This window comes from Mustelus asterias, chromosome 13 (genome assembly GCF_964213995.1).
Source record: "Mustelus asterias chromosome 13, sMusAst1.hap1.1, whole genome shotgun sequence".
NCBI lineage: Eukaryota > Metazoa > Chordata > Chondrichthyes > Carcharhiniformes > Triakidae > Mustelus > Mustelus asterias.
The window spans coordinates 52,127,140-53,130,917 of record NC_135813.1 but is presented as its reverse complement, the minus strand read 5'-3'; the positions used below and the strand labels follow the sequence as shown (position 1 = coordinate 53,130,917).

Sequence of the window (1,003,778 nt, the reverse complement as noted above, 5' to 3'; positions counted from 1 at the left end):
CCACAACCACTCTCTGGCTTCTTCCATTGAGCCAGTGTCTAATCCCATTTACTACCGCCCCATGTATACCCAGCGACTTAACCTTCCTAACTAACCTCCCATGAGGGACCTTGTCAAAGGCCTTGCTGAAATCCAGGTAGACAACATCCACCACATTCCCTTCATCCACTTTCCTGGTAACCTCCTCAAAAAACTCTAATAGATTGGTCAAACATGACCTACCACGCACAAAGCCATGTTGACTCTCCCTAATAAGTCCCTGTCTATCCAAATATTTGTAGATCCTATCCCTTATCACACCTTCCAATAACTTGCCCACCACCGACGTCAAACTTACTGGCCTATAATTTCCTGGATTTCTTTTGGAACCTTTTTTAAACAACGGAACAACATGCCTCCAATCATCCGGCACCTCCCCCGTGAATACTGACATTTTAAATATGTCTGCCAGGGCCCCTGCAAGTTCAACACTAGCTTCCCTTAAGGTCCATGGGAATACCCTGTCCGGTCCTGGGGATTTATCCACTCTCATTTGCCTCAAGACAGCGAGCACCTCCTCCCCTTTAATCTGTAAAGGTTCCATGACCTCCCTACCTGTTTGCCCTATTTCCGTAGACTCCATGCCCGTTTCCTCAGTAAATACGGATGCAAAAAACCATTTAGTATCTCCCCCATCTCTTTTGGTTCCATACACAGTCTACCACTCTGGTCTTCAAGAGGACCAATTTTATCCCTCACTATCCTTTTGCTCCTAACATACCAATAGAAGCTCTTTGGATTTTCCTTCACTCTGTCTGCCAAAGCAACCTCATGTCTTCTTTTAGCCCTCCTGATTTCCCTCTTAAGTAGCTTCTTGCACTTTTTCATACTCCTCGAGCATCTGATGTGTTCCTTGCTGCCTGTACATTTCATACAACTCTCTCTTCCTCTTAATCAGTGTTACAATCTCCCTCGAGAACCAAGGTTCCTTATTCCTATTTACTTTGCCTTTAATCCTGACAGGAACATACAAACTCTGCACTCTCAAAATTTCTCCTTTGAAGGCCTCCCACTTTCCATTTACATCCTTACCAGAGAACAGCCTGTGCCAATCCACACTTCCCAGATCCCTTCTCATTTCATCAAATTTGGCTTTTTTCCAGTTCAGAACTTCAACCCGAGGACCAGATCTATCCTTATCCATGATCAGGTTGAAACTAATGGCATTATGATCACTGGATCCAAAGTGTTCCCTCACACTCACATCCATCACCTGCCCTAACTCATTTCCCAATAGGAGATCCAATATCGCATCCTCTCTAGTTGGCACCTCCTTAGACTGATGTAGAAAATTCTCCTGAACACATTTTACAAACTCTACCCCGTCTAAACCTTTAACAGTATGCGAGTCCCAATCTATATGTGGAAAATTAGAATCCCCTACTATCACAACTTTGTGTTTCTTGCAGTTGTCAGCTATCTCTCCGCTGATTTGCTCCTCCAATTCTCGCTGACTATTGGGTGGTCTATAATACAACCCCATTAATGTGGTCATACCTTTCCTGTTTCTCAGCTCCACCCATAGGGCCTCTGTAGACAAGCTCCCTAATCTATCCTGCCTGAGTACCACTGTAACATTTTCCCTGACCAACAATGCCACCCCCGCACCTTTTATCCCTCTGCCCATATCCCGCCTGAAACATTGGAACCCTGGAACATTGAGCTGCCAGTCCTGCCCCTCCTGTAGCCAAGTTTCACTAATTACTATAATGTCATATTTCCATGTGTCTATCCACGCCTTCAGCTCATCTGCCTTCCCCACAATACTCCTGGCATTGAAATAAACACCTCAAAAGATTATTTCTACCACACTCAACCCATTTGTGATTTTGCTTGAACCCCTCCCCTCCCTCTCACACACACTCCTCCCCTCCCTCTCACACCCACCCCTCCCCTCCCTCTCACACACACACCCCTCCCCTCCCTCTCACACACACACCCCTCCCCTCCCTCTCACACCCACCCCTCCCCTCCCTCACACACACACCCCTCCCCTCCCTCACACACACACCCCTCCCCTCCCTCACACACACACCCCTCCCCTCCCTCTCACACACACCCCTCCTCTCCCTCTCACACACACCCCTCCCCTCCCTCTCACACACCCCTCCCCTCCCTCTCACACACACCCCTCCCCTCCCTCTCACACACACACCCCTCCCCTCCCTCACACACACACACCCCTCCCCTCCCTCACACACACACACCCCTCCCCTCCCTCTCACACACACCCCTCCCCTCCCTCTCTCACACACATCCCCTCCCTCTCTCACACACCCCTCCCCTCCCTCTCACACACACACCCCTCCCTCTCCCTCTCACACACACCCCTCCCTCTCCCTCTCACACACACCCCTCCCTCTCCCTCTCACACACACCCCTCCCTCTCCCTCTCACACACACCCCTCCCTCTCCCTCTCACACACACCCCTTCCTCTCCCCCTCATACACACCCCTCCCTCTCCCTCTCACACACACCCCTCCCTCTCCCTCTCACACACACCCCTCCCTCTCCCTCTCACACACACCCCTCCCTCTCCCTCTCACACACACCCCTCCCTCTCACACACACCCCTCCCTCTCCCTCTCACACACACCCCTCCCTCTCACACACACCCCTCCCTCTCCCTCTCACACACACCCCTCCCTCTCCCTCTCACACACACCCCTCCCTCTCCCTCTCACACACACCCCTCCCTCTCCCTCACACCCCTCCCTCTCCCTCTCACACACACCCCTCCCTCTCCCTCTCACACACACCCCTCCCTCTCCCTCTCACACACACCCCTCCCTCTCCCTCTCACACACACCCCTCCCTCTCCCTCTCACACACACCCCTCCCTCTCCCTCTCACACACACCCCTCCCTCTCCCTCTCACACACACCCCTCCCTCTCCCTCTCACACACACCCCTCCCTCTCCCTCTCCCACACACCCCTCCCTCTCCCTCTCCCACACACCCCTCCCTCTCCCACACACCCCTCCCTCTCCCACACACCCCTCCCTCTCCCACACACCCCTCCCTCTCCCACACACCCCTCCCTCTCCCACACACCCCTCCCTCTCCCTCTCACACACACCCCTCCCTCTCCCTCTCACACACACCCCTCCCTCTCCCTCTCACACACACCCCTCCCTCTCCCTCTCACACACACCCCTCCCTCTCCCTCTCACACACACCCCTCCCTCTCCCTCTCACACACACCCCTCCCTCTCCCTCTCCCACACACCCCTCCCTCTCCCACACACCCCTCTCCCTCTCCCACACACCCCTCTCCCTCTCCCACACACCCCTCTCTCTCTCACACACACCCCTCTCCCTCTCACACACACCCCTCTCCCTCTCACACACACCCCTCTCCCTCTCACACACACCCCTCTCCCTCTCACACACACCCCTCTCCCTCTCACACACACCCCTCTCCCTCTCACACACACCCCTCTCCCTCTCACACACACCCCTCTCCCTCTCACACACACCCCTCTCCCTCTCACACACACCCCTCCCTCTCACACACACCCCTCCCTCTCACACACACCCCTCTCCCTCTCACACACACCCCCTCCCTCTCACACACACCCCTCTCCCTCTCACACACACCCCTCTCCCTCTCACACACACCCCTCTCCCTCTCACACACACCCCTCTCCCTCTCACACACACCCCTCTCCCTCTCACACACACCCCTCTCCCTCTCACACACACCCCTCCCTCTCACACACACCCCTCCCTCTCACACACACCCCTCCCTCTCACACACACCCCTCCCTCTCACACAGACACCCCTCCCACTCTCTCTCTCACACACCCCTCCCACTCTCTCTCTCACACACCCCTCCCACTCTCTCTCTCACACCCCTCCCACTCTCTCTCTCACACACCCCTCCCACTCTCTCTCTCACACACCCCTCCCACTCTCTCTCTCACACACCCCTCCCACTCTCTCTCTCTCACACACCCCTCCCACTCTCTCTCTCTCACACACCCCTCCCACTCTCTCTCTCTCACACACCCCTCCCACTCTCTCTCTCACACACACCCCTCCCACTCTCATTCTCTCACACACACCCCTCCCACTCTCATTCACACACACCCCTCCCACTCTCATTCACACACACCCCTCCCACTCTCTCTCTCACACATACCCCTCCCACTCTCATTCTCTCACACACACCCCTCCCACTCTCATTCACACACACCCCTCCCTCACACACACCCCTCCCTGTCTCGTACACACACACACCGCTCCGCCTCTCTCACACACACCCCTCCCTCTCACACAGACATTCCTCCCTCCCCCTCTCTCACACACACCCCCCCTCCTTCTCTCACACGTATGTACACACACTCTCTCTCTCCCCCACACACACACAAACCTCTCTCTCATAGGCACTAGTGAGCCAAGAGCCTATCAGCAGCCAATTAAGGTAGAAACCAGCGTCTGATTGGACAAGCGGCTTCACAGTATTTTCCCAATTTTATACATCAGCCTGGATGAATTCCATGGAACCCAGTTTGGGAATCCCTGATTCAGCTGATCTTCCAAGAAACCCCACAAAGAGTCACTTAATAGGTTCAGATGGAATCACAGTCAGGGGGTGGGGGTAGTCAGTGAGGGTGCTTATGATGGTTATGCAGAAGGTGGAAGAGGTTTTAATTCCTCTACCCTTTTGGGAGTGACTATTGCTGTAACCCTGGCTGAACCATCCAAAGTTAGTGACTTGAATTGCTTTTTTGGTTGGTTTCCAGTGCAGCAATTGCCCAGAGGAATTTAGCACTTCAGTGTAATTGGGGATACCCCCAAATCCAATGCCGTGGAGCTTGGACATTATGGCCCAATATTGATCTCGTCATTACTTCCTCCATTGTATGCACTGCTGGTGTAATATTGGAGATTAATGGAGCATTTAAGTTTGTCATGACTTTAGATGATTCCCTGTACTGGAATTAAAAGCTCTGTCACACTGGGCACTCAAGTTTATTCACCGAAAGAATGCAGCTGTCTTATTAAATTACAATGCATCTGTCACAGCTGGTCATCAATTGGATACATGAGGGTTCAGATTTCTTGGGACTAAGTGTTGTGCAGTCAGAAACAACCAGAAATAGCAATGTTTAATTGTGCCCACTGAAGTCTTAGTAGGCTAACGCGTAATGTTTCTACAAAATACAAACACGCAGTGTTCTTGTAATCGATATGTAAAACAGTTGTAAAGATTTGATTGCGTAACCTCCAGCTGTGAACTATATCCTCGAGTGATCTAATAAATGATATGAAGTGGCAGACTAGATAATCAGTATACTCCTCTTGTCTTATTTGAAAATGAATGAATTGTCACAAAGACCAAATAGCCAATCTTTGTTATTTAAAAAATGATTTTTAAAAGAAGTCTCAGCCCCGTCCAGTCATTTGCAAGGGTAAGGAAGAATATTTGTATTTAAATGGCTCTCACATAACAACCCATCCCTGTTAGTTTCTATACAACGTTGCATTTTGTTTATATCCATTTCTGCCTCAGCTCTCCCCCTCACCACATTCAACATCTTCCTTTTAAATTATTTAAGCAATTCTTGTATCTCTCTGCTTTTGAGATTTTCACCACTGACAAGTTCATTAAAGAGTTATGGAAAAGTAGGGCCAATTGACCATCTTACATTATACATCCAGGCAGCTCCAAATCTCTCCCCATTTCAGTAGCAAGTTGTCTCTTAAGTGATTCTGGAGTTTCCTATTGTTTCTCCTGGAAGTCAATTGCATATGTTGATGGGGAAAGGAGGGAAGTGGTAGAGGTGGCTGTTCCGATGATCTCGATGCATTTGTTGCTGCCGGTAAGGATGGAGGAGATGGGGAGATGGGCTTAAGATGATGATTTGCAGCAGAGAAAAGCAGCAAGAAGTTATCTTTGCACAATCTGTTTTGGCAGACAACAGCAGGATAATACTTTATATGGTCCAGCCAGACCTGGTTGTGAATGGCTAAATCAGTACCACATGCTTTTCTTTTTCCATGGGATTAGAGTGTTGCTGGCTAGTCCAGCATTTATTGCCCCATCCCTAATTGCCCTCGAGTAGGTGGTGGTGAGCCGCCCTCTTGAACTGTTATAGACAATGTGGTTGGTTCACCCACAGTGCTGTTACGGAGTTCCAGAACTTTGACCAGCGACAGTGAGGGAACTTGATGTTAAGGGCAGTCAGGAACTCTGGAACCATTCTATACAAGTCTCTACTAGGGATGAACAGAGAAGAAATACAGCTTCAGGATCACAGGGGACAAGATGCTCAGGTAGGAACTGCTGGCAGTGACAAACAATATAGTTTCTTTTTCTCGATAATCAATTTCCAGTAAATTTCCTGGAGCAAGCAGCACACAACACAGATCATTCCTCACCTCCATACAGTAACATCTGGTCAATCAACAAATTAATTTTCTATCAAGCGTCACAAAAATGATGCAACATCTTACTAATACATTTCTCTCCATACAGATGAGCTTGGATCATCTGGAATCTAACTACAGATAGAGCCTCACTCTGACATCACCTTCACCATCTAATGTATCATTAGCAGACAGAAGAGGATTCATTGCACCATCAAGAAAGGAAGACAATACAAGAATTAATGGGTGGGCAAGCAAATGAGTGAGTGCAACTGCAAGACAAATGTGAAGTGGAAAATCAGCAGGTCATATTACTGTAGTAGTAATCCAGAGAACGTGTCAGTTTCAGAATTTGAATTCAGTACAAATGAAATACATGCACAAAACAACCTACATTACAAAAGTGACTTCAAGAGAATATGACAGAAGTCAACTGGTGGGTGTGGCACCAATGATTAACTCAACTGGATCAAACTTAGGGAAAATTCGGAGTTGTTACAGAGTCTGTGGAAAGGCATTTCCTGGTGGGGAGACAGAAGAGAGAGTGTAATCAGTGCACCCTGGGAGAACAACACACTTGGCAGCTGGGATCAAATCCTCAGTGATATACAATAAAATGTCTCTGGTTGAACTTGTATCTGAGAGAGACTCAACCTGGCACAGCAGCTCTCCCTTAATTATCCAAGTACCAATAGACCAAGTTATCTCCACCCTCTTCCAAAGGCTAGCAACACCAAACATTTGAAATAGATTCAGGATCTAAAGGTAAATTGCAAAGTGCTTCCTTTAAAATTGTGCATTATTTGCTGGGAATAGGAGCTGAAAAAGACTCACCAGGAACAGAAATCTCCGTGTAGCTTGGCCTTTTGTCTGTCAGCGCTGATAGAGTCTTTGGTGCTGATATTGGCCCGCTGATGGAATGCCTCTGTGAAAATACAACACGCACATTCAAACTTTGTCACTTGGTTTCAGACATTATGGCTGGAATTTTACCGCCCCGCCTGCCACGGGAATCAGAGCAAGTGAGGGGCGGACAATGGGAAGGTCCATTGACCTTGGGTGGGACTTTACAGCTTTGGGACGAGCAAGGCCATAGAATCCTGCAATATGAGTTGACTAAAACTATGGATGACCTGCTCCAACTGCTTTCGGCACACAGTCTACAATTCTATTTCATCATTCATACACTAGCAATTTGGATTGAACAACATAAAATGCAAAGCAAAATGCTGAAGATGCTGGAAATCTGAATTAAAACAAATTGCTGGAAATACTCAGCTCAGGCAGTATCTGTGAAGGGAAAGGTTAAACAATGACCTTCCGTCAGAACGCAGATGAACACGACATACAGATGTTAGACTCCAGCCACTGCAGATACACTAGCTAGGCGGCCTGAGGGTGCATGGGAGAATTGTGTGTCCAGGGTAATCACCGATCCATCAGCAAAACTCTATAGTCCTAGTGCTATCGAGGAGCTAGTCGCATGATGAAGCGAAATTGCAGCATCTTGTGTAAAAGAATTGTTGGAATTGGAGAGAGAGGCTCAACACTGCCTTATCCCTCTCTTTCGCAGGTGAAGAGGGCACACAATGCCAGGGAGAAGGTGCACAGAAGTGCTCCAGCTCACCATCCTAACAGCAATGAGGAAGAAGCAATTGACATTGGTGAGGGCAGACATCTCGAGATGAAATGGATAATGGAGCGATGGGAATAGCATGTTAAAACTGAGCAGCCTTAGGAAATCTGAGCTCTACAGAGGCACCTGCTGTCAGAGCTGAGTTCTCATCATCGACCCCATCCATCTCCCACAGGCCTAGTTGTGAACGGGTGACATGTTTTAGTGATGGCACGAATATACGATCAGAAGCTTAACTTGGAATCAAATGTCACACCAAGGTCACAAGCAGACTGGCTTCATTTCAAGACTGCTGCCAGGGAGAGGGATGGAGTTCGGTAGCCAGGGAAAGGAGTTTGGAACAGGAAGCAAAAACAATGATTTCAGTTCAGAACAAAGGGAGATTGATGTGGTTGCTGGCGGCCAATCATCTCACTCCCACAGCAGCACTGCAGGAGTTTCTTCAGGTTATGGAGGGTCCAATAATCTTTCACTGCTACATCAATGGCCTTTCCTCCATGACAGAGGTCACAAGTGGGAATGCTCTCTGATGATTGCAGAGTGTTCAGTTCAATTTGTTACCTCTCAGATAATGAAGTTGTGCATACAGCAAGGCCATGACAACATTCAGACTTGGGCAGATAAGGGGGGGAAATAACATTTGTGCCACACAAGCGACAGGCAATGATAACTCCAACAAGACTGGGTAACCATCTCTCCTTGACATTCAGAGCATTATCATCAGTGAACTCCCCCCATCAATAAAAATCTGGAGGAGATCATTGACTGGAAATTTAACTGGACTAGCCATATAAATACTGTGGCTACAGAAGCAGTTAAGTGGATGGAAATTCTGCAGTTGGCAACTCACCTCCTGACCTTTCAAAGCCTTTCCATCATCCCATGGGCTGGAATATTCCCCACGAGTCTGAATGAATGCCACTCCAACAACATTAAAAACATTTGACACCATCCTGGTGAAAGCAGCCAATTAACTGGCATCGCATCCACCACTGTAAACATTCACTCCTTTCACCACCAGTGAACCAATTCCAGACAAGATGCATTACTGCAACTTACCAATGATTTGTCAACAGCATCTTCTACCAACTTTTACCAACTAGGAGGACAAGGGCAGCCGACACACGGGAAGCCCACCCCCACCTGCAAGTTACCCTCCAAGTCACACACCACCCTGAAGAGAAATTATTCACTACTCCATCATCACAGTAAAGTCAAATTCCTGGAATATCTTTCCCAAAAACACTATGGGTGTATCCACACCGCACAGGCTATATAGGATTAAGACAGCAGCTCACCATCACTTTCACAAGGATTAGGGACATGCATAAATGCTGGTATTGCCAACAGTGCCCATATCTACAAATAAATAAAAACAATTCAAATTACCTTTCAGTTATGTTGTGACCCCCACCAGCATGACAATGATACCAGAAATGGACTGCTCCAGTACTTACAGGTTCATTAACTCACTGTGACACGTGGAGCTGAGACACAAATTCACATTCATTTCTCAGAAAACCAGTGAGCCACGGTGAGGTTCTTCTTTTCCAGAAAGAATCACCCTGGACACACATTCACACCTCTCAGTGATCAATCAGTGGAGGTCAGGGATCTGTTGGGGGGGGGGGGGGTTCTCCCAACCCGCTATGCTGCTCGAGTAGCTGGGAGACATCAGCTGTTTCGCAGGCTGCCCACTGGGCGTCACGGCCTCCGTGCGTCTCCTGACCAAGTATTTTCACGTAATCATCTCCACACTGGAAATCGGCACGGAGCTGATTACAATATGCAAACCATGATTGCATTAGTGGGCCCGTGACTGAATTTTCCAGACCCGCTAGCGTCCCCCCACCCCGCCGGGAGTGCTTCCGTTTAGCGGCGTTTACGACTGCTCTCCACTAACGGGGAACAGGTGGCTCGATCCTGCTGGAAGGAAGTGAAAACATTGAGGTCACCACGGGAGGTCGGAGGTAAGAGGGGGTGGTGCCCCTTGGTACCCTGGCACTGTCTCAAGGGGAAAACTGGCACCACCCACCGGGCATCAGGCATTGCCAAGAGGGTGGGGGAGGTGGACCCGCTGCCATTCTGCTCTTGTAGTGTTGGGAGAGGGAGGGAGGATACGGTCGGGGCTGGTCAGTGGGATTTTGGGGAGGAGGAGAAGAGTTGAAATGACACAGGGGCTGGTGGCCCAGGGAGGTCTGGGAGGCCAGCGACTGGAAGGTGGGGGGGTCAGAAGGCCAGCGATGGGGGTTTGCGGGGCTGTCCAGTGATCCGGCTGACAGAACAGTGCATGTGCAGTGGCCCGCTCAGCACTGTGCTGCCTCTCTGATTTTCAGAGTGAATCCCGCTAGGGCACTCTGTGATGCACAGAGTGTCGGAGATTCAATCTGGAAATCACACTAAAAAACAACGGTGGGATTCACTCCCATTTTCCCGCACATTGGGAAGTTGGAATTTTTTTGGGAGAATCACAAGCCCTGATGCCAAGGACTGCCCACCTGTCAGCGACATGCTGCATAAATGTGGTATAGAAAAAAGATGGGTATTCCAAGACCACAAGTGAAGTACTACATCCAAAAACAACTTCTGCAAACACCTGAAACCTACATGTGATCTTCGATATCCCAACATTTAAACTTCAAAGCATTCCTGCTGGTATTCTCAAGCCGAGAGTCATTAACTAATTAACATTTTAGGACCAGGAGGTGCATGAGCACTGCACTGATGGGTGAACTGGACTTGGGAGAGAAAATATAGTCAGCAGCGCTTTGTGATGAGCACAAGTCTATTTGCAATAAAAGTTGGGATGGCTAAGGGTGTATTAAAACAGTTCAATCCATGGATGAGAGTTTGAGCAGCTGTTGAGCTAAGCCAAGGTCAGAGTGGGAGTAGGATGTCTTGGCAAGCGTGTGGATGTGGTTGGAAGTACATCTTGGGGTCAAAACAAAGCTGAGGTAACAAATGATCCAGTCCATCAATTAGGGGAATTTCATAATAACTTCACTGCAGTGTTAATGTAAGCCTTACTGGTGACACTAATAAATAAACTTTAAAAAACTTTAGGAAGTTGTCAGGGATGGAAATGGTGGTCAGGGAACTGAGTTTGTGACAGGGACCAAAGGTGGCGGTTTCTTTCCAGTATTTAGCTGGGAAGAAATTTCAACTCATGCAATACTGCATGTTGGCCAATTGATTTCACAAATAAATAGAGTAGAGGGGTCAAAAGAGATGATGTTGAGATAAAGGGAAGTGTCGTCAGCAAAAGTACCCGCTAGATTTTGTTTTCTGCAGTGTAGGGGAGGCGATGGCCTAGTGGTACTGTCGCTAGACTACTAGCCCAGAAAGTCAGCTAAAGTTTTGAAGACCTGGGTTTGAATCCCGCCACAGCAGATGGTGGAATTTGAATTCAATAGAAATATCTAGAATAAAGAATCTACTGATGACTATGAAACCATTGTGGATTGTCAGAAAAACCCATCTGGTTCACTAAAGTCCTTTAGAGAAGGAAATCTGCCGCCCTTATCTGGTCTGGCCTACATGCGACTCCGGAGTCACAGCAGTGTGATTGACTCTCAACTGCTCTCCAAGGGTGTTAGGGTGAAATCGAAGTGATGGACACAAAATGGTTACCTGGCACACAAAATGGACTCTGGGAAGGGACATTAAGAGGCACTGACTTTGGGCACAGACATTTACACAAAGAGTTAAAACCTGTAGCATTTAAATCACTGCAGGAAACTGGTCATACCCTTGAGGCATCTTAAAACATGAGATAAAAGCAGATCCAGAACAATGAGTTTGATAACGAGGTCAGCCACTGATGGGGACATAAATGCATAAATGTATCTAACAAAACCAGTCATTGATAGAGGACATAACTGCATAAATGTATGTACTCTATGTACAATGATGTCCCCCATGCAAGGCTTCTAGAAAAAGTGAGAGGGCATGGGATCCAAGGGGCTGCTGCCCTGTGGATCCAGAACTGGCCTGCCCAAAGGAGACAGAGTGTGTATAGATGGGTCTTTTTCTAAATGGAGGTCGGTCACCAGTGGTGTGCCCCAGGGATCTGTTCTGGGACCCTTGCTGTTTGTCATTTTCATAAATCATCTGATGAGGAAGTGGAGGGATGGGTTGGTAAGTTTGCCGACGACACGAAGGTTGGTGGGGTTGTGGATAGTCTGGAGGGACGTCAGAAGTTACAGAGGGACATAGATGGGATGCAAGACTGGGCGGAGAAGTGACAGATGGACTTCAGCCCAGATAAATGCATAGTGGTCCATTTTGGCAGGTCAAATGGGATGAAGGAGTACAATATTAAGGGAAAGACTCTTAGTACTGTAGAGGATCAGAAGGACCTTGGGGTCCGGGACCATGGGACTCTAAAATTGGCCCCGCAGGTGGAGGAGGTGGTTAAGAAGGCGTATGGTGTGCTGGCCTTTATCAATCGAGGGATTGAGTTTGCGAGTCCGGGGATAATGATGCAGCTATATAACCCTCGACAGACCCCACTTGGAGTACTGTGATCAGTTCTGGTCGCCTCATTACAGGAAGGATGCGGAAATGATTGAAAGGGTGCAGAGGAGATTTACAAGGATGTTGCCTGGATTGAGTGGCATGCCTTATGAGGATAGGCTGAGGGAGCTCGGTCTTTTGGAGAGACGTAGGATGAGAGGAGACCTAATAGAGGTATATAAGATGTTGAGAGGCTTAGATCGGGTGGACTCTCAGAGGCTTTTTCCCAGGGTGGAAATGGCTGCTACGAGAGGACACAGGTTTAAAGTGCTGGGGGGTAGGTACAGAGGAAATGTTAGGGGGAAGCTTTTCACACAGAGGGTGGTGGGCGAGTGGAATCAGCTGCCGTCAGTGGTAGTGGAGGCAAACTCAATAGGGTCTTTTAAGAGACTCCTGGATGAGTACATGGGACTTAATAGGATGGAGGGTTATAGGTAGGCCTAAAAGGTAGGGATATGTTCGGCACAACTTGTGGGGCCGAAGGGCTGTAGTTTTTCTATGTTTCTATGTTAACTTTCGATGTCCGTACCTGTCTACTCAACTTGTAACGATGTGCTAATGGCTAATGTCTGTACTGTCTATTATCTAAAAAATATTAAAGATGCTCAACTACCATTATGTAGGGGAGAAGGCTGGCTGCCAGTACTGCGGAGTACCAGCGCTTCTCCCAAAGCTTTGTCCGAATAAAACTGTTTGTTGAACCTCCAAGTCTGACTCCGAAGTGGTGAATTTCCCACAACAAAGGGCAACTAGGGATGGGCAATAAATGCTGGCCAGCCAGCAACGCCCTTGTCCCACAAATGAATTTAAAAAAGTAGATTTGTTTAAGCATATGGGCCCTTAAATTTCTTTGTGCAGCCTTGCACGCATGGGTACCTGAAACACTCCAACTTGTGCTTGGCGACTCAGGAACCTCAGGTTACTGTGTGGTCGCACACCTTGAGACAGAATATTGGCAATCAGTGTATTTGTTGAACTCAGCACCAAGCAGGGATTGATATGGCACCAACTTTGTTTGTCAAAGGCTACCAGAGAAAATTTTCTTTCCTAGTTTAAATCTTTCTCAATTGCCATAATTAATCCAAAACTTGACATGCTGCAGAAATATTTACATACATGTCAGTATCATTTATTTTTCACACTGGTTTGAACAATAGAAAGATACAGTACGAGTGACCATTCATCCCACTGCATCAGTACTGGTTTTTTTGAAAAAAACTATCCAATTAATTTCTTAATTTTGCTTTTTCTCCTACAATGTTTTCCCCCCATTTCAAGTATTTATTTATTTCCTTCTGAAAATTACTACTAAAACTATTTTCACTGCTTTTTCTACCCCATGCTTTGTGTTTTAATCTGAATTTCAAATCAAATCTAAGTTTAAAAAAATTCTCATCTCCCCCCTGGTTCTTTGAGCAATTAGCTGAAATGTCTCTTGTCTACTTACTGACAGGTCAGCCAGTGGAAACAGTTTCAACTCATTAACACCACTGTAATCACACTCCATGTCTTTATTCATAAAGTCATGATGTGGAGATGCTGGCGTTGGACTGGGGTGAACACAGTAAGAGTTTTAACTGCGTTTAACCTGGTGTTGTTAAAACTCTTACTTTATTCATAAAGCTCAGCATTCCCCACTTGTCACTGCTGCCCTCTTAAACATAACCATTTCTTCTAATACATTTTGAGTTACTGTTCTAGTTCACCATTTTTCCATTATTTTTGCACCGGAATGGGAAGCCATTCCTCAGATTAAACAAGTGTCCAAACTCTGCACTGTCAGGTAACTAAGGGAAATTTGATGGGAGGCATTCTAATTTCAAAAATATAATATTGATTATACGCATTTCGGTCGATCTAATGTAAGGGGGAGCTATACAATAAGTGGCAGAACCATCAGGAGTATAGACACACAGAGGGACCTGGGTGTACAAGTCCACAGATCCTTAAAGGTGGCAGCACAGGTGGAGAGGGTGGACAAGAAGGCATATGGCATGCTTGCCTTCATTGGATGGGGCATAGAATATAAAAGTTGGCATATGATGTTGCGACTGTATAGAACGTTGGTTGGGCCACATTTGGAATACTGCGTCCAGTTCTGGTCGCCACACTACCAGAAGGACGTGGAGGCTTTGGAGAGAGTACAGAGAAGGTTTACCAGGATGTTGCCTGGTATGGAGGGTCTTAGCTATGAGGAGAGATTGGGTAAACTGGGGATGTTCTCCCTGGAAAGACGGAGGATGAGGGGAGACCTAATAGAGGTGTATAAAATTATGAAGGGCATAGATAGGGTGAACAGTGGGAAGCTTTTTCCCAGGTCGGAGGTGACGAACACAAGGGGTCACAGGTTCAAGGTGAGGGGGGCAAGGTTCAACACAGATGTCAGGGGGACGTATTTTACACAGAGGGTGGTGGGGCCCTGGAGTGCACGGCCAAGCAAGGTGATTGAGGCGGCCACATGAACAGACTGGGAATAGAGGGATACAAACGAATGGTCTAGTGGGCACATGAGCGGCGCAGGCTTGGAGGGCCGAAGGGCCTGTTCCGGTGCTGTATTGTTCTTTGTTCTTTGATTTTTTGACTGTGGATTCGGCTTATTTGGCTTAGAACATAGAACAGTACAGCACAGAACAGGCCCTTCGGCCCACGATGTTGTGCCGAGCTTTATCTGAAACCAAGATCAAGCTATCTCACTCCCTATCATCCTGGTGTGCTCCATGTGCCTATCCAATAACCGCTTAAATGTTCCTAAAGTGTCTGACTCCACTATCACTGCAGGCAGTCCATTCCACACCCCAACCACTCTCTGCGTAAAGAACCTACCTCTGATATCCTTCCAATATCTCCCACCATGAACCCTATAGTTATGCCCCCTTGTAATAGCTCCATCCACCCGTGGAAATAGTCTTTGAACGTTCACTCTATCTATCCCCTTCATCATTTTATAAACCTCTATTAAGTCTCCCCTCAGCCTCCTCCGCTCCAGAGAGAACAGCCCTAGCTCCCTCAACCTTTCCTCATAAGACCTACCCTCCAAACCAGGCAGCATCCTGGTAAATCTCCTCTGCACTCTTTCCAGCACTTCCACATCCTTCTTATAGTGAGGTGGCCAGAACTGCACACAATATTCCAAATGTGGTCTCACCAAGGTCCTGTACACTTGCAGCATAACCCCACGGCTCTTAAACTCCAACCCCCTGTTAATACAAGCTAACACACTATGGGCCTTCTTCACAGGTCTATCCACTTGAGTGGCAACCTTTAGAGATCTGTGGATATGGACCCCAAGATCTCTCTGTTCCTCCACAGTCTTCAGAACCCTACTTTTGACCCTGTAATCCACATTTAAATTAGTCCTACCAAAATGAATCACCTCACATTTATCAATGTTAAACTCCATTTGCCATTTTTCAGCCCAGCTCTGCATCCTATCTATGTCTCTTTGCAGCCTACAACAGCCGTCCACCTCATCCACTACTCCACCAATCTTGGTGTCATCAGCAAATTTACTGATCCACCCTTCAGCCCCCTCCTCTAAGTCATTAATAAAAATCACAAAGAGCAGAGGACCAAGCACTGATCCCTGTGGCACTCCGCTAGCAACCTGCCTCCAGTCTGAAAATTTTCCATCCACCACCACCCTCCGTCTTCGATCAGATAGCCAGTTACCTTTCCAATCGGCCAACTTTCCCTCTATCCCACACCTCCTTACTCTCATTGTTGCTTTTTCCTGTTCTGTAATGTTCCTAATTGGGCTTCGAAGATTATAAGACAGTAAAGTAATTAACTCTTCAGAGACTCCGAGACACTTTAGCAAAGAAATTTTAAAGTGCTGGAAAAAATTCAGCAGGTCTGGAAGCATCTGTGGAGAGAGAAACAGCTATTGTTGACTTCTCAGTTGGCAACACCAAAGAGCAGTAAAGGTGGACAATGTGGCAAAATATTTAGTGAAGTGTTTAATCTGGCTATGCAACTGCACAGAAAAATTTAATTCAACAATGCTAAATATTGAGGAGTAATCAAAAGCCTGCATTCAAACACATAACAGAGCACATTGAATTAGTGGCAGAAGGCTTGGAAATGAACTAATCGCAAGATTGGAGTAGAATTTGAGGCATTTTTCTTTGTCGGGACTTCTTACAGGTCATGATGCATTTTCCAGGCATTGTTCCCTATCCCTCCAACCAAGCCTAACGTCTGAAAGAATCCAAAAAAAACCAGGAGACTGGAACAATTCTCAGAAAGCAGGCATGGCATTGTGCATTATTTTCTCAGTAGAGTGCTGATGTGTCAGCCTAGTTAGGTGCTCAGGTCAGCAGCCTCTCAAATGAACAGACTACCAACCAAGAGAAGTATTTTCCTATTGCACCAGTATGCCATGGCCATTTCCTACACCGCTAACTTTTCATGCTTCTCCAATTAACTGTCAAATGACATTTAGCAGCACCGAGAAATTAGATCCAACAGTATTGAAGTAGAGACTGGCCCTGATTGTCACAGAACTATACTGAAACTTTCAAGTCCATCAGTCTGCGCTAGTCTCAATGACCATCTTTGACAAATACTTCTTAAAGCAATTATTCTGGATACGGTTTTAATATGCAGAATGAATCAATCAAACCTCTTACTGCACTGACCACTTTTCATTTCTAATCAGCCAATTTTAAGTGTGCATGGTTTGAGAATCTGAACATCCTTGCATTTTCAAGATAGGTGAGCTCGGTAAGAAAATAAATAACATTCAGAGGTGTTACTAAAAGAGACGCGCCACTGAATTGGAACATAATAAATCAATGAAAATGCTGGAGACATACAGCATTGAGCTCAATTACCTTAACTCTACAGCTAATTTTCTGCTCCTAGTAATATAAAAAGCTGCATTAAACACTTCAAAAATTATTTTAAAGTTAGTCAAAAATGGGAAGTGGAACATTAACAAAACCGTTCATGCTTTAGGAAATGCATTCACCGTGTAATGGAGTTACAGTCTAATCAGTTCTACTGACAAGGAACTGCTTTGCACAATATTCATGTTCAGTGCCTTAGTTATATATAATTAATATGCAAACTATAGCTTGTATATAACTGTATAACTATAGCCCTCCAAGTGCTGGTTAGAAGTCATTTTAATACCAGCAAGTACTTGACACTCTCCACATCCTAATGATTTGTCAGGACACTGGTCTCACTGCGGTTCAAGAGAAAACCATCCCAATCACGAGGCTCCCTCCTTTCCCAGTACTGGTGCCAGTGCCCCATGAATCAAAACCCATTTCTCCAATTTCTGAGCCACACGTTCAACTATCTGATCTTATTTACCTTATGTCAACTTGTTCATGGCTCAGGTAGTAATCCAAAGATTATTACCTTTATCATTCGACTTTATAATATACCTTTGCTACCACTACTCACCTAGCAGAATCCATATCCTACCTATGTTGGTCATACCCATGTGGAGCACATCAACCGAATCCTTCCCGTCCCACTTCAAATTCTTCTGTGATGTTCTTAACCCTGGCACCAGGCAGGCAACATAGCCTTCATGACTCATGCTCTCAGCTACAGAGGACAGTACCTACCCCATAACTATACTGTCCCCTACTACATGAACAATCCTTTATACTCCCCACCATCTGAATGGCCCCCTGACCACTGTGCTGTGGTCCGTTTGCTCATCCAACCTGCAGTTCCTGCCCTCATGCACACAAGTTGTAAGAACCTCAAACCTGTTGGACAATTGCAAAGCCCAGACTTATTACCTTCAGGATCCCTACATCTTACTCTCCTATTCCTGACCATGGACCAAATGTGAAGAATCTATCTTCAGGAGTGTAACTGCCTCCAGAACAGCCAGCTAACTCTCATCATCAGAATGTCCAAAGCTCAGACTCTTAATTCATCAACTCTGAGTTGAGGTTCTTCACGCTGCAGACACTTACTGCAAATGTGGTTGCTGTGGATCGGCCTGATATCCACCAGCTCCCCCACTTGCTGCAGGGTCCCTATTGTACCCATGCAGCCCTTCCACCTTCAGCACCATCCAGCCTGTTCTATCAGTCAGTCAAATGGCCATGGACACATGGTCTTGGGCTCGTCTTACAGGAACCTTCCTCCCAACTAACATTGATTGAGATTCCAGTTTTAACATTATAGATCTGAATATGTCTATTTGCAATAAAAAAATACAAAACAAAAATCTGTAGAAAGGAAAACTTGAATGTTGCACCAAATGACTCCCATAGCAAAAGAAAAGACACAAAAATTAGTCATCTGCACACTTGGAAAGGACACAGATTAGTAAACCAGATTAAAGGTTGTCAATGTTGAACAAGATGTGGAGATGCCGGCGTTGGACTGGGGTAAACACAGTAAGAAGTTTAACAACACCAGGTTAAAGTCCAACAGGTTTATTTGGTAGCAAAAGCCACACAAGCTTTCGGAGCTCCAAGCCCCTTCTTCAGGCGAGTGGGAATTCTGTTCACAAACAGGGCATATAAAGACACAGACTCAATTTACATGAATAATGGTTGGAATGCGAATACTTACAACTAATCAAGTCTTTAAGATACAAACAACGTGAGTGGAGAGAGCATCAAGACAGGCTAAAACGATATGTATTGTCTCCAGACAGAACAGCCAGTGAAACTCTGCAGGTCCAGGCAGGCTGTGGGGATTATAAATAGTGTGACATGAACACAATATCCCGGTTGAGGCCGTCCTCATGTGTGCAGAACTTGGCTATCAGTTTCTGCTCAGTGACTCTGCGCCGTCGTGTGTCGTGAAGGCCGCCTTGGAGAACGCTTACTTGAATATCAGAGACCGAATGCCCGTGACCGCTGAAGTGCTCCCCAACAGGGAGAGAACAGTCTTGCCTGGTGACTGTCGAGCGGTGTTCATTCATCCGTTGTCGCAGCGTCTGCATGGTTTCCCCAATGTACCATGCCTCGGGACATCCCTTCCTGCAGCGTATCAGGTAGACAACGTTGGCCGAGTTGCAAGAGTATGTAACGGTACATACTCTTGCAACTCGGCCAACGTTGTCTACCTGATACGCTGCAGGAAAGGATGTCCCGAGGCATGGTACATTGGGGAAACCATGCAGACGCTGCGACAACGGATGAATGAACACCACTCGACAATCACCAGGCAAGACTGTTCTCTTCCTGCTGGGGAGCACTTCAGCGGTCACAGGCATTCGGTCTCTGATATTCGGGTAAGCGTTCTCCAAGGCGGCCTTCACGACACACGACGGCGCAGAGTCGCTGAGCAGAAACTGATAGCCAAGTTCCGCACATATGAGGACGGCCTCAACCGGGATATTGGGTTCATGTCACACTATTTGTAATCCCCACAGCCTGCCTGGACCTGCAGAGTTTCACTGGCTGTTCTGTCTGGAGACAATACACATCGTTTTAGCCTGTCTTGATGCTCTCTCCACTCATGTTGTTTGTATCTTCAAGACTTGATTCGTTGTAAGTATTCGCATTCCAACCATTATTCATGTAAATTGAGTCTGTGTCTTTATATGCCCTGTTTGTGAACAGAATTCCCACTCACCTGAAGAGGTGTTGGAGCTCCGAAAGCTTGTGTGGCTTTTGCTACCAAATAAACCTGTTGGACTTTAACCTGGTGTTGTTAAACTTCTTAATGTTGAACAGCCCAGCTGCACAGTGGGTTCTAAGAAGTCCAGGGGGGTGGTGTGCTTGGACTAGACTACAGTGGGCATAATAAATGAAAGCTTTCTTCCACTTACTAATAGAAGTTAAAAAGAAACCAAGGTAAAGGGCCAAGATTGCTGCTGGGTCTCATCAAAGTAGAAATAAGCAAAAAGGAACAAGATGAATTTGGAATAATGCTTCGGTTAAGCTTAAGTTTAAAAAGCTAGAGGTTTTGACAAAGCAGGAAAAACATGGATGAAAGGAGAATCCCCTCAGGGGTGGGGGGGGGGGGGGCTGCGGCACCGAGGGGCCAGGGGCGACGCCAAGAGGTCAGCAGCAGCACCGTTATGAGGTCTCAGAATAGATTCAGTTAGAACAGAAGAGCTCAACAAAGCAAGGGTATCAGGAGCAGGAAAGTATATTTGGACTTTAGATGTAAGACGTGCGAAGTTAGGAAGAGCTTGAAACATAGCAATGTTAATTAAACATGGAGAGAGAGACGGGGGGGGGGGGGGGGGGGGCAAGAGCAAAAATATACTTTAATTTTTGATTCATAACACTTTTGCACACACACTCAGCAACTTAAAAGGGCCAGCCTGCATGGGAAGCTTCCAGTGGAAGCATTGGGTGACAGTGGAGAGAATATCACCTGTTGAATGGCTATCTTTCTTGAAGTGGCGAGTTGGAGCAGAACCCAACAATCTAAAGCAAAAAGTTTGGCACAACAGAGAAAGGTGGCCTTCTGCGAAGTACTTGCAGCATTGCAGAGGTGGAAATTAGAAATTTCAGATCAGAAGAGGTGGTGAGAGCAAAAATGTCTCTAGATGAAAGAGGACCACTGCATGTATAAGGAAAAGAAATAGTAATAATTGATTTACGTGTAGTTTTGGCTCGATAACAGTCCCCTTGCTTCGAGCCCCACTCCATAGTCTGTGCATATAAATCAGGATAACACTCCAGTACAGTACTGAGGGAGCACAGCATTGCTGGAGATTCTGTCTTTCAGGAGAAATTTTAAACCAAGAGAATGTGAAAGATCCACCTGCAGTAGGAGCTGCCTGCAGGATCTTAAAATGTTCAGCAGTTTATTAGGAGTAAAATACCAGGTACAATTGCTAACATTCACCAATGTAAGATTGCAGCCTGAGTCCAATTATTTAATGCTTCCTTAACAATGCTGAATGCCTGTCCATTAAATTCAGCAATTTCAATATGGCGGGGCAGAGGCCCCGAGTAAGATGCTCTGTCGAACAGTCAGTGCAGACACGATGGGCCAAATGGCCACTTCTGCACTAGAACATAGAACATAGAACATTACAGCGCAGAACAGGCCCTTCGGCCCACGATGTTGCACCGACCAGTTAAAAAAAAACTGTGACCCTCCAACCTAAACCAATTTCTTTTCGTCCATGAACCTATCTACGGATCTCTTAAACGCCCCCAAACTAGGCGCATTTACTACTGATGCTGGCAGGGCATTCCAATCCCTCACCACCCTCTGGGTAAAGAACCTACCCCTGACATCGGTTCTATAACTACCCCCCCTCAATTTAAAGCCATGCCCCCTCGTGCTGGATTTCTCCATCAGAGGAAAAAGGCTATCACTATCCACCCTATCTAAACCTCTAATCATCTTATATGTTTCAATAAGATCCCCTCTTAGCCGCCGCCTTTCCAGCGAAAACAATCCCAAATCCCTCAGCCTCTCCTCATAGGATCTCCCCTCCATACCAGGCAACATCCTGGTAAACCTCCTCTGCACCCTCTCCAAAGCCTCCACATCCTTCCTGTAATGTGGGGACCAGAACTGCACACAGTACTCCAAGTGCGGCCGCACCAGAGTTGTGTACAGTTGCAACATAACGCTACGACTCCTAAATTCAATCCCCCTACCAATAAACGCCAAGACACCATATGCCTTCTTAACAACCTTATCTACTTGATTCCCAACTTTCAGGGATCTATGCACACATACACCTAGATCCCTCTGCTCCTCCACACTATTCAAAGTCCTCCCGTTAGCCCTATACTCAACACATCTGTTATTCCTACCAAAGTGAATTACCTCACACTTCTCCGCATTAAACTCCATCCGCCACCTCTCGGCCCAACTTTGCAACCTGTCTAAGTCTTCCTGCAAACTACGACACCCTTCCTCACTGTCTACCACACCACCGACTTTGGTGTCATCAGCAAATTTGCTAATCCACCCAACTATACCCTCATCCAGATCATTAATAAATATTACAAACAGCAGTGGCCCCAAAACAGATCCCTGAGGTACACCACTTGTAACCGCACTCCATGATGAATATTTACTATCAACCACCACCCTCTGTTTCCTATCCGCTAGCCAATTCCTGATCCAATTTCCTAGATCACCCCCAATCCCATACATCTGCATTTTCTGCAGAAGCCTACCATGGTGAACCTTATCAAACGCCTTACTAAAATCCATATATACCACGTCCACTGCCTTGCCCCCATCCACCTCCTTGGTCACTTTCTCAAAAAACTCAATAAGGTTAGTAAGGCACGACCTACCTGCCACAAAACCATGCTGACTATCACCTATCAATTCATTACTCTCCAAATAACTATAAATCCTATCCCTTATAATTTTTTCCAACATCTTGCCGACAACAGAAGTGAGACTCACCGGTCTATAATTCCCGGGGAAGTCTCTGTTCCCCTTCTTAAACAATGGGACAACATTCGCTAACCTCCAATCTTCTGGTACTATACCAGAGGCCAACGACGACCTGAAGATCAGAGCCAGAGGCTCTGCAATCACTTCTCTTGCCTCCCAGAGAATCCTTGGATAAATCCCATCCGGACCAGGGGATTTATCTATTTTCAGACCCTCCAGAATATCCTGCACATCCTCCTTATCAACTGTAATACTGTCTATTCTACTCCCTTGCAACCCAGTGTCCTCCTCAGCTATATTCATGTCCCCTTGCGTGAACACCGAAGAGAAATATTGGTTCAATGCTTCACCAATCTCCTCCGGTTCCACACATAACTTCCCTCTGCCATCTATAACTGGCCCTAAACTTGCCCTAACCAACCTTCTGTTCTTGATTCTGTCGGGATTCTATGGCTCTCTGACAAGGCATCTTACCCAGGCCCTATTCCTGTAACCCCACATATTTACCCCACAAATCCCCCTAACCTGCACACCTTGGCACAGTGGGAGGAAACCAGAGCACCCAGGGGAAACCCACGCAGACATGGAGAGATATGCTCATCCAAGGCTGGAATTGAACCCGGATCCCTGGTGCTTTGAGGCAACATTGCTAACGATGGTCTAATTGAAGAGTGGAACAGGCTCGAGAAAACAGACATGGCTGTGATAAGTCTAATCAATAATTATTTCACCTTTACAAAGGAGCAAAATGAATTGGAGACCTTAGAGCAGGGTCACCCTTCCTGCAACGTCAGGTATCCTAGAATGGCCCTCCTTCAACCTACAGGAAAATCTGATTAATTGCCACACTGGTTAGGGGCAGGATTTACTCACATTTGGAAACAAATTAACTTATTAGTGATAGATAGCATGGTTTTGTGAAAGGGAGGTCACTAACTTGATCGAGTTTTTTGAGGAAGTGACGAAGATGATAGATGAGGGAAAGGCAGTAGATGTTGTATACATGGATTTCAGTAAAGCCTTTGACAAAGTACCTCATGGTAGACTGGTACGAAAGATGAAATCACTCGGGCTCAGAGGAGAGCTGGCAAGATGAATACAGAACTGGCTTGGCCATAGATAACAGAGGGTAGCAGTAGACGGGTGCTTTTCTGAATGGAAGGCTATGATTAGCGGTGTTCCACAGGGATCAGTGCTTGGACCTTTGTCATTCGTAGTATATATAAATGATTTGGAAGCAAATGTAGTTGGTCTGATTAGTAAGTTCGCAGATGACACAAAAATTGGAGGAGGTGCGGATAGTGAAGAGGATTGTTAGAGGATACAGCAAGGTATAGACCGGTTGGACACTTGGGCTGAGAAATGGCAGATGTGAGGTAATGCATTTTGTCAGGTCCAATGCATGTAGGAATTATACAGTAAATGATAGAACCCTCAGGGCTATTGACAGGCAGAGAGATCTGGACATACATCTCCACCGATCATCGAAAGTGGTAACGCAGGTGGATAAGGTAGTCAAGAAGGCATGCAGCATGCTTGCCTTCATCAGTTGGGGTATTGAGTATAAAAATTGGCAGGTTATGCTGCAGCTGTACAGAACCTTCAGGCCTCATTTGGAATATAGTGTACAATCCTGGTCGCCACGTTACTAGTGGATGCTTCGGAGAGGGTACAGAAGAGGTTTACCAGGATGTTGCCTGATAGGGGAGGGTATTAGCTATAAGGAGAGGTTGGATAAACTCGGTTTGTTCTCACTGGAATGACGGAGGTTGAGGGGTGACCAGATAGAGGTTTACAAGATTATAAGTGGCGTGGATAGTCAGATGCTTTTTCCTAGGGTAGAACATGCTGCCCTGGGGGGTGGTGGGAGCAGGTACGATAGCGGCATTTAAGGGGCATCTAGACGAATACATGAATAGGATAGGAATGGGAGGATACGGACTCGTAAGTGCATACGGTTTTAATTTAGGCAGGCATCATGATTGGCACAGGCTTGGAGGGACAAAGGGCCTGTTCCTGTGCTGCACTTTTCTTTGTTCCTTGGTTATATGTTAGAGCAACTCTGCATCTCCCCACAATTCATTTCTTTCATCCACTGGCCTTCCAAACTGCTGTCAAATAGTTGGTTACACAACAAGATCAGAAAATCACAAAGACCATAAGAATGAACAATACTACAAACGAACTGACTCCACAAAATTGCAAGCAGTAAAGACTTATCTGGTCTTCTTGAGCAGCTGAGCATCCAAGTCTGAATAGTTAGCCTGGATTGCGAAAACCCTGATACTCTCAGCCAGTTATCTGATCGCTGGGCTCAGATGGCTCCATATTGACCCTGAGGCTACTTTATACTGGAGTCACTCCAGAGTGTTCACTGGAATTGATGTCATTAGAACAGTCTAGTCAGTAGAGAAGGTCTCCGTGCCAGTGATAATATCAATTGGTAGGACCATTATTTTCTTTTACAAGTAGAGCATTTAATAAAATGAATTCCCCCACCCCCAACCACTCGAAAATGCTGCTTCTGTTGTGAGACTAGGACATTCAGTTTTCCGCATCAATAAACAGCAAGTAATGAGATCACATTGCTGGAGCTGGTATATCTCTGAGTACCTGCTGCGCTCATACCTTCCCAAACAACTCAGGACCAGAAACAATTCTGCACACTGTTAAATATTTTCAATCTGGCATTTTGAGCTGTGGCCTGATTGGAATGTTATAGGCAATGTAAACCCTACAAGACCATCACCTCCAACTGCGGGTTATCAACAACGGCCTCATTAACTTCAAAACTCAGCTCTCCTATTTCTCGTCCTGCATCTTCCCCAAAGAGGTCACTTACTAACTTCTAACTAACACACTCTTCAGTCTTTCATCAATGTCATCTCCAACATTTAAAGAACACAATATTTTGAAACTCCAGTACAATTTTAAAACAATTGGCCTCTTTGGCCACTCAAATCTTTCACTGGCTTTGTTTCCATACCTGACTTCACTAGTTCTGTTTGACACCACACCTGCAAGCAATGTGTTACCCATTTCCAGTGAGAAAGATTAGCAGCAGCAGAGGTGTCAGCTGATCAGGTAACCCGAATGCCAGGCTCTCAAATGCCCATTTCAAATGATCCTCAAAGTCACTAGGTAGCAGAAAACGCCAGACAATCATGGAAAGGACAAAGTAAAATAAAGTTAAATGTGCTTTAGCCATTTCTTAATTCTTTTTGTTGATTATTGTTATTTACTTAGTCCCTGATTCCAAGGGTTTGGTGTGTGGTGTTGGCAAGCTACTGAGTAGGCGATGAACTCCAGCGACTTGGGACACCCAGCAAGACCCCATTTCCACAGATTTTTCTGATTTCCACCTGACCCCAGCCAGTTCCATCATCTGACCAGTGGGTAGGAGTGAAAGCATTGGAATCATAAGGCACAGCACTCAAGAACCTTAAAAAAAATTAAAACCTCCCTGCATGGACCTCTTCTGCACCACAATGCCACTTCTGGAAGCTCTGGTCTGACGAGGAAGACGTTCTTGCTCCCACACTCAGGTCTCAGTCTAAAACGAGGTCACGATAAGGTCATCTGTATACACCCCCCACCCAGTTTGGGTCATAGAACATAGAACAGGGGGGTCAGTTTAGGACAGAGTTGAGGAGGAACTTCTTCTCTCAGAGGGTGGTGAATCTCTGCCCACTGAAGTGGTGGAGGCTACCTCGTTGAATATGTTTAAATCACGGATAGATGGATTCCTGATCGGTAAGGGAATTAGGGGTTATGGGGATCAGGCGGGTAAGTGGAACTGATCCACTTCAGATCAGCCATGATCTTATTGAATGGCGGGGCAGGCTCGAGGGGCTAGGTGGCCTACTCCTGCTCCTATTTCTTATGTTCTTATGTACAGCACAATACAGGCCCTTCGGCCCATGATGTTGTGCCGAACCTTTTCTGAAACCAAGATCGAGCTACTATCCCACTCCCTATCATTCTAGTGTGCTCCATGTGCCTATCCAATAACCGCTTGAAAGTTCCTAAAGTGTCTGACTCCACTATTACAGCAGGCAGTCCATTCCACACCCGAACCACTCTCTGAGTAAAGAACCTACCTCGTACATCCGTCCTATATCTTCCACCACGAACCTTATAGTTATGCCCCCCAGTAACAGCTACATCCACCCAGGGTCGATGACTTTTATTCAAGAAGGTACCATTATTCAAGAAGGGCGGAAGAGATAAACCAGGAAAATACAGGCCAGGCTACCCTCAGTGGTTGGGAAACTATTGGAAGCAATTCTGAGAAACAGAATAAATCTGCATTTGCAGAGGTAGGGATTAATCGAGAACAGTCAGCATGGTTTTGTTAAGGGAAGGTCATGTCTGACCAACTTAACTGAATTTTTCAAAGAGGTGGCCAGGTGTGTACATGAGGACAATGCATTTGACGTTGTCTTCTTGGACTTCAGTCAGGCTTTTGATAACGTCCCACATGGGAGACTGATAGTGAGAGTAAGAGCCCATGGGATACAAGGAAATTTGGTAAATTGGGTCCAGAATTGGCTGAATGGTGGTCGAGGGGTGTTTTTCTGACTGGAAGCCTGTGCACAGTGTCAGGGCCCTTGCTGTTTGTGGTTTACTTAAGTGATTTAGACTGTTGACCAGTAAGTTCGCGGACGATACAAAAAATGGTGGGATGGTAAATTACTAAATTAGATGTGGCTGAGGCATTAATAGGCTGCAGGACTTGCATACTGTCTTTACTCATGAATAACTGTGAATTTTTTGAGATTTAAATGCTAGGAGTTTTAGTTTTAACTCTGATGGAAATCTGAACTCTTGCACATGGACAGATTTACATTACAAAGATATACAAAAGATTACTCCATCCAAAAATCACTTACAATCTGAAAAGGGCACTTTAACCTTTTAGAAATAGCAAAGCCGCAATCTTTTGCAAGTGTTGTGCTGATACCTTCCTGCATCTTACTGCTTTCGTCTGTTATCGTAAAGAAACCTGACCAAGTAATTTCAATATACACATACTCATCTATCTAGTGTGCTTTTTTGCTTCTAGTAGAAAAGAGAAGCCTGAGGAGATTTGAATTGAGATTTATAATAGTGAATAGATAAAGCTAATTTCCTCTGTTGTAAAGTCAGTACCTAAGGGAGATCAATTTAAAATTCTCTCTCAGTGAGAGGAGAGGTGTTAGCAGAAATGTTTTTACACAAGAAATTATATGTCGATTACCATTGCAATGGGGAGGGGGCAATTGAGGATACAAGACAATAAGGAAGAAAGCAAGGCAATAAGATTAGTTTTGAACAAAAAACAAAGAACAGTACAGCACAGGAAACAGGCCCTTCGGCCCTCCAAGCCTGTGCCGCTCCTTGGTCCAACTAGACCAATCGTTTGTATCCCTCCATTCCCAGGCTGCTCATGTGACTATCCAGGTAAGTCTTAAACGATGTCAGCGTGCCTGCCTCCACCACCCTACTTGGCAGCGTATTCCAGGCCCCCACCACCCTCTGTGTAAAAAACATCCCTCTAATATCTGAGGTATACTTCGCCCCTCTCACCTTGAGCCCGTGACCCCTCGTGAACTCACTTCTGATCTGGGAAAAAGCTTCCCACCGTTCACCCTATCTATCCCCTTCATAATCTTGTACACCTCTATTAGATCTCCCCTCATTCTCCGTCTTTCCAGGGAGAACAACCCCAGTTTACCCAATCTCTCCTCATAGCTAAGGCCCTCCATACCAGGCAACATCCTGGTAAACCTTCTCTGCACTCTCTCTAACGCCTCCACGTCCTTCTGGTAGTGCGGCGACCAGAACTGGACGCAGTACTCCAAATGTGGCCTAACCAGCGTTCTATACAGCTGCATCATCAGACTCCAGCTTTTATACTCTATACCCCGTCCTATAAAGGCAAGCATACCATATGCCTTCTTCACCACCTTCTCCACCTGTGTTGCCACCTTCAAGGATTTGTGGACTTGCACACCTAGGTCCCTCTGTGCTTCTATACTTCTGATGACTCTGCCATTTATTGTATAACTCCTCCCTACATTATTTCTTCCAAAATGCATCACTTTGCATTTATCCGGATTAAACTCCATCTGCCACCTCTCCGCCCAATTTTCCAGCCTATCTATATCCTGCTGTATTGCCCAACAATGCTCTTCGCTATCCGCAAGTCCAGCCATCTTCGTGTCATCCGCAAACTTGCTGATTACACCAGTTACACCTTCTTCCAAATCATTTATATATATCACAAATAGCAGAGGTCCCAGTACAGAGCCCTGCAGAACACCACTGGTCACAGACCTCCAGCCGGAAAAAGACCCTTCGACCACTACCCTCTGTCTCCTATGGCCAAGCCAGTTCTCCACCCATCTAGCCACTTCTCCTTGTATCCCATGAGCCTTAACCTTCTTAACCAACCTGCCATGTGGGACTTTGTCAAATGCCTTACTGAAATCCATATAGACGACATCCACGGCCCTTCCTTCATCAACCGTTTTTGTCACTTCCTCAAAAAACTCCACCAAATTTGTAAGGCACGACCTCCCTCTTACAAAACCATGCTGTCTGTCACTAATGAGATTGTTCCGTTCTAAATGCACATACATCCTGTCTCTAAGAATCCTCTCCAACAACTTCCCTACCATGGACGTCAAGCTCACCGGCCTATCATTTCCTGGGTTATCCCTGCTACCCTTCTTAAACAACGGGACCACATTCGCTATCCTCCAATCCTCAGGGACCTCACCCGTGTCCAAAGAAGCGACAAAGATTTCCGTCAGAGGTCCAGCAATTTTATCTCTCGTCTCCTTGAGCAGTCGAGGATAGATGCCATCAGGCCCTGGGGCTTTGTCAGTTTTAATGTTCCCTAAAAAACCTAACACTTCCTCTCTTGTAATGGAGATTTTCTCTAACGGGTCAACACCTCCCTCCGAGACACTCCCGGTTAACACGCCCCTCTCCTTTGTGAATACCGATGCAAAGTATTCATTTAGGATCTCCCCTATTCCCTTGGGTTCTAAGCATAATTCCCCTCCTTTGTCCGTGAGAGGTCCGATTTTCTCCCTGACAACTCTTTTGTTCATAACGTATGAATAGAATGCCTTAGGATTCTCCTTAATCCTGCCTGCCAAGAACATCTCGTGACCTCTTTTTGCCCTTCTAACTCCCCTAACTTCTAATGCCCTTCTAACTTTTGGATTGATAAAAGGTCATGGGGAAAGAGCAAAGCAGTGGGATAGTTTATGGATTGCTTGATAAAAGGGCTCACACAGAAATGATGGGTTGAACATCCTCATGAAGCTTTTTGATTCAAATAGGTACGATAGCGGCATTTAAGGGGCATCTAGACGAATACATGAATAGGATAGGAATGGGAGGATACGGACTCGTAAGTGCATAAGGTGGGAGACAGGAGAATGTGTGGTGAGCAATTAGAAACATCAATAATCCTGGACATGGCTAATTCTACTGCAGTATGAGGCTGTGCAAAGTGACTCAATGCCTATTCTGATCATTGCAATTGTGCAAAGTTGACTGAAGAGATAAGTGGATTGCAATCTTTTTATTGCCATTAGTATAGAAATGAATTGCAAAACCTTATAAGTTCATAAGATATAGGAGCAAAATTAGGCCATTCAGCCCATTGAGTCTGCTCTGCCATTCGATCATGGCTGATATGCTCCTCATCCTCATTTTCCTGCCTTCACCTCATAACCTTTCAACCCATTACCAATAAAAAATCTGTCTAACTCCTCCTTAAATTTACTCACTGTTCCAGCATCCACTGCACTTTGGGGTAGCGAATTCCACAGATTCACAACCCTTTGGGAGGAGTAGTTTCTCCTCAACTCTGTTTTAAATTTGCTACGCCTTATCCTAAGACTATGACCTCTCATCCAAGAATACCCCACAAGAGGAAGCATCTGCACCACGTCTACTTTATCCATATCTTTTATCATCTTGAATACCTCAATTTGATCTCTCCTCACTCTTCTAAATGAGAGTATAGGCCTAAACTGTTCAATCTCTCTTCATATGATAAACCCGTCATCTCTGGAATCAATCTAGTGAACTTCCTCTGAACTGCCTCCAATGCCGTTAAATCTTTCCTCAAATAAGGCGACCAAAACTGTGCACAATACTCCAGGTGCAGCCTCACCAATGCCGTGTACAGTTGCAACAATACTTCCTTCCCTTTGTATTCTATTCCTTAGCTATAAATGCCTTTATCAAGTGTTAAGATTATTTAGTAATTGCCACCCCACTACTCAATTTAATTTTTCTCTCCCCCCCTCCCCCACCCCAGTTTTTCTCTTCCTCTTCTGCAGCTTTTACTGGGTTTCAGTTTCCCAGCTACCCATTTCCCCCCAATAATTCACCAAATAAGTACTTTGCACATGCAAGTCGTGACATGTGTCAGCAAATTATTCAGGGAATGGGTGTAACAGCTGCCAAGCCTGACCAGTATTGTCCAGATCTGTGGAAATACATGTTTTCCAGCAGGAATAACTGGATAGAAACGAGAAACAGGAACTCTGTCTAATTTCTCCTCTTCCTGGAAGTGGCTTCTCACTGTTATTCCAGCTGGAAACAGTGAACTCAGCACTAAACAGGAATCAAGATTGGCAGCTTTCAGCTTGGTATGGCTCAACAATACACTGATCCATCAGGCAAATTGCTATCTTAATCTTTTAATACCTTTCATAAACTAGAAGACAATTGTTTGTCCCATTTCCTGGTAATCCAGCTCAATGGTATAGCATAAATCCTCTTCTGCCTTTTCCTTACAGAAACAGCATATTGGATTAATTATCCAGACACCTGGGCTAACACACCAGACATGAATTCAAATCCCACAATAGCAACCGGGGAAGTTAAATTCAATTAAATAAATCTGGAATAAAAAGCTAGTCTTAGTAATAATGATCTTCAAATCAGTGGATTGTTAACTAGCACAGTGTCCTTACACTGTACCATGGTCAGCAGGTTTTTGGTAAGTTAGTGTTGCTTGATGGCACCATCAATGACACCTTCCATCACTTTGTTGATGATCGAGAGTAGACTGATGGGGTAGTGATTGGCCAAATTGGATTTGTCATGCCTTTTGTGGATGGGACATAGGAGGACTTTTCTTAATCCTGGTTAAGAACAGAAGAAATTCGAGGTGTAGGCTGTGAATCCAGAGTCTGCTCACCATTAAAAGGACGTGGTTGATCCCCAACAAAAATTCCACCTTCTTGCCCAAGCCACATATTCCATTGGTTCTCTTGGGATCAGAAAATCCATCAATCTTAGCCTTGAATAGACTCATTGACTGAGTTTCCATATATTGTGGCACAGTGGCATGCACTGCTGCCTCTCAGTGCCAAAGACCCAGGTTCAATTCCCAGTTTGAGTCACTGACTGTGCGAAGTCTGCGCGTTCTCTCCGTGTCTGCATGGGTTTCCTCCGGGTGCTCAGGTTTCCTCCCACAGTCCAAACGACATGCTGGTTAGCTGCATTGGCCATGTTAAATTCTCCCTCAGTGTACCCGAACATGCGCTCAAGGACTTGCATTCTGGAATGCATCTGATTTAGATTGGAGTATACAGGTTAGGAATTCCATTGGGAAACATTCCATCATAATTTTATGCCAATTCTGAAAAGAAGATGATTTATCACTAATCCAGCAGCTAATCGCTAATTCTTCCGTGCTGCAACTGTTCCATAGCCTTTTATTATTGGTGTCAATTATCTTTTTGTCTGGGGGGCCACAGAATTAAGTACAAAGGATCAAACCCTAAGGTCAGGTCAAATACTTTCGTAAACTCTAAGTATGCCCAACCAGTAGGATCTAATTTTGACACAGGACCAGACACAATGTGTATTGTCACCTCTCACCAATTTGCATTTTTGGCACAGTGAGTATTTTGCTGTGTCTTAAGTTTGTCCTGTGTCTTAAGTTTGGGGTAATATGCACACATTGTAATATTTTAACTTGGGTTTCCTTCATTCTATTACAGACTGAGATTGTATTGGCATTTTCCCAGATATTGCACCAGTTCTCCTCATCAATATTCACTGCAAGATCTTTTTCCCCCAAGATCAAAGAATCATTTAATATTTATATCGGATCTAGAACATAATGCGTCATAAAACTTGCTGATCAATTGCTTTGGTTCCATAAATAGCAGGATTTTCCCACCAGGGGACACTAGTATCAAGATGCAGAGATGTCTTAAGAATAAAGTCTCTTGAGTTGCAGATATCTGAAAGAGGGTCTCGGAATACCATATTGTTCACTAAGTAGCTCAAAAGATAACACAGAGCTCTATTAAACATGCCACCTAACCTAATGAGTGCCCCAACCTTCCAAACATCCATGCTCCATAAAACCGGGTGGCAAATTTGTGTTACCCGGAATGGGCAAGAGAGCGAAGCTGCAATTTTAAGTGAGGTCTATTTTTGCTCCATATAGAAGGAACTAAACACTTCATTAATTTCCTTTAGGACCTTCGCAGAAAGCCAGATTGGCAGCATCAGTAAAGGATAAAACAACCTAGGCAGCACATTCATCTTAATCAGTGCTATCTGCCAGCCACGATATCGGTAAAGAGGATCAACAATGTAAGTCCCACTTAATAGATGCAGGGGGGAGGGGTCGGGTGCCTTATATAATTCTTGGTGTGAGAAGGTAAATGAAATACCCAAATATATAAACCCTGAGAGGAACAATCTGAAGGGTAAGGGAGCAAGAGGGTAAGCTTTCCTCTATGTCTTCCTAAGTGCATAGCCTTGGACTTTGCAACATTAATTTTGACATCAACATTTATTGGGGACAACATTGAATTTCTAGGTAAGTACTAACAGTAACATGAGAACCAATAGTACTGTCAAAAAACCACTGAATGAGGTTAATACTGCCGCAGACATCACCTGCACTCCTGTCAACTATTTGATGAACAAACCGTATGAAGATTTACTAACTCACTTTAGCAATGCGCAGCATCTGCCAATTATCACATAGGGAACTTTCAGTGACTGACCACCATCTACTGATTAAAGAATAAATTGCATCCAAACCTCAATAAGAAAATTCCACCCTAATCAGCCCCTAAAGCAACTCTAATTTATTTTCCTCTTTGTAAATAAGTAAATCACATAAGTAAATAGCAACACTGCTATTTAATCACTCTCTCCACTCTGGCCTTTGACAACCCCCCTCCCAGCCAAATTTAGTAATGTCCTAACGTGTCTAAATGTTTGCTCAATTAAGCTCCTGCATGCCTTGAGATGTTTTGCTATTTTAAAGGCACTTTAAAAATGCAAGTTGCTTTAAGCTCTTGTTAATCATAGACTCCCTACAGTGCAGAAGAAGCCATTTGGTCCATCGAGTCTGCACTGACTCTCTGACAGAGCATCTTACCCAGGCCTTTCCCTCTGCCCTATCCCCATAAACCTATATATTTCCCATGGCTAATCCATCTAACCTACACATCTTGGGACACTTAAGGGACAATTTAGTTTGGCCAATCCACCTAACCTGCACACCTTTGGACTGTGGAAGGAAACCAGAACACCGGTAGAAACTGACACAGGCATGGGGAGAATGTGCAAACTCCACACAGCCACCCAAAGCCGGAATTGAACCCAGGTCCCTGGAGCTGTGAGGCAGCAGTGCTAATCACTATGTCGGTCTCCTAACCAATGAAATATGTAGCCAGTGGATAGCACTAAATGTTACTGATAGCAAGAAGCAGTTCATACATTTTCAACATGGTCCATACATAATGCTCAGCAGGAAAATGCTTACAGCACAAACCTGGTACCAGCCAACGCTCGGTGTGTAGTTTCATTGTCTCATCACCATGAACACGTTCTGTAGCAACATTACCACTGTGTGATAGTTTCCTTCATTGCCTTCCCCTGTTTGCCCCAGTTGATTATTACCTACCAATTACTCTACAAACTTTGACAAATATCTCTCTCCACACTCTCTTGCTTTCAAACTGGGGCATATTCAGCATTGTAACAAACATCACACGAAATTAAAAATATTGGTGGGAGGGAATGGAATATTTCTCCAAATAGTTTCATTTTAGAACTGGATTCTTTTTCTCCCTGTGGTCAAAACGCACCAGCCATGTGCTAATGCAATGCTTTTTCTTATCCCTGCCTCAGTAGAAATGCAGCTTCCAAATCCGTAACATCACTCAGGACCACAAAGGATATTCACGCAAAAGCTGCTGAAAACAAACCTGCAAGCACCATTCCTTTACTGTTGCTGGGTTAAAATACCGGAACTCATTCCCTAACAGCAGTCAGTTCATGAAGGCAACCCACCATCACCTTCTCAAGGACAATTACGATGGATAATGAATGCCAGCCTTGGCAGAATGCTTACATCCATGAAAAAAAACTAACACACTTGGAAGAGGTTTGGAGCAGGCAATGTTGCCCAGCAATGTACTCTGACATGGAATTCCAAAGACGGGTAGGGTGGTTTTATCCTGAAATTTACAGGCCACAAGACAAGATCAGATTGTACTTAACTGAAGAATACATTTGGGCAGGTAAAAATTTTAAAACACAAGGTCAGCAATTTTCAAATAAATGATTAATTTGATTGTATAATATGAACTTGAGGAAGTTTTGTGATGATAATGTGCTAATATATATATATATTTTATGTTTAAGGGGACTGTTTTAAAGTTTTCTACAGGCAATATCCAGGCTTGGGCTGATAAGTAGCAAGTAACATTCGCGCCACATAAATGCCAGACAATGACCATCACCAATAAGAGACACTAATCACCGCCCCTTGACATTCAATGGCATTACCATCACTGAATCCCTCACTGTCAACATCCTTGGTATTACCATTGACCAGAAACACAACTGGACTCACCACATAAACACAGTGGCTACAAGAACAGGTCAGAGGCTAGGAATACTGTGGCAAGTAACTCACCTCCTGACTCCCCAAAGCCTATCCACCATCTACAAGATACGAGTCAGGAGTGTAATGGAATTCTCCCCACTTGCCTGGATGGTGCAGCTCCAACAACACTCAAGAAGCTCGACGCCATCCTGGACAAAGCAGCCCGCTTGATTGGCACCACATCCATAAACATCCACTCCCTCCACCACCGATGCTCAGTACACACAGCTGCTACTATCTACAAGATGCACTGCAACAATTCATCAAAGATCCTTGGACAGCACTTTCCAAATCCACAATCACATCCATCTCGAAGGACAAGGGCAGCAGATACATGGGAACACCACCACCTGCAAGTTCCCCTCCAAGCCACTCACCATCCTAACTTGGAAATATAATCACTGTTCTCTCCCAGTCGCTAGGTCAAAATCCTGGAATTCTCTCCCTAATGCATTGTGGGTCAAGCCACAGCACGTGGACTGCAGCGTTTCAAGAAGGCAGCACATCAACTTCTCAAGGGCAACTAGGGATGGGCAATAAATGCTGGCCTAGCCAGCGACATCCATATCCCACAAATGAATCGAAAATATATTCAGGTAATTCATGTCCCCATTATAACCACTTTCTAATTCTTACATCTCTCTGTAATTTCCTTGCAAATTTGTTCCTTGACATCTTTCTCACTAGTTGGCGGTCTATAGACTACACTGAGCAATGTAATTGCACCCTTTTTGTTCTTTAACTCTAGCCAAATAGATTCTGTTCTTGAGCCCTCTGGGACATCCTCTCTCTCCAGCACTGCAATGCTCTCCTTAATGAATACTGCCATCCCTCCTCCTTTTCTTCCTTTCCTACTTTTCCTCCTTTCCTACTTTTCCTGAACACCTTGTATCCATGGATATTTAACATCCAGCCCTGCCCTTCCTCAAGCCAGTTCTCTGTTTTAACCACAGTATCATGTATCTGCATGGCAATCTGCACCTGTAACCCAACAACCTTACTTTCCACACACACTGCATTCATCGTAACCCTGATTTACTTTTACTTTGACCCCACATATTAGCTACTATTCCCTATTCTTGTGCTATCTATCTTATCCGCTTATTTCTACACTCACTTTCACATGGCACTGGGAGCAATCTGGAGATTACAACATTTGAGGTCCTGCTTTCTCATTTTCAACCTACCTTACATGGATAAGATTGGTGTAGAGGGATATGGGCCAAACACAGGTAATTGGGATTAGCTTAATGGTAAACACTAGGCGGCATGGACAAGTTGGGCCGGAGGGCCTGTTTCCATGCTGTAAACCTCTATGACAGCCCTAAATTCTGACTGCAGACCACATCTCTCTTTCAGGATTCCTCTGAAATGCTTGCCCATTCTCCTAACAGTCGAATCACCGATCATTATTACAATTCCACTCTTTCTTATACCCCCTTTTGCAGCTGAACCACTCGTGGTGTGATGGACTTGGCTCTGACTGCACGCCACAGATGAACCGTTACTCTCATTTGTATTCAGAACTGAATATCTTCCTCTGGAAGAGGCTGTCTGAAGCAGGTAAATCCCCAACAACTTGGTATCCTCAGTTTTCTTTGAGCGAGGCAGAACTTTACCTAAGCTTACACGCTGCTGTAGATAAATATTAAATTATACTGAAGTATTTCAAACAGCTCAGAAATGGTGTACATACAATCTTACTTATGGCCCTAAACGCTAGTCCTTTAAACAGGAATTGATCAGTCAAGGTGGAGCACTTAAGTTTCTAACTTGCACCCGAATATCTCAACACGACATTTCAACTGGCTATCCAACAATACTTATCGACATGGTATTCAGTGGTATTCAGATCCTATATGACAGCAAAAAAATTTGAACGACATCATTGCCAATCATACAGACCTCGCTCTAGAAAGATAGTTTTCATATCATTAGTTTGATAATGCAAACCTCTCTACAGACTGATATCTTAGACTGTAGTTTACCCCATTAAATGATTGAAGGACAGAACAATTCAGCTGAGCATTACCACTACATTCTGCAACCACTTGCAATCAATGGTACCCAGAATACTTAGATGTGCACTTGAAACACCACAGCATGCAAGACTAAGCACCAAGCTCGAGAAAATGGGATTAGGATCGGTGCTTGATGACTGGCACAGAGAAGATGGGCTGAAGGGCCTCTTTCTGTGCTTCAAAACTATATGACTATGACTCTATAATTAACATTTTAGAAAACTTTACAAACAAAAGTATGATGGAGATGTGTGTTTTGTCTGAGGAACAACACTGCCCTCTTCCTGCCGCAGTGCTGCCATTCTCATGATTGCTACTGCCTTTTTCAATTGCTGGTTATCCTAATCAGCACAACGTAATGTGAATGTAAAAACAAAAAGCTATAGAGATTGCACATACTCACTCAGTTCAAAGACCATTAAAGTCCATATATACTCTACTAATAAATATCAATGGTTCTGTTTTTTTAAAAAAGTTCTTTAGAAATGAGAATAATCAGTTTATAGAAATACACAAATAAATTCTCCACATTTACTGTCAAGATTCCAGGCTGTGTAAATGGAATGATTTGTAAGGAAACAGGAACTGTGAAACAACTAATTAAATTAAAAAGTTTGCATGCCCAAGAACTGTGAAATCTTAAGTATGGGTGGGAAAGTACATCAATATTCAGAGTTGAAGCCAGTCTCAATAATCACCACCCCAGGAGAAGGATCATTGGAAAACTCCTCAGTCCATTGACTACACTTCCCGCTGCTTCAGCAAAGCAGCCAGAATAATTAAGGACCCCACGCACCCCAGACATTCTCTCCTCCACCTTTTTTCGTCAGGAAAAAGACAAAGGTCTGAGGTCACGTATCAGTCGACTCAAGAACAGCTTTTTCCCTGTTGCCATCAGACTTTTGAATGGACCTGCCTCGCATTAAGTAGATCTTTCTCGGCACCCTAGCTATGACTGTAACACTGCATTCTCTCCTTCTCTATGAACGGTATGCGTTGTCTGTATAGCGCGCAAGAAACAATACTTTTCACTGTATGCTAATACATGTGACAATAATAAATCAAATCAAATCATACAGTCAGATGTGCCGTGGATACTTACTAACCTGCATTGGTGACACAGCAGCTGCTGGCGGCGTTTTCAGAGGGCTTGGACTCAGAGGGCTTCGTGGAATGGCAGCTGCCGCAGTGTTTGGGACAACTAGAAAAACAAAATAATTAGTTTTCGCTCAAAGAGCAACTTAAACAGCATCTACCATATCCAATTAACATAACCATATTAGCCACCCTAACCTACCCCTCCTGCAAAATGCTTACTTGCACATTAAGCAAGTGTGAGTATTTTAAAAAGACAAGTTACATATTTGAATTACAATATTTTGAACAGCAGCCAGCTGGTGTGTTGGCATTCTGATATATTTTCTTTTTGGAGATGAGAAGAAGCATTTAAAAGTAGGGCTTACACAATCTGCACCGTCTAACCCAATGAACACAGAGCACTGCCAACACTGTCTGAATAGTTCCAGGAACCAGGGCAGTCTGTGACAATAGGCATGCCATCTGCAAAAGACTTTCTAACATATTAGATTAAAATATCAAGATGTCCCCAGTTTGAAAAGCAGCTTTATATGTCAAAGACATTTGCTCACCCTGCCACCTGAACTTTGCTTTCTATTATCAGGTTTTCTCTAAATGAGCACTGCCTACTGGATTTCTGTTATTGGGTTGAGATTTTTTGATCATTCTTCATTCCATGTTCTCCTTTCAGAGACAACACCAGGGCTCAAAGATCAGTCCTTAACTCCACAGGCAACAGACCATAAAGCTACATTCAATCTTTGTATAAATGATAAGGACCTTTTGAAAATTGGTCATCGCTACATATCTTTCAAAAGATTGTGCACCCTCTTTCGCTTTTTGAAGCCATATTCATGGCAAAGACCTTCAATAAGAGTCAGACATTGGCAAATATTACTCCAGGACAGGTAAGTCTACTCAACACCACACTGGGGCTTGGCTTTTTAAACAAAGCTAATTCTAGATGTGGGCGTCACTGGTCAGGACAGCATTTAGTGTCCATCCCTAATTGCCCGAGAGAAAGTGGTGAACTGCTGCAGCCCACGTTGTGATGAAAGAGAGAAATAAAACATAAGTTTAAATCGGAGTCATAGTTCAGGCCTCTGGACTTTTACACATGCAGAAGCCAGATGTGCAGTATGTGCACATTTACATCTTTAGGACAGGGACTGGACCTGTGCACATCGCAGAAGAAAATGAAGCAAGGGAGTGAAATGGTGTGAAACCTGAGGTCAGGTGACATGAACCAAAGCGCCATTCAAAAAAAGATATCCCAGGGATGGAGGCAGGGAAAAGGTCCCAAGCAAAGATGATCTCAAACCAGGGAGTGGGTAGAAACAGGTCCCAGGAGAAGGTTCCAGATAAGAGACGAGGCCAGAGATCAGAAACAGATCGCATTAAGTTGAGAGAAAGGAGCACATCAACTTCTCCAAATTAAAGAGAGAAGAGATGCAGGGAGGAGACTTTAAACAAACTGGGATCGAGAGAAGTCTGAAGATCCGTGGAGGCAACCAAAGTTTGGTGACTGTGCTACAGGCCGTAGGGCAAATGTACTCTTTTGGAGCAATGGGGCAGCATGGTGGCATAGTGGCTAGCACTGCTGCCTCTCAGCGCCAGGGACCTGGGTTCGATTCCCAGCTTGGGTCACTGTCTGCATGGAGTTTGCACGTTCTCCCAGTGTCTGCGTGGGTTTCCTCCGGGTGCTCCAGTTTCTCCCGCAGTCTGAAAGACTTGCTGGTTAGGTGCATTGACCGAAACAGGCGCCGAAGTGTGGTGACTAGGGGAATTTCACAGTAACTTCATTGCAGTGTTAATGTAAGCCTTACTTGTGACTAATAAATAAACTTTTACTTTGGTGTTCTGCTTGGCATGGTCGGAGAGCTGAAAGTGTGCTTAGAAACACGAGTGTACTTGGAGATCCAAAAGAAAGGAATCTTGGGAGGTGAAATTGAAACCCTGGAGCTGGATCCTGGTTGAAACCATCTGACTAGGAGCAACGATTGTAGACGATTCCAAGGAAGGTTCAGCAAATGTGGAGATTAGAAACCCTCATGAGAAAGACAGAGGTTCAGAGAGACCGGTTGGCTCATGGTATGAAAAATGCCCGAGTGGTTTGTTGGAAAATCTATAAATTCTGCTTTGGTCACATCTGTCATTTAATTTGGAGTGTGGTGACCTGACAACAGTTTGCCAGTTGGTTTACATGTATGGCATACTTACCCAAGATATTAGAGTATAAGATAGATGTAGCAAATTTTTCTACCTTTCCAAATTTCTACGTGTCTGTAAAGATATAGTTGGATTAGAATCATGAATATTTGAATCATTTTCTTGTGTTTGCATTGAGATCATTCCCACTTTATTGTCTGGTGTTATATAATTAGATCATAAGACATAGAAGCAGAAGTAGGCCCTTTGGCCCACTGAGTCTGCTCCACCATTCAATGAGATGATTAATATGATGTGATAATTCTCAACTCCATTTTCCCACCTTATCCCCATAACCCTTGATTCCCTTACTGATTAAAAATCGGATTATCTCAGCCTTGAACATACCTATCTTAAAAGAGGCTGTATAAGGCTCTGGTCAGACTCCATTTGGAGTATTGTGAGCAGTTTTGGCCCCATATCTAAGGAAGGAAGTGCTGACCTTGGAAAGGGTCCAGAGGAGGTTCACAAGATTGATCCCTGGAATGAAGAGCTTGTTGTATGAGGAACGGTTGAGGACTCTGGGTCTGTATTCGCTGGAGTTTAGAAGGATGGGGGGGGGGGGGGGATCTTATTGAAACTTACAGGATACTGCGAGGTCTGGAAAGACTGGACGTGGAGAGGATGTTTACACTAGAACCAGAGGGCACAACCTCAGGCTAAAGGGACGATCCTATAAAAAAAGATGAGGAGGAATTTCTTCAGCCAGAGAGTGGTGAATCTGCAGAACTGTTTGCTGCAGAATGCTGTGGAGGCCAGGTCATTGAGCGTCTTTAACACAGAGATAGATAGGTTCTTGATTAATAAGGGGATCAGGGGTTCTGGGAAAAGGCAGGAGAATGGGGACGAGAAAAATATCCGCCATGATTAAATGGCAGAGCAGACTCGATGGGCTGGGTGGCCTAATTCTGCTCCTATGTCTTATGGTGATCCCTTACTCTGACACTATACTCTCTGATCCTAGACTCGCCCACAACGGGAAACATTTGCTCAGCATTTACACTGTCAAGGCCCCAAGAATCCTGCATGTCTCAATAAGGTCGTCTCTCATTCTTCTAAACTCCAATGAGTGCAAGCTCAAACTTTTCAACCTCTCCTCGTATGAAAATCCCTCCAAAAGTTCCAGAGATGTAGAGGAAATGATTGCAAAGATGATTCTGGATAGGAGCGAAAGTAACAGGGTAGTTGTACTGGGGGACTTTGACTTTACAAATATTGACTAGAAAAGCTATAGTTCGAGTACTTTAGAGGGGTCGGTATTTGTCCAGTGTGTGCAGGAAGGCTTCCTGATGCAGTATGTAGATAGACCAACAAGAGGCGAGGCCACATTGGATTTGGTACTGGGTAATGAACCAGGCCAGGTATTAGATTTGGAGGTAAGTGAGCACTTTGGTGACAGTGACCACAATTCGATTACGTTTACTTTAGCAATGGAAAAAGATAGGTATATACCAAAGGGCAAGAGTTATAGCTGGGGGAAAGGAAATTATGATGCAATTAGGCGAGATTTAGCTGGCATAGGTTGGGGAAGGAAACTGCAGGGGATGGGCACAATTGTAATGTGGAACTTGTTCAAGGAACAGCTACTACGCGTCCTTGATAAATATGTACCTGTCAGGCAGGGAGGAAGCAGACGTGTGAGGGAACCGTGGTTTACTAAGGAGGTTGAATCTCTTGTGAAGAGGAAGAAGGAGACTTATGTTAAGATGAGACGTGAAGGCTCAGTTAGGACGCTTGAGAGTTACAAGTTAGCCAGGAAGGACCTAAAGAAAGAGTTAAGAAGAGCCAGGAGGGGACATGAGAAGTCTTTGGCAGGTAGGATCAAGGAAAACCCTAAAGCTTTCTATAGGTATGTCAGGAGTAAAAGAATGACTAGGGTAAGATTAGAGCCAGTCAAGGACAGTAAAGGGAAGTTGTGCGTGGAGTCTGAAGAGATAGGAGAGGCACTAAATGAATATTTTTCGTCAGTATTCACTCTGGAGAGGGACAGTGTTGTCGAGGGGAGTACTGAGATGCAGGCTGTTGGACTGGATGGGATTGATGTTCATAAGGAGGAGGTGTTAGCAATTCTGGAAAGGGTAAAAATAGATAAGTCCCCTGGGCCGGATGGAATTTATCCTAGGATTCTCTGGGAGGCTAGGGAGGAGATTGCAGAGCCTTTGGCTTTGATCTTTGTGTCATCATTGTCTACAGGAACAGTGCCAGAAGACTGGAGGATAGCAAATGTTGTCCCCTTGTTCAAGAAGGGGAGTAGGGACAACCCTGGTAATTATAGACTGGTGAGCCTTACTTCTGTTGTGGGCAAAGTATTGGAAAGTATTATAAGAGATAGGATTTATAATCACCTAGAAAGGAATAATTTGATTAGGGATAGTCAGCATGGTTTTGTGAAGGGTAGGTCGTGCCTCACAAACCTTATTGAGTTCTTTGAGAAGGTGACCAAAGAGGTGGATGAGGGTAAAGCGGTTGATGTGGTGTACATGGATTTCAGCAAAGCGTTTGATAAGGTTCCCCATGGTAAGCTTTTGCAGAAAATACGGATACATGGGATTGAGGGTGATTTAGCGGTTTGGATCAGGAATTGGCGAGCTGTAAGAAACCAAAGGGTGGTGGTTGATGGGAAATATTCATCCTGGAGTTCAGTTACTAGTGGTGTGTCGCAGGGATCTGTTTTGGGGCCACTGCTGTTTGTCATTTTTATTAATGACCTGGATGAGGGCGTGGAAGGATGGATTAGTAAATTTGCGGATGACACTAAAGTCGGTGGAGTTATAGACAGTGTGGAGGGAAGTGGCAGGTTACAGAGGGACATAGATAAGCTGCAGAGCTGGGCTGAGAGGTGGCAAATGGAGTTTAATGCGGAAAAGTGTGAGGTGATTCACTTTGGAAGGAGTAACAGGAATACAGAGTACTGGGCTAATGGTAAGATACTTGGTAGTGTGGATGAACAGAGGGATCTGGGTATCCATGTGCATAGATCCCTGAAAGTTGGCACCCAGGTTGATAGGGTTGTTAAGAAGGCGTACGGTGCGTTAGCTTTTATTGGTAGAGGGATTGAGTTTCGGAGCCAGGAGGTCATGCTGCAACTGTACAAAACTCTGGTGCGGCCGCATTTGGAGTATTGCATACAGTTCTGGTCGCCATATTATAGGAAAGATGTGGAAGTGTTGGAAAGGGTGCAGAGGAGATTTACCAGGATGTTGCCTGGTATGGTGGGAAAATCGTATGAGGAAAGGCTGAGGGGCTTGAGGTTGTTTTCGTTAGAGAGAAGAAGGTTAAGAGGTGACTTAATAGAGGCATACAAGATGATCAGAGGATTAGATAGGGTGGATAGTGAGAGCCTTTTTCCTCGGATGGTGTTGGCTAGCACGAGGGGACATAGCTTTAAATTGAGGGGTGAGAGATATAGGACGGATGTTAGAGGTAGGTTCTTTACTCAGAGAGTAGTAAGGGCGTGGAATGCCCTGCCTGCAGCAGTAGTGGACTCGTCAACATTAAGAGCATTCAAATGGTTATTGGATAAACATATGGATGATATTGGAATAGTGTAGATTAGAGGGGCTTCAGATTGGTTCCACTGGTCAGCGCAACATCGAGGGCCGAAGAGCCTGTACTGCGCTGTAATGTTCTATGTTCTATACCCGAGATAAACCTTCTCTGGACTGCCTCCAATGCCGGTGTATCTGTCCTTAGATAAGGGGGGCAAAACTGTTCACAGTATCCCAGATATGGTCCAACTGATGCTTTGTATAGCTTTTGCAAAACTTACTTATTTTTATACTCCATTCCCTTTGAAACCATTTGAGGAATGCAGGGGAAATGGCACAGAAAAGGAGTTGAGGCCAGAATAGATCAGCCATGAAATATGAAGCCATCAGGCAGGAGATTAGAGGCGTAAATTGGAAAGAGGCATTCTCGAGGAAAAGTATTGAAGTAAGGTGGCAGATTTTCAAGGAATGTTTGTCTGGAGTTCTGCATGACAACGTTCCGATGAGACAGGGAGGTGTTGGTAGGTTACGGGAACCGTGGTGCATGAAAGCTGTGCTGAACCTAGTCAAAAAGAAAAGGAAAGCGTACAAAAGGTTCAGAGAGCTCGGCGTTGATAGGGATCTAGATGAGTATACGGCTTGTAGGAAGGGAGTTATGAAAGAAATTAGGAGAGCCAGAAGGGGTCATGAGAAGGCCTTGGCAGGTAAGATTAAGGAGAACCCTAAGGCATTCTATACATATGTGAAGAGTAAAAGGATGAAATGTGAAGGAATAGGACCTATAAAAGGTGAAGGTGAGAAAGTCTGTACAGAACCGGAAGAAATAGCAGAGGTGCGTAATGAATACTTTACCTCGGTATTCATGGTGGAAAAAGACCTGGGTGGTTGTACTACAGGATTGAGGTGGACTGAAAAGATGGAGTATGTGGACATTAAGAAAGAGGATGTGTTGGAAATTTTGAATAGCATCAAGATAGATAAGCCGCCGGGACCGGATTGGATGTACCCCAGGTTACTGTGGGAGGCGAGGGAAGAGATTGCAGTCAACATTGAAGAATTCTGCTTTATCCAATCTGTACAAAATAGTGTCTAAACACAGTGCTGAATATTTCAGGGGGGAAATGCAGAAAATCAAAACAATGCTTTTTGTAATTAAATAGACCCTTCTGAGCTGACCAAAGGGATTTAGTTTCCTTTGAATTCATAAACAATTTAAACATAATTATTTTCTAGTAGAAAATGTCACAGTTACCTTGGGAAGCACTGTCGAAGGATTTAATTAGCGTTTTGACAGTTGGGGATGGTTCAGAGGAGGTGGATGATCTGCGACTCAGGCCCATACCTTGTCTTAAAGCTGCCAGATCTCGCTCAACAGCGTTCATGTAATTGTACATACGCCCCCGCTCTTCATCCTGCCTGAAGATCAAAATTAATGTTACCACTCTGTGCACAAAATATATTGCAGCACATCAAGCACAGTCATCTCTGAACAAACTCTATTACAGTCAATGATGGCTCGGGTCATGTTGCTGACATTAATGCTGAAAATAATTATTTTCTCGTGGTAGGATTTATGTATCAGGATTCCCATGGAGAGTTATCGATTTTAGCTGTATCATAACATGGAAGCAAGCAGAAGCCAGGCTCTTCAAGGTTCCTCCAGTTAGACTTCTTCATGGTTCATCACAATGAAAATTTCTCAGCCATGGCCACTAACTGTTACAGTAAGAACACTGCAATACAGGGTTTTTCTCAAGATGCATAAAACCCTTAAGATCACCCAGCAGGAAAGGCCATTAGAATTCGTTCATATTTTTCATAACCCAACCCCACCTCCTCACCATATTCTTCAATCATCACTTCAAAACCACCAATTACTCTTCAATTCAACTTACACGGTTTCAATGGCCTTTTCTCATTCCACAATCTCATCAGCTGTTTGATGAAAAGGTTCCACATAACTTAGCTTCTCATTCCTAAATTTGTCACATTTAAAATTTTAATCCCATGGTATCAATGTGTGTTTGCCAGAGTGGCCAATTTGCCTGAATCATCTTTGGCAATTCCTTTCAAAGTCTTGAAAATTTTTGTCTTTCAGTTGTTTCAAACATCTTTTTCAAAGTGAACAAGATCAACTGCATGAAACTTCAACTCCTGACACTCAGCATCACTTTGATTAATTTTGTCTATACAATAATAAACATGCAATACTGAACCAGACATGACATACAGACTTAAGAACCATGGTTTGCAAGGTGGCTTTGTAACACAATGCATGATAAATATGGACACTTTACTTATCCATTGTTATTCTTTGGCCACTCAAAGAAAGGTTACAGCACAGAAGGAGGCCATTTGGCCCATGCAAATCCAAGGACACCCAAGTGCCCTTTTCTAATCTTATGGAGCAATAGCTAGTGAGAGAGCCAAATGTGGGTGATCCCTTCTGCCAGCTTGGAGCAGGACCCCTCCATGCTCCTTAACAGCAGCAGGCCAGCCATTCTTGGTTTACACGTCCATCAATACTCTCCTGCATACTGCTCCATTCAGTTCCTCAACTGAGTTATAAAATCATAGAATTATAGAATCCCTATGGTGCAGAGGAGGTCATTTGGCTCATTACGTTGCATCAACACTCCAACAATTTCCAACACTCCAGCGACCCCACGTATTTATTCCTCTAATCCCCCAAACCTACACATCTTGAGACACTAAGGGACAAGATAGCATGGCCAATCAACCTAATCTTCACAGCTTTGGACAATAAGGGGCAATTGTGCATGGCCAATCTATTTAACCTGCACATCTTTGGAGTGTGGGAGGAAACTGGAGCACCCGGGGGAAATCCACGCAGACACGGGGAGAATATGCAGACTCCACACAGACAGTTACCCAAGCCAGAATTGAACCTGGTCCCTGGCACTGTGAGGCAGCAGTGCTAACCACTGCTGGTTCATTTTCAGTGAGGATACTTATCACCTTTCTGTTCCAAAGCACGTCATTTTAGTTAGTTAAGAGTTTAAGTGGGAACCGGAAGTAGGAAGGGAGCGGGGTGATGTAGGAAGGATTTTTGTGGGTTTTTATATAAAAGCTACTTACCTGGGGGGTGGGCTCTCATTGTTCAACTGGAGCAAGAGAGGAGTGTTTGGTGGCTGCAGTTAATAGGGTAAGAGAGCGACTTTAAATCCTTATTTTTTTGCGGGATTTTAGTTAGTTAAGAGTTTAAGTGGGAACCGGAAGTAGGAAGGGAGCGGGGTGATGTGGGAAGGATTTTTGTAGTTTATTTTAGCACGCGAGGTATAAAAAACAGGCCCCTCTAACCAGCGGGCAGCATTGAGAGCGGGCAGCGGAGTGAGCTGGGAGTTGAGCGAGAGCTGTAAGGGCTTTGGCTCGAAGGGCTTAGGCAGAAAGGGCGAGGTGGGGTAACTCTAATTCTTAAGTACGTTTCTCTGTGTTCCTTGAAACAAAAAGGGAAATTCTGAGTGTGAGGCCAGTCTGTTGTTCCCAATGTAGGATGTGGGAGGTCCTGGAGGCTCCTGGCCTCCCGGACGTCCATATCTGTGATGGGTGTGTCGAGCTGCGGTTCCTAAGGGACCGGGTTAGAGAACTGGAACTGCAGCTCGAGGGTCTTCGTCTGGTTAGGGAAAATGAGGTGGTGATAGACAGGAGCTATCAGCAGGTGGTCACAGCAGGGCCACAGGAGGCAGGCAAGTGGGTAACGGCCAGGAGGAGGAAAGCTCGGTTGATAGAGAGTACCCCGGTGGATGTGCCCCTTCACAATAAGTACTCCTGTCTGAGTACTGCTGGGGGGGATAGCCCACCTGGGGGAAGCAGCAGTGGCTGTGTCTCTGGAGCAGAGTCCAGCCCTGTATCTCAGAGGGCTAAAGAAAGGAGGAGGAAGGCAGTATTAATCGGGGACTCAACAGTAAGGGGGTCGGACAGGCGTTTTTGCAGAGGCAGACGGGAGTCTCGGATGGTGGTCTGCCTCCCTGGTGCCGGGATCCGGGATGTCTCTGGTCACGTCCCAGAAATCCTGAGGGGGGAGGGAGAGGAGCCAGAGGTTGTGGTACATATTGGTACCGCTGACATAGGTAGGAAGAGGGGAGGGGTCATGAAAAGAGAATATAGGGAGTTAGGTAGACAGTTGAGAAGGAGGAACGCAAAGGTAGTAATCTCAGGATTACTGCCTGTGCCACGGGAAAGTGAGAGCAGGAATGGAGAGAGGTGGAGGATGAATGCATGGCTGAGGGACTGGAGCAGGGGGCAGGGATTCGGGTTCCTGGATCATTGGGACCTCTTTAGGGGCAGGTGTGACCTGTATAAAAAAGACGGGTGGCACTTGAATCCCAGGGGGACCAATATCCTGGCAGGAAGGTTCGCTAAGGCTACTGGAGAGACTTTAAACCAGAAAGGTTGGGGGGAGGGGATCGAGATGAGGTGACTGGGAGCGAGGAGGATAACCCACAAATAGAGAGGGATTGTAGACAGCGTAAGAGGGAGAATAGACGGGTGATGGAGAAGGGGAGAGCTCAGACCAATGGTTTGAGATGTGTCTAATTTAATGCCAGGAGTGTAGTAAATAAAGTGGATGAGCTTAGAGTGTGGATCGATGCTTGAAAGTGTGATGTGGTGGCCATTACGGAGACTTGGGGACAGGGACAGGACTGGATACTTCAGGTGCCGGGTTTCAGATGTTTCAGAAAGGACAGAGGGGGGGAGGGGGGGGGGGGGGGGGGGAGAGAGAGAGAGAGAGAGAGAGAGAGAGAGAGAGAGAGAGAGAGAGAGAGAGAGAGAGATCAGGGATAGTGTCGGGGATAGTGTCACAGCTGTAGAGAAGGTGGACGCCGTGGAGGGGTTGTCTACGGAGTCTCTGTGGGTGGAGGTTCGGAGCGGGAAGGGGTCGATAACTTTGCTGGGTGTTTTCTATAGGCCGCCCAATAGTAACAGGGCTGTTGAGGAGCAGATAGGGAAACAGATCCTGGAGAGATGTAGTAATAACAGGGTTGGCGTGATGGGAGACTTTAATTTCCCAAACATCGATTGGAATATCCCTAGGGTAAGGGGTTTGGATGGGAAGGAGTTTGTGAGGTGTGTTCAGGAGGGTTTCCTGACACAGCATGTGGATAAGCCTACAAGAGGAGAGGTTGTACTCGATCTGGTACTGGCTAATAAGCCTGGACAGGTGTCGGATCTCTCAGTGGGGGAGCATCTTGGGGATAGTGATCATAACTCTATCTCCTTTACGCTAACATTGGAAAGAGATAGGATCAGGCAAGCTAGGAAAGTGTTTATCTGGAGTAAGGGGAAATATGAAGCCATCAGGCAGGGGATTAGAGACGTAAATTGGAAGGAGGCATTCTCGAGGGAAAGTACTGAAGTAAGGTGGCAGATTTTCAAGGAATGTTTGTCTGGAGTTCTACATGACAACGTTCCGATGAGACAGGGAGGTTTTGGTAGGTTACGGGAACCGTGGTGCACGAAAGCTGTGCTGAACCTAGTCAAAAGGAAAAGGAAAGCGTACAATAGGTTCAGAGAGCTAGGCGATGATGGGGATCTAGATGAGTATACGGCTTGTAGGAAGGGACTTAAGAAGGAAATTAGGAAAGCCAGAAGGGGTCACGAGAAGGCCTTGGCAGGTAAGATTAAGGAGAACCCTAAGGAGTTCTATAAATATGTGAAGAGTAAAAGGATGAGACGTGAAGGAATAGGACCTATAAAATATGAAGGTGAGAAAGTCTGTACGGAACCGGAAGAAATAGCAGAGGTGCTTAATGAATACTTTACCTTGGTATTCATGGTGGAAAAAGACCTGGGTGGTTGTACTACAGGATTGCGGCGGACTGAGAAGATCGAGTTTGTCGACATTAAGAACGAGGATGTGTTGGAAATTTTGAATAGCATCAAGATAGATAAGTCGCCGGGACCGGATGGGATATACCCAAGGTTACTGTGGGAGGCGAGGGAAGAGATTGCAGAGCCTCTGGCGATGACCTTTGCGTCGCCGATGGAGACGGGAGAGGTTCCGGAGGATTGCGGATGTGGTTCCTATATTCAAGAAATGGAATAGGGATAGCCCAGGAAATTACCGACCGGTGAGTCTAACCTCAGTGGTTGGTAAGTTGATGGAGAAGATCCTGAGGGACAGGATTTATGAACATTTAGAGAAGTTTAGTATGCTCAAAAGTAGTCAGCACAGCTTTGTCAAAGGCAAATCGTGCCTTACGAGCCTGGTGGAGTTCTTTGAAAATGTGACTAAACACATTGACGAAGGAAAAGTGGTAGATGTGGTTTACATGGACTTCAGCAAGGCGTTCGATAAGGTCCCCCATGCAAGACTTCTCGAGGAAGTGAGAGGGCATGGGATCCAAGGGGCTGTTGCCTTGTGGATCCAGAACTGGCTTGCCTGCAGAAGGCAGCGAGTGGTTGTAGATGGGTCTTTTTCTGAATGGAGGTTGGTCACCAGTGGAGTGCCCCAGGGATCTGTTCTGTGACCCTTGCTGTTTGTCATTTTCATAAATGACCTGGATGAGGAAGTGGAGGGATGGGTTGGTAAGTTTGCCGACGACACGAAGGTTGGTGGTGTTGTGGATAGTTTGGAGGGATGTCAGAAGCTGCAGCGTGACATAGATAGGATGCAAGACTGGGCGGAGAAGTGGCAGATGGACTTCAACCCAGATAAATGTGTAGTGGTCCATTTTGGCAGATTAAATGGGATGAAGGAGTATAATATCAAGGGTAAGACTCTTAGCAGTGTAGAGGATCAGAAGGACCTTGGGGTCCGGGTCTTAAATCGGCCTCGCAGGTAGAGGAGGTGGTTAAGAAGGCGTATGGTGTGCTGGCCTTCATCAATCGAGGGATTGAGTTTAGGAGCCGGGAGATAATCTTGCAGCTTTATAAGACCCGCGTCAGACCCCACTTGGAGTACTGTGCTCAGTTCTGGTCGCCTCATTACAGGAAGGATGTGGAAAAGATTGAAAGGGTGCAGAGGAGATTTACAAGGATGTTGCCTGGATTGGGTGGCATGCCTTATGACGATAGGTTGAGGGAGCTCGGTCTTTTCTCCTTGGAGAGACGAAGGATGAGACGTGACCTGATAGAGGTGTACAAGATGTTGAGAGGTATAGATCGGGTGGATTCTCAGAGGCTTTTTCCCAGGGCTGAAATGGCTGCTACGAGAGGACACAGGTTTAAGGTGCTGGGGAGTAGGTACAGAGGAGATGTCAGGGGTAAGTTTTTCACACAGAGGGTGGTGGGTGAGTGGAATCAGCTGCTGTCAATGGTGGTGGAGGCAAACTCGATAGGGTCCTTTAAGAGACTTCTGGATGAGTACATGGGACTTAATAGGATTGAGGGTATAGGTAAGCCTATATATAAGCCTAGGTAGGTAGGGACATGACCGGTGCAACTTGTGGGCCGAAGGGCCTGTTTGTGCTGTAGTTTTTCTATGTTCTATACACCATGGGAAGATTCCCAGACTCCACAATTACAATTGAATGACTAGAATTTTCCCATTTGGTTATCCTTGAAGTATTTTTTATGGCTTCTCCTGCCCTCTACATTCATCCACCATACAGAAACGACGTCTGGAATTCTCCAGTTTCGTACACCCTGCTACCACTGCCAGTGAAAACGGAGAATTTGGTGTCAACCAAATCTCCATTACCAGCAGTGGGGTGGGAGAATCCCAGTCGCGGGTAAGGTTGGAGAATTCCGGCCGTTGTCTAGTTCATTGGAGTTACATCAATGTAACCATAATCCCTCCCGAGTAAAAGATCCTTCCTGAGTTTGTTTTCAGGAATTGCACACTTCATTAGATAGAATCTGACCAGCACCTTATGCAACAGCAGAAATGTTTTTGATTTATTCTGCATTATTGTACTTCCCATTTAAAAAGAAAACTGTATGCAAACATTGGGCAATGGTTTCATAAGATTTATCTAGACCCACTTTCTAATATAGACCATGTATCACTGTTCCACGTTGGAACCATCGTTTCAACACTAATTATTTACCCACAATGAACTATAAAATTAATCTCAATGTCTGGATAACCCAGAGATCCGATCCCTCTGCAAATGTTTGTATGATTCCTACTTGTTTCAGTCTGCCTGCAAAATTTCAAATCAGCTGCAAACTTGAAGATTTTATAAACGATCCTGTTACACAAGAAGAATGATCTGGCATGGAGTTGCAAATGTAAACTGATAAGCATATCTCAACCGAACTAAAATCGCTTCTCGGCCTTTTGGCTAAGATCAAGTGTGGTTATGCGGATGCTGCACTTGGTTGAGGTCATTGGGTTGCATTGAAGCTTCATATGTTTCATATGAAGCAATTTTTAAAAGCGGTATCTCGGCCTTATGGCTGGGATGCAGATGAGCTCAAGTCTTGGAGGAGGAATTGCTTTCCCTCCCCGATCGGCTTGGCTCATGTAGATCAGGCCCAGGACAGGGTAAATGGTCGCTTGCCCTGTCTTGCCGGCCTGGATCGGAGATGTCTCGACTTGTTGAGACTCTGAATTGGATTTGATTGAGTTGGAAAAGTATAAAAAAAAACAATTATGTGACCTCAGATTATGCTCACTTGTTGCAAATTAAGTTTCTGTTCTTAAAGGGGCAGGAAACATTGCTCCACCTTAGCAGCAGGGTAATATCCTGGATAATCCACAGCACAACACTTGTGTATATTGTGAGTAATACCAGGAGCTGCATATAAATGTTTGAAAAATCTCCCTCCTACCTCCATTTATGACTCCTATTTCGGTTTTTGAAGTTGATTTTGTGTTTAGCACCAACTTTACTTCCCATTTCATAAGCTGCTACAGTGAATAACTCCTTGGTAGAGACTTTTGAAAAATCAAAACTTATCAGCAGCAACCCCCCCCCCCCCCCCCATTATGACAGTAGTCATTCATCCCTGAATTTATGTTGTCCTTTAACCTTCTAATTTCAAGTGTTCATTATCAGATTTCTCAAAATCGTTTCAACGTGTTTCCCTGCAACTTCTATTAAATTTACTAACTAATAGCTTAGTATATCCAGATACAACCTCAGGTTTCTCTTTTTATCCCAAGTCCTGCTTTCGTCCTATCCTTCCATGTTTGTTCTAGGTCCCTACCTCAGTGCACCAATAAAAATGGTCAACTGTACATAATGACAGAGCATTCACCTAGCTGAGGATGTAGCTCGAGCTAATGTACAACGTACCAAGTCACATCACAACATCCCACGTACTTGCGTGTCTTCACTTCCTCTAATTCTTTGGTGAGCTTTTCAGTTTTTTCTATTGATTCCTGAAGTCTGCGTCTCAGGTCACTGATTTCCTCCTGCGCCTCAGATTTAATATCATTTGCGATAACAACTGCAGTCTGGAGGTCAGCCTGAAACTGTCGCCACTCAGCTGACTCCTCCTATTTTTAAGAAATATTTTGTTTCAAATTAAATCATAATGTTACGTTGTGAGGTTCCATAAAGACAGGACAACAAAACAAAGTTAAATTTTCGAGGAATCTGAGTTGTGAATGTTTGTCCTTTAGAAATGGGTTGAGGTTTACCTAACCCATTTCACTCTCTTGAAGGACCATCTTCACTTTACACTTGCCAACTCTCACTCATTACTCAGCAATAAACACAATCATCCACACCCAAACATCAGTTGTCCATTGGTTGGCTGTGACAGCATTAAAGGCACCACAAGGGAAACCAGAGTCCAGGCAGAAAACATTCTGCCATTGTCCCCTTAGACTTTTCCTGGTTTACAAAAGCCTTCCAAGTGTTATAGGCAAAATGTTTTGGCCAGTATCTCTTCAACACTACAGGCTTGAGCTGAGTCAGTCCCTTGCAGTCTGTCTCACACTCATGAGTTTAGTATATTTGGTGCTTTTCTCAGTTATACAGTCGCTTTTGAGTCAATGCATGAAAAGCTCAACAACTTTGCAAAAGCATAGGTATAGCTCCATCCTTATAAGTTTCTCACCCTTAACTAATATAATAATGCACTCAAATTAACAACTGAAAGAACATTGAATATGGATGGCACAGTGGTTAGCACTGCTGCCTCACAGCACCAGAGACCCACTTTCAGTTCCAGCCTAGGGTCACTGTCTGTATGGAGTTTGCATGTTTTCCTCTCGTCTGGTTTCCTCTGGGTGCTCCGGTTTCCTCCCAGAGTCCAAAGATTTGCAGGGTAGATGGATTGACAATGGTAAATTGCCCCTTTGTGTCAGGGGACGAGCAGGGTGAATAGGTGGGGTTACGGGGATAAGGGCTGGGTGGGATTGTTGTTGGTGCAGGTTCGATGGGCCAGATGGCCTCCTTTTGCACTGTAGGGATTCTATTAACACATCATCAATGCTCGAGTATACTAGCAGAATGCAACTCCCCACTTCCGACAGATCATCTGGAATAGGCATTAAACCCTGAAAGTGGGAAACTTCATAAAGAAAGAGTTGCAACAAAATTAACCCCAAACCATCCTCACATACCTTCTCCTGTACCAGTAAGAATGGTGCATGGCATCAGGGAATGGGGGATGAAATCAGCCAAGGGGTTTAGTTAGATCATCAAGAAAGTTGGATAGAAAGAAGTATCCAAGGTGTTTGGTTTTTACTTTAGCCATTATTTAAATAATTATCTTCTGAGAAAGGACTTAGCTACAATCACGTTGAAAAATCGCAAATTGAATAACTCTCAGTAAAAGAAACAACTTACCCTTAACCTCCTGTTTAGGATTTTGGTTTCTCTGTCCATGTCATGTTTCTGATCTTGAAGCTTTTTAACAGAGTCTGTGGAGACGAAGAACCGCAATAAACATCAACGTTAGAAACTTTCATCCAGCTACAACCTGGAGGGAAGAATTGAAGTTGACCCTCAAGCAGAGGCTGTTTTGTCACAGCCCTCCCCCTCTGATTATCTCAGTCCACGGGTAGGTGGATCCACAGCCTTCAGTTGCTTCTCTGGCTGCCAACTATCCCACTACTCCCAGATCATAGGAATCCCCTGACACAGTGAGCTTGCACATGGACAATGGGACAGAACACGTTCTGAGTGAGACATAGCCAGAGTGAGTGTGGGAAGAGGCAATTTGGAGCACAGTGGGAATTGGGCAGAGGGGAAGGAGTGCTCTTTGTATTTTTTCTTTGCTTTCCAAGTTCTTAAATCTTCAGAGAGTGGTCTTGCCATGCTACAGCAGTAGAGGCTACAAGGGAGAGCGCTGATTGGTAAGGAGTGGGTAAGGTCGGGTAAGTATTTACTGCTTTTATCACTTATAGTTTGTAATCTCTTTTTGTGTTTATAGTTTGTACATTCTGTAGCAACAAGGATCATGAAAGAAAGGCCCTAGAGTAATCGATTTAAAAGGTTTAATTTAAAGGGGTAATCATAGCAGGAGAGCTCAGGGACATGGTGTGCTCCTCGTGCTGCAGGTGGGAAGCCGAGCACAGTTCCAGTGCCCAAGGCCAGCATGTATGCAGCAAGAGAATGATTTTCCCAACACCCAAGATTCCCAAATCCTGGGACCAGCTTCAACACCCTTCTCACCACTTCCAAACCGCCTGTCCATACTCCTAATACCCACAGTTCCCCCCCAAAAGACATACACCCACTGCCCACAACAACTGCGCCCCCACCCTCCAACCCGTGACCTCTACCACCTAGAACAACAAAAGCAGCAGACACATGGCAACACCAACAACTGCAAGTTCTCCTCCAAGCCAAACACCACCTTGACTTGGTAATATTTTGCCATTCCTTAACTGTTACTGGGTCAAAATTCTTGAATAACTTAACAGCACTGTGGGTATACCTACATCACATGGACTGCAGAATTTCAAGGAGACAGCTCACCACCATCTTCTCAAGGACAATTAGGGACGGGGCAACAAATGCTAGTCTGGTCAGCATCTCTCAACCCGTGAAAGATTGAATGAAAAGTCTGGGCTTTCCACCAGCTGAAATAGAGCAACCACATAAAGACTGCAAAGCTTTCGAAGCTTTTCTTTAAATGGTGCTAATGAATGTTAGGGAAAACAGAATACATTATACTTATATGACTGAGATACATTAGGCTGAATGAGGAATCCGAATTAAGTGTCAGGGTCCAAGAGCCACAGCATTGTGGAATATAAACGTGTAGTGAAGTTTGAACAGATTCCAGTGCAGCTTTTTAAACCAGCCTGCTTAATAGCAGTCTTCCCCCACTGGAGGGCGTTAATTCACTTTGAAACTCAGACATGTGCACTTCACCCAGTGTCAAACTGCAGTAACTTGCAACTGCAATAATGTCGTCCCACTTCCGCATTCATCTATTTATGTTTCTTTTCACCATTTTATATGGAGAATGAACAGTCAGAATAAACTAGATCTCAGAAATAAGGTGCTCCCTTCTCAACAACGAACGAATAGCACAATGAAGTAACAGAAGGCTTGGTCCTGTTATCAGTACAGTGGATCACCTTAGAGCAAGATCATCAACAACATAAACATAGAATAAGCTTCAGGGGAGAGGTGGAAGTGAAATGTTTTGTGTGCGCACTTACCACCCTGTCCTACAACACTTCATTTAACATTTTACTGCCACAATTAAATATACTTGTTAATTTGAATTGAGTGAATCTTTCAAGGTTGTCCTTCAGGATCTGCTCACTGACCTGTGACCTTTCATTTATGCGTATAAGGCAACAGAACTATTCCGACAGTACCATCCAGCTTGTATCCTGTTCTCTGCTTCTTGCTTGCTGCCTCCTAATGATTGTCACTTTCCCACATCAATCTCCTTCAGAAAGTGGTGTCCCTCCTATGTAACCCTAAACTGATGCTTGGAATTCCATGCTCAAACTCAAGTCCATAAAGAATCTAATTTATCGTACTGTGGAATGCTTATCAGAATTCAAATGGATGTGATACAAAAATTGCAAACTTGTATTTCCAGAAACGCAAAGAAACCAGCTACTGAGCAGAAATAGAATTTGTACAAAGATACTTCAACTGCAACTCAGCACAGCACATACAAGCCAGAAATGAAGGTCCCACTGCACTTACTCTCCAGGTCTGAGATGATGAGGTTGTCATGGAGTTTGACCGTTCGATGCTGCTCCACTTCATCTTCTAATTCAAAAATGGTCTCTTTCATGTCATTTATCTCAGTTTCTTTCTCTTCCAGTTCAGCTCGTTGTTTATCCACGTTCAGGTTAAGGTCATCTATCTGCTTTTTGGCTTCTTCCTGGAAGATTCTATATTCATCTTCAACCTGAAACACAGGGAATACAACAAGTGAGAAAGTACCATGTTTACATCGCAGGGAACACATACTGCAGCCAGTAAGTAATACAGGTGCAGTTTGGAAAGGACACAGAGAAAGGTTAAAAAAAGAGCCAAATAATTCAGATATAATCGAAGAACAAAGAACAGTTGCAAGTTACTTCAAGAAGGGGAATAGGGATAGCCCAGGAAATTACCGACCGGTGAGTCTAACCTGAGTGGTTGGTAAGCTGATGGAGAAGATCCTGAGAGGTTAGAGAGGTTTAGTATGCTCAAGAATACTCAGCATGGCTTTGTCAAAGGCAGATCGTGCCTTACGAGCCTGGTGGAGTTCTTCGAAAATGTGACTAAACACATTGACGAAGGGAAAGCGGTAGATGTGGTTTATATGGATTTTAGCAAGGTGTTCGATAAGGCTCCCCATGCAAGGCTTCTCAAAAAAGTGAGAGGGCATGGGATCCAAGGGGCTGCTGCCCTGTGGATCCAGAACTGGCTTGCTCAAAGGAGGCAGAGAGTGGGTATAGATGGGTCTTTTTCTAAATGGAGGTCGGTCACCAGTGGTGTGCCCCAGGGATCTGTTCTGGGACCCTTGCTGTTTGTCATTTTCATAAATGACCTGGATGAGGAAGTGGAGGGATGGGTTGGTCAGTTTGCTGACGACACAAAGGTTGGTGGGGTTGTTGGTAGTCTGGAGGGATGTCAGAAGTTACAGAGGGACATAGATAGGATGCAAGACTGGGCGGACAAGTGGCAGATAGACTTCAACCCAGATAAATGCGTCGTGGTCCATTTTGGCAGGTCGAATGGGATGAAGGAGTACAATATAAAGGGAAAGACTCTTAGTACGGTAAAGGATCAGAAGGACCTTGGGGTCCAGGTTCATAGGACTCTAAAACGGCCCCGCAGGTGGAGGAGGTGGTTAAGAAGGCGTATGGTGTGCTGGCCTTTATCAATCGAGGGATTGAGTTTAGGAGTCCGGGGATAATGATGCAGCTTTATAAGACCCTCATCAGACCCCACTTGGAGTACTGTGCTCAGTTCTGGTCGCCTCATTACAGGAAGGATGTGGAAAAGATTGAAAGGGTGCAGAGGAGATTTACAAGGATGTTGCCTGGATTGAGTGGCATGCCTTATGAGGATAGGCTGAGGGAGCTCGGTCTTTTCTCCTTGGAGAGACGTAGGATGAGAGGAGACCTAATAGAGGTATATAAGATGTTGAGAGGCATGGATCGGGCAGACTCTCAGAGGCTTTTTCCAGGGTGGAAATGGCTGCTACGAGGGGACACAGGTTTAAGGTGCTGGGGGGTAGGTACAGGGGAAATGTTAGGGGGAAGTTTTTCACACAGAGGGTGGTGGGCGAGTGGAATCGGCTGCCGTCAGTGGTGGTGGAGGCAAACTCAATAGGGTCTTTTAAGAGACTCCTGGATGAGTACATGGGACTTAATAGGATGGAGGGTTATAGGAAGGCCCAAAAGGTAGGGATATGTTCGGCACAACTTGTGGGGCCGAAGGGCCTGTTTTGTGCTGTAGTTTTCTATGTTTCTATGTAACAATACAGCACAGGAACAGGCCCTTCAGCCCTCCAAGCCTGCACCGCTCATGTGTTCCTAACTAGACCATCCGTTCGTATCCCTCTATTCCCAGTCTGTTCATGATCATAAATAAGTTAGCTTCAAAACTCAGGTGGATTAGGATCACAACTGGCACACAACACTTATCCCCTCACCAATAACACAAACAGATGATCTGGTCATTTATCTGTTGAAAACTGTGTTGATTTTCAAACACTACAACAGTGATGACACTTAGTTAGCTTAAAGCACTTCAGGCCATCCTGAGGTGGTGAATAGTTCGGAATAAATACAGGTATTTTCCTCTTCTTTAACATCAGCAACTTCAAATCAAATCAATATCTTTCCTCGTGTCTCTTCCCATAACAGATTAGTAACAAAAGGACCCCTCAGGTAAACCATCCATGTTCAGAAAATATTCATTTCCCCATGGCCTACTTTTATCATAATCCTTTTGACACCATGAGTAAGATTTTCAACTTCCTGGGCATGGATAGAACTGGCGCCATATTGATTATAGAAAGCATTTATATCCATCCATCCATTACCAGTTTACTCCCAGGTTCCAAATGATCTATCCCCACTTCTTCACATTTGTTAGCATTTTCTTGCAGATTTAATCACTCCAAAGAGCCATGCACAATTTGTCCTCTGATGGATGAGGAGACCTTCAAGGAGGAGATGGCTTAAGTACAGACAAAACACATTGCCACAAAGGGTTAAAGGAAGGGCATCCAAAGCTAGAGTTCCCTGAATGACTAACACTAGAGATTAAAATAAAACAGCAAAGGGATTCTAGTGATAAATAGCAAGTTGATAATACAGTTGAAAATCAAGCTGAACATAGAAAGTACAGGGATGAACTGAGAAAGGAAATTGGAGGGGCAAAGATTGATTGAGAATGGGTTAGTGGGCAACATCAATTTATTTTAAACTTTAGTGATCCTTTGATCGATAGTTGAAGAAAGGGTGGGGCCGATTAGGAATGGAAACAGAAATTACCTTGTAAAGACAAGAGTGTGGCTCAGATACTGAATGAATACTTCACTTCACATCTATCTTCATAAAAGAGGACACTGCAATAATGTAGCAATAACGGAAGAGGTAGTCAAGAAATTAAATAGAAATAAAAATATATAAACAGGAGGTGATTAAAAGGTTGGCAGCCCTCAAAGTTGTCTGCTCCAGATGGGATACAGCCTAAGACTGTAGCACAGTGGTTAGCACTGCTGCTTCACAGCTCCAGGATCCTGGGTTCGATTCCCGGCTCGGGTCACTGTCTGTGTGGAGTTTGCACGTTCTCCTCGTGTCTGCGTGGGTTTCCTCCGGGTGCTCCGGTTTCCTCCCACAGTCCAAAGATGTGCGGGTTAGGTTGATTGGCCAGGTTAAAAATTGCCCCTTAGAGTCCTGAGATGCGTAGGTTAGAGGGATTAGCGGGTAAATATGTAGGGGTAGGGCCTGGGTAGGATTGTGGTCGGTGCAGACTCGATGGGCCGAATGGCCTCCTTCTGCACTGTAGGGTTTCTATGAGGGTTTCTAAGACATTGAGACCAAGAGTGAAAGTTGTGGAGCCTCTGGTCACATTCTACCAATCCTCCTTAGATAAGGGTCAGAGTACAGGAGGATTGCAAACAGCTCCCTTATTTTAAAACGAGGAGGAAGATAAATCAGAAGTTACAGCCTAACACTCACACTGCAAAATCCTTTAGAGACAATAACCTGAAAAAAAATGAGTTGTCACCTGGGAAAACACCTGGATTAGTCATGGACAACCAGCAGAGATTTGATAAAAGAATGTCGTTGGACTAACTTGATTGAGCTCTTTGATGAAGTAACAGAATATCAAAGAGAATTGTGCAGCTGTGTCTGTGGACTTTCATAAGCATCTATTATGAAATGTGATGTCAAAGACATGCTAGCAAAACTGACACCAATTGAATAAAGGGACAGTGGCAGCATGGATACAAAATTAGCTAAGAGACAGAAAAGTAGTGGTGAATTGTTCTTTTTCAAACCCAGTAGGGGAAGGGAACGAGTGTTCCTTACAGGTCAGATTTCAGACCACTGCTTTGAAATAGATTCATAACCTGGGCTTGGGTATACTGGACATCATTTCAAACTTTGCAGATAAAATGAAACTTGGAGAAGTATAAACCGTGAGGAGAATAACAACAGACTTCAAGAAGACATAAACAGGTTGGTGAAATGGACAGGCATGTGGCAGATGAATTTGAATGCAGCTGTATGACTTGGTAGGAAGAATGGGAAAAGTCAACATGAACTAAATGGTACAATTTTAAAGGTACAAGAACAAACTGACTCAATGTGATATGAATGTTATTTTTGAAAATATTTTGGGGGAATTATTATCCCGTAAAGAAGTCTGTGTAGGTGTGTGTGTAGATGATTTGATTAAGCTGGAGAAGAGTCAACTTGTCTGAAGAATGGGATGGAAAGGGGTAGAGATTCTAAATGTGTGCATTTGTAATGAAGCTATGGTCAAGTGCATATGTAAGTAAAGTTTAGAAATTTGCATAAGGAGATATTAAGGGATTTGGTCTATCAGCTGTTAAATTTCAACAGGGAATAAAAACTGCTTTCACAGTTTGCAACGGTTTTGTAAGTAGACGAGGAACGGTTATTAAATTTTATTTGATCCAAAAAGTGGCTGCAGAAGGAAACCATGAAGAATGAATTTTACTGACCTGCCCTGCCCCCACCCGGCCTACCCCTTCCCCCAGGGAATCGAAGTGGGCAAGAGACAGACCATGGAAAGGTCCGTTGACCTTGGGCAGGATTTTACTGTTTCGGGACGAGCAAGGCCATAAAATCCTACCCGAAAGACTTTTATATTTTTATACTTTGGAAAAGTTAAATTCAAATGGGGCTGAGGACAACCAAATTGCAGATGAAAGGATAAAAAGATGCTCAAGGAAAGATGCTGGGCTGAGTTGTGTTGGCTGCATGGGGAAGATCTTCTGGGAACAGCTCTGTGCTGGGTGGAGGTGTGAAATTTGAATCAGCCACCCAGTCAAGCTAGAAAAGTCTTGGGCTGCAAAAAGCAGTATCGTTTCTGAAGATTCTTGGATCGCCACAGCAGAACGGAAAAGAGTTTGAGAGGTCATGTGATATACCATCATTAAAATGAGAGTTTTGCCTTGGGCAATATCACTAGATTTTTATGATTAAACAATCTATGAGAGAGTATTGCCTGAAATGTGTTTACTTGTGGGTCTCACCAAGTAGGGAGTCTTCTGGGAGAATATTTTGCAAGACAATTTTTTATTGTGTAACAGCAATCTTGCATGCTTAAGTTTCCTTTTCTTCTTGTTAATACATCTTTTAATTTTAAAATCCCAAAAGTGTTACTGGACTTCTTTGCTGCCAAGATCAATCCAGTTATGGTCCGTAAGCCAAGTTTCCCTCTGGGATTTGGTTTTTCAGCAATGAACATCTGGGCTGTATATACACAAATCTAGTAAGAAGTTTAACAACACCAGGTTAAAGTCCAACAGGTTTATTTGGTAGCAAAAGCCACACAAGCTTTCGAAGCTCTAAGCCCCTTCTTCAGGTGAGTGGGAATTCTGTTCACAAACAGAGCTTATAAAGACACAGACTCAATTTACATGAATAATGGTTGGAATGCGAATACTTACAACTAATCAAGTCTTTAAGAAACAAAACAATGGGAGTGGAGAGAGCATCAAGACAGGCTAAAAAGATGTGTATTGTCTCCAGACAAGACAGCCAGTGAAACTCTGCAGGTCCACGCAACTGTGGGAGTTACATTGATTAGACTTGATTAGTTGTAAGTATTCGCATTCCAACCATTATTCATGTAAATTGAGTCTGTGTCTTTATAAGTTCTGTTTGTGAACAGAATTCCCACTCACCTGAAGAAGGGGCTTAGAGCTTCGAAAGCTTGTGTGGCTTTTGCTACCAAATAAACCTGTTGGACTTTAACCTGGTGTTGTTAAACTTCTTACTGTGTTTACCCCAGTCCAACGCCGGCATCTCCACATCATGACTACACAAATCTAACAGGACAAGTTAAGGAGGCTGTTAAAGGAGCATATAGGATATGTGGCTGTATAAACGGAGGTAAAGAGAACAAAAGCAAGGAAGCTCATCAGAATGTTCAAGTGTTAGATTATAAGGAGAAATATTTTGTGTTTAAAAATCTATATTGATCTACTTCACATACCAGCAAACATTTGTAGGAATCTGTTTTGGTGAATTCCCTTTTAAGTGGTATTTGTTCACTACTTTAACGCTCATCATACCTTAGCGAGGGTATCCTGTAGTTGGTTTGCATCATTGCGAGTATGGGCCAGCTCTTCCTGGAGAGTATTGTACAAGGCCTCAATTTTCTCTTTGTCCAGTCGTGTAGTCTCCAATAGTTCTTGTAAATCTGACTTGTCACTTGCATTGTGGAAAGCATACAAATCTGCAACCTTCTGTTTCTCGTGTTCTAACAGAGCCTTGAATCTGTTCAGCTCAATCTGATCATTTGCAACAGTTGCTTTATATTCTTCCAATGCTCCAGCAAGTGTTGTTTTGGCTTTTTGTTCAGACTCCATGATCCGCTCCATTTGATGGTTACGTTCTTTGAGAGCACCTATCAATTCCTGAGCATCCTTGTTGTCTTGTTCTGCCATTTTCAGGGTGTTGCTTAAATGTTGCTGCACTCCAAGAAGTTGCTCACGTTCAAAGCGTGCATTTTCAGCGAGGTCCATATACCTCTGCTCTAGCTCCATGTAGCGGCCACTTTTTACATCTTCATCTAGAACATATGAAATGTGGTGCTCATCCAGCAAGGAACGAAAATACTCATTCTGTCGACTGAAGTGCTCTAATTTATCACTTTGCTGACACAAGGAGTCCATCAGAATGACCTTTTCCTCCCCTAACCTTTCATTCTCAGAATTTAACTCCTGTGTTATCTGCTGAAGATCTGCAAGTTCCTGAAGGGTAGCTTGGAGCTCCTCTGCTGTGCTGTGCTGATTTTCTTCCATCTGATGAATGCGCTCTGTTAAACAAGCGACCGACACCTCACTTACATTCCCACTGCTCCCCTTCCTTGACCGCTCCCTACTCGGTGCACCTTCAGATTCCGATGACGATGACGGAGCATCCAATGCATCATCACTGGAAGTAAGCGGTTGGTAGACTTCACTGGATTCACTGTCCAAGTTGTCTAGAGAATTGCTGCGGTTGTCAGTTAATGTATTCTCATCCTGGCTCAGGAGGTCTTCCATAGACCCAGGTGCTGAGCCCTCCACTGAGGAAGTTAAGGTGCCTCCATCGCTCTGGTTGCCAACAGCTACCTCAGGACTTGAGGACTGAAAACCAAACAGCTTCTCTGCGGTGTCTAATTTTTGTTCCAAAGAGAAGCCAAGAGCGTTTAATCGATCTTTTAGCATTCGGTTTTCATTTTTCAGCTGATTCAGCTCATCCCGGATTGTACTGTTCTGCTCTTCCAACTGGAGAAGACTCGACTCCACATCTCTAGGCTGATGGGGTACAGCATCTTCTTTTACTTCAACCTTCTCTTCTCCCTCTCCTTCCAGCATGTCATTGCTCAGTCCCAGCTGGGCACGCATGTCTCGAAGTTCATTTCTAAGATGGAGGATCTCCATGTCCTTATTCTTAGCTAAAGCAAGGAGATCTTTTATCTTTGCTTCCAGAGCAGTTTTATCACTGATCTGCCCATCAGATTTGGACTTGCTCATTCGAGCTTCAGACTCTGCTGACATTCGGCTGCGTGAGCGTTTAGCTGCATCGTTACCTCCCTGGCCGCTAGAGGATAATTTTTTGTTTGTACTCTGTCGTGGTCGATCACGGATTTTATCTCTGTTCCAATTGATTTCTTTATTTCCTGCAGCTGCATTCCGTTTGGCTGTGGCACTCATACCTGGGTGACAAAAATTAAAAAAACTTAAAATCTCCACAAAGGACGTTACAATAACTTAACTGCTTTATCTGTTAGACTTAAATATTTTTCTCACACCCAGTTAAGTCGTTGTGAAAAAGTGACTTTTAAAAAATGTATTTATTAGTCACAAGTAGGCTTACATTAACACTGCAATGAAGCTACTGTGAAAATCCCCTCGTTGCCACACTCCAGCACCTGGGTACAAAGAGAGAACTTAGCATGGCCAATGCACCTAACCTTTGCAGACTCAAGGAGAATGTACAAATTCCACACAGACAGTGACCCAAGCCAGGACTTGAATTCGGGTCCCTGGTGCTGTGAGGCAGCAGTGCTAACCACTGTGGTGTCCCTCTCAAAACTAAAGCCATATGATAACATTTTCATTTTCAATCTCGAATAAAGGAAAAACATCTTTAAAATTACAAATAGGCATCACACTATAAACTCTACAGTTCTTCAGCACGGCACTGGTTGTCCAACAATGAAGAGCAGTGCAATGTGCTGAAACGGAGCTGACTCTGGAATAGTTTGGAAGGGGGGTACAGCAACTGCTAAGGAATGAGCGAGCACATCTTTGTGACACTCTGATGCTCTTCACACCCATTGGAATACTGGAGTGCTGTCATTATTCCAGAAACAAAGATGGCAGCCTATTTGTACATAGCTATGTCCAATAAAAGTCATCAAATAATCTGTACAATATGTCCCTGGGTTTTTTTACAGCCACAGTAAGAGTTTTAACAACACCAGGTTAAGGCCAACAGGTTTATTTGGTAGCAAATACAGCCATGCAAACAGGTAGATATGCCTCATGTAAAAGATGGTGTTGGCAACAATGTTATACTCTCTCAGTCTTGCATTGAAGAGTGCAAAGCATAGGCTGACAAGTAATGTACTGGAATGGGGTGTGAACCCATAACCTCCTGACACAGCAACAAGATGTCTACATTAAAGGGTATTTTTCAAACATATGAGATTTAAGAGATTTGCCATCATCACTCATTTTCTAACATGAAATTAGAGTGCTGACCAAAACCCATTATAATGCCCTATTCTTAAACAGAAGTACAAAGTTTGCTTGTTTTCTCCCTGGTGCTCTGTGATTCTTGCATAACAATATCCAGTACTCCAGAAATTTCCTCTCATCCCCTTATAGGAACACAGGAATTCCAAGATGAAGAAAGACTAAATTCCATTTTGTTCATCTTCTAACATCCTGCAGTTGCGTAATATAACCATAATGGAGTAGTTCATTAATCACAATGATCGATCATAATCAAGAAAGTCCATGACAAATCCAGACATGAAGCAACAAAAACCTCACAGGTGGAGAGTTTTTGGAACCATGCCTCTAAAGTCACCTGTTCCTCCCAACAACTCAACACTTAGCATGTGTCATTTTTCCAATCACCCGGACACGGTCCACGGCCCAATCAATCACCCGGACACGGTCCACAGCCCAATCACCCGGACACGGTCCACGGCCCAATCAATCACCCGGACACAGTCCACAGCCCAATCACCCGGACACGGTCCACAGCCCAATCACCCAGACACGGTCCACGGCCCAATCAATCACCCGGACACAGTCCACAGCCCAATCACCCGGACACGGTCCACGGCCCAATCAATCACCCGGACACAGTCCACAGCCCAATCACCCGGACACGGTCCACGGCCCAATAAATCACCCGGACACAGTCCACGGCCCAATCAATCACCCGGACACGGTCCACAGCCCAATCACCCGGACACGGTCCACAGCCCAATCACCCGGACACGGTCCACAGCCCAATCACCCAGACACGGTCCACGGCCCAATCAATCACCCGGACACGGTCCACGGCCCAATCAATCACCCGGACACAGTCCACGGCCCAATCAATCACCCGGACACGGTCCACGGCCCAATCAATCACCCAGACACGGTCCACAGCCCAATCAATCACCCGGACACGGTCCACGGCCCAATCAATCACCCAGACACGGTCCACGGCCCAATCACCCGGACACGGTCCACAGCCCAATCACCCAGACACGGTCCACGGCCCAATCAATCACCCGGACACGGTCCACGGCCCAATCAATCACCCGGACACAGTCCACGGCCCAATCAATCACCCGGACACAGTCCACAGCCCAATCAATCACCCGGACACAGTCCACGGCCCAATCAATCACCCGGACACGGTCCACAGCCCAATCAATCACCCGGACACGGTCCACGGCCCAATCAATCACCCGGACACAGTCCACGGCCCAATCAATCACCCGGACACGGTCCACGGCCCAATCACCCGGACACGGTCCACGGCCCAATCAATCACCCAGACACGGTCCACGGCCCAATCAATCACCCGGACACGGTCCACGGCCCAATCACCCGGACATGGTCCACAGCCCAATCAATTACCCGGACACGGTCCACGGCCCAATCAATCACCCAGACACGGTCCACAGCCCAATCAATCACCCGGACACGGTCCACGGCCCAATCACCCGGACACGGTCCACAGCCCAATCAATCACCCGGACACGGTCCACGGCCCACGGCCCAATCACCCGGACACGGTCCACAGCCCAATCAATCACCCGGACACGGTCCACGGCCCAATCAATCACCCAGACACGGTCCACAGCCCAATCAATCACCCGGACACAGTCCACAGCCCAATCACCCGGACACGGTCCACGGCCCAATCAATCACCCGGACACAGTCCACAGCCCAATCACCCGGACACGGTCCACAGCCCAATCACCCAGACACGGTCCACGGCCCAATCAATCACCCGGACACGGTCCACGGCCCAATCAATCACCCGGACACAGTCCACGGCCCAATCAATCACCCGGACACAGTCCACGGCCCCATCAATCACCCGGACACGGTCCACAGCCCAATCAATCACCCGGACACGGTCCACGGCCCAATCAATCACCCAGACACGGTCCACGGCCCAATCACCCGGACACGGTCCACAGCCCAATCACCCAGACACGGTCCACGGCCCAATCAATCACCCGGACACGGTCCACGGCCCAATCAATCACCCGGACACAGTCCACGGCCCAATCAATCACCCGGACACGGTCCACAGCCCAATCAATCACCCGGACACGGTCCACGGCCCAATCAATCACCCGGACACAGTCCACGGCCCAATCAATCACCCGGACACAGTCCACGGCCCAATCAATCACCCGGACACGGTCCACGGCCCAATCAATCACCCGGACACGGTCCACGGCCCAATCACCCGGACACGGTCCACGGCCCAATCAATCACCCAGACACGGTCCACGGCCCAATCAATCACCCGGACACGGTCCACGGCCCAATCACCCGGACACGGTCCACGGCCCAATCAATCACCCGGACACGGCCCACGGCCCAATCACCCGGACACGGTCCACGGCCCAATCACCCGGACACGGTCCACGGCCCAATCAATCACCCAGACACGGTCCACAGCCCAATCAATCACCCGGACACGGTCCACGGCCCAATCAATCACCCAGACACGGTCCACAGCCCAATCAATCACCCGGACACGGTCCACGGCCCAATCACCCGGACACGGTCCACAGCCCAATCAATCACCCGGACACGGTCCACGGCCGACGGCCCAATCACCCGGACACGGTCCACAGCCCAATCAATCACCCGGACACGGTCCACGGCCCAATCAATCACCCGGACACGGTCCACAGCCCAATCAATCACCCGGACACGGTCCACGGCCCAATCAATCACCCAGACACGGTCCACAGCCCAATCAATCACCCGGACACGGTCCACAGCCCAATCAATCACCCAGACACGGTCCACGGCCCAATCAATCACCCGGACACAGTCCACGGCCCAATCACCCGGACACGGTCCACAGCCCAATCAATCACCCAGACACGGTCCACGGCCCAATCAATCACCCAGACACGGTCCACAGCCCAATCAATCACCCGGACACAGTCCACGGCCCAATCACCCGGACACGGTCCACAGCCCAATCACCCGGACACAGTCCACAGCCCAATCAATCACCCGGACACAGTCCACGGCCCAATCACCCGGACACAGTCCACAGCCCAATCAATCACCCGGACACGGTCCACGGCCCAATCAATCACCCAGACACGGTCCACGGCCCAATCACCCGGACACGGTCCACAGCCCAATCAATCACCCAGACACGGTCCACAGCCCAATCACCCGGACACGGTCCACGGCCCAATCAATCACCCAGACACGGTCCACAGCCCAATCACCCGGACACGGTCCACGGCCCAATCAATCACCCGGACACGGTCCACGGCCCAATCAATCACCCACACACGGTCCACAGCCCAATCAATCACCCGGACACGGTCCATGGCCCAATCACCCGGACACGGTCCATGGCCCAATCAATCACCTGGACACAGTCCACGGCCCAATCACCCGGACACGGTCCACAGCCCAATCACCCGGACACGGTCCACGGCCCAATCAATCACCCGGACACAGTCCACAGCCCAATCAATCACCCGGACACAGTCCACGGCCCAATCACCCGGACACGGTCCACGGCCCAATCAATCACCCGGACACAGTCCACAGCCCAATCAATCACCCGGACACAGTCCACGGCCCAATCAATCACCCGGACACAGTCCACAGCCCAATCAATCACCCGGACACAGTCCACGGCCCAATCAATCACCCGGACACAGTCCACGGCCCAATCAATCACCCGGACACAGTCCACAGCCCAATCAATCACCCGGACACAGTCCACGGCCCAATCACCCGGACACGGTCCACGGCCCAATCAATCACCCGGACACAGTCCACAGCCCAATCAATCACCCGGACACAGTCCACGGCCCAATCAATCACCCGGACACAGTCCACAGCCCAATCAATCACCCGGACACAGTCCACGGCCCAATCAATCACCCGGACACAGTCCACGGCCCAATCAATCACCCGGACACAGTCCACGGCCCAATCAATCACCCAGACACAGTCCACAGCCCAATCAATCACCCGGACACAGTCCACGGCCCAATCACCCGGACACGGTCCACGGCCCAATCAATCACCCGGACACGGTCCACGGCCCAATCAATCACCCGGACACGGTCCACGGCCCAATCAGTCACCCGGACACAGTCCACGGCCCAATCAATCACCCGGACACAGTCCATGGCCCAATCACCCGGACACAGTCCACGGCCCAATCAATCACCTGGACACAGTCCACGGCCCAATCACCCGGACACGGTCCACGGCCCAATCAATCACCCGGACACGGTCCACGGCCCAATCAATCACCCGGACACGGTCCACAGCCCAATCAATCACCCGGACACAGTCCACGGCCCAATCACCCGGACACGGTACACCCCAATTTTTCAGACGCTGTGTCCCAATTTGATTTGATTTATTGTCACATGTATTACAGTGAAAAGTATTGTTTCTTGCGCGCTATACAGACAAAGCAGACCACACACAGACGAAAAGGAGTGAGTGCAGAATGCAGTGTTACAGTCATAAAGAAAGATCAATTTAATGCAAGGGGTCCATTCAAAAGTCTGATGGCAGCAGGGAAGAAGCTGCTTTCAACTCGGCTGATACGTGTCCTCAGACTTTGTATCCTTTTCCTGACGGAAGAAGGTGGAAAAGAGAATGTCCGGGGTGGTTTGAGTGATGGAATGGACTTCATTCACGACCTTATGTAGTTTCTTGCGGTCCTGGATAGGGCAGGAGCCATACCAAGCTGTGATACAACCGGAAAGAATGCTTTCTATGGTGCATCTGTAGAAGTTGGTGAGAGTTGTTGCAGACATGCCAAATTTCCTTAGTCTCCTGAGAAAGTGGAGGTGTTGGTGGGCTTTCTTAACTATAGCATCAGCATTGGGGGACCAGGACAGGTTCTGAGAGATCTGGATACCTAAAAACTTGAAGCTTTCGACCATTTCTACTTCGTCCCCATTGATGTAGACAGGGGCATGCCCTCCTCTACACTTCTTGAAGTCAATGACTATCTCTTTCATTTGTTGACATTGAGGGAGAGATTGTCATCACACCAGTTCACCAGATTCTCCATCTCTTCCCTGTACTGCGTTTCGTCATTGTTTGAGATCCGACCCACAATGGTGGTGTAGACAGCAAACTTGAAAATTGAGTTGGACGGGAATTTGGCCATACAGACAGGGTGTATAAGGAATATAGTAAGGGGCTGAGAATACAGCCTTGCGGAGCACCAGTGTTGAGGATGATTGTGGAGGAGGTGGTGTCGCCTATCCTTACTGACTGTGGGTTAGAAAGTCTAGGATCCAGTTGCAGAGGGGAGGAGCCAGGCCCCAGATCACGAAGTTTGGAGATGAGGGAATAAAGGTGTTAAAGCCCAAGCTGTAGTCTATGAATAGGAGTCTGACATATGTGTCTTTGTCATCTAGATGTTCCAGGGTTCAGTGTAGGGCCATGGAGATGGCGTCTGCTGTTGTGGCAATAGACGAACCGTAGTAGATCCAGGCAGTCTGGAAAGCAGGAATTGATTTGTGCCGTGACAAACCTATTGAAGCACTTCATAATGATGGATATCAGAGCCACCTGACGACAGTCATTAAGGCACGCTGCCTGGCTTTTCTTTCATACTGGGATGGTGGTCATCTTCTTGAAGTAGGTAGGGACCTCATGATCGGTGTAAAAAGAGGTTGAAGATGTCTGCAAATACCCCCGTCAGCTGGTCCGCGCAGGACCTGAGTGCTCGTCCTGGTACCCCATCCGGGCCAGTGGCTTTCTGTGGGTTGGCTTTTGAGAAGACTGCTCTGACGTCAACAATGGTGACCTCGGATACAGGTTTGTCTCAGGCTTCCTGGATGGAGGACGTGATCTCGCTGATCTCTTGCTCAAAATGGGCGTAGGATGTATTGAGCTCATCGGGGAGGGGTGCATTGGAGGCCAGCAATTTTACCTGTCCTCATCTTGTAGTTTGTTGTGTCTTGCAGACCTTGCCAGAGTTGGCGGAGTCGGTGTGGCTAGCCTGGGACTCTAGCTTGGTCCGGTACTGTCTTTTGGCATCTTTGATGGATCTCTGTCGATCCGGTCTGGTTTCCTTGCATAGGTCAGGGTCGATTTCTCACACACAGTATGTCCCAATCATCCAATCGCTCGCGCACACAGAGTCCCCCCATCGCTCGCGCACTGTGTCCCTACACCGCTCGATAACTGTGTCCCCCCATTCACACACTGTACACCCCAATTACTCTCACACTGTACGCCCCAATTACTCTCACACTGTACGCCCCAATTACTCTCACACTGTACGCCCCAATTACACTCACACTGTACGCCCCAATTACTCTCACACTGTACGCCCCAATTACTCTCACTGTACGCCCCAATTACTCTCACTGTACGCCCCAATTACTCACACACTGTACGCCCCAATTACTCACACACTGTACGCCCCAATTACTCTCACTGTACGCCCCAATTACTCTCACTGTACGCCCCAATTACTCTCACACTGTACACCCCAATTACTCTCACACTGTACGCCCCAATTACTCTCACACTGTACGTCCCAATTACTCACACTGTACGCCCCAATTACACTCACACTGTACGCCCCAATTACTCTCACACTGTACGCCCCAATTACTCTCACTGTACGCCCCAATTACTCTCACTGTACGCCCCAATTACTCACACACTGTACGCCCCAATTACTCACACACTGTACGCCCCAATTACTCTCACTGTACGCCCCAATTACTCTCACTGTACGCCCCAATTACTCTCACACTGTACACCCCAATTACTCTCACACTGTACGCCCCAATTACTCTCACACTGTACGCCCCAATTACTCTCACACTGTACGCCCCAATTACTCTCACACTGTACGCCCCAATTACTCTCACACTGTACGCCCCAATTACTCACACACTGTACGCCCCAATTACACTCACACTGTACGCCCCAATTACTCACACTGTACGCCCCAATTACTCTCTCATTGTACGCCCCAATCACTCTCACACTGTACGCCCCAATTACTCACACTGCACGCCCCAATTACTCTCACACTGTACGCCCCAATCACTCTCACACTGTACGCCCCAATTACTCACACTGTACGCCCCAATTACTCACACTGTACGCCCCAATTACTCTCACTGTACGCCCCAATTACTCTCACTGTACGCCCCAATTACTCTCACTGTACGCCCCAATTACTCTCACTGTACACCCCAATTACTCTCACTGAACGCCCCAATTACTCTCACTGAACGCCCCAATTACTCTCACTGTACACCCCAATTACTCTCACACTGTACACTCCAATTACTCTCACACTGTACACCCCAATTACTCTCACTGTACGCCCCAATTACTCTCTCACTGTACACCTCAATTACTCTCTCACTGTACACCTCAATTACTCTCACTGTACACCTCAATTACTCTCTCACTGTACACCTCAATTACTCTCTCACTGTACACCTCAATTACTCTCACTGTACACCTCAATTACTCTGTGTACACTTCAATTACTCTCTCACTGTACGCCTCAATTACTCTCACTGTACGCCCCAATTACTCTCACTGTACACCCCAATTACTCTCACTGTACACCCCAATTACTCTCACTGTACACCCCAATTACTCTCACTGTACACCCCAATTACTCTCACTGTACACCCCAATTACTCTCACACTGTACACCCCAATTACTCTCACTGTACGCCCCAATTACTCTCACACTGTACACCCCAATTACTCTCACACTGTACGCCCCAATTACTCTCACACTGTACGCCCCAATTACTCTCACACTGTACGCCCCAATTACTCTCACACTGTACGCCCCAATTACTCTCACACTGTACGCCCCAATTACTCACACACTGTACGCCCCAATTACTCTCACACTGTACGCCCCAATTACTCACACTGTACGCCCCAATTACTCTCTCACTGTACGCCCCAATCACTCTCACACTGTACGCCCCAATTACTCACACTGCACGCCCCAATTACTCTCACACTGTACGCCCCAATCACTCTCACACTGTACGCCCCAATTACTCTCACACTGTACACCCCAATTACTCACACTGTACGCCCCAATTACTCTCACTGTACGCCCCAATTACTCTCACTGTACGCCCCAATTACTCTCACTGTACGCCCCAATTACTCTCACTGTACACCCCAATTACTCTCACTGAACGCCCCAATTACTCTCACTGTACACCCCAATTACTCTCACACTGTACACTCCAATTACTCTCACACTGTACACCCCAATTACTCTCACTGTACGCCCCAATTACTCTCTCACTGTACACCTCAATTACTCTCTCACTGTACACCTCAATTACTCTCTCACTGTACACCTCAATTACTCTCTCACTGTACACCTCAATTACTCTCTCACTGTACACCTCAATTACTCTCACTGTACACCTCAATTACTCTGTGTACACTTCAATTACTCTCTCACTGTACGCCTCAATTACTCTCACTGTACGCCCCAATTACTCTCACTGTACACCCCAATTACTCTCACTGTACACCCCAATTACTCTCACTGTACACCCCAGTTACTCTCACTGTACACCCCAATTACTCTCACACTGTACACCCCAATTACTCTCACTGTACGCCCCAATTACTCTCACACTGTACACCCCAATTACTCTCACTGTATGCCCCAATTACTCTCACTGTACGCCCCAATTACTCTCTCACTGTACACCTCAATTACTCTCACACTGTACGCCCCAATTACTCTCTCACTGTACGCCCCAATTACTCTCTCATTGTACGCCCCAATTACTCTCTCACTGTACGCCCCAATTACACTCTCACTGTACGCCCCAATTACTCTCTCACTGTACGCCCCAATTACTCTCACGGTACGCCCCAATTACTCTCACTGTACGCCCCAATTACTCTCACTGTACGCCCCAATTAGTCACACTGTACGCCCCAATTACTCTCACACTGTACGCCCCAATTACTCTCACTGTATGCCCCAATTACTCACACTGTACACCCCAATTAGTCACACTGTACGCTCCAATTACTCTGCTCCTGTATATCCCAATTACTCTGCTCCTGTATAACCCAATTCCAGATTATTAATTGAATGTTAATTCTATCAGATGCCATGGTGGGATGTAAACACATGCTGTTTCTCTCTACCTCAGAGCATTACCCAGGGCCTTGGATTACTAGTCTAATGACAATACCACAGCACTCTCTTCCCCCTTTCACTAATACCTATCCTTACCTGGTCTGGCCTACAGCCTAAGAGAAACCTACTTCAGTTCACCTGCACCAATCCACCTGTTGTACCAGTTAATTCTCAGATACTTTCGACCAGTTTACTTACTCCAAGGTTTTACCCCGGTGCCTTATTTGCAAGATGGACAAAGGACAAACACAAGTAAAGGTTCAACAAGTTTATTAATAATAACACTGTTAATCCTTAAATTACCCACATAAAACAAGAGGATACCCCAGATTCAAGTATACTACCCATAAAGATGGTTTGGTTGAACTGCAGGTCCGATTCTCTGAGTCCCTCTGGTCCGTCGTCACGAAGGTGAGTCTCGATGGCAGCTTTTTCCTTCCTTCCTTCTTCGGTCAGTCTTCCGAATGGGCAAGGCCGCCTCCTTCGTCAAGTCTTCGCTCCTGTGTGTCTCAAAGTGTGTCCCTTTATCCCCCAGCCTGCTTGCCTTTCCAGAAACTTCTCTGGCTTCCGGCCAATGAGGTTCCAGGAGGGGGTTCCAATACCCAGTGGGTTTCTTTATGTCTGCCTGACAGGACACCAGGGTCCGCCCCCAGGTGTCTCATCTCCATGCTGTTGAACTTGAAGTATCTACAGGAACTCTTGGTGACAGAAAGTCTGGCCCGATCTGGGCTTCTAACAATAGGCCGGTGCATTTCAATGAGGTGCAATGATCTCCTGCTAAGTATCAGTAACGACCTTTGATGGGTGGTTGATGGGTCAGGCGCAGACACGTTTGTGTATTTGTACAATTGGCCTGCCTGAGGTTTGACTGTGTTTGATTTCAATATGCCCAATTCTTTAATTTAGGATATCCAATTTTATCAGCCTTAAAACTAGGCCCTGTTTATATCACCACACGATGTGGAGATGCCGGCGTTGGACTGGGGTAAACACAGTAAGAAGTTTAACAACACCAGGTTAAAGTCCAACAGGTTTATTTGGTAGCAAAAGCCACACAAGCTTTCGAGGCTCTGAGCCCCTTCTTCAGGTGAGTGGGAATTCTGTTCACAAACAGAACTTATAAGACACAGACTCAATTTACATGAATAATGGTTGGAATGCGAATACTTACAACTAATCCAGTCTTTAAGAAACAAAACAATGGGAGTGGAGAGAGCATCAAGACAGGCTAAAAAGATGTGTATTGTCTCCAGACAAGACAGCCAGTGAAACTCTGCAGGTCCACGCAACTGTGGGAGTTACAAATAGTGTGACATAAATTCTGATTCTAGGATCGCATGATAAAAACTCAGGAGGAAAAAAGCAGAAATATTTATGTGAAATAGTGTGACATAAACCCAATATCCCGGTTGAGGCCGTCCTTGTGTGTGCGGAACCTGATAGCCAGGTTCCGCACACACAAGGACGGCCTCAACCGGGATATTGGGTTTATGTCACACTATTTCACATAAATATTTCTGCTTTTTTCCTCCTGAGTTTTTATCATGCGATCCTAGAATCAGAATTTATGTCACACTATTTGTAACTCCCACAGTTGCGTGGACCTGCAGAGTTTCACTGGCTGTCTTGTCTGGAGACAATACACATCTTTTTAGCCTGTCTTGATGCTCTCTCCACTCCCATTGTTTTGTTTCTTAAAGACTGGATTAGTTGTAAGTATTCGCATTCCAACCATTATTCATGTAAATTGAGTCTGTGTCTTATAAGTTCTGTTTGTGAACAGAATTCCCACTCACCTGAAGAAGGGGCTCAGAGCCTCGAAAGCTTGTGTGGCTTTTGCTACCAAATAAACCTGTTGGACTTTAACCTGGTGTTGTTAAACTTCTTACTGTATATCACCACACACCTGTTGTAGGTGTACTTGTCTTATTACAGCATTGATGGATGTGATCACAGCGCAGTTGTTATGCAGACAATGTCTCACCTTCACACTGAGGAATGTGTTTTGTGACACGCCCACCCTAATATTTGGGATAGATTCAGAACCGATCCAGCAGCTCAAAACTGGACATCCATGAGGCACTACGGGCAGGAGCAAAGCTGTATTTTCCTTCACACACTCTCTTCATTCCCCAACCCTGCACTATGATCTGTATCCTCATAGTCTGTCATATCCCTTACTCTACCATTACCATCAAGACAGAGGATCAAATCTCATTCAACGAGGAGTGCAGAACAGCTTGTCAGCAACAGCACCAGGCAAACCTAAAAAATGCCAACCTGCTAAGCTGCAGCACAGGACTACACCAATTATATATACAGATATACAGGAGCTGAAGCTGAAGCAGCATTTGATTTCGGTGATTCCACAACCAACAGATCAGATCCAAGCTCTGCAGTCCTGTCCCACCTAGTCATGAATGGAAATGGACAATAAACAACTGGAGGAGGCGGCTTCACAAATATCCCCGTCCTCAACCATGCGGGAGCTCAGCACATCTGTGCAAAAATCATTCGCAACCATCTCCAGCTAGACGTGCCGAAGGGGAAATCATTTTCCTCCCAAATCTGTAGGATGAGTGCAGAATCCTGATGAAGCAAAAGCCCGCCACATTTTGAAGGCCTCAGCTGGAATACCATTGGGGCCACAGACTTTGTTGTTTTTATCCATTTGATTGCTTGCTCCAGTTCTCACTGTGATCGTGGTTCACCAGTGGATTCTACCACAGGGTACTTGGGGGTGCACGTGGACAGTATCAACTACCACTGGGATTCAGAATTGAGGAGCTATTGGAAATGCTCTTTACTGCAATGAAAGGTGGACTGTGTATCAGCGATGCATTACAGTGCTCGAGAAATTCCATCAGCAATGCCTCTGCTGATCTTCCTGGTACAATGGAGGGACTGTCGAATAAATGGTTGTGCCCCTCTTGAAGCCAGCTCCACAAGCATCCAAGCAAAACTCATGCAAAATCAACTATGTTGTACTGGACGCTATCCAGATGGCAAAAGCCGTCTCCCCTACCAGGTCCTGACTTCTCAACTCTCAAACGGCCAGCATTCCATCATAGGACAAAGAAAAAGCTACAGAAATCACCTCAATCTCTCCTTGAGGCAAGGCAGCATTAACGTTCACAACTGGGAGGAGCTTTCTACCATTTATTCAAAATGGTAATGACTCGTCCATCAAGCTTCATTTCTCTGAGTCCAAATGCCTAATGAAGTGAATTTGAAAATGAATTTGTTGCCAATGAATAAAGTGAACTTTCTACACTCTCCATCAGTGGATCACCATGCGATAAATTCTGGCCTTTGTGTTTCTGTTGAGTTGACCAGAAGTCACTGACTGAAGGATTGACCAGTAGGTTCAGCAGCAGAGTGACGTGTGCAGGAACAGAACAGGAACTGCAGCCACATGAAGCATTCAAACATTTTCTTCATGTAGTTTCATTGTTGGACCCATTTTACTTTTATAAAAAAATCTCTTCCTTCCAATCTGCTCATTCACATGGACAGTAGAATTACATGATTTTAGTATGAAATGCAATCACCTATTCTGATCCTCCAGGCCACAGGCAGACTTCAAAAGGCTTCAGGTTTGGCTCTGCTTTCTATTTCCCCTCTTAAAGGTCTCACGTCATTGCGGTGTTCTACCTGGTCCCCAGGCTGGAAGTGTATATTCACAGCAGGCTCTTTCACAAAGGTACAGCAACTGAAATCCAGTACAGTAACTCAATCTCTCCACTATTCAATTAAAAAAAGCACAAACCCAGAGAATCCTAATCTCCATTTCACTAGACACTGGAACTTAAACTATATTATAATCTCCAAGAAGAATAAACTGGCCCCCATAAAGAAAACACAATACAGCACAGGCTTCATGTGAACAAAGGTTATCTGAGAGACAACAAAACAGTGTGTGCAGGGGAGGCAATGCAGAAACGGAAGAATTCATAACCGACAATCCCTGCTCCATACTCACATGGGAGTTCAGTTAATGCCTGCTCCATATTCACATGGGAGTTTAGTTAATGCCTGCTCCATATTCACGTGGAAGTTTAGTAAATGCCTGCTCCATATTCACGTGGAAGTTTAGTTAATGCCTGCTCCATACTCACATGGGAGTTTAGTAAATGCCTGCTCCATATTCACGTGGAAGTTTAGTTAATGCCTGCTCCATACTCACATGGGAGTTTAGTAAATGCCTGCTCCATATTCACGTGGAAGTTTAGTTAATGCCTGCTCCATACTCACATGGGAGTTTAGTTAATGCCTGCTCCATATTCACGTGGAAGTTTAGTAAATGCCTGCTCCATAGAACATAGAACATAGAACATAGAACATTACAGCGCAGAACAGGCCCTTCGGCCCACGATGTTGCACCGACCAGTTAAAAAAAAAAACTGTGACCCTCCAATGCCTGCTCCATATTCACGTGGAAGTTTAGTTAATGCCTGCTCCATACTCACATGGGAGTTTAGTAAATGCCTGCTCCATATTCACGTGGAAGTTTAGTTAATGCCTGCTCCATATTCACATGGGAGTTTAGTTAATGCCTGCTCCATATTCACATGGGAGTTTAGTTAATGCCTGCTCCATATTCACATGGGAGTTTAGTTAATGCCTGCTCCATATTCACATGGGAGTTTAGTTAATGCCTGCTCCATATTCACATGGGAGTTTAGTTAATGCCTGCTCCATATTCACATGGGAGTTTAGTTAATGCCTGCTCCATATTCACATGGGAGTTTAGTTAATGCCTGCTCCATACTTACATGGGACTGTGGTAAACTACTGTTAGCTTATTGCCTGTGTGTGTGTGACATGCCTGGACACGTCCCTGCCGGCCCTGCCCGGGACTCCTTCTCCCCCCCGCCGGGTCCAGGTATAAAGATGACTGCTCCCCACCCCCTGCCTCAGTCTCTGGACCAGTTCATCGGCATGGGTGTGCTCAAAGTCTTTTGCTAATAAAAGCCTATTTGTTTTTGCATACAAACTAATCTTTGCTTGATTGATAGTGCATCAATTTTATTAACAAAACTTTTGGGATGGAGCAGATACTAAAACCCGATGGACTCGAATTGGATCCCCAAGCTGTAGGAGCCTCTAACAGCTTCGATCACTGGCTGCGCTATTTCAAAACTTTCCTCACCACCTCCGCCTCCGTCGTCCAGACCAAAACCGAAAAGCTACACGTGCTCCACGCCCGGGTAAGCGATCAAGTATTCTCGATGATTAGAGACGCTGAAACTTACAAGGATGCGATCGAACTTTTAAAAGGCCAGTACAACAAACAGTCTAATGAAATCTACGCCAGACATCTTCTGGCTACTCGCAGACAACGGCCAGGAGAATCAGGCGATCAATTCCTGCGTGTGTTGTGAGCACTTGGCAGGGCCTGCAACTGCAAGGCCGTAACAGCCACCCAAAACACTGAGGACTTAATCAGAGATGCCTATGTCACGGGTATCAGGTCAAACTATATCCGACAACGACTGCTGGAACAGGGTGGGCTGGACCTACAAAAGACTGTGGCGCTTGCTGACTCGTCAGAGGTGGCCTTCCGTAATCTCGAGGCCTACACCCCCGACCATGGGGGTGCATCGTGGACACCGCAGTCGCCGCCACCTCTGTACTCGGGAGGGCCGCAGGCCTACGCCACGTCCCACCAATGACCCGATCGCTGCAGCAGTCTCCAGAGGCCCGAAGTGCTACTTCTGCGGCCTGGGGAAGCACCCCCGACAACGCTGCCCGGCGAAGGATGAGATCTGCTCCGGGTGTGGAAAGAAGGGCCATTACATGAAGGTATGCAGGGCGAAATCGGCCTCCAAGCCCAGTAGCGCCGCGTGCGACCCACGGGGGCCGCCATCTTGGGCGCCGGTAGCCGCGTGCGAGCCGCCATCTTGGACGCCATCAGCCGCGTGTGAACCGTGCGGGCCGCTATCTTGGACGCCTTCAGTCGCGTGTGAGCCATGCGGGCCACCATCTTGGACGCCATCAGCCGCGTGTGAACCATGCGGGCCGCCATCTTGGATGCCGTCAGCCGCGTCGCAAAATCCAACGGTGGCTTCGATTACGCTGGACCAATCCAGGCCTCACCAACTCACCAGGTCCATGATGGACATCGAGGTAAACGGTCGCACTGCAAACTGTTTATTTGACTGTGGGAGTACGGAGAGCTTTATTCACCCTAACACAGTGAGTCGCTACGCCCTTTCAGTACTGCCAGTGAAGCAGACGATCTCCATGGCTTCAAAGTCCCACTCGGTGGATGTCCTCGGGTACTGCGTGGCGACCCTGACTGTACGGGGCACAGTGTACAAAAATTTCAGGCTCCTCGTGCTGCCACAACTCTGCGCTGCCGTACCCCTGGGGGTAGATTTCCCGTGTCACCTTAAGAGCGTCACCATGGAGTATAATGGGCCTTTTCCCCCGCTCTCCGTTTGCAATCAGCAGTTCTTAGATCGCCCACCGCGCACCACCTGCAGCCTCTCGACCCTTAAAGTCGCCCCTCCCTCACTGTTTGAAAAGCTCACCCCCAACTGCAAGCCCATCGCCACCAAGAGCAGACGGTACAGTGCTGGAGACAGAGTTTTTATCAGGTCCGAAGTACAACGGCTCCTAGGGGAGGGGATCATTGAGGCCAGTGCCAGCCCCTGGAGAGCCCAAGTAGGAGTTGTTAAGACTGGGGAGAAACATCGCATGGACATTGACTACAGTCAGACCATTAACCGATACACGCAGCTGGACGCGTACCCCTTCCCCGCATATCTGACATGGTTAATCAGATTGCGCAATATCGGCTGTTCTCCACCATCGACTTAAAATCTGCATACCACCAGCTCCCTATCCGCCCGGAGGACCGCCAATATACTGCCTTCGAGGCGGATGGCCGCCTCTATCACTTCCTCAGGGTCCCCTTCGGCGTCACCAACGGGGTCTCGGTTTTCCAGCGTGAGATGGACCGAATGGTAGACCAGAACGGGCTGCGGGCCACCTGGATAACGTCACCATCTGCGGCCATGATCAGCAGGACCACGACGCCAACCTCCACAAATTCCTCCACACCGCCACACTCCTAAATCTGACCTATAATAAGGAGAAGTGCATATTCCACACACACCGCCTCGCCATCCTTGGTTGTGTTGTGGAAAACGGGGTCATCAGTTCCGATCCCGACCGCATGCGTCTCCTCCTGGAACTCCCCCTCCCCACCAGCCTCAAAGCACTGAGAAGATGCCTGGGCTTCTTCTCGTATTGCGCCCAGTGGGTCTCCAATTATGCGGATAAAGCCCTCCACTCGTCAAATCCACCTCTTTTCCCCTGACGGCAGAGGTCCCCCTGGCCTTCGACCGCATCAAAGCAGACATCGTGAAGGCCACGATGCACGCGGTAGACGAATCCATCCCGTTCCAGGTGGAGAGCGATGCGTCTGACTTTGCCCTAGCCGCCACCCTTAACCAGGCGGGCAGAACCGTGGCCTTCTTCTCACGAACCCTCCAAGGCCCTGAAATTCGACACTCCTCTGTCGAAAAGGAGGCCCAAGCCATAGTGGAAGCTGTACGGCACTGGCGCCACTACTTGGCTGGTAAACAATTCACCCTACTCACGAACCAATGGTCAGTTGCATTCATGTTTAATAACACGCAGCGGGGCAAGATCAAAAATGATAAAATATTGAGGTGGAGAATCGAGCTTTCCACCTTCAATTACGACATCTTATACCGGCCCGGGAAGCTCAATGAGTCCCCAGACGCCCTGTCCCGGGGCATGTGTGCCAGCGCACAAATAGACCAATTGCAGACTCTCCACAATGACCTCTGCCACCCGGGGATCACCAGGTTTTTTCACTTCATTAAAGCCCGTAACCTGCCCTACTCCATTGAGGAAGTCAGGTCTATAACCAGACACTGCCAGGTCTGCGCAGAGTGCAAGCCGCACTTCTATCGGCCAGACAGAGCACACCTCGTAAAGGCCACCCGCCCTTTCGAATGCCTCAGCGTCGACTTCAAAGGCCCCCTCCTCTCTTCTGACCGCAACACATACTTCCTCAACGTCATTGACGAATATTCACGTTTCCCCTTCGCTATTCCCTGCCCGGATATGACCTCGGCCACGATCGTCAGGGGCCCTGCACAGCCTCATCACCCTGTTCGGTTTCCCTAGCTATATCCATAGCGACCGGGGATCCTCCTTTATGAGTGATGAGCTGCGACAGTACCTGCTCTCCAAAGGCATAGCCTCGAGTAGGACCACCAGCTACAACCCCAGGGGGAACGGACAGGTAGAGAGGGAGAACGCGACAGTCTGGAAGGCCGTTTTACTGGCTCTGAGATCTAAAGATCTTCCAGTCACCCACTGGCAAGAGGTTCTCCCTGATGCACTACACTCGATTAGATCACTCCTTTGCACAGCTACCAATGCTACCCCTCACGAAAGAATGTTTGTTTTCCCCAGAAAGTCCTCCTCGGGGACCTCACTACCGTCGTGGCTGACGTCCCCAGGCCCTGTCCTGCTCCGGAAGCACGTGAGGACCCATAAGTCGGACCCCCTGGTCGAAAGGGTCCAACACCTCCACGCCAACCCCCAATATGCCTATGTGGTGTACCGCGACGGGCGAGAAGACACAGTCTCTATTCGAGGCCTGGCACCCGCAGGTGCCCCAGGGACCACGACGACCCACATCCCCAACCCCGTATACAGCACGCCTGAGCCCCAGGAGCCGCCACCACGCACCCGACAAGCGGAAGGGACTACAGACGACTCGAGCGACTACGGCCTGACGCCTGAACCAAAACCGCGGCCACCGGAACCGACACCACAACCGGCACTATGGCAGTCGCAGCGGCAGATCAAGCCCCCAGAGAGACTAAATTTGTAATTCTGTAAATATCGTTCCACCCACCTCACCCCCGCCGGACTCTTTTTTTAAAAACAGGGGGTGAATGTGGTAAACCACTGTTAGCTTATTGCCTGTGTGTGTGTGACATGCCTGGACATGCCCCTGCCGGCCCTGCCTGGGACTCCTCCCCCCCCGGGTCCAGGTATAAAGGTGACTGCTGCCCACCTCCTGCCTCAGTCTCTGGACCAGTTCATCAGCATGGGTGTGCTCCAAGTCTTTTGCTAATAAAAGCCTATTTGTTCTTGCATACAAACCAGTCTTTGCTTGATTGATAGTGCATCAGGGAGTTTAGTTAATAGAACAGTACAGCACAGTACAGGCCCTTCGGCCCACGATGTTGTGCCGAACCTTTTCCAAAACCAAGATCAAGCTATCCCACTTCCTATCATTCTAGTGTGCTCCATGTGCCTATCCAATAACCACTTGAAAGTTCCTAAAGTGTCCGACTCCACTATCACAGCAGGCAGTCCATTCCATACCCCAACCACTCTCGGAGTAAAGAACCTACCTCGTACATCCCTCCTATATCTTCCACCACGAACCTTATAGTTATGCCCCCTAGTAACAGCTACATCCACCCGAGGAAATAGTCTCTGAACGTCCACTCTATCCATCCCCCTCATCATCTTATAAACCTCTATTAAGTCGCCTCTCAACCTCCTCCGCCTAAAGAGAAAAGCCCTAGCTCCCTCAACCTTTCCTCATAAGACCTACCCTCCAAACTAGGCAGCATCCGGGTAAATCTCCTTTGCACTCTTTCCAGTGCTTCCACATCCTTCTTATAGTGAGTTGACCAGAACTGCACACAATATTCCAAATGTGGTCTCACCAAGGTCCTGTACAGTTGCAGCATAACCCCACGGCTTAAACTCAAACCCCCTGTTAATAAACACTAACACACTATAGGCCTTCTTCACAGCTCTATCCACTTGAGTGGCAACCTTCAGAAATCTGTGGATATGAACCCCAAGATCTCCCTGTTCCTCCACATTCCTCAGAACCCTACCTTTGACCCTGTAATCCGCATTCAAATTTGTCCTACCAAAATGAATCACCTCCCATTTATCAGGGTTAAACTCCATCTGCCATTTTTCGGCCCAGCTCTGCATCCTATCAATGTCTCTTTGCAGCCTACAACAGTCCTCCATCTCATCCACTACTCCACCAATCTTGGTGTCATCAGCAAATTTACTGACCCACCCTTCAGCCCCCTCCTCCAAGTCATTTATAAAAATCACAAATAGCAGAGGACCCAGCACTGATCCTTGTGGTACACCGCTGGTAACTGGTCTCCAGTCTGAAAATTTTCCATCCACCACCATCCTCTGTCTTCTATGAGATAGCCAGTTACTTATCCAATCGGCCAAATTTCCCTCTATCCCACACCTCCTTACTTTCTTCATGAGCCGACCATGGGGGACCTTATCAAACGCCTTACTAAAATCCATGTATATGACATCAACTGCTCTACCTTCATCGACACACTTGGTTACCTCCTCAAAAAATTCAATCAAATTTGTGAGGCAAGACCTTCACGAATCCGTGTTGACTATCCCGGATTAAGCTGCATCTTTCTAAATAGTCGTAAATTCTATCCCGGAGGACCTTTTCCATTAACTTACTGACCACCGAAGTAAGACTAACCGGCCTATAATTACCAGGGTCATTCCTATTTCCTTTCTTGAACAGAGGAACAACATTCACCACTCTCCAGTCCTCTGGCACTATCCCCGTGGACAGTGAGGACCCAAAGATCAAAGCCAAAGGCTCTGCAATCTCATCCCTTGCCTCCCAAAGAATCCTAGGATATATCTCATCTGGCCCAGGGGACTTATCGACCTTCACGTTTTTCAAAATTGCTGATACACCTTCCCTCAGAACATCTGCCTCCTCCAGCCTATATCACACTCTCATCCTCAAAAACATGGCCCCTCTCCTTGGTGAACACTGAAGAAACGTATTCATTCATCGCCTCTCCGATCTCTTCTGACTCCATGCACAAGTTCCCACTACTGTCCTTGACCGGCCCTAACCTCACCCTGGTCATTCTTTTATTTCTCACATAAGAGTAAAAAGCCTTGGGGTTTTCCTTGATCCGACCCGCCAAGGACTTCTCATGCCCCCTCCTAGCTCTCCTAAGCCCTTTTTTCAGCTCATTCCTTGCTAACTTGTAACCCTCAATGGACCCAACTGCACCTTGTTTTCTCATCCTTACATACGCTTTCTTCTTCCTCTTGACAAGACATTCAACCTCTTTTGTGAACCATGGTTCCCTCACTCGGCCATTTCCTCCCTGCCTAACAGGGACATACCTATCAAGGACACGCAGTATTTGTTCCTTGAACAAGCTCCACTTTTCATTTGTGCCTTTCCATGACAGTTTCTGTTCCCATCTTATGCTCCCTAATTCTTGCCTAATCGCATCATAATTACCCCTCCCCCAATTATAAACCTTGCCCTGCCGTACGGTCCTATCCCTCTCCATTGCAATAACAAAATACACCGAATTGTGGTCGCTATCTCCAAACTGCTCTCCCACAACCAAATCTAACACTTGGCCAGTTCATTTCCCAGTACCAAATCCAATGTGGCCCCACCTTTTGTCGGCCTATCCACATATTGTGTCAGGAAACCCTCCTGCACACACTGCACAAAAACTGCCCCATCCGAACTACTCGGCCTATAAAGGTTCCAATCAATATTTGGAAAATTAAAGTCACCCATGACAACTACCCTGTGACCTCCACACCTATCCATAATCTGCTTTTCAATTTCTTCCTCCACATCTCTATGACTATTTGGGGGCCTATAGACAACTCCTAACAATGTGACCGCTCCTTTCCTATTTCTAACTTCAGCCCATATTACCTCAGTAGATCCCCCTCGAACTCTGCCTTTCTGCAGCCGTTAAACTATCCTTGATTAACAATGCTACTCCTCCACCTCTTTTACCACCTTCCCTACTCTTACTGAAACATCTATACCCCGGAACTTCCAACAACCATTCCTGTCCCTGTTCTGACCACGTCTCCACAATGGCCACAACATCGTAGTCCGAAGTACTAATCCACGCTCCAAGTTCACCTACCTTATTTCGGATGCTCCTTGCATTGAAGTAGACACACTTCAACCCACCTTCCTGTCTGCCGGTACACTCCTGCGACCTTGATATCTTCCTCAGTACCTCACGACACTCAACACTGACTTCTGGACTATAGCTCCTTTTCCCATCCCCCTGACAAATTAGTTTAAACCCCCCCGAAGAGCCGTAGCAAATTTCCCTCCCAGGATATTGGTGCCCCTCTGGTTCAGGTGCAACCTGTCCTGTTTGTACAGGTCCCACCTTCCCCAGAATGCCTGCTTCATACTCACATGGGAGTTTAGTTAATGCCTGCTCCATACTCACATGGGAGTTTAGTTTTTGCTTCAAGTAACAATATGTGCTCCAGTCACAATAACCTAAATGAACTGAACCCATTCGGTAAAACCTTTCAACTTGGCTGCTTAAATGGTCATACAAAATACTGAATAAAATTGCTCCTTACCTCTCTGCATACTACTTACAGGACATTCATTCTCTAGAAGGAATCATTAATTAAAACGAACAAAAGACATTGCAGTAGCTCTTGACTGAACAGCCCGAATACACACCAATTGTCCCTACTCCAGTAACTCTGTACTTTAGTCACAAAAATTGCATCTTCTTTTAATTTGTTTACGGGATGGGGGTATTGCTGGCTAGGCCAACGTTTATTGTCCATCTCTTGCGAAGGCGGTGGTGAGCTGCCTTCTTGAACTGCTGTAGTCCCTGAAGTATAGGTACACCCACAGTGCTGTTAGGGAGGGAGTTCCAGGACTTTGACCCAGTGAAAGTGAAGGAATGACGATATATTTCCAAGTCAGGATGATGTGACTTGGAGGGGAACTTCCAAGGCGGTGGTGTTCCCATGTATCTGCTGCCCTGGTCCTTCTAGATGGTAGTGGTTATGTGTTTGAAGTAGGTCCTGCCTAAGGAACCTTGGTGAGTTCCTGCAGTGCATCTTGTACATGGTACACACTGCTGCCACTGTTCGTTGGTGATGAAGGGAGTGAATATCTGTGGAAGGGGTAGCAATCAAGCGGGCTGCTTTGTCCTGGATGGTGTCAAGCTTCTTGAATGTTGTTGGAGCTGCACTCATCCAAGCAAGTGGAGAGTATTCCATCACACTCCTGACTTGTGCCTTGTAGATGGTAGGCAGGCATTCCAGGAGGTCAGGTGGTGCGATACTCGCTGCAGGATTCCTGCTTTTGACCTGATCTGATAGCCATGGTATTCATCTAAGTATTTGCACACAAGGGGTTAATAAGTTCAGCTCTCTCAGAATAACACAGTTCCCTACTTACCACACTATTTAAGCTGCAAAATCATTTATGCAAAGTGGCATGGCAGGCACAACCACTTTCAATATTCCTGTCAGCAAACATCGCACATATCATCAGTGCTGATAAATGGGGAAAACACATTGTCGGATTCAGAGAGGAACAAAATACATGCTATCAATTCTGAGATTTAACGGAGAGGGACTGGAAAAGGTCAAACTTATTGTTCAAATCACTCCCCCTAGAATTTTATTGAAGAATATTATGTCCTGAGCAGATATTTATTTTTTATTGTTGAAGTGGAGATTCGAGAGTCAGGTCTCCTCACTCAGGGTCACTCCAGAGATGTTAGTTAAAGTGAACAGCACTCCATGCCCTGAAACAGCTTGTAATCTCAGTTACAGTGAACAGCAACCCATATAGGAACATGGAATATGCAGACCGCACATCTTACTGGAGCCTTTGTAAAATTAACAAACTGAAGTGGCACGGGAGCACAGTGGTTAGCACTGCTGCTTCACAGCTCCAGGGACCTGGGTTCGATTCCCGGCTTGGGTCACTGTCTGTGTGGAGTTTGCACATTCTCCTCGTGTCTGCGTGGGTTTCCTCCGGGTGCTCCGGTTTCCTCCCACAGTCCAAAGATGTGCGGGTTAGGTTGATTGGCCATGCTAAAATTGCCCCTTAGTGTCCTGGGATGCATAGATTAGAGGGATTAGCGGGTAAAATATGTAGGGATACGGGGGTAGGGCCTGGGTGGGATTGTGGTCAGTGCAGACTCGATGGGCCGAATGGCCTCTTTCTGTCCTGTAGGGTTTCTATGATTTCTATGATTTCTATGAAGTGATATAGGTGGGAAACAGTAGGCTTCTGTGAGACAAAATGGAATGGTACAGGTAATAACTGTACATGGTGCATGGCAGCGGATACAGACTTTTGGTGCCTGTTAAACCCATTGCAAATCAAAAAAATCATATCATGTTTCCCTTTATCTCATGTCTTTAACACAGTAGATCATCCAAAGGCACATCACACAAACGCAATCAGGCAAAACTTGACACTGAATCAAAAGAGAAGACACTAAAGCATGTGACCATTGCCTGATCAAAGTAGTAGGTTTTATGCATTCCTTTAAAGAGGAGAGAGGGGCAATGAGATTTAGGGCAGAAATGTCAGAGCTTAGAGTTCAAATGGCCAAAGGCACAGCCACCAATGTTGGGATGCAGCTTGTTGGGGATGAACAAGTGGCCAGAGTTGGAGGAATGCTAAATTCTCAGAGGATGATAGGTTTGGAGGAGACTACAGAGATAGGCATATACTCTAGATTCCCTTCTACAATATTAACATTCAAAAGAAAAATGAATAAATACTTTAAGAGGAAAAACATACAGGGCTGCAGTAAAAGAACAGGGGAGTAGGATTAATTAGATAGCACTAAAGTTCTAGCAATAGCACAGGGGACCTAATGACCTTTCTCATTGCTGCATCTTTCCATGATCCAATGACAAAATATGGGAAAATAATACAAAAGATGATAATGAGGAATGAACACACAAGAATCAGGGGCAGGAGTAGGCCATTTGGTCCCTTGAGCCTGCTTATCATTCAATAAGACCATGACTGGTCTGATTTTTGCCTCAACTCCACTTTCTTGTCTGTCCCCCTTAATCTTAGATCCTTGTCAGCCACACAGCCCATTGAGTCTGCACCGACAACAATCCTACCTAGGCCCCATCCCCACAACCCCACATATTTAACCCGCTAACCAACGCATCCCGGAACACTAAGGGGCAAGTTAGCATGGCCAATGCACCTAACCTGCACATCTTTGGACTGTGCGAGGAAACCAGAGCACCTGGATGCAGATACAGGGAGAACATGCAAACTCCACACAGACAGTGACCCAAGCCAGGAATCGTACCCAGGTCCCTGGAGCTGTGAGGCAGCAGTGCTAACCACTGTGCCACCATGTCACCCAATCCTCGATCCAAGCTAATAAATTACCCCTAATCCCATGTGAACTAACCTTGAGTATTAACCTTTTCTTTCCCTGTTTATGTTTCTTTTTTCTTTTAGCCCTTGTAATCTTTCTTTTCACTACACTGTAGGATGTAATATCTTAGCATGGATAGAGGATTGGCTAGCCAACAGAAAGTAGAGAATTGGGATAAATGAGTATTTTTCTGGGTGGCAAGATGTAACTAGTGGGGTACCACAGAGTTTGATCCTCGGGCCCCACCTATTTACAATCTAGACCAGTGGTTCCCACACTGGTGCAGCGAGAGAGGATGGCAAGTGTGGCGGGAAGATTCGAGGACAATCAAAGAAACATTTAAACATGGATAGATATTTTTCCAAAGTGAAAGCAAGAGCATCAAGTGATGCTGAGGACGATCCGAGTCCACGTTGTGATCCAGAATCGCTGTTCGACAGAGTGCTGAAGAGGAATCGTTTAATTCTACACCAGTAGCAGGCCCAAACAAACTCCAAAAAAAGAAAGTTTGTCGACGATATATGGATAGCTATCTGAATCTCAGTTTCACATGGACTGGAGATGAAAACGTACCTCGGCCTATGTGTTTGATCTGTGGTGAGAAGATTTCCAATTCCAATATGGTCCCAAGCAAGATGAACAGACATCTGTTGTCAAAACATGGAAATCTGGCAAACAAGGATGTTCAATATTTTGAAAGGTTTTTGGAACAGCAGAAATGCCAACGATCATATTTCGAAAAACGAATGACAGTCTCAGATAAGATGCAGATTGTATCTTACCAAGTGGCTGAATTGATTGCTCAACAGACAAAACCACAGACAATAGCTGAACAATTGATTCAGCCTGCCTGCAGCTTGATTGTGAAAACTTTGTTTGGTGATGATGCTGAGCGAGAAGTTATGGAAGTTCCTTTGTCTGATAATACAATTCGCAGAAGAATAGTTGATATGTCAGCTAATATTGAGAAGCGTGTTTCCGAAAGTATGAAGAATTCTAAATTTGCCATTCAAGTTGATGAATTGACCGACATTAGTGGAAAAGCACAGTTGCTTGGCTATATCAGATTCATTCACAATGATGAAATAATCACACAGTTTCTATTTTGCAAGGAATTTGAAAAACATACCAGAGGACAAGATATTTTCCAAACCTTGTCTGAGTATTTGGAAAAAGTTGAGATTTCATGGGATTCTTGTATTGGAATTTGTATGGATGGAGCGCCATGTATGATAGGGAATGTGAGAGGCTTGGCGGCACTCAAACAGAAAAATCCAGATGTAATATCAACTCACTGTTTTTTACACAGAGAGGCATTAATCACCAAGACCCTTGTAGCTGATTTGAAGTTGGTTCTAGATCAGACTGTGCGCATTGTGAACTTCATCAAAGCAAAACCACTAAAGGCCCGGTTATTTGCTCAACTCTGCACTTGGAGGTTCACTGGATGCCCCACAGAAAAGTTTTAAATCGGGTGTTGGAACTGAAGAACGAATTAAGAGAATTTTTGGAACAAGAAGGGAACCCATTGTACCACCAACTGGATGACAATGACTGGTGTGCAAAGCTGGCATATTTGGCCGATATCTTTTCCCAGTTGAATGTGCTCAATGCCAGTATGCAAGGCCGCGATGACAATATCCTCACAACAACAGACAAACTAACTGCATTCAAAAAAAAAGCTTCAGCTCTGGCTTGGAAGAGCGATGCAACATAACCTCGAAATGTTCCCACTGGCAAAAAGTTTTAAAACGAGCAATGAGTTGTACGGCCTCATACAGGAACTCTTGCAACACTGGTAGAAAAGATTGATCATTACTTCCCATCGTTGTCTACAGAAAAATTCGACTGGGTTAGAGACCCCTTTGCGAATTCCAGCTGTTCAGGTCTGACACTGGATGAGGAGGAGGAAATGGCCTGCATTTCGAGTGATCGCACCTTGAAAAAGAAACACGGGAGTATGCCACTGGACTCCTTTTGGACATACAACCAGAAACAGTATCCACGCATCTCTTCGAGAGCATTAGCTATTCTTCTACAGTTCTCCACAACATATTGTTGTGAACAGGGATTTTCAGCTCTGACAAATATCAAAGACCAGAAAAGAGAAAGGCTTCTTTGTGATGATGAGGAGATGAGAGTTTGTTTGTCTCAAATTAGACCTAATATAAATGAGAGGCTTTTTCCCAGGGTGGAAATGGCTGCTACGAGAGGACACAGGTTTAAGGTGCTGGGGGGTAGGTACAGGGGAAATGTTAGGGGTAAGTTTTTCACACAGAGGGTGGTGGGCGAGTGGAATCGGCTGCCGTCAGTGGTGGTGGAGGCAAACTCAATAGGGTCTTTTAAGAGACTCCTGGATGAGTACATGGAGCTTAATAGGATGGAGGGTTATAGGTAGGCCTAAAAGGTAGGGATATGTTTGGCACAACTTGTGGGGCCGAAGGGCCTGTTTTGTGCTGTAGTTTTCTATGTTTCTATGTATCTAAAACAAGCTCACACCTCTCGTTGAGTTTGTAAACTTACTTAAGGTTACATATGTAAGAGGCTCGTCTATAAGTATATTTTGGGAATGAATCATGTTTTTATGTAGCTGCATTGTTTTATATTTTCTGGATGTCCCATGATCATATTATAAAGTAGTTGTGTTCTGTGTTATGAATCAAGCACTGCTAGGAGTTGTTTTTTTTTGTTTTTGCATGTATTTCTTATCAATAAAAAATTTGGTGTGGGGCGAGCAAATTTTTATTCCGAAAGTGCGGCCCAGTGAAAAAAGTTTGGGAACCACTGATCTAGACTTAGATGTAGAGATAGTAGGTACCATAATCAGATTTGCAGATGTCAAATGTGGGATAGTAAGTTGCGAAAATGAAATAAGAAATTCGCAAATGGATATGGATAGGTTAAATGATGGGGTCAAAATCTGGCAGGTGGAGTTTAACGTGAATAAGTGTGAGATTCTTCATTTTGGTAAACAAGCAAATTATCTAAATGGAGTGAAGGCCACCATGTTGGTCTTCACTGTTTGTAGGTGTCCCGAACAGCTGTCTAAAATTAACACTGGATTAATTTAAATATGAAAAGAAAGATCCTGCACCTCCATTAGAATACTCTGTAAAGTGGGTGAAAAAATTGGTTGTTATGTGCGTGCAGTTGAAATGTTTTGTAGGGGATATTCCCTTTTTATTTTTCCTTCTGTTGAGTAGCAAGAATGTTTCCATAACATCTCACTCCACATGATGCAAAGTCCAGATATGTAATTCCCCAAGGTCATCATTCAGTCACCAATTAAACCAACTATTTACCCACAATAAAGCTTATATTTATCCTTTAGTGGCTATTCTGCTTGGTTCTGAAACACAGTGCTCCATGCCCACCCTATTCTTCATTCATCTCCTCTCTCACCCAAGCCCAGTTTTCATCTCTAGCCCTGCCAAACTCCGAGCTCCAAAGTGCTTCCAAAGGCCCCAATCAGTATCCCAATCCCTTGAATAAGCATCAGCACAGCTCCGTTTACAAGTTACTGGAATGTTATTAAATTACTAATGATAGCAGGAGAAGGTTCAAGGCTGTGATATAATCCCAAGGTTTGACTCTCATCATCAATTTTACTTGGCTTTTATAATTGGTGTTCCATCTGAAGCAATGAACTGTGTCACAGCCTCACAATTCCTCCTCCCTAGCTGTCTCAAGAGCAATTAGAAATAGGTAACAAATGCTTGTCAGTGACAGCACACTCCATAGACAAACACAAAAACATTCTGACTTGAAATCTTTCAATGTTTTAACAAGTTAAATTGGGAAATTTGAACAGCAACTGGGATATTTGTTGCAATACTTACAAAACGTTTAAACTGCATGCACCTAACAACCATAAAGTGTTTCTTTCCCCCAAGTAATTCGGTCTTGCTACAGATCTGCCTTTAGTTGTGATGTCAACAACTGGTGATTAGTTTGAGGTAACATTACAATGTTATCAACGGGAAGAAATTGATCTTTTGTCAACTAAATGTTATACCCAAAACATCAGTTAAAAACTCCACAGAGGCACACTGGGTGGGTTTTTAAGACATCTTATTAACAATAACATGGTTGGGGTTTCGATGGCACAAGGGTGCATTTACAGTATTTGTATCCCAAAAAACCTTTGAAGAAGAGATTCCACCTTGACAAGTGTCTCATTGACTTGATGGAGGCATGCAGAGACAGTGCAGGGGGACCGATCGATACTCTGCCACCATCATTCAACTCCTACACGGCCTTGGTGTTGTTAAACTGTTTGTTTGACATCTGGTCTTGGAAGAGCTAAAATTTCTTCAGAATTTAAACAAAATAATATGGAAGATAGACAGATTTTCAAGATTTTCTTCCTTCATCCATTGTTGGCATGGCAATTTATATAGCTTTTCTTCTGCACTTTTTCGTCATCAATGACATCATGGTATACAAAATCTTGTAAGGATGCATTTTCAATTGTCAGTATTGCTGAACTTGTCCAATGTTCCATCATACTTCCCAAATAATATTTCACTCTTCAATAGAGAACAAGAATGTTCACCGGGAGCATTTGTGACAGGTATTGTTAGAAATATGGGGCGGCACAGTGGCTAGCACTGCTGCCTCACATCAGCAGGGACCCATATTCGGTTCCCGGCTTGGATCACTGTCTGTGTGGAGTTTGCACGTTCTCCCCGTTTGCACGTGTCTGCGTGGGTTTCCTCCGGATGCTCTGGTTTCCTCCCATAGTCCAAAAGGCGTACTGGTTAGATGCATTGGCCGTGCTAAATTCTCCCTCAGTGTGTCCAAACAGGCGTCAGAGTGTGGCGACTAGGGGATTTTCACAGCAACTTCATTGCAGTGTTAATATAAGCCTTCTTCTGACTCTAATAAACTTAAAACGCATTTTTAGAATGGTTTCCACATTTGGAAAGGTTGCCTGTAGACCATCACATACAAGTCGGCACAAATCAGCTGTTGATCTTAAAGCACAGATCTCATCATTATCAAGGAATGAAATTGTTTCACATCATTTGCGGCACGGTAGCGCAGTGGTTAGTACTGCTGCTTCACAGCTCCAGGGTCCCGGGTTCGATTCCCGGCTCGGGTCACTGTCTGTGTGGAGTTTGCACATTCTCCTCGTGTCTGCGTGGGTTTCCTCCGGGTGCTCCAGTTTCCTCCCACAGTCCAAAGATGTGCGGGTTAGGTTGATTGGCCCGGTTAAAAATTGCCCCTTAGAATCCTAAAATGCGTAGATTAGAGGGATTAGCAGGTAAATATGTGGGGGTAGGGTGGGATTGTGGTCGGTGCAGACTCGATGGGCCGAATGGCCTCCTTCTGCACTGTAGGGTTTCTATGATTTCTATGATTTCTTTTCTCCTTGGAGAGACGAAGGATGAGAGGAGACCTAATAGAGGTGTATAAGATGTTGAGAGGCATAGATCGGGTGGATTCTCAGAGGCTTTTTCCCAGGGTGGAAATGTCTGCTACGAGAGGACACAGGTTTAGGGTGCTGGGGGGTAGGTACAGGGGAGATGTTAGGGGTAAGTTTTTCACACAGAGGGTGGTGGGCGAGTGGAATCGGCTGCCATCAGTGGTGGTGGAGGCAAACTCAATAGGGTCTTTTAAGAGACTCCTGGATGAGTACATGGAGCTTAATAGGATGGAGGGTTATAGGTAGGTCTAGAAGGTAGGGATATGTTCGGCACAACTTGTGGGCCGAAGGGCCTGTTTGTGCTGTAGTTTTTCCATGTTTCTATCATCTTCAGAAAGATTTGTGTCTGTGCCCTCTCGAGCTCAATTAATTTTGTACTGCAGCGGCATTTAGTATTCTCATCTAAACGTCTGTCAAAGAGCACGTAAATAAATCAACAGTTTTCTTCAGAGATTCACTTCTACTCTGCAATTGCAACATTATTGTGTCACGAATAACACTGACAGCTTCAACGATGATCTTTTATTTTCCTCTTATGGTGACTTCATTGTTTCTAGTTTCACCAAAAAATTACTTGTACGCTTCTCATCATCAGAGAGACCTGTATTCTTTGTTAATGTTAGTGCCTCTCCTTCCACCAAGCTATAGTCATCTCAAACTTCCATGACAAAATTTTTAACTGGCGCTAATAATTGTACAGCATTCAATAAAGTTGTATCAATAATTTGCTGACAGCATTAATTCTTTGAAGTTAGCGGCTCAACAATAGAGTAAAAATAGCAATATCGTACTTTTCAAACTTCCCTGCTAAAGATTTTCCTTCCGCTTTGACACATGGTTTTTCTGAATTTGATGTGGCTATGTCTGATAAGAACATAGAACAGTACAGCACAGAACAGGCCCTTCGGCCCATGATGTTGTGCCAGGCTTTATCTGAAACCAAGATCAAGCTATCCCACTCCCTATCATCCTGGTGTGCTCCATGTGCCTATCCAATAACCGCTTAAATGTTCCTAAAGTGTCTGACTCCACTATCACTGCAGGCAGTCCATTCCACACCCCAACCACTCTCTGCGTAAAGGACCTACCTCTGATATCCTTCCTATATCTCCCACCATGAACCCTATAGTTATGCCCCCTTGTAATAGCTCCATTCACCCGAGGAAATAGTCTTTGAACGTTCACTCTATCTATCCCCTTCATCATTTTATAAACCTCTATTAAGTCTCCCCTCAGCCTCATCCGCTCCAGAGAGAACAGCCCTAGCTCCCTCAACCTTTTCTCATAAGACCTACCCTCCAAACCAGGCAGCATCCTGGTAAATCTCCTCTGCACTCTTTCCAGCGCTTCCACATCCTTCTTATAGTGAGGTGACCAGAACTGCACACAATATTCCAAATGTGGTCTCACCAAGGTCCTGTACAGTTGCAGCATAACCCCACGGCTCTTAAACTCCAACCCCCTGTTAATAAAAGCTAACACACTATAGGCCTTCTTCACAGCTCTATCCACTTGAGCGGCAACCTTTAGAGATCTGTGGATATGGACCCCAAGATCTCTCTGTTCCTCCAGTCTTCAGAACCCTACCTTTGACCCTGTAATCCACATTTAAATTAGTCCTACCAAAATGAATCACCTCACATTTATCAGGGTTAAACTCCATTTGCCATTTTTCAGCCCAGCTTTGCATCCTATCTATGTCTCTTTGCAGCCTACAACAGCCCTCCACCTCATCCACTACTCCACCAATCTTGGTGTCATCAGCAAATTTACTGATCCACCCTTCAGCCCCCTCCTCTAAGTCATTAATAAAAATCACAAAGAGCAGAGGACCAAGCACTGATCCCTGTGGCACTCCGCTAGCAACCTGCCTCCAGTCCGAAAATTTTCCATCCACCACCACCCTCTGTCTTCGATCAGATAGCCAGTTACCTATCCAATCGGCCAACTTTCCCTTTATCCCACACCTCCTTACTTTCATCATAAGCCGGCCATGGGGGATCTTATCAAACGCCTTACTAAAATCCATGTATATGACATCAACTGCCCTACCTTCATCAACACACTTAGTTACCTCCTCAAAAAATTCTATCAAATTTGTGAGGCACGACTTGCCCTTCACGAATCCGTGCTGACTATCCTGGATTAATCCGCATCTTTCTAAATGGTCGTAAATCCCATCCCTAAGGTCCTTTTCCATCAATTTACCAACCACCGAAGTAAGACTAACCGGTCTATAATTACCAGGGTCATTTCTATTCCCTTTCTTAAACAGAGGAACAACATTCGCCACTCTCCAGTCCTCTGGCACCATCCCCGTGGACAGTGAGGACCCAAAGATCAAAGCCAAAGGCTCTGCAATCTCTTCCCTTGCCTCCCAAAGAATCCCAAAGCCTCCCAAAGAATCCTGGCTTTCCTTTATATCAACAAAGCTCATTTTCTGTGGAAACTGAATAGAAGGCATGCAAGTTTTGAACAAATTCAAGAAAATTTACGGTTCCCTCAGAAGATTCTGCTGGTGCTTTGCAGATTAAGTTAAAGGAGTGACCAGAACATGGGATGAATATTGCACAGGGGCTTGTATTGTTCAGGCTTGCTTATAGGCCTAAATATTTTCCTGCCATAATTGTGGCATGATCGAAGCTCTGCCCATGACAATTGTTTGATGTCCAAACTTAAATATACAAAGATTTCCAAAACCATTGTCTCCAGACACTCAGAAGTGTGGGATTGTAGCGAGACAAATCAGAAATCGCTCTACAACTGCATCATCGCTGGTCGCTACCTTAAAATTAATGTTAATTGGTCCACATGACTCACATTTGCTGTTGAATCAACTATTATGGAATAGTATTTGGCATTTTTAACTTCATTAATGAATTGGTTTCTGAGCTGCTCGGCAATTACAGTGATGAAGTCATCTTAAGTTCTGTGCATTAAAATGTTGGTCTTTCCTGATTTTCCAAATGCTCTTTAAGAAACTCGTCAAATTCACTGAGATGTTCAAGACAGGCTAAAAAACGTTACTTCTGAGTTGACACTGATGACTCATCCTAACCTCTTAGCCATAGTTCCAAACAAGACAGCAGCTTGATTGTGGCAACAACACATCTCAGCATTCTCCTCCAATAAGAACACTCCTCTTCAAACTGAGCTGATAATGCAGAATCAATTCTTCCAGATAATTTACATTTTTCAATGAACGCACACACAGCTTCATCACGCAAACCAGCTTTGCATCCATTGATTGTCTACACTTCCTGCTGCCTCTGGAAAGCAGCCAGCATAATCAAGGACCCCATGCACCCTGGACATTCTCTCTTCCACCTTCTTCCACCAGGAGAAAGATACAGAAGTTTGAGATTACATACCAACCGACTCAAAAACAGCTTCTTCCCTGCTGCCATCAGACTTTTAAATGGTCCTACCATATGTTAAGTTGAACTTTCTCGACATCCTAAGCTATGACTGTAACACTACTTCTGCATCCTCTCCTTTCCTTCTCCCCTACATACTCTATGAACGGTATGTTTTCTCTGTATAGCACAAGAAACAATACTTTTCACTGTATCCCAGTACGTGACAAATCAAAAAAATGTCTTTTTGAAGTTTCATGATCAGCAAAGTAGAGCCATATGAGTTATAGAGCAATACAGCATGGAGACAGGCCCTAGGGCGGCATGGTGGCAGAGTGACCTCACAGCGCCAGGGACTTGGGTTCAATTCCCAGCTTGGCTCACTGCGCAGAGTCTGCACATTCTCTCCCGTGGCTGCCTGGGTTTCCTCCCACAGTCCACAAGACATGCTGATTCGGTGCAATGGCCATGCTAAATTCTCCCTCAGTGTACCTGAACAGGTGCCGGAGTGTGCGACTAGGGGATTTTCTCAGTAACTTCAGTGCAGTGTTAACGTAAGCCTATTTGTGACACTAATACATAAACTTTAAAAAAACTTCAGGAAACCAGTCCATGCCCTCCCAGCTATTGCCCACGTTTGGTCCCTATCCCTCTAATCCTTTCCCATCCATGTACTTATCCAAATGCTTTTTAAATGTTGCCTCAACCACTTTCTCCAGCAGCTCATTCCAGACACACACCACTCCCTGCCTGAAGAAGTTTCCCCTCAGGTCCCTTTTAAATCTTTCCCCTCTCACCTTAAATCTATGCCCTCGAGTTTTCAATTCCCCTTCCCTGGGAAAATGACTATGCGCGTTCATCCTATCTATGTCCCTCGTGATTTTATACACCACAATATGGTCAACCCTCATTCTCCTTGGTTCCAAGGAATAAAGTCCTAACTTCTCTCTTTAATTCAGGCAACATCCTCAAAAATCCTCTTTGCATTCTTTCCAGTTTATCAATGTCTTTCCTATAACAGGGTTACAGAAACTGTTGTGGCCAAACGGGCCATCTAAAATAGCGATTTGTAAAGCACTCTGGGACAATTGGGCAAGAACTAAAACGACAGGCTGCAGCCTAAAAGACAGAGACAAACAGGCTGCAACCCAGACCAGTGAATACACAGGGTATGGGTCATCTCCAGGACAAGAGAGACTTTCTAGTCAAACTGGGTTGTTTACCAGACATAAGGGCGCCGTAACCCCTTATTTGGGAGGTGCGAACCCTACGTGCCCCCAGCACCTGCAGACGATGTGGAGATGCCGGCGTTGTAAGAAGTCTCACAACACCAGGTTGAAGTCCAACAGGTTTATTTGTAGCAAACGCCACTAGCTTTCGGTTCCGAAAGCTTATCTGTATTGAAACAGGGGCGGCACGGTAGCACAGTGGTTAGCATTGCTGCTTCACAGCTCCAGGGAACTGGGTTCGATTCCCGGCTTGGGTCACTGTCTGTGTGGAGTTTGCACATTCTCCTCGTGTCTGCGTGGGTTTCCTCCGGGTGCTCCGGTTTCCTCCCACTGTCCAAAGATGTGCGGGTTAGGTTGATTGGCCAAGCTAAAATTGCCCCTTAGTGTCCTGAGATGCGTAGGTTAGAGGGATTAGTGGGTAAAGACGTAGGGATATGGGGGTAGGGCCTGGGTGGGATTGTGGTCGGTGCAGACTCGATGGGCCAAATGGCCTCTTTCTGCACTGTAGGGTTTCTATGAAACCCATTTGCCAACCCCTGGCCCACTTCCCTAACTGATCAAGATCCCCCTGTAATTTTTGATAACCTTCTTCGCTATCAACGATACCTCCTAATTTAGAATCATCTACAAACTTACTAACTATGCCTTGTACATTCACATCCAAATCATTTTTATAAGTAACGCAAAACAAGAGTCCCAACACTGGCCCCTGAGGCACACCACTAGTCACAGGCCTCCAGTCTGAGAAACAACCTTCAACCATCACCCTCTGCTTCCTGCTATTGATCCAATATTGAATCCAATTAGCTAGCTCTCCCAGGATCCCATGCAACTGAACCTTCCAGACTAGCCTGCCAAACAGGACCTTGTTAAAGGCCTTGCTAAAGTCCATATAGACAACATCTACTGCCCTACCCTCATCCTTCCTCCTGGTTACCTCTTCAAAAAACTCAGAGAGCTTCATCAGACATGACTTCCCACACACAAAGCTGCGCTATCCCTAATCTTAAACCCCTAATCCTAAAAGATCTCTTCCAAAGTTTCTCCAGTTCGAGTACCCGTCAATGAATGCTTGTTTCCCTTTACTAAGGCCAGGGAATAATTTGCGTTAATAACAGTCAACTGACTTAGATGTTTCCAAAACATTTCTCTTCACTCATTTTTCTTCACTCAAAAGATGGGACTCATGAAGACTTCTAACCTGCTTTCAGCCATGCAAACTCAAACTCTTCTCAAATTTTCCATATTATTTAGTATTAAATATTCTATCATACCCAGTGGAACAGATTTTGGCCATAAGGCAATGTCTACAGGGAAGGTTTCTGCGCTCACTTTGCAGCAGAAGAATCAGCAGTATCTGCTAATTCCATTCCCATTTCAGAGTCCACTTCTTCCTGTTGAGCTTTTTCAGGCTGCGGTATGGCCTTGGTCTCACCCTTGATTGCCCAACACTCTCTCAGCACTGGCTGGGTTCAAGTTGCTCCTGGCTCACTCAATTGCCTCGCTGTTCTTCTGGTTCATTGGCTGCCAGCCTAGCTGTCAGACCTCCTAAACTCACCATTGGCTCATTGTTCAGCCCTCCTCTGCTATGTTGGGCTGGTTGAATCACCCCACTGCTCTTCTCAATGATCACCAGCGCCTCCTCTTCATCCCCCGAGGCAAGCCCACTGTTGGCTCAGGCTGCCAGCCTGGCCATCTATGCTCCTTAGATCCCTGGCCCTGGTCAGAAATTGGTTTGTCTTTTTTTATATTTGGGTTGCCTGCCTCATCCTCCTCAGCCCTGGCGTCAAGGTCAAGAGTCTACCAGCTGCTCCCCTCGATAACGGCAAGCTACCGCCTGCCCTCCTTGCTTGGCCCTCAAGCTTGAACCTCCCAAAATAAGCTTGTGATCTTGCTGCTGGTTCAAGCTGCCTGCCTGGCTATCTGACCTCCTCGGCCCTGCTTTAAAAACTTGGACTGCTGCTACCAGGCTCTGATTGGTGCTCAAAGCCACAGGCCAGCATGCCCCCTCCCCCATTGGTTGGGGCCCTGTGCCCTAGGCACAATATATTAAATTGCAAGTCTGTTTCTGGTCACGGCCCCAGTAGGTCATCGGAAGAAATTCTGAGATTTCAAGGTCTGAATCGGAATCGCTGCCATGGAGCACCATCATAGAATTCGCGCAATGGGCCACTTTAATAGAATTATAACTTTCCGGTATGTTCTGCAGTCAGGTTTCTGGCTTGGTATGACAAAGGAGTGTAGCTCAGAGCATGCATGCCCTCTTGCTCCACATATAATTACAAAAATTAAATAGCATATCCCCAGAGAGTAGACCCTTACAATTCAGGCTGCAACGAATGCTAGAAACACCTTGCCATTTCCAACCAGCACCCTGGTCCCTCTGCCAGCTGCCTCCCTTCCCCCTCTCTGGCGCCCGTGGCCTTCCCCACCTCACTCTTCACCTCCCTCCCGACCGCTGCTGCCTCCCTCTCCAACCCGCTGCCACCCTCCCTGACCCTTGCTAACTCCCTTCCTGGTCACTACACTTACTGCCTCCCTCACTGACTTTATATCAGCCCTCACAATGACAGGTAAATTCTGATTGTATAAAGGTTCCCCCTGTAAACAGTGCAACAATAGCTATACTGCTGACAGGGGTCTCCATTTTAGGGTACGCTCATAGTTTCTCAGAATCTTACACACTGGAACACTACATGACATGAAGCCTTTTGTTTTAAACAGGACTCGAGTCACATCAAAACAATCTACCTGACAGGAACGCAAGCTACAGAGACCACACGCCCCTTCCTCCAGCGCAGGTCATTTATAAAGCATTAAAATGTGGTCACAGTGAGAAAAGATTTAGGTAGCATTGCATTGGGCAATGCTGCAGAATTACTCCTTCCTGACATGTCTCAAATTCAGGATCATGCTTTGGCAAGTTAGGGAGTGACTGGTCCCTCGACACTGTATGACCAAGCCATGAATGACTGCATGATCACTACACGCCAGTGTTAGCCTCCCGGACCAGAACTCCAAGGTATATTAGGATGCCAGTCTAAACCCTAACAATTCTTCTATTTTGGCATAAATGTGAGGAAAGGATGTTTCACTCCACTTAAAACCCATTTTAAATATAGTTAGCAATCACAAATATACTTGCTACAATGAGTGTAGACAGCCTTTGAGTTTTCAGAGAGATATAGAGCTTTCAGAAGCCTACAAAATTCTTTTAACTTCAAGCAGAACAGCCAAACTCCAAACCCTTTCTGCAAAAAATTACTTCTTTCTGCTACAGATCCAGGACTGCACATAAACCACAACATCATATGACCCTGTCAAGCTAATCTGAAATCCCAGGAGAACTTAAGTAAATGAAAGTCCATTACCTCTACTTAACATAACCACTTGCAAGGTTGACATGAGTAATTATTTTGTTCTCCCAGCATCTGAACTGCATTCTTGCCAGACACACTACTACCTGTAGAAAAAAGCTGAACTTTAAAACATTTACCTGAAACATTAAAAAAATTATATATCATTTGCACAATTTCATCACACCTGTGAGATATATGTGAAACATATCACCTTGTCGTCAGATACAGGTCAGAACACACTGAGAAATGCAAGGCCACATGCCGGTAAGGATTTCCCTAATGATAAAATGTATACAATCATATGAACAGAACAAATTGTTTAAATTTTCAAATTAAAAATAGAAGCTTCAAAAACCATTGGCTGTGCACAGAAAAGTGGAGCTGAGCAGGAACAAACCTGCAGGATTCTTTGTTTTGCCATCAGGATTGCTGCTTGTGGTCGATCCTGATGCTGCAGAACTCAACCCTATTGATGCAGGTGGGCAGAGGTTCTTCTTAACTTTGGTACTGTTGGTCAAAGTCAGTCCACCAGGCGCCCCTGCCAAAAGATCATCATTGCTCCTGCTCTTGCTCTGTTGGAAAAGGAGAAACCACAAGGATAAAATTTTGATAGTGTTAGCTGAGTTTGTCCCAGCGCATTTTCCAAAAGATGGTGCTGTACTGGCAACAAACCCAGTCACGATAATAAACGCCATCTCAAAAAATAATGTCCATGCATTCAGACAACTTGACACAACTGGCGCAAAACATATGTGGAACCCAATTATTGTGAGTATAGCCATAATTTTGGTTATAAGCAAAGGCTACCTGTAATTACCCAAGTCAGAAAGGTTAGTCCTTCCATCTCATCCACCACTCCGTCCCAAACATAAAAGATCCAATATGAAGTACACAAAAGCAATGTTAACAGTCAACTGTCAGTTGACAAATGTCATTGACCTGAAACTTGTTTGTACAAGGTTTTTTGTACTAAAATTAGTGCATGTGGCTAAAGCAGTGTTACTGCGACCACACCTGTGGCTAGTTAGTAACATCTGTTGTGTATTGCTAAGGTGGTTCCTGACCAGCTAAATGCTCATGACATGTAACACGGTCAATGAAAGGAAAGATCAGTTTTAATTGGTCACTGCTCAATAGGGCAGACAGCTCATTTTCTGAATCAATAGTTCAAGTGTCAACTGACATTTTAATCATATTTTGTCTCTTTCATTTACAGATGGTCCTCCGTTCTGTTGCAGGAAAGCGGCACGGTGGCACAGTGGTTAGCACTACTGCCTCACAGCGCCAGGGACCCGGGTTCAATTCCTGGCTTGGGTCACTGTCTGTGCGGAGTCTGCGCGTTCTCTCTAATTCTGCGTGGGTTTCCTCCGGATGCTCCGGTTTCCTCCCACATTCTGAAAGACGTGCTGCTTAGGTTCATTGATCCGAACAGGTGCTGTGGCAACTCGGGGAATTTCACAGTAACTTCATTGCAGTGTTAATGTAAGCCTTACTTGTGACTAATAAATAATAAATAAATTACCATATCCACTTGAATACTGCCATGTAGTTAAACAGCAACCTCTGAAAGGAGATTGATACTCTTTTCAGCATACTGCTTAACAGAAATTAGCTACAAAAGTTATGGGATAGTCTTCACAATAAATGTGTTTCTGACATTCCAACATGTTCTAATGCAAGCAAATGCACTATTGTAACTAAAGTTTTAAGCTAAGTATAGTTCTCCAAAGGTCAAACTGTCCTGGAACATAATGTACGAATTCTCACATTAATTTTCTCTGGAGACGAAAGACTGCAAATCAATCTGCACTGGATTGGTTTGCTAGATTTTCCAAGTTATGCTGGGATTTGCTGAACAGGTGCCAGTACAATAAAAGCAGCAATGTTGTTTATCTAGTCCTTTCCCATCTGGTTTCAATAAATGAAAGCAAAACTGCTAAAAAAATACATTATAAAAACAACTCTATTCCTGGTGATCCCCTGAAGCAAGATAACTGCTAGAAAATCACTCAAAATTCTTCCAAGATTCACTGAAACAATATCCTTGTTAGCCACGTACAAAGATTTGGTTCAAGAATTGTGATAAATGAGATTAGAATGGTGTATGCTTGCACACCAAATGTTCACTGGTTCAAGCCATGCTGTGACTGCAAAAACAGGGTGGACAGAGAGATATCTCTTTTGGAGCAGGGATTTCATTGTGTACAAGACTGGATCCCCAAGGTATTTCCCCTTAACTACCGAATGTTCTAAGCTTGAAAATAGCTGGGGGAAGTGACGTCAGTGGCAGGGCTATTAATTTAGTAACTGAGTCAAACTCAGTTCCTATTACTCAGAATTTCATTGATGTTTAGAGGTTCCATCTTTTTCTTCCCACAAGTCAAAACCCTTGACAACATGAATCACTTGTAAAATCACGCTTAATAAATGGAAGTAAGTGTTGATTTGTTTGATTGAGTTCTTTGATGAAGTAATGGAGAGGGTTGATGAGGGCAGTGTAGTTGATAGTGTGCAAATGGGCATTCAAAAGGCATTTGCTCAAAGTACTACACAATAGGCTTTTTGAAGCCCACAGGGTTAAAGGGAGAAATGCAATGTGGATAGAAACAGAGAATACCACATAAGTAGCCACACAGAGCAGTGGACCAGTTTAAAAGACCTAGGGAGCTCAAGTCTGTTGACTGGCTAAATTTGCAGAAAAATTGAAGTGCAATGTCACAGGGAAATAGATGATTGGTTGCTGAGTATTTTGTTGTTTATCTTTAAAAACTCATGTCATTTATTAGTAATTGTATGAGTGACAACACAATTTATTAGCACTAGTAAAGCCAACTAGGTGTAGTAGGGTTTCTTAATCATGAATTAAAATAATAAATGTATTAGCACATAATAAAGATAACAGGTCAGGTGAAGTTCTTTTTACTCGCTCATGGAATGTGGGCATCGCTGGCTGGTTGGCCCAGCATTTATTGCCCATCTGAGGGCAATTAAGAGTCAACCACATTGTTGCAACTGAAGAATGCTCCTGGAATGATCCAGAGCACATCTATAAATAAGTGTCCATAGCTTGAGGAACTTTAGCTCAGAGCCACTGAGCTGAAGACACTGTGATGCATCAGGGAGGGAGAAGTTACATGGACACTTTGTTCCAGCAGCCAGTCACACTCGAGGATAGGATCTTCTGATATGGTCAGCGGTCAGGGACAGGAAGGGGTGACTACAAATAAGGCAGGTATGAGGATTGAGAAGGAAGAAGTCAAGAAATCTCAGCCCTTGCAACTGGCCAACAGTTTTGAGATGCTTGCAGCCTACATGGATGAACGTGAGGAATAAGGTACGGATGAGCAAACTGACCATCAAATGGGAGGAGTTAACAGGAACATAGCAATAATAGGGGATAGTATAGTCAGAGGCCAAAAGCTCTGCTTTCTGCCCGAGGCCAGGACTTGGCACATCTGCTGAAAGCTGGAAAGGAACTTGCCATGGGAGAGGGAGGATCCAGTGGTCATGATCCATGTTGGTATCAATGATATAGGTAGGACTTAGAAAGAGGTTCTACTGAAGGAATATGAAGAGTTAGGGGTTAAATTTAAAAAACAGAATCTCAAAGATAATAACGTTTGGATTAGGGGCGGCACGGTGGCATAGTGGTTAGCACTGCTGCGTCAGCGCCAGGGACCCGGGTTCGATTCCCGGCCTTAGGTGACTGTCTGTGTGGAGTTTGCACGTTCTCCCTGTGTCTGCCTGGGTTTCCTCCGGATGCTCCGGTTTCCTCCCACAGTCCAAAGATGTGCAGGTTAGGTGGATTGGTCATGCTAAATTGCCCCTTAGTGTCCCCAAATGTGTAGGTTAGGGGGATTAATTGGGTAAATACCTGGGGTTACGGGGATCGTTGTCGGTGCAGGCTCGATGGGTAGAATGGCCTACTTCTGCACTGTAGAGATTCTATAATTCTATTACCAGAGCCACGAGCAAGTTGGCATTGGTTAAATCAGATTCAAGAGTTAAATATGTGGTTCAAATTTAGCGCAGGAGAAATAGGTTTCAATTCATGGAGCAATGGAACGAGTAGTGGGGAAAGTGGGAGCTGTAATAGAATAAAGAACAACGAAAATTACAGCACAGGAACAGGCCCTTTGGCCCTCCAAGTCTGCACCGACCATGCTGCCCATCTGAACTAAAACCCCCTACCCTTCGGGGACAATATCTGTCTATTCCCATCCTATTCATGTATTTGTCCAGACGCCCCATAAAAGTCATTATCGTATCTGCTTCCACTGCCTCCCCCAGCAACGTGTTCCAGGCATTCACCACCCTCTGCGTAAAAGACTTGCCTCGTACATCTCCTCAAACCTTGCCCCTCACACCTCAAACCTACACCCCCTAGTAATTGACTCTTCCACCCTGGGAAAAAGCTTCTGACTATCCATTCTGTCCAATCCCTTCATAGTCTTGTAGACTTCTATCAGGTCACCCCTCAACCTCCGTTGTTCCAGCGAGAATGAACAGAGTTCTTCAAACTCTCCTCATAGCTAATGCCTTCCATACCAGGCAACATCTTGGTAAATCTTTTCTGTACCCTCTCCAAAGCCTCCACATCCTTCTGGTAGTGTGGCGGCCAGAATTGAACACTATATTTCAAAGCCGGCCCAAACAAGGTTCTCTAAAGCTGCAACATGACTTGCCAATTTTTAAACTCAATGCCCTGGCCGATGAAGGCAAGCATGCTGTATGCCTTCTTGACTATCTTCTCCACCTGCGTTGCCACAGTGACTTGTGTACCTGTACACAGAAATCCCTTTGCCTATCAATACTCATCAGGTTCTGCCATTTACTGTATATTTCCCATCTATATTAGACCTTCCAAAATGCATTACCTCACATTTGTCCTGACTAAACTCCATCTGCCATCTCTCCGCCCAAGTCTCCAACTGAAATATATCCTGCTGTATCCTCCGATGGTCCTTATTGCTATCCGCAATTCCACCAACCTTTGTGTCGTCCGCAAATCTACTATTCAAACCAGTTACATTTTCCTCCAAATCATTTATATATATTACGAACAGCAAAAGTCCCAGCACTGATCCCTGAGGAATGCCACTAGTCACAGCACTCCATTCAGAAACACACCCTTCCCAGTGCTACCCACTGTCTTCTATGACCGAGTCAGTTCTGTATCCACCTTCCCAGCTCACCTCTGATCACACGCAACTTCACCTTCTGTACCAGTCTGCCATGAAGGACCTTGTCAAAGGCCTTACTGAAGTCCATGTAGACAACATCCACTGCCCTATCCTTTTCAATCATCTCCATCACTTCCTCGAAAAACTCGATCAAGTTAGTGAGATACGACCTCCCCTTCACTAAACCATGTTGCCTCTTGCTAATACGTCCACTTATTTCCAAGTGGGAATAAATCCTGTCTCGAAGAATCCTCTCCAATAATTTCCCTGCCACTGATGCAAGGCTCACCGACCTGTAATTACCTGGATTATCCTTGCTACCCTTGATAAACAAAGGAACAACATTGGCTATTCTCCAATCTTCAGGGACCTCCCCTGTAGCCAGTGAAGATTTCTCTCAAGGCCCCAACAATTTCCTCCCTTGCCTCTCTCAGTATTTTTGGGTATGTCCCATCAGGCCCTGGGAACTTGTCTACCTTGATGTTTTTCAAGACCCCCAATACCTCCTCCTTTAATCTCAACATGACCCAAACTATCTACGCACCCTTCCTCAGACTCATCATCCACCAAATCCTTCTCTTTGGTGAATACTGATGCAAAGTACTCATTTAATACCTCGCCCATTTCCTCTGGCTCCACGCATAGATTCCCTCCCCTGTCCTTGAGTGGGCCAACCCTCTCCCTGGCTACCCTCTTGCTCTTTATATAGAACATAGAACAGTACAGCACAGAACAGGCCCTTTGGCCCACGATGTTGTGCCGAGCTTTATATGTATAAAAAGCCTTGGGATTTTCCTTAATCCTGCTGGCCAACTTTTCGTGATCCCTTTTAGCCCTTCTGACTCCTTGCTTAACTTTCTTTCTACTTTCTTTGCATTCCACACTTGCTTCATGTGTTCCCAGCCTCCTAGCCTTGACAAATGCTTTTTGACTAGGCTCACGATACCGCTCATTATCCAACGTTTCCGAAACTTGCCATACTTATCCTCCATCCTCACAGGAACATGCCAGTCCTGAATTCCTATCAACCTACGCTTGAATGCCTCCCACATGCCAAATGTTGATTTGCCCTCAAACATCTGCCCCCAGTCTACATTCTTCAGTTCCTGCCTAATATTGTTGTAATTAGCCTTCCCCCAATTTAGCACCTTCACATGAGGACTACACTTATCTCTATCCTTCAGTACCTTAAAGCTTACTGAATTACTGTTGGGTCACTTTCACCTGGATCGTGCTGGGAGCAGTGTCCTGGTAAATTGTATAACCAGGGCAGGAGAGATTACTTTTTCGGAGCGTTGCCCCTTCATCAGGTGAGCGGGAGTTCTGTTCACAAACAGGGTATATAAAGATACAAACTCAATTTACAAAATAATGGTTGGAATGTGAGTCTTTACAGGTAATCAAGTCTTAAAGGTATAGACAATGTGAGTGGAGAGAGGGTTAAGCACAGGTTAAAGAGATGTGTATTGTCTCCAGCCAGGACAGTTAGTGAGATTTTGAAAGCCCAGACAAGTTGTGGGGGTTACCGATAGTGTGACATGAACCCAAGATCCCGGTTAAGGCCGTCCTCATGTGTGCGGAACTTGGCTATCAGTCTCTGCTCAGCGACTCTGCGTTGTCGTGTGTCGTGAAGGCCGCCTTAGATGCTTGATGACCGACACAGACATGATGGACCAAAGGGCCTCTTTTTGTGCTGTATGACAAGGCAGGCGAGCAAGGTAGCAATAAGGAAACTGGTAATCAGAGAATGGCAAGAAGGCACAGGTCATACAAACCAAGAATGTGCCAACAAATAAGACTAGAAATTGGGAAAATAGTAAAAGGACAGAACTAAAGACTTTGTATCTAAATGCCCACAGAATTTGTAATAAGATGGATAAATTGACAAATAGAAATAAATACGTATGATCTGATAGCCATTGCAGAGATATAGCTATAAGATGATAATGGCTGGGATCTGAATGCTCACGGGTACATGACATTTTGAAAGGACAGGAAAGTGAAGTTAATTAAGGATGGCATCAGTGTGTCAGTGAGGGGTGACCTTAGATCTGCGGATCAAGATACAGAATCTTGATCTACATCTACAGAATCTTGATCGGAGGGAGAGGAGGGGTGGGTGGGCCTTGTTAAGATGCTCTTTCAAAGAGTTAGTGCAAACTTGATGGACCAAATGGCCTCCTTCTGCACTGTAGGCATTATATGGTTCTAAGGTTCATTCAACTCATTCCTGGAATAAAGGGCTTAATTTATGAAGAAAGCTTAAACAGGTTGGGCCTATACCCATCGGAGTTTAGAAGAATGAGAATCGTCATATTAAAGTTAAATGTATTAGAGCCATGTTCTTGTGCAGGATCTGTTGTAACAGTTTTTTATGCACTCGGAGCTGCGTCTATCGGCGTCCTGTATTGCTGTTGCAGCAGCCTAATTGTTTCTAATGGTTAGAATGTTGGTTTTAATCTGAACTAATGCTGTTCTACTGTTTCCCCCTGTGACTTTGCAGAGTGGAGCTTCATTGGGATGACTGGCAGGAATGGTCATGTGACGAAGAAGCTGGGGCTTTTCACAGAATATATTCAAGCTTAGGTGCTGCTTTTGAGTTGAGAGAGAGCAATGTTCTCTTCTCCCCTCTCTGAAGTTGGAGACTGGAATCTGCCAAGGGATAAATCTCCATTTTTGAGATTCTGCTGTATGAGAGTTGCTGTTTTGGAAGCTGTAGAGGGAGGGGTATCCTTTTCTGTCTCTGGGGTCAGGAGACTAGGAACTGCCAGAGGCTGGGTTTGCTGTTTATAGGATATATCCGTCTCTGAAAACTGCTGCTGGGATCTGTGTCCAGCAGTGTTAAAAAGCCGAAGATCCGGCATCATGTGAGTGTACTTGTTTTTGTGCTAATTCTGAAGAAGGGTGTATGCTTGTGGGATATTGCTTTAAATTGGAACAACAGAGATAGCTAGCTGTCAAGGATTGTACTTTGCCATATCTAAGTATTTTAATTGGTAACATGCCAATTTTTTCTGTTACATTCTAACTGTATTCTTAAATAAACTTTGTTTGATAAAAGCTTCGTAGTGGGTCACTTGAATCATACCTGGAGTGAAACACCTTATATTCATCACTGCCAAAATCAAATGTAAAACTTTGGGTCTAGGCTAACTTCACAAAACACTTTGGAGTTTCTGGTCTGGGTCTTTATTGAGCCACTTAATGACCTGGAATTCAGTGGTGGCTCAGTAAGTGTTGCCAGTACCTCCTAAAGGCCATGCAAAAAACCTCATCAGATTTGTCAGCAGCGCCCAGAGTGCTCCCTTTCAAAGGCATCAGGAATTAGCCCCTGCCTTTGCAACTGATGCCCCTCCCAACCTCCAACCCATCTACACTCATCCACCTTTTACTGTAATTCTTTCATGGGATGTGGACCTCGCTGGCTAGGCCAGCATTTTTATTGCCCTTCTCTAATTGCCTTCAGAAAGTGGTGGTGGTGAGCTGTCATCTTGAACAACTGCAGTCCGTGGTGTTGGTACACCCACAGTGCTGTTAGGGAGGGAGTTCCAGGATATTCAGTGATGATTCTGGTGAAGGTCTCACTGAATTAGCAGTGGCACTGCTGGCCATAGAGAGTTGCCACCTCTGATTGGTCAGCAGTTCTTCAGGGCAGGATTTACACCCTATTGTTGGAGACACAATGCTGCCCATTTAGGTGCCTAATTCACTTAAACTGTATTAGGCGCTCTTTGGAAAGATGACGTGTCCCCCACTGGTTGATTCAACCTGCGTCATCGACACTAAATACCCACCCACACTCACTTCTTCCCAGCAAATCTTTCAGTATGAGATTGCTAATTAACTCTGCCGCATTGCGAGATCTAAAGTAGCTTTTGCCTTGTTGGTTCCATACCATGTTGTTCCAGGAAACTGTGACAAAAGCATTCTATAAGCCCATCCCCCAGACTATCCTCTATATGAAGATTCTATGTTTCTGTCAATAACTATGTTGTGATGTGGAGATGCCGGCGTTGGACTGGGGTAAACACAGTAAGAAGTTTAACAACACCAGGTTAAAGTCCAACAGGTTTATTTGGTAGCAAAAGCCACACAAGCTTTCGAGGCTCTGAGCCCCTTCTTCAGGTGAGTGGGAATTCTGTTCACAAACAGAACTTATAAGACACAGACTCAATTTACATGAATAATGGTTGGAATGCGAATACTTACAACTAATCCAGTCTTTAAGAAACAAAACAATGGGAGTGGAGAGAGCATCAAGACAGGCTAAAAAGATGTGTATTGTCTCCAGACAAGACAGCCAGTGAAACTCTGCAGGTCCACGCAACTGTGGGAGTTACAAATAGTGTGACATAAATTCTGATTCTAGGATCGCATGATAAAGACTCAGGAGGAAAAAAGCAGAAATATTTATGTGAAATAGTGTGACATAAACCCAATATCCCGGTTGAGGCCGTCCTTGTGTGTGCGGAACCTGGCTATCAGTTTCTGCTCCGCGACTCTGCGCTGTCGTGTGTCGCGAAGGCCGCCTTGGAGAACGCTTACCCGAATATCAGAGGCCGAATGCCCGTGACCGCTGAAGTGCTCCCCAACAGGAAGAGAATAGTCTTGCCTGGTGATTGTCGAGCGGTGTTCATTCATCCGTTGTCGCAGCGTCTGCATAGTTTCCCCAATGTACCATGCCTCGGGACATCCTTTCTTGCAGCGTATCAGGTAGACAACGTTGGCCGAGTTGCAAGAGTATGTACCGTGTACCTGGTGGATGGTGTTCTCACGTGAGATGATGGCATCTGTGTCGATGATCCGGCACGTCTTGCAGAGGTTGCTGTGGCAGGGTTGTGTGGTGTCTTGGTCACTGTTCTCCTGAAGGCTGGGTAGTTTGCTGCGGACAATGGTCTGTTTGATCCGGACCTTCAGAACACCCTCCGTGCTCTCATCCCACATACTCCCCGCGTTGGAGATCTCTACTGCCTCCCGAAGATACACAAGGCAAACACACCCGGCCGTCCCATCGTATCGGGCAATGGGACCCTGTGCGAGAACCTCTCCGGCTATGTCGAGGGCATCCTGAAACCCATTGTACAAAGAACCCCCAGCTTTTGTCGCGACACGACGGACTTCCTACAGAAACTCGGCACACATGGAGCAGTTGAACCAGGAGCGCTCCTCGTCACAATGGATGTCTCAGCACTCTACACCAGCATCCCCCATGACGATGGCATTGCTGCAACGGCCTCAGTGCTCAGCGCCAACAACTGCCAGTTTCCAGATGCAATTTTACATCTCATCCGCTTCATCCTGGACCACAATATCTTCACCTTCAACAACCAGTTCTTCATCCAGACACACGGAACAGCCATGGGGACCAAATTTGCACCTCAATATGCCAACATCTTCATGCACAGGTTCGAACAAGACTTCTTCACCGCACGGGACCTTCAACCGGTGCTATACACTAGATACATCGATGACATTTTCTTCCTTTGGACTCATGGTGAACAATCACTGAAACAACTCTATGATGACATCAACAAGTTCCATCCCACCATCAGGCTCACCATAGACTACTCTCCGGAATCGGTTGCATTCTTGGACACGCGCATCTCCATTAAGGACGGTCACCTCAGCACCTCACTGTACCGCAAGCCCACGGATAACCTCACGATGCTCCACTTCTCCAGCTTCCACCCTAAACAGGTTAAAGAAGCCATCCCCTACGGACAAGCCGTCCGTATACACAGGATCTGCTCGGATGAGGAGGATCGCAACAGACACCTCCAGACGCTGAAAGATGCCCTCATAAGAACAGGATATGGCGCTAGACTCATTGATCAACAGTTCCAACGCGCCACAGCGAAAAACCGCACCGACCTCCTCAGAAGACAAACACGGGACACAGTGGACAGAGTACCCTTCGTTGTCCAGTACTTCCCCGGAGCGGAGAAGCTACGGCATCTCCTCCGGAGCCTTCAACATGTCATTGATGAAGACGAACATCTCGCCAAGGCCATCCCCACACCCCCACTTCTTGCCTTCAAACAACCGCACAACCTCAAACAGACCATTGTCCGCAGCAAACTACCCAGCCTTCAGGAGAACAGTGACCAAGACACCACACAACCCTGCCACAGCAACCTCTGCAAGACGTGCCGGATCATCGACACAGATGCCATCATCTCACGTGAGAACACCATCCACCAGGTACACGGTACATACTCTTGCAACTCGGCCAACGTTGTCTACCTGATACGCTGCAAGAAAGGATGTCCCGAGGCATGGTACATTGGGGAAACTATGCAGACGCTGCGACAACGGATGAATGAACACCACTCGACAATCACCAGGCAAGACTATTCTCTTCCTGTTGGGGAGCACTTCAGCGGTCACGGGCATTCGGCCTCTGATATTCGGGTAAGCGTTCTCCAAGGCGGCCTTCGCGACACACGACAGCGCAGAGTCGCGGAGCAGAAACTGATAGCCAGGTTCCGCACACACAAGGACGGCCTCAACCGGGATATTGGGTTTATGTCACACTATTTCACATAAATATTTCTGCTTTTTTCCTCCTGAGTCTTTATCATGCGATCCTAGAATCAGAATTTATGTCACACTATTTGTAACTCCCACAGTTGCGTGGACCTGCAGAGTTTCACTGGCTGTCTTGTCTGGAGACAATACACATCTTTTTAGCCTGTCTTGATGCTCTCTCCACTCCCATTGTTTTGTTTCTTAAAGACTGGATTAGTTGTAAGTATTCGCATTCCAACCATTATTCATGTAAATTGAGTCTGTGTCTTATAAGTTCTGTTTGTGAACAGAATTCCCACTCACCTGAAGAAGGGGCTCAGAGCCTCTAAAGCTTGTGTGGCTTTTGCTACCAAATAAACCTGTTGGACTTTAACCTGGTGTTGTTAAACTTCTTACAATAACTATGTTACCATTGATCAGAGCAAATTGGAGTTGGAACAAATGCACAGTTACTGACAGGGATCCTATAAGTTACTCCCACCAGCCTTTTCTGACCCGGTCATTTCTGATCTTCACCCATACTGATTGCACTTTCTGAATACAAGATCCATTTGTCATCCTTTAGGCTAGGATTTTTAGAATGACAGTTTCTTTTCCCACAATCTGAGGAGTGGGTGGTGAACACATCCCCACCTGTCCCACAGCCATTTTACACTCCAAGATGTGCCAGTTGGCTGGAGCAGGAGTTCCGCCCCTCAGTTAGGAGGAAGACCCTCGTCAGAGCTGCCGGCCAGTCTAATTCCTGGGGGTCCAGGGACATACGTGCACGTACAAGCACTCACTTTCTGCCAGCCTGAAAATAGAGGGCCAGCTCCCATCCAGCCTCAAGTGGTCAATTTAACCCTGAAAAGTGAGGTTATACACTTTGGAAGGAGTAATTGGACAAGAAAGCACTTGATGAATGGTAGGACACTCGGAAGTTCCGTGGAACAAAGAAACCTTGGTGTGTTTGTCCACAGATCTCTGAAAGCGGAAGGACATGTTAGTCGGATGGTGAAAAAGACATACGGGACACTTGCCTTTATCAATCGAGGTATAGATTACAAAAGCGGGGAACCCTGTTGGAGGTGTATAGAACTTTGGTGATGCCACAGCTGGACTGTGTGCAATTCTGGTCACCATATTATTGGAAGGATGTGATTGCACTGGAGGGGGTGCAGAGGAGATTCACCAGGAAGCTGCCTGCGGTGGAACATTTAAGTTATGAAGAGAGGTTGGAGAGGCTTGGGTTGTTTTCGTAGAAAGCAGACAAGATACCGAAAGGACTACGGATCACGAACCCACTCAGGTCAACCTTTAACACAGACTACGCTGAGACACTTTGCCGTCGCACCTCTCTCACCCTCCTCAAACACCTCGTACACCAACTGTACAGCAAACGCCGCAGCCTGGAAACCAAGATCGAATCCATATTCTCAACTTGCGCTCAGGACGCAGACCAGCTGTGAAACTCTGCCAAGCAGACGAGACAAAGGAACTACACCATCTACATGCACACCAAGAACAGGAAACTTGAGAAACTCGGCATCACCACCAGCAGCAACCAAGCCTCCCCCGGTACCACAGTAGAAAACAGTACCACTGCAGGAAAGTCCATTGTCAACTTATCGGACTACACACTTCAGCCAGATGAAATCGAAGTTCTCAGCCAAGGGCTCAACTTTTGCCCCACTACCAAAATAGACCCCATCAGTCTCGCAGCGAACACAGAGGAATTCATCAGGCGAATGAGGCTGCGGGAGTTCTTCCACAAACCCCAAGAGGCCAACAGCGAACACAATGAGACAGCTAATGAACCGGAACAGCAGACAGAGAGATCCGCAGTGCAACCGAAGAGGAAAGAGTCGAATTGGACTCCTCCGGAAGGCCGCTGCCCTCGACTTGACATGTATGCCCAAGCCATCAGGAGGTGCGTCAACACCAAATTCATCAGCCGCACTCACAAGACAGCACCGAACATCACCCAAGCACAACGCAACGCCATCCACGCTCTCAAGACCAACCGCAACATTGTCATCAAACCAGCAGACAAAGGAGGGGCCATCGTCATACTGAACGGAACGGATTACTGCAAAGAAGCGTACCGACAACTGAACAACGAGGAACACTACAGACAGTTACCCACAGATCCAACCAAAGAACACACCCGTCAACTCAACACTCTGATCAAAACCTTTGATCCGGACCTTCAGAGCACCCTGCGTGCTCTCATCCCACATACTCCACGCGTTGGAGATCTCTACTGCCTCCCAAAAATACACAAGGCGAACACACCCGGCCGTCCCATCGTTTCAGGAAATGGAACCCTGTGCGAGAACCTCTCCGGCTATGTCGAAGGCATCTTGAAACCCATTGTACAAAGAACCCCCAGCTTTTGTCGCGACACTACGGACTTCCTACAGAAACTCAACACACATGGAGCAGTTGAACCAGGAGCACTCCTCATCACAATGGATGTCTCGGCACTCTACACCAGCATCCCCCACGATGATGGCATTGCTGCAACGGCCTCAGTACTCAATGCCATCAACTGCCAGTTTCCAGATGCAATTTTACAACTCATCCGCTTCATCCTGGACCACAATGTCTTCACCTTCAACAACCAGTTCTTCATCCAGACACACGGAACAGCCATGGGGACAAAATTTGTACCTCAATATGCCAACATCTTCATGCACAGGTTCGAACAAGACTTCTTCACCGCACAGGACCTTCAACCGATGCTATACACGAGATACATCGATGACATTTTCTTCCTTTGGAGTCATGGTGAGCAATCACTGAAACAACTCTATGATGACATCAACAAGTTCCATCTCACCATCAGATTCACCATGGACTACTCTCCGGAATCGGCTGCATTCTGGGACACACGCATCTCCATTAAGGACGGTCGCCTCAGCACCTCACTATACCGCAAGCCCACGGATAACCTCATGATGCTCCACTTCTCCAGCTTCCACCCTAAACACGTAAAAGAAGCCATCCCCTACAGACAAGCCCTCCGAATATACAGGATCTGCTCAGATGAGGAGGATCGCAACAGACACCTCCAGACGCTGAAAGATGCCCTCATAAGAACAGGATATGGCACTCGACTCATCGATCAACAGTTCCGACGCGCCACAGCGAAAAACCGCACCGACCTCCTCAGAAGACAAACACGGTGGACAGAGTACCCTTCGTCGTCCAGTACTTCCCCGGAGCGGAGAAGCTACGGCATCTCCTCCGGAGCCTTCAACATGTCATTGATGAAGACGAACATCTCGCCAAGGCCATCCCCACACCCCCACTTCTTGCCTTCAAACAACCATGCAACCTCAAACAGACCACTGTCCGCAGCAAACTACCCAGCCTTCAGGAGAACAGTGACCATGACACCACACAACCCTGCCACAGCAACCTCTGCAAGACGTGCCGGATCATTGACACGGATGCCATCATCTCACATGAGAACACCATCTACCAGGTGCACGGTACATACTCTTGCAACTCGGCCAACATTGTCTACCTGATACGCTGCAGGAAAGGATGTCCCGAGGCATGGTACATTGGGAAAACCATGCAGACGCTACGACAACGGATGAATGAACACCGCTCGACAATCACCAGGCAAGACTGTTCTCTTCCTGTGGGGGAGCACTCCAGCAGTCACGGGCATTCAGCCTTGGATCTTCAGGTAAGCGTTCTCCAAGGCAGCCTTCACGACACACGACAGCGCAGAGTCGCTGAGCAGAAACTGATAGCCAAGTTCCGCACACATGAGGACGGCCTAAACTGGGATGTTGGATTTATGTCACATTATCAGTAACCCCCACAGCTTGCCCCTGGTCTTGCATAATCTCACCAGCTGTTCTGTCTGGAGACAATACACATCTCTTTAACCTGTGTTTAATGTTCCCTCCAACCACATTATCTGTACCTTTTAAGACCTGGCTGGCTGTAGAGATTTGCATTCTAATTAGTATTCTGTAACTTGATTTCTGTGTCTGTGCACTGTTGGAGAACAGAGACCACTCCATCTGACGAAGGAGCAGTGCTCCGAAAGCTTATGGTATTTGCTACCAAATAAACCTGTTGGACTTTAACCTGGTGTTGTGGGACTTCTTACCTTGTTTTCGTTGGAGCAGAGAAGACTGAGGGGCCACCTAATCGAGGTGTACAAGATTATGAGAGACATGGACAGAATGGATAAGGAGCAGCTGCTCCCCTTAGTTGAAGGGCAAGTCACGAGGGGACATAGGTTCAAGGTGAGGGGCAGGAGGTTCAGGGAAGGGGGTTGAGGATAAACCTTTTACCCACAGGGTGATGACGGTCTGGAATACACTAAATGGGAGGGTGGCAGAGGCGGGTTGCCTCACATCTTTTAAAAAGTACTTGGATGAGCACTTGGCACATCATAACATTCAGGGCTATGGGCCAAGTGCTGGCAGATGGGAGTAGCACAGTAAGAAGTCTCACAACACTAGGTTAAAGTCCAATAGGTTTATTTGGTAGCACAAGCTTTCGGAGTGTTCCTCCTTCTTCAGGTGAGTGAAGAGTTGTGTTCATAAACAGGGCATATATGAACATAGACTCAATTTACAAGATAATGGTTGGAATGCGAGCCTTTACAGGTAACCAAGTCTTTACAGGTGCAGACAATGTGAGTGGAGAGAGGGTTAAGCACAGGTTAAAGAGATGTGTATTGTCTCCAGCCAGGACAGTTAGTGAGATATTGCAAGCCCAGGCAAGTCGTGGGGGTTACAGATAGTTTGACACGAACCCAAGATCCTGGTTGAGGCCGTCCTCATGTGTGCGGAACTTGGCTTTCAGTTTTTGCTTGGTGATTCTGCGTTGTCGTGTGTCGTGAAGGCTGCCTTGAAGAACGCTTACCCGAAGATCAGAGGCCGAATGCCCATGACTGCTGAAGTGTTCCCCGACTGGAAGGGAAGACTCCTGCCTGGTGATTGTTGAGCGGTGTTCATTCATCCGTTGTTGTAGCGTCTGCATGGTCTCCCCACTGTACCATGCCTCAGGACATCCTTTCCCGCAGCGCATCAGGTAGACAACATTGGCCGAGTTGCAAGAGTATGTACCGTGTACCTGGTAGATGATGTTCCCACGTAAGATGATGGCATCCGTGTCGATGATCCGGCACGTCTTGCAGAGGTTGCTGTGAAAAGGTTGTGTGGTGTCGTGGTCACTGTTCTCCTGAAGGCTGGGTAGTTTGCTGCGGACAATGGTCTGTTTGAGATTGTGCGGTTGTTTGAAGGCAAGAAGTGGCAGTGTGGGGATGGCCTTGGCAAGATGTTCGTCGTCATCGATGACATGAAGGCTCCGGAGAAGATGTCGTAGCTTCTCCACTCCAGGGAAATACTGGACGACAAAGGGTACTCTGTCCGCCATGTCCCGTGTTTGTCTTCTGAGGTCGGTGCGGTTTTTCACTGTGGCACATCCCTGTGGCAGATGGGATTAGGTGAGAGTTTTGGTGTTTCGAATGTGTAGGTGTGGATTTGATGGGCCTAAGGGTCTCTTCTGCTCTGTATGATTCTGCTTCACATATTGTGATTTCTATTTGGTAAGTGTTTATGCTGTTAGGTTGTCTAAATGTGGTTCACTACTAATGATTAAATCAAATACAACATGTCCCCTTGTTGATTCCAGGACATTTAGCTGTTGGAGACTCCTGAACGCACTCAGCAAATTCAATAGCTTTCTGATATACACTAGTCTGCTTTATATGAAAGTTAAAATCTTTTTTAAACCACTATTTTTACTGCATACAATCCTTACAGTGCAGGAGGAAGCCATTCGATCCATCGAGCCAGCACTGGCAACACTCCCACCCAGGCCCTATCCCCGTAACCCCACGTATTTACCCTGATAATCCACCTGACACTCAGGGATAATTTAGCATGGCCAATCAACCTAACCCGCATATCTTTGGAGTGTGGGAGGAAACCGGAGTACCGGGAGGAAACCCACGTGAACATGGGAGAACAGACGGTCATCTAAGGCTGGAATTGAACCTGGGTCCCTGGTGCTGTGTGGCAGCAGTGCTAACCACTGTGCCACCGTGCTTATATTGCATTTATTCACGTAACATTAACAAAAGAACAGAGGCAGGTTTTTCAACACAAACCTCTTCCAATTTGTACCATGCAGCTTTGTATTATTGCTTCAATGCTCTTTTTATATACTAATTATCAGCTAACTTAATTCTAAGCCAACTTCTTTTTAAATATCTCTATCTGTAACTTATTCTGTATCCATGTCTTACCAACACAGTGTATTCTATATTTTCTTACTATTCACTTATAACCAATTTAGTTAGAATGGAAAAATTGTGTCCCACGTTCTGGATTTGCCCACTAAAGGAAAGAGCTATTCCTAAAAACCTGGTCAATTCCCATCCTTGTTCTATACATGCCTACACTAGGCAAGATTGCTACTTCCTTGAGTTAAGAGATTAAGGTGTGAAATAATTGAGGTGTTCAGAACAGTTCAGTGAGAGTTCAGAACAACCTTAGAATCAGAGCTAGACTGATCAGAGTAATGCCAGGAAGCACTTCTGTGCACAAAGGATCTAGTTTGAGAATAAGGGGTAAATCTTTTAGGACTGAGGTGAGGAGAAATTTCTTCACCAGAGAGTGGTGGAATTTACTATTACAGAAAGTAGTTGAGGCCAAAACATTGTGTGATTTCAAAAAGAAATTAAATATAGCTCTTGGGGCTAAAGGGATCAAGGGATATGGGGAGGAAGGCAGGATCAGGATATTGAATTTGATGATCAGCCATGATCAAGATGAATGGCGGGGCAGGCTCAAAGGGACAAATGGCCTACTCCTGCTTCTATTTTCTATATTTCTAGAAGATCCAAATCAATTTTTCACCAATAAACTGTTCAGGCAAAAGAACATTTCAAAACTAAGACTGATGGATTTTGTTAAACAAGGGTCTTACAGGTTTTGGAACCAAGTTGGGGGAGATGAAGAAAGACATGCAGATCAGACATATTCGAACTGAATGGCAGAAACAGACTTGAGGAGCTGACTGGCCCACTCCTGTTCCTAAACAGCTCGGAGGGATCAATCTCTTCTCCATGGATAAACAACTCATCACTAAATTATGCAAAACTTACAAATTGCACTGGACTTGCAAAGTACAATTTACTTGTCTTGATTTATTTTGGGTTAGAACTTAGTGCAGTCTGACATCAATGTCACTTCTGTTTTACTTTCAAGACCAGTAAAACAGACTTTTCAAAGTTTGGACAACCCCAGGTTCTGATACAGTACAATACAGTACAGTATTCTTTTGCCACCAGATGGAGCTGCAGTCCTACCAACTGCAGCACACATGCGTAAAATCAAACAAAAATAACTTAAACAATATGAAATACATAAAAAGATACACAAATAATAATCAAAGTAAAAAAATATAGAGGATGATGGTTATGGATTCCCTCCTCCTGCCTTCTGAATTGTTGGGTGTTTGCATGTATCGCACTGGACTCACTTTTCTGGCTACTTTATAGTGAAACAACCTGCGATGATGCCCCCTCTGATTTCTCCAGCTTCTGGAACCTCCTGGCCTCTGCTTTGTGCCTAAACTAGGCAGAGGGCAGGAGCTTAGCACTTCAGTAATGGAGCAAGATGATCACAAATATTCTGAACTATTAACACAGCTGATTTAAGGCAGACTGTGCCCAGCTTATGAGATCAGAAATGTGAATGCTAACGCAAACAACGAGGAGGAGTACTATACCCATAACAATTACTCTTTCACAGAATTACTTGACGGATTGTGTGGGCTAGCCTGCATGTGCTCTGGCTTTTCAAAGGCAAGAAAAATGCCAAGCTGTCACACAAACAGCTCAGGCTAAATACTAACCAAACTTATCCAGAGCTTTAATAATTACTCAATGAAACAACTGTTTAAATTGCAGATTCTTCTGCTCTATCTCTTGATCTTGGACACTTTTTTTAAAAAAAATCAGATTCGTATACTCTAATCTGTAACTTAAACTATTTAGGAAGTGTCCAAGATCCTTTGCAGCACCTTTGAAGAAAGTGGAAAGGGTCCTAAACCCTCTCTGTGTATCCTCCACCCTTATGTGCTACACGAGTGCAAGAGTCCATGGGCTACTTGGTCAATCAGATACAATTAGCAGCCTCTTCTCTTCCCGCCCAGTCACATTTCCTCAAATGTACTTGTGCCCACCCCATGCCCTCGCCCTGACCACGCCTGTTTCTCTAGTTTCTCTTATCTGCTCTCATATCCTCGCAATAAGCACCCTCTAGAAAGGCAGCTGACTGAAATCCATTTTAAATTTCCAATATGTGAAAAAGATACTAAAATTACAGTTTGAGCAAGTCAGAAATCTGCTTCAGTCCTTAAACTATATCATTTTACTAAGTTAATGCAAGACCGTCACTTTGTGCCTGATTAAAGGTGGTTTAAACACTGGGTTGATAGTCAGCATTTTAACTGCATCAGTTCCAATTATTAAACAATCGTAAATACTGAGAATATCAGAGCAGAATTATAGTCTAACTATCAAGAGACATGTTTGTTGCCCCATTCTACAGTAAATCAGAGAAAGTAGTGTTCAGTTTCTGTAGACAGTAGGATGCTTTGTTCATGGGCCTGTTTTGATCATTCAGAACACTGGAGGATGCATTCCCAGTGAGAAAGTTACAAATCCTAACTGAAAAACTGCCCAGTTTGGAGAACTTTTTAAAGACCGTTTCTCCTACTTCCCACGATGCAAATGAGGCAGTTTCCATAATACTCAGATGCTCTACAATCATTCACCATGGATACCCAGCCTCAGTTTCACCCTCATTGTAAAATTCATTGATATTTACTGAACCAGGTCAAAATTTAACCAAGACTAATTCAGAACTTTCCTTAAGAGCAGGATGATAGCTAAGAAATGGTATTTTAAAGATCTATTACTAACCACCGACGGAACAGGGGAAAGAATTGGGATTGGCATGTAATATTATACACGGATTACTGAATTGGGATTGGAGCGTAATATTACAAATGGATTATTGAATTGGGATTGGAATTTATTACACACTATGAATTGCAAATAGTTATTACAGCAACCAGTGGTCACACTGTAGAATGCTAAGTTTATACAAGCAATTTATAATGTCATAATAATGTAGATTTCCATCATAATTGCAGACAAACAATTTTAAAATGAAATTACAAAATGAGGACGCACTTTGACTTTAAAGAAAAAGGAACTAAATTTCGTCTGTACTCCCTCCTGTGCTTCCGGCACCCATGAATCCCAATTCACATGAAGATTACACTTAGTCTCAACTCCCTGTTTACAACATCACTAGAGATAAGCTGGTATTTAATAACTCAGGAACTTAGTGAACAACTTAAATTGCAGTCTTCCTGAAATCACTGACCAATTGTTATAGTAAGTTAATATAAATTACTGTATGATACAATATTGACTTTCCCTGGCTAATAACTGAAAGAAAAACCATGCATGGCAAATTTGAAATTTTGCATTTTATTCTTCCTTAGGACATGAGCAACACTAGCATCCCTAATTGCTCTTAAAGTAGTGGTGAATGACCTTCATGAACCACCAAAGTCCATGTGGTATAGGTACACCCAAAGTTCTATTAGGTGGGGAGTTCCAGGTTTTTGACTAGCGACAGTGAAAGAATACCAGATAGTTCCAAGTCAGGATGTTGTGAGGGTTGGAGAGGAACTTAGAAGTGGTGGTGTTCCACGCATCTGCTGCCCTTAACCATGATGATGGTAGATGTTGCATCTTTGAAAAATCCTGTCAAAACTAGTGTAGCAAGTTGCTTTCATTGTCTTTGTGCTGAACTCAGTTACAATTCCAGACAAGTATGTAAACACAATAAGTTTGGTGCACACTTAGCTGTGTGGAAATATGATGCTGAGACAACAACGGAATCATGGCTTAAAATGGTGAGGACTGGACGCTGAATATTCACGATTACAGTATTCAGAGAAAATAGGGAAGGAGAAAAGGGAGGTGTTGCAGAAATACTGCTCAGCAAAGACCAGTGTTCTTGCGGACCGTATAACGAGGGAAGAGGAGAGAGCTTTAAACTAAATAGTGGGGGTGAGGGTTCAGTTGCACAGAAAATTAGGAAGTCAAAGTTAAAGAAGGCAGAAGTACAGGTTAATGATGAGTCTGGGTGTCAACAGAAAGCAGGAGATAGGGTCCCAACTATTTACAATCTATATTAATGACTTGCACACAGGGATAGTAGGTACTACAGTCAAATTTGCAGATGTCACTAAAGTAGGTGGAATAAGTTGTGATAATGAAATAAGAAATTTACAAACAGATATTTTATAGATGAATTGACTGGGGTAAAATCTGGCAGATGGAATTTAAAGTAGACAAATGTGAGGTTTTCTGTTCTGGTAAGTAAAGTACAAAGGCAAATTATCTAAATGGAGAAAAACTTCGGAGTGCTTCTGTGCACAGGGATCTGGGTGTCCTCATGCATGAATTACAGAAAACTAGTATACAGGTAGAGCAATTAATAAGGAAGTCAAATGGAATCTTGGCACTTATTACTAAAGGTTTCGAATATAAAAGTAGTGAAGTGTTGCTGCTGCTAAGAATAAAGACAAAGAACAAAGAAAAGGACAGCACAGGAACAGGCCTTTTGGCCCTCCAAGCCGATCATGATGCCCTACCTAACCTAAAAAAAAACCTTCTGTCTACTTGGTCCATACCCCTCTATTCCCTCCCTATTCATGTACCCATCCAGATGCCTCTTAAATGTTGCTAAAGTGCCTGATTCCATCACCACCTCTGACAGCACGTTCCAGCACCCACCACTCTCTGCATGAAAAACTTCCCCCACACATCTCCCTTAAACTTTCCCCCCCTCACCTTGAACTTGTGCCTCCTTGTAATTGACATTTTCACCCTTGGAAAAAGCCTGACTATCCACCCTGTCTGGGCCTGTACAAAGCATTAGTGAGATTGTACTTGGGATATCAGGTACAGTTTTGCTCTCCTTACTTGACGGGGGGATGTAGTTGCATTGGAGGCGATTCAGAGGGGGTTCACTAGATTGATCTCAGGGATAGGCCTATACTCCCTGGAGTTTAGAAGAATGAGAGGAGATCTAATTAAGCTGTACAAGATAAGGGGGATTGACAAAGTAGACGCGGAGAGGATGTTTCCTCTTGTAGAAGTCATAGTTTTAGGATAAGGGGTGGCAGATTTAAAACAGAGATGAGTAGAAATTACTTCTCACAAAGAGTTGAGTCTCTGTGGAATTCATTACCCCAGAACGTGGTGGATGCCGGGGCAAAGGTTTGAAGGGCTATGGGGAACGGACAGGAAAGTGGAGTTGAGGTCAAGTTGAGATCAGCCATGATCGTATTAAATGGCAGAGCAGGCTCAAGGGGCTGAATTGCCTACTCTTGCTCCAAGTTCCTATGTTCTTGTAGTGTTGGATAGAGGGGATGTGCTTAAGGGGCAATGCCATTATTCATTTGGTTAGGGCTGAAAGCAAAAAGGGGAAATCACACTACTGAGGATAATCTATCGGCATTAAAAAGTGAGAAAGCGAGATACATGGAGCAAATCTGCAGGGAAATCACAGACATGTAAGAACTATAGATAGAGTGAGGATACTGGGGGCTGTTTATTGCCGATGTATCAATTTGGATAATGTTAGAGGGGGAAAAATTTCTGGTGTGTTCAGGAGATCATCCTTGACCAATTTGTTCTCAATTCAACTAGGAAAGGCCTATTGTCAGGGAGAACGAGGTGGATCAGTGAATCAAGTGTCAGTGGAGAAATACTTGGGTCAGAGTGATAACTGTATCATAAGGTTTAGATTAACAATGGAGAAGAACGAGGAACAATTGAAAATAAAACTTCTAAATTGGAAGAGGGCTAATCTCAATGGAATGAGAGGAATCTAGTCGAAGTAAAATGGAACCAAAGATTGACAGGAAAGATTGTAATGGAACAATGGGTGATCTTTAAGGAGGAGACGTTTCAGGTACATTTCAATCATACAGAATGGTAGGGGAACCAAAGTCAGAGCCTCAAAAGTGAATACTTCAAGTGAGAACCAGATCAAATCTAATAAATTGACAGGTGAAGTGAAGAGGAAAATAAGATTGACAAAAAGAGAATATGAGAATTGAATGGCAGTTAACATAAAAAGGAATTAAAAGACCTTCTACTGGTCTTAAATAATAAGTAGGTAATAAGAGGGAAGTTGGGAAATATTCAAAACAAGAGGTGTAGGGCAAAGCAATGAGTATTTTGTATTGCTGTTGACTGGGAAGAGTATGCTGAAAAATGTCAATAGAAGCAGAGATAATAGAGGTAATGAATGGAGGGGAATGGAGATGTAGGATTTTATTGGAAAGACTGGCTTTCTTCAGGTGAATATAATATGCTGCAGTGGATTTGTTATAATCTTTTCTAGACAACAGGATGGCATGGTGACACAGTGGTTAGCACTGCTGCCTCACAGCGCCAGGGACCTGGGTTCAATTCCCGGCTTGGGTCACTGTCTGTGTGGAGTTTGCACGTTCTCCCCGTGTCTGCGTGGGTTTCCTCTGGGTGCTCCAGTTTCCTCCCACAGTCCAAAGATGTGCAGGTTAGGTTGATTGGCCATGCTAAATTGCCCCTTCGTGTCGGGGGATTAGCAGGGTAAATATGTGGGGGTACGGGAATAGGGCCTGGGTGGGATTGTGGTCGGTGCAGACTCGATGGGCCAAATAGCCTCCTTCTGCACTGTAGGGATTCTATGATCTTAAGAACAGGATAACAGGGGCAGGGGTCCAGAGGATTGAAGAGAGGCAAAAATTGACACCGTTATTCAAGAAAGGGTGTAAGGGAACTACAGTGACTACTACACTACAGGCCAGTCAGTTTAACATCCGTCATGACTATGGCTTTAGACGAATAATAGATGCTACCAAAATGGAAGCTCGTAGAACAGGAAAGTCAATGTCAGCTTGGATAAAAAAATTGGTTTATATCTTCTGGAATTTAGAAGAGTAAGAGGCAATCGAGTTGAAACATAAGACCCAGAGGAGCCTTGACAGGATGGATGTGGAAAAAATGTTCCTATTGTGGGAGAATCCAGAACTAGGGGTCACTGTTTGAAAATGAGGAGTTTACGACAGATGAGGAAATTTTTTGTCTCTCATTGGGTCTCAAGTCTTTGGAGCACTCTTCCTTTTTGAATATTCTAAAAGCAGAGGTAGATAGATTTTTGATTAGGCGGCCAAAGGTTATCAGGATAGGCAGGAATGTAGGGTTGAGGCAACAATTTGATGAGCCTTCACCAAGAGGCAATTTAGCATGGCCAATCCTCCTAACCCAGCCCACATCCCAAAAATGAATAAATAAAAACCTGCACAACTTTGGACTATGGGAGAAAACCAGAACACCTGGAGAAAACCCATGCTGACACAGAGAGAACATGCAAACTCCACACAAACAGTCATCCGAGGCCAGAATTGAACCCAGGTCTCTGGCACTATAAGGCAACAGTGCTAACCACTGTGCCACCATGCTACTCAAATTTTAACCTGCAAAAATAACGTATGTGAAATTTGGTTTGTTAATAGAGGAAATGAGGTGCTTACAAATATTAATTCTGGAGACAGACTGGATATTACAAACCTGGAACAATGCCTTAGAGAAAGGAGACACCAGTAAAGGCACAGAGCATTTGGCAGCGCATAACTTGGGCCAGGGCACTATAGATCACACACCCGTGGCAATTACACTACCATCCGCTTTGCATTCCTGCACAAATGTAATTTTACCCCCTTGGACTTCCATTCACTTCAGCACAAATCCCTGGATTTGCTCCCAGTTTAAACAGTTGTCAACAGCCAGTTCTGGTTGGGCTCTGGTGTAGAAATGCTCCTGTCCAGTTATCCTGATATGAAGCACTGGAAGAAGACTTGCATATCAGTTGGCTCAGTTCATCCCACTCTCTCCTTCTATGTTGCAAAGTTGTGGGCTCAAGCCCCACGAGACCTGAGGCCAAGCTCCAGCTGGATGAGATGTTAAATCACAGGATATTGTGATCCCATATTGTCTGTACACAGCAAGAATCAAGATGGCGGAACAGAGGGATGGCAGAGTCCAATGTCCTCCACGCTAGCATGCAATGGTGAACGTGGAGAATGGAGAAGATCCTGAGGGACAAGATTTATGAGCATTTGGAAAAGTTTAGTATGCTCAAGAATACTCAGCATGGCTTTGTCAAAGGCAGATTGTGCCTTACGAGCCTGGTGGAGTTCTTCGAAAATGTGACTAAACACATTGACGAAGGGAAAGCGGTAGATGCGGTGTATATCGATTTTAGCAAGGCGTTCGATAAGGTCCCCCATGCAAGACTTCTAGAAAAAGTGAGAGGGCATGCGATCCAAGGTGCTGCTGCCCTGTGGATCCAGAACTGGCTTGCCCAAAGGAGGCAGAGAGTGGGTATAGATGGGTCTTTTTCTAAATGGAGGTCGGTCACCAGTGGTGTGCCCCAGGGATCTGTTCTGGGACCCTTGCTGTTTGTCATTTTCATAAATGACCTGGATGAGGAAGCGGAGGGATGGGTTGGTAAGTTTGCCGACGACACAAAGGTTGGTGGGGTTGCGGATAGCCTGGAGGGATGTCAGAAGTTACAGAGGGACATAAATAGGATGCAAGACTGGGCGGAGAAGTGGCAGATAGACGTCAACCCAGATAAATGCGTCGTGGTCCATTTTGGCAGGTCAAATGGGATGAAGGAGTACAATATAAAGGGAAAGACTCTTAGTACGGTAGAGGATCAGAAGGACCTTGGGGTCCAGGTCCATAGGACTCTAAAATCGGCCCCGCAGGTGGAGGAGGTGGTTAAGAAGGCGTATGGTGTGCTGGCCTTTATCAATCGAGGGATTGAGTTTAGGAGTCCGGGGATAATGACACAGCTATACAATACCCTCGTCAGACCCCACTTGGAGTACTGTGCTCAATTCTGGTCGCCTCATTACAGGAAGGATGTGGAAAAGATTGAAAGGGTGCAGAGGAGATTTACAAGGATGTTGCCTGGATTGAGTGGCATGTCTTATGAGGATAGGCTGAGGGAGCTCGGTCTTTTCTCCTTGGAGAGACGTAGGATGAGAGGAGACCTAATAGAGGTATATAAGATGTTGAGAGGCATAGATCGGTTGAACTCTGAGACTTTTTCCCAGGGTGGAAATGGCTGCTACGAGAGGACACAGGTTCACAGTGGTTAGCACTGCTGCTTCACAGCTCCAGGGTCCCGGGTTCGATTCCCGGCTCGGGTCACTGTCTGTGTGGAGTTTGCACATTCTCCTCGTGTCTGCGTGGGTTTCCTCCGGGTGCTCCGGTTTCCTCCCACAGTCCAAAGATGTGCGGGTTAGGTTGATTGGCCAGGTTAAAAATTGCCCCTTAGAGTCCTGGGATGTATAGGTCAGAGGGATTAGCGGGTAAATATGTGGGGGTAGGGCCTGGGTGGGATTGTGGTCGGTGCAGACTCGATGGGCCGAATGGCCTCCTTCTGCACTGTAGGGTTTCTATGATTTCTATGATTTCAAGGTGCTGGGGGGTAGGTACAAAGAACAAAGAACAGTACAGCACAGGAAACAGGCCCTTCGGCCCTCCAAGCCTGTGCCGCTCCTTGGTCCAACTAGACCAATCGTTTGTATCCCTCCATTCCCAGGCTGCTCATGTGACTATCCAGGTAAGTCTTAAACGATGTCAGCGTGCCTGCCTCCACCACCCTACTTGGCAGCGCATTCCAGGCCCCCACCACCCTCTGTGTAAAAAACGTCCCTCTGATGTCTGAGTTATACTTCGCCCCTCTCAGCTTGAGCCCGTGACCCCTCGTGATCGTCATCTCCGACCTGGGAAAAAGCTTCCCACTGTTCACCCTATCTATACCCTTCATAATCTTGTTCACCTCTATTAGATCTCCCCTCATTCTCCATCTTTCCAAGGAGAATAACCCCAGTCTACCCAATCTCTCCTCATAGCTAAGACCCTCCATACCAGGCAACATCCTGGTAAACCTTCTCTGCACTCTCTCCAATGCCTCCACGTCCTTCTGGTAGTGCGGCGACCAGAACTGGACGCAGTACTCCAAATGTGGCCTAACCAGCGTTCTATACAGCTGCATCATCAGACTCCAGCTTTTATACTCTATACCCCGTCCTATAAAGGCAAGCATACCATATGCCTTCTTCACCACCTTCTCCACCTGTGTTGCCACCTTCAAGGATTTGTGGACTTGCACACCTAGGTCCCTCTGTGTTTCTATACTCCTGATGACTCTGCCATTTATTGTATAACTCCTCCCGACATTATTTCTTCCAAAATGCATCACTTCGCATTTATCCGGATTAAATTCCATCTGCCACCTCTCCGCCCAATTTTCCAGCCTATCTATATCCTGCTGTATTGCCCGACAATGCTCTTCGCTATCCGCAATTCCAGCCATCTTCGTGTCATCCGCAAACTTGCTGATTACACCAGTTACACCTTCTTCCAAATCATTTATATACATCACAAATAGCAGAGGTCCCAGTACAGAGCCCTGCGGAACACCACTGGTCACAGACCTCCAGCCGGAAAAAGACCCTTCGACCACTACCCTCTGTCTCCTATGGCCAAGCCAGTTCTCCACCCATCTCGCCACTTCTCCTTGTATCCCATGAGCCTTAACCTTCTTAACCAACCTGCCATGAGGGACTTTGTCAAATGCCTTACTGAAATCCATATAGACGACATCCACGGCCCTTCCTTTGTCAACCGTTTTTGTCACTTCCTCAAAAAACTCCACCAAATTTGTAAGGCACGACCTCCCTCTTACAAAACCATGCTGTCTGTCACTAATGAGATTGTTCCGTTCTAAATGCACATACATCCTGTCTCTAAGAATCCTCTCCAACAACTTCCCTACCACGGACATCAAGCTCACCGGCCTATAATTTCCTGGGTTATCCCTGCTACCCTTCTTAAACAACGGGACCACATTCGCTATCCTCCAATCCTCAGGGACCTCACCCGTGTCCAAAGAAGCGACAAAGATTTCCATCAGAGGCCCAGCAATTTTATCTCTCGTCTCCCTGAGCAGTCGAGGATAGATGCCATCAGGCCCTGGGGCTTTGTCAGTTTCAATGTTCCCTAAAAAACCTAACACTTCCTCTCTTGTAATGGAGATTTTCTCTAACGGGTCAACACCTCCCTCCGAGACACTCCCGGTTAACACGCCCCTCTCCTTCGTGAATACCGATGCAAAGTATTCATTTAGGATCTCCCCTATTCCCTTGGGTTCTAAGCATAATTCCCCTCCTTTGTCCCTGAGAGGTCCGATTTTCTCCCTGACAACTCTTTTGTTCCTAACGTATGAATAGAATGCCTTAGGATTCTCCTTAATCCTGCCTGCCAAGAACATCTCGTGACCTCTTTTTGCCCTTCTAACTCCCCGTTTGAGATCTTTCCTACTCTCTCTGTATTCCTCCAGAGCTCCATCTGTTTTCAGTTGTCTGGACTTAACGTACGCCTCCCTTTTCATTTTAATCAGATCCTCAATTTCCCTGGTTATCCACGGCTCTCGAATCCTACCTTTCCTATCTTTCCTTTTTACAGGCACATGCCTATCCTGCAGCCTTATCAATAGTTCCTTAAAAGACTCCCACATGCCAGACACGGACTTACCCTCGAACATCCTCTCCCAATCAACATCCACCAATTCCTGCCTAATCCGGCTATAGTCAGCCTTCCCCCAATTTAGCACCCTGCCCGTAGGACAGCACTCATCCTTGTCCATTACTATCCTAAAGTTAACAGAGTTGTGGTCACTATTTGCCACATGTTCCCCTACCGAAACTTTGACGACCTGACCGGGCTCATTTCCCAGAACTAGGTCCAGTATAGCCCCCTCTCTAGTCGGGCTATCTACATACTGTTCCAAAGAACCTTCCAGTACGCATTTTACAAATTCCTCCCCGTCCGGTCCCCCAGCTCTAAGCACTTTCCAGTCTGTGCCAGGGAAATTAAAGTCCCCCACTACAACAACCCTATTTTTTCTGCACCTATCCAGAATCTCCTGACATATCCTTTCCTCCACTTCCCGTGGGCTGTTGGGTGGTCTGTAGTACACCCCCAGCATAGTGACTGCACCCTTCCTGTTTCTGAGTTCCACCCACAGCGACTCAGTACATGACCCCTCTAAGTTGTCTACCCTCTGTACCGCGGTAATATGCTCCTTAACTAATATCGCTACAGGGGAAATGTTAGAGGGAAGTTTTTCACACAGAGGGTGGTGGGCGAGTGGAATCGGCTGCTGTCAGTGGTGGTGGAGGCAAACTCAATAGGGTCTTTTAAGAAACTCCTGGATGAGTACATGGGACTTAATAGGATGGAGGGTTATAGATAGGCCTAAAAGATAGGGATATGTTCGGCACAACTTGTGGGGCCAAAGGGCCTGTTTTGTGCTATAATTTTCTATGTTTATATTGAATGGCAGAGCAGGCTCCTGGGGGCCGAGTGGTCTAAGAAACTTTTCAAATGTTCATTCCATAGTGAATGAATATTAAAGAATGTGAACACTGTCACTTTCCTTCATTTCTGACTCAGTGACAGACACTCTCTGGGATAATCACTTTCAAGAACAATTTTCCCTGCTGCTGTCAGACTTTTGAATGGACCTACCTCGCACTAAAGCTGATCTTTCTCTACACCCTAGCTATGACTATAGCACTACATCCTGCACTCTCTCCTTTCCTTCTCTAAGAACGGTATGCTTTGGCTGTATAACGCGTAAGAAACAATACTTTTCACTGTATGCTAATACATGTGGCAATAATAAATCAGATCAAATATTTAGCAGAAGTCCCACCACGTGCAAGTGGAAAAATGGGTTTGGATTGGGGCAGATGCACAGGGGTGGAGTTCCTGAATGGGTGGAACTCCAGGCGAGAGCATTCCCTTACAAGGATACACATTGAGCAGTTACTGTCGCATACTGTTTATAATCAACTACAGACTAATTAACAGTTCCAATTCTGGTCTTTCCAGAATCAGCCAAGGAAACAGAGACACAGAGCAACCACTCGTACCAATAAATCATCAACACTGCTACTTTTACAATCAAGAATTGAAAAATAAATGGTCGGTTTAAGACAGAGTTGAGGAGGAACTTCTTCTCCCAGAGGGTGGTGAATCTCTGGAATTCTCTGCCCACTGAGGTGGTGGAGGCTACCTCGCTGAATATGTTTAAAGCGCGGATGGATGGATTCCTGATCGGTAAGGGAATTAAGGGTTATGGGGATCAGGCGGGTAAGTGGTACTGATCCACGTCAGATCAGCCATGATCTTATTGAATGGCGGGGCAGGCTCGAGGGGCTAGATGGCCTACTCCTGCTCCTATTTCTTATGTTCTTATGTTCTTATGTCTCTTCCTGCTCCTAATTCAAATGTTCATTCCATAGTGAATGAATATTAAAGAATGCGAACACTGTCACTTGCCTTCATTTCTGACTCAGTGACAGACACTCTCTGGGATAATCACTGGAAAGGTGGCGTAAAGCCCCAGAAGCAGCAATAAAGACTCACATATTTTGCTCAATGGAGCCTTGCAGTGATCTCTCTCCAGTAAGCTCAGACGTTTGTTCTTAGCCTTCCTGCTAATTGTCAACATCTTTCTACAACTTTAAGATCCCTCACTGCATGTTCTGGGTGCAGCATCACCATCAAAGATTCTAATGGTCAGGAGCGTCAAGTTTTTAGGTGTCCAGCTCACCAACAACCTGTCCTGGTCTCCCCCATGCTGACACTATAGTTCAGAAAGCCCACCAACGCCTCTACTTTCTCAGAAGACTAAGGAAATTTGGCATGTCACCAACTTTTACAGATACACCATAGAAAGTATTCTTTCTAGTTGTATAACTGCTTGGTACGGCTCCTGCTCTGTCCAAGACTGCAAGGAACTACAAAAGGTTGTGAATCAACCTCCCATCCATTGACTCTGTCTATACTTCCCGCTACCTCGGCAAAGCAGCCAGCATAATTAAAGGATCCCACGCACCCCGGGCATTCTCTCTTCCACCTTCTTCCTTTGAGAAAAAGATAGAAAAGTCCGAGGTCATGTACCAACTGACTCAAGAACAGTTCATTCAAATGTTCATTCCATAGTGAATGAATATTAAAGAATGTGAACACTGTCACTTTCCTTCATTTCTGACTCAGTGACAGACACTCTCTGGGATAATCACTTTCAAGAACAATTTTCCCTGCTGCTGTCAGACTTTTGAATGGACCTACCTCGCACTAAAGCTGATCTTTCTCTACACCCTAGCTATGACTATAGCACTACATCCTGCACTCTCTCCTTTCCTTCTCTAAGAACGGTATGCTTTGGCTGTATAACGCGTAAGAAACAATACTTTTCACTGTATGCTAATACATGTGGCAATAATAAATCAGATCAAATATTTAGCAGAAGTCCCACCACGTGCAAGTGGAAAAATGGGTTTGGATTGGGGCAGATGCACAGGGGTGGAGTTCCTGAATGGGTGGAACTCCAGGCGAGAGCATTCCCTTACAAGGATACACATTGAGCAGTTACTGTCGCATACTGTTTATAATCAACTACAGACTAATTAACAGTTCCAATTCTGGTCTTTCCAGAATCAGCCAAGGAAACAGAGACACAGAGCAACCACTCGTACCAATAAATCATCAACACTGCTACTTTTACAATCAAGAATTGAAAAATAAAACCAGCTAAAGCAAACCAGCACTTTTTAAACACTGGTGTCTCCCCTAGTATGCATTTCTAAGTAATTAGTTATGAACAAGCCTTCTTTCACTCTTCCAGAAAAAGCTTTGGCATCAAGTTTCACTCATTTCCTCAGTGATATTATTCTTGGCCGGTTTCCAGAATGCTTCAGTACAGAAAGGCATTCCAATCACAGGGAGGGGGGGTTATATACCAGAATGTTTCCAATTTTCCCATGGCTTTTTATTCTCCCATTCTCAAAACCAAATCTCACCACAGCCGCTGGTAGAATTTAAATTCAATTACTGGAATTTTTTAAAAAGCTGGCACTGTATGCTCTTTAGGGAAGGAAATCTGCCATCCTTATCTACATGTCTGGCCTACATGTGACTCGAGACCCACAACAATCTGACTGACTCCGAAATGGCCTAGCAAGCCACTCATTGTACTACAATGTCTAAAAAGAATGAAACCAGACGGAAAACACACAGCATCAACCTAGGCATCAGAAACAACAGCAAACTCTGTCAAACCTTTAAAGTCCTCTCTCCCTGGGAGCTGGTGACAAATCTGGAAGAGCTGTCCCACAGACAAGACACGCAACAGCCGTGACCACTCGAGGAATCATATCTTACAGATAGTGCCCCAGACACCACCATCCCTCATTACGCCCTGTCCCAACCACAGGTCAGATCCACCAGGGGTAGCGGCACAGTGATACATATGGTCGGGAGAGAGTTGCCCTGGGAGTTCTTAACATTGACCAGACCCCATGAAGTTTCATGGCAGCAAGTCAGACATTTATCTTATCAAGTTTTCTGAGAGTAGTGAGAGGAGAAATCAAGGTTGTTTAAGTTAACTCCCCTCTGGTCCATAACACCAGAAAGGCTGATATTTATTGCCCATCCTTAGCTGCCCTGAGAACATGATAGTGGGCCCACCTTCTTGAACCGCTATAGGTCAGTGGTTCTACAATGGTGCTGGACAGGGAATTCAGAAACAGCAAAGGAGTAACACGATATGGCGAGAGGATATTGTGCACTTTACTGGTAATTGCTGTTTCTGTTCTACTCAAAAGAGAGGGTTTGGGAGGTACTGTCAAAATAATCTTGGTAAGTGAATGCAATGCACCCTGCAGATCACACACATTGCAGCCACAGTATGCCAGTGGTGGAGGCAGAATATGGAGACCAGTGAAATTGTAACGAGGACATAAGGAGACTACAAAGGGACACAGATAGGTTAAGTGAGTGGGAAAAATCTGGAGTAGAATGTGAGCAAATGTGAAACTGTCCATTTTGGCAGGGAGAATAAAAAGGCTTATTATCTAAATCGTCATAAATTGCAGAGCTCCGAGATGCAGAAGAATCTGAGAGTCCTGGTGCACGAATCACAAAGGGTATACAGGTATGGAAAGTAATTTGGAAAGCTAATAGAATGTTATAATTTCTTATGAGTGGAATGAATTACAAAAGTCGGGAGGTTATGCTTCAGTTGTACAGGGCATTGGTGAGACCACATCTGGAGTACTGTGCACGGTATTGGTCTCCTTATTTAAAGACGTAAATGTGTTAGAAGCAGTTCAGAGAAAGTTCTTGAACAACAATGGGATGAAAGGTTATCGGGGATAAGCAGGAATGTGGGGTTGAGGTTACAATCAGACCAGCCTTGATCTTATTGAATGGCAGAGCAGGATTGAGGAGCCAAGTGGCCAACTCCTGCTCCTAAGTCATATTGTTGTATGTTCATATGAAATAGAGATGACCAAACAATTGCTCAGTGTTAAGTGCTGTTGAAGCTCTACACATCCGAACAAATGGCGAGTATTCAGTTACACTCTGGTTACAGCTTTGTCAATAATAGAGAAGCTATGATGAGTCAGGAAGTGATCCACTTGTCACACAGAACCCAGCCTCTGACCTGCTCCAGCAGCTACTGTTTTTATGGTGGATCCAGTTCTTACTATTGCTCCCCTTTAAGTCATTAAATTCAAATAATTGGAAACTAATAAATAAAGGAGTGAATGCTTTTCCCCACTGTTCTTCTAAGAGTTCTAATTACTTTGAAAGTTAAAGATTTTCCCCGATTCGTTCAGCAATAATAGTAATTTTCTTCTATGGACCCACTATAAGTAGAAGGAGCTGCACTATTAGAGGACTAAAGGAATCAATGAGATTAAAAGACTCTTACTGTATTGGCTCGCAACAATCCCAATTCAGTTCGATATGAAGCAAGACCTTTCACAAGGTCCAGAAAGGACCAGGTTTTTAAAGTTTATTTATTAGTCACAGGTAGGCTTACATTAACACTGTAATGAAGTTACTGTGAAAATCCCCTTAAATCCCAAGTTAAAACCCTTAAGGAGCAGCAATTAACCATTTATAGAACCTTAGTTAGGCCGCACTTGGAATATAGTGTTCAATTCTGGTCGCCACACTGCCAGAAAGATGTGGAGGCTTTGGAGAGGGTACAGAAAAGATTTACCAGGATGTTGCTTGGTACGGAGGGCATTAGCTATGAAGAGAGGTTGGAGAAACTTGGTTTGTTTTCACTAGAACGACGGAGGTTGAGGGGCGACCTGATAGAAGTCTATAAGATTACGAGGGGCATGGACAGAGTGGATAGTCAGAAGCTTTTTCCCAGGGTGGAAGAGTCAATTAATAGGGGGCACAGGTTTAAGGTGCGAGGGGCAAGGTTTAAAAGAGATGTACGAGACAGATCTTTTACACAGAGAGTGGTGGGTGCCTGGAACTTGTTGCCGGGGGAGGTAGTGAGAGCGGATACAGTAGCAGCTTTTAAGGGGCGTCTTGACAAATACATGAATAGGATGGGAATAGAGGGATATGGTCCCCGGAAGGATAGGGGGTTTTAGTTAAGTCAGGCAGCATGGTTGGTGCAGGCTTGGAGGGCCGAAGAGCCTGTTCCTGTGCTGTAATTTTCTTTGTTCTTTGAAATGTGAAAATGCAAATCTTCAACTATTAGCATGTCCCAAAATTTGAAGAAGTGTTGCTGGGAACTTCTGTAGGCTGAAAAAAGTTGTCATTGTTGGTCTGTTCTGCAAACACCCCGAAACAAGTACAAATTCAGCTGCTTTATCCACCTGCGTAATTAGTGATTGGGTGTCAGATGGCAGTGACTATTTCATGGGAGGATCAAACATGCTTTACAGGCGGTATTTGAAGAGAGCTAGTGTATTCTGTAGGATCCCAATGCCTCATGTCAAAGCAAAACTCTTCAACCAAAGCTGTATTTCTGATCATTTCTGAATCAATTTGATTTAACCTGGACTGTGGATCATACAGGAACTGCCCTAAGCTTGAAGGTGCTGTGCCTGGGTCAAGTCCTATTTTTTATTTGTAAAAGACCTTGGAAACTATGAAACCGGCTGCTGTTAATGAAACAGTGCAGGGAAAGTCACTATCAGTGGTGAATGCAAAAAAGCAGAAATATAAATTAAGAGTGAAGTGTCACACTCGAGAGTTAAGCATAATTAAATTAAAATTCTGTCTAATTTCTTACACAAATCTTTTTGAAAAGATGCAAGAACTAGCTCAAGTTAAACTTTTCATGGTGTTCCAGGCAGAAAATCTGCTGAAAGCAATCTAAGGTTTTCTTCCAGGGGGAGGTACGATCAAGGTGGGGGAGAGGCCATTTGGTTGCTGTACAGTATTAATCTCGCAACAGGACTGCACACTTCCAATTTGAATGAACGCCCATTTATCTGTACATGAAACCTGAAAGCAACAAGAAACCTGTTTGGAGAAAGGCCAAACTGCTGTATAAACAATGGATTGGTTACTGTGTTACTAAGTACAATCCAAATTCACTTGTACTGTCAGCATGATCCAAAAGCCCCTTTATAAATAAATTAAAACACAGGAAAGTTATTGCTTCTGGGCACCATTTTAATCACTGGCATCTGTCAGGTTCTGCAAATTTGACAAATGCAGAAGATGACAGAAAGGATCTTGGAATAAGAAGCATCTTATTTGTGTATTTCGCACTTGCTTACTCATATAGCAAGACCTCAGTTTTACGTGTACAGGCGCGGTGTCACTGTGGTAAAGTGAAAACCAGTCAAATCTATTACTCCAAATAATGCATACAGTTTTCCTCATGCTTCTACACAATTGACTCATTTCTTCAGGGAAGTGCTGCACACTCAATCACCAGTATACCTTCCCAAGACCCGAACAACATGCAGAAAAATCTTACAGGTCCAGCCATGGCATGCAAATTCTTCTTAATGATTCAAAGGTAGTAGCCTATCCAGAAGTTCACTCCATGTTGTTCTTTGCGTGAAAACGAATTTCCAAACATCATTTTGAAATAACGTCTCATTTTTTTTAAAAAATGTCTCTCTTTTTAAAAAAATGACATGCTTTCAAGTTTTGTTTCCTTATAATGCAGTCTTCTTGCATAACAATTCATCTCATGGCTCTCCTCCACAATCTCCAGGGCTGCTATTTAAATGTGTTAGTGATTTGATGAACACAACTGGACACAGAAAGTGTGGCTAAACCATAAGACTGCATCATTTGAGGAGAACACTCCAATTTAAGGTTTACTATCCATCAACAGTAGATGTTTTCTGTATTTGTTTTCATTTATTCGTGGGACATGGGCGTCACGGGCTGACTAAGATTTATTGCCCATCTCTAGTTGCCCGATAGCAGTTGAGAGTCAACCACATTGTTGTGCATCTGGAGTCACATGTAGAACAAAGAAAATTACAGCACAGGAAGAGGCCCTTCGGGCCTCCATGCCTGCATCAACCATGCTGCCCGACTTAACTAAAACCCCCTATCCTTCTGGGGACCATATCCCTCTATTCCCATCCTAATCATGTCCTTGTGAAGACGCCCCTTAAAAGTCACTACCATATCCGCTTCCACTACATCCCCCAGCAACGAGTTCCAGGCACCCACTACTCTCTGTGTAAAAAATCTGCCTCATACATCTCCTTTAAACCTTGCCCCTCGCAGCTTAAACCTATGCCCCCTAGTAATTGGCTCTTGGGAAAAAGCTTCTGACGATCCACTCTGTCCATGCCTCTCATAATCTTGTAGACTTCTATCAGGTCGCCCCCCTCAACCTCCGTCGCTCCAGTGAGAACAAACCAAGTTTCTCCAAACTCTCCTCATAGCTAATGCCCTCCATACCAGGCAACATCCTGGCAAACCTTTTCTGTACCACCTCCAAAGCCTCCACATCCTTCTGGTAGTGTGGCGACCAGAATTGAACACTATATTCCAAGTACGGCCTAACTAAGGTTCTATAAAGCTGCAACATGACTTGCCAATTTTTAAACTCAATACCCCGGCCAATGAAGGCAAGCATGCCGTACGCCTTCTTGACTACCTTCGCCACCTGCATTGCCACTTTCACTGACCTGTGTACCTGTACATCCAGCTCCCCTTGCCTATCAATACTCTTAAGGGTTCTGCCATTTACTGTATATTTCCTATCTATATTAGACCTTCCAAAACGCATTACCTCACATTTGTCCGGATTAAACTCCACCCGCTATCTCTCCGCCCAAGTCTCCAACTGATCTATATCCTGCTGTATCCTCTGATTGTCCTCATCCCTATCCGCAAATCCAGCAACCTTTGTGTCGTCCGCAAACTTAATCAATCCAGTTACATTTTCCTCCAAATCATTTATATATATATTATATATTTATATATATTACAAACAGCAAAGGTCCCAGCACTGATCCCTGAGGAACACCACTTGTCACAGCCCTCCATTCAGAAACGCACCCTTCCACTGCTACCCTCTGTCTTCTTTGACCGAGCCAGTTTTGTATCTACCTTGCCAGCTCACCTCTGATCCCATGTGACTTCACCTTCTGCAGCAGTCGACCATGAGGGACCTTGTCAAAGGTCTTTTTCCCAAGAGCCAATTACTGAAGTCCATGTAGACAACATCCACTGCCCTACCCTCATCAATCATCTTCATCACTTCCTCAAAAAACTCGATCAAATTCGTGAGACACGACCTCCTCTTCACAAAACCATATTGCCTCACACTAATACGTCCACTTATTCCCAAGTGGGAATAAATCCTGTCTCGAAGAATCCTCTCCAATAATCCAATCTCCAATAATTCTGTCTCGAGAATCCTCTCCAATGTAGGCCAGACCAGGTAAAGACGGCAGATTTCCTTCCCTAAAGGACATTAGTGAACCAGATGGGTTTTCCCGACAATCGACAATGGTTTCATGGTCATTAGAAGATTCTTAATTCAGCATAGTTTTTATTGAATTCAAATTCCACCTCAGGTTTCCCATGGTGGGATTCAAACCCAGGTCCCCAGAACATTAGCTGAGTTTCTGGATTAATAGTCGAGCAATAATATCACTAGGTCATTGCCTTCCCTATCTGCATATTGAGGTCTGCATCAAGAGACAGGTTGTCTGTCACCAGAGCCAAGGGAGCAAAATTTACTCAGCATTTCCAGTGCTTTGCATGATCAAGGGTGGAGATGTGACACCCTGTCCCATAATCTCAGTTTTCTCGACACTTATAGTCAGGAAGAACAAGTTACTGGCATGGGAGAGACAATACATGAATCCTTGTAGCTAAATTTTTATGTGAGCAACTAGTGCAGCGTCATCAGTTTAGAAGAGCTCTTTGATCAGGACATGCTGTATTTTTGTCTCCACTTTCAATCTGGACAGATTGTAGAGCTTGCTGTCTGATTGACTTCCATGCAGAAACATATTCAAAGGTCAGGAACGTGGAGAAGAAAATGCCAATTAAAATGGGGAGGGCGGGGACACTTTCTCACCCTGAAACTGTTAGAAGTGGTGCCATCAAATGGGATGTGCACAGAAAAACATGATGCTGACTCGGAGGACCAAGATGTTGGTTTATGAGGCCTGTGTTCTCAGCAGCCTGCTGTACAGACCTCAGCAACATGCACAACAATTTTTATCTTTGTTGTTGCATTCTCAGCAAACACTCCATCATTGAGGATGGGGATATTTGTGGAGCTTCCTCCTCCAGTGAGTTGTTTAATTGTCCACCAAACTGGAAGTCTTTACAGTAATAGTCCTGTCTGCTCTGCTGTATACATACGAGACTTCAACTGTGTACCAGTGTCACACCAAGAAATGCAACTATTTTCACTTGAGCTGCCTTTGGAAGCTTCTGAAGACAAGATGGTAGAACAAAGTATCAGACTTTCCGGTGTTCAGCCAAGCTGGGGTATGCCGAGCAATCACACCATGCAGAGCCAGACATAACTGAGTTGAGCTGGTCATGCAAGTCAGAATGTCTGACACTTGCTTGTCAAAGGGAATCTTCCAGAGAGAGTTCAAGTTTAGGTTGCACTTTCATGGTACTCAGAGGAAGCATTAGTGAATTGGGAAAGTGCTGTAATGTGAGAGGTGCCAGGTTTCAGATGAGGAGTTAAATCAATGCCATATCAGTTCTTTCAGGTGGATATAAAAGTTCCCATGGCATTAATCAAAGAACAGCAGTGTAGGTTTTCTGGTGTCGAGATGAAGCTAGGAAAGTGTTTAGATGGAGTAAGATGAAGCTAGGAAAGTGTTTATATGGAGTATGGGGAAATATGAAGATATTAGACAGCAAATTAGAGGAGTAAATTGGAAGGAGGTATTCTCGGGGAAATGTACTGAAGAGAGGTGGCAGTTTTTCGAGGAATGTCTGTCTAGAGTTCTACAGGACAACGTTCCGAGCAGACAGGGAGGAGTTGGTAGGTTAAAGGAACCGTGGTGCACGAAAGCTGTGCGGGACCTAGTCGAGAAGAAAAGGAAAGCGTACAAAAGGCTCAGAGAGCTTGGCAAAGATAGGGATTTAGAAGAGTATACGGCTTGGAGGAAGGGACTAAAGAAGGAAATTAGGAGAGCCAGAAGGGGTCACGAGAAGGCCCTGGCAGGTAGGATTAAGGAGAACCCTAAGACATTCTATAAATATATGTGAAGAGTAAAAGGATGAGACGTGAAGGAATAGGGCCTATAAAAGGTGAAGGCGGGAAAGTCTGTACGGAACCAGTAGAAATGGCAGAGGTGCTCAATTACTATTTTGCCTCGGTTTTCACAGAGGAAAAGGACCTGGGTGGATGTACTGCGGGCGTGCGGTGGACTGAAAGGATTGAGTATGTGGACTTTAAGAAAGAGGTTGTGCTGGAATCGTTGAATGGCATCAAGATAGATAAGTCGCCGGGTCCGGATGGGATGTACCCCAGGTTACTGTGGGAGGCGAGGGAAGAGATTGCAGAGCCTCTGGCGATGATCTTTGCGTCGTCGATGGAGACGGGAGAGGTGCCGGAGGATTGCGGATATGGTTCCTATTTTCAAGAAGGGGAATAGGGATAGCCCAGGTAATTACCAACCAGTGAGTCTACCCTCAGTGGTTGGTAAAGTAATGGAGAGGATCCTGAGGGACAGGATATATGAGCATTTAGAGAGGTTTAGTATGCTCAAGAATACTCAGCATGGCTTTGTCAAGGGCAGATCGTGCCTTACGAGCCTGGTGGAGTTCTTCGAAAATGTGACTAAACACATTGACGAAGGGAAGGCGGTAGATGTGGTTTACATGGATTTTAGCAAGGCGTTCGATAAGGTCCCCCATGCAAGGCTTCTAGAAAAAGGGATGGGGTCCAAGGGGCTGCTGCCCGATGGATCCAGAACTGGCTTGCCCAAAGGAGGCAGAGAGTGGGTATAGATGGGTCTTTTTCTAAATGGAGGTCGGTCACCAGTGGTGTGCCCCAGGGATCTGTTCTGGGACCCTTGCTGTTTGTCATTTTCATAAATGACCTGGATGAGGAAGCGGAGGGATGGGTTGGTAAGTTTGCCGACGACACAAAGGTTGGTATGGTTGTGGATAGTCTGGAGGGATGTCAGAAGTTACAGAGGGACATAGATAGGATGCAAGACTGGGCGGACAAGTGGCAGATGGACTTCAACCCAGATAAATGTGTCGTGGTCCATTTTGGTAGGTCAAATGGGATGAAGGAGTACAATATAAAGGGAAAGACTCTTAGTACTGTAGAGGATCAGAAGGACCTTGGGGTCCGGGTCCATAGGACTCTGAAATCGGCCCGGCAGGTGGAGGAGGTGGTTAAGAAGGCGTATGGTGTGCTGGCCTTTATCAATCGGGGGATTGAGTTTTGGAGTCCGGGGATAATGATGCAGCTATATAAGACCCTCGTCAGACCCCACTTGGAGTACTGTGCTCAGTTCTGGTCACCTCACTATAGGAAGGTTGTGGAAAAGATTGAAAGGGTGCAGAGGAGATTTACAAGGATGTTGCCTAGATTGAGTGGCATGCCTTATGAGGATAGGCTGAGGGAGCTCGGTCTTTTCTCCTTGGAGAGACGAAGGATGAGAGGAGACCTAATAGAGGTGTATAAGATGTTGAGAGGCATAGATCGGGTGGACTCTCAGAGGCTTTTTCCCAGGGTGGAAATGTCTGCTACGAGAGGACACAGGTTTAGGGTGCTGGGGGGTAGGTACAGGGGAAATGTTAGAGGGAAGTTTTTCACACAGAGGGTGGTGGGCGAGTGGAATCGGCTGCCGTCAGTGGTGGTGGAGGCAAACTCAATAGGGTCTTTTAAGAGACTCCTGGATGAGTACATGGAGCGTAATAGGATGGAGGATTGTAGGTAGGTCTAGAAGGTAGGGATGTGTTCGGCACAACTTGTGGGCCGAAGGGCCTGTTTGTGCTGTAGTTTTTCTATGTTTCTATGAACAGTTATTCCTCAGGTTTCTGGGACATTCCAGTACACAAATTAGCTGCTTTTGTTTTAACACTACAACATTGAGCACACCCCTAAAGTGCTTCATGACTATGAGGAGCTCTGGGTATTCCTAAACTTCTTTTATAAATACTAGCTCTTACTTACTTGCTCCAATTTGCCAACCAGTGGAAATAATTTTTCAACATTTCCCCCAGTCAAAAACGTTCAAATTTTTGAAAACTTCTATTAGATTCCTCCCAATACTGGGACTCACTCTTACAATTCTGAACATTAAGACATTAAAAGTAGAATTAGCAGCTTTTGTAATTGTCAATTTCACATATTCACTACTTTAACAAGTTTAAATGGTAACAGCACCACAAAAGTAGTTAACTCACAATATCAAAAGCTGCAAAAAAGTTGAGTTTCTGTTCACTCGAAGCAGCAAAATATACAGGAAATGTATGAAACCACAGTTAACTTACTGACCACACATTCACCACCTTCTGTTCAGTAAATAAACCACAACAATACTGTGGCTCAATAGTGAACAATGACTAGTCTCATAACAGCCAAATAGTGACAGTATAATAATGTGAATGAGAGTTCATAGAATCCCTACAGTGTAGGAGGAAGCCATCCGGCCCATTGAGTCTGAATCTACAGCAATCCCACCCAGGCCCAATCCCCATATATTTGCACTGACACTAACAGACAATTTAGCATGGCCAATTCACCTAACCCAAACATCTTTGGACTGTGGTAGGAAACTGGAGCACCCGGAGGAAACCCACACAGATACAGGGAGAATCCACACAGACAGTTACTCGGGCACTGTGAGGCAGCAGTGCTAACCACTGTGCCCCAAGTTGTGACCATAGCCATTACAAACTATTAGCCAGTGAAATTCCAAAGTTGTGTCAGGATACTCCAATACAAATATTTCATCCAATTCACTATCAAAGTCCTGTTTTCCACATTGAACCAGGGCTATCAGCCAGTTTATAATGTGATTTAACCATCTAAACTTCAGAAGTAGAGTCAAACCAAGAACAAGTTCAAGAAAACAAAACTGAGAAAGTGAATCTAGCAGAGACTTCCAGGGATCATTTACTTCTCTTCTGTGCTCAAACCACCATCTCTGGCTGGATCAAGGATCAGTCCATTTCTTTTCTGAAAACCAGAAGTCAGTCAACAATAGCTGTCAGTGACTGAACTGCTGCAAAATATTCAAAGGCTCATCACCTAAACAAATACATGTTATCCTGTCAGCTGTTCCATACTGCAGCTTCCAAGTATCACCCAAGACTGGGTTGCTCATCATAATGTGGAGATGCCGGCGTTGGACTGGGGTAAACACAGCAAGTCGTCTAACAACACCAGGTTAACGTCCAACAGGTTTATTTGGTAGCAAAAGCCACGAGCTTTCGGACCAGGCTGTCCCTTCATCAGGTGGGTGGGAGTTCTGATTACAAACAAGGCACAAAGACACAAACTCAATTTACACGAATAATGATTGGAATGTGAGCCTTTACAGCTAATCAAGTCTTAAAAGTACAAACAATGTGAGTGGAGGGAGCATTAAGCACAGGTTAAAGAGATGTGTATTGTCTCCAGACAGGACAGCTAATGAGATTTTGCACATCCAGGCAGGTTGTGGGGGTTACAGATAGTGTGACATGAACCCAATATCCCGGTTGAGGCCGTCCTCGTGTGCGGAACCTGGCTTTCAGTCTCTGCTCAGCGACTCTGCGCTGCAGAGTCTCAGAGACTCAGAGCTGCAGAGTCGCTGAGCAGAGACTGAAAGCCAGGTTCCGCACACGAGGACGGCCTCAACCGGGATATTGGGTTCCTGTCACACTATCTGTAACCCCCACAACCTGCCTGGATGTGCAAAATCTCATTAGCTGTCCTGTCTGGAGACAATACACATCTCTTTAACCTGTGCTTAATGCTCCCTCCACTCACATTGTTTGTACTTTTAAGACTTGATTAGCTGTAAAGGCTCACATTCCAATCATTATTCGTGTAAATTGAGTTTGTGTCTTTGTGCCCTGTTTGTAATCAGAACTCCCACCCACCTGACAAAGGGACAGCCTGCTCCGAAAGCTCGTAGCTTTTGCTACCAAATAAATCTGTTGGACTTTAACCTGGTGTTGTTAGACTTCTTACCTTGCTCATCATATGCATCTTAAATCTGCACAGCTTGCATTATTTGCTTGAAGCAAATCTGTTCAGTAAAAATGGTTGCGATTTAAAAAAAACAAATAATAAATGTGTTCCAACAAGTTTCTGACTTTATCTTTTCTTCAAGGGAAGGTACGAGCGTAGTGGTATTGTCACTGGAATAGTAATCCAGAGATCCAGGGTAATGCTCTGGGGACATGGGTTTGAATGCCACCATGGCAGATGGTGAAAATTGAATTCAATAGAAAAAAATCTGGAATTAAAAGTCTAATCATAGAATCATTCAAAGCACGAGGCAGCCATTCGGCTCATCAAGCCTTCATTGACAGCACTCACACCCAAGCCCTATTCCCCCCCTGAAACCCCATGAATTCACCTTGCTCATCGCCCTGACACTAAGGGTCAATTTAGCATGGCCAATCCACCTAACCCGCACATCTTTGGAGTGTGGGAGGAAACCGGAGCAAAACCACGCAGACACGGGTAGAACGTGCAAACTCCACACAGACATTCACCCAAGGCCAGATTTGAGCCCGGGTCCCTGGCACTGTGAGGCAGCAGTGCTAACAACTGTGCCACCATTGCTGATGTCGTAAAAGCCCATCTGATTCACTAATTTCCTTTAGGGAAGAAAATTTATTGTCCTTACCTGGTTTGACCTACATGTGACTCCAGACCCACAGCAATGTGATTGACTCTTAAATGCCTTCAGGGATGGGCAATAAATGCTGGCCCAGCTAGCAACGCTCACATTCCATGAACAAATTTTTAAAAAAAGGTCATATTCTTTTCAAACAAAAACACAAGTAACATTTGGTGCCACAATCTGCGAGATCTACTGGATCTTTCAGTCAAGTATGACATCAAGTGGGAGCCTATCAAGGCTGGATCTGGTTTCTGGCAGTCTAGGTTCATTTATGTTGAAGGATGGATTTCAGAATACCAACAAAACACTCAGCTCAGGATGAAACAGATCACATAATCATAGCAAGTGGCACGGTGGTACATTGGTTAGCACTGCTGCTTCACAGCTTCAGGGACCTGGGTTTGATTCCCGGCTTGGATCAGTGTGTGTGGATTTTGCACGGTCTCCCCATTTCTGCACGGGTTTCCTCCAAGTGCTCCGGTTTCCCTCCACACTCCAAAGATGTGCAGATTAGGTTGACTGGCCACGCAAAATTACCCTTTAGTGTCCGGGATGTGTAGGTTAGAGGGATTAGCGGGGTAAATCATAGAATAGAATCCCTACAGTACAGAAAGAGGCCATTCGGCCCATCGAGTCTGCACCGACCACAATCCCACCCAGGCCCTACCCCCATATCCCTATATATTTTACCCGCTAATCCCTCTAATCTACGCATCCCAAGACACTAAGGGGCAATTTTTAGCATGGCCAATCAACCTAACCCGCACATCTTTGGACTGTGGGAGGAAACCGGAGCACCCGGAGGAAACCCACGCAGACACGAGGAGAATGTGCAAACTCCACACAGACAGTGACCCAAGCCGGGAATCGAACCCAGGTCCCTGGAGCTGTGAAGCAGCAGTGCTAACCACTGTGCTACCATGCCGCCCCGTAATGTGTGGGGATAGGACCGGGGGTGGGATTGTTGTCGTTGCAGACTCAGTGGGCCAAATGACTTCCTTCTGCACTGTCGGGTTGCTGTGATTTTTATGATAAGTCAACACCAAAGATACAAGTTTATTCAGATAATCACTGAACATATTAACATCCCCAGCAGCTCTCAATAGGGAGTATAAAGAAAGCCATGAACATACGAAAAAAAGCTTCAATACTAACAACATAGAACCCCTACAGTTTGATTTGATTTATTATTGTCACATGTATTAATATACAGTGAAAAGTATTGTTTCTTGCACTATACAGACAAAACATACCGTTCATAGGGAAGGAAATGAGAGAGTGCAGATTGTAGTGTTACAGTCATAGCTAGGGAAAGATCAACTTAAATGCAAGGCAAGTCCATTCAAAAGTCTGACAGCAACAGGGGAGAAGCTGTTCTTGAGTCAGTTGGTACGTGACCTCAGACTTTTGTATCTTTTTCCCAAAGGAAGAAGATGGAAGAGAGAATGTCCGGGGTGCGTGGGGTCCTTAATTATGCTGGCTGCTTTGTCGAGGCAGCGGGAAGTGTAGACAGAGTCAATGAGTGGGAGGCTGGTTTGCGTGATGGTTTGGGCTACATTCACGACCTTTTGTAGTTCCTTGTGGGCAGAGCAGGAGCCATACCAAGCTGTGATACAACCAGAAAGAATGCTTTCTATGGTGCATCTGTAAAAGTTGGTGAAAGTCGTATCTGACTTGCCAAATTTCCTCAATCTTCTGAGGAAGTAGAAAAGTTGGTGGGCTTTCTTAACTATAGTGTCGGCATGGGGGAAGCAGGACAGGTTGTTGGTGATCTGGACACCTAAAAACTTGAAGCGCTCGACCCTTTCTACTTCGTTCCCGTGATGTAGACAGGAGCATGTTCTCCTTTAAGCTTCCTGAAGTCGATGACAATCTCCTTTGTTTTGTTGACATTAAGGGAGAGATTAATGTTGCCACACCAGTTCACCAGATTCTCTATCTCATTCGTGTACTCTGTCTCATCATTGCTCGAGATCCGACCCACTACAGTGGTGTCGTCAGCAAACTTGAAAATCGAGTTGGAGGGAATTTGGCTACACAGTCATAGGTGTACAAGGAGTATAGGAGGAGTGCAGAAGCAGTCCATTTGGCCCATCAAGTCTGCACCAACTCTCCAATGCAGCATCCCACCCAGACCCTATCCCCGTAACCCCACTTATTTATCCCACTAATCCCTCTAACATACACATCTTGAGACACGAAGGGGCAATTTAGCGTGGTCAATCCACCTAACCTGCACATCTTTAGATTGTGGGAGGGAACCCACGCAGACACACGGAGAATGTGCAGATTCTGCACAATCGCCCAAGGCCAGGATCGAACCCAGATACCTGGCACTGTGAGGCCAATGTGCCACCCCCATAAATGGTACTATTTTATAGGAGGCCAGAACGATAGTATTCAATGGACTGCATGGTCTGCTTCTACGCTGAAAAATTATTTCATTCTAGAATTACAAAGTATATGGTTACAATATCAGTGTGATATCAGGGTCCTGGCAATTAGCTTTTTTGTTGACAAGCAGATCCAAGGTTCAGGCTCTTAATGAAATAGGTCAGGTATATTTTCCATCAGACAAAACAAAACTGATTTCAGCATAGCTTCCTCAGCTAACTAGTTCTCCCTAATATAGTCCTGCAAAGAAAAACTCAAGGTTATCTAAAAAAAAGTTTCTAATCATCAGTACCCAAGATAAGACGTGCTTTCCTTCATTATGCTCAGGTTGAGCTCATGTGGGAGGTGGAAGGTGTCTGAACACCAACATACGATACAATGGACAAAGAATAAATAGGATGCAACAATTTCTTATGGTAACCCTTTTTTTTAAAACCATGGCCTGTAACTTTTAACATTTAAGGCTCTTCTACAACCTACAACACAGCAAAAAATTAATTACCTTTGTTAATGCAGTTGTTGATCCTGCTGTTTTTGAAGCCTTGGTAACTGTAGTTACTGAAGGGCAGTTATCCGATTTAATTTTCTCAACAGTCTGCATTTTACCCTGTACTTTGGATGGTGCAGGAGCCGACCTGCTTGCCTTCTTCATTCTGTGTTCACAGCTTACGATACATTTACAATTAAATCTGAAAAATACATTAACCTGTGTGTTAAAATAAATAAAAAGTAACATTTCAAAGATGAAGTTTGATGACAAAATGCAAATTTCAGAATCTATATGCAGTAAATCTACTATACATAAGTCTACAAGATATGGGCGGCACGGTAGCACAGTGGTTAGCACTGCTGCTTCACAGCTCCAGGGACCTGGGTTCGATTCCCGGCTTGGGTCAATGTCTGTGTGGAGTTTGCATATTCTCCTCGTGTCTGCGTGGGTTTTCTCCGGGTGCTCCGGTTTCCTCCCACAGTCCAAAGATGTGCGGGTTAGGTTGATTGGCCATGCTAAAATTGCCCCTTAGTGTATTGGGATGTGTAGGTTCGAGGGATTAGCGGGTAAATATGTAGGGATATGGGGGTAGGGCCTGAGTGGGATTGTGGTCGATGCAGACTCGATGGGCCAAATGGCCTCTTTCTGCACTGTAGGGTTTCTATGATTTCTATGATTATGAGAGGCATGGACAGAGTGGATAGTCAGAAGCTTTTTCCCAGGGTGGAAGAGTCAATTACTAGGGGACACAGGTTTCAGGTGCGAGGGGCAAGGTTTAAAGGAGATGTACGAGGCAGATTTTTTGCACAGAGAGTAGTGGGTGCCTGGAACTCGCTGCCGGGGGAGGTAGTGGAAGCGGATATGGTAGCGACTTTTAAGGGGCGTCTTGACAAATACATGAATAGGATGGGAATAGAGGGATATGGTTCCCGGAAGGGTAGGGGGTTTTAGTTCAGTCGGGTAGCATGGTCAGTGCAGGCTTGAAAGGCTGAAGGGCCTGTTCTTGTGCTGTAATTTTCTTTGTTCTTTATGTGCGGGTTAGGTGGATTGGCCATACCAAATTGTCCCTTAGTGTCAGGGGGATTAGCAGGGTAAATACATACGGTTACGGGGATAGGGCCTGGGTGGGATTGTGGTTGGTGCAGGCTCGATGGGCCAAATGGTCTCTTTCTGCACTGTCGGATTCTATGATTAGTAGTCATTTTAATCTTTGAAATGTTAGCTATGAAATGAGTGTCATCAGGCTTATTGGCTAGATGGCATCACAACCAAACACAATGCCCACTAATGCCTCTACTTTCTCAGAAGACTAAGGAAATTTGGTATGTCCACTATGACTCTCATCAACTTTTACAGATGCAACATAGAAAGCATTCTTTCTGGGTTGTATCACAGCTTGGTATGGCTCCTGCTCTATCCAAGACCGCAAGAAGCTACAAAGAGTTGTGAACGAAGCCCAATCCATCACTCAAACCAGTCTCCCATCCATTAACTCTGTCTACACTTCCCGCTGCCGCAGAAAAGCAGCCAGCATAATCACAGACCCCACGTACCCCAGACATTCTCTCTTCCACCTTCTTCCGTCGGGAAAAAGATACAAAAGTCTGAGGACACATACCAACCAACTCAAGAACAGCTTCTTCCCTGTTGTCATCAGACTTTTGAATGGACCTGCCTCGCATTAAGTTGATCTTTCTCTACACCCTAGCTATGACTGTAACACTACATTCTGCACTCTCTCCTTCCCTTCTCTATGTACAGTATGCTGTGTCTGTATAGTGCACAAGAAACAATAATTTTCACTGTAGGCCAATACATGTGACAATAATAAATCAAATCAATGCTGCTGTTGATGAATAAAGTACTCCCTAACCTGTTGCGACTGCACCATCTTTTTCTCGGAGACATAGAGAACAAAGTTCTTGCTACAAAAGTGTTTTTTACAGGCATGTGCAAGTTGAATTTTACAAATCTCTTGCCACACCACTCAGCATGTGCTTTTAGTTGGAAATAGTGCATCATTTTAGGGAAAGAGAGATATAATAAAATAGAGTAATTTGGAAATGACGAGATACAGCAGATAACCAGTAAATGTTCTTGGATATCATGGGATTTCACACCAAGATACTATAGCTGTTGATCATGTTGTCTGCCTAAACTAAAACCGTATGCACTTATGGAGTCCGTACCCTTCCATTCCCATCCTATTCATGCATTCGTCTAGTTGCCCCTTAAATTAACGTACCTGCTCCCTGGGTAGCACGTTCCAGACATTCCCCACCCTCTATGTAAAAAACTTGCCTCGCACATCTCCCCAAAGTTTTCCCCATGCAGCTTAAACCTATGTCCCCTAGTACTTGACTTTTCTACCCGAGGAAAGAGCACCTGACTATCCACTCTGTCCATGCCACTCAATCTTGTAAACCTCTGTCAGGTCACCCCTTAACCTCCGTTGTTCCAGTGAGAACAAACCGAACTTCTCCTCATAGCTAATACCCCCGACCTGGCAACATCCTGGTAAACTTCTTCTGTACCCTTTCCAAAGCATCCACATTCTTCTGGCAGTGTGGCGACCAGAATTGAGCACTATATTCCAAATGAGGCCTAACTAAGGTTATGTACAGCTGCAGCACGATCTGCCAATTTTTATACTCAATGCCCCGACCGATGAAGGCAAGCATGCCGTATGCATTCTTGACTACCTTATCCACATGTGGGAGATGGAAGCTCTTGGAGATGGGAGCTCTTGGAGATGATGTACAAGCTGGTTAAGAAGGACTAAAATCTGGAAAGCTGTTTGAATACCTGTGATGCTAAAGAGCTGGGCTTTTTCCCAGAAGGGCCCAGATCATTAATGGGGTGTTATTGGCTGTTCAGTTGAAAAGGAACTGTGGAAAGCTGTATCATTAGGACTGCCATGACCCAATTTTGGGTGGGTGGGGGCAGTGATATGGGTGCTTGGGTTGCGCAAGATGCATTTTTGTTGCATCAACTATTTAAAGTGAAATCTAACCTTTTATTTGAAGTATCATTTGCCTGTTAATTCATGTTTAATTAGCATTAGTTCCGATTCCTCTTAAAGTTACAAAATGTGAAATCTTGTTGGCGTTTTTCCGTTGGGAGCCAATTAGTAAATCTGGCTGTTTTGATTTACAGTTGCCCCCACAGAGATCAGAACAGTATCCTTATTGATGGACAATTTTACAACTTAACTTTGCAAAGCACATGACAGCCACTGATGTACTTTAAATGGAGTCCCTCTTGTAATGCAAGAAACAGGGCAGTCAATTTTGCACGCTCTCCCTGTGTCTGCATGGGTTTCCTCCCAGGGTGTAAACGTCCACAAGTTAGGTGGATTAGCCATGGTAAAGTGCAGGGTGATGTGGAGATGCCGGCGTTTCACTGGGGTGAACACAGTAAGAAGTCTCACAACACCAGGTTAAAGTCCAACAGGTTTATTTGGTAGCAAATACCATAAGCTTTCGGAGCACTGCTCCTTCGTCAGATGGAGTGGAAATGTGCTCTCAAACAGTGCAAACAGACAAAATCAAGTTGAGGAATACTGATTAGAATGCGAATCCTACAACCAGCCAGGTCTTAAAGGTGCAGACAATATGGGTGGAGGGAACATTAAACACAGGTTAAAGAGATGTGTATTGTCTCCAGACAGAACAGCTAGTGAGATTCTGCAAGTCCAGGAGGCAAGCTGTGGGGGTTACTGATAATGTGACATAAATCCAACATCCCGGTTTAGGCCGAACTCATGTGTGCGGAACTTGGCTATCAGTTTCTGCTCAGCGACTCTGCGCTGTTGTGTGTCGTGAAGGCCGCCTTGGAGAACGCTTACCTGAAGATCCAAGGTTGATCCTTCGTCGTCCAGTACTTCCCCGGAGCGGAGAAGCTACGGCATCTCCTCCGGAGCCTTCAACATGTCATTGATGAAGACGAACATCTCACCAAGGCCATCCCCACACCCCCACTTCTTGCCTTCAAACAACCACGCAACCTCAAACAGACCATTGTCCACAGCAAACCACCCAGCCTTCAGGAGAACAGTGACCATGACACCACACAACCCTGCCACAGCAACCTCTGCAAGACGTGCCGGATCATCGACACGGATGCCATCATCTCACGTGAGAACACCATCCACCAAGTACATGGTACCTACTCTTGCAACTCAGCCAACATTGTCTACCTGATACGCTGCAGGAAAGGATGCCCCGAGGCATGGTACATTGGGGAAACCATGCAGACGCTACGACAACGGATGAATGAACACCGCTCGACAATCACCAGGCAAGACTGTTCTCTTCCTGTGGGGGAGCACTTCAGCAGTCACGGGCATTCAGCCTTGGATCTTCAGGTAAGCGTTCTCCAAGGCGGCCTTCACGACACACGACAGCGCAGAGTCGCTGAGCAGAAACTGATAGCCAAGTTCCGCACACATGAGGACGGCCTAAACCGGGATGTTGGATTTATGTCACATTACCAGTAACCCCCACAGCTTGCCTCCTGGACTTGCAGAATCTCACTAGCTGTTCTGTCTGGAGACAATACACATCTCTTTAACCTGTGTTTAATGTTCCCTCCACCCACATTGTCTGTACCTTTAAGACCTGGCTGGCTGTAGGATTCGCATTCTAATCAGTATTCTGCAACTTGATTTTGTGTCTGTTTGCACTGTTTGAGAGCACATTTCCACTCCATCTGACGAAGGAGCAGTGCTCCGAAAGCTTATGGTATTTGCTACCAAATAAACCTGTTGGACTTTAACCTGGTGTTGTGAGACTTCTTACAAAGTGCAGGGTTACAGGGATAGGGCAGTGGGGAGAGCCTCGGTGGGATGCTCTTTTGGGGAATCAGTGTGGACTCATTAGGCTGAATGGCCTCTTTCTGCACTGTAGAGATTTTGTGATTCTATGGATTAACTTGCACATACCAATGACCCACAAACAACAACAAGACAGTCCCTGGTAACTGGAAGCTAGTTTATGAAATCTGTCTTCAAATTAAGGAAGATATGTAGAACAGTGCTGTTACAAAGAGGCACTTAGAGAAGAACTAGAAACCAACAAAAGGCCAAACCTATATTGTCTACATCACATTCAGAATTGTTGATCCAAGCTTGTTTCATCACACAATGGACTAGTCCTAACTAATGTCAAGCATCAATTTATAAAGTGCCATTGCACCAATCATTCCCCATGTTAGTCAGTTTATCAACTGCAGGGTTAGCTACTACTAGAAAATCTGACACTCAGCAGCTTTGAGACTTGGCTTGAGCCTTGTAATATCCAGTGTCTTCTGCCAAACAGTATGTGCTCATGCAGAATATTTCTTTTTTTTTTCATTTTTGCAATGCTGCTAACTTTACAACTTTACTCCCTCTATAACAGGGACTCAAGATCTCAATCCAATTGAAAGAATTCAGTTTGTGCATTCATGTCATCAGGATAGTCGTGCAGTGAATTCAACAAAGCAGTGAGCCAAGTTTGGTGCAAACCTCATTTCACAAAGTTGGGTGATGGAAGTAAATATTTCAGGTAGCACCCAGGATGGACCCTTTTCAGATCTTCCAATTAGTAGATGATGTTAAACCAAAGATAGAAAGGTCAATCAGTATAATCCATCCGTGGGACAGAAAGATTGACCAATGAAATGCTACTGTGAAGTCTTGATCAAAAAGATGGGAACATGTTGTAGACATGACCTCATGTTGGAGTTTTGAATAAAAAGTTTACATAGTACGTCATACATGCTCCACGTAGTCATCACAATCATAGCGAAAACCAAAACAAACCTTTCTTTTATGGACAGGCAAAATAATTGGACAATTGAAACTTATAGGTGACAATAGAACCTGGTTTTATACCTACTGGAGAGGGGGGATCACTGTGAAGCTTGTATAGTACTCTGCCTTCCCCACCATGTGAATGATCTACAGATCGACTGTTACCTGACACATCTGCTTCCATTGAGATATTAAGGGGTTAATATCTCATGCAACTACGAGCTTTTGCAAAAACCTGCTAAACCAGCAGTTTGGGGTATGAAAGGCATAAATAACTTTGTCCTGCTGTGAGCTGATTTCAAAATGACAAGCTTGAGACATCTGTGATTCACAAACTTACCCATTAATAGTTCTCTTTCTTCCAACATAACCATATTACAACCTGAGCGATGGTTAACCTGACTAGAACAAAGGGTGTCTTGTGATTAGTTATATTGTATCAGACCGCATGTGACCATGAGGATTGTAAAACTACATAAAGGGGGACTGTCCCATTATTGGGCGTCTTTGCTACGTGACTCCCAGCACTGAGTGGAGGTTATGTAGCAAAGGCTTGCCAGCTTGCATATGTAAGAAGAATAAAGAACTTTCGAATCGGACAGCGGTTGGTGTTTTGCCTTTGTATCAAGGACGGAAGAGTCTCACGAAAACGACCATAACAATTGGCGCTGCAGAGCAGGGTTCCAACATGTACAGACGTCCTCCGAGGTGGACTGAATAAGCGATCGCCTGGGTGTCGGTGACGTGAGACGGACGGGCCCACAAGGTAAGATTAACCTTGGTCCCTCTCACTGAACTAATACTCAGTCGACCCCTCATCCCCCGAGGCCCTGTATTGACGGAACCCAGAGACGACTTACGTCCTTGAACACTGGCTAGTCCTACACCGGGTGGTTAGAGTCCCCAGGTTTATTCAGTAAGATAACGGAGGTTCAAGTCCCCCACACGTACCTGGAGGTTAAAGGCCCCAGGGCTTTGGTATATCAAAACTGGGAGGTTTGAGTCCCCTGGTTGACCGGGGTTCGAGTCCCTAGGTCGGTAGAATTTGAGGTTCGAGTCCTCTGAGACATAGTAAAGGGTGGGAATTAGGTGAAGTTGGAGACGTGACTACTTGCGCCAATCGAAAGGAAGTGCCTGTCTCAAACGCGCAACCTTAGACCGGTTGTTAAGAGGGGAAATCCCCCACGCGAAGGTCAGGACCCTGAAGTGGGCATAGGGACAACAGGACACTGAAGATCGTGAAGCACAAGTGATCAAAGTCTTCTAACAATGGGTCAAACTTTGGATAAGTCAGGGGATGGGACCCCTTTATATAAAATGTGTCGTGAAAACCCAAAGGACGAGGAGCGACTCAGACGCTTGTCAGGGTGTTTAAACAAAAAGTTGGGAAAGGAGAATTGGCCATGAGGGGGAACTTGGGATTTGGATAAGTGTATTAAAGCAGAGGATGCTATTTGGAAACGCAATGCGGGAAGTAAATGGAGGGTTTTAATGTCATCTTGGAGGAAGAGAGCCAATGAATTAACTGAGAAATGAAAGCTGGCTAGCTGGGAGGATAATGCACGTAGGAGAGGGATCAGTGGATGGGATAATGAAGGGAAGCCCAAACCTTGGGAAATGCTGAAGTGGGAATGTGAAAAGCATGAGAAGGACAAAAGAGATAGAGCAGAACAAGAGAGGTTGGAAAGGGAGAGACGAGACCGAGAAAAAGGATTAGAGCGGCAGGCCGAACAAAGGAAAGATAAAAAACCGGAGATACCTCCTGACATATCTGGCATGCCATTGTTGTTGCAAAGTACTGACACCGATGAACAACAGGAGGAGGAGGATTGGAAAAGGCAACCTAGCGCTCCGACCGCTCCCTAAATTCAACCCCAACCTGTCCGGGTCCAACCAACTCCACCTCCCCCTTATACTCCAGAGTCCGAAATTCCCGTTCAACCTCCTGTTTTGCCGACCCTGACAACATCTGATGTCCCTGTCCAACAAGCTACCTCAGGGCCTGGCACCAGCTCTCATGAGGACTCAACGCAGGGACCGTTCACTGACCCGATAGCCTGTAGAACCCGATCCTGTACTACCCGAACGAAAGATCGGACTGAGGAAAAGCCGCACCCCTTTAAGACCCATCGGTGCCGACGAGATAATTACTCTCGTGATTCGGAAGACAGTGAGGATTATGATAGTCCCGATTCTCAGGGAAAGGAGGGTGACGACTGGGACGATGAAGAAGAAGATTATTAGGAGTCCCCTCGCCATAGGAGGGAGACTAGGGAGAGAGGTCCCCGTAGACCACCAAAGGGACGTAACTGACAGTTCCCCAATCGCACTGTCCCCAACCCAGCAGCAGAGCAGAACGCTCCGGCTGCCCAATAGATTATGCAAGTTTACACTCCATGGAAACCTCAGGAGATGTGCTTGATTACAAGCCCAGGGGATTTCATAGAGTACATTGTGGGAACCATTCAGATGTACCAGGCAACCCCCCAAGACCTCTTTAGCCTCTGTTGCTTGGCCCTCATAGAACATTACAGCGCAGAACAGGCCCTTCGGCCCACGATGTTGCACCGACCAGTTAAAAAAAAAAACTGTGACCCTCCAACCTAAACCAATTTCTTTTCGTCCATGAACCTATCTACGGATCTCTTAAACGCCCCCAAACTAGGCGCATTTACAACTGATGCTGGCAGGGCATTCCAATCCCTCACCACCCTCTGGGTAAAGAACCTACCCCTGACATCGGTTCTATAACTACCCCCCCTCAATTTAAAGCCATGCCCCCTCGTGCTGGATTTCTCCATCAGAGGAAAAAGGCTATCACTATCCACCCTATCTAAACCTCTAATCATCTTATATGTTTCAATAAGATCCCCTCTTAGCCGCCGCCTTTCCAGCGAAAACAATCCCAAATCCCTCAGCCTCTCCTCATAGGATCTCCCCTCCATACCAGGCAACATCCTGGTAAACCTCCTCTGCACCCTCTCCAAATCCTTCCTGTAATGTGGGGACCAGAACTGCACACAGTACTCCAAGTGCGGCCGCACCAGAGTTGTGTACAGTTGCAACATAACGCTACGACTCCTAAATTCAATCCCCCTACCAATAAACGCCAAGACACCATATGCCTTCTTAACAACCTTATCTACTTGATTCCCAACTTTCAGGGATCTATGCACACATACACCTAGATCCCTCTGCTCCTCCACACTATTCAAAGTCCTCCCGTTAGCCCTATACTCAACACATCTGTTATTCCTACCAAAGTGAATTACCTCACACTTCTCCGCATTAAACTCCATCCGCCACCTCTCGGCCCAACTTTGCAACCTGTCTAAGTCTTCCTGCAAACTACGACACCCTTCCTCACTGTCTACCACACCACCGACTTTGGTGTCATCAGCAAATTTGCTAATCCACCCAACTATACCCTCATCCAGATCATTAATAAATATTACAAACAGCAGTGGCCCCAAAACAGATCCCTGAGGTACACCACTTGTAACCGCACTCCATGATGAATATTTACTATCAACCACCACCCTCTGTTTCCTATCCGCTAGCCAATTCCTGATCCAATTTCCTAGATCACCCCCAATCCCATACATCTGCATTTTCTGCAGAAGCCTACCATGGTGAACCTTATCAAACGCCTTACTAAAATCCATATATACCACGTCCACTGCCTTGCCCCCATCCACCTCCTTGGTCACTTTCTCAAAAAACTCAATAAGGTTAGTAAGGCACGACCTACCTGCCACAAAACCATGCTGACTATCACCTATCAATTCATTACTCTCCAAATAACTATAAATCCTATCCCTTATAATTTTTTCCAACATCTTGCCGACAACAGAAGTGAGACTCACCGGTCTATAATTCCCGGGGAAGTCTCTGTTCCCCTTCTTAAACAATGGGACAACATTCGCTAACCTCCAATCTTCTGGTACTATACCAGAGGCCAACGACGACCTGAAGATCGCCCAGTGAATGCGCCAGATGGAAGACCCACCTGGAACACCAGGATTGGGCAGCCTTTTCAGGGGCTATTAATCAGCCACAGCAACAGATTACAGCCATAACCCCCTCTTGACGTTCTCCTTCTGCTCCACTATTAATCCTGCCACATTCCTGACCGCTCCTCCAGACGAACTCCTGGAGCCCCACATTATTGTTTACTTAGAAATCATTTTCTAACCTCCCCTCGTCCGGATCTTACAGACTCCCCCCTCCCTTTCCCTGACCTTACCATGTTTGTTGATGGCAGTTCCTCCCTCTCGCCCTCGGGGACACCCCTTTCTGGCTATGCGATTGTGGACACTACTTCAACACTGGAATCGGCTGCATTTGACCCTTCGGTCTCCGCGCAAAAGGCTGAACTCTTTGCCCTTACCCGCGCCTGTATCCTGGCCGCCGGAAAATCTGCAAACATCTACACCGATTCCCGTTACGCTTTCGACGTCTCTCATGATTTTGGCCAACTGCGGGCCCAAAGGGGGTTCCTCACATCATCCAGAAGCCCCATCCAAAATTCCCCTCATGTCCGCAACCTTCTCCAAGCCATCCTCCTCCCTAAACAACTGGCTGTGATTAAATGTACTGCCCATGCTGCCGATGATTCGATAGTTACTGCAGGCAACTCCAGAGCTGACCATGCCGCCAAAAAGGCTGCAACAAGCCAAACTAACATAGTGCCCTCCATAAATAAGCAGGCGATAAATCGCTCGCCTTCTTTGCACACACCGGGCATGCCAGATATAGTCACTCTTCAGTGCTTACAGGGGGACGCCCCTGCTTCTGAACACGATCTTTGGAAGACGCATGGTTGTTCGCATTCTGCGTCAAAAGGCGTCTGGCTCACTCCAGCTGGCCAAGTTTGTATTCCGGATGCATTACTGCCTTTATTGATTGATTGTTTACACTCTGACACCCACCTGGGAAAGGAGGGAATGAGTGGAATATTGCTTCGTACCTAGTGGCACCCCCGACTAGCCGAGGCGGCTCAGTCTCGCATAGCACCATGCTTAACCTGCCAACAAAATAACATTGGCCGAGGCATAATGTGCTTGCCAGGGAAAACACCCATGCCGGGTGGCCCATTTGATTGTGTTCAGTTGGATTTTATCAAATTACCACGTGTGCAGTGTTATAAGTATTGTCTTGTAATTGTGACATATTACACATTCAGCAGCAGTTCCACTGTGCCTACCATCCTCAGGCAGCAGGGATAGTGGAAAGAGCCAATGGGGCTCTTAAAGCTAAGTTAGCCAAGCGAACATCTGAAACCGGTCTAAATTGGTTAAAGGTCTTACCCTTAGCCCTCTACCACATGCGAATAACACCCCACTCTACCACTGGACTATCGGCTTCGGAGATAATCTATGGTAAACCAAGCTGGACGCCCTGGGATGCAAATACAAGCCCGCCCACCCAGATAGATTTACACGTTATGGGAGACAAAATGCAGAAGTACTTCCGACAGCTAACCTCGTCTTTAGAGTTTCTTCATTCACAGGTACAGTGCGCCTTTGGATCAACTCCACGGACACTGGATCAAGATTCTGACCCACAGAACTACTTCGAGGGGGATCTGCACACTGAGGTAATATGGGCTGAGGTTAGAAATAGGAAAGGAGCGGTCACGTTGTTAGGAGTTTACTATAGGCCCCCAAATAGTAATAGAGATGTGGAGGAAGAAATTGCTAAGCAGATTATGGATATGTGTAGGGGTCACAGGGTAGTTGTCATGGGGGACTTTAACTTTCCAAATATTGATTGGAACCTTTGTAGGTCAAATAGTTCAGATGGGGCAGTTTTTGTGCAGTGTGTGCAGGAGGGTTTCCTGACACAATATGTGGATAGGCCGACAAGAGGTGAGGCCACATTGGATTTGGTACTGGGAAATGAACCGGGCCAAGTGTTAGATTTGGTTGTGGGAGAGCACTTTGGAGATAGTGACCACAATTCGGTGTCTTTTGTTATTGCAATGGAGAGGGATAGGGCCGTACGGCAGGGCAAGGTTTACAATTGGGGGAGAGGTAATTATGATGCGATTAGGCAAGAATTAGGGGGCATAAGTTGGGAACAGAAACTGTCAGGGAAAGGCACTAATGAAAAGTGGAACTTTTTCAACGAACAAATACTGGGTGTCCTTGATAGGTATGTCCCTGTCAGGCAGGGAGGAAATGGCCGAGTGAGGGAACCATGGTTCACGAAAGAGGTGGAATGTCTTGTGAAAAGGAAGAGGGAAGCTTATGTAGGGATGAGGAAACAAGGTTCAGTTGGCTCGATTGAGGGTTACAAGTTAGCAAGGAATGAGCTGAAAAAGGGGCTTAGGAGAGCTAGGAGGGGACATGAGAAGTCCTTGGCGGGTCGGATCAAGGAAAACCCCAAGGCTTTTTACTCTTATCTGAGGAATAAAAGAATGACCAGGGTGAGGTTAGGGCCGGTCAAGGACAGTAGTGGGAACTTGTGTATGGAGTCAGTAGAGATAGGCGAGGTGATGAATGAATACTTTTCTTCAGTGTTCACCAAGGAGAGGGGCCATGCTTTTGAGGAAGAGAAGGTGTTACAGGCTAATAGGCTGGAGGAAATAGATGTTCGGAGGGAGGATGTCCTGGCAGTTTTGAATAAACTGAAGGTCGATAAGTCCCCTGGGCCTGATGAAATGTATCCTAGGATTCTTTGGGGGGCAAGGGATGAGATGGCAGAGCCTTTGGCTTTGATCTTTGGGTCCTCACTGTCCACGGGGATGGTGCCAGAGGACTGGAGAATGGCGAATGTTGTTCCTCTGTTTAAGAAAGGGAATAGAAATGACCCTGGTAATTATAGACCGGTTAGTCTTACTTCGGTGGTTGGTAAATTGATGGAAAAGGTCCTTAGGGGTGGGATTTACGACCATTTAGAAAGATGTGGATTAATCTGGGATAGTCAGCACGGATTCGTGAAGGGCAAGTCGTGCCTCACAAATTTGATTGAATTTTTTGAGGAGGTAACTAAGTGTGTTGATGAAGGTAGGGCAGTTGATGTCACATACATGGATTTTAGTAAGGCGTTTGATAAGGTCCCCCATGGTCGGCTTATGATGAAAGTGAGGAGGTGTGGGATAGAGGGAAAGTTGGCCGATTGGATAGGTAACTGGCTGTCTGATCGAAGACAGAGGGTGGTGGTCGATGGAAAATTTTCGGACTGGAGGCAGGTTGCTAGCAGAGTGCCGCAGGGATCAGTGCTTGGTCCTCTGCTCTTTGTGATTTTTATTAATGACTTAGAGGAGGGGGCTGAAGGGTGGATCAGTAAATTTGCTGATGACACCAAGATTGGTGGAGTAGTAGATGAGGTGGAGGGCTGTTGTAGGCTGCAAAGAGACATAGATAGGATGCAAAGCTGGGCTGAAAAATGGCAAATGGAGTTTAACCCTGATAAATGTGAGGTGATTCATTTTGGTCGGACTAATTTAAATGTGGATTACAGGGTCAAAGGTAGGGTTCTGAAGACTGTGGAGGAACAGAGAGATCTTGGGGTTCATATCCACAGATCTCTAAAGGTTGCCACTCAAGTGGATAGAGCTGTGAAGAAGGCCTACAGTGTGTTAGCTTTTATTAACAGGGGGTTGGAGTTTAAGAGCTGTGGGGTTATGCTGCAACTGTACAGGACCTTGGTGAGACCACATTTGGAATATTGTGTGCAGTTCTGGTCACCTCACTATAAGAAGGATGTGGAAGCGCTGGAAAGAGTGCAGAGAAGATTTACCAGGATGCTGCCTGGTTTGGAGGGTAGGTCTTATGAGGAAAGGTTGAAGGAGCTAGGGCTGTTCTCTCTGGAGCGGAGGAGGCTGAGGGGAGACTTAATAGAGGTTTATAAAATGATGAAGGGGATAGATAGAGTGAACGTTCAAAGACTATTTCCTCTGGTGGATGGAGCTATTACAAGGGGGCATAACTATAGGGTTCGTGGTGGGAGATACAGGAAGGATATCAGAGGTAGGTTCTTTACGCAGAGAGTGGTTGGGGTGTGGAATGGACTGCCTGCAGTGATAGTGGAGTCAGACACTTTAGGAACATTTAAGCGGTTATTGGATAGGCACATGGAGCACACCAGGATGATAGGGAGTGGGATAGCTTGATCTTGGTTTCAGATAAAGCTCGGCACAACATCGTGGGCCGAAGGGCCTGTTCTGTGCTGTACTGTTCTATGTTCTATGTATGTTCTATGTAATAAAGAAGTGGGAACAACCCAAACTTGGGCCACGGTGGAAAGGACCGTTCCAAGTTCTCCTCCAGACTCCAACTGCAATCAAGGTTCAAGGACAACCTCGCTGGATACATCTGAGTGACTGTAAACGGTGGACACCAACATCTACTAATAAATCATGAGGTTCATCTTCACCGTCTTCAGCCTTTCAGCCATTTTCCTGGCACAAGGACAACTGGAACAGTGGAAAAGACACCTGAAAGATGGACTTACCAATGGACACTTACACTTTAACACCTTTTTGTACATGTCTTATGAGTATACTGTAAAGTTTAATGTAAGCAGGTGTTGGGTCTGCTCACACATACCACCACAGGCCAAAGAGGGGATCCCCCTGTTCCCTATTCCTCTCAAAACCAAGGAAATGATAGAGTGGATTTTGCATCAAAACGGGACTAAAAACGGAATGAGGGCTGTGTTCAATCCTACAGGCGCCACAAAAGTTAACGGACAGGATGTCCCTCTATGGCACCCTTCGGATAAAAATTTCACTCAGCTTGCAGAGAGGTGTAACATAACTAATTATTTTAAGAACCATTACCAACCCAACTATAATAGATCAGATTCCCCACCCCACTTTGTTGTAAAAAATCAACAAAGAGGATCTAACTGCCTGATAAGAACGGAACCATACCCATTGGCCGTAGCTACTGCGTTCAGCAGTTTAATGCTACCAGTCCCAGTGGGGAAGGAAAGAATGTTTCTTGTCCCACTAGACAAGTTGGTATGTTCATACAGAACACCACCTTACCGAAAGAATGTGAAAGTTGGGAAGGGAAAAATATTACATGCCCCAATAACAACAATTTCCCAGTCAATCCCGGCCTATTAAACGACACGGTAGCATACAATGGCACCTATTTTGTCTGTGGAGATCACGCCAATCCTTGGCTTCCCTGGGACTGGTCCGGATCTTGCTACCTAGCGTATGTGGTCCCCTATGTCCGACATTATGACTCTCTGATCTCCACCCCAAGATACACCTGTTAAGATCTAAATGGGCCATCACCGAAGCTCAATGGTTTCGGATGATAGCCTTTCCTGCCTATGGGACAGCAAAGGCGGCTCGAGAGCTGATCAATATGGCATCAGCTCTTGAGAAAATAGCTAATGATACTGCGGATGGATTAAAACATGTGAGCACCGCTATCTCCGAAGTTTCAGCTGAAGTCGTAGCTATACGGACAGTGGCACTCCAAAATCGAATAGCTTTAGATTACTTGTTGGCGGCTACCGGAGGCACCTGCGCCCTAATAGGCTCTGAGTATTGTACATACATTCCAGGCTGCTCCAACAATATCACTGATTTAGCTGAGCATATTAAAAAGACGGCTGACAAAATTAGAACCTAGGGGCAGAACTTTAAGGACTACAATCCCCCTGGCTGGTGGCCCTTTGGTAACCTCTTTGGGGACTGGGGAGGAATGATAATGCATTTGGGAATCATTATTCTGGTGGTTTGCTTATATACTGTTCTTGCTACAATGTGTTTGTCGATGCCTGGCCTATAACAGAGCCCAAACTCCTCTCTAAGGGTTTAAGTTATCATGAAATGATAAAAGGAGGGAATGAGATGTTAGGGGGTTATTATCTCATGCAACTACGAGCTTTTGCAAAAACCTGCTAAACCAGCAGTTTGGGGTATGAAAGGCATAAATAACTTTGTCCTGCTGTGAGTTGATTTCAAAATGACAAGCTTAAGACATCTGTGATTAACAAACTTACCCATTAATAGTTCTCTTACGATCTTAGCTATGGTTAACCTGACTAGAACAAAGGGTGCCTTGTGATTAGCTATTTGTATCAGACTGCATGTGACCATGAGGATTGTAAAACTACATAAAAGGGGACTGTCCCATTATTGGGCGCCTTTGCTACCTGACTCCCAGCACTGAGTGGAGGTTACGTAGCAAAGGCTTGCCAGCTTGCATACGTAAGAAGAATAAAGAACTTTCAAATCGGACAGCGGTTGGTGTTTTGCTTTTGTATCAAGGATGGAAGAGTCTCACGAAAACAAACATAACACCATCACCCATCACCTTGTGGATGGTGGTAAAAGTGATCTGAGTGTAAAGGATGAATGAACCAGAAGGAAGCCCAATAGTTATAAAATATAAATTTGAAAATATACTAGTGACTGCTGAGCTCTTCGAATGGCCTGTCAAGTTCCACAACCATGTGTTATCCAAATTTAACATTTTTTTCTCAAAACATTTCAGAAAACAGAATGAGATGTGGGCAGAACTTTTCCTCTGTGCTTGTTACATTGTAGAGCTAGATCAACATCCTTCTTCCAACCACCTCATCGTGTGTCATTTGCAGTGTGACCACTGTAACCAGGTGACAACTCTGAGCTCTGATCTGAGTAATAGCAACACCACTATCATGTGGATCAGGACATAAATGTCTTGAATTTTAAAAGTATGTTATAAAAAAATCAAACGTTTTTTTCCCCTCAAAAATACCGAACATAGATAAATTCTGAGCTTATAAACCTCAGAAGTGGCTTATTTAATCTCAGTCAGAGCTCTTAACAAAAACTATATTACTGTCACGTTTGGGAACAATAAGGCCTGATTTCAGCAACCAATGTCCTCTGCCTCAAGAGCTCTGGAAGAATGTTTGACTCAAGATTGAGTAAGATTTTTCTTCAGATGTCCAGGGCACTGCCCAAGACTGACACTTGGTCCCTTGTATAAGCTAATGAGAGGCCTAATTTCTGATTTAGGACCTCTCAGGGGAACTGGGATGCTGAGAGGGCAGGACCACTCTCACCAATGTGGTCAATTTGAAAGACAGAGATCTCCCTCAAGTTGAAGGTCTTTACAAGTCTTTCTTTTTTCATCCTTTCTTGGGACTGGGTGTTGCTGTCAAGGTCAGAATTTTTTGTCCATCTCTAATTGTCCTGGAGGGCAGATAAGAACCAACCACATTGCTGTGCATCTGGAGTCACATGTAGGCCAAACGAGGTAAGGATGGAAGATTTAATTCCCTAAAGGTCATTCATTAATCCGATAGGTTTTTACGACAATAGTTTCATGGTCACAAACAGTGAGACTAGCTTTCAATTCCAGATTTGATCAATTGTATTTAAATTCCACCAGCTTCTATGGTGGGATTTGAACTCGTGTCCCCATAGTATTAGCCTGGGTCTCTAGAGTACAAGTCCAGTAACATTACTGCTACATGCAATCTACCTTGAAAGGCTCAGTAATATCCTCAGTAATATTACCTGGTTCCACATTGACCTCCACTGGAGTGGACATAGGACATTACTGGGGGGATTCTCCTTCTTCTGACTCTCTTCCCTGTTTGCCCCCCCATGCCCAGGCCTCAGAGTGGCACTCTGCTGCTGGAAGCCAGGGTTCTTCTGGCTGTGTATGGGAACAATCCCAAAGTCCCTCTTCCTCCTCAGGCCTCTAATCTGCTCTGTGCCACAGAGTCAAGTGTCCCAAATCCCCAAACTGATCCCTTCTCTCTGACTCAGACACAAACTTTGGGATTACCAGCTATATCACTCCACAATTCATACAAATACATCAGCATTTGGCACAAATAACTGTTGATAATCACAGACAACGAAATTGTTCATAATAGTTTCAGATTTCAAGCAGCAATGTACTTCGGTAGGCGCGACTTCTGGCTTCTTCTCCAGTCAGCTCTCCAGAGTCTAGGCAGTTGTGCAAAAGCAACTGGCCAGATGTACCCGCACAGTCATGAACTGAGAAAGGCAATTAAAATTCCCAAGTTTTCAGAGCCTCCTTGCGTGATTGCAAAAGAGGCTGAATTTGACCGAGACCACTACCTAGCAATATTTGCCACAGAATTACAAAAAAGGCATTTTTTTTAGGACAAAAACAAAGGGCAGACTCAGAAAGTTGAGGCATTCAAGAGGGGTGATTATTTGAATAGAAACAATGTGGAGGTGGATGGGGAAAAGGCAGGAAAATGGCACTAACTGATGTTCGTTTGGAGAGTAGTGCAACACGATGGGCCAAATGGCCTTCTTCTGCACTGTAATAATTCTGCAATTCTGTGAAAGTCCACTCATCCGGTTCTGTTTTAGTCTCAACACTTTTTGAATTTTTATGTGGTTGGCCAGCAGCCTGTTTATAAAAATAAAGCGATATCCACATGGCTTTGGTACAGTGCCAAGATTTCATCATTTTAGGGAAGAAGCAATCCTAAATCCCAACCTATAACCCCTGCAGTGGAGAAACTCTGAAAACAACATTCTGCTGAAACGAGTCAAACCTGGAAAAACTGATGGTCAATAAAATGGCTGCAGTTTAGATCAACAAACCCAACTTCTAAACCTGAACCATAGGAAAAAGCCTCTGCCAACCTTTCTGACCGATTAAAATCGTCACTCAATACTGAGCAAGATTCTTTCTTTAAATAAACTAGCATTTCATTTGAAAAGCAATACAATTTCTTCACTTCTGCTAAATATAGTCAGCACGGATTCGTGAAGGGCACGTCGTGCCTCACAAATTTGATTGAATTTTTTGAGGATGTAACTAAGTGTGTTGACGAAGGTAGGGCAGTTGATGTCATATACATGGATTTTAGTAAAGCGTTTGATAAGGTCGGCTTATGATGAAAGTAAGGAGGTGTGGGATAGAGGGAAAGTTGGCCGATTGGATAGGTAACTGGCTATCTGATCGAAGACAGAGGGTGGTGATGGATGGAAAATATTTGGACTGGAGGCAGGTTGCTAGCGGAGTGCCACAGGAATCAGTGCTTGGTCCTCTGCTATTTGTGATTTTTATTCATGACTTAGAGGAGGGGGCTGAAGGGTGGATCAGTAAATTTGCTGATGACACCAAGATTGGTGGAGTAGTGGATGAGGTGGAGGGCTGTTGTAGACTGCAAAGAGACATAGATAGGATGCAAAGCTGGGCTGAAAAATGGCAGATGGAGTTTAACCCTGATAAATGTGAGGTGATTCATTTTGGTCGGACTAATTTAAATGTGGATTACAGGGTCAAAGGTAGGGTTCTGAAGACTGTAGAGAAACAGAGATCTTGGGGTCCATATCCACAGATCTCTGAAGGCTGCCACTCAAGTGGATAGAGCTGTGAAGAAGGCCCATAGTGTGTTAGCTTTTATTAACAGGGGGTTGGAGTTTAAGAGCTGTGGGGTTATGCTGCAACTGTACAAGACCTTGGTGAGACCACATTTGGAATATTGTGTGCAGTTCTGGTCACCTCACTATAAGAAGGATGTGGAAGCGCTGGAAAGAGTGCAAAGGAGATTAACCAGGATGCTGCCTGGTTTGGAGGGTAGGTCTTATGAGGAAAGGTTGAGGGAGCTAGGGCTGTTCTCTCTGGAGCGGAGGAGGTTGAGGGGAGACTTAATAGAGGTTTATAAAATGATGAAGGGGATAGATAGAGTGAACGTTCAAAGACTAATTCCTCTGGTGGATGGAGCTATTACAAGGGGGCATAACTATAGGGTTCGTGGTGGGAGATATAGGAAGGATGTCCGAGGTAGGTTCTTTACTCAGAGAGTGATTGGGGTGTCGAATGGACTGCCTGCAGAGATAGTGGAGTCAGAAACTTTAGGAACATTTAAGCGGTTATTGGATAGGCACATGGGGCACACCAGGATGATAGGGAGTGGGATAGCTTGATCTTGGTTTCAGATAAAGCTCGGCACAACATTGTTGTGTGCTGTACTGTTCTATATCTTACTTTCCTTGCAATCCTGCTAAGGAACAAACCAGTTTTCATGATAATGGTTATGTCTTGATCTAGTCACTAGGCACCCCATAGGAACTGCACACCCTCAACAATGAGGTAAGTGAAGGTAAATTGAAAAAAACAAAGAGGATCACATTAGATAAACTGAAACAAGTATTTACAGGACTATTAGAAGACAAAGCAAAACCTTTAATTTTGCCAATATGGAACCAGTTACACACCAAAGAGGTCTATCTTGTAAGAGAGACAATGAGAAAGCCCTCTGTTTACAGGACACGACATTTCTTCTAATCTCTGCCATCCATCACCAGATAGAGCTGGACCATATTCAAGCCGACAGGGCCCCACTCTTCACCAAAATCATCCATCACTCCCAGATCATCCAGGAGAGCATAAATAGCTTGTTTCTTTTCTCTAATCAATTATCTCATTCAATCCCTTTCTCGCGCCCTCTAAAAACATGTACCAGGAGCTCATAAATATTGTTGTTACTAACACTGTGATCATCCATTCAGCTCATTTGGTTGTTTTCCCACCATTCTGCACCAAGCCTCCTGCTACCAATTTTCCCAAGCCTTCTGCTGCCCTCGCCCCAAATCTGCAACTTCCTACATTTTCTCTCCTATCTAGTTGCATGCCTTCGCCAAACTCATCTCATCCACGACACCAATTCCTGCTCCTAAAATGCTGGACATCTAACTTCCCTTCCTGGCCCTCATATTCATGGAAATTGTAAATGGCTCTCTGCCCTCAGTTACTGCCCTCCTCCTGGTCAAAACTGTTGTCATCGCCCACTCCTTGAAAACTATCGCACCCTGATTAAATTCATAAATGACATCCTTGTTTTGATCATGCATTCTCTGCAGAATTGGACACCAGATGACCATGCTACCCTCCTCCAAAGTTTCTACAGCTCAAAGGCTTAGTCGGTTCCACTCTATCTTATCATAGTCAGAGCTTAACCAGCAATGGCTTCACTTCCCATTCCAGCATCATTACCAACAGAGTCCCCCAATGATCCATTCTTGCTCCTGTCCACTTTTTCATCTACATGCTGCCCCATCAGGACATCCAGATACATATGTGGTCAGGTTCCACAAACATACTTATGAAAACAAGCTCTACCTCTCTACCACCTTTTCAACATCTGTGTTGGCAACTGCTAGTCTGAAATGATGCACAATTGCCTCGAGTTAAGCAGTGGAAAAACTGAAATAATTGTCTTTGGCCCATGCCACAAGCATTGTACCCTTCAGACTAACTCCATTCCATAGCCACCATGTAAGATTGAATCAGATTAAATCCAATGCCAAGGTGAGCTTCTGATTCATTTTCTCTCCACCTGGACTATATTGGAGAGCAATGTACTCTCTTTTCCACCTCCATATGCTGCTAAACCTCGCATCCGCTTGTTAAAATCCCTTAATACCGTCACCAGTTCTAACCTCAATATTGCTGGAAAAAGAAAACATTTTTTCAAAGTTTTTCGTCTTGCACTCACCTGGACATTTCACAAGAACACAAATCCAAGGGAGACAACAAATTTATACTGAATGAGAAGGGAGTGCCGATTGGTTAGTAAGTGGACTATGATTGGTAGAGGCATGGAGAATGCACCAGCTGATAGGACTTGCAGTTGACTGCCAAGCATTGTTTCAAATTTAAACTAGCCAGCTTGACTCTATTTGCCCTGAGGAATGAACCAACAAATGGCTGTCACTTATTTTATTTAGCTGAAAGAGGCACAATATGTGTACATGTTCTTTCTGTCTACAGCTCCGTGTATTGTGTGCAGCATCTAGTACACATAAATGCACCATAATGCAAGTTCAACTAACAATCTTTAAATCGATTGTCAATGGAATTCTTAGCACACTGAGGATTATCAGAGTCCATTTGCTAAGCAACCAGCACTCCCTTCTCATGCAGTATAAATTTGTTGTCTCCCTTGGATTTGTATTCTTGCAAAATGTCCTGATGATTGCAAGACTAAAAGCTTTGACAAAAATCTCTTTTTCAGCACCACTCAAGTTCAATATTACCAAACAACCATCTCAACCTCCTTCAGACTTGCAAGCTTCTCCCCTCTCAAACTTTGTCCTCTAACTCGGTACTCATGTGTATATCACCCAATCAGCCCCTCTTAGCCATCTGTGTTTCCAACTGCCGTTGCTCTGGGATTTCCTCTCTTTTTCAAGGCCATGCTTAAAATCCCCTCTTTGGACAAACACCTGTCCATCCGCACTTTTATCTCCTCCTTTGGCTTGGTGTCTACATCTCTGATTACATCTCCATGAACAATAGCTTGCATTGGTGTAGCATGTTTAAATGTAGTAAAACATCAAGAGGCTTCACAGGACCAATTATCAAACAAAATGAGCACAGATGACTGGAGGTTTTGAGGAAGAGTTTAAAGGGGACAAAAGAGGCAGGGAGGTTTAGGGAGACATTTACAGAGCCTGGTCAAGGGACGCACAGCCACAGTAGTGCAACAGAAGAATCAGGGACACATAGAAAACCAGAATTAAAGAAATTGTGGCATGAAGGAACTTAGAGGTAGGGAGATGAGAAATTATGGAGGGGGATTTGAATTTTAAAATGGAGGCAGCGTGTATCAGAAATAGGAAAGGACCAACGATGGACCTTTGAGGGACACAGTAAGAAGTCTAACAACACCAGGTTAAAGTCCAACAGGTTTATTTGGTAGCAAAAGCCACTAGCTTTCGGAACAGGCTGTTCCTTCGTCAGGTGGGTGGGAGTTCTGATCACAAACAGGGCACAAAGACACAAACTCAATTTACATGAATAATGATTGGAATGTGAGTCTTTACAGCTAATCAAGTCTTAAAGGTACAGACAATGTGAGTGGAGGGAGCATTAAGCACAGGTTAAAGAGATGTGTATTGTCTCATATTGGCACAAACTGCCGGCTCCAAGTGGAGAGGATCTGACGAAGGAATAGCCTGTTCTGAAAGCTAGTGGCTTTTGCTCCCAAATAAACCTGTTAGACTTTAACCTGGTGTTGTTAGACTTCTTACTGTGTTTACCCCAGTCCAACGCCGGCATCTCCACACCTTTGAGGGACCCCAGAGATAAGGGTATGGGGACACGAAGTTATTACAAGTGATATTCTGGCTACAAATGTACAGACAATGTGACGATAGTGTGCCTTAAAGAAATGTATTTTAGTCATGTTTCTTGTGGAGGATCTGTTCTATGCACTCACGTCATTTTGTCTGGATCAACAGCATTGTATTGTTACTGCAGCAGCATAATTGATCTTAATTGCTACAATATTTGTTTTAATCTGAACTAATGCAAGGTTCTGTTGTTTTGTGTTTTCCCCTGTGATATTGCAGAGTAGAGCTTGATTAGGTTGATTGACAGGTAAGGTCTTATGATAGGGTAGGGCTAGGTTTTCACAGAGAACTCAAAGCAATTTGCCTTTTGGGATCTTTAGAAAGAGCTCACTTTCTCTGCATCTCTCACTCTGTCTGAAGGGGAGACTGGAATCTGCCAAGAAATTAGCCTCTTTTTGAGATTCTGATATTTGGGGGTGGAGCTCTCTGGAAGTTGCTGCATGAGAATTAGAAGACAAGTGTCTGTCTGGATCACTCTCCAGAGGTGTTAAAAGGCCAGAAATCTAGTAGCCATGTAAGCATATTTGGTTTTCTGTGCTAACTAGTTCTAAAGAAGGGATTTATGTCTATGCGGGAATACTGCTAAATTGGAACGAGAGAGATAGCTAGCTGTTAAGAATTATGCGTTGTGATGTTTAAATCTTTTAATTGGTAAAAGTTATGCTAATTATTTTTGTTATATTCCAACTGTGTTCTTAAATAAAGTTTATTTTGATAAAATCTTCCAGGTGGGTCACTTGGATCATACTGGGAGTGAAACACCTTATGCTCACTCTAATGCCAAAATCAACTGTAAAATTTAGGTCTAGGCTAACCTCAAAATATCTTGGTGTTTCTAATCTGGTCCTAACAATAAGAATGAAAACAGACAATGGCAGTCCCGTCTTTCTTGAAACAGAGGTGAGCGTTAGAGGAAGGTGATAGTTAACTGTGTCAAAGACTGTTCGAGGAGGTGGAGGATGGACAGTGCACCATGGTTACATGTGATGTAGCATGTAATTTGTGACTTTGATAAGGGCCATTTCAGGACTCGGGTAGGGGCAGAAATTTGATTGGAGAGATTCAAACAGAGTCACAGGAAACATGGGATGTGGTGAGAAGAAAGGGAGGTTGGAGGTTTATGAGGTGTAAAAGGTGTTTTTTTAAGGGTGCTGGTGATAATAATAAATTTAAATGGTTCAGGAGATAAGTGCAGACAAAACCATTTACATCATAATTTAACATGGGGCCAGGAAGGGAGGCTGGGTAGTCAGCAGTCTCGTAAGAATAAGGCCAAGAGAACAAGAAATCTACCATGGATATGAGGAGTCTGGAGACTAATTGACTGTTATTCCCAACTCTGTTCAACTGTAGTATCACTGTCACGTTGTAATCCAGCACCCTTCACTATTCAGATAATAGGCAACAATTGCTCATAGAGCTACAGGTGCACCTTGCAACAGCAATGTCATAAGATAAGGTGTCATCAAATGAAACATCTTTCAGGCTATTTGCAGCTGATTTAACTTTGCCTAACATCCTGCAGACACCAGTTACTGAACATTAGGTCAAGGAAACGGGAGTAAAAATCCGTAGCTTGGCGAGGAAACTTCTGTCAGGAAGGAGCAGGGAGTGTGGGCCTAATTGGATAGCTCTATCAAAAAATTGGCACAGGCACTGTGGTCACGTTGCATGATGCTATGTTTTCAATGCAAATAATCCCTCCCATGTCACTCTCAGAAGATTCCAGCCCTTCAGAAAAGCCATTAGAGCAAATAAGGCCAGCAACTCAACTCGGCTAAATTATTTTAGCATTCCTCAGTGCACATACTACAGAGTGAAGATCAGTTGTTTATCAGAAAGTTTCTGACAGCAGAGGTCACAAAAACACACAAAATCTGTGCTGCTGCAGCACCAAACAGAATTTCCTCTGGCCAAAATGAAGAGTGTGCCAATTTCCAAACAGCGGCCCCATCTGGCACTGAACCAACATTTACAAAAGGAAGAACCGGGAAATACAGCCAGCTTCAGCCAAGGTAAAGACAGGCACTATGAAAAACACACTGTTCAACTTACACTAGGATACTCGCAAAGGAACCTGGAGCCAACAACATTGAAGACTGTCCAAAGAAATATATTTGCCATTGATATCTAACCCGAGTTGCACCTAAAAACTGAAGTTAGTGCATTCTAAACAGGAATTGAAATTAGTCTCAAAAACATAATTGCTTTAGACCAGGGGTCTCCAAACTACAGCCCGCGGGCCACATCTGGCCCGCAGCCAGTGGGGCGGGATGGGATTCCCACTGCCGAAAACACTTCCGTGTCCGGAACCCCACCGCTGACTCAGGATCCGGGCACGGGGACAGAAGCCACAGGCCGGACATTTGCTGCCGCTCCGCGCGGTGTCTGATGGACCCATGAGGATCCCCGCCCTCTTTACCGGCCTATTGTCCAATCAAAGCTGCCGTCCTGTGACTGACAGTTCATTAAACGAATCAGCAATTGAGACATCTGTTATCCAATTGCCGCTCTGCATTGACTGAGTGACAGCTGCTTTATCCAATCTGTAAGCTCCATCTGTCTGAAATGAGCGAGAACAATGACAATGATGGTGGCAATTCAGACCAATTCAGTTATGGAAGAAAAAGGAAAAGTGGACAGTGAGTGCCGCCTGTTTAATGAAGAATGGGGTGTAAAGTACTTTGTACAAGCAGGTGATAAAGCCTTGTGCGTCATATGCAACAAAACTGTTGCAGTTTTGAAGGAGTACAATGTACGTCGGCACTATGAGACCAAACATGAACCAAGTTATTCCCAATTCACAGGAACACAGCATGCGGAAAAATTTGAATCAATGCAACGCAGGCTGCTTTCCCAACAAGCTTTTTTTACGCAGAAGATAACTGAAAATGAAGCTTTAACCAGGGCCAGTTACAAACTAGCTTATGTGTTGGCTAAAAGAGGAAAGCCATTCACCGATGGAGATCTCATCAAAGAGTGTATAATGGAAACAGTGGAGGAGTTATGCCCAGAAAAAGCAAATCTGTTCAAAATCATCAGTCTTGCGCCAAATACTGTTGCTCGTAGAATTGAGGATATAGGAAGCAATATATTTCATCAAATTGCAGGCAAAGCAAGAAATTTTCAGTTGTATTCTCTCACACTTGATGAATCGACTGATGTGTGTGACGCATAACAACTCCTAGTATTCATCCGTGGTGTTGACAATGAATTTAATGTGACACAAGAATTAGCATCAGTGCATAGCATGCACAGCACAGTAACTGGAGAAGACATCTTCAAAGAATTGCAAAAAACTGTGTTAGAATATAACCTGGAGTGGAATAAACTGCAATGCGTGACAATTGATGGAGGAAAGAACATGTCTGGGGTGAAGAAAGGTTTGGTTGGACAAATCACAAAAGCTTGTGAGGTTGGTGGATTCTCAAAGTCCATGTTTCTGCATTGCAATATCCATCAACAAGCATTGTGCGGAAAATATGTGGATATGTCTTGCGTTCTGAAACCTGTTGTTTCAACAGTGAATTTCATTTGATCTCACAGGCTTAATCATCACCAGTTTCCTGATTTTCTGAAAGAAACTGATTCTGAGTTCGGTGACTTGCCTTATTATACAGCAGTTCGATGGCTTAGTTGTGGAAAGGTTCTATCACGGTTCTTTCAGCTCAGAGAGGAAATTGATTCCTTTCTCACAGAGAACAATCGACCCGAACCACTTTTATCAAACACTGACTGGCTTTGGAAATTGGCATTTTTTGCAGACGTGACAGGCCATATGAATCAATTGAATCTGAAGTTGCAAGGTGAAACAAATTTGATTTGTGATCTATTCGTGCATGTCAAGGCATTCAGGGCAAAACTGATGCTATTTCAAGGACAGCTGAAAGTTCATAACTTGGTTCATTTTCCATGTTTCCAAAATTTCATGAAGAAGGTGAAGCAGAATTTCCTTCTTCATTTGCAACAGAAATCATTAAGGACTTGCAAAAACAATTTCAGGAACGATTTTCTGATCTTGATGGAAACACAGATGAAATAAAGCTGTTTCAAAATCCATTTGGTGCAATGTTGAAACACTCCCAAGTCAGTTTCAAATGGAAATTATTGATCTCCAATCAGAGGACATGCTGAAAGACAAGTATAAAGAAGGAAATCTGATCCAATCTTATAAATCTTTGCAGCCTGAGCAGTTTCCAAATTTGAAGTGATTTGCTTGTGGATTTGTATCAGTTTTTGGTACAACGTACCTGTGTTCAGATAGTATGTCAAGTCCAAATATCGAGCAAATTTGATGAGCATTTGAAGTCCATTCTAATAATTGGCAGTTCAGCAATATTTTAATATTAAAAAAGCAGTTCCATCATTCCCATTAATTTTGTGCAAAACTTAATGATTTGTTGGTTACGATTGAAAACTCCAATTGCCAGAATTGTGTAGAAAGGTGCAGACTGAATTTATTTTTGTTCGACCTTTATTAATGGTTCAAGTTTATTCTGAATTTCTTTGCTTTGTTTTACTGAAGTTCTTTCTTGGGGCGTGTTTATTTTTCTTATTGTGTGCCACAAAATTGGGCAAATTCTCATTTCAAGTAAACATTTGTAAAATTTCAGTGAATAAAATTAATTAAAAAATGAATAGCCTGCTTTTCTCATCTGCAGTTAAGTAATTGATTATTTTGTCAGAGCATTTGCTAATGTTTGACATTTTTACTTATTATATATCATTTCTCAGTGTAAGCACGGCATTGTTTCTTCGCAATTGTCACATTTCTCTTTTGTTCTGAATCATATCATGCTGATTACAAAGATGATCCAAATAAAACTTATTCATTCATTTAAATTTTATTCATTCATTTATAAAACTAATTTTTTTTCTTTGACCCCCGAAAATGTGTAAAATATACGATGTGGCCCTCGTACTGAAAAGTTTGGAGACCCCTGCTTTAGACAGTAGCACATTTCAAAGATAACTTAAATGTGTATCAATGTTTTCTTAAAATTACAAAATGTAAAAACTGAAAGTAACTTGAAAGTATTTCTAGTTTACCAACCTGAACCTTCTAAATTAGAACAATCAGCAATCTAAGTCAGTGTTTCGTCCGATAAACGCTGAACTTTCTCATAATATTCCCAAACTTTACTTCAAAAAAAAACCTCAAAAATAAAACATTCACTCTTTTCCTCAGTGAGACAGTTTCAAATCTAAAGCATATTCAATCTTTTCTGCACACATACTAACTTAGGACGCAGTCTGGATGTACTTAACTGCAGCACAACAATCAGGTAATGGAAACTTAAAAAGCCCAGGAGATATGTCTGCCCTGTTCTAACTGCTCCCATTTCTTTCAGGGCTAGAAATAATCTCCATAAAAAGCTGGCACTGCAGTGTGAAACTCCACATTTGGCAAGACTTTCTTCAAATCACAGCCTATGTCAATGACACCGTCAGATAAAGTTAAACGGTCACCAATGCTTTACATTCCTGATCTGACAGAGAGGAGAGTGTCTACTTTCAATACTTACAACACTGGGGCATCAGGGATAAATTGTACTGTCAAGCCCTTGTCTGGGACCTCAACATATAAACTGGTGAATCAAAAGAAAGTGTGCTGTTACTGACAGAGCATCAACACCTTGTGCTGCATGTTAACACTTATAAACTAAACTTGTTTTCTTCAGGAGAGAGGGGCAGTCCAGAAGGGCAATTTTTTTCACAGAGGGTGGTGAGTGTCTGGAACAAGCTGCCAGAGGTAGTAGTAGAGGCAGGTACAATTTTGTCTTTTAAAAAGCATTTAGATAGTTACATGGGTTCGATGGGTATAGAGGTATATGGGCCAAATGCAGGCAATTGGGATTAGCTTAGGGGTTTTAAACAGAAAGGGCGGCATAGACAAGTTGGGCTGAAGGGCCTGTTTCCATGCTGTAAATCTCTATGATTCTATGAGAGAAGGGAGAGAGAAAAATAAAAAAAGACATGTTATTAAAAATTCCAAAAAGAAATTCTGAAAGTTCCAAAGAAAGAGTTCCAAAGAAGTTCCAAAAATGGATGCAGCATGTGATTTGAACAAGTTGTGAGTGGGCAAATGCATGACAGATGCAGCATAATGTGAATAAATCATATCACATTTATCCACTTTGGTAGCAAAAACAGGAAAGCAGATTATTATTTGAATGGCTATAGATTGAGAGGGGAATGTGCAACGAGACTTAGGTGTCCTTGTACGCCAGTCACTGAAGGTAAGCATGCAGGTGCAGCAGGCAGTAAAGAAGGCAAATGGTATGTTGGCCTTCATACTGAGAGTATTTGAGTACAGGAACAACAAAGTCTTGCTACAATTATACAGGATCTTAGTGACACCACACCCGAGTCTTGTGTGCAGTTTTTGTCTTCTTACCTGAGGAAGGATGTTTTTGCTCTGGAGGGAGGGTAGCGAAGGTTTACCAGACTGATTCCTGAGATGGCGGGACTGACATGAGGAGAGATTGAGTCGGTTAGGATTATATTTGTTAGAGGAATGAGGACTAGCGAGGGTAATGCAGGAAGGATGTTCCCAATGGCAAGAGAATCCAGAACCAGGGTGTGAGGATACGGGGTGGACCATTTAGGACTGAGATGAAGAGAATTTCTTCACCCAGCGAGTGGTGAGCATGAGGAATTCTCTACCACAGAAAGCATTTGAAACCAAAATATTGTTTTCGAGGAGTTAGATATAGCTCTTGGGACTAAAGGAATCAAAAGATATGGGGAGAGAAGGTGGGAACAGGTGACTGATTTGGATGATTAGCCATGATCATAATGAATGGCAAAGCAGGGCCGAATGGCCTACTCCTGCTCCTATTTTCTATGTTTCAATGTGTTACATAGGACTCGAAACATTAACTCAGTTTCTCATTTTCGCAGATGCTGCCAGACCTGCTGAGTTTATATTTCACTTCAGATTTCCAGCATCTACACTATTTTTCTTTCATGCTATTGAAAATGTCTGGCAAAAGAGTCAACTCTACAGGGAGTTTACAAAAAAAAGGTGAAATCCTAAACCAACATTCCAAATAAAACAGCTCCCTTTATCAGGGGCCCCAGTCGCTTTTACTGGGGAGGAAATCTTTTCAAATTACAGGCTCGCTCTTTGCCTTTCACACACAACCAGTTTGTAGATTTTTTAATATAAAAGACAATCAGCTGAGATTTAATATTTCTTGACTTCTTCTATTTAGTGATCTCCTCACTCTCAGCTATGCTAATTAAACAGAAGTATACAAATATCTTGTGCCAATTCTGTTTATGCTTTGAGCCCTTTTTCACCGGATTTCAAACAGACATCCAGACATTCCTTTCAGCACAAATGATGAGTGTTTAAAACTTTGAAATACATTTTAAACCCCTGGAGGATCATTTTATTTCCAAGGTAAGCTAATCATCATTGAACTTATCCTAGACTCGTGATTCTGCTACAGGAGGCTGGTGGACAAACTAGTCCCAGACATCATCGATGCCGACCTTGGCCAAGGAACAGGAGATACAAATGTTTCACATGCCAGAGTGACACTCCGTCACTTGGTTCTGATCCAGAACCAAGGAATCCAACCTGTGAACTCTCAACCCATGGCACTAAACATTAGCGTTCCAATTCCCAGGCTCAAGGGAACAGTAGGCCATTCAGCCCATCAAATCTGTTTTACCACATAAGCAGATCATAGGTGGTCTGGACCTCAATTTATTAACTCTCAATTGCTTCAGATACCTTGATACCCTTAACTAATAAAAATCGATCAATCCAAGTCTTGAAAATCTAGTCACTCTCCCAACATCCAAAGTCTTTTGGTGGGGCAGAATTCTAAATTTCCATTACCTTGATACAAAAACGCTTCCTGATTTCCCACCTAAATGGCCTCATTCTAATTTGAAAATTACAGTTCTTGATTCCACACCAGAGAAAATAGTTTTTCGCTATCAACTGATCCAAATTTTCCTCCTGAGCACTGGGACACAAAAGTTACAGCAGCCAGAGGGGGACACTTGTCATTCTCAGCTTTCTCAAACTGAATTCTTATTCCACTTAAATCCACACAATCCCAAATTCCATTCACATGGTGAGAAATCCATGTTCAATTTGCCCAATTCCAATGGAGCATTAGACAACAATAGAAGCCAGTTTGACATCAGCAAGTGATTTCAAGAACTATTTCAATAACAAAATTCAGGCATCGACATACCTAACTATCAATTTGACTATATGATTGTGTATTGCTGAAAAAAAAAACACTTTGTCAAAGTGTTTTGTCTTGCACTTATCAGGACAATTCATAAAAATACCAATGCAAGGAAAACAACAAATTTATACAGTATGAGATGAGTACTGATTGGTTAGAACATAGAACATAGAAAGCCACAGCACAAACAGGCCCTTCGGCCCACAAGTTGCGCCGATCACATCCCCACCTCTAGGCCTATCTATAGCCCTCAATCCCATTAAATCCCATGTACTCATCCAGAAGTCTCTTAAAAGACCCCAACGAGTTTGCCTCCACCACCACCGACGTCAGCCGATTCCACTCACCCACCACCCTCTGAGTGAAAAACTTACCCCTGACATCTCCTCTGTACCTACCCCCCAGCACCTTAAACCTGTGTCCTCTCGTAGCAACCATTTCAGCCCTTGGAAATAGCCTCTGAGAGTCTACCCTATCCAGACCTCTCAACATCTTGTAAACCTCTATCAGGTCACCTCTCATCCTGCGTCTCTCCAGGGAGAAGAGACCAAGCTCCCTCAACCTATCCTCATAAGGCATGCCCCCCAATCCAGGCAACATCCTTGTAAATCTCCTCTGCACCCTTTCAATGGCTTCAACATCTTTCCTGTAATGAGGTGACCAGAACTGCGCGCAGTACTCCAAGTGGGGTCTAACCAGGGTCCTATAAAGCTGCAGCATTATCTCCCGACTCCTAAACTCAATCCCTCGATTAATGAAGGCCAGTACGCCGTACGCCTTCTTGACCGCATCCTCCACCTGCGAGGCCGATTTAAGAATCCTATGGACCCGGACCCCAAGGTCCTTCTGATCCTCTACACTGCTAAGAATGGTACCCTTCATATTATACTGCTGCTTCATCCCATTGGATCTGCCAAAATGGATCACCACACACTTATCCGGGTTGAAGTCCATCTGCCACTTCTCCGCCCAGTCTTGCATTCTATCTATGTCTCGCTGCAACTTCTGACATCCCTCCAAACTATCCACAACACCACCTACCTTGGTGTCGTCAGCAAACTTACCAACCCATCCCTCCACTTCCTCATCCAGGTCATTTGTGAAAATGACAAACAGCAAGGGTCCCAGAACAGATCCCTGGGGCACTCCACTGGTCACTGACCTCCATGCAGAGAAAGACCCCTCCACAGCCACTCTCTGCCTTCTGCAGGCAAGCCAGTTCTGGATCCACAAGGCAACAGCCCCTTGGATCCCATGCCCTCTCACTTTCTCAAGAAGTCTTGCATGGGGGACCTTATCGAACGCCTTGCTGAAGTCCATATAGACCACATCCACCGCTCTTCCTTCGTCAATGTGTTTGGTCACATTTTCCAAGAACTCAACCAGGCTCGTAAGGCACGACCTGCCCTTGACAAAGCCGTGCTGACTACTTTTGATCATACTAAACTTCTCTAGATGATCATAAATCCTGTCTCTCAGGATCCTCTCCATCAACTTACCAACCACTGAGGTTAGACTCACCGGTCGGTAATTTCCCGGGCTGTCCCTGTTCCCTTTCTTGAATATAGGGACCACATCTGCAATCCTCCAATCCTCCGGAACCTCTCCCGTCTCCATCGACGATGCAAAGATCATCGCCAAAGGCTCCGCAATCTCCTCCCTCGCCTCCCACAGTAACCTGGGGTACATCCCATCCGGTCCCGGCGACTTACCAACCTTGATGCCATTCAATAGTTCCAACACATCCTCTTTCTTTATGTCCACATGCTCGATCCTTTCTGTCCACCGCAAACCAGCAGTACAACCACCCAGATCCCTTTCCACCGTGAATACCGAGGTAAAGTATTCATTAAGCAGCTCCGCCATTTCTAACGGTTCCGCACAAACTTTTCCCCCTTAGCAAGTGGACCATGATTGGTCAAGGCATTGCCATGGGGAATGTACCAGTTGATGGTGACAACAGTGAACTGCCAAGCATTGTTTGAAAGATAAACCAGGCAACTTGACTCCGATTGGTCAAAGCATTTCCTGAGCAATGAATCAGCAAACGGCTGTCATTTGTTCTGCTTGGCTTTATCAACTGTAATGCATGTACATGTTCTCTCTGTCTGCAAAGAACAGGGCCCTGTGTATTAATATGTCGATTCAAGATCACACAAATGCACCATACTGTGAGCCTGCCTGAATCTTAAATTGGTTGCCAGTGTAATTCTTAGTGCACTGAGGATTATTTAACAAATGTCATCCAATCATGGAATCACATCTAAGGTTGGAAACTGTGTTTTGAGTTTTGCAAACACAGGTTGGTCGGGTACTTTCTGTACCTTGCCCGTTGTAAACAGCAACTGGGACATGCTGTTTGAAACGAGCCACCAGTCTTTAGGATGTATGGCCTACATATCTCGCGTCAGACTGGCACTGAAACTCACATGCCATGTTACTCACTTTGTGTGATAGACAGAAAATCTGTAAAAAGAAAAAGATTAGGCCGGTTAGCTTAACGTCTGTAGTTGGGAAAATGCTGGAATCCATCATTAAAGAAGAAATAGCAGGCCATCTGGATAAGAATGGTTCGATTAAGCAGACGCAGCATGGATTCATGAGGGGAAAGTCGTGCTTGACGAACTTGTTGGATTTTTATGAAGATGTGACTAGTGCGGTTGACGGAGGGGAACCGGTGGGTGCGGTGTTTTTGGACTTCCAAAAGGTGTTTGATAAGGTGCCTCACAAAAGGTTGCTGAAGAAGATTGGGTCACACGGAGTTGGGGGTAGGGTGTTAGCGTGGATTGGGGATTGGCTATCCGACAGGAAGCAGAGAGTCGGAATAAATGGGTGCTTTTCTGGTTGGCAGATGGTAACTAGTGGCGTGCCGCAGGGATCGGTACTGGGGCCTCAACTATTTACCATTTATATAGACGATCTGGAGGAGGGGACTGAGTGTAGGGTAACAAAGTTTGCAGACGACACAAAGATAAGTGGAAAAGTGAATCGTGTGGAGGGCGTCGAAGGTCTGCAGAGAGATTTGGACAGGCTGAGTGAGTGGGCGAGGATCTGGCAGATGGAGTATAACGTTAACAAGTGCGAGGTTATTCACTTTGGAAGAAATAATAGCAAATTGGATTATTATCTAAATGGAAACAAATTACAACATGCTGCTGTGCAGAGGGACTTGGGGGTCCTTGTGCATGAGACGCAAAAACCCAGTCTGCAGGTGCAACAGGAGATCAAGAAGGCAAATGGGATGTTGGCCTATATCGCAAAGGGGATAGAATATAAAAGCAGAGATGTCTTGCTGCATCTGTACAGGGCATTGGTGAGGCCGCAGCTGGAATACTGTGTGCAGTATTGGTCCCCTTATTTGCAGAAGGATATATTGGCTTTGGAGGGAGTGCAGAGAAGGTTCACCAGGTTGATACCAGAGATGAGGGGTGTTGATTATGAGGAGAGACTGAGCAGATTGGGTTTGTATTCGTTGGAATTTAGAAGGCTGAGGGGGGGGATCTTATAGAGACCTATAAGATAATGAAGGGGCTGGATAGGGTAGAGGTGGAGAGATTCTTTCCACTTAGAAAGGAAACTAGAACTAGAGGGCACAGCCTCAAAATAAAGGGGGGTCAGTTTAGGACAGAGTTGAGGAGGAACTTCTTCTCTCAGAGGGTGGTGAATCTCTGGAATGCTCTGCCCACTGAAGTGGTGGAGGCTACCTCGTTGAATATGTTTAAATCACGGATAGATGGATTCCTGATCGGTAAGGGAATTAGGGGTTACAGGGATCAGGCGGGTAAGTGGAACTGATCCACTTCAGATCAGCCATGATCTTATTGAATGGCGGGGCAGGCTCGAGGGGCTAGATGGCCTACTCCTGCTCCTATTTCTTATGTTCTTATGTTCTTATGAGTGAAGACAAGTGTAGATCCATCAGTCCAAAACAGGAAAACTGACAGTGGGGAAACAAGGAAATGGCAGATCAATTAAACAACTACTTTAGCTCTGTCTTCAGAAAGACACAAATAACTTCCCAGAAATGCTAGGGAACAAAGGGTCTGTGGTCAAACGGACCATCTAAGATGGCGATTTGCAAAGCACACTGGGATAATTGGCCAAGTACAGAAACAGACAGGCTGCAGCTTAAAGGGTAGAGATAAAAAGGCTCTAGCTCAGACGACTGAATACACAGGAAATAGGCCATCCCAAAGACAATGGATACTTTCTGGTCAAACCAGGTTGTTTACCAGACAAAGGGGAGCCTTAACCCCTTATTTGAGACGGAGGCATGTGACCTATGTGCCTCCAGCACCTACAGGCATGGCCGTTGGGTACACACCCAGAGATCGGTGTGGCAGTACCTGATTGGACTTTATCAATCAGGGTGATGAAGCCCTGATCAACTGATTGGCAATGGCCAAAAAAGGCACGAAACAAACAAGGCATAAAGAGTGCTGCACAACAGAAGAATCACTCTCTCTCTCTCCCCAACGAACGAATCACAACAACGGCGACCATCGCCAGCAATGACCAGCACGAGGAGAGCCATCACACCAAAGGAAGGAAGGAAGACCAGAGCCAGAATATCAGACCGGACTATGGAGACCAACACACGGATAAAGGCCAATATCTGCCTGGGTACTTGCCAGTCACGCAAAAGTTAAGTCAAGGTCTAGTATTGGACTTGAACTTTAGTATTTTGTAAGATAACTTAGTATTGATTGGGTGCGTGATTAATAATTGTGTGTGAGAATAAATATTAATGTACTAACAAGAAGTCTACTCGCAATTCTTTGTCCACCAAAAAAGGTTAAAAAAGTGTGCAGGCACAACAGGTCTAGTGTGAACGGGGCATTGAGGAAATTAGTATTAACAAAAGAAAATAGTGTTGAAGAAATTAATTGATAAATTCCCAGCGCCTGATTATCTACATCCCAGGGTACTAAAGGAGATGGCCATAGAAATAGTGGATGTGTTAGTTGTCATCTTCCAAAATTCTGTAGATTCTGGAACAGTCCTGACAAATTGGAGAGTGGGAAATGCAGTCCCACTATTTAAAAGAGGGGAGGGGAGAACCAGGGAATTATAGACTGGTTAGCTTAACAGTCATAGGGAAAATGCTGGATAATGCTGAAGGATGTAATAACAGGTCACTTACAAAATATCAACAGGATTAGACAACGTCAACATGGATTTATAGAAGGGAAATCATATTTAACAAACATACTGCAGTTTTTTTGGGGACATAACTAGTAGAATAGATAAGGGTGAACCAGTGGATGTGGTGTATTTGAATTTTCAGAAAGGTTTTGATAAAGTCCCACATAAGAGGCTATTGTGCAAAATTAAAACACATGGGATTGGAGCAATTTATTGGCAAGGATTGAGAATTGGTTTAGCAGGCATGAAACAGTAGGAATAAATGGGCCTTTTTCAGAGTGTAAGGCAATGACTAGTGGGGTCCCACAGGGATCAGTGCTTGGGCCCCACCTATTCACAAAATATATCAATGATTTGGATAAGGGAATCAAATGTAATATTTCTACATTTACTGATGACACAAAACTAGATGGGAAACAGGATGTAGAGAGACTTCAAGATGATTTAGACAAGTTGAGTGAGTGGGCAAATACATGGCAGATGGAGTATAACGTGGATAAGTATGAAGTTATCCAATGCAGTAGGAAAAACAAATTGGAGAGTATTATTTAAATAGTGATAAATTCAGAAATGTGAATTTTTTTATCTGTTCATGGGATGCGGGCATCACTGGCTGGAAGAGCATTTACTGTCCTTTCTAAATCGCCCTTGAAGGGGCAGTTATGAATCAACCACATTGCTGTGATCTGGAGTCACGTGTAAATTAAACTAGACAACAATAGCAGATTTCCTTCTCTAAAGGACATTAGTGAACCAGTTGGTTGTTTATGACAAGCAACAGTTGTTTTATTGACTTTAAATGTTGCCATCTGTAGTGGCGGAATTTGAAGCTGGGGTCCCCGAATATGACTCTGGGTCTCTGGATAACTCGTCCAGTGACAATACCACTATGCCATCGCCTCCCTATAAAAGGGACCTGGGTGTACTTGCACACCAGTCATTGAAAGCAAGCATGCAGGTACAGCAAGCAGTTAGGAAGACAAATGGTATGTTGATAGATTTGAGTAGAGGAGCAAAGATGTCTTACTGCAGCTGTACAGGGCCCCACGCCTGGGTATTATGTGCAGTTTGGTCTCCTCATCACGAAAAGATATACTTGCTATAGAGGGAACACTGAAGGCTCATCAGACTGATTCCTGGGATGGCAGGATTATTGTATAAGGAGAGATTGGGTCAACTGGGTGTGAATTCACCAGAATTTAGAAGGATGGGAGGGGATCTCATTGAAAGATATAAAATTCTGACAGGGCTGGACAGACTGGATGCTGGGGTATTGTTTCCTCTGGCTGGGATCCAGATCAAGGAGTCACAGTCTCAGGATACGGGATAGGCCAATTAGGACCGAGATGAGGAGAAAATGAGGAGTCTGGGAAGGGTTTTTTTTAAGCGCGCAAAGTATAAAAGGTAGGCTGCAATATAGAGTGGGCAGCGGAGTGAGCAGGAAGCAGAGTGAGAGCTATAAGGGCTTTGGCTCACAGGGGTGAGTTTTTAATTCTTATTTACTTTTCACTGTGTACCTTGGTATAAAGGGTCAAATATGAGTGTGAAGCCAGTGTGTTGTTCCCAGTGTAGGATGTGGGAGGTCCTGGAGGCACCTGTCCTCCTGGACATCCACATCTGTGAGGGGTGTGTCGAGCTGCGGTCCCTGAGGGACCGTGTTAGGGAGCTGGAACTGCAGCTCGAGGATGTTAGGCTGTTAAGGGAGAATGAGGAGGTGATAGACAAGAGCTATCATCAGGTGGTCACACCAGGGCCACGGGTGGAGGCCAAGTGGGTGATGGCCAGGAAGGGTAAAGCTCGGGTGATTGAGAGCACCCTGGAGAGAGAGAGAGAGAGACAGCCCGCCTGGGGGGAGCAGCACTGGCCCTGTCTCTGGAGTGGAGTCTGGCCTTGTAACTCAGAGGACTAAGGAAAAGAGGAGGAAGGCAGTGTTAATCGGGGACTCGACAGTGAGGGGGTCAGACAGCCGTTTTTGCGGAGGCAGGCGGGAGTCTCGGCTGGTGGTCTGCCTCCCTGGGGCCGGGATCCAGGATGTCGCTGGTCGAGTCCCAGAAATCTTGAGGGGGGAGGGAGAGGAGCGAGAGGTAGCGGTACATATGGGTACCGCTGATGTGGGAAGGAAGGGGGAAGGGGTCATGAAAAGAGAGTATAGGGAAGTAGGGAGACAGCTGAGAAGGAGGAAAGCAAAGGTAGTAATCTCAGGATTGCTGCCTGTGCCACGGGAAGGTGAGGGCAGGAATGGAGTGAGGTGGAGAATGAATGTGTAGCTGAGGGACTGGTGCAGGGATTCAGGTTCCTGGACCATTGGGACCTCTTTAGGGGCAGGTGTGACCTGTACACAAATAATGGGTGGCACTTGAATCTCAGGGGGACCAATATCCTGGCGGGAATATTGGCTAAGGCTACTGGGGAGAGTTTAAACTAGATAGGTTGGGGGGAGGGGATCAAGACAAGGTGACTGGGAGCGAGGAAGTTAGCTCGCAAACAGAGAAGGGTTATAGACAGTGCAAGAGGGAGGATGGACGGGGGATAGAGAAGGGGAGAGCTCAGACGAAAGGATTGAGATGTGTTTACTTTAATGCCAGGAGTATAGTGAATAAAGGGGATGAGCTCAGAGCATGGATCAATGCCTGGAAGTGTGATGTGGTGGCCATTACGGAGACTTGGATGTCTCAGGGACAGGACTGGATACTACAGGTGCCGGGATTCAGATGTTTCAGGAAGGACAGGGAGGGAGGCAAGAGAGGGGGTGGAGTGGCACTGCTGATCAGGGATAGTGTCACAGCTGTAGAGGTGGTGTATGCTGTGGAGGGATTGTCTACAGAGTCTCTGTAGGTGCAAGTTCGGAGTGGGAAGGGGTCGATCACTTTGCTGGGAGTTTTCTATAGGCCGCCCAATAGTAACAGGGAGGTGGAGGAGCAGATAGGGAAACAGATCCTGGAGAGATGCAGTAATAGCAGAGTTGTTGTGATGGGAGACTTTAATTTCCCAAACATAGATTGGAATATCGCAAGGGTAAGGGGATTGGGTGGGGAGGAGTTTGTTAGGTGCGTTCAGAGTTTCCTGACACAGCATGTGGACAAGCCTACAAGAGGAGAGGCTGTACTTGATCTGGTACTGACCAATGAACCTGGACAGGTGTCAGATCTCTCAGTGGGAGAGCATCTTGAGGATAGCGATCATAACTCTATCTGCTTTATGCTTGCATTGGAAAAAGAGAGAATCAGGCAAGCGAGGAAAGCGTTTATATGGAGTAAGGGGAAATATGAAGACATAAGGCAGCAAATTAGAGGAATAAATTGGAAGGAGGTATTCTCGGGGAAATGTACTGAAGAGAGATGGCAGTTTTTCAAGGAATGTCTGTCGAGAGTTCTACAGGACAACGTTCCGAGCAGACAGGGAGGAGTTGGTAGGATAAAGGAACCGTGGTGCACGAAAGCTGTGCGGGACCTAGTCGAGAAGAAAAGGAAAGCGTACAAAAGGTTCAGAGAGTTTGGCGAAGATAGGGATCTAGATGAGTATACGGCTTGTAGGAAGGGACTAAAGAAGGAAATTAGGAGAGCCAGAAGGGGTCACGAGAAGGCCTTGGCAGGTAGGATTAAGGAAAACCCTAAGGTGTTCTATAAATATGTGAAGAGTAAAAGGATGAGACGTGAAGGAATAGGGCCTATAAAAGGTGAAGGCGGGAAAATCTGTACGGAACCAGTAGAAATGGCAGAGGTGCTTAATGAGTATTTTGCCTCGGTTATCACAGAGGTAAAGGACCTGGGTGGATGTACTGCGGGCTTGCGGTGGACTGAAAAGATTGAGTATGTGGACTTTAACAAAGAGGTTGTGCTGGAATCTTTGAATGGCATCAAGATAGATAAGTCGCCGGTTCCGGATGGGATGTACCCCAGGTTACTGTGGGAGGCGAGGGAAGAGATTGCAGAGCCTCTGGCGATGATCTTTGCGTCGTCGATGGAGACTGGAGAGGTGCCGGAGGATTGCGGATGTGGTTCCTATTTTCAAGAAGGGGAATAGGGATAGCCCAGGAAATTACCGACTGGTGAGTCGAACCTCAGTGGTTGGTAAGCTGATGGAGAAGATCCTGAGGGACAAGAATTATGAGCATTTAGAGAAGTTTAGTATGCTCAAGAATACTCAGCATGGCTTTGTCAAAGGCAGATCGTGCCTTACGAGCCTGGCGGAGTTCTTCGAAAATGTGACTCAACACATTGACGAAGGGAAAGCGGAAGATGTGGTTTATATGGATTTTAGCAAGGCTTTCGATAAGGTCCCCCACGCAAGGCTTCTAGAAAAAGTGAGAGGACATGCGATCCAAGGGGATGCTGCCCTGTGGATCCAGAACTGGCTTGTCCAAAGGAGGCAGAGAGTGGGTCTTTTTCTAAATGGAGGTCGGTCACCAGTGGTGTGCCCCAGGGATCTGTTCTGGGACCCTTGCTGTTTGTCATTTTCATAAATGACCTGGATGAGGAAGTGGAGGGATGGGTTGGTAAGTTTGCCGACGACACGAAGTTTGGTGGGGTTGTGGATAGTCTGGAGGGATGTCAGAAGTTACAGAGGGACATAGATAGGATGCAAGACTGGGTGGAGAAGTGGCAGATGGACTTCAACCCAGATAAGTGCGTAGTGGTCCATTTTGGCAGGTCGAATGGGATGAAGGAGTACAATATAAAGGGAAAGACTCTTAGTACTGTAGAGGATCAGAAGGACCTTGGGGTCCGGGTCCATAGGACTCTAAAATCGGCCCCGCAGGTGGAGGAGGTGGTTAAGAAGGCGTATGGTGTGCTGGCCTTTATCAATCGAGGGATTGAGTTTAGGAGTCCGGGGATAATGACACAGCTATACAATACCCTCGTCAGACCCCACTTGGGGTACTGTGCTCAGTTCTGGTCGCCTCATTACAGGAAGGATGTGGAAAAGATTGAAAGGGTGCAGAGGAGATTTACAAGGATGTTGCCTGGATTGAGTGGCATGCCTTATTGAGATAGGCTGAGGGAGCTCGGCCTTTTCTCCTTGGAGAGACGTAGGATGAGAGGAGACCTAATAGAGGTATGTAAAATGTTGAGAGGCATAGATCGGGTGGACTCTCAGAGGCTTTTTCCCAGGGTGGAAATGGCTGCTACGAGAGGACACAGGTTTAAGATGCTGGGGGGTAGGTACAGGGGAAATGTTAGGGGTAAGTTTTTCACACAGAGGGTGGTGGGTGAGTGGAATCGGCTGCCATCAGTGGTGGTGGAGGCAAACTCAATAGGGTCTTTTAAGAGACTCCTGGATGAGTACATGGGACTTAATAGGATGGAGGGTTATAGGTAGGCCTAAAAGGTAGGGAGGGATATGTTCGGCACAACTTGTGGGGCCGAAGGGCCTGTTTTGTGCTGTAGTTTTTCTATGTTTCTAAATTCTTCACTCCAAGGATAGTGAACCCTGTGGAATTCTCTAGCACAGAAGGTGGTGAAGGCCAAGTCACTGAATATATTTGAGAACTAGATTGATTTCTCGATATAAAAGGCATCAAGGGGTATGGGGAGAGAATGGGAGTATGACATTGAGATAGAGGATCAGCCACGATCACATTGAATTATGGAGCAGTCTCAATGGGCTGAATGTCCTATTCCTGCTTGACAGCTGCATCCTGTTGGGGTGGGGAAATACCACTCACATTGCTATTGCATAGTAGCAACGTGAAACACTTAGCTTCACATGTTGCTCAAATGTTTGAGATATCTTCCCCTTCCAAGTAAGCCAAGGCAGATTGGACACTTTTCAGAGCTGACAGTCTTGGGCCCATTTATGAGTTTGCTCAATAAGCTACACAAAACAATCAGATTTAAACTGCCTGGTTTAAATTTCAAACAAGCGTGGCAGTTAACCAGCAGTCACCATCAACTGATGCATTCACCATGCCAATGCCTCTACTTGTCACCCAGTCAGCTCCTCTTCTCATACAGCATAAATTTGTTTTCTCTGACAGTGGCATTCTTGGGATTGCCCTGATGAGTGAAAGATGAAAAACTTCGACAAGATGTGTCTTTTTCCAGCAAATCTAGATTCTGTGCAACCACACAATGATCATGGCAAAATATGTGGCTTAACTTTTACACTTAATTGAATTCAATTTCTGAGTATGTAAAACCGACCCTTAGTGAGTGACAGTACAAATCTCTCCATTTATTTATATATTGAAAGGATAAGGATGAATGTCTGAAAAGATTATGTTTTGCATAAAGTACTTCGAACTTTTAATAGGAGAAGATAGTAATTTTGTTATAAAGTTTCCTGACTTTGGAGAGATTTGTACTGTCACTCACTAAGGGTCGGTTTTACATACTCAGAAACTGCGGCTTACCACTGGTAGGTCGCCCCCCTCACCTGTATCCAAAGTGGAATACTTGTTGCTAAGGGGAACGACCACAGGGGATCCCCGCACCGACTGCTTCCTCCCAGCCCCTCTCACTGTCACCCATCTATTTTCATTCCCTGGAGCAACTATATCCCTGAAGCTTGTGTCTATGGCCCTCTCTGCCTCCCTGATGACCCTAAGCTCATCCAACTGAAGCTCCAGCTCCCTAACGCGGTCTTGGAGGAGCTGCAGATGGGTGCACCTCCCACAGGTGTAATCAGCAGGGACACTGACGGTGTCCCTCACCTCAAACATTCTGCAGGAGGTACATTGCACTGCCTTCACTTCCATCCCCTCCATATAACTTACTGCTACAGAAAAAGAATTGCTCCAATGGAACACTGAACCCTTTTTCCCCTTCCTCAGAGTGCACTGGGAAAGAAGTTTAAAAAGCAGGAACACAGAGCGGTGACAGTTTAAAAAGCAGGAACACAGAGCGGTGACAGTTTAAAAAGCAGGAACACAGAGCGGTGACAGGTTAAAAAGCAGGAACACAGAGCGGTGACAGCCTGTCCTGGTACCCCCCATGCCGATACTATAGTTAAGAAAGCCCACCAATGCGTCTACTTTCTCAGAAGACTAAGGAAATTTGGTATGTCCGCTACGACTCTCTCCAACTTTTATGGATACACATAGAAAGCACTAATTCTGGTTGTATCACAGCTTGGTATGGCCCCTGCACTGCTCAAGACTGCAAGAAACTACAAAAAGGCCGTGAATGTAGCCCAATCCATCATGCAAACCAGCCTCCCATCTATTGACTCTAACAAACGAGTCCCCAATAACTATAGCTCTACCGCTCTCCCCCTTTCCCTTCTGAGCCACAGGGACGGACTCAGCGCTGGCGATCAGGTTGCCCCAGCGTAGGAGAGGGGGGAAGGGGACGGAGGAGGAGGAGGAGCTGCCCGGGACCTGAATGAGCACTTGACATGTCATGACTTTCAAGGCTATGGGCTAAGTGCTGGTAAATGGGATGATGTGTTTTCATGTGTCGGTGCAGACTCAATGGGCTGAAGGCCCTCTTCTGCACTGTAGGGTTCTATGATCTTATAAATTCAAATGGGTGTATATAAAGTAAATGGCTAGGTTTGATTTTTTTTTAAAGAAACATACCACATCCTAAAGCAACTCATAGGAGAATTATAAAAGACAATACCAATCACATCACACGTCATTTAACCAAAAGCATGGTCAAAGAGGTAGATTCTAAAGAATGCCCTAAAGGTGAAAAGCAAGGTACAGAGGCAAGGAAGTGTAGGGAGGGAATTCCAGAGCTTGGGGCCTGGGCAACTGAAAGCATGGCCACTAACGGTGAAGTGATCAAAACCGGGGATGCTCTGGAAGCCAGAATTAGAGGAGTGCCGGTATTCCTGGAGAGAATGTTTCCTCTTGTCGAAGAATCTAGAACTAGGGGGTACTGTTTAAAAATAAGAGCTCATTTAAAACATAGATGGGGAGAAGTATTTTCTCTCGCACGGTCTTGAATCTCTGGAACTCTCTTCCTCAACATTTAGATTTGATTTGTCACATGCATCAACATAGTGAAAAGTATTGTTTCTTGCACGCTACACAGACAAAGCATACCGTTCAGAGAAGGAAACGAGAGTGCAAAATGTAGTGTTACAGTCATAGCTAGGGTGTAGACAAAGCTCAACTTAGGTCTATTCAAAAGTCTGGTGGCAGAAGGGAAGAAGCTGTTCTTAGTCGGTTGGTACATGACCTCAGACTTTTGTCTTTTTCCCGACAGAAGGTGGTGGAAAAGAGAATGTCCGAGGTGCGGGGCGGGGGGGTCCTTGATTATGCTGGCTGCTTTTCCGAGGCTGCAGGAAGTGTAGACAGAGTCAATAGATGGGAGGCTGGTTTGCATGATGGATTGGGCTACATTCACGGCCTTTTGTAGTTTCTTGCAGTCTTGAGCAGTGCAGGGGCCATACCAAGCTGTGATACAACCAGAATTAGTGCTTTCTATGTGTATCCATAAAAGTTGGAGAGAGTCGTAGCGGACATACCAAATTTCCTTAGTCTTCTGAGAAAGTAGACGCATTGGTGGGCTTTCTTAACTATAGTATCGGCATGGGGGGTACCAGGACAGGGTGTTGGCGATCTGGATACCTAAAAAGGTTGAAGCTCTCGACCATTTCTACTTCATCCCCGTTGATGTAGACAGGGGCATGTTTGCCACTACGCTTCCTGAAGTCAATGACAATCTGTTTTATTAACATTGAGGGAGAGATTATTGTTCCCGCACCAGTTCACCAGATTCTCTATCTCATTCCTGTACTTCGTCTTGTCGTTGTTTGAGATCTGACCCCTCTGGTGGTGTCATCAGTAAACTTGAAAATCGAGTTGGAGGGGAATTTGGCCACACAGTCATAGGTGTATAAGGAGTATAGTAGGGGGCTGAGGACACAGCTTTGCGGGGCACCGGTACGGAGGAAGATCGTGCAGGTGGTGTTGTTGCCTATCCTTACTGATTGTGGTCTGTGGGTTGGGAAGTTCAGGATCCAGTCGGGGAAAAGGGAGGAGCCGAGCCCCAGGCGACGGAGTTTGGAGATGAGTTTCATAGGAATAATGGCGTCAAAGGTTGAGCTGTAGTCAATAAAAAGGAGTCTGACATAGGTGTCTTTGTTATCTAGGTGTTCCAGGGTTGAGTGTAGGACCAGGGAGATGGCATCTGCTGTGGGCCTGTTGCAGCAGTAGGCAAACTGTAGTGGATCCAGGCAATTCAGGAGGCTGGAATGGATTCGTGCCATGACTAATCTTTCAAAGCATTTCATAATGATGGATATCAGATCCATTGGACAAAAAGGCACGGGAAACAGCGTCTTTGAAGATTTAAGGCTGAACTAGATAGATTCTTGGTAAACAAGGGAGTAGAAGATTATTGGGGGTTAGGCAGGAATGTGGTTTTGAGGATACAATCTGATCACCCATGATCTTACTGAATAGCAGACTCAAGGGGCCTGAGTGACCGACTCCTGCTCCTAATTTGTATGTTCGTATGCAAGTCAAGTCTGACAAATTTAATATAGTCCTTTAAGAAAATAAAGAAATTTTTATAAAATGCAATGAGTATTGTATGAACCATGGATTCCAGAGGTGACTGATAAGATGCCTAATTGGAGGATTAGTAATAAAGTTATGGGGAATGTGACTGCATGGTCTGCTATATGGTGAGAACACAATGATGGAAAATGGGTTATTTTCAGTCTGGAAAGTGGGAAACTGAGCATCCTCTTCTAGGGTCAGTTTTGGAACCATTGCTCTTCTATTAGTTTTATACATCAAAATCTGGACATGGAGATTAGGGGGCAGAAGATCAGAATGTGCAGAGAATACAAAAATAGGAAGCATGGTAAACTATGATGAGAAGGATAAGTGAGGAGAGTAAGATGTCTTTAGTTCCAAGAGAAGACAAGACAGTGCACTAGAACACTGGTCTTAGAGAAAGTTGGTCATATCATATCATAAAAAACTGCAGTATGAGCAGACAGCAGAAGTGGAGTATTTATTGAGAGTGGGAATTCGGTACAGAGGGGGAGATTTTGCTTTTGTCTCCAATACTTATTGTGGTTCATGTAAGCTGGAAGCAGTAAGAATTTTAAATTTCTGTTTTAGCTAATGTGTTTGTTTAGCTAATTTTTTTTAGCTCCAGGGACCTGGGTTCGATTCCCGGCTTGGGTCACTGTCTGTGTGGAGTTTGCACATTCTCCTCATGTCTGCGTGCGTTTCCTCCGGGTGCTCCGGTTTCCTCCCACAGTCCAAAGATATGCAGGTTAGGTTGATTGGCCATGCTAAAATTGCCCCTTAGTGTCCTGAGATGCATAGGTTAAAGGGATTAGTGGGTAAAATATGTAGGGATATGGGGGTAGGGCCTGGGTGGGATTGTGGTCGGTGCAGACTCGATGGGCCAAATGGCCTCTTTCTGTACTGTAGGGTTTCTATGGTTTCTATGTTTGTGTTAGTTGTGAACAGTAGTGTGCAAAGTAAGGGAAACCCAGGTGATATAACTCAGTTGTTTGGGTTTAATCTCAGTTGTTTGGGTTTAATATCTGTCGCCGCTCTGTGTTCCTGCTTTTTAAACTGTCACCGCTCTGTGTTCCTGCTTTTTAAACTGTCACCGCTCTGTGTTCCTGCTTTTTAAACTGTCACCGCTCTGTGTTCCTGCTTTTTAACCTGTCACCGCTCTGTGTTCCTGCTTTTTAAACTGTCACCGCTCTGTGTTCCTGCTTTTTAAACTGTCACCGCTCTGTGTTCCTGCTTTTTAAACTTCTTTCCCAGTGCACTCTGAGGAAGGGGAAAAAGGGTTCAGTGTTCCATTGGAGCAATTCTTTTTCTTTGTAGCAGTAAGTTATATGGGGGGGATGGAAGTGAAGGCAGTGCAATGTACCTCCTGCAGAATGTTTGAGGTGAGGGACACCGTCAGTATCCCTGCTGATTACACCTGTGGGAGGTGCACCCATCTGCAGCTCCTCCAAGACCGCGTTAGGGAGCTGGAGCTTCAGTTGGATGAGCTTAGGGTCATCAGGGAGGCAGAGAGGGCCATAGACACAAGCTTCAGGGATATAGTTGCTCCAGGGAATGAAAATAGATGGGTGACAGTGAGAGGGGCTGGGAGGAAGCAGTCGGTGCGGGGATCCCCTGTGGTCGTTCCCCTTAGCAACAAGTATTCCACTTTGGATACAGGTGAGGGGGGCGACCTACCAATGGTAAGCCGCAGTGACCAGATCGCCAGCGCTGAGTCCGTCCCTGTGGCTCAGAAGGGAAAGGGGGAGAGCGGTAGAGCTATAGTTATTGGGGACTCGTTTGTTAGAGGGATAGATAGGAGGTTCTGTGGCAACAAGAGAGACTCACGGATGGTATGTTGCCTCCCGGATGCCAGGGTCCGTGACATCCCCGACCGTGTCTTCAGGATTCTAAAGGGGGAGGAGGAACAGTCACAAGTCGTGGTGCACGTCGGCACCAAAGACATAGGTAAGAGAGGGGACGGGGATTTAAAACAGGAATTCAGGGAGCTAGAGTGGAAGCTGAGAGCCAGGATGAAACAGGTTGTCATCTCTGGTATGTTGCCGGTGCCACGGGATAGCAAGTTGAGGAACAGGGAGAGAGTGCAGTTAAACACATGGATGCAGGGATGGTGTAGGAGGGAGGGTTTCAGCTATGTGGATAATTGGAACACTTTCTGGGGAGGGTGGGACCTGTACCAACAGGACGGGGTGCACCTGAACCAGAGGGGCACCAATATCCTGGGAGGGAAATTTGCTACAGCTCTTCGGGGGGGTTTAAACTAATTTGTCAGGGGGATGGGAAAAGGAGTTGTAGTCCGGAGGTCAGTGAGTGTAGTGAGGTACTGGGAAGGGTATCATGGTCAAAGGTGGGTACCAGCAGACAAGAAGGTGGGTTGAAGTGTGTCTACTTCAATGCAAGGAGCATCCGAAATAAGGTAGGTGAACTTGGGACGTGGATTGGCACTTGGGACTACGATGTTGTGGCCATTACGGAGACATGGGTAGAACAAGGACAGGAATGGTTGTTGGAAGTTCCGGGGTACAGATGTTTCAGTAAGTGTAGGGTAGCTGGTAAAAGAGGTGGAGGAGTGGCACTGTTAATAAAGGAGAGTGTAATGGCTGCAGAAAGGCATTTCAAAGGGGATCTGCCTACAGAGGTAATATGGGCTGAGGTTAGGAATAGGAAAGGAGCGGTCACGTTGTTAGGAGTTTACTATAGGCCCCCAAATAGTAATAGAGATGTGGAGCAAGAAATTGCTAAGCAGATGATGGATAGGTGTGGGGGTCACAGGGTAGTTGTCATGGGGGACTTTAACTTTCCAAATATTGATTGGAGCCTTTATAGGTCGAATAGTTCGGATGGGGCAGTTTTTGTGCAGTGTGTGCAGGAGGGGTTCCTGACACAATATGTGGATAAGCCGACAAGAGGTGGGGCCACATTGGATTTGGTAATGGGAAATGAACCGGGCCAAGTGTTGGATTTGGTTGTGGGAGAGCACTTTGGAGATAGTGACCACAATTTGGTGTCTTTTGTTATTGCAATGGAGAGGGAGAGGGCCATGCGGCAAGGCATAGTTTACAATTGGGGGAGAAGTAATTATGATGCAATCAGGCGGGAATTAGGAAGCATAGGATGGGAACAAAAATTGTCAGGGAAAGGCACTAATGAAAAGTGGAACTTTTTCAAGGAACAAATACTGCGTGTCCTTGATAGGTATGTCCCTGCCAGGCAGAGAGGAAATGGCCGAGTGAGGGAACCATGGTTCACAAAAGAGGTGGAATGTCTTGTCAAGAGGAAGAAGGAAGCATATGTAAGGTTGAGAAAACAAGGTTCAGTTGGCTCGATGGAGGGTTACAAGTTAGCAAGAAATGAGCTGAAAAAGGGGCTTAGGAGAGCTAGGAGGGGGCATGAGAAGTCCTTGGCGGGTCGGATCAAGCAAAACCCCATGGCTTTTTACTCTTATGTGAGGAATAAAAGAATGACCAGGGTGAGGTTGGGGCCGGTCAAGGATGGCAGTGGGAATTTGTGCATGGAGTCAGGATAGGAGAGGTGATGAATGAATACTTTTCTTCGGTGTTCACCAAGGAGAGGGGCCATGTTTTTGAGGAAGAGAGGGTGTCACAGGCTGATAGGCTGGAGGAAGTAGATGTTCGGAGGGAAGCTGTACTAGCAATTTTGAATAAACTGAAAGTTGATAAGTCCCCTGGGCCTGATGAAATATATCCTAGGAGTCTTTGGGAGGCAAGGGATGAGATAGCAGAGCCTTTGGCATTGATCTTTGCGTCCTCACTGTCCACGGGGGTGGTGCCAGAGAACTGGAGAGTGGCGAATGTGGTTCCTCTGTTTAAGAAAGGGAATAGAAATGACCCTGGTAATTATAGGCCGGTTAGTCTTACTTCGGTGGTCGGTAAGTTGATGGAAAAGGTCCTCAGGGATAGGATTTACGACCATTTAGAAAGATGCAGCTTAATCCGGGATAGTCAGCACAGATTTGTGAAGGGCAAGTCTTGCCTCACAAATTTGATAGAATTTTTTGAGGAGGTAACTAAGTCTGTAGATGAAGGTAGTGCAGTTGATGTCATATACATGGATTTTAGTAAGGCGTTTGATAAAGTTCCCCATGGTCGGCTTATGAAGAAAGTAAGGATGTGTGGGATAGATGGAAGTTTGGCCGATTGGATAGGTAACTGGCTATCTAACAGAAGACAGAGGGTGGTGGTGGATGGAAAATTTTCGGACTGGAAACCGGTTACCAGCGGAGTGCCACAGGGATCAGTGCTTGGTCCTCTGCTATTTGTCATTTTTCTAAATGACTTGGAGGAGGGGGCTGAAGGGTGGATCAGTAAATTTGCTGATGACACCAAGATTGGTGGAGTAGTGGATGAGGTGGAGGGCTGTTGTAGGCTGCAAAGAGATATAGATAGGATGCAGAGCTGGGCTGAAAAATGGCAAATGGGGTTTAACCCTGACAAATGCGAGGTGATTCATTTTGGTAGGACAAATTTAAATGTGGATTACAGGGTCAAAGGTAGGGTTCTGAAGAATGTGGAGGAACAGAGAGATCTTGGGGTTCATATCCATAGATCTCTGAAGGTTGCCACTCAAGTGGATAGAGCCGTGAAGAAGGCCTATAGTGTGTTGGCGTTCATTAACAGGGGGTTTGAGTTTAAGAGCCGTGGGGTTATGCTGCAACTGTACAGGACCTTGGTGAGACCACATTTGGAATATTATGTGCAGTTCTGGTCACCTCACTATAAGAAGGATGTGGAGACACTGGAAAGAGTGCAAAGGAGATTTACCAGGATGCTGCCTGGTTTGGAGGGTAGGTCTTATGAGGAAAGGTTGAGGGAACTTGGGCTTTTCTCTTTGGAGTGGAGGTGGTTGAGAGGAGACTTGATAGAGGTTTATAAGATGATGAGGAGGATAGATAGAGTGAACATTCAAAGACTATTTCCTCAGGTGAATGGAGTGGTAACTCGGGGGCATAACTATAGGGTTCATGATGGGAGATATAGGAAGGATGTCCGAGGTAGGTTTTTTACTCAGAGAGTGGTTGGGGCGTGGAATGGACTGCCTGCAGAGATAGTGGAGTCAGAAACTTTAGGAACATTTAAGAAGCTATTGGATAGGCACATGGAGTACTTCGGGATGATAGGGAGGAAATAGCTTGATCTGGGTTTCAGACAAAGCTCGGCACAACAATGTAGGCCGAAGGGCCTGTTCTGTGCTGTACTGTTCTATGTTCTATATGTTCTATAACTAATACAGATCCATAGAAATTGAACTTATCCGGCAGATACAATGTACAAGCTACCTGTGAGGATAAGGATAAAGATTGATGGCAGGACAAGTAGAATACAAACCATAGCACCTTGGAGCAGGAGGCTGTGCAAGGTAGAGGAGGTGGTTGTAGGTCATTCAGTCATTGGAACAGAAAGCATCCTTTTAATTAGGAGTCCTAATTACTATGTTCCTTCCTTTTACCAGGATGAAGGCATCATGACAGGGAATCGAGCCAATGTTGAGTCAAGATAACTGTCATCCATGCTCGAAACGTTGACTCTGTTCTCTCTCCACAGATGCTGTCAGACCTGCTGAGATTTTCCAGCATTTTCTGTTTTTGTTTCAGATTCCAGCATCTGCGGTATTTTGCCTTTATGAAGGCATTATGAATTGGCTTGAAAAAAAATCGAGAGGGAGTGGGAGGTTCCAGTCGTTGTGGATCCATGTTCAGACCAACAACATAGGAAAGAATAAACAAGAGGTCCTGTTTGGAGTGTAAGGAACTGGGAGTTAAACTAAAGGACAGGACCTCTCGATGTATAATCTCTAGATTATTGCCTGAACAATGTGCAAATCGCAATTGGGCTAAGCAGGTTTGAAAGGTGAACACATGGCTGAAGGAGCAGTGTGGGAAAGAGGATTCCATTTCCTGGACACTGTCACAGGAAGGAAATGTACTGTTGGGTTGGTTCCACCTGAGCCAGTTTGGGACCCGGGTAGACAATTTGTATCAGCCTGCCACTCCTTCACGTTTGGTATCAAAGGCAAATGTTGAAATTCTGCTCTGTATTGCAAGTTCCAAGTCATTTATATATAGCAAAAATTATTGTACCTGGCACTGATCCTAGGGAAACACCACTGTCTACCATTCTCCAGTCTGATCTACCTTTTATAAATCCACACTGGCCATCCTTCATTAACTCAAACCTCGCCAAGTGCTTATTGAGTTTTTCCCTCATTAATTTCTAAAATCTTATCCACTACTGATATTAAACCAGCTGGCCTGTGGTTGCGAGAACTGTCCTTTCTTGAATGAGGACGTCACATTTGCTAGTCACCAATCCTCTGGCACTTCCCCCATATCTAGGGAAGATTGGAAGATCCCTTCCATTATCTCCATCCCCACTTCCTTTAGCAAACGGGATCTAAGTTCTCTGGACCAGGTGTCTGAGCTACCTCAGCTATCCTTTCCAGTACCTCCCTCCCTCTGAATTGAAAGGTTAAATGATTTCAGTGATCAGAGTTTCTGGTGGTGGGGCATTGCAAGCTCCTGTGACCATGTACACTACACACTGACCAGGAATCTCTCCCACTCTTAGTGCCTGACACTGTTTGAAGGATTTGCAGATTGATACTCAAACTGTTTGACCATCAGGTCCTGTGGTGGGACTTGAATCTAGAGCTTTGGTTCAGAAGCAGGGACACTACGCACTGAGCCCCTGACCCCTCCAGAGGGGATATAATGAGCAGTAAACAAGCAGTTGAGAATTCTTAAGTTTTTTTAAGTTTAGTTAAAAAATAGAAAAGGATTTTAAGACTAGTGAGATTGGTGTATAGGCCCCCTGACAGCAGTTGTAAAGTGACAGATTGCATAAACACAGATTAGACAAGCAAAGGCAAGGTATTTTCAACATTTGCCTTTAATACCAATATTAACATCACAACTTATTGTGAATGTGATTCAAGATTCATTCGATATCTTTCTATGCAATTATCAAATATCAGAACCCTTTTTTTCTCTGATTATTGAAGGTATCAATCTGACTGGCTTCTCACATTCTGTATGATTCCAGCTAAAACAACAAGGAAGTCACGTGATTGTAGATTTCTGTCAACAGCAGCCTCCTGGTCCAGTGTTACAGTTCCGATCCAAAAGGCTGTTGATGTTGGGCCAGAGTTCTCAAGACTGAGATCGATAGATTTCTGCTGGGTAAAGCTATCAATGGATATGGAGTAAAGGTGGTAAATGGAGTCGATATACGGGTCAGCCATGGTTTAACTGAATGGTAGAGCAGACTCAAAAGGCTGAGTGGTTCCCTCCTGTTCCTATCATTCAGTGACAATCTTTAATACACTGCCTCAATAGCCAAAGTGTTATTATTTCAAGCTTTGGATGAGAGCAAATCGGTGAGATTCCTAACATATGTTATTTGTGGAGGAAGTCGAGAAACGCGGATGGTGGTTTGCCTCCCTGGTGCCGGGATCAGGGGTGTTTCTGACCGTATCCAAGAAATCCTGAAGTGGGATGGAGAGGAGCCAGAGGTCGTGGTGCATACTGGCACCACTGACATAGGCAGGAAAGGGGAAGGGGTTATAGAGTATAGGAAGTTAGAACATAGAACATAGAAAGCCACAGCACAAACAGGCCCTTCGGCCCACAAGTTGCGCCGATCACATCCCCACCTCTAGGCCTATCTATAGCCCTCAATCCCATTAAATCCCATGTACTCATCCAGAAGTCTCTTAAAAGACCCCAACGAGTTTGCCTCCACCACCACCGACGTCAGCCGATTCCACTCACCCACCACCCTCTGAGTGAAAAACTTACCCCTGACATCCCCCCTGTACCTACCCCCCAGCACCTTAAACCTGTGTCCTCTCGTAGCAACCATTTCAGCCCTTGGAAATAGCCTCTGAGAGTCCACCCTATCCAGACCCCTCAACATCTTGTAAACCTCTATCAGGTCACCTCTCATCCTTCGTCTCTCCAGGGAGAAGAGACCAAGCTCCCTCAACCTATCCTCATAAGGCATGCCCCCCAATCCAGGCAACATCCTTGTAAATCTCCTCTGCACCCTTTCAATGGCTTCAACATCTTTCCTGTAATGAGGTGACCAGAACTGCGCGCAGTACTCCAAGTGGGGTCTAACCAGGGTCCTATAAAGCTGCAGCATTATCTCCCGACTCCTAAACTCAATCCCTCGATTAATGAAGGCTAGTACGCCATACGCCTTCTTGACCGCATCCTCCACCTGCGAGGCCGATTTAAGAGTCCTATGGACCCGGACCCCAAGGTCCTTCTGATCCTCTACACTGCTAAGAATGGTACCCTTCATTTTATACTGCTGCTCCATCCCATTGGATCTGCCAAAATGGATCACCACACACTTATCCGGGTTGAAGTCCATCTGCCACTTCTCCGCCCAGTCTTGCATTCTATCTATGTCTCGCTGCAACTTCTGACATCCCTCCAAACTATCCACAACACCACCTACCTTGGTGTCGTCAGCAAACTTACCAACCCATCCCTCCACTTCCTCATCCAGGTCATTTATGAAAATGACAAACAGCAAGGGTCCCAGAACAGATCCCTGGGGCACTCCACTGGTCACTGACCTCCATGCAGAGAAAGACCCCTCCACAGCCACTCTCTGCCTTCTGCAGGCAAGCCAGTTCTGGATCCACAAGGCAACAGCCCCTTGGATCCCATGCCCTCTCACTTTCTCAAGAAGTCTTGCATGGGGGACCTTATCGAACGCTTTGCTGAAGTCCATATAGACCACATCCACCGCTCTTCCTTCGTCAATGTGCTTGGTCACATTTTCAAAGAACTCAACCAGGCTCGTAAGGCACGACCTGCCCCTGACAAAGCCGTGCTGACTACTTTTGATCATACTAAACTTCTCTAGATGATCATAAATCCTGTCTCTCAGGATCCTCTCCATCAACTTACCAACCACTGAGGTTAGACTCACCGGTCGGTAATTTCCCGGGCTGTCCCTGTTCCCTTTCTTGAATATAGGGACCACATCCGCAATCCTCCAATCCTCCGGAACCTCTCCCGTCTCCATCGACGATGCAAAGATCATCGCCAAAGGCTCCGCAATCTCCTCCCTCGCCTCCCACAGTAACCTGGGGTACATCCCATCCGGTCCCGGCGACTTACCAACCTTGATGCCATTCAATAGTTCCAACACATCCTCTTTCTTTATGTCCACATGCTCGATCCTTTCTGTCCTCCGCAATCCAGCAGTACAACCACCCAGATCCCTTTCCACCGTGAATACCGAGGTAAAGTATTCATTAAGCACCTCCGCCATTTCTAACGGTTCCGCACAAACTTTTCCCCCTTCACCTTTTAAGGGTCCTATGCCTTCACATCTCATCCTTTTAGGTTGGGAGTTAAGAAGAAGGAACGCAAAGGTAGTAATCTCGGGATTGCTGCCTGTGCCACGAGACAGTGAGGAAAGGAACAAAATAAGGTGGAGGATAAATGCGTGGCTGAGGGACTGGTGCAGGGATTCAGGTTCCTGGATCATTGGGACCTCTTTAGGGGCATGTGCGACCTGTACAAAAAGGACGGGTTTCACTTAAATCCCAGGGGGACCAATATCCTGGTGGGAAGGTTTGCTAAGGCTACTGGGGAGTGTTTAAACTAGAATGGTTGGGGGGTGGGAATCAAAATGAGGTGACTGGGAGAGAGGAGGTTAGCTTAAAATTAAAAGGGGCTTGTAGACGGTGTCAGAGGGAGGATAGGCAGGTGACGGAGAAGGGGAGCGCTCAGACTGAAGGGTTGAGATGTGTGTATTTTAACGCAAGGAGTGTAGTGAACAAAACGGATGAGCTTAGAGCGTGGATCACTACTTGGAAGTGTGATGTGGTGGCCATTACAGAGACTTGGTTATCTCAGGGACAGGACTGGATACTTCAAGTGCCGGGTTTCAGATGTTTCAGGAGGGACAGGGAAGGAGGCAAAAGGGGTGGGGGAGTGGCATTGTTGATCAGGGATAGTGTCACGGCTGTAGAAAAGATGGATGCCACAGAGGGATTGTCTACGGAATCTCTGTGGGTGGAGGTTCGCAACAGGAAGGGGTCAATAACTTTACTGGGTGTTTTCTATAGGCCGCCCAATAGTAGCAGGGATGTGGAGGAGCAGATTGGGAAGCAGATCCTGGAGAGATGTGATAATAACAGAGTGGTCGTGATGGGAGATTTTAATTTCCCAAATATCGGTTGAAATATCCCTAGGGTAAGGGGTTTAGATGGGGAGGAGTTTGTTAGGTGTGTTCAGGAGGGCTTCCTGACACAGTATGTGGATAAGCCTACAAGAGGAGAGGCTGTGCTTGATTTGGTATTCGGGAATGAACCTGGGCAGGTGTCAGATCTCTCAGTGGGAGAGCATTTTGGGGATAGTGATCATAACTCTATCTCCTTTACATTGGCATTAGAGAGAGATAGGATCAGTCAAGCTCGGAAAGTGTTTATTTGGAGTAAGGGCAATTATGAGGCTATTAGGCAGGAAATTAGAGGGGTAAATTGGAAGGAGGTTTTCTCGGAAATGCACAGAAGAAATGTAGCAAATTTTCAAGGAACATTTGTCTGGAGCTCTGCACAGCAACGTTCCAATGAGACAGGGGAATTATGGTAGGTTACAGGAACCATGGTGCACGAAAGCTGTAACGAATTTAGTCAAGAAGAAAAGAAAAGCCTACAATAGGTTCAGGGAGCTAGGTAATGTTAATAATCTAGAAGAGTATACGACTAGTAGGAAGGAACTTAAGAGGGACATTAGAAGAGCAAGAAGGGGTCATGAGAAGGCCTTGGCAGACAGGATAAAGGAAAACCCCAAGGCATCCTACAAGTATGTTAAGAGCAAGAAGATAAGATGTGAAGGAGTAGGACCTATCAAATGTGACGGTGGGAAAGTCTGTATAGAACCGGTAGAAATAGCAGAGGTACTCAATGAATACATTGCTTCAGTATTCACAGTGGAAAAGGATCTTGGTAGTTGCAGTACAGACTTGCAGTGGACTGAGATTGAGCATGTGGACAAATAAGGGAGAGGATGTGTTGGAGCTTTTGAAAAGCATCAAGTTAGATAAATCGCCGGGACCGGATAGGATGTACCCCAGGTTACTGTGGGAGGCGAGGGAAGAGATTGCTGAGCCTCTGGCGATGATCTTTGCGTCATCAATGGAGACGGGAGAGGTTCCGGAGGATTGCGGATGTGGTTCCGTTATTCAAGAAAGGGAGAAGAGATTGCCCAGGAAATTATAGACCAGTGAGTCTAACCTCAGTGGTTGGTAGGTTGATGAAGAAGATCCTGAGGGGCAGGATTTATGAACATCTGGAGGGGAATAGTATGATCAGAAATAGCCAGCACGGCTTTGTCCAAGGCAGATCATGCCTTACGAGCCTAATTGAATTTTTTGAAGATGTAACCAGACACAGATGAGGGAAGAGCGGTAGATGTAGTTTATATGGATTTCAGCAAGGCATTTGATAAGGTGCCGCATGCAAGGCTTATTGAGAAAGTGAAGGGGCATGGGATACAAGGGGACATTGCTTTGTGGATTCAGAACTGGCTTGCCCACAGAAGGCAAAGAGTGGTTGTAGATGAGTCTTTTTCAGAATGGAGATCGGTCACCAGTGGAGTGCCCCAGGGATCTGTTCTGGGACCCTTGCTCTTTGTGATTTTTATAAATGACCTGGATGAGGAAGTGGAAGGATGGGTTGGCAAGTTTGCTGATGTCACAAAGGTTGGTGGTGTTGTGGATAGTGTAGAGGGATGTCAGCAGTTGCAACGAGACATAGATAAGATGCAAGACTGGGTGGAGAAGTGGCAGATGGACTTCAACCCAGATAAGTGTGTGGCGGTTCATTTTGGCAGGTCGAATGGGATGAAAGAATATAATATTAAGGGTAAGACGCTTGGCAGTGTGGAAGATCAGAAAGATCTTGGGGTCCGGGTTCATAGGACACTCAAAGCAGCGTCGCAGGTAGAGGCTGTGGTTAAGAAGGCGTATGGAATACTGGCCTTCATCAATAGAGGAATTGAGTTTAGAAATCAGGAGATAATGCTGCAGCTGTATAGGACCCTGGTCAGACCCCACCTAGAGTACTGTGCCCAGTTCTGGTCGCCTCATTACAGAAAGAATGTGGAAGCCATAGAAAGGGTGCAGAGGAGATTTACAAGGATGTTGCCTGGATTAGGTGGCATGCCTTATGAGGATAGATTGAGAGGGCTAGGTCTTTTCTCCTTGGAGAGGCGAAGGATGAGAGGTGACCTGATAGAGGTGTGTAAGATGTTGAGAGGTATTGATAGAGTGGATTCTCAGAGGCTTTTACCCAGGGCTGGAATGGTTGCCAGAAGAGGTCACAGGTTTAGGGTGCTGGGGAGTAGGTACAGAGGAGACGTCAGGGGTAAGTTTTTCACTCAGGGTGGTGGGTGTGTGGAATCGGCTGCCGGTAGTGGTGGTGGAGGCGGATTCGATAGGGTCTTTTAAGAGACTTTTGGATAAGTTCATGGAAGTTAGTAAGATAGACGATTATAGCTAAGCCTAGTAGGTAGGGACATGTTCGGTGCAACTTGTGGGCCGAAGGGCCTGTTTGTGCTGTAGCTTTTCTATGTTCTATATGTTCCAATTAGATGATCCTGGGCCAGTGAGGAAGGAGAAAATGAGCCAGGCTACCAGCCCATGATCACGATGCACTGCCCTCTGCTAGAAGTGCATGTGTGGAAATAGGATTTGGCTTAACTATTGCCCTCCGTGGTTAAAAACCACGACTCACAGTGGTTGCGACTCAATGACAAGATTCACAAACCACTCAGTTATGTTACCTAGCACATGCAGCTTGTACTCATGGATTCAAACCTCAACAACAAGCATCAGTCTGAGAATCAGAACAGGCAGAACAGAACTGAGGAGAGTAAAGAAATCCACTACCCACTTTTCTTTGCAGTAGTTTTACATAATGGGTATTTATTCATGCCTCCAGATCTCTGAAAACGATGTATGAAAGCCTCAAAGCAGAATATTTTCCATCCAATTATTGCTATTGTCCTGCCACATAAGAAAGAGGAGGAGAGGTACCATTCAATACCATCACAGCCAATCTGCTAGCTGAAGTCCACTTTCTCACCTGCTCCCATTTCCCTTAATTCCCTGAAAGACCAGAAACCTAAAGATCCCAATTTTAAATATATTCAACAATGGGCCAATGAGAATTCCACCTTTTGAGTGAAGACATTTTTCATCTCAGTCTGAAATCATTGGCTAGAGACTGTACCCATGTCTTAGATTTCCCAGCCAGCAGAAACCACCTCTGAGTGTCCACCCTGATGAGCCCCTTCAGAATTCTGTGTTTCAAAGAGATCACCACTTATTCTGAACTCAAAACAGCCTAGCCCCAATTTACTCATTATAGGACAACCCTCTCCTCCCAGGAACCAGTCTAGTGAACCTTTGCTGAACTTCCTCCATTGCATTTATATTCTTCCATAGATATAGACCAAAATTGCACACACTATTCCAAATGTGGTTTCACCAAAGTCCTGTACAATTGTAGCAAGGTTTCCTTATTCTTGCGATAAAAGCCAACAGGTCATTTGGCTCCCAATTACTTTCTGTACTTGCATGCTAACATCGTGTTCATTTTATGAGGACGCCCAAGTCCCACTGATCAACATTTCAAAGTTTTACGCTATTATTTTACGCTAGTATGTTGAACTTGTAGGATTGACTGTTCATTGAATTAACAACAACAATAAGAGCATGCATTTATTTATCCCTTTCACATCACAAAATGTCCCATGGGTGTGTTTTCAGTTCAAATTTTACACTTCGCCACATGAATAAATATTAAGATAGGAGTCCAAATGCTTCAGTTAAACAGGTAGGTTTTGAAGAGCAGCTCAAGACGAGAGAGCAAGAGGTGTTGGGAGGGAATTCCAGAACTTGGTACCTGGGCAAGTGGAGATATGGTTGCCAAGTTGGAGCAGTTAAGATCATGCATGTGAAAGAAGCCAGAATTGGAGGAATGACGTGATCTTGTTGGGGAACTGGGCTTGAAGATACTACATAGTTAGGAACATGTGAGGGTCTGGAAGGGAGAAGTTTAAAATCAGACTGGATGCCAATATAAGTCAGAAAGTGCAGGAATGATGATGTGTGAAACTTGATTTCACTGAGTTAAGATGCAGGCATCGGAGTTTTGGGTGAGTTCAAGTTTATGGAGAATGGTACGTGGGAGACCTCAAATTTTATTTCAGATTAGTAGTGATTGACGTATGAGGTTGTTTTGACATTGATTAAATACAGAAAGACCTTTATATCGGTGTTTTTAAAATATTTTTGGATCTTGCCTCATTTACAAAATAAAGTAGCCCTTTCATATGAATTGTAATCCCTTAAACTAAATAATCAGCCCCCTTGTTCTCACAGTCATACTGCGTTCTTTATCTTCTTCCTCCCTTTTCTGAGTTCTACCTTATTGAAAATTATTGATTTATGTTTGGTGTAGTTCAACATGCTTCTAGTAACTCATCCAATTGGCATTCTTCCTGTGAGATGTGACAATGAAAGGTTAGCAGGCTGTTAATGAAGAAGGTCAAGGGCCTGAATTTTTCACACGATGGGCGTGTGCACTTGGTGGGACTGGAAGCAGGTGCAAAATGCGCTTCCAGTTGCATTAAGCCAAGGAATACAATTACTGGCTTGCACGGTGGTACAGTGGTAGCACTGCTGCCTCACAGTGCCAGGGACCCGGGTTCAATTCCGGTGTCGGGTCACTGTCTGTGTGGAGTTTGCATGTTCTCTCCATGTCTGCATGGGTTTCCTCTGGGTGCTCCGGTTTCCTTCCACAGTCTAAAGATGTGCGGGTTAGGTTGATTGGCCATGCTAAATTGACTGTAGTGTCAGTGGGGTTAGCAGGGTGATGTTATAGGAATAGGTCCTGGGTAGGTTTGTGGGCAGTGCAGACTCGATGGACCGAATGGCCTCCTTCTACATTGTAGGAATTCTATGATTGTAATGGGCAGCCAGCATGAAATGCGTGCTGGGAAAGGCTCAGCGCTGCCAGGGAGGGTGAGAGAGGGAGGGTATGGCTTGGCACTTATTATTTGCTCCCTCGAGGACAGTTAATATGGAACTGTCTCAGGGTGCTGCGCACCTGTTTTTAAAAAAAAGTACAATGGAGAAAGGCTGCAGAGAGTGTCTAAGCAGCACAAACTTCAGTCCCCAGGCACCTTTTCTCTGTTACTTCCGCTGTGACACTTCATCTGCCCTGGAGGTTGCAGTTAAAACGTAAAGGTTGTTAGGAACCTTCCACTTTAGACCTAATTTGTATGTTAATTGTTTAATAATAATCAGCAGGATATATAAAGGGGTTACAGGTGGCACTGGGTGGGGGTATGTGGAGTTGTGAAAGAGAATAAAGTGAGATTGTGAAGAAGCTGGACTTGCATCATCTTTTATTACTGAACTACAACTGAGAGGCTTAAGTCAGCCCACCTGCCAATCGTAAAAGTGATTACAAAATTTTGTTCAATTGACCCCTTAATGGGCTGAATTATCAGCTTGATTGTTGGCAGACACGTCCCCAACCTTGATGTTGGGGTGCATGCCCAACGTTCTCACATGATTTCACTTGCTTCCGGGTCAGGTACGCACACACCTGACATGTAAAATGCTGGCCGTGGCATTTTGCCTGATACTCTCTGTGCTGAGTTTGCACTTCCTTGCAGAGCAAAGGTACTCCAGTGCTGAGCAAGAAATTGCAACAATGTGTGGAATTGAACTCTAACAAAAGTCAATCTTTTTATGGGAGAGAATGAAAATATCTGGTTCTCAAGTCAACTTCATCTCTGTAGACTCGGTCAGAATGAGTTCATTTTTATTTTAACCCTTAGTTTACCATGGACTGGGTTTTACCAGACCATCTGGCCTCAGTTGAAGTGGGTATACCACGACAATGGCATTTCTGACTTTGATGTAATTTCTGCATCCATTTGACATAAATGCAGCTCATTTCTGGCTGTTCATTTTTCAAATCTGTACTTTTGATTGGTTAGCAAATTAAAATTGGAAAGCCAAACCAATTTGACTTCACTTTCAATGTGGAAGTAATCCAGGAAGCAGAGGACAGACATAGTGAATTAATGAGTGGTTGTGATGTTACAAAAAACAAATGAAACATTTTAGAAAATGAAGAGAATAGAAATATGGATAAATAATTGTTGACCTTCTATGCTGTTGTTCACTGCCAAAAATAAAAGCAGTTGCGGCACGGTAGCACAGTGGTTAGCACTGCTGCTTCACAGCTCCAGGGTCCTGGGTTCGATTCCCGGCTCGGGTCACTGTCTGTGTGGAGTTTGCACATTCTCCTCGTGTCTGCGTGGGTTTCCTCCGGGTGCTCCGGTTTCCTCCCACAGTCCAAAGATGTGCGGGTTAGGTTGATTGGCCAGGTTAAAAAATTGCCCCTTAGAGTCCTGGGATGTGTAGGTTAGAGGGATTAGCAGGTAAAATATGTGGGGATAGGGCCTGGGTGGGATAGTGGTCGGTGCAGACTCGATGGGCCGAATGGCCTCCTTCTGCACTGTAGGGTTTCTATGATTTCTATGATTTCTATTTAAAGAATGAGGTCATTAGGTTACATTCAAGCTTCATTTTCATATGAAGCAATTTTTTTAAAGCGGCATCTCGATCTTTTGGCTAAGATGCAAATGAGATCAAGCCTTGGAGTAGGAAACCTCCCCCTCCTCCAATCAGCTTGGCTCATGTTGATCAGGCCCAAGACAGGTGTGAAGGCCCTGTCTTGTCAGCTTGGATCGGAAATGTCTCAACTTGTTGAGACTCTGAATTGGACTTGACTTGATTGAATTGGAAAAGTATTAAAAAAATAAAAAAAGAATATTCTGTTGTTCTATTCTTACGACCAAATCGAATAATCTCACGCTGACATTATACACCGTCTGCCATCTTGTCATCCACTCACTTAACCTGTCTATATCTCTTTGCAGCTGTCTCATCACAGCTTGAATTCATTCCCACTTAACCTTGTATTGTCAGCATACAGCACTGTTCTTCATTTATTCATTAATATAGATTATAAATAACCCTAATCCTTGTGGCACTCCACTAATTACAGACAGCCAATTTGAAAATTTCCCATTTATCCCCATTTGCTGCTTCCTGCCCATCAATAAATTATGATACTGTGCCTTTAAGAAATGTATTTATCTTATTCTTGTAAGATTATGTTTACAATTTAGCTCTGTTTTACACGCTGCTGGTTAGTTTGCACCAGGCAGCTCACATGTAGAGAATGCAGGCTAATGACTGATTTTAGGTAGGGATGTATTTGTTTTAATCTGAATTAATGCATTTTTGTTTATTTTGGTTTTTCCTCTGGGGTTTCAGAGTAGGGTTTCGGATTAGGTTGATTGGCAGAGTCTTGTGATTCTAACATCTGGGATGTACCAATGTCAACTCCAGACTTGGCTATTCTGCCTACCCATCAGGCCCTTCCTCACTGATCTGCACTGACTCCCATCTCGCAACAGCTTAGGCCTGAATTTCATAAACGCCTCTAAGATGCTCCAGTCTTTTCCCAACCCCACCTCTGTCATTGCTTTTTTTAATTAGTGTTACAAATAGGCTTGTAACACTGCAATGAAGTTACTGTGAAAATCCCCTCGTAGCTACACCCCGGCGCCTGTTCGGGTACTTTGAGGGAGAATTTAGCATGGCCATGTATCTAACCAGCACGTCTTTTGGATTGTGGGAGTAAATCGGAGCACCAGCAGGCAATCCACGCGTTCATGAGGAAAACATGCAGACTCCGCACAGACAGTGACCCAAGCCAGGGATCGAACCTGGGTCCCTGGCGCAGTGAGGCAGCATTGCTAACCACCGTGCCACCATTGTCCCCTGCCAATCATGCCCCATCCCCACTATTGGTGACAAGGTTTCGGATGCCTTAGTTCTGGTTTCTGGAATGCCCCAAGTCTATATCATCCTCCTTTTTAAAAATCTCCTCACAACCCATCTCTTCTGGCAGGCGTTTGGTCACAACTAATTCCTTTTCCTTATGTCTATCACTGAAGTGGCTTTGAACATCCTTTAGCATAAAGATACTTCAGAAATGAAAGCTGTTGTTGAATGAGACTGCTGGGTGTGTTAAACGACCATCCATGCATGTCCTGGAGCACACACGGGCAGTATTCTGAAAGAGGCTACTGACATCGCTTCTCACACCAAACACCATCACGGTTGAGGCCAACAAAAAAAAGACCTGAATCTGACAGATCAACTGTTAACAGCTGTGGATTTCTATCATCATCATTCTGTGCTCCAAACAACAATTTGAATTTTTATAATGACTTATGTTACAAATGTTGGAATTCACAAGGCACATTTTAAAATTTCTCTTTTAACTTGAGATGAAACAGAATTTTATGGAAAGGGGGAGGATGAAATTATAATAAACACCTATGCTTGGAGACAGATCTGTGTAATCTGGTTGCCATAGAACATAGAACAGTACAGCACAGAACAGGCCCTTCGACCCACGATGTTGTGCCGAGCTTTATCTGAAACCAAGATCAAGCTATCCCACTCCCTATCGTCTTGGTGTGCTCCATGTGCCTATCCAATAACCGCTTAAATGTTCCTAAAGTGTCTGACTCCACTATCACTGCAGGCAGTCCATTCCACACCCCAACCACTCTCTGCGTAAAGAACCTACTTCTGATATCCTTCCTATATCTCCCACCATGAACCCTATAGTTATGCCCCCTTGTAATAGCTCCATCCACCCGAGGAAATAGTCTTTGAACGTTCACTCTATCTGTCCCCTTCATCATTTTATAAACCTCTATTAAGTCTCCCCTCAGCCTCCTCCGCTCCAGAGAGAACAGCCCTAGCTCCCTCAACCTTTCCTCATGAGACCCACCCTCCAAACCAGGCAGCATCCGCTTAGAAATCATAGAAACCCTACAGTGCAGAAGGAGGCCATTCAGCCCATCGAGTCTGCACCGACCACAATCCCACCCAGGCCCTACCCCCACATATTTACCCGCTAATCCCTCTAACTACCCACCTCAGGGACAATTTTTAACCTGGCCAATCAACCTAACCTGCACATCTTTGGACTGTGGGAGGAAACCGGAGCACCCGGAGGAAACCCACGCAGACACGAGGAGAATGTGCAAACTCCACACAGACAGTGACCCGAGCTGGGAATCGAACCCGGGACCCTGGAGCTGTGAAGCAGCAGTGCTAACCACTGTGCTACCGTGCCGCCCAATCCTGGTAAATCTCATCTGCACTCTTTCCAGCGCTTCCACATCCTTCTTATAGTGAGGTGACCAGAACTGCACACGATATTCCAAATGTGTCACCAAGGTCCTGTACAGTTGCAGCATAACCCCACGGCTCTTAAACTCCAACCCCGTTAATAAAAGCTAACACACTATCGGCCTTCTTCACAGCTCTATCCACTTGAGTGGCAACCTTTAGAGATCTGTGGATATGGACCCCAAGATCTCTCTGTTCCTCCAGAGTCTTCAGAACCCTATCTTTGACCCTGTAATCCACATTTAAATTGGTCCTACCAAAATGAATCACCTCACATTTAGAATCATAGAAACCCTACAGCACAGAAAGAGGCCATTCGGCCCATCGAGTCTGCACCGACCACAATCCCACCCAGGCCCCACCCACATACCCCCACATATTTACCCACTAATCCCTCTAACCTACGCATCTCAGGACATGAAGGGCAATTTTAGCATGGCCGATCAACCTAACCCGCACACCTTTGGACTGTGGGAGGAAACCGGAGCACCTGGAGGAAACCCACGCAGACACGAGGAGAATGTGCAAACTCCACACAGACAGTGACCCAAGGCCAGGAATCGAACCCAGGTCCCTGGAGTTGTGAAGCAGCAGTGCTAACCACTGCGCTACCGTGCCACCCTCAATTTATCAGGGTTAAATTCCATTTGCCATTTTTCAGCCCAGCTTTGCATCCTATCTATATCTCTTTGCAGCCTACAACAGCCCTCCACCTCATCCACTACTCCACCAATCTTGGTGTCATCAGCAAATTTACTGATCCACCCTTCAGCCCCCTCCTCCAAGTCATTAATAAAAATCACAAAGAGCAGAGGACCAAGCACTGATCCCTGTGGCACTCCGCTAGCAACCTGCCTCCAGTCCGAAAATTTTCCATCCACCACCACCCTCTGTCTTCGATCAGATAGCCAGTTACCTATCCAATCTGCCAACTTTCCCTCTATCCCACACCTCCTTACTTTCATCATAAGCCGACCATGGGGGACCTTATCAAACACCTTACTAAAATCCATGTATATGACATCAACTGCCCTACCTTCATCAACACACTTAGTTACCATGAGAAAAGAAAGTAAAACTGAAACTTATGGGCGGCACAGTGGTTAGCACTGCTGTCTCAGTGCCAGGGACCCGGGTTCAATTCCGACCTCGGGTGGCTGACTACGTGGAGTTTGCACGTTCTCCCCGTGTCTGAGTAAGTTTCCTCTGGGTGCTCCGGTTTCCTCCCACACTCCAAAGATGGACAGGTTAGGTGGATTGGCCATTCTAAAATTGCCTCTTCGTGTCGGGGGATTAGCAGGGTAAACATGTAGGGTTACAGGGATAGGGCCGGGGTGGGATTGTTGTTGGTACAGGCTTGATGGGCCAAATGGCCTCCTTCTGCACCTTGGGGGTTCTATGATTCTAATATCAAGTGATAGTTTCCACACCAGCTCACAATAAAGGGACAGCTGCTTTTTCAGAGAGAAAGAAGGCAAATATAGCTGTGTGGCAGAACAAAGCAGCTGCCATTGTGAAGACGAGAGAACTGTTTTGTGTTTAAAATGTGGGATGCTTGTGAGTGTTGGTTTTCTGTTTAAAAGGGGACAAAACATAGAGACCTTTGCAGACTGAAGGGACAAGGAATCAATAAGTTGGATTTTGTTGGTGAAAATCAGATCTGGAAGGCTCAAGTTGAGGGGAACGACATTTGAAGAACACGGAGTTTTGACCGAATGCACAAGGAGAAGTGAGTCTGATTGAAACAGGAGTAGCTTGTTCTTCTAATGTTGCACACCTGCCAGAAGAACAGTACGAAGTCAAAAGGGTTACATAAGAACATAAGAAATAGGAGCAGGAGTAGGCCATCTAGCCCCTCGAGCCTGCCCCGCCATTCAATAAGATCATGGCTGATCTGACGTGGATCAGTACCACTTACCCGCCTGATCCCCATAACCCTTAATTCCCTTACCGATCAGGAATCCATCCATCCGCGCTTTAAACATATTCAGCGAGGTAGCCTCCACCACCTCAGTGGGCAGAGAATTCCAGAGATTCACCACCCTCTGGGAGAAGAAGTTCCTCCTCAACTCTGTCTTAAACCGACCCCCCTTTATTTTGAGGCTGTGTCCTCTAGTTTTAACTTCCTTACTAAGTGGAAAGAATCTCTCCGCCTCCACCCTATCCAGCCCCCGCATTATCTTATAAGTCTCCATAAGATCCCCCCTCATCCTTCTAAACTCCAACGAGTACAAACCCAATCTCCTCAGCCTCTCCTCATAATCCAAACCCCTCATCTCCGGTATCAACCTGGTGAACCTTCTCTGCACTCCCTCCAATGCCAATATATCCTTCCTCATCTAAGGGGACCAATACTGCACACAGTATTCCAGCTGCGGCCTCACCAATGCCTGTACAGGTGCATCAAGACATCCCTGCTTTTATATTCTATCCCCTTCGCAATATAGGCCAACATCCCATTTGCCTTCTTGATCACCTGTTGTACCTGCAGACTGGGCTTTTGCGTCTCATGCACAAGGACCCCCAGGTCCCTTTGCACGGTAGCATGTTTTAATTTGTTTCCATTGAGATAGTAATCCCATTTGTTATTATTTCCTCCAAAGTGTATAACCTCGCATTTCTCAACGTTATACTCCATTTGCCCACTCACTCAGCCTGTCCAAATCTCTCTGCAGATCTTCTCCGTCCTCCACACGATTCACTTTTCCACTTATCTTTGTGTCGTCTGCAAACTTCGTTACCCTACACTCCGTCCCCTCCTCCAGATCATCTATATAAATGGTAAACAGTTGCGGCCCGAGTACCGATCCCTGCGGCACGCCACTAGTTACCTTCCTCCAACCGGAAAAACACCCATTTATTCCGACTCTTTGCTTCCTGTCGGATAGCCAGTCCCCAATCCACTTTAACACACTACCCCCAACTCCGTGTGCCCTAATCTTCTTCAGCAGCCTTTTATGGGGCACCTTATCAAACGCCTTTTGGAAATCCAAAAACACCGCATCCACCGGTTCTCCTCCATCAACCGCCCTAGTCACATCTTCATAAAAATCCAACATGTTCGTCAAGCACGACTTTCCCCTCATGAATCCATGCTGCGTCTGATTGATCGAACCATTTCTATCCAGATGCCCTGCTATCTCCTCTTTAATAATGGATTCCAGCATTTTCCCTACTACAGACGTTAAGCTGACCGGCCTATAGTTACCCACCTTTTGTCTCCTTCCTTTTTTAAACAGCGGCGTAACATTAGCCGTTTTCCAATCAACCGGCACTACCCCAGAATGCAACGAGTTTTGATAAATAATCACTAACGCATCCACTATTACCTCTGACATTTCTTTCAATACCCTGGGATGCATTCCATCCGGACCCGGGGACTTGTCCACCTTCAGTCCCATTAGTCTACCCAGCACTGCCTCTCTGGTAACATTAATTGTATTAAGTATTTCTCCTGCTGCCAACCCTCTATCGTTAATATTTGGCAAACTATTTGTGTCCTCCACCGTGAAGACCGTGAAGAGATATCTCGATCGTATTAGCTCCATTTTTGTTAGTTCGGTATAGTGGTTGCCTGTTAATTAATGATTGATCTATGTTGATTTTAGTTTGTTTGTGTGTGGTTAAAAAGGCATACAGGATACTGAGCTTTATAAATACAAAAGCAAGGAAGTTACAATGAACCTTTGAATATTTGTTCAACCTCAACCTGAGCAGTGTGCCCAATTCTGGCCAACACATTGAGAGGATGAAAAAAAAGATTTTCACAAGAATAGTTCCAGGGATGAATGGGAGAAGCTGGAGCTGTTCACCTTGGAGAAGAGTGAAGGGAGATTAGGAGCTGTCCTATTGGCAGAAGGGTTCAGAACCAGAACACTGGCAAAAGAACCAAAGGCATTAGGAGGATTTTTTATTTTTTTAAATGCAGTTAGATCTGGCAAGCACACCTGAGGTTGGGGCCAAGTCAAGGCTATCTAAGAGGAAGAGCATTCTGGGGGAGGATGACCTCAGTGGGGCTGGAGGTCTGGAGTGGATCTGCTTCAATGCGAGGAGCGTCCCAGGCAAGACAGACGACCTTAGAGCCTTAATGCTTGCGCGGAACTTGGATGCGGTTGCAGTGATGGAGACTTGGTTAAAAGAAGAACAGGACTGGCAGCTGAATATTTCGGGGTACAAGTGTTTTAGGCAAGACAGAGGAGGGGCGAGGAGAGGTGGGGGAGTAGCAATGCTGGTTAGGGAGCATATTACAGCGGCACAGAGGGTGGACAATATGGAAGGGTCAGGTAACGGGTCACTGTGGGTGGAGCTCAGAAACAGGAAGGGCGCAGTCACTATGCTGGGGGTAGGCTACAGGCCTCCCAACAGCCCACGGGAAGTTGAGGAACGGATATGAAAGGAGATTCTGGACAGGTGCAGAAAAAATAGGGTTGTTGCAGTGGGAGACTTTAATTTCCCTCACATAGACTGGAAATCGCTTAGGGCTGGGGGCCTGGACGGGGAAGAATTTATAAAATGCGTACAGGAAGGCTCTTTGGAACAATATGTTGACAGTCCAACTAGAGAGGGGGCTAAACTGGACCTAGTACTGGGGAATGAGCCCGGTCAGGTCATCAAATTTTCAGTGGGGGAACATGTGGCAAATAGTGACCACAATTCTGTAAACTTTAGGATAGTAATGGAAAAAGAAGAGTGTTGTCCTATGGGTAAGGTGCTGAATTGGGGGAAGGCTAACTACAGCCGGATTAGGCAGGATTTGATGGCTGTTGATTGGGAGAGGCTGTTCGAGAGTAAATCCACATCTGGCATGTGGGAGTCTTTTAAGGAGCAGTTGATAGGACTGCAGGACAGGCATATGCCTGTAAAGAGGAAGGATAGGAAAGGTAGGATTCGAGAGGCGTGGATAACCAGTGAAATTGTGGGTCTAATCAAAAAGAAAAAAGAGGCATACATGAGGTCCAGGCAGCAAAAAACAGATGGAGCACTGGAGGAATACAGAGAAAGAAAAGAATTCAAACAGGGAGTTAGAAGGGCAAAAAGGGGTCACGAAATGTCCTTGGCAGACAGGATTAAGGAGAATCCTAAGGCATTTTATACATACGTTAGTAACAAGGGGGTTGTTAGGGAAAGATTCGGACCTCTCAGGGACAAAGGAGGGGAATTATGCTTAGAACCAAAGGAAGTAGGTGAGATCCTAAACGAATACTTTGCATCAGTATTCACAAAGGAGAGGAACATGTAGACTGGTAGTGTCTCAGAGAGATGTGTTGACCCGTTAGAAAAAATCTCAATTACAAGGGAGGAAGTGTTAGGTTTTTTAGGAAACATTAAGACAGACAAATCCCCAGGGCCAGATGACATCTATCCTAGACTCCTCAAGGAGGCAAGAGATGCAATTGCTGGGCCTCTAACAGAAATCTTTGTCTCTTCACTGGACACAGGTGAGGTCCCAGAGGATTGGAAGATTGCAAATGTGGTCCCGTTATTTAAGAAGGGTAGCAAGGATAACCCGGGTAATTATAGGCCGGTGAGCTTGACGTCCGTGGTAGGGAAGTTGTTGGAGAAGATTCTTCAAGATTGGATATATGCACATTTAGAACTGAATAATCTCATTAGCGATAGACAGCGTGGTTTTGTACGAGGGAGGTCATGCCTCACAAATTTGGTTGAGTTTTTTGAGGAGGTGACAAAAACGATTGACGAAGGAAGGGCCGTGGATGTCATCTATATGGATTTTAGTAAAGCGTTTGACAAGGTCCCTCATGGCAGGCTGGTGCAAAAGGTTAAATCTCACGGGATAAAAGGTGAGCTAGCTGGATGGGTGGAGAACTGGCTTAGCCATAGAAGTCATGATGTGGAGATGCCGGCGTTGGACTGGGGTAAACACAGTAAGAAGTTTAACAACACCAGGTTAAAGTCCAACAGGTTTATTTGGTAGCAAAAGCCACACAAGCTTTCGGAGCTGCAAGCCCCTTCTTCAGGTGCGTGGGAATTCTGTTCACAAACGGAGCATATAAAGACACAAACTCAATTTACATGAATAATGGTTGGAATGCGAATTTTTGTCTGCTGGTTTGATGACAATGTTGCGGTTGGTCTTGAGAGCGTGGATGGCGTTATGTTGTGCTTGGGTGATGTTCGGGGCTGTCTTGTGAGTGCGGCTGATGAATTTGGTGTTGACGCACCTCCTGACGGCTTGGGCATACATGTCAAGTCGAGGGCAGCGGCCTTCCGGAGGATTTTATACCAACCATTATTCATGTAAATTGAGTTTGTGTCTTTATATGCTCTGTGAACAGAATTCCCACTCACCTGAAGGGGCTTGCAGCTCCGAAAGCTTGTGTGGCTTTTGGTACCAAATAAACCTGTTGGACTTTAACCTGGTGTTGTTAAACTTCTTACTGTGTTTAGCCATAGAAGACAGAGGGTAACAGTGGAGGGGTCTTTTTCTGGTTGGAGGTCTGTGACTAGTGGTGTTCCGCAGGGCTCTGTACTGGGACCTCTGCTGTTTGTGATATATATAAATGATTTGGAGGAAGATGTAGCTGGTGTGGTCAGTAAGTTTGCGGACGACACGAAGATTGCTGGAGTTGCGGATAGTGATGAACATTGTCAGAGAATACAGCAGGATATAGATAGACTGGAACATTGGGCGGAGAAATGGCAGATGGAATTTAATCCAGATAAATGTGAAGTGATGCATTTTGGTAGATCTAATGTAAGGGGGAGCTATACAATAAATGGCAGAACCATCAGGAGTATAGACACACAGAGGGACCTGGGTGTACAAGTCCACAGATCCTTAAAGGTGGCAAAACAGGTGGAGAGGGTGGTGAAGAAGGCATATGGCATGCTTGCCTTTATTGGACGGGGCATAGAATATAAAAATTGGCATATGATGTTGCAGCTGTATAGAACGATGGTTCGGCCACATTTGGAATACTGCGTCCAGTTCTGGTCGCCACACTACCAGAAGGACATGGAGGCTTTGGAGAGAGTACAGAGAAGGTTTACCAGGATGTTGCCTGGTATGGAGGGTCTTAGCTATGAGGAGAGATTAGGTAAACTGGGGTTGTTCTCCCTGGAAAGACGGAGGATGAGGGGCGACCTAATAGGTGTATAAAATTATGAAGGGCATAGATAGGGGAACAGTGGGAAGCTTTTTCCCAGGTCGGAGGTGACGAACACAAGGGGTCACGGGTTCAAGGTGAGGGGGGCAAGGTTCAACACAGATGTCAGGGGGACGTATTTTACACAGAGGGTGGTGGGGGCCTGGAATGCACTGCCAAGCAAGGTGATTGAGGCGGACACGCTGGGATCGTTTAAGACTTATCTAGATAAACATATGAACAGACTGGGAATAGAGGGATACAAAAGAATGGTCTAGTGGGCACATGAGCGGCGCAGGCTTGGAGGGCCGAAGGGCCTGTTCCTGTGCTGTATTGTTCTTTGTATGTCCAAGTGGAACTAGATAAACACCTGAAGAGAAAATATTTGCAATGTGACAGGGAGGGGGAAAGGTGTGGTACTAGTTGAGTTGCTCTTGAAGAGAGTTGACAAGAACATAGGGCTGAATGGCCTCCTTCCACCTTGTAACATTCAATTATTCTCCTTGGTATTTTATAAACTGCTCCTTGGGAGGTTTGGTTCCCAATCCTGTTCACTCTGCAAGTATGGGCTGAATTTAAGTACCTTGGTGCAAGTCTGTTTCAGAAACTGGTGGTCACCGACTCGCACCCTTAGCTTTGAAACATTGCTTATAACATTCAAACAGTCCACTGAGCGGGCAGCTGGCAAAGTACCGACCAACAGCTTTTGAGGATGGGGGGCTGTGAGCCCAACCAGCCAACGTCCAGGCACAGATAGCAGGCCATGACCAGAAACAGAGGTCACAGCCACTCATTTAAAAGGGGTGCCTTGCACAGGGCTTTGTAAGCAGCACCAGGGAACATTGTTTCGGTAAATCAGAATGTTGGTGATTTTGATTTTATTTGAAATATTGCAATAGGTAAGTGAATCATTTTAAAAATGAATGACTGTTCTTACAGATAGGAAGCTTTCAGGACCTTTGTCATTGGGGCAATAGCACTGGAATGCAGTTGGCCTATTACCCTGCTGAATATCAAACAATAAGGGAAATATAGAACATCAGGCTGTTAACACTGTCTCTCTACAGAAGGGCACCTGGAGCTGGGGAGGGTAAAAGATGAAGGATGACCCCAAGGTTTGACAATGACTCCCTGCAAGCCCTCCTCCAGACTGTAAGTCACAGGCGGGAGCTCCTAATGCCTGCTGATGGTAAGAGACCAAAGCAGCCAGGACACAGGAGAGTGGAGGCAAGCAGCTTTGGGATCATCCAGCAAACCTGGCTTCAGTTCTACAAATACCTCAATATCCTGAGGTGGGCAAGTCACGCGTCACCATTCTGGAGATTGTTATGGTTCAGGTCAGAAACTCCAAAGTGTTCTGTGGAGCCCATCTGGATCACAAGTTTTGCATCTTGAAATTGACTAGGACAAGCATGATATGTTTCACTTCAGGTATGATTCAAATGACCCATTAGGCAGCTTTCGTTCAACAAAGTTTATTTAAGGATACAGTTAACGGCCAGAATTCACCCCAAAAATTTCTAAGTGTTGAATTTGCGTGAAAACTGGAATAAAAACATAGAAAAACTACAGCACAAAACAGGCCCTTCGGCCCCACAAGTTGTGCCGAACATATCCCTACCTTTTAGGCCTACCTATAACCCTCCATCTTATTAAGTCCCATGTACTCATCCAGGAGTCTCTTAAAAGACCCTATTGAGTTTGCCTCCACCACCACTGATGGCAGCCGATTCCACTCGCCCACCACCCTCTGTGTGAAAAACTTCCCCCTAACATTTCCCCTGTACCTACACCCCAGCACCTTAAACCAGTGTCCTCTCGTAGCAGCCATTTCCACCCTGGGAAAAAGCCTCTGAGAGTCCACCCGATCTATGCCTCTCAACATCTTATATACCTCTATTAGGTCCCCTCTCATCCTACATCTCTCCAAGGAGAAAAGACCGAGCTCCCTCAGCCTATCCTCATAAGGCATGCCACTCAATCCAGGCAACATCCTTGTAAATCTCCTCTGCACCCTTTCAATCTTTTCCGCATCCTTCCTGTAATGAGGCGACCAGAACTGAGCAAGTGGGGTCTGACGAGGGTCTTATATAGCTACATCATTATCCCCGGACTCCTAAACCCAATCCCTCGATTGATAAAGGCCAGCACACCATACGCCTTCTTAACCACCACCTCTACCTGCGGGGCCAATTTTAGAGTCCTATGGACCCGGACCCCAAGGTCCTTCTGATCCTCTACAGTACTAAGAGTCTTTCCCTTTATATTGTACTCCTTCATCCCATTTGACCTGCCAAAATGGACCACTACGCATTTATCTGGGTTGAAGTCCATCAACCACTTGTCCGCCCAGTCTTGCATCCTATCTATGTCCCTCTGTAACTTCTGACACTTCACACTTTTTTTTCCAGTGCGAGTTCAGAGAAGAATCTTCCACACTCCCAACACTGCAGAGGCCACCAGCATATCATTAAAAACTAGGGGATGGGGCCTATGCCCGCTGGAGAGGCTGAAATCAGCGCGCTGAGTGGGCCACTGCGCATGCACCGATCTGTCAGTGCCGAGATCGGCGCATGCGCAGCGGCTGCACACTGACGGCTTCCCAATTACTGGCCAGCTCGATCACTGGCTAGCCCAGCGATCCCCTCACCGCTGCCAGCCCACCCTGCCCACAGCCCGATTGCTGGCCCCTCCAACCCACCACTCTCCCCCATGGCCTGATCACTGGCCCCTCGACCATTCCTGGGTGCAGCCCCGATTCCCCCTCCCCCTCCCCCACCGTCCCGACACCCCCAGCAGTCCCCACCTCCCTCACCACCCCAATCGCTGGCCTCCCCCCTTCCTCCACCGATCCCTGTGCAGAATGGCATCCCACTCCACCAATCACCCCTAGGCTCTGCCCCATCAAGCCCTGCCCCCATATGCCCCACCACCTTGGCGCTGCCCATGCCCGATGGGCAGTGCCAAAGGTCCCCCTGAGCATTGGCACCTTACCCCTTGGGCAGTGTCAGGGGGCCCAGGCTGGCACTGCTAGGGTGCCAATGCCCAGGGGGCACCCGACTCCCCCGCACCTGACCTCTGGGGCCCTGCTTGCCCCACCCTCCCCCTTCACTCCAGCGGTGTTAGGCCACTAGCTCCCTGAAAGTGAGAAGCCACTTTAAACCCTGCTGGAGTGAAATACTCCTAGTGGGGTGGAAGAGGCCAGCAGGCCCAGAGACTTCAGTCCCTGGCCCGCTAATAGGATTTAAAATATATGGTAACGAACATTACCGTAATCTATGTACCGGCACGGAGTTGATGCCCCCGGAAATCCAGCTCTGGGAGACACTAGCGGGCCAGGACGCACAGCATGGATCTTGCACATCGGGTGCCGCTGGAATCTCCCAGCCCGAATCACCCCTAAAATTAACAATTAACTTTTATCAATTACAAACAAAAAAACCCTTAATGTATATAATGTATAACATTCAATATATATATTAAGTGTTATACATATTATATATTAAGGGTTATACATATTAAGGGTTAAGGTTATATATATTAAGGGTTATTAAGGGTTATACATATTATGGGTTATACATATATATTAAGGGTTATACATTGTATACATATAATTAATATATATGTATAACCCTTAATATATATGTATAACCCTTGATATATCTAAAATGTTCCAATCAAACAAAACCCACACACACAACCATTCCACAGGTTTAACTCAGCAAAGACTAATGCTCACGTGATACTGGAATTGAGTCCTTTGGTTGGAGAATTGAAAATCCTGACTTCTCAGCCTTGTAAATTCTAGCAGCCCTCTGGATACCCCGAGAGGGCGGCACGGTAGCACAGTGGTTAGCAGTGCTGCTTCACAGCTCCAGGGACCTGGGTTCGATTCCCGGCTTGGGTCACTGTCTGTGTGGAGTTTGCACATTCTCCTCGTGTCTGCGTGGGTTTCCTCCGGGTGCTCCGGTTTCCTCCCACAGTCCAAAGATGTGCAGGTTAGGTTGATTGGCCATGGTAAATTGCCCCTTAGTGTCCTGAGATGTGTAGGTTAGAGGGATTAGCGGGTAAATGTGTAGGGGTAGGGCCTGGGTGGGATTGTGGTCGGTGCAGACTCGATGGGCCGAATGGCCTGTTTCTGCGCTGTAGGGTTTCTGTGATTCTGTGATGAGAACAGTTTCCCAGAACACCTGAGGGCGCTTTCAGTCTCATTCCCCTTCTAAAGCTAACTCTGCAGCCAAACAGAAAATGAAACCTTAAATTCACTAGCAAAAAAACTGTCTGGAACACATGACCTTCCTTCTAACAATGCAGGGTCATAAAACAACCCAGAGTAAAAATAAACAAACCCCATTTAAACCACTGAAGGAGAAATAAAAGGGCTTCTATAGACTACTCAGTAACACAGAGCTGCAGGGAACAAGATTTTTTAAAAATCTCTAACGTCATAAGGTGTGCATACATGGAAGGTTGTGTTTGTGTGTGGGGGGAGGGGTTCTGTAAATGTTGTTGATAGAGTTCATGTTGGACATATATGCAAAGGAATATTGTACAAGAGAATCATAATCATTACAATGTCACTTTTCAACTACAAGAGAAGTTGGAGCACAATGCCAGGGAGAGAAGCAGAGTCGGAGACAACATGCCAAACCTGGCTATTCTCACTCCCATTGAGGAGGAGATGCTGCTGTTTGCTGCCAATGAGTGGAGCCAGGCCATTGGTCAAGGCAAGATAGGAGGAAGGCCCCAGGGTGGTGAGATTGCAAGGGGGCATCTGCAACTGTATTAAAAGGGCTGCTGAGGGGAGGGATGCACGATGGCTGGTAAGCTGTTAGGAATGAGGCAATGATGGTTTGTGACTTTGATGGCTGTCATGCATCAGGGAAGAATGTACCGCTGGATATTGGAAGGTTCAAAGTGTAAACATGGAATAACATTTCCCAATGGTTCCTGAGCTTGCAGTGAGAAAGCTTGTCTCTGCACTCAAAGGCTGAAGATGTCCCTAACACACTTTTGTTTCCTACACAAGTGCAACGTCAGCAGCCACTGCTGCAACTAGCCAGGAACTTCCCATATTGCCCTCCAAGGAGAGTCCCACAGAAGAGGAATCCTCAGAGGGTTGCTCTGTACACAGCGCCAGTGCAGACCCTTGCACCTCAGTGGGTGTGCGTGCCTCAGAGATAAGGGAAACATAAACTGATGAAGGCATATCACACTTGTACATACCGCTCCTGGAGACTGAGATGGTGCAGGTGTAAGCGGAGACAAATTTCTGTGATTCCATAGATTAAATATTTCTTAGAATAAAATCAAATAAATGAAACAGGACAAAGCAGCACCCAGGCACAAAGTGTGAACAGACAAGCAGGTCTTTTAAAATGCAGAAACAAGGCAGACAAAGGGAGTCAGGAACTCACATTAGCATAACCTTCCATTTAATTAAATTGGCTCCAAGGATATCAGGAAGCCCTTATAGAAAGCCACAGCACAAACAGGCCCTTCGGCCCACAAGTTGCGCTGATCATATCCCTACCTCTAGGCCTATCTATAGCCCTCAATCCCATTAAATCCCATGTACTCATCCAGAAGTCTCTTAAAAGACCCCAACGAGTTTGCCTCCACCACCACCGACGTCAGCCGATTCCACTCACCCACCACCCTCTGAGTGAAAAACTTACCCCTGACATCACCTCTGTACCTACCCCCCAGCACCTTAAACCTGTGTCCTCTCGTAGCAACCATTTCAGCCCTTGGAAATAGCCTCTGAGAGTCTACCCTATCCAGACCTCTCAACATCTTGTAAACCTCTATCAGGTCACCTCTCATCCTGCGTCTCTCCAGGGAGAAGAGACCAAGCTCCCTCAACCTATCCTCATAAGGCATGCCCCCCAATCCAGGCAACATCCTTGTAAATCTCCTCTGCACCCTTTCAATGGCTTCAACATCTTTCCTGTAATGAGGTGACCAGAACTGCGCGCAGTACTCCAAGTGGGGTCTAACCAGGGTCCTATAAAGCTGCAGCATTATCTCCCGACTCCTAAACTCAATCCCTCGATTAATGAAGGCTAGTACGCCGTACGCCTTCTTGACCGCATCCTCCACCTGCGAGGCCGATTTAAGAGTCCTATGGACCCGGACCCCAAGGTCCTTCTGATCCTCTACACTGCTAAGAATGGTACCCTTCATATTATACTGCTGCTTCATCCCATTGGATCTGCCAAAATGGATCACTACACACTTATCCGGGTTGAAGTCCATCTGCCACTTCTCCGCCCAGTCTTGCATTCTATCTATGTCTCGCTGCAACTTCTGACATCCCTCCAAACTATCCACAACACCACCTACCTTGGTGTCGTCAGCAAACTTACCAACCCATCTCTCCACTTCCTCATCCAGGTCATTTATGAAAATGACAAACAGCAAGGGTCCCAGAACAGATCCCTGGGGCACTCCACTGGTCACTGACCTCCATGCAGAGAAAGACCCCTCCACAGCCACTCTCTGCCACTTCAGAAGGCCTCCGAGACTTGGAAGACTTCCTGATATCCAATTAAACACCTATTGTATAAGAAACTCCGGAGATCTCAAACAATTATCACCTCCCTAGACTGGGCAATCACCAGACTTAACACATCAACCACAGAATGGTCAGAGTCAAATACTGTAAACAAAACATTAACATTTGAATAATACAAAGTGTCAAAGTTCGAGTATAACTGTAGCCCATTGCGGCAGGCCTTCAGAGTGCTTTCGGGACAGTGCTGTTTGTATGTCCTGATTGCACCTCCGTCGACGTTAATAAAGCTGTACCGCTGTTGAACCTGACTCTGAGTCCAAAGTGGTCGTGTTCGCCCACTCGCGCTAACACAGGCTTCTGGCAGTCAGAGGTCCTAGGGTGACCAACATGCTGAGTCCCAGTTGAGTGACAAGATTCTAGAGTCGTCCAAGAGCAGCAGATGCTGACTGAACAGCACAAGGTACATGGAGGTGTGGTGGAGATTCTAGAGGGATTGTGCATTCTGACACTGACTTAAGAGTCCATCCGGTCATGAGCACCCACTCAATAGGATGCATGGTTTCCTCCATTGACAGACTGGAGGCCCAAACCCAGTAAATTGCTGATGCAATAGTTGTTATGCATTCTGACTGCTGGGGCCCTGAACCAGGAACAGAGGGGGATGGGAACATCGAGCCACATCCTTTCAGGAAAGCAGGGATGACACCATGTAATTATGTGCATCCAAATTACAGAGGGTGTTTGAAATTGCCCAAAATAACAAACTACTTTTTATTTATAGGAGGAGCATGAAGAATGAAACACCGGCTACGAAGCGGAAATATTTGGGGAGACTCATCAATGGAATTGTTCCATGATAAGAACCTCTTGTGCTTCAGAGCCATCACCACACTCCCTGGGAGCTGCATGCACATCAGGCTGATAACAATCAGCCTTCTCTTCCTCAAAGTTATCAGAAGAATAGTCTGTCTCCCACAAGGACTCCTCCGGATCACCTCTCTACAGCACCAGGTTGTGAAGCACAGATTTGATCTATCAAGAGAGCCCAATCTCATCTTTAGCAAAGTAATGGTGTTCAATGATGCACCCGCTGGTATGTGACATTCATTATAACAGGTTTCATCTTAGCACCTCTGACAGGTCATCAGCCACTCTTTCAGAGGGTAATCTTTATCATCAGTCACCTTTCAATGCCTCTGGGCCCAAAATATCCCAGGAACCTGGGAGTTCCAGAGGATATGAGAGTCCTTGCTGCTTCCCTTGCACACCCTTGCATTATATGTTGCTGGTGCATTGATGCAATGTTACCCCACTGGTTTTGTAAATGCTCTTGGCTACCCTACTGGGGTCTTGATGGTGACATGGGTCAAATCAAGCCGTAGTCACAAATCCTCTGGCTCTTTCCAGTCAACTGCCATTGTCTACAGTAAAGACAATGGATAGATAGAAACAAAATTGCACTTGTGAAATGGCATTTTCCACAGGTGATCTGAAATGAACTGAAGGCAAAGCAATTCAATGCCACTGTAACTTTTAATGCATCAGACAACAGGTGGTCAATTGGATACTAGCACATCACATAGGGATGTGACAATGGCTCAGGAAAGGCAAACTCTGCGCAGACACTGACACTCCAACTTGACAGGCATGAGATTACCACCCTCCAAATGCATCTGGCAGGTTCTTCTGTGCTGATGTACCCACTGCAGTCTTCCCTCCAAAGCCCCTCACTGCTCTGCAGGTTGGCCTCCTTCCTCCGCATCTTGTGGCTCCTGCCCCTGGTCAGCTGGATTCCTCCCTCTCCTCCTCACTGGAGGAGGTATCACCCGAGTAATACACAATGTTCAGAGGAGACATAGCACCAATAATGTAATGATGAAAGATTACAGGATCAACAGGTTTGCAGTCACTGTAATGATGTATAGTCGAAATGAAATTCAGAGGTTCATGCACAAAGAATTCCTAATGAAATGCCTTTCCAACTAAAGTCAGGCATAGAGCCTCATCTACCCTTTATATCCAAACTTTACAGAAAAGTTCCCATTGCTAGTGCATGCGTTGTATTATCACATCATGAATCTATTAGTGCTGTTAACAGGGTTAACTGCTCACAAAAGTGACCAATTTTAAAACGGCAGACAGGCTGCTGATTTCAGAGTCCGCCTGCCCAAGGTATTAATGAGCACTGGCATGATGATGTCTCATTCGTGATTCAATATCACACCAGATAGTACGCTTCTGTGAAACACAGAAGTCCTACTTTCAGTCTGTAAAATCTAGCTTTATGTCTCAATAATGATTATTAGATCAAAATCATTCATTAATCTGAGTGCACCTATGACTGTGTGGCCAAATTCCCCTCCAACTCGATTTTCAATTTTGCTGACGACACCACTGTAGTGGGTCGGATCTCAAATAATGATGAGATGGGGTACAGGAAAGAGATAAAGAATCTGGTGAACTGGTGCAACAGCAATAATCTCTCCCTCAATAACCTCTCCCTCCACAAAATGAAGGAGATTGTCATCGACTTCAGGAAGTATAGTGGAGGACACGCCTCTGCCTACATCAACAGGGACAAAGTGGAAATGGTCAAGAGCTTCAAGTTTCTAGGTATTCAGATCACCAGCAACCTGTTCTGGTCCCTGTATGCCGACACTATAGTTAAGAAAGCCCACTTTCTCAGGAGACTAAGGAAATTTGGCATGTCGGCTACAACTCTCATCAACTTTTACCGATGCACCATAAACAGCATTCTTTCTGGTTGTATCACAGCTTGGTATGACTCCTGTCCAAGACCGCAAGAAATTACAAAGGGTTGTGAACGAAGCTCAGTCCATCACTCAAATCGGCCTCCTATCCACTGACTCTTGTCTACACTTCCCACTGCCTCAGAAAAGCAGCCAGCATAATCAAGGACCCCACACATCCTGGACATACTCTCTTCCATCTTCTTCCATCGGGAAAAAGATATAGAAGTCGGAGAACACTTACCATCTCAAGAACAGCTTCTTTCCTGCTGCCATCAGACTTTTGAATGGACCTACCTTGCATTAAGTTGACCTTTCTCTACACCCTAGCTATGACTGTAACACTACATTCTGCACTCTCTCCTTTCCTTCTCTATGTACAGTATGCTTTGTCTGTATAGCGTGCAAGAAATACTATTCACTGTATACTAATACATGTGACAATAAATCAAATTCAAGAGTAATATATTGCAAATGTTTCACACATTCAGATGTACTACCTTTCTATTTTTCCTCGAAGTCACCATGAGTCACTATTATCTTCATTCTCTCTTGACCCACTCTTTTTTAACTGAATCACTACACTATACGAATTAAGGTACAAATGTCACATTTTTCCTTATACTGTATAATCAAAGCAGTATATTCAGAACTGTAAATCACAGGAATACTCGCTGACAAGTACAAAGGTCCCATGAACTGCATCACTTATATTTGAAGTAAACCTCAAAGCAAAAGTTGCATTGTAAAATATTACACAGCACCAAGAATTACTTTTATAATCATAACATCTTGTCGTGATTAGCAACTGAATTCACTCATTTATTTTTTCATAGTAAACTGAGTTGGAACTGTGGTAGTTGATTCCTCCGAACACTGATTAAATAATCAAACACCCTGTAAACAAAACTAAATCTGACTGTGTCACAAAAATGAGACCCTAATGATATTGTAATGAAAAACAGAACAGTTGGCCTGGAGATTCATGCTCATGTTTATAGAAAGGGATCCAGCACAAAGAACATTGAAGTAGCCAAAGCTCAAACACATTTTATACTTTTTTAAAAAAGTAATATCAAACAAGTTTAACTCAATCATAAATAAACCATCACTTTGGTTTACCAAAAGCCATGCACAACTCCAGAAATAAAAGTTCACAGCAATAATAAATAAGTTAATACTAGATCAAAGTGTTTCAGACTAATTTTTCAATTCAAATGTGCTGAGTGCTCCTTTCCGATCACAAAGTCAAGTTTACACTATCCCAGTTATCACTAAACACTAATTAAGTAATTGGAGCAGAATAAGTAAACTTTATCCTCAAACAAAATCTTAAACCAAGAATGATGCAGAATTTCAGGTATCAAAGTTGACTTCAACTGAACTACACAAAAGAAATTACATTGGATCTTGCTGGGGTGCAACATTTACTTCCTTCCCAATTATCAATGAGTGAAGAGAGGGGAAATATGGAGAACACAGTGGCTGAGGGGACAGGACTTCATGTTGGGGAGAAATCCCCAGGCCCCAGACTGAGGAACCCGCAATCCTGCCCCCATTATTCAGTGCAGCCCGGCCCGGATTCCTGCACACTCTCTCCTCTTTGGGATACACAGGGCCAGCGATGGCCACAGCCCCGCCATCATTCTGCAAACTGCCCACCGAGAGCAAACAATAACCGCCCGCTCTGCCACTCAGAGCCAGCACAAGATCAACGGCCCACCGGCAGCCTCTTGCGCTTGGGACCCCGGAGTGAGGCGCGCGGCCCCAGGTGGCTAGCAGCGGGCGGACGGGCGGAACAGCCTCCCTCCCTCCCTCCTCCATCATCAGCGCTTCTTACCGCCACAGCTCCACCGCTAACCGGAGCCCGTACTGCGCCTGCTCCCCGCACCCGCTCGAACACCGAGCATGCGCGCCGGCGGCCCACACTGCGCATGCTCCACGCTGTCTCCCCGTTTCCGCACGTGCCCTTTGGCCCGGGACGCGAAGCGGCAAAGCGAGCGGGAGCTCTTTAACTGGGGCAAGCAGCACCTGCTGTGTGACACCTTATCGAATAACCTTTGGAAATCTCAAGTAAATCAATATTAGTGTCAGAGAGCAATATAGCATGGAAACAGGCCCTTCGGCAAAACAGCTCCATGACAACCATGGTGTGCACTCCCAGCTAGCCCCAATTGCCCACATTTGGTCCATATCCTAACAGGTAGGGATATGTTCGGCACAACTTGTGGGGTCGAAGGGCCTGTTTTGTGCTGTAGTTTTTCTATGTTTCTATCCCTCTAATCCTTCCCCATCCATGTACTTATCCAAATGCTTTTTAAATGTTGCTATTGAACCTGCCTCAACCACTTTCTCTGGCAGCTCATTCCATGCACACACCTCTGCATAAAGAAGTTTTGCCTCAAGTCCCTTTTAAATCTTTCCCCTCTCACCTTAAATCTATGCCCTCTAGTTTTCAATTCCCCTTCCCTGGGAAAAAGACTACGTGCGTTCATCCTGTCTATGCCCCTCATGATTTTATACACCACAATGAGGTCACCCTTCATTCTCCTACGTTCCAAGGAATAACATCCTAGCCTGGCCAACCTCTCCCTATAACTAAGGGCACTAGTCCTAGCAACATCCTCATAAATCTTCTTTGCATTCTCTCCAGTTTATCAATGTCTTTCCTATAATAGGGTGACCAAAATTGTGCTCAATACTCCCAAGTGCAGCCTCACCAACGACTTGTACAACTGTAACATAATGCCCCAACTCCTATACTCAGTGCCCTAACTGACGAAGGCTAGTGTGCTAAACACCTTCTTCACCACCCCTGTCTACCTGTGACGACGTTTTCAATGAATTATGTACTTGCACCTCTAGGTCTTTCTGTTTCTTAACACTCCCCAGGGTCCTACCATTCACTGTATAAGTCATACCCTGGTTTGACTTTCCAAAATGCAATACCTCACACTTATCTGTATTGAAATCTAATTGCCAATCCTTGGCCCACTTCCCTAACTGATCAAGATTCCCCTGTAATTTTTGATAACCTTTTTCGCTATCAATGATACTTCCTAATTTAGTATCATCTGCAAACTTACTAACCATGTCTTGTACATTCACATCCGAATCATTTATATAAATAACGAATAACAAGGGTCCCAGCACTGACCCCTGAGGCACACCACTAGCTTCCAGTCCGAGAAACAACCTTCGACCATCACCCTCTGCTTCCGACAATCGAGCCAATTTAGAATCCTATTATCTCGCTCTCCGCGGATCCCATGTGACCGACCTCCCAGACTAGCCTGCCAAGCAGGACCTTGTCAAAGGCCTTGCTAAAGCCCAAATGGACAACATCTACTGCCCTACCCTCACCCATCCTTTTGGTTACCTCATTGAAAAACTCTAAAAGATTAGTCAGACATGACCTGCCACGCACAAAGCTGAGCTGGCCATTCCTAATCAGACCTTGACTATCCAAATGTTGGTAGATCCTGCCCCTCAGAATCCCCTCCAGTAACTTACCCACCACTGATATTAGGCCCATTGACCTTTAATTCCTTGGCTTGTCTTTGCTACCCTTCTTAAATAATGTAACAACATTTCCCTTCACCTTAACAGAAATATACTGTCCCTGGACTCTTGATATCAAACTTTTAAAAGCCTCCCATTTGCCAGTCATTCCTTTCCCTTCAAACAGACTCACTCACCTAAGCGACCTCTGGTGGATCCTGCCTAATGCCCCCAAAATTGGCCCTGCTCCAGTTTAGCACCTTAACCTATGGACCTGTCCTATCTTCCACTATTTTTTAGTTTTGGTCTTATGGTCTTACATTTTTTATAAAGGATGGTGTTTTAAGACTCTGTGGACACATTACTGAGGCAAAGCAGCGGGAGCTTTACTCTGTATCTAACCCCGTGCTGTATCTGTCCTGGGAGTGTTTGATGGGGACACTGTAGAGGGAGCTTTACTCTGTATCCAACCCCGTGCTGTATCTGTCCTGGGAGTGTTTGATGGGGACAGTATAGAGGGAGCATTACTCTGTATCTAACCCCGTGCTGTACCTGCCCTAGGAGTGTTTGATGGGGACAGTGCAGAGGGATCTTCACCTCGTGTGTAAGTCATTCCACGTTGGCCGAGGGATTGTTTAACGCTTGCAATAGATTTTTTAAATTATTCCATTTCCAGGAGTTACATCATTCAAGATGAGTAACCAAAAAAACAGTTCAGTAAAAAAGAAAACAAAAACTGCTTGGAAAGTTCTTGTGGTTAGGCCTGGGAATTATTCCTCAGTGGAAAGCAGACAAAGTTCAAATCAATATAGTTCAGTTCTTTTGGCCAATTACACAAACTTTAGCGAAACAGAATGTGAACTTGTTCGATTAACGAAACCAAGTCTCTGTAAATGTCTTCAGATCACAATATTTGTTCACCCAGAGTTGAATCATGCTGACTGAATTTCAGTGGACTGTTAAGTGTGGCACAGTGCTCAGCACCACTGCCCCACAGCGCCAGGGATGGTGCCCCTTTATTTACACTGCTATTTTCATCTGCAAAATACTTAAATTTACCAAATACAGTTGTTCTTCGCAAAACCATGTTGACTTTGATCATGCTATAATTTTCAAAGCACATTGGGGGAAGACTTCTTTAATCATAGATTCCAACCCTTTCCCAATAACTGATGTCAGATTAACTAGTTCCCTATTTTCTCACTCTTGAATGACAGAATTACATTTTCAAACTTCTAACCTGCTGGGACTCTGTTAGAATCCAGGAATTTTTTTGAAAATCATAACTAGCAAATCCGCTATATCTGTTCAGTCTCGAGGATAAAGGATATCAGGTCCTAGAATTTGTCCGATTTTAGTGCCTTAAGTTTCCCTCGTACTTTTTCTCCGCTGATAATTAATATCTTAATTTTCTCACTCTTTTTAGCACCTAGGTTGCCCTCCAATTCCAGTATACAACTTGTATCTTCTACTGTAAAGACAGACACAACATATTTGCTGAATGTCTTTGCCATTTCCTTAATCCTCATAATTTCTCTAGTCACTGCTTCTAAGGGAAAACATTTACTTGCTACTCTCTTCCTTTTTTATCACAAATTTGTTCACAGAATTGTCACAGCACAGGAGGCCATTTAGCCCATCATGTCTGTACCGGCTCTCCAAATAAGCAGTGCACCTACTGTCATTTCCCAGTCTTTGCCACGTAATCCTGCACCTTCTTCCTTTTCAGACAATAATCCAATTTCCTCCTGGCGTCTCAATTGAATCTGCCTCCACCACACTCTCAGGCAGCACATTCCAGATCCTAAACACTCACCACGTGAAAATGTTTGTCTCAATTTTTTCTTTTGTGAATTACCTTAAATCTGTGCCCTCTCATTTTGATCCTTCCACCAGTGAGAACTGTTTTTCTCTATCTACTCTGTCCAGACCCCTTATAATTTTGAACATCTCTATCAAATCTCCTCTCAGCCTTCTCTTCTCCAAGGAAAACAATCCCAGCTTCTCCAATCTATCTACATAAAGTTCCTCATCCTTGGAACCCATCTTATCAGTCTTCTCTTCACTCTCGTTAATGCCTTCACATCCTTCCTAAATGTGGTTCCAGCACTGGATGCATATTTCAGTTGAGGGCAAATCAGTGTTCTTTACAAGTTTAACATAGGGCACAATCTCACCGGACGCTAACACCATGCTCCCATTGCAGCGAGGTTGGGAGTGCTAGCCAAATCTCCATTCACTGTAGCGGGATGGGGAAAATTCCGCCAGCATGAACGGTGATGAGATTCTGGCCATAATCTTTTTGCTCTTGCACTCTATGGCTCTATTAACGAGGCGAGGAAACTGTATGCTTCATTAACCGGTCTCGCAACCTGACCTGTCAACTTCAATGATTTATGCACCCAGGTCCCTCTACACCTGCAGAATTGTACCCTTTATCTTGTCTCATCCCTTTTCTTTCTAACAAACTTCACACTTCTCTGCATTAACTTTCAGCTGCCACTGTCTACCTATTCTATTAACCTTCTATGTCCTTTTGAAGTTCTGCATTATTCTCGTTGCAAAAAGTCTAATTCAATGTTTCTTCAGAGAGTAGGTTGGTTGACTCTCACAGGGTGATCCATTGTTCCAGCAGTGTTCTTTATATGGTCCCTGGAAGGGTAGAGGGTTTTAGTTAAGTCGGGCAGCATGGTCGGTGCAGGCCTGGAGGGCCGAAGGGCCTGTTCCTGTGCTGTAATTTTCTTTGTTCTTTGTTCAGTGACTCACAGATTCTAGAATCACTACAGTGCGGAAGGAGACCATTTGGCTTCAACAGAGCATCCCACCCACGCCCTTTCCTGCAACCCCATGTATTTACCCTGCTAATCCTTTGACTAATCCTTTGTCTCCTTATCTGAGGAAGAATCTTCTTGCGATGGAGGGAGTGAAGAGAAGGTTTACCAAGCTGATTCCTGGGATGGCGGGACTGATGTATGATGAAAGATTGAGTCAGTTAGGATTATATCCGCTGGAGCTCAGAAGGATGAGGGAGGGAGTGGGGTGGTTTTCATAGAAATCTATAAAATTCAAGGAGGACTCGACAGGGTAGATGCATGAAGGATGTCCCCAATGGTGGGGGTGTCCAAGAAGCAGTTAAGTGTTGCAAGATGAGTTTGCTGAGTACTTCTTTGATAGCTTTTTGTTGTGGAAATAAGTAGGGATAAATCTATTTTTGATCTAGTATTGTACGATGAAGCAGAGTTAAATTAGTATCATAAAGCCATAGAATCATAGCGAGATTACAGCACAGTAGGAGGCCATTCTACCCATCATACTTGTACTGGCCCTTTTCAGGAGCAATACAATTCTCCACCTTTTCCCCACAGCCCTGCAAGTTTTTCTTTTTCATTTATTGATCCAATTCCCTTTGAAAGCTATGATTGACCCCACCTCTACCACACAGTTGTACAGTGCATAGTAGACCCTAACCACTCGCTGTGTGGAAAACTCCTCATGCCGCCATTGTTTCTTTTGTTATTTACTTTAAATTTTGCCTTTGACACTCAATCTTTCCACCAATTGCATTGCTTTTCCATCCAAACCACCTTTGAATGGTCCAGTTGATACGCAGACTGAAGTCCCCCACAAATATTACATTGGAGCGCTCCAGAGATCTTTATTTATTCTCTGCCCGACAGTGTAACTATTGTTAGGGGGCCTGTAAACAACTTGCACCAGTATTTTCTGACCTTCGTTCTCACTAATCTCCACCCAGATTGATCCCACTTCCTGATCTCCTGAGCCAAGATCCTTTGTCATTAAAATAAAAGCAAAATACTGCAGATGCTGGAATCTGAAACAAAAGTAGAAAATGCTCTGTGGAGAGAGAATAGAGCAAGAGTTTTAACAACACCAGGTTAAAGTCCAACAGGTTTATTTGGTAGCAAATACCATTAGCTTTCGGAGCGCTGCTCCTTCATCAGATGGAGTGGAAATGTGCTCTCAAACAGGGCACAGAGACACAAAATCAAGTTACAGAATACTGATTAGAATGCGAATCCCTACAGCCAACCAGGTCTTAAAGATACAGACAATGTGAGTGGAGGGAGCATTAAGCACAGGTTAAAGAGATGTGTATTGTCTCCAGACAGGACAGCCCGCAAGTCCAGGAGGCAAGCTGTGGGGGTTACTGATAATGTGACATAAATCCAACATCCCGGTTTAGGCCGTCCTCATGTGTGCGGAACTTGGCTATCAGTTTCTGCTCAGCGACTCTGCTCTGTCGTGAAGGCCGCCTTGGAGAACACTTACCTGAAGATCAGAAGCTGAATGCCCGTGACTGCTGAAGTGCTCCCCCACAGTTAAAAAATTTATACTATGAGGGTGGGTGGGGGGAGGCTGAAATAGGACAAAAGGAATGTAAATGAGGTGTCCATTGAGAGATTGTGTGAATGGCAGAACAGAGGTACAGATGGTTAAGGAAGTTGGCCTGAAGGGATGGGGAGGTGAGTGGGGTGGGGAGGGGTGGGGGGGGGGGGGGGCGGGGTTGGAGGTGGACAAGAAGGAGACAGGAATGGAGAAATGGAAAAATGGAAGAGAGAAAGAAGGATAATAAAAATGGATGAATGAGATGAAAAGAAGAAGTAGAATGAAATAAAATAAATGGAAATGGGGTGAAGGTGGAGGGAAGAGTTCATGCTCTGGAGTTGTTGAATTCAGTGTTCAGTCCGGAAGGCCGTAAAGTGCCCAATCGGAAGATGAGGTGCTGTTCCTCCTGTTTGTGTTGGGGTTCACTCGAACATTGCAAAAGGCCAAGGACGGACAAGTGGACAGGAGAACAGGGTGGTGTGTTGAAGTGGCAAGCGACAAGAAAGTCTGGGTCCCGCTTGAGGACAGACCGAAGGTATTCAGCAAAGCGGTCACCCAGTCTACATTTGGTCTCTCCAATGTAGAGGAGACCACATTGGGAGCAGCGGATGCAATAGACCAAATTGAAGGAGGTGCATGTGAAGCACTGCTTCAGCTGAAAAGGGTGTTTAGGACCTGGGATAGTGAGCAGGGAGGAGGTAAAGAGACAGGTGTCGAACCCAGATCCCTGGTGCTGTGAGGCAGCAGTGCTAACCATTGTGCCACTGTGCCGCCCTGGTTACTACATGATTCCTCTCACACAACCCAATTACTAAATGGGCTTTCTGCAGCTGTATGATAGTCACACTTTCACACATATCCGTAAACTGATCATGAGCAAATTCCGCCCCATTTTCTGTAAGGAACTTTGCCAGTGGCCCCATTCCTGTCCCTATCCATTTTTCCATGATCTGATCCAGGATTACTCTCTTTTTTACTGCGTACAATGGTTGATTGACTAAATCTAGTCGCTAAATCTACAAAGTGCAATATAAAGTGCACTTGGAGTACTGTGTGCAGTTCTGGTCCCCACATTACAGGAAGGATGTGGAGGCTTTGGAGAGGGTGCAGAGGAGGTTTACCAGGATGTTGCCTGGTATGGAGGGGAGATCCTATGAGGAGAGGCTGAGGGATTTGGGATTGTTTTCGCTGGAAAGGCGGCGGCTAAGAGGGGATCTTATTGAAACATATAAGATGATTAGAGGTTTAGATAGGGTGGATAGTGATAGCCTTTTTCCTCTGATGGAGAAATCCAGCACGAGGGGGCATGGCTTTAAATTGAGGGGGGGTAGTTATAGAACCGATGTCAGGGGTAGGTTCTTTACCCAGAGGGTGGTGAGGGATTGGAATGCCCTGCCAGCATCAGTAGTAAATGCGCCTAGTTTGGGGGCGTTTAAGAGATCCGTAGATAGGTTCATGGACGAAAAGAAATTGGTTTAGGTTGGAGGGTCACAGTTTTTTTTTTAACTGGTCGGTGCAACATCGTGGGCCGAAGGGCCTGTTCTGCGCTGTAATGTTCTATGTTCTATGTTCTAAATATATTGTTTGCTTTATCCCAGACCTTAAGGTCCATGGCCACAAAATTGTTAAACTCTGGCCAAAGTAGATAGAGTTACTATCGGTCATGATGATGTCCTTCTGTACTTCCTACAAACCTCACACCAATCACTGACCTGTTCTTTCAGCTTAGTATAGTCTTCATCTCTTACCCCTGCAGCCTTTAATACATTTTTCAGCCTCCGAGGAGATGAATGTGCAAATTGCCAATGCAGCCTCAACACAATGAGCTTTTTATCAACTAAAGTCCCATTTCCGGACGCTAATGACACTTCCTTAACCTCTTTACCCAACTAATTATTTTTCTTAACAGAATACAATAGACTCGATGGGCCAAATGGCCTCTTTCTGCACTGTAGGGTTTCTGTGATTCTGTGTCCTGACTGTCTAAATTGTAAGTCCACCGTTTTTCCAAAAACTGTTGCCTTATCATTTTCCATATGCAGTTTCATGTGTGGTTTCTTCATCGATGGTCGACTCAGAAGCAAAGGTATCTCACTTGACACAACATCTGTGCTAATGATTCACTCCAGCAATATTGCAAGGGACCACCCACACTCTTTTCCCTGTGACTACAGGGTATTATCATCCCAAACCTGAAACTTGTGGAACTTTCAAATTCTTTAACCTTGTTCCGATTTTCAGCATTTAAAGAGTCCAGCTAACATTTTAACCAGTCAATTCCACACACGATAGACATGCAGTCACTGTCCAATACAGCACAATTAAAGGACTCTGCAACCAAAACTTTCATTACAGGAGTAAAGATTTGAGTTAATAAGGCAATGCCTTCTTTCTGGTCACTTTTCTCTTCCAAAGAACGAACAAAGAACATTACAGCACAGGAACAGGCCCTTCGGCCCTCCAAGCCTGCACTGACCATGCTGCCCGACTGGACTAAAACCTCCTACCCTTCCGGGGACCATATCCCTCTATTCCCATCCTATTCATGTATTTGTCAAGACGCCCCTTAAAACTCATTATCATATCTGCTTCCACTACCTCCCCCGGCAGCGAGTTCCAGGCATTCACCACCCTCTGTGTAAAAGAATTGCCTCGTACATCTCCTTTAAACCTTGCCCCTCACACCTTAAACCTATGCCCCCTAGTAATTGACTCTTCCACCCTGGGAAAAAGCTTCTGACTATCCACTCTGTCCATGCCCCTCATAATCTTGTAGATTTCTATCAGGTCGCCCCTCAACCTCTGTCGTTCCAGTGAGAACAAACCAAGTTTCTCCAACCTCTCCTCATAGCTAATGCCTTCTATATCAGGCAACATCCTGGTAAATCTTTTCTGTACCCTCTCCAAAGCCTCCACATCCTTCTGGTAGCGTGGCAACCAGAATTGAACACTACATTCCAAGTGCAGCCTAACTAAGGTTCTATAAAGCTGTAACATGACTTGCCAATTTTTAAACTCGATGCCCCGGCCGATGAAGGCAAGCATGACGTATACCTTCTTGATTACCTTCTCCACCTGCGTTGCCACTTTCAGTGACCTGTGTACCTGATCCCTCCCAGATCCCTCTGCCTATCAATACTCTTAAGGGTTCTACCATTTACTGGATATTTCCTATCTTTATTAGACCTTCCAAAATACATTACCTCACATTTGTCCGGATTAAACCTCATCTGCCATCTCTCCGCCCAAGTCTCCAACCGATCTATATCCTGCTGTATCCTCTGATGGTCCTCATCGCTATCCACAAATCCACCAACCTTTGTGTCATCCCAAACTTACTAATCAAACCAGTTACATTTTCCTCCAAATCATTTATATATATTACGGACAGCAAAGGTCCCAGCACTGATCCCTGAGGAACACCACTTGTCACAGCCCTCCATTCAGAAATGCACCCTTCCACTGCTACCCTCTGTCTCCTATGAACGAGCAAGTTCTGTATCCACCTTGCCAGCTCACCTCTGATCCCATGCGACTTCACCTTCTGCACCAGTCTGCCATGAGGGACCTTGTCAAAGGCCTTACTGAAGTCCATGTAGACAACATCCACTGCCCTACCCTCATCAATCATCTTCGTCACTTCCTCGAAAAACCCGATCACGTAAGTGAGACATGATCTCCCCTTCACAAAACTATGTTGCCTCTCACTAATACATCCACTTCTTTCCAAGTGGGAGTAAATCCTGTCTCGAAGAATCTTCTCTAATAATTTCCCTACCACTGATGTAAGGCTCACCGGCCTGTAATTACCTGGATTATTCTTGCTACCCTTCTTAAACAAAGGAACAACATTGGCTACTCTCCAATCCTCTGGGACCTCCCTGTAGCCAGTGAGCATACAACGATTTCTCTCAAGGCCCCAACAATTTCCTTCCTTGTCTCTCAGTATTCTGGGGTATATCCCATCAGGCCCTGGGAATTTGTCTACCTTAATGTTTCTCAAGAACCCCAATAACTCCTTTTTGATCTCAACATGACTCAAACTATCTACACACCCTTTCCCAGATTCATCATCTGCTAAGTCCTTCTCTTTGGTGAATACTGATGCAAAGTACTCATTTAATACCTAGCCCATTTCCTCTGGCTCCACGCATAGATTCCCTCCCCTATCCTTGAATGGGCCAACCCTATCCCTGGCTACCCTCTTGCTCTTTATATATGTATAAAAAGCCTTGGGATTTTCCTTAATCCTGCTGGCCAATGATTTTTCGTGACCCCTTTTAGCCCTCCTTTCTCCTTTCTTAAGTTTCCTTGTATTCCACACTTGCTTCGTGTGTTCCCAGCCTCCAAGCCTTGACAAATGCTTCCTATTTCTCTTTGACTCGGTACAGAATATCTCTCATTATCCAAGGTTCCCAAAACTTACCATACTTATCCTTCATCCTTTCAGGAATGTGCCGGTCCTGAATCCCTATCAACTTACACTTGAAAGCCTCCCAAATGCCAGATGTTGGTTTGCCCTCGAACAGCTGCCCCCAATCTACATTCTTCAGTTCCTGTCTAATATTGTTGTAATTAGCCTTCCCTCAGTTTAGCACCTTAACTTGAGGACTACACTTTTGTTTATCGATCAGTACCTTAAAGCTTACTGAATTGTGGTCACTGTTCCCAAACTGCTCCCTTACTGAAACGTCGACCACTTGGCCAGGCTCATTCCCCAATACCAGGTCCAGTACGGCTTCTTCTCTAGTTGGACTATCTACATACTGTTTCAAGAAGCCCTCCTGGATCCTCCTTACAAACTCTGCCCCATCCACATCCCTTGAACTACGTGAGTCCCAGTCAATATAGGGGAAGTTAAGATCTCCCACCACAACAACCCTGTTACTTTTACACCTTGCCAAAATCTGCCTACATATCTGTTCCTCCACCTCCCGCTGGCTGTTGGGCGGCCTATAGCAAACTCGCAACATTGTGACTACACCCTTCCTATTTCTGAGCTCCACCCATATTGCCTCGCTGTATGAGCCCTCCGAGGTGTCCTCCTGCAGTACAGCTGTGATATTCTCCTTAACCAGTAGTGCAACTCCCCCACCCTTTTTACATCCCCCTCTATCCCACCTGAAACATTTGTATTCTGGAATGTTAAGCTGCCAATCCTGTCCTTCCCTTAATCAAATCTCTGTAATAGCAACAACATTATAGTTCCAAGTATGAATCCAAGCTCTGAGTTCATCTGCCTTATCTGCTACACTTCTCGCATTGAAACAAATGCACTTCAGTCCACCAGACCCTCTTTGATTAGCAACTACACCCTGCCTGCTCTGAGTCTTACTGGCCCTACTCTCTGGTTCCCCTTCAGTTAATTCACCTTTGCTTTGGTTCCCACCCACTGCCAAACTAGTTTAAATCCTCCCGTGTGACACTAGATTCTTCCGTGTCATGTGTATCCTCAAACACGCTATTAGATCATTCCTGACAGTTGAAAGCATAATGAAATTTAGAGTCACACTGAAAACACCGATTTATCATACTCTAGGCATTTCTGAGGTTCATTTTTCTGTTACCATTCTACATATCCTTCCTCTTGTTATAGACATTTAAGGGGTTTCTGTCCTCGTAATTTCTGGGTCTCAATCTTCTGCCATACTCGTGTAGCTGCCTTGTGCCTGTACGATCTCACCATCCTGTTCACAGTGTATCTGCCACAGTCTGTTTTATCACTGACTGACCCATTTTTGTCATAAAAGCCGTGGGGATAGAATGTTCCCTAAATTTTTTTAAGGCCTCTAACATTTGATCATATAAGATATATTTGTCTGTAAATTTAACTCCTGTCAAAACCAGGAGCCTATCCATATTTGTTACTTCAGCTCAGCCTTATATAGTGTGTTAAATTCCATCACATACTCTTCATAGAAATGTGCTCTGATTTCTGAAAACTATCGAAATTGCACCAAGCTTCATAACACACTTAATAAGTCATCCTTTTGATAAATCTTATCCATAAAGATTAATAAATTATCCAGATCTTCCTCGAAGTCCAAATATTCCAACTCCAATTCAGAAAATACTTTGACTAATTTTACTTCTATGTGGGCACAATAAGAAGTCTCACAACACCAGGTTAAAGTCCAACAGGTTTATTTGGAATCATGAGCTTTTGGAGCGCTGCTCCTTCATCACTCACCTGAGTCCAATGCTAGCATCTCCACATCGTAGCTAAAACTATGTGGCAAAGAAAGAGCCAAGGCCATTCTTTGTTTTCTTTTCCCCAAAGTGATTACCTTAGTCCGCATTCACTTCTCCATAGGTCATAAGGTTCAGTGTCTGAGAATAATGGTGGGTAGTCATATCCTGACACTTTTATTTTACATTCAGCCATTTTATTGTCTCCTACTTCTTTATTGATTAGAATTTGAGTGAAGTCTTTTTTCCCCCCCTCGAAAAAGTCACAATTTGCAGCCTGTTATTTGGAACCAACAACCAGTCTCTGCTGCCACTGTTTGAGCCTCTCGGTTGAATATACAGATGTTGGCTGAAGTGAATCCAATAACTGGGATGTTTCATCATCCTTCTGGAGAGGTACATGTGAACACTTCTCTATATATGGCACACACATATACAAAGATGACTAACCAGTCAAAGCATTGGGTTTGTTCACATATTCCCATCCATGTGGGAGGAGGAATACCTTTACAGCCAACACCCCTGACATGGTCAGAGTTGATAATGGCAGATCAGGTATCTCAGGAGAGTAGATATCCTGGACACCACATACCAGGATTTGACAATACAGAGACGTGGAGAAAGTTCCATAGCAGTAGGGACTGTGCGGGGAAGATTGTTTGTATTAGATGGTACACACCTGTCTATAATCTAAAAAAGTCAGCTCCTAATCTCGGTTCAGTTAAGAAGACAAGAGTCCTGCTTTTTCATAAACTGCCTTTATTTCTTTGATTCAACTCCACATACAATTCTCCTCAACACACAATGCCACCTGTAACCTCTTTATATATCCCAGTGACCTCTATTAAATGATTAACATCCAATTTAGAAGTGGAAGGTAAATGTTCACCCATTCCTAATGATAGCCATTCACCCAATAGCAGTTGATTAAGTTTCTCCACCTCTTTTCTGATGTGAGCAGTCAGATTAGTTATGTTTTCTGAATTATCTAGTTGTGGGTGCAAAACTCTGAACCAATCACTGTACACGTCCTACCCCTCTCTGCCAAGACATAATCCAATGCCAATCGATGCTGAAGCACCACAGTGTGCATGGCAACCATCTCATTGTTTATTGCAGCTGTGGCAGTAGCTGTGTCATTGACAACTTATTCCAAAATGGAGTGCAATATTATAACCTCTCGCATTGTCTTAGCCACTCCATACCTGGGAAACAGTATGCCAAAGAATCGTTATGTTTCTGAAATTGCTAGTTGATGTCTTGGCAAGGGAGGGAGTTTGTGGGACATGTGATGTAGGCATTGCACATATCCAAGGTAACACGACTCCTTCCATCCAATAGGGAGCCAAGGATGTGCTTTGTCTTCACAGATCCAATAATGGAGTGTTGGGTAAGTGTTGCCTGTTTTAAATTAATAGGATATGTTACATGACTGGTCCCCTTTGGGTGGACTCGGGTAGATCCGGCTGTTCTGACCCACTTTGTAGTTGCATTGACTTACCTCTAAATTCTCCCCAGGGCCTTTCAGATTCTCCACACAGTAACTGCCCTTTGGTTTCGGGTTTGGCTGTTTCAAAGTCAGATTAGGAGCTGACTTTTTTAGATTATAAACTGGTGTGTACCGTCTAATATCAACAATCTTCCCCGCACAGTCTCTACTGCTATGGACCTTTCTCCACGTCTCTGTATTGTCAAATCCTGGTATGTGGTGTCCAGGATATCTACTCTCCTGAGATACCTGATCTGCCATTATCAACTCTGACCATGTCAGGGGTGTTGGCTGTAAAGGTATTCCTCCTCCCACATGGATGGGAATATGTGAACAAACCCAATGCTTTGACTGGTTAGTCATCTTTGTATATGTATGTGCCATATATGGAGAAGTGTTCACATGTACCTCTCCAGAAGGATGACGAAACATCCCAGTTATTGGTTTCACTTCAGCCAACATCTGTATATTCAATACTAAAACAATATAAACACATGCATTCATTATAAAAGTCTCTACAACTTCTGTCTTACAATCAGACACAATTGTTGATCAATGTCAAGTAATGACATAACTTGTTTACATAACTTGTATAATCACCGCACTGCACTTTGTACCGCTCGCAACTTGACTTGCTTCTGTATTGGGGGATGTCCGGTCAATCTTGTTTGGAGCTGTGCCTTGATTGTAATTGTCGTTGTAGAGTTCCAGGTATCTTCGCTATCATATAATCTGTAATACAATCCAGTGTGCCTTATGGCCTTAAAATTAGTAATCAGAATAAACTTAATCTAATCATTCTTTCTCTACTTCTGCTATTATTATAAATTATTCAGGCTTTGGGTCAGATTAGTTAATTTGGGGTTTCTCACTGGGATAAGGTTTTAACTGAGTCCAGTGTCTCCACAGTAGGCTGCACTTCTCACTAATCAAGACGCATGCCTGCCCTGTAACCACCACATCAAAAGGCCCTTCCCAGCGAGTTCCTAATCCCTTCTTGTCTGTCATGAGTTTCACCATTACCTTATCTCCTGGTGAAGGCAATTTAGGAGTACTCCCACCTGCCAGCTTAGTCCAATCTTGATGCTGCTGTTACGTGATTACCTGCTTTTTGAGAAAATGCAGACAATCTATTAAATCCCTCATACATTGAAATACTGTTCTTTCACTTATTTCTAAATCTCCTCCACCTGTGATTGCTTCCTCCAGGAGGCGCTTCGCTCTCCCTGTCATCAGTTCAAAAGATGTTAACCCTGTTCCACGAGCAGGAGTGGCCCTTTGACATAGTAATATTGCAGTAGGACCCGCACCGTTATTTCCTTCGAAAATAGCCTTGACTAAACTGGTCTTTAATGTTCGATTCATCCTGTCCACCATCCCTTAACTCTGAGGGTGATATGGTATGTGAAACCTCTGCTTTATTCCAAACATTCGATAGACCTCTTTCAAAATTCTCTCTGTGAAGTGGGTTCCTTGATCAGAATTTAATTGAAGAGGCATTCCCCATCTGGGAATTATCTCATTTGCTAATATCAAAGCTATTGTTTTAGCTGTGGTATCTTTACATGGGAATGCTTCCATCGAATAAACTGATCAACAATTACTAAACAGTATGTCTTTCCCTGCACCCTGTGTTAATGTCCCTGTGAAATCCATTTGTAAATTTTCCCATGGTCCTTTGGCTGATTTCCCATTTTAATCTTGCAGGGATGACCTGATTCCACTAGGGTGCACTGCAGGCACCTCTGACAAAACTTTGCTACCTCTCAACGCACCTCTTTCCAGCACCAACATTTTTCAATAAATCAAACATTCTGTCCCTGCCTATGTGTGCTATTCCGAGATAAAACTTCAACAGCAAGCACTGTATTTACTCTAGGGACTATTATTTTCCCCTCTCTCCTCCATATTTCATCATAACCTTTCTGTCCTCCATCATTTTTCCACTGTTCCTTTTCCTCTTCATTTGCTTGTTCCTGCACTTGTTTAACATCTGGACTGTCCTCAGCTGTTACAGCTGCTAACCTTACAGGCTGTGTGCATTCACAATCCTGTTCTATTAAAGCCTTTGCTGCCTGGTCGGTAAAATTATTTCTTTGCTGTACTTTACTCTCAATTTTATTGTGAGCTTGGACCTTTATCACTGCTGCCTCGAAAGGAACACGGGCTTGAAGTAAATTTCTGATTAAAGCCTCATGCTGTATATGGCCCCCACTCGAAATCACGAAACCATGCCTGCCCCAAGCTGCCATATAATCATGCACGACTCCAAAAGCGTGACGCCTGTCTGTAAAAATGTTAACCCTTTTCCCTCTGCTCCACTCTAAAGCTTTAGTTAAAGCTATCAATTCTGCGACTTGTGCTGAATCACTTTGCGGGATCTGCTCCCCTGCAATCACTTCTCCCTCTTCATTCATTACTGTCCATGCTGTGCAGGGCTCGCCATTAACATACTTTCTGGTTCCGTCTGCATATAGGTTAATTCCCCCTCTCCTGCAAATGGCTCTTCTGCTAATCTTCCACTTGCTTCTTTATTTAGTTCTGAACACATTCATGTTCCGTCCCCTGTACAGTCAATCCCCCTGCGGGAGTTTCCCTGACATCCCTGCTGATTACTGTATGCTTATCTCCCGCTAAGAGATTCGCAGGTTTTACAAAACTTCCCACAAAATTTCTACAGTAATTAAAAAGCCTTCAATACTTGTCTTACCCCTTTTCCTGTGAAAAGCCTTTGTCCACAAATAACCTTCCTCCGGTCCTCTGGAATTTCTATTTTTTAACTGAATTCTACAACATAATAACACCTTTGAAACAGAAATCAAACCTTTCAATTTGATTTCAGCCAGTAACTTATTTTTATTGCTCGTTCTTTATCTTAAACAGCATCATTTATTGTGCTTACGGCACATTTTCATGTGTCAGAATCATCCCAAACTCAGAAAACAGTGTTGTGAATGTTGATTAGTGTCTATCTTATCTCTTTCTTTTAAAAAAAACATTGTTCCTTCATAGCTATCACCTAAACTACATTTTACTTTCTAGAATCCCTTTAAATGTCTCTCTTTTATCCAATCAATCCCATCTTTAATTCTGTCCTCCTCTGTTTACTATCAGCTTTTCTATAATATTTTTATTACTCTGTTCACTTTCCTTTCTCATTTATTCCACTGAATTATTCCCCCCATCTCCAATTATATTAATCTGTCAATTTGGTGTTATAGGTGAGCTCTCCTTCTTAGCCCATCTGGCATCTAATACAGTTTTCAATCTTCCCAAATTTACAACGGGGGTGCTTTGTGTTCAGAACTACTTCTCCCAGTCGTGATTGATTCACTAACTATTTCAACTAAAATGCACTATGCAGTATAATAATTCCCATCATTCAACACACATTCCCATTCTACCTCATGTAACTCCTCATTAAACGTTCTCTCCCCTTCTGTTCGATGTTTGATTTAAGCCAACAATTTCTGCTATATAGAAAATCTACAAATAAATGTCTTAAAACTACTGCGAATCTTATAACACAAAGATCCATCCTGTGGATAGACAGAAAAATTTATCTTGACCCTGCATCAATCCCACTATCGTAAAATCTCAAGTGGGGGGAAAGTAATTTATTAAACTCACACACACAAATGCAAATTGCCTCCACTTTCTTTCGTCAAACCTATATTGACAAATTACTGACCTGCCATACTCTAATCCACCATATGAGGGCGCTCCAAGCCTTCTAACATAAGAACATAAGAAATAGGAGCAGGAGTAGGCCATCTAGCCCCTCGAGCCTGCCCCGCCATTCAATAAGATCATGGCTGATCTGAAGTGGATCAGTTCCACTTACCCGCCTGATCCCCATAACCCCTAATTCCCCTACCGATCAGAAATCCATCTATCCGTGATTTAAACATATTCAACGAGGTAGCCTCCACCACTTCAGTGGGCAGAGAATTCCAGAGATTCACCACCCTCTGAGAGAAGAAGTTCCTCCTCAACTCTGTCCTATACTGACCCCCCCTTTATTTTGAGGCTGCCTTGCACAAGTCCCCGAAACTTTTCCCCACACACCTTAAACCCATGTCCGCTAGTACTTGACTTTTCTACCCTTGGAAAGAGCATCTGACTATCCACTCAAAATCTTCTATCAGGTCACCCCTCAACCTCTTTCGTTCCAGTGAGAACAAACTGAGTTTATCCAACATGGAGAGACAATATAAAATCAGGAGTAAAATTTCTAAAGGGGTGCAAGAGCAGAGGGAGCTGTGTGTATCTGTGCACAGATCAATGAAGGTGGCAGGACAGGTGGAGAGAGCAGTTAATAAAGCATATAGTATTCTGGGCTTTATTAATAAGGACATGGAGTACAGGAGCAAGGAGATTATGCTGAACTTATACAAGATCTAGTTAAACCTCAGCTGGACTATTGTTTCGGGTTCCGGGCCACACTATAGGGAGGATGTGAATACCTTGGAGAGTGTATCGAGGAGGTTTACAAGAATGGTTTTAGGGATGAGAAACTTCAGTTATGAAGATAGATTGGAGAGAACATAAGAAATAGGAGCAGGAGTAGGCCATCTAGCCCCTCGAGCCTGCCCCGCCATTCAATAAGATCATGGCTGATCTGAAGTGGATCAGTTCCACTTACCCGCCTGATCCCCATAACCCCTAATTCCCTTACCGATCAGGAATCCATCTATCCGTGATTTAAACATATTCAACGAGGTAGCCTCCACCACTTCAGTGGGCAGAGAATTCCAGAGATTCACCACCCACTGAGAGAAGAAGTTCCTCCTCAACTCTGTCCTAAACTGACCCCCCTTTATTTTGAGGCTGTGCCGTCTAGTTCTAGCTTCCTTTCTAAGTGGAAAAAGTCTCTCCACCTCTACCCTATCCAGCCCCTTCATTATCGTATAGGTCTCTGTAAGATCCCCCCTCAACCTTCTAAATTCCAACGAGTACAAACCCAATCTGCTCAGTCTTTCCTCATAATCAACACCCCTCATCTCTGGTATTAACCTGGTGAACCTTTTCTGCACTCCCTCCAAGGCCAATATATCCTTCTGCAAATAAGAGGACCAATACTGCACACAGTATTCCAGCTGCGGCCTCACCAATGCCCTGTACAGATGCAGCAAGACATCTCTGCTTTTATATTCTATCCCCCTTGCGATATAGGCCAATATCCCATTTGCCTTCTTGATCACCTGTTGCACCTGCAGACTGGGTTTTGCGTCTCATGCACAAGGACCCCCAGGTCCCTCTGCACAGCAGCATGTTGTAATTTCTTTCCATTTAGTTAATAATCCAATTTGTTATTATTTCTTCCAAAATGAATAACCTCGCATTTGTTAACGTTATACTCCATCTGCCAGATCCTCGCCCACTCACTCAGCCTGTCCAAATCTCTCTGCAGACCTTCTACGACCCACACAATTCACTTTTCCACTTATCTTTGTGTCGTCTGCAAACTTTGTTACCTGACACTCAGTCCCCTCCTCCAGATCATCTATATAAATGGTAAATAGTTGAGGCCCCAGTACCGATCCCTGCGGCACGCCACTAGTTACCATCTGCCAACCAGAAAAGCACCCATTTATTCCGACTCTCTGCTTCCTGTCGGATAGCCAATCCCCAATCCACGCTAACACCCTACCCCCAACTCCGTGTGACCCAATCTTCTTCAGCAACCTTTTGTGAGACACCTTATCAAACGCCTTTTGGAAATCCAAAAACACCACATCCACCTGTTCCCCACCGTCAACCGCACTAGTCACATCTTCATAAAAATCCAAAAAGTTCGTCAAGCACGACTTTCCCCTCATGAATCCATGCTGCGTCTGCTTAATCGAACCATTCTTTTCCAGATGGCCTGCTATTTCTTCTTTAATGATGGATTCTAGCATTTTCCCAACTACAGACGTTAAGCTAACCGGCCTGTAGTTACCCGCCTTTTGTCTATTTCCTTTTTTAAACACGGCGTAACATTAGCCGTTTTCCAATCCGCCGGCACTACCCCAGAATCCAACGAGTTTTGATAAATAACCACTAACGCATCCGCTATTACCTCTGACATTTCTTTCAGTACCCTGGGATGCATTCCATCCGGGCCCGCTCTAATCTCTCTCTCTCTCTTTCTAAACAGGCTGTTTGCATTTCTCTCTCTTTTTTAACCCCTTGAGACCCACTTTCAACACACCCAAGACTACTCTCTGGCACACATGGAAAGTTGGCTCCCTGCTTGTTTCTTTAACCCTTAACTCTCCTCTTTGGTCTATGGCGCTCCAGACCAACCAATTACACTCTCTCTCTTTCTCTCTCACGAGTTTCCTACAGGAGACTCATACTCCTGAGACCTCTCCCTGCCAATTGGCTCACATGGCCTTTGTCCCCTGCTTCTCCAGAACCACTCCCTGTGAGTTCCACGAGCTGGCCCGAGCCAGCTGCCGCCACCTGTACGGTCTAGCCCCTTGATGCTGCCCTGCTATGTGACTTTACGCACTGCTGCATTGGAGGTCTGAGTGTCCGTCCCCGGCTCCGCCACGTTAGGCGTGGGTTCTTTACGTACACACTGCTTTTGCACCTCTTCCCCACTCTCAGATACTCAACTTACAACTTCCAGCTGCCAGATGCGTAACCCCCTAGCTACTGGGTGGTATATAAAAAATAACTCACTCACCTTTTGGGAACACTTCTTGCCTCCGGACTCTGGTGAGTATCCATGCTTGCAGCACCAAATTGTAAGAGGAATTTTCCGAGGTGTCCCCTGGGGGGTCTTGTACTCAGCTGATCTCACTCAACCAATGCAGAGACCATGAAAGACAACATGTAGTTAAAGAATGAAAGAAAGTTTATTGCAAATGCATGCATCAGGAGAGGAGACAGTCAGTGAGTGCCGACTACCGTCTCTAATGTAAGAGTATACGTGTGAGATGGATATATTTTTTCTGAACACCTAGATCCCCTGCCCAGCTTGTCATTCAAAATGATGGGTCCAATTACAATATTACACATATTACAACAATATTATACCTTAGCCAATAATGCTCCACCTGTCAGCAAGATCAGGAGCTCATTAGTCCACTGCACCCGAAAGTTCCTCCTTTGTTACCAAGAAACCTAACCACATAAATCCGGTAGATTCAAGGATATTCTCTGACACCTGCAAATTTTAATTGGTAAAGAGCGTCAGTTCCCTTGCCTGAATCCGGCCCCCTTTATCAGCATGAGAAACTGTACCAGCCTCACTAACCAGGGGTGAATGTACTCCTGCACATTCCAAAACCTTGATTAACTTGCAGCTGCCTGATTCAAGCTGATAAGGAGAGCTGCTCTCTCTATACCCCATTGTCCCAAAGAATTTGGTATGTCTGCTACTGTCTACTTCCCATCACGCTGAGCAGTTAGATCGTCGGTTGGCCAAGGTTCACATGGCACACATTAAGAATATAGTTTAATTTCATAATACTTGGTTAACTTGTAGTTATATAGACAATATATTTGCATATATTGTATTAGGCACATGGTGAATCCTTATTCTATATATAAGGCACCTTGTAATCTTTACCTAACCTAGCCTACTTATTGTAGTAAATTTAAAACAAGGGCCTTTTATACTAGGAGTTTTATACTACCCTTCTTCAGCTAACATTTATTGCCCATTCCCAGTTTCCCTGAGGAAGGTGGTGGTGAGCTGTCTTCTTTAACCGCTGCAGTCCCTGAGTTGTAGGTACACCCACAGTGCTGTTAGGAAGGGAGTTCCTGGAGTCTGACCCAGCGACAGTGAAGGGACTGTGACATAATTCCAGATCAGGCAGGCCACTTTGCCCTGGATGGTGTTGAGCTTCTTGAGTATTGTTGGAGCTGCACTCATCCAGGCAATAGAAGAGTATTCCATTACACTCCTGACTTGTGCCTTGTGCCAGGTTTGGTGAAATCAGGAGGTGAGTTACTTGCCGCAGGATTCCTAATCTTTGACCTGCTCTTGTAGCCACTGTGTTTATATAGCTAGTCCAGTTTAGTTTCTGGTCAATGGTAATCCCCAGGGTGTTGATAGTGGGGCATTCAGCGATAGTAATGGTAATGGGCGGCACGGTAGCACAGTGGTTAGCACTGTTGCTTCACAGCTCCAGGGACCTGGGTTCGATTCCCGGCTTGGGTCACTGTCTGTGTGGAGTTTGCACATTCTCCTCGTGTCTGCGTGGGTTTCCTCCGGGTGCTCCGGTTTCCTCCCACAGTCCAAAGATGTGCGGGTTAGGTTGATTGGCCATGCTAAAATTGCCCCTTAGTGTCCTGGGATGCGTAGATTAGAGGGATTAGCGGGTAAAATATGTAGGGATACGGGGGTAGGGCCTGGGTGGGATTGTGGTCGGTGCCGACTTGATGGGCCAAATGGCCTCTTTCTGTACTGTAGGGTTTCTGTGATTTCTAATGCAGTTGAATGTCAAGGAGCAATAGTTAGATTCTCTCTTGTTGGAATAGTCATTGCCTGGCATTTGTGTGGTACAAATGTTACTTGCCACTTGTTAGCCCAAGCCTAGGTATTGTCCAGGTCTTGCTGCATTTAGACATGGACTGTGTCAGTATCTGAGGAGTTCTGAACAAAGAACAAAGAAAATTACAGCACAGGCCCATCGGCCCTCCAAGCCTTCACGGACCATGCTGCCGGGAACTAAATCTCCCTACCCTTCCGGGGACCGTATCCCTCTATTCCCATCCTATTCACGTATTTGTCAAGACGTCCCTTAAAAGTCACTATTGTATCTGCTTCCACTACCTCCCCCGGCAGCAAGTTTCAAGCACCCACCACCCTCTGTGTAAAAAACTTGCCTCATACATCTCCTTTAAACCTTGCCACTCGCACCTTAAACCTGTGCCCTCTCGTAATTGACTCTTCCACCCTGGGAAAAAACTTCTGACTATCCACTCTATCCATGCCCCTCGGAATCTTGTAGACTTCTATTAGGTCGCCCCTCAAACTCCGTCATTCCAGTAAGAACAAACTAAGTTTCTCCAACCTCTCCACATAGCTAATGCCCTCCATACCAGGCAACATCCTGGTAAATCTTTTCTGTAACCTCTCCAAAGCCTCCACATCCTCTAGTAGTGCGGGGACCAGAATTGAACACGATATTCCAACCAAGGTTCTATAAAGCTGCAACATTACTTGCCAATTTTTAAACTCAATGCCCGGCCGATGAAGGCAAGCATGGCGTGTTCTTTCTTGACTACCTTCTCCACCTGCGTTGCCACTTTTAGTGACCTGTGTACCTGTACACCCAGATCCCTCTGTCTCAATGCTCTTAAGGTTCTGCCATTTACGGAAATTTCCCATCTGTATTAGACCTTCCAAAATGCATTACTTCACATTTGTCCAGATTAAACTCCATCTGCCATCTCTCCGCCCAAGTCTCCAACCAATCCATATCCTGCTGTATTCTCCAACGGTTCTCATTGCCATCCGCAATTCCACCAACCTTTGTACCGTCCACAAACTTACTAATTAAACCAGGTACATTTTCCTCCAAATCATTTATCTATATTACTACAGCAAAGGTCCACATTGATCCCTGAGGAACACCACTAATCACAGCCCTCCATTCAGAAACACATCCTTCCACTGCTATCCTCTGTCTTCAATGACTAATCATGATGTGGAGATGCCGGCGTTGGACTGGGGTAAACACAGTAAGAAGTTTAACAACACCAGGTTAACGTCCAACAGGTTTATTTGGTAGCAAAAGGTGTGGCTTTTGCTACCAAATAAACCTGTTGGACTTTAACCTGGTGTTGTTAAACTTCTTTCTATGACTAAGCCAGTTCTGTATCCACCTTGCCAGCTCACCTCTGATCCCGTGCAACTTCACCTTCTGTACCAGTCTGCCATGAGGAACCTTGTCAAAGGCCTTACTGAAGTCCAGGTAGACAACATCCACTGCCCTACCCCCATCAATCATCTTCGTCACTTCCTTGAAAAACTTGATCAAGTTCGTGAAACATGACCTCCCCTTCACAAAACCATGTTGCTTCTCGCTAATACATCCACTTATTTCCAAGTGGGAGTAAATCCTGTCTCGAAGAATCTTCTCCAGTAATTTCCCTACCATTGACGTAAGACTCACCGGCCTGTAATTACCTGGATTATTCTTGCTACCCTTCTTAAACAAAGGAACAACATCGCTTATTCTCCAATCCTCTGGGACCTCCCCTGTAGTCATGTGGAGATGCCGGCGTTTGACTGGGGTAAACACAGTAAGAAGTCTCACAACACCAGGTTAAAGTCCAACAGGTTTATTTGGTAGCAAAAGCCACTAGCTTTCGGAGCGCTGCTCCTTCGTCAGGTGAGTGGGAGTTCTATTTACAAACAGGGCATATAAAGACACAAACTCAATTTACAAAATAATGATTGGAATGCGCGTCTTTACAGGTAATCAAGTCTTAAAGGTACAGACAATGTGAGTGGAGAGAGTGTTAAGCACAGGTTAAAGAGATGTGTATTGTCTCCAGACAGGTCAACCTATAACACAGACTACACTGAGAGACTTTGCCGTCGCACCTCTCTCACACTCCTCAACCACCTCATACACCAGCTCTACAGCAAACGCCGCAGCCTGGAAACCAAGATAGAATCCATATTCTCAACTTGCGCTCAGGACGCAGACCAGCTGCGAAACTCTGCTAAGCAGACGAGACAAAGGAACTGCACCAACTACACGCACACCAAGAACAGGAAACTTGAGAAACTCAGCATCACCACCAGCAGCAACCAAGCCTCCCCCAGTACCACAGTAGAAAACAGTACCACTGCAGGGAAGTCCATTGTCAACTTGTCGGACTACACACTTCAACCAGATGAAATCGAAGTTCTCGGCCGAGGGCTCAATTTCTGCCCCACCACCAAAATAGACCCCATCAGTCTCGCAGCAGACACAGAGGAATTCATAGGCGAATGAGGCTGCGGGGAGTTCTTCCACAAACCCCAAGAGGCCAACAGCGAACACAATGAGACAGCCAATGAACCGGAACAGCCGACAGAGAGATCCGCAGTGCAGCAACCGAAGAGGAAAGAGTCGAATTGGACTCCTCCGGAAGGCCGCTACCCTCGACTTGACATCTATGCCCAAGCCATCAGGAGGTGCGTCAACACCAGATTTATCAGCCGCACTCACAGGACAGCCCCGAACATCACCCAAGCACAACGCAATGCCATCCGCGCTCTCGAGACCAACTGCAACATTGCCATCAAACCAGCAGACAAAGGAGGGGCCATCGTCATACTGAACAGAACGGATTACTGCAAAGAAGTGTACCGACAACTGAACAACGGGGAACACTACAGACAGTTACCCGCAGATCCGACCAAAGAACACACCCATCAACTCAACACTCTGATCAAGACCTTTGATCCGGACCTTCAGAGCACCTTCCATGCTCTCATCCCACGTACTCCCCGCGTTGGAGATCTCTATTGCCTCCCGAAGATACACAAGGCAAACACACCCGGCCGTCCCATCGTATCGGGCAATGGGACCCTGTGCGAGAACCTCTCCGGCTACGTCGAGGGCATCCTGAAACCCATTGTACAAAGAACCCCCAGCTTTTGTCACAACACTACAGACTTCCTACAGAAACTCAGCACAGTTGAACCAGGAGCACTCCTCGTCACAAGTGATGTCTCAGCACTCTACACCAGCATCCCTCATGACGATGGCATTGCTGCAACTGCCTCAGTACTCAACACTGACAACTGCCAGTTTCCAGATGCAATTTTACAACTCATCCGCTTCATCCTGGACCACAATGTCTTCGCCTTCAACAACCAGTTCTTCATCCAGACACACGGAACAGCCGTGGGGACCAAATTTGCACCTCAATATGCCAACATCTTCATGCACAGGTTCGAACAAGACCTCTTCACCGCGCAGGACCTTCAACCGATGCTATACACTAGATACATCAATGACATTTTCTTCCTTTGGACTCATGGTGAACAATCACTGAAACAACTATATGATGACATCAACAAGTTCCATCCCACCATCAGACTCACCATGGAATCGGTTGCATTCTTGGACACATGCATCTCCATTAAGGATGGTCACCTCAGCACCTCACTGTACCGCAAACCCACAGATAACCTCACGATGCTCCACTTCTCCAGCTTCCACCCAAAACACGTTAAAGAAGCCATACCCTACGGACAAGCCCTCCGTATACACAGGATCTGCTCAGATGAAGAGGATCGCAACAGACACCTCCAAATGCTGAAAGATGCCCTCATAAGAACAGGATATGGCGCTTGACTCATCGACCGACAGTTCCGACGCGCCACAGCGAAAAACCGCACCGACCTCCTCAGAAGACAAACAGGGGACACGCTGGACAGAGTACCCTTCGTCATCCAGTACTTCCCCGGAGCGGAGAAACTACGACATCTTCTCCGGAGCCTTCAACATGTCATTGATGAAGACGAACATCTCGCCCAGGCCATCCCCACACGCCCACTTCTTGCCTTCAAACAACTGCACAACCTCAAACAGACCATTGTCTGCAGCAAACTACCCAGCCTTCAGGAGAACAGTGACCACGACACCACACAACCCTGCCACAGCAACTTCTGCAAGACGTGCTGGATCATCGACATGGATGCCATCATCTCACGTGAGAACACTATCCACCAGGTACATGGTACATACTCTTGCAACTCGGCCAATGTTGTCTACCTGATACGCTGGAGGGAAGGATGTCCCGAGGCATGGTACATTGGGGAAACCATGTAGAGACTACGACAACGGATGAACGAACACTGCTCGACAATCACCAGGCAAGAGTGTTCTCTTCCTAATGGGGAACACTTCAGCAGTCACGGGCATTCAGCCTCTGATCTTCGGGTAAGCATTCACCAAGGCGGTCTTCACGACACACGTCAGCGCAGAGTCGCTGAGCAGAGACTGATAGCCAAGTTCCGCACACATGAGGACGGCCTCAACCGGGATCTTGGGTTCATGTCACACTATCTGTAACCCCCACGACTTGCCTGGGCTTGCAAAATCTCACTAACTGTCCTGGCTGGAGACAATACATATCTCTTTAACCTGTGCTTAACGCTCTCTCCACTCACATTGTCTGTACCTTTAAGACTTGATTACCTGTAAAGACTCGCATTCCAACCATTATTTTGTAAATTGAGTTTGTGTCTTTATAAGCCCTGTTTGTGAACAGAACTCCTACTCGCCTGATGAAGGGGCAGCAAGCGCTCCGAAAGCTAGTGGCTTTTGCTACCAAATAAACCTGTTGGACTTTAACCTGGTGTTGTGAGACTTCTTACTGAGTAATAGAAAACAGAAGAATGATCAATGGATATTTTTCAGGCTGGAGGAAGGTTTGTAATGGTGTTCCCCAGGGGTTGGTGTTGGAACCTTTGCTTTTCCTGATATATGTTAATGATCTAGATCTTGTTGTCCAGGGGACAATTTCAGAGTTTGTGGATGATCCGAAACTTGGAAGTATTGTAAACAGTGAGAAGAGTGTAGAACTTCAAAAAGCTATAGACAAGTTGGTGGACTGGGCAGATAGGTGGCGGATGAAGTTCAGTGCGGGAAAGTGTGAGGTGATGCATTTTGATAGGAAGAACAGAGAGAATGGAAAACAAAGAACAGTACAGCACAGGAACTGGCCCTTTGGCCCTCCAAGCCTGCACCGATCATGATGCCTGCATAAACTAAAACTTTATGCACTTATGGAGTCCCCGTATCCTTCCATTCCCATCTTATTCATGTATTTGTCTAGTTGCCCCTTAAATGCCACTATTGTACCTGCTCCCACCACCTCCCGGGCAGAGCATTCCAGACATTCACCACCCTCTGTGTAAAAAAACCTGCCTTGCACAAGTCCCCGAAACTTTTCCCCACACACCTTAAACCCATGTCCGCTAGCTTGACTTTTCTACCCTTGGAAAGAGCATCTGACTATCCACTCAAAATCTTCTATCAGGTCACCCCTCAACCTCTGTCGTTCCAGTGAGAACAAACTGAGTTTATCCAACATGGAGAGACAATATAAAATCAGGAGTAAAATTTCTAAAGGGGTGCAAGAGCAGAGGGAGCTGTGTGTATCTGTGCACAGATCAATGAAGGTGGCAGGACAGGTGGAGAGAGCAGTTAATAAAGCATATAGTATTCTGGGCTTTATTAATAAGGACATGGAGTACAGGAGCAAGGAGATTATGCTGAACTTATACAAGATCGAGTTAAACCTCAGCTGGAATATTGTTTCGGGTTCCGGGCCACACTATAGGGAGGATGTGAATACCTTGGAGAGTGTATCGAGGAGGTTTACAAGAATGGTTTTAGGGATGAGAAACTTCAGTTATGATAGATTGGAGAGAACATAAGAAATAGGAGCAGGAGTAGGCCATCTAGCCCCTCGAGCCTGCCCCGCCATTCAATAAGATCATGGCTGATCTGAAGTGGATCAATTCCACTTACCCGCCTGATCCCCATAACCCCTAATTCCCTTACCGATCAGGAATCCATCTATCCGTGATTTAAACATATTCAACGAGGTAGCCTCCACCACTTCAGTGGGCAGAGAATTCCAGAGATTCACCACCCTCTGAGAGAAGAAGTTCCTCCTCAACTCTGTCCTAAACTGACCCCCCTTTATTTTGAGGCTGTGCCCTCTAGTTCTAGCTTCCTTTCTAAGTGGAAAAAGTCTCTCCACCTCTACCCTATCCAGCCCCTTCATTATCGTATAGGTCTCTATAAGATCCCCCCTCAACCTTCTAAATTCCAACGAGTACAAACCCAATCTGCTCAGTCTTTCCTCATAATCAACACCCCTCATCTCTGGTATCAACCTGGTGAACCTTCTCTGCACTCCCTCCAAGGCCAATATATCCTTCCGCAAATAAGGGGACCAATACTGCACACAGTATTCCAGCTGCGGCCTCACCAATGCCCTGTACAGATGCAGCAAGACATCTCTGCATTTATATTCTATCCCCCTTGCGATATAGGCCAACATCCCATTTGCCTTCTTGATCACCTGTTGCACCTGCAGACTGGGTCTTTGCGTCTCATGCACAAGGACCCCCAGGTCCATTTGCACAGTAGCATGTTGTAATTTTTTTCCATTTAGATAATAATCCAATTTGCTATTATTTCCTCCAAAGTGAATAACCTCGCATTTGTCAACGTTATACTCCATCTGCCAGAAAATCGCCCACTCACTCATCCTGTCCAAATCTCTCTGCAGACCTTCTATGCCCTCCACACGATTCACTTTTCCACTTATCTTTGTGTCGTCTGCAAACTTTGTTACCCGACACTCAGTCCCCTCCTCCATATCGTCTATATAAATGGTAAATAGTTGAGGCCCCAGTACCGATCCCTGCGGCACACCACTAGTTACCATCTGCCAACCAGAAAAGCACCCATTTATTCCGACTCTCTGCTTCCTGTCGGATAGCCAATCCCCAATCCACACTAACACCCTATCCCCAACTCCGTGTGACCCAATCTTCTTCAGCAACCTTTTGTGAGGCACCTTATCAAACGCCTTTTGGAAATCCAAAAACACCGCATCCACCGGTTCCCCTCCGTCAACCGCACTAGTCACATCTTCATTAAAATCCAAAAAGTTCGTCAAGCACAACTTTCCCCTCATGAATCCATGCTGCGTCTGCTTAATCGAACCATTCTGATCCAGATGGCCTGCTATTTCTTCTTTAATGATGGATTCCAGCATTTTCCTAACTACAGGCGTTAAGCTAACCAACCTGTAGTTACCCGCCTTTTGTCTATTTCCTTTTTTAAACAGCGGCGTAACATTAGCCGTTTTCCAATCCGCCGGCACTACCCCAGAATCCAACGAATTTTGATAAACAACCACCAACGCATCCGCTATTACCTCTGACATTTCTTTCAGTACCCTGGGATGCATTCCATCCAGGCCCGGGGACTTGTCCACCTTCAGTCCCGTTAGTCTACCAAGCACTGCCTCCTGGTAACATTAATTGTATTGAGTACCTCTCCTCCTACCAACCCTCTATCGTTAATATTCGGTAAACTATTTGTGTCTTCCACCGTGAAGACCGACACAAAAAACGTATTTACAGTTTCAGCCATTTCCTCATTTCCCACTATTAAATCCCCCCTCTCGTCCTCCAAGGGTCCAACATTCACTCTTGCCACTCTATTCCTTTTTATATATTTGTAAAAGCTTTTACTATCATTTTTTATATTTAGAGCTAGCCTAGCTTCATAACCTATCTTTCCTTTCTTTATCGCTTTCTTAGTCGTTCTTTGTTGTTTCTTAAAGTTTTCCCAATCTTCCGATTCTCCACTATTTTTGGCCACTCTGTACGCATCGGTCTTTAATACTCTTCTTTATTTCCTTCGTTATCCACGGCTGGTTATCCTTTTTCTTACAGTCCTTCTTTATCACCGGAATATATTGTTACTGAGTACTGAAAATGATCTCCTTAAAAATCCTCTACTGTTCCTCAGCTGTCCTACCTACCAGTCTGCTCTCCCAGTCCACCTTAGCCAATTCAGCCCTCATCCTATCGTACTTCCCTCTGTTCAAACAGAGGACACTGGTATGGGACCCTACTTTCTCCTCTTCCATTTGTACCAGAAATTCGACCATATTGTGATCACTTGACCCAAGAGGGTCCTTCACAAGCACATCCTTAATTCTACCCACCTCAATCTAAGATAACTCGTTCCCTCGTCGGTTCTGTAACATACTGTTCAAGGTAACTATCCCGACAGCATTCTAAGAACTCTTCCGCCATCCCACCCCTTCCAACTTGAGTCAGCCAATCAATATGCAGGTTGAAGTCCCCCATGATTATTGCCGTTCCGTTTTTGCACGCATCCATTATTTGCTTGTTTATAGCCCTCCCCACCTCAACATTATTATTTGGGGGCCTATAGACCACGCCTACTAGTGTCTTTCTCCCCCTACTATTCCTTATCTCTACCCATAACGATTCCACGTTTTGTTCCTTCGAGCCTATGTCATCCCTCACTACTACCCTGCTATTATCTTTTATTAACAGAGCTACCCCACCACCTTTTCCTTCCTGTCTATTCTTCCTAAATGCCTGATACCCCTGGATATTCATCTCCCAGTCCTGGTCTCCCTGCAGCCACATTTCTGTAATGGCCACTAGATCATACCCATTTGTGCTGATTTGCACTATCAACTCATTAACTTTGTTCCGAATGCTTCGAGCATTCAGGCAAAGTGTCTTTATTCCAGCTTTTTTCTGGAACCGATTTGATGAAACGCTATCAACCTCTCCCTCGCCCTCTACTCCTTTAACTACTTGAATGCCCTCATTCACTTGCACTTGCACTCGCTCCCTCTCCTCTACCATTGATTTCGTAATTCCTCTTACCTCTGCACCCTCCCCTTTGTTGTGACTGTTCTCTTTGGAGAAAGTGATTATGAAAGTAGGAAATGTGAGAAGCTTTTTCCACACAAGTAGTTGGAGTCTGTAATGCGCTGCCTGGAAGTGTGATGGAGGCAAGTTCAACTGAGGCATTGAAGAAGGCATTAGATGATTATTTAAATAGAAACAATGTGCATGGGTACGGGGAAACGGCAGGGGAATGGCACTAAGTCATGATGCTCATTTGAAGAGCTGGCACAGACACGATGGGCTGAATGGCCTCTTTCTGCACCGTAACAATTGTGATTCTGTGGTAGAGCTGTGCCGTTCATAGTCGAAATTGTAAAGCTGCCCAGTTCCGTTTTCTCTCATATTATGAAGCCTTGGTGCAATTACTGAGAAACACTGAATGACGCAATAATCCAAATAAAACATCATGAAACATAAAACGTGCAAAGTTTTAGCATTAGCACAACTTCTGAAGAGAACAGTTTTGACTCATCACCTAAAGATCCCATTGGTTGACTTTTGTTTCTGTTTGCAGTCTCCGTTTAAATGCCCATTTTCTGTTTTAAATCTTATACCTCCTCAGTTTGAAGAACCACTTCATTCAGTTCAAGATGGCAATGCCCCACCACCTTCTCAAGGGCAATAAATGCCAGCGATGCCCACATCCCATGAAAAAATTAAACCGTCCTCAGTCCCAATCCATTAATTACCTTTATTTCCCAAAATGAAGCCTCCAGCTTCCTTGATGTTCCCTAAAAATATATTCGATTCTTAATTTTCCATTGCATGCAAGATCAATAAATTGCTATCAATGATATGATTTTTAGTATACAGTGAAAAGTATTGTTTCTTGCACGCTATACAAAGCATACTGTACTTGGGGACAGGAGAGGGTGCAGAATATAGTGTTATAGTCATAGCTAGGGTATAGAGAAAGATCAACTTACTATATGGTAGGCCCATTCAAAAGTCAGATGGCAGTTGGGAAGAAGCTGTTCTTGAGTCAGTTGGTACGTGACCTTAGACTTTTGTATCTTTTTCCCGATGGAAGAAGGTGGAAGAGAGAATGTCCGGGGGGGTCCTTGATTATGCTGGCTGCTTTTCTGAGGCAGTGGAAAATGTAGACAGAGTCAATAGATGGGAGGCTGGTTTGCGTGATGGACTGGACTTCGTTCACGACCCTTTGTAGTTTCTTTTGGTCTTGGACAGAAGCAGATCCATTCCAAGCTGTGATACAACCAGAAAGAATGCTTTCTCTGGTGCATCTGTAAACGTTGGTGCGAGTCGTCATATGAACATCTGGAGTCTTATTTTTCTCTATATATTTTAGAGTCTGTGGGACAAGAGCTCCCCAATGTCTTCACTTCAATCAGTTTTCAATCATGATGAGTTCAAGGTGTCTAAGCACAGAATGGTTACAGCACAGGAGGTCATTTGGCCCATCATGTCTGTGTTGTCTCTCCGAATGAGCAATTTACTTAGTGCCTGCCTTCTCCCCATAATCCAGTACATTCTTTTCAGATTTTGAAAGTCACGATTGAACCTACTTCCACTTCGCTCTCAGGAACAACATTCGAGACCGTAAACACTCACTGTGTGAAAAAAATGTTTTACATCCCTGAAGCTCAGAGTTAAAAATCCTCTTCGATTGTAATCAACTCATCGTAGCTTTATTTTTTTTGTCTGTGAAAACTTTGTTTCCTTAATTGATTGTCATCTGCAAATTTAGATATAAAACTTTTATTCCATTGCCAGAGTTATTGAAAAAATATAAAATGCAGAGGCCCCAGTAAGATTCTTAGAGAACACTTCACTATCACCAATTAGAGTAACATTCCCATTATCCACTCTTTGTCCCCTGACACTCAGCCCCAATTAGCAACCTAGATAAGGTTATCTCCAGTTGGTGTCACTGTTATTTTTTTCCAATAAAGTGGAGAGTTGAAGCCCAAGATCAGCTATGATCTTATTGACTGACGGAGCAGGCTCGAGAGGCCGTATAGTCTATTCTTGCTTTTATTTCTTGCGTTTTTGTGGATTCAATGAGAATGAGCACCAAAGCACAGAAGTACAGATACAGGAATTTTATTTAACATTTTTTGTGTACAAACAAAGGTTACAAATGCCTTAGGATTTCTTCAATTACGCATCCCTTTCATGCCTAACTAATCTTAGAAAGTGACAAAGACCTAAGTCAAGTTATCCAAAACAGAAACTAAAAGCTGTATCCTTTTCCCTCCCTCCTACATAGGTGGAGCCTCTCATGTAGAACATTCTTGTAAAATAAGAAGGAAGTACACAAAACAATGAGTAGATAATCATAGTAAGCAGTGCTACAGCAGGGCGCACCAGCTTCAGTGGAACACATTCACAAACTTATAGTTATGTCAATTCAACTGACAATCCAAAAATGCAAGGAACAAAAGGCTTCTACACAAGATTTGAATAAGTACTATTTATATAATTTAATCCTGATTATTTTAATAAATAACTAACCCACATCCCTGGACTGTGCAGGTGGCTGAACAATTACAACAATACATTAAGAGCAGATTACAAGGGTTTACAGTCATTTGGTGAAGGGAATTATCACGTTCTGCTTAACTACAGCATTATATTACAATATTTTAACCTACCCTTGATTTTCCCATCCAATTACTTCCTTTAAATTATCATTGGCAACTGTTTCATATGGTGCCTGACAAAATTCCCATTGTTGATTCCTCAGTGTGACTTCACAGTAGATCATCATACTACATCAGTTAAAAAATAACAAAAGGAATTTCCAGGTAAGTATTAATACTAAAGCACTGACATTTAGAGACTGAAACTTGCTAATGAGTGCACAGTCACTTCAAAGGCATCTGTGTTGACAAGAAATGTTGAGGTTTGAGCTGTTAAAGAAAGTCTATTTTCTGCTGCTTTGATTCCAACGTTGCTTTCTACCAGTTTTTTTAACACCAGTAACAGTTTAAACATTGTATCTGCCTTTTTGTTTAAATACTGTTTAATGAATTTCTGCACTCAACGTGTAAAGATACATCAATGTGGGTGGGGAATATTCTCCATTTTCTCCATATCCATGGGTATGGTCAGAGCGGTGGAGTATGGTGTTGAAATAGAGGATCAGCCATGATCATGTTGACTAAAAGAGCAGGCTCAAGGGGCCGAATGGCCGACTCCTGCTACTATGTTTCTATGCTTTGAAATTTCCGTGGTTGAAACCAGTTATATGAAAAATTTATACCAAGGTATGTTTAGTAAGATTCATGTTGTGAAACTTTGTTCTGGAGTTTAGAATGGTGCAAGTTACTTTACAGAAGATAATTATGAGTATCAGTGAGGGATAGTTTTTATTGCCATTACCCAGAGTGGGGTAAAATGCCAGAGAGGGCAGTGAGCCATTTAGATGGCCAGCAAATTCTGCTTGTTTTTTAAGTGTCATACATTGAATAGTATTGTGAGTTCCATTTTAAGGGAGACATGTTGAAGTTGCATAATGGAATAGTTTATATTATGTCTTCCTGACCTTAGAATATGGGAGATGCTGAGCTCAACATTTCACCAGATGTGTAGTGAGAGAAAACAGGAAGATTTAGTAGTGAGGATTTGATGAAGGGTTTGCACTCAAAACATTACCATTTTCCTACTTCAGATGCTGGCTGACCTGCTGTCCATCTCTGGCACTTGAAGAGTTTTTGATAACCTTTAGTGCTATCTAATTACTCCATAGGCTTTTGAAATCCTTTTTCATCCAGCATTTATTTATTTTCCACAATTCTTCCCCTGGAATTTCAGTAACTGGTTCCATCTGAATTGTGTTTTGTGGTGACTGAAATGACTTTTGTGTATGGCAATATTCCCCTCTCCCTATTCAGCGAACAGCATACAACAGCACAACTCGAAGAATAAAGTTGAGGAGGAGAGGCATCATTCCTTGGTGTTGCTACAAGTGTCAAATACACGATGTCAAATGTATATTAGCACCTGCCATTGAAACAGGCACACTATGTCTGTCCTGCTGCAAAGGTGTTCAGATTGCTTTAGTTTTTATTAATTAAATACTTAAACTGGATTTAAACAAAATAAGATCACTGCGGTTGGTAAACCTTAGTTTCTTGCAAGAACCACTAGTTTCATCATATAACTGATCCTGAAAAGGAAGTCTGTTCAACATCAATTCTTAAAACATTAGGTTGATACTAAGATATGAGAGACTTGAATCTCAGGAATCTGAAATTCCAGTCTGACAAGGTGCAATTCACCACATTACTGATCATATCTACCGGATCCCAGCCTGAAGGACTGAGCCACAGAGACCAAACTTCAACTGATCTTAGCTTAGAGGATTAAACACAATGCTTTCTAGGTCTAAATTGGGTAAAAATCAGCCAGGGTCTCACATCCTGATCAGTACTCAATGATTCTTGCTAAAATATAGGAAAATACATTGTGATACTCCAAATTTGAGTCCCTATTAGTATTCAATATCTAGCTTTACATATTGAGAACTGTTACACGGACAAGGAGTAGGAAGCTGTGGCACTGTACCCCAGTGACAGTGTTTGTGAAATTGAATTGCAGCAAGAGCTGCTGCTATCAGCTATTCAGCTCTGCTATCAGAGCTGAAGGAGAAAAGAAATGATTCATTAGTGAATTTGTGGTGATGTTCTTGGCACTCAGGAACTGAAGCATTAGCTTCAGGGCCTGACCTTTCTCAGGTCACCTCAAGCTGCAGAGAAAGTTGATTCTCTGACTTTGATTAATACCCACTGGTACCCGTGGAAAAGGGAGATTAGTGTTTAGGTGATACAAAACCCTCAGTAACAGAATTGGTACATAAAAGGTTGGAGGATCACCAGCTTATGTTGATTGTGTATGGACTTTAGCACCTAAAATAGCCACTGCTGAAGATGACATTTCTGGAATTTTTGAAATGCCCTTGATCAGGGGCTCAGATTAAATAATGATATTTGAAAGGGTTAAGACTCATCTCGCTGATTTTCACCTTTACAAGTTAGTCATTTGTTAAGGAAGTATCAAAGCTAGCAGGTCAAACTCAGTAAACTTAATTCATCAGAAACTTTGACAACAAGGACTTTTTAATCTCAGCCCAAAATAACCAGCTCCTGGGAAAAACAGAACAGAAATTAATATAGGGAATTTTATTACATAAACTTTAATTCAACATGCCTGCATGTTAAATTCCATTATTAAAAAGGACTGGAATGTATTAATATGGCAAAACAAACTGTTGGAAAGTGACCCGCTGGGAAGTTGCATTCTAATGATTATCTCCTGCACAAATAGAAGCATGGTCATGTATTGCTCATGCATTTAAACCTGTAGTCTTCTGCAGATAAGGAAACTTTTGAAACACACTGAGCTGCAAAAATGGCTGTCAAGTGCATTCCTGTTAAAAGAAAGAATCAAAAATCTATTACTCAGATCAAGCTTTCTATATATATAAAAAAAACTCGAGTTGATCAATGTTAGTAACGAATGCACTGGTACAATTATGCAAAACATGTTCTCAGAAGCTTTTCCATTGTCATGGGTCTGCTTCGAGTCTGGTAAATGTGTAATTCCCATATTCATTCCCATTCACAATTGCTAATTACAGATAGCAAGTTCCAATAGGAATCAATAATTATGTTGCTATTTGTTGTGGGTTTGGTAAAATGAATGAAAAAAACTCAGAATATCCATCTCATTCATATTTGAGTACATCATTAAGATATTTTTATATCTAGCTGTAACATGGTTAGATTATCACTGTTATGCACTGCCCTCTGGTGTATATGAAGAGGAGAGCTCAATATAGGTCCATACATAAATTGAACTGTACTCTATTCAAGTTTGCTCTAAAACACACAGTAAGCTTGGTCAGAGACTGTGGATTAAACCAGTGACATATCATGCCCCATGATTAATGAAGCTCTGGCAGAGGTGGGCACTTTATTGTAACGTTGATGGTTGCTTGCTGCTCCATTTTGTACTTGGATGACTACTTCCTACACCTCTGTTGAGAAAAGGATGCTCTGGCGCTTGCTGTCTGGGGTTGGAATAGTCTCCAACTGCAGGAAATAGAGCAGAACTTGCACCTGGAAAGAATAACATGTAACTCTAATGAAATCATCTTAGCGTAAGCAACTTGTTAGATCTACATTGTAAATGGTCAAAAACTTTACCTGGTATCAGCAAACCCAAAGGTTCCAATCATTCTGGTTAGACTCAACCATAATTTTCAAATATGATACATAATTAACTTTATCACAGCTAGAATCAAAGGATAGGAAGAGTCATTCAGGTTTACTAAAACATAGAGAAAATTGTCAGGATTCATGTTGGCTCACCATGTGTGTGAACTTTGTTGAGGCCAGGATTAGGTTATGTCTACCATTTCCTTCAAACAACTTTCTAATGTTCATCATTCAGTCACAAGAATAAAGAATGATCAGTCATAGAATCCCTACAGTGCAGAAGGAGGCCATTCGGCCCATCGAGTCTGCACCAACAACAATCCCACCCAGGCCCTATCCCCGTCATCCCACATATTTACCCCGCTAATCCCTCTAACCTATGCATCCCGGGACACTAAGGGGCAATTTTAGCACGGCCAATGATCCTAACCTGCACATCTTTGAACGGTGGGAGGAAACCGGAGCACCTGGAGAAAACCCATACAGACATGGGGAGAACTTGCAGACTCCACACAGACAGTGACCCAAGCTGGGAATCGAACCCAGGTCCCTGGAGCTGTGAGGCAGCAGTGCCAACCACTGTGCCACCATGCTGCTCATGATCTTATTGAATGAGACTTGAGGGGTTGAACGGTTTACTCCTGTGCAATTGAGCTATGTTCCTATCAAAAAACAATCTAGAAGGATGTAGAACTGTATGTCAGCATCAGCTGTTCCAGGATTGAATGAAAGGAGGGAGGTATAGATTTAGAAATCCTAAACTAAAGAGTGGTGTGGTGACAAATCATGTTGCTGGGCGGAAGCAGGAAAGTTTATTCATTGAGCTTCTATTGCTGTTCGTACTGTGAGAGGGAGGGACTGAGTGGAAATTTAGAGAATATGGCAAGCCAGTCTCCTGATGGATCCAGCATTGTGATTTTCCCCCCAGTTTTCTCCTTGGAACTTAGCTACACAGCAGTTGACAGATCTTCGAGACATCATTGTTCATGAATCATATTCAATAAGAATCTGTGACCTTGCAATGCTCTACGAGTTTAATGCAACATAAATTCTGTATGATGTTCACCAAGGTATCAGTGTAATCTGGGCAGAATTCAATGAAATTGCAGAATTTTAAACTGAAATGAGTGTCTTCTGGAACCATTTTACAGGAGAGTAGCCATAATCTTTTTGCTGGTTCAAAAGTCCATTCATCTGAAGCATTTCCTGTCCACTAAAATAGCCATACCCCTCGGTCAATATTGCAAATTCCTGCTGATTGCAACTATTTGAGGATGTGTATCACATTGTGCAGAGATTCTGAGGTGCTCAGGCATGCATAGTTATCCAGCATTACTCACCTGCAATGACCAGTGGTCAATTGAAGCCAGATCTGCTTTTCCTGCTGTTGCTGCAATAGCTTTAAATTAATCTAGTTCAGCCAATTACAGTACAGTGGCATCAATTGACTAGTGGTGACAGATCCTGAATATCAAGAGCGGCTCAAAGCAGTCAATTAAAGCCAAATAAAACAGAAGACCAGGAACATTAAATCAGTCAGCTGAAGAATGATTAATTCCTGGCAATCGCATTCCTTGTAATGATAAAGAATGCTGTGTTCCAGTCATAATTAGACTGCAATCATTATGCTGCTTGATTGTGCTGATTCATGGGAGATTTTATATTCAAGATTATGCTGATAGTTTCACATGGAAACCGGAGGGAAATTTCCTCTTAGCAAAACCAACGCAGTGTCCAGTGCATTCTGGGTGCATTTAGTCAATTGTGCCCATGATTGTAACTTCCCACCCCGGTGGTTCCCTTTTCGGAATTTCTATTCTACTTTCATAACAGAACTCGTAGAGTGAAGAATTGTATTGGTTACTTCTTTTTAAAATTCAAACGCCGGAATTTTCTGGCTGTTCACACCGGCAGGATTCTCTGGTCCCGCTTGGAACGGCGGCAGGGCATGAATGGCTGGAAATTTCTGGCCAAAATATTGGTGGCATTAAACTCATATTGAGAAAGTAGCTTTGCATTTGAACAGCAATTTTTCAGCAATAAGAACAACCAAGAATGAACATGAAATTACCTGTGACATCACCTCGAGAGACCAGCTATCTGCCATTGTGATCGCCTGTGTGGGGTTTGTAGGTATTTTACTGTCCTTTTCAGAGGGCCTCAGCAGAGTGGGTCCAAAGACAGTGGCCAGGTTATGCAATGACATCTTGTTGATCTGCTCTTTCTCTGCCACCCTGTTGAATTGAAAATTGCCATTAGGGTTAAATTTATCAATGAGCAGATGGACAGAAAGAAACATTTATTCTGTATTATTTTTCATTCTTTAAAGGAGATTCTTTCAGGCAATCATCTTCAGTATGCTCTTTTGAAAAAAAGTTATTTCCCATGAACAGAAATTACATCACAGACATAAGATGGAATGAGTCATTTAACTCTGGGACAGACAGGAATTGAAATGTGAAGTTGAAATGACTGTCCACTAAAATAGCCATACCCCTAGGTCAATATTGCAAATTCCTGCTGATTGCAACTATTTGTTGAGTGCCTTCTGAAGTTAATTCACTGACACCACTGGCTTCACTGAGATCTCTCATCAAGTGCTCATTTACATAAAAAATGATATTTATGGCAATTTAAAAGAATATTTCAGAACCAATTTCTCAATGTATGAGTCACACTTTCCCTTTTATTATCAGTTTGGTTCTGTGGCAGCACTCTTACTTCTGAATCAAAAGGTTGTGGGTTCAAGTCCAACTCCAGGACTTAAGCCCTTAACTTAAACAAAGAACAAAGAAAATTACAGCACAGGAACAGGTCCTTCGGCCCTCCAAGCCTGCACCGACCATGCTGCCTGACTTAACTAAAATCCCCTACGCTTCCGGGGACCATATCTCACTATTCCCATCTCATTCATGTACTTGTCAAGATGCCCCTTAAAATTCACGACCGTATCCGCTTCCACTACCTCCCCCGGCAACGAGTTCCAGGCACCCACCACTTCCTGTGTAAAAAACCTGCCTCGTACATCACTTCTAAAACTTGCCCCTCGCATCTTAAACCTATGCCCCCTAGTAATTGACTCTTCCACCCTGGGGAAAAGCTTCTGACTATCCACTCTGTCCATGCCTCTCATAATCTTGTAGACTTCTGTCAGGTCTCCCCTCAACCTCCGTCGCTCCAGTGAGAACAAATGCCCTCCATACCAGGCAACATCCTGGTAAATCTTTTCTGTACCCTCTCCAAAGCCTCCACATCCTTCTGGTAGTGTGGCAACCAGGATTGAACACTATATTCCAAGTGCGGCCTCACTAAGGTTCTATAAAGCGTCAACATGACTTGCCAATTTTTTAACTCAATACCCCGGCTGATGAAGGCAAGCATGCTGTATGCCTTCTTGACTACAGTCTCCACCTGCATTGCCACTTTCAGTGACCTGTGTACCTGTACACCCAGATCCCTTTGCCTATCAATACTCTGAAGAGTTTTGCCATTTACTGTATATTTCCTGTATATTTACTGTATAAACTGACATTTCAGTGCAAAAAGGAAGGAGAGCAGCACTGTCTGAGGTACTGTGTTTTAGATGAGACTTTAAATCAAGAGTCATCTGCCTGTCAGATGAACATAAAAGATGCCATGGCACTAATAAAAGAGCAGGAAATACTTCTGGTGCCCTTGTTTGGAAACAATTAAATTCAGGCAGTGTTGTAGCTGATAAGGAGAGGCCACAAAGCTGTCTCTGTTAGCACCAGCCTTGAAAGACACTTGCCATAGATCTGGAAAATTAGGGAACAGGTGCCAGACTTGGGAAGTTCTTGTTACTGCTAAGACGAGCTAATTGGAAGAAGTAACCATTTCAAATATGCATACTTGGATGTCGCCAAAGTGAAAAAAAGATATAAAGCAAAGAATATTACAATAGATACTTCAAAACTTGACAGGATCCAGCTATCCAATCCACTCAGGATAGAAACCTGTGACACAATAAATTCCCTTGTGCTGCAAGTTTGACCCCGAGTATATGCATAACTATTAGTAACAATGGTTATTATTGTATAATGGTTATTCACAAAGGCCCGCCTTTGCAACCTCACCCCTTGCTTGAGGTGTGGTGATCAGGTTAAATCACCCCTAGTCAGCTCTCCCCCTCAAAGGGGACAGCATCCTTGAGCCATCTGGGACTATGGCGACATTACCTTTCTATACTTGCATCAAGTCCCTAAGACATGAAAGAGATCATCATCTGTTTAAATCAAACATTACCTTTCTGGTTCTTTGAAAAGTGGACCTTCCTGAACCAAAAGATGGCTACTACGTGTCACATGATTGACAAGTTGGCTACAGTTGCGGAATAAAAAGTTCAACCCTCATCCTTGTGGAATCTCACAGGTTTTGTTTTGAAGACACATTACAATCCACATATGTGCAGGTTCGGTGGATTGGCCATGCTAAACTTCCCCTTAGTGTCCAAAGATGTGTAGGTTAGGTTGATTAGCCATTTTAAATGTATGGAGTTAGGGGGATAGAGTGGAAGGGAGGGACAGGGTGGGATGCTCTTTTGGAGAGTTAGCGTAGACTCGATGGCTGAATGACCTCGTTCTGCACTGGAGGGATTCTAGAGTTCTATTCATGCTAAAGAACAAAGAAAATTACAGCATAAGAACAGGCCCTTTGGCCCTCCAAGCCTGCACCGACCATGCTACCCGACTTAACTAAAACCCCCTACCCTTCCGGGGACCATATCCCTCTATTCCCATCCTATTCATGTACTTGTCACGACGCCCCTTAAAAGTCACTACCTTATCCGCTTCCACTACCTCTCCCGGCAATGGATTCCAGGCACCCACTATTCTCTGTGTAAAACATCTGCCTCGTACATCTCCTTTAAACCTTACCCCTCGCACCTTAAACCTATGCCCCCTAGTAATTGACTCTTCCACCCTGGGAAAAAGCTTCTGACTATCCACTCTGTCTATGCCTCTCATAATCTTGTAGACTTCTATCAGGTCTCCCCTCAACCTCCATCGCTCCAGTGAGAACAAACAAAGTTTCTCCAACCTCTCCTCATAGCTAATGCCCTTCATACCAGGCAACATCCTGGTAAATCTTTTCTGTACCCTCTCCAAAGCCTCCACATCCTTCTGGTAGTGTGGTGACCAGAATTGAACACTATATTCCAAGTGCGGCCTAACTAAGGTTCTATAAAGCTGCAACATGACTTGCCAATTTTTAAACTCAATGCCCCGGCCGATGAAGGCAAGCATACCGTATGCCTTCTTGACTACCTTCTCCACCTGCATTGCCACTTTCAGTGACTTGTGTATCTGTACACCCAGATCCCTTTGCTTATCAATACTCTTAAGGGTTCTGCCATTTACTGTATATTTCCTATCTGTATTAGACCTTCCAAAATGCATTACCTCACATTTGTCCGGATTAAACTCCATCTGCCGTCTCTCCACCCAAGTCTCCAACTGATCTATATCCTCAGATGGTCCTCATCGCTATCCGCGAATTCACCAACCTTTGTGTCGTCCGCAAACTTACTAATCAATCCAGTTACATTTTCCTCCAAATCATTTATATATAAATCAACAAAACAATCAACAAAACGAGGAACCAGCAGACAAATTGTCTCCCCAGCCTGGGCTATAACAAAGGGAGAGCCATTGAAACTTCTTATATCTGCAGATGTGCTAAATACCACTATTTATCTCCAAAGGTAAACAATGGATTTTGACCAGAGGCACAGAAACTGCTTGCTAGCCTGAACTGACTCATTAATGGACCACATTTCATGACCTAAGCTCATAACTCTGTTTGCTGTCTAAACCCCAGTCTGCAAATATCAAAGCAGTACTCCAGGCTGACCAATAGTCTACATCAAGTTGAAGCCTCCTCGAACTCTGTTTCTGTGGAAGATCCCTGCTGTCGCATGCTGAGCAGACCAAGTCTCTTGATACTAACCTCATCTTGCTGTATCACCATCAACTTTAAAGGAATTATGCAGAACCCTCTTTGGGTAACTGAACTGTAGCTCCTTCATGAATGAACCATCATTGGACCCTGATGTTCTGGATTCTGGCAATCACATGAACTGATATCCATAGCTGTGGTGGTTTCTCTTTTAGTTATTCATAGTTGTAAAAACTCCTTTTTCCCATCTTATTATTGTGTGCCTGTGTGAAGTTGTAACCACTCCCTGGTTTGAATGTGTGAATTAACTATACTTCTAATTGTGATGATTTCAGCCAGGCTAATGAGGTTGGCTTGCTAGAGTGTGAACTACCTGATGAGTCCCACATTGTCTGCCCCTCTACCGCGGCTACATTCGCGGCCAGGTGTCTCTGGAGAGGGAGCATGTGGTGTCCACGGGCGCGGTTGACGCCTTCCGCGACCGCTGGGCGCCGCAGGGGCTGGGGTGTATTATCGACCCCGATAATCACCTTTTGGTTTGACGTTTTAAGTTTCCTTTCGACTTTGTTTTTGGTTCTGGCTGTTCCCCCCTTCCTTTTGGGGAGATGCCCCTTTTACTTTGTCCCTAAGTTAATTTGAGTTCGTTTACTTGATTGGTATCAAAAGAAATATCTGACGAGTCCTAATTGATGGTTAAATCAGGGAGCCTCATGCTCCCTATTTAAATCAGGTGTGTCAGACTCCCAGTCTGCATTTCACCAGGGAGCAACTGGACAGCTGGCTGTGTGCAGATGTATGGTGTAAATAAAGTAACTTGGTGACGGGACTTTCGCCTCCGTGGAATTTTACACTAATTTAACTCTAAACAGAGTTTGCTGTGAGTCACCTTAAAATGACCTCACAAACAGAGAGTTTGGAGAAACACACCACCACCTATTTCAGAAATGAACCACCTCTGTTTATGGACACATGATGAGAAAATAAAGGAGTTCAATTGTGCCTCCCTCCCCTGTTTGTGGGCAGCACGGTGGCACAGTGGTTAGCACTGCTGCCTCACAGCGCCAGGGACTCGAGTTTGATTCCTGGCTTGGGTCACTGTCTGTGCGGAGTCTGCACGTTTTCCACACAAACATGAACAAAGAACAATACAGCACAGGAACAGGCCCTTCGGCCCTCCAAGCCCACGCCGCTCCCTGGTCCCAACTAGACCATTCTTTTGTATCCCTCCATTCCCACTCCATTCATGTGGCTATCTAGATAAGTCTTAAACGTTCCCAGTGTGTCCCGCCTCCACCACCTTGCCCGGCAGCGCATTCTAGGTCCCCACCACCCTTTGTGTAAAATACGTCCTTCTGATATCCGTGTTAAACCTCCTCCCCCTCCCCTTGAACTTATGACCTCTCGTGAACGTCACCACCGATCTGGGAAAAAGCTTCCCACCGTTCACCCTATCTATGCCTTTCATAATTTTATACACCTCTATTAGGTCATCCCTCATCCTCCGTCTTTCCAGTGAGAACAACCCCAGTTTACCCAATCTCTCCTCATAACTAAGCCCTTCCATACCAGGCAACATCCTGGTAAACCTCCTCAGCACTCTCTCTAAAGCCTCCACGTCCTTCTGGTAGTGTGGCGACCAGAACTGGGTGCAGTATTCCAAATGCGGCCGAACCAACGTTCTATACAACTGCAACATCAGACCCCAACTTTTATACTCTATGCCCCGTCCTATAAAGGCAAGTATGCCATATGCCTTATTCACTACCTTCTCCACCTGTGACGTCACCTTCAAGGATCTGTGGACTTGCACACCCAGGTCCCTCTGCGTATCTACACCCTTTATGGTTCTGCCATTTATCGTATAGCTCCCCCCGACATTAATTCTACCAAAATGCATCACTTCGCATTTATCTGGATTGAACTCCATCTGCCATTTCTTTGCCCAAATTTCCAGCCTATCTATATCCTTCTGTAGCCTCTGACAATGTTCCTCACTATCTGCAAGTCCAGCCATTTTTGTGTCGTCCGCAAACTTACTGATCACCCCAGTTACACCTTCTTCCAGATCGTTTATATAAATCACGAACAGTGTGGAATAATGTCTAGATACACGTCGGCGTGTATTTCCTCCAGGTACTCCGGTTTCCTCTCTCAGTCTGAAAGATGTGCTGGTTAGGTGGATTGGCCATGCTAAGTTCTCCCTCAGTGTACCCGAACGGGCATCGGAGTGTGGTGACTAGGGGATTTTCACAGTGATTTCTTTGCAGTGTTTAATGCAAGCCTACTTGTGACACTAATAAATAAAGTTTAAGTTTCTTTCTTATGAAAGCTAATAAATGCTGTTGAACCCGATTTTCCTGTGGAATAATGTCTAAATGCATTCTTTAAATACACTGTCTATTATTCCTCTCACAACCAAATATGGTCATTGCTTCAGTTGCTGTTTATGGGACCTCTGTGCACATTTGGTGGCTTCACAGGATTCCTACAGTGCAGAATGAGGCTCTTTGGGTCTGCACCGACTCTCCGATAGAGCTTCTTACCCACCAGGGATGGCATTCGGTGACTATCTGTGTGGAGTTTGCACGTTCTCCCAGTATCTGTGTGGGTTTCCTCTGGGTGCTCTGGTTTCCTCCCACAGTCCAAAGATGTATAGGTTAAGTTGATTAGCCACTGCAAACGCATGGGGTTACAGGGATAGGACGGAGGGAAAGTCCGAGTTAAAGTTATTAGTAAAAGGGGAGTTGATTAAATTTTTCACCCAGAGGTTCTATGAATGGTAGGATCCTGGAAAGCACTGAAGACCAGAGGGCATATCCACAGATCTCTGAAGGTGGCAGGGCAGGAAGATTAGGTGGTTAAGAAGGCTATAATGTGGTTAAGGATACTTGCCTTTATTAGTTGAGGTACAGAACAGAAGGGAGATCATGTTGGAACTGGTTGGTTAGGCTGCAACTGAAGTAGTGCATGCAGTTCTGGTCACCACATTATAGGAAAGATGTGTTTGCACTAGAGAGGGTGAAGAGGAGGTTTAACAGATTGCTGCCAAGGCTAGAGGGTCTAAGCAATGAGGAAAGATTGGATAGGCTGGAGCTGTTTTTCTTGGAGCAAAGAAGGTTGAGAGGAGACCTGATAAAGGTGTATAAAATTATGAGAGGCATAGAAAAGATGGTTAAGAAGGACCATTTTCCATTAGTAGATGGGTGAATAATCAGGGGACATAGATTTAAGGAAAGAGGTAGAAGACAAAGAGGGGAGTTGAAGAGAAACTCTTTCACTCAAAGGTTGATGGGAGTCTGGACCTCACTGCCTGAAAGGGTGGTTGAGTCAGAAATTTTCGTAACATTTGAGAAGTATTTAGATATTCACTTGCGCTGCCATAATCTCCAAGGCTTTGGGCCAAGTGCTAAAAAATGGGATTAGTGTAGTCAGATTTTTATTGATTGGCGTGGACACGATGGGCTGAATGGCATTCTTTTGTGTTGCAAATGTCTATGAATCTGGAACTCACTACCTTAAAGGATGGAAGAGCAGAAACCCTCAACACATTTAAAAAAACACTTGGATGTACACTTGAGGTGTCGTAACCTACAAGGCTATGGACTATGAGCTGGCTCACATGGACACAATGGGACAAATGGTCTCCTTCTCGTCACAAGTCTTTACATATTTTTATATTTCTGAAACCTCTGGTTCAGAAATAGCAATGGGGACCCTGACTATTTCCACCCTACCTCCAGGGCTAACAAGGTACCTCAGCTATTCATCAGGGTGAAGCCAGACAGTTTTTTTTTCACTGTATGATCAACCAATGTGTTATACATCTTTACTGGATTATTCTTTTTTCCACAAGGGATCAAACAACATCTGTGAATGTATCTAAATATTTGGCATCTTTTAAAATAACCGAAAAAATATTTTTTTCGATTTTCTGCCTTCTTTGAAGATATTTAGGGCAATTTCCACCAAGGTTTCAGGTCATAAACTAGGTTGTTCCTCATGGAAAATATGATAGAGTCTAAATCACATCGTGAGATCATGATTGGTGATATAAGCTTCAATAATAGTCTGATGACATGTTCTAGGTAAGTCCAGCCGAGTTCAGTCCCATAAGACCATACGAAATAGGAACAGGGGTAGGCCAGTCACCCTTCAAGCCTATTCCATCATTTAATAAGATCATAGCTGAACTAACACTCATTAAGTCTACTTTACTGCCTCATCTCCATAACAACTAATTATTCTACCGATTAAAAATCTATTGATCTCAGCCTTGAAAGTGTTCACGGACTCAGCCTTCACAGCTTCCTGGGGTAAAGAATTCTAAGGAGTCATCACTGAGAAAAGAAATTATTCCTCAAGTCCATATTAAAGGAGCACCCCCTTATTCTGTGACTATGCCCTACTCCAGCACTCACTCATAAGTGGAAACATCCTCCCAACATTTACCTTGTCTAACCCCCTAAGAATCTTATGTTTCACTCATATCACCTCTCATTCTTCTCAATACCAAGGAGTAGACCCAACCAACAACTTAATCTTTCCTCATACAGCAGTCCCTCCATGTCCGGGATCTTCCTAGCTAGTAAATCAGTAAGTGACAATGTTATTTATCATGAGTCCAAATTACTGAGATGGTAATCACCTAAAGTGGGTAGCAAAAATGTAATTTTCATTGAATTTAACTTCACTCGTAGCATTTTTCCCCATCTACTTTATGATTCAGATCCATTGCTCAATAGGGAAAATCATGCCACAGCATCCATTGAGTGGTTTTGTGATGGGGGGTCATGTCACCTCCTCCTCTGATGCTGTGGGAAATACAGAATATTTTTTGTTCAGGCTCCAACCCTTTTTCCAGTAAATTGATGAGGTATTGGTGCCCTTCCCTACTCTTGCCCTGACCTGGAGAATTTAATCATTATCCCCCTCCTCTCACTATCACATGGTCCGAATATTCCCTTCCCTTCTTTGACTTTGGCACGGTAGCACAGTGGTTAGCACTGCTGCTTCACAGCTCCAGGGTCCCGGGTTCGATTCCCAGCTCGGGACACTGTCTGAGTGGAGTTTGCACATTCTCCTCGTGTCTGCGTGGGTTTCCTCCGGGTGCTCCGGTTTCCTCCCACAGTCCAAAGATGTGCGGGTTAGGTTGATTGGCCAGGTTAAAAATTGCCCCGTAGAGTCCTGAGATGTGTAGGTTAGAGGGATTAGCGGGTAAAATGTGTGGGGGTAGGGCCTGGGTGGGATTGTGGTCGGTGCCGAATGGCCTCCTTCTGCACTGTGGGGATTCTATGATTCTATGACTTCTCTGTCTCCACTTCTGGGAATAGGCTATCAACCAATATTCACTATAAGCCCACTGATTCCCATAGCTACCCTGAGAATACTTCTTCACGCCTGGCTTCCCCTAAGGACTCTATTTCATTCCCCCAGTTTCTCTATTTCTGTCGAGTCTGTTTGGACAATGCAACCTTACATACCAGCAATTCCAATGCATCTTCCTTTTCCCTCAACTAAGGATTCCTTCTATACTGTGATTGACAGGGCCCACTGACTATGTCTATTCTATTTCACACAATTCTTTTCTCACACTTTCCCCTCTCTTCTAGAATCATATTACCTTGTCATCGTCACCAGCCTCATATTCAACGAATCATTGTCTGCCATTTCTGCTGCCTCCAGCAAACACATCTTCTTCCCATCCCTTTCGGCATTCCGAGGGACCATTCCCTCTGGCACACTCGGGTCCACTTCTCAGCCACTCCTAACACTCTCTTCCTTCCCTACAACACCTTTCCATGCAAGTGTAAATGATGCAATATATGTTCTTTTATGTCTTTCCTTCATACCCTTCAAGGCTTCTCAGAGTTCCTCAGGGTAGTGTCCTAAACCTAAACATCTTCAGCTGCTTCTTCAGTGATCTTTCTGAAGTGGGGATGTTTTCTGATGATTGCACAATGTTCACAATCATTCCTGACTCCTCGGTTACTGAAGCAGTCCATATCCAAATGCAGCAAGACCTGGACAATATCCAGGCTTGGGCTGACAAGTGGCAAGTAACATTCGTGCCAAACAAGTGCCAGGCAATAGCCATCCCCAGCAAGAGAGAATCTAACCATCACCCCTTGACATTCAATGGCCCTACCATTGCTGAATCCCCCACTATCATCCTCCTTGGGGGTTACCAGAAACTGAACTGGACCCAGCCATATAAATACCAATGGATACAAGAGCAGGTCAGAGGCTAGGAATCCTGCGGTGACAAACTCACCTCCTGACTCCCAAAAGCCTCTCCACCACCTACAAGGCACAAGTCGGGAGTGTGACGGGATATTCTCCCTTTGCCTGGATGAGTGCATCTCCAAGAAACTTGACACCATCCAGGCCAAAGCAGCCTGCTTGTTTGCCACCCCTTCCACAAACATTCATTCCCTCCACCACCAATGCACATGTGTACCATCTACAAGATGCACTGCAGGAATTCATCAAGACTCCTTACACAGCACCTTCCAAACCTGCAACCACTACCATCTAGAAGCACAAGGGCAGTAGATACATGGGAATACCCCCACCTGGAGGTTCCCCGCCAAGCCACTCACCATCCTGACCTGGAAATATAGTACCATTTTTTCACTGTCACTAGGTCAAAATCTTCGAACTCCATCTCGAACAGTACTGCGAGTGTAATTATCCAATATGGAGTGCAGTAGTTGAAGATCACAGCTCACCATCACCTTCTCAAGGGTAACTGGGGATTGGCAATAAATGCTGACTTAGCCAGTGACACCTATGAATGAATTAAAAAAGGTCCCAAACACTCCTTCCAAATGAAACAGCAATTTACCCGAACTTCTTTCTATTCAATAGACAGCATTCACTGCTCATAATGTAGCCTCCCCTGTATAGAGGAGACCTGATACAGTTTGGGGGCTTGCTTTGTGAAACATCTCCCTTCAATCTGCAAGTGTGACCCTGAGCTCACAGTTGCCTGTCATTTTAATTTTCCACCTTGCTCTCGTTCTGACCTATTTTCGTCATTGGTTTGCTATAATATTCCAATGAAGCTCAAGGAACAGCACTTTACCTTTTGAAGAGGCATTTTATAGCCTTCTTGACTCAACATTCAGTTCAACAATTTTAGATCATAGCCCTTAACCCATTTTGTTCTGTATTTCTTTGCTGGTTCGTTTTTATCCACTTCTCTCTTGTTTCCTTCACCTTGCTTTATATCATAGCTATCCTGCAATTCACATCTCCTCCAGAGACATTTTTTGTTCCTTTACTTCTTCCATTACCATTCTATTTGGCCTTGTAACCTGATCTGTCCTGTCCTCCATCTCATCATTTTGATCTTCTTTCCACCCTCCTTTCATTTGCTCAAAATCTATTGTATTTCTAAAATACAAACAGAAAGTGCTAAAATATTCAGTGGGTCTGGCAGCATTTGTGGAGAGAAAAGGATAATTAACATTTCAGGTTTGTAACCTTTTATCGAACTATTAGATTTCTAACTTCTCCCGATTCGAATGTAAGGTCACAGACCTGAAACATCAATTCTGTTTCTCTCTCCACAGATGCTGCCTGACCTGCTGAGTATTTTCAGTCTTTATTTCTTGATTAATCCACACCTCTCTTAAATGAAAAATTATACTGTCCAATACTTTGTCCATTACTGAGGTTAGGCTGACTAGCCTGTAATTGCTGCATTTTTATCTCCATTTTTAAACAATAGCACAAGATTAGCAGTCCTCTGGCACAATACCACATCACTCCAGAAAGGATTGGTAAATGATGACCACAGCCTCTGCTGTTTCTTTTCTTGCTTCCCTTAGCAGTCTGGGTTGTGTTTTACCCAAGCCTGATGTTTTATCCACTTTCAGGAATGCTAAATAATATTGCAAACTCCTCCTCAACTACAATGCCTACTTCATCCCTCTCGCTTTTAAAAAGCAAGCTCAAAATATTCGTTAAGAACTAAGCTCATGTTTTCTGCCTCCAAAGACACCTTTTGGGTTCCAATTGGTCCTATTCTTTCCTTATTATCAGGTTAGCCATGAAGGTCTGTGTAGTCAAATAACATGCCAATACTGACTGCCCCAGGTTTACATCTGAATAATGAATATTTGGTGAAAGTAAACATAGACAAATGACATTACAGCACAGTACAGGCCCTTCGGCCCTCGATGCTGTGCCGAGCTTTGTCCGAAACCAAGATCAAGCTATCCCACCCCCGATCATTCTGGTGTGCTCCATGTGCCTATCCAATAAACGCTTCAAAGTTCCGAAAGTGTCCGACTCCACTATCACAGAAGGCAGTCCATTCCACACCCCAACCACTCTCTGAGTAAAAAACCTACCTCGGACATCCTTCCTGTATCTCCCACCATGAACTTTATAGTTATGCCCCCTAGTAATAGTTACATCCACCTGAGGAAATAGTCTCTGAATGTTCACTCTATCTATCCCCTCATCATCTTAAAAACCTCTATTAAGTCGCCTGTCATCCTCCTCCGCTCTCAAGAGAAAAGTCCTAGCTCCCTCAACCTTTCCTCATAAGACCTACCCTCCAAACCAGGCAGCATCCTGGTAAATCTCCTTTGCACTCTTTCCAATGCTTCCACATCCTTCTTATAGTGAGAACAGAACTGCACACAATATTCCAAATGTGGTCTCACCAAGGTCCTGTACAGTTGCAGCATAACACAATGGCTCTTAAACTCAAACCCCCTGTTAATAAACGCTAACACACTATAGGCCTTCTTCAGGGCTCTATCCACTTGAGTGGCAACGTTCAGAGATCTGTGGATATGAACCCCAAGATCTCTCTGTTCCTCCACAATCCTCAGAACCCTGCCGTTGACCCTGTAATCCACATTCAAATTTGTCCTACCAAAATGAACCACCTCGCACTTATCAGGGTTAAACTCCATCTGCCATTTTTCGGCCCAGCTCTGCATCCTATCAATGTCTCTTTGCAGCCTACAACAGCCCTCCACCTCATCCACTACTCCACCAATCTTGGTGCCATCAGCAAATTTACTGACCCACCCTTCAGCCCCCTCCTCCAAGTCATTGATAAAAATCACAAATAGCAGAGGACCCAGCACTGATCCTTGTGGCACACTGCTGGTAACTGGTCTCCAGTCTGAAAATTTTCCATCCACCACCACCCTCTCTCTGTCTTCTATGAGATAGCCAGTTACTTATCCAATCGGCCAAATTTCCCTCTATCCCACACCTCCTTACTTTCTTCATGAGCCAACCATGGAGAACCATTGAAAGGGTGCAGAGGAGATTTACAAGGATGTTGCCTGGATTGGGGGGCATGCCTTATGAGGATAGGTTGAGGGAGCTTGGTCTCTTCTCCCTGGAGAGACGAAGGATGAGAGGTGACCTGATAGAGGTTTACAAGATGTTGAGAGGTCTGGATAGGGTAGACTCTCAGAGGCTATTTCCAAGGGCTGAAATGGTTGCTACGAGAGGACACAGGTTTAAGGTGCTGGGGGGTAGGTACAGAGGAGATGTCAGGGGTAAGTTTTTCACTCAGAGGGTGGTGGGTGAGTGGAATCGGCTGACGTCGGTGGTGGTGGAGGCAAACTCGTTGGGGTCTTTTAAGAGACTTCTGGATGAGTACATGGGATTTAATGGGATTGAGGGCTATAGATAGGCCTAGAGGTGGGGATGTGATCGGCGCAACCTGTGGGCCGAAGGGCCTGTTTGTGCTGTCGCTTTCTATGTTCTAGGTTGTGACAGTTGGTGTCTCACTGTGGGAGTGCTGCTCGGGCTGCAGTAGAGTGTGACAGTTGCTGTCTCAGTGAGGGAGTGCTGCTCGGGCTGCAGTAGAGTGTGACAGTTGCTGTCTCAGTGAGGGAGTGTTGCTCGGGCTGCAGTGGAGAGTGACAGTTGGTGTCTCAGTGAGGGAGTGCTGCTCGGGCTGCAGTGGAGAGTGACAGTTGGGGAAGTGTGGGGAAGTTTTTTGTTTTCTTTTTTTCTTGCTGGTAATGGCTTCAGGGATGGCAGTTCAGGCAGTATGCTGCATCTCCTGTGGGATGTATGTGGTGAGGAAATCCAGTAGTGTTTCAGGAGATTTTAGTTGTAAGAAGTGCATTAGATTGCAGCTTCTGGAGGAGCGTGTAAAGGAGCTGGAGGGGGAGGTAGAGGAACTCCGCATAATTCGGGAGGCGGAGGTGGAAGTTGATAGGAGTTATAGAGAAATAGTAACTCCTAGAAATGAGGCTTGGGTCAATGCCAGGAGGAGGGGTAAGAAGCAATCGGGAAGACAATCCCCTGGGGCGGTTCCCCTCCATAATAGGTTTTCGGTGCTGGAGGCTACAGTTGAGGAGGAATCAACTGAGCATAGAGAGCAGATCTCTGGGGGTGAGCCGAGTGAGAAAGCTCAGGTGGTTAGGGGCTGTAAAAGACTGGGCCTTGTGATTGGGGACTCCACAATTAAGGGGACAGATAGGAGGGTCGGAACTAAAGGTAGGGACTCAGGGTTGGTGTGTTGCCTACCAGGGGCTGGGGTCCGGGATGTGTCTGACAGGGTATTCAGGACTCTTAGGGGGGAGGGAGATAAACCACAAGTTATTGTACATGTGGGGACACACGACATAGGGAGGATAGGGGAAGGGGATATTAGGCAGGGATTTATGGAGTTGGGGTGGAAACTAAAGGCCAAGACTGACAGAGTGGTTATCTCTGGACTCTTGCCTGTACCACGGGATAGTTTAGAGAGGAATAAGGAGAGGGAAGGTTTGAATTCATGGCTGAGGGGATGGTGCAGGAGGGAGGGGTTCAGGTACTTAAGCAATTGGGGCTCGTACTGGGGAAGGTGTGACCTCTATGAGAAGGATGGTCTACACCTTAATCAGAAGGGGACCAAAATCCTGGGGGGTAAATTTGCTAAGGCCATGCAGGGAGGTTTAAACTGATTCGGGGGGGGGGAGGGATCCTGAGTAGTGGGGCTGAAAGTGAGGGATGCATGGATGGGGACTGCAATGCACGGCATTGCAGAGGTGGGGTGGAGCAGGGTTTGAAATGTGTATACTTCAATGCCAGGAGTATTCGCAATAAAGTGGGTGAACTTGCAGCGTGGATCAGTACCTGGGACTTCGATGTTGTGGCTATTTCAGAGACATGGATAGAGCAGGGGCAGGAATGGATGCTGCAGGTCCCGGGGTTCAAATGTTTTAGTCGAAGTAGGGAAGGAGGTAGAAGAGGGGGAGGGGTAGCATTATTGGTCAGAGATTGTATCACAGTGTCAGAGAGGAGGTTTGATGAGGACTTATCTGTTGAGGTAGTATGGGCGGAGATTAGAAATAGGAGAGGAGAGGTCACCCTGTTGGGAGTCTTTTATAGACCTCCTAAAAGTTCTAGAGAGGTTGAGGAAAGGATTGCGGAGTCAATCCTGCTTAGGAGTGAAAGTAATAGGGCAATTGTTATGGGGGATTTTAACTTGACTAATATTGACTGGAATTGTTATAGCTCTAGCTCGTTAGAGGGGTCAGTTTTTGTTCAAAGCGTGCAGGAAGGTTTTTTGACTCAGTATGTAGACAGGCCAACTAGAGGTGAGGCTATATTGGATCTGGTGCTGGGAAATGAGCCAGACCAGGTGCTAGACTTGGAAGTTGGTGTGCATTTTGGTGATAGTGACCACAATTCGGTTACGTTCACCTTAGTGATGGAAAGGGATAGGCATGAACCTCGGGCCAGTGGTTTTAGCTGGGGGAAGGGTAATTATGAGGCTATTAGGAGAGAATTAGGAAACATAGGTTGGACTAGGAGATTACAGGGACTGGGAACGTCCGACATGTGGAGTTTTTTCAAGGAGCAGCTACTGCGAGTCTGTGATAGGTATGTCCCTGTCAGGCAAGGAGGAATTGGTAGGGCTAGGGAACCGTGGTGCACCAAAAAAGTTTCTTTGTTGGTTAAAAAGAAAAAGGAGGCTTATGTTCGGATGAGACGTGAGCACTCGGATAGTGCACTAGAAAGCTTTAGATTGGCTAAGAGGGAGTTGAAGAGCGAGCTTAGAAGGGCTAAAAGGGGACATGAGAAGACTTTGGCGGATAGGGTTAAAGAGAATCCTAAGGCGTTCTATAGGTATGTCAAGAACAGAAGGTTGGTTAGGGCAAGTTTAGGGCCAGTTATAGATGGCAGAGGGAAGTTATGTGTGGAACCGGAGGAGATTGGTGAAGCATTGAACCAATATTTCTCTTCGGTGTTCACGCAAGGGGACATGAATATAGCTGAGGAGGACACTGGGTTGCAAGGGAGTAGAATAGACAGTATTACAGTTGATAAGGAGGATGTGCAGGATATTCTGGAGGGTCTGAAAATAGATAAATCCCCTGGTCCGGATGGGATTTATCCAAGGATTCTCTGGGAGGCAAGAGAAGTGATTGCAGAGCCTCTGGCTCTGATCTTCAGGTCGTCGTTGGCCTCTGGTATAGTACCAGAAGATTGGAGGTTAGCGAATGTTGTCCCATTGTTTAAGAAGGGGAACAGAGACTTCCCCGGGAATTATAGACCGGTGAGTCTCACTTCTGTTGTCGGCAAGATGTTGGAAAAAATTATAAGGGATAGGATTTATAGTTATTTGGAGAGTAATGAATTGATAGGTGATAGTCAGCATGGTTTTGTGGCAGGTAGGTCGTGCCTTACTAACCTTATTGAGTTTTTTGAGAAAGTGACCAAGGAGGTGGATGGGGGCAAGGCAGTGGACGTGGTATATATGGATTTTAGTAAGGCGTTTGATAAGGTTCACCATGGTAGGCTTCTGCAGAAAATGCAGATGTATGGGATTGGGGGTGATCTAGGAAATTGGATCAGGAATTGGCTAGCGGATAGGAAACAGAGGGTGGTGGTTGATAGTAAATATTCATCATGGAGTGCGGTTACAAGTGGTGTACCTCAGGGATCTGTTTTGGGGCCACTGCTGTTTGTAATATTTATTAATGATCTGGATGAGGGTATAGTTGGGTGGATTAGCAAATTTGCTGATGACACCAAAGTCGGTGGTGTGGTAGACAGTGAGGAAGGGTGTCGTAGTCTGCAGGAAGACTTAGACAGGTTGCAAAGTTGGGCCGAGAGGTGGCGGATGGAGTTTAATGCGGAGAAGTGTGAGGTAATTCACTTTGGTAGGAATAACAGATGTGTTGAGTATAGGGCTAACGGGAGGACTTTGAATAGTGTGGAGGAGCAGAGGGATCTAGGTGTATGTGTGCATAGATCCCTGAAAGTTGGGAATCAAGTAGATAAGGTTGTTAAGAAGGCATATGGTGTCTTGGCGTTTATTGGTAGGGGGATTGAATTTAGGAGTCGTAGCGTTATGTTGCAACTGTACACAACTCTGGTGCGGCCGCACTTGGAGTACTGTGTGCAGTTCTGGTCCCCACATTACAGGAAGGATGTGGAGGCTTTGGAGAGGGTGCAGAGGAGGTTTACCAGGATGTTGCCTGGTATGGAGGGGAGATCCTATGAGGAGAGGCTGAGGGATTTGGGATTGTTTTCGCTGGAAAGGCGGCGGCTAAGAGGGGATCTTATTGAAACATATAAGATGATTAGAGGTTTAGATAGGGTGGATAGTGATAGCCTTTTTCCTCTGATGGAGAAATCCAGCACGAGGGGGCATGGCTTTAAATTGAGGGGGGGTAGTTATAGAACCGATGTCAGGGGTAGGTTCTTTACCCAGAGGGTGGTGAGGGATTGGAATGCCCTGCCAGCATCAGTAGTAAATGCGCCTAGTTTGGGGGCGTTTAAGAGATCCGTAGATAGGTTCATGGACGAAAAGAAATTGGTTCAGGTTGGAGGGTCACAGTTTTTTTTTTAACTGGTCGGTGCAACATCGTGGGCCGAAGGGCCTGTTCTGCGCTGTAATGTTCTATGTTCTATGTTCTATGTTCTAACTGAAGAAGGGAAAGGGTTAATGTTTTTTTGTACTCAATGTATTTTGTGCCTAAAAGGTTGAACTTTGTACCTGGAATGTATCACAAACATAACTCTTGCTTATGGCTAGCCTCCTTTTTGTTTATATTGCTCCTGGTAGTAGCATAAGCCATTTGTTCATGTCTTTCATCTTTTACTTTTAGTAGTATAAGCCATTTGTTGGTTTCATCTTTTACTTTTAGTATAAGCCATTTGTTCATGGTTCCCTTCCTTGTTTATATCATTCTGATAAAACAGACAGTTGAATATAGATGTTAGTCTTTCTTTCCCGTGGGCTTGTCTATGATTTAAACAGAGGAAGCAGCGACCAAATGGTAGAGTGCGAGAATGGCCGTTTGAAGGAGGACTCCCACTGGGACAGTTGCACTCAGTCACTCAGTCACTTCAAAGGAAACGCTGCGGGAAGAGCAGGGGACCAGCGGTGACACCTTGACTGCAACGACCAGAAGAATTGTGCTTTATGACCCAAGGATGGTCTCAAACATGGTCCAGAGACTATCAGAAGCTGTTAAAGGAACTATAATTTATGATCAAGGACTGTTAACTGGACTTTGCTTTATGGCTTGTATTGGGAACCCTGATGTATAAATATCCACGCTTCTTGTGTTCAGAGAGAACTTTGGCTTCCGCTTTCAAGGGGTCAAGTTCTCCCATAAGCTTATGAGAATAAAGCATGACTGTATTTTGACTCATACCAGCCTATATAGGTATATTTTCCGACTTCATTTTGGTGCCGAAACCCGGGAAAACCCCGGATCTGTTTGTGGGACTCTGTTTGCGGGCTCAGGTTGAATGGCCACAACCTGTGTACTGGAATAGAGTTCTGAACCTAATAGGGTGAGTCAAACTACAGTGGGCTGATCATGTGTGATGAGAGTGTGTGAGAGTGAAAGACATCTGAACTGAACACATACGGACAAGGAGGCATTTGTCTGTTATGGATTCTCAAGTGAGTGTAAAGGCTGGAGAAAAGTTGCCTGAGGTGTGCTGTTCAGACGTGAGTGAGAAAGAAACTGTCTGTGTGAGAGAGAAACTGTTTGTGTGATCACCAGAGTAGAAGTAAGCTTAATAGTGTAAGCTTAATAGTGTAAGCGGTGGTACGGAGGGATTTGATCACCCCTGACAGATAACACCGGACTCTGATAAGAGCGGCCTAGGAGTGGGAGAGTGAGAAGGGAGAATAGAAGGCTCCAAGTGGTGAGTATAAAACTTATCTGTATTATGGTGGGATCACAAGCACAAAGACAGTGGGGACTACCGGAATCCCTGATAAATGAGTGTATGACTGAGAGGAACAAATTCATTAAACAGATGAGAAAAAGGGGGGTGGAACTTATCCTACCCTCTGGGCCAACAGCATAAGTGGTTGGGTAAAGAAAAGAGAAACATGACAAAGAAAATAGGAGTATTGTTAATACATCAGTTAGCTGGACTAATTGAGCAAGTAGTCACCTCGACTCAGAAGTGGAGTGAGGATAAAGAAAGGATTAGGGAGTTAGAATGCAGAGTAAGGGAACTGGAGAAACAAAACCAAGTATTAGAAGAAAAGCAATGGAGAGGGGAAACCATTCCTCTACCTCCTTATGAGTCCACACAACAGGGACTAAATGCTCTTCCAGAGGAATGGGACGCCCTGGAACACAACTTAGTGCCAGTAACCCGAGGGGGAACAGATTCGCAGCCAAAAGTAAATTATAAACCATTCACTCTAGGTGAGAGGCAGCAGATAATGGCTTCCCTGGGTAAATTACAACCTAGAAGCGCAAACACTAAATTCTGGGAAGAATTAGACACAATCTGGGTAGGACACCTATTACACCTGAGAGATGTACACCAGCTGGTCAGGGCAGCCTGTCCAGCGGATAAGTGGAGACAGGGAGCAGGTGGACCCGCCACTCCTCCAGCACAGGATTATAGTGGGGGACGGTGGACACATGTAGTCGCCCTAACATCAGAGATAGATGATAGATGCCCAACAGACACCCTTCGCCCAGTTTAAAGTAGAAATTCTGAGAGTATTAGGGAATGCTCCCACTAACTGGAGTAGAATGACCACAACGAAACAGCTAAAAGGAGCTTCTGAATGTGGGGGATGGTTGTCCCAGGTACATCAGGAGTGCTCTGGACAAGGAAGCTCAGGTCGAGGGGATCGAGCGTTCATCCAGGCTTTTAAGGATGAATTCTTTAGTGTTCACCAAAAAATCCTTAAAATGGGAATTCTCAGTACCCCGAACTATGATGAGTTGGTAGAATGGGCTAATGGCATACCTGGAGGTGGATAGGAGAGATCTTAGTTTTTGTATTTCAGTGTGTTTGTGTGATCTGGTTTCTAGTCGAATGTAGGTGGTTGTTGTTGTATTAAATTGAGAGCAGAAATTGTTGAAACCTTTGTTCTTGTGGAGTGTTTATTGCTGGTAATAAATGACCTTAGTTTAGCCTCAGGAGTGCTGGGGAGGTGTGAAGACTGTTAAAGATTAAAGTGATAAGATTTCTTGCATTTACTTCTGTTTTGAGTTTTAATTACAGTTTGGAAGAAAGAAGAATAAAAGTGACTGTCTTAATCCAAGTTCTGTATTCTGTAGATGTCCAACTGCAGTTTATCATAGAATCTATGATTCTATGATAAACTGAGATGTAAGTAAAACATTTAAAAGAATACAGAACTTGGATTAAGACAGTCACTTTTATTCTTCTTTCTTCCAAACTGTAATTAAAACTCAAGATGTGGAGATGCCGGCGTTGGACTGGGGTAAACACAGTAAGAAGTTTAACAACACCAGGTTAAAGTCCAACAGGTTTATTTGGTAGCAAAAGCCACACAAGCTTTCGAGGCTCTGAGCCCCTTCTTCAGGTGAGTGGGAATTCTGTTCACAAACAGAACTTATAAGACACAGACTCAATTTACATGAATAATGGTTGGAATGCGAATACTTACAACTAATCCAGTCTTTAAGAAACAAAACAATGGGAGTGGGGAGAGCATCAAGACAGGCTAAAAAGATGTGTATTGTCTCCAGACAAGACAGCCAGTGAAACTCTGCAGGTCCACGCAACTGTGGGAGTTACAAATAGTGTGACATAAATTCTGATTCTAGGATCGCATGATAAAGACTCAGGAGGAAAAAAGCAGAAATATTTATGTGAAATAGTGTGACATAAACCCAATATCCCGGTTGAGGCCGTCCTTGTGTGTGCGGAACCTGGCTATCAGTTTCTGCTCCGCGACTCTGCGCTGTCGTGTCAATGCGTGCGCTGTCGAGACAATACACATCTTTTTAGCCTGTCTTGATGCTCTCCCCACTCCCATTGTTTTGTTTCTTAAAGACTGGATTAGTTGTAAGTATTCGCATTCCAACCATTATTCATGTAAATTGAGTCTGTGTCTTATAAGTTCTGTTTGTGAACAGAATTCCCACTCACCTGAAGAAGGGGCTCAGAGCCTCGAAAGCTTGTGTGGCTTTTGCTACCAAATAAACCTGTTGGACTTTAACCTGGTGTTGTTAAACTTCTTACTATTAAAACTCAAAACAGAAGTAAATGCAAGAAATCTTATCACTTTAATCTTTAACAGACTTCACACCTCCCCAGCACTCCTGAGGCTAAACTAAGGTCATTTATTACCAGCAATAAACACTCCACAAGAACAAAGGTTTCAACAATTTCTGCTCTCAATTTAATACAACAACAAGTTCTGTATTCTTTTAAATGTTTTACTTACATCTCAGTTTAAGATGTTAAGTTTGAATGAATGTTGGAAGCTTCCATGTGTGTCTGTGTGTGTTTAACAGAGTTGTTTGTTTTGATGTGATTTTACAACAGTGGGTTTGATAGAGTTTAAATAAAATTAGAAGGTAAATTGAAATTTCAAAATCAAAGTACATAATTTGAAGTTGGAAATAGCCAATTTGAATTTTGATTAAACCTGTGTTTGAATTTTGTTAAGAAAGGATTTAAACCTTGGAGGGAACCATGTGCTCTCTCCTTTGTCTTAAAGTAAAGATTATGAGAGTTAGTTGAGAAATTGGGAGAAGAAATTAAGTAATTTTATGGAAAAGTAGATAAGCAAGAACAAAAGAATGAGGTAAATGTACTGTCTATGAGTCAGTTTAAAATATTTTAAGTTGAGTGAAATGAATTGTAATTCTGTTTATTTCAAGTTCCAGCAGGAGATTAATCAATTGAATCTTAGTTGCCAATGCAAATTGCCCTTACAAATGTCTGATAGTTTAATATTCTGTAACTGGTTAAAATTATGTACTGCCGTTAGAATTTTATGTGCTATCTATTGTTCAAAGTTTGCCAAATATTGAGCACTGTCAAGCTTAAAATCTAGCCAGTTAAATTCAAACCAAAAGGTTTCTGATTAATTAACTAGTGTGTATTTTACCTACTTTGGTTTTGATTTGGCGCCTGTTGTTTTCCTCGAGTGCGGGGGGGGTTTGATCTGGAGCTTGGTTTAAATTGGAAACGGATTGGATTAAAGGGGTTTGGATATTACAGTTTTGCTGTGTAAAGTGGTCTGATACAACTGCCGCTTGATTATTTTCCATATAGAACAGGAAATAAAATCAAACCCTGAAAAGCTTTCACCAATTTTGTATAATATAGTTATATATTATATGTTGTGTATTGATAAAACATAATTCTGTACGAGCTTCCTGTTTTCCTCGCCATACAAATGATTAAACTAGAGATAATGTCGGGGTACATTATATAAAGATCGGAGCTGTATGGTATGTGATTTAATGGGGAATGCGATGTTTTTTGATGCGATTATATACAAATGAATGGATGTCCAACTGCAGCCAAAAACCAGTTTAAAGTGTTATTTAATTCACACTAAGCTTTCTATGGAAGGGGGGTGTGTAGTTAATTGTATAGTGTTCTAGCTAAAGCCATACAGATATCGGGAAATTGTGGACAGAGGTATTGCCCACTATACTGATGAGATTAAGAGTTACCACAAACCGGACCCCTTATGAATTAATGACAGAATGGGTGATGATGTAGGTTCACTAAAAGATGAATTCAGGAAATATGTGTTGGAACTAAGCACCCAACTTAAAGGGATGCGCAAATTGGTAAAGGACAATTCGGAACAAAGAGACAGAGAGAGAGAGCTTGAAATGCTCCCTGACGGGCGGGAAGTTGCGTCCAAGTAAAAGCACTACTTGACAAACCTGGGTTCGCCCCTCAATGGGAGGGCCCCTATAAAGTTAAAATTGTGTAGTGTGCTTAATTCACAGATATGTGAGATGGTTGACCTCCAAGCAAGCTGAACGGGTTCGCGGGCAGTGGCGTGCGGGCGGTATAGCCTTTGGACCATTGTATAACGGTTGCGCGGGTTATTAGTTAAGTGATAGGATGATTTTCTTGCTGTTTCTCACGACCTTTGCCCTGCTAGTCATGGAGGGGAAGTATAGGTGGAATTGTGTAGACTTGAGGGCAGAGCATCGCAAGCATCTCTGTAACGATGGCTCTGTCTATTGTAACCTTCCGACACATGGAATAAGTCCCTGGGAGGTTACCCGTAGGGACCGCTGCTTGGGATTCCTTAACCATGCCATGTTGCTAACTCTGTTGGAGGGGCGAGGTGATTGGGGTCTCCCATGCATGTAATGTGGTGTAACTGGAATTTTTGGTGTTTAGCTGAGGGACCGGGATGGATCTGTACCCGGCAACAGCAGAGGGCTCGGGAGGATGTGTACATCAACACGAGATTTGGTCGATCCAAGCAATCGTTGTACCAATCCTCTAAAATCAGGCCCCATCCTGTGAACACTTTCACGTATATGTCTCACTTGTATGTATTGCAGTCAAAATTCTGAGCAAGTGCTGGGTCTGCTTACATATTCCCATGCACGAAGGAAAGGGGGGAAAGTCCTTTATTCCCTATCCCTTTGTCATCTCCGGGAATAGTAGAGGGGATTTCGGATCAGAATGGAACCCACAATGGGACAAGGAAGTGACATTTCAAAAACCCCATCAGGCATGTTGTGAAAAACCAACAAAGGGGGATCTATCTGCTTGGTAAGAAACGGAACCATACTTATTGGCCGTAGCTACTGCACCCAGCAGGTTAATGTCACCAGTGGTGCCTGGGCTTTGGCGCAACAGATTACAATCCATTGCCCCATTGCTGATGTCCTGGTCAGCCTCTCCTCTACTTATATGAGCAGCATGACTGCATATAATGGTACCTGTTGTGTCTGTGGAAACAATGCTTACCCATGGCTTCCTTGGGATTGGGTAGGATCGTGTTATTTAGCATATGTGGTACGCTATATTCACCATTACTGAGACAGAATGGTTCTCTATGATAGCTTTCCCACTTTATGGGACAGCAAAAGCAGCACAGGAACTTATACATATGGCCTTGACTTTAGAGAGCATTGCGAATGAAACTAGAGACAGGTTCGAGGAGGTGAGCACAGCCTTCTCTGAAGTATCAACTGAGGTTGTAGCTATCCGGACTGTTGCTTTATAGAACCGATTGACACTTGATTATGTGTTGGCTTTCCAGGGAGGAACGTGCGCTATAATTGAATCTGAATGCTGCACGTATATCCCAGATGTTTCGGAAAATATAACTCGTTTGGCAGATCATATCAAACGAGTGACGATGACAATACAAGGTGAAGGGAGCCAATATCATAATTATAACCCTCTGGGATGGCTGGGGCAATGGTTCAGGTCGTGGGAATCATATCTGAAGCACGGGTTAATTGTATTAATTGTCATTCTTATTGCTTGTTGTATTTATATGACATTATTGAACAAACAGCCTGAATTATGCGGAGTGCAAGTGTACAGGCAGAAGGGGCAGACTTCCTGATGAAGGAGGTAAGCCCATATGTATTGGTAACATTTGGCTCTGAGTTGGTCATGGGGCCATGTTTGCACTTGGCCTCTGACCAAAAGGGGGGATTGAAGAAGGGAAAGGGTTAATGTTTTTTTGTACTCAATGTATTTTGTGCCTAAAAGGTTGAACTTTGTACCTGGAATGTATCACAAACATAACTCTTGCTTATGGCTAGCCTCCTTTTTGTTTATATTGCTCCTGGTAGTAGCATAAGCCATTTGTTCATGTCTTTCATCTTTTACTTTTAGTAGTATAAGCCATTTGTTGGTTTCATCTTTTACTTTTAGTATAAGCCATTTGTTCATGGTTCCCTCGCTTGTTTATATCATTCTGATAAAACAGACAGTTGAATATAGATGTTAGTCTTTCTTTCCCGTGGGCTTGTCTATGATTTAAACAGAGGAAGCAGCGACCAAATGGTAGAGTGCGAGAATGGCCGTTTGAAGGAGGACTCCCACTGGGACAGTTGCACTCAGTCACTCAGTCACTTCAAAGGAAACGCTGCGGGAAGAGCAGGGGACCAGAGGTGACACCTTGACTGCAACGACCAGAAGAATTGTGCTTTATGACCCGAGGATACAGGATGGTCTCTAACCATGACCCAGAGACTATTAGAAGCTGTTAAAGGAACTATAATTTATGATCAAGGACTGTTAACTGGACTTTGCTTTATGGCTTGTATTGGGAACCCTGATGTATAAATATCCACGCTTCTTGTGTTCAGAGAGAACTTTGGCTTCCGCTTTCAAGGGGTCAAGTTCTCCCATAAGCTTATGAGAATAAAGCATGACTGTATTTTGACTCATACCAGCCTATAGAGGTATATTTTCCGACTTCAGGAACCTTATCAAACGCCTTACTAAAATCCATGTATACGACATCAACTGCTCTAACTTCATCTACACACTGAGTTACCTCCTCAAAGAATTCAATCAAATTTGTGAGGCAAGACTTACCCTTCACGAATCCGTGTTGACTATCCCGGATTAATCCGCATCTTTCCAAATGGTCATAAATCCTATCCCTCAGGATCTTTTCCATTTACTTGCCGACCACCGAAGTAAGACTAACCAGCCTATAATTATCAGGGTCATTCCTATTTCTTTTCTTGAACAGAGGAACAACATTCACCACTCTCCAGTCCTCTGGCACTATCCCCGTGGACAGTGAGGACCAAAGATCAAAGCCAAAGGCTCTGCAATCTCATCCCTCGCCTCCCAAAGAATCCTAGGATATATCCCATCTGGCCCAGGGGACTTATCGACCCTCAAAATTGCTAATACATCTTCCCTCAGAACATCTACCTCCTCCAGCCTATCAGCCTGTATCACACTCTCATCCACAAAAACATGGCCCCTCTCCTTGGTGAACACTGAAGAAAAGTATTCGTTCATCGCCTCTCCTATCTCTTCTGACTTCATGCACAAGTTCCCACTACTGTCCTTGACCGGCCCTAATCTCACCCTGGTCATTCTTTTACTTCTCACATAAGAGTAAAAAGCCTTGGAGTTTTCCTTGATCCAACCCGCCAAGGACTTCTCATGTCCCCTCCTAGCTCTCCTAAGCCCTTTTTATTAGCTCATTCCTTGCTACCTTGTAACCGTCAAGTGACCCAACTGAACCTTGTTTTCTCATCCTTACATACCTTTACCGCTTGACAAGCCATTCAACCTCTTTTGTGAACCATGGTTCACTCACTTGGTCATTTCCTTCCTGCCTGACAGGGACATACCTATCAAGGACACGCAGTATTTGTTCCTTGAACAAGCTCCACTTTTCACTTGTGTCTTTCACTGACAGTTTCTGTTCCCATCTTATGCTCCCTAATTGCTAATGCTCCTGGGCGGCACGGTAGCACAGTGGTTAGCACTGCTGCTTCACAGCTCCAGGGACCTGGGTTCGAATCCTGGCTCGGGTCACTGTCTGTGTGGAGTTTGCACATTCTCCCTGTGTCTGCGTGGGTTTCCTCCGGGTGCTCCGGTTTCCTCCCACAGTCCAAAGATGTGCGGTCTAAGTTGATTAGCCATTCTAAATTGCCCCTTAGTGTCCCGGGATACATAGGTTAGAGGGATTAGTGGGTAAATATGTAGGGATATGGGGATAGGGCCTGGGCGGGATTGTGGTTAGTGCAGACTCGAAGGGCCGAATGGCCTCTTTCTGCACTGTAGGATTCTATGAATTCCTGCCTAATCGCATCATAATTACCCTTCCCCCAATTATAAACCTTGCCCTGCCGTATGGCCCTATCCCTCTCCATTGCAATAGTGAAAGACACCGAATTGTGGTCACTATCTCCAAAATGCTCTCCCATAAACAAATCTAACACTTGGCCCGGTTCATTACCCAGTACCAAATCCAAAGTACTATAGGGCAGCAAGAGCCCAGAGAAGTGTAGGGACATAGTAGGCCAGTAGTTGGTTTGTTTTCATTGGAACGACAGAGGTTGAGGGGTGACCTGATAGAAGTCTACAAGATTATGAGGGGCATAGACAAAGGGGATAGTCAGAAGCTTTTTTCCAGGGTGGAAGAGTCAACTACTAGGGGGCACAGGTTTAAGGTGTGAGGGACAAGGTTCAAAAGAGATGTAGGAGGCAAGTTTTTTACATAGAGGGTGGTGGGTGCCTGGAACCCGCTGCCGGGGGAGGTAGTGGAAGTAGATATGATAGTGAGTTTTAAGGGGCGCCTGGACAAATCTATGAATAGGATGGGAATAGAAGGATGTGGTCCCGAGAAGGGTAGGGGGTTTTAATTCAGTCGGGCAGCATAGTTGGTGCAGGCTTGGAGGGCTGTAATTTTCTTTTGTTCTAGGCCATTCAGGACTCATCCCTGCAGCCTGATCTGCTGTTCAATAAGATTGTGATTGGATTGTATCTTGACATCATTCTCCTGCCTTGGCTCTATATCTTTTTAAGCCCTTTTCCAGCATAACCTATCATTCTCAGATTTAAAGTCATTAATTGAGCTGGCATCTACTGTTTTCTGTGGGATACAGTTCACCCTTTGCATGAACAAGTGTTTTCTACTCTCATGAAAGACTCAATTTTAAGCTTATGTTCTATTAGAACATAGAACAGTACAGCCCACGATGTTGTGCCGAGCTTTATCTGAAACCAAGATCAAGCTATCCCACTCCCTATCATCCTGGTGTGCTCCATGTGCCTATCCAATAACCGCTTAAATATTCCTAAAGTGTCTGACTCCACTATCACTGCAGGCAGTCCATTCCACACCCCAACCACTCTCTGAGTAAAGAACCTACCTCGGACATCCTTCCTATATCTCCCACCATGAACCCTATAGTTATGCCCCCTTGTAATAGCTCCATCCACCCGAGGAAATAGTCTTTGAACATTCACTCTATCTATCCCCTTCATCATTTTATAAACCTCTATTAAGTCTCCCCTCAACCTCCTCCGCTCCAGAGAGAACAGCCCTAGCTCCCTCAACCTTTCCTCATAAGACCTACCCTCCAAACCAGGCAGCATCTTGGTAAATCTCCTTTGCACTCTTTCCAGCGCTTCCACATCCTTCTTATAGTGAGGTGACCAGAACTGCACACAATATTCCAAATGTGGTCTCACCAAGGTCCTATACAGTTGCAGCATAACCCCACGGCTCTTAAACTCCAACCCCCTGTTAATAAAAGCTAACACACTATAGGCCTTCTTCACAGCTCTATCCACTTGAGTGGCAACCTTCAGAGATCCGTGGATATGAACCCCAAGATCTCTCTGTTCCTCCACAGTCTTCAGAACCCTACCTTTGACCCTGTAATCCACATTTAAATTTGTCCTACCAAAATGAATCACCTCACATTTATCAGGGTTAAACTCCATTTGCCATTTTTCAGCCCAGCTTTGCATCCTATCAATGTCTCTTTGCAGTCTACAACAGCCCTCCACCTCATCCACTACTCCACCAATCTTGGTGTCATCAGCAAATTTACTGATCCACCCTTCAGCCCCCTCCTCTAAGTCATTAATAAAAATCACAAATAGCAGAGGACCAAGCACTGACCCCTGTGGCACTCCGCTAGCAACCTGCCTCCAGTCCGAAAATTTTCCATCCACCACCACCCTCTGTCTTCGATCAGATAGCCAGTTACCTATCCAATCGGCCAACTTTCCCTCTATCCCACACCTCCTTACTTTCATCATAAGCCGACCATGGGGGACCTTAACAAACGTCTTACTAAAATCCATGTATACGACCTCAACTGCCCTACCTTCATCAACACACTTAGTTACCTCCTCAAAAAATTCAATCAAATTTGTGAGGCACGACTTGCCCTTCATGAATCCGTGCTGACTATCCCGGATTAATCCGCATCTTTCTAAATGGTCGTAAATCCCATCCCTAAGGACCTTTTCCATCAATTTACCAACCACCGAAGTAAGACTAACCGGCCTATAATTACCAGGGTCATTTCTATTGTCCTAGAACTCTCCACCATTTCTCCCTATCTGCCCTATCGATTCCTTTCAAAATCCAAAAACATAAATCAAATCACCTCTCAACTTTCTATAGTTCCAGGGAATACAAACCCAGTTTATACAATCTCTCTTTATAATTTAACTCTTGCTGCCTCATTCTAGTGAATATCCACTCCACTCCACTGAAGACCAATATATATTTTCTATGATGCAGCATCCAGAACTGTGCAGTGCACTCCAGATGTGGTCTAATCGGGGGTTTTCAAAGTTATTGCAAAATTTCCTCCCTTTTAAATTCCACCCTCTAATTATAATACAATTATATCTCATTAGCTTTCTTACTGTTGTACCTGACCACTATATTTTAGTGATCTGTATGCAAGGAGATTATAAATAATTAGTACCTTCATTGCTTTTGGGTTTTCACCATTTACATAATACTCATACCAATTCCGTTTTGTTCCAAAATGGATAATCATACAATTAAATGCAATGAATTCCATCAGATACAGTTTCATCCACTCACTAATCAACATTGTCTCTGTAATTCTATACTCCTGACTGCAGTCCTTACCATACCACTAATCTCTGTCTTCTTGACAAACTTGAATGTACAACTCTCTATTGTCTTATATCTAAAGTCACTGACAAATATGAATACTTGAGGAGCCAGCAGAGATTCTTGTCCTTCCAGTTTGAGTGTACAACTGTTAGCCTCATTCTCCATCTACTGCCTAACAACGTAGGGAGCATGAATCTGTATCTTCAGGAAAGGAGAGAATTAGGGTAGACATTAACCTACAATTTAGGGTAGAAAATGATTAGTGAAGCACAGGAAATATTTCCTTCAACTCACCTCTTCAAATGATCCAGCAGGAACAGGAAGGTAACAAGATTAGGATCCGGCAGTGAAAGCAGCAGATTCAGCATGCAGCTCTCTTTAGCAACAGGATCGGACAGTGCTGAAAAATGAACAGTAACATAAATTTCATAATTTCAGATCTCCAGTCCAATACTCTACACTGAATCAATTTCAGTGATCTTCAATTCATTCCTTGCCTGACAGAAAACAGAGGTTTAAAACAGCTCAAAGTGTTGGTGGGGAGGATGCAATTCCATTGAGGTTTGGAGTACTGGCGCTCAATGTTATGGACTGGGAAAATATAGGTCTGAACTCAAATCACAGAGAAATTAAGCCCTGGTGTTTCTCTAGGAATAATGTTGCCCCTGGTTTCTGAGCATGAACCTGCCGTCAAAGGCACAGGATCAGGCTGAACCAATTTTGACTGGGAGGAAGCAGAGGGTACTCTAAAAAAACCTGCTGGTATTCAATATACTGAGATATTGCAGCGCAGTGTAAGAAACTTCTAATCAACTTCTAGCAAATCCAAGTTCCAAAAGGCATTTACAGAAATGACATGGTTGATGTGCACATAATAGGTCGAGTAAATTGCAAGTAAGGAAACTACATCAACATTCACTGAGAAAAAAACATTAAGGAAGAAGATGATCTTGTGCTGTGGCACTGAACCTTTCAGACCAGAAAGTCGTAAATCTGATCTCATCCAGATTTAGATAGCTAATTTCAGTCAGAACAGCCAGTTTGGGAGGTGGTGGCGACAATGATGGAATTATAACTGGCATTAGAACTTGTGTGGTCCAGATCACTGTCCAAGGATATCAGCTGGATCGTGAGATCAGCACTGAGCTTGTGTGTGATGTCCTTACAGGCTGGACTAATTTATGAGGAGCTACTTGGGCTGCATTTCCCTCTGGACAGAAACTTTGTTCAATAAAGCGAAATGGCTGGATACCAAAGGCTAATACTAAACCTGGTAAATAGAGTGATAGAGGTTTACAGCATGGAAACAGGCCCTTCGGCCCAACCTGTCCATGCCACCCAGTTTTTTACCACTAAGCCAGTCCCAATTGCCCCCTATATGATCAGTAAATAGTTTAAGTGGCCAAAAATTAAACTGAAGTAGTATATTTTCTGTTTCTGCACCTGCCTTTATTTGTCCAGTAAACACTAACTTTAACGAAAGAATCAAAGGATATTGGACTAATTCCTGATTCAGCATTGCAATGAAAAGTTGAGAAATGGTCAGACCTAAAAAAAAAAGAACCTGGATGGGGGAGGAGAGATTTCAAAGTCATTCAGAGGGCCCGATTTTACTAACAATTTGTGCCTGTTTTCGGGCGCGAAATCGCGGTAAATTCGGGCGTCGGGCCTTTAACGCGATCTGCATCCGAATCTGAGCAAATCACGACTTTACCGACACCTGATTCGGGCGCGGATTAGCATGCATTAGCATGCATTTAAATCGATTTAATGAACTGCACACCCAGCTCTACCACCAAATCCCACTTTATCTTCTTCTGGTCCGTTCCGGATCCGCGCTGTAAGCGACCTGCAAAATAATAATCCGAAGCGGATTTCTATTCTGCAGGGGAACATCCGAAGCTCTCTGCCCTTGTGAAGTCAGTCTGCGGCCACCATCCTTCTCGACCATCCTTCTCAGAGCGCCCCGATATCCAGCCCAGGCCCCCCAGCAGAGGCAATCCCTCCACCCCTCTCACCCTGGCAGACCCCCCTGCTAACCATCCCGGCAGACCAACCCCCCTCCCCTGGAGGCAGACCCCCCCAACGGGAGGCAAATCCCCCCGGCAGAGCACCCCACCCCCTGCTGACCCCCCCCCCCCCCCCCCCCACCACCACCCTGGGATCAGACCCCCCTGGGAGGCAGGCCCCCCTCGGCAGACCACACCCCCAGCCTGCCTCGATCGCTGGTCTCCCTCCACCATCCTTCTCGACCATCTTCAGTCCTTCGAGAGCCTGCAGCACCTTCCTGGCCACAGACTTGGAGCCACAGCTAAAGTGACCGGGCTTCATACCGTTCCGCTGGCATCCGCCGGTTGGGGGGGACGAGGAGGGGGCTCAGATGGATCTCTGGTTGGGGGGGGGGGGGGGGGGGAGTAGGGGGCTCAGATGGATCTCTGGTTGGGGGGGGGGGGGGGGGGGGTCTGCCGAGGGGGGCCTGCCTCCCAGGGGGGGGTCTGTATTATTAAACTGGCCAAAAGATAGTTGTTCTGGGTCATGTGACCTTGCTTCTCCACAAAAACGTCAGAAGGGATGTTTATCTAATGTCTGGAATAGGGGGGCTCAGATGGATGTTTATCTAATGTCTGGAACAGAGGGGCTCAGATGGATGTTTATCTAATGTCTGGAATAGGGGGCATAACTCAAAAGACTGAATGCACATATATCACAGCGTGAAAAGCCAGCATTCTTTTAGATGAAATATACAGTCACCATAGACTTTTCTTTAACTGCAGTAATGACTGAAGTGGCCAACATAGGACCAGTTGGAAGAAAGCTGACAGCCTCCAGTGTAAAGTGCAGCAAGACAGTTCAGAGTCCGGTGAATGGTGAGATTTTTATTTCAGCATCAAAGGCAAAAAAGATAATTTATTGACCAAATTCAGTTGTTCCAGATGAGACTCGACGATTTCCAGGCAGCTGGACAGAGATATTGGTACAGGATGGATCAGTGGGAGCACTGACTGACAGACTAGTCCATGGAAATCTTTCGGCACCCACTCATTATCTGTGTTTAACAACACAGATTTATGGTATCATGGAAATATTAAAAGTTACTTCTGATCAGCAAGAATGATGCAAATTGCAAATGTAGTTAAATACATTTTAACACGGGCGACACGGTAGCACAGTGGTTAGCACTGCTGCTTCACAGCTCCAGGAACCTGGGTTCGATTCCCGGCTTGGGTCACTGTGTGGAGTTTGCACATTCTCCTCGTGTCTGCGTGGGTTTCCTCCGGGTGCTCCGGTTTCCTCCCACAGACCAAAGATGTGCGGGTTAGGTTGATTGGCCATGCTAAAATTGCCCTTAGTGTCCTGAGATGCGTAGGTTAGAGGGATTAGTGGGTAAATATGTAGGGATATGGGGGTAGGGTCTGGGTGGGATTGTGGTCGGTGCAGACTTGATGGGCCGAATGGCCTTTCTGTACTGTAGGGTTTCTATGATTTCTATGACATGCAGCTATGTTTATTGCTTCTGAGTGGCTTGCACAGGAACAGGTTATATTTTGAAACGAACAAATAATTGTCATTCTGAGTGAGAAATTTACTCGCAGGTATGACTTTAAGTCAAGCCATCATTTCTACTCCTCAGATCTGCGATCTGACACGGGCGCGCTTTTTCAGAATTTTTTCGAACTGCGCATGAACAGTTCAGAGCTCCGATCGTTCCGGCAACGCTAAGCACCGCCCACTACGCGGATCGGACTGGAGCCGGCAAAAAGCGTATGGGCGCGCTGGAAAGAGGATTCCAGGGTCGGATCTGTATTACACCCAGATTCGGCACTTAGACTCAAAATGGTAAAATCGGGCCCGGAGTGTCTTATTTTTATATTTACATTATAAATTCTCAAGTCCATCTGTGTAAGAGAAATATAAGCCTCTCATGCTGCAGTTACAGACTTCACTGGTAGCTGGAGGTAACTGCAACATGATACATTTACACTTCAATATTAATATGACCATTGGGAAATATATATTTTTCTTTATTTCTTCATGGGATGTGGGTGTGACTGGTGAAACCAGCATTTGTTCCCTTTTTGCCCTTTTAGAGTGCATTTAATAGAGTCCATCACATTGCTATGGGTCTGGAGTCACATGTAGGCCAGACCAGGCAAGGACGATAGATTTCCTTCCTTAAAGGAAGTGAACTAGCATGAACCAGATGGTTTTTTATAATAGTTGACAATTAGAGTCCATTATAAAGGATGTAATAACAAAACATTTTGAAAATATAGAATTTCTACAGTGCAGAAGGGGGCCCTTCGAGTCTGCACCGAATCTCTGACATAGTATCTTACCCAGGCCCACCACCCCATCCTATCCCCATAACCCCCAAACATTTGCCATGGCAAATGTGACACAGTGTTTAGCACCTCTGCCTCACAGTGCCCAGAGACCCAGGTTCGATTCCAGCCTTGGGTAACTGTCTGTGTGGAGTTTGCATGTTCTCCCTCCCTATAGTCTCCCACTATAAACACACATAGTCTGTGTCTATGTAGGTTTCCTCTGGATGCTCCAGTTTCCTCCCACCAGTCCAAAGATGTGCAGGTTAGATCTATTGGCTATACTAAATTGCCTTTTAGTGTTCCAAAATGTGTAGTTAAGAGGATTTGAGAGGTAAATACATAGGGTTACGGGAATAGGGCAGGAAGTTAGGCATAGGTAAGATGCCCTGTTGGAGAGTTGGTGCAGACTCGATGGGCCAAATGGCCTTCTTCTGCATTATAGGGATTCTATGACCACCACAAAATAGAAATGTATAAGCAGAGTTAGCATGGCTTCACGAAGGGGAGTTCATGCCTGACAAATTTATTAGAATATTTTGAGGTGGTCATGAGTAGAATAGATAAAGGGAAACCATGTAATATTCTTGGATTTCCAAAAGGCATTCGATAAGGTACCGGATTAAAGGCTACTTAATAGAACAAGTGTCCACGGAGAAAGACTACAGAAAGCTACTGCACTGAGGGATTTGGGGTTCCTCGTGCATAAATCACAAAAAACTAGCATGCAAGTTTAGCAGGTCATAGGAAGGCAAATGGAATGTTGGCCTTTATTTCAAAGGAAATGGAGTATAAAAGGATAACTATTGTTAGAACTATACAAGGCACTAGTTAGACCACACCTAACATACTGTGAACAGTTTTGGTCCCCTCATCTAAGGAAAGATATACTGGTATTGGAGATAGTCCAGAGAAGCTTCACTAGGTTGATCCCGGGTCCAGAGGGATTTTCTTATGAGGAGAGAACGTAAGAACATAAGAAATAGGAGCAGGAGTAGGCCATCTAGTCCCTCGAGCCTACCCCGCCATTCAATAAGATCATGGCTGATCTGATAGTGGTTTAGTTCCACTTACCCGCCCGCTCTCCATAACCCTTAATTCCCTTATTGATCAGAAATCTATCTACCCGTGACTTAAACATATTTATCGAGGTAGCCTCCACTGCTTCAATGGGCAGAGAATTCCAGAGATTCACTACCCTCAGAGAGAAGAAGTTCCTCCTCAACTCTGTTCTAAACTGACTCCCCCTTATTTTGAGGCTGTGTCCTCTAGTTCTTGTTTCCTTTCTAAGTGGAAAGAATCTCTCTGCCTCTACCCTGTCTAGCCCCTTCATTATCTTGTATGTCTCTATAAGATCTCCCCTCAGCCTTCTAATCTCCAACAAGTACAGGCCCAAACTACTCAATCTCTCCTCATAAGCCAACCCCCTCATCTCCAGCATCAACCTGGTGAACCTTCTCTGTACTCCCTCCAAGACCAATATATCCTTCCGCAAATAAGGGGACCAAAATTGCACACAGTACTCTAGTTGCGACCTCACCAGTACCTTGTACAATTGCAGCAAGACCTCCCTGCTTTTATACTCCATCCCCTTCGCGATAAAGGCCAACATTCCATTTGCCTTCTTGATCATCTGCTGCACCTGCAAACTGAGTTTTTGCGATTCATGCACAAGGACCCCCAGGTCCCTCTGCACAGTAGCATGTTGTAATTTTTCACCATTTAAATAATAGTCCATTTTACTATTATTCCTTCCAAAGTGGATAGCCCCACACTTGTCAATGTTATACTCCATCTGCCAGATCCTCGCCCACTCACTTAGCCTATCCAAATCTCTCTGCAGACTTTCCGCATCCTCCATGCAATTCGCTTTCCCACTCATCTTTGTGTCATCCGCAAACTTTGTTACCCTACACTCAGTCCCCTCCTCCAGATCGTCTATGTATACGGTAAACAGTTGAGGCCCCAGCACCGATCCCTGCAGCACGCCACTAGTCACCAACTGCCAACCAGAAAAGCACGCATTTATTCCAACTCTCTGCTTCCTATTAGATAGCCAATCCTCAATCCATGCTAACACTTTACCCCCAACTCCGTGTACCTTAATCTTCTGCAGCAACCTTTTGTGAGGCACCTTAGGTGGATGAGGGTAAAGCGGTTGATGTGGTGTATATGGATTTCAGCAAAGCATTTGATAAGGTTCCCCATGGTAAGCTTTTGCAGAAAATACGGACACATGGGATTGAGGGTGATTTAGCGGTTTGGATCAAGAATTGGCCACCTGTAAGAAAACAAAGGGTGGTGGTTGATGGGAAATATTCATCCTGGAGTTCAGTTACTAGTGGTGTGTCGCAGGGATCTGTTTTGGGGCCACTGCTGTTTGTCATTTTTATTAATGACCTGGATGAGGGCGTGGAAGGATGGATTAGTAAATTTGCGGATGACACTAAAGTCGGTGGAGTTGTAGACAGTGCGGAGGGAAGTGGCAGGTTACAGAGGGACATAGATAGGCTGCAGAGCTGGGCTGAGAGGTGGCAAATGGAGTTTAATGCGGAAAAGTGTGAGGTGATTCACTTTGGAAGGAGTAACAGGAATACAGAGTACTGGGCTAATGGTAAGATACTTGGTAGTGTGGATGAACAGAGGGATCTGGGTGTCCATGTGCATAGATCCCTGAAAGTTGGCACCCAGGTTGATAGGGTTGTTAAGAAGGCATACGGTGCGTTAGCTTTTATTGGTAGAGGGATTGAGTTTCGGAGCCAAGAGGTCATGCTGCAACTGTACAAAACTCTGGTGCGGCCGCATTTGGAGTATTGCGTACAGTTCTGGTCGCCGTATTATAGGAAAGATGTGGAAGTGTTGGAAAGGGTGCAGAGGAGATTTACCAGGATGTTGCCTGGTATGGTGGGAAAATCGTATGAGGAAAGGCTGAGGGGCTTGAGGTTGTTTTCGTTAGAGAGAAGAAGGTGACTTAATAGAGGCATACAAGATGATCAGAGGATTAGATAGGGTGGATAGTGAGAGCCTTTTTCCTCGGATGGTGTTGGCTAGCACGAGGGGACATAGCTTTAAATTGAGGGGTGAGAGATATAGGACAGATGTTAGAGGTAGGTTCTTTACTCAGAGAGTAGTAAGGGCGTGGAATGCCCTGCCGGCAGCAGTAGTGGACTCGTCACCATTAAGAACATTCAAATGGTTATTGGATAAACATATGGATGATATTGGAATAGTGTAGATTAGAGGGGCTTTAGATTGGTTCCACTGGTCGGCGCAACATCGAGGGCCAAAGGGCCTGTACTGCGCTGTAATGTTCTATGTTCTATTATCGAACGCCTTCTGGAAATCCAAAAACACCACATCCACCGGTTCCCCTCTGTCAACTGCACTCGTTACATCTTCATAAAAATCCAGTAAATTCGTCAAACACGACTTTCCTTCATGAATCCATGCTGCGTCTGCTTGGTCTAACCATTTTTTTTCAGGTGTCCTGCTATTTCTTCCTTAATGAAAGCAATTTCCCAACTACGGACGTTAAGCTAACCAGCCTGTAGTTACCCGCCTTTTGTCTACCTCCTTTTTTAAACAGTGGCGTCACATTAGCTGTTTTCCAATCAGCCGGCACTTCCCCAGAGTCCAGCGAATTTTGATAAATTACAACCAACGCATCTACTATTACTTCTACCATTTCTTTCAGTACCCTGGGATGCATTCCATCCGGGCCCGGGGACTTGTCTACTTTTAGTCCCATTAGCCTACCAAGCACTACCTCTTTGGTAATAGTAATCGTTTTAAGGACCTCACCCCCTACAGTCCCACAACCGTCAATTTTTGGTAAGCTATTTGTGTCCTCTACCGTGAAGACCGACACAAAAAACTTGTTTAAGGCCTTGGCCATTTCCTCGTTTCCCATTATTAAATCCCCCTTGTCATCTTCCAAGGGTCCAACATTTACTTTAGCTACTCTTTTCCTTTTTATATATATGTAAAAACTTTTACTATCAGTTTTTATATTTTGTGCTAGTTTAGTTTCATAATCTATCTTTCCTTTCTTTATCGCTAAGGTGGAGTATATTGGTACTGTACTTATTGGAATTTAGAAGAATGCGAGATGACCTTATTGAGATAAATCGGATTCTCAAGGGGCTTGAAAGAGTAGATGTTGAGAGGTTGTTTCCCCTTTTGGAGAGTCTACGACCAGGGGCATAATCTCAGAGTAAGGGATTTCCCAATTAAGACAGGGATGAAGAGGAATTTCTTCTCTCAGAGGATAGTGCATCCGTGGATTTCTTTACTGCAGAACGTTTTAGAGACTGGGTCGTTAAGTATGTTCAAGGCTGAAATTGAATCAGGTTGTTTGACTGCCTTCACAGACAGGAAGAGATGTTCAGATTATAGAGTCATAGAGGTTTACGGCCAAACTTGTCCATGCCGCCGTTTTTTCTTTTAAACCCCTTAGCTAGTCCCAATTGCCCACATTTGGCCCATATCTCTCTATACCCATCTTACCCATGTAACTGTCTAAACGCTTTTCAAAAGACAAAATTATACCCGCCTCTACTACTGCCTCTGGCAGCTTGTTCCGTAACCCCCACAGCTTGCCTCCTGGGCTTGCAGAATCTCACTAGCTGTTCTGTCTGGAGACAATACACATCTCTTTAACCTGTGTTTAATGTTCCCTCCACCCACATTGTCTGTACCTTTAAGACCTGGCTGGCTGTAGGATTCGCATTCTAATCAGTATTCTGCAACTTGATTTTGTGTCTGTTTGCACGGTTTGAGAGCACATTTCCACTCCATCTGATGAAGGAGCAGTGCTCCGAAAGCTTATGGTATTTGCTACCAAATAAACCTGTTGGACTTTAACCTGGTGTTGTGAGATTTCTTACTGTGTTCACCCCAGTCCAACGCCAGCATCTCCACAGCTTGTTCCAGACAGTCACCACCCTCTGTGTGAACAAAATGCCCCTCTGGACCCTTTTGTATCTATCCCCTCTCACCTTAAACCTATGCCCTCAAGTTTTGGATTCCCCTACCTTTGGGAAAAAATATTGACTATCTAGCTGATCTATGGCCCTCATTATTTTATAGACCTCTATAAGATCACCCCTTAGCCTTCTATGCTCCAGAGAAAAAAGTTCCAGTCTATCCAGCCTCTCCTTATAACTCAAATCATTAAGTCCCGGTAGCTTCCTGGTAAATCTCTTCTGCACTCTTTCTAGTTTAATCATATCCTTTCTGTAATAGGGTGACCAGATTTATACACAGTATTCCAAGTGTGGCCTTACCAAGGTCTTGTACAACTTTAACAAGATGTCCCAGCTCCTGTATTCAATGTTCTGATCAATGAAACCAAGCATGCTGAATGCCTTCTTCACCACGAGCACCACGACCACGAGCACCCCCTCCACCTGTGACTCCACTTTCAAGGAGCTATGAACCTGTACCCCTAGATCTCTTTATTCTGGGGGTACAGGTTCATAGCTCCTTGAAAGTGGAGTCACAGGTGGAGGGGGACAAAGATAACAAATTAGTTTCTAGTGCTCGTATAAAAAATCAGTTCTTCCAAGGAAAGAGGGAACCATTCTGATTATGACTTACCAATGCCTTCAGCAAAGTTAGGGTACAACTCATCTGTGAAAAGAGGTTCAGGCAACTCTCGGAAATAAAGTTTTAAGGTTCCTGCAATGGCATTAACATCCATTTCGCTCATCATCACGGAGACATCTTTATTATCTGTAATAAGAATTACATTTTCAGATATGTATAAGTCAGTGCTTCCCAGCCACTCTGAGGCTTGAAAATTGCCATGACCCTACAGTGTGAGCCGGGTGGAAGGATAGAGTTGTGAGAACGGGGGTACAGGTGGTGGGAGGAGTTGTTTGAATTGTAGCGATTTTTAAATGAAAGGCATTGAAAGGGTTAATAATCACACAAGTTTAAAAATCACATAAGCTACAAGCTAAACTTCAGTCACACAGGGAAAGCTATGTGCAAATGATAGGTTTTGATTAAAGTAAGCCCAGATAAAGGTCAAGGACTATCTAACTGAATGATGTGCAGCTGCAGTTCATATCTGCCCATTTGAACAAGGAAGAATGGAAAGGGAGGTTGCGATACCATTGGTCAGAGATATAAATATAATTTCTTGACGATATAACATGCACAAGTTTTAATTGGATTTTATACCCTTATATATGCATGATGTTATCACAACTATGATTGGATAGTGATAACTCCTACACGTCTATTGGTATATGCTAATGACTTGTAATCGAAGCTGAGCCTTTAATTGCCTTTGTATTTCTGAATTTTTCACTCTGAATGCTCTGAATGGACTAAATGGTCCTATAGATGACTATGGTAAAGTTAATCTTGAAACCACTCTGTAACTTTGTTTGGCTACTTGAGGGGAACGATAGTTTTTAAATGCAACAAAAAAACCATCATAACAGTCCCTAACAGCCACCTTCCTTTTTAGAGCAGGAACCAAACCTCAAAGATTGGTCAGTTAGGCCATGCTCACCATTAGGGCCATGCTGACTGGGGCGGCATGGTGGCAAACTGCTGCCCGACAGCACCAGGGACCCAGGTTTGAATCCCGGCTTGGGTCACTGTGAGTGCAGAGTCCGCGTGTTCTCCCCGTTTCTGCATGGATTTCCCCCGGGTGCTCCGGTTTCCTCCCACAGTCCGAAAGGCATGCTGGTTAGGTACATTGGCCATGTTAAATTCTCAGTGTATCCGAATAGGCAGCAGAGTGTGGAGACTAGGAGATTTTCACAATAACTTAATTATTGTGTTAATGTAAGCCTACTTGTGACACTAATAAATAAACTTTAAAACTTTAAACAAAATGAAAAAATGCATAAGGATTTAAAGGAGCCTCATAACTACCAACACTTGGTTGGAGCTCCATGGTAGCCATTGTATCAGAGGCTGTGACCCCAAATCTTCAGCTCACAATGGCAAATATTCATCTCGCAATCCCCTATGTAAGAAAACTGAAAACGGATTAATAATTTGAACATGGATAAATAATCTGAAGCACAGGTAAATGAACTGAACATGGATAAATAACATAATTAACTGTTCGTGGATATATGCATATACAGTGGTTGCAGGAGATTCCATTGATAGGAGTCTGAGACATTTTTGTAACTGTCATCATGAGTCCACATGCCGTCCTGCTGCCATCATGGAGAGGGGAGAGGATACAGAACATTCTGCAGCAGAGAGTCATGCAGCACAGAAAAGGCCCTTTGGCCCATTGAGTCTGCACTGCAATTATCTACCACTGTGGAGCAAGAAATTGCTAAGCAGATTATGGATAGGTGTGGAGGTCACAGGGTAGTTGTCATGGGGGACTTTAACCTTCCAAATATTGATTGGAACCTTTATAGGTCGAATAGTTCGGATGGGGCAGTTTTTGTGCAGTGTGTGCAGGAGGGGTTCCTGACACAATATGTGGATAAGCCGACAAGAGGTGGGGCCACATTGGATTTGGTAATGGGAAATGAACCGGGCCAAGTGTTGGATTTAGTTGTTGGAGAGCACTTTGGAGATAGTGACCACAATTCGGTGTCTTTTGTTATTGCAATGGAGAGGGATAGGGCCGTACGGCAGGGCATAGTTTACAATTGGGGGAGAGGTAATTATGATGCAATCAGGCGGGAATTAGGAAGCATAGGATGGGAACAAAAATTGTCAGGCAAAGGCACTAATGATAAGTGGAACTTTTTCAAGGAACAAATACTGCGTGTCCTTGATAGGTATGTCCCTGCAAGGCAGAGAGGAAATGGCCGAGTGAGGGAACCATGGTTCACAAAAGAGGTGGAATGTCTTGTCAAGAGGAAGAAGGAAGCGTATGTTAGGTTGAGAAAACAAGGTTCAGTTGGCTCGATGGAGGGTTACAAGTTAGCAAGAAATGAGCTGAAAAAGGGGCTTAGGAGAGCTAGGAGGGGGCATGAGAAGTCCTTGGCGGGTCGGATCAAGGAAAACCCCAAGGCTTTTTACTCTTATGTGAGGAATAAAAGAATGACCAGGGTGAGGTTGGGGCCGGTCAAGGACGGCAGTGGGAATTTGTGCATGGAGTCAGAAGAGATAGGAGAGGTGATGAATGAATACTTTTCTTCAGTGTTCACCAAGGAGAGGGGCCATGTTTTTGAGGAAGAGAGGGTGTCACAGGCTGATAGGCTGGAGGAAGTAGATGTTCGGAGGGAAGATGTACTAGCAATTTTGGATAAACTGAAAGTTGATAAGTCCCCTGGGCCTGATGAAATATATCCTAGGATTCTTTGGGAGGCAAGGGATGAGATAGCAGAGCCTTTGGCATTGAACTTTAGGTCCTCACTGTCCACGGGGGTGGTGCCAGAGGACTGGAGAGTGGCGAATGTTGTTCCTCTGTTTAAGAAAGGGAATAGAAATGACCCTGGTAATTATAGGCCGGTTAGTCTTACTTCGGTGGTCGGTAAGTTGATGGAAAAGGTCCTTAGGGATAGGATTTACGACCATTTAGAAAGATGCAGCTTAATCCAGGATGGTCAGCATGGATTTGTGAAGGGCAAGTCTTGCCTCACAAATTTGATAGAATTTTATGAGGAGGTAACTAAGTGTGTAGATGAAGGTAGTGCAGTTGATGTCATATACATGGATTTTAGTAAGGCGTTTGATAAAGTCCCCCACGGTCGGCTTATGAAGAAAGTAAGGATGTGTGGGATAGAGGGAAGTTTGGCCAATTGGATAGGTAACTGGCTATCTAACAGAAGACAGAGGGTCGTGGTGGATGGAAAATTTTCGGACTGGAAACCGGTTACCAGCGGAGTGCCACAGGGATCAGTGCTTGGTCCTCTGCTATTTGTCATTTTTCTAAATGACTTAGAGGAGGAGGCTGAAGGGTGGATCAGTAAATTTGCTGATGACACCAAGATTGGTGGAGTAGTGGATGAGGTGGAGGGCTGTTGTAGGCTGCAAAGAGATATAGATAGGATGCAGAGCTGGGCTGAAAAATGGCAAATGGAGTTTAACCCTGACAAATGCGAGGTGATTCATTTTGGTAGGACAAATTTAAATGTGGATTACAGGGTCAAAGGTAGGGTTCTGAAGAATGTGGAGGAACAGAGAGATCTTGGGGTTCATATCCATAGATCTCTGAAGGTTGCCACTCAAGTGGATAGAGCCGTGAAGAAGGCCTATAGTGTGTTGGCGTTCATTAACAGGGGGTTTGAGTTTAAGAGCCGTGGGGTTATGCTGCAACTGTACAGGACCTTGGTGAGACCACATTTGGAATATTGTGTGCAGTTCTGGTCACCTCACTACAAGAAGGATGTGGAGACACTGGAAAGAGTGCAAAGGAGATTTACCAGGATGCTGCCTGGTTTGGAGGGTAGGTCTTATGAGGAAAGGTTGAGGGAACTTGGGCTTTTCTCTTTGGAGCGGAGGAGGTTGAGAGGAGACTTGATAGAGGTTTATAAGATGATGAGGGGGATAGATAGAGTGAATGTTCAAAGACTATTTCCTCGGGTGAATGGAGCGGTAACTAGGGGGCATAACTATAGGGTTCATGGTGGGAGATATAGGAAGGATGTCCGAGGTAGGTTTTTTACTCAGAGAGTGGTTGGGGTGTGGAATGGACTGCCTACAGTGATAGTGGAGTCAGAAACTTTAGGAACATTTAAGAAGCTATTGGATAGGCACATGGAGTACTTCGGGATGATAGGGAAGAAATAGCTTGATCTGGGTTTCAGACAAAGCTCGGCACAACATCGTGGGCCGAAGGGCCTGTTCTGTGCTGTACTGTTCTATGTAAACCTTGGGATCCGGGTCCATAGGACTCTAAAATCGGCCGCACAGGTGGAGGAGGTAGTTAAGAAGGCGTATGGTGTGCTGGCCTTTATCAATTGAGGGATTGAGTTAAGGAGTCCGGGGATAATGATGCAGCTATATAAGACCCTCGTCAGACCCCACTTGGAGTACTGTGCTCAGTTCTGGTCGCCTCATTACAGGAAGGATGTGGAAAAGATTGAAAGGGTGCAGAGGAGATTTACAAGGATGTTGCCTGGATTGAGTGGCATGCCCTATGAGGATAGGCTGAGGGAGCTCTGTCTTTTCTCCTTGGAGAGACAAAGGATGAGAGGAGATCTAATAGAGGTATATAAGATGTTGAGAGGCATAGATCGGGTGGACTCTCAGAGGTTTTTTCCCAGGGTGGAAATGGCTGCTACGAGAGGACATAGGTTTAAGGTGCTGGGGTGTAGGTACAGGGGAGATGTTAGGGGTAAGTTTTTCACACAGAGGGTGGTGGAATCGGCTGCCGTCAGTGGTGGTGGAGGCAAACTCAATAGGGTCTTTTAAGAGACTCCTGGATGAGTACATGGGACTTAATAGGATGGAGGGTTATAGGTAGGCCTAAAAGGTAGGGATATGTTCGGCACAACGTGTGAGGCCGAAGGGCCTGTTTTGTGCTGTAGTTTTTCTATGTTTCTATGTTTCTTAAACAAGCGCTAATCCCATTTTTCTGCAGTTGTCCCATATGCTTGGATGTTATGATATTTCAAGTGCTCATCCAGATATTTTTTAAATGTTGTAAGGTTTCCGGCCTCCACTACCTTCCCAAGCAGTGCATTCCAGATTCTCACCACCCTCGGAGTGAAAAGGTTTTTTCTCAAATCTCCTCTGAATCTCCTGCCCCTTACTCTAAAACTGTGCCTCCTCAACCAAAGGCTACAGCATCTCCCTACTCACCATGTCCATACCTCTCATGATCTCATACATGCCTTCTCTGCTCTAAATAAAACAATCCAAGCGTATCTTGTTTCTTCTTATAGTTCAAATTCTCAATCTTGAGAAACATCCTAGTGAACCTCTTCTGTAGGGCGGTACGGTGACACACTGGTTAGCACTGCTGCCTCACAGCTCCAGGGACCAGGGTTCAATTCTGGCCTTGGGTGACTGTGTGTGGAGGTTGCACATTCTCCCTGTGACTGCATGGGTTTCCTCCGGGTGTTCCGGTTTCCTCCCACAGTCCAAAGATGTGCAGATTAGCTGATTGGCCAAGCAAAATTGTCCCTTTGTGTCCCAAGAGGTGAAGGTTAGATGGATTAGCCATGGGAAATGTGTGGGGTTAAAGGGACAGGGCGGAGGGGAAGAGCCGCGTAAGATATTCCGTCAAAGAGTCGGTGCAGACTTGAGGGGCTGAATGGCCTCTTCTGCACTGTAGGGATGCGATGATTCCATGTACTCCCTCCCTCTAGTGCTATCACATCCTTCCTATAGTGAGGTGACCAGAGCTGCGGACACTACTCATACAGCAAGGGAATAAGCCAGAAGTTGTAGCACGCATTGGTACCAATGCCATAGAGGGGGCAGGAATTGAGTTCCGATGGTCAGGTTTTCAGCAGCTAGGTAGGAAGTTACAAAGATAGTAACATGGTAATCTCTGAATTACACCTAGTTCCACACAGTAGTGAGGATAGAAATAGGAAGATAGGGAGGATCAATTCAGGGCTTCAGCGCAGGAAGGAGAGTTTCACGTTCTTGGGGTATTGGGATCATCTCTGGGGTAGGAGTCACACATTTAAAAGGGATGATTTGCACTCAACAGGACTGGATCCACACGGGGAGGTTCATTAGTGTGGCTGGGAGAGTTTAAACTAAATTAGCAGGAGGATGTGCATCAGTACATAGGAGAAAAGAGGAACAAGGTGCATAAAGTGAGAGTTTCAGATTTAACACAGGGTTAAATAGTACCATATTAAATTGCAGGAGACTGAGAAAGACTACAAGATATACAAAGACTGGTTTAGGCTGCATGCATGCAAACATTCCAAGCATAGAACATAGAACCAGTGAAACCAATCTAAAGCCCATCTCACCTACACTATTCCAAGATCATCCATATATTTATCCAATGGCCATTTAAATGCCCTTACTTTTGGCGAATCCACTACTGCTGCAGGCAGGGCATTCCACGCCCTTACTACTCTCTGAGTGAAAGCATGGTCAAGAAGGTTGGGGAGCTACAAACACCAATAGCTATGTGGGAATATGATTTGAGGCAATGGCAGGAATGTGATTTAGAATTGTGGGGGCTGGGTGCTTATTATTCAAAGGTACAAATTGTTTAGAAAAAGTAGGGAAAGACAAAAGAGAGGTGGAAAAGGCAGAGGGGACAGAGAAGCTATCCTCAATAAAGCAAGGACAGAAACCATATGGTTAGTGTAAAGACAAAAAAGGTTGTTAAAAAGAGGGATGAAATCTGGTGAGCAGGGAAAGGGAGCTGGGAAATAAATTAAAATGCAGGACCTCAAAGATAGCAATGTCAGGATTACTCCCAGTGCCATGTGCTAGTGAGATCAAGAATAAGAGCATGGACCAGATGAATGCGTGGTTGGAGAGATGGTGTGGGAGGGAGGAATTGGGATTCTTGAGGCAGTGAGACCGATTCTGGGAAGATGGAACCTGTACATCCTGAATGGATCAGGACCAATATCCTGGCAAGAGCATTCATTAGCATGTGGGATGAATTTAAACTTGAGTGGCAAGGGGATGGGAACCTGAGTAGGGAGGCACAGGAACAGGAAACGCAGACAGAAATTAAATATAGAAAATTAAAAAGCAAAAGTGGAAGGCAGAAGTCAAAGAGCGATCAGCAAATGTGGTCGAAGTACAACAAAATGTGTAAAAATGTTAAGAGACAAGACAAACAGCATTGCAATTGAATGCACGAAGCATTTGCAATAAAGTAGGCAAATTAACAGCACAAATAGATGTAAACCGGGATGATATGTTTGTGATTGCGGAGACATGGTGGAGGATGGCATTAAACAGGAAATTAGGGATGCATGCTAAGATGATTCTACAGTAACCATGGGTGACTTTAATCTACATAGAGACTGGGCAAACCAAATTAGCAATAATACTGTCGTGGATGAATTCCTAGTGTGTGAGACATGGCTTATAATATGTTGAGGAACCAACTAGAGAACATGCTATTCTGAATTTGGTATTGTGCAGTGAGAAAGGATTTATTGATAATCTTGTTGTGCGGTATCCTTTCGAGAAGAGTGAAGATGACATATTGAATTCATCATTAAGATGGAGAGTGAAGTACTCCAATCCAAAACTAAATTCCTAAACTGAAACAAAGGAAACAATGAAGGTATAAGGGGTGAGTTGGCTACAATATATAGGGTAACTTCATTACAAGGCATGATGGTGGATAGACAGTGGCCAATACTTAAGGAACAAATATGTGCATTGCAACAATTATACATTTCTTTCTGGTGCAAAAACACAAGAAAAGCGGCCCAATCTTGGCTAACAAATGAAAAAGGATGTATTAGATCCAAAGAGGTATCATATATAGTTACTAGAAAAAAGTAGCAAGCCTGAGGATTGGGAGCAGTTTAGGATTCAGCAAAGGAAGTCCAAGAGATTGATTAAGAGGGAAAAAAAGAGTATGAGAGTAAACTTGCAAGAAACATAAAAGCTGACTGTAAAAGCTTCTATAAGTATAGAATACTCATAAAATGAGAGAAGACAAATGTAGGTCCTTGACAGTCTGAAAATGGAGAATTTACAATGGCGAACAAAGAAATACAGTAGGAAGTTTAACAACACCAGGTTAAAGTCCAACAGGTTTATTTGGTAACAAAAGCCACAAGCTTTCGGAGCCTTAAGCTCCTTCTTCAGGTGAGTGGGAATTCTGTTCACAGACAGGGCATATAAAGACACAAACTCAATTTACAGAATAATGGTTGGAATGTGAATACTTACAGCTAATCAAGTCTTCAAAGTACAAACAATGTGAGTGGAGAGAGCACTAAGACAGGTTAAAGATATGTGTATTGTCTCCAGACAGGACAGCCACTGAGACTCTGCAAGTCCAGGCAAGCTGTGGGGATTACAGATAGTGTGACATGAACCCAATATCCCGGTTGAGGCCGTCCTCGTGTGTGCGGAACTTGGCTATCAGTTTCTGCTCAGCGACTCTGCGCCGTCGTGTGTCGCGAAGGCCGCCTTGGAGAACGCTTACCCGAAGATCAGAGGCCAAATGCCCGTGACCGCTGAAGTGCTCCCCAACAGGAAGAGAACAGTCTTGCCTGGTGATTGTCTGCATGGTTTCCCCAATGAACCATGCCTCGGGACATCCTTTCCTGCAGCGTATCAGGTAGACAACGTTGGCCGAGTTGCAAGAGTATGTACCGTGTACCTGGTGGATGCTGTTCTCACATGAGATGATGGCATCTGTGTCGATGCGACAACGGATGAATGAACACCGCTCGACAATCACCAGGCAAGACTGTTCTCTTCCTGTTGGGAGGCACTTCAGCGGTCACGGGCATTCGGCCTCTGGTATTTGGGTAAGCGTTCTCCAAGGCGGCCTTCACGACACACGATGGCGCAGAGTCCCTGAGCAGAAACTGATAGCCAAGTTCTGCACACATGAGGACGGCCTCAACCGGGATATTGGGTTCATGTCACACTATGTGTAATCCCCACAGCTTGCTTGGACTTGCAGAGTCTCACTGGCTGTCCTGTCTGGAGACACATCTCTTTAACCTGTCTTAATGCTCTCTCCACTCACATTGTTTGTACCTTTAAGACTTGATTAGTTGTAAGTATTCGCATTCAAACCATTATTCTGTAAATTGAGTTTGCGTCTTTATATGCCCTGTTTGTGAACAGAATTCCCACTCATCTGAAGAAGGAGCTTAAGGCTCCGAAAGCTTGCGGCTTTTGCTACCAAATAAATCTGTTGGACTTTAACCTGGTGTTGTTAAACTTCTTACTGTGTTTACCCCAGTCCAACGCCGGCATCTCCACATCAGAACAAAGAAATGGCAGAGCAATTAAACAATTACTTTAGCTTTGTCTTCATGGAAGGAAATTACAAATAACTTCCCAGAAATGCTAGGGAGTCAAGGGTCTATTGAGAACGAAGCATTGAAGAAAATTAGTATGAGTAAAAAAAAAGTGCTGGAGAATGGAATAACTGTTCGGGGGCAGAAGTCCCTTCACCAAAATCCCTTTATTTACAAATTCTAACAGCAGTATCAGAGTGCTATCAGTTAGCACTCTATCTCAGGGGATGTCAGAAGAACTGAAACTCCCGGTTAAATACAAGTCAAAGACTCCCTGATTGGCCCATCAATTGGATCTTTAATCAGGGAGTTCATACTCCAATAGGCCAACCTCAATGGCCTGTTTGAAGTCATTACCAACCAACCCCCCCCCCCCCCCCCCCCCCCCCCCACCCCCTCCCCGACACACACACACACAGTCCGAAGAATCCCCGGGGTCCAAGCGTCTCATAAGAACATAAGAAATAGGAGCAGGAGTAGGCCATCTAGCCCCTCGAGCCTGCCCCGCCATTCAATAAGATCATGGCTGATCTGACGTGGATCAGTACCACTTACCCGCCTGATCCCCATAACCCTTAATTCCCTTCCCGATCAGGAATCCATCCATCCGCGCTTTAAACATATTCAGCGAGGTAGCCTCCACCACCTCAGTGGGCAGAGAATTCCAGAGATTCACCACCCTCTGGGAGAAGAAGTTCCTCCTCAACTCTGTCTTAAACCGACCCCCCTTTATTTTGAGGCTGTGTCCTCTAGTTTTAACTTCCTTACTAAGTGGAAAGAATCTCTCCGCCTCCACCCTATCCAGCCCCCGCATTATCTTATAAGTCTCCATAAGATCTCACCGGTCTCTTCCTCTGTTTCAGCACTGGGTCTGGATATTCCAATTCGGCATCCGACGTAGGAGTGTATCTACTAGGCGCCTGTCTCTTCCATCGTGAGTGCTAGAGGGCCAGTTCGTCTTCTTCCTCCAGCAGTAGGGGAACAGCCGCGGCTTCGTTCACTGTGTTCTTGGAATCTGAGGTTCTCACTAGGGGTGCCGGAGAGGCGGGGCTGGCCCATCGGGGAAGACTCTCCTCGGTCCTTGGCCTGCTGGGCTGAGTCGGCTCTGGGATGGGTGACAGATTTGAGCCCTGCACCAGGTCTCGGTGCTTTCTTAAGACGGCCTCTCCCACACATACCCGGTAGGGTTCAGGTCCCGTCCTGGACTCGACCATTCCTGCTAGCCATGTGGGACCTTTTATGAAGTTCCTCACCCAGACTTTTCGCCAGCGTCGAAATGCCTCTCCTGTTATCATGGCTCCTGCAATGGGCCTTTTGGTGCTTTTCCACCTTCCCCCCCGAGATTTGGGAATAGCAGGCTCAGCCTAGTGTGGATGAGCAGTTCAACCGGTGCTCATTGTTCCACAGGAGCAGGCTGAGGGTAAGAGAGATTGTGTCTGCATTTTATTTATTTATTTAGTTTTCAGTTAAATTTGGCTTAAAAATCGGAGGTTTTTTTCAAAACAGGAAGTAGGCCCAGGAGCAGCCTGGGGAGGTTTTTTGCAGGGTTTAAAAGCAGGCCGAACTTTTGAGCGGGCAGCGTCTGGAGCGGGCAGTGGAGTGAGCAGGGAGCAGAGTGTGAGCTGTAAGGGCTTTGGCTCACAGGGCTTTGGCGAAGGCGAGGAAAGTTGTTTGTTTTTCTTCTGTTACACCCCCTTTTTTGTTTTATCTCCCAAAAATTAAAAAGGACATGGCTGGTATGAGTGGGAGGCCAGTATACTGCATTCGGTGTGGGATGTGGGAGTTCCTGGAGACAACTTGCCTCCCGGAAGTCCATATCTGTGCCAGATGCGTGGAACTGCAACTCCTGAAGGATCGTGTAAGGGAGCTGGAGCTGAGGCTCGATGAACTCAGTTTAGTTAGGGAAAATGAGAGATTAATAGATAAAAGTTATAGTCAGGTAGTGACACCAGGGTTTCGGAAGGAAGACACGTGGGTCACAGTTAGGAGGGGTAATAGTCAGAAGGGTGATGTGCCAGAAAGTACCCCAGTGGCAGTCTCCCATAAAAGATAGGGATGGGCAACAGATGGAAGAAGGGAAGGGTGTGAGCAGTCTGTAGAGGGATCCCCTGTGGTTGTCCCCCTCCAAAATAGGTATATTGTTTTGGATTCTGTGGAGGGGGATGACCCTCCAGGGGTAAGCCACGAGGACCAGATCACCTCCACGGAGACAGGCTCAGGGGTCCGGAAGGGAAAGAAGGGGTTTAGGAGAACGATAGTTGTGGGGGACGCAATGGTTAGTGGCACGGACAGGCGGTTCTGTGGGAGTGAACGAGAATCAAGGATGGTAGTCTGCCTCCCTGGTGCCGGGGTACTGGATGTCTCCAAGAGGGTAGGAAGCATATTTAAAAGGAAGGTAGTCAAACGGATGTGATTATACACATTGGTGAAAATGAAGTAGGTAGGAAGAGCAAGGGGGTCATACGAGAGAAATTCAGGGAGTTGGGTGCTGGGCTAAAAAGTAAGGCCTCCAGGGTAGCAATCTCTGGACTGCTCCCGGTGTCTAGTGCAAGTGAGGCTCGGAACAGGGAGATTCTACAGTTGAACGCGTGGCTAAAGGACTGGTGCAAGAGGGAGGGTTTCAAATTCATAGATAATTCAAGTCAGGATGGCAACTGTACAGAAAGGATGGGTTACACCTTAACTGGAAGGGAGCAAATATCCTGGCTGGGAGTTTTGCTAGAGTGTTTCGGCAGGATTTAAACTAGTGTGGCAGGGAGGTGGGGAACAAAACAGGAGGTCAGTAAATACTGAGGCTGGGGTTGAGCTGGGGGCCAGGGCAAGGCTAGCTAAGAAGAGGAGCACTCTGGAAGAGGATGACCTGAGTGGGCCTGGAGGTCTGGGGTGCATCTGCTTCAATGTGAGGAGCAAAACGGGTAAAACAGACGAACTTAGGGCCTTAATGCTTATGCGGAATTTGGATGTGGTTGCGGTGACGGAAACTTGGTTAAAAGGACAGGACTGGCAGCTGAATATTCCGGGGTATAAGTGTTTTAGGCGAGACAGAGGAGGGGCTAAAAAAGGTGGGGGAGTAGCGATATTAGTTAAGGAGCACATTACCGTGGTGCAGAGGGTAGACAACTTAGAGGGGTCATGTACTGAGTCGCTGTGGGTGGAACTCAGAAACAGGAAGGGTGCAGTCACTACAGTACTACAGACCACCCAACAGCCCACGGGAAGTGGAGGAAAGGATATGTCAGGAGATTCTGGATAGGTGCAGAAAAAATAGGGTTGTTGTAGTGGGGGACTTTAATTTCCCTGGCACAGACTGGAAAGTGCTTAGAGCTGGGGGTCCGGACGGGGAGGAATTTGTAAAATGCGTACTGGAAGGTTCTTTGGAACAGTATGTAGATAGCCCGACTAGAGAGGGGGCTATACTGGACCTAGTTCTGGGAAATGAGCCCGGTCAGGTCGTCAAAAGTTTCGGTAGAGGAGCATGTGGCAAATAGTGACCACAACTCTGTTAACTTTAGGATAGTAATGGACAAGGATGAGTGCTGTCCTACGGGCAGGGTGCTAAATTGGGGGAAGGCTAACTATAGCCGGATTAGGCAGGAATTGGTGGATGTTGATTGGGAGAGGATGTTCGAGGGTAAGTCCGCGTCTGGCATGTGGGAGTCTTTTAAGGAACTATTGATAAGGCTGCAGGATAGGCATTTGCCTGTAAAAAGGAAAGATAGGAAAGGTAGGATTCGAGAGCCGTGGATAACCAGGGAAATTGAGGATCTGATTAAAATGAAAAGGGAGGCGTACGTTAAGTCCAGGCAACTGAAAACAGATGGAGCTCTGGAGGAATACAGAGAGAGTAGGAAAGAACTCAAACGGGGAGTTAGAAGGGCAAAAAGAGGTCACGAGATGTTCTTGGCAGGCAGGATTATGGAGAATCCTAAGGCATTCTATTCATACGTTAGGAACAAAAGAGTTGTCAGGGAGAAAATCGGACCTCTGAGGGACAAAGGAGGGGAATTATGCTTAGAACCCAAGGGAATAGGGGAGATCCTAAATGAATACTTTGCATCGGTATTCACGAAGGAGAGGGGCGTGTTAACCGGGAGTGTCTCGGAGGGAGGTGTTGACCCGTTAGAGAAAATTTCCATTACAAGAGAGGAAGTGTTAGGTTTTTTAGGGAACATTAAAACTGACAAAGCCCCAGGGCCTGATGGCATCTGTCCTCGACTGCTCAGGGAGACGAGAGATGAAATTGCTGGGCCTCTGACGGAAATCTTTGTCGCTTCTTTGGACACGGGTGAGGTCCCTGAGGATTGGAGGATAGCGAATGTGGTCCCGTTGTTTAAGAAAGGTAGCAGGGATAACCCAGGAAATTATAGGCCGGTGAGCTTGACGTCCGTGGTAGGGAAGTTGTTGGAGAGGATTCTTAGAGACAGGATGTATGTGCATTTAGAACGGAACAATCTCATTAGTGACAGACAGCATGGTTTTGTAAGATGGAGGTCGTGCCTTACAAATTTGGTGGAGTTTTTTGAGGAAGTGACAAAAACGGATGATGAAGGAAGGGCCGTGGATGTCGTCTATATGGATTTCAGTAAGGCATTTGACAAAGTCGCACATGGCAGGTTGATTAAGAAGGTTAAGGCTCATGGGATACAAGGAGAAGTGGCTAGATGGGTGGAGAACTGGCTTGGCCATAGGAGACAGAGGGTAGTGGTCGAAGGGTCTTTTTCCGGCTGGAGGTCTGTGACCAGTGGTGTTCCGCAGGGCTCTGTACTGGGACCTCTGCTATTTGTGATATATATAAATGATTTGGAAGAAGGTGTAACTGGTGTAATCAGCAAGTTTGCGGATGGCACGAAGATGGCTGGACTTGCGGATAGCGAAGAGCATTGTCGGGCAATACAGCAGGATATAGATAGGCTGGAAAATTGGGCGGAGAGGTGGCAGATGGAGTTTAATCCGGATAAATGCGAAGTGATGCATTTTGGAAGAAATAATGTAGGGAGGAGTTATACAATAAATGGCAGAGTCATCAGGAGTATAGAAACACAGAGGGACCTAGGTGTGCAAGTCCACAAATCCTTGAAGGTGGCAACACAGGTGGAGAAGGTGGTGAAGAAGGCATATGGTATGCTTGCCTTTATAGGACGGGGTATAGAGTATAAAAGCTGGAGTCTGATGATGCAGCTGTATAGAATGCTGGTTAGGCCACATTTGGAGTACTGCGTCAAGTTCTGGTCGCCGCACTACCAAAAGGACGTGGAGGCGTTAGAGAGAGTGCAGAGAAGGTTTACCAGGATGTTGCCTGGTATGGAGGGTCTTAGCTATGAGGAGAGATTGGGTAAACTGGGGTTGTTCTCCCTGGAAAGACGGAGAATGAGGGGAGATCTAATAGAGGTGTACAAGATTATGAAGGGGATAGATAGGGTGAACGGTGGGAAGCTTTTTCCCAGATCAGAAGTGACGTTCACGAGGGGTCATGGGCTCAAGGTGAGAGGGGCGAAGTATAACTCAGATATTAGAGGGATGTTTTTTACACAGAGGGTGGTGGGGGCCTGGAATACGCTGCCAAGTAGGGTGGTGGAGGCAGGCACGCTGACATCGTTTAAGACTTACCTGGATAGTCACATGAGCAGCCTGGGAATGGAGGGATACAAACGATTGGTCTAGTTGGACCAAGGAGCGGCACAGGCTTGGAGGGCCGAAGGGCCTGTTTCCTGTGCTGTACTGTTCTTTGTTCTTTGCTATTCCCGTGGTGGCTGTGTGGGACTGTCCTGTAATCAAACATCCAGTGGGGCAGTTTGGTATCTATTGACACCACTGGCTGTTTCTTTAACCCGGCTTAAAGCCTGACAGCTATCTCTGCGAGCCCATTTGATGCTGGATGATACGGTGCTGTCCTGATGTGTCGAATCCCTATCCCAGATAGGATTCGACACATCAGGACAGCACCGTATCATCCAGCATCAAATGGGCTCGCAGAGATAGCTGTCAGGCTTTAAGCCGGGTTAAAGAAACTTCATGATAGCTTCATGAATCTGGTGAATTCTTGGCTGAAAGCCGACCTCTTGTCCGAGATTAACACCTCTGGAATTCCGTCTGTTGAAAACGAGGCATGCAGCTTCTCGACGGTTGGTCTTGTTTGCCGAATTCACCCTGTAGACATCCAACCGTTTTGAATGGGCGTCTACTATTATCAAGAACAAGGAACCCATAAACGGGCCTGCAAAACTGACGTGCAGTCCAGTCCATGGTCTACCTGGCCATTCCCATGATGCAGCAGGGCTGCCAGTGGCACTTTCTGCTCTTGTTGGCATTCCTGGCACCAACCCACCAATATGCTATATCTGCGTCCAAGCCCGGCCACCAGACATAGCTCCTGGCCAGCATCTTCATCTTGGACACTCCTGGGTGCCCATAATGTAATTCGGCCAGTATGGTCCGACAGCCCTGACTTGGGACTATGACCTGTGCCCCCCCACAGCAGTATCCCATCTTCTATGGTGATCTGCTCTATTCTGCTCCAATAGGGGTGGAATTGTGGTTAGACTGGTCTTTCCATCTCCCCTGTTAGCACCAGGTGTTTTACTTTTGTCCAGAGGCATATGTTGTGTGTGGCCACCAGGAGGGAATCCGGAAAGTTCAGGGTCATCACCTTTTCTCCTACTCTGGGTACCAATGGTGGGTGTCTGGTAATGGTAGTCTGCTTAGGGGGTCGGCATTTGCCACCTGAGTTCCCGGCCAGTGCTCCAGCTGATATTGGTGTGCTGCCAGTAATAATGTCCAGCGCTGGATCCGGGCTGATGCTATTGGTGGCACCGCTTTGTCCTCTTTGAGCAAACTCAGCAACAATTTGTGATCAGTGAAGATCATGAACTTCCACCCAGATAGGTACTGGTGGAATTTCTTTACTGCAAAAATTGCGGCCAGTCCTTCTTTTTCGATCTGGGCGTACTTCCGTTCCATTATTGCTCGGGTCCTGGAGGCATATGCATTTTGCCATCTATGTGCTAGAACTACACCAACGCAGTATGGAGATGCGTCGCATAGTGTGTACCAACTCTTTCCTGGGGTCATAATGTGCTAAAACATTTGCTGAGGAGAGCTGTTGTTTGATTTTGTTAAAGATTTTCTTGGTGGGCAGACTATTCCCAGGCTTGCCCCCTTTTTGAGTCGCTGATGTAGGGGATCCAAGATGGAGCCCTATTTTGTATGAATTTCCCATTAATGTCACCAGCTCTAAAAACAACCGTAACGGCCCGTGGTAGGGGCTGGGGCATCTTTGTTTGCCCGCACCCGATCCTTCAGAGGATGTAGGCCTGACTTTGCAACCCAGATAGGTTACTTGTGGTACTAGAAAAACACATTTCTCCCTCTTTAAGCTGAAAACGTCCTAAGGGCTTTCTCCAGGTTCTGCAGGTGTTCTGCCCTTGTTTTCCTGGTGATGAAGACATCGTCCAGGAAAATGACGACCTGTGGTAACCCTTATGGTATGTTCTCCATTGTTCTCTGAAATATCGCACAGGCTGACAATACCCCAAAGGATAATCTTGTATACTGAAAAAAAGCCCTTCAGTGTGTTGATTGTGGAAAATACTTTGTGAACCTTTGTCCAGCTGCAGCTGTAGGTGTGTGTGACTCGTATCTAGTTTAGAGAATAAGAGTCCTCCTGCCAGCTTTGTGTATAGATCCTCAATCCAGGGAATTGGGTATTTATCAAGTTGTAAGTAGCGATTTATTGTCTGTTTAAAATCTCCACAAAGCCGAACCGAGCCGTCCGGCTTTAGGATAGGCACCACGAGTGCCGCCCATTCCGCAAACTGGACTGGTTTTATTATGCCTTCGCACTCCAATCTTTTGATTTCCATGTCCACCTTTTCCCTTAATGCGAATGGTACGGCTGGGCCTTGCAGAATTTTGGGATTGCCTCTGGATCAACATGTAATGTCGTTTTTGCTCCTTTAATTGGTCCTCGCCCTTCTCAAAAAACCTCCGGGAATTTGAGCAGGACTTCGCCCAAGCGACCATTTTCAAACTGAAAAATGTTTACCCAGCCTAGTTGGATCTCCTGCAGCCAATTTCGTCCCAATAGGCTCAATCCTGAACCTTCCACTACCATCAATGGCAGCCTAACCAGTTGCTTTCCATAAGCAAAAGGCACATAGGCTGTGCCCAACACTCTGTGGTTCCCCTGTATGAGTCCTCAGTCTTGCCAAAGTCTCAGTTATGGATAAGGGTTGGAGTCCAGTGCGAATTTTGTTGAACACTCTTTCCCCTACCCAGGATACGGCTGCGCCTGTGTCGACGTCCATTAATATTGGACGTCCGTTCAGTCTTATGGATAATTTACTAGGTTCCGATTTGGTCATTGCTACACAAAGTAGTTGTTCCTTTTCAATGGTAGGTGGAGCTTCCAGGGTGTGCATTCTCCTGTTCCCCGGCCTACGTGTCGTTTTCCAAAATGTCGGTTTTGGAATTTTGTTTTTCTTCTCTGACTGCGGATACTGGCAACAGTTGCAATATCTTGTCGGTCGGGATTCTGCAGGGGCTGCTGTGTCTAGTCCTAATTCGCCCTTGTTTAGGAGTGGCTCTGTGGGCAGACCTGGGTCCCCTTGTATCCAAATCCTTCTTGAGGGCGGCTATATAGTTGCCTGCCCCATAGTGGTGATCCCTTAACTCAGTTGCACTGGTGTGGGTGTCTACTTCGGGATATTGAGGCCCTGGTCAAGAAGATAACATAACATGCATAGGCAGCTGGGACCAAGAGAATCCCTTGAAGCATATAGGGGGTGTAGGAGTAGAGTCAAGGGAGAAATCAGGAGGGCAAAAAGGGGACAGGAGATTGTTTTGGCAGATAAGGCAAAGGAGAATCCAAAGAGCTTCTACAAATACATAAAGGCCAAAAGAGTAACTAGGGAGAGAGTAGGTCCTCTTAAGGATCAACAAGGTCATCTATGGCAGATCCACAAAAGATGGGTGAGATCCTAAATGAATATTTCTCATCAGTACTTACTGCTGAGAAAAGCATGGATGTTGGGGAACTTGGGGAAATAAATAGTGATGTCTTGCAGAGTGTACATATTTCAGAGAAGGAGGTGCTGGAAGTCTTAAAGCGCATCAAGGTAGATAAATCCCTGGGACCTGCTGAAGTATATCCCAAGACATTGAGAGAGGCTAGGGATGAAATTACGGGTCTCCTAGCAGAGATATTTGAATCATCGACAGCCACAGGTGAGGTGCCTGAAGATTGGAGGGTGGCAAATGTTGTGCCTTTGTTTAAAAAGGGCTGCAGGGAAAAGCCTGGGAACTACAGGCCAGTGAGCCTCACATCTGTGGTGGATAAGTTGTCAGAAGGTATTTTGAGAGACAGAATCTACAGGCATTTAGAGACACAAGGATGATTAGGGACAGTCAACATGGCTTTGTGAGTGGAAAATCATGTCTCTCAAATTTGATTAAGTTTTTTTGAAGGGGTAAACAAGCAGTTATCTACATGGACTTTAGTAAGGCCTTTGACAAGGTACCGCATGGTAGGTTGTTGCATAAGGTTAAATCTCACGGGATCCAGGGTGAGGTAGCCAATTGGATACAAAATTGGCTTGATGACTGAAGACAAAGGATGGTTGTAGAGGGTTGTTTTTCAAACTGAAGGCCTGTGACCAGCGGTGTGCCTCAGGGATCGGTGTTGGGTCTACTGTTATTTGTCATTTGCCATGATTTGGATGAGAATTTAGGGGTTAGTAAGTTTGCAGATGACACCAAGATTGGTGTCATAGTGGACAGTGAAGAAGGTTATCTCGGATTGCAATGGGATCTTGGTCAATTGGGCCAATGGACTGATGAATGGCAGATGGAGTTTAATTTAGATAAATGCGAGGTGATGCGTTTTGGTATATTGAACCAGGACAGGACTTACTCAGTTAATGGTAGAGCATTGGGGAGAGTTACAGAGCAAAGAGATCTAGGGGTACAGGTTCATAGTTCCTTGAAAGTGGAGTCACAGGTGGACAGGGTGGTGAAGAAGGCATTCAGCATGCTTGGTTTCATTGGTCAGAACATTGAATACAGGAGTTGGGACGTCTTGTTGAAGTTATACAAGACATTGGTAAGGCCACACTTGGAATACTGTGTACAATTCTGGTCACCTTATTATAGAAAGAATATTATTAAACTAGAAAGAGTGCAGAAAAAATTTACTAGGATACTACCGGGACTTGATGATTTGAGCTATAAGGAGAGACTGGATAGGACATTTTTCTCTGGAGCATAGGAGGCTGAGGGGTGATCTTATACAAGTCTATAAAATAATGAAGGGCATAGATCAGCTAGATAGTCAATGTCTTTTCCCAAAGGTAGGGGAGTCTAAAACTAGAGGGCATAGGTTTAAGGTGAGAAGGGAGAGATACAAAAGTGTCCAGAAGGGCAATTTTTTCACACACAGGGTGGTGAGTGTCTGGAACAAGCTGCCAGAGGTAGTAGTAGAGGCGGGTATAATTTTGTCTTTTAAAAATCGTTTAGACAGTTACATGGGTAAGATGGGTATAGAGGGATATGGACCAAATGCGGGCAATTGGAACTAGATTAGGATTTTAAAAAAAGGGCGGCATGGACAAGTTAGGCCAAAGGGCCTGTTTCCATGCTGTAAACCTCTATGACCTCCATCGGAATACCCTGTAATTCATGTGCTATGCTCGCCACTTTTTCCAAGGACAAAGCCAGCTGTAATGCTTGTTTGCCGTCCATCAGGGCCTCCACCAACAGATGTTTTTGTGTGGTCATATTATTGATTCCGCACACTTGGAGTATCAATCCGAATTTGCCAGTCTCTGCTCATCGCTTTAAGTTTGTCAGGAAACTAGTGGCTGACTCTCCCGTCTCTCAGAATGCTGAGTAAAACAGGTACCTTCGCTCGATCAGAGGTGGCTTAGGGTCATTATAGTCTTTTACTAAGTTGGTCAATTCCTGGAAGGTTTTTGTGTTAGGTGTTTCCTAAAAGGTTAAAGTGCGCATAACAGCGAAAGCTGACGGTCCACAAGCGGTCAGCAAAATAACCCATTGCTTTTCATCTGAGACTATGCCATTAGCTCTGAAGAAATAACTCATCCGTTCTACATATTGGGTCCAGTCTTCCACGGCAGGGTCAAAAGAATCCAATTTCCTGAATAGAATCATAGAATCATAGAAACCCTACAGTGCAGAAGTAGGCCATTCGGCCCATCGAGTCTGCACCGACCACAATCCCACCCAGGCCCTACCCGCTAATAGAGGCATGTTTGCCAGGCAATGGCTTACCTGCAACATATAGCGGCTGAGAGCAAACAAGTTCCTTCTGGTAGTTCCTTTTTCCTCACCGCCACTGCAATAAGTCCTCGGCGGCAGAAGTCCCTTCACTAAAATCCCCTTATCTACAAACTCTAACAGCACTCTATTTCTGGGAGTGTCACAGGAACTGACACTCCCGGTTATGTACCAGGCAAAGACTCCCTGATTGGCCCATCAATTGGATCCTTAATCAGGGACATCTTTTTGCGGGATCCTTAATCAGGGAGTTCATGCTCCAACAGGCCAACCGCAATGGCCCGATTGAAGAAATTAATGGGACTGAAAGCTGATAAACCCCCAGGACCTGATGATCTACATCCTAAAGGAGGTGGCCATGAAAATAGTGGATGCACTGGTTGTCATCTTCTAAAATTATGTAAATTCTGGAAAGTCCTGGCAGATTAGAGGATGGGAAATGTAAGGAGGGAGGGAGAAAGCAGAGAATTATAGATTGGTTAGCCTAACATCAGTAGTAGGGACAATGCTAGAATCTATCAAAGGATGTAAGAACAGGTCACTTAGAAAATATCAACAGGATCAGACAAAGTCAACATGGATTTAGGAAGGGAAATCATTTTTGACAAACCTACTGCAGTTTTTTGAGGATATAATTAGTAGAATAGATAAGGGTGAACCAGTGGATGTTGTGCATTTGGATTTTTAGAAAGCTTTTGATAACGTCCTGCATAGGAGATTAGTGTGCAAAGTTAAAGCACAAGGAATTGGGGGTAATGTATTGGCATGGATTTAGAATTGGTTAGTAGACAGAAAACAGAGAGTAGGAATAAATGGGTCATTTTTTTCAAATGGCAGACAGTGACTGGTGGGGAATCACAAGAATTCAGATTGGGCCCAGCTGGTAACAATACATATCAACGATGTGGATGAGCAAACGAAATGCAATATTTACAAGTTTGCTTACAGGGAATGTGGGAATATGAGTGATGAGGAGGATTTAAACAGGTTTCAAGTTGATTTAGACAAGTTGAGTGAGTGGACAAATACATGGCAGATGCAGTATAACGTAAATAAGTGTGAAGCTATCCACTTCAGTAGGAAAAACAGAATAGCAGAATATTATTTAAAGGGTGAAAGATTGGGAAATGTTGATGTGCAAAGGGACCTGGGTGTCTTTATACACCAGGCACTGAAAGCAAGCAAGCAGGTGCAGCAAGTAATTAGGAAGGCAGTTGGTATGTTGAGTATGGTAACCTGTGGAATTCTCTACCACAGAAAGCAGTTGAGGCCAAACTGTGTATTTTCAAGAAGGAGTTAGATATAGCTCTTGGGGCGAAAGGGTTCAAACTATATGGGGAGAAAGTGGGAACAGGTTGGATGATCAGCCATGATCACAATGAATGGTGGAGCAGGCTTGAAGGGCCGAATGGCCTCCTCCTTCTCCTATTTTCTATGTTTGTATGTTGACCTTCATTGCAAGAGGATTTGAGTACAAGGCCAAATATTTCAGACTGCAGCTGTACAGGGCCTTCGTTAGACCAGACCTGAAGTATTGTTTGCAGTTTTGGTCTCCTTACCTCCATAGAGGGAGTGCAGCGAAGGGCCACCAGACAGATTCCTGGGATGGCAGGATTGTGATATGAGGAGAGATTGAGTTAACTAGGCATGTATTTAGTGTATTTCAGAAGAATGAGAGGGGATCACATTAAAACATATAAAATTCTACCAAGACTGGACAGGCTAAATTGGGAGATCGTGTGTGGGATTTTACGGCCTCGCTTGTCCCAAAACTATAAAATACTGCCCAAGGTCAATGGACCGAGCCATGCTCCACACCTCGCCTGCTTCGATTCCTGCGGTGAGTGGGGCCGTAAAATTTCAGCTAATGTTTCCCCTGGCTGTGGTGGTGGTGGGGGGCCTAGTCCAAGGGGTCACAATCTCAAGGTAGGCCAATTAGGAATCAGATGAGGAGAAATTTCTTTACTGAGAGGGTGGTGAACCTGTGGAATTCTCTACTATAGAAGCCTGTGGAAGCCATGACACTGAATATATTTAAAAAAGTAATCAGTATGTTTCTTGCCACTGAAGGCATCAAGAAGTATGAGGAAAGAGTGAGAGTATGGCATTGACTTATGGAATCAGCCATGCTCATATTGAATGATGAAGAAAGCTCGAAGGGTCAATGGCCTACTCCTACTCCTTCTATGTCTAATCATGTTACTAAAGAAAGCCAGAAATGATCTAAGGAGATCCATCAAAGATGCCAAAAGACAGTACCGGACCAAGCTAGAGTCCTAGGCTAGCCACACCGACCCCACCGACTATGGCAAGGTCTGCAAGACATAACAGGCTACAAGATGAAAGCATGTAAAATCGCCAGCTCCAACGCACCCTTCCCTGCATTCTACGCTCGTTTTGAACAGAGGTCAGCGAGAGCAAGCCCTCCTTGGAAGCCCTGGATGAACCTGTATCTGGGGTCACCATTGCAGATGTCAGAGCAACTTTCTCGAAGGTCAACCCACTGGCCCGGATGGGGTAGCCGGATGAGCACTCAGATCCTGCGTGGATCAGCTGGCGGAGGTATTCGCAGACCTCCTCAACCTCTCTTTACAACAATCTGAGGTCCCTATCTGCTTCAAGAAGACGACCATTATCCCAATACCTAAGAAAAACCAGGCAGCGTGCCTTTATGACTATCGGCCGATGGCTCTGACATCGATCATTATGAAGTGCTTCGAAACGCTAGTCATGGCACGAATCAATTCCAGCCTCCCGGACTACCTGGATCCACTACAGTTTGCCTATCGCCGCAACAGGTCCACAGTAGACGCCATCTCCCTAGCCCTGCACTCAACCCTGGAACACCTAGGTAACAAAGGCACCTATGTCAGACTCCTATTTATTGACCACAACTCAGCATTCAACACCATTATTCCCACAAACTCCGTGGCCTGGGCCTCGGCACCTCCCTCTGCGACTGGATCCTGAACTTCCCAACTCACAGACCACAATCAGTAAGGATAGGCAACAACACCTCCTCCACGATCATCCTCAACACCGATGCCCCACAAGGCTGTGTTCTCAGCCCCCTCCTATATTCCTTATACACCTATGACTGTGTGGCCAAATTCCCCTCCAATTCGATTTTCAAGTTTGCTGACGACACCACCGTAGTGTGTCGGATCTCAAACAATGATGAGACAGAGTACAGGAATGAGATAGAGAATCTGGTGAACTGGTGCAGCAACAATAATCTCTTCCTCAATGTCAACAAAACGAAGGAGATTGTCATCGACTTCAGGAAGCGTAAAGGAGAACATGCCACTGTCTACATCAACAGGGACAAAGTAGAAAGGGTTCAAGAGCTTCAAGTTTTTAGGTGTCCAGATCACCAACAACCTGTCCTGGTCCCCCCATGCCGACACTATAGTTAAGAAAGCCCAGCAAACTTTCTCAGAAAACCAAGGAAATTTGGCATGTCAGCTATGACTCTCACCAACGTTTACAGATGCACCATAGAAAGCATTCTTTCTGGTTGTATCACAGTTTGGTATGGCTCCTGCAAGGAACTACAAAAGGTCGTGAATGTAGCCCAATCCATCACACAAACCAGCCTCCCATCCATTGACTCTGTCTACATTTCCCGCTGCCTCAGCAAAGCAGCCAGCATAATTAAGGACCCCACGCACCCCGGACATTCTCTCTTCCACCTTCTTCCGTCGGGAATAAGATACAAAAGTCTGGATCACGTACCAACTGACTCAAGAACAGCTTCTTCCCTGCTGCTGTCAGATTTTTGAATGGACTTACCTTGCATTAAGTTGATCTTTCTCTACACCCTAGCTATCTAGCTATCACTGTAACACTATATTCTGCACTCTCGCGTTTCCTTCTCTATGAACAGTATGCTTTGTTTGTATAGCACGCAAGAAACAATACTTTTCATTGTATGTTAATACATGTGACAATAATAAATCAAATCAAATCAAAGGGGTATTCCTTAGGCCTCCAAATAGTGTGAGAGAGATGGAGCAATCTGCAGAGGAATCATAGAAATATGAAAGAAATATAGACTTTTGTCCACAGTGGGTTGTGGATGCTCCATTGTTGAATATATTTAAGCCTTAGATATATAGGACATTGTCTCTCAGGGAATCAAGGGACATGGGGAGCGGGTCAGAAAGTTCAGTTACAATCCCTGCCAAAATTCTGAAACATGATGGCAGCATTAGAAAAAAATGGCCCTTTCACTGAACAAAGGTTCTCCTCCAACAAGTTCCAATCACATAACCTCCCTCACTAGTTATGATCAACAGCAAGGTCCTGAAAAATGTGGGCCATTTTCCACATTTTGTGTGCCTCTTCTCGATGAAGGCATACATAAATGACAGAATCTATTATTGTCTCTTGCCAGCTTAAACTTTGGCCAATTGAGGAAAGATGCACTTGAGGGCCAGGATCTCCAACTTGAGACGAAGGTATACTGGGCAGCAGTGACCTCCTATATGTTTTGGAGACTAGGATGACCTACAGCAGGCATCTCAAAAAGTGTCACCAGTGGGGACTTTGCAAGATCCTTCAAATCCCAAACCAACATGCCCACCATCATGATCCTAGTGACTCATGATGGACAAGCATGTCGTTCATATGGCTGATACCGGACTCCGAAGCAACTGCTCTACTTGGAACTTAGTTATGGTAGGACACTCCTAGGAGGACATTGGAAATGCTTTAAGGAAGTCTCAAAGCATCTCTAAGAGGACAAACATTTCCACTGACTCATGTGAATTACTGGCTTGTGACTGACCAAAATAGAGAAGATCCATTCGGGAAGGCACCAAGCACATTGAAAGACTTTGTCAAGAACACACAGAGGCAAAGTCATGAGTGTTGGAGAAACAAATCTCCCAGCAACTTTTCTACCAGACCCTCCAAGCAGCACTTCCTCTGCATGTGGCAGAGTTTGCAGATGTACTTATCAGCCATTTCAGAACTCATCAAACTGGAGTGAAAGAAAGTCACCCTTGATCTTGAGGACTACCTAAAAAGATCAGGAGTTGAGGTAGAAGATCAATCATGAGCAGGCTCAAAGGACTGTAGTGTTTACTCTGATATTTCCTTTGTTCTCATTAAGATAAATTGTTGATGGCAACAAATTCAGATGAACAAAACTACAGTAGCAATTACAGAATATTCATTCCCAAATGCTGAATCTCCCATTCATTGTAATATTTACAGAACTTTTTAACAGGTCAAAAGTAATCTTCTAAAGTAAAAACACATCAAGATGTACATTGTGTAGCACAATATTAAAGTACTTTAACTTCAAGAGGTCGGGATCGTATGTAGCATCAATATGTAGGCACTGTTCTACAGAGCAGGATGAAATCATTTGCTTTTTCTTACATGCGAGAAGGAATTTCTGATATAATTCCAAAGCCACCTTTAACTGACTGTAAGTGCCATGCGTTATGTACATCACCAAAATGTGAATACTTACTGATATCAAAAGCTGCTTTAAGGGCCTGAATATCTGTTGCAACTCCTGACACTCGATAGATTCCAATCTCCTCCATTCCGCGCCTTTCAATCTCCTCCACACATTGCCGCACTATGTAAGGCACCTTAGACCTTTCCCGCCTGTAAAGGAAAAAAAAGTCTAAAGCTGAAAAGTATTCACAGATTTTAGTTCTGTACTACATAGTTGAAAGCTTTTATCCACTGCAAGAGTTGCATTTTTGTAATATTGGAAAAAAATACCAAAAAAAAAAAATTTTTTCTAAAATTCCTCCCTCTCTATCTTCATCAGACACACTGTTCTCTGAAGTTTCTGGCCAGCTAAGGGAATATATCAATTGACTAGCCAACATTTATTCCTCAATTCACACCACCTAAAACAGATGATTGAATCATTGATGTTTGTTTGACATTGTTGCATGACAATGTTCTGACATTATTACTATACTGACTACACTCCCAAAGTCCTGAGGACAGGCAAGATGCTATATAAATACAAGTTATTTATTTATAGATTGCATTCTGTCAAATAGTTTACTTCATTAGTGGTAAAAGCACACAAACCTATCCAGGGCTCTAACTCAAGGCAAGGTTCTCGTGGAAATGCATACCTAGGTTTAGAATGAATGAAAATAAATCTGGTGATATTTCACAATTTTAGACCCATACAACTGACTTCATTTGACAATGATCAGTATGGATCAGCGGTCAATATTGGTTTGTGTAGTTGATAACTAACAGTGTGGTTTGAAAGAATATGACCCCATTCTGTCAGATAATTAGAGAATGTATCTTTACTGGTGACAACATATATAATGCAAGGTCTGCCCTGCCTGGTTAAGGGAAAATGAAGCATTTAAAACCAAACATTGAGGGAAACATTTCCAAGGACTAAAGGGTCAGGTGGTGGTTGGTATCACTATTTACTGGAATACAGTCATAGAGGTTTCCAGCATGGAAACAGGCCCTTTAGCCCAACTTGTCCATGCCGCTCTTTTTTTAAAACCGCTAAGCTAGTCCCATATGCCTGCACTTGGCCCATATCCCCCGATAGCTATCTTACTCATGTAACTGTCGAAATGCTTTTTAAAAGACAAAATTGTACCTGCCTCTATTACTATCTCTGGCAGCTTGTTCCAGGCACTCACCAATTGCTCCTCTGGACCCTTTGCATCTCTCCCCTCTCACCTTAAATCTATGCCCAATGTGGAGTTTTAGACTCCACTACCTTTGGGAAAAAATATTGACTGTCTAGCTGATTTGTGCCCCTTGTTATTTTATAGACCTCTATAAGATCATCCCTAAGCCTCCTACACTGGAGAGAAAAAAGTCCCAGTCTATCCAGCCTCTCTTTATAACTCAAACCATCAAGTCCTAGTAGCATCTTAGTAAATCTTTTCTGCACTCTTTCTAGTTTAATAATATTCTTTCTATAATAGGTAACCAGAACTGTACACAGTATTCCAAATGTGACCATACCAATGTCTTGTACAAGACATCCCAACTCCTGTATTCAATGTTCTGACCAATGAAACCAAGCATGCCGAATGCCTTCTTCGTCACCCTGTCCACCTGTGACTGTACTTTCAATGAGTTATGAATATGTACCCCTAGATCTCTTTGTTCTATAACTCTCCCAATCTCCTACCATTAACTGAGTAAGTCCTCCCCGGTTTGATCTACCAAAATGCATCACCTCGCATTTAATTAAACTCCATCTGCCATTTGTCAGCCCACTGGCCCAATTAGAGTCATAGAGGTTTACTATGAAAACAGGCCCTTCGGCCCAACTTGTCCATGTCGCCCTTTTTTTTAACCCCTAAGCTAGTCCCAATTGCCCACATTTGGCCCATATCCCTCTATACCCATCTTACCTGTAACTGTCTAAACACTTTTTAAAAGACAAAGTTGTACCCACCTCTACTCCTACCTCTAGCAGCTTGTTCCAGACACTCACCACCCTCTGTGTAAAAGAATTGCCCCTCTGGACCCTTTTGCATCTCTCCTCTCTCACCTTAAACCAATGCCCTCTAGTTTTAGACTCCCCTATGTTTGGGAAAAGATATTGACTATCTAGCTGATCTATGCCCCTCATTATTTTATAGACCTCTATAAGATCACCCCTGAGCCTTCTACGCTCCAGAGAAAAAAGTCCCAGTCTATCCAGCCTCTCCTTATAACTCAAACCATCAAATCCCAGTCGCATCCGAGTAAATCTTCTCTGCACTCTTTCTAGTTTAATAATATCCTTTCTGTAATAGAGTGACTAGAACTGTATTGAATTTAATTTATTATTGTCATATGTATTAACGATTGTGGAGAAGCCGGTGTTGGACTGGGGTTAGCACAGTAAAAAGCCTCACAACACCAGGTTAAAGTCCAACAGTTTTATTTGGTAGCACGAGCTTTCGGAGTGTCGCTCCTTCTTCGGGTGAGCAACAGGAAAGAACCTGTTCTTGAGACGGTTGGTACGTGACCTAATACTTTTGTATCTTTTTCCCGACGGAAGAAGGTGGAAGAGAGAATGTCCGGGGTGCGTGGGGTCCTTAATTATGCTGGCTGCTTTGTCAAGGCAGCGGGAAGTGTAGACAGAGCCAATGGATGGGAGGCTGGTTTGCATGATGGATTGGGCTATATTCACGACCTTTTGTAGTTCCTTGCGGTCTTGGGCAGAGCAGATGCCATACCAAGCTATGATACAACCAGAAAGAATGCTTTCTATGGTGCATCTGTAAATGTTGGTGAGAGTCGTAGCTGACATGCCAAATTTCCTCAGTCTTTTGAGAAAGTAGAGGCGCTGTGGGCTTTCTTAACTATAGTGTCGGCATGGAGGACCAGGACAGGTTGTTGGCGATCTGGACACCTAAAAACTTGAAGCTCTTGAACCCTTTCTACTTCGTCCCCATTGATGTAGACAGGGGCATGCTCTCCTTTACGCTTCCTGAATCTCCCTCATTTTGTTGACATTGAAGGAGAGATTATTGTTGCCACACCAGTTCACCAGATTGTCTCGTTCCTGTATTGTCTCATTCCTGTATTCTGTCTCGTCATTGTTTGAGATCCGACCCACTACGGTGGTGTCATCAGCAAACATGAAAATCGAATTGGAGGGGAATTTGGCCACACAGTCATAGATGTATAAGGAGTATAGGAGGGGGCTGAGAACACAGTCTTGTGGGGCATCGGTGTTGAGGATGATCGTGGAGGAGGTGTTGTTGCCTATCCTTACAGATTGTGGTCTGTGAGTTAGGAAGTTCAGGATCCAGTCGCAGAGGAGGTGTCGAGGCCCAGGCCATGGAGTTTGGGGATGAGTTTTGTGGGAATAATAGTGTTGAAGGCTGAACTGTAGTCAATAAATAGGAGACTGACATAGGTGCCCTTGTTATCTAGGTGTTCCAGGGTTGAGTGCAGGGCCAGGGAAATGGCGTCTGCTGTGGACCTGTTGTGGCGGTAGGCAAACTGTAGTGGATCCAGGTAGTCAGTGTTCCAAGAGTGGCCTTACCAATGTCTTGTACAACTTCAACAAGACGTCCCAACTCCTGTATTCAATGTTCTGACCAATGAAACCAAGCATGCTGAATGCCTTCTTCACCACTCTGTCCACCTGTGACTCCACTTTCAAGGAGCTATGAACCTATACCCTCGATCTCTTTGTTCTACAGCTCTCCCCAACACCCTACCATTAACTGAGTAAATCCTGCCCTGGTTCAATCGACCAAAATGCATCACCTCGCATTTATCTAAATTAAACTCCATCTGCCATTCGTCAGCCTACTGGCCCAATTGATCAAGATCCCGTTGCAATCCGAGATAACCTTCTTCACTGTCCAATATGCCACCAATCTTGGTGTCATCTGCAAACTTACTAACAATGCCTCCTATATTCTCATCCAAAACATTAATATAAATGACAAATAACAGCTGACCCAGCACCAATCCCTGAGGCACACCGCTGGTCACAGGCCTCCAGTTTGAAAAACAACCCTCTGCAACCACACTCTGGCTTCTGTTGTCAAGCCAATTTTGTATCCATTTGGCCATCTCACCCTGGATCCCATGAGATTTAACCTTATGCAACAACCTACCATGCGGTACCTTGTCAAAAGGCCTTGCTAAAATCCATGTAGACAACATCAACTGCACTGCCCTCATCTTGACTACCCCTTCAAAAAACTCAATCAAATTTGTGAGACATGATTTTCCACTCACAAAGCCATGCTGACTGTCCCTAATCAGTCCTTGCGTCTCTAAATGCCTGTAGATCCTGTCTCTCAAAATACCTTCCAACAACTTACCCACCACAGATGTGAGGCTCACTGGCCTGTAGTTCCCAGGCTTTTCCCTGCACCCTTTTTTAAACAAAGGTACAACATTTGCCACCCTCCAATCTTCAGATACCTCACCTGTGGCTGTCGATGATTCAAATATCTCTGCTGGGGGACCCACAATTTCCTCCCTAGCCTCCCACAACGTCCTGGGATACACTTCATCAGGTCCCGGGGATTTATCTACCTTGATGCATTTTAAGACTTCCAGCACCTCCTTCTCTGTGATATGTACACTCCTCAAGACATCACTATTTATTTTCCCAAGTTCCCTATTATCCATGCCTTTCTCAACAGTAAATACTGATGAGAAATATTCATTTAGGATCTCACCCATCTCTTGTGGATCCGCACACGGATGACCTTGTTGATCCTTAAGAGGCCCTACTCTCTCCCTAGTTACTCTTTTGACGTTATGTATTTGTAGAATCTCTTTGGATTCTCCTTTGCATTATCTGCCAAAAGAATCTTGTATCCCCTTTTTGCTCTCCTGATTTCTCTCTTAACTCTACTTCTACACCGTCTATACTCTTCAAGGGATCCACTTGATCCCAGCTGTCTATGCACGTCACGTGCCTCCTTCTTCTTCTTGACCAGGGCCTCAATATCCCGAGTCATCCAGGGTTCCCTACTTCTACCAGCCTTGCTCTTCACCAAGAGGAATGTGCTTACCCTGAACCCTGGTTAATACACTTTTGACAGTCTCCCACTTACCAGACGTCTCTTTGTCTGCCAACAGACTCCCCCAATTAACTTTTGAAAGTTTCTGTCTGATACCATCAATATTGGCAAAGAATGGCACCAGTAAAAATCAATGTTAGAAAATGAAAAGTACTAATGTATTATAAATAATGGAAATACTCAGCAGGCCTGGCGGCATACAGGAGAACATCAATGGGGATGAAGTAGAAAGGGTCGAGAGCTTCAAGTTTTTAGGTGTCCAGATCACCAACAACCTGTCCTGGTCCCCCCATGCTGACACTATAGTTAAGAAAGCCCACCAAAGCCTCTACTTTCTCAGAAGACTAAGAAAATTTGGCATGTCAGCTACGATTCTCACCAACTTTTACAGATGCACCATAGAAAGCATTCTTTCTGATTGTATCACAGCTTGGTATGGCTCCTGCTCTGCCCAAGGAACTACAAAAGGTCGTAAATGTAACCCAATCCATCACGCAAACATTGACTCTGTCTACACTTCCCGCTGCCTCAGCAAAGCAACCAGCATAATTAAGGACTCCATGCACCCCGGACATTCTCTCTTCCATCTTCTTCTGTCGAGAAAAAGATACAGAAGTCTGAGGTCACATACCAAGCGACACAAGAGCAGCTTCTTCCCTGCTGCCATCAGACTTTTGAATGGACCTGCCTTGCATTAAGTTGATCTTTCTCTATACCTAGCTATAACTGTAATACTTCTGCATACTCTTGTTTCCTTCTCTATGAACGGTATGCTTTGTCTGTATAGCGCGCAAGAAACAATACTTGTCACTGTATGCTAATACATGTAACAATAATAATAAATCAAATCAAATCAGCTTTTGTGGAGATAGCGAGAGTTGATGACCTTTCAAGATAGAGATGTAATAGGTTTTGAGCAAAGGTTCAATGGAACAAAGACAATAGGGTTGAGAACTGGAGAGATTAAATGACAAGAGTTAGTATTCCAGGGCCAAAGGGAAGAAATAAGAAGAAACAAAAGATGTGCCTAGAGCAAGTGAAAGCGAAAATAAGAGAAAAAAACAAAACATGCAAACAAAATGGGGCATTGAGTTTATGGTCTGAAATTGTTGAACTCAATGATCCAGAAGGCTGTCAAGTGCCTAATCATAGATGAGGTACTATTCCTCAAGCTTATTTTGAGCATCTGCCTTCTCTCCATAATTCTGCACATTGTTCCTTTTCAAATAATAGTCTAATTTCCCTTTGAATGCCTCAATTGTGCCTCCAGCACAATCTCAGACACTGCATTCTAGACCTTAACCACTAGCTTCATGAATAAATTCCTTCTGATATCACTTTTGCTTTTTTGTCAATTAGTTTAAATCTGTGCCCTCTCGTTCTCAATCCTTTCATAGGTGGGAAGAGTTTCTCCCTATCTATTCTGTCCAGATGCCTCATGACTTTGAATACTTCGATCACCTTGCCACTCAGTTTTTTTTCTCCAATGAAAGCGGTCCTAACTTTTCCAACCTATCTTCATAACTGAAGATCCTAATCCCCGGAACCATTCTCGTGAATCTATTCTGCACTTTCTGTTGTCAGACTGTATGTTGTCTTACGAAAAAGTCAAGAGACTTGTATGGTGAAGTTGAGTAGAGTAATTGTAGATTGGTGACGTCACAGGTGGATAGGGTCGTAAAGAGTGCCTTTGGTACATTGGCCTTTATAAATCGGAGTATCGAGTATAAAAGTTGGAGTGTTATGGTAAGGTTATATAAGGCATTGGTGAGGCCGAATTTGGAGTATTGTGTACAGTTTTGGTCACCTAGTTACAGGAAGGATGTAAATAAGATTGAAAAAGTGCAGAGAAGGTTCACAAGGATGGTGCCGGGACTTGAGAAGCTGAGTTACAGAGAGAGATTGAATAGGTTGGGACTTTATTCCCTGGAGCGTAGAAGATTGAGGGGAGATTTGATAGAGGTGTATAAGATTTTGATGGGTATAGATAGAGTGAATGCAAGCAGGCTTTTTCCGCTGAGGCTAGGGGAGAAAAAAACCAGAGGGCATGGGTTAAGGGTGAAAGGAGAAAAGTTTAAAGGGAATATTAGGGGGGGCTTCTTCACGCAGAGAGTGGTGGGAGTGTGGAATGAGCTGCCGGAGAAAGTGGTAAATGCGGGGTCACTTTTAACATTTAAGAAAAACTTGGACGGGTTCATGGATGAGAGGGGTGTGGAGGGATATGGTCCAAGTGCAGGTCAGTGGGACTAGGCATAAAATGGTTCGGCACAGACAAGAAGGGCCAAAAGGCCTGTTTCTGAGCTGTAATTTTCTATGGTTCTATGGTGTTTGTAAAATGCTAGGGAAAAAGCATTGCATGGTCCCTTTAAAAGGTGGTGCTTTTTTGTGCTTAAAAGTTAAAGAGAAATGCAAGTACAGATAGAGTGCCCAAAGTGAAACATTTGTGTCGAAAGGCCAAGCAGCAGAGTTACCGAGGCAACAGGCTTTCAGGCATTTGAATTATTTGAATTCGGCCAGTCAAATTTGAATCAGGCACTTAAGATACCAAGGACCTATTAAATTCTAATTTGATGGTTTTGGCAACCTCGGACCAATCATATTGTGGGGGATAGTGATATGTCACTAAAAGGAAGGGAGCAGTGCGACAGAGGAGGAGAGCAACTGCCAACTGCTCAAAGCCTCATTTCGATGGTGAAGGTACCAAAAAAGACAAAAGTTCCAGATAGAAGAAACAACAGAGAAGGCCCAGAATATTCCGGAAGACACAAAACCTGGTTGTAACTTAGAGACTGACTAAAGTTCTTTTTTTTTTGTTAATGAGAAGGAATTGTATTTATCTGAACAGTATTACTTTGGAATCTTGTCTTATTCGGTTTGTTAATAGTTTAGTTAACTTGTTCACTGTTAGTTAGATAAATAAATTGTCACCTGACTTTAGAAGTGTCAGGGAGTTATTTTGATTTAACCACTAAAAGTTGCTGAAGAGCAAATCGTACCACTTCACACACACTTTTGACAGATTATGAGGTGAGGTACTCCTTTTGAGTGGTTAGGTGTTAGTTCTCAGAGGGGGGAAATCAACCTCTGCTTCATAACAGATTGGGGGCTCGGGTCCAGGATTTGAACAGTCCAAGATCCTTGGGTCGGGGATTTGAACAGTCCTAGATCTTTAAATAAACCTTAAGTGATAAGTGGAAAATCTGTTTAATTTCGGTGGCTTATTGTCGGTTAAATCAAAAGTGGGGAAATGGCTCTTAGCATTGCTAAAGAGGTTCTGGGGGTTGAAGATGCTTCCTAAATTTGCCAAGAAAGTTAAGACAGAAAAAGATGACACTTGTAGAATTGGCAAACAAGCCAAAATTGGGTTTAACCAGGGATAATAAGAAAGCTGAAATTGTAACAGAGATAGCCAAGCATTTAGGTATATCAGAGAAACAGTCAAGTGTAATGGAGTTATAAAAACTTTAATGGCAAATGAGACAACTGGAGTTAGAAAGTGAACTTAAAAGGCTGGAGTTAGAAGAAAGAGAGAAGGAAAAAGAGAGAGAAGAGAGAGGGAAGAAAGAGGGAGGGAAAAAAGAGGGAGGGAAGAAAGAGGGAGGGAAGAAAGAGGGAGGGAAAGATTGTTTGAGTTGGAAAAGATGAAGTTAGAATTTGAAGCAAAAAGACTTTAAATGACAGAAGTAAAAGTACAAGGTGGAAGTGATGGTGAGCAAGCTCATCCTAGCCAACCGCCTGGTAGGGATATATACAAATATGTCCAAACTTACCAAAATTTGATGAAAAAGACACAGAAGACTTTTTCATTTCCTTTGAGAAATTGGCTACACAGATGAAATGGAGAGGAGGTGTGGGTAATGCTAATTAAGACCAATTTGGTAGGCAGGGCTACTGAGGTGTTTGCAGCGCTCAGAGGTGGTGTCAGGAAAATATGAAGAAGTAAAAAGGATTATTTTAAGTGCCTACGAATTGGTGCCAAAAGCATACAGACAACGGTTCTGAAATATAAGAAAGGAACCAGGTCAGACTTGCATCGAGTTTGAAAGAATTAAACAGAGCAACTTCGATAGATGGGTGAGAGCATTAAAGATAGAAAAGACATAGGCTAATACAGATATTATTCTGCTGGAGGAGCTTAAAAACTCACTTCCAGAAGTGATAAGAACTCATGTTGAGGAACAGAAAGTTGAAATAACGAGAAGAGCTGCAGAGATGGCAGGTGAATACACATTAGTGCAGAAATTGAAATCTAGCTTTCGACAGTAATTTTATTCTGTGAGGGATAGAAATTAGGAGAGAGGGATGTCCTTCAATGAAAAGCAAAAAGTAGATCACATTGGGAACAGTTTACCACATGTAAAAAAAGAAACCCAAGAGTGTGGAAAAGAGGTGAAAGACCTCAGGCATTTTCACTGTAATAAGGTGGGACACACAAAGGCACAGTGCTGGTGGCTTAAGAAAGGGACTGAGAAAAGGATATGTAAAAGATGCTCAACCAGTGGGATTAGTCAAGACAGTGAAGGAAATCTCGAGAGAAGTCGAGGAGCTGAAGGAGAGTGCACAGCCCAGGCATGGGCTGGATAGTAAGATAGCACCCAATCTTTTCAAATACTTCACCTGTGTGGGTAAGATTGCTTGGTTTAGTTTTAAGACCCTATTTGAATTTAACTAAATCACTTTCAAACTCACTATAAAATGTTATTATATAATCGACACTTCTTTGGAAGCCTCTTTATTACTAGCTTATTAATCCTTTCTCATTGCGCAATGCTAGATTGAAAATACCCTAATTTGTTCCTCAAGATACTGATCTGAAAACATAATTTGAATACATTCTACGAACTCAAGCTCACACTATTTCTACAAATTCTGTTAGCCAGCTTAAAGCTGTCCATGATGACTGTATTACCCTTCGTTGCATGTGCCTTTAATTTCCGGAATATAACTCTGCTCTACACTGTGACTGCTCTTGATTTGATTTATTGTCACAATTGTTAGTATACAGTGAAAAGTATTGTCTTTTGCACGCTATACAGACAAAGCATACCATTCATAGAGATGGAAAGGAGATGGTGCAGAATATAGTGTTACAGTCATAGCTAGGGTGTAGAGAAAGATCAACTTAATATTCAAAAGTCTGATGGCAGCAGGAAAAAAGTTGTTCTTGAGTAAATTGGTAGGTCACCTCAGACTTTCGTATCTTTTTCCCAACGGAAGAAGGTGGAGAAGAGTACGTCCGGGCTGCATAGGGTCCTTGATTCTGCTGGCTGTTTATCTGTTGTGCCGAACATATCCTTACCTTCTAGGCCTACCTATAACCCTCCATCCTATTCAGTCCCATGTACTCATTCAGGAGTCTCTTAAAAGTCCCTATTGAGTTTGCCTCCACCACCACTGACGGCAGCCGATTCCACTCGCCCACCACCCTCTGTGTGAAAAACGTCCCCCTAACATTTCCCCTGTACCTACCACCCAGCACCTTAAACCTGTGTCCTCTCGTAGCAGCCATTTCCACCCTCGGAAAAAGCCTCTGAGAGTCCACCCAATCTATGCCTCAACATCTTATATACCTCTATTAGGTCTCCTCTCATCCTACATCTCTCCAAGGAGAAAAGACCAAGCTCCCTCAGCCTATCCTCATAAGGCATGCCACTCAATCCAGGCAACATCCTTGTAAATCTCCTCTGCACCCTTTCAATCATTTCCACATCCTTCCTGTAATGAGGCGACCAGAATTGAGCACAGTACTCCAAGTGGGGTCTGACGAGGGTCTTATATAGCTGCATCATTATCCCCGGACTCCTAAACTCAATCCCTCGATTGATAAAGGCCAGCACGCCATACGCCTTCTTAACCACCTCCTCCACCTGCGGGGCCGATTTTAGAGTCCTATGGACCCGGACCCCAAGGTCCTTCTGATCCTCTACAGTACTAAGAGTCTTTCCCTTTATATTGTACTCCTTCATCCCATTTGACCTGCCAAAACGGACTACTATGCATTTATCTGGGTTGATGTCCATCTGCCACTTCTCCGCCCAGTCTTGCATCCTATCTATGTCCCTCTGTAACTTCTGACATCCCTCCAGACTATCCACAACCCCACCAACCTTCGTGTCGTCGGCAAACTTACCAACCCATCCCTCCACTTCCTCATCCAGGTCATTTATGAAAATGACAAACAGCAAGGATCCCAGAACAGATCCCTGGGGCACACCACTGGTGACCGACCGCCATTTAGAAAAAGACCCATCAATACCCACTCTCTGCCTCCTTTGGGCAAGCCAGTTCTGGATCCACAGGGCAGCAGCACCTTGGATCCCATGCCCTCTCACTTTTTCTAGAAGCCTTGCATGGGGGACCTTATCGAACGCCTTGCTAAAATCCATATAAACCACACCTACCGCTTTCCCTTCGTCAACGTGTTTCGTAACATTTTCGAAGAACTCCACCAGGCTCATAAGGCACGATCTGCCTTTGACAAAGCCGTGCTGAGTATTCTTGAGCATACTAAACCTCTCTAAATGCTCATAAATCCTGTCCCTCAGGATCTTCTCCATCAGCTTACCAACCACTGAGGCTAGACTCACTGGTCGGTAATTTCCTGGGCTATCCCTATTCCCCTTCTTGAAAATAGGAACCACATCCGCAATCCTCCGGCACCACTCCCGTCTCCATCGCCGACGCAAAGATCATCGCCAGAGGCTCTGCAATCTCTTCCCTCGCCTCCCAAAGTAACCTGGGGTACATCCCATCTGGACCCAGCGACTTATCTATCTTGATGCCATTCTAAGATTCCAGCACAACGTCTTTCTTAAAGTCCACATACTCAATCTTTTCAGTCCACTGCAATCCATCCAGGTCCTTTTCCTCTGTGAAAACCGAGGCAAAATACTCATTAATCACCTCTGCCATTTATACTGGTTCCATACAGACTTGTCCACAGAGTCTCTGTGGGTGGAAGTTCAGAGTGGGAAGGGGTCGATCGCTTTGCTGGGAGTTTTCTATAGGCCGCCCAATAGTAACAGGGAGGTGGAGGAGCAGATAGGGAAACAGATCCTGGAGAGATCCAGTAATAGCAGAGTTGTTGTGATGGGAGACTTTAATTTCCCAAACCTAGATTGGAATATCCCGAGGATAAGGGGATTGGATGGGGAGGAGTTCATTAGGTGTGTTCAGGAGGGTTTCCTGACACAGCATGTGGACAAGCCTACAAGAGGAGAGGCTGTACTTGATCTGATACTGACCAATGAACCTGGACAGGTGTCAAATCTCTCAGTGGGAGAGCATCTTGGGGATAGCGATCAGAACTCCATCTCCTTTATGCTTGCATTGGAAAAAGAGAGGATCAGGCAAGCTAGGAAAGCGTTTATATGGAGTAAGGGGAAATATGAAGACATAAGGCAGCAAATTAGAGGAGTAAATTGGAAGGAGGTACTCTCGGGGAAATGTACTGAAGAGAGGTGGCAGTTTTTCGAGGAATGTCTGTCTAGAGTTCTACAGGACAACGTTCCGAGCAGACAGGGAGGTGATGGTAGGTTAAAGGAACCGTGGTGCACGAAAGCTGTGCGGGACCTAGTCGCGAAGAAAAGGAAAGCATACAAAAGGTTCAGAGAGCTTGGCGAAGATAGGGATCTAGATGAGTATACGGCTTGTAGGAAGGGACTAAAGAAGGAAATTAGGAGAGCCAGAAGGGGTCACGAGAAGGCCTTGGCAGGTAGGATTAAGGAAAACCCTAAGGTGTTCTATAAATATGTGAAGAGTAAAAGGATGAGCCGTGAAGGAATAGGGCCTATAAAAGGTGAAGGCAGGAAAGTCTGTACAGAACCAGTAGAAAAGGCAGAGGTGCTTAATGAGTATTTTGCCTCGGTTTTCACAGAGGAAAAGGACCTGGATGGATGTACTGCAAGCTTGCGGTGGACTGAAAAGATTGAGTATGTGGACTTCAAGAAAGAGGTTGTGCTGGAATCGTTGAATGGCATCAAGATAGATAAGTCGTCGGGTCCGGATGGGATGTACCCCAGGTTACTGTGGAAGGCGAGGGAAGAGATTGCAGAGCATCTGGCGATGATCTTTGCGTCGTCGATGGAGACGGGAGAGGTGCCGGAGGATTGCGGATGTGGTTCCTATTTTCAAGAAGGGGAATAGGGATAGCCCAGGAAATTACCGACCAGTGAGTCTAGCCTCAGTGGTTGGTAAGCTGATGGAGAAGATCCTGAGGGACAGGATTTATGAGCATTTAGAGAGGTTTAGTATGCTCAAGAATACTCAGCACGGCTTTGTCAAAGGCAGATCGTGCCTTATGAGCCTGGTGGAGTTCTTCGAAAATGTGACAAAACACATTGACAAAGGGAAAGCGGTAGATTTGGTTTATATGGATTTTAGCAAGGCGTTCGATAAGGTCCCCCATGTAAGGCTTCTAGAAAAAGTGAGAGGGCATGGGAACCAAGGGGCTGCTGCCCTGTGGATCCAGAACTGGCTTGCCCAAAGTAGGCAGAGAGTGGGTATAGATGGGTCTTTTTCTAAATGGAGGTCGGTCACCAGTGGTGTGCCCCAGGGGTCTGTTCTGGGATCCTTGCTGTTTGTCATTTTCATAAATGACCTGGATGAGGAAGTGGAGGGATGGGTTGGTAAGTTTGCCGATGACACGAAGGTTAGTGGGGTTGTGGATAGTCTGGAGGGATGTCAGAAGTTACAGAGGGCCATAGATAGGATGCAAGACTGGGCGGAGAAGTGGCAGATGGACTTCAACCCAGATAAATGCGTCGTGGTCCATTTTGGCAGGTCAAATGGGATGAAGGAGTACAATATAAAGGGAAAGACTCTTAGTACTGTAGAGGATCAGAAGGACCTTGGGGTCCGGGTCCATAGGACTCTAAAATCGGCCCCGCAGGTGGAGGAGGTGGTTAAGAAGGCGTATGGTGTGCTGGCCTTTATCAATCGAGGGATTGAGTTTAGGAGTCCGGGGATAATGATGCAGCTATATAAGACCCTCGTCAGACCCCACCTGGAGTACTGTGCTCAGTTCTGGTCGCCTCATTACAGGAAGGATGTGGAAATGATTGAAAGGGTGCAGAGGCTATTCACAATGATGTTGCCTGGATTGAGTGGCATGCCTTATGAGGATAGGCTAAGGGAGCTCGGTCTTTTCTCCTTGGAGAGACGTAGGATGAGAGGAGACCTAATAGAGGTATATAAGATGTTGAGGCATAGATCGGGTGGACTCTCAGAGGCTTTTTCCGAGGGTGGAAATGGCTGCTACGAGAGGACACAGGTTTAAGGTGCTGAGGGTTAGGTACAGGGGAAATGTTTGGGGGAAGTTTTTCACACAGAGGGTGGTGGGCGAGCGGAATCGGCTGCCGTCAGTGGTGGTGGAGGCAAACTCAATAGGGACTTTTAAGAGACTCCTGGATGAGTACATGGGACTTAATAGGATGGAGGGTTATAGGTACGCCTGAAAGGTAGGGATATGCTCGGCACAACTTGTGGGGCCGAAGGGCCTGTTTTGTGCTGTAGTTTTTCTATGTTTCTAATATAAAACTGCAGAACAGTTATATAAAATCTAATATTAGTTAATTTACTGTAGCATATTGTAACAATTACTATTTACACAGAAATCATGAGCAGAGCTGTTGTCACTAGACTAACAATACTTTGTTTCAATGGCAAACAAGGAGGAAATCAGCTAATATTCTGATCACAGCCCTAATAAATTGACATACTAGTACGAGTCTTTACATGGAACGAAATGTTTGAGGACATAAACCTCAGATGGTAGTTCAAGATTCTCCCCTTTTGAGCTGCTGCTGGATAAAATGCTTGTTCCCTCCTCACATTCCTCCCTTTCTCTTCAGAACTCTGCCAAGTGGTCATTCTCTGTAGGTGAATTCAAACATTAGTTTGTCCAATCACAGATGGCATCGCAGTCTTTCTCTGTTCAGTTCTCACCTGATGTCCAAACGTAAATACACTCCGACATGGGTCATTAAATTGTAATTAGGAGTGGGAAATTTGGTTGAGTTTTCTTCTCCCTAAATTGGGGCACCAAGGTCAATTGTAGCACCACTGCTTAGAAAGCAGCTAACAGCGCAGAGCAAGAATTTAACATACAGCCGTGTGATCTGTAAAGCTTACAATGCATTTCTTCATTAAATCATCAGGTATCAGCAGTTTTGTAATTTTGTACAGTAGAGAAATATCAATAGGAGGCAGCTTACTCACTTGGTGACTATTGCAATCTTTACACCAAAGACTCCAGTCTGTTTCCGAGATGGCATTCGTTTCAAGCTGAACTCACGACTGGTGAACTTCATTGATAACTTCACCTCAATCTGGGAAAGAAAAACCATCACTGACATTTGGACAAATTAAGGAAAGTAGCCCTGATTGTAAAGGATGATATGAGGACATTAGTGAGAAAGGATCTTGGCTCAGAAGTTCAGGGAGCAGCATCGGTATAGGTGGCGATCAGGAATAGGAAGACCAGAATACACTGAGAACAGTTTATAGGGCCCCAAACAGTAGTTATCCCATTGGATAGAGCACTGAAAAATAAATCTTTGGAGCATATAATGGAGGCAATGTAATATTTGTAGAGGACTTTAATCTCGATATAGAGCAGACCAAGTATATTGACAAAGATGAGTTCATACAATGTTTTTTGCGACAGTTTCCTCGAACAAATATGTTGTCTAACCAATTAGGATAAAGTTAGACATTTTAAATCTGAGATTAGGAGTAATGAGGCAGGGTCAATTCGTAATCACATAGCTAAAGATCTGATTGGAACTAATGATCATAGTAAAACTGAATTCCATTTAAAGTTTAAAGTGACATACTCCAATCACAATCAAGAATGTTAAACAAGCCAATTGCATAGATAGTGAGGGGAGAGCTGGCTAAGATTAATTTGTAAATAGACTAAAAGGTGGGGCCGTAAATAAAGATTAAAAATCATTCAAAGCAGCGGTTCCCACACTGTTGATCACAATCCCCAAAGGGAATGAAGAGATAGCTTTTGGGATTGCGAACTCCCCCTTCTCTGGGGTAGCAATGGTAATGGTCGAGAGGAGACTGCACAGTCTTGAGGCTCTGGTTAGACAGCTCTGGACCTACTGGATTAATGCTGCCAAATAGCACAGGTTGGACGGTAAACTCAAAGTATTCCTTAACCTCAAAAAATAATTTTGGTTACAAGTGCTGAACGGGCGCAGGTAGTGGCCAATAGGATGGCAGGCGGAGCATTATGTGGGGGAGTGTGAAGTTCTTCACTTTGGTTGCAAAAATAGAAAAGCAGAATATTTTTTAAAAGACGCTTGTTCAAGGAACACAAAGTTAGCATTCAGGTGCTGTAAGCAATTAGGAAAGTAACTGACATGTGGTCATCTATTGCAAGGGGGCTGGAGTTGTGAATTAAGAACTATTTCTACAATTGTCCAGACCTTTGGTGAGGCCACACCTGGTCTGTGTCCTTTCAGTCTCCATATTCAAGTTCACCATATATTTACATTGAAGGCAGTACAGTAAAGGTTTTCTAAACTGGTCCTTTATGACAGGGTTAACCTATGAAGAGGGGCTGAGTAAATTGGACCTATATTCTCTAGGGTTTGGAAGAATGAGAGGTGATCTCTCTGAAACATACAAGATTCTGAGGGGGTTTGATAGGGTAGACACAGAGGTTGCTTTTGCTGGCTGGGGAATCAAAAGCAAGGGCACACAGGTTTAAGATAAGGGGACTATCATTTAGGACTGAGATGAAGAGAAGTTACTTTACTCAAGGGATTGTCAATCTTTGGAATTCTCTACATTCTTTAAAAGGGGAAAGATGTGGTATGTGAAAGAGTAGAGACAAGGGAAGAGGTAAGTATAGTAAGATGGAAAACGAGGGTCAGAGACTGGCAAGAATGGACAGAGAAAAAAACCTAAGAATGCACAAAAAATCTAGACTGGATGTTACAAAGATAGCAAACACAGGCTTTGTTTCCAAATGCGCGTAGCATTCATAACAAGATAAACAAACTGACAGCACACATTGAAGTAAATAAATATGATTTGATAGCCATTACGGTTACAGACTTGGTTACAGAATGACAAAGACTGGGTCCTGAACATTGAGCGGTACATGACACTCAAGAAGAATAGGAAGCTAGGTATAGGTGGAGAGGCAGCACTGTTGACCAAGGATGGCATTGGTGCAATTGTTACAGATGAGCTTGACTCAGGAGATCAGGATTTGGAACTGGTATGGGTGGAGATGAGGAATAGTAGGGGAAAGAAATCACGAGTTGCTGTGGTCTACAACTCCCCTAACAATAACCAAAATATAGGGCAAAGTATATAAGAAGTAATATTGGGTGCTTGTGATAGAAGAGTGGCAATAACCATTGGTAACTTTAATCTGCATATAAACTGGAAAAATCAGATTGACAGTAATAGCCTAGATCTGTTTTCCAGAAGAACAGCACGTTTTGGAACCAACCAGAGAGCAGGTTATATTAGACACAGCACTGTGTAATGTTAATTAATTAATGACCTTAGAGTAAAAGCACCTCAAGGTAATAGCAGCCACAATATAACAGAATTTTACATTCAGTTGGAAAGAGAGAAGAGTGGGTCTAAGCATCTTAAACTTAAATAAGGGCAACTATGTGGGCATGAAAGCTAAGTTAGGTGAAGTGAACTGGGATACTAAGCTAGGGGATAGATCAATAGAGAAGCAGTGACAAACATTTAAGAGGATATTTCAGAATACTCAGGATAAGTCTTGCAGTGTAAGGATAAACTCTAAAGGGAGGGGCTGCCATCCACGGTTAGCTGAAGAGGCTCAGGAAAGCATCAAACTTAAGAAAAAAGCTGATAACTGCACAAAGATAAGATGATTGGTTAGAATGGTCAGGTAAGATGATTGGTTAGAATATAAAGAATAGCAGAGAATGACTAAAAGCATAATCAGGAGAAAGAAATTAGCATACCAGAGGAAGCTTGATAGGAACGTAAAAACTGATAGCAAGAATTTTTATAGGCATTTAAGTCGGCAAAATGAAGTGAGTGTTGGTCCTCTAGAGAGTGAGAATGGGGTGGTAATAGTAGATAATAAGGAGATGGCCGACGTAATGAACAAATATTTTGCTTCTGTCTTCACTATAGGTAGCACAGTTATTAGCACTGCTGCTTCACAGCTCCAGGGACCTGGGTTCGATTCCCGGCTTGGGTCACTGTCTGTGTGGAGTTTGTACATTCTCCTCGTGTCTGCGTGGATTTCCTCCAGGTGCTCCGGTTTCCACCCACAGTCCAAAGATGTGCGGGTTAGGTTGTTTGGCCATGCTAAAAATTGCCCTTAGTGTCCTGAAATGCGTAGGTTAGAGGGATTAGTGGGTAAAATATGTAGGGATATGGGGGTAGGGCCTGGGTGGGTTTGTGGTCGGTGCAGACTTGATGGGCCGAATGGCCTCTTTCTGTACTGTAGGGTTTCTATGATGATTTCTATGATAGAGGAAACATTCCAGTAATAACTGTAAATTGGGAGGTGGAGGGGAGAATTACAAGGGTGGAGGTGATATTACAATCACAAGGGAAGCAGTCCTGAGCAAACTGATAGAGCTGTGTGCGATCTGACAAGTCTCTGGGTCCTGAAGAACATCATCCAGGATCTTGAAAGAGGTAGCCAATGAGATAGTAGATGCATTGGTGTTAAGTTTTCCAAAAGTCTCTGGATTCTGGAAAGATTCCATCAGACTAGAAAGTAGCAAATGTCACCCCTGTTCAAGAAGGAAGGGAGGCAGAAAACAGGAAACTATAGACCACTTAGCTTGATGTCTGTTCTGGGGAAGGTGTCAGGATCAATTATTAAAGAGGGCATAGCTGGGCACTTAAATAAGTTCAAGGTAATTGGGAAAAGGGAAATCATGTTTAAAAAGGGCTGCATGGAAAGGCCAGGGAACGACAGGCCAATGAGCCTCACATCTGTGGTGGGTAAGTTGTTGGAAGGTATTTTGAGAGACAGGATCTACAGGCATTTAGAGACGCAAGGAATGATTAGGGACAGTCAGCATGGCTTTGTGAGTGGAAAATCATGTCTCACAAATTTGATTGAGTTTTTTGAAGGCGTAGTCAAGAAGATAAATGAGGGCAGTGCAGTTGATGTTGTCGACATGGACTTTAGCAAGGCCTTTGACAAGGTATCACATGGTAGGTTGTTGCACAAGGTTAAATCTCACGGATCCAGGGTGAGGTAGCTAAATGGATACAAAATTGGCTTGATGACAGAAGACAGGTGGATCCATTTCTCTCAAACGAAAGTCAATCCTTTTTTCTTTTGTCTGTTTGCTGCTTTGCACTATTGCAAGGGCGGACTGGGAGATCCTTGGGGTGGGTGTGGGAGGGTTGTTTTTCAAACTGAAGGCCTGTAACCAGCGGTATGCCTCAGGGATCAGTGCTGGGTCCACTGTTATTTGTTATTTATATCAATAATTTGGATGAGAATATAGGAGGCATGGTTAGTAAGTTTGCAGATGACACCAAGATTGGTGGCATAGTGGACAGTGAAGAAGGAGGATTGGAGGATTGCGGAAGTGGTTCCAATTTTCAAGAACGGGAATAGGGATAGCCCAGGGAATTACCGACTGGTGAGTCTAACCTCAGTGGTTGGTAAGCTGACGGAGAAGATCCTGAGGGACAAGATTTATGAGCATTTATAGAGGTTTAGTATGCTCAAGAATACTCAGCACGGCTTTGTCAAAGGCAGATCGTGCCTTATGAGCCTGGTGGAGTTCTTCGAAAATGTGACGAAACACATTGACGAAGGGAAAGCGGTAGATGTGGTTTATATGGATTTTAGCAAGTCGTTCAATAAGGTCCCCCATGCAAGGCTTCTAGAAAAAGTGAGAGGGCATGGGATCCAAGGGGCTGCTGCCCTGTGGATCCAGAACTAGCTTGCCCAAAGTAGGCAGAGAGTGGGTATAGATGGGTCTTTTACTAAATGGAGGTCGGTCACCAGTGGTGTGCCCCAGGGGTCTGTTCTGGGACCCTTGCTGTTTGTCATTTTCATAAATGACCTGGATGAGGAAGTGGAGGGATGGGTTGGTAAGTTTGCCGATGACACGAAGGTTAGTGGGGTTGTGGATAGTCTGGAGGGATGTCAGAAGTTACAGAGGGACATAGATAGGATGCAAGACTGGGCGGAGAAGTGGCAGATGGACTTCAACCCAGATAAATGCGTCGTGGTCCATTTTGGCAGGTCAAATGGGATGAAGGAGTACAATATAAAGGGAAAGACTCTTAGTACTGTAGAGGATCAGAAGGACCTTGGGGTCCGGGTCCATAGGACTCTAAAATCGGCCCCGCAGGTGGAGGAGGTGGTTAAGAAGGCGTATGGTGTGCTGGCCTTTATCAATCGAGGGATTGAGTTTAGGAGTCCGGGGATAATGATGCAGCTATATAAGACCCTCGTCAGACCCCACTTGGAGTACTGTGCTCAGTTCTGGTCGCCTCAATACAGGAAGGATGTGGAAAAGATTGAAACGGTGCAGAGGAGATTTACAAGGATGTTGCCTGGATTGAGTACAGTAAGAGTTTTAACAACACCAGGTTAAAGTCCAACAGGTTTATTTGGTAGCAAATACCATTGGCTTTCGGAGCGCTGCTCCTTCGTCAGATGGAGTGGAAGACGAACATCTCGCCAAGGCCATCCCCACACCCCCACTTCTTGCCTTCAAACAACCGCGCAACCTCAAACAGACCATTGTCCGCAGCAAACTACCCAGCCTTCAGGAGAACAGTGACCACGACACCACACAACCCTGCTACAGCAACTTCTGCAAGACGTGCCGGATCATCGACACGGATGCCATCATCTCACATGAGAACACCATCTACCAGGTACACGGTACCTACGCTTGTAACTCGGCCAACGTTGTCTACCTATTACGCTGCAGGAAAGGATGTCCCGAGGCATGGTACATTGGGGAAACTATACAGACGCTACGACAACGGATGAATGAACACCGCTCGACAATCACCAGGCAAGTCTGTTCTCTTTCTGTGGGGGAGCACTTCAGCAGTCACGGGCATTCAGCCTCTGATCTTCAGGTAAGCGTTCTCCAAGGTGGCCTTCACGACACACGACAGCGCAGAGTCGCTGAGCAGAAACTGATAGCCAAGTTCCGCACACATGAGGACGGCCTAAACCGGGATGTTGGATTTATGTCACATTATCAGTAACCCCCACAGCTTGCCTCCTGGACTTGCGGGCTATCCTGTCTGGAGACAATACACATATCTTTCACCAGTGCTTAATGCTCCCTCCACCCACATTGTCTATATCTTTAAGATCTGGTTGGCTGTAGGGATTCGCATTCTAATCAGTATTCTGTAACTTGATTTTGTGTCTCTGTGCCCTGTTTGACAGCACATTTCCACTCCAACTGACGAAGGAGCAACGCTCCGAAAGCGAATGGTATTTGCTACCAAATAAACCTGTTGGACTTTAACCTGGTGTTGTTAAAACTCTTACACTATTCCTGTAGACAATGACGACATAAAGATCAAAGCGAAAGACTCTGAAATCTCCTCCTTAGCCTCCCAGAGAATCCTTGGATAAATCCCATCCGGCCCAGGGGACTTATCTATTTTCACACTTTCCAGAATTGCCAACACCTCCTCCTTATGAACCTCAATCCCGTCTAGTCTAATAGCTTGTATCTCAGTATTCTCCTCGACAAGATTGTCTTTTTCCTCTGTGAATAACAAAGAACAAAGAAAATTACAGCACAGGAACAGGCTCTTCGGCCCTCCAAGCCTGCACCGACCATGCTGCCCGACTTAACTAAAACCCTCCAACCTTCCAGGGACCATATCCCTCCATTCCCATCCTATTCATGTATTTGTCAAGACGCCCCTTAAAAGTCACTATCGCATCCGCTTCCACTACCTCCCCGGCAACTAGTTCCAGGCACCCACCACTTTCTGTGTAAAAGTCTGCCACGTACATCTCTTTTAAACCTTGCCCCTCGCAGCTTAAACCTATGCCCCCTAGTAATTGACTCTTCCACCCTGACTATCCACTCTGTCCATACCTCTCATAATCTTGTAGACTTCTATCAGGTATCCCCTCAACCTCTATCGCTCCAGTGAGAACAAACCAAGTTTCTCCAAACTCTCCTCATAGGTAATGCCCTCCATACCAGGCAACATCCTGGTAAATATTTTCTGTATCCTCTCCAAAGCCTCCACATCCTTCTGGTAGTGTGGAGACCAGAATTGAACACTATATTCCAAGTGCGGCCTAACTAAGGTTCTATAAAGTTGCAACAGGACTTGCCAATTTTTAAACTCAATACCCCGGCCGATGAAGGCAAGCATGCCATATGCCTTCTTGACTACCTCCTCCACCTGCATTGCCACTTTCAGTGACCTGTGTATCTGTACACCCAGATCCCTTTGCTTATCAATACTGTTAAGGGTTCTGCCATTTACTGTATATTTCTGTGGGGGAGCACTTCAGCGGTCACGGGCATTCAGCCTCTGATCTTCGGGCAAGCGTTCTCAAAGGCAGCCTTCACGACACACGACAGCGCAGAATCGCTGAGCAGAAACTGATAGCCAAGTTCCGCACACATGAGGACGGCCTAAACCGGGAACTTGGGTTTATGTCACACTATCAGTAACCCCCACAGCTTGCCTCCTGGACTTGCAGAATCTCACTGGCTGTCCTGTCTGGAGAGAATACACTTCACTTTAACCTGTGCTTAATGCTCCCTCCACTCACATTGTCTGTATCTTTAAGACCTGGTTGGCTGTAGAGATTCGCATTCTAATCAGTATTCTGTAACTTGATTTTGTGTCTCTGTATGCCCTGTTTGAGAGCAGATTTCCACTCCATCTGACGAAGAAGCAGCGCTCTGAAAACTAATGACATTTGCTACCAAAGAAACCTGTTGGACTTTAACCTGGCGTTGTTAAAACTCTTACTGTGTTTACCCCAGTCCAACGTGGGCATCTCCACATCATGACCTCCCCTGTAGCCAGTGAGGATACAAAGATTTCTCTCAAGGCCCCAGCAATTTCCTACCTTGCCTCTCTCAGTCTTCTGGGGTATATCCCATCAGGCCCTGGGGACTTGTCTACCTTAATGTTCCTCAAGAACCCCAATACCTCCTCCTTTTTGATCTCAACATGACTCAAACTATCTACAGATCCTTTCCCAGACTCATCATCCACCAAGTCCTTCTCTTTGGTGAATACTGATGCAAAGTACTCATTCAAAACCTCGCCCATCTCCTCTGGCTCCACACATAGATTCCTTCCCTTGTCCTTGAGTGGCCCACCCTCTCCCTGGCTACCCTTTTGCTCTTTATATATGTATAAAAAGCCTTGGGATATTCCTTAATCCTGCTGGCCAATGCTTTTTCATGACCCCTTTTAGCCCTTCTTACTCCTTGCTTAAGTTTCTTTCTACTTTCCTTGTATTCCACACTTGCTTTGTGTGTTCCCAGACTCCTAGTTTTGATAAATGCTTCCTTTTTCTCTTTGACTAGGCTCACAATATCTCTCGTTATCCAAGGTTCCCAAAACTTCCCTTATCCTTCATCCTTCCAGGAACGTGCCGGTCCTGAATCCCTACCAACTTACACTTGAAAGCCTCCACATGCCAGATGTTGATTTGCCCTCAAACATCTGCCCCCAATCTACATTCTTCAGTTCCTGCCTAATATTGTTGTAATTAGCCTTCTTCCAATTTAGCACCTTAACCTGAGGACTACACTTATCTTTATCCATCAGTACCTTAAAGCTTACTGAATTGTGGTCACTGTTCCCGAACTGCTCCCCTACTGAAACATCGACTACCTGGCCGGGCTCATTCCCCAATACCAGGTCCAGTATGGCCCCTTCCCTATTTGGACTATCTACATAATGTTTGAAGAAGCCCTTCTGGCTGCTCCTTACAAACTCTGCCCCATCCACGCCCCTAGCACTAAGTGAGTCCCAATCAATATAGGGGAAATTAAAATCTCCCACCACAACAACCCTGTTACTTTTACACTTTGTAAGAAGTTTAACAACACCAGGTTAAAGTTTAACCTGGTGTTGATAAACTTCTTACTGCGTTTACCCCAGTCCAACGCCAGCACCTCCACATCATGGCTTTTACACTTTGCCAAAATCTGCCTACATATCTGTTCCTCCACCTCCCACCGGCAGTTGGGTGGCCGATAGTAAACCCCCAACATTGTGACTACACCTTTCCTATTCCTGAGCTCTACCCATATTGCCTCGCTGTATGAACCCTCCGAGGTGTCCTCCCGCAGTACTGCTATGATATTCCCCTTAACCAGTAGTGCAACTCCCCCACCCCTTTTACATCCCCCTCTATCCCGCCTGAAACATCTGTATCCTGGAATGTTAAGCTGCCAATCCTGTCCTTCCCTTAACCAAGTCTTTGTAATGGCAACAACATCATAGTTCCTAGTACTAATCCAAGCTCTAAGTTCATCTGCCTTACCTGTCACACTTCTCACATTGAAACAAATGCACTTCAGTCCACCAGACCCTCTCTGATTAGCAATCCCACCCTGCCTGCTGTTTCTCTGAGTCTTACTGGCCCTACTCTCTGGTTCCCCTTCAGCTAATTCACCTTTGCTTTGGTTCCCACCCCCCTGCCAAACTAGTTTAAATCCTCCCTTGTGACATTCGCAAACCTCCCGGCCAGAATATTTGTGCCCTTCCAGTTTAGATGCAACCCGTCCTTCTTGTACAGGTCCCATCTGCCCCAAAAGAGACCCCAATGGTCCAGATATCTGAAACCCTCCCTCCTCTACCAGCTGTTTAGCCACGTATTGAGCTGCACTATCTTCCTATTCCTAGCCTCACTAGTACATGGCACAGGGAGTAATCCTGAGATTACAACCCTAGAAGTCCTGCTTTTTAGCTTTCTACCTAACTCCCTAAACTGCTGCTGCAGGACCTCATCACTCTTCCTGCCTCTGTCATTAGTACCAATATGTACCACAACCTCTGGCTGTTCACCCTCTCCCTTCAGAATGCTTTCTGTCCGTTCAGAGACATCCTGGACCCTGGCACCAGAGAGGCAACATACCATCCTGGAGTCTCTTTCACTCGATGCCCCAGATCCCTCTGCCTATCAATACTCTTAAGGGTTCTGTCATTTACTGTATATTTCCCATCTTTATTAGACCTACCAAAATGTATTACCTCACATTTGTCTGGATTAAACTCCATCAGCCATCTCTCCACTCAAGTCTCCAACCGATCTATATCCTGTTGTATCCTCTGATGGTCCTCATTACTATCCGCAAATCCACCAACTTTTGTGTCGTCCACAAGCTTACTAATCAAACCAGTTACATTTTCCTCCAAATCATTTATATATATTACAAGCAGCAAAGGTTCCAGCACCCTTCCATTGCTACCCTCTGTCTTTTTTGTCAGAGCCAGTTTTGTATCCACCTTGCCAGCTCACCTCTGATCCCATGCGACTTCACCTTCTGCACCAGATTTACCAGATGATTCCTGGGATGGCAGGACTGACATATGAGGAGAGATTGCATCGGATAGGATAGTATTCACTGAAGTTAAGAAGAATGAGGGGGGAATCTCACAGAAACCTATAAAATTCTAACTGGACTAGACAGGGTAAATGCAAGAAGGATGTTCCGATGGTGAGGGTGTCCAGAACCATGTGTCACAGTCTGAGGATACAGGGCATTTAGGACAGAGATGACCCAGAGAGTGGTCAGCCTGTGGAATTTGCCACCACAAAAAGTAGTTGAGGCCAAAACATTGTATGTTTTCAAGAAGCAGTTAGATATAGCACTTGGGGGAGAAGGGGATCAAAGGAAGGTGAGATTAGACTATTGCGTTAGATGATCAGTCATAATCATAATGAATGGCGGAACAGGCAGGAGAAGCAGCTCTTGCTGCTCCTATTTTCTGTTTCTATGTTTCATTGCACTCACTCTGTGGCAATAATATCTTTCCTATGATAAGGGAGCCAAATTGCATACAGTACTCCAGGTACAGTCTATCCAAGGTTCAATACAATTGAAGTATGATGTGGCAAGGTTTTTAATGAGTCATGGTTCTTGGCACCTCAGAGGAGTCTTGAACCCTAGTCTTCATGAGATGAGTTCAAAAGTTCGTTTTCATGTATCCTAGGACAAGTTATGTCTCTACCCAATTCCCATGGCCCGTCATAACCCCAGTGCCAAGCAATTGCTCTCACCATCCCCATGACCCCTCATGCCCCATGCCAATCTATGACACTTCCATGACCCACTATGCACTGTGTAGAATCAATGAACCCCATATTGGCAGTAGAATGTATTAAATAAGCTTTAAATCTTTTAAACAATGTAAATTATTCATAGCTTCCCACAGTGTTTACGAAAGTCATTTTACTACAAAGCAATACAAGTGTCAATCGTCCAGACCATTTAAAGTCTCAAAAGCAAACACAGCAGGCCCTTGAAGCCACATAACCTTGTATAAATAAATAATGTGAAATTGACAGCAACGAGCCCAAGCAATGTTTTCCTTGAGCCCAGTTGTTTCAACAAAAGGAATTGATGTCTGGGTTCTCCGCCAGGCATCATCATGTATGATTGACATTGATGTGGCAATGAGACTGTGTGTGGGCAGCACAGGGGTAGTGGAGTGGGGTGGTAGGGTTGCCTTTGTGTTTGTATTTTAACTGGAAGAAAGCCCTGGAGTACCAAGGTGAACTTTTTAAACAAATCACCTCTGCCCCTGGGACTGCCTTGCACCTCTTCCCTGGATTGGCTGGCGTGACTCCAGCACCCACTCACCCCACAGCAATGAAGATCATGCCTTCGCAGGTACATTCTTCCATGGCAGGCTTGCCAAGCCATACATTTTCCTGACTCCCACTACCTGCACTTGTGATGAAAATTCAGACATGCTACTCCTTCAAAGAACTCTAATAAATTGGTCAAACATAGAGTCATAGAGGTTTGCAGCATGGAAATAGGCCCTTCGGCCCAACTTGTCCATGCCACCATTTTTTTTTTAAACGTCTAAGCTCGTCTCAATTGCCCACATTTGGCCCATATCCCTCTATACTTATCTTAACCATGTAACTGTCTAAAAGCTTTTTAAAAGGCAATATTGTACCCACCTCTACTACTACCTCTGGCAGCTTTTTCCAGACACTCACCACCCTCTGTGTGAAAAAATTGCCCCTCTAGACTCTTTTGTATCTCTCGCCTCTCACCTTAAACCTCTGCCCTCTAGTTCTAGACTCCCCTACCTTTGGGAAAAGATATTGACTATCTGGCTGATCTATGCCCCTCATTATTTTTTAGATCTCTATAAGATCACCCCTCAGCCTTCTATGCTCCAGAGAAAAAAGTCCCAGTCTATCCAGCCTCTCCTTATAAGTCAAACCATCAAGTCCCGGTAGCATCCTTGTACATCATTTTGCACTCTTTCTACTTTAATTATATCCTTCCTATAATAGGGTGACCACACAGTAGTCCAAGTGTGGCCTTACCAATGTCTTGTACAACTTCAACAAGGCGCTCCAACTCCTGTATTCAATATTCCAATATTCAGCATGCTGAATGTCTTCTTCACCACTCTGTCCACCTGTGACTCCACTTTCAAGGAGCTATGAACATGTACCCCTAGATCTCTTTGTTCTGTAACTCTCCCCAATGCCCTACCATTAACTGAGTGAGTCCTGTCCTGGTTCAATCTGCATCACTTCGCATTCATCTAAATTAAACTCCATCTGCTATTCGTCAGTCCACTAGTCCAATTGATCAAGATCCTGTTGCAATCCGAGATAACCTTAGAAACATAGAAAAACTACAGCACAAAACGGGCCCTTCGGCCAAACAAGTTGTGCCGAACATATCCCTCCCTACCTTTTAGGCCTACCTATAACCCTCCATCCTATTATGTCCCATGTACTCATCCAGGAGTCTCTTAAAAGACCCCATTGAGTTTGCCTCCACCACCACTGACGGCAGCCAATTCCACTCACCCACCACCCTCTGTGTGAAAAACTTTCCCTTAACATTTCCCCTGTACCTACCCCCCCAGCACCTTAAACCTGTGTCCTCTCGTAGCAGCCATTTCCATCCTGGGAAAAAGCCTCTTAGAGTCCACCCGATCTATGCCTCTCAACATCTTATATACCTCTATTAGGTCTCCTCTCATCCTACGTCTCTCCAAGGAGAAAAGACCGAGCTCCCTCAGCCTACCCTCATAAGGCATGCCACTCAATCCAGGCTTGATGTGGAGATGCCGGCGTTGGACTGGGGCGAACACAGTAAGAGTTTTAACAACACCAGGTTAAAGTCCAACAGGTTTATTTGGTAGCAAATACCATTAGCTTTTGGAGCGCTGCTCCTTCGTCAGATGGAGTGGAAATGGAAGAGTGCCAGAAGACTGGAGGATAGCAAATGTTGTCCCCTTGTTCAAGAAGGGGAGTAGAGACAACCCTGGTAATTATAGACCAGTGAGCCTTACTTCTGTTGTGGGAAAGGTTTTGGAAAGAATTATAAGAGATAGGATTTATAATCATCTAGAAAGGAACTATTTGATTAGGGATAGTCAACCACAGTTTTGTGAAGGGTAGGTCGTGCCTCACAAACCTCATTGAGTTCTTTGAGAAGGTGACCAAAGAGGTGGATAAGGGTAAAGCAGTTGATGTGGTGTATATGGATTTCAGTAAAGTGTTTGATAAGGTTCCCCACGGCAAGCTATTGCAGAAGATACGGAGGCATGGGATTGAGGGTGATTTAGCGGTTTGGATCAGAAATTGGCTAGCTGTAAGAAGACAGACAGTGGTGGTTGATGGGAAATGTTCATCCTGGAGTTCAGTTTCTAGTGGTGTACCGCAAGGATCTGTTTTGGGGCCACTGCTGTTTGTCATTTTTATAAATGACCTGGATGAGGGCGCAGAAGGATGGGTTAGTAAATTTGCGGATGAAACTAAAGTCGGTGGAGTTGTGGACAGTGCGGAAGGATGTTGCAGGTTACAAAGGGACATAATTAGCTGCAGAGCTGAGCTGAGAGGTGGCAAATGGAGTTTAATGAGGAAAAGTGTGAGGTGATTCACTTTGGAAGGAGTAACAGGAATATAGAGTACTGGGCTAATGGTAAGATACTTGGTAGTGTGGATGAGCAGAGAGATCTCGGTGTCCATGTGCATAGATCCCTGAAAGTTGGCACCCAGGTTGATAGGGTTGTTAAGAAGGCGTACAGTGTGTTAGCTTTTATTGGTAGAGGGATTGAGGTTCGGAGCTAGGAGGTCATGTTGGAGCTGTACAAAACTCTGGTGCGGCCGCACTTGGGAGTACTGCGTACAGTTCTGGTCGCTGCATTATAGGAAGGATGTGGAAGCATTGGAAAGGGTGCAGAGAAGATTTACCAGGATGTTGCCTGGTATGGTGGGAAGGTCTTATGAGGAAAGGCTGAGGGACTTGAGGCTGTTTTCGTTAGAGAGAAGAAGGTGAAGAGGTGACTTAATAGAGGCATATAAGATGATCAGAGGATTAGATAGGGTGGACAGTGAGAGCCTTTTTCCTTGGATAGTGATGGCTAGCACAAGGGGGCATAGCTTTGAATTGAGGGGTGATGGATATAGGACAGATGTCAGAGGTAGGTTCTTTACTCAGAAAGAAGTAAGGGCGTGGAATGCCCTGCCTGCAACAGTAGTGGATTCGCCAACATTCAGGGCATTTAAATGGTCATTGGATAAACATATGGATGATATTGGAATAGTGTAGGTTAGATGGGCTTTAGATTGGTTTCACAGGTCGGCGCAACATTGAGAGCCGAAGGGCCTGTACTGCGCTGTAATGTTCTATGTTCTAAACCTTCTCTGCGTTCCCTCTGAAGCAAGAACATCCTTCCACAGATAAGGAGTCCAAAAGTGCACCCAATATTCCAGGTGTGGCCTCACCAAGGCTCTGTATAATTGGAGCAAGACATTCTTGCTCCCGTAATTGAATCTCCTTCACCCAAGAGAATGGGGATGAAGGTATGGAATTCAGGGAGACTGTGAGCTTTCTGAGCAAACTGACATAGGGAAGAACAAGGTATAGAAACCCTACAGTGCAGAAGGAGGCCATTCGGCCCATCGAGTCTGCACCGACTACAATCCCACCCAGGCCCTACCCCCATATCCCTACATATTTACCCGCTAATCCCTCTAACCTACGCATCTCAGGACTCTAAGGGGCAATTTTTAGCATGGCCAATTAACCTAACCCGCACATCTTTAGACTGTGGGAGGAAACCGGAGCACCCGGAGAAAACCCACGCAGACACGAGGAGAATGTGCAAACTCCACACAGACAGTGACCCAAGCCAGGAATCGAACCCAGGTCCCTGGAGCTGTGAAGCAGCAGTGCTAACCACTGTGCGACTGTGCTGCCCCTGGAAGGTATTGGAGGTGTTGGCAGGCTTAAAAGTGGGCAGATCTCCCGGTCCCAATGAATTGTGTCCCAGGCTTCTGTGGGAGGGAAGGGAGGAGACTCCAGGGGCTCTGACCCAAATTTTTAATTCCTATCTGGCCACAGGGGAGGTGTCAGAGGACTGGAGAATAGCTAATGTGGTTCCGCTATTTAAGTTGGGTTGTAGAGATGAGCCAGGTAACTACAGACCATGCCAGTGCTACGGAAACTATTGGAGAAAATTCTGAAGGAGAGCATCTATCTCCACTTGGAGAGGCAAGTTTGATTAGGGATAGTCAGCATGGCTTTGTCCAAGGGAGGGCATGCCTAACAAATTGGATTAAAGTTTTTGAGGAGTTGACCAGGTGTGTAGATGAGGGTAGCGCAGTTGTTGAAGATTATATGGATTTCAGCAAAACCTTTGACAAGGTCCCATATGGGAGACTTGTAAAGAAGGTAAATGCACATGGAATACAGAGTACTTTAAAGTGGATTCAAAATTGGCTCAATTGGTAGCAGACAGAGGGTGATGACAGAAGCCAGTGTTGAGTGGCACACCACAGGGATCTGTGCTGGGTCCCCTATTATTCACCATTTATATAAATGACATAGATGACTATGTGGGGGCTAGTATTAGTAAGTTTGTGGATGTAACAAAGATTGGCCGGCTGGTTAACAGTGAAGTTGAGTGTCTTGGATTACAAGAAGATATAGACAGGATGGTCAAATGGCAGATAAGTGACAGAATTCAACCTTTAAAAGTGTGAGGTGATACACTTTGGAAGGAGTAATTTGACAAGGTAGTGTGCAATGAATGGCATGACACCAGGAAGTTCTCTGGAACAAAGGGACCTTAGCGTGTTAAGCACTGACATTGTCTTAGCCCCCTTAGGAAGGGGCATGGGAAATCCTTGGCGGGTTGGATCAAGGAAAACCCCAAGGCTTTTTACTCTTATGTGAGGAATAAAAGAATGACCAGGGTGAGGTTAGGGCCGGTCAAGGACAGCAGTGGGAACTTGTGCATGGAGTCAGAGGAGATAGGAGAGGCGATGAATGAATACTTTTCTTCAGTGTTCACCAAGGAGAGGGGCCATGTTTTTGAGGATGAGAGTGTGATACAGGCTGATAGACTGGACGAGGCAGATGTTCTGAGGGAAGATGTATTAGCAATTTTGAAAAACCTGAAGGTCGATGAGTCCCCTGGGCCAGATGAGATATATCCTAGGATTCTTTGGGAGGCAAGGGATGAGATTGCAGAACCTTTGGCTTTGATCTTTGGGTCCTCACTGTCCACGGGGATAGTGCCAGAGGACTGGAGAGTGGTGAATGTTGTTCCTCTGTTCAAGAAAGGAAATAGGAATGACCCTGGTAATTATAGGCCGGTTAGTCTTACTTCGGTGGACAGTAAGTTAGTGGAAAAGGTCCTGAGGGATAGGGCGGCACGGTAGCACAGTGGTTAGCACTGCTGCTTCACAGCTCCAGGGTCCCGGGTTCGATTCCCGGCTCGGGTCACTGTCTGTGTGGAGTTTGCACATTCTCCTCGTGTCTGCGTGGGTTTCCTCCGGGTGCTCCGGTTTCCTCCCACAATCCAAAGATGTGCGGGTTAGGTTGATTGGCCAGGTTAAAAAAATTGCCCCTTAGAGTCCTGGGATGCGTAGGTTAGAGGGATTAGCGGGTAAAATATGTGGGGGTAGGGCCTGGGTGGGATTGTGGTCGGTGCAGACTCGATGGGCCGAATGGCCTCCTTCTGCACTGTAGGGTTTCTATGATTCTATGACTTACGACCATTTAGAAAGATGCAGCTTAATCCGAGATAGTCAACACGGATTTGTGAAGGGTAAGTCTTGCCTCACAAATTTGATTGAATTTTTTTGAGGAGGTAACTAAGTGTGTCGATGAAGGTAGAGCAGTTGATGTCATATACATGGATTTTAGTAAGGCGTTTGATAAGGGTCCCCATGGTCGGCTCATGAAGAAAGTAAGGAGGTGTGGGATAGAGGGAAATTTGGCCGATTGGATAAGAAACTGGCTATCTCATAGAAGACAGAGATGGTGGTGGATGGAAAATTTTCAGACTGGAGACCAGTTACCAGCAGTGTACCACAAGGATCAGTGCTGGGTCTCTGCTATTTGTGATTTTTATAAATGACTTGGAGGAGGGGGCTGAAGGGTGGATCAGTAAATTTGCGGATGACACCAAGATTGGTGGAGTAGTGGATGAGGTGGAGGGCTGTTGTAGGCTGCAAAGAGACATTGATAGGATGCAGAGCTGGGCCGAAAAATGGCAAATGGAGTTTAACCCTGATAAGTGCGAGGTGATTCATTTTGGTAGGACAAATTTGAATGCAGATTACAGGGTCAAAGGAGGGTTCTGAGGAATGTGGAGGAACAGAGGGATCTTGGGGTTCATATCCATAGATCTCTGAAGGTTGCCACTCAAGTGGATAGAGCCGTGAAGAAGGCCTATAGTGTGTTAGCATTTATTAACAGGGGGTTTGAGTTTAAGAGCCATGGGGTTATGCTGCAACTGTACAGGACCTTGGTGAGACCACATGTGGAATATTGTGTGCAGTTCTGGTCACCTCACTATAAGGATGTGGAAGCACTGGAAAGAGTGCAAAGGAGATTTACCAGGATGCTGCCTGGTTTGGAGGGTAGGTCTTATGAGGAAAGGTTGAGGGAGCTAGGGCTTTTCTCTTTAGAGCGGAGGTGGTTGAGAGGTGACTTAATAGAGGTTTATAAGATGATGAGGGGGATAGATAGAGTGGATGTTCAGAGACTATTTCCTCGGGTGGATGTAGCTGTTACTGGGGGGCATAACTATAAGGTTCGTGGTGGAAGATATAGGAGGGATGTATGAGGTAGGTTCTTTACTCAGAGAGTGGTTGGGGTGTGGAATGGACTACCTGCTGTGATAGTGGAGTCAGGCACTTTAGGAACTTTCAAACGGTTATTGGATAGGCACATGGAGCACACTAGAATGATAGGGAGTGGGATAGCTTGATCTTGGTTTCGGAAAAGGTTCGGCACAACATCGTGGGCCGAAGGGCCTGTACTGTGCTGTACTGTTCTATGTTCTACGTTTATCCATAGATCTCTGAAAACGGAAGGGCATATTAGAAGGGTAGTATAAAAGGCATATGGAACACTTGCCTTTATCAATCGAGACATAGATTACAAAAGCAGGGAAGTTATGTTGGGGTTGTGTAGAACTTTGGTGAGGCCACAGAGAGAGTAGTGTGTGCAGTTCTGGTCGCCATATTGTAGGAAGGGTAGGAACATAAGAACATAGGAATTAGGAGCTAGTAGGCAATTCAGCCCTGCTCCGGCATTCTATATGATCATAGCTGATCTCCATCTCATCCTAACTCCCCTTCCCTGCCTTTCCCCCCCACAGCCCATTATCCCGCTTTTGATCAAATATTTATCGACCTTTTTCCTGAATCCATTGACTGATTCTGCATCCACTGCACTCTGGGGCGGTGAGTTCCATAGATTCACAACCCTCTGTGAGAAGTAGCTTCTCCTCGTCTCTCTTGGAACATCCCCCCCTCTTACTCTACAACTATGGCCTCTCGTCCTAGACTGTTCTAGGAGGGGGAACATTTGGTTAACATTTACTTTATTAATCCTGTTGAGTATTTTCTATGCCTCAATCAAATCTCCCCCATTCTTTTGTACTCCAGCAAATACAAGCCCAAGCTACTCAACAATTTCTCACATGACACCCCCTTCAAACCCAGAATCAATCTCGTCAACCTCTTCTGAACTGCCTCCAGCGCCACCAAATCCTTCCCCAAAGAAGGTGACCAAAACTGAGCACAATACTCCAAGTGTGGTCTCACCAATGCCTTACACTTTTCTATTTTTATACTCTAGACCCTTTGCAACAAATGCCAAGATTCCATTTGTCTTCCTTATAATATTCTTAACCTGTATACCCACTTTCTGAGACTCATGAACAAGAACACCTAGATTCCTCTGCACAGACGCCCTTTGAATCCGTTTCCTATTTAAATAGTAATTTGCCCTTTTAATTTTCTGGCCAAAATGGATAACCTTGCATTTATTCACATTAAAGTCCATCTGCCAGATTCTGGCCCATCCTCCTAGCTGTCAATATTCACTTGTAAATTTTTATTTCCTCATCACAGCCTGCTTTCCCACCTATTTTCGTGTCGTCAGCAAATTTTGCTATGTTACACTCTGTCCCTGCTTGTAGATCATTGATGCAAATTGTAAATAGTTGTGGTCCAAGAACTGAACCCTGTGGGACCCCACTAGTTACAGATTGCCAACTGGGGAAGGACCCATTTATCCCAACCCTCTGCTTTCTATCAGTCAGCCAATCCTCAATCCGGGCCACTACTCTTCCCCCAACCCCTTGGGATCTAATCTTCTGGATCAGATTCTTGTGACACCTTATGAAATGCCTTCTGAAAGTCCAGGTGGATCACATCTACCTGGCTTGTTACATCATCAAAGAATTCTAGTAGGTTTGCCAACCAAGACTTGCCCGTCACCAATCTGGGCTGACGCTGGTGAATTGAGCTTTGCTTTTCCAGATGCTCAGTCACCTCCTCCTTAATTGACTCCAGCAACTTTCCCACCACAGAGGTTAAGCTGACTGGTGTATAGTTTCTCACTTTTTGCCTCTCCTTTCTTGAATAAGTGTGTCACATTAGCAATTTTCCAGTCCCAGATACCTTTCTGGAATCGAGGGTATTTTGGAATATCATAACTAATGCATCCACTATCTCTGCTGTCACCTCCTTTAACACAGTAAGAAGTCTCACAACACCAGGTTAACACATCTCCACATCATGACCTCCTTTAACACCATAGGGTGTAGGCCATCAGGTCCAGGGGACGTATCTACTTTTAAACCCTTCAGTTTCCCCTGGTTATGGTAATTTCACCAAGTTTCACTGTATGCGATTGGACTGTAGGGGGCACAGAGGAGATTCACCAGGATGCTGCCTGGGATGCAACATTTGATTTATGAAGAGAGGTTGGATAGGTTTGGGGTCTTTTCATTGCAGCAGCGACGACTGAGGGGCGACCTGATCGAGGTGTACAAGATTATGAGGGACATGGACAAGTTGAAAGGTCAGTCACGAGGGCACACAAGGCAGTGTGAAGGCTATGGACTGGGATTAGATGGGAGGTCAGGTGTTTCACACGTGTCAGTGCAGACTCGATGGGCTGAAGAGCCTCTTCTGCACTGTATGATTCCATGAAGGCCAACATACCTAGTTGCAGTACCGATAGTTATAGGGGACTCTATAGTCAGGGGCGCAGACAAGCGTTTCTGTGGCCGGGAAAGAGACTCCAGGATGGTATGTTGCCTCCCTGGTGCCAGGGCCAAGGATGTCTCTGAACGGGCATGGGATATTTTTAAAGGGGAGGGTGACAGCCAGAGGTCGTGGTACACATTGGTACTGACGACATAGGCAGGAAGAGATCCTGCAAGGGGAGTTCAGAGAGTTAGGTAGTAAGTTAAAAAAGAAGACCCCTCGGGTTGTAATCTCAGGATTACTTCCTGTGCCACGTGCCAGTGAGGCTAGGAATAGGAAGATAGTGCAACTAAACATGTGGCTAAAGAGCTGGTGTAGGAGGGAGGGGTTCAGATATCTTGATCATTGGGATCTCTTCCGGGACAGATGGAGGACGGGATACACCTAAACTGGAGGGGCACCAATATCCTGGCAGGTAGATTTACTAGAGTCGCTTGGGAGGGTTTAAACTAGTATGGTGGGGAGTGGAAACCAGAGCAGTAGGTCAGCAGGAGAAATAACTGAGAGCTACAGACTAAGGCCAGTAAGATTAAGAGGAAGCGCAGGCAGGGAGTAGTCGTTAAACATAGTGGGGCTGGTGGTCTGAAGTGCATTTGTTTCAACGCGAGGAGTATAACAGGCAAGACAGATGAACTTAGAGCTTGGATTAGTATTTGGAACTAATGGTGTTGTTGCTATTACAGAGACTTGGTTGAAAGAGGGACAGGATTGGCAGCTCAGCATTCCAGGATTTAGATGCTTCAGGCAAGATAGACGGGGATGTAAAAGGGGTGGGGAGTTGCATTACTGGTTGAGGAGAATATGATGTGGAGTTTGCGGTGTCAATGGTAGTCATGATGTGGATTTGCTACCAAATAAACCTGTTGGACTTTAACCTGGTGTTGTTAAAACTCTTACTAAGGAGAATATCACAGCTGTACTGAGGGAGGACACCTCAGAGGGTTCAGGCAAAAAGGCAATATGGGTTGAGCTCAGGAATAGGAAGGGTGCAGTCACAATGTTGGGGGTTTATTACAGACCTCCCAACAGTCAGCGAGAGATAGAGGAGCAGATATGCAGACAGATTTTGGAAAAATGCAAAAACAACAGGGCTGTTACGGTGGGTGATTTTAACTTTCCCTATATTGACTGGGATTCACTTACTGCTGGGACTTGGATGGGGCAGAATTTGTAAGGGGCGTCCAGGAGGGTTTCTTGAAATAGTGTGTAAATAGCCCAACTCAGGAAGGAGCCATATTAGATCTGGTATCAGAGAATGAGCCCGGCCAGGTGATCGAAGTTTCAGTAGGAGAGCATTTCTGGAACAGTAATAATAAAGGACAAGAGTGGACCTCGGGCGAAGGTGTTAAATTGGGGGAAGACTACAACAACATTAGGCAGGATCTGGAAAGTGCCGATTAGGGGAGGCTATTTGAGGGTAAATCAACATCTGACATGTGGGAGTCTTTCAAATGTCAGTTGATTGAAGTTCCGGCATGTACATGCGAGGATGAATGATAAGTGTGGCAAGTATCAGGAACCCTGGATAACGAGGGATATTATGACCTTGTCAAAAAGAAAAAGGAAGCATTCATAAGGTCTAAAAGGCTTAGGACAGATGAAGCCTTTGAAGAATATAAAGAACGTAGGAAGGAACTAGAGGAAGGAGTTAGGAGGGCTAAAAGGGGTCATGGAAAGTTCTTGGCAAATAAGGTTAAGGAAAATCCTAAGGCATTTTATATGTATGTAAAGAGCAAGAGGGTAACCAGGGAAAGGGTTGGCCCACTCAAGGATAGTGGAGGGAATCTATGCATGGAACCAGAGGAAATGGGCGAGATACTAAATGAATACTTTGCCTCAGTATTCACCAAGAGAGGGACTTGATGGATGAGGAGCCTAGGGTCGGGTGTGTAGCTATTCTGGGTCATGTCGATATCAAAAAGGTGGTGGTATTGGGCATCTTAAAAAGCATTAAAGTAGATAAGTCCCCAGGGCCTGAGGGGATCTACCCCAGAATACTGAGGGTGGCAAGGCCGGAAATTGCTGGAGCCTTGACAGAAATCTTTGTATCCTCATTGGCTACAGATGAAGTTCCAGAGGACAGCCAATGTTGGTTCATTTTTAAGAAGTCAGCAGGGATAGAGTCATAGAGGTTTACAGCATGGAAACAGGCACTTCGGCCCAACTTGTCCATGCCGCCCCTTTTTTTAACCACTAAATTAATCCCAATTGCCCGCGTTTGGCCCATATCCCTTTATACCCATCTTACCCATGTAACTGTCTAAACGCTTTCTAAAAGATAAAATTGTACCCATCTGTACTACTACCTCTGGCAGCTTGTTCCAGACACTCACCACCCTCTGTGTGAAAAAAATGCCCCTCTCGACCCTTTTGTATTTCTCCCCTCTCGCCTTAAACCTATGCCCTCTAGTTTTAGACTCACCTATCTTTGGGGAAAGATATTGACTATCTAGCTGATCTATGCCCCTCATTATTTTATAGACCTCTATAAGATCACCCCTCAGCCTCCTACGCTCCAGGGAAAAAAGTCTCAGTCGATCCAGCCTCTCCTTATAACTCAAACTATCAAGTCCTGGTAGCATCCTAGTAAATCTTTTCTGCACTCTTTCTACTTTAACAATATCCTTTCTATAATAGGGTGACCAGAACTGTGTACAGTATTCCAAGTGTGGCCTTACCAATGTCTTGTGCAACTCCTGTATTCAATGTTCTGACCAATGAAACCAAGCATCACAAATGCTTTCTTCACCACTCTGTCCACTTTCAAGGACCTATGAACCTGTACCCCTCGATCTCTTTGTTCTATAACTCTCCCCAGCTCCCTACCATTAACTGAGGATAATTCAGGAAATTATAGGCTGGTGAGCCTTACATAGGGAAATTATTGGAAAAGATTCTTAGGGACAAGATTTACTCACATTTGGAAACAAATGGATCTATTAGTGATAGACAGCATGGTTTTGGGAAGGGGAGGTCGTGCCCCGCTAACTTGATCGAGTTTTTCGAGGAAGTGACGAAGATGATAGATGAGAGAAAGGGGATGGATGTTGTCAGTACCTCTGACAAGGTACCTCATGGTAGACTGGTACAAAAGGTGAAGTCACATGGGATTACAGGAGAGCTAGCAAGATGGATACAGAACTGGCTTGGCCACAGAAGACAGAGGGTAGCAGTAATGGGGTGCTTTTCTGAATGGAAGGCTGTGACTAGCAGTGTTCCATAGAGATCAGTTCTGGGACCTTTGTTTTCATAGTATATATAAATGATTTGGAGGAAAATGTAGCTGGTCTGATTAGTAAGTTCGTAGACGACACAAAAATTGGTGGAATTGCGGATAGTGAAGAGGATTGTCAGTGGATACAGCAAGGTATAGACCGGTTGGAGACTTGGGCGGAGAAATGGCAGACAGAATTTAATCCAGATGAGTGTGAAATAATGCATTTTGGAAGGTCCAATGCATGTAGGAATTATACAGTAAATGGTAGAACGCTTAGGTGTATTGACAGGCAGAGAGATATGGACGTACATGTCCAGCGATCACTGAAAGTGACAACGCAGGTGGACAAGGTAGTCAAGAAAGCATACGGCATGCTTGCCTTCATTGGTCGGGGCATTGAGTATAAAAATTCGCATGTCATGCTGCAGCTGCATAGAACCTTAGTGAGGCCTCATTTAGAATATTGTTTACAATTCTGGTTGCCACACTACCCGAAGGATGCGGATGCTTTGGAGAGGGTACAGAAGAAGTTTACCAGGATGTTGCCTGGTCTGGAGGGTATTAGCTATGAGGAGAGGTTGGATAAACACGGTTTGTTTTCACTGGAACGATGGAGGTTGAGGGGTGACCTGATAGAGGTTTACAAGATTATGAGTGGCATGGACAGAGTGGGTAGTCAGATGCTCTTTCCTAGGGTAGAAAAGTCAAGTGCGAGGGGACATAGGTTTAAGGTGCGTGGGGAAAACTTAGGTGCATGGGGAGATGTGCAAGGCAAGCTTTTTACACGGAGGGTGGTGAATGTCTGGAATGCACTGCCCGGGGGGGTGGTGGGAGCAGGTACGATAGTGTTATTTAAGGGGCAACTAGATGAATACATGAATAGGATGGGAATGGAAGGATGTGGATTTCGTAACTGCATAGGGTTTTAGTTTAGGCAGGCATCATGATCGACGCAGGCTTGGAGGGCCGAAGTGCCTGTTCCTGTGCTGTACTTTTCTTTGTTCTTTGTGTACCATTTGCCTTTTTTACTGCCTGCTGCATCTGCATGCTTCCCTTCATTGACTGGTGCACAAGAACACCCAGGTCTCGTTGCACATTCCCCTCTCCTAATTTATGGCCATTCACATAGTAATTCGTCTTCCAGTTTTTACTACCAAAGTGGATAACCTCACATTTATCCACATTTTACTGCATCTACCATTCATTTGCCCATTCATTCAACTTGTCCAAATCACATTGACAGATCTCTGCATCCTTCTCACAGCTCTCTAGACTTTTTCCAGAGCTGGCAGGACTGTCATATGAGGAGAAATTGGCTAAACTGGACCTGTATTCAGAGTTTCGAAGAATGACACATGTTTTCATTGAAACCTACAAAATACTAAAAGGGATACACAGGGTAGATACAGGTGGTATGTTTCCCCAGGCAGTGGAGTCCAGAACCCGGGGCACAATTTCAAAATAAGGGAGAAGCCATTTAGGACCAATATGAGAATGGTTTTGATAGAGTCATTGGAGTTTTATGAAAAAGGTCCTTCAGTCAATTATGTTTGTACCGACCATCAGACACATCTATTCTAATCCCATTTTCCAGCAATTTGGTCCATAGCCTTGTGTCCTATGGTATTTCAAGTGATCATCACCCGCCTCTACCACTCTTTCATGCTGTGAGTTCCAGCTTTTCACCACCCTCTGGGTGAAAAGATTTTCCTCAAATCCCCTCTAAATTTCTAGACCCTTTACCTTAAAGCTATGTCCCCTGGTTATTGACCCCATCACTAAGGGGTAAAGTTCCTTCCTCTCTGCCCTATCTATATCCCTCATGATTTTGTACTCCTTGATGAGGTCTCCCCTCAGCCTTCTCTGTTCTCAGGAGAACAAACCCAGCCAATGAGTCTCTTCATAGCTGAAACGCTCCAGCTGGGTAACATCCTGGTGAATCTCCTCTGCAACCTTTCTAGTGCAATCACATTGTTCCTATAGTGTGGTGACGAGAACTGCACACAGTACTCTAGCTGTGGCCTGATGAGCACTTCATACAGTTCCATCATAACCCCCCTGTTCTGCTATTCTATGTCTTGACTAATAAAGGCCATATGCCTTCTCAACCACCTTATCTACCTGTCCTTCAGGGATCTTTGGACTTGCACCCCAAGGTCCCTCTGGTCCTCTGTACTTGCTAGCGTCCTACCATTCATTGTGTATTTGTTAGTTCTCCCAAAATGCAACACCTCACACTTTTCAGGGTTAAATTCCATTTGCCACTGTTTTGCCCATCTGACCGCCTATCTACATTGTCCTGTAATCTAAGGATTTCCTCCTTGCTTTACTCATCAAGAGGATGGTGAATCTTTGGAATTCTCTAACCCAGAAGGCCGTGAAAACTCAGTCATTGAATATGTTTGACCTAGAGATTGATTTCTAAATGCCAATGACGCAAAGGGATATAGGGATAGTGTGGGAAAAAAGCATTGAAGTGAATGATCAGCCATAATCATATCGAACACTGGAACAGGCTCAATGGGCTGAATGGCCTCCTCCTGCTCCTTCGGCATGAAAATTGTGGAAGAATAGGACATGCCTAGCTCCACAATGTAGTCAGTCAGGTCAACAGTGTCGGGTGCGACTTTTGACAGGATTTAACCTGCACCTTTTATAGAGCTCCTGAAAATCAGGCAGCCTGGGAATTGAGACCTGCCATTTTTAAAGTTATCCCGACTCAGTGAAAATTCAGTCCAATGACACTGTTCTAGAGTTTGCAGGAACACAGGGATGGCGGGGGGGGGGGGGGGGGGGGGGGGGGGTGTGTGTGTGTGTGTCGATGTGCATTGCTGTTTCAGGGTGGAAAGATATGTTGAGAAATTAATCGAGCATTCGGCCTCTGATCTTCGGGTAAGCGTTCTCCAAGGCAGCTTTCACGACATACGACAACGCAGAGTCGCTGAGTAGAGACTGATAGCCAAGTTCCGCACACATGAGGACGGCCTCAACTGGGATCTTGGGTTCATGTCACACTATCTGTAACCCCCATGACTTGCCTGGGCTTGCAAAATCTCACTAACTGTCCTGGCTGGAGACAATACAAACCTCTTTAACCTGTGCTTAACCCTCTCTCCACTCACATTGTCTGTACCTTTAAGACTTGATTACCTGTAAAGACTCGCATTCCAACCATTATCTTGTAAATTGAGTTTGTGTCTTTATATACCCTGTTTGTGAACAGAACTCCCACTTACCTGACGAAGGAGCAGCGCTCCGAAAGCTAGTGGCTTTTGCTACCAAATAAACCTGTTGGACTTTAACCTGGTGTTGTGAGACTTCTTACTGAGAAATTAATTAACATAGTATATGGGTTCTTGGGCTCCATTAGAAAAGCTGTTACCATTAGCTGATGATTCAAGAACTAGAGAATCATAGAATCCTACAGTGCAGCAGGAGGCCATTCGGCCCATCGAGTTTGCACCAACCATAATCCCACCCAGGCCCTATCCCCATAACCCCATGCATATACCCTGCTAATCTCCCTGAAACTGAGGAGAAATTTAGCATAGCCAATCCACCTAACCCGCACATCTTTGGAGTGTGGGAGGAAACTGGAGCACCCAGAAGAAACCCACGCAGACACGGGGAGAATGTGCAAACTTCACACAGTCAGTGACCCAAACCAGGAATCGAACCTGGGTCCCTGGTGCTGTGAGGCAGCAGTGCTAACCACTGTGCCACTGTGCAGGCAGCATGATGACACAATTAGCACAGCTGCCTCACAGTGTCAAGAACCCGGGTTTGATTCTGGCCTTGGGGACTGTCTGTGTGGAGTTTTCACATTCTGCCCGTGTATGCGTGGGTTTCCTCCAGGTGCTCCGATTTCCTCCCACAGTCCAAAAATGTGCAGGTTAGGTGGATTGGCCATGCTAAATTCCCCCTTAGTGTCCAAAGTTGGTGCCACAACAATAATCTCGCCTTCAATGTCAACAAAACAAAGGAGATTGTCATTGACTTCGGGAACCATAGTGGAGAACATGCCCCTGTCTACATCAATGGGGACGAAGTAGAAATGGTTGAGAGCTTCAAGTTTTTAGGTGTCCAGATCACCAACAACCTGTCCTGGTCCCCTCATGCCACCACTATAGTTAAAAAAAGCCCACCAACGCCTCTACGTTAAGTTGATCTTTCTACCTTGCACTAAGTTGATTTTTGTACTTTGCATTAAGCTGATCTTTCTCTACACCCTAGCTGTGACTGTAAGACTACATTCTGCACTCTCTCATTTCCTTCTCTATGAACGGATGTGACAATAATAAATCAAATCAAATCAAATTAAAATACTTTCTCAGAAGACTAAGGAAATTTGGCATGTCCACTCCAACTCCCACCAACATTTACAGTTGCACCATAGAAAGCATTCTTTCTGGTTGTATCACAGCTTGGTATGGCTCCTGCTCTGCCCAAGACTGTAAAAAACTACAAAGGGTCCATCACACAAACCAGCCTCCCATCCATTGACTCATCGAGTCATAGAGGTTTACAGCATGGAAACAGGCCTTTCGGCCCAACTTGTCCATGTCACCCTTCTTTTTTAAACCCCTAAGCTAGTCCCAATTGACTGCATTTGGCCCATATCCCTCTATACCCATCTTACCCATGTAATTGTCTAAATAGTTTTTAAAAGACAAAATTGTACTCACCTTTACTACTACCTCTGGCAACTTGTTCCAGACACTCACCATCCTGTGTGTGAAAAAATTGCCCCTCTGGACACTTTTGTATCTCTCCACTCTCATCTTAAACCTATGCCCTCTAGTTTTAGATTACCCTCCCTTTGGGAAAAGATATTGACTATCTAGCTGATCCATGCCCCTCATTATGTTATAGACCTCTATAAGTTCACCCCTCAGCCAATGTCACCAAGGCTCTTCCAAAAGTACCTTCCAAACCCATGACTTATACCATCTAGAACAAAGGCAGCAGGCACATGGGAACATTACCACCTGCAAGGTCTCCAATAAGCCACACACCATTCTTACTTGGAACTATATCGGCCGTTCCTTCACTGTTCCTGGGTCAAAATCATGGAACTCCATCCAAAACAGCACTGTGGGTGCACCTACACCACGTAGACTCCAGCGGCCAAGAAGTTGGCTCAACATCATCTTCTTAAGGTTAATTAAAGATAGGCAATAAATACTGGCAATAAACAGACCAGCATTCCATTTGTCAAGTGAGATTACTTTTTGATCATTTTCTTTTAATTTATCAGTCTGTTTCTTAACACAACCTCACCACACACGTAAATTTAGATATCAATAGAAAAGAATCATGCATTATCTCAGTGCTACTACTTACAGCTTAACACAGTAACATACCACGTTCATTGCTATGACAGTTCTCTGCCAGTCCTTGTCCTTGTCCTGTAATGCTTGTGGCTCCAGCTGAAAACAAAAAGTTTTACTGATTACAAACTAAAAGTATAAGTTACAAATATGCATTCAGACTTAAGTTCGGCTTCCAGCTCTGAGTTATTAGCTGCAGAGTTTAGTACTGATTTTGTGGAGTCACACTCTGACCAGCAATATGATTGTCATTGAAAGACTATTCACATAGAGTGGAATTTTATGGCCTCTCCCACCGACAAGTTTGAAGCCAGGTGGGGAGTCGTAAAATGCAGTGCATGGCTGTCTATCTGCCCGCTCAACCTGTCTCCCATTTTATTGGGGGTGGGAACAGTGGAGGCATCAGGTGGTCTGAATACTCTTCGGCCTCAAGGTCCTACTGTGGCCAATTATTGGCCACTTAAGTGGTTTATCCCACCGCTGCTGATATTTTAACTGCAGCAGTGGGAGTTCTACAACAGATGGGTAGCCCGGCAGCTTTTACTAGAATAATACCTGGAATCGGCACGTTGTCTTATGAGAACAGTTGGACAGGCTAGCATTGTATCTGCTGCAGTTTAGAAGAGTCAGAGGCAACCTGATTGAAAAATATAAAATCCTGAGGGTTCTTGACAATGTCGAGGTGGAGAGAATGTTTCTTCTTGTTGGAGAATCTAGTACTAGGAGCCACTGTTTAAAAACAAGGACAGAGATAAGGAGAATTCTTTTCTCTCAGTGGACTGAGAATCTTTGGAACTCTCTTCCTCAAAAGGTGGTGGAAGCAGAGTCTGAATATTTTCAAGACAAGTCGATAGATTCCTGACTATGGCTGAACACATCACACTAAACAACAAATGTGACCAAAACAGATTCCGTGGATTTCCCAATAACCAACTCAGATGTCTGTAACATTGTGAATCAACCAACCTCACTGAAACTTTGCTTCTCTCATGAGGGTTTCCAATCTCCCCCTTTTAAGAACTTGCTTTGGAATTCCCTCCAACTTTGCTCCAACACAGACGACTTCAACAACAGCTCACCTTGCAGGATTTCAATCTTGCCTTTTAAAAAAGCATTGTCCTGGATTCCAGAGTGAAGGGCACTTCATGTAGTTTGCTCCCTACAGCCTTTTTTTAGAATTGAAGCATCTTTCTCTGCTCCTCTCTTTTTCTTAACTTAATTGGAACCTGTTTCTGACCCCTGACCATGACTTCTTTTTGGGATCTCTCTCATTAACCAAGTATGTCCCCTCAAGGGGTTACAAAAGACTATTTTGAAGAACAGCAGTGGGGTTTTGTTGGCAAATATTCATCCTTCAGCCAACATCATTAAAACAGATTGTCTGGTTATCATATTGCTGTTTGTGCGAGCTTACTGTGCACAAATTGGTCAACACATTTCCTGTATGTGATATGGATAAAGGGGGAGGTGGCTAGATGGGTGGAGAACTGGCTTGGTCACAGAAGGCAGAGGGTGGTAGTGGAAGGGTCTTTTTCCGGCTGGATGCCTGTGACTAGTGGTGTTCCGCAGGGCTCTGTATTGGGACCTCTGCTGTTTGTGATTTATATAAACGATCTGGAAGAAGGTGTAACTGGGGTGATCAGTAAGTTTGCGGACGACACGAAAATGGCTGGACTTGCAGATAGTGAGGAACATTGTCAGGGGCTACAGAAGGATATAGATAGGCTGGAAATTTGGGCAAAGAAATGGCAGATGGAGTTCAATCCTGATAAATGTGAAGTGATGCATTTTGGTAGAACTAACATGGGGGGAGCTATACGATAAATGGCAGAACCATAAAGGGTGTAGATACGCAGAGGGACCTGGGTGTGCAAGTCCACAGATCCTTGAAGGTGACGTCACAGGTGGAGAAGGTAGTGAATAAGGCATATGGCATGCTTGCCTTTATAGGATGGGGCATAGAGTATAAAAGTTGGGGTCTGATGTTGCAGTTGTATAGAACGTTGGTTCAGCCGCATTTGGAATACTGCGCCCAGTTCTGGTCGCCACACTACCAGAAGGACGTGAAGGCTTTAGAGAGAGTGCAGAGGAGGTTTACCAGGATGTTGCCTGGTATGGAAGGACTTAGTTATGAGGAGAGATTGGGTAAACTGGGGTAGTTCTCAGTGGAAAGCCGGAGGGGTGACCTAATAGAGGTGTATAAAATTATGAAAGGCATGGATAGGGTGAACAGTGGGAAGCTTTTTCCCAGGTCAGTGGTGACGTTCACGAGGGGTCATGGGTTCAAGGTGAGGGGGGGAGGTTTAACACGGATATCAGAAGGACGAATTTTACACAGAGGGTGGTGGGGGCCTGGAATGCGCTGCCGGGCAAGGTGGTGGAGGCAGACACACTGGGAACGTTTAAGACTTATCTAGATAGCCACATGAACGGAGTGGGAATGGAGGGATACAAAAGAATGGTCGAGTTTGGACCAGGGAACGGCATGGGCTTGGAGGGCCGAAGGGCCTGTTCCTGTGCTGTATTGTTCTTTGTTCTGTACTTTAAAGTACAACATGCGCTGGAAATTGATCTGGGATGTATGTTATGAAAGGTGCTATAGAAATACAAGTTTTTCTTCAAGGTCTGGATTTTTGCTTACAAGGTAGTTGCTCGAATCAGAACTGTCAAAACTCACCCCACCCTCCGTGGAAGAAAGGTCCCGAATATTGTGATTTTCACTCCAGTGGGGTGGGGAGAGGGTAGATGGGACAGAGTAGTACCTTCTAACCTGGGAGGCAGATCATTGCTGGCCACAGATGTGGCTGATTGCTGCGCAGGGGGTTACAAAGCCCACTTTGGTTCTCTGGCAGTGTTCCAGCTATGTTACAAGATTTTAGGCCAATGCATCTTCATCCTTCGTAACCTTTTGCCACTCACTCAACCCAATGGTCACATCATAACATCTCCCATACCAAGTCAAGATACTCCCCCCCACCCACTTCCCATGGCCCCTTAATACCTCTATACAATTTCATGCCCATGCAGTATCCACCCTGGGCAGACTTCAGAAGCCATATGGACTTTAAATAAAGTTCTAAAAAGTTAAAATGTCATGATACAGACTGGATAATAATAAAATTCCCATGTATAAAAACCCAATTTTTAAAATTTTCTTTTGAAAATCTCCTGCTTAATCCCTTAGTAGCATAAAAAAAACTTTTACCCAGACCCCAGAAAGAAAGCTAATCCTTTCTTCATCGCTTAGACAGTCCCTCGGAGTTAAGGATGACTTGCTTCCACACTAAAAATGAGTTCTCAGGTGATTAGAACAGAACATAGAACAGTACAGCACAGTACAGGCCCTTCGGCCCTCGTTGTTGTGCCGAACCTTTTCCGAAACCAAGATCAAGCTATCCCACTCCCTATCATTCTGGTGTGCTCCATGTGCCTATCCAATCACCGCTTGAAAGTTCCAAAAGTGTCCGACTCCACTATCACAGCAGGCAGTCCATTCCACACCCCAACCACTCTCTAAGTAAAGAACCTACCTTGGACATCCCTCCTATATTTCCCACCATGAACTTTATAGTTATGCCCCCTAGTAACAGCTACATCCACCCGAGGAGTCTCTGAACGTCCACTCTATCTATCCCCCTCATCATCTTATTAACCTCTATCAAGTTGCCTCTCATCCTCCTCCGCTCTAAAGAGAACAGTCCTAGCTCCCTCAACTTTTCCTCATAAGACCTACCCTCCAAACCAGGCAGCATCTGGTAAATCTCCTTTGCACTCTTTCCAGCGCTTCCACATCCTTCTTATAGTGAGGTGACCAGAACTGCACACAATATTCCAAATGTGGTCTCACCAAGATCCTGTACAGTTGCAACATAACCCCACGGCATAAACTCAAATCCCCCGTTAATAAACGCTAACACACTGTAGGCCTTCTTCACGGCTCTATCCACTTGAGTGGCAACCTTCAGAGATCTGTGGATATGAACCCCAAGATCTCTCTGTTCCTCCACATTCCTCAGAACCCAGCCGTTGATCCTGTAATCCACATTCAAATTTGTCCTACCAAAATGAATCACCTCGCACTTATCAGGGTTAAACTCCATCTGCCATTTTTCGGCCCAGCTCTGCATCCGATCAATGTCTCTTTGCAGCCTACAACAGCCCTCCATCTCATCCACTACTCCACCAATCTTGGTGTCATCAGCAAATTTACTGACCCACCCTTCAGCCCCCTCCTCCAAGTCATTGATAAGAATCACAAATAGCAGAGGACCCAACACTGATCCCTGTGGTACACCGCTGGTAACTGGTCTCCAGTCTGTAAATTTTCCATCCATCACCATCCTCTGTCTTCTATGAGATACAGTAAGAAGTTTAACAACACCAGGTTAAAGTCCAACAGGTTTATTTGGTAGCAAAAGCCACAAGCTTTCGGAGCCTTAAGCTCCTTCTAGGCTCCGAATGCTTGTGACTTTTGCGACCAAATAAACCTGTTGAACTTTAACCTGGTGTTGTTAAACTTCTTACTGTGTTTACCCCAGTCCAACGCCGGCATCTCCACATTCTATGAGATAGCCAGTTACTTATCCAATCGGACAAGTTTCCCTCTATCCCACACCTCCTTACTTTCTTCATGAGCCGACCATGGGGAACCTTATCAAACGCCTTACTAAAATCCATGTATACGACATCAACTGCTCTACCTTCATCTACACACTCAGTTACCTCCTCAAAGAATTCAATCAAATTTGTGAGGCAAGACTTACCCTTCACAAATCCGTGTTGACTATCCCGGATTAAGCTGCATCTTTCCAAATGGTCATAAATCCTTTCGCTCAGGACCTTTTCCATTAACTTACCGACCACCGAAGTAAGACTAACCAGCCTATAATTACCAGGGTAATTATTTCCTTTCTTGAACAGAGGAACAACATTCGCCACTCTCCAGTCCTCTGGCACTATCCCCATGATGTGGAGATCCCCATGATGTGGAGATGTTCGAACAAGACTTCATCACCGCACAGGACCTTCAACCGATGCTATACACTAGATACATCGATGACATCTTCTTCCTTTGGACTCATGGTGAACAATCACTGAAACAACTATATGATGACATCAACAAGTTCCATCCCACCATCAGACTCACCATGGACTACTCTCCGGAATCGGTTGCATTCTTGGACACACGCATCGCCATTAAGGATGGTCACCTCAGCACCTCACTGTACTGCAAGCCCACGGATAACCTCACGATGCTCCACTTCTCCAGCTTCCACACTAAACACGTTAAAGAAGCCATCCCCTACGGACAAGCCCTCCGTATACTCAGGATCTGCTTGGATGAGGAGGATCACAACAGACACCTCCAGACGCTGAAAGATGCCCTCATAAGAACAGGATATGGCGCTTGACTCATCGATCGACAGTTCTGACGCACCACAGCGAAAAACCGCACCGCCCTCCTCAGAAGACAAACACGGGACACAGTGGACAGAGTACCCTTCGTCATCCAATACTTCCCCGGAGTGGAGAAGCTACGGCATCTCCTCCGGAGCCTTCAACATGTCATTGATGAAGATGAACATCTCACCAAGGCCATCCCCACACCCCCACTTCTTGCCTTCAAGCAACCGCACAACCTCAAACAGACTATTGTCCGCAGCAAACTACCCAGCCTTCAGGAGAACAGTGACCACGACACCGCATAACCCTGCCACAGCAACCTCTGCAAGACGTGCTGGATCATCGACACAGATGCCATCATCTCACGTGAGAACACCATCCACCAGGTACACGGTACATACTCTTGCAACTCGGCCAACATTGTCTACCTAATACGCTGCAGGAAAGGATGTCCCGAGGTATGGTACAATGGGGAAACCATGCAGACGCTGTGACAACGGATGAATGAACACCGCTCGACAATCACCAGGCAAGACTGTTCTCTTCTTGTTGGGGAGCACTTCAGCGGTCACGGGCAATCGGCCTCTGATACTCGGGTAAGCGTTCTCCAAGGCAGCCTTCACGACACACGACGGCGCAGAGTTGCTGAGCAGAAACTGATAGCCAAGTTCCGCACACATGAGGACGGCCTCAACCGGGATATTGTGTTCATGTCACACTATCTGTAATCCCACAGCTTGCCTGGACCTGCAGAGTCTCACTGGCTGTCCTGTCTGGAGACAATGCACATCTCTTTAGCTTGTCTTGTTGCTCTCTCCACTCACATTGTTTGTATCTTAAACACTTGATTAGCTGTAAGTATTCGCATTCCAACCATTATTCTGTAAATTGAGTTTGTGTCTTTATATGCCCTGTTTGTGAACAGAATTCCCACTCACCTGAAGAAGGAGCTTAAGGCTCCGAAAGCATGTGTGGTTTTGCTACCAAATAAACCTGTTGGACTTTAACCTGGTGTTGTTAAACTTCTTACTGTGACTATCCCCGTGGACAGTGAGGACCCAAAGATCAAAGCCAAAGGCTCTGCAATCTCATCCCTTGCCTCCCAAAGAATCCTAGGTTATATCTCATCTGGCCCAGGGGACTTATCGACCCTCAGCTTTTTCAAAATTGCTAATACATCTTCCCTCAGAACATCTACCTCCTCCCATCTATCAGCCTGTATCACACTCTCATCCTCAGAAACATGGCCCCTCTCCTTGGTGAACACTGAAGAAAAGTATTCATTCATCGCCTCTCCTATCTCTTCTGACTCCATGCACAAGTTCCCACTACTATCCTTGACCGGCCGTAACCTCACCCTGGTCATTCTTTTATTCCTCACATAAGAGTAAAATGCCTTGGGGTTTTCCTTGATCCGACCCATCAAGGTCTTCTCATGCCCCCTCCTCGCTCTCCTAAGCCCTTTTGTTTTAGCTCATTCCTTACTACCTTGTAACCCTCAAGCGACCCAACTGAACCTTGTTTTCTCATCCTTACATACACTTCCTTTTTCCTCTTGACAAGACATTCAACCTCTTTTGTGAACCATGGTTCCCTCACTCGGCCATTTCCTCCCTGCCTGACAGGGACATACCTATCAAGGACACGCAGTATTTGTTCCTTGAAAAAGCTCCACTTTTCATTTGTGCCTTTCCCTGACAGTTTCTATTCCCATCTTATGCTCCCTAATTCTTGCCTAATCGCATCATAATTACCCCTCCCCCAATTATAAACCTTGTCCTGTCGTATGGCCCTATCCCTCTCCATTGCAAATGGAGAGGGATAAGGCCATACGAGGGATAGGGCCAATGAAAGACACCGAATTGTGGTCACTATCTCCAAAGTGCACTCCCACAAACAAATCTAACACTTGGCCCGGTTCATTACCCAGTACCAAGTCCAATGTGGCCCCACCTCTTGTCAGTCTATCCACATATTGTGTCAGGAAACCCTCCTGCACACACTGTACAAAAACTGCCCCATCCGAACTATTCGACCTATAAAGGTTCCAATCAATATTTGGAAAGTTAAAGTCACCCATGACAACTACCCTGTGACCTCCACACCTATCCATAATCTGCTTTGCAATTTCTTCCTCCACATCTCTATTACTATTTGGGGGCCTATAGAAAACTCCCAACAACGTGATCGCTCCTTTCCTATTTCTAACTTCAGCCCATATTACCTCAGTAGGCAGATCCCCATCGAACTGCCTTTCTGCAGCCGTTAAACTATCCTCTTTTACCACCTTCCCTACTCTTACTGAAACATCTATAGCCCTGAACTTCCAACAACTATTCCTGTCCCTGTTCTAACCATGTCTCCGTGATGGCCACAACATCGTAGTCCCAAGTACCAATCCACGCTCCAAGTTCACCTACCTTATTTCGGATGCTCCTTGCATTGAAGTAGACACACTTCAACCCACCTTCCTGTCTGCCGGTACACTCCTGCGACGTTGATACCCTCCTCAGTACCTCACTACACTCAACATTGGCTTCTGGACTACAGCTCGTTTTCCCATCCCCCTGACAAATTAGTTTAAATGCCCCCGAAGAGCCGTAGCAAATTTCCCTCCCAGGATATTGGTGCCCCTCGGGTTCAGGTGCAAACCGTCCTGTTTGTACAGGTCCCACCTTCCCCAGAATGCGCTTCAATTATCCATGTAACTGAAACCCTCCCTCCTACACCATCCCTGCAGCCACTTGTTTATCTGCACTCTCTCCCTGTGTGATTGAAGAGTCCAATGTGCAACCTACAGTCTCTGTCACAGGTGGGGCAAAAGGTGATTTTGATTTGATTTGATTTGTCACATGTATTAGTATACAGTGAAAAGTATTGTTTCTTGCGCTCTATACAGACAAAGTATACCGTTCATAGAGAAGGAAACGAGCAAGTGCAGAATAGTGTTACAGTCATAGCGAGGGTGTAGAGAAAGATCAACTTAATGCAAGCTAAGTCCATTCAAAAGGAAGAAGCTGTTCTTGAGTCGGTTGGTATGTGACCTCAGAACATAGAACATAGAACAGTACAGCACAGAACAGGCCCTTCGGCCCACGTTGTTGTGCCGAGCTTTGTCTGAAACCCAGATCAAGCTATTTCCTCCCTATCATCCCGAAGTACTCCATGTGCCTATCCAATAGCTTCTTAAATGTTCCTAAAGTTTCTGACTCCACTATCCCTGCAGGCAGTCCATTCCACACCCCAACCACTCTCTGAGTAAAAAACCTACCTCGGACATCCTTCCTATATCTCCCACCATGAACCCTATAGTTATGCCCCCTAGTTACTGCTCCATTCACCCGAGGAAATAGTCTTTGAACATTCACTCTATCTATTCCCCTCATCATCTTATAAACCTCTATCAAGTCTCCTCTCAACCTCCTCCTCTCCAAAGAGAAAAGCCCAAGTTCCCTCAACCTTTCCTCATAAGACCTGCCCTCCAAACCAGGCAGCATCCTGGTAAATCTCCTCTGCACTCTTTCCAGTGTCTCCACATCCTTCTTGTAGTGAGGTGACCAGAACTGCACACAATATTCCAAATGTGGTCTCACCAAGGTCCTGTACAGTTGCAGCATAACCCCACGGCTCTTAAACTCAAACCCCCTGTTAATGAACGCCAACACACTATAGGCCTTCTTCACGGCTCTATCCACTTGAGTGGCAACCTTCAGAGGTCTATGGATATGAACCCCAAGATCTCTCTGTTCCTCCACATTCTTCAGAACTCTACCTTTGACCCTGTAATCCACATTTAAATTTGTCCTACCAAAATGAATCACCTCGCATTTGTCAGGGTTAAACTCCATTTGCCATTTTTCAGCCCAGCTCTGCATCCTATCTATATCTCTTTGCAGCCTACAACAGCCCTCCACCTCATCCACTACTCCACTAATCTTGGTGTCATCAGCAAATTAACTGATCCACCCTTCAGCCCCCTCCTCCAAGTCATTTATAAAAATTACAAATAGCAGAAGACCAAGCACTGATCCCTGTGGCACTCCGCTGGTAACCGGTTTCCAGTCCGAAAATTTTCCATCCACCACCACCCTCTGTCTTCTGTTAGATAGCCAGTTGCCTATCCAATCGGCCAAACTTCCCTCTATCCCACACATCCTTACTTTCTTTTGTGTTTTTCCCGACGGAAGAAGGTGGAAGAGAGAATGTCCGGGTACGTGGGGTCCTTAATTATGCTGGCTGCTTTGCCGAGGCAGCGGGAAGTGTAGACAGAGTCAATGGATGGGAGGCTGGTTTGCGTGATGGATTGGGCTACATTCATGACCTTTTGTAGTTCCTTACGGTCTTGGGCAGAGCAGGAGCCATACCAAGCCATGATACAACCAGAAAGAATGCTTTCAATGGTGCATCTGTAAAAGTTAGTGAGAGTCGTAGCAGACATGCCAAATTTCCTTAGTCTTCTGAGAAAGTAGAGGCTTTGGTGGGCTTTCTTAACTATAATGTTGGCATGGGGGGATCAGCACAGGTTGTTAGTGATCTGGACACCTAAAAACCTGAAGCTCTCAACCCTTTCCACTTCGTCCCCATTGATGTAGGCAGGGGCATGTTCTCCTCTACACTTCCTGAAATCGATGACAATTTCCTTCATTTTATTGACATTGAGGGAGAGATTATTGTCGCCGCAACAGTTTACCAGAATCTCCATCTCATTCCTGTACTCTGTCTCATCATTGTTTGAGATCCGACCCACTACGGTGATGTCATCAGCAAACTTGAAAATCGAGTTGGAGGGAAATTTGGCCACACAGTCATGGGTGTATAAGGAGTATAGTAGGGGGCTCAGAACACAGCCTTGTGGGGCACCGGAGTGAGATGATTGTGGTGGAGGTGTTGTTGCCTATCCACACTGATTGTGGTCTGTGAGTAGGAAGTTCAGGATCTAGTGTTTGTCGGAGTGAGTGGATGCCTGGGTTGCCACATGCTCCTTTCACTGTTGGCGCTTGGCTTCAGCTTGTTCTCAGTGATGAAACTTGAGGTATCCAGCTCCTTTCCTGATGCTTTATCTCCACTTTGGACGATCCTGGGCCAGGGATTCACAACTATTGGTGGGGACTTTGCTCTTTTTCAACGAGGGCTTTGAGGGTATTCTTGAAACATTCCTCTGTCCTGCAGGGGCTCCTTTACCATGTTGAAGCTCCAAATAGAGCACTTGCTTTTGAAATTTTGTGTCAGGCATGTGGACAAATGGCTTGGCTATTAGAGATGGTTGAATGTGGTCAATGCTTCGATGCTGGGGATGTTGACCTGAGCTGGAACAGACATTGGTGCACCCATCCTGCCAATGGATTTACAGGATCTTGCAGAGGCAGCACTGGTGATACTTCTCTAGGGTTTTGAAGTGCATGCCTTACATGATCCATGTCATTGCGCCATAGAGGAGGGCAGGTATAACGACTGTTCTGTAGACCATGAGCTTGGTGTGAGATCTGAGGTCCTGGTCTTCAGACACTTTCTTTCTCAGACAATGGAAGGCTATGCTGAGACACATTGAAGATAGTGCTGAACCTTGTTGTTGATGTCTGCCCTTGTTGACAGCAGGTTCCCAAAATATGGAAAGTGGTTCACATTGTGCAAGGCCACATTGTGAATTTTGATAACCAGAGGACAGTGTTGTATGGCAGGGGCAATTTGGTAGAGAACGTTCCTCTTACAGATGTTCAGTCTAAGACTTGTGCTCTTGTAAGCGATGACCTACCTTATGGCCAATAGCAGCTTAATTCCTCTGTAGATACTGCAGTCAGATTTCAAAGTCAAAGTCAAAGTTTATTTATTCGTCACAAGTAAGGCTTACATTAATACTGCAATGAAGTTACTGTGAAAATCCCCTCGTCACCACAGTCCGGTGCCTGTTCGGGTCAATACACCTGACCAGCACGTCTTTCAGAATGTGAGGGGAAACCGGAGCACCCGGAGGAAACCCATGCAGACATGGGGAGAACATACAAACTCCATGCAGACAGTGACCCAAGCTGGGAATTGAACCCGGGTCCTTGAGGAGTACAGTGAAAGTAGGAAGGAACTTAAACGTGGAATTGGGAGGACCAAAAGGGGCTATGAAATGTCTTTAGCAAACAAGGTCAAGGAGAATCCCAAGGCTTTTTATGCATATATTAGGAGCAAGAGGGTAGCAAGAGAAAGAGTAGGCCCACTCAAGGACAATGGATGGAAGTTGTGTGGAGCCACTGGAAGTGGGTGAGATCTTTAATGAGTGCTTTGTATCGGCATTCATCAACGAGAAGGACATGACAGATGTTGAGGTTCGGATAGGTGTGTGGATGCTCTAGACAATGTCAATATATCGAAGGAGGAAGTGTTGAGTATTCTAAATTGCATTTAAGGTAGACAAATCCCTGGGGCCGGATGGGATCTTTCCCAGGTTACTGCGGAAGGCAAGGGAGGAAATAGCTGGGGCCTTAAAAGATATCTTCACATCCTCTTTGACCACAGGTGAGATTCCAGAAGACTGAAAAATAGCCAATGTCGTTCCCTTGTTTAAGAATGGAAGCAGGGATAACAAAGGAAATTAAGGCCGGTGAGCCTGACGTCAGTGGTGGGGAAGATTTTGGAGAAGATACTGAGGGACAGGATATATACAAATTTGGAAGAAAATGGACTGGTTAGTGACAGGCAGCATGATTTTGTACAGGGAAGGTCATGTCTCACCAACTTGATTGAGTTTTTTCAAGAGGTGACAAAGATAATTGATGAATGAAGGACTGTGGACGTGGTTTATCTGGACTTTAGTAAGGCATTTGACAAGGTTCCACATGGCAGACTGGTACAAAAATTACATTCACATGGGATTTGGGCTGGGCTGGCAAATGCATACAGAACTGGCTTGGTTATTAAAGACAGAGAGTAGCGGTGGAAGGGTGATTTTCAGAATGGAGATCTGTAGCTAGTTGTGTTCTGCAGGGATCAGTGCTGGGACCTCTGTTGTTTGTAGTATATATAAATGATCTGGAGGAAAATGTGGGGAGTCTGATTACTTAGTTGGCGGATGACACGAAGATTGGTGGAGTTGCTGATAGTGTCGGGGATTGTCAGAGGATACAACAGGATATAGATAGATTAGAGACTTGGGCACAGAAATGGTAGATGGAGTTTAATCTGGACAAGTGCGAGGTGATGCATTTTGGAGGATGAAAATTAGGTGTAAATTATACTGTAAATGGCAGAATCCTGAGGAACATTAACATACAGAGGGATCTGAGCATGCAGGTCCACAGTTCCCTAAAAGTGGCAACACATGTGGCCAAGGTGATTAAGAAAGCATATGGCATGCTTGCCTTCATCATCGGGCGTTGAGTACAAGAGTTGGAAAATCATGTTGCAGCTACATAAAACCTTGGTTAGGCCGCATTTGGAGTATTGCATGCAGTTCTGGTCACTATCAGAAGGATGTGGAAGCTTTGGAGAGAGTACAAAGGTGGTTCACCAGGATGCTGCCTGGTCTCAAGGGTGTTGGCTATGAAGAGAGGTTGAATAAACTAGGATTATTTTCATTGGAAAGACGGAGACTGCAGGGAGACCTGATAGAGATCCACAAAATTATGAGAGGCATAGACAGGGTGGATAGTTAGAGGCTTTTTCCAAGGGTGGAAGTGTCAATTACAAGGGGGCACAGGTTTAAGAGAGATGTGTGGGGAAGTTTTTGTTGCAACGAGTGGTGGGTGCCTTGAATGCGCTGCCAGAGGTGGTGATGGAAGCAGGCACATTCGCAACATTTAAGAGGCATCTGAATGGGTACATGAATAGGGAGGGAATAGATGGATATGGATCGAGTAAGGGCAGAAGGTTTTTTTTTAGTTTAGTTAGGGCATCATGATCGGCACAGGCTTGGAAGGTCAAAGGGCCTGTTCCTGTACTCTTCTTTGTTCTTGTTGTTCTTTACCTGTCAAATGGCCTTTTCTACCTTGTGCCAGGTTGGGGTTGTGCTGAGAAGGTGGTAGGTGGCATGCTGTGGGATGGATCGAAGGCATTTGCGTTGAAGGCAGAGTCTCTGTTAAGGAGGTCTTTGAAGTGTTCCTTCCAGCAGGTGCTGACTGGGCTCTCTGTTTTTGGGCAGCAGTGGGCTGGGGCCTTCAGTGTTTGGGCCGTAGATGGTTTTAATGGCTCTAAAGAAACCTCATGAGCCATCGTTTTTGGCTCACTGCTGCATCTCCTGCACTGGATCTCCTGTGCTTTCTCCACCCACCATCTGTTCTTTAGGTTGCATGTCTTTTGCTGGACCTCAGCCTTCAGCAGTCTGTAGAACTGTTTTCTTGCTCTGGAATTGGGTTGTCATTTCAGGCTCAGAAAAGCCTTGCACTTGCAACTTATCAGCTCCTGGATCTCCTGGTTATTTTCAGCGAATGAGGCTTAGGGTTTCCTGGTCGAGGACCAAGTTCTTTTCTCAAGTGCTGATTATGGAGGGCAGACACTATGCATCTCTGGGTAACCCAGAGTTGTGAGGTTGGCAATGAGGCGTTGACTGAATAGAGTTCCCTTATCAGGATCTTTGAGTGCCTCAGCTTTGATTTTCCTGTGGCATTGTTTGTTGCCACTGCTGCTTTGGTGCTACATTGATGTTGAGTACAGAGCGGGTTAGACAGTGGTTCATTCAGATAGCTCCCAACACAGCACAGGTGATATGTACATCCTTATGGTACCTCGCTCAGATGATGAGGTGTTCAAGCAGGTTCTGGTACTTGGAGCGAGGGTGTTGCGATTGAGGCTTTGAAAGCTAATCCTTTAATAGCATATTTAAACTGTCAATCAAACTGTAAACTCAGAGCTCCCAATGGACCATTTAACTTTTGGAAGCCAAGCATTCATAAAAACCTCAAGGGGAAATGCCAACAAAGAGCGAATGAAGCTGCTAGAACAGAGGGTTTTTAAAAATTCTCATGGACACCTGTGAAATGTTTTTTTTATTTTTAAGGTCTGGGGATTTTAATAACATCACGTCATGACATTTATATGGACCCTATGCACCCTTCAAGATCGTTTATGTCTACTCGATAAATTTGTCTTTCACATACTGCAGGTTAATGCCCTCAACGTCCTACATAAAGAACAAAGAACAGTACAGCACAGGAACAGGCCCTTCGGCTCTCCAAGCCTGCGCCGATCATGATCTCTGCAAAGATGCAATGAACTGGGCAAAAGCCATCTAACTAAGGATATTTGGTGGTGCACGAGTACTTTGCAATGTATGGGAGCTGGAATGCATCAATGGTGTGCAAGCATTCTCAAATGAGGTATCTTAATCAAATAGTGATGCTAAGTGCATTTACGTAAAGGAATAAGCAACGTGCCACGTACCTCCTCTTGAGTTCATCCTTCTGAACAATAACTAAATGATATACGCCAACTAAAAAAAATACTCATCTCATTTCCAAATTGTGACCATTCTGTATGTATGTTGTTGCAATGTTTGCTTACATATCGTGGTGTGGAGATGCCGGCGTTGGACTGGGGTAAACACAGTAAGAAGTTTAACAACACCAGGTTAAAGTCCAACAGGTTTATTTGGTAGCAAAAGCCACACAAGCTTTCGAGGCTCTAAGCCCCTTCTTCAGGTGAGTGGGAATTCTGTTCACAAACAGAACTTATAAAGACACAGACTCAATTTACATGAATAATGGTTGGAATGCGAATACTTACAACTAATCCAGTCTTTAAGAAACAAAACAATGGGAGTGGAGAGAGCATCAAGACAGGCTAAAAAGATGTGTATTGTCTCCAGACAAGACAGCCAGTGAAACTCTGCAGGTCCACGCAACTGTGGGAGTTACAAATAGTGTGACATAAACCCAATATCCCGGTTGAGGCCATCCTTGTGTGTGCGGAACTTGGCTATCAGTTTCTGCTCAGCGACTCTGCGCTGTCGTGTGTCGCGAAGGCCGCCTTGGAGAACGCTTACCCGAATATCAGAGGCCGAATGCCCGTGACCGCTGAAGTGCTCCCCAACAGGAAGAGAACAGTCTTGCCTGGTGATTGTCGAGCGGTGTTCATTCATCCGTTGTCGCAGCGTCTGCATAGTTTCCCCAATGTACCATGCCTCGGGACATCCTTTCTTGCAGCGTATCAGGTAGACAACGTTGGCCGAGTTGCAAGAGTATGTACCGTGTACCTGGTGGATGGTGTGACTGCACCTCACTGTACCGCAAGCCCACGGATAACCTCACGATGCTCCACTTCTCCAGCTTCCACCCTAAACACGTTAAAGAAGCCATCCCCTACGGACAAGCCCTCCGAATACACAGGATCTGCTCGGATGAGGAGGATCGCAACAGACACCTCCAGACGCTGAAAGATGCCCTCATAAGAACAGGATATGGCGCTAGACTCATTGATCAACAGTTCCAACGCGCCACAGCGAAAAACCGCACCGACCTCCTCAGAAGACAAACACGGGACACAGTGGACAGAGTACCCTTCGTTGTCCAGTACTTCCCCGGAGCGGAGAAGCTACGGCATCTCCTCCGGAGCCTTCAACATGTCATTGATGAAGACGAACATCTCGCCAAGGCCATCCCCACACCCCCACTTCTTGCCTTCAAACAACCGCACAACCTCAAACAGACCATTGTCCGCAGCAAACTACCCAGCCTTCAGGAGAACAGTGACCAAGACACCACACAACCCTGCCACAGCAACCTCTGCAAGACGTGCCGGATCATCGACACAGATGCCATCATCTCACGTGAGAACACCATCCACCAAGTGCACTGCAACTGCTGTTAAGATTGAGAGATACTTCCCTGAGCTGAAACCATGGCATATTTTCTACACTTTTAAATCAGCGAATGACTATTCATTTGTATATTGAATATTTTTATTCAAATGCTAACTTCATAAGAAATTAATACAGAAACCTTTTTACTTAAAAAAGAGATGGTGTAAAAAATCAAGTTTGATTGGTCACAAAATGCTTTGTTTTGTGTGCTTTTTAAAAAGCAAGTTTTTATCACAATTATCTGGCGATCAGCACCTCTCTGATACCTTGCCCAGAGGCCTAGTCAGTTAGTACCAGTAGGTTCTTGCAAATACAGAGTGTATCATAGTCACCTAATCCTGTCCTTACCCAGGCTTTTAACATGTGTTGGGGAGCATTCACTGGTCAGTGGAGGTAGTACAGGGCAATACAGCAGGATATAGATAGGCTGGAAAATTGGGCGGAGAGGTGGCAGATGGAGTTTAATCCGGATAAATGCGAAGTGATGCATTTTGGAAGAAATAATGTAGGGAGGAGTTAAACAATAAATGGCAGAGTCATCAGGAGTATAGAAACACAGAGGGACCGAGGTGTGCAAGTCCACAAATTCTTGAAGGTGGCAACACAGGTGGAGAAAGTGGTGAAGAAGGCATATGGTATGCTTGCCTTTATAGGACGGAGTATAGAGTATAAAAGCTGGAGTCTGATGATGCAGCTGTATAGAACGCTGGTTAGGCCACATTTGGAGTACTGCGTCCAGTTCTGGTCGCCGCACTACCAGAAGGACGTGGAGGCGTTAGAGAGAGTGCAGAGAAGGTTTACCAGGATGTTGCCTGGTATGGAGGGTCTTAGCTATGAGGAGAGATTGGGTAAACTGGGGTTGTTCTCCCTGGAAAGACGGAGAATGAGGGGAGATCTAATAGAGGTGTACAAGATTATGAAGGGGATAGATAGGGTGAACGGTGGGAAGCTTTTTCCCAGATCAGAAGTGACGTTCACGAGGGGTCACGGGCTCAAGGTGAGAGGGGCGAAGTATAACTCAGATATCAGAGGGACGTTTTTTACACAGAGGGTGGTGGGGGCCTGGAATGCGCTGCCAAGTAGGGTGGTGGAGGCAGGCACGCTGACATCATTTAAGACTTACCTGGATAGTCACATGAGCAGCCTGGGAATGGAGGGATACAAACGATTGGTCTAGTTGGAACAAGGAGCGGCACAGGCTTGGAGGGCCGAAGGGCCTGTTTCCTGTGCTGTACTGTTCTTTGTTCTTTGATAATTGCTGGCTTACTTTTACTCAGTTTAGGCGAGGTGGTGTGGTCAATTTTATAACCTTAACTGCCACCTTACTGAGATGAACCAACATAGCCTACAACTCAGAATGAGAGGTGGAACTTGTGTGATCTATATAACTCAGTCACACATTGATTCCATCCAGTGAGCCATTAGCAGAACTTCAAGTTGTTTCCTAAGTTCAATCTTTCCAAGGGACAAACCAAACTGTGGCTGATGAGACAATGAATCAACATTAGGACTTTCCATTTGACAGTTGTACATTTGAAGTTATATGACAACTGCCTGCAGTAATTTCCTCCAATGCTAAGCAATGTTAATCCACATTCTGCTTCTGCATTTAATTTTTAAAATATTTTATACACCTCAAAGTAAATCTTACACAACTTATTTTCAAATCAGAAATATGTTGATTTAAAAGAAGCGTTTTTGCATCCTATTTAAGAGGTTTCCTACTGTATAATTCTGAACTACAATAGAAATTACCTATGCCCCTTAGTATGGGTGTATCTTTTCAATGAGGTTTTTACAGGGCGAGCAAGAAAGGGAGAGAGGGAAAGACAAGAAAAAGGGGGGAAAAGAGCAAGAACAATACTTTACCAAGATGCTTAACAAATTCCCCTGCAACAAAGTTATTCACAATATAAATGCAAACTCAGCAGCATTTCTGAACATAGGAAGATCCCACAAATGATGATGAAATGAAGGAACAGTTAACATATTTTGACTGGTGTTCTTTGAGGATGGAATGTTGGTAAAGATTTAAGGATTCCATGCTCTCATAAAATAGTGCCAATGAACCTGGACAGGTGTCAGATCTCTCAGTGGGAGAGCATCTTGGGGATAGCGATCATAACTCTATCTCCTTTATGCTTGCACTGGAAAAAGAGAGGATCAGGCAAGCTAGGAAAGCGTTTATATGGAGTAAGGGGAAATATGAAGACATAAGGCAGCAAGTTAGAGGAGTAAATTGGAAGGAGGTATTCTCGGGGAAATCGACTGAAGAGAGGTGGCAGTTTTTCAAGGAGTGTCTGTCGAGAGGTCTACAGGACAATGTTCCGAGCAGACAGGGAGGAGTTGGTAGGTTAAAGGAACCGTGGTGCACGAAAGCTGTGCGGGACCTAGTCGAGAAGAAAAGGAAAGCGTACAAAAGGTTCAGAGAGCTTGGCGAAGATAGGGATCTAGATGAGTATACGACTTGTAGGAAGGGACTAAAGAAGGAAATTAGGAGAGCCAGAAGGGGTCCCGAGAAGGCCTTGGCAAGTAGAATTAAGGAAAACCCTAAGGCGTTCTATAAATATGTGAAGAATAAAAGGATGAGACGTGAAGGAATAGGGCCTATAAAAGATGAAGGTGGGAAAATCTGTACGGAACCAGTAGAAATGGCAGAGGTGCTTAATGAGTATTTTGCCTTGGTTTTCACAGAGGAGAAGGACCTGGGTGGATGTACTGCGGGCTTGCAGTGGACTGAAAAGATTGAGTATGTGGACTTTAAGAAAGAGGTTGTGCTGGAATCTTTGAATGGCATCAAGATAGATAAGTCGCCGGGTCCGGATGGGATGTACCCCAGGTTACTGTGGGAGACGAGGGAAGAGATTGCAGAGCCTCTGGCGATGATCTTTGCGTTGTCAATGGAGACGGGAGAGGTGCCGGAGGATTGTGGATGTGGTTCCTATTTTCAAGAAGGGGAATAGGGATAGCCCAGGGAATTACCGACCGGAGAGTCTAACCTCAGTGGTTGGTAGGCTGATGGAGAAGATCCTGAGGGACAAGATTTATGAGCATTTAGAGAGGTTTAGCATGCTCAAGAATACTCAGCATGGTTTTGTCAAAGGCAGATCGTGCCGTACGAGCCTGGTGGAGTTCTTCGAAAATGTGACTAAACACATTGACGAAGGGAAAGCGGTAGATGTGGTTTATATGGATTTTAGCAAGGCGTTCGATAAGGTCCCACATGCAAGGCTTCCAGAAAAAATGAGAGGGCATGGGATCCAAGGTGCTGCTGCCCTGTGGACAGTGGTGTGCCCCAGGGATCTGTTCTGGGACCCTTGCTGTTTGTCATTTTCATAAATGACCTTGATGAGGGAGTGGAGGGATGGGTTGGTAAGTTTGCCGACGACACGAAGGTTGGTGGGGTTGTGGATAGACTGGAGGGATATCAGAAGTTACAGAGGGACATAGATAGGTTGCAAGACTGGGCGGAGAAGTGGCAGATGGACTTCAACCCAGATAAATGCGTAGTGGTCCATTTTGGCAGGTGAAATGGGATGAAGGAGTACAATATAAAGGGAAAGACTCTTAGTACTGCAGAGGATCAGAAGGATCTTGTGGTCCGGGTCCATAGGACTCTAAAATCGGTCCTGCAGGTGGAGGAGGTGGTTAAGAAGGCGTATGGTGTGCTGGCCTTTATCAATCGAGGGATTGAGTTTGGGAGTTGGGAATAATGATGCAGCTATATAAGACCCTAGTCAGACCCCACTTGGAGTACTGTGCTCAGTTCTGGTCGCCTCATTACAGGAAGGATGTGGAAAAGATTGAAAGGGTGCAGAGGCTATTCACAATGATGTTGCCTGGATTGAGCGGCATGCCTTATGAGGATAGGCTGAGGGAGCTCGGTCTTTTCTCCTTGGAGAGACGTAGGATGAGAGGAGACCTAATAGAGGTATATAAGATGTTGAGAGGCATAGATCGGGTGGACTCTCAGAGGCTTTTTCCCAGGGTGGAAATGGCTGCTACGAGAGGACACAGGTTTAAGGTGCTGGGGGTAGGTACAGGGGAAATGTGAGGGGGAAGTTTTTCACACAGAGGGTGGTGGGCGAGTGGAATCGGCTGCCGTCAGTGGTGGTGGAGGCAAACTCAATAGGGTCTTTTAAGAGACTCCTGGATGAGTACATGGGACTTAATAGGATGGAGGGTTATAGGTAGGCCTAAAAGGTAGGGATATGTTCGGCACAACTTGTGGGGCCGAAGGGCCTGTTTTGTGCTGTAGTTTCTCTATGTTTTTATTTCTATGAGCCTACATTCTCAAATCTTTATAAATTGAAACTTCCATCTACATTGCTTACAATGCCACATACCTTTCTATCATTGGAAAATGTGGACATATGGGGTGGAATTTCTATTCTGGACACTGAGTGCAGTGGCAGATGGGAGAGTCAGTGTGATTAATTTGTGCAATTTTCCCTCATTAACTAGGCATCAATGAGGAGCTCATCAAATCTTGGAACAGGCAGGAATTCATCCATCCGGTCCTTACCTCAGAGGACCAAACATCCTGGTGCCATATATAAATGGCACCCACACAGACATTCACTCCCGGCAGACCAGGTGTGTCAGGTTCTGCTTCTCAATGGTGCCCAAAAGGACAAAGCCCCCCACTCCACAGTTCAACGATGCCTGTCTGGGGTTTCTCCTCCAGGTCGGCCAGGAAAGAGGGTAAGTCCCCTTTCCTCTGGATGGGAGCAGGAGATCCACCCATCTGACCACCTATGCACTCATTGGTTAGAAAGCAAGGAATGGTCTTTGTGAGATAGATAATATCGAGGACTGTAATGCTATGAAAGCAATGCTTTGGCACATCTCCTGAGTGCTCAGCAGGACCCATTAAAGGAAGCAGAACACAGGATAAAAGAGCATGAAGGCGAAGACACAGGATAAAAGAACGCAAGGAGAGTGGAGACACAAGATAAAAGAGTGCGAGGAGAGCGGAGACACAGGATAAAAGAGTGAGAGGAAAGCGAACACAGAGGATAAAAGAGCGCGAGGAGAGCGGCGGAGACACAGGATGAAAGAGTGCGAGGAGAGCGGAGACGCAGGTTGAAATAACGCGAGGACAATGGGGACACAGGACAAAAGAGCGCGAGGAGAGCGGCTGAGACACAGGATAAAAGAGCGTGAGGAGAGCGGGGACACAGGATAAAAGAGCGCGAGGAGAGCGGAGACACAGGATAAAAGAGCGCGAGGAGAGCGGAGACACAGGATAAAAGAGCGCAAAGAGAGCGGAGGAGACACAGGATAAAAGAGCGCGAGGAGAGCGGAGACACAGGATAAAAGAGCGCGAGGAGAGCGGAGACACAGGATAAAAGAGCGCGAGGAGAGCGGAGACACAGGATAAAAGAGCGCGAGGAGAGCGGAGACACAGGATAAAAGAGCGCGAGGAGAGCGGAGACACAGGATAAAAGAGCGCGAGTCGAGCAGAGACACAGGATAAAAGAGCGCGAGGAGAGCGGAGACAAAGGATAAAAGAGCGCGAGGAGAGCGGAGACACAGGATAAAAGAGCGCCAGGAGAGCGGCAGAGACAGAGGATCAAAGAGCGCGAGGAGAGTGGAGATACAGGAAAAAAGAGCGCGAGGAGAGCGGGGTCACAGGATAAAAGAGCGCGACGAGAGCGGAGACACAGGATAAAAGAGCGCAAGGAGAATGGCGGAGACACAGGATAAATGAGCGCAAGGAGAGCGGAGACACAGGATTAAAGAGTGCGTGGAGAGCGGGGTCATAGGATAAAAGAGCGTGAGGAGAGCGGAGACACAGGATAAAAGAGCGTGAGGAGAGCGGCGGAGACACAGGATAAATGAGCGCAAGGAGAGCGGAGACACAGGATAAAAGAGCGCGAGGAAAGCGGAGACACAGGATAAAAAAGCGTGAGGAGTGCGGCGAAGACACAGGATAAAAGAGCACGAGGAGAGTGTAGACACAGGACAAAAAAACGCGAGGAGAGCGGAGACACTGGATAGAAAAGCGTGGGGAGGGGCCGCGAAGGTCACAGGATAGAAGAGCACGAGGAGAGCGTAGACACAGGATGGAAAAGCGCGAGGAGAGCGGAGACACAGGATAAAAAAGCGAGAGGAGTGCGGCGAAGATGCAGGATAAAAGAGCGCGAGGATAGCAGCAGAAACATAGGATGAAATAGTGCGAGCAGAGCGGAGACACAGGATGAACAAGGGCGAGGAGAGCGGAGTCACAGGATAAAAGAGCGCGAGGAGAGCGGAGACTCAGGATAAAAGAGTGCGAGGAGAGCGGGGTCACAGGATAAAAGAACGCGAGGAGAGCGGAGACTCAGGATAAAAGAACGCGAGGAGAGCGGAGACACAGGATAAAAGAGCGCGAGGAGAGCGTGGTCACAGGATAAAAGAGCGCGAGGAGAGCGGGGACACAGGATAAAAGAGCGCGAGGACAGCGGAGACTCAGGATAAAAGAGTGCGAGGAGAGCGGAGACACAGGATAAAAGAGCGCGAGGAGAGCCGCGGAGACACAGGATTAAAGAGCGCGAGGAGAGTGGGGACACAGGATAAAAGAACGCGAGGAGACGGCGGAGACACAGGATAAAAGAGCGCGAGGAGAGCAGAGACACAGGATAAAAGAGCGCGAGAAGAGCGGAGACACAGGATAAAAGAGCGCGAGGACAGCGGGGACACAGGATAAAAGTGCGCGAGGAGAGCGGCGTAGACACAGGATAAAATAGCGCGAGGAGAGTGGAGACACAGGATAAAAGAGCGCGAGGAGAGCGGGGGGGACACAGGATAAAAGAGCGCGAGGAGAGCGGCGTAGACACTGGATAAAATAGCGCGAGGAGAGTGGAGACACAGGATAAAAGAGCGCGAGGAGAGCGGCGAAGACACAGGATAAAAGAGCGCGAGGAGAGCGACGGAGACACAGGATAAACGAGCTCGAGGAGAGCGGGGGACACAGGATAAAAGAGCGTGAGGAGAGCGGGGACACAGGATCAAAGCGCGTGAGGAGAGCGGGGACACAGGGTAAAAGAGCGCGAGGAGAGCGGCGAAGACACAGGATAAAAGAGCGCAAGGAGAGCGGAGACACAGGATAAAAGAACGCGAGGAGAGCGGTGGGGACACAGGATAAAAGAACGCGAGGAGAGCGGAGACACAGGATAAAAGAGCGCGAGGAGAGTGGAGACACAGGATAAAAGAGCGCGGGCAGAGCGGAGACGCAGGATAAAAGAGCGCGAGGAGAGCGGGGACACAGGATAAAAGAGCGCAATGAGAGCAGGGACACAGGATAAAAGAACGCGAGGAGAACGGAGAGACAGGATAAAAGAACACGAGGTGAGCGGCGGAGACACAGGATAAAAGAACGCGAGGAGAGTGGAGACACAGGATAAAAGAGCGCGAGGAGAGCGGAGACACAGGATAAAAAAGAGCGCGAGGAGAGCGGCGGAGACACAGGATAAAAGAGCGCGAGGAGAGCGACGGAGACACAGGATAAACGAGCTCGAGGAGAGCGGGGGACACAGATAAAAGAGCGTGAGGAGAGCGGAGACACAGGATAAAAGAACGCGAGGAGAGCGGGGGACACAGATAAAAGAGCGCGAGGAGAGTGGAGACACAGGATAACTTAGCGCGAGGAGAGTGGAGACACAGGATAAAAGAGCACGAGGAGAGCGGAGACACAGGATAAAAGAACGCGAGGAGAGTGGGGACACAGGATAAAAGAGCGCGGGCAGAGCAGAGACGCAGGATTAAAGAGCGCGAGGAGAGAGGGGACACAGGATAAAAGAGCGCAATGAGAGCAGGGACACAGGATAACTTAGCGCGAGGAGAGCGGGGACACAGGATAAAAGAGCGCGAGGAGAGCGGAGACACAGGATAAAAGAGCGCGAGGAGAGCGGCGGAGACACAGGATAAAAAAGAGCGCGAGGAGAGCGGCGGAGACACAGGATAAAAGAGCGCGAGGAGAGCGGGGACACAGGATAAAACAGCGCGAGGAGAGTGGAGACACAGGATAAAAGAGCGCGAGGAGAGTGGGGACACAGGATAAAAGAGCGCGGGCAGAGCAGAGACGCAGGATGAAAGAGCGCGAGGAGAGAGGGGACACAGGATAAAAGAGCGCAATGAGAGCAGGGACACAGGATAACTTAGCGCGATGAGTGCGGCGAAGACACAGGATAAAAGAGCACGAGGAGAGCATAGACACAGGACGAAAAAGCGCGAGGAGAGCGGAGACACTGGATAAAAAACCGTGAGGAGTGCCGCGAAGGTCACAGGATAAAAGAGCACGAGGAGAGCGTAGACACAGGATGAAAAAGTGCGAGGAGAGCGGAGACACAGGATAAAAAAGCGAGAGGAGTGCGGCGAAGACGCAGGATAAAAGTGCCCAAGGAGAGCAGCGGAAACACAGGATGAAATAGCGCGAGCAGAGCGGAGACACAAGATGAACGAGCGTGGGGAGAGCAGAGACACAGGATGAAAGAGCGCGAGGAGAGCGGAGACACAGGATAAAAGAGCGCGAAGAGAGCTGAGACACAGGATAAAAGAGCGAGAGGAGAGCTGAGACACAGGATAAAAGAGCGCGAGGAGAGCTGAGACACAGGATGGAGGAGAGCTGAGACACAGGATGAAAGAGCGCGAGGAGAGCTGAAACACAGGATGAAAGAGTGCGAGGAGAGCTGAGACACAGGATAAAAGAGCGCGAGGAGAGCTGAAACACAGGATGAAAGAGCGCGAGGAGAGTGGAGACACAGGATGAAAGAGCGCGAGGAGAGTGGAGACACAGGATAAAAGAGCGCGAGGAGAGCGGAGACACAGGATAAAAGAGCGCGAGGAGAGCAGAGGCACATGATAAAAGGGTGCGAGGAGAGTGGAGACACAGGATGAAAGAGCGCGAGGAGAGCGGAGACACGGGTTGAAAGAGCGCGAGGAGAGCTGAGACACAGGATAAAAGAGCGTGAGGAGAGCGGAGACACAGGATGAAAGAGCGCGAGGAGAGTGGAGACACAGGATAAAAGAGCGCAAGGAGAGCGGAGACACAGGATAAAAGAGCGCGAGGAGAGCAGAGGCACATGATAAAAGGGTGCGAGGAGAGTGGAGACACAGGATGAAAGAGCGCGAGGAGAGCTGAGACACAGGATAAAAGAGCGCGAGGAGAGCAGAGGCACATGATAAAAGAGCGCGAGGAGAGCAGAGGCACATGATAAAAGGGTGCGAGGAGAGTGGAGACACAGGATGAAAGAGCGCGAGGAGAGCTGAGACACATGATAAAAGGGCGCGAGGAGAGCAGAGGCACATGATAAAAGGGCGCGAGGAGAGCAGAGGCACATGATAAAAGGGCGCGAGGAGAGTGGAGACACAGGATGAAAGAGCGCGAGGAGAGAAGCAGAAACACAGGATAAAAGAGTGCGAGGAGAGTGGAGACACAGGATGAAAGAGCGCGAGGAGAGTGGAGACTCCGGATAAAAGAGCGCGAGGGGAGTGGAGATACAGGATAAAAGAGCGCGAGGAGAGCAGAGACTCTGGATAAAAGAGCGCGAGGAGAGTGGAGACACAGGATGAAAGAGCGCGAGGAGAGCAGCAGAAACACAGGATAAATGAGCGCAAGGAGAGCGGCGGAGACACAGGATCAAAGAGCGCGAGGAGAGCAGCGGAGACACAGGATAAAAGAGCGCGAGGAGAGCGGCGGAGACACAGGATAAAAGAGCGCGAGGAGAGCGGCGGAGACACAGGATAAAAGAGCGCAAGGAGAGCGGCGGAGACACAGGATCAAAGAGCGCGAGGAGAGTGGAGACTCCAGATAAAAGAGCGCGAGGGGAGTGGAGATACAGGATAAAAGAGCGCGAGGAGAGCGGAGACTCCGGATAAAAGAGCGCGAGGAGAGCGGTGACACAGGATAAAAGAGCACGAGGAGAGCGGCGGAGACACAGGATAAAAGAGCACGAGGAGAGCCGGAGAGACAGGATAAAAGAGCGCGAGGAGAGCGGCGAAGACACAGGATCAAAGAGCGCCAGGAGAGCGGCGACACAGGATAATAGAGCGCGAGGAGAGCGGGGACACAGGATAAAAGAGCGCGAGGAGAGCGGAGACACAGGATAAAAAAGCGTGAGGAGTGCGGCGAAGACACAGGATAAAAGAGCACGAGGAGAGCGTAGACACAGGACGAAAAAGCGCGAGGAGAGCGGAGACACTGGATAAAAAACCGTGAGGAGTGCCGCGAAGGTCACAGGATAAAAGAGCACGAGGAGAGCGTAGACACAGGATGAAAAAGTGCGAGGAGAGCGGAGACACAGGATAAAAAAGCGAGAGGAGTGCGGCGAAGACGCAGGATAAAAGTGCCCGAGGAGAGCAGCGGAAACACAGGATGAAATAGCGCGAGCAGAGCGGAGACACAAGATGAACGAGCGTGGGGAGAGCAGAGACACAGGATGAAAGAGCGCGAGGAGAGCGGAGACACAGGATAAAAGAGCGCGAAGAGAGCTGAGACACAGGATAAAAGAGCGAGAGGAGAGCTGAGACACAGGATAAAAGAGCGCGAGGAGAGCTGAGACACAGGATGAAAGAGCGCGAGGAGAGCTGAAACACAGGATGAAAGAGCGCGAGGAGAGCTGAGACACAGGATAAAAGAGCGCGAGGAGAGCTGAAACACAGGATGAAAGAGCGCGAGGAGAGTGGAGACACAGGATGAAAGAGCGCGAGGAGAGTGGAGACACAGGATAAAAGAGCGCGAGGAGAGCGGAGACACAGGATAAAAGAGCGCGAGGAGAGCAGAGGCACATGATAAAAGGGTGCGAGGAGAGTGGAGACACAGGATGAAAGAGCGCGAGGAGAGCGGAGACACGGGTTGTAAGAGCGCGAGGAGAGCTGAGACACAGGATGAAAGAGCGCGAGGAGAGCGGAGACACAGGATAAAAGAGCGCGAGGAGAGCGGAGACACAGGATGAAAGAGCGCGAGGAGAGTGGAGACACAGGATAAAAGAGCGCGAGGAGAGCGGAGACACAGGATAAAAGAGCGCGAGGAGAGCAGAGGCACATGATAAAAGGGTGCGAGGAGAGTGGAGACACAGGATGAAAGAGCGCGAGGAGAGCGGAGACACGGGTTGAAAGAGCGCGAGGAGAGCTGAGACACATGATAAAAGGGCGCGAGGAGAGCAGAGGCACATGATAAAAGGGCGCGAGGAGAGCAGAGGCACATGATAAAAGGGCGCGAGGAGAGTGGAGACACAGGATGAAAGAGCGCGAGGAGAGAAGCAGAAACACAGGATAAAAGAGTGCGAGGAGAGTGGAGACACAGGATGAAAGAGCGCGAGGAGAGTGGAGACTCCGGATAAAAGAGCGCGAGGGGAGTGGAGATACAGGATAAAAGAGCGCGAGGAGAGCAGAGACTCCGGATAAAAGAGCGCGAGGAGAGCAGCAGAAACACAGGATAAATGAGCGCAAGGAGAGCGGCGGAGACACAGGATCAAAGAGCGCGAGGAGAGCAGCGGAGACACAGGATAAAAGAGCGCGAGGAGAGCGGCGGAGACACAGGATAAAAGAGCGCGAGGAGAGCGGCGGAGACACAGGATAAAAGAGCGCAAGGAGAGCGGCGGAGACACAGGATCAAAGAGCGCGAGGAGAGTGGAGACTCCGGATAAAAGAGCGCGAGGGGAGTGGAGATACAGGATAAAAGAGCGCGAGGAGAGCGGAGACTCCGGATAAAAGAGCGCGAGGAGAGCAGCAGAAACACAGGATAAATGAGCGCAAGGAGAGCGGCGGAGACACAGGATCAAAGAGCGCGAGGAGAGCAGCGGAGACACAGGATAAAAGAGCGCGAGGAGAGCGGCGGAGACACAGGATAAAAGAGCGCGAGGAGAGCGGCGGAGACACAGGATAAAAGAGCGCAAGGAGAGCGGCGGAGACACAGGATCAAAGAGCGCGAGGAGAGTGGAGACTCCGGATAAAAGAGCGCGAGGGGAGTGGAGATACAGGATAAAAGAGCGCGAGGAGAGCGGAGACTCCGGATAAAAGAGCGCGAGGAGAGCGGTGACACAGGATAAAAGAGCACGAGGAGAGCGGCGGAGACACAGGATAAAAGAGCGCGAGGAGAGCCGGAGAGACAGGATAAAAGAGCGCGAGGAGAGCGGCGAAGACACAGGATCAAAGAGCGCCAGGAGAGCGGAGACACAGGATAATAGAGCGCGAGGAGAGCGGGGACACAGGATAAAAGAGCGCGAGGAGAGCGGAGACACAGGATAAAAAAGCGTGAGGAGTGCGGCGAAGACACAGGATAAAAGAGCACGAGGAGAGCGTAGACACAGGACGAAAAAGCGCGAGGAGAGCGGAGACACTGGATAAAAAACCGTGAGGAGTGCCGCGAAGGTCACAGGATAAAAGAGCACGAGGAGAGCGTAGACACAGGATGAAAAAGTGCGAGGAGAGCGGAGACACAGGATAAAAAAGCGAGAGGAGTGCGGCGAAGACGCAGGATAAAAGTGCCCGAGGAGAGCAGCGGAAACACAGGATGAAATAGCGCGAGCAGAGCGGGGACACAAGATGAACGAGCGTGGGGAGAGCAGAGACACAGGATGAAAGAGCGCGAGGAGAGCGGAGACACAGGATAAAAGAACGCGAGGAGAGCTGAGACACAGGATGAAAGAGCGCGAGGAGAGCTGAAACACAGGATGAAAGAGCGCGAGGAGAGCTGAGACACAGGATAAAAGAGCGCGAGGGGAGCTGAAACACAGGATGAAAGAGCGCGAGGAGAGTGGAGATACAGGATAAAAGAGCGCGAGGAGAGCGGAGACACAGGATGAAAGAGCGCGAGGAGAGTGGAGACACAGGATAAAAGAGCGCGAGGAGAGCAGAGGCACATGATAAAAGGGTGCGAGGAGAGTGGAGACACAGGATGAAAGAGCGCGAGGAGAGCGGAGACACGGGTTGAAAGAGCGCGAGGAGAGCTGAGACACAGGATAAAAGAGTGCGAGGAGAGCGGAGACACAGGATGAAAGAGCGCGAGGAGAGCAGCAGAAACACAGGATAAAAGAGCGCGAGGAGAGCGGAGACACAGGATAAAAGAGCGCGAGGAGAGCGGCGGAGACACAGGATAAAAGAGGGCGAGGAGAGCAGCAGAAACACAGGATGAAAGAGCGCGAGGAGAGCAGCAGAAACACAGGATAAAAGAGCGCGAGGTGAGCGGCGGAGACACAGGATAAAAGAGGGCGAGGAGAGCGGCGTAGACACAGGATAAAAGAGCGCGAGGAGAGCGGAGACACAGGATAAAAGAGCGCGAGGAGAGCGGAGACACAGGATAAAAGAGTGCGAGGAGAGCGGAGACACAGGATGAAAGAGCGCGAGGAGAGCAGCAGAAACACAGGATAAAAGAGCGCGAGGAGAGCAGGGACACAGGATAAAAGAGCGCGAGGAGAGCGGCGGAGACACAGGATAAAAGAGGGCGAGGAGAGCGGCATAGACACAGGATAAAAGAGCGCGAGGAGAGCGGAGACACAGGATAAAAGAGCGCGAGGAGAGCAGCAGAAACGCAGGATAAAAGAGTGCGAGGCGAGCGGAGACACAGGATAAAAGAGCGCGAGGAGAGATGAGACACAGGATAAAAGAGCGTGAGGAGAGCGGAGACACAGGATAAAAGAGCGCGAGGAGAGCAGCAGAAACACAGGATAAAAGAGTGCGAGGAGAGCGGAGACACAGGATAAAAGTGCGCGAGGAGAGTGGGGTCACAGGATAAAAGAGCACGAAGAGAGCGGCGGAGACACAGGATAAAAGAGCGCAAGGAGAGCGGAGACACAGGATAAAAGAGTGCGAAGAGAGCGGCGGAGACACAGGATAAAAGAGCGCAAGGAGAGCGGAGACACAGGATAAAAGAGTGCAAGGAGAGCGGCGGAGACACAGGATCAAAGAGCGCAAGGATAGCGGAGGCACAGGATAAAAGAGCGCGAGAGGAGTGGAGATACAGGATAAAAGAGCGCGAGGAGAACGGAGACACAGGAAAAAAGAGCGCGAGGAGAGCGGTGACACAGGATAAAAGAGCACGAGGAGAGCGGCGGAGACACAGGATAAAAGAGCGCTAGGAGAGCGGAGACACAGGATAAAAGAACGCGAGGAGAGCAGGGACACAGGATAAAAGAACGCGAGGAGAGCGGAGACACAGGATAAAAGAGGGCGAGGAGAGCCGAGACACAGGATAAAAGAGCGTGAGGAGAGCGGAGACACAGGATAAAAGAGCGCGAGGAGAGGGGAGACACAGGATAAAAGAGCGCGAGGGGAGCGGAGACACAGGATAAAAGAGCACGCGCAGAGCGGAGACACAGGATAAAAGAGCACGAGGAGAGCGGAGACACAGGATAAAAGAGCGCGAGGAGAGGGGAGACACAGGATAAAAGAGCGCGAGGAGAGCGGAGACACAGGATAAAAGAGCACGAGGAGAGCGGAGACACAGGATAAAAGAGCGCGAGGAGAGCGGAGACACAGGATAAAAGAGCGCGAGGAGAGCGGAGACACAGGATAAAAGAGCACGAGGAGAGGGGAGACACAGGATAAAAGAGCGCGAGGAGAGCGGAGACACAGGATAAAAGAGCGCGAGGAGAGCGGAGACACAGGATAAAAGAGCGCGAGGAGAGGGGAGACACAGGATAAAACAGCGCGAGGAGAGCGGAGACTCAGGATAAAACAGCGCAATGAGAGCAGGGACACAGGATAAAAGAGCGCGAGGAGAGCGGAGACACAGGATAAAAGAGCACGAGGAGAGCGGAGACACAGGATAAAAGAGCGCGAGGAGAGCCGGGTCACAGGATAAAAGAGCGCGAGGAGAGCGGAGACACAGGATGAAAGAGCGTGAGATGAGCGGCGGCGACACTGGATAAAGGAGCGCGAGGAGAACAGGGACACAGGATGAAGGAGCGCGAGGAGAACAGGGACACGGCAAAAGTGCGCGAAGAGAGGGGAGACACAGGATAAAAGAGCGAATATTTCACAGATTAAAAAGCTAAAAACCAGTTGAAAAAGCAAACAAAAAACATAGAATCATAGATTCGCTACAGTACAGAAAGAGGCCATTCGGCCCATCGTGTCTGTGCTGACCACCCAGGCCCTATTTCCATAACACCACACATTTACCTTGCTAATCCCCCTGATACTTGAGTCAATTTGGCATGGTCAATCCACCTTGCCCGCCCACCTCTGGAGTGTGGGAGGAAACCGGAGCACCCGGAGGAAACCCACACAGACACGGGGAGAACGTGCAAAGTCCACACATACAGCGACCCGAGGATGAAATTGAACCTGGGTCCCTGCCGCTGTGAGGCAGCAGCACTAACCACTGTGCCGTCCCAAAAACAAATTAACGAGGGATGAAGGACCATGTGATGTGTTATACCTTTTGAATGGACTTACCTTGCATTAAGTTGATCTTTCTCTACACCCTAGCTATGACTGTAACACTACATTCTGCATTCTCTCGTTTCCTTCTCTATGAACGGTGTGTTTTGTTTGTGTAGCGCGCAAGAAACAATATTTTTCACTGTATGTTAATACATGTGACAATAATAAATCAAATCAAATCAAAACCTGCATGATGTGGGAGATGATGGACCCCATTGTGGTTCCTAGTGAACACATCTATAGTAAATGCTGGTTGCTTAAGGAACTGCAGCTCAGAGTTGATGAGCTGGAGTCTGAGATTCGGATGCTGCGCCATATCTGGGTGGGGGGGGTGGGAGGAGGTGAACCATTCCCTTTCACCTAAGTCCTAAATTGGAGTCACTGGGATATATAAAGAGGTTACAGGTGGCACTGGGTGTTGGAGATGTGTATGTGGTGTTGAACCAGAAAATAAAGGGAGTTTATAAAGAAGCAGGATTTGCGTTTCCTTTACTGGACTGCAACTGAGAGTCTCAAACAACCTGGACGCTGTATTTCAGGAAGCAGTTACATCCTTTAGATTAACCGGCAACTTCCGTTGAATTGGTATCCGAGGTAACCATTGCAGACATCAGATCGGGCTTCTTGAAAGTTAACCTATAGATAGTGACTGGCCTGGATGGGGTACCCAGACGAGCAGTCAGATCCTGCATGAACGTTCTGGCGGGGGTATCTGCAGACATCTTTCACCTCTTCTTACACGATCTGACATCCCTGCCTGTTACAAGAAAACTACCATCCTCCCTGTACCAAAGAAAAGTCAGGCAGCGTGCCTTAATGACTACCGCCCGATGGCGTTGACATCCATCATTATTAAGTGCTTCGAAAGATTAGTCATGGCACGGATCAACTCTGGTCTCCCAGATTACCTGGATCCACTACATTTGCCTGTTGCCACAACAGGTTCACAGCAGATGTCATCTGCCTGGCCCTACTCTCAATCCTGGAACACCTGAATAACAAGGACTCTTATGTCAGACTCCTATTCATAGACTACAGCTCAGCCTGCAACAACATTATCCCAACAAAACTCATCTTCAAACTCCCTGACCTAGGGCTCGGCTCTTCCCTCTGCAACTGGATCCTAGACTTCCTAACCCACAGACTGCAATGAGTAAGTATAGGCAACACCACCACCTCCACCATCATTTTCAACACTGGTGCCCCACAAGACTGTCTTCAGCCATCTATTATACTCCTCATACATCTATGACTGTGTAGCCAAATTCCCCTCCAACTTGATTTTCAAGTTTGCTGATGAGACCACTGTAGTGGGTCAGATCTCAAACAATGATGAGACGGAGTACAGAGAAAAGGAATCTGGTGAAATGGTGCGATGACAATAATCTCTCCCTCAATGTCAACAAAAGGAAAGAGATAGTCATTGACTTCAGGAAACATGGTGGAGGGCATGTTCCTGTCTACATCAATGGTAATGAAGAGGAAATGGTTGAGAGTTTCAGGTTTCTAGGTGTCCACATCACCAGCAACCTGTCCTGGTCCCCCCACACAGACACTATAGTTGAGAAAGACCACCAACCCCTCTACTTTCTCAGGCTCAGGAAATTCAGCATGTCCACTAGATTTTCACCAATTTGCACCATAGAAAACATCCTTTCCAGATGTATCACAGCTTGGTATGGCTCCTGCTCTGACCAAGACCACAAGATACTACAAAGGGTTGTGAACATAGCCCAGTCCATCATGCAAACCAGCCTCTCATCCATTGACTGCGGCTACACTTCTCGTTGCCTCGGAAAAGCAGCCAGCACAATCAAGGACCCCATGCACCCAGGACATTCTCTCTTCCACCTTCTTCTGTCAGGAAAATGATACAAAAGTATAAGAACAAGGTACCAACCAACTCAACAGATTCTTCCCTGCTGTCATCAGACTTTTGAATGGACGTATCAAATATTCAGCTGATCTTTCTTGATATCCTATCTGTAACTGCAACACTATATTCTGCACCCTTTCCTTTCCTTTTCCCTAATGTACACTATGAACAGTATATTTTGTCTGAATAGGGTGCAAGAAACAATCATTTGCACTGTATATCAATACATGTCACAATAATAAATCAAATCAAATCAGAGTGCAGAAAAGAATGCAAGAAAAGGAAAAGGAACGCAAGCTTCAACTACTTATCAACACCACTGCCCATCCTATGCCCTCCACCAGTCCCAATCCCTCAAATTCCATCTCTTCTAGCCCCAGCCCTTGCCGTATCTTCACCATACCCTTCGACCTTCCCCTCTCTGAGGATGAGCGTGCTGTTCTCAGCAAAGGACTCAGCTTTTTACCCTTATGTCCGCACCTCAATGAATTCCGGGCTCAAATGACGTTGAACTCTTCTTCCGTCGCCTTCGGCTCCATGCCCACTTTTTTAGGCAAGAGTCCTCCCCCCGTTCCACAGATCCTTTCACATGCCTCCAACATTCTGCTTCCAATTGGACACCCCCACTGGGACAATTACCTGCCCTCGATCCTTTTCATTGGGAACTGTCGACGGGACATTGGCCAACTTAATTTTTTCGCCCCCCCTCACCCATTCCAACCTCTCTCTTTCCGAACTTTCCGCCCTTCGCTTCCTCAGGTCCAACCCCGAATTTGTCATCAAACCTGCCGACAAAGGGGGTGCTGTTGTCATCTGGCATACTAACCCCTACCCTCCAGAGGCTGAGCGCCAACTCTCAGATACTTCCTCCTACCTCCCTTGGACCATGACCACACCACTGAACATCAAGCCATTATCTCCAACACCATTACTGACCTAATTTCCTCTGGATGCCTTCCCCCCACAGTTTGCCATTTTAACACATGATCCTGCTTCCATGCCCACATGTCTGTCCTTGACCTGATGCAATGTTCCAGCGAAGCTCAACGCAAACTGGAGGAATAGCAGCTCATCTTCCGGCTAGGCACATTCCAACCTTCCGGTCTCAACATCGAATTCAACAACTTCAGGTGATTAGCTCTACCCCATCTTGACCCGTTTGTTTTCATTTTATTTAATTTTTAACTGTTCTCTTTTATTCCTTTATTGTCTTCATTTTTCTTTACCCCCCCCCCCCCCACCCCCCACTCTTTCCCCCATTTTATCCCCCCTTTCCTTACCTTTTAGATTTACTAGGATGCTACCGGGACTTGATGGTTTGAGTTATAAGAAGAGGCAAACTGATCATGACATTATGGTTCAGGGAGCCTTTCAAGTGGGGGGAGGGGGGAAAGAAAAGACAAATGCAGTTGTAGCTGGGGTAGTATAGTCAGGGGAATAGACACTTCTCTCTAGCCAGGGTCGAGTGTCTTCAAGGTTGTGGTGCCTACCTGGTGCCAGGGTTCGGGACATCTGCTCTGGGCTGGAGAGGAACTTGGGGTGGAGGAGGAGGGAGGATCCAGTGGCCGTGGTCCAGGTAGGCACCAACGGCATTAGTGAAACAAGGAAGGAGGTTCTACGCAGGCAGTTTGAGTTGTTCGGCACTAAATTGAAGAACAGAACCTCCAAGGTTATAATCTCTGGATTATTACCGGTGCAAATTGGAAAAGGGTATGTCAGATTAGAGAGATGAACACATGGTTCAAAGACTGGTGTAGGAGAAGTGGGTATCAGTTCATGGGACGTTGGCATCAGTATTGGAGAAAGTGGGGGCTGTACTGTTGGTTGGCCGACATCTGAACCATGCTGAGACCAGTGTGCTTATTATTGTCGGTGCAGGCCCGATGGGGCAAATGGCCTATTTCCGCACTGTAGGGATTCTATGATTCTAAGTGTAGCGTAGAAGAAGAGCTTATAGAGTACATCAGGGATTGTTTTTTTCGAGCAGTACATTGTGGAACCGACCTGAGAACAGGCTACTTTAGATCTGGTTTTGTGTAATGAGGAAAGATTAATAAGGGATCTTGTGGTTAAGGATCCCCTAGCGAGCAGTGACCACAATATGATAGATTTCCAGGAACATTTTGAGGGTGAAAGCCATAGGTCCATAACCAGTGCCTTCAATAAGGGCAATTATAATAGTATGGGGTTTGAAGTTTATTTATTCGTGTCACAGATAGGCTTACATTAACACTGCAATGAAGTTACTGTGAAAATCCCCTCATCGCCACACTTCAGTGCCTGTTCGGGTACACTGAGGGAGAATTTAGCATGGCCAGTGCACCTAACCAGCACATCTTTGAGACTAGTTTGAGGAAACCGAAGCACCCGGAGGAAACCCACCCAGACACAGGGAGAATGTGCAGACTCTGCACAGACAGTGACCCAAGCAGAGAATCGAACCCGGGTCCCTAGTGCTGTGAGGCAGCAGTGCTAACCACAGTGCCACCATGCCAAGGGAAGAGTTGTCTAAAGTGAACTGGGTAAACAAGCTAAGTTGCAGGTCAGTGGATGGGCAATGGAAATATTCAAACAGCTGGTCCAAAATGCTCAGCAGGAGTTTATCCCAATCAAAAAGAGGGATTCCACGAGAAAGAGGTAAAATCCATGGTTAACAAAGGAGGTCAAGGTAAATGTTAAATTGAAAAACAGAATATACAAAATGACAAGGGATAGTGGTAGATGAGAGGACTGGGAAGTTTTTAGGAACAGCAGCTAAAAGCTCATAAGGAGGGAGAAAATGAATTGAGAGGGAAAACTTGCATGCAGCTTAAAAACAAACAGTAAGAGATTCTATGGAAATGGAAATAGGAAGTGGGCGGCTCAGGTAAATGTGGGACCTCTACTGAATGAGGCTGGTGAATTGATAAAAGAAATGGCAGTATGCTAAGTAATTTCTTTGCATCAATCTTCATTGTGGAAGACATTGTCAATATCCCTAAGATAACAGATGGGCTGATTTCAAATAACATGATGTGGAGATGCCGGTGTTGGACTGGGGTAAACACAGTAAGAAATCTCGCAACACCAGGTTAAAGTCCAATAGGTTTATTTGGTAGCAAAAGCCACTAGCTTTCGGAGCGCTGCTCCTTCGTCAGGAAAGTGGGAGTTCTGTTCACAAACAGGGCATATAAAGACACAAACTCAATTTACAAAATAATGGTTGGGATGCGAGTCTTACAGGTAATCAAGTCTTAAAGGTACAGACAGTGTGAGTGGAGAGAGCGTTAAGCACAGGTTAAAGAGATGTGTATTGTCTCCAGACAAGACAGTTGGTGAGATTTTGCAAGCCCAGGCAAGTCATGTTCAAATAACATGGCAGAACTTACAAAAATCCCAATCACAAGGGATATTTATTAGAAAAATTCAAGGGGGTTAAAGGTGGACAAGTCGCCAGGACTAATGAACTGCATGTTCAGATTTTAATGGAAGCAGCTTCAGAGATAATGTAACTTGCAAAGTTCCAGGAAGGTACCAGAAGATTGGAAAACAGCCAACATGACTCCCGTGTTCAAAAAGGGAGGAAGGCAGAAGGCACAGTACTATAGGAGAGTTAGTTTAACATCTATTATTGGCAAGGAGCTGGAGTTGATAATCAAAGAGGAAATAGCTAATAATGTAGGAAAGCTGAATATAATCAAACCTCGTCAACTTGATTTTATGAAAGGTAATCATCTTTGACAAATTTGCTCAAATTCAGGATGTAATAGGGGGAGTGAATAGAGGGGAACACGTAGATGTAGTGTATTTAGATTTGCAAAAGGTATTTGACAAGATGCTGCATAAGAGGCTGGTGCATAAAATAAAAGCCCATGGAAGTTGTGATGAGAATATTGTGATTCTGCAAAGGGATATAGATAGATTGGGTGACTGGGCGAAAAGCTGGCAAATGGAGTTTAAAACTAAAGTTCATTTATTACTCACAAGTAGGCTTACATTCACACTGCAATGAAGTTACAGTGAAAATCCCCTAGCTGCCACATTCTAGCGCCTGTTCGGGTACACTGAGAGAATTTAGCATGGCCAGTTCACCTAACCTGCATATCTTTTTGGACTGTGGGAGAAACCGGAGCACCCGGAGGAAATCCACGCAGACACAGGGAGAATGTGCAAACTCCACACAGACTGCGACCCAAGCCGGGAATCAAACCCGGATCCCTGGCACTGCAAGGCAGCAGTGCTAACCACTGTGCCACCATGCCACCTCCAATGTTCAGAAGTGTGAGGTCATGCATTTCGGTAGGCGGAATCAAAAGGCAGATTATTATCTAACTGGAGAGAGACTGCGTATGAATGAAATACAGAGGGATCTAGGTGTTTAGTGCATGAATCACAAAAAGCAGGTCCAACAAGTAGTGAAGAAGGCAAATGGCATCTTCGCCTTTATTGCAAAAGGGTTCAAGTTTAAAAATCGGGAGGTTTTGTTGCAATTGGTGTTGGTGAGGCCTCACCTGAAATACTGCGGACAATTTTGGTCCCCTTACCTAAAAAAGGAATTTACCTTTTTTTAATATTGGAGGCTGTCCAAAGGAGATTCATCAGGCTAATTCCTGGGATGAGAGGGTTGTCCGATCAAGAGAGTTTAGAAGAGTGAGGGGTGACCTTATTCAAACATATAAGATCCTGAAGGGGCTTGGCATGGTAGATGGTGAGATGTTTTCACTAGTAGGAGAGCCTTGAACAAGGGGACATCGCAAAAAGATAAAGGGCCAGTCATTTAAAACTGAGGTGCATCAAAATATCTTCTTGCAAAGGGTGGTGAATCTCTAGAATTCTTTGCCTCAAAGAGTGGTGGAGGCTGGATCATTAGTAGTTTTTAAGTGGAGGTGGATAAATATTTGATAAATCGAGGAATGAAGGGCTAGAGGGAAATGGCAATGGAAAAGGAGTTGAGGCCGGCATATGTCAGCCATGATCCTATTCAATGGCAGAGCAGGCTTGAAGGGCCTGCTTTTATTTCTTGTGTTCTGGTGCACTTGGCATTGACTGCTTGTCAATACTGACTGGCCATGTCTCTCCCAAATGACATGGCAATGTAGGACGTAGACTTGGTAGGCTTCCAATGAATGCTGGGTCATGAATGCTTATAAACAATCCAACTATGGTCCAGTTGAGCCTCTCTCTGTGAGGGCAATGTGAACATAACTGGCAGCTTTGGGTGCATGCTGTCGAGTACCAGGTCATTTGTGTCCTGATGTCCGATGGCATATTCGGGCTCATTAACAAGATGAGGCCCATGCATGAGAGCTGTTGTTTGGTGAGGTGGTGGGTGGTGTCCGGATTTTGCTCCCTCAAGACAGTCAAGCGCTAACCAGTGACAAATGTTGTTTTGCTGTTAGCACCTTCTTTCTAAGCTGCTGTCATACTGGCTCAGGTGCATCCATGTATGCAATGAGAATTCAGCTGCTTGAAGGATGCCGTGCCCACTTGTTAACACCCATGGTTGAAAGGATTGTGTTACGTGTAGCTGCTTGTGGAGTGTTGATCACATTTCACAGCAAGCACAAGTTCCCAAGGTTACTGCAGTTTTCAAGGATGACTCCATTATTAGGTAACTTATGCTGATTCTGTGATCGTTTTGGGATTGATGACCTTTCCCGATATGTTGATGCTGACAATGAGGGGTTTGTTGTATCCCCTGTATCGAAGCCTGAAGAGAACCTTGATCGTAAAAATTTGTCTCACCTTCTTCCACTTGAAATCTTGTAGCTATGACGTTGTCACGGGCATGTCCACAAAGTTGTGCCCGTGAACTGCATCCTCATGTGGCTTGCCTAAATTGTCACTCTCTTCAGATTCATTCCTTTCCAAGTTCTCCTCATCTCAGGAGGCATCCGTCTCCTCCATGTCCCCTTTTGAAACACTAGGTTGTGCAGGGCATAGCAAACAACATTATGCAGTATAGTCTCTGCGGTGAGTATTGGAGAGCCCTGCCTGATTGGTCCAAGAGACCAATAGTCTGCTCCATTAAGGATCTTGTGGCAGAACGTGAAGCACTTTATCGCTCCACAGATGCACTCTGTGGCCACTGAATGAGCTTCATTAGCCATATCTTCTGGTGTACCCCTTATCACTGACGAGCCAATCAGAGGATCATAGAATCATGTGCAGAAGGAGGCCATTAGGCCCATCGAGTCTGCACCAACCACAATCCACCCAAACCCTAACCCTATGATCCCATGTATTTATCCTAGTTAGTCCCCCTTACACTGAGGGCAATTTAGCATGGCCAATCCACCTAACTCACACATCTTTGGAGAGTGGGAGGAAAACACAGCACCCAAAGGAAACTCATGCAGACACGGGGAGAATGTGCAAACTCCATACAGACAGTAACCCGAGGCCAGAATTGAACCCGGGTCCCTGGCACTGTGAGCTACCCACAGTGCCGTCCTACTTGGGAGGGACTCAAAATGTACAAGTTGTGTACCTAGCACTAACAACTGGATCTGCTCTCTGTGATCACAAATTAGCTGAACATTCAGAGAGTGAAATCTTTTCCTATTAATGAATTTCACAGGGTTTTGAAGGCCACATCTGTGTAGTCGATGGCACCCTGCACTTGCTGGAAGTCTAAGATCATGGCAAATCCCACAGGTCTGGCAGCCTGGCTTCCCACATAATGGTGAGGCTTTACAGAACGGTCAGCTCCCTTATACATTTGTGTGTTACCGATTGAGAGATTCCACAAAGGTCCCCAAAGCAGCTCGAGAAGGAGCTGCTTGCAAAAAGGTTCAGTGAGGCAATAACCTTCAAAGCAACTGATCCATGCAATGTGAGGTCCTCATGGAAATGTGGCAGATATGAGCTACCACATCCCTCGGCAAGATAAGATGGCTGCTGCACTGTTTTGCGCTCTTCTATAACCCCTTCATCATGCCAAACTTCCTTGTGGATTTGGGCCCTCCTTATCAGAATCTGGATCTTTCTGGGTCTCCACTGGTTCTTGTTCCTCAGGGCGATGGACTTCCCTGAACTGTGCAAATCAGCAATGGGCCCTTATTTTCTTCATTCTAATCAAAGCTATCAATAAGGCAATGTTGACTGCAGCCTGCATTCTCCACTCCTGCTTGTATTTGTGAATGGATACGATTGAACAATCAATGGTACCTCTGGTTGAATGATCTCCCTCCGTATACAAGTCAGAAGCGCAGTTTTTAGCCCTTGGCTTGCCCTCAGTCTATACGTGGCATACCAAGGCCACTGTGTGCAGGATGAGATCATCCTGGAGGACAACAGATGGCTGAGCTTTCCTCTCTGATGTGGCAGCACATTCACATGAGGGTCATCATTAGGGTCAAAAGACCGGAGTCCTCGCTTGGATTCACAGTCAGGCTTCCGTTGCTTGTCTTCCTGTGGCCTTGACAATAACTGCTGATACCAATCCTTGCATTCATGTCATGGCTGTAAACATGATGCCTTGAATGCCATGGAAAAATGGAGGCTTGTAGGTCCATGCAGACGGGGCCATTGTTTGACCCTACATCCATTCTCACATCCCAATTAAGACCATATGCACCACAGCACCTACATTTAATGGATTGTCAACTGAACGTGCACTATCAGCAAAGGAGCAAAGCTCATTCATTGTGCATTAGACCCTCAAATCTAGTACTCAGCTGAACCATGTTATCAATGGTCTGAGCAGGATGCTTTGTGTTGGTCTTCACAGTGGAAGACACAAATAACATGCCAGAAATTGATGACAAGGCGGCTATGGCAGATGAGGACCTAGAAACTAACATTATCACTAAAGAGGTAGCGTTGGACAAGCTAATGGGGCTAAAGGTAGACAAGTCTCCTGGTCCTGATCGAATGCATCCCAGGGTACTAAAACAGATGGCGGGGAAATAGCAAATGCACTCGTGGTAATTTACCAAAATTCGCTGGACTCTGGGGTGGTTCCAGCAGATTGGAAAACAGCAAATGTGACGCCACTGTTTAAAAAAGGAGGTAGACAAAAGGCGGGTAACTTTAAGTCGGTTAGCCTAGCTTCTGTAGTAGGGAAAATGCTTGAATCTATTATCAAGGAAGAAATAGTGAGACATCTGGATATAAATTGTCCCATTGGGAAGAAGCAGCATGGGTTCATGAAAGGCAGGTCCTGTTTGGCTAAATTGGTGGAACTCTTTGAGGACATTACGTGCGTGGTGGACAATGGGGAACCTATGGATGAGGTGTATCTGGATTTCCAGAAGGCATTTGACAAGGTATCACACCTTGCTGCTGCATAAGATAAAGGTGCATGGTGTTACGGGTAATGTATTAGATGGATAGAGGATTGGTCAACTAACAGAAAGCACAGAGTATGGGGAAATGGGTGTTTTTCTGGTTGGCGATCAGTGACTGGTGGTGTGCCTTAGGGATCAGTGTTGGGACTGCAATTGTTTGCGATTTACATAGATGATTTGAAGTTGGGGACCAAGTGTAGTGTGTCAAAATTCGCAGATGACACTAAGATGAGTGGCAGAGCAAAGTGTGCAGAGGGACATAGATAGTCTAAGTGAGTGGGCAAGGGTCTGGCGGATGGAGTACAATGTTGGTAAACGTGAGGTCACCCATTTTGGTAGGAATAACAGCAAAATGGACTATTATTTAAATGATTTTTATTTAAAAATTGCAGCATGCTGCTGTGCAGAGGGATCTGGGTGTCCTTGTGCATGAATCACAAACAAAATTGGTTTGCAGATGCAACGGGTAATTAAGAAGCCAAATGGAATTTTGTCCTTCATTGCTCGAGGGATGGAGTTTAAAAATAGTGAGGTTGTGTTGCAGCTGTATAAGGTGCTGGTGAGGCCACACCTGGAGTACTGTGTACAGTTTTGGTCTCCTTACTTGAGAAAGGATATACTGGCACTGGAGGGGGTGCAGAGGAGATTCACTAGATTGATTCCGGAGTTGAGAGGGTTGGCTTATGAGGAGAGACTGAGTAAGTTGGGGCTATACTCCTTGGAATTCAGAAGAATGAGGGGAGATCTTATAGAAACATATAAGATTATGAAGGGAATAGATAAGATAGAAGCAGGGAGGTTGTTTCCACTGGCGGGTGAAACTAGAACTAGGGGTCATGGCCTCAAAATAAGGGGGAGCAGATTTAGGACTCAGTTGAGGAGAAATTTCTTCACCCAAAGGGTTGTGAATCTGTGGAATTCCCTGCCCAGTGAAGCAGTTGAGGCTACCTCATTGAATGTTTTTAAGGCAAGGATCGATAAATGTTTGAACAGTAAAGAAATTAAGAGTTACGGTGATCGGGTGGATAAGTGGAGCTGAGTCTACGAAAAGATCAGCCATGATCTTACTGAATGGTGGAGCAGGCTCGAGGGGCTAAATGGCCTACTCCTGCTCCTAGTTCTTATGTTTATAGGCTGCCCCTTCAATCGGCCAAGAACTGGTGTGTTGAAGTCTTCCCATGCACCCACAGACCACTCCCTTTCCAGCTTGCTTTTCAAACTGCACCATTCTTAGATGAGATTGAAAATGACCCTACTGACTTTTTTGCCATCAGGCCAACTTCCAACCTCCCACTACCACCATGTTGCTCCCAGCTTCCTTCAAATTCACTGCCTCCTAATTTCCCTTCTTCCTGTTATTAATCAGCCCCCCGTTACCCTTGACCACATCCCTCTCCATGTGGATATTCCTATTCTGCCAACTGAACCCTTCAATGTTCTTGTCCCCATGTCCTTTGTCAACTGACTCCTTGCCTCCTCAAGGCCACATGCACCCTTACATTTCAGCACTCACCTTCTTGAGACCATCCAGTATCCTAACATGACGTTTCAGCTACTGACTTACACAATCCAGGTTGCTCCTCCGAATGTGAGTGTTCTCTGCCTGACATTATCATGGCTCAAATCCTCAGGTTCAAATTCCTTAGGTGACCGACCACTAAGCACAGCTGTGCGCAGCCGTCACTGCCCACAGAGGCCTACTCCCACCCAACACCAGGCCCAAGATATTTCTGCCATGGAAAGCCCTCTAACATGATCCGTACCACCTCAGGACTGTCTCTTCAACATGCTCCTGACAGCGTGGCCTCAGCTCTAGGATGGTCTTGGGCTGTTCCTTGGATAGTCTTATAACTCTTACCCAGGACAGCCTTGCACTGCTCCAGAAGGTTCTTTGACCACCCCTTAGTCCTACCTCTGTCTCACCCCCTCAAATCCAGTAATCCTCCCTCCCTCCCTGGTCCTGTCTCTGTCTCCCCACTCATGTTCCCCCCCCATCCTGCCTCCGTCGCCCCCCCTTCCCTCTCGTGTCTGCCCCGCAACCTTCTCCCTTGTCATTCCACTGTCTGCTCATTCCCCGTGCCTGTTCCACACTCCCCTCCCACCCAGTCCCGCATCTGACCCCCACTTTGCTCACCAGTCTTGCTACCTGTGCTCAGACTTGGCATAGCTTGTGATAAAGGTATCTGGTATCCTGCTGTAACGTTCTTAAAGGTCGGAAAAAGCAACATCTACTGATGTTCAAATCGTGGATTAAATGAAGCTCGACAAGTGTGCACCACTTATTTTTGGTCATGAAACTTACTGTTCTAATTGTCCTCGGGGTACTTGGTGGGGTACTTAATTTGGAGGGAGAATATCATTTCAGCAAGTTGGCCTTTTAATGAGCATCCATAAGATGCAAATGAATGCAAATATTGTTACTATCCACCTTGAACCCACCATTCAAGCCCAGAGAACAAAATTGGAAACAAATTTCCTGTTGGTGGGAGCGCAAAATTTCACCCAAGGTTTTCTATCCCATTATTTAACTCATTAATAAATACAATGAACATTTGAGAACCACAGATCCTTGCAGGACATCAGTAGTCACATCCTGCCAAGGAACTCATCAAGGTTCCTTCGGTAGCACCTTCCAAACCCACGACCATTACCACCTAGAAGGACAAGAGCATCAGACACATGGGAACACTACCACCTGGAGGTTCCCCTCCAAGTCACTCACCATCCTGATTTGGAACTATATTACTGTTCCTTCACTGTCACTGGGTGAAAATCCTGGAATTCCCTCCTAACAGCACTGTGGGTGTACCCACATCACAAGGACTGCAGCAGTTCAAGAAGGCAGCTCACCACCACCTTTTGAAGGACAACTAGGGATGGGCAATAAATGTTGGCCAGTCAGCGACGACCACATCCCACAAATGAATAAAAACAAAAATTAGAGTACTTCATTATTGCAACTCTTGTCTTGTATTGTTTAGTTAATATCTGAACCGGGTTAATAATTTCCCTTCACTACGATGAGCTTCAATATGAGCTAACAGTCTCTTATAGGGGACTTTATCAAATGCCTTCAAGAAGTCAATATAAATAACATGCATAGATTTCCCTGTCCCTTGCTTTAGTCACTTCTTTAAAAAGTTCTTCTGTCACCTTTTTGAAACTTTGGAGTGACATGCAGTTTTCAAATCTAAAGGACACTATAGTGTTTTTTGTTTGATCTAGGACTCTTCGACATATACATCCTAATGCTCCAATTGCTTTCACTGTAACCTCAAGACACAAGTAGACTAGTGTACATTACAGAAACTCATGTACTACAAGTCGAGTATACTTTATCTGGACACCAAACATCCAATAACTGTACTTTTTTTGAAGTTCATTGACCTTTAGTGTCGGAAGTCCAGTTATTTGTCTGCACGGTTTACCTTGCAACTTTTGTGGTGAACATGTCATTTATGCTTCAGTGATACATCTTACCTTTCTAGCCACTTTACTTTCTTTAGACTTTGGCAACCTAGGTTTAGGCTATTGCAATGTAAATTTATATGCAATGTTTAAAAACTAAAATTATCTGAAATCCTAAATGGTTTCAGACAAAGCATACTTGACCTGAATATCCACTCGGTTTCTTCACACTCCAAAGATGGTAATTCCCTATCCTGCATTGTATAAACATGTGATATTTTATCCCACCTGCCAGTCCATTCCCCAATCACATCCAGATCAGATTGTAATCAAAAGCTATTTGAAGGTTTTCATGGTCAGAATGCAACATTGAAGAAGACAATGTTACAGTTGCACCATGTAAAATTTGCTTTGAAAAAAGCAGTTGTTGTCTTTAGAAGAACAGATAGACCTTAACATATTGGACAGTGTATTCTGCCCATTATCCGTAGGAATGACTGAATCGTTACGATGTTGTAGGAAACTATGAATCTATAAAACTATGATCTTCTACTCAAGTGCCTAAACTCAACATCATTCCAGTAGTGACATTCCTATTTCAAACTCACGAATGGTGCTGGTACGGGGTCTCCATTGTCACCAATTGTTGCTAACATCTTCATGGAAAAGTCTGAACAAGCAGTATGTCAATCAGTTTAGCCTTCAACCTAAATCCTGGCTTTGATATACTGACAACACTTTTGTCATATGATAACACGATAAGGGAGAACTTAATAGCTTTCTACACCATCTTAAAAATCAACATTTGAATATTAATTTTACAATGGAGACAGAACAACTCTGCAAGCCATTCCTTGATGTTCTTATCACCAAATCGTACAACAGCATACCAATGCATTAAGGCTACAGAAAGCCCATTTGTTGTGGCAGATACCTGAATTACTGATCTATTATCCCCCACTCTCCAATCAGTTTCCAACACCCAAGATGTGCGGGTTAGGTTGATTGGCTATGCTAAATTGGCCCTTAGCATCAGGGGGACTAGCAAGGTAAATATGTGGGGTTAAGGGGATAGGTCATGAGTGGCACTGTTGTCGGTTTAGGCTTGATGGGTCGAATAGCCTCCTTCTGCACTGTACGGATTCAAAAAAAAGCAGAAAGATTTGCATTTATATAGTGCTTTTCATCACCAGCCAACATCTCAAAGCCCTTCACAGCCAACAAAATACTTTTAAATCAAGTGTTATAATGTAGGAAACGCAACAACTAATTTGTGCTTAGCAACTCGCACAAACAGCAATTTGATAATGAGCAGAAAATTTGTTTCTTTGTGTGACATTGATTGAGGGATAAATATTGGAAAGGACACCAGGGATTACTCTCCTGTTCTTCTTTAAAATAATGGCAGGGAATCTGTTACAGCCACCTGGCTAGGTCTCATCCGGAATAGTGGTTAACAACATTCAAACCAGATATTCCACAAACTCAAGACTGTAACGTTAGTGTTAATGAATCGGGGCATAGTTTTCCAAAGAGGTAGACAAAGAAGGAGGTAGGTTTGGAGAGTGGAAGGTGTTGTAGGTGCTGAGTGATTGGAAGTGATTAGAAATGGCCTTATTCGTAAGAATACACAAATGTAATCGGTTAAAGTTACAAAACTAAAAGGAGAAAATTGCAGAAATTTCTGCCTCATAAAATAAAGAAATTTTTGTTGATGACTTTCTTGCTCAATTTTCGGGGCATAGCTTCCTGTAAATTTCCCAAATGGCCAATGTGTGAATCTAGATAGCAAGTGTTAGTAGGTTTTCATTCACAGCCAATGTGGCAGACACATACACGCAGCTTCCATCAGGATTGCAGTTCTCGAGTGTTTACCTCGGTAATTATTCCTCTGTGACTCTGACATTTTTCCAATATTATAAAGGAAATATATTTAATTTTGAAAATATGAACATCTAGCTAATTCCTCCAATACAATATCATGAATTTTCTGCCATGTAAAACTTGTACCAATAAATCTCAAACTGATGGTGACTCAATCTCAAGATCTTTCCTCTTGCAATTTGAGCTTGCAGCCTCAGAGTTTCAGTGAAACCCTATTGGTACTATTGCAACAACACTTTGTAATCATCAGTAGGGTAAAACTAACCTGTCTCACGACGGTCTAATGGTATATCATGAAAGGCTGTCACAATTAGAGACAGATAACTGACATTTAGAAAATAATCTTTTATTTCTGTATGTCAGTATAAAATGAACTTTCCTTCTCATGTAAGTAAAGCAATATCTGTACTTAAATAATAATATGAATTGTCACAATGCAGTAAAACATAGTTCTAAGGTTCGAGAAAGCTCAAGTATCAAACATGACTTCTCATATGCCCTTACTAATTCTAACTTTCAAAACCATGCTGATTTCTTGGTCACAGGATTCAATGCTGTTAACCACAAGTGACTCACGTTTCACCAAAAACACAAAGCAGCTGTTACGTTTCCACATCAAAAACCAAAAACATAAATATGCAAATTAAAGCTAACATGTTTTCTTTAAAAACTTACTGGTTGCAAAAATACAGTTGGAAATAATTTGTAATGATAAAAATTAGAAACTGTAAAGTAATATTTTGCAACCTAACTATGGACATTTAAGCTCCTTGTAGGATCAGGGACATGTAAAATTCTGCCTGCCCGACCTGTCTGAAATTTTATGGGGGGAGGAGGTGTGTCAGGCAGCAAGCTGTCCTTGAGCTTATTGAAGCCCTTAAGTGGTCAATTGCAAGTCAATTAAGGGCTTCATCCCACCGCCGCCATGTGGGAAGGAAACCCAGCAGCGGTTTTGTAGGCTCCCTGGGCCCATTGGAGGCAACTTCCAAAGACCATTGCCACCATTTAACTCTCTCCCCTAGCCTCTGGTACCCACCACTCCCATCTCAAAAACCTTGACCCTTAACTTACAGTGGCTCTTTAGCGTGGTGTCAGTGCTCCTGCTGCCGCTGGTGGGACTACAGAGCTGCCGGCCAACCTGACTGGCTGATAGCTCTCTCAGGTGAAACTTCCTCCTTCCCTCAGATTAGGCTCCTGGTGCCCCATAAAATTAAGCCCTAGATTTCCAGTCGACCTACTGATTTTTTCAAAGAATCACATATTTATGATAGCCTTTAGGACTGAATGCTGGACTTACCTGAATCTGTCCTTTCCCCATGATTTTATCAGTAATTTCAGGATCTTCTTTGGTGAGTTTTGTTTTATTGTAACATTTTTCATAACACAAAATTCTTAGAGTCTGAGATCCTTCCAGTTCTATCTCAAATTCCTGCAAAAAGAAAATGATAATGGTTTAAGCAGAAGTAAAGTTTGGAAGGTGAAGGTGAGTAAATAGCTCCTACCAGTTCCCTGTTCGAAATAACACAATATGCTCACCACAAATTTTATTTGGTATTTATGTGGCAATATCAATTTTCATGTCATCATGTGCTGAACTGGGTCGCCTTGTTGCTAGACCATTGGTGACATTATTAACAGAGACGACTCTTGGTAAAAAAATGAGGTGCTAGTCTCAGCTCCAAGTGACAACAATATAACCAAGGAGATGCCTTTGAAACCTTCATTCTTTGTAACCAATTGGAAATCTATTACTCTTCTACACAAAATGTAGAAGGCCCCATAATAATCCAATGGGTTGATTCAGTGATCAACTGAGTCATGAAGAACAAGAATATCCCAAGGTTGTTACTTTGTTTCTGCACAATTGGGGTAATGGCAGGTAAGCCACAATTTGTCTCTATGGGACTTCCGGATCAATGTTTATACTATCCACTTTTCACCTGTGTGTTGAATGGTGAGTAATATGATTAGGCTCAACTCCTGTGATCAAATAGCTATGGCATTCCATGTCAAGACTAACAAATGAATAATAGCCACTTGGCCAAGGTATGGGAAGGTGACTGTCAAACTCTACCCCAGTAACAGTTCAACACCGTTTGTTTCGTATAATGGCATGTCGCCATAGCATTTATTGCCCAAATTAATTGGCCTTCTTGAGCCGCTACAGTTCAAGTGGCGTAGGTACACTCAGTGCTGTTAGGAAGAGAGTTCCAGGATTTTGACCCAGCAACAGTGAAGGAACGGCAATATAGTTCCAAGTTGGAATGCTGTGTGGCTTGGAGGGGAACTTGCAGGTAGTGGTGCTCCCATGTTTCCACTGCCCTTGTCGTTCAGGTGGTAGAGGTTGTGGGTTTGGAAGGTGTTGAAGGAAGCTTGACGAGTTCCTGCAGTGCATCTTGTAAATGGTACACAATGCTGCCACTGTGCATTAGTGGTGGAAGGACTGACTGCTGGTGGTGGATGGGGTGCAAATGGGATGATTTGTCCTGGATAATGTTGAGCATCTTGAATATTACAGGTCTGCACTCAAGCAAGTGGAGAGTATTCCATCACACTCCTGACTTGTGCCTTGCAGATTGTGGACAGGCTTTGGGGAGTCAGAGGTTGAGTTACTTGTTGCAGGATTCCCAACCTCTGGTCCACTCTTGAAGCCACAATATTAAAAGTATACTATTTTCTGTAACTGATTTCTCGTGACTGTGTGTGTGTGTGCGTGTGTGTTTGTGTGCATGTGGGTGTGTGCACCAGTGTATTTGTGTGTATGTGTTCATGTGAGTGCTGAGTGACATAGTGTTTAGACTTACAAGGTGAATGCATGAATAAATAGTTCTCCTTATTTAACCCCATGAAACCATCCTGCTGCTTTTTAAATTAACCAAACATTTTGGGAGCTAAGAAACATACAAGTCTTCCTTTCCAAAACCAGACTGATTAGGAACAGTAAAGGGTTCAAGGGTTTCAGTTCTTACCCAATCCCTGTCTGTAACATGACTGTTTAAGTTAATTAAACCAGAACATAAAACAATTAAAAGGAGAATCTCAACCACAATATTAGTAAATATTCAAAATACAACACAAACTCATTAGTGCCAAAAGAAAAAAAGTTTTATGTCAAAACCCTTAACTCTGCACCCAAAATGTCTTTTCTGTTTTATGTGCTGACTGGTCCATTATGTATTGACCAGCCTGTGGAGCTTTTTGTCCTCTTTTATTTTTGGCTAATTTTTTTGTCCTGTATTTATCTTTTCTTACTTCTTGAGCTTCCCTACTGCTGTCCTGGTTTATAATGTTGACTGCCAGATCACATGGTGCAAACTGGCCAGGAGCCAGTATTTGTGTTCTCCCCTTTTTCTCCCTTACCCTCCTCTACAGATGGCACGGACACCTTTTTGAGATATAGTTGCAAGCGTGCTGGTTGTTACCTGCTCAAGCACCATTTCTTATATGGGAGCTTAAATAGTCAGATGGGAAGATACTTGATGGAGGGATGTATCACATCTGATTCAGTTTTGTTCACATCCACATCTTTCAAGCAGGAGGTGCAGACAAACTCATCTTTTAACCATTGATTATTAATGCAGGTTTGGTGGATTGGTCATGCTAAGTTGCCCCTTAATGTCCAGGGGTGTGTAGGTTAGGTGATATAGCCATGGTAAATGTGCGAGGTTACCGGGATAATGTATGGGAGATGGGGGGATTGGGTAAGATGCTCTTTCGGATAGTCAGTGCAGACTCAATGGGCCGAATGGCTTCCTTCTGCACTGTAGGATTTCATGGAATATAAGACTTGGTTATGTTTTAAATTGTCTCTCTTAGTTTGATGTAAAGCAGAATGTTCTGGAATAGAGGATGGCAAAATCATGTTGAACTCTGCCTGGAGCAGGCCGATGTGATATCGATGTCTTGCGGGAAAGAGGCCCAGGCCAAGACGTATAGAAAATCAGTTTTCACACCTGGTCGTCCTGGACCCAAATTCTCAGATTCAGAGACCCAGAGAGGGAGAGTAAAAGCAGACACTGTTGTGTCAAGCAGGGGAGAAAGACTGTTAGCCACCAAGCAGCATGCTAGTGGGAATGGATTCTCTGTTTGAGGAGTTGAGACTTAGAACATAGAACATAGAAAAGCTAGAGCACAAACGGGCCCTTTGGCCCACAAGTTGCGCCGAACATGTCCCGACCTACTAGGCTTACCTATAACCCTCTATCTTACTAACTTCCATGAACTTAGGGGGAAGATTTTCACACAGAGGGTGGTGGGCGAGTGGAATCGGCTGCCGTCAGTGGTGGTGGAGGCAAACTCAATAGAATCTTTTAAGAGACTCCTGGATGAGTACATGGGACTTAATAGGATGGAGGGTTATAGGTAGGCCTAAAAGGTAGGGATATGTTCGGCACAACTTGTGGGGCCGAAGGGCCTGTTTTGTGCTGTAGTTTTTCTGTTTCCATGAACTTATCCAAAAGTCTCTTAAAAGACCCTATCGAATCCGCCTCCACCACCACTACCAGCAGCCGATTCCACGCACCCACCACCCTCTGAGTGAAAAACTTACCCCTAACATCTCCTCTGTACCTACTCCCCAGCACCCTAAACCTGTGACCTCTTGTGGCAACCATTTCAGCCCTGGGTAAAAGCCTCTGAGAATCCACTCTATCAATACCCCTCAACATCTTATACACCTCTATCAGGTCACCTCTCATCCTTCGCCTCTCCAAGGAGAAAAGACCTAGCTCTCTCAACCTATCCTCATAAGGCATGCCACCTAATCCAGGCAACATCCTTGTAAATCTCCTCTGCACCCTTTCAATGGCTTCCACATTCTTTCTGTAATGAGGCGACCAGAACTGGGCACAGTACTCCAGGTGGGGTCTGACCAGGGTCCTATACAGCTGCAGCATTATCTCCCGATTTCTAAACTCAATTCCTCTATTGATGAAGGCCAGTATGCCATACGCCTTCTTAACCACAGTCTCCATCTGCGACGCTGCTTTGAGCGTCCTATGAACCCGGACCCCAAGATCCTTCTGATCTTCCACACTGCCAAGCGTCTTACCCTTAATATTATATTCTTTCATCCTATTCGACCTGCCAAAATGAACCACCACACACTGATCTGGGTTGAAGTCCATCTGCCACTTCTCCGCCCAGTCCTGTGGTGATTTCAGGACCAAGGAGTTACCAGACAGTACCTTGCTCCTTGAAGTCAGTTTGAGAATAATCAGAAAATTGAGTAAAGGGACTTTTCAGTGTTATATATTCAAATAGTTGCATGATTGCTTTAAGAGCTGTGATCACATGATTTGATGGTAATGTCATCAGGGTGTTTTAGAGGTGCCAGATTTTAGTTTCAGTTTGTACTCTGTGCAGAGAACATTTCTTTCGATAAACCTTTGTTAGTTTGAATCTGTGTGTGCAAACTACAGCCTTTTTTTGTTTAAAACCCACAATCCCTAATATAGTTAGGACATTACAAAAAGAAAATTGGCAATAAATCGGGATGTTGTTTCATCGAGAAAATTGAAGAACGACCCTAAGTAGAAGAAAAAAATTGAGGGCCCCCACATTTCAAATATTAGAAAGCTGGGGAAAAACTACATCAGGATTAAAGTGCCAATGAAGGAGGACCAAATAAAAGCACTCTGTGTGGTTTTAAAAGAGGATTTTTATTTCCTGATCAGAGAAGGGCGAGATTTGAAAATAAATGATGCCTTGCTATATGGCTGAGGCCATAATATAGTTAGGACATTACACAGAGGAAACTGCAAGACTTGCCCTGATGTAGCAGGAAGAAGGGATCCTGATGAAAGGTGTGACAATACTGTGCCTTTAAGAAATGTGCAAGTTTTCACACATTGACCTTAAAATGGGACAACTGGTCTTCTGGACACAAACTCTCAGATTCAGAGACCTGGAGGGAGAACTTAAAACAGACACTGTTGTGCCAAGCAGAGGAAAAAGATTGTTAGCCACCAAACAACATGCTGGTGGGAATGGATTCTCTATGTAAGGAGTTGAGATTTGTGGTGATATAAGGACCAAGGAGTTACCAGAGGCTGTTTCTTGCAGTCCCTGGCATTTTATCAGAGCTGTTTGTCTACAACCAGTATCCTCTATTGTTACTGAAGCAGTATAATTGATACAATATTTGTTTCAATCTGAACTAGTGCAGTGTTCTGTTGTTTTAGTGTTCCCCTGAGATTGCAGAGTAGAGCTTGATTGGGATGATTGATAGGTTAGGTCATATGACTGGGGACGGCTAGGCTTTCACAGAGAATTCCAGCTTAGTTGCTGCTCAGATGCTGCTTGAAGTTGAGAGAGAACAGTGTCTCTTTTTTCCCCTCTCTGGAATTGGAGATTCTGCTGTCTGAGTGTTGCTATTTTGGAATCTGTAGAGGGAGAGGTATCCTTTTCTATCTCTGAAGTCTGAAAACTAGAAGCTGCTGGAGACAAGGTTTACTTCTCAGTTTTGCTGTCTTGGGGATATATCCTTCTCTGAAAACTGCTGTTTGGATTTCTGTCAATAGGTGTTAAAAAACTGGAAATCTAGTATCACTTGAGCATACTTGTTTGTTGTGCTAACTAATTCTGAAGAAAGGTGTATGTCTATGGAATATTACTTTAAATTGAAACAACAGATAGCTGTTAAGAATTATGCTGTGTCATGTTTACATCTTGTAATTGGTCAAAGTTCTGCTAATCCTTTTTTGTTATATTCTATCTGTATTCTTAAATAAACTTTGTTTGATAAAAGTTTCCTCGTGGGTCACTTGAATCATACCTGGAGTGAAACACCTTATGCTCACCCAAATGCCAAAATCAAACGTAAAACTTAGGGTCTAGGCTAACTTCACAAAACACCTTGGAGTTTCTGGCCCGCGCCTTAACAAAGGCCATGAGGTGTTTTCAGCTTAATCTATAAGGCTACATATCTGCTAAGAAGGTGGCATGACTTGTAAATGTGACACAAAAGTAGTTTTGGTTGTGTCAATTGGTTAATGAGGAAATATCTTCTCTGTAGTTTGGTATGTTAGTTGTCTATTAAGTAATGTTTAACCTATGCTGATTTTAATTTGTTTGTTATAGCAAATTTCTTAACTCTATGTGGCCAAGATGCACAGAAAATAACTGCAGAAAGTCAATGACACATGTGCCAACACAAAACAGACAGCGTTCAAAGCTGGCACTATACCACACAGTACATTTTCTAAGCTGTCCATTGGGACCTTCTGAATTGGCTTGTGCTACCAAATAAACCTGTTGGACTTTAACCTGGTGTTGTGAGACTTCTGACTGACGTTCTGAATGATCAGATCTACCAATGCACTGAATCTCTCAGTCTTAACAGACAGAATTAGTTCAGCAAATGGTGGGTCAATTGTCTAGGGAACGCGATGTTTCCTCACAGTGAGGCAAGAGAAACTCAAATGGTCTTGTCTCACAATCAAGTATTGACGCAAGAGTGTGCATCTCTGTGGCGCAGTGGATAGCGCGTTGAGCTTCTAAATAATGTCAGCCTCCAAAAGTTGTGGGATTGAGTCCCACCAGAGTTGAATTTTTGCTGTAGGAAAGATAGAACAGGAGGTAAGAGAGGAGGGGGAGTTGCACTTTTGATTAGGGAAAACATCACGGCAGTATTGAGAGAGGATATATCCGAGGGTTCGGCCACTGAGTCTATATGGGTAGAACTGAGAAATAAGGAGGGGGAAATCACTTTAGAACATAGAACAGTACAGCACAGAACAGGCCCTTCGGCCCACGATGTTGTGCAGAGCTTTATCTGAAACCAAGATCTTTGATAGGGTTGTACTATAGGCCCCCAGATAGTCAACGGGAAATTGAGGAGCAAATATGTAAGGAGATTACAGATAGCTCCGAGAAAAATAGAGTGGTAATAGTAGTAGATTTTAACTTTCCCAACATTGACTGGGACAGCCATAGTATTGGAGGGTTGGTTGGAGAGAAATTTGTTGAGTGTATTCAGGAGGAATTTCTCATTCAGTATGTGGATGGCCTGACTACTGAGGGGGCAAAACTTGACCTCCTCTTGGGAAATAAGGAAGGGCAGGTGACAGAAGTGTTAGTGAGGGATCACTTTGGAACCGGTAACCATAATTCTATTAGTTTTAAGATAGCTATGGAGAATAATAGGTCTGGCCCAAAAGTTAAAATTCTAAATTGGGGCAAGGCCAATTTTGATGGTATCAGGCAGGAACTTTCAAAAGTTAATTGGGGGAGTTAATTTGGGAAGGCAAAGGGATGTCTGGTAAGTGGGAGGCTTTCAAAAGTGTGTTAACCAGGGTGCAGGGTAAGCACATTCCTCTTAGAGTGAAGGGCAAGGCTGGTAGAAGTAGGGAACCCAGGATGACTCGGGATATTGTGGCCCTGGTCAAGAAGAAGAAGGAGGCACATGACATGCATAGGCAGCTGGGATCAAGTGAATTCCTTGAAGAGTATAGGGGGTGTAGGTAGGACTAGAGTTAAGAGAGAAATCAGGAGGGCAAAAAAGGGGACACGAGATTGTTTTGGCAGATAAGGCAAAGGAGAATCCAAAGAGCTTCTACAAATACATAAAGGGCAAAAGAGTAACAAGGGAGAGAGTAGGGCATCTTAAGGATCAATAAGGTCATCTATGTGCGGATCTACAAGAGATGGGTGAGATCCTAAATGAATATTTCTCATCAGTAGTTACTGTTGAGAAAAGCATGGATGTTAGGGAACTTGGGGAAATAAATAGTGATGTCTTGAGAAGTGTACATATTACAGAGAAAGAGGTGCTGGAAGTCTTAAAGCGCATAAAGGTAGATAAATCCCCCAGGACCTGATGAAATGTATCCCAGGACATTGTAAGAGGCTAGGGAGGAAATTGCGGGTCCCCTAGCAGAGATATTTGAATCATTGATAGTCACGGGTGAGGTGCCTGAAGATTGGAGGGTGGCAAATGTTGTGCCTTTGTTTAAAAAGGGCTGCAGGGAAAAGCCTGAAACGGTGAGCCTCACATCTGTGATGGGTAAGTTGTTGGAAGTTATTTTGAGAGACAGGATCGACAGGCATTTAGAGATGAAAGGACTGATTAGGGACAGTCAGCATGGCTTTGTGAGTGGAAAATCATGTCTCACAAATTTGATTGAATTTTTTGAAGGGGTAACGAAGAAGGTAGATGAGGGCAGTGCAGTTGATGTTGTCTACATGGACTTTAGCAAGGCCTTTGACAAGGTACCGCATGGTAGGTTGTTGCACAAGGTTAAATCTCATGGGATCCAGGGTGAGGTAGCTAAATGGATACAAAATTGGCTGGAAGACAGAGGGTGGTTGTAGAGAGTTGTTTTTCAAACTGGAAGCCTGTGACCAGCGGTGTGCCTCAGGGATCAGTGCTGGGTCCACTGTTATTTGTCATTTATATTAATGATTTGGATGAGAATATAGGAGGCATGGTTAGTACGTTTGCAGATGACACCAAGAGTGGTGGCATAATGGACAATGAAGAAAGTTATCTCGGATTGCAACGGGATCTTGATCAATTGGGCCAGTGGGCTAATGAATGGCAGATGGAGTTTAATTTAGATAAATGCGAGGTGATGCATTTTGGTAGATTGAGCCAGGGCAAGACTTACTCAGTTAATGTTAGGGCGTTGGGGAGAGTTACAGAACAAACAGATCTAGGGGTACATGTTCATAGCTCCTTGAAAGTGGAGTCATAGGTGGACAGAGTGGTGAAGAAGGCATTCAGCATGCTTGGCTTCATTGGTCAGAACATTGATTACAGGAGTTGGGACGTCTTGTTGAAGTTGAACAAGACATTGGTAAGGCCACACTTGGAATACTGTGTACAGTTCTGGTCACCCTAGTATAGAAAGGATATTATTAAACTAGAGAGAGTGCAGAAAAGATTTACCAGGATGCTACCGGGACTTGATGGTTTGAGTTATAAGGAGAGGCTGGATAGACTGGGACTTTTTTCTTTGGAGTGTAGAAGGCTGACGGGTGATCTTATAGAGGTCTATAAAATAATGAGGGGCACAGATCAGCTAGATAGTCAATATCTTTTCCCAAAGATAGGGGAGTCTACAACTAGCAGGCATAGGTTTAAGGTGAGAGGGGAGAGATACAAAAGTGTCCAGAGGGGCAATTTGTTCACATAGAGGGTGCTGAGTGTCTGGAACAAGCTGCCAGAGGTAGTAGTCGAGGCGGGTACAATTTTGTCTTTTAAAAAGCGTTTAGACAGTTACATGGGTAAGAGGGATATGGGCCAAATGCAGGCAATTGGGATTAGTTTAGGGGTTTAAAAAAAAATGTGGCATGGACAAGTTGGGCCGAAGGGCCTGTTTCTATGCTGTAAACCTCTGTGGCTCCATTGGAAAGACAGTCACAAAGTAACAGTATTGGGGAACAGTTTACCAGCCTATCTCCGGCCTGGAAAATAGAATAAAACTGTATACATGCCACTGCAGTCAGATGGAATAGTCAGTTAATATGAACATGGGTGCAAGATGCGCAGCATGAACATGGGGCGGCATGGTGGCACAGCTGCCTCACAGCACCAGAGACCTGGGTTTGATTCCTGGTTTGGGTCACTGTCTGTGCGGAGTCTGCACGTTCTCCCCGTGTCTGCTGGGGTTTCCTCCAGGTGCTCTGGTTTCCTCCGACAGTCCGAAAGACGTGCTGGTTAGGTCCATTGGCCATGCTAAATTCTACCTCAGTGTACCCGAACAGGAGCCGGAGTGTGGCGACTAGGGGATTTTCACAGTAACTTCATTACAGTGTTAATGTGAGCCTCCTTGTGACACTAATAAACTTTAAAACTTTAAAAATGAAAACCCACCTCGTTCCAGTTTGGTTCCGTTGTATCCCTGTAGACTCTCGTTTTTGCCTTGTTAACAAAGTAGCCGAATGAATCTACTTCTAATGTACAGTACAAATCTGTTCAAAAAACAGGAGAAACAAATGTATAGATAATAATTAAGTGAGACAGCTGGATAAGAAGTGTTGTATGTTAAAATTTTAAAATAATTGGTGTAATAAGCTGCAGAAACGATTTGAAAACAAACATTTGAAAAGAGAGCAAAGCAAGTCATGCCCAACAAATCTCATATACCTATTACACAGTACAATCTCATACGCCATCCTCTCTCGTCGTTAAACAGTTAACTCCTTGGGGAAAATAAAAGCCTGTCACCAATTTCAGGAGAACTTCAGGAATTTCCTTTCAATTCCCTGCAGCAAGTGCACAAACTCCAGAGATAATGGCTGTCCATAACATATTAGTAGCTACAGTTAACTAATTCAATTTCTCTCTCCACCATGTGGTGCAGTGTTCTCAGGCCATTGCAAGAGAGGAATGTACATGACTATTTATATTCATTGAACAACTCTTAAAAGGTAAAAGTTTTGCTTCATATTTTATCTCTATCATCCTTCCAACCCTGGCTGAGAGTCCAAACTGCCATTAGTTTGTTGAACAACTGCACACAAAGGAGTTATTTCTTGACTGACAGAATTTTGTCTTAAGATCTATTTTGTCAATAACTCAATGTTTATTTACACACGACAGAGAAGTGTCAAATGCTTGTAGCTTCTGTGATTGATACTTTAAAGCTCTGCTTGATTGACACATACATGTTGTGGTAACAGCAGTATTTTAAAAAGGCTATGAATGGCTGTTTTGCCACAGTTACTATAGAGTTCTAAACAAGTATATACTGAATGAATGGTCATTGAAGTGCTAGGTATTGGCATGGAGGGTAAGAGGGGTGATTGGGGTGGGTGGGAGGGGAATGGATTGGCTTGGGAAGACCTTTTAAATTTATTCCCGCAGCTAGATTATGGTTCACGATTCCCCTAGGTGCTGTGAATCATGAGTCATGAAGAAGCTGGCCTTACTCCACAAAACATCATGAGGGCAAGTTTATGTCTTGCCCCAAATGAAGCCAGCCAGGTTGAGAATAAAGGTCGCAGGCTCGTAACGAGCAATTAGGAAGGCAAGGTACAGCAAACATTAAGAAAACAAATGGCACGTTAGTCTTTATTTCCAGGGGTTTGGAGTACAAGAATAAAGAAGTCTTTCTGTAATTGTTCAATGCTTTGGTGAGGCCACACCAGGAAAACTGTGTCCAGTTTTGGTCTTCATATTCAATGAGGGATAAACTTACTTTGGAGATGGTAGATCAAAGATTCATTAGATTGATCCCCGGGTAGTCCTATGGGTAGAGGCTGAATAAATTGGGCCCATATTCTCAGGAATTTAGAAGAACGTAAAATGATCGAATTGAAATATTCAAGATGCACCATGAAAGCATTCTTCCAGGTTGTGTCACAGCTTGGTATGGCTCCTGCTCTGCCCAAGACTGCAAGAAACTACAAAAGGTTATGAATGTAGCCCAATTCATCACGCAAACCAGCCTCCCACCCATTGACTCTGTCTACACTTCCCGCTGCCTCAGCAAAGCAGCCAGCATAATTAAGGACCCCACGCACCCCGAACATTCTCTCTTCCACCTTCTTCCGTTGGGAAAAAGGTACAATAGTCTGAGGTTACATACCAACCGACTCAAAAACAGCTTCTTCCCTGCTGCTGTCAGACTTTTGAAAGGACCTACCTTGCATTAAGTTGATCTTTCTCTACACCCTAGCTATGACTGTAACACTACATTCTGCACTGTCTCGTTTCCTTCTCTATGAACGGTGTGTTTTGTCTGCGTGGCGCGCAGGAAACAATACTTTTCATTGTGTGTCAGTGCATGCGACAATAATAGATAAAATCAAATCAAATCAAAAATGGGTACCAGCCATCGTTTTGGCAAGACTGGTCCAATTTCTTACACGATTCAAAACAAAGATTTGATTCGATTTGATTCATTTTGGGCTCTCTATCTGTACTTGCATTTTTTTAAAAAAACTTTCTAAGCACAGAAAAAGCCCCTCCTTTTTAACGGGACCATGCAATGCTCTTTCCCTAGCATTTTTGGACTGGAGGAAGGTTGCTAGGGGAGTGCCACAGGGATCAGTGCTTGGTCCTCTGCTATTTGTGATTTTTTATTAATGACTTAGAGGAGGGGGCTGAAGGGTGGATCAGTAAATTTGCTGATGACACCATTGGTGGAGTAGTGGATGAGGTGGAGGGCTGTTGTAGACTGCAAAGAGACGTAGATAGGATGCAAAGCTGGGCTGAAAAATGGCAGATGGAGTTTAACCCTGATAAATGTGAGCTGATTCATTTTGGTAGGACAAATTTAAATGTGGATTACAGGGTCAAAGGTAGGGCTCTGAAGACTGTGGAAGAACAGAGAGATCTTGGGGTCCATATCCACAGATCTCTGAAGGTTGCCACTCAAATGGATAGAGCTGTGAAGAAGGCCCATAGTGTGTTAGCTTTTATTAACAGGGGGTTGGAGTTTAAGAGCCGTGGGGTTATGCTGCAACTGTACAGGACCTTGATGAGACCACATTTGGAATATTGTGTGCAGTTCTGGTCACCTCACTATAAAAAGGATGTGGAAGCGCTGGAAAGAGTGCAAAGGAGACTTACCAGGATGCTGCCTGGTTTGGAGGGTAGGTCTTATGAGGAAAGGTTGAGGGAGCTGGGGCTGTTCTCTCTGGAGCGGAGGAGGTTGAGGGGAGACTTAATATAGAACAGTACAGCACAGAACAGGCCCTTCGGCCCACGATATTGTGCCGTGCTTTATCTGAAACCAAGATCAAGCTATCCCACTCCCTATCATCCTGGTGTGCTCCGTGTGCATATCCAATAACCGCTTAAATGTTCCTAAAGGGTCTGACTCCACTATCACTGCAGGCAGTCCATTCCACACCCCAACCACTCTCTGCGTAAAGAACCTACCTCTGATATCCTTCCTATATCTCCCACCATGAACCCTATAGTTATGCCCCTTTGTAATAGCTCCATCCACCCGAGGAAATAGTCTTTGAACGTTCACTCTATCTATCCCCTTCATCATTTTATAAACCTCTATTAAGTCTCCCCTCAGCCTCCTCCGCTCCAGAGAGAACAGCCCTAGCTCCCTCAACCTTTCCTCATAAGACCTGGTAAATTGATGGAAAGGGTCCTCAGGGATGGGATTTATGACCATTTAGAAAGATGCAGATTAATCCGGGATAGTCAGCACGGATTCGTGAAGGGCAAGTCGTGCCTCACAAATTTGATTTAATTTTTTGAGGAGGTAACATCCTGGTAAATCTCCCCTGCACTCTTTCCAGCGCTTCCACATCCTTCTTATAGTGAGGTGACCAGAACTGCACACAATATTCCAAATGTGTTCTCACCAAGGTCCTGTACAGTTGTAGCATAACCCCACAGCTCTTAAACTCCAACCCCCTGTTAATAAAAGCTCAGTAAGAAGTCTCACAACACCAGGTTAAAGTCCAACAGGTTTATTTGGTAGCAAATACCATAAGCTTTCGGAGCACTGCTCCTTCGTCAGATGGAGTGGATATCTGCTCTCAAACAGTGCACAGACACAGAAATCAAGTTACAGAATACTAATTAGAATGCAAATCTCTACAGCCAGCCAGGTCTTAAAGGTACAGACAATGTGGGTGGAGGGAGCATTCAACACAGGTTAAAGAGATGTGTATTGTCTCCAGACAGAACAGCTCAAGTTTCCTGTTCTTGGTGTGCATGTAGATGGTGTAGTTCCTTTGTCTCGTCTGCTTGGCAGAGTTTCGCAGCTGGTCTGCGTCCTGAGCGCAAGTTGAGAATATGGATTCGATCTTGGTTTCTAGGCTGCGGCGTTTGCTGTAGAGTTGGTGTATGAGGTGTTTGAGGAGGGTGAGAGAGTTGCGACGGCAAAGTCTCTCAGCGTAGTCTGTGTTAAAGGTTGACCTGAGTGGGTTCGTGATCCGTAGTCCTTTCGGTATCTTGTCTGCTTTCTTGCATGTTTGTAGGAACTTGATGTCTGTGTCGATATGCGCGATCTTCTTGGACATCCTCTCCACTTGGAGCCGGCAGTTTGCGGTGTCGATGGTAGTCATGATGTGGAGATGCCGGCGTTGGACTTGGGTAAGCACAGTAAGAAGTCTCACAACACCGCCGCAGCCTGGAAACCAAGATCGAATCCATATTCTCAACTTGCGCTCAGGACGCAGACCAGCTGCGAAACTCTGCCAAGCAGACGAGACATAGGAACTACACCATCTACATGCACACCAAGAACAGGAAACTTGAGCTGTTCTGTCTGGAGACAATACACATCTCTTTAACCTGTGTTGAATGCTCCCTCCACCCACATTGTCTGTACCTTTAAGACCTGGCTGGCTGTAGAGATTTGCATTCTAATTAGTATTCTGTAACTTGATTTCTGTGTCTGTGCACTGTTTGAGAGCAGATATCCACTCCATCTGACGAAGGAGCAGTGCTCTGAAAGCTAATGGTATTTGCTACCAAATAAACCTGTTGGACTTTAACCTGGTGTTGTGAGACTTCTTACTGTGCTTACCCAAGTCCAACGCCGGCATCTCCACATAATAAAAGCTAACACACTATAGGCCTTCTTCACAGCTCTATCTACTTGAGTGGCAACCTTTAGAGATCTGTGGATATGGACCCCAAGATCTCTCTGTTCCTCCACAGTCTTCAGAACCCTACCTTTGACCCTGTAATCCACATTTAAATTTGTCCTACCAAAATGAATCAGCTCACATTTATCAGGGTTAAACTTCATTTGCCATTTTTCAGCCCAGCTTTGCATCCTATCTATGTCTCTTTGCAGCCTACAACAGCCCTCCACCTCATCCACTACTCCACCAATCTTGGTGTCATCAGCAAATTTACTGATCCACCCTTCAGCCCCTTCCTCTAAGTCATTAATAAAAATCACAAAGAGCAGAGGACCAAGCACTGATCCCTGTGGCACTCCACTAGCAACCTGCCTCCAGTCCAAAAATTTTCCATCCACCACCACCCTCTGTCTTCGATCAGATAGCCAGTTACCTATCCAATCGGCCAACTTTCCCTCTATCCCACACCTCCTCACTTTCATCATAAGCCGACCATGGGGGACCTTATCAAACACCTTACTAAAATCCATATATATGACATCAACTGCCCTACCTTCATCAACACACATAGTTACCTCCTCAAAACATTATATCAAATTTGTGAGGCATGGCTTGCCCTTCACAAATCCGTGCTGACTATCCCGGATTAATCCGCATCTTTCTAAATGGTCGTAAATCCCATCCCTGAGGACCTTTTCCATCAATTTACCAACCACCGAAGTAAGACTAACCGGTCTATAATTACCAGGGTCATTTCTATTCCCTTTCTTAAACAGAGGAACAACATTCGCCACTCTCCAGTCCTCTGGCACCATCCCCGTGGACAGTGAGGACCCAAAGATCAAAGCTCTGCAATCTCATCCCTTGCCTCCCAAGGAATCCTAGGATATATTTAATCAGGCCCAGGGGACTTATCGACCTTCAGTTTATTCAAAACTGCCAGTGCATCCTCCCTCCGAACATCTATTTCCTCCAGCCTATTAGCCTGTAACACCTTCTCTTCCTCAAAAACATGGCCCCTCTCCTTGGTGAACACTGAAGAAAAGTATTCATTCATCACCTCGCCTATCTCTACTGACTCCATACACTGGTTCCCAGTACTGTCCTTGACCAGCCCTAACCTCACCCTGGTCATTCTTTTATTCCTCACATAAGAATAAAAAGCCTTGGGGTTTTCCTTGATCCGACCCGCCAAGGACTTCTCATGTCCCCCCCTAGCTCTCCTAAGCCCCTTTTTCAGCTCATTCCTTGCTAACTTGTAACCCTCAATCGAGCCATCTGAACCTTGTTTCCTCATCCCTACATAAGCTTCCCTCTTCCTTTTCACAAGACATTCCACCTCTTTCGTGAACCATGGTTCCCTCACTCGGCCATTTCCTCCCTGCCTGACAGGGACATACCTATCAAGGACACCCAGTATTTGTTCCTTGAAAAAGTTGCACTTTTCATTAGTGCGTTTCCCTGACAGTTTCTGTTCCCATCTTATGTCCCCTAATTCTTGCCTAATCGCATCATAATTACCTCTCCCCCAATTGTAAACCTTGCCCTGCCGTACGGCCCTATCCCTCTCCAAATAGAGGTTTATAAAATGATGAAGGGGATAGATAGAGTGAACGTTCAAAGACTATTTCCTCGGGTGGATGGTGCTATTACAAGGGGGCATAACTATAGGGTTCATGGTGGGAGATATAGGAAGGATGTCCGAGGTCGGTTCTTTACTCAGAGAGTGGTTGGGGTGTGGAATGGACTGCCTGCAGTGATAGTGGAGTCAAACACTTTAGTAACATTTAAGCGGTTATTGGATAGGCACATGGAGCAGACCAGGATGATAGGGAGTGGGATAGCTTGATCTTGGTTTCAGATGAAGCTCGCCACAACATCGTGGGCCGAAGGACCTGTTCTGTGCTGTACTGTTCTATGTTCTATTCTGAAGCGGATTGTCATGATAGATACTGAGATCTTATTTCCCCTGTATAGGGAACCTAGAACAAGGGGGTAAAATCTCAGGATAAAGGGGTATTATTTAGGACTCAGATGAGGAGAAATTTCTTCACTCAAAAGGCTGAAGAGCCTCTTTGCTGCTTTCCTTGCTTACAGATGCAACAAATCTGTCATGGGCACTGCACTGGATCAGACGCAGGATTCGTTAAAATCTCTTCTGACAAGCCTCCATGTGGGCTGTGGATGTAGTTTATATGGATTTTAGTAAGGTATTTGACAAGGTCCCACATGGCAAATTGGTACAATAACTAAAATCACATGGAATTCGGGGTGCGCAAGCTAGATGGATACAGAACTGGCTTTTGGTGAGAGAAGACAGAGAGTGGTGATGGAAGGGTGTTTTTCAGAATGGAGGTTTGAGGTTCGTGGTGTTATATGGTATCAGTGCGGGGACCCCTGTTGTTTGTAGCATATATAAATGATCTGGAGGAAAATGTAGGGGATCTGATTCGTAAGTTTGCGGATGACACGAAGATTGGTGGAGTTGCTGACAGTGCCAGGGACTGTCAGCGGATACAACAGGATATAGATAGATTGGAGACTTGGGCACAAAAATAACAGATGAAGTTTAATCCACACAAATGTAAGGTGATGCATTTTGGAGGATCAAATTTAGGTGTGAATTATACTGTAAATGGCAGAACCCTTAGAAACATTATCATACAGAGGGATCTGGACATGCAGGTCCACAGTTCTCTAAAAGTGGCAACACAAGTGGCCGAGGTGATTAAGAAAGCACATAGCATGCTTGCCTTCATCATCCGGGGCACTGAGTACAAGAGTTGGGAAATCGTGTTGCAGCTATATAAAACCTTGGTTAGGCCGCATTTGGAGTATTGCATGCAGTTCTGGTCACCACACTACCGGAACGAATTAGGAACATAGGAATTCGGAGCTAGAGTAGGCAATTCAGCCCTTCGGGCCTGCTCTGCCATTCTATGAGATCATGGCTCATCTCTATCTCATCCTAACTCCCCTTTCCTGCCCTTTATCCCACTTTTGATCAAATATTTATCTATCTCTTTCTTGAATCCATTGATTGATTCTGCATCCACTGCACTCTGGGGTAGAGAGTTCCATAGATTCACAACACTCTGAGAGAAGTAGCTCCTCCTTATCTCTGTCTTGAACCTCCCCCTCTTACAACCATCTCTTCTTGTCCTAGACTGTTCGAGAAGGGGGAACATTTGATTAACATTTACTTTTGTTGAGTATTTTATATACCTCAATCAAATCTCCCCTCATTCTTCTGCACTCCAGCGAGTGCAAGCCCAAGCTACTCAACCGCTCCTCATACAAACCTGGAATCAATCTAGTGAACCTCTTCTGAATCGTCTCCAGCGCCACCACATCCTTCCTCAATGAAGGTGACCAAAACTGAGCACAATACTCCAAGTGTGGTCTCACCAATGCCTTATACAATTGTAACACTTCTCTATTTTTATACTCTAGACCCTTTGCAATAAATGCCCAGATTCCATTTGCCTCCCTAATAACATTCTGCATCTACATACCCATTTTCTGAGACTCATGCACAAGGACACCCAGATCCCTCTGCACAGACACCTTTTGAATCTGTTTCCGATTTAAATAGTAATTTGCCCTTTTATTTTTCCAGCCAAAATGGATAACCTCGCATTTATCCACATTACACTCCATCTGCCAGATTATGGCCCATTCCCCTAGCCTGTCAATATCCATTTGTAAACTTTTTATCTCGGCATCACAGCCTGCTTTCCCACCTATTTTCGTGTCATCAGCAAATTTTGCTATGTTACACTCTGCCCTGCTTGTAGATCATTGACGCAGATTGTAAATAGTTGTGGTCCGAGAACCGATCCCTGTGGGACCCCACTAGTTACAGATTGCCAATGGGGGAAGGATCCCTTTATCACAACCCTCTGCTTTCTATCAGTCAGCCAATCCTCAATCCGAGCCACTACTCTGTCCCCAACCCCTTGGGATCTAATCTTCTGGATCAGTTTCTTGTGTGACACCTTATCAAATTCCTTCTGGAAGTCCAGATAGATCACATCCATAGGATTCCCATTATCTATCTTGCTGGTTACATCCTCAAACAACTTGAGCAGGTTTGTCAAACAAGACTTGCCCTTCACAAAACCGTGCTGACACTGGTGAATTGAGCTTTGCTTTTCCAGATGCTTAGTCACCTCCTCCTTAATGAGTGACTCCAGCAACTTTCCCACCACAGAGGTTAAGCTGACTGGTCTATAGTTTCTCGCTTTTTGCCTCTCCTTTCTTGAATAAAGGCGTCACATTATCATGTTTCCAGTCCACTGGTACCTTTCCGGAATCTAGGGAATTTTGGAATATCATAACTAATGCATCCACAATCTCTGCTGTCACCTCCTTTAACACCCTAGGCGTAGGCCATTAGGCCCGTGGACTTATCTACTTTTAAACCCTTCAGTTTACTGAGTATCTTCTCCCTGGTTATAGTAATTTCATCAAGTTCCACTGTGTTAACTGCAGTTTTTGGGACAGAATTATTATCTTCTACTGTGAAGACAAAGTATTGGTTTGGAAGGTTTGGAGAGAGTGCAAAGAAGGTTCACCAGGATGTTGCCTGGTCTTGAGGGTGTTGGCTATGACGAGAGGTCAAATAAACTAGGATTATTTTCACTAAAAAGATGGAGGCTGAGGGGAGACCTAATAAGAGGTCTACAAAATTATGAGAGGCACAGACAGGGTGGATAGTCATAGGATGGAAGTGTAAATTACAAGGGGGCACAGGTTCAAGGTGAGAGGGGAAAGTTTAAGGGAGCTGTGCGGGTGAAGTTTTTCATGCAGAGAGTAGTGAGTGCCTGGAATGCGCTGCCAGTGGAGGTGGTGGAAGCAGTTTAGTTTAGTTAGGCATCATGATCGGCACAGGCTTGGAGGGCTGAAGGGCCTGTTCCTGTGCGATATTTTCCTTGTTCTTTGTACATAAAGTGTCTAGGCAACTGTTTGCGAGATGAAAGCCATTCTTCTGCTTGGACTGTAATATTGTACTGAACTGAGTCCATGCTAACCATGTTAAACACGAACGATCAAATTCCCACACAAGGCTGCCATTGTTTTGTTTCCCACTTTTTCAAGTTCTCTGTATTTAAAATATATTCTCCTTTCAGATTATTTTTGTCTCATGAGACCATGTCCAATCCCACTCAGCTTCTGAAGCCTTACCCCATTATCAGATCATAGCCCAATCTCCAATCGGTATGACAGTATCTCAATTTGGTGTCTTCCAGCAGCTTAACTGTACCTTTCAGCTTGTCTAAACTGTTCAGCAACAATCTCCCCTAGTCTAATTTTAACATCTTTAGTGCTGAGTGTACGGGACCTGATAGCATATATGTTTCTATTACATGGTTTCCCCAAATTCACAGGTGAATTCCTGTACGTGCGAGAATGAGAGAAGTATGAAATCTAGGCAATTGCGAAAGACTGATCTTCCTTAAAAGCATTGAATATTTCTCTGCATAACTGAATGTAAAGACAGTCACTAAAATGAACACAGAAAGAATGAAAGAGAAATATAAAAATATGAGTAGGAATAGGCCATTCGGTCCTTCAAGTTTGTTCTGTCATTTAACATGTTTGAGGGTGAGCTTCGATATAACCTTTACCCTCCTGCACAAAATACAGAAAGAATTAGAGCAAGGATAACTGAAATAATTACGGAAGGGGCATTAACTATTAAAATTGTGGTACACACGTACACATGAAGGTTATGTTAAACTAGTATAGAACATTGGTTCAGACTTAACTGGATTGTTGCATCCAGTTCGAGGCACCATACTTTAGAAAAGATGTGAAGGCATTAGGGAGGGTGCAGAAAAAATTCATGGGATTGGTTCCAGGGTTGAGAAACTTGAGTTACATAGATAGACTAGAGAAATTGGGACTGTTTTCCTTGGAGAAGAAAAGCTTGAAAGGACATATGATATCGATGTTAAAAATCAAGGGGAGTCTGGTCAAGTAGACCAGTCAGGAAAAACTGCTCCCACCGGTGTAATGATCAAAAATGAAGGGGCATAGATTTAAAATAACTGGCAAGAGAAGCAACGGAGACAGAGGAGAAATGTTTTCACACAAGTGGTTAAGATCTGGAATACATTGTCTGAGATTGTGGTGGCGGCATTTGGAATATTGCGTGCAGTTCTGGCCACCACACTACCAGAAGGACGTGGAAGTTTTGGAGAGAGTGCAAAGAAGGTTCACCAGGACGTTGCCTGGTCTTGAGGGTGTTGACTGTGAGGAGAGGTTGAATAAACTAGGATTGTTTTCACTGGAAAGATGGAGGCTGAGGGGAGACCTGATAGAGGTCCACAAAATTATGACAAGCATAGACAGGGTGGATAGTCACAGGCTTTTTCCTAGGGTGGAAATGTCAATTACAAGGGGGCACAGGTTCAAAGTGAGAGGGGGAAAGTTTAAGGGAGGAATGCAGGGAAGTATTTTCACACAGTGAGTGTGGGTGCCTGGAATGCGCTGCCAGAGTAGGTGGTGTAAGCAGGCACATTAGCAACATTTAAGAGGCATCTAGATGGGTACATGAATAGGAAGCGAATAGAGGGATACCGACCAAGTAAGGGCAGAAAGTTTTTTTTTAGCTTAGGGCATCATGATCGGCACAGGCTTGGAGGGCTGATGGGCCTGTTCTTGTATTGTACTTTTCTTTGTTCTTTGTTCAAATGTGGCATTGGCATCAATTGACTCTGTCTACAATTCCTGCTACCTCGGAAAAGTAGCCAGCATAATTAGGGATCCCATGCACCCCAGACATACTCTCTTCCACATTGTTCCATCAGGAAAAAGATACATACCAACCAACTCAAAAACAGCTTCTTCCCTGCTGCCATCAGACTTTTGAATGGACCTACCTTATATTAAGTTGATCTTTCTCTACACACTAGCTATGACTGCAACACTACATTCTGCACCCCCTCCTTTCCATCTCTATGTACGGTATGCCTTGTCTGTATAGCGCGCAAGAAACAATACTTTTCGCTGCATACTAATACATGTGACAATAATAAATCAAATCAAATCAAAATCAAGTGAAGAGAGATGATCATCAACAGAAAATGAAGAATGTGCAATGGAGAAGTTCGGGACTGCACTAGGTACATTGCTCATTAGCACAGCCAGTGCATAAATGATGGGCCAAATACCTCCTCCTGTGTTGTAACAATTGTGTGATTCTGAATAATGGTAAATAATGATTATCAGTGAGATAAAAATTGAATATTAGCTTTCCCGATAGCTCAGTGAGGAAAGGCACCATCTGGTCTACCATTAAGGCATAGGTTCGATTCCTGGTCTCTGCTGTCAGCCAAGGTCACAACTGTAAATGCTACAATTGCACCCCCTCCCTCCCACCCTCATAGCCAGGCTATAAAGGGGTTAGCCATGATGTGAAGTTGCCGGTGTTGGATTGGGTTAGGCACAGTAAGTAGTCTCATAACACCAGGTTAAAGTCCAACAGGTTTATTTGGGAGCACGAGCTTTCGGAGCGGTGCTCCTCCTTCAGGCACTCACCTGATGAAGGAGCAGCACTCTGAAAACTCAGTGGTGGCACGGTAGCACGGTGGTTAGCACTGCTGCTTCACAGTTCCAGGGACCTGGGTTTGATTCCCGGCTTGGGTCACTGTCTGTGTGGAGTTTGCACATTCTCCTCGTGTCTGCGTGGGTTTCCTCCGGGTGCTCCGGTTTCCTCCCACAGTCCAAAGATGTGCGGGTTAGGTTGATTGGCCATGCTAAAACACAATTGCCCTTAGTGTCCTGAGATGCGTAGGTTAGAGGGATTAGTGGGTAAATCTGTAGGGATATGGGGATAGGGCCTGGGTAGGATTGTGGTCGGTGCAGACTCGATGGGCTGAATGGCCTCTTTCTGTACTGTCGGGTTTCTATGATTTCTATGATTGATTTGCAGGCTTGAGGGGGGAACGGTGCAAAAGACCTAATAATGTCATGATGCTGTGTTCATCATTGCCAGCCTTAAACACCAAAAATCAGATACATAACGATTGAAATTAACTGATGTGATTACTGACACTCAATCACTCTCTGATAGCGACATACATTATAATTCGTAAAATCTATCTGAGCCCTTCAATAAAATTACCATTTCATAACCTTTTCCAAACACCCATTATTTTCTATTTACTGGCTTTTATAATTTCCAATTGATTCATTTACCAGACGTTCTAAGACAGAATCATGTGTACCCTAAAACTAACAAAGGAAACTCAGAATTCAGAAACTAAAAAGGATTGAACAAGAGCAACAGTAAATGTTTATTGACTTACTCGATATCTGTTTGAATCCAGAAGCTGAGTGGACGATTACGTTCAGGAATCCATACAGGCCAGGAGATTCATCATCTGTGAGCAGCAAAGCGACAGCGTGGTGAATTGTATGGTCAGCAGCAGATAGATGTACCACTGTCATTTGCTCTCACTATTCATCATTATTACTTGAATATATAAATCAACTTTGTGTGAATGAGCTGTCTGATCCAATTGATTGTCAAAAGTAATTAGTTCTTTTGAGAGTGTGTAATTAAATATAGAGTACATCAGGATTAAAAAGCCTCCACAGACAGCTATACAACAATCAATCAGAAATGTTAATGAATCTTACATTAAGATCCATTTCAGGATGTGCGCGCTATGCATATGAATAGTAATAATGCATTCTTAAACAAAAGTTCACTTCTGTAAGTTGCAGATTTCACATATTACACCTTAACCACTGCAGAGCCACAGGTCCTATTCATCATGTTGAATAACACCAACATAGTATGGATAAAGCGAAAACACTATTTTTGAGGATTCAGGTCTTTGCTAAAATGTTGGTCTTTCCACAAAATGTTGGTCAATGGAAAAGCATGCAATAATCTTCAATGTACAGTTACAGAATATTTTAAGGCCTCTCTTTTATTTTCAGTTGGACAAAATCAAGGTAATTAGGCAGAATCAACATGGTTTTCTGAAAGGGCAATTATGTTTAAAAATTTACTGGAGATAGGTTCTGTAGGTAAAGGGGGACCAGTGGATGTACTTAGATGGGTAGCATAGTGATTAGCACTGCTGCCTCTCAGCACCAGGGACCTAGGTTCAATTCTGGCCTTGGGTGACTGCGTAGAGTTTGCACGTTCTCCCCTTGTCTGCATGGGTTTCCTTCGGGTGCTCCGGTTTGCTCCCACAGTCCAAAGGTGTGCAGGTTAGGTTGACTGGACATGATGGGTTGCTTATTGGTGTCTAGGTGGATGTGTGGGGTGTATTGGCAGGTGGATGTGTGGGGTTATAGGGATTGAGACTGGGAAGTGTTGGTGTGGACCTGATGGGCCTAGTCTCCTTCTGCACTGTAGGGTTCTATTACCAGGTGTGCAGAAAGACTTTGATAAGCTGCCATATCAAAGGTTATTGTGGAAAATAAAAACTCATGGTGTAGGGTTAACACATTGGCATGATGAGAAGATTGGCTAGCTAACAGGAAACAGGGTGGGCATAAATGGCTCATTTTCTGGTTGACAAGCTGTTACGAGTGGTGTGCCTCAACTTTTTACAACTTATATAAATTACTTGGCTGAAGTAATTGCCAAGTTGCCATCATTTGCTGATGACATAAAGATAGGTAGGAAATAAGTTGTGAAGAAGACATAAAGAGGCTGGCTACACAAGGACATAAATAGGTTAAGTGAATGGGCAAAGATCTGGCAAATAGAATATGATGTGGGAAAATGTGAAACTGTCCATTTTGGCTGGAAGAATAAAAAGGTATATTATCTAAATGGTAAGATTGCAGAGCTCCGAGCGTAGAGGAATCTGGGCGTCCCAGTCCATTAATCACAAAGGATAGTATACAAGTACAGCAAGTAATTAGGGAAGCTAATAGAATGTTAATGTTGATTGTGAGGGGAATTGAATACAAAAGTAGGGAAGTTATGCTTCACTTATACAGGGCATTGGTGAGAGCACATCCAGGAGCAACTTCACTGAAACATATAATATCCTGAAGGACCTCAATGGGGTGGATGTAGAGAGGATGTTTCCTCTTGTGGGAGAATCTAGAACTACAAGTCACCGTTCAAAAATAAAGGAGTGCCCACTGTGACGATGGTATTTTCAAGAAATGCACTTGTGTCATGTTTCTTGTGCAGGAGTTTTTTAGTAGACTATTCTGTTCACCTAGTGTCGCTTTGTCTTTGGCAAACTTTGGAGGGAAATCTGCCAACAAAAGATCAGAAATAAATAAAAGAGAACATCATAATCATGAAAACCACAGATGGAAGTCCTCAGGGTAGTGTCCGAGGCCTAACATCTTCAGCAAATCTGATCAATGACCTTCCCTTCATCACAATGTCAGAAGTGGGGATGTTTACTGATGATTGCACAGTGTTTGAGACTCCTCAGATACTGAAACAGTCTTTGCCCACATGCAGCAAAACCTGGACAGTTTCCGGCTTGGGCTGATTAGTGGCAAGTAACACAAGTGCCAGGGAATGACTATCTCCAACAAGTGAGATTCTAACTATCTCTCCTTGACGTTCAGTTTAAAGTTTATTTATTCGTGTCACAAGAAGGCTTACATTAACACTGTAATGAAGTTACTGTGAAAATCCCCTAGTTGCCACATTCCGGTGCCTGTTTGGGTACACTGAGGGAGAATTTAGCATGGCCAATGCATCTAACCAGCACATCTTTCGAACTGTGAGAGGAAACCGGAACATCCGGAGGAAACCCACGCGGACACGGGGAGAATATGCAGACTTTGCTCAGAGCCCCAACCCAGGATTCGAACCAGGTCCCTGGTGCTGTGAGACAGCAGTGCTAACAACTGTGCCACCATGCTGCCCACAATGGAAAATCCTATTATTAACATTGTAAAATCCTCTGGATGCTCTTCCTGCCACCTCCCCATCCATCCCTGAGCTGTGTGAAATTTTATGGGAGGGATGGAGGAAGTGCCTGGCCATTCTTGGGCCTATTGAAGTCCATAGGGCTTTGTCCTGCCACCACCAGTATTTTACCTGTGAAAGAATGAGGTCTACCTTTATCTTTAGAAGCATGATCTTGTGTTGAGCAAGGGTGTGACCTGATTTCTGGGCCCCCTTGGCAGCATGCTCCCAAAGCTCTTCCTTCCCCCACCTTTATTCTTTCCCTGTTCTTTTGAACCTTGTCCCATGCACCCAATCCAAGACTCCCGACTTATAACTTACCTCAGCTCCTGTCATACCAGAGATGCTGGTGGGACTATAGAGCTGCTGGCCTATTCAACTGGCCGATAGCTCTCAAGGTGAGACTTCCTCTTGAGATAATATCGGGAGTGTCATCTTAAAACAATTTTACACCACCACAAGTAGCCTTGAGACGAAACATCCCGAGACCTTGTTCATCGTGGACGGGGACTTCAATCAGGCCAAGTTCAAGAGCGTCCTACCAAGATACCACCAACACGTCTTCATTTCCACCAGAGGCCCAAACATCCTAGACCACTGCTACACAAATATCAAACATGCCTACCCACACTTTGGTAAATCAGGCCAGAAGGTTGTGCTCCTGCTCCCGGCTTACAAGCAAAAATTGAAGCGGAAGAATCCGTCAAGAAAGTCGTGCAATGTTGGTCTGAAGAATCGGATGATCCCCTATGGGACTGCTTTGAGTCAGTGACTGGTCAATATTTAAAAACTCAGCGACCAACCTGAACGAGTACGCCACTATAGTAACTGACTTTATTAGTAAGTGCGTAGAAGACTGTGTGCCAAAGAAGAAAATCCATGTTTCCCAACTGGAAACCAGCGATGAACACTGCTTGCTGAAGTCCAGGTCTGAGGTATTCAAGTCAGGCAAACCTGACCTATACAAGAAATCGAGATACGATCTGCGGAGATCCAGCAGAGATGCCAAAACACAGTACCAGACAAGTTAAAGTCCCAGGCAAGCCACAGGGACTCCCACTGACTATTGCAAAGTCTGCAAGACATAACAGGCTACAAGATGAAGGCGTGTAAAATCACTGACACTAAGGGGCAATTTAGCACGGCCAATCAGCCTACCTCACACATCTTTTGTTACTTCATTTATTTTCTTCCCCCATCACCAGTCACTTTGGCCCTGGAAACTAACTCTAGCTGGCAGAGTTAGCCTATCAGAGATTTTTCTTTTGTCCTTGTCCTACCTAAGCTGTGCTTAAAACCAATAATGAGCACGATTTTACGGCCTCGTTCGTCCCGAATCTGTAAAATCTCACCCCAGGTCAACATTCCCATTCCATTGTCTGCCCCTCGCCTGCTCTGATTCCCGTGGCAGGTGGGCATAAAATTCCAGCCTATATGTCCAACTTTTCACGATTCTGATGAAAGATCACAGACCTGAAACATTAACTCCATTTCTCTGCACACACACTGCCAGAATCTGCTGAGTATTTCCTGCATTGTTTTTATTTCAGATTTTCAACATCCACTGTATACTGCTTCTCAATTTTTGCTTGTATTGAAGTAATGTTCCACAATTAAATACCTTAAAGTTGAGAATGTTCTTTGGGCAAATAAAACATTAAGAAAGTTATATCTGGATAAATGTATATTTAAGTTTACATTGTTAGGTTAGCCAAAGAATATGAAACTAGACATTTTTTTAAAGATGCTTCAGCATGCTAATTTCCCAATGGCTAACTTAGTACACAGCTGGTTTCACCATATTTCTGATGGTGAGAATGAGAAAAATTTCTCTTTAGCATGGGAAACTAAGAAAATAAAAAGGGTTATTAAAATACTCTGGCTGCTGAAACACTAGCTCTTGTGGAGGCAGTGGATATGGGATTCAATTTGTCAACTAATTTAATTCTGCACAATGGATGTACTGGACAGAGTTACACGATGTGGAATAATGTACACACTATGAAAAGTGTGGCTGAGAAAAGGTTATGGATTGACCTTGCTTACTTGCAAAAAATGCTGGAAAGGAAATCTCTAAATTTAAATGGATGGATTTTGTCATCAACTGTTGGATTATTTTACAAAGACAAATGTGTGTATAAAGAATTTGTTGGGGGCCTTAGAAGATGGTTTCTTACAATGTAGCATGAAGATGTTCCAAATAAGTCATATAGTAAATCCACATGTCCTGATTTAAGTGGATTTGCTATAAAGTGGTGTTTTATGTCCCATTAATATGGAACATTCCTTGTTCCAGGCCTACCCAGGTCCCCTCTCACAACTCCTTTACCAGTACATCGATTACTATTTTGGTGCCGCTTCACGCTCTCGTCCAAACCTCAAAAAATTCACTAACTTTGCTTCCAGTTTCCACCCCTCCATTGCCTTCACCTGGTCCAACTCAGACACTTCCCTTCCTTGACCTTTCTGTCTCCATTTCCGGCAATAGACTATCTACCAATATCCATTATAAGCCCACTGACTCCGACAGCTATTTGGACCACAGCTCTTCACACCCCACATCCTGTAAGGACTCCATCCCTTTCAGCTCCTTCGCCTCCGTCGCATTTGTTCCGATGATGCCACTTTCCAAAGTGGTGCTTCTACTATGTGCTCTTGTTCCTCAACTATGGATTCCCATCTATAGTTGTCGACAGGGCCCTTAATAGCGTGCAGTCCATCTCTCGGGCCACGAACCTCACCCCCTGTCCTTCCTAGAACAAAGATAGAGTCCCCCTTGTTCTCACATTTCACCCCGCCAGCCTCCACATGCAAAGCATAATCCTCCGCCATTTTCGCCAACTCCAATGTGATGCCACCATCAAACACATCTTCCCTTCACTCCCACTGTCAGCATTCCACAGAGACCGTTCCCTCTGGGATCACCTAGTCCATTCCTCCACTATACCCAACACTTCTCCCATCACTCATGGCACCTTCCCATGCAATCGCAGAAGGTGTAACACCTGTCCCTTTACCTCTTCTATACTTACCATCCAAGGTCCAAAACATTCATTCCAGGTTAAGCAGCGTTTCACTTGCACTTCTTTCAATTTGGTGTATTGCATTTGCTGCTCCCAATGTGGTCCCCTTTGTATCGGAGAGACCAAGCGTAGACTGGGTGATCGCTTTGCTGAGCACCTTCGGTCTGTGCGCAATCAGGAGCCTGACTTTTCGGTTGCTTGCCATTTTAACACATGATCCTGCTCCCATGCCCACATGTCTGTCCTTGGCTTGCTGCAGTGTTCCAGTGAAGCTCAACGCAAACTGGAGGAACAGCATCTCATCTTCCGGCTAGGCACTTCACAGCCTTCTGGTCTCAACATCGAATTCAACAACTTCAAATGATTTGCTCTACCCCACCTCGACCCCTTTGTCTTCCTTCTATTTTATTTAATTTTTTACTGTTCTCTGCCTTTTATTTCTTTATTGTCTTTCTTCATTTTTCTTCCCCCCCCCCCACTCTTTCCCCCTACTTCATCCCCCTTCCCTTACCTTTTCTCCCCCGCTTCCCCTTTTCTGCAGTCTACCTCTGTTGCATTCCACTCCCCCACCCCCTCCCAACATCTTCATCTGTCACAGTTTACAGCTTCCCTGCCGTTTGGCCATTCACACCCTTTATTCTCTCTGTGGACAGCTATTAGCAGTCTTTTCCACTGGTTTCTATAGCTATGACTCAACTTTCATTCCCTCATCCTGCAGTATAAATATCTCCCACTTTCTGTGCCTTTTAGCTTTGACAAAGTGTCATCTGGACTTGAAATGTCAGCTCTTTTCTCTCCTTACAGATGCTGCCAGACCTGTTGAGAGTTTCTAGTGTTTTCTTTTTTGGGTTTATGTCCCATTTCCTCATTATAAGTGCCGATCTCCGCTATAACATTTCTTCCATTTTGCGCATCATTGGGTCCTATCCGGTTGGTACCACTGTACTGTAGTGTGGTCCTGTATTTGAAGCAACATCACTCGTTTACTTTTTAAAAAACAGATCCAAAGCCAGAGATGTAGCTGAGACTTTTAAATCACTTTTAAAGTGTTTTTTTCAAACAAAAAGTTGGATGATTTAAATTGTTGAGTTTTGTTGCAGGTGGGATTTTAAATCACTTTTAAACATAAAAGAAAAATGAAGACTTACAGAATTAGCAGGGAGAGTATTTTCAGTCTGAAAACTTCAATTCTAGTCATGGATGGTTTCAGCGTTTCAAGAGGCATTCCTATCTGCACAAAATGATTGACAAAGCAGCTAGTGTTGATATCAAAGTTGCTAATGAATTCCCTGCCCATTTGGAGAGAGCCATGGAAGAAGCTGACTTCTCATCAAAACGTGTCTTTAATGTTGATGAGATGGGACTGTTTTGGAAACATATGCCATGAGAACATACATTTTAAAAGAAAGGATGATGCCAGGATTTAAAGCTGCCAAAGATCACTGATTGTTCTGCTTGGTGGAAACGCTGCAGGAGATTTTAAGTTTAAGCCCCTTAGTGGTGTACCAGCCCGAGATACCATGGGCATTGAAAGGAGCATCTGCGCATCACTTGACATTTAAATGAGAAAGCCCAGATGACAGGGACAATCTTGAATCTGCAGTATCTGCCGAGAGGGAATAAAGAGAGAAAATCTCATCTGATTGTCAGCCATGATGTCAGTCTCAAAACGTGAAGGTGATTTTCCTGCCATTTTACAGCCCATGGATCAGGGAGCAATTGCAACATTCAAGCTTACTACCTATGCTCTACTTGCTTCCAGCCCATCAAGGCAACAGGTGATGTGAATGCGCCATTAGTCAGGGAGTCTTGGTGTGACTACAACTGGTCAAGCCCATTGACAACATTGCTGATTCATGGGATGAAGTTACATTGTGGTATCTGAACTATGTGTGGCAGAAATTGTGGCCCAAGTGTGTCATTGGCCATGGAAAATCTTATAACACTGTCCCTGAGGTTCAGCGTAGAAATCATTATCTTGGTGAGGGAGGTTGGCATTGATAAAGTGATGAGGCTGATGTGGTGGAACTGCTTGCATTCTAGACAGGAATTATCCAATGCCGATTTAATGCAGTTGGAGAGTCAGCTGAAGAGGAAAACTGTGCTGAAACACCACATCTTTGAATTTTGTTAACAAAAGAATTATCTAGAACTTTCCAACTCAAGAGGCAAATCATCACAGAAATGACCCAAGCAGAGAGCACCGTGCCAAAGTGAACAGGGGGATCAATGGTTTCATTAAATGCCACAGAAATCTACCGGGAGAAGCAAAAGAAAACCATCCAACAGTCCTTGGATGAATTTTCAAGGTTGTTGACGATTCTGGCCCTTTATCCCATTAATTGCACCAGGACCTGGCTGTTGCACGCTGTTTTTGGGTGAAACCAAATCACTCCAACTTCAGTCATTTTGCTTCTTATCAGAAGAAGAGGAGCAGAATCTCAAATCCTAAGGTCATGACATCATCCAGGCAACTCAAAGCAGCACCAGCTGTGTCTTTGGAAGATCCTCCAAATCCAGTGATAAGAAAGATGGTGTAACATCCATATCTTCCCCCAAGCCGACATGCCCAGCATCAAGGCTTTAAATCATTCAAAGCCACTTCCACTAAAATGCTTCAGGGATGTCTTAAAGCATCCCCAAAGTGGTACAACATCTCCCTAACCTATCGAGTTGGAATGGAAGCAAGTCATCCCCGAACTCAGAAGAGGCTGGTGAATGTTATCTAATTTAAATTTTTACGAGATTTCTTTCATACTTAGTGATTCATTTAATTTGCAAGTTATTTCAGCGAGGAATATATAACATTGCACATGTATGGTACAGTACCTCAACTTGTACATTTTAATTTCTCCGTGCGAGAAATGTTCCATGGAACCTAGTCCAAAGATGTGCGGGTTAGGTTGATTGGCCAGGTTAAAAATTGCCCCTTTGAGTCCTGGGATGTGTAGGTTAGAGGGATTAGCGGGTAAATATGTGGGATTGTGGTCGGTGCAGACTCGATGGGCCGAATGGCCTCCTTCTGCACTGTAGGGTTTCTATGATTCTAACTCTAGCATTAACACTGATTTCATAAGAAGCCATGATTCATATAATGTTGATTCACCTAAAGTGGCGATTTTAGGGAATACAATCACCACTTCAAGTGAGGCCATACCTCACTGGATTTGAAATGTTAACTCTGTCACTCTATTTCCACAAAGTCTGGTTGAGATTTTCCAGCACATTCTGTCTTACAATGTCATTTACAAAATATGGAGGTCTTTGATTTAAAACATTTTGATATTTTGATTGCACATCTAACCTTTACATTTTATTTAAAGAGGAAAACGGGCTTCTGTAAATTATATCTGAAATTGTATTCAATGTAAACAGGTGGTAGGCATTAACTGGGGATTCACTTCTGCCCCTATAAATAGGAACTCACAAATTGTGGTTGTTGGTTTAGGAGATGCATATTTGTAACGTATATCTCTATAAATAAATGCTTGAAAAAGTGTGTAAAGATTGGTTTTATACAGCCTTCCTGAAAATAGCATCATTAAATATTTTATATCCACCCTACAGAGCATGCAGCACCTTGGCTTAAGGTCTCATACAAAAGATGGTAGTCCCTGACAATGCAGCACCTCCTCAGTACTACACTAAAATGTCAGCCTCAGACTTCTGTGTTTAAATATCTGCAGTGGGACCTCTAAAGTATAGGGAGGAGACTTGTGTAGAGCTTAAGCACTGTATGACCTGGTAGGCTGAATAACCTTTTTCTGTGCTTTAAATTAGTTCGCAAGAGAAAACATGACAGAATGCATTAGGAAACATCTGATTCAAAGCCAGGTTCAGGATATTGCAAAGGCATTCGGTGCTGCTTACCTTCTTTATTGATAGTTAATGGAATGTTGTGGACGGTTTGCAGCTTCACACATGAATTTGTGAGCATCTGTAGTTCAACAGAAGTGAGGGAAAAACTCTTAAAACCTACAACAAAAAAAATACATTTCAGCTATTGTACTGAAAATGCATCATTAGCAGTAGGACTTGAAAATAGAAAACAACAAGCCTTTATTTTTTGGAAGTATCATAATAAATGTTGATCAGGGCCGCAAACTTAGGATGTGGAAAGGCCACTTAAGAGAACAATATAATGGGGCTCAAAAGACTATTACATTTTTGGATTGAAAAGGGATTAAGAAGCATTTGAAGAAATAAAATATTTAGAATTGGATCATTTCACCGTATTGAGCATTAAAACATCCGCTGGCACGGTAGCGCAGTGGTTAGCACTGCTGCTTCACAGCTCCAGGGACCTGGGTTCGATTCCCGGCTTGGGTCACTGTCTGTGTGGAGTTTGCACATTCTCCTTGTGTCTGCGTGGGTTTCCTCCGGGTGCTCCGGTTTCCTCCCACAGTCCAAAGGTGTGCGGGTTAGGTTGATTGGCCATGCTGAAAAATTGCCCCTTAGTGTCCTGAGATGCGTAGATTAGTGGGTAAAATATGTAGGGATATGGGGATAGGGCCTGGGTGGGATTGTGGTCGGTGCAGACTCTATGGGCCGAATGGCCTCTTTCTGTACTGTAGGGTTTCTATGATTTCTTTCTATAATTCTAATTCATTTGAGTATCAGTTAACAATGTATTTTTAATTTCCCAATTATTTCCTGCTGGAGGTGTCGAGTGGTGCTGGAGTGTGCTTTCATGCGTGACAATAATAATGATAGAGAGAGGGATGGAGAGAAGAGAGAGGAAGAGGGAACAAGGGAAAAGAGAGAGAAAACAGAGAGAAGGGGGGAGTGATAGAAAGAGGCAGAAGAAGAGCAAGAGAGGGAGAAGGGGGAGAGAAAGAGAGGGGGTGAAGAGAGAGGGGAAGGGGAAAGGGAAGAGGGAGAAAGGGTGAAAAAGAGAGATGAGGGAGAGATGGAAAAGGAGTGAGACAGGAAGGACAGCAATGGGAAACCACAGCAGGGCAAAGGAAAGGCAAGAGGGCAAATGAGGCTGGGGGGGAGGGGTGAGAGGGCAAGGGGGGATGGGGGCTCGGGGGCAGAGGTGTGAGGGGGCGACACGGTAAGGGGGGGTGAGAGGGCAAGGGGGGCGTGAGAGGGCAAGGGGGGCGTGAGAGGGCAAGGGGGCGTGAGAGGGCAAGGGGGCGTGAGAGGGCAAGGGGGGCGTGAGAGGGCAAGGGGGGCGTGAGAGGGCAAGGGGGGGCGTGAGAGGGCAAGGGGGGCGTGAGAGGGCAAGGGGGGCGTGAGAGGGCAAGGGGGGCGTGAGAGGGCAAGGGGGGCGTGAGAGGGCAAGGGGGGCGTGAGAGGGCAAGGGGGGGCGTGAGAGGGCAAGGGGGGCGTGAGAGGGCAAGGGGGGCGTGAGAGGGCAAGGGGGGCGTGAGAGGGCAAGGGGGGCGTGAGAGGGCAAGGGGGGCGTGAGAGGGCAAGGGGGGCGTGAGAGGGCAAGGGGGGCGTGAGAGGGCAAGGGGGGCGTGAGAGGGCAAGGGGGCGTGAGAGGGCAAGGGGGCGTGAGAGGGCAAGGGGGCGTGAGAGGGCAAGGGGGCGTGAGAGGGCAAGGGGGCGTGAGAGGGCAAGGGGGCGTGAGAGGGCAAGGGGGCGTGAGAGGGCAAGGGGGCGTGAGAGGGCAAGGGGGCGTGAGAGGGCAAGGGGGCGTGAGAGGGCAAGGGGGCGTGAGAGGGCAAGGGGGCGTGAGAGGGCAAGGGGGGCGTGAGAGGGCAAGGGGGCGTGAGAGGGCAAAGGGGCGTGAGAGGGCAAGGGGGCGTGAGAGGGCAAGGGGGCGTAAGGGGGCGTGAGAGGGCAAGGGGGCGTGAGAGGGCAAGGGGGCGTGAGAGGGCAAGGGGGCGTGAGAGGGCAAGGGGGCGTGAGAGGGCAAGGGGGCGTGAGAGGGCAAGGGGGCGTGAGAGGGCAAGGGGGCGTGAGAAGGCAAGGGGGCGTGAGAGGGCAAGGGGGCGTGAGAGGGCAAGGGGGCGTGAGAGGGCAAGGGGGCGTGAGAGGGCAAGGGCGGCGTGAGAGGGCAAGGGGGGCGTGAGAGGGCAAGGGGGGCGTGAGAGGGCAAGGGGGGCGTGAGAGGGCAAGGGGGGCGTGAGAGGGCAAGGGGGGCGTGAGAGGGCAAGGGGGGCGTGAGAGGGCAAGGGGGGCGTGAGAGGGCAAGGGGGGCGTGAGAGGGCAAAGGGGGCGTGAGAGGGCAAGGGGGGCGTGAGAGGGCAAGGGGGGCGTGAGAGGGCAAGGGGGGGGCAAGGGGGTCGTGAGAGGGCAAGGGGGGCATGAGAGGGCAAGGGGGCGAGAGGGCAAGGGGGGCGTGAGAGGGCAAGGGTGGCGTGAGAGGGCAAGGGGGGCGTGAGAGGGCAAGGGGGGCGTGAGAGGGCAAGGGGGGCGTGAGAGGGCAAGGGGGGCGTGAGAGGGCAAGGGGGCGTGAGAGGGCAAGGGGGGGCGTGAGAGGGCAAGGGGGGCGTGAGAGGGCAAGGGGGGCGTGAGAGGGCAAGGGAGCGTGAGAGGGCAAGGGGGGCGTGAGAGGGCAGGGGGGCGTGAGAGGGCAAGGGGGCGTGAGATGGCAAGGGGGGCGTGAGATGGCAAGGGGGCGTGAGATGGCAAGGGGGGCGTGAGATGGCAAGGGGGGGCGTGAGATGGCAAGGGGGGCGTGAGAGGGCAAGGGGGGCGTGAGAGGGCAAGGGGGCGTGAGAGGGCAAGGGGGGCGTGAGAGGGCAAGGGGGCGTGAGAGGGCAAGGGGGCGTGAGAGGGCAAGGGGGGCGTGAGAGGGCAAGGGGGCGTGAGAGGGCAAGGGGGCGTGAGAGGGCAAGGGGGCGTGATAGGGCAAGGGGGCGTGAGAGGGCAAGGGGGCGGAGAGGGCAAGGGGGCGTGAGAGGGCAAGGGGGCGTGAGAGGGCAAGGGGGCGTGAGAGGGCAAGGGGGCGTGAGAGGGCAAAGGGGCGTAAGGGGGCGTGAGAGGGCAAGGGGGCGTGAGAGGGCAAGGGGGCGTGAGAGGGCAATGGGGCGTGAGAGGGCAAGGGGGCGTGAGAGGGCAAGGGGGCGTGAGAGGGCAAGGGGGCGTGAGAGGGCAAGGGGGGCGTGAGAGGGCAAGGGGGGCGTGAGAGGGCAAGGGGGGCGTGAGAGGGCAAGGGGGGCGTGAGAGGGCAAGGGGGGGCAAGGGGGGCGTGAGAGGGCAAGGGGGGCGTGAGAGGGCAAGGGGGCGAGAGGGCAAGGGGGTGTGAGAGGGCAAGGGAGGCGTGAGAGGGCAAGGGGGGCGTGAGAGGGCAAGGGGGGCGTGAGAGGGCAAGGGGGCGTGAGAGGGCAAGGGGGGCGTGAGAGGGCAAGGGGGGCGTGAGAGGGCAAGGGGGGCGTGAGAGGGCAAGGGGGCGTGAGAGGGCAAGGGGGGGCGTGAGAGGGCAAGGGGGGCGTGAGAGGGCAAGGGGGCGTGAGAGGGCAAGGGGGGGCGTGAGAGGGCAAGGGGGGCGTGAGAGGGCAAGGGGGGCGTGAGAGGGCAGGGGGGTGTGAGAGGGCAAGGGGGCGTGAGAGGGCAAGGGGGCGTGAGATGGCAAGGGGGGTGTGAGATGGCAAGGGGGGCGTGATATGGCAAGGGGGGCGTGAGAGGGCAAGGGGGGCGTGAGAGGGCAAGGGGGCGTGAGAGGGCAAGGGGGCGTGAGAGGGCAAGGGGGCGTGAGGGCAAGGGGGCGTGAGAGGGCAAGGGGGCGTGAGAGGGCAAGGGGGCGTGAGAGGGCAAAGGGGGCGTGAGAGGGCAAAGGGGCGGAAGGGGGCGTGAGAGGGCAAGGGGGCGTGAGAGGGCAAGGGGGCGTGAGAGGGCAATGGGGCGTGAGAGGGCAAGGGGGCGTGAGAGGGCAAGGGGGCGTGAGAGGGCAAGGGGGCGTGAGAGGGCAAGGGGGGCGTGAGAGGGCAAGGGGGGCGTGAGAGGGCAAGGGGGCGTGAGAGGGCAAGGGGGCGTGAGAGGGCAAGGGGGCGTAAGGGGGCGTGAGAGGGCAAGGGGGTGTGAGAGGGCAAGGGGGCGTAAGGGGGCGTGGGAGGGCAAGGGGGCGTGAGAGGGCAAGGGGGCGTGAGAGGGCAATGGGGCGTGAGAGGGCAATGGGGCGTGAGAGGGCAAGGGGGCGTGAGAGGGCAAGGGGGCGTGAGATGGCAAGGGGGCGTGAGAGGGCAAGGGGGCGTGAGAGGGCAAGGGGGGCGTGAGAGGGCAAGGGGGGCGTGAGAGGGCAAGGGGGGCGTGAGAGGGCAAGGGGGGGGCAAGGAGGGCGTGAGAGGGCAAGGGGGGCGTGAGAGGGCAAGGGGGCGTGAGAGGGCAAGGGGGGCGTGAGAGGGCAAGGGGGGCGTGAGAGGGCAAGGGGGGCGTGAGAGGGCAAGGGGGGCGTGAGAGGGCAAGGGGGGCGTGAGAGGGCAATGGGGCGTGAGAGGGCAAGGGGGTGTGAGAGGGCAAGGGGGCGTGAGAGGGCAAGGGGGGCGTGAGATGGCAAGGGGGCGTGAGATGGCAAGGGGGGCGTGAGATGGCAAGGGGGGCGTGAGATGGCAAGGGGGCGTGAGAGGGCAAGGGGGGGCGTGAGAGGGCAAGGGGGGCGTGAGAGGGCAAGGGGGGCGTGAGAGGGCAAGGGGGGCGTGAGAGGGCAAGGGGGGCGTGAGAGGGCAAGGGGGGCGTGAGAGGGCAAGGGGAGGCGTGAGAGGGCAAGGGGGGAGTGCGACAGGGCAAGTGGGGGCGCGACAGGGCAAGTGGGGGCGCGACAGGGCAAGGGAGGGCGCGACAGGGCAAGGGAGGGCGCGACAGGGCAAGGGAGGGCGCGACAGGGCAAGGGAGGGCGCGACAGGGCAAGGGAGGGCGCGACAGGGCAAGGGAGGGCGCGACAGGGCAAGGGAGGGCGCGACAGGGCAAGGGAGGGCGCGACAGGGCAAGGGAGGACGCGACAGGGCAAGGGAGGGCGCGACAGGGCAAGGGAGGGCGCGACAGGGCAAGGGAGGGCGCGACAGGGCAAGGGAGGGGCGACAGGGCAAGGGAGGGGCGACAGGGCAAGGGAGGGGCGACAGGGCAAGGGAGGGGCGACAGGGCAAGGGAGGGGCGACAGGGCAAGGGAGGGGCGACAGGGCAAGGGAGGGGCGACAGGGCAAGGGAGGGCGCGACAGGGCAAGGGAGGGCGCGACAGGGCAAAGGAGGGCGCGACAGGGCAAGGGAGGGCGCGACAGGGCAAGGGAGGGCGCGACAGGGCAAGGGAGGGCGCGACAGGGCAAGGGAGGGCGCGACAGGGCAAGGGAGGGCGCGACAGGGCAAGGGAGGGCGCGACAGGGCAAGGGAGGGCGCGACAGGGCAAGGGAGGGCGCGACAGGGCAAGGGAGGGCGCGACAGGGCAAGGGAGGGCGCGACAGGGCAAGGGAGGACGCGACAGGGCAAGGGAGGGCGCGACAGGGCTATGGAGGGCGCGACAGGGCAAGGGAGGGCGCGACAGGGCAAGGGAGGGCGCGACAGGGCAAGGGAGGGCGCGACAGGGCAAGGGAGGGCGCGACAGGGCAAGGGAGGGTGCGACAGGGCAAGGGAGGGGCGACAGGGCAAGGGAGGGGCGACAGGGCAAGGGAGGGGCGACAGGGCAAGGGAGGGGCGACAGTGCAAGGGAGGGGCGACAGTGCAAGGGAGGGGCGACAGAGCAAGGGCGGGGCGACAGGGCAAGGGAGGGGCGACAGGGCAAGGGAGGGGCGACAGGGCAAGGGAGGGGCGACAGGGCAAGGGAGGGGCGACAGGGCACGGGAGGGGCGACACGGCAAGGGAGGGGCGACAGGGCAAGGGAGGGGCGACAGGGCAAGGGAGGGGCGACAGGGCAAGGGAGGGGCGACAGGGCAAGGGAGGGGCGACAGGGCAAGGGAGGGGCGACAGGGCAAGGGAGGGGCGACAGGGCAAGGGAGGGGCGACAGGGCAAGGGAGGGGCGACAGGGCAAGGGAGGGGCGACAGGGCAAGGGAGGGGAGACAGGGCAAGGGAGGGGAGACAGGGCAAGGGAGGGGAGACAGGGCAAGGGAGGGGAGACAGGGCAAGGGAGGGGCGACAGGGCAAGGGAGGCCGCGACAGGGCAAGGGGGGCGCGACAGGGCAAGGGGGGTGCGACAGGGCAAGGGGGGCGCGACAGGGCAAGGGGGGGCGTGACAGGGCAAGGGGGGCACGACAGGGCAAGGGGGGGCGCGACAGGACAAGGGGGGGCGCGACAGGGCAAGGGGGGCACGACAGGGCAAGGGGGGTGGGCGTGACAGGGCAAGGGGGGGCGCGACAGGGCAAGGGGGGCGGCAGGGCAAGGGGTGGGGTGACAGGGCAAGGGGGGGTACGGCCTGTTTAGTCTTTCGTGACGGTTATACTTTCTGGTATCAGTCTTTTGAATCTTTCTTCCCCAGAATCTTTGTATCCTTTCTATAATAGACCAGAACTGACTTTAAGCTTCACTTGACATGGTTGAAGAATATGCCTCAGCCTGGATGAACCTGCTTTAGTGTAAATTGACTTGGATGACCAAGTGTTGCGAATGCTTCAAATTGGAAATAAAAATGGAAAATGATGGAAATATTCAGGATGTGGAGATGCCGGCGTTGGACTGGGATAAACACAGTAAGAAGTTTAACAACACCAGGTTAAAGTCCAACAGGTTTATTTGGTAGCAAAAGCCACACAAGCTTTCGGAGCTCCAAGCCCCTTCTTCAGGTGAGTGGGAATTCTGTTCACTAACAGGGCATATAAAGACACAGACTCAATTTACATGAATAATGGTTGGAATGCGAATACTTACAGCTAATCAAGTCTTTAAGAAACAAACAACGTGAGTGGAGAGAGCATCAAGACAGGCTAAAAAGATGTGTATTGTCTCCAGACAAGACAGCCAGCGAAACTCTGCAGCTCCAGGTAAACTGTGGGGGTTACAAATAGTGTGACATGAACCCAATATCCCGGTTGAGGCCGTCCTCGTATGTGCGGAACTTTCCAGATGCAATTTTACATCTCATCCGCTTCATCCTGGACCACAATGTCTTCACCTTCAACAACCAGTTCTTCATCCAGACACACGGAACAGCCATGGGGACCAAATTCGCACCTCAATATGCCAACATCTTCATGCACAGGTTCGAACAAGACTTCTTCACCGCACAGGCCCTTCAACCGATGCTATACACTAGGTATATCGATGACATTTTCTTCTTTTGGACTCATGGTGAACAATCACTGAAACAACTATATGATGACATCAACAAGTTCCATCCCACCATCAGACTCACCATGGACTACTCTCCGGAATCGGTTGCATTCTTGGACACACGCATCTCCATTAAGGATGGTCACCTCAGCACCTCACTGTACCGCAAGCCCATGGATAACCTCACGATGCTTCACTTCTCCAGCTTCCACCCTAAACACGTTAAAGAAGCCATCCCCTACGGACAAGCCCTCCGTATACATAGGATCTGCTCGGATGAGGAGGATCGCAACAGACACCTCCAGACGCTGAAAGATGCCCTTATAAGAACAGGATATAGCGCTCGACTCATTGATCAACAGTTCCAACACGCCACAGCGAAAAACCGCACCGACCTCCTCAGAAGACAAACACGGGACACAGTGGACAGGGTACCCTTCGTCGTCCAGTACTTCCCCAGAGTGGAGAAGCTACAGCACCTCCTCCGGAGCTTTCAACATGTCATTGATGAAGACGAACATCTCGCCAAGGCCATCCCCACTTCTTGCCTTCAAACAACCGCACAACCTCAAACAGACCATTGTCCGCAGCAAACTACCCAGCCTTCAGGAGAACAGTGACCACGACACCACACAACCCTGCCACAGCAACCTCTGCAAGACGTGCCGGTTCATCGACACAGATGCCATCATCTCACGTGAGAACACCATCCACCAGGTACACGGTACATACTCTTGCAACTCGGCCAACGTTGTCTACCTGATACGCTGCAGGAAAGGATGTCCCGAGGCATGGTACATTGGGGAAACCATGCAGACGCTGCGACAACGGATGAATGAACACCGCTCGACAATTACCAGGCAAGACTGTTCTCTTCCTGTTGGGGAGCACTTCAACGGTCACGGGCATTCGGCCTCTGATATTCGGGTAAGCGTTCTCCAAGGCGGCCTTCGCAACACACGACGGCGCAGAGTCACTGAGCAGAAACTGATAGCCAAGTTCCGCACACACGAGGACGGCCTCAACCGGGATATTGGGTTCATGTCACACTACTTGTAACCCCCACAGTTTACCTGGACCTGCAGAGTTTCACTGGCTGTCTTGTCTGGAGACAATACACATCTTTTTAGCCTGTCTTGATGCTCTCTCCACTCACGTTGTTTCTTAAAGACTTGATTAGCTGTAAGTATTCGTATTCCAACCATTATTCATGTAAATTGAGTCTGTGTCTTTATATGCCCTGTTTGTGAACAGAATTCCCACTCACCTGAAGAAGGGGCTTGGAGCTCCGAAAGCTTATGTGGCTTTTGCTACCAAATAAACCTGTTGGACTTTAACCTGGTGTTGTTAAACTTCTTACTGGAAATATTCAGGTCAGCCAGCAGCTGTGGAGAGGGAAACAAAGTTACAACAAAATAAAACAACCCCCTGGATTAGCAGGTGTGGTCGGAAGTCATCTTCTCACAACATGCGAGATGGAGAGGAGTTTGTTCGGTGTGTTCAGGAGAGCTTCCTGACACAGTATGTGGATAAGCCTTCAAAAGGAGAGGCTGTGCTTGATTTGATATTAGGAAATGAACCTGGGCAGGTGTCAGATCTATCAGTGGGAGAGCATTTTGGGGATAGTGATCATAACTAGTGTAAAGGAGATAGTAATCTCCTTTACACTAGCATTGGAGAGAGATAGGATCAGCCGAGCTAGGAAAGTGTTTATCTGGAGTAAGAGCAACTATGATGCTATTAGGCAGGAAATTAGAGGCATAAATTGGAAGGAGGTTTTCTCAGGGAAATGTACGGAAGAAATGTGGCAAATTTTCGAGGAAAATTTGTCTGGAGCTCTGCACGGCAATGTTCCGGTGCGACAGGGGATTTATTGTAGGTTACAGGAACCGTGGTGCACGATAGCTGTAACGGACTTAGTCAGGAAGAATAGAAAAGCCTACAAAAGGTTCAGGGAGCTAGGTAATGTTAGAAATCTAGCAGAGTATACGACTGCGGGGGCTGGATAGGGTGGAGGCGGAGAGATTCTTTCCACTTAGTAAGGAAGTTAAAACTAGAGGACACAGCCTCAAAATAAAGGGGGGTCGGTTTAAGACAGAGTTGAGGAGGAACTTCTTCTCCCAGAGGGTGGTGAATCTCTGGAATTCTCTGCCCACTGAGGTGGTGGAGGCTACCTCGCTGAATATGTTTAAAGCGCGGATGGATGGATTCCTGATCGGTAAGGGAATTAAGGGTTATTGGGATCAGGCGGGTAAGTGGTACTGATCCACGTCAGATCAGCCATGATCTTATTGAATGGCGGGGCAGGCTCGAGGGGCTAGATGGCCTACTCCTGCTCCTATTTCTTATGTTCTTATGTTCTTAGTAGGAAGGAACTAAAGAGGGAAATTAGAAGAGCCAGGAGGGGACATGAGAAGGCCTTGGCAGACAGGATAAAGGAAAACCCCAAGGCATTCTACAAGTATGTGAAGAGCAAGAAAATAAGATGTGAAGGAGTAGGACCTATCAAATGTGACGGTGGGAAAGTCTGTATTGAACCAGTTGAAATAGCAGAGGTACTCAATGAATACTTTGCTTCAGTATTCACAGTGGAAAAGGATCTTGGTAGTTGCAGTGCAGACATGCAGTGGACTGAGAAGATTGAGCATGTGGGCATTAGGAAAGAGGATGTGTTGGAGCTGTTGAAAAACATCAAGTTAGATAAATCGCCGGGACCGGATGGGATGTACCCCAGGTTACTGTGGGAGGCGAGGGAAGAGATTGCTGATCCTCTGGCGATGATCTTTGCGTTGTCAATGGAGATGGGAGAGGTTGCGGAGGATTGGAGGATGGCGGATGTGGTTCCGTTATTCAAGAAAGGGAGAAGAGATTGCCCAGGAAATTATAGACCGGTGAGTCTAACCTCAGTGGTGGGTAAGTTGATGGAGAAGATCCTGAGAGGCAGGATTTATGAACATTTGGAAAGGAATAGTATGATCAGAAGTAGCCAGCACGTCTTTGTCCGAGGCAGATCATGCCTTACGAGTCTGATTGAGTTTTTTGAAGATGTGACTAGACACTTAGACGGGAGTGGTAGATGCGGTTCATATGGATTTCAGTAAGGCGTTTGATAAGGCGCCCCGTGCAAGGCTTATGGAGAAAGTGAAGGGGCATGGGATACAAGGGGACGTTGCTTTGTGGATTCAGAACTGGCTTGCCCACATAAGGCAAAGAGTAGTTGTAGATGGGTCTTTTTCAGAGTGGAGGTCGGTCACCAGTGGGGTGCCCCAGAGATCTGTTCTGGGACCCATGCTCTTTGTGATTTTTATAACTGACCTGGATGAGGAAGTGGAAGGATGGGCTGGCAAGTTTGCTGATGACACAAAGGTTGGAGGTGTTGTGGACAGTGTAGAGGGATGTCAGCAGTTGCAACGAGACATAGATAAGATGCAAGACTGGGCGGAGAAGTGGCAGATGAACTTCAACCCAGATGAGTGTGTGGCGGTTCATTTTGGCAGGTCGAATAGGATGGAAGAATATAATATTAAGGGTAAGACGCTTGGCAGTGTGGAAGAACAGAGGGATCTTGGGGTCCGGGTTCATAGGACGCTCAAAGCGGCGTCACAGGTAGAGGCTGTGGTTAAGAAGGCGAATGGATTACTGGCCTTCATCAATAGGGGAATTGAGTTTAGAAATTGGGAGATAATGCTGCAGCTGTATAGGACCCTGGTCAGACCCCACCTGGAGTACTGTGCCCAGTTCTGGTCGCCTCATTACAGAAAGGATGTTGAAGCCATAGAACGGGTGCAGAGGAGATTTATGAGGATGTTGCCGGGATTAAGTGGTATGCCTTATGAGGATAGGTTGAGAGAGCTAGGTCTTTTCTCCTTGGAGAGGCGAAGGATGAAAGGTGACCTGATAGAGGTGTATAAGATGTTGAGAGGTATTGATAGAGTGGATTCTCAGAGGCTTTTACCCAGGGCTGAAATGGTTGTCACGAGAGGCCACAGGTTTAGGGTGCTGGGGAGTAGGCATAGAGGAGATGTATGGGGTAAGTTTTTCACTCAGAGGGTGGTGGGTGCGTGGAATCGGCTGCCGGTCGTGCTGGTGGAAGCGGACTCGATTGAGTCTTTTAAGAGACTTTTGGATAGGTTCATGGAGGTTAGTAAGATAGAGGGTTATAGATGAGGCTAGAAGGTAAGGAAGTTGTTCGGCGCAACTTGTGGGCCGAAGGGCCTGTTTGTGCTGTAGCTTTTCTATGTTCTATGTGTGCCTGAAATCAAACATAATAATCTGCTTTTGTATGAATAATAAACAAGTCAGTTCACATTCCAAGGCAGACACATTCTAAAGTGGTTGTGAAAAGAAATTCTGCAATCTTGAAAGTTAACTCTTTATAAACATATCTAGCATCGTAATATTATAAATTTTGAACATTTAACTCTGACAACAGGTTTTCTGCTATACTGCAAGTGCTTTATTTACAAGCCAATGTGAAGTTTTCAGTGTTGTATTGTCAACTCTATCCAACATCTTAGTAGAAAGGAAATGAAATCCCTTACATTTCTTTTGCTGTTCCCGGATGATTTCTCTCCATTCAGCCCTCTCATAATCTGATGATATCAGGAACACATAGCTCTACAAAAAAGGAACAGTCTTACTGTGTAAAAGTTTCATTGAGGCATCAAAATTAAAAGTACAATTTATCAACATTATAGAATACAGGCTTAATAGCATTGTTCTGAATTCTTCTCCTGGGACCCTTGCTGTTTGTCATTTTCATAAATGACCTGGATGAGGAAGTGGAGGGATGGGTTGGTAAGTTTGCCGACGACACGAAGGTTGGTGGGGTTGTGGATAGTCTGGAGGGATGTCAGAAGTTACAGAAGGACATAGATAAGATGCAAGACTGGGCGGAGAAGTGGCAGATGGACTTCAACCCAGATAAATGCGTAGTGGTCCATTTTGGCAGGTCGAATGGGATGAAGGAGTACAATATAAAGGGAAAGACTCTTAGTACGGTAGAGGATCAGAAGGACCTTGGGGTCCGTGTCCATAGCACTCTAAAATCGGCCCCGCAGGTGGAGGAGGTGGTTAAGAAGTCGTATGGTGTGCTGGCCTTTATTAATCGAGGGATTGAGTTTAGGAGTCCGGGGATAATGATGCAGCTATATAAGACCCTCGTCAGACCCCACTTGGAGTACTGTGCTCAGTTCTGGTCGCCTCATTAGAGGAAGGATGTGGAAAAGATTGAAAGGGTGCAGAGGAGATTTATAAGGATGTTGCCTGGATTGAGTGGCATGCCTTATGAGGATAGGCTGAGGGAGCTTGGTCTTTTCTCCTTGGAGAGACGTAGGATGAGAGGAGACCTAATAGAGGTATATAAGATGTTGAGAAGCATAGATCGGGTGGACTCTCAGAGGCTTTTTCCCAGGGTGGAAATGGCTGCTACGAGAGGACACAGGTTTAAGGTGCTGGAGGGTAGGTACCGGGGAAATGTTAGGGGGAAGTCTTTCACACAGAGGGTGGTGGGCGAGTGGAATCGGCTGCCATCAGTGGTGGTGGAGGCAAACTCAATAGGGTCTTTTAAGAGACTCCTGGATGAGTACATGGGACTTAATAGGATGGAGGGTTATAGGTAGGCCTAAAAGGTTGGGATATGTTCGGCACAACTTGTGGGGCCGAAGAGCCTGTTTTGTGCTGTAGTTTTCTATGTTTCTATATCCTTTCCTGGTCTATATCAACTTGACTTTGAATTCAATTTAGTTCAAATGTTTTGCAGAGGACACAACATTCAGGAGGTTCTAAGACCAGCCTGTCAATCATTTTGAAATGTGACCTTTTGAGAAATCAGACTGCAGTGGGTTCAACCACAGAGAAATGGGATTTATATTGCATCTACAATCTGCTGCGTTTCTGACTCCATGATGTGGAGATGCCGGTGTTGGACTGGAGTAAACACAGTAAGAAGTTTAACAACACCAGGTTAAAGTCCAACAGGTTTATTTGGTAGCAAAAGCTACCAAATAAACCTTTTGCTACCAAATAAACCTGTTGGACTTTAACCGGGTGTTGTTAAACTTCTTACTTTCTGACTCCAATCATGCTTCTGCGATTTGAATCTTGGTTGCAGAGACATAGAGATGTCCGATCAGTAACTGGTTTATTGGATGAACGTAACTATTTACAGATGTACCAGACTACAAATATTACACAGTCTAAGCAATCAGCTTTTGTCTTTGCAATTCCTAGTCATGTGACTCTCTCTTACAGTATTATTTGGCATTTCTGTTTCTCCAATCCCACACATTAACTCCTTCAGCCCTGAACACCCGAATACAGCACCGTGGTGAAGGCACGATGTGGACGCCTGCTGCTTCTGCCCCCAAAGATGGACATTAAGTCATCTTTATTCCAGGACCATCTTGCAGACAGTTTGATGGAAAGATAGTGAAATAGGTTGACTACTTAACAACCAGGCACTGTGTGGAATGTACCATCTTAATTCCCACTGAAAATCATTCAGCATTTTTAGAATGCCCTCGCCAATGTGATAACAGGTTTGAAACATCCAGACTCAGTGTCCAGACTTGGTGACTCTCACCTTGCCATGTCTGTTATGTACTCTGAAAGCCATGTTTGGAGACATCAGCAATAACAGGGATTCTTGTTCCGATAGCTTCTTTTTCAGCCGTTCAATCACTTTGCTGCCTTTATTGGCTCTCTGAACGAAAAGCACAAAATTCAGATCAGTACTTTCAGAGCTTCAACATTATAACACGAGGAACATTCCTTCCCAGATTATCAAACAATATAGATGATGAAACTTTCACTGCAACTGAAGCCTACAGATCCCACTTGACTTCAAGAACTTCTAGCCCTTCATTCAGTTCATCATTTAGCATCTAATATATTAAAATCATTGAGCTGCTGATGCCCCTATCCTCTGAAATTAGTGGGTAAACATTGCAGCAGTAACTAGTGATAATGGTTACTTTTCAACGTATTCTATAGAATGATGCTGCTGTAGTAATAATGACTCAGATCGTGTGCTCCAAGTAGTGAACACTGAAGGGTTTGCCACTATTGAGGCAACAGAGCCACACCTTCCTAGGAGTTAACTACATTCAAATCTGGAAGTTACAATTTAGCAATGGCTCGGGGTGGGGGGAATGACTGATGGCCCACCTGGATCTGTCAGCATGTAAATTTGAGCTGGCTGTCCCGTAGTTAAACTGTCATTTGTGAGGATTTATTCAGGGCTGGTCCCAGCACCCCTGGGATCCCCACCCTGGCACTGCCAACAACCACCCCCCCCCCCCCCCCCCCCCAACCCCCTTCCCAACATCACCTCTGACACATGGACTAGAAACTGTGTTTCTCCACAGATGTGGAGATGCCGGCGTTGGACTGGGGTAAACACAGTAAGAAGTTTAACAACACCAGGTTAAAGTCCAACAGGTTTATTTGGTAGCAAAAGCCACACAAGCTTTCGGAGCTCTAAGCTGTTCCGAAAGCTTGTGTGGCTTTTGCTACCAAATAAACCTGTTGGACTTTAACCTGGTGTTGTTAAACTTCTTACTGTGTTTTCTCCACAGATCCACAGATGCTGACAGACCTGTCGAGTTTTTCCAGCATTTACTGTTTTTATTTCAGATTTCTAGCATCCACAGTATTTTGTTTTTATTTAATACAAAGGCACACCATTTCTTCTGAGTAATCATTAATAATGTTACAAGAGATTCGCTACTACCATAAAACAGTCATGCCATATATTTCACAACACAAATGTGGGCTCTATTTTTACTATCTGCCCCTTTTTATGAATCCCCAATTATACCTTAAGTAGGTGAGCAAATAACTTCTTTATCCATATGCTCTACTCAACAGGAATTGCATAGACTCGGAATGGATTGAGTCTCCTACTTCCCAAAGCTTTCTGCAGAAATGTGCCTTGATTTTCACCTTTAAGCCCTCCTCTGATATCCTTCCCCTTCCTGAGATGGGGAACAGGAGTAGGCCATTCAGCCCTTCTAGAATAAGCAGGCTGTGTGCCAAAAAAGCAAATCCATATGTTCCCCAACCGGAAACCATGGATGAACAGGGATATCCACTGCTTGCTGAAGCCCAGGTCTGAGGCATGCAAGTCAGTTGACTTGACCTATACAACAAAGCCAGATCCGATCTAAGGAAATCAATCAAAGATGCCAAAAGATAGTACTGGACCAAGCTAGAGTCCCAGGCTAGCCACAAAGACCCTCACCGACTATGGCGAGGTCTGCAAGACATAACAGGCTACAAGATGAAGGCATGTAAAATCGCCGACTCCAACGCACACCTCCCTGATGAGTTCAATGCATTCTACGCCCGTTTTGAGCAAGAGGTCAGCGAGAGCATGCCCTCCACTCTGGAATCCCTGGATGAATTTGTATCTGGGGTCACCATTGCAGATGTCAGAACAGCTTTCTCGAAGGTCAACCCATGGTAAGCGACTGGCCCGGATGGGGTACCCGGACGAGCACTCAGATCCTGCGCAGATCAGCTGGCGGGAGTATTTGCAGACATCTTCAACTTCCTAATTCACAGACCACAATCAGTAAGGATAGGCAACGACACCTCCTCCACAATCATCCCCTCAGCCCCTTATTATACTCCTTATACACTTATGACTGTATGGCCAAATTCCCTCCAATTCGATTTTCAAGTTTGCTGACGACACCACCGTAGTGGGTCGGATCTCAAACAATGACGAGACAGAGTACAAGAATGAGATAGACAATCTGGTGAACTGGTGCAGCAACAATAATCTCTCCCTCAATTTCAACAAAACGAAGGAGATTGTCATCGACGTCAGGAAGCGTAAAGGAGAACATGCCCCTGTCTACATCAACGGGGATGAAGTAGAAAGGGTCGAGAGCTTCAAGTTCTTAGGTGTCCAGATCACCAACAACCTGTCCTGGTCCCCCCATGCCGACACTATATTTAAGAAAGCCCACTACTTTCTCAGAAGACTAAGGAAATTTGGCATGTCAGCTACGACTCTCACCAACTTTTACAGACGCCCCATAGAAAGCATTCTTTCTGGTTGCATCACAGCTTGGTATGGCTCCTGCTCTGCCCAAGACCCATAAGGAACTACAAAAGGTCGTGAATGGAGCCCAATCCATCACGCAAACCAGCCTCCCATCCGTTGACTCTGTCTACACTTCCCACGGCCTCGGCAAAGCAACCAGCATAATTAAGGACCCCACGCACCCCGGACATTCTCTCTTCCACCTTTTTCTGTCGGGAAAAAGATACAAAAGTCTGAGGTCACGTACCAACCGACTCAAGAACAGCTTCTTCCCTGCTGCTGTCAGACTTTTGAATGGACTTACCTTGCATTAAGTTGATCTTTCTCTACACCCTAGCTATGACTGTGACACTACATTCTGCATTCTCTCCTTTGCTTCTCTATGAACGGTATGCTTTGTCTGTATAGCACGCAAGAAACAATACTTTTCACTGAATGTTAATACATGTGACAATAATAAATCAAATTAAATCGAAAGGGGTAAAAATTAGACATGCTGTAAGAACTTCTGCAAAGCAGTTTTGGCTGCACATAAACTCGCCTTTGGGGAGCAGAGAGCACCCGACCTGCGAGCGACACGCTTTACCGGGACAGCGATACAAGAGAGCGCGGGGTTCAAGGCCTTCACACACCTTCGGGAGCCACTGTTCAGACAGTGCGCTGTGTTTGAAGATAATCCAAGGGTGACATCGCAGGAAAGTGGTAAGCTGATTGGTTGGTGAGTAACTGATATTAGGGACAGTGTTTAAATAGCTGAAGCTAAAAGAAGCATTTTATTTCTAGGGATAAAGCAGTATTTATTATCTGTATCGAGATTTGTTATAGTCAAAGGCATTAATTTTAGACATGTCAGGAAAGGACAGCCTCGCAGAATGTGTGGCTTGTCACATGTGGGGAGTCCTGGACGCTGCCAGTGTCCTAGATGACCACATATGTGGGAAGTGCTCCCAGCTGCAGAAGCTGGAGCTCCGTATTTTGGAGCTTGAGCAGTGGCTGGAGACACTGTGGTGCATCTGTGAGGCTGAGAGTTACGTGGATAGAACGTTTAGAGAGGTGGTCACATTGCAGCTCAAGGGACCAGAAGAAAGAAGGAAATGGGTGACCACCAGGAGGTCCAGAAAGAACAGGCAGGTAGTGCAGGAGTGCTCTGAGGTTGGGCTCACTCATCAGCATTCAACTTTGGAAGCTGATGAGGGTGCTGGGACCTCAGAGGAGTGCAATCAAAATGATATAGGTCGAATGAAAGATGAGGTCTTGCATCAAGAATTCAGGAAGTTAGGCAGCAGATTAAAAAGCAGCAAAAACAGAAAATGCTGGAAAACCTCAGCAGGTCTGACAGCAGCTGTGGGGAGAGAATAGAGCCAATGTTTCGAGTCTTGATGACCCTTTGTGAGAGCTAAGAGAACCAGCAGAGATTCATACTACTGGGGTGTGGGGGGGTGGGGGGAGGGGAGGGGGAAGGTGGAATTGGACAAAGGGAATGTAAATAAGGATACAGAAGGCTAAGAAGGTGCTAAAAGTGCCCATTAAGTGATCAGAATGCGGGAATGGCAGAACAGAGGTATAGATTGTTAAAGGGTTGCCTGAGGAACGTGGCGTTTGCCCTGAAAGACGGGGCGTTGGGGTGGAAATGAGAGTGGAATAGAGAAGTGGAAAAATAGAAGTGAAAAAGAAGGATGATAAAATGGATGAATGAGATGAAATGAAATGGAATAAAATAAATGGAAATGGGGTGAAGGTGGAGGGGAGAGTTCATCCCCTGAAGTTGTTGAACTCAATGTTCAGTCCGGAAGGTTGTAAAGTGCCTAATCGGAAGATGAGGTGCTGTTCCTGCAGTTTCCGTTGGGGTTTGCTAGAACATTGCAAAAGGCCAAGGACGGACATGTGGACAGGAGAGCAGGGTGGTGTGTTGAAGTGGCAAGCGACAGGAAGGTCTGGGTCCTGCTTGCAGATGGACCGAAGGTGTTCAGCAAAACGGTCACCCAGTCTACGATGTAGAGTAGTCCGCATTGGGAGCAGTGAATGCAATAGACCAGATTGAAGGGGTGCATGTGAAGTGCAGAATCCTGATGAAGGATGATCCTTTGAATGTGGAGACTGATGAGGTGAAAAGTGAGGACAAAGGGGATCCTATCCTGGTTCTGGGAGGGGGGAGAAGGGTGAGAGCATTGGCCCGGGGGATGGGTCAGACACAAAGCCCTGTCAACCATGGTGGGTGGAAAATCATGATTGAGGAAGACATATCGGCAGTGCTATTTTGGAAAGTGACATCATCTGAACAGATGCAGTGGAGGCGAAGGAACTGAGAGAATGAGATAGAGTCCTTATAGGATGTGGGGTGTGAAGAGCTGTAGTCAAGGTAGTTGTGGGAGTCGGTGGGCATGTAATGGATACTGGTGGACAGTTTATCACCAGAAATGGAGACAGAGAGGTCAAGGAAGGGAAGTGTCAGAATTGGCCCATGTGAAGGTGATAGAGGGGTGAAAATTGGAAACAAAATTGATAAATTTTCCAGGTCCAGATGAGAGCATGAAGTGGCACCGAAATAGTTGTCAATGTACCGATAAAGGAGTTGTGGGAGAGGGTCAGAGTAGGACTGGAATGGGGAATGTTCCACATAACCCATAAAGAGACAGGCATAACTGGGACCCATGCCGGTGCTCACAGCCACACCTTGTATTTGGAGGAAGTGAGATGAGTTAAAGGAGAAATTGTTGAGTGAGAGAAACAGTTCGGCCAGACGGAGGAGAGTGGTGGTGAATGGGGATTGTTCAGATCTCTGTTTGATGAAGAAGCGAAGAGCTTTGGGGCCATCCTGGTGGGAGGGAGGGATTGGACATCCATATGAAGAGCAGGCGGTTCGCGCCAGGGAACTGGAAGTTGTTGATATGGCATAGGGCATCGGAGGAATCATGGATGTAGGTGGGAAGGGACTGGACAAGAGGAGAGAGAATGGAGTCAAGATAGGAGGAAATGAGTTCGGTGGGGCAGGAGCAAGCTGACACGATGGGCCTACCGGGACAGTTCTGTTGTGGATTTTGGGAAGAAGGTAGAAGCGGGCTGTCCGGGGTTGGGAGACTATGAGGTTGGAGGCTGTTAAGGGAAGTTCTCCAGAGAAGATGAGGTCATTGGTAGTCCTGGAAACAGCGACTTGATGTTCAGGATTCGGTCGTGGTCCAGGGGGAGTTAGGAGGAAGCATCTGAGAGTTGGCACTCAGCCTCTGCGAGGTAGAGGTTCGTATGCCAGGCAACAATGGCACCACTCTTGTCGGCTGGTTTGAAGACAAAGGTCATGGTTGGACCTGAGAGAGAGTGAAGTGCAGCAAGTTCAGAAGGAGACAAGTTAGAGTGGTTGAGGGGAGCAGAGAAATTGAAATGGCTGGTGTCACGCCAACAGTTCTCAATGAAAAGATCAAGAGCAGGTAAGAGACTGGAGGGTGGGGTCCAAGTGGAGGGGGAATGCTGGAGGTGGGTGAACAGATTTGGTGAATGGGGGGGGTGGTGGAGTTCAGCATCATGTTGAGCCCGAAATTCATAAGGTGAGGATGGAAGGATACGAAGCCGAATTCTTTGCTGAGTACAGCATGGTTTGCCTCAGAGAGGGGGAGGTCAGAGGGTATGGTGATAAGCGGAAAGGGCTGGAGTTAGGAGGGATGGGTTTCGAGGAATGGGAGGAGGTGGAGGGTCCTGGATGGGTGTTGGTATCGATGAGTCGTTGGAGTGTGTTGCTGGGGGTCTCCGAGGGGGGTGGTATGGGGAGTGTGTGTTGCTGGGGGTCTGTAGGTGGGGATATGGCAAGTGTGTGTTGATGGCCTGGGGTTGAGCAGAGTTCTTTAACCTCTACATCTGTCTCTCCCCTTCCCCAAACTCCCCCAACACCCCCCTTTCACATTGACGAGGTGGCTTTTGCAATGCAACCCATTGATTTTGGTGTTCTTTTGATTGTTGCTGGAGCTGAGGAGGAGGAGCAGGAGGACGAATTGCAGGCAGAGGAGGTCCAGGAACTTACCACTCACAGGAGTAGAGGGAGATGGCCGCCAGAGGCAGGACGTGGCTGCCATTCACCCCGAGGGGGCAGGAGAAGGAGGGAGCGGAGACTGGCAGCTCCGCACATGAGTGTCCTTCGAACAACTGTCAGACATTGCGTGCCCCCGACAGCTCTGGCTCAGAAAGGATACAGTGCAACACCTGCGCAATTTGTTGCAGGGCCTGGCACCTCGGGGGGGGGGGGGGGGGGGGGGGGGGGGGGGGGGGGGGGGGGCCTGTGAAAGTGACAACCACCTTCCGGGTCATTCCAGACTGCCAGTGGAGACCTTTGTGGCATTTCCCAACCATCTGTCCAAAAGAAGGTCACGGATGCCCTGTATGCCCAGGCTGGCCAGTATATCAAATCTAACCTGGACCAGGCCCAGCAGGAAGCACGGGCTTCAGAATTCACAGCCATTGCGGGGACACCAAATGTGCAGGGGGCTATAGACTGCACCCACGTCGCTATCAAGGCCCCGGTGAAGAATCCAGGAAGATTCATGAACAGAAAGGGCTTCCATTCAATAAACATGCAGTTGGTGGGTGATCATCAGCTGAATATCATGAACGTCTGCACCACCGGCAGCGTACATGACAGCTTCATACTGAGGAGGTCTGATGTCCCAGAGGTCTTTGAGGAGGAACCCAGGGTGCAGGGATGGCTCGTGTGGGACATGAAGATTCGCTTCGGACTTGGCTGATGACGCTTATGCGGAGGCCTGAGACTGATGTGGAGACCCGATACAATGAAGCGCACGTCGCCAACCGTTCAATAGTAGAGCAGTGCATAAGGCTCCTCAAAATGCAGTTCAGATGCCCGGCGAGGCCCTCCAATGTAGCCCCCTGATATTGTCCCGCATTGTGGTGATGTGCTGTGCTCTGCACAACCTGGTGCGGCAGTCATAAGGCCTTCTGGGGGAGGAGGAAGAGGATGTGGACCAGCCGGGCATCACTGGGGAGGAGAAAGACGAGCAACACCACCTAGGCACTGGAGACCTGGCGGCAGCAAGGATCAGGCATGCAAAGGTGGTGAAAGAGGTCTTGATCACCACACGCTTTGGTTACTAGGGGCCTGTGTTACTGCATGTGGGTTCCATTCCCCCACCCCGCGAGTCCTACAATCTCCTGCAACATCGTAACAACAGAGTGGTGGGCCTGGGTACGCTGTGTTAACGAGTTTCTGTGGCAGGCAGGAGGTGATGACGACTTGCTATGCGCCATTGTGATGATGTCCTGCTGCAAACTAGTCTGACTCCTACCTGAGCTTCGCATGCACACTGGCACCTGGGCCCACGTCTAGGTGCTGGGTAAGGGAGCACTAAACCCGCATGCAGGGCCCTGGGGCAGGTGGGGTGGGGGGAGGAATCTCTTGTGTGTTCTGGCGATGCCATGAAGATGCTGTAAGTCACTACCAATGCATGCCATCTGCTGTAGCCAGTGAATTATTTGAGCACTTTGATTTTCTCATTAGCAGTGTGTTGAGGGGCCTCCCCCGCTGACATCAACGTGCCAGGTCCTCCAGCGACTATCGGGGTAAGTATATCCCTGTTAGAGGTTAGTTAGAGATGTGTGGGGTGAAATAACATTTATTGTTGCCAATAATAGTGCTTTCAAAATAAATGAAAATATAAAAACATGTGAATGGCCTAAATATTCTATCTAGCTAGTGATGTCTTTCATCCGTGCCATCTTGGCGCCGCCACAACTTCTTAACCTTATGTGCCCTACCACTTCATCCCAAGATGTACATCAGAGGTGGAGGTGGCCAGTTGCCTACCTCACCCCGTGGTCTGTGATGACCTTGGTGAGTGCTCTCTGGAGGGCCTGGATCTTGAGGGCCCTGGCCGGCTTCCGAGTGTCAGCACGTATCCATGACACCCTCCTCATCCCACTGCCCCTGATATGCCCCAGTGTCAGGAAGAGGGGAGTCAGAAGGTGTGGCCACAGCCACAGTCTCCTAGGTGGAAGGCCCCGGCATGGGCTCGAGTCCTTCCTCCCCCTGTCAATGCCAGTAGCAAGTGCCCTCTGAGACTGGGCCAAGCTTTGCAGCCCCTCAGCCATGACCCTCTATGACTGGGCGACATTCTCAACGGCTTCTGCCGTAGCCTGCTGTGTCTCTGCACTGTCCTGCTGGGTCTCCTGCAAGCTCTGCAGCCTCTCAGCCATGACCACAGTGACTGGGTCATGGTCTCAAAGGTTGCAGCCATTGCCCGCTGTGTCTCAGTATTATCCCGCTGGGTCTCATGAAAGCTTTCGAGCCTCTCAGCCATTGGCTGCAGAATCTTGAGAAGCCTCAGAGGCCTGTTATGACTCGGGACTCCGTGGTGGCCTGCTGTGATTTGGCCATCGCTTGGAGCCTGCCACTCATGGTGAGGAATCCCTGTCCCAGGCTTTCCACTGCGGATGTCATCCTTGCAGTATTGGCCTGGGAACCACACAAAACAGGCAATAGCTGATCTGCTTGAAAGGTTTGGGACTCCTACCAAAAGGTTCAGTGTTGCTGTCAGCCCCTCCTGCATTCTCTGGCTCTGTTGCTGCATCTCCAGCAGCTGAGGGAGAAGTGATCGCAGAGGTCCAGCATGTAGCCTGGGGCCAGCTGATTTATTGCCTCCAGCAGGCCCCTGCATGCCAGAGGCCTCGGATATTCTCTCTTCCACTCGATGTACATCAGCAGATGTGTCGTGCGCACCAGAGAGTGGCCCAGATGCCTCACCACTAACTTGACCCACCGATGTGAGTGACACTAGGATGGTGAATTGCGATGGGGGAACTGACGCAAAACTGCTGCCAGCTCAGAGGTCTCTTCATCCGCTTCCTCTGAGGAGTCTTCCGAGCTGTCAGGGGCAGGATGGGCGGGAGCAGCAGTGGGGGCCACGATGCCAGATAGCCCAGGCACATCGGGGTCCCTTCCTGCAACACAGGACACAAGGTTAAGTGCAAGGGAGGGAGAGAAATCTGGGCTGCATGCAATTTACTTGAGATTTCTGCAACAAGTGGAGGATTAGCAGGTGCTCACTTCTATGCTTCAGCCCGACCATGCTGTTGCTAATGATGCCCATGCCCTCCTCTCCCACAAGCTCCAGTGTCCGCTCCTCAAAGGGGGTGAGGACCCGGATCTCAAGCACACCATCCCGTCTTTGCCCTTTCCTGGCGATTATTGATATTCTTCTCCTGTGGGTACGGAAGGAGCCATGTCAAATCTGATGGCATGAGTCCTGCAGGGTTTTGGGGTGGCCCTCAGAGGGCAAGGGTTGTGATACTGTTGGGTGGGAGAAGGGAGGTACTTGGGGGTCAGGGGCTCAAAGTGTGCAGAACGCTTAGGTACTTGGGGGATCTGGGGGTCATTTAGGGGGAGGATACAGGATGAGGTATAACACTCTCTGTTACTGCCTGGATTAGGTCATTCAGTTTTTTTCAGCAATGCTTCCTGGTTCTCCCGGCCAGTAACCTGGCACTAACACATGCTGCCACCACCTCCCAGGCTGCGTTTCCATCCCTTCCTCTGGGACGGCATCCTGTTGTGGGGGGGAAGAGGGTGTCCTGCCTTGCCTCCAGCATCCTGGCCAGGTCAGCATCTGAAAAACGGGGAGCTGTCTTCCTGGACGCCATTTCTTCCTGCACTGCCCGCCTGTCTATCCATCCTTGGGATTTTTATGGAGCTTTCCCTTGTTAAGACAAATCAGCTGCAGGCAGTTTGAGCGAGTCACGTGCCCGTTATAGCATTTCAGTGAGTTTAATGAAGTTTGCCTTGTTACCATGAAGGGGAAGCCAAGTCAGCACTGGCAGATGCGCTGATTTGGTTGGGGCGGGGGGGGGGGGGGGGGGGGGGGGGGGATAGGATTTGTGCCTCTGTGCTGATCGAGGGCAGGGATGAGAGAGGGTCATGTCAGTCGGCCAGTGGGGTTGATGAGGGGCCCATGTGCCAGGGGGTCCAGGGACGGAGGGGATGGTCCAGAGGGGAGGCCCAGAAATATTTGGGGGGGGGGCTTCTCCGATGCCCTGGGGGGGGGGGATGTGGCCCGTGGGGGTTCTGTCAACAGAGCTGCGGTTTTTTTCCGCTTTACCTGCGCATGTGCAGTTTGTGGCTCTGATCTGAGCTGCTGGCTGTCTAGCCTATTAGGCCCTGCCTACTGCCTCTAGCGGTTGGAAACGGTCTAGCCATATTTTCAAAAACTACATAAAATTAGGAGTGAAAACGCGCCAGAAAAACAGATCAGTAACTCTCCTGTGCTCATGCAAGCTGGACACTTAGAAAAAAATCTTGTAAAATTCGGCCCCATGTCTATAAAGTCGAATATTGGATAAAGGAATCTCAAGCCACTGCTCCAGATAACAGTTACAAACGCACAAGGACTTTGAAAACGTGCTTTATTAACAATTGGACAGCATATTATGTAGACATGCCATTAGTACTCGGATACTGTAATTAGGCAAGTTTATTGATGCTGTAACTGGATAATTGAAATCATGTATGTCGGATGTCACAAATGGGAATATTGATTGTCATAGGTTATAGATTTGTTCTGGGAGCTGCCAAGCCAGATGTTGGACGAATAGCTCATTTTGCAATAGTTTGAAATAAAGGTCATTTTAAAACTCCAAACATCTCTGTCTGGTCACTAGTTCAGGACAAGGGTTAGGAATAGTGGAGCCTGCCTCCAACAACCACAACACAGGCAAAATTACTGGGCTTCCCCCAACTCTGACCTCATCCTTTAATTTGCCACTTTAGGACCTCAATTGGGGTGAGAGCAGGCAGGTTGCCCAAGGATTTGCCCACTTCCCATAAAATCGCTGCCAGGTTAGGGTGAAAAGGACACCTGCAGAATTTTATGGGCCACCCTACCTGCAAGCCTGTCAGCAGGGAAATCGAGAAAATCTGCCCATAGAAAATGTATAGCACAGAAGGAGGCCATTTAGCCACTCTTGTCAGTTCCAGGCAAACAAAAGCATTCCAGCCTAATCACACCTACCAGTTCTTGGTCTGTAGTCCTGTACGGTACAGCACTTCAAGTATATAGCCACCTATGTTTGAAATGTGATGGGCATTTCTGTCACTATAACCCTTTAATGTAATGAGTTCCAATTCATCATGTGGGTGAAAAGATTTCTCCTCAACTTCCGTCTAATCTTTCCATCAATTACTTTAAATTTATGACCCCTTGGTATTGATCGATGCTCAGGGAAACAGGTCCTCTCATCCACTCTATCTAGGCACTTCAGTTTTATACACCTCTATTAAATCTTCCTTCAGCCTCCTTTGTTCCAAAGAAATTCCAAGCCTATCTAATCTATTTTCATTTTTGAAGCGTTGGCAACATGTTTTGAAAATCTCCTTTATATCTTCTCACACATCACATCCTTCCTATAATGCCGTGACCAAAACTACATGCAGTACTCAGTACTCTAGCTGTAGCCTAATCTCTGTTTTATAAAAACTGTAGCATAATCTCCTTGCTCTTATATTCTATGCCTCGGCAAAAAAGGAATCAATCCCACATGCCAACCCGACCCAAAATCTTTCATATCATTTGACGGCACGGGTGGCATGGTGGCACAGTAGTTAGCACGACTGCCTCATAGCAGGAGGGACTCGGGTTCAATTCCAGCCAAGGGTGATTGTCTGTGTGGAGTTTGCACGTTCTACCTGTGACTGCATGGGTTTTCTCCGGGTGCTCCAGTTTCCTCTCGCACTCCAAAGATGTGCAGGTTAGGTAGATTGACCATGCTAAATTGCCCCTTGGTGTCCAAGATGTGTAGGTTAGGGGGATTAGCAGGTTAAATATGTAGGGTTATAGGGATGGGGAGGGTGTGGGCCTGGGAAAAATGCTTTGTTGGAGAGTCGGTGCAGATTCCTTGGACCGAATGGCCTCCTTCTGCACTGTAGGGATTCTATGACATAATTGCTTTCATTTAACGTCAATTGCTATCAATTGTAATCATTTTTTAATCAGAAGAACAAAGGAATTAGGAGCAGAAGTAGGCAAATTCAGCTCTGCGAACCTGTTCTGCCATTCAATCAGATCTTGGCTGATCTCTTCCTGGTCTCAAATCCACCTCCCTACCTGTTTTCCATATCCCTTTAATTTGATTTTTTATCAGAAATATATCTAATAATGTGACATTAATTGTGCTCAATTGCTATCATTTTGCCAACATTTGATATCATTTGCACTCATGAGCAATTACCTTGCTATTATTTTATTTCGTTTTCCCGCAGAACTGAGATTTAGCTATCAATTTCACAGAAAACCATATTTGCCAAGGGGTGGTGGTTAGATTGTCTCTCGTTGATGATGGTCATTGCCTGGCATTTCTGTGGCACGAATGTGACTTGCCACTTGTCAGTCCAAGCCTGGACACTGTCCAGATCTTCATGCATTTGAACACGGACTGCTAAAGATTATGTATGAAGTTCGTAGGATCGCATTGCCCTCTTCCTCCAACCCCATCCAACTTCTCTCTTTCCCCTCTCCCCTTACTCCCCTCCACAAACTTGTCTTACTCCCCTCCCATCCTTAGCCCTCTTTCCGCCTCAGCAACTGACGATCTCAGTTTACAACGCCAACAGAAACCAGAAACAATGTTTTCTGGGACAGCCCTGTGAAGATTTGAAATTGATATGGAGCGAGCCTTAGGGAGCAGGCTAGGAACAACTTCAGAGGGCCGGCGCGAGGGTTCGGGGGGGGGATGGTGCGAGGGTTCGGGGGGGTGACGGTGCGAGGGTTCAGGGGGGGACGTCGCGAGGGTTCGGGGGGGTTGGCGCGAGGGTTCGGGGGGGTGGCGCGAGGGTTCGTGGGGGTGGCACGAGGGTTCAGGGGGGGGCGGTGCGAGGGCTCGGGGGGGGCGGTGCGAGGGCTCAGGGGGGCCGGCGCGAGGGTTCGGGGGGCTGGTGCGAGGGTTCGGGGGGCTGGCGCGAAGGTTCAAAGGACTGGCGTGAGGAATCGGAGGACTGGTGCATATGTTCAGGGCACCAAGACCTGGAAATTGGAGAGAGCAGGAGAGCTGGGAAGAGTGGCTAGAGTGAGGGGGGGAAGAGTGGCCGGAGGGATGGGGGGAGAGTGGCCGGAGGGATGGGGGGGGGAGAGTGGCCGGAGGGATGGGGGGGGAGAGTGGCCGGAGGGTTGGGGGGGGGGAGAGTGGCCGGAGGGATGGAGGGAGAGTGGCCGGAGGGATGGGGGGAGAGTGGCCGGAGGGATGGAGGGGAGAGTGGCCGGAGGGATGGGGGGAGAATGGACGGAGGGATGGGGGGGAGAGTGGCCGGAGGGATGGGGGGGGGGGGGGGGGGGGGGGGGGGGAGAGTGGCCGGAGGGATGGGGGCTGAGAGTGGCCGGAGGGATGGGGGCTGAGAGTGGCCGGAGGGATGGGGGGGAGAGTGGCCGGAGGGATGGGGGGGAGAGTGGCCGGAGGGATGGGGGGGAGAGTGGCCGGTGGGATGGTGGGGGAGAGTGGCTGGAGGGATGGGGGGGGAGAGTAGCCGGAGGGATGGGGGAGAGTGGCTGGAGGGATGGGGGGGGGGGGGGGGGGAAAGAGTGGCCGGAGGGATGGGGAGAGGGGCCGGAGGGATGGGGAGAGGGGCCGGAGGGATGGGGGTGGGAGAGGGGCCGGAGGGATGGGGGGAGGGGCCGGAGGGATGGGGGGGAGAGGGGCCGGAGGGATGGGGGGGGAGAGGGGCCGGAGGGATGCGGAGAGGGGCCGGAGGGATGCGGAGAGGGGCCGGAGGGATGCGGAGAGGGGCCGGAGGGATGCGGAGAGGGGCCGGAGGGATGCGGAGAGGGGCCGGAGGGATGCGGAGAGGGGCCGGAGGGATGCGGAGAGGGGCCGGAGGGATGCGGAGAGGGGCCGGAGGGATGCGGAGAGGGGCCGGAGGGATGTGGAGAGGGGCCGGAGGGATGCGGAGAGGGGCCGGAGGAATGCAGAGAGTGGCCAGAGGGATGCAGAGAGTGGCTAGAGGGATGCAGAGAGTGGCTCGAGGGATGCAGAGAGTGGCTCGAGGGATGCAGAGAGTGGCTCGAGGGATGCAGAGAGTGGCTCGAGGGATGCAGAGAGTGGCTCGAGGGATGCAGAGAGTGGCTCGAGGGATGCAGAGAGTGGCTCGAGGGATGCAGAGAGTGGCTCGAGGGATGCAGAGAGTGGCTCGAGGGATGCAGAGAGTGGCTCGAGGGATGCAGAGAGTGGCTCGAGGGATGCAGAGAGTGGCTCGAGGGATGCAGAGAGTGGCTCGAGGGATGCAGAGAGTGGCTCGAGGGATGCAGAGAGTGGCTCGAGGGATGCAGAGAGTGGCTCGAGGGATGCAGAAAGTGGCTCGAGGGATGCAGAGAGTGGCTCGAGGGATGCAGAGAGTGGCTCGAGGGATGCAGAGAGTGGCTAGAGGGATGCAGAGAGTGGCTAGAGGGATGCAGAGAGTGGCTAGAGGGATGCAGAGAGTGGCTAGATCTCTATTGCCCGTCAACACTTTGGCAAATCAGATCACAAGGCTGTGCTGCTGCACCTGGCTTAGAAGCTAAAACTGAAGCGGGAGAATCCGATAAAGAAACTTGTGCAATGTTGGTCTGAGGAATGGAATGGTCTGAGGAATCTCCTATGGAACTGCTTCGAGACAGTGGACTGGTCAATATTTCAGAACTCAGCCAACAACCTGAAAGAATACCCTCCTACAGTAACAGACTTCATTAGTAAGTGCGTAGAAAACTGTGTGCCAAAGAAGCAGATCTGTGTATTTCCCAACCGGAAACCATGGATGAACAGGGACATCCACTGCTTACTGAAGTCCAGGTCTGAGGTGTGCAAGTCACGTGACCCTGACCTATACAAGAAATCGAGGTATGATCGACAGAGAACCATCAAAGATGCCAAGAGACAGTACCAGACCAAGCTAGAGTCCTGGCTAACCACACGAACACCCACCAATTATAGCAAGGTCTAAACGACATAACAGGCGACAAGATGAAGGCGTGTAGAATTGCCGGCAACAATGCATCCCTCCCCACTGAGCTCAACACATTCTATGCCAGTTTTGAGCAAAAGGACAGTGAGAGAACATTATTCGCTCCAGAAGCCTCAGCTAGACCGGTATCCAAGGTTACCATCGCAGACATCAGATCAGCCTTCTTGAAACTTAATCCACTGAAAGCGACTGGCCCAGATGGGATACACGGACGAGCACTCAGATCCTGCACAGGCCAGCTGGCGGAGGAATTAACAGACATCTTTAACCTCTCCTTACACTGATCTGAGATCCCTACCTGTTTCAAGAAGACGACACCCCTGCACTCAAGAAAATCCAGGCAGTGTGTCTTAATGACTACTGTCTGGTGGCTCTGACATCCATTATTATGAAGTGTTTCGAAAGGTTGTCATAGTACTCAACTTCGGTCTCCCAGATTGCCTGGATCCACTACAGTTCGCCTATCGCCACAACAGGTCCACAGCAGACGCCATCTGCCTGGCTCTACACTCAACCTTGGAACACCTAGATAACAAGGACTCTTATGTCAGACTCCTATTTATTGACTACAGCTCAGCCTTCAACACCATTATCCCAACAAAACTCATCTCCAAACTCCCTGGCCTTGGACTTGGCTCCTCCCTCTGCGACTGTTTCCTGGGCTTCCTAACCCACAGACCACAATCAGTCAGGATGGGCAATGACAAATTCAAAAAGGTGTAAAAACTAGCATAAGGGCACCTTACCTAAATGCTCATAGCATTCGAAACAAGACAAGTTGAATCTCTTGTGAAGAGGAAGGAGGAGACTTATGTAAAGATGAGATGTGAAGGCTCAGTTAGGGCGCTTGAGAGTTATAAGTTAGCCAGGAAGGACCTAAAGAGAGAGCTAAGAAGAGCCAGGAGGGCATATGAGAAGTCTTTGGCAGGTAGGATCAAGGAAAACCCTAAAGCTTTCTATAGGTATGTCAAGAATAAAAGAATGACTCGGGTAAGATTAGGGCCAGTGAAGGACAGTAGTGGGAAGTTATGCGTGGAGTCTGAAGAGATAGGAGAGACGCTAAATGAATATTTTTCGTAAGTATTCAAACAGGAAAAAGACAATGTTGTCGAGGAGAATACTGAGATACAGACTATTAGACTCAACGGGATTGAGGTTCATAAGGAGGAGGTGTTAGCAATTCTGGAAAGTGTGAAAATAGATAAGTCCCCTGGGCCAGATGGGATTTATCCGAGGATTCTCTGGGAGGCTAGGAAGGAGATTGCAGAGCCTTTGGCTTTGACCTTTATGTCGTCATTGTCTACAGGAATAGTGCCAGGAGACTGGCAAATGTTGCCCCCTTGTTCAAAAAGGGGAGTAGAGACAATCCTGGTAATTATAGACCAGTGAGCCTTACTTCTGTTGTGGGCAAAGTTTTGGAAAGGATTAAAAGAGAAAGGATTTATAATCATCTAGAAAGGAACAATTTGATTAGGGATAGTCAACACGGTTTTGTGAAGGGTAGGTCGTGCCTCACAAACCTTATTGAGTTCTTTGAGAAGGTGACCAAAGAGGTAGATAAGGGTAAAGAAATTGATGTGGTGTATATGGATTTCAGTAAAGCGTTTGATAAGGTTCCCCACAGTAAGCTATTGCAGAAAATACGGACGCATGGGATTGAGGCTGATTTAGCGGTTTGGATCAGAAATTAGCTAGCTGTAAGAAGACAGAGGGTGGTGGTTGATAGGAAATGTTCATCCTGGAGTTCGGTTACTAGTGGTGTACCGCAAGGATCCGTTTTGGGGCCACTGCTGTTTGTCATTTTTATAAATGACCTGGATGAGGGCGTAGAACATAGAACAGTACAGCACAGAACAGGCCCTTCAGCCCAAGTTGTTGTGCCGAGCTTTGTCTGAAACCCAGATCAAGCTATTTCCTCCCTATCATCCCGAAGTACTCCATGTGCCTATCCAATAGCTCCTTAAATGTTCCTAAAGTTTCTGACTCCACTATCACTGCAGGCAGTCCATTCCACACCCCAACCACTCTCTGAGTAAAAAACCTACCTCGGACATCCTTCCTATATCTCCCACCATGAACCCTATAGTTATGCCCCCTAGTTACCACTCCATTCACCCGAGGAAATAGTCTTTGAACGTTCACTCTATCTATCCCCCTCATCATCTTATAAACCTCTATCAAGTCTCCTCTCAACCTCCTCCGCTCCAAAGAGAAAAGCCCAAGTTCCCTCAACCTTTCCTCATAAGACCTACCCTCCAAACCAGGCAGCATCCTGGTAAATCTCCTTTGCACTCTTTCCAGTGTCTCCACATCCTTCTTGTAGTGAGGTGACCAGAACTGCACACAATATTCCAAATGTGGTCTCACCAAGGTCCTGTACAGTTGCAGCATAACCCCACGGCTCTTAAACTCAAACCCCCTGTTAATGAATGCCAACACATTATAGGCCTTCTTCACGGCTCTATCCACTTGAGTGGCAACCTTCAGAGATCTATGGATATGAACCCCAAGATCTCTCTGTTCCTCCACATTCTTCAGAACCCTACCTTTGACCCTGTAATCCACATTTAAATTTGTCCTACCAAAATGAATCACCTCGCATTTGTCAGGGTTAAACTCCATTTGCCATTTTTCAGCCCAGCTCTGCATCCTATCTATATCTCTTTGCAGCCTACAACAGCCCTCCACCTCATCCAATACTCCACCAATCTTGGTGTCATCAGCAAATTTACTGATCCACGCTTCAGCCCCCTCCTCCAAGTCATTTAGAAAAATGACAAATAGCAGAGGACCAAGCACTGATCCCTGTGGCACTCCGCTGGTAACCGGTTTCCAGTCCGAAAATTTTCCATCCACCACGACCCTCTGTCTTCTGTTAGATAGCCAGTTACCTATCCAATCGGCCAAACTTCCCTCTAGCCCACACATCCTTACTTTCTTCATAAGCTGACCATGGGGGACTTTATCAAACGCCTTACTAAAATCCATGTATATGACATCAACTGCACTACCTTCATCTACATACTTAGTTACCTCCTCAAAAAATTATATCAAATTTGTGAGGCAAGACTTGCCCTTCACAAATCCGTGCTGACTATCCCGGATTAAGCTGCATCTTTCCAAATGGTCGTAAATCCTATCCCTGAGGACCTTTTCCATCAACTTTCCGACCACCGAAGTAAGACCGACCAGCCTATAATTACCAGGGTCACTTCTATTCCCTTTCTTAAACAGAGGAACCACATTCGCCACTCTCCAGTCCTCTGGCACCACCCCCGTGGACAGTGAGGACGCAAAGATCAATGCCAAAGGCTCTGCTATCTCATCCCTTGCCTCCCAAAGACTCCTAGGATATATTTCATCAGGCCCAGGGGACTTATCAACTTTTAGTTCATTCAAAATTGCTAGTACATCTTCCCTCCGAACATCTACTTCCTCCAGCCTATCAGCCTGTGACACCCTCTCTTCCTCAAAAACATGGCCCCTCTCCTTGGTGAACACCGAAGAAAAGTATTCATTCATCACCTCTCCTATCTCTTCTGACTCCATGCACAAATTCCCACTGTCGTCCTTGACCGGCCCCAACCTCACCCTGGTCATTCTTTTATTCCTCACATAAGAGTAAAAAACCTTGGGGTTTTCCTTGATCCGACCCGCCAAGGACTTCTCATGCCCCCTCCTAGCTCTAGAAGGATGGGTTAGTAAATTTGCGGATGACACTAAAGTCGGTGGAGTTGTGGACAGTGTGGAAGGATGTTGCAGGTTACAGAGGGACATATATAAGCTGCAGAGCTGGGCTGAGAGGTGGCAAACGGAGTTTAATGCGGAAAAGTGTGAGGTGATTCACTTTGGAAGGAGTAACAGGAATACAGAGTACTGGGCTAATGGTAAGATACTTGGTCGTGTGGATGAGCAGAGAGATCTCGGTGTCCATGTGCATAGATCCCTGAAAGTTGGCACCCAGGTTGATAGGATTGTTAAGAAGGCATACAGTATGTTAGCTTTTATTGGTAGAGGGATTGAGTTTCGGAGCTAGGAGGTCATGTTGCAGCTGTACAAAACTCTGGTGCAGCTGCACTTGGAGTATTGCGTACAGTTCTGGTCGCCACATGGTCGGAAGGATGTGGAAGCATTGGAAAGGGTGCAGAGGATATTTACCAGGATGTTGCCTGGTATGGTGGGAAGGTCTTATGAGGAAAGGCTGAGGGACTTGAGGCTGTTTTCGTTAGAGAGAAGAAGGTTAAGAGGTGACTTAATAGAGGCATACAAGATGATCAGAGGATTAGATAGGGTGGACAGTGAGAGCCTTTTTCCTCGGATGGTGATGGCTAGCACGAGGGGACATAGCTTTAAATTGAGGGGTGATAGATATAGGACAGATGTCAGAGGTAAGTTCTTTACTCAGAGAGTAGTGAGGGCGTGGAATGCCCTGCCTGCAACAGTAGTGGACTCGCCAACATTAAGGGCATTTAAATGGTCATTGGATGATACTGGAATAGTGTAGGTTAGATGGGCTTTAGATTGGTTTCACAGGTCGGCCCAACATCGAGGGCCGAAGGGCCTGTACTGCGTTGTAATGTTCTTTGTTCTAAATGCGTTAACGGCACAAATCATCACAAATGAGTTTGATTTAGTGGCCATTACAGAGATAAAATGGTTGCAGGGTGGTCACAACTGTGAGTTAGATATCCAGGGGTATCAGACTACTCGGAAGGACAAATGGGAAGGTAAAGGAGGTGGTGTAGCTTTGATATTTAAAGGATGGCATCAGGGCAGTATTGAGAGATGCTATAGGTTCTATGGAGACAAAGCTTGAATCCATTTGGGTGGAAATTAGAAATAGTGAGAAAAAATCACTGATAGGTGTAGTCTATAAGCCACCAAATAATAACATCACGGTGAGGTAAGCAATAAACAAAGAAATAACTGATGCATTAATAAAAGTACGGCAATTATCATGGAGGATTTTAATCTACATGTCGATTGTTCAAACCAGGTCGGTTAAGGCAGCCTCGAGGACAGGAGTTCATAGAATGTATCTGTGATAGTTTCCTCGAACAGTATGTAATGGAACCTACGAGGAGGCAAGCTATCCTAGATCTGGTCCTGTGTAATGACAGTAAGAAGTTTAACAACACCAGGTTAAAGTCCAACAGGTTTATTTGGTAGCAAAAGCCACACAAGCTTTCGGAGCCCCAAGCCCCTTCTTCAGGTGAGTGGGAATTCTGTTCACAAACAGGGCATATAAACACACAAACTCAATTTACATGAATAATGGTTGGAATACGAATACTTACAGCTAATCAAGTCTTTAAGATACAAACAATGTGAGTGGAGAGAGTTTCATTGGCTGTCCTGTCTGGAGACAATACACATCTCTTTAGCCTGTCTTGATGCTCTCTCCACTCACATTGTTTGTATCTCAAAGACTTAATTAGCTGAAAGTATTCGCATTCCAACCATTAAACCTGTTGGACTTTAACCTGGTGTTGTTAAACTTCTTACTGTGTTTACCCCAGTCCAACGCCGGCATCTCCACATCCTGTGTAATGAGCCAGGAATGATTAATGATCTCACAGTTAGGATCCTCTCGGAAGGAGCGATCACAGTATGGTTGAATTTAAAATACAGATGGAGCGTGAGAAGGTAAAATCCAATACCAGTGTCTTGTGCTTAAACAAAGGAGACTACAAAGGGATGAGGGAGGAGTTGGCTATGGTAGACTGGAAGCAAAAACTTTATGGTGGGACAATTGAGGAACAGTGGAGGACTTTCAAAGTGATTTTTCACAGTACTCAGCAAAAGTATATACCAGTGATAAGGAAGGACTGTAGAAAAAGGGATAATAGGCACTGGATATCGAAGGAAATAAAGGACAGAATCAAATTGAAAGAAAATGCATACAAAGTGGCAAAGATTAGTGGGAAACTAGAGGATTGGGAAATCTTTAAAGGTCAACAGAAAGTCATGAGAAAAGCTATAAAGAAAAGAAAGATTGTGAGAGTAAACTAGCTCAGACATAAAAACAGAGAGCAAAAGTTTCTACAAATACATAAAATGAAAAAGAGTGGCTAAGGTAAACATTAGTCCTTTAGAGGGTGAGAAGGGGGATTTAATAATGGGAAATGAGGAAATTAGCTGAGGTACTGAACAGGTATTTTGTGTCTTCACAGTGGAAGACACAAATAACATGCCAAAAATTGATGACAAGGCGGCTATGGCAGGTGAGGACCTAGAAACTATCATTATCACTAAAGAAGTAGTGTTGGGCAAGCTAATGGGGCTAAACAAAGAACAAAGAACAATACAACACAGGAACAGGCCCTTCGGCCCTCCAAGCCTGCGCCGCTCATGTGCCCACTAGACCATTCTTTTGTATCCCTCTATTCCCAGTCTGTTCATGTGGCTACCTAGATAAGTCTTAAATGATCCCAGCGTGTCTGCCTCAATCACCTTGCTTGGCAGTGCATTCCAGGCCCCCACCACCCTCTGTGTAAAATACATCCCCCTGACATCTGTGTTGAACCTTGCCCCCCTCACCTTGTCTAACGGTAGACAAGTCTCCAGGTCCTGATGGAATGCATCCCACGGTACTAAAAGAGATGGCGGGGGAAATAGCAAATGCACTCGTGGTAATTTACCAAAATTCGTTGGGCTCTGAAGTGGTTCGAGCAGACTGGAAAACAGCAAATGTGACACCTTCTTTAAAAAAGGAGGTAGACAAAAGGCAGGTAACTATAGGCTGGTTAGCTTAACTTCTGAATCTATCATCAAGGGAAAAATAGCAACACATGTGGATAGAAAATGTCTCATTGGAAACACACAGCATGGGTTCATGAAAGGCAGGTTATGTTTAACTAACTTACTGGAATTCTTCGAGGATATTGTGAGCGCGGTGGACAATGGGGAACCTGTGGATGTGGTGTATCTGGATTTCCAGAAGGCTTCCACAAGGTGCTGCACAAAAGGCTGCTGTGTAAGATAAAGGTGCACGGTGTAACGGGTAATGTATTAGCATGGGTAGAGGATTGGTTCACTAACAGAAAGCAAAGACTGTGGATAAATGGGTGTTTTTCTGGTTGGCGATCAGTGACTAGTGGTGCCCCTCAGGGATCAGAGTTGGGACCGCAATTGTTTACGATTTACATAGATGAGTTGAAGTTGGGGACCAAGTATAGTGTGTCAAAGTTCACAGATGACACAAAGATGAGTGGTAGAGCAAAGTGTGCAGAGGACACTGAAAGTCTGCAAAGGGATATAGTTTAAGTGAATGGGTAAGGGTCTAGCAGCTGGAGTACAATGTTGTTAAATGTGAGGTCATCCATGTTGGCAGGAAAAACAGCAAAATGGACAATTATTTAAATGGTAAAAAATTGCAGCATGCTGCTGTGCAGAGGGACCCGAGTGTCCTTGTGCATGAATCGCAAAAAGTTGATTTGCACGTGCAGCAGGTAATTAAGCAAATGGAATTTTGTCCTTCATTGCTAGAGGGATGGAGTTTAAAAACAGGGAAGTTATGTTGCAGCTGTATAAGGTGCTGGTGAGGCCACACCTGGAGCACAGTGTACAGCTTTGGTCTCTTTACATGAGTAAGAACATACTGGCACTGGAGGAGGTGCAGAGGAGATTCACTAGGTTGTTTCTGGAGCTGAAAGGGTTGGTTTATGAGGACAGATGGAGTAGACTGGGACTATACTCATTGGAATTCACAAGAATGAGGGGGGTCTTATAATAACATATAAAATTATGAAGGGAATAGATAAGATAGAAGCAGAGAGGTTGTTTCCACTGGCGGGTAAAACTAGAACTAGGGGGCACAGCCTCAAAATAAAGGAGAGCTGATTTAGGACTGAGTTGAGGAGGAACTTCTTCACTCAAAGGGTTGTGAATCTGTGGAATTCCCTGCCCAGTGAAGCAGTTGAGGCTACCTCGTTGAATTTTTTTAAGGCAAAGATAGATAGGTTTTTGGAAAGTACACAAATTAGGAGTTATGGTGAGCGGGTAGGTAAGTGGAGCTGAGTCCACAAAAAAGATCAGCCATGATCTTATTGAATGGCAGAGCAGTCTCAAGGGGGAAGATGGCCTACTCCTGCTCCCAGTTCTTATGTTTTTATGACACCTGCTCTACTATTATCCTCAACACAGATGCCCTGCAAGACTGTGTCCTCAGTGCCTTACACACTTATACACTTATGACTGTGTGGCCAAATTCCGCTCCAACTCCATTTTCAAGTTTGCTGATGACACCACCGTAATCGGTTGGATCTCGAACAATGGTGAGAAGGAGTACAGAAAAGAGATAGAGAATCTGGTGAAATGGTGCAATGACAATAATCTCTCCCTCAAAGTCAGTAAAACGAAGGAGATAGTCATCAACTTCAGGAAGCGTAATGGAGGACATGCCCCATGTCTATATCCATGGTGAAGAAGTGCAATTGGTTGAGAGCTTCAAGTTCCTAGTTGTCCAGACCACCAACAACCTGTTCTGGCCCCTCCACGCTGATACTATAGTCAAGAAAGCCCACTAATGCCTCTGCTTTCTCAGGAGGCTAAGAAAATTAGACCTGTCTGCTACGACTCTCACCAACTTTTACAGATGCACCATAGAAAGCATCCTTTCCAGATGTGTCACAGCTTGGTATGGATCCTGCTCTGACCAAGACCACAAGGAACTACAAAGGGTTGTGAACATAGCCCAGTCCATTACGCAAACCCGCTCCCATCCATTGACTCTGTCTACGATTCCCGCTGCCTCGGAAAAGCAGCCAGCATAGTTAAGGGCCCCACGCACCCCAGACATTCTCTCTTCCACCTTCTTCTGTCGGGAAAAGAGACAAAAGTCTGAGATCACATACCAACCAACTCAAGAAAAGCTTCTTCCCTGCTGCCATCAGACTTTTGAATGGACCTAGCATTTATTAAGCTGATCTTTCTCTACACCCTAGCTATGACTGTAGCACTGTCTGTGTGGAGTTTGCACATTCTCATCGTGTCTGCGTGGGTTTCCTCCGGGTGCTCCGGTTTCCTCCCACAGTCCAAAGATGTGCAGGTTAGGTTGATTGGCCATGCTAAAAATTGCCTCTTAGAGTCCTGAGATGCGTAGGTTAGAGGGATTAGCGGGTAAATATGTAGGGATATGGGGGAAGGCCCTGGGTGGGATTGTGGTCGGTGCAGACCCGATGGGCCAAATAGCCTCCATCTGCACTGTAGGGTTTCTATGATTCACTACATCTGCACCCTTCTTTCCTTCTCCCCAATGTACTCTGTATGTTCTGTCTGTATTGCACGGAAGAAACAATACTTTTCACTGTATCCCAATAAATCAAATTAAAGAGGGATGAGGAGAGTGAGTAGAGGGATGGGAAGAGTGACTAGAGGGAGGGAGTGAGTGTGGTTAAAGGAAGGGAGGAGAGACAGGCTGGTGGGAGGGGGAAGCCAACCTGGAGCTTGTGAGGAAAAAAGCTGTAGTGGGAGAGAATTTGAGTCTGGAAAGGGGGAGGAGAGAGGGGGAGCGTTTAGACCTTGAGACTGGAGCTGAGTCAGGGTGATGGGAGGAAGTATAGGCGCTGAGACTAAAATGAATTAACAACTGATAATGGTGCTCTCAAGCTTTAGTGTACAGCGGAACAATTTCTATAGACTAACATAAAACCTGAATTAGTTCAGATATTATTTAAGTAATAAAGTTCCTTGTATTTTTCAGTGCAAGTTGCTGAGCGTGCAAGGACAGCTTTCAGCACACGGATAGCTTTGAGCGCACGGGGATAACTTTGAGCGTATGTGGTATCAAAGTTGATATCAAATTCATTTTAATTAAGAGTATTGATCTCAAATTGTAATTGAGAACATTGAGTATACATGAAAGCCAAAATGTCATCCAAACTTTTGGGTAGGGTATACCTCATCACCATACTTGCCTTCCTCTTACCTTCAGGAATCTGTGGAAATGTGCTCCTCAGTTTTCTACTATTCATTGTGTCTCACTTACCTTCTTAGCCTTCTCCAAATGCATGACCTCACAATTGTCCAGATTGAATTTCAGTTGGCACTTTTCTGCTCACCTGACTAATCCATTGATTTCTTCCTGCTGTTTACAGTTTTTACTTCATTAACAATCCAAACAAGTTTTGTATCATCTGCAAATTTCTTAATCATGCCCCCGACACTTAAATCCAAATCACTGATTCATGCCATGAAAAGGAAAGGATCCAAAACTGATGTTTGCAAATCCTCACAACCTTCCAATCACAAAATTACCCTTTACTCCTTTTGAGCTTTTAATCTTCTGACCACTTGGTCATGTGGGACCTTGTCAAAGGCCTTGTAAACTCCACACAGATTCCAAACACACCCTGGCTGGAATATTCCAGTTGTTTACACCCGCGGGACCTTCTGGTCTCACCAAAAGTGCACCCCGCCATGGGTTTCCTGCCGGTGAGGGGTGCATTCAATGGGAAACCCGTTCCCTTAATGAAATCCATGCTGACAATCCTTATCCCTTACTGGATGGTGATTTCTACTGTCCTTCATTCGTTTTCCAATAATTTGCTCACCACTGAGGTTAAGCTGGCTGGCCTTTAATTCCCTTTCCCTTCCTCCCTTTTTAAATATTGTTTCAATAGGAGCAGTTCCCAGTTGTCTTTCTCCATGCCTTGAGCCAGAGAGGATTGAAGAACAATGGTTAGCGTCATCATTATTTTGCTTGCATCTATTAGCACCCTGAGATACATTTCTCCTGGGATTGGTGATTTATCCACTTTCAAGGATGCTAACTCCCTTAATATTTCCTCCTTCAATTTTTCTTATTCCATCCAATATTTCAAACTCCTTGTCCTTAACTACAATTTCTACATCACTTATCTGCAGATAGACTGCCACAGATTTGAGGTTTATAAGGATGTTTGCTTTAAACTGTTCATTCACTTACAAGGTAAAGAGAGCTGGGTCTCAAGGATGGCTATTCAGCATTTCTATGTGGCCCATGTGATTCACATTGGCTTGGTGATGGAAGAGTGTCTAAGATATCCTTGAAACTCAAGTTATTCTGCCAGCATCTGGTTCACTGTGAAGAAATGTGGGTGAGAGTTCAGGCTTGGATTTAAAACACCAAGGGCAGAATTTTATGAGATTTTTTCTCAGTGTCCAGCAAGTCTGAAAATGGGAAAGTTCCAGATCTATTTTTCAACTGCGTTTTCAGGCCTAATCTTATGCACTCTGTCTCTGAAATTTTGGACTAGGGGCAGTGGATGGGGCTTAACTCGCCTGCAGCTCAAATCGGAGCCACAAACTGCGCATACACAGAAAAAGTGAAAGATAGACCAGCTCCCCTGGCAGAACCCTCCTGGTAAGAAGTCTCACAACACCAGGTTAAAGTCCAACAGGTTTATTTGGTAGCAAATACCATAAGCTTTCGGAACGCTGCTCCTTCGTCAGATGGAGTGGAAATGTGCTCTCAAACAGTGCACAGAGACACAAAATCAAGTTACAGAATACTGATTAGAATGCGAATCCTACAGCCAGCCAGGTCTTAAAGGTACAGACAATGTGGGTGGAGGGAACATTAAACACAGGTTAAAGAAATGTGTATTGTCTCCAGACAGAACAGCTAGTGAGATTCTACAAGCCCAGGAGGCAAGCTGTGGGGGTTACTGATAATGTGACATAAATCCAACATCCCGGTTTAGGCCATCCTCATGTGTGCGGAACTTGGCTATCAGTTTCTGCTCAGCGACTCTGCGCTGTCGTGTGTCGTGAAGGCCGCCTTGGAGAACGCTTACCTGAAGATCCAAGGCTGAATGCCCGTGACTGCTGAAGTGCTCCCCCACAGGAAGAGAACAGTCTTGCCTGGTGACTGTCGAGCGGTGTTCATTCATCCGTTGTCGTAGTGTCTGCATGGTTTCCCCAATGTACCATGCCTCGGGACATCCTTTCTTGCAGCGTATCAGGTAGACAATGTTGGCCGAGTTGCAAGAGTAGGTACCGTGTACCTGGTAGATGGTGTTCTCACATGAGATGATGGCATCAGTGTCGATGATCCGGCACGTCTTGCAGAGGTTGCTGTGGCAGGGTTGTGTGGTGTCGTGGTCACTGTTCTCCTGAAGGCTGGGTAGTTTGCTGCGGACAATGGTCTGTTTGAGGTTGCGTGGTTGTTTGAAGGCAAGAAGTGGAGGTGTGGGGATGGCCTTGGCGAGATGTTCGTCTTCATCAATGACATGTTGAAGGCTCCGGAGGAGGTGCCGTAGCTTCTCCGCTCCAGGGAAGTACTGGACGACGAAGGGTACTCTGTCCACCGTGTCCGTCTTCTGAGGAGGTCGATGCGGTTTTTCGCTGTGGCGCGTCGGAACTGTTGATCGATGAGTCGAGCGCCATATCCTGTTCTTATGAGGGCATCTTTCAGCGTCTGGAGGTGTCTGTTGCAATCCTCCTCATCCGAGCAGATCCTGTGTATTCGGAGGGCTTGTCCATAGGGGATGGCTTCTTTAACGTGTTTAGGGTGGAAGCTGGAGAAGTGGAGCATCATGAGGTTATCCATGGGCTTGCGGTAATGCCATCATCGTGGGGGATGCTGGTGTAGAGTGCCGAGACATCCATTGTGACGAGGAGTGCTCCTGGTTCAACTGCTCCATGTGTGCTGAGTTTCTGTAGGAAGTCTGTAGTGTCGCGACAAAAGCTGGGTGTTCTTTGTACAATGGGTTTCAAGATGCCCTCGACATAGCCGGAGAGGTTCTCGCACAGGGTTCCATTGCCTGAAACGATGGGACGGCCGGGTGTGTTTGCCTTGTGTATCTTTGGGAGGCAGTAGAGATCTCCAACGCGTGGAGTACGTGGGATGGGAGCACGGAGGGTGTTTTGAAGTTCCGGATCAAAGGTTTTGATCAGAGTGTTGAGTTGACGGGTGTGATCTTTGGTCGGATCTGTGGGTAACTGTAGTGTTCCTCGTTGTTCAGTTGTCGGTACACTTCTTTGCAGTAATCTGTTCTGTTCAGTATGATGATGGCCCCTCCTTTGTCTGCTGGTTTGATGACAATGTTGCGGTTGGTCTTGAGAACGTGGATGGCGTTGCGTTGTGCTTGGTGCTTGAGAACCCTCCTGGGTCAGATACAGCCTCCCCCTACTCCCCTTGGACATCAGAGCCCCTCCCCCCAACATTACTGACTCCCTTACTCCCCCACCAGACTCACTTGCACATGGCCCCCACATCAAAATTTGATTTCTGTGTCTGTTTGCACTGTTTGAGAACAGATATCCACTCCATCTGACGAAGGAGCTGTGCTCCGAAAGCTTATGGTATTTGCTACCAAATAAACCTGTTGGACTTTAACCTGGTGTTGTGAGACTTCTTACTGTGCTTACCCCAGTCCAACGCCGGCATCTCCACAGCAGGTGATTCTCACCATGAATGGTAGGTTCCAAACGATGGCCGAGTCACAGTAGGCCACAGTGGAGTCCCAGAGGGCGACGGCCCAATCACAGCAGGCCGCAGCTGAGGGCCTCAACAGACTTCTTGAGACTCTGCGGCCTATGGCTGAGAGGCTGTAGAGCTTGCAGGAGACCCAGCGGGCTAAGGCAGAAGCCGTTGAGAATGTCGCCCAGTCACAGAGGGTCATGACTAAGGGGCTGCAGAGCGTGGCCCAGTCTCAGAGGGTCCTTGCTGCTGCCATTGACAGATGGTCCCCAATTAAGGTGGTAGGCCATGTAAAGTTAGGAAGTTGTAGCGGCACTAAGATGGCATGGGTGAAGGGCAGCACTAGGTAGTTAGAGGATTTATGCACTTCAATGTTTCCGGTTCACATGTTTTTATTTTAGAACTTACCAATGTACACTTTTATTGTCACCAATAAATGTTTTTTCACCACCCCCGTGACTAATTTGTCTCAGATTTGTCTCTAACAGGAACTTTACTAGCCTGACGATCGCTTCACGTTGATATCAGTGGGGAAGACTCCTCAACGCTGTGTCACTGAGAAAATGAAGGCGCTCAAATAAATCACTGGCTACTGAGGATGGCATGCACTGGTAGCGACTTACTGCATCTGTCATGGCATCCTCAGGTCACATGAGAGATTTGTTCTTCCCCCGCCCGCCCTCCAGAGCCATCTATGGGGGTTTATTGGTCCCTTACCCACTACCCAGTAGTGGGCCAAGTTGCCAGCATGCATGCGAAGCACAGGTAGGAGTCAGACTACTTTGCCCCAGGGCTTGGCTGATCGGCCTCCACATCCTCCTCCTCAAGAAGGTCTCCTCGTTGCTGCGCCAAGTTGTGTAGAGTTATATCATCCCACCACAATGTGGGATGATATCAGGAGGCTACATTGGAGGGCCCCGCCAGAGCAGTCCAGGCACTTGAACCGCATCTTGAGGCGACCTATGCACCCCTCCACAATTGAACGGGTGGCAATGTAGGCCTCATGAGATCGGGTCTCCGTCTCAGTCTCAGGCCTGCACACAGGACTCCTCCTCAAAGACCACCGGGATATCCAAACTCCTCAATATGAAGCTGTCATGCACGCTGCTGGGGTTTCTGGCGCAGACGTGCATAATGTTGAACCAATGGTCACACACTAATTGCATATTTATTGAATGGAAGCCCTTTCTATTCATGAATCTTCCTGGATTCTTGACCAGGGTCTTAAGGGCAACATGGGTGCAGTCTATAGCCTCCTGCATATTTGGCATCCCCGTGAAGGCTGCGAATCCTGCAGCCTGCGCTTCCTGCTGGCCCTGGTCCAGGTCAAATTTGGTATACTGGCCAGCCCAGAAGGTCCTGCAACAAATGGTACAGGCATTGCACTGTCTCCTTTAGGAGCCGGACCCCCCCCCCATTAACACACATCCAGAACCTATTCAGTAGTGACCATAGACACTGCAGCACTGCCAGTTCAAGGCATTTCCAGCACATCCCCCATCTGCAACAGTGCTTCCTGCTGCCTGCACTAGAGCCCAGAAGCATCCCTAAGACCTAAGGTCAGCGCTCAGACCCAGTTCCATTCTGAGAGTCCGATGTTGAACTCCGTGGTAAACAACACCCCCCCCATCCGAAATGCAATATGGCTGCCACGAAATAACCCCCTCTGAGCAGCACCGAGCAGTTTTAACATTGAGACTTACCACCTCGCTCACCCTCACTAATCAAGTGCCAGAATCCAACTTTTATAGAGGAGGTGTTTTCCAGACCGATCCGGCTGCAGCGAATGCGGTCATAAAGGCAGGTGAGCTGGGATGGTTGGGCATGAAGCTCGCTAGTGACATTATGATGCATGGAAAATCATTTAAATTGACGTCTCACCCGTTTTCGGCGGGCTCCCGATCGTGTCGATTTTTTTCCCCAGTGGTATGGGGTGGATTGGCATGAAAACGGGCACCAATTGCACTAGCTGCCTTACGCCTGATTTTATGGCATTTTCCCGCTGCAAGACTGGCGTGAAGCAGCCGTAAAATTTCGCCCCAAATTCGTAAGGATTTGAACAAGGCTGGAAGATTCAGTTTGCTGGCGCTTGAGGGAGAATCGTCAGGCAAAATCGTCACCATGAAAGGCAGTTCTGGGTTTAAACGTGCGCAAAGTAAAGAATGTAATTGAACTTTTGGGAACTAAAAAACACTTTGGACTGGGTTCTGGGAGAACTGAAAGTTAACTTAAGGGACAGTGTAAAGTACAGTTGTGGAGTGGGTTTTTCAGTTGTATTAAAAATGAAGTGGGTAAGTGGTTTCATGTAGAGGTGCTCTACAACCATACTTTACTTATATGTGTTTTTAGTCTGTTTGTCACAATCTTGTTTGGGTTATCCTTTTAGATATCAAATGAAACTTAGAATTGCATTTTTTGAGTGACAAGAATTGCATCCACGTGTTCTGATTCCATACACAAGTTACCTTTCTGCTTTATAATGGGCCATACTGTTCACTTCCTTGTTAATGCTCCTACATTTTATACATTTATAAAACATCTTTTGGATTTTTCTTGTCAATTTTTTGTCTTCCTAATTTTCTTTATTTTAATTTATCACCTGAATCTTCTAAACTCCTATTGACTTTCTGCAGTATTGAACACTCAGCATTTGAAATAAGCCTCCTTTCTTTAACTTATTCGACCAAAATTGTCTAGATCAGTGAGTTGTACCCTTTTGCTTTGTGGGAACATATTTGTCGGGTCCTCTCTATCTCCTTGTATGCTTCCCACTGCCCGAACATTGATTTACCTTCTTAGCAGCTGTTTCCATCCAACTTTTGCCAAATCTCTCAAAGTTTATTAAAGTTGGCCTTTCTTCAGTTTATTTTTTTTATTCTTGATCAATTATTGTCCTTTTCTAAAATTACACTAAATCTAAGGGCTTGCCCGCTTCATCCCTGGAAGGCAACAACATCGGTGGTGCGAGACAGCAATTTTCCATGACGGCCAGTAATTGGGCTGTGACCTGCAGGAGATCTCAACTGGAAAGATAGTGAAACCTTTTCTATGAAAGACTGAACCAAGACAGAAGGCTTCAGGACCTGGTCATGCATTCTCTTGAACAAGAGGACAAACTAGCATTCGCCCTGGAAACGTCTGCTTCCTCTTAGCACACCTGAGAAAGGCCTGAGATGAAGAAGTATCTTCCACTCCAATGAAGAATTCCACAGCTCTATCATTCACTGCTGTACCAAAGATGGAAAAGGTATTCAATATCTCAGATTTAAACAAATCTGGAAGCCGAAACGAACGATGAAAATCATGTAGGCATTGCAAGAAATTAAGAAAATATGACTTCCCGACAACACTTGGAAACTACTTTCACTTTCAAGAAGCAGTTGTAACATTGTCATATTTTCTTCAGCATGAGGCTGCTTCACTGCAGATAATGGGATGACCAAGTCAGCAGAAGATGATAAGATGTTGGCTGAGTTGCAAGAGTAGGTACCATGTACCTGGTACCTGGCACCGTGTACCGTGCAACTCGGCCAACGTTGTCTACCTGATACGCTGCAGGAAAGGATGTCCCGAGGCATGGTACATTGGGGAAACCATGCAGACGCTACGACAACGGATGAATGAACACCGCTCGACAATCACCAGGCAAGACTGTTCTCTTCCTGTGGGGGAGCACTTCAGCAGTCACGGGCATTCAGCTTCTGATCTTCAGGTAAGCGTTCTCCACGACACACGACAGCGCAGAGTCGCTGAGCAGAAACTGATAGCCAAGTTCCGCACACATGAGGACGGCCTAAACCGGGATGTTGGATTTATGTCACATTATCAGTAACCCCCACAGCTTGCCTCCTGGACTTGCAGGCTGTCCTGTCTGGAGACAATACACATCTCTTTAACCTGTGCTTAATGCTCCCCCCACGCACATTGTCTGTATCTTTAAGATCTGGTTGGCTGTAGGGATTCACATTCTAATCAGTATTCTGTAACTTGATTTTGTGTCTCTGTGCACTGTTTGAGAGCAGATTTCCACTCCATCTGACGAAGGAGCAGCGCTCCGAAAGCTAATGGAATTTGCTACCAAATAAACCTGTTGGACTTTAACCTGGTGTTGTTAAAACTCTTACTGTGTTCACCCCAGTCCAACGCCGGCATCTCCACATCATGACTACCTTTAAACAGCAAACACAGCTGACTCCTCAATGAAAATAACAGACACTTCATATGCTTCAGCAGCAGATTAAAAGCCCATACCAATCTCCAGCAACTCATCTTCCAACAGAATACGCATTGCTACAATAGCTTCTTTCTCAAAACCTTTTTCAGGAAGGAGCCATATGAGACCTGGTATTGGGGAATAAGCCCAGCCAGGTGATCAAAGTTTCAGTAGGAGCGCATTTCAGGAACAGTGATCATAATTCCATAAGTTTTAAGATGCTTGTGGAAAAGGACAAGAGTGGTCCTCGCGCGAACGTGTTAAATTGGGAGAAGACTAACTACAACAACATTAGGCAGGATCTGGAGAGTGTAGATTGGGGGAAGCTGTTTGAGGGTAAATCAACATCTAACACGTGGGAGTTTTTCGAATGGCAGTGGATTGGAATTCAGAACCGCATGTACCTGTGATGATGAAGGATAAGTGTGGCAAGTATCAGGAACCCTGGATAACGAAGATTATGAGACTTGTCAAAAAGATAAAGGAAGCATTTGAAAGGTCTAAAAGGCTTCGGACAGATGAAACCATTGAAGAATATAAAGAATGTAGGAAGGAACGTAAAGAAGGTGTTAGGAGGGCTAAAAGGGGTCATGAGAAGTCCTTGGCAAACAGGATTAAGGAAAATCCTAAGGCATTTTATACATATGTAAAGAGCAAGAGAATAATCATGGAAAGGGTTAGTCCTCTCAAAGACAGTGGAGGGAATCTATGCTTGGAACCAGAGGAAATGGGCGAAATACTAAATGAATACTTTGCCTCAGTATTCACGATATTTTTTTTACACAGAGAGTGGTGGGGGCCTGGAATGCGCTGCCAGGTATGGTGGTGGAGGCAGACACGCTGGCATCGTTTAAGACTTACCTGGATAGTCACATGAGCAGTCTGGGAATGGAGGGGTACAAACGAATGGTCTAGTTGGACCAATGAGCAGCACAGGCTTGGAGGGCTGAAGGGCTTGTTTCCTGTGCTGTACTGTTCTTTGTTCTTTGATAGAGGGGGACTTGACGGATCAGGAGTCTAGGGTAGGGTGTGTAGATATCCTGGGTCATGTCGATGTCAAAAAGAAGGAAGTGTTGGGCGTCTTAAAAAGCATTAAAGTAGATAAGTCCCCAGGGCCTGATAGGATCTACCCCAGAATACTGAGGGAAGCAGTACTGGGTGTACAGGTACACAAGTCACTGAAAGTGGCAATGCAGGTGGAGAAGGTAGTCAAGAAGGCATATGGCATGCTTGCCTTCATCGGCCGGGGCACTGAGTTTAAAAATTGGCAAGTCATGTTGCAGCTTTATAGAACTTTAGTTAGGCCGCACTTGGAATATAGTGTTCAATTCTGGTCGCCACACTACCAGAAGGATGTGGAGGCTTTGGAGAGGGTACAGAAAAGATTTACCAGGATGTTGCCTGGTATGGAGGGCATTAGCTATGAGGAGAGGTTGGAGAAACTTGGTCTGTTCTCACTGGAGCGACGGAGGTTGAGGGGAGACCTGATAGAAGACTACAAGATTATGAGAGGCATGGACAGAGTGGATAGTCAGAAGCTTTTTCCCAGGGTGGAAGAGTCAATTACTAGGGGGTATAGGTTTAAGGGAAATGTACGAGGCAGATGTTTTACACAGAGAGTAGTGGTGTCTGGAACTCGTTGCCGGGGAAGGTAGTGGAAGCGGATACGGTAGTGACTTTTAAGGGGTGTCCTGGCAAGTACCTGAATAAGATGGGAATAGAGGGATATGGTTCCTGGAAGGGTAGGGGGTGTTAGTTAAGTCGGGCAGCATGGTCGATGCAGGCTTGGAGGGGCGAAGGGCCTGTTCCTGTGCTGTAATTTTCTTTGTTCTTTGAGGCAAGGGTGAAAATTGCTGGGGCCTTGACAGAAATCTTTGCATCCTCATTGGCTACAGGTGAAGTTCCAGAGGACTGGAGGATAGCCAATATTGGTCCATTGTTTAAGAAGGGCAGCAGGGATAATCAAGGAAATTACAGGCCAGTGGTAGGGAAATTATTGGAAAAGATTCTTAGGAACAGGATTTACTCACATTTGGAAACAAATGGATTTATTAGTGATAGACAGCATGGTGTTATGAAGGGGAGGTCGTGCCTCATTAACTTGATCGAGTTTTTCGAGGAAGTGACGAAAATGATAGATGAGGGAAAGGCAGTAGATGTTGTATGCATGGACTTCAGTAAAGCCTTTGACAGGGTACCTCATGGTAGACTGGTACAAAAGGTGAAGTCACATGGGATCACAGGAGAGCTGGCAAGATGGATACAGAACTGGCTTGGCCATCGAAGAGGGTAGCAGTAGAGGGGTGCTTTTCTGAATGGAAGGCTGTGACGAGTGGTGTTCCACAGGGATCAGTTCTCAGACCTTTGTTGTTCGTAATATATATAAATGATTTGGAGGAAATTTTGCTGGTCTGATTCAGTAAGTTCGCAGACGACACAAGAATTGGTGGAGTTGCGGATAGTGAAGAGGATTGTCAGTGGATACAGCAAGATATAGACCGGTTGGGCAGAGAAACAGCAGATGGAGTTTAATCCGGACAAGTGTGAGGTAAGGTCAAATGCATGTAGGAATTATACAGTAAATGGTAGAACCCTTAGTACAAAGAACAAACAACAAACAAAGAACAATACAGCACAGGAACAGGCCCTTCGGCCCTCCAAGCCCGCGCCGCTCCCTGGTCCAAACTAGACCATTCTTTTGTATCCCTCCATTCCCACTCCGTTCATGTGGCTATCTAGATAAGTCTTAAACGTTCCCAGTGTGTCCGCCTCCACCACCTTGCCTGGCAGCGCATTCCAGGCCCCCACCACCCTCTGTGTAAAATACGTCCTTCTGATATCCGTGTTAAACCTCCCCCCCCTCACCTTGAACCTATGACCCCTCGTGAACGTCACCACCGACCTGGGAAAAAGCTTTCCACCGTTCACCCTATCTATGCCTTTCATAATTTTATACACCTCTATTAGGTCTCCCCTCATCCTCCGTCTTTCCAGTGAGAACAACCCCTGTTTACCCAATCTCTCCTCATAACTAAGCCCCTCCATACCAGGCAACATCCTGGTAAACCTCCTCTGCACTCTCTCTAAAGCCTCCACGTCCTTCTGGTAGTGTGGCGACCAGAACTGGACGCAGTATTCCAAATGCGGCCGAACCAACGTTCTATACATCTGCAACATCAGACCCCAACTTTTATACTCTATGCCCCGTCCTATAAAGGCAAGCATGCCATATGCCTTCTTCACCACCTTCTCCACCTGTGACGTCACCTTCAAGGATCTGTGGACTTGCACACCCAGGTCCCTCTGCGTATCTACACCCTTTATGGTTCTGCCATTTATCGTATGGCTCCCCCCTACATTAGCTCTACCAAAATGCATCACTTCACATTTATCTGGATTGAACTCCATCTGCCATTTCTTTGCCCAAATTTCCAGCCTATCTATCTCCTTCTGTAGCCTCTGACAATGTTCCTCACTATCTGCAAGTCCAGCCAATTTTGTGTCGTCCACAAACTTACTGATCACCCCAGTTACACCTTCTTCCAGATCGTTTATATAAATCACAAACAGCAGAGGCCCCAATACAGAGCCCTGCGGAACACCACTAGTCACAGGCCTCCAGCCGGAAAAAGACCCTTCCACTCCCACCCTCTGTCTTCTGTGACCAAGCCAGTTCTCCACCCATCTAGCCACCTCCCCCTTTATCCCATGAGATCCAACCTTTTGCACCAACCTACCATGAGGGACTTTGTCAAATGCTTTACTAAAGTCCATATAGACAACATCCACGTCTGACAGGCAGAGAGATCTGGGCCTACATGTTAACCGATCACTGAAAGTGGCAACGTAGATGGATAAGGTAGTCAAGAAGGTATACGGCATGCTTCACTTCATTGGTCGGAGCATTGAGTTTAAAAATTGGTAGGTCATGCCGCAGCTGTATAGAATCCTAGTTAGGCCTCATTTAGAATATTGTATACAATTCTGGTCGCCACACTACCAGAAAGATGTGGATGCTTTGGAGAGGGTACAGAAGAGATTTACCAGAATGATGCCTGTTCAGGAGGGTATTAGCTATGAGGAGAGGTTGGATAAACTTGGTTTGTTTTCACTGGAACAACGGAGGTTGAGGGGTGACCAGATAGACGTTTATTGATTATGAGTGGCATGGACAGAGTGGATAGTCAGATGCTCTTTACCAGGGTAGAAAAGTCAAGTACTAGGTACATGGGTTTAAAGTGCATGGGGAATAGCTTAGAGGAGATGTGCGAGGCAATTATTTTTTTTACATAAAGAGTGGTGAATGTCTGGAATGCACTGCCCGGGGAGGTGGTGGGAGCAGGTACAATAACGGCATTTAAGGGGCAACTAGACGAATCCATGAATAGGATGGGAATGGAAGGAAACGGACTCCGTAAGTGCATACGGTTTTAGTTTAGGCAGGCATCATGATCGGCGCAGGCTTAGGGGACTGAAGGGCCTGTTCCTGTAGAACAAAGAACAAAGAAAATTACTGCACAGGAACAGGCCCTTCAGCCCTCCAAGCCTGCACCGACCATGCTGGCCGACTTAACTAAAACCCCCTATCCTTCTGGGGACCATATCCCTCTATTTCCACCCTATTCATGTATTTGTCCAGACGCCCCTTAAAACTCACTATTGTATCTGCTTCCACTACCTCCCCCGGCAGCAGGTTCCAGGCACCCACCACCCTCTGTGTAAAAAACTTGCCTCGTACATCTCCTTTAAACCTTGCCCCTCGCACCTTTAAACCTATGCCCCGTAGTAATTGACTCTTCCACCCTGGGAAAAAACTTCTGACTATCCACTCTATGCCTCTCATAATCTTGTAGAATCATAGAATCATAGAAACCCTACAGTGCAGAAGGAGGCCATTCGGCCCACCGACCACAATCCCACCCAGGCCCCACCCCCACATATTTTACCCGCTAATCCCTCTAACCTACACATCCCAGGACTCTAAGGGGCAATTTTCTAACCTGGCCAATCAACCTAACCCGCACATCTTTGGACTGTGGGAGGAAACCGGAGCACCCGGAGGAAACCCACGCAGACACGAGGAGAATGTGCAAACTCCACACAGACAGTGACCCAAGCCGGGAATCGAACCCGGGACCCTGGAGCTGTGAAGCAGCAGTGCTAACCACTGTGCTACCGTGCCGCCCAATCAGGTTTCTATCAGGTCACCCCTCAACCTCCATCGTTCCATTGAGACCATACCCGGTTTCTCCAACCTCTCCTCATAGCTAATGCCCTCCATACCAGGCAACATCCTGGTAAATCTTTTCTGTACCCTCTCCAAAGCCTCCACATCTTTCTGGTAGTGTGGCGACCAGAAGTGAATACTATATTCTAAGAGTAGCCTAATTAAAGTTCTATAAAGCTGCAACATGACTTGCCAATTTTTAAACTCAATACCCCGGCCGATGAAGGCAAGCATGCTGTATGACTTCTTGACTACCTTCTCCACCTGCATTGCCACTTTCAGTGACTTGTGTACCTATACACCCAGATCCCTTTGCCTATCAATACTCTTAAGGGTTCTGCCATTTACTGTATATTTCCTATCTGTATTAGACCTTCCAAAATGCATTACCTCACATTTGTACTGTACTGTTCTTTGTTGTCCAGCTGTAGGCTTCATCTACTGTTTTCAGAATGCCCAGCTGTATATTTGTATTCCTGCTCAGTAAAAATATGCTTTGATTGTGCAAGATATAGAGGGTCTCTGCAATCTGTCACCCCTTGTGGTGAAGGATGGTGGTTATCTGATCATATTTTTGACGATCCATACCATCATTGTAAATGAATGCTTAATGTCTACTGCTTTAGTCATTCCAAATGATCAGCCAATATTGTAATACTAGCTTGGGTCAAGTTTGAATAAAGCCTTTAACTTCCAAAGTGACTGACAAACGTCTTGTTCATGATTCTTTATTTCTCATAGGAAAACTGAAACTTCATTTCTTTCCTTGTTCCCGGTTTCTTGAATTGTCTGCATTTCATACATTTTCTGTTGCTTTCTTCCTTTAAGGAACTTGTTAGATTCCCAGAACTGCTTGAAGTGACCTGTCTGACAGCATTGAAAACATTTTTTGACCCCTGCTGTGCTGCTTTTTAGTGTCACAGAGTGGGCACCTCAAGATGGCTGCTTTAGGGTTTCCTGTTCTTTTGCCCATTTTGGCTGGCACTTGAGTGGTTTTGGCTAACATCCTTGGGCTTAACCAAATAACAGACTTTCCAAAGCTTTGGTATTACCACCTGACTTTGCTCCCTAGGTTCAGCCTACCTAACATACTAGACTGCTTGGTTGAGTGTTAGGTCTGTAAAAAATCTGACAGATTTTCTAATGGTAACAATGCAGCTGCAAATAAGTTCATCTTTCAAAGCACTGGCTCGCTTATATAGGTTTGTAAGAAGCAATTTGACAGATTTCCCCAGGCTTTTGGAATCCATGATTGAAATGCGCTCACTCAATTATGAGATTGTGTGTGGAATAGAATGTGTTTAAAGCAGTTTTGAATCTGCAGAGCTCTCTTCTACCTGTATCTCAGGAAGACATCGTCAGGGACAGGCCATCACTGCCAAATGGAATGAACTAACCTTGTGCTTTTGCTCTTTGGCATACAAACTCAATTTTTTTCCACAATTCCCAACGCTGGTCTCTTTGTTGACCTTCGAGGTTTCTGAATGGCTGTGGAAGGGGCAGTGACTGCTTGACTGGTGCTGACATTACTATCAATTCTCAAACACCAAGGCAAGTCTTCTGATTCCAAAAGAGAAAAAGAGAAAAAATGCTGGAAAATCTCAACAGGTTTGGCAGCATCTGTAAGGAGAGAAAAGAGCTGACATTTCGAGTCCAGATGATGCTTTGTCAAAGCTAAGCCTTCTGATTGTTCCTTTGAAGAAATCTTCCTCCAATTTTTCCCAGTGGATGATCTGGCGATGGCATCAAATCATTGTTAGATTGCCACCATTGCTACCATGTTTTTGTGGTTTATCTTGTGGCCTAATCTATCGTGGGAAGGGTTGCCGCCACACAAGTGACAGGTCGGTTTCTTCAAAACTACTAAATTTACTCTATACACATGGCAAACTACTAGGTAACCATAGAAAGGTTACAGTGCAGAAAGAGGCAATTCAGCCCATTGTATCTGCTCTGGCAAAAAACGCCAGTTTTTCCTGTTCGTCGTCCAGTACTTTCCCAGAGTGGAGAAGCTACGACATCTTCCCCGGAGCCTTCAACATATCATCGATGAAGACGAACATCTCGCCAAGGCCATCCCCACATTCCCACTACTTGCCTTCAAACAACCGCACAAACTCAAACAGACCATTGTACACAGCAAACTACCCAGCCTTCAGGAGAACTGTGACCACAACACCACACAATCCTGCCACAGCAACCTCTGCAAGACGTGCCTGATCATCGACATCGGTGCCATCATCTCACGTGAGAACACCATCCACCACGTGCAAGGTACATACTCTTGCGATTCAGCCAACGTTGTCTACCTGATACGCTGCAGGAAAGGATGTCCCAAGGCATGGTACATTGGCGAGACCATGCAGGCACTACGACAACGGATGAATGGACACCGCTTGACAATCACCAGGCAGAAGTGTGCCCTTCCTGTCGGGGAACACTTCAGCAGTCAAGGGCATTCAGCCTCTGATCTTCAGGTAAGCGTTCTCCAAGGCGGTCTTCAAGACACACGACAACACAGAATCACCGAGCAGAAAGTGATAGCCAAGTTCCGCACACATGAGGACAGCCTCAACCGGGATCTTGGGTTCACATCACACTATCTGTAACCCCCACGACTTGTCTGGGCTTGCAAATTCTCACTAACTGTCCTGGCTTGAGACAATTCACATCTCTTTAACCTGTACTTAACCCTCTCTCCACTCGCATTGTCTGTATCTGTAAAGACTTGATCACCTGTTAAGACTCGCCTTCCAACCATTGTCTTGTAATTGAGTTTGTGTCTATATATGGCCTGTTTGTGAACCCAACTCCCACTCACTTGATGAAGGAGCAGCGCTCTGAAAGCTTGTGCTACCAAATAAACCTGTTGGACTTCAATCTGGTGTTGTGAGACTTCCTACTGTGCGAAAAACAGAAAAATAAACTATTCGCTCATTTTGAATCTATTTTCCAGCACCAGGTCAATAGAAGAGAGTACACCTCTCTTGTGTATATACTATTCCCTCTTGTAACCAAGTCTGTAGCACGACTAATGATGCCACCGTTACATTACTATCTCATTGCCACAACTATTAACCTATAATGTTCCAAAATAGCAATACCTAGAAAGTGAGAGATTCCAAACAAAGAGAAGGACATTTTCCAACCTGTTCCAATTTCAGGTTCATCTGATAACCAACTTCTTGGACAGTTGACCATCAGAGGCTTCACAGTTGAATTAGAAACCTCTGCTTTTCAAGACCTTCACTTCAACTAAAGCATCAATTCATCTAAGAAACTATAGGCCTGCAATGAAAGAGGCTGAGACAATCATTGATAGTAATTGTATTTTTAACCTCCGTATCTGAATCTACTCTTTGTGTGAGTGATAGTGTGGGTGACTTGAGTGAGTGAAACATTATTAACCTTCCTTACTTTTAAATTCACAAAAGCTGGCTGTTAGAATTAATTAAATTGGAACAATCACTCTAAAGGTAAGAATATACATACCCCTTACATACAAAACACATTGGTCACAGGCAGTAAGAAAACATGACAAGTGTGTGACACTATTACTTTCTTAATCATTCTCCTTCCTTCACACTGCACAGCTGAGTCATCTGCAGTGTTGTAGCTTTGGATCTTGCTGTACTTGCCAGAGGAACCATTAATGAATACTGATTGGAGAGCAAGATGCACTCAGGGGCTCTCCTGCATTATCTGCCTGGTCTTCCTCATCTGTCTGGTGTGAGTGTGTGTGACAGAAAGTTCACTATCACAGGGAAGAGGGTTAAGTTGATCAAAGCCTGATTTCCCCCGAACCTGCTCTGCCATTCAATTCAACAAGACCATGGCTGATTTGATTATAACCTCAACATCACATTCGTGCCTATCCCAATAACCTTTCACCTCCTTGTTAATGAAGAATTTATGTAGCTCTGCCTTAAGTGATTCAAAGATTCTGCTTCCGCTGCCTTTTGAGTAAGAGAATTCCAGAGACTCATGACCCAGAGACAAAAAAAATTCTCAGCTCTGTCTTAAATAAGCGACCCCTTATTTTAAAACTGTGGCAGATTTGATGGCTGTCTGAGTAACTTGCTCTAGTGAGAAAGCACAGTGATTATAACACATAAATGAGGTTCTATTTCTCAGATTTTGTCAGCCATTAAAACTTAATGGTTATGGGCCAGGAGTATAGAAACACTAGGTGTGCAAGTTCACAAATCCTTGAAGGTGGCAACGCAGGTGGAGAAGGTGGTGAAGAAGGCATATGGTATGCTTGCCTTTATAGGACGGGGTATAAAGTATAAAAGCTGGAGCCTGATGATGCAGCTGTATAGAACGCTGGTTAGGCCACATTTGGAGTACTGCGTCCAGTTCTGGTCGCCGCACTACCAGAAGGATGTGGAGGCGTTAGAGAGAGTGCAGAGAAGGTTTACCAGGATGTTGCCTGGTATGGAGGGTCTTAGCTATGAGGAGAGATTGGGTAAACTGGGGTTGTTCTCCCTGGAAAGACGGAGATTGAGGGGAGATCTAATAGAGGTGTACAAGATTATGAAGGGGATAGATAGGGTGAACGGTGGGAAGCTTTTTCCCAGATCAGAAGTGACGTTCACGAGGGATCACGGGCTCAAGGTGAGAGGGGCGAAGTATAACTCAGATATTAGAGGGATGTTTTTTACACAGAGGGTGGTGGGGGCCTGGAATGCGCTGCCAAGTAGGGTGGTGGAGGCAGGCACGCTGACATCGTTTAAGACTTACCTGGATAGTCACATGAGCAGCCTGGGAATGGAGGGATACAAACGATTGGTCTAGTTGGACCAAGGAGCGGCACAGGCTTGGAGGGCCGAAGGGCCTGTTTCCTGTGCTGTACTGTCCTTTGTTCTTTGTTCTTGAATTCTAGGGCTCCAGAAACTTGGCAGTTGAGGAGGTGAAACCTGCTAGGTCTAGCAAGTTAAGTGTTTTTCCAGCACTGGCTGTGAACCAGAAGAAACAGAAGTGCCTGGCTTGTCAAGCAAGCCTCCTGCTGTCATTGCTCCCTCCCCAAGATCAACAAGTGCTCATCTCCCTCTCCCCCCACCCAGCCTAACATTCCTCACTGCCACATTTTCCGCATCCTCCCCCCCCCCCCCCCACCCGCCGAGGCCCCTCCACCCTAGTTTTTGACCTGGCAGTTGGCTAGCCTTCAGCTGAGGGGAAAATACAATAAAATAAAATGCTAATGAGGTCCCGCTGTTAAACGCAGCAGGACTTTGGTTTTCCGAGTATTTCCGAATTTCTCATTGTCACAGAAAAGTGCTTCTGCTTCCACACTGCAAATATTGGGGTCAGAGAATGAGAAAGAAAGTTTGAGAGAGAGAGAAGACAAATATGCTTGAAACTTTTTTTTTGGCTCTCACATTACCTTTTCTCTCTGAATTTCATTCTTGATCTGAGAGATCTTTATTTTCATGGCATCCAATTCTTCATCTGGTACCAGTGGAATGGTTGGTGTGGTGTCTGACTCATCCAAATTTTGGAAACTCAGATCAGCTAGAGGAATGTACCACTTACAGTCATACTGCTGGTTCTTGCTAAGAGAGAAAAATAGCATTAGTGTAACTCCAAGATCACTAATGAGGGAAACATTGAAGATAGCACAAGAATTTACAGATCGGTTACCTGGCTACCTCTCAAATCTGGATGGATGACTGCCTAGTGCTACTGTGAGATTGCCGGCACTCATTTGCTGACATTGCTGACTTAACAGTGCAGAGGTACTCAGTATCATCTTCAGATCAAGAAAAGAATGTTCAAAACTCTTCCCTGTAACTCCTGGAAGTATTCATGCACCTTTTCAACCTTCGCCTTGCCTAACTTTTACACTTGTTTTGCTGGAATCAGATCTTGAAACTTGTTCTACAAATTTATTCTCATAATTTAATGCATTGATCAAGTCTCATGCATTGGCAGTGCTTAAGATGCTGGATTTCCTTCCCAGGATCTCAAACTCTCCGACGAAGCTATTGGGAAGATGCATATCCTAGTACCACAGAGGAGAAGGAGGATATATCAGATGAATATGTGGTTGAAGAGATGATGCACGGGGGGGGGGGGGGGTTTCCAGATTCCTGGCACATTTGGACCATTTCTGGGGGAGGTGGGGCCAGTACAAACAGGACGGATGGAACCGGGACTGATGTCCTGGGGGGGTATTTGCTAGAATGATTGGGGAAGGTTTAAATTAAAATGGTAGGGGATGGGAACTATGGAGTTATTCAACCTCTCTCTTCAAAATGTCCTGCAGCTGCTCAGAGACATCCTTGACCCTAGCACCAGAACAAAGAACAAAGAACAGTACAGCACAGGAACAGGCCCTTTGGCTCTCCAAGCCTGCGCCGATCATGTTGTCCTATCTAGACCAACCGCTTGTATCTCTCTATTCCCTGTCTGTTCATGTGTCTATCTAGATAAGTCTTAAATGTCGCTAACGTATCTGCCTCAACCATCTCACTTGGCAGTGCATTCCAGGCCACCACCACCCTCTGTGCAAAAATCTTACCCCGCACATCTCCACTGAACCTTTCCCCCCTTACCTTGAACTTGTGCCCCTTTGTAAATGTCATGTTTGCCCTGGGAAAAAGCTTCCAACTGTTTACCCTATCTATACCCCTCATAATTTTATAAACTTCTATCAGGTCACCCCTCAGCCTCCATCTTTCCAGGGAAAACAATCCCAGTTTATTCAATCTCTCCTCATTGTTAATAGCCTCCACACCAAGCAACATCCTGGTAAACCTTTTCTGTCCTCTCTCTCCAATGCTTCCACGCCCTTCTGGTAGTGTGGTGACCAGAAGTGGACACAGTATTCCAAATGTGGCCCAACCAACGTTTTATATAACTGTAACATAATTTGCCAATTTTTATACTTAATGCCCTGTCCAATGAAGGCAAGCATGCCATATGCTTTCTTCACCACCTTTTCCACCTGTGCTGCCACTTTTAAGGATCTGTGGACCTGCATGTCCAGACCTCTCTGTGTGTCTATGCTCCTGATGGTTCTGCCAGTTATTTCATAGCTCTCACTTGAATTGAATCTACCAAAATCCATTTGGCCGGATTAAATTCCATCTGCCATTTTTCCGCCCAATTTTCCAGCCTATCTATATCCTGATTCTCTGACAATCTTCTTCACCATCTGCAACTCCATCAATCTTAGTATCATCCACAAACTTGCTAATCAGACCAGCTATGTTTTCTTCCAAGTCATTATATATATATAACAAACAGCAGAGGTCCCAGCACTGATCCCTGCGGAACACCACTAGCTACAGACCTCTATTCAGAAAAACACCCTTCCACCGCTACCCCCTGTCATCTATGGCCAAGCAAGAAGTCTCACAACACCAGGTTAAAGTCCAACAGGGTTATTTGGTAGCACAAGCCATAAGCTTTCTGAGCACTGCCCCTTCATCAGGTGAGTGGGAGTTGTGTTCACAAACAGGGCACATATAGACACAAACTCAATTTACAAGATAATGGTTGGAATGCGAGTCTTTACAGGTAATCAAGTCTTAAAGGTACAGACAATGTGAGTGGACAACTCACATTGTCTGTACCTTTAAGACTTGATTACCTATAAAGACTCGCATTCCAACCATTATCTTGTAAATTGAGTTTGTGTCTATATGTGCCCTGTTTGTGAACACAACTCCCACTTACCTGATGAAAGGGCAGTGCTCAGAAAGCTTGTGGCTTGTGCTACCAAATAAAACTGTTGGACTTTAACCTGGTGTTGTGAGACTTCTTACTGTGCTTACCCCAGTCCAACGCCGGCATCTCCACGTCACATCTATGGCCAAGCCAGTTCTGAATCCATCTAGCTAGTTCACCCCTGATCCCATGTGATTTAATCTTTTGCACCAGCCTGCCATTAGGGACTTTGTCGAATGCTTTACTAAAGTCCATGTAGACAACATCCACAGCCCTTCCCTCGTCAATCATTTTTGTCACCTCCTCAAAAAACTTAATTAAATTAGTGAGACATGACGTCCCTCATACAAAACCATTCAGTTCCAAATGTGTATAGGTCCTATCTCTAAGAATCTTCTCCAACAATTTCACCATCACTGACGTCACTATCACTGACCAGGGAGGCAACATACCATCCTGGAGTCTTGTTTGCGGCCACAGAAATGTCTATCAATTCCCCTTACAATTGAAACCCCTATAACTATTGCATTCCCACAATTTTATTCCTCTCCTGTACAGCAGAGCCAACTATGGTGCAAAGAATTTGTCTGTTCCCGCTTCCCCCGAGAGGCCATTCCCCCGAGTCGTATCAAAAGTGGTATATCTGTTTTGCAGGGGAATGGCCACAGGAGATTCCTGCACTGCCTGTTTTGTCCTTTTGCTCTGCCTAGTGGTCACCCATTCTCTTCCTGCCTGTGAAGTGTTAGCCTGTGGCGTGACCACCTCTCTGCTATTTCTGAGCATCAAATTAGAGAAAAGGCATTGAAGGGAATTTGCCTATCCAGTTTGCTTATTTATTTATTTTGTTTCTAAAATTAACCTGCTTTTTTAGGTTATTAAACATTAAAGATTACATTGCAGCATGTAACTACATGGCACTAGCCTGTGGTTGGAGGGCTAAGATTTTTTCTTATTCCATTGGGTTAGTTTACTATTTATGTGACTCCTGGGGTAAGATTTGATATACTTCTATCTTGTCTCTCTTGTATTAGTCCATTTTTCTCTCTTTTGTCCTCTTGGCCTCCAGAAAGGGATCCATTTTAGGCAGTGACTGTACATCACATGTTCTGTTTGAAATACATCCCACAGATGCTTATTCCATATGCTTGTGGTGCAGAGGGAGTGCAGTCACAATGTCATGATATGCACCTTCCCCACAGCTTCGTACAAACGACATATGTAAAAAAGGGATGAGGTCTTGAAAGCAGAACTTTGGGAGTTGGGAAGTTGAAAAGTAGGACCTCAGAGATAATGATCTCAGGATTACTATCAGTACCACGTGCTAGTCAGATTAGAAATAGGAGGATATATCAGATGAGTATGTGGCTGAAGAGATGATGCAAGGGGGAGGGTTTCAGATTTTTGGCACATTTGGACTGTTTCTGGGGGAGGTGGGGCCAGTATAAACAAGACAGGTTACACTTGGACAGGATCGGGACTGATATCCTAGGGGGGGTATTTGCTAGAGTGGTTGGGAAAGGTTTAAATTAAAATGGTAGGGGGATGGGAACTGAAGCAAGGAGCCAGAGGAGGAGAAATCAAGGACAAGAACAAAGATAGTAAGGGGAATAAGAAAACTGATAGGCAGGGAAATCAAGGGCCAGAATCAAACAAGGCCAGTGAAAAAATATGGCAATGGGACAAGGAATGTTAAAAAGACAAGATTTAAGGCTTAGTGTCTTAATGTGTGGAGCACTCGCAATCATGAAAATGGGTGTGATATAGTCGCGATTATGGAGACATGACTGCAAAGTGACCACAGATGGCAGCTGAACATCCAGGAGTATTCAGTATTTAGGAAGGACAGACAAAAATGAAAAGGCAGTGGAGTTGCGTTGCTGGTTAAATAGGAAATTAACACAATAGTGAGGCAAGATATTAGCTCTGACGATGTGGATTCTGTATGTGTAGAGCTGTGAAACACTAAGGGGAAAAAAACGTTAGTGGGGTTTGAATATAGACCCCCAAACTGTAGTGGTGATGTTAGGAATAGCATTAAACAGGAAACCAGAGACACATGCAATAAAGAAACATCTGCAAGTTCGGGTGACTTAAATCTGCATATAGATCGGGCAAATCAAATTTGTAACAACACCGTAGAGGAGGAGTTCCTGGAGTGTATACGGGATGGTTTTCTAGACCAATACGTTGAGGAACCAACTGGAGAACAGGCCATCCTGAACAGAGTATCATGTAATGAGAAAGGTCCTTTCTCATTTAGTTGTGCAAGACCCCTTGGGGATGAGTGACCATAACATGATAGAATTTTGTATCAAGATGGACAGTGATGTTGTTGATTCTGAAACTAGGTCCTGAATCTTAATAAAGGAAACCATGATGGTATGAGGCGCGAGTTGGCTATGATGGATTGGGGAACGTTACTTAAAGTGATGACGGTGGATAGGCAATGGCAAACATTCAAAGAGCGCATGGATGAAATGCAACAATTGTTCATTCCTGTCTGGCGCAAAATTAAAAGGGGAAAGGTATCTATCTAAAAGGTAACTAAAAGGGGAAATCTATGATTCTAGGTGGCCAAACCATGGCTTACAAGGGAAATTAGGGATAGTATTAGATTCAAGGAAGAGGCACACAAATTGGCCAGAAAAAACAGCAGACCTGAGGATTGGGAGCAGTTTAGAATTCTGCAAAGGAGGACAAAGGGATAGATTAAGAAGGGGAAAATAGAGTACGAGAGTAAGCTTGCGGGGAATACAAATACTGTGAAAAACAGATAAGAATGTTGCTTCTGCAGGAGAATCACAAGACGACTGATAAGGTATGGACAGACTGAATTCTGTTGAACAAGGACAGGGTTAAACTGGCTGAACCGAGTGCTGCAGCTTGTCACGTACACTGGGCGTTCACACAAAAAGTGGCGCGAAAATGGGAGATAAGGATGGGAGGGAACAACCAAATAAGGGACAAAGTAAATATGAACGGGGGCTGAAAGACTGAGTAGCAGGGGCAGTAAACAAAGGCGGAGTAAACCTAGGGCTTATGATAGGTGGTATACGATAACAAGACCACCAATTGTGGGGAGGGGAGGGATTGAGAGACACAAAGAAACTCTATAAAAATATATGAGATATACTCCAAGTGTGTGCCTGCTTGCTGGTCACCCGCTCTTGCAAGAACGTTTAAATAGAAGTATTTGCTACTTCAGAATTGGACTTGGAGTAAATTATTTGCAAAGTGAGCTTCGTTTCTCACAATTGGAGGCTTGTCCAGGATCGAGTCATCTCCGGCGGCGTGGTCACCGTCGACGACCGGGAAGACGCGTCCCGTTCCTTTAGAACGGTCTCGTGTTTTTCGTCGATGAACACCCCTCCCAGCTGACTGTCAGAGATCTTAGGGAAGTCATTCTGAACGAGCAAGGGAAGGACAATAGGCACAGCTGCAGTCAGGCAACTCCGTGCACGGACCAAGGTAAGAAAATTGACTTTTAAGTACTGCCTTGGTGACTGGGGTGGTTTATTCGTTGTAGGGATTGTGTAAACAAGACTGACGTAGTAGCCACAATAGCGGGGGGCTAAGAGTGAGTACCCTGGGAAAAAGAAGAATGGGGCCCCGGGAAACATCCCTCCAGAAAGTCCTTTGGGACAGATGTTGAGTGATTGGGAAAACAATGCAAGTACTAAAAACAAAGACCAGAAAACGATAAGATATTGTTGCTTTACGTGGACAAAGGAACCTATCCGAGCTCCGTCCGTTTTCTGGCCAAAATATGGATTGGACGAGGGTTGGATTTGTCAGATTTTAAATATTTATGTCAGCCAAAAACAACCATATAACCAAGAAGAATCTGAGTACGCCTCCTGTTGGAGACCCGATGGATACAGATTATACCCCATGAATACAGTGAGGGAAAAAGAGGACGAGAAGCAGTCCTCTGCCCCGCCACCCTCTTGGGATGTTATAATAACGACGGGAACGATCGGAGGCGTATGAAAGACTTAAGGGACCTGATAGTGAAGGGCATTAGGGAGGCGGTCCCCAAGTCACAGAATCTAGCTAAAGCTTTTGAAGTTCACCAGGAAAAAGATGAGGCCCCCTCAGCCTTTTTACAAAAGTTACGGGACACCATGAGGAAATATTCAGGAATGAATCCTGACGACCCAGTAGCGCAGGGACTTCTAAAAGTACACTTTGTCACCAAAGCATGGCCAGATATTCAAAAGAAAATTCAGAGGATAGAGGGGTGGAGTGAGAAACCGCTTGACGAGTTATTAAGAGAGGCACAGAAAGTGTTTGTAAGGAGAGAGGATGAAAAAGAGAAGCAGAAGGCAAAAATGATGGTGGCTACTGTAGACGAAATAGTGAAGAAAAGGGTGGAACCGACCACCAAGGGCCAGAACAGAGAGTGGCAGCATGTAAATAATAGGGGAAGAGGAAGGGGACGACCTCGAAAGGGGTTCTATAGACAGGGACAAGGACAGGAATGGGGACCCCAACAAGCGGGATGTTATCACTGTGGGAGAATGGGACATTTTAAGCGGGAGTGTCCCGAACTAAGGAGGGAAGAGCGGGCGGTGCCGCTCATGCGTTTTGAAGAAGACTAGGGGGGTCAGGGGATCCTGCCCCCGGGAACCCACCGGGAACCCTTGATAAATTTAGAGGTGGGGCCAGATATGGAAGATGCAGTTTTCTTCGTGGACACGGGGGCATCTAGATCGTCTTTAAATTTTATACCCCGGGGAGTACGATTTACACAACGGAAATTAACAGTGTCTGGAGTAAAGGGAGAAGGGTTTGCAGTGCCTGTGTTTGAGATGATGACAATTAGATACGATGGAGGAGAAGTCAGGGGACAATTATTGTACATTCCGGACATAGGGAGTAATCTACTGGGGAGAGACTTAATAATAATGTTGGGACTGGGAATTGGAGTACACGATCAAAGGGTAGTGATATAAATGGCTGTGCTAAAGGAAGAACAAGAGAAAGAAATAGATCCTATCATGTGGGGGCAAGAAAGACTACCGAAGGGCGATGGATGTTACCTGATGGCCGAGAAATGCTAAACAAAATGCTGATGAGGGAGATCATAGCAGTCTTACATCAGGGGAGTCATTGGGGCGTACAAGCAATGTGTGACCTGGTTTTGAGAAAGTACAGATGCAAGGGCATATACACCGTAGCTAAACAAATATGTGAGGGGTGTATAACATGCAGAAAAGTTAACAAAAAGGTGTTGAGGGGACAAGTGCCGGGAGGAAGGGAACCTAGTTTAAGACCATTCTAGAGGCTACAGGTAGACTATACCGAATTGCCTCAGGTGGGAAGGTTGAAGTACCTGTTAGTTATAGTAGACCATTTAACTGGTTGGGTGGAGGCGTATCCACTAGCTACAGCAACAGCAGGCGGGGTGTCCAAGATAGTGCTTGAACACATAATTCCCCGATATGGAATGGTAGAGTGCATAGATTCAGACCAAGGAAGCCATTTCACCTCTAAAGTCTTACAAGGAATAATGAAAAGACTGGAAATCTCTTGGGAGTTTCACACCCCCTGGCACCCTCCCTCCTCTGGGAGGGTCGAACGAATGAATCAGACCCTAAAAAAGCAGCTGTCCAAATTAGTGGTAGAAACCAAATTGCCCTGGACTCGGTGTCTACCAATAGCCCTGCTAAGAGTTTGGACGGCACCACAAAAGGATCTGGGACTGTCCCCTTATGAAATGTTGTTCGGACTGCCGTATATGGGAACGAAGGGGGATTTACCTGTCCTCGAAACTAAGGATCTGTTTTTAAAGAAGTATATACTGGGCCTGACCTCCTCTTTGTCCTTCCTCAGGAGACAGGGACTATTGGCACAGACCCCACCTCTCGAATTTGCCATCCATCGAATCCAGCCAGGAGACTGGGTCCTGGTAAAATCGTGGAAGGAGACCAACTACAACCGGATTGGGAGGGACCATACCAGACTCTCCTGACCACTGAGACGGCCATAAGAACGGTGGAAAGAGGTTGGACTCACTACACAAGAATCAAGGGACCCGTGAAACCCCCGGTCGGAGCAGGAACTTGGACAGCCGAATCGACGAAGGAACCTTTGAAGCTGAAACTAAAAAGACTTTGAGTTACTGTTTATACGGTGGCGACGCAAGCGCGGGAAAAATAGTCTGTAAAATTTGTATATTGGGTCTCTCTCTCTCTCTCTCTTTAACAAACTAGGACCAGGTTAGAATGAAGTGGGGGTTGTGATATGCGATGTTGATTTCCTTGGTGATGGGATGGGACTACACCCCTATTGATCAGGAATGGGAAGAATCTAAGACATTCACGGTAAAGATCCCTGAAAGCTCCAACTCGCAGGTGATAGAGACAGATGCTTGTAGCCTAGTAGACTGCGGAGATGTAGAAAGTCAGAGGGAATATAGTGCCTCGGAAAAGTACCTCACTAGGGAAGGAGGCACCTGGGTAAAAACTGAAGCTGGAACCTGGGTGAGGAGTGACTCATCAGAAATGAAAGAAATTACAATTCTCCAAAGCCCCATTCGACCGGGTCCGTATTGTCCCAATAAGAGATGTAACCCGATATATCTAACAATCAAATGTACAAAATGGCAAGAGGGTTTGAAAAAAGGACAGTCTGGAAAACCAAAGAGGGGGTTAGAAAAATAACTGTTGGAGGGGTATGCCACCGGGAAATGAACAACAAGGTGTTTGGAATGGGGATAAAAACGGATGGGCAAGATTTCCAAGGGTGTTGTTTCCGAATAAAGGTAGAAAGGGGCGGATCAGCCAATAAAACAGTCGGTAGGGCTACCCGAATGCCACTAATACGACCCTTCGTTCCTCCCAATGACCCTGAGGTAGTAAGGGTAATGGAGGTTAAAGACCTAGCACAAACCATAGAAACCGGATATGGGGATACAAACGCCTGGGTTGAATGGAAAAAGTACACTGTAAAAAGCCTGAACAAAAGCAATTGCTATGCTTGCACCTCTGGCAGGCCGGTAGCTGTATCAGGACGAGACTGCCTGGGATAATAGCAGCTGCACGTCCTTGTCATTAATGTTCCCTCCCTTGAGAGAGAGAGATTTAAAGAATCCTCCTGCATTTTCTGTTGCAGTAGGAAACCACACATCATGTGTGAGCCGGCAGGGTGCAAGTCTAATTCGAGACTTGGGGGAACTGAAATCCTGCACGAAAATCGAGAATGTGACTGGAACGGACAAGGGAGGGAACTATTCATCGTTGAACGTTCCTAGAGCAGACTTATGGTGGTACTGCGGAGGAAAGGTATTAAGATCTACCTTACCCCCAAAGTGGAGAGGGACGTGTGCCATTGTACAATTGGCCATCCCATTTACCCTGGCATTTGAAAAAGGGAAGGTAATAGAAGGGAGGAATAAAAGGGAAATAATAGAGACCTCTTTTGATGATCGTATATATCTAGACTCTTTGGGTATACCAAGGGGAGTACCTGATGAATTTAAGGCTCGCAACCAGATTGCGGCGGGCTTCGAATCCTCTCTCTTTTGGTGGGTTACGATCAACAAAAATGTAGATTGGATAAACTATATTTACTATAACCAGCAGAGGTTTATTAATTATACTAGGGATGCAGTAAAAGGCATAGCCGAACAACTAGATGCCACCAGCAGGATGGCTTGGGAGAATAGAATGGCTTTAGATATGATATTGGCTGAGAAAGGAGGTGTGTGTGTGATGCTGGGAGGAAATTGTTGCACTTTTATCCCGAACAACACGGCCCCTGATGGGACAATCACTCGGGCTTTGCGGGGATTAACTACCCTAGCGGAAGAAATGGCTGAAAATTCAGGAGTAGACACATCAATCACTGGGTGGTTGGACACGTGGTTCGGGAAATGGGAAAAACATAGTGGCCTCAATTTTCACCTCCCTGATAGTGGTGGCTGGACTGCTGATAACGGTGGGATGCTGTATTATACCCTGTGTACGAGGGCTGATTCAGCGACTAATTGAGACAGCTCTGACAAAACAAATGTCCCTAAAGAATGATAAAGGGGAAGGTGTGTACTTGTTAGATGGCAGAGATGAAATTACAAAATTGAATGAGGCTGCCAGGATAATGCTTGAGAAGTTTGAGGCAGCCTGTGAGACCTCCCCCTTGTATGCAGAAGGCAACAAGTATTAACCAGAAAAGAAAAGGGGGGACTGTGAAAAACAGATAAGAATGTTGCCTCTGCAGGAGAATCACAAGACGAGTGATAAGGTATGGACAGACTGAATTCTGTTGAACAAGGACAGGGTTAAACTGGCTGAACCGAGTGCTGCAGCTTGTCACGTACACTGGGCGTTCACACAAAAAGTGGCGCGAAAATGGGAGATAAGGATGGGAGGGAACAACCAAATAAGGGACAAAGTAAATATGAACGGGGGCTGAAAGACTGAGTAGCAGGGGCAGTAAACAAAGGCGGAGTAAACCTAGGGCTTATGATAGGTGGTATACGATAACAAGACCACCAATTGTGGGGAGGGGAGGGATTGAGAGACACAAAGAAACTCTATAAAAATATATGAGATATACTCCAAGTGTGTGCCTGCTTGCTGGTCACCCGCTCTTGCAAGAACGTTTAAATAAAAGTGTTTGTTACTTCAGAATTGGACTTGGAGTAAATTATTTGCAAAGTGAGCTTCGTTTCTCACAATCTGACTGTAAAAATAGATATAGCAAGAAATAGAAATATGTGAAGAGAAAAAGACTGGTGATGTCAGAAACAGGGATAATGGGGAACAAAGAAATGGCTGACTAACTACAGTAGCATGGCTGCTTTAATGGGTGATCCTGCGTTGGCTACGTGACTGGGCCGGAACCAACAAGACAATGAATGGTCGGACCCTAGGAAGACAGATGACCAGAGGTACCTTGATGTGCATGTCTATAGATATCTGAAGACAGTAGGACAGGTAGGCAAAATGGTTCAGAAGGCATATGGAATACTTGCCTTCATTAACCAATGGTAGCCGAGGCACAGAATACAAGAGTAGGTAGGTTATGATGGAGCTGTATAAAACGATGCTTAGGCCACAGCTGGATTACCGTGTGCAGTTCTGGGAGTGACAATAAAGGAAGGATGCGTTTGCACGAGCGAGGGTGTAGAGGAGATTCACCAGGATGTTACCTGGCAGGAGCATTCAGTTCTCAAGAGAGACTGGATAGGCTGGGGCTGTTATCATTGGAGCAGAGAAAGTTGAAAGGGGACCTGAGTGAGGTGTATAAGATTATGAGGGGCATAGATAGGGTGAGTAGGAAGGAATTTTTCCCCTTAGCAGAGGGGTCAATAACCAGAGGGCATAGATTTAAGTTAAGGGGTGGGGGATTTATAGGAGATATGAGGAAAAGCTTTTTCACCCAGAGGGTGGTGAGAATCTGGAACTCACTGCTTGAAAGGGTGGTAGAAGCGGAATCCTCACAACGTCTAAAAAACTTTAGATGAGCACTTGAAATGCCATAGCACACAAGGCGACGGGCCAAGTGCTGGAAATTGGGATTAGAATGGATAGGTGCTTGATGGCCAGCGATGACACAGTGGGCCAAAGGGCCTCTTTCTGTGATGTAAAACTCTATGAGTCTATGGATAGAATACTGGTTGGCAGACAGGAAACAAAGAGTAGGAATAAATGGGTGTTTTTCCAAATGGCAGGCAGTGTCTAGTGGGGCATTGCAGGGCTCAGTGCTAGGATCTCAGATATTCACGATATATATTAATGATTTAGACGAAGAAACTATTTGTAATATCTCCAAATTTGCAGATGACAGAAAGCTAGGTGAGAGGGTGAGCTGCAAGGAAGTTGGAGAGATGCTTCAGTGACATTTGGACAAGTTGAATAAATGGGCAAATATATGACAGATGCCGTATAATGTGGATAAATGTGAGGTTATCCACTTTGGTAGCAAAAACTTTGGTAGCAGATTATCTGAATGCCTATAGATTGAGAGAGGGGAATGTGCAACAAGACCTGGGTGTCCTTGTACATTAGTCGGTGAAAGTAAGAATGCAGGTGCGGCCTGGTGGCACAGTGGTTAGTACTGCTGCCTCACAGTGCCAGGGACCTGAGTTCAATTCTCGGCTTAGGTTACTGTCTGTGCGGAGTTTGCACATTCTCCCCGCGTCTGCGTGGGTTTCCTCCAGGTGCTCCGGTTTCCTCCCACAGTCTGAAAGACGTGCGGTTAGGTGCATTGGCTATGCTAAATTCTCCCTCAGTGTACCCAAACAGATGCCGGAGTGTGGTGACTAGAGGATTTTCACAGTGACTTCATTGCAGTATTAATGTAAGTCGACTTGTGACACTAATAAATAAACTTAAACATAAGAAGGCAAATAGTTGTTTGCCTTCATAGCGAGAGGATTCAAGTATAGGAGCAGGGATGTCTTGCTGCAGTTATACAAGGCCTCGGTGAGACCACACCTGGAATATTGTGTGCAGTTTGGTCTCCTTTTCTGAGGAAAGATGTTCTTGCGATGGAGGGAGTGTAGCGATGGTTTACCAGGCTGATTCCTGGGATGGCGAGACTGACAGATGAGGATAGATCGAGTTGGTTAGAATTATATTCACTGGAGTTTAGAAATGAGGGGGGAATCTCATAGAAACTGATAAAATTCAAACAGGACTAGAGAGAGTAGATGCAAGAAGGATGGTCCCGCTGGCGAGTGAGTCCAGAATCAGCTGTCTAAGGATATGTCATTTATATAAATGACACTGATGACTATGTTTGCAGTAAGTTTGCGGATGACACAAAGATTGGACGGGTGGTTAATAGTGAGGCAGAGATGGTATAGACAGAATGGTCAAACGGGCAGATAAGTGACAGATGGAATTTAGTCCTGAAAAGTGTGAGGTGACACACTTTGGAAGGAGTAATTTGACAAAAAAGTATTCAATGAATAGTAGGACACTAGGAAGTTCTGTGGAACAAAGAGACCTTGGTGTGTTTGTCCACAGATCTCTGAAAGCTGAAGGGCATATTAGTAGGGTGGTGAAAAAGGCATATGGGCCTTTATCAATCGAGATATAGATTACAAAAGCAGGGACATCATGTTGGAGTTGTATAGAACTTTGGTGAGGGCACAGTTGGAGTACTATGTACAGTTCTGGTCACCACATTATCGGAAGGATGTGACTGCACTGGTGGGGATTGAGAGGAGATTCACCAGGAAGCTGCCTGGGGTGGAACGTTTAAATTATGAAGAGAGGTTGGATAGGCTTGGATTGTTTTCGTTGGAGCAGAGAAGACTGAGGGGCGACCTGATCAAAGTATACAAGATTATGAGAGACATGGACGGAGTGGATAAAGAGCAGCTGTTCCCTTAATTGAAGGGTCAGTCACAAGGGAACATAGGTTCAAGGTGAGGGGCAGGAGGTTTAAGCAGACGCAGCATGGATTAAGCAGACGCAGCATGGATTCATGAGGGGAAAGTCGTGCTTGGCGAACTTGTTGGATTTTTATGAAGATGTGACTAGTGCGGTTGACGGAGGGGAACCGGTGGATGTGGTGTTTTTGGCTTTCCAAAAGGTGTTTGATAAGGTGCCTCACAAAAGGTTGCTGAAGAAGATTGGGTCACACGGAGTTGGGGGTGGGGTGTTAGCATGGATTGGGGATTGGCTATCCGACAGGAAGCAGAGAGTCGGAATAAATGGGTGCTTTTCTGGTTGGCAGATGGTAACTAGTGGCATGCCGCAGGGATCGGTACTGGGGCCTCAACTATTTACCATTTATATAGACAATCTGGAGGAGAGGACTGAGTGTAAGGTAACAAAGTTTGCAGATGATACAAAGATAAGTGGAAAAGTGAATCGTGTGGAGGGCGTAGAAGGTCTGCAGAGAGATTTGGACAGGCCGAGTGAGTGGGCGAGGATCTGGCAGATGGAGTATAACGTTGACAAATGCGAGGTTATTCACTTTGGAGGAAATAATAGCAAATTGGATTATTATCTAAATGGAAAAAAATTACAACATGCTACTGTGCACAGGGACCTGGGGGTCCTTGTGCATGAGACGCAAAAACTCAGTCTGCAGGTGCAACAGGTGATCAAGAAGACAAATGGGATGTTGGCCTATATCGCAAGGGGGATAGAATATAAAAGCAGAGATGTCTTGCCGCATCTGTACAGGGCATTGGTGAGGCCGCAGCTGGAATACTGTGTGCAGTATTGGTCCCCTTATTTGCGGAAGGATATATTGGCCTTGGAGGGAGTGCAGAGAAGGTTCACCAGGTTGATACCAGAGATGAGGGGTGTTTTGAGCAGATTGGGTTTGTATTCGTTGGAATTTAGAAGGCTGAGGGGGGATCTTATAGAGACTTATAAGATAATGAAGGGGCTGGATAGGGTAGAGGTGGAGAGATTCTTTCCACTTAGAAAGGAAACTAGAACTAGAGGACACAGCCTCAAAATCAAGGGGGGTCAGTTTAGGACAGAGTTGAGGAGGAACTTCTTCTCTCAGAGGGTGGTGAATCTCTGGAATTCTCTGCCCACTGAAGTGGTGGAGGCTACCTCGTTGAATATGTTTAAATCACGGATAGATGGATTCCTGATCGGTAAGGGAATTAGGGGTTATAGGGATCAGGCGGATAAGTGGAACTGATCCACTTCAGATCAGCCATGATCTTATTGAATGGCGGGGCAGGCTCGACGGGCTAGATGGCCTACTCCTGCTCCTATTTCTTATGTTCTTATGTTTAGGGGGGATGTGAGACAAAACATTTTTACCCAGAGGGTGGTGGCAGTCTAGAATGCACTGCCTGGGAGGGTAGTAGAGGTGGGTTGTCTCACATCCTTTAAAAAGTATCTGGATGGGCATTCTGCACATCATAACATTCATAGAACATAACAGCGCAGAACAGGCCCTTCGGCCCACGATGTTGCACCGACCAGTTAAAAATAAATAAATAAATAAATAAAACTGTGACCCTCCAACCTAAACCAATTTCTTTTCGTCCATGAACCTATCTACGGATCTCTTAAACGCCCCCAAACTAGGCGCATTTACAACTGATGCTGGCAGGGCATTCCAATCCCTCACCACCCTCTGGGTAAAGAACCTACCCCTGACATCGGTTCTATAACTACCCCCCCTCAATTTAAAGCCATGCCCCCTCGTGCTGGATTTCTCCATCAGAGGAAAAAGGCTATCACTATCCACCCTATCTAAACCTCTAATCATCTTATATGTTTCAATAAGATCCCCTCTTAGCCGCCGCCTTTCCAGCGAAAACAATCCCAAATCCCTCAGCCTCTCCTCATAGGATCTCCCCTCCATACCAGGCAACATCCTGGTAAACCTCCTCTGCACCCTCTCCAAAGCCTCCACATCCTTCCTGTAATGTGGGGACCAGAACTGCACACAGTACTCCAAGTGCAGCCGCACCAGAGTTGTGTACAGTTGCAACATAACGCTACGACTCCTAAATTCAATCCCCCTACCAATAAACGCCAAGACACCATATGCCTTCTTAACAACCTTATCTACTTGATTCCCAACTTTCAGGGATCTATGCGGCACGGTAGCACAGTGGTTAGCACTGCTGCTTCACAGCTCCAGGGTCCCGGGTTCGATTCCCAGCTCGGGTCACTGTCTGTGTGGAGTTTGCACATTCTCCTCGTGTCTGCGTGGGTTTCCTCCGGGTGCTCCGGTTTCCTCCCACAGTCCAAAGATGTGCGGGTTAGGTTGATTGGCCAGGTTAAAAAATTGCCCCTTAGTGTCCTGGGATGTGTAGGTTAGAGGGATTAGTGGGTAAAATATGTGGGGGTAGGGCCTGGGTGGGATTGTGGTCGGTGCAGACTCGATGGGCCGAATGGCCTCCTTCTGCACTGTAGGGTTTCTATGATTTCTATGCACACATACACCTAGATCCCTCTGCTCCTCCACACTATTCAAAGTCCTCCCGTCAGCCCTATACTCAACACATCTGTTATTCCTACCAAAGTGAATTACCTCACACTTCTCCGCATTAAACTCCATCCGCCACCTCTCGGCCCAACTTTGCAACCTGTCTAAGTCTTCCTGCAAACTACGACACCCTTCCTCACTGTCTACCACACCACCGACTTTGGTGTCATCAGCAAATTTGCTAATCCACCCAACTATACCCTCATCCAGATCATTAATAAATATTACAAACAGCAGTGGCCCCAAAACAGATCCCTGAGGTACACCACTTGTAACCGCACTCCATGATGAATATTTACTATCAACCACCACCCTCTGTTTCCTATCCGCTAGCCAATTCCTGATCCAATTTCCTAGATCACCCCCAATCCCATACATCTGCATTTTCTGCAGAAGCCTACCATGGTGAACCTTATCAAACGCCTTACTAAAATCCATATATACCACGTCCACTGCCTTGCCCCCATCCACCTCCTTGGTCACTTTCTCAAAAAACTCAATAAGGTTAGTAAGGCACGACCTACCTGCCACAAAACCATGCTGACTATCACCTATCAATTCATTACTCTCCAAATAACTATAAATCCTATCCCTTATAATTTTTTCCAACATCTTGCCGACAACAGAAGTGAGACTCACCGGTCTATAATTCCCGGGGAAGTCTCTGTTCCCCTTCTTAAACAATGGGACAACATTCGCTAACCTCCAATCTTCTGGTACTATACCAGAGGCCAACGACGACCTGAAGATCAGAGCCAGAGGCTCTGCAATCACTTCTCTTGCCTCCCAGAGAATCCTTGGATAAATCCCATCCGGACCAGGGGATTTATCTATTTTCAGACCCTCCAGAATATCCTGCACATCCTCCTTATCAACTGTAATACAGGGCTATGGGCCTAGTGCTGGCAGCTGGGATTAGATAGGAGTTCAGGTGTTTCTAATGTGTTGGTGCGGACTCGATGAGCTGAAGGGCCTCTTCTGCGCTGCATGATTCTGTGATTCTATGAAATGGGGAGTATTCCATCACATTCCGGACTTGTACGTTGTAGATGATGGACAGCCTTTGTGGAGTCAGGAGGTGAGTTACCCGCTGCAGAATTTCCAGCCTCTGACCTGGTCTTGCAGCCACAGTATTTCTATGGCTGGTCCAGTTCAGTTTCTGGTCAATGGTAATTCCCAGGATGTTGATAATGCTGTTCATGTCAAGAGGAGATGGTGAGATTCTCTTTTGTTGGAGATGGTTATTGCCACTTGTGTGGCCTGAATGTACTCAATGTTTAATTGGGATGAGATTTGGAATCGACTCAATAGAGAATTCTAATCTGTAGATGGTGGTCTTTCTATGTATCGAGTCTGCAGGGAGCGGTCGGGGGGCAGAGCTGAGTGTAACTGTGAGTATAAAACTAACTTACCTCGGGAATCCGCGGCCTAGTCTGCAGGGAGTGGTCGGAGGGCGGAGCTGAGCGTAACTGAGAGTATAAAACTAACTTACTTTTTTTTCAGAGCAGCAGGAAACCGGAAGTCGGCCGTGGGGAGTTCTGGGACGGTTTGTAGTTTGCTTTTATAGTGCGGGTCGCGGTGGTTGCTGGTTAAGTGTTTTATTTTTACCTGTATATAAGGTGGGCGGTTCCTAAACCTGAGACACTACACTTAGTGTCCCCCACCCTTCCACCTCCTCTAAACTATGAGTAAATATCAGGTAAGCTCTCAGGGGATGGAAGTGAAGGCAGTGCAATGTTCCTCTTGCAGAATGAGGTCAGAGACGCTGTCAGTATCCCTGCTGATTTCACCTGTGGGAAGTGCACCCATCTGCAGCTCCTCAAAAACCGCGTTGGGGAGCTGGAGCTGGATGAACTTCAGATCATTCGGGAGGCAGAGGTGGCCATAGATAGAAGCTTCAAGGATATAGGTACTCCGAGGAATGAAGATAGATGGGTGATGGTTAGAGGGGCTGGGAGGAAGCAGTCAGCGCAGGGATCCCCTGTGGTCGTTTCCCTCGGCAACAAGTATTCCGCTTTGGATACAGTTGAGGGGGACGACCTACCAGTGGTAAGCCACGGTGACCGGATCTCCAACACAGAGTCCGCCCCTGTGGCTCAGAAGGGAAAGGGGCAGAGCAGGAGAGCAATAGTTATTGGGGACTCGTTAGTTAGAGGGATAGATAGGAGGTTCTATGGCAGCAAAAGAGACTCACGGATGGTATGTTGCCTCCCGGATGCCAGGGTCCGTGATGTCTTGGACCGTGTTTTTAGGATTCTTAAGGGGGAGGGGGAACAGTCACAAGTCATGGTACACATCGGTACCAACGATATAGGTAAGAGAAGGGACGGGGATTTAAAACAGGAATTTAAGGAGCTAGGGTGGAAGCTGAGAGTCAAGACAAATCATGTTGTCATCTCTGGTTTGTTGCCGGTGCCACGTGATAGCGAGTTGAGGAACGGGGAGAGAGTGCAGATAAACACGTGGCTGCAAGGATGGTGCAGGAGAGAGGGTTTCAGCTACATGGATAATTGGAACACATTCTGGGGAAGGTGGGACCTGCACAAACAGGACGGGTTGCACCTGAACCAGAGGGGCACCAATATCCTGGGAGGGAAATTTGCTACGGCTCTTCGGGGGGGGGGTTTAAACTAATTTGTCAGGGGGATGGGAAAAGGAGCTGTAGTCCAGAAGTCAGTGTTGAGTGTAGTGAGGTACTGAGGAAGATATCAAGGTCGCAGGAGTGTACCGGCAGACAGGAAGATGGGTTGAAGTGTGTCTACTTCAATGCAAGGAGCATCCGAAATAAGGTAGATGAACTTGGAGCGTGGATTGGTACTTGGGACTACGATGTTGTGGCCATTACGGAGACATGGTTAGAACAGGGACAGGCTTGTAGGAAGGGACTTAAGAAAGAAATTAGGAGAGCCAGAAAGGGTCATGAGAAGGCCTTGGCAGGTAAGATTAAGGAGAACCCTAAGGCGTTCTATAAATATGTGAATAGTAAAAGGATGAGATGTGAAGGAATAGGACCTATAAAAGGTGAAGGTGAGAAAGTCTGTACAGAACCGGAAGAAATAGCAGAGGTGCTTAATGAATATTTTACCTCGGTATTCACGGTGGAAAAAGACCTGGGTGGTTGTACTACAGGATTGAGGCGGACTGAAAAGATTGAGTATGTGGACATTAAGAAAGAGGATGTGTTGGAAATTTTGAATAGCGTCCAGGTAGATAAGTCGCCGGGACCGGGTGGGATGTACCCCAGGTTACTGTGGGAGGCGAGGGAAGAGATTGCAGAGCCTCTGGCGATGATCTTTACGTCGTCGATGGAGACGGGAGAGGTTCCGGAGGATTGAAGGATTGTGGATGTGGTTTCTATATTCAAGAAAGGGAATAAGGATAGCCCAGGAAATTACCGACCGGTAAGTCTAACCTCAGTGGTTGGTAAGTTGATGGAGAAGATCCTGAGGGACAGGATTTATGAACATTTAGAGAAGTTTAGCATGCTCAAAAGTAGTCAGCACGGCTTTGTCAAAGGCAAATCGTGCCTTACGAGCCTGGTGGAGTTCTTTGAAAATGTGACTAAACACATTGACGAAGGAAAAGCGGTAGATGTGGTTTACATGGACTTCAGCAAGGCGTTCGATAAGGTTCCCCATGCAAGACTGCTCGAGAAAGTGAGAGGGCATGGGATCCAAGGGGCTGTTGCCTTGTGGATTCAGAACTGGCTTGCCTGCAGAAGGCAGAGAGTGGTTGTAGATGGGTCTTTTTCTGAATGGAGGTCGGTCACCAGTGGAGTGCCCCAGGGATCTGTTCTGGGACCCTTGCTGTTTGTCATTTTCATAAATGACCTGGATGAGGAAGTGGAGGGATGGGTTGGTAAATTTGCCGACGACACGAAGCTTGGTGGTGTTGTGGATAATTTGGAGGGATGTCAGAAGCTGCAGTGTGACATAGATAGGATGCAAGACTGGGCGGAGAAGTGGCAGATGGACTTCAACCCGGATAAATGTGTAGTGGTCCATTTTGGCAGGTCAAATGGGATGAAGGAGTATAATATCAAGGGTAAGACTCTTAGCAATGTAGAGGATCAGAAGGACCTTGGGGTCTGGGTCCATAGGACTCTTAAATCGGCCTCGCAGGTAGAGGAGGTGGTTAAGTAGGCGTATGGTGTGCTGGCCTTCATCAATCGAGGGATTGAGATTAGGAATCGGGAGATAATGATGGAGCTTTATAGGACCCTCGTCAGATGGCGGCACGGTGGCGCAGTGGTTAGCACTGCTGCCTCACAGCTCCAGGGTCCCGGGTTCGATTCCCGGCTCGGGTCACTGTCTGTGTGGAGTTTGCACATTCTCCTCGTGTCTGCGTGGGTTTCCTCCGGGTGCTCCGGTTTCCTCCCACAGTCCAAAAATGTGCGGGTTAGGTTGATTGGCCAGGTTAAAAATTGTCCCTTAGAGTCCTGGGATGCGTAGGTTAGAGCGATTAGCGGGTAAATATGTGGGGGTAGGGCCTGGGTGGGATTATGGTCGGTGCAGACTCGATGGGCCAAATGGCCTCCTTCTGCACTGTAGGGATTCTATGATTTCTATGATCCCACTTGGAGTACTGTGCTCAGTTCTGGTCGCCTAATTACAGGAGGGATGTGGAAAAGATTGAAAGGGTGCAGAGACGATTTACAAGGATGTTGCCTGGATTGGTTGGCATGCCTTATGAGGATAGGTTGAGGGAGCTCGGTCTTTTCTCCTTGGAGAGACGAAGGGTGAGAGGTGACCTGATAGAGGTGTACAAGATGTTGAGAGGTATAGATCGGGTGGATTCTCGGAGGCTTTTTCCCAGGGCTGAAATGGCTGCTACGAGAGGACACAGGTTTAAGGTGCTGGGGAGTAGGTACAGAGGAGACGTCAGGGGTAAGTTTTCCACTCAGAGGGTGGTGGGTGAGTGGAATCGGCTGCCGTCAGTGGTGGTGGAGGCAAACTCGGTAGGGTCTTTAAGAGACTTCTGGATGAGTACATGGGACTTAATAGGATTGAGGGTTATAGGTAAGCCTAGGTATCTGCTGCCTTTGTCCTTTTAGCCAAGATGTGGAGTTGCTGGCGTTGGACTGGGGTAGGCACAGTAAGTAGTCTCACTGATAGCCAAGTTCCGCACACATGAGGACGGCCTCAATCGGGTTCTTGGGTTCATGTCACACTATCTGTAACCCCCACGACTTGCCTGGGCTTGCAAAATCTCACTAACTGTCCTGGCTTGAGACAATTCACACCTCTTTAACCTGTGCTTAACCCTCTCTCCACTCACATTGTCTGCAACTGTAAAGACTTGATTACCTGTTAAAACTCACATTCCAACCATTATCTTGTAATTGAGTTTGTGTCTATATATGCCCTGTTTGTGAAACAAATCCTGCACTCACCTGATGAAGGAGCAGTGCTCCGAAAGCTTGTGCTACCAAATAAACCTGTTGGACTTTAACCTGGTGTTGTGAGATTACTTACTTTGATATTCTCGGTGGTAGAGGCTGTGGGTTTGGTAGGTGTTTTCCAGTAAGGTTTTGTGCCTTGTGTGGGGTACACACTGCTGCCACTGTGACCAGGTGGTGAAAGAGGTACCAATCAAGTGGACTGCTTTGTGTGGAATGTTGTCGAGCTTCTTGAGCTGTGTTGGATTCCAGAGAATCCTGGTACAGTGAAGCAGATTTTAAAACAACTCCTTCTTAGCTAATTCTCCGCCTTACTATTCAGCTGTACTAATTAAAAGTGTGATATTATTTTTAAATCAGAGGTGTTTGTTCTCAGCTGTAGGTGCACAGCACATGCATGGCCATGCTACAGCTGATACTGCTGCTGTCCTATAGCAGATTCCATGGTTAATCTTATGGCCAGGCTTACGTTTCTGTCTTGCAGCTTGAGGAATGAATCTGAAAGCCTTTTCTAAAGGGTTTACAACTACACTGCTCAATAAATGAATCAATGCTTGTGGCTCACATTAACCTCAGTAAGAGAATAGTCAAAGCTGCTTCCTTCTCTTATGGTTCCAGTGTGGTTTATAGTTCACTTAAAATTGACACTTATGGTTTGCCTGCTCCCCCAGTTGTGTTGTACCACATTTCCTCTATTTCAAATACAATGGCAGATGATAGATAGCATACAGAGTCCCTATACTGCACTGTACAAATTGCTCCTGCTCATATTCTGGTAGATAATGTGCTCTGATATGATTGAGCATTTCCTTTTCTTCCCCTCTGCAGGCATTGTTTTCTGCCAACCAGTTCATCTCAAATCGGACAGTGTGTGGCTGGATTACATCAAACAAACCACAAAATATTTAAAGTCTGGACTGTTTGGTCTAAAGATGCAAAAGCACCATGGAACAATGTTGCACAATAGTATGAAAGCATATTATGTTAATATACTTGAATATTAAAGTTAGGTAAATCAAAACCATGGCCCAAATAAATAAATACTCCCCAAAGTAACTAAAGAGCCCGCAGTCCCAGAATATTGCCTATTGCACAATGTCAATCTGTTTTGTCTATAATGGGAGAGATAGAAAGCAACAGTAAAAATGACCCTACTTGTGGCAAGTGCCCATGTCACAACATGAACATGAATAGTGACAGTTCAACCAATCTAGTCACCAGACATATGCCCTTTAGTTATGTGGAGAATGCATAAATAAAAATTGCAATTCTTTTGAGTAATCTCATCTTCCTGCAGGGGAAATTTCCCACTAAAACTAATTAATAGCTCCTCTATGTGCACATTCTCCTCGTGTCTACGTGGGTTTTCCTCTGGGTGCTATGATTTCCTCCCACAGCCCAAGATGTACAGGTTAGGTAAATTGGCCATGCTAAATTGTGCTTTAGTGTCTGAAGATCTGTAGGTTAGGGGGATTAGTCATGGTAAATACACAGGGTTACGGGGATAGGGCAAAGGGGAGGGCCTGGGTGGGATGCTCTTTCAGCGAGTTGATGCAGACTTGATGGGCTGAATGGTCTCTTTCTGCACTGTAGGGATGCTATGATTGCTATGAAAATTAGTGATATTAACAACAGAGTCAGACAGTGGTTACAGCACAGAAGGTGGCAATTTAGTCTGCTGTCTGTTCTGGCTCTCTGCAAGAGCAACTCAATCAGTTTGATTCTTTGGTCTTTTTCCAGTAACTCTGTAAATTGTTTCTCTTAACATAATTATCCAATTCTCTATTGAAAGCCCCAATGACTATGCTTCCACCACAATCTCAGGCAAAGCATTCCAGATCCTAATCACTCACTGCAAAAAATGTTTCCTCTTGTCATTTTTGTTTCTTTTGCCATGGTCTGTGTTTTCTGGCTCTCGACCCTTCTGTCTATGGGAACAGTTTTCCATCTACTCCGTCCAGACTATCCATGATCTTGAATACCTATATCAAATCTCCCCTCAACCTTCTCTTCTCTACAGGAAGAAGAGTCCCAGATTTTCCAATCTAACTGAAGACCCTCACCGCTGGAAACACTCATAAGTCTTTCTCACCCTTTCTAGTACCTTCACATCCTTCCTAAAGTGTTAGCAGGCTCGAGGGGCAGAATGGCTTATTCCTGCTCCTGTTTCTTATGATCTTCCCAAGCATGATGCCCAGAACAGAACACAATAGTCAGGATTTTACCACAAATATTGGGACCCTGAAATCAGGCTGAAATAATATTCCTGAGCCAGCACTTGCCAGCAGCGCAACCAGCTCAACAATTTTACCAGAGCAGCCTCTAAAGTGTCCGCCTTCGGGCATGTTTCTCAATTAAGGCCAGAGGGCAGGTTCCCGATGCTGCAGTTCCAATCACAGCACTGGCAGCCCTGGAGCTTTGGTAGGCCCACTGGGAGCTTGGGAGTCAAGAAGGCGCAAAAATAAGTAGAAACAATGAAACGTCTGGGGGCTCAAAGCAGGCGGGTCCCTCAGGATGGCCTATTGGGGCTGGCCTTTCCTGCCCCAGACGGTTTTTTTGGATCATGGAGCCACAAGTTCCAAAGGCCTAGGATGGCTGCAGGGAAGCTGCCTGCATGAAGAGATTCTCTACCATCAAAGCATCAACTTTAATAGGTGTTAAATTTAAATTGACTGTTTGCTTCCATTCAATGGGTAGCCACTCTGCTGCTGGGAAATTTAACCGGTGGTGGATGACATCTCATCCCAGGCCACGGAATATCCTACCCGATACTTTAGTTGAGGGTGAACAAGTATCTTATAAAGGTTCACCATAACTACCTTGCTTTTGTTCTCTATAGCTTTATTTATAAAGCCCAGGATCCTGCTTGCCTTACTGTATTCTGAACCTATTCTTCCACCTTTAATGATTTATGCACATATACACTCAAGTCCCTCTGCTCCTTCACACCCTTTTATAATTGTTCCCTTTATGTGAAGACCATAACACGTAGGAACTGAATTAGGCCACTCGGCCCATCGAGTCTCCTCCGCCATTCAATCATAGCTGAGATTTTTCTCATCTCCATTCTCCTGCCTTTTCCCCATAACCCCTGATCCCCTTATTAATCAAGAACCTATCTATCTCTGTCTTATAGACACTCAATGACCTGGCCTCCACAGCCTTCTGCGGCAAAGAGTTCCACAGATTCACCACTCTCTGGCTGAAAAAATTCCTCCTTATCTCTGTTCTAAAGTATTGTCCCTTTAGCTTGAGGTTGTGCCCTCTGGTTCCAATTTTTCCTACAAGTGGAAACATCCTCTCCACATCCACTCTATCCAGGCCTCGCAGTATCCTGTAAGTTTCAATAAGATCCCCCCTCATCCTTCTAAACTCCAACGAGTATAGACCCAGAGTCCTCAGCCGTTCCTCATACAACAAGCTCTTTATTCCAGGGAGCATTCTTGTGAACCTCCTCTGGACTCTTTCCATTCCTTCCTTAGATATGGGGCCCAAAACTGTTCACAGTACTCCAAATGGGGTCTGACCAGAGTCTTATACAGCCTCAGCAGTACATCCCTGCTCTTGTATTTTAGCCTTCTCGACATGAATGCTAACATTGCATTTGCCTACCGACTGAACTGCATGTTAACCTTGAGCAATAACTCCCAAGTCTCTTTGTGTTTCTGATTTCCTTAGCATTTTCCCATTTAGAAAATAGTCTATGCCTCCATTCCTCCTTCTAAAGTGCATAACCTCACACTTTTCCACATTGTATTCCATCTGCCACTTCTTTGTCCACTTTCCTAACCTGTCCAAATCCTTCTGCAGCCCTCCTGCTTCCTCAATACTACCTGTCCCTCTTCATATCCAAAATACTGTCCAAAAATGTGTAGGCTAGGTTGATTGGCCATTCTAAATTGCCCCTTAGTGTCCCGGGATGCATAGGTTAGAGGGGTTAGTGGATAAATATGTAGGGATATGTGGATAGGGCCTGGGTGGGATTGTGGTTGGTGCAGACTCGATAGGCCGAATGGCCTCTTTCTGCACTGTAGGATTCTGTGATAATATCTTTGTATCATCTGCAAACTTAGCAACAGTGCCTTCAGTTCCTTTTTCCAAATCGTTAAATGTAGAGTGTGAAAAGTTGTGGTTCCAGCACCGACCCCTGAAGCACACCACTAGTCACCGGCTGCCATCCTAAAAAAGACCCCTCGATCACCACTCTCTGCCTTTTGCCAGTCAGCCAATCCTTTATCCATGCCAGGATCTTACCCTTAACACCATGGGCACTTAACTTATTTAACAGTCTCCTATATGGCACCTTGTCAAAGGCCTTCTGGAAATGTTACAGTGCTGCCCCTCATTCTTCCTACCAAAATGTAATATTTCAGTTCATTGAACTCCATCTGCCATGGGTTTGATCATTCCACCAGTCTGGCTATGTTCTCTTGGGATCTATTCTAATCTCCTCACAGTGTACAAGCACTTCCAAGTTTTGTGTCATCTGTAAATTCTGAAATTGTGCTCTGCGCACACAGGTGCAGAACATAGGTCAAGAACAGCAGTTCCAAATATTGATTGCTGTGGAAACCTAAGGGAAGATGATGAGGTAATGGCAATGACACTTGAATAAAAATTTAGAGGCCCAGGGTAATGCTACAGGGACACAGGTTCAAACCCATCATAGCAACTGGTGGAACTTATATTCAATATATTAATTCCAGAACTGAAAGCTAGTCTCAAGTCATGGTACCCATGATGTGGAGATGCTGGCATTGGGGTGGGCACAGTAAGAAGTCTCACATCACCAGGTTAAAGTCCAACAAGTTTATTTGGAATCATGAGCTTTTGGAGTGCTGCTCCTTCATCAGGTGAGTGGGCCCACTCACCTGATGAAGGAGCAGCACTCCAAAAGCTCATGATTCCAAACAAATCTGTTGGACTTTAACCTTATGTTGTGAAACTTCTTATTAAAGTCATGATGAGAGTCATAAAAGCCCTTCATTGAGGGGTTCATTAATTAGGTTCACTAATGTCGTTTAGGGAAGAAAATCTGCTGTCTTCACCACACCCATGCCAATGTGATACACTCTTACTTAGAAACATAGAAATTAAAAAGAGTAGGCCATTCGGCTGTTCGAGCCCGTTCATTTTGATCATGGCTGATCATCGAATTCAATATCCTGATCCCCTTATCCCTTCATCCCTTTAGCCTCAAAAGCTATATCTAAATTCTTCTTGAAGTCGGAGAACATTTTGGCCTCAACTACTTTCTGTGGTGCTTGTACCAATCTGCTGCAGAAAAGTCAAAAAAGAATAAACTGGACAGACCACCTGGCATCGACATAAGCACAGGATATGGCAATGACAAACCTAGCCCTGTCAACCCTGAAAAAGGTCTCTTTATTTACATCTGGGTACTTGTGCCAAAATTGAGAGAGCTGCCCACAGACTGGTCAAGCAACAGCCGGACAGTGATACTCACCAAAGAATATCTTACAGCCAATGTCCCAGACACAATCAAGTATGTCCTTTCCCATCAGCAGGACAAAGCCATCAAAGATGGTGGCACTGCGGTATTCAGTCTGGAAGAAGTTGCCTGGGATCCTTGCCATTGACTCCGGATCCCACGAAGCCTCATGGCATCAGGTCAAACGTGGGCAAAGGAATCTCCTACTGGTTACCCCCTATACTGATGAATCAGTACTCTTCCATGATGAACACCACTTGGAGGATGCATTGAGAGGGGGCAAGGCCACAGAAAGTACTCTCAGTGGTGGACTTCAATGTTCATCACCAAGCATGTCTCAGCAGCATCACTACTGACCAAGTTCACAGGGTCCTGAACGACATTTCTGTCAGACTGCACTTACTGCAGGTTATGTGTGGCTGAAAAAGAGGGGAAAACCTACTTGACCTCACCCTCATCGTCCAAAGATGTGCGGGTTAGGTTGATTGGCCATGCTAAAAATTGTCCCTTAGAGTCCTGAGATGCATAGGTTGGAGGGATTAGCGGGTAAATATGTAGGGATACGGGGGTAGGGCCTGGGTGGGATTGTGGTCGGTGCAGACTCGATGGGCCGAATGGCCTCCTTCTGCACTGTAGGGTTTCTATGATTTCTCACCAATCTAATTGTCGCAGATGCATCTATCCAAGAGTGCATTGGTAGTAGTGACCATAGCAAAGTCCCTGTAAAGGCAAAATCCCATCTTCACACTGAGCATACCCTTCTATGTTTTGTGTGGCACTACTATCGTGCCAAATGGAATAGATTCAGAATAGATCTAGCAGTTCAAAACTGGGCATTCACAAGGTGCTATAGGCCGATAGCAACAGCACAATCTTTAAATTTAAAGCCTGGCATATCACTCTCTCTACTATTGCCATCAAGATGGGGCGGCACAGTGGCGCAGTAGTTAGCACTGCTGCCTCACAGCTCCAGGGACTTGGGTTTGATTCTTGGCTTGGGTCACTGTCTGTGTGGAGTCTGCATGTTCTCCCCATGTCTGCGTGGGTTTCCTACAGGTGCTCCGGTTTCCTCCCACAGTCCAAAGATGTGCGGTTTAGGTGCATTGGCCATGTTAAATTGCCCCTTCGTGTCCCGAGATGCATAGGTTAGAGGGATCAGACGGGTAAATATGTGGGGTTATAGGGATAAGGCCTAGGTGGAATTGTTGTGGTGCAGACTCGATGGGCCGAATGGCCTCCTTCTGTACTGCAAGGTCAACAGTGGTTCAATGAAAAATGCAGGAGGGCATGTCAGGAGCAGCACCAGGCATACCTAAAAATGAGGTGCCAATCTGGTGAGGCTAAAACACAGGACTACTTGTATTCCAAACAGCAGAAGCAGTACACGATGGACAGGGTTAAAGTGATACACAACTCATGGAGCAGATCAAAGACAAAGAAACAACTGAAGTCACTCTACTGCATGGACCCTAACAACATTTTGTTAGGAGAACTGAAGGTTTATGCCCCCAGCCAAGCTGTTCCTGCAGAAGCACCAAAAATTGGTTCTGCAAAAGGCAGAACAAATCTAACTTAGCCAATTACCACTGGTCTACTCTTGATCATCAGCAAAGCGATGGAAGGAGACATTCAAAGTGCTATCAAGTGACTCCAACGCGGCAATAATCTGCTCACTGATGCTCAGTTTGGGTTCCAGCAGACACCTTGGCTTCTGACCTCATTACATCCTTCGTCCACGCAAAGGCAGAAGAGCTGAATCAAGGGGTGAGGTGAGAGTGCCCTTAACATCAAGCCAGCATTTGGCTGAGTGTGTGATCAAGGAGCCTTTGAAAATCTTGTCAATGGGAATCGGCAGAAAACTCTCCACTGGTTGTAGACACATTAAGGAGCTTGGTTGTGGTTGCAGGTATTCCTCAGAGTATTGGCCCAACCTTGGGCTGCTTCATTAATGGCCTTCCCAACATCATAAGGTCAGAAGTGAGGATGTTTGAAGATGTAACTAGTAGAGTTGACAAGGGGGAACCAATAGATATAGTATATTTGGACTTTCAGATAGTTCCGGGGTTCCAATGTTTCAGGCGGGATAGAGGCAGAGGGATAAAAGGTGGGGGGGTGGCATTGTTGGTCAGGGAAAATGTTACAGCAGTACTCAGGCAGGATAGATTAGGGAGCTTGTCGACAGAGGCCCTAAGGGTGGAGCTGAGAAACAGGAAAGGTATGACCACATTAATGGGGTTGTATTATGGACCACCCAATAGTCAGCGAGAATTGGAGGAGCAAATCAGCAGAGAGATAGCTGACAACTGCAAGAAACACAAAGTTGTGACAGTAGGGGATTTTAATTTTCCACATATAGATTGGGACTCGCATACTGTTAAAGGCTTGGATGGGGTAGAGTTTGTAAAATGTGTTCAGGAGCATTTTCTACATCAGTATATAGAGGTGCCAACTGGAGAGGATGTGATATTGGATCTCCTATTGGGAAATGAGTTCGGGCAGGTGATGGATGTGAGTGTGAGGGAACACTTTGGATCCAGTGATCATAATGCCATTAGTTTCAACCTGATCATGGATAAGGATAGGTCTGGTCCTCGGGTTGAAGTTCTGAACTGGAAAAAGGCCAAATTTGATGAAATGAGAAGGGATCTGGGAAGTGTGGATTGGCACAAGCTGTTCTCTGGTAAGGATGTAAATGGAAAGTGGGAGGCCTTCAAAGGAGAAATTTTGAGAGTGCAGAGTTTGTATGTTCCTGTCAGGATTAAAGGCAAAGTAAATAGGAATAAGGAACCTTGGTTCTCGAGGGAGATTGTAATACTGATTAAGAGGAAGAGAGAGTTGTATGAAATGTACAGGCAGCAAGGAACAGATCAGATGCTCAAGGAGTATAAAAAGTGCAAGAAGCTACTTAAGAGGGAAATCAGGAGGGCTAAAAGAAGACATGAGGTTGCTTTGGCAGACAGAGTGAAGGAAAATCCAAAGAGCTTCTATAGGTATGTTAGGAGCAAAAGGATAGTGAGGGATAAAATTGGTCCTCTTGAAGACCAGAGTGGTAGACTGTGTATGGAACCAAAAGAGATGGGGGAGATATTAAATGGTTTTTTTGCATCCATATATACTGAGGAAACGGGCATGGAGTCTACGCTAATGGGGCAAACAGGTAGGGAGGTCATGGAACCTTTACAGATTAAAGGGGAGGAGGTGCTTACTGTCTTGAGACAAATCAGAGTGGATAAATCCCCAGGACCAGACAGGGTATTCCCACGGACCTTGAGGGAAGCTAGTGTTGAACTTGCACGGGCCCTGGCAGACATATTTAAAATGTCAGTATTCACGGGGGAGGTGCCGGATGATTGAAGAGTGGCTCATGTTGTTCCGTTGTATAAAAAAGTTTCCAAAAGAAATCCAGGAAATTATAGGCCAGTAGGTTTGACGTCGGTGGTGGGCAAGTTATTGGAAGGTGTGACAAGGGATAGGATCTACAAATATTTGGATAGACAGGGGCTTATTAGGGAGAGTCAACATGGCTTTGTGCGTGGTAGGTCATGTTTGACCAATCTATTAGAGTTTTTCGAGGAGGTTACCAGGAAAGTGGATGAAGAGAAGGTGGTGGATGTTGTCTACCTGGGTTTCAGCAAGGCCTTTGACAAGGTCCCTCATGGGAGGTTAGTTAGGAAGGTTCAGTCGCTGGGTATACATGGGGAGGTAGTAAATTGGATTAGACACTGGCTCAATGGAAGAAGCCAGAGAGTGGTTGTGGAGGATTGCTTCTCTGAGTCGAGACCTGTGACTAGTGGTGTGCCGCAGGGATCGGTGTTGGGTCCATTGTTGTTTGTCATCCATATCAATGATCTGGATGATAATGTGGTATATTGGATCAGCAAATTTACTGATGATACAAAGATTGGAGATGTAGTGGACAGTGAGGAAGGTTTTCCAAGCTTGCAGAGGGATTTGGACCAACTAGAAAAATGGGCTGAAAAATGGCAAATGGAATTTAACGCAGACAAGTGTGAGATATTGCACTTTGGAAGGACAAACCAAAGTAGAACGTACAGGGTAAATGGTAGGACTCTGAAGAGTGCAGTTGAACAGAGGGATCTGGGAATACAGGTACAGAATTCCCTAAAAGTGACGTCACAGGTGGATAGGATCGTAAAGAGTGCCTTTGGTACATTGGCCTTTATAAATCGGAGTATCGAGCATAAAGGTTGGAGTGTTATGGTAAGGTTATATAAGGCATTGGTGAGGCCGAATTTAGAGTATTGTGTACAGTTTTGGTCACCTAGTTACAGGAAGGATGTAAATAAGGTTGAAAGAGTGCAGAGAAGGTTCACAAGGATGTTGCCGGGACTTGAGAAGCTGAATTACAGAGAGAGATTGAATAGGTTGGGACTTTATTCCCTGGAGCGTTGAAGAATGAGGGGAGATTTGACAGAGGTGTATAAGATTTTGATGGGTCTAGAGTGAATGCAAGCAGGCTTTTTCCACTGAGGCTAGGGGTGAAAAAAACCAGAGGGCATGGGTTAAGGGTGAAAGGAGAAAAGTTTAAAGGGAATATTAGGGGGGGCTTCTTCATGCAGAGAGTGGTGGGAGTGTGGAATGAGCTGCCGGATAAAGTGGTAAAGCAGGGTCACTTTTAACATTTAAGAAAAACTTGGATGGGTTCATGGATGAGAGGGGTGTGGAGGGATACGGTCCAAGTGCAGGTCAGTGGGACTAGGCAAAAAATGGTTCGGCACAGCCAAGAAGGGCCAAAAGGCCTGTTTCTGAGCTGTAATTTTCTATGGTTCTAGGAGTTGGGGTTTCTTGTTGAAGTTCTACAAGACATTGGTAAGGCCACACTTGGAATACTGTGTACAGTTCTGGTCACCCTGTTATAGAAAGGATATTATTAAACTTGAAAGAGTGCAGAAGAGATTTACTGGGATGCTACCAGGACTTGATGGTTTGAATTATAAGGGGAGGCTGGATAGACTGGGACTTTTTTCTCTGGAGCGTAGGAGGCTGAGGGGTGATCTTATAGAGGTCTATAAAATAACGAGGGGCATAGATCAGCGAGAAAGTCAATATCTTTTCCCAAAGGTAGCGGAGTCTAAAACTAGAGGGCATAGGTTTAAGGTGAGAGGGGAGAGATACAAAAGAGTCCAGAGGGGCAATTTTTTCACACAGAGGTTGGTGAATGTCTGGAACAAGCTGCCAGAGGTAGTAGTAGAGGCGGGTACAATTTTGTCTTTTAAAAAGCATTTAGACAGTTTCATGGGTAAGATGGATATAGAGGGATATGGGCCAAATGCACACATTTGGGATTAGCTTAGGCGTTCAAAAAAAACGGTGGCATGGACAAGTTGGGCCGAAAGGCCTGTTTCCATGCTGTAAACCTCTGTTTGAAAGTCCTGCACAAGACATTATCGTGCAAGATTAAAGCGCATGGGATTGGGGGAAGTGTATTGAGATGGATAAAAACTGGTTGGCAGAGAGGAAACAAAGAGTAGGAATTAATGGGTGCTTTTCAAATTGGCAGGCAGTAACTAGTGGGGTGCCACAGGGATTGGTGCTGGGACCCCAGCTATTCATAATATATATTAATGATTTGGATGAGGGAACAAAATGTAACATCTCAGCTTGCAGATGATACCAAGTTCGGTGGGAGGGTGAACTGTGACGAGAATGCAGAGATCCTTCGGAATGATCTGGACAGGTTGGGTGAGTGGGCAAATCAATGGCAGATGCAGTATAATTTGGATAAATGTGAGGTTATTCACTTTGGAAGCAAAACCAAGGCGGCAGATTACTACCTGAATGGCTGTAAATTGGGAGAGGGGAGTGTGCAGCGGGACCTGGGTGTCTTGTACACTAGTCACTGAAGGTAAGCATGCAGGTGCAGCAGGCGGTAAAGAAGGCAAATGGCATGTTGGCCTTCATTGCGAGAGGTTTTGAGTACAGGAGCAGGGATGTGCTGTTGCAATTACACAGGGCCTTGGTGAGGCCACATCTAGAATATTGTGTGCAGTTTTGGTCTCCTTTTCTGAGGAAGAATGTTCTTGCTCTCAAGGGAGTGCAGCAAAGGTTTACCAGGATGATTCTGGGGATGGCAGGACTGATGTATGAGGAGAGATTGACTAGGTTAGGATTGTTTTCGCTGGAGTTCAGAATGAGGGGGGATCTCATAGAGACTTATAAAATTCTAACAGGTCTAGACAGGATAGATGCAGGGAGGATGTTCCTGTTGGTGGGGGAGTCCAGAACCAGGGGTCACAGTCTGAGGATTCAGGGTAGACCATTTAGAATGGAGGTGACGAGACATTTCTTCATCCAAAGAGTGGTGAGCTGTGGAATTCATTGCCACAGGAAGTAGTTGACGCCAAATCATTGAATGCATTCAACAGGCGGCTGGATATAGCACTTGGGGCAAATGGTATCAAAGGTTATGGGGAGAAAGCAGGATTAGGCTGTTGAGTTGGATGATCAGCCATGATCGTAATGAATGGCGGAGCAGGCTCGAAGGGCCAAACGGCTTCCTCCTGCTCCCATCTTCTATGTTTCTATGTTTACTCATGATTGTGCAACTCCTCAGATATTGCAGCAGATCATGTCCATATGCAGCAAGACCTGAACAACATTCAAATTTGGATTTAGTGGCAAGTAACATTTGCACCACACAAGTACTAGGCAATGACCAACTGCAAGAGAGAATCTAACCATTTGCCCATGATATTCAATGGTATTACCATTGTTAAAACCCCCATAATCAACATCTTGGGGGTTACCATTGACCAGAAACTGAATTGGATCAGCCATATAAATACTGTGGCTAAACTGCAGGTCAGAGGCTGGAAATTTTGTGGCGATTCCCCAAAGCCTGTCCACATCCAAAAGACACAAGTCAGGAGTGTGATAAAACAGTCTCCACTTGCCTGCATGAGTGTAGCTCCCACAATGCTGAAGACATTTGACGCCATCCATGCCTAAGCAGCCTATTTGATCCCCATCCACTATCTTCATTCACTCCCTCCAACACCGATGCACAGTGGCAAAAGTGTAAACCATTTACAAGATGCACTGCAGCAACATACCAAGTCTCCTTCAACAATAGCTTTCAAACCCAAGATCTTTACCATCTAGAAGAATAATCCAGCAGACCCTTGGGAACACCACTACCTGAAGTTCCATTCCAAGCCACACACTATCCTGACTTGGAACTCTATCACATTCCTTCCCTGCCACTGGGTCAAATTCCTGGAACTCCCTCCCTTACAGCACTGTACCTACATCACATGGACTACAGCGATTGAAGAAGATGGTTCACCACCACCTTCTCAAGTAGTGATGGGCAACAAATGCTGGCCTTGCCAGCAACATCAACTTCCCATGAAAAACTAATAAAAAATTCCTTCCAGCTGAAAAACAACCATTCACCACGGCACTCTGTTTCTGTCACTCAGTCAACTTTCTATCCATGGTGTCACAGTCCCCTTTATTTCATGGGTTTCAACTTTGCTTTGTTAAATGGCAGTTTATCAAATGTCTTTTGGATGTCCATGTGTACAATAATTGCACTACCCTCATAAGCCCTCTCCATTGCCCCCATCAAAACACTTAATCAATTTTGTTAAAAATGATTTGTCCTTAACAGATCCATGCTGGCTTTTCTGAATTAATCCATATTTGAGCAACTTGAACAATAGCTTGGCAGTTAACGGTTTCCTGCTGCTTTCTCCATGGCAACGCCTCTACTGATCAGAGTTCATTTGCCAACCAATCAGCAGTCTTTTCTCATGCAGTATAAATTGTTGTTTCCTTTTGGGTTGGTGATTTTGCATCCTATCCTAAATTTAACCTGAGGATCACCATGCCTAAGGCAGAAACAAAGTTGAGAAGGTGGGGCCTTCATGAATAATCTTAGCCAGTACGGGAATTGAACCTGCGCTGCTGGCGTCGCTCTGCATCACAAACCGTCCATCCAGCCAACTAATGGAAACCGTTAACTGCCAAGCTATTGTTCAAGTTGCTATTATGGCCAGTGCTTCCATGATTTCTACCCTTATTTCCCTGATGCATCTGATCAGGTCCTAGTGATATAATACCTCCACTTTATCAATTTTTGTCCCATTCAGTGCCTCAACTATTTTCTCTTTCACTCTAACTTTGGTAGCATCTTCTTCCTTGGTAAAAGACAGAAGTATAGTATGCATGCCCACTGTGTAAATCCATTTTGGTCCCAAATTGGCCCTACTCCTCCTTTTACAATTTAAATGCCTGATTATAAAATCAGCTCTATTTTATGCTCTATCATTCTCGCAGAAATTAAACCATTTTTCAAAACAGTAATATTTTAGCTGAATTGATGAATTATACATCAACAATATAGTTTCATTAATCATTAAAAATTATCCCTGTACTTACCCTGCTATTTGTTTCTTCATCTTTGCACAAAGAAAGAGGTCAGTGAAGAGGAACACATGTCGAAGTTTCCGAGCACCTTCTACAAGTTCGACCAGAAAGCTGTCCTTCACAAGCTGCCGATGCTGCAAACATTAGAAAGAAAGATTTTTTTCATTTTTTCCTTTACAATTTTAGAATGAATGTGATGTATGACACTCCCTCTGTGATATTCCAAGACAGAGGAGTATCGCAAATATTCTGGTTTTTCCATGGATTTTGAAGAAACTCAGCAGGAGCTGTACTTAAAATTAATGAATCTGTGGGCATCGTTTCTAGGTGAGAAACTAGTCAATTATAATGCAGCCTGCTATAGAGACATAGGCTGGAACTTTACCGCTTCTCCTGCTTGCAGAATGGCATTCTCTGTTGGCCTCGGGTGGAACAGGCGGTAAAATTCCGGCAATAGAGTCATAACAGCACAGGAAGCCATAATTCAAGCCACTGCATCTATGCCAACTCCCTGTAGAGCATTCAATTTGGTCTAATTTCCCTGCAATATCCTTGCAGCCCTTAGGGGTCAGTTAGCTCAGTTGGCTGGATGGACGGTTTGTGATGCAGAGCGACGCCAGCAGCGCAGGTTCAATTCCCGTACTGGCTAAGATTATTCATGAAGGCCCCACCTTCTCAACTTTGTTTCTGCCTTAGGCATGGTGATCCTCAGGTTAAATCACTACTAGTCAGCTCTACCACCTTCCCCCCGCAAAGGAAAGAGCAGCCTATGGTCATCTGGGGCTATGGTGACTTTACCTTGCAGCCCTCAAGGGATGAGAGTGGCCGAAGACAAAAGGTCTGAAACTTTATGTGACAAAGAATTTATGTACACATAATAACATAGCACAGCAAATGCACTGCAGCGTGAGGGGCTGGAAAATTATGATCGGTCATGAAGTCCTCCTCGGCCACTTTATATGGCTTAGTTTCTATTGGTGGGATAAACAAGTAATCATCACATCCCTAAGCATGTCAGAAAGATAAGATAATGCATGTGCATGTTTGAGTCTAGGCCAGAGATTTAAATCTTGACAATGTAAACATTATAAATAGTACATTGTAAATTGTAACAAATTGCAAACAAATTATCAAAATGGAAAAATAACAGCCCCAATTAGATCATCTAATATGACATCTTGTGATGAAACTGTGCTATTTTGATATATTTTATGTTTAAGATGGGGCTGCTTTAAGAGGCAGTATTTCATTACAAGAATTGATTTGTCTGGGAAAACATGCAGCTCAAATGCTGAGAATGCAGGATAATAACTGATTTCAGCTAGGAATGTGTTACTTTGTAGAGTTAATGGACCTTGTGTTTATTTAGGTTCGCCTGGGATTTTAGGCTAGGTATACAGAGTCGAGGGACGTTTTGATTAAAGAACAATACAGCACAGGAACAGGCCCTTCGGCCCTCCAAGCCTGCGCCGCTCATGTGCCCACTAGACCATTCTTTTGTATCCCTCTATTCCCAGTCTGTTCATGTGGCTATCTAGATAAATCTTAAACGATCCCAGCGTGTCCGCCTCAATCATCTTGCTTGGCAGTGCATTCCAGGCCCCCACCACCCTCTGTGTAAAATACGTCCTCCTGACATCAGTGTTGAACCTTGAACCCATGACCCCTTGTGTTCGTCACCTTCGACCTGGGAAAAAGCTTCCCACTGTTCACTCTATCTATGCCCTTCATAATTTTATACACCTCTATTAGGTCGCCCCTCATCCTCCGTCTTTCCAGGGAGAACAACCCCAGTTTACCTAATCTCTCCTCATAGCTAAGAGGGCAACATCCTGGTAAACCTTCTCTGTACTCTCTCCAAAGCCTCCACGTCCTTCTGGTAGTGTGGCGACCAGAACTGGACGCAGTATTCCAAATGTGGCCTAACCATCGTTCCATACAGCTGCAACATCATATGCCAACTTTTATATTCTATGCCCCGTCCAATAAAGGCAAGCATGCCATATGCCTTCTTCACCACCCGCTCCACCTGTGCTGCCACTTTTAAGGATCTGTGGACTTGTACACCCAGGTCCCTCTGTGTGTCTATACTCCTGATGGTTCTGCCATTTATTGTATAGCTCCCCCTTACTTTAGATCTACCGAAATGCATCACTTCGCATTTATCTGGATTAAATTCCATCTGCCATTTCTCCGCCCAATGTTCCAGTCTATCTATATCCTGCTGTATTCTCTGACAATGTTCATCACTATCCGCAACTCCAGCAATCTTCGTGTCATCCGCAAACTTACTGATCACACCAGTTACATCTTCCTCCAAATCATTTACATAGATCACAAACAGCAGAGGTCCCAGAGTTCCTGCGGAACACCACTAGTCACAGACCTCCAACCGGAAAAAGACCCCTCCACTGCTATCCTCTGTCTTCTATGGCTAAGCCAGTTCTCCACCCATCTAGCTAGCTCACCTTTTATCCCGTGAGATTTAACCTTTTGCACCAGCCTGCCATGAGGGACCTTGTCAAACGCTAATTTGAAACGCTCGGTTGATTCACAGGGACAGAGTCAGGTGGTTATTGGGAGGAGCTAAGCTTTCAGGTAAAAACAGTTTCACTGTAAGTTTTAAAACAAAGAGCAGTTGGTGCCTGGGACTGGTGTAAGAAAGAACTAACTCACTGTTTTTCTCTCTTTCACCAGAGGCTTTCTGAAAGCTCCAAGACTGATAACCTAAGTCACAAGCAAGTGTGCCTGTTTCTCTAATTTGTTTTAAAGAGGGGTTTAAATCTATCAGAGAATTATTGATTGATTGGAACTAACAGTGATAGGTTTGCAGATAAAAATTATATCTCATCATGTTTAAGTATTGTTCAATTGTTAAAAGTTAAGCTAATTTGTCTGTTATAGTTAAACTATGTTGTTAAATAAAGTTTGTTTTGATAAAAGCTCCCTTGTTTGTCAGTAGAATCGTGCCTGGAGTGAAACATGTTATCTTCACATTAATGCCAAAATAGATATTTTGTTGCGGTCTAGTCTGACTTCATAATATACCTTGGGGTTTCTGATCTGGTACCCTAACAGTCTAATCACATAGAAGTTAGTATGCAGATACAGCAAGTGATTAGGAAGGCAAATAGAATGTTGGAATTTATTGCAACGGGGAATGGAATATAAAAGTAGGGAAGTTTTACTGCAGCTGCACAGGGTCGTGGTGAGACTGTGTGCAGTTTTGCCCCCTTAGGAAAAATGATGTAATTGCATTAGAAGCAGTTCAGAGAAGGTTCATTCAACACATCCCTGGGAAGAGGTGTTCATCTTATGAGAAAAGATTAAACAGGTTGAGGCTATACCCATTGATTTAGAAGAATGAGAGGTGATCTTATTGAAACATATAAGATCCTGAAGGGATTTGACAGGGTAGATACTGGGAGGAAGATTCCATCTGTGGGAGAGACTACAACAAGAGTAAGAATAAGAGATGTACTCATTTAAGATGGAGATGAGGAGAAATTGCTTCTCTCAAAGAGTTGTTGGTATGTGGAATTCTCTTCCTCAGAAAGTAGTGGAAGCTGGATCATTGAACTTATTCAAGGCGGAGTTAGTTAGATTTTTGATAGTCATGGGAGTCCAGGGTTATGGGGACAGTCAGCAAAGTGCAGCTGAGATCACAACTAGATCCACCACTATCTGAGTGACTAGTGGAGCAGGCTCAAAGAGCCTAAAGGACCATTCCTGCTCCTATTTTATTTGCATTTTAAGTTATTTTTATTATAAGAAAGCATTTTTGTATATTTGCTGAAGCTCAAAGACAATTTCTAATCAAATTGCACTAAAGTGTTTTCTCAATGTATGGTTGCTGGACAAAAAGTAAAGTAAAGTTTATTTATTAGTCACAAGGCTTACATTAACACTGCAATGAAGTTACCGTGAAATTCGCCTAGTCGCCACAGCCCGACGCCTATTCTGGTCAATGCACTTAACCAGCACATCTTACAGAATGTGGGAGGAAACCCACGCAGACACGGGGACAATGTGCAAACTCCACACAGGCAATGAGTGACCCAAGTCAGGAATTGAACCCGGGTCCCCGGTGCTGTGAGGCAGCAGTGCTAACCACTGTGCCACCATGCCGCCCCAAAAGTATCAAAAGTGTCAAAAGATATCAAAAGTATCTTCGGAACAACATCACGTCAAAAGAAAAATCAGCAAAACCATGGGAAATACTTGCGTCTGACCACGTTCTACACAAGATTAACTGGATGATATAACTGATGAAGGAATATTTAATCATATAATACCAATATAAGGATATCAAGCAGCTAATATTTTAATATAAGGGTTTAAAATAAAATAGACATTTAAATTATAAATGTAAAGCTAATAAGCTTGTCAGTATTTGTGTCAATGAATTGACTAAAACATGAAAACCCAATGACAGTGTAACTTGAATAGAGTACAGTTACAAAGCCATGCATTGTTTAGAAGAACAGATTATATAATTTTGTATTCGAGAACAGGGAGTTCAACCTGGGAATTCTGCCAGATGACTGGACCCTCAACCAGTAGAAAAAACAGTTTTGACTACCCCACAAAACGCTGAATAAGTTAAAATTACAGTTTGGTATTGCTAAGCAACCAGGAAGCCATTTTTATTGAGGAGTTTGCTTCCGATAGTTGAATGAACAAATGGCAAACCATTATTTAAGGTGTCAGATTGTAATTCGATTTAAGAATGTTGTCATGAATAGATTGACAAGTTGAATATTAAATGAGATCATGTTAAGTTAATTGCATCTAATTGTATCCAAGATGACTGAATTGTATAATTGCTCAAGTTTCTGGCACAAAAGTGGAGATCTGCGGAGAAAGCTCAGTGGTGCTGTTGTGCCATTGAGCCTATCTTGGATCTCCCTCCTTCACTTGATAGCTAATGGAGTTAGAATCGTAGAATCATACAGTGCAGTTGAGGCTCTTCGGCCCATCATGTTTGCACAGACACATAATAAACACCTGGCCTCCCACTTAATCCCACTTGCACTGGAGAGGGCACAGAGGGGATTTACCAGGATGCTGCCTGGGCTAGAACATTTAAGTTATGAAGAGAGGTTGGATAAGCTTGGGTTGTTCTTATTGCAGCAGAGAAGACTAGGACGACCTGATCAAGGTGTACATGATTATGAGAGACATGGACAGAGTGGATAAGGAGCAGCTGTTCCTCTTAGTTGAAAGGTCAGTTACAAGCGGACGTAGGTTCAAGGTGAGGGGCAGGAGGTTTAGGGGGATTGTGAGGAAAAATCTTTTTACCCAGAAGGTGGTGATGGTCTGGAATGCGCTGCCTGGGGATTAGTGGAGGCGGGTTGCCTCACGTCCTTTAAAAATTATCTGGATGAGCACTTGGCACATCATAACATTCAGGGCTTTGGACCAAGTGCTGGCAGATGGGATTAGGTGAGAATTCAGGTGTTTCTAATGTGTCGGTGTGGACTTAACGGGCCGAAGGGCCTCTTCTGTGCTGTACAATTCTATGATTAATCCCATTTATCAGCACTTGGCCCATAGCCTTAACTAAAAATTTGGGTCAGAGCTCCTGCAATCTTCTCCCTTACCTCCCATAGCAGCCTGGAACACAATTCATCTGGACCTGAAGATTTTAAGCCTGCTCTTCCAATACCTTATTGTTCTCTATGTCAATGTGCTCAAGAACCACAGTCTCTCTCGCCTTCATCCTCTTTCCCTTGGGTGAAGACGGATGTGAAATATTCGTTCAGCACTTTACCGATGTCCTATGATTCCAGATTGTCCCCTTGGTCCCTAATCGCTCCCTGGTTATCCTCCTACTTAATATCTTGGGATGTTCCCTTCTTTTACCAGGCAGAGCTTTCTCATATCCCCTTTTTGCTTTCCTAAGCTCCACCCTGCACTTCTGTACTTCACTAATCCTTCTGCTGAATTGCTCATTTGGCTTCTCATTTATCCTAAAACTCTCTGGTGGTCATCCATGGTTCTCTGAGCTAGTTACTCCTTATCACCCTAGAGGGAACATGTTCGGCTTGTATCCTCCCCATTTCATTTTTGAACATCCCCCACCACCACCGCCCCCCCCCTCCCCCCACCAGTGCTCTTCTGTAGATTTCCCCACTAGTAGCTATTCGCAGTCTACCTTGGCCAGATCCTGCTGTATTTTACTAAACTCCGCTCTCCCCCAATCCAAAACTTTTTTTTTGCAACTTGTCTATTTTTTTGCCCATAACAAGCTTAAGTTGTACCATGTTGTGGTTGCTGTCATTAAAATGCTCCTCCACCACCACCTCAACCACCTCTCCAGTTTCATTCCCCAGAATTAGGTCCAGCACAGCTCCTTCCCTTCTTGGATCTTCTACGTATGGGTCTTAAAAGTATCAGGAAAATAAGGTTTAATAAGTAATGGGAACAATGCACAGAAATTGATGTGAGATAAATTTTCATTAGCGCATTAAAGGGGTAATCAATTTGTAAAATTATGTTAATTATCAAACACAACGTAAACATTGTGACTCAAATGGGTCAAAGGTAAAGTGTGTGAATTATACAACTTAAAATCTTGTTGCTCTATCAGTATAATTACATTTCATTCAAAGGGTCCAAGTGTCTAATCCAAGGGAGCAGTCTTCATGTGCAAGTATCAGCATTCTAGCTGCCAGTAAAGGGGTTTGATGGGTAAGGGTAGGTACACACAATCTAGCCTGGCTCTGATAACTCATTTAACTCTTTACAGATTAGTAACTAAATTGATTTACATAGCATAGTGACAATACTGACAGGTGCTTTTCCCCATGATTTGGAGGACACACTTTTCAAGAGCTTTAAATAAATTGATTTATAAACTTCCTTTAGAAATCCACAGCATAGAACATAGAACATAGAAAAACTACAGCACAAACAGGCCCTTCGGCCCACAAGTTGCGCCGGTCGCGTCCCTACCTACCTAGGCTTATAAATAGACTTACCTATAACCCTCAATCCTGTTAAGTCCCATGTACTCATCCAGAAGTCTCTTAAAAGACCCTATCGAGTTTGCCTCCAACAGCACTGACGGCAGCCGATTCCACTCACCCACCACCCTCTGAGTGAAAAACTTACCCCTGACATCTCCTCTGTACCTATTCCCCAGCACATTAAACCTGTGTCCTCTCGTAGCAACCATTTCAGCCCTGGGAAAAAGCCTCTGAGAATCCACCCGATCTATACCTCTCAACATCTTGTAAACCTCTATCAGGTCACCTCTCATCCTTCGTCTCTCCAAGGAGAAAAGACCGAGCTTCCTCAACCTATCCTCATAAGGCATGCCACCCAATCCAGGCAACATCCTTGTAAATCTCCTCTGCACCTTCCCTTACCCATAGAACCAGTTCTTATCATCTGAGTAACAGCAAAAGGGGTAATATTTGGGAAAATAAAAATTAAGACTTTAATCATACGCAGAACATAGCCAACATTTCCATTCACTCTTGAGGCCCACACCTTAATCTGGTTTTATATTGGTGGAGTTAACAGTTCTAGGTGTGCAGGTCACAACAGCAAAATTTGGATAGCATGTAATGAAGAGACCTAATTAAAAAGTCACTTCATAAATTTTACATCCACTTGTCAAGAGATGTCCAAGAGCTAGTATATCGGAACAACGGATCGTATGTGACTTTGCTTAGCAAATTATCCTGTAACTGCTAACCTCTGAATCTCTGAGGCAAAGAATGTGTATTTTCTGTTCTATGACATTTTGAAATCTACCTAATATCACGATTACGTTTTAACATTTGTCACTGATGCAATGGTACACAAAAAAGTGCAAACTTTTGTTCCAACTAAATGCATGCAAGTGGTTTTGTTAACTCCACACACTCAGTGACCCGAGGCTGGAATTGAACCTGGGTCCCTGGTGCTGTGAGGCAGCAGTGCGAACCACTGTGCCACATTCCGCCCTTGTGATGCCCTGACCCCCCCAGGGCATTGCCCAACATCCAACCCCCAGGACCTAGCTTTGCAACGGTCCACCCACTTATTCCCAGGCAGAGCAGTGCAGTACCATTTCTGGGCACTGCACTGCTTGCCTGGCTAGGTTGGCCAACAGCTCTCATGGGTGGGACTTCCTTCTGATGGCGGATAACACTCAAATGAATGTTAAATGGCAGTAAGAGTTCAAAAGTTGGCAGTTGCGCATTACACACCGATTCTCAGGATGGCGAGCGCTGATTGCTCACCATCCTTAAAATCCTACCCCAGGAAATGTGTGTGTCAGGAATCCAAGGTTTAATCTTGAATCTCAAACAATTTAGTACAGCTCCAGAAAAGCAGTAATTGGGTCCTATCACAAACATTATTGTCCCTGTATTGGATACAGGCACCGGCGAGGGCTGGATGGGAGGTGAAAATCAATCACTTTTCCCTTTCTGATCTCTGCAAAAAATGAGGGGAAATCACTATAATGTTATGTTCAGTTATGCTGGCTGATCACTGAGTTATACCAGAGATTAACCAATGTCACGTTTCCAGGGCAGGGATCTGGGTAAGACCCGTGTATCTGGCCCAAGTCTCCAACACTGAGCTCATAGCTAAAGACTCCGGGCAGCACAATCAGCCCAGAAGTTTGAACTTCTTGGCAATTATAGTGCATGGTGTGTGTCAGGGCTTCTACAGCGTCCCAATGTACAGTTCATATTTTGCTGCTCTGGACCTTGGAAGATTTGGGAAACTGAATTCTTATGAGAAGAAGAAAATCTCTTTCAAGAAGAGATCAGTTTTTCCATTAGACAGAAGCTCTTGGAGGTAATGTGTAAGCTGGCTAAAACCTGGAAAGCTGTTTGAATAGCTTGGAAAATGCTAAACAGTCACGTGTTTTTCTACAAGTGGCCAAACCGTGAATGGTGTGTTATTGATTGGTCAGTAAAAAGGGAATTCTGGAAAGCTGCACTATCAGAACTGTCATGATCCAAGGAAGAGAGGATTGTCGAAGTGTGCCTTGCTAATGATGATCGTTCCCGTGAAACCTGAAGGTGAAAGTTGTCGGATAGGACCCCCGATCTACCCTGCGTGAATGAAGAATAATATATAAAACTGAATAGCCGAGTAGTGCCACAGTTCTGTGAGGAGTGATATGGATGTTTGTGGTTGCATAATATCTTTGTTATATTGACTATTTAAAGTGAAATTATCATTTGAAGTATCTGGTAATTCATGTTTAATTTGCATTGGTCCTGATTTGTGTAAAGGTAAAAGCTACTGTTGGGAAAAGCATATCTTCACTAAGTAGATTTTTCTTTTAAAATTTGGAAGGACTTTGCATTATTTGGATACTTGGGCCAGGATATTTTTTACAAAAAGGTCATAATTTCAACTTTGGACTGGGAACAACAATTTGAATATTTTGAGTGCTAGATGCCTGTCAGTTGAATAGTGACAAAGGTTTGGACTTTACATTGGAGTTCATAGAATCCCTGCGGTACAGGAGGCGGCTTTTGGTCTATACCGACCAAAATCCCACCCAGGACCTATTCCCGTAACCCTCATTTACCCTGCTAATCCCCAGGACCATTCTGAAATCTAGCAATCATTGAATCCTCCCTTTGTGTCACTGCAAAATATCTTATTTCTTTCATGAATGCTTAACAAAATGACTGTTATCTCAGGAACTTTTCAAGGCAGCAGATATCTAATCAATGAGAGCCAGGCATGTCCACATGAGACACCTTAGGAAAATCCAACAATTTAAATGCTCGTACTGATCCAAGAATCCACAAATTAAATTCTTGTCAAACTTTTATCTATGATATGTTGAAGGCAAGACTAGAGGACAGTGGTGAGTGCCTGGTGGGAAGGGGCTTGAGGAGGCTGGAGGAAGGAGGAAGAGAGTCAAGGTTAGAGGGTGGGCCATATATTGGCCCAAGGCATGAGGCGGTGTTTGTGGTCGGGCTGACACACAGTCAGATGTAAATACATTATCGACAGTCCTAAGGTGGAGGGGAGGGTCTGGGCTATCAGAGCTTGGTGCTTGACGTTGATGACTTATGGTAGAGGATGTGTGATCTGAGGAGAACTGGTGTAGGGTAGGGGTGTTGTTATACCGCAAAATTGTGGTTTTACCTATGCATTGCGTGATGCACTGTTTACTTTAAAAACATTCATTCACATTATGTCACATGTTGCCGGGACTTGAGAAGCTGAGTTACAGAGAGAGATTGAATAGGTTGGGACTTTATTCCCTGGAGCGTAGAAGATTGAGGGGAGATTTGATAGAGGTGTATAAGATTTTGATGGGTATAGATAGAGTGAATGCAAGCAGGCTTTTTCCGCTGAGGCTAGGGGAGAAAAAAGCCAGAGGGCATGGGTTAAGGGTGAAAGGAGAAAAGTTTAAAGGGAATATTAGGGGGGGCTTCTTCACGCAGAGAGTGGTGGGAGTGTGGAATGAGCTGCCGGATAAAGTGGTAAATGCGGGGTCACTTTTAACATTTAAGAAAAACTTGGACGGGTTCATGGATGAGAGGGGTGTGGAGGGATATGGTCCAAGTGCAGGTCAGTGGGACTAGGCATAAAATGGTTCGGCACAGACAAGAAGGGCCAAAAGGCCTGTTTCTGAGCTGTAATTTTCTATGGTTCTATTATCTTTTACCTTGCAGCACAAACCTTGCTGGGAAATCCGGTTTTCTTGGACAGACATGGCCTATCAGATAGGACCCCATTCTGGACTACGAGGACTCCTCCCAGCAGCCTGTTGAGCTCCTCGTCTTTGCTCATGGTGAGCTGCAGTTGGTGGAGGCTGATACCATTGTTCTTGTTGTTCTGGGCCACATTGTCCACCCAGCTCCTGGATCTCAGCGATCCGATACTGACAAATAGCAACCAAGTTGACAGGGACTGTTGGAAGGGAGTTCCAGAACGTTGACTAAGTAACCGTGAAGGAATGGTGACTTAGGATTTTGTGTGGCCTGGAGAGGAACTAGTAGGTGGTGATGTCTACGTGCGTCTAGGCTCTTGTTCTTCTATGTGATAGAGGTTGTGAATTTGGAAGGTACTGTCGCAGAGCCTTGAGTTGCTAGCTTTCTTAGTTCCTTACATACCTCTAAATTTGATACCACTGAGCTACTTACATTGTTGACTATTTCTTCACTGCGCCAACTCCCCAACCTTGGCACAATGCCTGTCCCCCCAGAGTCGGAGAAGGCATTATTTCCTTGAATTCTCAAGTGCTTCCAATTACTAATGGTCATTTTTGAACAAAGATTATGTTTTCACAACCTTGACAAGAAACGATGGCTTTAGAGTATTTTTGAATGCTTTTAATGACACTCATTCAAGGTATTTTTTCCCAAGCGTAAAGGAACCTTTTTCACATGAATGAATACTCGTTCCAAATTACACCATTTGAAGTCAAGGGCGAGATTCTCTGACCTCCCCTCAGTGTTTTCTTGGTGGCGCGTCATTCGCTGGTGGCAGGATTCTCTGGTTCTGCTGCTGAGAGTGGGAATTCGCATTGAAGCCACCACACTGCAGGAAAACCTGCGGCAGAGGGTGCACCACTAGCAGGGCCAGAGAATCCCACTGGCATGAACGGCCAGAGAACTATGGTCCAGATCAGCAATGAATGCTTATGAACTTTGATGAATGACACCCAAAGACTCTGCTTCCACTGCCACTTGAGGAAGAGAGTTCCAAAGACTCAAGTCATCAAGAGAAAAAGATTCTCCTCATCTCTGTCTTAAATGGGTGACCCCTTATCTTTAAGCAGTAACCTCTAGTTCTACATTCCTCCACAACAGGAAACATCCCCTCCACATCTACCTTGTCAAGACCATTCAGGATCTTGTGTTTCAATCAAGTCACCTCTTACTTTTCTAAACTCCAGCGGATACAACCGTAACCTCTCCAATCTTTCTTCATAAGACAGCCCACCCATTCTAGGTATTAGTCCAGTAAACCTTCTCTGAATTACTTCCAATGCATTTACATCCTTCCTTAAAAAAGAAGTCCAACACCGTACAGTGTACTCTAAATGTAGTCTCACCAATGCCCTGTACAACTGATGTGCTGTAATCTACAAGGCTACAGACCAAAAGCTGGACAGTAGGATTAAGCTGGATGGTTTTTCATCAGCTGGTATAGAAAAGAAAGGCCGAATAGTCTTCCGCACAGTAAATTTCAATGACCCTATGTTAACTACCGTATTTCATAAATCCCTCCAGCCTGGCGTCTCCTGACTTAATTAGTGCACCGAGTATAAAGTATAAAGGAAAACATTTAACATTGAGGGCCTTAAAAAAAAGTCATTAAATTTAAACTTTGAAACTGTTTCACTTTATTAAGCAAATACAGCTTTTCATTCTTTTGTCATCTGGCACTTAGAACATAGAACATAGAACATAGAACATTACAGCGCAGAACAGGCCCTTCGGCCCACGATGTTGCACCGACCAGTTAAAAAAAAAAACTGTGACCCTCCAACCTAAACCAATTTCTTTTCGTCCATGAACCTATCTACGGATCTCTTAAACGCCCCCAAACTAGGCGCATTTACAACTGATGCTGGCAGGGCATTCCAATCCCTCACCACCCTCTGGGTAAAGAACCTACCCCTGACATCGGTTCTATAACTACCCCCCCTCAATTTAAAGCCATGCCCCCTCGTGCTGGATTTCTCCATCAGAGGAAAAAGGCTATCACTATCCACCCTATCTAAACCTCTAATCATCTTATATGTTTCAATAAGATCCCCTCTTAGCCGCCGCCTTTCCAGCGAAAACAATCCCAAATCCCTCAGCCTCTCCTCATAGGATCTCCCCTCCATACCAGGCAACATCCTGGTAAACCTCCTCTGCACCCTCTCCAAAGCCTCCACATCCTTCCTGTAATGTGGGGACCAGAACTGCACACAGTACTCCAAGTGCGGCCGCACCAGAGTTGTGTACAGTTGCAACATAACGCTACTTAGAATCATAGAAATCATAGAAACCCTACAGTGCAGAAAGAGGCCATTTGGCCCATCGAGTCTGCACCGACCACAATCCCACCCAGGCCCTATCCCCATATCCCTACATATTTTACCCGCTAATCCCTCTAATCTACGCATCTCAGGACACTAAGGGGCAATGTTGGCATGGCCAATCAACCTAACCCGCACATCTTTGGACTGTGGGAGGAAACCGGAGCACCCGGAGGAAACCCACGCAGACACGAGGAAAATATGCAAACTCCACACAGACAGTGACCCAAGCCGGGAATCGAACCCAGGTCCCTGGAGCTGTGAAGCAGCAGTGCTAACCACTGTGCTACCGTGATGTTACTTATTCAGAATAACTCCACTGGATGGCAGTGTGCTCCTTATTTCAGCTAGAGCATAGTATATTTTGTACAGTAACTGTATCAAACTGGTTGCATTATACTTCTACTCTCACACATCCCAATTCATCTATTATTCCACTGGTCCATTCTTGTTTTTATCTCTCTGGTTCTATTCCACCTCTCACTGATCTGAATTTATCACTCCTTTAACGTCCTATCATACTTTTCATTATACTTATGTTCCATTCTCCTTCTCCGATCATTGATTGCGTACTCCCTGAAGTCATACACCCTGTCCTACCTCTCATCACACAGCTCACACCTGGACTGTTTGCTCCTCTTTCTCAACAGCAGGGCTCTTTTCTTATCATTCTTTCTCAGAACGTGGACATCGCTGGCTAGGCCAGCATTTTAAATTGCCCTTGAAAAGGTGGTGGTGAACCTTGTTGAACCACTGCAGTCCATGTGGTGTAGGTACACCCACAGTGTGTCATGGAGGGAGTTCCAGGATTTTGACCCAGTGGCAGTGAAGGAACAGCAATATATTTCCAAATCAGGATGGTGAGTGGCTTGGGAGTGGAACCTTCAGATGGTGGTGTTCCCACATATCTGCTGCCCTTGTCCTAGGTGGTAGAGGTTATGGGTTTGGAATGTACTGTCTTGGTGAGTTCCTGACACCAACATATGTATCTGCGAGAGGTAATTGAGTGAGCACCAGGTCAAGTAGGTTTATCCCTCTTGGTGGTTTCCTCACCACTAGTCTAGTAGTTATGTCCTTTCGGTCTCAGCCAGCTCAGTTAGTAGTGGTACTAGCAAACCACTCTTTGTAACGGATAATGAAGTCTCCCATCCAAAGTACATTCTGTACTCTTGCTACTCTCATCCATCTTGTCAAGACCCCTCGGATCTTATGTTTCAATCAAATGCTTCCTCCAAGTGGCATTCAACATGGAATACTGATGAGTAGGTGGTGATCAATCAGCGGAAGGTTTCCTTATTCATGTTTGACCTGATACCATGAGACCTTGTGAGGTGCAGCGTTGATGTTGATAACTCCTAGGGCAACTACCTCCTAACTGTATACCTCTATGCTACCCGTCACCACTGCTGTATTTATCCTGTCGGTGGCATAGAGGTTCACACAGCTGTCTTACAGAGTTAGGGACCTGGATCCCATTCCGGGCTTAGGTGACTGATTGTGCAGAGTTTGCACGTTCTCCCCATGTCTGTGAGTTTGCTCTGGTGGAGACCTCTGTGGGATTCCTCAGTCCACAAGTGTGTCCACGGATGCCCTGTTCACCTGGGCAAGGCAGAATATCCATTTCGATGTGGACCAGGCCCAGCAGGAAGCTTTTCTGCCATCGCCAGCATGCTGAACGTGCATGGGGCAATTGCTCTGCGGTCTGCAAAACATCAGGCACCGTGGTTCATGAACAGGATGCGGTTCCGGTGCTTGGACTACACTGGCGGAGCCCTCCAGTACAGCCCCCTGAGAGTCTCATGCATTGCGGTGGTGTGCTGTGCGCTCCACAACCTGGCACAGTAGCAGGGAGACTTCCTGGAAGAGGGGGAGAAGGCCGAGCAGGCAGACGGCCCTGGGAGGAGGGGGCCCAGGAGGATGTGGAGGAGGAAGAGGAGTGGATGAACGACAGGTGGTGGGTGGCAGCAAGGCTCTGGCAGAGCAGGGCAGGATGATGGGCTTGGGTTGGCCTTGTTAGCTGGACCAGGCAGGAGGGTGATGACAATTCGCTACGGGGCACACTATGATGCTGCCGTGGTGCAAAACAAGTCTGGCTCCTACCTTTTCTCTGACTGCACACTGGTGCCTGGGTGGGGGTTGGGGGCACCACCGTCCGCTGCAATGCCCCGGGAAAGGGGGGGGTGGTTTGCAATCCTCCGGGTCCGGGGGATGCCATGCCAGGTTGAATGACATAGTGGGCCTGCAGGGCACACACTGCTGGTACAGTTTGGCATGAATGCTTGGAATCAAACACCAGTCAGTGGTCAGGCACAGGTGCTGGAATATGGGGATCATATATTTGGTGGGATCAAGGGCCTCTGCCATGCAGAGCGATGCTTGGAGCCCCTCTGGGTCTAGTCGGGGTACGGTCCTCCCTGTGGGAGGCGAATCACAGACACGCAAGTCACAGCTTTAGGGTGCAATAACATTTTTTGGTGAAACTAACGGTGCAATAACATTAAGTGGTGATAGTTAACTGTGCAATATAACAGTTGTATGCGATTCTAAAGAGTGCCTATTTCCCTAAATCTAACTAGTGCAGCCCTTCACCTGTGCCCTCTTGGTGACCTTACAATTTTTTGATCTTTCGTGGGCTACCGCTACATCAAGGTGTCGCCCCAGTATGTACTCTGGATAGGGAGGCGGTCAGCTGCATTCCGTTCCCCGTGGCCTGTGCGCGCCCCCTGAAGAGCCGGGACCTGGAGGGACTTTCTGGTGGCACGTACACCTGTTCATCCTGTTGCCCTTGAGATGCACTGGTGTCAGAAAGACCTAGCAATGGCCAGACTCTCCTGAGTAGAAGGCCCGGGAATGGTCTCCAGCCCTTACTCCTCCCCCTGGGTGCCAATGGGCCACTGGGTCATTCCATGGGACGGTGGAGCAACCGGACTGAGCTCCAAAAACCCCAACATCACCTGGTGCTCCGAGTCCTACAACTGTATTCACCCCATGGGTGTGCGAGCCCTTGGCAATGGCCCAAGCTCTCGATGCCCGTAGCAAGAGGACTGGACCAAGCTCTGCAGCCCCCGCTGTGCCTGGGCCATGCTCTCGAGGCCCGGAGCCATGACCCGTTGTGTCTCCAGAATGCTCCCAAGGCCCTCAACCGTGGCCCGCTAGGACTCAGCCATGGCTCTCTGGAACTTGGCTGTGCCTTGGACCCTGCCACCCATGTTGACCATTTCCTGACCCAGGCTTTTCCATTGCGAATACCCCTTGTAGTATTGGCTAGGGTATCACGCAATGCCAGACCATCTCCTGCACCTGAAGGCTGTGGAACTCCTCCCAATAACCTCGCAGTTGCTGCAGTGTTGCTGACAGTCTCTCTTGCATTTTCCTGCACATCAGATTGACCCAGAAGTCTCACCGCTAACATGTCCCACCAAGGTCTTTTAAGAGACTTCTGGATGAGTACATGGGACTCCATAGGATTGAGGATTATAGGTAAGCCTATATATAAGCCTAGGTAGGTAGGGACATGACCGGCGCAACTTTTGGGCCGAAGGGCCTGTTTGTGCTGTATTTTTTCTATGTTCTAAGGTGATAGTATCTGCACTGGCGGATTGTGTGGTTGAAACCTGTGTCGACTGACTGGTGCTGCAGGGGCAGGTGGGGCAGCAAGAGATCTCCCATACACTGGGAGATCGGGGCACCTGTGCAACAGCGCCCCAAGAGCTCAGCAGCTGCCTTCCCGCCCCACAAGAATTGCATCCTGGCTCTTTTTTCTCTTGCAATGAAGACCAACATGCCATAAGTTTGAGGCCCTTGCAGCTGGCCAAGAAAACCAATGTGATTCTCTCTTGTTTTCTCTCTCGTTCAGCACTTAGAATCTTTTTCGTAAGATAGGAATTGTTTTCTGCCTGGTACAAGTTAAGAGGTTTAATATCTCTGAGTCTAGCTCTTTGTGATGAAGAAAGTGCAGAAAATTGTATTTCATATCTTTCAACATAGCTGGTAGTGTTCTTTCACTCTTTAATCCCCAGTTCATCCTCTTACTCTACTGCAACATTTTGTTTTATCTTTCCGTCTGGTTTTCTGTTCACTCCATTTCACCTTGACTCAGATGCTTCCCACATTTCTCAGCTCTGTCCTTGTGTCTGAGTTTGAAACAGTTCCACGGTCTTTGTACCGAGACATGTGGTATCTAATTTCTCCCCTACTTTAATGTTTATTTTCTGTCAATCCCAAAGTAAAGATTATCTTTCAGTATGGAAATAAAGAAGTTGCCGCTATATTTTAAAGTTGGATCTCTGTCAAGTAATTCCACCCTTCTTGAAACTTCCTGCTGGCACTCTTTTACCAGTTAAAGTATTTACTGAAACATGCAACTGCCGATAATTATAGATACATAAACAGACCAACAAGTAAACAAGAAAATTCCAGCCTGGGCCTGTCTAGGAAAGTAAGGAATTTGTTATGAGCCACGGGCACATTGCCAAAAGCAAAGAAGGAATAACGAAAGTATTACATTTATATAGCACTTTTTACGACCACAGGATGTCCTAAAGCCTATGAGGTACTTTTGAAGTACAGTACTGCTGTTATGTAGGAAATTCAACATCCAGAAACAGTAATGTGATAATGTCTACTGTGACAAAGTCAAATGTCAAAGTCAGCTTTAATCAGAAAACAAGGAAAAGAAGTAAGCATCATTGGATGATACGATTCAAAGTTAACAGGTTAATCGTCATCCTTTTGAATTTAGTGACTGCTGGCAAAATTGCTTCAAAGTAAATCACTTGAATAAGACAGAGGAATGCAGGGTCAAGCGAGTAAAAAGTAAAGAACAATTAATACATGGAATGGATAGGGTACTGCTTTAAGTCATTCTGAACCAGATACTAATCTTAATGCTAGATTTATTTATAGAACGCACATTTTTTGCCTGTGCCCTCACGAACATCCAGTGTCCCAGAAATCTCTCTTTATGTGCTATCTTTATATATTTAATAATACAATTAATTTACCATGCATTTTGGTCGCAAAAGTGGGAAGGCGACTGATCACCTAAATAGAACATAGAACATTACAGCGCAGTACAGCCCTTCGGCCCTCGATGTTGCGCCAACCAGTGGTACCAAACTAAAGCCCCTCTAATCTACACTATTCCAATATAATCCATATGTTTATCCAATAACCATTTGAACGCTCTCAACGTTGACGAGTCCACCACTGCTGCAGGCAGGGCATTCCACGCCCTTACTACTCTCTGAGTAAAGAACCTACCTCTAACATCTGTCCTATATCTCTCACCCCTCAATTTAAAGCTATGTCCCCTCGTGCTAGCCAACACCATCCGAGGAAAAAGGCTCTCACTATCCACCCTATCTAATCCTCTGATCATCTTGTATGCCTCTATTAAGTCACCTTCTTCTCTCTAACGAAAACAACCTCAAGCCCCTCAGCCTTTCCTCATACGATTTTCCCACCATACCAGGCAACATCCTGGTAAATCTCCTTTGCACTCTTTCCAACACTTCCACATCTTTCCTATAATACGGCGACCAGAACTGTACGCAATACTCCAAATGCGGCCGCACCAGAGTTTTGTACAGTTGCAGCATGACCTCCTGGCTCCGAAACTCAATCCCTCTACCAATAAAAGCTAACACACCGTACGCCTTCTTAACAACCTTATCAACCTGGGTGCCAACTTTCAGGGATCTATGCACATGGACACCCAGATCCCTCTGTTCATCCACACTACCAAGTATCTTACCATTAGCCCAGTACTCTGTATTCTTGTTACTCCTTCCAAAGTGAATCACTTCACACTTTTCCGCATTAAACTCCATTTGCCACCTCTCAGCCCAGCTCTGCAGCTTATCTATGTCCCTCTGTAACCTGCCACTTCCCTCCGCACTGTCTAAAACTCCACCGACTTTAGTGTCATCCGCAAATTTACTAATCCATCCTTCCACATCCTCACCAAGTCATTAATAAAAATGACAAACAGCAGTGGCCCCAAAACAGATCCTTGTGGTACACCACTAGTAACTGAACTCCAGGATGAATATTTCCCATCAACCACCACCCTTTGTTTTCTTACAGCTAGCCAATTCCTGATCCAAACCACTAAATCACCCTCAATCCCATGTGTCCGTATTTTCTGCAAACGCTTACCATGGGGAACCTTATCAAACGCCTTGCTGAAATCCATATACACAACAACCGCTTTACCCTCATCCACCTCTTTGGTCACCTTCTCAAAGAACTCGATAAGGTTTGTGAGGCACGACCTACCCTTCACAAAACCGTGCTGACTATCCCTAATCAAATTATTCCTTTCCAGGTGATTATAAATCCTATCGCTTATAATCCTTTCCAATACTTTGCCCACAACAGAAGTAAGGCACACCGGTCTATAATTACCAGGGTTATCCCTACTCCCCTTCTTGAACAAGGGGACAACATTTGCTATCTTCCAGTCTTCTGGCACTGTTCCTGTAGACAATGACGACACAAAGATCAAAGCCAAAGGCTCTGCAATCTCCTCTCTAGCCTCCCAGAGAATCCTAGGATAAATCCCATCCGGCCCAGGGGACTTATCTATTTTTACCCTTTCCAGAATTGCTAATACCTCCTCCTTATGAACATCAATCCCATCCAGTCCAACAGCCTGCATCTCAGTACTCCCCTCAATAACACTGTCCCTCTCCAGTGTGAATACCAACGAAAAATATTCATTTAGTGCCTCTCCTATCTCTTCAGACTCCACGCACAACTTCCCACTCCTGTCCTTGACTGGCCCTAATCTTACCCTAGTCATTCTTTTACTCCTGACATACCTATAGAAAGCTTTAGGGTTTTCCTTGATCCTACCCGCCAAAGACTTCTCATGTCCCCTCCTGGCTCTTCTTAACTCTTTCTTTAGGTCCTTCCTGGCTAACTTGTAACTCTCAAGCGCCCTAACTGAGCCTTCACGTCTCATCTTAACATAAGTCTCCTTCTTCCTCTTCACAAGTGATTCAACCTCCTTAGTAAACCACGGTTCCCTCACACGTCTGCTTCCTCCCTGCCTGACAGGTACATATTCATCAAGGACGCATAGTAGCTGTTCCTTGAACAAGTTCCACATTACAATTGTGCCCATCCCCTGCAGTTTCCTTCCCCAACCTATGCCAGCTAAATCTCACCTAACCGCATCATAATTTCCTTTCCCCCAGCTATAACTCTTGCCCTTTGGTATATACCTGTCCTTTTCCATTGCTAAAGTAAACGTAATCGAATTGTGGTCACTGTCACGAAAGTGCTCACCTACCTCCAAATCTAACACCTGGCCTGGTTCATTACCCAGTACCAAATCCAGTGTGGCCTCGCCTCTTGTTGGTCTATCTACATACTGCGTCAGGAAGCCTTCCTGCACACACTGGACAAATACCGACCCCTCTAAAGTACTCGAACTATAGCTTTTCCAGTCAATATTTGTAAAGTTAAAGTCCCCCAGTACAACTACCCTGTTACTTTCGCTCCTATCCAGAATCATCTTTGCAATCTTTTCCTCTACATCTCTGGAACTTTTCGGAGGTCTATAAAAAACTCCCAACAGGGTGACCTCTCCTTTCCTGTTTCTAACCTCAGCCCAAAGTACCTCAGTAGACGAGTCCTCATCAAAAGTCCTTTCTGCCACCGTAATACTGTCCTTGACTAACAATGCCACACCTCCCCCTCTTTTACCAACTTCCCTAAATGGGGAGAGACTTTGAGGTGCTCCGGTGGAGAGGGGTCTGGGTATCCTCGTTCATGAGTCACAGAAAACTAGCATGCAGGTACAGCAGATAATAAAGAAAGCGAATGGAATTTGGCATTCATAGCTAAAGGAATAGAATATAAAGGTAAGGAAGTATTGTTGCACCTATACAAGGCATTGGTGAGACCGCACCTGGAGTATTGTGCGCAGTTTTGGTCCCCGTATTCGAGGAAAGATGTAGTGGCATTGGAGGCAGTTCAGAGGAGATTCACTAGATTGATTCCAGAGATGAGGGGTTTGCCATCTGAAGAGAGATTGAAGAGTTTAGGGCTATACTCTCTGGAATTTAGAGGAATGAGGGGAGATCAAATTGAGGTATATAAGATAATAAAAGGTATGGATAAAGTAGATGTAGAGCGGATGCTTCCTCTTGTGGGGCATTCTAGGATGAGAGGTCATAGTCTTAGGATAAGGGGTAGCAAATTATAACAGAGTTGAGGAGAAACTACTTCTCCCAAAGGGTTGTGAATCTGTGGAATTCACTACCCCAAAGTGCAGAGGATGCTGGAACAGTGAGTAAATTTAAGGGGGAGCATACTTTTAATTGGTAATGGGTTGAAAGGTTATGGGGAGAAGACAGGAAAATGGGAATGAGGAGCATATCAGCCATGATCGAATGGCGGAGTGGACTCGATGGATAGATTGGCCTCATTCTGCTCCTATATCTTAGGAACCATTCACATAGTGGTGGTGAAATTCCTGAAATAGTTTAAGAGTTGGATACCATAATGGGGAGACTGTAAGGTACTGCTGGACTGGTGAACTAAGTTAGGCTGAAGTGGCTGAAAGCATCATTATTCTCTTTTGACCTTTCTTAGCTGTTGTCATTAACATTTTAACCATTCTTATTTCTAACCAATTTTAATTCTATTGCTGAGTTTTCTCCTCCCATAGTATCTGCCAAAGTGAGAAACAAGAGCTCAAATACATGCACCATCAAATTAGAAACATTCCATGCATCCCCGAGCTATTGTTAATTCTATGAAATCCATAAGCATTACAAAACTTATAGTGAAGATTACAATGCAAATAAATGGGGAAATTAGAAGAAATTCTGGCCTGGCTGTTGTAGTCAGTGCTGAGTGAATGACATTAGGCATTCCTATATTTGCCTATAGCCTTTCCATAGACTTGCACTTAAACTTGCTGTAATTATGAAGCTATGGTGGACCAGTACCCTCTAAAAGGCAACTGAGAATTTTGTGAATGGGGCAACAAGTTGTGTATCTCCTTAGCGCATCAGGTTGAAGAATCCTTCCCGAGGCATCCAGTAACTGAATCAGGTAATATAAGTCAGATTAGCTAATTCAATGTCATATCATGTACTGAAATAGAGGAAAAGAAAGATAAATGAGACAGAAAGAAAAAGATATTAGAATTACTTAATTTTAAAAAACGTCTAACAATAATTAAATCTGATGGAATAAAACACTACAATTGAAAAACTGGTGTTAAAAATTTACATACAATGGAATGAACAAATGTTAAAACTTGTGTCAAAATTAGTGGGTCTTTAATCAGAGTACAGCAGCTTCACACAATGGGCAGGATTTTCCAGCTGCACTCGCCCTGAAACCAGAAAATCCCACCCGAGGTCAACGGACCTTTCCACGGTCCGCTCCTCGCCCGTTACAATTTCCATGGCGGGCAAAATGGGAAAATTTGCCTCCATGCGTTTCAATGTTAAGTCCCTGGGCAAGTCTCCAATATGGCAAACTTTCTGGAGGAACCAGCATCTCAGGCAGGAACTTTCACATTGCCACCTTTAAATGCACATGCTTGGGCACTGCAGGTTGCACTTTAATAACATTGCACACAGGCAGCTTCCGTTTTCTTTGCTGCAAAATCCAGGTCATGATTGACATCGGTTAATAGAACCTGTAGATTAGATCCTTCAAGAAGAATCGGAGAATGTTTAATGGAAGAATTTAAGAGTATAAGAGGAGATTAGAGTGAACATTTGTAGTTGAAGAATTAGCACAGGTAGAGTTGTGCTGGAATAAAAGGCCTCACTGTGACCAGTAATTTCTATGACTCAAGGTCTCAGTGCTGCTTTAGTTGAAGTTGTATTGACTTATACTTCTGAAATATTTTTCAATTTGTTCTTTTTGTCCACATGAGGAAATTAAAATTGCTCTTCAGTTCTGGGGAATACGCTGCTGTTATTATTGCAGCAATTACTGAGCATAAAAAGTTTGAGTTGAAATAATAACTGAGGATAAGAATCACTAATCCAAAATACTTCATGGATCCTGCCATTTTAGTTGTATTGAACAGCTCCTTCTCACTGTAATCCATCCCAACCTGCTCACAATGTTATTATGACCACTCACTTTCAAATGACAACTAGAGTGATGCTGGCTTATCTTAATCAGAAAAAAACATTTGAATTTTAAGCAGTCTTATGATGGGAAGACATATTCTTTATCTTTAATTAACGTTGATATTAGTGCAAAATAGCAAGGGACATTAGTGACACTTTTTCAGGAAACCATCAAGAACAACATCTATTGACTTTTACAAGTGGAACATTACTGAACAATGGTCCAGCTAGCTGTTTCCTGATCCCACTATGGATGAATTACAAATAATAGAATGTATCTACAACCAAAATTGTTCATCCCAGTGTGGGTTCTGTTTCACTAACAGTAGTGACATAAACATAGAACCCAGCCATTGGTACAGGCAAGCCAGCATGTGTTGGTGTTCATCCCAAATCTAGATAAACTGGGAGGGTCTAGGCAGGAACAGCATTGGTTGTAAAGCACCTGCCAAAACAAATAATGGTTTATATGAATGGAAATAAGGGTCCCAAAAGATCTTGAGAAATGGGAGCAGGAGTTGACCAGAACTCTGTGAGGGAAGAACAAAGGTTACCATCCAGTGGATGAGGATGGCTAAAGAAGAGGTTAAGATGACCAAACTAAGTTCAGTAATCATACAGGAAAGAAACTTTAAAGTAACTGACCTGATGGTGAGAAAAGAAGTACAAATCATGTGTCTACAGGAAACAAAGTGGAAGGGCACAAAGCAAGCAAAATATGTAGTGGATATAAACTTTACTACCATGGACAGGATGGGAGAAGGAATGATGATTGAGTTAGTACCAAGTGAACAAATAAAGGATGAAGTGCTAGCAAGTAGACAGAATCAGTAACAGAATTAACATCCATTGACCAGAAACTGAACTGGACTAGCCATATAAATAGTGTGGCTACAAAAGCAGGTTAGAGGCTGGAAATCCTGTGGTGAGTAACTCACCTCTTGACTCCCCAAAGCTTGTCCACCATCTACAAAGCACAAGTCAGGAGTGTGATGGAATACTCGCCATTTGCTTCATGAGTGCAGCTCCAACAACACTCAAGAAGTTCAAATCCATCCAGGACAAAGTCGCCTGTTCGATTAGCATCCATTCCACGACCATGAAGGAGAAAGAAAGCTGCTGAAAACAAACCCATGGCCTAGCCACATAGAAAGACAAGGGCAGCAGTCTAATGAGGCCACCTCTAATTGCAAATTCATCTTCAAGCCATACAGCAGCCTAGCTTGGAACTATATCATAGTTTCATTGCTGTCGCTGGGTTAAAAATTTTGCTGATCTCACCAGCATTGCCTGCACCCCACAAAATAATTAATTTTTTTTAAACATCAAGCACCGACAGACTAGTGGTGACAGGTGGTCTTAGTGGGCATATTTGCAAAGAGCAGAATATAAGGTTATCCAGGTGGAGAGGGTTTTGGAGGAGCAACTGAAGAGGAGCCAAGAAGATTCTGGAGTTTGCTGTGTCATACCAACTGGCAATACTCAGCACCCGTTTCCGAAAATGCAGAAAACACATGGGGGATGACTGGGAGTGAGTGCTAAGGGACCAGTTAAAAGCAGTTCCCTCTTGTTAGCAGTGAACAGCTGAGCCCCAAGGCGGGCGAATCAGACACCTGAGGACTCTGCCTCGACATGATTCACGTGGGGGAATTATTTTTTGCACTAAATGTAAGAGAATTGCATCAGAATCTCCCCAAGTTTCAAAAGATGACTAAGTGTGGGTGAATTGTGATCTGGATCGTGCCAACCCATCCGGCAGAGTTCTCACCACTTTTCCCACCGGAGATGACGCTTAGTCATTTTTTGGGAGAATTTCACCCATAACTTACAACAGACTTGATTAGGAAAATTGATGAAAAAGTATGTGAAAGATTATCAGGGAGGAGAAAAGCTGGAAAAGAAACTTGGCTGTGGAATGAAAACGCTGACAATGTAATCAAAGAAAAGAGGGAACTGTTCAAGAAGTAGAAAGTCAGGGCTCAAAGATGATAAACAGCTGTACAAAAAGATAAGAAATGCAAAGAAAGTGACAGCTAGAGAAAGATCCCTGGCAATTGAAGAAATGTATGAAAGTCTGGATACCAAAAATGGATAGAAATACATCTTTAGGACAGCAGCAAGTAGAGAAAAATTAACAAAAGACATGGGAAATGTACATGCAACCAAAGATGCAGATAACCCAAATATGGCGAGAGACAGGTGGGCCAATACTTTAACTGGCATATCAATGAAGAAAACCCAAGAACAAAGACAGAAGAGGTAGCTGCAAATCAAGGAATGACGCCTACAATCAATATGGAAGAAATCAGTGCTGACAGGAATGAAAAACGCAGAGCAGTGGTACTGATGAGATACCAGCGAAAGTATGGGCCTTCCCAGGTGAATATAGAGTGCAGGTCCTGAACAACTGTGCTATGATAAGAGGAAGTTCCTTCTGGAACTGTGCATGGAGGCACATTAAAAGGAAGATTGCAAAAAAACCTTCAAGTTATGGGAGAGGTCATGGATCAGAGACTGAGAAAAGTAGTGGAAATTCATGAAGGCCAGACTGAGACAAGTGATGGAAAAATATCAGGAAGGCTAGTGCAACATAAATATTGTATTAATCGATATGGGCAGCAGGGTGGCACACTGGTTAGCACTGCTGTCTCACAGCGCCAGGGACCCGGGTTAAATTCCGGCCTTGGATGACTCCCTGGATTGGACTAAGGATCGGCATTGAGCCTCTAACTCTTCCTGATGGTTGTGGATGTTCCAACTGAGTAAGTGAGACAGCAAGTGTCATGGTCATTGATATTTGCAGATGACACTGAGCTATGTGGTGATGATGAAAACATGATTGAATATAGAAACATAGAAGATAGGAGCAGGAGGCCATTTGGCCCTTTGAGCCTGCTCCACCATTCATTATGATCATGGCTGATCATTCAACTCAATAACCTAATCCTGCTTCCTCCCCATCACCTTTGATACCATTCACCCCAAGTGCTATATCCAGCCACCTATTGAATACATGCAATGTTTTGGCATCAACTACTTCCTGTGGTAATGAATCCCACAGGCTCACAACTCTTTGGGTGAAGAAATGTCTCATCTCCATCCTAAATGGTCTACCCTGAATCCTCAGACTGTGACCCCTGGTTCTGGACTCCCCCACCATCGGGAATATGCTCCCTGCATCTACTATGTCTAGTCCTGTTAGAATTTTATAAGTCTCTATGAGATTCCCCCCTCATTCGTCTGAACTCCAGCGAAAACAATCCTAACCTAGTCAATCTCTCCTCATACATCATCCCCAGAATCAGCCTGTTAAAGCTTCGCCGCACTCCCTCAAGAGCAAGAACATCCTGGGGCGGCACGGTAGCACAGTGGTTAGCACTGCTGCTTCACAGCTCCAGGGACCTGGGTTCGATTCCTGGCTTGGGTCACTGTCTGTGTGGAGTTTGCACATTCTCCTCGTGTCTGCGTGGGTTTCCTCCGGGTGCTCCTGTTTCCTCCCACAGTCCAAAGATGTGCGGGTTAGGTTGATTGGCCATGTTAAAATTGCCCCTTAGTGTCCTGAGATGCGTAGGTTAGAGGGATTAGTGGGTAAAATATGTAGGGGTATGGGAGTAGGGTCTGGGTGGGATTGTGGTCGGTGCAGACTCGATGGGCCGAATGGCCTCTTTCTGTACTGTAGGGTTTCCATGATTTCTTTCTTTGATCCTTCCTCAGAAAAGGAGACCAAAACTGCACACAACCTCACCAAGGTCCTGTATAATTGCAACGTGTCCCCGCTCCTGTATTTGAAATCTCTTGCAATGAAGACCAACATGCCATTTGCCTTGTTGACCGCCCGCTGCACCTGCATGCTTACCTTCAGTGACTGGTACACAAGGACACTCCCCTCTCCCAATTTATAGCCATTCAGGTATAATCTGCCTTCTTGTTTTTGCTTCCAAAGTGAATAACCTCACATTTATCCAAATTACACTGCATCCATTGATTTGCCAACTCACCCAACCTGTTCAGATCATTCTGAAGGATCTCTGCACCCTCGTCACGGTTCACCCTCCCACCCAATTTGATATCACCTGCAAACTTTGAGATGTTACATTTTGTTCCCTCATCCAAATCATTAACATATATTGTGAATAGCTGGGGTCCCAGCACCGATCCCTGTGGCACCCCACTAGTTACTGCCTGCCAATTTGAAAAGCACCCATTCATTCCTACTCTTTGTTTCCTCTCTGCCAACCAGTTTTCTATCCATCTCAATACTTTCCCCAATCCCATGCGCTTTAATCTTGCACGATAATCTCTTGTGCGGGACTTTGTCAAACGCTTTCTGAAAGTCCAAATATACCACATCTACTGGTTCCTCCTAGTCAACTCTACCAGTTACATCTTCAAAGAATTCCAACAGATTTGTCAAACATGATTTCCCCTTCATAAATCCATGTTGACTCTGTCTGATCCTGCCACTGCTTTCTAAATGCTCTGCTATAAAGTCCTTGATAACGGATTCGAGAATTTTCCCCACTACCAATGTTCAGCTTACTGGTCTATAATTCCCTATTTTCTCTCTACCTCCCTTTTTGAATATTGGAGTGACATTAGCTACCTCCAACCTGCAAAGACTGTTCCAGAGTCTATAGAATATGCATCCACCAATACATCCACTATTTTTAGAGCCACTTCCTTAAGTACTCTGGGATATAGATTATCAGGCCCTGGGGATTTATCCGCCTTCAATCCTATCAATTTTTTCCAGCACCATTTCTCTGCTAATATTGATCTCCCTCAGTTCTTCCCTCTCAATAAATCTTGCATTCTCCAACATTTCTGGCATTTGATTTGTCTCCTCTTTTGTGAAGACAGAACCAAAGTATGTATTCAGTTGCTCGGCCATTTCTTTTTCCCCTATTATACATTCCCCCATTTCTATCTGTAGGGGACCCACATTTGTCTTCACCAACCTCTTTCTCTTCATGTAACTACAGAAACTCTTAGGGGGCGATTTTGCCATTTTGATTCTAAATGCTGAATCTGGGCGCAATTCAAATCGACTTGGAAACCTGTTCTCAGGCGCCCCCATACGCACTCAGCCTGAAAAAAATTTGCGAGTCTGAATCACGCTGTAGGTGGGGCTTATCACACCCGAAATGCTGCTGGTCCGATCGGAGCCCTCAACTGCGCATGCGCAGTGAAGAATTTGAAAAACACATTGCTCCTGGACTGCAAAAAGCGGATAAAGCGGCCCGGGAGCAATCGACTCCACAGACATCGCCCCACACCCACAAAATAACTGTTCCCCTTATCCACCCACCCCGCTACCCAGACCGATCGTGACCCCCTGCCCCTCCCCCCAACCGACTGCCCACAGAATGGCAGCGGACCCCCCCAGCCCCTGTTCCCCCCCCCACCCCCGAGATCCGTCAGGCCTCCCCCTCCCCTCCCCCCCACCAGAGAGCGATCTGGCCCTCCCTCCTCTCTACCTCCCCCACCAGAGAACCATCTGGCCACCCTCCTCCCCTCCCCCACCAGAGAGAGATCTGGCCCTCCTCCTCCTCTCCCCTCTGCGCCAGAGAATGATCGGGCCTCCCTCCATCTCCCCTCCCCCCCCACCAGAGATACATCTGACCTATCTCACCTCCCTCCACCCGCCACACCCCCCCCCCATACCCCACACCATCAGAGAATGATCTGGCCCTCCCTCCCCCTTCCCCCACGAGAGAATGATCTATCCTCCCTCCCCTCCCCCACCAAAGAGTAATCTGCCCACACAGCACCCCCCCCCCCCCCCCACCAACAGCTTCAGAGATACATCTGACTCGCTTCCTCCTCCCTCCCCCCTACCAGAGAATGATCTTGCCCGCCTCCCCCCCCCCCCCCCCCCCCACCGATCTGAGTGAGAGCTGCCGGAAGCTCTGAACTTACCTCTTCAGAAGCTGGAGCACCCTAAACAGACTTTTGCTGAGCATGTCTGTTTCGCGCCAAATCTGGATGGGCGAATGCAATGGTAAAGAGGGAAATGCAAAAGATTGGGCATCCAGCTCATTAAGGCAATCTAAATGCATGCACATGCATTTAAATTGACGTCGCACCCGTTTCGGGTGCGATTCCGATCGCGGCCATTTTCTGGACTTGGTAAAGTGGGCATCTGTGCGGACGCGGGCATGGATTGCGTTAATCACCTCACACCCAACTTTATCAAGTTTTTGCGCCCGAATGGTAAAATCGGGCCCTTAGTGTCAGTCTTCATATTCCCTGCAAAGCCTACTTTCGTACTGTATTTTCCCCTTCTTAACCAATCCCTTGGTCCTTCTTTGCTGGATTCAAAACTGCTCCCAATCCCCAGACCTATTATTTTTCTTGGCCAATCTGTATGCTTCTTCCTTAGATTGGATACTCTCTCTAATTTCTATTGTAAGCCATGGATTTGCCTTCTTACCCATTTTGCTTTTGTGCCAGACAGGAATAAACAATTACTATAGTTCCCCCACGTGTTCCTTTAATGTTTGCCATTGCCTATCCACTGTGTCATCCCTTTAAGTAACTCTCCTCAATCTATCAAGCCCAACTACGCATCATATCCTCATAGTTTCCTTTATTAAGATTCAGCACCTTAGTCTCCAAGGTGAGGTGACTCACATTGTCTGTACCTTTGAGACTTGATTACCTGTAAAGACTCGCATTCCAACCATTATTTTGTAAATTGAGTTTGTGTCTTTATATGCCCTGTTTGTGAATAGAACTCCCACTCACCTGACGAAGGAGCAGCGCTCCGAAAGCTAGTGGCTTTTGCTACCAAATAAACCTGTTGGACTTTAACCTGGTGTTGTGAGACTTCTTATTCAGATTAAAATCACCCATGATCACTGATATTCCCTTATCACATGCATCTCTAATTTCGTGTTTAATGCCATTCCCAACATCACCACTGCAGTTTAGGGTCTATATATGACACCTACTAATGCTTTTTACCCCTTGATATTTCTCAATTCTACCCATACAGACTCCATGTTGTCAGAGCTAATATTTTTTTCTCACTATTTTGTTAATTTCCTCTTTAACCAGCAGTGCCACTCCACCAACTTGTCCTTTATGCCTGTCCTTCCTAAATACTGAATAGCCTGGGACATTCAATTCCCACCCCTGGTCACCCTGCAGCCATGTCTCCGTAATCCAATTATATGGTACCCGTTTACATCTATCTGCGCAATTAGTTCATCCACTTTATTACAAATGTTCCACGCATTAAGGCACAGAGCCTTTAAACTTGTCTTTTCAACACTGTTTGCCTTGCTTACAAATTTGTTATTGAATTTAAATTCCACCATCTGCCACGGTGGGATCTGAATTCAGTTCCCAGGCATTATCCTGGTTCTCTGGGATTACTAGTCCAGGGGCAAAACCATTATGCCACTGCCTCCCCATTTCCTGATTGTACAAATAAATTAGACTTTTGTGTCTTTTGTTATGAGTTTTAACAGCCAAGGGAAATGGATATAAGAACCATTTGTGTTAGAAACAGAATATTGATGTTTACAGAACAGGGTAATGCCTGGGAACTGAATTCAAATCCCACCGTGGCAGATGGTGGAATTTAAATTCAATAACAAATTTGGAATTAAAAATCTAATAACGACCATGAAACCATTGTCGATTGTTGTAAAAACCCATCTGGTTCACTAATGTCCTTCAGTGAAAGAACTCTGCCGTCCTTATCTGTTCTGGCCTACATGTGACGCCAGGTCCACAGCAACTGACTCTTGACTCTTACAGAACCAATGGCTGCATGTACTGGTTACATAAATAAACAAAATTGTAAAGGAATGCCAAAATGTAAACAGAATATCACACATGCAAACTAACAGTCAGTTCAGAAACCTGTAAACATCGAACACACGTGACAAAAATTTCTTGCTGAAAGGTATACATCAGTTCAGGTTCAACACAGTCTTACTGGATTCCATTTATATCTGATATATTTATTTCATGTTTTTGGCTGAGATCTGCTCTGTTTTAAGAATCAAAGTAAAGTTACGTGCACTTAAACTTTACGAAAGCAATTTAATAAATATAGACTAAATAGCAGTTCTAAAGGATGTGCAGGGGCAGAAGGACCTGAGGGTGCACGTGCATAGAACTTTGAAGGTGGCAGGGCATATTGAGAGAGTTGTTAGCAAAGCATATCGGAACTTGGGCTTCATAAATAGAGGCATCGAGTACAAAACCAGTGAAGTTATGCTAAACCTTTATAAAACTCTGGTTAGGTGACAACTAGAGAATTGTGTCCATAAGTTAGCAGTATGAGCTACAGATTTATTTATGCTTGTGGTTTGACAAAGAAACTCACCTCGCCTTTCTTTACAGTCATTGACTGTCTCCTGGGAGTGATTTCTTCATTAATACTGGACAGGAAGTTCTGCGAAATACGAAGAGCATCTTGCAGCAAAGGATGATCTGGGTGACTTGCTGGTGTGTGTTTTAACAAATCCTACAGAAACATGAAATAGTAATTTACATTGCAGCTAGGAACAGGATCAAAAAGACGGCAGTTCTGCTCACACATAAGCCAATCCATTGAGATCCAAGGTAGATCTCACTAAAATTACCATCAGAATATTTCCAGGCACCCTGAGGGTATCCGAACAGGCGCCGGAGTGTGGCGACTAGGGGATTTTCACAGTAACTTCATTGCAGTGCTACTACTTGTAGTGCTACAGTGTCAAGCCTACTTGTGACACTAATAAAAAACTTAAACTCATTCATATTCACTGTTAGCGTTAGATCATTGCCACAGAACAGGGTCTAAAAAGCTGAAGACACAAGTGCCAAAGGTTGAACAAAGAGATAAGGATTGCACAAGAAGCCAGAGTAAAAGAATTGGAAAATTCGAAGGAAGGGCTGTAGGACGTGACACAAATTAAATACAAGGATGAAGGTTTTAAATCTAAGGTAGTGGGATAACCAGAAGCCAATTAGATCAACAAGAATAGTGGTGATGTGTGAGTGGGACTTAATGCGCAATAGGATTATCTCAAGTTTAATGAGGGTAGAAAATGGGAAGCTGGCCAAGAGATCAGAGGGGTAATCAAATCTGGAGGTAACAAAGGCAGAGATGAGTGTTTCAACACCAAATGGACCAAGATAGAGTCAGCGAATGATAGAGATAAAGTAAGGTTCCTGATGATGGAGAGAGTATGAGATTGGAAGCTCAGCTCAACTTGGGATCAAAAATGATGCCAAGATTGTAAAGGTCTGGTTCAATCTGAAACAGTGGGAAGAGGACAAAAGATTGTGACAGGAGCCAAAGGTGCAGCCGTGGTCTTCCCAATGCTTAACTCCAGGAAACTGCATGTCATCTGTTATGAATCCTACTGATGTTATCTGTGAGAGTGTCTCAAAACTCTGAAAGATAACTTGAAACACTGGTTCTTAGTGGCGTATATTTGTTTGAAATAAAGTGAGAAACAATGTACAACCCAGTGAAGAACCAGTCCACTCATTTTGTAAACAATAATAAAGAGTATTTATTAAGGTAAAAGAAAAGGAAAAACACAAGAAAGACTAATATACACTATGACACTTAAGTATATGAATAACTAAACACACCGTTTTATCTGACATAATCTCATATTCAAGTTATACCCACTTTCCCTGAACTCTCAGAGGCACTCCTTTTCCCAAACAACATCCACTTTAGTAACTTTATAAGTCAAATCCAACTAATAGTTACCACAATACAGTTTAGACAATCATGCCTTTTGCTGGTTCAGCAAAGGTACAAAACTGTGGGCAGAATCTGATCAAAAAATGGTAGTATTGTTTCCGGCGAGAAAACTGGCATGCAGATCTTACAACACTCTGCCAATGCAGTGTGTTTCATGCCGTCATACAGGGGGGCGGGGCCTGAACACGCCAGCACAAACCTGCTGCTCAGAGAGGGACACCATCTTTAAAGTGACTGCACACCAGCGCTCGGTGAATATCAGGTGAGGGGGAAATCCCGGAGAAGTGCTCACTCATGATATGCTCATGTATTAAAATGAGCTTTCTGTGGTCTTGCGGCATGTTTCACACCACTGGTCTTACCGGTGAGGGGTCGGTAAGATCGGAACTCAGCAACTTACCGGCGCAAATCACGCTCTCCAGATTTTGAGCACGTACCACCATTCCTGCAGACAGAGTGCGGGCTCAAAATCATCCCCAGCATCTTTTAGAGGAGAATATCTGCAAATAACTGGGGCTCTAAATGTTGGATGGAACAGGCCACCATGGATTTTATCATAGATGGAATTGGTCTCTCTGAAGATTTTGGCCTGTCTGGCTGTTGGGTGGAAAACAAGTTTTCTTCCCCAACGAGGGTGCTAGCAGTTTACTATTCATCTGCCTGTAGATTCGGCTGGCTATCTCTCAAATTCCTTGCCTTTCAAAGTTATCAATTTTGTATAGCCCCACTGATCTCTGGTAAACAAACTTTCTAATATGGCAATTCATTCTTCAATTTCTCTATAGAAGCCTGCTAACCTTGTTACTGGGTTAATTGCATCTCAGTATTCCTCCAGATACCTGTTAATCTTATTAATTCTTTGTTTTTTCTTCATTTCATTTCAAGTTCACTGTTAACCTCATTAACTCCTTGAAGAAGGGAAAGGGTTAATGTTTTTTGTACTCAATGTATTTTGTGCCTAAAAGGTTGAACTTTGTATCTGGAATGTATCATAAACATAACGCTTCCTTGTGGCTAGTCACCCCTTTGTTTATATTGCTCCTGGTAGAAGTATAAGCCATTTGTTCATGTCTTTCATCTTTTACTTTTAGTAGTATAAGCCATTTGTTCTTGGTTTCATCTTTTACTTTTAGTATAAGCCATTTGTTCATGGTTCCCTCGCTTGTTTATATCATTCTGATAAAACAGACAGTTGAATATAGATGTTAGTCTTTCTTTCCCGTAGGCTTGTCTATGATTTAAACAGAGGAAGCAGCGAGCAAATGGTAGAGTGCGAGAATGGCCCACTGGGACAACTGCACTCATACTCAGTCACTTCAAAGGAAAAGCTGCGGGAAGAGCAGGGGACCAGAGGTGACACCTTGACTGCAACTACCAGGAGAATTGTGCTTTATGACCCAAGGATACCAGATGGTCTCTAACCATGATCCAGAGACTATCAGAAGCTGTTAAAGGAACTATAATTTACGATCAAGGACTGTTAACTGGACTTTGCTTTATGGCTTGTATTGGGAACCCTGATGTATAAATATCCACGCTTCTTGTGTTCAGGGAGAACTTTGGCTTCCGCTTTCAAGGGGTCAAGTTCTCCCATAAGCTTGTGAGAATAAAGTCTGACTGTATTTTGACTCATACCAGCCTCGAGGTATATTTTCCGACTTCACTCCTAATATCATCCAAGACTGAATGTTGTACAAACAGTTTAATAACACAAAGATACTGGAAGGGTAAAGAGAGATGGAAGCTGATCAACTTGTAGATTATGTCAACAAGTTACAGCACGTGGATGAGGAAGGAGAGGCCATAGATAGATCCTTAGTGGCAGGGCATGTAATTGTGTAGAGACAGGAAGAGCAGATAATTCTAGGGATGCTCTGGCTGAAATTGAATGGGTACACAGATTTTGATTTCTGTAGTTCTAGTCAGAATTAGTGGGCAATGCAAGTAGGGATAGTCAGCAAGTTGTAGGAAAACTAATGACTGAAAAGCAGGAACATGTCAGTAACATGGGGGTAGAGAGATTCAGTCATAAGTCTGTTCCTCGGTATTTTTGGCAATATATTTGCTAGATTCACATAGTGGCATAAGTCAATGCAACTGGCTTCTGTTAGTGATAATTTTGAACCGTGACATATGCGGAAGCAATGTATTAAGCAATAGAAGCAATATGTGGCTTCTAACATCCCAACGTCTCCTCAAGGGTCTCTGCAATTTAGCATGGGCTAGTTAAATGCTACATATATTGTATACCTTTTGACAACATTAGAAATAGGCTACACCTTTTGCATAGGAGAGCCTGTTGAGCTTTGTTACTGAGAGATTATATTGTACAGAATATCAGGCCATTAGACCATAAGACATTGGAGCAGAAGTAGGCTATTTGGTCCATCGAGTTTGCTCTGCCATTCAATGAGATCATGATTGATCTGATATGATAATCCCGAACTCCAATTTCCTGCCTTATCCCCCATAACCACTGAGTCCCTTACTGATTAAAGATCTATCTCAGCTTTGAACATACTCAATAACCCAGCTGCCACAGCCCTCTGTGGCAAAGAATTCCACAGATTCACGACCCTCTGAGAAGAAATTCCTCCTCATCTCTGTTTTAAATGGGTGACCCCTTACTCTGAGATTATGCTGTCTGGTCATAGCTTCTCCCACAAGTGGAAACAACCTCTCAGCATCTACCCTGTCAAGTCCCGAGAATCTTATACGTCTCAATAAGGTCACAGGAACATAGGAACAGAAGTTGTCCATTCAGCCCCTCGAGCGCGCTCCGCCACTCAATAAAATTATGACTGATCTGTGGTCTAACTCCACGTACCTGCCCAAGGCCCATATCCTTTGATACCCCTGCTCAATAAAAATTTGTCCATCTCAGACTTAAACCTAACAATTGAACCAACATCCAAAACATTTCCTGCTCTGCCCAAGACCGCAAGAGACTACAAAAGGTCGTGAATGTAGCCCAATCCATCACACAAACAAGCTTCCCATTCATTGACTCTGTCTACACTTCCCTCTGCCTCGGAAGAGCAGCCAGCATAATTAAGAACCCCATGCATCCCGGACATTCTCTCTTCCATCTTCTTCTATCGGGAAAATGTTACAAAAGTCTGAGATCATGTGCGAATCGACTCAAGAATAGCTTCCTCCCTGCTGCCATCAGACTTTTGAATGGATCTACCTTGTATTAAGTTGATCTTTCTCTACAACCTAGCTATGACAGTACCAGTACATTCTGCACTCTCTCGTTTCCTTCCCTATGAATAGTATGCCTTGTCTGTATAGCGCGCAAGGAACAATACTTTTGTCACATGTATACTAATGCATGTGACAATAATAAATCAAATCAAATCAGTTTAAGGAAGAGTGTTCCAAACCTCCACCACTCTGCATGTGTATGTAGAAGTGTTTTCTAATATCTCTCCTGAACGGCTTAGCCCTAATTTTTAGATTATAGACCCCTGGTTCCAGAGCCTTCAATTAGTGGACACAGTAAGAAGTCTCACAACACCAGGTTAAAGTCCAACAGGTTTAATTGGTATCGCGAGCTTTTGGAGTGCTGCTCCTTCATCAGGACTTATCTGATGAAGGATCAGCACTCCGAAAGTTTGTGATACCAAATAAACCTGTTGGACTTTAACCTGGTGTTGTGAGACTTCTTACTGTGCCCATCCCAGTCCAACGCTGGCATCTCCACATCATTTCAATTAATGGAAACAGTTTATCCTTATCCACTCTGTCCTTCCCTGTAAATATTTTGTAGACATCTATCAGATCACCTCTCAACCTTCTGAATTCAAGAGAATAAAGGCGTAATTTGTCTAATCTCTCCCCATAACAACCGCTGAAGTCCAGGTATCATTCTTGTAAACCTGCAGTGAACACCCTGCAGGGCCAAAACACCCTTCCTAAGATGTGGTGACCATACTTGCTCATAGCATGCTAAGCGGGGTCTGACTGGGATTTTGTACAACTGCAGCAGAAAATCTGCATCCCTATACTCCAGCCCTTTAGATACAAAGGCCAGCATTCCATTGGCCTTCTTGACTATTTCCTACATCTGTTCATGGCATTTTAAGGAGCTATGCACCTGAACCCCCAAATCTCTTTGGACAGCCACTGAATTTAACTTTGTGCCTTCTAAAAAATACCCAGGTTTATCCTTTTTTGATCACCTCACACCTATTTATATTGAAATCCATTTGCCACAACTCAAGCCATTCACTCAATCAATCGATATCCTGTTATAGTTTTATGCAGTCTTCAACACAATCTACAATGTTACCCAATTTTGTGTCATCTGCAAATCTGGATATTTGACCTTTTTATACCATTATCTAAGTCATTAATAAATATTGTAAATAATTGAGGCCCCAAGACAGATCCCTGCAGGGCACCAATTGCTTCCCAATTTGAGTACTTACCCATTACTCTCTGTTTCCTGTTGCTCAACCAACGTCCTATCCATATCGGTGCTTGGTCCTCTGCTCTTTGTGATTTTTATTAATGACTTAGAGGAAGGGGCTGAAGGGTGGATCAGTAAATTTGCTGATGACACCAAGATTGGTGGAGTAGTGGATGAGGTGGAGGGGTGTTGTAGGCTGCAAAGAGACATAGATAGGATGCAAAGCTGGGCTGAAAAATGGCAAATGGAGTTTAACCCTGATAAATGTGAGGTGATTCATTTTGGTCGGACAAATTTAAATGTGGATTACAGGGTCAAAGGTAGGGTTCTGAAGACTGTGGAGGAACAGAGAGATCTTGGGGTCCATATCCACAGATCTCTAAAGGTTGCCACTCAAGTGGATAGAGCTGTGAAGAAGGCATATAGTGTGTTAGCTTTTATTAACAGGGGGTTGGAGTTTAAGAGCCGTGGGGTTATGCTGCAACTGTACAGGACCTTGGTGAGACCGCATTTGGAATATTGCGTGCAGTTCTGGTCACCTCACTATAAGAAGGATGTGGAAGCGCTGGAGAGAGTGCAGAGGAGATTTACCAGGATGCTGCCTGGTTTGGAGTGTCGGTCTTATGAGGAAAGGTTGAGGGAGCTGGGGCTGTTCTCTCTGGAGCGGAGGAGATTGAGGGGAGACTTAATAGAGGTTTATAAAATGATGAAGGGGATGGATCGAGTGAACGTTCAAAGACTATTTCCTCGGGTGGATGGAGCTATTACAAGGGGGCATAACTATAGGGTTCATGGTGGGAGATATAGGAAGGATATCAGAGGTAGGTTCTTCACGCAGAGAGTGGTTGGGGTGTGGAATGGACTGCCTGCAGTGATAGTGGAGTCAGACACTTTAGGAACATTTAAGCGGTTATTGGATAGGCACATGGAGCACACCAGGATGGTAGGGAGTGGGATAGCTTGATCTTGGTTTCAGATGAAGGTCGGCACAACATCGTGGGCCGAAGGGCCTGTTCTGTGCTGTACTGTTCTATGTTCTATATCAACAATCTACCTTCAATTCCATGAGCTTCCACCTTAGCTAACAATCTCTTGTGCGGGATTTTATAAAAAGATTCCTGGAAGTCCATATAAACCACATCCATCAACTTGCCTCTGTCCACTGTCTTTGTCACCTCTTCAAAGGATTCTGTGAGATTTGTCAGGCATGACGTACCGTTAATGAATCCATGTTGACTCTCCCCGATTAAATGAAATTTTGAGGTGATCAATTACCCTATCCTTGATTAATGACTCTAACAATTTTCCCAACATAGACGTCAGGCTAACTGCTCTGGAATTCACTGGTTCCCCTATGTCCCCTTCTTAAAGAGTGGAGTGACATGAGCCAATTTCCAGTCCAGCGGTACATAAGAACTAGGAACAGGAGTAGGCCATCTGGCCCCTCGAGCCTGCTCCGCCATTCAATAAGATCATGGCTGATCTTTTTGTGGACTCAGCTCCACTTACCCACCTGCTCACCATAACCCTTAATTCCTTTACTGTTCAAAAATGTATCTATCCTTGCCTTAAAAAATATTCAATGAGGTAGCTTCAACTGCTCCACTGGGCAGGGAATTCCACAGACTCACAACCCTTTGAGTGAAGAAGTTCCTCTTCAACTCAGTCCTAAATCTGCTTCCCCTTATTTTGACGCTATGCCCCCTAGTTCTAGTTTCACCCGCCAGTGGAAACAACTTCCCTGCTTCTATCTTATGTACTCCCTTCATAATCTTATATGTTTCTATACTATCTCCCCTCATTCTTCTGAATTCCAATGAGTATAGCCGCAGTCTACTCAGTCTCTCCTCATAAGCCAACCCTCTCAACTCCGGAATCAACCTAGTGAATCTCCTCTGCACCGCCTCCAGTGCCAGTATAGAACATAGAACATTACAGCGCAGTACAGGCCCTTCGGCCCTCAATGTTGCACCGGCCTGTGAAACCAATCTAAAGCCCATCTAACCTACACTATTCCAATATCACCCATATGTTTATCCAATGACCCTTGAAATGCCCTTAATGTTGACAAGTCCACTACTGTTGCAGGCAGGGCATTCCACGCCCTTACTACTCTCTGAGTAAAGAACCTACCTCTGACATCTGTTCTATATCTATCACCCCTCAATTTAAAGCTCTGTCCCCTCGTGCTAGCCATCACCATCCGAGGAAAAAGGCTCTCACTGTCCACCCTATCTAATCCTCTGATCATCTTATATGCCTCTATTAAGTCATCTCTTCACCTTCTTCTCTCTAACGAAAACAACCTCAAGTCACTCAGCCTTTCCTCATAAGACCCTCCCACCATACCAGGCAACATCTTGGTAAATCTCCTCTGCACCCTTTCCAATGCTTCCACATCCTTCCTATAATGTGGCGACCAGGACTGTACGCAGTCCTCCAAGTGCGGCCGCACCAGAGTTTTGTACAGCTGCAACATGACATCATGGCTCCGAAACTCAATCCCTCTACCAATAAAAGCTAACACACTGTACGCCTTCTTAACAACCCTATCAACCTGGGTGCCAACTTTCAGGGATCTATGCACATAGACACCGAGATCTCTCTGCTCATCCACACTACCAAGTATCTTACCATTAGCCCAGTACTCTGTATTCTTGTTACTCCTTCTAAAGTGAATCACCTCACACTTTTCCGCATTAAACTCCATTTGCCACCTCTCAGCCCAGCTCTGCAGCTTATCTATGTCCCTCTGTAACCTGCAACATCCTTCCGCACTGTCCACAACTCCACCGACTTTAGTGTCATCTGCAAATTTACTAACCCATCCTTCTACGCCCTCATCCAGGTCATTTATAAAAATGACAAACAGCAGTGGCCCCAAAACAGGTCCTTGCGGTACACCACTAGTAACTGAACTCCAGGATGAACATTTCCCATCAACCACCACCCTCTGTCTTCTTACAGCTAGCCAATTTCTGATCCAAACCGCTAAATCACCCTCAATCCCATGCCTCCGTATTTTCTGCAATAGTTTACTGTGGGGAACCTTATCAAACACTTTACTGAAATCCACAACAACTGCTTTACCCTCATCCACCTCTTTGGTCACCTTCTCAAAGAACTCAATAAGGTTTGTGAGGCATGACCTACCTTTCACAAAACCGTATTAACTATCCCTAATCAAATTGTTCCTTTCTAGATTATTATAAATCCTATCTCTTATAATCCTTTCCAATACTTTGCCCAGAACAGAAGTAAGGCTCACTGGTCTATAATTACCAGGGTTGTCTCTACTCCCCTTCTTGAACAAGGGGACAACATTTGCTATCCTCCAGTCTTCTGGCACTATTCCTGTAGACAATGACGACATAAAGATCAAAGCCAAAGGCTCTGCAATCTCCTCCCCAGCTTCCCAGAGAATCCTAGGATAAATCCCATCTGGCCCAGGGGACTTATCTATTTTCACACTTTGCAGAATTGCTAACACCTCCTCATGAACCGCAATCCCGTCTAGTCTAATAGCCTGTATCTCAGTATTGTCCTCGACAACATTGTCTTTTTCCTGTGTGAATACTGACGAAAAATATTCATTTAGCACCTCTCCTATCTCTTCGGACTCCACGCACAACTTCCCACTACTGTCCTTGACTGGCCCTAATTTTACCCTAGTCATTCTTTTATTCCTGACATACCTATAGAAAGCTTTAGGGTTTTCCTTGATCCTACCTGCCAAAGACTTCTCATGTCCCCTCCTGGCTCTTCTTAGCTCTCTCTTCAGGTCCTTCCTGGCTAACTTGTAACTCTCAAGTGCCGTAACTGAGCCTTCATGTCTCATCTTTACATAAGTCTCCTTCTTCTTCTTCACAAGAGATTCAACTTCTTTAGTAAACCACGGTTCCCTCGCTCGACCACTTCCTCCCTGCCTGACAGGTACATATTTATCAAGGACGCGTAGTAGCTGTTCCTTGAACAAGCTCCACATTTCAATTGTGCCCATCCCCTGCAGATTTCTTCCCCATCCTATGCATCCTAAATCTCGCCTAATCGCATTATAATTTCCTTTCCCCCAGCTATAACACTTGCCCTGCGGTATATACCTATCTCTTTCCATCGCTAAAGTAAACGTAACTGAATTGTGGTCACTATCACCAAAGTGCTCACCTACCTCCAAATCTAATACCTGGCCTGGTTCATTACCCAGTACCAAATCCAATGTGGCCTCGCCTCTTGTTGGCCTATCTACATACTGTGTCAGGAAACCCTCCTGCACACATTGGACAAAAACTGACCCATCTAAAGTACTCGAACTATAACGTTTCCAGTCAATATTTGTAAAGTTAAAGTCCCCCATAACAACTACCCTGTTACTTTTGCTCCTATCCAGAATCATCTTTGCAATCCTTTCCTCTACATCTCTGGAACTTTTCGGAGACCTATAGAAAACTCCTAACAGGGTGACCTCTCCTTTCCTGTTTCTAACCTCAGCCCATACTACCTCAGTAGATGAGTCCTCATCAAACGTCCTTTCTGCCACCGTAATACTGTCCTTGACTAACAATGCCACACCTCCCCCTCTTTTACCACCTTCCCTGATTTTACTGAAACATCTAAACCTCGGAACCTGCAACAACCATTCCTGTCCCTGCTCTATCCATGTCTCCGAAATGGCCACAACATCGAAGTCCCAGGTACCAACACATGCTGCAAGTTCACCCACCTTATTCCGGATGCTTCTGGCGTTGAAGTAGACACACTTCAAAACACCTTCCTGCCTGCCGGTACACTCCTGCGACCTTGAAACCTTATTCATGACCTCACCACTCACATCCTCCTGTACACTGGAGCAACAATTCAGGTTCCCATTCTCCTGCCGAATTAGTTTAAACCCTCCCGAAGAGCATTTGCAAATTTTCCCCCCAGAATATTGGTACCCCTCTGGTCCAGGTGAAGACCATCCCATTTGTAGAGGTCCCACCTACCCCAGAATGAGCCCCAATTATCCAGGTATCTGAATCCTTCCCTCCTGTACCATTCCTGTAGCCATGTGTTCAACTGTTCTCTCTCCCTATTCCTCTCCTCGCTCACACGTGGCACGGGTAACAAACCTGAGATAACAACTCTGACTCTAAACTTCCACCCTAACTCCCTGAATTTCTGCCTTACATCCCCATCTCTTTTCCCACCTATGTCATTGGTGCCTATGTGGACCACAACTTGGGGCTGGTCCCCTTCCCCTTTAAGGATCTTGAAAACACGATCCGAGACATCACGGACTCTGGCACCTGGGAGGCAACATACCAGCCGTGAGTCTCTCTCGCTCCCACAGAATCTCCTATCTGTCCCCCTAACTATGGAGTCCCCAATGACTAATGCTCTACTCCTCCCCCTCTTTCCCTTCTGAGCAACAGGGACAGACTCTGTGCCAGAGACCTGTACCCCATGGCTTACCCCTGGTAAGTCGTCCTTTACCCTGAAAGTATATCCTTTCTCAAGTAAGGAGACCAAAACTGTACACAGTACTCCAGGTGTGGTCTCACCAGCACCTTATACAGCTGCAACATAACCTCGCTCTTTTTAAACTCTATCCCTCTCGCAATGAAGGACAAAATTCCATTTGCCTTCTTAATTACCTGCTGCATCTGCAAACCAACTCCTTGAGATTCCTGCACAAGGACATCCAGGTCTCTCTGCACAGCAGCATGCTGCTAAATAATAGTCCATTTTGCTGTTATTCCTACCAAAATGGATGACCTCACATTTACCAACATTGTGCTCCATCTACCAGACCCTCGCCCACTCACTTAGATTATCTATATCCCTTTGCAGACTTTCAGCGTCCTCTGCACACTTTGCTCTGCCACTCATCTTAGTGTCAACTGCAAATTTTGACACACTACATTTGGTCCCCAACTCCAAATCATCTATGTAAATCGTAAACAATTGCGGTCCCAACAATTGCGATCCCTGAGGCACACCACTAGTCACTGATCGCCAACCAGAAAAACACCCATTTACCCCCACTCTTTGCTTTCTGTTAGTTAACTAATCCTCTATCCATGCTAATACATTACCCGTTACGCCATGCACCTTTATCTTATGTAGCAGTCTTTGTTGCGGCACCTTGTCAAATGCCTTCTGGAAATACAGATACACCACGTCCACAGTTTCCCCATTGTCCACTGCTGTAATGTTCTCAAAGAATTCCATCAAATTAGTCAAACATGACCTGCCCTTCATGAACCCATGCTGCGTCTTGCCAATGGGACAATTTATATCCAGATGACTCGCTATTTCTTCCTTGATGATAGATTCAAGCATTTTCCCTACGACAGAAGTTAAGCTAACCTTTAGCTACCTGCCTTTTGTCTACCTCCTTTTTAAACAGTGGCATCACATTTGCTGTTTTCCAATCTGTGAGAACCACCCCAGAGTCCAGCGAATTTTGGTAAATTACCATCAGTGCATTTGCTATTTCTCCTGCCATCTCTTTTAGTACCCTGGGATGCATTCCATCAGGACCAGGAGAGTTGTCTACCTTTAGCCCCATTAACTTGCCCAACACTACCTCTTTCATGATAATGACAGTTTCTAGGTTCTCATCTGCCACAGCCTTCTTGTCATCAATTTTTGGCATGTTATTTGTGTCTTCCACACTATTTCTCAGAATCACCTGCAGCAGTGCCAACTTCTTTAATCCCTAGTGTTGTGAATACTACTATGGAAGACTTATTTGAATCTGAGTTGCCTGATGATTGTGTCTTTGCTACTTTGCTACCGGTGAGAATGTTGCAGAATTAGTTCCAAGAGAAGTATGTACGGAAATTCCAAATTATACTTCTACGGTCAAGGACAGCCAAATTCCAGAATGTCATATACAACCCAAGAGGAATAGACATCCTACTGATGAATTTTCTTATTGACAGTATATAATGATTAATGATGCATAGTACTGTGTCTAGGGTATTACGGATCCTCTGCATTACATTGTCGTAATTGTTGTCATGACCCCAGAAGTAAAAAGAGGAGGGATGTTATATATTTAAGTGTTTGTAGATTGCTTTAAAAGCTGACCATATGATTTAATGATTATGTCATTAGGGTGCTGCATAGGCTGCTGTTTTACTTTACTCTGTACAGTCAAGATCTTCTGGAATAAATCTGTTGTTATTAATTTGAATCTACATATGCAAACCACATCTTTTTGTTTAAAACCCACAACACCTAACATAGGACATTACAAGTTCCAATTCTCTTAGCAGAATATGGGTGGCATGGTGGCACAGTAGTTAGCACTGCTGCCTCACAGTGCCAGGGACCCGGGTTCAATTCCAGCCTCAGGTGACTGTGTGTGGAGTTTGCACATTCTCCTCATGTCTGCTTGGGTTTCCTTCGGGTGCTCCGGTTTTCTCCCACAGTCCAAAGATGTGCAGGTTAGGTTGATTGGCCATGCTAAATTGACCCTAGTGTCAGGGGGATTAGCAGGGTAAATATATGGGGTTACGGGAATAGAGCTCGGGTGGGATTGTGGTCGGTGCAGACTCGATGGGCCAAATGGCCTCCTCTGCACTATAGGGATTCTATGATTACCCAGGAAAAGTACCCAGTACAACCAGATCCCCCACTACCTCCTACCCCGGCCAGCCCCCACCTACTTTGGGTACCTGCCAACTCTCAGACTACTCCCCACCCAACCCTCTGACTACCCCCACTCCTGATTAGCCCCACCCCCACAAATATGCACTCCCCTATAACATTCCCCATCCACTACCCAACCCGACTAAATCCCCCTAACCCCCCCCCAGCTACTCTCACCACCCCAACCAAACCAACCCCAATGACTCTCCTCCTGATTGGTGGGGAATGGTAGTCAGGCAATGACTCCCCGACTACCAATCCACCTCTCGCTTACCCCCCTGGATCCTCCACAAACCCTTCCGAACCCCCCAACCCATCCTACCCAATTCCCAAACCCATCCTACTCCTCTCCACTCTGACCACCCTAAGCCCTCACCCACTTACCGTACATATTTATCTTTTCCCTGGCTTATCAAAGTGGCTAGGATATTTAAACATACATGCTTTACTGCAGATAGTGCCATAAAAAGTGGGTGTGGCTTAACCTTCCCAACATTGCTGCCCTGAACTGAGGGCCCCAAGGACTCTACTTGCTCAATGCTCACTAAGCCCTGATAAGAGGTTGGGCAAAAAATGTGTAGCGCCTGATTGGGAGCAATTCAGCTGTGATTGCCACTCTTCAGAAGTCCTACTCATTGATAGATTAAGGTAATGGGTAAAGCTTTGGTGAATGGATTTCAATGTAAATGTGAGGTCATCCACTTTGGTCCTCGAAAGGAGTGAACTGGGCACTTTGTAAATCATGAAAAGCTGTAAACAGTGGCGGTCCAAAGAGACTTGGAGATCCAGGTAGTACATAAGAATATAAGAAATATGAGCAGCTATAGGCTATACAACCTCTCGGGCCTGCTCAATTCAATATGATCTCAATATAATCTGCTGCCTCTGTTCCATTTTCCTGACCACTCCCCATTCTCCTTGATCCCTGAGAGGTAACTGAGCAGAAATAAGAGATGAACCTATAGGAAAGCAATGACTACCAGCATGGTGGTGATGAAGCAAGACAAGGAGATTGTGATAGAGGCTGAAGAAGAAAGATCTCCCAAAGTTACAAACTTTAAAAAATAGTCATCCTGGATCACTAAAATGTTATGAATTTGCATCGAAAATAACTAAAAATGCTAATGGAATGCTGGCTTTTATACCTACAGGACTAGAATACATATACTTCAGCTATACTTCAATTTGTTTGGGTTTAATCTCAGTTGTTTGGGTTTAATCTCAGTTGTTTGGGTTTAATCTCAGTTGTTTGGGTTTAATCTCAGTTGTTTGGGTTTAATCTCAGTTGTTTGGGTTTAATCTCAGTTGTTTGGGTTTAATCTCAGTTGTTTGGGTTTAATCTCAGTTGTTTGGGTTTAATCTCAGTTTGTTTGGATTTAATCTCAGTTTGTTTGGATTTAATCTCAGTTTGTTTGGGTTTAATCTCAGTTTGTTTGGATTTAATCTCAGTTTGTTTGGGTTTAATCTCAGTTTGTTTGGGTTTAATCTCAGTTTGTTTGGGTTTAATCTCAGTTTAGAGTCTCCCTGTTTGTGGAGGAACAGAGAGATTTTGGGGTTCATATCCACAGATCTCTGAAGGTTGCCACTCAAGTGGATAGAGCCGTGAAGAAGGCCTATAGTGTGTTAGCGTTTATTAACAGTGGGTTTGAGTTTAAGAGCCGTGGGGTTATGCTGCAACTGCACAGGACCTTGGTGAGACCACATTTGGAATATTGCGTGCAGTTCTGGTCACCTCACTATAAGAAGGATGTGGAAGCGCTGGAAAGAGTGCTGAGATTTACCAGGATGCTGCCTGGTTTGGAGGGTAGGTCTTATGAGGAAAGGTTGAGGGAGCTGGGGCTTTTCTCTTTGGAGCGGAGGAGGATGAGGGGCGACTTAATAGAGGTTTATAAGATGATAAGGGGGATAGATAGAGTGGACGTTTAGAGACTATTTCCTCGGGTGAACGTAGCTGTTACTAGGGGGCATAACTGTAAGGTTCATGGTGGGAGATATAGGAGGGATGTCCGAGGTAGGCTCTTTACTCAGAGAGTGGTTGGGGTGTGGAATGGACTGCCTGCTGTGATAGTGGAGTCGGGCACTTTAGGAACTTTCAAGCGATTATTGGATAGGCACATGGAGCACACCAGAATGATAGGGAGTGGGACAGCTTGATCTTGGTTTCGGACAAAGCTCGGCACAACATCGAGGGCTGAAGGGCCTGTACTGTTCTATGTTCTATACAAAGCCCCGGTTAGACCATACCTGGAGGACTATGAGCTATTCTGGGCACCACACCTAAAGAAAGACATACTGGTTTTAAGAGTGTTGGATAGGTTTACTAGATTGATGATTATCTCCATGTATTAAATTACAAAGAGAGATTGCACAAACTAGGGTTGTATTCCTTGGAATTTAGGAGGCTAAGTGGTGATTTGATTGAAGTTTTCAAGATATTGAGAGGAACAGAAGGGGCAGAAAGAGAGAAACTGTTTCGGCTGTTTGGGGAGTTTAAGACCAGGAGAAAGAGTCTAAAAATTAAAGCCAGATCTTTTAGGAGTGAAATTAAGAAGCACTTCTACACACAAAGGTGGGTAGAAGTTCAGAACTCTCTTCCACAAATGGCAATTGTTGCTGGATCGATTATTCATTTTTAATCTGAGACTAATTGATTTTTGTGAATTTTACTAGCAAACAATGCCAGTCTATTATTTCTTACTATCTGCCTAACTCCATGCACAGTTATGGTGCCTGATCATTGCACATAGATACAAAATTGTTTCAATTCATAGTAGTACTCTGGCACTGACTGGAAATAATATGAATTAATAGCATGGATTGACATATCAGCAATTTATTGCACAGAACTGCTGTACTTACATGGAGGACAAGTGTGCTTCGGGTGACACGGTCAACAGGCTTATACAGAAGAGCTGGAGACAGAGAAAATAACAGTGAAATAAGCAAGATACTCAAAACAGACACTTGAGAAAATAATAAACATTTTTCAAATACAATTTCTCAGATCTATTTTACTTAATACTTCCAGTTTTTTTCAATATTTGTTTTCCAATTTCAGCCCTTCTGCAATTGGAATACCACTTCATGGGCACTGGTAACTCAAACAAAATTTCAATTTAATAATCATTAAAGTTGGTTTTCCACTTATTTTTCTCAAAAAATTGGAATACCATACCTTCTAGAGAGTTCTTTGTGTTTTGATCTTTTAGGTCTTTTGAACTCCTGACCTTTAAATTCTGAAACATAAGGATATACTTTTAACAGTTACGTGGAAGAGCATTGGAATATGGGAAGAGAATTGATGTGAGGAAGAAAAATGGCAACCAGAAACGTTAACAACAATGCGCGAGAAGGATGGAATAAACACAATATAATACAAAATTTGAAGTGGATTTCTTACACCATTGCCCACAGACAAAGATACACTTCCAAAAATCAACATAGAATAATACACACTTAGTGGAGAACTCATACCGAACTTACAGCAGGTAACACATACTACATACATAAGTAATGATTATCTTGAAGAGGAGAAAGCATTGCCATCTCCACTAAGCATTCATTGGCATCACTGCCAGGTTTGTACCCATTAACATCTTAGGGGCCAACCATGGCTGCAGGACAGAATTGGGTTGCCAATTTGGTGCAGAGGAAGAAGGATAGAGTAATTGTTTCCTCTTGTAATGGTTTGTGTACCACGTTAATACTTAATTTAATCTAGCTACACCTTAAACTAGATTAGGTAACTAAGTAAAACAGAAAAAGCTTAGTTGATTGATTGCATACACCAACAATTTAAATAAATAAAATAGGTTTGTATGGGGATCACAGTGCAGGTGCAGTGGCCCAACTACAGCACTGCGATCCTGGACACCCAGATCTGCAATGTCTGCAATTCAGGGTTGTTGAGTTGGAGTCAGAGGTGCAGTCGTTGTACCTGTATGATGTGGGAGCTGGCAGAGCCCATTGTGAGCTGCAGTGACCACATCTGCAGCAAGTGTTGGTTGCTCGAAGGCTTCGGCTCAGAATTGATGAGCTGGAATCTGAGCGTCAGACACTGCGGCATATCCGGGAGTGGGAGTTACCTGGACATTTTGCTTCAGGAGGCGGTCACACCCGGTAGATTAAGCACCTCTAATTCAGTCAGTGATCAGGATGTGACTGCAAGTGAGGCAGGTGGAGAGATCCTGAATTCAGGGGCAGAGAAGCCTCAGTTCTTGACCTTGTTCAACAGATATGAGGTACTAGCTCCCTGTCTGGATGAGGAAAAGGGCTGTAGGGAGAATGAGCTAGCCGACCACTGCAGTGTAGCCCAGGAGGCCATTCAGAAGGAGGGAGCAAAAAGACAAGTGGTAGTTATAGAGGATTCTTTAATTAGGGAGATTGATAGCACCTTTTGTTAGCAGGATTGAGAATCCTGCATGGTACGTTGCCTGCTCGGTGCCACCTCTGACCGGCTTGAAAGATTATTGGAGTGGGAGGGGGAGGATCCAGTTGTTGTGGTCCACGTTGAGAAGAACGACATAGGCAAGACTAGGAAAGAGGTCCTGTTTGGCGATTATCAGGCACTAGGAGCTAAATTAAAGAACAGGTCCTCAAGGTTTATAATCTCTGGATTACTATCCGAGCCAAGTGCGAATTGGCATAGGGATGAGAAAATTAGGGAAGTAAACACGAGGCTAAAGGAGTGGTGTGGGAAAGAGGGGTTCCATTTCATGGGGCATTGGCATCAGTATTGGAACAGGAGGGCTCTGTACTGTTGGGACGGTCTTCACCTGAACCAATCTGGGACCAGTGTTCTAGCGGAAACGATAAATAGGGTGGTCACAAGGACTTTAAACTAGCAAGTGGGGTGAAGGGAAGGGTAATATTACGGGAAGTATAATGCTTAATGGGAAGCAAAGCAGCAAGTTAGCATGTGGGGAGGAGGTTTCAGCGACATGAAAAAGTATGAAAAAAGTTAAAAGGATGGAGAACTCAGGAGATGTTATTAATGGAGGTATTAGGATTCAAAAGCACAAAACAACAAGCCAAAGGGCACTTTACCTTGAGACGAAACATCCCGAGTCCTTGTTCATCGTGGCTGGGGACTTAAATCAGGCCAAGCTCAAGAGCGTACTACCAAGTTACCACCAACATGTCTCCTGTTCCATGAGGCCGAAACATCCTAGATCACTGCCACACAAATATCAAACATGCCTACCGCTCTATCGCCCGCCCACACTTTGGCAAATCAGGCCACAAGGCTGTGCTCATGCTCCCAGCTTACAAGCAAAAACTGAAACAGGGAGAATCTGTCAAAGAAAGTCGTGCAATGTTGGTCTGAGGAATCGGATGAACTCCAACGGGACTGTTTAGAGTCAGTGACCGGTCAGTATTTAAAAACTCTGCGACCAGCCTGAATGAACACACCGCGACAGTAACTGACTTCATTAGTAAGTGTGTAGAAGACTGTGTGCCAAAGAAGTAAATCTGCGTGTTTCCGAACTGGAAACCATGGATGAACAGGGATATCCACTGCTTGCTGAAGTCCAGGTCTGAGGCGTTCAAGTCAGGCAACACTGACCTATACAAGAAAGCCAGATACAATCTAAGGAGACCCATCAAAGATGCCAAAAAACAGTACCGAACCAAGCTAGAGTCCCAAGCTAGCCACACAGATCCCTGCCGACTATGGCATGGTCTGCAAGACATAACAGGCTACAAGATGAAGGCATGTAAAATCGCCAGGTTCAGTGCACACCTCCCTGATGAGCTCAATGCATTCTACGCCCGTTTTGAGCAAGAGGTCAGCGCGAGCATGCCCTCCACCCTGGAAGCCTTGGATGAACCTGTATCTGGGGTCACCATTGCAGATGTCAGAGCAGCTTTCTCAAAGGTCAACCCACGGAAAGCAACTGGTCCAGATGGGGTAACCGGATGGGCACTCAGATCCTGCGTGGATCAGCTGGCGGAGGTATTCGCAGACATCTTCATCCCCTCTTTACAACAATCTGAGATCCCTATCCGCTTCAAAAAGACAACCATCATCCCAGTACCAAAGGAAAGCCAGGCAGCGTGCCTTAATGACTATCGTCCGGTGGCTCTGACATCCATCATTATGAAGTGCTTTGAAAGGTTAGTCATGGCACGAATCAATTTCAGCCTATGTCAGAAGACACTATGTCAGACTCCTATTTATTGACTACAGCCTTCAACACCATTATGCCTACGAAACTCATCTCCAAACTCCGTGGCCTGGGCCTCTGCGACTGGATCCTGAAGTTCCTAACCCACAGACCACAATCAGTAAAGATAGGCAACAACACGATAATCCTCGACACCGATGCCCCACAGGGCTGTGTTCTCAGCCCCTTACTATACTCCTTGTACACCTATGACTGTGTGGTCAAATTCCCCTCCAACTCCATTTTCAAGTTTGCTGACGACCTTCCGTAGTGGGTCAGATCTCAAACAATGACGAGACAGAATGCAGTAATTCACCAAAGATCCTTAGACAGCACCTTCCAAACACACGACCACTTACATCTAGAAGGACAAGGGCAGTGGATAAATGGGAACACCACCACCTGCAAGTTCCCCTCCAAGCCACTCATCCACCTGACTTGGAAATATATCGCCACTCCCTCACAGTCGCTGGGTCAAAATCCTGGAATTCCCTCCCTAACAGCATTGTGGGTCAACCCACAGAACATGGACTGCAGCTATTCAAGAAGGCAGCTCAGCAGCACCTTTTCAAGGGCAACTAGGGATGGACAATAAATGATGGCCAGCCAGCGACGCCCATGTCCCATGAATGAATTTAAAAAATGAGATAGAGAATCTGGTGAACTGGTGCGGCGATAATAATCTCTCTCTCAATGTCGACAAAACGAAGGAGATTGTCATCAACTTCAGGAAGCGTAGTGGAGAACATGCCCATTTCTACATCAACGGGGACGAAGTAGAGGTGGTCGAGAGCTTCAAGGTTTAGGCATCCAGATCACCAACAACCTGCCCTGGTCCCCCATGCTGACACGATAGTTAAGAAAACCCCCAACGCCCCTACTTTCTCAGACGACAAAGGAAATTTGGCATGTCAGCTACGACTCTCACCAACATTTACAGATGCAACATAGAAAGCATTCTTTCTGGCTGTATCACAGCTTGATATGGCTCCTGCTCTGCCCAAGGCCGCAAGAAACTACAAAAGGTCATGAATGTAGCCCAATCCATCACGCAAACCAGCCTCCCATCCATTGACTCTGTCTACACTTCGCGCTACCTCAGCAAAGCAGCCAGCATAATTATGGACACCACGCACCCCAGACATTCTCTCTTCAACCTTCTCCCGTCGGGAAAATGTACAAAAGTCTAAGGTCATGCACCAACCTACTCAAGAACAGCTTCTTCCCTGCTGCCATCAGACATTTGAATGGACCTACCTTGCATTAAGAACATAGAACAGTACAGCACAGAACAGGCCCTTCAGCCCACGATGTTGTGCCGAGCTTTATCTGAAACCAAGATCAAGCTATCCCACTCCCTATCATCCTGGTGTGCTCCATGTGCCTATCCAATAACCGCTTAAATGTTCCTAAAGTGTCTGACTCCACTATCACTGCAGGCAGTCCATTCCACACCCCAACCACTCTCTGCGTAAAGATCCTACCTCTGATATCCTTCCTATATCTCCCACCATGAACCCTATAGTTATGCCCCCTTGTAATAGCTCCATCCACCCAAGGAAATAGTCTTTGAACGTTCACTCTATCTATCCCCTACATCATTTTATAAACCTCTATTAAGTCTCCCCTCAGCCTCCTCCGCTCCAGAGAGAACAGCCCTAGCTCCCTCAACCTTTCCTCATAAGACCTACCCTCCAAACCAGGCAGCATCCTGGTAAATCTCCTCTGCACTCTTTCCAGCGCTTCCACATCCTTCTTATAGAGAGGTGACCAGAACTGCACACAAAATCCAAATGTGGTCTCACCAAGGTCCTGTACAGTTGCAGCATAACCCCACGGCTCTTAAACTCCAAGCCCCTGTTAATAAAAGCTAACACACAATAGGCCTTCTTCACAGCTCTATCCACTTGAGTGGCAACATTTAGAGATCTGTGGATATGGACCCCAAGATCTCTCTGTTCCTCCACAGTCTTCAGAACCCTACCTTTGACCCTGTAATCCACATTTAAATTAGTCCTACCAAAATGAATCACCTCACATTTATCAGGGTTAAACTCCATTTGCCATTTTTCAGCCCAGCTTTGCATCCTATCTATGTCTCTTTGCAGCCTACAACAGCCCTCCACCTCATCCACTACTCCACCAATCTTGGTGTCATCAGCAAATTTACTGATCCACCCTTCAGCCCCCTCCTCTAAGTCATTAATAAAAATCACAAAGAGCAGAGGACCAAGCACTGATCCCTGTGACACTCCGCTAGCAACCCGCCTCCAATCTGAAAATTTTCCATCCACCACCATCCTCTGTCTCCGATCAGACAGCCAGTTACCTATCCAATCGGCCAACTTTCCCTCTATCCCACACCTCCTTACTTTCATCATAAGCCGACCATGGGGGACCTTATCAAACGCCTTACTAAAATCCATGTATATGACATCAACTACCCTACCTTCATCAACACACTTAGTTACCTCCTCAAAAAATTCTATCAAATTTATGAGGCACGACTTGCCCTTCATGAATCCGTGCTGACTATCCCGGATTAATCCGCATCTTTCTAAATGGTCGTAAATCCCATCCCTGAGGACCTTTTCCATCAATTTACCAACCACCGAAGTAAGACTAACCGGTCTATAATTACCAGGGTCATTTCTATTCCCTTTCTTAAACAGAGGAACAACATTCGCCACTCTCCAGTCCTCTGGCACCATCCCCGTGGACAATGAGGACCCAAAGATCAAAGCCAAAGGCTCTGCAATCTCATCCCTTGCCTCCCAAAGAATCCTAGGATATATTTCATCAGGCTCAGGGGACTTATCAACCTTCAGTTTATTCAAAACTGCCAGTACATCCTCCCTCCGAACATGTATTTCCTCCAGCCTATTAGCCTGTAACACCATCTCTTCCTCAAAAACATGGCCCCTCTCCTTGGTGAACACTGAAGAAAAGTATTCATTCATCACCTCACCTATCTCTACTGACTCCATACACAAGTTCCCACTACTGTCCTTGACTGGCCCTAACCTCACCCTGGGCATTTTTTTTATTCCTCACATCAGAGTAAAAAGCCTTGGGGTTTTCCTTGATCCGACCCGCCAAGGACTTCTCATGTCCCCTCCTAGCTCTCCTAAGCCCCTTTTTCAGCTCATTCCTTGCTAACTTGTAACCCTCAATCAAGCCATCTGAACCTTGTTTCCTCATCCCTACATAAGCTTCCCTCTTCCTTTTCACAAGACATTCCACCTCTTTCGTGAACCATGGTTCCCTCACTCGGCCATTTCCTCCCTGCGTGACAGGGACATACCCATCAAGGACACCCAGTATTTGTTCCTTGAAAAAGTTCCACTTTTCATTAGTGCCTTTCCCTGACAGTTTCTGTTCCCATCTTATGCCCCCTAATTCTTGCCTAATCGCATCATAATTACCTCTCCCCCAATTGTAAACCTTGCCCTGCCGTACGGCCCTATCCCTCTCCATTGCAATAACAAAAGACACCGAATTGTTGTCACTATCTCCAAAGTGCTCTCCCACAAAGTGCTCTCCCATTAAGTTGATCTTTCTTTGATTTGACTTGATTTATTATTGTCACATGTATTTACAGTGAAAAGTATTGTTTCTTGCGCGCTATACAGACAAAACATACCGTTCATAGAGAAGGAAACAAGAGAGTGCAGAATATAATGTTACAGTCATAGCTAGGGAGTAGAGAAAGATCAACTTAATGCAAGGTAAGTCCATTCAAAAGTCTGACAGCAGCAGGGAAGGAGCTGTTCTCGAATCGGTTGCTTCGTGATCTCAGACTTTTGTATCTTTTTCCCGAAGGAAGAAGGCGGAAGAGAGAATGTCTGGAGTGTGTAGGGTCCTTAATTATGCTGGCTGCTTTGCCGAGGCAGCACGAAGTGTAGACAGAGTCAATGGATGGGAGGCTGGTTTGAGTGATGGATTGGGCTCTACACACTAGCTATGACTCTTAACACTACATTCTGCACTCCCTTGTTTCCTTCTCTATGAACGGTATGCTTTGTCTGTATAAATGGAAAATGAGGAAATGGTCGAGGCATTTTGTGTCGGTCTTCACAGTGGAAGACATAAATAACATGCCAAAAATTGATGACAAGGTGGCTATGGCAGGTGAGGACCTAGAAACAATCATTATCACTGAAGTATTAGTGTTGGGCAAGCTAATGGGGCTAAAGGTAGATAAGTCTCCTGGCCCTGATGGAATGCATCCCAGGGTACTAAAAGAGATGGCGGGGAAAATAGCAAATGCACTAGTGGTAATTTACCAAAATTCATTGGGCTCTGGAGCGGTTCGGGCAGACTGGAAAACAGCAAATGTGATGCCGTTTTTAAAAAAGGAGGTAGACAAAAGGCGGGTAACTATAGGCTGGTTAGCTTAACTTCTGTATTGGGGAAAATGCCTGAATCCATCATCAAGGGAGAAATAGCAAGACATCTGGATGGAAAATGTCCCATTGGGAACACGCAGCATGGGTTCATGGAAGGCAGGTCATGTTTAACTAATTTACTGGAATTCTTTGAGGACATTACCAGCGCAGTGGACAATGGGGAACAGGTGGATGTGGTGTACCGGGATTTCCAGAAGGCATCCGACAAGGTGCCGCACAAAAGGCTGCTGTGTAAGATAAAGGTGCACGGTGTAACGGGTAATGTATTAGCATGGGTAGAGGATTGGTTAACTAACAGAAAGCAAAGAGGGGGTAAATGGTTGTTTTCTATTTGGTGATCAGTGACTAGTGGTGTGTCTCAGGGATCGCAATTGTTGGGACCACAATTGTTTCCAATTTACATGGATGATTTGGAGTTGGACCAAGCATCTTGTGTCAAAGTTCGCAGATGACACTAAGATGAGTGGTAGAGCAAAGTGTCCAGAGGATACTGAAAGTCTGCAAAGGGATATAGATAGTTTAATTGAGTGGGCAAGGATCTGGCAGATGGAGTACAATGTTGGTAAATGTGAAGTCATCCATTTTGGCAGGAATAACAGCAAAAGGACTATTATTTAAATGATAAAAAATTGCAGCATGCTGCTGTGCAGAGGGACCTGGGTGTCCTTGTGCATGAATCACAAAAAGTTGGTTTGCGGGTGCGGCAAGTAATTATGAAGGCAAATGGAATTTTGTCCTTCATTGCTAGAGGGATGGAGTTTCAAAACAGGAAGGTTCTGTTGCAGCTGTATAAGGTGCTGGTGAGGCCACACCTGGAGTACTGTGTACAGGTTTGGTCTCCTTACTTGAGAAAGGATATACTGGCACTGGAGGGGGTGCAGAGGAGATTCACTAAGCTGATTCCGGAGACGAGAGGGTTGGCCTATGTGGTGAGACTGAGACTATATTCATTGGAATTCGGAAGAATGAGGAGGGATGTTATGGAAACACATCAAATTATGAAGGGAATAGATAAAATAGAAGCAGGTAGGTTGTTTCCAGTGCCGGGTGAAACTAGAACTAGGGGGTATAGCCTCAAAATAAAGGGAAGCAGATTCAGGACTGAGCCGAGGAGGAACTTCTTCACCCAAACGGTTGTGAATCTGTGAAATTCCCTACCCAGTGAAGCAGTTGAGGCTACCTTGTTGAATGCTTTTAAGGCAAAGATAGAGTTTTGAACAGTAAGGGTGATGGTGAGCGGGCGGGTAAGTGGGGCTGAGTCCATGAAAAGATCAGTCCAAAGATGTGCGGGTTAGGTTGATTGGCCAGGTTAAAAAAATTGCCCCTTAGAGTCCTGGGATGTGTAGGTTAGAACATAGAACATAGAAAGCCACAGCACAAACAGGCCCTTCGGCCCACAAGTTGCGCCGATCACATCCCCACCTCTAGGCCTATCTGTAGCCCTCAATCCCATTAAATCCCATGTACTCATCCAGAAGTCTCTTAAAAGACCCCAACGAGTTTGCCTCCACCACCACCGACGTCAGCCGATTCCACTCACCCACCACCCTCTGAGTGAAAAACTTACCCCTGACATCTCCTCTGTACCTACCCCCCAGCACCTTAAACCTGTGTCCTCTAAGTAATCCCATTGCCAATGGACCAGATTAAAGCTCTGAAGTCCTTAGCAGGAATTTAATTAGTCCAGCATATAAAGACAGTTGCTACAATAGCAGATTAGAGGCTGGGAATTCTGTGACAGGTAACTCAAAACCTGCTCACCATCTATAAAGTAAAAGTTTTCAGCTCCAAGAAGACTCCAGAAGCTCAACATCATCCAGGACGAAGCCGCCCACTTGATCAGTATCCCATCCACCACATTCAATCCCTCCACAACTGACACATGATGGCAGTAGAATCATAGATACCCTACAGTACAGAAAGAGGCCATTCGGCCCATCGAGTCTGCACCGACCACAATCCCACCCAGGCCCTACCCCCATATCCCTACATAATTACCCACTAATCCCTCTAACCTACGCATCTCAGGACACTAAGGGCAATTTTTAGCATGGCCAATCAACCTAACCCGCACATCTTTGGACTGTGGGAGGAAACCGGAGCACCCGGAGGAAACCCACGCAGACACGAGGAGAATGTGCAAACTCCACACAGACAGTGACCCAAGCTGGGAATCGAACCGAGGTCCCTAGAGCTGTGAAGCAGCAGTGCTAACCACTGTGCTACTGTGCCGTGTCTGTACCATCTACAAAATGCACTGCAACAATTTACCAATGCTACTTTTACATCACCTTCTGCCCTGTAATCTCTAGCACCTAGTTTGAGAGAGCAGACCTGGAATACTGGAATTCCTGGAATAATATGGTCTCCATATTTAATGGAGGATATCTTTGTATTGGAGGCAATACAGCAAAACTCCACTAGATGGACTCCTAAGGCGAGAGGGTTGTCCTATGATGGGAAATGAGTAAATGGGGTCTGTATTCTCTGGAGTTTAGAAGAATGAGCGGTGATCTCATTGAAACATTCAAGGTTTTGAAGAGGTTTCACAGGATAGACACAGAGAGGTTATTTTGCCTGGCTAGGAAATCTAGATGTGGAGATGCCGGCGTTGGACTGGGGTAAACACAGTAAGAGTTTTAACAACACCAGGTTAAACCTGTTGGACTTTAACCTGGTGTTGTTAAAACTCTTACGAGGGAATCTAGAACAAGGGGCCACAGTCTTAGGAGAAGGGAGCGAGTGTTTATAACTGAGATGAGGAGGGATTTCTTCACTGAGAAGGCTGTCAATCTTTGGAATTCTCTACCCCAGAGGGTTGTGGATGTACTGCCATTGAACATATTTAAGGCTGAAATAGAAAGGTGTCTGGTCTCTCAAGGAATCAAATTAAATGGGGCACAGACAAAATCAATTGTGATCATACTGAATTGCAGAGCAAGGTCAATGGGCCTTATGGTCTGCCCATGCTCCTGTTTCTTCTGTTTTTTAGAAGGATGAGGGCATGGGATCACCGCCACCTGTAAGTTCCCCTCCAAGTCACACACATTAGTTTTAGATTGCTCTACTCTGGCTTATACTAGCACACAGACTGGATGGTCTCATTTTGTGCTTAGATAACTCTTCCACTCAGTCACCCTCTCTTCTCTCAAAGGCACAGTATCAAGTTCATACATCCTGCATTCCTTACCCAATTCTTGTGTGTTTGAATGACTAATATTTCAATTAATATTTGTCTAATGAATAGTTGTCAATAATACATAGAAACATACCTCTGATATTTCTGAAAACTGTGTGTTGGCTTGACAGCACTTCTCTGCTGTCTCTACAGCGACTTCATAATTATCTACGAATGCTCTGTACACCCCAAGCTGGCTGGCCTGGAAAATATACAAAATAAATGAACATATCAGGTGGTCACAATTTTAAAGTTCTTTTTACCAGTTAGAATGAAAGAATTTGCACTTATTTAGGATCTCTCAAAGCACTTCGCAGTCAATAGAACCATAGACCCATAGAAAATTACAGCTCAGAAACAGGTCTTTTGGCCCTTCTTGTCTGTGCCGAACCATTTTTTGCCTAGTCCCACTGACCTGCACTTGGACCATATCCCTCCACCCCACCACATCCATGAACCCGTCCAAGTTTTTCTTAAATGTTAAAAGCATTTACCACTTTATCCGGCAGCTCATTCCACACTCCCACCACTCTCTGCGTGAAGAAGTGTGGCCGTCCTCATGTGTGCGGAACACGAGGACGGCCTCAACCGGGATATTGGGTTCATGGCACACTATTTGTAACCCCCACAGAGTTTCACTGGCTGTCTTGTCTGGAGACAATACACATCTTTTTAGCCTGTCTTGATGCTCTCTCCACTCACATTGTTTTGTTTCTTAAAGACTTAATTAGTTGTAAGTATTCGCATTCCAACCATTATTCATGTAAATTGAGGTTGTGTCTTTATATGCTCTGTTTGTGAACAGAATTCCCACTCACCTGAAGAAGGGGCTTGCAGCTCCGAAAGCTTGTGTGGCTTTTGCTACCAAATAAACCTGTTGGACTTTAACCTGGTGTTGTTAAACTTCTTATTATATAACCTTACCATAACACTCCAACTTTTATACTCGATACTCCGATTTATAAAGGCCAATGTACCAAAGGCACTCTTTACGACCCTATCCACCTGTGACATCACTTTTAGGGAATTCTGTACCTGTATTCCCAGATCCCTCTGTTCAACTGCACTCTTCAGAGTCCTACCATTTACCCTGTACGTTCTACTTTGGTTTGTCCTTCCAATGTGCAATATCTCTCACTTGTCTGCGTTAAATTCCATTTGCCATTTTTCAGCCCATTTTTCTAGTTGGTCCAAATCCCTCTGCAAACTTTGAAAACCTTCCTCACTGTCCACTACACCTCCAATCTTTGTATCATCAGCAAACTTGCTGATCCAATTGACCACATTATCATCCAGATCATTGATATAGATGACAAACAACAATGGACCCAACACCGATCCCTGTGGCACACCACTAGTCACAGGCCTCCACTCAGAGAAGCAATCCTCCACAACCACTCTCTGGCTTCTTCCATTGAGCCAGTGTCTAATCCAATTTACTACCTCCCCATGTATACCTAGTGACTGAACCTTCCTAACTAACCTCCCATGAGGGACCTTGTCAAAGGCCTTGCTGAAACCCAGGTAGACAACATCCACCGCCTTCCCTTCATCCACTTTCCTGGTAACCTCCTCGAAAAACTCTAATAGATTGGTCAAACATGACCTACCACGCACAAAGCCATGTTGGCTCTCCCTAATAAGTCCCTGTCTATCAAAATATTTGTAGATCCTATCCCTTATCACACCTTCCAATAACTTGCCCACCACCGACGTCAAACTTACTGGCCTATAATTTCCCGGATTTCTTTTGGAACCTTTTTTAAACAACGGAACAACATGAGCCACCCTCCAATCATCCGGCACCTCCCCCGTAAATACTGACATTTTAAATATGTCTGCCAGGGCCCCTGCAAGTTCAACACTAGCTTCCCTCAAGGTCCGTGGGAATACCCTGTCCGGTCCTGGGGATTTATCCACTCTGATTTGCCTCAAGACAGCGAGCACCTCCTCCCCTTTAATCTGTAAAGGTTCCATGACCTCCCTACCTGTTTGCCCTATTTCCGTAGACTCCATGCCCGTTTCCTCAGTAAATATGGATGCAAAAAAAACCATTTAGTATCTCCCCCATCTCTTTTGGTTCCATACACAGTCTACCACTCTGGTCTTCAAGAGGACCAATTTTATCCCTCACTATCCTTTTGCTCCTAACATACCTATAGAAGTTCTTTGGATTTTCCTTCACTCTGTCTGCCAAAGCAACCTCATGTCTTCTTTTAGCCCTCCTGATTTCCCTCTTAAGTAGCTTCTTGCACTTTTTATACTCCTTGAGCATCTGATCTGTTCCTTGCTGCCTGTACATTTCATACAACTCTCTCTTCCTCTTAATCAGTGTTACAATCTCCCTTGAGAACCAAGGTTCCTTATTCCTATTTACTTTGCCTTTAATCCTGACAGGAACATACAAACTCTGCACTCTCAAAATTTCTCCTTTGAAGGCCTCCCACTTTCCATTTACATCCTTACCAGAAGACAGCCTGTGCCAATCCACACTTCCCAGATCCCTTCTCATTTCATCAAATTTGGCCTTTTTCCAGTTCAGAACTTCAACCCGAGGACCAGATCTATCTTTATCCATGATCAGGTTGAAACTAATGGCATTATGATCACTGGATCCAAAGTGTTCCCTCACACTCACATCCATCACCTGCCCCAACTCATTTCCCAATAGGAGATCCAATATCGCATCCTCTCTAGTTGACACCTCTATATGCTGATGTAGAAAATTCTCCTGAACACATTTTACAAACTCTACCCCATCTAAACCTTTAACAGTATGCGAGTCCCAATCTATATGTGGAAAATTAAAATCCCCTACTATCACAACTTTGTGTTTCTTGCAGTTGTCAGCTATCTCTCCGCTGATTTGCTCCTCCAATTCTCGCTGACTATTGGCTGGTCTATAATACAACCCCATTAATGTGGTCATATCTTTCCTGTTTCTCAGCTCCACCCATAGGGCCTCTGTAGACAAACTCCCTAAGCTATCCTGCCTGAATACCGCTGTAACATTTTCCCTGACCAACAATGCCACCCCCCCCACCTTTTATCCCTCTGCCTCTATCCCACCTGAAACATTGGAACCCTGGAACATTGAGCTGCCAGTCCTGCCCCTCCTGTAGCCAAGTTTCACTAATGGCTATAATGTCATATTTCCATGTGTCTATCCACACCTTCAGCTCATCTGCCTTCCCCACAATACTCCTGGCCTTGAAATAGACACACCTCAAAAGATTATTTCCACCACAATAATTTCTCAAATAAAAACAGAAAATGCTGGAAATATTCAGCAGATCAGACAGCATCTGGGGAGAAACAGAGCTAACTTTTCAAGTTGATGACTCTTTCTGTTCTAAAGTCATTAATCACAAAAGTTAACTCTGTTTTTCTCTACAGATGCTTTATTTCCAGCATTTTCTGTTTTTATTGGAGATTTCTGTAGTATTTTGCTTTTGTAATTAATATCTCAGTTGGTAGCACTTTCCGCCAAATCACAAGGTTCCAAGTTCAAGTTCCACAGCATCAAACACTGCATGCTACAAGCTAGAATGTCAATATCCAGCCTCATTTATCAGTATTGGAATAAAATGTAAATAAATGCAAAGGCAAGGACAGTGAAAGGACGGAAGAGGGAGACATTTAAAAACACAATATCAACATGTCAACAGAGAAAATGATGGCATTTAAATCTCCTTCAGACAGAACCTAGTTGGTGTTTGTGTAGATCTCATCGCTTTTTAAAATTATGTCTTAAATTCTGTCGCACATTCTTCAATGTTCCAGCTTTTAAATAAATACAAGATTTTTGCTCAGCAGAGAAATAACAGTATAAAATTGCACAACCTGCGATCAAAAATCTTGTATGTCGAAAATCAGAATTGATTTAAAAATAAAAGAGACCCTGCGCTTGCACAATGCCTACTCTTGATCTGATTTAAGTCCGAAAGACATGCTGGTTAGGTGCATTGGCCATGCTAAATTCTCCCTCAGTGTACCCAAACAGATGCCGGAGTGTGGTGACTTGGAGATTTTCACAGTAGCTTCATTGCAGTGTAAATGTAAGCCTACTTGTGACACTAATAAATTTTAAAAAACTTAAGTCCATCAGGATAGAACAGAAAGGGATGAAAATCTAATGACAATCTTTCCTATGAACAGCAGAAAGGTACACGCCAAACATCTCAGCAATTTGAGATGGAGGTTTGTGCAATGTTTGGCTGTGATACATCGCCACTCAATTGAAGGAACAGCTATGCATGGTGCCTGAGTTTAAGTGCTTTCTTACAGAAGTATGAAGAATCTTGGAGTTCAAATAAAACAAGGTGGTGCCTTTGGTTAATTGCATTGGGAGCATTGGGGCATTGTCTTGGACAACTTGCTTTATTGCATCCAAAGCGATTGCTTGTGCCTCTGAGGATTTATATATTCTTGTGAACCCATCGGATTCTGAATTGCCTCAAAATTGTTTCCCATCTCTGGCAAGTTCAAATTAAAAGTTAGGAGTTGAAAATGAGCAAGGCTGTGCTGAAGTTGATAAAGGTCGGTTCCAATAACAAGTTCTTCAGATTACCCTGCCACACCATTTCAGTGAGCAGTTAAGAATCAACCACACTGCTGTGGGTCAGAAGTCCCATGCAGGTTAATTCAGGTAAGGATGGCAGATTTACTTTCCTAAGGGACCTTAGTGAACCAGATATGTTTTTATGACAAACAACAATGATTTCATGATCACCATTGCTGTGACTACCTTTTCAAGTCCAGATTATTAATTGAATTAAAAGTCCACCAGGTGCCATTGATCCAGCAGGTGGTAAGTGCAGTGCAAATCAAGTCTCAAAAGACAATTTGGCAAGCTGTCACAACTATTTTTTATTTGTATTTTATTTTCAAAGATTTTTAATTAAATTAGAATATTTAATAATAGAAAAAAAAACTTAGAAACACACAAGATTATGTTTACACAGTTCAAATTAGTTTTACAGAACATTCCCCCAAAAGATTCCTACTTGGCTCGACTCACAAATAAACATCCCTTTTGGTAACAGTTATTATAGATGTTTAATCCATAAATAGTTCCAGTAATATTATCTCAAAGTACCCAGTGTTGCTGCAGGGAAAACATTATCCAGGGCCTCCCTCCCTCTCCCACTCTGCTGTGAAAAATTCCAAAATCTTTAAAACAAAACCCTGCTTTCAGAAAAAATTCTAGGCTGGCTGAAAACTGCTCCACTTTGCGTCTTTTCACAGCTCTCTCCCAGCGCAGACCACACATCACGGAACTTACGTGGCCACTTCCCAAGATAGCCCCCAACCTCAGTTTGAATATTGTTGTTTTTTTCTCTTTCATCTTTCCCCATTCTATCCTTCTTTGAAATTTACCTTGCCCAAAATACAAACATCTTTTATGTTCTCCTTATGGCCACCACTTTTAGGTAAAGTAAAATTTAATAACTTTGCCATATATGACCTTTTCTAAATTGTAAACTTCTTATCTCCCTTTGGAATTCAACAGTGAAAAACCCAAATCCTCACTTCCCTCCCAATGTAATTTCCAACTCATGTTTACTTAGAAATTTTAATTTGGCCATTTTTACTTCAAGTATCTGCCTTTCACACCAAGTCCCTTTGATGTCATCAAATTTATAGGCACTCAGTCTCCCAGTTCGCCAAAATATTAAAATAATAACATTTTTTTTCACACCATTTCTCTCTCTACAAATGCTGTCAGACCTGGTGAGATCTTCCAGAAGTTTCTGTTTTTATCCCCAGAACATTAGCCTGGGTCTTTGGATTACAAGTCCACTGACATTATCACTATGGAACTATATCTCCCTAAATTGCTCTCATATATAGCCTCAATGATTGTTGATAGAGCAAGAGGTCTTTAGTGCTGGTGACAACACATCTGATGGTCTCAACCATTGGGTCAGCAATAGGAATTGGGGGTTATTCTTTAATAAAGATCATTCCTTTCTCCATTATTAATAAAAAAATAGTCTAATGATCTGATTGCCTCAGGTCTGTGGTTTTAGGAATTAATTGGATAGAAGAACATTGTACTATCAAATCACAATTATTTCCTAGAAAGTTTTGCTCAGTTCTGGATATTCCTTACAGGAGTTCTTTGAGTACCAGTAACTGAATGTTGACATAGAATGGGCTAAATTCCTGTCATGCCTTGCCAGTGACTCGAGGGTTCAATATGCCATATTAAATCCTTTCTCTAAGTACCCTGCCATCTCAGCAGTTTGTGCTTCTGTTGCTGCACGCTCTTTAGTTTTTTTCCTTCATGTCATGTTGCCCTTTTTCGTTCTTCCTACCAAAGTGTATCACTTCATAATTCCCTGCATTAAATTGTATCTGCCACCCATTCCACTAGCCATGACCTCTTGCAGTCTCTCACTATGCTCATCATAATTCACAATAAATCCAAGTTTTGTTTTATCTGCAAAGATTGAAACTGCCCTGCACACACAGGTTTAGGTCATTAATATAGCTCAAAAATGTAAGCCGTATGTCCCAAAGACTGGTGGATCATATCAAACAGCATGTCCCTTCCATCTTTGACAATGGGCGAGGTAGAGAGAGTGCCCAACCAGCCTGTGCTTGAAAAACTTTATACACACTGTCCAACATTAGATGTGATGCCACGAATGGACATTTGCTAAATAATCTTCAGTGTGCTAAGAATTACGCTGACAACCAATTTAAGACTGTCAGTTCGGCTTGCAGTGTAGACCATTTGCATGTACTGGAAGCTACATACATTAATTAACACACAGGGTTGCAGACAGAAAGAACAGCTATACATGTTGCGACTGTTTCAGCTAAATAAAACAACTGATGGCCATTTGCTGGTTCATTCCTCAGGGAACTGCCCTGACCAAAGTCAAGTTCACTGATTTAAATTTCAAGCAATGCTTGGCAGTTAACTGTAAATCATCATCAACTAGTACATTTTCCATTGCAACGCCTCTAATCATAGTCCACTTGCCAACCAATCAGTAATCTCTTCTCATTGTGTATAAATTTGTTGTTTTCCTTATATTGTTATCCTTGCAAATTTTCCTGAAGAATGCAAGACAAAAAGTCTAGCTTTTCAAAATACGCAAGTTCTGTACGACCAAACAACCATTAATTTCTGCAGACTTTCAGAATGTTTGCATTTTAATCTCAGCATTTGAAAAGCATTTTCTGCTGAAGGGGCAGTCTGCAAATCTTAAAGCTCACTTTTGTTTCACCAGACAGTAACTGAGTAAATTAATGATTAAAGGATAATGTAATCCAAACTTATACCTGCTTGTATCTGTCAGACAAATTCAAATAGATCATACACCTCAACAGTACAGGCGTTTTTTGAAAGTCAGAGCAGCGAAGTGCCTTTGCCATTAGCTATTTTTTGTGGTTGAGCATAAATAGTGATGTCATCAAGATATTGCTCAGTAGAAGAGTATCTGCCCTCACTTGATTTTGTGCATATGTACTTTCCAGGAGGGATCACTAGATAGTAATCAGAAGGTAGAGAAGCAGCTGATTTTCTTTTCCCAGACCAATTGGCTCCACAAGCAACTGCAACATTCCTACCTCTGATCTGGCTATGTTCAGCTCTAAGCTCAAGCTGACAGTGCCACAAAGACCACAGATGCGACATCAAATTACATCAGTTTATTTTATGGTCTTCACTCTGTTCAGAATACAGGATTTAAAATAACATTTTCCTCTTACACATAGCATTTCTATGGGTCAAAAACATCTCGGTAATTTTGCATCATAGTGTAAACCTCCAGATCAGCAAACAGAATAGAACTAGGGAAGGGCAATAAATGCTGGCCAGCCAGCAACGCCCATGTCCCATGAATTAATATATTAAAAAAAAGTAATTCTACTAAAGTCAAAGAACTAAAATAATTGAATCTTTGCTTAAAGGTAACTCATTTTGTTTGAAGAATTTGCAGAAAAAGGCAGAATAAGAGCCGAGAAATTAATTTAGTGTGGCTTTATAAAGGGAAATATTTTGTCCTAAATTTCCAGCTATCAGTGCCCACTCTGAAATAACACAAATAATACATTGTGCAAAGCTAGGTAAAGTTTTATGAACCATCTTGGAACGCACTCCTTCATGACTGTCCAAGGTAAACTAGTCACGCATACCTGGGGTGGCACGGTAGCACTGCTGCTTCACAGCTCCAGGGACCTGAGTTCGATTCCCGGTTTGGGTCACTGTCTGTGTGGAGTTGGCACATTCTCCTCGTGTCTGCATGGGTTTCCTCCGGGTGCTCCGGTTTCCCCCCACAGTCCAAAGATGTGCGGGTTAGGTTGATTGGCCAGGTTAAAAATTGCCCCTTAGAGTCCTGAGATGCGTAGGTTAGAGGGATTAGCTGGTAAAATATGTGGGGGTAGGGCCTGGGTGGGATTGTGGTCTGTGCAGACTCAATGGGCCAAATGGCCTCCTTCTGCACTGTAGGGTTTCTATGATTTCTATGATACCTAGTTCTAAGAAATACAATGTTGGTTTCTAGAAGAAATTGTGATCTGTTAAATATATAAGCAGACGAAGCCGTGTATCCTAAAAGCATTATGAAGATACATTTCCAAGGTAAGTTATCTTTTGTTCATTATCCAGGTAGGTTAATATCAAAACAGGTGTTAACATTTCAACTGCAAGCATTTCAATTAATCTTTGTTTCTACAAGAAAGCTTTATCATTGAACCAACACACAATGGAATGCTATACTGCTTGCCTATACAGTGGTTTTCTGTAATATGCTTTAATGAGAGTGAGTTGCTGCCATTTTCCCACCACCATCCTATACCACCCACATTACTAATTTCTCTCAGCTGCTAGTCGGTTTAATGATAGCATCCAGCAAACACTTAATATGTTCTAATGATATTCCTCTATCCCTTATTTTAACAACATCCATAACATCATGACAGAGGAATTCATAAAAATCAGTAACCTGCAGTTCTGTAACATTGCTTGCATCCACCCATTCTCAGCTGTGCCACAACTGAATCCCTTAAAGAAATGCTGTGCCCTCAGGATTTGACTACTCGTAAGATTACCCTTCCTAGCCTCCACCCTTCAAACAATATCTGAATGTGTCAGATATTACAGAATGCAAAGTAAAACCACTATTGTGGTGTACACACATTAGTCCCTGTCTGGGACTACAGTTCAGCGGGCCCAGTCCTGGGCCTGCCTTATAAAAGGCTCAGGAAACGCGTTCCAGCTGGACAAGCCACTGCCTGTTACGAGAGGAACTCGTACTCAACAAGCCCCACATGGACAGCAATCAACTTCCATGGACCTCACAGGGGTAATCACAACCTTGCCCCCATCCCCCAGTCCAAGGATTCCCCCTCACTCCCATGATGTTGGGGCCTTTTCTGTCCCTTTTTCCGTGACCTTATCTCCATCGCTAATGGAGGTGTGTAACGGATAGTTGAACGTCTCTTTCACGAAGAGCGACTACAGGGGGCTCGTCCTTGGTGGCAACCTCTGACTGGGTGTCCACTGCCTCTGTCTCCATGTCCAAGCCAGAATCTTAATCGCTCAGATGAATGGCTCTTGAGTTTTTAAAGAGGGTGGTGTTTCCCAACCACCGGTAAGTGTGAAGGATGATGACAGTGACATGTAGGAACAGTTGCTTCTGCGAAGGGTTCCCTGTGATGAAGGTGATTTACGTGCTTCTTTAAGGTCTTCTCCCTGGTTATAAAACACCGGTCATGTTTTCTCAAGAATAACTCTCGGAATCCACAGAGAGCTATCACTAAATTTTCTCACATGGACCGTACCTCCCGGTCTGAAGTCTCTATCCAGTCTCTGACTATCATGGCCGGTCCCTTTTCTGGCTTCTTGTTTTAACTCTAAGTTGCTGGCCAAATTTGGGAATGTCAGGCTAAGCCTAGTACGAAGGCGTCGGCCCATCAATATCTCTGCCAGGGCTGTTCCTGTCGTCATACAAGGCATAGTTAAAAAGGAAATGTGCAAGCTTTGTTTCTAGAGCACCTGTGGCTTGTTTCTTCATGCCACTTTTGAATATCTGGATGGGCCACTCAGCCAGGCTTTTATTACGGATGGTAGCGTGCCATGCAGATGTCCTTACTCTGTTAGTACTCAACATCTGAAACTCCCCACTGGTAAATGACTTCCTCTTGTCTTTCACAAGAACCTCAGATATACCATGTGTACTAAAAGATTGCCGGAGTTTCTCTGTGGTATTCTAAGAGGTAGTACAGGCCATCCTGTACACAACGATCCATTTAGAATGGGTGTCGATGAGAATTAAAAACATGGGGCCCATAAATGGCCCTGTGAAGTTTGCATGTACTCGTACCCAGGGTCTCCCCGGCCATTCCCAAGGGTACACCAAGGATGCTGGTGTTGCCTTCTGGTTTTCCTGGCAAATCTTGACTGCTTGACCAGGTTTTCAATATCACTGTCTCTGCCAGGCCACCAGGCATAACTCCGTGACAGCATTTTCATCTTAGAAATTTTTGGGTGGCCATTGTGCAATTCTTGAAGTATTGGTCGCTGGCCTGGATGCGGGACAACCACTTGGACTCCCCACAACATGATGACAACTTCTATACTCAACTCCTGATATTTAGAGAGAGAAGGTTTCAAATCCTCTGGAGGACGTCTTTGTGGTCTACCACTTAGGACAGCGTGACATAGTTTCGCCAACATAGGGTCCTTTTGGGTCGAAGCCTGGATTTGCTTGCCGGATACTGGCAAAGTGTCCATGAAGTTCAATGAAATGATGACTTATCTATCTTTGGAGGAGAAGGTAGGCTGATGAGTAGTGGCAGGCAGTTCAAGGCATCCACGTTAGCTATACGTCTCCCTGGAAAATGTTCTAAGGTATATTCATAGGCACCTAATAGTAGTGTCCAGTATTGGATCCGGTCTGATGCAATGGGAAGAATCACCTTCTCTTCCTTGAAGAGGTCCAACAGAGGTTTGTGATCGGTTACTGTGGTGAAATGCCAACTATAGACATAGAGATTAAATGTTTTCATTACGAACACCATGGCCAAACCTACTTTTTCGAGCTGGGCATACTTCCTCTCTGGATCTAACAGTGTTTATGGTGCATATATGATTGGACGTTCTGCTCCATCATCCCAACAGTGGAATAATTCTGCTCTTATCCCATAGGGAGAGGCATTGAAGGTTACAATGAGTGGCCTCAGGGGGTCATAATGAGTTAGTTTAGTTGTTGACAGCAACTGTTGTTTGACATTTGCAAAGGCTTTCTCTTGTGGCATTTGCGACAACCTTTTCTGATTTTTAACAGTACATGGAGGGTGCCAGCACGGTCACCAAGTTCGATATAAATTTTCCGTAGTAATTTAAGAGACCTAGGAAAGACTTCAACTCTGTTGTGTTCCTTGGAGTGACAGCCCCTTTTATGGCCTTCCCCTTCTCTTCGACAGGGTATAATCCATCCTTGTCAACTCTGTACCCGAGGTACATTACCTCGTTGACCTAGAACACACATTTTTCCTTTTTCAATCGGATGCCAGCATCAGAAAAAAGACTAAGTCCTCCTCCAAACTCTCCAAATGTTCCTTTTCAGTAGCTCCTGAGATTAACATGTCATCTAGATAGACTGCCACTCTGGGCACCCCTAGAAGGATGTTCTCCATCACTCCTTTGAAAAATGGCATAAGTCAAAGACACCTCAAAGGTCAACGAGTATACTCAAAGTCCTTAGTGAGTATTTGGGTCAGACTTCCTGGATGACACCTCAAGCTCCAGTTGGCGGTTGGTGTGGGTCATGCCTAATTAATGCCACAGACCAGCCTATCTGAGCATAACTTCTAAATTTTTTCCAAAATCATGGTATTCTGAAAGCTGGCATAATTTTGGCACAAGGTTAGCTACCGAGTAACAAGCTTTTCGAAAATGGCTTTGAGGTTTGAATCTTTGAGCAATCACCGAGGGTTTTGGAGTATGGTGATACTGGACCAGAGCAACTAAATCTGCAAATGAAATCTCCTCTGGTTTGCATGGCATGGCCAGGTTCCTCTTCAACTTATAAGTCTTTGCCTCATACTCAGGAGAATCGAGCGCTGTTTGCCTCATCTTTTCACAGAATCATAGAATCCCTACAGTGCAGAAGGAGGCCATTTGGCCCGTCAAGTTTGCCCGACCACAATCCCACCCAGCCCCTATCCCTATAACCCCACGTATTTACCCTGCTAGTCTCCATGACACTGAGTGGCAATTTAGCATGGCTAATCAACCTAACCTGCACATCTTTGGACTGTGGGAGGAAACTGGAGGACCCAGAGGAAAACCATGCAGACATGGGGGGAATGTGCAAACTCCACACAGACAGTGACCCAAGTCGGGAATCGAACCCGGGTCCCTGGCACTGTGAGGCAGCAGTGCTAACCACTGTGCCATCCCATTTCTTTTCCATCTATTCCATTTGCTGAAGAGAAATGCATATTCTTCATGTATTCAGCCCATTTGTCACTTCTCTCATCAAACTCTCCGACTGCCCCGAACATAGTCATAGTGCTAACTTGAAATTCTGTTGATTAAATCGACAACGTAAACAAACTGTGCACCGTATACAACCTCATGTTGCCATGCTAAACATCGAAAAACTTTGTTTTCTTTTCTTGCCGTTTTCCCCATCGTCAAAAGGATGTGGCAACTTGAGACCACAATAAAGGTAGTTGAATGCATTGTTTAAAAGACCACAATAAAGGTAGTTGAATGCATTGTTTAAAAGAAGGATTTTCTTTACACAGCTTAACAATAAAAGTCTGCAGAACAATAATAACAGTAATATCTATGAAAACAGGAGCAATTAGCACACAGATCTTGCTTGCAGAACACATTCTTGCAGACTAAAAGCCGGCCAATGTCCAGATATGCTCAGAATCTCAACATACGCCAGGACTACAATTACACAGGAGAAAAGTTTATAAGAACAGTGCACTCAAAATGACACCCTGTAACACAAAGTTTAAAAAGGGAGGTAGAGAGAAAACAGAGAATCCAATGCCAGCTCCTCACAGGCCGCGTGTTTGGCTGGAGCAACAGTTGGATGCACTTAGGAGCATGCAGGTGGTGGAAAGCGTTCCAGAGACGTGGTCACACCCAAGATGCAGGCAGATAGATGGAGGATCACCAGAAGGGGCAGGCAATCAGTGCAAGAATTCCCGTGGTTGTTCCCCTCTCTAACAGCTATACCACGTTGGATACTGCTGGGGAGGATGGACTATCTGTGGCAAACAACAGCAGCAGCCAGTGCAACGGCACCACGGCTGGCTCTGTTGTTCAGCAGGGAGGGTCAGAGTGCAGAAGAGCAATAGTCATAGGGGACTCCATAGTCAGGGGCACAGATAGGCGCTTTTGTGGTCGTGAAAGAGATTCCAGGATGGTGTGTTGCCTCCCTGGTGCCAGGGTCCAGGATATCACAGAACGGCTGCAGGGCATCCCGAAGGGGGAGGGTGATAAGGCACAGGTCATGGTACATGTTGATGCCAGTGACATAGGTGGAAAGAGGGATGCGGTCTTGTGCCAAGAATTCAGGGAGTTAGGCAATAAACTTAGGAGCAAGGCCTTTCAGGATGTAATCTCTGGATTACTCCCAGTGCCGCGAGCTAGTGAGTACAGAAATAGGAGAATAGCACAGACGAATACGTGGCTTAAGATTTGGTGCAGGAGGAAGGATTTTAGATTCCTGGACCGCTGGAACCGTTTTTGGGGAAGTTGGGACCTGTACAGCGGGATGGTCTACATCTGAACCAGAGCGGGACTAGCATCCTTGCTGGTGGATTTGCTGGTGCTGTTGGGAAGAGTTTAAACTAGTTTGGCAGGGGGAGGGGACCCAGACTGTTAGCAGAATAGGGACACAGTATAACATAAAAAAGCAATCAGGTCAGAAGGAATACAGTGGTAATAAGTTTCAAGGGAGTAAGACAATGCTGGAGGGCCTCTACTTTAATGCCAGGAGTATTAAAGGTAAAACAACGAGGACTGACACGTGTAATTATGATATAATAGCCATAACAAAAGACGTGGTGGGGGAGGGGGAATAAAAAGGGACAACTATGTTGCTTGGTGTTTATTATAGACCCCCAGATAGTCAGCTGGAAATTGAAGAGCAAATATGTGTGCAATTCGCAGAGGGGTGCAAAAATAATAAGGATAATTATATTAGGTGATTTCAACTTTCCCAACAATAATTGGAGGGGATCCAACAAGGGAAGTAGTGCTGGACCTAATTCAGGGGAATGAAGCCACTCAGGTGGTTGATGTGTTGGTGGGGGAGCATTTTGGTGACAGCGACCACAACATGGTTCAATTCAAATTAGTTATGGACAAAGAAATTGACAAGTTGCAGAAAAATGTTTTGGATTGGAGGAGAGTAAATTTTAACAAAATTAGGCAGGATCTGGCCGAGGTAGACTGGAACAAGTTACTTGTGGGGAAATCTACAGAAGAGCAATGGTGCGGGGGTGGGGGGGGGGGGGGGGGGGGGGTGTTCAAAGATGAAATGGGGAGGGTACAAGCCCAACATGTTCCCTCTAGGGTAATAGGAAGGTGTAACAAACCCAGAGAACCATGGACGACCAGAGACATTCAGGATACAATGAGAAGGAAAAGAGTGGCTTTTGACAAGGATAAGGGGACTAAGTCTGTGGAGCATTAGTGGAGTACAGAAAGTGCAGGATGGAGCTTAAGAAATCAATTAGGAGAGCAAAGAGGGGATATGACAAAGCTCTGGCTGGATATGCAGGAATCAGTGTTCATTGAATGGTGCAAAATTTCAGACCCAATGTATCAGGTTGTATGCAGGATCAGACAAATATCACATAATTAACTATGGAGACCAATTTCTGGAAGGTATTGCACTTCTGCTTCTAGGATCAGTCCAAGCTGGGTGACCTATACAATTTACTGTCTAAATATAGATACAGATTGAGATGTGTCACTCAGTTGTTTAAAGTGCGAGCAGAACAATTATTTTATATATATGGTTTTTGCAATTTCACATTCAATGACCAAGCAATTTTCAAGTTACTTCACAACTTCAAGAGCCTGTGTTTAATTTTTTTTCTAACCTGGTGACAGCTCTTATAATGTTTACTGAACTCAACACGAGTTCTTCATACAATAAACAGAAAATGCTGGAAATATTCAGTAGGTCTCACAGCATCTGTGGAGCAAGAAACATAGTTCAAGTTTCAGGTCTTGTATTCCTGAAATATAACTTGTTTCTTTCTTCACAGATGCTGCCAGGCCTGCTGAGTATTTCCAGCATTTTCTGTTTTTATTTCACATTTCCAACATCTGCAGTATTCTGCTTTTGTAGCAGTTATTCATGGTCTGTTAAAACAATAATCCATCAGTTTAGCTTTCCGGCCCAGGCTAGGTAGAAGTCAGCTGAAAAGTTATTAAGAACATAAGAACATAAGAAATAGGAGCAGGAGTAGGTCATCTAGCCCCTCGAGCCTGCCCCGCCATTCAATAAGATCATGGCTGATCTGAAGTGGATCAGTTCCACTTACGTGCCTGATCCCTGTAACCCCTAATTCTCTTACCGATCAGGAATCCATCTATCCGTGATTTAAACATATTCAACGAGGTAGCCTCCACCACTTCAGTGGGCAGAGAATTCCAGAGATTCACCACCCTCTGAGAGAAGAGGTTCCTCCTCAACTCTGTCTTAACTGACTCCCCTTTATTTTGAGGCTGTGCCCTCCAGTTCTAGTTTCCTTTCTAAGTGGAAAGAATCTCTCCACCTCTACCCTATCCAGCCCCTTCATTATCTTATAGATCTCTATAAGATCCCCCCTCAGCCTTCTAAATTCCAATGAGTACAAACCCAATCTGCTCAGTCTCTCCTCATAATCAACACCCCTCATCTCTGGTATCAACCTGGTGAACCTTCTCTGCACTCCCTCCAAGGCCAATATATCCTTCCGCAAATAAGGGGACCAATACTGCACACAGTATTCCAGCTGCGGCCTCACCAATGCCCTGTACAGATGCGGCAAGACATCTCTGCTTTTATATTCTATCCCCCTTGCGATATAGGCCAACATCCCATTTGCCTTCTTGATCACCTGTTGCACCTGCAGACTGGGTTTTTGCGTCTCATGCACAAGGACCCCCAGGCCCCTTTGCACAGTAGCATGTTGTAATTTTTTTCCATTTGATAATAATCCAATTAGCTATTATTTCCTCCAAAGTGAATAACCTCGAATTTGTCAACGTTATACTTCCATCTGCCAGATCCTCACCCACTCACTCAGCCTGTCCAAATCTCTCTGCAGACCTTCTACGCCCTCCACACGATTCACTTTTCCACTTATCTTTGTGTCGTCTGCAATTGATTTGATGGCACTGTTTTGAGGATTTAGACGACAAACAGTGGCAATATTGTCAGCTTTTACAAATTTATTAAATATCTAGATGATTTAGTTGTTTGATTTCAACATCAAGTTCATTGCATGATTCAATTGACAATTTCTGTTTTATTTTGTGGGGCAGCGAACTATATTAATGGAAGCATGTGGATACTGTTCTGAGCAAAGTTATTTTTTTTAAACTCCTCCGCTCTCTGACCATTTCAGGTATTCTATCTCTGAAAGCTTCACTATTTGTCTGCTAGAAAACGAAGCATTTAAGAACAAACAAAGAACAAAGAAAATTACAGCACAAGAACAGGCCCTTCGGCCCTCCAAGCCTGCACCGATCATGCTGCCCGACTTAACTAAAACCCCCTACCCTTCCGGGGACCATATCCCTCTATTCCCATCCTATTCATGGACTTGTCAAGATGCCCCTTAAAAGTCACGACCGCATCCGCTTCCACTACCTTCCCCAGGCACCCACTACTCTGTGTAAAAAATCTGCCTCATGCATCTCCTTTAAACCTTGCCCCCAAAAACTTTGTCAATCTTTAGAAATAAAATGTCTTTCCTGTGCTCTGAAAGGACAATTTCTCCCTAACAAAAGGTTGTCGAGTCTCCTTTAATTCAGCATGATTAGCATGAGATGGGAAATAATAATATCGATTCAGGAAACACCCAGTTACACTGAAAATATTCAACCTTAGATATCCATCTGCCTATATAAAGGTCACAACACTTTATCTTCGGAACAGCAGCTGTGTGATGCTAGCTTAGCTACTGCACACAGCTGTCCTGAATTACAGTGAACTTTGGTCAACTGTGATTGACATTCTATGGTAATCGTGGATCAAAGGTTTGATAGACATGGATTAGCACACTAGGTCCACTGGAACCGTAGACAGCTGCAGTTAACAGATTTTCAATGTATTTAGGTTATTTCCACAACTCTCTATATAGAAATCACGTGCTTAAAGCCTGTTGTTTCAAATTACAATTGCTCAGCATCAATTGTAAACTGATTAAGATCATACCATAATTCCGAGTTTTAAGTGCACAGTTGAAATTCTGGTTTTTCAGGTTCACAGAAGAATCATTAATCATCCATTCAGGAAGGTCATTCTCTATAAATTCTGTTTCGTAGTCACCCCATGTACTATGGGAAAATTCATAGAGCAGATGTGATATCACCTACAAAGTAAACTTGGCAAGAGTAAGAAGACAGCCTTAAGTTTCAGCTTATATTATTAGTGACATTTGATAGATCTTTGTTGGGTGGCTACATGGATAAATAGCTACATGGATGAACTTCTCTCATCTCTGGAAAAAAAGGGATAGAGAGAAGGGAGCTAGAAAAAAGTATTTAAAAATATTAAGGTCTGCAGAGGCTTATTGATAAGGACTAACTATTGAAAGGGTCACTGATTGCTTAAATGTCTGAGATGCTTTACACTTCCAGAGTAATTTGAGATAGACTGGGCACTTTTCAGGTCCAAAGATGATGGCTTTATGCCCATTTGTGAGTATGTGCGAATGTACCTGTAGGAATCCCAACAAGAATATTGATAAGTGAAGGTAGGCTTGTGGTATACATGCATGGGGTAGGAGGTTAGGAGTCACTCCATCAAAAATGCATTTCTCATGGAAACTGACAAAAATGTTAATGAGAGCTGACTCTACAGGGGAACCTACGGCAACACCAAACTTTCGGGCTACAAGAGGAGAGGCTGTACTTGATTTGGTATTGGGAAATGAACCTGCTCATGTGTCAGATCTCTCAGTGGGAGAGCATTTTGGAGATAGTGATCATAATTCTATCGCCTTTACAATAGCATTGGAGAGAGATAGGATCAGACAAGTTAGAAAAGTGTTTAATTGGAGTAAGGGGAATTATGAGGCTATCGGGCAGGAAATTGGAGGCTTAAATGGTGTGGGGGTCACAGGGTAGTTGTCATGGGGGACTTTAACTTTCCAAATATTGATTGGAACCTTTGTAGGTCAAATAGTTTGGATGGGGCACTTTTTGTGCAGTGTGTGCAGGAGGGTTTCCTGACACAATATGTGGATAGGCCGACAAGGGGTGAGGCCACATTGGATTTGGTACTGGGAAATGAACCGGGCCAAGTGTTAGATTTGGTTGTGGGAGAGAACTTTGGAGATAGTGACAACAATTCGGTGTCTTTTGTTATTGCAATGGAGAGGGATAGGGCCGGACGGCAGGGCAAGGCTTACAATTGGGGGAGAGGTAATTATGATGCGATTAGGCAAGAATTAGGGGGCATAAGATGGGAACAGAAACTGTCAGGGAAAGGCACTGATGAAAAGTGGAACTTTTTCAAGGAACAAATACTGGGTGTCCTTGATAGGTATGTCCCTGTCAGGCAGGGAGGAAATGGCCGAGTGAGGGAACCGTGGTTCACAAAAGAGGTGGAATGTCTTGTGAAAAGGAAGAGGGAAGCTGATGTAGGGATGAGGAAACAAGGTTCAGATGGCTCGATTGAGGGTTACAAGTTAGCAAGGAATGAGCTGAAAAAGGGGCTGAGGAGAGCTAGGAGGGGACATGAGAAGTCCTTGGCGGGTCGGATCAAGGAAAACCCCTAGGCTTTTTACTCTTATGTGAGGAATAAAAGAATGACCAGGGTGAGGTTAGGGCCGGTCAAGGACAGTGGTGGGAACTTGTGTATGGAATCAGTAGAGATAGGCGAGGTGATGAATGAATACTTTTCTTCAGTGTTCACCAAGGAGAGGGGCCATGTTTTTCAGGAAGAGAAGGTGTTACAGGCTAATAGGCTGGAGGAAATAGATGTTCGGAGGGAGGATGTATTGGCAGTTTTGAATAAACTGAAGGTCGATAAGTCCCCTGGGCCTGATGAAATGTATCCTAGGATTCTTTGGGAGGCGAGGGATGAGATTGCAGAGCCTTTGGCTTTGATCTTTGGGTCCTCGCTGTCCACGGGGATGGTGCCAGAGGACTGGAGAGTGGCAAATGTTGTTCCTCTGTTTAAGAAAGGGAATAGAAATGACCCTGGTAATTATAGACCGGTTAGTCTTACTTCGGTGGTTGGTAAATTGATGGAAAAGGTCCTCAGGGATGGGATTTACGACCATTTAGAAAGATGCGGATTAATCCGGGATAGTCAGCACGGATTTGTGAAGGGCAAATCGTGCCTCACAAATTTGATAGAATTTTTTGAGGAGGTAACTAGGTGTGTTGATGAAGGTAGGGCGGTTGATGTCATATACATGGATTTTAGTAAGGCGTTTGATAAGGTCCCCCATGGTCGGCTTATGATGAAAGTAAGGAGGTGTGGGATAGAGGGAAAGTTGGCCGATTGGATAGGTAACTGGCTATCTGATCGAAGACAGAGGGTGGTGGTGGATGGAAAATTTTCGGACTGGAGGCAGGTTGCTAGCGGAGTGCCGCAGGGATCGGTGCTTGGTCCTCTGCTCTTTGTGATTTTTATTAATGACTTAGAGGAGGGGGCTGAAGGGTGGATCAGTAAATTTGCTGATGACACCAAGATTGGTGGAGTAGTGGATGAGGTGGAGGGCTGTTGTAGGCTGCAAAGAGACATAGATAGGATGCAAAGCTGGGCTGAAAAATGGCAAATGGAGTTTAACCCTGATAAATGTGAGGTGATTCATTTTGGTAGGACTAATTTAAATGTGGATTACAGGGTCAAAGGTAGGGTTCTGAAGATTGTGGAGGAACAGAGAGATCTTGGGGTCCATATCCACAGATCTCTAAATGTTGCCACTCAAGTGGATAGAGCTGTGAAGAAGGCCTATTGTGTGTTAGCTTTTATTAACAGGGGCTTGGAGTTTAAGAGCCGTGGGGTTATGCTGCAACTGTACAGGACCTTGGTGAGACCACATTTGGATTTTGTGTGCAGTTCTGGTCACCTCTCTATAAGAAGGATGTGGAAGCGCTGGAAAGAGTGCAGAGGAGATTTACCAGGATGCTGCCTGGTTTGGAGGGTAGGTCTTATGAGGAAAGGTTGAGGGAGCTAGGGCTGTTCTCTCTGGAGCGGAGGAGGCTGAGGGGAGACTTAATAGAGGTTTATAAAATGATGTAGGGGATAGATAGAGTGAACGTTCAAAGACTATTTCCTTGGGTGGATGGAGCTATTACAAGGGGGCATAACTATAGGGTTCATGGTGGGAGATATAGGAAGGATATCAGAGGTAGGTTCTTCACGCAGAGAGTGGTTGGGGTGTGGAATGGACTGCCTGCAGTGATAGTGGAGTCAGACACTTTAGGAACATTTAAGCGGTTATTGGATAGGCACATGGAGCACACCAGGATGGTAGGGTGTGGGATAGCTTGATCTTGGTTTCAGATGAAGGTCGGCACAACATCGTGGGCCGAAGGGCCTGTTCTGTGCTGTAATGTTCTATGTTCTATGTTCTAAATTGGAAAGAGGTTTTCTCAGGGAAATGTACGGAAGAAATGTGGCAAATTTTCAGGGAATATATGTCTGGAGTTCTGCATAGCAAAGTTCCAATGAGACAGGGACGTTATGGTAGGTTACAGGAACCGTAGTATACAAAGGTTGTAATGAAACTAGTCAAGAAGAAAAGAAAAACTTACTAAAAGTTCAGGGAGCTAGGTAATGTTAGAGATCTAGAAGAGTATATAGCTAATAGGAAGGATCTTAAGAAGGAAATTAGGAGAGCCAGAAGGGGTCATGAGAAGGCCTTGGCAGGCAGGATTAAGGAAAACCCCAAGGCATTCTACAGGTATGTGAAGAGCAAGAGGATAAGACGTGAAAGAATTGGACCTATCAAGTGTGACAGTGGGAAAGTTTGTATGGAACCGGAAGAAATAGCAGAGGTACTTAATGAATGCTTTACTCAGTATTCACTATGGAAAAGGATCTTGGTGGTTGTAGTGCAGACTTGCAGCGGACTGAAAAGCTTGAGCATGTAGATATTAAGAAAGAGGATGTGTTGGAGCTTTTGAAAAGCATCAAGTTAGATAAGTCGCCGGGACCGGATGAGATGTACCCCAGGCTACTGTGGGAGGCGAGGGAGGAGATTGCTGAGCCTCTGGTGATGATCTTTGCATCATCAATGGAGACGGGAGAGGATCCGGAGGATTGGCGGATTGCGGATGTTGTTCCTTTATTCAAGAAAGGGAGTAGAGATAGCCCTGGAAATTATAGACCAGTGAGTCTAACCTCAATGGTTGGTAAGTTGATGGAGAAGATCCTGAGAGGCAGGATTTATGAACATTTGGAGAGGTATAATATGATTAAGAATAGTCAGCATGGCTTTGTCCAAGGCAGATCATGCCTTACGAGCATGACTGAATTTTTTGAGGATGTGACTAAACACATTGATGAAGGGAGAGCAGGTAGATGTAGCATATATGGACTTCAGCAAGGCATTTGATAAGGTGCCCCATGCAAGGCTTATTGAGAAAGTGAGGGGGCATGGGATCCAAGGGGACATTGCTTTGTGGATCCAGAACTGGCTTGCCCACAGAAGGCAAAGAGTGGTTATCGATGGGTCATATTCTGCATGGAGGTCGGTCACCAGTGGAGTGCCCCAGGGATCTGTTCTGGGACCCTTACTCTTTGTGATTTTTATAAATGACCTGGATGAGGAAGTGGAGGGGTGGGTTGGTAAGTTTGCTGATGACACAAAGGTTGGAGGTGTTGTGGATAGTGTGGAGGGATGTCAGAAGTTGCAGCGAGACATTGATAGGATGCAAGACTGGGCGGAGAAGTGACAGATGGAGTTTAACACAGATAAGTGTGAGGTGGTTCATTTTGGCAGGTCAAATAGGATGGCGGAATATAATATTAATGGTAGGACTCTTGGCAGTGTGGAAGATCAGAGGATCTTGTGGTCCGAGTTCATAGGACGTTCAAAGCAGCTGTGCAGGTTGAGGCTGTGGTTAAGGCGTACAGTGTACTGGCATTCATCAATTGAGGAATTGAGTTTAGGAGTCGTGAGATAATGTTGCAGCTATATCGGACCCTGGTCAGACCCCACTTGGAGTACTGTGCTCAGTTCTGGTCGCCTCATGAGAGGAAGGATGTGGAAGCCATAGAAAGGGTGCAGAGGAGATTTACATGGATGTCGCCTGGGTTGGGGGGGCATGCCTTATGAGGATAGGTTGAGTGAGCTCGGCCTTTTCTCCTTGGAGAGACGAAGGATGAGGGGTGACCTGATAGAGGTGTATAAGATGTTGAGAGGTATTGATCGAGTGGGCAGTCAGAGGCTTTTTCCTCGGGCTGAAATGGTTGCCACATGAGGACACAGGTTTAAGGTGCTGGGGAGTAGGTACAGAGGAGATGTCAGGGGTAAGTTTTTCACTCAGAGGGTGGTGGGTGCGTGGAATGGGCTGCCAGCAACGGTGGTGGAGGTGGATTCGATAGGGTCTTTTAAGAGACTTTTAGATAAGTACATGGAACTTAGTAAGATAGAGGGTTATAGGTAAGCCTAGTAATCGCTAAGGAAGGGACCTGTTCGGCACAACTTTGTGGGCTGAAGGGCCTGTATTGTGCTGTAGTTTTTCTATGTTCTATCTGTAGTGTCATTAAAACTGAACTCAACTGCACAAGTTGCTAAGTTCATGCATGGTATGAAAACAAATTCAGAAAATGATGATGCATCTCAATTATCATCCTATAGTGATGCAACTTCGTTGAGTGGCACATTTGTGAATAAGTTTGCATCATTGAATGACCACATACACATGACATTGCTATTGATATGCAGGTCATGTATAGTCTTCACGAAAGTGAAGGAATCTTTCACTGTGGATGTGAATACTCAGAACTGGTTGAAGAAACTTGTCCAACTATTTGGCCAATTGATGGTGTGCAGAACTAGTATAGGTGAGATAGGGCATAATAGGGCATCACTTTTGTGCATCTTTGGTAGTCATGGAATAAATGGACATAGTGAACTATGGGGACAAATCCCATCACATACACCTCAAGGTACTTGTTACTCTTGCACAAGTCTATCAAATAATTCTGTAATTTGCTTTTGAGTATGGCTGCGCTCATGCTTGGCAGCAGGTCTGAAAATGAATTTGGATCCATCATTAAAAATGGTGTGTATTTTGTCAATATAGTTATGCTCTTTCGGCAGCATGTCTCTTTTTTTCATCAATACTCACCATAATTCATTGCATCCCACTACCTGTCTGATCTTGTTTTCCCTATGTCCTCCATTGTTGACATTCTGCAACTTGAGCAGAACAGTGCAGACTGTGCTTGAAACACCGCATCCCATGTGTCAACACATATACACCTTAGGCACCTCTGCACAAACAGTAAGTCATAAAACAAATAAAACTTCCTTGTCTTAAACTTTCTGAGGATACTTTACAAAGTACCAACAGTATTGTCTCAACAAAATGGAGTGCAGTCCGGCCCTGGAACTCAGAGGGCTAAGGAAAAGAGGAGGAAGGCAGTGTTAATCGGGGACTCGACAGTAAGGGGGTCGGACAGGCGTTTTTGCGGAGGCAGGCGGGAGTCTCGGATGGTGGTCTGCCTCCCTGGGGCCGGGATCCAGGATGTCGCTGATCGAGTCCCAGAGATCCTGAGGTGGGAGGGAGAGGAGCCAGAGGTAGCGGTACATATTGGTACCGCTGATGTGGGTAGGAAGGGGGAAGGGATCATGAAAAGAGAGTATAGGGAATTAGGGAGACAGCTGAGAAAGAGGAAAGCAAAGGTAGTAATCTCAGGATTGCTGCCTGTGCCACGGGAAAGTGAGAGCAGGAATGGAGTGAGGTGGAGGATCAATGTGTGGCTGAGGGACTGGTGCAGGGGGCAGGGATTCAGGTTCCTGGACCATTGGGACCTCTTTCGGGGCAAGTGTGACCTGTACACAAAAAACAGGTGGCACTTGAATCCCAGGGGGACCAATATCCTGGCGGGAAGGTTGGCTAAGGCTACTGGGGAGAGTTTAAACTAGATAGGTTGGGGAAGGGGATCGAGACGAGGAGACTGGGAGCGAGGAAGTTAGCTCGCAAACAGAGAAGGGTTATAGACAGTGCAAGAGGGAGGATGGACGGGGGATAGAGAAGGGGAGAGCTCAGACCAAAGGATTGAGATGTGTTTACTTTAATGCCAGGAGTATAGTGAATAAAGGGGATGAGCTCAGAGCGTGGATCGATGCCTGGAAGTGTGATGTGGTGGCCATTACGGAGACTTGGATGTCTCAGGGACAGGACTGGATACTCCAGGTGCCGGGATTCAGATGTTTCAGGGAGGGAGGCAAGAGAGGGAGTGGAGTGGCACTGCTGATCAGGGATAGTGTCACAGCTGTAGAGAAGGTGTATGCTGGGGAGGGATTGTCTACAGAGTCTCTGTGGGTGGAAGTTCGGAGTGGGAAGGGGTCGATCACTTTGCTGGGAGTTTTCTATAGGCTGCCCAATAGTAACAGGGAGGTGGAGGAGCAGATAGGGAAACAGATCTTGGAGAGTTGCAGTAATAGCAGAGTTGTTGTGATGGGAGACTTTAATTTCCCAAACATAGTTTGGAATATCCCTAGGGTAAGGGGATTGGATGGGAGGAGTTCATTAGGTGTGTTCAGGAGGGTTTCCTGACACAGCATGTGGACAAGCCTACAAGAGGAGAGGCTGTACTTGATCTGATACTGACCAATGAACCTGGACAGGTGTCAGATCTCTCAGTGGGAGAGCATCTTGGGGATAGCGATCATAACTCTATCTCCTTTAGGCTTGCATTGGAAAAAGAGAGGATCAGGCAAGCTAGGAAAGCGTTTATATGGAGTAAGGGGAAATATGAAGACATAAGGCAGCAAATTAGAGGAGTAAATTGGAAGGAGGTATTCTCGGGGAAATCTACTGAAGAGAGGTGGCAGTTTTTCAAGGAATGTCCGTCTGGAGTTCTACAGGACAACGTTCCGAGCAGACAGGGAGGTGTTGGTAGGTTAAAGGAACCGTGGTGCACGAAAGCTGTGCGGGACCTAGTCGAGAAGAAAAGGAAAGCGTACAAAAGGTTCAGAGAGCTTGGCGAAGATAGGGATCTAGATGAGTATACGACTTGTAGGAAGGGACTAAAGAAGGAAATTAGGAGAGCCAGAAGGGGTCACGAGAAGGCCTTGGCAGGTAGGATTAAGGAAAACCCTAAGGCGTTCTATAAATATGTGAAAAGTAAAAGGATGAGACGTGAAGGAAGAGGGCCTATAAAAGGTGAAGGCGGGAAAGTCTGTACAGAACCAGTAGAAATGGCAGAGGTGCTTAATGAGTATTTTGCCTCGGTTTTCACAGAGGAGAAGGACCTGGGTGGATGCACTGCGGGCTTGCGGTGGACTGAAAAGACTGAGTACTTTAACAAAGAGGTTGTGCTGGAATCTTTGAATGGCATCAAGACAGATAAGTCACCGGGTCCGGATGGGATGTACCCCAGGTTACTGTGGGAGGCGAGGGAAGAGATTGCAGAGCCTCTGGCGATGATCTTTGCGTCATCGATGGAGACGGGAGAGGTGCCAGAGGATTGGAGGATTGCGGATGTGGTTCCTATTTTCAAGAAGGGGAATAGGGATAGCCCAGGAAATTACCGAAAGGTGAGTCTAACCTCAGTGGTTGGTAAGCTGAAGGAGAAGATCCTGAAGGACAGGATTTATGAGCATTTAGAGAGGTTTAGTATGCTCAAGAATACTCAGCATGGCTTTGTCAAAGGCAGATCATGCCTTACGAGCCTGGTGGAGATCTTCGAAAATGTGACTAAACACATTGACGAAGGGAAAGCGGTAGATGTGCTTTATATGGATTTTAGCAAGGCGTTCTAAATGGAGATCGGTCACCAGTGGTGTGCCCCAGGGATCTGTTCTGGGACCCTTGCTGTTTGTCATTTTCATAAATGACCTGGATGAGGAAGTGGAGGGATGGGTTGGTAAGTTTGCCAACGACACGAAGGTTGGTGGGGTTGTGGATAGTCTAGAGGGATGTCAGAAGGGACATAGATAGGACGCAAGACTGGGCGGAGAAGTGGCAGATGGACTTCAACCCAGATAAATGCGTAGTGGTCCATTTTGGCAGGTCAAATGGGATGAAGGAGTACAATATTAAGGGAAAGACTCTTAGTACGGTAGAGGATCAGAAGGACCTTGGGGTCTGGGTCCATAGGACTCTAAAATTGGCCCCGCAGGTGGAGGAGGTGGTTAAGAAGGCGTATGGTGTGATGGCCTCCATCAATCGAGGGATTGAGTTTAGGAGTCCGGGGGTAATGATGCAGCTATATAAGACCCTCGTTAGACCCCACTTGGAGTACTGTGCTCAGTTCTGGTCGCCTCATTACAGGAAGGATGTGGAAAAGATTGAAAGGGTGCAGGGGAGATTTACAAGGATGTTGCCTGGATTGAGTGCCATGCCTTATGAGGATAGGCTAAGCGAGCTCGGTCTTTTCTCCTTGGAGGAGACGTAAGATGAGAGGAGACCTAATAGAGGTATATAAGATGTTGAGAGGCATAGATCAGGTGGACTCTCAGAGGCTTTTTCCCAGGGTGGAAATGGCTGCTACGAGAGGACACAGGTTTAAAGTGCTGGGGGGTAGGTACAGGGAAAATGTTAAGGGGAAGTTTTTCATACACAGGGTGGTGGGCGAGTGGAATCGGCTGCCGTCAGTGGTGGTGGAGGCAAACTCAATAGGGTCTTTTAAGAGACTCCTGGATGAGTACATGGGACTTCATAGGATGGAGGGTTATAGGTAGGCCTAAAAGGTAGAGATATGTTTGGCACAACTTGTGGGGCCGAAGGGCCTGTTTGTGCTGTAGTTTTTCTATGCTTCTAAAATGAACATCTCAATGGCTTCAAAAATACAGGACCAGTAAGCTAGACTCCAAACTTGAGTCAATACAGCCTGATCAGTTTGCCCAAGCTTCTGCCTATGGTGCTCCTGACCGGAAATGATACACATTGACAGTCAGTTATTTATTCTACTTTTTGCCTAAATACACATGTTCTTTCTCCTCAAAATGTTCTTGATAGCCTCATCAGTGTCCGAATTGAAATTAGATCCATTTCAAAGACTGGGGTTAAGACTTAATCACGACTCAGATGAGAACTTCAATGATACATTTTGGCCTCCTCCAGAGGTTGCCAGCATCACAGATGTCAGTCTTCAGCTGATTCGATTCACTCCAAATGATATAAAGAAACGGCTGAAGCACTAGATACTGCAAAGGCAATGGGGCCTAACAATATTCTGGCAATATTGAAGACTTGTGCTCCAGAACTTACCGCATCCCTAGCCAAGTTATTCCAGTACAGCTATAACATTGGCATCTACCCAGCAATGTGGACAATTGTCCAAGTATGTTTTGTACACCAAAAACAGGACAAATCCAATCCAGACTGATGTCACCCCATCAGTCTACTCTCGATGTGACAGAAGGGGTCAACAACAATGCTATCGAGCAACACTTATTCTGCAATAACCTGCTCACTGAGGCTCAGTTTGGGTTCCGCTAGGGCCACTCACCTCTTGATCTCATTACATACTTGGTTCAAACAAGTAAAAAAAAGAGCTGAAATCCAGAGGTATCAATGCCATTCGTACTTTCAATATTGAAGAAAACCATCTTCATTTGACATCCAGGAGTTGGCTGGTGCAAAAGTGGTAGAGGAGTCCTTTCTTAGCAAGAAAAGTACAAGTACAATGAGGCTGGTAGGTAGTTGGAGCACTGTTCTCATGGTTTTTACATGCCTTCCTCTTTGTTATGGGCTGACACTATCCGTTGCTCCTTGTTTGCTCTTGTGCATTCGGCTGTTGCACTCCTCCAGGCTGAGCTATCCTGGACAAGGGTCTCCCATGATGCAGTGTCAATTTTAAAGTCATTGAGGAAGACTTCCAGGGTATCCTTGAAGCGTTTTTTCTGGCCGCCATGGGAGTACGCTCTGGTTTGCAGTTCACTGTAGAAGATTCGGTTGTCAGGCATTCTGGTGACATGTTCAGCCCATCAGAAGTTTTTTATCATAACATTGGAAGATGCAGACTATGCCAGTTCTCCTGAGGACCTCTGGGTCTGGGACTTTGTCTTGCCACTTGATGTTCAGGAGCTTGCAGAGGCAGCAAAGATAAAAGCGATTGAGTTTCTCTGCGTGTCGCTGCTGGACAGTCCAGATTTCACTCAAATAGAGAACAATGGAGAGGATAACTGCTCGGTAGACCCTGAATTTGGTTTTTGGGCTCATCCCTCTATGTTTCCATACTGAATAGCAAAGTCTTCCAAAGGATATACTAGATGTGGAGATGCTGGCGTTGGATGGGAATGGGCACAGTAAGAAGTCTCACAACACCAGGTTAAAATCCAAAAGATTTATTTGGAATCATGAGCTTTCGAAGCGCTGCTCCTTCATCAGGTGAGTGGAGAGGTAGGTTTCACAAACACTGAAAATATAGACAGACACAATTGCAAGATAATGGTTGGAATGCAAGTCTTTTCAGGTCATCAAGTCTTTACAGGTACAGACAATGCGAGTGGAGAGAGGGATAATCACAGATTAAAGAGGTGTGAATTGTCTCAAGCCAGGACAGTTAGTAGGATTTTCTAAGCCCTGGCCAAATGGTGGGGGTTACATGTAGTGTGACATGAACCCAAGTTCCCGGTTGAGGCTGTCCTCATGCATGCAGAACTTGGCTATCAGTTTCTGCTCGGTGATTCTGCGTTGTCGTGTGTCTTGAAGGCTTACCCGAAGATCAGAGGCTGAATGCCGTTGACGGCTGAAGTGTTCCTGACTGGAAAGGAACATTCCTGCTTGGTGATTGTCGCGTGGTCGTAAAGTAGGGCATAAAGCGAGTAGTGCGAGTGGCGCCAGTTTTTGCGACCGGCGCCATTTTACGACCCCAGGATTTCCAGCGCAGTCAGCCTCTCACTGGAAATGGGTGAGAGGCTGAATAATTTATTGAAAATTATGGAAATGTTGCAATGTACCGGTGAGGAATAGACGTGGTCCCAATGAATGGGGAGCAGTCGTCTTGGCCTCGCCAGTGGAACCGGAGACCATTGAGGCCCCCTAGGGAGACAGAGTGCAAGGGGAGGATAGCCCTTGGGCAGTCTAGACTGGCAGTGTCATCCTGGCATCTTGGAAGTGCCAGCCTGGGCAATACGCAGCAGGCAGTGCCAGGTGGCAGGGCCCAGGGGGAAGGGGCCAGTGGGAGTATGGCCAATGGGGGAGAGGCCAGTGGGGAGAGGGGGCATGCTGCCACTTTGCAGCGATCAGTGGGGGGGAGGGAGGGACAGGGGGCCCGCTGCCACTCCGCAGCGATTGGTGGGGGAGGGAGTCCACGATCGGACTGGGCAACGGTGCGGTTGTATCTCGGGCCGCGGGCTTTGCGATTGCAAGGGGCGAGGCGCTTCAGGCTGCCTGCAATAGCAGAGGCCTGCCAGCTCTCTCTTTGTCTGTCAGACCCCTGCTACTGCTACTGCACATGTGCAGCATCAGAGATCTGCACATGCGCAGTATCCCCCTCTGCAGGCTTTTGGGTGTGTTAAACCCCGCCCAGAGGCTTCTGCAGTGAGCAACAGACTTGCTCAAAATTTTGCAGCCAGAGCACTTATGGGGGGCCTGAAAGTGCTCAAAAAAAACGATCTGAAACTCTCCCAGTTCCACGCCCACCTTGCACTTAGAAATAAAATGGTGAAATTCCGGCCACTGCTGGCTCTTGATAAAGCTTTCCTGGAGGAATTTGGGACATGATTTCTGTCTTCTTTGTGCCGATGATGAGACCAAAGTTATCACAGGATGTGGGGAACTTAATTCGCTGCCTGTCTACCGCACTGAGGGCGGCACGGTGGCATAGTGGTTAGCACTGCTGCTTCAGAACGCCAGGGACCCAGGTTCAATTCCCGGTTTGGGTCACTCTGTGGAGTTTGCGCATTCTCTGTGTATGCATGGGTTTCGCCCGGGTGCTCCAGTTTCCTCCCACAGTCCAAAGATGTGCAGATTAGGTGAACTGGCCGAGCTAAAATTCTCCCTCAGTGTACCCAAACAGGTGCCGGAGTGTGGCAACTAGGGGATTTTCACTGTAACTTCATTGCAGTATGAATGTAAGCCTTCTTGTGACTAATAAATAAACTTTACTTTAACTTTTCACTTTTAGCATTTAGTGCAAAGTCATCAGCAAATAGAAAGTCATGCAGTCTATCAGTGAGGACTTGGTTGTGACCTGGTGGCATCAAAGTTTGACGTCCATTCAGTAGTTGATGTCTATGCCTGGGTCTCTTCACCCTGGAAGGCATCAGTGAATATGGCTGAGAACATAATGCTGAAATGAACTAGCGCCAGTCTGCAGCCATGCTTCACTCCATAGGCTTACATTAACACTGCAATGAAGTTACTATGAAAATACTCTAGTTGCCAGACTCCGGCACCTGTTCGGTTACACTGAGGGAGAATTTAGCACAGCCAATGCACATAACCAGCATGTCTTTTGGAGAGGAAACCGGAGCACCCAGAGGAAACCCACACAGACACGGGGAGAACGTGCAGACTTCGCACAATAACCTAAGCCTGGAGTCAAAGCCGGGTCTCTGGCGCTGTGAGGCAGCAGTGCTAACCACTATGCCACCATTGCAAAGGGAGCCAAAGTCTCGATGTTATCAAGGACGCGGGCCTGCATGCCATCATGAAATCATCTGAATGAGTCTACCTGGACACCTAAACTTACTCAATCTTCTAGAGTCCATCACAGCAGTGTCGAAGGCTATGGTTAGGTCGACAAAGGTGGTATATAAGTCAACATTTTGTTCTTGGCACTTCTTGTGCAATTGGCGAACAGCAAACACCAAGTCAATGGTTGTCTACCTTTCTTGAAACTGCACTGGCTCTCTGGAAGTAATGATGTGGAAGTAGACCATGCTCAAGATGTAATATAAGCTGGTTTAGAAGGGTTCTGGTAAGGATCTTCCCAGCAATTGGCAGGAGAGATATTTCTCTGTGGTTGCCATAGGACCACCTGTTGCCTTTGCATTTGGAGATGTGAACAATGAAGGTGTCTTTAAAATCTTGTGAAAGGATCCCTCAGTCCCAGGTGGTTTGGAAGAGCTGGAGCAGCTGCAACCCACCGAATTTACAGATCTCTGCTGGAATTCAATTAGCTCCAGGGGTTTTGCCACTTGACAATTGCTCCACAGTTTTCTCTGTTTCAAGCAGTGGGTGGAGTGCCTACAGCAGAATAGTGTTGCCCAAGTGCAACCTATTTATAGCTTTGTCATTGATGTGGGATGGCCTGTTGAGGACATTATTTCTCTGTGAGTAGCATGTTCCCATCAGCACTGAGTAGCTGAGACGAGTTGGCTGGTTAATGGCCATAGACCAACCTGAGATTCGTAAAAGTGCTTCATGTAACTTTTGTCAGCAAAGGCTTATATTTCATCGGCCTTTTGACTCAGCCACATGTCCTGCATCTCACACAGTCTGCTTTGGTCTCTGCTGAGATCACATACCAACTGACTCAAGAACAGCTTCTTCCCTGCTGCCATCAGGCTTTTGAATGGACCTGGTGTGATAACCCTCATGATCTGCATGGGGAATCACGAATTGACCTCCCAGTTGGGCTCGTTGTATACCAGCTCCCTGGGGACTGGTAATTAGCCAACTCGGTGGAACTCGTAAATCAAGCCCTGTATAAAGCAAGATCCTGAGTGGCTCCATTATCCTTTTAGTCCCTGTCAGGACCTGTTATGTTCACCACAGGAGTGTGGTTATTGGTTATTTTCATTTGTTGCACTAAAAGCACAGTTCCTTCACAGCTGTCTTCTGGAGTTATTATCTTGGCAATGAGGTAAAAGGAACGTTTTGGTAATCCTGCTCATCAGATCCTGGTAAGCCTGTATCATTCAGTTTCGCAATGCCATTTTTTGGGAAGTTGGAGCCTTAAGATGTGAGCATTGAGGACTAGCCACAATATGCTGAGAGAATGAGGTATTTCTTTCAAACAAACGAAAGAGGAGATACTTGGCAAAACGTTATTCCGTTGACTGTGTGTGGGGCTGCAACATTTAATATTATAAAAAGTGCATCTGGATGTATCTGGAAACATTGGAGTCCAAAACATTCAATGTGTTCATAGAGATGGTGGCAAATCATTACGATGCTAAACCTTCTGCGATCTTGCAACGGTATAGGTTCAATACAACTACTAGAGTTGCAGGGCACCAGTGACGGAATTCCTGACGCAACTAAGAAAACTGGCGGAGCATTGCGAAAATGGCACAACATTACTAGAATTGCTGAGAAACTAAAGTATGCAGCATAAATGATCTAGCAACCCAAAGAAAGCTTTTAACAGAGCCAAACACAGATCTTTTAAAAAGCCATAGAGCTGGCCTTACAAAGAACAATACAGCACAGGAACAGGCCCTTCGGCCCTCCAAGCCGGCGCCGCTCCCTGGTCCAAACTAGACCATTCTTTTGTATCCCTCCATTTCCACTCCGTTCATATGGCTGTCTAGATAAGTCTTAAACGTTCCCAGTGTGTCCGCCTCCACCACCCTGCCTGGCAGCGCATTCCAGGCCCCCACCACCCTCTGTGTAAAATATGTCCGTCTGATATGTGTTAAACCTCCCCCCCCTTCACCTTGAACCTATGACCCCTCGTGAACGTCACCACCGACCTGGGGAAAAGCTTCCCACCGTTCACCCTATCTATGCCTTTCATAATTTTATACACCTCTATTAAGTCTCCCCTCATCCTCCGTCTTTCCAGGGAGAACAACCCCAGTTTACCCAATCGCTCCTCATAACTAAGCCCCTCCATACCAGGTAACATCCCTGTAAACCTCCTCTGTACTCTCTCCAAAGCCTCCACGTCCTTCTGGTAGTGTGGCGACCAGAACTGTACGCAGTATTCCAGATGCGGCCGAACCAACGTTCTATACATCTGCAACATCAGACCCCAACTTTTATACTCTATGCCCCGTCCTATAAAGGCAAGCATGCCATATGCCTTCTTCACCACCTTCTCCACCTGTGACGTCACTTTCAAGGATCTGTGGACTTGCACACCCAGGTCCCTCTGCGTATCTACACCCTTTATGGTTCTGCCATTTATCATATAGCTCCTCCCAACATTATTTCTACCAAAATGCATCACTTCGCATTTATCAGGATTGAACTCCATCTGCCATTTCTTTGCCCAAATTTCCAGCCTATCTATATCCTTCTGTAGCTTCTGACAATGCTCCTCACTATCTGCAAGTCCTGCCAATTTTGTGTCGTCCGCAAACTTACTGATCACCCCAGTTACACCTTCTTCCAGATCATTTATATAAATCACAAACAGCAGAGGTCCCAATATAGAGCCCTGCGGAACACCACTAGTCACAGGCCTCCAGCCGGAAAAAGACCCTTCCACTACCACCCTCTGTCTTCTGTGACCAAGCCAGTTCTCCACCCATCTAGCCACCTCCCCCTTTATCCCATGAGATCCAACCTTTTTCACCAGCCTACCATGAGGGACTTTGTCAAACGCTTTACTAAAGTCCATATAGACGACATCCACGGCCCTTCCCTCGTCAACCATTCTGGTCACTTCTTCAAAAAACTCCACCAGGTTAGTGAGGCATGACCTCCCTCTCACAAAACCATGCTGACTATCGTTAATGAGTTTATTCCTTTCTAAATGCGCATACATCCTATCTCTAAGAATCTTCTCCAACAACTTCCCCACCACGGACGTCAAGCTCACCGGCCTATAATTACCCGGGTTATCCTTCCTACCCTTCTTAAATAACGGGACCACATTAGCTATCCTCCAATCCTCTGGGACCTCACCTGCGTCCAGTGACGAGACAAAGATTTGCGTCAGAGGCCCAGCGATTTCATCTCTCGTCTCCCTGAGCAGCCTTGGATAGATTCCATCAGGCCCTGGGGATTTGTCAGTCTTTAAATTCTCTAACAAACCTAACACTTCCTCCTTTGTAATGGAGATTTTCTCCAACGGTTCAACACTCCCCTCCGAGACACTCCCAGTCAACACATCCCTCTCCTTTGTGAATACCGACGCAAAGTATTCATTTAGGATCTCCCCTACTTCTTTGGGCTCCAAGCATAATTCCCCACTTTTGTCCCTGAGAGGTCCGATTTTTTCCCTGACAACCCTTTTGTTCCTAACGTATGAATAAAATGCCTTGGGATTCTCCTTAATCCTGTCTGCCAAGAACATTTCGTGACCCCTTTTTGCTCTTCTAATTCCCCGTTTGAGTTCTTTCCTACTTTCTTTGTACTCCTCCAGAGCTCCCTCCGTTTTTAGCTGCCTGGACCTACCATACGCCTCTCTTTTCTTTTTGACCAGTCCCTCAATTTCCCTGGTTATCCACGGTTCTCGAATCCTACCCTTCCTATCCTTCTTTTTAACAGGCACATGCCTGTCCTGTAGCCCTAACAACTGTTCCTTAAAAGACTCCCACATGCCAGATGTGGATTTACCCTCAAACAGCCTCTCCCAATCAAGAGCTGCCAATTTCTGCCTAATCCCACTAAAGTTAGCCTTCCCCCAATCCAGCACCTTACCCTTGGGACACCACTCATCCTTTTCCATCACTATCCTAAAGCTAACAGAATTGTGGTCACTATTTGCCACATGTTCCCCTACCGAAACTTTGAAGACCTGACCGGGCTCATTCCCCAGTACTAGGTCCAGTATAGCCCCCTCTCTAGTCGGGCTATCTACATATTGTTCCAAAGAACCCTCCTGTACGCATTTTACAAATTCCTCCCCATTCAGAGTCCCTGCTCTCAGCGATTTCCAGTCTATACCAGGGAAATTGAAGTCTCCCACTACAACAACCCTATTTTTCCTGCACCTATCCAGTATCTCCTGACATATCCGTTCTTCCACTTCCCTTGGGCTGTTGGGGGGCCTGTAGTACACCCCCAACATAGTGACTGCGCCCTTCCTGTTTCTAAGCTCCACCCAGAGTGACTCGTTACACGACCCCTCTGAATTGTCCTCCCTCTGCACCGCTGTAATATGCTCGCCAACTAATACTGCTACTCCCCCACCTCTTTTGGCCCCTCCTCTGTCTCGCCTAAAACACTTGTACCCCGGAATATTCAGCTGCCAGTCCTGTCCCTCTTTCAACCAAGTCTCTGTCACCGCAACCACATCCAAATTCCTCGTGAGCATTAAGGCCCTAAGTTCATCTGTCTTACCTGCTACGCTCCTTGCATTGAAGTATAAGCACTCCAGACCTCCAGGCCCAGTGAGGTCATCCTCCCCCAGAGTGCTCTTCTTCTTTGCCAGCCTTGTCCCAGCCCCAAGCTCGTCCCCAGCCTCTACACTTGTAGACCTAATATTTTGATCCCCTCCCCCCTGCCATACTAGTTTAAACCCCCCCGAACTGCGCTAGCAAAACTCCCAGCCAGGATATTCGTGCCCTTCCAACTTAGTTGTGACCCGTCCTTCTTGTACAGGTGCCATCCTCTCCCGAAAACTTCCCATTGATCTAGGAAAATGAAGCCCTCCCTCCTGGACCAGTCCTTTAGCCATGCATTCAATTTTACTAACTCCCTATTCTTAGCCTCACTGGCACGAGGCATTGGGAGCAGCCCAGAGATGGCCACCCTGGAGGCCCTACTTTTTAGCCTATTTCCCAACTCCCTGAATTGCTCTCGTAGGATCCCCCTGCTCTTCCTATCTACGTCATTTGCACCAATGTGTACAATGACATCCGTTTCTTTATCTTCCCCTTTTAATATGCCTCCTATCCGCTCGGAGACATCCATGACCCCAGCACCAGGTAGGCAGACTACCATCCTGGAGTCCCGTTCGCACCCACAGAATCGCCTGTCCGTGCCTCTAACCGACGCATCCCCCACCACTATTGCTCTCCTAACCCCTCTCTTTCCTTTCCGGGCCACAGAGCCTGACTGTGTGCCAGTGACCTGGTCACTGTGGCTTACCCCTGGAGCGTCATCCTCCCCCACACTATCCAAAACAATATACTTGTTTTGGAGTGGGACAACCACAGGTGACCCCTCCTCTAATTGCTCACTCCCCTCCCCTCTCACACCTGTCGCCGAGCCCTTCCTATTATGAGAGACAGCCACTGGAGTACTCTCTGGTACGTTACCCTTCTGACCTTTACTCCTCCTAACTGTGACCCACGTGTCTTCCTCCCGATGCCCCGGTGTAACTAGTTACCTTGTGAGAATGTGGAGAAAGGGGCCCAAGAGTTGCAAGGATCTTTAGAGAATAACATCCATAGACTGAGACGAGTCTTCAGTTGAACATACTCGTGAATGACGGCCTTGTGCAAGGGAAAAAAAAGAGCAAGCAACGAAACCAAGAAATCCCAACACTGGCCGAGAGAGAGTTCCACAGTTTGGGGAGCGGCCAGCACAACAGCACTGTGCATGCAGCCAGGGAGCCTGTCCCAAGCAAAGTTACCAAAACAAACAGAGCATGCAACCCCCATATCAAAGGGCAAAGCCACCCCAAAACACAATGTACCAGATAAGTCAGGCTGAAGAAGAGGAGCTAGCATTACTAGATTGCGTCACAATACCAAAGGTGGCCCCAATGCAGATACAGCTCCAAGTGAATGAACATACATTGAATATCGGCACGGTAGCACAGTGGTTAGCACCAGGAGCTTATGAGTATACCCCGGACATAGACCAGGGACACAAGTCGCTGACGCAGACACCCGGAGTCATTTACCTTTGCCCACAAGCTTTCCATCACTACTGAAAATGGACAAAGTAGTGATGACATAAAAATTTATGGATACTCTGCCAATTTCAGCAAAACAAAGACTTGGACTCAATAAGCCACATGATATTAAATAGAGGAATCCAGGAATGTTCAACACAAGACATGAAGCCGTATGCAACAAAATAACCGTAATTAAGCATAGAAAACAGCATTTTCTGGTCGGGAGCCCAGGTAGTTATCCCATGTCCCGCTCAAAGGCCTATCCTTCAAGACCTGCATAATGGGCATCTGGGCGTATCAAAAATGAAGATGCTAGCGAAAAGCTATGTCTAATGGCTTGGAATAGATGGAGACAGAGAAAATTGTAAAAACATGTAGAATGTGCCAGGAGAACCAGAAGGCACCAGTAGATTCCCTACATCCCTTGGAATGGCCAGGAAAGCCATGAGTAAGTATACATACGGACTTTGCAGGACTGTTTTCATGGGCGCCATGTTTTTTGTTGTTAATTGACGCCCATTCCAAGTGGATGGAGGCGCACTGGATGATGTCCACCATATCACAAAACACAATAGAGAAACAAAGACAATCTTTTAGTATCCATGGAATCCCAGAAGTTTTAGTGATGGACAACGGAACCCCATTTACCAGTAGAGAATTTAAGACATTTATGGAAACAAACAGAATACGACATGTCTGCACAGCCCCTTACCACCCATCATCAAACGGACTAGCAGAACAAGCTGTCCAAATTTTTTTAAGGGGAATGAAAAAACTAGATCGGGAGGGGATTGGAGGTCTGTAGATACTAAACTAGCACGTTTGCTCTTCAATTATAGAACCATAAAAATTGAAATCTGAAAATAAAAAATGCTGGATAAACTTAGCAGGTCTGAGGAAACTAAACACAGACTAGCAAACTGCTTCGAGGAACATCTTCACTCAATCCTCAAGCATGACCCCAACCTTCCTGTTCCTTGCCATTTCAACTCACCATCTTGCTCTCATGCCACAGGTCCATCTTGGCCTGCTGCAATGTTTCTGTGAAGTCCAACCCAAACTGGATGAACAACTCATCTTCTGATTAGCCTTCTGGATTGACTCAATATTAACTTTCTCTTTCTTCTTGACCTTTCTTTTTCTGTTGTCCTAAACCCTCACTCCTCCACATGGCTATTTGTCACTTGTTCTTTATTTTTCCTTTCACTGAGCACTGACCTTTGTTCTATTAACACATTCTGCTTTCTTACCTTCTTTCGTCTTTAATACTACCATTTGACTTGTGTCCATGGCATCTTTGTCAATCTCTCCTTAGCTCCCACCTGTCCCTGTCCTTCTATTCTGCTTTAATGTTCTGCAAGTGAAGTTGGTTTATGTTCTAGAAAGCCTCATGCACTAATACTGTGCTAAATGGGACAGATTCAGAACAGGTCTAGCAGTTTAAAACTGGGCATACATGAGACGGCATATCCCTCAATCTACCATTACCATCAATCAAAAGATCAACCATGGTTCAATAAGAAGTGTGGAAGTGTACTACCAAGTATATCTAACAATGAGGTGCCAAACTAGTGAAGCCACAACACAGGGCCACGATCATCAAACAGAAAAAACAACATGATAGAGTTAAGCTATCCTACGACCAACTGATCAGATCAAAGCTCTACAGTCTTGCCATATCTAGTTGTGAATGGTGGTGGTGAATTAAACAACTGATAGGAGGACGAGAAGGCTCCTTGAACATCCCTATCTTCAAAGATCATGCACCAGCCAAGACAATGCAGTCTATTGGAATGGCATCCTATCCACCAGGTCAAGATTTCACTCCTCCTACTACTAATGAATCGTGACTGCATTGTGTACTATTAACAAAATGCACTGTAGCAACTTGCCAAGGCTTCTTTGACAGCACCTTCCAAACCACCGTCTCTGCTACCTCGAAGGACCAGAGCAGCAGATGCATGGAAATGCCACTATGTTCAAGTTCCCCTCCAAGTCACACATCATCCTGACTTGGAAATATTCTTCCTTGTTGGATCAAAATCCTGCAACTGCCTATGTTACAGCAGTGCATCGCATGAGTATAGGCATTCAAGAAGGTGGCTCAACATCACATTTTTTAAGGGTAATTAGGGATGAACAAATGTTGGCCTTGCCAACGAAGTCCACATTCTATGAATGAATTAAAGAAAAGATGCCAGTAGAATCAGTGTATGATGCAGCAATACATGTCTGTAATTGGATGGATATTTAGTCTCAAAGACTGCAACTCTGGGTAAATTCCAAATCTTACCTTCCAGGATGTTTTCTGCTACTCTAACCCATGAGCATATGTACTGAAATGCAACAAACTAAAATATAATAAACATTAGTAATAGGCACAGCAGCACCCGTTCTTTAGATATTTCTAAAATTGCCTTAACCTCTCTTCTTCACATACACATTAATTAGAGTAAACACTCCAAGAATTGTTAATAGGCAGTAACAGTTTGAGTCCTCCTGCATATTTTAATTATACCTAGGAGATGGTAATAGAGTGGTTTACTTAGTTCAGTAAACTCTAGTGTCAAGTCAGCAACAGAAGATCATGGAATTATAGGGAAGCAAATATTACCATATATTGAAATAAAATGAGTCATTAACCATGAGTAAGAGATGAAATTATGTACCATTTAACGCAACAAGTCAGTGGAAAATGTTTGAGTATTCTTCTTGGTGTCATATAGAATGCAGAACCATTAGTTATGTAACTGGTCAAGTCACGTTAATCTGATGATTATTTTTGAGGAGCAAGCTAATTAGCTGCTCAGAGAAATCCAGTTCGCATGATCTTTAAAATTATTTGATTTAGTTTCATATGTAAGGCTAATAAAGATTATTATTTAAGGTTACCAGTTTTTGAAAGAGATCTCCAACACACTGATAGTGACTCCACTGCTGAACTCTGGGGAAAAGGCCATCATAGAATTCTTTGTGTATCTCATAAAGCTCAGGCACTTTGAAGAAGATTGTTTCTATTTGCTGGTTGGTGAGAACGGGCTGAGATGTGGTGGCAGCTGCTTTAAGAGGTTTCATTGGCTGCAAAATAAAGATATAATAAAATGAAGGATTATGTTCAAATACAACTCCTGGATAACAATACTAACAGAAGCAATTCTGCAAGTGTAATAGTATCATCATAAATATCACTTTTCAGAGGTAATTGGGACATAACAGTGATTCCAGATAATTTTTTTGCATGATGTAATGTGACCAAATCTTCTATCCTACAGCTTGCATACTGTATAAACTCTCCACTCTGGAATGCCTGGGACCAAGTTATTTCTGGATGTCAAGAGTTTTTGGATTTTCTAATGCCTAACCACAAATGTATGAACTGGAAAACACCATAGATATCAATAGTTACCTGAAATATAAAAGTGATAAACATTGTAAAACAGTTAATAAAAATGTTGTTTTACTTTTCCAAACACTTTATGTTTCTGCTCCCAAAGTCCTGATCTAAAATGATGGCATGAGTTGGTTGGGGCTGTTCAAAACATTTCTGGACATTGGTGTTTCTGAATAACACATATTTGGACCAAAGTTACAGTCTATTGCCATGCCAAAGTATTTCAAGCTTCAAACTAAAGGCTTGGTCAAATTAATAGGATTTAGAAAAGCTATGAAAGATTGAGAAAGACAATGGTAGGCAGAGAAGTCTAGAAAGAAAACTGGAGAGACATTGGTTCAGATGTCAAGAGTCATTACGGCACAGAAGGAAACTATTCAGCTGAACGAGTCCATGTCGGCTCTCTGTAGAGCAGATTGGTCAGTCCCAATCTGCCCCTCTATCCTCATAGCCTTGTAAATTTATTTTCCTCCAGTGCTCACCCATTTCCTTTTGAAATCATTGATCTGCTCTGTCTCCACCACTCTTGCATGGAGAGAATTCCAGGTAATTACCTTCCACATCCCTGCCACATCTATTGCTCGAAACCTTAAACCGGTGTCTCCTAGTTCTTGTACGAACAGCTTAACTAAACCTTTCATAATCTTGGACAGCTCTATCAAACTTCCCTCAATCTCCTGAGTTCCAAGAAGGACAACCACAGCTTCGCCAATCTAACCTTGTTGCTAAAATCTCTCATCCCTGCAACCATTCTGGTAAGTCCTCTCTGCACCTTCTCAAGTACCCTTTCACCTTCCAATATTGTGAACAGAACTGGACTACTTGTGCCCTACCCAAAGTTCTTAAGTTCTGCATACCTTCCCCTGTTTTTGTACTCCATGGGCCTGATTTTACCATCTTCATTCTAAGTGCTGAATCTGGGCGTAATGCAGATCCGACTTAGAAATCTGCTCTCAGGCGCCCCCATACGCACTCAGCCTGAAAAACAAAATTTGCCAGTCCCATTCGTGCTGTTGGCAGGGCTTAGCGCGCCTGAAATAATCGGAGCTCTGAACTGCGCAGTTAGAAAAAAATTGAAAAAGGACGCCTGGGTCACATCACTCCCGGGCCGGATAATGCCTCCCCCTAGCCCCCACAGACATTGCTCCACCTCCACAACATTACAGACCCACCTATCCCCTCACCCTCCGCCACCCAGAACAATTGCGGCCCCCTCCCCCTTCCCCCTACATATCTCAGGCAGAGTGGCAGCGGACCCTCCCCCCCCCTTTCCCCCCACTGATCTCAGGCAGAGAGATCCACCCTCCCCCCTCCACCCTACAGATATCAGGCAGAGTGATCCCCCTCACCCCAGCCCGGACCCTCCCGCACAAGACCCCACTCACTTACACTCCGATGGCTGTGTGACACTTTCCTCTCTTTTCCCTGTTGCTAATCAATGAGGCATTCATCCACCACCATCTCTTCCTCCTCCTCTCTGAGGACGACTTTGGGAGGCTGCTGGATGCAGCAGAGGCGAGGCGGGAGATCCTCTTCCTCCCAGGAGGATGCAGACCCAGGGGGGCTGATGGCCATGCGGCTGGGAGACAGTTGCCGTCTCGGTCAGTGCCAGGGCACTGGCCCCCCGAACCGTGAGGCAATGCCGGAAAAAAATCAGTGACCTCATCCGTGCAGCAAGGGTGAGTGCTGAACCCCATTTAGCATGTTCCCCCATATCGGCTTGGTAGCACAGTGGTTAGCACTGCTGCTTCACAGCTCCAGGGACCTGGGTTCGATTCCCGGCTTGGGCCACTGTCTGTGTGGAGTTTGCACATTCTCCTCGTGTCTGTGTGGGTTTCCTCCGGTTTCCTCCCACAGTCCAAAGATGTGCGGCTAAGGTTGATTGGCCAAGCTAAAATTGCCCTTAGTGTCCTGGGATGCGTAGGTTAGAGGGATTAGTAGGTGGATATGGGGGTAGGGCCTGGGTGGGATTGTGGTCGGTGCAGACTCGTTGGGCCGAATGGCCTCTTTCTGTGCTGTAGGGATTCTAAGATATCTCCCCCAGGTCCTCCTATTTCCAGCACCCTGCATGCTTCCAGCTCCTGACCCCCAAGCACCTCCTTCCTTTCCCCCCCAAAGAGCCCCACTGTATTCACCCTCTAAGGGTCACCACCTGATTCTCTGCATGAGTCACACCACCATTTATTTCATGGTTCCTTCTATCTCCACAGAAGACGACTTAGCACAACGCCCGTGAGAGGGCGAAGACAGTGGGTGGTGAGCCAGACCTCCAGGTCCTCACCCCGTTCGAGGAGCGGGCATTGGAGCTCACCAGAGAAGGGGAGACGCGGGCCGTCAGCGACAGCATGGTCGGTCTGCCGTCCATGCTGTCGCTGACCTGTCATTCCTACACTCACTTTGAAGCAACTTCTTGGGGGCACGAGTTTCAGGTGCAAGGGGCAAGGTGTAAAGGAGATGTACGAGACATGTTTATTTGCATAGAGAAGATAGTGGGTGCCTGGAACTCACTGCCCAGGGAGGTCGTGGAAGCAGAAACTATAGAGACATTTAAGGGGCACCTCTACAGCTATCTGAAGGGATGGGAATAGAGACATATGGCCCGCGGAAGGATAGGGGCAAACAAATCAGATGGGCAGCCTGGTTGCTATAGGGTTGGAGGGCCGAAGGGCCTGTTACCGTGAAATAATTGTCTGGGTTCAGTGTTCTATGTTCAAGGGAGCCATGTGATTCATGTGTTTGGCATCCCGGATTCCTCTCCCTCCCTTGCACTTAACCTCGTGTCCTGTGTTTGAGGGATAGATCCTGATGCCCCAGGGCCTTCTGGACCGCAGGCCCCGGCGACAGCTCCCATCCATCCTGAGAACGATAGTTCGGACGAGTCCTCGGAGGATATGGGTGAAGGGACCTCCGAAGGTGGCACCGTTTATCCGTCAGCTTGTACCTCATAACTCACCATCGCAGAAACAGACATGTCGGTGGGTCCAGTTAGTGTTAAGGCTTCTGGGTCACAATCTGGTGAGCATGACACATATGCTGATGTACATCGGGTGGAGAAGGAAACGTCCGAGGCCTCTGGCATGCCGGGGCCTGCTGGAGGCGAGGACTCAGCTAGCCGCAGGCTACATGCTGATCCTCTGAGATCATTTCTCCCTCAGCTGCTGGAGATGCAGCAACAGAGCCAGGGAACGCAGGAGGGGCTGACAGCCACACTGGACCACCTGCGAGGCTGCTGGGAGGAGTCCCAAAGCTTTCAGGCGGACCAGCTATTGCCTGTCATGCGTGCTTCCAATGCCAACACTGCAAGGGTGGAGTCTGCAGTGGAAAGCTTGGGGCAGGGGATCCTCACCATGGGTAGCAGGCTCCAAGCAATGGCCGATTCACAGCAGGCCACAGAGGAGGGACTGAACAGGCTTCTCGAGATTCTGCGGCCCATGGCTGAGAGGCTTAAGAGCTTGCAGGAGACCCAGTGGGACAGCACTGAGACACAGTGGGCAATGGCAGAAACCCTTGAGAAGGTGGCCCAGTCTCAGAGGGCCACGGCTAAGGGCTTGCAGATCATGGCCCAGTCCCAGAGGGCCACGGCTGAGGGCTTGCAGAGCATGGCCCAGTCTCAGAGGGCCACTGCTGAGGGCTTGCAGAGCATGGCCCAGTCTCAGAGGGTACTTGCTGCGGCCATTGAGAGATGGCCCACGACTCAAGTGGCCATCGCGGAGGGGTCGACCACCATGGGTAGGACGCAGGTGGTCCTCCAGGACTGACAGTGCCAGGTGACACCGAAGCTTCTGGAGCTCACTGCAGAAGCACCTATGTCCCATGGAGTGACCCAGGGGCCAAAAGGGACCCCAAGGGAGGAGGAAGGGCATGAGCCCATGCCGGGGCCTTCCAGCCAGGAGACTGTGGCAATGGCAACACCTTCTGACTCCCCCTTTCTGACACTGGGGCATCTCAGGGACAGCGGGATGAAGAGGGTGTCACGGAAACATCCCAGACACCTGGAAGCCGGCCAGGGCCCTCAAGGTCCAGGCCTGCAGAGGACGCCCGCCACGTGCATCACAGGCCACGGGGCGAGGTTGGCAGCTAGCCCCCTCCACCTCCGATGTACATTCTGGGGAGTCACTGAGGTGTAGTTCTAGGCCGCGTAAGGTTAGAAGGTTGCACTGAGATGGCATGGGTGAAGGGCTGCACTAGTTAGAAAGAAATGTAAGCACTTTAATGTTTTTTTTCACGAGTTTTTATGTTTCATCAGCTTATCTGAATGCCTTTATTGTAAATAAATGTTTTTTCTCCACAACCACTTGTGAATAGATTGATTCGAATAGGATTCCTGCCCCATTGACGATCACCTGATGGATGCCTCATGGTGATATTAGTTGGGGTGGCCCCTCAATGCAGTGTCACTGAGAAAACGAAGCCATTGGTCTCTCATACCTCACGAGCGATGACCTCTCATCCCCCAACCCACCCACCCCAGGGCCCTGTATGGGGGTTTTGGATCCCTTACCCACTAAGAACATAAGAACATAAGAAATAGGAGCAGGAGTAGGCCATCTAGCCCCTCGAGCCTGCCCCGCCATTCAATAAGATCATGGCTGATCTGACGTGGATCAGTACCACTTACCCGCCTGATCCCCATAACCCTTAATTCCCTTATCGCTCAGGAATCCATCCATCCGCGCTTTAAACATATTCAGCGAGGTAGCCTCCACCACCTCAGTGGGCAGAGAATTCCAGAGATTCACCACCCTCTGGGAGAAGAAGTTCCTCCTCAACTCTGTCTTAAACCGACCCCCCTTTATTTTGAGGCTGTGTCCTCTAGTTTTAACTTCCTTACTAAGTGGAAAGAATCTCTCCGCCTCCACCCTATCCAGCCCCCGCATTATCTTATAAGTCTCCATAAGATCCCCCCTCATCCTTCTAAACTCCAACGAGTACAAACCCAATCTCCTCAGCCTCTCCTCATAATCCAAACCCCTCATCTCCGGTATCAACCTGGTGAACCTTCTCTGCACTCCCTCCAATGCCAATATATCCTTCCTCATATAAGGGGACCAATACTGCACACAGTATTCCAGCTGCGGCCTCACCAATGCCCTGTACAGGTGCATCAAGACATCCCTGCCTTTATATTCTATCCCCCTCGCAATATAGGCCAACATCCCATTTGCCTTCTTGATCACCTGTTGTACCTGCAGACTGGGCTTTTGCGTCTCATGAACAAGGACCCCCAGGTCCCTTTGCACGGTAGCATGTTTTAATTTGTTTCCATTGAGATAGTAATCCCATTTGTTATTATTTCCTCCAAAGTGTATAACCTCGCATTTCTCAACGTTATACTCCATTTGCCATATCCTCGCCCACTCACTCAGCCTGTCCAAATCTCTCTGCAGATCTTCTCCGTCCTCCACACGATTCACTTTTCCACTTATCTTTGTGTCGTCTGCAAACTTCGTTACCCTACACTCCGTCCCCTCCTCCAGATCATCTATATAAATGGTAAACAGTTGCGGCCCGAGTACCGATCCCTGCGGCACGCCACTAGTTACCTTCCTCCAACCGGAAAAACACCCATTTATTCCGACTCTTTGCTTCCTGTCGGATAGCCAGTCCCCAATCCACTTTAACACACTACCCCCAACTCCGTGTGCCCTAATCGTCTTCAGCAGCCTTTTATGGGGCACCTTATCAAACGCCTTTTGGAAATCCAAAAACACCGCATCCACCGGTTCTCCTCCATCAACCGCCCTAGTCACATCTTCATAAAAATCCAACATGTTCGTCAAGCACGACTTTCCCCTCATGAATCCATGCTGCGTCTGATTGATCGAACCATTTCTATCCAGATGCCCTGCTATCTCCTCCTTAATAATGGATTCCAGCATTTTCCCTACTACAGACGTTAAGCTGACCGGCCTATAGTTACCCACCTTTTGTCTCCTTCCTTTTTTAAACAGCGGCGTAACATTAGCCGTTTTCTAATCAACCGGCACTACCCCAGAATGCAACGAGTTTTGATAAATAATCACTAACGCATCCACTATTACCTCTGACATTTCTTTCAATACCCTGGGATGCATTCCATCCGGACCCGGGGACTTGTCCACCTTCAGTCCCATTAGTCTACCCAGCACTGCCTCTCTGGTAACATTAATTGTATTAAGTATTTCTCCTGCTGCCAACCCTCTATCGTTAATATTTGGCAAACTATTTGTGTCCTCCACCGTGAAGACCGACACAAAAAACTTATTTAAAGACTCAGCCATATCCTCATTTCCCACTATTAACTCCCCCCTCTCGTCCTCCAAGGGTCCAACATTCACTCTAGCCACTCTATTCCTTTTTATATATTTATAAAAACTTTTACTATCATTTTTTATATTAATTGCTATAGACAGACGTGGGCCCAGATGCGAGCGTGCATGTGGATCTCAGGCAGGAGTCAGACTGGTTTGCACCAGGGCATCATCAGAATGGTGCTTAGCGAGTCGTCATCACCCTCCTGCCTGGAAAAAAAAATCACGAACACAGAGTACCCTGTCACACTAGAGTGGTGGGGGTGGGGGGAAAGAGAGAGAGAGAGAGAGAAGAGAAGCGACTGAACCGCCTGGTTATCAGAGCCTCCATGGCCACCCTCGCATGCCTCAGCTGAGATGCCAGCCCTCCATAGCCTAGCTGGTGTTCCAAGGCACTCTCATCCTCCTCCTGCAGGTCATCCTCTCCAGTGACGGTCAGCTGGTCATCCTCCACATCCTCTTCCTCCTCCAAGAGGTCACCTCGCTGCAAAGCCAGACTGTGCAAGGCACAGCACACCACCACTAGGCGGGAGGAGATCAGGGGGCTATACTGGAGGGCCCCTCCAGATCAGTCCAGGCACCGGAACCGCATCTTGAGGAGCCCAATGCAGCTCTCTACTGTCGCGCAGGTGGCTACATGGGCCTCATTATAGCGGGTCTCCGGCTCAGTCACAGGCCTCCGCATAGGCGTCATCAGCCATGTCCGAAGCGGGTAACCCATATCACCCAGGAGCCACCCCCGCAGCCTGGACTCCTCTTCAAATGCTTGTGGGATGTCCGAGCTCCTTACAATGAAGCTGTCATGCATGCTGCCTGGATGTCTGGCGCAGACTTGCATGATGGTCATATTGCGGTCGCACACGATTTGTATATTCAGGGAGTGGAACCCCTTGCAATTAACAAATTGTCGTGGATTCTGTAGGGGTGCCCTGAGGATGACATGGGTGTAGTCGACCGCCCCCTGCACATTCGGCATCCCCGCAATTGCAGCAAACCCCGCAGCCCGGGCTTCTTGATGGGCCTGGTCCAGGTTGAATTTGATGTACTGCCCAGCCCGGGCATACAGGGCTTCAGTGACCTGCTTGACACAGGTGTGCATTGAAGACTGAGAGATGCCACAGACATCTCCACTCGGGCTCTGGAAGGCGCCAGTTGCATAGAAGTTCAGAGCGGCCGTCAATCTGACAGCCACTGAGAGTGGATACCCCCCCTGCCCCTTGGTGCCAGATCCTGCAACAGGTTGCACAGGTGTCGCACGGTATCCTTTCGGAGTCAGAGACGTCGGCGGCATACGGTGTCCGACATCTCCTCGAAGGGCACTCGTGCACGGAACTGCCGGGGTCTCTGCTCCCTCCTTCTCCTATGCCCCCGATCTGGGTGAATGGCGGCCACCGTCCTTAGGCCTCTGATGGTCGCCTCCCTCCGGTCCTGCAAGCAGTAAGGCCCAGGCGTGCAATTCTTCCTCCAGTTCCTCCTCCTCAGCTCCAGAAGCAACCAAAAGAACAGCAAGATCGATTGGTTGCATTGCAAAAGCCACCTCATCACTCTGAAAGGAGGGTGGGGGGTTGGGGGAGGTGGAGATGAACAAATGTGGAAGTCACGCAACGCTGCTTGCCCCTAGCACATCAACAATCACAGCCCCCCCATGCCCCCCAATCCCCCCAGCTACATGCTCCACACAATCACAGCTCCTGGTAAAGTTGAGAGGCTGCAGCAGTGCTATCTGCAAGGGCTTTGTGCACATCCTTCAGCCTGAAGTGAGGTGAGGTGCTAGGACCCAGCAGCACTGCAAGACCCGAGGTCAGTGCTGAGACCCGAGTCTGTGCCACAAGACAAACATCGGAGACCGTGCACAGCCACAGCCCCCCACCCCCACACACTCGCAGAGCCGCCACCGACCTGAGACAGAAAATGGCCGCAACAACAGGACACCCGTGAGTAGCGGAGAGCCGTCAGACGCCATGCACTTACCACCTCGCCAACCCTCATTGATGAAGCACCCGATTCGGACTTTTATTTAGCAGGTCCATTACGGCGCGGTTCCGGATTGGCAAACACAGTGGTAAAGGGGAAATGCTGATAAAGTTGGGCGGGCAGTTCATTAATTCAATTGAAATGCATGCAAATGCATTTAAATCGCCATTGCGCCCGTTTTGGGCACGAAGCGGATCGCCGCCATTCCCAGGTTTCGGTAAAGTGGCAATCTGCACGGGCGCGGATCGCGTTAATGGCCTCATACCCAACTTTACCACGTTTTTGCACCCGAAAACGGGCGCGACGCAATGGTAAAATCGGGCCCAATATTTTCACTTATGAAGCCAAAAATCCCGTATCTTTTGCTGACGACTCTCTCAATATATCCTGTCACTTTCAAAAATATATGCACATGAATCCCAGGTCCCTTTATTCCTGCTCACTCTTTAGAACTGTATCACTTCTTTGTATTAAATTTCATCTCATTTGTCTGTCCATTCTGCTAGCCTATCCTGTTGTAGTTGATTGCTATCATCCTCACTGTCTTCCACCCCTCCAAGTTTGGTATCATTGACAAATTTTGAAATCATATCTGTATTTCAAATTAAAGTCATGTATGAATAGATCAAAAAAGCAGCAGCCCTAGCTCTGAACCTTGTCTATCTACCATTCTCCAGTCTCAAAAACAACTACTTGCCACGATTCACTGTTTTCTGTCCTTAGGCCAATTTTTTATCCAAGCTGATGCCACCCCTCCTATTCCATGAGCCTCAATTTCCTTACCTAGCCTTTTATGTGGTATTTCATCAAATGCTTTCCCAGGGTGGAAATGGCTGCTACGAGAGGACACAGGTTTAAGGTGCTGGGGGGTAGGTACAGGGGAAATGTTAGGGGGAAGTTTTTCACACAGAGGGTGGTGGGCGAGTGGAATCGGCTGCCGTCAATGGTGGTGGAGGCAAACTCAATAGGGTCTTTTAAGAGACTCCTGGATGAGTACATGGGACTTCATAGGATGGAGGGTTGTAGGTAGGCCTAAAAGGTAGGGATTTGTTCGGCACAACTTGTGGGGCCAAAAGGCCTGTTTTGTGCTGTAGTTTTTCTATGTTTCTATGTTTCTAAAATAAACATAGACAACACCCACTGCATTTCCTTCATCAAGCCTCTCCATTACTAGATCAAAAAATTGATCATGATGAGGGGAAATGAAAAGGCCAAAGACATGACAGGGATCGTCAAGCAACATCCAGGATCCATTCAGAATTTCACTGAAGCCTCTGCACCTCCACCATGAAGCCTAGGCCCCAGCAGATGAAGAAGATCCATTGCGTCTGGCCGCCTCCAGCCATTCTCAACAAACACCAACGATAAGTCAACACAAGACCAGTGGTCTGGGTCTTCGACCAACCCCAGGCCTCAAAGACCATATACAATGATCTGGATGAGGGTATAGTTGGGTGGATTAGCAAATTTGCTGATGACACCAAAGTCGGTGGTGTGGTAGACAGTGAGGAAGGGTGTCGTAGTTTGCAGGAAGACTTAGACAGGTTGCAAAGTTGGGCCGAGAGGTGGCGGATGGAGTTTAATGCGGAGAAGTGTGAGGTAATTCACTTTGGTAGGAATAACAGATGTGTTGAGTATAGGGCTAACGGGAGGACTTTGAATAGTGTGGAGGAGCAGAGGGATCTAGGTGTATGTGTGCATAGATCCCTGAAAGTTGGGAATCAAGTAGATAAGGTTGTTAAGAAGGCATATGGTGTCTTGGCGTTTATTGGTAGGGGGATTGAATTTAGGAGTCGTAGCGTTATGTTGCAACTGTACACAACTCTGGTGCGGCCGCACTTGGAGTACTGTGTGCAGTTCTGGTCCCCACATTACAGGAAGGATGTGGAGGCTTTGGAGAGGGTGCAGAGGAGGTTTACCAGGATGTTGCCTGGTATGGAGGGGAGATCCTATGAGGAGAGGCTGAGGGATTTGGGATTGTTTTCGCTGGAAAGGCGGCGGCTAAGAGGGGATCTTATTGAAACATATAAGATGATTAGAGGTTTAGATAGGGTGGATAGTGATAGCCTTTTTCCTCTGATGGAGAAATCCAGCACGAGGGGGCATGGCTTTAAATTGAGGGGGGGTAGTTATAGAACCGATGTCAGGGGTAGGTTCTTTACCCAGAGGGTGGTGAGGGATTGGAATGCCCTGCCAGCATCAGTAGTAAATGCGCCTAGTTTGGGGGCGTTTAAGAGATCCGTAGATAGGTTCATGGACGAAAAGAAATTGGTTTAGGTTGGAGGGTCACAGTTTTTTTTTAACTGGTCGGTGCAACATCGTGGGCCGAAGGGCCTGTTCTGCGCTGTAATGTTCTATGTTCTATGTTCTATGTTCTAATGTGCTCCATTGAAGTCAAAATGCCCAGCCTTCAAATCGAGATTGTGAAAGCATGGCAGCCAGTTCTCAGATTTAGCTGAGAATTCATCCGCAGCACCCCTCAGGAGACCACATGCACAGTAACTTCATTGCAGTGTTAATGTAAGCCTACTTGTGACACTAATAAATAAAATTAAATAGGCCCCAAACAGTCAGGGAGAGATAAAAGAGCAGATACGTCAGCAAATCTCAGAAGTTAAAAATAATAGGGTAATAATAGTAGGAGATTTCAACTTTCCCAATATTAATCGGGATAAACTGAGTGTGAAAGGCGTAGAGGGGACAGAATTTTTAAAGTGCAGGAGAGCTTTCTGAGCCAGCACATAGAATCTCCTAAATAGAGGGGGCAGTACTTGACCTAATTTTAGGGAATTAAGCCAGCAAAGGTGTCAATGGGGGAGCATTTTGATGATAGTGATGATAACCCAGTTAGATTTAAGTAGTTTTGGACAAGGACAAAGATGGACAGGAAATAAAAGTAACAGGATAAGACAGGGTCTGACCAAAGTGGATTGGGAGAAGCTACTTGCAGGGGAATCCACATCAGAGCAGTGGAATCATTCAAAAAGGAAGAGAGAGTACAATGCCAACATGTTCTGCCAACTAGAGAGGATGCAATATTAGATCTCCTATCGGGAAACGAGTTAGGACAAGTGACAGAAGTGTGTGTCGGGGAACACCTTGGTTCCAGTGATCATAACGCCATTTGTTTCAACTTGATCATGGATAAAGATAGATCTGGTCCTCGGGTTGAGGTTCTAAACTGGAAAAAGGCCAAATTTGAAGAAATGAGAAAGGATCTAAAAAGCATGGATTGGGACAGGCTGTTCTCTGGCAAGGATGTGATTGGTAAGTGGGAGGCCTTCAAAGGAGAAATTTTGAGAGTGCAGAGTTTGTATATTCCTGTCAGGATTAAAGGCAAAGTGAATAAGAATAAGGAACCTTGGTTCTCGAGGGATATTGGAACTCTGATCAAGAAGAGAGAGATGTATGACATGTATAGGTAACAGGGAGCAAATAAGATGTTTGAGGAGTATAAAAAGTGCAAGAAACTACTTAAGAAAGAAATCAGGAGGGCTAAAAGAAGACATGAGGTTGCTTTGGCAGACAAGGTGAAGGATAATCCCAAGAGCTTCTACAGGTATATTAAGAGCAAAAGGATAGTAAGGGATAAAATTGGTCCTCTTGAAGATCAGAGTGGTCGGCTATGTATGGAACCAAAAGAAATGGGGGAGATATTAAATGGGTTTTTTGCATCCGTATTTACTAAGGAAACTGGCATGGAGTCTATGGAAATAAGGCAAACAAGTAGGGAGGTCATGGAACCTATACAGATTAAAGGGGAGGAGGTGCTTGCTGTCTTGAGGCAAATCAGAGTAGATAAATCCCCAGGGCCGGACAGGGTATTCCCTCGGACCTTGAAGGAGACTAGTGTTGAAATTGCAGGGGCCCTGGCAGATATATTTAAAATTTCGGTATCCACGGGTGAGGTGCCGGATGATTGGAGGATAGCTCATGTTGTTCCGTTGTTTAAAAAAGGCTCAAAAAGTAATGCGGGAAATTATTGCCAGTAAGTTTGACGTCAGTAGTAGGTAAATTATTGGAAGGAGTACTAAGAGATAGGATCTACAAATATTTGGATAGACAGGGACTTATTAGGGAGAGTCAACATGGCTTTGTGCATGGTAGGTCATATTTAACCAATCTATTCGAGTTTTTCGAGGAGGTAACCAGGAAAGTGGATGAAAAGTGGATGTGAGGTGATTCATTTTGGTAGGACTAATTTAAATGTGGATTACAGGGTCAAAGGTAGGGTTCTGAAGACTGTGGAGGAACAGAGAGATCTTGGGGTCCATATCCACAGATCTCTAAAGGTTGCCAGTCAAGTGGATGGAGCTGTGAAGAAGGCCTATTGTGTGTTAGCTTTTATTAACAGGGGCTTGGAGTTTAAGAGCCGTGGGGTTATGCTGCAACTGTACAGGACCTTGGTGAGACCACATTTGGAATATTGTGTGCAGTTCTGGTCACCTCACTATAGGAAGGATGTGGAAGCGCTGGAAAGAGTGCAGAGGAGATTTACCAGGATGCTGCCTGGTTTGGAGGGTAGGTCTTATGAGGAAAGGTTGAGGGAGCTAGGGCTGTTCTCTCTGGAGCGGAGGAGGCTGAGGGGAGACTTAATAGAGGTGTATAAAATGATGAAGGGGATGGATAGAGTGAACGTTCAAAGACTATTTCCTCGGGTGGATGGAGCTATTACAAGGGGGCATAACTATAGGGTTCGTGGTGGGAGATACAGGACGGATATCAGAGGTAGGTTCTTTACGCAGAGAGTGGTTGGGGTGTGGAATGGACTGCCTGCAGTGATAGTGGAGTCAGACACTTTAGAAACATTTAAGCGGTTATTGGATAGGCACATGGAGCACACCAGGATGATAGGGAGTGGGATAGCTTGATCTTGGTTTCAGATAAAGCTCGGCACAACATCGTGGGCCGAAGGGCCTGTTCTGTGCTGTACTGTTCTATGTTCTATGTTCTATGTAAAGGAAGGCAGTGGATGTTGTCTACATGGACTTCAGTAAGGCCTTTGACAAGGTCCCGCGTGGGAGGTTAGTTAGGAAGGTTCAGTCACGAGGTATACATGGAGAGGTAGTAAATTGGATTAGACATTGGCTCAATGGAAGTAAGGGGATAAAATTGGTCCTCTTGAAGATCAGAGTGGTCGTAGAACAACTTCTCAATGGAAGAAGCCAGAGAGTGGTAGTGGAGGATTGCTTCTCTGAGTGGAGGCCTGTGACTAGTGGTGTGCATGATGTGGAGATGCCGGCGTTGGACTGGGGTAAACACAGTAAGAAGTTTAACAACACCAGGTTAAAGTCCAACAGGTTTATTTGGTAGCAAAAGCCACACAAGCTTTCGAGGCTCTGAGCCCTTTCTTCAGGTGAGTGGGAATTCTGTTCACAAACAGAACTGTTTGTGAACAGAATTCCCACTCACCTGAAGAAGGGGCTCAGAGCCTCGAAAGCTTGTGTGGCTTTTGCTACCAAATAAACCTGTTGGACTTTAACCTGGTGTTGTTAAACTTCTTACTAGTGGTGTGCCACAGGGATCAGTGCTGGGTCCATTGTTGTTTGTCATCTATATCAATGATCTGGATGATAATGTGGTAAATTGGATCAGCAAATTTGCTGATGATACAAAGATTGGAGGCGTAGTGGACAGTGAGGAAGGTTTTCAAAGCTTGCAGAGGGATTTGGATCAACTAGAAAAATGGGCTGAAAAATGGCAGATGAAGTTTAATGCAGACAAGTGTGAGGTATTGCACTTTGGAAGGACAAACCATGGTAAAACATACAAGGTAAATGGTAGGACACTGAAGAGTGCAGTAGAACAGAGGGATCTGGGAATACAGATACATAATTCCCTAAAAGTGGCGTCACAGGTAGATAGGGTCGTAAAAAGTGCTTTTGGTACATTGGCCTTTATAAATCAAAGTATTGAGTATAAGAGTTGGAATGTTATGGTGAGGTTGTATAAGACATTGGTGAGGCCGAATTTAGAGTATTGTGTGCAGTTTTGGTCACCTAATTACAGGAAGGATATTAATAAGGTTGAGAGAGTGCAGAGAAGGTTTACAAGGATGTTGCCGGGACTTGAGAAACTGAGTTACTGAGAAAGGTTGAATAGGTTAGGACTTTATTCCCTGGAGCGTAGAAGAATGAGGGGAGATTTGATAGAGGTGTATAAAATTATGACGGGTATAGATAGAGTGAATGCAAGCAGGCTTTTTCCACTGAGGCTAGGGGAGAAAAAAACTAGGGGACATGGGTTAAGGGTAAAGGGGGAAAAGTTTAAAGGGAATATTAGGGGGGGCTTCTTCACACAGAGAGTGGTGGGAGTGTGGAATAAGCTGCCAGATGAAGTGGTGAATGCGGACTCACTTTTAACATTAAAGAAAAACTTGGACAGGTACATGGGTGAGAGGGGTGTGGAGGGATATGGTCCAGGTGCAGGTCAGTGGGACTAGGCAGAAAAATGGTTTGGCACAGCCAAGAAGGGCCAAAAGGCCTGTTTCTGTGCTGTAATGTTCTATGGTTCTATCTTCCTGTAAAGGTAAAGGTGGGACCAAATAGAGAACTTTGCTAAGGGAAATACAAGATTGGATAAGGAAAAAAAAGGAAGGCTTATGGCAAATACATGGGGCTGAAAACAGTGGAGGCCCAAGAGGAGTGCAGGGAGGTACTTAAAAAAGAAATCAGGAGAGCAAAAATGAAAAAATACTGAGCAAAATCCCAAGGTGTTTTATAATATATTAAGGACAATAGGGTAACCAGGGAGAGTAGAGCCCATTTGGGACCAAAGTAGCAACCTGTCTGTGGAGCCAAAAAATGTAGGTGAGGCATTAAATGAATATTTTGCATCTATGTTCACTTTGGAGAAGGATGATGTAGGTATAGAAAGGGGACAGTGATAGAATTCAACAGATCAGCATTGAGAGGGAGGAGGTGTTAGCAGTTTTACCGGGCATAAAAGTGGCCCTTAATATAGTATAAAACACCTTGGGATGATGTTGTTGTGTGAGGCAAGATTGCAGGGACACTGACGCCAAATATGAAATTCTCGCTGGCCACAGGAGAGGTACAGTAAGAAGTCTCACAACACCAGGTTAAAGTCCAACAGGTTTATTTGGTAGCAAATACCATAAGCTTTCGGAGCACTGTTCCTTCGTCAGATATCCACTCCATCTGACGAAGGAGCAGTGCTCCGAAAGCTTATGGTGTTTGCTACCAAATAAACCTGTTGGACTTTAACCTGGTGTTGTGAGACTTCTTACTGTGCTTACCCCAGTCCAACGCCGGCATCTCCACACACAGGAGAGGTGCCAGGGGACTGGAGGGCAGCTCATGTGTATCATTATTCAAGAAGGGGAGTAGGGAAAAAACAGGTAATTACAGGCCAGTGACTTTAACATCAGTGGTCAGGAAAGTATTGGAAAAAAATTCTAAGGGACAGAATTAATCTCCACTAGTGAGATATTAAAGGGGTTAATATCGGAGGCAGACCCTGGGGGTCCCTCAAAAATTGCAGACTTAAAGCTGGCTTTGCAACACAGTATAAAGCAAGCATGCCTATTCTTGGTTCGAAAAATGCAGTTAACAACATTTACTTCTGCCTTAAGGTGATTCTGAAGAAACAATGTTTGTATTAAACAGAATCTTGCAAACATACTAGCTCAGTCCACTTTGCTAACGAATCATAGTGAACGATGTCAGCAGTTTACTGAATGTGGCAGTACAGCTTGCAGGGTGCAGCTAACAGCGCCTTTTTCCATTTTAAGCTAATTTGACATTCAGTTTACCACTTTGGGCCTAGCTGCCTTCTACATGGCTCCTGTGGTGCTTGTGCGATGATTGTTGGGAAAAGAAGCTATATGCTGCAAGATTACCATATAAGGCAACTGCGGGGCCCCTTGTTATCATCACTCATTTTGGGGTTAACCAATATCATAAAAATAAGACTTTTTGGGGTCTGTTTAGCTTCAGAAACGGGAACTGAAACCATCTGAAACTATGAAGTAATGAGGCGTGGTTAATGGTTGTTTTGAAAGAAATGTGATTGGAAGCTAATTGTATCTAGCGGTTACTAGGGGCCTCATTGGCCAGCTGAAAGCAGTGCTAATCGATCCAAATTATACATTCATATAAAATGCCAAATGTTATAAAAAGGGGATTTGTCCCCGCCTCTGGGCACTCTTGCTGGGCGACTAGTCGAGCAAGGGTCTGCCATCTTGCATATGTAAGAGAATAAAACTTCTTTTGTTTCAAAACAGTTGGTTCTGGCCCTTGCCTCAGGAATGTAATAAGTCTCAGGGGACTTTTTAGCTTTTATTAACAGGGGGTTGGAGTTTAAGAGCCGTGGGGTTATGCTGCAACTGTACAGGACCTTGGTGAGACCACATTTGGAATATTGTGTGCAGTTCTGGTCACCTCACTATAAGAAGGATGTGGAAGCGCTGGAAGGAGTGCAGAGGAGATTTACCTGGATGCTGCCTGGTTTGGAGGGTAGGTCATATGAGGAAAGGTTGAGGGAGCTAGGGCTGTTCTCTCTGGAGCGGAGGAGGCTGAGGGGAGACTTAATAGAGGTGTATAAAATGATGAAGGGGATAGATAGAGTGAACGTTCAAAGACTATTTCCTCGGGTGGATGGAGCTATTACAAGGGGGCATAACTATAGGGTTCGTGGTGGGAGATACAGGACGGATATCAGAGGTAGGTTCTTTCCGCAGAGAGTGGTTGGGGTGTGGAATGGACTGCCTGCAGTGATAGTGGAGTCAGACACTTTAGAAACATTTAAGCGGTTATTGGATAGGCACATGGAGCACACCAGGATGATAGGGAGTGGGATAGCTTGATCTTGGTTTCAGATAAAGCTCGGCACAACATCGTGGGCCGAAGGGCCTGTTCTGTGCTGTACTGTTCTATGTTCTATGTTCTCCTAAAAATGAACGCAACACTAGGAGAGGCAAGGATTAATCGAGGATAGTCAACATGGCTCTGTCAAGGTGAGATCATGTCTAACATCTAACAAATTTGATTGAAATTTTTGAGGAGGTGACTAGGTGTTGTAGATGAGGGCAGTGCAGTTGATGTGGTCTACATGGACTTCAGTAAGATAAGAGCCCATATGATCCAGGACAATTTGGAAAATTGGATCAAAAATGGGCTTAGTGGCAGGAGTTGATTAAAGTTTTTCTTGTGACTGGAAGCCTTTGTCCAATGGTGTACCGCAAGGATCAGTGCTGGGTCCCTTGCTGTTTGGAGTGTACATTAAGCTGGAGGAAAAAGTGGTGGGTCAAATTAATAAGTTTGCGAATGCCATGAAGATTGGTGGAGTTGCTGATAGTGCTAGGGAAGGTCAGAGGATACAACAGGATATAGATAGATTGGGGACTTGGGCACAGAAATGGTAGATGGAGTTTAATCTGGACAAATGTGAGGTGATGCATTTTGGAGGATCAAATTTAGGTGTGAATTATACTGTAAATGGCAGGACCGTTAGGAACATTAACACACAGAGGGATGTGGGCGTGCAGGTTTACAGTTCCTGAAAAGTAGCAACACAGGTGGCAAAGGTGATTAAGAAAGCATATGGCATGCTTGCCTTCATCAGCCGGGGCACTGAGTACAAGAGTTGGGAAAACATGTTGCAGCTATATAAAACCTTGGTTAGGCCACATTTGGAGTATTGCATGCAGTTCTGGTCACCACAATACGAAGACATGGAAGCTTTGGAGAGAGCGCAAACGCGGCTCACAAGGATGTCGCCAGATCTCGAGATGGAGGATGAGGAGAGACCTGATAGAGGACTACAAAATTGAGAGGCGTAGACAGGGTGGATAGTCAGACGCTTTTTCCCCAGAATGTAAACATCAGTTACAAGGGGACACAGATTCAAGGAGAGAGGGGGAAAGTTTGAGAGAGATGTGTGGGGGAAGTTTTTCACACAGGGTGGTGGGTGCCTGGAACACGCTGTCAGAGAAGGTGGTGGAAACAGGTGCATTAGCAACATCTGGATAGATACATGAATAGGGAGGGAATAGAGGCATACGGACCGAATAAAGGTAGAAGCAAGTAAAGGAAGAAGGTTTTTTTTAGTTAGGGCATCATGATCGACACAGGTTTGGAGGGCCAAAGGGCCTGTTCCTGTGCAGTACTCTTCTTCGTCCTTAATGATCCAGACAGGCATGTGGGAGGTATGATCACCAAGTTCACAGATGATGAGGATGAAATTCACAGTGGTTAGCACTGCTGCCTCACAGTGCCAGGGACTTGGGTTCAATTCTGGTCTTGAGTGACTGTCTGTGTGGAATTTGCATGTTCTCCCCGTGTCTGTGTGGATTTCCTCCAGGAGTTCCGGTTTCCTCCCATACTCCAAAGATGTGCAGGTAAGGTGGATTGGCCATGCTAAATTGGCCCATAGCGTGGGTTAGGGAATTAGCGGAGTAAATACGTGGGGTTACAGGGAGAGGGCCTGGGTAGGATGCTCTGTCGGATGGTCGGTGGGTCGAATGGCCTCCTTCTGCACTGTAGGGATTTTGATTCTATTCTAAGATTCCATGACATAAAAATTGGTGTTGTAAATAGGAAAGAGGAAGCCTTAGATTACAGGGTGATTTAGATGGGCTGGTCTGATGGGTAGAACGTGGCAAATGGAATTTGAACCTGAAAAGCTTGAGGTGATGCATGTTGGGAGAACTAACAAAGTAAGGGAATACACAATGAATGGTAAGATGCTAGGAAATACATAGGACCAGAGGGACCTTGGGGCGTATGTCTGATGGAGCTGCATAAAGCGCACATTAGGCCACAGCTAGAATACTGCGTGCAGTTCTGGTCACCACACTGTAGGAAGGATGTGATTGCACTAGAAAGGGTGCAGAGGATATTCACCAGGATGTTGCCTGGGCTTGAACATTTCAGCCATGAAGAGAGGCTGGTTAGACTGGGGCTGTTCTCCTTTGAGCAGAGGAGAATCGGAGAAACCTGCTAAAGATGTACAAAATTATAAGGGACATAGATAGGGTAGCTGGGGATAAACTTTTTCCCTCCACAAAGGAGTCAATAACCAGGAGGCACAGATTAAACGTAAGGGGCAGGAGAATTAGAGGGGATTTGAGGAAAACTTCTTTGCTCAGAGGATGGTGGGAATCTGGAACTCACTGCCTGAAAGGGTGGAACCCTCACAGCATTTAAGAATCATTTAGATGAGCACTTGAAGCGACTTAGCATAAATGACATAGTACAAATGTGACGTTATCCATTTTGGCCAGAAAAATAAATGGGTGAATTACTATTTAAATGGGAAACAGATTCAAAAGGCATCTGTGCAGAGGGACCTTGGTGTCCTTGTGCATGAGTCTCAAGGTGGGTATGCATGTGCAGAATGTTATAAGGAAAGCAAATGGAATCTTGGCATTTATTGCAAAGGGTCTAGAGTATAAAAGTAGAGAAGTATTGTTACTATTGTACAAGACATTGGTGGGACCACACTTGGAGTATTGTGTTCAGTTTTGGTTACCTTCTTTGAGGAAGGATGAGGTGGGACTGGAGGCAGTTCAGAAGAGGTTCACTAGATGGACTCCAGGTTTGAAGGGGCTGTCGTATGAGGAGCGGTTGAGTAACTTGGGCTTGTATTTGCTGAAGTACAGAAGGATGAGGCGGGATTTGATTGAGGAATGACAGTGCTTTCATTACTGATTAGAAATGGCCTGTTTCCATGGTGTAACTTACCAGAATTGTGAATCCCTGGGTAGAAATTCACACAATCACAGGACAGTATTCCAGGGAGAAATCACTCCCGTTACATGCTTTGTAATTTCCACAACTCCCATTCAGTCGGTTTGGAGGCATGAACAGGAAGAGTGTATGAGTGCTTTGAAGTAAAATTGATGGAGCAAGTGCCTGCACTTTTGAATGGGCTTTGTTGAGTACAATGCTTCATTTTACTAGCCCTGTCCTTAATGTTCCACTAGATTCTATCTTGTTACTGAATGAATTATAATATTTGTTCTTCAGAAATACACATACCAATAAAAGTGCCTCCAGATGATTCAGGTAAGTTTCCTCACTGGCTAGAATTCCAGACAGAACCCATTTTCGCATCTCAAGGCCCTTCTCCAAATCTGGTTCACTCTGCAGGAAAATAAAAATATGTTTTTATTTCAGTGCATATGGAAAGAAAATGCATCTGGTGGCTATAAACAATGGAAACTATCATTGAGTTACTAAAAAATATGATAAAAACATTAAAATGCCTTCAGCTGTTACTTTGAATCTGACATTTCTTTTTGGAGGAGTTTCCTACCTGTCTGTTACATGGATGTCTTCAGTTAGCTATCCAGACAGCATTGTTTTTGCTATGCAACCTGAACACAGCACAACTTGCTACAGACATCGAAAGACTTGCTACAGACATCGAAAGACTTGCTACAGACATCGAAAGCTGGCCAACAGCATTAGGTTGATGTTATTTTACCATGTTTTAGTTTCATGCTTGTTTTATTAAAGACCAAAATGCTTTATAATTATTATTGTTCTAGAAGTTAATTGGTATTGGCACATATATTTGCGGGTTAAACCTACATAAGAAATAATATGCACTGACAGATTTTGAATACACTTGTGAAAACAGAACAAATATAATTAATCTAGTGGATAGATTGAAAGAGTGTTCTCAGACAATAATCAAAAACCAAGAATAAAACCTAACAATTGGAATGCACCAAGTTACAAATTGTGGAACTTTGTTTCATTTCTTTCGGTTATTCTACAATGGGAAACAGCCAACTGTTTCTGGTTTCGAGCCGACAGGTGTGCCGACCAGATAGCAGAATGTGAGTTCTGACCACACAGCTTGGCCAATGGGCAAAGGGCATCAGGGAATCAGGGAATCAACAAGATGAATGAAAAACACAGAAAATGCTGGAGCTATGCATTACCATGGAATTTGTATGACAAAATGCTACTTCCAAACCAAGCTGTGCCACAATGTGTCCCGGACAGAGCTCAAATCACACCACTGGCACCAACCAGATCTCATCATCACCAGAATACCATCTTCAATAATGTCTTAATCACTCCTATTTATCACAGCGCAGACTGTGATGCTGACCACTCCCAGTGTCTTACAAGGTCAGGCTTCCGCCAAAGTCGATATACCACTCCAAAAAACAACAACCAGCACTGCCTCCAAGATCCTGTAAATCCATTAACAGAATAGGTGCACCAACGTTATTGCTCTCACTAAGACCAACATCCCCAGCATTGACACGTTGACCACGTTCAAACACCTCAGCTGGGTGGGTCACATTGCCCACATGCCTGATACAAGACTCCTGAAACATGTGTTCTCCTCTGAGATTCGGCAAGACAAACGAGCCCCCAGAGGGCAGAGGAAACACTTCAAGGAGGCCCTCAAAGCCTGCTTGAAAAAGTGCAACATCCCAACGACAGCTGAGAATCCCTGGCCCAAGACCACCCAAAGTGGAGGAAAAGCATTTGAGAAAGAGCTGAACACAGCTTCATTGCTAAGAGCAAATTGAAGCCACGCATCAACAGTAAAAGCAGCAGATGGCAACCCGTGCACTCCACCTACCTACTCCTATAACCACCACCTGCACTACCTGTGACAGAGACTGTAGGTTGCTCATTGGAGTCTTCAGTCACCTGAGAACTCGTTTTTAGCGAGGAAGCAAGTCATCCTCAACTCCGAGGGACTGCCCAAGACAAAGACAACTATCTCGTGGTTGGTACATTCTACTGCCACCATGCCTCGGTGATTTTCTACTGAGGTAAAGTATTCACTTAGTATCTCGCCCATTTCCTTGGTTCCAAGCATAGATTCCCTCCACTATCCTCGAGTGGACCAACCCTTTCCCTGGCTACGCTCTTGCTCTTTACATATGTAAAGGTGAAGTTGCATGGGGTCAGAGGTGAGCTGGCAAGGTGGATACAAAACTGGCTCGGTCAAAGAAAGAGTTTTAACAGCACCAGGTTAAAGTCCAACAGGTTTATTTGGTAGCAAATGCCATTGACTTTCGGAGCGCTGCTCCTTCGTCAGATGGAGTGGATATCTGCTCACAAAAAAGATATCCATCCATCTGACGAAGGAGCAGCGCTCCGAAAGCTAATGGCATTTGCTACCAAATAAACCTGTTGGACTTTAACATGGTGTTTACCCCAGTCCAACGCCGGCATCTCCACATCATGACTACCGTCGGTCAAATAAGACAATGTAGCAGTGGAAGAGTGCATTTCTGAATGGAGGGCTGTGACAAGTGATGTTCTTCAGGGATCAGTGCTGGGACTTTTGCTGTTTGTAATATATAAATGATTTAGAGGAAAATATAACTGGATTGATTAGCAAGTTTGCGGACGACACAAAGGTTGGAGGATTTGCGGATAGCGATGAGGACCATCAGAGGATACAGGAGGATATAGATCAGTTGGAGAATTGAGCGGAGAGATGGCAGATGGAGTTTATCCAGACAAATGCTTTTCCTCCACTTTGGGTGGTCTTGGTCCCTGGAGCTGTGAAGCAACAGTGCTAACCACTGTGCTACCGTGCCGCCCATATCCTTTCCATAATAGGGTGACCAGAACTGTACAGTTTGCACACTTGCCCCATGTCTGCGTGGGTTTGCTCTGGGTGCCCCGGTTTCCTCCCACAGTCTAAAAGGCGTGCTGGTTAGGTGCATTGACTCGAACAGGCGCCGGAGTGTGGCGACTAGGGGAATTTCACGGTTACTTCATTGCAGTGTTAATGTAAGGCTTACTTGTGACTATTCAATAAACTTTATTTTAACTTTACTTTACAAAAGAACAAAGAAAATTACAGCACAGGAACAGGCCCTTCAGCCCTCCAAGCCTGCACCGACCATGCTGCCCAACTTAACTAAAACCCCCTACCCTTCTGGGGACCATATCCCTCTATTCCCATCCTATTCATGGACTTGTCAAGACGCCCCTTAAAAGTCACGACCGTATCTGCTTCCACTACTTCCCCCAGCAATGAGTTCCAAGCACCCACTACTCTCTGTGTAAAGAATCTGCCTTGTACATCTCCTTTAAACCTTGCCCCTCGCACCTTAAATCTATGCCCCTTAGTAATTGACTCTTCCACCCTGGGAAAAAGCTTCTGGCTATCCACTCTGCCTCTCATAATCTTGTAGACTTCTATCAGGTCTCCCCTCAACCTCCGTCGCTCCAATGAGAACAAACCAAGTTTCTCTAACCTCGCCTCATAGCTAATGCCCTCCATACCAGGCAACATCCTGGTAAATCTTTTCTGTACCTTCTCCAAAGCCTCCACATCCTTCTGGTAGTGTGGCGACCAGAATTGAACACTATATTCCAAGTGCGGCCTAACTAAGGTTCTATAAAGCTGCACATGACTTGCCAATTTTTAAACTCAATACACTGGCCGATGAAGGCAAGCATGCCGTATGCCTTCTTGACTACCTTCTCCAACTGCATTGCCACTTTCAGTGACCTGTGTACCTGTACACCCAGATTCCTTTGCCAATCAATATTTTTAAGGGTTCTGCAATTACTGTGTATTTCCTATCTGTGTTAGACCTTCCAAAATGCATTACCTCCTATTTTTTTCATGCTCTCTCTTTGATTGTCTTACTTGATCCAAATAAACCTGTTGGACTTTAACCTGGTGTTGTTAAACTTCTTACTGTTTTTCTAGACAACCATGGGGGTCTAGATTTGGCAGTACTGTTCTTATTTTTGGAGGGGGCATGTCTGCTTTGCACCACAATGATCTCACTTTCTAGTGCTTCCCACTAGTTTACCACTGGTTTATCCTTTAGCAGTCTTGTCCAATCCACCTCAGCCAAATCACTTCTCATTTTTGTAAAATTTGCCTTCCCCAATTTAAAACTTTTACATCTGATTTATCTCTGTCCTTTTCCATAACAATACTAAATCTAACCGAATTTTGGTCATCATCCCTGGTTTGGTCACCCACTGTCACTTCACCCACTTGGCCATCTTCAGTTCCCAAGACTAAATCCAAAATTGCGTCTCCTCTTGTTGGCTTGTCACTTATTATTTTTAAAAAACCTTCCTGGACACAGTACATGTATTTTTCACCCTCAATGCCGGCAATCTTCATATCCTTGTAGTGGAGGCAATAACACGCAGAAGTTTATGACCCAGAGGCCAGTTCACCATACAGAATATCTGAGCATACAGCTGTCCTCCATCCAATGAATGTGGCTGAGCCAGTGCAGATGTCACTGGCTAAGCAATGAATGTGTGCTGATGGAATTAGCACACTTCAGGATCTGAGTTGGTGATCTTGCCCTGCCAAGAGATGTGGAAGGTACATCTGAGGCAGTGAAAGTAGAAATAGAATATATAACACAAAAACAGAGCACCTGGCCCAACCAGTCCATGCTGGTTAATATGCTCCACTCAAGCCTCTTCCCATCTTTCTGTTTCTAAATCTATCATAACCCTTTATTCCTTCCCCCTTGCAAATGCTTGTCTAGTTTCTCCTTAATGCATCTATGCATAAATTTCAACCACTTCCTGTGGTAGTGAGTTCCAAATTCTCACCATTCTTTTAACTAAGTTTCTTCTGAATGCCTTATTGAAGTTCTTGGTGATTACCTTATATTGATAGTCTCTTCTTCACAAAGGGCGGCACGGTAGCACAGTGGTTAGCACTGCTGCTCCACAGTGCCAGGGACCTGAGTTCGATTCCCGGCTTGAGTCACTGTCTGTGTGCAGTTTGCACATTCTCCCTATGTCTGCGTGGGTTTCCTCCGGGTGCTCCGATTTCCTCCCACATTCTGAAAGACGTGCTGGTTGGGTGCATTGACCTGAACAGGCGCCAGACTGTGACGACTAGGGGAATTTCACAGTAACTTCATTGCAGTGTTAATGTAAGCCTTACTTGTGACTAATAAATAAACTTTAAAGAGAAAACATTCTCTTTGCATCCACTCCATCAAAAACTTTCATAATTTTAAAGACCTCTATTAGGTCCCCCTCAGCCTTCTTTTATCGCAAGAAATGAAACCCAGCTTGTCAATCCTTTCCCAAATTGTATTTTTAGTATCATTCTTGTAAACCTTCTCTCACCCTCTGCACTGCCTCCATATCCTTTGTATAATATGGCAATCAGAACATAGAACATAGAACATAGAACATTACAGCGCAGAACAGGCCCTTCGGCCCACGATGTTGCACCGACCAGTTAAAAAAAAACTGTGACCCTCCAACCTAAACCAATTTCTTTTCGTCCATGAACCTATCTACGGATCTCTTAAACGCCCCCAAACTAGGCGCATTTACAACTGATGCTGGCAGGGCATTCCAATCCCTCACCACCCTCTGGGTAAAGAACCTACCCCTGACATCGGTTCTATAACTACCCCCCCTCAATTTAAAGCCATGCCCCCTCGTGCTGGATTTCTCCATCAGAGGAAAAAGGCTATCACTATCCACCCTATCTAAACCTCTAATCATCTTATATGTTTCAATAAGATCCCCTCTTAGCCGCCGCCTTTCCAGCGAAAACAATCCCAAATCCCTCAGCCTCTCCTCATAGGATCTCCCCTCCATACCAGGCAACATCCAGGCACAACAGTAGACTGGGTGCAGTCTAACCAAGGTTCAAGGCAGATTTCACATGATTTCCCTGCTTTTCAATTCTATCCCTCTAGAAATAAAGCTGAGTACTTGGCTTCCTTTTATATGGTCTTGCTAAGCTGCAGAGCAATCTTTCGTGATTAATATCTTGAAAATTTCAATCAAATCACTCTTAGGCTTATGAATTCAAAGGAACACGCCCTTGGTTGTGTAATCTCACTTCATGATTTAATCATTGGAGTCAAGGTATTATTCTGGTAAATCTACATAGCATTCCCTCCTGGGCCAATACCTTCCTAGGGTGTGGTATCCAGAGCTATTTACAATACTCATGGTATAGTATAACCAGAGCTTAGTATAGCTGAAGTATGTCTTCTATCACCTTATATTTTCATCCTCTAAATATAAAGGCCAACTTCTATTTTTCCTTTTGACTATTTTCTACACTTAGTCATGGCATTTTCACGATTTATGTATTTGGACCCATTGGTCTCTTTGGGGCTCTAACTATTTCTTGCTTTTCATCTTTTAGAAAGTACCCTGTTCTATCCTTTCAAAGTCCAAAGTGGATGACGTCACATTTGCAAACATTTGCAATTCATTTGCCACAGATTGTCCCATTCACTTAATTTATAAATATCTCTTGGTTGTTGTTAGCAAATTTAGATATGTGGCTTTCCATCCCATCACCTCCATCTATAATAAAAATGGTGATCAGTGAAAGTCTCAACACATTTTCAGGACTGTACTAGACACAATCTGCCAATTGAGTCCATGTTCTGCTATTTGTGATATATATAAATGATTTGGAAGAAGGTGTAACTGGTGTAATCAGCAAGTTTGCGGATGACACGAAGATGGCTGGAATTGCGGATAGCGAAGAGCATTGTCGGGCAATACAGCAGGATATAGATAGGCTGGAAAATTGGGCGGAGAGGTGGCAGATGGAATTTAATCCGGATAAATGCGAAGTGATGCATTTTGGAAGAAATAATGTCGGGAGGAGTTATACAATAAATGGCAGAGTCATCAGGAGTATAGAAACACAGAGGGACCTAGGTGTGCAAGTCCACAAATCCTTGAAGGTGGCAACACAGGTGGAGAAGGTGGTGAAGAAGGCATATGGTATGCTTGCCTTTATAGGACGGGGTATAGAGTATAAAAGCTGGAGTCTGATGATGCAGCTGTATAGAACAGTACTGCGTCCAGTTCTGGTCGCCGCACTACCAGAAGGACGTGGAGGCATTGGAGAGAGTGCAGAGAAGGTTTACCAGGATGTTGCCTGGTATGGAGGGTCTTAGCTATGAGGAGAGATTGGGTAGACTGGGGTTGTTCTCCTTGGAAAGACGGAGAATGAGGGGAGATCTAATAGAGGTATACAAGATTATGAAGGGTATAGATAGGGTGAACAGTGGGAAGCTTTTTCCCAGGTTGGAGGTGACGATCACGAGGGGTCACGAGCTCAAGCTGAGAGGGGCGAAGTATAACTCAGACATCAGAGGGACGTTTTTTACACAGACGGTGGTGGGGGCCTGGAATGCGCTGCCAAGCAGGGTGGTGGAGGCAGGCACGCTGACATCGTTTAAGACTTGCCTGGATAGTCACATGAGCAGCCTGGGAATGGAGGGATACAAACGATTGGTCTAGTTGGACCAAGGAGCGGCACAGGCTTGGAGGGCCGAAGGGCCTGTTTCCTGTGCTGTACTGTTCTTTGTTCTTTCTCCCTACTCTCTATTCCCTGTTATTCAGCAAATTTCTAAACCAAGTTAATAATTTGACTTCAATTGCATGGGCAATGGGCAACTTTAGCTTACAGACTTTTATGAAAGACTTTATCAAATGTCTTCTGGAAATCAATGTAAATAGCATCCATAGATAATCCCTGTCCATTATTTCAGTTTAGTAAAACAAATTCAATTAGTGAGGCAGTTTCATTAATGGGAAGTGGGCATTGCTGGCTAGACCAACATTTATTGCGCATTCCTAATTGCCCTTGAGATGGTGGTGGTGAGCTGACTTCTTGAACAGCTGCAGTCCGAGGTGTAGGTACTCCCACAGTGTTGTTTAAAGTTAAAGTTTTAAAATTAAGGTTTATTTCATTAGTACAAGTAAGGCTTACATTAACACTGCAATGAAGTTACTGTGAAATTCCCCTCGTCGCCACACTCCGGTGCCTGTTCAGGTCAATGCACCTAACTAGCATGTTTTTGGACTGTGGGAGGAAACCCGGAGGAAACCCACGCAGACCTGGGGAGAACGTGAAAACTCCACACATCAGTAACCCAAGCCGGAAATCGAATCCGGGTCCCTAGCGCTGTGAGGCAGCAGTGCTAACCACTGTGCCACCGGAGTGAGTTCCAGGATTTTGACCTAGTGACAGTGAAGGAACAACGATATATTTCCAAGTCAGGGTGGTGAGTAGCTTAAGGGGAACCTCCAGGAGGTGGTGCTCCCAAGTATTTGCTGCCCTTGTCCTTCTGGATCGTAGTAGTCATGGGTTTGGATGGTGCTGCCTAAGGGACCTTGGTTCCTTAGTTCCTGCAGTGCATCTTGTGGGCAGCACAGTGGTTAGCACCAGGGACCCGGGTTCAATTCCAGCCTTGAATGACTGTCCGCGAGGAGTTTTCACATTCACCCCGTGTCTGCGTGGGTTTCCTCCAGGTGCTCTGGTTTACTCCAAAAGTCCAAAAGACGTGCTGGTTAGGTGCACTGGCCATGCTAAATTCTCCCTCAGTGCACCCGAACTGGCATGGGAGTGTGGCAATTTGGGGATTTTCACAGTAACCTAATTGCAGTGTTAATGTAAGACTACTTGTGACGCTAATAAATAACATGATGATAGATGATAAGAACATAAGAAATAGGAGCAGGAGTAGGCCATCTAGCCCCTCAAGCCTGCTCCGCCATTCAATAAGATCATGGCTGATCTGATAGTAGGTTCAGTTCCACTTACCCGCCCGCTCCCCATAACCCTTAATTCCCTTAATGGTTAAAAATCTATCTATCTGTGACTTAAACACATTTAATGAGATAGCCTTTACTGCTTCATTGGGCAGAGAATTCCAAAGATTCACTACCCTCTGGGAGAAGAAGTTACTCCTCAACTTTGTTCTAAATTGACTCCCCCGTATTTTGAGGCTATGCCCCCTAGTTCTTGTTTCCATTGCAAGTGGAAATAATCTCGCTGCTTCTACCCTGTCTACCCCTTCACTATCTTATATGTCTCTATAAGATCTCCCCTCAACCTTCTAAACTCCAAGGAGTACAGGCCCAATCTGCTCAATCTCTCCTCATAAGCTAACACCCTCATCTCCGGAATCAACCTGGTGAACCTTCTCTGTACCCCCTCCTTTCTTAAATAAGGGGACCAAAATTGTACACAGTACTCTAGGTGCGGCCTCACCAGTACCCTGTACAGTTGCAGCATGACCTCCCTGTTTTTATACTCCATCCATACACACTGCTGCCATTGCTCGTTGGTGGTGGAGGGCTTGAATGTTTGTCGGAAGTGGTAGCAATCAAGCAGGTTGCTTTATCCTGGGTGGTAAGGCCATAAGACAAAGGAGCAGAATTAGGCCACTCGGCACATAAAGTCTGCTCCGCCATTCAATCACGGCTGATACTTTTCTCATCCCCATTCTCCTGCCTTTTCCCCATAACCCCTGATCCCCTTATTAATCAAGAACCTATCTATCTCTATCTGAAAGACACTCAGTGACCTGGCCTCCAACAGCCTTCTGCGGCAAAGAGTTCCACAGATTCACCATTCTCTGGCTGAAAAAACTCCTCCTCATCTATATCTTAAAGGATCGTTCCTTTATCCTGAGGTTGTGCCCTCTGGTTCTAGTTTTTCCTACTAGTGGAAACATCTTCTCCACATCCACTCTATCCAAGCCTCGCAGTATCCTGTAAGTTTCAATAAGATCCGCCCCCCCCATCCTTCTAAACTCCAACGAGAAATGACCCAGAGTCCTCAGCTGTTCCTCATACGACAAGCTCTTCATTCCAGGGATCATTCTTGTGAACCTGCTCTGGACCCTTTCCAAGACCAGCACATCCTTCCTTAGAAATGGGGCCCAAAACTGTTCACAATACTCCAAATGGGGTCTGACTAGAACCTTATACAGCCTCAGAAGTACATCCCTGCTCTTGTATTCTAGCCCTCTCGACATGAATGCCAACATTGTGTTTGCCTTCCTAACTGCCGAATGAACCTCCACGTTAACCTTAAGAGAATCTTGAACAAGGACTCCCAAATCCTTTTGTGTTTCTGATTTCCAAAGCATTTTCTCATTTAAAAAATAGTCTATGCCTCCAGGCTGAGGGGTGATCTTATAGAGGCATATAAGATAATGAAGGGGCTGGATAGGGTAGAATGGGAGAGATTCTTTCCACTTAGAAAGGAAACCAGAACTAGAGGGCACAGCCTCAAAATAAAGGGGGGGGTCAGTTTAGGACAGAGTTGAGGAGGAACTTCTTCTCTCAGAGGGTGATGAATCTCTGGAATTCTCTGCCCACTGAAGTGGTGGAGGCTACCTCGTTGAATATGTTTAAGTCACGGATAGATGGATTTCTGATCGGTAGGGGAATTAAGGGTTATGGGGAGCAGGCGGGTAAGTGGAACTGATTCACTTCAGATCAGCCATGATCTTATTGAATGGCGGGGCAGGCTCGAGGGGCTAGATGGCCTACTCCTGCTCCTATTTCTTATGTTCGCCATTATGCCTTCCAAAGTGCATAACCTCACACTTTTCCACATTGTATTCCATCTGCCACTTCTTTGCCCACTCTCCTAACCCGTCCAAGTCCTTCTGCAGGCCCCCTGCTTCCTCAATACTACCTGTCCCTCTACATATCTTTGTATCATCTGCAAACTTAGCAACAGTGCCTTCAGTTCCTTCATCCAAATCATTAATGTATAGTGTGAAAAGTTGCGGTCCCAGCACTGACCCCTGAGGCACACCACTGGCCATCGGCTGCCATCCTGAAAAAGACCCCTTTATCCCCACTCTCTGCCTTCTGCCAGTCAGCCAATCCTCTATCCAAGCCAAGATCTTACCCGTAACACCATGGACACTTATTTAACAGTCTCCTATGCGGCACCTTGTCAAAGGTGTTCTGGAAATCTAAATAAATCACGTCCACTGGTTCTCTTTTATCTAACTTCCTTGTTACCTCCTCAAAGAACTCTAACAGATTTGTCAGACATGACCTCCCCTTGACAAAGCCGTGCTGACTCAGTCCTACTTTATCATGCACTTCCAAGTACTCGGCAATCTCATCTTTAATAATGGACTCTAAAATCTTGCCAATGACTGAAGTCAGGCTAATCAGCCTATAATTTCCCATCTGCTGCCTCCCTCCCTTCTTAATCAGCGGCGTTATATTAGCTACTTTCCAGTCCTCTGGTACCCTCCCTGCTTCCAGTGATTCCTGAAAGATCACCACCAATACCTCCACAATTTCCTCAGCTATCTCTTTTAGTACCCTGGGGTGCAGTCCATCCGGTCCAGGTGATTTATCCACCTTCAGACCTTTCCGTTTCCCCGGAACCTTCTCCTTAGTGATGGCCACTACACTCACTTGTGCCCCCTGACTCTCCTGGAGCTCTGGCATCTCACTGGTGTCTTCTACCGTGAAGACTGATGCAAAGTAACTATTCAGTTCCTCTGCCATTGCTTTGTTTCCTATTATTACTTCTCCAGCCTCATTTTCCAGTGGTCCAATGGCTATTTTTGCTTCTTTTTTACCTTTTATATATTGAAAAACCTCTTCCCATCTTCTTTTATATTACTAGCTAGCTTACACTCATATTTCATCTTCTCCCCCCTTATTGCTTTTTTAGTTGTCCTCTGCTTGCTTTTAAAGGCTTCCCAATCCTCTGGCTTCCCACTACTCCTTGCCACTTTGTATGCTTTTTCTTTTGCTGTTATGCTGTCCTTGACTTCCCTCAGTAAGAGTTTTAACAACACCAGGTTAAAGTCCAACAGGTTTATTTGGTAGCAAATGCCATTAGCTTTCGGAGCGCTGCTCCTTCGTCAGATGGAGTGGAAATCTGCTCACAAATAAGACCTTATTTGTGAGCAGATATCCACTCCATCTGACGAAGGAGCAGCCCTCCGAAAGCTAATGGCATTTGCTACCAAATAAACCTGTTGGACTTTAACCTGGTGTTGTTAAAACTCTTACTGTGTTTACCCCAGTCCAACGCCGGCATCTCCACATCTTGACTTCCCTCGTCAGCCATAGATGCCTTGTCCTCCCCTTAGCATGTTTCCTCCTCCTTGGGACGAATTTCTGTTGTGCCTCCTGAATAACTCTCAGAAGTTAGGTGGTTAGGTGCACTGGCAATGCTAAATTCTCCCTCAGTGTACCCGAACAGGCACCGGAGTGTGGCAACTTGGGGATTTTCACTGTAATCTAATTGCAGTGTTAATTTAAGAGTACTTTCCAGTCCCCTGGAAAGACTACTTTCCAGTCCTCCTCCAGGTTTGTCCTGTTTCTTGTGTACAGGACATACCTGAGCAACTTTCCATATTGTCGGGTCGATGCCCCTGTTGAAGCTGCACTGAAACAGCTTGACTCGGGGTGCAGTAAGCTCTGGACATAGCCTTCACAAATACCCTTTACAGATCCATGCTGATCTCTCTGATCTACTGTAAAATTTCAAGGTATTCAGTCACCCTATCCTGAGGCTTCTTGAATGTTGTTGGAGCTGCACTCATCCAGGCAAGTGGAGAGTATTCTGTCACACTCCTGACTTGTGCCTTGTAGATGGTGAACAGGCTTTGGGAGTCAGGAGGTGAGTTACTCATCACAGGATTCCTAGCCTTTGACTTGCTCTGGTAGCCACAATAATTATTTGGCTATCCCAGTTCAGTTTCTGGTCAATGGTAACCCCCATGATGTTGATAGTGGGGGATTCAGTGATGGTGGTGCTAACTGAATGTCATGGGTCGATGGTTAGATTCTCTCTTGTTGGAACTGGTCATTGCCTGGCACTTTTGTGCTACAAATGTTGCTTGCCACTTGTCAGCCCAAGTCTAGATATCATCCAAATCTTACTGGATTTGGACATGAATTACTTTAGTATCTGAGGAGTCACGAATTATACTGAACATTGTGCAGACATCAGCAAACATCCCTATTTTTGACCTTATGAGCGAAGGAAAGTTTGTGATGAAGCAGCTGGAGATGGCTGGGCCTAGGACACAAGCTTGAGGAACTCCTGCAGAGATGTCCTGGAGCTGAGATGTGCTAGGTATGACTCCAATCAACAGGCTTTCACCCTGATTCCCACTGACTCATTTTGCTAGGGTTCCTTGATGCCATACTCAGTCAAATGCTGCCTTGATGTCAATGCAGTCACTCGCACCCCATCTCTGGCATTCAGCTCTTTTGTCCTTGTTTTAACTAAAGCTGTAATGAGGAGAGGAGTGAGTGACTCTGGCGGAACCCAAACTGTCCGTGAACAGGTTATTGCTAAGTAAATGCTGCCTGATAGCACTGTTGATGACACCATTTTACTGATAGAGACTAGACTACTGTGGCGGCAATTGGCTGGGTTGGGTTAGTCCTGCTTCTTGTGTACAGGGCATACCTGAGCAACTTTCCACATTGTCGGGTCGATGCTCCTGGAACAGCTTGACTAGGGGTGCAGCAAACTCCGGACATAGCCTTCACAAATACCCTTTACAAATCCATGCTGATCTCTCTGATCTACTGTAAAATTTCAAGATATTCAGTCACCCTATCCTGAATTATTCCCTAGCAATTTATCAGCATCCGATAGGCTAATTGATCTATAATTCCTAGATTCTCCCTTTCATCTTTTCTTAAATAACACAGCAACACGTTCAACTTTCCAATCAAAAGAACAATTCCCAAATTGAGGAAATTATGGAAGAGTGCTGCACAGAAGGATACCGTTCGGCCTATTGAGTGTACACAGCTCTTTCAAGAGCAATCTCTCTCCTCATGTCCCCACAATATTTTTATTTTTCAAGTATTTATCCAACTCCTTTTGAAGGCTATTATTAAATCTATATCCACAGGCAATGCATTCCAAACCCTAACAGCTTGTTGCATAAAACAATGTTTCCTCATGTTGCTTCTACTTCTTTTGCCAATGATCTTAAATGTATACCTTCTGATTATCGACCCTTCAGACACTGGAAACAGCTTATTTTTATTTATGGTTCTAAATCCTTCATGATTTTAAACACTATCAAATCACTACTTAGCCTTCTCTGCACAAAGAACAACAAACAACGCAGCTTCTCCTGTCTATCCATGTAACTCTATTCCTTCAGGCCTGGAAATCATGTACTCTCCAGAAAGCCTACACTTCCTTCTTCCTCACCTACAGTGGCTAGAATTGGATAGGCCACCTGGGGTATAAATAGTGTGTGTACAAGTTTAGCTTAACTTTCTGGCCTTTTAGAATGGATCATTTCTCCTCACTCTTGCAACCTAAATGTATATTTTACACTTTTTGGTGTTGGAATGTCATCTGCTAAGTGTCTGCCCATTCCATTAGCTTGTGATGTCTCACTTTGATTTGATGCGATTTATTATTTTTACATGTATTAGTATACAGTGAAAAGTATTGATTCTTGCGCACTATACAAAGCATACCGTTTATAGAGAAGGAAACAAGAGAGAGAGTGCAGAATGTCGTGTTACAGTTATAGCTCGGGTGCAGAAAAAGATCAACTGAATGCGAGATAGGTCCATTCAAAAGTCTGATGGTAGTATGGAAGAAGCTGTTCTTGAGTCGGTTGGGTGCATTGACTTCAGACTTTTGTATCTTTTTCCCGATGGAAGGTGGTGGAAGAGAGAATGTCCGGGATGAGTGGGTCCTTAATTATGCTGGCTGCTTTGCCGAGGCAGTGGGAAGTGTAGACAGAGTCAATGGATGGGAGGTTGGTTTGCGTGATGGACTGGGCTACATTCACAACCTTTTGTAGTTTCTTGCGGTCCTGGGCAGAGCAGGAGCCATACCAAGCTATGATGCACGATAGAAAGCATTCCCTGGTTGTATCTGTGAATTTGGTGAGAGTCGTAGTTGACATGCCAAATTTCCTTAGTCTTCTAAGAAAGTAGAGGTGTTGGTGGGCTTTCTTAACTATAGTGTCGGCATGGGGGGACCAGGACAGGGTGTTGGCGATCTGGATACCTAAAAACTCGAAGCTTTCGACCATTTCTACTTCGCCCTCGTTGATGTAGACAGGGGCAAGTTCTCCACTACGCTTCCTGAAGTCGATGACAATCTCCTTTGTTTTGTTGACATTGTGGGAGAGATTATTGTTGCCACACCAGTTCACCAGATTCTCTATCTCATTCCTGTACTCTGTCTCATCATTGTTTGAGATCCGACCCATTACGATGGTGTCGTCAACAAACTTGAAAATCGAGTTGGAGGGGAATTTAGCCACACAGTCATAGGTGTATAAGGAGTATAGTAGGGGGCTGAAAACACAGCCTTGTGGGGCACCGGTGTTAAGGATGATCGTGGAGGAGATGTTATTGCCTATCCTTACTAATTGTGGTCTATGGGTTAGGAAGTTCAGGATCCAGTTACAGTGGGAGCAGCAGAGGCCCAGGCCACGGAGTTTGGAGATGAGTTTCGTAGGAATAATGGTGTTGAAGGCTGAGCTGTAGCCAATAAATAGGAGTCTGACATAGGTGTCTTTGTAATTAGGTGGTCCAGGGTTGAGTTCAGAGCAGGGATATGGCATCTGCTGTGGACTGGTTGCGGCGGTAGGCGTACTGAAGTGGGCCCATGCAATCCGGGAGGCTGGAATGGATTCATGCCATGACTAACCTTTTGAAACACTTCATGATGATGGATGTCAGAGCCAACAGACAATAGTCATTGAGGCACGCAGCTTGGCTTTCCTTTGGTACTGGAGTGATGTCCGTCTTCTTGAAGCAGATAGGGACCTCAGATTGTTGTAAGGGGAGGTTGAAGATGTCTGCGAACAACCCCACCAGCTGATTCACGCAGGATCTGAGTGCTCGTCTGGGTACCCCATCCAGGCCAATTGCTTTCCGTGGGTTGACCTTCAAGAAAGCTGCTCTGACATCTGCAATGGTGACCTCAGATACAGGTTCATCCAGGGCTTCCAGGGTGGAGGGCGTGCTCGCGCTGACCTCTTGCTCAAAATGGGCGTAGAATGCATTGAGCTCATCAGGGAGGTGTGCACTGAAGCTGGCGATTTTATATGCCTTCACCTTGTAGCCTGTTTTGTCTTGCAGACCTTGCCACAGTCGGCAGGGGTCAGTGTGGCTAGCCTGGGACTCTAGCTTGGTCTGGTGCGATCTTTGATGGATTTCCTTAGATCATGTATGGCTTTCTTGTAGAGGTCAGGGTCGCCTGACTTGAACGGTTCAGACCTACACTTCAGCAAGCAGTGGATATCCCTGTTCATCCATGGTTTCCAGTTGGGAAACACGCAGATTTGCTTCTTTGGCACGCAGTCTTCTACACACTTACTAATGAAGTCAGTTACTGTAGTGGCGTACTCGTTCAGGTTAGTCGCAGAGCTTTTAAATACTGACCAATCCACTGACTCTAAGCAGTCCTGTAGGAGATTACTCAGACCAACATTGCACAGCTTTCTTTGACGGATTCTCCCGCTTCAGTTTTTGCTTGTAAGCTGGGAGCAGGAACACAGCTTTGTGGTCTGATTTGCCAAGGTGTGGGCGGGTAACAAAGCGGTGGGCATGTTTGATATTTGTGTTGATGTGGAGATGCCGGCTTTGGACTGGGGTAAACACAGTAAGAAGTCTCCTGGTGTTGTGAGACTTCTTACTGATATTTGTGTAGCAGTGGTCTAGGATGTTTGGGCCTCTGGTGGAACAGGAGACATGTTGGTGGTAACTTGGTAGTACACTCTTGAGCTTGGCCTGATTGAATTCACCGGCCACGATGAAAAAGGCCTCTGGATGTTTCGTCTCAAGGTTATTTATGGTGGTGTATATTTCGACCAGCACGATCTTCACGTCCGCATGGGGCGGGATGTAAACTGCTATCAATATAACAGAGGTGAACTCCCACGGAAGGTAGCCGGGGTGGCATTTTAGCGTTAAGAACATAAGAAATAGGAGCAGGAGTAGGCCATCTAGCCCCTCGAGCCTGCCCCGCCATTCAATAAGATCATGGCTGATCTGAAGTGGATCAGTTCCACTTACCTGCCTGATCCCTATAACCCCTAATTCCCTTACCGATCAGGAATCCATCTATCCGTGATTTAAACATATTCAACGAGGTAGCCTCCACCACTTCAGTGGGCAGAGAATTCCAGAGATTCACCACCCTCTGAGAGAAGAAGTTCCTCCTCAACTCTGTCCTAAACTGACCCCCCTTTATTTTGAGGCTGTGCCCTCTCGTTCTAGTTTCCTTTCTAAGTGGAAAGAATCTCTCCACCTCTACCCTATCCAGCCCCTTCATTATCTTATAGGTCTCTACAAGATCCCCCCTCAGCCTTCTAAATTCCAACGAATACAAACCTAATCTGCTCAGTCTCTCCTCATAATCAACACCCCTCATCTCTGGTATCAACCTGGTGAACCTTCTCTGCACTCCCTCCAAGGCCAATATATCCTTCCGCAAATAAGGGGACCAATACTGCACACAGTATTCCAGCTGCGGCCTCACCAATGCCCTGTACAGATGCAGCAAGACATCTCTGCTTTTATATTCTATCCCCCTTGCGATATAGGCCAACATCCCATTTGCCTTCTTGATCGCCTGTTGCACCTGCAGACTGGGTTTTTGCGTCTCATGCACAAGGACCCCCAGGTCCCTCTGCACAGCAGCATGTTGTAATTTCTTTCCATTTAGATAATAATCCAATTTGCTATTATTTCTTCCAAAGTGAATAACCTCGCATTTGTTAACGTTATACTCCATCTGCCAGATCCTCGCCCACTCACTCAGCCTGTCCAAATCTCTCTGCAGACCTTCTACGCCCTCCACATGATTCACTTTTCCACTTTTTAGGTATTCTAGGTCCGGGGAGCAACAGTTTTGGTACAGATTTTTTTAATTTGTTCATGGGATGTGGGCGTTGCTGGCTGGGCCAGTATTTAATGCCCATCCCTAATTGTTCTTGAACAGAGTAGCTTGCTAGGCCATTTCAGAGGGCAATTGAGAGTCAACAACATTGCTGTGGCTCTGGATTCATATGCAAGCCAGGTGGCAGATTTTCAATCGACAATGGTTTCATGGTCATCAGTAGATTCTTAATTCCAGACTAAATTACATGGACCTCCCCTGTATACATCCTTTTAGTCTGAAAAACAGCTATTCACCACAACTCTTTGTTTTCTATCCTTTAACCAATGTCATATCCATTGGGCTACAGCTCCTTTATCCCATGGGCTCCAGTTTTGCTAACAAACCTAATACATGGTACTTTATGAAATATCTTCTGAAAGTCGATAAATACAACATACTTGTATGCTGCCAAACATTTTTATCATTCATCCTGCCTTAGACCATAGTAAAAAATGCACAAATGATTAAACTTCAATATAATCAGGTCTTACAATAATTTATCGGATTTAAATACTGGTCATATTTACAGGAAATTATCCTTCAAGTTTGTAGCCTCTACTCAAGAACATGTGACATACAAGCTGCAATATCCAAGGAATCTGAGTTTCTCACAAGAGTCAAAGAGTCAAATGCAGGAAGTACATACACAATGAAGCAGCCTTAGCAAATACAAATGGTTTCATACACTTGCACACCTATCATATCTCTGAAGATATTTTACTGGTAAATGTTGTCACGGAGATTTTGAAACATCAGAGTACATGTAACCAGGAATACAGCCCTGGTGATGCATACTTTAAATGTTTTTTATTCCTTCATGGGATATGGCTTTCATCTGCAAGTTCAGATATTGTTTCCCTTCCCTCATTGCCCTTCGGAAGGTGGTGGTGAGCCACCGTCTCGAATCACAGGAGTTGATTTGGTGTAGGTACGCCCAACAGTGTTGACGGGAAGGAAAGTCCAGGATTTTGATTCCACAACAGTGGAAGAACAGCAATATACTTCCAAGTTAGGATGGTGAGTGGCTTAGAAGGGAACTTGCAGGGGCTGGTGTTCCCATGCATCTGCTACCCTTGTCCTTCTATGTGATAGAAGCTGTGGGTTTGGAAGGTGCTGTCAAAGATGCCTAGGTGATCTTGTATTTGGTACACTGTAGCCACTGTGGTGGAGGGAGTGAATATTTAAGTTTCTAGATGGGGTGCTGATCAAGTGCGCTGTTTTGTCCCGAATATGATGAGAATCTTGAGTGTTGTTGGAGTCACATTCATCCAAGCAAGGGGAGAATATTTGAACAAACTCCCGCTTTGTGATTCTGTATAAGCTTTGGCAAGTTAGGAGGTGAGTTACTCACCACAGAATCTCCAGCCTCTGACCTGCTCCTGTAGCCACAGTATTTGTATGGCTGGTCCAATTCGGTTTTGGGTCAATGGTACGCTATGGGGCATTGATTTGTGACTTTAAGGGATGTCTTGACAAATACATGAATAGGATGAGAATAGCGGGATATGGTCCCCTGGAAGAGTAGGAGGTTTCAGTTAAGTCGGGCAGCATGGTCGGTGCAGGCTTGGAGGGCCGAAGGGCCTGTTCCTGTGCTGTAATTTTCTTTGTTCTTTGATACTGGGGGATTCAGCAATGGTAATGACACTGAATACGAAGGAGAATTGATTAGATTCTTTATTATTGGAGATCGTCATTGCCTGGCACTTCTGTAGCACAAATGTTACTTGTCACTTAATGTTGGCCAGATTGTTATCCGGTTAGGGCTCTTGTGTTATTGCACTGCCACTTTAAGAGTCTAGTCACATGTATAGTTTGTGATATCATCGGCTGCTTTGTGGGCTTTTGCCTAGTCTAGATCTAGCCTCTGTAGTCATTAGCTTAACAATAAATCTGCATTGTTGTTTTCACACATCCCCACATGCTATCACTTTACGTTCTTTTATCCAATAAGTGCAGTATACAACACAGATCTTGTTATATATGGACGCAGACTGCTTCACTGAACAAAGATCTTCTGACCTTATGATGCAGGGAAGGTCATTGATGAAGCAGTTGAAATGATTGGGCCGAGGACACGATCCTGAGCAATGACTGCAGTGATATCCTGGGACTGAGATGGTTGACCTCCAACAAACCACAACCATCTTCTTTGGTGCTAGACATGACTCCAACCAGCGGAGAGTTTCCGCCCCCAATTCCCACTGACTTCAGTTTTACTGGGGCTCACACTCAGTCACATGCTACCTTGATGTCAAAAGGCAGTCATTCTCACCTCCCTCCTTGAATTCAGCTCTCTTTTCCACGTTTGAAGCAATGTTGGAATGAAATCAGGAGCTAAGTGGCCCCGACAGAACTAAACTGAGCATCAGTTAGCAGGTTATCGCTGTGTAAGTGCCGCTTGATAGCACACACCTCCCATCACTTTGCTGATGATCGAGAGGAGGCTGATGGGATGGGAATTGGCTGGGTTGGATTTGTCCTGCATTTTCTTTTGTGGGCAAGGCAAATCTGGGCAGTTGTCCACATTTCCAGGTAGATACTCCTATGGTAGCTATACTGGAACATCTTGGCTAGGGATGTGGCTAGTTCTAGCGCACGAGTCTTCAGTAGTATTGCCGGCATGTTATCAGAACCCACAGACTTGGTAGTATCTAGTGTGCTGTTTCTTGATATCAAATGGAGTGAACTGGGGCGGCACAGTGGTTAGTACTGTGGACCTGGGTTCGATTCCAGGCTTGGGTCACTGTCTGCATGGAGTTTGCACGTTCTCCCCGTGTCTGCATGGTTTCCTCCAGGTGCTCCAGTTTCCTCCCACAGTCTGACCCGAATAGGCGCCGGAGTGTGGCAACTAGGAGGAATTTCACAGTAACTTCATTGTAGTGTTAATGTAAGCCTTACTTGTGATTAATAAATAAGCTTTACTTTTTACTTCTTAAATTGGCTGGAGATTGGCTGAAAATCTCACGAAGAGGCCAAGAAGATCATTGGCTCTGCGCTTCTGACTGAAGATTATCGAAATACGCATAAATTGTTGGATACTGTGAAAAATGAAGCTTTCAAATATTTTTTCCCCAACATTGCATTCTGGAGGTGTAGAGTTGCCACCTCTTCAGCAAGTGACTCATGCCACTCAAATCAATTTGCAAGATTACTGTTTATCAAAACAATTTCTTATGGTTATATGTGGATTTGGAGTTGACAGCACATCTTTAATCTTCCTGAGTTTTCAATTATGTTTTATAAATATTTAATAAAATCTATAAAATTAAATTCAAGGTTAACAGCATAGAAATCCTTAAGGCATTGTGCCAATCACTTAATATAGCTATTACAGATTTAAGTCATCAATAAATTTAGAAAAATAAATCAAAATTAAAGAGTCCTCTGGGCACAATAATTGGTTCCTATCAGAATCACGTTCAAGATCAAATGGATATTAAGGAGGAAGAATATTACTGCCTTGATTAGCAGTCATTGTACTACTTACAAATAAACCAATCATATTTTAAATTGTGGTTTACAGGCTGCAATTAGAACTTGCATTAGAGGTTTGAGGAATTCCATTGATGGCATGAATGACACTTCACTAAATACAGTAAGAAGTTTAACAACACCAGGTTAAATTTCTTCACTCACCTGAAGAAGGGGCTTAGAGCTCCGAAAGCTTGTGTGGCTTTTGCTACCAAATAAACCTGTTGGACTTTAACCTGGTGTTGTTAAACTTCTTACTGTGTTTACCCCAGTCCAACGCCGGCATCTCCACATCACTTCACTAAATCTCAGGGGTCATCAATATTCAGAAGCAAGTATATGATTTTGTTGCTGTTTATGTTGTTGACCCAAGAGTAACAAAAGATGATTCAGCAGATTTATTTTATTTTGCTCAGTTTATAAGGATAGAATTGCACGAGCAAAGCTGCTACCATTACCTCTTTCTCCAACTTAATACTGACAAGATCAAAGTCATCATGTTTGCCACCATACCAGCAGCTCGCTTAGGCTGAGCCCAGCAGTGTGTAGCCTTAATGTTCCAACCATTGCAAAGACTACCTAAATTCATCTCCACAATTTTTAGCCACATGAACCCTTAATCCATCCTGTGATTGAAATTCTCAAATATGTCTACATCATTTCTAGGTTCAATTTCACCACTCTCTCCTCAGCAGTTTTAAACAAACTCCTGATCATTCAGAATTTCATTAGCCATAAACTATGAAATTGCAAGTCTCAATGATGCATTACCTCTGAATTTCAAAACTCTCACCTTTATTTACAAATCCCTTCATCTGACTGCATTTACTGTCTGCGAAATTTCTCAAGTCCTTTGTTTTGGCTTCCATCCCAAAGTTTGTGTCTGTACTTTCTCCTTCTGTGCTCCACCACCATAGTAAAAGTTTTAACAACACCAGGTTAAAGTCCAACAGGTTTATTTGGTAGCAAATGGCATTTGCTACCAAATAAACCTGTTGGACTTTAACCTGGTGTTGTTAAAACTCTTACTGTGTTTACCCCAGTCCAACGCCAGCATCTCCACATCATCACCACCACCATTGTCAGGGCATATAATCATAATATCTCTGAGGCTGGGGTGGTGGGGACGGAGGAGGGGTTTAACAAGATGGTTTGCAATATTAAAAAAAAGCCAGGGGCACCTCTCAGAGCTCCTCTCCTTCCTTTGAAATAAAGTTATTTACTTAAACATTTAATCTAGCTAAGCACTTGAAAATTTTCTACATTCCTTTGCTAGACTTGTAGAGCATTAGGTTCAGGATGACCAGGCCGAAAGCTATGAAAAAGAACAAAAGAAGCGCCCAGGAGTTGGATGAGCAGCCACTCCTGGCCTCCAACAAGTAAGCTAGGCAACACTGAGGTAGGTCCAAATCCGTCAACTGCAGATATTGTTGCTGTAATTGAGAATAAGGTAAATCAATGATTGACAGATTTGGTCGCCTGGAGACCGCCCCAACATCTGTTCGGCCTCGTTATCTGATCTGGGCACACATGCGCAAATGAAGGCCACCGCTACTGACCATGAAAGCCATATCACCTCCTTTGAACAACTTTGCAAAGAGTTGCTAGTCAACAATAATGCTCTATGTCTTAAAGTTGGTGACTTAGAGGGGCGTTCAAGGAGACAATAGATTAAAATTGTGCGCATCCCAGAGAGGTCAGAAAATGGTCGCCCTACCACGTTCATGGCATATTTAGTTCCTAAACTTGAAGATATGGAAATCTGAAAGATTGTTTTCTGAAACCACTTGTCAACAGAGCACATCGCTCCTTGGGGCCAAAACCTGCCAAAGGAGCATGACCTCACACGATATTCAGCAAGATGCACTACTACCAGTAAAAGGAACTGATTTTACAATTCGCGTGGCAGCAATTTCCCCTGCATTATAAAGAAAAGAGGATCTTAATTTATTCTGACTATATGTAATGAAGCAGCAACAGGCTTTCAATGCAGTAAAGAAAAAAGGCAGGGAACCGGGTGTGAAACATGCTCTTATTTTTTTCCAGCATGGCTGCGAGTCATACATGGATTGCTAACTAAAAATTTCAACTTGCCCCAGAAGGCAGTGGCTTCCCTGGAAACTGTGCTTAAACGATAGTAAAGATTAACTCAGTGCAGTACTGTTGCAATCTGAGTTATCCTGAGGAAGATAGTCACTCTGGTTCGTACCTGAGGATGACGCACATGCGAGGAATCATTGTTAATTGAGATTTGTAAAGGGCTCTATCAGGCTCCAGAACATGGGAGTGAGGGTTCAGAACTGATTTAGGCACAAGTCTGTGTTTCACCTGTCAGCTCCACTGTTGAGTATGTGGGTTTTCCTCATTCACTTTATTTGCAGAAGTGAAAGGTGGGAGAGGAAAAGATATGTTGTTAGTTGTAGATTTTTGCAGGTTGCTCTACCATCGTTTTATTTATGCAATGTACTTTAATATTGTTAGTGATTTCTGCTACAATGTTGCATTATGGTGCATAGTGATAGTATTTCACCAGGAAATGGTGGTATTACTTGAGCCTCATGGAATGTAAAAGGCATGATCTATTTGGTAAAGGGGGGTAAGGTTCTCCATCATTTGAAATCCATAGCTGAAGACATCATCTGTCTGCAAGAATACACATTAAATATACACAACAAAGAATGCTCAGATGCCTCTGGATATCACAGAACTTCCAGCCTACTTATGCATGTAGACGTTGGGGGGGGGGGGGGGGGTGGTTATTCTTTTTTGCAAAACAATTCCTTTTAAGCATATCTCAACTGTAGCTGACCTCAATAAGCATTAGATTGGGATGAGCGGCCATATTTATCCTTTTCATGTCACTTTCCTTAATATATATGATTTTTGATTTGGTGCCTGATCTCTCAAATTCAAATTTAATTGCCTATTGCATCCACATCTAGATAGATTTGCCTTATCCCACTTCATCTCCAGTTTTAAATAATCTGGTCAAATCAATGAACCTGGTAGATATTTGGGCATGACAGCATCCAACCGATAAATAACATCCTTTCTTTCCACAGTTCATAAGTCTTATTCAAGAATTGATTATTTTTTTAAAGATTCAAAATTAATTCCAAATGTAATAACAAGAAAATAACACAATATTTTAATATCCGACCATGTTCTGGTTACACTTTGCATTGAATTTGAACGGTTAAGACGTCAGTATAATTGGAGATTTAACCCATCATTGCTTTTGGACAGTGAGTTTTGCCACCACACATCCACAATGATATCAATGCTTCTAGAAACAAATTACATTTCTGATGTATCTGACCCTATTTTATGGGAAACATTCAAAGTAGTAATGCCAGGATATATAAATTTCTGTGAATCCTCTTTAAAGAGACAAAGGCGTTTGTCAGAAATAGAAACGCAGTTATACGAACTAGAACAATCCAACAGTGCAATAAGAGCTATGCATAAAAGTAAGTCTAATAGTGGGGTACTTGTGACAGATGTGAAGGATATTAATACATGTCCTTATATAAAGCTGTAAACATCCAAAACAACTGTAGACACAAAGGATGTTACAAACTTCCTCAGTTCTCTGAATCTGCCAAAATTAGGTGACGCATTAAAACATTTGGTGAGTTGTTAGGATACACCATCAATGGGAAATAGGTGAATTTATGATGATCACAGTTAATATTTATCTCAATTTTTATGTATTGTACCATTTAAAAGTACAAAAGATCATATTAAATACCTGGGAATAAATATACCTAGAATTCCAAACTTTATATTTAAACCACATTTTTCAGAAACATGAGACAACTGAAACAAAATATTTAAAAGTAGAGAGTATTACAGCTCTGCATGATGGGGCGCATCGATGCTATTAAAGTGGTTACCCTGCCAAAATTTCTTGACCTCTTCCAGAATTTGCCAATCTTTTTAACCAAATATCTTTGAAAGACTTTGGACTTTTTTGCAATGCAGGGATTTTAAACCACATTGAGATCCAAAATATCTTTATGTAAGCCCAAATATATAGGTGGCTAGGAGTGCCACATTTTCAGCAATATCATTGAGCAGCTAATGCAAGAGCATTGGTGTAGTGGCAGAATGGTTTTCCAGGCGATATCTATCACAGCTTGTTATTGAAAATGGTGTCAACACTGGCACCTCCATTCCAAAAGTTTTATTTTCTGTAGTGTAATGACCTAATGTAATAATAGATAACTTAATACTAAAAATTTATTTGAGAATACAGAAGCATATAAAAGCTCACAGTAACTTATCAGATACCTCCATTCATAGTCCAATATTTTATATCTACGCTTTCCTACCATACCAATCAGTTGCGGTTTTTACAATATTAAGGCACAAAGGAATCGTTACACTTAGTCACTTTGCCTCATTTGAACAATTAAGAAAAAAATCTGATTTGCATTCAACACATTTCTTCTGACATTTTCAAAGAAGCAATCATGTGTATCAAAACATACCTCACTTCGAAACTGTCCCAAAAGAACTGGAAACATCCACTCAGCTCACCCGAGTCCAAGAAATTAATTTCTTGGTTTGTTGTATTATTTTCTAATCAAATGACTGAGTCCACTAACTCTCTTAAAAATATTTGGAGTGAGGAGATGGAGTTGCAGATCTTAGAAAAGTATGGGAAGAAGCTCTGAAAAGAATACATTTTTAAAATTAATTTACAGGATGTGGTTTTTGCTGGCTTGGCCTGCAATTATTACCCATCCCTACTTGCCCTTGAGAAGGAAGTGGTGAGCTGCTTTCTTGAACTGCTGCAGTCCCTGATATATGTATGTACACCCACAATGCTGTTAGGGAGAGAGTTCTAGGCTTTTGACCCAGCAACAGTGAAGGAACGGTGATATATTTCCAAGTCAGGATGGTGAGTGACTTGGAGGAGAACCTCCAAATGGTGGTGCTCCCAGGTATCTGCTGCCATTGTCCTTCTAGATGGCAGAGGTTGTGGGTTTGAAACGTGTTGTCTAAGAAGCTTTAGTGAATTCGTGCACTGCATCTTGTCGATGGTACACACTGATGCCACTGTTCATTGTGGTGGTGGGATTGAAGGCTTTTGGAAGGGGTAGCAATCAAGTCCTGGATGGTGTCGTGCTTCTTCAGTGTTGTTGGAGCTGCACTCATCCAAGCAAACGGATTCTCCAAAACCTGATGGACAGATGAGCTACTCGATGCAGGATTTCTAGCCTCTGACCTGCTCTTGTAGCCACCGTATTTATATGGCTAGTCAGAACATTCTGTGGCAGAGTCACATGAAATATTACTCTGTTCTCTCTCCACAGGTGCTGCCAGACCTGCTGAGTTTACCTTGCACTTTCAATTTTTATTTCAGATTTTCAGCATCAGCAGTATTTCGCTTTAACTTGGAGTTTTTGTTGCTGGTGCATGATTTTTTTGTTTGTTTGTTTAAACACTATGTCTGGGTAACCACTATGGTAATTAATGATAAATGTTATTTATTGTTGCCTTTTAAAGTGTAAAAAACATTTTGTTGTTTGAGTAATTTACAAGAATGATCCCTTTCCTCACCAGGTTTCATCTTTTCTTCATTTTTTTTCCAAATTGCAAAAATAAATAGTAAGAAACGGCATCCAAGTTTCCCTTCTGGGATTTGGGATGCCCTCGCATTGAATATCAGTGGAGTACATAACATATTATCTTCCTATCTTTGTACTACTAATGTCGGCAGAAAATTGAGAAGCAAATATGTAAGGAGATTACAGATAGCTCCAAGAAAAATAGGGTGGTAATAGTAGGGGATTTTAACTTTCCCAACATTGACTGGGACAGCCATAGTATTAGAGGGTTGGATGGAGAGAAATTTGTTGAGTGTATTCAGGAGGAATTTCTCATTCAGTATGTGGATGGCCCAACTAGAGAGGGGGCAAAACTTGACTTTCTCTTGGGAAATAAGGAAGGGCAGGTGACAGAAGTGTTAGTGAGGGATCACTCTGGGACCAGTGACCATAATTCTATTAGTTTTAAGATAACTATGGAGAATGATAGGTCTGGCCCAAAAGTTAAAATTCTAAATTGGGGCAAGGCCAATTTTGACGGAATCAGGCAGGAACTTTCAAAAGTTAATTGGGGGAATCTGTGGCAAGGCAAAGGGACGTCTGGTAAATGGGAGGTTTTCAAAAGTGTGTTAACCAGGGTTCAGGGTAAGCACATTTCTCTTCGAGTGAAGGGCAAGGCTGGCAGAAGTAGGGAACCCTGGATGGCTCAGGATATTGAGGCCCTGGTCAAGAAGAAAAAGGAGGCACACGACATGCATAGGCAGCTGGGATCAAGTGAATCCCTTGAAGAGTATAAGGGGTGGAGGAGGAGAGTTAAGAGAGAAATCAGGAGGGCAAAAGGGGGACACGAGATTGTTTTGGCAGCCAAGGCAAAGAAGAATCCAAAGAGCTGAGGGAGAGAGTAGGGCCTCTTAAGGATCAACAAGGTCATCTAAAATGCGGATCCACAAGAGATGGGGGAGATCCTAAATGAATATTTCTCATCAGTATTTACTGTTGAGAAAAGCATGGATGTTAGGGAACTTGGGGAAATAAATAGTGATGTTTTGAGGAGTGGACATATTACAGAGGAGGTGGTGCTGAAAGTCTTAAAGCGCATCAAGGTAGATAAATCCCCGCGACCTGATGAAGTGTATCCCAGGTCATTGTGGGAGGCTAGGGAGGAAATTACGGGTCCCTTAGCAGAGATATTTGAATCATCGACAGCCACAGGTGAGGTGCCTGAAGATTGGAGGGTGGCCTTTGTTTAAAAAGGGCTGCAGGGAAAAGCCTGGGAACTACAGGCCAGTGAGCCGACCATCTGTAGTGTGTAAGTTGTTGGAAGGTATTTTGAGAGACAGGATCTACAGCATTTAGAGACGTAAGGATTCATTAGGGACAGTCAGCATGGCTTTGAGAGTGGAAAATCATGTCTCACAAATTTGAATTTTTTGAAGCGGTAACCAAGAAGGTAGACGAGGGCAATGCAGTTGATGCTTGTCTACATGGATTTTAGCAAGGCCTTTGACAAGGTATCACATGGTAGGTTGTTGCACAAGGTTAAATCTCACAGGATCCAGGGTAAGGTAGCTAAATGGATACAAAATTGGCTTCTTGACAGAAGCCAGAGGGTGGTTGTGGAGGATTGTTTTTCAAACTGGAGGCCAGTGATCAGCGGTGTGCCTCAGGGATCAATATTGGGTCCACTGTTATTTATCATTTATATTAATGATTTGGATGAGAATATAGGAGTCATGATGTGGAGATGCCGGCGTTGGACTGGGGTAAACACAGTAAGAAGTTTAACAACACCAGGTTAAAGTCCAACAGGTTTATTTGGTAGCAAAAGCCACACAAGCTTTCGAGGCTCTGAGCCCCTTCTTCAGGTGAGTGGGAATTCTGTTCACAAACAGAACTTATAAGACACAGACTCAATTTACATGAATAATGGTTGGAATGCGAATACTTACAACTAATCCAGTCTTTAAGAAACAAAACAATGGGAGTGGAGAGAGCATCAAGACAGGCTAAAAAGATGTGTATTGTCTCCAGACAAGACAGCCAGTGAAACTCTGCAGGTCCACGCAACTGCAGTTGCGTGGACCTGCAGAGTTTCACTGGCTGTCTTGTCTGGAGACAATACACATCTTTTTAGCCTGTCTTGATGCTCTCTCCACTCCCATTGTTTTGTTTCTTAAAGACTGGATTAGTTGTAAGTATTCGCATTCCAACCATTATTCATGTAAATTGAGTCTGTGTCTTATAAGTTCTGTTTGTGAACAGAATTCCCACTCACCTGAAGAAGGGGCTCAGAGCCTCGAAAGCTTGTGTGGCTTTTGCTACCAAATAAACCTGTTGGACTTTAACCTGGTGTTGTTAAACTTCTTACTGAGAATATAGGAGGCATGGTTAGTACATTTGCAGATGACACCAAGATTGGTGGCATAGTGGACAGTGAAGAAGGTTATCTCGGATTGCAACGGGATCTTGATCAATTGGGCTAGTGGGCTGACGAATAGCAGATGGAGTTTAATTTAGATAAATGCGAGGTGATGCATTTTGGTGGACTGAACCAGGGCAGGACTTACTCAGTTAATGGTAGGGCATTGGGGAGAGTTACATAACAAAGAGATCGAGGGATGTAGGTTCATAACTCCTTGAAAGTGGGGTCACAGGTGGACAGAGTGGTGAAGGCGGCATTCAGCATGCTTGGTTTCATTGGTCAGAACATTCAATACAGGAGTTGGGACGTCTTGTTGAAGTCGTACAAGACATTGGTAAGGCCACACTTGGAATACTGTGTACAGTTCTGGTCACCCTATTATAGAAAAGATATTACTAAACTAGAAAGAGTGCAGAAAAGATTTACTAGGATGCTACCGGGACTTGATGGTTTGAGTTATAAGGGGGGGATGGATAGACTGGGACTTTTTTCTCTGGAGTGTAGAAGGCTGAGGGGTGATCTTATAGAGGTCTATAAAATAATGAGGGGCATAGATAAGGTAGATAGTCAATATCTTTTCCCAAAAGTAGGGAGTCTAAAACTAGAGGGCATAGGTTTAAGGTGAGAGGGGAGAGATACAAAAGGGTCCAGAGGGGCAATTTTTTCACATAGAGGGTGATGAGTGTCTGGAATAAGCTGCCAGAGGTAGCAGTAGATGCGGGTAGAATTGTGTCTTTTAAAAAGCATTTAGACAGTTACATGGGTAAGACGAGTATAGAGGGATATGGGTCAAATGCGGGCAATTGGGAGTAGCTTAGGGCTTTAAAAAAAGGCCGGCATGGACAAGCTGGGCTGAAGGGCCTGTTTCCATGCTGGAAACCTCTATGACTTTATGTGATTGTTTCACATTTTCGACATAGTGTGTATATTGTGTTGTGTAAAAAGGGGAAAAAAAATATTTTAAGATGTTTTCTTAAAATCTATACAAACAACATTAATTGCATTCCCTTCACCAACCTTCATCAAAAAATTCAATTATATTCGTCAAGCATGATCTCTGCCTTTTACAAATTCATCTGACTATAGGTAATTAACTCAAACCTTTCAAAGTATGTGGTTAATTCATTCGTTCCTTGATTACTTTTTCTCATTTCTTACCCACCACTGCTGTTTAACTGACCAGTCTCTAGGAAGTAAGACCGTCTCAACACTATCTTCAATAAGGGTTTTTTTTTCATTCTCCAGTCCTCTGGCACTTCCCATGCATCGAGAGAAGATTGGAAGATTATGGAAAACCACTTCCAATCACTGCCCCCACTTCCATTCGCAACCTAATACTCTAAATTCCACTCCTCAAAACATTCCCACTCAACCAGGGGGACCAATATCCCGGCGGGAAGGATGTCTAAGGCTACTGGGGAGAGTTTAAACTAGATAGGTTGGCGGGAGGGGATCAAGACGAGGTGACTGGGAGCGAGGAAGTTAGCTCGCAAACAGAGAAGGGTTATAGACGGTGCAAGAGGGAGGATGGACGGGGCATAGAGAAGGGGAGAGCTCAGACCAAAGGATTGAGATGTGTTTACTTTAATGCCAGGAGTATAGTGAATAAAGGGATGAGCTCAGAGCGTGGATCAATGCCTGGAAGTGTGATGTGGTGGCCATTACGGAGACTTGGATGTCTCAGGGACAGGACTGGATACTACAGGTGCCGGGATTCAGATGTTTCAGGAAGGACAGGGAGGGAGGCAAGAGAGGGGGCGGAGTGGCACTGCTGATCAGGAATAGTGTCACAGCTGTAGAGAAGGTGTATGCTGTGGAGGGATTGTCTACAGAGTCTCTGTGGGTGGAAGTTCGGAGTGGGAAGGGGTCGATCACTTTGCTGGGAGTTTTCTATAGGCCGCCCAATAGTAACAGGGAGGTGGAGGAGCAGATAGGGAAACAGATCCTGGAGAGTTGCAGTAATAGCAGAGTTGTTGTGATAGGAGACTTTAATTTCCCAAACATAGATTGGAATATCCCTAGGGTAAGGGGATTGGATGGGGAGGAGTTCATTAGGTGTGTTCAGGAGGGTTTCCTGACACAGCATGTGGACAAGCCTACAAGAGGAGAGGCTGTACTTGATCTGATACTGACCAATGAGCCTGGACAGGTGTCAGATCTCTCAGTGGGAGAGCATCTTGGGGATAGCGATCATAACTCTATCTCCTTTATGCTTGCATTGGAAAAAGAGAGAATCAGGCAAGCTAGGAAAGTGTTTATATGGAGCAAGGGGAAATATGAAGACATAAGGCAGCAAATTAGAGGAGTAAATTGGAAGGAGGTATTCGCGGGGAAATCTACTAAAGAGAGGTGGCAGTTTTTCAAGGAATGTCTGTCTAGGGTTCGACAGGACAATGTTCCAAGCAGACAGGGAGGTGTTGGTAGGTTAAAGGAACCGTGGTGCACGAAAGCTGTGCGGGACCTAGTCGAGAAGAAAAGGAAAGCGTACAAAAGGTTCAGAGAGCTTGGCGAAGATAGGGATCTAGATGAGTATATGGCTTGTAGGAAGGGACTAAAGAAGGAAATTAGGAGAGCCAGAAGGGGTCACGAGAAGGCCTTGGCAAATAGAATTAAGGAAAACCCTAAGGCGTTCTATAAATATGTGAAGAGTAAAAGGATGAGACGTGAAGGAATAGGGCCTATAAAAGGTGAAGGCGGGAAAATCTGTACGGAACCAGTAGAAATGGCAGAGGTGCTTAATGAGTATTTTGCCTCGGTTTTCACAGAGGAGAAGGACCTGGGTGGATGTACTGCGGGCTTGCGGTGGACTGAAAAGATTGAGTATGTGGACTTTAACAAAGAGGTTGTGCTGGAATCTTTGAATGGCATCAAGATAGACAAGTCGCCGGGTCCGGATGGGATGTACCCCAGGTTACTGTGGGAGACGAGGGAAGAGATTGCAGAGCCTCTGGCGATGATCTTTGCGTCGTCGATGGAGACAGGAGAGGTGCCGGAGGATTGGAGGATTGCGGATGTGGTTCCTATTTTCAAAAAGGGGAATAGGGATAGCCCAGGAAATTACCGACCGGTGAGTCTAACCTCAGTGGTTGGTAAGCTGATGGAGAAGGTCCTGAGGGACAAGATTTATGAGCATTTGGAGAGGTTTAGTATGCTCAAGAATACTCAGCATGGCTTTGTCAAAGGCAGATCGTGCCTTACGAGCCTGGTGGAGTTCTTCGAAAATGTGACTCAACACATTGACGAAGGGAAAGCGGAAGATGTGGTTTATATGGATTTTAGCAAGGCGTTCGATAAGGTCCCCCACGCAAGGCTTATAGAAAAAGTGAGAGGGCATGGGATCCAAGGGGCTGCTGCCCTGTGGATCCAGAACTGGCTTGCCCAAAGGAGGCAGAGAGTGTGTATAGATGGGTCTGTTTCTAAATGGAGGTCGGTCACCAGTGGTGTGCCCCAGGGGTCTGTTTGTCATTTTCATAAATGACCTGGATGAGGAAGTGGAGGGATGGGTTGGTAAGTTTGCCGACGACACGAAGGTTGGTGGGGTTGTGGATAGTCTGGAGGGATGTCAGAAGTTACAGAGGGACATTGATAGGATGCAAGACTGGGCGGAGAAGTGGCAGATGGACTTCAACCCAGATAAATGCATAGTAGTCCATTTTGGCAGGTCAAATGGGATGAAGGAGTACAATATAAAGGGAAAGACTCTTAGTACTGTGGAGGATCAGAAGGACCTTGGGGTCCGTGTCCATAGCACTCTAAAATCGGCCCCGCAGGTGGAGGAGGTGGTTAAGAAGGCGTATGGTGTGCTGGCCTTTATCAATCGAGGGATTGAGTTCAGGAGTCCGGGGATAATGATGCAGCTATATAAGACCCTCGTCAGACCCCACTTGGAGTACTGTGCTCAGTTCTGGTCGCCCCATTACAGGAAGGATGTGGAAAAGATTGAAAGGGTGCAGAGGAGATTTATAAGGATGTTGCCTGGATTGAGTGGCATGTCTTATGAGGATAGGCTGAGGGAGCTCGGTCTTTTCTCCTTGGAGAGACATAGGATGAGAGGAGACCTAATAGAGGTATATAAGATGTTGAGAGGCATAGATCGGGTGGACTCTCGGAGACTTTTTCCCAGGGTGGAAATGGCTGCTACGAGATGACACAGGTTTAAGGTGCTGGCCGTGTAGGTACAGGGGAAATGTTAGGGGGAAGTTTTTCACACAGAGGGTGGTGGGCGAGTGGAATCGGCTGCCGTCAGTGGTGGTGGAGGCAAACTCAATAGGGTCTTTTAAGAGACTCCTGGATGAGTACATGGGACTTAATAGGATGGAGGGTTATAGGTAGGCCTAAAAGGTAGGGATATGTTCGGCACAACTTGTGGGGCCGAAGGGCCTGTTTTGTGCTGTAGTTTTCTATGTTTCTATTAACCTGATTTGCAAGCTATCCAGACAAGGTGATTTATCCATTCTAAGCACAGCCAGCCATTTTGCCTTTCAATTGCACCCCATTCCTTACCTTTACCCCATTTCCACTTCTGCTGATATTTTGTCAGCATCCTCTTGTTTCGTAAACACCAATACAAAGTACCCATTCAGCATTTTAGCCTTGCCTGCATCTCTAAGCAAGTATCATCCTCTTTGTCCCTCGTCGGCCTCACAATGCCTCTTACCACCTGCTTACTATTTGCATGCTGGTAGAAAACTTTTACATTTTGTTTATAATCTTTTGTGCAAACTGCCACTCAATTCTCATATTCTCTCTTTGCCAGTATTATTTTCCTCTTCATTTCCCATCTTAACTTATTTGTATTTGGCTAGGTTCTCCTGACATGCAACATGAACCCACTTTTTTAAAAAAATCATCATGTTCTTTATCTCGTTCATTATCCACAGAGTCTGTTTTTGGTACCCAGCCTGTACCTGAAACATCTCCTTAAGGGCACCAAATGTTGCGTTTCAGCTTTTCTTGTCAGCCTTTGGTTCTTATATTGGTAAGTGGGCCTTTGCATAGCCCGCTGAATTTTCTGTCCCGCCCACTACGATTCCCATGGTAGGTGGGAAAATTCCACGCATTATCTCCTGACGTGGATCAATATCATACTTTGTTTTATAAAGTTTCTGTGAAATATGTTGAAATGCTTCATTGCATTAAAGGTGCTATATGAATGGTGATCTTAGAATCTTTGTTGTAAAGTCCACAGAATATAGGGCTAATTTACTCAGCCTCTTGTTACAGAGATACTCTCTCATCCCAGAGACCAGTCGACTGAATCATTGCTTTACCATCTCCAATGCACATTTATCCTTCATTAAATATGGAAAGTAAAGTTGCACAAAGTTGCATCAAGACTTTTATTCTTGTATTCCAATCCCCTTGCAATAAAGGCCAACATGTCAGTTACCTTCCTAATTGCATGCTGTACCTACATGCTTAGAACCATAGAACCAAAGAAAATTACAGCTCAGAAACAGGCCTTTTGACCCTTCTTGTCTGTGCTGAACCATTTTTTGCCTAGTCCCACTGACCTGCACTTGGACCATATCCCTCCACACCCCTCTCATCCATGAACCCAACCAAGTTTTTCTTAAATGTTAAAAGTGCATTTACCACTTTATCCGGCAGCTCATTCCACACTCCCACCACTCTCTGCATGAAGAAGCCCCCCCTAATATTCCCTTTAAACTTTTCTCCTTTCACCCTTAACCCATGCCCTCTGGTTGTTTTCTCCCCTCGCCTCAGTGGAAAAAGCCTGCTTGCATTCACTCTATCTATACCCATCAAAATCTTATACACCTCTATCAAATCTTAGAAATCATAGAAATCATAGAAACCCTACAGTGCAGAAGGAGGCCATTCGGCCCATCGAGTCTGCACCGACCACAATCCCACCCAGGCCCTACCCCCACATATTTACCCGCTAATCCCACTAACCTACGCATCACAGGACTCTAAGGGGCAATTTTTAACCTGGCCAATCAACCTAACCCGCACATCTTTGGACTGTGGGAGGAAACCGGAGCACCCGGAGGAAACCCACGCAGACACGAGGAGAATGTGCAAACTCCACACAGACAGTGACCCGAGCCGGGAATCGAACCCGGGACTCTGGAGCTGTGAAGCAGCAGTGCTAACCACTGTGCTACCGTGCCGCCCCCACTGTGCTACCGTGCCGCCCCCCACTGTGCTACCGTGCCGCCCCTCATTCTTCCCTCATTCTTCTACGCTCCAGGGAATAAAGTCCCAACCTATTCAATCTCTCTCTGTAACTCAGCTTCTCAAGTCCTGGCAACATCCTTGTGAACCTTCTCTGCACTCTTTCAACCTTATTTACATCCTTCCTGTAACTAGGTGACCAAAACTGTACACAATACTCTAAATTCGGCCTCACCAATGTCTTATATAACCTTGTAAGAAGTTTAACAACACCAGGTTAAAGTCCAACAGGTTTATTTGGTAGCAAAAGCCACACAAGCTTTCGAGGCTCTGAGCCCCTTCTTCAGGTGAGTATATAACCTTACCATAACGCTCCAACTTTTATACTCGATACTCCGAATTATAAAGGCCAATGTACCAAAGGCACTCTTTACAACCCTATCCACCTGTGACGTCACTTTTAGGGAATTCTGTACCTGTATTCCCAGATCCCTCTGTTCAACTGCACTCTTCAGAGTCCTACCATTTACCCTGTATGTTCTACGCTTCTCTAAGGATGCACCAAATCCCTCCAAACATCAATATCCTTTCAAAAATAAATTATCTTTGTCTGTTCTTTCGACCAAAGTGAATGACTTCACATTTCCCCACACTGTATTCTAATCTGACACCTTGTTGTTCACTCACTGAACCAGTCTCTATCTCATTGTAGCTGTTTTGTCACTGTAAACGGAATATAAAAGGCAGGTATTTGCAGAGAATAACAGTTCAATGCAGGGGGGGGCAAGGAGACATCAAGATAAAGACTGAGACAGGCAGCCAAAAACAGACCTGGCCAACCTTAGAACAGGAGGCTGTCCAATGAGGAGGAGAGGGAGTGTAATATGTGGTAGTTGTAGGGTATTCAATAATAATTCAAGAGGGGCACGGTAGCATAGTGGTTAGCACTGCTACTTCACAGCGCCAGGGGCCCAGGTTTGATTCTGGCCTTGGTGACTGTGTGGAGTTTACACGTTCTCCCCATGTCTGCATGATTTCCTCTGGGAATCTTTGGATTGTTTCTTCCCACAATCCAAAGATGTGCAGGTTAGGTGGATGGCCATGCTAAATTGCCCTCGAGTATCAGGGGACTAGCAGGGCAAATACATGGGGTTACGGGGATAGAGTCTGGGTGGAATTGTTGTCAGTGCAGGCTCAATGGGCCAAAAGGCCTCCTTCGGCACAGGAGCGATTCTATGAATTAAAGAAGAGATAACAACCTTTGGAAGCGAGATCTCAAATCCCACACAGTTTATTGCCTTAATGGTGTCAGAGTGAGGAACATCTGGAATCAGCTTGGTAGGATATTGGAGAGAAGGGGGGCGGGGGGGGGGGGGGGGGTGGATCCATGTTGGGGCCAACAACATAGGAAAAAATAAACAAGAGGTCCTGTTTGGAGTGCAAGGAACTGGGAGTTAAACTAAAGCACAGGACCACTAGGTGCATAATCTCTAGATTATTCCCTGAACCATGTGGAAATCAGAATTGGGCTAAGCAGGTTTGAAAGGTGAACATGTGGCTGAAGGAACAGTGTGGGAAAGAGGATTCCATTTCCTGGACATTGTCACAGGAAGGAACTGTACAGTTGGGTTGGTTCCACCTGAGCCAGTCTGAGACCCAGGGTCCTCGCAAAAAGGAGAAATAGAATTGTTCACAAGGACTTCAGTGAGAGAGTGGACTTGAGTGGAAAAGATGGAATTGATAATGGTTCAAAAATAAAGAGTAACAGTGAGAAATTGGGGAAAATATCCAAAGGGAAATATGGTGTCAAAGAAAAGCTACAATTTGCAGTGAGTACCCAGTAAAACCAGCTAGTTATCCACTTGGTGTGGGCCTTCCCCTGCCCCCGAGAGTGGCAGGGGCAGGATGGCCATTGATTGATCACATAAGGCTCTCAGTGGATCTAAGGGGTGAGTGGGCTGCCCGGTGCTTCCTCTGCCCTGCCCACCACCCCCTCCTCCCCCGGGTAAAGAGACAGGTTGGGCCACATGGGTAGGCGATGGGCAGGCCACATGCTGGATTGTACCAGAACACAGTAAGAGTTTTAACAACACCAGGTTAAAGTTGTTAAAACTCTTACTGTGTTCACCCCAGTCCAACACCGGCATCTCCACATCATTGTACCAGAACCCCAGGGCAGGATGGGAAAATTCCTCCCAGTTTTCCCTGTCAATCTTTGGTTTTATTTAACCCTGATTAGAACCCTTTTCATCCCATTAAAGTTAGCCCTCTTTCAAATTAAAAGTTCGACTTTTGATTGTTCCTTGCTCTCTCCATTACTAATCTAAACTTTGTAATATAACGATTACTCTCGCCAAACTGTTCCCACAAAGACAGTCAATCCACTTGGCCCACCACATTCTCCAGTGCCAGATCCAAATGCCTCATTTCTAGGTGGGCTGAGAATGTACTGATTGAGGAAATTTTCCCAAGTACTTTTCAGAAAATTCCTCCCCCTCCTTTCCCTTTACTCTAACACAATCGATATCTGAGTAATTAAAGTCCCCAACATCACCACTTAACAGTTCTTGCACATCTCTGGTGATTTCCCTGCAGATTTGCTCCTCCATCTCTCTCTCACTATTTAGAGGCCTGTAGAATATCTTCAAAGAACAAAGAACAATACAGCACAGGAACAGGCCCTCCAAGCCCACGCCGCTCCCTGGTCCAAACTAGACCATTCTTTTGTATCCCTCCATTCCCACTCCGTTCATTTGGCTGTCTAGATAAGTCTTAAACGTTCCCAGTGTGTCCGCCTCCACCACCTTGCCTGGCAGCGCATTCCAGGCCCCCACCACCCTCTGTGTAAAATATGTCTTCTGATATCTGTGTTAAACCTCCCCCCCTTCACCTTGAACCTATGACCCCTCGTGAACGTCACCACCGACCTGGGGAAAAGCTTCCCACCGTTCACCCTATCTATGCCTTTCATAATTTTATACACCTCTATTAAGTCTCCCCTCATCCTCCGTCTTTCCAGGGAGAACAACCCCAGTTTACCCAATCTCTCCTCATAACTAAGCCCCTCCATACCAGGCAACATCCTGGTAAACCTCCTCTGTACTCTCTCCAAAGCCTCCACGTCCTTCTGGTAGTGTGGCGACCAGAACTAGACGCAGTATTCCAAATGCGGCCAAACCAACGTTCTATACATCTTCAGTAGCCTGATCATAACTTTCTTGCTTTACAGCTGACCAATTAATTCTATCCCTGCCTCTTCAAGAACATCCATCCTCTCTTTCCAACATCACAGTAACTTCCTTAATCAGGACTGCCACCTCACTCTTTTTTCACCTTTTACCTCTATCATTACTGAATACTTTAGGTTTCCATGAATATTAAACCCCCAGTCCTCAGAATTTTGAAGTCACCTTTCCATTATTGCAAATGCATCATAGTCCCACACAACTATTTGCATTTGCACCTCACCAACCTTGTTCACCATTCTCTGTGCATTCTAAACCTACCTTTGTATTCCCTGACATCCTTTTAGTCAGGTAAGGTACAACTTCCTTCTCCACTATTATCCAAAATGCTCACTTTATACACCTTATTCCTCTTTTCTACTTCAATATAGTTGGGCCCATCTGTCTGCCAATTTAGATTAACATTTCCCCAATCTCCCTGCAAGGACTTTGACCAACAATCCTGTTTAAGATGGGAAGCCTTTGCTTTTGAATAGGTGCCTCCTGTTCCCAGAACTGGTCCCAAACCTCTAAGGATCTGAAACTATCCTTCCTACACTATGCCTTAAGCCACTCATTGATCCTCCTTGTCTTGCTATTTCTATTCTTATCAGGGGGAACTCGGGAGTAATCCAGAGCATCTTTCTCTAGTTCCTGAAAATCTAACTGTAAGACTGACTGTAGGTATCTGCCCTCTCTATGCCATTGGTCCTCATACGTAGAACAACTTCTAGCTTACTCTTTTCACCCTACAGAATATACTATATCCTCTCTGTGATGTCCTTTACCCTGGCCTCAGGGAGGCAAGACACGATAAAGACACTACTGCACTACAGAAATGTCCACCTGCCCCCCTAGCTATTGAATCTCCTGTAGCAACTGCATTTCTTGCTGTTCTCTCCTGTGTGGCCCCATCTCCACTGTGCTATGGTCAAGCCTGTACCCCTTCAGGGTGTTATCATTCCCAGCAATCTCCAAGGCTGACTGCCTGCTTAGGGTGGAGCACACACTGAAGATTCCTGTCCTTCATGCTTCTCTTACTCTTCCAGATTAACTCTCACTGCCTGTGAATGACCAAGTCCTATAATTATGATGCAAGAAATTCTCATCCTCCATGGTGCTTCGCAGAGACCCCAGCTGCCCCTCAAGCTTGGAATTCATGAGTTCAAGCTGAAATAGCTAGAGACACATGCTATATCTGGTCCAAGACATTTGAAGCATGTGATGGCACTGTGCCTTCAAGAAATATATTTATAGCTTGTTTCTTGTATGAGGTAGCATTTTGTGGAAAGGAGTCAATTTCTCTAAAAAAAACATGCAGTTCCATGCTGAGACTGCAGGATAATAACTAATTTTAGCTAATGGCGTGTTTGTCTAAATAGAATTAATGAATTTGTGTCTACTTGGTTTTCCCCCTGGGGTTTCAGAGTAGAGTTTTGATTAGGTTGATTGACAGAGACAGAGTCATGTGCTAAATGGGAGGACCTAAGCTTACAGGGAAAAACACAATTTCTCTTTCTTTTTACATAAAACAAGCAGTTGCTGCCTGGTTCTGAAAGAAGCAAGTGGTGTAGTTCTGTTTCTCTCTCTCTCTGGATTGTCTGTCTGGGAGCTCCAGGGCTGACAACCTAAGTACTTAAGTCTGTGTCTTGTTAACTGATTTCTAAGACGGGTTTAAATCTATAAGAACAAAATTGCTTGAATTGCAACTCATAGTGAGAGGTTAGCAGTTAAGAATTGTATCTTGTTTAGTTTAAATATTGTTCAATTGTTAAAAATTAAGCTAATTCATTTGTTATAGTTAAATAAGGTTTGTTTTGATAAAAGCTCCCTTTTATTCAATAGAATCATACCTGGAGTGAAACACCTTATCCTCATATTAATGCCAAAATAGCAAATTGTTAGGGTCTAGTCTGTCTTCATAATATACCTTGGGGTTTCTGATCTGTCCTGATGTTCCCACATGGCACAGGTAGTGGAAGCAACAGGTCTCAGCACCCCGTCCAAGGGCTAAAACATGCCCAATTCCCTCTTTTGAAATCCCATTAATACCTTGTTTAAAATATCAAATTCAACTCATGCCTCTTGACCTGCTACTGCTAATACTATAATTAACTAATTTACTGCTAATACCTATCCCAATTTAAATTTGTAATTTCCTGATTCTTAGCTTGAATGAACATCCTAGTTCAGACATAAAGAGAGAAATACTCACTTATCTGCTTTCCTGTCACACTTGTTTGTGCTCTGGCTCTCAGCTGCCGCTCTTTTTAAATCTCAGTTCTGATTCTCAAACCCTACTGTTGTTAAAACTCCTAACCTCATCTCCCACTCTTTTTAAATATCTGCTCCGCTTGTCAGTCTCGTTCTTGAGAAATCTCCGCTCTAACTCTCAGCTCCCGCTCTTTCTAAATCTGCTGAAAGACAATGTGCCCAAAGCTTTTTCTCTGTAAATTCCTCATCACTTGTATGCTGAGTTACTTGATCACTGTTGGGGCTGGGTTTCTCTACCAGCCCGCTCCTGCCACACAAAACTGCCCCTGACCATCAAGATCCACGGCAAGCCCCTGGACAATGTGGATTATTTCCCATACATCGGGAGCCTCCTCTTGAGGCAAGTAAACATTGACAATGAAATCCAGCATCGACTCCAATGTGTCAGTGTAGTCTTTGGATGCTGAGGAACAGAGTGCTTGAAGACCAAAACCGCAAATCCAGCACCAAGCTCATGGTCTGCAGAGCCCTCCTGTATGCATCAGAAACACGACAATGTACAGCAGACACCTCAAATCCCGAGAGAGATGTCACCAACGTTGCCTCCACAAAATCCTGCAAATCCACTGGCAGGATATGTGTACCAACATGAGCGTCCTCTCCCAGGCTAGCATCCCCAATATTGAGGCACTGGTCACACTTGACCAGCTGCAATGGGGAGGCCACATTGTGTGCTCGACACAAGATCCCGAAACAAATGCTCTACTCGGAATTCCGCAATGGCCAAGGGAGGGGAGGCGATGGTTTAGTGGTATTAATTCTAGACTATTAATCCAGAAACTCAGCTAATGTTCTGGGGACCCAGGTTTGAATACTGCCATTGCAGATGGTGGAATTTGAATTCAATAAAAAAAATCTGGAATTAAGAATCTACTGATGACCAGGAAAGTATTGTCGATTGTTGTAAAAACTCATCTGGTTCTAATGTCCTTTAGGGAAGGAAATCTGCCATTCTTACCTGGTCTGGCCTACATGTAACTCCAGAGCCACGCAATGCGGTTGACTCTCAATTGCCCTCTAAGTGTAACTGGAGATGGGCAATAAATGCTGCCCAGCCAATGACACCCATGTCGCATGAATGAATCAAAATAAGTGACCACTAGGAGGGCAGAGGAAACGCTGCAAGGACACTCTGAAAACCTCCTTAAGTAAATGCAATATCCCCATCGACACGTAGGAATTGGTTGCCTTAGAACGCACAAACTGAAGAAGAAGCATCCACAAAGGTGTCAATCACCTCGAATGTCACCAGATGGAGAAAGCGGAGGTCAAGGGTAAACAGCGGAAAGACTGCACAGAATCCAGAGTGTGCCACCCACATCATCAAACACCACCTCCCAAACCTGTAGCAGAGTCTGCGGCTCCAGGATTGAACTATTCAGCCTCTGCAGAACCCACTTCCCCGGAATGGAAGCAAGTCATTCTCAACCCAGAGGGACTGCCAAGGAAGGTGATGGCTATTATGTTTGGCTTCAATGTCCTTGAACCAAATCTAGATCTGAGTGAGAGTATAGGAAAGGGGGAAATTGGAAAAAGAGCTCTCAACGTCTGTAGTCCAGCACTATCCTTTGTGCTTATATCATTGAGTGACAACACTGTCAGCTTACATCACATTATTAAAGTTCATTTAAACTTGAAATCTACAGCTATATTGTACTGCTCCACACTGGAATGATTTCTGAGTTCACATTTAAGTGGTTTAAAATTCAGGTGGAGTTCAATATTAGTAAAAACTAATTAGCTGCAATAACAAATATGTAAGTCATTGCTACCTCAGCACAAGCATTTACAATTTTACAGCACTTCTTTGAATGGAACTAAATCCTTTAAATTCCAAATAACCTCTCCAGTTTTTTTGATTTAATTGACAAAATTTCTCCATCTCGGGCGGTTCCTATTCAGTTCAAGCCTGGAGCTTTTGGATGTGCTACTTATTAGCAATGGGAAGATCTAAGGGTTAACTGAAGGGATAGACAGGTGGCATAGGCAAAAAGTAGATTACAGTCTGATTTGGTTTCAGAAAAGCACCTGCATTAACCCAAAAAAATGTTCTAATTCCCTTTTTTGCAACTGCATACTTTTAACAGATGTGGGCACCATTTAATCTATTTCATGTTGAAATAGATCAAAAATTAAGCAATAAAATTCAACTAGCTGTAGAATTAATTTAAGATAGGCCAATATCATCCTTCACTGTATGAAACCCTATGCATCAAGCACCAAACACAAATTTATGTCAAACTCAACCAGACTGTTTAAAAATAAATGCATCAGCTTTGCATTTAGAGCAAAATGCACTTTCTTACAGGATAAAGGCATCCAATCATATCCAATCTTAAAACAAACTTATCAGGCTCATTTTCAGTTTTTCAAAGTGTGTAGTTTGGGCCCTAGATCAGAATCCCAAATTACATTAGGAAGTCAACCAGACCCTAACAAATGTTCTATTTTGGCATAACTATGAGGATAGGATGCTTTGAGTATTCTGCTAACAAAGGAAGGATCTTTTATAGTTAAAACAAGTTTTGCTTAATAACACAGTTTAAGTATAACTCTAACAAAATGAAACAGCTTAACTATTAGCAGTTGAATAATAGTTAAAAAAACAATAGGATACCATTTTAGTTTCCAACTTATCACTTTCAGTTCCAAATAAGCAACATTCTCTTAGACTTAAAATTCCATATTAAATAACCAGAAACATACTTGCTATAAGAGGTGTACTCAGTCTTAAAGCTTTGAGAGAGAGATTTTGAATTTCAAAGCAGCGTGCAGATCTTTAAACAAATCCCAGCCAGAACTGAAAGCTGTTTCTCTGTTGCATTCCTCAATCCTCCCATTAACCACATTATCACATGATCCTGTCAATCAACCTAATCAAATCTTCATCTATAAACTAAAATCCATTAGGCCTCTCCTAGGAATACACCACATGGCTGAAATGAGTTATAATCCTGCTCTCCAGGCATTTGAACTGTATTCCTACCAGATATACCAGCTATCTGTAGCATAAAGTTGAATTTTAAACATTTTCCTTAAACACAAATAGCAAAATATATATTTATAGCTAAAGCAACTATATCATTAGTATATCAAGTCAATTCTATCATGAAAATAGCAATAACAAAATAATAATTGCTGAATAAGGAAAAGCACAAAAGTAAAGCTCATACATCTGAAGGGAAAAAGGCTGTCTGAAACCAACTCATTTTCATCTGAGTGTAAATCCAAAATGACTGCTTTTAAACTTTTTGTATGGTTTTTATTGTGCACAACCTGAAAATGCAGCTGCTTTATCTGGTTATACAACAGTATGCAGTATTAATGAGCATTTAATGATTGACCTCAATTGCCTTTGATTTATTATAAAGCAGTGTTGTCATTTACGTAACAGTATATTACATTTTAATCTCTTCACATCCTTTCATTCTTCCCTGTGCATTGCATTGGATTTTACTGTTTCATAATACATCAACTCACCGATTTAGTTGATTCCAAGGACCCAGATGATATGGTGTCCCTGCTACCCCGACTTTTGGAGCTGAGCTGAGGTGATGACGAAGGTGAATCATCTATGTAGGGCATGGTTTCCTGGTTCCGTCTTTGTTCTTCAACTCTATCTGCATCGTAAGAGTAGATTGGCAGTGTGTTGCTGTAGAGTATATCTAGAAAATGGGAAGTACAAACAGGTAAACATCACTGAAGTGAGACATCAAACAACAGTGCATGCTGTCACCAAAACAGTGCAAATTTTGCAGAGTGCTCTCTTAAGGGGCGGCACGGTAGCACAGTGGTTAGCACTGCTGCTTCACAGCTCCAGCGACCTGGGTTCGATTCCCGGCTTGGGTCACTGTCTGTGTAGAGTTTACACATTCTCCTCGTGTCTGCGTGGGTTTCCTCCGGGTGCTCTGGTTTCCTCCCACAGTCCAAAGATGTGCGGGTTAGGTTGATTGGCCATGCTAAAATTGACCCTTAGTGTCCTGGGATGCGTAGATTGGAGGGATTAGTGGGTAAAATATGTAGGGATATGGGGGTAGGGCCTGGGTGGGATTGTGGTCGGTGCAGACTCGATGGGCCGAATGGCCTCTTTCTGTACTGTAGGGTTTCTATGATAAATCTGCAGTATTCACATACTCCAGTTTGACTGCTACTCAGCCGTGGAATTTGAAAAGACAACATCTGAATTATGTGGAGTCATTATCAGAGGGTTTGTTGAAATGTTTAAGATTAACTTTGTCCTTTGAACACTTTCATTTTTTTTTCTTGTGTATTGTAACAGTAGCATAAGGTCACTAGAGCTGAGAAGATTAAATGAAGAAACTTCGAGTGCCACCTTTTATGATCATGTGATATAATACAGGCTAAGAGCTAAACTCTAGAGTTAATCAAAGTAATCCCAAACCCTGCAATGCACCACTGAGCTACTTAACTTTGAAACCACTATTTGTGAGCATTCCCATCCAAGTGCGCCCATTCTGTTATTACCCTTAAGTTTGTCTCTACCATGCTGACCACACCATTAAGATAGATGAGAGGTAACATTTTTCGTTATATTCCAATTGTTATGTTGAATGGACACATCAGTTTACAATAACCAAATATACAAAATAAACACTGTAAAAACTTGCCAATAATTTAAATGATCTGCCATTGTAAGGCTATAAGAAGTCTCACAACACCACTTTAAAGTCCAACAGGTTTATTTGGTAGCACAAGCCACTAGCTTTCGGAGTGCTGCCCCTTCGTCAGGTGAGTGGGAGTTCTATTCACAAACAGGGCATATAAAGACTCAAACTCAATTTACAAAATAATGTAAATTTTTTTGTAAACATTATTTTTAATGTTTTAATTTTAAACATTGTTTTTATTTTAAACATTTTTTAATGTAAACATTATTTTGTAAATTGAGTTTGTGAACAGAACTCCCACTCACCTGATGAAGGAGCAGTGCTCCGAAAGCTAGTGGCCTGTGCTACCAAATAAACCTGTTGGACTTTAACCTGGTGTTGTGAGACTGCTTACTGTGTTTACCCCAGTCCAACACCGGCATCTCCACATCATTGTAAGACTGAATACAGTCAAGATGTGGAGATGCCGGCGTTGGACTGGGGCAAGCACAGCAAGAAGTCTCACAACACCAGGTTAAAGTCCAACAGGTTTATTTGGTAGCAAATACCATAAGCTTTCAGAGCGCTGCCCCTTCGTCAGATGGAGTGAAAATCTGTTCTCCAGCAGTGCTGTTGGAGAACAGATTTTCACTCCATCTGACGAAGGGGCAGCGCTCCGAAAGCTTATGGTATTTGCTACCAAATAAACCTGTTGGACTTTAACCTGGTGTTGTGAGACTTCTTGCTGTGAATACAGTCAAGACAGAGCCCAAAGCTAGCTACCACGAATACAATAGGGAACTTGGATGAGACTACTTTGCCCAATTAGTGGTTAGTATGTAGAACTCGCTACTACATGAGCAACGGAGGCAATAGCATTGGTATATTTAAAAGGAAACTAGATAACCACATGAGAAACAATGAAATGCAAAAATCTGGAAATAGGGTTAAATAAAGTAAGGTGCACAGAGGCTCATATTGAACATAAAAACTGGCATAGACGTGTTGAGAGCCAAATGGCCTTCTTCTCTGCTGTAAATACTATGCCTGTATTTGACTGAATATTGAAAAACTCCACCAAGAACATGAATTATTCTGTTCTTACTCAATGATTTTGTGTGATTTCAGTTAAAGAAAGAACACTTTAAATAGGCAACAGTTTCCTGAAGGTTTTGATTTCTGGTGATAAACTTCCACCAGTATCCATGACAAGCCCACCAACTCCCACAACTACCTTGACTACAGGTCTTCACACCCCACATCCTGTAAGGACTCCATCCCATTATCTCAGTTCCTTCGTCTCTGCTGCATCTGTTCTGATGATGACACTTTCTTAAAATTCTGAATTTGTTCTGAACTGTGGTGGTGAATTTTATTTTTAAATGGTAAATAAAGATGTTGTAGATCTATCATTGATAAAGATATAATGATCCAAAAGACTGATTCAATAGTACTCTCAAATATCTGTGTTATCAGGTCGATGACACTGACTACAAATTAAAATACAATGCTCAACCAAGAAACAAGATTTTTAGTATCCACATACTTCAAGTATCTGATGTTATTCAATTTAACCAATAAAGTGTTTCATGTTTCAATTTCCCAGATAAAATCAATATTATCTACAAATATCAAATGTTTTGTATTGCATTTTATTTCTCCTAACGCATTTTTCCTTGCCCTGTTTAATCGTTCCCTTGCCCACCATTCAACATCCAAAATACCAGTAAACCAACAAACTATCCTTTGACATCTCCATGCAATGGATACAATATGATTATGGTTTTGCAGGTTCATGATTCATGCATGCAGTTGTATCCTACTAATCCCATTATGTTGTTCCTAGGTGCTATCTTAGCTGTTAGCCTGCAGTGCATTCCACTATATAGCAACGAGCAAGAAATTAACATGGAAATATAAAATAAAATTTACTAATCTTCACTTCTGCATCATACTTTGTATTAAAGTGTCACTTTGCCTCTGAAACTGTCCTTTCCCAGAGAACAGGCATATGTGTATATTATAAATCCCAGAACACAGAATACTTCTCCATCCAGCCATAAAATCAACAATAGCAAAGATGTAAATTTGGATTACAAACCAGAAAGGACTAACAAATTTCACGTGAGAAATAACATGAAATGGTAGCTAAAATTACTCATACACCTTCTTAGCTTAAAATTCATCTGGTATATGCAGATCTATGTAATGTAACATTTTTTCTGAGTTAAAATCATTGCACCCAATACTATTAATGTTCCTTGTAATTTTCAAAACTGTTTTTAATTCAATTTTCTTTGTCATTTTTTATCCTGCTCTCCTGAAAATAGTGACTCATGCTGTTGTATGGTTGGTTCCACAGATACTCACCATCTTTTGATATCTCATCCAAGTGGTCAGGGGCAACAACAAATTGTCAGCAAATTATTCAACATGTGTTGAGGTCATCAGAGCTGTCCTCATTCAACATTACGTGCACAATTAAGACCATTTAATCAGACTCTGAAGAGGAGATTGGGGATGCGGGAAGGTGGATAGCAGTCAAAGGTCACAGGGGGGTGATGTTAGGGTTGATGCCTGTCGCTTTCCCAATGGTAGTCATGATGTGGAGATGCCGGCGTTGGACTGGGGTAAACACAGTAAGAAGTTTAACAACACCAGGTTAAAGTCCAACAGGTTTATTTGGTAGCAAAAGCCACACAAGCTTTCGGAGCTCCAAGCCCCACCTAGGGGCTTGGAGCTCCGAAAGCTTGTGTGGCTTTTGCTACCAAATAAACCTGTTGGACTTTAACCTGGTGTTGTTAAACTTCTTACTGTGCTTTCCCAATGGGCAGGGCAGGGAAGACATCAATTAGCAGTTAAAGGCTAATTGAAACCTTTAAGTAGTCAATTAAGTGCCACTTCCAACTGCTGCTGGTATTTTACTAATCAGGCACTCTGTGGCCCACGGGGAGCCGCCACCACAGAAAAACTCCCATCTGCACTCATCAACCACCAGCCACCACCATCACTGGAGCCTGCATGACCAACGGCAGCCCCAACCCTATTTAATTTCTTCTGGGGCTTTTGCAATATTAGGAGTGGCCACCACACCAGTGGCGCTGCTGGGACTGATAAATGGAACAGAAACCCCAACAATCAGGATATTAATTGCCTGATTGCCACAGAATTCAGTCAGAGTCCCCCTCCCCAAAATGGCCAAGATGAGGTTGCCCCTTGGCTTTTTACCCCAACAAAATTTAGCCCTGGGTCATTCTGGCTCGAAACGTTGGCTCTATTTTCTCTCCACAGATGCTGTCAGACCTGCTGAGGATTTTCCAAGATTTTGTTTTTGTTTCAGATTCCAGCAACTGCAGTATTTTGCTTTTATATTGAAAAGTAGCTCTTTCGTAGTTGGAGTCACGAGATATAAATTAGGAATGGAAATGCTCTTCTTTAACCTGGGGTTAAGGCTAACTGTTGCATTTCTGCCATACAGCTGCAATCGGTTAGTTATCACAACCAGAAATCTTCCAATCTGTGTACTTTTAATAACAGTGACATTAGAACGTGTGAGTTAGTGCCCGGCATAGTGCCGAGGCCTTAAATTCTTGAATACCTTCCCTAAATCACTGACTCTCTACCTCTCTCTCCTTCTTTAAGACGTTCCTTAAAATACATCTCTCTGAGCAAGCTTTTGATCATCCGCCCTCATAGGTCATGAATTGGCTTGGTATCAAAATGTGTTTCATAGCATTCCTGTGAAGTTTGCTGGGATGTTTTACTACATTAATGTGCTATTTAAATGCAAACTATTTAAAACAAAAATGAAATAAAATATTTTAAACTAAAAATGGAAAGTCAAAAAAAGTTCAGAATGGACTTCTTTGCTCAAGTTTAATAATTAGAAACTAAGCTTTCAATTCCCTACTGCAAACAGTTCCGAAGTAACTAATCAGAATTACACAGGTAGAAATTTGTCTTTTCTAAATTTATTCTTTCATGGGATGTGGACATCACTGGCAAGACCAGCATTTATCGCCCTTACCTAATGGTCCTCGAACTGAGTGGCTTGCGAGGTCAGTTAAGAGTCAACCATATTGCTGTGGGTCTGAAGTCATATGTAGGCCAGACCAGGTAAGGAAGGCAGATTTCCTTCCCTAAAGGACATTAGCAAACCAGATGGCCTATGCGTTAACATCCAACGCAAATTTCTACCCTCATACATTTTCAATACAATATTAAAAAATGATAGATCCAGAAAAATTGAAGTCAGTCCTACTGTGGCCTGGCTGAAATTGGCTAACTCAGCACATTCCAGAAATTGAAGGAATCTCCAGTTCCACACCACACAGGCTACAGATATGTTTATTACTCACAAGTAAAGCTTACATTGAAGGTACTGTGAAATTTTCCTCGTCACCACAGTTCAGCGCCTGTTCGGGTCAATGCACCTAACCAGCACGTCTTTCAGAATGTGGGAGGAAACCGGAGCGCCCAGAGGAAACCCACGCAGACACGGGGAGTACATGCAAACTTCACACAGACAGTGACCCAAGCCAGGGATCGAACTCGGGTCCCTGGCGCTGTGAGGCAGCAGTGCTAAGCACTATGCTACCGTAGAGATGATCGATTTATATTAATTGTTAAATTTTTCTAATGAACTGTTAATGACAAATGTCAAAATTAAATTCAGTCTTGCTACAATATGGCAAATTGGTAAATGCCAGGCTCCCCAAATCCCAAAGGGAAACTTGAACAAGCTATTAAAATGATTTGCAATTTGTATTTTGTGAGATGGTATCTGAAGGCTGCTCAGGGAGACGAGAGATGAAATCGCTGGGCCTCTGACGCAAATCTTTGTCTTGTCACTGGACACAGGTGAGGTCCCAGACGATTGGAGGATAGCTAATGTGGTCCCGTTATTTAAGAAGGGTAGGAAGGATAACCCGGGTAATTATAGGCCGGTGAGCTTGACGTCCGTGGTCGGGAAGTTGTTGGAGAGGATTCTTAGAGATAGGATGTATGCGCATTTAGAAAGGAATAAACTCATTAACGATAGTCAGCATGGTTTTGTGAGAGGGAGGTCCTGCCTCACTAACCTGGTGGAGTTTTTTGAAGAAGTGACTAGAATGGTTGACGAGGGAAGGGCCGTGGATGTCGTCTATATGGACTTTAGTAAAGCGTTTGACAAAGTCCCTCATGGTAGGTTGGTGCAAAAGGTTGGATCTCATGGGATAAAGGGGGAGGTGGCTAGATGGGTGGAGAACTGGCTTGGTCACAGAAGACAGAGGGTGGTAGTGGAAGGGTCTTTTTCTGGCTGGATGCCTGTGACTAGTGCTGTTCTGCAGGGCTCTGTATTGGGACCTCTGCTGTTTGTGATTTATATAAACGATCTGGAAGAAGGTGTAACTGGGGTGATCAGTAAGTTTGCGGACGACACAAAAATGGCTGGACTTGCAGATAGGGAGGAACATTGTCAGAGGCTACAGAAGGATATAGGTAGGCTGGAAATTTGGGCAAAGAAATGGCAGATGGAGTTCAATCCAGATAAATGCGAAGTGATGCATTTTGGTAGAACTAACATAGGGGGGAGCTATACGATAAATGGCAGAACCATAAAGGGTGTAGAAAAGCAGAGGGACCTGGGTGTGCAAGTCCACAGATCCTTGAAGGTGACGTCACAGGTGGAGAAGGTAGTGAATAAGGCATATGGCATGCTTGCCTTTATAGGACGGGGCATAGAGTATAAAAGTTGGGGTCTGATGTTGCGGTTGTATAGAACGTTGGTTCGGCCGCATTTGGAATACTGCGCCCAGTTCTGGTCGCCACACTACCAGAAGGACGTGGAGGCTTTAGAGAGAGTGCTGAGGATGTTTACCAGGATGTTGCCTGGTATGGAAGGGCTTAGTTATGAGGAGAGATTGGGTAAACTGGGGTTGTTCTCCCTGGAAAGACGGAGGATGAGGGGTGACCTAATAGAGGTGTATAAAATTATGAAAGGCATAGATAGGGTAAACGGTGGGAAGCTTTTTCCCAGGTCGGTGGTGACGTTCACGAGGGGCCATAGGTTCAAGGTGAGGGGGGGAGGTTTAACACAGATATCAGAAGGACGTATTTTACACAGAGGGTGGTGGGGGCCTGGAATGCGCTGCCGGGCAAGGTGGTGGAGGCAGACACACTGGGAACGTTTAAGACTGATCTAGATAGCCACATGAACGGAGTGGGAATGGAGGAATACAAAAGAATGGTCTAGTTGGGACCAGGGAGCGGCGCAGGCTTGGAGGGCCGAAGGGCCTGTTCCTGTGCTGTATTGTTCTTTGTTCTTTAAGAAAAAGAATTTCAAACCACTTGTGAAGATTTTATCAATTAAATTTATTTTATTTGAAACAAGGGAAAAAAACTAAAGACACAAGATTACATTTACACAGTTAACAGTACTTCTACAAACATTTCCCAAAAGATTTCGGTTCAATTAATTCAGAGCTAAACATCCCTTTTAGGCAACAATCCTCATATCTGTTGCTATAGGGGAAGGCTTTTCTCTCGCTGTCTCTCTCTCTCTCTCATCCGATACTGAATGGCAAAGCTCATACCAAAACCTTACAGACACAAACACTTTTTCTCGGAGGGTGGTGACAGTTGCTTTTCCACAGGCCTGTTTCCAGCACACACTGCTTCAGGACCTCAACCACATCTTGCTGCAGTGTTCAACCTCTCTTTAAATATGTTTTTCTTTCATCTTACATTCCCTTACAAGTTCCCTTTCTCAGACTTTACAGATCTTTCATGTTACAGTCACTACATTTTAGGTAAAAGAGTATCACCCATACTCTCACACATAAGTCTGTTTCACGTGACAGTGGGAAAATATTGAAAAATATATTTCATCAGAGTATATATCAACAAGTTTCTTTTCACATTTTGCTTTTCTTAGTGACTTGTTAGAACGGAAAGGACCTTATTGTTCAACAGCTTTTAAATACTGTTAATACTGAGAACTCCAGAACCAGCTCACTAATTCTTTACCAGCAGTAATCCAGCAAATTGCATTACTTTAATGTACGATCAAGACTGGGACCTCAAGAATATGCAGGCATTTAGGGAGCAAATTGATCATTTAAATTTGAACATATTGAGCAGCCGCAGCATCTCCAATGAGATCTGCACAAATAATTACATTTTCATTGATTATTGAACATCAGCTGCACTTTCATCTTGTGCATAATTCCTCCCAATCTTACTATCAGACATTAACTTTTGAAGGGTTTCACAGACTATTCCACAGTCACTCTAAACATACAATAAAGATATCAAATTTTCTAACTGAAAAAGTCTTACTGAATACAGATCACATTTCATAATGAGCGGAATTTTCACGAAGTGGGGGGAGCTCCACTTAAACACTAACAATGGACACAGAGGGAGAGTTGGATCGGTTGCTGGATACCCTGGAGGAGAAGGGGGTCATCTTCTTCCCCAGAAGTGGTAGACAACCCAGGGGTTGGGCCAGCAATGCAGCCTGAGAAGCAGTGGCTGGAGCAGTGAGTGCCTGAACACTGGCGTGGAGGACCGGCACCTTTGGCCACCCAGAGTGATTGTCCATTCTGTCCTGGCATGAGTCCCATCTGTCGAGCCTGGCATGTCCACATTGATCCACTCCCTAACAACCTGCAGCCTTCCAATACCCGACCCAATACATTTACCTCCAACCTCTCTGGTAGCCTGCCAAGTCACGTCCAAACATTTGCCACCTGATTTCCCCCACCCCTAATACCCACGGCACCTGGTCCTTTCTAGCCATCAGGCTTTCAATCCCGCTTTTTGTCCCTTGGAGAAGACAGCCCATAATCACCAGGAGCGGGAGAAGACCAGAGGTGGAGTCTCTGAGCTCCATTCGACGAGCATGCAGTAAATCTTTCAATGGAGACTGACGAAAGAGTCATGATTGACAGCCAGGTTACATAGATTTCTCCTTTTTAGTATCCCAAGACATATAGATTTGGGGGATGAGCAGGGTAAATACATGGGGTTACAGGATAAGTCTGAGTATGCGTAGGTGCAGACTCGATAGGCCGAATGGGGATTCTCTGATTCTATGAAACGACCCTGATGAGGCCCGGCTGTCAGGAGTGGACTTCAAGAGCATGGCCCAGTCATACCGGGCCATCACTGAGGAGTTCCAGAGCTTGGCCCAGTCTCAGAGGGCACTTATGGAGGGTATCCGGAACTTGGTCCAGACTCAGAATGCCATTGTTGAGGGCTTGCACACCATGGTACAGATGCAGATGAGCCTCCAGGACTGCCAGAGCTAGATTTTTTTTCTAAAACTGCCAGAGCAAGATGACGCAGAAGCTTCTGGAGCTCACTCTAGCTGCCCCTCCATCCTATGGAGTGTCCCAGGGAGCCCACGGGAACCTCAAGGTAGGAGGAAGGGCCTCAAGGTAGGTGGAAGGGCCATCCATCCAGAAGAGCCCGGTAGTCGCCAGCCCTTCTGAATCCCCTCTTCCTGAGACCAGTGCATCTCTCGGGCAGCGGGCAGAACAATGTGACAGGGCTACATGTGTGACACTCAAAAGTTGGCTGGGCCCTCCAGGTCCCGGCCCTCCAGGGGACGCCCAAAGGCATCATGGGCCACGGGGAGTGGAAAACAGCTGACCGACTCCACCTCTGATTTGCATCCTTGATGTAGCGGTATGATTAAGAAATTGTAGGGTCGCCAAGAGGGCACGGGTGAAGGTAGTCACTGCAGTCAGAGTTAGGGTAGTACGGACTGTAAATAATCACTATTAAATGTTATTGCACCCCACCGCTGTGACTCCTCTGCCTGTGATCCACTTCTCACAGGGATGACCATACTCTGAGTGTACTGTACCAGAGAGGCCCTTCGGCCCACCGAGTCTGCAATCCGCAGTTCCCAGCACCTGTGCCAGACCCCTCACTGCTGTGGTACTCCAAGCACTCATCCAAAAACACTGTAAGGACCACAGGGTTACCAGCCCCTACCGTTGATGGGGGACTCACCGGCATGAGGTCCTCTACTCCAGTCCCCACTGGCTCCCCAAAAGGTTCCAACAGTGGGAGCCCTGTAGGCGCACAGTGACAGCCTGGGATGGCATCCTCCACACCCGCCAGATCCTTGGACTGGCTCCCAACACCACCTACCCACCCCAGGGCATTGGGCCACATGGTAGTGCCCCAGACCCTCACTCAGATATGGTCTTGGATGCCAGTGTGCAGTCGCAGAACAGATAGGAGTCAGACATGTGTTGCACCAGGGCAGCATCACAGTGTTCCGCATAGTGAGATGTCCTGCCTGGACCAGTAACTTGCTAACACAGCCAACCCAACCCATCACCTAGGTCCGATGGCAACAGGATCCATGGCGGAGGATCTGGACAAGGGGGCGGGGGGGGGGGGGGGGGGGGGTGTTGTTTAAGGCTCCAGTGGGGTTGGTGCTGGTGGATGCCTCCTAACGGGAGAACCTTGAGAGCTGTGATGAGGGCCTCCCTTACCTTGCTACCGCCTGTCTTCCATCCTCTGGCTCCTACTCAGCCTCATCCTCCAGATTCTTCTGGGCCTCCTCCTCCTTCCCAGGGGCATTGGCCTGGTTCCCCCTCCTCCTCCAGAATGTCTCCCCATTGCTGCGCCAGGTTGTGGAGTGCACAGCAGAACACCACAACGAGGAGGCCATACTGAAGGGCACCGCCAGAGGGGTCCAGACAGCAGAACCACATTTCCAGGAGCCCGATGCACCACTTGACGGTGGACTGAGTGATAGCATGGGCCTCATTGTAATGGGTCTCCACATTGGTCTGGGGCCTCTGTACTGACATCATCAGCCATGATTGCAGAGCAGATAACACCTTGTTCATATGAGCCATCTTGGCAGTCTGGGGTGGTCCTCTAATAGACTGAGAATGTCCGAGCTGTGCAAGATGCTATCGTGCATGCTCCCTGAGGTGTCGTGCACACTCCTGCATGATGCTCATCAGGTGGTCGCACACAATCTGAATGTTAAAGGAGTGGAACCTCTATCCAGGCAATTTAAATGCCATTGTTTGGTTGATGGAAGATGACATACTGCCTCCTTTAGCTTCACAAAGCAATATTACAGGTTCTAGTTTGGGGGGTCATGCGACATAACTCCCACTTTTTTTCCTTGGTTTCGACAAAGGATGTAGATTCCTGGTAAGATACTTGTGATGACTCATGTTTCATTCATTAATAAGTTTATTCGCAGTTTCAAGTCCTTTGACTTCGCAGATGGATCGTCTCCGTTGGCCAGGACTTTGCCTCAGAAGTGTTAAGCGGTATTTGTGTATTTCCTACTAGCACATCAGACACACAACTAGCAGGGCAAATTGCAGTTCCCAGCTCCATTTCCTTTTGTGGTTTAAACCCTGAACAAGAACATTGTCTGGTCCAAAGATTTGGGAAGTTTTAGATAACTTGGCAGGATTCAAAGTTCATCTGCATAGAGAAGTCTAGGTGCTAGAATTGCGACTTTCCTCTGTTGTGGGTCAGGCATTCCAACCTTCAAAAGGGTCTGGCGTTTTACAGGGTCTTCAGCACACAGGGGGCAAATGATGTTCAAGCTTCTCTGGGCCATTAACAGGGGAATACTGGAATCTCACTCTGTGGGCACCAGCTCCTGAAATCATTGGGCTGAGCTGCTCTTGTCCAGCTTAGTTCTTGCCTATCCACTTTGGCAACCTGTGGGCTCAGCTGGTCAGATCCAGGAACTATGAGTAGGCTGAGGGTCAGGAGAGTGGGATGTTATAAAGAAACCTTGGCCTCTTTCGAGGATTCCGGTTTACAACAATCTGAGGTCCCCATCTCCTTCAAGATGACCATCATTCCAGTAGCTAAGAAAAACCAAGCAGCATGCCTTAATGACTATCAGCTAGTGGCTCTGACATCCATCATTATGAAGTGCTTCGAAAAGCTAGTCGAATCAATTCCAACCTCCCGGACTACCTGGATCCACTACAGTTTGCCTACCCCTGCAACAGATCCACAGCAGACGCCATCTCCCTGGCCTTGCACTCAATCCTGGAACACCTAGATAACAAGGACATCTATGTCAGACTCCTATTTATTGACTACAGCTCAGCCTTCAACACCATTGTTCCCACAAAACTCATTTCCAAATTCCGTGGCCTGGGCCTCGGCATCTCCCTCTGTGATTGAATCCTGAACTTCCAACTCACAGACCACAATCAGTAAGGATAACTGGAGACCAGTTACCAGCGGTGTACCACAGGGATCAGTGCTGGGTCCTCTGCTATTTGTGATTTTTATAAATGACTTGGAGGAGGGGGCTGAAGGGTGGATCAGTAAATTTGCGGATGACACCAAGATTGGTGGAGTAGTGGATGAGATGGAGGGCTGTTGTAGGCTACAAAGGGACATTGATAGGATGCAGAGCTGGGCCGAAAAATGGCAGATGGAGTTTTACCCTGATAAGTGCGAGGTGATTCATTTTGGTAGGACAAATTTGAATGCGGATTACAGGGTCAACGGCAGGGTTCTGAGAATGTGGAGGAACAGAGAGATCTTGGGGTTCGTATCCACAGATCTCTGAAGGTTGCCATTCAAGTGAATAGAGCCGTGAAGAAGGCCTATAGTGTGTTAGCGTTTATTAACAGGGGGTTTGAGTTTAAGAGTCGTGGGGTTATGCTGCAACTGTACAGGACCTTGGTGAGACCACATTTGGAATATTGTGTGCAGTTCTGGTCACCTCACTATAAGAAGGATGTGGAAGCATTGGAGAGAGTGCAGAGGAGATTTATCAGGATGCTGCCTGGTTTGGAGGGTAGGTCTTATGAGGAAAGGTTGAGGGAGCTAGGGCTTTTCTCTTTAGAGCGGAGGAGGTTGAGAGGCGACTTGATAGAGGTTTTTAAGATGATGAGGGGGATAGATAGAGTGGACGCTCAGAGACTATTTCCTTGGGTGGATGTAGCTGTTACTAGGGGCATAACTATAAGGTTCATGGTGGGAGATATAGGAGGGATGTACGAGGTAGGTTCTTTACTCAGAGAGTGGTTGGGGTGTGGAATGGACTGCCTGCTGTGATAGTGGAGTCGGACACTTTAGAAACTTTCAAGCGGTTATTGGATAGGCACATGGAGCACACCAGAATGATAGGGAGTGGGATAGCTTGATCTTGGTTTCGGACAAAGCTCGACACAACATCGAGGGCCGAAGGGCCTGTACTGTGCTGTACTGTTCGATGATAGGCAACAACACCTCCTCCACGATCATCCTCAACACCGGTGCTCCCAAGGTTGTGTTCTCAGCCCCCTCCTATACTCCTTATACACCTATGACTGTGTGGCCAAATTCCCCTCCAATTCGATTTTCAAGTTTGCTGACGACACCACCGTAATGGGTCGGATCTTAAACAATGATGAGACAAGAGTACAGGAATGAGATAGAGAATCTGGTGAACTGGTGCAGCAACAATAATCTCTCCCTCAATGTCAACAAAACGAAGGAGATTGTCATCGACTTCAGGAAGTGAAAAGGAGAACATGCCCCTCTCCACATCAACGGGGTCAAAGTAGAAAGGGTCGAGAGTTTTAAGTTTTTAGGTGTCCAGATCGCCAACACCCTGTCCTGGTCCCCCCATGCCGACACTACAGTTAAGAAAGCCCACCAACACCTCTACTTTCTCAGAATCATAGAATCATAGAAACCCTGCAGTGCAGAAAGAGACCATTCGGCCCATCGAGTCTGCACCGACCACAATCCCACCTAGGCCCTACCCCCATATCCTGACATATTTACCCTCTAATCCCTTTAACCGACGCACCTCAGGACATTAAGGGGCAATTTAGCATGACCAATCAACCTACCCCGCACATCTTTGGACTGTGGGAGGAAACCGGAGCACCCGGAGGAAACCCACGCAGACACGAGGAGAATGTGCAAACTCCACACAGACAGTGACCCAAGCCGGGAATCGAACCCAGGTCCCTGGAGCTTTGAAGCAGCAGTGCTAACCACTGTGCTACCGTACCGCCCTAAGACTAAGGAAATTTGGCATGTCAGCTATGACTCTCACCAACTTTTACAGATGTACCATAGAAAGCATTCTTTCTGGTTGTATCACAGCTTGGTATAGCTCCTGCTCTGCCCAAGACCGCAAGGAACTACAAAAGGTTGTGAATGTATCACGCAAACCAGTCTCCCATCCATTGACTCTATCTACACTTCCCGCTGCCTCGGAAAAGCAGCCAGCATAATTAAGGCCCCCATGTACCCCGGACATTCTCTCTTCCACCTTCTTCCGTCGGGAAAAAGATAGAAAAGTCTGAGGTCACGTACCAACCGACTTAAGAACAGCTTCTTCCCTGCTGCTGTCAGACTTTTGAATGGACTTACCTTGCATTAAGTTGATCTTTCTCTACACCCTAGCTATGACTGTAACACTACATTCTGCACTCTCTCGTTTCCTTCGCTATGAACAGTATGCTTTATCTCTATAGCGCGCAAGAAACAATACTTTTCACTTTATGTCAATACATGTGACAACAATAAATCAAATCAAATCAAATGGTTCAGGAGCCAGCTCAAGCACTAGCACAACTGGAGAGTCCAGCTTCTGTTGATAGGTGTTTTGGATGGTACAGCAACAAACGAGCAGTTGGCTCCTGAACTTGAGCAAGTCTTTTCGGGTCTGGATGATGTGAAGATGGCCTTCTGGCAGAGGCCTTTTCCGTATCCATTCCAGAGAAGCCTACAGTCTGGTGGTAGTTTATGCTTCAGTTTAAATAGGGTTTAAATAGTGTTAACCCTGTCCAGTCACATTCCAATCTTACATTATGGTTGGTGGCCATGGGGTCCAATCTGGTTGGGGTCCCTCTGCCGGTCAGTTGGGTAATAAGTAATGTGTCTTTTGGGACATCACTTCTCTCTGGTGGATGGTTAGCTCTTGCAGTAGCTCAGATGGCTTTTCAACTCAATGAGCCTTCGCCCTCATTCTTTCTGGGTCAATTTGGGCCCATTTTAAATTCTACATAAAGCTACTAGCCAGGCCGATCAATGATTTCCTAGCTGGGACTTTGTGGGCACTCTTATAACTTGTTCCATGTCCTTGCAACCCTTTTGCCCTCCAGTGGAGGTGCAATTCCAGTTATTCTCCCTTGTGGTTTTTCCACTGGGGGAGGCATCTCATCGGTATGGGAATGCCCTTGGTCCCTATTTAATGTCGGAAAGAAGATTTCTGCTCGCCATATTTCAGCTCAGTCTTTACCCTTTTCCTTCCCAGGCTTAACAACCGTTCTACCCCAAGCTCTTCAGCTATGTAGCACTTCTCTCTCACTATTTCCCTTCCTGTTCCAAGACTTCTCTGGTCCTTATTTAATTCAGGGATATTTGAGAAATTCTATTTCAAATTCTAGTGGTCTTCTCTGGGCCCCTTTTAATTTTATCGGCCTGGTTTCGGCCTTGTTACCATCAAACAGCTTTCGCTCAAGGGCTACGGGTGCTATCTCATCCTTCAGTGCCTCAGGAACGTCCCCAGCTTTCTGCAGATTTCTACTGGTTGGTATTGGCCTCTTTCCTTTTACTGGCTAGCACCTAGCTGTCAGCCAGATTGTTCCCAAGAAGAAAATCAATTCTTGATACTGGTAGTCTAGCAACAATTCTGACTGTAACAGGGTCTGAAACAAGGTCACACTCTAGGTGGATCTTATGGAGGACTGCAAACACAGATGCTGTTCCTGAAAGGGAAAAACTCCAGAAGCTCCTTGGGAGTTTGTCCAGTTCAGATACAGACTGTCATGCCCTCCAAAGGGTACATTTTGGAGGCAAGGCACTCTGCCTGCTCTTCTACCCATTCTTCACAGGACTACTCATGTGAAGCTCTACTCAGCCAACTGGTTTGCTGCACAATCTCCAGCATTCAGGTTTGGAATTGCCGATTTTGTTGTAATGAGAAGACATCAGCCTCCACAGGTTCTCCTTTTGAGGTGCCTGGGAATTCTAACATCCTCTTTTGTGTTTTTTTTCTCTATGAGGGGGCTTACCTATCTACACATTGCCTATCTTTCCAATGCTCATAGGTATGGTTTGGAAAGGGTTTGCCTGAGTTTCCACACCTTTGACGAGATCATAGCTGGGTTTGCTGTGATGGCTGCATCAGTAACTGTGAGGAGTCTCTGCTCCTCTAAGTGTAGGTTGGAGGGTAGTAATTTTTGAATTCCTCCAACAGTTCTAGGCCCTCATAGGTGTATGGCATTCTTGGGGATCATATCCTTCAGTGTAATGATATTTGCATAAGCCATTCAAACTCAATGTAGCTTTGGGGTTGCTTGTGAGCATTCTAAAATTGTTGGCTGTATGCCTCTGGAACTAACTTAGGTGGCAGTTTTGGTCTGCTTATAGTCCAGGGATGCATCACAGAGTAGACCCTCTTGGACTATCCCTGACAGCTGCCCTTGAATTAAAAATGTCCAGATCTTTGAGGGCCATTATAGGTCTCCTGTTATTTGGTGCTGGATTAGAGGGATAAGGAGTGCTATTTGATAGAGAGCGATTTTCCCTTGCCATTTCCAATTACCTGGTCTCTCTCTCTCCCTTTGAGCTGCTAGCTCCATTTCCAATTTTCAGAGCTGGATTTCTCTTTACCTCTCCTGAAATTCTCATTATAGCCTGAGCTTTCCCTGCTTGAAATTAGCTAGGAGTAAGGATTCAGAGTCATGATTGACCTCTACATTAACTGCTGTAGTGGTAATGTGAGATTCAACTGTTCTACCAATGGCTGGATTAGTTCACTTTGTTTGATTTTGCTAGACAATTTTAACTGTACCTCTCCAGCTACAGCTTGTAACTGTTCCGGGCTGAGGGCCACCAAAGTCTCCCTGCTGAAATTCCCTTGTTGAAGAAACATCTGGGCAACAAGCGTTGCCATTATCTTAGTGTTAGGGAAAGGAATTTGCTGTGGTAAATTATTTGTGTTTTAAGATTACTTCCAGCCACTGATTTTCCCTCTTAGCTTCCAATTGACTCTTTGGCTTGTCCCTTAACTTCTGCATTTAACAATTTCTGTTAAATTCTGGTCAAATTCAAATTGGGATTTTCCCAGACTTGAGCTCCCAATTTCTGTTACAGACAGGAGGGGGCTTAATTTAAAACAGTCCTGATTTCTCCCCTCACCACCTGTCTTTAAACAGGAAGGTGCTTTTGATATCCCCATTATAAGTGGTAACGTATTTTTCCCAACATTTTTCATTTTGGAGTGATGCAATCCTATTAATAACATGACAATAAACTTGAGATACCCTGAGGATTAGTTTATTTCACACAGGCTTAAAACACATTAGCCCCAGTACATTCCCACCACAAAAAAGGGATAAGGAAAAGAAAACGGTACAGGGTACAGGAAACAAAATAAGAATTATTGAGTCACACGAGTCCAGGGTCCAGAATCCGATCATAGAGTTAGGAACATGAATAGACCACTCAGCCCCTCGAGCCTGCTCCACCATTCAATAAGACCATAGCTGATCTGATTGTAACCTCAATTCCATATTTCTGCCGACCAATAACCTTTCACCTCCTTGTTAGTCAAGAAACTAATCTAGCTCTGCCTTAAAAATATTCAAATACTCTGCTTCCACTGCCTTTTGAAGAAGAGGTCCAGAGAATCACGGCCCTCAGGAAACAATTCTTCTCATCTTTGTTTTAAAAGAACAAACCCTTGTTTTTAAACCGCGACACCTAGTTCTAGATTCTACGGCAAGAGAAAACATCCTCCCCACATCCACCCAAATCAAAAGTCTAATAGGGTATTATTTCAGAGCGGTTAGCAAGGCAATCCAGTTTTTCAGTAGCACTGACTTCCACAATGGAAAAAGCACATCGAGATGAATTAATTTTGTAGAAGGCACTGGTACAGAAGTTCTGATGTCCTCATAGAAATGGTGTAGATGAGGGCGAAGCAAATTTTTCTCCTTGATTTGGACAAAGGATTTATACTCCTGGCCTGGATTCTTCAAATATTTCATCCCTTACTATACTTAACCAGACATTTCAAGGTCCTTTGTCTTCACCGGCTCCATTGACCAAGGATGTGCCTCAGAAATGTAAAGGGACCTTTGCACATTCTGCAGTCACAGAGGGAATTAGCACCTCATCAGAGGTGCTGTGGTTTTTGAACTCTAGAAATTCCTTGAGTAAATGCACATTTAGAAAAATATGGAGTTCAACCCAGATAAGTGCGAGGTGGTTCATTTTGGCAGGTCAAATAGGAATGGCGGAATATAATATTAATGGTAGGACTCTTGGCAGAGTGGAAGATCAGAAGGATCTTGGGGTCCGAGTTCATAGGACGCTCAAAGCAGCTGGTTGAGGCTGAGGTTAAGAAGGCATATGGTGGACTGGCCTTCATCAATCGAGGAATTGAGTTTAGGAGTCGTGAGATAATGCTGCAACTACATAAGACTCTGGTCAGACCCCACTTGGAGTAGTGCTCAGTTCTGATCGCCTCATTACAGGAAGGATGTGGAAGCCATAGAAAGGGTGCAGAGGAGATTTACAAGGATGTTGCCTGGGTTAGGGAGCATGCTTTATGAGGATAGGTTGAGTGAGCTTGGCCTTTTCTCCTTGGAGAGACGAAGGATGAGGGGGTGACCTGATAGAGGTGTATAAGATGTTGAGAGGTATTGATCGAGTGGATAGTCAGAGGCTTTTTCCCAGGGCTGAAATGGTTGCCACAAGAGGACACGGGTTTAAGGTGCAGGGGAGTAGGTACAGAGGAGATGTCAGGGGTAAGGTTTTCACTCAGAGGGTGGTGGGTGCGTGGAATGGGCTGCCGACAACAGTGGTGGAGGCGGATTTGATAGGGTCTTTTAAGGGACTTTTAGATAAGTACATGGAACTTAGTAAGATAGAGGGTTATAGGTAAGCCTAGTAATTGCTAAGGTAGGGACATGTTCGGCACAACTTTGTGGGCTGAAGGGACTGTATTGTGCTGTAGTTTTTCTATGTTTCTATATAAAGTAGGTAAGAAGTTTAACAACACCAGGTTAAAGTCCAACAGGTTTATTTGGTAGCAAAAGCCACACAAGCTTTCGGAGCTCTAAGCCCCTTCTTCAGGTGAGTGGGAATTCTGTTCACAAACAGAGCTTATAAAAACACAGACTCAATTTACATGAATAATGGTTGGAATGCGAATACTTACAACTAATCAAGTCTTTAAGAAACAAAACAATGTGAATGGAGAGAGCATCAAGACAGGCTAAAAAGATGTGTATTGTCTCCAGACAAGACAGCCAGTGAAACTCTGCAGGTCCACACAACTGTGGGAGTTACAAATAGTGTGACATGAACCCAATATCTCGGTTGAGGCCGTCCTCGTGTGTGCGGAACTTGGCTATCAGTTTCTGCTCAGCGACTCTGCGCCGTCGTGTGTCGCGAAGGCCGCCTTGGAGAACGCTTACCCGAATATCAGAGGCCGAATGCCCGTGACCGCTGAAGTGCTCCCCAACAGGAAGAGAACAGTCTTGCCTGGTGATTGTCGAGCGGTGTTCATTCATCCGTTGTCGCAGCGTCTGCATAGTTTCCCCAATGTACCATGCCTCGGGACATCCTTTCTTGCAGCGTATCACCTGATACGCTGCAAGAAAGGATGTCCCGAGGCATGGTACATTGGGGAAACCATGCAGACGCTGCGACAACGGATGAATGAACACCGCTCGACAATCACCAGGCAAGACTGTTCTCTTCCTGTTGGGGAGCACTTCAGCGGTCACGGGCATTCGGCCTCTGATATTCGGGTAAGCGTTCTCCAAGGCGGCCTTCGCGACACACGACAGCGCAGAGTCGCTGAGCAGAAACTGATAGCCAAGTTCCGCACACACGAGGACGGCCTCAACCGAGATATTGGGTTCATGTCACACTATTTGTAACTCCCACAGTTGCGTGGACCTGCAGAGTTTCACTGGCTGTCTTGTCTGGAGACAATACACATCTTTTTAGCCTGTCTTGAGGCTCTCTCCATTCACATTGTTTTGTTTCTTAAAGACTTGATTAGTTGTAAGTATTCGCATTCCAACCATTATTCATGTAAATTGAGTCTGTGTCTTTATAAGCTCTGTTTGTGAACAGAATTCCCACTCACCTGAAGAAGGGGCTTAGAGCTCCGAAAGCTTGTGTGGCTTTTGCTACCAAATAAACCTGTTGGACTTTAACCTGGTGTTGTTAAACTTCTTACTGTGTTTACCCCAGTCCAACGCCGGCATCTCCACATCATGTCTATATAAAGTAGTCAGGGTGATATAGATGTATATATTTTCTTTTGTGTCTTCTTGGCATGACAGTAGAAAGTATGCTATTCAAACATGTGGGAGCACTACTCAAAATGATAACAAGAAAGAATGGCTTATTATTTTTTATATTGTTATGAAATGCAAACTTACCTGTCTCTGGGGTGTTTATGGGTAGAGGCAAAGTATAATCATAGCATACCATGGGAGAACCGTCACTTGCGTGGAGTGGGTCAGGCCATGCATACTCAGCCCACTGTTCTGGGTACTTCAGAGTGCCTGTGTGGCATGAAAAGATCAAGCTCAGGACCCAGTATGGGCCCACTGGATAAAACCATCTATGAAAGAAACCAATGGATGAGGAGAAAATGAAGAGGCCCCAGACAGTGAAAGAGATGCTGTGTGATGGCTTCATACAGGTAGGGCTCAAAGATGCCATGGCAGGGCTGAAAAGTCAAAAGATTGTTGACTCCATGCAGCTGATCGTTGGGGAAAAGGTAACCCTTTAGAGCAGTGGTATTCTGCTTGACATAGCCAAAGAGCTGAAGTTATGCCTGTGAGTCGGTGCTGGAGTGCATCCTCTGGAAGCGAGGAACAGAGTCTCAGGAGAAGAAAGTAAACTATCAGATGAGTTGCTGTTGAGGCAAACCAAGTTGGAGTGACTTTTAGGTAATTCAGAGACTAGATATTCAAAACTGAAGCCTTGAAATTCCTTGAGGAAGACAGTTTTAACGAAATTGTGCAACTCTCAGTGGACTCTGATGCCTGGATGGGTTGCTCAGAAATGGAATCTATCATGGTTCCGTATGCCATTTATTATGCAGTGTGGTGCATTTGACCACAGTTTGCTTGCTAATTAATATTTACCCGATATTAACTCTGAATGTTAGAGTATAAGACAGATTTTGCGAGTGGGGGGAAAGTCAGAGGTTCAGGATGGGGAGATCGGAGATCAAGAAGGTTGGTGTTTAAACCTTGGGATAGGGACAAACCGGGGATGAGAGTCGGACCTGCGGGACGTCCCATGCGTGTGGGGAGAATGCCATGGGAGGTTGGGGAATACCATGCGGGGTGATTAGTCCATGCAAAGGGTGGGGGCATGCGGAGTCCTATTCAAGGGTCAGTCTGGATATTTAAAATATTTATAGAGATGTTAGAAGCGGTTTTATAACTTCTAATTCTGAGTAACTATTAGCATAACTCTGCTGGGACCGTCCAAAGATAAAATTTAAATCAGATGGTTGCCAGCACAGCAGAATTGTCCAGGGGAAATTATTGCTTCTGGATATTTCAATGCAAATCCTTATCTAGGAAATTCCGAGGGGGATTCTCCAGCGCTAAGATACAGATCAGAAACCCCAGAGTACGTTATGAAGCCCGACTAGACCACAATAGCTTTTCTATTTTGGCATTGATGTGAGGATAAGACGTTTCATTCCAGGTATAATTCTATTGACATTCTAGAGAAGCTTTTATCTAAAAAAAACTAATTAACAATACTATGTTAAATTATGTTGAACTATAATGAATGAATTAGTTTAACTTTTACCAATTGAAATACTTAAACATGACAAGATATAATTCTTAACTGCTAACTTATCTTTATTAGTTCCAATGCAAGCAATATTCCCCTTACAGACTTGAACTCCTCTTCAAAATTAGTTAGTGACATACAAACTTACGTACTTGTACATGGTATGCCAGTTCTCGAGCTCCCAGAACACTGGACAGAGAGCCCATTTTGGATTTGATTTCTTGTCACATGTACTAGTATAAAGTAAGAAGTATTTTCTTGCATACTATTTAGACAAAGCATACCATTCATAGAGAAGGAAAGGAGAGAGTGCAGGATGTAGCATTACAGTCATAGCTAGGGTGTAGAGAAAGATCAACTTAATGCGAAGTAGGTCCATTCAAAATTCTGGTGGCAGCATGAAAGAAGCTGTTCTTGAGTCGGTTGGTACGTGTCCTCAGACTTTTGTATATTTTTCCCGCTGGAAAAAGGTGGAAGAGATTATGTCCAGCATGCATGGGGTCCTTGATTATGTCGGCTGCTTTTTCGAGGCAGTGGAAAATGTAGACAGAGTCAATGGGTGGGAGGCTAGTTTGCATGATGGACTGGGCTTCGTTCACTACCATTTGTAGTTTCTTGCAGTCTTGGACAGAGCAGGAGCCATACCAAGCTGTGATACAACTGGAAAGGATGCTTTCTATGGTGCATCTGCAAAAGATGGTGAGAGTCATAGCAGAAATGCCAAATTTCCTTTGCCTCCTGAGAAAGTGGAAGCGTTGGTGGGTTTTCTTAACTATAGCACCAGCATGGAGGGACCAGGACAAGTTGTTAATGATCTGGACAACTGGAAACTTGATGAAACAGCAGCCCCCAGAGAGGGAAAGACACCTCTTGCTTCTTTCAGAACCAAGCAGAAACTGTCTGCTTAGCGCCCTACCTTAGCTCCTCCCCTTAAACATATGACTGTCTCTGTCAATCAACCTAATCAAAACCCTACTCTGAAACTCCAGGAAGAGAAACAAAAATGCATTCATTTAGATTAAAACAAATACATCCCTAACTAAAATCAATCATTAGCCTGCATTCTCAGCATGTAAAGGAGCATTTACATCAACAAGAGAAAAGTAAAATACTGCACTTACTCAAAATTGAAAATAACAACAGAGAATGATACAAGTACTCAGCAGATCAAGCAGCATCAGTAGAGAAAGAAAATGGGTGACACCAGACTTTGAACCATTGTAAAAAGAGGTAACTTATGGATTCACATTGAACAAAAACATGAAAAAGAGGGTATCCATTAGGTTTCTTTACTGTATGTAAATCGTAAGAATGGCTTAATCACACTAACAAAGGTTTCATATTTATAACAAAATTTATCTTTATTGTAATTGGTTATTATTTTGGCATCACCACATCTTGTTGGGAACATCACCACCTGGAAATTTCCCTCCAAGTCACACACCATCCTGACATGGAATTATGTCTCTGCTCCTTCACTGTCGCTGGGGCAAAATCCTAAATTCCCTCCCTAATAGCACTGTGGGTGTACCTACACCACATGGACTGCAGTAGTTCAAGAAGACAGCTCACCACCACCTTCTCAAGGGAAATTAGGGATGGGCAATAAATGCAGATCTAGCCAGTGACAGCCACATCCCATGAATGAACTTTAAAAATTACTTGAGTATTTATGGCCAGCACCACGAATCCTCGCCAATACTACCATTCCCATAGTTTCCATACCCAAAGGGAACCTCTGGCAAAACATTTTCTCACTGCTGTTCTATAAGATGGTTAAGTGCCAACACTAACATATGTCGAAGATGTGTTTAAAAAAAAAATATCCAAGATAGGGATTTGATCAAACTGTTCAACTTCTGATCTTAATGGTTAAATCAACTGACGCCAAATAAATGGCCTTTGATTTTAGCAAAATCACAATTTCAGAATTGCTTTGTTGCCCAATTATAGCACAGTACTTTTTCCAAAAAGACAAACATGTTGGAGCAGGTTGCTATAGTGTTTTCTCTTTTATAGAACTGTGTGTTCTTCATCAATGTGCCTGAGCCAAAGCAAATTTAAAATAAAGGCCCTTCATTGAGTTGTGCAGACAGATGTGGCAACTTTAGTCTCAAGTCTAGCTCTGAGGAATGAAAAGCAGCCAGTCATGACTAATTCACTCTGCCAAGTCAGAGAATTTATTTTAACGTGTACGCATAGATTTTGTTTCCATGGTAACGTCAGTCACATCCCCAGTGACTTGAGATCTCTACCTAATAAAATGTGTGCACTATTATAAGTTCTGTTTGTCATTTTCATTAATTATCTGGAAAAGGAGTTCAATTAAACCATTCTTAAATTCACAAATCATTTCAAATTGTGAGTTATTAATTCAGACTAAATCAGAGGGTTGCAGGGCAATTTATCTAAGGATAATTGAATATAATGTATTTGTTGCTCACAATGCCATTGGGGAGGCAAAATGCAGATTGGGTAAATGTTTTGAAGGACCATCTCTATTCAGTCTGCAACTGTGACCCTAAGCCTCCAAGTGCCCATAACTTTAATTCTCTGCCCACTCCCACATTTGACCTCAACCTCCTGTAGTGTTCCAATTAAGTTAAGTCACAAGGAACAGCATTTCATCTTTCAATTACATACTTTATAGCCTTCTTGACTCACTGTGACGGTGGCACAGTGGTTAGCACTGCTGCCTCTCAGCGCCAGGGACCCGGGTTTGATTCCTGGCTTGGATCACTGTCTGTGTGGAGTCTGCACATTCTCCCCGTGACTGCGTGGGTTTCCTCTGGGTGCTCCAGTTTCCTCCCACAGTCTGAAAGACGTGCTGGTTAGGTGCATTGACCCGAACAAGCGCTGGAGTGTGGCGGCTAGGGGAATTTCACAGTAACTTCATTGCAGTGTTAATGTAAGCTTTACTTGTGACTAATAAATAAACTTTACTTTAATTCAACAATTTCAGACCATAATCTTTGCCCCATTTTTTTTCAGTTAAATCTGACTGAACTTTTGAAGAGGTAGGTGATCAAAGTAGTAGGGAAATGTTTATGGACGTTATTCATATGGACTTCCAAAAGGTTGTTGACAAAGTCTTTCATGACATTATTAAGTAAAGCTCAAATTCATAGAATTAAAGTTATTGATCTGATTCGAATTTAACTGAGTGCCACCCATTGTCTGACTATTTTACCTAATCCTTTAAATACCACAGGCCTTTTGATCACAGCATTTAATCTAGACCTTTCATTAAATAACCTATAATTTACCAATTACATTCTTCACTGCTCCTTGCTTACAGGTTTCGATGAAAATATGGTTTACAGTGTACATCTACTGAATGTTATGTTCAGCTGTCACATCGTCCCTGATGAGACTTTAGATTAAAAGGGTAGTAAACCTCAGGATGAGAGTTTTAGATTCAGCAAACAATTACATTGACCGAGGAAGAAAATAAATATGAGGGTATATAAAAGAAATATATATATACAGTTTGTAAGAGTGTGTAAAAAGAAAGAAAGTAGTAAAAATAATAACAGATCCCTCAAAGCCTGAGTAAGAAGGCTGTTAAGTGTTTTTTTACTCAAGGAGCTTCGGCTCAGAGTCACTGAGCTGGAGGCAGTTCCAGACACTGCAAAACATCAGGAAGGGGGAAGTTACCTGGATGCTTTCTACCAGGAGATAATCACATTCCTTAGGATAGGGTCTTCTGATTTGGTCAGTGATCAGGGATAGGAGCGTGTGACTGTGAATCAGACAGGTAAGGTGTTCTAAGGTCAGGAGTGCAGCAGCTTCAGCTTTTGCAAGTGTCCCAACAGGTCTGAGGTTCCCTCAGCTTGTTTCAATGAAAGTGAGAGCTACAGAGTGGATGAGCTGACTTATGACGACACCATGGAACAGAAAGCCATTCAAGTGGCAGGGAGCAAAAAGGAATGCAGTGGGAGTAGGGGACAGTATAGTGATGGGATTGACACTGATCTTTGCAGCAAATGAAGGCTGTGTGTTGCCTGCCCAGTACCAGGGTTTGAGACATCTGCTCAGGATAGGAGAGGAACTTGCAGTCAGAGGGGGTGGACCAAGTCATCATGGTACCAACAACTAGGGAAGTAGACTGGTTTTAAACTAAATAGTGGGGGCCAGCTTGGAAAGATGTGGCAAATCAAAGAGTAGAGAAAAAGTATTAATATGGGAAATCATAAACAGACCATGATAGCAATAAAGAGTACAATTCAAAGAGTAAATCATGAGATAAGGCAAGAGGTTATAAAAATGACGAAAAGACATAACATACGGCTCTGTTTCTGACTGCAAGTGGTATTTGAAACAGAACAGCTTCTCGTGCAAATAGAAATAAATTTGGTCTAATAGTCATTACAGAGGTTGCCATTACAGAGATGGCTTCAAGATGGCACAGGTTAGGACCTGAATGTTGAAGGATATTTGGCAGTTACAAAGGACAAGAGGTTAGGAAAAGGTGGAGGTGTGGTTCTGTTAATTAATGATGGTATGAGCAGATTAGCAGGGGATGGCCCAAGTTCAGGAAACCAGGATGTAGACGTGATTTGGATAGAGATAAGAAATGATAAATGGCAAGAAATCACTTGTGAGAGTGGTGCGCAGGTCCTTTAACAGTAATCACAGAGGACAGGGTTTAAAAGAAGAAATAATGGCAGCCCTGTCAGGAAGGCATGGTGACAATCATGGAAGATTTTAACAAAATCACATAATTGTTATATAGCAGAAGGAGGCCATTCATCCCATCCTGCCTGCACCAGCTCGCCAAATGGACATTATGACTTAGTGCCTTTTGACTGCCTTTACCCCATACCCTCTACTCAAATAATCATGTAAAGCCCTCTTGAATGCCTCGCTTGAACCGGAGTTCACCACACATCCAGACAGCGTATTCCTGTCATGAACCATTCATTGTGTGAAAAAGCATTTTTCTCACATCACATTTGCTTCTTTTGCAAATCACTTTCAACGTGTGTCCTTTACGAGAAGGAACAATTTATCTTTATCTACTCTGTCCAGCCCCTCTTGATTTTGAACATGCCTATCAGATTTGCTCTTAGCATTCTTCTCTCCGAGAACAGGCCTAAGCTCTTCGGATGGCACAGTGGCACAATGGTTAGCACTACTGCATCACACCACCAGAGACTTGGGTTTGACATTTTTGTCGCGGACGACACAATTGTTGATGGATTTGCAGATAGCGATGAGGACCATCAGAGGATATGGCAGGATATAGATCAGTTGGAGACTTGGGCGGAGAGATGACAGAAGGAGTTTAATCCGCACAAATGTGAGGTAATGCATTTTGGAAGCTCTAATACAGGTAGGAAATATACAGTAAATGGCAGAACCCTTAAGAGTATTGATAGGCAAAGGGATCTGGGTGTATAGGTACACAGGTCACTGAAAGTGGCAATGGTGGTGGAGAAGGTAGTCAAGGCGGCATACGGCATACTTGCCTTCATCGACCAGAGCACTGAGTTTAAAAATTGGAAAGTCACTTTGCAGCTTCATAGAACCTTAGTTAGGCCGCACTTGGAATATAGTGTTCAATTCTGGTCGCCACACTACCAGAAGGATGTGGAGGCTTTGGAGAGGGTACAGAAAAGATTTACCAGGATGTTGCCTGGTATGGAGGGTATTAGCTATGAGGAGAGGTTGGAGAAACTTGGTTGGTTCTCACTGGAGCAACGGAGGTTGAGGGGAGACCTGATAGAAGTCTACAAGATTATGAGAGGCATGGACAGAGTGGATAGTCAGAAGCTTTTCCCCAGGGTGGAAGAGTCAATTATTCGGGGCATAGGTTTAAGGTGCGAGGGGCAAGGTTTAAAGGAGATGTACGAGGCAGATTTTTTACACAGAGAGTAGTGGGTGCCTGGAACTCGTTGCCGGGGGAGGCAGTGGAAGCGGATACGGTAACGACTTTTAAGGGGTGTCTTGACAAGGACATGATTAGGATGGGAATAGAGGGATATGGTCCCCGGAAGGATAGGGGGTTTTAGTTAAGTCGGGCAGCATGGTTGGTACAGGCTTGAAGGGCCGAAGGGCCTGTCCCTGCGCTGCAATTTTCTTTGTTGGGTATCTGTGTGGAGTTTGCACATTCTCCCCGTGTCTGCGTGGGTTTCGCCTGGGTACTCCGGTTTCCTCCTACAGTCCAAAGATGTGTAGGTTAGATGGATTAGCCATGGTAAATGTGTGGGACTATGGGAATAGGGCGGCGTGGCGTGGCCTGGGTAAAATGCTCTTTCGGAGAGTGGGTGCAGATTCGATGGGCCTTCTGCACTGTAGGAATTCAATGACTCATATGAAACATAGAAACTAGAAACAGGAGTAGGCCATTCGGCTCTTTGAGCCTGCTCCACTATTCATTTTGATCATGGTTGATTATCGAGTTCAATATCCTGATCCGCTCTTCCTCCCATATCCCTTGATCTCTTTAGCCCCAAGAGCTAGATCTAATTTCTTCTTGAAATCAGACAACATTTTGGCCTCAACTACATCCTGTGGTGGTGAATTCCACACATTTACCACCCTCTGGGTGAAGAAATTTCTCCTCACCTCTGTTCTAAAAGGTTCATTCCTTATCCTCAAACAATGACTCCTAGTTCTGGACTCCCCCACCATGACTCTCCAATCTATCCTTATAACTGAAGTTTCGCATCCCTGGAACCAGTCTTGTAAACCTCTTCTACACACAACATTCAAGGCTATGGGCCAAGGGCCGGAAAGTGGGATTTGTGCAGATTTTTTGGTGGCGCAGACTCAATGGGTTGAATGGCCTGTTCTGTATTGTATGACTCCATGACACTCTCCAATGCGTTTCTACAGTGTAGCACATATTCCAGCTGAGGTCTGACTAGTGTCTGGTACAAGTTCAGCAGAACCTCTTTGCTCCTGTACTCTATGCCCCTATTAATAAAGTAAGAAGTTTAACAACACCAGGTTAAAGTCCAACAGGTTTATTTGGTAGCAAAAGCCACACAAGCTTTCGGAGCTCTAAGCCCCTTCTTCAGGTGAGTGGGAATTCTGTTCACAAACAGAGCATATAAAGACACAAACTCAATTTACATGAATAATGGAAGGAATGCGAATACTTACAACTAATCAAGTCTTTAAGAAACAAAACAATGTGAGTGGAGAGAGCATCAAGACAGGCTAAAAAGATGTGTATTGTCTCCAGACAAGACAGCCAGTGAAACTCTGCAGGCCCAGGCAACTGTGGGGGTTACAAATAGTGTGACATGAACCCAATATCCCGGTTGAGGCCGTCCTCGTGTGTGCGGAACTTGGCTATCAGTTTCTGCTCAGCGACTCTGCGCCGTCGTGTGTCGCGAAGGCCGCCTTGGAGAACGCTTACCCGAAGATCAGAGGCCAAATGCCCGTGACCGCTGAAGTGCTCCCCAACAGGAAGAGAACAGTCTTGCCTGGTGATTGTCGAGCGGTGTTCATTCATCCGTTGTCGCAGCGTCTGCATAGTTTCCCCAATGTACCATGCCTCGGGACATCCTTTCTTGCAGTGTATCAGGTAGACAACGTTGGCCGAGTTGCAAGAGTATGTACCGTGTACCTGGTGGATGGTGTTCTCACGTGAGATGATGGCATCTGTGTCGATGATCCGGCACGTCTTGCAGAGGTTGCTGTGGCAGGGTTGTGTGGTGTCATGGTCACTGTTCTCCTGAAGGCTGGGTAGTTTGCTGCGGACAATGGTCTGTTTGAGGTTGTGCGGTTGTTTGAAGGCAAGAAGTGGGGGTGTGGGGATGGCCTTGGCGAGATGTTCGTCTTCATCAATGACATGTTGAAGGCTCCGGAGGAGATGCCGTAGCTTCACCGCTCCGGGGAAGTACTGGACAACGAAGGGTACTCTGTCCACTGTGTCCCGTGTTTGTCTTCTGAGGAGGTCGGTGCGGTTTTTCGCTGTGGCGCGTGGAACTGTTGATCAATGAGTCGAGCGCCATATCCTGTTCTTATGAGGGCATCTTTCAGCGTCTGGAGGTGTCTGTTGCGATCCTCCTCATCCGAGCAGATCCTGTGTATACGGAGGGCTTGTCCGTAGGGGATGGCTTCTTTAACGTGTTTAGGGTGGAAGCTGGAGAAGTGGAGCATCGTGAGGTTATCTGTGGGCTTGCGGTACAGTGAGGTGCTGAGGTGACCGTCCACATCATGCCTATTAATAAAGCCCAGGATACTAAATGCTTTATTAACTGTTCGCTTCACCGGTCCTGCTACATTCAATAATCTTTGCATATATACACCTAGGTCCCTCTGCTCCGACACCCTTAAAGAATTTTAGCCCTCGTTTTATATTGTCTGTCCATGTTCTTCCCATCATTTCTCCACACTGATCTTCATCAGCCACCAATCCACCCACTCCACCAACTTGTCCATGTCCTTTTGAAGCTCTACACAGTCCTCCTCGGTTTATAATACTTCCAAGTTTTGGATCATCTGCAAACTCAAATTGTCCCCTGCAAGCCAAGAACTAGATCATAAATACGCATCAGGAAAAGCAAGGAGCCCAATTCCAACCCCTGGGGAACTCCACTATAAACCCTCCTCCAGCCCGAAAAATATCCGTTGATCATTACTCTTTGTGTGCTATTATTCAGCCAATTCTGTATCTATATTTCAAATAACCCTTATTCTATGAACATAAGAAATAGGACAAGTCATCTCACAACACCACGTTAAAGTCCAACAGGTTTATTTGGTAGCAAAAGCCACTAGCTTTCGGAGCGCTGCCTCTTCCTCAGGTGAGTGGGAGTTCTATTCACAAACAGGGCATATAAAGACACAAACTCAATTTACAAAATGATGATTGGAATGCGAGTCTTTACAGGTAATCAAGTCTTAAAGATACAGACAATGTGAGTGGAGAGAGCGTTAAGCACAGGTTATAAAGATGTGTATTGTCTCCAGACAGGACAGTTAGTGAGATTTTGCAAGTCCAGGCAAGTCGTTGGGGTTACAGGTAGTGTGACATGAACCTAAGATCCCGGTTGAGGCCGTCCTCGTGTGCGGAACCTGGCTATCAGTTTCTGCTCAGCGACTCTGCGCTGTCGTGTGTCGTGAAGGCCGCCTTGGAGAACGCTTACCCGAAGAAGATCAGAGGCCGAATGCCCGTGACCGCTGAAGTGTTCCCCACCAACGAGAGAACACTCTTACCTGGTGATTGTCGAGCGGTGTTCACTCATCCGTTGTTGTAGCGTCTGCATGGTCTCTGCAATGTACCATGCCTCGGGACATCCTTTCCTGCAGCGTATCAGGTAGACAACGTTGGCCCGAATTGCAAGAATATGTACCGTGTACCTGGTGGATGGTGTTCTCATGTGTGATGATGGCATCCGTGTCGATGATCCGGCACGTCTTGCAGAGGTTGCTGTGGCAGGGTTGTGTGGTGTCGTGGTCACTGTTCTCCTGAAGGCTGGGTAGTTTGCTGCGGACAATGGTCTGTTTGAGGTTGTGCGGTTGTTTGAAGACAAGAAGTGCGGGTGTGGCGATGGCCTTGGCGAAATGTTCGTCTTCATCAATGACATGTTGAAGACTCCGGAGAAGATGTCATAGCTTCTCCGCTCTGGGGAAGCACTGGACGACGAAGGGTACTCCGTCCACCGTGTCCCGTGTTTGTCTTCTGAGGAGGTCGGTGCGGTTTTTCGCTGGGGCGCGTCGCAACTGTCGATCAATGAGTCGAACGCCATATCCTGTTCTTATGAGGGCATCTTTCAACGTCTGGAGGTGTCTGGTGCGAACCTCATCTGAGCAGATCCTGTGTATACGGAGGGCTTGTCCGTAGGGGATGGCTCCTTTAACGTGTTTAGGGTGGAAGCTGGAGAAGTGGAGCATCGTGAGGTTATCCGTGGGCTTGTGGTACAGTGGAGTGCTGAGGTGACCATCCTTGATGGAGATGCATGTGTCCAAGAATGCAACCGATTCCGGGGAGTAGTCCATGGTGAGTCTGATGGTGGGATGGAACTTGCTGAAGTCATCATAGAATCATAGAAACCCTACAGTACAGAAAGAGGCCATTCGGCCCATCGAGTCTGCACCGACCACAATCCCACCCAGGCCCGACCCCCATACCCCTACATATTTACCCACTAATCCCTCTAACCAACGCATCTCAGGACACGAAGGGCAATTTTTAGCATGGCCAATCAACCTAACCCACACATCTTTGGACCACAATGTCATCATATAATTGTTTCAGTGATTGTTCACCATGAGTCCAAAGGAAGAAAGTGTCATCGATGTATCTAGTGTATAGCATCGGTTGAAGGTCTTGTGCGGTGAAGAGGTCTTGTTCGAACCTGTGCATGAAGATGTTGGCATATTGAGGTGCGAATTTGGTCCCCATGGCTGTTGTGTGTGTCTGGATGAAGAACTGGTTGCTGAAGGTGAAGACATTGTGGTCCAGGATGAAACGGATGAGTTGTAAAATTGCATCTGGAAACTGGCAGTTGTCGGTGTTGAGTACTGAGGCAGTTGCAGCAATGCCATCGTCGTGGGGATGCTGGTGTAGAGTGCCGAGACATCTATTGTGACGAGGAGTGCTCCTGGTTCAACTGCTCCATGTGTGCTGAGTTTCTGTAGGAAGTCCGTAGTGTCGCGACAAAAGCTGAGGGTTCTTTGTACAATGGGTTTCAGGATGCCCTCAACGTAGCCGCAGAGGTTCTCGCACAGGGTCCCATTGCCCGATACGATGCGACAGCCGGGTGTGTTTGCCTTGTGTATCTTCGGGAGGCAGTAGAGCTCTCCAACGCGGGGAGTACGTGGGATGAGAGCACGGAGGGTGCTCTCAAGGTCCGGATCAAAGGTCTTGATCAGAGTGTTGAGTTGACAGGTGTGTTCTTTGGTCGGATCCGCGGGTAACTGTCTGTAGTGTTCCCCGTTGTTCAGTTGTCGGTACACTTCTTTGCAGTAATCCGTTCTGTTCAGTATGACGATGGCCCCTCCTTTGTCTGCTGGTTTGATGACAATGTTGCGGTTGGTCTTGAGAGCGTGGATGGCGTTGCGTTGTGCTTGGGTGATGTTCGGGGCTGTCTTATGAGTGCGGCTGATGAATCTGGTGTTGACGCACCTCCTGATGGCTTGGGCATACATGTCAAGTTGAGGGCAGCGGCCTTCCGGAGGAGTCCAATTCAACTCGAATTGACATGTATCCTGCCTCAGTACTCAACACCGACAACTGCCAGTTTCCAGATGCAATTTTACAACTCATCTGCTTCATCCTGGACCACAATGTCTTCACCTTCAGCAACCAGTTCTTCATCCAGACACACGGAACAGCCATGGGGACCAAATTCGCACCTCAATATGCCAACATCTTCATGCACAGGTTCGAACAAGACCTCTTCATCGCACAGGACCTTCAACCGGTGCTATACACTAGATACATCGATGGCATTTTCTTCCTTTGGAGTCATGATGAACAATCACTGAAACAACTATATGATGACATCAACAAGTTCCATCCCAGCATCAGACTCACCATGGACTACTCTCTGAAATCGGCTGCATTCGTGGACACACGCATCTCCATCAAGGATGGTCACCTCAGCACTTCACTGTACTGCAAGCCCACGGATAGCCTCACGATGCTCCACATCTCCAGCTTCCACCCTAAACACGTTAAAGAAGCCATCCCCTAAGGAACAAGCCCTCCGTATACACAGGATCTGCTCAGATGAGGACGATCGCAACAGACACCTCCAGACGCTGAAAGATGCCCTCATAAGAACAGGATATGGCGTTCGACTCATCGATCGACAGTTCCGACGCGCCACAGCGAAAAACCGCACCGACCTCCTCAGAAGACAAACATGGGACACGGTGGACAGAGTACCCTTCGTCGTCCAATACTTGCCCAGAGTGGAGAAGCTACGACATCTTCTCCGGAGCCTTCAACATGTCATTGATGAAGACAAACATCTCGCCAAGGCCAACCCCACACCCCCACACCCCCACTTCTTGCCTTCAAAACAACTACACAACCTCAAACAGACCATTGTCCGCAGCAAACTACCCAGCCTTCAGGAGAACAGTGACCACGACACACACAGCCCTGCCACAGCAACCTCTGCAAGACATGCCAGGTCATCGACACGGATGCCATCATCACACATGAGAACACCATCCACCAGGTACACGGTACATACTCTAGCAACTCGGACAACGTTGTCTACCTGATACGCTGCAGAAAAGGATGTCCCGAGGCATGGTACATTGGGGAAACCATGCAGACGCTACGACAACGGATGAATGAACACCGCTCGACAATCACCAGGCAAGAGTGTTCTCTTCCTGTGGGGGAACACTTCAGCGGTCACGGGCATTCGGCCTCTGATCTTCTTTGGGTAAGCGTTCTCCAAGGCGGCCTTCACGACATACAACAGCGCAGAGTCACTGAGCAGAGACTGATAGCCAAGTTCCGCACACATGAGGACGGCCTCAACCGGGATCTTAGGTTCATGTCACACTATCTGTAACTCCCACAACTTGTCTGGGCTTGCAAAATCTCACTAACTGTCCTGTCTGGAGACAATACACATCTCTTTAACCTGTGCTTAACGCTCTCTCCACTCACATTGTCTGTACCTTTAAGACTTGATTACCTGTAAAGACTCGCATTCCAATCATTATTTTGTAATTTGAGTTTGTGTCTTTATGTGCCCTGTTTGTGAACAGAATTCCCACTCACCTGACGAAGGGGCAGCAAGCGCTCCGAAAGCTAGTGTCTTTTGCTACCAAATAAACCTGTTGGACTTTAACCTGGTGTTGAGAGACTTATTACTGTGTTTACCCCAGTCCAACACTGGTATCTCCACATCATAAGAAATAGGAACAGGAATAGATTCTTCGGCCGCTTAAACTGTAACTTGCCTCACAAGTCTGTTGTTTGGCACTGTATCAAATGCCTTCTGAAAGTCCATGTACACCGTATCAACACTATTACTCTCATCGATCCTTTCTGTTACCTCTTAAAAACAAATGCCAGCAAGTCTGTTCGACACACTTTCTCTTTAGAAATCCATGCTGGCTCATTCACATCAGCCCATATTTTTCCATGTGGCTACGAATCTTATCCCAAATAATTGCTTCTAGAAGCTTCACACCATCTGTATTTGCTGGGATTATTCGTACAAGCTTTCTTTGAACAAGGGCGCAAAGTTTGCAATTCTACAGTCCCCTGTCACCTCCCCTGATTCGAGGGCAGGCTAAAAGGTTATGGCCAATGCTCCTGTAATTTCCACTCTCAATTCCTTCTATATGCTTCTCATATTGTCCCGGTGTCTTGTCAACTTTAGGTATCAATAGTCTATTCAACACTTCCTCCTTATCAATGTTGAACCTTTCTAGTGACATGGTTTCCTTATCTGTCACCATGGCCTGGATAGCATCTACCTCCCTGGAAAAGACGGATGTAAAGTATTCATTTATTCCCTCAGATAGCTCCCTGCCACCATATATAAATTTCCTTTAATGTATTTAATCTAATTTAATCTCCATATAGACTGGATAATCTGATGGACAAAGGTGGCCTTGATGAGGAGTTCATCAAATGTTTTTGGGATGGTTTCTTACGACAGCATGTTCCAGAGCCAACCAGAGAGCAAGCTACTTTAGACCTAGTATTGTGCAACAAGGTAAGGTTATTACTCATAATAAAGGCACTCTTAGGTAACAAAGATCGAAATATGACTGAATTTTACATTCAATTTGAAGAGGAGGAAAGTGGGTCCAAGGCTTATATTTAAAACTTAAATATGGACCATTCTGAGGGCATGAAAACAGAGCTCGCCAAAGTGAACTGCCAAATGATCAGTTCTGACAAAGCATCATCCAAACTCGAAACTCCACTGATGCTGTCAGACCTGTTGAGATTTTCCAGCATTTTCTGTTTTTGTGGATAGGTCACTAGAGATGTAGCAAGAACAAAGAAAATTAAGCACAGCAACAGGCCCTTCGGCCCTCCAAGCCTGTACTGACCATGCTGCCCCTGAACTAAAATCCCCTACTCTTCCGGAGACCGTATCCCTCTCTCGCCATCTTATTCATGTATTTGTCGAGATGCCCCTTAAAAGTCACTATTGAATCTGCTTCCACTACTCCCCCGACAGAGTTCCAGGCACCCACCATCCTCTGTATAAAAAAAACTTGCCTCGGACATCTCCTTTAAACTTTGCTCCTCAGACCTTAAACCTGTGTCCCATAGTAATTGACTCTTCCTGGGAAAAAGCTTCTGGCTATCCACTCTGTCCATGCCCCTCAATCATAATCTTGTAGACTTCTATCAGGTCACCCCTCAACCTCCGTTGTTCCAGTGAGAACAAACCAAGTTTCTACAACCTCCCCTCATAGCTGATGCCCTCTATGCCAAGTAACATCCTGGTAAATTTCTTCTGTACCCTCTCCAAAGTCTCCACATTCTTCTGGTAGTCTGGCAACCAGAATTGAACACTATATTCCAAGTGTGGCCTAATTAAGGTTCTATAAAACTGCAACATGACTTGCCAATTTTCAAAACTCAATGCCCCAGCTGATGAAGGCTAGCATGCCGTATGCCTTCTTGACTACCTTCTCCACCTGCGTTGCCACTTTCAGTGTCCTGTGTACCTGTACACCCAGATCCCTCTGCCTATTAATGCTCTTAAGGGTTCTGCCATTTACTTGTATTTCTCATTTGTATTAGACCTTCCAAAATGATTACCTCACATTTGTCCAGATTAAACTCCATCCGCCATTTCTCTGCCCAAGTCTACAACCAACCTATATCCTGCTGTATCCTCTGACAGTCCTCATCGCTATCCGCAAATCCACCAACCTTTGTGTCGTCCGCAAACTTACTAATCAAACCAGTTACATTTTCCTCCAAATCATTTAAATATTACAAACCGTAGAGGTCCCAGCACTGATCCCGGAGGAATGCACCTTGCCACAGCCCTCCATTCAGAAACAGACCATTCCACTGCTACTCTCTGTCTATGACCGAGCTAGTTCTGTATCCATCTTGCCAGCTCACCTCTGAACCTGTGCAATTTCACCTTCTGTACCAGTCTGCCATGAGTGACCTTGTCAAAGGCCTTACTGAAGTCCATGTAGACAACATCCACTGCCCTACCCTCATCAATAATCTTCGTCACTTCCTCAAAAACTCGTGCAAGTTAGTGAGGCATGACCTCCCCTTCCCAAAATCATGTTACCTTTCGCTAATACATCCACTTATTCCCAAGTGGGACTAAATCCTGTCTCGAAGAATCCTCTCCAATAATTTCCCTACCACATAAGGCTCACCGGCCTGTAATTACCTGGATTATCCTTACTACCCTTCTTAAACAAAGGAGCAACACTGGCTATTCTCCAATCCTCTGTGATAGCCATTTAAGGTGATCGAAGTACAGAAAATAAGTAAGTTTCATCAAGAAAGAGAAATTCCAAGGGGAGGACACACCAACAGTGGTTAACCAACGTGAAGCTGGGTTGCAGGTCAGAAGATTACATAGAATATGAAAAACAGCTGTAGACAGAAAAAGAATAACTGCAACAATGATTTTAACTACAATAATGGCAATATTGGCTTTTAAAGCAATGGTGTGACTCAGTGTTAAGCATGCTGGGAGTTTTGGACAACTCAATCAAAACCAGATGCAGATCGTAAAGTTTCTGCGAGCCATGACCTGGTCTGCGAATTGTGACTTGAAGCTTCTTGTATTGATCAAATATAGGAAGTTGTTTACTTTGACTTAGACCTGATGGCACCAAAGTTTATAGGTTTTACATGCTATCTGAACCATCGTTCAATTTCCAGTTACTCCATTGATTGATGCCAGAGAACCTTCTGGGAAAGGTGAAAAAGACATGTACAGTCCTTTGTCTCTAGTGACAACTCTAGAGATCAACCATCCGAAGAAGTGTGCCTACTTCAGGGAGACCATGAGGACAGATTCTACATCGGGAACGGACTTGACACATTCGAACTGAGTAGTGTTTGTTTTCAGTTAAGAGTTAAAGTTCAGTAAAAGAGTTAAAGTGGTGCAACTGTTTTGAGTTTGAGTTGGAACCTGAAGTGTTAAATAAAGGAAGATTGTTAAGAGAATTAAGAGTTGGCTCCTATTCTTGTTTGTCACATTAAACTGGAATGCTTGGAGGGTGTTTAAATTAGTAGCCAAATAATGCAGCAAAGAATGGCTGAAATATTTATAAAGGCGGGAAAAATTAGACTACAAGAGAAAGCTGGCTAGAAATATAAAAACAGACAGTAAGAGTTCTGAGAGATATTTAAAAATGAAAAGTGAGCATTGGTCTGATAGAAAGTTGAATCTGGGGAATTGAGAACGGAAAACAAGGAAATAGCAGGTGAATTGAACAGGTATTTTGTATTAGTTTTCACTGTAGAGGACACAAGTAACATCCAGAAATAGCTGTAAATCAAGAAATAGAAAGGAGGCAGGAACTCAAGAAAATTACAGTCATTAGGGAAGCGGTACTGTAAAAAGTCAGCAAAATGAGCTGCAGGCTGACAAGCCCCTGGCTCCTAATGGACTTCATCGTAAGGTCTTAAAAGAAATGGCTAGTGAGATAGTTGATATGTTGGTTTTCCTTTTCCAATACTCCCTAGCTCTGGAAATGATTCCAACAGTTTGAAAAATAGCAAATGTAGTTTCATAATTCAAAAAGCAAGGGAGACAGAAAGCAGGAAACTACAGCCCACTTGGCTTTACACCTGTCATAGGGAAAATGTTAGAAGCTATTATTAAATATGTTATAGCAGGGCACTCGGATAAACTGCACTATATTCAGCACCATTTGTGATGATTCAGATACTGAAGAAGACTGTGTCCAAATCCAACAAGACCTGGGCAATATCCAGGCTTGGGCTGACAAGTAGCAAGTAACATTCACACCATACAAGTGCCAGACAACGATCATTTCCAACAAAAGAGAACAAAACCATCACCCCTTGATACCCACTGGCTTTACCATCACTGAATAGCATGGGCCAGAAGCGGAACAGAACCAGCCATATAAATGCCATGGCTGCAGGTCAGAAGCTAGGAATTTTGTGGAGAATAACTCACCTTCTCACACCCCGAAGTCTGTCCACAATCTACAAGGCACAAGTCAGAAGTGTGATGGAATACCCTCCACTTGCATAGATGAGTACAACTCCAGCAACATTCAATAATTTGACTCCATCCAGGACAAAGCAGCCCGTTTGATTGGCTCCACATCCACAAACATTCACTCTCTCCATCACTGATGTACAGTGGCAGCACTGTGCAGTATCATAAGATGCACTGCAGGAACTCACCAAAGCCCCTTAGGTAGCAGCTTCCAAATTTATGACCAATACCTTCTAGAATGATGTAGGAAGTAGACACATGGGAACACCACCACCTGGAAGTTCCCCTCCAAGCCACTCAGCTTCCCGACTTGAAAATATAATCGCTGTCCCTTCCTTCACTGTCACTGGGTCAAAGTTCTGGAACTTCCTCCGTAACAGCACTATGGGTGTACCAACACTAATGGACTGCAATGGTTCAAGATGGCAACTCACCACCACCTTCTCAAGGGTAATTGGGGATGGACAATAAATGTTAGTGATACCCACACCCACTAAAAAATAAAAAAAATTCAAGGCAATCAGCCAGAGCCAACATGGTTTCCTGAAAGGGAAGTCATGTTTGACCATTTATTGCAGTTCTTTGAAGGAGTCACATGCTGTAGATAAAGGAGAACCAGTGGATGTACTGTACTTAGATTTCCAGAAAACATTTGAAAAGGAGCCACATCAAAGGTTATGTGGAAAATAGAAGCTCATAGTGTAGAAGATAACATATTGACATGGATTAAAGATTGGCTAAGAGGAAACAGAATAACCATAAATGTGCCATTTTTGAATGGCAAGATGCAATGAGTGTTGTGCGACAGGGATCATTGATGGGGCCTCAACCTTTTACAATTTATATAAATGACTTGGCGTTGTGATTGCTAAATTTGCTGATAACAAAACATACGCAAGAAAGTAAATTGTGAATAGGACATAAGGAGGCTACAGAAGGATATTTATAGGTTACGTAAGTGGGCAAATATCTGGCAAATGGAGTATAATATGGGCAAGTGTGAAATTGTCCATTTTGGCAGGAAGAATAAAAAAACATATTAAACAAGAGATTGCAAAATTCTGAGATGCAAAGGGATCTGGGTGTCCTCGTGCATGAAATCACAAAAAATTAGCATGCAGGTACACCAAGTAATTAGGAAAGCTAACTAAATGTTATTGTTTATCGCAAGGGAAATTGAATATAGAAATAGGGAGTTTGCTTCAATCACACAAGGCATTGGTGACACCACATCTGTAGAACTCCAGTATTGATCTCCTTATTTAAGGAAGAATGTGAATGAGTTGGAAGCAATTCAGAGAAGGCTTCCTCAACTAATACCTAGAATGGGAGGGTTGTCTTACGAGGAGGATTGCCACAGGGGTCAGTCCTCGAATCTCAACTGTTTACAATCTATATAAATGATCAAGTTGTCAGGGTGGCCGAGTGGTCTAAGGCGCCAGACTCAAGGAGTGTGATTCCTTGCCTTGTGTTAAGGCTGGTGAATTCTGGTCCCTTTCTAGGGGCGTGGGTTCAAATCCCACTCCTGACATTTCCATTTGAGGCGGCATGGTAGCACAGTGGTTCGCACTGCTGTTTCACAGCTCCAGGGACCTGGGTTCGATTCCCGGCTTGGGTCATTGTCTGCGTGGAGTTTGCACATTCTCCTCGTGTCTGCATGGGTTTCCTCCGGCTGCTCCGGTTTCCTCCCACAGTCCAAAGATGTGCGGGTTAGGTTGATTGGCTGTGCTAAAATTGCACTTAGTGTCCTGGGATGCGTAGGTTAGAGGGATTAGTGGGTAAATATGTAGGGATATGGGGGTAGGGCCTGGGTGGGATTGTGGTCGGTGCAGACTTGATGGGCCGAATGGCCTCTTTCTGTGCTGTAGGGTTTCTAAGATTTCTTCTAAGATCTGCAAGCAGGGACAGAGTGTAACATAGCAAAATTTGGGAATGATACTAAAATAGTGGGAAAGCAGGCAGTGAAGTGGATATAAAGATTTTACAGATGGATATAAGATAGACTAGGAGTGTAATAACTCCATGGAGGCGAAAGTCCCATCACCAAGTTACTTTATTACACCATACACAGCCAGCTCTCCAATTGCTCGCTGCTAAAATGCAGACTGGGAGTCTGACACACCTGCTTTAAATAGGGAGCATGAGGCTCCCTGATTTAACCATCAATTAGGACTCATCAGATATCTCTTTTGAATACCAACCAAATAAACTAACTCAAATTAACACACAGAGAGTGGTGGGAGTTTGGAATGAGCTGCCAGATGAAGTGGTGAATGCGAGCTCACTTTTAACATTTAAGAAAAACTTGGACAGGTACATGGATGAGAAGGGTGTGGAGGGATATGGTCCAGGTGCAGGTCAGTGGGACTAGGCACAAAAATGGTTCGGCACAGGCAAGAAGGGCCAAAAGGCCTGTTTCTGTGCTGTAATGTTCTCTGGTTCTATGGCTTCATATTCTAGCAAGCTAACCTCATTAGCCTTGCTGAAGTCATCACAAGGAGAATGGACCAAAATTTGGCAGATGGAGTTTAATGTGGATAAATGTGTGAGTTTATCCATTCTGGCAGAAGAAAATAGAAATGAAAATTATCTAAATGGAAAGCGGATTCAAAATGTGTCTGGGCAGAGGTTGTTCATGAATCACAGAAAGTCGGTATGCAGGTACAGCATGTAATAAAAAAGGCAAGTGGGATGTTGGCATTTATTGCAAAAGGACTGGAATATAAAAGTTGAGAAGTGTTGCAATTGCAAAGGGTGTTGGCAAAATCACATCTGGAGTTTTGTGTCGAGTTTTGGTCTCCTTATTTGAGGAAGGATGTGGTGGCATTGGAGGCAGTTCAGGAGGTTCACCAGATTGATTCTGGGAATGAAAGGGTTGACGCATGAGGAGAGATTAAATAGTTTGGGCTTATACTCGTTGGAATTTAGAAGGATGAGAGGGGATCTGATCGAGGTATATAAAATTTTAAATGCGATTGATACAGTAAATGTAGACCAAATGTTTCCTCTTATGAGTCAGTCAATCTAGAACAAGAGCTTACAGGTTTAGGTTGAGAGGTGGTAGATTTAAAACCGATTTGAGGAGGAACTACTTCTTGCAGAGGGTGGTGAATATGTGGAATTTGTTGCCACATAGCGCAGTGGAGTCTGAATCATAAAATGGTTTCAAGATGGAGATAGATATATTTCTAATAAAAAGCGGGATAAAGGGATATGGGGAACAGAGAGGGAGGTGGATTTGAGACCAGGAAGAGATCAATCATGATCTGATTTATTGGTGGAGCAAGCTCGAAGTGCTGAATTTGCCTATTTCTGCTTCTAATTCCTATGTTCATACGTACTGCAACTGTACAAGGTACTGGTAAGACCACAGAGCAGTTTTGTGCCCCTTACGTGAGGAAAGCTATTATTTAATTGGAAACAATTCAGAGAAGATTCATTCAGATGATCCCTGGTATGGAGGGATCATCTTATGAGGAAAGGTTCAACAGGGTTGGAACACTATTCATTGGAATTTATAAATTTCATCTAAATATATAGGATTCTTAAGGGACTTGACAGAGTAAATAAATGCTGAAAGGATGATTTCCCTCAGGGTCTAGCACCAGAGGGCATTGTTTGAGAGTAAAAGGGCACCAATTTAAGACTGAGATGAGGAGGAATTTCTTCTCTCAGAGGGTTGAGTGTCTGGAACCTCTTGCCACAGAGTAGTGTGGGCAGAGACCTTGTGTATATTTAAGGCTGAGATAGATAGACTTTTGATCAATAAAGGAGTCAAGGATTACAGGGAAAAGGCTGGCCTGAGTGGAGCCAGCTGGTTTTAAACCCCCCACTGCTCCTTCTCTATTGGGAGAACCAACCTCCACTCGCCTAATAGGGGAACTCGTATTCTACGAGATCCACGGGGAGATCTATTCACAATCCCCCATTGCCAACGTAACAGATGACATGACAAATTTAATGTTTTAAGACTTCTACTGTGATAGACAGACTAATTGTGCCATGAAATGGCAGTTGTTTAGCTCATGGACACCAAGTTTGGGTTCCACAAGGGTCACTCGGCTCAATCTCAATACAGCTATGGTTCGAACATGGACAAAAGAGCTGAGGAGAGGTAAGACTGACTGGTCTTGACATCAAGGTAGCATTTGCCCGAATGTGACATCAAAGGAGTCCTAGTATACTGACGTCAATGGGAATCAGGAAGAAAAAATCTCCACTGGTTGAAGATATACCTGGCACAAAGGAAGACGAATGCAGTTGTTAGAGGTCAATCATCTGAGCTCCAGATTATCACTGCAGGAGTTCCTCAGAGTAGTGTCCTAGACCCAACCATCTTCAGCTGTTTCATCAATTACTTTCCTTCTACATAAATGACTCCTCAGATACTGAAGCGGGAAGCGGTCCATGCCCAAATGCAACAAGACCGGGACAATATCCATACTTGGGCTAACAAGAGGTAAGCAACTTTCGTATCAAACAAGTGTCAGGCAATGACCATCTCCAACAACAGAAAATTTAACTATCGCCCATTGATACTCAATGGCATCAACATCACTGAATCCCCCACTATCAATATCCTGCGCGTTATCATTGACGAAAAACTGAACTGAACTAACAATATAAATACTGTGGCTACAAGAGCAGGTCAGAGGCTAGGAATCCTGTGGCAAGTAACTCATCTCCTGACTCCCCAAAGCCTGTCCACAATCTCCATTGTACAAGTTAGGTGTGTGATGGATATGGTCCACTTATCTGGATGAGTGCAGCTCCAACAACACACAAGAAGTTCAACACCACCCAGATCGAAGCAATCCACTTGATTGGCAGCCCATCCACAAACATTCACTCCCTCCACCACCAACGCAGTGACAGCCTTGTGCATCATCTACACGATGCACTGCAGCAACTCACCAAGCATCCTTAGACAGCACCTTCCAAAGCCACAACTACTACTATCTAGAACAGTCACTCCCAACTGCTGCACCATTGAATTCCTGTGCATGCGCCCTTGCGTCAAGCCACCTGACAAGCAGTTTCTCTCAGTGACCGTCCAGCTCCCACTTTGCTACCACCCGAATGCTGCATTCAAAATCAATTTGAATTGCAAATTGACAAAAACAGTTTTCCTTGTTCTTGTGTCTTCACTGGGAGCTGGGTTTACCAATGGGAGGGTGAGTAACCACCACCACCCCTCCCACAAGCTTGTTGTGCAGCCTGTTCCTAAGCTGCAGCGGCCATCAGGGTATCTCCCAGAGCAACTTCCATCTTCAAGTGGTACAAGGCCAAAGACAGCTTGACATCAGAGTGCAGGTCTAGTGCATCAAAACAAGGAACTATGGAGACATTAAAGAAGATGGGACCTGACTGATCCAGCATCATCTATCAAAGTAGAAGGACAGCACAGTGGCACAATGGTTAGCTCTGCTTCCTCACAGCACCATGGACACAGGTTTGATTCCTGCTTGGGTCACTATGAGTGAGATAAGAGAGAGATGCTTTGGAACTGATCTTGCAACACTATGCATCTGCCAGAAGTGCTACGCACAGCAAAATGGGTTGTGGCATATAGTTTGGTTATGTTAGTTAAGATGGAAGCACCTTTTCTTTAGCTTGGTGTAATAGTCGTCTGCTAAGTAATGTTTGATTCAAGTTGACTTTGCTTGTTACATGAAATAGTGTTCTTCAGTTACTTCCATTAGGCACTGGGAAACTTATCTGAAATGGAATTATGTTCAGGGTTACAGGGAGAAGCCAGGGGAACGACACTAAGTGAGTTGGAGACACAATGAACCAAAGGCCGCCTCCTGCATCGTAACAATCCTGTGATTGTACAATTCGTTTATTTTTTTTTAAGTTATTGGTCTCTACGAGAATCGCAACTTTGTGGAGTGGCAAAAACATGAAAGAACTATGATTTTATTAGTGCAAGAGATTAGTCAAGATGGTTTGTGTGGAGGAACAAATGACATGAATGGTCTTTTCTGTGACAGCCCATGATTTTACAATTGCATTCTTGGCAGAAACCTGCTAATTTAGTGTAATGATGTGGAGATGCCGGCGTTGGACTGGGGTGAACACAGTAAGAAGTCTCACAACACCAGATTAAAGTCCAACAGGTTTATTTGGTAGCAAATACCATAAGCTTTCGGAGCACTGCTCCTTAGCTGTTCTGTCTGGAGACAATACACATCTCTTTAACCTGTGTTTAATGTTCCCTCCACCCACATTGTCTGTACATTTAAGACCTGGCTGGCTGTAGGATTCGCATTCTAATCAGTATTCTGCAACTTGATTCTGTCTGTTTGCACTGTTTGAGAGCAGATTTCCACTCCATCTGACGAAGGAGCAGTGCTCCAAAAGCTTATGGTATTTGCGACCAAATAAACCTGTTGGACTTTAACCTGGTGTTGTGAGACTTCTTACTAATTTAGTGTAAACCAGGGATTGAACCTTGTGGTTTGCCTAGCTTAATGTCTAGCTGCATTTACCCATGAAGCAATTGAGAGAGGCTGACCTAGTTAAACTGCCCATGGATACCGTATGCTGCATTCATGGGAGTTACAGCTTTGGCTTGGGGAATTTTTGGAAATCGTCTCATCATATTGCAAGAAAATTCAATCATTTTTTGAAATTTATGATGTTTTACTTACAAGCCACCTTTTTCAAAGCAGGCCAAAATATTTGTCAGCGAAACAATGTGAGCACTAGAAATCTTACAAAACATGCAATAGGTCTCGAGCCTGGCACCTTCTTCAGGCCATCTTTTATCAGATTCCATTTTGTGTAACTGCAAAATCTTCATGGGGATGATATCACTTAAATCGCAAGATGTAAATCAAGCAATTAAAGGAAAATCTGAGAATTCAACTAAACCAGGGATGGTTAGGCAACAATGTCTGAGTTGGCGCCATAAAGAATCTGGAGGAAAAATCTTAATTTTAGCTGAAATCACTATTAAGAATATAAAAGCGGTGTTGAATTATTTAGCATCCAAAATTTTTATAAATTGAAACACTGAAAGTGGTTTGAACATATACATTTTAATGGTAGTGCATGCCCAATATATCTTGCACAATTTTGAAATGCACTCATCACGTGCCTCTGGGATGAGGCGACGGGGAAAGGTCTTTGTCCTGCATGTCCAGTGCATGTTCATAGCAGTAAAACTATCAAAACTCAACCAGATTTTAAACCTTCAAGGAACAGTACCTGATCTTTCAATTAGGCACTTCTGATCTCAACACGGAGTTCAATAATTTCTGATCATACACCCTTACTCCTCGGTTTCATAGAATCCCTACAGTGCAGAAGGAAGCCATTTGGCCCATCAAGTTTGTACCAACCACAATCCCACCCAGGCCTTATTCCCGTATCCCTCATTCACCCTGCTAACCCTCCTGACACTAGGGTCAATTTAGCAAGATCAATCAACCTAACCTGCATCTCTTTGGACTGTGGGAGGAAACCCACGCAGACACAGGGAAAAAATGCAAATTCCATACAGACAGTGACCCGAGGCCAGAATTGAACCCGGGTCCCTGACGTTGTGAGGCAGCAGTGCTAACCACTGCGCCTCCATAGCGTTTTGTTTCCTTTTCTTCGTATATTTTGGTTTTTCCCTAATTTCTGCTTTCAAAGAGCAGCACACTTGATCTAGGTGCATCTTTTCTTTCTTTCCCGCCCCTTCACCATTTTCTATGCTCGTCATATAATCATTCCCGTTTTCCATCCTATCACAGACCTTCCTTTTGTCCAATTCATCCCTTGCTCAAAACCACATCTCTATGTTCTGATGAAAAGCCGTCAAGCCCTGATCTGCTGAGTACTTCCAGCATTTTCTGATTTTATTTTAAACTTTCCAAACTGGATTACAGTATTCAAATGAAAAATGGCAACTTCCAAAATAAAAGGTAAAGCTCATACCATAAATTATTGCGCAGGATGCAACTCTCCACATACTGCACAGCTCAGTCACCAACTTAATTACTGCACATCTTCGGCAATCTGTGTTGAAATTATTTTTTAAATTTCTATTATTTGACTAATGAAAGTAATCATGGAGTAAAACTACATTATGAAAACAGGAGACTTTGGATATTTAAGCAAATTACAAGACAATACTCAGATCAATGATGCTCTAAGTGGAAAGCAAAATGGTTTGTAGTTATTCTCTGCACATCATACCTGGGTTATATGGGGGTCAGGTGGTGATTGTTATTTTATTTTCGATCTCTACTTCCCTTTTCTTAATTTTGTATCATCACCCACATACTTCTTAGTTTGGACTGCAAACCAATAACACAAATAGCCTGCATTCGCATACTGATTTTAAAAATAACAAATGATGCTCAAAAAAGCCCACGCTTGCAAAGCTCAGAATATAATGTGTAACGTTAAATGTGAATGGACAACAGTATAAATTGTTGCTGGATTTAAAATTGGCATTCTTGCATCTAAACAAATGCAAGACAAAATGTTTCGATGGCATGTCTCTTTTTCAGCAATACTCAAGTTGTGTGTGCATGGTTTCATCAAGGGGAGGTCATGCCTGACAAATCTGTCAGAATTCTTTGCGGAGGGAACAAGCAGCTTATCCAAAGGAGAGCCAGTGGATGTTGTCTACTTGGATTTCCAGAAGGCCTTTGACAAGGTGCTGCACAGGAGGCTGCTGAGTAAGATAAGAGCCCATGGTGTTAGAGGCAAGGTACTAGCATGGATAGAAGATTGGCTGACTGGCAGAAGGCAGAGAGTGGAGATAAAAGGGTCCTTTTCAGGATGTCAGCCGGTGACTTGTGGAGTTCTGCACGGGTCAGTGCTGGGACCACAACTTTTCACTTTATACATCAATGATCTAGATGAAGGAACTGAGGGCATTGTGGTTAAGTTTGCAGATGATACAAAGATAGATGGAGGAACAGGTAACATTGAGGAGGCAGGGATGCTCCAAAAGGGCAGCACGGTGGCACAGTGGTTAGCACTGCTGCCTCACAGGGACCCAGTTCAATTCCCAGCTTGGGTCACTGTCTGTACGGAGTCTGCACGTTCACCTGTCTGTACGGAGTCTGCACGTTCTCCCCGTGTCTGTGTGGGTTTCCTCCGGGTGCTCCGGTTTCCTCCCACTGTCCAAAGATGTGGTCAGGTTGATTGACCATGCTAAATCGACCCTAGTTTTGGAGGGATTTGTTTTGTATTTTTATTCCAATTCAATCAAATCAAGTCCAATTCAGAGTCTCAACAAGTTGAGACATTCCCGATCCAAGCTGACAAGACAGGGCTCTCACCTCCTGTCTTGGGTTTGATCTACATGATCCAAGCTGATTGGAGTAGGCATAATTCCTCCTCCAAGGCTTGATCTCATTTGCATCTTAGCCAAAAGGCTGAGATTAGCAGGGTAAATATGCGGGGTTATGGGGATAGGGTGGGATTGTTGTTGGTGCAGGCTCGATGGGCCGAATGGCCTCCTTCTGTACTGTAGAGGTTCCATGATTCTAAGTACATGGACAGGTTAGGAGAGTGGACAAAGTGGCAAATAGAATACAACATGGGAAAATGAGAGGTTATGCACTTTGGTAGGAAGAATAAATGGGGACAGAATTCAGAAATCAGAAGTGCAAAGGGACTTAGGAGTCCTAGTTCAGGATTTTTTTAACTTACAGGTTGGCTTGGTAGTTAGGAAGGCAAATGCAATGTTAGCAGTCATTTTGAGGAGACTGGAATACAAAAACAAGGATGTACTGTTGAGGCTTTAAAAGGCACTGATCAAACCACATTTGGAATATTGAGAGCAATTTTGGGCCCTGGGTCTTAGGAAGGAAGTGTTGGCCTTGGAGAGGGTCCAGAGGAGGTTCACAAGAAACAGGCTGGGAATGAAAAGCTTGATGTATGAGGCGTTTTTGAGGATTCTGGGTCTGTACTCGATGGAGTTTAGAAGGATGAGGGGGGATCTCGTTGAAACTTACAGAATGCTAAAAGGCCTGGATCGAGTGGATGTGGGGAAGATGTCTCCCTTAGTACAAGAGACTAGGATCCGAGGGCACAGCCTCAGATTAAACGGACAACCCTTTAAAACTGAGATAAATAGGAATTTTTTCAGCCAGGCGGTGGTGAATCTATGTAATTCATTACCACAGGAAGCTGTGGAGGCCAGGTCATTGAGTGTATTTAGGGCAGAAATAGGTTCTTGATTGGTAAGGGATCAAAGGTTACGGGGAAAAGGCAGGAGAGCAGGATTGAGAAAGTTATCAGCCATGATTGAATGGTGGAGCAGACGCAATGGGCCGAATGGCCTAATTCTGCTCCTATATCTTATGGTGTTACACGAACAACTAATTTATCAGTCGAGCTTGCAATGTAGCCCACTTATGTTTTCTAGAAGCTGCATATATTCATCCACAGTAGCCTGTCCCCTGTAGGCACAAGGAACATATCCAAGCACTGAATTAAACAAAAGTCTGGGGGCGCAATAGTTCCCTAGTGTATTCTCCATGACAATGCCCCAGCCAGCATCAACTTGTCATCAATCAGCATCCATATTACATACATTATAAATTGTTGTTCCTTTGAATCAATAGTATTTTGCTTAAGTCCCATTTGCTTCTTACTTAGTGAACTGGAGAACAATTGTTTTCTATATTGTATAATAAATAGGTAGTCAGCATCATTTTTTCCTTAGCCATTTTGCTCAGGCATACGTATTTCAAAAACATATACCAATTCTTCACCCCACAGAGAGGAACTAATGTCTTGGAAAACCTGCCATTGCACCTTCAAAACATTGCAGCTACTTTTTGTCAATGTGGAATACAGAGCTCGGAGTACACATCAAAATGGAGTATATTGGGCACAGGCAACTTCATCTTGATCAGCAGCGCAGTGATAGTGCATTTCGAGGACCCTGGATCATATTCCCTTCAAGGGAAAAAACTTCTTTGCAATGATCGGAGATTCATTATTTTCTGTTTGGAGGTCTATTTTTGCAAGATTATGCTTCTGCATGCTGTGCAGGTTTGCCGGTTACAAATCCCATGCTGGAATGTCTGTTGCATGTCTAACAACAGGTTACAGCCTTAATGTAATCCCTCCTAAATCTCCAAGGAAGTTGTTTAAAGCAACTTTTCCTATTCCTCATCATCTTCATCACCACTGAAATTGTAAGAAAAAGATTCAGCAAAATGCATTCAGAATCAGAATTTCACATGCAGTTAAAACATGGATTCCTTTATTCTCCTTCTAGACTCCCTCTACCAGTGTGTCTGTATGGTAGCCTTAAGTAGACAAAATGCACAATGCAATTTTCAATGTACCATAAAAATCATTTATAAAAATCTCCAGCAAGTACATTCTGAAGGAGTGAGTCCATACACTTGTAAAAGTAAATTTTGGGGGCTAGAGAGACACTTTTTAAAAACTTACTTCACTTACACCTGAATGCAACAGTCCTGACATTTCTTGGCAGGTTTGGTGGTTAACTAGTGACTCAATACTGCAATTTCATATTGTTCATGTGTTTCAAAGCGAAATCTACCAGCAAGATACCAGTGTAACAAAGCACATAGAGGATCAGCATTAATTAGACAACAATTTCTGGATTTCCACATCTTCCTGCACATATGCTGCAAAGAGGTTGCTGTCCAATCTACTCAATAATACAAACGTACAAACGAGTAGACCATTCATCTTCTCAAAGCCACTGCACCACATTTGATAAGACCAAATGGCCTCAACTCCACTTTCCTGCATATCCCATGTAAACTTTGACGTCCTTGTAGTCCAGAATTTATTTGCCTCGCTTTAAACTATTCAATGACCCTGCCTCCACTTGTTAAGTTCGTTTTCAGGAGACTTCTTACATTCTTGAAGCAAACGCAAACACCGACTGTTGTCCGAAACACAAGTATTTTATTGGTCTTACATGTAAGCTGGCAATTTTTGCTACATAACTTCCATTCAGTGCTGGGAGTCGGTTAGCAAAAGTCCGCAGATCCAGGGGGCGGTCCCCCTTTATACCATTCGCGTGCTTACAACATTCTACATTAATACGTCATTCGGGGCGTGATTAGCACTGCTGCCACTAGCCAATCAAGTCCCCCAGCAACACTTAGTTACAATTAACTTCCAATCACATTCCTTGACAAACTAAGCCCATTACTTCATTGTTTCGGTTCCTCTTTTTGAAGCTAAGCAGACCACAAAACTGGCTATTTTCTCCTTCTTGGGGCTTTCTACATACATTGGCTAACCACAAACTGAGTGCAGCCAGTCACGTACTATTTCCCAGTGACCACAGCGCAAGCACAAAATTAGCCATTTTAGAAGGGCAAGGAGGCCCAAGCTGAATATCAAGTTAGCTTAAAATGGAAGAAGGTGCTGTTAGCTACACCCTACAAGCTCTTGTAACATGAGATGCCCAAGATTTCAACCCCTTAACATCTCATTCCCTCCTTTTATCATTTCATGATAACTCATTTATAGGGGGGGGCTTGGAATCTGGTGTGAGTTATACATTGACACACGCATTTCAGCAGGATTAACAGTAAGCAAACCACCAAAATAACGATGCCCGCATGCAGTATCATTCCTCCCCAGTCCCCAAAGAGACTACTAAAGGGCCACCACTCGGGCGGATGGTAATCATGACAGAGCTTCCCTTCCTCCCGAAGGTTTTCTCCTGCCTGTCTGATATGTTCAACTAGTCGGTAACGTTATCGGAGGCATCGGGAATGCACGCGCAGCATTCGGAGCCTGGTCGAGCGCAGGTGCCTCCGGTTGCAGCCAACTAATAATCCAACGCCATCTGATTTTGAAGGGCTACCGTTCGTATAGCCACGACCTCAGCTGACACTTCCGAGATGGCAGTGCTGACTTCCTCTAAAGCATCATCAGTTTCATTAGCTATTTTCTCAAGAGTGGATGCCATATTAATTAGTTCTCGAGCCGCTATTGCGGTCCCATAGGAAGGGAAGACTATCATCCAATACCGTTGAGCTTCGGTTATGGTCCGTTTTGATACAAAATCTACTCTATCATTTCCTGGGGATTGAGAGGAATAGGGAACAGGGGGATCCCTTCTTTAACGTGCGGTGGTCCGTGTGTACAGACCCAACACCCACTTACATTAAACTGTACTGCATACTCGTAAGACATAGACAAAAAGGTATTAACGTGAAATAGTCTGTTAGAGTGAGATAGTCCAGGTATCAGTTTATCATTTTTCCGGATTACTTCCTTCTGATCTGGTTGTCCTGGTGCCACGAAAATAGCCGGAAGGATGAAGATGATGAGAATAAGCCTCATGGCTTGTCAGTAGGTATCAGCTTCCAAGGCTTGACGTCATGGATATGGATCCAGCGAGAATGTCCTTTGACCTTGATTGCAGTTGGAGTCTGGAGGAGAACTTGGAATGGGCCTTTCCAATGAGGGCCCAGTTCGGGTCTATTCCAATTGCAGATCAATACGAGGTCTCCGATCTTTGGTCCCAGGAAGTTGTCCTGTTGGTCAGAATCTTGATCCGGTGTCCGTGGAGTCGGTCTAAAGGCACACTGCACCTGCAAATGAAGAAACTTTAAAGACGATGTTAGCTGTCGGAAGTACTTCTGCATTTCATCATCCATAACGTGCAAGTCTATCTGGGTGGGCGGAATTGTATTTGCATCCCAGGGCGTCCTGCTTGGTTTACCATAAACTATCTCTGTGGCCGATAGTCCAGTGATGGAATGGGGTGTTATCCTCATGTGGTAGAGGGCTAAGGGTAAGACTTTTAACCAATTTAGACCGGTTTCAGATGTTAGCTTGGCTAACTTAGCTTTAAGAGTCCCATTGGCTCTTTCCACTATCTCTGCTGCCTGGGGGTGGCAGGCACAGTGGAACTGTTGCTGAATGTGTAATATGTCACATAGTTCCTGATTAATTTTTCCTATGAAATGGGGGCCGTTATCTGAGCTAATCTGTTGGGGTATCCCGAACCTCGGTATTATTTCTGTCAATAACAGCTTCACTACTGTCGAGGCCTTATTATTTGTAGTCGGAAAAGCCTCTATCCATCGACTAAATACATCAACAATTACAAGACAAGACAATATTTATAACACTGCACACGCGGTACTTCAATAAAATCCAGCTGAATACAATCAAATGGGCCACCCGGCAAGGGTGTTTTCCCTGGCGAGCACTTTATGCCTTGGCCAATGTTATTTTGTTGGCAGGTTAAGCATGGTGCTATGCGAGACTGAGCAGCCTCGGCTAGTCGAGGGTGCCACCAGGCACGAAGCAATATTCCACTCATTCCCTCCTTTCCAAGGTGGGTGTCAGAGTGTAAACAATCAAGCAATAAAGGCAGTAAAGCATCTGGTATACAAACTTGGCCTGCTGGAGTGACCCAGAGACCTTTTGACGCAGAATGCGAACATCCATGCTTCTCCCAAAGATCTTTTTCAGGAGCAGGGGCGTCTCCCTGTAAGCGCTGAACAGTGACTATATCTGGCATGCCCGGTGTGTTCAAAGAAGGCGAGCGATTTATCGCCTGCTTATTCATGGAGGGCACTATACTAGTTTGGTCTGCTGCAGCCTTTTTTTGCGGCATAGTCAGCCCTGTCCTTAACCCTAGTCATTGCCGAGTCATCGGCAGCGTGGGCGGTACATTTAATAATGGCCAGTTGTTTAGGGAGGAGGAGAAAAGAATGTTCATTTTTAACAGTCTTGCAGCCATAATAAACCTGGCCAAGACTGAGACAAGTCACAAGAAAAATACTTCATGGTGGTTCTGTGCTGCAAATGAAGTATGTGACTTTTGAACCCATTCAAAGTAATCGCTTAAATACGTGGCAAGAAAACGCACCCTCATGCTGCAAATTAAAGTTACACGAATGGTTCACAGCTAAACTATCAGACAGTGATCTGCAAAATAGAGAAGAGACACAAATTGGTCAAAGTCACTATGTTCCAAAGGTGTCAAAGCAGTGGTGTTAATACAGATAGTGGCCAGGGCTTGAGCAAAGACTCGTGTTTCTTCATTTTCCTAATGGAATAACAGCTTGGAGGGAAAATCTAAATTGAAAAGTCTTTTATTGGAGCCCATTTTAAACAAGATCTGAAGGAAGTATGGCTGAAAGCACAGTGGATACTTTAAAACACAAAAAGTACATATTCTGCCATTTAACTCAAAACTTGGAATAGAACTCAATTTATATTAACAAATATAATTTGTAAACCGGATCTCAGAAGCAGAGGATGGTCAAAATTGTGCTCATGGTGAAAATACTTTTCTACAGGTCTTAATAAATGTTGAGAGGCTTTACTGAGGTGACAGTGAAAGCAATGGAATCTTGAGTAATTTTAAGATGTTGCAGTTAAAATGTTTCAGTCAATATAAGAGAATATGAAAGGTCACTGACAAGGTTAAAGATGGATTCCTTAATGATTAAGGCTGACTTCCAGCGTTTTATGTTAAAACAAAAGCAACTGTTGGCACTTTTTTTAAAGTTACAAATACTCAAAAATAACCTAGCATCATCTATTGTGGGCACAAAGCAAATAATAGTGATGAATGAATATCAGTATGTATTATGGAAACCGTGTGAGGTTAGTCACGCAAACGCTTCTCCAACTTGGCTTAATTCGATTTTAGATAAAGTATATAACTTCCAATTTATATAATGGAAAGTGCCCAGAGAACATAGATTTCTCTGGAATTAAACTGGAGAAATGTGATACATGAGGTGGTGGCTGAGGGGCTGGTGGAGGGTAATATTAGCAGCTGCCGTCAACAAACAAGATAAGTTTCGAAGAAGGGAGTGGAACGTCAGTAAGATCTGGGCGGGGAGAGGTTAGAACTTGGTTACATCCTCTCTCTGTCTCTCTCTCTCTGTGTCATGTAGACAACCTGCTTGTTTCTTTTAACCCTTTACTCCCCTCTTTGGTCTATCACTCTTCAGACCAACCAAGCTGGGGTAGGGGTTGAGTTGGTGGTGAAAGAGGTGGATACAACGGTTGGTGGTTCTAGCGGGCCACTGGGTCGAATCCACCAATCCTGCTCCTCCTGTTGATCCGTATCGGTATTTTGGAACAACATTGGCATGCCAGATATGTCAGGAGGTACCTCAGATTTTTTTCTTTCATTTGGTCAACCTGCCGTTCTAATCCTTTTTCTCGGTCTCGCCTTCCCCTTTCCAACCTCTCTTGTTCTGCTCTCTTATCCTTCTCATACTTCTCACATTCCCACTTCAACATTTCCCAAGTTTTGGGCTTCCCTTCATCATCACATTCACTAATCCCTCTCCTACGTACATTATCCTACCCCAGGTGGCCAGCTTTGATTTCTCGGTTAATTCATCGGCTCTCTAATAGCCTTAATAGCCTCTTCTGTTTTAATACACTTGTCCAAATTCCAATTTCCTCCTAATGGCCAATTTTCATTTCCCAATTTTTTGTTTAAGCATGCTGACAGACGTCTGAGTCGCTACTCCTCCTTTGGATTGTCATGACACATTCTACTTAAAGGAGTTCCATCCCCTGCCTTATCCAAAATTTGACCCATTGTCGGAGGACTGTGACCACCTACGTTTCACGATTGTCAGTGCCTTATTCCCTCTACACCCACTTCAGGGTCCGGACTTCGGTGTGGGGGATTTCCTCTCTTAGACGCCCAACCATAGACTGGAAGCTGAGACAGGCACTTTCTTTCGATTCACACAGGTTATCACGTTTCCAACTTGACCTGATTACCACCCTTTCCCCGAACCTGGGGACCCTAACCCCGAACCTGGTTCCAAATTCTTTAACAACGATTGTCAAACTTTTACCAATTAAGTTTCAATTATCGAATCCTACCTTATAGTCAGTGTTCAAGAATGGAAATCGTCTCCGGATTCCGTCACCACAGAACCTGAGGGGATGAAGGGTCGGTTGAGTCTTAGAGTCGTAAGAGAGACCAAGGTTTTAATTTTACCTTGTGGGCCCATCCGTCTCACGCCACAAGCACTCAACGACAATCACTTACTCAGTCCACCTCAAAGGACATCTGTAGATATTGGAATCCCATCCCTCATCGCCAAATGTTAAGTTCGTTTTCAGGAGACTTCTTACATTCTTGAAGCAAACGCAAACACCGACTGTTGTCCGAAACACAAGTATTTTATTGGACTTACATGTAAGCTGGCAATTTTTGCTACATAACTTCCATTCAGTGCTGGGAGTCGGTTAGCAAAAGTCCGCAGATCCAGGGGGCGGTCCCCCTTTATACCATTCGCGTGCTTACAACATTCTACATTAATACGTCATTCGGGGTGTGATTAGCACTGATGCCACTAACCAATCAAGTCCCCCAGCAACACTGAGTTACAATTAACTTCCAATCACATTCCTTGACAAACTAAGCCCATTACTTCATTGTTTCGGTTCTTCTTTCTGAAGCAGACCACAAAACTGGCTATTTTCTCCTTCTTGGGGCTTTCTACATACATTGGCTAACCACAAACTGAGTGCAGCCAGTCACGTACTATTTCCCAGTGACCACAGCGCAAGCACAAAGTTAGCCATTTTAGAAGGGCAAGGAGGCCCAAGCTGAATATCAAGTTAGCTTAAAATGGAAGGAGGTGTTGTTAGCTACACCCTACAAGCTCTTGTAACATGAGATGCCCAAGATTTCAACCCCTTAACATCTCACACTGCTCAGATGCACAACACTCAAGAAAAATAAATTCTCATCTCTATCCGAAATGGGAAACCCTTAACTTTTAAACTATTTCCCATAGTACTAGTCTCTTCCAGCATCCACCCTGTCAAATCCCCTCAGGATTTTATATGTGGCAATAAAATCACCTTGCATTCTTTTAAACTCCAATGGATACAGAGGAATCAGTCAAGTGAGCCTTCTCCAAAATGCATCCCTTCATCCAAGTCAGTGATATAGGTTGTGAAAATATTCTGTTAGTTAAGCAATCCAATAATAATGGGGAGTACTTATAGAAATAAGTGTGAGGGGATCATGGTCAGGTTTGTGTGCGACAGAGTCATAGAGGTTTAGAGCATGGAAACAGGCCCTTCGGCCCAACTTGTCCATTCCGCCCTTTATTTTTAAAACCCCTAAACTAATCCCAATTGCCCGCAGTTGGCCCATATCCCTCTATAGCCATCGTACCCATGTAACTATCTAAATGCTTTTTTAAAGATAATATTGTACCCGCCTCTACTACTACCTCTGGCAGCTTGTTCCAGGCACTCACCACCCTGTGTGAAAATATTGCCCCTCTGGTATGGAGGGGAGATCCTATGAGGAGAGGCTGAGGGATTTGGGATTGTTTTCGCTGGAAAGGCGGCGGCTAAGAGGGGATCTTATTGAAACATATAAGATGATTAGAGGTTTAGATAGGGTGGATAGTGATAGCCTTTTTCCTCTGATGGAGAAATCCAGCACGAGGGGGCATGGCTTTAAATTGAGGGGGGGTAGTTATAGAACCGATGTCAGGGGTAGGTTCTTTACCCAGAGGGTGGTGAGGGATTGGAATGCCCTGCCAGCATCAGTAGTAAATGCGCCTAGTTTGGGGGCGTTTAAGAGATCCGTAGATAGGTTCATGGACGAAAAGAAATTGGTTTAGGTTGGAGGGTCACAGTTTTTTTTTTAACTGGTCGGTGCAACATCGTGGGCCGAAGGGCCTGTTCTGCGCTGTAATGTTCTATGTTCTATGGACACTTTTGTATCTCTCCCCTCTCACTTTAAACCTATGCCCTGCAGTTTTAGACTCCCCTACCTTTGGGAAAATATATTGACTATCTACCTTGTCGATGCCCCTCATTATTTTATAGACTTCTCAGCCTCCTACACTCCAGAGAAAAAAGTCCCAGTCTATTCAGCCTCTCCTTATAACTCAATCCATCAAGTCCCGGTAGCATCCTAGTAAATCTTTTCTGCACTCTTTCTAGTTTAATAATATCCTTTCTATAATAGGGTGACCAGAACTGCACATAGTATTCCACGTGTGGCCTTACCAGTGTCTTGTACAACTTTAACAAGACGTCCCAACTCTTGTATTCAATGTTCTGACCAAGCATGCCGAATGCCTTCTTCACCACTCTGTCCACCTGTGACTCCACTTTCAAGGAGCTATGAACATGTACCCTGAGGTCTCTTTGTTCTGTAACTCTCCCCAACGCCCTACCATTAACTGACTAAGTCCTGCCCTGGTTCAATGTACCAAAATGCATTACCTCACATTTGTCTAAATTAAACTCCATCTGCCATTCGTCAGCCCACTAATTGTGGGCTGACGAATTGATCAATTGATCAAGATTCGATCAAGGTTCGATCAAGATCCCACTGCAATTGGAGATAACCTTCCTCACTGTCCACAATGCCACCAATCTTGGTGTCATCTGCAAACTTACTAACCACGCCCCCTATATTCTCATCCAAATCATTAATATAAATGACAAATAACAGTGGGCCCAGCACTGATCCCTGGGGCACACCGCTAGTCACTGGCCTCCAGTTTGATATTTTGATAGTGCTTTTCAATAACAAGAGCTGACTGAATTAATTACATCATATGCTCCACTGCATCATTGGGGCTCATTTACAAAGCAAAATAATGGTAATTTATATGGACACAAACCAAGGTATGCACTCCACAGTTCAGAGAAGACTGGCACTTTCTGCAATATTTGCAAAGTCATTTTCAAAGTTCCAACTTATGGACACAGCATTGTTTACAAACATTAGTTATTCCACTAAAATGTCCTAAAATACTATTTACACAGACAGGAAGTGCATCAGTTTATAAATCACTCTTCGCATAAAATTCAGTTGTTGTTAGTCAATTAATTTCATCACATTGAAGTATTCAGGTTGGAATTCGGTTAGCCAAACACAACCAGAATTGCAACCAAAAGAGAAAACGCTGGAAAAATCTCAGCAGGTCTGGCAGCATCTGTAAGGAGAAAAGAGCTGACGTTTCGAGTCCAGACGACCTTTTGTCAAAGCTAAAAGGCATAGAAAGCGGGAGATATTTATACTGCAGAGGGAAGGAATGAAAGATGAAACATAGCCATAGAAACCAGGGGAAAAGATTGCTAATAGCTATCCAGAGAGAATAAAGGGTGTGAATGGCCAAACGGCAGGGAAGCTGTAAACCGTGCCAGATGAAGATGTTGGTGGTGAAATGGGACAGAGGTAGAATGTAGAAAAGGGGGGAAGTGGGGAGAGAAAAGGGAAGGGAAGGGAGAATGAAAGGGGGGGGGGGGGGGGGAGAGAGAGAAGTAAAATGAAGAACAATCAAGGAATAAAAGGTAGAGAACAGTAAAAAATTAAATAAAATAGAGTGAAAACAAAGAGAGCCAAGGAGGGGTAGAGCAAATCATTTGAAGTTGTTGAATTCGATGTTGAGACCAGAAGGCTGTAAAGTGCCTAGCCGGAAGAACAGATGCTGTTCCTCCAGTTTGCGTTGAGCTTCGCTGGAACATTGCAGCAATGATGTGGAGATGCCGGCGTTGGACTGGGGTAAACACAGTAAGACGTCTCACAACACCAGGTTAAAATCCAACAGGTTTATTTGGTAGCAAACGCCACTAGCTTTCGGAGCGCTGCAGCAAGCCAAGGACAAACATGTGGGCATGGGAGCAGGATCGTGTGTTAAAATGGCAAGCAACTGGAAGGTCAGGGTCCTGATTGCGCACAGACCGAAGGTGTTCAGCAAAGCGATCACCCAGTTTATGCTTGGTCTCTCTGATATAGAGACCACAATGGGAACAGCGAATGCAATACACCAAATCGAAAGAGGTGCAAGTGAAACGCTACTTAACCTGGAATGAATGTTTTGGACCTTGGATGGTAAGCATAGAAGAGGTAAAGGAATAGATGTTACACCTTCTGCAATTGCATGGGAAGGTGCCATGAGTGACGGGAGAGGTGTTGAGTATAGTGGAGGAGTGGACTAGGTTATCCACGGTCTCTGCAGAATGCTGACAGAGGGAGTGAAGGAAAGGTGTGTTTGGTGGTGGCATCACACTGGAGTTGGCAAAAATGGCAGAGGATTATGCTTTGCATGTGGAGGCTGGCGGGGTGAAATGTGAGAACAAGGGGGAACTCTATCCTTGTTCTGAGAGGGAGGGCAGAGGATGAGGGTCGTGGCGCGAGAGATGGACTGCACGCTGTTGAGGGCCCTGTCGACAACAATAGATGGGAATCCATGGTTGAGGAAAAGAAGCATCTCCACATCATGAGGAAAGGAAGTACATATTAGAAGCACCACTTTGGAAAGTGGCATCATTGTAACGAATGCGACGGAGGCGAAGGAGCTGAGAGAAAGGGATGGAGTCCTCATAGGATGTGGGGTGTGAAGAGCTGTAGTCCAAATAGCTGTGGGAGTCAGTGGGCTTGTAATGAATATTGGTAGATAGTCTATTGCCGGAAATGGAGACAGAAAGGTCAAGGAAGGGAAGGGAAAGGAAGTATCTGAGATGGACCAGGTGAAGGCGATAGAGGGGTGGAAACTGGAAGTGAAGTTTATGAATTTTTTGAGGTTTGGACGAGAGCGTGAAGCGGCACCAAAATAGTCATTGATGTACCGGTAAAGGAGTTGTGAGAGGGCATCTGGGTAAGCTTGGAACGAGGAATGTTCCACAGGCGTAGCTAGGACTCATGTCGGTACCCATTGCTACTACTCTAATTTGGAGAAAGCGGGATGAGTTAAAGGAGAAGTTGTTGAGACACAGAACAAGTTCAGCCAGGCGGAGGAGAGTGGTGGTGGATGGAAATTGTTCAGGCCTCTTTCCAAGAAAGAAATGAAGAGCTCTCAGGCCATCCTGGTGCGGGATGGAGATGTAGAGAGATTGCACGTCCACGGTGAATTGTCCTGGCAGAGGTATCCAATTGGAGGCAGTATGTTGGAGGCACGTGAAAGGATCTGTGGAACGGGGGGAGGACTCTTGGTCAAAGAAGTGGGCATGGAGGCAAAGGCGACGGAAGAAGAGTTCAACATCATTCGAGCCCAGAATTCATTGAGGTGGGGATGTAATGGTTGTCTTTATCCAGTGTTTAACTCACTGCCACTTCTCTTCCAGGAATGCCTATCCTGAGGTGCTGCTCTTCTCTCCAACAGGATTTCCGTACGTCTCTCCCCTCCTATCAACCTTCGCTGTTTTCCATTTCTCTCAGTGTTGGACAAGGTATTTACCAAGACTCGCTTCCATAACCACATTTTCTTCCTCACTGGCTGATTTCGTCTCCAACTTACCCTACGTGGATTTCAACTCAAATTCCACCCCGCATGTAACCTCCAGGATTACAGGTACCTCCACGTTATACAACATTCTTCAAACTGTTGTTCTTGCCGCATCCCGAAAGCCAGACTCAGTTCCATGCTCCGTATCCTGAAAGCCACACTCAGTTCCATGCTCCGAAGACACTCGGTATCTCTCTCCAGCAACACCATCTTATTTTCTCTCAAAGCTGTCCCTGTCCCCAGTTTCATTTCATCTCCGCATCATTCGACATCTTAACAAAAAGATTTTCCTGTTTCTTGCAGATGCAAAGGAACGCAAGCTTCAACAACTTATCAACACCACTGCCCATCCCAGGCCTTCCACCAGTCCCAATCCCTCAAACTCCATCTCTTCTAGCCCCAGCCCTTGCTGTGTCTTCACCATACGCTCCGACCTTCCCCTCTCTGAGGATGAGCGTGCTGTTCTCAGCAAAGGACCTAGCTTCGTACTCTTACGTCCCCACCTCAATGAATCCCGCTTTCTCCAAATCAGAGTAGCAGCAATGGGTACCGACATGAATCCTAGCTATGCTTGTCTTTTTATGGGGTATGTGAAACATTCCTTGTTCCAGGCCTACCCAGGTCCCCTCTCAACTCCTTTACCGGTACATCAATGACTATTTTGGTGTTGCTTCATGCTTTCGTCCAGACTTCGAAAAATTCATGAACTTCACTTTCAGTTTCTGCCCCTCCATCGCTTTCACCTGGTCCATCTCAGACACTTCCCTTCCCTTCCTTGACCTTTCTGTCTCCATTTCCGGCAATAGACTATCTACCAATATCCATTACAAGCCCACTGACTGCCACAGCTATCTGGACTACAGCTCTTCACAGCCCACATTCTGTAACGACTCCATCCCTTTCTCTCAGCTCCTTCACCTCCGTCACATTTGTTCCGATGATGCCACTTTCCAAAATGGTGCTTCTAATGTATGTGCTCCTTTTTCCTCAACCGTGGATTCCCATCTATAGTTGTCAACAGGGCCTTCAACAGCGTGCAGTCTATCTCTTGCGCCACGACCTTCACCCCCTCCCCGCCCTCTCAGAATAAGGATGGAGTCCCCCTTGTTCACATTTCACCCCGCCAATCTCCACATGCAAAGCATAATCCTCTGCCATTTTCGCCAACTCCAGCGTGATGCCACCACCAGACACTTCTTCCCTTCACTCCCTCTGTCAGCATTCCGCAGAGACTGTTCCCTTCAGGATAACCTAGTCCACTCCTCCAACCCAACACCTCTCCCGTCACTCATGGCACTTTCCCATGCAACTGCAGAAGGTGTAACATCTGTCCCTTTTCCTCTTCTATACTTACCATCCAAGGTCCAAAACATTCATTCCAGGTTAAGCAGCATTTCACTTGCACCTCTTTCAATTTGGTGTATTACATTCGCTGCTCCCAATGTGGTCTCCTCTATATCGGAAAGACCACATGTAGACTGGGTGATTGTTTTGCGCACAGACCGAAGATGCTCAACAATCAGAGGTTGCTTGCCATTTTAACACACGATCCTGCTCCCATGCCCACATGTCCGTCCTTGGCTTGCTGCAATGTTCCAGTCAAGCTCAACGTAAACTGGAGAAACAGCATCTCATCTTCTGGCTAGGCACTTTACAGCCTTCCGGTCTCAAAATCGAATTCAACAACTTCAGATGATTTGTTCTACCCCACCTCGACCCCTTTGTTTTCATTCTATTTTATTTAATTTTTTACTGCTCTCTATCTTTTATTTCTTTATTGTCTTTCTTCATTTTTCTTTCCTCCCACTCTATCCCCCTTCCCTTACCTTTTCTGCCCCCGCTTCCCCCTTTTCTACATTCAACCTCTGTCCCATTTCACCACCCCCTCCCCCAACATCTTCATCTGTCACAGCTTACAGCTTCTCTGCCGTTTAGCCACTCACACCCTTTATTCTCTCTGTGGACAGCTATTAGCAGTCTTTACCCCTAGTTTCTGTGGCTATGCTTCATCTTTCATTCCCTCCCCCTTCAGTATAAATATCTCCCACTTTCTGTGCCTTTTAGCTTTGACAAAGGGTCACCTGGACTTGAAACGTCAGCTCTGTTCTTTCCTTACAGATGCTGCCAGACCTGCTGAGGTTTTCCAGCGTTTTCTCTTTTGGTTTCAGGTTCCAGCATCTGCAGTAATTTGCTTTTATCACAACCAGAATTGGACTAGTGCACACATCTCCCATCATTGTAGGGCTAGAGAAGGCCAGGAGGGATTTGGTGTGAACTTTAATTTTAAAATTGAAGCATTGCTTAAGCAGGATCCAATGAATGTTGGGTGAAAAGGACTTGGTGCAAGTTAGAATACGGTCAGTAGTGTTGGATGACCTCAGGTTTATAAGTGTAGAAAATTGGAGGCCAGTCAGAAGGGTGCGTGTTGGAACGGACAACTCTCCTCCACCTATTTTGGACTTGGTACACTCTTCCTAATAACCAGATTGCAAGGGGCTCGCACTTTGCTATTCGAAATACCTGACTGACAGTCCTAAAAGGAATATGTATGTGATCACATTCATCATAGAATGCTGCAGGGTGTAACTGTTCCAAATTCACACAAACAGAAAGATAGAGGAAAATGAAAGAAATAAGGCTGAAGTATTAATTTAAACCTCCACCTAATCCAATAGAAAAAGAGTTCTTTACATCAGTTAGACAATACTTCTGCCCAAGGTCACATTACAGTTTGCTTAGGCCATTTAAACAGAAGCAGTTTTTTCTCCACCCGCCAAAAGGAATTTTGTAAGACTGAAAATATTGACAATAGAAAGCCCACATGGGGAATTATCTTTGCTCTTCACTTCACCACATTCACGTCCATCTCTGTCCATTAAAGTCATATTTGCCTCTTTATACTAACTCAGTCAGCTGAATACCAGTTCTGGTGCTGTGAATTTTTATTATTTGTTTCATGAGTCTCCTTCTCTTTTCTTTCCCGTAATTGTTCAAATCAAAAAAATCACTACGTTCTGGGCATACAATGGCGCAAGTAGACGAGAGACTTCATTTTTAGGTGTTTGTAATAATGTGTTTAATTGCATTATGATTTACTTTCCTCCTTTTTCTAAAATACAAAGCAGATATATGTGCACATTTTAATGATTTCTCCATTCATACCACTATGTATCAGGCTAAGTATTTCAGTGGCAGAATTTTCCCTACAAAATAAATTGAATTAGTTTAGATTGCATCTGTGTTGTAATTATCTACTCACAACTTAGTCAGAGCCAAGTTAGTTTCCAGCTTTGATAAATATAGGGGCAAAAGAGAGAGGGAATGAGGGAGGGACGATTTTGGCTTATGCACGGGGTGGGGATCTAGCAATTTTTAAATAATATGCCACCATTGCACTAGTTCTAGCTGTCTAGCCAGCCCCCAGTTACAAAAATCCAGACATTCCTTTGTAGGGCAATCGGGACCAACAGAAATACATTCCAGTGTGGCAAAAATACCTTTTTCTTGCATATATGGGACAGCAATACTCCCCAGATATGAAAACAAAGTCATCTATTCCCCTCTCTCCAGAATTTCATGTTTGAATCCCTCCAATCAAGTTTTCACTCCTGCCAAAGTACCAAAACAGCTCTTACCAAAGTCACAAATGGCACTCTTGTGACAGTGACAATGGTAAACTTTCCTTCCTTGTCCTCCTTGACCTGTCCATAGCCTCTGAAACAGTTAACCACACCATTCTCCTCCAGCCCCTCACCACTGTTGTCCAGTTGGGTGGGACTGCTCTCCCCTGGTGCCATTCTTATCTAACTAATCAGAGTATCACTAACCTGGGTTCGATTCCCGGCTTGGGTCACTGTCTGTGTGGAGTTTGCACATTCTCCCCGTGTCTGCGTGAGTTTCCTCCGGGTGCTCCGGTTTCCTCCCACAATCCAAAGCTGTGCGGGTTAGGTTAATTGGCCACGTTAAATTGCCCCTTAGTGTCCCGGGATGTGTAGGTTAGAGGGATTAGCGGGTAAAATATGGAGGGATGTGAGGATAGGGCCTGGGTGGGGTTGTGGTCGGTGCAGACAAAGAAAGAACAAAGAACAAAGAACAATACAGCACAGGTACAGGCCCTTCGGCCCTCCAAGCCCGCGCCGCTCCCCGGTCCAGGATTGAATCCTGAATCCAGGATCCCCGCCCAATTTTCCAGCCTATCTACATACCAATATCCTATCCACCGAGCTGTCCCTCACAGCTACGATGCTTTGTTCATTACAACCTATTAACTCACCCCCACCCCCCTATTCCAGACCATGTGATCCCCAGGGAGAGGCGAAAACCCAGAGTGAAAAACCCCAGGGCCAATATGGGGAAAAGAAAAATCTGGGAAATTCCTCTCCGACCCCCTGAGGCGATCGAAACGAGTCCAGGAGATCACAATGGCCCTGATCGGAAAATGCTTCCCAACCCTAGTCATTTCCACTTCCATGAACACCATATGAATTCCCTGCCCCCGAGACAGGTTCCCAACTATCCGCAGTCTCGCTCTGTACTGGCACCAGCAAGATGATCATAGAATGAAGCCTTGAAACGAGAAACAAGGAACAATTAGCCCGCGCCGCTCCCTGGTCCAAACTAGACCACTCTTTTGTATCCCTCCATTCCCACTCCGGTCATATAGCTGTCTAGATAAGTCTTAAACGTTCCCAGTGTGTCCGCCTCCACCACCTTGCCCGGCAACACATTCCAGGCCCCCACGACCCTCTGTGTGAAATATGTCCTTCTGATATCTGTGTTAAACCTCCCCCCCTTCAAAGAACAAAGAACAAAGAACAGTACAGCACAGGAAACAGGCCTTCGGCCCTCCAAGCCTGTGCCGCTCCTTGGTCCAACTAGACCAATCGTTTGTATCCCTCCATTCCCAGGCTGCTCATGTGACTATCTAGGTAAGTCTTAAATGGGCCGAATGGCCTCTTTCTGCACTGTAGGGTTTCTATGATTTCTAACAATGGCTTCTCTTCCTGCTCGTACACTGTTATCTCTGGTGTCCCCCAAGGATCTGTCCTTGGCCCTCTCTCCCATTTCCCAGCTGCAAGCTGTCCCTCAGCAGCATCATCCAAAAACAGTGTTTTCACATGAATGCTGACAGCACCCAGCTCTACCTCACCACCAGCTCATTCAACTCCTTCACAGTTGCTGAACAATCAGACTGCTTATCCAAAATTCTTTACTCTGAGCAGAAATTTCTTCCAATTAAATATCAGGAAGACTAAGGCCAGGGTTTTCGCTCCTCATTCCAAACTCCAATCCCTACCTACTGACTCCATTCCTCTCCCTGGTAACTGTCTACGATTAATCCAGTCTGTTTACAACCTTGTTGTCATGTTTGATCCCAAGATGAGCTGCTGACCTCATATTCACACCATCAATGAGACTGTCTATGTCCATCTCCTTCACATTGTCCACTTTGCTCCTTGTCTCAGCTCATCCCATACTAAAACCGTCATTCATGCCTTCATTATGTTGTTCCACTGGAGCAAGCTGAGAGGGAGTGATTGGAGGCAGCAGTGCTGGTGAGAGATTAATTGAATTGTTTATTTATTTATTTAATTAGTCAGCTAGTGTGTGTGTTTTTTTGGCCTTCACTTTTGCAGTTGTATTTTAAGTTTAAAGTGAAAACTGGAAGTGGGCTGCTAAGGAGTCTGGGAAGGGTTTTTTAAGCGCGTGAAGTATAAAAGGTAGGCTGCAGTATACAGCGGGCAGCGTCGGGAGCGGACAGTGGAGTGTGTGGGAAGCAGAGTGTGAGCTGTAAGGCTTTGGCTCACAGGGCTTAGGCAGTAAGGGCGAGCAGGGGTGAGTTTAAATTCATTTTTGCTGTTTCTACCTGGTACTGGCAAGGTATCTAGAGGGGATGGGTGTGCAGGCAGTGCTATGTTCCTCTTGCACTATGTTTGAGGTGAGGGACGACGACAGTGTCCCTGCTGATTACATATCTGGGAAGTGCACCCATCTGCAGCTCCTCCAAAACCGTGTTAGGGGACTGGAGCTGGAGTTGGATGAACTTAGGATCATTAGGGATGCAGAGGTGGCCATAGACAGAAGCTTTAGGGATACAGTTACTCTGAGGAATGAAAACAGATGGGTGACGGTGAGAGGGGCTGGGAGAAAGCAGTCCGTGCAGGGATCCCCAGTGGTCGTTCCCCTTAGCAACAAGTATTCCGCTTTGGATACGGTTGAGGGGGATGACATACCAGTGGTGAGCCGCAGTGAGAGGATCTCTAGCACTGTGTCCGTCTCTGTGGCTCGGGAGGGTAAGGGGCAGAGCGGGAGGGCAATAGTAATTGGGGACTCGTTAGTTAGAGGGATAGATAGGAGGTTCTGTGGCAGCAAAAGAGACTCACGGATGGTATGTTGCCTACCGGATGCCAAGGTCCGTGACGTCTCAGACCGTGTTTTCCGGATTCTGAAGAGGGAGGGGAAACAGTCACAAGTCGTGGTACACATTGGTACCAATGACATAGGTAAGAGAAAGGACGGGGATTTAAAGCAGGAATTTCTGGAGCTGGGCTGGAAGCTGAGAGCCAAGACAAAACATGTGGTCATCTCTGGTACGTTGCCGGTGCCACGTGATAGCGAGTTGAGGAACAGGGAGAGAGTGCAGTTAAACATGTGGTTGCAGGGATGGTGCAGGAGGGAGGGTTTCAGATACGTGGATAATTGGAACACATTCTGGGTAAGGTGGGACCTGTACAAACAGGACGGGGTGCACCTGAACCAGAGGGGCACCAATATCCTAGGAGGGAAATTTGTTACGGCTCTTCAGGGGGATTTAAACTAATTTGTCAGGGGAGTGGGAAAAGGAGTTGTAGTCCAGAAGTCAGTGAGGGTGGTGAGGTATTGGGGAAGGTATCAGGGTCAAGGGTGGGTACCGGTTGACAGGAAGGTGGGTTGAAGTGTGTCTACTTCAATGCAAGGAGCATCCGGAACAAGGTAGATGAACTTGGGGCGTGGATTGGTACTTGGGACTACGATGTTGTGGCCATTACGGAGACGTGGGTAGAACAAGGACAGGAATGGTTGTTGGACGTTCCGGGGTATAGATGTTTCACTAAGTGTAGGGAAGCTGGTAAAAGAGGTGGAGGAGTGGCATTGTTAATCAAGGATAGTTTAACGGCTGCGGAAAGGCACTTCGAGGGGGATCTGCACACTGAGGTAATATGGGCTGAGGTTAGAAATAGGAAAGGAGCGGTCACGTTGTTAGGAGTTTACTATAGGCCCCCAAATAGTAATAGAGATGTGGAGGAAGAAATTGCTAAGCAGATTACGGATATGTGTAGGGATCACAGGGTAGTTGTCATGGGGGACTTTAACTTTCCAAATATTGATTGGAACCTTTGTAGGTCAAATAGTTCGGATGGGGCAGTTTTTGTGCAGTGTGTACAGGAGGGGTTCCTGACACAATATGTGGATAGGCCGACAAGAGGTGAGGCCACATTGGATTTGGTACTGGGAAATGAACCGGGCCAAGTGTTAGATTTGGTTGTGGGAGAGCACTTTGGAGATAGTGACCACAATTCGGTGTCTTTTGTTATTGCAATGGAGAGGGATAGGGCCGTACGGCAGGGCAAGGTTTACAATTGGGGGAGAGGTAATTATGATGCGATTAGGCAAGAATTAGGGGGTATAAGTTGGGAACAGAAACTGTCAGGGAAAGGAACTAATGAAAAGTGGAACTTTTTCAAGGAACAAATACTGGGTGTCCTTGATAGGTATGTCCCTGTCAGGCAAGGAGGAAATGGCCGAGTGAGGGAACCATGGTTCACGAAAGGTGGAATGTATTGTGAAAAGGAAGAGGGAAGATTATGTAGGGATGAGGAAACAAGGTTCAGATGGCTCGATTGAGGATTACAAGTTAGCAAGGAATGAGCTGAAAAAGGGGCTTAGGAGAGCTAGGAGGGGACACGAGAAGTCCTTGGCGGGTCGGATCAAGGAAAACCCCAAAGCTTTTTACTCTTATGTGAGGAATAAAAGAATGACCAGGGTGAGGTTAGGGCCGGTCAAGGACAGTAGTGGGAACTTGTGTATGGAGTCAGTAGAGATAGGCGAGGTGATGAATGAATACTTTTCTTCAGTGTTCACCAAGGAGAGGGGCCATGTTTTTGAGGAAGAGAAGGTGTTACAGGCTAATAGGCTGGAGGAAATAGATGTTCGGAGGGAGGATGTCCTGGCAGTTTTGAATAAACTGAAGGTCGATAAGTCCCCTGGGCCTGATGAAATGTATCCTAGGATTCTTTGGGAGGCAAGGGATGAGATTGCAGAGCCTTTGGCTTTGATCTTTGGGTCCTCGCTGTCCACGGGGATGGTGCCAGAGGGCTGGAGAATGGCGAATGTTGTTCCTCTGTTTAAGAAAGGGAATAGAAATGACCCTGGTAATTATAGACCGGTTAGTCTTACTTCGGTGGTTGGTAAATTGATGGAAAAGGTCCTTAGAGATGGGATTTACGACCATTTAGAAAGATGCGGATTAATCCGGGATAGTCAACATGGATTCGTGAAGGGCAAGTCGTGCCTCACAAATTTGATAGAATTTTTTGAGGAGGTAACTAAGTGTGTTGATGAAGGTAGGGCAGTTGATGTCAAATACATGGATTTTAGTAAGGTGTTTGATAAGGTCCCCCATGGTCGGCTTATGATGAAAGTGAGGAGGTGTGGGATAGAGGGAAAGTTGGCCGATTGGATAGGTAACTGGCTGTCTGATCGAAGACAGAGGGTGGTGGTGGATGGAAAATTTTCAGATTGGAGGCGGGTTGCTAGCGGAGTGCCACAGGGATCAGTGTTTGGTCCTCTGCTCTTTGTGATTTTTATTAATGACTTAGAGGAGGGGGCTGAAGGGTGGATCAGTAAATTTGCTGATGACACCAAGATTGGTGGAGTAGTGGATGAGGTGGAGGGCTGTTGTAGGCTGCAAAGAGACATAGATAAGATGCAAAGCTGGGCTGAAAAATGGCAAATGGAGTTTAAGCCTGATAAATGTGAGGTGATTCATTTTGGTAGGACTAATTTAAATGTGGATTACAGGGTCAAAGGTAGGGTTCTGAAGACTGTGGAGGAACAGAGAGATCTTGGGGTCCATATCCACAGATCTCTGAAGGTTGCCACTCAAGTGGATAGAGTTGTGAAGAAGGCCTATAGTGTGTTAGCTTTTATTAACAGGGGGTTGGAGTTTAAGAGTCGTGGGGTTATGCTGCAACTGTACAGGACCTTGGTGAGACCACATTTGGAGTATTGTGTGCAGTTCTGGTCACCTCACTATAGGAAGGATGTGGAAGCGCTGGAAAGAGTGCAGAGGAGATTTACAAGGATGCTGCCTGGTTTGGAGGGTAGGTCTTATGAAGAAAGGTTGCGGGAGCTAGGGCTGTTCTCTCTGGAGCGGAGGAGGCTGAGGGGAGACTTAATAGAGGTTTATAAAATGATGAAGGGGATAGATAGAGTGAACGTTCAAAGACTATTTCCTCGGGTGGATGGAGCTATTACAAGGGGGCATAACTATAGGGTTCGTGGTGGGAGATACAGGAAGGATATCAGAGGTAGGTTCTTTACGCAGAGAGTGGTTGGGGTGTGGAATGGACTGCCTGCAGTGATAATGGAGTCAGACACTTTAGGAACATTTAAGCGGTTATTGGATAGGCACATGGCGCACACCAGGATGATAGGGAGTGGGATAGCTTGATCTTGGTTTCAGATAAAGCTCGGCACAACATCGTGGGCCGAAGGGCCTGTTCTGTGCTGTACTGTTCTATGTCTATTATCTCTAAACTCAATTATTCCAATGCACTGAGTTCATAAGATATAGGAGCAGAATTAGGCCATTCGGCTCACCGGGTCTGCTCCGCCATTCAATCATGGCTGATATGCTCCTCATCCTAATTTCCCTGCCTTCTCCCCATAACCATTATCAATCAAAATTCGGTCTAACTCCTCCTTAAATTTACTCACTGTCCCAGCATCCACAGCACTGTGGGATAAAGAATTCCACAGATTCACAACCACTTCTGGCTGGTCTTCCACATGGCAGAGCAGCCTCGAGGTACCGAGTGGCTTACTCCTGCCCCTAATTCGTATGTTCATATCATAGAATCATAGAATATACGGCACGGAGACAGGCCCTTCGGTCCAAACTGCTCCATGCCGACCAAAATGCCCATCTAAGCTAACCCCATTTGCCTGCATTTGGCCCATATCCCTCCAAACCTTTCCGGTCCATGTAACTGTCCAAATGTCTGTTAAATGTTCTTAATGTCCCTGCCTCAACCACTTCCTCCAGCAGCTCATTCCACATGCGTACCATCCTCTGTGTAAAAATGTTGCTCCTCAGGTTCCCATTAATTCTTTCCCCTCTTAACTTAAACCTATGCCCTCTAGTTCTCGATTCCACAACCCTGGGAAAAAGACTGAATGCATTCACCTTGGCAGGTCAAATGGGATGAAGGAGTACAATATTAAGGGAAAGACTCTTAGTACGGTAGAGGATCAGAAGGACCTTGGGGTCCGGGTCCATAGGACACTAAAATAGGCCCCGCAGGTGGAGGACGTGGTTAAGGCGGCGTATGGTAATGCTGGCCTTTATCAATCGAGGGATTGAGTTTAGGAGTCCGGGGATAATGATGCAGCTATACAAGACCCTTGTCAGACCCCACTTGGAGTATTGTGCTCAGTTCTGGTCGCCTCATTACAGGAAGGATGTGGAAAAGATTGAAAGGGTGCAGAGGAGACTTACAAGGATGTTGCCTGGATTGAGTGGCATGACCTTATGAGGATAGGCTGAGGGAGCTCGGTCTTTTCTCCTTGGAGAGACGTAGGATGAGAGGAGACCTAATAGAGGTATACAAGATGTTGAGAGGCATAGATCGGGTGGACTCTCAGAGGCTTTTTCCCAGGGTGGAAATGGCTGCTACGAGGGGACACAGGTTTAAGGTGCTGGGGGGGTAGGTACAGGGGAAATGTTAGGGGGAAGTTTTTCACACAGAAGGTGGTGGGCGAGTGGAATGGGCTGCCGTCAGTGGTGGTGGAGGCAAACTCAATAGGGTCTTTTAAGAGACTCCTGGATGAGTACATGGGACTTAATAGGATGGAGGGTTATAGGTAGGCCTCGAGGGTAGGGATATGTTCGGCACAACTTGTGGGGCCGAAGGGCCTGTTTGTGCTGTAGTTTTTCTATGTTTCTATCTTCTCCATGCCTCTCATGACCTTATGCACCTCTATAAGATCACCCCTCAGCCTCCTACGTTCCAAAGAAAAAAGTCCTAGCCTGTCCAATCTCTCCCTATAACTCAGTCCCGAGTCCTGGCAACATCCTTGTAAATCTCTTCTGCACGCTCTCCAGTTTAATAACATCTTTCCTATAGCAAGGCGACCAAAGCTGAACACAATACTCCAGGTTGTGGCCTCACCAACGTCCTGTACAACTGCGACATAACCTTCCAACTTCTAAACTCAATACCCTGATTGAAGGCCAGCATGCCAAAAGCCTTCTTCACTCCCTATCTACCTGTGACTCCACAACCGTGCACCTGAACTCCAAGGTCCCTCTGTTCCACGATACTCTAAGGTCCTCCCAACCATCGTGAAAGTCCTTCCTTGAATTAACTTTCCAAAATGCAACATCTCACGCTTGTCTGTATTGAACTCCATTTGCTACTTCTCGGCCCACTTCCACAACTTATAAAAATCCTGCTGCAATTTTTGACAACTTTCCTCACTGTTTACAATACTACCTATTTTAGTGTCATCTGCAAACTTACTGATCACGCCTTGTACATTCTCATCCAAATCATTGCCATAGATGACAAACAGCAATGGGCCCAGCACTGACCCCTGAGGCACACCACTTGTCACAGGCCTTCAATCCGACAAGCATCCTTCCACCATTAATTACCTTCTGCTTCCTACCATCAAGCCAATTGTATATAAAATTTGCCAGCTCTCCCTGAATTTTATGTGATCTAACCTTCCAGAGTGGCATACCACGTGTAAGGCAAATGGAATTAGAATCATAGAAACTCTACAGTGCAGGAGGCCATTCGGCCCATTGAGTCTGCAGCGACAACAATCCCCAGGGCCTATCCCCATAACCCCTCACATTTACCCTGCTAATCCCTCTAACATACACATTCTGGGACACGAAAGGGCAATTTAGCATGGCCAATCAACCTAACCTGCACATCTTTAGACTGTGGGAGGAAACCGGAGCACCCGGAGGAAACCCACGCAGACACAGGGAGAACATGCAAACTCCACACAGACAGTGACCCAAGCTGGGAATCAAACGCAGGTCCCTGGAGCTGTGAAGCAGCAGTGCTAATCACTGGGCCACCGTGCTGCCCATTTGCTGGCATTTCTTGCAAGAGGAAGAACCTATAAAAGTAGGGAAGCCCCACACCAGGAGTTCTGCATGCCATTTTGGTCTCCTTATTTAAAAAGATATGATTGCTTTAGAAGTTCAGAAAAGGTTCACTCAACTCATGCCTGGGATGAAGGTTGTCCTATGAAGAATGATTGAATAGATTAGGCCTGTGCACATTGGAGCTTAGAAGAATGAGACATGATCTTATTGAAAATACAAGATCCTGAAGTTACTTGATAGGGTAGATACCGGGAGTTCACCATATCGAAAGAGACCATCCAAGTCATCCGACAACATGCTTTGGAGGATTTCCTTGGCAAACCATCTATCGATCGGCTTAAGCAAGCCAACCAACAGATGAAAACCAACAAAGTTTGCAGGCTAGATGGTAAACCTGCAGAGATCTACCATGCTGGCGGTTATCAGCTCACATCACAATTCCAGTAGTTCATCCTTCATCTCTGGGATGAAGAGGACTTTCCCTAGGATCTCAAGAACACGACCATCATTGTTATCCACAAGAAGGGGAATAAATCTAATTGTGAAAAATACAGGGGGTTTCAGTCCTGTCCATTGCAGCTAAGATCCTGACCCACATCCTGCTGAACCACCTACATTGCAAGATGATCCTCCCAGTACCTAGTGTGGCTTCTGACCATCCTGGGCTACTGTTGGCATAGTCTTTGTGGCTAGGCAGATCTAGGAAAAATGCCAGAAGCAAAACTAAGAATTATTCCTCGCCTTCATCAACCTGAGCAAAGCATTTGATTCTTCAAATTGTGAAGCTTTTTGGATCGTCCTCCAATACATTGCAAAGAACAAAGAAAATTACAGCACAGGAACAGGCCTTTGGCCCTCTAAGCCTACACCGACCATGCTGCCTGAGTGAATTAAAACCCCCTACTCTTCTGGGGACCATATCCCTCTATTGCCATCCTATTCATATATTTGTCAAGACGCCCCTTAAAGTCACTATTATATCTGCTTCCACTATCTCCCCCGACGGTGAGTCCCAGGCACCCATCACCCTCTGTGTAAAAGACTTGCCTTGTATATCTCCTTTAAGCCTTGTCCCACGCACCTGAAGCCTTTCCACCCTGGGAAAAAGCTTCTGACTATCCACTCTGTCCATGCCTCTCATAATCTTGTAGACTTCTGTCAGGTCGACCCTCAACCTCCGTCGTTCCAGTGAGACCATACCAAGTTTCTTCAACCTCTTCTCATAGCTGATGCCCTCCATACCAGGCACCATCCTGGTAAATCTTTTCTGTACCCTCTCCAAAGCCTCCACATCCTTCTGGTAATGTGGTGACCAAAATGGAACACTAAGTGCAGCCTAATAAAGGTTCTATAAAACTGCAACATGACTTGCCAATTTTGAAACTCAATGCCCCAGCTGATGAAGGCAAGCATGCGCATGCCTTCTTGACTACCTGCGTTGCCACTTTCAGACCTGTGTACCTGTATACCCAGATCCCTCTGCCTATCAATACTCTTAAGGGTTCTGCGTTTACTGTGTATTTCCCATCTGTATTAGGCCTTCCAAAATGCATTACCTCACATTTGTCCGGATTAAACTCCATCTGCTATCTCTCCGCTCAAGTCTACAACCGACCTATATCCTGCTGTTTCCTCTGACAGTTCTCATCGCTATCCACAAATCCACCAACCTTTGTGTCGTCCACAAACTTACTAATCAAACATTTTCCTCCAAATCATTTATATATTACAAAAAGCAAAGGTCTCAGCACTGATCCCCGAGGAACGCCACTTGTCACAGCCCTCCATTCGGAAACGCATCCTTCCACTGCTACCCTCTGCCTTCTATGACCGAGCTAGTTTTGTATCCATCTTGCCAGCTCACCTCTGATCCCATGCAACTTCATCTTCTGTACCAGTCTGCCAGAGGGACCTTGTCAAAGGCCTTACTGAAGTTCATGTAGATAACATCCACTGCCCTACCCTCAATCATCTTCGTCACTTCCTAGAAAAACTGGATCAAGTTAGTGAGGCATGACCTCCCCTTCACAAAACCATGTTGCCTCTCGCCAATACGTCCACTTATTGCCAAGTGGGAATAAATCCTGTCTCGAGGAATCCTCTCCAATAATTTCCCTGCCACTGACGTAAGGCTCACCGACCTGTAATTACCTGGATTATCCCTGCTACCCTTCTTAAAACAAGGAACAACATTGGCTATTCTCCAATCCTGTGGGACCTCCCCTGTAGCCAGTGAGGATACAAAGATTTGGCATTTTCAGCATTTGGCATATTTAGCATTTAGCAAATTTGGCACGTCAACTACGACCCTCACCAACTTTTACAGATGCACCATAGAACGCATCCTTTCTTGTTGTATCACAGCTTGGCATGGCTCCTGCTCTACCCAAGACCACAAGAAACTACAAAAGGTCGTGAATGTAGCCCAATCCATTACGCAAAGCAGCCTCCCATCCATCGATTCTATCTACATTTCCCACTGCCTCGGCAAAGCAGCCAGCATAATTAAGGACCCCACGCACCCTGGACATTCTCTCTTCCACCTTCTTCCGTCGCATAAAAGATACAAAAATCTGAGGGTCACGTACCAACTGACTCAAGAACAGCTTCTTCCCTGCTGCCATCAGACATCTGAATGGACCTACTTCGCATTAAGTTGATCTTTCTCTGCACCCTAGCTAGGACTGTAACACTACATTCTGCACTCTCTTGTTTCCTTCGCTATGAACAGTATGCTTTGTCTGTATAGTGTGCAAGAAAAAATACTTTTCATTGGATGCTAATACATGTGACAATAATAAATCAAATCAAGATTTCTCTCAAGGCCCCAGCAATTTCTTCCCTTGTCTCTCTCAGTATTCTGGGGTATATCCCATCAGGCCCTGGGGACTTGTCTACCTTAATGTTTCTCAAGACCCCCAATTTTTATCTCAACATGACCCAAACTATCTACATACCCTTCCCCAGACTCATGACCCACAAAGTCCTTCTCTTTGGTGAATGCAAAGTACTCATTTGATACCTTGCCCATTTCCTCTGGCTCCACGCATAGATTCCCGCCCCTGTCCTTGAGTGGACCAATCCTCTTCCTGGATATCCTCTTTCCCTTTACATATGTATAAAAAGCCTTGGGATTTTCCTTAATCCTGCAGGCCAATTACTTTTCGTGACCCCTTTTAGCCCTCCTTACTCCTTGCTGAAGTGTCTTTCTACTTGCCATGTATTCCACACTTGCTTCATGTGTTCCTAGCCTTCTCGCCTTGACAAAAGCTTCCTTTTTCTCTGACTAGGCTCACAATATCTCTCGTTATCCAAGGTTCCCGAAACTTGCCATATTTATCCTTCATCCTTACAGGAACGTGCCGACCCCGAATTCTTATCAATTTCATAGAAATCATAGAAATCCTACAGTACAGAAAGAGGCCATTCAGCCCATCGAGTCTGCACCGACCACAATCCCACCCAGGCCCTACCCTCATATCCCTACATATTTTACCCACTAATCCCTCTAACTTACACATCTCAGGACACTAAGGGGCAATTTTAATCATGGCCAATCAACCTAACCCGCACATCTTTGGAACGTGGGAGGAAACAGGAGCACCCGGAGGAAACCCACACAGACACGAGGAGAATGTGCAAACTCCGCACAGACAGTGAGCTAAGCTGGGAATCGAACCCAGGTCGCTGTAGCTGTGAAGCAGCAGTGCTAACCACTGTGCTACCGTGCCGCCCATTATAAACATGAAACCACCGTCGAATGTTGTAAAAGCCTATCTAGTTCACGAATGTTCTTCAGGGAAGGAAATCTGCTCTCCTTACTTGGTCTGGCCAACATGTGACTTCAGATCCACAGCAATGTGGTTGACTCTTAAAATGTCCTCTGAAATGTAATCAGTTCAATGGTAAATAAAGATGGACAATGAATGCTGGCCCAGCCAGCGACACTCACATTCTGTGAATTAATTTTTTAAAATCTGCCATCCTTACCTGGTCTGGCCTACATATGACTCCAAACCACAGCAATGTGGTTGAATCTTAAAATGCCTTCTGAAATGGGCTGGCAAACCACTCAGTTAAAGGGCAATTAGGGCTGGGCAATAAATACTTGCCAGCGAGCGACTCCCACACCCCATGAATGAATAAAAATTCCTGGAGACTCCAATCCAGGAGAGTTGGTAATTGGGCCAGGCCTTGCTGTGTATTGTTCTTACAAAGATGGCGGCTGATAACTCAGCTACGACTCTCACCAACTTTTACAGATGCACCATAGAAAGCATTCATTCTGGTTGGTACGGCTCCTGCTCTGCCCAAGACTGCAAGGAACTGCAAAAGGTCGTGAATGTAGCCCAATCCATCACGCAAACCAGCCTCCCATCCATTGACTCTGTCTACACTTCTCGCTGCCTCGGCAAAGCAGCCAGCATAATTAAGCCAACATTCTCTCTTCCACCTTCTTCCTTCGGGAAAAAGATACAAAAGTCTGAGGTCACATACCAACCGACTCAAGAACAGCTTCTTCCCTACTGTTGTCAGACTTTTGAATGGACTTACCTTGCATTAAGTTGATCTTTCTCTGCACCCTAGCTATGACTGTAACACTACATTCTGCACTCTCTCCTTTCCTTCTCTATGAATGATATGTTTTGTCTATATAGCACGCAAGAAACAATACTTTTCATTGTAGGTTAATACAAGTGACAATAATAAATCAACTCAAATTTCTCTACACCCTAGCTATGACTGCAACAGTACATTCTGCATTCTCTCGTTTCCTTCTCTATGAACGGTATGCTTTGTCTGTATAGCGCGCAAGAAACAGTACTTGTCATTGTATCTTAATACAAGTGACAATAAATCAAATCAAATCGCATTAAGTTGATCTTTCTCTACACCCTAGCTCTGACTGTAACACTATTCTGCACTCTCTTCTTTCCTTCTCTATGAACGGTATGCTTTCTCTGTATAGCACGCAAGAAACAATACTTTTCACTGTATGTTATACATGTGACAATAAGAAATCAAATCAAATCAAAACTCGGGTCTCGGACCGGTCAGCTTCGACTCTGTTCGGTTCCAATTGAAGCAGGACCGGGAACATGTTATCTGGATTGAGGCATCCACAGGTATTTATGAAACCTCCCAGCCCACTCCGCTGCTTCTATCCCTCCCCGGTCACCCAGCGGCTCCATCACTGAACCTCACTCCATTGTTTCTTTCCGACTCCTTTTGCACTTGAAAACCTCCCACATGCTAGATGTTGATTTACCCTCAAACATCTGCCCCCAATCTACGCTCTTCAATTCCTGTCTAATATTGTTGTAATTAGCCTTCCCCCAATTTAGTACCTTCACTTGAGGACTACACTTATCTTTATCCATCAGTACCTTAAAGCTTACTGAACTGTGGTCGCTATTCCCGAAGGGTTCCGCTACTGAAACGGCAACCAGCTGGCGGGGCTCATTCCCCAACACCAAGTCCAGTACGACCCCTTCCCAGTTGGACTATCTACATACTGTTTCAAGAAGCCCTCCTGGATGCGCCTTATAAACTCTGCCCCATCCACGCTCCGAGCACCAAGTGAGTCCCAGTCAATATAGGGGAAGTTAAAATCTCCCACCATAACAACCCTGTTACTTTTACACCTTGCCAAAATCTCCCGACATATCTGTTCCTCTCTCTTCCGCTGGCTGTTGGGAGGCCAACATTGTGACTACACCCTTCCAATTCCTGAACTCACCCCATATTGCCTTGCTGTATGAGCCCTCCGAGGTGTCCTCCCGCAGTACAGCTCTGATATTCTCCTTAACCAGTAGTGTAACTCCTCCACCCCTTTTACATCCCCCTCTATCCCGCCTGAAACATCTGTATCCTGGAACGTTAAGCTGCTAATCCTGTCTTTCCCTTGAGCAAGAATCTGTAATAGCAACAACATCATAGTTCCTAGTACTAATCCAAGCTCTAAGTTCATCTGCCTTACCTGCTACACTTCTCGCATTGAAACAAATGCACTTCAGTCCACCAGACCCTCTTTGATTAGCAACCACACCCTGCCTGCTCTGAGTCTTACTGGTCTGACTCTCTAGTTCCCCTTCAGTTAATTCACCTTTGCTATGGTTCCAACCTCCCCCTGCCAAACTAGTTTAAATCCTCCCATGTAACACTAGCGAAGGGCCCAACCGGAATATTTATGCCCCGCCAGATTAGATGCAACCCGTGCTTCTTGTACAGGTCCCACCTGAGATCCCAATGGTCCAGATATCTGAAACCGTCCTCCGACACCAGTTGTTGAGCCACATGTTGAGCTGTACGATCTTCCTATTTCTAGCCTCACCTGGCATGTGGCACAGGGAGTAATCCTGAGATTACAACCCAGAGGTCATGCTTTTTAACTTTCTACCTAACTCCCTAAACTGCTGCTGCATGACCTTGGCACTCTTCCCACCTATGTCGTTAGTACCAATGTCACCACAACCTTTGGCTGTTCACCCTCTCCCTTCAGAATCTTTTCTGCCCGTTCAAAGACATTCTGGACCCTAGCACCAGGGAGGCAACATACCATCCTGGAGTCTCTTCCACGCCCACAGAAGCGCCTATTGGTACCCCTAACTATAGAGTCCCCCATAACTATTGCTCAAGTGCTCTTTGTCCCTCTGTTTGCTTAACAACAGGTGGTGACACTGTGCTGGCTGCTGCTCTTATTCCCTGATAGGCCATCTTCCCCAGCAGTATCCAAAAAGATATACTTGTTGGAGAGGAGGACGACCACATGGGATTCCTGCACTGACTGCCTGTCCCTTCTAGCGGTCACCTATCTATCTGCCTGCGATGTGGTGACACCATGGGTGTCACCACATCGCTAAAAGTCCTGTCTATGACACCTTCCGCCACCTTCATGCTCCTAAGTGCATTCAGGGGAGGCAATGGCCTAGTGGTATTATTGCTAGACTATTAATCCAGAAACCCAGATAATGTTCTGGGGCCCTGGGTTCGAATCCCGCCCCGGCACTTGGTGGAATTTGAATTCAATAAAAAATATCTGAATTAAGAGTCTACCGATGACCATGAAACCGTTATCGATTGTCGGAAAAACCCATCTGGTTCACTAATGTTCTTTAGGGAAGGAAATCTGCCATCCTTACCTGGTATGGCCTACATGTGACTCCAGAGCCACAGCAATGTGGTTGACTCTCAACTGCCCTATGAAATGGCCTAGCAAGCCACTCAGTTGTAACAATCGCTACAAAGTCTCAACAAAGAAATGAAACCAGACGGACAACCTGGCATCAACCTAGGCACCAGAAAAGACGACGGCAAAACAAACAGGCCTGTTGACCCTGCAAAGTCCTCCTTACTAACATCTGGCGGCTAGTGCCAAAATTGGGAGAGCTGTCTCAGACTAGTCAAGCAACAGCCTGACATAGAATCATAGAATCATAGAAACCCTACAGTGCAGAAGGAGGCCATTCGGCCCATCGAGTCTGCACCGACCACAATCCCACCCAGGCCCTACCCCCACATATTTACCCGCTAATCCCACTAACCTATGCATCTCAGGACTCTAAGGGGCAATTTTTAACCTGGCCAATCAACCTAACCCGCACATCTTTGGACTGTGGGAGGAAACCGGAGCACCCGGAGGAAACCCACGCAGACACGAGGAGAATGTGCAAACTCCACACAGACAGTGACCCAAGCCGGGAATCGAACCCGGGACCCTGGAGCTGTGAAGCAGCAGTGCTAACCACTGTGCTACCGTGCCGCCCTGTCAGGTGTCATTCTCACAGAATCACACCTGACAGATAACACTCCAGACACCACGATACCATCCCTGAATATGTCCTGTAACACCGGCAGGACAGACCCAGCAGAGGTGGCGTCACAATGGTATACAGTCGGGAGAGAGTTGCCCCGATAGTCCTTAACATCGACTCCAGACCCCATGAAGTTTCATGGCTTCAGGTGAAATAAACATGGGCAAGGAAACTCTTTCTGGTTACTACATACCGTCTTCCTTCAGCTGATGAATCAGTATTCCTCCATGTTGAACAACACATGGAGGAAGAACTGAGAACATAAGAACATAAGAACATAAGAACATAAGAAATAGGAGCAGGAGTAGGCCATCTAGCCCCTCGAGCCTGCCCCGCCATTCAATAAGATCATGGCTGATCTGACGTGGATCAGTACCACTTACCGCCTGATCCCCATAACCCTTAATTCCCTTACCGATCAGGAATCCATCCATCCGCGCTTTAAACATATTCAGCGAGGTAGCCTCCACCACCTCAGTGGGCAGAGAATTCCAGAGATTCACCACCCTCTGGGAGAAGAAGTTCCTCCTCAACTCTGTCTTAAACCGACCCCCCTTTATTTTGAGGCTGTGTCCTCTAGTTTTAACTTCCTTACTAAGTGGAAAGAATCTCTCCGCCTCCACCCTATCCAGCCCCCGCATTATCTTATAAGTCTCCATAAGATCCACCCTCATCCTTCTAAACTCCAACGAGTACAAACCCAATCTCCTCAGCCTCTCCTCATAATCCAAACCCCTCATCTCCGGTATCAACCTGGTGAACCTTCTCTGCACTCCCTCCAATGCCAATATATCCTTCCTCATATAAGGGGACCAATACTGCACACAGTATTCCAGCTGCGGCCTCACCAATGCCCTGTACAGGTGCATCAAGACATCCCTGAGGGTGGCAAGGGTGCAAAATGGGGGATTTCAATGTCCACCACCAAGAGTGGCTCGGTAGCAGCACTACTGATCGAGCTAGTCGGGTCCTAAAGGATATAACTCTCGACTGGGTCTGCAGCAGGTGAAGGAACCAACAAGAGGAAATAACATACTTGACCTCATCCTTACCAATCTGCCGACTGCAGATGCATCTGTCCATGACAATATCGTTGAGTGTGAAAACGGCACAGTCCTTGTGGAGATGAAGTCCCGCCTTCACATTGAGAATAACCTCCATTGTGTTGTGTGACACTATCACCGTGCGAAATGGGACAGACTTCGAACCAATCTAGCAACTCAAGACTGGGCATCCATGAGGCACTGTGGGCCATCAACAGCAGTGGAATTGTACTCCAGTACAATCTGCAACCCCATGGCCCAGCATAACCTCCACTCAACCATTACCATCAAGACAGGAGATCACTCCTGGTTTAATGGAGAGTGCAGGGGGCATGTCAGGAGCAGCACCAGACATACCTATAAATGAGGTGATAACCTGGTGAAGCTACCAAACAGGACTACTTGAATACCAAATGGCAAAAAACATCAAGTGATAAGCAGAGCTAAGCGATTGCATAACCAACGGATCAGATCTAAGCTCTGCAGTCCTTCTACGTCCAGTCGTGAATGGTGGTGGACAATTAAACAACACACTGGAGGAGGAGGCTTCACAAATATCCCCATCCTCAATGATGGAGAAGCCCAGCACATCAATGCAAAAGATAAGGCTGAAGCATTTGCAGCAATTTTCAGCCAGAAGTGCCGAGTGGATGATCCATCTTGGCCTCCTCCAGTGGTCCCCAGCATCTCAGATGCCAGTCTCCAGCCAATTCGATTCACTCCACGTGATATCAAGAAATAGTTGGAGGCACTGAATACTGAAAAGGCAATGGGCCCTGATAACATTCCGGCAACAGTACTAAAGACTTGTGCTCCAGAACTTGCCGATCCCCTAGCCAAGCTCTTCCAGTACAGTTACAACAGTGGCATCAATCCAACAATGTGGAAAATTGCCCAGGTATGTCCTGTACACAAAAAGCAGGACAAATTCAACCCAGCCAAATATCGCCCACTCAGTCTACTCTCGATCATCAGTAAAGTGATGGAAGAGGTCATCAACAGTGCTTTCAAGCAGCACCTGCTCAGCAATAACCTCAGTAAGGAGTCTCACAACACCAGGTTAAAGTCCAACAGGTTCTTTTTATGACCTATAAAGATTTGCATTCCAACCATTATTTTGTAAATTGAGTTTGTGTCTTTATATGTCCTGTTTGTGAACAGAACTCCCACTTACCTGACGAAGGAGCAGTGCTTCGAAAGCTAGTGGATTTTGCTACCAAATAAACCTGTTGGACTTTAACCTGGTGTTGTGAGACTTCTCACTGTGTTTACCTCAGTCCAACGCCGACATCTCCACATAACAATAACCTGTCAATGACGCCCAGATTGGGTTCCGCCAGGGTCACTCAGCTCCTGACCTCATTACAGCCTTGGTTCAAACATGGACAAAAGAGCTGAATTCCAGAGGCGAGGAGAGAGTGACAGCCCTTGACATCAACGCTGCATTCGACCGAGTGTGGCATCAAGGAGCCCTAGTGAAACTGGAATCAATGGGTATCAGGGGGTAAACTCTCCACTGGTTGGAGTCATACCTGGTACATAGGAAGATGGTTGTGGTTGTGGAGGGTCAGTCATCTCAGCTCCAGGACATCACTTCAGGAGTCCCTCAGGGTAGTGTCCAAAGCCCAACAATCTTCAGCTGCTTCATCAATGACCTTCCCTCTTTCATAAGGTCAGAAGTGGGGATGTTTGCTGATGATTGCACAATGTTCAGCACCATTCCGGACTCCTCAGATACTGAAGCAGTCCATGTTCAAATGCAACAAGATCTGGACAATATCCAGGCTTGGGCTGACAAGTGGCAAGTAACATTCACGCCACACAAATGCCAGGCAATGATCATCACCAATAAGAGATACCCTAACCACCGCCCCTTGGTATTCAATAGTGTAATCATCACTGAATCCCCCACTGTCAACATTCTTGGGGTTGCCATTGACTATAAGCTCAACTGGACTCACCACATAAACACAGTGGCTACAAGAGCAGGTCAGGAGCTAGGAATACTGTGGCGAGTAACTCACCTCCTGACTCCCCAAAGCCTATCCACATCTACAAGGTACAAGTCAGGAGTGTGTTGCAATGCTCCCCACTTGCCTGGATGGGTGCAGCTCCAACAACACTCAAGAAGTTAGACATCATCCAGAACAAAGCAGCCCGCTTGATTGGCACCACATCTACAAACATTCAATCCCTCCACACCGACTCAGTAGCAGCAGTGTGTACTATCTACAAGATACACTGCAGCAATTCACCAAAGATCCTTGGACAGCACCTTCCAAAACCATGACCACTTCCATCTAGAAGGACAAGGGCAGCAGATAAATGGGAACACCACCAGCTGCAAGTTCCCCTCCAAGCCACTCACCATCTTGACTTCGAAATATATCGCCACTCCTTCGCAGTCGCTGGGTCAAAATCCTGGAATTCCCTCCCTCATGGCATTGTGGGTCAACCCACAGAACATGGACTGCAGCAATTCAAGGCGGCAGCTCACCACAACCTTCTCAAGGACAACTAGGGATAGGCAATGAATGCTGGCCAACCAGCAGTGTCCATGTCCCACGAATGAATGAAAAAAAACTGCTCTCCAACCTATCCACGTAGCCTGTAAGGAACTGCAATTGGGTGCACTTCCTGCAGATGTAGTTGTCTAAGACACTGGAAGCATCACGGATCGCCCATATCTCTCACAAGTGCAGCACGTAACCCCATTGACCAACATTTCTATCACCAAGTTATTAAAGAAAATTTATTAAACTCTTACCTTCACTTTTACCTCCTTTTTTTGGTTGGAGGAGGTGGGAGATAAACACTAATGTAGCTTTTGGGCTTACCACTCTGACACAAGATCTTCCGCTTCCCACTTCTTAGAAGATGTTGCTGGGCCGACTTCTCCCAGAATGCTCCAGTGAAGTCCCTCAGCCGCCTCTAGTTGCCCATTGAAACTCATCACCATCTTGAGACTTCGACATGACAGTATGACTTACCCCGTCCTGAGTAGCGGAACTGACTGACTCCTTTCACATCGAGACTGGGGTTAAACAAGGTTGTGTGATTGCCCCCATCTTGGTCATCATTTTCCTGACTGTCATTGTCCACCTCATTTGAGATAACCTAACCGATATCAGCATCCATATTATTGTCTGGACGGGAAGCTTTTCGACCTTGGTCGCTTCCGGGCAAAAACAGAATTGACCACCATGGACATCCATTCCCTTCAGCTTAAGGATGACGGCTGTGCAATGGCTCACTCTGTACAGGACATGCACAGGATGCTCGACCTCTTCAACACCTCGTTTAAGAGATTTGACCTATCTTTAAACACTGGGAAGATGAAGGTCCTTCATCAAACTTCCCCTTGTCAGATGAGCATCCCCTGCAACATCCATATGGATGGGATGGCTCTGAAATATATGCAGCACCTCACCTGAGTCAACTGCGCCAGCACTGCCTTCTTCAAGTTGTGATGTGGAGATGCCGGCGTTGGGACTGGGGTAAACACAGTAAGAAGTCTCACAACACCAGGTTAAAGTCCAACAGGTTTATTTGAAAGTTATGGAACATGGCTTTTGCTGCCAAATAAACCTGTTGGACTTTAACCTGGTGTTGTGAGACTTCTTACTGTTCTTCAAGCTGTCCAACATGTATTTGACAACAGGGATCTTTGGAAATCAAAAGGGTTCTGGTTTATAACGTCATTATGTAAACCACCCTCCTTCACTGTAGTGAAAACTGGACTGTATCAATGCCATGTAAGACCCTGGAGGGCTTCCACCAGCAGTGTCTGCGTCGAATCCTGGGGATCAAACGGGAGGACCACTAGACCAACACTAGCATCCTCCATGAAGCTGCATCGACCAGTATCAAAGCCCTGCTCCTGCAGAACCAATTCCCATGGATGGCAATTGCGTTTAGATGCCTGGGAGCCATTTCGCTTGGCAGGTTCTCTTCTTTTAGCTGTCCGTTGGCCAACACTTTAAGTGCAGCCAAAGGAAAAGGTATACAGTCATGCTCAAGACCTAAAGCATGGAAACATTAATACCACCAACTTAGAGGAGAAGGCTGCAGATCAGTGCGGCTTCACCTGGTCCATCAGGGCACCAACTGCTTCAAGGCTGAGACGTGACAGTAAGGCAAAACGGCAATGACAGAGGAATGAGAGGGAAGCCAACCTTGTGAATTCCACCTCCCCACGCAACAGCATTCCCCACTGTGTCATAACTTGTTGATCCAAAATTGGGCTCCTCAGATATCTGAAGATTCACCATGCCTGATGGATGTCATCCTCAATTTTGCGGGGCCACCTATGATGACCAGGATGTTTTCACCCGTGAGGAGACTGAAACGAAGGCACATAAGGTCATCTAAGAGTTAATGAATGATGGAACAGATACGAAGGGCCAAATGACCTAGTCCTGCTTCTATATTCCTATGTAGTGATGCAATTAAATTTGGCCACTTTGCTGTAGATTTGAAATCAGTTTAGTCTGTCTCAAAGAAAATCTATTTTTAAAAAAGTCCAATATTTCACGTAAGAATATCTTCATAACACATCTGTATGACATGGTGTAAAATTATATACTGCTGTAACAAGATTCTCTGGGCTGCAAAGTTATGGAATGTGTAACATTCTAAAACTATATTTCACATGGTAGGTTTTACACATTGTTTTCATAACAAAACAGGACTGTATAACTCTAAAGCAATCATCTGCAATAGCTCCTAAAGCTATGAAATGCAAGTAGAAAAACGTGAAGGACTCAATTGCTAGTGAATCACCCTGCAACAAGATGAAATAGATCATGCTTGACATGTAAAGTACTATTTAACTGATCCAATCCACACCTACATTTCACTGACAAGATCACAAAATTGTCACAGCACAGTAGGCCATTCAGCCAGTCACACCTACACTAGCTCTCCATAAGAGCAAATTAAACATAGAAACTAGGAGCAGGAGTACACCATTCGAACCTTCAAATTTGCAGCCCCAGCCAATATAATCATGGCTAATTCTCTATCGCAATGCCATATTCCTGCCACTCCCCATACCCCTTGAAACCATTAAAATCTAAAAGATTATCTAATTCTTTCTTGAAGATATTCAGTGACTTGGCCTCCACAGCCTTCTGTGTAGAGAATTCCACAAGTTCATTTTGAGTGAAGAAATTTTTCTTCCTCCTCGGTCCTAAATAGTCTACTCCCTTTCCTGAGACTAGGTTCTAGATTTCCCAACCAGGGAAAACATCCTCCCTGCATCTAATCTATCCAACCCTGTTAGAATTTTATACGTTTCAATCAGATCTCCTCTCATCCTTCTAAAATCTAGTGAATACAAACCCAATCGAACCAATCTCTCCTCATAGAATAGTCCCACCAACTCGTTTCAGCCTAGTGAACCTCCGCTGTGTTCCCTTTGTGTCTGTACTTCCTAAATAATGATGTTCAGTTCCCATCTTGGTAACCCTGCAGCTATGTCTCTACAATCGGAACAATATCACAACCGTTTATATACATTTGTGCTGTTAATTCATCTACTTATTGCGAATGGTCCGTGCATTAAGACACAAAGCCTTGTTTTTTTTAACCTCGTCATAAATAAATTCTACTTCATTCATAAATATTAGGTATTCATACCATGTAGGTCAAGCATAACAAAGGACCCAGTGTTAGAAATTTAAAATTCAGACCGTAGAGTTTGTTTTAATTGGAAGGGTTTTATACTTCAAAACTTTAAACCTTACAAACACATGATATGGAGTTGCCAGCATTGGACTGGGGTAGGCACAGTAAGTAGTCTCACAACACCAGGTTAAAGTCCAACAGGTTTATTCGGGTAAGCGTTCTCCAAAGCAGCCTTCACGACACATGACAGCGCCGAATCGCTGAGCAGAAATTGATAGCCAAATTCCACACACATGAGAACAGCCTCAACTGGGATCTTGGGTTCATGTTACACTACCTGTAACCCCCATGACTTACCTGGGCTTGCAAAATCTCACTAACTGTCCTGGCTGAAGACAATTCACACCTCTTTAACCTGTGCTTGATCCTCTCTCCACTCTCATTGTCTGCACCTGTAAAGACTTGATTACCTGTTAAGACTCGCATTCCAACCATTATCTTGCAATTGAGTTTGTGTCAATATATGCCCTGTTTGTGAAACAAATCCTGCACTCACCTGATGAAGGAGTGGCGCTCTGAAAGCTTGTGCTACCAAATAAACCTGTTGGACTTTAACCTGGTGTTACAAAGACATGGACAGCATTCAGACTTGGGTTAACAACAAATAGTATTCATGCCACACAAGTACCAGGCATTATCTCTTCTCCCATTGATATTCAGTGGCATTACCATCACTAAATACTCCACTAACACCACCTTGGGGGTCACTATTCACCAGAAATTGAACTGCAACTAGCCATATAAATATGTGACAACAAGATGAAATGGAGGAGCAGATATGCAGGCAAATCACAGAGAGGTGCGAGAGGAACAGGGTTATCATAGTAGGGGATTTCAACTTTGCTAATGTTAACTAGAATTGCCTTAGTGTGAAAGGATTAGATGAGTAGGAATATTTAAAGTGCATCCAACAGAGCTTTTTGTGCCAGTAAGTAAATAGTCGTACCAGGGATAGGGCAGTGCTAAACCTAATCCTAAGGAATGAAGCCAGGCAAATGGCCGAAGACTCAGTGGGCAAGCATTTTAGGGATAGTGACCACAAGTTTCAAAGTAATTATGGAAAAGGATAAGGATAGTCCCGATATCAAGTGTCTGAATTGGGCAAGGCTTATTTCAATATTAGACAGGATCTAGCAAACATAGACTGGGAGCAGCAACATGCAGTTAAATCTACACTTGGAAAAAAAGGAAACATATGGTAGGTATAGAGCACTAGAAATGGGGCGGGGGGAGGGGGGGGAGGGGGGGGAGGGGGGGGGGGCCCTCCAGGAGGCAGGGGTGTGTGTGGGTGGGGGTGTGTGCGTAAAAGAAAAATGAGGGGGACAAAGAGCAAGAGGCTCACCAGGGAAAGAGTGAGACCCATTAGAGACCAAAGGGGCAAACTGCACGTGGAGCGAGAGAACATGGGCGAGGTCTTGAATTAATATTTTTCAGTGTATTCACTAAGGAGAAACACATTGTAGATTTCAGTTGGGATGGTGAAGCTCTAAAGCACATTAAGATTAATAAGCAGGAGGTATTTGATGTTTTAGCGGCCAGAAATGTGCAAAAATCCATAGGGCCTGATGAGATGTATCCAGGTTGCTTTGGGAGGCAAAGGAGGGGATTGCGGAGATATTTAACTCTGATGCAGAGATATTTAAATCTTTGCTGGCCACAGGTGAAGTCAGTAAGAGTTTTAACAACACCAGGTTAAAGTCCAACAGGTTTATTTGGTAGCAAATGCCACTAGCCTTCGGAGCGCTGCTCCTTCGTCAGATGGAGTGGAAATCTGCTCTCAAACAGGGCACAGAGACACAAAATCAAGTTACAGAATACTGATTAGAATGCGAATCCCTACAACCAACCAGATCTTAAAGATATAGACAATGTGGGTGGAGGGAGCATTAAGCACAGGTTAAAGAGATGTGTATTGTCTCCAGACAGGACAGCCCGCAAGTCCAGGAGGCAAGCTGTGGGGGTTACTGATAATGTGACATAAATCCAACATCCCGGTTTAGGCCGTCCTCATGTGTGCGGAACTTGGCTATCAGTTTCTGCTCAGCGACTCTGCGCTGTCGTGTGTCGTGAAGGCCGCCTTGGAGAACGCTTACCTGAAGATCCAAAGCTGAATGCCCGTGACTGCTGAACTGCTCCCCCACAGGAAGAGAACAGTCTTGCCTGGTGATTGTCGAGCGATGTTCATTCATCCGTTGTCGTAGCGTCTGCATGGTTTCCCCAATGTACCATGCCTCGGGACATCCTTTCCTGCAGCGTATCAGGTAGACAACATTGGCCGAGTTGCAAGAGTAGGTACCATGTACCTGGTAGATGGTGTTCTCACGTGAGATGATGGCATCTGTGTCGATGATCGAGCACATCTTGCAGAGGTTGCTGTGACAGGGTTGTGTGGTGTCGTGGTCACTGTTCTCCTGAAGGCTGGGTAGTTTGTTGCGGACAATGGTCTGTTTGAGGTAAGGAAAGTGCCTTGAGGTAAGGCGAAGTGCCAGATGACTGGAGAATAGCTAATATTCCTAATAGCCTTTATTCAAGAAGGGCAGCAGGAATAAGCCAGGTAATTACAGGCCAGTTAGTGTGTCAGTGGTAGGGAAATTATTGGAAAAAATTCTGATGGTCAGAATTAATTAGCACGGATTTGTTGGTGGGACATCTGTCTAATTTAATTGAGTTTTTTGAAAAGGTAACTAAATATAATGATGAGGTAGCGCAGTTGATGTGGTTTCCATAGACTTCAGTAAGGCCTTTGACATGGGCCCACATGGAAGGTTGGTCGCAAAGGTTGGAGCTCGTGGGATCCAAGGCAAGTCGGCAAACTAGTTCCAAAATTGGTTTATTAATAGAAGGCAAAGGGAGGGTGGAGGGTTACTGTTGTGATTGGAAGCCTGTGATCAGTAGTGTACCATAGGGATTGTTGCTGGGACCCTTGCTGCCTGTTCTATATAAACAGCTTGGGTGTGAATGTAGACAGTATAATTAGTAAGTTTACAGATGACACAAAAATTCGTGGTGTTGTTGATAGTGAGGAGGATAGTCTTAGTCTACAGACTGATATTGATCAGCTGATAAATTGGGCATAGCAATGACAGATGGAATTTAATCCTGATAAATCCTGGATAAAGAAGAGGAGAAAGACTTTTAGCAAGTCCAAAGGGAGCAATTCAGCTGCGGCCCTCGAGGAATATAGGAAGTGCAAGAGGGAACTTGAGGAAGCAATTAAAGGAGGAAAAAGGGGGCATGAAAAAGGACTTGCGAACAAGATTAGGGAGAATCCTAAAATATTCTATAAATACATTAAGGGGAAGAGGCCAGTTAGAGTTAACCAGGGAAAGAGGCCCATTAAAGATCAAGGGGGCAATTTAATGAAGCCGCAGGAAACTGAAAAGGTTTTAAATGAATACTTTGCATCGGTCTTCACTTAGGTAAAGGAAAATGTCGGTACAGAATTCAGGAAAAGGGACTGTTGAGGAACTTACACAGTTTGACATAGGAAATGAGAAGGTGTGAGAGACTCTGACGGGCTTAAAAATGGACAAATCCCCAGGCCCAGATGAATTTCATCCCAGGCTGCTGTGGGAAGCGAGGCAGGAAATCGAAGGGGCTCTGACACAAATCTTTAATTCCTCTCTGGCCACAGCAGAAGTGCCACTACTGTGAAGCTTAGGGCAGAACTAAACTCAACTGCGATGTCTAGGAATTGAAGTCAGAACTTCCTTGGTCTTTAGTACTCGGGTCTTACTGACTTACCAGAAGAATATTGGGCAGTCCATTAAGGAATTAAAATAATAAATGTATACGACAGTGAGATTTCACATTGCAAGGCATTACGATAGTCTTTTCACAATAGTATATGCAACCATTGCAAATATTTTGGTTTTTGTTCTTGCTTGACAAAGTATTTGTAACAAATATCCCATTCCATGTACATTCATAAAGTATATGATGAGACCATAGAAATTGGAGAATGCATTCCCAAACAAAACATTTTTTCCAGAGTACAATCCATCTACCACCTGACAAGAGTGATATTTTAAGAACATAAGAACATAAGAAATAGGAGCAGGAGTGGGCCATCTAGCCCCTCGAGCCTGCCCCGCCATTCAATAAGATCATGGCTGATCTGAAGTGGATCAGTTCCACTTACCCACCTGATCCCTATAACCCCTAATTCCCTTACCGATCAGGAATCCATCTATCCGTGATTTAAACATATTCAACGAGGTAGCCTCCACCACTTCAGTGGGCAGAGAATTCCAGAGATTCACCACCCTCTGAGAGAAGAAGTTCCTCCTCAACTCTGTCCCAAACTGACCCCCCTTTATTTTGAGGCTGTGCCCTCTAGTTCTAGTTTCCTTTCTAAGTGGAAAGAATCTCTCCACCTCTACCCTATCCAGCCCCTTCATTATCTTATAAGTCTCTACAAGATCCCCCCTCAGCCTTCTAAATTCCAACGAATACAAACCCAATCTGCTCAGTCTCTCCTCATAATCAACACCCCTCATCTCTGGTATCAACCTGGTGAACCTTCTCTGCATTCCCTCCAAGGCCAATATATCCTTCCGCAAATAAGGGGACCAATACTGCACACAGTATTCCAGCTGCGGCAAGACATCTCTGCTTTTATATTCTATCCCCCTTGCGATATAGGCCAACATCCCATTTGCCTTCTTGATCACTTGTTGCACCTGCAGACTGGGTTTTTGCGTCTCATGCACAAGGACCCCCAGGTCCCTCTGCACAACAGCATGTTGTAATTTCTTTCCATTTAGATAATAATCCAATTTGCTATTATTTCTTCCAAAGTGAATAACCTCGCATTTGTTAACGTTATACTCCATCTGCCAGATCATCGCCCACTCACTCAGCCTGTCCAAATCTCTCTGCAGACCTTCTACGCCCTCCACACGATTCACTTTTCCACTTATCTTTGTGTCGTCTGTAGTAGTATATTTAACAAAACTGCCTGCCATGAACCTCCAACTACTGCAACAGCCCCAACTATACAAAATTACTAAGAGGTTCAAATTATTGCTTTCAATCTGGTTTCCATAATTCACTCATTTAATCTTCAGTAAGATATTAATGTATAGAGAACATTAAGAAAGGTTTAAGCCCTGGAATATATTGGATGTTCAGAATTCACTGCATTCTATTAGTTCCCAGTTCCTTAAATTGCATTATATGATGATGCGAGTCAGTGCAGTTAGTTTCCACTTGAATATCTATGACAGGCAATGAATCACTGTCCGGGATTGGTGCCGAAAACCAGAACATTCTCAGTTTACTGGAAAAGGAAAACACACAAGTCATTCTCATTTGCACCGAGTAAACTCTGACCTAGCACCACTATATAAATAAGCTCCATAAAGCTTGCTTGTTGGTGCCGTTTTGTTTAGAGAAATACACACTCGGGTAACTTCAAAGGAATTCAGTCGTTTTCCCACCGAAGAATCAGTCACAGCCGGTTGCAAAACAAGATGTATAATCCCACAAGTGAAACGAGACAGACGCAACAGTAAACTGAGTGAAAAAATAATTCACAACCCACTTTCAGCAAGGGCATACATAATTTCTTGCACACGTTCAAAGAAATCACTTGTAATATAATATATTTTTTGAATTAGTTTTTGTGGAAAGCGTGTTTATATACCCAGCACATGTCACTTCAGCTAGCTTTCAATTCTTCCAGCATGACTAGCAAAAAATAGATAAACCCATCAAACCTGATCTGAAAATTCAAAAGAAACTAAACTTGTGCATTACATTTCAACTTCACACACAGATTTTTAAGTGGATACTATTGTGGTGAAACCATTTATTTGTTTGGAAATTCAACCAAGATGATCAGAAAATTATCAAAAAAATTATTCCAATTCAATAACTGAATAATCTTTGCTTCAGAAGTGAAATGTGAAACATAATTCAGTTACCCAGACTAGGTTTATAAATAGAGCTCCTTCCACCCTCAGTTTATCAGTTTAAACCATGGCTAACTGACTTATTCAGCAAGGGGCAGTACTCAACACACAGATGAAACCTTCAATGTAAATCCATAAATTGCAAGTTATATTTAGTACAATGGTATATTTATATTTCTTACAAAAATAAGTGCACAGAACAATGGCAAATGATATTCAATGCAGGCAAGCTACACAAATGGGGAAAGTATATAACACATATGTCCATTGTGCAACCATCATTCAGCAGGCAAGTGGAAAATATTCCATACACTCCTGACTTGCATTTTGTAGATAGTGGACAGGCTTAGGGGAAGCAGGAGGAGAAGTACTCTCTGTAGAATTCCCAGCCTCTGACCTGCTTTTGTAGCCATAGTATTATATGGCTAGTCCAGTTCAATTTCTGACCAATGGTAACCCCCAGGATGTTGATAGTAGAAGATTCAGCGATGGCAACGCCATTGAATATCATGGGGAGATGGTTGGATTTTTTCTTGTTGGCAATGTCATTACCTGGCACTTGTGTGGCACAAGTGCCACTCATCAGCCTAAGCCCAAGTGTTGTCCAGGTCTTGCTGCATGAACATGGTCTGCTTCAGTATCAGAGGAGTCGTGAATGATGCTGAACATTGTGCAATCATCAGAAGACAACCCCACTTCTGACCTCATAATAGAAAGAAGCTCATCCATGAAACAGATGAAGATGGTTAGGTCTAGGACACTACCCTGAGCAACTCCTGCAGTGTTGTCCTGGGCCTGAGATGATTGACCTTCAACAACCACAACTATCTTCCTTTGTGCCACATGTGACTCCATCCAGTGGCGTTTTCCTCCTGATAGCCACTGACTTCAATTTTGCTCGGGATCCTTGATGCCATACGCGGTCAAATGCTGCCCTGACCAAAGGCCATCATTCGCACCTCAAGTTCCGCTCTTTTATTCATGTTTGAACCAAGGCTGTAATGAGGCCAGGAGCTGAGTGGCCCTGGCAGAACCCAAACTGAGTGTCAGTGAACAGGTTATTGTTAAGAAAATCCTACTTTTTAACAGGATCGACGACACTTTCCAACACTTTACTGATGATTGAAAGTAGACTGAAAGTAGCTATGACTGTAATACTACATTCTGCACCCTCTCCTTACCTTCTCTATGTACGGTATGCTTTGTCTATATAGCGCGCAAGCAATACTTTTCAATGTATACGAATACATGAGACAATAATAAATCAAAATCAAAGGAAACAAGACATCCGTGATTCTGAGGGACAGCCTATGAGAGGAGAGATTTGTTGCCCGTCCCTAATTGCCCTCAAGGTTAAATGGGTTAAACTGTTGGAAAATAGTTTGAGAAGCACAGTTATAGTTTTTTGCTTCACTTCGCATGGAGATATTCCAACAAGGTCATGTTCTGCTGTTAGTACGTATTGCTAACTGGGAGGGGGTGGCACAGTGGTATTGTCACTGGAAGAAGTCTAACAACACCAGGTTAAAGTCCCACAGGTTTATTTGTAGCAAAAGCCACTAGCTTTCGGAACAGGCTGTCCCTTTGTCAGGTGGGTGGGAGTTCTACCTGTTGTACCTGTTCTACCATTGTCGGTTATGCTGCAGGAAAGGATGTCCCAAGGCATGGTACATTGGGGAAACCATGCTGACGCTACGACAACGGATGAATGAACACCGCTCGACAATCACCAGGCAAGACCGTTCTCTTCCTGTTGGGGAGCACTTCAGCGGTCACAGGCATTCAGCCTCTGATCTCCGGGTAAGCGTTCTCCAAGGCGGCCTTCACGACACACGACAGCGCAGAGCCGCTGAGCAGAGACCGATAGCCAGGTTCCGCACACATGAGGATCACCTCAACCGGGATATTGGGTTCCTGTCACACTATCTGTAACCCCCACAACCTGCCTGGATGCGCAAAATCTCACTAGCTGTCCTGTCTGGAGGCAATACACATCTCTTTAACCTGTGCTTAATGCTCCCTCCAGTCACATTGTCTGTACCTTTAAGACTTGATTAGCTGTAAAGACTCACATTCTAATCATTATTCATGTAAATTGAGTTTGTGTCTTTGTGCCCCGTTTGTAATCAGAACTCCCACCCACCTGACAAAGGGACAGTCTGTTCCGAAAGCTAGTGGCTTTTGCTACCAAATAAACCTGTTGGACTTTAACCTGGTGTTGTTAGGCTTCTTACTGTGTTTACCCCAGTCCTATGCCGGCATCTCCACATTGTCACTGGACCCAGAGTTAGATGTTGGGGCCCAGGTTCAGCTTATGTCCTTGGCTACTCTCACCCCTGGAGAGAAATTAGGCAGATACTGCTGCTGTGTGGGGGAACAAAGTAGCTGCTGCTGCAAAGAACAGATAATTGTTTTCTGTTAAGAGAAGGGAGGGGACAGAACTGAAGGGACTTTAGGGGATTTATGGAACAACAAGTTGCTGAGGTGAGCCTTTCTGGTGTAAGTTGAATTCTGGCTCAATGGGAAGACTTTTGATGGACACCAAGCTTTGACCAAGCATGGCAGGGAGAAGTGAGCTGACTGGAGAGCTTGGAGTGACTTTGGTCTTTGCTACACACCTGCCAGATCTCATTCTCTTTTGGTGAATAATGAAAAGGGTTGTAAGATGCATCTCATTTGTGTTCTTGTGAAAGTACCTTTTATTTAGTTTGATGTATTAGTTGCCGGTTAAGTCATGTTTGAGTTAAGTTGATTTTAGTTTGTTTGTTACAGTTAAAGTTTTAAAATGGGAAATCTTGTCCTTGGTCTTATTGCCATCAATTGCTGGAACATTCATCTCTTTTTAAAGGTTATAGTCTCTACAGAATCTTAACACGATGCTGCGCCAAAGAGGGAGACATAAGGGACAACAATTATGATACAATATGTAATAACCCAGCCATCCTGAATTAATGTTTGCCTATCACATTTATTTGTTTTTGTGTTGCAAGCAACAATGACTAATTATTGTCTATTCCTAGTTTTCCTGAGTAGGTAGGTGGGACATTTCTTTCAATAATGACATTTCTTGTAGTGTTGGAATTACATGTTCTTGACCCAGTGACAATGAAAAATGAAAACAGTGAAAACACCTAATACTTGTGGAACTGTACTTCAGCCTGAGTTGGTGCATTCAGGAGTTAGGGGCAAATAGCAATTTCTAAAAAGCAGGTTGTTGAAAAAGATTTTTTCTCTTGCTGATTTTACTTGAGGAAAACAAAACACTGATATGTTAATTAAAGTTGACAGTTATCACAGTGGCTGGAATAAAGGCTGGGTCAAGAAGCTTCACTGGCTTCTTAGGTCTACAATTCTCAAACCCTGTGTTTTATTTTCAGTTAACAAATGTGATTTTCCGTTTCAGCTTGGTGTCACCTTAAATTTGGACAATATAAGCCTACCAAGAGAACTTTAGAATCAAACATTACATTTTGGATTTGTCAGATTTACAGAAATGCAAATTAAGTTTTCAATCATGGGCAGTAGATTCCCCACTTGTCTGGAGGCTTGTCCTGTGACATATCAATAATGACACACAATCCAAGAACATGGCTAGTCTTGGGAGTCTGACTAATTCTTCACACTATTCTTCAGCATTGCGTAATTTAGCAGTGATATTAATGTTGGTTTTCCTCATTTTAATGAACCTGTATATCTTCATTTGTGTAGATTCAAAAGGATAGAAAATTATTTACTTGTCTAACTATATAAATACAGACCTAATAAAATCTATTGCTTAAAAAAAAATCACAGAAGTAATTTCCCCAGAAGTAATGATTTATGCCTGTTGGAGATCTGTCAGTCAGTTATATTTATCTGAATGAATAGTTATTATATCTAACTGAGCCCTTGCTTATTTTCTATTTACATTAAGGATGTAAAGTAAACTAAAATAGGTAATAATGTGAATGAGCTGTGGATTAAACGGATGCTGAATAAAATAATACCACAAACGAACTGAATGCTAAATCTTTGGATTATTAGCAATTCTAGGGAAATTTCAGTGTCTCCAGAGAACCACTTTTTTAAAAAGCATTTTCCCATTCTTAAAATGGCCAAAGTAAATGCTAATATCATGGCATTAATTCCTCCTATTTGTTTTTCATTTAGATACAGTGGTACTGATCCTTAGCACTTAAAATACAGTGATTAGAGTTATGTTGCATCAATAGCATGTTAAAGTAAAGTTTATTTATTAGTCACAAGAAAGACTTACATTAACACTGTAATGAAGTTACTGTGAAATTCCTCTAGCCGCCACACTCCGGCACCTGTTCGGGTCAATGCACCTAACCAGCACAGCTTTCAGAATGTGGGAGGAAACCGGAGCACCCAGAGGAAACCCACGCAAACACAGGGAGAACGTGCAAACTCCACACAGGCAGTGACCAAGCCGGGAATTGAACCCGGATCCCTGGCGCTGTGAAGCAGCAGTGCTAACCGTGCTGCCCTATTAGGCTTTTGTGAATGGCAGTACAGCTCACTAAACCCAGCAAGGTGAAGCCAAATAACCTAGAAATGTTAACTACTGTGGTTTGCTTGAACTACCTCAGAAAAAATTGAGATAATTCCGGGACATTTGTTTTCATTCCTCGAGCTTCAGCCTAGATGTACGAGAGGTGCATAATCTGTGCTGGACTTTTCGCCCTGCTCTTGCAACTACAATAAGCGGATTTTAGGCAAATATAAATGTGTCATGGACTGTGTGACGATACAGTGCCTTTAAAAAATGTACTTTATATCCCTATCTGTAAGCCTAGCTCCACCCACATATACAATTTTCTTGTCAATCACCCCAATCAATTCCTACATTACATTTTGGATTTGTCAGATTTACAGAAATGCAAATTAAGTTTTCAATCATGGGCAGTAGATTCCCCACCTCTGTCTGGAGGCTTGCCCTGTGACATATCACAATCCAAGAACATGGCTAGCCCTGGTTTAGATTGACTTCATGATATGCCTTGGAGTTTCTGAACTGGCCCCTAACAACTGCAAAGCAAAAATAAAGAGGTGATTCATGCATCTGAACCCGCAGGACCATGGAAACAGCATGACCATGGAAACAACAGGAGCCGGGGAGGGAGTGGTGTAGAGTTATTTTGCTGGTCATGTAATCTAGAGGCCAGGCTAATGCTCTCGGGTCATGGGTTCAAATCCCACCATACAGCTGGTGGAAATCAAATTCAGTTAATAAATCTCGAATTAAAAAGCTAGTCTCGGTAATAGTGACGATTGCCAATTGTCATAAAAACCCATCCAGCTCACTTTACGGAAGGAACTCTGCCATCATTACCTGGTCTGGCTTAAATGAGACTCCAGATGTGGTTGTCCCTTGAATGTCCACTGAAATGGGCTAACAAGCCATTTAGTTGCATCAAAACCACTACAAAAAGGAATGAAACTGGATGGATCACCTGGCACTGACCAAGGATTCAGAAGTGACAACAGAAGTTGACACTGAAATGCTCTCCTTACTAACATCTGGCTGCTTGTGCCAAAATTGGGAGAAGCAATGGTCATACCCATATGGAACATACCTTACAGACACCATCATTACCATCTCTGGATCTGTTAAGTTGGTGGTGATGACAGCACAGTTGTGTACAATCAGGAGGGTGGTGCCCTGGGAATTCTCAACGAAGCTCTGGACCACATGATGTTTTGAGGCATCAAGGCATACATGGGCAAGGAAACTACTTGCTGATCATAGAAACATAGAAGGAGGCGGCCATTTGGCCCTTCGCACCTGTTCCGCCATTCATTACAATCATGGCTGACCATCCAACTCAATAGCCTAATCCTGCTTTCTTCCCATAACTTTGATTCCATTCGCCCCAAGTGCGATATCCAGCCGCCTCTTGAACACATTCAATGGTTTGGCATCAACTACTTCCTATGGTAATGAATTCCACAGGCTCACCACTCTTTGGGTGAAGGAATTCTCATCACCTCCGTCCTAAATGGTCTACCCTGAATCCTCAGACTGTGACCCCTGTTCTGGACTCCCCCCACCACAGGAATATCCTCCCTGCATCTACCCTGTCTAGTCCTGTTAGAATTATACAAGTCTCTATCAGATTCCCCCCACTCATTCGTCTGAACTCCAGTGAAAACAATCCGAACCCAGTCAATCTCTCCTCATACATTAGTCCCACCATTCCCAGAATCAGCCTGGTAAATCTTCGCTGCACTCCCTCGAGAGTGAGAACATCCTTCCTCAGAAAAGGAAACCAAAACTGCACACAATAATCTAGGTGTGGCCTTACCAAGGCCCTGTATAATTGCAACAACACATCCCTGCTCCTGTACTCAAAACCTCTCACAATGAAGGTCAACATGCCATCTGCTTTCTTTACTGCCTGCTGCACCTGCATGCTTACCTTCAGTGACTGGTGCACAAGGACACCCAGGTCCCACTGCACATTCCCCTCTCCCAATTTACAGCCAGGTAGTAATCTGCCTTCTTGTTTTAACTTCCAAAGTTAATAACCTCACATTTATCCAAATTATACTGCATCTGCCATTGATTTGCCCACTCACCCAACCTGTCCAGATCATTCCAAAGGATCTCTGCATCCTCGTCATAGTTCACCCTCCCACTCAACTTGGTATCATCTGAGATGTTACATTTTGTTCTCCCATCCAAATCATTAATATATATTTGTGAATAGCTGGGATCCCAGCACCGATCCCTGTGGCACCCCACTAGCTACTGCCTGCCAATTTGAAAAGCACCCATTCATTCCTACTCTTTGTTTCCTCTCTGCCAACCAGTTTTCTATCCATCGCAACACACTTCCCCCAATCCCATGTGCTTTAATCTTGCACGATAATCTCTTGTGCAGTGCTTTGTCAAACACTTTCTGAAAGTCCAAATATACCACATCTACTGGCTCCCCCTTGTCAACTCTACTAGTTACATCTTCAAAGAATTCCAACAGATTTGTCAAGCATGATTTCTCTTTTATAAATCCATGCTGACTCTGTCTGACCCTGCCACTGCTTTCTAAATGCTCCGCTATAAAGTCCTTGATAATGGATTCAAGAATTTTCCCCACTACCCATGTTAAGCTTACGGGTCTATAATTCCCTGTTTTCTCTCTACCTCCCTTTTTGAATATTGGAGTGACATTAGCTACCCTCCAACCTGCAGGGACTGTTCCAGAGTCTATAGAATCCTGGATGACCACCAATGCATCCACTATTTCTAGAGCCACTTCCTTAAGTACTCTGGGATGTGGATTATCAGACCCTGGGGAATTATCGCCTTCAATGCTATCAATTTTCTCAGCACCATTTCTCTACTAATATTGATCTCCCTCAATTCTTCCCTCTCACCAAATCTTGCATTCTCCAACATTTCTGGCATCTGATTTGTGTCCTCTTTTGTGAAGACAGAATCAAAGTATGTATTCAGTTGCTCGGCCATTTCTTTGTCCCCGATAATCATGTTATGGTCGCTCATCCCCAAGGGGTCTCGTACAGCTAGATTGGCAATGATTCCCTTCTCATTACACAGTACCCAGTCAAAGATGACCTGCTCTCCAATTGGTTCCTCCACATATTGGTCAAGAAAACCATCCTGTATACACCCCAGGAATTCCTCCTCTACGGCATTGTGGCTAATTTGATTTGCCCAATCAATATGCAGATTAAAATCACCCATGATCACCAATGTTCCCTTATCACATGCATCTCTAATTTCATGTTTAATGCCATTGCCAACATCACCACTGCAGTTTGGGGTCTATGTATGACACCCACTAATGTTTTTTGCCCCTTGATATTTCTGAACTTTACCCATACAGACTCCATGTTGTCAGAGCTAACATCCTTTCTCACCATCATGTTACTTTCCTCTTTAACCAGCAGTGCCACTCCACCACCTTTTCCTTTATGCCTCTCCTTCCCAAATTTGAATACCCTGGGGCATTCAATTCCCACCCCTGGTCACCCTGCAGCCATTTCTCCTCAATCCCAATTATATCGTACCCGTTTACATCTATCTGCACGATTAGTTCATTCACTTTATTGCAAATCAACTACTGTTCCTGCTCAGCTGATGAATTAGTACTTCTCCTTGGAACATAGAACAGTACAGCACAGAACAGGCCCTTCAGCCCACGATGTTGTGCCGAGCTTTATCTGAAACCAAGATCAAGCTATCCCACTCCCTATCATCCTGGTGTGCTCCATGTGCCTATCCAATAACCGCTTAAATGTTTCTAAAGTGTCTGACTCCACTATCACTGCAGGCAGTCCATTCCACACCCCAACCACTCTCTGCGGAAAGAACCTACGTCGGACATCCTTCCTATATCTCCCACCATGAACCCTATAGTTATGCCCCCCTGTAATAGCTCCATCCACCCGAGGAAATAGTCTTTGAACGTTCACTCTATCTATCCCCTTCATCATTTTATAAACCTCTATTAAGTCTCCCCTCAGCCTCCTCCGCTCCAGAGAGAACAGCCCTAGCTCCCTCAACCTTTCTTCATAAGACCGACCCTCCAAACCAGGCAGCATCCTGATAAATCTCCTCTGCACTCTTTCCAGCGCTTCCACATCCTTCTTATAGTGAGGTGACCAGAACTGCACACAATATTCCAAATGTGGTCTCACCAAGGTCCTGTACAGTTGTAGCATAACCCCACGGCTCTTAAACTCCGACCCCCTGTTAATAAAAGCTAACACACTATAGGCCTTCTTCATAGCTCTATCCACTTGAGTGGCAACTTTCAGAAATCTGTGGATATGGACCCCAGGCTGTTCCTCCAGTCTTCAGAACCCTACTTTTGACCCTGTAATCCACATTTAAATTTGTCCTACCAAAATGAATCACCTCACATTTATCAGGCTTAAACTCCATCTGCCATTTTTCAGCCCAGCTTTGCATCCTATATATGTCTCTTTGCAGCCTACAACAGCCCTCCACCTCATCCACTACTCCACCAATCTTGGTGTCATCAGCAAATTTACTGATCCGCCCTTCAGCCCCCTCCTCTAAGTCATTAATAAAAATCACAAATAGCAGAGGACCAAGCACTGATCCCTGTGGCACTCCGCTAGCAACCTGCCTCCAGTCCAAACATTTTCCATCCACCACCACCCTCTGTCTTCGATCAGATAGCCAGTTACCTATCCAATCGGCCAACTTTCCCTCTATCCCACACCTCCTTACTTTCATCATAAGCCGACCATGGGGGACCTTATCAAACGCCTTACTAAAATCCATGTATACGACCTCAACTGCCCTACCTTCATCAACACACTTAGTCACCTCCTCAAAAAATTCTATCAAATTTGTGAGGCACGACTTCCCCTTCACGAATCCGTGCTGACTATCCTGGATTAATCCGCATCTTTCTAAATGGTCGTAAATCCCATCCCTAAGGACCTTTTCCATCAACTTACCAGCACCAAAGTAAGGCTAACCGGCCTATAATTACCAGGGTCATTTCTATTCCCTTTCTTAAACAGAGGAACAACATTCGCCACTCTCCAGTCCTCTGGCACCATCCCCGTGGACAGCGAGGACCCAAAGATCAAAGCCAAAGGCTCTGCAATCTCATCTTTGCCTCCCAAAGAATCCTAGGATACATTTCATCTGGCCCAGGGGACTTATCGACCTTCAGTTTATTCAAAACTGCCAGGACATCCTCCCTCTGAACATCTACTTCCTCCAGCCTATTAGCCTGTAACACCTTCTCTTCCTCAAAAACATGGCCCCTCTCCTTGGTGAACACTGAAGAAAAGTATTCATTCTTCACCTCTCCTATCTCTACTGACTCCATACACAAGTTCCCACTACTGTCCTTGACCGGCCCTAACTTCACCCTGGTCATTCTTTTATTTCTCACATCAGAGTAAAAAGCCTTGGGGTTTTCCTTGATCCGACCCGCCAAGGACTTCTCATGCCCCCTCCTGGCTCGCCTAAGCCCCTTTTTCAGCTCGTTCCTTGCTAACCTGTCACCCTCAATCGAGCCATCTGAACCTTGTTTCCTCATCCCTACTGAAGCTTCCCTCTTCCTTTTTGCAAGACATTCCACCTCTTTTGTGAACCATGGTTCCCTCACTCGGCCATTTCCTCCCTGCCTGACAGGGACATACCTATCAAGGACACACAATATTTGTTCCTTGAAAAAGTTCCACTTTTCATTAGTGCCTTTCCCTGACAGTTTCTGTTCCCATCTTATGCCCCCTAATTCTTGCCTAATCGCATCATAATTACCTCTCCCCCAATTGTAAACCTTGCCCTGCCGTACGGCCCTATCCCTCTCCATTGCAATAACAAAAGACACCGAATTGTGGTCACTATCTCCAAAGTGCTCTCCCACAACCAAATCTAACACTTGGCCCGGTTCATTTCCCAGTACCAAATCCAATGTGGCCCCATCTCTTGTCGGCCTATCCACATATTGTGTCAGGAACCCCTCCTGCACACACTGCACAAAAACTGCCCCATCCGAACTATTCGACCTACGAAGGTTCCAATCAATATTTGGAAAGTTAAAGTCCCCCATGACAACTACCCTGTGACCCCCACAGCTATCCATAATCTGCTTAGCAATTTCTTCCTCCACATCTCTATTACTATTTGGGGGCCTATAGTAAACTCCTAACAACGTGACCGCTCCTTTCCTATTTCTAACTTCAGCCCATATTACCTCAGTATGCAGAACATACCTCATCCATGCTGAACATCACCTGGAAGAAGCACTGTGGTGGCAAGGGCACAAAATGTACTCTGGGTGCGGGACTGACATTGGCCAAGAGTGCCTTGATCACATCACTACAGACTGAACTACCCTAGTCCTAAAGAACATAGAAAGCCACAGCACAAACAGGCCCTTCGGCCCACAAGTTGCGCCGATCACATCCCCACCTCTAGGCCTATCTATAGCCCTCAATCCCATTAAATCCCATGTACTCATCCAGAAGTCTCTTAAAAGACCCCAACGAGTTTGCCTCCACCACCACCGACGTCAGCCGATTCCACTCACCCACCACCCTCTGAGTGAAAAACTTACCCCTGACATCTCCTCTGTACCTACCCCCCAGCACCTTAAACCTGTGTCCTCTCGTAGCTAGGATCAGGAGTAGGCCATCTGGCCCCTTGAGGCTGCTCCGCCATTCAATAAGATCACGGCTGATCTTTTCGTGGACTCCGCTTCTCTTACCCGCCCGCTCACCATAACCCTTAATTCCTTTACTGTTCAAAAATCTATCTTTGCCTTAAAAAATTCAACAAGGTAACCTCAACTGCTTTATTGGGCAGGGAATTCCACAGATTCTCAACCCTTTGGGTGGAGAAGGTTCTCCTCAACTCAATCCTAAATCTGCTTCCCCTTATTTTGAGTCTATGCCCCCTCGTTCTAGTTTCACCCGCCAGTGGAAACAACCCTCCTGGTTTCTATCCTATCTATTCCCTTCATAATTTTTTATGTTTCTATAAGATCCCCCCTCATTCTTCTGAATACCAATGAGTATAGTCCCAGTCTAGGCAGTTTCTCCATATAAGCCAACACGCTCAACTCCAGAATCAACCAAGTGAATCTCCTTTGCACCCCCTCCAGTCCCAGTACATCCTTTCTCAAGTAAGGAGGCCAAAATTATACACAGTTTTCCAGGTGTGGCCTCACCAGCACCTTATACAGCTGCAACATAACTTCCCTGTTTTTAAACTCCATCCCTCTAGCAATGAAGGACAAAATTCCATTGGCCTTCTTAATTACCTGTAGTACCTACAAACCAACTTGTTGCGATTCATGCACATGGAACCCAGGACTCTCTGCACAGGACTATGCTGCAATTTTTTACCATTTAAATAATAGTCAATTTTGCTGTTATTCCAACCAAAATGATGACCACTCATTTACCAACATTGTATTCCATTTGCCAGACCCTTTCCAACTCACTTAGACTATCTATATCCCTTTTCAGACTTTCAGTGTCCTCTGGACACTTTGCCCTACCACTCATCTTCGTGTCCTCTGTGAAGTTTGACCTACTACACTTGGTCACCAACTCCAAATCATCTATGTAAATTGGAAACAATTGCGGTGCCAACACTGATCCCTGAGGCACACCACTAGTCATTGATCACCAACCAGAAAAACACCATTTATCCCCACTCTTTGCTTTCTGTTAGTTAACCAATCCTTTTATGCACCTTTATCTTTGCAGCAGCCTTTTGTGTGGCACCTTGTCGAATGCCTTCTGGAAATCCAGATACACCACATCCACCAGTTCCCCATTGTCCACCACACTGATAATGTAGACAAAGAATTCCAGTAAATTAGTTAAGCATGACCTGCCTTTCATGAACCCATGCTGCGTCTTCCCAATGGGACAATTTCTATCCAGCTGTCGCGCTATTTCGTCCTCGATAATAGATTCAAGTAATTTCCCTACTATAGAAGTTAAGCTAACCAGCCTATTGTCGACCTCCTCTTTTAAACAGTGGCGGAACCACCTGAGTCCAGCGAATTTTGGTAAATTACATGAGTGCATTTGCTATTACCCGCGGCATCTCTTTTAGTATCCTGGGATGCATTCCATCAGGACCAGGAAACTTGTCTACCTTTAGCCCCATTAGCTTGCCCAACACTACTTCTTTAGTTATAATGATCGTTTCTAGGTCCTCACCTGCCATAGCCGCCTTGTCATCAATTTTTGGCATGTTATTGTGTCTTCCACTGTGAAGACCATCACAAAATACCTGTTCAATGCCTCAGCCATTTCCTCATTTCCCATTTATAAATCCCCCTTCTCATCCTCTAAATGATCAATGTTTACCTTAGCCACTCTTTTTCATTTTATATATTTGTAGAAACTTTTGCTATCTGTTTATATATTCTGAGCTAGTAGTTACTCTCATAATCGATCTTACTTTTCTTTATAGCTTTTTTCAAGGCTCTGTTGACCTTTAAAGATTCCTCAATTCTCTAGTTTCCAACTAATCTTTGCCACTTTGTATGCATTTTCTTTAAATTTGATACCCTCCTTTATTTTCTTAGATATCTATGGCCGATTATCCCTTTTTCTACAATCCTTCCTTATCACCTAGATACATACTTTTGCTGAGCACCGTGAAAAATGGCTTTGAAAGTCCTCCACTGTTCCTCAATTGTCCCACCATAAAATTTTTGCTCCCAGTCTACCTTAGCCAACTCTTCCCTCATCCCATTGTAGTCTCCTTTGCTAAGCACAAGGCACTGGTATTGGATTTTACCTTCTTACGCTCCATCTGTATTTTGAATTCAACCATACTGTGATCGCTCCTTCTGAGAGGATCCCAAACTGCGAGACCATTAATTATTGCTGTCTCATTACACAGGACCAGATCTAGGATAGCTTGCTCCCTCATAGTTTCCTCAAACAGTATGTAATGAAACCCATCGCGGATACATTTTATGAACTCCTCTCCTCACTGCTGCCTTGACCGACCTGGTTTTACCAATCAGCATGTGGATTAAAATCTTCCACGATAATTGCTATACCAGTTTTACATGATCAGTTATTTTTTTATTGCTCTCCCCACCGTGATGTTATTATTCGGCAGCCTATAGACTACACCTATCAGTGACTTTTTCTCTTTACTATTTCTAATTTCCACCCAAATGGATTCAACCTTTTTCTCCATAGAACCTATATCATCTCTCACTACTGCTCTGATGTTATCCTTAGATATCAGAGCTACACCACTTCCCTTACCTTCCAGTCTGTCCTCCCGAATAGTCTGATACACCTGGATATTTAACTCCCAGTTGTGACCACCCTGCAACCATGTCTCTGTAATGGCCACTAAATCATACTCATTCGCAATGCTTTGTGCCGTCAACTCATTTACCTTGTATCGAATGCTATGAGCATTTAGGTAAAGTGCCCTTATGCTACTTTTTATATTCTTTTGCATCCTAACACCTCCATTAATAACATCTCCTGAGTTATCCTTCCTTTTAGCTTTTTTCATACTTGTAGTTGAACCCTATTCCCCACATGCTAACCTGCAGCTTTGCTTCCCATTAACCATTATATCCCCCTTAGTTTTACCCTTCCCCCGCCACTTGCTAGTTTAAAATCCTTATGACCACTCTATTTATTCTTTCCACGAGAACACTGGTCCCAGATTGGTTCAGGTGAAGACCGTCCCAATGGTACAGATCCCTCCTGTTCCAATACTGATGCCAATGCCCCATGAAATGGAACCCCTCTTTCCCGCACCATTTCTTTAGCCACGTGTTTACTTCCCTAATTTTCTCATCCATATGCCAATTCACACATGGCTTGGTTAGTAATCCTGAGATTATAATCCTTGAGGACCTATTCTTTAATTTAGCTCCTAGTGCCTGATAATCCCCAAACAGGTCCTCTTTCCTAGTCTTACCTATGTTTTTTGTCCCAACGTCATCCCTCACCCTGACACCGGGCAGGCAACATATCATGCAGGACTCACAATCTGGCTCACAAAGGATGCTATCAATCCCCTAATTTTGGAATCCCCAACAACTCCCACTTGTCTTTTTGCTCCCCCCTCTAGAATGGCCTCCTGTACCATAGTGCAGTGGTTGGCCAGCTCATCCTCCCTCCACCCCTTTTCCTCATCCACACATGGAGAAAGTACCTCATACCTGTTGGACAAGGTCAAGAGATGAGGCTCCTCCGCTCCCGAATTCAGGATCGCTCTATCCGCCTCACTTCCAGTCACACCCCGCTGTTCCTGACCAGAATACAGCTGGAAGACCGATTCTGTGGCAGGTGGTGAGGGAACCTACAGAAGAAGGGAAAAGCCTACTTGACCTCGTCCTCACCAATCTACCTGTTGTCACAGATACATAACCATATTGGTCGGAGTGACCACTGCATAGTGCTTGTGGTGACAAATTCCCATCTTCACACTGAGGACGCACTACCACCCTACTAAATGGGATAGATTTACCAGTTTGTTCTTGTTTTAGATTTTGAACAGATCTAGCGACTTCAAATTGGGCATCTATAATGTGCTTGGGCCATCAGCAGCAGAATTTCAGACAACCACATCTGTAATCTCATGGTTTGGCATATCCCCCACTCCACCATTACCATCTAACCGGACGGAGGATCAATCCTGGTTCAATGAAGTGCGCAGGAGGGCATACCAAGAGTAGCACAAAACATAACTAAAAATGAGGTGTCAACACAGGACTATTTGCATGCCAATCAGTGAAAGCAGTCTGTGATAGACAGAGCTAAAGCAATTGCACAACCAACGGGTTAGATCTACGCTCTGCAGGCCTGTTCTCAAAGATGGTGGACAATTAAATCACTAACGAGGGGAGAAGGATCCATAAATATGAGTATATTCGATGATGGGGGGGGGCCCAGCCCATCAATGCAAAAGACAAGGCTGAAAGCATTTGCAACCATCTTCAGCCGGATGTGCCGAAAGGATGATCCACCTTGGTTCCTCTGGGAAGTCCCCAGCATCACAGATGCCAGGCTTCAGCCAAGTATTCCAGTGGTGACAGGTGTGAGAGGGGAGGGGAGTGAGCAATTAGTGCTGGGGTCACCTGTGGTTGTCCCCCTCCAAAACAGGTACATTGTTTTGGATAGTGTGGAGGAGGACGACTCTCCAGGGGTAAGCCACAGTGACCAGGTCACTGGCACATAGTCAGGCTCTGTGGCCCGGAAAGGAGAGGGATTAGGAGAACAATAGTGGTGGGGGACGCGTCGGTTAGAGGCACGGACAGGTGATTCAGTGGGTGCGAACAGGACTCCAGGATGGTAGTCTGCCTACCTTGTGCTGGGGTACTGGACGTCTCCCAGCGGATAGGAGGCATATTAAAAGGGGAGGATAAAGAAACAGATGTCATTGTACACATTGGTGCAAATGACGTAGATAGGAAGAGCAGGGGGATCCTACGAGAGCAATTCAGGGAGTTGGGAAATAGGCCAAAAAGTAGGGCCTCCAGAGTGGCAATCTCTGGGCTGCTCCCAATGCCTAGGGCCAGTGAGGCTAGGAATAGGGAGATAGTACAATTGAACGCTTGGCTAAAGGACTGTTCCAGAAGGGAGGGCTTCATATTCCTGGATCACTGGGAAGTTTTCAAGAGAGGAGGGCACCTGTACAAGAAGGGCGGGTCACAACTAAATTAGAAGGGCACGAATATCCTGGCTGGGAGTTTTGCTAGTGCAGTTCGGGTGGGTTTAAACTAATATGGCAGGGGGGTGGGGATCAAAAAATTAGGTCTACAAGTGTAGAGGCTGGGGACGAGCTTGGGGCCAGGACAAGGCTGGCAAAGAAGAAGAGCACTCTGGGGGAGGATGACCTCACTGGGCCTGGAGGTCTGGAGTGCATCTACTTCAATGCAAGGAGCGTAGCAGGTAAGACAGACGAACTTAGGGCCTTAATGCTTACGAGGAATTTGGATGTGGTTGCGGTGACAGAGACTTGGTTGAAAGAGGGACAGGACTGGCAGCTGAATATTCCGGGGTACAAGTGCTTTAGGCAAGACAGAGGAGGGGCCAAAAGAGGTGGGGGAGTAGCAGTATTAGTTAGAGAGCATATTGCAGCGGTGCAGAGGGAGGACAATTCAGAGGGGTCGTGTAACGAGTCACTGTGGGTGGAGCTCAGAAACAGGAAGGGCGCAGTCACTATGTTGGGGGTGTACTACAGGCCCCCCAACAGCCCAAGGGAAGTGGAAGAACGGATATGTCAGGAGATTAATGGATAGGTGCAGGAAAAATAGGGTTGTTGTAGTGGGAGACTTCAATTTCCCTGGTATAGACAGGAAACCGCGTAGGGCTGGGAGTCTGAATGGGGAGGCATTTGTAAAATGCATACAGGAAGGTTCTTTGGAACAATATGTAGTTAGCCCGACTAGAGAGGGGGCTATACTGGACCTAGTACTGGGGAATGAGCCCGGTCAGGTCTTCAAAGTTTCGTTAGGGGAACATGTGGCAAATAGTGACCACAACTCTGTTAGCTTTAGGATAGTGATGGAAAAGGATGAGTGGTGTCCCAAGGGTAAGGTGTTGGATTGGGGCAAGGCTAACTTTAAAGGGATTAGGCAGAAATTGGCAGCTGTTGATTGGGAGAGTCTGTTTGAGGGTAAATCCACATCTGGCATGTGGGAGTCTTTTAATGAACAGTTGTTAGGGCTGCAGGATAGGCATGTGCCTGTAAAAAAGGATAGGAAGGGTAGGATTCGAGAACCGTGGATAACCAGGGAAATTGAGGGATTGGTCAAAAAGAAAAGAGTGGCGTACGTTAGGTCCAGGCAGCTAAAAACGGAGGGAGCTCTGGAGGAATACAAAGGAGGTAGGAAAGAACTCAAAAGGGGAATTAGAAGGGCAAAAAGGGGTCACGAAATGTCCTTGGCAGACAGGATTAAGGAGAATCCCAAGGCATTTTATTCATACGTTAGGAACAAAAGGGTTGTCAGGGAAAAAAATCGGACCTCTCAGGGACAAAAGTGGGGAATTATGCTTAGAGCCCAAAGAAGTAGGGGAGATCCTAAATGAATACTTTGCGTCGGTATTCACAAAGGAGAGGGATGTGTTGACTGGGAGTGTCTCGGAGGGGAGTGCTGACCCGTTAGAGAAAATCTCCATTACAAGGGAGGAAGTGTTAGGTTTTTTAGGGAATATAAAGACTGACAAATCCCCAGGGCCTGATGGAATCTATCCCAGGCTGCTCAGGGAGACGAGAGGGGAAATTGCTGGGCCTCTGACGCAAATCTTTGTCTCGTCACTGGACACAGGTGAGGTCCCAGAGGACTGGAGGATGGCTAATGTGGTCCCGTTATTTAAGAAGGGTAGGAAGGATAACCCGGGTAATTATAGGCCGGTGAGCTTGACGTCCGTGGTCGGGAGTTGTTGGAGAGGATTCTTAGAGATAGGATGTATGCGCATTTAGAAAGGAATAAACTCATTAACGATCGTCAGCATGGTTTTGTGAGAGGGAGAGGTCATGCCTCACTAACCTGGTGGAGTTTTTTGAAGAAGTGACCAGAATGGTTGACGAGGGAAGGGCCGTGGATGTCATCTATATGGACTTCAGTAAACCCGTTTGACAAAGTCCCTCATGGTAGGTTGGTGCAAAAGCTTGGATCTCATGGGATAAAGGGGGAGGTGGCTAGATGGGTGGAGAACTGGCTTGGTCACAGAAAGAAGTCTCATAACACCAGGTTAAACTGCCAGTTTCCAGATACAATTTTACAACTCATCCGCTTCATCCTGGACCACAATGTCTTCACCTTCAACAACCAGTTCTTCATCCAGACACACGGAACAGCCATGGGGACCAAATTCGCACCTCAATATGCCAACATCTTCATGCACATGTTCGAACAAGACTTCTTCACCACACAGGACCTTCAACCGATGCTATACACTAGGTACATCGATGATATTTTCTTCCTTTGGAGTCATGGTGAGCAATCACTGAAACAACTATATGATGACATCAACAAGTTCCATCCCACCATCAGACTCACCATGGACTACTCTCCGGAATCGGTTGCATTCTTGGACACACGCATCTCCATTAAGGACGGTCACCTCAGCACCTCACTGTACCGCAAGCCCACGGATAACCTCATGATGCTCCACTTCTCCAGCTTCCACCCTAAACACGTAAAAGAAGCCATCCCCTACGGACAAGCCCTCCGAATACACAGGATCTGCTCGGATGAGGAGGATCGCAACAGACACCTCCAGACGCTGAAAGATGCCCTCATAAGAACAGGATATGGCGCTCGACTCATCGGTCAACAGTTCCGACGCGCCACAGCGAAAAACCGCACCGACCTCCTCAGAAGACAAACACGGGACACGGTGGACAGAGTACCCTTCGTCGTCCAGTACTTCCGCGGAGCGGAGATGCTACGGCATCTCCTCCGGAGCCTTCAACATGTCATTGATGAAGACAAACATCTCGCCAAGGCCATCCCCACACCCCCATTTCCAGCCTTCAAACAACCACGCAACCTCAAACAGACCATTGTCCGCAGCAAACTACCCAACCTTCAGGAGAACAGTGACCACGACACCACACAACCCTGTCACAGCAACCTCTGCCAGACGTGCCCGATCGACACTGATGCCATCATCTCACATGAGAACACCATCTACCAGGTACACGGTACCTACTCTTGCAACTCGGCCAATGTTGTCTACCTGATACGCTGCAGGAAAAGGATGTCCCGAGGCATGGTACATTGGGGAAACCATGCAGACGCTACGACAACGGATGAATGAACACCGCTCGACAATCACCAGGCAAGACTGTTCTCTTCCTGTGGGGGAACAGTTCAGCAGTCACGGGCATTCAGCTTTGGATCTTCAGGTAAGCGTTCTCCAAGGCGGCCTTCACGACACACGACAGCGCAGAGTCGCTGAGCAGAAACTGATAGCCAAGTTCCGCACACATGAGGACGGCCTAAACCGGGATGTTGGATTTATGTCACATTATCAGTAACCCCCACAGCTTGCCTCCTGGACTTGCAGAATTTCACTAGCTGTTCTGTCTGGAGACAATACACATCTCTTTAACCTGTGTTTAATGTTCCCTCCACCCACATTGTCTGTACATTTAAGACCTGGCTGGCTGTAGGATTCGCATTCTAATCAGTATTCTGCAACTTGATTCTGTCTGTTTGCACTGTTTGAGAGCAGATTTCCACTCCATCTGACGAAGGAGCAGTGCTCCGAAAGCTTATGGTATTTGCTACCAAATAAACCTGTTGGACTTTAACCTGGTGTTGTGAGACTTCTTACTGTGTTCACCCCAGTCCAACGCCGGCATCTCCACATCTTGGTCACAGAAGACAGAGGGTGGTAGTGGAAAGGTCTTTTTCCGGCAGGATGCCTGTGACTCGTGGTGTTCCGCAGGGTTCTGTATTGGGACCTCTGCTGTTTGTGATTTATATAAACGATCTGGAAGAAGGTGTAACTGGGGTGATCAGTAAGTTTGCGGACGACACAAAAATGGCTGGACTTGCAGATAGTGAGGAACATTGTCAGAGGCTACAGCAGGATATAGATAGGCTGGAAATTTGGGCAAAGAAATGGCAGATGGAGTTCAATCCAGATAAATGCAAAGTGATGCATTTTGGTCGAACTAACATAGGGGGGAGCTATACGATAAATGGCAGAACCATAAAGGGTGTAGAAAAGCAGAGGGACCTGGGTGTGCAAGTCCACAGATCCTTGAAGGTGACGTCACAGGTGGAGAAGGTAGTGAATAAGGCATATGGCATACTTGCCTTTATAGGACGGGGCATAGAGTATAAAAGTTGGGGTCTGATGTTGCAGTTGTATAGAACGTTGGTTCGGCCGCATTTGGAATACTGCGCCCAGTTCTGGTCGCCACACTATCGGAGGGACGTGGAGACTTCAGAGAGAGTGCAGAGGAGGTTTACCAGGATGTTGTCTGGTATGGAAGGGCTCAGTTATGAGGAGAGATTGGCAAAAGTGGGGTTGTTCTCACTGGAAAGACGGAGGATGAGGGGTGACCTAATACAGGTGTATAAAATTATGAAAGGCATAGATAGGGTGAACGGTGGGAAGCTTTTTCCCAGATCAGTGGTGACATTCACGAGGGGTCATAGGTTCAAGGTGAGGGGGGTGGTTTAAACACGGATATCAGAAGGACGTATTTTACACAGAGGGTGGTGGGGGCCTGGAATGCGCTGCCGTGCAAGGTGGTGGAGGCAGACACACTGGGAACGTTTAAGACTTATCTAGATAGCCACATGAACAGAGTGGGAATGGAGGGATACAAAAGAATGGTCTAGTTTGGACCAGGTAGCGGCGCGGGCTTGGAGAGCCGAAGGGCCTGTTCCTGTGCTGTATTGTTCTTTGTTCAATTCGATTCAGTCCATGTGATATCAAGAAATAGCTGATGCACTGGATACTGCAAAATCTATGGACCCTGACAGCATTCCAGCAATAGTACTGAAGACTGGAGAGTTGCAATAATAGCAGAGTTGTTGTGATGGGAGACTTTAATTTCCCAAACATAGATTGGAATATCCCGAGGGTAAGGGGATTGGATGGGGAGGAGTTCATTAGGTGTGTTCAGGAGGGTTTCCTGACACAGCATGTGGACAAGCCCACAAGAAGAGAGGCTGTACTTGATCTGATACTGACCAATGAACCTGGACAGGTGTCAGATCTCTCAGTGGGAGAGCATCTTGGGGATAGCGATCAGAACTCCATCTCCTTTATGCTTGCATTGGAAAAAGAGAGGATCAGGCAAGCTAGGAAAGCGTTTATATGGAGTAAGGGGAAATATGAAGACATAAGGCAGCAAATTAGAGGAGTAAATTGGAAGGAGGTATTCTCGGGGAAATGTACTGAAGAGAGGTGGCAGTTTTTCAAGGAATGTCTATCTAGAGTTCTACAGGACAACGTTACGAGCAGACAGGGAGGTGTTGGTAGGTTAAAGGAACCGTGGTGCACGAAAGCTGTGCGGGACCTAGTCGAGAAGAAAAGGAAAGCGTACAAAAGGTTCAGAGAGCTTGGCGAAGATAGGGATCTAGATGAGTATACGGCTTGTAGGAAGAGACTAAAGAAGGAAATTAGGAGAGCCAGAAGGGGTCACGAGAAGGCCTTGGCAGGTAGAATTAAGGAAAACCCTAAGGTGTTCTATAAATATGTGAAGAGTAAAAGGAGGAGACGTGAAGGAATAGGGCCTATAAAAGGTGAAGGCGGGAAAATCAGTATAGAACCAGTAGAAATGGCAGAGGTGCTTAATGAGTATTTTGCCTCGGTTTTCACAGAGGAGAAGGAACTCGGTGGATGTACAGCGGGCTTGCGGTGGACTGAAAAGATTGAGTATGTGGACTTTAACAAAGAGGTTGTGCTGGAATCTTTGAATGGCATCAAGATAGATAAGTCGCCGGGTCCGGATGGGATGTACCCCAGGTTACTGTGGGAGACGAGGGAAGAGATTGCAGAGCCTCTGGCGATGATCTTTGCGTCGTCGATGGAGACGGGAGAGGTGCCGGAGGATTGGAGGATTGCGGATGTGGTTCCTATTTTCAAGAAGGGGAATAGGGAGAGCCCAGGAAATTACCGACCGGTGAGTCGAACCTCAGTGGTTGGTAAGCTGATGGAGAAGATCCTGAGGAACAAGATTTATGAGCATTTGGAGAGGTTTAGTATGCTCAAGAATACTCAGCATGGCTTTGTCAAAGGCAGATCGTGCCTTACGAGCCTGGTGGAGTTCTTCGAAAATGTGACTCAACACATTGACGAAGGGAAAGCGGAAGATGTGGTTTATATGGATTTTAGCAAGGCGTTCGATAAGGTCCCCCATGCAAGGCTTCTAGAAAAAGTGACAGGGCATGGGATCCAAGGGGCTGCTGCCCTGTGGATCCAGAACTGGCTTGCCCAAAGGAGGAAGAGAGTGGGTAGAGATGGGTCTTTTTCTAAATGGAGGTCGGTCACCAGTGGTGTGCCCCAGGGATCTGTTCTGGGACCCTTGCTGTTTGTCATTTTCATAAATGACCTGGATGAGGAAATGGAGGGATGGGTTGGTAAGTTTGCCGACGACACGAAGGTTGGCGGGGTTGTGGATAGTCTGGAGGGATGTCAGAAGTTACAGAGGGACACTGATAGGATGCAAGTCTGGGCGGAGAAGTGGCAGATGGACTCCAACCCAGATAAATGCGTAGTGGTCCATTTTGGCAGGTCAAATGGGATGAAGGGGTACAATATAAAGGGAAAGACTCTTAGTACGGTCAAGGATCAGAAGGACCTTGGGGTCCGGGTCCATAGGACTCTAAAGTAGGCCCCGCAGATGGAGGAGATGGTTAAGGTGGTGTATGGTGTGCTGGCCTTTATCAATCGAGGGATTGAGTTTAGGAGTCCGGGGATAATGATGCAGCTATACAAGACCCTCGTCAGACCCCACTTGGAGTACTGTGCTCAGTTCTGGTCGCCTCATTACAGGAAGGATGTGGAAATGATTGAAAGGGTGCAGAGGAGATTTACAAGGATGTTGCCTGGATTGAGTGGCATGCCTTATGAGGATAGGCTGAGGGAGCTCGGTCTTTTCTCCTTGGAGAGACGTAGGATGAGAGGAGACCTAATAGAGGTATATAAGATGTTGAGAAGCATAGATCAGGTGGACTCTCAGAGGCTTTTTCCCAGGGTGGAAATGGCTGCTACGAGAGGACACAGGTTTAAGGTGCGGGGGGTGTAGGTACAGGGGAAATGTTCGGGGGAAGTTTTTCACACACAGGGTGGTGGGCGAGCGGAGTCGGCTGCCGTCAGTGGTGGTGGAGGCAAACTCAATAGGGTCTTTTAAGAGACTCCTGGATGAGTACATGGGACATAATAGGATGGAGGGTTATAGGTAGGCCTAAAAGGTAGGGATATGTTCGGCACAACTTGTGGGGCCGGAGGGCCTGTTTTGCGCTGTAATTTTTCTATGTTTCTATGACTTCTGCTTCAGTGCTATTTGATTTGATACATATATTGGCATAGAGTGAAAAATATTCTCTGTACGCCATACAAAGCATGCTGTTCATAGAGTACAGAGGGGACAAGAAAAGGAGAGGGTGCAGAATGTAGTATTAGTCATAGCTCGGGTATAGAAAAAGATCAATATAATCGAAGGTAGAAACATAGAAAAACTACAGCACAAAACAGGCCCGTTGGCCCCACAAGTTGTGCCGAACATGTCCCTACCCTCTCGGCCTACCTATAACCCTCGATCCTATTAAGTCCCATGCACTCATTCAGGAGTCTCTTAAAAGACCCTATTGAGTTTGCCTCTTCCACCACCACTGACGGCAGCCGATTCCATTCGCCCACCACCCTCTGTGAAAAACGTCCCCCTAACATTTCCCCTGTACCTACCCCCCAGCACCTTAAACCTGTGTCCTCTCGTAGCAGCCATTTCCACCCTGGGAAAAAGCCTCTGAGAGTCCACCCGATCTATGCCTCTCAACATCTTATATACCTCTATTAGGTCTCCTCTCATCCTACGTCTCTCCAAGGAGAAAAGACCAAGTTCCCTCAGCCTATCCTCATAAGGCATGCCACTCAATCCAGGCAACATCCTTGTAAATCTCCTCTGCACCCTTTCAATCATTTCACATCCTTCCTGTAATGAGGCGACCAGAACTGAGCACAGTACTCCAAATTGGTCTGACGAGGGTCTTATATAGCTGCATCATTATCCCCGGACTCCTAAACTCAATCCCTCGATTGATAAAGGCCAGCACAGCATATGCCTTCTTAACCACCTCCTCCACCTATTTTCGAGTCCTATGGACCCGGACCCCAAGGTCCTTCTGATCCTCAACAGTAAAGTAGGTTCATTAAAAAGTCTGATGGGAGCAGGGAAGAAGCTGTTCTTGAGTCGGTTGGTGCGTGACCTCAGACTTTTGTATCTTTTTCCCAATGGAAGGAGGAGGAAGAGAGCATGTCCAGGGTCCTTAATTATGCTGGCTGCTTTTCTGAGGCAGTGTAGTCAATGGGTGGAAGGCTGGCTTAAGCGATGGACTGAATTTTGTTGATGACCCTTTGTAGTTTCTTGCGGTCTTGGTCAGGGCAGGAGCCATACCAAGCTGTGGTACAACTAGCAAGAATGCTTTCTAAAGGACAAAGAACAAAGAGCAATACAGCACAGGAACAGGCCCTTCGGCCCTCCATGCCTGTGCCGCTCATGTGCCCACTAGACCATTCTTTTGTATCCCTCTATTCCCAGTCTGTTCATGTGGCTATCCCTTAAACGATCCGAGCGTGTCCGCCTCAATCACCTTGCTTGGCATTCCAGGCCCCCACCACCCTCTGTGTAAAATACGTCCCCCTGACATCTGTGTTGAACCTTGCCCCCCTCACCTTGAACCCGTGACCCCTTGTGTTCGTCACCTCCGACCTGGGAAAAAGCTTCCGACTGTTCACCCTATCTATGTCCTTCATAATTTTATACACCTCTATTAGGTCGCCCCTCATCCTCCGTCTTTCCAGGGAGAACAACCCCAGTTTACCCAATCTCTCCTCATAGCGAAGACCCTCCATACCAGGCAACATCCTGGTAAACCTTCTCTGTACTCTCTCCAAAGCCTCCATGTCCTTCTGGTAGTGTGGCGACCAGAACTGGACGCAGTATTCCAAATGTGGCCTAACCATCGTTCTATACAGCTGCAACATCATATGCCAACTTTTATATTCTATGCCCCGTCCAATAAAGGCAAGCATGCCATATGCCTTCTTCACCACCCTCTCCACCTGTGCTGCCACCGTTAGGGATCTGTGGACTTGTACACCCAGGTCCCTCTGTGTGTCTATACTCCTGATGGTTCTGCCATGTATTGTATAGCTCCCCCTTACATTAGATCTACCGAAATGCATCACTTCGCATTTATCGGGATTAAATTCTATCTGCCATTTCTCTGCCCAATGTTCCAGCCTATCTATATCCTGCTGTATTCTCTGACAATGTTCATCACTATCCGCAACTCCAGCAATCTTCGTGTCGTCCGCAAACTTACTGATCACACCAGTTACATCTTCCTCCAAATCATTTATATATATCACAAACAGCAGAGGTCCCAGTACAGAGTCCTGCGGAACACCACTAGTCATGATGTGGAGATGCCCGCGTTGGACTGGGGTAAACACAGTAAGAAGTTTAACAACACCAGGTTAAAGTCCAACAGGTTTATTTGGTAGCAAAAGCCACACAAGCTTTCGGAGCTCTTAGCCCCTTCTTCAGGTGAGTGGGAATTCTGTTCACAAACAGAGCTTATAAAGACACAGACTCAATTTACATGAATAATGGTTGGAATGCGAATACTTACAACTAATCAAGTCTTTAAGAAACGAAACAATGCGAGTGGAGAGAGCATCAAGACAGGCTAAAAAGATGTGTATTGTCTCCAGACAAGACAGCCAGTGAAACTCTGCAGGTCCACGCAACTGTGGGAGTTACAAATAGTGTGACATGAACCCAATATCCCGGTTGAGGCCGTCCTCGTGTGTGCAGAACTTGGCGGAACACCACTAGTCACAGACCTCCAACTGGAAAAAGACCCCTCCACTGTTACACTCTGTCTTCTATGGCTGAGCCAGTTCTCCACCCATCTAGCTAGCTCACCTTTTATCCCGTGAGCTTTAATCATTTGCACCAGCCTGCCATGAGGGACCTTGTCAAACGCTTTACTAAAATCCATATAGAAGACATCCACGGCCCTTCCCTCGTCAATCGTTTTTGTCACCTCCTCAAAAAACTCAACCAAATTTGTGAGGCATGACCTCCCTCGTACAAAACCATGCTGTCTATCGCTAATGATTCAGTTCTAAATGTGCATATATCCTATCTCTAAGAATCTTCTCCAACAACTTCCCTACCATGGACGTCAAGCTCACCGGCCTATAATTACCCAGGTTATCCTTGCTACCCTTCTTAAATAACGGGACCACATTTGCTATCCTCCAATCCTCTGGGACCTTACCTGTGTCCAGTGAAGCGACAAAGATTTCTGTCAAGGAAGTAGGTGAGATCCTAAACGAATACTTTGCATCAGCAATTGCATCTCTCGCCTCCCTGAGGAGTCTAGGATAGAGGTTATCCGGCCCTGGGGATTTGTCTGTCTTAATGTTTCCTAAAAAATCTAACACTTCCTCCCTTGTAATTGAGATTTTTTCTAACGGGTCAACACTGAGACAACACCAGTCAACATGTGAATACTGATGCAAAGTATTCGTTTAGGATCTCACCTACTTCCTTTGGTGCTCAGCATAATTCCCCTCCTTTGTCCCCGAGAGGTCCGATTTCTTCCCTAACAACCCTCTTATTCCTAACGTACGTATAAAATGCCTTAGGATTCTCCTTAATCCTGCCTGCCAAGGACATTTTGTGACCCCTTTTTGCCCTTCTAACTCCCTGTTTGAGTTATTTTCTACTTTCTCTGTATTCCTCCAGTGCTCCATCTGTTTTTAGCTGCCTGGACCTCATGTATGCCTCTTTTTTCTTTTTGATTAGACCCACAATTTCACTGGTTATCCACGGCTCTCGAATCCTACCTTTCCTATCCTTCCTCTTTACAGGCACATGCCTGTCCTGCAGTCCTATCAACTGCTCCTTAAAAGACTCCCACATGCCAGATGTGGATTTACCCTCGAACAGCCTCTCCCAATCAACAGCCACCAAATCCTGCCTAATCCGGCTGTAGTTAGCCTTCCCCCAATTCAGCACCTTACCCATAGGACAACACTCATCTTTTTCCATTACTATCCTAAAGTTTACAGAATTGTGGTCACTATTTGCCACATGTTCCCCTACTGCAACTTTGATGACCTGACCGGGCTCATTCCCCAGTACTCGGTCCAGTATAGCCCCTTCTCGAGTTGGACTGTCAACATATTGTTCCAAAGAACCTTCCTGTACGCATTTTATAAATTCTTCCCCGTCCAGGCCTCCAGCCCTAAGCGATTTCCAGTCTATGTGAGGGAAATTAAAACCTCCCACTACAACAACCCTATTTTTTCTGCACCTATCCAGAATCTCCTTACATATCCGTTCCTCAACTTCCTGTGGGCTATTGGGAGGCCTGTAGTATACCCCCAGCATAGTGACTGCGTCCTGTTTCTGAGCTCCACCCACAGTGACTCGTTACCTGACCCTTCCATATTGTCCACCCTCTGTACCGCTGTAATGTGCTCCCTAACCAGCATTGCCAGTCCCCCACCTCTCCTCGCCCCTCTTCTGTCTCGCCTGAAACACTTATACCCCGGAATATTCAGCTGCCAGTCCTGTCCTTCTTTTAACCAAGTCTCTGTCACTGCAACCACATCCAAGTTCCGCGCAAGCATTAAGGCTCTAAGCTCATCTGTCTTGCCCGTGATGCTCCTTGCATTGAAGCAGATGCACTCCAGACCTCCAGGCCCACTGAGGTCATCCTCCCCCAGAATGCCCTTCCTCTTAGATAGCCTTGTCTTGGCCCCAGTCTCGTCCCCAGCCTCTATGCTTATTGACCTATTGTTCTGATCCCCACCCCCCCGCCACATTAGTTTAAACCCACCCGAACCACATTTGCAAAACTCCCAGCTAGGATATTCGTACCCCTCCAGTTTAGGTGCAACCTGTCCTTCTTGTACAGGTGCCATCCTCTCTTGAAGACTTCCCAGTGATCCACGAATTCGAAACCCTCCCTCCTGCACCAGTCCTTTAGCCACGCGTTCAGCTGTGCAGTCTCCCTGTTCTTAGCCTCACTAGCTTGTGGCACTGGGAGTAGTCCAGAGATCGCTACCCTCGAGGCCCTGCTTTTCAGCCTACTACCCAACTCCCTGAATTGCTCTCGCAGGACCTCCCTGCTCTTTCTGCCTACGTCATTTGCACCAATGTGGACAATGACGTCCGTCTGGTTACCAGCCTTTTTTAGGATGCTTCCTACCCGCTCAGAGACATCCAGGACCCCGGCACCAGGGAGGCAGACTACCATCCTGGAGTCTCGTTCACGCCCACAGAACCGCCTGTCTGTGCCTCTAACCATTTCCCCCACTACTATTGCTCTCCTGGTTCCCCTCTTTCCCTTCTGAGCCAGAGCCCGCTTCCGTGCCAGTGACCTGATCACTGTGGCTTACCCCTGGAGGGTCATCCTCCCCACAGTATCCAAAATGGTATACTTATTTTGGAGGGGGAACAACCAAGGGGATACCATCACTGACTGCTCTCTCCCCTCCTCTCCCGTCTGACACCTATCCCTTACTGTTAAGGGGGACAACCACCGGGGTACTCTCTGGTACGTGACCTTTACCCTTCCTAACCGTGACCCACGTGCCTTCCTCGTGGCTCTGGTGTGACGACCTGCCTGTAACTTCTATCTATTAACTTCTCATTTTCCCTGACTCGACTAAGGTCATCGAGCCGCAGCTCCAGTTCCCTTTGGTACATCTGTAAAAGTTGGAGAGAGTCATAGCTGACATGCCAAATTTCCTTAGCTTCCTGAGGAAGTAGAGGCATTAGTGGGCTTTCTTAACTATAGTGTCAGCGTGGAGGGACCAGGACAGGTTGTTGGTGATCTGCACACCTAGAAACTTGAATCTCTCGACCATTTCCACTTCATCCCCGTTGATGCAGACAGGGGCATGTCCTCAACTATGCTTCCTGAAGTCAATGCTTATCTCCTTTGGTTTGCTGACATCCACTCCAGTTCAATGGGTTCTGAGATGTTTGATGAGTCCAATGTGAGATTTGCAGACTCTACCACAAGTGGAGAAGCTGGTGCTTCAAGGGTTAGGAAATGGGTTGTCTGGAGGTGTGTCCACTCTTGTGACTTCACCTCTGCAAGTTCTCAATAAATTCTCCAGACATGCTCAGTTGCTTCCCGAACGAACATTCCCCATTTTCATCAGTCACAAACCAGCGTCTTCCATGACTCAACAGGCATTTACTCTGTCCTCCTGGAAGTCTCCTCACATGACCGAGTTCTGAGTAGAGCAGTTGCTTCTGGAAACTGACATATAAACAACATGCCTGTCCAGCAAAGCTGTGAGATTAGCAGCTTAATGCTGCATAATTTGGCTTGCTGTTAGATTGTCTTTCTTGCTAATGGATTTGTAGAATCTTGCAACGGCAAAGCTACTTCTCCAGTGCTCTGAGGTGCCTGTTGTCGATTGTCCAAGCCTTCGAATGCATAAAGGAGCACAGGGATCACTGCTGTCTGGTAAATCAAACTTGGTCTCGGATTTGAGATCCTGGTCCTCAAATACTCTTTTCCTCAGTCAGCCAAAAGCTGAGCCAGCACATTGGAGGTGAAGAAGAATTCTGTTGCCTGCATTTGCTTCTCTCAAGAGGAGACTCCCAAGATATGGAAACTTGATATTTTTCAAAATCTTGTTGTTGATCTGAATCAAAGGGAGGTGTTTTGCTGTGCAAGTTGGTTTGAAGACACTTGAGTTTTCCAGGTCTAAGTGAAAGGCCTATTTTCTCATATGCTTCGGAGTAACTGGAGCTCAATTTCTGAGTGAGTGCACTTACAAGTGTTATCTGCATACAGAAATTCGAAGTGTTTTTGAGGAAAGTTTGCATAGTTTCAGCAGTTTGCTGCCTGTTTTATAGTTTATCTCCACACCTATGGGTAATTCGCTCGAGGTCAGGTGCATTATCGCCGCAAGGAAAATGGAGAAAAGAGTTGGTGACACAGCCTTAATTGACCCCAGTTTTCACCAAGGTAGTAGTTGCAGTGGTTCTGTCGGTGAGGATCACTATGCTGGCCTTGCCAGTGACACCCATATCCAATGAACGATTAATTAAAGTTGAAAATTAACATGACCCCAGGCACCAACTAAAACAGCATTAAAGCAGTATAGTAACATTCAGTGCACAATTATTAAAGTTTGCTATCGTAGATCAACATGATATGTTTTAATATACACAAGTTTTTAAAAGTATTTATAAAAATATTATCTGATGTCATCAAGGTTTCAGCCAGCTTCTCCATATTTCATGGTGACAGAAGAATCAGTGAAGCCAAAATCTCCATCCCACACCTCCCCATACACACACTGTAGTAAGCCCCTCGCCTTCCCATCACATACACCTACTCCTCTTTCCAACTCCCCTTTTCCATATGCACCCATTCAGCAGACTCGCTTTCTAAAATCTTTCGCCACGACTCATTCAATAGCCCCTGTTCCCAAAAACCCTCCCCCAGCTCATTCACTCAGCAGCCCCTAACACATACACGGTTACCCTATTAATTTAAATATTATTGTATTCAATGTTAAAACGAATTGATTAACATTGGGGCGGCACGGTAGCACAGTGGTTAGCACTGCTGCTTCACAGCTCCAGGGTCCCGGGTTCGATTCCCGGCTCGGGTCACTGTCTGTGTGGAGTTTGCACATTCTCCTCGTGTCTGCGTGGGTTTCCTCCGGATGCTCCGGTTTCCTCCCACAGTCCAAAGATGTGCGGGTTAGGTTGATTGGCCAGGTTAAAAAAATTGCCCCTTAGAGTCCTGAGATGCGTAGGTTAGAGGGATTAGTGGGTAAATATGTGGGGGTAGGGCCTGGGTGGGATTGTGGTCGGTGCAGACTCGATGGGCCGAATGGCCTCCTTCTGCACTGTAGGGTTTCTATCTCCAGTGAAATAGCAGATAAAAGTATTATGAATATAATAGGAGGATTGTCGAGGGGGGATAGAGGAGGTTTACCAGAATGATTCCAGGGATGAGGGATATTTGCCACAAGGTTGGAGAAACTGGGGTTGTTCTCCTTGGAGCAAAGGAGATTTGAGAGGTGTTCAAGATTATGACCATAGAATCTCTACAGTGCAGAAGGAGGCCATTTGGCCCATCAAGTCTGCACTGACCACAATCCCACCAAGGCCCTATTCCTGTAACCCCACATATTGACCCCACTAATCCCCCTGACACTAGGGTCAATTTATCATTGCTATTCAACCTAACCTGCACATCTTTGGCCTGTGGGAGGAAACCAGGGCACCCGGAGGAAACCCACTCAGACATGGGGAGACCATGCAAACTCCACACAGACAGTGACCCAAGGCTGGAATTGAACCCTGGACCCTGGTGCTGTGAGGCAGCAGTGTTAACCACTGTGCCACTCCCCCACTGTGCCACTGGTTTAGATAAGATGCTCTGTTTGTGAACAGAATTCCCACTCACCTGAAGAAGGGGCTTGCAGCTCCGAAAGCTTGTGTGGCTTTTGCTAGAAACTATGCAGACGCTGCGACAACGGATGAATGAACACCGCTCGACAATCACCAGGCAAGACTGTTCTCTTCCTGTTGGGGAGCACTTCAGCGGTCACGGGCATTCGGCCTCTGATATTCGGGTAAGCGTTCTCCAAGGCGGCCTTCGCGACACACGACGGCGCAGAGTCGCTGAGCAGAAACTGATAGCCAAGTTCCGCACACACGAGGACGGCCTCAACCGGGATATTGGGTTCATGGCACACTATTTGTAACCCCCACAGAGTTTCACTGGCTGTCTTGTCTGGAGACAATACACATCTTTTTAGCCTGTCTTGATGCTCTCTCCACTCACATTGTTTTGTTTCTTAAAGACTTGATTAGTTGTAAGTATTCGCATTCCAACCATTATTCATGTAAATTGAGTCTGTGTCTTTATAAGCTCTGTTTGTGAACAGAATTCCCACTCACCTGAAGAAGGGGCTTAGAGCTCCGAAAGCTAGTGTGGCTTTTGCTACCAAATAAACCTGTTGGACTTTAACCTGGTGTTGTTAAACTTCTTACTTAGATAAGATGGACAAAGAAAAGCTGTTCTCATTAGCTGATGGTACAAGGACACAACCTGGGTAAGAAATACAGCAAGATGAAAAGCTTAGATAGCATCTCTTTTTTCAGCAATACTCAAACTTTGCAATACAATTTTAACAGGATCACAGGCAAGCAATGTCCAAAACAAAATGGAGTGCTAGAGACCATGCAACACTAACGGTGTAACAAACAACTTCTCTGAATTAGATAATGACATATTGAGTTAGAAAAGCAAGTGTAATCCAAGGATAGATTCAGGTTAATATTCTATCCTATTTAATTTGCAAACAGTAGAACAGAGGTTAGGTGTCAGTTTACAATCAATCACAAGAGGAAAAGACAGCTGAAAAAAATAAACACATTCCACAATCACTTTTATGGCCATCACAAATATCTGTGCCCCACATCACCAAATAATTTCCTGCATCCAAACACGCTTTTCTCTTTAATCTCATCGTGAAGTGTATTTTTCACTTCAAACTTTGAACTCAATAGGCTGAAAGCATTATATACACAAATATACATTTTACATTGTTCAGTACTATAGATCACCTAAAATTTACATAGGAATGCAACACAAAAAAATCACTAGTACACTGTCAAACAAGTTGTCTATTTTTATCAAATATTAATCTATTTCCTGAACAAAAATTCTTTCTTAAAATTGCCTTGAGATTTGCTGCTATAGCAGAGCAGAGTGAGCAGAAGAATCAAAGTTAAAAGAAACCAAAAAGCAATGATAACACAAGGCAAATTGGTGAGGCTTTTTGTTACAAGCCCTTCATAAGTCTTTCATTAAGTTCTGTTGAGTTTATCAGAGAATCATAGAATCCCTACAGTGCAGGAGGCGGCCATTCGGCCCATCGAGTCTGCACCAACCACAATCCCACCTACGCCCTATTCCCGTAACCCCATATATTTACACTGCTAATCCCCCTGATACCCACACATCTTTGGACTGTGGGAGGAAACCGGAGCATCCGGAGGAAACCCACGCAGACACGGGGAGAATATGCAAACTCCACACACGCAGTGACCCGAGGCCGGAATTGAACCCGGTTTCCTGGCCCTGTGAGGCAGCAGTGCTAATCACTGTGCCACCATGCCGCCGTTTAGTTAACATAATACATAGAAGCATAGCATCACAGTGCGGTTGAATGCACACCTTGTACTGTATGGGAACTCAAGATGCTTCCCGAGTCCTGGACAACCACACGTGAAAGTAATATTGTCACATGTATTGGGATACAGTGAAAAGTATTGATTCTTGGATGCTATACAGACCGTTCATAGAGAAGGAAAGGAGAGAGTGCAGAATGTAGTGTTACAGTCATAGCTAGGGTGCAGAGAATGATCGAATAGTGCGAGGGAAGTCCATTCAAAAGTCTGATGGCAGCAGGGAAGAAGCTGTTCTTGAGTCGACTGGTACGTGACCTCAGACTTTTGTATCTTTGTCTCGACGGAAGAAGTGGAAGAGACTAGTCCGGGGTGAGTGGACTTCTTAATTATGCTGGCTGCTTTTCCTAGGCAGCGGGAAGGGTAGACAGAGCCAGTGGATGGGAGGCTGGTTTGCATGATGGACTGAACTTTCTTTACAACCCTTTGTAGTTTCTTGCGGCCTTGGGCAGAGCAGGAGCCATACCAAGCTGTGATACAACCAGAAAGAATGCTTTCTATGGTGCATCTGTATAGAAGTATCATCATTTGAAGTAGTTCAAGCTCCAGGTTTCAAAGCCTGGCAGCAGCTGACATCAAACAAATAAGTAGGACAAAGCCAGCGCTTCATCGATGGCAAAAGAGGAAGAGTGAGATGAAGCTCAAAAAGGGTATATACGATAGATGTTAAGTAGATAACACAAGTGATGACAAAACTGAGCATAGGAAGTTGAGGAGAAAAAAAAGGAAGAAGGGCAAAAAAGACAGCATGACAAGAGAATGGTAGCCGACATAAACGGGAATCAAAAATTGCAATGGGTGGCAAGAGGAGGAATAGGGTGAATTAGGGGCCATAAAAAAGGAGGGACTTACACAAGGAGGTAAACAACATGGTTGAGGTACCATACGAGTGATTTGCATTTGTAGTGAAAGAGGAGATAGTTCACATTGGATGGGTCAAAAACAGATAAAGAGGTATAAAACTTAAAGTTTTAAGTTAATCACCAGGGCCAGATTAAGATGTATCCCAGATAATGAAGGATTTAAGTGCGGAAGCACTGGTCATAATCTTCCAATCAACCTTGTTGGAGAATTGCAAATGTTGTTCAAAAAATGTGTACAAAGCAGCAGCCCAGGAACCACAGGCCAGTCAGTTTAACTTTGATACTGGGAAAGCTTTTAGAAATGATAATTTGGGACAAAATTAAGTTGCTTTGATCAGCAAGAACTAGATATGGTAAGGTAATCAAAATACTGGACTTTAAAAATTGCCAAATCATGACAAGAAATCGCAGGTTCAGAAGGTTACCCAGGTTGAAGAAAAGATGGAACCATACAACAGCAGGTGGGCTTAATTTGCTGAAGAAATTGTAAATTAGGGATAATACATCATCATGGAGTTTAAGGTTTTCTAGTTTCAATTTATCTGCGTATTCTGCAGCAGGAGAAGAGGTTCCATACCAAAAAGGGCTGCGCTGTTCACAGGCTCCAGGACGTTAGGGCTCAGAGAAGCCATGAGAGCCATTCAGTGCAACATAGACTTGCAGTTTGGACTTCATGTGGTTTGCAGTTGACTGAGAAATCCTGGGGGCTGCAAAAACGTCCGAAGGTTGCTGGAGAGGGTCAGGGCAAAGAAGCAGCACAAGAAGCCATTTATAGGGTGGTAGAGCCATTTATAGGTCAGGAGACTGGAGTTCTGAAAAACTCTGAAACAGTGCCAGTTTAGTGAAGCTAGCGATCTGACAAACACTTAGAAACATACAGGTATTTAGAGGCAAGAGGGCAGCTTTATGAATCCAATGGAACGCTATCTCAGGTGGAGAGATTGAGCCATTCAAGGCTTAGCATCATTGAGGCAGTCGGAGCAGTTTGAGGGAAATTAAATCTTTAAAATTGAAGAGTTGAAATCCCTCGAGGGATACAGAGTTTTATGAAGATTTTATGGCTCACAGTGGTCACTGACATATATGTGGGTTGTTTAGAAATCCGTGGGATCTGTCTTAGTCAGATCTGCCATTTAATGTGTAGCGTGTGTTCAACCTCAGTTGGATGGTTAATGCATCTTTATTTCATGTTAATTCGGAATGTTAGAGTAGATGATGTTTTACTTTTCTGCCTTTATATAGTAGTTTTATTTTCTGGTCCATAACAAGTTGATAACACAAGGAACAACAAGGGAAGGCAATATAAAATAAAGGATGCAATTATAAAGGAGGTGCAGGAGCAGAGGAACTGTGGATGTATGTGCACAGATGGCAGAAGGGCAGATTGAGAAAGCACTTAAGACACACAGGATCCAGGTTTCATAAATACAGCATAAATACAAAACCAAGGAAGTCATGGTGAACCTTATAAAACACTGGTTCAACATAAACTGGAGTACTGTGTCCAGTTCTGGGCACCACACTTTAGGAAAGATATGAAGGCCTTGGGGGGAGCGCAGAAAAGATTTGAGAATGGTTCCAGGAATGAGAGACTTCAGTTACCTAGTTAGATTGAAGGAGGAGAGCCCTCTCATTACAGAAGAGCAGGTTGACAGGAGATTTCTTAGAGGTGTTCAAAATGATGAAGGGACAGAATAGACAGGAAAAAATTGTTCCCATTGGCAGAAGGGTCAAGAACCAGAGGACACTGATGTAAGCTTATTGGCAAAAGAATCAACAGAGACTGGAGGAAAAATGCCAATACTTCAATCATTCTATGATTCTATTAAAGCAGTCCTTCCATTCTTTATTAACCAATAACCTTGTTACTGCTAATAGTCATGAGGTTTATGGCATGGAAACAGGCCCTTCTGCCCAACTAGTCCATGCCGCCCAGTTTTTACCACTAAGCTAGCCCTAATTGCATGTATTTGATCCATATCCCTCTAGACCAATCTTACCCATGTAACTATCTAAATGCTTTTTAAAAGCCAAAATTGAACCCACCTCTACTACTGCCTCTGGCAGCTCATTCCAAACACTCCCAACCCTCTGTGGAAAAATTGCCCCTCTGGACCCTTTTGTATCCGTCTCCTCTCACCTTAAACCCATGACCTCTAGTTTTAGACTCCCCTAACTTTGACTATCTACCTTATCTATGCCCCTCATTATTTTATAGACCTCTATAAGATAACGCCTAATTTTTTTTTAAAAACCTACAGCAGAGAGAGAAGCCATTCGGCCCATCGAGTCTGCACCGACCACAATCCCACCCAGGCCCTATCCCCATATCCCTACATATTTACCCATTAATCCCTCTAACCTACGCATCCCAGGACACTAAGGGCAATTTTAGCGTGGCCAATCAATCTAACCCGCACATCTTTGGACTTTGAATTCTCCTGCACTCTAGGGAAAAAAGTCCCAGTCTATCCAGCCTCTCCTTATAACTTAAACCATCAAGTCCCGGTAGCATCCCGGTAAAGCTTTTCTGCACTCTTTCGCATTTAAATAATATCCTTTTTATAATAGGGTAACCAGAACTGTACACAGCATTCCAAGTGTGGCCTTACTCATGTCTTGTACAACTTCAACAAGATGTCCCAACTCCTGTATTCAACGTTCTGACCAACGAAACCAAGCATGCTGCATGCCTTCTTCACCAACCTGTCCACCTGTGACTCCACTTTCAAGGAGCTATGAACCTGTATTCCTAGATCTCTTTGTTCTCTAACTCTCCCCAACTCCCTACCTTTAACTGAGTAGGTCCTGCCATGATTTGATCTACCAAAATGCATCACTTCACATTTATCTAAATTAAACTCCATCTGCCATTCATCAGCCCACTGGCCCAACTGATGAAGATCCCATTGCAATCCTAGGTAACCTTCTTCACCGTCCACTATGTCACCAATCTTGGTGTTGTTGGCAAATTTATGAACCATGCCTCCTAAATTCTCATACAAATCATTCATAAAAACACCAATATTCATGGACTGGACCCAGCACCATTCCCCGAGGCACAACACTGCTGGTCACAGGCCTCCAGTTTGAAAAACAATCCTCTCCAACCACCCTCTGTCGTCAAGCCAACTTGGTATCCAGTTGGCTATCTCACCCTGGATCCCGTGAGATTTAACCTTATGCACCAACCTACCATGCGGGTAGGTACCTTGTCAAAGGCCTTGCTAAAGTCCATGCAGACAACATCAACTGCACTGCCTTCATCTACCTTCTTGATTACCCCTTAAAAAAAATCAAATTTGAATCATGATCTTCCACTCAAAACCATGCTGGCTGTCCCTAATCTTGCCTCTCTAAATGCCTGTAGATCCTGTCTCTCAGAATACCTCCTAACAACTTACCCACTATAGACGTTCGGCACACCAGCTGGTCGTTCCCAAGCTGTTTCCTGCAGTCTTTTTAAACAAAGGCACAACATTTGCCACCCTCCAATCTTCAGGCACCTCACCTGTGGCTGTCGATGATTCAAATATCTCTGCAAGGGGGCCCGCAATTTCCTCCCTAGCCTCCCACAATGCCCTGAGATACATTTCATCAGGTCCTGGAGATTTATCTACCTTGATGCGCTTTAGGACTTCCAGCACCTCCTTCTCTGTTATATGTACACTCCTCAAGACATCACTATTTATTTCCCCAAGTTCCCTTACATCCATGCCTTTCTCAACAGTAAATACCAATGAGAAATATTCATTTAGGATCTCGCCCATCTCTTGTGGATCCCCACATTGATGACCTTGTTGATCCTTTAGAAGCCCTACTCTCTCCCTAGTTACTCTTTTGCCCTTTACGTAATTGTAGAAGCTCTTTGGATTCTCCTTTGCCTTGTCTGCCAAAGCAATCTCATGGCCCTTTTGCCCTCCTGATTTCTCTTAACTCTACTCTGACAACCTCTATATTCTTCAAGGGATCCACTTGATCCCAGCTACCTATTCATATCATATGCCACCTCCTACTTTTTGACCAGGACCTCAATATTTGACAAAGGGTCATCTGGACTCGAAATGTCAGCTCTTTTCTCTCCTTAGATGCTGCCAGACCTGCAGATTTTCCAGCATTTTCTCTTTTGACCTCAATATCTTGAGTCATCCCTATTTCTACCAGCCTTGCCCTTCACTCAACAAGGAATGTGCTTACCCTGAACCCTGGTTAACACACTTTTGAAAGCTCCCACTTACCAGACATCCCTTTGCCTGCCAACAGACTCCCCCAATCAACTTTTGAAAGTACCTGTCTGATACCATTAAAAATTGGCCTTGCCCCAATTTAGAATTTTAACTTTTGGCCATTCTCCATAGCGATCTTAAAACTAATGGAATTATGGTCACTGGTCCCAAAGTGATCCCTCACTAACACTTCTGTCACCTGCCTTTCCTTATTTTCCAAGAGGAGGTCAAGTTTTGCCCCCTCTCTCGTCCGGTCATCCACATGAGAAGTTCCTCCTGAATACACTCAAGCCCCTAGTGCTATGGCTGTCCCAGTCACTGTTGAGAAAGTTAAAGTCCCTCATCCTATTTTTCCTCAATCTGAAATCTCCTTACATATTTGTTCCTCAATTTCCTACTGATTATTTAGGGGCCTGTAGTACAATCCTATCAAAAAGTGATCTCTCCCTTCTTATTTTTCAGTTCTACCCATATAGACTCAGTCTTCGAACCCTCGGTGGATATATCCCCTCTCAGGGGGTGTTCTCCCGACTCAACTCCCCCCTATTCGCTTACCTTCTGTTCTATCTTTCCTTTAGCATCTGTACCCTAGAACATTGAGCTGCCAGTCCTGTCCCTCCCTTAGCCATGTTTCAGTATAGCTATAATATCCCAGTCTCATTTGCCCATTGAGATGCTACTTTGAGATGCTACTTTTTAGTTTGACTGCTAACTCCCTAAATTCAGCTTGTAGGACCTCATCCTGTTTTCTGCCTATATCATTGGTGCCTACATGCACCACAACAGCTGGCTGTTCACCCTCCCCCTCCAGAATGTCCTGCAGCCACTCCAAGACATCCTTGGCCCTTGCACCAGGGAGGCAATATACCTTTCTGGAGTCTTGTTTGCATCCGCAGAAATGCCTGTCTATTCCCCTTACAATTGAGTCCCCTTTCACTATTGGGGAATTATATCACTATAGCTCTGCCATTCTTTTTCATGCCCTCCTGCACAGCAGAGCCAGCCACGATGCCATAAACCTGGCTGCTGCCACCTTCCTCTGGCGAGCCATCTCCCCCAACAGTATGCAAAACGGTATATCTGTTTTGGAGGGAGATGACTGCAGGGGACCCCTGCACTGCCTTCCTACTCTTCCTCTATGTTGGTCACCCAATCCCCATCTCCCTCAGTAATTTTTATCTGCGGTGTGACCAACTTACTGAACGTGCTATCCACGACTTCCTCAGCAGCGTGGATGCTCCAAAGCAAATCCATCCGCAGCTCCAGAGCCATCAAACAATCTAACAGGAGCTGTAGTTGGACACACTGGAAGGGTCCCTGAATTCCCACATCGCACAAGAGGAACATGACACGATCTGGAATCCCCTGCCATGACTTAACCTTTAAGTTAACTTACAACAACAACTAGAATACTAAGAGAAATAAGAGAGAAATGAGAACTACTTACCAGTCACCAGCTGCTTACCTTACCTGCTGTGACGCACAGTTCAATTTTTTTCTACCTCTAACTTGCCCTCAAGTCTCCCTCGCAGGTTTGCCTCTCTGCTCCTCCCAAATATGAGTATCTCTTTCCCCTTAGCACCTAATTCCCACTCAGTTCAAAATTCCCGATACCCTCACTCTGTCTGAAATCTCATTCCAGCTGACTGGTCCTGCGCAAGCTCACTGGTCCTTACTACTGCTAATAAATCTTACCAGTACTAATAAAAATTACTATGAATAAACTTTACTAATATTAATAAACCCTTACTTAGAAGGTACTTACTGCACCTTTCTTGTGGTAATAAAGCTTTCTTAATCTGAACTTTTTGAACTCATTTAGAATTTTGAACTCAGTTCCGAAGCAACAGTACCCACCAACCAATCACCTGAAGACTCTCCTGCAACATCAATGTTCACTTTTTTCCAAATTCAAGACACTACTGGACTTCTTCCCAAAGGTACGTGCTGCAGACCTTACTCCTCCGTATTTATTTATCCATTCCCAAGTCCATGTTTCTCCTCCAAGTCAACCTCTCTTTGCCTCTCTCCCAGAAAAGTATAAAGTATCTGACTTTAATATGTGCAACGTTATGGAAGATCTAAAATTAAGACCTTTGTTTGTCCATCACTGTCTTTTGGAATCTTCTTCAAAGTGCCATAGAATGAAAGTCTTGAATAGCATGAAACATTGATTTTTTTTACCTGTTCCTGTAGCTCCTTGGAACTACAGGTGAAAACAGATATATCTTGAACAAGAGCAATAATTACTGACAGGATTCCTGGAATGGCATAACAGAATATGAACAAAGAACAGTACAGCACAGGAACAGGCCCTTCGGCCACCAAGCCTGTGTCGACACGACACCTTTCTAAACTAAAAACCTTTTGCTTCTACGTGGTGCATATCCCTCTATTCCCTGCCTATTCATGTATCCATCAGGACGCCTCTTAAACCATGGTACATTGGGGCGCAATTTACCATGTCCACCTAACATGCATACCATTGGACTGTGGGTGGAAACCGGAGCACCTGAAGGAAACTCACGCAGACATGGGGAGAATGTGCAAACTCCACCTAGACAGTCACCCAAGGCTGGAATCTACAGTCATACTTAGCACAAAGGAAGATGGTTTGTAGTTGTTGCAGACCAATCACCACATCCCCTGGACATCGCTGCTGGAGTTCCTGAACATGGCATCGTAGGCCAAACCATCCAAGCTGCTTCATCACAAGGTCAGAAGTGGCGCAGTGCACTCATAACTCCAGTGTTCAATCTGATTCGCAGCTTCTCAGATACTGAAGCAGTGTATATTTGCAGCAAGGCCTGGATAAAATTCAGGCTTGAGCTGGGTAAGTGGCAAGTACATTTGGTGCCACACAAGTGCCAGGCAATAGCCGTTTCCAACCAGAGAGAATTTACCTGTCTGCTCTTGGCATTCAATGACATTATCACCACAGCAAAACTGGAACTCCCTTCCTAACAGTTCTGTATGCGTTCTTATACAAGAGGGACTCAAGAAAGTGGCTCCTCAAGGGCAATTATGGATGGGTAATAAATGCTGGCCTTGCCAGCAATGCTCACATTCCATGTGAATGTAAAAAAGATTAGCAGGCTCAAACTGCAAAATAAAACACTGATTTGGCCTCAACTGGAGTTCCGCATCTGCATTCAGCTGCCACATTTTAAGCAAGGATGTGGCAACAGTAGAGAGTGTATAGAAAAGATTCTTGAGAATGGTTCCAGGGATGAAGCGCTTTAGTTACGTAGATAGATTGGAGAAGCTATGGCTGTTCTCATTGGAGAAGGTAGAGAGGAGATTTGAAAGAGATATTCAAAATCATGAGTCGTCTGGAGAGGAGATAGGGAAAAATTGTTGCCATTAGTAGATGGATCGAGAGCTAGGGAACACCAAAATAAGACGATTAGCAAAAGAAGCATTGGCGATGAGGAAAAATATAGTTTTTTTTTAAATGCACCGAGTGGTTAGGATATGGAATATAATACCTGTAAGTGGTGGAGGTAGATTCAAATATGGCTTTCAAAAGGGAATTCGATCACTATCTGAAGAGGAAACATTTACAGGGCTACGGGGAATGGGGGAGTGGGGGATGCTCTAGGCTGCTGAAGGGGGCAAGGGAGGAGATTGCAGGGTCTCTGACCCAAATTTTCAATTCCTCTCTGGCCACGGGGGAGGTGCCAGATGACTGGAGAACAGCTAATGTGGCTATTTAAGTAGAGAGAAACCAGGGACCTACAGACGAATGAGTCTCGTGTCAGTAGTAGGGAAACTATTAAAGAAACTTCTGAAGGAAAGCATCTATCACCACTTGGGGAGGCAAAACTTGATCAAGGATAGTCAGCATGGCTTTGTCAGAGGGAGGTCATGCCTAACAAATTTGATTGAATTTTTTGAGGTGACCGGGTGTGTAGGCGAGAATAGTGCAGTCGATATAGTTTATATGGATTTCAGCAAAACCTTTGACAACATGGGAGGCTTGTAAAGAAGGTAAATTTGCATGGGATACAGGGTAATTTGATCAAGTGGATTCAAAATTGGCTCAGTTGCAGGAGACAGGGTGATGACAGAAGGCTGCTTTAGTGACTGGAAGCCAGTGTCCAGTGGCGTACCACAGGGATCTGTGTTGGGTCCCCTATTATTTATCATTTATATAAATGGCATTGATGACTATGTGGGGGATAGGATTAGTAAGTTTGTAGATGACACAAAGATTGGACAGGTGGTTCACAGTGAGGTGGAGTGTCTTGGGCTACAAGAAGATATAGACGGAATGGTCAAATGGGCAGATAAGTGGCAGATGGAATTTAACCCTGAAAAGTGTGAGGTGATACACTTTGGAAGGAGTAATTTGACAAAATAAAATTCAATGAATGGTGGGACACTCGCAAGTTCTGTGGAACAAAGGGACCTTGGTGTATTTGTCCACAGATCTCTGAAAGCGGAAAGACACTTTAGTTGGGTGGTGAAAAAGAGACCATGGGACACTTGCCTTTATCAATCGAGGCATAGATTACAAAAGCAAGGAAGTCATGTTGGAGTCGTATAGAACTTTAATGAGGCCACAGCTAGAGTATTGTGTGTAGTTCAGGTCACCACATGATCGGAAGGATGTGATTGCACTGGAGGGGGTGCAAAGGAGATTTACCAGGATGTTGCCCGAGATGGAACATTTGAGTTATGAAGAGAGATTGGATAGGCTTGGGTTGTTTTTGTTGGAGCAGAGAAGACTGAGGGGCAACCTGATCGAGGTGTACAAGATTATGGTAGACATGGACAGGGTGGGCAAGGAGCAGCTATTCCCCTTAGTTGAAGGGTCAGTCATGAGGGGACATAGGTTCAAAGTGAGGGGCAGGAGGTTTAGGGGGGGGGATGTGAGGAAAAACTTTTTTTTAAACCCACAGTGACGACGATCTGGAATGCACTGCCTGGGAGGGTGGTGGAGGCGGTTTGCCTCACATCCTTTAAAAAGTAACTGGATGACCACCTGGCACATCATAACATTCAGGACTTTGGGCCAAGTATTGGCAGATGGGATTAGGTGGGAGCTCAGGTGTTTCTAATGTATCGGTGCAGACTCGATGGGCTGAAGGGCCTCTTCTGCGCTATATAAGACCCTCGTAGCTATATAAGACCCTCGTCAGACCCCATTTGGAGTACTGTGCTCAGTTCTGGTCGCCTCATTAGAGGAAGGATGTGGAAATGATTGAAAGGGTACAGAGGAGATTTACAAGGATATTGCCTGGATTGAGTGGCGTGCCTTATGAGGATAGGCTGAGGGAGCTCGGTCTTTTCTCCTTGGAGAGACGTAGGATGAGAGGAGACCTAATAGAGGTATATAAGACGTTGAGAGGCATAGATCGGGTGGACTCTGAGGCTTTTTCCCAGAGTGGAAATGGCTGCTACGGGAGGACACAGGTTTAAGGTGCTGGGGGGTAGGTACAGGGGAAATGTTAGGGGGACGTTTTTCACACAGAGGGTGGTGGGTAAGTGCAATCGGCTGCCATCAGTGGTGGTGGAGGCAAACTCAATAGGGTCTTTTAAGAGACTCCTGGATGAGTACATGGGACTTAATAGGATGGAGGGTTATAGGTAGGCCTAAAAGGTAGGGATATGTTCGGCCCAACTTGTGGGGCCGAAGGGCCTGTTTTGTGCTGTAGTTTTCTATGTTTCTATGATTCTGAGTGGCACTAGGTGAACTATTCTTGCTGAGTGCCAGCACAGCCACAACAGCTGAAGGGGTGCTGTGACTATTCTGTGACTTAGTCTTGAAAATAAAATTTCTGATCAAAATTAATGATTTAGATTAGGATTCACTTAATCCCTCATTAATCTGGTTAGTCATAGAACAATACAGCATGGAAACATGCCCTTTGGTCTTGCTGACCATGGTGCCCTCCCAGCTAGCCCCAAGTGCCCATATCCCTCTAATCCTTTCCCATCTATGTACTTACCCAAATGCTTTTAAATGTTGCTACTGTACCTTGCTCAACTATTTTCTCAGGCAGCTCATTCCATATATGCACCACTCTCTAAGTGAAGTTGCCCCTCAGGTCTCTTTTAAATCTTTCCCCTCTCATCTTAAACCTATGCCCTCTAGTTTTCAATTCCCCTTCCCTGGGAAAAAGACTATGTGCGTTCATCTCATCAATGTCCCTCATGATTTTATACACCACAATGAGACCACCCCTCCTTCTCCTACATTCCAAGGAATAAAATCCTAGCCTGGCCAACCACTCCCTATAACTTAGACCCATTAGCCCTGGCAGCATCCTCGTAAATCTTCTTTGCACTCTTTCCAGTTTATCAATGTCTTTCCTAACAAGGTGACCAAAATTGTGCACAACACTCCAAGTGCGGCCTCATCAACGACTTACGCAATTGTAACATAATGCCCCAACTCCTGTACTTAATGCCCTGACTGACGAAGACCACTGTGCGAAACGCCTTCTTCACCACCCTGTCTACCTGTGACGCCGCTCTCAACAAACTATGTACTCCTAGGTCCCTCTTCTTCAACACTCCCCAGGGCCCTAACATTCACTGTATAAGTCATACCCTGGTTTGACTTTCCAAAATGCAACACCTCACACTTATCTGCATTGAAATGCATCTGCCAATCCTTGGCCCACTTCCCTAACAGATCAAGATCTACATGTACATCTACATGAATGTAGATTTTGCTCACCACTCCCTGTTCTATCCATGTGCAATTGTTTTAACAAATCATTCATATACTTTTACTTAGGCTGCTGAATGGCAGGATAATAAAGAGGTATGATCATAAGGAATTTTGAATTTTTATTTCTTTAGCTTCCATAGATTAATGGGTACAAGACGATTTCAGGGAAATCAGAATCAGTTGCTTTCCAGCCATCCAACAGCACAGACAGGAGCTGAAGTCATGTGGCAAGTATGTTTCCAGCCTCTTGCTGCCAATATATTACTTGCTCCAGATGGAAATGAACAGAGCTGTTGGATAGAGCACATCGGTTTCGCCAACAAATAAATACCTTTATTCTTGTGAAGAGCAAATTTCTACACAGATGGGATTCTTGTAGTTGTTGTTGCAGACAATTCAGGTGGTATTTTACATACCACTGCACAATTATAAGACAAGACTGGCTCATCTGTCTTCTGTGGCAGCTGGATTATTTATACTTATAAAAGTTTGAATTTGGTAAACGTCACCTAACAGAATTATTCCCAAAATGAAAGCAAATTACTGTAGATGTTGGCAATCTGAAACAAAAATAAAATGCTGGAAAAACTCAGCAGGTCTGGCAGCATCTGTGGAGAGAGAAACAGTGTAAATATTTTAAGGCTTCTTCAGAACCCCTTCAGAATAGTAGAATTATTCATGTTGCTCTTTTCTGTTATTTCTTCTGAGGTTGTGGGTGCTATTGACATAGTATCATTTCATGCCCATTCCTGGTTACCTGAGGAGGGTCTTTCTTTGGAATCCCTGCAGTCCTTATGCTAACATCATTCCCAGCAGAGAGTTTTAGGATTTTGATCCAGCAAGTGTGCAAATTGGAGGTGATAACATTCTATGGCTAAGTACAGGCAGATTGTACTTATAGGGAAGTTATGACTCAAATTATTTATCCATAGTTAACTTTTTAAAAATTCATGCATGGGATGCAAACTTCACTGATACAGGCAGCATTTATTTCCCATCCTAACTGCCCTTTAAGAAGGTGGCAGTGAATCGCCTTCTTATATCACTTCAGGTATGTAGATATACCCACAGTGCTAACAGGGAGAGAGGGAGTTCTAGGTTTGTGACCTAGTGATGATAAAGGAATGGTGACATTGTTCCAAGTCAGGATGATGTGGTTTGGAGGAGAACTTGTAAAGCAGTGGTGTTCCTATGCATCAGCAGCCCTTGTTTATCTAAGTGGCAGAGGTTGAAGGCTTGGAACAAACTGCCAAAATAGGCTTGATGACCTACTGCAAAGCATTTTTGTATATGGTACACACTGCTACCACTGTGCATTGGTGGTGGTGGGGGGGTTTGAATGTTAGGAGGATGAATGAGGAGCAATCAAGCAGACTGTTTTGTTCTAGACAGTGTTGAGCTTCAAGTGTTATTGGAGCTGCGTTCATCCAGGCCAGAAGAGTGTACTCTATCTTTGCAGGTGATGGTCAGACTTTGGGTATTCAGGTGGTGAGTTATTCACCACAAACTTTCCAGCCTCTGACCTGCTCTTGAAGCTACAAAATCTATATGGCTGACTCTGTTAAGTTTCTGGTCAATGGTAACCCTCAGGATGTTAATACTGGGGGATTCATCAATGGAAATTCCATTCAACGTCAAGGGCAAATTATTAGATTTTCTATTTTTGGGGACGACCATTGCCTGGCACTTGAGTGGTGTGCATGTTATTTATTGTTTGAGAACCCAAGTCCAAACGATGTCCAGGTGTTGTTGCTGCATGCGGACACAGACATCATCAGGGAACATCCCCATTTCTGACCTCAGAAACAGAAAATAGAAGCAGGAGTAGGCCATTCGGGTCTGCTCCACCATTCATTATCACGGCTGATCATCAAATTCAATGTCCTGATCCTACTTTCCACCATATCCCTTTAGCCCCAAGAGCTATACCTAATTTCTTCTTGAAGTCACACAATGTTTTGGTCTCAATGACTTTCTGTGGGAGTGAATTTCACAGATTCATCACTCGTGAAGAAATTTCTCCTCAACTCAGTCTTAAAAGGTTTACTGCTTATCGTCAAACTGTGACTCTTAGCTCTGGACTCCTCGGGAATTCTTTCTGAATCTACCCTGTCTAATTCAGTTAGAATTTTTAAAGTTTCTATGAAATCCCTTCTCACTCTTCTAAACTCCAATGAATATAATCCTAAGCGGCATGGTGGCACAGTGGTTAGCACTGCTGCTTCACAGCTCCATGGACCTGGGTTTGAATCCCGGCTCGGGTCACTGTCTGTGTGGAGTTTGCACATTCTCCCTATGTCTGCGTGGGTTTCCTCCGGGTGCTCCGGTTTCCTCCCACAGTCCAAAGATGTGCAGGCTAGGTTGATTGGCCATTCTAAATTGCCCTGAGTGTCCCGGGATGCATATGTTAGAGGGATTAGTGGGTAAATATGTGGGGATATGGGGATTGGGTGGGATTGTGGTTGGTGCAGACTCGATGGGCCAAATGGCCTCTTTCTGCACTGTAGGATTCTATGATTTCTAAGCGACTTAGTCTCTCCTCATATGACAAACTTGCCATTCCAGGAATCAGTCTGGTGAACCTTTGCTGCACTCCCTCTATAGCAAGGATATCTTTCCTCAGATAAGGGCAGCAACTGCACACACCACTCCAGGTGTGGCCTCACCAATGCCCTATACAAATACAGTGAAATATCCCTATTCCTATACTCAAATTCTCTTGCAATGAAGGCCAACATACCATTTGCCTTCTTTACTGCCTGCACTTTCAGAAACTAATGCATGAGGACACCAAGGTCTCGCTGAATATCCACCTCTCACATTTTATATCCATTCAAATAATAATCTGCCTTCCTATTTTTGTTACTGAAGTGGATAACTTCACATTTATCCACATTATACTGCATCTGCCATGCACATATCCACTCACTCAGCCTGTCCATATCATCCTCCTCACAGCTCACCCTCCCACACAACTTTGTATCATCCTCAAATTTGGAGATAATATATTTAGTTCCCTCTTCCAAATCATTAATATATGTGAATAGTTGGGGTCCCAGCACTACCCCACTAGTCATTGCCTGCCAATTGGAAGACTCTTTGCTTCCCATCTGCTAACCAGCTTCCTATCCATCTCAAGACACTACCCGCAATCTCATGCGCTTTAACTTTACATAGTAGTCTACTATGTGACACCTTGTCAAAAGCCTTCTGAAAGTCTAAACAAACCACATTCACTGGTTTGCCTTGGTCAACCCTATTGGTTACACCTTCAAAGAATTCCAATAGATTTATCAAGCATGGTTTCCCCTTTGTAAATCCAGGCTGATTTTGTCTGATTGTATCACTGCTTTCCAAATGCTGAGCTATGAAATCCTTGATAATGGACTCTAGCAACTTCCCTAGTATTGATGTTAGGCTCACTGGTCTATAGTTCTGTTTTCTCTCTACCCCACTTTCTGAATAGCGGGCTTACATTAGCCACCCTCCAATCTGTAGGAACCTGTCCAGAGTCCAAATAATTTTGGAAAATAACCACCAATGGATCTACTATTTCCAGGACCACTTCCTTAAGTACTCTGAGATGAAGATTATCAGGAGCTGGAGATTTATCCACCTTTAATCCCATCTATTTCCCCAAAACTATTTCTCTATTAATACTGATTTCCTTCAGCTCCTCACTAAAACTTGTTTCTCTCAGAACTTCTGGTACATTATTCATGTCTTCCTTTGTGAAGACAGAGCAAAATACAAATTTATTTCCTCAGCCAATTGTGTTCCTCGTTATGACTTTTCCTGTTTCTGACTGTAAGGGGCCTACATTCATTTTGTCAATCTTTTTCTCTTTACATACCTATAGAAACTTTTAGTGTCAGTTTTTATGTTCCTCGCTAGCTTACTCTATTTTGTCCTTCTTAATCAATCCCTTGATCCTCCTTTGCTGAATTTTAAACTGCTCCCAATCCTCAGGTGTATTGCTTTTTCTTGCCAATTTGTATGCTTCTTCGAATCTAACATTATCTCTAATTTCCCTCGAGTTCCCTTACCACTCTTGCGCCAAATAGGAATAAACAATTCTTGAAGTTCACCGATTCATTCCTTCAATACCTGCCACTGCCCTTCCTTTCAGTAATGTTTCCCAGTCCATCATAGCTAATTCATGTCTCATACCATCATGGTTACCTTTATTGAGATTCAAAACCCTGGTCTCAGAATCAAGATGTGGAGATGCCGGCGTTGGACTAGGGTGAACACAGTAAGAGTTTTAACAAAACCAGGTTAAAGTCCAACAGGTTTTTTTTGGTAGCAAATACCATTAGCTTTCGAAAGCTAATGGTATTTGCTACCAAATAAACCTGTTGGACTTTAACCTGGTGTTGTTAAAACTCTTACTCAGAATCAACTACATCATTATCCACATGTCAAAGAATTATATCATATTACAGTCATTCATCCCCAAGGGTACTCTCACAACTAGTTTGCCAACTAATCCTTTATCATTGCACAATACCTCGTCCAAGATGGCCTGTTCCCTTGTTGGTTGATCAACGTATTGGCCCAGAAAACCATCCCGTCTACACTCCAGCAATTCTTCCTCTATTGCACTGTGACTAATTTGACTCTCCCAATCTAAATGCAGATTAAAGTCACCCATAATCATTGATGTCCCTTTAACACCTGGATCTCTAGTTTCCTGTCGAATGCTATTCTCAATATTGCCATTTCAACATTGTAGTGGCAACATTGGTCTGAATACCAATCCACAAATGTTTTTTGCCCCTTGGTGTTTCTTAAATCAACCCATACAGATTCCACATCGTCTGTGCTAATATCGTTCTTCAATATTGTATCAATATCTTCTTGAATCAACAATACAACTCCACCATCTTTTCCTTTCTGTCTGCCCTTCCTAAACACTGAATAGCTCTCAATATTCAGTTCCCATCCTTGGTCATCTTGGAGCCATGTCTCCATAATGCCACCTTATCAGGGCAGCACAGTGGCTAGCACTGCTCCCTCACAGCTCCAGGGGCCAGGGTTCAATTCCGGCTTGGGTCACTGTGTGGAGTTTGCACATTCTCCCCGTGTGTGCATGGATTTCCTCCGGGTGCTCCAGTTTCCTCCCACAGTCTGAAAGGTGTGCTGGTTAGGTGCATTGACCCGAACAGGTGTCGGAGTGTGGCGACTAGGGGAATTTCACAGTAACTTCATTGCAGTGTTAATGTAAGCTTTACTTGTGACTAATAAGTAAATAAACTTTAAAATAAATAAATTTTATCACGGAGGCGTGCACCTAGAACACTATATAATTTGCCTCCATAAACCACAAACATCTTTCTTTGTGCCAAGGACAAATCCAACCAGTGGAGAGTATTGCACCTCCCTCCTCCTGCCCCTTCTCCCCAATTCCTATCGACTTTCCAGTATTTTCTGAACTGAACATACCTGGGCAGATATACTGGAACAGCTTAGTTAAGTGCATAATCTTCAGTACTACGGCCAGGATATCAGGGCCCATAGCCTTTGTCTTGTCCAATGTGTTCAGTCACATCTCAATATCATATGGCATGCATTGAACTGGCTGCAGACTGCACCTGAGATACTGGGATCCTAAGGTGACCGAGAAGGATCATCCACTCATTCTAGCTGAAGATTGTTGCAAGCACTTCAGCCTTATCTTTTGCAATCATGTGCGGAGCTGTCCCACAAATAAGGATGGGACTGTTCTTCTCCAATTTCTTGCCCACCATCATTCATGACTGGATGTGGCAGGAGTGCAGAGCTTTAAGCTGATCAGCCAATGTGGGACCACAAAGCTCAATCAATAACATGCTGCTTACGAATATATGTATGCATTAGAAGCAGGAGCAGGCCACTCGGCCCTTCAAGCCTGCTCCACCATTCAGTAAGATCATGGTCGATCGGACTGTAACCTCAACCCCACATTCCTGTCTACCCCCAATAACCTTTGTGGTGATATAAACAGGGCCTAGTTTTAAGGCTGATAAAATTGGATATTCTAAATTAAAGAATTGGGCATACCAAAATCAAACACAGTCAAACCTCAGGCAGGCCAATTGTACAAATACACAAATGTGTCAGCGCCTGACCCATCAACCACCCATTTAGGACGGCACGGTAGCACAGTGGTTAGCACTGCTGTTTCATAGCTCCAGGGACCTGGGTTTGATTCCCGGCTTGGGTCACTGTCTGTGTGGAGTTTGCACATTCTCCTCGTGTCTGCGTGGGTTTCCTCCGGGTGCTCCGGTTTCCTCCCACAGTCCAAAGATGTGCGGGTTAGGTTGATTGGCCATGCTAAAATTGCCCCTTAGTGTCCTGGGATGCGTAGATTGGAGGGATTTGCGGGTAAGATGTGTAGGGATATGGGGGTAGGGCCTGGGTGGGATTGTGGTCGGTGCAGACTCGATGGGCCGAATGTACTGTAGGGTTTCTATGATTCTATGATGATCAAAGGTCGTTACAATCTATCGAGCATTAGCAGGAGATCATTGCACCTCATTGAAATGCACCGGCCTACTTTTAGAAGCCCAGATCGGGCCAGACTTTCTGACACCAAGAGTTCCTGTAGATACCTTATCTGATAAGTTATACGTGAGCAACAGCATGGAGATGGGACACCTGGGGGCGGACTCTGGTGTCCTGTCAGGCAGATATCAAGAAACCCACTGGGTATTGGAACCTTCTCCTGGAACCTCATTGGCCAGAAGCCAGAGAAGTTTCTGGAAAGGCAAGCAGGCTGGGGGATAAAGGGACACACTTGGAGACACACAGGAACACAGACTCGACAGGGGAGATGGCCGTGACCATTTGGAAGACTGACCGAAGAAGGAAGGAAGGAAGAAGCTGCCATCGAGACTCACCTTCATGACGACAGACCAGAGGGACTCAGGGAATTGAGCCTGCAGTTCAGCCAAACCATCTTTACGGGTAGTATACTAGAATCTGGGGTATCCTCTTGTTTTATGTGGGTAATTTAAGGGTTAATAGTGTTGTTATTAATAAACTTGTTGAACCTTTACTTGTGTGTGTCCTTTGTCCATCTTGCAAATAAGGGCACCGGGGTAAAACCTTAGAGTAAGAAAACTGGTCGAAAGTATCTGAGAATTAACAGGTACAACACCTTTCACTCCCTTGTTAATCAAAAATCTATCTCGTTCTGCCTTAAGAAATGTTCATAAACTATGCTTCCACTGCCTTTTGAGGAAGAACATTCCAAAGATTAATGATCCTCAGAAAAAAATTCTACTCAATTCTGTCTTAAATGAGCGATCCCTTATTTTTAAACAGTAATCCCCTGTTCTAGATTCTTCCACAAGAGGAATCATCCTCTCCACATTCATCCAGTCAAGACCCTTCAGGACCTTTAAAGTTTCAACCAAATCATTTCTTACTCTTCTCGACTTCAGTGAATACAAACCTAACCTCTCCACCCCTTCCTCATAAGACCTGCCCATTCCATGTAATAGTCCAGTAAACCTTTCTAACATAGTTACATCTTTCCTTAAATAAGGAGCCCAATACTGTACACAGTACTCCAGAGGTGATCTTACTAATGCCATGCTCACCAATGCTTCATCAGTTTTACACTATGCAGTCCGTGCTGTAGCTTCACTAGGTTGGCACCTCATTTGTAGGCATGTCTGGTGCTGCTTCTGAGGACGACTCCTCATCAGAACTGAGTGAAATTGATTAAAATGAATCCTGAAGAGTCACCATCAACCCAAAACATTAACTCTGTTTCTCTCTACAGATGCTACCTCAGTTATGGTTAAATAAAATTCTGCTACTGCTGATGGCCTATTTCCCCCTCATGGAACCTGATTTTGAGATGCTGGATCTGAATTTATTTAACAGAGATAGTGCCCAAAAGAAGATGAAGGATATCCTCAGTGTGAAGAAGGGACTTAGTTTCCACAAGAACTAAGCTGTGGTCACTCCTACCAACATTGTCATGCACAGATGTGTTTACAAAAGGTAAACTGGCAAAGATGAGGCCAATTTGGTTCTCTCACCACCTGCCACAGACCCAGACTGGTAGATGTGTCCTTCAGTACTTGGCCAGCGCAGTCAGTGGTGGTGCTACGCACAATGAGTGATCTTCAACATAGAGAAATAGTAATTCATCAGTTGAGAGAGAATGGTAGGTGATAATCAGCAGTGGGTTTCCTTGTCCATGTTTGACCTGATGCCAATGAGACTTCATGCGGCTTGGAGTCAATGTTGAGGACTCCCAAGGTCATTCCCTCCCTCCTGTGTACCACCACCTCTGATGGGTCTGTCCTGTCAGTGGAACAGAATACCAAGGCTAAGAGGTATATCAAAAAGATCAGTGATCCTGATGCCAACCTCTGAGGAATACCAATATATTTTCCTCAATCTTAAAAACATTCGGCACTACTCTCTGCTATCGCGGAGATTGCGGAGTACTTGGAAGTGCATGATAAAATAGGACTGAGTCAGCACGGCTTTGTCAAGGGGAGGTCATGTCTGACAAATCTGTTAGAGTTCTTTGAGGAAGTAACAACAAAGTTAGATAAAAGGAGAACCAATGGACGTGATTTATTTAAATTTCCAAAAGGCCTTTGACAAGGTGCCACATAGGAGACTGTTAAATAAGTTAAGAGCCCATGGTGTTATAAGGTAAGATCCTGGCATGGATAGAGGATTGGCCAACTGGCAGAAAGTGGGGATAAAGGGGCCTTTCGCAGGATGGCAGCCGGTGATGAGCAGTGTGCCTCAGGGGTCAGTGCTGGGACCACAACTTTTCACAATATACATTAACGATTTGGAAGTGACCAAAATGGTTGACGAGGGAAGGGCCGTGGATGTCGTCTATATGGACTTTAGTAAAGCGTTTGACAAAGTCCCTCATGGTAGGCTGGTGAAAAAGGTTGGATCTCATGGGATAAAGGGGGAGGTGGCTAGATGGGTGGAGAACTGGCTTGGTCACAGAAGACAGAGGGTGGTAGTGGAAGGGTCTTTTTCCGGCTGGAGGCCTGTGACTAGTGGTGTTCCGCAGGGCTCTGTATTGGGACCTCTGCTGTTTGTGATTTATATAAATGATCTGGAAGAAGGTGTAACTGGGGTGATCAGTAAGTTTGCGGACGACACAAAATTGGCAGGACTTGCAGATAGTGAGGAGCATTGTCAGAAGCTACAGAAGGATATAGATAGGCTGGAAATTTGGGCAAAGAAATGGCAGATGGAGTTCAATCCTGATAAATGCGAAGTGATGCATTCTGGTAGAAATAATGTAGGGAGGAGCTATATGATAAATGGCAGAACCATAAAGGGTGTAGATACGCAGAGGGACCTGGGTGTGCAAGTCCACAGATCTTTGAAGGTGACGTCACAGGTGGAGAAGGTGGTGAAGAAGGCATATGGCATGCTTGCCTTTATAGGACGGGGCATAGAGTATAAAAGTTGGGGTCTGATGTTGCAGATGTATAGAATGTTGGTTCGGCCGCATCTGGAATACTGCGTCCAGTTCTGGTCGCCACACTACCAGAAGGACGTGGAGGCTTTGGAGAGAGTACAGAGGAGGTTTACCTGGTATGGAGGGGCTTAGTTATGAGGAGAGATTGGGTAAACTGGGGTTGTTCCCCCAGGAAAGACGGAGGATGAGGGGAGACTTAATAGAGGTGTATAAAATTATGAAAGGCATAGATAGGGTGAACGGTGGGAAGCTTTTCCCCAGGTCGGTGGTGACGTTCACGAGGGGTCATAGGTTCAAGGTGAAGGGGGGGGAGGTTTAACACAGATATCAGACGGACATATTTTACATAGAGGGTGGTGGGGGCCTGGAATGCGCTGCCAGGCAAGGTGGTGGAGGCGAACACACTGGGAACGTTTAAGACTTATCTAGACAGCCATATGAACGGAGTGGGAATGGAGGGATACAAAAGAATGGTCTAGTTTGGATCAGGGAGCGGCGCGGGCTTGGAGGGCCGAAGGGCCTGTTCCTCTTTGTTGTTCTTTGTTCTGTGTTCTTTGTTCTTTGTTCTTTGTACCTCATGGCAGACTCGTGCAGAAGGTGAAGTCGCATGGGATTAGAGATAAGCTGGCAAGGTGGATACAGAACTGGCTCGGTCATAGAAGACAGAGGGTAGCAGTGGAAGGATGTGTTTCGGAATGGAGGGCTGTGACAAGTGGCATTCCTCAGGGATCAGTGCTGGGTATATATATATATTTATAAATAATTTGAAAGAAAACGTAACTGGTTTGATTAGTAAGTTTGCGGATGACACAATTTTGGTTGATTTGTGGAGAGCAATGAGGACCATCAGAGGATACAGCAGGATATAGATCGGTTGGAGGCTTGGGCAGAAAGATGGCAGATGGAGTTTAATCCGGACAAATGTGAGGTAATGCATTTTTGAAGGTCTAGTACAGATAGGAAATATACAGTAAATAGCAGAACCCTTAAGAGTATTGATGGGCAGTGGGATCTGGGTGTACAGGTATACAGGTCACTGAAAGCGGCAACGCAGGTAGAGAAGGTAGTCAAGAAGGCATACAGCATGCTTGCCTTCATTGGCCGGGGCACTGAGTTTAAAAATTGGCAAGTCATGTTACAGCTTTATAGAACCTTCGTTAGGCCGCACTTGGAATATAGTGTTCAATTCTGGTCGCCACACTACGAGAAGGATGTGGAGGCTCTGGAGGGGGTACAGAAAAGATTTACCAGGATGTTGCCTGGCATGGAGGACATTAGCTATGAGGAGAGGTTGGAGAAACTTGGTTTGTTCTCACTGGAACGACAGAGGTTGAGGGGCAACCTGATAGAAGTCTACAAGATTATGAGGGGCATGGACAGAGTCAGATAGAAACTTTTTCCCAGGGTGGAAGAGTCAATTACTAGGGGGCATAGGTTTAAGATGCGAGGGGCAAGGTTTAAAGGACATGTACGAGGCAAGTTTTTTTTTATATAGAGGGCGTTGGATGCCTGGAACTCGCTGCCCGGGGAGGTAGTGGCAGCAGATACAATAGTGAGTTTTATGGGGCGCCTGGACAAATACATGAATAAGATGGGAATAGAGGGATATGGTCCCCTGAAGTGTAGGGGGTTTTAGTTAAGTCAGACAGCATGGTTGGTGCAGGTTTGGAGGACCGAAGGGCCTGTTCCTGTGCAGTAATTTTCTTTGTTCTTTGAGACATATTGCCAAGAAAAGGTGTTGGAGATTATGACACGTCCTCATGGCAGACTGTGCAGAGTGAACAATTAACACAAATGGATCTCTGGTAGATGATGATTGGGCTTCAAACACTACTGTGAAGAACTCTTGCAGTGATGATGTGGAGATGCTGGTGTTGGACTGAGGTGGGCACATTAAGAAGTCTCACAACACCAGGTGCAGAAGGTAAAGTCGCATGGGTTCAGAGGTGAGCTGGCAAGGTGGACACAAAACTGGCTCGGTCAAAGAACAGTAAGAAGTCTCACAACACCAGGTTAAAGTCCAACAGATTTATTTGGTAGCAAATACCATAAGCTTTCGGAGCACAGCTCCTTCGTCAGATGGAGTGGATATCTGTTCTCAAACAGTGCAAACAGACACAGAAATCAAATTACAGAATACTGATTAGAATGCAAATCTCTACAGCCAGCCAGGTCTTAAATGTACAGACAATGTGGGTGGAGGGAGCATTCAACACAGGTTAAAGAGATGTGTATTGTCTCCAGACAGAACAGCTAGTGAAATTCTGCAAGTCCAGGAGGCAAGCTGTGGGGGTTACTGATAATGTGACATAAATCCAACATCCCGGTTTAGGCCGTCCTCATGTGTGCGGAACTTGGCTATCAGTTTCTGCTCAGCGACTCTGCGCTGTCGTGTGTCGTGAAGGCCGCCTTGGAGAACGCTTACCTGAAGATCCAAAGCTGAATGCCCGTGACTGCTGAACTGCTCCCCCACAGGAAGAGAACAGTCTTGCCTGGTGATTGTCGAGCAGTGTTCATTCATCCGTTGTCGTAGCGTCTGCATGGTTTCCCCAATGTACCATGCCTCGGGACATCCTTTCTTGCAGCGTATCAGGTAGACAACGTTGGCCGAGTTGCAAGAGTAGGTACCGTGTACCTGGTAGATGGTGTTCTCACGTGAGATGATGGCATCAGTGTCGATGATCCGGCACGTCTTGCAGAGGTTGCTGTGGCAGGGTTGTGTGGTGTCGCGGTCACTGTTCTCCTGAAGGCTGGGTAGTTTGCTGCGGACAATGGTCTGTTTGAGGTTGCGTGGTTGTTTGAAGGCAAGAAGTGGGGGTGTGGGGATGGCCTTGGCGAGATGTTCGTCTTCATCAATGACATGTTGAAGGCTCCGGAGGAGATGCCGTAGCTTCTCCGCTCCGGGGAAGTACTGGACGACGAAGGGTACTCTGTCCACCGTGTCCCATGTTTGTCTTCTGAGGAGGTCGGTGCGGTTTTCCGCTGCGGCGCGTCGGAACTGTTGATCGATGAGTCGAGCGCCATATCCTGTTCTTATGAGGGCATCTTTCAGCGTCTGGAGGTGTCTGTTGCGATCCTCCTCATCCGAGCAGATCCTGTGTATTCGGAGGGCTTGTCCGTAGGGGATGGCTTCTTTTACGTGTTTAGGGTGGAAGCTGGAGAAGTGGAGCATCATGAGGTTATCCGTGGGCTTGCGGTACAGTGAGGTGCTGAGGTGACCGTCCTTAATGGAGATGCGTGTGTCCAAGAATGCAACCGATTCCGGAGAGTAGTCCATGGTGAGTCTGATGGTGGGATGGAACTTGTTGATGTCATCATATAGTTGTTTCAGTGATTGCTCACCATGACTCCAAAGGAAGAAAATGTCATCGATGTATCTAGTGTATAGCATCGGTTGAAGGTCCTGTGCGGTGAAGAAGTCTTGTTCGAACCTGTGCATGAAGATGTTGGCATATTGAGGTGCGAATTTTGTCCCCATGGCTGTTCCGTGTGTCTGGATGAAGAACTGGTTGTTGAAGGTGAAGATATTGTGGTCCAGGATGAAGCGGATGAGTTGTAAAATTGCATCTGGAAACTGGCAGTTGACGGCATTGAGTACTGCGATGACATTGTCTTCCTTTGGAGTCATGGTGAGCAATCACTGAAACAACTATATGATGACATCAACAAGTTCCATCCCACCATCAGACTCACCATGGACTACTCTCCGGAATCGGTTGCATTCTTGGACACACGCATCTCCATTAAGGACGGTCACCTCAGCACCTCACTGTACCGCAAGCCCACGGATAACCTCATGATGCTCCACTTCTCCAGCTTCCACCCTAAACACGTAAAAGAAGCCATCCCCTACGGACAAGCCCTCCGAATACACAGTATCTGCTCGGATGAGGAGGATCGCAACAGACACCTCCAGACGCTGAAAGATGCCCTCATAAGAACAGCATATGGCGCTCGACTCATCGATCAACAGTTCCGACGCGCCACAGCGAAAAACCGCACCGACCTCCTCAGAAGACAAACACGGGACACGGTGGACAGAGTACCCTTCGTCGTCCAGTACTTCCCCGGAGCGGAGAAGCTACGGCATCTCCTCCGGAGCCTTCAACATGTCATTGATGAAGACAAACATCTCGCCAAGGCCATCCCCACACCCCTACTTCTTGCCTTCAAACAACCACGCAACCTCAAACAGACCATTGTCCGCAGCAAACTACCCAGCCTTCAGGAGAACAGTGACCACGACACCACACAACCCTGCCACAGCAACCTCTGCAAGACGTGCCGGATCATCGACACGGATGCCATCATCTCACGTGAGAACACCATCTACCAGGTACACGGTACCTACTCTTGCAACTCGGCCAACGTTGTCTACCTGATACGCTGCAAGAAAGGATGTCCCGAGGCATGGTACATTGGGGAAACCATGCAGACGCTACGACAACGGATGAATGAACACCGCTCGACAATCACCAGGCAAGACTGTTCTCTTCCTGTGGGGGAGCAGTTCAGCAGTCACGGGCATTCAGCTTTGGATCTTCAGGTAAGCGTTCTCCAAGGCGGCCTTCACGACACACGACAGCGCAGAGTCGCTGAGCAGAAACTGATAGCCAAGTTCCGCACACATGAGGACGGCCTAAACCGGGATGTTGGATTTATGTCACATTATCAGTAACCCCCACAGCTTGCCTCCTGGACTTGCAGAATTTCACTAGCTGTTCTGTCTGGAGACAATACACATCTCTTTAACCTGTGTTGAATGCTCCCTCCACCCACATTGTCTGTACATTTAAGACCTGGCTGGCTGTAGAGATTTGCATTCTAATCAGTATTCTGTAATTTGATTTCTGTGTCTGTTTGCACTGTTTGAGAACAGATATCCACTCCATCTGACGAAGGAGCTGTGCTCCGAAAGCTTATGGTATTTGCTACCAAATAAACCTGTTGGACGTTAACCTGGTGTTGTGAGACTTCTTACTGTGCTTACCCCAGTCCAACGCCGGCATCTCCACATCATGTCGGTCAAAGAAGACAGAGGGTAGCAGTGGAAGGGTGCATTTCTGAATGGAGGGCTGTGACAAGTGGTGTTCCTCAGGGATCAGTGCTGGGACCTTTGCTATATATTATATATATATATTATAAATGATTTGGAGGAAAATGTAACTGGATTGATTAGCGAGTTTGCGGACGACATAAAGGTTGGTGGATTTTGCAGATAGCGATGAGAACCATCAGAGGATACAGCAGGATGTAGATCAGTTGGAGACTTGGGCGGAGAGATGCCAGATGGAGTTTAATCTGGACAAATGTGAGGTAATGCATTTTGGAAGGTCTAATACAGATAGGAAATATACAGTAAATGGTAGAACCCTTAAGAGTATTGATAGGCAAAGGGATCTGGGTGTACAGGTACACAGGTCAGTGAAAGTGGCAATGCAGGTGGAGAAGGTAGTCAAGAAGGCATATGGCATGCTTGCCTTCATCGGCCGGGGTATTGAGTTTAAAAATTGGCAAGTCATGTTGACGCTTTATAGAACCTTAGTTGGGCCGCACTTGGAATATAGTGTTCAATTCTGGTCGCCACGCTACCAGATGGATGTGGAGGCTTTGGAGAGGGTACAGAAAAGATTTACCAGGATGTTGCCTGGTATGGAGGGCATTAGCTATGAGGAGAGGTTGGAGAAACTTGCTTTGTTCTCACTGGAGCAATGGAGATTGAGGTGATAGAAGCCTACAAGATTATGAGATGCATGGACAGAGTCCATGGATAGTCAGAAGCTTTTTCCCAGGGTGAAAGAGTCAATTACTAGGTTTAAGGTACGAGGGGCAAGTTTTAAAAGAGATGTACGAGGCAGATCTTTTTTACACAGAGAGTGGTGGGTGCCTGGAACTCGTTGCCAGGGGAGGTAGTGGAAGCGGATACGGTAGTGACTTTTAAGGGGCGTCTTGACAAGTACATGAATTAGATGGGAATAGAGGGATATGGTCCCCGGAAGCGTAGGGGGATTTAGCATGGCTTGGGGGGCCGAAGGGCCTGTTCCTATGCTGTAATTTTCTTCGTTCTTTGTAAAGTCCAACAGATTTATTTGGTACCACTAGCTTTTGGAGCACTGCTCCTTCATCACGTGAGTGGAGAGGCGAGTTCACAAACACGGCATACATAGGCAGAGACTCAATTGCAAGATAATGGTTGGAATGAGAGTCTTTGCCGTGTTTGTGAACCCACCTCTCCACTCACCTGATGGAGGAGCAGCGCTCCGAAAGCTCATGATACCAAAGAAGTCTGTTGAACTTTAACCTAACGTTGAGACTTCTTACAGTGTGCTGCAGTGATGTCCTGGAACTCCATTTTCAAGTTTGCTGAAGACGCCACCGTAGTGGGTCGGTTCTCAAACTAGATGGAGTACAGTGAAGAAAGAGAGAATCTGGTGAAATGGTGCGACGACAATAATCATAGAAATCATAGAAACCCTACAGTGCAGAAGGAGGCCATTCGGCCCATCGAGTCTGCACCGACCACAATCCCACCCAGGCCCTACCCCCACATATTTTACCCACTAATGTACGCATCTCAGGACTCTAAGGGGCAATTTTTAACCTGGCCAATCAACCTAACCCGCACATCTTTGGACTCTCCCTCATTGTCAGTAAAATCAAGGAGACAGTCAGCGACTTCAAGAAGCACAATGGAGGACATGCCCCTGTCTACATCAACAGTTAAGAAGTGAAAATGGTCGCGAATTTCAAGTTTCTAGGTGTCCAGATCACCAACAACCTGTCCCTCCATGCCCACACTATAGTTAAGAAAGCCCACCAATGCCTCTACTCCCTCAGGAGACTAAGGAAATTTGGCACGTCCGCTACAACTCTCACCAATTTTTACAGATGCATCATAGAAAGTATTCTTTCTGGATGTATCACAGCTTGGTATGGCCCCTGCTCTGATCAAGACCGCAAGGAACTACAGAGGGTTGTGAACATAGCCCAGTCCATCACGCAAACCAGCTTCCCATCCATTGACTCTGTCTATACTTTCCGCTGCCTCGGAAAAGGAGCCAGCATAATCAAGGACCCCACGCACCCTGGACACATTCTCTCCCATCTGGAAAATGATACAGAAGTCGGAGGTCACATACCAGCCGACTCAAGAACAGCTTCTTCCCTGCTGCCATCGGACTTTTGAATGGACCTACCATAAATTAAGCTGATCTTTCTCTACACCCTAGCTATGACTGTAACAATATATTCTGCACCCTCTCCTTTTGTTCTCCCCATGTACTCTATGAATTTGTCTGTATAGTGCATAAGAAACAATACTTTTCACTGTATCTAATATGTGACAATAATGAATCAAATATCAAATCAAAAAACCATGATGATTGACCTCCAACCATCTCCATCTGTGCCAGATAGGATTCCAACCAGCAGAGGATTTCCCCTAATTCCCACTGGCTCCAGTTTTACTAGGCTCTGCTGAAGCCACAATCAGTCAAATGTTGCCTTGATGTCAAGGGCATTCACACACACACACCTTTTTCTGTGCCGTATATCCAAAGTTGCCTTTCAAACCCAATTGTTCCAATGTGCTCTTACCCAAATCTCCATTCCTTGAACCCTAACAACTAACTTTCATTCATCCAATACTTCCATCTTCACCAATTGACACTGGATTCTAATTCACCAGCATTCCTATTTCAAAATTCTCTTCCCAAAAATCACTATGGTCACTCGCTATTCTTATCCCTTCTCCAGCCATGCGCCCTTCCAGGAACTTTGTATTCTTCCAACTCCAGTCTCTTGTGATTGCCCCAATTCCTTCTAGAGAGTTGCAAAACTAATGAAGTCCAGAGAGCTTTAAACTAAGTAGTGGTGGCAAGGGATCAAATTTTGGGAAGATGTGGTGAGACAAGGCAAGAGAAATAGATACTAATATAGAAAATGTAAAACAGACTGTGACAGGAAGGAACAGAAAGTAAAGCAGCAGATAAGGCTAGATGCGACAAAAATAATAAAAAAAGGTCAAAACGTAAAGCTCTGTATCTGAATGCACACAGCACACGAAACAAAACAGATGAAGTGATTGCGCAAATAGAAAATAAGTATGATCTGGTAACTATTGCAGACATGTAGAGATGCCGGCGTTGGACTGGGGTAAACACAGTAAGAAGTTTAACACCACCAGGTTAAAGCCCAACAGGTTTATTTGGTAGCAAATGCCATTAGCTTTCGGAGCGCTGCCCCTTTGTCACGTGGAGAAATGCTCACAAACAGGGCATACAGAAACACAAACTCAATTTACAGAATAATGATTGGGATGCAGTCTTTACAGATAATCAAGTCTCAAAGGTACAAATAATGTGAATGGAGGGAGCATTAAGCACAGGTTAAAGAGATGTGTATTGTCTCCAGACAATACACATCTATTGCAGAAACATGGCTACAGGATGACATAATTTGGGACGTGAATATTGAAGGGTATGTGGCATTCAGCAAGGACTGGAAGTTAAGAACAAGTGGAGGGATGGTGCTGTTAATTAATGGTAATATTAGCACAGAGAGGGATGATCCTAGTTCAGGAAACCAGGATGTAGAAGCAGTTAAGGTTGAGATGAGAAATTAAAGGCAAGAAGTTACTTGTGGAAGTGGTGAACAGGCCGCATAATTGTAACTACACAGCAGGACAGAGTATAAAAGAAAAGATAATAAGAAAAGATAGGGCGACACAGTGTCTCACAGTGCCAGGGACTCGGGTTCAATTCTGGCCTCAGGCGACTGTGTGGCATTTGCACGTCCTCCCCATGTTTGTGTGGTTTTCCTCCGGGTCTCCGTTTCCTCCAGACTCAAAAGATGAGGTTAGGTTGATTGGCCAGGCTCAATTGTCCCTTAGTATCAAGGAGATTGGCAGGGATTATGGGAATGGGGCCTGGGTAGGATTGTGTAGATTGCAAGAGCAGGCTTGATTGGCTGAAATGCCTCTTTTTACATTGTAGGGATTCTATTCTATAATAATGGGGGCTTGTCAGAAAGGTACTGCAATAATCTTGGGGGATTTTAATGTACAGATAGATTGAAAAAAATAGATGGACAAAGGTGGCATAGATGAGGGCTTAATTGAATGTGTCCCAGATTAGTATTTTAAACTGAAGCATGAAAGTGGAGCTAGCTAAAAGAGAACTGGCAAATAGGTTTAAAGGATAGATCAACAGATGTTCAGAGGCAGACATTTCAAGGGATATTTCAGAATTCACAGAATAGACACATTGCAATGAGAAAGAAAAATTCCAAGAGAAAGGCCCATTATTTCTGGTTAACCAAAAAAAGTTAGATAGTATTAAACTTAAAAAGTAAATATATCTGTGCAAAGTTGAGTGGTGGGTCGGAAGATTAGAAAGAATATAAAGGAAATCAAAGAATGGCAAAATGATTGATAAGGAGGGAAGAACCAGAGTAGGAGAGAAAGCTAGATGGTAATATCAAGACAGACAGTAAAAATTTGTAGAGATATTTAAGTAAGTGTTAACAAAGTAAGTGTTGGTCTTATAGAAAGTGCATCTGGGGAATTGGTAATGGAAAGGGGTACGGCAGATGAATTTAACAGGTATTTTGCATCTGTCTTCACAAAGTCTTGAAAGAAGTGACTAATTAAATTGCTGATGCATTGGTTTTAATTTTCCAAAATTCCCTTGATTCAGATCATTAGATTAAAATATAGTAAATGTAACTCCTTCATTTAAAAGGGAGATAGTAAGCAGGAAACGATAGGCCAGTTAGCCTAACATCTGCAATAGGGTAAATGTTAGAAGCCATTATTAAAGTTGTTATAGCAGGACACACGAATAAATTCAAGGCAATCAGGCAACAAGGTTTTGTAAAAGGAAAATCATGTTTAACCAATTTATTGGAGATGGAGAGTCGTCGTTTGTGCTGTGGATAAATGGAACCAGTGAGTGCCATCTCAAAGGTTATGTCAATTAAAATCTCGTGGCTTAAGGGGTAACATATTGGCATGGATTGAAGTTTGATAAGCTAACAGGGAACAGAGTGGACATAATTGGGTATTTTTCTTGTTGGTAGGATGTGATGAGTGGTGTGCTACAGGGATCAGTGTTGGGGCCTCAACTTTGTACAATTTATGTAAATGACTTGGATGAAGGGACTGAAGGTAGCTATGGTAGGAAAGTAAATTGTGAAGAGGACACATAAGGAGGGATATTTATAGGTTAAGTGAGTGGGCAAAGATCTGACAAATGGAATATAATGTGGGAAAATGTGAAATTGTCCATTTTGGCAGGAAGAATGAAAAGAAGCTTATTATCTAAATAGTGAGAGATTGCAGAGCTCGGAGGTACAGAGCGATCTCGGTATCCTCGTCAGTGAATCAAAAAAGGCTAGTGTGTAAGTACAGCGTGTAATTAGGAAAGTTAATAGAATGTTATCATTTATTATGAGATTTATATTCATTACAAAAGTACAGAGGTCATGCTTCAGTTGTACAGGGCATTGGTGAGACCACATCTGGAATATTGTGTACAGTATTAGTTTCCTTGTAAGATGCATTCGCAGTTCAGAGAAGGTTTACTAGACTAATACCTGAAATGAGCAGTTTGTCTTATCAGGAAAGTATGGAGAAGTTAGGTTCGTATCCACTACATTTCAGAAGAGCAAGAGGCAACGTGATCAAAACCTTTAAGTGCAGTAGTGACAGGGTGCATGTGAAGAGGATGTATCCTCATGTTGGAGAACCTAGAACAAAGGGTCATTGTTTAAAAATAAGGGGTTGCTCAGTTAAGACAGAGATCAGGAGAATTTTGTTCTCTCAGGAGGATTGTGAATCTTTGTAACTCCCTTCCTCAAAAGGCAGTGGAAGCAGAGTCTTTGAATATTTATAAGGCAGGGCTAGACAGGTTCTTGATTAACAAGGGGGTGAAAGGTTAACTGCCTACCCTTGATAGTAAATTGGGTAGGCAGGAATGTGGGAGCTACAATCAGATCAGGAAGTTACAATCAGATAGCCACGATCTTATTGAATAACAGAGTAGGCACAAAGGGCTGAATGGCGTACTCCTGCTCCTCGGTTCATCCCACAATTAGCAGCTGTGCTATGATCCATTTAGACCTTAAACTGCTCTCCGTATCCACCTCTCTTTGCTCCAAGTATTTTTTTTAAAAATCACTGTCCCTGACACCCACGAATGTCTGAATTTTCATGGAGGTCTTATGCTCTCTGGCCTTCATGGCATTCTCAGGCAAGTTACCGAATGAGCTGGCTGATTTGCTCCCAACAAGTTTATCTAAACAACGCACAATCAAAAGCGCAACAATCCAGTAATCTCAATTTTATTTTGCTTGTTATTTAGACAGCCTTACAATTGTACTGAATTTACAGCACTCCCAACACTAAAATTGGACCAATAAAGGCCAACAATTGCATCAGTAAAGTGCAATTGGCAGCAATCAGAAATATACAAAAAGGGGCTGCGCACATAGGTGTGAACGTCCAAAAATTCAAATCTCAGTTCTTTTTGACCTACCAAAATTGCCTTTGAAATCAAAATGGTGAGTCGTATGAACTGAAGATCATTCTTTTAACAGATAGATAACATTGAATGACTTACTTTTTTGTTGGTAATAGAATTGCCAAACAATGGAACAATTAAATTCTGTTTGCCTCAACACAATGTCATCTTATCAGAAGTAGCTGATAGCAGGCAAAGCACTGGTTTAATATTGTCAGAGTTTCACAGCTGAACACTGAACTATAGCACTTCATTCAGTACCCAGGGTAAGAGGAACACTTTTGAGCCCTGCTCCATGCAGTTCCTAATATGAAGTAGCAGAGGAACCTCCATGCATTGTGGGCATTACAATCAAAAACAATCACTTGTGCATGGAACTTCATGCTCAATGTAGTCAATAACAGAAACAGTCTACAAACAGATAATGTGAGTGTTACGTCCTAGATTCCACCCCCCCCCCCCATCCTGAAGTTTTACAAGATTTTTAAAATAATTATTTCCCAAGCATATCATATTTCCCATTGTGTCTACTAGATACTGTAATGCCCCACGTGTCCACATTGTTGTTGGGGTTTTTTAATGCATTATGAACAAACAATACACAGTTGTGAATTTCAATTTAATCCCTGTTGTTCCTAGTAACAGCAAAAGTAATAAATTGCAAAAACATAACCCTTAATATAGGTTAGCTTCATTCTCCGAGTCATCATTCGTTGAACTATCCAGCTTTAACCATAGAAAGTACACAATCTCTTTGTTAACAACTCTATTTCAGATTTGGTTATGGAGCTATCAAACATGCTACAGTTTCCTTTATCATGGGTTCCTGGCAGCTACTCATAGAATCAGAGAAAAGTAACAGCACAAGAGGCCAGTTTGGCCTGTCATGTCTGTGCCAGCACTGTGCATGATAGGTTTACCTAGTCGATCCATTTCCCCTGCCTTTTGCCCTTAGCCCACAAATTCTCTCTTCAAGTAATTCCCAATTCTCTTTCAGGCCTCAACTGAACCTGCCTCCATCACATTCTCAGGCAATGCTTTGTGGACCACAACCAGTAATAACATAAAAACTTTTCATGTAGCTCACCATTGTTTCTTTTACAAATTACCTTTAATCAGGGTCCTCTGGTTCTCGATCCTACCCTATCTACTCTGTCTGGACCCTTCATGATTTTGAACAACTATCAAATTTACTTTCACTTGTCTCTTGTCCAAGAACAACTAATTAAGTTTCTCTATCCATGTTGCTGAAACTCGTCATCCCTGGAACAAGATGGCAACAACATCGCACAAGGAATTTTCACATCCCCTCTGGCTGTTTTGCTTAAACCTGTATCCTCTGGTTATTGTCTCCTGCTTCTGGAAATATTTTCATGATTTTACTGTATCAAAACCTTTCACGTTCTTTTTAAGTCATTCATGGGATGTGGACATTGCTGGTTGGGCCAGCATTTATTCCCCATCACTGAGGCCATTTAAGAGTCAACCACATTGCTGTGAATCTGGAGGCACAAGTAGGCCAGACTAGGTAAGGATAACAGATTTCCTTCCCTAAGGGACATTAGTGATCCAGATAGTTTTTACAACCATTAGACTTTTAATCCCAGATTTTTATTGAATTCAAATCTTACCATCTGCCATGGTGGGGTTTGAACCTGGGTCCCCAGAGCATCATCATGAGTCTCTGGATTACGAGTCCGGCAACAATATTATGGTTGTTTATGGTTATTAATTTATTAAATTCAGTATTTATAAAGGTTCTGCATAACTTTTTTTATTCTACGCCCATATTTATAAAACCAAGGATCCCATATACATTTTGAACAGTGGTTAGCACAGTTACCTCTCAGCACCAGAGACCAGGGTTCGATTCCCGGCTTGGGTCACTGTCCGTGAGGAGTCAATGGGAGCCATGTTGTGGAGATGCCGGTGGTGGACTGGTTGGGCACACTAAGAAGTCTCACAACACCAGGTTAAATTCCAACAGGTTTATTTGAAATCAGGAGCTTTCGGAGCGCTGCTCCTTCATCAGGTGAGTGGAGAGGTAGGTTTCACAAACACGACATATATAGACAAAGACCCAATTGCAAGATCATGGTTGGAATGCGAGTCTTTCCAGGTAATCAAGTCTTTCCAGGTATAGACAGTGCGAGTGGAGAGAGGGATAATCACAGGTTAAAGAGGGATGAATTGTCTCAAGCCAGGCCAGTTAGTAGGATTTTGCAAGCCCAAGCCAAAATGGTGGGGGTTACATGCAGTGTGACATGAACCCAAGATCCCAGTTGAGGCCGTCCTCATGCGTACAGAACTTGGCGATCAGAATCAGCGCTTCTGCGTCGTCGTGTGTCTTGAAGGCCACCTTGGGTAACGTTTACCCAAAGAACAGAAGCTGAATGCCCTTGCCTGCCAAAGTGCTCCCCGGCTGGAAGGCACATATTCTCATGTGACTCGGCCAACATTGTCTACCTCATACTCTGCAGGAAAGGATGTCCTGAGGCGTGGTACATCGACAAGACCATTCAGACACTGTGACAACGGACATTGCGCGACAATCGCCAGGCAGGAGTGTTCCTTTCCAGTCTGGGAACACTTTAACCGTCAACGACATTCAGTCTCTGAGCTTCGGGTAAGCGTTCTCCGAGGCGGCCTTCAAGACACACAACAACGCAGAAGCGTCGAGCAGAAACTGATAGTCAAGTTCCGTACGCATGAGGACGGCCTCAACCGGAATCTTGGGTTCATGTCACACTACATGTAACCCCCCACCACTTTTGCCTGGGCTTGCAAAATCCTACTTACTGTCCTGGCTTGAGACAATTCATACCTCTTTAGCCTGTGATTATCCCTCTCTCCACTCGCAATTTCTGTACCTGTAAAGACTTGATTACCTGAAAAGACTCGCATTCCAACCATGATCTTACACTTGTGCCTGTGTTTGTGAAAACTACCTCTCCACTCACCTGATGAAGGAGCAGCGCTCCAAAAGCTCGTGATCCCAAATAAACCTGTTCAAGTTTAACCTGGTGCTGTGAGACTTCTTACTGTGCGGAGTCTGCATGTTTTCCACGTCTGCGTGGGTTTCCTCCCACAGTCTGAAAGAAGTGCTGGTTAGGTGCACTGGCCATGCTAAATTCTCCCCCAGTGTACCCGAGCAGGCACCGGAGTGTGGCGACTAGGAGGTTTTCACAGTAACTTCATTGCAGTGTTAATGTAAGCCTAGTTATGACTAATAAATAAACTTTACTTTTCAACTTGCCCTGCATCCTGGTGGTGCTGCCAATTATAACTTGTGATTTTTTTTTGCTTCAAAGAACTTGCTGACTATAGCCTCCCTTTTGTCCTCCATGCTCAACCGTGCTTCAATCTTGACACACTACAATCTCCACCTTCCTTCCCCAACTCTCTTAATTTCACCATAAATTCTAACTTTGCTCCCTCAATTAACCCAAAGCTTTTCATACTTCGCCTAGCTGTTTCAAGAGATCATCAAGCATCCTTGGCTGTCACATTTGACATTATATAGAATTTACAGCACAAGACCATCTAGCCTATGACGGGTTTACACTCTACACCTTTATCCTGTTTAACTTTCTATTCCTTCATCCCTCATGTGTTTTTCTAGCTTCCCCTTTAACGCACTAATCTGTTTGCATTAACTATTATTTATTGTAGCAAGTTCCTTAAACTAACCACTCTCTAGGTAATAAGTACACACATATATATGAACATACTAATTAGGAGGAGTAGCCACTCGGCCCCTCGAGCCTGCTCCAGTATTCAATAAGATCATGGCTGATCTGACTGGAACCTCAAGTCCAATCGCTGCCTAGTACCAATAACCTTTCATTCCCTTATTAACTAAGAATCTATCTAGCTCTGCCTTAAAAATATCCAAGATTCTGCTTCCAGTGCCTTTTGAAGTAGAGTTCCAAAGACTCTCAACCCTCAAAAGAAATTTCTCCTCAATTCCATTTTAAATGAGCAACGCTTTTTAAGCAGTATAGAACTTTGGTGAGGCCACAGCTGGAGTAGTGTGTGCAGTTCTGGTCACATTATAGGAAGGATGTGACTCCACTGGAGAGGGTGCAGAAGAGATTCACCAGGATGCTACGTGGGATGGAACATTTACATTATGTGGAGAGGTTGTATAGGCTTGGGTTGTTTTCGTTGAAGCAGAGAAAACTGAGGGGTGACTTGTCTGAGGCGTAAAATACAATGAGGGGCATGGACAGGGTGGAGAGGGAACAGCTGTTCCCCTTAGCTGAAGGGTCAGTAATGTGAGGACATAGGTTTAAGATGAGGGACAGGAAGTTTAGGGGGTATGGGAAGAAAAATATTTTTACCCAGAGGGTGGTGACGGTCTGGAATGCGCTATCTGGGAGGGCGGTAGAGGCAAGTTGCCTCATCCTTTAAAAAAGTACTTGGATGAGCACTTGGCACATCATAACATTCAAGGCTATGGGTCAAGTGCTGGTAAATGGGATTAGGTGGGAAGTCAGGTGTTTCTCGCATATCGGTGCAGACTCCATGAACCGAAGGGCCTCTTCTGCACTATATGATTCTATAATTCAAACTTGCGAATTTTTTCTGCACCTTCTCTAGTGCCTTCACATTATTCCAAAAGTGTGTTACCCAGAACGGAACACAATACTCCAGCTGAGGCAAAACTAGTATTTTATACAATGTTTTCATACTCCTTGCTTTTGTACTCTATGCTTTCTGTACAAAGGCATTGACATCGATATGAAAAAAGACACATGCACTCAGGTCAACCCTGCAAAGAATACCTACAGATGACAGCAGTTTTCCTTCGTAGCAGGATATTCATGAACAAGTTGGTTTACAACCTAGTCACAATAACTGAAAATAGATTTATATTCTAGATTAATGTTTTGTTTTTAAAACTGAAATTAAATTCAAACTATTTGAACTGACAACTCCAGATTGCTAACTCATACCACAGCAATCTTCTTAGACTGCCGAGTGGTCAACCTTACCTCAATTGGATTCTCTGAAATGAAAAATTTCAAGTGGCAATCGTAAGAACATTGCATATAATCATCACTGACTGAAATCCTAGTAACATCACTGAACATAAAACAATTAGGGTTTTAAAATATATTTTAACCCAATTGGTGAGATTACTTAGATAATGATGACTGGAAATGTTCCAAAGGGTTTGCCATTGTGCAATATTTTCACTGCATTCCTAATGTTACGAAGGGGAAGTTTGACCTCCTCTCTAAGAACTAACACTCAACCACTCAAAGAGAAGTACCTCCCTTCTGTGTGTGAGAGAAGGGGTAATATCTGCACTTGGTTTGAGAGATCAAATCAAAATAACTACCAGAGACACTTTCTGAAAAAACAACAGGTAACACTTGATTTATCTAACTAACAGCAAACAGGTTAACCAAACTTTTAACAAACCAAATAAAACACTATTCTAATGGAATGTTGTTTAGATAAATCCAATTCCAACTTGTTGACAAAAAATAGAATTTCTAGTCACTCAAAATATAACCAGGTTTTATCTTTTGGGATCTTCTTTATCTTCTGTTTTCACCATCTTCTGTTGGTACCTTTGCGATTGAGATGAGACTTTCTTTTAATACATAAATGTGGCTGTAATGCTGGCAAAGAGCAATTACTGTCTGTGTGTCTCTCTCTAGCGGTGAACTGTAGCAAAGGTTGGCTATCTGGCAGTTGCTGTCTGGCTCTCTGGCAGTTGCTGTCTGGCTCTCTGGAGCTAGGAGCTATTCTTATAACCCTGATGACATACTGAAATCCCCACAGTAGGATTGTTTTACAGATCAAAACATCAAATTCAAATCTGATAGGCTACTGCTATTCAAATGCCTACTTCAAATTGATTGGTTAAAATTCAAAAACATGCTCTGATTCAAATGCCTGAAGTAACACTCAACCACTCAAAGAGAAGTACCTCCCTTCTGTGTGAGAGAGAAGGGGTAATATCTGCACTTCAGCAACTTTGATAGGTAAGCCTGCTGTTTTTGCCTCTGATACACTGTTTCAGTCTGTGTACTGCTTGCACCTGCTTCTCTTCAGTACAGGAAAAAAAAAGTACTTTTTCTAACAGAACCATGAAATTTTTACAACTCTTAGCATTTTAGAAGTTTTTATAATTTTACAAATGAACACCAAATAGATCAGCAAATGCTCATTGGCAACACACTGGTTAGCACTGCTGCCTCACAGCGCCTGGGACCCAGGTTCGATTCCAGCCTTGGGTGACCATCTGTGTGAAGTTTGCACATTCTCCATGGGTCTATGTGGGTTTCCTCCAGGTGCTATGGTTTCTTACCACAGTCCAAAAATGCACAGGTTAGGTGGATTGGCCATACTAAATTGCCCCTTAGTACTCAAAGATGTGTAATCTAGGTAGGTTAACCACGGCAAATGCACAGGGTTAAGGTGGAGTCGAAGACCTGAGTAGGATGCTCACAGGTAGTCTGGAATATGCACAATGGTTGTGACACTTAGCCGCTAACCTTGCCTGCCTCTTTATGGGCGCAACTCAATGTAGGTAGTTAATAGGAACATAGGAGCAGGAGTAAGCAATTTGGCCCTTCGCACCTGTTCCACCATTCAATAAGATCATGGTTCTGGTCTCAGCTCCACTTTCACTCTGCCCCCTCCACAGCCCTCGATTCCCTTGCCTAACAAAAATCTAACTCAACATTGAATAAATTCAGTTGCAGTTGTTGTTGCCTACATGGACTTTAGCAAGGCCTTTGACAAGGTATCTCATGGTAGGTTGTTGCGTAAGGTTAAATATCACGGGATCCAGAGTGAGGTAGCTGAATGGATGCAAAATTGCCTTGATGACAGAAGCCAGAGGGTGGTTGTAGAGGGTTGTTTTTCAAACTGGAGGCCTGTGACCAGCGGTGTGCCTCAGGGATCAGTGCTGGGTCCACTGTTATTTGTCATTTATATTAATGATTTGGATGAGAATATAGGAGGTATGGTTAGTAAGTTTGCAGATGACACCAAGATTGGTGGCATAGTGGACAGTGAAGGTGGTTATCTCGGATTGCAACGGGATCTTGATCAATTGGGCCAGTGGGCTGACAAATGGCAGATGGAGTTTAATTTAGATAAATGTGAGGTGATGCATTTTGGTAGATTGAACCAGGGCAGATTTACACAGTTAATGGTAGGGCATTGGGGAGAGTTACAGAACAAAGAAATCTAGGGGTACATGCTCATAGCTCCTTGAAAGTGGAGTCACAGGTGGACAGAGTGGTAAAGAAGGCATTCAGCATGCTTTGTTTCATTGGTCAGATAACTGAGTACAGGAGTTGGGACATCTTGTTGAAGTTGTACAAGACATTGGTACGGCCACACTTAACATAAGAACATAAGAAATAGGAGCAGGAGTAGGCCATCTAGCCCCTCGAGCCTGCCCCGCCATTCAATAAGATCATGGCTGATCTGACGTGGATCAGTACCACTTACCCGCCTGATCCCCATAACCCTTAATTCCCTTACCGATCAGGAATCCATCCATCCGCGCTTTAAACATATTCAGCGAGGTAGCCTCCACCACCTCAGTGGGCAGAGAATTCCAGAGATTCACCACCCTCTGGGAGAAGAAGTTCCTCCTCAACTCTGTCTTAAACCGACCCCCCTTTATTTTGAGGCTGTGTCCTCTAGTTTTAACTTCCTTACTAAGTGGAAAGAATCTCTCCGCCTCCACCCTATCCAGCCCCCGCATTATCTTATAAGTCTCCATAAGATCCCCCCTCATCCTTCTAAACTCCAACGAGTACAAACCCAATCTCCTCAGCCTCTCCTCATAATCCAAACCCCTCATCTCCGGTATCAACCTGGTGAACCTTCTCTGCACTCCCTCCAATGCCAATATATCCTTCCTCATATAAGGGGACCAATACTGCACACAGTATTCCAGCTGTGGCCTCACCAATGCCCTGTACAGGTGCATCAAGACATCCCTGCTTTTATATTCTATCCCCCTCGCAATATAGGCCAACATCCCATTTGCCTTCTTGATCACCTGTTGTACCTGCATTCTGGGCTTTTGCGTCTCATGCACAAGGACCCCCAGGTCCCTTTGCACGGTAGCATGTTTTAATTTGTTTCCATTGAGATAGTAATCCCATTTGTTATTATTTCCTCCAAAGTGTATAACCTCGCATTTATCAACGTTATACTCCATTTGCCATATCCTCGCCCACTCACTCAGCCTGTCCAAATCTCTCTGCAGATCTTCTCCGTCCTCCACACGATTCACTTTTCCACTTATCTTTGTGTCGTCTGCAAACTTTGTTACCCTACACTCCGTCCCCTCCTCCAGATCATCTATATAAATGGTAAATACTTGGAATACTGTGTACAGTTCCTGTCACCCTATTAAAGAAAGGCTATTATTAAACTAGAAAGAGTGCAAAAAAAATTTACTAGGATGTTACTGGGACTTGATGGATTGAGTTATAAGGAGAGGCTGGGTAGACTGGGACTTTTTTCTCTGGAGTGTAGAAGGCTGAGGGGTGATCTTTTAGAGGTCTATAAAATAATGAGGGGCATAGATCAGCTAGATAGTCAATATCTTTTCCCAAAGGTAGGGGAGACTAAAACTAGAGGGCATAGGGTTTAAGGTGAGAGGGGAAAGATACAAAAGTGTCCAGAGGGGCAATTTTTTCACACAGATGGAGGAGTGTGTCTGGAACAAGCTGCCAGAGGTAGTAGTAGAGGCGGGTACAATTTTGTCTTTTAAAAAGCAATTAGACAGTTACATGGGTAAGATGGGTATAGAGGGATATGCTTTGGGGTTTTAAAAAAAAAGGGCAGCATGAACAAGTTGGGCTGAAGGGCCTGTTTCCATGCTGTAAACCTCTATGACTCTAAATTCAAAGACCCAACCTCCACTACTTTCGAGGAAAGTAAATTCCATATATTAACGACCTTTTGGGAGAAAAATTTCTCCTCATCTGTCTCAAAACTGTGTTCCCTAATTTCAGTGTCACCCACAAGAAGAAACGAATTACAGGCGGCACGGTAGCACAGTGGTTAGCACTGCTGCTTCACAGCTCCAAGGTCCCGGGTTCGATTCCCGGCTCGGGTCACTGTCTGTGTGGAGTTTGCGCATTCTCCTCGTGTCTGCGTGGGTTTCCTCCGGGTGCTCCGGTTTCCTCCCACAGTCCAAAGATGTGCGGGTTAGGTTGATTGGCCAGGTTAAAAATTGCCCCTTAGAGTCCTGGGATGCGTAGGTTAGAGGGATTAGCGGGTAAAAAAAAAGGGATTAGCGGGTAGGGCCTGGGTGGGATTGTGGTCGGTGCAGACTTGATGGGCCGAATGGCCTCCTTCTGCACTGTAGGGTTTCTATTCTATTCTAAACATCCTCCCAGGTATCCACTCTGTCAAGTCCCCTCAGGATCTTATATTTGTCAATAAGATAGTTCATAAGATGTAATCATAGAAGCAGAATTAGGCCATTTGGCTCGTCCAGTCTGCTCTGCCATTTAATCATAACTGATAAGCTCCTCATCCCCACTTTCCTACCTTCCCCCCATAACCCTTGAACCCATTACCAATTAAAAATCTGTCTAACTCCTCCTTAAATTTACTCACTGTCCCAGCATCCACTGCACTTTGGGGTAGCGAATTCCACACATTCACAACCCTTTGGGAAAAGAAGTTTCTCCTCAACTCTGTTTTAAATTTGCTTCCTCTTATCCTAAGATTATGATTTCTCATCCTAGAATACCCCACAAGAGGAAGCATCCGCTCCACGTCTACTTTATCCATATCTTTTATTATCTTACATACCTCAATTTGACCTTCCCCTCATTCTTCTAAATTCCGGAGAGTATAGGCCTAAGCTGCTCAATCTCTCTTCATATGGCAAACCCCTCATCTCTGGAATCAATCTAGTGAACTTCCTCTGAACTGCCTCCAATGCCACTACATCTTTCCTCAAATAAGGGGACCAAAACTATGCACAATACTCCAGGTGCAGCCTCACCAATGCCTTTTATTGGTTGCAACAATACTTCCTCACCTTTATATTCTATTCCTTTAGCTATAAATGCAAACATTCTACTCTCTTTCTTTACTATCTGCTGTACCTGCATGCTAGTATTCTGTGACTCATTAATGAGGACACCCAGATCCCTCTGCGCCGGAGCACCCCAAAGTCTTTCCCCATTTAGATAAGTCGCCTTCCCATTTTTCCGAGCAAAATGCAGGATCTCACACTTATCCACGTTAAACTCCATCTGCCATCTTTTGGCCCACTCTCCTAACCTATCTATATCTATCTGTAGGGTTATTTCCTCATTGCAACTTACTGTCCCGCCTATTTTTTTGTCATTTGCAAATTTGGCTATAGAGCCTTCTATCCCTGTATCCAAGTCGTTAATATAGATTGTAAATAGCTGAGGCCCAAGGACCGAACCCTGTGGCACCCCACTAGTTACTTTTTGCCATCCAGCAAAAAAAAACATTTATCCCGAATTTTTGTCTTCTTCCATCAGCCAGTCACCTATCCAAACTAATAAATTACTCCTAAATCCCATGTGATCTCACCTCTCATTCTTCTAAACTCGAATGGATATAGGCTGAATCTGTTCAACCTTTCAGCCCAGGAATGAGTCTAGTGAACCTTTTCTGAACTGCTTCTAATATATATTTTTTTAAATAAGGAGACCAAGCTGCACACAACATTCTAGATGCGGCCCTGTGCAGCTGCTGTCAAACTTCCCTACTTCTTTATTCCATTTCTCTTCTAATGAACAGCAACATTCTATTTACCTTCCTAATCACTTGCTGTGCCTGCATACTAACTTTGTGATTTCTATGCCAGGATTCCCAGATCCCTCTGTACCACCAAGTTCTGCCAGCGCTCTCAATTTAAATAATACACTGTTTTCCTAAGCTTCCTGCCAAAGTGGACAAGTTCATATTTACCAAAGTTATACTCCATCTGCCAAATTTTTGCCCACACAGTTAATCTGTTGATATTCCTTTGCAAGCTCTCCATCTCAAAGAACAAAACAGCACAGGAACAGGCCCTTCGGCCCTCCAAGCCCGCGCCGCTCCCTGGTCCAAACTAGACCATTCTTTTGTATCCCTCCATTCCCACTCCGTTCATATGGCTGTCTAGATAAGTCTTAAACGTTCCCAGTGTGTCCGCCTCCACCACCTTGCCTGGCAGCGCATTCCAGGCCCCCACCACCCTCTATGTAAAATATGTCCGTCTGATATCTGTGTTAAACCTCCCCCCCCTTCACCTTGAACCTATGACCCCTCGTGAACGTCACCACCGACCTGGGGAAAAGCTTCCCACCGTTCACCCTATCTATGCCTTTCATAATTTTATACACCTCTATTAAGTCTCCCCTCATCCTCCGTCTTTCCAGGGAGAACAACCCCAGTTTACCCAATCTCTCCTCATAACTAGGCCCCTCCATACCAGGTAACATCCTGGTAAACCTCCTCTGTACTCTCTCCAAAGCCTCCACGTCCTTCTGGTAGTGTGGCGACCAGAACTGGACGCAGTATTCCAGATGCGGCCGAACCAACATTCTATACATCTGCAACATCAGACCCCAACTTTTATACTCTATGCCCCGTCCTATAAAGGCAAGCATGCCATATGCCTTCTTCACCGCCTTCTCCACCTGTGACGTCACCTTCAAGGATCTGTGGACTTGCACACCTAGGTCCCTCTGCGTATCTACACCCTTTATGGTTCTGCCATTTATCATATAGCTCCTCCCTACATTATTTCTACCAAAATGCATCACTTCGCATTCATCAGGATTGAACTCCATCTGCCATTTCTTTGCCCAAATTTCCAGCCTATCTATATCCTTCTGTAGCTTCTGACAATGCTCCTCACTATCTGCAAGTCCTGCCAATTTTGTGTCGTCCGCAAACTTACTGATCACCCCAGTTACACCTTCTTCCAGATCATTTATATAAATCACAAACAGCAGAGGTCCCAATACAGAGCCCTGCGGAACACCACTAGTCACAGGCCTCCAGCCGGAAAAAGACCCTTCCACTACCAACCTCTGTCTTCTGTGACCAAGCCAGTTCTCCACCCATCTAGCCACCTCCCCCTTTATCCCATGAGATCCAACCTTTTTCACCAGCCTACCATGAGGGACTTTGTCAAACGCTTTACTAAAGTCCATATAGACGAAATCCACGGCCCTTCCCTCGTCAACCATTTTGGTCACTTCTTCAAAAAACTTCACCAGGTTAGTGAGGCATGACCATGGCGGCACGGTAGCACAGTGGTTAGCACTGCTGCTTCACAGCTCCAGGGTCCCGGGTTCGATTCCCGGCTCGGGTCACTGTCTGTGTGGAGTTTGCACATTCTCCTCGTGTCTGCGTGGATTTCCTCCGGGTGCTCCGGTTTCCTCCCACAGTCCAAAGATGTGCAGGTTAGGTTGATTGGCCAGGTTAAAAATTGCCCCTTAGAGTCCTGGGATGCGTAGGTTAGAGGGATTAGCGGGTAAATATGTGGGGTGGGATTGTGGTCGGTGCAGACTCGATGGGCCGAATGGCCTCCTTCTGCACTGTAGGGTTTCTATGATTTCTATGATTTCTCCCTCTCACAAAAACCATGCTGACTATCGTTAATGAGTTTATTCCTTTCTAAATGCGCATACATCCTATCTCTAAGAATCTTCTCCAACAACTTCCCCACCACGGACGTCAAGCTCACCGGCCTATAATTACCTGGGTTATCCTTCCTACCCTTCTTAAATAACGGGACCACATTAGCTATCCTCCAATCCTCTGGGACCTCACCTGCGTCCAGTGACGAGACAAAGATTTGCGTCAGAGGCCCAGCGATTTCATCTCTCGTCTCCCTGAGCAGCCTTGGATAGATTCCATCAGGCCCTGGGGATTTGTCAGTCTTTAAATTCTCTAACAAACCTAACACTTCCTCCTTTGTAATGGAGATTTTCTCCAACGGTTCAACACTCCCCTCCGAGACACTCCCAGTCAACACATCCCCTCATCTCCTCTTGACAATTTACTTTTCTAACGATATTGGTGTCATTGGCAAATTTAGCTACCATACATTTGGTTACTTCATCCAACTCATTGTTACAGATCGTAAATAGTTGAGGACCCATCACTGATCCTTGTGGCAATCCATTAGTTACAGCTCGCCAACCTAAAAATGACCCATTTATCTGTACTCACTGCTGCCTGTTAGCCAACAATCCTTTATCCATTCTAATGTTACCCCAAAACCACGTGCCCTTGTCTTATATAGTAACCTTTGATGTGATATATTATCAATCCAGGAACACCATATCTACTGGATCCCCTTTATCCACCTTACTTTTAAAAAATTAAGATCAGTTCTTCACGATTTCCTTTTCACAAAGCCTTGGTCAAATCATGGTTACCTAAATATTCTGCTTTAACCCCCTTAATAATGGATTTGAGCATTTTCCCTATGACACTTTGGTTGCCTATTTTCTGTCTCCCCCCTTCTGCCTGGCAACTGTTTGGAATTAAAATACAATCTGAAGCCTTGATGTCATAAATGACACCGAGGGGAGTTTCCAACCTCATGTTCATGCCTTCACTAACACTGCCTTTTTCCCTTTCCATAACAACATCACCAAAAAAATGGCTTTGTCTCATCTCATTTGCTGGAGAAACCCTTATTCCTACATGCCCTTGCTTCTCCCTTACTTCTGTTACCTCCTCCATCCACACACCCTCCAAAAAACCCGTGCTCTGCAAATTAGGCCTCTTGAGCATCCCGGATACTAATTGCCCCACCATTGATGACTGCGTCTTCAGCTACCTAGGCCCAAAGCTCTGGAATTCCCTCCCCAAGCCTCACCACCTCTCTACCACCCTTTCCTCTTTTAAGATGCTCCTCAAACCTTTTTGATTGGATTTATTGTCACATGTATTAGTATACAGTGAAAAGTATTGTTTTTTGCGTGTTATACAGACAGAGCATACCGTTCATAGAGAAGGAAATGAGAGAGTGCAGAATGTAGTGTTACAGTCATAGCTAGGGTGTAGAGAAACTTAATGCAAGGTAGGTCCATTCAAAAGTCTGATGGCAGCAGGGAAGAAGCTTTTCTTGAATCGGTTGGTACATGACCTTAGACTTTTATATCTTTTTCTTGATGGAAGAAGGTGGAAGAGAGAATGTCCGGGGTGCATGGGGTCCTTAATTATGCTGGCTGCTTTGCCGAGGCAGCAGGAAGTGTAGACAGAGTCAATGGATGGGAGGCTGATTTGCGTGATGGATTGGGCTACAGTCACAACCTTTTGTAGTTCCTTGCGGTCTTGGGCAGAGCAGGAGCCATACAAAACTGTGATACAACCAGAAAGAAAGAATGCTTTCTATGGTACATCTGTAAAAATTGGGTGAAAGTCATAGCTGACATGCCAAATTTCCTTAGTCTTATGAGAAAGTAGATGCGTTAGTGGGCTTTCTTAACTATAGTGTCAGCATGGGGGGACGAGGACATGTTGTTGGTGATCTGGACACCTAAAAACATGAAGCTCTCGACCTTTTCTACTTCGTCCCCATTGATGTAGACAGGAGCATGCTCCCCTCTATGCTTCCTGAAGTTGATGACAATCCCCTTCATTTTCTTGACATTGAGGGAAAGATTATTGTTGCTGTACCAGTTCACCAGATTCTCTATCTCATTCCTGTACTCTGTCGCGTCATTGTACCTCTTCGGCCAAGATTTTGGCTTTTTGCCCTCGTATCAGATTGTGATTTGGCGTCAAATTTTATTTTATAACATGCCTGTGAAGCACTTTGGGACATTTTGTTGCATTAATGTTTCTGAATGGAGGGCTGTGACAAGTGGTGTTCCTCAGGGATCAGGGCTGGGGCCTTTGCTGTTTGTAATATATGTATATATATATACACTAAATGATTTGGAGGAAAATGTAACTGGATTGATTAGCAAGTTTGCAGACGACATAAAGATTGGTGGATATAGATCAGTTGGAGACTTGGGCAGAGAGATGGCAGATGGAGTTTAATCCGGAAATGTGAGGTAATGCATTTTGGAAGGTCTAATACAGATAGGAAATATACAGTAAATGGCAGAACCCTTAAGAGTATTGATAGGCAAAGGGATCTGGGTGTATAGGTACACAATCACTGAAAGTGGCAATGCAGGTGGAGAAGGTAGTCAAGACGTCATACAGCATGCTTGCCTTCATCGGCCGGGGTATTGAGTTTAAAAATTGGCAAGTCATGTTGCACCTTTAGTTAACCTTAGTTAGGCCGCCCTTGGAATATGGTGTTCAATTCTGGTCGCCACGCTACCAGAAGGATGTGGAGGCTTTGGAGAGGGTACAGAAAAGGTTTACCAGGATGTTGCCTGGTATGAGGAGAGGTTGGAGAAACTTGGTTGGTTCTCACTGGAGCGACGGAGGTTGAGGGGAGACCTGTTAGAAGTCTACAAGATTATAAGAGGCATGGACAGAGTGGAAAGTCAGAAGCTTTTTCCCAGGGTGAAAGAGTCAATTACTAGGGGGCATAGGTTTAAGGTGCGAGGGGCAAGGTTTAAAGGAGATGTATGAGGCAGATTTTTTATACAGAGTAGTGGGTGCCTGGAACTCGTTGCCGGGGAGGTAGTGGAAGCGGATACGGTAATGACTTTTATGGGGTATCTTGACAAGTACATGAATAGGATGGGAATAGAGGGACATGGTCCCCGGAAGGGTAGCGGCTTTAGTTAAGTCGGGCATCATGGTCGGTGCAGGGTTGGAGGGCCGATGGGCCTGTTCCTGTGCTGTAATTTTCTTTGTTCTTTAAAACAGGCTTGTTCAACTTTTCTGTGAGGGGCCACATTTCAATTTTTTTCACACTCCAAGGGCTAAGAAAATTCAAAACAATACACTTAAACGCAACGTTGTATGAAGACAAAAAACAACTAGCTGTGCAAAAATAAAGCAATGTCAAAGCAATTAATTATTTAAAATATTGGGTAATTATTGAAGATTACCAACAATCTACCCTGGCCCCTTCACACCGACGCTGTAGTTAAGAAAGCCCACCAATGCCTCTACTTACTCAGGAGACTAAAGGAATTTGGCATGCCCACTACAACTCACACCAAGTTTTACAGATGTACCATAGAAAGCATTCTTTCTGGTTGTATCACAGCTTGGTATGGCTCCTGCTCTGTCCAAGACTCCAAGAAACTACAAAGGGTCGCGAACAAAGCCCAGTCCATCACACAAACCAGCCTCCCATCCATTCAGACTGTCTACACTTCCCGTTGCCTCGGAAAAGCAGCCAGCATCATCACGGACCCCACGCACTCTGGACATTCTCTCTTCCACCGTTTTGAAAAAGATACAAAAGTCTTAGATCACGTACCAATCGACTCAAGAACATTTTCTTTCTGCTGCCATCAGACTTTTAAATAGACCTACCTTACATTAAGGTTATCTTTCTCTGCACCCTAGCTACATTCGGCATCCTCTCCTTTCCTTCTCTATGAACAGTATGCTTTGTCTGTATAGCGTGCAAGAAACAATACTTTTCACTGTATACTAATACATGTGACAATAATAAATCAATAATAAATTAACTACTCGGGCATGGGAAGGTTAAATTGTGTTTTCCCAGCTCACTCTCAGGGTACTTATTCACTTACCGTCACCCACTGTGTTAGTTGGTGTGTGGGAGTAAATGTGAAACCATGACACTGGGAGTGAGCCAGGCTCTCTCTCTCTCACACACATGTACATTCACTCTCACTTGGTAGCTCCTCCACTCCCACAGTTGCTGCTGATTGGCTCACTAGTGATCCTAGTTCACTTACTGGCATTTTGAACACGGAGTCCAAAAGCCAAATAGAGGCCTGGCAGGCTGGGTAGTGGGCTTGCAGGTTGGACAAGCCTGCATTAAAGGCACTATACAAATATAAACTGTTTCTAAAAGACTGTTTCACATAGACACTTTGAAGCACAACTTGTGTCAGTGGCAGGCTTGCGAAGTACTACTGCTTCCCCCAATGGTTGCCAGGGAACCTCCATTGAAAAAGCATTACTAAATGAAAGTTTAGTGCCATGATTTGAAGTAGATGAACATAACTCAGCCAAGACTAGAAATAGGTAAAATGTTCAGCATCAATAATCTATGGACAGGTAATGGTAATCATCAAAATGTTTAATGTGAAAAGTATTATATTTTAAAATCTAAATTACAATGTCATTAATGAAAAGACAGATTAAACTTATTTTGGGATGAGGAAAGAGGTGGTGCTCAACTTTTACTGAGTTTAGAAAACTTGAGGAAAACACAATGCTACATTAAAAACCACACCTTGGTTGAAAAGCTCAAACACATATCCTTAATGTAATCTCACACTGCCAACTTAATTTGTAAACATTTGTACTGTAGCAGGAATGACAGCTTCCTGTGCACGTTTTTCCAAAATGAGCGTAGCAAATGTAATCCTTTGGAAATAACAGTGCCTCCATAGCTGACAAACACACTGTAGAAAAGATAATTAATGGTCTGCTGGAAAAGCAGTTTTACAGCCACATCTGCTTCTTGAATTATGCAGTTATAACTTTCTTACATTAATCATATACATTTGAGAATACCTGGCCTTGGTTTACTTGGTATTTCCTTCATTCAAACAAAGCATTGAATTCAAATCTTGCCAATGACCATCAGTTCATTTTAATCTGAAAAACACATCACTAGCTATAACTGAACTTTAGATTTTCTTTACTAATAGACCAAACTCTAATCTTAATATTTCACCTAGTTACACAAAATATTTACAATTTGTGTGTTATACATTATGTTTTTGCCAGATAGTTTTCAAACTTGCTTTGGATTCCGACTAACACAAAAGTGAAAAGATTTCCTATGCTAACAAACCTACAACAGTTAGAGGTAGAAAAACAGGAACTGCGCAAGGAACCAGCAACCTACTAAATACTACCTAGTAGCATAGAAATATAACAAGCTGCTGACTTATAGCTCAATAACGTTTTTTTCATCTCTGCTCTCAAACCCCTCAGAAAATAGGATGAACAATTGAAAAGTTGGTTACCTGGGTCTCCATGGAAACTGTCCTCTTGAATACTCCTCTGAGCAAGGTCAACTTCAGCAGCCCAAATTTGTCCTGATTTCCTGAGACCAACAATCATTGCTTCTTGTACAGTAACTTGGTGCTTATGTCTCTTTTGTGACTGTGGGGTGGGTGGACTGCTACTATCAAATGATTGCTGAGAGTTCTGAGAGGGAGACCGACTTTTTTCTCTAAAAGTACGATAGGTGGTGGGGCTGGGGGAAACATGACTTGACTGTCCAGAAGAAAAATCATCTTCACTTGAAGTTAAATTTTCATTTGAACTGCAGTCTGGAGTATATCCTCCACCAACATCATCAGCACCAGGTGAGTAGGACCTCCGCGGCCATGTTAGATGTTTCTCATGATCTGTAGTGCTGTGGAGTTGCCCACAGTCTCTCAAGACACCACTGGGCTTACCATCACTATCCTGCATCATTCCACCAATATAAATGCTTTCATACGGTTGGAATTCTTGCTGCCAAGGTACCTTGTCTGGTTTGCCTCCATTGACAGTGGCACGGATAAGATTATCCTTCAAGAATCTGGGGTTGAGATCCATGTCATCATACTCAGGGTCATACCCAGAGCTGTTGTCTGTCGACCGACCTCTGTACACAGTCTTTCGGTAGTCCGCAGATCCCCCAGAGCCAGGGAAAGAGTGCAATGACCTTTTCCGTTCCATCTGCATGGCCTGACTCCCAATTGTACTGATCTTGTCAGAAACTTCCTTGTCATTGACTTTCACCAATCCTTTCTCATGGTGGTACTCCACATTGACATACAGAGGCTTCTCCATACCTTTCCCATCCCCAGCAGAGTGGGAATTGGTTCTTTTGGTTCTTTCAAAATTGGACCTCAAAGCAGCCACACTTGTGCCAACTGGAGCTTTATCCTTCCTCTCCATCTGCTCACCATCTTGGCCAAAACCTTGCCCTGTATCCCTCTCAGGCGTTGCCATGGCCCTCTTCATGGAGGATGCCCTCTGCCTGGTTGGCGAGTCTTCCACCTCACTCCTGGGGTCCATCAGCCCCTCCTCTCCCTCTGGCTGCCTGTTTGAATTGTCCTCCCCAGGGTGCTGCCTGGTTTTCTCCCCTCCCCTTTCCTCGGGGGTAGGATGTTGATGCAAGTGGTCCTGAGGTTGCTCACTGTCTTGCTCCCCCAGTACCGAAGACTTCCTGAAGCCCCATCGTTGCTTGTCATAACTCTTCTTCTCCTTGGCCAGCAGTGTCTGTAGGTAGATCATGCGGAACCGCTCCTTGTTTACCTCCAGCTCCAGTTTGCGAATGCTGCATTTACAGCTCTCCAACTCCTGCTCAATGTCGCCGACGCTCCTCAGCTCCATCTTGGGCGGCTCAGACTCGGGGAACTGAGCCTTCCAGGCTTCCACGAATCCCACCGGCTCCACCATTTTCATCGCACGGGGACGGCCAAACAACGGGGCAGCAAAGGCGAACCATCCACAACAAAAACAATGAGAGCGGGCCCGACCGTAGAGCGGCGCCTGTGCTGTGCTGTCCTCTCCTCCCTTCCCCCACAGGCCGCTAGCGCGCGCCGCTGCTGTCCGTTAGGGCGGACGGTTAGCCGCGCCTCATGCCCATTCTCTTCGCGGGACAAACAAAGCACCGCCCCCTCCCTCGCGGAAAAGCAGCTCTGATTGACACTGCCAACAACCAATCACAGTGACAATACTCACCTCAACCCCGCCCTCCCTCCGTCCGTCCCCTTTTAAAGGGAGCCGCTCGTGGCCTGGGCTCCGGGCTTCTTCTTTGTACGGCTGACAGAGGCTGGCCACAATCGAAGCCTTTTAGTGGCCAGTCTTCACGTGCTAATCTGTCCGTCGTGTTCTGCTGCTGGCATCACATCCTTCCCCAATCCTGACTTTTTGCCATTAAGGAGGGGGAATTCTTGTATTTCTATAATGCCATTTGCTCCAAAACGCTTTGCAGCCAATGAAAGAATCAAGGAATCATCATGAATGGACTCTCCCTATATATATATATATTTAAAGTTTATTTATTAGTCACAAGTGGGCTTACATTAACACTGCAATGAAGTTGCAGTCCCCGAGTCACCACACTCCGGCGCCTGTTCGGGTACACTGAGGGAGAATTTAGCATAGCCAATGCACCTAACCAGCACGTCTTTGGGACTGTGGGAGGAAACCGGAGCACCCGGAGGAAACCCACGCAGACACAGGGAGAACTTGCAGACTCCACACAGACAGTGATCCAAGCTGGGAATCAACTGTGAGGCAGCAGTGCTAACCACCGTGCCACCTGTGGATGAGAGGTACTTTTAAAGTGGAGTCACTATTGTAATGTAGAAAACACAACTAATTTATGAAACAAATGACCAGATAATGCACGAGTTGACATTGAGGTAGAAGATCAACCATGATCTATTTGAATGGCAGAGCAGGCTCAAGGGATGAATAACCTACTCCTACTATTTTCTCCATTACTAAAACCTATTTTAAATTGTTGCATGCAGAATAAATTTGGGTTGAACATTGGGGAGAACACCCCTGCTCTTCCTCATTGTGTGAAAGCAAATGGATCAGTGGCTCAATTTAACTTGCATTCAAAAGGCAGCACCTCTGACAATGCAGCACTCCCACAGTATTCCAGTTGGATTGTCAGCTGATATTATATACTTGAGGAGTCTCCAGAGAATGGTTGAACTCAAGACCCAAGAGTAGTGAGTACTACCAATTGAGCCAAGGTCAAAACCATAAGTGATATTTATTGTTTGGGAATAAATTTTTTGTCCAATTTTATGGCAAGGTATTGAATAACAGTTGCTGGGATGACATGATGGCATTTTGCTATGCATGTTTAAAAAAAAGTTTGAGGAAGTTTTTTTATGTGAATGGTTTCTTAATTCAGGGTTTTGACAATGTTCAGGTGAGTCATTGTGCAACTCAGTGAGATTCTGAGCTGATTAGTCCATCAGATCCCCTTTTTGAAAGGGAATTGGATTAGTTTGAGTGTGGCCAAAATAACTGCATGCAGAAGGTCGGTGGGTTATTGTCTCCTGGACAAGTGGTCTCCTGAAACTTGTTTGAATGTCTTCAAGATCAGGAAGAAATTTTCTAAGTTTGTTTTGTCTTTTTGCCTCTGCCAAGAGATTCCTGGTAGGTGGGGGAATAATGGATTGGCCACAGATGACATACAGAAGTTACAATACAACAGAGGGCTTGATCGATCAACTTGTTAAAAATTTGACCTCTGTATTTGAAGTGTGCATTACTGGGTTTATTCCCCAGTCTGTAGTCAGTTGGTCTCACCCAGGAGCACTGAGAGCTTCAATTGCTCTTGGCACCTGTGAAATAAACTGTGGAATTATAAAACCTTTCCTCTGAAAAGTACTTTTGGTCAAAGACAGGGTGGTGCTCAATGGTTAAGTCTGCCAACACCCATGGTCCGGGTTCACACGCAGGACCCCAAAACCCCAATTAAGGGAACCGTGAAGCTGGAACACACTCAGAGCCTTCAAGAGAGAAGGGAGGAAACTGGGAAAAAGGCTTTACAAAACAGGGAAAATGTTTTCTGTGATTTTAGCATTACAACTTTCAGTGACTTTTAACAGCAATCAGCAGCTAAAGCATCGCTGCTTTGCTGCAGAGTACGCCATCTGGTGTCATAGCTACAAAATGGCAAACATGTATCTCATGCGTTTTACAATATCTTCTAAATACAAGATTTTACAATAAAAAGAAAAAAAGCACATTGTTCAATAATCTTTGGTTTTGATCTTAGCCAAGTGACCTTTGTATCAGTATTTGCAATGTTTCAGCTTATCTTTGGGCACATTCAAGACAGAAAAAGCCAATTTTCAACTAGGAGAGGTGTGCTGGGAACGGCAAGGCACCAGATACAATAACTTTGGTAAGAATGCAATATTTTCCCATTCAAACTGGTTTTTGAAGAAGTCCAACCCTGAAATACTTTCTTATCACTCCCTTTAAAGTGCTGACATGGTGCTATTTAAACATTTGGTAGTGTTTCCTTTAGATTTTCAGATAGATATCTGGGCAGAGATTCAGATTAGAATCATAGAATCCCTACAGTACAGAAGGAGGCCATTGGGCCCATTGAGTCTGTACCCACCACAATCCCATCCAGGCCCAATTTCCGTAACCCCACGCATTTACTCTAGCTAATCCCTCTGACATTAAGGGGCAATTTTAGCATGGCCAATCCACCTAACCCACACATCTTTTGGAGTGTGGGAGGAAGCCGGAGCACCCTGAGGAAACCCACGCAGACACGGAGAGAACGTGCAAACTCCACACAGACAGTGACCCGAGGCCGGAATTGAACCTGGGACTCCGGTGCTGTGAAGCAGCAGTGCTAGCCACCGTGCCTCCCAAATGATTCTTAGATCATTGGGATCTTTTCTGGAGCAGAGGTGACCTGTTTAAGAGGGACGGGTTGCATCTGTACTGGAGGGGGACCCATATCTTGGGGGCAGATTTGCTAGTGCTACAAGGGAGGGTTTAAACTAGATTGGCAGGGGGAGGTGGGATCCTCAGCAGCAGGGAAGCAAATGAGGGGCTGAAAGGAGATGTAATACTCGGCAACGGCAAGCTGAGTAGACATGATAGGCAGGAGCATGGCAGGAAGTGGGGGAAACCTGTTGGAATAAATTGCATCTATTTCATTGCAAGAGCGCTGACAGGTAAGGCTGATGAACTCAGAGCATGGACAGGTATGTGGGACTGGGATATTATAGCCATAACTGAAACATGGCTAAGGGGAGGACAGGACTGGCAGCTTAATGTTCCAGGGTGCAGGTGCGTTAGGCGGGACAGAGGTGGAGGAAAGAGAGGAGGGGGAGTTGCATTCTTAATTAGAGGGAGCATCACGGCAGTAGTCAGATTAAATAATTAAGGGGTCATCCAATGAGGCTTTGTGGGTAGAAATAAGAAGGCAACGGTCACCTTATTGGGGCTGTGCTATAGGCTCCCAAATAGTCAACGAGAATTAGAAGAACAAATATTCAGAATGATAGAGATTGCAGGAGTAAAAGGGTTGTCATAGTTGGGGATTTAAATTTTCCTAACATAGACTGGGACTGCTATAGTGTTAAGGGCTTAGATGGGGTGGAGTTTGTTAAGTGTGTTCAGGAACGTTTCCTCAGGCAATATGTGGAGGGTCCTACTCGAGAAAGGATAAAACTTGACCTACTCTTGGGAAATAGGGCAGGGCAAGTGACTGAGAAGACAGTGGGGGACCACTTTGGGACCAGTGACCATAGGTCTATTAATTTTTAAATAGTTATGGAAAGGAACAAAACTGATCCAAAGGTGCAAGTTCTAAATTGGGGCAAGGCAAATTTTGATGGAATTAGGCAGGAGCTTGCAAGGGTTGATTGGAGTAGCTTGTTTGAGAGAAAAGGGATCTCCGGCAAGTGGGAGGCCTTCAAAAGTGAAATAGCTAGAGTTGAGGGTCTACATGTCCCTGTTAGGGTAAAGGGCAAGGCTGGCAGGAGTATAGAACTCTGGATAACAAAACATACTGAGGTTTTGACCAGGAAAAGAAGGAGGAATGGCTCAGGTACAAGCAGTAAGAAGTTTAACAACACCAGGTTAAAGTCCAACAGGTTTATTTGGTAGCAAAAGCCACACAAGCTTTCGGAGCTCTAAGCCCCTTCTTCAGGTGAGTGGGAATTCTGTTCACAAACAGAGCATATAAAGACACAAACTCAATTTACATGAATAATGGTTGGAATGCAAATACTTACAACTAATCAAGTCTTTAAGAAACAAAACAATGTGAGTGGAGAGAGCATCAAGACAGGCTAAAAAGATGTGTATTGTCTCCAGACAAGACAGCCAGTGAAACTCTGTGGGGGTTACAAATATTTGTACTATTTGTAACCCCCACAGAGTTTCATTGGCTGTCTTGTCTGGAGACAATACACATCTTTTTAGCCTGTCTTGATGCTCTCTCCACTCACATTGTTTTGTTTCTTAAAGACTTGATTAGTTGTAAGTATTTGCATTCCAACCATTATTCATGTAAATTGAGTCTGTGTCTTTATAAGCTCTGTTTGTGAACAGAATTCCCACTCACCTGAAGAAGGGGCTTAGAGCTCCGAAAGCTTGTGTGGCTTTTGCTACCAAATAAACCTGTTGGACTTTAACCTGGTGTTGTTAAACTTCTTACTGTGTTTACCCCAGTCCAACGCCGGCATCTCCACATCAGGTACAAGCAACAGGAATCAAGGGATTCCCTGGAGGTATACAGGGGATATAGGAAGATACTCAAGAAGGAAATTAGGAGGGCAAAAAGGGGGCATGAGGTAGCTTTGGCTGAGAAGATTAAGGTGAATTGAAAGGGATTTTTAAGTATATTAAAGAAAAAAGAATAACTAGAGAGAAAATACGACCCCTCAAAGTGGACACGTGTGGAACCGCAGGAGATGGGAGAGGTTCTCAATGAATATTTCTCCTCTGTGTTTACCGTGGAGAAAGACATGAAGACTAGGAAACCTGGGAAAGTTAGTAGAGATATATTGGGGACAATTCACATTACAGTAGAGGAGGCGATGGACATATTAAAATGTATGAAGGTGGATAAATCTCCTGGCCCTGACCAAATATATTTAATAACACTGTGTGAGGTTAGAGAAGAAATTGCAGGAGCCCTGGCTGAGATATTTGCATCATCGTTAGCCACGGGTGAGGTACCACAAGACTGGAGAGTAGCAAATGTTGTGCCCTTATTTAAGAAGGGCTGCAAAGAAAAACGTGGGAATTATGGACCAGTAAGTTTAACATCTATGGTAGGTAAGCTACAAGAGAGGATTCTGAGGGATAAGATACACAGACATTTGGAAAGACAGAGTATGATTAGGAGTAGTCAGCACGGCTTTGTGCATGGGAGATCATGCCTTACAAAGTTGTTAGAGTTCTTTGATGAAGTGACCAGGAAGGTGGTTGAGGGCAGGGCGGTAGACGTAGTCTATATGGACTTCAGTAAGGCCTTTCATAAAGTTCCACATGGTAGACTGCTCTGGAAGGTTAGATCACATCGAATCTAGGGAGTGCTGGCAAATTGGATATACAATTGGCTTGATGGGAGGAAGCAGAGGGAATGGCGGAAGGATGCTTGTCTGGAGGCCTGTGACTAATGGTGTGCCTCAGGGGTCAGTGCTGTGCCCATTGCTGTTTGTTATCTGTACCAAGGATTTGGATGAGAATGTACAAGGCATGATCAGCAAGTTTACAGAAGACACTAAAATGGGTGGTATTGCAAACAGTGAGAAAGATTATCAAAAATTGCAACAGGATCTTGATAAGCTGGGGAAGTGGGCTGAGAAATAGCAAATGGAGTTCCATGTCGATAAGTGTGAGGTGTTGCATTCTGGAAAGTCAAATCAAGGTAGGACTTTCACGGTGAATGGTAGGATCTTGGAGTTCAGATGCACAGTTCTCTAAAGGTAGAGTCACAGATAGATAAGGCAGTGAAGAAGGCTTTTGGCATGCTGGCCTTCATCAGTCAGGGTATTGAGTTTAGAAGTTGGGAAGTTATGTTGCAGTTATCCAGGACATTGGTGAGGCTGCAACCTGGAGTATTGTGTTCAGTTTTGGTCCCCTTGCTACAGGAAAGATGTTATTAAACTGGAGAGCATGCAGAAAAGATTTACAAGGATGTTGCCAGGACTCAAGGGACTGAGTTGTAGGGAGAGATTGGACAGGCTAGGACATTTTTCTTTGGAGGGTAGGAGACTGAAGGGTTATCTTATAAAGGTGTATAAGATCGTGAGAGGCATGGATAGGGTGAATGCACTCAGTCTTTTTTCCAGGATTGTGGAATCGAGAACTAGAGGGCACAGGTTTAAGTTAAGAGGGGAAAGAATTAGTGGGAACCTGAGGAGCAACATTTTTACACAGAGAATGGTATGCATGTGAATGACCTGCCAGAGGGAGTGGTTGAGGCAGAGACATTAACAACATTGAAAAGGCATTTGGACAGATACATAGATAAGAAAGGCTTGGAGGGATATGAGCCAAATGCAGGCAAATGGGGTTAGCTTAGATGGGCTTTTTGGTCGGCATGGAACAGTTTGGGCCAAAGGGCCTGTCTCAGTGCCGTACATTCTATGATTCTATGACACCTAAATAACAATACAAATTTTGGGCTCTCATATGGTCGGTTGGAGCTGTCTAAACTTCTGGAGCAAGAAATCGTCTTTGTGACACAGCAGGCAGGAACATCCCCACCTCCTAACGTTCCTTCCAGGTCATTCACCATCCTGATTTGATTTCTGCAGTGTGAAAAAACTGAGAAAACTGTCAAATTTTCCTCTGGGAAGTGCAGTTGGTTAAGGATTGGACGAGGTGCAATGGTTAAGTCTGCCAACACTCACTGTCCACATAAAGGACCCCAAACCCCCAAATTTGTGAAACCAGGCGGGAACTATGAAACTGGACCACAAGGTTCAAAGTTCTTCTGCTGTTTCCTCACTGTTGCCGGGTAAAAATCCTGGAACCCCCTCCCTTACATCTCTCTGGGTGTATCTGCACCACCTAGACTGCAGTGGCTTAACATAGAAACATAGAAGAAGGAGCAGGAGGAGGTCATTTGGCCCTTCAAGCCTGCTCCGCCATTCATTACGATCATGGCTGATCATCCAGCTCAACAGCCTAATCCCGCTTTCTCCCCATAATCCTTGATCCCATTCGCCCCAAGTGCTATATCTAGCCGCCTCTTGAATACATTCAATGTTTTGGTATCAACAACTTCCCGTGGTAATGAATTCCATAGGCTCACCACTCTTTGGATGAAGAAATGTCTCCTCACCTCTGTCCTAAATGTCTGAATACTCAAACGGTGACCCCTGGTTCTGGACTCCCCCACCATCGGGAATATCTTCCCTGCATCTACCTTGTCTAGTCCTGTTAGAATTTTGTAAGTCTCTGTGAGATTTGTCTGAACTCCAGCAAAAACAGTCCTAACCTAGTCAATCTCTCCTCATTCATCAGTCCCGCCATCCCCAGAATCAGCCTAGAACCCATAGAACCCCTACAGTGCAGAAAGAGGCCATTCGGCCCATGGCCAACAACAATCCCACCCAGGCCCTATCCCCATATCCCGACATATTTACCTGCTAATCCCTCTAACCCTCATATTTACCCGCTAATCCCTCTAATCTACACATCCCGGGACACTAAGGGGCAATTTAGCTTGGCCAATCAACCTAACCCGTACATCTTTGGACTGTGGGAGGAAACCGGAGCACCCGGAGGAAACCCACGCAGACACGGGGAGAATGTGCAAACTCCACACAGACAGTGACCCGAGCCGGGAATCGAACCCAGGTCCCTGGAGCTGTGAAGCAGCAGTGCTAACCACTGTGCTACCGTGCCGCCCCTTACCATGCCTAGTAAACCTTTGCTGCACTCCCTCGAGAGCCAGAACATTCTTCCTCAGACATCCTTGCTCCTGTATTCAAAACCTCTCGCAATGAAGGCCAACATACCATTTGCCTTCTTTACTGCCTGCTGCACCTGCACGCTTACCTTCAGCGACTGGTGCACAAGGACACCCAGGTCCCGCTGCACACTCCCCTCTTCCAATTTACAGCCATTCAGGTAGTAATCTGCCTTCTGGATTTTACTTCCAAAGTGAATAATCTCACATTTATCCAAATTATACTGCATCTGCCATTGATTTGCCCACACAGCCAACCTGTCCAAATCATAGAACCATAGAAAGTTACAGCTCAGAAACAGGCCTTTTGGCCCTTCTTGTCTGTGCCGAACCATTTTTTGCCCAGTCCCACTGACCTGCACTTGGACCACATCCCTCCACACCCCTCTCATCCATGAACCCGTCCAAGTTTTTCTTAAATGTTAAAAGCATTTACCACTTTATCCGGCAGCTCATTCCACACTCCCACCACTCTCTGCGTGAAGAAGCCCCCCCTAATATTCCCTTTAAACTTTTCTCCTTTCACCCTGAACCTATGCCCTCTGGTTGTTTTCTCCCCTAGCCTCAGTGGAAAAAGCCTGCTTGCATTCACTCTATCGATACTCATCAAAATCTTATACACCTCTATCAAATCTCCCCTCATTCTTCTACGCTCCAGGGAATAAAGTCCCAACCTATTCAATCTCTCTCTGTAACTCAGCTTCTCAAGTCCCGGCAACATCCTTGTGAACCTTCTCTGCACTCTTTCAACCTTATTTACATCCTTCCTGTAACTAGGTGACCAAAACTGTACACAATACTCTAAATTCGGCCTCACCAATGCCTTATATAACCTTACCCCATAACACTCCAACTTTTATACTCGATACTCCGATTTATAAAGGCCAATGTACCAAAGGCACTCTTTACGACCCTATCCACCTGTGACGTCACTTTTAGGGAATTCTGTACCTGTATTCCCAGATCCCTCTGTTCAACTGCACTCTTCAGAGTCCGACCATTTACCCTGTACGTTCTACTTTGGTTTGTCCTTCCAAAGTGCAATATCTCACACTTGTCTGCGTTAAATTCCATTTGCCATTTTTCAGCCCATTTTTCTAGTTGGTCCAAATCCCTCTGCAAGCTTTGAAAACCTTCCTCACTGTCCACTACACCTCCAATCTTTGTATCATCAGCAAATTTGCTGATCCAATTTACCACATTACGACTACGACGCCGACGACACGAAGGTTGGTGGGGTTGTGGATAGTCTGGAGGGATGTCAGAAGTTACAGAGGGACATAGATAGGATGCAAGACTGGGCGGACAAGTGGCAGATGGACTTCAACCCAGATAAATGCGTCGTGGTCCATTTTGGTAGGTCAAATGGGATAAAGGAGTACAGTATAAAGGGAAAGACTCTTAGTACTGTAGAGGATCAGAAGGACCTTGGGGTCCGGGTCCATAGAACTCTGAAATCGGCCCCGCAGGTGGAGGTGGTGGTTAAGAAGGCATATGGTGTGCTGGCCTTTATCAATCGAGGGATTGAGTTTAGGAGTCCGGGGATAATGATGCAGCTATATAAGACCCTCGTCAGACCCCACTTGGAGTACTGTGCTCAGTTCTGGTCGCCTCATTAGAGGAAGGATGTGGAAAAGATTGAAAGGGTGCAGAGGAGATTTACAAGGATGTTGCCTGGATTGAGCGGCATGCCTTATGAGGATAGGCTGAGGGAGCTCGGTCTTTTCTCCTTGGAGAGATGAAGGATCAGAGGAGACCTAATAGAGGTGTATAAGATGTTGAGAGGCATAGATCGGGTGGACTCTCAGAGGCTTTTTCCCTGGGTGGAAATGTCTGCTACGAGAGGACACAGGTTTAGGGTGCTGGGGGGTAGGTACAGGGGAGGTGTTGGGGGGAAGTTTTTCACACAGAGGGTGGTGGGCGAGTGGAATCGGCTGCCGTCAGTGGTGGTGGAGGTGAACTCAATAGGGTCTTTTAAGAGACTCCTGGATGAGTACATGGAGCGTAATAGGATGGAGGGTTATAGGTAGGTCTAGAAGGTAGGGATGTGTTCGGCACAACTTGTGGGCCGAAGGGCCTGTTTGTGCTGTAGTTTTTCTATGTTTCTATGTTTCTATTATCATCCAGATCATTGATATAGATGACAAACAACAATGGACCCAACACCGATCCCTGCGGCACACCACTAGTCACAGGCCTCCACTCAGAGAAGCAATCCTCCACAACCACTCTCTGGCTACTTCCATTTAACTTTTACTTCCATTGAGCCAGTGTCTAATCCAATTTACTACCTCCCCATGTATACCCAGTGACTGAACCTTCCTAACTAACCTCCCATGAGGGACCTTGTCAAGGGCCTTGCTGAAATCCAGGTAGACAACATCCACCGCCTTCCCTTCATCCACTTTCCTGGTAACCTCCTCGAAAAACTCTAATAGATTGGTCAAACATGACCTACCACGCACAAAGCCATGTTGACTCTCCCTAATAAGTCCCTGTCTATCCAAATATTTGTAGATCCTATCCCTTATCACACCTTCCAATAACTTGCCCACCACCGACGTCAAACTTACTGGCCTATAATTTCCCGGATTTCTTTTGGAACCTTTTTTTTATAATCTTTGGATTACTATCCGAGCCACATGTGAATTGGACCAATCTGGGACCAGTGTTGTCGCGAAAAGGATAAATAGGCAAGTTTGGGGGTGGGGTGGTGGGGTAGATAAAACTATGGGAAGTATAATGGTTAATGGGAAGCATGTGGGGAGTAGGGTTCAACTACATGGAAAAGTATGAAAAAAGTTAAAAGGAAGGATAACTCCGATGTTATTAACGGGAGGCATTAGGATTTAGAAAGAAGGTATAAAAACTAGCATCAGAGCACTTTACCTAAATGCTCGTAGCATTCGAAACAAGGTAAATGAGTTAATGGCACAAATCATCATGAATGAGTATGATTTAGTGCCCATCACGGAGACATGTTTGCAGGGTGGTCACAACTGGGAGATAAATATCCAGGTGTATCAGACTATTCAGGAGGACAGACAGGAAGGTAAGGGAGGTGGTGTAGCTCTGATATTTAAGGATGACATCAGGGTGGTAGTGAGAGATGATGTAGGTTCTATGGAGAAAAAGGTTGAATCCATTTGGCTGGAAATTAGAAATAGTAAGGAGAAAAACTCACTGATAGGTATAGTCTATAGCCACCAAATAATAACATCATGGTGGGGAGAGCAATGAATAAATAAATAACTGATGCATGTTAAAATGGTACGGCAATTATCATGAGGGATTTTCATCTCCATGTGGATTGGTCAAACCACATCAGTCAAGGCAGCCTTGAGGAGAAGAGTTCACAGAATGTATTCGCTATAGTTTCCTCAAACAGTATGTAATGGAACCTACAAGGGAGCAAGCTATCCAAGATCTGGTCTGGTGTAATGAGACAGGAATAATTAATGATCTCACAGTTAGGGATCTTCTCGGAAAGAGTGATCACAGTATGGTTGAATTTAAAATACAAATGGAGCGTGAGAAAGCAAAATCTAATACTGGTGTCTTGTGCTTAGTAAGAAGTTTAACAACACCAGGTTAAAGTCCAACAGGTTTATTTGGTAGCAAAAGCCACACAAGCTTTCGGAGCTGCAAGCCCCTTCTTCAGGTGAGTGGGAATTCTGTTCACAAACAGAGCATATAAAGACACAAACTCAATTTACATGAATAATGGTTGGAATGCGAATACTTACAACTAATCAAGTCTTTAAGAAACAAAACAATGTGAGTGGAGAGAGCATCAAGACAGGCTAAAAAGATGTGTATTGTCTCCAGACAAGACAGCCAGTGAAACTCTGTGGGGGTTACAAATAGTGTGCCATGAACCCAATATCCCGGTTGAGGCTGTCCTCGTGTGTGCGGAACTTGGCTATCAGTTTCTGCTCAGCGACTCTGCGCCGTCGTGTGTCGCGAAGGCCGCCTTGGAGAACGCTTACCCGAATATCAGAGGCCGAATGCCCGTGACCGCTGAAGTGCTCCCCAACAGGAAGAGAACAGTCTTGCCTGGTGATTGTCGAGCGGTGTTCATTCATCTTGTGCTTAAACAAAGGAGACTACAATGGGATGAGGGTGGAGTTGGCTAAGGTAGACTGGGAGCAAAAACTTTATGGTGAGACAATTGAGGAACAGTGGAGGACTCTCAAAACCATTTTTCACAGTGCTCAGCCAAAGTATGTATCTAAGTGATAAGGAAGGACTGTAGAAAAAGGGAGGGTATCAAATTGAAAGAAAATGCATATAAAGTGGCAAAGATTAGTGGGAAATAGAGGATTAGGAAACCTTTAAAGGTCAACAGAAAGCCACAAAAAAAGCTATAAAGAAAAGTCAGATAGATTATGAGAGTAAACTAGCTCAGAATATAAAAACAGAGAGGAAAGGTTTCTACAAATATATAAAACGAAAAAGAGTGGCTAAGGTAAACATTGGTCCTTTAGAAGATGAGAAGGGGGATTTAATAACGGAAAATGAGGGAATGGCTGAGGCATTGAACAAGTGTTTTGTGTCAGTCTTCAAAGTGGAAGACAAAAACAAATGCCAAAAATTGATGACAAGAAGGCTATGGCAAGTGAGGACCTAGAAACTATCATTATCACTAAAGAATTAGTGTTGAGCAAGCTAATGGGGCTAAAGGAAGACAAGTCTCCTGGTCCTAGTGGAATGCATCCACGAGTACTAAAAGAGATGGCGGGTGAAATAGCAAATGCACTCATGGTAATTTACCAAAATTCGTCGGACTCTAAGGAGGTTCCAGCAGATTAGAAAACAGAAAATGTGATGCCACTATTTAAGAAAGGAGGTAGACAAAATGTGGGTAACAATAGGTCGGTTCGCTTAACTTCTGTTGTGGGGCAAATGCTTGAATCTATCATTAAGGAAGAAATAATGAGACATCTGGATAGAAATTGTCCAATTGAGAAGACGCAGCATGGGTTCATAAAAGGCAGGTCACGTTTAACTAATTTACTGGAACTCTTTGAGGATATTACGAGCGCGGTGCACAACAGGGTGGATGTGGTGTATCTGGATTTCCAGAAGGCATTCGACATGGTGCCGCACAAAAGGCTGCTGCATTAGATAAAGGTGAAAGGAGTTACGGATATTGTATTAGCATGGACAGAGGATTGGTTAACGTAACAGAAAGCAAAGAGTGGGGATAAATGGTGTTTTTCTGGTTGGTGATCAGTGACTAGTGGTGTACCTCAGGGATTAGTGTTGGGACCGCAATTGTTTACAATTTACATAGATGATTTGGAGTTAGGGATCAAGTGTAGTGTGTCAAAGTTTGCAGCTGACACTCAGATGAGTGCGAGAGCAAAGTGTGCAGAGGACACAGTCTGCAAAGGGATATAGATAATTCAAGTGAGTGGGCAAGGGTCTGGCAGATGGAGTACAATGTTGGTAAATGTGAGGTCATCCATTTTGGTAGGAATAACAACAAAATGGACTACTATTTAAATGGTAAAAAATTGCAGCATATTGCTGTGCAGAGGGACCAGGGTATCCTTGTGCATGAATCGCAAAGTTGGTTTGCAGTTGCAGCAGGTAATTAAGAAGGAAAATGGAATTTTGTCCTTCATTGCAAGAAGGATGGATTTAAAAACAGGGAGGTTATGTTGCAGCTGTATAAAGTGCTGGTGAGGCCACACCTGGAGTATTGTGTACAATTTTGGCCTCCTTACTTGACAAAGGATATACTGGCACTGGAGGGGGTGCAGAGGAGATTCATTTGGTTGATTCTGGAGTTGAGCGGGTTGGCTTATGAGGAGAGACTAAGTGGACTGGGACTATATTCATTGGAATTCTGAAGAATGATGGGGGTCTTATAGAAACACACAAAATTATGAGTGGAATAGATAAGATGGAAGCAGGGAGGTTGTTTCCACTGGCGAGTGAAACTTGAACTAGGGGACATAGCCTCAAAATCAGGGGATTTAGGACTGAGTTGAGGAGGAACTTCTTCACCCAAAGGATTGTGAATCTGTGGAATTCCCTGCCCAGTTAAACAGTTGAGGCTACCTCGTTGAATGTTTTTAAGGCAAAGATAGATAGATTTTTGAACAGTAAAGGAATTAAGGGTTATGGTGAGCGGACGGGTAAGTGGAGCTGAGTCCATGAAAAAATCGGCCATAATCTTATTGAATGGCGGAGCAGGCTCGAGGGGCCAGATGGCCTACTCCTGCTCCTCGTTCTTACATTCTACCCTCACTGCAATACAATTACTGAAGATGCTGATTCTCACTGGGGCACAGTTGCTGAAGCTGCTGACTTTCACTGGTGTGCAGTTTCTGAAGTGATTGACTCTCACTGGGGGATTATTTTTGAACTTGCCTACTCTCACTGCAGTACAGTCCTGAAGGTGCTGACTCACTCTTGATACATTTCCTGAAGGTGCTGACCCTCACTGGTGTGCAGTTCCTGAAGGTGTTGACTTTCACTGGGCTACAGTGCTTGAAGGTGCTGACTCTCACTACGGGACTGTTTTTGAAGGTGCTGATTCTCACTTGGATACAGTTACTGAATGTGTTGACTCTCATTGGGATAAATTTCCTACAGGTGCCCACTTTGACTGGGTTACATATGTGTCTGTAACCTCCTAATAGAGTCATAGAGGTCAACTGCACAGAAAAAGGCCTTTCGACCCGCCGGTCAAAGAAAAACCACCCAACTATTCTAATCCATGGAGAGGTGAAAGTGGTAACCACTACACCACAGAATCCTTATGTTCTCTTCACAACATATTTTCCTATCTATCTTTGTGTCACCCGCAAGTTAACTACTGTGCCTTCACTCCCCTTAACTAAATCATTGATTTGAATTCTAAAAAGTTGAGGTCCCAACACAGACCCCTGTGGGACACCACTCGTTATATCCTGCCAATCAGAAAATGACCCATTTATGCAGACTCTCTGTTTTCTGCCAGCCAATCTTCAATCCGTACGAACATGTTACCCCGTCCGCCATGAGTTTATATTTTCCACAAACTTTGATATAGCACCTTTTCAAATGCCTTCTAGAAATCCAAGTACAGTAAGTCTACAGGCTCTCTTTATCCATGATGCAAGTTATTCCTTCAAAGTACTCTAATAAATTGGTTAAAAATGATTTCCCTTTCACAAAACCATGTTGACTCTTTCTAATTACTTTGTTTTTTTTCTAAGTGCCCTGTTCATCCATCATTCCTGTGCTCACTGACCTACTTCAAGATGATTGTTGGAGGTTAACCATCGCAATTTCAATACATTGCAGCACGAGTTCTTCAGGGTTGTATTCGAGATTCAATTGTCTTTGTCTGCTTCAGCAGTGACCTTCCCTCCATCTTAGACTCAGAATCAGGGATGTTCACTAATGAATCTAATGTACAATATTCAGGACATTTGTGACTTCTCATACTGAAGTAGAATTCTTGACTTCCCAAAGCCTGTCCACAAGGCACAATTGAGGAGTGTGTTGAAATACTCTCCATTTGCCTGGATGTGTGACTCCACGAGCACTCAGGAAACTCAATATTGTCCAGGGCAAAGCAGCCTGCTTGTTTGGTACCCCATCCATCACCAACAGACAATGGCAGCAGAATGTACCATCCACAAGATGCTTTGTAACAACCCATCGAAGCTCCTTTAACAGCACCCTCAAAAGCTGTGACTTTGATTATTTGGGAGGACGAGAGCAACAGATACAAACGAACATCATTCAGTTCCCCTTTAAGCTACATGCCGTCCTGACTTGGAAATTTATCACCATTCCATCACTATAATTGGGTCAAAATCCTGGAACTGCCTCCCTAAGAGCAATGTGCATGTACCTACACCCCAGGACTGCAGCTGTTCAAGAAGGCAGCTCACCTGCACCTCCTCAGGGGCAATTAGGGATGGGCAATAAATGCTGACCTTGCCAGCAATGCCCACATCCATGAAAGAATGAAAAAGGGTTTCAAAATTCTACGAACCACCCTTTTCATTAAGAAGCTTTTCCTAATTTCTCTCCTGAAAGGGCTGACTCTAATTTTTAGGCTATTACCAAGTCCTTTAATCATAGAATCATAGAATCCCTACAGTACAGAAGGAGGCCGTTCGGTCCATCGAGTCTGTACCAACCACAATCCTACTCAGGCCCTATTCCCGTAATGCCACACATTTGCCCTGCTAATCCCCCTAACACAGTAAGAAGTTTAACAACACCAGGTTAAAGTCCAACAGGTTTATTTGGTAGCAAAAGCCACACAAGCTTTCGGAGCTCCAAGCCCCTTCTTCAGGTGAGTGGGAATTCTGTTCACAAACAGGGCATATAAAGACACAGACTCAATTTACATGAATAATGGTTGGAATGCGAATACTTACAGCTAATCAAGTCTTTAAGAAACAAAACAACGATCCCCCTAACACCAGGGTCAATTTAGCATAGCCAATCAACCTAACCCGCACATCTTTGGAGTGTGGGAGAAAACTGGAGTACCTGGAGGAAACCCACACAGACACGGGGAGAATGTGCAAACTCCACACAATGACCAAAGGCTGGAATTGAACCTGGGTCCCTGGTGCAATGAGACAGCAGTGCTAAATACCGTGCCGCCAACCAATCATTGCCAAACCAGCTGAAATAGTTTGTCCTAATTTACCCTATCAGTTTTCCATAATACCTTGAAAACTTTAATCAAATCAACACTTAATCTTCTAAATTCCAAGAAAACAATGCTACTTTTGTAATCTCTCCTTGTAATGTAACCATTTGAATACAATTATCATGCTGGAAAATCTACACTGCAATCCATCCAAGGTCAACATATTCCTCATTAGGTGCAGTGCCTGAATTGTTCACAGTACTCCGGGTATCATCTGATCAGGACATACTAAAGCTGAAGCATTCTGTTCCTTGAGATGTAAAGATGAACGTTCCTTTAGCCTCTTGATTATTTTTAGCACCTGTTCATGTAATTTTAATGACTTGTGCGTCTGGACCCCCCAAGTCTTTTTGGTTCACCATTTAGAAAACACCCTGTTCTATTGATTTAGATCAAAGTGGATGATCTCAAATTTATTTACTTTGAAATCCATTTGCCATAGTTTTGCCTATTCACTTGATCTATCAATGTCTTTTTGTAATATTACGCTCCAACCAACATTGTTTATAATGCCTCCAATGCCTCCTTTGTGTCTTCAGCAAATTGGGATATGTAACCTTCTGTTCCATAATTAAAGTCCTTAATGAATATGAATACTGTAAATAGTTGAGGCCTCAATGCAAATCTTTACAACACCCCAGTGGTCGCATTGTGCCAATTAAAGCATGTTTCCATTATCCCTATTCTCTGTCTCCTGCCTGACCAAGTTAATAATTTTCTTCAATTCCGCGAACTTCAACTATAGCTAATAGTCTCTTACGAGGGACTTTATCAAATTCACATGAATGACACTAATTTCCATATCCACTACTTTGATTTGATTTGGTGTAGTATTGTCACATGTATTGTTTTCTTGCCCGGTATGCAGACAAAACATACTGTTCATAGAGTACATAGGGGAGAAGGAGAGAGTGCAGAATGTAGTGTTTCAGTCATCATAGAATCCCTACAGTACAGAAGGAGGCCATTCAGCCCATCGAGTCTTTACCAACCACAACGCCACCCAGGCCCTATTCCCGTAACCCTTTTACCCTGCTAATCCCCCTTACACTAAGGTCAATTTAGCATGGCCAATTAACCTAATCTATATGGCCTCCTTCTGCACTGTAGGGATTCTATGATCTTTGGACTGTGGGAGGAAACCGGAGCACCCAGAGGAAACCCACGCAGACACGGGGAGGGAGTACAAACTTCATAGTCACCCAAGGCAGGAATTGAACTTGGGCCCTGGTGTTGTGAAACAACACTGCTAACCACTGTGTCACTGTGCCGCTAGTCATAGTTAGGGTGTAGAGAAAGATCAGCTTAATATATGGTAGTTCATTCAAAAGTCTGATGGCAGCAGTTCTTGAGTTCAGTTGGTACGTGACCTCAGACTTTTGTATCTTTTTTCCAATGGAAGAAGGTGGAAGGGAGTATGTCAGGGGGGGGGTCCTTGATTATGCTGGCTGCTTTTCCGAGGCAACGAGAAGTGTAGACAGAGTTAATGGATGGGAAGCTGGTTTGTGTGATGGACTGGACTACGTTCACAACCCTTTGTAGCTTCTTACGGGGCTTGGCCAGAGCAGGAGCCATACCAAACTGTGATACATCGGGAAAGGATGTATAGTCACCTCTTCAAAAAATTCAATCAGATTCTTCAGCATAACCTACACTTTACAAATTCATATGCTTTGGTTTCAAATGCTATTTGATAATGCCCCTTTAAAGTGCCATGTGACTTTAAAGGTTTTATATAAATGCAAGTTGATTTTTCTTTATTAATTTTCAGGATGTGGGTGTTACTGGCAAGGTTGGCATTTATTACTCATCCTTCATTGTACTTGTGAAGGTAGTTACAATTATGAGGTTTATAAGATTATTGAAGAGGTTTTGTGGTGGGTGCCATCCCTGCCTCTGAGCTCTGAATTGAAATCCCACTACAGGATTTGATGGCCAAGGAAAGTGCATTCATAATGTGGTGAAACCAGTTTAGTATCAACTTGTAAATCCTTCCAACATATGCCAATAGTGAGTGGGAGAGATTCCTGATCAGCCATGTGATAGGAAGAAATTGGAGCCTCTACCATCACTATCCATACCTCCAGGTTATAATATGATGGTAAAAGTGTATGTTGCCACAGCAACTTCGGCTCCTCGGGGCCAGCTGGTTCAGTTGGTTGGGTGTCTGGCATGAATCAGATTGGTGTCTGCAGTATGGGTTATGCCACCTGTTCTGGTTGGAGTGAATTCAGGACCTGACTCCATTTCCTACCTGTGGTGAAGGTTGTGGCACTGTGGGTAGATTTGGCAGAAGAAGATAAAAAATGTTATATTTTGGGACCATGTCTTTAAGGTAAAAATGTGACGTGCTCTGAAGTCTGCCTGACAGCAAGCCTGGGTGGTTTGATTGATTGAGATTAAAGATGACCCAGATTGTTTTACAGGGACAAAGGTGCAAGTTGTTTGCACTTGGAGATCATGGCAGCAGCCCATGTGATAACAGTAAACAGACTGAGGGCCCAATTTTACCATTTTGATTCTAAGTGCTGGGCAGATTTGAATCTGGAGTGTTTCAGATCCGACTTTTAGACCCATTCTCTGGCACGCCCATACGCATTCTGCCTGAAAAAAAATCAGCGATTCTGAATTGCGTTGCAGAAGCCTGTGGGTGGGGCTTATTGTGCCTGAAACACTGCTGCTCCAATCGGCACCTCCAACCGCGAATGCTCACAAAAAAAAGATGGAATGCTGCTCCCCTACCACATCGCGTCCAGGCCGGATAACTCCTCCCCCCAGGGCCCACAGACATTGCCCCACCCCCACAACATTACTGACCCCCTTATCCCCCACCCACCCACCACCCAGACCGATCGCGGCCCCCTTCGCGCCAACGATCACAGGCAGAATGGCAGTGGACCCCCCCCCTTCCACCTCATTCAACTCAGGTAGAGTGGCAGCAGACCCCCACTCATCTCAGGCAGAGTGGCAGCGGACCCCCCCCTTCCCCCTCACTCATCTCAGGTAGAAAGATCCACCCTCCATCCTACAGATATCAGGCAGGGTGATTCCCCCTCACCCCCACCCCGGACCCTCCTGCACAAGGCCCCCATCTCCTCTGGTTTCTGATGGCCGAGTGACACCTCCTTCTTTCTCCTCTGTCCCCAATCATTGAGGCACTGATCTACCCCGCCCCTCCTCATCAGCACACCTGCAAGTGCTCATGTGCCTTCCCCTCAATGCTAACAAGCAAACTGCATGGAACTTGCTGCAATGCTCTGCCAAACTGCCTGCAGCTGATCTGCCTTAACGAGGGGCATCTCCATTAAAAACTCAAGAATGGACAGGCAGGCAGGCATTCCTGCACAAAATGTGCGCACGACCAGCCCGCCCCCGATTCTCTGAGGGCGATCTAGGGAAGCTACTGGATGCAGCAGAGGCAAGGTGGGACACCCCCTTCCCCCCAGGAGGACGCAGACCAGGGGGGGCGGCTATTGGAAATGCGGCCTGGGAGGAAGTCATCGCCTCGGTCAGTGCCAGGGCACTAGCCCCCCGAAATGGGAAGCAGTGCTGGGAAAAAGTCAATGACCTCATCCGTGCAGCAAGGGGGAGTGCTGAACCCCATTTTGCATCTTCCCCCATATTTCCCCCAGATCCTCCCATCCCCAGCACCCTGCATGTTTCCAGCTCTTGACCCCCAAGCACCTCCTTCCTTTCCTCTCAATGAGCCTGTGCTTGCCCTCTAAGGGCCACCACCTGATAATCTGCAGGAGTCACGCCACCATTTCTTTCATGGCTCCTTCTTGGGTAGTGGGTGCCTGGAACTCGCTGCCAGGGCAAGTCGTGGATGCAGATACGATCGTGACCTTTAAGGGGCATCTCTACAGCTATGTGAATGGTCCCCGGAAGGGTAGGGGGTTACAATTCAGGCTTGGAGGGCTGAAGGGCTTGTTCCTGTGATGTAATATTCTTGGTTCTTTGTTCTATGTTCAATGGAGACATGTGAATCATGTGTTTGGCATCCCGGATTCCTCTCCCTCCCTTGCACTAACCTTGTGCCCTGTGTTGCAGGGACAGATCTCGATGCCCTGGGGCCTTCTGGAGTACAGGCCCCGGCTACAGCTCCCGCCCCTCCTGGTCCAGACAGTTCGGACGAGTCCTCGGAGGATATGGGGTGAAGGGACCTCCGAGTTTTGGCATCAGCTGCCACCTCACAACTCACCATCCCAGATACTGACACGTCGGTGGGTCCAGTTAGTGTTGAGGCTTCTGGGTCATGCTCTGGTGAGCATGACACACCTGATAATGTACATCGGGTAGAGAGGGGAACATCCGAGGCCTCTGGCATGCGGGGGCCAGGCTACATGCTGGTCCTCTGAGATCACTTCTCCCTCAGCTGCTGGAGATGCAGCAACAGAGCCAGGGAATGCAGGAGGGACTGACGGCCACACTGGACCGACTGCAAGGCTGTTGGGAGGAGTCCCAAAGCTTTCAGGTGGACCAACTATTGCCTGTCTTGCATCCTTCCCAGGCCAACATTGCAAGGGTGCCATCTGCAGTGGAAAGCCTGGGGAGAGGATCCTCACCATGAGCGGCAGGCTTAAGCGATGGCCGAGTCACAGCAGGCCACAGCAGAATTCCAGAGGGCCGCAGCCAAGTCACAGCGGGCCACAGCTGAGGGACTAAACAGGCTTCGAGATTCTGCGGCCCATGGCTGAGAGGCTCGAGAGTTGCAGGAGACCCAGCGGGACAGCACTGAGACACAGCAGGCTATGGCAGCAGCCATTGAGAATGTGGCCCAGTCACAGAGGGTCATGGCTGAGGGGTTGCAGAGTATAGCCCTGTCTCATAGGGCCACGGCTGAGGGCTTGCAGAGCATGGCCCAGTCTCAGAGGGCCACGGCTGAGGGTTTGCAGAGCGTGGCCCAGTCTCAGAGGGCACTTGCTGCGGTCATTGAGAAGTGGCCCCCGATTCAAGTGGCCATCGCAGAGGGACCGATCACCATGGGTAGGACGCAGGTGGTCCTCCAGGATGGCAGTAACAGGTGATGCTGGAGCTCACTGCAGAAGCACCGCCGTCCCATGGAGTGACCCAGGGGCCCACAGGAACCCCAAGGGAGGAGGAAGGGCTCGAGCCTGTGCCAGGGCCTTCCCGCCAGGAGACTGTGGCTGTGGCTACACCTTCTGGCTCCCCTCTTCCTGACACCGGGGCATCTCAGGGGCAGCGGGATGAAGAAGGTGTCATGGAAACATCCCAGACACCTGGAAGCAGGCCAGGGCCCTCAAGGTCCAGGGCCTCCAGAGGACGCCCACAACGTGCATCACAGGCCACGGGATGAGGTAGGCAGCTAGCCCCCTCCACCTCCGATGTACATTCTGGGGAGTCTCTGAGACATAGTGGTAGGCCACGTAAGGTTAGGAAGTTGTAGTTGCACTGAGATGGCACGGGTGAAGGGCTGCACTAATTAGAAAGATATTTAAGCACCTTAACGTTTTCTGTTCACAAGTTTTTTATGTTAGAACGTCTTATTTAATCACCTTTATTGTAAATAAATGTTTTTTCACCACCCACCTGTGACTAATTTGTCTTGATTATGAACCCTCTTACATTGATGATTGCCTGAGGGATGCTTCATGTTGATGTCAGTTGGGGAGGTCTCTCAATGCTGTGTCACTGAGAAAAGGAAGACATTGGTTCCCCAGACTCCACAAGCGATTCCCTTCCATCCCCCACCCCACCGGCCCCAGGGCCCTGTATGGGGGTTTCAGATCCCTTACCCAGTACACAGACGTGGGCCCAGGTGCCAGCATGAATGCGGAGTTCAGGTAGGAGACAGACTAGTTTGCACCAGGGCATCATCATAATAGTGCTGAGCGAGTCATTATCACCCTCCTACCTGCCAAAAAACTCACTAACACAGAATACCCAGGCCCACCCCTCTGATGTGACAATGTGCAGGATATAGAAGAAATCGGTGGGGGGGGGGTACTTTTATTGAGCATGTCTGTTTCACGCTGATTCAGGATTGGCGAACGCGGTGGTAAAGGGGGAAGTGCTGGTAAAGTTGGGCGTCCAGCCCATTAATTCAATTCAAATGCATTAATATTGCCGTTGTGCCTGTTTCAGATGTGGTCCCGATCGCAGCCATTTTAGATTCTTGTAAAGGGGGAACGGGCGCGGAGGAGGTTGCAGATCGCACTATTCACCTCATGCCCGTCTTTACCAAGTTTTCATGCCCGAAAACGGGCGCAACTTGATGGTAAAATCAGGTTCTGATTCTCCAAAGTCCCAAAAAAGTGATCAGAAAGTCGAGTTGTAAACAATTGTGTTTCAAGCTGTCCAAAAGAAAGAGTTGGGATCTCAAGGAAAGCTAATCAGCATTTGTACCTAGATATTGTTGAAAGGGTTTGTTCATTCGGCCTCACAAAGGGGTTCAGAGCCTGTAGTGTTGAACAGTAGTGTGCTATTGGTAACACATAACAATTTGCATAAGTACAAAGTATAGGCTAACTAAGAGCTAACTCTGCTTACTTCTACACAGGTCTCTGCAAACTCTTAAACTGACTCAAGTCCCATGTCATTGACCCTTTATATCACACTGAGCCATACTGTTATTCAATCGCATATTAACCCTTACTATGTTGAATTCTACTACAGATACAAGGCCCATATAATTCATATTCTCACGGAGATAGGCTTTGATTTCTGGATATCCCTGGAATTTCACAGACAGAGTTATTTTGCCAGGATCAGGGACAGAGGAAGCAACCACTGACCGAAAGTCTCGATGGTTCATCATGCAGGAATGTTGGTGGGAACTTGTGCTTAGATTAGAAAGGCCTAACCTTTGAGGAATTAAAACAAGGGTGGAAGATTCACCTAGCTTGCACTAGAGGAAGAATCAGAGTAAAAAAGCCTCACTGATATCTCTGAGACTAAAGGGGCGATCTTACTGGCTCGTCATGCCAGTGGATGGGTGGGGCGATCCGGTAAGATCGTGCAAGAGGCAAAAAAATCTGGTTCACATCCAGTTTCTCACTTCTCACAATCTTACCGATCCGGAGGCAGATTTTAATATATAAATTTGTATTTACAAAGAATTAGTGAGCCCGGGACACAATCGTCCAGGCTCACATACCTTAACAGCCTCGCTGGTGAAGGTCCTCACTGGTGAGGATCACGTATGGTCCCCATCAACTGGGACTTGATGTGGTGATCTTGCTGGTGGAACTGGAAGCCTTTGAGGCCCCTCCCCCAGGGGATGAGGTGCAGTACCCCTTGGGCTGTGTCAGCCTGGCATTGCTAGCCTGGCACTGCCCACTGATCACCACACAGTGCAAAGGGAGTAGGGCCTGAGGGGGCGAGGTTTAAGGAGGGGGTAGTGCCATGATGGGGTGGAGACTAAGGAGAGGTGGGCAGGGGGAGTTGCACACTCTGCAACCGGTGTTCGACTTGGGGCCGGGCCAATGGGGTGAATCAACCGAGTCGGGGAGTGGTGGGGGTCGTTTGAGCAGGAGGCCAGCGATCTAATGGGGGGTGGATTATATCCAGGAGGGGGAGGTGACTGACAGATCTCTCTGTCATAGTTGACTATCGTAAGAAGTCTCACAACACCAGGTTAAAGTCCAACAGGTTTATTTGGCAGCACAAGCTTTCGGAGTGTCGCTTCTTCATCAGGTGAGTGAGGAGTTGTATCCCATCACAGTTGTTTCCAAGAAAACAAGTGGAGAGGATCTCCAAGAAAAATACAACTCCTCACTCACCTGATGAAGGAGCGAGACTCCGAAAGCTTGTGCTGCTAAATAAACCTGTTGGACTTTAACCTGGTGTTGTTAGACTCCCCAGTCCAATGCCGGCATCATAGTTGACTATCCCCAGAGTAAGGCTAACTCCATCACAGTTTCACAGAACAGAAAGATCTGTGCATGCGTGATTTCACTCTCTAGTATGAGCAGCCAGCTTTCCGGCGAGCCTAGGCCCTACTGGTGGGAATCAGATAGTGCAAAAGTGCCATAAGATTTCATTCATGGCCTTGCTGAAAAAGTGGATCTGAAACTCCTGTTTTCACGCTTGTTTGGCGCTTAGAATTTTTTTTGTAAGATCAGCCACTAAAGGTTTCCAGGCTGAAAAAGGAAATGAACTGAAGTAAAGCCTGGGGGCTTAGAACCACCTTGGACTTGTTCTGGGAGAATTGAATGTCTACTTAAAGGACAATGTAACATATATCACAGAATCTTTACAGTGTAGAAGGAGGCCATTTGGCCCATTGAATCTGCACTGACTCTCTGAAAGACGATTCTAAATACTCACATACTTTCTTTTCAGAGAGAAATCCATTTGAATACTTTGATCAAACCTGGCTCCACTGCCCTCTCAGGAAGTTCACACCAGACTCCAATCATCCTCTGGGTGGAAAAGATTTTCTTCACATCTACTCCTTTTGCCAATTATTTTGAATCTGTGCCCTTTAGGTCTTGATGTACTCTTGAGCAGGAACAGTTTTTCACTATTTATCTTGTCCATATCCCTCAGGATCTTGAATATCTCTATCAATTATCCTCTCCAAGGAAAACAGTCCCAAACTCTCCAATCTATCTTCAGAGCTACAATTGTTCAACCCTGGAATCACTCTTGTGAATCTCTGCTCTATTCTCTCCAATCCCTTCACAACTTTCCTCAGGTATGACACCCAGGCTCTAGACACAATTCTCCAGATGAGGTCTAACTAGTGTCTTATAAAAGTTCATAAGACCTCCTTACTCTTGCACTCAATTAATAAAACTTAGGATACATATGCTTTAATAACTATTTTCTCAATATGCCCTGCCACTTTCAATGACCTCTGTACATATACACCAAGGTCCCTTTATTTCTGCACCTCCTTTAGAGTTTCTCCCTTTATTTTATTCTTTCTCCACATTCTCCCTGCCAATATGAATCATCTTCCACTTCTCTGCATTGAACTTTATTTGCCACTTGTCTGCGCTATCCACCAACATGTCTATGTCCTTTTAAAGTTCAAGATTATCCCCATCACAGTTGACAACACTTCCAACCTTTGTATCATCTGCAAATTTTGAAATCATGTCTTGAACACCACAGTCTACATCATTAACAGGAAGAGCAAGGACCCCTGGGGAACTCCATTACAAACCTTCCTCCAATCTGAAAAAACAACGATTTGTCACTATTCTCTGTTTCCTGTCACTCAGCCAATTTCTTATCTAAATGCCTACTTTCCCTTTTATTCCATGAACTTTAATTTTGCTCATAAGTCTGTTGTGTGGTAGATGCCTTTTGAAACCCCATTTGCAACACGTTAACAGCATTGCCCTAATCAACTTTGTTATCTCCACAAAAAACTCTAGCAAATTAGGTTAAACATAATTTTTCCTTAATGAGTCATGTTGTATTCTTTAATTATCCTGCACTTGTCTAATGACTATTGATTTTGTCCCAAACGATAGTTTCCAGAAATTTACCTACCACTGAAGTCAAACTGACTGGTTTGTAGTTGCCGGCTTTATTCTTGCACCCCTTCTTGAACAAAGGAGTAACATTTTGGACGAGCACTCAGATCCTGCACGAACCAGCTGGCAAGGGTATTCACAGACATCTTCAACCTCTCTTTACACCAATCTGAGGTCCCTATCTGCTTCAAGAAGACGACCATCATTTGTACCAAAGAAAAGCCAGACAGCGCGCCTTAATGACTATCATCCAGTGGCTCTGACATCTATCATTATGAAGTGCTTCGAAAGGTTAGTCATGACACGCATCAATTCCGGCCTCCCAGATTGCCTGGATCCACTACAATTTGCCAACCACTTCAATAGGTCCACAGCAGACGCCATTTCCCTGGCTCTACACTGAACCCTGGAAAACCTAGACAACAAAGACACCTATGTCAGACTCCTATTTATTGACTACAGCTCAGACTTCAACACCATTATTCCTACAAAACTCATCTCCAAACTCCGTGGCCTGGGGCTCGCCTCCTTCCATCTGTATCCTAGACTTCCTAACCCACAGACTGCAATCAGTAAGGATAGGCAACAACACCTCCTCCACGATCATCCTCAATACCAGTGCCCAAAAGACTGTGTCCTCAGCCCCCTTACTATACTCCTTGTATACCTATGACTGTGTGGCCAAATTCCCCTCCAACTTGATTTTCAAGTTTGCTGATAACACCACCGTAGTGGGTCAGATCTCAAACAATGACATGATGGAGTACAGGAAAGAGATAGAGAATCTGGTGAACTGGTGCGACGACAATAATCTCTCCCTCAATGTCAACAAAATGAAGGAGATAGTCATCAACTTCAGGAAGCGTAGTGGAGGGCATGCCCCTGTCTACATCAATAGGGACGAAGTAGAAATGGTCGAGAGCTTCAAGTTTTCAGGTGTGCAGATCACCAACAACCTGTCCTGGTCCCTCCATGCCGACACTATAGTTAAGAAAGCCCACCAATGACCCTACTTTCTCAGAAGACTAAGGAAATTTGACATGTCCGTTATGACTCTCACCAACTTTTACAGGTGCATCATAGAAAGCATTCTTTTTGGTTGTATCACAGCTTGGTATGGCTCCTGCTCTGCCCAAGACCGCAAGAAACTACAAAGGGATGTGAACATAGTCCAGTCCATTACTCAAACCAGCCAGCATAATCGAGGACCCCACGCACCCTAGACATACTCTCTTCCACCTTCTTCCATCGGGAAAAAGATGCAAAAGTCTGAGGATACTTACCAACCAACTCAAAAACAGCTTCTTCCCTGCTGCCGTCAGACTTTTGAATGGACCTACCTTGCATTAAGTTGATCTTTTTTTACACCCTAGCTATAACTGTAACACCACATTCTGCACTTTCTCCTTTCCTTCTCTATGTATGGTATGCTTTGTCTGTACAGCACACAAGAAACAATACTTTTCACTATATACTAATACATGTGACAATAAGCAGTCAAATCAAATCAAAATCAAATCATTTGCAATTCTCCAGTCCTCTGGCACCACTTCTGTGTTTAAGGAAGTCTGCAAGATTATCATTAATGCCTCTGCAATTTCCACTCTCACAGTGCACAACACAACACTTCAACCATCTGGTCTATGCCACAAGTCCCCTGCTTCAGCAAACATGCAGACTCCTACAGAGGCCAACACAGTAAATCCTGCACCTGACGAACTCACAGATGAAACATCCTGTGTCACTAATAGTGTGGACCCTGGTCACAGAAAGACTGCAGCACCACCAACTGGTGTAATCACATGCTCAGGGTGCCTGAGCAGGCCAAACACAAGATTCTATGACTTTATTACCACTTAACCTTAAACTGACTTGAATTTCAGTTTTTCTTTCCAACAGAAAAGTGGGCGGAGGAGAGGAAGAGACATGATGGGCTATGCACCAGTTGCGACAGCCTAATCTGTGCCTCAATATATAAGAACATAAGAACATAAGAAATAGGAGCAGGAGTAGGCCATCTAGCCCCTCGAGCCTGCCCCTCCATTCAATAAGATCATGGCTGATCTGAAGTGGATCAGTTCCACTTACCCGCCTGATCCCTATAACCCCTAATTCCCTTACCGATCAGGAATCCATCTATCCGTGATTTAAACATATTCAACGAGGTAGCCTCCACCACTTCAGTGGGCAGAGAATTCCAGAGATTCACCACCCTCTGAGAGAAGAAGTTCCTCCTCAACTCTGTCCTAAACTGACCCCCCTTTATTTTGAGGCTGTGCCCTCTAGTTCTAGTTTCCTTTCTAAGTGGAAAGAATCTCTCCACCTCTACCCTATCCAGCCCCTTCATTATCTTATAGGTCTCTATAAGATCCCCCCCTCAGCCTTCTAAATTCCAACGAATACAAACCCAATCTGCTCAGTCTCTCCTCATAATCAACACCCCTCATCTCTGGTATCAACCTGGTGAACCTTCTCTGCACTCCCTCCAAGGCCAATATATCCTTCCGCAAATAAGGGGACCAATACTGCACACAGTATATATATGTAAACAGTTCTGCATTGTCAGTTTGTTCAATTGTATGTCACACAATGGTCTCTACATAGTTGCCTATTTGCACACTGTTACATCTCATATCACTGGGTGTCCCAACTAAATGGGGAAGATGAAAAATGAAAAAGACCATTTATTCCTACTCTCTGTTTCCCATCTGCAAACAAATTTTCTATACATCAATACACTACCCCCAATCCCATGCATTTTAATTTTACACACTATTCTCTTGTGGGACTTTGTCGAAAACCATCTGAAAGTCCAAATAAACCACATCCACTGGCTCCCCCCCATCAACTCTATTGATTACATCCTTGGAGAATTCCAGTAGACTTGTCAAGCATGATTTCCCTTTTGTAAGTCCATGCTGACTCAATCTGATTCTACCACTGTTTTCCAAGTGCTCTGCTATAAAATTCTTTGACAATGGACTTCTCCTACTACCGATGTGACAACCTGGGAAGTTTTCAGGAAAGGATGGCACCTGTACAAGAAGGACGGGTCACAACTAAGTTGGAAGGGCACGAATATCCTGGCTGGGAGTTTTGCGAGTGCAGTTCGGGGGGGTTTAAACTAGTATGGCAGGGGGGAGGGGATCAAAATATTAGGTCTACAAGTGTAGAGGCTGGGGACGAGCTTGGGGCTGGGACAAGGCTGGCAAAGAAGAAGAGCACTCTGGGGGAGGATGACCTCACTGGGCCTGGAGGTCTGGAGTGCTTATACTTCAATGCAAGGAGCGTAGCAGGTAAGACAGATGAACTTAGGGCCTTAATGCTCACGAGGAATTTGGATGTGGTTACGGTGACAGAGACTTGGTTGAAAGAGGGACAGGACTGGCAGCTGAATATTCCGGGGTACAAGTGTTTTAGGCGAGACAGAGGAGGGGCCAAAAGAGGTGGGGGAGTAGCAGTATTAGTTGGAGAGCATATTACAGCGGTGCAGAGGGAGGACAATTCAGAGGGGTCGTGTAATGAGTCACTCTGGGTGGAGCTTAGAAACAGGAAGGGCGCAGTCACTATGTTGGGGGTGTACTACAGGCCCCCCAACAGCCCAAGGGAAGTGGAAGAACGGATATGTCAGGAGATACTGGTTAGGTGCAGGAAAAATAGGGTTGTTGTAGTGGGAGACTTCAATTTCCCTGGTATAGACTGGAAATCGCTGAGAGCAGGGACTCTGAATGGGGAGGAATTTGTAAAATGCGTACAGGAGGGTTCTTTGGAACAATATGTAGATAGCCCGACTAGAAAGAGGGCTATACTGGACCTCGTACTGGGGAATGAGCCCGGTCAGGTCTTCAAAGTTTCGGTAGGGAAACATGTGGCAAATAGTGACCACAATTCTGTTAGCTTTAGGATAGTGATGGAAAAGGATGAGTGGTGTCCCAAGGGTAAGGTGTTGGATTGGGGCAAGGCAAACTTTAGTGGGATTAGGCAGAAATTGGCAGCTCTTGATTGGGAGAGGCTGTTTGAGGGTAAATCCACATCTGGCATGTGGGAGTCTTTTAAGGAACAGTTGTTAGGGCTACAGGACAGGCATGTGCCTGTTAAAAAGAAGGATAGGAAGGGTAGGATTCGAGAACCGTGGATAACCAGGGAAATTGAGGGACTGGTCAAAAAGAAAAGAGAGGCGTATGGTAGGTCCAGGCAGCTAAAAACGGAGGGAGCTCTGGAGGAGTACAAAGAAAGTAGGAAAGAACTCAAACGGGGAATTAGAAGAGCAAAAAGGGGTCACGAAATGTTCTTGGCAGACAGGATTAAAGAGAATCCCAAGGCATTTTATTCATGCGTTAGGAACAAAAGGGTTGTCAGGGAAAAAATCGGACCTCTCAGGGACAAAAGTGGGGAATTATGCTTGGAGCCCAAAGAAGTAGGGGAGATCCTAAATGAATACTTTGCGTCGGTATTCACAAAGGAGAGGGATGTGTTGACTGGGAGTGTCTCGGAGGGGAGTGTTGAACCGTTGGAGAAAATCTCCATTACAAAGGAGGTTTGTTAGAGAATTTAAAGACTGACAAATCCCCAGGGCCTGATGGAATCTATCCAAGGCTGCTCAGGGAGATGAGAGATGAAATTGCTGGGCCTCTGACGCAAATCTTTGTCTCGTCACTGGACGCAGGTGAGGTCCCAGAGGATTGGAGGATAGCTAATGTGGCCCCGTTATTTAAGAAAGGTAGGAAGGATAACCCGGGTAATTATAGGCCGGTGAGCTTGACGTCCATGGTGGGGAAGTTGTTGGAGAAGATTCTTAGAGATAGGATGTATGCGCATTTAGAAAGGAATAAACTCATTAACGATAGTCAGCATGGTTTTGTGAGAGGGAGGTCATGCCTCACTAACCTGGTGGAGTTTTTTGAAGAAGTGACCAGAATGGTTGACGAGGGAAGGGCCGTGGATGTCGTCTATACGGACTTTAGTAAAGCATTTGACAAAGTCCCTCATGGTAGGCTGGTGAAAAAGGTTGGATCTCATGGGATAAAGGGGGAGGTGGCTAGATGGGTGGAGAACTGGCTTGGTCACAGAAGACAGAGGGTGGTAGTGGAAGGGTCTTTTTCCGGCTGGAGGCCTGTGACTAGTGGTGTTCCGCAGGGCTCTGTATTGGGACCTCTGCTGTTTGTGATTTATATAAATGATCTGGAAGAAGGTGTAACTGGGGTGATCAGTAAGTTTGCGGACGACACAAAATTGGCAGGACTTGCAGATAGTGAGGAGCATTGTCAGAAGCTACAGAAGGATATAGATAGGCTGGAAATTTGGGCAAAGAAATGGCAGATGGAGTTCAATCCTGATAAATGCGAAGTGATGCATTTTGGTAGAAATAATGTCGGGAGGAGCTATACGATAAATGGCAGAACCATAAAGGGTGTAGATACGCAGAGGGACCTGGGTGTGCAAGTCCACAGATCCTTGAAAGTGACGTCACAGGTGGTGAAGAAGGTATATGGCATGCTTGCCTTTATAGGACGGGGCATAGAGTATAAAAGTTGGGGTCTGATGTTGCAGATGTATAGAACGTGGGTTCGGCCGCATCTGGAATACTGCGTCCAGTTCTGGTCGCCACACTACCAGAAGGACGTGGAGGCTTTGGAGAGAGTACAGAGGAGGTTTACCAGGATGTTACCTGGTATGGAGGGGCTTAGTTATGAGGAGAGATTGGGTAAACTGGGGTTGTTCTCCCTGGAAAGACGGAGGATGAGGGGAGACTTAATAGAGGTGTATAAAATTATGAAAGGCATAGATAGGGTGAACGGTGGGAAGCTTTTCCCCAGGTCGGTGGTGACGTTCACGAGGGGTCATAGGTTTAAGGTGAAGGGGGGGAGGTTTAACACAGATATCAGACGGACATATTTTACATAGAGGGTGGTGGGGGCCTGGAATGCGCTGCCAGGCAAGGTGGTGGAGGCGGACACACTGGGAACGTTTAAGACTTATCTAGACAGCCATATGAACGGAGTGGGAATGGAGGGATACAAAAGAATGGTCTAGTTTGGACCAGGGAGCAGCGCGGGCTTGGAGGGCCGAAGGGCCTGTTCCTGTGCTGTATTGTTCTTTGTTCTTTGTTAAGCTGATCTTTCGCTCCAGTTTATCAGCAACTGCAACATTATATTTTCACCTGATGACATGGCTACATAAGAGGTCACGTGGTGGGAGCACGGGAATTATCCCCAGGAGCACGGGCAGAGTACAAGTGTTGTATTTGGTTGTTGAGCTCAGGAATAAACTATCTTTGTTGGAAGTGCTTGATTTAAGGAAGCCACAACATTCTACACATGATCTGGCAATTTAAATTGATGTTGAGTTCCTACAGTAGTTTTCAGATGCTGAGGTCAGTTAATAATGATGTGGAGATGCCGGCGTTGGACTGGGTTGGGCACAGTGAGAAGTCTCACAACACCAGGTTAAAGTCCAACAGGTTTATTTGCTGTTTATTAAGCTTTCGGAGCGTTGCACTCACCTGATGAAGGAGTAACACTCCGAAAACTCATGATTCCAAATAAACCTGCTGGACTTTAACCTGGTGCTGTGAGACTATTTACTGTCAATTAATAAGACAAAGACATCATTCTAGATGCTCATTCTACTTCTGCACATCAATAAAAGAATTGGTGAGACATCGAAGGGTTGTAGGTGTCCTGTGGGGATATTTGTCACTGTCAGGGAAACTGAGAATTTCTGGAAATGTGATTTGTATATACTGCAGGAATCCTGCAGATGGTGCTAGTTACAACTGATCAGGTAAGATTGGGACAGGCTGAACATGTTTGAACTCCACTGACTATAGAAACATAGAAAATAGAAAATTATGAGCAGGAGTAGGCTATTCAGCCCTTTGAGCCTGCTCCGCCATTAATTGTGATCATGGCTGATTGTCCAACTCAATAGCCTGATCCCCCCCCCCCCCCCCCCCCGGCCCGATATCCTTCGATTCCCTTTGCCCCAAGAGCTACATCTGACTCCTTCCTGAAAACATACAATGTTTTGGCCTCAACTGCTTTCTGTGGAAGAGAATTTCATAGGCTTACTACTCTCTGGGTGAAAACATTTCTCCTCATCTCAGTCCTAAAAGGTTTACCCCATATCCTTAAGACTGTGAGCCTTCCTTCTGGACTCCCTGACCATCAGGAAGATCTTTCCAGCATCTACCCTGTCTAGTCCTGTTAGAATTTTATAGATTTCTCTGAGATTCCCCCTTTTATTCTTCTGAATTCGCATAAATATAATCCTGACCGACTCAATCTCTTCTCATATGTCAGCCTGCCATTCCAGGAATCAGTCTGCTAAATGTTTGCTGCCCCTTGCTCCATAGCAAGAACATCCTTTCTCAGATAAGGAAACCAAAACCATATTCCAGATGTGGCCTCACCAAGGCAATGTGTAATTGCAGCAAGGCAGCCTTGCTCCTGTACTCAAATCCACATTGTGGGTCAACATACCATTTGCCTTCTTTACCACCTGCTGCACATGCATGCTTACCTTCAGAGACTGGTGTACGAGGACAGAAAGGTCTTGTTTTTTTTTTATTTCAAAAATATACTTTATTCACACAAAAAAAAACTCTCCAATAAAACATTGCCAAATTACAGATCCAAAAGTCATAAACAGTGTAAAAAAGAATCATTTTTACAGTACAATACCGTGCTCATTTACAAAAACATTACATTCCGTTACATTTCATTTCTTAAAACTATATACATGTGTCAGAGTTTACTGTGTGCTGTTATTTTTCAGGTTGGCACACAGTTACGCAGGCCGAGGGTGTTCTGCAGTTACCCGGCCCTCGGTCTGCCTCGGTTGAGACGCTTTACACGGTGGCCTTTCCTCACTGTGCCTTGGCGGCGGCTGCCCCAAGCTTGAGCGCGTCCCTGAGCACGTAGTCCTGGACCTTGGAATGTGCCAGTCTGCAACACTCGGTCGAGGACAATTCTTTCAGCTGGAAGATCAGCAAGTTTCGGGCGGACCAAAGCGCGTCCTTCACCGAGTTGATGACCCTCCAGCAGCAGTTGATATTTGTCTCGGTGTGCGTTCCCGGAAACAGCCCGTAGAGCACAGAGTCCTGCGTCACCGAGCTGCCCGGGACGAACCGTGACAAATACCACCGCATCTCGTTCCAGACCTTCTTTGCAAAGGCACATTCCACAAGGAGGTGTGCCACCGTCTCATCAGCCCCGCAGCCGCTTCGAGGGCAGCGTGCGGTGAGGTTGAGACCCCGGGCGTGCATAAAGGATCTGACGGGGAGTGCCCTTCTCACCACCAGCCAAGCCAGGTCTTGGTGCTTGTTTGTGAGTTCTGGTGATGAGGCATTCTGCCAAATGACATTGACAGTCCGCTCAGGGAACCATCCGACAGGATCTGCCGTCTCCTTTTCTCTCAGGGCCTCAAGGACATTACATGCTGACCACTGCTTGATAGCCATGTGGTCAAAGGTGTGTTTCCGGAAGAATTTCTCCACGAAGGACAGGTGCTGCGGTACGGTCCAACTACTTGGAGCGTTCCGCGGCAATGTGGCCAGACCCATCCTCCGCAACACTTGGGACAGGTAGAACCTCAAAAAATAGTGGCACTTGCTGTTACTGTACCGAGGATCTACACACAGCTTGATGCAGCCGCACACAAAGGTGGCCATCAGGATGAGGGCGGCGTTGGGAACGCTTTTCCCTCCGTTCTCTGGAGATTTGTGCATCGCCTCCCTGCGGACACGATCCATCTTTGATCTCCAGATGAACTTGAAGATGGCCCGGGTCACTGCTGCTGCGCAGGACTTGGGGAGAGGCCACACCTGCGCCACGTACAACAACACGGACAGAACCTCGCATCGGATCACAAGGTTCTTCCCAGTAATGGAGAGGGAGCGTTGCTCCCACAATCCCAATTTTTGTTTGGCTTTGGCGATGCGCTCCTCCCAGTTTTTGGCGCATGCCCCTGCCGCTCCGAAGGTCTTGTTGCACATTTCCCTCATAGCTATTTAGATAATAACCTATCTTCCTGTTTTTGCTACCAAAGTGGATAACCTCACATTTATCCACATTATACTGCATCTGCCATGCATTTGTCCATTCACTCAGCTTATCCAAATCATAATGAAGCAACTCTGCATCCTCCTCACAGCTCACCCTCCCACCCAGCTTTGTGTCATCTGCAAATTTGGAGATGTTACATTTAGTTTCCTCATCTAAATCATTAATATACAGTGTGAACTGCTAGGGTCCCAGCGCTGATCCTTGCAGTACTCCACTAGTCAGTGCCTGCATTTGGAAAAAGACCCGTTTACTCCTACTCTTTGTTTCCTGTCTGCCAACCAGTTTTTTTTCCATCTTAATACACTACCCACAATCTCATGCGCTTTAATTTCATACATAATTTCTTATGTGGGACTGTGTTGAAAGCCTTCTAAAAGTCCAAATAAACCACATCCACTAAACCTCATCAACTCTACTCATTATATCCTCGAAGAATTCCAGTTGAGTTGTCAAGCATGATTTCCCTTTCATAAATACATGTTTACTCTGTCTGATTCTGCCACTGTTTTTCCCACTACCACAGGCTTGATTCATCTGTAATTCCTTGTTTCCTGTCTACCTCCCTTTTTAAATGGTGGTGTTTACAATCTGTAGGAACTGTTCCAGAGTCTATAGAATCTTGGAAGGTGACCACCAATGCATCTACTATTTTTAGGGCCACTTCCTTGAGTACTCTGGATGTAGAATATTCGGAGATTTATCGGACTTAAATCCCATCAATTACCTCAACGCCATTTCTCTCCTAATACTGATTTCCTTCAGTTCCTCCCTGTGTTCCCCAACATTTCTGATATGTTATTTGTGTCCTCTTTGTGAAGACAGAACCAAAGTATGTATTCAGCTGGTCAGCCATTTCTTTGTTCCTCATTATATATTCCCCTGTTTCTGGCTATAAGGGACCTACATTTGTCTTCACCAATCTTTTTCTCTTCACATACCTATAGAAACTTTTACAGTCAGTTTTTATGTTCCCCACAAGCTTATTCTTCTTGCACTCTATTTTTCCAGTTATTTCTACTCTGGCTAGCACGTGGCACTGGTAGTAACGCTGAGATCACTACCTTTGAGTTCCTACTTTTCAACTTGCTTCCTAACTCCATATATTCTGCTTTTAGAGCTCATCCTTTTTTTTAAACCATTGTTGTTTATGTCACACATTACTCCAACTGAGGTCCACTATTCTCCCGAAAAACTCTAAGTGCTGCTGCCAGTGGGAAACACAGTAAGAAGTTTAACAACACCAGGTTAAAGTCCAACAGGTTTATTTGATAGCAAAAGCCACACAAGCTTTCGGAGCCTTAAGCTCCTTCATCAGGTGAGTGGGAATTCTGTTCACAAACAGGGCATATAAAGACACAAACTCAATTTACAGAATAATGGTTGGAATGCGAATACTTACAGCTAATCAAGTCTTAAAGGTACAAACAATGTGAGTGGAGAGAGCATTAAGACAGGTTAAAGATATGTATATTGTCTCCAGACAGGACGGCCAGTGAAATTCTGCAAGTCCAGGCAAGCTGTGGGGGTTACAGATAGTGTGACATGAACCCAATATCCCGGTTGAGTCCGTCCTCATGGGTGCAGAACTTGGCTATCAGTTTCTGCTCCGTGACTCTGCGCCATCGTGTGTCGTGAAGGCCGCCTTGGAGAACGCTTACCCGAATATCAGAGGCCGAATGCCTGTGACCGCTGAAGTGCTCCCCAACAGGAAGAGAACAGTTTTGCCTGGTGACTGTCGAGCGGTGTTCATTCATCCGTTGTCGCAGCGTCTGCATGGTTTCCCCAATGTACCATGCCTCGGGACATCCTTTTTATTTTATTTTATTTAAGGATTATTAAAGGTGCAGAGGGCAGCAAATGATAATGATGCGTGAAGCATGCACAGGGTCATACTGGATGGCCCCCCCAGAGCGGTTCAAGCAGTGGAACTGCATCTTAAGCAGGCCGATGCACCCGCTCTATGATGGACCGGGTGACTGCATGGGCCTCATTGTAGTGGGTCTCCGCCTCGGTCCCGGGCCTCCGCAGAGGCATCATCAGCCATGACATTAGCGGTTATCCTTTGTCACCCAGTAGCCATCCAGTAGTGACTTTTAAGGGGCGTCTGGACAAATACTGGGCGGGTTATCAAAGAGTCCAAGGATGTCTGATTGCCTGAGCACAAAACTGTCATAGACACTCCCTGGATGGCGTGCATCGACCTGCATGATCCGCACTAGATGGTCGCAGACAATTTGGATGTTCAGGGAGTGGAATCCCTTCCTGTTCACAAATTGCTGTGGCCCTGCATGGGGGGCCGCAAGGCGATGTGTGCTTCCTGGACATTGGGAATCCCAGCAATGAAAGCAAAGCCCTGTGCACAGAGGCCTGGGAGATCCCAACTAGGTCGCCACTGGGTGCCTGAAATGAGCCGGAGGCGTAAAAATTCAGGGCAGCTGTAACCTTCACAGAGAGCGGGTGGCCTCTCCCCTCAGTGGCCTCTCCCCTGAGGTGCCAGGTTTCCGAGCAGCTCACAAAGGTGTTGCACCGTGGTCTTGGATAGCCGCAACCGTGATGACACATCTCCGAGAGGGCCTCGAATGAATTCCGTGGTCTGTACCTCCTTGGCTTTGGCACTCTCCGCCTCCTATGCACCCTCTTGGGAGCCTGCTCACCCACCTCCTGGCCCTCAGCGGCAGTCCCCTGCCCTCCTTCCTGAGGGACTGGTAGTGGTTGCTCCTGCGGTGGTCTCTCCACGCCCGCCACCTCTTGAGCCGCCTCTTCCTCCTCCGCCGCCACCATAATGGCCAGCTCCAAATCGATCAGTCCAAGATCCATCTGCACAGTGGGGTTTAGAATGACTGATTATTATCATTGGCTGCATAGATCCAGCACCACCCCAATCCCTCACTTGGGCCAGTACCCCCACTTATGGGTACCGGTAACACCACACAATCCATGGTGCCATGCGTGACCCGATTAAGGTTGTGTGAGATTCCCATCATGACAAATGCTGGCACAGATTATGCAGGCTGGTGTGTAGCCCTGGGCAATGTGCCCCCTTGAGCCATTGCCAAGTGTGCAACTGCAGCATCTGTTACAGGCATGTGTTGCTGGTCCATGTCACAGGGCAGGGACAGACTGCAAATCAGCAGCAGATGTGTGCCCAGTGACAGCAGATTCCATATAGTCTATGTCTGAACCTCTGCACCTGGCCTGGAACAGCAGTTGCTTCATCTGGTTAGGCCTCAGTCAGCACTTGGTGCACTCCTCCCTCACCCCAGAACACCAGCATTCAGCCGAGTCCTTGACCGCACCCGGCGGCAAGACAATGCCACTGCAAAGTGCCCTGGAGGGGAAGGCTGAGCAGGACTACTTGAGCGTGCCTCCCACACTGAGCTACAGCGCTGCCCAAGAGAGGAAGGCTGAGCAGGACTCCCTCTCAGAACCTCACCTAGAGAGCTCTGAGAAAATAGAAGCCCCCCCACCCCAGATATCAGTGGTCCATGGACCAGCACTTGAAGGCAGCAGGAGGAAGCCCACCAGGCATCTCCAGGGCCTGCCTGCAACATCCCCCACGCTCCGCTAGCAATACTTACCTCACGCCAGTTCAAGGCTGCCATGCCAGGTTCAGACTTTTATATACCTACTCTAATTCGTGCCAAAGTGACATCACCTCTCCCACGTCAGAGGTGGGAGACGCAAACGTGGGTAGAGATTGCCATGTCAATCCCGATAATGGCATGAACTTTCCTTGGTTAATCTATGATTATCTAAATTAATGTTTATTCAGTCCCTCAGAATTGTTTCCAATAAGTTGCTGAGAACTGAAATTAAGCTAACTGAGCCATAATTCCTCAGATTATTTCTTCCTCCACTTAAAAAAAAGGTCCAACATTGGAAGTTCTTCAATTAGGTATGGTAAATAATACAAATCAGCGGCATGCCGATTTTCAACGCGATCCCGGCGGCGCCATTTTTTTCCGGTTGGGAGATGCGCGCCGGCCTGGGAAGCTGAGAAATGGCTGACACGCGCATCTCCCGACCCGACCCGCCAGAAAATTTGCAGGTCGCAATGGGAGAATCATCCCCGGGATTAATTATATTGTCGGAAAGAGGGTGGGGCAGAAGGGAAGGTCAGGGATTGGTCGGAGCAAAGGAGAAATTGACAAAAGTGTCATGGACATAAGACAAATGGTTAATGGTGGCATTAAGGACTGAAGAAGTGCTAATAGTGGCAAGAGGTAGGATAGCAGAATGTGGAGAACAAAGGTCTGCTCAGTGAAAGCAAAACTCTATAGTAAGGGATAGTGGCCAAACAGAAACTGCTGGAAAATCTCAGCAGGTCTGACAGCATCTGAGGAGAGAGAATAGTGACAACGTTTCGAGTCTGGATGACCCTTCGTCAGAGTCAATAAAGGGTCATCCTAACTTGAAACATTGGTTTTTGTTTCAGATTCCAGCAATTGCAGTATTTTGCTTTTATATAAGGGACAGTGGCCGTGTGAGGGAGGGGTTGGAGTGGGGTTGAGTCAAACAAAGGGAATCAAAATAGAAAAAGGGAATCAAGATGGAGGGGAAAGTTCATAGTCTGAACTTGAACTCAATGTTGAGTCCAGAAGGCTGTAATGTGACTAATCGGAAGATGAAGTGTTAGAACAAAGAACAAAGAAAATTACAGCACAGGAACAGGCCCTTCGGCCCTCCAAGCCTGTGCCGACCATGCTGCCCGACTTAACTAAAACCCACTACCCTTCCGGGGACCATATCCCTCTATTCCCATCCTATTCATGTATTTGTCCAGACGCCCCTTAAAAGTCACTACCTTATCCGCTTCCACTACCGCCCCCGGCAACAAGTTCCAAGCACTCACCACCCTGTGTAAAAAACTTGCCTCGTCCATCTCCTTTAAACCTTGCCCCTCGCACCTTAAACCTATGCCTCCTAGTAATTGATTCTTCCACCCTGGGAAAAAGCTTCTGACTATCCACTCTGTCCATGCCTCTCATAATCTTGTAGACTTCTATCAGGTCGCCCCCCTCAACCTCCGTCGCTCCAGTGAGAACAAACCAAGTTTCTCCAACCTCTCCTCATAGCTAATGCCCTCCATACCAGGTAACATCCTGGTAAATCTTTTCTGTACCCTCTCCAAAGTCTCCACATCCTTCTGGTAGTGTGGCGACCAGAATTGAACACTATATTCCAAGTGCGACCTAACTAAAGTTCTATAAAGCTGCAACATGACTTGCCAATTTTTAAACTCAATGCCCCAGCCGATGAAGGCAAACATGTCTTCTTGACTACCTTCTCCACCTGCGTTGCCACTTTCAGTAACCTGTGCCTATCAATACTCTTAAGGGTTCTGCCATTTACTGTATATTTCCTTTTATATTAGACCTTCCAAAGTGCAATACCTCACATTGTTGTTCTCCAGTTAGCATTGGACATCAGTGAAGAATTGCAGCAAAATCCAATTTGCCATTCTCCCTTGAATTCCAGGGGTGTTTACTTTTTTTGAATAATCTGTGGGACCTTATCAAAAGCCTTACTAAAACCCATTTGGAACACATTCACACAGCACTGCCTTCATCACCAACTCTGCTTCTCAGCTCCTCAAAAAATGTCATCAAGTTAGTGAGGCATGACCTTTCCTTAACAAATCTATGCTGAACTTTCCTTGGTTAATCTATGATTATCTAAATTAATGTTTATACAGTCCCTCAGAATTGTTTCCAATAAATTGCTGAGAACTGAAGTTAAGCTAACAGCCATAATTCCTCAGATTATTGCTTCCTCCATTTTAAAAAAAAGGTCCAGCATTGGAAGTTCTTCAATTCTCTGGCACCATTCCTGTTGTCAGGGAGGATTGAAATATGATGGTCAGAGCCTCTGCAATTTCCACCCTTCTGTGAACAACCTGGATACATTTCATCTGAGTCAGGCAACTTATCTACTTTCAAAGACATCAAAACCAGTATTTATCCCATCCAGTATTTCGCACTGTACCCTCAACTATGTCACCATCACTGGCCTCCTGTTTGTGAAGGCATCAACATACTATTCATTCTGAACCTTACCCACAACCTCTTCCTCCACACATAGTTTACATTTTGATCCCTATTAGGCCATATTTCGGTTTGGGCTTTGAAATTTAACAGTACTACATATCCTATTGGTTTGCTGTAGTCATGTGATCTCTGACATGAGAGAAGCTCGGCAAACTGCCATTTACAATGAGTTAAGTAAAGACTTCTCACTGAAACAGACACTGAAGAAGCACTGCTGAATGAGGAGAAACTTGTGCTCATGAAAGCACTAGATATGTATAGAAACACGGATGTTGTGAAACATCAGCTAGAGCACATGTATGCAGAGTATACACCATGAGGAACATCTTTTTTATTCATCTGTGGGATATGGGCATCGTGGCTAGGCCAGCATTTATTGCCCATCCCTATATTTTTTAAATTCATTCATGGGATGAGCATGTCGCTGGCTGGCCCAGCATTTATTGCCCGTCCCTAACTGCCCTCCATTATAGAGCATTTGAGAGTCAACCACATTGCTGTGGGTCTGGAGTCACATGTAGGCCAGACCAGGTAAGGATGGCAGATTTCCTTCCCTGAAGGATATTAGTGAACCAGAAGGGTTTTTACAACAGTTAACAATTGCTCCATGGTCATCATTGGACTTTTAATTCCAGAATTTTTTTCAGTTCAAATTTCACCATCTGCCATGTGAGATTTGAACCTGGATCCCCAAATCATGGCCTGGGTTTCTGGATTAAGTTCAGTGACAATACCACAATGCCATCGCCTCCCCAGATGGCCTTGAGAAGATGGTGGTGAGCCACCTTCTTGAACTGCTGCAGTCCCTGAGGTGTCGGTACACCCACAGTGCTGTTAATGAGGGAGTTTCAGGATTTTGACCCAGTGACAGTGATGGGATTGTAAATATATTTCCAAGTTAGGATGACGAGTAACTTGGAGGGAACCTCCAGGTGTTTCCAGCCATCTGCTGCCTTTGTCCTTCTAGATGGCAGAGGTTTGGAAGCTGCTGCGAAGGAACCTTGGTGAGTTCCTGCAGTGCATCTTATAGATCGTACGCATGGCTAAAGAAACATTCCAGACCGAAAGAGCAGAATAATTGCAGAGAAAGGACAGGATGTACATACTACAGAGGACAGCATGCAAAGCAAAAGAGGGATTATCCAGCGTGGTGGAAGCAGTGTTTTAAATGCAAGAAGCAGAATCATTTCACATACAAGTGTTTGGCTAGAAAGAAACAAAATAAACTGATACAGACTGGAGTGATATCAGCTGAAGAGTCTAATGAAGAATTATACACCATAGAACAGGTTGGCCCTGGCAAGTCTATAGGAGATAAATGGTTTGAGACTATTAGAATGATGACTGCAGAAAAGGAGTATCAAGTGAACAGGAAGTGTCAGGTAGACACTGGTGCACCATGACCTTCAGCGACCTTTGTGAAGTGCCTTAACATGACAACCCAAAAATGAAATCCTCAAAAGATTGAGGCTATACAGTGGCACAATATTCATACCAAGAGGACAAATTTGTCTACACGCCCAATGCAATGTAACAGGAAAGAAAATTTGGAGTTCCAAATCATAGCTCAGCTGAAACAAGTATAAAGCTTGACAACCCTGGTAACTCTGAACGTGATGTGGAGATGCCGGCGTTGGACTGGGGTAAACACAGTAAGAAGTCTCACAACACCAGGTTAAAGTCCAATAGATTTATTTGGTAGCAAATACCATAAGCTTTCGGAGCACTGCTCCTTCGTCAGATGGAGTGGAAATGTGCTCTCAAACAATGCACAGACATAGAAATCAAGTTACAGAATACTAATTAGAATGCAAATCTCTACAGCCAGCCAGGTCTTAAAGGTACAGACAATGTGGGTGGAGGGAGCATTCAACACAGGTTAAAGAGATGTGTATTGTCTCCAGACAGAACAGCTAGTGAGATTCTGCAAGATCAGGGGGAAAGCTGTGGGGGTTACTGATAATGTGACATAAATCCAACATCCCGGTTTAGGCTGTCCTCATGTGTGCGGAACTTGGCTATCAGTTTCTGCTCAGTGACTCTGCGCTGTCGTGTGTCGTGAAGGCCGCCTTGGAGAACGCTTACCTGAAGATCCAATGCCAGAGATTCTCAGCATGTCATAGCACACAAAACCATTGACTGCCGAATCAATCCTGGAGGAGTACAAAGACATGTTTACAGGATTGGGATGGCTACTAGAAGAAAATTAGCTCAAATCAGATATGGGTGGAAGACCAATGCAGCATCTGGAGAGAAGAGTTCCAGCTGCTCTCAAGTGAAGTCTAAAAAAACAAGATAGGAGCTGGAAATGAAGGAAGTAATCAAGACAGTGACAACTCTGACAGACAGGATTAGCAGCATAGTCACAGTGAAACAGCCTGGAAAGCTGTGAGTATACTCAGACCCCAAGGATTGAAATAAAGTGCTGAAGAGATCTCACTATCCCAAGCCAACTCGCAAAGGAAATTTGCCCAAACTTGCCAAGGGAAAAATCTTTACTACACTAGATGTGAAGGAAGGTTACTGGCAGAGGAAGCTGGATAAAAATGAGAAGTTTTCTAACCATGCTTCTGGGTGCGTTTCAGGCGATACAGATGGAGATAGAGATGGCTGTGCATCCCATTTGGCATTTCCATGGCTTCAGAAGACTATTAATGCAGACAGCATGAGGTAGTCAGCGATCACTTGGAGCGGAAGCCACAGTGGTTGATCTACTAGTCTATGGAGGTGGAAACTCAATGGAAGAAGCCATAGTTGACTATGATCAGAATTTAAGACGAGTGCTAGAGTGAGCTCACCAGATGAAGCTGAAGTTGAACAAGAAAAAAATTGCAACTGAAGATGCCTGAGGTCAAGTACATGGGACATGTACTGACAGTAAAAGGCCTTCACATGGATTCTGACAAGGTGAGAGCTGTAGCAATGATGCAGCGACCAATGGATGTGAAAGCCATGCAATGATTTGTTGGCTTTGTGAGCAATATGGCAAAATGTGTGACGCCAGTGGGACAGCTTTTGGAGCAACACCAACGCAGCACGTACAACCAGTAACATTTTCATCCAGGGCACGAATGCAAATGGAACAATGACACAGATTGAGAAATAGTGCCTGGCTATTGTTTTTGCTTGTGAGCATTTTCATTAATATCCGCTTGGGAAAGACAAAGTAACAGTGGAGTCCGACCATAAGCTATTTCAAAGCATTCTTCACAAACTGCTACTATCTGCTCCAAATCGTCTGCAGAAAATGTTCTCGTTCATAGAGATATCATCTGGATGTGACATACAAGCAAGGGAAACAGATGTACATTGCAGACATGCTGTCGAGAACAGCACTCCCCATGACGAAAGTTGAGGGTGCTACAACAGAATGTGAAATCTTCCAGTTTCAATCTGAAGCAGTAGCTTGACATGATCTGGAAGTCATTAACCCAGCAGAGACGATGAATCTGACAGACAAGCGATTTGCTCAAATCAAACAAGCTACCCAGCAAGAGGCAACTCTCCAAGTACAACAAGAAGTAGTGATGAAATGATGTGCCGAGAGCATCAAGGACACACCTATGGTCACAAGAGCATATTGAGATGGCATCTTGTACAAATGAAATCGAGTCATCATTCCGAAGGTGATGAGAAGAGAGATGCTGATTCCACGCAAGCCAACAAGGAATTGAATTCAGTCTGAGAAAGGCAAGGGAAGTGATCTACTGGGCAAACATGAGCAAAGAAATTGAAGACCATATTGACCAGTGCTGTGTTCATAATGAGTACCAAGCTAAACAAGCTGGAGAGCCATTGATAATGCATGGCTCCCAGAGTGACCATGGTTGAAGCTGGGAGTAGTCCTCTTCACTATAGCAGGAACTGATTATCTTGTCACTGTAGACTACTAATCTGACGACTGGGAGTTAGACCAGCTGGCTTCAATGATGACAGGAGAAATAGTAGAATGCCTGAAAGCACACTTCAGCCATTACAGCATTCCAGACATTGTGATGAGTGACAATGGCCCTCAGTCCATGAGTGAAGAATTCAGTTGTTTCACAAAACATTGGGAAATTCAAGATTATATATCATCTTTGCACTATCCCCAGTTGACTGGAAAGGCTGAGGCAGCACTGTAAATCGCTGATATGGGTGCAATCACAGGCATAGACAAGCAATTAGAGGAACTGCTCCTTCACAGCAATCAGCTCGTCAGGGATCTCACCAGCTGTACTGAGTACAGAATGATCATCAATCCCAGACGTCCACACGCCCTTAGCAATGGAAATGGAACCACAGCAGTTACTATGGCAACAAGTGCCAAGGCACCAACACTGCCTGGAGAGGGAATCATCCAGAAATACAGCTAATGACAATGCAAACGCTACTATTAAGAGATCCGTACGATTTGAAGACTGTGACCAGAATATTATGGCCATTCACGCCAGCAGGATTTTCCCAACTTGCTGCAGTAAACAGAGATTTGGACGGGCGCCAAATTCTCCGACATTGCTGCAGCGGGTGCGTGGCATGAATGGCTGGTAAGATCGCGCCCATGTATGCAATGCAGATGCAGAGATTTATGAGCAGTGCAAACAATTGTTAATGTGAACAATGGGTGTACAGTGGGTAACTTGGGTAACTCAATTACACATGATTGTGCATGCAAATTTGTGTTTTGTTCGTTATGAGAAGACGGATGTTTGGGTTTTAAAATGCAGCAGTACTAAATATCCCTTTGGTTTGCTGTAGTCATGTGACCTCTGCTATGTTGGAAGCTCCGTAAACTGCCATCTTTACAATGAAGACTCTCACTGAAACAGAGACTGAGAAACGTCTCGTCTTTGAACACAATACCCTTTCCTTAATTGTCCTCTTGCTCTTTATGTACTTATAAAACATGTTTGAATTTTCCTTGATTTCACTTGTAAATATATTTTCATGTCCTGTTTACTTTCCTAATTTCTTTTTCCAATTTCACCGCTATACTTTGTGTACTCTTCTACACTTTTTGCAGTATTAAGCTCAGGGTATCTGAAATAAGCTTCCCTTCGTGTTATCTTCCTCTCAATGCATTTTGTCATCCGGGGGCTGTGCCACCCTTTTTCTTTGTGGGAACAGGCTTACTCTGAACACCTTCAATCCCCCCCTTGAATGCTACCCATTGCTGTGATACTGATTTACCTTCACGTAGCTGTTTGCAATGCAATGTAGAATCCCTACAGTGCAGAAAGAGGCCATTCGGCCCATCAAATCTGCACCAACTCTCCAACAGAGCATCTTATCCAGGCCCTATTCCCCACGCTATGCCTGTAACCCAGCGCATTTACCATAGCTAACCCATCTAACCTACATATCTTGGGGCAATTCAGCAAGTGAGGATCAACCTGTATAGAACACTGTTTCTGGCCTTTACTGGAGTATTATATCCTGTCCTGAACTCCACACATTGGGAAGGGTGTGAAGGCATTGGAAAGCGTGCAGAAAAGGTGCATGAAAATGATTCCATGGATGAAAAGCTTCAGTTATGAAGATAGACTAGAGACATTGGGACTGTTTCCTTGGAAAAGAGAAAGTTGAGAGGAGATTTGATGGCAACATTCAAAATCATGAGGGGTCCAGAGAGAGTAGATAGGGAGAAACTATTCCCATTAGTGAAAGAATTGAGAACAAGAGGACATAGATTTAAGGTAATTGTTAGAAAGTTTCTCCTCATGTCTCCAATGCTTCTTTTGGCACAGTGAGTGGCTAGAATCTGGAACGCACTGCCAGAGAGCGTGGTGGAGGCAGGTTTAATGAGGCTTTCAAGAGAGAATTGCATAATTCGCTGAAAAGGAAATTTTTGCAGGGCTTTGGGGAAAAGGTGAGCAATGCAACTGGATGAGCTGCGCTTGCAGAGAGCTGGCACAGATATGTCAGGCTAAATGGCCTTGTTCTATGTTGTAACCATTCTGTGATTCTATGATTATATGAAATATTTATATTGATATTATATTTGGAGTGATTCAAGAAACACCACCACCTTCTCAAAGGAAATTTGGAGTGGGCAATAAATGTCAGTGACGTTTATATTCATGAATGAATAAAAGTTACCTATTAAAGACTGGTGTCAGGAAGCAGTTCTTCATCGTGGACATCTGGAAACCTTTCCCCCAATAAACTGCTGAGCTCAGTAAACTGTGTGTAATGTCAGGTCAGGGTAAGCCTTTGCAGTGACACAATGCATTCTGACTAATATATTTCTTTCACTCACTATCTCTCGGTCCCCCTCTTGATCTCTGTCACTCGCTTTTTCTCACTCACTCAGTCTGTGTTTTCTCTTAAACTCTCTCTCCCTCTGAGAATCTAGAATGAAACATCAGTCAGCTTTTTTAGGTTTGTTCATAGCAATTTTCTTCAATGCTTTCTCAGATAAGGAAAGCAAAACTGCACACAATACTCCAGGTGTGGTCTCACTGAGGTCCTGTACAGCTGCAGTAAGACATCCTTGCTCCTGTACTCACATCCTCTTGCAAAGAAGGACAACATACCATTGGTCTTCCTAACTGCTTTCTTACCTGCACGCTTCACCACTCTATCCACCTGTCACTCCACTTTCAAGGAGCTATGAATCTGTACCCCGAGATCACTTTGTTTTGTAACTTTTACCAATACCCTACCATTAACTGAGTAAGTCCTGCGCTGGTTCTTCACACAGAGAGTGGTGGGAGTGTGGAATGAGCTGCCAGATGAAGTGGTGAATGCAGGCTCACTTTTAACATTTAAGAAAAACTTAGACAGGTACATGGATGACAGAGGTGTGGAGCGATATGGTCCAGGTGCAGGTCAGTGGGACTAGGCAGAAAAATGGTTCGGCACAGCCAAGAAGGGCCAAAAGGCCTGTTTCTGTGCTGTAATGTTCTATGGTTCTATGGTAAGAAGACCAACCCCAACAAGAGTCTTCAGCTGATTGTCGGTAGATGTTTGTAGTGAGGAATGTAATCAGGCATGGAAAGGGTTAATGTGAGCCCTGTGTGTGTGAAGACAGAAGGTCGTGCTGTTGAACCATTAAATACCTCATCATATGTCCAATCTCACTCTTTTAACTCTGATCACAGGTGTCAAAGAAAGAGAGAACATCAAAACCAATTGGAACGGAACAACAACATTTTTTCTCTAAAGGGTTAGATATTTATTAATTTTCTGATCTGTCTGTGATCTGCTGTGTGAGAGCCTGGCCCTATCCTGCACTCACCTCACTTTACCCCTGCTGATCAGAGTCTGTGGGCAGCTGCCCCAGGGTGTTTTTCACTGAGATAAAATCAAAGAAACCGCACTTTGCTAAGTGCTGCTATTCAAGGCTCAAAACAAGCAGGCTGGCTTGGAATTCTTACCTGTTGAGCTAAGCATTTACTGAGAGTGTTTAAACCTGCTGCTACAAGAATCATTGACATTTGTCTGGAGTGTTTGGGTTGGTAAAAGCTTTCCCTGCTGGCTGTGGCTCACTGAGCCTGTCAGGCAATGCATACTGATCACTCTGACTCAGAGCAGATACCATCAATCAGCTTCAAAGCAAACAGCCTTATCAGGATGTACAACAATGGAGAATCTGCAACCGACTGGAAGGAAATGTGTCCAATCATCACATGTCAGGAAATGTGACCTTGGCTTAAGCTTTAAAGAGCTATAGCATTTACAACCTACATATCAATGCTTTGTGAATTCAAGCGTTCTCTATTTAACACATTAATGCACTCACCAAGGGTCCTCATTCATTGTGTGGAACACTAAATGGAACAGGAGAAGGCTATTCAGCCCTTAGAGCTTGTTCTCCATTCAAATAGATATGGTTGATCTGCATCTTAACTTCATTTATTCACCTTCGCTCCATTTCCCTAGAAAGACTTTAACCAACAAAAACAGACAAACATCAGACATAAAAGCTCAGTTGCCTCCAGTATCCATAGTCTTTTACCGAGAATATTCCGGATTTCACTATTTCTGTGAAAAATCCTTCTTGATTTCACGCCTGAGCAGCTTAGCCCTAATTTAATTTACCCTCTTGTTCTGGATGCTTCCACCAGTTGAAATAGTTTCTCTGTATTTATCTTTTCAAATCCTTTTCTCATTTTAAACACTTCAGTTACATTACCTCTCAATCTTCCTAACTCAATGGAATACAAGCCCACTATGAAACTGTCTTTATAAATTAACTCGGAGTAGAAATTCATCTCTGCTGGTGGGGCAGAATGATGTGGAGATGCTGGCATTGGACTGGGGTAAATACAGTAAGAGTTTTAACAACACTAGGTTAAAGTCCAACAGGTTTATTTGGTACCAAATGCCATTAGCTTTCGGAGCACTGCTCCTTCATCAGATGGAGTGGATATCAGAATGGCCTGAGTGGATCAAGAACTGATTGGGGACTAAATGTAACACTTGTGACAAATCTCTATCCTATATCTTTCCTGAGGTGCGGTGTCTAAAAGCGAATTCAGTACCTCAGATGGGATCTGAACAAATGAAGCACGACTTCCAACTCCCATAAAGACCATTATTTCATATTTTCCAATATTCTAAATCAGTGTCAGCTGTTGGCAGTAATCTAACTTTGAAGGTTTAAGTCCCTGGCATCCAATAACCTGGACACAAAAAGGATCCAAGTTGCCATTTGAGTGCAGCACTGAGGAATCTTTCTCTACATCCTAGCTATGACTATAACACTACATTCCTCACTCTCTCCTTTCCTTCTCTATATACGGTATGCTTTGTCTGTATAGTGCGCAAGAAACAATACTTTTCACTGAATACTAATACATGTGACAATAATAAATCAAATCAAAGAATGCTGTGTTTTGGATCAGATATAAACTGAGGTTTAATATGAGGTTAGACTGAGCTTGCTCTCTCATATGGATGTGAAATATCCCATGGCATTATCTCAAAGAAGAGCAGGGGAGTTATCCATTACCATCATTAACAAATTGTTTGGTTGTTGCTGTTTGTTCAATCTTGTTTATGTATCAAGCTGTTCTTGTGTTTCCTTGAATCACAACAATGGCTTCGGGACATCCTAAAAGATACTGTAGAAATGTAAACCTTTTTTTTCTATTACAAAATACTTCAGATTCTGAAAATTTGAAATAAAAAAGAGAAAATGCTGGAAATTCTCAGCAAGTATGAAAATTAATGTTACAAGTCAGTTAGTTCCACAAGCTGAAATGATAACTCAGTGGCAGCAGCAGCCAGCTGACTCTACCATGGGTGTTGGCACCATGTTTAACAGGTGACCAGTTCTGCATTGATTGATGTCTGATGTAAAGGACTATCAGACTGGCATGAAGATCCATATGAACATACTCTGAATTAGGAGGCCCCTCTTATTGGCTGGTCTGGTCTGAATATCCCTCCTGCTGCCTGACAGCTAAGGTGCTGTAGGAGAGTCTGTAGTGAACAGGACAGAAGGAAGAACCCGAATGACTGCACAGCTCAGTGAAGCCTCCCTGCAGGTTCCCTTCTTCCAGGCAAGAGGAAAACAGGATGTTCCTTTCCCAAGGGTTGGGAAGAAGGGATCGTTGTAAGAAGTCTCACAACACCAGGTTAAAGTCCAAATGGTTTATTTGGTAGCACAAGCTTTCGCACTAACTGTCCTGACTTGAGACAATTCACACCTCTTTAACCTGTACTTAACCCTCTCTCCACTTGCATTGTCTGCACCTGTAAAGACTTGGTTACCTGTTAAGACTTGCATTCCAACCATTATCTTGTAATTGAGTTTGTGTCTATATATGCCCTGTTTGTGAACCCCAACTCCCACTCTCCTGATGAAGGAGCAGCCCTCCGAAAGCTCGTGCTACCAAATAAATCTGTTGGACTTTAACTTGGTGTTGTGAGACTTCTTACTGTGCCTACCCCAGTCCAACACCAGCATCTCCACATCATGAGCAAACTTTGATAGAGATCAGTGGGTGTAGAGTAATGCATCAAACCTGAGTACATCATTTCTTCCACTCTGCCATGCTGAACTCTCCATACTGCTTTCATCTTTGGTGCTTGGATGTGACAATGTGAGGAGCCCTAGGTGGGGAAGAAGGGGCCACCAGTCAAAGAACAAAGAAAATTACAGCTCAGAAACAGGCCCTTTGGCCCTCCAAGCCTGCGCTGACCATGCTACCTGACTTAACTAAAACCCCCTACCCTTCCGAAGGGTCAGTACCCGGTCAGTACCCTTCGGTTGGAAGGAGGTCCAGAAGCAGCAGACCCTGCCAGGGTCCTGTCTGTCATTAGTAACCCACATATGATCCTTTAGCAGTGGGAAAATGGAGAATAGGACATGTACCCACATCATTAACCAATGGGCTGCTACCAGCATAGGTGCTGTATTAATCTTTGTGAGGAAATGAACAATGCTTTTCTTTGTGTTTGTAGGAGCAATGACATCACAACCACAAGAAAAGGAGTAGGAGGGTTCCACATCTACATATTAATGGACGAATAACTCTTCAAACTGGCTGGGTCTCAGGGTTGCTGTGTGGTTGCTGATGTTGTCACTGGAGAGTGAGAGAATTGGTTCATGGGCACGAGGGTGCATCTGGTTCATACATGAGGCATGATGCTAACGTATCCGCCACTGGACACATGGAACTCGACATCAGGCACGGTAGGTAGCAAACACTCAATTCCTCCATCTCTCATGCAGATCAAGGTCATCTCAAAAGATATGGAGCTTGAGAAACTGAGAGCCAGCTAGCCACGTGAGGATGATGCAGGTTCCTCAGAGGATGCATCATCACACCATTCTTACCCTTCAGCAGTGCAGATATTTTCATGTCGATGGGTACATGCTGGTGATTAGATTCAGGGTCATGACACACCAAGCAGCTGACAGAGGCTGTGACAGGTGAGGTCAATGGAGGACTGTGGGAGACTACACCCAGGCTCAGCTCCAGCCTGATAATGAATCTCTGGTCCAACAACAACACAGCAGCTATTGGAACAACAGTAAGGGCCAAAAAGAAACAACAGTCAGAGCTTCCAGATGTTGCGTGCACCCATACATGGATGATGGAAGAGTCTATCCAGGCCATGAAGTCTATCATGTCTCAGACATGTACATGCATGGCTTCTTCCACAGAGATTGGGGAGCCAGATTCAGTTGTCCAGTCAGTCTTAGGGTCACCCGAAAGGTGTGGGTAACTATCCCTGTCCCTGAGCAGAAGTTTTAGAGATGACATAAAGAGCAGCAAAACCCTGGACTGCAAAACCCTGGAAGTTATGCTACAATTAAGCAGAACATTGTTGAGGCCACATCTAGAGCATTGTGTACAGTTTTAGTCTCCTTACATAAGGAAGGATTTAGTTGCATTGGTGGCGATTCAGAGGAAGTTCACGGGGCTGATTCCTGGGAAGAAGGGGTTTTCTTATGAGGAAGAGTTGAGCAGTTTCATAGAATCATACAATCCTACAATGCAGAAGGAGGCCATTTGGCCCATCGAGTGTGCACCGACCACAATCCCAACCAGGCCCTACCCCCATAACCCCATCCATTTACCCTAGCCTTAACCCCATGCAAAGAGATCTAGGAGTGCAGGTTCATAGCTCCTTGAAAGTGGAGTCACAGGTGGACAAAGTGGTGAAGAAGGCATTCGGCATGCTTGGTTTCATTGGTCTTGTTCAATTTGTACAATACATTGGTAAGGCCATACTTGGAGTACCATGTGCAGTTCTGGTCAACTTATTATAGAAAGGATATTATTAAACTAGAAAGTGTGCAGAAAAGATTTACAAGGATGCTATCAGGACTTGATAGATCGAGTTATAAGGAGATGCTGGATAGACGGGACTTTTTTCTCTGGAGCGTAAGAGCCTGAGGGGTGATATTATAGTGGTCTATAAAATAATGAGGAGCACAGATCAGCAAGATAGTCAATATCTTTTCCCAAAGGTAGGGGAATCTAAAATTAGAGGGCTTAGGTTTAAGGTGAGAGGGGAGAGAAACAAAAGTGTCCAGAGGGGAAATTATTTCACACAGAGGGTGGTGAGTGTCTGGAAGAAGCTGCCAGAGGTAGTAGTAGAGGTGGGTACAATTTTGTATCTTGAAAAGCATTTAGACAGTTACATGGGTAAGATGGGTATAGAGGGATATGGGCCAAACACAGGCAATTGGGAGTAGCTTAGGGGTTAAAAAAAAGGGGTGGCATGGACATAAACCTCTATGACTCTATGGTGTTACAAATTCTTTTGACCATCAAATGTTTTCCATTTTCTTGCTGCAAGCGTGATTGCAGCATATTCCACAGATGCGTGGAAACCGTATAAAAGGCATACGAGTTTTGAACAAAGTTTAAAAAACTGTCTGGTTTCCTCACAGCTTTAGTGTCACAAATTAAATTCGAGAAGTGACTGGAACATGGGATGAATACTTGTTCAGTCTTGCTTCCTGCCATATTTGTGGCATTATTGAAGCTCTGCTCATGACAATTTTTTGATGTCCAAACCTAAATTTACAATGATTTCCAAGACTGTTCTCTCCAAACACTCAGAAGTGTGGGATTGTAGCTGGACAAAACAGAAATCGCTGTCGGCTGGTCACTCACCACCTCGCTCATGACTTTTTTCGCCAATTTTCCCAGGCCTTGGTAAGGCCTCACACCTCACCTCGATGACCTCGCTTGCTGCTGGCTGCCTGGCTATAGCCTACCAAGCCCTCAGCCCTGGCATGGGGATCGAGTAGAAACTGTTCCCCTCGATGACGGATTGCTTCTGAGTCCCAACCAGCTGGCTGGCTCACCCTTATAGCTTTTTCTCCAGTTCACAAAAAAAAATCAATTGACGCAGGAGATCTTTACCTTGACTGCTGCCTCTCTCCCTCCTAGTCACCTCAGCACTCACCAGTGTTTTCGTTTTGTAAGGGGACTCAACCAATCAGAGTCTGATGTCGTTTTGCATTGCCTGCTGATAGGCTCAACAAATACAAATGAGCCTATCAGCAAATGCAGAACTATCAGGCTCTGATTAGTGTTCACAGACACTGGCCAGGATGGGTCCCCCCCCATTGGTCAGCACCCTGTGCCTGGGCTTGGTGTGTTTCATTGTAAGTCCGTCTCTGCCTTCAGTGCTTCTTCCAATTGGTGTTCAGAATAGAGGAGTGGGGGGAGGCGAGGACTGCCATATGTGGAATCAGCAGGATGTTTCCTTGTTTATCCTGATACCATGAAACTTCATGGGGTCTGAAGTCAATGTTGAGGACTTACAGAACCACCTCTTCCTCACTATATACCACTGTGCCATTATCACCTCTGGCGAGTCAGTCCTGCTGATGGCACAGAGTATACTCAGGGAGGAGTCTGGTTGCAAGGTATCAGTTGGTGAGTAGCACTTGTCAGGATATTGCTTGAATAATCTGTGAGACAAGTCTCCCAATGTTGATATAATTGGCAGAATTTCTTGGGATTAATGAGCTTTTGCCATCCATAGATTCTTGGTGAATGAAATCATAGAAATCTTAGAATCCTACAGGGCGGCACAGTAGCACAGTGGTTAGCACTGCTGCTTCACAGCTCCAGGGACCTGGGTTTGATTCCCAGCTTGAGTCACTGTCTGTGTGGAGTTTGCACATTCTCCTCGTGTCTGCGTGAGTTTCCTCCGGGTGCTCCAGTTTCCTCCCACAGTCCAAAGATGTGCGTGTTAGGTTGATTGGCCATGCTAAAATTGCCCCTTAGTGTCCCGAGATGCGTAGGTTAGAGGAATTAGCGGGTAAATGTGTAGGGATATGGGGGTAGGGCCTGGGTGGGATTGTGGTTGGTGCAGACTCGATGGGCCAGATGGCCTCCTTCTGCACTGTAGGTTTCTATGATTCTATGGGAAGGAGGCCATTCAGCCCATCAGGTCTACACCGACTGTCTCAGCCAGGTCATATCCCAGTAACCCTACATACTTACTCTGCTAATCCCCCTAACCTACACATCTTTGGATACTAAAGGACAATTTAGCATGGCCAGTCAACATCTTTGGACTGTGGAAGGAAACTGGAGCACCTGGAGGAAACCCACGTAGACATGGGGAGAACGTGCAAACGCCACACTGTCACCCAAGGCAGGAATTGAACCTGAGTCCCTGGTGCTGTGAAGCAGCAGTGCTAACCAGTGTGCCACCGTGTCACCCAGGTTGTCCTGACAGGTGACAGGTGATCCATCTGGATTTATTCTTATTTGAATTTTTCATAGTTGAGTGGCTTGCTAGACCATTGCAGAGGGCTGTGGGTCTGAAGTCACATGTAGGCCAGACCAGGTACACATTTCCTTCCCTAAAGGACTTGTCATTTTCACGACAATCACCATTATTGAGACTACCTTTTTATTCCAGATTTATTTAATTAATTGACTAAATTCCCCAGCTGCTATGGTGAGATTTGAACTCAAGTTTTCACAGCATTAGTCCAGGCCCCCAGGCCATTCATCCTGCAACATGACATCTATGCTATCATTCCCTTCAAGAAATTGATGCAGTTAAATGTGCGAGAAAGTGAGATCATTCACTCTGGATCCAAGAAAAACAAACTTTTGTAAATAGTCAGAGATTAGCTAAGGAGCAACTGAGAGATGACCAAGTCACTCAAAATTAATGAACGAGTATAAAAAGTGAACAAAAAAGCGAATAGAATATTGTCCTTTACATTGAGGGAGTTGGAACGTAAAGGATGGAAGTTAGGCTTTCCAGTTGGATAGCAATTTAGGTCCAAATCTTCTGAGGAGTGGCAGTCACCATCATCGGCACGCTGTTCCCACATCTCTGTGCCACGCCAGAGTTCTGCATTCCTGCCCACAGCTCCAATCCTGACCCCACATTACTGTGCGTGTCCCTCCCACATTCTGCCTCGAGCGCCAATCCTGACTCCGCATTCCTGCCCAGAACTCCAATCCTGGCTTTTCCAGAAATGCTCAGCGTACCTGAAATCAGACTGAACCATGGGCCAGGAAGCAGGTGAGCATGCCCTCTTTTTATGGCAATATCTCCCATATTTTGGTAAGTGTTCACTAATACACGGAAAAGGTCTGAGATATTTTAATAGCTTTTCAGTGTTTTAGTGTACAAGTGTCTGAATGAATGCCTGTGTGAATATATCAGTGAATAGGGTGGTAGGTGAGTAGGGTGGCAAGTGGGTGAGGTCATAAGTGAATAAGATGGTAGGGTGGTAGTTGGGTAGGATGGAAAGAGGGTGAGGTGGTAGGTGGGTAGGATGGAAAGTGGGTAGCGTAGAAAATGAGTGAGGTGGTAGGTGGGTGGGGTTGCAAGTGAGTAGGATGGTGAGATTGGGTCATGTTCGAAGAGTCAGAGGGAGCATGAGGTGGTGAAGTCAAGTCAGGTTGGGTCAAGAGGAATTTAGAAGGGTGGTTCAGGAGGAGCTGGGCGATGAGGCCACATCAGGTTGAGTCAAGGGGGTCTCAGGGGTTTGGCAGGGTGTAGTCAGGGGGTTGAGGGGTGAGTCGGGTATCACTTGTATAGTTAACCATGAGCTGGACTACGATTATACTTCTACCATTTCCTTCATGTGTGTAGTAGGTAAAAATACCTCTTGAGACTGGTATGAATCAAAATAGAGTAGGCTTTATTCTCACAAGCTTGCGGAAGAGGTCTGGCAACCTTAACAGCGATTCACCAAACCTCTCACTGAACATAAGAAAGTGGGGACATTTATACATTATGGCTCCCAGCACCAGTCACGACACAAACACTGGTCTGGTCATGAATTAAAGTCCAATTGACAGTCCTTGATCACGAAGCACGATGCATCTGACCATAAATCAGAGTGTATCTGATTCTCAGGTCACGAAGCACCAGTCTCTGGCAGCTGTAGTCACGATGTAGTCTTTGGTTTCCTGCTCTTCCGCGGCTTCCCTTTGAAGTGAATGTGTGCGGTCAGCGGCCCCAGCCGGAGTCCTTCTGTCAAACATCATGGAATTGCTTTCCTTCCGCAAACCACACACAAGCTGGTAGAAAAGGTATTCTCTCAAACACATTCACATTTACATTTGACTATCTATTGTTATAAGAATAAAAGTTAACTTGTATTAATGTCAGAAGTAATATAAACAAGGGATTAGCCATAATGAAGGGTTATGTTTGTGATACATTCTAAGTACAAAGTTCAACCTTTTAGGTACAAAATACATTAACCCTTTAGGTACAAAATACATTGAGTACAAAAAACATTAACCCTTTCCCTTCTTCAATCCCCCCTTTTGGTCGGGGATAAGTTCAAACATGGCCCCATGACCAATTCAGAATCAAAGGTTACCAATATATATGGGCCTACCACCTTCATCAGGAAGCCTGCCGCTTCTGCCTGTACACTTGCACTCAGCATAATTCGGGCTGTTCGTTCAATAATGTCATATAAATACAACAAGCAATAACAATGACAATTAATACAATCAACCCATGCATCAGATATAATCCCCACAACCCAAACCATTGCCCTAGCCATCCCGGAGGGTTATAATTATGATATTGGCTCCCTTCATCCCATATTGTCTTCGCTATTCGTTGGATATGATCTGCCAAACGAGTTATATTTTCCGAATCATCCGGGATATACGTGCAGCATTCAGAGCGCATGTTCCTCCCTGGAAAGCCAACACATAATCAAGTGTCAATCGGTTCTATAAAGCAACAGTCCGGATAGCTACAATTTCGGCTGATACTTCAGAGAAAGCTATGCTCACCTTCTTGAACCTGTCACTAGTTTCATTCGCAATTGTCTCCAAGGTTGAGGCCATATGTATAAGTTCCTGTGCTGCTTTTGCTGTCCCATACAGTGGGAAAGCTATCATAAAGAATCGTTCTGTCTCACTAATGGTGAATATAGCGTACCACATATGCTAAATAACATGATCCTACCCAATCCCAAGGAAGCCATGGGTAAGCATTGTTTCCACAGACACAACAGGTACCATTATATGCAGTCATGCTGCTCATATAAGTAGAGGAGAGGCTGACCAGGACATCAGCAATGGGGCAATGGATTGTAATCTGTTGCACTAAAGCCCAGGCACCACTGGTGACATCAACCTGCTGGGTACAATAGCTATGGCTGACAAGTATGGTTCCGTTTCCTACAAAGCAGATAGATCCCCCCTTGTTGGTTTTTCACAACATGCCTGATGGGGTTTTAAATGTCACTTTCCTTGTCCCATCTTGGGTTCTATTCCGATCCAAAATCCCCTCTACTATTCCCGGAGTTGACAAAGGGATAGGGAATAAAGGACTTTCCCCCCCTTTCCTTCGTGCATGGGAAAATGTAAGCAGACCCAGCACTTGCTCAAACTTTTGCCTGCAATACAGACAAGTGAGACATATACATGAAAGTGTTCATGTGATAGGGTCGGATTTTAGAGGATTGGTACAATGATCGCTTGGATCGGCCAAATCCCGTGTTGTTGAACACATCCTCCCAAGCCCTCCGCTGATGCCGGGTACAGGTCCATCCCGGTCCCTCAGCTAAACACCAAAAATTCCAGTTACATCAAGTTACATTGCATGGGAGACCCCAATCACCTTGCCCCTCCAACAGAGTTGGCAACATGGCATGGTTAAGGAATCCCAAGCATCGGTCCCTACGGGTTACCTCCCAGGGACTTATTCCGGAAGGTTACAATAGACAGAGCCATCGTTACAGAGATGCTTGTGATGCTCTGTCCTCAAGTCTACACAATTCCATCTATACTTCCCCTCCGTAACTAGCAGGGCAAGGGTCGTGAGAAGCAGCAAGAAAATCATCCTATCACTTAACTAATAACTCGCGCGACCGTTATACAATGGTCCAAAGGCTATACCGCCCATGCGCCACTGCCCGCGAACCCGTTCAGCTTGCTTGGAGGTCAACCGTCTCCATAATTTTAACCTCATAGGGGCCCTTTCATTTAGGGGCGAACCCAGGTTTGTCAAGTAATGCTTTTACTCGGACACAACTTCCCGCCCATCAGGGAGCACTTCAAGCTCTCTCTCTCTCTGTGTCTCTTTGTTCCGGATTGTCTTTTACCAATTTGCGCATCCCTTTTAGTTGGGTGCTTAGTTCCAGAACATATCTCCTGAATTCATCTTTTGATTAACCTACATCATTGCCCATTCTGTCATTAATTCATAAGGGGTTAATCCGGTTGTCCGGTTTGTGGTAACTCTTAATCTCATCAGTATAGTGGGCAATATCTCTGTCCACAATTTCCCGATATCTGTATGGCTTTAGCTAGTACATTATACAGTGAACTACACATTCCCCCTTCCATAGAAAGCTTAGTGTGAATTAAATAACACTTTACACTGGTTTTTGGCTGCAGTTGGACATCTATTCATTTGTATATAATCTCATCAAAAGACATCGCATTCCACATTAAAATCACATGCCATACAGCTCCAATCTTTATATAATGTACTCTTACATTATCTCTAATTTAATCATTTGTATGGCGAGGAAAACAGGAAGCTCCTACAGAATTATGTTTTATCAATACACAACATATAATATATAACTATATTGTACAAAACTGGTGAAGGCTTTTCAGGATTTTATTTTATTTTCGGGTCTATATAGCAGTGCTATACTGTATAATAAAAATAATCAAGCAGCAATAGTATCATACCACTTTACACATCATAACTGTGAGATCCAAACCCTTTTAATCCAAGCCGTTTCCAATTTTAAACTGAGCTCCAGATCAAAACCCCCACACTCGAGGAAAACAGCAGGCGCCAAATCAAAACCAAAGTAGGTACAATACATACTAGTTAATTAATCAGTAACATTTTGGTTTGATTTTAACTGCCTAGATTTTAAGCTTTGCAGTGATCTTATATTTGGCAAACTTTGAACAATAGATAGCATATAAAATTCCAACAGCAGTACATAATTTTAACCAGTTTACAGAATATTAAACTATTAGACATTCGTAAATCACTATATCCTGCGGACCTTAATAGTGCATTCTAAATGGGCAATTTGCATTGGCAACTGAAATTTAATTGATTAATTTCCTACTGGAACTTGAAATAAGCAGAATTACAATTCATTTCACTGATTTAAAATAATTTAAACTGACTCATAGACAGTACATTTACCACATTCTTTTGTTCTTGTTTATCTACTTTCCCATAAAATTACTTATTTTCTTCTCCCAATTCTCAACTAACTCTCTCATAATCTTCACATGGTTCCCTCCAAGGTTTAAATCCTTTCTTAACAAAATTCAAACACAGCCTTATTCAAAATTCAAATTGGCTATTTCAAACTTCAATTTATGTACTTTGATTTTGAAATTTCAATTTACTTTCCAATCTTTATTTAAACTCTGTATCAAACCCACTGTTGTAAAATCCCACTCACCTGAAGAAGGGGCTTGCAGCTCCGAAAGCTTGTGTGGCTTTTGCTACCAAATAAACCTGTTGGACTTTAACCTGGTGTTGTTAAACTTCTTACTGTAAAATCACAGCAGGGAAGAACATCAAAACAAACAACTCTGTTAAACACACATAGACACACATGGAAGCTTCCAACACTCATTCAAACTTCACATCTTAAACTGAGATGTAAGTAAAACATTTAAAAGAATACAGAACTTGGATTAAGACAGTCACTTTTATTCTTCTTCCAAACTGTAATCAAACTCAAAACAGAAGTAAATTCAAGAAATCTTATCACTTTAATCTTTAACAGTTTTAACACCTCCCCATTACCCGCAATAAACATTCCACAAGAACAAACCAAGGCTTCAACAATTCCTGCTCTCAATCTAATACAACCGCAACCACCTACATTCGACTAGCAACCAGATCACACAAACACACTGAAATACAAAAACTAAGATCTCTCCTATCCACCTCCAGGTATGCTATTAGCCCATTCTACCAATTCACCATAGTTCGGGGTACTGAGAATTCCCATTTTAAGGATTTTTTGGTGAACACTAAAGAATTCATCCTTAAAAGCCTGGATGAACGCTCAATCTCCTCGACCTGGGTTTCCTTGTCCTGAGCTCTCCTGATATACCTGGAACAACCATTCCCCATATTCAGAAGTTCCTTCCCCTTTTAGCTGTTGCGTTGTGGTTATTCTGCTCCAGTTAGTAGGAGCATTCCCTACCACTCACAGAATTTCTACCTTAAACTGGGCGAAGGGTGTCTGTTGGGCATAATCCTGTGCTGGAGGAGCGGCGGGTCCACCTGCTACCTGTCTCCACTTACCCGCTGGACAAGCTGCCCCTACTAGCTGGTGTACGTCTCTCTCAGGTGTAATAGGTGTCCTACCCAGATTGTGTCTAATTCTTCCAGAATTTAGTGTTTGTGCTTCTAGGTTGTAATTTACCCAGGGAAGCCATTATCTGCTGCCTCCCACCTGGGGTGAATAGTTCATAATTTACTTTTGGCAGCGCATCTGTTCCCCCTTAGGTTACTAGCACTAAGTTGTGTTCTAGCGCTTCCCACTCCTCTGGAGGAGCGGTTAGTCCCTGTTGTGTGGACTCATAAGGAGGTAGAGGAACGGTTTCCCCTTTCTATTGCTTTTCTTCTAAGACTTGGTTTTGTTTCACCAGTTCCCTTACTCTGGATTCTAACTCCCTAATCCTTTCTTTATCCTCACTCCACTTCTTAGTAGAGGCGACTACTTACTCAATTAGTCCAGCTAACTGATGTATTAACAATACTCCTATTTTCTTTGTCATGTTTCTCTTTTCTTTAGCCAACCACTTATGCTGTTGGCCCAGAGGGTAGGATAAGTTCCACCCCTCCTTTTCTCATCTGTTTAATGAATTTGTTCCTCTTAGTCATACACTCGTTTATCAGGGATTCCGGAGGCCCCCACTGTTTTAGTGATCCCGCCATAATACAGATAAGTTTTATACTCATCACCTGGAGTCTTCTATTTTCCCTTCTCACTCTCCAACTCCTAGGTCGCTCTTATCGGAGTTCGGTGTTACCTGTCAGGGGTGATCAAATCCCTCCATACCACCGGTTACACGATTAAGCTTACACTATTAAGCTTATACCATTAAGCCGGCTTCTACTGTGGTGGTCACTCAGACAGTCTCTCTTTCTCACTCACGTCTGAACATCACACCTCAGGCACCTTTTTCTGCAGTCTTTACACTCACTTGAGTATTAAAGACAAATGCCTCCTTGTCCGTATGTGTTCAGTTCAGACGTCTTTCACTCTCACACTCTCTCTTCACATATGATCGCCTCTCTGTAGTTTGACTCACCTTATTAGGTTCAGAACTCTATTCCAGTACCCAGGTTGTGACCATTCAACCTGAGCCCACAAACAGAGTCCCCGCAAACAGATCCCGGGGGTCTCCCGGGTTTCGGCACCAATTGTAGTAGGTAAAAATACCTCTTGAGACTGGTATGAGTCAAAATAGAGTAGGCTTTATTCTCACAAGCTTGCGGGAGAGGTCTGGCAACCTTAACAGCGATTCGCCAAACCTCTCACTGAACACAAGAAAGTGGGGACATTTATACAGCATGGCTCCCAGCACCAGTCACTACACAAACACTGGTCTGGTCATGAATTAAAGTCCAATTGACAGTCCTTGATCACGAAGCACGATGCATCTGACCATAAATCAGAGTGTATCTGATTCTCAGGTCACGAAGCACCAGTCTCTGGCAGCTGTAGTCACGATGTAGTCTCTGGTTTCCTGCTCTTCCATGGCTTCCCTTTGAAGTGAATGTGTGCGGTCAGCGGCCCCAGCCGGAGTCCTTCTGTCAAACATCATGGAATTGCTTTCCTTCCGCAAACCACACACAAGCTGGTAGAAAAGGTATTCTCTCAAACACATTCACATTTACATTTGACTATCTATTGTTATAAGAATAAAAGTTAACTTGTATTAATGTCAGAAGTAATATAAACAAGGGGATTAGCCATAATGAAGGGTTATGCTTGTGATACATTCTAAGTACAAAGTTCAACCTTTTAGGTACAAAATACATTGAGTACAAAAACATTAACTCTTTCCCTTCTTCAATGTGAGTAAGTCAGACCCACAAGAACTCTAACTCAGAGTTGGAGACTTTTTCAGAGGATCCCAGGGAGCAGGAGAATTGCCCATTGGACGGTCAACCTTCCAAACAATTCCCATGTGTCAGTGTGTCAGAGCTCCAAAGGGGTTCCAATGTGTTTCTTGGGGGTAGATTCAGTTTCTGGTAATCTGAAGACTGGAAGATGTGGGCCTTCTCAGAGCCACATGGATATTGAGTTGAGTTTGGGCATTTTGTCAGAAGAAGGATTTGTTGACTTTGGAATGGATGCAGCATGGATTCACCAGAATAATACTGGGCTCAGTGGGTTTGATTATGAGGGCAGGTTTGACAAATAGTTTATTTTTCCTTGGGATTACAAGTAATCTGATCAAGGTATTTAAAATGGGGAAAAATGATTTCATAGGATAGATAGAAAGAATTACTTCCAATAGTGCGTGAGGCTTGAACCTTGAAATTATTTGATTTGATATTGTCACATGTATTGCGATACAGTGAAAAGTATTATTTCTTGCACACTATATAGAGCACATGGGGGGGGGGAAGGAAAGGAGAGGGTGCAAAATATGTTACAATCATAGCTAGGGTGTAGACAAAGATCAACTTAATATAAAATAGGTCCATTCAATTCTTATGTGAGGAATAAAAGAATAAAAGAATGACCAGCGTGAGGTTAGGGCCGGTCAAGGATAGTAGTGGGAACTTGTGTATGGAGTCAGTAGAGATAGGAGAGGTGATGAATTAATACTTTTCTTCAGTGTTCACCAAGGAGAGGGGCCATGTTTTTGAGGAAGAGAAGGTGTTACAGGCTAATAGGCTGGAGGAAGTAGATGTTCGGAGGAGGATGTACTAGCAGTTTTGAATAAACTGAAGGTCGATAAGTCCCCTGGGCCTGATGAAATATATCCGAGGATTCTTTGGGAGACAAGGGATGAGATTGCATAGCCTTTGGCTTTGATCTTTGGGTCCTCGCTGTCCACGGGGATGGTGCCAGAGGACTGGAGAGTGGCGAATGTTGTTCCTCTGTTTAAGAAAGGGAATAGAAATGACCCTGGTAATTATAGACCGGTTAGTCTTACTTCGGTGGTTGGTAATTTGATGGAAAAGGTCCTTAGGGATGGGATTTACGACCATTTAGAAAGATGCGGATTAATCCGGGATAGTTAGCACGGATTCGTGAAGGCCAAGCCGTGCCTCACAAATTTGAAAGAATTTTTTGAGGAGGTGACTAAGTGTGTTGATGAAGGTAGGGCAGTTGATGTCATATACATGGATTTTAGTAAGGCGTTTGATAAGGTCCCCCATGGTCGGCTTATGATGAAAGTAAGGATAGAGGGAAAGTTGGCTGATTGGATAGGTAACTGGCTGTCTGATCGAAGACAGAGGGTGGTGGTGGATGGAAAATTTTCGGACTGGAGGCAGGTTGCTAGCGGAGTGCCACAGGGATCAGTGCTTGGTCCTCTGCTCTTTGTGATTTTTATTAATGACTTAGAGAAGAGGGCTGAAGGATGGATCAGTAAATTTGCTGATGACACCAAGATTGGTGGAGTAGTGGATGAGGTGGAGGGCTGTTGTAGGCTGCAAAGAGACATAGATAGGATGCAAAGCTGGGCTGAAAAATGGCAGATGGAGTTTAACCCTGATAAATGTGAGCTGATTCATTTTGGTAGGACAAATTTAAATGTGGATTACAGGGTCAAAGGTAGAGTTGTGAAGACTGTGGAGGAACAGAGAGATCTTGGGGTCCATATCCACAGATCTCTGATGGTTGCCACTCAAGTGGATAGAGCTGTGAAGAAGGCCCATAGTGTGTTAGCTTTTATTAACAGGGGGTTGGAGTTTAAGAGCCGTGGGGTTATGCTACAACTGTACAGGACCTTGGTGAGACCACATTTGGAATATTGTGTGCAGTTCTGGTCACCTCACTATAAGAAGGATGTGGAAGCGCTGGAAAGAGTGCAAAGGAGATTTACCAGGATGCTGCCTGGTTTGGAGGGTCGGTCTTATGAGGAAAGGTTGAGGGAGCTGGGGCTGTTTTCTCTGGAGCGGATGAGGTTGAGGGGAGTCTTAATAGAGGTTTATAAAATGATGAAGGGGATAGATAGAGTGAACGTTCAAAGACTATTTCCTCAGTTGGATGGAGCTATTACAAGGGGGCATAACTATAGGGTTCATGGTGGGAGATATAGGAAGGATGTCCGAGGTAGGTTCTTTACTCAGAGAGTGGTTGGGGTGTGGAATGGACTGCCTGATAGTGGAGTCAGACACTTTAGGAACATTTAAGCCTTGGATAGGCACATGGAGCACACCAGGATGATAGGGAGTGGGATAGCTTGATCTTGGTTTCAGATAAAGCTCGGCACAACATCTTGGGCTGAAGGGCCTGTTCTGTGCTGTACCGTTCTATGTTCTATCAATGTTCTAAAAGTCTGATGGCAGCAGAGAAGAAGCTGTCCTTGAGTCAGTTGATATGTGATCTCAGACTTTTGTATCTTTCTCCCAACGGAAGAAGGTGGAAGAGAGTATGTCCAGGTACGTGGGGTCCTTGATTATGCTCGCTGCCTTTCTGACGCAGCAGAAAATGTAGACTGAGTCAGTGGATGGGAGGCTGGTTTGCGTGATGAATTGGGCTACGTTCACAACTCTTTGTAGTTTCTTGCAGTCTTGGGCAGAGCAAGAACTATACCAAGCTGTGATACAACCAGAAAGAACACTTTCTATGGTGCATCTGTAAAAGTTGGTGAGAGTCAAAGGGGACATATCAAATTTCCTTAGCCTCCTGAGAAAGTAGAGGTGTTGGTGGGCTTTCGTAACTATAGTGTCAGTGTGGAGGGACCAGGATAGGTTGTTGGTGATCTGTACACCTGGAAACTTGAAGTTCTCAACCGTTTCCACTTCATCCCTGTTGATGTAGACAGGGACATGTCCTCCATTACGCATCCTGGTTGTTCATGCTAAATTGGTCGTTCGTGTCCCAAGATATGTAGGTTGGAACGGGTTAGAGGGATAGTGCAGGGGAGAGGGCCTAGGTAAGATATAAAAAGGGGCGGCACGGTAGCATAGTGGTTAGCACTGCTGCTTCACAGCTCCAGGGCCCTGGGTTCGATTCCCAGCTCGGGTCACTGTCTGTGCGGTGTTTGCACATTCTCCCCGTGTCTGCGTGGGTTTTCTCCGGGTGCTCCGGTTTCCTCCCACAGTCCAAAGATGTGTGGGTTAGATTGATTGGCCAACTCAATTGCCCCTTAGTGTCCCAGGATGCGTAGATTAGAGGGATCAGCGGGTAAATATGAGGGTTAGAGGGATTAGCGGGTCAATATGTAGGGATATGGGGATAGGGCCTGGGTGGGATTGTTGTCGGTGCAGACTCGATGGGCCGAATGGCCTCTTTCTGCACTGTAGGGTTTCTATGGTTTCTATGAATTCAATGACTATCTCCTTCATTTTACTGACATTGAGGGAGAGAATATTGTCGTTGCACCATTTCACCAGATTCTCTATCTTTTTCCTGTACTCCATCTCATTGTTTGAGATCCGACCCACAACGGTGGTGCCATCAGCAAACTTGAAATGGGAGTTGGAGCAGAATTTGGCCATATAGTCAGAAGTGTCTAAGAAGTATAGTAAGGGGTTGAGGACACAGCTTTGCGGTGCACCACTGTTGAGGATAATTGTGGAGGAGGTGTCGTTCCCTATTCTTACTGATTGCGGTCTGTGGGTTAGGAAGTCTAGGATCCAGTTGCAGAGGGAGGAGCCAAGCCCAAGGCCAGGGAGTTTGGAGATGAGTTTTGTTGGGATAATGGTGTTGAAGGCTGAGCTGTAGTCAATAAATAGGAGTCTGACGTAAGTGTCTTTGTTATCCATGTGTTCCAGGGTTGAGCACAGTAAGAAGTTTCACAACACCAGGTTAAAATCCAACAGGTTTATTTGGAATCATGAACTTTCGGAGCCGGGCTCCTTCATCAGATGAGTGGAGCAGCATTCTAGCGTTGAGTGTCGAGCCAAGGAGATGACAAAGAACAAAGAACAAGGAAAATTACAGCACAGGAACAGGCCGTTCGGCCCTCCAAGCCTGCACCGACCAGGCTGCCCAACTTAACTAAAACCCCCTACCCTTCCGGGGACCATATCTGTCTATTCCCATCCTATTCATGTATTTGTCAAGACGCCCCTTAAAAGTCACTCCCGTATCCGCTTCCACTACCTCCCCCAGTAACGAGTTCCAGGCACCCACTACTCTCTGTAAAAAATCTGCCTCGTACATCTTCTTTAAACCTTGCAGTACCTTAAACCTGTGCCCCCTAGTAATTGACTCTTCCACCCTGGGAAAAAAGCTTCTGACTATCCATAGAACCATAGAACAGTACAGCACAGAAACAGGCCTTTTGGCCCTTCTTGGCTGTGCCGAACCATTTTTCTGCCTCGTCCCACTGACCTACACCTGGATCAGATCCCTCCACACCCCTCTCATCCATGTACCTGTCCAAGTTTTTCTTAAATGTTAAAAATTAGCCCGCATTCACCACTTCATCTGGCAGCTCATTCCACACTCCCACCACTCTCTCTGTGAAGAAGCCCCCCTAATATTCCCTTTAAACTTTTCCCCCTTCACTCTGAACCCACTGACCTGCACCTGGACCATATCCCTCCACACCCCTCTCATCCATGTACCTGTCCAAGTTTTTCTTCAATGTTAAAAGTGAGCCTGCATTCAGCACTTCATCTGGCAGCTCATTCCACACTCCCACCACTCTCTGTGTGAAGAAGCCCTCCTAATATTCCCTTTAAACTTTCCCCCCTTCACCCTTAACCCATGTCCCCTAGTTTTTTTCTCCCCCAGCCTCAGTGGAAAAAGCCTGCTTGCATTCACTCGATCTATACCCATCATAATTTTATACACCTCTATCAAATCTCCCCTCATTCTTCTACGCTCCAGGGAATAAAGTCCTAACCTATTCAACCTTTCTCTGTAACTCAGTTTCTCAAGTCCCGGCAAATCCTTGTAAACCTTCTCTGCACTCTCTCAACCTTAATAATATACTTCCTGTAATTAGGTGACCAAAACTGCACACAATACTCTAAATTCGGCCTCACCAATGTCTTATACAACCTCACCATAACATTCCAACTCTTATACTCAATACTTTGATTTATAAAGGCCAATGTACCAAAAGCACTCTTTACGACCCTATCTACTTGTGACGCCACTTTTAGGGAATTATGTATCTGTATTCCCAGATCCCTCTGTTCTACTGCACTCTTCAGTGTCCTACCATTTACCTTGTATGTTCTACCTTGGTTTGTCCTTCCAAAGTGCAATACCTCACACTTGTCTGCATTAAACTCCATCTGCCATTTTTCAGCCCATTTTTCTAGCTGGTCCAAATCCCTCAGCAAGCTTTGAAAACCTTCCTCACTGTCCACTACACCTCCAATCTTTGTATCATCAGCAAATTTGCTGATCCAATTTGCCACATTATCATCCAGATCATTGATATAGATGACAAACAACAATGGACCCAGCACTGATCCCTGTGGCACACCACTAGTCACAGGCCTCCATTCATAGAATCATAGAAACCCCACAGTGCAGAAGGAGGCCATTCGGCCCATCGAGTCTGCACCGACCACCATCCCACCCAGGCCCTACCCCCACATATTTACCCGCTAATCCCTCTAACCTACGCATCTCAGGACTCTAAGGGACAATTTTTAACCTGGCCAATCAACCTAACCCGCACATCTTTGGACTGTGGGAGGAAACCGGAGCACCCGGAGGAAACCCACGCAGACACGAGGAGAATGCGCAAACTCCACACAGACAGTGACCCGAGCCGGGAATCGAACCCGGGACCCTGGAGCTGTGAAGCAGCAGTGCTAACCACTGTGCTACCGTGCTGCCCTCAGATAAGCAATCCTCCACTACTGCTCTCTAGCTTATTCCATTGAGTTGCTACCAAATAAACCTGTTGGACTTTAACCTGGCGTTGTTAAAACTGTTACTGTGTTTACCCCAGTCCAACGCCGGCATCTCCACATCATTATTCCATTGAGCCAATGTCTAATCCAATTTACTACCTCTCCATATATACCTAGCGACTGAACCTTCCTAACTAACCTCCCATGCGGGACCTTGTCAAAGGCCTTACTGAAGTCCATGTAGACAACATCCACTGCCTTCCCTTCATCCACTTTCCTGGTAACCTCCTCGAAAAACTCGAATAGATTGGTTAAACTATCCACTCTGTCCATGCCTCTCATAATCATGTAGACTTCTATCAGGTCACCCCTCAACCTCCGTCGCTCCAGTGAGAACAAACCAAGTTTCTCCAACCTCTCCTCATAGCTAATGCCCTCCATACCAGGCAACATCCTGGTAAATCTTTTCTGTACCCTCTCCAAAGCCTCCACATCCATCTGGTAGCGTGGCAACCAAAATTGAACACTATATTCCAAGTGCGGCAAACTAAGGTTCTATAAAGGTGCAACATGGCTTGCCAATTTTTAAACTCAATGCCCCGGCCGATGAAGGCAAGCATGCTGTATGCCTTCTTGACTACCTTCTCCACCTGCATTGCCACTTTCAGTGACCTGTGTACATGTATGCCCTTTGTCTATCAATACTCTTAAGGGTTCTGCCTTTTACTGTGTATTTCCTATCTGTATTAGACCTTCCAAATGCATTACCTCACATTTGTCCAGACTAAACTCCATCTGCCATCTCTCCGCCTAAGTCTCTAATTGGCATATGGTGTACTGGCCTTCATCAATCGAGGAATTGAGTTTAGGAGCCGTGAGATAATGTTGCAACTATATAAGACTCTGGTCAGACCACACTTGGAGTACAGTTCTGGTCGCCTCATTACAGGAAGGATGTGGAAGCAACAGAAAGGGTGCAGAGGAGATTTACAAGGAAGTTGCCTGGGTTGGGTAGCATGCCTCATGAGGATAGGTTGAGTGAGCTCGGCCTTCTCTCCTTGGAGAGACAAAGGATGAGGAGTGACCTGATAGAGGTGTATAAGATGTTGAGAGGTATTGATCAAGTGGATAGTCAGAGGCTTTTTCCCAGGGCTGAAATGGTTGCCACAAGAGGACACAGGTTTAAGGTGCTGGGGAGTAGTACAGAGGAGATAGAAACATAGAAACATAGAAAAGCTACAGCACAAAACAGGCCCTTCGGCCCACAAGTTATGCCGAACACATCCCTACCTTTTAGGCCTACCTATAACCCTCCATCCTATTAAGTCCCATGTACTCATCCAGGAGTCTCTTAAAAGACCCTATTGAGTTTGCCTCCACCACCACTGACGGCAGCCGATGCCACTCGCCCACCACCCTCTGTGTGAAAAACTTCCCCCTAACATTTCCCCTGTACCTACACCCCAGCACTTTAAACCTGTGTCCTCTCGTAGCAGCCATTTCCACCCTGGGAAAAAGTCTCTGAGAGTCGACCCGATCTATGCCTCTCAACATCTTATATACCTCTATTAGGTCTCCTCTCATCCTACGTCTCTCCAAGGAGAAAAGACCGAGCTCCCTCAGCCTATCCTCATAAGGCATGCCACTCAATCCAGGCAACATCCTTGTAAATCTCCTCTGTACCCTTTCAATCTTTTCCACATCCTTCCTGTAATGAGGCGACCAGAACTGAGCACAGTACTCCAAGTGGGGTCTGACGAGGGTCTTGTATAGCTGCATCATTATCCCCGGACTCCTAAACTCAATCCCTCGATTGATAAAGGCCAGCACACCATACGCCTTCTTAAACACCTCCTCCACCTGCGGGGCCGATTTTAGAGTCCTATGGACCCGGACCCCAAGGTCCTTCTGATCCTCTACAGTACTAAGAGTCTTTCCCTTTATATTGTACTCCTTCATCCCATTTGACCTGCCAAAATGGACCACTACGCATTTATCTGGGTTGAAGTCCATCTGCCACTTCTCCGCCCAGTCTTGCATCCTATCTATGGCCCTCTGTAACTTCTGACATCCCTCCAGACTATCCACAACCCCACCAACTTTTGTGTCATCGGCAAACTTACCAACCCATCCCTCCGCTTCCTCATCCAGGTCATTTATGAAAATGACAAACAGCAAGGATCCCAGAACAGATCCCTGGGGCACACCACTGGTGACCGACCTCCATTTAGAAAAAGACCCATCTATACCCACTCTCTGCCTCCTTTGGGCAAGCCAGTTCTGGATCCACAGGGCAGCAGCCCCTTGGATCCCATGTCCTCTCACTTTTTCTAGAAGCCTTGCATGGGGGACTTTATCGAACGCCTTGCTAAAATCCATATAAACCACATCTACTGCTTTCCCTTCGTCAATGTGTTTAGTCACATTTTCGAAGAACTCCACCAGGCTCGTAAGGCACGATCTGCTTTTGATGTCAGGGGTACGTTTTTCAATCAGAGGGTGGTGGGCGCGTGGAATGAGCTGCCGGCAACAGAGGTGGAGGCGGATTCGATAGGGTCTTTTAAGAGACTTTTAGGTAAGTTCATGGAACTTAGTAAGATAGAAGGTTACAGGTAAGCCTAGTAATCGCTAAGGTAGGGACATGTTCGGCACAATTTTGTGGGCTGAAGGGCCTGTATTGTGCTGTAGTTTTTCTATGTTTCTATGATCTATATCCTGCTGTATCCTCTTATGGTCCTCATCGTTATCCGCAAATCCACCAACCTTTGTGTCGTCCGCATACTTACTAATCAAACCAGTTACATTTTCCTCCAAATCATTCATATATATTACAAACAGCAAAGGTCCCAGCACTGATCCCTGAGGAACGCCACTTGTCACAGCCCTCCATTCAGAAACGCACCCTTCCACTGCTACCCTCTGGCTTCTTTGACCGAGCCAGTTTTGTATCCACCTTGCCAGCTCATCTCTGATCCCATGCGACTTTACCTTCTGCACCAGTCTGCCATGAGGGACCTTGTCAAAGCCTTACTGAAGTCCATGTAGATAACATCCACTGCCCTACCCTCAATCATCTTCGTCATTTCCTCGAAAAACTCAATCAAGTTTGTGAGACACGACCTCCCCTTCACAAAACCATGTTGCCTCACACTAATACGTCCACTTACTTCCAAGTGGGAATAAATCATGTTTCGAAGAATCCTCTCCCATAATTTCCCTACCACTGATGAAAGGCTCACCGGCCTGTAATTACCTGGATTATTCTTGCTATCCTTCTTAAACAAAGGAACAACATTGGCTATTCTCCAATCCTCTGGGACCTCCCCGATACAGTAAGAGTTTTAACAACACCAGGTTAAAGTCCAACAGGTTTATTTGGTAGCAAATGCCATTAGCTTTTGGAGCGCTGCTCCTTCGTCAGATGGAGTGGAAATCTGCTCTCAAACAGGGCACAGAGACACAAAATCAAGTTACAGAATACTGATTAGAATGCGAATCTCTACAGCCAACCAGGTCTTAAAGATACAGACAATGTGAGTGGAGGGAGCATTAAGCACAGGTTAAAGAGATGTGTATTGTCTCCAGACAGGACAGCCAGCAAGCCCAGGAGGCAAGCTGTGGGGGTTACTGATAGTGTGACATAAACCCAACATCCCGGTTTAGGCCGTCCTCATGTGTGCGGAACTTGGCTATCAGTTTCTGCTCAGCAACTCTGCGCTGTCGTGTGTCGTGAAGGCCGCCTTGGAGAACACTGACCCGAAGATCAGAGGCTGAATGCCCGTGACCGCTGAAGTGCTCCCCCACAGGAAGAGAACAGTCTTGCCTGGTGATTGTCGAGCGGTGTCCATTCATCCATTGTCATAACGTCTGCATAGTTTCCCCATGTACCATGCCTCGGGACATCCTTTCCTGCAGCGTATCAGGTAGACAACATTGGCCGAGTTGCAAGAGTAGGTACCGTGTATCTGGTATCTGTTCTCCCGTGAGATGATGGCATCTGTGTCGATGATCCAGCACGTCTTGCAGAGGTTGCTGTGGCAGGGTTGTGTGGTGTCGTGGTCACTGTTCTCCTGAAGGCTGGGTAGTTTGCTGCTGACAATGGTCTGTTTGAGGTTGTGCGGTTGTTTGAAGGCAAGAAGTGGGGGTGTGGGGATGGCCTTGGCGAGATGTTTGTCTTCATCAATGACATGTTGAAGGCTCCGGACGAGATGCCGTAGCTTCTCCGCTCTGGGGAAGTATTGGACGACGAAGGGTACTCTGTCCACCGTGTCCCGTGTTTGTCTTCTGAGGAGATTGGTGCGGTTTTTCGCTGTGGCGTGTCGGAAATGTCAACAGTTCCGACACGCCACAGCAAAAAACCGCACCGACCTCCTCAGAAGACAAACACGGGACACAGTGGACAGAGTACCCTTCGTCATTCAGTACTTCCCTGGAGCGGAGTAGCTACGGCATCTCCTCCGGAGCCTTCAACATGTCATTGATGAAGACGAACATCTCGCCAAGGCCATCCCCACACCCCCACTTCTTGCCTTCAAACAACCGCACAACCTCAAACGGACCATTGTCCGCAGCAAACTACCCAGCCTTCAGGAGAACAGTGACCATGACACCACACAACCCTGCCACAGCAACCTCTGCAAAACGCGCCGGATCATCGACACGGATGCCATCATCTCACGTGAGAACACCATCTACCAGGTACACGGTACCTACTCTTGCAACTCGGCCAACGTTGTCCACCTGATACGCTGCAGGAAAAGATGTCCTGAGGCATGGGTACATTGGGGAAACCATGCAGACGCTACGACAACAGATGAATGAACACCACTCGACAATCACCAGGCAAGACTGTTCTCTTCCTGTGGGGGAGCACTTCAACGGTCACGAGCATTCAGCATCTGATCTTCGGGTAAGCGTTCTCCAAGGCGGCCTTCACAACACACAACAGCGCAGAGTCGCTGAGCAGAAACTGATAGCCAAGTTCCGCACACATTAGGACGGCCTAAACCGGGATGTTGGGTTTATATCACATTATCAGTAACCCCACAACTTGCCTCCTGGACTTGCTGGCTGTCCTGTCTGGAAACAATACACATCTCTTTAACCTGTGCTTAATGCTCCCTCCACTCACATTGTCTGTATCTTTAATACCTGGTTGGTTGTAGAGATTCGCATTCTAATCAGTATTCTGTAACTTGATTTTGTGTCTCTGTGCCCTGTTTGAGAGCAGATTTCCACTCCATCTGACGAAGGAGCAGCGCTCCGAAGGCTAGTGGCATTTGCTACCAAATAAACCTGTTGGACTTTAACCTGGTGTTGTTAAAACTGTTACTGTGTTTACCCCAGCCCAACGCCAGCATTTCCACATCATGACCTCCCCTGTAGCCAGTGAGGATACAAAGATTTCTCTCAAGGCCCCAGCAATTTCCTCCCTTGCCTCTCTCAGTATTCTGGGGTATATCTCATCAGGCCCTGGGGACTTGTCTACCTTAATGTTCCTCAAGAAACCCAATACCTCTTCCTTTTTGATCTCAACATGACTCAAACTATCTACACATCCTTTCCCAGACTCATCATCCACCAAGTCCTTCTCTTTGGTGAATACTGACGCAAAGTACTCATTTAATACCTCACCCATTTCCTCTGGCTCCACGCATAGATTCCCTCCCTTGTCCTTGAATGGGCCAACCCTCTCCCTGGCTACCCTCTTGCTCTTTATATATATAAAAAGCCGTGGGATTTTCCTTAATCCTGCTGGCCAAGGCTTTTTCGTGACCTCTTTTAGCCCTCCTTACTCCTTCCTTAAGTTTCTTTCTACTTTCCTTGTATTCTACACTTGCTTTGTGTGTTCCCAGACTCCTAGCTTTGACAAATGCTTCCTTTGTCTCTTTGACTAGGCTCACAATATCTCTCATTATCCAAGGTTCTCAAAATTGCCATACTTATCCGTGCAGGATTGCTGGTGGTGGCATTTGCAGACATCTTTATATTAAAGTCAGGAAGCTCTTCTTCACACAAAGAGTGACAGAATTCTGGAAATTTCTCTCCCACAAAGCTGTGGGTACTCACGGTCAACTTTCAAAACTGATGTAGATTTTTTTAGTTTTTGTCATGAATGGATGTGGTGTAAAGATAGATAAACGGATTTGAGGGTCCATGATCTAATTCAGTGATGTACAGGTTCAAGGGACTGAATGGCCTCTTCAAGTTTTAATGTTCTTATCTTGTACCTCATTTCCTAATTGGTATTCCTGAATCGTTATCTTCTTAGGCCAGTGCTGCCCTGAACTTTCTATTTGATCTTAAACCTCATCTTCATTTTCACCTTCATCTCAGCTTGCAGTTGTAACCTCCTCTTCTTCGGAATCCTCAGACGAGGCCTTAATTGGTTTAGTCATAGAATCATAGAGTTTTGCAGCATGGAAACAGGCCCTCGGCCCAACTTGTACATGCCGCCCAGTTTTTATAGATTTTCACAGAAACTTCACTAAGCTGGTCCCAATTGCCTGCATTTGGCCCATATCCCTCTATACCCATCTTACCCATGTAACTGTCTAAATGGTTTTTAAAAGACAAAATTGTACCCGCCTCTACTACTGGCTCTTGCAGCTCGTTCCAGACACTCACCACCGTCTGAGTCATTAAGGCACGCTGCCTTTTGTTATGAAGAAGGAACAGACCCAAAGAATGAAGATAATTGAGTTGGGACTGAGAGGTCATTTGGTTCCAAGTCATCAACATCAGCAATATGTCACAGACAAATATTCTGAGCAGCATAACAAGGTTCCAGAGCCAGAATTGATTCCAGAATAGTCTCTCTTCCTTATATTACCTATAGTACAGTTGGTGTGTATTTATATTTAAGGTGTTGTCAATATGTGTGCCGAGCAAGGGTGAGAGAGATATATGCTGGGATTTTCTGCCCCTCCCCCTGCAGCATATTATTTGGGCGGCACAGTAGCACAGTGGTTAGCACTGCGGCTTCACAGCTCCAGGGACCTGGGTTCGATTCCCGGCTTGGGTCACTGTCTGTGTGGAGTTTGCACATTCTCCTCGTGTCTGCGTGGGTTTCCTCCGGGTGCTCCGGTTTCCTCCCACAGTCCAAAGATGTGCGGGTTAGGTTGATTGGCCATGCCAAAATTGCCCTTAGTGTCCTGGGATGCATAGGTTAGAGGGATTAGTGGGTAAATATGTAGGGATATGGGGGTAGGGTCTGGGTGGGATTGTGGTCGGTGCAGACTCGATGGGCCGAATGGCCTCTTTCTGTGCTGTAGGGTTTCTAAGATTCTAAGATATTGTACAGCGATGGGGGCACCTCGTCATTGGCCGCTGGCAGAATCGTCGTTGGCCGCTGGCAGAATCTTCCGGTTCCGCCAATGTCAGCGGTGTTTTTTTGGGCTCGCCCATCTGGCAGCCAGGGAACCTGAGGGGGGGTTAGGGTCACCTTCGGCAGGACCAGAACTTAACTGTGGGCGGATAGGGGTGGAAAATCCCATCCACAATCTCACAATGATAACTTCACCTAAATACCCCACTTAAATACCAATCACCTAAATAGTCATAGACTCATAGAGGTTTACAACATGGAAACATACCCTTCTGCCCAACTTGCCCATGCCGCCCAGATTTTACCACTAAGCTCATCCCTTAAAAAATCTCCTGAAGATAAAAGATAGGATGTTGCCATATCTGGCAGTTCTTTGGTTAGTCCTTTGCGTGAACATGTCCCGTGCTTTTTAAGCAAAGCCACCATCTTGAGTGTGTCAATCTTCCCCACACATCCATATGGCCCATATCCCTCTATACCCATCTTACCCATGTTGCTTTTTAAAAGACAAAATTGTACCCATTTCTGCTACTACCTCTGGCAGCTCATTCCAGACACTCACCACCCACTTGCTCCTCTGAACTCTTTTGTATCTCTCCCCTCTCACCTTTAAACCTATGCCTTCTAGTTTTAGACTCCCCTGCCTTTGGGAAAAGGTGTTGACCTATCTATGCTCCTCATTATTTTATAGACCTCTATAAGTTCACCTCTAAGCCTCTTCTGCCCCAGGGAAAAAGAATCCCAGTCTCAAGGTAGGTTTGGAGGGTAGGTCTTATGAGGAAAGGTTGAGGGAGCTAGGGCTTTTCTCTTTAGAGCGGAGGAGGTTGAGAGGCGACTTAATAGAGGTTTATAAGATGATGAGGGGGATAGATAGAGTGGACGTTCAGAGACTATTTCCTAGGGTGGATGTGACTGTTACTAGGAGGCATAACTATAAGGTTCGTGGTAGAAGATATAGGAGGGATGTACGAGGTAGGTTCTTTACTCAGAGAGTGGTTGGGGTGTGGGATGGACTGCCTGCTGTGATAGCGGAGTCGGACACTTTAGGAACTTTCAAGCGGTTATTGGATAGGCACATGGAGCACACTAGAATGATAGGGAGTGGGATAGCTTGATCTTGGTTTCGGAAAAGGTTCGGCACAACATCGTGGGCCGAAGGGCCTATACTGTGCTGTACTGTTCTATGTTCTATGTTCTATCCAGCCTCTCCCTGTTGTTTCTTCAGAAGGAACTCTTCAAATGCAGACAATAAAAATATAGCAAAACTTACTCCAACTTATATGTCAAAGAAAGGGTCTAATGAAGACATTTTATTACTCCAAACTTGGGGCCTCACCCTGGCCCATTCCAAGCTCCCCACGATTCCCAACAGGTTCAGCTGGTCAGCTGACCATCACATCATTCTGTAATTGCTTCCATGGTTTACTGGGTCAGCTGACCCTTACAGCTTCTTACCATTGAACGCATTGCATCCAAAACAAAGTTGTCACTGGTTACATTCTAACACTTACAATTCAAACCATCAAGTCCCGGTAGCATCCGAGTAAATCATTTCTGCACTCTTTCTAGTTTAATAATATCCTTTCCATAATCGGGTGACCAGAACTGTACACAGTATTCCAAGTTTGGCCTTACTTTTGTCTTGTACAACTTCAACAAGGTGTCCCAACTCCTGTATTCAATGTTCTGACCAATGAAACCAAGCCTTCTTCACCACTCTGTTCACCTGTGACTCCACTTTCAAGAAGCTATGAACCTGTATACCTAGTCTCTTTGTTCTATAAACCTCCCCAAGGCCCAACCATTAACTGAGTAGGTCCTGCCCTGATCCAATCTACTAAAACGCATCACCTCACATTTATCTAAATTAAACTCCATCTGCCATTCGTCAGCCCACTGGCCCAATTGATCAAGATCCCGTTGCAATCCTAGATAACCTTCTTCACTATCTACTCTGCCACCAACCTTGGTGTCATTTGCAAACTTACTAACCATGCCTCAAAGAACAAAGAACAAAGAAAATTACAGCACAGGAACAGGCCCTTCGGCCCTCCAAGCCTGCACCAATCATGCTCCCTGACTGAACTAACACCCCCTACCTTCCGGGGACCATATCCCTCTATTCCCATCCTATTTGTGTATTAAACTCACTATCGTATCTACTTCTACGACCTCCCCCGGCAGCAAGTTCCAGGCACCCACCACCCTCTGTAAAAAACTTGCCTCGTACATCTTCTTTAAACCTTGCCCCTCGCACCTTAAACCTATGCCCTCTAGTAATTGACTCTTCCACCCTGGGAAAAGGCCTCCTAAATTCTCATCCAAATCATTAATATAAATAACAAATAACGGTGGACTGCTGGTGACAAGTCTCCAGTTTGAAAAACATCCCTTAACAACCACCCTCTGTCTTATGTTGGCAATCATGATGTGGAAATGCCGGCGTTGGACTGGGGTAAACACAGTAAGGAGTCTAACAACACCAGGTTAAAGTCCAACAGGTTTATTTGGTAGCAAACGCCACTAGCTTTCGGAGCGCTGCTCCTTCGTCAGATGGAGTGGAAATCTGCTCTCAAACAGGGCACAGAGACACAAAATCAAGTTACAGAATACTGATTAGAATGCGAATCACTACAGCCTACCAGGTCTTAAAGATACAGACAATGTGAGTGAGGGAGCATTAAGCACAGGTTAAAGAGATGTGTATTGTCTCCAGACAGGACAGCCAGCAAGTCCAGGAGGCAAGCTGTGGGGGTTACTGATAGTGTGACATAAACCCAACATCCCGGTTTAGGCCGTCCTCATGAGTGCGGAACTTGGCTATCAGTTTCTGCTCAGCGACTCTGCGCTGTTGTGTGTTGTGAAGGCCGCCTTGGAGAACGCTTACCCGAAGATCAGATGCTGAATGCCCGTGACCGCTGAAGTGCTCCCCCACAGGAAGAGAACAGTCTTGCTTGGTGATTGTCGAGCGGTGTTCATTCATCTGTTGTCGTAGCGTCTGCATGGTTTCCTCAATGTACCATGCCTCGGGACATCCTTTCCTGCAGCGTATCAGGTAGACAACGTTGGCCGAGTTGCAAGAGTAGGTACCGTGTACCTGGTAGATGGTGTTCTCACGTGAAGTTCCTTTTCATATCTACAGGTGCAATCAGTTTGGACATCTGGCACTGACATAAGCAGGTATCTTCAAAACAACATTCCATTTGTGTGCTGTAATCTGTGGTTTTGCATGTCGAAGTATCCCATCTTTTCATAGAGAAATTAAATTCTTATTTAGACCTGATGAGACTGGTAAAAATCCTAATTTCTTGCTAATGTATAAACTCAGAGTGTGGGATCTAATCTGAAGAGGATTTTATTTTTATATCGTGGGTGTTGCTGATTCAAAGTTACACTCAGGGTCACAGATAAAGAAAACCCAGATGAGTCTCAAAAGTTACATTGGTCCCAGGATCAGCAGATCTGAAATACAGCGGAGAGCACTATGTATGAGGAAGATAGTACAATCATCAAATATTCTGAGAGGTGTGGATGTTTAAAGTGCTGTTTTGGGATTATTATTAATATGACTTAGTTTATCTTAAATTGAGTTGAAATGGGTTCTGAGGACATTCAAAAAACAAAGAACAAAGAACAATACAGCATAGGAACAGGCCCTTCGGCCCTCCAAGCCTGCACCGATCATATGTTCCTAACTGGACCATCCGTTTGTATCCCTCTATTCCCAGTCTGTTCATATGGCTATCTAGATAAGTCTTAAATGATCCTAGCATGTCTGCCTCAAGCACCTTGCTTGGTAGTGCATTCCAGGCCCCCACCACCCTCTGTGTAAAATACGTCCCCCGCATATCTATATTGAACCTTGCTCCCCTTACCTTGAACTTATGACCCCTTGTGTTTGTCATTTCTGACCTGGGAAAAAGCTTCCAACTGTTCACCCTATCTATGTCCTTCATAATTTTATAAAGTTCTATTAGGTTGCCCCTCAACCTCCGTTTTTCCAGGGAGAACAACCCTAGTTTACTCAATCGCTAATACCCTCCATAGCTAACACCCTCCATACCAGGCAACATCCTGGTAAACCTTTTCTGCACTCTCTCCAAAGCCTCCACGTTCTTCTGGTAGTGTGGCGACCAGAACTGGACGCAGTATTCTAAATGTGGCCTAACCAACGTTCTATATAACTGCAACATCATGTGCCAACTTTTATACTCTATGCCCCGTCCAATAAAGGCAAGCATGCCATATGCCTTCTTCACCACCTTTTCCACCTGTGCTGCCACCTTTAAGGATCTGTGGACTTGCACACCCAGATCCCTGTGTGTGTCTATACTCCTGATGGTTCTGCCATTTATTGTATAGCTCCCCACTGCATTAGATCTACCAAAATGCATCACTTCGCATTTATCTGGATTAAATTCCATCTGCCATTTCTCCGTCCAATTTTCCAGCCTATCTATATCCTGCTGTATTCTCTGACAATGTTCATCACTATCTGCAACTCCAGCAATCTTTGTGTCTGTCATCCGCAAACTTACTAATCAGACCAGCTACCTCTTCTCCCAAATCATTTATATATATCACAAACAGCAGAGGTCCCAGTACAGAGCCCTGCGGAACACCACGAGTCACAGACCTCCAATCAGAAAAAGACCCCTCCACTGCTACCCTCTGTCTTCTATGGCCAAGCCAGTTCTGTACCCATTTAGCTAGTTCACCTTTGATCCCATGAGATTTAACCTTTTGCACCAGCCTGCCATGAGGGACCTTGTCAAATGCTTTACTAAAATCCATGTAGACGACATCCACGGCCCTTCCCTCATCAATCATTTTTGTCACCTCCTCAAAACACTCAACCAAATTTGTGAGGCATGACCTCCCTCGTATAAAACCATGTTGTCTATCGCTAATGAGACTATTCAGTTCTAAATGTGTATAGATCCTATCTCTAAGAATCTTCTCCAACAATTTCCCTACCACGGACGTCAAGCTCACTGGCCTATAATAACCCGGGTTATCCTTGCTACTCTTCTTAAATAACGGGACCACATTTGCTATCCTCCAATCCTCTGGGACCTCACCTGTGTCCAATGTAGAAACAAAGATTTCTGTTCGAGGCCCAGCAATTTCATCTCTTGTCTCTCTCAGTAATCTAGGACAGATGCCATCTGGCTCTGGGGATTTGTCTACCTTAATGCTTCCTAAAACACCTAACACTTCCACCCTTGCAATTGTGATTTGTTCTAACGGGTCTACACATCCCTCTGAGACACTACCAATCAAAGTGTCCCTCTCCTTTGTGAATACTGATGCAAAGTATTCATTTAGGATCTCACCTACTTCCTTGGGTTCTAAGCATAATTCCCCTCCATTGTTCTTGAGAGGTCTGACTCTTTCTCTGACAACCCTCTTGTTCCTAACGTATGTATAAAATGCCTTGGGATTCCCCTTAATCTTGTCTGCCAAGGACATTTCGTGACCCCTTTTTGCCCTTCTAACTCCCTGTTTGAGTTCTTTTCTACTTTCAGTTTCAGAATTGTTACGATGGAACAGCAGCCCTTCAAAATCAGATAATTCATGGGATGTAGGCTTCGTTGGCTAGGCCAGCATTTAATGTCCATCCTTAATTGAAACAGAGTACAGAAATGAGATAGAGAATCTGATGAACTGATGCGGTGATAATCTCTCCCTCAATGTCAACAAAACCAAGGAGATTGTCACAGACTTCAGGAAGTGTAGTGGAGAACATGCCCCTGTCTTCATCAATGGGGATGAAGCAGAAATGGTCAAGAGCTTCAAGTTTTTAGGTGTCCAGATCACCAATAACCTGTCCTGGTCCCCCCATGCTGACACTATCATTAAGAAAGCCCACCAACTTTCTCAGAACAACAAAGAACAAAGAAAAGAACAACACAGGAACAAGCCCTTCGGCCCTCCACGCCTGTGCCGATCATGATGCCTTAACTAAAGTAAAAAAAAACCTTCTGCCCTTACTCGGTCCATTTCCCTCTATTCCCTCCCGATTCGTGTACCCATCCAGATACCTCTAAAATGTTGCTAGTGTGTCTGCTTCCACCACCTCCTCTGACAGCGCATTCCAGGTACCCACCACTCTCTGTATGAAAAACCTCCCCCGCACATCTCCCTTAAACTTTTCCCCCTCACCTTGAACCTGTGCCCCCTTGTAACTGACACTTCTACCTGGAAAAAAGCCTCTGACTATCCACCCTGTGGTGGATTTAATGAACGATGGGAAGACTAAGTAAATTTGGCATGTCAGCTACGACTCTCACCAACTTTTACAGATGCACCTTAGAAAGCATTCTTTCTGTTTGTATCACAGCTTGGTATGGCTCCTGCTCTGCCCAAAGACCGCAAGAAACTACAAAAGGTTCTAAATGAAGCCCAATCCATCACTTAAACCAGCCTCCCATCCATTGACTCTGTCTAACTTCCCGCTGCTTCGGCAAAGCAGCCAGCATAATTCAGGACCTTACGCATCCCGGACATTCTCTCTTCCACCTTCTTCGGTCTGTTGTTTCTACTATGCAACAAATTAACATTCCCTTAAGGCACAGAAAAACACCAACTGTGGCTGACAAGAGAAGTTAAAGATTCTAATAGGTCAAAGGAAGAGACTTATAAAGTTGCCAAAAAAGTAGTAGGCCTGAGGATTGGGAGCATTTTAAAAATTCAATAAAGGAGAAGCAAACAGTTGATAATAAAACAAAATGAAAGTAAACTAGTGAGAACAAAGAAAATTACAGCACAGGAACAGGCCCTTTGGCCCTCCAAACCTGTGCCGATAATGATGCCCTAACTAAACTAAAAAAAACCCTTCTGCCTGGAAGGATAGGGGGTTTTAGTTCAGACGGGCAGCATGGTTGGTGCAGGCTTGGAGGTCCTGTTCCTGTGCTGTAGTTTTCTTTGTTCATACTTGGTCTGTATCACTCTATTCCTTCCGTATTCATATACCCATCCAGATGCCTCTTAAATGTTACTAATGTGCCTGCTTTCACCACCTCCCTCTGGCAGCGCGTTCCAGGCACCCACCACTCTGCATGAAAAACTCCCCCCGCACATCTTCCTTAAACCATTCCCCCCTCACCTTGAATCTATGCCCCGTTGTAACTAACATTTCCATTCTAGGTAAAAGCCTCTGACTATCCACCCTGTCTATGCCTCTCATAATTTTGTGGACCTCTACCAGGTCTCTCCTCAGCCTCCATCTTTCCAGTCAAAACAATCCCAGTCTATTCAACCTCTCCTCATAGCCAATACCCTTGAGACGAGGCAACATCCTGATGAATCTTCTTTGCATTCTCTCCAAAGCTTCCAAGTTCTTCTGGTAGTGTGGCGACCTGAACTGCACGCAGTACACCAAATGCGGCCTAACCAAGTTTTTATATAGCTGCAACATGATTTGCTCTTGTACTCAATGCTCCGGTCGATGAAGGCAAGCATGCCATATGCCTTTTTAATCTTGGCCACCTATGTTGCCACCTTTAGGGAAGTGTGGACCTGCCTGGATCCCTCTGTTCTTGAGGGTTCTGCCATTTACAACTCACACCTAAATTTGATCCTGCAAAATGCATCACCTCGCATTTGTCCGGATTAAACTCCATCTGCCATTTCTGTGCCCAAGTCTCCAACCTATCAAATCCCCAGCACGGTCAGCAACTCCACCAATCTTTGTGTCATCCGCAAACTTACTAATCAGACCACCCACATTTTCCTCCAGATCATTTTTATATACTACAAACAACAGAGGTCCCAGCACTGATCCCTGCAGAACACCACTTGCTACACATCTCCCTTCTGGAAAACACAGTTCCACCACTACTCTCTGTCTTCTCTGACCAAGCCAGTTCTGTATCCATTTAGCCAGCATTTAGTTTTTAGTATCAGTCTGCCATATAGGACCTTGTCAAAGGCTTTACCTAAGTCCATATACACTACATCCACAGCCCTTCCTTCATCAATTATCTTTGTCACTTCTTCAAAAAACTCAATGAAGTTGGTGAGACATGACCTTCCCTGTACAAAACCATGCTGCCTATCACTAACTAGTCCATTTTTTTCCAAATGTGCAGATATCCTGTCCCTCAGTATGTTCTCCAAAAGCTTCCCCACCACCTCTGGAAACTCACCTGTGGTCAAAAAGAATGTGAAGATGTGTGTTAAGGCCCCAGCTATTCCTTCCCTTGCCTTCCGTAGTAAGGTGAAACATGAAAACAGAATGGAAAGGCTTCTATAGAATTTAATCTTCTGAGGTATGTAAAAAGGGAAAGGATCATAGAATCTCTACAGTGCAGAAGGAGGCCATTCATCCCATCAAGCCTGCACCTACAACAATCCCATTCAGGCCCTATCCCCGCAACCCCATGTATTTGCCCTTCTAATCCACCTGGGTAATTTACCACAGGCAATCAACCTAACCTGCACACCTTAGGAGGAAACCAGAGCACCTGGAGAGACCATATGTTAAAGTTTATTTATTCGTCACAAATAAGGTTTATATTAACACTGCAATGAAGTTACTGTGAAATTCAGCTAGTCACCACAGTCCGGCGCCTGTTTGGGCCAATGCACCTAACCAGCACGTCTTTCAGAATGTGGGAGGAAACCGGAGCACAGAGGAAATCCTCACAGGCACAGGGAGAATGTGCAAACTCCACACAGTCAGTAACCCAAACTGGGAATTGAACCTGGGTCCCTGGCGCTGTGAAGCAGCAGTAGTTAGTAAAAACAAATGTGGGCCCATTACAGGGGTTAGATGGCCTACTCCTGCTCCTATTTCTTATGTTCTTATGTACAGGCAGAGAATGGAGAATTTATAGTCAGGAGTAAAAAATGGAAGAGCATCTAAACAAATACTTTGTGTTGTCTTCATAGAGGAAGATACAAAAAACCTCCTTGAAATATTGCGGAGCCAACGGACTAGTGGAATTGGGGATCTGAAAGAAATTAGCAATGGTAGCAAAGTGCTGAAGGAATTAATGGAGCTGAAAGTTGATAAATGCCCCCATGATCTGCATCTTTAAGTGTTGAAAGAGGTGGCTGTAGAGATAATGGATGCATTGGTAAATGAGAGCAAATGTAGTATTTCCAAGTTTGTTGACAGAATGAGTTGTGGGGATGGATAGATTTCTGGATATGAATGGATATGAGCGGGCAAATAGTATTGAGATAGAAAATGAGTGACTGTTGGAGCAGACAGCAGAGGCTGAATGGCCTCCGCCGGCTCTACTTGCTGGCTCCTGCTCTGCGCGTGGTGATCACCCATTGGCTGCAGCTTTGTTTTGGCCTGTCACTATTGGTCAATTCTAATAAAGTGTTCGATACTGCTATTGGTCAATTAAAGTCGACGTGTCTCCTGGCCCCGCCCTCTCCTCACTAATTGGATAGGTGTAGCCCCTCCCCCGGGTCCTGCAGCATGATTGGTCGCGGGTGTGAGCGCCGTTTGGCCATTGGCCGTTGGAGACGTCAGTCAGGTGGCAGCGGCGGCAGAGCGGCCATGGCGGCTTACCAGAGTTTGCTGCAGGAATACCGGAGAATGCCGACCGTTACCCGAGCCTACACCACCGCCTGTGTGCTGACTACGGCGGCCGTGGTAAGAATCATAGTCCTTGGGAATAGTCCCTCCACCAAGTCATGAACGGATTCCTGTCGTGTTCCCAACTCTCCCGGATTACCCGGGAGCCTCCTGGGAAGAGACACGGATCCCCCGGCACTGCTGCAGGCCAGATGGGAGACCTGTAGCAACAGCAGCCAACCCCTAGCGAGGTACCATCCCCCCTCATTGCCCAGAGAACTGTCAGGGAATGGAGGGGCGGTGTATGTGGTCAATCCTGTAGGAATGCCTTCAGTTAGAGTTGGCAACTATTGTGGTATGGGGAAGGAAACAGAAAATTCAACAGATCAGGCAGCATCTGTGGACAAAAACTGCTGAAGAGTGAAGTGGGGAGTGTGGCAGCAGATGGTATTGAGTGTGGATCTCAGGATGCAGTGAGAACACTGGTGTGAAGGATGCTGAATGTCCAGGACACACACCTGTTAACATGGTTGGAATCCAAACATGAACGGTGGAATTTCTACTGGAATAAGTTGGAGCCAGGGACGGTTCCAGTGTGTACACTGTTATGGCTGTTTAAGTGAATTTGATAGAAACCTGATTAAACATGAGAAAGGCTGTAGAAGACAATTTATCATGGTGGATTTAAACTGATCCCTGGGTCCAGAAGCATTCGGCTATTGTAGCCATATTTCATAGCAGGCCAATGAATCTCCTATGGCAGAGTCAAAACCAAACAATGTTATAGGGTGGGGAATGATCAAATGTTCATTTATTCTGTACTTTAATGGATGTGGGAGATGCTGTTTGAGGCAGGATTTCCTGACCTAAAGGCATTATGAATCGCCTACATAGTGCAATCTCAAATGGACCAGGGCAGGTAGAATCAACAGTACCTTTTTCCTTAGTAACCCAGCTGAGTATTGAATGATATCAAGAAGTTATCATAATGTTCCTGGTGTCAGCTCAGAAATGTCCAGATTTACTCACTGCAGTTTAGTTGAGATTTGAACTGGCAAACTCCGTTCACAGAAAAAGATGATTGTTGAAAAGAATGACGTGTGACCTGGAGTACAAGACAGATGGCTTCAACAAAATGTCTTTTGAGCAATATTGAAGTGGTTTATTGTTTTGGCGCTTTCCTTATTGTTTAATTGATATAAAATGCAATAGAAGAAGAAGAAGAACAATACAGCACAGGAACAGGCCCTTCGGCCCTCCAAGCCCGCGCCGCTCCCCGGTCCAGGATTGAATCCTGAATCCAGGATCCCCGCCCAATTTTCCAGCCTATCTACATACCAATATCCTATCCACCGAGCTGTCCCTCACAGCTACGATGCTTTGTTCATTACAACCTATTAACTCACCCCCACCCCCCTATTCCAGACCATGTGATCCCCAGGGAGAGGCGAAAACCCAGAGTGAAAAACCCCAGGGCCAATATGGGGAAAAAAAAAATCTGGGAAATTCCTCTCCGACCCCCTGAGGCGATCGAAACGAGTCCAGGAGATCACAATGGCCCTGATCGGAAAATGCTTCCCAACCCTAGTCATTTCCACTTCCATGAACACCATATGAATTCCCTGCTCCCGAGACAGGTTCCCAACTATCCGCAGTCTCGCTCTGTACTGGCACCAGCAAGATGATCATAGAATGAAGCCTTGAAACGAGAAACAAGGAACAATTAGCCCGCGCCGCTCCCTGGTCCAAACTAGACCACTCTTTTGTATCCCTCCATTCCCACTCCGGTCATATAGCTGTCTAGATAAGTCTTAAACGTTCCCAGTGTGTCCGCCTCCACCACCTTGCCCGGCAACACATTCCAGGCCCCCACGACCCTCTGTGTGAAATATGTCCTTCTGATATCTGTGTTAAACCTCCCCCCCTTCAAGAACAAAGAACAAAGAACAGTACAGCACAGGAAACAGACCTTCGGCCCTCCAAGCCTGTGCCGCTCCTTGGTCCAACTAGACCCATCGTTTGTATCCCTCCATTCCCAGGCTGCTCATGTGACCATCCAGGTAAGTCTTAAACGATGTCAGCGTGCCTGCCTCCACCACCCTACTTGGCAGCGCATTCCAGAACTGGCAGAACCGAGAAATCAAACCCATGTCTGAGCTTTGCTGCGAAATATTCAGCAAGGGCAGAATATTGAAGAAAGGAAGGAAGGTTGGAGTGGAAGTGAAAGGTTCTCTTGGTGTATAATGAAAGGAGAGTGTTGGGCATAGTGCAAAAGCTGAATCAAACTGGTTTGAGTTAGGGAAAAGAAAGGTCACCAGTTACTTGTTGAGAGTTTACAAACTGGACATACACTCACAAGAGGTAGAAGTAGTGCTGAATCGAGACTTTGAATGAAATAAAGTTTAGGAAACGAGCATCGGATAAATAGGGGAGAAGAATGAGGAGGTTATTTGATTTATTATTGTCACATGTATTAGGATACAGTGAAAAGTATTGTTTCTTGTGCGCTAAAAAGACAAATCATACCATACATCGAGTACATAGGGACGAAGGAAAGGAGAGGGTGCAGAATGTAGTGTTAGTCATAGCTAGAGTGTAGAGAAACAAAAAATGCTGGAAAATCTCAGTAGGTCTGACAGCATCTGCGGAGAGAGGTTTGAGCCAACTTTTCGAGACTAGATGATCCTTCGTGTCAAGAAAGATCATCTTAACATAGGTCCATTCAAAAGATACAAAAGTCTGAGGTCATGCACCAATCTACTCAAGTGACAGCAGGGAAGAAGCTGTTCTTGAGTCGGTTGGTATGTGACCTCAGACTCTTGTATCTTTTTCCCGACAGAAGAAGGTTGAAGAGAGTATATCCGGGGGGCGTGGGGTCATTGATTATGCTGGCTGGTTTTCCGAGGCAGCGGGAAGTGTAAACGGAGTCAGTGGATGGGAGACTGGTTTGCGTGATGGACTAGGCTATGTTCACAATCCTTTGTAGTTTCTTGTGGTCTTGGTCAGAGCAGGAGCCATACCAAGCTGTGATGCATCCAGAAAGGATGCTTCCTGTGGTGCGTCTGTAAAAGTTGGTGAGATTCATAGGGAACATGCCGGACTTGCTTAGTCTCCTGAGAAAATAGAGGCGTTGGGGGGCTTTCTTAACTATAGTGTCGGCATGGAGGGACCAGGACAGGTTGTTGGTGATTTGGAAACCTAGAAACTTGAAACTCTCGCCCATTTCTACTTCATCCCTGTGAATGTAAAACGTAGAACATTACAGCGCAGTACAGGCCCTTCGGCCCTCAATGTTGCGCCGACCTGTGAAACCAATCTAAAGCCCATCGAACCTACACAATTCCAATATAGAAACATAGAAAAACTACAGCACAAAACAGGCCCTTCAGCCCCACAAGTTGTGCTGAACATATCCCTACCTTTTAGGCCTACCTATAACCCTCCATCCTATTAAGTCCCATGTACTCATCCAGGAGTCTCTTAAAAGACCCTATTGAGTTTGCCTCCACCACCACTGACGGCAGCCAATTCCACTCGCCCACCACCCTCTGTGTGAAAAACTTCCCCCTAACATTTCCCCTGTACCTACACCCCAGCACTTTAAACCTGTGTCCTCTCGTAGCAGCCATTTCCACCCTGGGAAAAAGTCTCTGAGAGTCGACCCGATCTATGCCTCTCAACATCTTATATACCTCTATTAGGTCTCCTCTCATCCTACGTCTCTCCAAGGAGAAAAGACCGAGCTCCCTCAGCCTATCCTCATAAGGCATGCCACTCAATCCAGGCAACATCCTTGTAAATCTCCTCTGCACCCTTTCAATCTTTTCCACATCCTTCCTGTAATGAGGCGACCAGAACTGAGCACAGTACTCCAAGTGGGGTCTGACAAGGGTCTTCTATAGCTGCATCATTATCCCCGGACTCCTAAACTCAATCCCTCGATTGATAAAGGCCAGCACACCATACGCCTTCTTAACCACCTCCTCCACCTGCGGGGCTGATTTTAGAGTCCTATGGACCCGGACCCCAAGGTCCTTCTGATCCTCTACAGTACTAAGAGTCTTTCCCTTTATATTGTACTCCTTCATCCGAATTGACCTGCCAAAATATCATCCATATGTTTATCCAATGACCCTTTAAATGCCCTTAATGTTGACGAGTCCACTACCGTTGCAGGCAGGGCATTCCACGCCCTTACTACTCTCTGAGTAAAGAACCTACCTCTGACATCTGTCCTATATCTCTCACCCCTCAATTTAAAGCTATGTCCCCTTGTGTTAGCCATCACCATCCGAGGAAAAAGGCTTACACTGTCCACCTTATCTAATCCTCTGATCATCTTGTATGCCTCTATTAAGTCAGGGGAGAAGAAAGAACATATTGTAGACAGGGGCATGTTCTTCACTACGCTGCCTGAAGTTGATGACTATCTCTGACATTGAGAGAGAGATTATTTTTGTCGGACCATTTTACCAGATTCTCTATCTCTTTCCTATACTCTGTCTTGGCATTGTTTGACATCCGACCCATTACAGTGATGTCATCAACAAACTTGAAAATGGAGTTGGAGCAGAATTTGGCCACACAGTCATAAGTTTATAAGGAGTATAGTAAGGGGCTGAGGACGCAGGCTTGTGGGGCACCGGTGTTGAGGATAATTGTAGAGGAGGTGTTGTTGCCTATCCTTGCGTATTGCAGTCTGTGGGTTAGGAATTCTAGGATCCAATTGCAGAGGGAGGAGCCGAGCCCCAGGCCATGGAGTTTGGAGATGAGATTTGTAAGGATTGGTGTATGTGCTTGGCTGAGGAGCCAATGGTGCGAAGCTACCATCTGTGGGATTATGACTGAACGCCTCTAAGTCAGAATCCTGTCTAAATCCCGTATTAAAGGCTGAGCTGTAGTCATTGAATAGGAGTCTGACATAAATGTCTTCGTTATCGAGGTGTTCCAGAGATGAGTGTAGGCCCAGGGAGATATTGTTTGCTATGGACCTGTTGCGACGAGAGGCAAACTGTAGTGGATCCAGGAAATCTGGGAGGTGGAAATCGATCCGTGCCATGACTAATCTTTCGAAGCACTTCATAATGATGTGTGAAAGAAATAGAAAGTAATCGTTTAAAAATCAATAAATAGGGTTAGTTTGAGAATATTAAATGTTAAGAATCCTCAACATTCAGTCCTTCCACCACTAATGAACAGTGACAGCCGTATGTGCCATCTACAAAATGCATTGCAGCAATTCATGAAGGTTCCTAAGGTAGCACCTCCAAAACCCACGACCTCTACCATCTAGAAAGACAAGAACATCATACCTGGGAAAGCCACTACCACCCCTCCAAGCCACACACCATCCTGACTTGGAAATATATTGCTGCTCCTTCACTGTTACTGGGTGAAAATCCTGGAACTCCCTCCATAACAGCATTGTGGGTATACCTACACCTAAGGGACTGCAGCTTTCAAGAAGGCAGCTCACCACCATCTTCTTAACGGTAATGAGGGATGGGCAATAAATGCTGGCCCAGCCAGGGATGCACATGTCTTGTGAATGAATAAAAAAATGAGAGAGGAACTCTTATGTAGACAGTTATGACAACACCCAGAGGGAGCCAGTAATTAAATAAGTGAGAGAGAGCGCGACTGAGAGCAGAGCCAGAAGGATGAAAGAGAGAATTCAAAAGCCTGGCAATTTTTGAAATGTGACATCAGCACAAGGGGAGAGCTGATTGGTACGTAGTGGGTAAGTTGTTATCTCTACTTTAAAACTACGTTAAGGAACAGTAAGAACAGCTTTTTTTAAAGATAACTTAACCTTTCTACTGGGAATAAATTTATCGTAAGAGTTTTGTAACTTAAAGTATGTGTTTTGCACAGCCTACAGTATGTGGGAATTCCTAGACACTCTTTGCAGTTCCGATGACCACATTTGCAGGAAGTGCCACCAGCTTGAGAGCTGGGTTTCGGAGCTTGAGCGTCGGCTGGAGGTACAGCGGTGCAGCCGCAAGGCTGAGAGGTTTGTGGATAGCACGCTTTTTGACCTGGTCACCCCACAACTTAAGGAAATGCAGTCAGAAAGGGAATGGGTGACCACCAGCCAGAAGAAGGGGGCAGGGCTGTAGTCAGGAAAGCCACAGAGTGCATCTCACTCAGGAACCACATTTCTGTGTTGGAAAACAGTGAGAGTGACAGTTCCTCTGAGGAGTGCAGCCAGAGCCAAGTTTGCGGCACTGTGGGTGGCTCAGCTGTACAAGGAGGGAGGAGTAAGATTGGAATAGTGGTAGGAGGCTCAATAGACAGTAGCAGACAGGTGTTTCTGCAACTGCATACGTGACTCCAGGATCATGTGTTACCTCCCTGGTGCCAGGGGCAAGGGTGTCACTAAACGGCTGCAGGGTGTTCTGAAGGAGGAGGGTGAACAGTCAGAGGTTATGGCTCACATTGGTACCAAGGATATGGGTAGAAAGAGGGATGAGGTCCTGCACAGGAATTTAGGGTGCTAGGTAGCAGACTGAAAGCAGGACCTCCAAGATTGTAATCTCTGGATTACTCCCAATTCCAGTGAGTATTGGGATATGAGAATCCATGCATGGCTGAAGAGATGGTGCAGGAGGGAGGGCTTTAGATTCCTGGATCACCGGATCTATTTCTGGGGAAGCTGGGACCTGTACAAGTTGGACGGGTTATATCGGAATGGGGGCCAATGTCCTCGTGAGGAGGTTTGCTCCTACTGTTGTGAGGAGCGGGGGGGGTTTAAACTAATTGGCAGGGGGATGGGTTGCAGAGTGGAGGTAGAGTAGGGGATGATGCACAGCCAAATATAAAAGAGAAATAAAGTCTGTCTTTAAGTCAGAGCAAAGATAGACATGTTAAAGCACAGGGGAATGTGACAAGGCTGGATGGTATTTTAATGCAAGGATTCTTGTGAGTAAGGCAGATGAGTTGAGGGTGTTGATTAAAACAAGATGGAATGGAGGTGGATGATGCTTCAGTAGAAGCTGGACAGTTCGATGATGCTGACTTTGATCGTTGATGGGCCTTAATCGAAGTCTGCATTTTAGCGTGACGCGACAGTAGTCAACCTGATTAACAGAAGTTTAATAATTTACGTGAAGGAAACAAAGACAGCTGCCTAACCTGGTTTATATGTAGCAAAACTGGATGGGAGGTAAAATGTGTCCTGTACAGACATTAAACTACTCAATGTAAAGATAGGATGCAAAACTTAATATAGTGCTGTTTTCATATAATGCACGTCATGTTTTGTGTCAACACGTGTTGCAAGATTACAATGTTAAGTAAAACCTCTTTTGTACTGAGTAGGGGAAAAAATAACACATGGGAGTTTTTTATCCATTCGTGGGACGTGGGCGTTGCTGGCTGGCCAGCATTTATCTGGAGTATGATATTATTGCTATCACAGAGACTTGGTTCCTTAGAATAGAGAAGGCTGAGGGGGGAGCGGATCACGATGTACAAAATTTTGAGGGACATGGACAGGATGGATAGGAAGGAACTTTTCCCTTTGGAAGAGGGATCAGAAACTGTGGGCACAGAGTTAAGATAATGGGCAGAAGATTTGGAACAGATTTGAGGAAAAAACTTTTCACCCAGAGGGTGGTGGGAGTCTGGAACTCAGAGCCTGAAAAGGTGGTAGAGGTAGGAACCCTCACAACATTTAAGAAGCATTTGAAACTCCACAGTATACAAGGCTACGGACAAAAGTGCTAGAAAATGGGATTAGAATAGAAAGATGTTTGATGGCCGGCACGCACACGATGTGTCGAAGGGCCTCTCTTTGTGTTGTAAAACTCTATGGCTCAGGAAGTGGAAATAGGCAGTGTAGGATGGACTGGGCCGGGGGCTGGTGGTCAGGCTGGGAGGAGGGGGGCTGGGGGAAGAGAGGGATAGGCATTACATGTGGCCAGGATGTGGAAGTATGATGGATGTAGATGACTGTCAGTGAGGTTTATACAGAAGTAGAATTTTCACTTCTGGTAAAATTCAGCTGCTGAATTAAATTTGTCTTGTTTATTAGTGAGGATGATATGTTTTCAAAGCGCTCCTTCCTGTGGTGCGGCTGCTTCCATTGGAAAGAGAGACTCGCAAGCATCAGCCATGATGTAGTCTTGAAGTATAGTCATTGTGTTAATGTAATTACTGCAGCAGCAAATTTACACCCAGCAAGATCCCATAAACCAGAACGTTATAATAAGTTTAGTGATAATGAGTTTAGTTTGAGTTGAGGATTGAAGGATAAATATTGGCCAGAACACCAGGAAGGTTGAGGGCAGTGGGAGTTGGGTGGTCAGTAGGAGGAGAGGGGTTTAGGGATCATTGGGGAGGAGGGGGGTGGGGGAACAGGGTTGGTGGGTTTGGGGTGTCATGGGGCAGCAGGTTTGGGGGGGTTGATAAGGATCACGGGAGGCAGGGTTGGGGGTTTAGGGTTTAGTGAGTCAGGGTTGGGGGGGTCATTGGTAATGTGTTGGAGATTGTGGAGTAATGTTCTATGTGCTGTTGTCTATTGTGGGGGTGGCAGGGTGGGTAAGTTAAGATTGGATTCTGAAATTGGATCCACATAGTGCTTCACGTTTGCTTTGGGGAGGGCTGGTGTTCAAGTGTACAGTATAGTGATTGGCGCTGTTCATTCTCAATCATTCAGAGAACAGCTGCTGTTTGTAGTATGATGTGTCCTTCTATGCATGGGTGATGTGGTATTTCGAGTTTCTACAGACTTCTCCACTTTGGCTTTTGTTTATGATGAATGCAGCATCTGGGAAGAATATGGTGTCTGTCTCTTCCCCTGAACTATGGCTGCCAAGGAAGAACTTTCTTTAGCGCCTTTCACAACCTCTGGCCATCTGAAAGCTCTTTCCAGCCAATAACAAATTTATGCACAGGGTTGTAAATTGCACACATATTGTTTTGGTGACTCTGATGATTGTCTGAGGTACCAGAGATAGATCCAGTGCTCTAGATGTTGTAGAATCTTTACTTTCACCCAAGACCCCCAAATAGTGGGAGGAAATTAGAAGAGCAAATATGTAAGCAAATTTCTGAGTGCACAAATGGGCGGATAAGTGGCAGATGGAATTTAACCCTGAAAAGTGTGGGGGTGATGCACTTTGGAAGGAGTAATTTGACAAGGAAGTATACTATGAAAGGTCTGACACTGGGAAGATCCGAAGAACAAAGAGACCGTGGCGTGTTTGTCCATAGATCTCTGAAGATGGAAAGGCAGCTTAATAGGGTGGTGAAAAAGGCATATGACACACTCGCCTTTATCAATCGGAGATAGATTACAAAAGCAGGGAAGTCATGATAGAGTTGTATAGAACTTTGGTGAGGCCACAGCTGGAGTACTGTGTGCAGTTCTAGTCGCCACATTATAGAAAGGACGTGAATGTACTGGAGAAGGTGCAGAGGAGATTCACCTGGATGCTGCCTGGGATGGAACATTTAAGTTATGAAGAGAAGTTGGAGCAGAAAAGACTGAGGGGGCAACCTGATTGTGAGGGGCATGGATAGGGAGTAGCTGTTCCCATTAGTTGAAGGGTCAGTTATGAGGGGACACAAGTTAAAAGTGAGGGGTGGGATACTTAGGGGGGGATTTGAAGAAAAACGTTTTTACTCAGGGTGGTGACGGTCTGGATGCACTGCCTCACATCCTTTAAAAAGTATCTGAATGAGTATTTGGCATGCCATAACATTCAAGGCTGTGGACCTTGAATAGTTGGAGACTTCAACTATCTTAATATCAACTGGGATATGAACGGTGCAGTAGGTATAGAGGGTGCAAAATTCTTGAACTACATTCAAGAGAACCTTTTCAGCCAACAGGTAACAAGCCCAACAAGAGAAGGCACAATGAGATTTAGTCCTCAGAAATGAAGCTGTGCACACAGAACAAGCAAGAAAGGTACAGCACAGGAACAGGCCCTTCGGCATGCATAACCTCGCACATCTCCCCTCAACTTTTCCCCATGCACCTTGAACCTATGTCCCCTAGTACTTGATTTTTCTACCCGAGGAAAGATCATCTGACTATACACACTGTCCGTGCCACTCATAATCTTGTAAAGCTCTGTCAGGTCACCCCTCAACCAAACATTGACTTTGTGCTCTATTATTCTCATGAAAAGTTCCCCTCCAAACCACACACCATCTTGACCTGGAACAATTTTGCCATTCCTTCATTATTGCTGGCTCAAATTCTTGGGAGTCCCACCCTAACAGCACTATGGGTATTCCTACACCCATGGACTGCAGTGACAGGACAGCTCAACACCACCTTCCCTTCGGGACTCAATGGTCAGAGGTACGGACAGGAGGTTCTGTGGTCGGGACAGAGACTCCCGCATGGTTTGTTGCCTCCCAGGTGCCAAGGTCAGCGATGTCTCTGAACGCGTGCACAGCATTAATTCTTTCTATGGCCCTCCAAGCTGCACCAATCATGATGCCTGCCTAAACTAAAACCATATGCACTTACGAAGTCCATATCCTTCCATCCCCATCCTATTCATGTATTCGTCATGCTCCTTAAATGCTGCTATTGTGCTCCCACCATCTCCTCAAGGCAGTGCGTTCCAGACATTTGCCACACTGTGTAAAAAAAAAACTTGCCTCACACATCTCCCCTCAACTTTTCCCCATGCACCTTGAACCTATGCCCCTAGTACTTGATTTTTCTACCCGAGGAAAGATCATCTGACTATACACACTGTCCGTGCCACTCATAATCTTGTAAAGCTCTGACAGGTCACCCCTCAACCTCAACCAACAATGGATGGATTCCTGATCGGTAAGGGAATTAAGGGTTATGGGGATCAGGCGGGTAAGTGGTACTGATCCACGTCAGATCAGCCATGATCTTATTGAATGGCGGGGCAGGCTCGAGGGGCTAGATGGCCTACTCCTGCTCCTATTTCTTATGTTCTTATGTTCAACCTCCGTCGATCGAGTGAGAACAAACTGAGTTTATCTGAACTCACCTCATGGCTAATACCCTCCAGACTAGGCAACATCCTGTAAACCTCTTCTGTACCCTCTCCGAAGCATCCACATCCTTCTGGTAATGTGGCGACCAGAATTGTACACAATATTCTAAATGAAGCCTATTTAAGATTCTGTACAGCTGCAGCATGACCTGCCTAATTTTATACTCAGTGCCCTGACCAATGAATGCAAGCATGCCGCATGCCTTCTTGACTACTTTATCCACCTGCGTTGCCACTTTGTGATTGGTGGACATATATCTCTCTGCCTGTCAATACTCCTAAGGGTTCTACCATTTACTGTATAATGGTGTGCATACATGGATGAAGATTCAGTGGGGAACCATTTTAGAGAGCACTTATTCATTCATGGGGAATGGGCTTTGCTGGCTAGGCCAGCATTCATTGCCCTTCCCAAATTGCTTTTGAACAGGTGGTGGTGAGCTGCCTACTTGAACCGCTGTAGTCCCTAAGGTACACCCACAGTGCTGTTAGGAAGGGAATTCTGGGATTTTGTATAGAACAGTACAGCACAGAACAGGCCCTTCAGCCCACGATGTTGTGCCGAGCTTTATCTGAAACCAAGATCAAGCTATCCCACTCCCTGTCATCCTGGTGTGCTCCATGTCCTATCCAATAACCGCTTAAATGTTCCTAAAGTGTCTGACTCCACTATCACTGCAGGCAGTCCATTCCACACCCCAACCACTGCGTAAAGAACCTACCTCATAACCTTCCTATATCTCCCACCATGAACCCTATAGTTATGCCCCCTTGTAATAGCTCCATCCACCCGAAGAAATAGTCTTTGAACGTTCACTCTATCTATCCCCTTCATCATTTTATAAACCTCTATTAAGTCTCTCCTCAGCCTCCTCCGCTCCAGAGAGAACAGCCCTAGCTCCCTCAACCTTTTCTCATAAGATCTACCCTCTAAACCAGGCAGCATCCTGGTAAATCTCCTCTGCACTCTTTCCAGCGCTTCCACATCCTTATAGTGAGGTGACCAGAACTGCACACAATATTCCAAATGTGGTCTCACCAAGGTCCTGTACAGTTGCAGCATAACCCCACAGCTCTTAAACTCCAACCCCCTATTAATAAAAGCTAACACACTATAGGCCTTCTTCACAGCTCTATCCACTTGAGTGGCAACCTTTAGAGATCTGTGGATATAGACCCCAAGATCTCTCTGTTCCTCCACAGTCTTCAGAACCCTACCTTTGACCCTGTAATCCACATTTAAATTAGTCCTACCAAAATGAATCACCTCACATTTATCAGGGTTAAACTCCATTTGCCATTTTTCAGCCCAGCTTTGCATCCTATCTATGTCTCTTTGCAGCCTACAACAGCCCTCCACCTCATCCACTACTCCACCAATCTTGGTGTCATCAGCAAATTTACTGATCCACCCTTCAGCCCCCTCCTCTAAGTCATTAATAAAAATCACAAAGAGCAGAGGACCAAGCACTGATCCCTGTGGCACTCCGCTAGCAACCCGCCTCCAATCTGAAAATTTTCCATCCACCACCACCCTCTGTCTTCGATCAGACAGCCAGTTACCTATCCAATTGGCCAACTTTCCCTCTATCCCACACCTCCTCACTTTCATCATAAGCCGACCATGGGGGACCTTATCAAACGCCTTACTAAAATCCATGTATATGACATCAACTGCCCTACCTTCATCAACACACTTAGTTACCTCCTCAAAAAATTCTATCAAATTTGTGAGGCATGACTTGCCCTTCACGAATCCGTGCTGACTGTCCTGGATTAATCCGCATCTTTCTAAATGGTCGTAAATCCCATCTCTAAGGACCTTTTCCATCAATTTACCAACCACCGAAGTAAGACTAACCGGTCTATAATTACCAGGGTCATTTCTATTCCCTTTCTTAAACAGAGGAACAACATTCGCCATTCTCCAGTCCTCTGGCACCATCCCCGTGGACAGCGAGGACCCAAAGAGCAAAGCCAAAGGCTCTGCAATCTCATCCCTTGCCTCCCAAAGAATCCAAGGATATATTTCATCAGGCCCAGGGGACTTATTGACCTTCAGTTTATTCAAAACTGCCAATACATCCTCCCTCCGAACATCTATTTTGACCCAGTTGCAGTGAAGGAACAGCATTCAGGATGATGTGTGGCTTGGAAGGGAAGATGCTGTGTAATCACCTGCAGTACATTAAGAGCAAGAAGATAACTAAGAGAAAGGTAGGGACTATGATGTATGTCGGAACTAGTGCATTGATTAGGAGATATGGGCTGAGTTCTTAGTGAATACTTTGTTGCTGTCTTCATTAAGGAGAGGGACATCCTAGTTAAAGAGGAGGAGTGTGAAATATTAGATACAATAAGCATAGTGAGAGAGGAAGTATTGGAGGGACTGACATGAAGGTGGATATATCACCAGGGCCAGATGGATTGTATCCCAGACTGTTGAAGGAAGCCAGGGAGTAAATAGCAGATGCTCCGTGGATCATTTTCCAATCCTCACCAGATACAAACGAGGTTCCAGAGGATTGGAGGTTTGTGAACCTTGTACCATTATTTAAAAAGAGTGCAAGGGATTGGCCAGAAAACAATAGGCTGGTCAGTCTGACTTCAGTGGTGGGCAAATTATTGAAAACAATTCTGAGAGAAAGGAGAAACTGTCACTTAGAAAGGCACAAATTGATCAGGGAGAGTCAGCATGGTTTAGGGGAAGGTCGCATCTTAGTAACTTGATAAAATGTTTTGAGGAAGTAACGAGGAGGATTGATGAGGGTGGTGCAGTGGATGTTTTGTACATGGATTTCAGTAAGGCAGTTGACAAGGTCCCACATGGCAGACTGGTCAGAAAAATCAGAGTAAGGAGTCTAACAACACCAGGTTAAAGTCCAACAGGTTTATTTGGTAGCAAATGCCAGTTTACCCCAGTCCAACGCTGGCATCTCCACATCAGAAAAATCAGATGCAGGGAAAGGTGGCAGGTTAGATTCAAAACTGGCTCAGTGACAGGAAACAAAGGTAATGGTCGATGGATGGTTTTGGAAATGGAAAACGGTTTGCAGTGGTGTTCCTCAGGGCTCAGCCTTGGGGCCCTTGCTGTTTGTTGTATATATTAATGAGTTAGACTTAAATGTGGAGGCATGATTGGGAAATTTGCAGATGATACAAAAATTGACATGTACTTGATAGTGAAGAGGACAGCTGTCAACTCCAGAATCATCAATAGTTTGGTTGAGTGAGTGGAAAAGTGACAAATGGAATTCAGTCCAGAAAAGTGAGAGGTAATACATTTGGGGAAGGTAAACAAAGCAAGGGCACATTCTCTAAACAGGAAGATATTGAGAGAGACTGAGGAAGTGAGACACCTTGGAGTGTATGTCCACAAGTCCGAGAAAGTGGAAGTTCAGGTGGACAAGGTGGTTAAAAAAGGAATATGGAATACTTTCCTTTATTGGGTGGGGTATTGAATACAAAAAATCGTGGGCCAAAGGGCCTGTTCCTGTGCTATGTTCTAGACAGGAAAAACCCATTTCCCCTAGATGAGGGGTCAGTTACCAGGGGTTATAGATTTAAGGTGATTGGTAGAAGGATCAGAGGGGACATGAGAAAAAACCTTTTTACCCAGAGGGTGGTGGGTGTCTGCGATTCACTGCCTGAGTTGGTAGTTGAGGCTGAAACACGCAACTCATTTAAAAAGTTCCTGGATCTGTGACTGAAGAGTGCTAACCTGCGAGGCTAGAAAATGGGATTAAAATGAGTGGCTCGTTCCTTTTTTTGGTTGGTGCAGACACGATGGGCTGAATGGCCTTTTTCTGTGTCATAACTTTTCTGTGGAAGCTGGGAATTGAATGTGTTGTCCATGCTACCTTTTGGCAATGTAGTACTCTCTCAGTTCTACATTGAACTGTTACTGTTTCATGGGAACTGTACAAATTCTTACCTGCAAAAGTAAAACAAACTTAAATTTTATTTTTTTGCAAAGTGATGGACCAAATCGCAAGTTCCTATGCTGTATCATTCAGTGACTTTATTGTTCAAAAACAAATGGCAGCTTTGTGACTATTTCTCTCCATACTCCAGTTGTCTGAATAGTTCACTCCTTAATCTTTTTCAAAACAAAATGATCTGGGCATTGCTGGTGATGTAGATATGAATTATTCCTTGTTCCCATTGAGAGGATCATGGGGCCATGCGGAGGGAGGAGCCTGTGTTTGGGGGGGGGGCTGTGTGGGTGGAGGAGACCCCTTTTGGGGGGCCCTGCAGGGGAGGAGCCCGTGGTAATTATTAATTTCTCTCAGGCACTGTGTTGACCAGCTTGCAGTTTATGGGTTCGCTGAGATATTACAATTGACTGCTCTTGACAGTTATCATTGTTTATTCTCCAGCAAAGAATCTTACCTACAGCCCAAGGCACTGGCTAAGATTGGTTGCCACACCACAAAACATAGATTGAAACTTAGGGTCTTCTAGGGTATCACACCTAACCATGTCAATCTTTTTGGTAAAAGAATTTAACTAAATCAAAAGGGCAGTCCCCAAAAAGAAGGGGAGCCACCCGAAACAAAAGACAAAGTAGAAAGGAAACTTAAAACATCAAACCAAAAGGTGATTAAAGGGGTTGATAATGCACCCCAGTCCCTGCGGTGCCCAGCGGGCACGGAAGGCCTCAGCAGTGCCCCAGACACCGCATGCTCCCTCTCCAGGGACACCTGCCCCTATACCGCCGCAAATGTAGCCGCGGTATAGGGGCAGGCAGTTGGGTCTGACAACCTAACCATGTCCTAACTAATGAAAATGAGTCTTAACCTGTTGACCACAATCATCTGCATTGCCCTGATGAAGTACAGCTACATGCTAAGTACCTGAGCTCTGACTATCTCCAGTCGTCTTCCTTACCTGTTGTTTAATGGGGTGTATTGCTGCTTTGTTGGTGCTGGTGTTTAAGCTTTACGTTTTGCTGATGCTTCCTCCAGTAATTCTTGTCTTTTCATAGCAACTGGAGTTCATCACACCATTCCAGCTTTATTTCAATCCTGACTTGATAGTCAAGAAATATCAGGTTAGTTTAAAAAATGTTTTACCCCACACTTCATGATGCATTATCCTCTGATGTATTTAACTTCTCTACTGTACTGAACCCAGTAATAGTTGTGTAGTTTGTTTCTCGTTTGATACTCTTAACTCATCACCTCAAACAGCTTCCATAGTCCTATCAGTCTGAAAATCTCACCTCAGTGAAAATCTTTAATGCAATTAGTTAGTTTTGGTAAAGTTTATTCATCGACATTGTGTGCATGTGTGTATTTAATTTTGTGTTCCTTTTGTTGCAGGTTTGGAGGTTACTAACCAACTTTCTTTTTTTTGGACCATTGGGATTTAGCTTTTTGTTCAATATGATCTTTTTGTATCCTTTTTGTGTGTTGGACAAACAGGTATCATAGAAATCATAGAAACCCTACAGTGCAGAAGGAGGCCATTCGGCCCATCGAGTCTGCACCGACCACAATCCCACCCAGGCCC

At 45.3% G+C, this 1,003,778-nt stretch overlaps 3 protein-coding genes, 1 long non-coding RNA gene and 1 other non-coding gene across 10 annotated transcripts in view; 2 read left to right on the top strand and 3 right to left on the bottom strand.

The window, feature by feature from the left end:
- The window catches only part of specc1la (sperm antigen with calponin homology and coiled-coil domains 1-like a), a 364,982-nt gene extending 129,590 nt beyond the window's left edge, over nt 1-235,392 (bottom strand). For 2 of the 6 annotated variants that reach the window (XM_078226760.1, XM_078226763.1), the window contains exons 1-10: nt 235,329-235,392; nt 152,108-152,294; nt 104,583-104,757; nt 63,717-65,347; nt 57,644-57,851; nt 55,316-55,389; nt 53,813-54,015; nt 45,859-46,022; nt 38,940-39,034; nt 7,251-7,341 (exon numbers count right to left, since the gene is read on the bottom strand). In XM_078226760.1, coding sequence (XP_078082886.1) covers nt 7,251-7,341; nt 38,940-39,034; nt 45,859-46,022; nt 53,813-54,015; nt 55,316-55,389; nt 57,644-57,851; nt 63,717-65,347; nt 104,583-104,757; nt 152,108-152,257 — 2,791 coding nt within the window. In that variant the 5' untranslated portion in view covers nt 152,258-152,294; nt 235,329-235,392. Of the gene's footprint in view, nt 1-7,250; nt 7,342-38,939; nt 39,035-45,858; nt 46,023-53,812; nt 54,016-55,315; nt 55,390-57,643; nt 57,852-63,716; nt 65,348-104,582; nt 104,758-152,107; nt 152,295-180,034; nt 180,150-227,960; nt 228,029-235,328 lie in introns of those variants that run through there. The other 4 variants (XM_078226764.1, XM_078226765.1, XM_078226762.1 and 1 more) reach the window with 3 other exon arrangements.
- A 33,099-nt stretch (nt 235,393-268,491) lies between these two features.
- LOC144502618 (breakpoint cluster region protein) lies at nt 268,492-901,456 on the bottom strand. Its single transcript, XM_078226759.1, has 23 exons — nt 899,807-901,456; nt 721,421-721,605; nt 677,210-677,314; nt 656,445-656,630; nt 616,613-616,720; nt 605,940-606,000; nt 605,624-605,676; nt 589,336-589,476; nt 557,892-558,013; nt 522,428-522,596; nt 478,755-478,874; nt 476,713-476,788; nt 464,895-464,999; nt 455,408-455,482; nt 442,402-442,499; nt 432,883-433,014; nt 384,629-384,694; nt 355,534-355,643; nt 340,293-340,432; nt 314,262-314,396; nt 304,636-304,741; nt 274,696-274,858; nt 268,492-272,525 (listed from the first exon to the last, which is right to left on the bottom strand). The coding sequence occupies exons 1-23, from the start codon at nt 901,239-901,241 to the stop codon at nt 272,436-272,438; spliced, it is 3,981 nt and encodes a 1,326-aa protein (XP_078082885.1). The 5' UTR covers nt 901,242-901,456; the 3' UTR covers nt 268,492-272,435.
- Nucleotides 761,875-761,994, top strand: trnal-caa (transfer RNA leucine (anticodon CAA)). Its single transcript has 2 exons — nt 761,875-761,912; nt 761,949-761,994. It is a non-coding gene; the product is annotated as a tRNA-Leu (tRNA).
- LOC144502621 (uncharacterized) lies at nt 772,343-777,672 on the bottom strand. Its single transcript, XR_013499361.1, has 2 exons — nt 777,291-777,672; nt 772,343-774,025 (listed from the first exon to the last, which is right to left on the bottom strand). It is a non-coding gene; the product is annotated as an uncharacterized LOC144502621 (long non-coding RNA).
- Nucleotides 901,457-987,221: 85,765 nt separating the features above from the next.
- On the top strand, nt 987,222-1,003,699 carry derl3 (derlin 3). Its single transcript, XM_078226084.1, has 3 exons — nt 987,222-987,348; nt 1,003,252-1,003,317; nt 1,003,589-1,003,699. The coding sequence occupies exons 1-3, from the start codon at nt 987,253-987,255 to the stop codon at nt 1,003,697-1,003,699; spliced, it is 273 nt and encodes a 90-aa protein (XP_078082210.1). The 5' UTR covers nt 987,222-987,252.
- Nucleotides 1,003,700-1,003,778: the final 79 nt, after the last annotated feature.

Bases quoted from the DNA above. Each gene is read 5' to 3' on its own strand.
- LOC144502618 (XM_078226759.1), bottom strand. From the start codon at position 901,241: ATGAAAATGGTGGAGCCGGTGGGATTCGTGGAAGCCTGGAAGGCTCAG. The intron at 677,315-721,420 runs GTGAGTTGATGT...ATTTTCCTGCAG, and splicing joins CCTTGGAATCAACTAAATCG to AGTGAACCAGATTTGGAGAA. The intron at 274,859-304,635 runs GTGAGTTGAAGG...TCAATTCAACAG, and splicing joins CTGCTGGATCATTTGAAGAG to GGTGGCAGAGAAAGAGCAGA.
- derl3 (XM_078226084.1), top strand. From the start codon at position 987,253: ATGGCGGCTTACCAGAGTTTGCTGCAGGAATACCGGAGAATGCCGACC. The intron at 987,349-1,003,251 runs GTAAGAATCATA...GTCTTTTCATAG, and splicing joins TGCTGACTACGGCGGCCGTG to CAACTGGAGTTCATCACACC. The intron at 1,003,318-1,003,588 runs GTTAGTTTAAAA...CTTTTGTTGCAG, and splicing joins TGATAGTCAAGAAATATCAG to GTTTGGAGGTTACTAACCAA.